Source organism: Crocodylus siamensis, chromosome 11 (genome assembly GCF_052110815.1).
Source record: "Crocodylus siamensis isolate JL-2025a chromosome 11, ASM5211081v1, whole genome shotgun sequence".
In the NCBI taxonomy this organism is placed as follows: domain Eukaryota; kingdom Metazoa; phylum Chordata; order Crocodylia; family Crocodylidae; genus Crocodylus; species Crocodylus siamensis.
The window spans coordinates 17,675,430-18,720,848 of record NC_143405.1 but is presented as its reverse complement, the minus strand read 5'-3'; the positions used below and the strand labels follow the sequence as shown (position 1 = coordinate 18,720,848).

Genomic DNA, 1,045,419 nt, shown 5'->3' with positions numbered 1-1,045,419 from the left:
TGGGTCCCTATTATTCTTTAAGATGCAACATGAAGCACTGATATTTTTTTAACACTCACACAATTTTTTTCCCCTTAAAATATTATGACAGCTTTTTTAAATACTAAATGCATTATTTACTAATGTGCAGTACATGTGGGCTTTTTTTTCAACTTGGCCTGTAATAGAAGGGGTAGGGTAGTAATTGTTTAACAAGGAATTTTTTTTGCAAGCATTTGTGCAAAAAGCAAAGTTCTAAAAGACCTGAAAATTAGTCACTTCAGTCTGATTTAACTCTACCTCTTCTCTGCCAGAAAACCATAGACCTAATCTGGATTTGAGATGTAAAGGTACCTTTTTCAGCGTTTCCTCTGGAAAATTTTGCCAGTTATGTCAGTGTAGTTATAGCGCTGTCTTCCTCTACATGCTGTTTTTCTCAAGAGCAATGCAAGCATAAACCTGAAAAGCCCTTTATACAGGATAAATGTCTACACACATGAAATTCACACTTTAGCTTTTGATGGTAGTATTTTCCTGTACAAACAAGACTTTAGACACCTTCCTGCATCAAGAAGCAAGATGGTCCAACCTGTTCATGCCTTTTACAGGTCCGTTGTAAAAGCAGCAAATGAGTTTTAAATTAAACTAGCAGATGGAGGCATAGTGCAATAATTGTTTTGCTTGAGTTCATGCTTCCACCCTTTTTTTGGCTTGTTTTGATAACTAGTAGCTTATTTAAAATCATGCTGTTTTTTTTTCATAGCACAACCATACACAAACATTTCACTATGCTAGCTGTACAGATCACCGCCTATATGTTGCCTGCCCTGAGGGTACTTAAAACTCTGCTGCAGCAGCAGGAGAGCAAAGCAACGTTCATTAAGCTAAACTTCCCAACATTTGTACTGAGAGGCTTTGGTTTAAAGAAAAACAAGCTGAGCATAGATTGCTGCTCCTTTCATGGTTTGTCCCTAATAGTATTTAGATAAAAGATGAAGATCAAAGTTAAGTGATGAGAAACAAATTTGAAAAAGTGGGAGTACTAGGGGCACATAGTGATTGAAGCCTTTCTAAACAGGAGAGGGAGGTATTTAAATAAAATTAAACTTTTCAAGTGGTGGTGTGGAGAGAGGAATTGGGAAGCCCCAGTAGTAGGAGTGAGTTGAAAAAGTAAAGGCATTGAGTTTTTAGCTCTGGTCTATTTTGATGAGGGCACCAATGAAGATTGTGCTATGCAGTGTGGATTTTATTTTGGGCCATAGTAGGACAAGGCTCTAGTAATTTTTTTTTTTTGGCAGGGATTACAGTGGGGAAAACATGAGAAAACAAGTGATGGCTGGTAAAAAATGCCAGCGTGGGGGAAGAGATAACACAAGGAAGAGATCAGTTAAAGGGGATTGGGCAGGAGCTGCCCTGTCTAGGGAGAAGCAGCAGAACACTGCCCACTAGACTGGACCATTCCTTATTGATTATGGAACCCAGATTTTTGGGTGTCATCATTACTTTGCTATTACCAAATAACTTCCAAAGTGACCTGTTTCTTCAGGTGGGTCATAGAGATGACACCATACTGCTGTCTGCCACTCTGTTAACAGAAGTACGTGCAGTGACTTGAGATTTTTACCCTCACTTATGACCCCTTGTAAGCATCAACATGATACCACATAAGAGAATGTGGTGGGTTTATTATTTTTTTAAATTCTATATTAAAATAATTAGTTTGCAAAGCAAGCCTGGAAAATTAGAATGAGGTGAATTCCCGTAGAAACTTGGGTGGAGCAGATTGACCTGCTCTGGGAATAAATCGGGTTTTGTCTGTAGGGCCCCCGCTTTGCTTGTTGCATAATTTTGAGTGTATAGATGTTGGCAGTCTCTGGAAAGGGGATGGCCATAAATAAAACCTAGCATGGACAGTGCAAAGAATGAGTGTGTGAGGTTATTTGCAGGGTGCAGTTCAGAAGGAAGCAACTGGTTTTCAGGCAGGCAACTCTGGTAGTACGCTAGAGGCAGCTGAGGGAGGTTTGTGGGGCAAAGCATGATGAAGAGCACTGAGGGATGGGGAGCAGTCTCCTTCAGGACTCACTTGAGATGAGTGAAGCAGGAGACGAAGTGATTCTTACTTCTAGAAGGACATGGTAGGGAATTTTCTGGGCCACGCCATGTACTTGACTAGAACCAAGGGATTCTCTGAACCCTTCCAACCAGCCTAAGGTTTTCATACCAACAACTGGTAAAGGAGTCGGGCCTCCCTCACCTGCACCTCCTTGATGGCCATGAGTCCAGCTCCCCAGGAGCTCCTGCTGTTCAGAAAGAGTTTGAGGGAGACTTCCAGTCATGCTGGGGCCTGTGAAGAAAGGCACATCCCTGCAGGTGCACGGATGTGCCTTCCTTCCTACTTGATCACACATCCTAAGCACATCCCTGCAGAATTCAAATTGTAGGTTGTGACTTCAAGTCTTGCCAAGGCTCTATATGGAGCCCCTTGGACAACAGGACTAACCTGTCCTGCTGTCACCCTCGTGGATGGCAGCGTAGCTGTTTAGACCTCTGGCTGGCAGCAGACACATAAATCCTCTGGAAGCTTATTTCCCTTGGCTTTTTTTTTTTTTTTTACTTGCTTTTGTGTTCCAAGTCAAATCAAGTCCAAATCCATGAGTCAGTCCAGAACCAAAAGTGGCCCTACAGCCAGCAAACATCCTCCACCCCCACCAGGGGCTTCAGATATTTCCAAAGTCTTCTGGCTGGTGTCCTACATGCAGGCCCAAGCCCAGAGGCTGGGGTTCAGATGCCCCCAAGCATGGGTGACTGGTGCTGCCGGAGTCTGGGGGGGCACCAGATCGCCGGTGAGTGTGGGGGGGTCCTCCAGCAGCTGGTTGCCAAGCCAGCGGGAACGCTGGGCGTGCGCTTCCAGTTCCATGGCTGGTGGTCCCAGGGCCTTCACGTGCACCCCCTACGCGCTGCCAGTGCCCCTGGTTTTGCCTGCCTCAGCCGTACAGCCCCAGGAGCAAGTAGGGAGACGCCTCGCATTTCCGTAACGTGGGCATTAAGCCCCCACACCTCGGCGGGTCCTGAACCGCCAGAAGAACAGTGATCCCCGGGAGGTTCAAGGAAAACTGCCTTCATGGACCCAGACACGTGGTGCTTCCCCTGCCTGCTTCCAAGCAAGGTATCCTTGGGAGCTCGCTCGCCCGTCCCCGGGGCCCGGGTCATGGTGCTGAACGGGAAAGAGCAGTGCTGAGCAGCGCCCGAGGCCCCTTCCGTGCCTCCCACCACATGCCCCCCCCCAAGCACGGGGCCAAACGCCGCCGCGATGGAGGGGGGCAGCGGGGTTGCGGCCCGGTCCCTGCGGCTTGGCACAAACGCGGGGCGAGCACGAGACCGCGGGCCCGGCCCGAGACAGAAGCCAGATCCCCCCTCGGCGCCCTGGTGCCTTCAGGGCGGTAGTGGCCTGGCCCCGCCTCCTGGCCCCTGACCCGGAAGCAGACGGCGGCGCTCTGGTGTCCCGCGCCGGCACTGGCCAGGGAGCGGCGGCGGCGGCGGCATGGCTCGGCCGGGCCGGGCGCGCACCCTGCAGGTGGTGGATACAGAGTACAGTGCGGACGCCGTGGAGTGGTGCCCCGTGGTCGGCTGGCACAGCGTCCTGGTCTGCGGCACCTACCAGCTAAGGAAGCCCGGCAGCAAGGTGAGCAGCGGCCCCTGCGCGCGGTGTAGGGGGGCGCCGCTCCTTCAGTTGTTGGGCAGCTGCTTAGTGTTTGTGCAGCCCGTCTCTGACTCGCCTTGCACGTTTGCCAGGTGGGGACGTCTTCCGTGGGCCTGTGTCTCCTCTAGTTTGTATTGGCAGGGCTGACTTGAAACATGCCCTGTGTGCCTTTGTGTTTTTGCAGTGCTCCCTGTGCTCTTGGCACCCCCTTGGGCATTGGTGATGGGTAGGGGTGCATATGCACCCCCTGAGATTGGCAGTGCACCCCTGTGAAAAGTGCTGCTGACACTGCCTACCCCCCTGCTGGCATCGCCAGTGACATCTGCGGGTGGTCGCTGACCACTCGCCACCCCTTCCCCCCCTCCCACACCGCCAACACCTCCACTTGCCACCCAGGATCCAGGGTGCACAGCGTTCATGCCCTTGGCATGTGATAGCACTTACTTCTTGTTCCCCTTCCCTGTATAGTTTTTCTCTCTTACATACTCTGTGCTCACTTCCTTTGCTTATGGGACCTGTGTTTGCTAAAGCTAGCTCTGCCTATAGGACCCTGGATGTGAGGCTGTTGTCCTCATCATGGCAAGGTCTACTTTTGGGGAAATGACTTGAAATGGTGAGCGGGGGGGAGGTGAGGTTCAAGCAAATCAACCAAAATTAACATCTGTAGGCTTCATGGAAGGGGTTCTGGATCATAAATGTGTTCTGTGTTGTGGGTGAGTACGTGTGCATGCATATGCACATGTGCAAACCCCCTTAATTTGGGAGGGATAATTGTGCTCTAAAATGAGGCATATGCTTTTAGGGAAGGGGCAGTAAAAAGTCTGCTCAAGTGCATCTCTAGGAGTTGTCTAGAGGTCTTTTTGGTTGCTTTGACTGGAAATAAGTTTTTAAGTCCTCCTTAGTTGTTAGTCACGTGCTGGACACGACAGAGCTAACTAGTGTATTGTGTTGCTTGGGGAGCTGGTGCTTTAGGGCTAGATCGGCCTTGAGATATGAAGCCCTGCAGGTGTTTGTTCCCATGAAACTACCTGTGTATTGAAATGCTTTCTGGTAACATGGAGGTATTTCACTGGATGCTGGCACACGTTGTTCTTTTTTGATAATCACTGTAAATGTGGTATCACAAATTCCACCTTTGCTGTGTCCCTGTGACTAGATATGCTGTTGAGGTACTTGGTTAATAATCGAAAGGGGACTTGGGTGTATCCATTTGTTCTTAAAATGCCAGCCTGGCAGACTAGGCCCATGGTGACATCAGTTCAATCTTCAGAGTGCAAACAGACGTTCACTTTGTGCTGCTACCATAACTTATATAGCAGCACAGGGGGAAAGCATATGGACGTCTATACTTTTTGTCACACCACATGCCCAAATGTGTGGATTTGACAGAAGGTAATAATAATTTCTGCTCCTTTATTGCAGCAGACATCCATCAGCTTGAGGAGAACGTGGGCAGCCAAAAGGTGCCTGTTCTCCAGGTGCCCTGGGCAGGCACTCCTGGGATTTGAGGGATCTGATTCTGTGCTCCTTAGGAATTCCCATGCAGGATCAGGCCACTCAAGCCCTGGTAGTGCCTGCCTGGTTTTCCCGTCCATACAAAGATGTGCCCTGGGGAATCTCTAGGGCACACCTCGGCAAGGAGGGAATTGTTGCCCGTTGTCCTGCAGGATCAATGGGCAGTATGTGTTTTACCCAGCTGGGCCAGGACACATTCCAGCACAACTGATCCATGTAATTGGGTGACATGCGTTTATCCCCTCAGTGTAACTGATTTAAACTTGATTAGCCATCTTGAGAATTGTGCCTAACCTGGAATTGACTTCATTCCACCCTCCCGTGGCTGGCTGGGCTGTGCAGGACTATGGGAAGTAAAATAAAATTGAAAAACAATTCAGCTAAAGTAGTATTTCTCAGCCTGTGGATAGCAAAAATGTATGAAAGGGTTGTAAACAAACTTTAAAAATAAACACAGGAAACTGTGGCTTTTCCCTTGTGGGCTGGCAGAGTTCCAGCCTGTGAGGGGCTGCTTGCCCCCACACACAGGGGAACTGGGGCCTGGGGGTGGGGCAGGGGCAGTGGGTTGGGAGTGAGGGGCACTGGGTTGGGACTAGCCACTGATGTTAACAAATGGGTCCTGGTATTAAAAAAAAAAAAAAAGGTTGAGAATGGCGAAGCTAAAGCATGCGGCTCTGCCTTTGACTGCTTGTGGGCCTGGACTTGCTGAGTAAGGAGTGATCATGTGTAGTCGCTTTTCCAGAGCAGAATGCTACAGATCCATTTCCCTCAAATTGCTGGGCATTGCCCTGTGGCTGTTGTGCTCCACTGGTTGAGACCACTTTCATTGCAGCCACACCTTACGCTGTGCTCCTTGTCTGTTTTTGAGAACTAAGCAGTGCTGGAATACAAACCCCCCCAGGAATGCCTAGTTTCAGCAAGAAGTGCTTATGGTAATTCAGTAGGTGGCACTCCTGCCTCAAGAAGACCAGTGCTCCCACCTGATGTTCAGCCAAGGGATTTCTTTCAGGAAAAAAAAAAAATGCAGTGCGCTGCTCCCAAACCAGAGGTGGTTCTGAAAAAGCCCCAAGCCTTTCACAAGGTTGGATGTATTGGCCTGTGTTGCTTAGACAAACATCTGTTTGTTCTGCCTTTCTAACCTCCTTGTCAGTGTAAGTGTATGTGAGAATCTAATCCTTTTCCTGTCCTGAGCAGTTGTGAGCAATGGGGAGTACTGTTTAGTACTTGCTACATTAAGCCCAGAAGTGTAGGAAATGATGCATACATCTCTTAGCTACTTCTAACCAGGGAAGCTTGTGGCCTGAGTTTCCAGGCTTTCTGAGCATCCACAGATCTCTTTGGTTTCAGCTGGAATTGTAGCTATTTAGCATTTCTGAAAAACATGCACCTGGGGTTTGTCCTCATGGCAGCTGCTGCTGTAACTGTGGCTTGTGCAGACCAGTCTGAGGTGGCTTTAAAATACTCAGCTTGGTGGCTACTATGGTCCCTTTGATAGCTGCCAAACCCATGAAAGAAGCTGGGGAGATAACTTGGATGGTTTGGCCTACACTAAGTTGTGGCCTGCCATGGTTCTGCTGCTTTTGTAAGGATCACTTGAGTGTCTCTCTGAGATGCAGTTCAAGCATATTGTCAAGCACTCTTCAAAGATCCCACAGCACAGTCCTGGTTGAGCTGGGAATGAAATACAGTGAAGCCTGGCTCAGTCTTGTGCTGGTCTTGTCACCTGCACTTTTACCAGCATCTGCAGCTACTCTTTTTAGTAGGGTACATGCAGTGGGAAGCTTCTACTATATGGAGGACATGGGTGAAATGCCTCTTAAGTCTATAGTCTTCCTTTCTTTCTGTTCAATGCAGCCTGGCACAAGCCCCACTGAGAGTGATGAGCCTCACACCCGGCTGGGCCGCCTCTACCTGTATCACTACAATGAGGAACAGCCCTTCATTCCATTGGCTGAAATTCAGAGGATTGAAACTGCTGCCATTCTTGATCTCAAATGGTAAAGCTTCCTGGGTGGGGAAGGGGACATGTTAGATCAGGGGTGGGCCAGATGCGGCATTCTATCCAGCCCACGGGGCCCCTAAAAAAAAAAATTTAGAAAATGTATATGTATCTGCCCGTGGCTGCCTGTCATGTGGCCCTCAATGGCTTGCCAAAACTCAGTAAGCAGCCTTCTGCCTGAAATAATTGCCTGCCCCTGTGTTAGATGCTTATGGCACTATTAAAGTTGGGCACCTCTGTGTGGTATCCACTTAGGGGTCATTTTCTCTATGATGGTATGCTGTTATTGCCACAGTAATGAATAAGCTGCCTTCAAGGTCTCTGGTGCTGGGTTTAGCAACTCCGGAATCATTTTTCTCTTTTTAGGGTAAAAATTCTGGTAGTCATTCATGGTAGCTGTAAGTGTGGACATCCTGGCTGCATTGTATTGGCTGCTTAGCCAGCCTAAGAGCAGCTCTGTCAGCACTCTGAATCAGGAGAATTGAGCTGGAGAAGAAGTAGCAGCAGGGGTGCAAATACTTTGTTAATTAAAAAGGTTCAGAATTAAGGGTTCACTTGATGGCAGTGAGATCCAGGAAGTTAGGTGCCCAGTAGGCAGTAAGAGCTGTGCAAGCCAAGGGGGTCACATTTAAGACAGGGAGCTGTCAGCAAGGTCTGGAGGCCAGGTATAGTAGAACTGTGGAGCCAGCAGGGAGACCTGGCTTTCAGTCTTTCATGCAAGGCAGCTGCAGCTGTTCTTAGTTCTCTGCCTTGACTGTTCCCTCTTTTCCTGGTTAGAGCGGAGGGAGTAAAGATGACACTTTCAAGCCAGTGTCAGTGAGCAGAGGGTTGCACTCATTCATCAGGTTGTTTATGAGCAGGGGTTTAATAAAAGTGGATGTCTCCTGGCCAGTCCACGTCAGCAGCTTTTCTTGCTGCCCTCCAGAAAGGTTCCTGGCATACTGCCTGGCTGAGACTTGGATTTTCTTTTTAAAGTATTTGACCAATCCTGTACTGGGCTGGGAGTGATGCAACTGTATTCTTCTTCTCTGTAAGACATGATTTTTTTTATTCAAGACCTGGTTATGACTTATTCTTTCAGGTGCCATGTTCCTATTGCAGAATATCCTGTGCTGGGTGTTGCAAATGCCAAAGGAGCTGTGGAGCTCTGCTGCTTGGCTGGAAGTGAGGTAGGTGGCTAGGAGGCAAATCACCACTGAAAAGAGCCTTAACACAGCTGATGTTTAAATTAGTAACATTCAAAGGCTTGTTAGTATGATGCAAATCTGAGAACGGCTTTGTAGGACTCTGGCTACACAGTATTTTCAATGACCCTAGGACAAATAATTCTTAAGTGTGGAACCTTCAAAACAAAAACCATCAAACTACTTCTGACATCTCAGAGTTAAATTGATCTCTATCCATCTGTATGAGAAGGGAAACGAGAACGAAGCTTAGGAATCATCTGTGTGAGGGACATGGAACAGCTGCTGAAAGAGCACTGACAAATTAGTGCTATGAAAAGTGAATCATGAAAGCTGAAAGAGGAGAGAGTTTTGATGAGGAGACAGGTGGCTGTTAAAGAGAGCAGAGGGACTGGAGGCTGAGAGTGAGGAAAAGGCTACTGGGGACTAGAGATCAATCTAATGGAGTGGAGAGAACAGAAGTCATAGAAGGAAGGTGGAGCACTGTGGCTAAATCGGCTTTTCAGTGAGTACTGAAATGAGGGAGCTGGTGATTGTGTGAGGAGAGGAATGAGTTGTGATGAAACCTGATGAAATGGGAAGCTGAAGGAGCAGGAGCTCCAATGTTAGGGCTACCATATATCCAGGCTTTCCTGGACATGTCCTCTTTTGGGTCATCTGATCTCTGTCTAGACACTTTTTCATAGTTCAAAAAAAGTCCAGGATTTTGCTGATAGAACTGCATTTCCCAGGTCGCCATAGCAGTGTGTGTGTTTACCAGGGACCCAGGTTTTCTGTTTGTGGAAAAACATGGATTTTCCTTCTCAAAGGAGGAAACTGCAGGATTTCCCTTGCAGGTTGGCAGCCTTCCAGCTTGCAAGGAGCTGCTTGGGGCAGTTGGAAGCAGGGGCGGCCACGTGTTGGGGACTGGGGTTGGGAGTGAGGGGCACTGACAGAGCCAGAGATTTGCGGGTCAGGAGTGAGGTGCCCCCCCCACCACTCCTCTCTCCCCCAAACACAGGTGTCCTCTTTTTTGGAACTGGAAATATGGTAACCCTACCCAATATGTATGTTAATACTTGAACAGCTTAGTCATTATAGCAGGATTTCTCTTGCCTCCAATGACAAGGATCCTAACATGCTTGCTCCTCTACAAACCTGTAGTCTCCCTTGAAAGGGTGACCCAGAGGTAGCTGTGTTCAATTGTGAAGGAGCAGTTGGATAGTGCCTATCCAGTTACTGTTGTCTTAATCTTGATTGATTCCTTTTCTCTCCAGTAGAAAAACAGCTGCATGTTGGAGCCAGTCTGCAGTGTCGACCTTGGAGCACAATGCCTTGCCTTGTCTCTGGACTGGTCCACAGGACGAGAGGAGTGGTGAGGAGGGAAAGGAATTGGGGAGCGTGTGAGAGACAGTTCATTACTACCCTGTGCTCAATATGCTTAGAGCTGCTCTTCAGGTATCCTTTTATGCTAATAACTTTTGCTGTAGGGTCTCTGCCTAGGAACTGCTAATAAAAGAAATAGTTCATCAGCATCAGTGTGCTATAGAAGTCTGCTTAGTCTGAGCCTCCATCGGTGTCCCCAGTCATGGGAAAGGTGAGAGATGCTGTTTAGCAGTGATTGCTGATGTCCGCAGAATCTGTTGCAAGAAGTACACTAAAATGTGTTGGATAGGCATCATGCTAAGGCTTGGCACTCTGTGTGGCCTGTAAGTTTTGGAAGAATGAGCGGTGAGGACTGAGTCTAAGCCCAAAGGGAGGTAATCCCAACATGGATCAAAGGGGGCAAGAGGGCACAAAAGCCCCTATGGCTTACCAAAAGCATACAGGAACGTCTCCTAGCTAAAAGGGAGGCACACACCCAATGGAAGGGAGGGGCCGTCACCAGGGAGGATTATACCTTGGTTGCTCGGGGCTGCAGGGGGGGTGGTCAGGAAGGCCAAGGTGGAGATGAAACTGGGACTAGCTACCCAGATCGAGGACAACAGGAAGTCCTTTTTTAAATACATAGGAGGTAAAAAGAAGGTACCGGGTAATGTGGAGCCTCTGCAAGACGCGCTAAGAAATGTGGTCGTCACACTAGATGACAAAGCTAACCTATTTAACAATTTCTTTGCCTCCATTTTCCTGAGCAGGGACCAGATCAGCCCCCACCCCCCACTAGGACCCCCGCAGGCCCCAGGGGAGGCACACTGAGGCTCAGGGTCAGTGAGGATCTAGTCGGGGAACTTTCGGAGGGACTGGATGTATTCAAATCAGCTGGTCTGGACGATCTCCACCCCAGAGTGCTGAGGGAATTAGCTGAGGTCACTGCAGGACCCCTGGCACGGCTTTTTGAGCACTTGTCATGCTCTGGTGTGGTGCCAGAGGACTGGAAAAGGGCCAATGTGGTTCCCATCTTCAAAAAAGGGAGGAAGGAGGACCCAGGAAACTATAGGACTGTTAGTTTTACCTTGGTCCTGGGGAAGCTTTTTGAGAAAATTATCCAGGACCACATCTGCAAGGGACCAGCAGGGGAGATTATGCTTAGGGGCGACCAACACGGGTTCATTAGAGGCAGGTCCCGTCAGACCAACCTGGTGGCCTTCTATGACCAGGTCACAAAATCCTTAGATGCAGGTGTTGTGGCGGACGTAGTCTTTCTGGACTTTAGGAAGGCCTTCCACACCGTTTCTCACCCCATTCTCATTAAAAAACTAGGGGACTGTCGTCGACATCTACACAGTGAAATGGGTCGCTAACTGGCTGGAGGGCTGCACCTAGAGTGGCAGTGGATGGGTCACTTTCGACCTGGAGGGATATGGGCGGTGGGGTCCCCCAGGGCTCGGTCCTTGGGCCCGCACTGTTCAATATCTTCATCGGTGACTTGGACGAGGGGGTAAATAGCACCCTGTTCAAATTTGCAGACAACACTAAGATGAGGGGGAAAGTGGGCATGCCAGAAGGTCTGATTGCAGCCTATTCCTCCCTAGACAGGTTACAAGGGTGGGCGGATGAGAACAGGATGGGATTCAACACAGACAAGTGCAAGGTGCTGCACCTGGGGAGGAGGAACCAGCACCATACCTACAGGCTGGGGAACTCCCTTCTTGTCCGTGCAGAGGTAGAAAAGGATCTTGGAGTCATCATTGATGCTAAAATGAACATGGGCCGGCAGTGTGGGGATGTGGTCAGGAAGGCTAACCATACCTTGTCATGCATCCACAGATGCATCTCGGGCGGGTCCAGTGAGGTGATCTTCCCCCTCTATGCGGCACTGGTCAGGCCGCAGCTGGAGTACTGCATCCAGTTCTGGGTGCCGCACTTCAGGAGGGATGTGGATAACATTGAGAGAGGGTCCAGAGGAGGCCACTTGCATGATCAGGGGGCAGCAGGGCAGGCGCCAGGAGGAGAGACTACGGGACCTGAACCTGTTCAGCCTCCACAACAGAAACCTGAGGAGGGGATCTAGTAGCTGTTTACAAACTAGTCGGAGGAGACCAGCAGGCATTGGGGGAGTCCCTGTTCCCCTGAGCGCTACCAGGAGTGACTAGAAATAACGGTCACAAGCTGGCAGAGGGTAGATACAGACTACACATCAGGAGGCGCTACTTCACTGTCAGGGCAGCTAGGATCTGGACCCAACTTCCAAGAGAAGTGGTGCTGGCTTCTACCCTGGGGGTGTTTAAGAGGAGGCTGGATGAACACCTTGCTGGGGTCATTTGACCCCGGTACTCTTTCCTGTCATGACAGGGGGTCGGACTTGATGATCTGTTCAGGTCCCTTCCGACCCTATCAACTGTGAAGCTGTGGATGGAAGTATTCATAGGTTCATAGATTCATAGATGCTAGGGTCGGAAGGGACCTCAATAGATCATCGAGTCCGACCCCCTGCATAAGCAGGAAAGAGTGCTGGGCCTACATTACCCCAGCTAGATACACATCCAACCTTCTCTTGAAGACCCCCAGGGTAGGGGAGAGCACCACCTCCTTTGGGAGCCCGTTCCAGACCTTGGCCACTCGAACTGTGAAGAAGTTCCTCCTAATATCCAATCTAAATCTGCTCTCCTCTAGCTTGTGGCCATTATTTCTTGTAACCCCCGGGGGCGCCTTGGTGAATAAATACTCACCAATTCCCTTCTGTGCCCCCCTGACGAACTTATAGGCAGCCACCAGGTCGCCTCTCAACCTTCTCTTGCGGAGGCTGAAAAGGTCCAGTTTCTCTAATCTCTCCTCGTAGGGCTTGGCCTGCAGGCCCTTAACCATACGAGTGGCCCTTCTCTGGACCCTCTCCAGGTTATCTGCATCCTTCTTGAAGTGCGGCGCCCAGAATTGCACGCAGTACTCCAGCTGTGGTCTGACCAGCGCCCGATAGAGGGGAAGTATCACCTCCTTGGACCTATTTGTCATGCATCTGCTGATGCACGATAAAGTGCCATTGGCTTTTCTGATGGTTTCGTCACACTGCCGACTCATGTTCATCTTGGAGTCCACTAGGACTCCAAGATCCCTTTCCACTTCCGTGCCACCCAGCAGGTCATTTCCTAGGCTGTAGGTGTGCTGGACATTTTTCCTCCCTAGATGCAGCACTTTGCATTTCTCCTTGTTGAACTGCATTCTGTTGTTTTCTGCCCACTTGTCTAACCTGTCCAGGTCTGCTTGCAGCTGCTCCCTGCCCTCCGGCGTGTCCACTTCGCCCCATAGCTTAGTGTCATCTGCAAACTTGGACAGAGTACATTTCACCCCCTCGTCCAAGTCGCTGATGAAGACATTAAAGAGTATCGGTCCAAGCACCGAGCCCTGCGGGACCCCACTGCCCACACTCTTCCAGGTCGAAACCGACCCATCCACCACAACTCTCTGGGTGCGACCCTCCAGCCAATTCTCCACCCACCGGACTGTGCAGTAATCCAAGTCACAGCCCCTTAACTTGTTCACCAGTATGGGGTGGGATACCGTATCAAAGGCCTTCCTGAAGTCCAAGTATACGACATCCACCCCTCCTCCTGCGTCGAGGCGTTTTGTGACCTGGTCATAAAAAGAGACTAGATTGGTCAGGCACGATCTACCTGCCACGAACCCGTGCTGGTTTCCCCTCAGCATAATTTGTCCTGCCAGGCTCTCACAAATGTGAGCCTTGATGATTTTCTCAAAGATTTTGCCAAGGATGGAGGTGAGACTGACTGGCCTATAGTTACCCGGGTCCTCCTTCCTCCCCTTCTTGAAAATGGGAACCACATTGGCCCTTTTCCAGTCCTCCGGGACTTGACCCGTGCGCCACGAGCATTCAAATATTCCCGCCAGTGGCTCTGCAATGATGGGCTGACTTAACCTAGTATTGAAGTGCTTGTGTCCATTATGCTTTCTCTATGCATGTTACTTAAACAAAACTCTCACTCTGGGATTTTCCTCTCCTTCCTTTACCTTTTAAAGAAAGAGTAGCCATGATCTGCCTCGAAGGAAGGGGGAGCTCTTGGTGCTGCTACTCCTTAATCACTTGGGGAAGCAAAAGGCTGGGGCTAGAAAACAAATCTGGAGATGTCCTGGTCTGCTCTGTGGCTGTCCTAAGGAATCTCTCAGTGCAGCCTTGGAATTTGCTAGTGCCCAAAGACCTATGTTCATGAATCAATTCCAAGCCACTGTGAGCTGAGCTTGTGAAGCTGACCTTGTCTATTTAGACAGTAAGAGGTAGTTACCTTTGTTAATGTGAAGTCAGATGGACCATAGGGTAGGGATGAACTTTATCAGTTAACAGAGTCAGAGATGCATAAGGTTTGATTCAGTTAGTTTAGTTTGGTGCACCTCCTGACTTCTGTTTGGACTTTGTGGACTAAAGTTCTCGAGCAGGGGTATGGGGCTCTTGCAAGTGTGCAGAACAGTGTCCGCTCAAGTTCTGCTACTGCAGTTCCCTTCCAGATTTATCTTACGAGGCAGATAATGCAGATTGCATGTGAAACTAGGCTGTAATAAGGCTTTAAGTGTGAAAGAGAAGGTGCTGGGTGAAAGGTTGGGGAATTTAGATGTTTAAGACTCTAACATGGCCCTGTGTTTTTCAGTTCTAGCGGGCACCCACTGAGGGTGATCAGCAGTGATTCAAAGGGGAAGCTCAGTCTACTGTCAGTAGATGAATCTGCTCCTTCTGTGCATGTCCTCAGTCAGTGGAAGGCTCACGACTTTGAGGCCTGGATTGCTGCTTTCAATTACTGGGACACAGAAATCGTGTATTCAGGTCTGTGAGCACCAGGAGGCTTTTGTGGGGAGGAACAGTCGCTCTAGGAGACGCATGAATGTTTAAAAAGCACCCTTCCAGGGGAACCAGCCTTTGCTTCCTTCCCTTGGCTTGTGCATTGTAATGATGCTTTTGGCTTCTTTGCCAGCATCATGGCATCTTGTAAATGGTGGAACTACAGCTGGAGGAAAAAGTACTTTTTGTGGGGGGTGATTGTAGGTAAAGCTAAACTGCAGAAGTTGGGACCATTAAGATGTTTCCCCCTCTAAAATATTTGGTGTGCAGGAGGAAGTATTGCTTTGTAGCCTGAGCAGACAACTGCAAGTGAGGGCTCGTGGGTTCTAGTCCCAGCTCAGTGATCAATATGCAGCTTTGGTAAACTGCTTCATGTCCAAGTGTTTGCTTTTCCATTGCAAAGTGGAGCCTAATATTAACTTGCCACCCACAGTGGGCTTGTGAGCTTTATCTGATGTTTACAAAGTACTCAGATCTTGGTAAAAATGCACCAAGTAAATGTATGGAGTAAGCTGTTTGAGGTACATGCAATGGCTTTTCCCTTTATTCTATTGGAAAAGGCATGTTGGGCTGTAGTGTATGGTGTGCAACAGTTGTAAGGGTCCTGTGCTCTGCTTTTAGCAGGCTCCTGGGCAGTCAGAATGGTCTCTGCTTCCTAGAATGCAGCTTTTTTGCACTGACTTCCCACATAGCATTCATAAAAAACAAAACAAAACTATTTTCACCCTGTGCAGGTGGGGATGACTGCTTGCTGAGGGGTTGGGACATCAGGTGCAGCCCAGAGATGCCCATCTTCACCAGTGAGAGGTAATTAAGCCAGGCCAGCAATTGGGCATTGAATGAAGATCCAGAACTGACCCTGATTTGTGTCCACTTCCTCCCACTCTGAATAACTAAAATTCAGTTAAATAGCTTACATTGCTATGGTCTTATCGCCAACACCTCTAGTTCTACTGTGGCCAGTTGATTGGTTGGCGTTTTGAGTGCTAGGTCATTTGGATGCAGATTGTGGGAGGAGGTGGGCCAAGAGTCTTGTCTTGTTTCAAGGCTGCAGTGTGCCATCAAAACAGTTCTGTGACTTTTAGACTAGCCCTCTGCCTAGAATAGCCTCTAGTCTTTCTTCACGCAGAATGGCATGGCTTACCACCCCCCCCACCTTCCATGTCTGTAACAAAATGTCTACTGCTTGGTGCCATTTTAAAGATGCCAGTTGAAGCTGGATACCATGCACATGCTTGGGAGTGTGCGGCTTCCCAGATCCCCTTTACCCGGTCTGTCCTTTCAAAATAAGCCCAGGATTTCCCTCTGTTGCCATGACCTGTATGTAGGTAATGCTGACTTGTTGGGACAGATTGTTCTTCCCAAGTCTGTATGGCTTTGAGTCTTGTTTTTCTTTGTGTCTAAACTAGTTCACAAAGTTTGTACTAGGGTTGAGAAGGGGACATAAGTAAGTAGTGCAGGGTGGCAGCAAATATGTCCACTATGCTTGTCCAAGCTGGTTTCTTCTTTGTGCCCTCCCAGGAGGAAGGGGTATGGGCACTAACATGACACTAGTTAGGGGATCATTTTTAAAAAGAAGGTGCTTGACACAGGCCTTAAAAAAACCCAAAAAACAAACAAACAAAAAAACCTCCAAGAATAATTTTATTTACCTCTTTTAAATTAAGGGAGGTTTTGCAAGTCTTTTTGTGTTTTCCCCTTTCCCATCCCTCCTTTCACATTCATCTTTCATGCTGGTAAAGTCCAGCTGGCAAAACCTAATTAAGGCAGTGTATATAACTCTTCCTCTCAAGTGGGTTCCTTGTATAATCCTAATGAGACAAGTCGATTGCTACAAATTTATTGCCACAGGGAGCTATATAAGCTGCTCTGGGGTGTAGCTATTTTTTGGGCAACCTATGTCCTATTGTGCCATACATTGCTTTTCTCCAAGATTATCTGCATTACTCCTGGTAGAGAGCTGTGCAGAGGGAGCCTTGCTCTTCAGTAGGCTTCTCTTGATGCAACAGGCACAAATGGAGTTTTGAGAAGTGCCTGCTCCCTTCTTGTGTGGTGTTATGGTGACTATTCTGTAGTTCAGGGTCATCCTGAACTACTGCAAAAAACTGATGCAGTGAAGGTTGCCAGCTTCAAGAATGAAGGGTGTACCTTCCTGCCTTGGGCCCTCTTCCTTGCTGATGCAGGCTATTCCTTTGCAGGCATTCAATGGGCGTCTGCAGCATTCAGTGTAGTCCTCACAGGGAGAATCTTCTGGCTACAGGAAGGTGAGTCCCTTTCAGCTGCTCTTTATCTGATATTCCTCAGACACCTTGGTCTTTCCAGTTTACGACTGCTTCCCCAGGAGCTGTTCTTGTGGGAAATAGAGGAGGAAACATGTTTGTGTGTGTTTGTGGTTGGGTCTTGTTTTTGCTGCTCCTGTACTCTGTATTCTCTGAAAAGCATTTGGTATCTGCACATGTTTACCTGTTTACCAGCTACGACGAGCACATTCTCCTGTGGGACACTAGAAACATGAAGCAGCCATTGGCAGACACCCATGTTCAGGGGGGAGTTTGGAGGCTGAAGTGGCACCCAACGTGTGAGCACTTACTGCTGGCAGCCTGCATGCATAATGGATTCAAAATCCTTGACTGTCAAAGAAGTTTGGGTAAGCTTTCAACAGAGCAGGAAAGGATGTGTTTTTCCTCTCCCACAATGCTTTGCTGGTCATATTCCCTAACGCCAGATGAAAGGGGCCCAGTAGGTGCTATCGCACTGAGTGATGGAAATACAGTAATGGTATTAAATGTCTAATAATTATTGGGGATTGGCTAGTGGGTGTTGGTGCTCATAGCAATAGGAAAGAAACATCTTGGAGGTAGGACAGAAATTAATGGCAATTTAGGGCATACAGTGGTGTGTTTTGTTTTTTTTTTGTTTTTTTTTTAATAGTGACCCTAAGTTTGTCAGGGGTGGCTTTTGGCTCTAGTTGTATATGAAGAGCCAATTTGGATGGTCTTTTGGACTAAACATCTCTTACATTATTGCTTGCAACCTCAAGGGGTTGGATTTAGTGGCCTGGGGTTTCTCTTCCAGTCCTATGTCTTTAGGTGCTTCCTGGTAACTCCAGGAAGTGTATCCTGAGCTGACAAATGTCTCCTGAGGAGCTGGTGGTTGCCTCAAACATGAAGAACCCTCCAATTATCTTAATTCAAAATGGCAGTAGAAAAAGCTCTGCACAGTGTGTTTGTATTAATTATAGGGCTGTCACATCCCTTAATCAGGCCTTGATGGGTTTTGACAGCTTTGTGTAAAACTGATTTACCTGATGCTTCTCTCAGCCTTTTTTAGTGCTTCTTATACAAAGCCTGTACACGCATACAGGCCACGGGTGATGACCTGGTGAGAGGGCTGCGGGTGCTTGACCACCTGGGCAACAGCAATCATCGCCTGCTAGAATTCACCATCCAGCGCAAGGTGGCAAAGGCATGCAGTAAGGCAGCGGCCCTAGATTTTAGGAGGGCAGACTTCAATGAGCTAAGGAGGATAGTTGGAGAAGCGCTGAGGTCCTGGAGGGGAGGGGAGCCAGGTGTCCAAGGAGAGTGGTCGCTCCTTAAGGAGATGATCCTCCAAGCCCAAAGGAAGGTAATCCCAATGGGGATCAAAGGGAGCAGGAGAGCACACAAGCCTCCGTGGCTTGCCAAAAGCATCCGGAAATGTCTCCTTGCTAAAAAGGAGGCTTACACCCAATGGAAAGAAGGGGTCATCACCAGGGAGGACTATTCTGTAGTTGCTTGGGGATGTAGGGGGGTAGTTAGGAAGGCCAAGGCAGAGATGGAACTGGGACTAGCTTCCCAGATTAAGGACAATAAGAAGTCCTTTTTTAAATACATAGGGGGTAAAAAGAAGGTCCCAGGTAATGTGGGGCCCTTGCAGGACGCGATGGGAAATTTGGTTGTCCCACCAGACGCCAAAGCTAACATGTTTAATGATTTCTTTGCCTCCGTCTTCCTAAGTAGGGACCAGAACAGCCACCTCCCTGCTGGGCCCCCCTTGGGCCCCGGGGGAAGCACACCTGGGCCACGGGTTAGCGAGGATTTAGTTAGGGAGCTTCTGGAGGGGTTGGACGTATTCCACTCAGCCGGCCCGGATGATCTCCACCCTAGAGTTCTAAAGGAACTGGCCAAGGTCATTGCGAGTCCCCTGGCACGGCTTTATGAGCACTCGTGGTGCTCTGGTGAGGTACCAGAGGACTGGAAGAGGGCCAGCGTGGTCCCCATCTTCAAAAAAGGCAGGAAGGAGGACCCGGGAAACTATAGGCTGGTTAGTCTTACCTCGATCCTAGGCAAGCTGTTTGAGAGAATTATGCTGGTGCACATCCAGGAGGGGCCAGCAGGGGACTGCATGCTTAGGGGCAACCAACATGGGTTCATCAGTGGCAGGTCCTGTCAGACCAACCTGGTGGCCTTTTACGATCAGATCACCAGATCATTAGATGCAGGGGTAGCAGTGGACATAGTCTTCCTGGACTTCCGGAAGGCTTTTGACACTGTCTCTCACCCTGTTCTCATTAAGAAACTGGGGGGCTGTGGTGTAGACACCCACATGGTCAAATGGGTCGCCAACTGGCTGGAGGGCCGCACCCAGAGGGTGGTAGTGGATGGGTCCTTCTCAACCTGGAAGGATGTGGACAGTGGGGTCCCCCAGGGCTCAGTCCTCGGGCCTGCACTGTTCAACATCTTCATCAGTGATTTGGACGAGGGGGTAAAAAGTGCCCTGTTCAAATTTGCTGATGACACTAAGATGTGGGGGGACGTGGGCACACTGGAAGGATGCAACAGGCTGCAATCAGACCTAGAGAGGTTACAAGGGTGGGCGGACGAGAACAGGATGGGTTTCAACACAGACAAGTGCAAGGTGCTGCACCTCGGGAGGAACAACCGGTACCATACCTATAGGTTAGGGAACTCCCCTCTTGTCAGCACGGAGGTGGAAAAGGATCTGGGGGTCATCATTGACTCCAAGATGAACGTGGGCCGGCAGTGTGGAGAGGCAGTTAGGAAGGCCAACCGCACCTTGTCATGCATCCACAGATGCATCTCGAGCAGGTCCAAGGAGGTGATCCTCCCCCTCTATGCCGCACTGGTCAGGCCGCAGCTGGAGTACTGCCACACTTCAAGAGGGATGTGGACAGCTTGGAGAGGGTACAGAGGAGGCCACTCGTATGATCAGGGGGCAGCAAGGCAGGCCATATGAGGAGAGGCTACGGGACCTGAACCTGTTCAGCCTCCACAAGAGAAGGCTGAGGGGGGATCTTGTGGCCTGTTATAAACTAGTCGGAGGGGACCAGCAGGCACTGGGGGAGTCCCTGTTCCCCCGAGCACCGCCAGGAGTGACCAGGAATAATGGTCCCAAGCTGGCAGAGGGTAGGTTTAGGTTAGATATCAGGAGGCGCTACTTCACAGTCAGGGCGGCTAGGGTCTGGAACCAGCTTCCAAGAAAAGTGGTGCAGGCTTCTACCCTGGGGGTGTGTAAGAGGAGGTTAGATGAACATCTTGCTGGGGTCATTTGACCCCAGTATTCTTTCCTGCCATGGCAGGGGGTCGGGCTAGATGATCTGCTCGGGTCCCTTCCGACCCTAGAAGCTATGAAACTATACTGATCCTCTTCTTCCAGCTGTTCAGTGAGCTGAGCCAAGGTGAGGATAGCAAGAGGAAGCTGGCTAGGAAAGCTTCCTTCTACCATTGCCTCATTTTTCAGATGTATCTAATTTTTCCTACTGTGTAAAGGAGAATAGTAACACATAGGGTGGTGTGGGGGAATACTTCCTACATAATGTAGCTAGTGTTAGACCAGCTTATAGGTGGGTTGTGACAGACTGGGCTTCACAACCAAATTTCCATTTATTCATTTTTAGCTGAAAACGCTGACGAATGCACCGTTCTGTCTTCTTACGTCTTGCATAACTCCTTGGCTTACGGAGCTGATTGGTCAAGACTCTCTCCAAGGGATCTGTTGGGTGTAAGACAGGACCCTTCCCCAACTGTCTCTTCTGAGGGGGTAGGAGCAAGAGCAGATCCAGGAGTCAAGAAGCTGGATCTCCAAGTCCAGAACCTGAAGATAGTTTATGAATCTCCTACAGCTACTTTTGATGTAATGTTAGATGAGGGTGGTGAAAACTCTGCTTCACCGGTCAAAGCAGAGATGGGGCCAGACCCTAAGTTTTTGCTTCCTGATGGAAGGGGATTGGACACAAAGTGTGACCAGGCTGAATTGGCAAAGGCTCAAAGAGAGAGCAGCATCATAGCGACATGTTCATTTTATGATAACATCCTACACATCTGGAAATGGGAAACCAGCCAAACTAGCTCTTCAGAGTAAAGTATTAAATATTAATCCCAGTCTGAGAACATACATTCACACTGACATCATTGGAAAGCCTGTCGGATGGAAGGAACAGAAGATTTTTCTCTATGAAGAGCTAAGCCTACAGCCTATGCCCAGTCTCACTTCCATTAGGGTTTTCCAGCTTTTTTTTTTTTATTGCCAGGGAGCTCAGGGTTCTTGAACATTTGCAGACATGCACTGTTTAATTTAAAGCAACTAGAATTTCCCTATTTTGTCTTTAACTCTGACTAAACCAAAATTTTAGTTTCTGCCTTGCTGGGGGATGCAGTTAAACACTGGTGCATCCACTTAATTGTCTACTGCTGTGATTTGTGGTGGGACTGGTATATTTCAAGGGATACTTTATTTTGACATGAAATTCATCTCTCAATGGCTAGCTGCTGTTTGTAAGACTTATTTGCTATTCCCTAGAGACGTAGTTGGATGCCATCTGCCTTTCTCCTTCCACAAAACAAAACTGAACTTTGCTGCAGCACTGAACTTGTTCAATCTCACGAATTATTCAATAACCAGATTTTTTTTTTTTTGTCTGAACTTACAAGGGAGTTTCCATCTGGTGTTAAGGCTTGTGCCTTACTTCACTGTATGATCTGTTTGTAAACTAGCATGTGCCACAAGAAGATACTATGCAAAGTTAGGCATGCTGATAATGGCATCTGCTTACAGTGACCTTTATACAGAGAAATCTCTTCTGGAAGAAGTGGTGTAGATGATGCAACAGAATGCTAGTGCAGCTTCAGTGAACTGTATTCTGAACTGTTATTGTGAGGATTCTGCAATCTCTACTTGGTTGTGTTTGTTTTGTGGTGTTTTTTAACACACCTCCTGCATGAATTACAAGTTCATTTTATCACCATCATTAAGCACTGCTAGTTTTGCCTAGATTATACAGTGAGTTTCTCTGTATTAGAGCTGTAGCAAAGACTATTAAAATGCCAGCCTGCACCAAATCTGTATCCTCTAATACTCCTAGGGAGAGACCTGTAATTCAGGAGCAACCCAGGGTTGACAGCTGTTTCAGATTTAAGGTCAAAAGTCTCCAAATGCTGTTAACAATGTTCATTGGTGTCTTACAAAAATTGCTTCTGGCATTAATAATGCAGTCCTCATTGCTTCCTAGGATGGCTCTAGAACTCTACAAGGTTGATCTGTAAGCTTTTTACTGCAACACATGAGCAAGACATTATATTGCCTGTGTGTTCCTAATTATCTTTCTCCAAAAAACAGCTCAAATTGCTTAAGTCATTTCTAGTTTGTATGGGTTATCTTTGAGAGTTATGATTAGTTTTTTTTCAAAGGGAAGAAACACCAGCAACAAACACAGTATTTGTAACAGTGAACTGAAGTCCAGAACTGACTTATCTTCTTACTGCTGCAGGGCCCTTTTTCTCAAGGGTACACATGTAGTTTGGAACAGCATCTTTTCAAATACTGTTATATGAAGATGCATATCAGCATTGTGAATAAAAGAGCTTTTGTTAAACTTAAAAAAAAAAACCAACCTATTTTTGGATGTTTCTAAAATAAAAGCAACTTTAAATGTAACATTTCCTTTTATTTATAGTAGTTGACAAATACTTTATAAAGAGCAATGGTTCTGAACCGGGGGTATGTGAAGCCTCATCAGGGGGTATGTTGAGATATATATTTCATACATTGTTTAACACAGGTCAAAGGGCCTAAATTGAATTAATTCAATTCAATTAATTTCCCATTGAAAGGGGGTATGTGAAGTCTCACTCTGAGACCAAGGGGTACATTGACTGAAAAAGGTTTAGAACTACTGATATAGAGGGAACTTGTGGAAATATGTTGGTTCTGCTCTGCAGCATCTCTGCTGCTGGATTTGAGACATGCTGCTTGGAATGCTATTGCCAAGTAGGTGCTCACAAAGCAACACCTTCTTTCTGTTTGGTCTCTAAAGAGGTTTTTATTATACATAAGGGACTCTGCCTCTGAGTACTAAGACAAGAGAAGAAACTGTTTAGAGATTAATTTAATAAATGTGACATCCTGGGTGAGGAACAATCAGGATTTATTTTTATTTTTTTTTGTAGGGATGAGACTTTGCCTGGAAATGTGCTATAGTAGAATTGTCTTGCAGACTGAATATGCATCATTGACTTCAGATCAAATCAGGATAGTCTTTTCATCCTAAATCCAGATGCATTTTTGACATCTGTGGTCTCGCTTATGCTGATACACATTTGTTCCCCTACATTGTATTTCAATTGTCTGTTGATGCTCCCACTGTTTCTCACATTTTATATTTAGTCTAGGTGTCATTCTTGAATCTGCATGGGGAAGTAGGGGGGACTGCAGCTGCACCCTGGGTGTGTGTTGTGGGAGGGGGTTGGGCCAGGGATGTGCTCAGGGTGGGCAGTAGTGGTGCTGGGAGCGGGGGTGGGGGCTACAGTGAAATTGGAGTGGCTACAGCCCCCCTCCAAGTGCTGCTGCCTACCTTGAGTGTAGCCCAGACCTGGCCCCAGCCTGCAACTGCAGCCCACCCTACCCTATGCAGATCTGGGGGGGGTGGGGGGGTGGTCATGCGTTATTACCCTTGAGTAGTTAACAACAGCTTTGTCTCAAACTGAGAAAACTAAATAAACCTAGTTTTTAGCCTTTCCTCTCAGGCACCTAATAAATTTTGTTGCTCTACACCAAGGGTTCGCAATGTTTGCACCCAATGGGAACATTTTGAATTTAAAAGAAAAAGCAGTGGGTGGCAATATGAATATTAAGTTTGGAATTTAGAATCCTGGATATGCATATGTGCAAAGTTTCGTTTGGGGAGGGGGAGTAGTAAGCACCACTCCTGTCACTGCGTCAGTCAGACTGACTCAGTCTCATTTTGGCAGCTGTTGCATACAGCCTGTAAAATTTTTTTTGAAGTGTTTCTGTTCTGAGTTCAAGCAACAGTGACAGCATTTTTTGTTGGAATCATGATTTTTACTGATCATGAAAATGCATGCAGGCACTTGCATAAACTATGGGGGATGCCATGGCACTTACGGGCACAGTGTTTGGAACTGCTGCTCTCTATTACGTTTGTTCCAAGCTGTCCACATCCCCCTTGAAATGTGGGACCCAAAACTGGACATGGATAAACTAGGAAGTGTGGCTTGGGCCCTGCCTGCAACAAATATTTGATATTAAAGTCTGACCTGTGTCTGCTCAGGAATTAGTTAAATTAGTTTATTACCATTATTTTTGGAATATCAGGCTTTACACAGGCCAACTTGGTGTCTATTAAAAGCTGATCCTAGTGAAAAGGGCAGCATTCTTCCTTCTGCAAGACATGTCCCTCATTCAACATGGAAACAGCAGCAAAGTGTGCAGTCTTTAAACATCTGCAGCCAGGCAGGAGTGCTCTCAGCGCACGTAGTTCTTAGGGTACAGCTGGAAGAGCTTGCCCTCCTGTGTGGGCTCGAACCCATACTTCTCCAGGTTATGAGGGTCAAAAGTCCCTTCTTTCACATCCTTCTCGATCTGCGGGGCAACGAGGTCCGTGAAGAGCTGCTTGGCGGTCAGCGCGGGCTCTTCCCCCTCAGGAGCCTTGTAGGACACGTAGGGCTTGAGCTTGAATCCCGTCAGGTCCGGGACCACGAATTCGGGGATCATCTCCTGGATCAAGCGAAACCTGCGGCCCTTAACCTTGAAGCCCATCCCCTTGGTGCCCCGGCCCTTTTTGTGGAACCGCGAACCGCACTTGCTGGTGAACTCGGCCATGCGGTCCGCGCCCCGCACCAGGCCCCGCGTCAGCTCGGCGAGAAGCCCCATCCCGGCGACTGCAAAGACAAGAGCGTGAGCGGGGCTGGGGCTTCCCCCCCCCGGCGGCTCCCCCAGCCATGTGAAGGGCGCCCACTCCGGTACCGCCCCAGCCCCCTCACCGCCGCGCTGCCCAACCTTCCTCTTGCCTCCCCGAGCCGCAGAAACCGTCTTACTCTCCAACACCGACCCCCCTGATTGGCTAACAGGGCGGCCACCCATCCCGGCCCTTCCTCTGTTCTCTAGCCAAACAGCGCGGAGAGTCTTGGAGCGGGGAGCGCGCTGGCCAATCAACGCGGAGAGACCTGGCCGAGGTGGGCGGGGCTGCCCTCCCGGGGAGCGTGCGCAGGGGGGAGGGACATCTTTGTCTCTTGACCCCTGACCCTTCCCGGGGGAACCCTTCACCTCCGACCCCGCCTCCTAGTCCCGGGGTTCCCCCCCTCGAGGAGACGCTGGAGAGTCGCTTGGAGCGGGGGGTGAGTCATCGCCTGTCCCGCGCCCTCCCGCCCCCGCTCTCCCGGACGGGGCAGGCGGGTTCAGGCGCGCCCCTGGGTGAGCCCGGGCATCGCCCCGGGCCGTGAGATCCCGGTGAGTGCAGAGCTGCTCCCGCCCCCGCTTTAAGACAGATCTGGCCGGATTTGTCTGTCTGCCCGGGACAAAGTGCGGCAGGTGCGGAACAAAACCAGCTTCCCTTTGACGGGGCTGGTTTCTCCGTAGTGCTTAGCAAGCCTCCCCCTGCCTCGCCCACCCAAACGGCGAGGAGCCGTCAGAGGAGACCTGCCAGGCCAGGGGAGAGCGCTGCATTTTGCGGGGTGGGGGTGAGTGCAACAAGTGCCACTCAAGAACATACACGGGACTTGCCTGTGACCCCGACGTGCCGCACTTGCTGTTCGTCTCCGAGGCAGTGCCCAAAATGTTTGGGTGGATGGTGGGACTTTCATTCTTAAGTGCATTCCACTAACTCTCTGCACTTAAGTTACTTTTATCTATTGGGTTGCTGTATTGTCAGAAGGCTGGCAGTTGTGGGGGTTGTTGTTGTTGTTTTTTAAGAACAGAAAAACTTAGATTTGTGATATCCAAAAGTAAAATTATATTTGCTTTGTCATATTTTAAAATAACTACATTTCTTGTCATTGAATGCTTGCTTAAGGGTGTCTTGAAAGAGTTTCAACACCTTAAGTAATATTCAAAGGGTGATCTCAAGTACTATATAAATAAGTGTTTCTTGGCATATATGGTTTAAAGGTTTCATTCATTAAAGGTAAATAGTTAAAGGTAATGGTCCTCCCAGTTATTGCGGCTTTGCTGTAACACACTCTCTTCTGCCTCTCTGTTTCTTTCTCTTCACTCTCTTTGACTAACAGCAGAGGAAATGGATAGACTGAAGCTCATGTTTCTTCTTTTATACCTTCAACTGAATTTTACTGTTGAAGAGCATTTGTTGGTATACAAATTAAGACAGCTTTTCTTTGAAGCTTTGGAAAGAGTGTTAACTTGATTTCATTACCAGCTGGGTAACTATAAAATGTACTACATAAATAGGCACCCTCTAGGGGAATAAGATGAGCTAATATTCATTGTAGAAACAGAAGTCTTTAGTCATCATACAGCGCTGTGAGATTTTTGCAAAAAGACCTGTAAATGATCTATGCTTAAAAGCATTATACAGAAAATGGGATCACCACGTATTAGAATTTACTAGCGCTGTCTTGACCTGGTTTCTAACTTGATTTCAGGTCTATGCTTAGAATTGTGCAAAATGTTGCACCAGGTCTAGGCTCTATAATGATTATAAAAATTGTAGTAATAAATTTATGACAGTGTAAGGAAAGAGGCTCATGTTTTTTGCCTCAAAACTGAAAATGATCAGTGATTGCTTTGCTGGAATTTGTGGTGGTTGTCTGCTGACTCATGGATGCAATTGGCTAGTTACTCCCCTCTGACTATAAGGGAAGTTAGTGTAGTTCTTAGGTGGGGACAGAGTGAGGGCACACATGTAATCTAGGCTTTGGAATGAATCTTCCTTGATGGAAAGAAACTGTAGTCTAGTCTCATGCTGGAATGGAGTAAACATAAGGTTAGGAGGTTGAGGTTTCATTTTACAATTAACATGTTACTAATACACTAGATCCCAGAAGAAGTGAAGGCTAATTTTACAGCCTGTTCTGTGTTTGAGGCCTTGACTTAACAAGGAAGAATTGTATTTTTCTTCAATCAAGTAAGGGTGTGTTAACATTCTAAATAGACAAATGAATTTTGTTTTTAACCAAGCTGTTTTATGCTTTAATACAACTGCTTTATCCTTGACTTATTTTATCATGAGCTAATTCAGGGGTAAAGCAACCCCATTAGTATGGGTGCCAGTGTAGCACACACAGGCATTTTGCTTGGCACATGTGCCTCAGGGAGGACAGTGGAGAAGAGGCTAAGGCTGTGCTGCCAAAACAAGGATTGGGCCCCTTGTGGCTCCCCCGCCATCTGCCCCTGGCACACCAACATCTTACAAATTGAGGTTGTATGTGTTTTTAGCACTCTACCCAAAAACATTGCCAGCCCCTCCTGGGCTAGTTAACATGGCTTAGTTTAACACTGTTCGAAATGTGGGTATTTTTTCCCCTTAGCGAAGACAAATGTTTGCAGACTTTTTTATTTTTTATTTTTTTTACATTTTGCTAATTATCCACTCACTGGTCATTAGAATTAGTGGAAACTGGGTATGGAAGGCTTTCTGGCCCCTGGACTGTGTTTGAAATAAACTTTCAGAAGGTTTAATTAATGCAGCAAAACAGCCTTGTTGTGTTTCCTTTCAGGCTGCCCATTAGGCCTTTGAGTAAAGCAGTAGAGTATGCAGCTTGGTTACCTTTCAAAGAGCTTCATAAGCTGTCATTATTCATTATCCTGTTTGCACTATTTCTTCCTTGAATAGCTGGATGTTTTTTATATTTTTTCAAGAAGAAAAAGGAAGGTGAAGACTAATGCAGCACTTCTATTAACTTGTCTTGTAATGTCAAATAAATAAACTTGAAGGATTAGTTCTCAAATCGTATTATGGTATTGAATTATAACTTCAGGAGTAATTTGGTGTCATTTATTAACTGTTATTTTCCTTTTGATTTTCTTTTTTTGTACCTCCGTCCCTTGCCTAGACATGGATGACGAGAACAGCAGCAACAGCATTGAGGTATAGTATGTATTGGGTTTTTTTATTTAAGTTTTGGTATATTCAAGTGTTTGCAGTATATCTGGAAGTTGGAGTTTAACTTGCCCAATTTTATAGCACGTGGCTAACTTGTTAAATAAAAATGTCCTTGAATATGAAGCTGTTCAAATCTTAAGTTGTTTTGTTTTTAACTCCTTTCAAAACCGTAAAGATTGGCCTTACCGTGCTTTCATTTTTTATGTAAAAGCATGCAGAACTTTTAATAAAGGCAAGGCAAGGCCCTGAGTGGGAAGTTCTTATTCCCATTAAAAATAATATGCATTATAATTATACAAATGTAGATCAAAGCAGATTTATTCAGATATCTGCTTTAGTAGTCACAGCTTAACCACCTGGGAAAAATTATGCATTTACTGTATATCCTCTTGGCTAGTCATCTAGGAAGGCATTGGTAAAACCAGCTGCAAGATGATGATCTCTATGCTGATGACACATGCAGGAGGATATCATAGTACCAAAGTAAAATTAACTGTAACACCAGTTAAGAAGATAGAATTACTGATCTGCAGTTCCTGGGAGGCACCATGAATCATGAAGAACACTCAGGGCACACTGCAGTCTGAAGATGGTATTTCTTAGTGAGAGAAGGTTGAGACCGTGCTAGACTTCTGGCTGCTGTTGCCCTGTGGTATAACCCTCTGGACTACTTGCCAGAGAGGAGAGGTTAGCAGGGGAAAATTAGTAACGACTAAACTACTCGCTAGTCAAAATGCAGTGAAACAAATCAGGGCTCCCTGTTCTCCAGTCTCTACAGCCTCAGAAACTGGTGCCCACTATGAGCAAGTGGAACATTAGCTGGTGTAAGAAGGATCTGAGAAGGGAATTCTTGGCCTTAGAAATAACATTAGAAGGCCTAAGTTAACAACTATAAAAATAATACTTACATTTTTCTTTTATAATATGTATAATTTAAGACAGCTTCACAAATTTATCCAACATCTTCTAAGAAGTAGATGAAATACAGGGGGGGTTGAAGGAATCACTGCAGCTGTCAACTGCTGGGAGCGCTGTTATGATGCTGGGCCTGAACAGCGAAGGAGTCCACCTGTTACCTTGGCCCTTAGTCATTCTGATGCATTTGAATGCGTCTTGTCCCAGTATTTGGAAAAGAGAAGAAACATTTTCTTTGCTCCCTGTCATTCTTGAGCCTCCAAACTGTTTTGAGGTTAGAGTAGTTCTGCTACAGGTGTGGGCTGCTGATGTAACGAAAAGGTTTGCCCTGGTATACATCTTGGTGTACCCTACCCCTGCATCTACACTGTGCATGTCTCCAATCCCCACTAGTTTTGGTTTTAGTACTTGCTTCCTCTGTGTGGCTGTCAAAATGATAAAACTGACAACATTTTCGCTGCTGCTTGAGAGAGCTGTGAATAATGATAGAGGTAGTGGAGCTGTCCACACTCAGACTCAAGTACTCTTCATTGGTTCACATTCAGGAAACTAGATTTTTAATACTAATAATGGTCAGCCTCAAAAACAGTGTTTTGTGGCTGGTCACTTTTTTTTCTGTAATACCCTGTGCTTATAAGTAGAAGGCTAAACTTGGTAAGGTTGGAGTTTTGTTGGGAGATCAGTGTGAGACTTCTCTGTGTAATCTTCAATCCTAATTTCAGTGGTGGTTTTTTGCTATTCATACTTTAATGCTTTAAACAAAATGTAATTTGTTTAATTACATTGCTGTTGTTACATTGCTATTCTTATTTCAATGCATTAAACAAATTACATTGATATAAAAGTTATTCAAGGTTATATTACTTTTATGTGGGCAGTGCTAGACCTATAATCCTTAATTAATGATAGTAGCTAGATATGGTTCTGCAGAAAAAAAATGTGGCTGATAGGACAAAGTACAAAAGTTCCAATTTTAGTCACCCCCTCCTCAAATCATAGCATGTTTATTTCATGCATGTTTAGTGTTTTAGTTCAACTTTTAGAAACATGCGGTCTTTTGTTTAAAGAAGAAACACTGGGGCAGGGATACTGTTTATAAAATCACGTTAGGTTTCCGTTTAATAAACCATGTTGTTTGTTTTCTAAATTGTATAGCCCGTGTGCTTTCCTGTCCTTTGCAAACACATTTTCCTGTGTCAGAAAGGAACACTGCAAAAACACAGTTTTTAGGTGGGACTGAGGAAATGTTGATGACGTGGTTTGGTTTTGGAAAATAGCTTTCTGGCCTTTAGGCTACTCAGATTATTTTGAAAATAGTTATTTTAGGTGGAAATGAAAGGAGCTCTGAAGCAATACTGAGAAGTTGTTGACTTTTGATAAAAGTACAAGTTTTGGAATTTGTGACTATGGCAAACCACTAACTTTAATTATTTGTTAGGTCCTTTATGGTAGTTAACCTGCAGTTAGTGAGAAAATAATTTGACACCTAAAACCTTATTTGATGAACCCACTGTCATCTTATTTCAGACTTAAGTCTTCAAGTTTTGGAAAAATGCTTTGACAGCTAAGAGGATAACAACATATATATTCTTTTTCAAATATATAATTTGTAGGGCTGTGCAAAATTTCACCTGCAGTTTCATTTTGATGCTGTTTCAACTTGTTTTGAGCTCCAATAGCAAAATCAAAATGAAATGGAGCACTTTGACACAGCCTCAGAATGAAATGAGGCAAGTCGAAATGTTCAGAGTTTTGAAGCTCAAGCTGGGCTTGCCTGCAGGGAAACAGAAACTAAAGTAAGGAGAGGAAGGGGGAAGGAGTGCTCTTATTGACTGTGTAGCTGGCCAGTGACTGTCACCCTTTCCTGAGGCCGCTTCTAATCCCAGTACTCTGGGGGCAGGATGGAAAAACTGCATAAAAGGCAGCATTGTGTGAACCCCCCTGCTTTCTGCCTTGGTGTCAGTTGAGTGAGGGTGCACCTTAACACACACACAGTGTCACCCACCCATGTCACGAGTTTTGCCATCAGCAGCTAGAGGTGCAGGGCCCCAGAACCTGGACTCCCCCTGCACCTATCTCCTTGATAGCTGGCAGCCTTCGTGGCCACAGCAGGGCCTAGCAGGCCTGCAGCTTTCACCCCCCTGTGCCCCAAGACAGACACGGTCCCACAAGCACCCGTGTCATGAGTTTTGCCTGTCAGCAGCCAGAGGTGCAGGGCCCCAGAACCCAGAAGCCCCCGCACCGATCTCTTTGGAAGCTGGCAGGCTTCGTGGCCTCAGCAGGGGCTAACAAGCCTGCAGCTTTCACCCTGCTGTGCCTTAACACACACACTGTCACCCATGTCACAAGTTTTGCTTGTCTGCAGCTTGAGGTGCAATTTCCTCCAAACCCATGCGCATATCTCTTGGAAACATGGCAGGCTTCATCCTCAGTAGGGGCTAGCAAGCCTGCAGTTTTGAACCCGCTCTGGCTTAACACATACATGTGACATGAGTTGTTTGTTTGTCTGTAGTTTGAGGTGCAATTTCTCCCAAACCCCTGCACATATCTCCTTGAAACTTGGCAGGCTTCACGTCCTCAGAAGGGGCTACTATTCCTGCAAGTGTCATCCAAATCAGGCCAGAAATTACAAATTATAGGTTGTTTTGAGCTTCCCCATTAGCCTATGAGCGAAACATCGAAACAGCAAAACTGTTTTGAAGAAACGAAATGGAACAGCAGTTTCGGATTTAAATGAAATTTGAAACAAAACACTGATCCATTGAAACGCAAGTCGAAACGGAACAGTGCTGTTTTGGACAGCCCTAATAATTTGGTATGTATGTCCTCAACCACATTAAGTGAAGTGTATTAAATATTTGTAAACTTGTGAAATAGTAGACAAATTGTAACATTCATCACAAAACCTTACAGTTAATGAATATTTATGATTTTTTAAAGCTTCTCTGGGGAACTAGTTTTCAGCTGTAAATGTCCAAAACTTGGGGTTTTTTGAGCTAATGAAACTGTGACTCCTCTGTGGATAAGTAATTTTGTTTCTCTACTTCTGGAGATCATCCAAGAAGGCTTCTACAACTAAAAAGTTAGGTGAACAAATTAAACCTTGTAATGGAACACAGATTGCCACTCAGTAATTAAAGCTCTAATGTCTGCTCCTAAAACAGAACAGAAAACTGGGGACAAATAATGTAATTCGGATATACAACAGGAGAGACTTGTATAGTAACTGTTCAGGATTTCTTGTACTGAAGCAGGAGTTATGTTGAGAGGGGGCAGTATTAAGTGTGGCATAGGAAAACTTCAAATGTCTGTACTTTTGAACATTTAATATTCTTTAAAAAATGATATTAAAAAAGTATTTTTGTAAGTTAAATATATTGCCAGCCATACACACTTCTCAAGTGGTTGTCAGTTTTCTTAGTTGTTTTTTAAATCAAAACCTCTTAATCATTTTGAGTATTTTCTTGGACAGGAAAACCAAAGGGTCTCAATGCTAATATACAAGCATACCTTGGAGATATTGCAGGTTCGGTTCCAGACCACCGCAATAAAGCGAATATCGCAGTAAAGCGAGTCACACGAATTTTTTGGTTTCCCAGTGCATATAAAAGTTATGTTTACACTATACTGTAGTCTATTAAGTGTGCAATAGCATTATGTCTAAAAAAACAATGTACAGACCTTAATTAAAAAATACTTCATTGCTAAAAAATGCTAACAGATGGAAAAATGGTGCCGATAGACTTGCTCGATGCAGGGTTGCCACAAACCTTCAATTTGTAAGAAAGGCAATATCTGCGAAGCGCAATAAAGCGAAGCGCAATAAAACAAGGTATGCCTGTATGTACTTAGAAAATAAGGCAGAAATAGTTAATGAGGTAGAAGTAGTGAGGCTAGTCTTTAAGGGGCAGTACTAGTGGAACATATAATCTGCTAGAAAGCTCTTCTTCCTTTGTGCTGCTTCCAAGCATTGATGAGGAACTAGTGAGTTCCTTACCTTTAGCAGTTGGTATTCAGACCTTGTAAGAGATACGAGAAGTCTGTACTGGTACACGTGATGCATACATGGTCTTTTAAGTCTTGTCTGCATATCTCAGGTTTTTATGATGTCACTGTTGTTCCTTTTGCATCCTGAAGGACTACCCACATTTTCAGGTCTGTATGAGATTACAGCCTTCCTGCTTGTGTCTGGAGAGACTGTCCACACAACTCCACTCTTTACTGGTGTTCATTTGTTGGGCATGCTTGCCTACTATCATCATTGGCGCAAGCACCATACAAGAGCTTTTCTTTCCCTTGAGGATCTAGATTTCTTCTTTTTCTTCCAATCTTTCCCCAGGAACTGGATGAGTGAGGCCAAAGGCATTTTTCACTTAAAAGTTTCTTCTTTCTATTCAGTGATAACAGGAATATGTGGCATTATACATGTTCATGTAACCAGTATTAACTATCTTGAGCAGTAACAGCTGGAGCTGTGCACATCCCCAATATGAGCTTATTGTCCAGGGGAACAGGTAAATGTCTAGTATGGTTTGATCAGCAAGGATCAATAAGGTCTCTGTGCCAGTGTGACACATCTGTGGTGTCCATGCAGCTTTCTTGCACAAGTGACTTTGAATCATGCTGGTTCTTCTTTTGGTCTAGGTTCATTATGCCGGCAATATAGAAATGTTATTTTTAGAGCAGTTATGTATCCATCATTATTGTACTTTCTGCTAGACCAGGGGTTCCCAAAGTTTTTATGCTGCAGCCTGTCAAACTGCCACCCAGAAGTGGCCATGGCCCGCCAAACAGCGGCCCAGCAGTCACAGCCAATCGCGGCCAGAGTTTCCAACGGGAAGACAGGTAAGGATACCCCCAGGGTGGGGGGGGTGGGCCAAACCCTGTACTGGCTGGGGATTGAGAACCCCTGCTCTAGACCACACTTACCTAGTTTCTTTATTTGGATGTCATGCATACAAGGATCAAAATTCAGGTCTATCCCTTTTATTACTATGCCTGTTAAAAGGCTTTTCTACAACCTTACTCTTCTTGGGATTAGAAATTGCCTTCTACCTTTCAGCCTACTTTTGTTCATGGCCAATTTACACCTGTTAATTTTTGTGTCAGCACTTGTCATTTAGTCCTTCTTCATCCTTGGTGTTTATCCTACTGGTGTGTTTATGGAGAACAATCTTACCCTGTCTTGGGTGTCATTTTGCTAGAGTAACAAGCCAAGTTCTTTTAGTGTTCTTGCATAGACTAGGTTCTCCACAATTGCTCTTCTGGTAGTGGCCTTTCTAGTTTTTCATTTCATGAATAGTCCCTCGTAGGAAAAAGCAAGATAGAGAAAGATGTCTCATTTAACTGGAGGAGTAAAGAAATACTTTTAATTCTGCTGCATCCATGAAGAATCCCACAGATAGGTTTTTTCCTTTTTAGATCCCCCTTAAGATTCAGTCCTTCTTCTGGTGCTGGAAGACTAGTTTGCTTGTTTTTTGAACTCTAATATATGGCAGAGTACATGTGCATTCTTCTACAAACTGCTAACCATGGATGTCTTCTCTTTTTGGGACCCAAATCAAGAGAAAGAGTTTACTTTTATTGGTTAGCCTGTTAAACTTTAACCTGTCTATGCTAGGGTTTTAAATTGTTAGTTAACTTTCATGAGCATGTATTTCCTTGTGTACACTAATCACCTAAGAGATGGACCATGACCCAAGTCCCAAGGAAATTATCAAGATTCCTGGTGAAGATTGTTGATATTCTTGGAAGAAAGGTGTTATAATAGTACAGAATATTATTTTTAAGTGAAACTGTGAGGCCACTAAGTACCATATACCTATTCCAAAAGGGAAAGTGTTTATTATTTAGTAATATTACATGTGTTTGTCACTATGCAGTCTGGGCAAACTTTCTTTTTTTTTTTGCATCACCACTATTTATACTTAAGAGGAACAAAATTCCTTGATGTCTTGCAGCTTTGAAACAGACTTAGAACAATAGGTTTAATTTAGCCTCTGCAGGAAAATCCTTTGATTGGCTGCAGTGGCTCAGTATTGTATGTCATTTTACTCCCAGTTTCATGTCCTTATGAAGCCTTTGATGTAATCCTGGAACACTTCCTCATGCAAAACAAGAATTGATGTCTGTAATAAAAGAATATTGGGAAAAACACACGGTCTGAGATTAAGCTTATAATAATTCTGAGGTGGAATAACCCAACTATTAAATGTAGACAGATATATTGAATCCATGGATGATCTGTCAGTGGAACACAGTCCCTTTGCCACTATAGAGAGTAGGATGCTTTCCTTTGAGCTTAGGAATGCTGCAAAGTTGCATTTAAAGGAAGTTTGAGTGGTCATGGACATGCTTGTGAAGAATGCTTTAAGTCCACCTTTGGAAAGTGTCTGTCTGCATAAGCTTATAGATAGTTCCAGTATCCTCAGAGCTTTGCCAAGCTGCAGCAGGCTGACATTCACGAGACAGTTGACTCAGTTTCCTCAGCAGCTGCCCAGAAGGGACATAAAAGACAGCCAAGGAACACACTGGACTTGTTGGCTGGGAACCATCACCTTTCCTTCTGTCCCTGCATTCAGTATCTGGGGAATGCTGCTTTCAGAGTTGCCTTAATCTAGCATTTGCTCAGTTCAGAGTTTTTTGTCCCCTGGTACCCTTCAGTGTTAAGTTAATTGATTTTTTTTGTTATACAGGGTTTAACCCTTAAGGTTTGTACATTCTCAGATCTCCCATTTAACTTCATCAGGAGTGTTGATTATGCTATTGGTTACTACGGTCTGCCATCCTAGGATGTTATTGGATCCTTGATTCTATCCAAAACATAGAGCACTAGTGTCCAGGAAAGCTTTTCTTCATCTAGGTCTGCCTTGGAGCTTGTGTTAGTGTTTCTTTCAAATATATGCTGCTCTGTATCTCTGTCATGTCAAGATCAGATTGCTACCTTGCAGTGCTCTCTGAGTAGGGACGCTGATTAAATTGACACAGATACCAACCCTGGTGCTTATTAAGTAGCCTTGCTTAGTCGGAGCACATGATCTCAGTGTCCTGCTTGCCTGCTGTTGGTTTGGAGCTCAGCTTAAGGTGGTTGTTGACTATAAATCCCTTGGATCCTGATTCTTGGTCTTACATCTCTTCTCTCTTAGGTGGCCATAATTGCGGTCAGCACAGGGCTTGTGCTTCAGGCCCCTTGGTTTAGAAAGCAAGGAGCTGGTTGTTGATGTAATGTTCTCTTGGGGGGTAGGGGGTGAAGGACTTGCAACTTACTTCTCATGTGCAGGACCAAGCTAGCTCAGATCTATTGGTTATGCCATCAAGGGATCCTGCAAAACCTCTGTTTGCCCAGGATTATGGGGAGGGAGGAAACTAAGGGTGTGAAAACTGCTGTTTAGCTTTGTTTTTAATCTCCTGTTCTGTTTCTGGTTTGGGGTTTGATGGAAGCTGCTACAGCGTACACTATTTATATGCATACTGGATACACACATAATCCACTTAACTGCATAACGCAGTGCCAGGCCTGGTTTTGTACCTGTTGCTTACATTGCAACAACATCCCATCCTCTGCATAGCTTAGTGCTTCCCAACCTTTTCTTCAGCATAACCCCATTTCCTCAGCACGGCCCCTCACTCGGAATCTGCAGGACCACCCCCCCAGCCCTGCTGGTGCCCCCTACCTGGGTCTGCAGCTTTCTGCCCAGCAGCACTCAAGTGGCATGGCTAGAGTGGAGACGGTGGAGTGGGGAGGATACATGCTACACACTGTGGGCTCAGGTCTTCCTGCCCTGCTGCCCTCCCTCTGGGGGCCTCTGCAGCCCACGTGGTCCAACAGCTCTGTGCTGTTATTAGGAGCCCCACAGTACCCATGCTGCCATGGCGAGGTGCTCCCTGCCTGCCCAGAAGCAGCAGTGGCTGTGCTGCAGAGTTGTGCCCCCTGCTGCTGCTGGGTGGGCAGGGGCTGCCTCGCTATGGCAGCACAGCTGATGTGGGGCTCCCAGCAGCTGCACTGAGCTTCCCCACCCTGCTCTGTTGTGGATGATTTGGGGGGAGGGCAGCTGGGTGTGGAGCCATGATCCCACAGCAGGCAGCCTGCATCTGTCCCCACCCCATGCACAAATCTGGGAGCATGTGCCCCCTCATGCCCTTCTCCTTGGGCGTGCACATAGTGGTAGGGAGTCAAGCCACCCCCTCCCCCCAGCCAAGCCACCTGTGCCTCCATCCTCCCCTAGCTGGTCCCTGCATCCCTGGCCTGGCCCTGGGGCCCATGCATGGGCCTGGCTGGGCAGCACCTGCAGCCCCAGGCCTACCTGACTTCTTCCCTCCCTTGCCATGAGGGTCTCGGTCTGCCCTCTCCCTGCCCCATAGATCTATCTGGAGGGGCTGTGGCAGCTACTCTCCATGATGCCTGACTGCCACGTGTATGTGTTTGCACGCGCATGTGGCACCCCCTGCCTTATCACCCTCCTCCTACTCCCTCCAGCCACAAGGAGCCCCTTGCAGGCTGCAACTCTGTCAGCCTGCAAGGGGAACCCACCATTTCTGGCATTTTTCTCCTTTAAAGGAGAAAATCTGTGACGGTCTTTGCGACCCCTTTTTTTATTGTCATGACCTGCCACCCTAAATGGGGTCATGAACCCAAAGTTGGGAACTGCTGGCATATCTGTTAAGTCCACAAAGCATTTAAGTACATGGCATCTTTTATCCGCTACCTACCTTGTAACTTAATTGTACTCTAGTAAACTGTAACCATCCATTTTGTAACTATTTGTGCTTCCCTTAACTGAGCCAGAGAAGGTGAAGGGGAAATATCTTTCAAAGGGCTGACGTTAGAAGCTTGGAAAATGATGGCAGATGGGAACCTGATTAGCTTAATCTCCCCTCTTTTTCAAGGTTTCTGATAGTAGTTCCAGCAGTAACAGTTGGTTTTGGGGTGCCAGTATCACAGCACTGATAGAGCTATATGCTTATTTAGCTCTGTGTGTGTTAAGTTCAGATAAATGCATTCTCTGGGTAAGTGCATGGTCTCTTTCACTTCCTTTTTCTGTATGGAAGTACTCTGTCTTGAAATACTTATAAGCAGAAATGAATAAGAAATTGTAGGACTGGATCCTTTCTTTACAGTCTGGGTGGATAAAAGAAAGATGCTATGTAAACGTAAGGGAATTGCACTACATAAATTGAATACCTACATTCATCTGTGTATGCACCAGATATGGAGAGAGTAAATTTTTTTGCAATGTATGGCCTGTCTTCTAAAGAGCTTTCATTGTCGAGATCTTTCTCCTTCAGTTACTAACTATTACTTTTTCTTTTTGGCTTTAGGCTCGACTTTCTATAGGCATAGATCTACGAACACGAGTTCTTCAGTTCGTAGAAGACCGAATGCAGACCACTATGGTAATGTACAGCTTTCATTGAGTAGATGGAAGATAATGTGTGTGTATATAACTGGCTTATATCTTCCTCCTTATTCCAGGCCTTCTCCTGAGGCTCAGTCTGAATTTGTGTGCACTCTATGATCTTGCACTGTACCGCCATATGTAAGACAGGATTTCAGTGTTGGTTTTTGATTTTGCTTGTGTGCTGTCCTCACACAAGCAAAGTGTAGTGGTTCTCAACCTTTTTTTACCAGGACCAATTTGTAAACATTGATGGCCAGTCCTAACTCACAGTCCCTTGGCTCTGCCAGTGCCCCTCATTCCTGACCCCCAGCCATGCTGGTGCCCCTCGTAGGTAAGGGGGCCATATACTGGGACCCATGGACTGCAGCCCCATGCCTGCACAAATCAGTGTCCCCTCTGCCTCCCCTCCGACATGTCGTCTATGACCCCCCCCTTGCCCCGTGGACTTACTTGCAAGGAGCTGCTCTCCATCCTGCCTGGCTGCCGTATCCATGTGCAGATGCACATGGTGCCCTCTGCATCCCACTCTCCCCAGCCCCAGGTAGCCCCTTGCAGGCTGGAAAGGCTACCAGTCTGCAAAGGGAAATTCATGCTTTCCCACATTTTGCTGTGATTGTTCACAACTCTTTCAAATATTCTTGTAACCCACACTTGGGTCACAACCCACAGGTTGAGAAACACTGGTCTAGTGGATCAGTTAATTGGACTGTGATAAGTGACATAGAATCTCAGGGCTGAATGTTTGGGAGGGACATTGGGGAACAGTTTAAATGAAAAAATGGGGTACTTCAAATTCTATTGTAGTTGGGTTTCTTCTTGTTTTCAAAGAAACATCTCTGAATATGCTCTAACAGTGGTGATGCGTAGAGGGTGCATGAGGGTGAGAGCATGCTGAGAGTGCTGGTGCACCCTCTGACAGGTGTCATCAGCCACAGGGGACCGTGTCCCCCCCCCCCCCAGTTACTGACTGGTCCCGGGGGTGGGGCAAGTGTCTCCTCTGACTCAGGCACCAGTCACCCACGTGCTTTGACCTAGTCCTTAAGTATTTTGTTTAATATTCTTGTAGCTGCTGTAAGCCAAACCACATTTTTAAAAAACCTTTACATTACTCTTTTTCATAACCTTCTCCCACAGCTGACTGGAATAGTGATTGGAGCTGCAGTCGCATTGTTCCTTATAGGGATTGTCGTGTTTGTTGTTTACAGAAAAGTGAAGCAATCTAGTAAGTACCCAACTCACTACCGATGCTTTAAAGCATAGCTGTCTCCATGGTTTCCTTTCTGTAATATTTCCATAATGTAGTGTGGGAGATCCTAATATAGGTAGTGTGGAGGTAACAATTTATGCAGGAAAGTAGCCTTTGAAAAACATGGGGGTTGTGGTACTGACTGTCAAAGTGTGAGGTGCTCAAGCTAAAAATTAGGACTATTGTTAACGTGTATGATTAACGCAAGAACAGATTAATGTGTTAATTTTTTTTTAACCAGTAATCCGTGGTTCTGGATCTTGTGCCTGGGCTGCCCTGCCCTGCTGCCATTACTGCTGCTTCACAGGGCAGCAGTGGCAGTGCAGTACAGTTGTGCAACAGCCTGGGTGCAGGCGCCAGGCAGCTGCAGCAGGAAGGGGAGAGAAGGGGGAGTTGCACCCATGAACAGCCTCCTACCCAGGGCCTTGAGCAGCCAGGCTGGCAGCACCAGGGGCTTGGGGAAGGTGGTGCTGAACTGTGGTGGGGCTGCCTGGCACTCTTGGACCCCACGCCTCAGGCTCAGGGTGGGTTGGGCCTGCCTGGGAGCTCTAGCATGAGCTGTTTCCAGGCCCACAAGTCCCTGCACATCCCTAGTCCTGGGGAGTGGCAGCAATGGTGGCCCCATGCCCTGTGCTTCCACAGAGGTAGCCACTGCCAGCGGGCAGGGGCGGGATTCCTGTGGAGCCATGTGCAGGCCCCGACCTGCCACATGCCTGGCCCCAACCCAGTGCTCCCTGAGGCTCCAAACCCCAGTGCCAAGCTAGGCAGAATTGTCACTCTGCTCTCTGTGCTTCCTCGACTTCTACCAGGACTCAGCAGGTCCAGCAGCTCTGTGCAGGTCCTGGCAGGAGCCTGGGTTGCGTAGGGAGGAGAGCGCTGTCTTTGTCCAGCACTGTGATGGCAGTGCTGGGTGCGGCTTGGGCTCTAGTGGCACTGGGCTGGGGATGGGCGTGCAGTGTGGCATGGACCGGGGGCTGCAGGAGGTAGCTCTGTGGGCATCTTGCCCCTGCCCGCCTGCAGCAGCTGCCTCTGTTGGGGCACAGGGTACGGGGCCATCATTGCTGCTGCTCCCTGGGGGCCTGGGCCAGGGGGCCTGGAGGCAGCTTATGCCGGAGCTCCCAGACAATCCCGACCTGCCCTGAGCCTGAGCCTGAGCCGTGGGGCCTGAGGGTGCCAGGCAGCCCCATGGTGGTGGCTCCATTTGGGTCCCAGCAGGATGCAGGTTCTGGATGGCTGTAGCAGGAAGGGGGTGTGGGGGAAGGGCACTCCCACCCCCATCCAGGGCCCCGAGCAGCTGGGCTGGCATTACCAGGGGTTCGGGGAGGGCAGCGCTGGGCTGCAGTGGGGCTGTCTGGCATCCTTGGGCTTGGGGTGGGTCAGGACCACCTGGGACCCACTGAGGAAGTAAGTGGAGAAGTTTGTGCCTGGGCCGAAGTAGCTGCCCCCCGCCTGGGCTGCCTGCGACTGCTGCTGCTATAGCGAGGGTGGGGTGAGCCCACTGCCGCTAGGGCTGTGCTCAGGCAGGAGTGCACCCTGGGCCTGAGGTGGCTCTGTGCCGACCCTGGTCAGACTGGGCATCCTGCCAGGGACTGCGAGGGTCCCCCCTTCCCCTGCTTCAGATCCCCTTGTGGGCAACCCCCTTCCCTGGGCTCCAAACCCCACACACACACCCATAGCCCCCCACACCTTCACAAATTTCCCCCAACACACACCCCACACCCACCCCCCAACCATACAAAGTAGCTTCATAATTTTGCATAATTTTGAATTTTGCTGCTGATAATTTTGTGGGTTTTGCTGTGTGATTTAAAATTACAGTTAATTGTGACTATTTTTTCTAATCGCGCAACTAATCATGATTGAACTTTTTAATCATTTGACAGCCTTACTAAAAAATAGATGGGTTTTGTTTCTTTAGCACACTGTAATCTCCTCAGTGTCAATATTGGTATATAAATAACTCAGAATAATAGGGAAATCTCTCTGAGATTGAATGGGAAAGAAGTGCACTGTTAAGGACAGATAACAGATCCACTAACCAGTCAAAACATGGATTATGTATTTTCCGGCTCTTGCTTTTCCTGGTTCATATTGAAGTCCAAACTGTCCAATTTAGAATCATAGAAAATTAGGGTTGGAAGGGATCTCAAGAGGTCATCTCGTCCAACCCCCTGCTCAAAGTAGTGCCATCCCCAGCTATGTCATCCCAGCTAAAGCTTTGTCTAACTGTGTTTTATCTCCATCCTTAGAAGTTTTTACTACAGCCTTTTTGGGTAGCTTCACCATCCTCCTAGTGAGAGAGTTTTTCCTACTGTCTAACCTAAACTTCTCTTGCTGTAACTTGAGATTGTTTCTCCTTGTTCTGTCATCTGCCACTGCTGAGAGCAGCCTAGATCCACCGTCCTTGCCACCACCCTCCAGATAGTTGAAAGTTCTTATTAAATCCCCTGTTTTCTCTTCTCCAGACTAAATGAGCCCAGTTCCCTCAGCCTCTCCTCAGAAGTCATGTGCCCCAGTCCTCTAACCATTTTCACCACCCTCAGCTGGACTATCTCCAATTTGTCCACATGCTTTCCTTAGTGGGGGCCCAAAGCTGTACTCCAGATGTGGTCTCACCAGTGCCTAACACAGGGGGATAATCACTTCCCTTAGTCTGCTGGTAGTGTTCCTATTAATGCAGCCCAGTATGCCCTTAACTTTCTGTGCAACAAAGGCACGTTTTGGGCTTATATTCAGTTTATTTTCTGCTGTAACCCCCAGGTCCTTTTCTACAGAGCCACTGCTTAACCAGTCAGTTCCCAGCCTGTACCAGTGCATGGGATTGTTTTTTCTTAAGTGCGGGACTTTGCGCTTGTCCTTACCGAACTTCATGAGATTTCTTTTGGTTCAGTTCTCCGATTTGTCTAGGTCTCTGAATCCTGGCCCTGTCCTCCAGCATATTTACTACTACACCCAGCTTGGTGTCATCTGCAATTGTTGGTCTTCTGTCATGTTTCAGATTGTAGGTTAAAATTAGCTTTTGATACTCCCTAATATAAAATCCAAAAGGCATTAACTTGATACGGGTATGGTTCCTTTCTAAGACAGAAGGATCCTAAGTACTGCAGATGGAGCTATAATAAAAAAACACTTACCTGAACAAAGCACTTGATGCATGCTGTAGAGGTAGAGAATATTCCTCAGTTAACCCCAAAGGGTAGAACAGAGCTTGGAAAAGCCTTTTGCTTCAGTTCTTCATGGCTCTGATTATCTGTGGAAATGTCATTTACTTTCATGGTTTCTTCTTGCAGCATTTGTCTGCCGGCTACCTTGTTAGCCATTCTACATTTTGACAGATCTAGCATTCCTTTTCCAGACTGAAAAATGTTCTTGAACTTTGTGGTACAATTTTCTTTCCTCCTTTTACTGTGTATATTTTAATGCATTGAATAAATCATAGCTTGACTTTTATTATTACACAAGTTATGGTTGCTTCTAGCAAAGTGATAAGTCCAAAAAACATGCAAATGACTGCTCTTCTGCCCTCCCTGTATCAAATAGTACTGATAGCTCCTAGTCTCTCTCAATCCTTTTTTGATTTTTCCTAAAGAGCTGCCTGAGCACACTTAAGCATTCCAGAAATCACTGCAAATGTTTTTTTGAGGTGTTAAAAACAAAGAGTAAACATTTTAATCACATTGATCATATAGGTAAACGTGAACTGGCCAAAAAAAGCTATTAACCATCTTATGCAATGTAAATTTAGCACTTAGTTAATGATTTTTAGTTTTGTGCCTTGCAGCTGTTTGAAAATAAGGCTGAGTTGGGAGTGACCTGGGTTTGTTCCAGAAGACATGAGAAATTAAAATGTCCTAGCTGTGAACTTTAGCTCTTTTCCCATCCTGCATCTCCTTCTGGGCTGGGCTGTATTATAGATGTGCAGCTGTCATTCCTTATGCTTCAGTGACAAAGTGTAGGCAGCAGTACTTGTGTCATAGCTGATTTGGGGCAGGTTTCCTTAAGAGCTAACCATACTGTACCTTTTTTGCACTGAAGCAGGGTTTGCTGTAGATCAGTGGTCTCCAACCATTTTGTGGGCCCATGCGGCCCCACACCTGTGCTCTGGGAAGAAGCTGCTCTGGGCTGTCTGCTGCACCTGGAGCACAGGTTGGGGGCAGGGACATGGGCCCCCGAGGTCTCCGCTGGACTGCACTCAGCAGCAGAAGCACCCTCCACACACCCCTGGACCACAGAGACTTCCAGACCTGGCCAGGCCGGGGCCCAGTGCCGTGTTTGTCTGCCTGCCAGGCAGGCATGGCTCAGTTCAACTGTGGTATAGAAGTGAAATTGGGCCTTGGCCAAGCCCAGCTGAGTCTGGGACTCTTCACGGTCTAGGAGCATGTTGGGGGGCGGGGGGATGAGTGTCTCGCTGCTGGGTGCATCCTGAGCACAGGTTGGGGGGGAATGGCCCCCAGGACCTCCACTGGGCTGTGCCCAGCAATGGGAGTCCCCAGTTCTCCCCCCGCCCCTGGACTGTGGGGAGTCGCAGACCTGGTTGGGCTGGGGCCTGACGCTATGTTTGTCTGGCTGCTGTGGCACAGAAATGGGATTGGTCCCTGGCCCGGGCAGGTCTGGGAAGATCTGGTTGTCCAGGGGCGTGTAGGGGGGTGGACTTTTGCCATTGGGTACAACCTGGTGGAGGCTTCAGAGACCTGTGCCCCACCCCCATTTGTGCTTGGGGTGAGGCAGCTGCTGCTGTGGTCTGCCTGCTGTACCCGGATTACAGGTAGGGGAGGAGAATGGACCCCTGGGGCCTCTGCCAGGCTGTGCCCAGTGGCGTGAGCCACCCCCATGTGTCCCTGGACAACCAGACCTGGCTGAGCTGAGGCCCGCCCCCACGTGAGTCCCCACTGCTGAGCTGAGCTGCATCTGCATGTGGCCAGCTTGCAGTGGGGTTTGAGATGCAGCAGCAGCTGCCTCTGCTGCTTCCACCCCTGCAGAGATTGGGGGGAGCCCCCTAGGCTCCAGTCCTTCCACCACACAGCTGGGCTGGAGCCCCACTCATATTTTCCTGCTCCAGGCTGGGTTGCACAGTCAGTCACTCACCGCGGGGGCCTTGATCTGCCCCCCCTCCACCTTCCCTCCCACACAGATTGATCTACTGGGGCTGGGGTGGGGAGTGTGCATGCATGTACTCCCAGCTCTTCCCCAGCCTAGGATCAACCAAAAGAGGCTCCAGGATCAACCTTTTGATCAGGATTAACTGGTTGATGACCACTGCTGTACTTAGTGAGGGTCTCTGAGGCTAAGTACAGACATTCAAAAAGCCTGTGACTGAATTGATTAAATTTTTGCAGATTAGTCTAAACTGTGTAGATTGAATTGATTTGCAAGTGGATAGACATTCATTCACTTTTGATTCCAGGAATGGAGGCACATGCCTGCAGTGGCTCAGGCCAGAAGCCAAGGGGCACTAGAGCAGCCCTCCTTTCTTTCCACAGTGGCTGAGGGAAGCTGAGCTTGTGGGGAAAATTGCCAGGCCCTGGCAGGCCTGAGTATGATTGCGGAGGGGTTTAAACAACCTTCCCGCCCCCACAGTAGCCCCGGTGCCTGGGGTGGGGGAAAGCAGCTGTTGCCAGGCTTTTCAGAGTGAAGGAGAGGGAGCGTGGCCGTTGGCTGATGCCAAAAAGTCAAGCAGTGAGAGCAGGGGCATGGCCAGACCCCTCCCCACCCCCACCGACCCTGCGGCAGAGGAGGAGGGGGAGAGCCCTTCTCACCTCAGTGTCTCCCTGACAGCCTGGCTCAGCCTGGGTGCAGGGACCAGGGAGCACAGTTTTTCCACCCTTGCCCTTGAGCAACCGGTTTTCACGGTGCCCCCACGGTGGGGCCCAGTGCTGTGCCCCTCTAGCCTTTGAACCGCACTGAGCACCCCCTCCCGTCCGGCCCTGTGGCAGGGGAGGAGGCAGAGGGGAAAAGCCCTCCATGACAACCTGGCCTGGCCTGGGCATGGGGAGGTGGGAGCATTCTGGGCTCACAACTCCCATGGCCCCAGCCAAGCCCCACCTCTGGCTGGGAAGGGCCCTGCCCCTGTGGCCCAGCCAGGCCCCACTATCCACTCACCTCATGTGGGGCTGGGGTTGAGCTGAGCTGGCCCATAGGTGCTGCTGAGGGCAGGGTGGAGAGGCCCAGCCCTTCCCAGCCAGCTGTGGCTCAGGCTGGGACAAGGAAAGCTGTGCGCTTGGATTGCTCCTGGCTTTCCAGGCCCAGGTTGGGCCAGGCTGGGCTGTCACAAAGCCACTGAGGCTGCACACACATCCTGTGGTGGGGGAGGAGAAAGAAGGGGAGAGCCCTGCCTACTGGAGCGGCTCCTTGACAGCCCAGCCCGGCCACGGAGAGCTGAGACAAACTGGGCTCACAGCTCCCATGACCCCAGCCTGAGCCACAGCCAGTTGGCAAGGGCCTTGCCCCCGTGGCCTGGCCCTGCCAGCCTGTCTTGCCTGGGTCTGGGGCTGTGGGGCTGCACTGGGGGGAGCAGGTCTAGGAGGGGTGGCTATGGGGGGGCTAAGTGGCAGTGGTGCTAGGAGGAGTTTGGAGGACTGTGGCCACCTCAGAATTCACCTTACTCCCATAGCCATCCCTCCCAGCCCTACTGCCACCACCCATCCCATGCAGGCTGATACTGCATTCAACCTGGTTTATCTTAAGCCAGTTTCAGTTGTTTTGAAACTGGTTTATGTGCACTGAACTTCTGTTCTGTTACAGGTTTAAACCAGTTTCTCATCAATTATACCAGATTATGTGTAAGTTCTGTCCTTAGCCTGGAAGAGCTGGACTGATTCCTGCTTCCAGTTAGCTGCTCTAAGCAAGAAGTTGGAATGTGGGTTTTAGAGCCTGTCCCATAGACCACAGGACTGCCAGTTAAAAATCACTGAAATTCTGTATCTGCGAGTGTAAAAGTTCCATGGAAGGTCTGTTTGAGGCATATAGCTTAGCAGCATTGCTAGACATCTTCATATGTTTAGAGACCTACCTTTTTATGGAAATAGATTTCTGAGAACACCCTTATTTTTCTTTCTTCCTTACTATGTTTTAAAGTGATGATCCCTTTTGTTAAATAAGCACTAAATTGTGTTCCCTCCAGTCACTGCTGCTCCTTGGGCTGGCTGGAAAGAGTCACAACTTTTTTTTCTCACCATCACTGACCGGATTATATTTGGTTTATAGTTTCGTATAGTTTTTTAATCTAGTGCAGCACATAGACGCTTTCTTTGGCACCCACCATGTCTATAGTTAGAGTTCCTTGAAATGTATCCTAGGACTAACTGTAACGTAAACTGCAAGCAGGATAGGGTTGAAACCAGGGACAGCTTGAACACCAATAATTTATCATCCCCAAGGGTGTCCGTATAGAGTAGGGAATGGATTAAAAAATGTACTGATGGGAAGTTGTTGGTCTAGGCTCCCACAGGAACAATTGAGTCTTACCTGAACGTTGGTAAATGTACGTGGGATTCTACACAGTAAGCAAGGATGCTGCCTGTGTGCATATCCTTTTCTCTTAGTTACCAGCTATCTGCCAAGATACGATGCTCTTTCTGTCTTTTTAGGGCAACATCAACCCCATGTACCTCAGTACCGATTTCGCAAGAGAGACAAAGTAATGTTCTATGGACGGAAAATCATGAGAAAGGTAAGCCGGTCTGGTGTAGGGAGTATCCAGAAAGAAAATTAAAAGACTTGGGAGATAAATGTGAACTTCAAGATGCTCATATGGCCGCTAGCTCCATCCTATTAAATCCCATGTCAGTTGTCAGAAGAAGACTTTAAGTGCATGGGATTTTCCATCGGTAGGGCGGTGGCTTATACCTGATATTTTTAGATCAAATTTATCTTTCCTTTTGGAAAGAATTCACTTGTGCAGGCCTATGTGCAGTTAGGAAAGGTTGATCCCGTGAAGGACCAGACTTTATTACCTTGATCTTAGTATGAGTTGGTACAAAACTTAAATAATAATTTAAAAAAAAAAAATCCTTGCAGTTTGATTACTTCCTCTGATAAATCTGTGTGCAGGTTTTTTTTAAACTACCATACCCATTGTTAAAAGTAATGTCAGAAGGAGACGGTTTCAGGTGAACATCTCAGCTTCTTTGAAAAATGCTCTATCTCTGTCCTATTCCTACAGGTGTGCATATGCGGTTTTTCCAGAAGTTGTTTAACTGTTTTGATGATGCATGATATTAATATCTAATCCACCCCCAGTTTCTTGTGCATCTAATATGAAACCTTGCTCTGGTAAATCGGGATCCACACTTGACATTTTATTTTTTAAGTAGAAAACTGATAAATAATTATTATTTAAGGTTCTGCCTCCTAATTGGAGTACATACATTAAATTGAATCTATTGAATAGTGGCATATTTGAAAATAAACTGATTAAAATTGCTTCAGTCTTTAAATAAAAGGATTGGAGAAGACCTTTCTGTGTTGTTTTTTTTATTGCAATACATTTCATAAATACCTTGAAGTCCCTTCCTATTGGAGAGTTCTGCTATCTTGTCACATAGAATGATCTTTGGTTTTGTAGATCTAGTCTGAAAATGTCTCTGGGAGAAAATATGTCGCTCTTGGAGTGCTTTATTTCAATGTTAAGCATATCAGCTTTGTGAAATTAACAAGTTAAAAAAAACCTCTATCTAACTTAAGCTCACTTTAGACTTTGATATTCTAACTGAAAACTTTCATCTTGTGAGTCATCACCTATTCTGAAGTTTCTGCAAATCAAATTAGGCTTACCATGCAATCCCATAATTCTGTTGATGTATGTTGCTCAATGTTAGACCCATTGGCAGAGTGATGAAAATAAAAAGCATGTAAAAATGGGTTTGTTACACAATATGCCTTATACCATGTTTGTGTACACAGAGAACAGGTCCATTGTGTAAGACTGGGCCATTTCACCTGGACACTTATAGTAAAGCATTTTGTGGCCTAATCACTCTACACAGAGATAAAATTTGATATGAATTAATGGATTGTGATACAGTCTAATTGACATTATGAAATATTTCAGTGTTGCCTTTACTGTGGCTGTTTTGTACACTCATACATCCTGGCATTTGTATCATGACATAATGATTGATATATAGAGGAAATCATTAAAGAAAGGTTAATTTAAAGAAAAAAATCAGACATATCTCATTTTGGCAGTTAATCATGACCAAGGTATTTCAGTGTTAGAAGCCAGCAGCATACAAGAGAATGGGTGGGGAGTTAGCATCATATCTGGCTTCCTGTGATCCGCAAGCATGAATGATCAGGTACATTTTATAGTTGGTTCCACTGAGGGCAGCTTTCAGCACAAGTGTGGAGCGAAGCTTTAACATACACTTCTAGAGGGTGTGAGATCCCTAAACACCTCTGCCACTGGAATAGAAAAGCTTAGAAATGGTAGAGTTGGAGGTTGGGAGGTCACTAAGTCATCCTCCTGATGTGATGCAGGATTAAGAACACCTGGACCATTCCTGACAAATGTTTATCTAGTTCCTGTTAAAACCCTCCAATGTTATGCATATGCAATGTGATGGAGTTCACATTATTGTAGAAATCTTGATTCTTGCATTTCTGATGCACTTTAATTTGGACAGTACTAACACTGAATTAAAACAGGTGTTTTTTGTTTGTTTTTTCCTGAGATCTTTTTCTTGCATGGAAAAAACAAACAAACTGTACATACCATGTTTATGGCTGTTGGTGAGCATTAGGCCTGCACAAATAGGGAAGTATTCAATTCTGATTCAGATTCAGCTGATTCAGAGGACAGTGATTTGTCATTAGTGCATTCAAGGCACATGCTAATAAGAACTAGTTTGGAAATGAGTGCTAAGAGGGGTGCCAGGAGTAGGCCTCAAGAACAAATTCCAAGTTGTGTCTTTTGGCTGCATTTGAACCTTTTGTGGAAATTGCTTCTTTTAGCTTTGCTTTCTCATTGCAGGACTTTGTGCCCTCAAGCATCAGGAAGAAGTTAGGCTGAGAAAAGCTAGAAGCAAAGAAATAGTTTGTCTTTTGTAACCTGCCTCTTGTTTCATTGGGGAAATTGTGTTGGAGTTTCCCTTATAACACCATCTTGGCAGTTTTGACCGATTGTCTGTCTGGCTCAGGCAGGACTGGAAAGTAACTTTTTGGCCTTATTGGAAAAAGGCCAAGATAGAAAGAAACAAATGTATCCAGAGTGGACACAGAATATCTATGCATAGTTTCATGGTATGCAGTTCACCTTCTCTTGCAGACTGAGTGCAGAGACAGATGCTTGTAGTTTTTAACATATGTTTGGCTATTTAATTTTCTAACTCTGGACTGCTGGCCTTTTTCAACTAAAAAGGAAGAATTTCCTTTGTATGGGTCCATGTGCATAGCTAAACGTGTTGGCACATGACTACAACTGATGTTATTGCAAGAGTGAGCAGGAAAGCTGGTCATTGAGACACTGTACATGTGAGAGACCAGATGCTGATTTTATTAATTTGTTGCTCTTTGGAGAATGTCTTTATAATCCTTCAGAGGGGGCAAAATTGGATTCAAAGAATGTTCTATCAATATTTCCCTAGCCTCAGTAAGTTTGGGGATATTTGCCTTATCCATGCCATATGCAAATCCATGTGAGCTGTTTGGATTTTTACCCTGAAGGTCTCAGCCTGAGGTGTGAGTTAGGATCACATGAAGGGTGTGTGGCTCTTATAAAGGGAACACCATGGGGAGAGACCTGGGTGTCAGAGACCCTTACTATATTCAGGGCTTCTGGCAGAGTCTGTGCTGTCTGATGCCTCCTATCAGTGGGAAGTAGATAGATACATTCCACAGTCGGAGGTGTGGCTTCTAGTACCAGGTACAAGGGGACCCAGACATTAGCTTCTTTCTCATACACTGCTGTTTTGGTTTTATACAGATCTGGGGAGGGAGAAGCTTGTATGCCCTTTCCTGCCAGGAGAGGAGGCTGGGGTGACCTGGGCTGGACTGCATGTTGCCTTGCAACTGCCATTGCCTTTTCCACAGTGCACAACAGGGTGACTATGGAGTGGTGAATGGTACAACAACCCAGATAAGGAAGAATTGATAGGCCTTCATCCTGCCCTCTTTTTATAAGGGTGGGTGATTCCTGTTTCATACATGTACATGTGGCTTTTGTCTTTGGGATCAGACTCAGATAAATCTGGCCCGAGGCATTTTAGCGATGCTATAGGATATTTTATGAAAAGTATAGATTTTGAAGTTAACTTGCAGTCCTGATTCTGACTACATACTAGCAAGGAATACATATGGCAAGCTGATGCATGGTATTCTGTTTCCAGTCCTATTTCTAGCTCAGAACACCATGGGCAAAAAGAAAAGGGCCCAGACTGAAATATCTAAATAACTTGTTGAAAGGGGTTGTTGTCGAAGCATTCCCATTTTCTAATCCTCTCACACGCTCCTTAAGTGTTTTCTTTAATTAAACATCATAATCCATTTCTTAGGAGCATTGCCAGCAACAGAATAATCAAGCCCCCTGCATTTGGATCTGTTTGATGACTTAGTTTATGCATATTTATCAGCCAGTCTTAGCCAATGCTATTCCATTCTGCAGCAGAAATCTTTTCTATGTTTTTTGTATCCAAAAGATGATGGAGGACATTTTTTATAACTGTCTTTGCTTAAAAGTTGATTCTGTTTTCTGTCTTGGAGGCATATTGATTAGAAAATCCCATTGTAACATGTTTGTGTTAAGGTCATCTGTGGTTACTTGAAAACTCCTCTTTGAGTAATAAGGACCATGGTGCCAGTCCCATCCTGAAGATACTTGGATTGCCAGATTAGAGGGAAATTAACATCCAAAGACTTGGGGTCTTTCTTTTTTTTTTTTTTTTGTCTTGGAAGTTCCATGCTGTTTAGTATGAGGAAAAACATATTTTCTTAAAGTACATTATTTAGGAGTGTACATGTAGATTTCCTGTTGACGATGACAGTGAGTCTGATTCAGCTACAGACTGAAATACACATTTTAATGACTCCGTGGACCATGCTACTTTTCCTAGCCCTGAACTCCTCCTGTGCACACCAAATAGCTTGTGTGCATTCTAATCCTGCCGTGAGATTGAACAGGCTTCATTCCAGGGTTGCTGGAGTTGAGCAAGACTTTGCTCCCCTCAGCTGTTGAAGGAGACTTTGGCACCAAAACTGAGAGTAGGTAGAGTGCCCTTCCTGTATGCCCACTGACTGTTGGTGTCCAGGTGGCAAGAAGAACAAGGGAAGTACCTGGTGGGAATGTAAAGAGGTGGATGGAGAGAAGAACACTGAAAGAAGGGCTGGGGTGGAAGGGGTAGGCCAAAATAGGGGAAGGCTAGAGGGGACTGGGATAGGAATTGGATGTGATGGGAGCAGAAGGCTAAAGTGTTTGTACAAGAGACTACACTGGTGTCTAGAATATGGTGTAGAATCGAAGGGTGCCTGTACACAAGGACAGAGGCTGCTCCGCCACATTGTAATTACAACGCATTGGAGTAGACTTGATTAATTGAGTCTGCTGGAGTGTGGTAATTACTGTGCTCCAGCAGCCTTCCTTATCTTGCGTATCAGTATTCCTGCACTTAAATGGTGGTGGAGGTACTTGAACTAAAGCTCATCAAATGAGCTTTAGTTCAAGCATCCCTGGTGCAATTTTTAAGTGTGGGGACTGATGCATGTGATGCTGTGGGACTTTTAATTCAAGTGGCTCCTGGAGCCAGTTTAATTGAAGTGCTGTTCCCACCCACCCTGGAGCATGCATAAATGTGCCCTAAGATTTTTCAAGTCTCAACGTTCCTCTGTTGTCTGGCTTAGCTGTGAAGCCCCTTGGCAAGCTGTCACATGTGCCTTTAACAGCTGATCCATGTAGAGGAACTGTTAGAGGAACTACTGTTACTATCTTCTGTCTTTTATTATTTGCCTAGCTTTAACACCTACAAACCATAGTCATGGACGGAAGAAACCTCCAGGATAAAAATTGGGATGCTGATAGCTGGATTGCACTTCTTGAGGAAAATGCAATAAAATGAAAATAAAACATCAGCGAACCATTTTCTTGACAATGTAGTATTTGCCTGCCTTCACCAGGTGGCACTTTAGGTACAACCATTAAAAAGAATAGTTGGATGTGCATTTATATATTTCATTAAAATTTATGTCCAGTGACTTTTAAGTGTATCAGACCTCATTGTGCCATTGTCAGTGATTTGCAGATTAGTATTTACACTTTAGAAGATTACTTGTTTCTTTCTGAGGCTGGCAGCCTTTGATCAGGAAGAGTCTAGCTATGGGTTTTCTGCATCATCCATCACCATTGTATTAGTTCCTCATTAAAATAAAGGTATAATTAACTCTTTTTTGGAAAAAAGTACAAAACAAGCAGTTGCTTCCTGCTCTGGGGCTCATTCATGTCCCAGTCCTGCAAAAACTTATGCTTTGTCTTAAGTTTACTTAGATGCCGCTGGACACTGTACTTCTGTATTATCCTTTGCAGGATCAAGACCATGTGATTGTCTGTAATTCTTAAACAGATCCGCTGTGTTTCATTATTTTCTTCTAGGTTACCACTCTCCCGAACACGCTAGTTGGGAACACAGTGCCTCGCCAGCGGATGCGGAAAAGGGCAAAAGTTCTGTTTTTGGCAAAAAGGTACAGTTCTTTGATAACTGGGATCTTGTGAACTGCCACAGCTATTTAGTTCACTTTACACTGAAATTGGAGGAATTATAGTTTTGTTTTTTCTTGGCTCTAGGAATGAAGGTGAAAGTCCCTTATTTGCTTTCTGAACGTGAATTTCAGGACATCTTGATCTGTTTCTGTTCATGTAGTCTTTAGGTTACTAAACTTGTTACAGATCAGTTGAGGTTGGGAGGTTCCCAATACCATTGCTTGCTTCTCATGAAAACAGTAGAGTAAAAAATGTGTAAATTACGTTTCTTCTGCCTCCCACTCCTACTGTCCACCCCCAGCTTCTCCTAGCAAGTGACAGAACTTGAGCTATAAACAGAAACTGGTCAGATCTATATTAGTTCTTAATTTCTGTGAAATATGTTCCATAATTTCTGGGATGCATAGTGGTAGGTAGGCAGCTCAAGAAGGAGACGGGGATAGAGGAGGTGATGAATAGGGGTGTGCAAAACAGGTCCTATTCAATTTCGATTTGGCCTGAATTAGGGACAGTGATTTGCTGATTCGGATCATTGTCCCCAATTTGAGTTGGCCGAATCCAAATCTAAAGATTTGATGCTGATGCAGAGAATCAGCAATTCGGACATAGACACAGCTTTAAATGTTTTTTCTACATGCATTGAGGTACCAGGTGCAGCTCATGATTGCTACAATGCGAGGGCAGATGGAGCATCTCACAGGAGCGTGGGGGTGTCCCCTGCATGCTCAGTGGTGAATCCAGAAGTGGACTGGAAGTACTTCTGGTTAAATTCCAGGTCCACCAGGGAGTGCACGGTGGGGGGGGTCCTCCCTCTCCCCGCCCCACCCAGCTTGGTGATTGGCCGCAGGGGGACCCTGGGTGCCTCCCCAGACCCAGGAGGCACCAGTTGCTGAGCCGGGGGGTGGCCCCCCAGTGCACTTCCCGGTGACCCTGGAAGTGCTTCTGGTCCACTTTGGGGTCTGCTGTCAAGTGCGCTGGGGACCTCCCTGTGCTCCTGTAGGACACTCCATGGGCCCCAGCATTGCAGCATTCACGAGCTGCCTGCTACCTAGAGGTATGTAGAGAAAACATTTAAAGCTGTGTTTATGTCCGAATCACCAAATCTTTCCGAATCTCTCCGAATCATTTCGGAGGGTTCCCAATCAATTGGGCGAGATTAAAGGGTCCTCTGATTTGATTTGGAGATTTGTCCACCAAATGGGCCGAATCAAATCAGGGACCGAAGCTTTGCACAGTCGTAGTGATGACCTTGAAGTAACTACTGGAATTGTTGTCTGCTCGAGTACTAGTGTCTGGCTCATTCTGACTGGGTCCCCTCATGAAACCCATGCAGACTTCCTTTTTGATCCTTGATTGCCTCCAAGCAGATTGTAGATCTGCTCCAGGAGATACTTACAATATTGGAGGAGGAGGTAGAATTCATATGTTCTTAAACTAGTGTTAGCATGAAAAGTAAACAGCTATATTGGAAACCTGGAGACTTGATTTTATAATGAATCTTGTCTTCCAAAAGTGCAGCATGAGTAGAGACTGACTGAGCCCTCCAACTCCTTTTCATTCAGGTTTCTTCTTTTGTAGGATTCTACGTTTTAAAAAGGAGTCTCCAACTTTGCAGCCAAAGGAGCCGCCTCCTTCCCTGTTGGAAGCAGATCTAACTGAATTTGATGTAAAGAATTCTCATTTGCCTTCTGAAGTTCTGTATATGCTTAAAAATGTCAGGTAAGCTTGAAAGGAAAGAGCACTTGAGGATTTTGATATGTGCTGTGGGTGTGAACCAGTAATTCCAGTGACATCACCAACATTTTGTTAATGTCAGGTCAGCATCAGATGCTTGAACATGTTCTGAATTTACATAGGTGGCTTAACATTTATCTTGTGGGGAGAAAAAAATGCTCATTTGTAACTGTGTGCAATTTTTTTTTAAATACTTGGGTAAGAAAGTGGTGGGAGTACTGATAATGAGCTCTTTGGGTGTCTATACACATTCAGGGAGGCTGCTCTGACATGCTGTAATTATAGTGCATCAAGGGTCAGGGAGGATCTAGTCAGGGAACTAACTTCTGGAGGGACTGAATGTATTTAAATCAGCTGGTCCGGACAATCTCCACCCCAGAGTACTGAGAGAATTAGCTGAGGTCATTGCGGCATGGCTTTATGAGCACTTGTGGTGCTCTGGTGTGGTGCCAGAGGACTGGAAGAGGGCCAATGTGGTTCCCATCTTCAAAAAAGGGAGGAAGGAGGACCTGGGGAAGTATAGACCAGTTAGTCTTACCTTGATCCTGGGTAAGCTTTTTGAGAGAATCATTCTGGCACATGTCCACAAGGGGCCAGCAGGGGAGATTATGCTTAGGGACAACCAACACGGGTTCATTAGAGGCAGGTCCTGTCAGACCAACCTGGTGGCCTTCTACGACCAGGTCACCAAATCCTTAGATGCAGGGGTAGCAGTGGACATAGTCTTCCTTGACTTTCGGAAGGCCTTCGCCTCTGTCTCGCATTGCGTTCTCATCAAGAAACTGGGGGACTGTGGTGTCGACACCTACACAATCAAATGGGTCACCAGCTGGCTGGAGGGCTGCACCCAGAGAGTGGTGGTGGATGGGTCATTTTTGACCTGGAAGGATGTGGGCAGTGGGGTCCCCCAGGGCTCGGTCCTCGGGCCTGCACTGTTCAACATCTTCATCAGTGATTTGGATGAGGGGTAAACAGCACCCTGTTCAAATTTGCTGATGACACTAAGATGTGGGGGGACGTGGGCACGCTAGAAGAGAGGAATAGGCTACAATCGGACCTAGACAGGTTACAGGGGTGGGTGGACGAGAATAGGATGGGATTCAACACTGACAAGTGCAGGGTGCTGCATCTGGGGAACTCCCTTCTCATCAGTGCAGAGGCAGAAAAGGATCTTTGAGTCATCACTGATGCCAAGATGAATATGGGCAGGCAGTGTGGGGATGCAGTCAGGAACGCCAACTGCACCTTGGCATGCATCCACATATACATCTCAGACAGGTCCAGGGAGGTGATCCTCCCCCCCTATGTGGCACTGGTCAGGCCGCAGCTGGAGTGCTGCGTCCAGTTCTGGGCACTGCACTTCAGGAGGGATGTGGATAACATGGAGAGGGTCCAGAGGAGGCCACTCTCATGATCAGGGGGCAGCAGGGCAGGCCCTACGAGGAGAGGCTACAGGACCTGAACCTGTTCAGCCTCCACAAGAGAAGGCTGAGGGGGGGATCTAGTGGCCTGTTACAAACTAATCGGGGGGGACCAGCAGGCATTGGGGGGAGTCCCTGTTTCCCTGAGCACTGCCAGGAGTAACTAGAAATAACGGTCACCAGCTGGCAGTGGGCAAATTCAGATTAGACATCAGCAGGCGCTACGTCACTGTCAGGGGGGCTAGGATCTGTAACCAACTTCCAAGTGAAGTGGTGCTGGCTTCTACTCTGGGGGTCTTTAAGACAACACTAGACAGTCACTTTGCTGGGGTCATTTGACCCCAGTACTCTTTCCTGCCCATGGCAGGGGGTCGGACTTGATGATCTGCTCAGGTCTCTTCTGACCCTACCAACTATGAAACTATAAATGCCCTTTGAGCTTGAACAGATTTGGGTTAATGCTCTTTCTGTTCCCTCTGAAACTTATTGGCTATTTTCCTTATATTGCAACATGTTCCAAAAGGCAATTTCTCATTCAGGATCAGTTTAACAATACTCAGGATTATGGTTCTCTCTTTAACCACAGAAGCAGTGAAGTGCAAGCAGCAGCACTGCTGACTTACTCATACTGCTTTTAGAAGGGCCATCTTGAGAGCGCAGATAGGGTTTGCTGTTTGCAATCTGGGATTGCTCTGCTGAGAGAGTGAAGAGAGTCTCCATTTGGTTGCATGTGTGTATTTTGGGAGGTGGTGTGGACATCTCAATGTTAAGCTAATTGATTAACTATGCAGGCTACAAAAAGAGCCTGTTCATCTCTCCTTCTTTCTCTGTAGATTTACAGATGTGTTCATTATTTTGCCATGACCTTTAAAAACTAAATTAAAGCCTAACTTCTGCCTGCCTTGGTGTCTCAAAGAACTGGTATTGAAGCCACTTAGGCTTTTATCCATGGGCTTGTGACCTGTGACTGACAGAAACAGCAGTAGAATTTGAGTGATTCTATAAAGTGTGTGCAGTTGATTTTTTTTTTTTTTTTTTTTTTAAATTTAAGATTAAGGAGATGCTTAATGGGCCCTTTCCAAAGTTGTGTTCCCCCTCCTTAATCTCCTTTTTTTTTCCAAGCTAAACAAACCTTACACTCTCTCAATCCTTCTTCATGTGGCATGCCATCCAACCTCTTTGTCACTTTTATCACCCACCTTTGGACTCTCTCCAATTTCTCTGCATGCTTCTTAAAATATAGAGCCTAGAACTTCATACGGTACTTTATGTGAAGCCTAACTTGCACTGAATAGAGCGGTATTGTCACCGCCTGTGTCTTGCATCAAATATTCTTGTTGATGCAGCTCAAAATTACATTTTTTTTTGTTTGTTTGTTTGTTTTTGACTCGTATCGATTCTGTGATCCACCACAACCCCAGATACTTCTCAGTAATGCTGGTACCCAGCCGGTTATCTCCCATTATATATCTGTACTCTTGCTTATTTTCCCTAGGTGTAGAACCTTATATTTGTCTGCACTGAATTTTCTTCTGTTGTCTCCAGGCCAGCTGTCCAATCTTTCAAGATCCTTCTTTCAAGATAGAATTCAAAATTCTACTCCTGTCCTCTAATGTTAATGTGTTTTGCAGTCCTTCCCAGTTTCATGTCACCTGCAAACTTGACCAGGAAGCTCTCCATTTGAGCATCCAAATCATTAATAAACATGCCAAACACCATTGGACCTATGACATACCCCTGCTGAACCTCGCCTACCTTTCTGACATTGATCCATTTTATAATTGCCCTTTCAGCCAATTGTATATCCACTTTTATAGTAATTTTAGCTACCCCACATTTCTCTGGAAATGTTATGTGGGACTTAGTAAATTCAAGTATGTTATGTCCATTGAATTCTTTTAATCTTTCCAACTAGTAACTGTTTTAAAGAAGATCAAGTTAGTCTGGGATGGCCTTTCCTAAACTTGCAAATATTCCTGTATGACTGGTATTCTTATTTGTACATTCTCATTCCTAATTCCATGGAAACAAAATGTAGGGAAGTTCTTAAGGGTGGTTGTTCTTCTGAAAGTGGGTGCATAGTTAACCTTCTCAGGAGCTCATAGTGCTCCAGTCCTTCAGGCTTGGGAATTTGGTGGACATCATACTTATCTCTGAAGTCCTAATTACCTCTGGGAGTTTAATGGTATTGGGTTGTGCTATTTTTTCCATGTATCGAAATAACTTCAGGTTTCCTTTTGCAGCACAGTGTGTCACTGTGGATTTTTTTTCCCCCTTTCCTGAAGGGTTCTTGGTCACTTTGAAAAGCCTCTCTTCCTGGAACTGTGCAAGCACATGTTTTTTCTGCAGTTGCATGAAGGAGAATACATCTTCCGTCCAGGGCAGTTGGATAACAGCATCTACGTTGTACAGGATGGCAAGCTGGAAGTTTGCATTCAAGAAAGTGTAAGAATAAACCTGGCTGCTGATTCTTGCAATAAATCTTTTCCTGGCACAGCATATAGCTCTTTCTCAAACTCTCAATTGTGTAATGATTTGGAGCAGGCTATTTTTATTCCATGTAGGGCCAAAGTGTTCATTCGGGGCCTTGATTTGGACCAAGGTCTCCCACCTCTTAGATGACTGCCCTAGTCAGGTTGACTATAAGGTATTTTGAGGGCCTGCCTCTCGCTGTGATGGAGAGAGAGTTTTAGCCTCCATCATTAGCTCAGTGATTAGCGTGGATCCTGGTTTTCCCCGATTTTAAAAATTTGCAAATTCTCTGATAACCCCAAAATCTGTGATTAAAATTACTCATGCCCCTCACTCACCCCACAACACACTCCCAGCCCAGCTGGTGACCCTCACTCTCCCTCCCCCAGTCCTGCTCGCACAGCCCCTGCCCCCCAGCTGCCAGGGCTATGGGGCCAGGGACTCAGGTCTACAACTCCTGTCTCTAACAGAAGGCAGCGGCTACTGCAGCAGAAGGAGCATGGAGCTGGCTCCCCTGCTGCCTGCTACAGAGCAGGATGGGTGTAGGGCCAGCTCCTAGAGGCAGCATGCACTCCCATATGGCAGGCGGGACCTGGCGCCCCCCAGATCTGTGCCGGGGGCGAGGGCAGGGCGGGTGTGCACTGTGCGTGGCTTCCCTGAAGGGCTGATAGTACACTGCTCCGGGTCCTGTGCTGCCAGCTGGGCGGGCACTACTATGGGAAGCTTGCTGGGGGCTGAGGGAGTGGGGAGATGTTTGGGAAAGCCCCATGTGGAGTGTCCACCCGGCTGGCAGCATGTGGACCCAGGGTGGCATGGTATTGGCCCTTCAGGAAAGTTGCACATGTAGGCACAGAGCCTGCTTGGGCCGATAGCACCCTGCTTGCAGTTCATGTGCTGCCGGCCAGGCGGGCACTCCATATCTTTCTCTAACACCTCCCCACTTCCTCAGCCTCCAGCCAGCTTTCCTCGCAGCCTTGACCTGCACCCCCCCCATCCCCTTGCAAGCTCCACTTGCCTCGCAGGCTCCAGGAGGGAAAGCGAGCCTGAGCTAAGCCTTGGGTGATTTGAGAGCCTCAGGCCCCACCCTTCCCCCTCTCTCTAACCCTCCAGTCAGGGCTGGGGGTTTCCTGCCCTTTTTGCAATCAGCTTTTGTGGGCTGGAACTCTGCCTGCCTGCAGAGCTCTTTGCAGAAGTGGGAAATCTGCAGCTTTCTCAGAAAAAATGGATTTTCCCTTTTAGCACTGATAAAATAGGGAAAGCCATGGTTTTCTGTGTTTTTTTCCATGGGAAATGGAAAACCCGGATCCCTGGTGATTAAGATGCTCCAGTGACTATTTGTTTATGCCAAGTGGAGCACCATAACTAGGAGAGATTGAGAACACTGTAGTGCAGAGCACCTGGTAGCTTGGTAGTTAGAAGCAGACTCCTTGCCCAAGAGAGAAGTGGGTGCATATCTCCTCAAGAAGAGGACAGAATTGAACCTTGGTCTCCCACAACATGCGTACATGCCTTAAATGCCAGGCTGTTGATAACCGCCACTTGCTTTTTTCTGACAGTTTTGCAAACCTAGTTTCCAACTTTTTTTTCTTGTTGAAACTAGTGAATTTGGCTTGAGTTCATGAACAGTTTGGCATAACTTGAATCCAGGTTTTCCAGCATATTTAATTTTTGCCAAAAAATTGCCTACCTTAGCTGAAAGTAAAGAAAGTAAATAGTTCTGTATGTTACAATGACAAGCAATATCTACAGCCTCTCAAAGAAGACAGCAGAGTTTGGATCAAGGTGTAGAGAATAAGATGAGGAGGCCTGCTAAAGGAGAGTTTGTCATTTGCACGTCACCTCATGTCAAACGGAAATGAACAACAGTAAAATACTGTTTCATCAATTCAGTCGGTTGCCTGAAGGTGGTGGTCAAACTTACACAGTGGACTACTGCACTTTCAGAGGCATGAGGAAAGTAACCTTTGGGGTTAGTTTTGCTGGATGAAAGCATCTGCCAGGCAGTATTTAGATTATCTTGTCAAATTAGGATGTAAGGGTTGAAAAATTCTATTTGTGAAATGAAGTGCCTGCCTGAAATGGCCCATTTAAACCTGAAGATGGAGTTATGAGCCTTAACTTGTCTATTTCTGTTCTTCCTGTAGGATGGCACCGAAGTGGTTGTTAAGGAAGTGCTGGCAGGAGATAGTGTCCACAGCCTCCTCAGCATTCTTGATGTTATCACAGTAAGTTCCTACGTGGGGGTGGTACCATTGGACCTGTCGGAGCTAAACAGGCTTGGTATTTTAACATTACATTTTTCATTTTGGTTGTTTTCTCTTGTCTTTTGGCTGGGACTGTTCCTGGTCATTAGTAAAAAACATGCCACAAATAAAAGATATTTCTGGGTGCATTTGAGTCAAGTGTTTAACGTTTTTACTTTCCTCATGTTTCTGATGGGTGGCCTTTGAATCCCTCCATGGTTTTTTTTCTATTCACTCTAAACACATTAGATTTCCTTTTTTCTCTTAAGCTATTTAAGTATATTTTCAACAATGTACCTGCTGAAATGTTAACAGTAGAAATATCCCTTCCCTTGTTGCAGTAAGCATTGTTCATGGCATATAAAGTAGTTGGGGGAAATCTATTTCCTTGCACTAAATTGTTCAGATTTTGCTTAACTGAATCCTTTATTGGTAACTTGTTGGAAGTTGAATAATTATTTTGCATATATATAGGGGAAATAGCAGCTGCCTTTATCTTCATTGAGAAAGCGTGGTTCATGGAGAGCAACAGGTCCCAATTTACGTGACTTCCTCAATAGTTGAGCTGTTTTCTGTGCAGAGCAGTCAGAAACATTGTGCCCTTAGATCTCTAATACCACTGGTGTCAATACTCCTAAGGGCTGAAGAAGAAGGTGGGTTCCTGCCTCTTTGTAGAAATGTGTGGGTTGTATATAGTCTGTAGGCTGCACTTTGGCCACCTTATCCTGAAAACCATCTCTTGTACTAATAGTAATAGGACATCATGCCAGCCCAGAGGTTGTATTTCATTTTACCCCAAATACTTCACCCTGTTTTCCATAAAAGTATTTTGTTGTCTTGATACCGTAGTAGTGGAGCTGTTATCTTCACTTTCCAACGTGTGCCTGGTCAGAGTTGTCTTCAGTCATTTCATAAAATTACCCACTGTTACATTACCTTTTCTGTAATTCACAAAAACCTCCCATCGTTTTCCATTCTCACAGTGCCCTTCAGTGTACTAAGCCGTTCCCACTCCTCCAGCACCACTCTGAGAGTTGCTTCACATTAGTCACCTTTGGTTTTTAGATCTAGTCTCAAACCATGATGGCAGTGGTACCTTAACAACATCTATTATGCTTAATCTAGCAGTTGTATATTAAAATTGGGTTTCTGACAGGACAGAACATGTTAATTGAAAAGTGTATAGGGTAAAATGCCTAGTGAGAATAACTTTGGGTTTGCAGCTGTGCCTTGGTGATTTGGTTTTTTGTGGAAAATTTCTGCCACAGTTAAATCACTTTTCTCCTGCCATTCCTTCAATGTCATTTTGTCTCTTCTCCCTCTTGTGCAGTCAGCAGTAATTTTGCATAATATCTATATGACATTTACATTAACTAGTCTTCACCACACTTCCTGTTTCGTAGGACATTTGAACTCTCATGTGGGTGATGAAACTGAGGCAGGGAGCAGTTTGCTCAAGGTCAAAAAGGAAACTCACAGCACAGACAGTTAGGATCCAAGCATTCTTGGCTTTGCATCATGTGGCTTTTCTTATTACTTAGTGAATTATTTTTATCTTCTATAATTAAAAATAAATTTGCAGTTGATAACATAGCAATTATACTGTGAAACTAACTAATGACTTTCATCCTTCCTAATGCTGCTAATGCTGCCAGTGACCATTTAAAGGTTGTGCTCCTTAACTTGTTTTAGTTACATGCCAACACACTGACTGGTCAGATAGATTGTTAATTGAAACAAAATGCAAGCGACTAATTAAATTCCAGCGATGGATTTGTGGAATACTGTGTATATTGCTACTGTGCTTTTTAAGGATTTAATCAATGTACGTTGATGAATTTGTCACCTCTGATCATGTAAGTATGTTTGAGGGCTTTTCAGAGGATATTGACGAGGTGGATGCAAAGCCTAAGCAACAAGTCCTGTGTTATCACATATCTCTTCCCTGTCTCTTGTGTTGGGGAGCAACTATTTGTTAAAAGGATGCATTAAACCTTAAGCACCAGTGGTCCTAGCATTCCTGCAAGTTGTTGTGTGCTGCTTTCAAGGTTGTCAAGTCTTCCTTTAGTGTAGACATAAGTATTTCCATTTTCACAAGTCATGCAGTCACCAATATGTTTTCTAGATTTGAGCAAGCTTCTGAAGGAAAGGGATGGTATACCTATGTGCTAGTATAGTGTTAGTTGCAGGTTTTCTTCTGCCTGCCCTTTGGAAGTCTGAAGGGATGATAAAGGATTTATATTGTGGTATCTGATATCTGTTTTGAAATCCTCCTTATTGCCAGATCTAGCAGTTGTTTCAAAGGGAGGAACACGAACAGAGGAACACAGATGCCATTTCTGTTGTTATCTGACCAGTATTAAGTTTGCTAAACAGGGATTGTGCATCTGGAAGGGAAAGATCATTTGCATAGCAACCATCCTACATAACAAATGACCAAGCATTATAACAGTTATAACTAATAGAGGTGCACCGATAAAGATTTTTGGCCTGATACTTCCAATTATAAATGAGCTATGTTGGCCAATACTGATCTGATTGCTGATATGCAGCCCAGCATCCATCTGGTAAGTCTGTTGGGGGTAGGAGCGGAGGGAGGGAGGGAGGGAAGGGTTGTGAGGGGCACAGATTAAGTCCTCCATGGTGAGGAAGGGAGTGGAGCTGGGGCAGGTGCTGCTTAGCCAAGATTGGTGGGACACAGGATGGAGCCATGAGCAGCTCATCTGGAAGGTGCAGGGAGAAGGGGGTAGCTCCTGCTGCTGTGTGCACCCCCAGGGGAGGCAGGGGGGGCATGTGCCCCTCGGATCTGTGTGCAGAGTGAGGGCAGACTACTGCTGGGGCCAGGGACGGCACCAGGCTCTTCCCAGTGGTGGGGGATGGGATGGACCTGCACTCAGGGTGGGAGTGGGGGCTACAGGGTGGGCTGCAGCCACCCTAGAATTTGCTGTTGCCCCTCCCTCATAGCCCTCCTTCCCAGTGCCACCACTGGCCACCCCAAGCACAGCCCCAGCCTAATTCCCCCTCCAGAAAGAGCCTGGTGCCACCCCTGTCTCCAGCTGGCAGTGGTAGCCTGCCCTTGCCCCATACATAGATGTGCAGATACATCCCCCATGCCATCCCTGGGGATGCACACAGTGTCAGGAGCTGCACCCCCCCCCGTGCCCCCAGATGAACCACTCACGGCTCTGTTCCGAACCCTGCCCTGGTTGGGCAGTGCCTGTCCCAGCCCCGCTCCCTCCCTCACTGTGGAGGACCTCAATCTGCGCCCTCCCCACCCAACCGACTTACCAGCTGGATGCTGCTGTCCAAGCTTCTAGGCTGGCTGCATGCATGCTGCAGCTGCGTGCATGAACGCAGCGTTTACTGGTGACATTATCAACCACATCAGCCAAAAAAACTGATTGCCAATAATGTAAATTTTCCTCTTATTGGTCCCAATATGATATGGACCAATGTATCAGTGCACCTCTAATAACTGTTATTAAGTTAGGAGTAAGGCTGAAGGTTGGGGCGTCAAAATCATTCAGTCCCGTGGCCCAGATTGAGGGTCTGTGGGCTGGATTGGGCCATGCTGGAGCCAGTGGGCAGGGACAGTCCAGTTGGACACTGCATATAGTATGTTCCCTGTGCCAGAGACGGTGCATGTTGGCCCCGCTCTGAGGCTTGTGCAGTGCAGGCAGGGCTGGACCTGGTGCTATAAGCAGTGCTTATAGCACAGGGGGCCAGCATGGAGCATGTGCTCTATGTGGTACCTCAGCAGACCAGCTCTTGGAAGTGATTCTGGGCTGGTGGAGATTGGGCCCCAGACCACTTAGCCTTGCATGTTGGCTCCAGCACTCATATCTGGCAGGGCATTGCATGCATCAGACATCCCTGTGCTGGCCCCCCTTTGTTGTGGGCAGTCTCCCTGGTTCTGGGTCCTGTTCACACCACAGGCAGCACAAGCCCTGGATTGGGCTAGTGTGTAGTGCTACTGGGCAGGTCCAGTCCAGTGGGGCATTATGTGCAGCCTGCTCCTTTTGCTGATCCCCTGTGCTGCAGGCAGTGCATGCTGGCCCCATTTCAAAGCTTGTTCTGCTGGCGTTGCAAGGGTTGACCTGGTGCTATGAGCACTGCCTACGACCCAGGGAGCCAGCATGGGGTGCAAGCGGCATGTGGTGCCCTGCCCAGAGCCAGTGCACAGGATTGGTCAGGCACATGTATCTTTCATCCCTTATCACTGTCCTGTGCTGTGAGCAGCACCTGTGGCACTGGGTCCAGCCTGTGCACTAGACCAGCTCCAAATACAGCACGTGAGGTGAGTCTGAGACCCACAAGCCAGATCATGTAGGTCAGTGGGCTGCACAAGGTCTTTGGTCTTATTTTTTATATATATCTTAGTAGTTCTGATCTTGTGGCAATAGTGCCATATAAACTTAGAGTAATGCATAGTCCATGCTTTTCAAGAGAATGTATAATTGAAGAGTGATGGGGTTTTTTCCTCCCCTCTCCATTGGAAAATTGGCAGGTTTCTTTGCTGAAATCACCTGTACACCTGCATTTTGACAGACTGGATCTAACCTCCTGTTAGGAGCTGGCCATTTTTAATTTTGTTTCCTTTATTTGCTTTGCTCCTCTTTAATTTTGCACAAAGCAGCAGCATGAAACAGGCATCAGAAGACAAGGGAAGAGGTAGTAACATTAATTGAAGTAGAAAAGTACAGAAGGGACTAATTTTCAGCATCCAAGAATTCTGTTGAATAGTTCTTGTAAAGTTTTCAGTCATCTTCTCTTTTTCTTTTTTATTCAATTGAAAATGAGAAACATAAGGGTTTTTAATAACGCCAAACCTACCTCAACCAATGTATGTAGATGGGGAGATACTGCAGCAAAAGAATATGGGTGACCACTAGGTCAGATTTAACACATTCGTTCAGTTACAAGCTCACTCTTGCAATAAAATTCATCTTGGTCATTAGTTGGATGGGAGACCTGTAAGGAGAGTGTAGACTGCTTGAAGTAGTGCCCCCTGCAGCTGTTGTGGAAATTATGAGACAGGGCAGGTAGAAGGAGGTCTGCAGGTAGAAGGAGATAAAGCATATGCCCTGGCTCTGGGTGAGAAGCACAGTCTGAAATGGAGAAACTCCTTCAAAGTAAGTCCCAGCAAATCCAATGGGATGAGAAGGTAAAGAACCACACCAGGAGTACTTGTAATGCTCCCCTCTGCCCTAAACTTAAATCCGTCACTATAGGGATGAGCCAGGTATGTAGCTACTGCATGGCCTCTGTTCTTTCTGGAGCAGAGGGAGAGGACAGCTGCTATAGTAATGCTCTGGTTTGAATTCTTGACGTAGATGAGCCAGGATAAATCTGGATGAAAGAGGCAACCAGTACTCTCCTGCCTTCTCTCACAGTATTCCCATTCACTCAACCTTCATCCCTCTGTTCAGATTGTTGATCACTGCTATGTGCTCCTTTCTTGTAATTGCACAGTCTCTGAATACTCGAGTGTGGTTGGTAAGTTACTGTGTCTGTTGGCGTTGCCTTTCCATGATGCAATTCAATTTGAAATATGGCAAGTTAACGTTTTAAAACTTTGATTACTCCAAGCTTTACTTGTTCACTTGTGCCTGAAAGATTATAAATATGAGCTGTGGGGTGAAACTTGAAGGCTGTATAATGCTTGTGCTTCAAGTGAGAGGAAAACAAGGCAGTGTTTGGAAACAGGACGCTCTCCAAAGGTTTCCTCTGCAAAAATCAGTAAATATCTTATTGTAAAATATAAAACAAACACCAAAAATTGCCTTTTGAAAAACTTACATCTTATGCTGTAGAACTGAAACACCACTGTGGCGGGATCCCCTGAGTTAGTTAAGGCCATGAAAGTACAAACTTCCCATAAGGTGAGATACTCAATTACAGAACAGTTAAATATAGGGATTAAAAAGGTCCAACTTTTAATAATTAGGGAAAGCCATACAGCAGAACTGGGGAAGATGCAATATAACATAAAGGTTTAAAAAATCACTATTTTTTTTTTAATACTTTTTTTTTTTTTTTCTTTTCCCCTCCCTCCCCTGGCTCGGGCTTACTTTCCCATTCACAGCTGGTTCCAAAGGAATCGCATGAGGTTCAACAAGGACAAGTGCAAAGTCCTGCACTTAGGGCAGAGCAGTCCCATGCACAGGTAGAGGCTTGGGGCTGACTGGCGGGGCAGCAGCTCTGCAGAAAAGGACTTGGGACTTACAGTGGACAGTAAGCTGAGTATGAGCCAGCAGAGTGCCCTTGTTGCCAAGAAGGCTAGCGACATGCTGGGCTGCGTTGGTAGGTATGTTGCCAGTAGGTCAGACTAAGTGATTATTCTCCTCTGTTCAGCACTGGTGAAACGGCATCTGGAGTACTGTGTTCAGTTTTGGGCTCCCCACTACCGGAAGGATGTGGAGAAATTGGAGAGAGTCCAGTGGAGGGCAACAAAAATGGTGAGGGGTTTGGGGCACATGACTTCTGAGGAGAGGCTGAGGGAACTGGGCTTTTTTAGTTTAGAAAAGAGAAGACTAAAAGGGGATTTAATACCAGCCTTCAACTACCTGAAGTGGGGTTCAAACGAGTGGAGCTGGACAGTTCTCAGTGGTGGCAGGTGACAGAACAAGGAGCAATGGTCTCAAGGTGCACCAAGGGAAGTTTTAGGTTAGATATTAGGAAGAATTTGCTCACTAGGAGGGTAGTAAAACCCTGGAACAGATTACCCAGGGAGTTGGTGGAATCTCCGTCCTTGGAGGTTTGCAAGACCCAGGTAGACAAAGCCTTGGCTGGGATCATCGAATTGGAGATAGTCCTGCTTGGAGCGGAGGGTTGGACTAGATGACCTCCTGAGCTCCCTCCCAGCCCCAATTTTCTATGATTTCTGTAATCACAAGTGGGAACAGAGTTGAGACTAGGGATACTCTTGTTGAAATATTGATTTAATATTTGCTTAGAGAGAAAGAGATGCTGACTTTGCCTGTGTAAATAAATGGCTTTCTTTGCAGTTTTCCATGTGCTATTAATCTTATTGTGGCATCTTTCATGAAATTTGACATGGTAGATGCGCCATAACGGTTCATTTCCTCAGTTTTCTGTGAGCTTTTCTGTATCTTATGAACAGAATGCTAAATGACATGTCAACCTCAAACACTGAATTTTGCTTATTCTACTCATTAATTTTGCATGTAGAGAAGATGTCCTGTCATAATGTTAGCAGAAATGGATGGTGGGGAGGTGCTGCTCTCGCCTTTTCCTACCACGAGTCACTCATGCACCAGGCCATGGCTTTACCCTGCTGCCATGGCCCAGCAACTGTTGCCACTCCCCTCAGGCCACAGCTGTACCCCGGAGGGGAGGTGGGGTGGTGGGCAGTGTCGCCTGTGAACCCCTGCCCTTCTGACATGTTTATGGATTCCATTTGGAATCTCTGAGTTTACCTTGTGAATCATTTTTGGATGCTTAACAGTGCCAGCATTGTGTAGTACCCTGCAGCACCCTTGAAAAGATCTCAAGGCACCCTTGAAAAGATCCCAGGGTGTTCATCTGCCCTTTATCATGAGGTCTTGTTCCTGGAGATAACTGTCTTGTACACATTCCCCTTCCGGTGGCAGAGGTTCTTTCCCACAAGTGGACCACTGCAGGGCCCAAATTGAGAGTCTCTTTCTGAGCTTGGGCTTTGTTTTAACTTGAAGCAGAGCCAAAAGCTATTAAAGTTGATTTCCAGAAGGGAAAGGTGAGTTCATGTGATACAGGCAAAGAGCTCTGCATGTTCCAGATCCTGTCCCAAATGGAGTCTCTTTGAAGAGTCTGACATTTTGGTCAGTTTGCTTTAATTTATCCTTACTTTCTCTTGAGGATTGTCTGAGGCTGAAACTTCCAAAATATCTTGTATGTTTAATAGGACTGTGACTAAGTAGTACCACACATCTCATAGTACAGTCTCTCTCTGTCAAATTGTTATGCCTGTTATTGCATAAACACTCCTCAGTGTTGGGTTCTTTCAAAACCTTTTATATTTCCTCCCAGTATTTTTTTTTTTTTAAAGAAACATAACTATTGCAGTTATAAAAGTACTTTGTCACACTGTAAGTTTACATGACATTGAACAAGCACATAGTAAAACACATTCCCTACTGTGGAGAATTTGCAAACTCAGTTTCTGCATTTCAGAACATTCCCTGCTATACTACATCTGCATCGATGCATTTATGCCAAGAAAAGGAACTGCACTTCTTCCCGTTCAGTTATAACTATTTTGCATCGTTTCATAGTTGTTAGGGGCTGGCGGGGACTTTACAGATCATCGGGTCCAGCGCCCCTGCACTTGGGCAGGAAAAACTACTGGGTCAGGTGACCCCAGCAAGATGGGCGTCAAGACACTTTTTGAAGATCACCAGTGTGGATGACTCTGCCACTACTGGGGGAAGCCTGTTCTAAACCCTTGGTACTTGACTTGTAAATAAGTTTTTCCGTATGTTTAGCCTGAAGGGATCCTCAATCAGCTTATGCCCATTATTTCTTGTCCTCCCCTCGGTGGCCTTGGTGGACAGATGCTCCCCCAGGTCCTGATGTATGCCCTTGGTATACTTATAGGCTGCCACCAAGTCCCCTCTGAGTCTTCTCTTTTGCAGGCTGAACAGTCCCAGGTATGACCTGGTCTCTAGGCCTCTAATCATGTGCCTGGCCCTCCTTTGGACGCTCTCGAGGTTCTCCACTTCCTTTCTGAAGTATGGCACCCAGAACTGGATGCATTACTCCAGTTGCAGTCTCACCAAGGCCAAGTAGAGAGGGAGGATCATCCTTAATCTTGCTCGAGATGCCTTGGTAGATTCATGCCAGCGTTTGGTTCGCTCTTCCAGCTGTGGCATCACACTGGTGGCTCATGTTAATTTTTTTGTCTATCACAACATCCAGGTTTTGTTCAGATGTGGTGCTAGCAAACATAGTAGCCGTGCCTGTAAGTGTGTTGTGGATTATTTCTCCCCAGATGGAGCACTTAACCTGATGTCATTTAACACAGAGAAATGTAGAGGTCTGCCCACCTCACGAGCCTGTCCAAGTCGGCTTATACTGTCAGCCTGTCTTTGAGCATGACCGTGCTCCCCCATAGTTTGCTGTCGTCAGTGAACTTTGCTAGTTTGCTTTTAATACCTGAATCCAAATTGTTGATGAACATGTTGAAAAGCATTGGTCCAAGTACTGAACTCTGAGGGAGGCTACTAATCACCCTCTGCCATGTTGACTCAGTTCCGTCAATACTCTCTGGGTCCTACCACAGAGCCAGTTTCCTAGCCACTGGACCATAAAGTAGTTGAGGCCACATTTTCCCAATTTTTCAGCGCAGACTTCATGAGAGAGCAGGTCAAAGGCCTTTTTGAAGTCCAGGCATTTGACATCAACCTCATTTCCCCTATCTCAGTGGTGAATTATCTGGTCGCAAAGGGAAATGAGGTTGGTCAGGCATGACCTGCCTGTAACAAAGCCATGTTGGCTATCCTTCAGAATGCTGCCTTCTGTTAGCCTGTTTGTAGTGGATTCTTTGATAATTTTCTCCAGGATTTTACCAGGGATTGAGGTCAAACTGTTCAGCCTGTAATTTTCTGGGGCCTCCTTTCTCCCTTTCTTAAAGATAGGCGGCACATTGGCCTTCTTCTGGGACCTCTCCCAAGCACCATGAATCTTCAAGTAACTTTGCCATAGGTCGCATGATGATATTGGATAGTTCTTTTAGTACCCTTGGGTGTAATTCTTCTGGTCCTGCTGACTTGTAGATATTTAGCCTTTGTAGGTGCATCCTCATAAGATCTATGCCAACTATGGGAGGGTGGTCACCCCCACTATAATCATCCTATATCCTGTCAAGCAGGCTAACAGCCTTGGACTAATGGAATACCAACGTGAAGTATTCATTCAGGAGTTCAGTTTTTTGTCCTGAGTGTTGGCTATCAGCCATCTTATTTCATTCATCAGGGGCCCTGTGCTTCCCTTATTTTTTCTCTGACTTCCTAAAAATCTAAAGAAGGACTTTTTGTTGTCCTTGATTTCAGGACAGCAAAAGCACAAACCAAATACAGATTGGCAGCTGATCTGCTCCTTATAGGTGTGGGCTGTTGCCAAGTACTTCTCTTTGGTAGTTGTTCCATCCTTTGTAGGCTTCTTGTTTTCATTTCAGGAGGTCCATGACTTTCCTGTTGAGCCAAGGGGGTCTCAGCCCTTTTGCTGCCATTCTTATGAAAGGGAATGGACTTCCTTTGAGCTTTTAGGATAGCTTCCTTGAGGAATGACCACTTACCTTGTACTCCCTTCCTCATCAGACAGTGGTTTTGCAGGGCCTTGCCACCCAATCCCCTAAGCTTATGGAAGTCAGCTTTCTTAAAATCAAGGATTTCTACCCTATTGGTCAATTTCCCTGACTTATGGTGAATGGAGAAAGTGATGATCTCATGGTCACTGTTGTCTGGTTTCCCTTCGACCCTCAGGTTGCTTGCTAGATTGTCCCCTTTGGCCAAAATCAGGCCTAGCAGTTTCTTGCCCCTTGTCAGCCCATAGACGACTTGTGTTAAACAGAGCCCCTCAACACAAGCGAGGAAGCTTTGTGAGCAACTGGATCTAGCTGAGTGCTCATCCAACAAGATGACTGGGTAGTTGAAGTCACCTATGGCGACCATGTTCCAAGAACGTGGAGCCTCTGCCAGTTCTCCAGAGAATTCCTGGCCGAGCTCTTCCTCTTGGTTTGGAGGTCTGTAATAAACTCCTATGGTCAAATCCCCTTCCCCATGCTCTCCCCATATCTTGACCCAGAGGGTTTCAAGTCGCCCTTCTTTGTTTTCAATCTTTGCTTCTAGGGAGTTGCAACTTTCTTTCACATAGAACAGCTCCACCACCCTTCTTCCCAACATGATTCCTCCTACACAGGGTATATCCCCCTATGCTTGTGGTCCAGCCATAGGTGGAGTCCCACCAGATCTCTGTGATCCTTATGAGATCATATTGGTGGTTGGTTAGTAGGGGGGCCAGTTCCTCCTGCTTGTTTCCTGTGCATCGTGGATGACATGAGCTAAGTTAGCAAAAGCAGTCTTTTTCTTGGCATAGGTCAAGGGTTGTCAACCAGGGGTGTGTATTCCTGCAGGTACTTGGACCAGTCCTAGGGGTATGCATGTGTGGGTGAGTCCTAGGGGTTATGTTGCGGCTGTGTCCGACTGCAAACTACTCCCCCCCCAGCGTTTGGCTACATGCTCCATCCTTGCCCCCCACCCTCGCTTGGCATCTGTCTGCCAGGAATACTTAGACTAAAAGAGGTTGAAAACCCCTGGATAGGTGCTTTTATTCCAGGGGTTTTGCTGGCCAGTAAAGATGCGTGTGTAGGGGGGGTGCATGTGTGTCTTGTTTTCATGCGCTTAACTAATGTAACAGTGCTGGCAAAACTTTGCAGTGTAGACCAGACCTGGCTTTGGATGAGGCAAGTACAAGGGAAATAAATAAAGACGGAGTCTGAGGTAGCACAGATTGTTCGAGAGATGCCAGACTGAACAGAAAGTGAGAGGTTGGAGCTAAAAGGTTTGTTTTACAAGATGATGATTTAAGTGTTGCAAGTAGATTAAATCAATGAGCATGTAGGCCAGGAGGGAAGGGACTGTGTGGACAAAGCCATCAGGAACACCAGTGAAAGTGGAGATAATAGAGGCTGGGGAGCCATTGAAAGGCATACTGAGACAATGGCTAGTGGTGTTGGATGAGATCAGGGGAGCTTAGTTGAAAAAACCAGGAGTGAACAACAAAAGAAATGGAATCAACCATATCAGACGCCACTAGACAAGATCAAGAGAGTAGGGTAGAGAAAAGTTACCCTTTGGTTTAGCATGGCATTCTTGATTAGAATAGCTTTGAGTATGTTGGAGGGGATGGAAGCCAAATGGGAGGGGAAGAAGTCCTAACAGCAAGAGTATGGTACATGTTAAGGCTTTGAAAACAAGGGAGGAGGGAGTTACTGCACCCAATGGAGAAGCAAGAACTACTACCACCTTGCTTCACAGATGTTTTATTCAAATCTATTTAATTGGAAGCATTTGACTACATTCCTTTTCTTTTTAGGAAACCTCAGCTATTTATGTTTTGCTGTGCTGCTTGTAACCTACAATATCTAATTACTCTGTGGGTTACAGAACAAAATGGAGGTAAACTGGTATCTACATCCAGAACAAATAAATCCCACAGTAAGCTTCTGTGGAATATATCCTAAAAGGTTATCTCTGTAGCACTTGGTATGTGATTATAGATGACTGACTGACATTATTTAAACTGTTTAAACACTCTGTTCTCTGTGCTGCTGATTACAGTGCGTTGGAAAGAACTGACAGTTTTCAGAACATTTTCCTCTTTTGTTCCTTTCTAGCGGCTTTTGGCACATTCCAGACCAATTGCATTGTACAGGCTGCTTGCTTTTTGAAAAGTGAGCTCCTATCCTGCTGACTAGTATTTAAAAAAGAAAAATTGCACACAGGATAACTAGAAGCATGAACTATTCTTCTCTTAAATGCTCTGCTGGATTAAGCGTCCATTACAGTGCAGAATGGAGAAATCGTTAGGCTGCGATTTATATGTCAAGCTGTCAGCTTTTCTCTGTCATCAAATAAGTGCTGTTTTGAAAAGGAACAACTCTCTAGCGGGAGTTCTAAGTAAAGCCTTTGGTGATCTGAAGCCCCCTGTTTGCCCTTTTGAATGACTTCTGTGTAACATTTTATTAAAGCTTATTATAATTCCTTAGTCACTGAACAAAAATAATTAAATACTTTTTTCTCTTTCTCTCTTTTCTATTCCCACCCTCACTCCCCTTTTCATTTAGTGTCTGATCTTGTGGAAAAATACAATAGTTGAAAGTACAATGATCTATATCTCGAAGTGTCAAAGAATGAACTTTTTCTTTTTCTGCTAAAGCAGTTTGCATGGGAATAGACTGAAGAACAGAATAAGCATTAGGTAGGAGCAGGCCTTCAGAATCTGGCTTAAGGTGACCTGCAGAAGTGAGGGATGTTTTGCCCTTTTTGAGTTATGTAAAAAGCTTGAAAGGTTATCTGTGATCATAAAGTTCTTTTTACTAATTAAAGAAATGAAGTAGTTGTCATGCAGTTCCAGGTCACATCCAGTAGATATTCAGAATTAGAGCCTGCACCTGCAATTTGGAAATTCTGGTTATTAATTACACCCACAGCCTTTTCACTCAGTGTCATGTCATGTCCTTTGCCCTCCAAAAAGTTCAAATCAGTATAATTCCAGAGGTCAGTTTGCAGTTAATTTCATTTTGCTGTTCAGGTCCTGCACTCTTCTTCATCCTAGCTTCCAGCTTAACAAAATCAACAGTCATTCAATTTTATTTTTTGGAGAGTTGATAATAGTGTGGAGAGTATTTTGTTTGGAGTTTTCTTTGGGCAGAAACTTTCTATAAGTGTCACTTTTGAATAATGTTGTATAATGTTATAGGAAGCTGTAGGTCTGTTAATTTGACTTGTATGGGGTAAATTTAGTCTCTTTGCATTCAGTATCCTCAGGATTGTTATGTATTTGCTGTATATCATCTGGGGGAGAGAAGAGTTTCAGAAGCCTTAACATGACTGACTGAATAGGAGTCCCAGTCCTTGTACTCATTTCTCTACCTAGTCTGTCCCCCACACTTACCCTCCAGTTCTTTTCTTTTGCTTTTAATCTTAGGAATAGTAGATAAATCAAATTTTCATCTTCCTGGATTTACTAGGGCAAATGAACTGAATCCCTTTAAATGAAAGCCCCAAACAGCAATTTCTTAGCTGGCAAATATACAAATCTCTAAACCCTACCCCTCATTTACTGTTTTAAGATTTTTCTGCTGATTCTCCTATCCTGCAAGAGTCTCCCAGCAAAAGTAGGGAAATCTAGACCTGATGTATTTTATGGAAAAAAACCTTACTTTTTTAGAACGAGTTGTATCTCCTTTTTTTATACAAGGTTGAAAAAATTGAGAGAGGGAACACACATACCCACTTTTTGCTTTTCCTTTGTTAAGCAGTTCCTCTTCAGTAGTATAGGTTACTCTTTAGAACGTTCTCCTCTTGCAGTCCATCACAGTCCCTGTGGAGTCCAGCCACTGTGTTTTGTCGTCATTAGTTTTCTTCCACCTGGTAAGTCCTTTGGTCATTATTGTTTCCGACAGCCTTCAGTATGGAGCTTTTAGGCTTTAGGAACATTTGGAATGGTGGAAGTAGCAGGTTACTGAATTCTTGCTGAGTTGTGTGACTCCCTAGATTGCTGTTACAGCAAATATTCTAAATGGAGGGACAGCATACATGGAAAGGTCTGCAAAGAGCTTTTTTCACCCAGGGTTTCCCTGTAGTGTAATGTTACGGATGGAATCAGTGAGTCAGGTGATTCTTCTACCAGGTGGTGAGCTATCGCATGTAGTTCTACTTTGTCTCTCTACTTTCTGAGGGCGTCTGTGAAGTTGATCCCATGAATAATACTGATTTCTCTGTCGTCTAATGTCCCTCTTGGGTAATTCATAAAGAATAAGTTCGTGTCCTCACATAGTGAGATCATAAATGTCTAAGTATGATAGGCATCACTGGTGAGTGTGTGCATGGCAGGGGGAGGGGTGCTTTAGGAAGAATCCAGGCAGGTGAACAATGGGTGAGAAGAACAAACATTACCCTGATACTCTTTTAATAGGGTCACCCTGCTCCGTATAAAACGGTATCAGCCCGAGCAGCAACACCATCTACTATATTGCGACTTCCCGCCAATGCCTTTCAAGATGTCTTCCAGAAATACCCTGAAACTCTTGTGAGAGTGGTGCAGGTAGGTATGCCCACAGGTTGCTTTTTTTTTTTATGATATGAAAAATGTATTGTTTAAAAGGCTAGAGAAGATGTATAAGAAGAGACACAAATCCAGAGGTATGGTCCCTAGACTTCAGGCAGTTTAAAACGTACCAGGGCAGTTTAAAATGCAGTATGGGCAATTTTGGGCAGTTTAAAGTGCACTATGCAAGAGTACATAAGAAGAAATATTTCATAAAATATTTTGGTTAAGCTTCCTCACATCAGCTCCTTTGGGCCAGGCTAACTAACTCCCTTTCTACTTTCGAAGTCAGATTTCCTTCAACTCCCATTACTATCTATGGATGTTTCCTTTGCTCATCATAGAGCAGAACCTGGCAAGGAGTATTTTAGCAGACCTCCAACAAACTGAACTGTGGCAATAGTGGGTAGTTTGGTAAATTCTTTTACCTGCCAATATGAAATAGTGTGCTTAGTTACTGGTTTCATGTGGTTGGTTCTTTTAACTGGAACCTCAAGAGTAATTTTACTTTATATATGCTTGATCTCTTGTTCCTAGATCATCATGGTGAGGCTCCAGAGAGTGACATTCCTAGCTCTGCACAACTATCTTGGCCTGACCACAGAGCTCTTCAACTGTGTAAGTATAGAATGAAAGTAATTAATTTACTTTTATCACACAGCCTGTAACATGGCACATCCTGTCTGTAGGTGTATCTTCTACTTGAGTAGCTCATGAGCATGATCCCACCCTAAAGCAAACACTGATTTATTGTGCAACACTTATCCATTGTTTCTGGGGCTAGGATTCTTCTGATCTTAACCAAGCTATAAAACTCTATTTAGTGGTGATACTTGATAAATACTGAAAACACCTAAAGGAAACATTATAGAGGCTGCCAGGGATGCAGGGCTGGCTGACCCCTTTCAGGTTCCTTTGAGCTAATGCCCTCAGTTGTTATGCCTCATGCCTTTACCTCTCTTGGTGGGATTTCACAGTTCTCCCAGTCCTAGTCTACAGCATGAGCTGTGGTACCTGTGTATTAAGTGTTTTTATTCTAGCAGGTCAGACAGCTGAGTTGAACTGGATCCTCCCTTCAGGAGTCTGATTTAGTGATGTACGGTGATCAGGCAGACATCTTAAATTAGGGATGTGAAAGATGCAGCCTGCAGGTTGCATCTGGTGCATGCAGCTCTATCATATGACCTCCAGTGCTGCCTGTGGGTTTCTAGTGGGCCCACAGGCAGGATTTGGGGTGTCTGGTGGCCCTGTGCACCCATGTGGCAGCTGCTTCAGTACTGCACCACATGCAGCACCCAGTCCAGCAAACATCTGTTCCATGCCGTATCTGGCACACATCCCAGAGTGGCCAGAGCAGGTGCAGCACACAGCGTGGCCCGGGAGTGGGCATTATGTGCAGCGCATGGCCCTGAGTAGCTGCTCTGGGCCATGCATTAGATGCAGCATGGGGCAGGCATGCACAGGATAGGTACCATGTGCAACATGGTCCCAGAACAGCCAGATTTTGCTGCATGTTGCATCTGCTCCAGCTGGGACTGTGCTGCACATGGCACCTTCTTCTGTGGCTGCCCTGGGACGTGCACTGGCTTTGGCACAGAACTGATGTTCACTGGAGCAGGGTCTCTGACGAGCAGTTTCCCAGAACAGCCAGTCTGGGACACGTGCCACGTGGAGCACCTGCTCTGGCCACTCCAGGACATGCGCTGGATCTGACACACAGGGCTGGTCTCTGGACCTGATTCAGCCCCCTGACTGGCTCTATGACACTCACCTAGCTTGCAGGACCAGATGTGACACCCCTGCCTTAACCCAAAACATGATTTTCAGCAGGAACAAAGCATTCTGAGAGAAAAGAATTTAAAACAGTCAGTCTCTGCAGCTGCACTAACCTCTACTCTTAGGGAATCCCAGGTATTCCAGAGTATTTTTTTGGGGTCCTTTGTCTTCATCTGGTCCTCCCTACCACCACTGCATCTCTGCAGAGTGAGATCCTTATTAAGCTAAACTAGTACAGTTGCATGTTAAACACTGTTAACATGTAACATCCTGTTAAATACAGGATTCAAAACTATCAGAGGGCAGCTCCACTTCTGCCCCTGAGGCTCTCTATAAACAGTGGTGAACATTACATTATGATTCCTTTGACATGTTTTAGATGTTTAGAATATGAATGACAAACTTCAGCTCTTAATAAAGATGGAAATGAAGGCTGTTGAAGGTTGAAACTGCACCGTTTCATTGCTGTGCATTGACAAACTTTTATAAGGGCTCTAATTAAGCATTTAATATTATGGCTCCTTTTAAAATTAGAAGCATTCGTGATCTACAGTCTCACCTCCCTGCAACAGTTCAAAGGAGAGAGCGTTTATATTGTGTTCTGGGAATGCACGCTGTTTTTAATAACATAATATGCCTGAGGTCACTAAATGATTGCAGACTAAAAATATGCAGTGTGTACTATTATTATTATTTCTTGGCTTAGCTTGTAATTCTAACTCCCGGGCAGCAGCTGTAATGTGTGTGAGTGTATGTGTGTATGATGGTGAGAGTTGAATAAGAATGTTACACAAGACTGTGTTGAATCTGTGTAGTTATAATTAGAAATATGACTTTTGGGGGGCTCCATTCCTAGTCTCCTATTTTGTTTCTATAGCAGATGTGATCAGTTTGCAAGTATAAAGGTTTCTTTAAATCCTGACATCTGAGTCGCAAGACTGTTTTATTTCTATTACTTTATTGCTCACCAGTAGCAAAGATTCAGTAAATAGAAACTAGCATGCAGGATTTTTTTATATAAGAGGGAATTTAGTGCTCGCTCTCTCTCTCTCTCTCTCTCTCTCTCTACCTTCATTAGCTTTACATAGCTAATAGGAGTTGCATACATCTTCTGTAGAAAATGTTACAAGACAGGTTAAGTAAGAACAGATCATTTCCCCATGCTGTCTCTGACAGATGACACTATGTGTTTAGAGAACCTGTGAAACTCAGACTTGAACCCAAAGGTTACATTAGATTACGGATCAAGAAGTGGAAAACCCATAGGGGATTCTAGTTCGTGTATTCCCTTTGATACATCTTAAAATGTAACTTGCCATGTATCCAGGTTTACAAGACACAGATACATCTGTCTACATCTTCATCTTGCTTTTGCTTAGGAGAACCAAGCTATCCCATTGGTATCAGTGGCAAGTGTAACATCTGGAGGAAGTTCAAACAGAGTGGTGAAAAGACAAGTGTCTAATGTATCAGAGGAGGAACGTGGAGAGAAGCTGGAGAAAGGAGGGGATACCTTAGAACTGGGTAATGCTTGCACTGATGTGTGCAGTATGCTCTTGCCGGTATTTTAGAAGTAGCACAATACTGTGTTCTGTATCAGAATTCTGTTGTTTGATTAGGGCATATCAAATGTCTTTACAGCTTGAACAGGGATTTAAAGTTTAACTTCCTTAATAGGGGCCATTATTTCATCTACGTCAAACATTTTGAAAAAAAAATGTAGTCCTTTTTTAATTTAAGGGTAGAAGAAAAAATTACTACTGGAATTTATTTTGTGAGACTCCTTTAATAATACTGACTGTACAGGAAGACAATGAAAAATGCTCAGATTTAGATAGTAGCAGAAAAATCCCTGCATATGTAAGAGCTCTCTATAATTTACCTAGGAAAAAATTAAATGAAGGGAGGTAAGCATAGACTTTTAATAAAATCATATCCAAAGAGAGCAAAGTGTTACTATTTTGGTCTCTGTCTGCCACAGCTTGCCCAGATAGATGTTGTTGATACTGCTAGCAATACTGAATGAGTTCTGCTATTTTTCTGTCTACGTTCATGGTCCCTTTCATCCCAGTTTCTAAGTATATTATAAACAGATGATAATTTATCCCCAGTGCCTCCTGTGAAGGAGTGCAAGATTATTGTTGCCGTACAGATAGAGGAATAAGAGACTGTGACTTCTCCAGGGTCATGCTGGAAGTATGTTGTAGACTTAGGAATTCAAGTTTAGTCGTCTGAGCTCCAGTTCCACGGCTGATCTCAGAGCTGGGTGGCTTATTACTTCACCTAAATATGCAGGGAGAGGGTTGGTTCGATAAAGAAACAGAGGTGATAGGCTATGGGATGAGCACTCCAGATAGAGGAACCAGGGGAGGAGCTACAAGTGGGCAGATGATTTGGGTTGCTGAATTTTTTAAAGTTTGTTTTCTTTTAATTTCATCATTTAAAAAAATTAAATTAAAAAAGATAAGTTTAGACCTAGTGCATGTATTGTCTGAAAACAGGAAATGAAAAGCACCTGTTTAAATGGCATGTCATTTTGTTGTGGTGTACTGACTGTTTAACCTTTATTTTTGTTTGTAAGCGTCAGAAACAGCAAAGACGTCTAGTACTGAAAATTCAGAGCTACTTCTGAGAAGAAGTCTTTCTTTGCCAGCTTCTTCCGGATCCACAGAGACGCCTGGTGAGCAGGGTGTGGGGAATGTTGTAGAAAATATAAGCTATCTAATGATTTTGAGGGTAGATAGCCCTCTACAGAGCTGCTAGGGCATGTAATGGTATAGCCATAAAAAGTGATTAAATTCCCTGATGTACTGAATGAGGCAGAATATAATTAGTGGAGTTGCTTTTTGTCTGTGACATCAAGGCTAGTGTCACTGTTTTGCTAGTGCAAAAAGAGCACCAAGTGCAAAAAGCACCTTGTTAAGGAAAGTAATCAAGACTTAGGATTGTGAATCAATCCTAGTACTATATTGCCACCAAGATGGTGTTGGGATATCTTACCACTACTAAAGGAGTAGTGTTTCTTATATTACCCATATCATACAAGAGGATTTCCAATAACCTTTCATCCTGTTTACCTCATGAGAATAGACAAATAAATCAAGTGTAGGAAATATACTTTTACCTGTCTGCCACACTAGGAAGTAGTCTGGTATTTCTGTGGTGCAAAACATACTCTGCACTCTCATTTTTTCAAATTAAGTCACACATACAAAGTAAGTAGTATAGATCATCATCCTCTGATGTATTCAGAGTATGTTGATCCTCTGTATGTAACAAGAAGCAATGGGGTCATACAGAGGACCTGGATTTATGGACAATACAAATGAGAAACCAGTTAAAACAATTGATGCCCTGAGAAGGATGGAATAACAACTATCTTCTGTTAGTAGCAAGTGTCTCCAGTCTGGATTTTTTAGAGAATAAACTTTTGTGAAACTAGAATGGCAGATATCACTGTTTATTAGGAGATGAAAGTAGGCCTAGATTTTCTACTTAAGCTTGTGCACAATCTGTCAACTCTTGTGTACAAAAGTACAGTTCTGTTGATATGGGTATAGCTGGATGCTTGGGAGAAATTTGCTTTTGTTGCTGTGTATTCAGAAGGAAATGAAATATTGTCAGGAAGTTATAAGTATCCCTGGCTCTTGTTCAGTAACTACCCTAACAGAAGTGTGTGGGGCACCAGCGAGAGAGGATTCAAACAGGGATGAGCATCACTCTTTAGTTTCCTACCTTCTTCTGTTCTTTTTTTTCAGCTACATCTTTTCTATTTTCCACTTTGGCTGCAAGACAGTTTAATTAATTAGTGTGAGGGAAGCTCACATGTGCAGATACCAATAATTATGATGACCACATTTCTGAGGTCTAGTAGCTTGATACCTTTCTACTCAGATTGTGTTTCCTTTTTTAATGAACAAAGCTAAATATGAGGTGGTTTTGCTGTTCTGTTGATTTTGTAGGAAGATGTGTCACAATATTGGAGTCTTTACTTAGGACTTACCTGGGTGTAGGCCTGTGCTTGGTAATAAGCATGTGCCTGTTAGGTTAGGCTTGTAGTGGGTATGGTGCACACAGCTCAGCTGGTGGCATTACATGGGGACCTACATACTCCTGTTTTCTCTGAGGAGGGACTTTTGATATTTTTATGGTTGATAGTTTTGCTGAAGTAGCTTCTCTGATACTGAAGCCTGCAACTATTAAAAGAGCTTGAACCATACAGAACTGGATGAAAAATTATTGCAATTAGCAGCGACTAAAATGACAGAGTTAATGTCTCTGCCTATGAAGTCTTGAAGGCTTCCCTTAGCAAACTATGTACATATTTTAGTTTCAAGAGGCCGTGAGTGACCCAGATCACTAGAGGGGTCTGATATTGGATCGGTACCAATATAAAGAAAACTGGCTGTATCAGACATCAGCCCAATGGGGCCAATTTAATTTGGCTGATAAATGCCCATGCTGTGCGCAGTCACAGCGTAGCACTCAGGCAGTGAGGAGCACAGCCCAGCAGCGTGGAGAGCTGCCTCCAACTGGTAAGTCTGGGGTGGTGGAAGGGGAGGAGAGGGGAGCGGGGGGTGGGGATCGGCTCCCCCCCCATGGTGAGGGAGGCAGCAGGGGCAGGCACTGCCTGGGTGGCGGGGGAGCATGCAGAGCCGTGGCTCATGGCAGTGGGAGGCAGCTCCTTCTGCTACTTGCACCCCGGGAGGGCACAGGGAGGTGTACCCCCCCCGATCTGCACAGAGCAGGCTGCAACTGAGGCTGCTCTGGGCTCTTCTTGGTGGGGACTGGGCTCAGAGCAGGTGCCAGCGGCACTGGGAGGATGCTGCATCTGCTCCAGATGCCACCACTTTGCTCCTAGCGCCACCGCTGTCAGCTGCCTGGTGCAGCCCTGGCTCTTCCCAGTGCGTGGGTGGAGGTGGTGCATTGTGCCAGGGCTGTGCTGGCAGCAGTGGCGCTGGAGGTGGAGCGGTGGCAAAATTTGGGGTAGATGCAACGTTCTTCCAGTGCCACCAGCACCCGCTCCAAGCCCAGCCCCCACCGAGAAGAGCCCTGGGCAACCCTGGCTGTGGCCTGCCCTGCCTCATGCAGATCTGGGGGGGCACGTGCCCCCCAGCCCATGCCCTCCCAGGGTGCAAGCTGTGGCGGGAGCCGCCTCCCCCTACCCCAATGAGCCACAGCGCTGCCCCCTCCCGTTCTGCCTGGGGAGTGCCTGCCACTGTTCCCTACCTCAGTGGGGGGTGTTGATTTCCCCGCCCCCATGCCCCTTCCATTCCCCTTCCCCTTCCATCACACTGGACTTACCAACTGGAGGCAGCTGTATCGGAAATCGGATTGGTATTGGCCGATATGCCTCCTTAAATATTGGCTATCAGTATTGGTCCCCAAAATCTCTATTGGTGCACCCCTACAGACCACTGAATCACACTGGAGAATGGGATGAGTTACTCTGTAAACACTTGCCTTGCAGATGTCAACAAGACTTGACTATTTTTTATTTCATTGTGTAGGAGGCAAAAATAGAAAAACATGAGTAAAATAGGGAGCTTTTAATGAACAGTTTAGAAAATGTCAAAAAACAGTGATTCCACAATGAAGGTTAAATACAACTTTGGCCACGTACCATTCAGGTTCAGCGAATGAGGCAGATCTGCATGAGGCAGTGAAGTGAAGGCAGAAATTAGAAACAAATAAGTAATGTATGATCAACAGGGATCCTGGTTTTCTCTGATTTAAAAAAATCGCCAATTTTTGGTTTAAAAAAAGTAACTTTAAATCCACATTTTTCTGTGATTAAAATGAAACGCAATCTCATATATAGATATAGAGAGATATAGATATAGCACTCTATGACCTGGAAATTCTGAAGTTGAGCTCATTAATAGGAAAAGTTCAAAACATCCTAGGCTATAATGGTAAGGATGAGAAGTAGATGGTTTTTAAGTATATTAGGAACAAGAGAAATCCTAGGGATGGTATAGGCACATTTCTAGAAGGAAATGGATAAGATTGTAAATAAGATGCAGGAAGAGCAAAGTGTTCGATAAATATTCATGTTCCTTATTTGGAAAGGCACAGGTTGATGTATTTGCCTCATGTTTAAGGTAAGGGACTAGAAGGTGCTTAATTGCTGAGAGAATGTTAAGTAAAATCTGCTAGGAATAATTTTTAAAATCAGCAGGTCTGGATAATTGGGATTTAGCAATTCCAAAAGACTTGGCCTGAGGAGATCTCTTAGGAAACTAGGGAAATTCCATAATGGGAATTCCATAAGAATAGTGTTAAATGTTGTGTAGTATTTAAATAGGGCAGGCTGAAAGATTTGGGTAGCTACAGGCTGTTTAATTCTCTGGGAATGCAGAGTTACATACCTGCGAATAAGGAATACACGCCATACCTGTAGGGAAACTTTATTGACTGTATTTTGGAAAGTAGTGACTGAAAAGGTTTTAGAGGTCATTTTAGGTAAACAGCTGAACCTGAGGTCCTAATGCAAGCCTGTGGCAAAACAAAAAAAAGTGAATGCATTGCTTGGATACAGAAGTGTAGTAAGTAGGAAAATGGAGGTGATTTTTACTTTTTATTGCATCAGTGAGACTGGTACTAGAATCCAGTATGCTATTTTAGTGTCTGCATTCTGAAGAAGATGCTGGGAAAGTTCGGAGGGTACAAAAAAAGACTTTGAAATAATTGGAGGGCTAGAAACATACAGTGAGAGGCTTCAACAGTTAAATGTATTTGACAAGCTAAAAAAAGAAGATGGAAAGGTGACATGATTATGGTGGCGTTAGTACCTTCCCGGGAAGAAAATACTAATGGGCTCTTTATTTGAGTGGAAAAAGACGTAACACAAATAAATGACTGGAAGCTACACACAAACTTGTGCCTTATTTCCCATTGGAAGTTAACAGGGAGTTTGACTAGCCATTGCAACCGTCAACTCTTAATGTCTTCAGATCAAGCCTGGCTGCCTTTCTGGATGATTTGCTTTAGCCAAACACAAATTATTGGACTTAATATGGGAGGGATTGGATGAAGTTTAAGATCTTGTGCGTTGCAGGAGGTCAGATTAGACTCGGGGGCAGGCAATTATTTCAGGTGGAGGGCCGCTTACTGAGTTTTGGCAAGCCATTGAGGGCCACATGACAGGCAGCTGGGGCAGATAAATATTAATGTTCTAAATTTTCAGGGGCCCCGCAGGCTGGATAGAATGGCCTGGTGGGCCACATCCAGCCCACGTGTCTCATTTTGCCCACACTTGGATTAGATCCTCTAATGGTCCCTGTGAGCCTTTAAGTCTATGAACCTGTGAAATAAACTGAACTATCTGGCTGTGTTTTGTTTGCCTTCTGTGCAATTCTTCATTTTGGGAAGAGAAATCAATGGCCTATGGTTTTCTATAATATCTGCCATCCTCAAGAAGACTAATGAACAGGTATTTCTCCAACGGAGAAACCTTTGGAGCAATAGAGGGATGATGGGAGTGCCTTTAAAAGTGCTTCACTTTGTTTACAGGTAATTCCAGTGGTGCTAAATCTGACATGGATATGGCATATGAGAGAGCCAGAGTGCATTTCCCTGATGAAGCTTTTACTAGTCCTGTTGTGGGCAAGGTAACTATTCTTTACCTAAGATTGGGCAAAGATTTATCTCCTTCCCTCCTTTCTTCTTCCCTCATTCACCCGACTAATGGATTTGTTTGAAGCCAGTTATTGAATACTTCCTTTCAGTTACTTTGCAGCTGTGTTCTTGCACATACAGAAAGGAGGGATTTAAATATTGTTTAAAAATTACCTGTTTAACTTTGTCTAATTTATATCAGTTACATGGTTCCAGGGCAGAGGGGCAGAGCAGCACTGGGAGCTGGGGCCAAGGGTGAAATGAGGGACTGTGGTGAGTTCCACCGCCAGCTGGGACTGAAGCCCGTGGCTGTAGCAGGCTCTACACAATGAATGTGCAAGGGCAGGCAGCAGCGTCAGCAGAAACAGTGCAGGGCAGCGGGGTTTGGCAGGATCCCTGGCTTGATACTGCTCACTATGAAGGAAGCAGCTTTGGCAGGGGCTGCCCAGGAGTCGCAAATAGGAGTGAGCACAGTGGTGTGGCTGCCGTTGGGCACAGCAGAAGTGGGCTGCACAGAGCCTGGCATCTTCTCCCTCCTCCTCCACCCCCCCCACCCCAATAGCCCCTGTGGGGGGTGGGGAGGGGCCGGTCCAGTGCAGCTCACCTCTGAGGCACCCTATGGCAGCTCTGCTGCTGTGCTCACTCCTGTTTAAGCCCTGCCAGCTCTGCAACACAACTTTGCCCAGCTCTACTCCCCCAGGTAACTGCTAGTTACCTCCCTACCACAATGACTGTGTGATGCTGTAACCCAGATCTGCGCTGCCTCCCAGGCAGCCCCTGCCGTAGCTGCTTACCCAACAGTGGGCAGCCCTGAGCTGGGAGGTAAACAGTAAAGGTTAAATGATATAATTATAATTACCATTTAACTGCTTACATCCCTAATAGAAAGGATACATTGCTACATAAGGGCTCCATCAGAGTCCAGTTCTTATATAGGAAGTCAGACGTGCAGACTATAGATAGGTGGTCAGTTGTTTTGTATTAGGGTATTTTTAAAACTTGCCGCTACCCAATAGATTAAAATGGCTTCATAAGCTTCATAGTCCCACCCAAGGAATCTGGGACTGAGGCATGGCATAAAAGTCCTATTGAGACTACTTTTTACTAATTTGCCCTACCACACATTAGCATTTTCAGACCTGCATTTTGCATATGAGCTTACACTTCTATTCTATCCAGGAGAGTGCACAAAATACCAACAGGCTCTCCCTATGGCTGAAGAAGGGTGCTTGTGCCCAAAAGCTTGCAAAGAACAATTTTTCCAACTATTTAGTTGGTCTAATAAAAGATACCACATCTACCCAAAGAACCTTGTCTGCCTGTGTCCTTAGGCCAGGGGTGGGCAATTATTTTGGGTAGAGGGCCACTTACTAAGTTTTGGCAAGCTGTCAAGGGCCACATGGGTAGCCATGCCCCTTGACAGGTGCCCTGCCCCCTGGTTATCATCTTGGGACTGGAAGTCCTGCCTCCTGACCCCTGCCCTTTGCCACCAGAAGTCCCTCCCCTTGCCCCCAGAAGTACTCATTTCAGCAAGGGGTTTTGGCATCCTGGAACCAGAAAAATACCAAATTATATATTCTAAAAAGTGAACGTTTAAAACATTATTTGATTAAAAAAATATGTTTGCCCTGATTTACATGCGTTCGCATAGTGCACAAAAAGGTAATTGCACAATAGCTTAAAATGAAGTGTTATGCTTGTATACTGGGGGGGTACAGGTTTGTGGGGGCCTGTGGGTGTGGCTATGTGGGGTGAGGGAGCATGTGGCTGTGTATGGAGATGTGGAGTGTGGGAGGGTATGGGGTTTGTGGGGGGTTGTGTAGGGAGAGGGTGGCTTGGATATGCAAGGATGTGTGTGTGTGAGGGAGTCTGCATATACGGCAGGGTGAGGGGGGTGCATGTGTATGGTGGGTGTATGTGAGGGACTCACCCTATGAACATACACACTCACACACTCTGCCCCTGCCTGCACTCATGCATACTACCACTGCCTACAGACACACTGCTCCTGCCTACACACACACACTGCCTCTGCCTGTACACGCACATACTGCCCCTGCCTACACATGCACTCTCTCTGTCCTAAAAGTAGTAATTGAAGCCCCTAGATTTTGTGATTTCCAGGATTAGAACTAAGATTTGGAAATATGAGGAGGTAGCATTCTTCAGATGGATGCCTATGAATTACTTTGTCTGGACAGCGTGGAGCTAGGAAAGGATGGGGCCATTCTTTGGTTGTCTTATTACTTACAATCTTTAGCCCAAAGAGAAGCTGTAGTGTAGAAGAAAGGAGTGTGAAGGCCAGGGAGAGTGCTGCTGACTGGTTTTGCTTCTCAGCACCACCTGCAAAGGAGGAATGGTTGCAGAATTGAGTTCCATACTGTGCTTCCTTTTGCAGTGCAGGACATGATAGTACTGCTGTGAGCATGAATGCCATGTGCCTCCGGAGGCTGGGTGGGCATGGTAACCACCTACAGGCGGTGGTGGCAGAGACATGGTGACATGGGGCAGGGAGTTCCTGCAGGCGGCCACAGTGGTGTCGGGGGGGAGGCGGATGGCGAGTGCTGACCAGCAGTCAGTGACCACCCACAGCTGCTGCCAGCAGCAGCAGCCACAACCAGTGGTGGTCAGGGACTGTCTGCAGATGCTGCTGCCAGTGGGGGTGTGGTGGCGAACAGCAACTGCCCACAGGCACTGTTGGCAGCATTGGTGGTGCTTTTCACAGGGGGTGCGCAGCCAATCTCAAGGGGTGTATACACATCGCCCATGGTTATGAAGGCAGACTGGGTGGAGATTTTCTTCCCAGAACCAGCTTTTAATTACACGTATCTTTGGTTCTACAAAGGCTGTGTCTAGATCAGTGGTTCTCAACCTTTTTAGACTAAAAAGCACATCTTGTTAGACTCATGGGACCCCTTGGAAAATGCTAGCTCTTAGCTTTTACTTCCTTTTTGACTACAGAAAAATAATAGAGCAATTTTTCATAAATTTCATAAACGTTAGGGCTGGGAGGGGCCTTGGAAGATCATTGAATCCTTCCCCCTGCCCGAGGGACAAAGTCAGCTGGGGTCAAAGGATCCCAGCAAGATGAGCATCCAAATTTCTCTTGAAGGCGTTCAACGTGGGTGCTTGAAGCACCTCTGATGGCAGGCTATTCCAGACCTTGGGGGCTCGGACAGTAAAGAAATTCTTCCTTATGTCCCGCCTGAAACGGTCTTACAGGAGTTTTATGACCTTTTGACCTCATCATCCCTTGGGGTGCTGTGGTGAACAATCGTTCCTGCAGATCCTGGTGAATACCCCTGATAAACTTATAGGCCATCAGATTGCACATGAGCCTGCGCTTTTCCAGGCTAGAGAGCCCCATGGCTCCCAGCCTGTCATAATAAAGTCTATTTTCCTGACCTCTGATCATGCACATTGCTCTCCTCTGCACTCTCTCAAGCTTCTCCACATCCTTTTTGAATTGTGGAGCCCAAAACTGGATGCAGTACTCCAGCTGCAGCCTCACCAAGGCTGAACTACAGTGGGAGAATGATGTCCTGGGATTTACTTGGGAAGCATCTATGGATGCAAGCCAGCGTTTTGCTAGCTTTACTAGCCGCAGCATCACATTGAAAGTTCATGTTCATCTTGTGGTCAGTCATGACCCCCAAATCTTTTTCATCCGTAGTGCTAATCAGCGTAGCCTATAAGCATGCTGCAGGTTTTTCCTCCCAAGGTGGAGAACCTTGCATTTTTTGGTGTTAAGCACCATCAGGTTCTTGTCCACCCATTTCCTGAGCCTGTCCAGGTCACCCCGGATCGCCCTCCTGTCCTCAGGTATGGATGCTGTACCCCAGAGTTTAGTATCATCAGTGAACATGGCCAGTCCGCTTCTGACTGCAGTGGCCACATCATTAATGAAGATGTTGAACAATACAGATCAAAGGACAGAGCCTTAGGGGACCCCACTGGTCACAGCGCACCACAATGATTGCCTTCCGTCAACCATCACCCTCTGGGTCTGACCAGAGAGCCAATTCCCCAGCCAGTGGATCGTGGTGGACCCGAGGCTGCAGTTGGCCAGTTTTGCCAAGAGGTGATCATGGGACACCAAACTGAAGGCTTTTTTGAAGTCAAGATATATGACATCATTCTCCTCTCCCTTGTCCAGGTGATAGGCCACCTTGTCGTAGAAGGAAATGAGATTGGTCAAGCAAGATCTACCTGCAACAAACCCATGCTGAGTATCCCTCAGGATATTGCCATCAGCTAGTGTGTTAAGGATGGCCTCTTTGATAATATTTTCCAAGACCTTCCCCAGGATAGAGGTCAGGCTGATGGGCCTGTAGTTTGCCAGATCCACTTTCCTCCCTTTCTTGAAGATAGGCACCACAATGGCCTTCTTCCAGTCTTTGGGCACTTCAGCAGAGCTCCAGGAGTTCACGAAGATCCATGCCAGGGACTGAGCTATGATGCGACACAGCTCCCTGAGTAGCCTGGGGTGTAGATTGTCAGGGCCGGCTGACTTGAAGGTGTCCAGTCTCTCAAGGTGTTCCTTCACGAGGTCAGCATTGATGGAGGGCAGGGATCTCCCTCACCCGGCCACCCTGTCCCGTAATGGACACGGGTGTCCTGTGGGACTGATGAAAGACTGACACAAAGTACCCATTTAATAGGTTGGCTTTTTCTTGTGCATCAGTTGTTAGTTGTCCCATCTCGTTTAGCAGGGGTCCAATGTTGCCCTTGCTTTTCCTTTGGCTCCCCACATATTTGAAAAAGGACTTTTTATTGTCCTTGATACTTGTAGCTAGCTGGAGTTCCCATCGATTGTTAGGTCGCTGATTAGGTTGTCCCCGGTTGCCAGTACCAGGTTGAGCAGCGCTTTACCTCTCGTTGGCCCATAGACTTCTTGAGTCAGATAGAGGTCATCCATGCACAAGAGGAAGCTTAGCAACAGCTTGGATTTAGCCGAGCGCTTTTCCCTTGAGATGTCTGGATAGTTGAAGTCTCCCATGACAATGATACACTGGGAGTGTGCGGCCTCAGCCAATTCCCTGGGGAACTCGTGGTCGAGCTCTTGATTTTGGGTGAGAGGTCTGTAGTAGACTCCCACCATCATGTCCCCTGTGCCATGTTCCCCACAGATTTTAACCCAGAGGGTCTCTAGCTGTCCATCGTGGTCACCAATATCGACTTGCAGGGACACATAGCTCTCCTTGACAAAAACTTAGCGAGACTAATAACAGGTTAGAATTTTTTTTTTTTTTTACCCTGAATTCCCATTTGAAATCTCTGGGTTTATCTTTAGAACCATGTTTGCGCATTAGTCTGCTTTCTGATTACAGAATGCAGGGAGTGTCCCAGAAAGTGCTGGAATTTGTTTAGCATGTGCTTTTGTACTTTAGTTGGAAAGACTAAACTCGCCAATCCTATTTAGCATCTTGTGTTCTGAGAACAATAACTAGAAAGCAGTTTTACTCTCATGTCCTTGGTGAAGTTTGGAATAATTTCTGAATGTTCAGCTTCCCTGGACATTAATTTCTCTGGGTTTATTACTCCAGTGTCAAGTGTAATTGCACATTCTACTGTTTTAAATAAGTCTTAATTCCATCAAATCAGCAGCTGCCTAATTTGTTAAGCATTTTGGTAAAAAATAATTTAAAAGAAAAAAGTGAATCTTATTCCCTCCACTAGCTGGCCAGATGAGTAATTCAGTTATTTCACTAAAACACCAAGTTCTCTGTGTCTTTAGGTCAGTGGTTTTGTTAGATTGGGAGCAAAGATTACGATGCAGTTTTTTTTGGTAGGTAAATACTAATTGCAGCATGCAAATAACATTTGGTATCTCTGCTTTTTTCAGTCTATATTGAAGAAGACTGTGACGGTGACAGAAACTCCTTCAGCGGTTTTCCATTACACTGAGCATGATCTGGCCATGCCAGATTCCTGTAGCAGCAAACAACTTGATGTCATCTTTGAAGCTGCTAAGAAAGACCTCTTAACCTTGATGAAACTAGATGTAAGTTAATAAAGGATAAATGACCTAGCTGTGCTTTTCATTCCGTTCTGCACAGACAATAAAATGTGTAAACTGCTTTTTAATGCACTGCAAACCCCTCAGCAGGGCAATATATTGGCTCGAGAGGTGAGTCCCTTTATTTCTGAGCCTCTTCAATTTGGAAGTAGGATTGAAACAGATCTGACTGTATAACTATATAGCTTACTGCATAGTTGGCAGTATTTTTAGTTTATTTTTGCTTTTGAAGTTGCAGAGATTTAGGAATCTCAAAGGCTTTTCCTGAAGGTGAGTGAGAAACAATTTCTCATTGTAACCACTGTCACACGTGTCCATTTACTAATAATTTAACTTGAGTACAGAAGAAGTATAAAAGCTATCCCTTCTATAACCCCCAGCTGCCACTGCTGTGTATGACTGTTTCCTTCTTAGAGTGCCCCAGATGACAATGTGATATTCAATTATAAATGACAAATAACCTGTAGAAAGGAAAGCAAGGGCTTATATATACTGCTTTTGTGCTAACATAAGTGTAGGAGACTAGCAAATAAATTTAGACTAAGCATAGCCTTCTTGATATGATACATGGTGTATGGATGTTAATTTGTAAAACAAAATAAAAAATCACTGTGGAATAATGCTTAGGTTATACTTAAATGCTTGGAAACCAAGATTAAAAAATGTGAAGTTCTCAGAGTAAGCTGAACTGTAAGCAGAGAACAGTTGTTCTAGGATAATCAGCTTAGGTGTGGGACTGCCTTGAAGAGGCTTTCTTCTGTGCTATTCACTTTGGTGTTAGACTGCCTAGTACAGGGGTGAGTGATTATTTCAGCTGGAGGGCCACTTCACGTGTTTTGGTGAGCTGTTGAGGGCAGCGCGCACAAATTCTTTCAGAAGATATCATTTTGACAAATTATAGATTTAAAAAAGTGTATTCTAAGAATCAAATGTCTACTAAAACATTAGGAAGCTGCTGAGGGGCTGGGGGCGGGACAAGGGGTGGGAATGAAAGTAAATAGTGTTTACTTTTGTTTCCCATTGCAACACGGCGGGCCTCAGAAAATGCCTCGGCGGGCCGCATGTTGGACAAGCCTGATCAAGAACAAGCTGCACCTGGTGAAGGAGGTTTAGGACAAGAAGAAGAGTTTCTGTTATCAGTATGTTGGTCAGAAAAGAAGGACCAAGAAAGTTATGGGTGAAATGTTAATTAACCAGGGGAACAATTAACAGAAGAAGGTGGAACTGCTTAACAGCTACTTTGCTCCAGTCTTCACAAAAAAATTAAGCTGCAGCTAGTCACTTACTAAGGACTATCTGGAGAAGGAAGTGGGGGAAGTTGAAGGATGAGATAACAAAAGACACAGTGAGAGGTTTTGTTGAGTCTGAATGAATTCAAGTCAGCAGGACTGAATAAACTTCATTCCAGGGTCCTGAAGGAACTGGCAGAGGAGATGTTGGAGCCCTTGGCAATGATCCCCATGAAGTCATGCAAGACTGGTCAGGTACCAGAGCACTGAAAAAGGGCCAGTGGTAGTGCCCTTCTTTAAAAAAGGCAAAAAGGAACACCTGGGGAACTACAGACCAGTTAGCTTCATCTCAGTATCTTGGAAGTTACTAGAGCATAACCTAAGGATGGCTATTTGCAAACAGCTAGAGGAGTAAAGGCTGTTCACAAGCAGCCAGCATGATTTGTTCTTTGTAAATTCATGTAAAAAAAAACAACTTGATCTCTGCCTTTGATAAAGTAACTATTTGGGTGGATGAAGGGAAGTCCATGGATATAGTGTATCTAGACTTCAGCAAGTTGCTTGATGAGGTCCCACATGACCTCTCATAAACAAATTGGAAAAACGTGAGCTGGACAAAACTGCTATAAGGTGGATAGCTAACTCGCTCAATAGCTGCAAGCAAAAGATAATTATTAACAGATTTGTGTCAGAATGGCAGGAGGTTTTGAGTGGAGTCCCATAGGGGTATGTCCTGGGCCAATACTGTTCAGTGTATTTATTAGTGATTTGGGTGCTGGCACAGAAAGCTTCTTGAGCAAGTTTGTGGATGACACAAAACTGGGAAAGATTGTGAACACATTGGAGGATGGGAGTGCAGTTCAAAAAGATCTCGACAGATTGGAAAGTTGGCTAAAGCTAACAGGATGAAGTTCATCATGGACAAATGCAAGCTGCTATACCTTGGGGAGAATAAAACACAAATACAAAATGGTGATACCTGACTGGATGGCAGCATTGTGCAGAAGAATCTGGGAGTCTTGGTGTATCACAGAGTCAGTGAGTTTGCAGTGTGATGCACAAAAGGCAAATGTGGTTTTAGGATGCGTCAATAGAAGCAGTAAGTGTAAGATGCCGGAGTTGATAGTGCCTCTCTATTCAGCACTGTTTAGGCTTCATATACAGAATGTGTACTGTCTTGGGCTTCACATTTTAAAAAGGGCATGGAGAAGTTAGAGAGGGTCCAGAGGGAGGCAAGTCACATGAGGAGAGGCTGAAGGAGCTAAGCATGTTCAGCTTGTGGAAAAGGTGCTCAAGAGGGGACATGATTGCTGTCTTCAAATACTTGAAGGCCTGCCATAAGGAGGAGGGAAAGCACCTTTTCTCTCTTGCTGTAGAGAATAGGACATGGACCAATGGTTTGAAGTTGTAGTGAAGTAACTACTGCTAGAATAGTGAGGCAGTGGAATATACTGCCTTGGGAAGTTGTGAACTCGCCATCCCTGGAGGTATTCAAGAATAAACTGGACAGCCACTGGGATGATCTTGGCATAGCTATACCAATGTTCTGCTGTGGGTATTTCCCATGGTTCTGGGCACTGTCTGTTGTCCCCAGCCTTTCTTTCTGCTACATGTCAGGATGTTTTTCAGCCTCCCTCAGGGGCATTTGGTGTTGACTGCAGCCAAGGGTGGAGATTTTGACTGGATTTCATAGATTGCATAGACATTAGGGCTGGCAGGGACCTTGGAGGATCATCAAGTCCAGCCCCCTGTCCAAAGGGCAGGAAGTCAGCTGGGGTCATAGGATCCCAGCAAGACAGGCATCTAATTTGCTCTTGAAGGTGTTCACTGTAGGTGCTTGAACCACCTCCGATGGCAGGCTGTTCCAGACCTTGGGGCTTGGACAGTAAAGAAATTCTTCCCTATGTCCAGCCTGAAACGATCTCCCAGTAGTTTATGACCGTTCGACCTCGTCATCCCTTGGGGCGCTGTGGTGAACAAACGTTCCCTCAGATCCTGGTGGTCACCCCTGATAAACTTATAGGTGGCCATCAGATCACCCCTGAGCCTGCGCTTTTCCAGGCTGAAGAGCCCCATGGCTCTCAGCCTGTTGTCGTAAGGTCTGTACCAATGCTTCTGCTGGGACCCAAGCCAGAGGTTCCTGGCTAGAAGGTCCTGCCCCTCAGTTCAGAGTCAGCCCAATCGCCATATTTGGGGTCAGGAAGGCATTTTATCACATGGTCAGTTCGGTGTGGATTCTGAGAGGTTTTTTGCCTAGCTTTGGAGCGCGGGGGGCATGGCCCTCTGCCTGGGATCTCTCAATCAATATATTAACCATGAACGATATGTGCCCCGGAGCCTGGGGGGGGCATGACAACTGCCCACAGGTGGAAGTGGTGTCGGTGACAGCAGCAAGCGGGGAGCTCCTGCAGTTAGCTGCAGTGGTGTTGGTGGTGGGGGCGGGCTGAGCAGTGAGCTCCTGCAGGCAGCCATGGTGGTGTGTGTGTGTGTGGGGGGGGGGGGGTTGGCAGTTGACGAGCACCAACCAGCAGTCAGTGATCACCTGCAGATGCCGCCGGTGATGTCGGCGGTGGGGGAGGGTGGCGAGTGGTGACCGCCCGCAGGTGTTGGCGGCACTTTTCATAGGGGGTGCACTGCCAATCTTGGGGGTGCATGAGCACCCCATGCATTGCCAATGATAGTAACAGCCTTTTATAGAAGCATAGTACTGGCTGCCATGGTTTTCTGCTTTACCTAAGGTAGTTAGAGTGTTATGTCTTGTGTTGTCTCAGTTTGTACAGTTGCCTTATGAAGAGTTTAGGTTATGGATTGTACAGGATGATTTGGGTAGTAATGATCCTGCCTCAGGCACAGGGCTGGACTAGATGACCTCTCTATGAACTGTAAGTGGAACACATTAGAGAATTTCATTTTTTCAGTGTATGTTGAACAGTAGATGTATTAAAATACACCTCCAAAAGGAAGAGGCTGGAATATACAAGCTATGTCCATCATGCCCAAATTAATTTAACTCTGAAAAGTTTTAATATTGTAATGTCCTGATTTTTAAGGGTTTACATTTCAAACTGAAATGCCAAATAATATTGTAATGTAACAGTAATATATCATGATGTCATACCAGCTACAGGTCTCAGCCAGGTCAGAGGGATTCAGCAAGTAATCTAAGGCTTTTGTATTCTAGTTCTTGGTCTCCAAAAATAAAAAATAAACTCCAAAGCTAACAGTTTCCTTTGCTAACAAGGTCTGCGTGAAGGTTGGGACTTGTTTACATACTAAAGTAAACCATGTTATGAATTTATGGTGCAGTAATTACTATGTATTAATTTCCCATGTGTGCACTGTTAATATATACTACTGGGGTGTATGTAGAGGAGCTTAGTGAGCACCTCCTAATCTACACTGTAGAATTCCACTTTTTGTGAACTAAGAGAGTCCACAGGGGGAGATAGTGTACAGAGGGTGGTGTATTGTAAATTCACAACTTAGTTTGCCATATTAACTACTCTGTATAGACAGAGAGGTGTTTACAGGGTAGCCGAGTTCACTGCTACTGCTGTCATGGTATCTGAATACCTCGCATCTGATTTTTAAAAGATTACATTCAAGATACCAATCGAGTGAGATTTTTGGTGGAAAGCACTCTGAAAGCAATCCTTTCACAAGCACAAAAATAAATAACTTTGGCAATTTAATTTTGAGTCAGTTGCTTTGAGGCAATTGCTTTTCAGGTCATCTTTTGGGGGGGGTAAGCTTAGAGAGTGAATGGCATTGTTTACATGAAGAGAATAATTCACTTGAGTAGCTAATAGTCTAATGCAGTCCAGCTCTGCAGATTAAACCTCTGCTAGATGCTAGTTTCTTGGCTCTAAAATTAATGCACGTCACATCACCTCAGTGTCTAGGGCGGGAGTGGGGGGAAAGGGAAGGAAGGCAAAATTGAATGGTTTAAGCCTCATAAACCTTGTGCACGTCTATTTATGGAAGCCTTTATTTAGCTCTGCTGATTGACCTTGACTTCTCTTTTGGAATTTCTAACATGCCTTGCCATTTTGATATTAAGGCAGAAAAAGTTCACTTCCAGCGTCTCAAACTATTATCATCACCTGAAAACTAAATGCTCCTATTATTCTTGTGATGTCAGAGATCGAGACTATCCAGTTTAATTATATCCACTGATATGTTAAAACAATAATTTCTCTCCCAATGTATAATGTAAAAAAATGAACCTGCTAGATAAATTCAACTATGCTGAAAGCATGGGGCCCAATTCAATAGGAGAAAAAAAGGGCTAGTTTCCATGCTGTGTACATAGGTTTTGTGAAGCAAACACCAGACTGCTTTATTTCTTTTTCTTTTGATTGAATTTAGCTCTTGGTCGGGAGCCGACGCTTCTTTCTTTTCAAATGAGATGAAGGCTTATACATAATGGAATATACGTCGGTAGCTGTGGGTAACAAGTGCAGTGTCTGGTAGGACCATATACCTAAGCAAATCTTATTCCATAAAGAGCTGGCCTGTTTAAAATTGGTTGCCTCCCTCCTCCTAGTTCTCAGTGGGACCAGAGCCCCAAGGCTCCTCATTTTAGGATACTGCCCCTTTTTGCAAAAGTAACCAAAACAGAAAGCCCCCCAGAACTATCCAAAGAGTGGAACCAGGGTTCTTTGAGGGAAGATTTGTCATATGATACCATGGGGACGGGAGTAGATAAAAATATAGTTCACGATAGTCAGGATTGTTTTGCGTACTGTAACTCTGCGTTTCTGGACTATAATGTTTTGGATATATTTTTAGGTTCAACCTTAACTCTGAATTTCCTGGCTATATACCCCTGGAATACCTATACCACTTACAAACAGTTTACAAATTTGAGTCCTTAATTCTGCAGCTGTCTCTGCACAGGCAGAAGTAAAATAGTCCTTAAACTGAAATATATCTGTATGCAGGGATCACTTTACCACTGAAACACAGGCTGTTTAAGACAGCTGTAATGCACAATCGTTTAGGGCTTAAAAGGGAGAAGGTTTCTATTTTTGGTGATTTAATGCAGGCTATACTTCCTGGAGTCATAGTTTGAACAGGATATTTTTGAAGAGCACAGGAAGAGATTAATGTTTTTATCTTCCTGATGTGGATGTGAGGGGGTGGAATTAAAATGTACAGGGAATGTGTCGTAGAGTAACCTGTTAGTTGCTCAGATTTCGTTTAGTGCAGATCTGCCTCTAATTTACATTTCCCATTTGCAGTGAAGTTAAGTGGCATCAAAATGTAATCCTTCTACTTGTCCACAAGTAATTGGCATTGTCTGGTTCAGTGTCTAACTGTATGTTAGAAAACCATAAAATGAATGCATTAGGAGTGAAGCCAAGAGACCCCATGCAGGCCTCGATCAAAGGGCAAGCAAGTGTGTATGTCTGCCTCAGGAGTTGTAAGGAAATTGGATCATTTTTATTACTTTGGCTGGGGAACACGTTTGTTTTTTATAGCCCTGTTTTACTGAAGGTGAACCAAAATTAAACTTGGTGTGCAAGATCTATTGGGTAATAGGATGCATGTAGGCTTAAGTATGACAAATAATTAAATTTATAACAATTTGAAAGAAGAATTTTTTTTGCCTGGTAGCCAGGGTACGAGTACGGTATTCCTTGTTCCTTTCCAGTAAGCTCAGTTGATATTAACTCTCTAGAGTGAAATTGGAAATTCATTGCACTGCAGAGAGTAACATGATCATTATATGAGTTTATCAGAGGCAGGCAAAGTGTGGCCCATGGGCTGGATTGGGCCCATGGCAGACTTCATTTCCCAGCAGCCCCTGCATGCGCTGTTCAGGCCAGTCTCCATGGAGATCCCAGGAGTGGCAAGGCCATGACAGCTTCATGCTGTCATAGCCCTGTGCTCCCAGGGTTTCCATGGAGACCAGGCTGGATGGTGCTGGCAAGGTGCATAGCTGGACAGGGATCCACACTGGGTCCAGCGCCGGCCGGCATCTTGCAGCAATAACAGAATCGGAGCTGGGGCAGAGCCATGGTCTGCTGCCCGGATGGCCCTGGTATGAGTGCAGGTTCAGGTAGGGACATGCAAACAGCAGATTGCGGGCCATGCTTTCATTGCTGGCCCTGGACATAGCTACCTGCCCAGCTGTGCACCCTGCTGGTTCCTCTTGGGTCAGTCTCCATGGAGACCCTGGAAGCCATTATGGCCCTGCTGGTCCTGGAGTCTCCACGGAGACCCGGGCCGAGCAGCGTGGCAAGGGCTGATGGAAAATGGAGTTCAGCCACTGGCTGGATCTGCCATTTTGCCCACCCCTAGCTTATGTGATTTCTTGTATGGACCTGATGCTCTCAAGTGAGCATGTAATGCAGAGATGGAAGTTTAAATAAATTATCTGGTTTTCATGTGTAGTGTCAGATTTTGCTCATGAACCAGGGTGTTCAGAAACCCAGTCTGGATCTAAGCAGATAGGTTATGTTTGGATACAATGGTGATAGATACCTAAGAAAAATCGGTGTTTTATGGAATACCTGTGCTAAAACTTTCAGTAGTTTCACAAAAAGGTAACATGTATCAATTCTGAATAAACTCGGTGCATGGGTAGTGTGTACAAATTGCTACACCCATGTTTAAATTTCAAGGTTATCGTTAAATTTGCTCCTCACTTCCATGTGCTCAGGGACAGCAGTGTCTGATGGTAAGGAGAGGGGGAAAGGGCTGCCAAGGGAAAAAGTTGGGGAGAAGCCTAAAGCAAAGGACTACCTAACCATGTTTATTTTCCTTGCTGTAGCAGTGGGAGCAGCACAAATTCAAGGCAGACCTCCAATAATTGGATTCTGTATCTGTAAAAATATAACAAATGTATACATTCTCTAAAAATAGAATGTAATAATCGGGGGGTCATCTTATAATCAGGGTCATCTTCTATTTGAGTAAATGTGGTGCTTTGTTGTCACTTTAAGTCCTCCTTTGTGAACAGTGTTCTTGTTTGAGCTATGAGAGTGTTGTAATGATCTTGCCATTTAAATGAAGAAGAATAATCTTAATAAGGAGCAGAGGAATGATTTGCCTTCTGTATTCTCTCTGGGGCTTGGAGTTCAATCAGGATGCCCGTGATTATACATAGGTGCAAATTAGATTAGAATAGCTGAGGTCAAAGGAAGTCTCCTCTCAAAATGAACGCTATCATTTTGCTGCTTAGTCCTCTGGTTGCTACTTTTATTCAGCCAGACCCATGAAGGCCTATTTTGGGTTATGCTGGCTGTTTTTTGTCTTAAGCAACATGCAGTGCTATCACTTAATTGATTATTTCTGTTTCTTATAGTGCCAAGGAGCTATTCCCATGAACTGGGCACTGTATGAATGCTGAATCCTGTGTATATTTTAATTTATATATTTATTGCAAAAAATATATATATTTAGAGCAGAACTCAGTCTGAATGTCTTGCCTCTGGTCTTGGCCTCTATCAGAGGCTAGGTACTGGACTGTGTAGTCCTCAGATCTGATCCATTTTGGCCCTTTCTGTCCCCTGAAATAGCAATGGTAATAGTCCTAAAGAAGTAAAAAAAACAAAACAAAAAAGTCAAATAATCATGTCATGGATAGGACTTGTCAGGAATGGGAATTTCCATTTCAAAGGAAATTTTGACACACTACCACTTTTTTCTTTCTGTTGAATTAGAATGAAAGGTACAACAACATCAAAGAAATTCCCATAAGAGGCAAACTATAATATTTCAGTTCTAGGCCATTAAAATGTTTTTATCATTAGCATTTAAAACATAATTTTGACTCTGATGTTACCATCTTAAATATATCCGTATGTAATGTTAAATACAAATATATTAATATAAGTTGTTATAAAATAAAAATCAATTGAAATGACACACACAAAATTATTTTATGTTTTCCTATCCAAAAAGTTCTTTGAACTAAATCTGTTTCCATGAAAGAGCTCAATTTCAATAAAACTGCATTTTTGATGAAATATTGTATAATCAAATATTTTGACCATCTCCTACCTATAGGGAATAACCTATTTTGTTGTTGTTGTTGTTTGCTTGCTTTCATTTGATAAATGAAACTTTCCTAAGTTGCACTCCTCCTTCAGGTCTTGGATATACAGAGCAAGCTGGAATAACAATTACCATGGTAAAACATTAACATCCCCCCCTGTATTTGATTTCCTGCTGTGGTGAGGCTAGTCATTAAGGGCCATATCCTGCCTTACTTACCTGAATAGTGCCTTATTCTTATTGATTTAAATTGGTCTCTTTATAGAAGAGTGTACCAACAGACCTGCATAAGGAGGCAGAATCTGCCTCTTATGGTATGAACACATGATTAAGTTACTACAAAGTAAGCTGGGATGTCAGCTACTCCATGTAAGTCTCTGTACACCTGCTTACTATGTGATAATGCAAGGTAACTTATCCCTCAGTGAAAATTGGGTTAGCTACGCTGCCTATACCTTGGGGAAAAAATAGCATGTCCATGAGCAGTTACTACAGAGTAGTTGGCATGCTGTAGGTTTGCATCCTACCTTATCTGGCAAATAACTAGTTTGTGTGCCCATACTTGTAGTGGTATACTACCAGGCAGAAGACTGCATTCAGCCATTTGTCGGTGTCAAGTGTCAACCATGTACACAGACTTACCCCATTGGTCCTCTGTGTACCTCAGGCAAGGGTGTCTGCTACAGCTTTGTTACACGTTTCTGTCTTATATGATTATTTAATATTGATATGTGACATGACATATTCCCAGAGGGAAAAGAGTGTGATATATGAGCAACCATTTCCTACTTTTTCTAACAAGAAATGCCCAGGAGAGAGTTGGGAGGACTGTAGCTCCTTCCTTAGCTTCTACAGTTTTAAGAAAAGTGGTGCTTGGCTTGATTTGAAAGCTCTCTCTGAGTTTGATTTTTGGAGTCCAACATGCAGTCTGGTGGACTTATGAAGATCCCATTACTGGGATGAAGGAGAAAAGAAAACTATTTCCCTCCAGGTGTGGCATTTCAGGAAGAGGTACAGGACTATGTCTTACAGTTCATTAAGTTGTTTCCCTGTAAGGTTATCAAGAAGTTTTTCAGCAGAAAAGAGACACTTTCAGAGAAGAGGGAGATCCAAAGAGCACCATTCAGTTCAGTTATCAAAGTGCTCCCAGTTGATCTGTCAAGTAAGTTGAGAGAGAAGAAATATTGAGCAAGTCCTGTTTAGTGTGATTGCAGAGAATTTTAATAAATAATAGTAAAAAACTGTTCTTATCTCTTCTGTAGCATTTTGCCTCATTAGATTCCACATTGCAGGTCAGTGTCAATCTTCTGTTTTAACATTTTACGTGGAAAACCAAGGCAGAGTAACTTGTTCAAGGTCACTCAGTGCTCTATCTGCTTCCACAAATACAAACATAGGAATTAATGCAGACTTCCTGTTAGCGTTGTCCAATTGTTTTTTTGTTCCCATAACAATCTGTTACAGGATAAACATTGAGACCTTTCAGATGAACACTAAGTTAATCTTAAATAACAGTCTTAATAAAAATCAGATATTATAGTAGAACCTGTAAAAGTATTTAGCCTACTTTTACCGTCAAAAGCTGCTGACACTTTGACTGCTATAAATATTAATGTTGAGTTAAATGCATTTTTCTAAAAGTGGGTGAAATGAGGAAGAAATGCTGCTAACATGCATAGAATCATAGAAAATTAGGGTTGGACTAGTTCTCCTCAAAAGGACAACTAGTCCAACCCCCTGCTCAAAGCAGGACCCATACCCAATTAGATCATCCCAGCCAAGGCTTTGTCTAGCCGGGTCTTAAAAGTCTCCAAGAGTGGAGATTCCACAACCTCCTTCTGGGTAACCTATTCCAGTGCTTTACCACCCTCCTGCTGAGTTTTTTTTCTAATATTCAACCTAAACTTCCCTTGCTGTAACTTAAGACCTTTTCTCCTTATTCTGCCATCTGTCACCACTGAGAACAGTCCAACTCCATCCTCTTTGGAAGCCCCCTTCATAGATTCTAGGTACCTGGAGGACTGAAAATATTGCATCAATACTTGAAAGAAGATGATCAAGGGAATTATAAATAGCTTAGCCTGATGTCAGCCACAGGTAAAAGGTTAATTTGGAACTTTATCAACAAAGAATTGGAGAGTAAAAATAGAATTAATGCCAGGCAGCTTGGTTTCATGGATGGTAGGTATTGTCAAACAAGTGTGTTTATAGTTTTTTTTGACAGGATAACAGGTCTGCTTGATAAAGACAATTGTACTGATTTAGTGCACTTGCTTTTCTCAAATGGTTTTGGCTTAGCACCACATGACATATTGTTTTAAAAAGTTCCATTATACAGAATTAAAAAGCATGCATTAGCTGAATTAGAAATTGGCTTGCTGACAGATGTCAAAATGTAGTTGCTAATGGAGAGATCTTAGTGAGTGTGGCTGTTTAAATAGCTGTTCTTGATCCAAGGCTGTGTAATATTATAATCAATTGTTTAGATGATATAAAATCTTTGGTAAAGTTTGAAAGTGACATACAGATAGGAAACAGAGAGAGACACATTACTGTTATAGTGTGATCTTAGTTTCATAGTTAGTAGGGTCGGAAGGGACCTGAGCAGATTTCATAGATTTCATAGACATTAGGGCTGGAAAGGACCTCGGGAGATCGAGTCCAGCCCCCTGCCCAAAGGGCAGGAAGTCAGCTGGGGTCATAGGATCCCAGCAAGATAAGCATCCAATTTACTCTTGAAGGTGTTCAATGTAGGTGCTTGAACCACCTCCGCTGGCAGACTGTTCCAGACCTTGGGGGCTCGGACAGTAAAGAAATTCTTCCCTATGTCCAGCCTGAAACGGTCTTGCAGGAGTTTGTGACCGTTCGACCTCGTCATCCGTTGGGGTGCTGTGGTGAACAGACGTTCCCCCAGATCCTGGTGTTCACCCCTGATAAACTTATAGGTGGCCATCAGATCACCCCTGAGCCTGTGCTTTTCCAGGCTAAAGAGTCCCATGTCTCTCAGCCTGTCATTGTAAGATCTGTTTTCCTGACCTCTGATCATGCGCGTGGCTCTCCTCTGCACTCTCTCAAGCTTCTCCACATCCTTTTTGAATTGTGGAGCCCAAAACTGGACGCAGTACTCCAGCTGCGGCCTCACCAAGGCCGAGTACAAGGGGAGAATGACGTCCCGGGATTTGCTCGAGAAGCATCTATGGATGCACGCCAGCATTTTGGTCGCTTTACTAGCCGCAGCATCGCAGTGCAGGCTCATGTTCATCTTGTGGTCAATGATGACCCCCAAGTCTTTTTCTTCTGTAGTGCTATCCAACGTAGCACTGCCGAGCCTATAAGGGTGCTGCAGGTTTTTCCTCCCAAGGTGGAGAACCTTGCATTTATCGTTGTTAAACACCATGAGGTTCTCGTCTGCCCATTTGCTGAGCTTGTCCAGGTCAGCCTGGATCACCCGCCTATCTTCTGGCATGGATGCTTTGCCCCAAAGTTTGGCGTCATCGGCGAACTTGGCCAGTCCACTCCTGACTCCAATGTCCACATCGTTAATGAAGATGTTGAACAGGATGGGTCCCAGGACAGAGCCTTGAGGGACCCCACTGGTCACAGGGCACCACGATGTGTGACTGCCATCAATCACAACCCTCTGGGTCCGACCACGAAGCCAATTTCCCAGCCAGCGGATAGTGGTGGAGCCAAGGCCACAACTGGGCAGTTTGGCCAAGAGGTGATCATGGGATACCAGATCAAAAGCTTTTTTGAAGTCAAGATATATGACATCAATCTCTTCTCCCTTGTCCAGGTGATAGGTCACCTGGTCATAGAAGGAAATGAGATTGGTCAAAAGACCTACCCGCAACAAACCCATGCTGGCTATCCCTTAGGATGTTAGCCTGGGCCAGTCCATCAAGGATGGCCTCCTTAATAAACTTTTCTAAGATCTTCCCCAGGATAGAAGTCAGGCTAATGGGCCTGTAGTTAGCCAGATCCACTCTCCTCCCTTTCTTGAAGATCGGCACCACATTGGCCTTCTTCCAGTCTTCGGGCACTACACCAGAGCGCCAGGAGTTTTCAAAGATCCGTGCCAGGGGCTGGGCTATGATGCTCGCCAGCTCCTTGAGTACCCTGGGGTGCAGGTTGTCAGGGCCAGCTGACTTGAAGGTATCCAGCTTCTCAAGGTGTTCCTTCACGAGGTCAGCATTTATGGAGGGTAGGGGATCCCCCTCACCCAGATTTTCCTGTCCCATAACAGGCATGGGCATCCCGTGTGACTGATGAAAGACTGACGCAAAGTACCTATTTAATAGGTTGGCTTTTTCCTGGGCATCAGTTGTCAGTTGCCCCATCTGGTTTAGCAGGGGTCCAACATTGCCCTTGCTTTTCCTCTGGCTCCCCACATACCTGAAAAAGGACTTTTTGTCATCAAGTCCGACCCCCTGCCATGGCAGGAAAGAGTACTGGGGTCAAATGACCCCAGCAAGGTGTTCATCCAGCCTCCACTCAAAGACCCCCAGGGTAGGTGCCAGTGCCACTTTGCTTGGAAGCTGGTTCCAGATCCTAGCTGCCCTGACAGTGAAGTAGCACCTCCTGATGTCTAATCCTAATTTACCCTCTGCCAGCATGTGACTGTTATTTCTAATCACTCCTGGTAGTGCTCGGGGAAACAGGGACTCCCCCAGTGCCTGCTGATCCCCTCTGACTAGTTTGTAACAGGCCACTAGATCCCTCCCGCCTCAGCCTTCTCTTGTGGAGGCTGAATAGGTTCGGGTCCCTTAGCCTCTCCTCGTAGGGCCTGCCCTGCTGCCCCCGATCATGTGAGTGGCCCTCCTCTGGACCCTCTCCATGTTATCCACATCCCTCTTGAATAGGTCTGGAATAGGTTGGTTAAGTTGTGGTCCTCCACCACTGTGTATTGTAAGACAGCCAAATGCAGGATAATACACCTGTAACCCAGAAATGCAGGTTTTGCTTCTAAGGTACAAGATTTTTTCTTGAAAACCAGTGGGCACGTGTCTACCCATGCATTAATGTGCTGTGGTTTTTGCGCCTTAAGTTTTAGTACCTGTAATAATTGGTACTAACTCAATGTGTAGTAACCGGCACTACTGCACAGTAGCACCAGCACATGCCTTTTAATTGATGCTAATGTGCAGTAGATTCATTCTGCTGTGCATTAGTGCAATATCATGGCTTTTGCTGTGACACACTAATACACAGTAGAACTAGTCTACTGCGCTTTAGCGTCTCGTGTAAATGCATCCATTTGCACCTAAAAAGATTTAGGGGTAATGACGGGTGACTGCCTCAACATACGAGCTGTTGGTGCAGTACCATGGCAAAAAGGGCTAAGGTGATCCTTGGAGGATCTTGTAGAAGTAGGTGACGCTCTTCCTACTGGTCATAGCAGTGACAAGGCTGCTACTAGAATGTTGTGTCCATTTCTGGGGTTGACATTAAAAAGGATAGATATAAACTAGGGAGCATTTAATGGAGGGTCACTGAAATGACTGGAAAATGAGCCTACAATATGAGGCTTAATGAGCTAATTGCAGAGAAGGTTGAATAATATATATATATATATATATATATATATAGAGGGCTATTTAGTCTGGAACATATAAGGGGATTTGATAAGAATCTTCAATTACCTGAAGAATGATTATGAAGAGGATGGAGATGAGCTTTTCTCTGTGATCACGGGAGACAGGACTAGGAACAATGGCCCCAACCTTCAGCATGGGAGACGTTTAGGTTGGAGATTAGGAAGAATGTTTTTACTATGAGGGTGGTTAAGCATTACAACAGGCTACCTAGAGAAGTTGTGGAATCTCCATCTCTGGACATTTTCAAGAGCAGTTTGGACGGACACTTGGCTGGGATGGTTTAGTTGGCAATAATCCTGCCTTTAACTGGGGTTGGATTAGATGACCTCATGAGGTCCCTTCCAGCCCTTCTTTCCTGTGACCTATACAGGAGGTCAGACAAAATTAATTTAGCAATACTTTCTGGCCTTAAACTTTCAGAAAATGCAAAACTCAACTTTATCTGTAATCAGTCAAAATTCCTTACTACAGTATTCTTTGGGTGTTGAAATGTTAACCATGTTTTCATTGATGAGATCAACCACTTCATGTTTTTTATATCAGTACTTAGAAAAGTCATAGACTGGTAGCACTCAAGGCAACGGTAGAGCAAAATAAAATCCTTAAGCTTGTAAATATATTTAAGTGAAGAGAGCTAAGGCATATGTATGAAAATGGCTCTTGAACTCTTAGTTAGACAATCAACTCTAACTTAAAGGCTAAAGGATTTATAACCTTCCTGTCAGTGACTGTTCCTGTGTTAATGGTTACTCCCCTACATTTTCAGATCTTTTTTCATATGTACAGATGTGCTAAATGGTACATTTGTGATTTTTCTTTTTTTTCCCCCTCCCTCCCTTTCTAGAATCCCTCGTTGTTGAATGACAGAGTGACCCTGCATCATGTTACTGCTGGGACTGTGTTGTCAAGGCAGGGAGACCAGGTAAGTGTACTTCATCAAGTGAAGGGTGACATGGCAGAAAAGAGTCCACATTACTTCCCATTCATTACAAGCCCATGGAATCCTGCCAAGGTCCTTGTATACTTCTGACAATGGATTGTTATTGGAGATGTGTATTAAACTGTACCTTGTCATTTGAAGCCTTTGGAAGTTCCAGGTCAGCTCCAAGCCTGTGCAAGTGGTTTCATCAGTCAATGCATCATGTCCCCACCTGTAAAATGGGGGTTACAACAGTGACCATACAGACAGAGCTACAGGGAGAATAAATTCCCAGGTGCAATGAATGTGAGGAGCACCTAATGATTTGGATAAAAAGTTAGGTTGAAAAGAGCAGTTTAGGCATTTTTCCCTCCTTAGCGGGAAGCTCACCAGAGAGAGAAACTGTCTGGAGCTTGTATCATTGGTGAGGAGTCATGCAAAACTGCAGTCCAAATGCACACAGAGGAAGAGGGAAATTCTTTCTCCTAATCTCCCTTGCACAATATTGAGTTCATTCTATAATTGGAGAACCAGTCATTGCTAACACCTGTTGTCTGAGCCACAGCTTATGTGCTTTGCTTTATATGAAATAGTATGTCCAAAAGCAATATAAATCTGCACACTTCTCACTCTTTCTAGCTTACACTTATTTTCAATGGAAGTTATGTGATATTTGTACAGTGCAAGTGTGCAGTTACTTGTTTACAAAAATGTATCCTGCAATGTATGATCAAAGTTACTCATTTTTATTAGAATACCTTTTCTTACACATCCAGGGTTCTTTGCAGATTGCTGCATTTTGCAACAAGCAGAAGATAAAGATTTTTATAATACCACTTGTAGCTGATGTAAAAATGCATAAAACAGGGGAGTGAATGAGGGGGATGAATTCTGGCTTCAGTCCTAGTGCTTACCTATTCTGTTTTGCCAAAACACAGCATTACCCAAAGTGTTCTGCTATGAATACCTTATCTCCACTTAGAATTGCTTGTCCACCTCTTGAGATCTGTTAGTCATGGTGACCTTCCTGATTGTTCAGAGAAAGATCTGTTTCAGTACTGGGACTGCAGCAATTGGCAACAATCCATAAAACTGTTTGTTTTTAACAGTTCACAAATGTGACTGCTTATACTGCGTAAGTTCTTTAAAACCCCCTAGAAAAAATGTATTTTTTTTTGTAATATTGTCACAATAATTATCAAATTGAAACTTGTGAGGATTTATAATGAGGAACTTTGTGTCCACTCTTTCCAGGATGTTAATATCCGGTTTGTGATCTCAGGGATGCTTCATGTGTACCAGCGGAAGATAGACTCTGAGGAAGACACTTGTCTATTCATCACTCATCCAGGGGAAGTAGTAGGCCAGCTAGCTGTCCTTACTGGGGAACCTCTCATCTTCACCATCAAGGCCAATCGAGATTGCAGCTTTCTGTCCATTTCCAAATCCCATTTCTATGAGTGAGTCCTGCCTTGGCGTAGTGTATTGATTTTGCTTTTTACAACCATTCTGAATACATTTTGGTGTTTGGGAAGAGTGTGTGTGTTATCTGCATTGCTAGAACACATATGACAAAAGGATGATCTATGTGAGGAACTTAAGTTGCATTAGACTATAGGTTACAGGATCCTGTTTCCAGCAATGAGCAGTTCACAGAACTTAAGAGAAAAGTATACTGTAACACTCTCAGTGGTGAGCATTTTGTTGTATGTTTGTGCAGAGCTTATCTTGTTGGATTCCTAGGCGTGCTACAGTAATACAAATAATGAAAAAGTCAACCTCAGCCCACGTTTAGGTGTTGAAGTATTTCTTTGCAGTGATATCTTTGTAGTTCCTTATTTACCAGAGAGCCATCCTCTTTCTATTTTTAACCATAGTGGAATTAATGAGCTACATTTGCCACAGCGAGTTGCAGAGAGATACAGAGTGACTCCTTACATGGTTCCCACATACACCAACAGGTCAAGTTGAATGAAGAGCACTGCTTTGTCTACAGACAGGGCAGATATCTTCCTGATCCCTATTTATTAGTGGTTGGTTCATGCCTTAAAGCATGACAGCAAAAATGCCATAGTTTTTTGGGTTTTTTAACCTACTGTGTATCACTGTGTTATTTTCTGACATAAACATTTAATCCTCTTGAATTGTGCTATGATCTTATCATTGAGGTCTTGTAACTGTAAGTTCATACACACAGTGGTTCATAAAATATATCTCTTTCTTAGCTTTAAAATGGCTGCTGTTTCACTTTGTAATTAAATGTCCCCTAGTTGTTGCAGAATAAGGATAACCAGGATTTTTTTCTGGCTTGTGCTCTTAGGACTGTTCATTGTTTTGTACATCTTGGCCCTATTCTTTTCATTTCTTTTCTGAACCCCAATCTTTTAAATTTCTCTTTGTTTTTAATTAATTTCATGACCTGTCTCAAGGCTCTTATTTTTGTGATAACTATGACTGAACACTAGCTCAGGTGACAGAGGACCATTTATTCATAAAATAGTACTCTGATGTATTCAGTATGTTCTCTTCCCTTTGTTAAACAACTTCTCCTTATTCAAACTTTAGCCCATCAGATGGATACTCCCTTCTTGTCCTGTACCAGGTATCTGTTATCTACATTTCCTGTAGACACTTTATTTTCTTTCTTTCTGTTCCTCAGTCCTCCTCTTTTTACTTAGTGACTTTGTATTTCACATTTATGTCCCACCTGACCCAAAAGTTTCTCCTGCCTATGGCTTCATTTCCTCTTTTGCTAGTTAACCCTGGGTTGACTCTTCTGCTAGCTTGGTCTTTTCTTTGCCAAAGTTCCCTTCTGCTGATCTCTCAAAGAGTTGAGAAGCTTCTCTCCAAACATTTCCTTAACTTTCCACTAGCCATTTGCCCTCTACCATCTGTTCGCAGGTCTCCAGCCCATCAGCTCTTATACACCAGTCTTAACTTGTTTCTTATTTTTTCTCTCTCTCTCTCTCTAATGGCTCTGTTATCAGTTCACTGTGTTCTATTATCACCTGCACCCTTTCACCACAGTCTTTTCCAAAACCAGGCTCTTTCCTTACAGCTATTTCCTCCACACCTATCGTCATGTCAGTCAGTACTTCAGGAGAAAGTCTTGGGGTAACATGCTCTTCCTCAGTTGTTTTTTTTTCTCCTCCTTCAGTTTGGTTGTGAAGAGAGATGTTGAAAAGTAATGCATAAAACTAGGTATATTTATCATTCTCCACCTTCATTGAATCCTAGATACACAATCCTCTTTACGTGAAGTCTTGGATTCCTGTGCATTTCAGACAGGATCTTACTATTTTGTTCTCATGTCCCCAACCAGGAAAAAGCTGTTGTAATCCATCAAAATTCTCTTGAAACTCTTTCCTACTCTTTGTCTTTGACTGGTTCTATACATACAGTTCTCCTTCCATTGTATTGCCACTTAGCAGTAGGGGAAAGCTGCCCAGGTCTGTCATTGGAAATTAAAAGACAAACAGCATGGCCATGATTGCCATCAGGTAAAAAGTGTAATATTGCAAAACAGCAGCCCAGCATTTGGAAATACTTAGATTCCAGGCTGTAGATTAAATTTCCTTCGCTGAAACTTTGGGTCCAGGAGCTTTTGCCTGGTACTTGATGCTATTAAGTAACGCTAAATAGGGAGATTTAAATTGAGGGGTGACACAGACTGCTTATATAGTTTTCTGCTAAATGCCCTCTTCATTTCACCAATTTGTGCTAAGTACAGGGCGCTACACTCTAACTTGCGGTGTCTTGATGAATAATATAATCAAGTTATCATCAAAGAGTCTCCAAGAGGTGTATGTCTTCAACACTGAGTAGAAGGACTCTTGTCACTTTTTCCACTTCTGTAAGTCATACAGGTTGGAGTCTCTTGATATGTGATATGGAAAGAGGAGGAATATGATTTGTTTTTTACTTTCCCTGCCAGTCACACTGGAGCCACCAGAAAAAGTAATGACATGGCAGTGCCAGCCTTTTCCAGACAGCTGGGCTAAAGCCTTCATAACTAGTGATAAAGAATACAGGCATCCCTACAAAAAAACAAGTTTCTGTAGTGTAAGACATTTGGCTCTTGTTTCTAGGTGGTAGGCATGTACAGAGACTGACTCAAAATCAGTGATGACTGTGGGTACAGAAGGGGAAACCTAGCTGCTGGAGGGGAAAAATCTTTCTTTTTCTTGCTTTTGATTCACAGTGAGTTGTTTTTTTTTTGTTTTTTTTTTGTTTTTGTCCTCTGTGTTAACAGCCCCATAGAAGCTGTAAAGATGTCAGAGAAATGACAAGCAGCACCAATAGGAACCGCAAACAGCTTGTCACTTAGCAATGCCAAATGGGGATTAGTATTCACAGAATGGGGGGATCTAATTATACTGATCACAACAGAAAAGTCTGTATGGAAGAAGGTTCTGAGGGCCAAATGGTAAATCGAATGGAATAAGAGCTCAATCATTCAGGAGCTTTCACTAGTTTGAAAAAGGTGTTAAAGCAGCTGGTGTGCTGAGAAGAGGACAGTTACAGTAAGCATAGGTGACTGGTAGGGGTGCACATGCCTCCTCTGCCTGAAACTGATGCTGCCAGTAGGGCTGGTGTCCCCCCCCGTCCCCCCCCCCCGACAGGGTCAGTGGCTTCTGCGGGTGTCCCCCCAGATTCAGGAGGCACCAGTCACTCATGACAGTAAGTGAGCATTTGGTCTGAAGTGTGTCTGGCCTCCCCCATACCCTACCACACACATACATACCGTAAAGCATGAGTTTGGACATTGTTCCAAACCGTGTGCAGAGCTGAAGAGGGAATGGGAAATATTATAGGGCAAGATTGAAATAAGTGACAGGCAAAACCTATTTTGTGATTTTTGTGTTTGTTTGTTTGTTTTTTTGTCACTTAACCCAGGATGTTTGTAAAGAGTTTTCTTTGTATGGCCGCTTTGAAGTCACACATTGCTGTAGATTCAGTTCTCTGCCCTCCCCTTTTCCAAATCAGGCAATTTTTGTGTGCTAAGGAGAGATACAGCTGTGGTTTTTGGGCTCTGAATTGCCAGTGCCTAAGTTGGCTGTGCTGGTATTAGTATTGACCCTTTTGCTCAAAATCAGCCCATCCCAGTGGAAGAAAAAGGACAACAGGAAGTCCTTTTTTAAATATAAATACAAGGGGGGCAAAAAGAAGGTACTGGGTAACGTGGGGCCACTGCAAGACACGCTAGGAAATCTGGTCGTCGCACCAGATGACAAAGCTAACTTATTTAATGACTTCTTTGCCTCCATTTTCCTGAGGCAGGGACCAGATCAGCCCCCCCACCAGGCCCCCCTCAGGCCTCAGAGGAGGTGCATCCAGGCCAAGGGTCAGGGAGGATCTAGTCAGGGAACTTCTGGAGGGACTGGATGTATTTAAATCAGCTGGCCCAGACCATCTCCACCTGAGAGTGCTGAGGGAATTAGCTGAGGTCGTTGCAGGACCCCTGGCACGGCTGTACGAGCACTCGTGGTGCTTTGGTGTGGTGCCAGAGGACTGGAAGAGGGCCAGCGTGGTTCCTATCTTCAAAAAAGGGAGGAAGGAGGACCCAGGAAACCATAGGCCAGTTAGTCTTACCTCGATCTTGGGTAAGCTCTTTGAGGGAATTATCCTGGCACATGTCCACGAGGGGCCAGCAGGGGAGATTATGCTTAGGGGCAACCAACACGGGTTCATTAGCGGCAGGTCCTGGTGGCCTTCAGCGACCAGATCACCAAATCCTTAGATGCAGGGGTAGTAGTGGACATATTCTTTCTGGACTTTAGGAAGGCCTTTGACACTGTCTCTCACTGTGTTCTCATTAAAAAACCAGGGGACTGTGGCACTGACACCTACGCAGTCAAATGGGTCGCCAGCTGGCTGGAGGGCTGCACCCAGGGAGTGGTGGTGGATGGGTCATTTTCGACCTGGAGGGATGTGGGCAGTGGGGTCCCCCAGGGCTCGGTCCTCAGGCCCGCACTGTTCAACATCTTCACCAGTGACTTGGACGAGGGGGTAAAAAGCACCCTGTTCAAATTTGCTGATGATGCTAAGATGTGGGGGGGGACGTGGACTGACTAGAAGGAAGGAATAGGCTGCAATCAGACCTAGACAGGTTACAGGGTGGGCTATGAGAATAGGATGGGATTCAACACTGACAAGTGCAAGGTGCTGCACCTGGGGAGGAAGAACCAGCACCATACCTACAGGCTGGGGAACTCCCTTCTCGTCAGGGCAGAGGCAGAAAAGGATCTTGGAGTCATCATTGATGCCAAAATGAACATGGGCTGGTAGGGATGCAGTTAGGAAGGCCAACCGCACCTTGTCGTGCATCCACAGATGCCTCTCAAGCAGGTCCAAGGAGGTGATCCTCCCCCTCTATGCGACACTGGTCAGGCCGCAGCTGGAGTACTGCATCCAGTTCTGGGCGCCGCACTTCAAGAGGGATGTGGACAGCATGGAGAGGGTCCAGAGGAGGGCTACTCGCATGATCAGGGGGCAGCAGGGCAGGCCCTATGAGGAGAGGCTAAGGGACCTGAACCTGTTCAGCCTCCACAAGAGAAGGCTGAGAGAGGATCTAGCGGCCTGTTACAAACTAGTCAGGGGGGACCAGCAGGCACTGGGGGAGTCCCTGTTCCCCCGAGCACCGCCAGGAGTGACTAGAAATAATGGTCACAAGCTGGCAGAGGGTAAATTCAAACTAGACATCAGGAGGCGCAACTTCACAGTCAGGGCAGCTAGGATCTGGACCCAACTTCCAGGAGAAGTGGTGCAGGCTCCTACCCAGGGGGTCTTAAAGACAAAGCTAGACGAACACCTTGCCGGGGTCATTTGACCCCAGTACTCTTTCCTGCCATGGCAGGGTGTTGGACTTGATCTGCTCAGGTCCCTTGCGACCCTACAAACTATGAAATATGTCAGGTAGCTGGTAGTTTGCTCTAATTTGGCTTTATGCCACAGCTTTCTTAAGTTATCTTGGTGGTTGACACTGTCAGTTGCTTGGGAAATCTAGAGTCCTCCTCCCCATAACATCTTTGCAGTAAACAGCTGGCAAAAAATGTTCCTCACTGTGTGAATTTCCAGATGGTATTGCTAGGCACAGTGGAGCAGCTGCTTCTACCATTATGACCAAAATCATATGATAGGGTGCTGAGGGGGAAGATGAACAAGCAGACCCACAAAACCGTGGAAAAAAGAACTTGTCAAACACCTCCAGCTGTTACTTGTGCTGTGCAAAGAAGTTGTTATTATGGTACATATAGATTGTGACATTTGGGCAATATTCAAACCCTCAGATGATTCCTTATTCTCCCCTGGGAATTTCAGAAACCATAGCAAAGCCTCTCAACTTTTTCCGCCCCTTGAAGTCAACGTTTAGTACTCACTGATGTTCAGGGAGTTATGCCCCCATTCCAAAAGTCACTTGGATCTGAAAAAAATGCAGATTTTGTATGCATTTCTTTCAGGAGGAGTAGCATTTCCAGAGCATGTGAAAGCATTTTCATTTTTGCATTTTAGATCAGCTGTTAGAGAATATTAACATTCATGAATCCAGGTGTTCAGGAGCTGCTGTTTACTCTGCTAATGTTCTCCCTTTTTATGATTGCTTCTGTTTGCACTTGTATTTGGGCATATCTTTCTTCAGGACACAATTGAAATGCTCTTAAAATTTCCAGTGTACCTGCTGGCCCCTTTGAAGAGAGTTAGTGGATTAGCTTTACCAACATGGTCATATTTGAATTGGTAATAAAAAGGTCATTTCTGAATTGTAGTAGAGTCTCACTATTCTGTAGATTATCGCTACTATTCTGTAGATTTCTGTGGTCTTCTGCTCACAAGAGCAAGCATGACAGAATATTGAGGTTTGAGATTTGTGGGGGAAAAAAACTGGTATAAAACATATATTTTGAAGCGTCATCATTTGGTCAACTACAGTACCAATTTCACAGAAAAACCCGGTCACTTATTTTTCAGGCAAGGTTATTTTTGTAACAGATTTCAGTTCCCCTGCTGCCTGCTGTTTTGCCTGTAAAGCTCTTCAAAACATATTTTAAAACTAGCAAATTACCTGTCATGAAGAGGGGGGTGAGCAGGCACAGAGCACCACCACCGCTGCCCCGTGGTGCCTCTGCTCTGCCTCCGGCCTCGTGCACCTCCAAGGAGCAGGGCCGGGGGAGTCGGGGGTTGTGGGGCACAAAGCCAGCGCTGCCAGCCTCACTCCCCTGCTCCATCCCCGCTGCCCCCCTCTGCCTCCAAGGAGCAAGGCGGCGGGGTGTGAGGCCAGTGCTTCTGGACTCACTCCCCCCTCCTGCTCCAACCTCTCAGTCCTTGCTGGCGTGGTGGCACTCCTCTGTGTGCACCTGTCTGTGCTGAGCACTGATTGGCTACTGAGACAACGAGTCAGAGTGCAAGTACAGCATTCCAGATGGACAGACAGACAGACAAAGGTTTTTATTGTATTAGAATATTAACTAAAGGGAAGGACTTTTAGTGAGAGTGTTTGTGTAGACTCATCCCCCGAACTGTTGATATTTTTTGGTCAGATTTTAAAAAATAATGACCCCCGCACAAAAGTGAACCGTGAAAAACTTCAGCTCAGGAAGTAGAGAGAGAGGGGGAATGAAAGTATTGCTGGAGCCTTATCTTTCCTTATGGCATGTTGTAAGTGTAATTTGTTCACTAAAGACCCTTTGGTGAAAGGTTTTACCTTGACTGCATCATTGTAAATAGTTTAGAAGCAAAGTCCTTCCAATAACTAGAAGGTTAACTTGTCAATGGTTCTGTTTGTTCCCTGGCCATTATTGTCACCTTTAATCTTTACAAGAAGCAATGGGCATATCTAGCCATATGACCTGAAAACTGATGACTTGTGTTCTATGACTGACTTGACATGTCCACCTTGGTCTTTTATATAGGGCCTTTTGTCTGTACATCATAAAGGCTAGGTCCAGTAAGAACATAAGACGTGCCATACAGGGTCAGTCCAATGGTCTGTCTAGCCCATCTCTGACAGTGACAGTGGTAGATGCTATAGAGGGAGTACATTGAATCAGGTATCTCCAGAATGATCTAGCCTCCTATTCAGTACTTTTCCAGGTATCCACCATGTACTGGGTTAATGATGTCATAGGAAACCTCTCCAACCATTCTGTTCAATAGCCATTAATAGCTATAATATTAATAATAATATTGCATAAATTTATCCAATCCCATTTTTAATCTGGCTATGCTATCTGTCGTCACCCCATTCTGTGGCAGTAAATTCCACAAGTTAACTACATATTATATAAAAAAAAGTACTTCCTCTTTAGTTTTAAGTGTCATCTACTAATTTCAGCAGGTGCTCCCTAGTTCTAGGGTTCTGGGACTTGATAAACAACAGTTCCCTGTTCACTTGAACCATACTGTTTATGATTGTATAAATCTCTGTCACATCTTCCTGTCAGCCTTCTCCTGTACAAACTGAAGAGTCCTAGCCGTTTCACTCTTTCCTGGTTATGGTAATTTTTCCACGCCCCTCATCATTTTTGTTAGCTCTCTGTGTACCTTTTCTAATTCTACAATGCCTTTTTTGTTATGTGGGAGCCAGAACAACATATGGTATTCAAGATGTGGGTGCACCATGGATTTGTACAGTGGCATGATGATGCTCTCTGTCTTGGTTTTAGTTCCCTTCTGAATGATGCCCAACGTTTTATTGGCTTTTTTGGTTGCCGCTACACACTGAGCTGACATTTTAAAATAATTATCTACAGTGACTCTAAGGTCTCTTTCCTGAGCCATAATAGCTAGTTCAGAACCCATCATCATGTATGTATAGTTAAGATTATTTTTCCCCAGGTGTGTTACCTTGCAGTTGTTGACATTTGAAATGCATCTGCCTTTTTTTTTTTTTTTTGCCCATTCAACTTGGGGAGATCTTTCTGCAGCATTTTTTCTATCAGCTTGGACTTGACTACCTGGAATAATTTGGTATCATTTCAACTTAGAGATTTCACTGTGAGCCTCCATTTCTAGGTCATTGATGAAAATGGTGAGCAAAATAGGGCCCAGCATAGATCCCTGAGGGACCCCACTTTTGATCTACCTCCTTCCTGAAAGGTGACCATTTAACCCTGTACTTTGCTTTCAGTCTTTTAACCAGCTCTCAGTCCATAAAAGAACCTTCCCTCCAATCCCATGGCAATACAGTTTTTAAAGCCTTTGTTGAGGGACCTTGTCAAATGCTTTTTGGAAATACAAATATATTATGTCAATGGGTTCTCCCTTGCCCACATTCTTGTACACACCATCAGAGAACTCCAGCAAGTTGGCGAGGCAGGATTCCCTTTTATAAAAAACATGTAGACTCTTTCCCAGCAGATCATATTTGTCTGTGTGACTGCTGAGTATATTCTTTATTATAGTTCTATCAACTTGCCAGAGATGGAAGGGAGACTCATTGGTCTGTAGTTCCCAGGATCACCTCTGGAGCCCTATCAGAAGACGAGTATTATGTTGGGAACTGCCAGTAATGGTCCTAGATACTTATTAGTATTCAGTGTATCAATTTGTTTCAGAACTTCCTCTATTGTTACTTCAAAGCAGTCTAGTAGGGTGTGCGGAGTGGGCCAAATTCAATTTGGATTTGGCCTGAACTGGGGACAGTGATTTGATTTGTTGATTTGGATCACTGTCTCCTATCCGATTTGGCTGAATCCGAATCTGAAGATTCAATTTGAAGAATCAGCGATTCAGCCATAGACACAGCTTTAAATGTTTTTTCTACATAGCTTGAGGTACCAGGAATGGCTCGTGAATGCTGTGATGCTGGGGCCCCCACATGCTTGGCAGCAAACCTGGAAGTGGACTGGAAGTACTTCCAGTCCACTTCCGGGTCTGCCACAAATCATGGAGGGGGCCGCCCTGTCCGCCCCCCCCCCCCCCCCCCCCCCCCCCGTTTGCTGATTGGCTGTGGGGGGACCTGAGGTGCCCCCCCAGACCCAGGAGGCACCAGTCACCAGGGGAGGGGGAGTCCCCTGCACACTCCCTGGTGGACCTGGAAGTGGTCCGGAAGTGGTTCTGGTCCATTTCTGAGTCTGCTGGGGAGCCCACCATGGTCCTGTAAGATTTTCCATCTGCCTCACCATCACAGCATTCACTAGCCACCTAGTACCTTGGGGCATATAGAAAAAAAATTAAAGCTGTGTCTATATCCAAATTGCCCAATCTTTCTGAATTTCTCCAAATCTATTTGGAGAGATTAAAGGGTCTCGTGATTCAATTCAGATTCAGAGATTTGGCCACCGAATCATGACGAATCTCTGCTGAATTGAATCAGGGACTGAAGCTTCACACAGCCCTACAGTGTAGCTCTTCAGACCCATCTACTATGTCCAGCCTTTCTTGCTTTACATGCTCTCCAACTAGTCATCTTGCTCACTAAGTTTGGGAGAGTCCAATGTGAAAATGTAAGAATTGGCTTATTCATATCTCTTGGTCAAAATTAAAGTGGAGGAAATTCGTGTTGTGACAGAAACCCAAACGTAGGGACTTGAAGGAATTGTTCTCTCCCAAAACTTAAAATACAGGAGGATCTTTATTTTAATGTAAACATAACTTTTCTGTAAAATTAGGTTCATGATTTGTTTCTTTGGTGAATCTCTCAACAATAAAAATGAGGAAACATCTAATTTATATGTAATACATCACGTTTTATGTTTAAACCAAGGGACATCAGAACTGGCAGGGTCTGGGACTGATGAGCATAACAGTTACTAGCCACCCACAGGAAGGATGGGATAGTTTTGATTCCCTCAGGTTAAATTGTTTGCATCTGCAGGCTTTAATTACACCTGCTGTTACCATAGTTTCTTACAAACCAAGGCCAAAGGGACCATTAGATCATCCTGTCTGTTCTGCTGGAAATCATAGGCCATTAAATTTCACTAAGATACCCTATATTACATCCAAAGCCTTCAGATAGATTAAAGTGTTTCTGTTCTCTAGAGGCTATGCTTTGTACCGCCGACACTGAACAGGGAACACTTTATCACCTGTGTTGCCCCTTTCTTTCTCTTCCTCACTCTCTCTTTAAGAAGTATTATCACACTTCAAATGCAGCAAGATGAAATCTTGGTGAACATTTCATTCTCTCAGGAGAGAGAAGGTTTATTGCACTATGGAAAAAAATATAGCATTAGCACTGAGATGGCCATGGTTATGAAAACTGCATTTTTATTCAGTTTTGGAAACAAAAAAACATTTAAACAGTCTGTTTTATGAACCTCCCCTGTTGTACAGGCAGGAAAAGCATTATACCATGGGGGAAATACCTGTATGTGTGTGGCCCTGAAGCATTTAGATGCCTTTATGTTTACCTTCTAGGATAATGCGGGACCAGCCAGATGTTGTCCTGGGGGTGGCCCATACTGTTGTAAAAAGAATGTCTTCGTTTGTGAGGCAAATTGACTTTGCTCTGGATTGGATGGAAGTCGAAGCTGGACGAGCTGTTTACAGGTGAGATATAAGCAAAGTGGGTGTAATGATGTTCCTAGTACTTTTTTGTAGTACAATAGCCAGAACTCCACCTGACTCTCATTGCAGAGAAAGCCAAGCACTACTTGTTCACATGAGCAAATGCATGGAAATTCTCAATCTTGGAAGGGCCAAGGTGGTGAGATTTTTGGAAACATTTGTTGAGCTTAAACCCCATTAACTCTTCGTGTGGATTGTTCAATTGCAGGCAGGGCGACAAGTCTGATTGTACGTACATTGTGCTGAACGGTCGACTTCGCTCTGTTATCAGGCTGGATGATGGGAAAAAACATCTGACTGGTGAATATGGGCGAGGAGACCTAATTGGAGTGGTAAGAATGAGCTTCAAATCTATTTTTCAGCTTTATTGAAAAATTATAGCTTCAAATGAAATAAAGTGGATAGCCTTTGTTCTGACAACTTAACTGGTCTTGGCTTATGAAAGTGTGGCCATTAGCTGCTCAAAAGTGAAGAATCTACTTTTGCTAGGAAGCTCTGTAGCAGGATAGTACACATGTAGAATGGTTAGGATTTTTTCTAGTTGGTTGCAATACTGTTGTTTTTGTCAGGAATTCAGCATGGGTGTGCATGGTTAAGTAACCTTTTCAAATTGGTGTAACAGTGGTGCTCAACACTTTTGGCCCACAGGCCAGTCTGTGGACTGGATCCAGCTGGTGAACCCAATTCATCCTATTGAGTGGGCACTGTGGGCCTGCATCTGGCTGTGTGGAGAGGGGTAGGGGTCTGGGGTGGCAGTATTAATTGTCACTGCTTCTCTGCCACCAGATTTCCCAACCCATGGGGAGCCCTCTAAGCCAGATGCCAAGGCTCCATGGGCTGGATTTGACCCATGGGCTGGGGCTGAGCACTCCTGGCATGTTGCATCAAACTAACTACTGTCATTCTAAACAATAGGGTATACCTGTATCAGACTTCTCTCCTCCATTCCTCTCTGTTGCTTCCCCTTAGGACCTAGCATAATACCAGAATACAGCTCTGCATTGTGACTGCAAAGGCAGTTTGCTTTTCTAGCTTCAAACAAGGACAGCTCTGAAATGCTGAGGCTGCAACTCAAACCCTGTCCTGTTTTCTCTGGTTATTGAGGGCTAACAGTTCTACCTATAAATAGATGTACTATGCTGACATACCTTTGGGAAGAGTACTAAGTGTGAACTTTTTTGAGAGACAGCATGATCAAAAGATATTACAGTGTATTATTTTGTGCTAGTTACAAGACTTAATTGCAACAAAGGGAACATGAAAACAAACATCTTAATGAAAATTACCCAGTTAGTCCAGGTGCTTTGTAGCTCTTATTACAAAAGCAAGCTAAAAATGCATCTATTTAAGCTCATTCTATTCTAGATATACAGGTTTCCCTCGCATTGTTGTACATGTGTTCCTGAAAAATGGCACATAACTCAAAGTTGCATAAAGCGAGCCTACTGTACAGTGTAACAAATAGGGATCCATTCCAAGACCTCAACTGTACTGACCCCCAGACCCATTTCTACCACTTTTACAAGACAGTTTTGGTACTCGCCAACAGCAGACAGTACACACAAGCATAAGGGTGGTGATGAATGTTACCATAACGGGGATGGCAACTACAGAAATGTGTGTCGCACACAATGAGCAAGGAGCACAGATCCACACAGGAGACTATATTTTGGTGCATGTCTCTCACGCAATGCATCGCATAAAGCAGCTGACTGTGGGCTTCCACCACACCGATCACGTAAGAGTGAATTTACCTTACTTATAATGAATTTTTGGTATAAAAAGGGTCATCGCGTAAGAGCGAATTCACACTTACAGAACCCGCATAAAGTGAGGGAAACCTGTATATGGCTCAGAGGCACAGATTCTGCAAATTGCCTGGTGTTTCTGAGGAGCATAAAAAAAAAAACTTTGCATTATAAGGGTATGTGACCATGTCCACCCAGTCAGATGGGTGGAGAATTGGCTTATGGGATGCACCCAGAGGTTGGTGGTAGATGGGTCATTTTCAACCTGGAAAAATGTGGGTAGTGGAGTTCCCAAAGGTTTGGTCCTTGGACCAGTGCTGTTCAATATCTTCATCAGTGACTTGGATGAGGGCATGGAAAGCACTCTGTCCAAATTCACAGACGACACCAAATGATGGGGCAAAGTAAACACATTGGAGAGCAGGGAGCAGATTCGGGTGGATTTGGACAGATTGGGAAAGTGAGCAGAACAGAATAGGATGCAGTTTAACAAAGATAAGTGCAAAGTGCTCTACCTAGGGGAAAAAAAATCACCAACACACGTACAGGCTGGGAGGTGATTTTCCTAAGCAGCACAGCAGCAGAAAAGGGATCTCAGAGTCCTAGTCAACTCCAAAACAAACATGAGTCGTCAATGTGACAAAGTGATAAATAAACCCAATCGCACTCTTTCATGGATTAAAAGGTGCATCGCAAGCAGGTCCAGGGAGGTGATACTTCCCCTCAATGTGACATTGGTAAAGCCACAGCTGGAGTACTGCATCCAGTTCTGGGCACCGCACTTCAAGAGGGATGTAGATAACTTTGAGAGGATTCAGAGGAGGGTTACTTGTATGGTTAAGGGCCTGCAGGTAAGATCCTATGAGGAGAGACTGAGGGCAAAAGAAGGCTGAGAAGGGATCTTGTGGCCATCTACAAATTCATTGGTGGGGGGGAGGAGGCAGAGCGGGGAACAGCAAGGAATGGGAAATACTGTTTACCAGGGCGCCCCTTGGGGTTACTAGGAACAATGGCCATAAACTGACAGTGCAGATTTAGATTAGACATTAGGAAAAATGTCTTTACAGTGAGGGTTGCCAAAATTGGAATGAGCTTCCAAGGGAAGTGGTGCTCTCCCTTACTTTGGAGGTCTTTAAGAGGAGACTAGACAAGTACCTAGCTGGGATCATCTGATCCCAGCACTCTTTCCTGCCCAGGGCAGTGGGGTTGGACTCGATCTACTGAGGTCCCTTCCGACTCTAACACCTATGAAATCTATCTATGAAATCTGTGTTACCACGTTCCCCTTTCCTCTATCCTCTGTCTTCTACATCTGCAGTAGACGCTTGAATGGCTTGTTATTGGGACAGTGGGACAGCACCAGTAGAAGCACAAATAGTGCAAGGTGACTGGTTGCGATTTTTCCTTGTGTTTGCACTTGTACTATAGTTGTTGGGCCTGTTGCACTTACCTGCGGGATCCTCAGAGAGATGTTGGCTTAGCCCACTGAAACATTACATCTTCTGGGATATGTGAAAACCATCACAGCAGAAGCCAGGCTTTGATTATTCTCCATGTAACTACCATTTCCTAGATTTTGTCTTTGTGGAAGCCAGGATGAATCTTCACCTTTTGCACATAGCTCAGCATAAAATGCTCTTTACTGGAGACTTTGAGAAGCTACCAAGTGACATCTGAGGCAGCTGCCATGGGGTGGTGGATCTATACAATATGTATGAACTCCCAAAGACTGAGAGAAGTTGATCAAAATCTTGTTACATTCTAACCTTAGGAGCAGTTGCCTCCAGGCCAGGGGTGGGCAATTATTTTGGCCCACGGGCCACATAGGGAGTTGTGTTGAGGTGTTGCGGGTTTGGTCGGCATCCCCGCACCCCATCCTGTGCAACAACTCACCAAAACTCCCTATGTAGGATGGGGCTGTGGGCAGACTGGGAGCAGTGTTCAGGAGTGGGAGGCCAAGCTCATGGGATGGGGTCATGAAGTAGAGACAGCGCAAGGTTAGGGCCCAAGGCAAAGCTGCAATCTGCTGCTTGCACGCCCCTGTGCTGGGTGTGGGTTCCACGGGCAGAGGTGTGCAGGGAACAGATTGTGGCTCTGCCCCAGGCCAGCCCTGCACTGTCACAGCCCCAAGATCCCAGGGTCTCCATGGAGACCAACCAGGAGCCACATGGACAGGGCTTTCTGATCGTGTTCACCTGGCAGAGCGCTCTGCCCGAAAAGCTCCCAGGCAGACTCCGTGGAGATCATGGTATCTTGGGACAGTGATGATGCAGGGCTGAGGCACAGCCCCGGTTCAGCGGGCAGAGACATGCACTGAGCACACTGTGGCTTTGCCCTCGCCCTGTGTTGTCACCACCCCAAGATCCCAGGATTTCCCCAGCCCCGCCTGCCCACCCTGCTCCCCAACACAGCTCCTCACTGGCCCACAGCTCCATCTCAACTGTCTGGCCGAATGCCCTGCCTGAATGCGTCTTGCCCCTGGCAGTGGGTGCAGGGTGAATGACCCTGGGTGCTTGGGCAGCAGGTCTGGGTCTGGCAGCAGTGACAGCTGGAAGGAGCTTTCATCACTGCCAGGGCTGCTGGAAAATGGAGTCTGGACAAGGCAGCACCAAGGGCCTCATTGTGGGCCAGGCAGAATCGCTCTGCAGCCTGGATCTGGCCCACAAGACCTATTTTGCTTACCTCTGCTCCAGGCAGTACTTGAGGGTGACCTAATTGGAGAACAGTGCACTTTTGACTGAAGGAACTGCACTGAAGAAGACATTTCACATCCCAGTGTTTTAGTGTTTTGATTCAAGTTCTCTTTCTGTTGAGAAGGCTGTCAACAGCCAACCCAAGCCCCTCCCTTAGAAGGCTGTAATAAAGCATATGCTTATCTTCCTCTTCATCTTGGACATGGTAAAAACCTCATAGTTCAGAAACAATCAAGATTGAGGTCCTTGACTGATTGTACTGGCACAAGGTCTTTGATCTCATGGATAAGTCTTCATCAGATGCAACAGGTGCTACAAAATTAGGAACAGGTTAAATATATTTTCCTCTTCCTTCCAGCACTTGTGGTCTGGAGGGCTGAACATCAAGCTTGTGGCATATGCAGTGCTCCCAAGCTAAAAAATGGAGTTGATTTCCAGCTTCTTGAAAATAGTGAAAAGGGAATGGATGCCTTACACCTTGGAAGTGTTCTTCCCATAATTGAACAGGACCAGTTTTGGCATAACATTTCACACTGGCTCAATTATTTGCTTGTCTCGTTAGAAGGGAAGGGAGGTGATTGTAGTGGATGATCCTGCATGTATTTATTGTAATAGTGCCAAGATTTCCAAGCGCCTAGGCATAGCTAAAGACGCATTTATATCCAAATTGCAAGTCATTTTTCTGGATCCATTTTGTGCCATGAATCATTCAAGGACTTTTGGGACTTTGTGGATGTCATCGACTTCTTTCTGCCCACACTTTTCAGAAGCCACTGACTCATGTTGCCATTTGTTGAATGAGGCTTGATGCTCTGACCATCTTTATAAATCTTCCCCCAGCTTTTTCGATGGAGCACCAAGCATATTGCAACAATTCATTGCAAAGGGCATCAGTAAAAGTTCATTTTTCCTTTATAAAAGGCTTAGTTCATAAAAGGCTTTATAAGAGCCATGTAATCCTTGAAAAAACTGATTACAATCTTGGTTCAGAAAATGAAAGAATTGAAGAATCAAGCAAAAAGAATGGTAAACCAAGAGTCTGAGATGCCCAAGAGCAAACTGACTTGGGTAGTTAAAACAAAGGGGAAAATATGGGATTCTGCAGCACAGGCATTGGTTAAAATGTGGATTATTACAATTTACATATTTGTGCTTAGTGACTTTTTATTCATATGAACGCAGAAAAAAATGTTTTACCATTCAAACTCATTGGAGATGGGCAAGCATTATTATTTCCATTTTAATGGGGTAATTTTGAAACTGGGGGGTGGGGGGCGTGGCTTATCCAGTTTATTAGTTAGCATAGGTGTTGGTTCACAGCTCACTACTCTAGTTGTTAGATCAAGTTCATAGCTATTCACAGGGCCTTGTTACACCTTAGACTGTAAGTCATACAAATGTTGATCAGCATAGTGCTAGCTTGGAGTTTGGAGCAGTTACACCTTCTATTCTAGAAACCTTCTTTGACTGTCCTGCCTCTGCACAGCTGTGACTTGCAACTAGAGCAGTGGTTCCCAACCTTTTTCATACTGCAGACCTGCAAACTCACTAAAAGAATTTTGGCGGATTGGGTATAGAAACAGTCTAATTTACATATTTAAATTTGTACCTGGGTGTGGGTTGGGGCACTGCAGCCTCAGGTACCAGGTGACCCTGCAGGGGAGGGGGCTATGCAGGTGGTGGCCCTGGGGGACCCAGCTGGGGCTGCCTGGGAAAAAGGGGCTGCACTGCCTTCCCTAGGAGCAAGCAGCAGGTCTACCTCCCTGCCCTGGGCATTTCTCTGCCCACATCCCCCCTGCTCCCAGCAGCGCAGAGGCAGATTAAGGTGTACTGGAGCCCTGGGCAAACACAAAATTACGGTGCCCCCGTTGCACTGACCTGCAAGTGCCTGGCTGTGTCTGTGCAGCTGCACACGTACATGGGGCTGGGCCAGGTTAGGCTGGGAGTGTTCCATTGCGCCTCTGTGGGTGAGTGGTGGTGCCGGGAGGGGTGAACTACGGTGGGCTAAGGTGAATTTTGGGGGGCTGTGCCCCCTAAGACTCTCCCTGCAGAGGCACAGCCTGATGTGGCCTCCCAATCCGGCTCCCCCCACCCCAGGCACGGTGCTACATAGCACTCCCATCTGGCACAACCCAGCCCTAGCTTGTCTCATTGAGGGAGGGGTCCTGCTCCTGGCTGCAGGGAAACAAATATGAAAGCTGGGGTTTTAAACTTGGTGCCATTTTTGTCTCCCTGCTGGGAGACAAAAACGCGCCAAGTTTAAAACCCCGCTTTTGCTTTCCTGCTGATGAGGATCTTGAGGCCGGGGCCCTGAATTGGTAGGGGTCCCTGGACTCCTGCCCAGCTGGCCTGTGCGTTAATCTCCCTATGCAGCTATGGGTGGGGTTGGAGGGTCCTGCCCTGACTGGTGTGGGCCCCAGTACCTACTGCATGGGCAGCGCCTTGCCAGGCACAGCCATGGCAGCAGGAGCAGAACAGGGCAAACAGAGCCAGCTGCCTTGCTCCTGGGTCTGCCCCACCACCCAGCTTTAACTCTGCACTGACTGCTGGCAGTGGAAGCTGCTCGCCTGGGCAGACAGATGGGGGTCCAAGTAGGGGGCTCATGCCACAACCCGGCAGCCAACCCTTCTCGGCCCAGTGGTTTGGAACATATGAACGAGAGGGCTCATGAACAGGGAGGTCTCTTCCACCTCTACTTCTCTGTGGTTCGCCTGTCTCACTGGCTGCAGCAACAGCTTTCTAGACTGCGGGGGGAGTGGGGGGAGAGTTGGCGGGGTCCCTCAAGTGAGGCTGAGGGACTCAGTGGAGGCCTGTGCAGGAAGGTCACTGCCTGTCTGGCTTCTGCCTCTGATGGCAGAGCTGTGCTGCCAAGAGCCTGCAAACAGGGAGGCTTAGGATCTGGCTGCCCTGGGGAGATGAGGGGGAAGCTGGGGGAGGATTGCAGGATTGGGTCCCAGCAAAGCAAGCTTGGGTGGGGCAGCAATGATCAGAGCTACCTAGATACCCACTCTATGCCTAGTGCCTAGCAGATCCCATTGCCGAGCTCCCATGTAAAATTCAAACTGTAGAGAACAAGGGGGAAAGGGGAGCTAGTGCCCAGTGCTGGGACTTGGATTTCCCCCTGCCTTCCCAGCCCTCTCTCTTCCCTGATCCCAGTCCACCCTGAGCTTTGGTGTTACCCTGTCTGCAGACACTCTGCCTCTGCCTCTGCCCAGGCTCTCCGGAGCATGCTCCATCCACTCCATGCATTGATCTGGCTTGCTCAGTGCCTTTATAAGGGGATCCATCTTCATTTGCCTGCAGCCAAACAACACTGGGTCCACACCAGTGGACATAGCAGGCACATAGCGTCAGGCCCCACGCACTGACTCCTGCACCATCTGAGCTTCCTTCCTAATGTAGAGATCAGCACACCCGATGGGCTGCCCAGCACTGGTGCTCAGCTACCTCTCCATCCCAGAGACAACTGTGATCAGATTCCAGTCACAGCATTCAGCTGTTTACATGATTTCTAGGGGTGGGAGGTTCCTTCATGGGACCACTTCCCTGCGCTAAGGATGCTCGTTTGTTTGGAACTGATCTGGACCTGTCATAGCTCAAAGGGAGTTCTGAGATTTAATTTAAAGGCCAGTCATGTTGGGAGTAGGGAAAGAAAGCAGCAGCAAAACAATGCCTTGTTTATCTCTCCCTTTTCCAGCTCTCTTTCCCTTGCCCTTCATCAGAAGAATTACACTTGCTACTTCCAGCGCAGAATGAAAAAACCCCATCAGATGGGAAATACTGTTAGCATTAGCAACCAGGGGTGTGAGAACCCATGGAACAGGAGGGTTTGGGAGGTCTCATCCCACAGCATCCTGGGATGCTGAAGGACTTTAGTTTGGGTGGCAGAGCTGTGGGGAATGATGGCACCTTAATGGAACAGGAGCAAGGTTGTATGGATGAGCAATAAACTTGCCCTGGAGTGGTGTACCTTTAAGGCAAATAATGAGTGCTTTAACCCAATATGCAGCCAATTCAGGGGTTAAGAGCTCCAGAAGCCACCTAAAATTACCATATAACAAGGCCCTCATTCTGTCAATGCAGCTCAAACTGGTACCTGCTCTTGAGCTGTGTTTATTCAGTGGTCTGTGAAAAGATCAGAGGCTGTTAAGGTGTCAAGCTTTTGCCACTACTTAAATTGTTATAGTAGTGTTATATGTTAACCGAGCAAGTCATGTAAAGAAAACACATATCCAGATCATTGGAGTTCTCTGCAGAGCAGTGCTGGCTGGTAGCAGTGGTCCAATGGAAGGACACTTCTTTTATTAATGTTATCTCTCTGTGTCGGATGTTGAAACCAGTCTCCTAAAAATTGCATGGCCTAATAAATCTGTTTAAAAAAAGACTGATGATAATGATTTAACTCATTTTAAAGAGTGATCTCATAATTGGTTTAATTTGTACTATTTGCCCAAGAAGGTGCTCTCTAATGAATAGTTCGATCTCTGTTGTTGTTGTTCCACATGAATAGATCTATATCTATCTATCTATCTATCTATCTATCTATCTATCTATCTATAATACACACACACACTTTCTAAGTAAAATAATGCAGCAAAATGTGTGCACACATACATTTCTGCAACAGTACTTCCATTAAGCATGAGGCCTGAGAGCAAGTGATAAGTTATGGTAAAGAGGATGTTAAATTAGCAAATGCTGCAATGAGGCTGATCTACTGTGCATTGAATTTCATTTTCCACTCTAGAAGATATGGATATTGTATCATATTTTAAATCTTGTTACATTTAGAAATGCAGTTATCTCACAAATATTAGCTTGGAAAGATTAAAAAATGTTCAAGCCCAATGATAAGAATCGTTCTGAAATGGATTGTAGTTTCCCTGGTGAATGTAGATAACATTCCTTTTGAAATGTTTTTAAATAAATATTATGAGCCTTTAATTGTTGTGAGGTCCCTGAAGGAAATATGAAGATCAGGTGTTTATTCTTCAAGCTTTTGTTCTTTAACAGTATAAACATTGACACAAGCTCGTTTCCTTTGACAAAAATCACACAAGCAGGTAAGTGTTGAAATGTATGCCTGACAATAGCTTTTGCTTGATGTTTGGAGAGCAAATATTGTTTTGCTAGTTAGGACTTGGGGGGTAAGTGGCATGCTATCTATCAATTAATTAGTAATTTTACAATTTAAATTCATGACATCCTTGCCCCCGTTTTTTTCTTACTTCCGTAAATTTCAAGGTACTGAAAAACTCACATAGTTATGTAAAAATTAATAAAATCCCTGTCAGTGCAAAGTTCATACTTATGAATATGGCATATCATAGGAAAGTGGGACTGGAAAGGACTAAGAAAGTCATCTCGTCTGACCCTTGCTCAGGGGGAAAGTGGCTGATGCCCAAAATGTGGCTAGGGATTTGAGCAAGGTGCTGGAACAATATGGTCCTATTCTTTTCCCTGCTCCATGTCTAATTTTCCATGTAATGCAATAGGCTAATCACAATTAGCATAACACTTATGGTGAATATCATTATTCCATTTTGAAAGTAGGGGATGGGGTTTAGGCAGATTTCAATAATTTGTTGAAGTTTGCCAGCTGAGTTAGCATTAGCACTAGGACTAGAATCCAGGTCCTGATTACCAGGCCTGATTGTAACTGAGGGAGTACTGAGTTGCAGTAATTTAAATCAATTTGTTTTTCTGAGCATCAGTCTCCTAAGCTGTCAACTGGGGATTTGCTTACCTGTTGTTGTGAAGAGTCGAAATGCTATATATTCCAGTTTTTATGTACAATAAATATATTTTTCTCTAATGTATATAGATGAGCAAAATCCAGATACAGTCTGTGGCTACCAGGAGAGTCACTCCAGCCTCATTTCAGTAGCATAATATGGGGTGGGCAAGCACCAATGGTGGCCCACCTGGGGAGTCTATGCTGTGTCAGCAATAGCACCTCCGTGTTGCTGCTGCTGTTGCAGTAGCACCCAGTGCAGCAACTTGGGTGGGCAGACCATTTCACAGCACCAGTGGCCAGGGACTTTGAATCCCAGGACCAGATAAGTTTCCCTCCCTCCCTCTTCCACCAGCTTCTAGCACTCGGTAGTGCTCCTCCCCAGCAGCCCAGGGTGCTATCACTGCTAGTTATGACTGCCTGGTTTGGTGGTATAGGCATATAGCATTTAGTTCTTAGAGATCTGATTTTAATCCAGAGTTTGGCAGTGATTTGTTGTGGGTATGTGAATGGGTCACTTAACTTTTGTGAATGTCATTTGTAAAATCGTATCCGATTAAAAGGCTGCTTGTAAAATGCAGTGGAATAAGGCCTCTTGATGGCAGAGGTTGATAGTAGAAGCCTGGAACCTTTTGGCTTCCAAACTGTAATTTTAATCTAGTAAACTATGATGGTTTATGACTAGTGGCTGCTAGGAGTGTATGAAGTAGGCCCTATTTGATTTGGATTCAAATTTGGCCCGAATCGGGAGAGTGATTCGATTAATTGATTTGGATCACTGTCCTCAGTTCGATTCGGCTGAATCCGAATCTGAAGATTTGATGCTGATTCAGAGACTCAGCGGTTTGGACATGGACATAGCTTTAAATGTTTTTGCTTGTGAATGCTGCAATGCTGGGGTGCCTGGAGAGTCCCACAGGAGTGCGGGGGGCCCCCACACGTGCTTGGCAGCAAACCTGGAAGTGGACCGGAAGTACTTCCTGTCCTGCATCCCTCCGGCGTGGCAATCGGCCTCAGGGGGACCCTAGGTGCCCCCCCCAGACCCAGGAGGCATCAGTCACTGATTCAGGGGTGGCACGAGGCAGGGGCCTCTGCGTGCTCCCCTGTGAACCTGGAAGTGCTTCTTCTGGTCCACTTCTGAGTCTGCTGCCAAGAGTGCTGGGGAGCCCCCCACACTTCTGTGGGACACTTCATCTGCCCCAGCATCACAGCATTCATGAGCCACCTGCTACCTAGAGGTACGTAGAAGAAACATTTGAAGCTGTCTATGTCCAAATCTTCAAATCTTTCCCAATCGATTCAGAGGGTTCCACTTCGATTTGGAGAGATTAAAGGGTCCTCTAATTCAATTTGGATTTGAAGATTTGGCTACCGAATTGGGCCAAATCTCCGCTGAATTGAATCGGGGACTGAAGCTTTACACAGTGCTAGCAGCTACTGCTTTCCCATCCATCTCCTTCAGCTCTTTTAAATTCAGAAGTAAGTTTGTAAGAAAAGTGACTGACTTTTTAAATAATCATCATAATCTGAGGAAGTATTGATACAGTCAGTTGTTTTGACAGAATTTTATCAATTTCAATAAAGTTGAATGTAACTTGTTAAAAAACAAATAACTTCTGTAATAAAAATTTTGCCCAACTCTAGTTTTTTTACAGAGGAGACAGACAGAGGGTCCTTGAAGCAGGAAGAGGATGAGAAAGAAGTGTGGCCTCCCCACTGTGAAAGTGCTTTGAAGCCAGAGAGTAGTGGAACACAGGACTTGAGAGATCCAGCAGAGAGACATGGGGACAGAGAGTTGGAGCAGGCTGCGAAAAGAGGGAGAGACTAGTTGAAAAACATACCTGTGAGAATTCCAAATCATGATGGATTTCTTCAGTGTGAGGCTGAATATTCAAACTGCAGGGTTTCTCTCTAATTGAAATCTCTTCAGTCAGAACAGCATACTCCATTATTCCTACACCTGTTATTGAGATCTTCCTCAAGTTATTGGTGCATCATATTAGAAGTGATGCTCTTTAAGACTGCGGTATCCACATGCATAAATTCCTTTTAAATAACCTAGATGAATACATTCAAGAATTTTTCAGCACCTCAAAGAATGTCTTTTTTTCTCCCTTTGGTTTGCTAGATATTTTTTTGGAATGGTCCTTTTCAGATTAGCAATATGGAGCTTGCCTACCATTTACCTCCTATTACACAGCAACACAAAAATAGGAGTGAAACTTAAAAACACTTTATGATCAGTTTACGCTTTCAACCATAAGCCCTATTCTCTTCCATTACCACCCATGCTACTACATATGGTCTCTTTGATGTTGTTCTTCAAAATGCAGGCTCAGTTCTCCTCAAGGAAGTGAAAGACAGCTCCCATTGACTTTGTTAGTTGTCATGTCAAGCTCAGAGTCTTGACTTAAAAAGATTTGGCTGCTTCTTTATCTGTAACAGAAGAGCTGGACTTTTCTGGTCACTGGGGTAAATTGGCAGGCAGAGAATTGGAGGCGGGGTTGTCAAAAGAAATTTCAAAAGCACATGATGTACTGCATTCCACTATTAATACTGTCCCCACAAATGGCATTTATTTGGTGTCTGACCAGTGGCTCATTCCACGTGTTCATTGCTTTCAACAATGTTGCCTGCCTTCCCCCCACCCCTCTCTCTCATCCATGTCCCACCTTCTTCCTTTGACCCCTTGTGTGGTGCAAACAAGCTAATGTCTTGGTTCCTTTTAAAACCTATTGCACAAAAAGTACTTTTCTGTACTTAATCAGCTTAGCCCACTTACTACTTCACGCACATATGAGCTGAAGAAGTATTTGACAGCAGCTAATTTTTACCCTGGAATAGCATGTTCTCCAGTGTCCTTCATTACTTTTGGCATTGCACTACTTTGGTCAGATTAGGTATACATTACAAGATGTACACTTGTAAACTTGTATCTTTTAAAGCTAGCTTCATGCCCCACCATAATCCACTCAAGATGTGAAAATCCAATTTTTTTTTTTTTACCTGTTTGCTTCAGCCATTTTGTCTCGTGTTTAAATCACTCTGCTGCTTGTATTGGCTTTCAGGGTCTCACAACATGTAGCATGTGTCTATATGTCTCATATTATCTACCTCCTTTAGTGCCCCACTCTCTTTGTCTCCCTGTTCCATCAACAGAGGCCAGCATTGATTTCCTTCCCCTTGTACTTTCACTAGTATCCGTGCTGTCTTTCATACTGCTCATTGTGTTTAGTCCACCCTTTATCTGTAAATCTCTGTAAATCCATCCCCAGACTACTCCCAAATAGCTCCTAAAATCTAATTCTGCTGACCTGCTTAGAAGTAAGGGTAAGAGAAAGATAAGATCATTCGTTTTCCATAAAAAGGAAGTGTGTGTGTGCCTTGCTGCATTACTGTGGAGTCTTTCTCAAATCCTTATCCTTTCTAGCCAAGTCTGCAACTCTTTTTAGCTCTTTGTGACAATCCTTTGTGTTTCAACAGAAGTAGATTGGACTATGTTTTGTATGACATCTAGGACATTTTGGAACACTGATGTACTACAGATAGATTGCGTAAGAAGATATGGGCGCAAACTTAGTGGTAGGAACCTGGACTGTGGGTCGTTTTATTTATCCAGTGTTACAGTATATGGTTTAGAGGGAGCTGTCTGACATCTGCAGCTGAAATAATGTTTTATTGCAAGGCACCTTTCCTAAACACTGAACCAATTGGTCTGTAATAGTGGGAGGTTTTTATATATCTGCTAAAGGGAAGAATACAAGTTCTAGTGTACTATATAAATATTACCAGCACCCTCTCCTTCGTATTTTATCTTCTCTTTAGCTAGGCTTGATGCTACTTTCATTAATCATACTTCTGTATGTGTAAAGTTGCCTGTCCACGCTTTTTGACTGGAGGTCCAGGGAAGGAGACTTGAATTAATGAATTAAGAAAAACCCAAGAAGCTATATCCAAATGTTGCCATTACAACTAGTCCCATCGTTTCTTTGTCTTGTTATCCACTCACTTTGCTTTATATCCAGTAGGTGGTAGTAGTGTGGCTTAAATTAGATCTGTCTTGCCTGAACAAACGGTGTTGTTTTTTTTTTATAAGCCAGTAAGTGGAAGAGAATGTCATGGGAGAGTGAAAGACATCATGAGAGAGAGAGAGAATGTGGAGAGAACAGAATATATTGATAGAAAGGAACAAGAGGTAGAAAGCAAAATGCTTAACAAGCTGGAAGGATTGGTGTGCAAGTACAAACACTGTTTAGCTGACCTTGTGTCAGTTATTCAGCATCTGTAATTCAATAAAGTTGTTAGTGCTCGAGTTAAATTGATCTGATCTACTGGATGAAAAATACAAGATTGATGCTGCATCATGCCGTGTAGGCTCACTTTGTGTGGGTATAAAATGTATATTTAAAAACTCACATAAAAATAAATGATTGACCTGCATACAAGCTACTTCTCAAAATCCATTTTTCCTTCTGTTTATGTTGGCTGTGATTTAGTGAATCACTTAGGTATGTGCTTAAAGCTAAGTACTGGAGTAGTTATATTTACTTCAGTGGTCTCTTCACATTCTTTAAATTCAGTAAATATGTCAGTGCTTTGCTGGATGGGGTCATTATTATAACAACAAAGAATTCAAAGAAATCAGGCCAAATTTTAGAAAAGCCATTTTCTAGCTTTTACTTTAGAAATGGGTTACTTGGAGTAGTAGAAGAATCAAGAATTGGATACCTTTTGACTTCTATTTTTACATTTCTGTAAATGGAGCCCAGCTCATCTTCTCATTTCTTAAAAAGAATACAGTAAAAAATATTTTCTTCTGAGTAAAGAGCGTGTGCGCCAACTTTGAGCATGAAATACCGTTTTATGCTTTTATCTATGTGACAGTTAGCTGCAAAAAGAGGGGAGAATCTACTGTTATGTCGCCTTTTTGCTGTTTTATGTTGGAGATCTGAATAGAGGCTGCTTTTATGCCTGCTAAGTACATACAATTCAATGAAACAAAAAAAATAAATGATGGCTTTTTTATATGTCAGCTTCTATCTTAAATCCAACATTCAGTTCCCTGTTTTAAATCTCACTTTCCCTGAAAGATTCAGTAGCCATCTGCAGAGCAAGTAGATTTATGATATCACATGTAACAAAGAGGGAAGAAACAAGATTTATTTTGGTCAGACTGTAGAATTTGTTTTATAAATGTTTTAATACAATCATTTGACAAATGACTTGGAGAAAAGGTTTTATTAATGATAGAATTTGTATTTAAATATACTCTCTCAAAGGGTGTGAAGTTGAATTGCAGATTGCCGATATTGCTGGCAGAAGCAGGGGACAATCAGTATGATATACCGGGCACAAAATAAGACCGTTCTATGTTTGTTGCAGAAGGGGAACTCATATCTGTATACAATCATGAGTCAAAGCAAGCCCAATTTTCCCTCTCTTTTTTTTGTAGGTAAATCTTCACAATAATTTATTAAGCTACAGACTTACCACTAAATTATACTACTTGGCATCTGAATAAGAGTACAAAGGTTAAGTTGTAGCAAACTGTGCTGCATAATAAAATATCTATGCACTTTTATATGCTGGTGATTATTTATATAGCTGGTGATTATTTACATTACTTTGTATTAGCTGAACTAAAATTTGTATTCTACTAATACAAACTTAAGTATGGGGAAGCTACATCTATGTCTTTTGGATTAATAGTATACTTTTGAGACAGAAACATTACTTGGATCTTTGTAGTTTTTAATCCCATCCAAATACAGTGTCTGGCTAAGTACATATGTGCTATCTTTAGAAATAGGTTGATCAAAATAGGGCATACTTTAAGATTTTTTTTTTAATGCAGTTGTTTTGTTTCTATTAAAAAGGAAAACTTTATGACCTAGGAAATTACATGCAGAAAAGTAAGTTAAAGCCACACAGCTTAGGAGACGCATTAGTGTACAATAGTCTGAAACAGAAATGTTAAGACTTAAAGTGCAGCCTTTACTGTTCCCTTTTAGGTAAGTACAATATTGATACACACATTTGATTATGAGATCATGTACTGATTTGCAAATAATGCACGGCATTCAAAACACATCACTATTTTAGATACTAATGGTATACCAAGCGTACTCAACTTCCAGCCTGAAGGCCAAATATGGCCTGCAGAGCCATTGTATTTGGCTTGCAGGGCTCCATATGGGTAAGGAAATTTGTCTATGGGTATTGGTGGCAATTAGTATGGCCACCTTCCCCCCTGCCAAATTTCCAAACCCTGTGTGCTGGGTTGGAGCCAGGCTGCAGGCTCCCCCCTGACTCCCCCCTTTCCTCCTACAGGTGGATCGGGTCTGGTCCACACACCCTCCCCTCCCATCTTCCCCACTGGTCCTGGGTGCCAGATCAAGAACACTGGTTAGATCTGGCCTGCAGACCTATTGGGCACTGCCCAGCAGGCTTAATGGGCAAAAAGGTTGAGCACCACTGTGGTATACTATATTTTTTCCCCTTCTGTACTTATTCAGTCATTCTTATTTGTCTATTTTATTTTTTGTGGACTTGATTCAACTTTGACATAACCATATTTTTGAGGAATGTGAAATACCATATTATAATGTGTGCACAGGTACTGTATATAGTGTATATGTATAGATATATATCTGTAGTTGTAAGTAAAGTTATGCTAAAATTCTAAGTTTCTGGTGAAACAAATGTCTTTTGTTAGAAGAATTAGGTAGAACTTTGAACTTTGGAACACTGTATGACTAACATGATTGCAGCTGAAAACCTGATATTCTATTTGTATCTCCTTTGCTGTAGACCAAAATGGAAAGTGACGTCCATTTTTCTTCTAGGTGCCCATTAGTTGCTAAGCACTGAGTACATTTTTTAGCATACAATCCATAGTAATTACAGTTGCTATGTTGTCTGTTTTTTTGTTTTTTCTTTCGAAACCCGTAATGTGTGGATTTTAACCCCAGTAAATATCTCTTTGGCTGAAGCTTACAGAACCAGGCACCAGACTGTGTTACTAAGCAATGAAATGTCACAGCTTACCCCTGGGCCCTGAGTGATGACATCTCACGCAGCAGGTTGTCTTACTAAACATCTGAAGATATGACAGCAGGGAACTCCATTTCTGGTTTTCAAAACAAAATTAAAATTGACAATTGTTAAGCATACTTCCATTTTCTTCTATGTGAACCTTCATCCTTAATAGAATAAATGTTATTAAAAAGGGTGTAAAAGTACATTTGGGGATCTATATTGGTAGGTGGTAAGTCCACATGCATGTATGCACAATCTCATACACAAGTATTCTGTACAAGGCATACATATTTATAATTTATACATTTATCATAATCAGTGTGAAAACAGTAGCCAGGTATGGCCAAGACTTAAGTTTACTCTGCATTTCTTTCTTTGATCTTTGTAGGAAACCTTAACATTTTCAATGCTATTGGTATCCAGGCTCTGAGAACAAAAGGAACATCTTGCAGGAATTATGTTGCAATAAAGTTGGGTGCTTTGCAATTGAGAACTATAACTAGGTGAATAGTTTATTCTTCCATGCTTAGGTCCTGTCTCATTAATAGGATTGATTCTGTAATCATAATATTTAGAGTACTGGGCAAAATGTAGTACCAAAACATTTTTTTTAGAGAAGTGCAGTGTATTGGAAATATTATCAGTCTAAATTGGCTACTGTAGACTTTAGTTCCATGAAAAACTGTAATTTGCTTAGGTCAGAAAATGGTCAGTTGTCAAAGATTTTGAATAACTGGATATTATTTATATGCAGCAATGTAGCCACATAAAACCCTTTATGAGGATTTAGCAAATTGGTATATTTGGTAAAAAACTGCAGCTAGGGATGCATGCATATGATTCTTATTGACTGGCTGTTCTATTTTCTGCATTTTTTGCATGTTATTTGGCAGCACTCTTGGAACTACCTTTGAAGTCTTAGCTGTGTTTTCATTTCTGTTGTTTTGCAGGTAGAGGCATTAACCCATCAACCTAGAGCCACAACAGTACATGCAGTCCGAGATTCTGAACTGGCCAAGCTACCGGAAGGTGCTCTGACATCTATCAAACGCAAATTCCCCCAGGTAAGGAAACTGGCAGTAGTGTCTCTCCTGGCTGCTTCAAAGAGCCACAGCATAACTATTTCCCTTCAAAACAGTCTCATTCTGCCTATAGATTTATTTCTTCAAATCTGTAGCTGTGAATTAGGGTGGAGTCTTTTTGGAGGAAAATGAGACTCTCCTGGGCCTATGGTTGGATTCTCAATTGTGATTCAAAATATGCAAGTAACACAGGTGGCTGGAACAGGAGACTTGAATAATGTGTGGCATTTTGTCTTCCAAAGCTGAGGTAAGTAGAGTTGTTGGTGGTTGGAAGCTTAAAATGTTTTCCAAATAAAATAGTTTGTTTGGGCACTTTGGAGTACTGCATCCAGTTCTGGGCACTGCACTTCAATAAGGATGTGGAAAAACTTGAGAGGGTCCAGAAAAGTGCCACCCGTATGATCAGGGACTTGCAAGGCAAGCCATATGAGGAAAGGCTGAGGGACCTGGGCCTCTTTAGCCTAAAGAAGAGAAGGTTGAGAGGGGACTTGATAGCGGCTTATTGCTGTATCGGAGGAGTGCATCAGGAGCTTGGTGAACAACTGTTCACCAGGGCACCCCCAGCGAAGACCAGGACCAATGGATACAAACTCTTGGAAGGCTGCTTCAGGCTTAATACCAGAAAAACTCCTTCACAGTCAGGGTGTCCAGACTGTGGAATACACTCCCTCCAGAGCTTGTGCAGTCACCTGGAGGTTTTTAAGAGGAGACTAGACAGTCACCTCACTGGGGTCACCTAACCCCAGTTGTCTTCCTGCTTAGAGCGGGGAAGCTGGACCCAACGAACTGCAAGGTCCCTTCCAGCCCCTAACAATCTATGGATCTAAGAACTTTTCCTATTATAGACCAGGACTCTGTGTTGGGTGCTGGAAAAGGAGAGGGTCCTAAAGAGCTAAATGTTAGAGACAGCTGATAAGCAGAGATGCCAGACAAGTATAAAGCTGTTCGTTACAAAAAATATAGCAAGTGTAGGATGGTAACTAGTTTTACAACTAATTGGTAGATAAGATAGGAAAGCCCATGTAGTTTCTGTTAGATACTGTACAATTTAGTGGCTGTAGGCTAAATTCCAAGGCTGGAATTTTTGAAGGAGCTGGATATCTGCCTCCTTTGAAAACCTAAGCTTAAATGCAGACTTATGTCTGTGACCTCAAAGTTCTCCTTAGCTAGTCATTTTGTCTATGGCAGCCATCACTGATGAGGAAGGGAATAGTTGAAGTGCAGTCATTAACTTACTGATTAGGCTAGCTTGATAGTAAAGTGGAACTATAGAGTTGGAATATGCAAATTAGAAGCATTTAAGGCACAAGTAAAGCAGTTTTCTTGTTTCATAGTATTTTTATACCTAATCAGAGGTATGCTCTCTAGGCAGTCATAAAGGAGCTCAGCGTAACGAAACAATAAACAAGTGGCAGGTGCATTAGCTACTTAAGGAGAAATAATCCATAATGCAGTAACACCTACTTTGTGAATCACTAGTGAGATGTACCCAACGTAGAACTTCCATCTGTTAAGTAATTTGTAAGTTATAGCTTGTCCTGCTGGAAAAGCAAATTACTACGTAACCAAAAAATCAGCCATGGCATTATGTTAACAAAAATATAACTTAGAATAAGATAGGAATAGTTTTAACTTTACATTACTAGCTAAAATCCAGCTCATACAGATAGTGACTATATGTCGCTGTCTTTTTTTGTAGTTGTTGGCCTGTATGATGCAGGATTTGGATTAAGAATAACTGGATATTATTTTTTATTCCGTGTATGTTGATGCTGGTGGGGGGAAGGAAGCACTTTTTGCTCTTGACATTCTTATTGACAGTTACATGTTTCAGACCCACTGAACTACTACTGAATCAGCAACCAAGTTTTAGAAGGGTATGGAGACTGAATTAAAAGTGGGTCTTGGAAACTACCAATTCTGCTTCTCATGGGGAACCTGTTATCTGGATAACCCAGCAACAGTCTCCAGAGACACCGTTATGGTTCTCTTATTAGCATTCAGGGCCCTTTTAAGAAGTGATACATCCTATGTTTTTAAGAGAAATTTAAGACGTGCTTTTATCAGCACGTTTTAGAATCTCTGAATGAGTATGCAGAACTAATATTCTTGTTCAGACTGACCCAAACTTGTACTTTATCCTTCTCTGAAGAAAAACAATGAGCACGCAAGTATATTCTTAAAATAGGTTTCTTTTTCTTTTTTTTTTTTTTTTAAGCATTGAGCAGGTGGAACTTATCTAAGTTCTGAATAAGATGGAAAAACTATCAGGACTCAGGTCAGCTGGTGCTCTGTTGCAGTATGGGAAATCTTAGAGCAGGAGTATTAGATTTCGCTGTTAAATTCAGAAGAGATTTAACAGTATGAAGTATATGCTTGGTCCACATTTGCTAGTGTGTCTCTGTTATAAAGATTAGAAATGTTCTTTCTTCATTGTAAACAGAAATTTACAAGAGAAAAAACATTTGATGGGAATTACTTGGAAAAGCTGCCTATATGGCATGGGGAAGTGGACTCTGAGAACATCTTCCTACAAAAGTGGTACATTTTAGAGGCTGAAAATGTTAAACTGTTTTCCCCCAAATACTGCTTGGTTTTGATACTGTTCAGTACCCATCCTTCATCTTGGACAGTGAAGCCCGCAATTAATATTTTAACTACAGGCTTTTCCTAAGTAGATCAAGCTTCCTGGTTTCTAGCAATTCTAATTACTTCATCAATGTACCCTGTGTCAAGATACTTCCCTCAAGCGTTGTTTATATGGTTTTGCATGTATTTTTAAGTTGGTGTGGTGGCGTTATACAAGAGGGTAGGCAAGGATGCTTTCCTTGGATTTACTCTATTTTGTCTTCTCGTAGCTCACAAAAATCAGTTCTGCAGATTCAGAATGACATGCTGAAAGCTTGTAAAATGCCTGTCTGAAAGCTTGGGGGTGGAAGAGGTGTTCTCTTATACTGAACCTGAGCTCATTTATGAAGCCTAAGCAAGACCTACACCCAGGAAATTGTACAGGGCTTCACCCAAGGACTGTCCCTCTGCTTTCTTGAACTTGCACTTTAATCAACAGTGAGATAGTTAACAGCACTGAGAATTAAATCATTGTTCAGATTTAAAGGTCAACATCAATTCAATATGTTGCCCTTTTTCAGCAGAAGAACAAATCTTCAAGTTTTGCAAAACTACTGCAAAGTGTTTCTTGATGCGATATGAATAGCAATAAGCATAAGGAATAAAATAATTAGGAGACACCCACTCTCCAAGAAGCAGTGTTTTGTGACTTTGCGTGGCTGAGAAGCACTTGGCCGGGATGTGATATGGTTCTGAGATTTGATTCTGCAGCAAAGAAGAGTCCTTATGTTAGGGCATCTGCCTGTACTGAGATCAAGGGAGATAGCAGGTGACAAGCTGTGCTTCAGCATAGCATAGCAGACTTGACAATAGAGGGCTCTTTAATCTATCATGCGAAGGTACAAAAAGATCCGATGGTTACAAACTGAAACTAAGCAGCTTCAGTGATGGGCTCTGTTTGTGGAAATCAGCTGTTGGTGTGGTCTTCGTGAACATTTTCAGTGAACAGTAGCTTCGAAGTCAGGTTTTAAAGGAAGTTATTCAAGGCAGAAAATGTAGCTTAGATAAGTTTAATACCTTCAGGGTCTGTAAATCAAGCAGGTTTTTAGATTTGCCCCAAAACGCAAACTGTTGGTTTTAGATCAAACAACAACAAAAAGGACAAGTTCCTCATTGGTGCATTTTAGACTGAGCTTCTCATTACAACAATTTTCAAGGGATTCACTGAAAGCAAATCGAATTTCACAGATGAGTGGAAACAAACATTTTAGCAAGAGTTCTGGCCTTGGAAGGGCCGATAGTTAAGCAGTAGATTGAAACGTGCCTTGAGAATTACAGGTTGTTTGAAGTATAATAATATGGAGTAACCATGGTCATCTGAGCATAGGGACTGCACTTGCTTTTACTCAAGTTCAGGAGATGGGGAATACCAATGAAACTGAAATCACATCAGGAGGGTAGAGTTCACAGCTGTGCCCTTGTATTATAGCTGAAACAAATTGTATCTAATTGAAATATTGTTTGGCTCTCTGTCTTGAATGTTCAGTCTTGAGGTTGAAGTAAACCATATTATGTTAGAGTAGGCAAATGGGCAGCTTGGAGGAAGAGAGTTGGTGGTTTCTTCTGTGCATATTAAGAGCTGGCCTGGGAGAATATCAGGTTTAAGCTTCTCTTATAATTTTGAAGTGATCAGAAATACCTTGTGAAATCCTTTTGAGGTAAAATTTCAAAAGCACATAGGTTATAGCTCTATGTCACTATAAATATATATCACTCCGTTAGGGGGTGAGGCAGTATTGTATTGAGATGCAGTGAGCTGCTCTGTGCATGTTACTGCTCAAACTGCAAGTAGTATAGCTGCCTTCATGTGATGCTGCATATATATCAGTTAATCTCTGCTTATGCAGAGGGGCAGAATTATTTGGTATGTGTGCAGTGCCACCCTTAAGCAGCTACACAACTTCCAGTTTGGGAGGTAGAGTTAAGAACAGCGTGGCATTTCAGTGCAGCACTGTCTGGTGCACTGAGTGATCTAAACATATCCTAAAAGCATGAGACAGACCTCTTGGCTCCTCATGAGCTAGATTCATATGTAGCAACAGGGCTAGTGGTGGCAGTGGTTACTGCAGCCCTTGCTTACCCCCTGTTCTTGATGCATGTCACCAATGTGGCACTGTGCCCCAGATTTCAGAGGTAGGCTCTGCCCCTGCTTGCCCCACCTTCAAATTTCCAGCCCCTCTCAGCTCCACCTGCCACATCATACAACTCTGCAGACCAAATCCAGCCTCTGAGCCATAAATTTGACACCTCTGTCCTAAACTATACAGAAAAAAATCACACCTAGAAACATTAGCTACGTCTGTTAACTTAGCAGCTGGCTCACTATTGCGGATTCATCTGCAATCTCAATTGTTATTTTACAGTATGCTGCATGGTGCAGCCTTTAATGGTTGGTTTCTCAAATGGTACAATGTTTAGTTCTCTGCAGTCAGGTACATGCATGTGGCACCTTGCCATTTCTTACTTTCTTGCCTTGATCCTTCATTTCAGTTTATGTGGGTAAGTTAGAGAGAGAGTCCAGCAGAGGGCAATGAAAATGGTTAGGGGGCTGTGGCACATGACTTAGAAAAGGCTGAGGGACCTGGGCTTATTTAGTCTGCAGAAGAGAAGACTGAGCGGGGATTTGATAGCTGCCTTTAACTAACTGCCTGAAGTGTGATTCCAAAGAGGATAGAGCTAGACTAGGGGTGGGCAATTGTTTGGGTCTGAGGACCACACAGGGAGTTTTGATGAGCTGTTGTGGGCCAGATCAGTACTCCCCTTCTTACCCTGCAGCAACTCACCAAAACTTCCTGTGGGGCTTTTGGTGGGTGGGGAGCAGTATTCAGGAGCGGGACAGGCATGATCGGCTCCTTGCACGTCCTGCCCTGTAGCACCGCACTCCCACCAACCCTGGCTCTGGCGGAGTGCAGCTTCTGTCCGGCTCCCCTTGCCTCCAGCTGCAGCTGCTGCTCCTGCTATTGCTGCACTGCTCTGGGCAGGAGGGTGGGAAGCTTCAGCTGGGCAGCTTCTGCTCAGTGCATGGAGCTCTGGCTCTACCTCCCAACTGCTTTCCACATGCTCCGCCTGCCCAGAGCGATGATCAACCATCTGCGGGTGGGCAGAGCAGGTGGAAGGCAGCTGGGAGCTAGAACTGGAGGTCCATGCATGCTGGGCAGGAGCCACCTGGCTGAAGCTTCCCACCCTCCTGCCCAGAGCAGTGCAGCAATAGCAGGAGCAGCAGCTGCAGCTGGAGGCAAGGGGAGCCGGACAGAAGCTGCACTCCGCCAGAGCCAGGGTTGGTGGGAGTGCGGTGCAGGTTGCCCTGGTAGGAGCGAGTGGGGCTCGGCTTCATGTGGAACACCATGGGGAGTAGCTGTGAACCAAATCAGGCCCGCGGGCTGTATTTTGCCCACTCCTGAGCTAAGTTGTTCTCAGTGGTGGCAGATGACAGAACAAGGAGCAATTGTCCCAAGTTGCAACAAGAGAAGTTTAGGTTAGATATTAGGAAAACCTTTCTCACTCTAGGAGCATGGTGAAGCACTGAAACGGGTTACCTAGAGAGATGGTTGAATTGGTGGTTGAATCTTTACCCTTGGAGGTTTTCAAGGCCCAGCTTAACAAAACTCTGGCTGGAATAATCTATTTGGGGATGGTCCTGCTTTGAGCAGGAGCTTGGAGTAGATGACCTCCTGAGGACCCTTCCAACCCTAATTTTCTACCTTAACTTCAATATCAAAATAATTCTTCCTGGTGTTTTTTTTTTTTTTTTTCTTTTTCTTTCCCCAAGTTCTCTCTTCCCCCAGTGTTATACTACACATCCTTTTTTGAACAAGCAATGCAGTCTGAAGTTCAGTACAGGAAGTGAACACTTGTTTGTACCGTATTGCTTATTGTAACCTGCAGCATGCTGTTGCAAATGTGGATTGACCAATGAATGTTCAAAGCAGCCAAAATCAGGAGTTTAGAAAGGAAGCCAATATGTAACCTTCGCTATTCTTATACATGAAAACAGGAGTTCAGTATTCACTTAGGGTGACTAGTTGCAAAGTGCTAGTGACACCCAACCTCACTGTAGGCAGGTCGCTCGCCCAGCTTCCTTATTGAGGCCAGTCAGCTCTGTTGTCAGGTTTATGGACTTCTTATATCTGGGCAACTTTGTCCCCAGGATAAAAGAAAAACAACAAAGCAAATGAGTGTGCAAACAACAAATGAATGAACAAACAAAAAATCCAAAAGCTGTGATCTTTTTTTCAGGCTCTGGGAGGAGTAACATAGGTTTAGTATTTCTTCAGAAGCACCACTCTCCTTTTTTTCTCTGCTTTACGCTCTGCTCCTGGGACTTTTAAGCTGCTTTGTGGCTCCACCTAAATTCCCTCATCAGCTGCAGCTACTGTCAACCTTCCAGCCAGGCAGACTGAGCTGCAGGCTGAGCAACCTTATTATACCCACACAGTGTCACAGTGGTTATCTGTATTGGAAATGGTGAATAGTGCTTGAATTTCCACCTGATGCAGTATCACTTGCTGCCCTCTGGGTCTAAAGGAATCAGAGCCCTGTAACACCTGGGCCCCAGGCAGGATAGGGAGGAGGCACAGCAGAGACCACAGGCTTCCATGGAAACATTTCATGTTGCCACAGCAGAGGTGGTATATATCTTTGCTGCTGCCTCTTCTGACTCTCCAGATTCATTCACAAACGGGGGGTGGCTGGACTGAGAGGGCTTGAAGAAGTCCCATGTGTGGAATGAAATTGGTTCAAGTGACCAGGTTTGACGACAGAAGGCAGCAAAGTCGACTGATAAATGAGATTGTGAGGACACAGTTGAGGGAAATGATAGAATAAAAGTTAGTTTGGACAGAAAGAGGTAGACCTTGGAAAGAAAAGCACAAGTTCACAGAAAGATGAATACTTTTTTTTCTCACCCCATACTTTACTAGAATGTCTTAACCGTTCAGTTTAAAAGGATGACTGGATGGGAGAGGTTAAAGAAGTCTTCCTTTTTTCCTCCCATCTTACTACAAATTTCTGTCTTAACATAGCAGAACACTTCCCTGTTCTTCCAAAGAAGGTCTTTGTCTACACTACAGATTTCTGCTTGCATAGTTGCTGTAGAGGGGTATAAAAAGACCTTGGTATGGAAACAGGGTGAAAAAACCTCTGTGCTGCATCTGCACCAAGAGGATCTGTCAAAAGAACTTAGTGGCAGGGATTCTGGAAAGAAGGCAAGCCCTGGGAATTACTTGGAGCTCCATCACTTACTGTGGGTACCAGCTGCCAATGGAAGAGGAATAGAGGTTTCAGCGTTCATGAAGGGAATCACTAAAGCAGTTAACCTTGCCAGTAGATCTTGGGGTATTTTTCACACTAAAGAGATATTGAGCTTGCAAAGATTGAAAATCAAAACACTGACTGCACAGAAAAGGTTACAGTGGGATCCCAATTTTGACTTTCCTTTTCAAACCCTTCAGAAAAACACCTCCTGTTTGACTGAAAACATCTCCTTTAGGTTCAAAATTGCTATTTGTTTAAAAACCTGCCCACCGTTTGAAGTTAGTTTATGTAACATGTTTTTAAGGCACAAGAAGAGTCTCTTGAATTCTGTGACTTTTTCACGTCTAGGATCTAAGCTTTTACTGTAGGTGAAATAAAAGTATACATTTACACCATTAGTTTACATCTGGAAGGTTTTACTTATATGAGGTGTAGGTTGTAGCCATGTTGGTCTAAGGACATAGGCAGACAATGAATAGTCCATCCAGGAAGAGCACACACCAACTGCAGATGCTTTCTCAGCCTGACAAAGGGTATTTAAACCCGAAAGCTTGCTAAAAAGAATTTTTCCAACTATCTGAGTTGGTCTAATAAAAGATACCAGATTTACCCAAAGAACCTTGTCTTACTTGTATGATATTTTCATCCCAATTTCTTAAGCGCCTTGCCTGAATCAGTAACACCAAGAGGTTACCATTCATCATAATTTTGCCTGAGGTCTAAATGTCTGAATTGTTTTGGGTTTTTGGTCTCTCCTCCTCCTCTCCCCACTACTAATCATATGATTGAAGCTATCTGTCCTCATTGGATGAATTAGTTGATACTGGACAGAAGGGCAGCGGATCTGCTTCATGCTGCCACAGATTGTTAGGGTGGAGAATGGATAATTAAATCTTCCAGAGAAGGCACTTTGAACTTTGTCTGCAGTAACTAGAAGAAAGAAGATGCATTTATTTTGTAATAACGAATGAATTTTAATACTTGAATATCCAAGTTGCTGCATGGAAAGTGTGGGCTCCTGTTGGAGAATTCAGCCTGCCTTGCTGCAGTGTACACAAAACTGTAGCAATAGTTAAAAATAATAATAATAATGTGTCTAACTTTGGTCTTTTAGGGAATATCTGAACTCCAAATGAGCTATCTTTTAAAAGTCTGGGTTTTCCATAAGTAGCTGAGGCAAAGGTTATCTGTGAAGTGACTAGTCATATGTCAGCAGCTGCATATGGAAGTTGGATGTGTGTCAGTGAATCTGTGGTGAACCAGATATGTGTTAGCAGGTCTGTTGAGTAGGATTGGATGTATGTCAGCAGGTGCAGTGGAGACTATGCTGCACTACAGAAACTGTAACGTAGCAGAGACATTACAGTCTGCTAGTAGATTGTGATGTCTGGCACCAGATGACACACACTACATTACAGTAGAGATGAGTGCTGCATTCACAGACACCTACACAAACTACTTCCCACTCATCTGATAACTCTGTGCCTTGAAAGGAAAGACTCATGCTTTCTCTCAATTTTTTGATCTGTGGATAGAGGGGGGGAAACTGCCATAATGGGGGATTCTGGGTTTTGCCTACATTTGCAAAAAAAATGGCATCCAGACTTCAACACATGTTCAGGTTTTCTGGCGGCAGTGATCATGGAAGCTGCGGCAAGTTACACGAAGACTTCTGTGTGCATTTCACGACTTCATCTAACCCGTATGTGTGGTCAAAATGCCCAACCCCTTCTGCAGTAGAGCAAATAGCTCTGGTAGCAAATTACACAATCCTTTTCTGTCTCTCAGTTCTAGATGTGTGGAGCCTCCACTGGGCCCCTTTGCTATCCTGAACTTGCAGGAGATCTTTGTTTCTCAGCTCCTACTGCACCTTTGCCCTCTATCCCTAATGCCCATTCTCTCTTAGGAGTGGGTGGCATAAAGCCACTCTACCACTAACTCTTCTTTGCTGAAGTGAAGTGTAGCTGCTTCTGCTGCTGCTACCATTTTATCAGGAGAGCTTGGCATGCTTAGCTCCTTGCCTCCATCTCTACTAGAGAAGCTGCCAGGGACTTCCTGATTACCCCAACCAGGAGAGAATTTGTCCTGGCTCTGAACGACCAAGTTTGCTAAGTCTCGCTCTCCACATTTTTTGTTGGGCAGAATATATGTGGTTGGGATGTTAACTGCGGATTTATTCATTGTTAGGTTTAGAATTCTCCCTACTGACTTCTTCGTATTAATTGATTTCTTTGTGATAGGAAGCTATTACGGTGCATTTCTTGGCTATCCTATAGCATATCACAGATCTCAAGTCTGCAGTTGGAAATATCAGCAGTTGTGATTTATACTGGTATCTCAGGCGACCAAAAACCAAACATTTTTATAAAGAACAACAGTGCCTTTTTATGAGAGAAGAGTTGGCATATTTTTAAACTCCAAGGAAATCTCAGGCCAGTTCCTAGCTTAGATCCGGAATTGATGTTCCTTCTGCGTTGCCATGACAGCAGCGTGGTGACTCATCCTGTGGTGGTAAGCAGCCTGCTCCTCTCCTACAAGGCACTGGGGAAATAATTTTTCCATGACTGCTGTATCAGGGCTGAAAGGTTTGATTTAACAAACAAAAAAAATAGTGTATCCCGATGGCAAGAGCAGTAGACTGTGGATTGGAACTTGTGGATGCTAGTTTTAAAGTTTTAACTCTTTGTTTCAACTCGTCTTACCTTTCTGTAAAGTGAGGGTGCAACTTGGATGGCGGCCTGAGCGGTTAGTTAGTGGGTTGGAGATCCTCAGATGGTAGGTGCGTAAGTGCGCAAAGCATTGTTAAATAGTTGCCCTGTAACAAATGTAATAAATGCGTAGTCTTTAGATACAGGTGCTGATTCACTACCCCCGTTATGTGCACATGTGCATTGACCTTCTCCAGGGGTGGGCGTTTCCCTGAGGAAACAGTTTCACAGTCTAATGGATTTCATTGTTATGGTTTTTATTCTACAACTGAAGCAATTAGCAGCACCAGGATTATTTATGGAAACCAAATTTCTCAACTGTAAACCTGAGACCTATAGCAAACAAGCAAGTTCAGCTCCCAGCTGGATGGGCAGTAAGCTTCTGTTTGCTGCAGAGTTGATTCATTGTAAATTGTTGCTGAAATGAGGTAAGTAGTCAGTTCTCTCTTTCAACGGTCAGCATTATTTTGTCCCTGAATGTTAATGGATGCAGTTCTGCTTATTAGTATTCTTCACCCAGCTGGGGTGGAAAATTGAATCCATTATGGACACTACTGGTGAATTATGTGGGATTACTGTGAGAGTGGCGTGAGTACCAGCCTCGTGTTTTTGAAGACCAAGTCAGAAAAAGTCTATAGGGTGGCTAAATATACAATGAATCAAGGATATGCAATGATACACAAGGGTGGATATACAGTTTTCTTCTAAGCCTGTTTGGGAATTGATGTACCATATTTATCTGAAGTCAAGATTACTTCAAATTTAAGAAGTCCCTCCCTCAATAATTAGGTTCTATACATAGACAACGTATCAATTTGTTCTAATTTTCCATGTACAGAATCTAATTATTGGGGTTGTCTTAAATTCATCCCCCCCACTACTACAGCAGGAAAAGCAGTGGCAGGGAGCAGGGGATGGCAATGATCCCTGCCCCGCAATGCCTGCCTCCTCCCCCCTGTGGTGCCTGAACCTCCTGCCGCTTGCCCCCACAATCTCACCCCCCACCTCCCTTTCCTGTTTACTGTTAGTCATGGCTCTGACCCCATTTCTGTCCAGGACACAGAGCATGTGGTAGCTCCTGGCCTGTCCTGGCCACTCAGCAGCGGTTGCAGTCATGGCTGCTCCAGCTGCAGGACACTGGATCTGCTGCCAGTACTGCCACTGGTGCAAGACCAAGAAAGGGCTGGAGCTACCGTGTGTGCCATGCCCCGAAGAGGAATGGGATCAAAGCTGAAACAGACAGTGAGCGGTGGGGAGGGACAGAGGCTGTGGGAAGGGGCAGGTGATTGCAGAGGCTTTGGCTTCAACTTTGTCTTTAGCTCTAACTCTGACTCTGGCCCTGACCTGGGCTTGAGTCAGAACCATAGCTCCCTACCAGCCTGGTACTTGAATCCAAGACCAGGGGCTTTCCCCCCCAGTTTGAATGGGGAAAAAACCTTGTCTTGGATCTGAGTGAATACAGTATTCTTCTAAATGGCCTTCTGGGAGTTGAGCATTGTCCAGATGAAATTCGGCATAACTGAAGTGACCGTAAGTGGTTGGTATATGATATTTGGGCTGTAGACCAGCCCAAGTGGGGAAGGTAGGAACTGCATGGGATATGGAAATTTAGACTGCACAGGGCCTTGCAGAACACATATGCAGTGGCAAGGAACTGGAAACTTCATGGCTTCTTCCATCTCTGATTTCTGACTTAACATATAGCAAATAGTTTTTTTTTTCCCCTTTGGTTATCCCTAATAGTACAAGTAGGAAGTATATGCTTCTGTGTTTGCTTATTTCCTAATGCATTTACCCAGCATACCGTTTGGCTATTACTTTAAGTTCTAATGTTATGGATTTGTATGACACTGAAACCCCATGGGGTTTTTCCCTAGATACTCTTTAAAGCTGGCATTCATTAACAGTATAGAATCCCATATACTATGCAGATGTGATTGATGGCAATGACTGCCTGGGACAAAGCTCTTTTTAAACAGGAAATTTAGAATGATACTAATTAGTAAGTTGATGTCTCTTGGGGCTTATACGGTTTTTGCATCTGAAGGTTAAATCTTAAAGTGTTTACACTTGGGAAAATCTATGTTTTATTAGTTTACATTAATGGCTTCTACAAATAGGGGCGAGGTAAAAAAGAGAGGCTAACCTGGGTTGCATTGAAACTGGTTTGTTAGCTAAGAGGGGCCTTGTAATTGCCAGGCAAGCACATGCGCACTGGTACACCTCCATTTGCTGTTAGGGCCTTCTCTTCTGACAGTAGTACAGTGTATTTGATTACTGTTTCTTGTTCATTAATCAATTCAGAATAGGGAGCTCTTTTCTTTCTTTTTTTTGGTTTTAATATTCTTATGAGGATCAGAATTGCTCTGTAGACACTCACACTCCATCCCTGCTGTCATGACGGTGTTCTGTCCCCAGTATCATCTCTGCCCCTCCATCCCAGCTGTCATTCTCCTCTCCTCTGTCCCTGCCGTCATGGCAGCACTCCATCCCTGCCATCTTTCTTGATGGGCAATTCACCCCCGTGCGCAGCACTGGCTGGAGCCCTGCCCCTTGAGCATTAGGGACGGACAGATAGACTAAGCCCGTGTGTGTGTGTGTGTGTGTGTGTGTGTGTGTGTGTGTCTCTGTATCTATAGAGATATATGTCTAGATATAGGTCAGTGGATATCTAGACAGGTATCAATTGATATCCATCTAGATAGATCGATAGATAGATATGTATGTGTGTATCTGTATGTCTAGATTGATATCTATATCGCAGATGTATTGGCATGGACACACAATACATTTATACCAGTGTAACAGCATCCAACAACTGTTACATTGTAACCATTATACCTGCATTATTCAGTATCAATACAAGTAGGCTAAATCTTCCTACCTTTGACCAAGAATGAAGCAGGTTTAAAGCTGGAGTGATTTTTGCAGCATGTTTATCGCTAAAGAATCATGCCGATATAACAGTTACATCATAACAGCTTGCATTAAAGTCCCTGGATATCAATGCGATTATGACATCTGTCTGTTCCCTCTGTTATAGTTCTTATAAAGAACTACTGATTACTATTTTTAAAGGTAAACCTTCAATTTTGAAATTAGATTAAGAAGAACTTTTGAATGTAATACAGTGGTTTGATCCAGATGCCCAACAGTTTCATAAAGGCAGTTCAGCTTACCAGAGTATACAGGGCTTTGAGTAGGCATTTGCTTTGCCCATAATACTGTGAGGAGCAGCTTACAGCTTCATATACTCTGCTTTATGCACATACTTTCACAACAGACCCATCCAAAGGTCAAACAAGATGTGAGGATGAATAAGGAATAGGCTTGAGAAACAAACAAAACTATTCTGTCACTATATTTTATAAATCCCTGATGCTGCCTCATTTGGGATAGCCTGCACAGTATTAGGCACCTATACCTGCACCTGTGTTGGTTAGTCTGTAAGGTGCAGATCTACCGTGTCTTCTACCAAGCTGCTTGCAATCAGTAGTGTGAGCTAATTCAAAGAGATCTATAGAAATACCAGTTTGAATGGGGTTTCCTGTGTAATATGGATCCAGGTGAGCAGACAGCATGCAATTTAGATGGTATATAATTAAAGATCACTTTAATGCGGCTGCTCCTTCTTATATAGAGATGTTGTATGTGTACATTAGAGAGGTGGAAATGACCTGGATTATTTCCAGAAAAGGTGTTTTTCTTTTATTAGCAGAATTGGCTATAAATGACCTATTTTTTTTTAGAGGTCAGTGTAAAACAAAACTATATACCAGATAACTATGCAGGAAAAATGATCTGTCACTATGCCTTGCAGTGGAAATAATTGCTTCCCTTGTAGAAGTTGTGCTTTTATTAAAAAAAATAACCAAAAAAAAAAAAACCCCAACCTTGTAACCTTAGCAATTCCCAACAATGTTCTATTTAAGATTGTGTCTCATAAATCTTAAGATTGTCCGTTAGGATATTTTTCTTTTCAATGCATTTAGTCTGAAATATTTGTTGTTTTCTTTGTATTTATTTTATCCTTCCTCCCCGATAGGTTGTGACTCGACTTATCCATTTGCTGGGTGAGAAGATTCTTGGCAGCCTTCAGCAAGGGGGTAAGTAGTAATTCCTGGATCATTGACTTTGACTTGGACATCTTTTCCAAGTTTGGAGTTAAACAGGCAGGTTAAAAACTCAGTTATTCTAGTGCAGCTTCAAAGTGACTTGAATTTAGTGGAATCATGCAATGTTAATACTGGTAAATTTAAGGACAGAATTTGTCTCTAAATACTTCACTTGAGCTGTGATCACAAGAAGGTTGGAATTTAATGGAGTGTGTGATTGTGTGTATACATATGTATATGGACACAAAACGTACGTACAGTGAAATCTGCTCTGAGTATTTAGTTAGCAGGGCTGGAATGGAAAGAATGGAAATAACTACATAGTTATGTAGTGGAGTGCTCAATCTCAATCTCCAGCCCATGGGCCTAATGCAGCCTGCTGTATAGCCATAGCATCTGGCTCACGGCGCTCCAACAGGTCAATAAATTTGGCAGTGGGGGATCGGTGGCTTTCATTATGATCCCTCCCCCCCACTACCAAATTCCCAGATCCCAAGCCCTGTGGCCACTTCCCTTCCATCCACAGGGCTAGATAGAGGCTAGTCCTTCCCTCCCTTCCTCCTCCCCCAAATGTGGGGCCAGGTTGGGGCTGCATCAAGTGCCATTCCACCGTCTGCAGGGCCAGGTCAAGCCCCCTTCCCTTCTGAGGCTGGTTTGGGGCCAGGCTGCCCCTCACCCCACTTGGTGTTGCAACATGAGGCCCTGCTGCATCTTCTCTGGGCACTGGATCAGGACCACCAGCTGGATCCAGCCCATATATGGATCACTGAGCAGAAAGTTTGAGCACTATTGACATAGAGGGATTTTACATAAAATTAAAACACGCTGGAACCTGCCTACGAGTTGATGCAACTCTGCCATTAGTTTATTTGCTGAACTGTGTTATAGAAAATCATTTGTTTGTTTCTGAGAAACTTCTTGTGTATAATGACAGAATTAGGAAAATTTGCTAATTGAATTGTCAGTGTGTGAGAGGATGCTCCCTTTACTGCAGCAGTTCTTGGATGGTTAGACTGGACTGGTTTTAAAGGAAGGCCAAAACAAGCTAAGTAGTAGTTTTTAACAGATATACTAAGTTTTTAAAATCTATTCACAAATTCAGGTGTGCGTGTTTCCATGTAACCTAATGCATGTCAAATTTCAATGGGCTGCTTTAGACCAAGTTTCAAGCCATAGCCATGCCCTTCACCCCCAACCCTTTCTCCAGCATGTAGCTTTTTAGGACCTACTTCCTCATGATGTTCATGGGCAAAGAAACATTTCTTGCAGGCTGAGGGAGATAAGAAATACGAAAAGGAAAAAACAAAATGAGATGGGATGTAGAGGGAATATAAACTGATTCAGTTTAGGAAAATCAACCCAGTGCACCCTGTAAAAGAGCAGGCCCTACTCATGGGAATGCTGGAAACCAAGGAATGATAATAAGGTAGGCATCCACTGAGCTTGATTGCTTGGTCTTCTCCCACCAATGCATTTTCCCCAGTTTAATTATCTTACTTTGCTGGAAAGGTAGGCACTTGAGGGAAGAAAATTGCTGTCTTGGTAAGTGACTTGGACCTCTAGTGCCAGCAAATGAAAGAGGTTGTAAATGAAAGAAGATCAGTGGGCAATGACATTGACATTGGGGTTACCTGGAGATGCCACTGTCTCTCATACTGAGAGTACCAAGCAAGAGTGTAGATATTGACTACAACTGCTCCCCTGCCATAAGTGTGTCACTGAGACTGCCGGCAGGTGATAAGCTTATTCAGTTTTAGGCTGCTCCAAAAATGCTATGTTGTCAAGCTTAGGACCTTGATCCTAGAAACACTATCTGTGTGCTTATCATTTGCATGTGTGAATGGTCCTGGTGACATTGGTAGGACTACTTGTGCTTAGTTCTGCACATTTCTAGGTACCACAGGAAGTTACAATGCATGCTACATGGAAGAATAAAGCTCTTAGTCATTGTATCATCTGGAGAAGTGCTCCAAGCTGAGCGTGCCATCCCTGTTCATTTTGCAATAGATGTGGGGCATCCCTGTGTGGAACAACACTTTAGAAATGAATTTAAGGAGCCTGTAAGAAAGATTAGTATGACTTGAAGCTGAAAAAAACACCACAGCTTGGGGCTGGTAACCAGTTACCCTTTTCTGTGTGGCTGGTTTGTGGTTCTGGGCCCCACTGCACCAGCAAGATTGACAAACTGAAGGGAGTTCAATCAGAGTACAGCAAGTGGATTAGGTGCTGTAGGGGTTGATATAGGAGGGAGGACTTATAGAGCTGAATAAGCTAAACAATGATATATGACCTGTTAAATTTCTGCTGGATGAATACCAGAGAGGGTGAGGAATTATTCAGTGTGGTGTATGAATCTGTGAGAGAGGCTTAAAATGAATAACTAAAAAAGAAATTTATGCTGAATATTGAGGGAAAAAATGACTATCTAATGTTTCTCTATGTACTGCAGTGGTACTGTAATTGCTGTATGGTACAGTATAGAATCAAGCATTTAGATGCTTTAAAACTTTAATGTAAAGTTTCATAGCTTCTTACAGTATATCAAGTACTTCAAGGTTTGCCTTTGCACTTCAATTTCATCTTAATGCACATAAAAATTAAGATGCAGCATTCTGCTATCCATATTTTATCCAGGAAAAGGTCTGAGATGTCCCCATAAAATTGATTTTAAAGCCTGTTAAGTGCAAAGTAGGGCATTAGTTTTCTGGCATGCAACTTTAAGTGTTGCCACCTGCTACATCCATTTGCTATCAGTGCTAATGAGTATGTGATTGATACTATAATAATATACTAGAATAATATGTAGATTTCTCAAGGAGTCTTCAGAAGTTGCATGCTATGAATTGGTTCTAAATAAATGTAATATTCAAACAGATATATGGAATAAGGCTATAATAGACATGTTAGAACTTTTGGTCAAACTCGTTCCCAAGCAAGTGAGAGGAGAGAAACCTCAGGAATACTGCTTTAAAGACACAGAGGGTGAGATGAGGTAAAGAGAGGTTCTAAAGGACTGGGAATGGCAAGAGAAAGTTGCCATCTTAGCAAGAAAAACTGAAAATATATGAAATGTGCTGTAATTATGGGGATGTGCTCATAATGGCATTCTGTAGAGGGGAAAGTTTGAACAAAACAGTGGCGGACACAATGAGGCATTTAAAGTTATTACTTTCTATAAAATATTCTGCATGCACTTTATATATGCTTATGCCCATGTGTGTATTTCACTTGGTGGTATTGGATAGGTCTCTTAATCGAGTTACAATCAGTTTTATTTAAGCAACTGTCATTTAAACAAATACTAACCTTATTTAATGTTTACTGCTTATCTCTGCTGCATGGTTCATTCATCTGAAGGATAGTTGAGCTTTATGCATGTGTTTAATACAGAACGTTAAATATGTTTGCATTTTAATATGGATTAAAAGCATCAAAACAACATTAATTTTAAAAATACCCAATATGCTACTGATGATTTTCTGTCTACTATTTTGTTAGAAGAACAGATAGCAGAAGTAACCAAGCAAATTGTAACTGTCTCTAGGAATTTAGAGAGCTCCCAGCAAAATGACTTGTGCTGTAATGATTGCCATACTGAAGTGTAAAGAATATTCACTTTCATGAGGAAAAATGTTTTCTCAAGCCTCATGGCATAAAGGATGCCCTGATATTCACCCCTGCATTCATCTGTTCCTTTCTTGCTTGGAAATGCTACACGTTGGGGATGTGAGCAAATGTCTGGGTCATCAAAATCACCATCACTTGATATTCTGACCTACAGACGCACCCAGACATGTCCAGGGAATAACTAGACCGAAAGACTGAAGTCTCCTTTTATTCTAAGGTCTTATCCTCAAATTGGGGCTGAAATGGTTGTGGTAGTGTTCTGTGGTGGAAGGTTGCTGCTTCTGCACAATTTCTAACAGTGTTGAGGGTAGTGAACTTCAGTCTTTAGGATGTTCATGTGATCTTCGATCTGTGTTAGTTTCATGTAAGTATAGAATGCTCCTGATGTGTAATTTAAACACGGTAGCAGGGATAGTACTAATTCTTGTACCTTGAGAGGAAAACAGATTTCATAACAAATAACAAATGTATTTGGTGTTTGTTTTAATGTGGCATCTGAATTGTAGGACATAGGAAGTAGTTTAATGATATTCCTCAAGCTGGTCAGAGAAAATGTCCTAGAGCAGCGGTTCTGAAGTGGGGGTACATGTACCCTCCGGGGGTATGTGAAGCCTCATCGGGGGTACATGAGATATATTTCATACATTGTCTAACACAGGTTGAAGGGCCTAAAAAAACACCTTGAGAGTTTGAAATTGCTGTGGTTTTACTTCTGTAAAATATGCATGCACATGGAAACCAGATATCCTACTCCTGCTCCATGCCTCAATCTTGCACCAGAAACATCGCTTCTAGGGGATACGTGAAGTCTCACTCTGAGACCAAGGGGTATGTCGACTGAAAAAGGTTCAAAACCACTGTCCTAGAGAATTCATCATTGAATGAAAAAACAATTAGTCCTGCCTTGTGGGGCACAGGTATTTATTTACTTAAGGCCCCCTTTGTAGGTGTTACAGCAATTTTGGCAGTCCCAGTGCTGATCAGGGCTACATTATGCTATTTAATGGCTGTGGAGAAATTATATATGTATACCTACTTGTGCCTGGAAATGGTACAGTCTAAATATAAGATGAAAGAAGATGGATGAGTGCAACTGAATTCTGCTCTCACTTTATGCTTGTGTAACCTCATTTCCCTTCCATAGCTATTCATTCCCCAGTGAATTGAATTAGTTGGACTAAGGACTGCATTCATGTGTTGAAGTACTTTCCCAAAACAGATGCCTTAGCCCACTGGGAATTGTTTCCCTTTTCACCCGAGAATCTCTCTGGAGGAATTTGGAAAAATGTCTCTGGCTGCAAAATGGAAATTAACCTACAGTTCTAGCCTCTGAAACTCTTGGTTTTGGTTTTCCTATGTAGTAATTATGTCTGACACTTCCTGTAACCAAACTACAGTATGTATTCAGTGAAAAATAGATATCTAAGTCATGACAATTTATTTCCTGCCCATCCCCTAAACTATATTTAAGCAGTAATTGCAAACCAGTCTCTGTTATCCAAGGAGGATCCCTGTTACACACTGGGATGTTGTGACATGTGGTACAGTGCAGTTTTATCTGCGGTGTGATTTATTGCAGATGTGTACATTTCACCTACTTGAATTGATATTTTTTTTGTGCTAATCACTTCAGGATTTGTTTCCTAGGTCTCAAACCTTACTTAGGACTCCACTTTTAAATTACTTTGGTGTGATGGTGGTTTTTTCATAATGGTTTACAGTTTGGGTAAACTGTCTCCAATTTCATGCAGTCCCACTCTGTTCTCAATCCTCTTGCAAATACGGTGATGCTATATGCTGTAGGCCTTTCTGAAGTATGGATTAATACAACCACTGGTCAGTGTATATGCAAATCTTATGTAGAGTTCTGTATGGAAAATCTAAACCTGTGGCAAAGATCATCTCAGTCTCCTTTCCTTTCATTATTTTTTATAACAGCTGCTACTTCTGCCATCTGAGTTCATCTTGTTTCTAGCCTAAACTGGAAAGAATCTTGGACCTGCGTTTTTCTTGTTACACACATGCCAACACCTCCTGTAACTTTCCTTCTGTGTAATATGAGCTACCATCCATAAATCAAATTGTTTTCCCAGAACTTGCTGAAAGGGTATATAGCTTTAAAAATGGAGTGCACCTTTATGGTTTACAAATGTGCTTTTGACATTTTAAGGTAAGACCCCAAATAGATATTTTAGGTTCTTTTAGGGTTATTACTTGCATGTTATTTGTCATAAGGGCAAAGACCCACAGTGAAGTATTACTCAATGCTGTAATGGGGCCCCCACCCCATTACTAAAGGGGAGAAAGAGCCCAGGGATAATTGGCCTTCCCCAATCCCTGGGACAGGCTAATCATAATGCAGGCACAGAGTTGTGGAATAAAATGGGTGCCCATCCCAGGTGTGAGCAGTGGCTGACAGACCTGGGGCAGAAGTGATGGGTCAGGTGACCCAGGAAAAAACTTACAAGTGCAAGGCCTTAGCCAGGGGGGCAGTCTGAGCATGGGAGTGGCAGGAAGCAGAGCTCTAGGAGAGAACCAGGCCAGGTGGCCCAGAGGAAGGTCTCTGAGCAGCAGGGGAACTGAAAGGAAGCCTGCATCCCAAGCCGAAACAAGTTAAGTGGCTTGGGCCTTTGGGGTAAGGCTTCTGCAAGACATGGTTAACCCTGGGAGGGGAGCCCTTTGTTTTGGGAGTGGGCACTCATGCTTTTAGGTTTTTGTTTAAACTGGAGGAATGGGAGCAGATAAAAGGGGCAGATTGGAGGCCACGGGGCTACAACAGAGGCCCTCAGTGTAGAGCCCTTCGTGGTGCTGTGATCCAGGGCATGTGGGGTTGCAGTATCCCGTGCCCTGCAGAAAGACTGTTACTGTCTGGCAAAGTGTGGAGATAGAAGATGGTAAAGACTAGGGTGCAAGCCCAAGGGCAAGACTAGGGGCCGAGGAGCCCAGAGCCCATGAGGGCCAGAGCTGGGTCCTGGGACAGTGGACCCCAGGAAGAGGGGGTCAGCCAGAGTAAAGTGGGATAAGGCCAGGGGGGCCTCAGCCTAGACAAAGGACCATCACCCAAAGCCCCCTTTTGCCTTCTAGGGGCAGCCTCCCTGTCGATTACAACACCAAGGGGTGGCAGGCGAGATAACAGAGTGGGACTTTGCAGGTCCAAAAGGGGCAACGAAGTGGGCATACGTGTTGGCCAGGAGAGGTGGCTTTGCTGCCCCAGCACCAAGCATATTAAATGCACGTATGGCTTTTAGACAGATTTTCTGGAGCCATTTTTCTAACACTTGATGGCTTCTGATTGCAACTTGGCTTGTCTTCACAGTAGTTTTTGCTTTATATAAGGTTTAATATGCCACAAGAGCAGTTTGTTTATAGCCTTCCAGTTTAAGTTCTGGAGCTGTTAAAGCTCAGCTATAGTAAGCAGGTTTTCCTCTGTTCCAGTATCCTGCATGGTCATCCTGGTAATACAAAAACTTTGCTTGCTGTAATACATGAAAGAAGAAAAATCATTTTATGAAGTAGCTAATATAGGAATTTCCATCAGAGCTCTTTTTCAATTTTCCTTTGCCTTTGAACATGCACAAAAAAAGCAACATTGAGGTATTTTAAGCAACTCGTTTGTGATTCTCTCTTATTTGTATATCATACAATGAATTTGTGACAAAAATATGCAAGTCCAAGGTATCGATGAATGATTATGACAGTTTTGTGTTTGTCACATGGGTTACTTTACAATACACTCCATGTCTCTCTTTTAAAGCTTTACCATTCTGCACTGTTTGATTCCCAAATACTGTACTTTTTTCTATTTGATCTGTGACTCATGGATTGAGGTTTAAATTGTTCCTCAGGCAGGACCTATACATCAACTCCGTACTCTCATTTGCTGTTTAACTTGCCACTAGACTGTCATCTAGATGCATCACAATCTTTCCTGTTTGTAACAGTTATTTTGTTTTCAAATGTTTCCTTCACTGCAGTGTGAAATATTGTGGGGGAATTGTAATAACCTAGAGGCAGAACAGGATCTTGTTCCTTAGAACACAAAAGGTGTGCAGTACTGAGGTTCAGGGCTCGTAAACGGATGCTAAAAATCAGTGATGTTAAAACCTGAAAACTATTTTATTTGAAGGGAAACCACATTGAACAATTAATTAAAAATTCACAATTTTTCCATCTTACTCCACCAAAACATTCCTTCAGGTGTAGGAGGTGGCTGTTTTTGTTTAATTGCCTTCACAGTTTGTGTTGTCAAGGCCATAGGAATTACAGTTATGCTCTTACTTTGGTAACTAGTTGTCTGTGAATCTATCATTTTAAAAATCCACAACTCTACAAGGTCATCCCTGACTTGAATGCAAACATGGGGGTTCCCAAACATCTACAGAAAAGCTCACACTAACATTGGAACAGCGCATTCTGGATGCATCCCAAGTCTTGGGGAGAACTGTCTAACCATTTGCATTGGGATCAAGGTCAGAGGTAAAAGCAGCTACTCTCACAGGTTCCTCTTTCATGTTCTTATTTTCTGTTTCTGCTTCTCTGATGTGCCTGCAGCTGTGGCTGCAGCTTCTCTATTTCTTCCCTAGGATTTTTATTCTTGTTCACCAACTTTGCAGCTTGAATCACTTTACCATCCTTTTTGACATCTTTATATCTACCCACACCTTGATTTCTTGATTTTTTTTGAAAACAGGCCTTAACCACAATGGATATATCCAGCACCCTTTGCCACCCACTGTCTGAGCTGCAGTTAGAGTTCATGCACACTGTCACTCACTTTTCTAATTTTGCATTTCTTGTAACGTTACGTCTCTGCTGCCCCACGACCTGCCAGCAGGGCTTGTAACTTCCACTGTTCCAATGTTAGTGTGAGCTTTTGTGTCTCACTTTCATCTTCAGCTGCTATGGCTTTCTTCTGACAACTTCTCAGCATGTTTCATTTTTGTGGGCCCACCAACATCATTTGTAGCTGCAATGACTCTTTATGCTAACTTCACTTTGCTTTAACCATTTAATGGATATTCCCATTAGCCTGTGAGGTTCTGCCTTTTCCGGTTTTATACTTTTACCTCTTTAACACGGCTATGTCTGTCATAGATTTTCTTATTTCTGTACATTTCTCTGTTTCTTTTCCCCAACTTGTGTGTTTTAAACCTTATTAAATTTTATGGGGATCTAAGAGCAGGGGAATAGAGGAATACCCACTTTGAGCTGTTTACCATCTCCTCAGCTGGCAATCCTATGAGAGGGCAGTGTGTCACTTACTAAAATCATGATGGTATTGTCAGTGTTGTAGGGTGGACTCCATCAGTATTATCTGACTCCTTTAGTGCTGTTTAGGGGTTAGGTGTTCACCTTTGTGTCAAGCTCCCTCAGTTTGGCTTGTCTGTGTGCATGCCATCAGGGTGCTGTCTGGGGTGTGCTGCCCGTAACAACTTCATAGATTTCATAGACATCAGGGCTGGAAGGGACCTGGTGAGATCATCGGGTCCAGCTCCCTGCCCGAGGGGCAGGAAGTCAGCTGGGGTCAGATCACCCCAGCAAGATAAGCATCCAAGCATTTCTTAAAGGTATCCAGAGTAGGTGCTTGCATCACTTCTGGGGAGAGTCTGTTGCAGACTCTGGAGACTTGGATGGTAAAGAAGATTTTCTTATGTCCAGTTTAAAACAGTCTTTGTGACTGTTGGACTTTGTCTTCCCTTGGGGTGCCCTGGTGATCAGATGTTCTCCCGGTTCCTGATGCACCCCCCTTATATACTTGTAGGCTGCCACCAAATCCCCCCTGAGCCTTTGCTTCTCCAGGCTGAAAAGTACCATGCCTCTCAGTCTCTCCTCATCAGGCCTGCTCTCTTGACTTCTAATCATGTGTGGCTCTCCTCTGGACTCTCTTAAGCTTCTCCACACCCTTGATGCAAGAAAACGACTGTAGGCTTTGGGTCTTAGTGACAAAGAATTTGGTCAGGATTACTGTCTACAAACAAACGTAGACACTAACATCCGTGACCAGCCAGTCCATGGTGCTAGCTGTGTCATTTAAAGGAGTGGTACAAGCATGAACGTTACCCCCTAAGCCCAGCACAAGTATAAAGGGTTCCTGCACCCCAGTTAATACTCCAGTCAAAACAACTTTATGTTTAAGGCATGCATGTCCCAGTTCTCACCAATTACTAAAACATCTTTAGGTGATAGCCACATTCTACTTATCACCAGTAAGTGCGCTCTGCCCCTTAGATAGGGATACCTGTTTGCCAGGTCACTCATCTTAGTTCTGGTGGTCTATACTAGTCTTATCAATTCATCTGGTATCCGTTGGCTTTGGAAACATTTCTGAAACAAATAAGCTACCTTCCCAACATGTCTGTGCAAGTCATGTATGATATGCCTAGTTTTGCATTCATTGGGGCCTACTTTGGTTCAGGCAGTTAGCAGGGTCTTCGTATGATTTGTATGTGCACCGCTCAGTGTTAGTCTTAATCCATGCTCCAGCAAGGCCTGCATATGCAATGTGGCATAGTTTTGTCATTAACTCTTTGTTGTGTGTTTCCTTCATACAAATCATTTCCAAATGTTTTGTCTTATTTGGGCTCAGATTAGACTTTTCTACTGGCTGCACCATAGTCATAAAACTCCTAGTATTTGTCCAGCTGCAAGCACAAACTGCACCCATTGCATCTATTTGCCTGATTAAGTTTCATCATCCAAATGCAGATTTTTCCCTCGCTGGTATTTTGAATATTAGTGGCTTGTATGATAGTCCATTGTTTTGAATGCCTGACTCCATTATGCTTCCAATAAAATGACAACTGAGCACAGATTACAGAGACAGACCTTTACTAAGTTCAGTTTCTCCATGGAAACTGTTCTGTATGTGTTATTTAGAGTGCGGCTTGTATTCAGTTCTGTGTTGTTCCACTCTTTGGAACAATCATCATAACCATACATGCATTGTAGTGGCTGGAAATGATGTACACTTGATATATATTTATGATGTGTTCCAGATGTAACCCAGCAGACATGTAATACCTTTTGCTTGCTATAGTCTGCAGTTGCAATATAATCCCTGTGTGTGTTAGTACATTGTTAATCACTCATCAGAACTGCCATCTTGCTGTTAGATTTGGAGAGGACAGTTCTGTAACTCATTTTTGTTGTGACCTACCTCCCTATATGCTAGTGACCAATATACAGGTGCAGTTAACTGTTGTTCACAGTTCTGTTTTCAACAGTCTGCCTTCTAATTAGTCCAGTGAACTCACAAACTTGGGCCTTCTTAGTAAATATGTTAGATTTGACTCAAATACTGTTATTCCTCAATTGGCTCTCCCTATGGATTCTCCTTCTGATGCACACGTGCTCCAGGCACATGCATTGTTATCCCTTTGCCTAGAAATATTTGTTGTGGCCAAGCACAGCCCTCCTTTAGTGTGTATTTGATGCCCCTGGCTGCCAAATGGAACTCTGACGATACCTGCTTTTCTGCACAGTGTGATTTTTACTGGTCTTTGTTTGTTGGATATATGGGTATCTATATATATCTGCACATGCAAAAGGACCCAGAAAAGTTATATCTGTAGGTACCCATTTATCTATAGGCATATGGTAGTAATAGTATTATAGTTGAATAGTTAATGGTACTGTTGGAGTGCTGTTGTGGCCATACAAAAGGCAAGGATTTTTTGGGGTGATTATCTCTTAGTGGACCAGCTGCATAGTTGGGGGCTAGTCTTAGACCAGCTTTCTTGCATTTCTTGGATTGCATTTAAAGCTTGTCTAAGTCTATCCCATCCATACAGTTGGTCCAGTAACGTTGTAGAATCATAGCTAAATAGGGCTGGAAGAGATCTAATCCAGCCCCTGCTTGAGGCAGGATCAGCCCTGTCTAAATCATCTTTTACAGTCCATAATCTGAACTCTGCATAAGATTACCATCAACCCTGACACAACACAGACCTAACACCCTAGCTTGTCACGGGTAAAGCAGAGGAACCACAGCAGCAAACGTCCTGTTTCTGTAAGAGGTTGTTGAGATATGTTCAAGAAATCACAGGTAGAGGCCATGCCCCACACCCTACTGCCTGCTACAGAGGAAGGCAAATACTGTACCTCTAAAGTCCATACCAATCCTGACCATAGTGTAAAACTCCTTCCTGACCCCAGATATGGTGATTGGTCTGACCCTGAGTAGAGGGGCAAGACTCTGTAGCCAGGGACCTCCATCTTAGGTCCCAGCAGAAGTGTTGGCACACCCCAAATTAAAGTCCGCAGCCTTGGCTGCAGGGAACACCCAGTGCCTCTGGGAAGGCTTAAAAACACCTTGACACGTATAGCAGAAAGAGGAGGACAACCAGAAAAGCCCAGAAGCATGGGAAATACATTGGCCTAGCTATGCCTAGATCATCCCTGAGCAGCGGCTGTCCAACCTCTTCTTGAACACCTCCGGTGATGGAGAGTCTGTAATTTCCCTAAGCTGTCTATTCCAATGCATCACTATCCTAACAGTGAAGAAATTTTTCCTGATATCCAATTTAAATTCACTTTGCTGCAACTTCAAGCCAGTGGTCCACATCCTCCTCTTTACAGCATAACAAAAAGGTGCTTTCCCTCTTTTTTATGGCAGCCCTTCAATATTCAAAGACTGCTGTCAGGTCCCCTCTTACGTGCCTTTCCCTCTAGCTGAATATGCCTAACTCCTTCAGCCTTTCTTCATATGACTTTCTTTCCAAACCCTTAATCATCTTTGTTATCTGCCTCTGGACTCTCTGACTTCTCCTCGCCCTTTTTAAAATGTGGAGCCCAGAACTTCATACAGTACTTCAAATGAAGTCTAACCAGTGCTGAGCAGAGGCACCATCACTTCCTGTGTCTTGTACCTAATGCTTCTATTGATGCATCCTAAAACCACATTCAACTTTTGTGTGGCTGTATCGCACTAGAAACTCGTATTGAGTCTGATCTACCAAGACTCCCAAGTCCTCCTTAAAGCTGCCATCCAGCCAAATGTCACCCACTTTATTTGTGTTTTTGATTGTTCTTTTCCTTGCATTTGTGTGCATTTAACTTCATCCTGTTAGCTGTAGTCCAGCTTTCCAATCTGTCGAGATCCTTCTGAATTGCACTCACTTTCTCCAGTGTGTTCACAGTCCTTCCCAGTTATCTGCAAATGTGCTCAAGAAGTTTTCTATGCCAGCATCCAAATCATGAATAAATAAATACATTGAACAGCATCAGGCCTAGGACAGACCCCTTTGGAACTCCACTTAAAACCTCCTGCCATTCTGACATGGACCCGTTAATAATTACTCTTTGTCTGTGGCTATTGAGCCAGTTATATATCTGCCTTGTAGTAGTTTTATCTAGCCCACAGTTCTCCAGTCTGTTTGAGACAGTCATGTGGGACCTTATCAATTACCTTGCTAACATACAGTACCCTATATCCGCAGTCTTCCCTTTATCTACCCAAGTAGTTACTTTGTCAAAGAAGGAGATCAGGTTTGTTTGATGCAATTTGTTCTTCATAAATCCATATTGGCTGCTTGTGATTTAGCCATTCCTCTTCCACGTTAATCCACAAAAATCTTTCTCCAGCATAATTAAGCTAGTGTTTTTTCTTCTTATGCTAGCTGCATTTTTGGACATTCAGCGTTTTCTGTTCCTCCAAAGTCTTGCCATATCAATTATCAAATATTTTGATCATCCCTGTAATCTGTGGCACTTATCTCTGCAAAGCATAAGGGGGCTATCAGGTTCTTTTAAATAGGTGACAGTGCACAAAAGGTCCAGCTAGGGGCTCCCCCAAAATATCTGAAATTAAGTGCTCCTGCCTAAGGGCAACTACCCTAACTGAAGTAAGACGTTGAAGCTTACTGACAAGTTCCTTCAATAACACAGGGAGGAAGAAAAGTGTGTTGTAACTAAGGGCCAATTTTGGTACTCTGCCCTAATGAACTGCAGAGCTCAACCCATGATTACTTTGCTGTATTACCCAATGTGATCTTGCAACAAAGAACAAATGTTATATCCGGATCTAGGGTAATTACTTGTGACATCATTGATGGTTGCTTGTGTCAAGTGAAGAAATGGGATTCAGGACTAGTGTTAAAAGATTGATGTGACAAATAATTCGATGAATGACAGAAAGGCTTCTTTACTACAAGTATTCACTGTTAAATGAGCCTCAAGCAAATCAAAGTCCAGTATATTTAGCTGTAAAAGTGATAGTATCTCACCAATTACAGGCAAAAGAGGTGGTCTGTCTTGTCATCTTCTGTAAGGTGTGGATCCTTTCATCAGAAGATCAGCTGGGCATGGTAGCAGTCCTTTTCAGAATGATTTCTCATTCTTGAAGCATGCGCTATTAGCTGTTTTGTTTCTCTTGTACCCTTTAGTTCAGCATCTTCAAAGCATTCTTGTAGTTGTGTAAATCAGGAGAGAAACCCAAGCAGTAATTAACAGGAAAATCCTGTTAATCAAACTGTTTGTTATTGGTTATCAGGAAGTCCCTATTTTGATTGAATTACAAGAAGTTATCCATTTCTACTAAGTTGGAACATATCAAGAAATTGATTAACAACCGGGATGGATGCAAGGTTTCTGAATAAACCAGGAGAAGGCACCTATCAAAGCCCATATGGAGAATGTCTCTTCCTGCACATAAATATGAGTTAATTGCAAAAGAAATATTTACTGTACTAATCAATTAAACATAGACATTTCAGTTGCATACCAGACAAATAGGAGCCTGCTTAAAATCAGCATAAGTATAGTAAGATAAGTTGGAAGTGATGCTTCCTTATTTCTTTTCAGAAGGTCCAGCCACATACTTGCATTGTTTTGCATTATGTATTTGTCATCAATATTTTGTATTTTAAATTTTGTGAGTAGGCCCGGCTCAGCTTGAGTTTCACAGTCATCGCTTACTATTACTGTTTAGAGGGACTATTCAGCTGAAGTCCAGAATCTGTTGTGCATGTCAGAAGTACTGACCTGTACACTCAAATTGTTCTCTATTTGAGGAACATGCATCCTTTAAAACTAGGGGTGTACCAATAGAGATTTTTTTTTTGGGGGGGGGGGGGCAAATTGAGGCCCCATGGTGAGGGAGGAAGTGGGGCTGGGGCAGGGGCAGGTGGTGCCTAGGTGGGGCGGGACACAGGATGGAGCTGTGAGTGGCTAGTTCAGGGTGCGTGGGGAGGGGGGTGGCCAGTCCTGCCACTGTGCGCATCCCAGGAGGACATGGGGAGTGTATACCCTTGGATCTGTGTGCAGGGTGAGGGCGGGCTGCCACTGCAGCCTGGAGCCAGGGCTGCACTGAGCTCTTTGTGGCAGGGGGCTGGGCTGAACTTGGGGCAGGCAGCAGCGGCACTGTCAGTTGCTAATACTGGCAGTTTTCTTTATATTAGTGCCAATTTGATATGGGACCGATATTTCAGTGCACCTCTATTTAAAATCTCTGATTCATGATATTCTGAGCCATCCATTCTTTATAAATCATTTGAGGATATTCATCAGCTTCATAAGGATACATGCAACAGTAGTACCAGGCCACCATCCTCCTGTGAAGGGCCACACTACAGTTGTCTCCTTTGGGATTGCTTGGCTTCTCAAAGGCCTTATTCGTGTATCTTCTCCAACTGTGACCTTCCTGGGATTATGGTGTAACTTTAGCCGTGTTAATGGAACCTTCTTTTTAGCTGCAACAGCTTTGGTCTCTGTAGTATCTCTCCATAGAAATGGCCTTTTTAGTAACTGTAGCTCAAAGGATATGGGTGTTTCAGGCCCTTAAGACTGGTTAGTTTTCCATTAAGAGAAAGTGATGAAAAGTTGTTCTTCTATCTGCTACTGCCACTGTCCCCAGCTGAGCCTGGCTTCCTGCGCAGCCTATCTGAAGCAGGGCAGAAGCAGCTTTGGAGCTCCCCCAGCCCCACAGTCAGCTGGGGTAGCATCAGCAATGTTGGGTAGTTTCTCTCTCACTCTTTCTCTCACTCCCTCTTTCTCTCCCACTCTCTCTGAGAAAGAGCAGCTCTCTCCTACTCTCTCCCTCTCCCTCTTGCTCACTCTTGTTTGTTCCCACTGTCTCACTCATGCTCTCGTGCTCTCTCCCTCTTGCTCAGTCTCACTTGTTCGCACTCACTCATGCTCACTCTTGCTTGCTCGCCCTGTCTCTTAAAAAAGCCTAAAGAACTTATGTAAGCAAGCTTCATTTTACTGAAGGCAGATGTTGTTACAATGAGGAGGGAATATGGACAATAAAAGGGAATGATTCAGATACTTAGAAGTAAATTTTCCCCAAGGGGACTTGAAAGGAGATGAAATGAACCAGAACAGTAGTAAATTTGTCATTCTCCTCTTCGACACAATGATAGCTGAACAACATTTCAATTATACAGATGAAGTGGCAAAGAAAAAAATGACCAATTTACAAGATAGAAATAAAAAAACCCAAACTCATGGAGAAATCTGTTTATTTTCTATGTAACACAGTCTTCTCTCTCCAGTGGAAGAACTGTTATTTGGTAGAATGCTGAAATGTCACACATGGAGAGTGAGTAGGATTATCACTTTTTATTTAATGGGGGAAAAGAGTCCGATTTATAGATTTGCTGTTACCATCCAAATTTCATTAACTTCTAACAACTTTGACTTGCCATCAGCCCCCAAATTGGAACATTTGTCTACAATATGTCTAAAAGTATACAAAGTGTTGCATATATGTATATACAAGATATACAATATGAAAAAGGGGACCTGGAAGGGAAAAAAAATGTTTGGATGTCAGAGTTTAAGGGAAATTTCCTGTATTTTAACAGGGTCCTTACGTACAAAGATTCTGTGCCAGTCTCTTAGCTCTTTCCTCTGGAACTTGCTTGTAAAACATTATTGTATGTAGTATAGTCAGTGATGTTTATGGGCAACTGGTTGGTGTATGTGTTGCAGAGCAATGAGAGAGTAGGGGTGGAAACCCCTTTTCCGGGGCAAGGACTGGTGGGAGAAACTTGTGGCCCCAGGGGAACAACCCCAAAAGCCCCAGGAGGAAAAAAAAAACCTTACTGGCTGCAGGAATGATGGCAGGGAACTGACAGCCAGGAAAGAAACCACCCACATGCTTTGTCAGCCACTTCTCTGTGTGGCTGGGACTGGCGCAGGGTGGTGAGAGCAACGCCCAGCATGGGATCCAGAGAGGACACTGCAGGAGCAATCATTGATGCACACGCAGTACACGTGAGTCGGGAGGGGAGAGAGTTTACTCTCTGTCCCTTTTTCAGTTTGTTTAGATTCTGTTGTAAGCTTTCATTGCCCCGAGGCCAGGGCATGGGCTCATTGGGTACGCCGGGGCTGAGAGATTAGGGGCCTTCAGGAACCAATGGAAACAGCCCACCAGCTTGACTGAGCCAGAAGCGGCACAGCTACAGAGCAGGAGAATGATCCTCTACGTGCACTATGGACATGACAGGCCAAGTCTGCCTGAAGTGACTCACGTCCAGTAGCCAGCCTGCAACTAGAACCCATGGGCAGGGTGAAAATACATTGTGAGGCCACTTAACAAGTTCTGGTGAGCTGTTGAGGATTTTGTGTGTACATGTGTGCACACACACCTACACGCACACACTGACTCTCTCGCATGCGTGCGTGCATGCACACATGCAAACACATGAGCTCGCAACAGCTGGGCTGAGGTTGGGAGCGGGAGCATGAGCCCTCCTGGGCCTGGAGCATCTTATCTCTGTTCCTCCCCCTTCTTCCTCTTCCTCCCCCCCCCCCACTGACTGACACTGGCAACCAGGACCAGGGCTGACAGCCACAATGTGGTTGGGGTAGGGCTGTGGTGAATGCCCCACCACCTGCTGTAGAGAACCCGTTGGGGGGGGGGGGCATGGCAGAGGGACTCATTTCCCCACCTCACCTGGCCCCCCTTGCTGTGCAGTGCCGGGTGTGTGGTCTGCTGGTGCCATGAGGGATGCTGGACACAAGCAGCCCTGCCTGCCTGGCACCCCAGGTTAGACTCCATTCTCCTAGGCTGCTGCACAATGGTGGGTGGGCAGGCAGGTGGGGCTGCTTCCTCCCAGAGTCCCCTGCTGTGCCAGCAGAGGCTGGAGCTGGAGTTGCCACCCGTGGGCCTGCCAATTGATTCTGTCTGGCCTGCGGGGTGGGGGGCAGCTCTGGCTCCAGCCCCTGCTGGTGTCACGGGCTGAATAGAATCAATTGGCAGTCTGGATACAACCTGTGGGCTGTATTTTGCGCACCCCTGGGTTAAGGGTTGTTGCTATTTTTTGAGGTAGTCTGTGTGAAATTATGCAGGCAACAGTCCATGAATCAAATAATCCTGTTAGAAGCAAGATTTATTAAAAAATACTGAAAATACTAATAAAGCAAAGGAGAACCTAATTAATATTATAGCAGCTAGCGAGGGACATGAGGATCAGGGAAAGTGTGGGTCATTTACTAAATGGAGGAGGTAACCTAGTAACAGATGATGAGAAAAAGGTGAAGTATTCAATGCCTTTTTTACCTCGGTCTTCACAGGCAAGGTCAGCTTCCAGACTACTGCACCATGCAGCACAGTTTGGGGAGAAGATGAGCAGCCCTCCAGTGGTGAAAGAACAGATTAGGGACTATTTAGAAAAGCTGGACATGTACAAGTCCATGAGGTCAGATGCAGTGCATCTGAGGATGGTCAAGGAGTTGGCTGAGATGGTCAGCAGCTCTGCAGTCATTATCTTCGAAAACTCACGGCAATCAGGAGAGGTCCTGGACGACTGGAAAAGGGCAACTATAGTGCCGCGTCTTTAAGGAAAGGAATTAAGACGATCCAGGGAACTACAGACCAGTCAGCCTCACCTCAGTCCCCAGAAAAATCAGGGAGCAGGTCCTCAAGGAATCCATTTCTAAGCCCTTGGAGGAGAAGGTGATTGGGAACAGGCAGCATGGATTCACCAAGGGCAAGTCGTGCCTGACCAACCTGATTGCCTTCTATGGTGAGATGACTGGTAGGGGGTGTGCAAAACGGGCTGTATTCAGTTCGGGTTTGGCCCGAATTGGGGACAGTGATTTGATTCGTTGTACCTTATTTGATTTGGCTGAATCTGAAGATTCAATGCCGAGTCGGAGAATCAGTGTTTTGGCCGTAGACATAGCTTTAAATGTTTTTTCTACCTACCTCATGGTACAAGGTGTGGCTTGTGAGTACTGCAATGGTGGGGCGGATGGAGTGTCCCACAGGAGATCAGCTGTGGGGGGGGACCCCAAGTGTCCCCCCAGACCCAGGAGGCACCAGTTGCCAAGCTGGGGGGGGCCCAGCATGCTCCCTGGTGGACCCAGAAGTGCTCCTGGTCCACTTCTGGGTCTGCTGCAGAGTATTGTGGGGAGCCCCCTGTGCTCCTGTGGGACACTCCATGCGCCCCAGCAGTGCAGCATTCATGAGCTGCCAGGTACCTTGAGGTATTCAGAAAAAACATTTAAAGCTGTGTCTATGTATAAATCATTGAATCTCTCCGAATTGATTCGGAGGCTTCCAATTCGATTCAGAGAGATTAAAGGGTCCTCTGATTCAATTCAGGTTCAGAGATTCGGCCACTGACTTGGGCTGAATCTCCACTGAATCGAATCAGGGACCAAAGCTTTGCACAGCCCTAATAACTGGCTCTGTGGATGTGGGGAAAGCAGTTGACATGACATACCTTGACTTTAGCAAGACTTTTGATGCTGTCTCCCACAGCATTCTCGCAAGCAAGCTGAGGAAGTATGGATTGGATGAATGGACTCTAAGGTAGATAGAAAGCTGGCTGGATAATCAGGCTCGGCAGGTAGTGATCAGTGGCTTGAGATCTTGTTGGCAGCTGGTATCAAGTGGAGTGTCCCAGGGGTTGCTCCTGGGGCCAGTTTTGTTCAATGTCTTCATAAAAGATCTGCAAGATGGGATGGAATGCATCCTCAGTAACTTTATGGATAACATCAAGCTAGAAGCAGTAGTATATATAAGCTGGAGGGTAAGGCTAGGTTTTAGAGTGGCCTAGACAAATTGCAGGATTGGGGCAAAAGAAATCTCCTGAGGTTCAACAAGGACAAGTGCAAAGTCCTGTACATAGGATGGAACAATCCCATGCATTGCTACAGGCTTGGTACTGAATGGCTAAGCAGCAGTTCTGCAGAAAAGGACCTGGATGTTACATAGTTTTATAGTTTCTAGGGTCGGAAGGCACCTGAGCAGATCATCTAGTCCGACCCCCTGCCATGGCAGGAAAGAGTACTGCGGTCAAACGACCCCAGCAAGATGTGCATCTAACCTCCTCTTAAACACCCCCAGGGTAGGAGCCAGCACCACTTCTCTTGGAAGTTGGTTCCAGATCCTAGCCGCCCTGACCGTGAAGTAGCGTCTCCTGATATCTAACCTAAACCTACCCTCTGCCAGCTTGTGACTGTTATTCCTGGTCACTCCTGGCGGTGCTCGGGGGAACAGTGACTCCCCCAATGCCTGCTGGTCCCCTCCGACTAGTTTATAACAGGCCACAAGATCCCCCCTCAGCCTTCTCTTGTGGAGGCTGAACAGGTTCAGGTCCCGTAGCCTCTCCTCATAGGGCCTGCCCTGTTGTCCCCTGATCATACGAGTGGCCTCCTCTGGACCCTCTCCATGCTGTCGACATCCCTCTTGAAGTGCGGCGCCCAGAACTGGATGCAGTACTCCAGCTGCGGCCTGACCAGTGCCACATAGGGGGGGAGGATCACCTCCTTGGACCTGCTCAAGATGCATCTGTGGATGCATGACAAGGTACGGCTGGCCTTCCTGACTGCCTCCCCACACTGCCGGCCCATGTTCATCTTGGAGTCGATGACAACTCCAAGATCCTTTTCTGCCTCTGCACTGACGAGAAGGGAGTTCCCCAGCCTGTAGGTATGGTGCTGGTTCTTCCTCCCCAGGTGCATCACTTTGCACTTGTCAGTGTTGAATCCCATCCTGTTCTCGTCTGCCCACCCCTGCAACCTGTCTAGGTCCGATTGTAGCCTATTCCTCCCTTCTAGCATGCCCACATCCCCCCACATCTGAGTGTCAGCAGCAAATTTGAACAGGGTGCTTTTTACCCCCTCGTGCAAGTTGCTGATGAAGATGTTGAACAGTGCAGGCCCGAGAACCGAGCCCTGCGGGACCCCACTGCCTACATCCAGGTTGAAAATGACCCATCCACCACCACTCTCTGGGTGCGGCCCTCCAGCCAGTTGGCGACCCAATTGACTGTGTGAGTGTCGACACCACAGTCCCCTAGTTTTTTAATGAGAACAGGGTGAGAGACAGTGTTGAAGGCCTTCCTAAAGTCCAGAAAGACTGTGTCCACTACTACCCCTGCATCTAAAGGTTTGGTGACCTGGTTGTAGAAGGCCACAAGGTTGGTCTGACAGGACCTGCCTCTAATGAACCCGTGTTCGTTGCCCCTAAGCATAATCTCCTCTGCTGGCTTCTCATGGACATGCGCCAGGATAATTCTCTCCAAAAACTTACCTAGGATCGAGGTAAGACTAACTGGCCTATAGTTTCCTAGGTCCTCCCTCCTCCCTTTTTTGAAGAATGGAACCACATTGGCCCCCTTCCAGTCCTCTGGCACCACACCAGAGCACCACAAGAGATCGTAAAGCCATGCCACAATGACCTCAGCTAATTCCCTCAGCACTCTAGGGTGGAGATCGTCTGGACCAGCTGATTTAAATACATCCAGTCCCTCCAGAAGTTCCCTGACTAGTTCCTCCCTGACCCTTGGCCTAGGGTCTGAGGGGGGCCAGTGGGGGGGGCTGATCTTGTCCCTGCTCAGGAAAATGGGGGCAAAGAAGTTGTTAAATAGGTTAGGTTTGTCGTCTGGTGTGATGACTAAATTTTCTAGCGTGTCTTGCAGGGGCCCCACATTACCCAGAACCTTCTTTTTGCCCCTATGTATTTAAAAAAGGACTTCCTGTTGTTCCTGATTTGGGAAGCTAGTCCCAGTCCCATCTCCGCCTTGGCCTTCCTGACCGCCCCCCTGCAGCCCTGAGCATCCACAGTACAGCCCTCCCTGGTGATGGCCCCTCCCTTCTATTGGGTGTGCGCCTCCCTTTTAGCTAGGAGACACTTCCGGATGCTTCTGGTGAGCCATGGGGGCTTTTGCATGCTCCTGCTCCCTTTGATCCGTGTTGGGATTACCTCCCTTTGTGCTTGGAGGATTGTCTCCTTAAGGAGCGACCACTCTTCTTGGACACCTGGCTGCCCTCCCCTCAGGGACCTCAGTGCTTCCCCGACTATTCTCCTTAGCTCATTGAAGTCCGTCCTCCTGAAATCTAGGGCAGCTGCCTTGCTTCAGGCCTTTGCCACCTTGCGCTGGATGGTGAATTCCAGCAGGTGATGATCACTGTCACCCAGGTGGTCGAGCACCCACAGCCCCCTCACCAGGTTGTTGCCCATGGCCAACACCAGGTCCAACAAGGCGTCTCCGCTGGTGGGGCTGTGCACCTCCTGGGTTAGATGGAGGTCCTGCATTTGGGCTAGGAACCCACATGAGTGGTCAGACCTGGCTGACTGCTCTTCCCAGCAGATGTCTGGAAAGTTCAGGTCACCCATGATGACCACATCCTTTGACCTAACTACCTCCATGAGCTGACTTACGAATTCCTGGTCTAGCTCTTCCCCTTGGTTGGGTGGTCTGTAGTAGACCCCACCGTTAAGTCTCTTTCCCCTCGACTACCTTGTATTCTAACCCAGAGCACTTCAGTGTGCCCCTCCTCTGACTCTGTGCTACCTGGTGAGGATGTGTATTTCTCCTTAATGTAGAGCGCCACACCCCCTGCCTTTCCTCCCTGTTGCAAACAAGTTGGCAAGTGTCCAGCAGAGGACAGCAAATGTTTAGCGGTCTGGAACATATGTCTTCTGAAGAGAGGCTGAAGAAACTGGGCTTATTTAGTGTGCCGAAGAGAAGACTGAGGTGGGATTTAATAGCAGCCTTCAGCTACCTGAAGGGTGGTTCCAAAGAGGATGCAGCTAGATTGTTCTCAATGGTGATAGGCAACAGAACAAGGAGCACTGGTGTCAAGTCAAAGCAAAGAAGGTTTAGGTTGGATATTAGGAAATAAATTTCCCTAGGAGGGTGATGAAGCACTGAAATGGGTTACCTAGAGAGGTGATGGAATCTCCATCCTTGGAGATATTTAAGGCCTAGCTCAACAAAGCCCTGGTTGGAATGATCTAGTTGAGGGTGGTCCTGCTGTGAGCAGGGAGTTGGACTAGATGGCCCCCTGAGGTCCCTTCCAACCCTAGTTTTCTGTGATCCAATGGTTGTATGATTCTCCTATGCTGAACTAGGTAAGGTGATCCTCAGTTTTAATTTATATGATGAAGAAAAGTGACCAAAAATTCTATATATCAAAAGTGCTGTTCTCCTCCAAGCACTTCTGCATAACCTTGCTCAACCTTTTCTTGCTGTCTGAGAGCTTGCTCGGTAGTCTCTATACCTCCTTTCCAGGTTTTAGGGTTTGGGGGCTTTTTTTTGATATACTTAGCTACACACAGTTGGTTTCTCTATAACTTTACATATTCCCATTCTGGAGGTGATACTGTTTATTGTATTAATCGACTTTCCTTTTAATATCTTGATCCTTGTCATCTTTACATCTTTTTGTTTATGTTCATGGAAGTAATTTACAGACTTTTTCTGTATCTCAGTTTTTACCATATTTTGCTTACAACATATTTCACTTATTGGCAGATAGTAGTCCCTCTGTTAGTGCTGGCACTACAGATACATTCTGACAAATATTCCTAGTTGATAGGTAAAACTACTGGCTTATTATCAATAATCTACATTTTGCTACTATGGAGGCAGCCATTCAAAGCAGTGTGAAGAGCATGTGGTAACTGTTTCCTGCACTAAGCAACTTGGAGAGGGTGAAGGGTTTGAACCCGGAATCCGTAGGCTTTTCAAACGAAACAAAAACAAAATGAGAGAAAAGCATGTACGTGTGGAGCGTCTACTTGGAAGTGAGTTGTGTTCTAATCTATCAATTCAGAAAATATAGTCCAAAGAAAAACTGCCTGGCAAATAATGTCACATGGTATCAGCTGTCTTAAATTTTGTATGCAACTGTACTATAATTTTCCAGGGGAGAGTATCCCAAACTTCCTTTATTTTAGCTGTTCCTCCAGAATTTGCCATTACCTGCCTTCTAGAGATTTCTGAAATGGAATAGACATTAGACAGAATTTTTCAGACAAATAAATAACTTATTGTCATGTTGCCTCTTGTTCCTTGAACATGAGGAGGAGGGGACTGTGGAGTAGGAATATTCATGTATAAAGTGGTTATTTAAAGAACTGCAAGGTTCTGGGAAGATACGTTTTATTGCTCACATTACGTGACATCTAGAAAGCTGCTTAATAGGATCCTGCTTGTAAGTGTGAAAAGGGAAAAGATTGATTTCTTATTGCCAAATGGCTTTTTTCCACCATGCTTTGAAATTTTCTACCACAATTGCAAAACCGTAAACCTGATAAGAGAAGAGGAAGGGGATTTCAGAGGTGAATATGAAGCATCTCTGCAACAGGCCTTTTTATATCACCAGTTGGAAGCTAATATAAAGTGTGTGTTGATCCCTTGAGCGTATTGATCCATGCAAATCAGTTGTAACTTGCTGAAAATGTGTGTATTCCCAGCCTAAGAGAATGCTTACCCCTAGTTTGAAGCCAAGCTCTGTTGAGCCAAGAACTCTCTTCCATCTCTTTCAGTGGGAGACTAAATTAAGTGTTAGCACATTCCTTTTTTTTTCAGCATTAGTATCTAGATTTTAACATTGCCTGTATTGTACCCATAAGCTGCTCCTTCAGTAACTGAAAATAATAGGATTCCTGTTTACCTTGTTTAGAGTGGTATTATTGTATAATCTTCCCTTTCACTATAAATGGAAGGTGTTGTACATCACATAGATTAAATAATTCAGCAATTATTTCCCTCTTTCCTAACCATTGAAAATGAAACATGGTACCAAGGCAACATGCAGCTTTCTGGTTGACTGACTAAATATATTTATGCTTTTTCACAGGTCATCCCCTTGGATTGCACACTGCGAGTAGCAAGTGGGATGCCGGAAATCCTGCCAGCAACCTCTCCACTGTAGCAATCATGCCAGTGTCTGAAGAGGTGCCGCTTACTGCCTTTACTTTGGAGCTCAAGCATGCTGTCAGTGCTGTTGGTAAGAACTTCTTCATATGCTTCTATGTTAGCAAATCTCCTTATCATTTAAGAAAGCATCAGGGACTGTATGTGAGATGATGAAAGTTACTGCTTGCTGTAGAAGGGGAACGTATTCTAGTGCACAAAATCAGATATCTTGATTGAAAAAATGTTAGGACAATCTTTCCCATACTTTTTAAAACAGTGACTTTTTTTTTTTTGTCGTTTCCTTTCTCTCTCACATTGCATACAAATGGACAAACTCTATGATACAGTATAAGTTCTGTGGTTCTTCAGGGCCATCAAACTTTAGCCAGTAAGTTGCTCTTGTTACTTTAGTTATGGGTGTGCTCAGCGAGTTGCTGGGTGCTTGCCCCAGATTCCTTCCCTGGACACTACACTGTTGTCTTCCAAAATTCCCACTGTTGGAAATGTTGAACACTCATGCTTAGATTACACATTAGAGAAAGGGAGACATGAACTTTGCATTATCTCCCCCTTTAATAGGGCCAGGATTGTTCATGTCAGAGCTGCTAAAACTTCCCCACTCCCCCATACTAGGCATTTCTTTGACAAGACAGAGGAGAGGAATGGCACTTTAGCTGAGGTGGAATAATTTCTGAGAAAGGTGAGTACTTTGCGAAAGAGACCTTAACAAGGCCTATGAAATTACAGCCTTGTAACATTTTAATTGGTTGTTTTTAGACCACTTTCATCCAATGCCTTTTTCAGCTCTCAGAGAAAATTCTGATTTAACTGGCTGTTTTTTCTGATATTTACTGTAAACTGAGATGGTACCACTGCATTTTTTTAAACACAAAGCATTGTCCATAATCCAACCTGTATATCATATGCCTAATCCAATGCCTGTTTGACATCAGTAGAAACCTTCCTGTCAACTTCAGGGGGAATTGGTTTGGTGTCTTCCATCAACAAGAAGACACACACAACTGTTTTGTTGTATATTCTAGTTTGAAATGACACTGGAAGGAAATGTGAACGTCCTGCTTTTTGAGATGGAATGTTCTTACTGTTGTGTCAGTTCTGTAGGCATAACACTCTCGCTAGTGTCCCTTTTCTTGTTCCTTTATTTGGCCATAACAGGTGTTTAACCAAGATGTCTGCACAGAGAGGACTTACATAGGGAAATCTGAAACTTAACAAGAAGCATCTTGTCCTGTACTTTGAATAATAAACATCCTGAGCCTTGAGCTAACAAGCTACCCTGAGTAATTTTCATGTGAAATAACACAGTAATCTGACAATGTCTCAATTAAAAAAAATCCAATTTAGTAGAACAGCACATGATTCATCAAGACCAGCTCTCCTTTTTCACACTTAATGTTTGAGCAGACTTTATTTCATTATCTCAGTGTGTGTAAGAAATCCTTTGGGTATTCAAGTCCCAAACAAATAGCTGATCGTGACCATGTCTGAATTTCTGAAATAGTTCCCAGAAATCACCTCTGTAGGTACTCTTCAATTCATGTGAAATCTTAAAATGAATTAGAGGGCTAATTAGCATGATGGGGATAATACATGTACAGTAATTTAATGAGCAAAATTGCTTAAAACAGAACTACAGAAAATACCATTCTGAATGCTACTATTAATAGATAAAGTAAACTTTTAGTGTTTGGCTTAGAGGGCATGGCCTCACAGGTACTCTTTTAAGATGTGTTCAGCAAGTGCTATCACACAGATTAGACTGATATTTTTATGGCTGTACAGTTTTAAATGCAGGCTGTGCAGTACACTGTGTACTTCATATTTCTTATAAGATGCATAGGACTGGAAGGGACCTCCTGGGTCACTGATTCCCAGTCCACTGCTATCGTAAGAAACCATTTAATAGTTTTCATCGTCTCAGTTCTTTCTTAACCTGTTCTCCCCTGTTCTTGCCCCACACTCTGCTTTGCTTTGGTTACCTGATACACCTCTAAGTAATTTGACCCAAGAATTACTTCGTTACTGTTTATACTCTTTCCCCATTGCATGTAACACTATCCAGAGCTGCCTCTTGTAGCTAGACATGGGAAAGGGTTCTTGGCCCTTCACAGTACAAAAGGCAGTGAGTGGTGATGAATGGAGGAGGCTTGAGAAGCTAGCCATAATTAAAATAAATAATTAATAATACAGCCAACAGAAACTGAGCTCTGCCAGTATGCGGTCTCTTTTACTGTTCTCCTGCTGAGTTTCTGAACGCAGCAAAAAGGAAGAATGTAGGGGCCCAGCTGAAGGGATATAGCTGAAACTTCCTTCTCCGTCATTCTTAAGGCTCCTCCCTTCTGCTATGAAGGCAAGAAATAGGAACATGTGAGCTCCTTAAGACAGCAATCTAAGGGAGCAAAGTAAATGGCATAGAATCAACAAGTTTTAGTATCTGAGACTTTTATATGCTTGAAAAGTTAAGTACTGAAATGTTAACCTTGCCAATTCAATAGCATTGTTCACCTCCTCACATGTAAAGCTTGATGCAGTCCATTTTGTAGATATTTGAGAATGTATGAATTTAAGTGTTAGAAAAGTTTTTCTTGTACGAGAGGTGATGGAAAAATCCAGGGCTACTTTTTAAAAAAAATTTTAAAAATGCAATTTAAAAATTCTTGTCATTTTAAGAGTTTTTGCCCTCTTAGTTTGCAGTGGAATGTCATGCTTTGTCTTGCCTTTTACTAATGCACAGTTTACTAGAGAATCCTTTTCATGTGAAAGTTTAGGGAGAGAATAGATTTCCCTTGGGATGACTGATACATATTTCTGGACTTGATAAGACTTAAAATATTGGACCTTAAATAGCCACAGGTAGTATATATGGAAATAGCATTTCAGTGTGCAACCTGGAAGTCCCAGTAATCGTTCAATTAGGCATTCATTTTAAAGTGCACAATTTTATTTTGAATTTGAAATATAAAACTAGTGGTAGTTAGAACTTTAGAAAGGAAAGATTCACATAACAGCCAGCTAAGAAAACATTAACATATGTAATGCAAGGAAAGCAAATCCACGATCGAACAAAGAACATGCCTATAATGAAGTAAGTAAGAACTTGCTGCTTTGCAACAGAACAGTAAACTCAGCCACTTCTTGAGCGAGCTGGCTTTCTTTCCCTGTGTACCTGGTGGAGAGTCTCTCAAGAAAGGCATCTTAAGAATGCCAAAGAACTATTGTCCAAGTTGAAAAAGGCAAAAGAAACAATGCCTAAGTAACTATTTTTTTGATAGTTTTAATAAAGTGTTGATTGGTAACACATAAATGGAACTGAGGTTTTCTTTTTTTCCCTTTCCTTTTTCTTTTTAAATAATATTTTTATCTTGACAGTGTCCTTTTTAAATTACACATTATTACACTTACTCTTACAGTAATTGTGCTGTTTCGTTCTGGTGCATTTGAACATCTCTGAGATAATTCTAGCTCATTGCTGTCTAGACTAGCTTTTTTGCTTCTAATGAAAAGTAGAATTTAAGTAAGGAGCAGCTATTCCCAGGAGTCTGTCGCTGTGCTTTTAAAATGGGAATAGATTGGAGACATAAGTAAAAATCTGAAAGAAGTTAGATAACTTTGGAGCTGTAAAATTAGGTTACTGAAGATTAAATTGGTTACATAGCATGAAATGAACAGAGCAGGGAAATCTCCAAGGAGGGTAACAATAGGTTCACTTGGTATCTAATACAAGATTTCTTTGTATAGATTTGATGATGCTCACATTTTTGTCAGTTTGTTCTTGTGTTTATTTTTGGAGCAGATGTTTTTTGTTTAATGGATTTTGCAGTCAGATGTTTTGGCTTGAAACTTACCCCTGGGTAGCTACCTCAAGGTTCGGGGCCATTAATGACTTGGAGCTTTTAATTTCCTTTTGCTTGAGCTTGGGGTGCTTTGTTGGAGGTATTTTGAGGACAGGTATCCAGAATAGCCCCAGTACATTTTTAAAGGTTCACATGCTGTAGATAACGTTTATGTTCTGTGACTTTATTCTGTTGTTTAATATTTGTGTCATAGTAATTGCTACAGGTTCTAATTAGGGATTGGGTCTTATTGTAGTAGGTGCCATAGGTGAGCAGACCCAAAATAGTCTCTCTTTCCACAAAGAGTTTATAATCCAAGCATTTGAGAGACAACAGGAAAACAGATGAAGGGAATACAATGCAATAGTGATTACCATTATTAGACTGCAGTCACAATACATCAACTATTCAGTCATTGGCATTTATTTGGCATAATTTGGCCTCAATTTGAAATGAGGGTAGTCATTAGAAGGGTGTTCAGGGAAGGGCCTAGATTGATATATGCACAGCAAGTTGTTTTCTTTCGCTGTGAACAACACTGTGAAGCCTGTAACTGGAGAGAAGTTTAACCATGGATTCTTATTGTCGTGGCTCAAACATAAAGAATGATGCTCCAAGAGCTGCTCTAATTAAAGCTCCCGGAGTGTCCTGTGTATCAGTGTTCCTGTGCTGAAAAAATGGTGACATCAGCACCTTAGCTAAAACTTGTCGAATGAGCTTTAGTTAAGGCACCCCTGCTGCCATTTTTCAGTGTGGGGACACTGATACACGTGATGCTGGAGCCTGCTTTGACGCACTGTACGGGCAATCCCCGCTTAGTGCTCTTAATTGGTTCCTGAACAACCAAGTGTTAAGTAAAACGAGTGTTGAGCAAAACCGAAAGTATTTGACAATCCAAGATGGTACCTGCAATAGTTTTTAATGACCCAAGACGGCGACTGTGAGCATTATAACGAAACTTGCTGAGCGCTAAGTGAAATCAGGTATCAATTTAAAATGAGCATTATAGCAAAATAACGCTAAGCGAAACAACGTTAAGCAGGGGTTGCCTGTAATTATAGCGCACCAGAGCAGCTATGGGTGACTTCAGAAACTGACACTGGAGGCAAATAGTCAGTGCTTGGAAGTAAGGAACTGCCTGTGAGTGGAAGAAATAAGGAAACAGCATTTGCTTTACCTTTTTAGCTTTGCTTTTTTAATATAATAATGGTGACAAATATATTTATCCGAAATGAACAAAAAAGCCTAAACCAGTAAGTGTAATAGAATGCGGTGTTACTATACTAAGAAATATATAGGAACCAGACTTGAAAATAAGAGTAGATTTTTTTATTTTGAATTTTTTTCCCCAGCAGTAATGCTGTCTAATAGCTTTTGTGTGGAATTATAGGTGGACCTAATTTTTGCCTTAACATTGGATAATAGAAATAGAATTAGTCATCAAAATATACAGTGTACATTAATTATAACATAATTAAGAATTACTTGGTCCCTATTGCTACTGAATGAGATTCAGTCACTTGATCAGGCTTTTCTAGAATCCAGTCTGTATTTTCTTCTCAAGAGAAGTGAGGAGTTACTAGTGGAAAGCTATATTCATATGGGTCCAATAAACTGGTTGTACTGATGACCACATCTTTGATTACAAGAAGGATCTCCCATCAAATCTCCATTGGCTGTCAGATGTCAGGTCAGGTGATTTATCTGGGGTGTAGTCTTAGACATCAGCACTTACCATCATTCTTGCTAAAAATTGCATTCACCCAGAACTTTAAGTACCTTGCAAAAGTTCACAACTTCACAGATTTTCTTCAACTCTCAAACATGTCTCATGGGGACTTTGACTTACAAATCACAGGTGGCAGCTACTACTTCTCAGAATAGTGTTGGAAACAGTTGGCTTTCTGTGTGCTAATAACATGTGCAGTAGAGCTCTAATCTATTTTTATAGCTGTGTCAAGCTTTATTAGCAGTTCAGACAAAACAAAAAGGTTCAGTAACAGAGCTTTAGCAGCTCCTATTTTACCTGTAGTGAACATGAGATTCTGTTCTAACACAGATAGGCTTAGGGACACTCTTCACTAGATTAAATGCCAGTAACAGAGATTAGTTCCAATGTAGCTGTAGGGAGCAGGAAAAACTAGATTGTTTAGTTATGAAGTTTTATTTTTTCTAATGCAGTAATGCACCTGATGTGTATATTAGAAGCCATTTGTTATGCTGAGAATAGCTGCTCTGATATTACCCACAATGTGAGGTTTGCATGATTTAGTCATCAAATTGCAAGACAATGTAAAGAGAGAACATGTATGTACTGGATTATACAATAGCTATGTTCATGCACCTTTTTTTGGTAGGAGATCATAGTACATCTAGGATAATCATTGCTTTTGGACACAGGATCCTAATTTTGTCCTAGCTTTTCTTTATGGTTGATCATCTGTCTAGAGCAATGGCCAAAGCTGTATTTCTGAAATAAAAATCTCCAAACTTCCAGATACCTTTTAAAGAGCTTTCCACAGAAATTACTTCACTGCTTAAATGCAGCTGTTTGGATGCTTTTGAAGTGCATCTGAAATGCAAGTATCCAGGAAATAAACCTTAATAACAAGTAAGGGAAGAAGTATTTTGTTCTGAGGTCACTGGGTAAACTGTAGTCTTCAGGGGGAAAAAAAATTGTGATGGTATCTTTTAATGTTCACCCAGGGAACACTGGGTCTTTGCTTTTGATGTCTTATCTCTAAGGTCTTGACACAGTAAGCTTCATGGAACATTTTTACCCAACTGAGAGAGGCAAAAAATGCAGCTGCTCTTGCCAGGATCCAAATCTGTTATTCCAGAGAGAGTACATTCTAACAGCCTGATGCATCCTTTCCAGTTAATGGACATGAGCAGTACTCCTGTTCCTTTTTTCTTCAGAAGGAACAGGTTTCTGAAAAACAGCACTCTGTGGGCAAGTCTACACATGCATTTGATTTGGGGTCAGTTTACTCGCGAGTAAACTACTTGCAAGTAAACACTCCTGGGCTGGTGCCTACACATGCAGAGAAGCTACTTCCTGAGGAGCTTCCTGCTGCTACCTGGGGGATGCTAGTCCAGGGGCTAGCAGGGATTACTGGGCCAGGAGATGGCTGGGACAATATCCCCCTGCCCTAGCAGCATGGAACTCCTGGCCCTGGCTCCCTGATCAGGGGCAGGGGGCTTGGGAAGAGCTGCAGGGGAGGGACAGGTCCCACCTCCCTGCCCCAATCTTCCGGTGGGGCAGCTAGCAGCTAGCTTGCTGCTAGATGCCCCACTGACAGATTGGGGCAAGGGACTGGGACTTACCCCACCCCCAAAGCCTTTTCAGAGCCCCGTGTCTCAATCACCCAATCGGGGTATGGGGCCGGGACCTGCTCCTGACCAGGATGGTTCCCAGCCCCTGTCCCATATGCGGGGCAGAGGCTGGGGAGCCTGTTCCCCACTCAGCTCTGCAGGTGCGGAGGTAGGTGGGGAACAAGCTGGGGAGCTTGTTCCTTGTTCTGCTCTGTGAGCATGGAGCTAGGTAGGGAACAGGCTGGGGAGCTTGTTCCTCACTCAGCTCTCTGAGCTCCCCAGCCTGTTCCTCATCCAGCTTTGCCCTTGTGAAGATGAGTGTGGGGAACAAGTTCCCCAGCCTGTTCCCCACCCAGCTCTGCACTCACAGAGCTGGGCAGGGAACAGGATCCCCAGCACCAGAGAGCTCCCAGTGCCAGCTCTGCACCACGGGGCCAGTGTTGGGAGACTCTTACCTGCCAGCTCCGTGACCACAGGGCCAACACTGGGAGATCCTTATAAGGGTCTCCCAGCACCGGCCTTACGGTTGCGGAGCTGGCACTGGGAGATAAGGATTTCAGAGCCCCAGCTCCCTGATCACAATCACAGAGCAGGGGGGGCCTGGCAACAGGCAGTTCCTGGGGGTAGGGTGCAACATTCTGCCTCCTTGCAGACAGCTGATGGGGAGAAGATTTGCTCCTAGTCAGGCATCTACATGAACGCTATTACGCTGTACTAACTGAAAGTAAATTTGCTACTTGTATTTGCAGGTAGCAAGTTTACTTGCGATTAGCAAGGTTTACTGCACAGTAAGCACATGCATGTGTAGATGTACATGCTTACTGTGCAATAAACTATGCTACTGCACAGTTAAGCGTCTTGTGTAAACATGCCCTTCTGTCCTGAAGTTTCATTGCTCAGAGCAGAGGGCAGTTGTGTGTTCTGCTTTGTAGTTCAGGAGGAATGGATTTGGTCCTGTGGGAAGTATGTTTGGTTTTTTAAACTGCAGAAACAGTAAATGCACATTTTCCTGTTGTCCTTTGTAGATGGTTTTTAATTATGTCAAGACAAATGGATGTCCTTTTTGAGAGAAGGGACTGGAAGGCTCCTGCAAGCCTGCACTGACTTGAGCTTTCACAATAGGCTAAGAAAGGCTTTGGTTATTTGAATACCACTATAATTCAGATTTGCAGTTGTGTTCTATAAACGTTCCTAATCATCTGTTTATGCCTTTATTTGCTATATAAGGGGGCCAGACAGAGAGGAAGGCCATATCCTATTTACCTTTGTGGTATATATGAAGACATTTGTATTATTTTTAAAAGAACTCTAGTTTCGCCCCCACTTCCCTGTACACAGATTTATCATTAGCATTTAGACTAGAAGCTTCAGCAAAACTACTCTTGACTGAGCAGCAGATGCCTGTGAGTCTTTTATGGAAAGTCCTACCAAGGGCATTGAGGTAAGAGCGCCTTTTATTTGAGCAAGCTTTGTTTTGTTCTTCATGAAGAACTTTTTTCAGACTTTTCAATACTGGAGACCACATCTTAATGGAAAGGTTTCATGGGTACCTATCTTCCCACAAAAGAACAGAGAGATGATTTGTAATGTCACTGGAAGTCAGATAACCTGTTTGGTAACTACACAAATTCTTTATAAGTAAAAACACCAAATGAACCTTAATATATTCAGTACTCTAACTCTTCTTTTACTTGGGGCTTGGGTTGTCTGGCAATGGCGTATACCTTCCTAAATGTCAGATGCTAACACGTAACCTTTTATTTTCTGATTTTCAGAGTTGTAAGTTTAAACACCAGTCTCACAGTCTTAGCTTTGTTCACTGTAGTTGGAAAAAGTAACTAGGGTATACTTTGGAAAGAAATGTTGTTATGCACATGGGATTTAGAGAAATTTGAATCTTTCAGTCAGCTCTCTATTTGTGGAGGCAGGTATATTTGGGAAACTCCTTGCCAAGAGGTTCCCGATCTCTAAGCCTATGATGTTACTTCCAGTGTTGCCTAACCCTTCCAGTATTATTTCCTTGGGATTCATAATACCACTTAAGTGCTGTGATGCCTAGTTTAAGAGTTGCTGCCCCTGACCAAATGACTTGAGAACTGGACATCATGTGTTCTTAGGAAGTTGCTAAAGGCATGACTCAGAACTTCAGTACAGGGGTACTGCCTAGTTTTAGTGCCTGCAGGATGCTACCTTGAACTAGCCAGTTCATCCTGAAATTAGGCTCCCTGAAAACACTCTAGCTTTCTGTTGAGTACCAGTCCTGCTGCCTGTTTTCTACCTTGGCAGCTTGAGCTATATTACAGATTCAATTAACTTCCTAATTTTTTTTAGGAAAAAATATTACAACCCCAAAGGGACATTAGGTACTTCACAATAGTTAAGGTCTGTCCCAAACTGATCAGTTTTATTAAAACCACTTTTGAACCCTTTTTGCCATGTTGTATTTTGGGAACCCTTTTCTGAAAATGAACTCAAGTTGGGACTGCTAAACTCTATCCCAGACTTGAAAATAGGAATTTTCGAGACCATCCAAGTACCTGGATTTTGGAGAACTTAATACTGAATACAGTGTTAATTTCAGTCTTAACTGTAGTGGTGCAGTTGCCTCCACAAAATTGAAGTAGGACCTGAAAACAAGGAGGAGAGCCTCACTGCTTTGCATAACTCCAGTCAGTGCTCTGTGGAATTCCACGGTCTGTGGAGCACAGCTAGAATTATTGGTCAAAATTATTTTTGCTGCCAGAGGTGTGCAACCATTTGTGAACAATTTGATGCTTTATTTTTCTCCTGTAGAGCCTTAAAACCCAACCCCCCCAATAGCTCCTGCTCCTTTGAGATGCTGAGTTTCTGTTGTCTGTATCATTAATTATTTATCTTAATTTTCCCTGGGATATATAATTATACTCTAATGAGTACCTGAGGATGCCCACACTTTTGCACAATTTGTTATGTAAACGATAGATTATAGAGCAGTTGTTGTTTGACGACAGGAATAATTCATCAAGAGTCTCTCTTCATCTTGAGGAAAGCTTGTGATAGGGAGTATTGAAGAGATGAAAGCTGAAGAGCTTTGCAAGTGAGAGTATTATCATGGGCTGCCTTTGCTGGTTCCTTGTTCAGATTGCTTGTATACTTCAGGGCCATGAAGAACACTTTGTTTCAAGTTTGTTCTTCTGGGGATGTTAAAAACAGAAAGATCATAGAATATAGTCTTAGAAATGGTGAAAATGTATCTTTTCTCCATATTGCATCAGGAATCTATCAGGCTGTATTCTATGCTTTGCCGAGTTTCCCGTTGGCAAGCAGGGCAGTAAGCACTGGAGATCTGGTGATGACTCACTTATTCTCCCCCTGCTCCCTGGGGCAGGTGAAATCTCACAGCCTGCAGTAACAGGCAGCAGCCTCCAGGGGACCGTCTGCCTTCTGAGCCTGCTGTAGCCAAGACCACTCCCCCGGAGACAGTTTGGAGGGTAGATGCAGTAGCCAGGGTAGGCCCAGCTCTTTGGCCTTGGAGGATTCTACCGTGCTGGTAAAATCCCCGGCAGAGGCTCTAGAACCAAATTACATCTTCTTTGTGGCACAAGTGTGTGGCCTAGAAACAGAAAAACCTCCAGCATTGTGGAAATACTTTGGTTAAATATCACATAGTTTAGGATTTCTGATTATCTTTTATTGGATCAATTGTAGAGAGGCCTGAGGAAGGGTACTTCATACCTGAAAACTGATCTATATCCATCCCAACTATACAGTTGATCCAATAAAAGATCACCCACACAAATCCTTCTGTCCTCGCATTTTTCCTGGACCAGCATGGTAACAATATCACCCCAGCTGTACCACTTGCAGTTTAAAACGTAATGAGATCTTTCAAAGGTGCAAAATAACACAGCCATGCATGAAAGCCTCCATCTGTTTGTGAGAAAATTCAAAGTCAAACGGAGAAGGACAGCCTGACCTAAAATGTACAATTTATAGCATACTATGTCCTCGTTTTGGAATCATGTCTTTTAATTTCCAGTAACACATCAAGGAGGATTGGGGTCCTTCTGAAACTCCTGTTGCATGGAGTTCTGCCTCTGGTTCCTCTCTTCACACTTCAGGTTCCCAATTTAAATTTAATTTTCAAGAGTGAAAAGGTCTGTCTGTTCCTTGATGATTTGGCACAGCCACGTTCATTCTGTTGAGCAGGCCTTTTTAAATGTTTGAACTTTATATCATACTAAAAAAAACCCTGTTTCTCAGCTTCATCCATCTCTCTCATAATTTTGTGGCCTTCTGTAATGTCAGCTCAATTTTCTAATGAGCTGAAGTTCATTTAATTGCTGTTACTATGGTACAATCTCTTTGCTGCACCCTATTCATGATGATATCTTCCCATGACCTGTATTATTCCAGGTAGGTTGTCTTTATAACTACTTCTGGCAATAAAGGTATTGTCTCTTCAATTTGGTTCTCCTTTGTGCATCTGTGAATTTATTTTAGCTTTATTAGCGTAATAAGTTATTTGTTCAAACTCAGTTGTTTGGGCGTCTAAACCATGGGAATCACAAAATTTACCTCTGTTGCCTATCAGTTTAGAATTTTTTAAATTGTAATATGTTTCATATTCATTAGTGGAGAAAAATGCACTGAAGGAGAGAACACATGAATATTTCATGGTGAGCTAATCAGAGGAAGAGATGTTTACCATTATAACACCTTAAGTAGTTGATGGTATTTAAAGAGCTGGAGCATACTTCCCATCATTTTATGAGAGGTGAAAACTATACCTACTTTGTTCAGAGCACCCTGGCAGAGGTGGATAAAATTAAGACAAAAACAGTGTCCCTATCTTTCTTACAGTCCCTAGTAGGGAGACGTATTGTTTCAGAGTTATTTTTAGATGTGCTTTAATTAAAATCCACATTTCTGCATATTTTCTTTTCAGGAGCAGCCAATTGCAGCCGTGTGGCCTGGAACTTAAAGTAATTTTACCTGAGAATCTATCTGCTTAGTAATGATAAATATATGTATCAATAGTTGTCCTTTCTTTCCTGTCAGAGATGCTGATACCCTTTAGAAATGCTGTGAGATCAGCACTGCACTTTAGCACCCTGAGCCATTCTGTACTTAAAGCAAGTCTTAAAAAGAAGGAATCAGTGGATTTGGAGCTATTCACAGCCCCGCCTTCTTGACATCCTTTTCCTGTCCACGACGCTGACGGTGTTGGGGACCTTGCCAAGTCTATTAAGACCCCACAGTGGGTGGAGTGGACGTGGTCAGAAATCTGAGTGCTGTTGGTTGTGGTGTTGGTCTAAGGACATAGGCAGACTGGGCTTTTGGGGTAAATGTGATATCTTTTAGTAGACCAACTAAACAGCTGGAAAAATTAGGCAAACTGTTTGCATACTGGCTTCCATTCCACCCAGGAGAGCACCCAAAAAAACAACAAACTCTCCCTGTGCCTGAAGAAGGGTGTTGGTGTTTGTGCCTGAAAGCTTGCAAAGAACAATTTTTCCAACTATTTAGTTGGTCTAATAAAATATATCACATTTACCCAAAGAACCTTGTCAGGAATCTGAGGAACTTTTTAATGTACAAATAAGAAAGCTTTGGGAAGGATTCTACGCTCCTGGGTATCCTGCTTGGAGTTTGGAGGAGTATGGTGATTCTTGTGTGCTTTTACTGAGTCCCGCTGGCGGCAATACCTCTGGCTTACTGTTTCTCCCTTTCTCTGCAGGCCTGAGGAGATTTGCAGCATCAAAGCTGTCTTCCACAATTCAGTTTTCAGGGCCTGTAATTAGCAAGAGATTTTAACAACAAGGATGCCAAGCAGGCATTTCTCCATGAGCTTCATATGCACAAACAGAGCCCCAGTCCAGTAGACACGAGTCATCAAAAAGCCCTCAGGAAATGTCCTTACAAAAGGCATTGTAGCTGAAATTGCAGAGATGCATGCACCTGGGGTTTCAGGAAGTGATGTCTTTAAAAACTGTTTCTTTACAAAGACACACATCTAAGCTAGAAATTAAGGAAATGTAAAGTTAAAGTGGACCTTCTTCAGTGAGGCACCCAAAGACCTCTTAGGGCACTGTTTTGGGAGAAGAGCTGAGAGGCCAACTTGAACACCTTGTCTGTTCAAAGCAGCATTCTCAGAAAGTAGGATGCCTCGTGTTGTTTGCTTATGGGCTGGGCTATAAAACCAGTGTTCTGCCGTGCATCCTTCTGATATTCTTTGAGAAAGAAGGGTAGATGACTGCCTGGCATACCTCTACTGTGGTAGAATTGGGGTGCCTTGTTGAAGTGCTGCCTTAACTACGTTTCATAGGCTTCTGTGGTTCTGGAAGGGTAACGTTAACCAAAACCTTAGTTATTAGCCTCTATCCTTAACTTGATCTTAAAGTTTGTTGGGGATCAATCATCCTGAAAAATGGAAACATTTGGAGCACCAGTAAAAAGTTCCCTGGTGAGATTCCTCAGCAGAAAGTATTCACCTCTGTCTATGAGATTACATTGCTGATGTACAGCAAGACCTCCTGGGTGCTGACATTTAAAGTAAATAAGGATCCCAAGGATACTTCCTATGGAATTTCAAGCAACTTTGCTCCCTTTTAATTTTACATAAATATCATTTTAGAATCCAGGCTTTCATCTCTTCGAGATGGTTATCAGGAAGGCTGGGGTGAGGTGGGCTGCAGGTGGAGGTTAGTTTTCAGAAAAACACCGCCAGCGCTAGGTGTGGTGAATACAGCGTTTTAAACATAATGCAGCTGTGATAATCTCACACAGTTACAAGCAATAGTGCACCTAGGGTGCTACAGTGCTTATTTAACACACCTGTATGAGGGACACGTACAGGAGAAATTACTTTAGCACCAAGGTTGCCTGAGCTACTTAAATTTAAATAGTGTTTTCATAGTTCTGTTTTGCCTGCTTAAGAATGGGTATGTTGATTTCTTGAACATGTTAATGAGGTGGAGCTTTTTTTGGTTTGTTAATTGGGAGTATGCTAGAAAATGAAAGTGCAGTGCAGATGGTCATTACTTCTGAAGCAAAGCAAAGCAAAGCTGACTGATCGCTTTGGAAGCACGATTCCATCCTCTGCCAGTACTCTGGTGCAGCGGCAGTTGTGTAATGCGAAGAACCAACAGTTATAGGCAGGTTTTTGTGAGAGCATTTAGATGTGCAATTTTGCTCATGCTTACGCTCACAGATGCTGTTTTGTGACTCCAGTATCTCCAGTTTCAAAGGATAATAGAATTCCACTATCAAAAACTTTATTTAAGAATGAAAAATGTACCTGGAAGCATCATCTTTTGTTTCATCTTCCCCGCCAAAAGTCTTAATTTATATACCAGGTTGGCAGTGACTTTTTTTGTCGTCCTCTTTCTCTCCCTTTTCCTTTTCCATTACCAGAGATCCAGTAATTAAGGAATAAGAATGGAAAAAGGTTTAGCCGTTTGGAGATCTGAGAGTAAAAATTGAAGTGATCGCTGCTTTTTTTTTTGTATTGTGTCAACTCGTGTGTTGAAATGCATGGAGATGAGGCCTGGCAGGAAGGAACAAAAGTATTGTGGGGAAAAAATAGAGTGGCTAGAAATTGATTTTTTTTTTTTTATTTGTCAGATTTTATGTAAATTAATATACTTTTTCTGTTTAAAAATAAACCTGTTTAAATTAGAAAAAGATAACTTGTGCATTAAGGCCTAAACATACTGTAATATATTAAAATCATTTAATAAATAAATAAAGGCCACATCAGTTTGAGGATTAAAGGATTAAAATTATATGCAGAATGAAAAGGAAAACATCTTTAACATTTGAGGTCAACTCCCAGCTTTCCAAATATCAGTGTCATACACTGCATTAAGTTTCTATATTATTTTTCATTCTTTAAAACAGAGCAAATGCTGGCATTTATATTTTCCCAAATGTCAGTGCTTTCAATGTCTGTTGTACAGAAAAGCTTTCTCCCTAATTACTTTAGGTTTCCTTTTAGCTGGTGGTTGCAAGGAGAACAGTTTTGACTACTTCAGTCAAAGTTGAGAAAATGATAGGAACCGAATAAGCAGGAAAGTTTTGAGGGCAATGTCTCTCTTTCAGACTGTCTGCCATTGTAGTGTCCCAATTGCCCTTAAGGGCTTCTAGGCTTAATGTAATGAATACAGTATAAATACTATTGTTGTAATTATGATAATACAATTGTATCCTAAAACAGATAGAATGAGGCGAAAAAGGGGGCAAACATAAGGAACTACTTTTTGTCATTTCTCTCTTATGAGAACTTGCAATTTTCTCTTACCAATTGTTGTTTTTGATGAGTTATATTGAGAAGTTTAAGCCCAACTTCTCTAATGTCACATAGCAAGTTAATGGCAAAGTTAGAATCAAACTCATGTTCCTGGCTTCTAGTACTTTGCTCAGTACACAAGTGGTACTGCTTTATAATGCATTAAGAGGCTGCATATAATTTTAAACAGCTTGTTATCTTATTAACAGATTCAGTTCTTGCATTAACAAGGAATTGAATTATTACAATGGGGAAATGTTAGTACAGGCGGATTTTATTTCATGTTTTGCTGAATACAAATGTCTTTCTCAATATATGAGACGACCTTTCCTTTCAGGATGAGATTAATTCTTTAAATTTCTCTTCCGTGTCTTGTCTATCTAGCTGCAATTATTCTGGTGGGAAAACTTCACTGCATATGACATTTATTACAGCTAATAAAATATTGAATAAAATGGCTGAAAGAAAAAAAATGTTTTTCATTATGTGTGTTGAAAAGTCACTTGAGTGGCTTAGTATGGTGTGTAAGACCCAATCTACGTTAGGTGTGCAAGACCCAGTTTGATCAGCAGATCTCTTCTCCCCCTCTCTCTTCCCTCACCTTGTAGAAAAGTGCCTTTGATTTTACTCTCTAGACCCATTTAGGAGTAGCAATGACACTAAAGTCCTATCTATTCTAGTTGTTTTATACATAGCGCATAGTAACTGCTGTAGGGAACTAGATTAGGGGAAAATACTTTAGGATTCATTTGAGGAGTAGAAGGCCCTGTGTCCATGAAAGATGTACATATAATGAAGACTGGTTCAGTGAGTGAATAATGTAACCTTTCCTTCTTTAGAAACAGGATTCCAGTTTTTCCTCAGCTGAAGATGGGACACCTGCATTGTTTGCCAGAACAAAAATCTAGATCAGAAATGGCTGCAATAGAAACCGTCATAGATTGTAGGTCAGAGGCGTTGTGGGCTAGGACTGACAGGCATTAGCCTGGGGGTTCAGAGTAAAAGTCATTGCAGGTAAATATGGAAGTGCTTTGTTAGAGCTGTGGGCAGGGACTGACCCCTCTAGGCAGGGTTGATTCTAGACAGTGCTGGTACTCCTTAGGATCATGAAAGAAAGTTTATTCATGGAGTGCTTTGTGAAAGGAATGTTTGTTCTGTTTTCTTGTACAACTTGTCAGCAGCCAGACAGCTGGTGTTTGTATGTAATGATTTTGTACTCTTCTAGGTCCTGCTTTGCTGCTTACCAGTGATAATATCAAACAGCGGCTTGGTTCTGCTGCACTAGACAGGTATGTGCTTTCCTTAACAACTTCTAACAGACCAGTGTGGAAGGCCCAAGGTGCTCTAGTCCAGTGGAGCTTGACCTCCTGCCCATGGTCTGAATCCAACATATGGAGCTTTGTCACCCAGCCTGTGGGGCGCCCCACATGTCTGGAGATTTGGCAGCAGTGGAGTGGTAGCAGTGTTAATTTCTCCCAAAGCCATAACAACCAATGTTGCCACCACTACTCCACTGCCAAATTTCTGGATGGGTAGGAAACTGTGTGGTCCAGGTGACATGGCCCTACATAGTTGCACCATGGCGGGATCCAAAGTGTAGGGTCACACCCATGCGCTTACCTTGTACTCTGAGCCCACACAGGAACTGGCATGTGGACTGACCCTGTGCTATTCATCTGGACTGGGGAGCCAGCACTGCTTTATTTTGAAAATAGACTGCTTGGATTGGAGAAAGTGGCAGTGCCTACTGACATGCATTGTGCTTGGCCATAAAGTAGATTCAGATCTGATAACATATTTTTAAAATTTTATTTTTTTATTATAAAAGCTCTTTATCATGCACCTGTTTTCTCCAATTGCTGAGCAAATGCATTTGAAGTAGATGGAAGATTAATTAACCTAATCATTGAATGAAGAGGTATTTTACATTCATTTGTAAAGATGTCATGAAACGCCTGATTAACATCAGACAGAGCTGTATCCTGTTTCTTTAGAATAAGTAAGTAAATGTTTAAGACCACAAAAAGCAGGAAGAATAAATGAGAGCCTGCAAAGTGGCAGAACCCACCCATGAGAAGCTTCTCAGGTATATCAAACTGAATAGGTTAGACTTGCTTTTCATTCACTACCTGTGTTCACATGCTTACCTAGCACACCTAGGTATAGAGTATAGAATCCGAGTCTTACCTGCTTCTTTAAAACTGGAATTATTGTTCAAATTTAGGTTTGTAGTCCTGAAAGCATCAACATCTTTTTGGCTCATGAGCATAAGGCAGAACAACACTGTGAAGCCTGTAACTGGAGAGAAACTTAACCATAGATTGTTATGGTCATGGCTCAAACATAAAGAGTGATGCTTCGAGAGCTGCTCTTATTAAAGCTCCCAGAGTGTCCTGTGTATCAGTGTCCCTGCACTGAAAAATGGTGATGGCAGCACTTTAGCTAAAACCTGTCAAATGAGCTTTAGTTAAAGCACTCCTGCTGCCATTTTTCAGCACTGGGGACATTGATACATGTGACACTGGAGTCTGCTTTGGCGCACTGTACAGGCAACCCCTGCTTAGTGCTCTTAATTGGTTCCTGAAAACCTGAGCGTTAAGTGAAGCTGAAAGTTTTTAATGACCCAAGATGGCAACTGCAGTTGTTTTTAATGACCCAAGATGGCAACCACAAGCATTATAATGAAACTTGCTGAGCGCTAAGTGAAATTGGGTATCAATTTAAAATGAGTGTTATAGTGAACTAGCGCTAAGCAAAACAGCATTAAGCAGGGGTCAGAGCTGCCTTGCTGCACATGTATAGGTTCCCAAAGGCTTTGGTTGTTGTTTAATACAAACACTTATAAATATGGTTCCACAAGTTCTTCTGCTTAATAGAAGTCTGGTTTCTTTCTTCTTCAAGAAAGGAAATTGCTAACTTTGCTCCCTTCCCTTTTGAAGATCCCAGTGTATAGACACTGTACCTCTGGCACAGGGGTGGGCAATTATTTCAGGCGGAGAGCTGCTTAACGAGTTTTGGTGAGCTGTCAAGGGCTGCATGGGTAGCCCTGCCCCTTGACAGTTGCCCTTCTCCTTTGTCGACATCTTGCAACCAGAAGTCCCACCTCTAACCCCTGACCTTTGCCACCAGAAGTCCCTCCCCTTGCCCCCTAGAAATACTACTTTTGGAAGGGGGGGTTTTTGCCAACTTAGAACCCCCAAAAAACCAAATCATACACTAAAAGTCAAACACCTACTATAGTATATTTTAATTTTATTCCAAAAAATATTTTTGTCATGATATGTGTTTGTGTAGTGTATATAGAGGTGACTGCATAACTCAAAAATAAATTCTTAGTCTTGTATGTTGTGGGGGGAATGTATGGTGGGGTCTAGATGTGTGTGTATGTCTGTATGGTGGGGTGGGGGGGTATAAGTGGCTGGGTGGTAGAATGTGGGTGTGTGTGTGGGGATTGGTGAGGCAGTGTAGCTGTGTGGGTGCGCATAAGCAATATTGGAGGTTGTATATATGTGGGGCGTTGTAGTGTGTGACAAAGGGTGGGAGGTGTGGGGACCTCCTGCACTTTCCCCATGGCGCTGCAGGAGGCAGGGTGCTTAGGGTGAAGGCATCCTGTGGGACATGACTCCTGCCAGTGCTGCACACTGCAGCAAGGGGTATATCCTCCCTTGGGCCGTCTGTATCACTGGCACTCCCTGCCACTCACACGCACCCCCTTCACTTCTCAGGCGCAGGAGGGAAGCCCTGTGCGCTGGAGCTGGCTGCCTTCCTTGCCAGGGCTGCACTGCAGGGGAGGAAAGCCCCAGGTGCCTTCCCCTTGGGGGTGGGGAGGAAGGCAGCTGGCTCAAGCACCTGAGGCATCTCTGGGGTCATGCAGCCCCAGTGGGGAAGGCAGATGGCTCCAGCATGTGGGGCTTTCCTCTTTGCTGTGTGAGTGCAGGGAGTACCGGCAATGGAGACTGCCCGGTGGAGGCTGTGCTCCTTGCTGCAGTGTCCAGCACTGGCTGGAGCTATGCCTGACCAGGTGCCTGTGCCCCACCTGCTGCTGCTGCTGCCACCACCACCAGCTGGGGGCTGTGTACCATGGGAGGAGTGTGCCATCCCCCCCCACCCTTACTCACACCTATAACGCTGCCCAGCCAAGCTCCATGCTGTTATCACTCCCCTGGGCATGGGCTCTGTGCTGCTGCCAGTTCCAGCCTCCCATCCAGCTGCAGCCTCACCCCGCAGTCCCAAGGGGCTGCAGCAGCAGAAGACCTGCATAGAAGCTGCACACCGGGCAGGCCCTTCTGCTCGCGAGGGTGGGGGTGAGGCAACAGTGTATGTTTGGGGCTGTGTGTACACATGGGTGCCTCACTTCCACCCTCATGGGTGAAAGGGCTGGGATGGGCACAATTTATTGGTGGGTACCATGGACTAGATGAAAATGCTTGGTGGGATCTGGCCTGCGGGCCATACCTGCCTTTGCTCTGGCAGTGTTATATGAGGGCGTGGAGAGCGCTCCGTCCAAATATGCAGACAACACCAAATTATGGGGCAAAGTAAACACATTGGTGGGCAAGGAATGGATTCTGGCAGATTTGGACAGGTTGGAAAAGTGGGCAGAACAGAGTAGGATGCAGTTTAACCAAGATAAGTGTAAAGTGCTGCACCTTGGGAGAGAGAATCACCAACGGACATACAGATTGGGAGATGACTTTCTAAGTAGCACAGCGGCAGAAAGGAATCTCGGAGTCATAGTAGACTCCAAGATGAACATGAGTCATCAGTGTGACAAAGTGATAAGTAAAGCTATCATGCGTTAGCAGGTGCATCACGAGCAGGTCTAAGGAGGTGATACTTCCCCTCTATGTGGCATTGGTAAGGCCGCCGCTGAAGTACTGCATCCTGTTTTGGGCATTGCACTTCAAGAAGGATGTGGATAACCTTGAGAGGGTCCAGAGGAAGGCTACTCATTTGGTTAGGGGCCTGCAGGTAAGGTCCTGTGAGGAGAGATTAAGGGACCTGGATCTCTTCAGCTTCCACAAGAGAAGACTGAAAGGTGATCTTGTGGCTATCTACAAATTCATCGGGGGGTGGGGGCAGCAAGGAATAGAAAATACTCTGCTTACCAGGGTGCCCCTTGGGGTAACTAGAAACAATGGCCACAAACTGACAGAGTAGATTTGGATTGGACATCAGGAAGAACTTATTTATGATGAGGGTTACCAGAACCTGGAATGGGCTTCCAAGGGAAGTGGTGCTCTCCCCTACCCTGGAGGTCTTTAAGAGGAGACTGGAAAAGCAGCTGGCTGGGGTCATCTGACCCCAGTGCTCTTTCCTGCCCAGGGCAGGGGGTCGGACTCGATCTAGTGAGGTCCCCTCCAACCTTAAAAATCTATGAAATCTATATCCTAACATCATGTCTGGGACTCTAAAAGCCAGATCACATTGCACCTTGGGAACAACACAGTTAACTTTGGGTAGTGGCCATGAACCAGCATTGCAGCGTTTAGTTGCTTTGAAAGCATCCTCAGAGTTAGCAGACTGGAGAAGATGGCTGCTGGAGAGTGTCATAGCTATGCTAGTGCTCTGCCCATTTGTAGTCCTGGCTTGTTGCTTTTGTTGGAAAGAGTAGATCTGATTTGTGTTTGATATCTTTTGGGACATAAAGCAATGAAATTGAGTTTAGTTTGAGGGATAGGAAAAGATTTGTTTTGGCTCGTTTTTTCCAGGTTGTGTTTTCCCAAAGCACAGTGACAGTGGACCTGAGCAGCTGAGATTTTACCAATGGTGCTGTGGATGGGGGAATAGGTTCCCCCTCACCCCCTGTCCCCCTTCCCCACCCCTCCCACACACAGTTGGGAAAACAGTGTCTAAAATAGGGAAAAAAGAAGAGAAATGCTTCTTTAAAATAGAGTGATCAGAGCATGTCATGTAATGCTCAAAATTGCTGATAACCTTCCATATTTCCTCTTCCTTTTTTGATTTTGTCCTGTCATCAGACTGAAAACTTGCCTGTTTGGGGAGAAGAATGTTTTTTGTGTCTGTGTCTTCCAGTATTCATGAGTATCGACTCAGTAGCTGGCTGGGGCAGCAGGAGGATATTCATCGCATTGTGCTCTACCAGGCAGACAGTACCCTTACTCCATGGACCCAGCGCTGTATCCGACAGGCTGACTGCATCCTAATTGTTGGACTAGGAGAGCAGGAGCCCACTGTTGGAGAGGTGCAGAATATTTTTCTCCCTCATCTCTTCTTGCTAGGTTTGCCAAAATTATGCAAAAGTTGCACTGTTTAGTTTTACTGGGTCTGATACCCTTTGGACTGAAAAATAACAGAATCAAACTTTTGTAAGCGGTGCATTGCAACTTTTAAGAATTTACTTGCCCTAAATAGCATTCTAACCCATTTAACATTGCTTCATTATTTCTTCTGTTCATACCACAGTAAGAAAATGCTTTTCTCACACAATTTGAAAAGCTGTTTTCCTTTAAGGAATTCCTTATTATCTCAGCCAAATCTTCAAGTTAACTCACAGGGACTGCACTGTTTTGGAGGAGTTCATCCATTATGACACAGACTCTCAAGTGCATTTTGTTCCACCATTTACTTTATTTCGGATTCTGACTGTTGATGTCCCTTTTTGCCTGGGACATGATTCCTAAAAAGATGTTTCTAAGGTTGATAGGTTTCTGAGTCCTAGAAACGTATCTGAAGCTCCAGGGAGTCTGAAAAATGTGACCCTTTGCAGTTCTTTTGTATGTCACTCCTTTGGCTTGCCTCTGCCTTGAAATAAGTAGGTGCATAGAGGTTAGCAGTGACATACATTATGTTGCCATCAGTCGGATAACAGGAAAAAGAAAAAAATTCCCAACCTAATTTAAAACATGCTGGAAATCCCATCAGAAGCAGCGTTAAGCATTTGTAAACTTGATTTGAAATGGGAAATAGATTTCATGTTACACGAGCATTGTCTGTTGATTCACTGCATGTTTAGGTTTACATTCAGCATTATATGAATAAAATGTCCACCTTGTTTAATAAAACTGTTCTGTATACGTCCCTGCTAATTCAGAGTTGCAAAGACTTTTACCTTATTATGTGTAAAAAGATCTGATTGCTGAGCTCAAAGTAGGGAAGAATTAGCTACGTGCGGTTGCTGGGAGTAGTCCTGTAAATCCAAAGACATGAACATATTTGCCTGAATTACCCTTGTATGATGGTTTTTAGTGTGCACATTTCTAAATTTATTTGGAGATACAGGAAGATAAGGAGGAGAGGAGCAGAGATGGTGCAAATTTATTCAGTTGTCTGTAATAACAGAGAACTGATATCCTTACTGTGTGTGTCTGTGGTATACTTCAGCTGGAAAGGATGCTGGAGAACACAGCAGTTCGAGCCCAGAAGCAGTTGATCCTGCTCCACAAGGAGGATGGTCCCCTTCCTTGCCGAACTGTGGAATGGCTCAACATGAGGAGCTGGTGCTCTGCTCATCTTCACCTCCGCTGTCCTCGTAGAGTCTTTTCCCGAAGAAGCCTGCCCAAGCTGGTAAGGAACACTTGCCCCTGTGTAGCCTCCTGTCTATACCCGTAAAACCTATATCGTATTATTTATGCATTAAAGTGAACTTGAGATAATGTCAGTGCATCATATAGTGATGGGTGGCTGCTCAGGTTATTGCGTAGACGTGGTCTCCGTTAATCAAAGACCTAATTTACTGCACACAGCTTAATCAAGTTCCTTGATTGACATCTGATTTAGAGACTGAGAGATTTGTATGTGGCTTTTGATTTCAAAGTTTCATAGTTAGTAGGGTTGGAAGGGACCTGAGCAGATCATCAACTCCGACCCCCTGCCATGGCAGGAAAGAGTACTGGGGTCAAATGACCCCAGCAAGGTTATTGTCAAGACTTGTCTTAAAGACTCCCAGGGTAGGAGCCAGCACCACTTTGCTTGGAAGTTGGTTCCAGATCCTAGCCCCCCTGAAAAGGTGCGGTTGGCCTTCCTGACTGCCCAGACTTCCGGCCTGTATTCATCTTGGCATCAGTGATGACTCCAAGATCCTTTTCTGCCTCTGCACTGACAAAAAGGGAGTTCCCCAGCCTGTAGGTATGGTGCTGGTTCTTCCTCCCCAGGTGCAGCACCTTGCACTTGTCAGTATTGAATCCCATCCTATTCTCATCTGCCGACCCCTGTAACCTGTCTAGGTCTGATTGTAGCCTATTCCTCCCTTCTAGCGTGCCCACATCCCCCTACATCTTAGTCATCAGCAAATTTGAACAGGGTGCTATTTATCCCCTCGTCCAAGTCACTGATGAAGAAGTTAAACAGTGCAGGCCCAAGGACCGAGCCCTGGGGGACCCCACTGCCCACATCCCTCCAGGTCAAAAATGACCCATCCACCACCACTCTCTGGGTGTGGCCCTCCAGCCAGCTGGTGACCCATTTGACTGTGTGGGTGTTGACACCACAGTCCCCCAGTTTTTTAATGAGAATGGGGTGAGAGACAGTGTTGAAGGCCTTCCTAAAGTCCAGAAAGACTATGTCCACTGCTACCCCTGCATCTAAGGGTTTGGTGACCTGGTCATAGAAGGCCACCAGGTTGGTCTGACAGGACCTGCCTCTAATGAAGCCCTGTTGGTTGCCCCTAAGCATAATCTCCCCTGCTGGCCCCTCATGGACATGTGCCAGGATAATTCTCTCAAAAAGCTTACCCAGGATCGAGGTAAGACTAACTGGCCTATAGTTCCCGGGTCCTCCTTCCTCCCTTTTTTGAAGATGGGAACCATGTTGGCCCTCTTCCAGTCCTCTGTCATCACACCAGAGCATCACGAGTGCTTGTAAAGCCATGCCACAATGACCTCAGCTAATTCCCTCAGCACTCTGGGGTGGAGATCATCCAGACCAGCTGATCTGAATACATCCAGTCCCTCCAGAAGTTCCCTGACTAGATCCTTCCTGACCCTTGGCCTAGGTGTGCCTCCCCTGGGGCCTGAGTGGGGCCAAGTGGGGGGATGATCTTGTTCCTGCTCAGGGAAATGGAGGCAAAGAAATCGTTAAATATGTTGGCTTTGTCGTCTGGTACGATGACCAGATTTCCTAGCGGGTCTTGCAGGGGCCCCACGTTACCCAGAACCTTCTTTTTGCCCCTGTGTATTTAAAAAGGACTTCCTGTTGTTCTTGATCCAGGAAGCTAGTCCCAGTTCCATCTCCTCCTTGGCCTTCCTGACCGCCCCCCTGCAGCCCCGAGCAACCACAGTATAGTCCTCCCTGGTGATGGCCCCTCCCTTCCATTGGGTGTGTGCCTCCCTTTTAGCTAGAAGACATTCCCGGATGCTTTTGGTGAGCCATGGGGGCTTTTGCATGCTCCTGCTCCCTTTGATCCGTGTTGGGATTACCTCCCTTTGTGCTTGGAGGATTGTCTCCTTAAGGTGCAACCACTTTTCTTGGACACCTGGCTCGGCTCCCCTCCCCTCCCCTTCGGGACCTCAGTGCTTCCCCGACTATTCTGCTTAGCTCATTGAAGTCTGCCCTCCTGAAATCTAAGGCTGCTGCCTTTTGCAGGCCTTTGCCACCTTGTGCTGGATGGTGAATTGCAGCAGGCGATGATCACTGTCACCCAGGTCCTCGAGCACCCGCAGCCCCCTCACCAGGTCATCGCCGGTGGCTAGCACCAGGTCCAACAAGTTGTGTCCCCTGTTGGGGCTGTGCACCTCCTGGGTTAGATGGAGGTCCTGCATTTTGGCTAGAAACTACATGAGCAGTCAGACCTGGCTGACTGCTCTTCCCAGCAGATGTCTGGAAAGTTCAGGTCACCCATGATGACCACGTCCTTTGACCTGACTACCTCCGTGAGCTGACTTAGGAATTCCTGGTCAAGCTCTTCCCCTTGGTTGGGTGGTCTGTAGTAGACCCCCACCATTAAGTCTCTTTCCCCTTGACTGCCTTGTATTCTATTATTTGTTGGAGCTGAAGATATAAATACCCAATACCTGTGGGTGCACACTTCTCATAAGACAACCACTCTCTCTCCAATCTCTCAGTTCTAATCTTCAAAGTGAATTTATAGAACACCTTTCTTAGAAGAGCCTATGAACTTCACTTCATAAATCTATTGGATACAAAAAATCATGGACTAAATGTAGACATTGGATTTATGGCACTTTATAACCTGCCAGCCATCTGATAACCTCAGGTAACCTCTCTACCTCTTACCAGCTACATCTTATCACCCAGTCAGCATTCCCTCCCCCGCCCCCCCCATCTCGCACCTGTTGTTTCCTGTGGCCTCTGATCCTCACTGCCATGTATTTGCATTTTCACTGACCTGCATTTTGCATATTCTATTCTATTCTATCTGGGACAGCACATAAAGCCAGCCAACTCTCCCTATACCGGAAGAAGGGTGTTTGTGCCCAAAAGCTTGCAAAGAACAATTTTTCTACCTATTTAGTTGGTCTAATAAAAGATATCATGTATACCCAAAGACCCTTGTCTGCCTATGTCCTTAGACCAACAGGGATGCAACCAACATCCCTAAAATTATAACAGGCATTTATAAGTCCTACTTGTAAGACACTTGTTCTATGGTGGTCACTTCTTCAACATTACAGTGCAAAATGTATCTGATTTTAAGACACTTGACTGACAAATATTAGAAATGATATGATTGACTTCACAGAGAGTCTGATCATTAATGTGGACTAAATTTTTGTGTGTTCTGCGTGTGAGAATATTTTTAAATAGTCAAACATACATAAGTGTCCTTGCATGACTTCAGTCAGCTGCTTGCTTGGGGATCATCTCCATGTCAATATAATCAGTAGGCGTGCTAGCTGCTTTACAGTTTGAAAATCAGCACATTATTAGTTTGTGCTTGAATATGGATTATGTACCTCACACTTCAGTCCTGTCCTCTTTTTGCATCAGTGTTTCTGTTTTATAGATGAAAAATGTGTCAATAAATGCTAAATAGTATTTTTCCCCATAAAACTTGGCTGGAAGGCTTGATCTAGGTCTTTTCTTTAAACATCATAGAGGCAAGCATCTTTTAACAGTGATTGTATTTTGCGAAGCTGACAAAAACCTGTTTGTAGGATACACTCTGATTACATCAAAAGTGAATTAATATCTCATCCAATCAGTTTTGTGTATGCCATTAACATAACGACTAAGCAGATGTCTGTGCCTTCTGGAGTGTCCCATCTTTTACAGGGCAATGGGAATCCATGATCTATCTATACCCAAGGTATCTTGGGTGAAAAAGATTAATTAAACATAACCTTTGAGTCAGAGGAATTGCTTACTTCCTAGTTCAGAGTAGGGGAGCGGGGGGGCCTTAGGCTGCTATTTAAAGATGTTCCCTACCTCTGTTCAGTGTACTAGAGGAGGCAGAGCAGATTGCACTTATTCCAGCATCAACCAGAGGTTAAATCAGTCCATCATGTCTTTTTGTGACTCTCCAGGTGTTAAGGTTGTACCAGACTTTAACTGATTTATGACCTCACAGAGACAAAATCAGTTTTCCCCAGAGTTTTCCAGTTCCCTCCTGTTATTTGCTAGTGACAATCAGTTCTCCTTCCCTGATGAACTTGTTAGTTGCTGGCTTCCCATCGCTCTCAGGCTGACAAAATGACCCACCTGAAATAAGTCCTAACAGCACATTTTCTCCCAGATGCTGAGCCAGGAAAGAGGATGAATCCTAAGTGTTCCTCTGCCTCTTCCTTCTGAGATGACAGCTTCTGTCCTAGATCATAACAAGAAACGCAGGAGGATTCCTTTCCCCTAATAAAGTGAAAATTCTAGTCAAATGATCATGCAAGTCCTTGATCTCCCAGAAAGACTGGAGGAGATTGTTAGCTGCAGGCAAACATTTTTCTCAAAGCTCCAAAGATGAAGCAGTCTTTTGATTGCAGCAGGGAAAATGTAATTAAAGCAAAGTAGAGCAATTGAATAAATTAAGTTTGATAAACAAAAGTGATGTTCAGATTCTTTAGATTGTCCTAGTCCCCAAGGAGTGGTCAACCAACCAAATAGCATAACACTGGCCTTCTGACCTTCCTCCTGGGGAATTGTACTGTGCCTTTTCCAGAGAGAATAAGGTACTATAGGCAGGAAGATCCAACCAGTACTATGCTGCTTATATCAGTTTTATTCCTTTAAGCATTGTCCTCATCCATGTATTTTCTAGTAGCTGTTGTTTTGTTGCAGACAAATGAGACAACAGACTCTCTTATCACAAAGTTGCTTGTTAGTAGCCTGCATCTACAGGGACTGTCTTCTCTCCTGTGTGGAGAACATATCTTCTCAGGCTGAGGAACATATTACAAATATTCAAACCAAGTAGTTCTTCAGTGTCTGCAAAAGTTGTACAAACTTTTTAAAGAGAAGATGGATGAAAGGGTGGATCTTCACTGTAGTTAGTGCAGTAGAGGTACCCAAGTTAGCTATAAAGCTTTAAATGGAGCACCCACACTAAGACCTATAATGTATTTTCTGCTTCTAAACCAAGACCAATACAGTACCTTCTTCTATAAATCTCTGAGATGCACTGGGTTTCTTCATAGACTCGCAAAAGCCCAGAAGCTTCAAAGCAGATGTTGACCTGAAATCCTTGAGCAGTCATTAGTTCTCAGTGGAGACACTTGTCCATTCCAGCAGCTGGTCACCCAGGAAGCAATGGGATTGTATTTGTCAAATGGATCTTTACTGCCTAGTCAAGAAGTCACATAAGATATTTTCTTGACAACCAGTGTCAGATCTATAGATAGAGGACAGACCCTGTTCATTTGCTGCTGCTTAGATGGGCCTTACAGGAGGCCTTTTTTATATTTTCCTGTAGGCCTGTATTGATCTCCAGCTGCTTATATCCTTTCTGTAGAGTACTGGTCAACATGGAAGCAAAATATTTGATTCTTGTCTATAAACTAGTTTTCTGGGAGAGGAAAAAAAAAAAAAAAGCAACCACCCGCACTAGCAGCAGCTCACCTTGCATTAGTCTGTGAATATGATGGGTTAAAACATCTTGGAAAAAAACTAATATTCATACTTGCATTTTCTTATGCATTTTTTAAAAAAGCATTAATTATTTTTCAGATGTTTAGATCATACCCTTGTGGCTGGAAGCATATGATGGGTCTTAGAGACCTGCTGCATGAACAGCTTGGATCTGTCTGCTGATTTTTCAATAGTGAAATCAGTCCATGAAATGACAGACCTCCTCAAGATCTTTACCTTCTGCATGCAAACAGTACCAGTATCACAAGTGCAGCTGTTGACAGCATTGGCATTAAAACTATTGCCTGTATTGAAGCTTGAATGCTTAACACCACAGCGACATCGTGGCTAATTTTGGCTCTCCGTACTTAACACTTTTCTGCTTTCCCTTTTCAGGTTGTGAACCCTGAGTGCAGCTTGTGGCAATATCATTTGCTTTTGTTTACATCTTGCGTGCTGCACTTTCTGATCAGGAAAAACACAAGAATCTTAGTAAGCACAGTAATTAATTAGCAAAGTGCTGTTGTGTTGGCTCATCAGCCCAGAGCTGAAGGTGTCTGGCAGCATCTTCCAATTTCTCATTTTTCAGTAAGGCAGATGCACCTCATGCTTCTCTTCTTATTTTCATCATCTGCTTGAGTTCTGCTTTGAGTGGGAGGGAAAGTGTTGAGGCATGATATAAAGCTTCTGTTCTGTGAATGGTTTTACATTTGAATTTGTTAGGTAACTTTTGGTCATTTCTGTTCTGAAATGCTGAGCACTGAATGGATACAGTAAGCAAGCTTCTCAGGGCACACCGGCCAGCCCTCAAGATATAATATCTATTATTATTTATCTAGGAAAAAGAACAGCTCTGCTGATGAATCAAAGACAAGTCCTTTCTCTTTCAATCTCAGTGGGTTTCATTCTTATCTACACCTGAGGTCACTAGGTATTTAAATATAGGTATTTTTAAGGATAAATATTTATGCCAATTCCATTCATGAATGGAGGCAACATCACCCTTACTCTACCACATTCATGAATCAACGCACAGTACTTCCTAATGGCTTTTCACATCTTAGAAATCTCCCCTGTATTACAGTAACCATTCTGCAAGAGGCAAGGATTTCTTAGGTGATACATTTTATTGGACCAGCTGTATAGTAGTGTTAGACAAGCTTTTCAAAGCAAGACTGTGGCAGTGCACCTTTGGTGCTCGCCACTTTAAGGACTGGAGCAGGCAGCTGCCAGGTGGCTGATTGCAGTGGCCATTTTCAAACGCAGGCCAGATACATAAAGAGGACAGTTGGTTGCTAGCAAGGGAGGCAACAACATCAGCCGACTGAGCTCCTGCTCAACAACCTGGAGGTAAGGGAATAGGGCTGTGCGAAGCTTTGGTCCCTGATTCAATTTAGCAGAGATTCAGCCGGACTCAGTGGCCAAATCCCTGAATCCAAATCAAATCAGAGGACCCTTTAATTTTTCCGAATCAAATTGGAACCCTCCAACTTGATTTGGAGAGATTCGGCGATTCGGATATAGACTCAATTTTAAATGTTTTTTCTACATGCCTCTAGGTAGCAGGCGCCTCGTAAACGCTGTGATGCTGGGGCAGATGGAACATCCCCCAGAAGTGCAGGGGGCTCCCCAGCGTGCTTGGCAACAGACCTGGAAGTGGACCAGAAGCACTTCTGGTCCACTCCAGGTCTGCCGGGGAGCGCACTGGGGGCCTCCCCTGAACTCACCCCTGTGGGACACTCCATGCGCCTCAGCATCGCAGTGTTCATGAGCCACACCTGGTATGTAGAAAAAACATATAAAGCTGTGTCTATATCCAAATAGCTGATTCTCCAGATCAGCATCAGATCTTCAGATTTGGCCAAATTGAATCGGGGACAATGATCCGAATCAATTAATTGAATCACTGTCCCTGATTAGGGCCAAATCCAAATCAAATATGGCCTGTTTCGCACACCCCTATATGGGAAGGGGCTATGGGGAGGTGGAGGCTCCTGTTGTCCTGGGTAAAAAGTGAAATTGTACCCTGCTGGGGAAGGGTGGCCTGGTGGGGCTCCTAGCGGCATGGGAGTCCCCAGGAAATGCCAGGCCAGTTGCCTCCCTGGTGAAAGCCCAGAAGGGACACCTTATAACCCCAGCCTCACATCCCCCTGGTGCGGGGGCCCTGCACAGGCTGATTTGCTCTGGGCCTCACACTCTGCTCCGGTCATCTCTGTGGGTGAGAGCCAGTGGAGTGAATGGGAGCCTCATGAGAGAGGGGTGACATGGTAATGGCCCTCCGGGGTAGTATAGTAGAGCTTCAGCTGTGTGCCTAGTTTGCTCTGGACCTAGGCTGGAGAGGTAACATGAAGTGGAATGTCTTTGAGGCATGGGGCATGCACAAGGATGGTCAGAGCATACGCGTGTGAACCTAGTCATCAGGGCAGACAGAAGGTAGTCTCCTGCTCAAATAACAGCTGAACTTTATTTTGCTCAAGGTGTGGCAGGAAAGTGGAATGGGCAGATTGCCCAGAGACAGGGGAAGACTGGAGGTGAATACCTAGCTGGGAAGGTAACCCTGTTACAAAGACATTTTACATCAGGTTTGATCGGAAGATCCAGGCACAGGATAATAAAGAGCCATAGTGGGAGAGGGTGAGAGAAACTCAAAAGCTTGTCTACTTAGTACACAGTTGGTCCAATAAAAGATTTCACCCTAAGAAATCCTTGCCTCTCTCATAATTTCTAGACCACCGTGGCTACAGCATCACTCTTATGCTACAGTAACCGCTCTACACATACTGAAAGCAGATAAAGATCTGTGTAATCTGTTCTACGTATGCGTAGCTCTGCTTAGTTGCTTGTTGTATGGCAAACTTGGATTTTCAGGTACTGATACACTAACTAAAGACAGTGGTGAAATAAAGACAGCATGTCCTGAAGTACAGTTTCATTGCAATTCATATTCATGTGTTGGCCTTATTGGTTGAGAGCTGTTATGAATATTCTGCACCTGAACACCTGATATTTTTGTTTTAGATCATTTTTTCCCACACATTAAACACATTTTGTACTTATTGGTTCTTCATCATTCTCCACTAATGTGGCTGGTCCAACGAGAATTGCTAATGTTATGAGCATTCATAGTGCTCTGGTGTGGTGCCAGAGGACTGGAAGAGGGCCAACGTGATTCCCATCTTCAAAAAGGGGAGGAAGGAGGACCCGGGAAACTATAGGCCAGTTAGTCTTACCTCAATCTGGTGCAAGCTTTTGGAGAGAATTATCCTGGCGCATGTCCATGAGGGTCCAGCAGGGGAGATTATGCTTAGGGGCAACGAACACGGGTTCATTAGCGGCAGGTCCTGTCAGGCCAACCTGGTGGCCTTCTACAACCAGGTCACCAAATCCTTAGATGCAGGGGTAGCAGTGGACATAGTCTTCCTTGACTTTCAGAAGGCCTTCGACTTGGTCTCTCACCCCATTCATATTAAGAAACTGGGGGACTGTGGTGTCGACACCCACACAGTCAAATGGGTCACCAGCTGGCTGGAGGGCCCCACCCAGAGAGTGGTGGTGGACGGGTCATTTTCGACCTGGAGGAATGTGGGCAGTGGGATCCCCCAAGGCTCGGTCCTTGGGCCTGCAGTGTTCAACATCTTCATCAGTGACTTGGACGAGGGGATAAATAGCACCCTGTTCAAATTTGCTGATGACACTAAGATGTGGGGGAAGTGGGCACGCTAGAAGGGAGAAATAGGCTGCAACCGGACCTAGACAGGTTACAGGGGTGGGCAGATGAGACTAGGATGGGATTCAACGCTGACAAGTGCAAGGTGCTGCACCTGGGGAGGAAGAACCAGCACCATACCTACAGGCTGGGGAACTCCCTTCTCATCAGTGCAGAGGCAGAAAAGGATCTTGGAGTCATCATTGACTCCAAGATGAACATGGGCCGGCAGTGTGGGGATGCAGTCAGGAAGGCCAGCCGTACCTTGTCATGCATCCACAGATGCATCTCGAGCAGGTCCAAGGAGGTGATCCTCCCCCTCTATGTGGCGCTGGTCAGGCCACAGCTGGAGTACTGTGTCCAGTTCTGGGTGGTGCACTTCAAGAGGGATGTGGACAACATGGAGAGGGTCCAGAGGAGGCCACTCGCATGATCAGGGGGCAGCAGGGCAGGCCTTACGAGGAGAGGCTACGGGACCTGAACCTGTTCAGCCTCCACAAGAGAAGGCTGAGGGGGGATCTAGTGGCCTGTTACAAACTAGTTAGGGGGGACCAGCAGGCACTGGGGAGTCCCTGTTCCCCTGAGCACTACCAGGAGTGACCAGGAATAACAGTTACAAGCTGTCAGCGGGTGGATTCAGACTAGATATCAGGAGGTGCTACTTCACGGTCAGGGCGGCTAGGGTCTGGAACCAACTTCCAAGAGAAGTGGTGCAGGCTCCTACCCTGGGGGTGTTTAAGAGGAGGTTGGATAAACATCTTGCTGGGGTTGTTTGACCCCAGTACTTTTTCCTGCCATGGCAGGGGGTCAGACTAGATGATCTACTCAGGTGCCTTCCGACCCTGGAAACTATGAAAATGATTAGAACATCAAAGGATTATATTTCATGTCCTTAATTCCCCATCCTTCCTAAGATTTATTCCATTCTTTTGTTAACTGCCTGGGGACTATTATTCTTTTAGCTGTGTGTCAAAATTCCTTTATTTCCTCAGGACTATTGCAGGATTGGAAGAGTAAATAGTCTGATATACAAAGGACTTCACTTGAAAGAATTTAAAAAACTAGGTCCTTACTACTTCCTGTTGGGATTTGGAGGGTGAAATAGGAAGATCTTGGTTCTAGTGGGAGACAGGATAGAGAGATGAGAGGATGAAAGAGGCAAGAAACAAACAAGAGGTAATAGTATATGCCTGCATGGGCGGTGGCATTGCCATTTATTCAGACATTTAATGGGGTCACTTAAAGATATGACTGACTTCTCTGGGAAGCTGTCAAATATTGAAATACTATGGTGAGCTGGCCTGCTGCTGAGACTAGGCAGTGATGTACAACACTGATTATCTAAAGGTCTAAAAGGACACTGCAGGTTCATTTTATTAGAGTTTGGGATTATTTGGTTAGTTTAGCTAACCAGCTTGGGGTGAAGGAAGATCTGGGAGACCCAGAAACAGCAGACTACATATAGGAGGACTGACAGTTGAGGAATAGATTACAAAGAAAATAGCAGAAGGTGGGGAGCTAATTTCCAAAGGATGGGGGATTGGATTAATCCAGCTAAAAGCCCCGAAGAAAAGATTGGATACCAAGTGTGTGAGATTTGTCAGAAATCAGTTGTTTCATCATTTCTATACTGTGCCCCCATATTACACAAGGTTAACTTTTTAGAATCCTTCCCACCTTGCCATCTCTAAAAGAGAAAGGTGGCTGTGACTCTCCAACCTATTCACAGCTCCTTGGTTGAGAACCTGTGGTCAAAAAGAGCTGAACTGCAGAAGTTCCCCAGTAACCTTATACCCACAGCCCAGAACAGAACAGCTCCAGGGGAGGTGGTGTGCCATCCAGAAATTCTGCCACTTGTTACAGAGGTATGAGGTAGAGAGAGATAATGTGTAGTGCAGCAAAAACTTTGTTATCCGGCACCCATGGGGGATGGGGGTGCCGGGTAACAAAATATGCTAGTTAACTGAGAGGCCTGAACAGGCGTCTTTGCCTGTTCGGGCCACCGCCTCTCCTGCTGCATCCGGGGCATTGCCGCCCGTCTTGCTGCATCGCTGTCCTTCCCACGGGCCCCAAGGGACAGGGAGACGGGCCACGTGCAGGCTGCTATGCCCCGGGCCATGAGGCTCAGCAGCGCAGGCTGCTTTGCCCTGGGCTGTGGGGTCTCGGCAAAACTGGAAGTGCCACAGTGGGCATTTCTGGTTTCGTTTTTACCTTACAAGCCGGCATGCCAGTTAATAGAGCATGCCAGCTTGTAAGGTGGCGGATAACACAGCTTTTACTGTACTTGTTTGGTTCTTGTTTTGTGCCTTGTCTTTGGTAGTATAGCCATCCACTCCCTCATAGTACTTTGTATTAATAGTATCTGTTCATCAGTGAGTGACAGTAGATATTGCAGCTATTCTACTGATTGGTGATGCGTTTTCTCTTGTCACTGTAGAGACTGATGTTAGACTTGCAGGTTCTGCCATTGCTCACAGGTGTACAAGATGTTGGGGGCTACCAGACAGGCTGTTTCCTTCGGTTATGTTTCTGTTATAAGTATCCATGCTTGAAACTGATTTCACACGCTTCCTTTTGCACTGTTTCCTGCAGGTAGAAATGTATGAACGAGTGTGTCAGAAGCCGCCAGATCGTCACTCTGACTTCTCACGACTTGCTCGTGTTCTGACTGGGAATGCCATCGCATTAGTGCTTGGAGGTGGTGGGGCAAGGTAGGTGCCATAATGTTTTTCTTTGTGTGCTATGAAGGGCTTTAGCCCTTCTATATCTCCCTGAGTGCTGCAAGGCGAATACACTGTCACCCGACTGGAGGCATCACTGCTGGCAGGGTCAACCAGGAGTGTCCCATGAGCCTGAGGCAGTAGTGACCTTCTGTGCATGTGTGAGTAGCAGTAGCAAAAGACTCCATTTGCTGCATATGAAGCTGTATTTAACAAGCACACACATCTTAGCTTTCTCCTAAGTGAGAGTTCTCTTTTCCCTGGGTCTTAGTATTGAGATGTGACACAGGGCAGCACAATGACTTCTCTCTGCTTTTTTAGTCTCAAATGATGCTTCTGTCCCATTGCAGGTTTTGGTTTTGAAAGTATTTCAGACCCCTCAAAAGAAGTTAGATAATTTTTGATCACAAAGAAAGGCTCATACCCTAACATGCTGTTTTTTATAGCATGACGGAAACTTCCCTGCATTTTTTGGTTTCTGAAAAGCTTACTTTACTAGAAAAGGACAGTCTTTCAGACACAACCAAACCATCACCCATTGAGCCACCACAGTTCTTTCCCATTAGAATTCTAACCAGAGTCTTAGTGGGCTTTTAGTAGATTGTTCATGTGCGTATTTTTCTACAATGTATGCCTTCAAGAATCATGTTGTTCTTTCTTAAAGCTTTCTCTTGGGGCAAACGTAGGCATGCCATAAAAGAGAAACACAAATTTCTCTACTTCAAGAAGCCCAGGTTTCATTTTAGTCTTACTCTTCACCAGCCATGGACTCTCAGCTCTTTTATAAATTAGCAACCTGGAGATTTCTTCTCTCCCAATTCATAGGAAGCTATTTATTCATTAAGCATTTTGTCTATTTAAAACTCTTGAAATGTCATACTTCTGTGCTTGGGCCAGGGTATTCTTGGAGGGAATATTCAGAATAGAGAGGGGTAGAATTTTCCTGTCTCCTGCACTCCAGCCTGGCTAATTAGTCATCTGACATTCTGGCTGCCAGCCCCTCCATTCTCTCTCTGGGTGTTGGTAGTAATGTCATTATCTTGCTCACCCATACATCTTTCTGACCCGAAGATATTATTTAATTTCCTCATTTGTTAAAATTTTAAAGATCATCCTTCTCTGGCCTTCTGAGTGGTGGCCTGAATTTCATTGAATAATGAAAAACAAGAGAGCAATTGCTCAGTTTGGAGAGCCCAAGGAGAACTTTCATCCTGCTAAATACGTAAGAGATGAGGATGTTTTGCCAGATGGTACAGAGCACTCATTTTTATTACATGTTATTTAGTGTCTCCCTTTTACGTGACAGCTTGCGTCACTCCAGAACATAGCTTGCTTCTATATTTCTGGCAATGAAGATCATTCCAGAAACTTGATATCCTCTTCTTTTCTTCTGTAAATACAATTTGGCTCAATGCCAGTGCTAGAAAGGGAACATAGAAGCAGATCTGGGACCTCAACTTGTTTATTCCGTGTTCTGTTGTTAATTTATTAGATACAACCTGCTGGTTTTCAAAAGTGGAGACTGGAGAGAGCTTGTTTGCTTCTTGCTTGGTTGATGCATCTTTGTTCTCATTCACAAACCCAAATGACTTCACTCATCTTCAGTTGCGTTTAGAATTGCTAAATAGGTGGTATTTGTTCAGGAACGTGCCCAGGGCATATTTACCATCAGTTTGCTGAGCGTGTATGCACAATTCATGTTAGTAAATTGTGCAACTGAAAGGTCTTGAGGGAATTAGATTGAAAAGTGGGTTAGCTGAATTGTTTTTAAAGATGCCTCTTCCAGTAATGCAAGCTGCAGGCTACAGTCTTCCTGCTTTACAGCTCTTACTTTGCCAAGAAGCTGTTACATAATTTGTATCGTGTAGATTTTACCTTTGAAGATCTCTACCATTTTCTTCTCTTTCACCTTGTTCTGAGGGCTGCAGCTCCATTTCTAGTCTCCCATCCAAGAAGAGGGTGTGGATAGCTCAGCCTCCAATAATACTTTAAAACAGGTGGTTAGACATAAGTGTTATTCTCTTGTCCTTCCCTGAAATCCCCAGGAATCATCTCCGTTGCTCAGTTGATCTGTGAGTAAAGAGATCATTTGTGTCAAAGCCCAAAGCATTGCTCCCAGGCTTCCAAACTGGTATATGCATAGTGTTTGCTATACTTTTAATGGAAAGGTGCTTGGATGCCAGTTCAAAAGATGATTCATTATTTAGACAGCAGTTAGGTGAAAGATGCACTTTTTGAATTTTAAAGAGTGAGATTGTAGCTCAGACTTTTTGAGAAAAAGCAAAGCTGCTTTGGGATTTGTAGAAGCCTTTATTTCAAGATTCACATTTAGTCTAGAGCCCAGCAACATGTATAGAGTAAGCTTCTGCGTCCCCATCATTATTGGCAAGGTGACTTCAGAAACTCTTGTACAATAGGTATTTCTAAACTTCTTGTGGATAAAGCCACTCCCAGTGAAATTTGTTTTGACAGAAGGCTACACAGGCTTTTGTCACCTGCTTAGTCTTTACATTAAGTATCCTCTTTCCTTATTCTTGGAACACAGATCACTTTAGTCACAGTGATTTAAATGCAGATGTCGTGTAAAGCCACAGCGGACTGGAAAAAGTGTAAATGGCATTGTTCTGTAATCTTGGTAATAGAAATTGTTTGGCTGTTATTTCTGGAATGTTTGCCTGGCTTCTTCCGTGGATGTCAGTTTGGGAGGTTTTACCCAAGCTACTTCCTAGTAATTATCTTTGCAGTTTGTCATGACAAAGGGGGTGTGGAAACACTGCTTGTTCTCTATCTCTTGTTAGTATAAAAATATAACAAGTCAAACTGATACTGTGCTAAAATTATAGCATTTCCCTTTTATGAAGTGATAACTTTAATTTTGATTAGAAACATCCTGGGGTTTGAAGGAAGAAGGGGGTTTTAATTTAAAAAATATTCCCTTCGTAAGTTCTTTCTCAGCAATGAGAGGCCAAATCTGTGACAGAGACTTGGCCCAATCCAGAGAAGACTTTCATGTGCATTGTCCTTCCCCCATAAAGCCCACCCTTCCTCTGCTTTTCTACAGCTGCCTGAGCAAAACCACTTTGAAACCAGAATATCAATAGAAAGCCTAAATATAACCCCCAGATTTAATATAAAGTCATTTGGGAATGTTTCGGGATTCAGAAAACAGTGCTTTGGTTTGAATAAAGATGGTTTCATGGGTAATGGATGCAACTGCTGTAAACAGAATTATGAAACAGGCTAAATTCATTATTGATTGTAATGCAGTTACTCCAGGGGTGAGTTTTTGGTCCAATGCATCTGTCTTTGTTGGTGATATAGAAAAGTATCTGATAATGAAATGTCCAACTTTATTATTCTGTGGAGATGCCCAAGAGAATGCACATCAGATGTAATTCAGCTTGATAAGAGGATGTGGTAACACACGTGATGCATATATGTCAGGTTGTTCTATCAGTAGAAGGAGAATTAATCATCTGAAAGAAATGAGGCATCCAGGGTTTGGATTAAAATGTCAATGGTTGCATGACATCTTAGGAGCTGGAGAGTACTTCCCACCTTGCATTCAGCTGTTTTTTGGATGTTTCCCAGCCATACTGGAGACAGATGGATGTTGCTTGTAAAGGAGGTATAGCAGAAGAGAAGGAGCCGGTGCAGCCATTTCAGAGCTGAATGGGATTTTACAAATTAATCTCAGGGGTCTGATGATGTGTGTTTTTTAATATGCTCTGAAGTACAGGAAGTAGATAGAAATAACTGAAAGCAAATTTTAATAATCTTCATAAACCAAAACTTAAAAAGGAATACATTTGCATATTGGTAACACTTCATTCCCTATGAAAAACCAATAAAAGGAAATAAATTCCAAATCATGTGGCCATGCCATGGCACCCTCACAACTTGTCCCCCCAGTGATGGGAAGGAATGTGTTTCTTCATAACTAGCTGCCTTTTCCCTTCATTAGATCGGGCGTTACATTACTTACGATACATTTATGTCCCAGGCCAACTAACACAAAACCTTATTTACAACCTCAAGAGAATTAGCAGATATTCAGAGTTCACGTAAATGTGTAAGGTGGCCCATGTGATGGTTGTGTGGGAAACCTAAGGTTATAATGAAGGTTTTATGAATAAGGTGCCTCTTTGGCCTTTTCTTTGCCATTTGTAACTTGGCAGTGGTTCGTTTTGAAATTCTCTGCACTCTCTGAAGGTAACCCACCTGTATCATTTTGTGTCCTTCGCAGGTTCACTGTTACATCTCACCCTATCCATATTACTGTGGGGGATCTGATAGTGACTCCTATATCTAGGTTGCCTTACAGTGTCCATTTTAAAACATTCTGTCTCCTTTTCTTTGAAAAGCTCTCACATTTCTATTTTGTGGGAGGTCATTGGTATTCAGCAAGGGGATAAACCACTGGCAGCAGAAATGCCATTTCTTTGTCCCGTGCAATTCCATTCAGCTTTGGCTGAGAAAAGAATCACTGTTTTTCTTCTCTTCTTTGCGTTGCTCCAGAGCATTCTGGCAGGCTGACAAAATTGTAGCTAAGCACACAAGTATTCTCAGGGTGATCTTGTGAAGATGCTGCAGCAGCAGAACCTGTACTCACTGTAATGGGAGCCCATGGGTGCTGTTGCAACAGCTGGAAGGGGGAAGAAGGCTGGGTTGGCTTACCCCTGGTACCAGAACATTTGCCCCATTCATATCTGACACACTTTGGAGGCACTGCAGGGGCAAGAACCACTAAATTCCTGGGGCGTTTGTTTATACGTGTACTCCAGCAGCTGTGTGTGTGTGGTGGGGTCACTTTTTAATTAGAGTGGCTCTGAGGTGCTCTAATTAAAGCGCCTGGAGTGTCATGTGTATCAGCGTCCTCACACTGAAAAATGGCAGCAGGCATACTTTAACTTAAGTTAAAGCACTCCTTCTGCCATTTTTCAGCATGGGGGTGGTGACACATGACTGGAGTCTGCTGGAGCACAGTAATTACCATGGTCCAGCACACTTGATTAATTGAGTCCTCTCTGATGCATTGTAGTTACAGTGTGTCAGAGCAGCCTCGCTGCACGTATATAGGCATCCCAGGTGTTTGAGTAAAAGAATTGAGCCAGGCCCCCTGCCCAGCTGTTTCTCCAGACCCATGATAAGGCCCAAGAAGACCCATCTGCTCCTCCCCTCTCCAAATGCACACTTTTCAGGGAGAGCACCACTTGGGACAGGAAAGAGAGGAAAAGATGGATGGGATGAAGGTCCCTTAGATGTGCCTTTTTCCATCTGGGCAGAGCTGTCCATTTGCTCTAGGATAATAGCCTTCTGATGCTGCCAGCTAGCATTACCTTAGTTTTGTAGCACACATGATAGAAGCGTATGCTGCAGTTCTGAAGGTCTGTCCTTAGTAAAATATTTTTGTTCTTTAAAAACAGAAAATACAGCTCAGGAAAATAAATTTTAAAAAATGTAGGTTAAAATAATGTTGTTTAGGTGGGAAAAGCATACACTGTTCAAATAGGAAACACCAGATTTATGGTTGTTCTGAAGCCTTAATTCCCCTTCACCCCAACCTTTGGTCATGTGTATGAATTATGGTAAACTGTAATGATATACCATGCACTGGTTTTTGGGCTTTTCCTTACAAGAACTTTTCTTCACTCAGTGCAGTTCTGCATAGGAAGCTGTGAAAGTTCAATTTTAAAGCCTAACTTTAGTATGTTTTACGCTGCAACACAAATGACTTTAACATAATTTTTAGTATCAAATTAGTAAATATACTGGTCATTGGTGCTAGTATGGAACTTTGGAATACCCCAATGTTACACCACTGCAAATAGAAAAGGATCACTAGGATGGGGTGACCAGATCAGCTACACTAGGTGCTGACTTAGCGGGGCGGGGCATGGAAAAATTGTAGCTGTGTCATGTGGCAGCAACTGGAAGCTGCCCTATGTGTAGCAGTTACCCTGGGTGCCTGACTGCATTGTTACACCTCAGCCATTTTGAAAATGTGTGTGTTTGCCCTTCCTTTTTGTTTTTCATTCCCTTTCATCTGCAGTCATTTTATGCATTTGGCTCGATTGGAAGTGCTGTAACAGCATGCGCTGTCTGTCTGTTCAGTTTTAATAGCACTTTAAAATTGTTTAAACTTGTACATACTGCACAATGCAGGGTCACCGTCAGTGGTTTGTAAATCTTTGAGCATGTTCATAGATTTCATAGACATTAGAGCTGGAAGGGACCTTGTAGATCACTGGGTCCAGCCCCCTGGCCCAAGGGGCAGGACATCAGCTAGGGTCAAAGGATCCCATCAAGATAAGCCTCCAAATGTTTATTAAAAGTATCCAGAGTAGGTACTTGCACCACCTCTGTGGGGAGTTTGTTCCAGGCCTTGGGGGTTCAGACAGTAAAGAAGTTTTTCCTTATGTCCAGCCAAAATGGTCTCGCAGGAGTTTGTGACTATTGGACCTTGTCATCCCCCTGGAGTGCTCTGCTGAACAGGTGTTTCCCCAGATCCTGATGCACACCCCTTATGTACTTATAGGCTGCTACAAGTCACCCTGAGCCTGTGCTTCTCCAGGCTGACGAGTCCCATAGCTTTGCAGCCACTCTTCATAAGGCCTATTCTCTTGTCCTCTGATCATGCATGTGGCTCTCTGGATTCTTTCAAGCTTCTCCACAGCCTTTCTAAATTGTGGAGCCCAGAACTGGATGCAGTGCTCCAGCTGCAGCCTCACTAAGGCCAAGTACAGCAGGAGGATGACATCCTGGGTCTTGCTTGAGATCCATCGGTAGAGTTTTGTTCGCTTTGCCAGCTGCAGTATTGCATTGGTGGTTCATGTTCATCTTGTGGTCAGTGATGACCCCAAGTATCTTTCAGTCATGGTGCTAGCAGGTGTAGCATTGCCGAGCCGGTAAGTGTGATGCTGGTCTGTGTCCATACCGTCCCCCCCCACCGAGTTGGAGCACCATGCATTACTCCGTACTGAATGCCATCAGGTTTTCATCCATCCACCTTGTAAGCCTGTTGAAGTTGGCCTGGATAACCAGCCAGTCCTCAAGTGTGCAGGCTCTCCCCCAAACTTTGGTATAGCCAGGAAATTTAGCCAGTCTACTTCTGACACCAGTGTCCAGATCATTTATGAAGACTGTCAGCATGTGTGGAATAGCTCCTCTATGCTCTTGTTTCCTGCCTGCTATGACTTAGATCTTAAAGAAATTAAATTGGGAGGAAGTGATTATTACCAAAGGAAGTATCTGCTGGAAGTACTACGCTGAAATAACTTGGTTCTGTTTTGTTCTGCTTTTATTCAGTGGTTTGCCGGTTTACAGGGAAATCCCCTCTTAGAGGAGAGGGGAATCACCATCCTAAGGGTTAACCCTGGGGTCTCCGCTGGGTCACCCTCTGTATTCAGCAGAGGATCTCCACCCCCCAGCCCTGCAAAAGGGAGTCTCTGGGCTTCTCAGTCATGCCAGAGTCTTAGCCTGCTCCCCTCCCCATAATTGACAGAGAAAAAAGAAAAGTTTGTTTGTTCTCATAAGCCGCTAATTGACTAATTAGCGGCTTGTTACCACCACCACCTGTCTCCTTTTATTGTGAGGCTTCAGTGAACAGGCTTCCCGGCTCTCCTGCTGTTGGGGCTTGCTCTCTCAGCCCTTAGTGTCCCTTTTCCTGGGGTTCCTGAAGTCCCCCAGTGTTTTCAGGGATTGGGGCGGGGTCTTCCCACCCGCAGCCCCTCCGGCTCAACGGAGCATCCCCAGTTCTTAATGCTGAGCACGGCTCCCGCCCGCAGCCTGGCGCTGCTTCTCCCAGCACTCACCGTCGCTTCCGTGGACTTAAGGTAAGGTCTGATGAGATCTGGATCCTGAGATCCCTCCAATCCGGCGCCAGGGTCCCTCGCAGCTCCTCTCTCTCTTTCCTCCTGTGGTACCTGAAGGCCTCTTTCCTTATCTTCCTCTCTTTTTTTATCCTCGGGGTTTTGTTGCCATTGTTACCTGAGGGCCGGGGCCCGCCCGCCTCATGATCTCGTTATTTCCAGCTGTTCCCTTTTCCTTAACAACAGGTCCCAAGGAGAACCCTGTTACAAAAACATTAAAGAGTACAGGTCCGAGAAGGGAGCCTTGGGGGACACCACTAGTCACTGAGTGCCATGTTGATTTGGTTCCATCAACTACCACTCTCTGGGTCCAACTTTGGAGCCAGTTCCCCAGCTGTCGGACTGTGGAGTATTCAAGACCCATTTTTTCCATGAGGACATCATGGGACACCAGTCGAAAGCTTTTTTAAAGTCCAAATATATGACATCAACCTCTTCCCTTTTGTCCAGGTGATATGTCATCTGGTCATAGAAGGAAGTGAGATTGGTCAGGCAAGACCTACCTGCAACAAACGTGTGCTGGCTGTCCCTCAGGATGTTGCCTTCTGTTACCCTGTCAAAAATGGTTTCTTTGATATTTTTTCCCCAAATCTTCCCAGGGATTGAGGTCAAACTGATTGGCCTGTAGTTTCCTGGGTCTTCTTTCCTCCCTTTCTTGAAGATGGGCACCACATTGGCCCTCTTCCAATCTTTGGGTACTTCCCCCGAGCGCCACAAGTTCTCAAATATCCTGGCCAGTGGCTGCACTATGATGTCTGCCAGTTCCTTTATCTCTTTATCTTATTCCTTTTTCCTTTATTCCTTAATCTATCCAGACCAGGTGATTTGTGGGGGTTCAGCCTTTCAAGATGCTCCCTCACAAGTTCCACACCAATGGTGGGCATATATTCATTCTCACTCTGGTCATCCTGCATCATGTTAGGCAGGGTGGTCCCTTTTGGGCTGGTGAAAAACCAATGCAAAGTAATCATTAAGCAGATTGTTTTTTTCCTGGGTGTCGGTAGTCAGCTGCCCCAACTGATTTAGCAGGGGTCCGACGTTGCCCTTGTTTTTCTTTCAACTCCCCACATATCTGAAGAAGGACTTTTTATTGGCCTTGATTTGTGTAGCCAGTTGGAGTTCAGTTAGTCTTGGCTTTTCTAGTTCACTCCCTGCAGGTGTGGACTAGTGCAGAATACTCCTTTGTGGTGGTTCCTGTCTTCCATCCTTTATAAGACTCTCCTTTTAGACGTAGGAGGCCCATGCGTTCTCTGTTGAGCCAAGGGGGTTGTTGAGCCTTTTTACCATCTTTCCTACGGGTTGGGATGGACTCCCGTTGTGCTGCTAGGATCGCTTCCTTAAGGAGCAACCACTCATCATGAACTCCCCTCCCTGTGAAACCATGGCCTCTCAGGGCCTCAAGAACAAGCCTCCTGAGCTTATGAAAGTCAGCTTTCCTAAAGTTGAGGACTACTACATTGCTGGCTGACTCGCCAGCTTTGTGATGGATAGTGAGGGTGATCAACCCGTGGTCACTGTCACCCAGCTTCCCTTTGATTCTTAGGTCGCTGATTAAATCATCCCCTTTGGCCAGTACCAGGTCCAGCAACTCCTTACCTCTTGTTGGCTCATAAACTTCTTGAGACAGGTAGAGCTCATCCATGCACGTAAGGAAGCTTTGAGACCATTCAAGTTTGGCCGAGTGCTCTTCCCATGAGATGTCCGGGTAGTTGAAGTCTTCCATGACAACCATGCACCGAGAGTGTGCAGCCTTGGCTGGTTCCCTGGCGAATTCTTGGTCAAGCTCTTGTTCCTGGTTTGGAGGTCTATAGTAGACTCCTACCATTATATCCTCTTCACCACGTTCCCCTCGTATTCTAACCCAAAGGGATTCCAGTCATCCTCCTTGGGTGCCAATCTCAGCTCTCCTCCTTCACATTGAGAGTTACCCCACCCCTTTTGTCAGCACAGTCTTTCCTGTACAAGGTATAGCCATTTATACCTGTAGTCCAGTCATAAGAGGAGTCCCACCAGATCTCCATTATCCCTATGAGATCATAGTCATTTTTGACAGAAGGACCAGTTCTTCCTATTTATTCCTCAAACTCCTAGCATTAGTGTACAGGCAAGTAATTATGCTGTTGGAGGCCCTAGGCTTCCTTGTACTCATGGAGACTCTCTGTTCCTGGGCTGAGGTAGGAGCGGGTTTCCTTGAGCATCCTAACATGCTGGTTTTGCAGTTGATGCTCAGTGAACTTGCTCTTGTGGTTATCTGCCCGTCCCCCAGCGAGCTTGATTTAAAGCCCAGTCGAGCAGGTCAGCCATTCTGGATGAGAAGATCTTCCCCAGCTCTTGTTGTAGAAACGTACTAAACCTCCCCTCTCTTGTAAGGTTTTGGTCTTGGACAAAATATCCAGTCCAAGGAATAGAGGAGGCTGACAATATCCAAAACAGGATGTAAAGTTATGAGACTGGTTTTTTGAATGGCTCACAAGTGGTTTAGCAATTTAGGTAAGTAGAACAAAATTGCCACTGAAATTCACTCTTTACAGAGGTGAACTTACTATGAGATTAGTTTCTGAAGAGAATCAGAAGTCCCTCTGCCAGCAGTACTTGTGCTGTCATGACCTGCAGTGCTTAAGGGAGTCTGTGTAGTTGTTATAGCGGGGGACTGACAGTCATGATGATTGAGTTTTATTCCTCTGCTGTTTCACTGTAACCTTCGGCAAGTCACCTCAGCCACTGTGCACCAGTTTCCCCTTCTGTAAAATGGACATGGTCATACCTTATCTGTGGTAATTTTTCCAAAGGCAGATCTTCACAAGGTGCTTGTATGCAACATGCTACACAAATGCAAATTGTTGCCACAGTGAATTATATTATAGCAATACAGCTAGTATAGATATAGTTTCTTTTGAAACGGCTAGCATAGATATAGTTTCTTTTGAAACTGTATGAATGCCATATATGCTTCATGCTCGCTAGGCTGAAATGAATGCATTTAGTGATATGTGATGAAAGCTGTGCCTAGCTCCACCTTCATAAGTTTGCAGTGCAAGAGAACTCCTTTTCACTGAGTTTGACTGGCTTATTAGTTATGTAATGCACTCTCTACCAGAAATTATTATTTCATTTTAAACTGCTCACTCAGGATACCAAGATGGTGTTTAGACTTACCTAAACAGTGTCTGCTCTAGCTTTCATTAAGAGGGTGAGCAAGGTTTGGAGAGTAAGTACTTTAAAAACGATCATATATCTTATCCTGCTGGTGCAATTTTAAGGTTATCAGGACCTGAGAGATAGCAGCAAAGCCTGGAAATCCTATTCTTTGAACTAAAGAAAGAAACCTCCTCCTTCAGTTCTTATAGTCTTTAGTGTCAGTGAGGGTCCTTTGCATACTAACTGATGGAATCGTCAAGAGGGAATAAGAGGTTGAGTCCTCTAAAAGCCAATAAATAAAATTAAAGAGTAATTTGCATTATGAACCATCCCTTCCCTAAGCCCCTTTCCATTTAAGAAGACCCATTGTGCTCCAAGTCAGAGCTTGGTCACTGAATATATTGGAACAGTAGCAATTTAGCACCTTAAGGTTATTTCTAACTGAGCTCTTGCATTTATCAGCTTGAAAATTTCATCTAGGATAGATGCGATTCAGTGTTGGGAAGGTGTTTGCTAATCTGTGATGTTTGTGCTTCTATTATTGTATCTCAGTTGGCCCTTCATTTTCCCCTCTTTTCTTAGTTCAGGTTGCTGCACAGACACTCACTTTTTGGTCTCATAACTATTCTTACACTAATTGGGGAAAAATGGTACCTAAGTAGCACTGGGGTGAGAGAGGTGCTTTTCAGATGAGCACCTGAGAATCATGTTAATCCTGCCTGTTTATGCTCCTCTGGTGTTCTGAAGCCAATAGGTCATTATGTGACAGAGGATGAAGATCTGTTGTTCCTTATGACAAATTACTTTTACAGTTTTATTTTACTGAAAGTCCTTATAACCTTTCACTTGAATGTCTGCAAGTAAACCAGAGGAAGAAAGTTACATTTTAAAGTGAATAAAACTTTCAAAATACTGTCTAGAGAAAGCAACAGTGTTCTGTGCATGTGTGTCCAGTTTAGGCACTATACTTTTTATGCTGGGGGAGAGCAGGGATGGTAGATGGCAGGAAGCACTAGCCTCTTATGATGCTATGTGGCCTGCAGAAGCTCCCAACGTGTTCCTGCCCGGGGAGGGGGGGAGGGAGAGTGCCTGCTGACAGGCCACTCCTCACAGAGGCGGTATAATAAAAAGAGAGCAGCTGCAGGGCAGCAGTGGGCTCAGATCCTCCATGCTGGGCTTGGGAACTGGTAGCACAAGGCTTTTCTAGCTGTGGGGTTGAGCCACTCCAACTGCCTTTGGGCCCACATTTTGCAAATAGCAAAGCCAGATTCAAAATAGGACTCGGTCAGTTAATGGGTTATTAGCGCTGCTAATGGCGGTTGAACAGAATGGTTGGAGATGTTTCCTCCAGCATCTCCAACCCAGGAAATGGTGGATGCCAGCGAGGGTGTTGAATAGGGGCTAGATCACACTAGCTCAGCAGTTACCAATCTGTGGTACAGGTACCACCAGTGGTATGCAGACAACCTGTCAGTGGTATGCATTAACAGATTGATTATAATTACTTTTTATGATAAAAATGTGCGGTGGTACTTAAGGTTGTATCGTTTTAAATTGGTGATGCACAGTTTATCAGAATTTGAGAACTGCTGCATATCCAGTTTGATGCTCTTCCTCTATAGCAATGATAGGTAACGGTTCACCAAAATTCCCTAAGTGGCTCTGCCACGGGGCCCAGCCCTGTGCTGTCACCGCCTGGTGATCCCAAGCTGCCCCAGGGATCTCCATGGAGACAGGCCCAACACCCATGTGGGCACGGTGCACTCAGCTGGGTGGATGGGATGGGACCATGGACGGGCAGGGTGTTGCACCCGGGAGAGGGACAGGTGGGTGGGGCCAGGGCTGGGACAGTGACACTGTGGGGCTGGGACCCACAGCAAAGCCATGATCTGCTGCTCATGCATCCCTGCAATGAGCACCAGTTCTGTGGGCATGTTGGGAGCAGATCATGGCTTTTGCTTGGATCCCGGCCCCACAATGTCACTGCCTTGCAATCCCGGTCCCAGCCTCATCCCTACCTACCCATCCCACTCCCAGACACTGCCCCCCACCCACTTACAGCCCCATTGTATCCACTCGTCCAAGCATGCCCTACTCGCGCGGGTCCCAGGCCAGTCAACACGGAGACCCTGGGACCAGCTTACAGTCATCAGGTGGTGACAGCACAGGACCAGCCCCATGGCAGAGCCACTTGGTGAGCTGTTGTGAGGGGCAGGGTGGCTTGCAACAGCTCGCCATATACTCCCTAAGTGGCTCTCAGGGCCCAAATAATTACCTACCCCTACTCTATAGCATCTACCCCTGCCACTGTCAGAGATGGGTTACTGGGTTAGATGGACCATTGGTTTGACCCCGTATGAGTGTGGCATTTCTTGCTTTTATTTTTCAGCCTGCTTTTTTATTTGAATCCAATGATGCTTTCTACAGGGGCAGATCCAGGATCTGGCAAAAGAGGATGCAGGAGCAGCAACCTGTACTGTAAAGGTGGCTGCATCCACCACTCCCAGCCTCTTTTTCCCCCTTCCTTCCCCCCATCCTTCCCCTTACCCACTAGTGTGGGCAGGCCAGGCAGAGGGAACCTCTTAGAACTCTTTGAACTGCTGAAAGTACGGAAGAATCCAACCCCCTTTTCCTCTCTATGGCCCCTGCCTATATGAGTTTTCTCCCTGGACAAAGCTCTGAAGTGCTGAAAATAAGAGGGCATGATTTTAGTATTTATTCATATAAAGACAGTCTCTCACTTGTAAAAAGGATTGTGTCCTCACACTGTATCTAAAGTGTTCAGACCTTTATAAATGCAAAGGAGTGATTGTATACGTATATTTTCACAGTACAGCAGCACTTAGCATCTGGACCACTTGGGTGGTTTCTACAGGTGTCTTAGGGCCTCTGTCCCTTGAGTATTGCTTGAATGTTGTGGTTCCTGAACTACATGTATAAGCTGTATTCATAACTTTATCTTGAAATGCAGTCTTATTGACAGCCACCAGCACTGACGCAGCTCTCCTATCCAAACTAAAGTTTGCTCAACTTCAATTCTAAATAGTTGAGTAGGCTATGTAACATCTGGATCACCATATGCACGTAACAGGTTTTAAAACAATGATGCAGCTAACCTATTTGACAACCTTTTTTTTTTTTACAGTTTGGGATCTATAGTGTGAGTTAATGGTCTGACCAATTACTAAAGCATATAAAAACATGCATCTTGCTTATTCAGTTGACTTCAGATCGACAGAGTGATGTCCTGATACCCAGCCAGTTGTGCCATCCGCTCCTCTTTGACACCAGAGTGGAACATTTAAATGGCTTATGATATTTAGGATATTAACATTTTTGGAATTAAGTATCCATTTTTCCTTGTCCTGTGAACTCCTGTAGAAAGCATCAAGCAGCACAAACTTTCTACCCATCTACTCCAAGGTTACAAAAAGGTCATACTAAGTGGTTTCTTTGGACCATCCTGGTCTCTAACTTTCATCACGCCACATGTGTGAATTTCATGTTGTATGACAGCAGTACTTTTGATATGCAAGTTAATGTAAAAGAACCCATATGGATTTTTCATACTAACATTTTGGTAAGGTTTTGCATATCTCCCTAGCAAATGTTAGATTTACAAGACCTCTGGGAAAAGAGTACATTAAAAAACTGATGAGCAAAAAAAAATAAAATCTTAAAGAGCATCGTTCTGTATTTGCTTTTCACAGTGTCTTATAGGTACTGTAACGTGCAGAACTGTCTGCTCATGGACTCTCCTGAGCCAGCCTGTACTATCCACTTCCCTTCACACCACAGTGACAGCTCAGTCAAACTATTCTGTCATCTCCCCCACCCCCATGATTTGTGGATCTTTTTCTGTCTTCTGTACGTGTTTGTCATCAAAATGGACTCTTACGAGGATTTGTAAAGTATTTGCAGCAAAAGCAGTACCTGGAACAAATATTTGTCTTACCTTTTAAAGTCAGTTTTGATCATTTACAGTTCAGCTATAGCTTTGCCTTGAGTAAGGAACATTGTGGTGTTGACCTGATGTAAAGCAACAGCTTGTGACTTACGGGAATGATGCTCTGCTTCCTGGTTTCCCCTGTTCATGCCAGACCCTATACCATTGTAGCCCTGGTGCCCTGAAGGAAAGTGTTCTGTGCAGATAGAGAGAGGTATGGGGCAAATAATTACTGATGAACTATCTCGGAATTGGCTATTTTAAGCATGTTTAATTGTGTGATTCAAGGGATTTATGTGTTTGTCATCTCGATGGGTTAGAATCTGATGCTTCTCATGCTGAACAAATATATCATCAGTTTCAGTAGAACTGTTCAGAGCAGGAGTTGACAACCGATGGCCTGTGGGCTGGATGTGGCCTGCAGAGTCCTTTGATATCATCTGCATTTGAGAGGTTTTGGAAGCATTTGGTGGTGGTGATGGGGCTTTGGCAGCTGTTACTTTACCATGCTGCCTCAGAAAGAAGCATTGGCTGGGTCCTACTGTCTGCCACCCATCCCTGACACAAGCTGGGTCAGTCAGGCCCACAGCTTAGAAAGGTTGCCAACCACTGGTATAGAGAGAGTGAATGTATGTTGTATGCATGTAATGTCCTTTATATGTGCTAATATACAGGTAACAGCTCTTCAGAGTACTTGTAAGCACCCATGGGAGCCAACTTTTTGTGGCAAAGCAAAGAAAGAGTAATTTAAAGTTTTCCAGCCAAATGTTTTTGTTGTTTGTTTTCCCTTTCTTGTACTTTTAATGGCTTATTCATATTTGACATTTGAGGCTCCTGGTTTCCATTGATCTGGTGGCCTTCCCATGAGGCCTCAACAGTGGTGAGGCTTTTGGGCATTGCAGCTGACTTTAAACTACGCTTTATTTGTACATAGAACAAAGTTCCTGAGGAAGTTAGTATTTAAAGAAGAAACTGGATTGCTGGCTGAGAAGTGCATATGGGGTTTCTTTTCAGAAGTTAGTTTTACTGTAGATCTGATAAGTAGGGGCCTGTAGTACTGCCTCGTCCTGTGGGACTGATGAAAGTAAATATGTACAGGGGCCTTTGCCACCTGCATACTAAACCTGGGTTGGAGGGAATGTGGCTTGTCAACTTGGATTTGTGAAGGAGGCTGTCAGGATAAGTTATCCAAGGCAGGGGGTGAAATTATTTCTTGCCATTGTCAGTGAAGGCAGGAAAAGGGCTTTGATGTCTGTTGTGTGTAGGATCTGGTGTTGTCATAGGATATGCTCATCGTTAAAGGAGTGTGTATGTGATGAAGGCAGGAGCAGAGCTTGTGGCAAGGCAGTTGGGTGGGGATCTTCTAGAACAGGGGCTGGCAACCTACAGGCCACAGACCCAATCCAGCCTGTGAAGAAACTGGATCTGACCCACGGCATCTCAGGAATTGGCAGCCTGCTCCAGTCACAGCGGCAGAAGAGGCAAGCCCAGGGTCCTAGGTCAGCCATGTTCAGTTTATTCTCTCTGATGCAACAGCAGAGGCGGCATCCCCAGGGTCCCAGCACTTTGCCTTTTTCTATTTGTTCCCTTCACAGCATCTGCTGATTAATGGGGAGGTGTGAGGGTGCAGCCCACAGTGGGGGATGGATTTCAGGCAGTGGGCTGCAGTGGCAAAAGGGGCAAAGTACCCCTGTACTATAATAAACATTTTCCAGATTTCATTCTTTTCATCCTTTTAAGCTGCACAACTTGATCAATGTAATTCATATAGCAAATTTATTATAACAACAACAGATTTTTGGCAGTGAAAGCTGGAAAATAATTTTATCCAAGAGGGACCCGGGTCTGTAAGAGTTGTTAGATTTACAAGCAGAGCTCTTGTATTGGTTGTGGTAGTTTAAGTCTTATAATGCCCCATGTTGAGGCCACCTCTGTTTCTGTTCAGGTTAGGTTTACTTGATTTTTTTCTAGATCAGTTGCTGTGTCACTTTAAAAATAGGAGCATAGAGTTGTGAAGATAAAACTGCAGAAAATATTAATAAAGACAGAAATGGAGAGTTTCTCTTCATTGCAAGATTTCTGTTTTATATTAGAAATCTTGCAATCAATTCAGATTCATCAGTAAATTCAATTACTTTAAGACAATAGCTCCACATCTCTGTTTCTCCATGCGTTTATCTTATTTAACTAAGTCCAGTTTCAGATCCATATTGGTAATCTATATATCTGAGTGGGATCTAGATAGAATTTAGATATTTAAGTTGCAAAATATGGTCATGTAGCAACAAAATTCATTAAGTGTCTACAGTCATCTGGTACCTAGATTTTAGACAGACTAAGTTGTGTATAGTGCTAGATATAGTGAACCTAGGCTTCTGTGCATATACAAAAGCATATCACTCTGGGGCACCAGGAACATAGCTCTTGTCTCCATCATGATACAGATACAAGACAGAGTGGTTCTCTAACTCAGAGAGTTATGTCCACAGAAGGGCCCAGGCCAGTAGATATGCTCAGAGTATTGATTTAAATACAGAGCAGAGTAGCCATAGCTGTTTTCAGTCAAAAATGGAGGCGGTGAAGGTGGCAGAGCCCATGTAATACTAAGTGATCTACTGGCTAAGCTTAGGAAGTGGGAGACCTGGGTTCTTGACCCACCTCAGCTTCAGGGAATCAAACTTGCATTTCCTATTTACATAAAAGGTGGGCACTGCCACTAACGGTAGGGTGCCTACAAGCAATGAGTTTTTAGGCTGTGAATCTTTATTAGATAGAGGTACCAAATGTGCAGCCCTGGTGCAGGTGACTAAGCTTCAGAATAGGGAAGGAGTGCGGATGCAGCCATGTGCTTAGTGTTTCCTATTGGCCAGTTCTGGGCATCTCATTACTTGTTTCCTGGATCCCCTTGAATGCCCTTTTGGAGGCATCAAATTCTCTTTATTGACTTTATTAGGTAGGTTACCATACATCCAGGTTTTACCAGACATGTCCTCTTTTTTGGTCCTCCAATCTCTGTCCAGGCAGTTTTTTTAAATGTCGTCAAATCTCCAGGATTTTGCTCTGCTCAGCATAGAAGTTTTTCCCAGTACTTCCTAGCTTGTCCTAGCAAGGAGCTGCTTGAAGCAGGTGGAGGGTGATTGGAGGCAGGGGGCATTGTGCATTTGCACGTGCACGCACGCATGGCTGGCATGCAGCTGGGCAGAGTGTTGGGAGCAGCCCCAGCAGCTGCATGCAGGTAAGTCTGTGGGGGGCGGGGCTTGGAGGGCCAGGGCTTAGGGACTGTGTGTGGGGGGGGGGGGGGTGTGTTGGCAGGGGTGTGTGGAGGGGATGGGGGGGGTGTGGGTTGGGGAGGATGGGTGCCTGCTGGCACTGGAGGAAGCTGTCCAGGACCTGGGGCTGCAGCAGGGTGGGGCAGGTGCAGGGAAGGGGGCAGGGAGTCTCTTAGGGGCAGCAGGGAGCTGTGTGGCTGGGCTGCTGGCACCTGGGCTAGTGCCCATGCTCACAGGGGCAGGGCAGCCACGAGATGTTGCAGAGCTGGTGGGACCAGGGGTCTGTGAGTCGGGAATGAGGGGCACTGGCAGGGCTAGAGGGGCTGTGGCTTGGGAGTGAGAGGTGCCAGGGGACTGTGGGTTGGGAGTGCAGGGCACAGGCAGTGTCTGGGGGCTGTACATCAACAGTGAGGAGTATCAGCAGGGACGGGGGGCTGTGGGTTGGGAGTAAGGGGCACCATCATGGTCTGGGGGTGGGGTACTGTGAATCGAGAGTGAAGGACAGCAGCAGTACGGTGGCGGGAACTGTGGCTTGGGAGTGAGGGGCAGGGGCAGGGCATGAGCATATCACTGCTCCCCCCAGTCATATTCCCACTCCCCCCGCCCCCCTCCCCATAGGTGTTCTCTTTTTTTAAAACTAGAAATATGTAACCCTGTTTAGGAGCCTATGTGTTCCTTTTAATTGCCCTCCTGGGGGTCATTTACTTAATTGTAAGCAGGTCAAAGTTTAAATTAAATGCATGTTGGTGACCAGTCTGGATTTTGCCATTAGTTCTTAAATTGATTTTTTGAGCTCTTTTTTTTTTTTGTATGGCATACATTTTTATTTCCATAAAAATAAATATTACTTGGATAACTTCTGGCCTGACACAGATTTCACTGTATTTGCATGTCTAAGTCATGCTGCTGTAGTGATAAACAGCGATAAACCAGTTTGATTTCAATACACCAAGCTGACTAACACAGAAATGAAGAAATGTAGTAACTAGAACTCTTTATCAAGAGATAGTGCTGCTTCTTAGTAGATTGGGAGGTCAGCTCATGAGCCTTATTTCTAGTTTTGTAATGAGAGTGGAGAAGTAGGCACCGCTTTTCCCCACCTCTGAAGTGGGTATAATTTACTTCCCTGTATCTGCCCCACAAATGAGCTGCATGGTCTAATAAATGCTTCTAAAATGATTTAGATCCTCAGATCAGAAATACAGTATTAAGGCCAGCTTGTTGCTTTTATCACCTTATTTCTCCAGTGTTTTTAAGGTTATGAGAGACTTTTAATTCCAATACTTCAGGCCATGTTATATTCCATCATAGTCTCTTTTGGGGGATATTTCCCTGTTTTGTTTCAATGTCCCTTTCATTTAATTGTTGCCCTGTGGGGTCAGGCCAACTTTCAGAATCTCAATATTGCGCTGTTAGACAGGAGGGTGTGACACAATTGCACATGTACAAACACACAAATCAATTAGGTGCGCACGCACGCACGCAACCAGCTCTGGCACATGCATACCTATCACCAATTCAAGCACATACACTATACACCCCAAAAGTTAGACACAGATCACTAATTCATATATCATGCACACAATGACATATATATACACACAACCCACCTACACATACACACAGATAAGTTCCTAACTTGGATGGTACAGTGTGTATGCGTGCGCTTGGGGTACCTAGGATACTTGGGGGAAGGTTCAGTTGAGAGAGAGATAGTTAAAGTGTAGTGGGTGAAAGTTGCCAGAACCAGGATTAGAACTGGTGGACTACAGAGAAGCTGGCTGAGGAACTGAGGCTTGGGCTTACTTAAGATAGACTGGGGCTGCAAACTGAGGCAGACAGCTGAGATACTGGAGGGGCGGGCAGATAAGGGGTGGCAAGGAGGAGACAGCCAGGAAAGAAACTGAGGCAGAAACCTGGTTGCTCAGGGGAAAAGGAAAAGGCAGTAGGGATAAGACAGTGGCAAAGAAACGGTGGGGTTGGAGGCAGAGAGCTCAGGACAGGTGTTGGAGGTGGCAATGAGCCAGAAGCAAGTGAGGGAGAAATGAGACAGAAGTTAGAGGAACAAGGAGCAGAGGCTGGAGCAGGGCCAAACCATAGTAAAGCAAAACCCAACTTAGGGGTCCAAATAACAGTTTTATTAAACAGACAACACGCAACACAGCCCCATGAAGTTATTGGTGCATGCATGCACGCGGCAGAAGAAAGCGACTCAGTGGAAGGGTTGGAGTCCAGGTAGGCAAGAGAAGCAGAGTCCGAGTCCGTGGTTGAAGAGGGGGTGGGGGTGATAGCTACCTATCCAGGCTGGAAAGGGGTCCTTGTTCAGTAGGTATTGTCCAGAGGGGCATTCCCGGCAGGTGTGGCATGGTGCTGGTCCAGATGGAGATGGTGTCCCACTGGGTCTGTCTTCACTGCCCCTTTTTATAGAGGCAAACCTTGTGTGACCCTAGTGACAGGAGGCATGCCCAGGCAAGGGTCAGTCCCTGGTGTACTAAGCATGTGTGCTGCATGCAAGGTTGTACAGTTTCGAGTGTCTGTAATGGTGGGGTACAATGGTAGAGTTGCTGGTTCTGCAGGGTCTTTTATCTTTCAAATGCTGGGTTCCTGTCTCTGTTCCTGGGTGAGGTCCATGGTTCCTGCACGAATCAATGTGAGGTGATGGCCTAGTCGTTACAGGCCATTCAGTAGAGGCCTGCTACCGTTATATTTCAGTCATTCACAATCACTCTCATTCATCCAGGAAAGAATTTGCATGGGAGGGGTACATGAATCATACGGTTGCAACACGGGATGCCTGGGAAGAGGACACAAGGTGGAGGCTTGACGTACAAAATGGAAACTTGACATGACTTACGATAACTTATATATATAGGCCTAAAACAGTAATCAAACAATATAAAAGCAGTACAAACATAATAATTATCACTTATAAAACAGTGGGTATCGATATCAAAATAGCAGGGAACTTATTTGCAAAGAGGGGAGAAAAAATAAAACTTATTACCTAAAAATGTTAAAGCTACATCTTAGCTTACTTATACTTATCTATAGGGAATAGAGAGGGAGAGAAAAAGTTAGAAATGGTTGGGGAAGGGGAGGGAATGCATTTTAAAGTAAATAAAAAAAAGAAAAACGGGGGGTTTTGCTACATATTTAGCTCATAAACCTGTTGTAGAAGGCAAAGATTCAACTCAAAGATGATTTTTTTTTTTTTGCTTAGACAGGCAGTGCAGTTTTGCAGTAGCCCTGACCATGATATTTTCAAATGACAAATTGAAAGCCAAAGTAAATGGTACTACTCAGTTATTTAGAGAGGCCCTTTTTCACCTCAATGAGTCTATTAGGGGAGAAAGAGAGATGATGTGGAGACTGAATACCTGAATTGTAATATCATTTCCTTTCTGAAATTGAAATGGGCTTTGGAAGTTAGTACAGTATGATATTAGATATAACAGTAACTCTGCCTTGCTAGTCCCTTAGTCACAGGCAGCCTGGAAAATGAGTGACACTTTTCCTCAGCATATGCTTTGTACTTTTTTTATTCCCTGACACCAACAAAGAACATCCTATTGGTGTTTTAAATGTAATTTGAGGGGGGATAATCTTAGTGGGCAGAATCTGTTCTAGATTAGTTTTATGTTCTTCCAGTTGCCTGACCTCAGCCCAGAGTATGGTCTCTATTCCTACTGAATCTGAAATGCCCTGCTCTATTTGCTCATTTTTCCAGTGAGTTGCATCTAATTTGTAATCTGGCTTGCCACATTGCATACATATGTGCTTGTCTTCAAATGACATTTTCATATTTTTTTTATTATCAGTTTTGCAATTTCTTCTTGTATTAGAGGACTCTGACAAATACCAGTGCCATTTCTCTCTGGGAATTGAGAAAAGAATCTGGATTCATGATCAGGAATTTTTATGCAAAATCTTCTGTCAATAAGGCCAAGATAGTACTACTCTGATCCCATGTCTTTGAAACCCTGAACTATATCCAGGGGCTGAATAATGTTTTGAGGAGGTAAGTTTATACTGCAAATATATCACTAGTTGCTCTAGCCCTTCCCCCCAAAAGGGCATGATTTAACTTGGAATTATTGTTATTGGGGAAAGAAAAAATAAAACTTTGCACCTAAAAGTATCTTGTAAATATGAACCTGGTGAGGTAAGAGCAATAAATAACATTGCAGCCCTGCTGTAGGGAAGGTGAAACATGGGATAGTCAAGTCAGTAACTTGATCTGGCCAAGATAGCTAGTGAGTAGGCAGAATTAAAACGTGTGCAGAAGTGTCCTACTGTGACACTTCTGCTCTAACCCTTAGGCTCACTTCCCCTCTCACTTGAAGGACATTCATTCATTAGGGATACTCTTTTGGATAAACCCATGGAAGCTCAGTGTACAAGAGAGAAAGGATATTTTAAGTTATACACAGTGTTATATGCACTTGTCGTTGCAGGGAATAATGTATAAGATCTGAATAGAGGAAAAGCATTGTTGAATTGCACACTTACAAATTGTGTTTATATTAAAGATAGCTGCTTGGGAAGTGCATAGCCCTTCTGTAGTATACATGTATCCTGTACTTATCAACAATACTGCTGGTCTGATTTCTAGCAATAACACTATGCACTGCTCTCATTGATCTCAACAGAAGTAATGTGTAATCAGCAACCCTGAATGTCCAGGAAAGCAAGGTGTTGCTAGTGCTCATCTGTACTGTACACGAACAGCACTGTAAATCTGTGTAGTTTTGGTACAGTCTGCACATTGGTCATGTTGCACATTTACACTATCATGCATCACTTTCAGCATTGCCCTGGCACCATATGGCTTCTCTGTGAAATTATGCCTGAGCCTACAAGAGGTACGCTATCACTGCCTTGCTTGCATCTGTATTTTCTTTCATGACCATTGTTAATTGTTAGTAGATGGCCTTGCTCCTGACACACACTTTTACAGTTCTCATGTTAAAACATACAGACTGCCCTCTCTGGAGATGCATATTTCTGCATGTGCATGTGTGCATCCATGTATGTATACTCTCACACATGTGCATGCTCACACGTAAAGAAAAGTAAAAATAATCATAGGTTAGTATGGATGTGTTTAAATAACATCTCTGTGCACACATGCACATGTACATGCATGCACATGCGCGCACACACAGGGGGACAGAGTATATGCGCATATGTAGGGCAATGCTGTTGTCTTAGCGAGCGTAGTGGAATGTGTGCTGCTTGGCAGACTGCCTACTCCTGCATGCAGCTTCCTTTGGCAGATTGCCCTTGCTTACATGTGCTGCTGCTTTGTGAAGAAGAGGCCAGCAAAAAGCCAACTGTTGAAGTTTCACAAGGTTTGTTTTTTTCTTGTATGGATCAATTCAGTCTTAAAGTTGCATTTAGGCTTTTTCTTCTGGATGGTCAGGGATTGGCAGCATCAGCTAGCAAGCCTCATGTGAATTAAGCATTATTCGAATTGGGAGATTGCACACAATCCCCTTCATAGCAACAAAGCTCACCCTCCTTTCATTTTTCTTTGACATACCCTTGCTTGAAAAAGGTGCTTCTAATCCTGTTGCTGCTTTAGCAGTTAGTTAAAGTGTATTGTCTTAGTGTAAAGGAAATCCCATTTGTATCGTTACCTGGGTGCTCTTCATTGTGGGGCAGAGTGGTGGTGAATTCTACTGTAGAAATAATAACTATTTTATTTATTTAGTGTTCAAGAGCTCAGGACAGTGTACGGCAGAGGAAACCACTTTCAGAAGAATAGTCTGAAACTACATTCTTTGTATGTGCATACACACACAAACCAATGAGGGGTCCAGTTATAAAGGCTTGTAAGGGAAGGAAGGAGATCAAGGGCCAGCAGTGCCTTTCTAAGTGCGCTGTTTGAGAGAGAGAAGCCTTAACTTTCATATCACATTGATTTAAATATGTTAAAGACATAAGCGGGAAGCAGGTTCCACAATGTAGGGTTCACTCCACAGGAAAAGCATTGTCATTTGCTTATTTGAGACCTCAGGTTGAAGCACAGGTCTGCAAGCTCAGAGACTCATTGCTATCAGGCACATAGGGCATCACCTACCCAAGAAGAGTGAAGCAGGGGCAGAATTCAGGGAACTGATAAATGGGCTAACTTCTGCTCTTGGTTATTTCAGTAGAAATCCAAAATACATTTACACCAGCATAACTGAGTTCAGAATCTGCATCTCAGCACTTCAGCAGCTGGCAGGGATTGCTGTAGATGGAAAGAATGAAATCTGTATAGCATGAGCAAATGACACCGAAGGAGCATCTGACCAGTTGTTTGCAAGTATTTATAGGATGTAAACATCAAGGAGGAAGAGGATTTATTTAGAGTGACCCAAGGGGCAGTGGGAGGATTGGGATGAAATTGAGCAAAGGAAGTTTTTACAACTGTGAGATTTATAGACTGTAAAATATTCTCCTCGGGGAAGTGGCACTCATTTCATCACTTAGGATATTTAAAGCTATATTGGACAAAGCTCTTGAAGTTGTAGGCCATAATCCTGTATTGATAAGAGGCACAAGATTAATGCCCTCTCTGTTTCTTAATTCCTTTTTCTTACCTTGCTGTCACAGACAGTTTGTATACATGCATAGAAGATGTGCTTTCTTGACTGATTTTCTTCCTTTGAGGGATAATTGTTTGTGTGTGATCCTTGTAACACCTGTACTTGTCTGATCATGTGTTGTTTGTTTTGTTTGTTTTTTTCCCCTTCCTACTGCACAGAGGGTGTTCCCAGGTAGGGATTATCAGGGCACTGATTGAAGCAGGCATCCCAGTGGATATGATTGGAGGAACTTCCATTGGTGCTTTCATGAGTGCTCTGTATGCTGAAGAGCGCAGCTACAATCAAATGAGGATCAAAGCCAGGCAATGGGCAATGGTAAGACCATGGAATATGTGTCCAAGTATTCCTTCCTGCTTCTAGTATAGTTTATACATTAGTCATAGTACATATGTCAGCAGAGAGAGCAGTTCAAAGTCAGAATGCTGTGTGTGTGTGTGTGTGTGTGTGTGTGTGGATGAATAAGAAAATTTAAATAATTCTTCTACATTTAATTTAGCAATTAGTGATGAGAGGCTGCTGATGGTTATGCACAAGCTTACAGTCCTGTGGGGCATGAGACGCTATGGGGGAAGAGTCTAGGATGTTTCTTACAGATAGAGCTGCTGCCTGTTGGAATGTTTCTCTAAGATTCCCATGAGGCACATCAGCAGTTCTGTACAGAGCTAACCTCCATAAATCAGACAGCTAGTGTTTTTATTTTTTAATATATTCACCAAATCTAAAAAAATGGAGTGCTCTTAGGGCTTTCTGCCTGACTTGATTATCTACCCACAGGCACAAGCATGCTTTATTATAAATTTATACTTCATCAGTTGTCCAGATGCATTGGTCCTCTGCTCTGCCCAGCAGGCGACCTTCTCCCTCTGTCCATGACTTTTCTTTTTCTCTCTTTTTACTGTTATGTTGAAGAAGCTGAGGTAGTTTTGAGGTGGGTGGTGAGTTGAAGAAGAGAACAAATTAGTACTTTTTTATGCAGCAAGTTTAGGCATAGTACTAGAGCTTGAATATAAAGGGAAGCCTCCAAACCAGTAAATGAAAACAGGCAGTATCTTAATAGCCCAACAGGCATCCAGGCTGTCACTACAATCTTGACAAGAATTTGACACAATGATCTCAGGATCTTTGCCTAATGCAGGAGGCAGAAATAAGAGAACCCTCCATGTCCTGGAAAACCTTTGAAAGGCATTTAGAAAATATAGATGCTGAGATTCTACTAAAGAGGCAAAGTAAGTTAAAAATGATAGCTGAATAAAAAACAAAGCCACGTGATTTCAGGGAACTAAGTACTTAAAGGTTACCACCAGTTTACTGGCAGTTTAGGTCTATCTGGGTTTTTGAGGACTGCAGGACTCATGCTGAGTTGCAGTGTATATTAGAGATGTTATTTGAACAAGTGCATATTAAGCCTATGAGTATCTTAACTATTCTTTTTTTGTGTGTTAAGACACTTTCTTTCCAAGTCTGAACAAATGTCTTTCTGTTTGCATAACTTTTTTTCTCTTTCACTCTCACATGCTTTCGTCTTTTAAGTGGAAGTGATTGATTGAGGTAATAATTCTATAAATTAACAAAAAATATCAAAAGTGAAATGTAGTTCTGATGTTCCAGGTTATAGGTACTGGATTCAGAAGGAAAATAGTGACTTAAACAAATTTCACGTTTATATATATTTTTTTAAGATAAGCTGTCAGCGTACTGCTTAAGTTTGTTATTTTTAATTTGTATGGGGAATTAATTATTCTATTAATAAGATGTTGAGAGAAGAAATTTGCATTAGTGCCATAGCATTAGCAACAATTGACTGGTTGTAAAAACTTTGATTATTTTCTGGGATCAGCTAATTATAATCTGATTTTTTTCCCCCCCATTTATTTGAATATTTTGCACAATAAACTCCCCGTGTCCACTTTGACTTTTTTTCTCCAAAGAAAAGGTTAATGACCTGATAACATTTCTAAGCTGGACCTGAGCAGGTTGCGGCGGGGGGGAGGGGCGTGAATGTGAACAGGATGGGATTCAGTACTTACAAGTGCAGGGTACTGCACTTGGCCAGTAAGAACCAGCAGCATACCTATAGGTTAGGGGACTCCCTTCTCGAAAACAGAGTGGCAGAAAGAGATCTTGGAGTCATTATTGATTCCAAAATGAACATGGGCTGCCAATGTGAGGATGCGGTCAGTAAGGCCAACCGCACATTGTCATATATCCACAGATGCATCACAAGCAGACCCAAGAATGTGATCCTCCCCCTCTATGCGATACCAGTCAGGTTACAGTTGGAGTACTGTGTCCGCTTCTGGGTGCAGCACTTCAGGAGGGATGTGGACAGCATGGAGAGGGTCCAGAGGAGGCCACTCGCATGAGCAGGGGGCAGCAGGGCAGACCCTACAAGGAGAGGCTATGGGATCTGAACCTGTTCAGCCTTCACAAGAGAAGGCTGAGAGGGGATCTGGTGGCCGTCTATAAACTTACCAGGGGGGAATGGGAGCGACCCTGTTCCCCCAAGCACCTTCCGGAGTAACAAGGAATAATGGCCATAAGTTGTTTGAGAGCAGGATCAGGCTGGACATTAGAAAGCACTATTTCACAGTCAGGGTGGCTAGGATCTGGAACCAACTTCCAAAGGAAGTGATGCTGGCCCCTACCTTGGGGGTCTTTTAAGAGGAGGCTTTACAATTACCTAGCTGGAGTCATATGAGCCCAGTATTCTCTCCTGCCCAGGGCAGGAAGTCGGACTTGAAGATCTACTTAGATCCCTTCTGACCCTACATCTATGAAACTATGGATTGAAGCTAATGGTTCCTTTTAAACTTCGTGAGACTCAAATAGGGAGATAAGGGACATCTGGAAAAGGCATGTTGCAGATATACCCATAATAATATGCCTTTTGTATCTAACTTAGAACAAGCTGTGGGTTGGGATGCATTTGTCATAAGAGTCATGACTGCATAAATAATAATTGGAATGGTATGTTTCGGTCTTAGGCACTGTTTGTGTGCAACCCAAGTGACAAACGTTCCTGGCCTCGAGGCTGTAATTTATTATAGTTTTATTCTCTGTTCTGTTCATTATATGTCACAGCATCTGATGAAGTGAGGTTCAGCTCATGAAAGTTTGTGCATTTTTATATATATAATTATCCTCTCCCTCCCTCTCTCTGTCTCCTTTGATTGGACATTTGATGAAGTGAGCTTGAGTTCACAAAAGCTTATGCTCTGTACATATTTTTAGTTAATCTATAAGGTACATAACTACCCTGGCTTCAGACTAACATGTCCAACCAGTAGGGACGTGCGAAGCTTCAGGTGGTGATTCGATTTGGAGGAGATTTGGTTTGATGCAGTGGTCAAATCTCCAAATCTGAATCAAATCAGGGGACCATTTTAAAGGTCAGAATTGATTCAAAGCTCTCCACATCTTTGGCAAAGTTTCGGAGAACGTTGATGATTCAGGCAGTCCCTGGTGGCTGCAGCAGGGAGCTGCAGGTGACTCCAAGGTGTTAAGTACTAGGGGTGGGGGAGGGGACCATGGGGGAACCTCTGCCAGCCCCACCATGGCTGCCCCCCTGGTGCTTCTTTTTAAAGAAAAGCCCCGGTGCTCACTGGGTGCTGCCAGGCAAGGGGCAATCCCTGCTGTCCCCCACTGCCCCACACTGCATAGAGGGTTCTGTCCCAAGGCCCCCCCCCGCCCACGGGTGCCCTGCCCAGGCCAGCTCCAGCCCTTTAAGGAAAAAAAAAAAGAGAAAAGCCCTGGTACTCACCACTCCTGCAGCAGCTTAGGGACTTTGGAGGCTCATGTAGAGCCCCCACATGGCATGGGGCAGTGGGGATCACCTCCTGCCAGCAGGAACAGTGAGTCCTGGGGGTTTTTGGGGTTTTTTTTTTTTTTTCTTCAAGAGCTGGAGCTGGCTTGTGCGGGGAGTGAGGGAGAGTCGGGGGCTTGTGCAGAGCCCCCCATGCAGCATGGGGCAGTGGGGGCAACAGGGATTGCCCCCTGCCCAGCAGTACCTGGTGAACCGCAGCTTTTTTTTTTTTTTTTTTTTCTTAAAGTGCTGGGAGCTGGGGCAGCCATTGCCAGGCTGGGAGAGTGGGTCGGGGGATGGGCCTGGCTTGGCTGATTCAGAGATTCAGCTGAATTGAATTGGGACAGTGATTTGAATGACTGAATTGAATTGCTGTTCCTCGAATCGGCCAAATCCGAAGCAAATACTGGTCACTTGGAACAGGCCCACTAACCAGCTCTCTCGTTTGAATGGATAAACACTTTTTAATTTTTAGCAGACATCAGGGGTTCCTACCTTTTTTGAAATTCATACTCAGTTACTTCCAGCAGAATGAGTTCCTTGACCTGCATAATGAAACCCATAAAATTCCTCAAATCATTTTTTCCTTCCTTGAAGGACTGTAGTAATCTTAGTCATCCTTTGGCTCCATTTTTGGCTTTTAGCTCTTCCAGTCTTTCCTATTCTAACCGTGCAAGTATTTCACAGTGTTCAGTGATCACTGAAGCAGTTGGCTTTAGAGGAACATCCCCAGAGGGATGTGCTGTTTTTTGGAGTATGTGAGGGAGTTACGAGAAGTTGTGAACAATTTTATAGTTTAATATACTGTTCAATAACTTGCTATAAATTTTTTAAATGTTAGCTCAAAGCTCAGTATTTTTGGAAAGTTAAAATTCTGGGCCTCTCAGCAGTTGTGTCCTGCATAAAGGACTACAAACACCTTTGAATTAAAATAGCACACAGCACAGCACCTTTTTAAAAAGTCAGTCATGTTTATGCATGTAACATGGTTATGGCTGCTCTGCTGTGGAACAGTGATACTGCAGTCTGTGAGATGCTGTATATGTGTCAAATGCCATTTATCATTCAAATTAGATAGCCTTTTAACTTGTTTATGTAGATTTATTCTGTTTTTATTAACGTACAATGTCATATCGTATTGCATTGGTGCCATTCTATTAATCAAATGTGGACTGGCCATACTTTCTATCCAGAACTGTCTTATGCCTGGAGCAAATAAAAACTAGGAAATAAAACAAACCTCAAAGTACAGATTGCATCTTATTATGAAAGTACAGAGTTTTGAGGATTTGCTTGGCATTTTTATAACCAGTCTGACAAACACCATTCTCTCTGTAAAATAGCAACTATCTGTTTTTTGGGAAGATTTCAGAGAGCAGCTAGGTGAATGGAGGCTAGTTTGTTTGCTGAACCCATTGCTGCTGATAGCTTTTGTTGAAATTAGATCCAGCAAAATCTTTTTTTGCTGTGCCCCATGAACTGGTGGAAACCCTCCATATATTCACCCAAAGTGGCTAACGGTTTTTAGCGTTGTATATAGTTTCCAAGACTGGGTTTTCAAAATACTCCCCCACGAATTACAGCAGCTATATTTCAGATTGAGACCTGAGGGTGGCTCCTTTTGCAATCCAATGACTGTGTTAATCATATCAGTAAGTCAAGTGCTGTTGGGGAGTTTGTGAAATGCCTTGTCCCCAAAGAGAGACCACTCATAAACCTATCACGGAGAGAAGCAACCTCAGAGCTTCCAAGTGTGGAAAAGTGAAATTGGGTACTGATGCTCTCTCCTTTGAGTCCAGGTAGCTAAATATTCAAGAATCAGATAGATGGATGTGTTCAAGGAGAAGTATTTGGGAGAGGAGCATTTCCCTATCCCTGTTATTTTATAAAAAACATTTGAGAGCCTCACTTTTATGGAACTGACCATTTTTCTGCTGTTCCAGTTCCCATTACTAGTGAAAGTTGCTGGTTGGAGGCTTTTTGTATGGAACCACATACCCTGGTTTTTGTAGCCTTCAGGGGAAGAATTTGTTTTTTATGGCCTCTATTGTGATGAATTAAATACCTTCAACCTGTTTCTCCATCACCAAAACAAATGAAAAATGACTGCAGGACAAAAAAGCTTTTAGATATTTTTAGATATTGGCATCCCCCTTGTAGGATGCTTGGGGGGCCGGGGAAGCATAGTTTAATTTGATGGGATCTTGGAATATAATACAGCTGTAAATAATTAGTTTTTATATGTTATACAGCACAGTGGTATGAAACTTGTAGACCAGATCAGTTATCTCTGTTTTTCCACTAGTTTTGTTGTCTCTAAATTTAAAAAACAATGTACAGGTTCCCACACACTTTTTAACTGAGAATAACATATCTGTATGTATTCAAACTAGCAATGCTCCACTTGAAGTTCACTTTACTGTAGAAGAAAATCTGATTTGATATTGTGTCCATGAATTGGGTAGTTAAAATATTTGTTATGTTGGAAGTGTAGATACTGAAAGAGCCATGACTAAGTGCTTGCTCAACAGAGCCTTGCATGTAGGTTCATGTATGCCGGGGTGGCCAAGCTGTGGCACACATGCCACAAGTAGCACAGGCAACCTCTGTGTATGGCATACAACAGATTTGGGAGGGGCCACAGCACAGTGGCAGATAGGGCAGGCAGCAGAAAGCAGAGCGGCAGATCAGGAAGGGGATCACAGTAGCATTCAAGCAGGGTTCAGGGCTAATTTGTGGTATGCCTGCCAAAAAGGTTGGTCCTCACTGATATGCAGATAGATCCTAATGGATAGTAAGAGCTGTTTCACAGGTTACTGAGGCTATTTCCATTTCTCTAACTGTCTTGGGAGATCTTTGCATCACAACCCATTGACCTTTTTGCAGGAAAAGAGCATTCTGTTTATTGAGTAATACTGAAGTATCAGGATTTAATTTAAATCCACAGCCCTTGGAGGCCACTGAGAAGATGGAAGAGGGACTGAATGCTATGACATAGCTTGAAGGGATGTTTTTATGTTCTTTGATCAGTGCTCTTCCCTTGAAAGCTAAGTGAGGATTGCAGTGGCTAGCACAGATGAGTGTCACGTTCACTGGTTGGTGTTCACATGTGGTGTTTTCCTTGTGGGAGGCTCAGAAAACCATTAGGAAGGAGAGGATAATTAGTTAGTAGGTACAGCATTTTGTAAATCACTTCACATCCTACACTGTTTTATTTTGTTTGTATGCCAGATCTTCCTGTACAACAACAGATACAAGTACAAAGCCACGTAAACAAACACAAGCCCTAAGAAGATTATGTAAGCTTTGCCAAATGATGTTGGCATGCATGCCAGGCAAGGCTACAAAAGGGAACAAGAACTCCTTCTACTCAAAGGAGATGGAAAAATGTAACTATTAAGAAGTCCCATTGAGTGACACTGTGTAAAGCTGACAGGTAGTGGGAGCTGGCAGTCGGACATGAATAGGCAGCGTTGTAGTCACTTCAGGTCTTTTGCATACAAGCCAAAGAATCTTTAAGGTGAACCATAGAGTTTTAAAAGCATCCCAGCATAGTAACAGCTTGTATGTAAACAAAAGATAAATAACTCTGCCAACAGCTATGTCTTGGGATGTTGAAGGAGTGCATGAGTAGCTAACATATATGTGTGCATGCTCTGGTGTGGTTTATTGCCTTTGAGAGTTCAGCTCATTAATTTTAAATTGCATTTTTTAAATCTTTTCAAACCCTTTTGTGAGTTTTGTTTGCTGTCTTTTCTCAAGCTTCTTTCTGCTCCGACAATTAATTCAGGCTGAGGTGCTCTTTTAATAATCCATTTCAAGCAAAATTTGTTTTGCTTTCCTATCTTAAAATAAGTGGTGTTATGTTTGAGCTTGGGATGCTACAAGGGAGGTTTGAAATACAGAGTGTGTTTTATGTTGCAGTGGTTTACAAGCAGATAACATCACTACTCAGCTGTTTCAGGCAAAAATTATATTAATGTGGGGGTGGAGTAGAGAGTTCATCTCAGTCATTTCGAGTAAAATGCATTACCTAGATGTTGTAATTATCCCCAAACCTAGCATAATTAAGCTAAGAAATTTGGATATAACGTTATGCTTAAGAGGGATCTGCATGTCTCGAGTCTGGAAATTAGCATGTAAGGCACCAGTGGAACTTTAACATTGTCCTATAGTGCCTGTATGTACTTTTAAATAACTGAAAGTAATTACTTCAGCAGAGGCTGAAAAATAATGAACTCTCTCGGGGTGTATATAATCCCAGAATATCTTAAACTGAGTTTAAAGACACGTTTTCTACATACATGTCAATTTTTCCTCTCTGTCTCTCCCCATCATGCTGTGACTGCTAGGTTTGCTGCTGTTACCTTACATTTGCCTACTTCAGCTTGTTCAGATTTCTTTGTAATTAAATCTGTAAGTCTGGATTTCCTGCCTTTATATTATTCCTTTTGGGAACATTGCAGTGTCCCTGCAATACAGTTTACATTAGGTAACTAATACATAGTCTCAGCTTTCAACCCTTCTTAAATTAGTTTTTTTCTGTGAATGTCTTGCTTGCCTTGGTGTTTTCTTTATAATTATTAAAGTTGTACACATAAGCATTAAATGACAAGCCAAAAAAGAATGATCGTGACATTTCTAATAGTGTTAAGACAAATGACATCAGCTTTAAATCTTTCTCTTTTACATCTTTTCTCTTGAAGTCCATTTGGCCAGCCCATTCTTACTTTTCCTGGCTTGTGGTACTGATTTTGCAGTTGTTCTTTGTATCTCCAGAACAAAGGAAGTAGACAGAATATATTTCAGTTTTCTCTGTCTTCTGTTTATATCCTGGCACCAGTACCATGCACACTCACTCCCTTCTTCAACCCTTCTGCATCCTCTGTGTTCCACTGCTCTCAGTGCAATGAGTAGCTTTTGCAAATAATTTCTAGGATTAATGGTCATTGTTATTTTTAATAGATAGAAGTTATACTTAAAAAAGGATGAACAATGGCATTTATGCTTCTGTGACTTATGAAAAATTGCCATCTTTTCACAAGGCTGCTATCTTTTATAAGAGTTAAGATTGAGCCTGTTGTGGCTGTATACAAGTAAAAGATGTCCTCTTTCAGAATGGACACTATTTTTAGTGGCAGTGGAGCCAAGGGGCTCTCAGGGTAAAGTGATGGCCCCTACTGCTGTTGGTGGTATAGTAGGGATCCTATGAGAAGCAAGTGAAGGACGCTGTGTGTACCGTTTAGCTTCAATTTCATTAAGAACAGTAGGAGGTAGCAGCTGTTTCAAAAAAGGAGTTCTTTTTAGGATTGAGGAAGATTTTTATTCTTCAGCTTCTGTCAAAGGAACAATTTATCATTCTGTAGAGTAAGAATATTATAAAGAATTAATGACCATTAATTCTAAAACATTTCTTCCACTTTACCGTATGCACATAATTTCAGTGCACATTAAGTAAATGGAAAGTTTGAAGATGCTGCATTATTAAGTCCATTCCTAATAAATTTTCGAAATGTCCCATTTGAGCGTTAATTATTATTATTTTTTTTAAATCCCTGCTCCCTCCCCCCTCCTCCCTGCTGTTTTCATATAGAAAGTACTGCAGTGTTAGGAAGGTTTCACTGGGTGTGTTGCATATAACAGGCTGAATCCCTACTTGGCTGCGTCCAGATGAACACGGCCATACAGTATGTGGTGCCACAGTCCCATCTGCAGCGCCACACACCGCACATTCAGGCATTCCCTCTGCTTGTACCTTGCAGCATGTTTTTTTGTTTGTTTGTTTGTTTGTTTTTAAAACCCTTGGAGGTCTTGGAGTCAAAAAACCCGTGTGGAAAAAACGGGACAGCACACGCGATGTCAGTGCACACCACCCAAAATTGGAGCTTGGCCGACTGGAGCCATTATCCAGCTGCTAGCTAGGTTCCTAGTTGCAGGAACACTGTGGCTACAGGTTTTCTGGTCCCCAGGACCCCAGGAAAGGCTGCTGAAGCCAGCACAGTTGCTGGCCCCAGCCTCCCCTACCCCACCCAGGGTAACTTGCTGCGTGCCAGAGCACACATGGCACAGGCATTCCCCAGGGACAAGATGTGCCACTCCTGCTTGTCCGTGGAGAGCAAAATGTCCGTGCTTATCTGGACGCAGCCTTTGAGTACAAAACCAGCAATACATAACTTTGGAGCCATGACCGCTGTGTTCATAATTATATTTGGCAAACTCTCTTCATCCCATTTAAGCCTAAAGTAAGGAGTTGCATGAAGCTGACAGCTTTCTAAATACCATTTTCTTTGTGCTAAAGCTTTTAGACTGATTTAGGTTCCCTATTTAACAAATTTTGGATGACCTGGTTTTGAGGCACTTTTATTTAATACTTGAGCACACTCTCCTAAAGCTGTTAGGTAGTATATGCATAGAGACAAATCAAAATAATGATGTACGCTAATTTGTCCTTGTTCTTAAGCCATTACTAGAGTAAAAAGGCAGCTAGGTGTTAATTGCTCGTCATTAATAGACTGCAGTCATAGAGACCTGGTTGATGCAATAAAAACCTGTTAAAATTTCCCAGTTGACTACCAAAACCTCATTCATTAATTGTATAAAAAAGATGGAAGGGAAAAGTTTCATCTAATACACTCCTATGTTCTTGAGAAAAGAAGGATTATTAATATTATGTAATTGAGTAAATAATTATGAACTTAATTTAAAACTGACAAAGCAATTGGGAAGAGAACTTAATTTAAAACTGACAAAGCAATTGGGAAATTGCATATTTAGATACCTTGTGTCAATATGAGCCAGGTAATACAGATGCATGGTAAAGTTTTAAGAACTTCTTCACGGTAAGGGTTGCCAGAATCTGGAACAGGCTTCCAAGGGAGGTGGTGCTCTCCACTGCCTTGGGGGTCTTTTAAGAGGAGACTGGACAAGCATCTGGCTGGGGTCATATGACCCCAGCGCTTTTCCCTGCCCAGGGCAAGGGGTCGGACTTGATGATCTATTGAGGTCTCTTCCGTCTCTGACAACAATGAAACTATGTGCTGTTTCTTAGAAACCAGATACAGAGTTTGAAGTTGTTTTTGATCCATAATACCTTCTGCAACCGTTGTTATTTGTGACTTACATTGTTGTGTCCTTTGTTTTTTAAAGAATTCTAGGTTGAGCAGAGTACCTCTCTTGTCCTCGTCGTTTTATTTTTAATGTTGGAAGAGAATGTCTTTTATAGTAAATGCTATTACAGTGCAGTTTCAGTACATGGCTCACTTGTACAATGTTTTTGTCCTTTTAGAATATGAATTCAGTGTTTAAGACCATTCTGGACTTGACGTATCCAATAACCTCCATGTTCTCTGGAGCTGCTTTTAACAACAGCATCAGCAATATCTTCAAAGATAAACAGATAGAGGTAACTTGTTTACTTGCCAAATGTATTTTAAAAAATGGTCTTGTTCTATTAGCCTGCATAAGAGAAACCTACTTCTATACTTACAAAGGAATTACGGACTTTGGGTTGACTTTCTTCTGTATGCTGCAACTATTAACATAATGTTATGTGAGCCTGGGAGGAGGAATTAGTCTGTTGTCATTTTAATAGATTTAAAAACCACTTGTGATGGGCAAAATTTGTTTGGATTGCAAATAAATCCAGTTAGCAAGGAGCCTGAATCAGGACCATGTAACCGCTAAATAGTTTTGTCCTATTGCTTAGCTTGTCCAATCAGCTTTTTCTGTTTGTTTGTTTGTTTGTTTTCCCTACAAGACAGTTTCAGTGACCTTTTTATTGCCATTTGCTAGTGCTCTGTAAGCTACCAGTGAAACTAGTCACATCTGAAAAGGGATTTCATCCCTGAAAAATAAAATACTGTTTTGCTATACAGAATGAATAGGGCTATGAGTGAGCAGTTGTTCATCCATTAAATGGGGAGATTTTTAGGGTTAGTACTTTTAGTTTGTATATTGTACAATTGTATTGTTGGTCCTTTAATAATAATTTGTGTTGCAAATGTGGTGTTCCAGCCTAACAGGATAAGCATTTGTCTGGAATGATTTAGGAATAGCTCATCCTGCATTGTGCAGGGGATTGAACCAGATGTCCCTTTAGACCCATTCCAACTCTACATTTCTAGGATATCACCAGGCTTCTAAACTTGGTTTAAACACTGTTTGGTAGGAAAATGTGTAGTATTTGGTGACTGGAGGTTTAATGTTACTCCATCAGATTAAAGTGAATGGAGCACCTGCTTCTGTAAAATTGCTCAGACCTTCCAAGAGATGCTGAGCACTATCTGTTCTCTGTAGACTGTTACAACTGGGAGGACCTAGCACCTGTAGGCCATAGGGCAAGTCAAGAGCAGTAAGCATTCATATCTGCAAATCTAAAGTTCTGTGGAAAGCACCAGTGCATCACAACATTTGAAATCTGGTCAAGGACATCCTGGGATAGACAGAAATAGTACAACCTGCCATAGTACATAAGAAAAGCATGCAAGATGGTACACCCAAAACCTAGTGCATACCTGAGAAGGTTTGTACAAATGTTATAATTAAGTAAACTCATTAATCAACAAATTAGGAGGTATATAGTATCAACATGATTGATCATGTGTGGACAGTGGGTTTGACATGGGTGCTTCTAAGTTATAGAAAGAGTAGAATAGAAACACACTTTAGATTTGTGTTTAATCCTGCATTATCCATGTTGTGAGCCAGTTTGATCGCCTAGCTGGTAGCATGAATAAAGGCTACACCAAGTTCAGGCTACTCGCTGAATAGACCCTGACTGCTTATTTGACCTGGGTTGCCATAGGACCTAACAGGTCTGTGGGGGCAACAGCAGCACCTCTTGTAAGTACAGTACCTGGTGAATTTCTCTTGGAGCCCAATTTTGCACCATTTCTCTGAAGAAAAATGGATGCTGGAATAAAGACAAAAATACTTAGGTCAAGGGGAAGTGCAGGCTTTGTTGAAATCCTTAGCAATACTCCTGTTGATTTCAGTGGGTTTTACCTCTGCTGGGGTGAAATTGCATACAGTTGTGATAGAGCATATTTCTTCCATACATAGCATTATTATTGAAATCTCTTCTTTAGGAACTTAAAACTGTGACTCATTTGTTCTAAATGTGTAAAAAATACCCGAGTTTGTGGCATAAAGCAAAACATATTTGGGTGAGGGTGCGTTAGCTTTGCCCATACCAGGTATTGTAAGCTGAATCCTGCAGCCCTGTCTCATTGTCTGAAGAAACACCTGTGTCAGGAGAGGTGAGACTTCCACCAAAAGTGAGAGAGAATAGTTTAGGGTAGCTTTGGGAGAAAAAGGAAGAGACTGCAGCAACTTTTACTATATATGACAGCTGTTACAACCACAGGAATTGACAGAGAGAACTGGATTGCCCCATTATCACTTCTTAACAGACAGACACATCGCTTGCCCAACAAACGGATGCAATTTTTCTTTGTCAGCACTTGTTAACTGGTTATTCTAGTAAAGAAACAGAGACTGGAAATGTGTACGGACAGGACTGGAAATGTTTAAAGAACATCTCTTAAATGTAACTGTGAAGCTCACATGAAGGAGCACTTTCACGCTGAAATCTTGCTTTAAAACAAGGGTTTGCAAAGTACCCCCAAAGTTTTTGGTACAGTATTTTGTTTACTCTTTAAATACTCTCCTCTACTGAGGCATCCACTTCTCATTGGTTATTGTTTAAGACGTGTTCTGTTGTCATTGGTGTTGCTGTAAAGTATCAGAGACCCAGAAGGGATAAATACGGATTTTTGCAAGCATATTCTTTGTCACATTACTGTACTCATCAGCTTCACTCTTGGAGCCTGTCTGCCTACCCAGCATATCTGAGACCCAGAATTTTATGTTCCAGGCCCTCAGCTTGGAGGGAAAGAATGGGAGTTGTGTGCTCTGTACCCCACTACCCATTGATTTCAGTGAGTCAGAATTTTACCCTTTTAAAAATAAAATTTCATGCTGCTGTGGTAGAGCATATTCCTTCTATATGGAGCATGTTTCTTCACTGTATATGGATGAAATGTCCTCTAGCATAACTGCATGGAATTTTAACCCAGGAAGGGTAAAAATCTGACCCACTGAAATCGATGGGTACTGGGCACAGAGCATGCCACTCCTATTTCATACCCCCAGCTGATGTCATAACAGGCAGAGCAGCACTAGCTGTCCATCAGCTCCTTCACACCACGTTTTGCTTGAGAGCTGGAGCTGGTATGTGTTTAGTTCATATGCCCTCATCAGTCTTCTCTATCATGGATAGCTTAGCTTAAGTAGTTAGTATTACTAATAGTAGTACCATACTTTCCAGGTTACCAGTATTGCCCATCTTTTGGGGTAGCTCTGCCTATTAATGGCTCCAGACCCACTACAACTTTGCAACAGGCATATCAGAAAAAGATTCAAAGACAATATGCAAGTCCTTTAAGAAAATAACCCGCTGATCTAGATAGCGGGTTTGAGAAGGTATCTTTTCAAGCAATCTGTATACTCCTCTCCAAAAGGGAAAGTGGGCCTTTTTTCCCTGAGCACCATTAGATTAACTAACTGGTCTGTATTCACATTTTGAGAGAGAAGAAGGCATTCTTCATCTCCAGGACCTTCTCACAAGCAATTTAAATTGCTAGCTAAGTTGGAACATGTAAAGATCTCTTCAAGATCAAAATGACATTCTGATCCCCATCCTACCTTTTGAGAAACCTATACATGGTGCCTCCTGTCCTAAGATAAGAGCAAGAATTGAGGCTGGTGCCCCAGTGGTCTAGTCTCTAAACTGCCAGTATTCTGGACCGTTGACTCGAAAATTGCCATTGTCAGCACTGTTATGGCCACGTTCCACTGATATACCAGCAAACTTTACGTTTATGTTACCTTTTGTGTAACTATTGCCCTCTTAGGTGGCTGCATCTATTCTAGGCAAGTCATGGCAGCTCTCCCCGTTATACATTTGTCTAAGGGTACAAGAAATATGTGGGATGGAGCAGGAAGCCCATCTTTACAGAAAGCTTTCCAGCTCCAGTGCACTGGATGAGCATATTTTTGGAGTGAACTACACAACATATCTTGAAGAAAAGTAGTTAACAAATAGCAGAATAATTGTGGTGATAGTTTGAATATCTGTTGTGAGCCTCAGCAGAAAGAAATATAGATCTTCATCCCAGTTTGTTCAGCATAAAATATTTGCTTTAGTGCCAGATTTTTAAATACACTAGGCTTATGTATCTGTCTCCATCATCAGTGATTTGTATATAGCTTTCTGTGCATCAAGATGAAAATGTCTCTTCAATTCCCATGTTAGAATTGGGTTTCAGGTTAAGCCCAGGGTAACAGATGATAGTTAATTTGCCTTTTCCTATATTACAGGATCTTTGGATTCCTTATTTTACTATCACAACAGACATCACTGCCTCAGCAATGAGAGTCCATACAGATGGTAAGTTATCTGCAGTGGTCTCTTGAGTCTGGTGCAATGTCTCAGTGCAAGCTTTGGTTCCTGTATTGTTTCGTTCCTGCCCATCTTTTAAAATTTTCCTTTCTTTTCAGTGCTAAATGCTGAACATCACAACCCATAGTTGCATGCAGATAACAAGGGATTTTACTCCTCTGGGAGAGATTGCAATGGGTAGGATGATTCACTCCATGGGGAATACATTCATCAGTTGATACAACTGTAAAACTTTCAGTTTTCTATGAAATGCAAAAACTTTATTGCATAAATAAGAATCAATTTTTAAAGTAGTGAACTTTAAAATAAAAACCCTTCTCAATATAGTATTGCAGTAATTTTATGTTGTTGCTGTGATGGTCCAGGAAATAGGCGAGAAGCAAGAATTCTTGTGGGTGATATCAAGTAAAAGGTATAAAAGAAATTCAGGTAGCCAGGAGACAGGAGAGATCCAGTAAAACCCTGATAATGGAAGAACAAGATCATTCAGGAGGGTTACTCATTATTATCTTTGAAGTGCAGAGGTTGGTAAGTATCAGGTGGGTTGTAATGGACTGTGAAGTCATTGTCTTCCTTAAATCCCTTAAGGAAGAAATGAGTATGCTTTCAAACCAGGGGAACCAAACTGGAGAGTGTTCCAACATGATTGCTTGTGGAGTAGCAAAGAGTTTAGCCACTATTCAAAAGAATGCTATTTCCTGCCTTGGCCAGATGATTTTCCATTTTGAAAAGAAATGGTGAAATCTGTGTGCTGATTGTTTGTAGGGAGGCACTTCAGCCATTTGCTGTTTTTCTCATTAAAACTTACCTATCTGATTCTCACTCCTTCCTCTGGAAAATGGAATCCAGATTTGCAATTAAAAAATGATGTCATAGGAAAGTTTCTGTGTAACAAGGTGTTCTGCCCTATTAATTCTGAGGCCACTCAAACCTGTTCAGGTGTCAGACCCAGCTGGGAAGGGGCTCTGTCATCCTTCTGTTGTGTGTACAGCTCGGTTGGAAGGTAGCTATATGGAAGAGAGACACTTTGGTGTAAAGCTGGGGATTGAATGGAAGGGTATGGTCTTTCAAGAGAGAGACAAGGGTCAAAGTCTCTAGGAGCGTGGGAAGGCAGAGGAACTGCTTTGTTTAGGTTTGAGTTAATTTAAGAGAGCCCTGGGAGAAGGGTATGAAAGGGACTTAGGCATTGTGCCGAGCTCTTTCTGGGCTGGTCAGAGAGTACACCAGCTCTACATTTCTCTAACAGTGAAAGCCAAATGGTCTCTTGAGTGCCAACATTTCTCTCATATGGATTGCTTTCCATTCATTGAAACATAATGAGTAACCACTTAATGTTAATTGAAATCGATTTTATGGTGAGTGTTTGTTCAAAACCAGGGATTTTATCTTGTGGGAGCTGTTCATAGAGGGGTCTCTAATGTCATAGAGCAGCCCATCTCTGAAATACTGGTTATAAAGACATATTATAAAATCAATAGGCAGCCTCTTATGAATGTTGGCTTCTGCAAGGACATCTTCCCTAGGCATTGTGCCAGTTTTCTCAATTCAAATGGTTGGCATTTGAGAATGAGATTTACTTTTTTAAGGGACTACTTTTTAAAGTAACAACAAAAGAAACCCTCAGACTTTGTTCTGACTTGTTTTTAGATGGAGGGAAACGCCAGACACCACCTCCACCTTACCCATTGCTTTGTTGTATCCTATAGATGAAACATTTGGTTGTATCCTATAGATGAGACATTTATATCTCTCTCATAGAAATGAGGTATAAGCCAAACTTTCCCAATCTAGACATCCTAAGTAAATCTGCAACCAGCAGTAATGAATAACAAACTTTTTGTCAGCACTGATGCTAATAAGCATTAGTTTTGATTAAGTTACAGGTTAAACCTGCTGGTAAATCCATTCCCCACATAAAAGAAATTATTATTAAAAAACAAAAGAAATTCTAAATGAAAAATTTCTTGCACCCCAGTGTATCAGCCAGGTGTGAAACGTGCAGCACAAAGAGAGAACTTTGGAGAGATGAGCTTGTAGAGGTGATATGGCAACTCTGATTTAACAGTATGTAATGAATATATGCCCTTTAGTGTGAAGTGGTTTATTTGGAAATGCAAAGTACAAATGGCAATTTTTGGCAACCTTGTTTGGGAAAGGAATTACAAGGAGGACAAGATAGCTAAAGAAGAGCCTTAAAGCAATACATTTGGTAGGAATCTGATCCAGTCAGTTTCTGCGTGACTAAATCTCTCAATTTCTAAGAGGTTTTTAAAAAAGGTTATAATGCCTTCATTACAGTACTATTAACAGAAATGTTGAAGAAACAACTAAGATTATTGCCAAGTACCAGCACTCTTTTATTGAGTGGAAATGTTTAATGGTTATGACGACGGTTATAAGGTGGATCCTGAGACCTTATCCAGTTTTCCTTAAGTATTTCTAGTATGATGTCAGTCTTGCAGCTGGTTATAATGTAAGCATTGTGTCTCGGTGAAAAGGCCAGAACCAGAAGGGAGGGGATTGTTTTGGCTTTTCCAGTGTTTGTTAGTTATTTTTAAAAAAATATCCATGCTCAGGGGTAGTTTGGTTTGCTACCTGAGGTGGATCATTAAGGTTCTGGGAGTTTCAGGTTTTGGTTTCTCTCTAACTATCTCCACTTGTACTCTGTGTACAAAGTGTATCTGGTAGGAAGGATCCAGTGCTATGCAGGGGATGGAATTCCCTGTGTTAAGAGAAGTTCATAGAGCTCTTTTCTTTGTTCTTTAGCAGATTGATGCTGCAAGTGTAATTTCTCTGCCTAAGTAGGTGGCTGAAGTTGCTGAACTGACTGCTAATCTGAATGATTTCAGAGGGTACATAGGTAACAGAGGCCAGGTTTCTACTGTCTATGATGATATAGCCTCATGGAAAAAGCTGTCACAGTTAGTAGTTTTGGAACTTTTAACAGCAAAGTATGGAACAAACTTGCATATCTTTACAGAATTGTCCTTGGAGCTGTTTAAATTCCTTAAACATTGGTAAACTTCAAAGGAGCAGGCCAAAAAAAGGTCCATGTATGATGTCCTGCTGATGAAGTATCTGCTGCATATGTTATCCTTTGCAGTTTAATGTTCTCCAGCTATATTTGAGACTTTATTCCTACCACTCATTGGTCCCTTGAAAAAGCCCTGTCCTTTGGTGCTTGTTGATGGAAGTTTTGATGCAACAGAAGAGTTTAAAATCATGGTTAAAATAAAATGTTCTTAATATTTTATTGAATTTGGAGTTGAGCAGTCTTTTTCCAAGCTGCTTTAGTAACATTCTGTAAATCAACCCTCAGGACACCATCAAATTCCAAGAATCACCCAAATCGTCTAAGCCACCCTATCTCTGCTCATCTTTCTCATTCTAAATCATTATGAATGCCATTCCCTCTCTTTAATTCCTGTAGGATCTCTTTGGAGGTACGTCCGTGCCAGCATGTCTCTCTCTGGTTACATGCCTCCCCTCTGTGATCCAAAGGATGGACACCTCTTGATGGATGGAGGTTATATCAACAATCTTCCAGGTAGGGGTGCAACGAAGTTGTGTACAATTCACCGAGAAGACAGATGGTAAAACTCTGTCTGCAGAACCATATGTCTGGACACCGTATGTTTTTAAAACTCAGGTAGACAAAGCCTTGGTAGTTGGGGACGCTCCTGATTTGAGCAGTGGGTTTGACTAGATAACGTCCTGAGGCCCCTTCCAACCCTAATTTTCTATAATTCTATGATTGCAGATGATTCTGATGTCAAAATGGTTATGAAGTTGCCTTGTCCTTTGGGCCAACTGTGTTTTTTGCTTTTTTTATGTGCTTTTCCAAGAAAGCCTTTTGTGATGGAACATTTATTTTCCAGGCATGTTTCAAAGATAACACTTCAGGCTAATTACTAGAGCATATTCTAATGTGTATTAGGAAGGAGGGAGGAATTAAATTGCAAACATATGGTCTGCCTCTTATCTTGAATTTATTGGAAGAACACAGTAGAAATATGAACTAAGTCTGACTCTGCAGTCATGATGAAACAGTAGCCTCTCTTGGTGTCAAGATGCAAACTGAGTTCTGTCATAAAAGAAAAAAAATCACCTAACGTTCAGTATTCTGTTGTTTAACTCTAGCAGGCTAATTTGTTGAACCAAGATTAAAGATTAATTCAGCTCAATGCCAGGTTTTACCTATTATAGTGTTTTTCCATTGTTACCTAAAACCAAATGAAGCCCTGAGATGTACACAGTGTATGTTTCTTTAGTCGCATTACCAAATATCTGCTTAGGAGAGAACGTCAGAGTTCTTGCCACAATATGCAGTAGTCAATATGCAGTGCACAGTATGCATTCATAGATTTGTAGATGCTAGGGTTGGAAGGGACCTCAACAGATCATTGAGTCCAGCCCCCTGCCTGGGCAGGAAAGAGCGCTGGGGTCAGATGACTCCAGCCAGATGCCTATCCAGCCTTGTTGTGATGGTATGTACAAACCCCACAGTCAGGACCTCCCATCACATGCCATCTGAAGCAGGTGTTGGGTAGAGTTGGAGGAGGTAAAAAGAGCCAGCTTGGGTCAGCTGGGAGCTGTTTGAGAGGGAGAACAGAGTGATTGGGAGCTGGAAACCGAGGAAGACTGTTTTCTGTTGGAGATCTTTTGCAGAACAGTAGGTCTGATGGAAGAGGACCGAATTGTTTAGCTGCCAAAAACTGATTGAAATGGTCCAAGCATATGCTGTGCAGAAACATTTATTTACTGGACATTCAGAAGATCATGAGAATATTAAGGAGTTTGTCATTTGAACCCTGAATGGGCAGGAGAGTTCATATTTCTTTGTGGTTATTCTGAACTCTGGGACTCCAGAGGGCTTTGACATCTCAGCCTGGAAATTGTTGGAGTCCAGGAAGATCAGCTGAAAAGCAAAATGAAACGATTTGAGGCGCTGCAACATGCAGTCTACAGCTACAGTTTATATACAGTTTATATACAAATAATTTGAGAGTGCCTTAATGAAAAACCCTAAATTTGAGCAAACTAAATTATCAGGGTAATCGCAAAGGAAAACTGGGTTCAGATTTGGTAAAAAAAAAAAAACCCCTTTTGGCCCAAAAGGGACAGTACTACAAATACCCCTAAAATACTGGAGGAATTGACATCTGGCTTTGATACTGAAATCTATGATGAACTTCTGGAAATTGGAATGACTAATCTAGCTACCTTTCCTTCTGTCCTTCCTGCCAGACTGCATCCTGAGATTTTAGAGTGTTTGAAGATGATGTTGGGGTTTGAATCAAGATGGCGTGATGTACTGGCTTGCTCAGTCACATAGATGTAAGAGTTCAGTCTCTAGGGAGAGTTTAGTTTTGATCTGGATAAGCATCTCAACTAGTCCTGTGAAGGTGTGTGCCTATTGCTATGCATAACTGTTCTGGAAACCTCGGTTACCTCTGAATCTGACCATGGCTTCTCCTCAGACCCTATTCTGTGAGCAGTCTTCATCTCATTTTTGTCTTTTAGGGTTTCCTTAAAATCCTGTTCCTTAAACTGAAAGGATCTTGATTGCTGTGGCCAGGCCACTCTGCACCCCTACTCCAAGAAGTGTTGCCTCATCCTGTCACCATTACTAATTTCCTGCCTGTTTCCAAGTCTATGCAGAATTTTCCTCTTGGCTTTTAAAGCTGTTTCTGGACTGAGTTCATCCTAGCCTCTGATCTGTAGCTATTTCTGCACTTGTATGCAACTGTCAGCTGGTCATTTAGCCTTTACTTCTTCTGTGTCCCCTTGCATCTGCACCACTCCATCCATATAGCACTCTTCCTGTCTTTTGAGCCACAGAATTAGTTCCAGTATTTTTGCATTGTAGTGGCAGCGTACCCCAGCAAAAACATTCCCAAGTGTGCCCTGGATGCCTGTTCCTGCTTGCCCATTTCAAACCTGGAAATAGCACAGTGTGGCCACTGCAGGAGTGTCTTTACTAGCTACTTGCAAGCATCCTGAAAACCAAAATCTCAAGAGTAGCCACTGGGGGACTCTTGGAGTGGTTTCACTGGTGCATTTCTTGCTTTGGCGTGGGAGCAGGGACTCAGGAATACCTTAGCTTGGGCATACTGATGCTGGCTCTAATGTATGTTTCATCTTTGTAAAAGTCCCCTAAGGCCTCTCTTTTAGTAATTACATTTACACTGGTGTTTCCAAGTGAGTTGTTAGAACGAAGAAGGATTCTAGAGAGAGTTATGACTAAACATTATACATCAATGTGAGGAACAGAATTAGAGTAGCACTATTTCCTGGTAAGTAATTCTCTCAAAATGTTTGTGCAAGTGTATAAAGGAAATGGTATGTAAATGAGACAGTTACATTGTATTGTACTGTGCAGCCTGTTCAGATCCTTGGCAATACAGGTCTCTACTTCCAGCTACCAGGACCAGACAAGTAAGCACTGTAGAAGCATGGAAAGTTGGAAAATGATGATGTGGTTTTATAACCCAATAGCGGATGTTGCAAAATCCATGGGAGCAAAAGTGGTCATAGCAATCGACGTAGGCAGCCGTGATGAGACAGACCTCACCAACTATGGCGATTGTTTATCTGGCTGGTGGCTGCTGTGGAAGAGATGGAATCCCTTGGTTGAGAAAGTGAAGGTACCAAAAGCATGCGTTTGTGACAATTTCCAGAAAGTAGACAGGAACTGCTCATTGATTACCTAAGGAACAGGAATAGGAATTGATTGTCTGGTCTCTTGCACCTTGAGGTATAATACAATGCCTGCGGGTGGTAGAGAGCTAGACAAAATCCCAGCATGGGGGAAAATCCAGTGCTGTGGAAAAGTTCAATTGTCTGATGCTTGTGGAAGGAAATATAGAGCAGGGTAACCTTGATTTGGTAGGAGTAAAAGAACCTTTCATTGTTGAAATTAGTTTAACGTAACAAGTCTTAATAAAGTTTGGATTTGGCTGATTTACAAATTAAACCCTGTGTACCTTTGCCTGGTTCACTGCATTTCTATCCCAATGTTTCTGAATGGCTGACTACACAGTTTTTTGTACTGGGCAGTAATAATAATTGTAAGATGTTTATATGCACAATAGACTGCTTCAGCCATAATTTTCCTCATCAAGTGAAACTGAGCAAGCTCTGATTTAATATTTATTTTCATCCATATTCCCTTATGTGTTGTGCACTCCTGCTGTAATCCCTCATGATCTCCTACTTCAACAGTCCTCCTTCATTAAAACCATTGTCTATCTGAAGGCTAGGTCCTTGTGAAGCCCATTAATGTTGCTCTTGGGTCCTCCATGGAACTATGCAGGGCACTGTATCTCTAGTGGGTTGAATGTGTTGCTTCTGGAGTACTGTGGGGTTTCTCTGGGCCAGGAAGTAGGAGACTTGGATAACGAATGCCACCCAACTCTCACCTTAGGCAGCGTAAGGCACTGGCTATAGATAAGCAAGCTGATTAATTGATAATCCCCTCCCTGAAAGAACTCCATGCCCCTTTTGCCTTTTAAACACCTGTATTTCCCTGAAACTAAAGGCTCAGTTATGCTTGAACTGCAGATACATTCATTAGAAAAAAATTGCTTCACTGCCATTGATGATAGAGATTGACTGACTGTCTGCAGAGTGCTCCTGGGAGACTTGGGAAGATGTTGGGGTGTGAAGGCTTCAGCAGACATGTCTAAGCTGTTGAGTGGACTTGATGGATGGCCCACTTCTGGCCATTGTTAATTTAGAGCATATTGTGCTAATGAAAGTTTTGTAATTCTTTTGATTTGGTGTCTGGGGCTGATTGGCAGGTGCTGAACATGGCAGAGATCCAGACGCGTCTTGCTTACGTGTGCTGTGTGCGGCAGCTGGAGATGGTCAAGAGCAGCGACTATTGCGAGTATATCCGACCACCCATTGACAGATACAGGACACTGGACTTTGGAAAGTTTGATGAAATCTGCGTAAGTGAATCTTGTTAAAGAAAGCCCTGATGTACCACTCCTTCAAAGCATTTGAGTCTTGCAGTGATCTTTCATAGATTTCATAGACATTAGGGCTGGAAGGGACCTCGGGAGATCGAGTCCAGCCCCCTGCCCAAAGGGCAGGAAGTCAGCTGGGGTCATAGGATCCCAGCAAGATAAGCATCCAATTTACTCTTGAAGGTGTTCAATGTAGGTGCTTGAACCACCTCCACTGGCAGACTGTTCCAGACCTTGGGGGCTTAGACAGTAAAGAAATTCTTCCTTATGTCCAGCCTGAAACGGTCTTGCAGGAGTTTGTGACCGTTCGACCTCGTCATCCCTTGGGGCGCTCTGGTGAACAGACGTTCCCCCAGATCCTGGTGTTCACCCCTGATAAACTTATAGGTGGCCATCAGATCACCCCTGAGCCTACGCTTTTCCAGGCTAAAGAGCCCCATAGCTCTCAGCCTGTCATCGTAAGATCTGTTTTCCTGACCTCTGATCATGCGCGTGGCTCTCCTCTGGACTCTCTCAAGCTTCTCCACATCCTTTTTGAATTGTGGAGCCCAAAACTGGACGCACTACTCCAGCTGCGGCCTCACCAAGGCCGAGTACAAGGGGAGAATGACGTCCCGGGATTTGCTCAAGAACCATCTATGGATGCAAGCCAGCGTTTTGGTCATTTTACTAGCCGCAGCATCACATTGCAGGCTCATGTTCATCTTGTGGTCAATGATGACCCCCAAGTCTCTTTCTTCTGTAGTGCTATCCAACGTAGCACTGCCGAGCCTATAAGGAAGCTGCAGGTTTTTCCTCCCAAGGTGGAACCTTGCATTTTTTGGTGTTAAACACCATCAAGTTCTCGTCTGCCCATTTGCTGAGCTTGTCCAGGTCAGCCTGGATCACCCGCCTATCTTCTGGCGTGGATGCTTTGCCCCAAAGTTTGGTGTCATCGGCGAACTTGGCCAGTCCACTCCTGACTCCAATGTCCACTTCATTAATGAAGATGTTGAACAGTATGGGTCCAAGGACAGAGCCTTGAGGGACCCCACTGGTCACAGGGCACCACGATGAATGACTGCCATCGATTACAACCCTCTGGGTCCGACCACGGAGCCAGTTTCCCAGCCAGCGGATCGTGGTGGAGCCAAGGCCACAACTGGGCAGTTTGGCCAAGAGGTGATCATGGGATACCAGATCAAAAGCTTTTTTGAAGTCAAGATATATGACATCAATCTCTTCTCCCTTGTCCAGGTGATAGGTCACCTGGTCATAGAAGGAAATGAGATTGGTCAAACAAGACCTACCCGCAACAAACCCGTGCTGGCTGTCCCTTAGGATGTTAGCCTGGGCCAGTCCATCAAGGATGGTCTCCTTAATAAACTTTTCTAAGATCGTTCCCAGGATAGAAGTCAGGCTAATGGGCCTGTAGTTAGCCGGATCCACTCTCCTCCCTTTCTTGAAGATCGGCACCACATTGGCCTTCTTCCAGTCTTCGGGCACTATACCAGAGCGCCAGGAGTTTTCAAAGATCCGTGCCAGGGGCTGGGCTATGACGCTCGCCAGCTCCTTGAGTACCCTGGGGTGCAGATTGTCAGGGCCGGCTGACTTGAAGGTATCCAGCTTCTCAAGGTGTTCCTTCACGAGGTCAGCATTTATGGAGGGTAGGGGATCCCCATCACCCGGATCTCCCTGTCCCATAGCAGGCATGGGCGTCCCATGGGACTGATGAAAGACTGACGCAAAGTACCTATTTAATAGGTTGGCTTTTTCCTGGGCGTCAGTTGTCAGTTGCCCCATCTGGTTTAGCAGGGGTCCAACATTGCCCTTGCTTTTCCTCCGGCTCCCCACATATCTGAACAAGGACTTTTTGTTGTCCTTGATGCTTGAAGCTAGTTCGAGTTCAGTTGCAGCCTTGGCTTTCCTGGTTTGCTCCCTGCAGGGCCGGACCAGCACAGAATAATCCTCCTTGGAGGTGAATCCCGTCCTCCATCCTTTGTAGGCTTTCCTTTTTAGCCGCAGGAGGTCCGCTAGGTCCCTAGAGAGCCAGGAGGGCTGCTGTGCCTTCTTGCTGCCTTTCCTCCATGTTGGAATAGATTTAGCTTGTGCATTGAGGATCACTTCCTTGAGAAGCAACCACTCTTCTTGAACTCCCAACTCCCTGGGGTCATGGTCCCTGAGGGCCTGACCAACAAGCCTCTTGAGCTTGTCAAAGTCGGCTTTTCTGAAGTCAAGGACTTCTGTGTTGCTGACTGACTTGCCAGCTTTACGGCGGGTGGTGAAGGTGATGAGCTCGTGGTCGCTGTCACCCAGCTTCCCATCGATCACTAGGTCGCCGATTAGGTCGTCCCCCGTAGCCAGTACCAGGTCGAGCAGCGCTTTGCCTCTCATTGGCCCATAGACTTCTTGAGTCAGGTAGAGGTCATCCACGCACGAGAGAAAGCTTTGCGACCGCTCGGATTTTGCTGAGTGATCTTCCCACGAGATGTCCGGGTAATTGAATTCACCCATGACAACCAAGGTCCTGGAGCAAGCGGCTTCAGTCAGTTCCCAGGTGAACTCCTGGTCAAGCTCAGGACTTTGAGTGGGAGGTCTGTAGTAGACTCCCACCGTTGTGTCCCCTGTGCTGTTTTTCCCATGAATTTTTACCCAGAGGGTCTCTAGCTGTCCATGCCAGTCGCCAACATCAGCTTGCAGGGACATGTAGCTTTCCTTCACATAGAGAGCTACACCCCCACCCCTTTTGTCAACACGATCCCTCCTGTACAGGGTATAGCCCTCTATACCCGTGGTCCAGTCATGGGTGGAGTCCCACCAGGTCTCCGTTATCCCAATGACATCATAATTCTTTGCACTGAGCAGGAGGACAAGCTCCTCTTGCTTGTTACCCAGGCTCCTGGCATTAGTGTACAGGCAGGCAAGTGTGCCCTTGGGGGCTCTTGCCTTGCCCACAGATTGTGCCAGGGCTGGGACAGGGGTGGGCTCCCTTAAGTGCCTTGGTCTGCTGGCTTTGCAAGGGTCGCTCAGCGGGTCAGCAGTGGCAGTAGTCCCCCCATCCCCCAGCAGGCTTAGTTTAAAGCCCAGTGGAGCAGGTCAGCCAGCCTGGCTGAGAAGAGCCTCCTCCCCAGGGGGGAGAGGTGGAAGCCATCTCTTTCCAGCAGCTCGCTGCCTCTTTCTCCAAAGAGCGGGCTGTGGTCATGGAAGCCAAAGCTTTCCCGATGACACCAGCTCCGCAGTCTTTGGTTCACTGCGTGGATCCTCCTCTCCCTCCTCAGCCCATAGCCCGAGACTGGGAGGATCGACGAAAACACCACCTGAGCTCCCAGACCCCTAAGGCCCGCTCCCAACTCCCTGTAGCGCCTCATGACCTGTCTGGGGGTGCTCCGAGCCATGTCATTGGTGCCCACATGAATAAGGAGCATGGGGTAGTGGTCTGTGGGCCGGAGGAGCTGTGGGATCCTCTCTGCAATGTCTCAGATGCGGACCCCCGGGAAGCAGCAGACTTAAATGAATCCCAAGGGTTAGCATTGGCTTTTCATTTCTGAGCTACCCATTCTAAAGCATTAGAAGTCTCTTAACACTTAGCTGTCTCTGTGTTATGTATTTCTGACAGCTGAGCAAAGAATTGACACTGAGTATTACCATGGGAAGAAACCATGGTGATTGGTGTTGGATGAAAACCTAAATAATCATTTATCCTGATGTTTAGTCCCAGGAGCAGATTGCAATATCCTTACTTCTTTTGCCAGTTCTTTTACTCTTTGTTCCCTAAGTATTTGAAATCTGAACTATTTTGGTCAGATTTGATTGGTCTCGTAAATCATGTGGTCATGAGCATCTGGCACCTTCTGAGTCTGGCAGGGCACTAGTCTCCAGTTGCTGACCAGGGGAGGCCAATCGCTAACCCTGGAAGCACCAACGGCAAAACCAAAAGTGCCACTGGCGCTTCTCTTAGCACCCACACTCCCCAGCTGGCACCAGTTTTAGAGGGGCACTCGCCAGTGCTTCTCTCAGTGCCCCCATTCTCCAGCAAGCAAGGGCCAATCTTGGGAGGGGTGGGAGGGGTACGTGCCTCCCCCACCCACCCCATGTCCTCCCTATCCATTGCCTAGGCATGTGGTATTGTTTCTCATCCTTGATTAATGAAGCTATCTTGTATAATCAGGTGGAAGTTTTGAAGAAATCTATAGGGAAGACTATTAATTACTCAGAGGGAGCAGTTTTAAGGATGTCTGTGGCTCAGTTAACATTTCAACACTTCTGTTAATATTGTATACCATCCACGGTTCCTTTGCATCTGATGGAAAATCTTCAGAACAATATACGAAAGTCAGTAGAAGGCTATTATTAATGAAGGAATAGTATCAGCATCACAGATCTTCAAGGGTTTGAATTTGTCTGTATTGGCCTATGATAAATCAGTAGGAAAAGTTTTGATTTCCAGCTGATGATTTTCAGGGTAAAATAACACATAATTTAAAAATTTGAATGAGGTGTCTTCCCTTTTCTCTAATGTTTAACAGCTTGGGGTCATTGTCACTGTGGTAGTACCATATTATTAAATTGTCTTGTTTTCCACCTATTGCAGTGCTCGCTGAATATAGTTGTGTTAGCTTTGTTTGTGCTGACCAAGTGGATGCGCTTACTATGTTCATAATAATACCCTTTATTTTGTCTACTGCTCCATCATTATTGGATGGCACGAAAACCTAGAGCTCAACTAACCAGCATGGTGAATAACACTGCAAGCTGTGTCTCCTCAGTAGCTCTCCTAATGCTTCCATACACATTTGCCAAGAGAGGTGGCACAATCAGTCTCTGAGGAATCCCATGTGAGAGCCCTGAGAGCCAAAGAACAATTGTCCCAAATCGCTTTTGTGGACTTCCTAGTGTGATCTAAACACACTCCATAGCTGCCTTGTGAGTGACTGCAGTTGTCCCAGTAAAACTTCATGGACAGTAGTGTCACAGGATCTTAAAACCAGAACAAATACTTCCTTGTTGCTAGGAAAAAATCTCGACCCTATGGTATCCATGCATTTCATGTTCCCAAACCGAAAGAAAACTTGACTGCCCAGAACATAGGAAAACGGAGACAAGTACTGATTTGCCAACCCCCATCTCACTGATTCTTCCCTAAATGGCATTTTGAGAGTTGTTGAGATTCATCAGGCTCCAGTGTTAATTTTTTATCTGGGACTGCCTGGTGGCTTTCTCAAGGACATGAGGCATTCTGCAGGCCATGGGCAGACACTAATAATCTCCATCTTCCTTGGTCCTTTTCACAGCCAGTTGGAGAATAAATCTAGTATATGGGCTGTGTGAACAATGAGACTAGAGAATGAGACTTGCTAATGCTCAGCAGAGCAAGTGTGAAGCTCCTCAAACCATTGTCCTCTCTCTCTGTAGAGGCAAATAATTTAGCACCAGTTGAATAATTTAAAACTGAAAGCTGAAGTCTTCACAGTTAGAGAAGCTTGGGGCATTTGTACATATGCTTGTGCCGCAGTGCTAGGCACTTTTAAAAGCTCCTGGTGCTGCGGTGCATGCGTTTGTATAAATGGTGAAATGCATTAAAGGTGTTTTAGTTCAAAAGCACACCACCATCATTTTCCCAGTGCTGATGCACATTTTGCCATTTATACAAGTGCTTGTGATGCAGCGCGAGGTATGTCAGCTTGCATACAGAGCAGATGTGATTAATCGAATCTGCTCAGACATGCTGGATTTCTGGCGCATCAGAGCAGGCAAATACATGTGTATAAATACCCCTGATTTTGCTGAGCTGTTAGCCAAGTGGAACATGCCTGCTGTACAAGATAGACCAGGTCCTGGGGTTGAGGTGCACATGTTGATTTTCGTCCCCAGCAGGTTAGCTGACTGCCATCTTGCTTTGCCTCTTGCAGAGAATCTGTAAGGCATAGTGACTTCAGTGGGTATATAGAGGCCACTATATGAGCAATGAAAGACACAACTTTTTATTTACTTATTTAGATTTATACAAAGGTAAAATTGGGTACCTCCAAGGGTTTAACTACTAAATCAGTACAGTTAACTAGCCAATAATACAGGTCACCTGTGATTCCTCTCACTTATTCCACATCCCATGAAAAGAGTAAAGAGCTTGCCTAGAATTTAGTTGTTCTAGGGGGATTTTGAACTGTTCTATAAACCCAGAAGTAGAACATTCAGAAGGCACCGATGTTCTTGTACAGAACTGCCTGGTATCTCCCAGGCACCTTTAATCTCCAAAGCAGCTTTGTCTAAAAAGATTTGCTCCGTTCTCAAGATGTTTCCCAATCTTAGACCACAAGAGACGATGGTTTCTGTACATGAGAAGGGGAAGCTCTACTCTTTCCTCCCTCCACCAGTTCTCATCTCTAGCCCTATTCTAAACACTTGACCGATTGTAAGTATATGAGCTAGGAACTACTTGGGGCACTCCAATAATAGCCATGGTTGTATGAAACTGAGTTCATGCTGAGATTTACTTTGACAGTGATAGAGCTGGGAGTAGGATTTTTAAAGCAAAGTTTTCTATTAAGTGGAAGCCAGTTCTTCAGAAAAAGACTGGAGCCATTTGTTTGTTTTCTCTTGTTTTTGTGCTAACAACATCAGTGCCAAGTTCTCATTCCCAATGCAAATTATAATGATTGAGTTTTGAAATATTGGAAAATTAGATTAACGTATTAGAAGCTAGAAGTGCACTTTTAACGGTGTTATTGATATCTGTGTATACTACCAAGATATTTGATCTTTAGAGTAAAGTTTTCATGTAAAAACAAGATTCTTCCCATGCTGCCTGCCTTGTGTGTATTTATGATTTGCTTTCAGAAGTCTTGGGACACCAGTGCCCGACAGTAATTCCTCTCTGTCAGATCTAGGCCAGCGGGGAGAAGCCTCAAATTAATCATCTTTACTATCATCTTTCCCAATAAAGAGATTTTTGTAGTAAAGATGTGGATTATATAAACAAATCCACTGCTTACATTTTTGTTGGTTTCTCCTTGTGTACAGAATTATCTGATGTGCCGTCTGCACAGAGCTGCCCCCTGTAAAAATAGGTGTGCTGGTGGCACCTATCATAACATACTGTATATTTAAAGGTGGAACAAGCTTCTAACTTAAAATAACACCTTGCTCCACTTACTCACCCCCTCCCAACCCGCATCAGAGCTGAATAATTAAAGCAACTAGGAGTTGAAGCAGTAAGATATTTCATTCTAAATCACAGTCCCAGAAGGTAGAGCTTTTTGTTTTTAGTCTGATTTGTAAAACAGGCGGCCTAGTGTTTATTATCCTCCAGTTGTTTAAAGGTGCCTTCTTTTTTAAAATTCCTGACTCTTTCCCTTTTCAGGAAGTGGGATATCAGCATGGGAAGACAGTATTTAATGTCTGGTGCAGGAGTGGAGTTCTTGACAAGATGTTAAAAGACAGAGAGGAGATTTGCAAATCCAAAACTTCAGACGTAAGTGGTCAGTTTAAAAATCTTTGTCTTGTAGTTTATGTGATGCTAGTCAGTGGCCAATCCACAAGTGAGTAGAGCTACCTGTATAACAACCACAGCATGATAAAGACAATCAAAAGGAAAGGTTGCCTCATAAGGTGCATCCAGATGAGCTTGCACGTGCCTCTTGTCATGTCTCAAAGCAGTTCGAGATGCGGCAAGAGGCACTCTGGGAACAAAAAACACATTCCCTGTGCTGCATGTTTGCAATGTGGGCTCAAAATTTCGATACCTGGACATCCAGGTATCAACAAAAACCACCAGAAAAAAGCAGGGCAGGGCACGCTCCAGTACTGTGCCCTGAAGCAACTGGAGGCTCGGGTCCTCCACAGAGATGCTCTGGTAGGCAGGCAGAGCATCTCTATGGCTGCCTCTTGCCCCAGTGCTGCAGCACTCTTCCTGTCCATGCAGGGCAAACAGTGATGCAGGCTGCTGCAACATGCCCACAGCTCACCAGCAGCAGCAATGGTCATCGGGGCACTCAGGGCCTCCTGGCACAGCCCCACCACGCAGTGCGGGGCAGTGTGGCTCGGCCTCGGGCCCTTGACACCCAGTGCTGCCTGTGCCACAGGTGTGTGGGCCCAGCCTGGCAAGGTGCCATGACCCCAGCCCAGCACAGCAGGGGGGATGTGGGCCCTACAAGGGGGGCAGTCCCTGTGCTGTTTGGGGGGGCTGTGCCCTGTGGGGGGGCAGGGGACCCACCCCTCCTGAGCAGCTCCCCCCATGCCAAGTTCCCCCACAATCCACCCACACCTACCCATACACCCCACACCCCTTCCCCCCACTCTTCTGGCAAACCCCACATCCCCCCAGCACACACCCATTGTGCCCAGCTGCCAGATGGGATGAGACCTGCTGGCACGAGCTGTGGCTGCAGAGGCAGCTGTCCCCACATTCTAGTTAGTGAAGGAGCCAACAGGAGCGCATGCACACACATACATGCATGTGCACAACCCTTGCCATTCATGGGGGCTACGTTTTTGGTATCCCCCACGAATGGTGAGGGTCTCCTGCAGCAGCGGCAGGAGCCTGGCAGCGGCGGCAAGCACAGAGCTCCCAAGGAGCTCCTTTAAGTGTATTTAAGAAGCAGGGTTGGCATATGCAAATATTTGACACTACGAATGCCAAACCCATGAATAGTGAGGGTTTCCTCTGTGTGTGTGTGTGTGTGTGTGCATTGTATTGTATTGTAGTGGTCTTTTGTTTTAATTGTGGAAGAACATGGATTTTGGGGTATTTTACGTTGGGATTTTTTTATCAGAGATTTTGCAGTTTTTAAATATGGAACACTGGAATTCCTGCTAGTGAGGCAAGTGGCAGGACCCAGGCAGAGGAGCCTGCTCAGGGGTGACACCCAGGACTCAGCTGGACATGCCTGACCTCCTGGCCGCTTGAAGCCAGGAGAACATGCTTTGACAGTTCAAAGCAGGCCACCACACTAAGAACATCTTCCAGGCAGTAGCTGCCCAGATGGCAGGGCAGCAGCACATATAACAGTAGTGCCACACAAAGGCCAACTGTGCAGCCACAGGCCCCTGGCAGCTGGCCCAGAGGTGCAGTCCCCATCCGGGTCTGGCAGGCGCACAGCCTTGGGGCCACATGCTGTTGCAGGTGGCAGCAGGTCATAGCCAAGCAGCAGCCCCCACTGCCAGACAGCTGCAGTGGGTAGAGGGTGCAGGGAACTCTGTTAGGGCTGCTTTAGCAATCCAACTGGCACAAAGGGGCTAGTGTCCCCAGATACCAATTGGCCGGGTCCCAGAAGCTGTTGAGAGCAAGTAGCCCTGAGCTGCTTACCAGGGCATCTTTTTATATTGCTGGGGCCAGCACAGGGCAGGTTTTTATATTGATGGGCTGATCAAGAAGGCAGGCTCTAGATCCCCCTGGCTGCAGATCCAGGTGGAGCTGGGCAGGGTTATTTTGCCCCAAGTGGCACATATTGCCCCACACCAAAGTGCATGTCTGGGCACATGTGCTGACCGCAAATTCCTGGCTCAAATTTGTGCCACTCCTATTTGAGCTGCTGCAAGCACATGTGCCTGCATATGTGGATGTGTCCATAGACTCTTCCATAGTATGGATGTGTGTTGGTGAAAACATATTACAGGAAAGGTAGTCTCTAATTTTCAGTATCTCTAGTTGTTTATACACCAGTCTCCAAAAATATTCAGTACCCAGGTATCTCTCTTGTCACTTGATAGTGGTACCTGGTGAGTAACCCTTTTCCCCATCAAATGCATTGGTGTTGAGCATTTGAAAAGCCTAGCTATCTTTCATATTTACTGCTGAGTTGTCATGAAAATAACATTAAGTGATTCTCAAATACTGCTAGAAATCTTGCATTATGCCCTTTCTGCAAGTGCATTTTGTTTAGTATTAAAATATTTACAAGACCTCTGTGGATAGGTGTGCGTCTATTTTGCCATTTGCTTTAGAGAAAAGAAGTAACCATCAAAAGCCCTGTGACAGCATGTGATACTGAGCTAGTTTAAAGTACAGAGCTTAAGCCACCATCTCTGTCTGTGCTGTATGTGTCAGCACATTTGAATAGTTAAGGTTTAGGCTGAGAGAATTCGTCTACTTCTGACAAATATAACAGTTCCTTAGCAGGGGACAGAAGGCATGGTAGAATTGCACCTTATAAGCTGTCTGAATCAGAGATGCATAAGCTTTGTGTGAGCTGTTGCTGCTCTGATTCAGTTAGTCTAGGGGTTTTCAGCAGGGAGTACTTCTGATAGCCTCAGGGGTACTTGGCAGCGGGTGGACCCCCTTGCCCCCAGTTGCTGATCAGCTGCTGGGGGACCACCCCCTCCCAGGTCTGGCCACTGGGGGGCTCCTGCCTTCTTGACCAGCTGCGGGGGTACAATGACCCAAAAAGGTTGAAAACCCCTGAGTTAGTTTATAACATGCAACCCTATCCTACGTTCTGCCTAACTGAAGACTAAAACAGGCTGCTAGTGTGGCTGAGTATTCATACTCCTATTGAGATTTTCATATAAAACAGGACAGAATTCCCCAATTCTGTAATTTAAAGGCTGAATTCACTCTCCAAATTTGGCTAAAAATTTAACTTCCTTTGAAGAGATTCTAAAAAAATACCTATTAAAAGTTTTAAGAACATTTGTGAGAAAAATATGTATAGCACATTTTCTTATTTTCCTTTCATCTTGGGTTCTTCTGTTTGAAAACTCAGTTTTTCCAAAATAGGTTTATCAGTAGCAGCTGGAACAATAAGTGTTAAAGCTATAGACACATTGTGTAGTAACAACAGTGAGTTTCAATAAAGACAGCTAGTGCATGTAAGAAATGACAGCTGAGACTTGCTACAGATTAGGAGGTTCAAGACCAAGAATTTTCATTCTGGGAAGCAGGGTGATGAGAAGCAAAGTGGGAAGGGCAGTGGTTTGGGTTTGTGGGGTGGGAGGAGGATGTGAACATGGGCAGAAGTGAAGAGGTGCAAAGTGAATGGAGGAATGGAGATGAGTGAAGCTACGAGGGGTAGGAAGGAGTGAGCTAGAGATATGGAATGAGCATAGAGGAGCTGAAATTTTTGGAGGCAAGTTTAGTGGGCAAAAAAGGGCAAGTCTACACCGTGGCAGCAGCATGCTCTGGCTGGGACTGTCCCAAGCCTGCTTGCCTGCTCTTGCTAACACATTCCAAGAGGCTGCTCCAGGACACCTTTCTGGGGCTGTTTTTGGGACCTCTGGTGTACTCAAAAACACCTGCTGCAGATGACCCCAGAGTGACCTAATATCATATTCCTGGGCTTAAAGCATGTCAGTAGAGATGGCTGGGTGAGATGCTCAGGGACATCCCAGCCAGAGCATTCAGCCACCACAGTATATATAGGGCCAAAGGGGAGGCAGAACAGCTTTAAAGCTTCCCTGTGGCTGACTGGGGCAGGATGTCCTTGTGTCCCAGAACATACTGGGAGTACTGCAGCAGCTCTTTTGCTCCACTGCTGAATTGTCCTAATACAGCCTCCAGGAAAACAAGTTCCTAGAAAAAAAAGCCAAACTAGCTGATGACCCAGTTATAATAGCTGCTCCTCTGGTGACCTGCATGCCAAAGGGGACTCCCAGTCTGTTGAACCTCAATAAGTCCACGGACTGGGACTCTCTCTAGTGTAAACTGTGATTGGAAAAAATAATGGATGAAAAAAGGGAGGAGAGACGCAGAGAATGGCTGTGGAGCAGGATTAACCAGTTATCCATGGGTTTCCAGCCTCACTGAAAAGCCCTGCTTCTGTAAACCTTGTCAGCTGTTTGGCCCTTTCCCATCCACTGTAGTATTCAGACATTCTCACTGACTCCTTTGCTTTATAGCCCTCATGTTGCTATAGACTCTGTAAGTTTGTCTGTAGGTGATATTTTATTTACCTGAGCTCCAATTTAGGTTTGGTGTGATGTGTGCAGGGCAGTTGATGCTGATCTGGAATTGATTATGAAGTTCGTGTAGATCTGCAGAGTCTGAGGTTGGTGTGAACCTAAAAAAGCACATGTGTTGAAACAGTTGTGAAGGTTAGTGATGGATTTGCTGGGGATTTCTGTTAATTTTTTACACTTAACAGTGGTAGGAGTTACCCTTGAAAAAACCCTGCTTTTAAATTAACAGGGGGGTTTGAGTGAAAGATCATTTTTGCCTAGCCTGTAAGGAAATGGAGGGAAGTCTGGACCTGGGTACAGGTGACAGAGGGACATTGGGAAAGATCATGTTGCGATTTATGTTCTGGACAAAAAAGCTAAGGAGGCCAGTGAATGAAGTGTGGAAATGAACCCAGATATAAAGGGGCAGGAAGAATGATCAGGGTCTGACGTGGGCACGGCAGAGCAAGGATTCTGGGAGTACAGAAATGTTGGGAGTGTTGTGGGATATGAGTCGGGGTTGACTGTTGAAATCATCCTGCTTTAAAGAGAGAGTTTCATTGGCTGTGGGTGAGTGCTGTCTTACTGGAGACTCACAGAAACTGAAATAAATAAATGTGTATTTATATAAGACATAGAATAATTTGTGTGTATAGCCATCTAACAGAATACCCTGTTTCACCTTCCAACTTCTATACCTAGAGCTGATGGGATAGTACATCTTTGTTGCAATGGCAAATGCGTTTTGAAGAGATTTGCTTTTTTATGTACATCTTAATACATGCAAATGTTACCCTATATCTGTCATCCACGGGACTATTTTAGTCGGATCATAGTGTTTTCATTGGGTTTTATACAGGATACTACACATTTACAACAAGCTACGCTGCTTTTTGTGATGGTTCAGATGCTCTGGAGATCTAATGTCTGCACTTTTCCAAGGGGCTTTGCTCCTTTAGTCATGGCAGTGGCACCAGCCATGGCTTGCATTTCTGTGTGCGTGCTTGTCTGGGACATCAGCCAAGCAGAAAGTGCTGAGTGCTGGGACCCCAGGGTTATGAATATTATGGATTTACGGGAAAGGCTGAACAACTTAATTGAAGCATGCTTGCTTTTTCACTCCCTTTGTGAGAACTACCAGCCCTACATATGCTCCAGTATTTTAAAAGTCCCATTGGACCAGGGTTCAGTATTCTGAGGACCCCAAATACTGAAAAGCCTCTGAATTAATCAAGAAAAGCAAATTGGTTTGACATTTAATTTCTGTTCCTGTGAATCTTTTATACCAAAGGAATCGATTTGCTTCTACAGGCTTATGGTGTGTTCTAAGAGTCCTTTAGACCAGTGGTTCTCAACCTTTTTTGTATCAGGACCCATTTGTAAACATTGATGGCCAGTCCTGACCCAGTAAATAGTCGAAGTAGAAAACAGGCCCCTGGCCCTGGCAGTGCACCTCACTCCCAGCCTGTAGCCCCCCACCCCCTCAGCCCTGCTGGTGCTCCCCACTCCCAACACACTGTCCCCCACCCTTAGCCCCCTAGTGTGTGTGGCGTGGAGGGGGCATGTATCCCCCCAGATTTGTGCACTCACAGTGGGCGCTGGCCTGCAGCCTGGCTGGACCAGCATGGGCAGAAGCCAACTCCGCAGACCAGCGGGTGGGACCCGGCATAGGGGAATTGAGCAGGCCAGTGAGACTTGCTGCTGCTGCTGCTGCCCCCGGATCCCTACACCAGCTGCACCACAAGCACTGTGGGAAGTAACAGATGCGGGGCATGCTGCTCTCACCTCATCCCTTCACCAGCCATTTGCGCACTGGGCTGTGGCTCTACCCTGCTGCCATAGCCTGGGTGGTACCAACGCTGCTCCCCTCAGCCACCCATGCTGCCTCCCATCCCACCTCCCCTTGAGGGAGCAGTGGCTGGGCCACTGTGGTGGGGTTGAGCTGCAGCCCAGTGTGCAAGTGTCTGGTGGCAGGAGGAGGTGAGGGCGGTGCACCCCCGCCCCATTCATTATTCTTTGTGCTGCTGGCGACACAGCTGGCATGAGGTGAGTCTCACTGCCCTGCTCCTGTGCCGAGTCCCACCTGCTGCGTCATGAAGGTGGCTCCTGCCTATATCTGTCCAGCCAAGCTGCAGCCCCCTGCCTGCTGTGCGTGCACAAATCTGGGGGGAGACGCATGCCCCCCATACCCTTCCAACCCGTTGCCTATGCCCCCCCCCCTTAAAGGAGAAAATCCACATTTTTATGTGGCATATCCAAATCCCTGTTTTAGTAATCAGTGTTAACATATGGTGAAACACAAGCAGCATCTATTTTTTCAGTAATGTATGCAAAATATGATCCATTTTTAAAGTTTGTTCATGACCCTTTCATAGAGTCTTGTGACCCACAGGTTGAGAATTGCTATTTTAGCATACCTTACACCTTAAACTCTTTGCAAACTTTCAGTTTCAGTTAATTTTTATTGGGCCTTTCATTAACAAAGTTGCCAACCTGTGAGTGTGTCTTTACAGCTGCAAGGCAGCTTTCTGCAGATGTGCTTCTTTGTACATGAGCTCTGGAACCAGAGGCAGTATCGTGTATTAGTGGGATGCTCTGCCTGTGCTAATTAGCTCTCCTGAATAAAATGAGGCTTCTTATACATATGGAAAACTGCACTAGTGCAGCTATACTGCTTCCAGTTGCTGAGCTAGCTCAGTTATCCCTATATAGCAGTGCAGAGAGTTACTGTATAAATACCCTGACCCACATCTAGGACAGGATAGAGTAGCTGTTTACAGCATACGAACAACTCCATTACCTATCCCTATAGCACAGAACAATCCAGTACTCTCCATTGGCTTTTTTCAGGGCCCTGCTATGTGAGTATGATGTTGCTGGTCAAAGATGAATATTCAATAGACTCTTCAGTCTCTGTAGTAATCTCCATTTTTGTCCTCTTTTTTTTATGAAAAAAATTTGCCTAGAGAATGTATTTTTCCCCTCAAGGGATAAATTACCAGCAAGAGGGATTAAGGAATGCATCAGATAAATTGGAGATGACCCCTTGCCCCCCATAATTGTGACAGGAATGTGATTTTTAGGTCAGTGTTAATGTTCCAGTGCTACCTCCCACCATTTTATGTCCTTTTCAGGGAAGCACTGAATAAAGTAGTGTGGATCAAATTCTGGTCTTCTGATGTGTGCTCAGGCTTCAGATGGGACACTAAGCAATCACATCTCAGTTGGGTTAATCAGAGACTTTCAAAAAGATCAATGGGGCCTGTTCGAGCCTATGTGGCCAATTGTCATGGTGTGGTTAAGATCCAATAGCTTCTGCAGCCAACAACATACTAGAGAGGTGGACCTAGCATTGTATCTGCATATCTTTAACTTCCCAGCAAGAATGATCAGATAAGCTATTTAAAGCTGGGTTGATGGACATAGATGGTGGCAGGCTGAGGCTAACGTGGCTTAGGCTCCCAAACTAATTTTGCAGTAGCTGGCACTGCTGTCCCACAGCACCACCGCCATGCCCTGTTGCTTCAGCACCATGCCCAGCACCCCCGCTGTGTGCTTCTCTGCCACTGCTGCATATGGCATCAGCATGCGCTGGCCCTGTGGGGTGGGGGGAGGTGTCAGCACTCCCAAATAATGTTTTCTCTTGCCATGGCTGTTGATGGTGTCCTTCAGCATGTATCCAGAGTAAGGTTGAAACATGCTTCTTGGATCCATATTGAGACACCTTAACTATTCTGCCATCACTATATATTGATTCCTCTACCCATTATAAACTAATAGATATTTGGGAAGGTGCTTTCTCCTTGGACTCTTTTCTCAGAAACAGTTGAAACATTTTGGTGGATATTTTTCCAGAAAACTTCACCTGGGGCAGGCACCTGGTATGGAAAATTTCAGCCTATTGGTTATATTTTTGCAAAGCCCAAAGAAGGGAAAATGTTGTCTTATCATGGGAAGCATTAAGCTGCCTTAAGAGACGGTTTTAGCAAACCTGCCTATAAGAACTGATATTCAAGTACACATTTTATAAATGATACCAAAAGGAATAAAAATTATCTGTCTTTAGCTTGCTCCCACCCAGGTTCTGTAATAGTATATTCTACCAAAAGGAATTTCTTCATGCATCCAAGATATCCCCAGTGTCCTTTTGAATTATGTGAGAACAAGATAAAACTATTCCTCAGTTTTTAGCAGTTTCTGGATGTTGATTAGAAGTGAGGAGAACACATGGTAAATATTGTGTTTACATTATTATCATGCCAAAGAACTTGATTGCACCATAGCTGTTTCCTAGTCTGGTTACAATCAAGGTCCATAGAATGGAATGAACTTAAACTTGGTTTCACTTCCAAGTTAAGTACATGTCTACATACTAGCCATTGCAGTTGTTGTAGACAGCCTGAGCTACCTTGGAGGTAAATAGCTTGGAAACTGCCTGCCATAGAGCCAGAGTAGCATGGAGCTCTGTGCTGAACTCATTGCTCCCCATCCATACTGGTAGCATTGTTCAAGCTTGCCACTGCAAAACTATGCCTAGCCAATATGCTTTTGCAGCATTGAGTACAGTGTGTATATATGGACTCTAAGCCTTATACATACTCTGATGTGGCCGTTTGTTCTGTAGACAGGAACTTTAGAAGCAGTGTTGAAGAATTAGTGACCTGAAAACTGTAATGAGTTGTTCCTAGTTTCACATATATCTGCAGACGACAATGAAACTTCACACCAGAGATCTGGCAAAACCTGGTTTTCAGGCTTAGTGTCTGATTTTATATAAATTTTAATCATGCTAAGAAATTAATTCTCTGAAATTATCTAGCAGGGTAACTTAGTGAGCCTCCTGTCCTGGAGGGCATTTTAACCCTTTGAATAAGACCTTTTCTGAGTTATGGGTGACTTTTAACAAGTGTCCTGTATTGTTAAAAATATTTCCAACTTACCAGATAAATTTAAGGGTGTGTCAGATTTCATAGACATTAGGGCAGGAAGGGACCTCGTAAGATTTTTGGATGCAGCCCACTGCCCAAGGGGCAGGAAGTCAGCTAGGGTCAAAGGGTCCCAGTAAGATAAGCATCCAAATGTTTCTTAAAAGTGTCCAGAGTAGGTGCTTGCACCATCTTTGGAGGGAGTCTATTCCAGGCCTTGGGGGTTGAGACAGTAAAGAAGTTTTTCCTTATATTCAGCCTAAAACGGTCTTGCAGGAGTTTGTGACCACTGGACCTTGTCATCCCCTGCGGTGCTCTGGTGTTCCCCCAAATCCTGATGCACATCCCTTATGTACTTATAGCAGGGGTGGGCACAGTGCAGCCTGTGGGCCGGATGTGGCCTGCCAGGCCATTGTATCTGGCCCACAGGGCCCCTAAAAAATTTAGAAAAGTAATATTTATCTGTCCCTGGCTGCCTATCATACGGCCCTTGATGGCTTGCCAAAACTCAGTAAGTGGCCTTCTCCCCGAAATAATTGTCCGCCCCTGACTTATAGGCTGCCACCAAGTCACCCCAGATAGTGAATGTCATAAGAGTGCCCCAGTTATAAGCGTGTTTTCCCATGCATAACAGTCTTTAAGTGTTGTTACTTCTTTAAGCTGATAGTTTTGCCATATACTTCATGGTGTTGTGCTAGTTGAACTTCTGTCAGTTTTTTGTTAACTTGCCTTTGTTAACTCGCAGAGCGCTCATGGTCTTCAGTGGAGCAACCCCCACTAGCGAACATGATCAGTAATATTTGTTCTGCCATACAAAGCCGTAGTTAAAAGAGGAAAGAATGATTCATGGGGTCCCTAGCTGGCATGCACACTTGGAGATATTTAAACAGCTCTTTCCTTCTGTGCTGGAACCTGAAGATTTAAAGGGGATATGGCCATAGCAACACTTCAGGCTTCAGCAACACAAAGGTACATCAGGATCTGAGAGAGAGAATATCAGACCTTGTTTTCTGTTTGGTGATTCCCCATTCCTCCTCTTTGAAGTCTGTTCCAAAACTGATTTTGAATTCCAAAACTAATGGAAAAACCTAAGTGGTATTTAAGGCAGGAATGGCTACATAAAACCCAGGCACCAATCACCCAAGCCTAGGATCCTGCAGGAATGGTAATTTTAAAGGAGAATTGGTAGTGTGGTTAATAACTGTCTCTTTCCATAGCTAATTTTCATTTTTGTAGCTTTCTGTCTAAAGTTTTAATATCACTTTAATCCACTAAGGTATTCTTTATTCCTACAACTGGTATTTGAATTCTGTATTTTTTGCATTACATTTCAGATTGTGACCTGTACCAGTACCTCTTTCACTGACTTGGCAGAAATTGTGTCCCGAATTGAGCCAGTAAAAGCAGCTTTAGTAGATGGTGAGTTGGATCATCAAGCCCGTTCTATGAAAGAGGACACAACTTTCCTGATCAGGTGTACTGCTGCAGCTTTGGGACCATTCATGCGTCTTTCTCTTCACTTCCAGTTCAAGAAACACTCTTGACTCATCTTGTATCATTGTTTTGTTCTTGTATGAATCCCATTAAGAAATCCTACCTCATCATCATGCTCAACTTGAGTATCTTGTCCTGTAGAAACTTAGACGTTAGTAATACGGTGTGCTGAATACATCTGAATCTACCTTTCCTTGCCTCCACCATGCCTTGAGCCCACCCATTTGTTATAGGGGAGGCTACAGGAATGCACCCTCTTACGTTCTTTTAGGAAATTTATAAACATGCTCCAGGAGTGCAGGGGGTGGGCACAGGGGGAGTGCTTTAATTATAGTGACTCCTAGAGAGCCGCTCTAATTAAAGCTCCCAGAGTCTCGTGTGTATCAGCTTCCCCATGCTGAAAAATGGTGGTGGGGTACTTTAAATGAGCTTGTTCAATGCATTAGTTAAAGCGCCCCCACTGGCATTTTTAAGCGCAGGGATGCTTGTACATGTGGCGCTGGAGTCTGCTAGTGTGCAGTAATTGCCACACTCCAGCAGACTCAATCAATTGAGTCTGCTTTGACGCTCTATAATTACAATGCATCGGAGCAGCCTCATTGCACATCTATAAGCATCTTTAGATTCATGTCAGGGTGACTTTTAAGAAGGTGATGTTGGCATCCCCTATACATGAATATTTTTTCCCAGTGCCTTATTTCTCCCTTTCCTGCACTTCAATATGTTATCAGTGGCAGCTTCAAGCATTTCATATTTCCCATTTCCTCTCAAGAAGTCCAGCTTTGATGTTCAGAGCTGGCTGGAAGCAGTTGAAAAATAATATTGTAATGGCTGCTATGGTTTGGGCAAACAAGTATTATACTCCAATATCTAACGCATTGCTTCATGAAACGCTTTTAAAAGGCCCAGGATTGTTTGCTGTAAGGCAGGGGTCAGCAACACATGGCCTCAGAGCTCAAAGGCTTTATGTGTGACCACGCCTGCCTTGGAGCTAAGCAGTGAGAGCTGTGCCAGGACCACGCAACTCAGCTGAGCCCCTGCTCCTGCCTCTGCAGCTTTTTTCCCCTATTCCCTATTGTCCCTGGCTGCAGTGTGGGTGCAGCTTCCAGCCAGTGGGGAGCTGTGCTGAGACCAAGCAGCTGGATGCTGTATCCACACTGGTGCTGCTTCTCTGCCTGCTCCCCTTTCCCCAGCTGCACTGCAGTAGCAAGCACAGCAAGAGTGTGACTTCCAGTTGCCTGGCCCCAGTGCAGATCCCACTAGTTGGAAACTGCTCCTGCACCCCACCTGGGGAGTGGGGAACTGGGAGTATGTGTGACGACATGGGCATAGCACTCAACTGCTTAGCACAAGTGCAGGGAAGACCACCCTGCCCCCCCCCCGCCCCAACTGCTGATATGCCAAAGAACCTCCCCCAGCCTTTGTGGGACCAGAGCCAGGTTGTTCTGGCCTGCAGCATGAAAAAGTTGATGGCAGCTGCCATAAGGAATCAACCCAAAGGATGGCTGATGGTAGTAAATGTAGCTGTTCAGTCCTAAAATCCACAAGCACCTCATGCATGTTTACACTTCCATCGACAATCAGTCACCTAAGTCTTGTCCTGCAAAGGACAATCTGCAGTTAGAGCAGGGGTGGGCAAAATGCAGCCCATGGACCAGATGCGGCCCACCAGGCCATTCTATCTGGCCCGTGGGGCCCCTAAAAATGTAGAAAATTAATATTTATGTGCCCCTGGCTGCCTATCATACAGCCCTCAATGGCTTGCCAAAACTCAGTAAGCGGCCCTCCGCCTGAAATAATTGCCCACCCCTGAGTTACAGCCTGTCACTGCCACCCCACTGCCCTCAGCTGCCCCCCATCTGCAGTTGTGTCTGTTTGAGAGATCCCTGCAGCTATTAGTAATGCTAATTCCAATCGCGTGCTTTACCAAGAAATTATTAATCAAATGTATTTGAATAGCCATTAAGAATAGGAACAAAAGGTTCTGCATAACATGGTTATTGGCAGTATTCAAGCCTGTTGTAATGTAATTGTTTTACTGCAGTCACCTGTCCCCTGTTACACTTTTTGCTTACCTGCCCTCATTACTAGGATACATCTCCTGATGTGTGAACCCAATTAACACAGGATAAGCAATAAATTGATACAAATCCCATAAGTAGATTTACCACATTTGGACCTTTTTGGTTCTTGCTCTTGCTGAGATGTTCTGCAAGAGGACTAGGGGTCTGAGAGGAGCCAATACCTCTGCCAATGTGCCATGCTCAGGAGATCACCCAGATTGTCAACAGTGATGTTAACAAGTCTGATTTTTGCCTTGACATCTCCTCTCTTTTTGTGCTCTTTAGTCTTCTCTTCTATCTACAGTCATCCTTATAATGCTTGGCTATTAGAGGGGCCAAAGTCAGTGCAGGGCATATTGAGAGGCCAAGTAGGTATTTAAATCCAAAGACATCAGGGGGTCGGGGGGAAGGAAGGCCTTTGAGGCCTTAAGCACCTTTAACTCTATTTGGTACATTAATATTTTTCTTTGTTTCTGTGATAACAATGGAACTGTACATACAACACCCGGGCTTCTCCATCAGTTATCAGTGGGGCAGAAGACAGCTTAAAAGAGTGTTACGGCATACAGTTAAGAATGCTTAATGTTCTTGTAGCCGCTTGACCAGCCTAAACAGCTTAGCTTAAGCAGTAAAATAATGTGGTCTTTGCACTGCAATAAAGATGTAGAATAAAACCCCTCAAGGGAAGTAGTTAGCTATTGTGCCTATGTAACAACCTCTGGGTCTGCTTTAAACAAAAAGTATTTATAATTGTATGTTGAGGGAAACAGCCAGCTCCAGGTCTTGTATCAAGTGCTCACACCCAGAGAATCTTGTACCTTCACATCTCTGCTGCACTAACAGAGCATTATCAAAATCTAAAAGAATCATCAAGATGGCTCTTTAGTTCAGTGAGTAACATATGATTTTATTATTGTGAACATGCCACCATGCCTCTCGCACTGCTGGCTGTTACAGTTCATTGTTTGTCAGGAATAGCATCTCATCCGTTGGCTCCTTGAACCTCACTTTTCTTTTGGTTCTAGGAAAGACGTTACCCACTGTTTGAATGCAGTAGAAATAATGATTAGTGAAAGCCTCTGGGAATTACCATGTCAGAATAGAGCAGTGGCCCATATGATCACTTTCCTGTCTCCAATAGTGCCTGTTGCCCCTTGATTTTGTTTTATTTCTTTTTGAACTGCAGTGGTCATGTATAGGTACAGCACCCAGCACAGTGAGACCCTGTTCCTACTTGTAGCTCATGTAAGATAAATAATATGAGCGATCACAGTAACATTTAAGGCCTTTTTAAAGTTAGTTGTATGTTTGATTTTAACCCAGAATATATTTGAGTTGTACATTTTTAAGATATTTTCTATTGTTAATTACTAATCATGTGAGTTTCCAAATCCAGCCATTCTTCCTCGTGATTTACCAAAGACCTCCTTTGTAATGACATACATGATTCTTGGAATGACCATGGAAAAACAATGGCCATGTGTTTTTCATACCACACTTTTCTAACAGTTGGTTATAGCCATTTTGTTAGAATAAAATGCTAAAGAACAGAATGTACTGTTGTCTCCAGAATAGAGCAGATGCTATTGACTGTTCCACAATAGGCAATACTTAAGTAATCAGTGAATTCATTTGAAGCATAAGCTGTGTTCCTCACTGTCATGCTGAAAAACAGACATTTTGTCTTGTTTATTATATGAATCTTCTCCCGCCCTGATACGCAGGCTAGTGTAGGCTACATTTGGAACGTCTGTTAGGATCACTGGTCCTGATGCATTATGGGATCTCAGTTAATACTACTGCATAACAATGAGCCTCACTATCCACAGTGGCCTTAACATTTCCATTTGTGCAAAATTGTTCAGTGCTTATAAATAGATTCCGTCCCAAATCTTTCTGAGCTGTCTGCTACCTCACAGCAGCTGGGCATAAGCCGCTTCTCATCATTAACTGTGTACACTTAACTTAAAGCCACAGCTGCTATACCAGGGTCAGTCTGAGAGTACACATTCTGTATTTAGATCTTGAGTTGAGCTGACTCCTCATTGAAGTCAGGGAGATTTTGCATGGGCTTGTGGCTCAGCTTGCATGATACTCATTGAAAGGTCAAGGCCTTTGGGCCTAAAGAAGTCTCAATTAAGATGGCAATATTTTCTAAATGATGTGGAGGGAGTGGGAATTGGTGGATTAGGGCAGAAGTGCTAGCGTCATAGAAGCTTTAAAAAAAACTGAAGAAGTCAAGTATTGCTGGTATTTTGAACCCTAGTAACCTTAGTTTTCCTCTAGCTTTGGTGTAGACAACAAATGCAAGGCCTGTTCTACAGAGCATATGAATACACAGGAGAATGTCCTCCTAGCAGACCCCTGCAGTCTCAGCATATTTTTGGACTAACAGCACAAGTTCAACTCTAGGTTCATTTATAGGTTTTAATTCAAATGAAGAATTGGCAGGATATCAAAAGCATGATGCTTAAGTGAGAGTCAGCAGGGAGGTCAGGGACCAGTTCAGACACTTTTATGTATTATACAAAAGCTAAATGATTAGATTGCATCTTTCTTTCTATTGGAAGATACTGGGGCAATACTACATAATACATACAGTCTTCAGGTAACAAAGTGATATGGCCACTGGCTAAGGAAGTTGCTAGCACAAACTCTTAAATTTAGAGTTGAGTTTCTTGGACCAGGTGGAATGTCCCCGAGTTCTGTGGGAGTTTGAGGGGGGGGACTAAGCAGCTGACAAGAGTAGGGGCCTAGTAAGTTGAGTCCCTTTGTGAGAGAACCAGGCAGTAGCTGCTGTCATACCCAACTTTATAATCGGTGCTGGGGGTTACCTTGATTAACATTCAAAGGGTGAGCCATACCACAGAACCAGGAAAGGAGGTTGAAGGAGCAACTAAACAGTGTTTTATAAAACACCCACACAACTGTATGGACAATTCAGCATGGTTTCCAAGAGGGGAGAATGAAACCACCGTAATCTATTACATCCTCTGAAGTCGTTGACAGATTAGCAAGCACAGGAGAACTGTTGCAAAGCACTTATATCAACTTCTAAAGAGTTTTTCTGCAGAGTGTCTCATGGGAGGCTATTAAAGCAACTACGAAGATCACACTGGCTGAGAGAGAGAAAAAACAAGTTTGGGCATAAATGGTCAATTGCCAACACTGTAAAAAGAACATTATAGTTCCTAAAGTTTTGTCCCTGGTCTGGGCTTCACATTACTCGGAGGCATTGTTAGAGGCAGCTTGGAGACTTGTTCTGACCTAAATTGGCTCCATAAATACACATCTTTTGAAATCCCAACAAGAACTGGGCTGAAGGAGGACTGGTGGATCTTTTTCAAACTCAGTCCTTAGGAGGATGTTAAAATGGGGTGCTACTCACAGTGGACTGCCTAGATCTTCACAGCATTGTCCCTCTCCTTGCTTGTGTGCTAATGCCAACTTTGTTATTATCATTGGATTTGCCAGCAAACACCCTACTGGAATGGATGGCTGAGGTACACATTGCTCTAAGCCAGTGGTGCTCAAAGAATAGCCTGTGGGCTGGATATGACCCATAAAACAGTCATCCAGCTCATGGGGGCTCCCCACAGGTCTGAAAATTTGGCAGCAGGGAAGCAGTGGCAGCATTTATTGTCATGGCTCTGGAAACCTAGCAGGAATTAGACCTGCCACCTCTCCCCTGTCACTTAATTATAGGACCACAGTGTATTGCCTTATATCTGTTATAGGTTTCTGTGTCATCCTTGCCAACTGCTAAGTTAGAGTGAGAAGTGATGCTTTTTAAAACACTAACTTAGTTGGTATTCCCTTGGAGAAAGTGACCAGTACATTAAGCTTCCATGGATTGGCCACAGATGACTCTACTTCCTAGCCCAGGGCTCTTGCCATGGTATGATAACAGCCATTGTAATTCTACTCTATTTCCCTTGCTCCTGCTGGTACCAGCTAAAACCACTATTTTTCTTTTCCTTCCTATTCAGATGAATCTGATTATCAGACTGAGTATGAGGAAGAAATTCTAGACAGCCAAAAGGATGATTATGTTAATTTCCTAAGCAGCCAGGTTGAAGAGGACACTGATTCGGTAAGAACTATGCTCTAGATTTGCCACAGGTATTCGTGTGTGTGTACATGCTTTAGTCTCCACATGAGCCATGTCAAAGCAAATATGTTTCCTTGTAGGCATAGAGACCTGTCTGGGTTAAATCCCATAGAGGGAGGAGGGTGTGAGAAGGGGACAACTGAAAGAAGCATCTTCTAGGACCAGTGCTGAAAGGAATCTGGCAGGACCATGTCAGTCTGTGGTGTCATATGGATATTAAACATATTGCCAAGCCCCATTTGCCCTATTCAGATAGTCAGTGGTCAGGTGGTGCTTCTATGCTATGTAAATCACAGTCCTATAAAGCAGAACTTCTAGTCTTCAGGAAGAAGAGTTGGAAAAAAACCAGTTCGTTAACAGAAGCTTTTGTGTGGCTGAAGTGTGTCAGTATTCTGTGAAGAGTCGCATCATTTTGTAGAGGTGTTGACATAAGTCTTGGTATCTAGCTATTCATGCACTGGAAAGAGCAGGTATCCTATGACTAGCAATCACATGTCATCTCTGTCAGATCAGTGTTGACCAGCAGCATTTTCTGACCTCCCATTTTGGAGCAAAAGCACAGAAGAGATTACAGAGCTCTGACTCAGATAATGAAGTTCCCAAACAGTTTGTCACTGCGCCTCTGTCTTCTGGGTAATGCCCCAGCTAGTTTGAAAGAGCCGCAGATGCCTCTTAATATTTGTCATGAATCATTCTTGGATAGGAGTATGTGAACATTATGCACAAATGTGCCCATATAAAATATGCACCCAGGGAATGATGTGAAGTTGCGTCTGTGTTTGAGTTGGGAGCTGTTTCTGCCATTTTTCCTCGGCTGTATTTAAAAACTTCATTAGCTGCAATGGTCTTCATGAGACTGATGTCTGAAAGGCAGAAGAGTAATGTGTGGGGAGGGAAGGGGGAGTTGGGGAAAGGGAGGGAGAAGTGTTCTTGTCTATCTGGAGTAGATTGTTAAATCCTATTTCAGATCAAGTGTTTTCTGCTGATGAGCAATCGCATGGCTTTGTTTTCTGTTTCAGGATGAAGACATGCAAATAAGAAAACGCACCAACATCCCCAGAAAGGAGAGCCATCCTGACAGCATGGAGGAACTGAGCTAATGCCCATGGGGAGCCATCCAGGCTAGTGTGCCATGTGATCACATAACACTAGTTTCAGTGACAGTGGGCATTTTATTAAGAAATTGCCTGGTTGAAATGAAGTGTTTTTTCTTTTTTTTTCAGATCAGGGTGGTGGGGCTGGATAACTGTCCTTAGAGGAAATATGCCATAAAAAGCTCAAGTGCCTTTATTTTACCCAAGTCCCCATGCCCAGAGAGACATTACACTAGAGAGTTTCAAGCTGACTTATACCACACTCTGCTCTTCAAGTGCCAATGTGTGCTACAAATCACTAGTTTCTGTGGTGCTGGCAGGTTGAAGGTGCACTCTGGGCATTGTCTGTGCTTGGAAGTGTATTTAAATGTCGCTTTGGATTTCTGCTGCCATGTGTCCTGTTTGCTGTCTTGGCTTTGCGGTCTTCAGGAAGAGTTGAATATGCCTGGAAAGAATATGAGCTGCCACTGTGAAGAAGGATGAGTATATGAACATTCAGGAGAGGGAAGACTGTTTGAATATGTGCTGGAGAGAGGAATGTTATTGCTTTCATCTCACATGGGCCAGATAACCATGTTGTTAACTCTGGATTTATTTTACAATTGGGTGCATGGGAGTAGTGCTGTGGTATTAGAGGAAAGAGTCTGTCTGCGTTTCCCTGGAAGACTCAAGAGGAAAGCTAAGTCCTTCAAGTTAGTTAATCTGAACCTTACTCACTTGCTTCAGATGCTATATAATGAAACCATCTGCAGGAGCATTTAATGATGGTGCATTTAGTAGCTATTTGCCAGGCAATTACAGAGTAGCTACATGGCTATATCCGCCTTGTGAAATAAAGTGATACTGCTGAAATCAAATGTTTGTGCATGATTCTCTGTTGTTTACAAGATTCTGTCCTGGATCAATTTCAGTTTTGCTGGGTGTGGTAAAATGCCAACAAGGCTATGTCAAATCTATGCGAGTAAATATTTTAAAGGCTTTGTAGACACCCACGCTTGGCTCAACTTTTCAGGAGTTCCATAGGGCTGCAGCCACGTCCATGAAACGTCCCGAGTCCCGCGTGTCCAGCAAGGGATGCTCTGTCATCATCCTAGTGGAAGGTTTCAGAGTATTGGAGATATCCAGAATGCAGCAATAGCCCAAAAATCTGAAGTCACTTCTGCTGATACCTGAATCAAAAGTGACACCTGCAATTTGGAAGGCACCTTTGACTTGCCTCCACAGCTGAAGTCATTTTTATGTATATTTTAAAATAAAACTATAGGAAAGAAGTCTGTGTGGTGGTGTCATTCATAAGAATGGTCCCTGAAACATGGGTAGCTGTGTCATTCCACATGGCTGTTCACTGTCATGAGGCCTTGCAGCAGCTAGCGAACCTTGGACAGCACCATGGACTTGAGTTCTTTCTACTGTGCATCTGCTGTTGCCACTAGTCCCAGGTAGCTACAGAGCAAAGCTAATTCCTGATTTATGTGGGTGCTGCTGAAAGACTGTGGTGTTGTAGGGGCAACTGTTAGCTCTCCAGTTTGATTTTTGGGTCATCCAAGCAACCAGTGAAGGGTCCTTCAGAGAAATATCTCGCATCATAGAATCCTAGAAAATTAGGGTTGGAAGGAACCTCAGGAAGTCATCTAGTCCAGCCCTGAATGTGCTGACTCTAATACTAAATGCAGCTCCACAGCCATCGAGTGATGCTGCTGTGAGAAGTTACAGCAGGTGAGTGTCTCTATGGGGCAGGTAAAAGTATTTTGAAGTCATTTACTAGGAGCCTTGTAATTATGAGATCATTGGGGCCTAGCTTATTTTATATACTTATTTTAGATGCCCTCTCATATCAGTGTCCCTGGGCCTCTAGAAATTTCCTTCTACACATATGCCTCACGTTATCTTTTTCTCCTTTTACACTGCTTGTTAAAATGTAGTTTCATGTGAAAATGCAGTTTTGCTTTAAATGGTTCCTATAGCAATATATTGGTTAATATTTTCAAATTTGAGAGCCTCAAGTTAGTTTACTTGTTCTCTGTGGCATCTACTGATATCAGAACTGCTGAAAATCAGAGCCCTTCTTTAGGGGTCTAACTTGGGTCAGACTTTGGTTATGAGGTACAAACTGAATCTTTATCTGTATAAGTGCTGAAACCAAATTCTGAGTCTGATGCCATTAAACAACTTTTTTTTTTAAAGCCAAGTTATAGCAGAGAACCCTTTCTTGTGCTGAGAAAGTTCAGTGAAAGAGTAGAGTTAAAGTATATGGTAGGTTTCTCCTTTCTAAAGGCAGCATACTGCACTTTGAGATGGACTCACCCACATCAGGTGTGTCTACACGAGATGTTTACTGTGGAGCTGCCTAATTAGGTATCCCATAAATGTCTCATAGTCCACATGTGCACCCCTATTAGGCTGCAGAAAATTAATAAACTCTGCCATGGGTTGGTACTTGTAAATACAAGTATTATATCCTGTGATGGAGTTTTGTAGTGTGCAGCAACACATGTGTAGACACTGATGGAGCTGGCTGAGGCACAAAGGTGCTTCAGTCGGGGTGCTGCATGCTGGCTAGCCCCACAATGCAGCACCCTCATGCCCCAGCCAGCTGTTCTGCAGCATGTTGAACCAGGTCAGAGCAGCCTTGGGCTGGCAGGCTGACCCCTGGGCTCCCTGCCAGCAGGGGTTGCTCCAACCCAGCTCAATGTGCTGCGGTCTTGGGCACATATGTAAATGTGGTGCCTGGGAGCAATAAATTCTGGCACAAAATGCACCAGAGTTTATTGCCTCAAATTAGTTGCACATGTAGACATGCCTACTGTATAGCTATTTCCTATGGCAGGATGCCTGTGTCTATCGAGTGAAAGGCCTGCAGTTATAAGCATAGAAAGAATGGCAATGAATATAGATACAGTGAATGTAATATCTGCCAGATTTATTCAGTACTGGCAGGTGGCTGATAATCTTATCTCTGCTAGACACATGCAAGATAACCATCTTCAATTGGAAAATAATAAACAGAAATAAGCAGAACCCTAAATGAATTCTACTGAAACTAGGTATAAAGGAAATTGTTTCTTCACTATCCATTAATAGCTGGGCTACAATATAGAAAGAAGCCTTTTCCTAATTGGGAAATAGGGCATATGCCTAGAAAATATATGGTAAACTGAAGAGATGACTAAGCTCTCCAGATGGAGCCCACTGCAGCCTGTATTCTTTAAAAAAAAAAAATGGAAGAGTAGCCTATAAAAACTTAACAATCCCAGCTTGAACTGGTTCCTCTCTATCCAACCAGAGACCGGGTTGAATGGCCTTTACTGTACAGCTGAGTGATTGGATGCTGTGCTGTGTTATTTTGCCCCGAGAATGGCTTTTTTGTACCTCTCATGCTCTACAAGAGTTGCAGCAGCATTATGTTGATGAAGAAAATATGGAGCGTGTTCATGTACAAATGAGTCTGCACCAGAAGGTCAAGCGTCAGCCCAGTTTATACAGTGACTCTCAGAAGTTGGCAGTTGCAGCTCCTTGTGTGTTGTCTAGGTGCTGCCATGCTAGCTGCTTGGCCAAAGGACTAGTATCTGAGACATTATGGGCGCGTCTACATGAGATACTTAATGTAGATAGTTAATGCGGTAGCCAAATAACACTGCACAGTAGTGTGCTGGGCAAAAGCCATGCAAAGACTAGGGGAAAAAGGCAGAATTTCTGACATGCCTTGAAGGTTACCAGATCTGGCCTCTGGCAGATCATAATGCAAATGTGCCTATATAAAATAGAGCACATCTGCCCTTCAGGTGCAAGTTCTGAAATCAGGGGCTCTCCTGAAAAACAGAACAAGTCCCTGTGTGTTGCGGAAGCAGCAGCTCTGATCCTGTCAGCAAGGAGAGCCGGCTTTTTAAGCAGACTGGCCTCAAACCAGTCAGAACTTTAAACACTAAGACAATAGCTGGAGTTCTACCTGGAAGCCAATTGTCAGCTAGGCTGTGCTTTAGAAGTTCGGCTGTTGTCTGCTTGGCTAGGATTTGGCATAGGTGTAAATGAGCACAAACACAGTGAGGCATCTCAGCTGTTGCAACCTGGTAATGCAGAATCTCAGAATTTGCAACTCATTAGGGCTGTAAGCATTTGTCTGGTCCCCTGCTCCAGTGGGGCATAGTGTGTTTGTCCAAACCTGAAAGATAGGCTTGGCAGGATTCAATTTTTATCAGTAAATGTTGATTCCACCTTACGCTCACATAATGATGAAAAAATATTTCCATTGTTAATAATGGAAAAGAGAGGGGAAGAACAAAAGGATGTTGCAAGCCCGAACATAGGGGGCTGGTCTCTTTAAAGAGGAAAACAGCAGGTGGCCTAATGACTTGTCAGTTAAGCAATTAACTGCTCATGCTGGGAAGCAGATTGGAGGGAGATGGCTTCTTAACCCCCTACCCAAAGCCCAGAGTAGATTAGCTGAGGGATCTTGTTGGTCTCCACTCATAGCCCGCTCCTGATGGCAGGGAGGTGAAAACCCCATCCAGTCAGCAGGAAGCAAAAACTGCGGCATATTTAAAACCATGGTTCTCACCTCCCGGCTGTTAAGAGCAAGTTGCAAACAACGGGGCCAACCAAGGCCCCTCTGCCAATCAGCGGCGTGGGGGGCACACAGGGAGAGCTTCAAGGTTAAAGGAGCTGTCATGCCACGAGCTGGACCCACAGTTGAAACCAGGCCCTACCAATTAGGAAGGATACAAGTTTTGGTGTTTTCTTGGCCTTTTCATTGGGCTTTTTTTGCCATCCTGGGGGCAGAAGATTCTTTATACTGTTAATTTAATTTAAATCAATAACAGTCTAAACAAATGCTTAAAAATAAACATCAATATTATGTCAACATTATTAAAAGATAAAAATTGAATTCTGCCAAGCCTAAAGATAGCAAACCCCAAACTCTGACATGAGTTATAGAAAGTCTAGTCTGGATAAACGATCAAAGCCTATTACCCTCCCATTGAGTTCTCAGCTGAATTCCTGATATTCAAGGGGGGAGGAAAAGAGTACAGAACAATACTACGAAGGAGAGTTTCAAAGCAAATCTATTTTTTTTCTGCAGAATTTGTAGCATAAACAAACTCTTGCTGGGCGGTCTGGTACAGCGTTAGTGGCACTACATAAATTTCTTGTGGCTTCACTGTCAGTAGTAGGCCTGTGTTCTGTTTTCATGCCAGCAAATAGTTTTTCCGGTCATTTATTTTCCATACCAGAGGGCCTGAATGGAGCCTACAGACTTCTACCTCTATTCCCCACCCCTCTGTTTTCATTTTCAGTCTAGCTTGCAAGTGGAAGTAGTAAAACCACCCCTCTTTTCTGCTTTGTTTCTATGTAATGCTGAGAGTCCCAGGGACTTAATTAAGCCTAGGTACCAGTATGACTATGCACATTGTATAGCAAGGAGAAGAGAAACAGCATACTGCATCATTGAACACATATAGCTAACTGACTGAAGAGTGCTCTATGTATTGGGTAGTCTGCATGGCTGTAGGCGGGAGGAGGACATTGTTTTTTCTTAGCACTAACACCATGTCTGATGCTGCACAGTGTGATATAGGGTGCAGGTCCTTGGCTGAGTTGGACCAGATAGTCTGGAAAGGGGACACAAGGGGCAGCCTGGGGGAAAAGGGTACTTAGCAGAGGGTGGGGGGCTCAGTGCCTGATCCAGAGGAGACAGGGCTGTATCTGCCAGTGACTCCCCTCATTTCACAAGAGTCAAAGCATTAGCGCTTGCTTGTTCATTCGTTCTCTTGCTCACTCACTCTCTCTTGCTTGCTCTCTCTCTCTTTTGCTCTTTCTCTTGCTCCTGCCTCTCACACTGAGCAAGGATGCTTCATCTAGTTCCTCTTTCTGTGATGGTGCATGACCTGACTTCATAGCATGATACGTTGTGAATGCTATTTTCTGATCCATGTCATTCATCATTCCTGTACCCAGGAAGATAGCTGCTTGATTAAATGTATGGATGCATAAGCAAGTTACTGTAAGGTAGGCAGAGGTATGAACTTACAGCTTATTAGTTACCCTGTGGTAGCTGCCCATAGGCCCACTATTACCTCCAGGTAGCATACCCCTTGCAATTACTGTGGAGAAGAGTAGGGTAGCTGATGCAGTGCACATTCATGGAGACTGCTCTGCAAAGACCTGAGAATGATCACAGAGATGGGTTGTCTTTTTCCAAAGTATCTGGACCTCCCCTCAGACGGACAGAGCCTGCTTGAGTTTGGAATGGCAGAGTTATTCTTAGATGCTCACCCCAGCACCAGCTCCTTTTATCCTAGAGCGATGGGTCTCATGGTTGCTATGCCACAGCTGCCATTTTCTGGCAGAGACTCAGTGTGGGCTAAGGGACTGAGTGCATTGGACCATCATTCACACCCAGAGAGCGAGTGGTGTGCTGTAAGTAAGTGAGGAGGGGGAGCACTGCTTCTGCTCATTCACTACCTGCTGCAATAAGGTCACCTGAGCTGTTCAGAGCCCTTGCAGATCATGGCAGGATTTTGGTAACCGGGTAAGTAATGTGTAATTAATTCCTTCTCCACGTGGGAGCTGAGCAGCACCCTTTGGAAGCTGGCAGGTAATGGTACCTGTACAACAGGAGTTCCTTGCTTTATCTCACGGCACACGGCTCTTTTGAAACCTGAACGGCACTGAATGTGTTTCATGAGACGTAGCAGATAAAACTGGCTCCCAGAGGGCTTTGAGCCCCAAGTGTTGTGTTGCAGGTCCCTGTGTTTTTCATGACAGAAAGCTCTGCTGTCATTAGCCAGCCTCGTTAATGCTTTTCTTCCCAGACCTATGCTCAGCAGGTGCGTGAGAGCTTGTTGTGCCCTTGGAGGCGCTTCACATGTTTAAAGGTGAATCACTTCAAGCTTCCCCCCCAACCGTTTCTGCTCTGCTTAAGTTTTATTTTTAATCAAATGAATGGGTACCAACAGCTTTGCTGCTTTCCCCTTTGTAATGCCTTGGATTCCGGCCTCTGCTAGCCATGAGCTTGGTTATCATGTGTGCACAGCTGCATGAGATGATGGTGCCCAGTGACCGGAGTGGCTCAAGTTCCCCTCCCCCAAGTCCTCATGGCATACTGTCCCCTTGCGGTGGAGCATTTCTGAGGCTATGACCACTGGCTGGCCTTGGGGGAAGCTGCCCTATGTGTCAATGTCCTTTTCATGGTGGGAGCTAAGCCTCTCAAGTGTGTCCATCTCCTACTGAGTACATGAATGCAGCATCTGCCTAGATCCAAAACTGATGGGGCCTTGCAAGACCTGGCAGCAAAAGGGAAAGGTACTAATGATTTCCTTGTGCTTTGCCAGGGCCTGCCTAATCAGGCGATGCAGCAGGTTCTTGTAGAGGGCAGCTGCCTGCTTCCCTGTTCAGGGAGTATATGAGCTCCACGACCCAGGCCTGTGCTGGCTCCAGGTCAGTTTATGGAGGTGGCTCAAGCTGCTGGTTCTGAGTTCAAAGGGCCCAAGTGGTTTTGAGTATCCTATATTCTGGGGTGGTGGAGTGGGGCTGCATTTCACAGGGAGCCTGGGCAAACCACTCTTGTTTGTGAAGAGGGGCTGGGAAACCGGTTGCTTTCTTTGTCAACTCCTCAAATGATTGCCCTTGTGTTGGAGGTGCCTCAGGCTCCTTTAGGATGCTCAAAGCTCTGTTTCCTGGCATTAGTAAGGGGGGGTAGGACTGGGCTGGCGGTTCATTCTTAGCCCAGCTGGCTCAGCCTCAGCTGCCTGAGGAGATGTTAGGCAGGTGTGAAAGCCCTGCTCTGCTGGGCTGGAGCTTCCTAGCAAAGGGAATGAATTAATGAATTGGTTATTAATTTTTCAGTGCAAGGCCTGGGCTGGGTCTCAAGCCCACAGGCAGGAGGTAGAAGGGCAGCACCAGTCTGAGTTTTGATTTGGGTTTTGCTTCTCTTGCTACAGGAATCCCGCTCCCTGCCACTCTTTGCAGTGCCCAGCAGGCCTCTGGTCTTTCGTGTGCCATGGGAAGCCATGCAGTGTAATGGTTCTGGGTAGCTCGCTTGTGCCAGAAACTATTTTTAACTACTCTGGCTATAGTTCAGCAGAGCCCTGGCTCCCTGCTGCTCTTGGCACAGTGTTGGCTGCTCAGCTTTTTCTATATGCTTAGACTTGTCATTTAAACAAAGGGGAAAAAAACACACACAAAAAAAAAGCCAAGTCACTGTGGTACCAAGCACAGGTACAGGGTTGCTGTAGGTAGCTGAGTTCCCTCCCTGCAGGGGACTTCCCCTGCTTTACAAGCAGCTCTGGGCCCTGGTTGCTGCCAGTTCTGACCATGTGTCTAATTCTTTCGCTCCACAGAAGTCTCGTAGGCCAGCTTATTTCAGGACAGAGGCTGGGGGACTGCACCAGGGGCGTTGCATGGAGTTTCCATAGTGGGCAGCAAGTGCTGCACTTGCTGCCTGGAGTTGACAGAACTACCTGCAAACAGCAGCGCCCCTCAGGTGGACCTTTATAGTGTTGCAGACTGTGGCAGTGGTGAAGGGGAGGAGGGATACTTAAAACTCCTAACTTGGCACATCAGCCTTCCTCACATTTCACATCCCCATTAAGTGCAGCTGTTAGGAAGCCTCAGCTGAAGAGAAGGCTCTTGGGGAGCAAGTGGGGCTGCAGCTCACTCCATCTTGATTCAGCCTTCCTGACTCTTCTCTGTGCTGATGGGCAGGAACCCCCGTGTTGCAGCGGAGGGTTTCATCTTTGCAGGTGGTCAAAAACACTAAGCCTAGTAGTGTGCCCAGCAGGAGGGAGCACTTTCAGAGTGTTTCTGCATTCCCACTTTCACTGGGTTGGCGGTCTGGAACTGCAGAATATTTCAATTGAATTTCCATTTAATGTAGGATACAGTGGACAGACCGAACAATTAAAGCAAACCAACTATGATGTGCTTTAACAGTTCATCTGTCCACACCCTTGAAGTATTTCACAGTTTCAGTTAACTTGCAGGGAATAAGAATGAAACGGTCAAAAATCAATAGGGGGACAGCTTGTTTTCTTTATGCAGCAGTGGTGGCAACCTGACTCTTGCTCCTCTTTCTTGCTGTTTCCTTGACTTGGAAGAGGCAGGCGGTGAGGGCAGTCCCCAAACAGTGATGTAGAGCAGAGAAAGACACCACAGGCACCAGTGTGTTTGCTGTGGGGTCAGATGGGGATGGGGGGAGGGGATACTAGAGGACCATAGCTTCACCCTTTTCTCCTCTCAAATCCATGCTGCTCACCAAGGCTAAATATACAGTCAGAAAGCCCAAGGCTGAATCAATACAATCTTTGCCAGTTACTCGAAGCTGTATAGATAGAACCAGTAAGCAAATGAACAGACATTCAGTTTTGATTCTGGAAACACAGCCACATGCATGCAGTGGCCCAGGCTAGAAGCTGGGGGGCACTAGAGCATGCCTCCCTGGTCCTCTGGAGCAGACAGCTTTGGCCAAGGCTAGCCCGCCCACCCTGCAAGGGGAATTTTGCGGGGGGAGGCTAGGTGACTGAGTTAACTTGAATCTGGAGCAGGGGTGGGCAAAATACATCCCGTGGGCCTGATCACAAGGCCATTCTATCTGGCCCACAAGCCCCCTAAAAAATTTAGAAAATTAATATTTATCTGCCTTTGGTTCCTGCCAAAAATGACAGGAACCAGGGGCAGTAGGACCCAGGGGAAGCCTGGCAGGCTCCCACAACAGCAGGGCCCGCCTGGCCCCACCCCCCTAGCTAGAAGCCCCAGCAGGGGCTTCTGGCCTGGGGGTGGCTGCCCTGGCCAGAAACTCAGGTAAGGGGGGGAGGAAAAGTTGGGGAGGACCCTGGGCAGGCAAGGAACCCAGGGAAAAGCTGAGGACAGTCCTATGCAGGCTGCAAACAGCTGCAGCAAGAAGTGCCAGCTACAGGGCTGGGGAGGGGCCATTTTTCCCCATGCTCAGCTTTCCCCCCGGCTCCTTCCTGGCACGGAGGAAAGCGGCCCTTTCCCTGCTGGGCTGGCTCCCCCCTCTCTCTGCTGGTGCAGCCCAGCCCAGCCCAGCTCCGCAGACCCCTGCCAGCCTGTGCCCCACTTTGGGCCGTCTGGCCCTGGGTCATTGGTCTCAAGATGGTGACCACGGGGTGGGGCACCTGTCAAAGGGTGGGGCTACTCACGTGACCCTCGACTACTTGCCAAAACTGGGTAGGTGGCCTTCCGTCCAAAATAATTGCCCACCCTGATCTGGAGGATATCTGGGACAGAAGTTCAATAAGCCAATTTAACCTAGATCAGTCAAGTCTAATACTAAATCCATCCAGGTTTATCTGAAACTGGTTTTGGCCATTTTGAAAGCAATTTCTGAGCGCTGAACTTCTGTTGTGTTACAGATTTCAACTGGTTTCCGATCACGTGTGCTGGTTTATGTGAAATTTCTGTCACTTGCCCGTGGGAGGCCATCACTCAAGGGCACTGCCACTCAGGCAAGGGACAGACATTCAAAAAGCCTGAGCCTAAATTCATTCAATCTTTGCAGGTTAGTCTAACCTGGCTGGGCTAAATCAGTTTGTAACTGTACAGCATGCAGTGGCTCAGGCTAGAAGCTGGTGAGCACTAGAGCAGCCCTCTCTTCCCTTTCACAATGCTGATCTGAGCAGGGTGTAGCCAGGCCTATCAGGGAATTGATAATACAGTACTGATTTCCCTCAGTGTTTATCACCTCATTACCAGCTACCTGTTGATTCTGGCTTTGTCCTCTCTTCCACAGCATGGACCGTAGCCACCATGTGATCTGCTAGCTAATGTTGTTGTGTGTCTGTAAGGCAGAAGGGAAGAGGGAATCCCTGCTTAGAGGAGAGGCAGGGAGGGGAGCAGAAGTCAGGCAGGTGCCTGCAGTCTCTGCTGGAGCTGCAGCCAGGGAGCAGAGGGGAGGGGCCAGTCCTGCTGTGGAGCAGAGAGCCCCGCCCAGCCCAGAGAGCATGCCAGGATGCTAGAGAAGTCTGATTTAACTTAAACTAGCAAAGCGTCTGGGACAGAAACTGCATATGCTGGTTTGAGCCAAATCAGTTAAGTCTGATACTTATATTCAACCAAGTTTATCTCAAACTGGTTTCAGCCATTTTGAAACTGGTTTATTTGCCCTGAACGTCTGTTCTGTTACAGGCTTAAACCAGTTTCTGATCACTTAATCCAGTTTATGGGTAAAGCCTGTCCCTAGCCTCTGGGCGCATTTGGTGCTCAGCTGGGTGAGAACAACACAGGGGGATAGATTACTCGCACCTGGATTATGAATTAGGTAACTGTGGACTTCACCCTGCTCATGAGTCCTTCATTGCTAGTCTAAAGTTACTTCAGACTCCTGTTCAGAAATACAGGATGGTTTGATCTTTGTTTCTCTGCTATCTTGTTGCAACACAAAGGTCAGCCTTTAGAAGCCGCATGTCCTGCTCTGTGGGAGAGCTGAGTGCCTGGCTAAGGGCGGTGAAGCCTGAGGAGTGCTGGACTAGGAAGACTTGTCTGTGTTAGGAAGCAGGGCATTGGTTTGCATCCCCGAGGAGCTGTGCTGCTTAATGCAGAGTTAGGCAGGAGGCAGTTGTCCTTCAGCTCCTGCCAGCTCACTGTGGTTAAGCCTAAGGTCTCAGCAGGGTTTGCCCATGAACATATAAAGTTGTGTTAAACTCAATGGCCTCCATTTACCCAGATTACTGCAGTGTATTTAAGAGCATGCTAGTGAATGTGACCCTTCAAGACGGCTGTTACAACTTTGTTATCCAATGAAGATGACACCTCTGTGGGCACTTGTGTGTGATGGAGGCATTGTGTCTGCCAGGCTGCAGATCAAGATGGAGATGTATGGCATGGCGATGTCATTTGTTCAGGACAAAGGTTTGTTTTCATAACTGTGCCTAGGGAGCTTCAGGCTGGAGTAGTTGGGATGTGCCAGTTCAGATTAAAAGGGCACTGACAGAGCAGCGTGTGTACGTGCGAGAGCCTGTGAGCCAATGATGGACTAGCAGGAGCCTGCAGGTAGAGACTGAGGACCGTTAGTAGAGCTCTGTGTATGTGAGTGTGGGGAGAGGAGGAGGGTGAGGATTGAGAGGCACTGGCTGAGCTGTGTGTGGGAGGACTCCAGGGCTGGAATAGCTGGGAGCTGCACTCAGGACTAAAAGGCCCAGCAGAACTGTGTGTAGAAAGCTTGCACTGCACTTGTTCACAGTATAGCTGGCTTTAAGCACTGTGCATTTGTGTGGCTTAGAAGCCTGTCAGGGCTCAGTCTATCATGCGTGCCCAGGGCAGAGTCAGGAGTTGTACTTCATAATTACCCTGTAAAGCTGTCAAGGAGAAGATTTCTGCAGGAGGCAGTTTAGGAGCAATTCCTCCCTTCCCAAGCAAATTGCCCCTGTCGTTCCAATCAGCACTTTCCCACGGCCTTTCATCGGAGTCTCATTAAGGTGCATTTTCCCATTCTGTAATAATCTCTTCCCCTGGCAGACGTTCTTCTCATTGCACATTGTTCCAAAATTAATCTCATCTTATTTACTCCTGCTCCCCCGACCTCCTCCAACATGTAATTTTCCTTTCGTGCTTTCTGCGGTCTGTGTTTAAGCTGTCAGGATCCGGGGGCTCTATTGTGCCTCTGGGCTTAATTTACCGTTGCTGTGACTAAGAGCTGGTAATGAAATCAGCAAACAAGAATTATGGCAAATGTTTTCCACCCTCCCTGTCCTCCAACACCTTCCCCTTATCCCCTTTCCCCATCCTTCCTGTTCCATGTGTCAAGAGTGGGTATAGTCCTGATGTTACGGAGCTGGAGAAAGCCTCCCTGGGACTCGGTGCACATGCATTGTCTGGGTATGGAGAAGAAGGGTGGCCCATCAACAAAGTGAAGGGCTGGAACAACTTCTAATAGGAGTCTTGGAGGCAAGGAACCAAACTCGTTCTAAGGTGGACCTGGATGAGATTATTAAGGGATGACAGTGAGATTGTCTATGAAAGCAGGATGCTAGACTTATCTGGGAATCCCTCTGCCAGCCCAGTGTCCTAGATTCCTATGTCAAAGCTCCCCTTAATGTAATTCATAGGCTATATCAGCAGTTGGTTTCACATCAGTGTTTCCCTGCTCTTGTGCCAGCTCTTCATACTAACTGCTGTTTCAGAGTTACTCTCAAAGGCCCTTGAGCTTGTAAAACCTGGACCTAATTTTAAGTAGGGCTCCCTATTCAGCAAAGCAGTTGTGCACCTGGTTAAGCCCACATGACAGCACATGCTCATTGCTTTGCTGCATTGATCTAATAATTCTGTGCAATGAAATATTTTCACGTATTAGAAATTATCGCCTCTTTCATCCCCAACACTCTCCCAGGAGTGCAATGAAGACACCATGATGTGGTTTTATGAGAATTATTCATATAACTTTGATTTGCTGTGTCTTGTTTCTGACATGTATGAGGGGCTGAACATTGCCACTGCTGACCTCCACTCATAAAATCGCAAACATTGGAAAAACAGGGAACCTCAACATAAAGTCCTTCCTGAAAGTTGAACCACTCTTTCATCCTTCACACTTGACACATTTCAATAAATACACTCTCCTGTCATTTAAAAATAGGATCAGAGAAAAGCTAATCTTAACTCTGACCCTGCTTATGAGCAGTTTGTATGTCACGTGCACTTAGTTAATTTATTAGTGAAATATATATAGTTCATATGGACAAGTCATGTAGTGGATGTCTGTCTGTAGGGCAGAAACAGGTTTCAAATGTAACTTGAGAAGATTGTACATGTTATATACATCATTGCATTGGCATATTGTTTAAAAGGAAAGCAGTATGGCATTTCACAGAAGTGGTTATGTGTTAGAGATGGATGACAGAATATGTGTTTCTAGCAATGGATTTCAACTGTGCACTTACTTTGAAGTTTTAGGGTGTTGGAATGTTGTTGTAGCTATGATAGTCCAAGAAATGTATGAAAAGCAAGGATTTTTGTGATATCTTTTATTGGATCAACTGTACAGTTAAAAGAGCTGTTGGACAGGCTTTCAGACATCAAGTGCCCTTACTCAGACCTCCCAGCTGTACACTTGGTCCAATAAAAGATACCATAAAAAACTTTGCCTTTCTTTTATGCTTTAAATTCAATAATGTTTAAGAAAGATATGCAAACTAATGTTTATAGAAAACATCTCTACCATCTATCTATTTATTCTAACAACGGGATTTCTTGCCCAAAACAGCTGTCAGTCCTTATCCCTGTGCATCCACCCATATTTCTTCTCAATGCCATTCTAGGTCAGGCTTGGAGATGCATGCCTGTGGTATGTGTGTGAAAGAGATGCTGTATTTTTCCAAGCCCATGTCAAAGCTCCACTTAAGTCAGTGGGAGATATCCTAGTTGCTGCTTCTGTAGGCTTTGGAGTTGGCCAGATTTTGGAAAATGCTCAGGGTCAGATTTCTAAGGGCTCAGCACCCAATGTGCTGAGCTCTTCTGAGACTCTCTGGTTGTGGGTACAGAGCCCTTGAGCTTTCCTATGCATCATGATTCATGCTCGGTATATTTTAAAGGATTTTACTTTTTAAAAACAAAAGCTCTAGTGCATCACAGCAAGAACAGAGCCAGAAGTTTGGACAGGGTTAGCATAGGGGAGATTTACTTGTGGAAAAGTGCCCTCTGAGAAGCAGTGTGGAGCCCATCTATTCAAAATGACCACTCTAGTTTTCAAATTTTGAGAGCCTCTGTCCCTGTCATGATCTGCTTTTCATCACTTGTGATTTTCTGAATGGAGCTCAGCCTCACTGTCTCCATACTCATTGACTTTGAATGGATGTGGAGAACATTTACTTCCCTGGATGCAGGACTGCACATTTATAGCTGAGCCTAGAAATCTCTTAACAACACTTATTTGCTTGTTTGTAAAGCTTTTGCCAATAAACAGAATTGGCCAATTGCAAGCTATTTAGAATCTGTGGTAGAGACACGGTAAAATGTAAATGGACTCAGCTGTGAGTAGCCAGGTATTTATCAGCAATACAAGCCCAGTTATTTCTGTATCCTTGTAATTGCTAAGACTTGAAAGCTTTCCGACACAAGTACAGTCTCAGAGGGCAGAGAGAGCTTCACTAATCATACTGGCAGAGATCCATGTCCTGCAAAACCAGATACAATTATTAAATAGATCTCACACTAAATACATTTTTCCCCCCCATCTCCTTTATGCACACACTTGCATGCACTCTCTCATTTTCCCTCTCACTGGAGAATGGGACACTTCATACAGGCCTTGTGGTTCCTGAGCTGCAGCAGAATCCCCTTAGCAGGAAGTGACATATATCTCTTGTGTTTTTCTGGCTGGCCCTGCCAGCACATCGCCCCACAGCCAAGTCTGCCTTGATTTGTATGGGTAAGAAATTCTGGGACGATGCAAATGGATTTGGAGGCAACTGAGACCCCTGATGCGACTCAAGATGGTGTACCATTAGATGGAAGGGAAGTTGAAGGGGGCTGTGGCTTGGCCTATCGGGTGCCCTGAGTTTACTCCTTGACTCCAGCCCAGGCTCCCTATGTCATTCTGGGTCAGTTGCTTCAAGTCAGATGTGTTGGAAGCAGATAGCAAGCATCGTGAAACCCAATGGCTAGGGACAGGTGGTCAAAAAGTCTGAGGCTGAATCAAATCAGTCTTTTTAGGTTAGTCTAAACTGCAGGAATTAAACTGAGAAACAACTGGACAGACATTCACTCTTGATTTAGGAAATGTAGCCACGTGTCTGCAGTGTCTTAGGTGCTAGAGCATGGCTCTCTGGCATGTAGCCAGCATGGGCTGTGTGTTCACTTCCTCTTCCCGCTGCCCCTGAGGTCTCTGGGATTTGCAGTCCAGAATCACAACAGCAGGACTATGCAGGGTTGCTCATCACTTCCTCTTCCTGCTTCCAGGTGCCTCTGGGATTTGTAATCCACAGTTGCAGCCAGCAGTAAGTTTTCAGCAGGGCAGGGCAGCTCTGTACTTGGGGGAAAGGAAGTTTAACCCCCCTCCCTGGACCCAGACCCCAACCAGGGTTTGCCGGGGGGAAGACGGGCAGTCCCTGCCTCTCCCCATCCCCCGCCCTGCAACTCTTCTCTGCTGGAGCAGACAGGACAGCCCAGCCTAGGGCTGGAAAGCATACTGGGATGCTGGAGGTCTGTGATTTAACTTGAACCGGGAAGGGGCCTGGGAGAGAAGTTTTATAAACCGGTTTGACCCAAATCAGTTAAATCTGATACTACATTCAACCAGGTTTATCTTATACCAGTTTCAGCCATTTTGAAGCTGGTTTATGTGCACTGAACTTATGTTCTGTTACAGGTTTAAACCAGTTTCTTGTCACTTCAGTGGGTTTATGTGTAACTTCTGTCCCTAGCCAGTGTGTTATGCTGGGCTCTTGTGAGAACCTGGCCTCGCTTGTGCAGTGCCTCTCACATGGTAAAGTCAAAGCTGTTGAGATTTCCTTGCAGCTCCTGGCCTTAGTGAGGGTGACAGTCTAGTCCACCAGTGCTGTTGGATATTAGGCCTGTTTGATCCCACTTGTCTTAAAAAACATGTGGAACAGCAATGAAAGTGAAGATGGAACCCCCATTTTACAAACCCCAAACTCCCTCTCCCCGAAACCAGGGATCAGCAGGCTACAGCCCATGGGCTGGATCTGGCCTATGAAGCCATTCCATTTAGCTTGCAAAGCTGGGGCTGAGGCAGAGTTTTGGCAGTGGCGGGTTTCACCCACACAGTGGCCAGACAGTGGGGAGAAGCAGTAGCAGCTAGGCAGGAAGGGCCAGCCTGCCTCACACCAGAGATGGATAATTTTGGCCTCATGCTCTGGAAATGTGATTGACCCTGCCTTAAATGAAGCATCACACAAGGTGCCTTGACTTGCTTTCTGAGATCTTTACAGTAGAAGTATGACTGAACATGTAGCCGTGGACACTACAGGTCTATCACAAGAGTGTCCAATTCACCTGGTGCCCTGGGCCAGATCTGGACCAGAGGCCTTCTTGCAGGCCAGATCCAGCCAAGCACCCAGTGGCAGCAGTTCCAGCCCTGGCCCAAGGCACAGGGCAGCAGCAGCCCCAGCTCTGGCACGGAGCATGTGGCACAGGTCCGGCTCCTGCTATGTAGCCTGTGCGGGAGAGCCCAGTGCTGCTACGTACCTTGTTCTGTGGTGACAGCTCCAGCGGCAGAGGGGCTGGGACCACGGCAATGGTGATGGGTGATGCAGCTGGAGGGGGCTGGGGCTATATCACCCCTCACGCTTCCTCCTGCCACCAACTGCCACGTCCATTGGGGTCCAAGGGTCCTAGATCCTGCGGCAGGCCACACCCCAACCTCCGGTGGCCCAGTGGGCGGGATAGACTGGCTCTGCGGGTGGTAGGTTGGACACTTCTGCTCTAGCCTGTTCTCTCAACGTATTGCTGCTAATCCAGCAGACTCCTCCGTTCTTGTTACCAAACTCCTGTATTTCTCTGTAAGTTGCAGTTCTGATTTTGCTTCTTCACCAACTTTGTGAAGCTCAGTTCAGTGAAAATCCAGCTTGCTGCTGCATTGTAATGGGGGGTGCTCCCAGTGACCAACCAGGGGAAGAGTGAGATTTCCAACTCCTGCCACCCCTCCTGCAAGCTGTTGCAGAGCCTCCTTGGTTTTCAGAAGGAGTCTGATACATTTATGAAAGAGAACACGGTTTTCTGCTATAGGCAGAGCTTGGACCTGCTGACTGAGGAGGTGCTGTCCAGTTGGGTGTTCCTAATGGCGGCAAGACTGGCAGTTTGGATTATTTCCCATCGTTGGAAATTACTGTGGGTGTTCTCCAGGGCAAGGTCTGTCTTCCCATGTGCTTGTCCAGCACCTAGCACACCAAAGGGCACACAATTAGCACCAATGGCCTTTACCCCTGCAACTACCATTCTCTCAGTCAGCCTTCCTGTTTCTGCTTTGTGAGTACCCAGGCATTTTTTGCCTACCTTGTGTAAGGGCCATGTGTCTGGTACTAAGACACTGCAGGGCAGAGCCCTTTGTCTTCAGCACTCAGGGCTTGACCCTGCAACATTATGGTTAGTGGGGGCTTTGTTATTGATTTCCATGAGGGTAGGAGATATCCCAGGAAAGCCAAGCCTGCCTGAAGTGAAGTCCTGTCCCTCTGGGTAACAGGCTCAATTGTAGCAGGAGACAGTTGTGTTGTTGCTGTGCATTGCACTGTCCCCTTTCAGTGCATCTCTTTCCCTTGGCTTTCTGTTACACTGACCACAGGTCTGTCATTTGGCTCTGGACAGGGTATCTGCAATAGCAGGTTCAGCCTCTTTCATGCAAAATCTATTTCAGTGAAGCCTAGAGAGGCCACACCTTTTCAGAGCAGATCCAGAGCTGATCTGGTCACATCTGAAGCAAAAGATTTACAATCTTTGTCACAAATGTGATGGGAATATTTTTAGCATGTTGTTACGAAGTGCAGCTTTCTTGGCTTTTGAACTCTACCTTCAGAAGCTTCTGGGAATGGCTTCTGTTTCAGTCTGTAAGGCTGCAAAGAGCAGCCTCCCACTCGAGGTGGGGCTCACAGCCCCATTCTCCAGAGTGAGGGGAGATTCAGCCCCAAAAGTTCTTAAAAGCCTGTTAAAAACAAAAAAGCTAGTCCTGGAGTTGACTTCCTCTGCCAAGCCTGGTTGCTAAGCAGAGAGCAGCAGGGTGTAAAACGTCTCCCAGAGCTAAATGGATCCAGCACGAGCTTCTCCAAGAAATTAAAATACTTTGCTTATTTTCCACCTGGGTGGCTGGGGACGTGAAGCATGAAAGCAGAGTGGCTCTGAAATCACTCTGACCTGACCTTGGCTCTCTCTGCTCTTCTGTTTGCTTTTCCACTTTGCCTCCAGAGCTCTGGAAGGCTGGGTCTGTCCCACGTGTGGCCTCCCACTTGCTTTTGTTAAATCTCTGTATTTGCTTGGTTGGTCTAGCTGATCTGCAAGGAAGTAATGAAGTCATCTTTGATCTTAGCCAACCAGCAAAAAAGAAAGGGAAGGAGGAAGCATATCCGAGTACTTCGAGAGTGTGGACTCTGGCCAGGCTCTTTGCCAGCATTAGCAAATGGGGTTATTTGTTGCAATTCAATTCGGGGGGTATATGTGCAGCCCAGGGGAGGCCCCATCGGGAAAAGTGTGCAGGGCAGTAGGTTGTGCTGTCATGGGTGCGGGGGATGGCACAGTCAGGGCAGACTGCCACTACGGAAAGCACGGTCTTGTATAGCTTTCTTATCAGATCAGGACCCGCCCTTCAGACCCCTGTCCATCTACTTAGCCAAGTTTCTCTGAGCAAAAGCAATGACTTTTACCTGGTAGAAAGTTAGAATTTGGGGGCCAGCATTTCAATTTTATCCACAGCAAGTTGTAAAAATGATTGCATTTGATCCCCTTGTTTCACACTGACTGGATCCTCAGCTGACTGAGTGGGAATGAACTAGCTGTACCAGTCAAATGGCATCTGCAAAGTCAAGGGACGGAAGTATTTTGATTGTCCCATTTGTTAAAAAATTTCATTGGTGTAAGATGAGTTGAAACGGTGACAGCCCCCCAGACATCTCCTGCCTCCTTGGAGAACAGCACTACTCTACTAGACCTCAGCAAGGGCAGGATACAGGGGCCCTTGGGCCAATGTGACTGCCCATTTCTGTCTTGGGGGCACTTCCTCACTAAATCTGCAGTGTTGTGTAGGGCAAGGGACGCTATTGAAGAGACTGCCCTGGGAGGCAGCACCATGGGATCAAAAGGTTTTAGAAAAATGATTTGTGCGGCCACCCTTGATATACACCCAAGCAGACAGGGTTATGGCATCCAGCATTGTGCTATAGATGTCTGCCCCTTTTTAGCCTCCATTGCTGAGGTCTCTGATTATCCTCTTCTTCTGTACAAGTATTTTACCTGGAACTAATTTATTCTGTTAGAGCCTCTGGGATATGGATCTGCCCCTTAGAAGGTTTTGGAGGCTATCGGGTCACATTCACAAGGGATATCCCAGATTTGTGTCCATGTATCCAAGGGCAGGATGTGAGCCAAGCTGTCTGAGCTGAAGAGATCATTCAAGGACAATTCTGCGAGAAGTCAAGAGACAGTGTGAAGCTGGGGCATTTTCACTGGCTGTGTCCAAAGCAAACAAGATGTGGATGCAGTATGTCTTGTAGCTTAGTACACTGGACTTTTAGCCTGAGAAATAAATCCTGTTTTCAGGTCATAAGTGAAATGAAGCTTGTGGACATAACATCTCCCTAGTGGGTATATTTTCCTCTCATACACACTACACAGTTTGGCCCAGTTAACATCATCCCTATAGTGCAGAAAGGAGACACCTTTGAACATGGGGAGCTGGTTATCGGAAAGCTGGGGTGGGAAAGGGTCAACTAGAGCTGTTAAACAGGCTATGAGCCGGTAGAGCGCCAGCAGCCAAGCTGTCATACAGCGTTTGCTGACCTTGTGTTAACACCCCCTTGTTCCATAGATTCCTTGCTTTTGCACCCATGAATTCACAGAAAATGCTGCATTAGAAACAAACTCACTGAACTAATGTCTAAGGGAGTCTGGGTTTAGAGAGCCATTGAGGTACTCTTCTCCCTGAGGGGTTGGGGGCTTTGAATGCACTGGGACGTTTGAGGCGAGCTGGTAGTGGCATTGTGGCACTGGCGGGGCCTGGCTTACGTGGGCAGGGGAAGGGGGAATGGACCTGTCAGCACACGGAGTCCAGCATGTCAGGGGAAGGGTGATTACAAGTCTCCAGATGACTGTTCTTCTGACCTCGCATCAAATCTTTCTTGTGCAGACCAGAAACTCAGGTCGGGTGTTTGACTGTACAGCTCTTCTGCACATCTGCAGCGTGATCTGAAAGGACTCCTTCCTGGTTGTCATTGGCAGACCACGCAGGGCCTAATTGCCTTATCGTGAGAGTCATTAAACTCTCCTTGTTGCAGACAGCCAATGATTCCCAGAGGCTGTGCAACAACCTATGTGCATGTCTTCTCCCTGTCTGATGCTCAGTCCAGTGCCTTTGAATCAGGCTTTGCCAGCAGTGCCCATCCTGGTGAAGCCCCAGGTTATGGTTCCTCACCTGTGGCAAGTCAGTGCCCAGTGCTGCCCTAGTTGCCCAGTTTAGCTGAGCTTGTTGGATACTAGGGCACACAGTGGAGATGTTGGGGCCTTGTTACATGGTAATTTGGGGCAGATTTTGGAGCTCTCAACTGCTTGTCTTGCCCCTGCTCACAAGGCCTCTAATGACAAGTTACAGCCGTGCAGGTGGGGGACAGTTAGAGAAGGTTTCTAGACTAGTGGTGTGATTGCTCCAAGCTCCAAGCTAACACAAACACTATTCAACACTTGTACAGCTCACAGTCCTTCCCGGCTTCTGGCCTGGGCCACTGCAGGCATGTAGCTGCATTTCCAGAATCCAAACTGAATGTCTGTTCACTTGTTTATCAGTTTAGACTACACAGCTTAGACTAACCTGCAAAGATTAAATAGATTTAGACTCAGGCTTTTTGACTGTCTGTACTTAGCCCTGGTGTTATGCTAAATCACCTGTAAACCACACCCAGTCTAGTCTCTGCTGGACTGTACCTCAGTCTGGGTATCACAACTGCTACTGTAGTTGACAGATGTATCCTTCATGGATTGGTTGCTTGGTATGAGTGTGAAAGTGCATGGTGACATTACCCCAACAGCCGTCTCCTGTCCCCAGCCGACGGAGGCTGCAGTGACACTCTCCTCCACCCTCCGCCTTGCACTCCATTGCCTCTGCTGCCTCCTCTTTGCCAAGGGAGCATGCAGCACCAGTTGTGATTGTCTTGGATTCCTCACAGCTTGCAAAGTTAAAGAGCTTTTGAAGGTCCTAGGTGACGTCTCCTCCCCCCCACCTCCTGTATTCACACACAAATTATAGTAATTACAGTGATGTCTTTGTTTTCCAGCCCTTTTGTGGAAAGACCCTGGAGGGAGTAACATAATACAGCACCCTGCCATCAAACAACCAGAGCAGAGACTAACAATACCTCTGGCTAAACATAAGCCAAGGCTGAATTGGCTTATGTCTGATGCATGAGCATGTGTGCTTGTTTGGAGCATGTGTATGTGCTGTTGGGCCATTGGGAATGACACTGACTTGCTAATTTTTTTACTTTTTATCTCCCCCAAAATAGGTGACAAAATAACATGTGCGCCTCCCCACAGCCATCTTGGCTTGCAAAAAAATGCCACCAAGTTTGCTGCAGTCAGAAAATGCAGTCCTGTTTTGGACAGGATCCCAAGTAATTTCTAGCCTGTCAGTGGTTTTCAGCCTGTGGTCTGCAGACTCTGCCATTTGGTCCACAAAAGATTACCATGATTCAATCAAAAGTATGTGAATGCCCACAGTTACAATTCAAGGGGGTCTGCACCTCCATCTGAAATTTTCAAAGGGGTCCGCACCCCCACAACACTTTTTAGGGGCCCGCAAATGAAAAAAGGTTGAAAACCACTGTTCTAAGTAACAGCCATTCTCTTGACTCTAGTAGGTTCGGTCACTTGACAAGATTACCCACATGACAGCAGCAGTTGGAGCGTCTTTACCGCCAAATGCTCACATACAGAATACATTTCAGGTGCTCTTCAGATTACCTGCGAGTTCCCAGTGGAAGGTGTGATGGGCAGCTGAGAGCTGGCAAGTTGCAGTAGCAGGAAATGTTTCAGTGTAAAGTGATCTTTTCTGGGGCACCAGAATGAACCCCTGTTCATTGGCACCTTAGACAAAGACAGGATTTAACACCCTCTTTCTCTTTCACATCTGCAGTGATCCTGCCATCAACCCAACCACCATACCAGTCACTTGCTCTACTCCCTGCAGTCACTTTCTCTATATCCTTGCTTCTGCATGTGGTTGTGGTAGTGATTTGTTCCTAGGAGCCTGGCTACTGGCTGCCATGACACCTTACCGGAAGTACAGTCTGCATCCATAGAAGTTAGGCTCCGGAGCAGTGAGAGACACGCGGGTGAAGCCCGCTGCGCCCCCGCTCCCCCGAAGCCCCCCAGACACTGCCTCAGCAGCCGCAGAGCCCCCTGCCAAGCCCCAGCACAGCCGGAGGTAAGCGGGCTCGTGGTGGGAAGGGGTTAACTCCTCGCTCCCTGGGAGGAGGCGGCTGCGTGGAGCCGGGCGGTCAAGCCCCCGCCCAGGCCCCTACTTGGCCCAGCCCCCCAGGGAGCCGCGTGAACAGGCTGCGTAAACAGGCGCTCGAGTTAGCGCGGAGTTCGCGCAGGAGAGGGCACGGGAGGGCACGAGACCCTGCCTGCAACCCCCCCCAGAGTAGTCAGCCCCAGCCATAGCCAGCCTACCAGAGGCATGACACGGATGGGCACGCGCCGCACCCCGAGGGTCCCCTCGGGCTCTGTGGCCTCCCCATCGGGCACCTCAGAGACGGCCACCCAGACGGAGCCCATGGTCCTGGGCTCCACGCAGACGGAGCCCCTGGCTCTCAGCTGCGGGGGCTGCCTGTCCCTTTTTCAGGCTCTGGGGCCCGGGAGCATGGCCACCTCCCCTTGCGGGGTCTGCTCCCTACTGGGGTCTCTGGCGCGCCAGCTGGAGGAGCTCCAGGCCACAGTCCAGAGACTGCGTGCCATCAGGGACTGCGAGCAAGAGACAGACTCCTACTGCCAGGCCCTTCTCCCCCGGGAGCCGCAGGGTAGAGCACCGTCTCCCTCCATGACTAAGGAGGACTCCGGGACCTCCCGCTCTGCCCAGTCAGGGTCATGGACCAAGGTGGTCAAGGGCCCGAAGGCCCGCCGCACCAAGGCCCCTCCCTCGCCGGAGCTTAGCAACAGATTCGCACCTCTTGCAGCCCCAGCAGAGCCTGCTCAGTTGCCGGCTCCTGCAGGCAACCCAGGCTCAACCACAGCTACTGCGCCCGCTCTCCCCAAGTCAAAGCGAAAGGTGTTTGTTGTGGGAGACTCCATCCTGTGGGGCACTGAGGGGGCAATCTGCCGCCCCGACCCCTTAGCCTGGGAAGTCTGCTGCTTCCCGGGGGCCTGCATCCGAGACATTGCAGAGAGGATCCCACAGCTCCTCCGGCCCACAGACCACTACCCCATGCTCCCTATTCATGTGGGCACCAATGACACGGCTCGGAGCACCCCCAGACAGGTCATGAGGCGCTACAGGGAGTTGGGAGCGGGGCTTAGGGGTCTGGGAGCTCAGGTGGTGTTTTCGTCGATCCTCCCAGTCTCGGGCTATGGGCTGAGGAGGGAGAGGAGGATCCACGCAGTGAACCAAAGACTGCGGAGCTGGTGTCATCGGGAAGGCTTTGGCTTCCATGACCACAGCCCGCTCTTTGGCGAGAGAGGCAGCGAGCTGCTGGGAAGAGATGGCCTCCACCTCTCTCCCCTGGGGAGGAGGCTCTTCTCAGCCAGGCTGGCTGACCTGCTCCACCGGGCTTTAAACTAAGCCCACTGGAGGATGGGGGGACTACTGCCACTGCTGGCCTGCTGAGCAACCCTTGCAAAGCCAGCAGACCCAGGCACTTAAGGGAGCCCACCCCTGCCCCAGCCCTGGCACAATCTGTGGGCAAGGCAAGAGCCCCTAAGGGCACACTTGCCTGCCTGTACACTAATGCCAGGAGCCTGGGCAACAAGCAGGAGGAGCTCGTCCTCCTGCTCAGTGCAAAGAATTATGACGTCATTGGGATAATGGAGACCTGGTGGGACTCCACCCATGACTGGACCACGGGTATAGAGGACTATACCCTGTACAGGAGGGATCGTGTTGACAAAAGGGGCGGAGGTGTAGCTCTCTATGTGAAGGAAAGCTACATGTCCCTGCAAGCTGATGTTGGTGGCCGGCATGGACAGCTAGAGACCCTCTGGGTAAAAATTCATGGGAAAAATGGCACAGGGAACACAACGGTGGGAGTCTACTACAGACCTCCCACTCAAAGTCCTGAGCTTGACTAGGAGTTCGCCTGGGAACTGACTGAAGCCGCTTGCTCCAGGACCTTGGTTGTCATGGGTGACTTCAATTACCCGGACATCTTGTGGGAAGATCACTCAGCAAAATCCGAGCGGTCGCAAAGCTTTCTCTCGTGCGTGGATGACCTCTACCTGACTCAAGAAGTCTACAGGCCAACGAGAGGCAAAGCGCTGCTCGACCTGGTACTGGCTACGGGGGACGACCTAATCGGCGACCTAGTGATCGATGGGAAGCTGGGTGACAGCGACCATGAGCTGATCACCTTCACCATCTGCAGTAAAGCTGGCAAGTCAGTCAGCAACACAGAAGTCCTTGACTTCAGAAAAGCCGACTTTGACCAGCTCAAAAGGCTAGTCGGTCAGGCCCTCAGGGACCATGACCCCAGGGAGATGGGAGTTCAAGAAGAGTGGTTGCTTCTCAAGGAAGCGATCCTCAATGCACAAGCTAAATCTATTCCAACACGGAGGAAAGGCAGCAAGAAGGCACAGCAGCCCTCCTGGCTCTCTAGGGACCTAGCGGACCTCCTGCGGCTAAAAAGGAAAGCCTACAAAGGATGGAGGACAGGATTCACCTCCCAGGAGGATTATTCTGCGCTGGTCCGGTCCTGCAGGGAGCAAACCAGGAAAGCCAAGGCTGCAACTGAACTCCAACTAGCTTCAAGCATCAAGGACAACAAAAAGTCCTTTTTCAGCTATGTGGGGAGCTGGAGGAAAAGCAAGGGCAACGTTGGACCCCTGCTAAACCAGATGGGGCAACTGACAACTGACGCCCAAGAAAAAGCCAACCTATTAAATAGGTACTTTGCGTCAGTCTTTCATCAGTCCAATGGGACGCCCATGCCTGCTATGGGACAGGGAAATCTGGGTGATGGGGATCCCCTACCCTCCATAAATGCTGACCTCGTGAAGGAACACCTTGAGAAGCTGGATACCTTCAAGTCAGCCGGCCCTGACAATCTGCACCCCAGGGTACTCAAGGAGCTGGCGAGCGTCATAGCCCAGCCCCTGGCACAGGTCTTTGAAAACTCCTGGCACTCTGGTGTAGTGCCCGAAGACTGGAAGAAGGCCAACGTGGTGCCGATCTTCAAGAAAGGGAGGAGAATGGATCCAGCTAACTACAGGCCCATTAGCCTGACTTCTATCCTGGGGAAGATCTTAGAAAAGTTTATTAAGGAGGCCATCCTTGATGGACTGGCCCAGGCTAACATCCTAAGGGATAGCCAGCACGGGTTTGTTGCGGGTAGGTCTTGTTTGACCAATCTCATTTCCTTCTATGACCAGGTGACCTATCACCTGGACAAGGGAGAAGAGATTGATGTCATATATCTTGACTTCAAAAAAGCCTTTGATCTGGTATCCCATGATCACCTCTTGGCCAAACTGGCCAGTTGTGGCCTTGGCTCCACCACGATCCGCTGGCTGGGAAACTGGCTCCGTGGTCGGACCCAGAGGGTTGTAATTGATGGCGGTCACTCATCGTGGTGCCCTGTGACCAGTGGGGTCCCTCAAGGCTCTGTCCTTGGACCCATACTGTTCAACATCTTCATTCATGATGTGGACATTGGAGTTAGGAGTGGACTGGCCAAGTTCGCCGATGACACCAAACTTTGGGGCAAAGCATCCACGCCAGAAGATAGGCGGGTGATCCAGGCTGACCTGGACAAGCTCAGCAAATGGGCAGATGAGAACCTGATGGTGTTTAACACCAAAAAATGCAAGGTTCTCCACCTTGGGAGGAAAAACCTGCAGCTTCCTTATAGGCTCGGCAGTGCTACGTTGGATAGCACTACAGAAGAAAGAGACTTGGGGGTCGTCATTGACCACAAGATGAACATGAGCCTGCAATGCGATGCTGCGGCTAATAAAGTGACCATAATGCTGGCTTGCATCCATAGATGCTTCTTGAGCAAATCCCGGGACGTCATTCTCCCCTTGTACTCAGCCTTGGTGAGGCCGCAGCTGGAGTAGTGCATCCAGTTTTGGGCTCCACAATTCAAAAAGGATGTGGAGAAGCTTGAGAGAGTCCAGAGGAGAGCCACGCGCATGATCAGAGGTCAGGAAAACAGATCTTACAATGACAGGCTGAGAGCCATGGGACTCTTTAGCCTGGAAAAGCGTAGGCTCAGGGGTGATCTGATGGCCACCTCTAAGTTTATCAGGGCTGACCACCAGGATCTGGGGGAACGTCTGTTCACCAGAGCGCCCCAAGGGATGACGAGGTCGAACGGTCACAGGCTGGACATAAGGAAGAATTTCTTTACTGTCCGAGGCCCCAAGGTCTGGAACAGTCTGCCAGCGGAGGTGGTTCAAGCACCTACACTGAACACCTTCAAGAGTAAATTGGATGCTTATCTTGCTGGGATCCTATGACCCCAGCTGACTTCTTGCCCTTTGGGCAGGGGGCTGGACTCGATGATCTCCCGAGGTCCCTTCCAGCCCTGATGTCTATGAAATCTATGAAAGTGAAAGATTCAGAACAAGAGAAGGACTTGCAGGGCAGACACCTGCTCAGGTTTCCTCCTGATGCCAGAAAATAGCCAAAGAAGGGCAGGTTCAGGACAGGCCTATTGGAAGGTAAACACTTTTCTCTACAGAGCCCTTTTGGATGGGCTGCCTTTGGCATCAGTGCATTTAACTCATGCCTTGCAGCATTCTCCCAAACCATGGTGCTTGGAGGGATTCAGGGTGTAAGGAACAAACCAAGACTAATACTGCCCAGAGCACAGTGGTTGTGAAGTTACATGTGACACTGAGTTTGTACAGCTAGGCTGATGAATGCTTTTGGGGATGAGGGTGTTATGCCTTGTGGTTCCTCAATGGTGCGAAGATTAGATTAGCCCAGGAGAGGGAGTGCACCATACAGCTCTCATGTGGCCGGTAACTTCTATTCTGACAGGAACCAAAACTGAAAGCAAACATGGTGCCTAAGGAAGCACACAGCATAACCCCATTGAAAGGAACAGTATCATAAATAATGGCTAATGCCCAATACATCACAGAGATGGTAGGGACTCCAGCAGAAATACAGTGTAGACATTGGCTGTTGTTTAACAATGATAGACTGGAGAACTTGGATTTCTCTCTCCCCACAAAGCAAGAGGCCCTGTAGATTGCACCACGCTGATGTATCTGCTTCTGGGTTTTTTAAAGCATGATGCTTTTAGGCTTCCATGCATTGCTTGAGAACAGTGTGGCCTTGGGAGGCTGGGATCCTGCAACGAGAGCAGTTCAATCACCACAAATTATTATTGTTCCTTCCTACTAAGTCAAAGGTCCCCCTAAGCCAGTCGGCTTGTAGGACTTCATCATTAAAGCACACAATTTCTGTAGCCAGCAGCACATAAGGAAGTGATGTTGCTAATATCACACATGGCCATTTTGGACTCCCAGACAAAATGACCAGGTACCCATTAACAGTTGGGTTAACTGGGGTTGCCTTTGAGCCATGCTCTGGACTTGTTTCAAACTCACACCTTCAGAGCAATAGTAAAATGCCTTAATCTACTCTGCTACCACACCTCAGCTCAGCTCCCAGCAGTCGCACTGGGTTTCTTATAATGAAATTCCTGATGCTGTTGGTGCTATACTGGGAGCTCTATTGTTTGAGGTCGTCTTGTGGTGAGTAATCACCAAAAAATACAGAGGTCTAGTGTAGGCAGACAAGGTTCTTTGCATAAATATGATATCTTCTATTAGACCAACTCAAATAGTTGGAAAAAAATTCTTCTTTGCAAACTTTTGGGCACAAACACACTTTGTCAGGCCAAGGAAGCATCTGCATGCTCTTTCTGGATGGAATGAACAATAAAGAAGCCAGAGGCTCGTCTGCAAAAGGTGTTCTGTAAATTACAAAACACCTTTCACAGCTGAGCCTATGAACTTCACTTCATCAACCTACTGGATACAAAAAATCATGGACTAAATATAGACATTGGATTTATGATGCATTATATCCTTCCTAACATCTGACTCCCCAGGTACCTCTCCACTATTTACCAGCTACATTCATTCCCCTTCCCTCTCCCTCCCCCACATCCCATCTCTCACCCACTGACTCCTCAAGTTGTATTTTCACTGACTGGCTTTCTTGCTTGCATACCAGCCTGTGGCTTCTTTACTATTTGTTCTATCCAGAAAGAGCACAGACCAACTGCAGATGCTTCCTTAGCCTGATGAAGGGTGTTTGTGCCCAAAAGCTTTCAAGGAAGAATTTTTTCCAACTATTTGTGTTGGTCTAATAAAAGATACCGTATTTACCCAAAGAACCTTGTCTGCCTATATCCTTAGACCAACACGGCCAGAACCTATACCTCTGTTTATACATTTATTCACACTGCTTTGCGTTGGAAATCTCACAAGCTCAGGTTTTAGTGCCTGGTTTCTTAGACTGAGGTGGGTTGGAAGTAGCCTGAGACTGGCTTCTTGGAGCAGTCTGGAGAAGTGCAGAAATAACAGTGCAAGCCACCACTGCTCACCACATGGAACTGGGGCAGCAAGGGGACAGCTCAACTCGGTTTTTATTTTCTCAAACTCCTTTTCTTGTCCCTGACAAGATGATAGGCAGCTGAGTTGTCATCAATATTTCCTTTTCCCTTTGTTCGCTGTTCTTGCTGGAAATAGAAGGCTTTTATCTGAGAACAGAGCTGCAGGGCTTTCAGAAGGAAGGGCCTGGAATGCACCGTGCTCCAAAAATGCAGAGGATGAAAGGGTGGGGAGAAGAGGAAGCATCAAGAGATTTTGTCTGCATTGACCTGCGTTTGATGACACCCAGGGGAGCTTCAACTCCATGGCCTGGCATTCCATCTCGGAAGCAGACAGCTGGCTGGAAAAATAGTCAGGCTGCATGTTAGGCCGCAGCCAGCTGGCCAGCCATCAGAAGAGTTATAGCTTCAAGGTACCTATTGGAATAGATTTAAAAGCTAACAAGGTCATTTCAAGGAGATATTAATCTGCAAAAGGAGGAGGGAGTCATGTGTTTCCTTGGAACCTCAGGTAGGTCAAAGGTATGAATTAGCCTCAAGACTCTGGAATATGCTGCTCTCTCTTCTGGGGATTTCAGTGATTCGGTGCAGGGACAGTGCTGTAGCTAAGCGGGAGCTGGGGAGGGTGATTCTCAGTGCTACAGACATGTTTCAGGGAAAAATGACTGTCAGGCTGGCTCCTGCCTCAGGCTCAGTCAAAGGGAAGGCCCTTGTAATGGTGGGGTTATTCCTGGCCACCTTTTTTTATGCTTCGGCCTTGGGTGGTGCCTGTTGCTTCTTCAAAGAGGAGTGCGTGCCTGTTGGGGACGCCCCTGCAATGCTACCTCTTGCCCCTGCACACACGTTTTGGATTTGTCTCCCATATTTGGTCGAGCCCAGTTTCTTGTTGGCTCTCCCAACTTCTGGGGCAGTAGTCTCCATCACTCCCCCAGCTGGACTTAAAACAAACCAGCTGCTCTACCTCACCTAAATTTTGGCTGAACTTGAAAGAAGACAAAAGGAGCAGAACGAGTATACAGGGCTATTTTCTACACCCATTCCTGATCATGAAGGGGCCCAGCTCTTTAACAGAAGAGCAGCTGCTGCACAGCAGCCACAGCTGGGGAAGAGGCCAGGACCTAGCCTCAGTGAGGTCAGTGGCAATAGCCTGTTGGCCTGATGAGGCCAGGATCTCACCTGCAGTGTCTGGGGAAGTAGGCAGTAGATTATCTGTTGTTCCTGGCAGCATCCATCCACTATGAGAAGTACTCAGCCAAGGTTATCACACAGTTGAGCTCCCTCTGGCTCCAAGGGTCTGCCAGTAATTAACACCTCCTCCTAGGAGCTAACTCCCTTTAAACAGTATCACAGCAGGTATGGGGAAAGCACACCTTTCTCTGTGCTCTGCCAGCTGGTGGAGGCCACAGGGCTTGCTGATTGGGCAGTGCCTTCAGTAGGCTGCCTTGGCAGTCCTAGGAAAGTACAAAAGACAAGCGTTTTCAGTGTAAAAAAACTGTAGATTTGGGATGGGGATGTGATCACGCTTGTTCCAGGCTGCAGGATTAGCCTGCGTGAAGCATTTTGCTGATGTGATTGTGCTGCTTCCAGTTTCCAGCCCAGCTTGGGTATCACCTCTGCATGGCACCTTACTGTGTGACGTACCCATACCTTTGGGGCCAGTAAAACTCCACTGCAGATTTTCAGCTTCTCAGCACCCACAACCTCCAGCAGTAGAGCCTTTGGATCCAGCCTGCAGGACTGGGGCTTTGATGGCATTTGGTAGCGGGGGTTTCACCTGTGGCATCTGCAGCAGGAAGAGATGGTGGTGGTGGTGGTGGTCAGATCTGAGTACCAGCCCACCGCAGAACCAAGCTGGGCCAATCCAGCCCACCACCAGAAAACACTGCTGACCCCTCCCCTGAGATGTATGGCTTCTTAGGGACCTTTGGGGCTTACTGGGGGAACTGCCAATTGCTGTTGCAAACAGGTGTGTTGGTAGAGAGCAAAGTAAAAGCCATCCCTTAAGTCATGCCTTACCAACCTACAGCACAATGTCGTGATGACTACAGGGGTGCCCGTGAGAAACGGAAAATGTGAGGAGTGCTTTAGCTGATGAGTTGCTTTGGGTCCGAGTCTGCGACCCTCTCAGGATCTTGGACTCCACTTGGCCTCTAGGAGCGAATGAAGATGCTCTGTACTTTGCATGTAAGCGCAGGGTGGGCTGAGTACACGGGGGAGTGTGGCAGTCACTTAGAGGTCTCTGTAGTGGGAGGCAACAAGCTAGATTCACTCTTGAGGTAACATTTTTCCGCTGAGCAGCTGATTTTATGCAAGGTAAGGACTTGCTCCTGGGGCTAACTTGGTCATCTGGTGATTCATAGTCCTTTCTGCTTGTGCGAGAGAGACACATCCAACAAGACACCATGGAACAGTGGCCTGGGGCTGCAGGTGCCTGCTAGTAACTGCAACTTCATTTTGCCAAACTAGGTCATGTCACAGACTTCAGGGAAGTGGCTGATGGAGCTAAAAATACAGGTGCAGCCCAGAGTTTTTATATTGTAGGTGCTGAGATGTGCTACTCTGGCAGAGGGGCTCTGCCCCACTCTGCTAGAGAGAGCTGGGCTTGTGTGGCTTGGGCCAGCAGGTAACTGGAACAACTAGTCCCAGGAGGGAAGTGCCGTGCCCACTGCTCAACAGTGACCTTCAGGTGAATGAACTGAATAATATGCCACATGGACAGTGGTACAAACATCCTCTGGGGAATTAGACTGACATGTACCAGTTTCATTTCACTTTGTGGCCAAGCAGGTAATAGATTAGCACACGGCTTGCCTTCTCCTTGCAGAATCCATTACTGGCCTGTCACCTGAGGACATCTTGTGCTCCCAGTCCCATTCTTTAATGCCCAGGTTGGTTTCCTTAGCCTGGAACAAATAACTATGCCCTAGAGTGGATTGTGATTGTGAGCAGGCTGGTGAGCTGTGTCAGTTCTCTCTCCCGCTCTCGCTCTTTCTCCGGAGTGGCGGGGGTTAGCGTCTGTCCTGAATGGTTTGGCCAGTGGTTGCTGGGTTCTTCATTGCTCATAGTTTACAGCTGAATTGAACGTGCTGGTGGGGTTGTGGTGGCCACACTGAAACTCCAGGCTTTGCTTCCCAGGGGCATGGTTTGTGCTGCTGGGCATTATCAGTAAGCTTTCCTACTGGGTGCCTGTGCCCTTGCTGCATTGCCACATGACTAAGCTGGTGAAAGGAGCATCAGGGCTATCTGAGGGTGCAGATGGGGTATATGGGTAGATCCTGAGCTACCCAAGTAGCAGCTGTGGCCGACAGGACTAGGGGTTTTTAGTTGCAAGGTGCTCCACTTGTGGTTACACCTGCTCTCACTGAGCAGAGTTATATGCCAAGGAGCACATGCCAGCAGCAGCACTTACTGATATTGCAGTGGTGCTCAGAGGCCCCAGTGTGCTAGGGGCTGTACCCAAGCACTTAACAATCAAACAAGAAAAGAACCTAAAGGGTGAGAGGGAAGGGTGCTATGTTGGCAACAGGTGTCTGGTCTCCTGAATCTGGCTTGTATCCCATTCTCTAGTCTTCCCTGTGACTTAGAAGTAGCTGCTACTCAATATCTAGAGGGGACTTGAGGGAGTGTTTTAATCCTATGAAGTTCTAAAAGTCTGGGAACCTGATTATCTGGGACCTGCCTCTCTTCCCTACCATACTTCTGCCTTAAAATCAGTGGTGCTTTCCAAATTGGAGCTTCCCTATGATATAAACAGAAGGGCTAGGGACAGACATTACACATAAACCAGTTTAAGTGATCAGAAAATGCTTTAAAACTGTAACAGTACAGATGTTCAGTGCACATAAACCAGTTTTGAAAATGGCTGAAACTGGTTTCAGATAAACCTGGTTGAATGTAGTATCAGACTTAACTGATTTGGGTCCAACTGGTTTATGCAATGTCTGTCCCAGACCCCTTGCTGGTTCAAGATAAACCAGATTCCTCTAGCATCCCAGCATGCTCTCTGGGCTGGGTGGGGCTCTCTGTTCCACAGCCCCTCCCCTCTGCTTCCTGGCTGCAGCTTCAGCAGAGACTGCATGTACAGTGGGGTCTTTCTGGCTTCCTTTCTCTTCCCTACCCCCCCACTCCCTGCTAAGCAGGGATTTCTCCGTCCCCTCTGCCTTACCAGACACACAGCATTAGCTAGCAGACACATGCTGGCTATGGTCCATGCTGTGGCAGAATCAATAGGTAACTGGTAATGTTCCTCTTTTGTTTTCCTAATAGGCTGATAAACACTGAGTTATCAATTCCTAGCTGGGCTGGGCTGGTCAGGAGTGGGGGGAACCCCTCCCTAATTAGAGCATCCTGGTAGGCCTGGCTGCACCTTCCTCAACTCAGCACTGTGGAAGGGAAGGGAGAGCTGCTTTAGTGCTACCCCGGCTTCTAGCCTGAGTCACTGCAGGCATTTGCTTGCATTTTTGGGATGTCTGTATGGTTGCTTGCATTTTTGGGATGTCTGTATGGTTACAAACTGATTCAACCTAGCCAGGTTCGACTAACTTGCAAAGATTGAATCAATTCAGGCTCAGGCTTTTTGAATGTCTGTTCTTAGCCAAGGGGATCACAGACCTGGTGTTCTTGTGCTCAGAGTTTGCCTCTGCAAGAGCCTGAATTTGCTAGCATGCAGAAATGTATATCTTTCCTCCTTGGCATGTGGGGTGCAGAGAAGAGCAGTTCACTGTGTGTGTTTTTCTTGGGGGAGTCTATTGCTGGACTGCCCAGAGAGAGGAGGGATCTGAAGGAGTCTCCTGCAGGCCTCAGGGCGGGTCACTTCTTTTGCTTTATGGCTGTGGCCCCGTTCTTTCCATCTCTACTTTCAGTTCCAGCTGGAATCCAACTGTGCTAGGGGGAATCTGCTCTTGGTATCCCCAAGTTCAGTTGCTATCTCCAAGTTCACTTGAGTACTGCTGTTGCTGCTTAGAACACCAGGTCTGAGCTGAAAGGAGCTGTTTGTGTGGGGAGTAAGGTGACACCCTGGAGGGAAATGCCAAAGGCATATGCAGATTGAGGCAACTGCATGCATGCTGGGCCCCTTCTGCTCCATTGTTCCTCCCCTTGCATAATTCGAAGGGGGTGTAAACTGCTGTTGTATCAGAAGAGGGACAGTTGACAATCACCCCTCTGCCCTTGTGCAGGTGAGTCTGCAGTTACTTCCATCCCCTCCGCTGGCAGTGATGTGGTAAAGACGTTGCAAGTCCTTGGGGCAGGAGCAGTGAAAAGCCCTTGCATACTGCTCTAGACTGCTGCCTCACAGCTTCTGAAGGTGCTGAGGTTGGGCCCAGAGCTCAGCAGGTGCATCCGGGAAGGAAATTTTTTATTAAAGCTGCTTTGAATTAAAGCGGTTCCCACAAGCTGCAATTCCTGGAGGCGCCCTGCCAAATTAAGTTGACGGCACATTTTTAAGGGTTCAAGGAATTCCAGCCTGCTCTTTAGCATGTCTTCAGGGACATCCTTGAAGACATCTGAAGAAAAGGATGCCTTTAGAAGGAGGAAATTCTGAAGCTTGAACTTTTTGCTGTTCCTGCAAAGCTCCCATTGACTTCAACGGGATCAAGATAAGGCCCTGACCCACTGCCCGTTGTTACTGGCTTCTGTTACAAGTCTCACTTCTCACTCTTCTTGCTTGGTTTTAACAAACCGGGATCCATGTAATATGAATTCCCAGCTGAATTTGAAAGCCAGAGGGGGACATTATGAACATCCACTCAAACTGCCTGCATAATTCAAAACTGGAAGAAAATTAAGCAGATTTCAGATTAAGAGATAGCATATCTTCTAAACAGACTCCAGTCTTGGTTTGAAGACTTCAGGTGACAGGGAATCATTCATAGCACCCCCTAAGTAAGTTGCCCTAACGGTTAATTGCCTTGTACTGGGAGTTTACGTTTAACTGGTTGTTCTCCATAACCTCTATAAGCCCTTTCTAGAGGTAGGTGTCTAACCAGTAATGATAGAAAACTGCACCTCTATCATTAAACCCCCAATTCTCTCTCTGGTCTTTTTGCTATTGACGTGCAGGTGAACTGGTTAGCCAGCATGGAATGAAACATGCAGTGGACACACAGCTCTGCCTAATCTATCACCTCATGCAACCGCACCGTTGTCACCAGAATGGCCCAGTGCTTCAATGAAGGACGGCTGAATGGCGCTGAACCACAGCAGAGGTAAGGCTTGGGGGTGAGGAAAGAATTGTGAAGACCTTGCAGCTGCAGTGCACTCTTCTTTGTGGCTAATTCAGTCTAGAGTTTGGGAGTGGTCTTGGACTCCCTGTTGACACTAAGCTCTTGAATAATAGCATCCACAAGTAATGTTCTCTGTCATCTTTGGTTGGCCAGAGATCTGTCCCACCCTGGCAAACTATGATCTAAACTCAGTTGTTCGTACTTTTGTCACTTCTCAGCTGAACAACAGCATCATGATAACGTGTCTAGGCAATGAAGCTTTTATGGCAGGGGGGCTCAACCTGTGGCCCATGTTCCCACAGTATCCAGCCTGCGGGGCTTCCCACAGGTTATGAAATTTGGTGGCAGGAGAGTAGTGGCAGTTAATATGTCCACCCTCCACCACTGCCATGTTCCCAAACCCCAAGCCGTATGGGGCTGGATCAGGGGTGGGCCGCACCCCCTCTCCCCCATGGAGCTGAATCAAGGCCATGTCTCATCCCCCTCCCCACCCCCGGCCAGGGTGGGGCTGGGTCAAGCTCCCTTCCCCTCCACCCTGCAGAGCTAGATCAGGGCCAGGCTGCCCCCCTGCCATCCTCTGTGGCTGGATGGGGCTCTGCTGCACCTGGGTTGGGACCACTGGCTGGATCCAGCCTGCAGATGGATCAGGCATTGCCCAGCCAGCCCACTGGGCAAAAGATGGTTGAGCACCACTGCTTTAGGGAATCCAGGCTAGTAGAGAATGCTACTGTGCATCTCTTCACTAATGGGGTCTACCAGAAGCCCTATGCTCTGCTGCCTTCACTGTCTTCCTATAGAATATGGCATCAAATCCAGGATTTTGGTCTTGGTCTTCAGTACTCTCTGGACTTGGCATATTTAAAAAAAATTACCTAGTGGTCCAGGATGAAGACCACGGATGAGAGGTAGTGAGCCCAATCGCTTGTATTTAGTCAGAGCACCAGTACTGATTTGAAGACATCAACATGGTACCAGGGAGATAAGTAGGAAGAGTGTAGCCCTGGGGCTGAGGCCAGCGGCTGGGCTTCCCAGGCCTGGAGCTGCGGATGTAATTGTACAGAAGTTCCATTCACTAGTCTAACTTAGATTGATTTAAGTTTGAAAGTCCATTGATCCAAGTCTATCTTGGACTGAGTTCTGCCATTTTTACACTGGTTTGTGTGCAGATCTCCTGTACTGTTACAGGTTTAGATTGATTTCTGATCACTGAGACTGGGTGCAAATATAAGGTCTGCACCTGGGTGAACTAAGATAGGGTAGTCATTTTTAACCTGTGAATGTCTGTACTTAGCCCAAGAGACAGTGATGTTGACTCTTTCCCTTGGGAATTTATTTTAATGGTTTATCAGCTGCACTGTTAAAAATTGCACCTTTATTTTAAGTTTGAATTTTGTCTGCTTTCAGCCCCTAGCTACAGGTTCTTGCTAAGCCTTTCTTCAGTAACTTCAGGAGAACTCTAGGTACTCAGCCTTTGCTCTTGGCAAAAGTAATTGCACATTGTAATCAAATCATCTCTCAGTCATTTTTGTTAAGCGAAAGAGACTGAGTTTTCAAAAATATGTTTGCTTGACATTCTTCTACAGCCTTCAGATATTCTGCGTCCTCTCCAGGTTTTTAACATCTTTTCTTAGAAGGTGAACACCAGCCATGAATGCAGCATTCTGCTTTCAGTCTTAGCACAAGCTCAATCATCTCCCTTCTTTTCATGACATCCAAGTTTTTATAACCAAAGATCATATTAGCTCTTTTGCTCTTGCAGCTCATGATCAAGGGCTTTTCCATGATGACCTCTAAATCCTTTTTAGTTGATGCTCTTCAGGATAAAGAGTAGCTAAATCTTGCATTTTATCTCCCTATGTTGTATGACAATGTATTTTGTCTGGAGGACCCAGCTTACTACACAATCCAGATCACTCTGGTTGTTCTGCTGTTGTTTGTTGCTATTCCACCACTATTTCTGTTACCTGTAATTTTAGCCATAGTCATTTTATATTTACTTCCAAAACAGTGATAAAAATGTTGTTTAGTATCCAGCCTAATGTAGATTCCTGCAAAATCCCATAACATTCCCCCTTTTGTAATGACTACTATTTGAGATCTATCAATAAACTAGTTCTTGATCTGCTTAACATGTGTTTTATTGGTACGTTATGGTGCTAATTTATTTATCAAAACACATGTAGTATTAAGTAAGCTGCCTTGAAAAATACCAAGTATTTTCCATAGACTACTGTATATATCTACTACATGTGTAATATTCTCAGCGTGAAATTACATTTGTTTAACAAGACCTGTTTGCAGTAAGATCATGTTGTGCTAACTGTAGTTGTCTTCCTTCATTCTTTATTAATTGTATCCTTCATCAGTTTTGCCTTATTTTAGAGAAGTTTGGTGTCAGGCTAACAGGCCTACAGTCATCCGAGCAATCCTGTGTTTTGACTATTGGCATCATGTTTGTACTTTTGCTAGTCTTCAGTTTTCTGAGATTTACTAAAAATGAGCATCAGCAAGTGGGGGGGTCTCCTCAGCTAGCTGTTCTAAGACTCCTGGGTGCAAATTATCTGGGACTGTTGATTTAAAAAACAATAATTCCCAGTAGATATTATCCAACAACCTCCTTAGTTACTAATCAACAGGAGAGTGCTTCATCCTCATTTGATACAAGCACATGGCCCTGTTTATTTTCAAACAAAAACAGATATAGTTATTGAAACTGATGCGCTTTTTAAGCATCATTAACAATTTTACCATTGCCATCTAGAAATGGTCATGCATCATTTCTAGGATGTTTTTTTGGGTGTTTGCAACATATTTAAAAGACCTTGTTCTTATTTTTAGTCCTGCTGGCCATGATTTTTTCCTCAATGTCTTTAGCTTCCCTTATCAGTTATTGTACATGGGTTCTTAGCATGAATGAGTGGTGCCTCCTGAGATGGGGGGAGGGAGGCACAATGTGTGGGCAGCAGCGTCGGTGGGGTGGTGAGCGGTGACCACCCCCAGAAGCTGGTGACAGCAGCAAGGGGGTAGGGGCTTGTGAGCGGCGACCGCCTGCAGAAGCTAGTGGCAGTGTTGGGGGGTGAAGGGGTGCTGGCAAGCAATGATTGCCCGTAGAAGCCGGTGGCAACAGCAACCAATCTCAGGGGGGCATATCCCCCCCCCCCTTATGAGTTGCCTACGGTTCTTAGTCAATGTTGTCCTCTTTCTTGATTGTGGTATGGCATTTTGGCCACCCACTAACCTCTCCTTCAAGATTTCCCTGTTTTCATCTATATTTTTCCTAATTTTTTTCAGTTTTAGTCAGTTATGCTCAGTATTCTTCTTGTGTTGTGATTAGTCCTTTAGAAGTGTTAAGTATTTGTATTAATGATGGGCAAACAGAACATCTTTTGTTTGCCCATCTTGAATGAAATCAGATCATGCTCATTTGTCCCTAAGCAACTATCAGCCCCCAGTCCAGCCCTGCCTTTATCAAGCTTAATGAGGTCTAAAACAGAGTTACCTCCTGGTGGGCTCAATACCTTTTGTGGTAGAAAATATTCATCCATCATTTCTGGGAAATGTAATGATGTTGTACTACTGGCTTCATGGGACCTACATCATGCATCTGCCAAACTGAACTGCCGAACACTTCTTGCATCCTGCTTGGAGCTAACAAGATCCACCTGCTAGGCATAATTAGTGGTAATAATTTGGCATCATAATGCAGAGCTCTTAATACCTGTATTTCCTAGGGTTCAACAGGGGAACTTGCCTGGTTTCATAGGGTTCTGGATCCTGCTCTTTCCTTGGCTTTACCATTGCTCCTTCTCCTGATTTTCAGCATTACTGTTAACACAAACCTTGACATTTATTAGCAAGGACTCCTTGCTGTTCCAAGCAGGCTGCTGGGGACAGATGGGGCAAAGGTAGTACTCCCCACCTGTCCAAAAACTACATTTGATTTCTTTGTCTAACACGAGAAATAGATGCTCAGAAGTGATGGTTGAATTAATTAGCCAAGTCTTTCCCCAAGCCCTGCTAGTGTATATGTAGCTTCGTGCATTTAATTCAGTCACTAATAGACAGTGATTTTTTCATAGGGAAAGCCTGTAAATCAAACATCTCCAGCATATGTTTTTTGTTAGAAAGTGCATTGAAACTCCCCTGTACATTGTGTGTTGAAGAGCACGAGTCAATAAGTGCCACTTGGGATTGGCTGGGTGATGTGCAATCTGGGGAGGCTCATTCAAGGTAAGCATGCCTGATGCATCACGTGACCACAATTTGTAAGGGTAAGCTCTTGTAACAAACCTAGGGTTTGCAGCTGGTCCCCTTGCTGAACTTTGACGGAGCTGGACCAACCACAATGCCTAGGCCTTGTACTGCCATTTGCGCTTCAGGGCAAGGTAGGGTACCTGAAGGGTAGGTTGGTAAGGCATGACTGAAGGGATGGTTGCCATTAATCAGCAAGCTGGCCACATAACATAGGTGTAGAAATTAATTCCAGTTATATTACTTTTTCCATTAAAATTGTACCAAACATTTTACTGAGCTTTAGCTTCTGATCGCAGTGAGAGGCCAATGATGCGCAGCACAGCTCTGCTGGTCTCCTCAGTGCTGGGCTAGAGTAACGCCCTGCAGAGGCATAAGCGAGCAGTGTCTGCTCCCGGGGTGATGGTGAGTCCAGAGTTGGTCCCTCCTTCTTTCCCTCCCCCCAAAGCTGGCACCCAGGGCTAGTGTCCTGCTCGTTCCTTAGTTATGCTACTAAGGTCCTGGATACACCATGACAGGAAGTATTTCTTTGTGTTTTGGCCCTGGACCCTGGTCTCACCCTACATGGAGTGCTGGTAGCAAAAACCCCTTTTCCCCTCACAGAGAGTCCAGGGCAGCAGCCGTCTCCTCTTCCTCATGTGTCCAGAATGGCAACAGGGACTAGGGCCAAGCTTGTTCCAGTGTTTTCCCCACTGCACATATATGCACCATGTGTACATGCATTATAAGGGGCTAGTACTAGCAGAGGCTCCAGGCTAAATCCTGTTGTTTTCTCCCCTTTTCTGCTGTCTCTGCCCAAACTTGCTTCCAGCTGTCTGCATGCTAGAAGAGATGCCACTGGACTGTGGGGTGAAAGGGACAGGGGGTGTGTGAGAAAGTATCTTTCTTTCACAGTTGTGGAGGCTTAAAACTCCAGACGATTTTCTGTGAAAGCAGACAGGACATGCCTCCAGGACCTGGGGACCCCAGGAACAAGACTGGAGTACTTTTGTATCAGCTCAGTCCTAGGACATGCACGCACGCACACACACAATATCAAGGCCTTCCAGCATTCAACGCTGTTTTTTGAGATTAATTTTTCCTCCCAATGAGTGTCTACATGAAGGATTTTTAGTGGTCAGCGTCTGTACTGGGCAGCTTGGCTACTCTGAGGTCACTTTATAATGCTATGTCCGGTTGGTTTCTAAGAGCTGCTGCCCATCCTATGGCTGTGTGCAGACTTCTTGCAAATTTGCTTTCCTTTCACGAGTACGTGGACATCACGGACATAGACAAGGTGTCTAAGCCACAGACAGGCAGCAGACTTCTCCAGCTCACTGAGCAGTGCGATCCCAAGGCACGCTGCTTTACCCACTGATTCGGTTGAGAGAACTGCAGCACATTAGTTTCTAACCTCCTGCTCTGGGATGAGAGCACATACAACAGATCTTTGTAAATCTCTGCAGGGGCAGGAGATGACTCTGTCTGTCTCGTAATTAGCTGTGCTTTCCAGCTATATGCCAGACATGACGTTGGGAAGCCATGGAAACCCCTGGACACATGCGTGCATGCACATGACAGCAAAGCGCATCAGCCCCTCACCTCCTTCTGCCACGCTCATAATAAATGGCTTCCTTCCACCCACGGATAGAGAAAGGCCTCCAAATGAATCTTACATTTGGACAAATCAGCTAATCGCTGTGACTCATCCTATCAGTGCATATTTACCTTTTCCTCCTCTGGCTTTCCTCTACCATTCTCCGTCTGTCCAGAAAAATCCCCCCCAGCATACAGGAGCTGTCCACTGGCCGTAACAAATCCATTTAACAGGCTGCTGCAATCTCTGCTGCTTAAAATCAGCAGAATAAGTTGTGGAGCTGACAGATGGATTGATCTTTAGTTTGGCCTTGTGGGTTAGAAAACTAAGACACTGTGTTCATAACCTTGCCTGGGCCTAAGCACTAGCGATAGAAATGAACACCATGAGAGTGACGGATAGGGTTTAGTTTCCTGTGTGCTGAGCCTTTTTATGTAAGTGGCTTGCCTCCCGGAGGTGGCACAGAACAGCAGGGCTATAAGCGGGGTTTAAGGTACAAGATTGGGATTGGGTTAGTTGATCTCTTGAGATTCCTTTCAACCCTATTTTTCTATGATGCTGTATTATGGAGAGACACACATAGCAAGGCTTGCTCTTACAAAGACTTTACAGTTGCTCTTTTTCTTTACTTTAATCTCAAATACAAGTCACTTAGATGGAAAGTGTGTTGATTGCTTTATGGGCATAGGAAACATAATGGTCAATTGGTGCAAAGTGCAAGGATCCTAAAAAAAAAAAAAAGAAAGAAAGAAACAACAAGCTAAAGAGCAGAAGATGTGCCTCTTCCTGGAGGCTCCATGCAGCCCTGTGCCCTTCTCCCTGGGAGACAAATGGGTAGACAAACTGAAGAGTTATTACTATCATCCCAGTGTATAAATAGGAGAAAGTAGACAGGTTGAAGCCCCCTGCCTCACTGTCACACCCACGCTACATCTTATGAAATCCTCTGGTTGCCTCCAGAGCCCTTTCTTCACTCAAAAGCTGTGATCCTGTTAGTATGTGACCTTCTGCAGTTGTTGCAGCTAACATTGTACTAAACACAGTGTTTAGCCACCCAGGTACATGCTGACTGACATGAGTTTAAATCCAACAGCTGGTTGCAAGTAGATTCTGTGCATAGCCAGAAGAGAAACAGAACTGATTCCTGTCTACACGGACTGGAGGGTAATGTAATATCACAGTGTTTGCACCAAGTCATGTTCTGATACAAGCTGATTTTAGAGCGAAGACAAGCCCCTTGTACCTGCAGTTGTGACTCTGAATGTTGAACTTCCTGGAAATGAGATGAAGTCAAGATGTATGTGGCTGATTATTTAAGTCTTTTCCTTGGTTTTGATGTGCATTAATCTGTTAAGGCATGTAAAGTACTTTATAACTATTTAGCTGAGTGCTTTGTGTGATTATTATACAGATTTCCCTCGCTATATGCTGTGCATGCATTCCTGGAAAACAGCACATCACTCGAATTTGCATAAAGGGAGCCCACTTTACAATGTAACAAATAGGGATACGTTCCAAGACCTGGACTGTACTGACCCCCAGACCCATTTCTACCACTTTTACAAGACAATTTTGGTACCCCCCAACAGCAGACAGTACACACAAGCACAGGGCACTATCATAATGGGGATGGCAACTACAGAAACACGTGTTGCAGACATCGAGAGAGGAGCACAGATCCAAACAAGAGCCTATATTTTGGTGCACGTCACTCCCACAATGCACTGCACAAAGCAGCTGACTGTGGCCTTCCACTACACTGATCACGTAAGAGTGAATTTACCTCGCATATAACAAATTTTTGGTATAAAAAGGGTCATTGCATCAGAGCAAATTGCACACACAGAAGCTGTATAAAGTGGGGGAAACCTCTTTATGACTATCTTAGTAAAAATACATACAGTTGGTCTAATACAAGGTATCGCCCACAAGAATTCGTTTGTCTTGATATGCTAGTAAAGTCTTTCCACGCTCTAGATCCTCCTGGCAAGGTGACAGGACCGAGGTGGCCTTGGCTGTGAGCTCAGTGGATGCAGGCACCAGATGGGTAGAAGAGCGCTGTGTGGAGGGACTGGGCCAGATTACTTGCTGGCATAAGTCAGCGTAGCACCTCTTGAGGCTCTGGCCCTTGAGCTATTGTCCAAAGATATGGCCTGTGGCATCGCAGGATGTGGACACAACATGTTTACTTCACAGTGAATAATTTGAGCTAATTCTGGGGTAAAGGTAGAACAAACACATAGTGAACAGTCTTACACCAGTACAAGTTACTCCACAGTGGGGTAAAATTATCTATCAGAAAGGAAAGAAAATGATGTATAACACTCGTGTGACCGGCTCTTCTTGCCAGGTTCATCCTCACAAAGACTTTTGCTCAATATTCAGGGGCTATTCCTGGTTCTCCTGCCACCTAGTGGCAAGGTTTTGTAATAGTGCCTACTGTGGCTAGTTGTTACCTTAAGAAAGCGCGTGTGTCCGCTCTGAACACCAGGGTAACTTTACTTCGGAATAAAATGTAAGGTTACCCTGGTGGTGTATGACCGCACTCATAAATGAACGTTGTTCCGTCTAATGTTAAAGTGAGTGGGAATTTGGATGCCCTAAAACTGATTAAAGTTATCAGAGCTTCACACACACAGATTCACAGAAGTTTAGGGTTGGAAGGGACAGCACCTCAAGCTGTTTTGGTTGTTTTGGAAACTTTTAGGGAGGTAGACCTTACTCTGTAAGCTCCCTCTGGGCAAGGGCTTAAGTCCTCTACCTCTGTTCTGGGTGAGCAGTCCTTAGAAAGATAAGCAATCCCAGTGAATTTAGTAGCATTATGTGAATAAAACTACTTGTGTGAGTTGAGAATTAGGTTCTAAGATGGAAAAATGAAGACAAAGGACAGATGTGGGGGGAAACGGAAACGTGAGACTTTATATTAGAACCCTTTCTTTATATTAAGCACCTCCAGTGTGGTATTTTGGGTGACTGGGCACATCCGTAGAAAGTGTGAGAGCTTAGTAATTATGAACAGAATGACATTTTAGCAGCCTGCTCAAACACGTTCCCTTTGCTGCAGCCAATGCACATCTGAATATCACACTTCATGTATTTTAGCTGATGCACCACTTATGTTACTCTTGAAAAACACAGCTTTATAAAATCAAGGTCCCCACATGCTCCTGACTTGCAACCTTTCTTCCTCCACACATCCTCTGTTAACTCTGAAATGGGGATATCTTAGTCCAGACTCTTAATCTGCAGTTAAATAAAAACCATGTACTAAGTTATTACCTTAGCAGCTTAGGCTGATGTTCAAGGTTATGCTTTTAAAAAAAACAAACACCTGAGCAGTGCAAACTGTATGCAGCGTTACCTGATTTTGCACAAACTTCGTTACCTCGGATGAATGCAGTTTAGTCTCATGCTTTGAAAAATGTGTCTAATTGTGAATAAATCTGGAGAGATGCTGGTTCCCAGCAGTGACCTAGTTGGGTCCTGCAGTAAGAAGGTGGCCAGAGCAGACAATGCCCTTTCAGTTTGTTAAAGATACAGCTCGGATATTGCAATGAGTTTGTGATCTTTCTGAGATTCTTGTATTGAACTTGTATTCAATTCCTTTTAAAGCCAGGGTCTGTTTGCTCGAGCCCATCTTCTATCCCCCCTATTCCTGCTTTCTTTCCCCATTGCTTTTATCCACACCTACCCGCCCCCTCCTCTGCCTCCACCATGACTTGGTTCCTATGTCCTTCACTGCATGTTCCATCCTTGGCTCTTGCTTTCCTCCATGTCGGCTCCTGATCCACCCACTTTCCCACACCTGTTCCCTTCCCCTTTCATTCATCCCTGCACTTCCCCCAGGATCTTGTCCAAAGTTTCTCTTCTATAATCCACTTCCCTCACTCCTGCCCACACTCCAACCCAACTCCTGTCCCCATCCTCCTCTGTTCTTGTATACCACGGCCCCTTCTCTTCTCCGTGCCTTACTCCAACCCAACCCACTGGCTCCCTTCCCAGTGCTCCTCGGCCCTTGGTATTCCAAGCAGCCTGCCACCTTTCTAGTCTTCACATGCCTGAATGCCAGGGCAAAAGGGTTGCTGAAAGCAGAGATGACAGGCTCCCTGCTTTCAGTTCTTGTGCTCAGGACTGCAGCATCCCCCACTGCCAGAACAAAGGCTTGAAAAAAATGCCTTGCGCACAGAATCACGGAGAAGTAGGGCAGGAGCCCACATAGGGCATCTAGCCCAACCCCCTGCCTGAGGCAGACTCATCCCTACCCAAAGCATCCTAAACAAATCTGTGATTTAGCTTCCTGGTAAAACTATGCAGTCAGCTGTGACGTAACACAAGACATGACACCTGACTTGCCACAGGTGAAGCAGGGGGACCACAGAAGCCAATGCCCTGTTTCTGTAAAACTTTATTAATAGGTGCTCAAGAGATTCCAGGAAGAGGGCCATGCCCTCGGCTACGGGGGAAGATAACCCCCACGCAGTATGTACCAATCTGACTGTGAGGTGAAATACCTTCCTTCCTGACCGCAAATATAGCAATTGCTCTGACCCCGAGTGGAGGGGCAAGACCCTTTAGCCAGGAATCTCTGGATTCAAGTCTCAACAGGAGCATTGGCACCCCCCAGTCACAATCCCCAGCCTGCAGCTTACGCCCAATTTCTCCGAGGAAGGCTTAACCACCCCCTCCCCCAGCCCCCGATAGCATGTAGCAGTGGGGGTACAGGGTGGGATTCCCTCCCAGCCCCACGTGGAAACCAGCAAAGTGCAGGAGCATGGAAAATACCCCTCGTAAAACAGAGGCATAGCTATGCCTAGATAAGTGTTTCTCAACCCTTTTTTATACTAGGACCCATTTGTAAACAGTCCCAACCTAGTGCCCTTCCCTCCGGACCCACTACCCTCCACCCCCCAGGGCCTAGCCCCCCAGTGTGTGGGGCGGGGGTGGCCCCAAGCAGCCCCTTGCAAGCTGGAATTCTAACAGCCACGGTTTCCCATGTTTTTCTCCTTTCAAAGAAAATCCATTTTAAAATGTTGTTGACTTATTTTTAAAGTTTGTTTGTGACCCTTTCATATCTTCTCCCAATCCACTGTTGGGTCACGACCCACGGGTTGAGAAACACTGGCCTAGATCATCCCTGACCAGTGGCTGTCCGGTCTCATCTTGAACACCTCCATTGATGGAGAGTCCACAACTTCCCTAGAATTCAAATGCTCAGTTTCTGCAGCTCTGAAGCACATTCACTGCAGATCCAACAGGCAATGTTGCTGCTGGGCTGAGTTTTTTGAGAGGTTCATCAGCTAAATGTAGGTGTTCTTGTTTTCATAGTGACAGCAAAAGGCATCGCTGGGACACAAAAAATGGGGCCCTTTGCTCCCAGTTCTCAAAACCATCAGAGCACTGAGAGAGCTTATCTTCTCAGTGAAATGGTGGTAAGAATTTTTTTTTTTTAACATGGACAAATCAATGTATTTCTTCCTTAGCCTCAGATACAAAAACTTCCAATACAACAGCAACAAAAACTCAGTCGGAGCAGATAGTATGGAAAATTTGAGCCCAGACAGTTAAAATCTGGCAAAGTTAAAGACCAAAATCATGGTCTCAAAGTGGAAAATACTGAGCATCCTTAGCTAGAAACAGCACTACTAGCACCACCAGTAAGTAATACTTATTGTTCTGCCAACGATGCAGCTGCTCCTCGGCTACACACCTGCAGTCTGCCTGCTCTGGGGAGCTGTGCCTGGATTTGAGTGGCAAGCGTCACAGGACAGGGCCATAGACTCATAGTTTCATAGTTAGTAGGGTCGGGAGGGACGTGAGCAGATCATCAAGTTCGACCCCCTGCCATGGCAGGGAAGAGTACTGGGGTCAAACGACCCCAGCAAGGTGTTCGTCTAGCCTTGTCTTAAAGACTCCCAGGATAGGAGCCAGCACCACTTCGCTTGGAAGTTGGTTCCAGATCCTAGCTGCCCTGACCGTGCAGTAGCGCTTCCTGATGTATAATCTGAATCCACCCTTTGCCAGCTTGTGACCGTTATTCCTGGTCACTCCTGGTAGTGCTCGGGGGAACAGGGACTCCCCCAGTGCCTGCTGATCCCCCCTGACTAGTTTATAACAGGCCACTAGATCCCCCCTCAGCCTTCTCTTGTGGAGGCTGAACAGGTTCAGGTCCCGTAGCCTCTCTTTGTAGGGCCTGCCCTGCTGCCCCCTGATCATGCGAGTGGCCTCCTCTGGACCCTCTCCATGTTGCCCACACCCCTCCTGAAGTGCAGCACCCAGAACTGGACGCAGTACTCCAGCTGCAGCCTGATCAGTGCTGCATAGAGGGGGAGGATCACCTCCTCGGACGTGGTTGAGATGCATCTGTGGATGCATGACAAGGTGCGGTTGGCCTTCCTGACTGCCGCCCCACACTGCCGGCCCATGTTTATCAATGACAACTCCAAGATCCTTTTCTGCCTCTGCACTGATGAGAAGGGAGTTGCCCAGCCTGTAGGTATGGTGCCAGTTGTTCCTCCCCAGGTGCAGCAACTTGCACTTGTCGGTGTTGAATCCCATCCTATTCTTGTCCACCCACCCCTGTAACCTGTCTAGGTCTGATTGCAGCCTATTCCTTCCTTCTACTGTGCCCACGTCCCCCCACATCTTGGTGTCATTAGCAAATTTGAACAGGGTGCTGTTTACCCCCTCGTCCAAGTCACTGATGAAGATGTTGAACAGTGCGGGCCTGAGGACCGAGGACTTCTTTGCTATGGAGAGCTCAGTGTGCATGCAAAGCATCAGTTGATACAAAACAGGCTGTGGAGTGCTGACATATTAACTACAGGAACAACCAGCTTGGAAAGCTGTATCAAGGCAACCTTGCTGCTGCAATTTCATCTCTGTTAGTATTAGCAATGTTGAGAGTCACAGAAGCCCTTGGCCGCTACTGGAATTTTAAGCATTGATTATATGTATATAAGGTTAAGTACAGATGATCAAAAAGCCTGAGGCTGAATCGATTCAATCTTTGCAGGTTAGTCTGAGCTGCACAGATTAAACCAATAAGTGAGGGAGCAGATATTCACATTTGATTCCAGAAATACAGTCATATTCCTGTGGTGGCCCAGGCCAGAAAATGGAGGGTGCGAGAGCACGCCACCCAGCTGGGCTGGAGCAGATAGCTTAGGCCAAGGCTAGTCTGCCCACCCTGTGGGGAGAGTGGCGGGGTGTTAGGGGGAGGTTTAAAGCAACCTGGGATGCTGGGGGACTGAGAGTTAACTTGAATCTGGAGGGGATTTGGGACAGAAGTTCAGTAAGCCATTTTAACCTAAATCAGTTAAGTCTGATACTACATCCATCCAGGTTTATCTTAAACTGGTTTCAGCCATTCTGAAAGCAGTTTATGTGCACCAAACTTCTTTTGTGTTATAGATCTGAAGAAGTTTCTAATCACTTATACAGGTTTATAAGTAATTTCTGTCCCTGTCCCTAAGGTTAGCACCAATGAGAAATTTTGACAGTGTGCTGGTGGGAAGATAAGACCCCATGCAGCTGCATCCTATTTGAAGGATATTATCCACAAAGATTTTCCTTTTCATAGATTTCATAGATTTTTAGGGTTGGAAGGGACCCCAGTAGATCATTGAGTCTGACCCCCCTGCCCTGGGCAAGAGAGAGCACTGGAGTCAGGTGACCCCAGCTAGGTGCTTGTCCAGTCTCCTCTTAAAGACCTCCAAGGTAGGGGAGAGCACCACCTCCCTTAGAAGCCCATTCCAGGTGTTGGCAACCCTCACCATAAAGAAATTTTTCCTAATGTCTAATCTAAATCTGCTCTCCATCAGTTTATGGCCATTGTTCCTAGTAACCCCAAGCCCTGGTAAACAGAGTATCTTCTATTCCTTATTGTCCCCCCACGGTGGGTTTGTAGATGGCTACAAGATCCCCTCTCAGCCTTCTTTTGTAAAGGCTGAAGAGATTCAGGTCCCTCAATCTCTCCTCATAGGATCTTACCTATAGGCCCATAACCATACAAGTAACCCTTCTCTGAACCCTCTCCAGGTTATCCACATCCCTCTTGCAGTGCGCTGCCCAGAACTGGATGCAGTACTCCAGCTGCGGTTTTACCAATGTCACAGAGGGGAAGTATCACCTCCCTGGACCTGCTTGTGATGCACCTTCTAATGCATGAAAGACGGCAGTTGGCTTTACTTATCACTTCATCATATTGACAGCTCATGTTCATTTTGGAGTCAACTATGACTCCAAGATCCCTTTCTGCTGCTTAGGAAGTCACCTCTCAGCCTGTAGGTGTGTTGGTGATTCTTTCTCCCTAGATGTAACACTTTGCACTTATCCTTGTTAAACTGCATCCTATTCTGTTCTGCCCACAGTCCCAACCTGTCCAAATCCACCCGAATCTGCTCCCTGCCCTCCAGCGTGTTTACTTTGCCCCATAATTTGATGTCGTCTGCAAATTTGGGCAGAGTGCTTTCCACGCCTTCATCCAAATCACTGATGAAGATATTGAACAGCACCGGTCCAGAGACCAAACCTTTGGGAACTCCACTGCCCACATTTTTCCAAGTCAAAAACGACCCATCCACCACTACCCACCCTCTGCGTGCGCCCCATAAGCCAATTCTCCATCCACCTGACCGTGTAGTAATCAACACCACAATCACCTAATTTGTTTATAAGAATGGGATGTGACACTGTATCAAAGCCCTTTTTAAAATTCAAGTAGATGACGTCTACCTCAGTTCCTGCATCTAAGCATTTTGTGACCTGGTCATAAACAGAAACAAGGTTAGTCAGGCAGGATCTACCTGCTGTGAAGCCATGCTGGCTGCCCTTCAGCATTATTTTTCCTACTGGACTTCCACAAATGTGATCTTTAACAATTTTTTCAAAGGTTTCCCAAGGATAGAGGTGAGGCTACCTGGCCTATTGTTATCCAGGTCATCCTTTCTCCCCTTCTTGAAAATAGAGGCCACAATGGTCCTTTTCCAGTGCTCTGGGACCTGTCCTGAGCACCATGAGCACCCAAACAACCTTGCCAGTGGTTCTGCAATGACACTGGCCAATTCCTTCAGCACCCTTGGATGACGATTGTCCAGGCTTGCTGACTTAAACACGTCCAGCCCTTCCAAATGCCCCTTCACTAGGTCAGCGCTAACTGTTGGTGAGTTAGTCCCTCCTGTGCCTGTCTATAGGCCCTCTGGGAGATGTGTCTTTATCCATGGTCAGGAATACAGATGCCAAGCACTCGTTGGTCTATCCGACTGCCTCCCTGCAAGTGCGGGCCAAGCAGGTGGCTACCCCCTGCTTTCACAGTCTGTATGCCTCTCTTTTCCTCCCTAGGCTCTCCTGGATTTCCCTGTTCCACCAAGAGGGTTTCTTGGCTCTTTCGCCTCTCTTTATGTGCACTGGGATGGTCCCCTTTTGTGCCTCAAGCATCATTTCCCTAAGGAACGCCCACCCTTTCTGGACTCCCATCGCACCAATGCTCTTGCCCTTCAGTGCCTCGCATACTAATCTCCTGAGCTCATTGAAGTTAGCCTTTCTGAAGTCTAGCACTTCTGCCCTACTAGTTATTTTTCCCACCTTTTGCCTGATAGTGAATTCTAACAATTGGTGGTCCCTAGCCCCTAGGTTATCCCGTATCTGCAGACCCCCCACCAGGTCATCCTCTGTAGCAAGCACTAAGTCAGGTAAGGCATTTACCCTAGTGGGACCATATACCTCCTACGTCAGGTGATGGTCCTGTATGCTAGTTAGGAACCTATGTGAATGGGCAGACCCAGCTAATTGCTCCTCCTAGCAGATATCAGGGTAGTTTAGGTCACCCATGACAACTATGTCCCTTGAGGGTACCACCTCTGAGACCTGCCTCAAGAATTTCAGGTCTAAGGCATCCTCCTGGTGTGGTGGTCTGTAATAGAGCCCACCACCAAGTCCCTTTCCCCTGACCCTGTTGTATTTTGACCCACAGTATCTCAATTTTCCCCTCTTCCGACCCCATCTTGATTATTAAAGGTGTGTATTGCTTCTTAACATAGAGAGCAATGCCCCCCCACCTTTTTTCCCACTCTGTCTTGTTTGTACAGCCTATAGCCCTCAATGCCCATGACCCAATCATGGGTAGGGTCCTACCAAGTTTCTGATAACCCAACCAGGTTGAAATCTTTGTTTGCAAGCAGGAATGTAAGTTCCTCCTGCTTGTTCCCCATGCTCCTCGCATTAGTGTAGAGACACCTAAGCCCCCTGATGGATGACCTTGGTACCCCCCATCTAATGCCTAACGAGCCCTTTGGTACTTATGTGGACTGTTTTGTTTTATGGTGAGCGGATATAGCTGCAGAAGTGTGGAGACCTTCAAAGCTAAGCACACTTCAGCGACTGCCCAAGGAAGCTGAGCTGTTTCCTTTGGGAGGAGTGCATGCTGGCTTCATGGTGGCTGCTGCTGCTCAAGCTGTGTTCATGTGGGTAAAATCACCAGCTGCTCCCGCTCTCCAGAACGTTGTGTTTTTTATACTTAATGTCTCTAATGGTTTTCCCTGCTGATTATTCACTTGGTTACAAACAATGTACCTAGATAATGGTCCATATTTACTTCTGTCTCACTTGAACCATCTGGGCTTGCCATGCTGATATGAGCGTGTGCAGTTATTTTTGTATGAGGCAGGGGTATCAAACTGACCCCAGCCCCAGATCTAAGCCTGGGACAGCCTGTGGACTGAATCTGGACATGGTGGTAGTACAGCGAGAGGTGGTGGTCATGGGGGTTAACACAGTCATCACTCCCCTGCTGCCATGGACATGCTTTCCTAATGGAGCTCTGTGCCCCCATTTTTTGGTAGTAGGCCCCCATCCGCAAATTCTCAGTCCCTCTGGGAGCTCCATGGGCCAGATGACATGGCTCCATGTCATCCCATGGGCCTGGGATAGGGCTTTAGGGAGTAAGATCTGGCACTGGTTTGAAAGAAGTGGCATTGTGGTTCAGGGCTGCAGGTTGGTTTGTGAACTGACTTGGAAAGCAAAGGTTTTTGGAGTGGATGCTTGGCAGACTTTGCTGCTTTGCTTTGGGTTTTGGATTAATTTGAACAAGTGTAAGACTCATGAAAACTAGCTTTCCCCCAAAGATTTGTTCAAGTCCAAACCACATAATTCCTTTCAGCTAAACTCTTAGTCCACTTCCTTCCTCGTTTTACAAAATGGAGATTTTTCCTCTTTCTTGCATTTTCCTCTCTGCCCCGAACCTCCTGGAAATTAAGGCTAATATGGGGCCCTCTTGTTAGATTATTGTGATATTTTCTAAGTTATTATGATGTTTTCTGAGAGGCATTTAATTTAGAAGACAGCCCTGCTAACTAGCTTCCCTCATCCAATTTTCTCCTCTTTCACAGCAAATCAGCCACAATTCAGCTTTCCATTATGTGTAATGGGCATGTGTGCAAACAGCATTAGAGTGCAGATGATTTCAAACACTGTTTCTTGCCAGCTGCAGCATTGCACAGGGAAGGAGTTACGCTACAATCAGGCATGTTAAAATGTCTGAGCTGTGTCACTGTGACAGCAGTGGCAGGTCACGCTCATCATCTGACTCGTGTGTGTGGAATGGTTGCAGTGCCATGGCAGAGAAGTTTGGCACCTGGGGCAAAGCCCTCAGCGGCAGCCTGCCCTTGCCCTGTGCATGGATCTGGGGGGCACCCCCCTCCTCCATGCTTGCCTGGGAGTGCATGCAGTGGTGGGAGCTACCCTTCCCCCACCCCTGCACCTCCCAAACACGCCGCTTGCGGCTCCATCCTGTGCCCTGCCCTGGCTGGGCAGTGCCTGTTGGTGCTCGTTCACTTTGGCGCCCAGGGCAGTTGCCCTACTTTCCCCCTCTTGGTACAGCACTGGTCAGACTGGAAATCTGATAGTTTCTCAGAAAAACATTAAGCATACAGGAGCTGGACATACTGTGTACCATTCAATGTTCAGGCTTAGCACCAAAGCTCATTTGGCAACTATCAGCACTGTGGAAAGCATATACGGGTCAGGGTTGCAATTACCTTGCTGTGGCCAGGTGGCTGCTGGCCCTAGGAAGGGAGAAGTCTGTTTAATGGCTGTGTGATAATACCCTTGCTCTGGGCATCATGGCTGGTGATTGCATTGAGTTCCCTACTGACTCCCTTTCCAGTCCTGGCTGATGGAGTTAAAAGATGCAAGGAACCCACCAAGACTGTCCCAGATTGTTCCTGGCTCTGTTTGCCTAGTCAAAGAGCCATAAATTACTGGTAAAATCCTAAGACCTGTGTTGTTAAGGCTCACACAGCTCCCTTCTGTCTTTAAGATGTCTAAGTCTGTGACACAATTTATGATGGTTCGGTTGGGGGTGAACTAAGCCAGCAGTGAGGCTTTGGAGCAGCTTCCCATTAGTGGGAGAGTGGGGCAAAAAAACTAATTACTTTTAAAATGGAGTTTGTAAAAAGGATTATATGAGATGATTGCCAGAGATAACTTGATGACCCAAGAAGCCCTATAGCCTTGTAAAGGTAGCCACAGCTGTACCTATAAAAACAAATGTATACGCCACATATGTCTGTGAGATTGTGTACACTTGATTGTATCCCTTGGCTCTTACACTTCGTGTCTTTGGGTGTAACTTGTCTTAAGATTTTTAAGGAGTGGGAATTGTCTCTCCATATATGTTGTCCTGTGGGTCACACGATGGGCCCCTAGTCCTGATTAGGACTTCTGAGCCCTATAAAATTAGAAACAGTCTACAAATTAAGCATTCTGTTTATATGGGGCATTATTTTCCTGCTCCAAATGCTTGCTGTCCCTCTTGTACTGCGTTCATGATGCCTGGATTGGGGTGAAGCAATTTAGCTGGGAATGCAATGCAAGTTTTCATCCAGGAGACCAGTAACAACTAACTGAGTGCATCTCAGTCTTGAAGATCATGGAAAAACCACTTGCCCTACAGTGCAGGGCAGCAAATTGTACCTTGAGTGATCTGAATGTAGGTTGATAATTAGTACTGTATTTCCTGGGATCTTCTGCTGGGTTAAATAATGAAAATGTGTGACTTAATTTTCTTTAAGTAGCCTAGAGTTTTCCACTGGGGTTGGGCTTCTGCCAGTGCTGATGCTGCAGTGCGGTGTTTGCGGGGAGGGGGATCGCACTGAGAGAGGTGCTGTTTTACTGAGATGTTGGATGGAAGTTGCTTACATCAATGTCTACAGACAGCCCTGGGGAAGCAGGTTGTGTAGCCCTGTTGGGAAAGGATGCAGACCATGTCTGACAGTCTAGCACCTTCCCCTCCTTTTAAACAGAATCCTCAGCCGGGGCACCTCAAATTTTGCTCTTGCCCTAATCTGAACAAGCCCACGCTAGCTCAGTATTTATTTATATGGGAGACTTCACTGAAAAGCCAACGCGCTGCTGCTAGAAGTGGTGTTGGAAGAATTCACCTATTGAGTCACCATTTGAACCAGTTCCACAGCACAATGCCAGCCAGGGAATAAGTGCTTTTGGAGGCGCCCTGATCCAAATGAAATGTGAGACTGAAACCCTTGCATTAAAAGAGAAGAGACACCTTTGGATTATGGTTGACTCTGGGGAAAGTTGCTGGACTGATAGACCAGAAAACTTCCACTGTAATGGTGACGGTGGGCACTGTGAATTCCTGCCACTATGTCTTTCCATCACCAGTAGGAGACCAGCCCATTCAAGTTTTTGCCTTCTTTGCTGAGGGTACTCAGATGAAGGTTGGTTAGAGCCAGCAGTAGTGGTATCTGTGCAATGGGACTGGCTGGAGATGATTGAATTGTGTTACATAGCTGAATGAAAAGAGTCATTTTCAGCACCTAAGATTAGTACCTCAACTATATTCCTTCATGGAGATGGGACTTGGTTTAACTCCAAACTATAATTATTAAAGATAACCAGTTGGTAGGCAACTAGTAGATTATGCCTTTTCCTAATGGATCCCTATGAGGGAACCATTTGAGGATATTTGTCTACTGGAGGTGCCTTAGTCATATAGCATTTACGCTTGTCTCACAAGCATTAAGAAAATGAAAGCTGGGACAGTCTTAATTAGAGAGGAGCTAAATAAAAAGGGACATTATGGAGGCATGCAAAGGGGTGTATGGTTCAAAGAAACTTGACGGGGCATTTCTACTTACCTACAATCAAACTGAAAGGTGACAAATGGTAAATGGAAAAAGAAAAAAATCTTTCTTTTATAAGCCTGTGAATCTCATTGTCACTGTATATCACTGAGGCCAAGGGCTCAGCATGTTCAGAAAGGAGAAATCCAATTATTACAAGATTTTTTGGTAAATGAACAGTCTGGAAGAAACTAAAAAAGCATGAGTTTACATCCTCATGCTTTGAGGGGAAAAAACGAATGACTAGTTAATGGTGGTGAGAGAGACTTTCTCCAGGGGCATGTTACCCTATAATTTTCCTATAAAAGGATCTCTTGGGCACCCTTCTGGAATAGCTCGTGCTTGCCATTGTCCCAGACAGGGTACTGGACTAGGTAGATCACGGGTCTGACATTCAATATGGTCTAGCTATTACAAAAGAAGCATTCTTTGCACTATCTGCTCTGTCTCTGGGGCTTTCTCCATAGAAAGTCCCCTATTCTTTTATTGTGAAGTGTTCAGCAATTGGAGGATAATGTTGTCTGAATTAATCTGCTCAAAGCTACCCCATCATCCTTGGCTAACACCAGGACCTGGCTAGAGATGCTGTTGATATTGCTCTTGTGATATATTGCCTAATTTTAATTATGCTTGTGTAGGGAAAGTTATTTTTTCTTTGTGGCTTATTAGAGTGAGTTTTTTAATCGATGAATTCACTGGGGACTATCTTGGAGTTATTGAACTAGGGAAAGAAGGGGCCAGGCAGATTATATTTCAGAATACTTCCTGGTGCCTGGGAAAATTTTTGCTTTCAGCTTGACTGGAAGTAAGGTAAAATTAGTAATTCCTGTTGTTCTTTAATGCTTCCCACACAGAACTGGATGCTCTACCAACATAATCCTGACAACTCCTTGAGTCGGGGGGTATTTTTTATTGTTAGCACTTCACAGATGGGAAACTCAAAGTCCACCAAGGTTAATTGACTTGACCTAGATCACAGAAATGGGTATCGAATCCAGGATTTATAATATCAGTTCTTTGTTTTATTTAGTTGAGAACTCAGCAACCAAATGGCCTATGTGTGAAGTGTTGCAGAGACCCTTGGGATCCAGGAGAAAGCTGAGACTCAGATGGCTCTTCATCATCAGTGACATTCTCACTTTACCTTCATCCCTTGAGGATCTGTTGTTATCCCAGGCAGTGGAACATTAGAAATACTGAATCAGGAAGCTATGGGTATAGGACAGATACTCAAGAAATCATTTTTTATTTTCTCTTTATAACAACATTTTGTTACTCTCCCATAAGCCACATTTGGGCTTTGTCACTTAATGCAGAAGATGATGATGATAGGGGAACTGAAAACTAAGAATGTCCCTGTTATCACTGTCTCTGCACCCTGTCCTCCTCCAGTTGCAACAGATGAGTTAGGTGGGATATGGCCCTTGATCAATGTTCCGGTGTTGAGGCAGTATCGGTAAGAGGGATCTGCTACTGAGACCAGCTTAGCCTACTCTCTCGCCTCCAAGGAGCTCATCTCCTGAAGCAGCACCTCAAAGGCCCCCGTATGAGTCACTGAGAAGGTGAGCAGAGCCTTATTTTTAACCATCTACTCTATCCTCCCTCTCTAGGCTCCCTGTTGTAAAGGGCTTAATTCAGGCTGGCTTAAAATATCTCTGGTGACATCCTCATTTCAAGGACATTGTCCCATTTTTGTCTTTTCTGTCTTTTCCCACTCACTGACAGAAGGAAGTGAAATATGTCACTGATGTGGGCCCCAAATATCTCTGGTCCCATTTAGCAGTGACAGTGAAACAAATACTTCACACTGCCAGTTATGCAGAAGGCCCACCTATGTATTTAAGTTGGCTCCCTCCCATTTTGCTCTCTGTACAACCACTCTGCTGGCTGCCCATATCCAGCTGGTATGGGTGGCAACAACATCCAGACTAAATAGGTTAGGGAGAGAAATGGCCTGCCAATGGCATCTTCATTATTCACCCAGAGAGACAAATGAATGCGTTTGCCAAGGACAACAGAGGCAAAGACGATGGACCTGCCTGTGTAGTGTGTCCATCATGACATACTTGGTCAGTGGCTGGTGATCATGGCAGGGTACTTTGGTATCAGAGTATCCTTGCTTTCAGCCTTAAATAGGAGACTCCTCTTACTGCCCATCAGCAGGGGGAGGTGTAGCATGGTTGGTGCTTCAGCTGCAGAAGCACCTAGAGCAGCCCCTTTGGGGGGGTGATGGTGATGAAGACTCAGTCCCAGTGGATGTCAGGGCAGACCTTCACCCAAGAAAGAGAAAGGAAAGAAAGAACCCCTCCACTCCACACAGCCCAAGGGAGCACAGAGTCATCCTTGATGAGAGGCTGAAGCTGAGAGGGTTTCAGAGACCTGAGGGGTGCCAGAGACCCTGGCTGAGGAAAAATGACCTTAGGGAGACTGTCCCCCAAGGTGTGGTAAAGGCTGAAAATGTCCGGTCCTGTGCAAAATACAGGTCACAGCAGTTCACCCAATGGTTCCAGCACTGGAGGGAATTAATCTTCCCTGCTAGGTACATGACATTATTGCATCCGCTAAGCTGGGGTTTGAGCTAAAGACCAGTGGGAAAAATCAACCGAGGAGCAGCAGGTTATTAATATTTCTTATTTATGCAGTCCTGACTGTGCACCATGCACTTTTATAGCCTGGTATAAATACTGTGGAGGTGTCCTCCCATGCACTACAGCACTACACAGGTGCTATAAATGCCCCTTGGTTGGCTGGGGGAGATTTCCTTCGGCACAGGTATTATGTAGGACTGTCACAGGCTACCCCATGTAAGCACAAGCCCTGCTGTGGAGCGTGGGGCTCATATCAGGCAGTCCCCTTGGCACACATCGCTACTGGGGCTGGTCCAGAGGCAGCTGAAGGAAGGATAGCAGTGAGAGCTGTAAAAAAGAGACTGGCTCCTGGCTCTACTTATGTCCAAGGTTGTACCAGATATAAAAGCAAGTCAGAATAGGGAGGATCCAGGGTGACTTAAAACCATCTTTGCCCTCCCTGGGCTGCACTTTACTATACCGCAGCTCCCAAAGGAACGGCACAGAAAGTCTGCCGAGGGGTCTGCCCTAGAGATTTGAATCTTTGGGCTGGGGACACAAATTGCACATACACTGGTAAAAGTGATCAGCAGGGATCTTGGTTTTCTCAAATAAAAAAATCGCAGATTCTCTGGTTAAAACTCTCAAAAGCCATGTTTTTCCATTATTAAAATGAAGCACCACTATATATGTAGGTATCAGTTGAACACAATGTTTTATTGATGTATTTACAATTTTAAAGTAATTTGGAAGCTTACCAGTGCCTCAATCACTATAATAAAAGAAATTCTAAATACCTATAAATGTTGGCGTTTGCTTTTCGGGTTTTTATCATGGTAAATCGAGTCCCTCTGCCCCCCTTTGCTCACCAGGATGCGGGTCCAGCTGCAGCTGTCCCCCCTCCCCACTTCTATATGCTGCACAGCAGTCCTGATATACTGGTGCCCTGCCCTGCCATTTCCCCTCACTCCCCATCCACAACCCCTGTGCCCTGCTCGTGTCCCTCACTCCCCACCCACAGCCCCCTCACCACAGCTGGTGCTCCTCACTCTCCACCCTCAGCCCCACAGCACTGCCGGTGCTCCTCACAGCCTACCCACAGCTTCCTGGGCCCTGCTAGTGCCCCTCACTCCCTATCCTCGACTCCCTTTGCCCTGCTGGTACCCCTTACTTCCCACCCACAGCCCCCCACTCTCCCAGTCCTGCTAGAGGGACCCCCCCAGATGCCATATGTGGGAGACGGTGGCACTGGAATTCGTTTTTTTCATGGACATTAGGGCTGGAAGGGACCTCAGAAGATCTTCAAGTCCAGCCCCCCAAATGGAGCATGGAGCCTGCCTCTCCCTCCCCTATGGGCAGTATGGCCAGAGCAGAGCCTGTGGTGGTGGGAGGTATATACAGGCTGCCCGCTGCTAGCTCAGGGCTCTCTTCCCTCCTGCCCTTCCCCTGGGGCCTCCATGGCCAAGCAGGTGGGACCCGGTGCAGCAGGACAGAATGGGGCCTGGCAGGGAAGCTCAGTGCTGCCACTGTGAGCCCTGTGTCACCATAGCAAGGTGCCCCCTGCCCACCTGGAAGCAGTGAGGGGCACAACTCCATGCCGCTGCCCCCACTGCTGCTGGGTGGGCAGGGGGTACCGTGCCACAGCAGTGTGGGGCTCACAGTGGTGGCACTGAGCTTCCCCGCCCAGCCCTGCCCTGCTGGGTCTTGCCCACTGGACTGTGGATGCTCCAGGGGGAGAGCAGCAGGGCAGGAAGCCATAAGCCTGCAGCAGGCAGCCAACCCCTACCCTGTGCACAAATCTGAGGGGCACATGCCCCCCCAACCCCTTCCCTGGGAGTGTGTGCAGCAGTGGGGAACCAGACCCCCTGCGGCCCCCAGATGAGCTGCCCACGGCTCCATCCCACTCCCCAGCCAGGCCTGCAGCCACGTATTCTGGCCCTGGGTCCCAAACCCCATGCCTAGCCTGGGCTGGGCAGCAGCCCCAGCCCTGCCAAACTCCCCTTCTCCCTCACTTTGGGGCCCACACATGAACGATGCGTGCCCCCAGAGGCTGGGGGAGCCGGTGGTGGCAATGCTGGTGGCAGGGGCATGGCAGCAGTGAGGAGCTGCCACAGGTGGCCATGGCAGTGTCGGCGGCAGGGGAGGAGGTAGCAAGTGCCAACTGGTGTTCAGTGACCACCTGCAGATGCCTCTGGCAGTGACTGGTGACCACCCATGGACACTGTCAGCAGTGAGGTGGGATGATGAGCAGCAACCACCCACCGGCACCACTGGCAGTGTCAGCGGTGGCCAATTGCAGGGGGTGCACTGCCAATCTCAGGGGGTGCATGTGCACCCCCTACGCGTTGCCAATGATCCCACTCCTCCCCAGACTTACCAGTGGGGAGCTGCTCTCCAGGCTGCCAGCCTGCAAGAGGAAACCTACCATTTCCCACGTTTTTCTCCTTTAATGGAGAAAATCTGGGTTTTACCACATTTTCCCATGCTAAATGGAAAACCCATATCCCTGGTGATCAGAAATAGGTTCATATCTGTAACAACAGAAGTTCAGTGCACATAAACCACTTTCAAAATGGCCAAAACCAACTTAAGATAAACCTGGATATAGTATCAGATTTAACTGATTTAGGTTAAATTGGTTTATTGAACTTCTGTCCCAGATCCCCTCCAGATTCAAACGGTCTGCTCCAGCTGAGCAGGGAAGCATGCTCCAACACCCTTCTAGCTTCTAGCCTGGGCCACTGCAGACATGTGGCTACATTTCTGGAATCAGAAGTGAATGTCTGTTCGCTTGCTTTATCAGTTCAAGCTACACAGCTTAGACTAACCTGCAAAGACTGAATCAATTCAGTCGCGGGCTTTTTGACTGTCTGTACTTAGCCACACAGACCAGCATTTCTCAACCCGTGGGTCATGACCCAAAAGTGGGCTGCAAGAATATATGAAAGGTCGGGAACAAACTTTAAAAATGGATTATCCTTTAAAGGAGAAAAATGTGGGAAACTGGCTTTTCCCTTGCAGGCTGGAAGAGGTCCAGCCTGCGAGGGGATTCTTGGCCTCCTCCCCCTCCACACCACACACCCACCCCTGTCTCACACACTGGGGGGGGAGGGGGGAACAGCAGGTCGGGAGTGAGGGGCACTGCATTGGGACTGGCCACTGATGTTTACAAATGGGTCCTGGTCCAAAAAAGGTTGAGAACCACTAGCCAACATGGAAATGACTATGGAAAGGGGAGAAATGTGGGGGGATAGCTGGGAAAGCCGGCGTGATAGAAAGGGAAACAGCGCTGTTACCCACTCTTCTACAGGAAGTCTCATAAAGTTCGGTTTCTTTTTCAGTCCCATCTCCTGGAAAATTGTGACTATGCGAGATAGTCATTGAAAGAAAAGAGTACCGTTTTAGTCTGTGTGCTTGTGGAGACAACCTGGAGTAGGTAATTGGAGTGCAAGCTAAAGGCTGTAGAAGTAAGAGGCATGTACAGACTCTCGCACTGATGATAATTTTAAAAATCTAATTATTTTAAATCAATCTTGTGATTTTTGAACATTGGACGTTGGCAATATTGGAAAGAGTATTTCCATCTGCCTTCACTGAGCTGGATTTTTTAAAGCTTTATTTGTTTGTTTATTTTCACATTTCTTTACACAGTTACCTTAAAATACACACAGGTTTTGTATATAATGGGGATTCTCCAGTACCGGAGCTGTATGCAAGGAGGAGGAGTGGGGTGGTCCATAGATCTGTTTGCAGGAAAGGTTAGGGTGTTTTGATGTTGGGTTTTGTTTCTTTTTTTTCTCTTTAAACAGCAGTTTGACTTTTTGAATCATTTAAAATTAAACTTAAGCTTCTGCATGTGCCTGTTAAGAATTGTGCCGGGGGGAAAGGGGGACTCAGGGCTGGGTTTGGTATTTGTTTGAAGATATAGTTTGGCATAGTATCAAAACCTTAAAGCACAGAGAGCAACTCCATGCAAACATATTTACTTCTAATTTGTTTTAAAAATTGGGGAATTTGCACTCCCTTTTCCCATGTTTTCCAGAGGAGGAAAACCCCCTCTTTTGCAGTGTAACTCAGACAGGATGACCAGAGCATCAGCCGCAAGCCCTGACTTAGTGAACAGGGTGAAATATCAGCTACTACCGCAGTCCCACGACCACACTGGCCATGCCAGCAGTTGAAAGTCACCATCGCCTTGGGCACCCACCTGCCCTGGTTATGCCTCTGCCATCCTTAGGTCACAACTCCTTGGAAGTTCGATTTCTCCTGTTTGGAGGTCTGCACTGGTATCCCTATATCTGTGTTTGAGTGGTTGCATGAATGGTGTAGAGAACATCTGACTCTTCAAGTAGGGTGACCACCCATCCCTAGTTGGGTGGGACAGTCCTGGAATGGGATTATCAGGTCCCGGTCCTGGGCCACATGACTCCAGGACAGCATTTGTCCTGGATTCCCAGTATCATGCAGGGGTCCAGTTTTCCATTCGCCGTGGCAAAACACAGGAAACGGTCGGTTTCCCCTTGCAGGCTGGCAGAGTTTCAGCCTGCAAGGGGCTGCTTGGGACTGGGGGTGTGCACCACGTGCATGTGTGCACACACACACATGGCTGGGAATATAGCCCCAACCTGCGGTGCAGAGGAGCTCCCCCAGCTGCCTGCAGGTAAATCAAGTGGGTGGGCGGCAGATGGAGGCCCCCAAGGTGAGGGAAGGAGTAGGGCAGGGTTGGTGGCTTGGGCTGGGGGTGCTGCCCAGCTGGGGTGGGGCCCAGGGCAGGAATGTGCAGCTGCAGGGCCTGGCCAGGGAGCAAGAGCCACGGGTGGCTTGTCCAGTGGGCCAGGGTGGGGGCAGCTCCCCACTGCTCCATGCACTCTTGAGGAGTGGGGCATAGGGGGCATGTGCCCCTTCCCCAGATTTATGTGCGGGGTGGAGGAGGATGCAGGTTTGAGGCTACCCCCAGGAGCCCTGTGCTGGCCATACCGCCATGGTGCGGTGCCCCCTGCCTGCCTGGCTCCCAGACACAACATCCAGAGCCCCCCAGAGGGAGGGCAGCAGGCAGGGAGCCCTAATCCCAGGGTGGCCAGCCTGCACCCTCTCCCTCCCCTCACTGGCTGTGCTGCAGAAGGAGCGGGGGGCATGGGGAGGCAGGTATGTGTACCACCTTCCAGTTTGAAAAACGTGGTCACCCTGTCTTCACGTGTCATGTGTTGGCGATCCTGTACTTGATTCAAACCAACAGGCAGGAATTGTCCTCCCCTAAAAGCTGGGATTCTAATTCTGGCATAGATCACTGGGTTTACATAGAGATTACCTAGATTACATTAGTGAGCAGTATTTGATACCCTTCTTAATTAACTGGTTTAAAACAGGGATAGGGAATAAAAATGAAGGAAAATAAGATATGTTAAGCAGCTTGCATCACCAATGACATGAGGCCTCCAGGATGGACTCAAAGGGTGAGAGAAGTAGTACAGCAAGAAGAGGGAGCACTAGGGAGTGATGCTAATTTATTCTATGCGTAACTCTCCTCTGGCTTCCACGTGGCATGAAAGCAGAGTTGGTGACTTCAGATGTTATTCAGAGCACATGAAAAATGGAGGTGCCTTGCAGCCCAGCTCAGCATGGGCCGTAACATGGAGGTGAAATTTCACCAGCAAGTCCAGAGACTGGGTCAGGGCCTGAGTCCAGGGGATGGTCAGAGGAAAAACAAATACCACAGAGTAGAACTGGTAAGTTGTCAAATGCTTTCCTCAAACACTGACACCTTGCGGCTAGTCCAATTATTTATTACGCACAAATTACGCAGCACATACAACACTGTTTTTGATTTGTCAGTTGTTTATGAGTTGAGCTGGATTTCTGCAAATTAGCTGTTTATTAGTAGTATATGAACACCTTTTCAGCCTGGAAGGTATTTGCTTTCTGTTATTCTCTGTGATCAGTAGCTTAGTAGCTTATTCAACTGGTTTTGTTTTTGCTTTCTAGTTGAATGACTGAAACTTTTCTAGTTGGAGAATGATAATGGAAACAAGGTTTAATGGATAATACATAATGGATAGCAAGAATCTTTATTCCCAGAGGGTTGCTCATCTAATATGCTAAATATGGTACTTGTACAAAGAAAAGCTACACCCCAAACACTCCTATGGACCAAAATCTGTAAGTGTGAATTAATCTGAGAAACATGTGGGATATTTTGAATTAAATAGCTGGTTTTAATATGTATTAATATCCAGAAACATGGTCGGTTTTGTTTTTGTTTTTTTGGGGGTTTTTTTTGTAGTATTTGACAAATTCTGCTATGAAGTTAGGTCTAGGGAATTCAGGCAGGGGAGAAAGAGTTGCGATTCCCTGGATTGATCTTCCATTTTCTCTTCCTGGACTTCTGGGTATTCAGCCCCCCTTAAAGGTTCCCTTTTCTCTCCTGCTTTTTACTCTGGGTTTTGTTGTTGTTGGATACTTTGTAGATGGAGTGTGAATGAGGGGCCAATGCAGGCTGTCTGGTGGCTCTTTTTTTTGAAATAGTGGTTGTTTGCAAACAGAAAACTGGATTTTGGCCCAGGACGTCCCTTTTAAGTCCTACGTTCCTAACATCTGTTAAATGGTGATGATGGACTTTACTGTGAGTTAAAAGGTGAGGGGCTGAGGGAGGCAGGGAGCAGAAGTTACCAAAGGTATTGCTCCGTGGAAAGACCTTTCAGGAATACAGAGTCCTACATCTGGACTGGCTCACGAGCTACACGAACAGCCAATATTCACCAAAGAGCCACAACGGCACAGACACGTCTGCATGAAATGTGGCAAACAGTCCCATTGGACAGAAAGAATTATAACGCATCGTATAGGGATTTCCAATACATGGTGACACAGTGGTTTGTAGCATAACAGATGTAGGTATAAAATGCAACACATGGAGTAAAGAATAAACATTGATAAGGTTTTTTGTAGAGAGTGGCAGGAAGGGAGTTGAGGAGCTGCTTGTGACCTGGTAGCTGTGGTTTGGGTATCACTGATTCTAGAAGATGGCAGATTGCAAAGTGAGGAGGGGGGTCTTTATGACTCTCTATTCTGATTTTCTGCCTGATACAGGCCATATGATTTAACCCAGAAATCCTGCAGGGGCTTATTCTTTTGCTCCAGGAAACAGAACCTTTTGTAGCTTGGTCCAGTACAAATCATAGAGATGAGGGGAAGCTCCCAAGGGGACTATGTAGCTGCAGCTGAAGGCCCAGGGGTTTTGTACTTGTATGATTTTGCATTTGTCCTGCCTGCACTCGGCTATCAGCTGCCTGCTCTGTGCACAAACAGCGCGAGAGAAAATACTGGCAAGAACCTAGTGTTTTTGTTTCTGAAAATAACCTGTCCCAGCTGCAGCATTCCCTACCCCCTCTGGTCAAGGCCGCGGTGCTGGGGGGGCTGCTTTTCAGGGGTACTCCGGGCGTGAAGTAAGTCATTGGACAGGCTGAGCCAGGCTGTTTGGAGGCCGCCACGGGGGGCCAAACAGTCTACTCTGCTGCAAAGGCTCTTCTTGACTTGGCGGGTGACTTCAGCCTGCGGCTGGCATGACTTTAGGAAGTGCTTTTTAGGAGGAGGAATGAAACTCATTCCTTGCCCCTCAGCCTGCTTCCTCCAAGCCGATGCCCCTTAGCTTGGGGAACACAGGCAGGAACTGTTGCCAGTTTCCTAAGCTCTGCACAGCCCGGGAACAGCAGGCTTGGACCAGGGTGCAAGTCTTATAGTTAGCTAGCTTCTATTTTTCTAATAAGCCCGTTGAAACCCCCTGTGCGCTGGAGAGGTTCAGCTGTGGGTGGATCCAGACCCAAACCTTGAGACTCAGGACACCCTCTCTGCTTTCCACTGTAGAAGCTGAAAAATAGCTAAAGCCCGTCCTCTCCCACTGCCTTTGCACTGGCAATCTGCTTTGGTTTAGCAGCAGAGGGAATTGGATAACTGCTGCAGTCCCATGCTGGCAAGCATGTCTGTGCAAGCCGGGCACCTGGCACAGGGGTCAAGGCACCTTGCAGGCAGTGTTGCTTTTTGAGTGCAGCATCCCTGAGACAGGCAAGGCATCAGCTCAAGAAGCAGGCAAGGCTTGGTAAGGTGTCAGGGCAGGGAGACAGGTGCATTGCCTGCACTGCCCTCACTCTGCCCATGGAGATGCATCCTTTTCTCCTTGAGCTGGTTTGCCAGCTTCTCCCTCTCTTGCTCATGGTTCATTTCTCCCTCTCTTGCTCTTGAACTCCCCTTTCCTTGGAGATGAGCCCCTTCCCCCCTCCTCCACATACCTTCCATGATGTCAGCACTGGGGGAGGAGGCAAGCTGCGACCAAATATAGAGGCAGCTTCCTGCTTTGCAATTTTTTTTTAATCCCTTCCCTCCTGACCCACCCTCCTGCAGCAATCAATGAGAAGGCAGCAAAGGGGGGAACGGGCAGCGGGTTTGCTGAAGCATTTTACTAGTAAGAGCAGGGGCTATTGTGCTTCTCCTCCAGGCTGCTGGGAGATGAATGGCAGGAGGCAGCACAAAGACACTATGCCATGGGAGGGCTCAGCCGCCTGAATGCCAGCCTGGGACCCTGACTGCACATGGATCAGCCAACGGAGCAATAAGGCGGGTGTGTAGGGGCGGACTGCAGGACTTCTTGCTGTGTCTTGCCATCCCCTGAGCGTTATGGGCAGAGGCTTTGTGCAATGAATGCTTCCCCCAGAGCTTTTCTCCCAGCGAATATGGGCACGGCTGTATCCAAAAGGAAGAGTCTGAGGAATGATGCTATGTCTTCTGTAGCAGCGAAAGTTAGGTGAGTGATGCGTGTGGTTGGCTTAAGTTCATGGCCAAGGTGGGAATAAAACAGTTGCTCCAGAGGGCGATGCTGGGGAGAAGGCAAGGGCTTACTCCAGGGAAATGTCAGTGCCCAGGTATGGGGTGTGTGGGCTCAACACTGGGTTATTTGCATTACAATGCCAGCAATAAAGAAATCTGTGCAGCTCCGGAGGGGAGGGCGTGCGTGTGGCACAATGAGAATCAGTATTGCAGGCTTCTGCCTCCCCCTCTTTCTTTCTCCGGAAAGCTGCCGTTCTGAGGGCTGGATGAAAGTGCAAGCATTTTAGATGTCGCATCACATTAGTTTAGTTTGTGGAGATCCTACCTAGCCTGCAAAATCAACCAGGTTTGCGTGTGTGTGCGATGCTGGTTTCCTTGTTCCCTTTATGCTTTTGCTAACCTGCAGGCGCCACTGCCTGAACGCTGCTTATTTATTTTTAGTGTTATTATTATTGCTTTCCAGTGGGTTTAAATAGCAGATGACATGAGGTGAGAAGAACCGGCTGCCTGGTGGGAGGCCTGGCTAAAAAAAAAGAGAAGCCACTCTTGGCAAAACCTAGACAAACCCCATGTAATGATAATGACATTGATTTGTACCTGGATTGGCAATCTGGAAATCACATTTGATACCTGAGCTGCACGTTTAGATTGGCACAACTTATGTTCCCCAGAAGCAGCCTGCTTTTGGAGTGCCCCTTTGTTACCGTGCGTGTGACTGAGCACCTCCGAAATTAATGATCAGTGCAGTTGACACTGCATCTAGTATGTGTGCACTAAGCAAGCAGAAACAACAGAAAGCCGTCTGCCTCCGGTATCTCAGAGCAATCCTTCTATCAGGGCTTTTGTTAATGGCCACCTGGAGCAGGAGCATTTTTCAGCAGAAAATATAGGTATCTGTACATTCAGGAAACTGCTGACATGTACAATATGTATAGTCGTTTGTGCCATATTTGACACACGCTAGCCATATTTGCTTATCCTGTGGAAAATGGATAGTTTGTTCCTAGGCATCTGACATGTCAGCGTGTAACTGTACCGGGCTAGGGCATTCTCTCTCCTAAGCCCACTGTAACTGTTTGCAGATGAGAAACCTTCAAAAAGTTACAGGGTAGTTCAGCACTGAGGATCCCACCCGGCACATATGCCCCAGCTCTGCCGGCATCATCCAGTGGTTTTGCTTCGTATTTCCCTTGCCAAAAGCAAGCAGGGTAAGGCAGGGTCTCATGTTTTAACGAGCTGTGCAGGAGGGTATTTATCAAGCATGGATCTTATTAATCCTTGTAAATGCCTAGTACTCTGAGTTTGCCTGGTTTGCCTTATAATTTAGAAAGGCTTAAACCTCCACCTGCAAGGCTGATAGGCGCTGTCTTGGTGGGGTGATCTCTGGGAGCGATCTTCTGTTTCCCCCTCTGCTAAAAGGCTATTGCGTGAAAGACCAAACTTCCATACCTCTATGTCTTGAGGTGTCCCAGCCTCTTATATTTACCCATATGAAGGTTGTCTTTCATGTTATTTGGTCCCTTCTGTAGTATTTTGGTATATTGCTCATCTGTGTCACCTTTTAATACTGCTCCTTGGCAATCCTAGAAAACTTCTCTCTCGCTCAGTAGCACTTAGGATGTTCTTTTGAAACAGGAAAATGTCCTGCCGTAGACTGGCTACTGAGTATTCACCATAGACGTGGCAAATAACAGGCTCCCACTCTACTGTGCAGGCAGCAGAGCCCTGGTGCTTCAGAAACATTCACTTCATAGTGGTTATTTGGCTGATATTACATGGGTATTGATAATAGGAATAGGTCTTGTAGTGGCCCTGATTGCTACTCCCAGGTTAGCCATTCATCTCTAGGAGACTGGAGGAAATCAGGTTTTCAAGAGCAGTCCGAGGATGCTGTTTCTGTTGGGGAAGAATTACCTGCAGGATCCAGAGTTCTTTGTAGGATGCAATCAGTGTTGCATTGACATAGATTTCAGGCAGTCAGTCCCACTGAAGCTGTAACACACAGCACTGAAAACCCTAGTGGAGTAAGAGAAGAAGCAATCATATTGTTAGGGGAGGACAATGGAGAAGGCAAGATGTTTCAGGTTGTTTGAGTTTTACAAAAGTCTGTCTGTCAGAACTTGCAGTACAAAAACTTGCAGGAGTTTTAGAAAACCTGGAACTTTCAGATGACGAGATTGGTGTGCTTTCGGACATTGTGATTATTTCCATATTGCATGAAGATGGCATATTACATGAAGGTGGCTAAAGAGGCTTCAGCAGTGAATTTATGGAGAAAATTCAGTGAGAAAAGGTAGTGAATTTATGGAGAAGACAGAAACTTGTCATAGATGTTTTTAATGGAGGTGTAGGAATCTGAACTTTTGTCCAGTGGGATTAGAAAGCTAGGCACGAAATGAATATGTTGCATGATAACAGTTCAAACAACAGCGTGGATTTTTGACATACGGTTAATGCTGGCCATGTGAGCTCATCATTTTAGGTGCGCAGGGTATGACCGCATACACAACTAAGGCAAGGATAACACTAACACACAGCGTGAAATCCAGGAATTATCCCGGGGATCGGGGACTGATGTTCTATAAACTAAATCAGTTAAGTCTGCTATTATGTCCATCCAGATATATATTAAAGTGGTTTCAGCCATTTTGAAAGCAGTTTACGTGTACTGAACATCTGTTGTGTTACAGATGCAAACCAGTTTCTGATTCCTTACATTGGTTTAAGTGTAATTTCTGTCCCTAGCCAGGAGGTCTTGGTCACTTTTGTGTATGCTGTAGAACAGTGGTTTTCACTGTTTTTTGTACCAGGACCCATTTATAAACATCAATGGCCAGTCCCAACCCAGTGACCCTCACTCCCGACCTGCTGCCCTCAGTGCGCGGGGCAGAGGGACATGGGGGGCCCCAAGCAGCCCCTCACAGGCTGGACCTCTGCCAGCCTGTAAGGGAAAATCCCTTGTTTCCCACATTTTTCTCCTTTAAAGGAGAACCCATTTTTAAAGTCTCATCCATTTTTTAAATTTGTTCGTGACCCTATCATATATTCTTGCAACCCACTTTTTGGCTTACAACCCCACGGGTTGAGAAACACTGCTGTAGAGTTATCATAAGAATCTGTTGTGATTTTTATGTAGGAACTCAAAGGTATCGCTTGGTCAGTTTTGGTTCAGCTGCTGGGATCGAGGAGCATTGCTGAGTGGGCCAGGGCTGGGGGAGCTGTGAATTCCCCTCTGGGGGTTTAGTCGGTCAGGTCACAGAACCAGCTGGATGCACTTATCTCTGGATGCTCGCTAGCTCTTCATGCAGAAAAACCAAGCTGAAGGTGTTTATGCATGGAAGGGAGGGCAGAAAAATCTCATGAATTGCTCTTCGAAGTTCTTCCTTAATTGTTCATTTGGGGGGTGGAGAGGGACCAGTGGGTGCCCACCCACAGCAGACCATGTGAGGGACCATGGGTTGCAATACTGGTTCTGTGGCCCCAGCCGCTCCGGGTGGCAGTGCAACAGGGTATGCATCCAGTGAGTTGTCCCAGGACTTCTGCAGCATGGGGAGGGTCCTGGAAGGGATGACTCAGCTTCTGATTGCACTGAGGTCTGACAGCTTTGCCACAGGGCTTTTCAGGGGGTGTGATCAGCTCCATCCCTGGCCCTCCTCCATTTGCCTTCTTGGCAGGACCCTGTTGAGCTGTGTAGGAGGCTCTGCAGGAGGGAGACAGTTTCACGAAGGGGAATTAATTTGTCCTCACCACAGAAAGCTACCTTTGGGTATATTAGCCTGGTGTTCTGATCCCTTGTGTTTTCGTGTAGGCAGTCGTGGACCCAAGCTGCAGAACAAAAGACCCAGTAAATCTTTTGTTGCAAATGCCAAGCTGTTTCCCTTTTAGATTTCATCTAGCAATTTTTAACATGGAGAAAAGCTGTCCTCTAATTTGGTGCCCATTAGATTGGCTGCTTGGAGCTCTGTAGAGCTGAGCTGTGTGTGTATATAACACCTGAGTAAGGGACAGCATTTATTTACCATTGTGCGACAAGCGCACAAATGTGGTCTAAGCAACAGGTACACATAGCCTAGAATCCCAGGGCCTTATGTTTAAATCCCAGCTGGTTTAACTCAGCCCTTTGGCTTTCCCAGGTGAATTAATTAAATTCCACATGGTTTGTTGTGTGTTGGATATTGTAACAAGTCTTAAAAAAATTACAACCCTAACTCTCTTCAAGAATATTACTGGCACTTGCAGAAGAACTGGGGCTTGTTCTACCATGCATGGTCCTAGTTACCTGCTTTTCTTCCAATACAGCTGAAGTGTGTACTGGTCAGGTGTTGCCTCCACTCTGGGAATGGTTATGTTTCTGTGCTGTTGCCCTGCTTGTGGCTTTCAAGTTCTTTAAAAGCCCAATAAATGTAAAGCTTAGTGTCTGTGTAAGAGCGATGGGAGGAGATTAAGTCTTCCCATTCCATGACTTGATGTCTCCCATGCTGTGTCTTGTGGCCCTTCGGCACATCTGCTGTGCAGCAAGAAACCTTGTGCCCCAGCCTAGGTAGAGCTCCCCTAGGCATTTCCCAGGGTGCTGTGTTTGAGACTCCTACTTGCTTTTAAGATTCCTGTAGTCTTGAGTTAGCTCCAGCATTTCCTCTTTCCTCGACCACTCTGGCACGTTTCTTAGGTGTAGGCTGTGTATTACTGCTTCAGGGACCTGGGACCTTGCAGCCCACTTCTCCTAGGCCCCCATGACCAGTGCTGATCCCCAGGCACCACACTAGTTGGGGCACACCCTTTCCCAGAGACCTACCTTGTATGTAGTCTGACTTACAGACACCTGGGCTTTGCAAACAGTCCCCAAACCCAATCGCTCTTTTCTTCACCCAGCACAAGGAATCTACAGATCTTGACAAAACAGTAAAGCATCAGTATGCATTTCCTTGGCTTAGTTTCCCTGCTGCTCTGGAGCAGTCTTTGGGCTTAAGTCATAATCTTCAAAGAACTTTACTATCCACTCCCCACGCCTTCTGTTCCCTTCTCTTGTCTAAACTTATTTTATCTCTGTGATTACCTCTGAGTTTTGCTTAGCCTCCCTGGTCTCTCATTTGAAATCCATTGCTAACACTTGACCTCTTACTTGGGGATTTTGCTATCCAAATCCCAGAGAGGTGTAGGAAACTGGCTTTATTTAGCATACAGTTACTCTTTCGTTCTCTCCGGGTAAGATTTGTTCAGGTGTCAGTAGCCTTTTGCAATTGGCCTGTTCATGGGTAGATGTATTGGCAGCACTCTCACATGTGCTAAGTTCAAGGAACATGGTTGCCTGCGGTATGTTCCTATGAAGCAGACCATCATAGAAGACTGTTGTAGTTATACAGATGCAGGCAGTTCGTAAACTCAAAGTGAAATTCAGAAGCTGTAGAGAAACAAATTATCCAAGTTCACATTTGGTATGAGAACTCTTCAGTAGGCTAAAAAGCAGTGATGCCCATCTTGTTCTTAATATGATGAAACTGGAATGGAGGTTGTGCTACACAGTAATGTATCTAAGGGGACCTTTATTCCATAATCCCTGCTCTCTCTCTTTTTGTGTCTAAATACTCCTAGACTTCATCAGGCTGCCATGATACTGCAAGTGAAGTTTTTATTATAAATCAGCTTCTGCAGGGTTCAAACATACCACGGTGCATCAATCCAAATTTCCCCACTAAAAGTGTGCCTGTTCCATGAATTGACGTAAGTGCAGTTGTCAGATTCCCTTTGCTTCCTTCATGCAAACAGAATGACCTGTCCCTTTTAAAGAGCCTGCACAACGATCGCTAGAGAAGACGGCGTCCACGAGACAGGGAGGGCGGAGGGGCAGGGTGGGGACCCTGAGCACGTGCACGGGCCCTGTCCCTTTTTAAAGAGCCCTTTTATGAGGTCCCTTCAGATGCACTATTGCGGAGCGCAGGCTCCATTCCAGATTCACCATACCATGAACGCTGCCTGCATCACTGCAGTGTGAAAGCCTTCTGCCCCCTACTGGATGACATGTTTCTAAATATCGCTTTGAAAAATCTCAGCTTGTCTTTCTCTTTTATAGAGCTGAGCCCAGGGCCAGCAATTAACAACTACTCAGTGGGCACATCTACACATGCAGTAATGCGCATTAAGTTTAGTACTTCCAATGTGAAGTACTAAATTAATGTGCATTGGGCTGTACTAATGCACAGTAGTGCCTTTGCATGCTTTTTTAGTGATGCATAATGCGCAGTAGACTATTTTACTGTGCATTAGCATAATGTCACTTTTTTCTGTGATGCTTTAATGCACAGTAAAATAGTCTACTGTGCATTAAAGCGTACGTGTAGACATGCTCAGTTAATCATAAATAGCTACAATAGGGAAACTGCCTTCAACAGACAAATGAGGTAATGACATCACTAATGTGTCATCTACCTTCATACATGTATGCTTTCATTCTTCTGGCGGAGGAGAATCTGAAGGAGAAGGGAGTCTGTCATCCTCAGACTTTGGTAGTGAGTGTACTTTGAACTCTGGTTACATTCTCTGGTACCTCTGAATTAGGTCAACATACTGAAACTTTACATTGTGTGATTTACCTGAGACAGGTGTTGTCTTTTCCCGCTTGTTGTTAATGGAATTAATCCCAGCTCCACCTGGTCTGGTGTGTGAGCCACTTTGACTGTTTTCAGTCTGTGTCGGCTACACTCGTTACAGCTGAGCTGACCAGTGAGACAGAAGGAAGCGAAATAGAGATCATTTTAAATGTTGCTAACAAAGCTTCGTGTTTAGGTTTTTTTTGCTTAGAAGTATAAAATTAGAGAATGAGGAGAACACAGTAGTTGCCATCTGTTTTGAGTTCAGGAAAGCATTTGTTATTGCATCTCATGAAAACTTAATCATTTCAAATTGCCTTAGGTAGGAAAAATGTTACCTAGAATGCATGCTAGATAAACAAGGATTACAATAATCCCGTGTGTGTGTGGAAAGGGGGCGGGGGGAATTTAGGGTACTGCAGGAATTGGGGCTATGTCTGCTCTAACTTAACTCCCAATGAATGGCACAGAGGAGAGAGCATCCAGAACATCAGTGACATGGGCAGCTGAGCTAAAATTATTGATGGAAACAGCAAGGGCAGAGAAATATTACAGAAGGCTTGATGTAAAGAGAGGAGCTATGTGGACTGAATATTTCTAAGTAAAACTGCTTGTCAAGTGCAAGCTCATACACTTGGGTAATTCCTCTGAAATACAGACAGTCAGTGCGATGGGGGGAGGGGGAGGGGAACCTGGTAAAGAGACCACAGGATTGGAGTGGACGGTAAATTGGATGGGAGGTTGCAATGTAATTGGCTGAGAAAAAAAGCAGAGTATTCGACTGCACTTGGGTATTTCACCTGCTAATAATCATCCACCAATGAACAGTGCTTAAGTGATTATATTGCACAGCACTTGACACCATGGGACAAGACATTTTGTGGCATGTCAGTAGACCCGCCCAGGAGTAGCAAGCAATATTTTTGAGTGGTTCTATCCACCGGGAGATCCTAGAGAACGTTTTCGGTGATCGTATGTGTGCTCAATATCTTTTACATAAGAGAGACCATGGGATTCTCTCCAGTCACACTCTGTTCCTGCTGGGGAAGATAGTGAAGGGTTTGAAGTTAGGGTTTTGGCAGTAATCCTGGAATGGAGGCACCACTGCTCTGAATGGCTGCTACATACGAAGCTTAGATACTTGCGTGGCCCTTAGGTATGATAAGGAATGCTTCTTATTCATCTTTCATTGGCTGTGCAGGGGCCACGCACACTTTAGATCTAAGAACTGATAAGTACTAATTTTTCTAGCCTGTGGTTTTCAAGTGAAGTGGTAAAATGGCAGGTTGTGCTCCTTTATATATTGTGCAAGCTCTTAAACAGTTTTAGGTTTAGGACAAGAGGCCTTATTTAGAATAGATTCAGATTTGAGGCAAGGCAGACAGTTGGTACTAGGTCCCAGCAGAGATGAGTGGGGAGACAGATTGGACTGAGATGCACTTACAGCTTTTGAACACAGAAGAAACCCAATTAGTCTTAATAATGCCAAATTTTTTATGTGAGTGTCTCCCCCCCCCACACACACACATACACATCATAACAACAGCTGCTAATTGATAGCTCACATGAGCGGTCACTGGGGACTGTCTTTACCTGGATCAATTTCGATGAAGCAATTTTGACCCCATCCGTTAACCGACCCCCCCTGCCCTGCCTAGACTTTATTGCAGACCTAGAGGTGCCTTGTTATGTGCATGTGAACAGTGCTGCAAACCAGTGTCCCTTGATCATGAGTAATTCCTTTGCAGCTAAGGAAGCAAGGGCTGTTTGTATGGGTAAGGCTTCCAAACCTGGGTTTCTAGGTTTGAAACTGTATAGGGCAGGGCCAGATTATGGTTGGCATCCGGGTGCCAGCAGGAGGAATGGAAGAAAGCAAAAGAAACCTTGGTGCTTGTGTCCCCCATGTGTAGCCAGCCATGGTAGCAGTTCCTCCATTTTCTTGCTTTGGAGGTACTCTGTGCCGAGTAGAGCTACTGAACTGCCTTCCCGTCTGTACCAGAGGCGTGCAGAAGAGAGTGCGGTAGGGTGCACTCCAGAGGGGTAGGTAAGCACTTGGGGGAGATCTGCTGAGATGCAGTCTGGCTTGGTGTGAGGCAAATGTCTGGGATAGAAATATTAAAGTCTTAACACTGCATATATCCTCTCTCAAACCACACAGAGAGCTAAACAAAGCGCAGACCTGACACAAATGGAGTCATTGCTTCAGCTCAGCACATTTTGCATCCAGTAATGGTGAAGTTGTTAGTCCCCAAGAGATTAAATTGCTTCTCTCCTTTATTGCTGTGATTGTCTCCACTCACAGTGCAATATTTGCTGTGGATGACAAATGGGCCTTTCTGTTCTTATCTATGCCAGGCACCCTGTGTAAGTATACCCTGACTCTGCCAGCACTCACTCCTACAAAGGGCTGTGAATATGTACAGTGAAGAAAACTCCTGGCTGCACAGATCGGGGGGGAAGGGGGAGCGCAAAAGGGCATTGTAAGGCACTGCCTGACAGGTGGCAGGTGGCAGAATAGATGAAGGTGAGGGAGTGACTGGAGACCTGGGCAGGATGGCTCCTGTTCCCATGGACAGCATCTCGTGGCAGCAAGCGCAGCTTGACCTTCAGACAGAGAGATGCTTACTAGAAGTCAGGCACCTCTGAAGTTAGAGGCGTAGCGAACTCTTTCCTCACCTGGGGCGGGGAATGGGAATTTTGCTGTCCATGGAGAGCACAGTTGAGGGCGAGAGTGGAGTCTTACCTGCCCCAGCTCGCCACACTCTGGAGGCAGCTGCTACTGCTGCAGCTCTGCTGTTGCAGCATGGGCTCAGGCTGCTGCTGCTGGGGACCAGGCTCACTGCACACCAGCTGCACAGCCCCTTGGCATGGGCTCCCTGGGAACCTCCCCTGTTGCCCCGTTTACTTAGCCCTCAGATACGCTACTGGGTGCAGGGCTGCACCTGCCAAAACCTCCCCAGGGGTGGGGGTACCTTTCCCTCCTACCATTTTCAGTATTCTCAGTGGTGGCAGATGACAGAACAAGGAGCAATAGTCTTAAGTTGCAGCAAGGGAACCTTAGGCTACATTTTAGGAAAAACTTCCTCACTAGCAGGGCAGTAAAGCACTGGAGCAGGTTACCCAGGGAGGCTGAGGAATCTCTGCCCCTGGAGGTTGTTAAGACCCAGGTTGTCAAAGCCTTGGCTGGGATGATCTATTTGGGGATGGTCCTGCTTGAGGAGGGGTTTGGACTAGATGGCCTCATCGGTCCCTTCCAACCCTAATTTTCTATAATTCCTCAGCTACACTACTGCTTGTGGAGCTGGGCCTACCGAGCTCCTGAGGCTGGGCACCTCGGAGCCACCCCCGCCATGGTAAAGATTCTGTGTGGGGAAGGAGACGTGCCATTTTACCGCTTCTTCTATCTCGGCACCTGTTAAGTGTCCCCCCCTAGAGAATTCTCCCCAGGGCAGCCCATCTCTCTACTTTGTTACTTTTTGATTGGAAACCGATGATTGGAAATGGATGATTTCCCTGGTCATCACATGCTCATTTTTTGTTATTGGTCTTATTTGCCTCTCCAAGGAACCTGCCTAGTGAATGCTAGAGCAAGTGGAACATGGGAGAAGGTGAATGAACAAATGGCTGTTCATACAGTAGAAACAATGGCCACTTGCCTCCTGAGCGGTTTAGAAAAAGGGAAGAAGGGTTGGTTTGCTGTGAGGGTTGGAATTGGGCTGCAGAAGCTGTGTGCACTGGACTGCTAGAGTGAGCTGGACTCTGATAGCTGTTACTGGCTCTGGGCAATGGCAGCCTCTCTGTGAAATGAGTCAGTGAGGTACCATTCTTTGTGAGCAGGTGTCTACAAAAAACAAGGGCATAATTCATATCAACTAGTTCCTTTGTTTCTGGAAAGAGGTTAGGGACTGAATGGGAGCTGGGCTTCCACCTGGAAAGATGTTCCAGTCGGGTAAAAGCTGAGGTCCAGCAGAGTGGGAAGCCTTTCTAGAAATCAGGGTTGCATTTGTGCTTGCATTGATTGGAGCTGGACAAAGAAAAGATGGTACTTTTGGGAAGCAGGACTAATAAAAATCTAGGAATTGCTTTTGATCTTGCTAACGTTACCTCATCTCTTTCTGTCTCTGCCTCACTATGTTCCATGACATTTGGATGCTCAGAGCAGCAAGGGCTTTCGGAGAATATCTTTCACAAAACCATCCTGAAAGCAGAAACGGCTCAGGTAAGAAAAACTGTTTGTGCTCTTCATGTCAGTATAATAGATGGCATTCAGGCATTGTAGTAGACTGAAATAAAGCATGTAGCACAAGAAGTCCATATGGGCTGTCAGCATCTGAGAGCAAAGCCCTTCATCCTCTGAACCTCCAGTTCAAGAACATTAAAAAAAGGTTAAAAAAGAGACAGCAGTTAATTTGGCAACACATGGATGCTAAGTTGGAATGTGTGTCCAAGGCTCACTGGACAGGAGCTGCGTCATGAAAACACCACCACAGCTGGCGTCCCTTGGAAAGACTCTCAGCAGAGAGGGCAAACTACTGTGCATGAAGAGACTAACCTCACTTTCACTGCCAGGTGTAATTAATATGTTTTAAATAACCTCTGTTAAAATCCCATTGTAATCAGTGAAGATCCAAGTGACCTAGTTGTGGTAACCCCTGTAATTCTAGACTGACTCCTCTAGAGTTCATCTTGACTAAAGGATTTAAATTAGAGTCGACTTGTCTCCAGTACAGTTGTAATAAATATTAGCTAACATGTCACACACACATGCTTTGGATTGGATCCAAAGTCCTGAGCACTTTGCAGGGTTGTGCCCTTTGCATTTGCATATGCCATCTATACGGCTCTATTCTCTGCTCATATCTTTCTGTTTTAGTGTGAGCGTCCTCACCGGTAAGACCTGCAAGCTCTCTGCTATAAGAACCTATGACATTATGCTGATGCTCGGTTTATTATTTTTCATCTACATGGTGGCAGTACCCAGAAACCTCGGTTGGGATTAGAGCCCTGATGTGCAGGCCACTGTCCAAATGCACAGTAAGAGACAGTTTCTGGCCTGAAAAGCTGGCAGTCCATTAAAAATGAGTGAAACTCCTAGGATTAGTGCAACAATTGTAGGCGCATTGTGATACAGGTGAGCTGTCTGCACAGCTTTATTGTTCGGTTCCAGCGGCTGGTACAACAAAAGAAACAGCAGCGGGGAGGATTTTTATTACATTTTATTGAAGTGACATTTACAAGCAGTATTGTTGCTATTTATGCACTTTCACTCACTGGACCATAACCAATTTTAAAGAGAGGCTGGCTGTGATAAACCTTAAACTAAGAGAAATGTTATGTTTCACAGTACCTTCCCCCCTACACTCTTGATTAAGCCACAGGTATTGTTGAGATAAGGGAAGCAGCTATTGATGACTCACGCAGCCTTCACACACTGCCTGTCAGATGTTTCAGTTGCACAGGAGTAGGCTGCGGTCTTGTCTACATCCAGAGCTTTGCAGACAGTGGTTTTGCCAGCTCAAAGCAGCTGACACTGCCAATCCGCTGGAGCACGTACTCATCCCTGTGTTAGGCTGGGGCTGCGTATCCCTTCCATGAGCAGCTTTGTGGGCTGATTGTGATGCGCAACTTGGGAAGGCATCCCAGACTCTCGGGGCACTGCCCAATGCAATGAACTGTGGCCAGGAGGAAGTAATTATGGGATATGGTAGCCAGCCACCCCTAAGCCATATGGAGAAGGTAATGGGTGTGTTTCAAGGCATAGTTTCTCCATCTGTGGTGGCAGTACCCAGAAACTTCAGTTGGGATTGGGGGTCTGCAAGACACAGGCAGGGGGTATGCAGGTATCCCAACACGCTCTCTCTCGCCCTCTTTTCCTCTCTCTCTCACCCCTTCCTCCTCTCAAAACTATGACAAAAAAATTTGGTGCATCACGCATTGTGCAGCACTTTAACTCCCCCAGTAATAATTTGGGGTTCAGCTCTCCTAGCTTTGGCCAACATCACCTCTAGCCCAGGTACATACTCGAGTTGTGCACCGCTGGTGTAAAAAGTGGCAACCCTACTCACACCAGATCAGACATCTGTCATATCACAGCCTTGTATACACAGCCCTTCTTCCAACATATGGCACACATTAGTCTGTAAATATAAAATCCCCTGGAAAATTGAGTGTTGGGGTGCTTATTAAAATTTTCAGAAGTTAGGGGGTACTTGCTACTTAAAAGGTTGAGAAACACTGTTTCAAGGGATGGGTCACTTGGACTAGGGTGGCGCAGGAGAATGAGCTCATGTACCTTGTCTGGTGTCACCCCACATAGCCTCTGAGCACATCAATTATCTCTGTGCTGATGCAGGCAGTGGTCGATCACATGAGCTGTTTTATGAACACTAATGTCGACTGGTCAGGACAGGTACACAACGCTTGCATACCCAGGCACATAGGCCTCTTCCAAAAGCTGAAAGCAGGAAACATCTTTCAGATTGGCATACTGAAATTCCCAGGATCATTTTGGGAGACCCAGGCTTCCCTCCTCTGCCTGGCTCACAAAGCCATACACAGGTACTGTATTTCATGGTGTATAAGTCAAGTTTTGAAGCCCAATTTTTAACTGTTAAAATTCAACCTTGACTTATATATTATATAACCATCCCCTGTGATTGGTGCCAGTCTTGAGTGCCAAGCCCAGCCCTGTCCCCTGCAAGTGGTGCTGAGCTTGGTGCTTGGCTGGTGTGGCCGGGCTTGGCACTCAGCAGTGCCACTCGCAGAGGATGGGGTTGGGCTTGGCACTTGGCTGGCACAGTCCAGGCAGTATCGCTTTCAGGAGATGGGGTGCCAGTGCTGCTTGCAGGGGCTGGGGACAGGGGCTGGGGCTGGGCTTGGTACTCAGCTAGCATGGCGCCGTGCCCTGTGAGCGCTGCTCCTTGGGCTGCGCCAGCTGAGCAACGAGCCTGGCTCCATCTGCCATGAGCGGTGCTGCCAAGCACCAAGCCCAGCTTCACCAGCCGAGCACCGAGCCTGGCGTCGCTCACAGGGAATGGGGCTGGGCTCGGCACTCAGCAGTGCCACTCGCAGCAGACAGGGCCAGGCTTGGTGCTTGGCTGACACAGCCCTAACCCATGTGGGCAGTGCTGGGCTTGGCTGGCACAGCCCAGGCAGCTCCGCTCACAGGAGATAGGTCCACTCCAGCCAAGCACCAAGCCTGGCCCTGTCCCCTGTGGGTGGCGCTGTGGCACGTGTCCACCCCCTGGGTGCCAGGCCCACAGTGAGGATGCACAGGGGCTGGTATAAGTCCACCCCATATTTCTGATGCAAAAAAGTTAAGTTGACTTATACACTGGATCTACAAAATTCCTAACTTTTGGGGTAAAAAAAAAGGGGTTGACTTACACACCACGTTGACCTATCCACCATGAAATATGGTAATTTGGACAGCAGCAAAGAGAAGCTTAACTGGATCTTTGGGCACTTGAAGGAGCACTGGAGATGTCTCATGACAAGGCTTGAGCTCAGAGAAAGTACCCCGTGGTAGTTGCCCGATATATGTGAGGCCCGAGCAGAAGCCTGGCTTTGGGATAGCAAGTGGAAGTGGAGCGACTGCAGAATTTTAGCAGCCTGACACAACGGTCATGATCAGAGCCTGCCGTCGTGCTGTAAGGCAGTGGGAGGCCTTAGCAGAGCCCTGAGTGCCGTGCCTTGTCTGTCATGCCTGTGACTTTTGTCAGCAGTGCAGCCTTGCCTGGTGGGGGAGGGTAGCACGGCTGTGCAAGTAGGCGGACAACAAATTTTTAATAATCTAGTTTGAAGATGGAACTCAAAAATAAAGCTTTTATTAAAGGGAACATCAAACAGTAGCAAATTACATAAAACTGGAGAGAACAGACAGACAAAACAAGCCAACTCGATGCTACTAGTCATATAAATCCTCCCCCCGCAAAACAAGCAGAAAACCCCGAACCTGAACAACCCCCACTAACACAGTGGTTTTCAACCCTTTTTCATTTGTGGACCCCTAAAAAATGTTGAATGGAAGTGAAGACCCCTTTGGAAATTTCGAATGGAGGTGTGGACCCCGTTGAATTGTAAGTGTGGGTATTCGCATACTTTGGACTGATCATAGTCATTTTGCTGACCCCCTAGACATAGCTTGTGGACCCCTAGAAATTCATATACTAAAGGCTGAAAACGACTGTCCTAAAATAATTAACATGGGGGTTTGCAAAATCCCAAGGAAAGAAGTGCAGATGGCTTCTTACCATACTGCTCACAGGCTAGGTATGTGAAACCATCATTTTCTTTCCTCTTCGCTAGCCCTGAGTGGCATCGTTCTGGGTGGTGGACATGCCTGTGGGTGCCCCAGTCAGGGTGTACTGGGGGTGAAGTGGGTGGGGGCCTTGTAGGGTTCTGGGTCAGGCCGTCTATCATCTCTTTTTGCTGTTCAAGCAAAACGCTTGCCTCACTCTTCCTCAGTTGCACCGCATTCTCCATGCACTCCTGTCCCCGGAGCGCCCACTGGCTCGATTGTTTCTCAGCTGCATCTGTGCAATTCAATGAACATGTCCTCTCTGGAGCACATCTCTCACTTCCTTATCAATGCCAGCCACACTACAACTGTCAGAGATGTCCCACTCAGGACCACCATGCTCGAGCACACTGATAAAAAAAAAAAAAAAAAAGCAGGGAGCAGTGTGACGTACTGCAGCAGCCCAAAGGAAAAGATAACTGTAAAAACCTACTATTTTTCTGATAACCTTGCTATGGGCAGCAGAACAGCAGCAGCCTCCCTGGGGTGGTGGCTGGGACCCTTGCACATCATGGGGAGCCTAGAGGATTTGTTCCCCAGGACCCACATAAGTGTGTTCCCGGTGGACACGATGGTAGTGCCCAGGTGGGAAACTTCAGAACCAATGCAGGGTGCAATAGGATTAGATTTGGAGGCTGCTTTCATCTTCCCGCTAACACAATTGGTAATCTGTGGGCTTTAGAAGTATAAGAGGATTCACCTCCCTGAGGGATCCTGCCTGAAATAAGTGGCAAGCTAATTTAGATGTGGTTTGCAGGATTAATAGGATTCCTCCCTGATCTTATTTCAAAATGCAGGAAGGGGCAGGCTTCCAGTTCCTTTGATTTTGGCTTGTACAGTTCAAACCCAAATCCAGATTGGTTGGCATGAGGCACCATGGGATTGCTGATGGATGACTGTTTTAGCTCACGACAAGGACAGTCAGTGCATGTCTTCTGCCTGCTGCCATACATTCACAAAGGGCCCATGTTGCTTGGGGAGAGCCTTTACTCAGCTGACAGGAACCTAGGGTTTTGTTGCCCTTAAGGCACTTTATATGCAGTTGGACACAAACGTCTGTCAGCAAACCCTTTTTGTGTAGACAAGCCTGAACTCTTCTGAACACAGGTTGTCTGCCTAGATGACATTCAGTCCAACAGCCCAGGTCTATGGCAGAGTTCTTGCCAAACTCTGACAAATTTTGCCATTTCCAAACATCCTCCTGAAGTAGTTGTGTTGGTCTGTGGCCTCATGTATTGCATTTGTTGTTACTGGGATCATTGTGTTGGAAAAGAAACTCCCTCCTTTCCATTCATCTGCTGTTTTTGGCTGGTGCCAGAACTTGTGACATTGCACAGTGGTGTAGACAGGGCCTAAAAACTGCAGTGGTGGAAGTTGGACATGGACCTAGATAGGTGAGTAGCAAATTCCTCATCTCACTATGAAGCCACTGAATCACAGAATCATAGATTCATAGAAGTCGGGTCGGAAGGGACCTTGTTGATCTTCAAGTCTGACCCCTTGCCTGGGCGGGAGAAAAGACTGGACTCAAATGATCCCAGCTAGGTAGGCATCAATCCTCTTCTTAAAGATCCCCAGGGCAGGGGCCAGCACCACTTCCCTTGGAAGTTGGTTCCAGCTCCTAGCCGTCCTGACTGTGAAGTAGTTCTTGCGGCTGTCTGATCTAAACCTACTCTCTAATAATTTGTGTCCCTTGTTCCTTGTCATGCCAGGGGGTGCTAGGGGAAACAGTATCTCCCCCAAACTCCCCTGGTCCCCCTTAGTGAGTTTATAGACAGTCACCAGGTCCCCCCTCAGCCTCCTCTTGTGGAGGCTGAACAGGTTTAGGTCCCACAGTCTTTCATTGTAGGGTCTGCCCTGTTGTCCCCGGATCATGCGAGTGGCCCTCCTCTGGACCCTCTCCATGCTGTCCACATCCCTCCTGAAGTGCGGCGCACAGAACTGGACGCAGTACTCCAGCTGTGGCCTGACGAGCATCACAGAGGGGGAGGATCACCTCCCTGGACCTGCTTGAGATGCACCTGTGGATGCACAACAAGGTGCGGTTAGCCCTGCCAACTGTGACCTCGCATTGTCGGCCCACGTTCATCTTGGAGTCAGTAATGACTCCAAGATCCCTTTCTGCCTCCGTGCTCTCAAGACAGGAGTTTCCCATCTTATAAGGGTGCTGCTGGTTTCTACTGCCTAAGTCCAGCACCCTGCACTTGTCAGTATTGAAACGCATCCTGTTTGTGTCAGCCCACCCCTGCAACCTATCCAGATCTTGCTGCAATCTTTCCTTCCCTACTAGCGTGCTCACCTCACCCCAAATTTTGGTATCATCAGCGAATTTAAACAGGTTGCATTTCACCCCGTTGTCCAAATCGCTGATGAAGAAATTGAACAGTGCAGGCCCAAGGACCGAGCCCTGGGGGACTCCGCTACCCACTTCTCCCCAGGCCGAATATGACCCGTCCACCACCACCCTCTGAGTCCGACCCTTGAGCCAATCTGCAATCCATCTGACTGTGTAGGCATCAATGCCACAGTCGCCTAGTTTTTTAATGAGGATGGGATGGGAGACGGTGTCAAAGGCCTTGCTGAAGTCTAGAAAGACTACATCCATAGCAACACCTGCATCCATTGCCTTTGTGACCTGATCATAAAAGGCAATCGGATTGGTCTGACATGACCTGCCCCTAATGAAACCGTGCTGGTTGCCCTTGAGCATCATCCCTGAAGCCGGCCCATCACAGATGTGCTCCTTGAGGATCTTCTCAAAGAGTTTCCCAAGGATAGAGGTAAGACTGACAGGCCTATAGTTGCCCGGGTCCTCTCTCTTCCCTTTTTTGAAGATGGGGACCACATGAGCTACCTTCCAGTCATCTGGCATCTGGCCCAAGCACCACGAGTGCTTGTAAAGCCGTGCCAAGGGCCCTGCAATAACCCCAGCTAGCTCCCTCAACACTCTGGGGTGGAGAGCATCTGGACCCGCTGACTTGAACATGTCCAGCCCCTCCAGAAGCTCTCTAACCTGGTCGTCCCCAGCCTGAGGTCTGGAGGTGTTCCCCTTGAGCCCGTCTGGCATCACAGCGGGGAAGTCCCGGTCCCTGCACAAGAAGACGGACGTGAAGAATTGGTTAAAGAGTTCCGCTTTCTCCTCCTGCACAACCACCAGATTGCCCAGCGTACTTTGCAGGGGCCCCACATTACCCGGTGCCTTCTTCATCCTCCCTATATATTTGAAAAAGGACTTTTTATTACCCTTGATCTTGGACGTTAGTCCTAGCTCTATGTCCACCTTAGCTTTCCTGACAGCCCCCCTACAGGCCCGAGCAGAGGAGGTATACTCCACTGCGTGTACGCTGCCTTTTTGGTAAGCAGGCATTCCTGGATGCGTACACTGGGTGTACGCCCACTGGTAGCAGGATCTTTCTTCTTTCACTCCCAGAGGAGAAGAGAATCTTGCAAAGGTTCAGATCATCATGCAGAAGGCAAAGCAGGTAAGGATCTTCAAAATGGAAATCTTGTTTTGCCACATACAGCTCTAGCTAGGAGGCAGAAAGAGCCCCAGAAATCCTCCAGTCAGACACAAGCTCATCCACTGAGATGCCAACAGCAGTGAGATCATAAAAACTCGTTCCACTTGTGTGTGCTATTGCTATTCGGCTTTGTATTGTTAGAAGCTGTGGTGGAAGAGGATGGATTTGTGGTTTTGGCAGCACCAAACTGTTCATGTCATGTTACTGACTTGCTTTCCTATTGTCTTTCAGCAGTAGCTTTTATGTCCCTCCAATGTATGGATATGTGTTTGTGAGCCTGAGAAGTGTGTGTGTGTGATATGGCAGGGAGGGGAGAAGGGGGCAGAATGATGGACCATTGCAGACTGATTGGATATCAGTGAGATGGGCCCACTGCCATAGGTTAGCCAGTTTGGTGAGCTGTGATTGACTTGGAAAGCTTTGCCTGAGGATTGCTATTGCAGCTGATATATATATGTTCATCCCCCAGTCACTGAAACTATGAACAGTAGGTTTCCTGATGGATTTAAACCGGGGCCTTGGAAAAGACAAATAGTCTGCAGAGAACAGTAGGGTATAACTTTAGCAAGAAACACTTTTGCCAATGGGTCAGAGAGTGTTTATCATCATTTAAAATATATGATTTTCTTTTGTATACATTTTGGAGGGTTTCTTTCTAGCTAGACATGGTACTTGAAAGATTCATCACTGATAGCTCATGGGTGACTGGCAGTCTAGTGACGTGTTACTTGCTTTTCTCTTCTTGCAAAGGTGTTGTTTCACAGATGCATTGCAATGGCAGCATTCAGCTCTGTTAAGGGTGTTAAATCCCTTTTCTGAGCTGCTGCTTGATCATGGGGCCTGACCAGTCATGTTGAGTTTTGTTGTGCCAGGAATGGTAATAAGAGCTATTTTCCACCTTTGCTTTGCTTTTGAAACAGGCCAACTGTCTGGTTAGATGATGTATGTTACAGGCAGAAGATATGCCCCTATCAGCCACTGAAATTTGTTTTTTGTGGTCATTAGGGTAGTCCAAAACATGGCCCAGTCAAAGAAATAGAAGAGGGGGAAAGATTTGAAAAAAGTCCCTTCAGGGCAGTTAATAGCAGCATTTTGCAAAGGAAGGGGGTTCTCCTCTGGGCTGAGGTGCCTTGGCTCATTTTATGCTGCTTCACTGCCAGTTGCTGTTTCTGTCCAGGTGGGTTTATCTGGTTGGAAAGCTGTGCAGCACCTCTGGGATTGTGCCTGGGTAAGAGTCGGCTCTCCGGTCTCCCACATTTCGTAAACATGGAAATAAAGAGAAGGGCCTGATGGAAGAGAGAAGGACAATAAGCCCTTCCACGGTGAGCAGCACTTTCATTAGAGACAATTGTCCAACTGGTTTGCATCTGCCTGCATGTGGTGCAGGCATGGAGCTGTGGAAATGGAGGGGCGAAGGCCAGAGCTGTTTCAGACTTTGGCTTGAAGTTACCTTGATTATTATGTGGTGCAGAACTGGCTGAATTGCTTGTTTTTATGACAGAAACCAAATGGAGATGTTATCAAAAACTGGAAACAAAGGTTTTTTTGTTTTAAAGTTCACTGAAAGTTGGCTTACTTTTCCGTTCTTAATTTTTGTACAAGGTTTTAGTTGTAAGGGAAGACATTAGAGAGAGGTGCTACTATTCTCAAGTTGAATGGGAGCAAGAAGTACTGAAAATTGTATGAGAGAGCCTGTTCTCCTGAGGTTTCTAGTCTAGTTTTGCAGAGGCAAAATTTTTGCTGAAGTAACCAAACCTTAATGTGCTCTGAATCCATTAAATCTGAAGAAAACTGGATGTATGTGACAGGCTGTGCACACTGGCACACAGAAGAGGCATATATCCCTGCTATCAATGCACCATTAGTTTTGAACAAAGCCTTTTGGAAGCTTTGTGAGCCTTTTTCGGTCATTTGGCTGTTTCAAAGACAACCAGAGCTCCGCTATTTCCATTAGCATGGGCTACGAGGCTTTCCACATCAAATCTTTCCCTGCACATACTCAGGAGATAACCAGGTGCTTGTGATGCCAGCATGGAAGTCTTGTGATCATTGTAATTGTTTGTCTTCAGGTTGTTTCATCTTTATTTTAGTATTGCAAGAAGCTCACCTGTTAGTGGGAGGCAGGATAAAAAGCTTGTTGATGCAAGGGTTACCATATGAGAAGCATCCTCAGTTCCTTGTCTCTGTCTTCCAGGGCTGTTCTAGCATACAAGAATGAGTGAAACAGCACTATCAGGTAGCCATACATTTCTGAAACTCTTTTATTTGCTGAAAATGAGGGTTAAATCTTCTCCATACATTTCACAGTTCAGTCGTTGCTTTTCCAAAATCAAGTTCTCAAGATCTGTCATCTCAGGTGGCCAGGGGCCCAGAGCAGCAGTGGTCCTTTTGTTCAGTGTAAATGCTTTGATACAGCTGGAAAAATATAGGCAGAAAAGTCTAACTTGGAAGGAAAAAAGGAAACCTGAATCTCCTGAAATCTTTTTCTTTTGTAGCTGGGGTGATAGATGGCTCCTTTTTGCTTCTTAAAACAGTGGGGTTTGTGCGGATTCCCATTTGCTGTTTTGCCTTCAGAGCTGAGTTTGAGATTCTGGATCCAAAATGCTTTAAACCTCACTTTTGATGCTAAATTGTATTAATATGTTTGCTGGCTTTTTACACTTATTTAGTGGACCCAGTTTTGCCCTCATCTAAAACCTTCCCAGTTTCACAGCAGACCGTGGGGTTATACACAATCCCCATCAGAGCACAGTGATGTCACTCGGCTGAGGATCTTGCACTCAGCGAGTAAAGTAATGCACTTGATGCAAGAAGTTGAAGACAAGGGCATGGTGTGTCTTCTTTTACAGAAACATTATCATTTAAAAGGTCACAAAGAGACAGAAACTTCCCTTTAAAGTGATTCTTTACTGTTGGGTCAGAAAAGCACTCATCATGTTCTTTGATATTTTAAAACTGTCTTATGCCAGGGAAGTCCTCTGGAGTGTAAGCATCTTTTTTTTAAAAGGTAAACATCCAAACTCCATTAACTATGTTGAGTAGTATTTTTATCCTGGTTCTAGATCAGACTTATAAATGTTATTCATGTAATTATGCCAGTATCATTCACTCTCTCTCCAGTGATTCAAATGGGACCAAAGCTGTGTTGGTCTCTGCACTAGGTAAAATGGAAAAAAGAAATTTCGTTCGCCAGATGGAAGCGAGAAAAAGCAAAAAGGACAGAACTGTGATTCCTTGTCTTCTAAGGAAGGTGTTGAAGTAAACTGACCCAAACTGGAGGGATGGGAGATCAGATAGGTCAAAGGGAATGGTAATAAGAGCCTTAACCCTCTAGATCAGAGGTTTCCAAACTTTTTCTTATTGCATCCCCACTTCTAGAATTACCAGCTGCCCACATGCCACAACAATACATTTTATATTTTAAAATATATGCATATCCGCCAAGATGTGCATATCCCCAGGGGTATGTGTACCACAGTTTGGGACCCCTGCTGTAGGTGAACTGTTCAGATCCCATGCATGTTGACATTTAAGCAATGTCTGAATACTGGTAGATAGAAAGGTGGTTAGAAAATTTGCTAGATGATTGAACTCAATGGGTAGTTATCAACAGCTTGATGTCTAGTTGGCAGCTGGTATCAAATGGAGTGCCCCAGCGGTGGTTTTTATCAATATCTTCATTACCAATCTGGAAGATGGGATGGAGTGCACCCTCAGCAAGTCTGCAGATGACACTAAGCTGGGGGAGTAGTACATATGCTGAAGGGTAGGGCTAGGATTCAGAGTGACCTAGACAATTTGGAGGATTGGGCCAAAAGAAATCTCATGAGGTTCAACAAGAACAAGTGCAAAGTCCTGCACTTAGGTTGAAACACTCCCATGCACTGCTACAGGCTGGGGACCAACTGGATAAGTAGCAGCTCTGTAGAAAAGGACCTGGGGGTTACAGTGAACTAATAAGCTGGATATGAGCCAGCAGTTGCCTTTGTTGCCAAGCATACAACAGAGTGAGGCACCTAGCTTTCCACTGTGTTCAGTTGCCTTTAACTCTGCAGACTGGTTAGCTACACACTCATTTTTGCCTGGGTCAGCTTGGGGGTGCCTTGAACACAAATCTAGAGCAAGACTCAAACAAACTTGCCCTTCTGGCTCCTCTGTGAGATACCTGAACTGTCCTGTCATTACCCATAACTCAGTAGTTACTTGAGAGAGTTGCCATTCAAATCAGTAGCAATAATTCCTAAGTAAGGACAGAGCAATAATGGCATGGAAAGTGTAGGGTGTTAAAGTTTATTATTTGTTCTGTGGACATAGTTGTAATCCAGATCATAACCAATGTATTTGCAAACTGCTAACTGGTGGGTTACTTCCAGAAACTCCTGGGAAACTCTTAGTAATCAGAAGGTAGTAATCAATGGCTCAATGTCTAGTTGGCAGCTGGTATCAAGTGAAGTGCCCCAGGGGTCAGTCCTGGGGCCGGCTTTGGTCAATGTCTTCATCAATGACTTGGAAGATGGCATACAGTGCACCCTCAGCAAGTTTGCAGATGACACCAAGCTGGGGGGAGTAGTAGATACGTTGGAGGGTAGGGCTAGGATTCAGACTGACTTAGACAAATTGGAGTATTGGGCCAAAAGAAATCTCATGAGGTTCAACAAGGGCAAGTGGAGAGCCCTGCACTTCGGCTAGAACAATCCCGTGCACCAGTACAGGCCGGGGACTGACTGGCTGGGCAGCAGCTCTGTGGAAAAGGACCTGGGGGTCACAGTGGACAATAAGCTGAATATGGGAACACTGAATGGCATCTTGGGCTACATTGGTAGGTGTGTTACCAGCAGGTCAAGGGAAGTGATTATTCCCCTCTATTCAGCATTGGTGAGGCCACATCTGGAGTACTGTGTCCAGTTTTGGGTTCCCCACTGAATACAGGATGTGGACAAGTTGGAGACAGTCTAGTGAAGGGCAACAAAAATGGTGAGGGGGCTCATCACTGATATGAGGAGAGGCTGAGGACACTGGACTCATTTAGTCTGAAGAAGAGAAGACTGAGAGGGATTTGATAGCAGCCTTTAACTACCTGAAGTGGGGTTTGAAAGAGGATGGAGCTGGACTGTTCTCAGTGGTGGGAGATGACAGAACAAGGAGCACTGGTCTCAAGTTGCAGCAAGGGAATTTTAGGTTGGATATTAGGAAAAACTTTTTCACTAGGAGGGTTGTGAAGCATTTGAATGGGTTACCTAAACAGGCGGTGCAACCTCCATCCTTGGAGGTTTTTAAGGCCTGGCTCGACAAAGCCTTGGCTGGATTGATCTAATTGGGGATGGTGCTGCTTTGATCAGGGGGTTGGACTAGATGACCTCCTGAGGTCACTTCCAACCCTGATTCTGTGATTCTGTGACAGTTTCTATCTGATGTTTGGTCAGAAGACTGTCAATCCTAGTTGCCTTGCATCATGCCGTTAAATACCTCAGTGTTCCCATACAGCCAGTTTTCCTACCACAGTATAGCCCAGTGGTTGAGATTCTGTAGGGCAAATGCTTATCAAAAGATGAAAGGGAAAGGTAGAACAGGAGTGGTTAACGCATCAATTTTCATCATTCCAATCCGCCCCGAGGGAGAGGGAGAGGAGGGCACAGTGCCGGCTTTCCTGAGTTGCCTTGCCCTGGGGCTGGCTTTGTTGTTGATGGAGCAGCTGCTGGTTGTGGGAGTGGTGTTATGAGTGACATGGAAATGAAATGAAACTGAGGAGCAGAAACTATGAAGAGGATTTACCAATGGTCTGCTTCAGGTGACTCGTTGAAGGCAGTTCCTCTGACTATGGCTTCTCTGCAATATATATCTTCAATTAATGGTTTATCATCTCCTGTATCGGCTGTTACTCCCTCCCTTCAAAGAGACAACCTGCAAGCTCAGCCCTTGGTTATAACCAAGCCAAAGCCACCGCTGTGTTTCTGCAACTGGCAGCTGAACCTAGATCATGGGAGCAGAGGGAGAATGCAGGGGTGATCACAGTTGCAAGATGACCTCTCTAAGGGATTTCCCCTGAGCCCTTGCACAAAGCCATAGGAAGGAGAGATCCAAAGCACAGACTTAGCCTTCTTGGAATAAATGAAGTTCCTTTTCAAGGCAAACACTGACCCCATTTAGCAGATGGATGCATGACTAACTTGCTGATTACTTTTTTAGAACTTCCTTTTGTGGACTAAGACTTTCAGTTGTGAAAGGATTCAGTTGTTAACAAATTAAATTGTTTCTCCCAAGGTGCTAAGTACTTGGTAGCAAGAGAAATAATTAGTTTCTCCTTACTTGAAAGAGAGTGGGGAGGCAAATAGACCTATACAATATTTCTTTGTGAAAGCTCCTGGCTATTTACAAGTAAAACCACATTTTAATAAGGGGTAAGTAAGAGAAGTAGGAAAGAATGTTTTTCTACTTTCGTAGCTCTCCAAACATCTGCTTATCCTTCCCTCCCTCCATTCCTCAATTACAGCGTTAACAGATTCTCATCACACGTGACCAGTTAGCAATAGAAATGTTTCCACCAGATTTTTAACTCCACGATGATTACAGGTTTTGGGTTGACTCCTACTTGAGGCCAATTCTGTTCTCATTTTCCACTAATGGAAATCCAGAGTAACTTAACAGAATTTAGTGTTGCTATGGCTAAGAGCAGAATGTGACCCTGTCTACATAGGTAGTTATTTATGTCTTTTGAGGTGATGCCTGGTGGGCACTCCTGTTCTCCAGTGATGGATGGTGCACGAACTTAAGGCAAATAGAATCAGAGGCCATGGAAAGGCCTACAGTTTAGACCTTAGTATTTATTTTGATGCCACTTGTCATGACACCACCATTATCAACAGAGTTTAGAAATTCATGTTTACTTAACAAGAACCACAGACTTGCATGCAAAACACAAAATCAGGCCCTATCGGCACAATGCAAAATCCACATATTATACCACATATAATTTGATACTCTAATGATATGGTATTTAATCCATGAAAGCACAGGTTTTTGTGAGGGCAGGGTGTCCATATTAGTATTCTATGGTATGTATATCACTGTTTCTTTGGTCTCGTGTCTGGGATGATAGCATAGTGTCTGCATAGGGGTTCATGAGTTTAACAAGGAGAGATGCATACTTAGCACTGACCTAATCCTTTTGCACAAGTTGCAGTGCACTGACCTGATCCTTTTGCACAAGTTGCACTGTACATAATGCTTGCCAAAGCTGTGAAGCCTGCAAGGTCTGTGAGTCAGGTAGTAGAAGCTGGAGTTGGTTGGACGCATGGCAGTTTGCCTAAAGTATGTCTGTCCTGAATCACTACTGGAGGGAGGTGGGACGGGAGAAGAATTGAGTTACTTCAGAGCAAAAGCTCCCTTCTTTCATGTCCTGCTGAGTTTTTAGGTGTGAAGAATGTCAGGAGCAACTGTGGTGTCTGGGAACTTGTAATGTACTGGTTCATGCATGTTGTCATATCCCACTAGCAGCTGAACCTGGTGACAAAGGAGCCTGATGTTGAGTAACAGCTAACAGAGCTATTCATTTGAATCCAGGATGAGGGATTTGTTTTTGGTGATGGCGGTGCTGTGCATATTGCTACACTCTTACATTTCCAGCTCCTCATTATAGCTACTAGTAGTTGTCAAACAGCTAAGCTTTCCACATAACATGGCTTGAAATGATAACAAAAAGGCATTATTCTGAGGGCCACTGTAGGGCTGTTGGAGTAGTTAGATGGCTTTTCAGCAAACCCTTCCCAGTGAAGTCAATGAAGGAGCAACCATGACTGCAGATCAACTCTAATATCCAGAGAGCAGTCCCTCTGAGGCTTCAAGTCACAAGTGAAATGAGCTGGATGGGTCACGGCCTGAACTTTCCTGCCCTGCAAAGCTCTTCATCCCATAGCCCTGAGCTGCATGGCTGAATCATCACCCAGAAGTGTATTCATCGAACCAGTGTCCTGAGGATGTTTTATACAAAACCCATTGAGCAGGGTAATGAGCTAAGGGCACATATTGCCCTTAACTATTCTGCTGAGTCCCCTAAAATGTAGCTCAGGGTTTGGTGTTCAATCCTGGATGTAAACAAAATGGGAAGAGCAACCTTGAGCAGTATGAGCAGGATTCATTCTTGCTTCCCAGATTCACAAGGTCCTAATACAAGAGCCCCATGGCCAACCATGGAATGGGCACACCTTGGAAGTACTCTCCTCCCAACCAGTATGGACAGCCCATCACCAGCACAAGAGATGTTCCTCCCAGTCCATTGGAACAGCCCAGCTGGTAGAAAGGAAAAGGGGCTGAATGTGGGGTGGGTGTGCGGGCTTACAGGATTCCATGGAGCAGTCTCTATTGCAAATGCCCTGTGGCAGATCTTTGCCCTTAAATGATTCCCTTCATCCAGGTGTTCGCTGGCAGCCAGTTGCAGGGCATCTGAGCTTTGAAATCTTTTATAGATACTTCTTAATCATGGATCAGTAGCTAAAAAAAATATTTTTCATTAAACATCTAATGAAGCAAAGCTTTAGGTTGTTTTCTTTTGTATCTATGCTGGATGTTAATAACTGCTAATGCTTCTTTTTCTTTGAAACAAGCAGCAGCTAGAGGATTCATTAAAAAAAGTAATTGGCAGCGAAGGAATTAGGTCTGTGAATGCATCTTGTATCCCTAAGAAAACACAACATGATTAAAAGAAAAATTGGGGGTGGGGGGCAGGGAGAAAGGGGCTTAGCATATGGGTGGAAGCAGCTGTTGGGTCTGTGCATAGAGTAACCATGGAAATACCGAGATTCCCTGATTTTTCATACACTTTACATGACTATGTTCACTGGAAGATGATTGTCCCTGAATGCCCCACACTTGGCCTCTCCTTCCCTTGCTGTCCCCAGATGACCCAGGCACAGGGTTACTCCAGAGTCACCCCTGCCCCACTCCAAATGTGGGCTGTGACTATGTGGGGTGCCAGGTTCAGCAGGGGACAGTGGCGGTGATATGCAGGTGCCTCCTTCCAATGCCTGCTCCAGGATGCCTGTGGGAGATGCTGGTGGGGGGGAAGGCAGGGAGCAGAGGCTGGAAGAGAGAAGCTGCATGCTGCCACTGCTGCCCCTGGCTGAGCGTGGAGCCCTGCACAGCTGGTCCTTGCTGTGTGGAGCTGAAGGGGGCAGGAGTGGCTCTGGACCCGACACTGTCCTCGGGTCAGCTGGGGATAGCAGCAATGGTGTTGGCAGGGACCAGGTCCTCCACTTGGTGCACCTGCTCCCTACCTGGCTCTCCGGTATTCTCTGCCAATGTGGGGGCTCCTTTCACCCTTTCCCCTCCCCCCTCCATGGTCTAAGGGGCAGAGTAGCACACTGTCCTTAGGGAAATCCTGCATCTGTCCATAGGTGAACATGACTGGCAAATGTTGCTAAGGACTGCGGACTGGTGGCATCAGATAGAGCAGGCCTCCTCTCTCCCATCTGTGGGTTGGCTCCTTTTTCCATTTGTTGTTCATATAGCAAACTGGCAGTAAATCAGTCCCAAATCTACAATGCTTCCCCCTATTTTTTCATTGTTTTTTGAAAACATATATAGAGAACAAGTCAGTGTGTGAAGAACACCCAAGCATCCCACTTCTGCCATTCAGGGGACATAAACCCCACTGATAGGGGTATCCACGTATGTGCAGCTGACCTCAGCAACCTCTCTTTACTTGAAACTGTCAGAAACAAGGTGCATTGTTGCTATGCTGGAGCGGAGTGAGGAGTGTGTGTACATACTTGCATGCTGTTCCTCAGAATATCCTTCCAGCTATGATGTCTTGCCAGTGGCCATTGCTGGGGTCTGATCTCTGGGAGTGGATTGAAAGGGCAATGGGTATGTGTTCAGCTGCATAGAGGTAGTCTTAGAGAGATTCACTCTATTCTCTTGCTTCCCTTTCTATGCTGGCAAAGGGATCTGCTTCTCCAGATCTTCTCCTGAATCTGTTTCTGTGCCTGAGGTAAACCACGATTCTACACAATAAATACGAGTGTGCCCTCTGTTTCAGATCACCTGTTAGCGGACTCGTATATCGGACAGGAGGACTCCCCTGAGATGCAGCAGGCAGCTCAGAACAAGCGCAGACTCTCTGTCATCTCTGATGGCAAGTTTGAGAGGAGCTTCTCTGAGGAGCGGGCTGAGAAGATCCCAAGCGAGGGGCCAAAGCCACGCGTGTACACAATCTCCGGCGAGAGGCCGATGCTGTCGGACCATGAGAATGACAGCATGGAACTGGTGGTGATGAAGGGCACCGGGCAAGAGGAGTGCCACCATGGCCAGCCCCTGCAGAGCGCTTGCAGCTCTCACAACATCAGCAGGCATTGCAAAGGTTGGGCAGGAAGTCGGCAGGGCTCCAAGGAATGCCCCAGCTGTGCTCGGTTGGCAGCCTCCTCCCAGCACTCCTTTGACCTGGAGCAACATCAGTCCAACGAGACAGGGTGGCGTAGGAAAAAGCTGGAGAGGATGTATAGTGTTGATCGTGTGTCTGGTAAGTGAGCAAGGGTACTTTGTGTTCAAAGGGCGCTAAAGTTCCTACTGGCAGGGGCCACTAATGGACAACACACATCTCCTGGCTTGAGAAATGAATCTGCAGGGAATAGGCTCTTGTCTGGAGGACTTGGTATTTCCCAGGAAGTGCCTCACTAGTCTGTTGTACCTGCATTCTGTTGAAAGATAGTAGGCAGAGATTAGGCTTAGAATAAGTCGGGAGTCTGTTTGGCTGCAAGAGCTAATGTCCCAAAATAGACCACTCACAGCATTATATGGTCCTTATGTAGCTGAGAGGAGTCCCAGTGTTGGCTCCACTCCCACTTACCAACAGCACAGTAACAGATTCCACCAAGGTCCTTAAGGAAGCCCATGGCATAACCACATAAATGCTGTGTGGCAGTGTTATAAAGACGCTATACAATCCTATAACATAATGCTGGCACGAGTGGAATAAAACAATTCAGTCTCGCTTTACAAAGTGATACTGTTCTACAGATACTATATAGAGCAATATGCCATTTCACTACTTCTTTGATCTGTGGTCCATTTTCTTTAATGGCACAAGTGTCTTCAGGGAAAGTAACTTTACAATTTCCTCATTTGAGGCTGAGAAATACCTGATTTCTTTAGAATCATCAAACTTGTCATGTCAATTCATATATCATGTGTATTACATATGATGCAATACAGGCACCTCTATCTTCTTACCTCTATAGTCCATGCTATTAAGTTGATGCCTCACTGGCTGTAAAAGCTGTGACTTAATTAACTTGACTTTTTTTTAATAAAATACAAAAGGCTTTAAGAGCCAGTTGTGAAACTAGCTATAAGAGGAATTGGGTCGTGTTTTCAACAAAAGATCAAATATGCCACAAAGCTTCTGGAGTTGTTTGTTCCCTGGATCACAGCAATATCTCTGTTTGTAGTGTGTTATGAATTTTAGACTAGGAGCCATATTTACAATATGGTCTAGCTAAAATTAGGCACTTAAGTCCATATATAAACTATTCTAATGAAAAGTGTCCTGATTTTCAAAGGTGCAGAACAGGTCCCAACATACCTTTCCAAACTGAAGCATTTGTATTTGGGTACCTCTCTGATGCATTTCAGTGTTTCACCTTAGACAACCAGACATGAACATTTTGCTATAGTATATTATTCTGGTTTCTTCAGTACAAAAAATGAGAGAGATTTTTGGCTTTCTTTCAGACGTGTGTCTGACTTATTATTGTCTTGCATGTAATGACAGAGTGGAAAGGTTTGTGTGAAAACACAAAAACACTACAGGCTGGTATTGTCACGATGGGACCCCAAACTGTCTGTGTGATTCAGTCATGTTGGGATAGTACCCCGAGTGCTTTTCTGATAAATGGCAGCCGCAAGAACTTTGAGTTAGGAAGGTAAAGTTTTAACTTCCAACATTTTATTCGTGTTTTCATATCCTTTTTTTTTAACAGCAAAGTAAATGCACTTCATGCTAATGGAGCTTGCACAGATTAAGTGAAACAAAACCACGAGCAAGGGCCTTAAAATTGTAGATGGCACAATTCCACATCTAGGATTTAACATCACTGGCCAAGAAAACACCAAGGCAAACAAATGCCAGAATAGGAGGATTTCAGTCTCCATTTCTACCTTCTCAGGGCAAGGTGCCTGAGCTTTTTGATGCATACTTGCAGCTAGGTAATTATTCATGAGGGCAAGTTGCCTTTACTAAATGAAGGTTGCCCTTCTGAAAACGTACCTCCAAGGATGAGAAAGTGGAAGTAGACTAATTACTCAGAAGCACTGAGTATTGGGCCTGACTCTGCAAATATTTGTGCTAATAGTCCGTACTCATGTGACAGAGCCCTGTGAAAGTCAGTCATATTCACGCTGAGAAGTAATGATAATTGTGTGAGGAAGGGATTGCAGGATCTGGTGCATTCTCATTAAAAGGAGCAATTTACACCTGCTGATGTAAACTGCCTCATTATTGCTCATGGATCCTTTAGTTTATTGAAAGCAAGCTGACTCCTGACATTTCTTGCGCTGTCTTACTGCTGTCAGATAAAGATCAAAATCATTCATCCGTGCCATCTTCTACAATGTAATGACCTACTCATGTCCTCTATAGATAAGAGTCCCGTGACCAGTCACGCAACATGAAGTGCATGTCACCCTGTGCCCTTGTGTTAGACAGCTGCCAGCTGACCTATGAGATTCCTAGAACCCCTCGTCTTATAGGAGAAAGATTCTTAATTGGCAATGTAATGCGCTTCTCAGATCAAATCCCTTTAAGCATACCAGCACCATGTTCTTTATGTTTCTCTAGCCTACTGTAATTTCACAGTGGTGCCCTAGTGCTACTGCCTAGGGAAAACCAATGAAAAAGAGCAGATATGCAGTCGATTGCAACAATTATTTCATGGCGAGTCATTCACTCACGGTGAGAAAAAAAAACTATCGGAACCTCTGGAATAGCAATGCAAAAAATACATCCCCTCATTTCCCCTAAGTCTCCCCTGCAGCGCTGCTTGTGTCCTTCAGTGTATGGATTCCAAGTACAAATTTTTGTGGCAGGATCGTCCTGCTCACTCCCAGTGCGGTTAAACATAATCTAATCTGGGGTCTTACACTGAGCTCATCTCCATGGTATCTGCACACCATTCCAAGCTGTTGTCCCCTGTGCAGCTGCTGACATCATGCTATAGCCACCTGCTAGTTGACATAAAGTAAAAGAAATGTTGAGACATTTTAGGCAATGTGGCTGGCTAATGTACAGAACATCCATGCTCTAGAAGTGTCCTGCACGTGCCAAATGCAACTGCATCACCACTGAAATAGTTCCCTAGGCATGTGATCTTCACCCCTCTTGCATCAGACATTAGCAACAGCAGGCGCAGCTCTAGGCATTTAGTAGGGGTTGATGACTAGTTGAATCCTTCATCTGCCATTATATGCTTCCGAGTGATCATTAGTCTCCAGGAGAAGCCCTGTGCTATGGTTGTTTTTTTGTTTAGACATTTCATATAACAGATATTTACAGAAAAGAGGAGCAAGCCCCTACACTCCCTGCATCGCATGGATTATAAGAATGCCTCGGGAGAACGTTTATGCTTATTAAACCAAGGCTTACCATACTGTATGAGCTCTGGAGGTTGAAATGGGTTTGGTTTTTACCAGGCAGGTATGTCAGATGCTTCCATGCTGCTCTGGTGCCTCAGTCCTGAGGCGTAGTATTGTAGCTGTAGTGATGCTGGAAACATGAGAGGAGCAGGGTTTATCTCTTATTGGACAAATTTGATAGTTGGGAGAAATGTTGGACAAGTTTTTGTGCACAAAATGCACTTCCTCAGGCCTAGAAAAGAAGCAGATACAATCTCAGGTAAATTATCAAACAAGTCAGGCATCACCCCTGGCTTACAGGGACCACTCCGTGGGGTGAGCATAAAACCACCTGCTTTCTATATCCACGCTATTCACTGAAGTCTTGTCAGGTGGTGTTGACTGTTGCTCATAATTTTCCTGTCATGAATTTGAACCAGCGACCTAGAATTGAACATCTCCAATGCTCATCGTCAATCAGTCCTCTGTAGTATCTATCCCTAAGACAGGGGTGGCCACTGGCCAACCTGTGGCTCTGGAGCCACATGCAGCTCTTCTGAAGTGAATATGCATCCCCTTGAATCTTTGCACAAGCACATGGTGACCAGCTTCCATAGCTGTCATGTCATGTCATGTGCTGGTGCAAATATTCAGGGAGATGAATATTAACTTCTGAAGAGCCCCATGAGGCTCCAGAGCCTCAGGTTGGCTGCCCCTGCAACCTAGGAGATCTTTTCATGGTATAAAACAGAACTCAGATCTCCCTTTCCCCCAGTGGATTGCTAAGGGTCCAAGGCTTTCCAGTTGAGATCCACCGCTGATGATCTGTGTTTCATTTGCTAATCATTTCCTGTTTGCAGATGTAATTGCATTGTAATAAGGACTAGGCACTAGGTATGTTTGAAAACAACTTTATACTTAAAAAGAGATTTCCGAAAAGTTTCTACGCCCAGGTCTTGATGTATTTAATTTACTGAGAAAGGGAAATCAATTATCATGGCTTTCTAATTAATTTTTCATGGAATACTGATGTATGTAGACTGATGAAAAGCACAGTTTGCATCCACATTTTTCATGCTTGCAATGAACTGGCATGACTAGATTGGTACCTCATCTGCAGTCTAGCTCCTTAATGATCTATATGGTTGCTAGATGGCTATCTATTTGTGCTTGCAGAGCAGATGACAAGATGTCTGATTATTAGTGGTCACACCCATAATGAATTGCAGGGGCATTCAAAATGCATGAGCAGTTTTTGTGGCCACATATGGTAATTATGCTCGTGAAGATGAAAGTTGGGTTGATTGTTCTTGATAGCAGCACAGTCATGACAATGTTGGTAGATGAAGCTAATGTTCTTGAAACACTAATTTGTGAAGTAAGATATAGGAGCAATAATGTCTGGCAAGGTTGCTATACAAGGTATTCATGGAATTTGGGATGGACAGAGTTGAAGACCCAGTGTCCTCAACGCCTGAGGCTCTAGCTTCATGCTACCAATATAAATGTTTTCTTACCCAGTGGCTGATGATTTTTTACTGGAGAGGTTACAGTAGGGAGTCCCTGTTAGGATATAAACCAATCTGTTTAGGACTAATACACCCGGGGGGGGGGCGGGTTCTGAGCCTTATAATCCATCAGTGTTTGGAATTTCATCCCAGCAGTCCTGCCCCCCACAGATCACAGATCGCTCTCTCATATCCCTAATGCTGATAATTTTTCCCCCTAACTTTCCTGTCTCAAAATATCCTTCTCTCAGATGGCACTGTCTCTTTCCAGGCTAGTAATATATAAGGCAGACACACCTGAAAAGATCTAGCACAGTCCATGGCCATGTGTATAGTTCAAACACAGCTGGTCTTCCATCTTACAGAAAGTGCAAGGTAACAGATGTTGATGTTGAAAAAATGAGTAAGTGGAGAAAGCTGAAGTGGGTGATTCTTTCCTATGAATGGACAGAAACTCACTGCCTCCAAATGGGGTTTGACTGTTGAGGATGGGTGCTACGAGAGTGGCTGTCTTGGTAAGATGTCACCATCACCAGCTAGAATCATCTGATCTCTGTTTCTGTCTGCTGAATGCTCAGGTTTTGCTCTTTCTCCTTCCAGATGATGTCCCCATACGGACCTGGTTCCCCAAGGAGAACCTTTTCAGTTTTCAAACTGCTACTACAACTATGCAAGCGTAAGTGAAACTTCTGCTGCAGTCCCCACCACTTCGTATGCTTAGTGTGTGGTCCATACACGATTGCATCTTAGGGTTTCAAAGTCTTTGGCAATCAAGCTTCGTGGTATGGGGTTGAGGGCAGTTCTGGTCCTTAACTCCTTCATTTGCTTAATTGCCTCATTTTCTCATTCACTGATTCAGACTCATTCTTCACTCATTCATTTGTCCTTGCTGATTCAGACTCATTCATTCCCTCTCTTTATTAACCTCTTTCTTGATCAGCTCTCTGACTCCTTTTGTGCTTTGTCTGTTGGGCACGGTGTCTTGGCTTGTAGGTATGTGATTTCTTCTACAGGAATCTCAGCCAGGCACTTTTGCTTTGCTTCTGTCGTAGCTGCCACTTCAGGTGAGGCATGAAACCAGGAAAGTTGTACTCCCATCACTGTTGTAGAAGGCTCTGTGCCCCATGTCCTCAGCCTGGATCTTGAAGTTGAAAGAGAAAGACAGACTAAAATGCTCAGAGAAGAACGGTTGCATCTGAATTAGGAACAGCCTCATTTCCTTTCACCTGCACCATGACTCAGATACCCTGGGAGGAAACTATTCCCAGGGGCCTGTATAGAGTGGGAATGTCTCATTTTGAGGCCTTAGTCCACTTGATGCAAAGCATTTTCTTGCCTGCTTAATGAAATCCCTGAAAAGTTTCCTACTGGATCTAAATAACAACCATCTTCTCAAACTAATGATTTGTGATGGGAGGGAAACTGAGGGAGCACCTTCCCCAATCTAATGTGTTTTCCCTTCCATCTTACTCTGTCCTGCTCCCTTCCCCTCGGCACAGACCTTCCCTGTCTCTGCTGTCACCCTCTTCCCTGCTTCTCCTTACTGCTCCCTACCCAACCCGACCTTCTTCTCCCTCTTGTCGCCCTCCCTGATCCTTCCTATGCCTCTGTACTGAAGGGTGGGGGCAGCTCTGAAAAGAAGCCAAAAGTTTTTCCTGGATTAACCCTGAAGCCAAATCAAAAATATAAGAGTGCTGCTCTTTCATGGCAAGAATGGCACAGGAGAAGCTAGTTGCAGAGAAGTGGGGGAGGTCTGTATCGGAGAACAGCTTGCATCCACCACCTCAGCTAGCAGTCAGCATCACCTGGCCACACATGAACCTCTGCAGGGGAAGCATGTCCTCAATGGAGCCATTTAACTAGAACTGTCCATGCATTCACAGCACAACATGTTGGCCAGGCTCATGCTGAGGGGAGTAGTGTGAACACACTGAGGGCATCTGCATCCTCTGTCTGTCTCCTTGCTATGTTGCTCTCCTTATATACCCCATTTGCCCTCTTCCTCCTTAGCGAACCCTTCTTACAGATAAGAAGGCAGTGTGTGACACTCATTGGTGCCACCTGCCATCACATGTGGCTTCCAAAGACAGGCTGGCACTGTAAATAATAACTTAGATAGCCTGCCAGCCGGGCAGAGAGATCTATGTAAAGAGCTAGGTGAAATGTCTTAAAGGATGATTCAATACAGTTTTGTTTTGCTGTGAGAGAGAGCTGTTGGGAGCAAACCTGAGTGTGTTTCGCAGATTTAATTTACTAAACCAAAAGCCCACAAAACAGCCAGGCATTCCCTCTACCTCTGGCCTCAGGGAGTGCCCTCTGCTGTTCTCTACATTTTGTCACCCTTGTCACGTGAAGGATTTATCGCCGGGCCATATTCCAGGCATGGATATGGGATTAGACCTGTTGAAAATCAAAATAGACTCCTACAAATGGAGCAGCTAGAGTCTGGATGTTAGCCAGCTTGGTGTGAGGAATGCTGTCTTTGGGAGACTTTCTGTGGAAAGTCCGAAGGAAACAGAGCTATCTTTAACTCTGCTTCTTAAATCCCTGGAAAGCCTGTGGAGATCTCTTTGAACCTCTAGCCTCTCCTTCCAAGGATAGATGTAAATCCACATCTTCTGCTCTTGTGGTCTGAGAGATTCAGAGGGCTGCCAGCTTCCTTTTTTTCTGGAGACAATAGATGCTCTGGGCTCGGTGTATGGGACTTAGTCACTTTGAGGTGGAGTTCTCTGGTCAAGCTTAAATCCCATTGTAGCCTAGTGGGCCACACACCGGTATTACTTGCAGAAGTAAGTCTGCAAGTGGGCTAAAGTGGGACTTGAGGTATGTGTAGGCCACATGCTGGTGCTCTGTCTAAAGGAAACATCACCACATAGGTAAAAGTTTCATAATAAAGATCTGACTTGGAGATCATTTGAATGAGACATTGTCTTCCACTCCACAAGAAATATTTGCTCCTCTGTAATGAAGATACATGCAACACAGAAGGCCTGGCAAGGGTAGAGCACTAATGAGCGTCTCTTCTCTTTTCCTTTCTCTGCGTCTCCTGGGATTTCTAGCATCTCGTAAGTACAGCCTTCGTTTTCTGTTTCCCTGTTTGTCGGTGTCCCAGCCAAAACCCTTCCCTCACCTCAATGTTCACTAGGGCTTTTCTGATTCAAGGGCTGCACAATCAGCTTGCCAAAGGATTGATTACTGCACCTAGTATATATACGAGGAACAGACTACAGCCGTGCTCATTTTCAACATGGAGACTACAGCTCCCAGTATGCTTATCTTCAACTTGATCCAGTCAAACAGAGGAATTGCATGGTGAACCTGTAGTCTCCAGGGTCCACACCTGGAGCAGATACCATCATTCATTCTGGGAGCCATATTCTGGCCACCTGTACTAGCTTCAGGAGCAGTTATCTATCTGCCTTCCTACAGCAGCTGTAAAGACCCAGCGCACAGTGGTTTGCTGCCCCTTCCCTTCCCTTGCCCGTGACGCGTAACGTTCTTTGTGGCCTCCGTCTCTTTTTTTCAGAGCCAGCTTGTTTTTGTTGTAAGGGTAGCTCCTTTCTCTCTTTCTCTCTCTCTTGTCTAGTGAGAGCGTTCTCTCTCCTGTCTCTGTGTTTCATGTTGTCTCCAGTTCAAAGCTGTGTAGTTGGTTAATGGCTTAAAATGGTTTCCCAGGGCGTTCAGGGGCTACGCAGAGAGGAAGAGACGGAAACGAGAAAATGATTCTGCAGCTGTTATTCAGAGGTAGGGCCCGTTTTCTCGCACTGCCGTAACCTTGCCTGGTGTTGCATGGGCCTTTTGGGTGTCCTCAGTGACGCACGATGGCGTTGAACATGGTTGTCCATTGTTCATGTTGCTGTTCACCGGGGATGCTAGCAAAGGCCATGCAGACAATCTGCAGGTGAATGACGCTACCTCACGCAAGCTAGCCAGTCTCTGCCTTCTTAAAGAGACACTGTCAAGCATCTTAAGCTTCAAAGCAACATGCACAAGAGCTTAAGGCCCAGATGTGTAAAATGCAGATGCATGACTTTGCAGATGCTGTTGCTGTAACTAAATCTATTATTTCAGGAATCGTGTATGCTGATGGCTAGGTAAACGTTTAACTGATAATTTGTGCGCACACTGTTCACATTTACACTTGTATTTCTAGACGTCCAGGCCTAAATTCAGTATTAGTATAGTATCGCTGGCTTGTAAAGATCTATTAGCAAATCTTTCATTCCGTCGCTGAGGAACAAACCCCCCCTACGTGGCCTCATCTTCTCTGTGCTGGCTTCACAGGTTCCATGGTTTAGCCAGCACTGTAATCAGAACTCTTCTAACTTCAGAAACTCAGTAACCCATGTATATTTTTTAGCAGCTGGATGAGCAGGAGAAGACAGTATGTTTGTGACACTGGTTAAAAACAGTTCTGTTCAAAGAGGGAGAAAGAGAAAATCAGTATTTCTACAACACAAGGGGAAAAAGGTAACAGAGAGGAAGGTATCTCCATTGTCCAAGGTATTTGTTCTTATCTACAATGGAGAAAAACAGGAACTAAAATTACAGTCCTATAAATGGCTAGACAGTGTCTCTTTAAAAAGAAAGTGACTGCTCAGAGTTATCTAGGAGATAAGTCTGTGTTAGAGAAGACAGGCTGGACAGTGTTCGCACAGCTGGGCAGCTTTGGCGCTGGGCACTTGCCATAGATATACGTCCAAGTCCGCCTATGTCCTGCCCTGAATGGTTAGGTTGGAGTGTAAATATAGGACAGAGTAACACTATCCCTCATGTGAGCATGCTGCATGTCCCCTTACCTCTGATGGAGGGGATCAGGGCAGGACAAGGGTGTACATCTGTTCACATTATCTCTTGTGGTAGGATTTGGTCATAATGAATATGAAGTGGATTCGTTAGTAAGGCAGCTTCAGGCAGGGGGACCCAATGGTTTTCTCTGGCTTTCTATATCCCTGGCTAACTGCTGGCTGCCTTGCGCTTAAGGGGTCAAGTAGAGAGTGGTGAATTCTCTTCCCCCAATAAATGAGACATCTTCGTCTCTTCATCTGAGGCCCTTTCTATTTTGAGAAAGAGGCCTGGGCATTCAGCAATGTGATGGTGCTGACCATACACATTTGATGCATGGGGGGAAAACATTGCTTTGTTGCTGAGCATGCTCCTTGGCCTTGACTCTCACCTTGGAAAGAGGGATGCTCCAGTGGAGCTCTGGGAATGAGATTTCTTCAGCAAGATGCTGCAGGTGAATGAACGGATCTGTGACAGTTGCACAGTTGAGTGTTGGGATTGGAGCATAGTGGTCCATGCAGACAGGAGGTGCTACTGTGGTCTTTCTGAGATTCTGACATCTTCTAATGGTTTTCCTAATCTCACCAATCTCTCTTCAAGAGATTAAAAACGATGCTGTTCAATGCGGGAATTAATCAGTCTGGACGGACCTGCAAGCTGTGCAGGGTCAGAAATGGTATCTGGGCTTGGGCTGGTTCTGCCTCAAGCATCTTTGGGATATGATGGGTACCCTGGAGATGGTGCAGTGGCAACATGAGCTGGGGTGGCAAGTTAGTGCCTGTTCAGCAGTAGAAGGGGTATTTCCAAAGAGGAATATTTCTTTCTAGTTTTAACCCAACTGGTGTTTGCTGGGTTTAGGTGGAATGAGAGATTGTGGCAAATTAAAACATTGAATCGCATTGTGCTTGGTGGGTGCAGGTATCTCTCAGTTGCTGGTGATTTACCCCAACCACTGCCCCCATTGCCAAGGAGTGAGTATGTGGGTCATCACAGTGGTCTTCCCAAACTCTTCAGTTCTGTGATTTCCACTCCTCTGAGGGTTTCTGCCTTCAGGGGTTATACCTCCCCCCCACTTTCTTTGGTTCTTCAGCTGCTGCTTATGAGTAAGGGCAGACAGCAGATGCTAGAGCAGTACAGCTGCAAGAGCCGGTAAGCATGCAGTGGCCCGGTCTGGAACCAGCACTTGTGCGGGGGAGCCAAATGGTCATCGGATGCAGAGGAGGTGCAGAGGCGAGTCAGTGTAATGACAGGTTCCTTCAAGAGCGTTTCTTATTAGAGGGTCAGGTAAAGGAAGCAGGAGAAGGAATCCTTTTACTCTTTCCCTCCTTCCATGGGTTTTGCTCTGCAGAAACCTTCCTTCCAGCAGCTGGGGACTGACTGAGCTCTACTGAGATCCTATCAGTGCTGTTCTTAGCAATGCGCGGATACTGTATCTTGAGAGCTGCCCAAAACTCTCACTCTGGGAACAAGCCAAACTCTCTTTGTAGTTTTCAGCACAGGGAAAATGCACTCTCCCACTGCACAGACCGTCTCCTTTTCAGGAGGCCAATCTATGAAGAACAGAACATATGACAAGAAAAGGTTTTGTTATAAACACATGGCTGAAGTCCCAAGTTGATTGCAGTGGCCTGGGCAGTTAAGATTAGCACTTAGTGTTTCTGATAGGAGTTAGGGGAGTGCATATGTTTGCATAATAACCAGCTACATTGTAGAGTTGCGGGTTGCCTTTCACTGAATTCCCTCTGAGGCATATGCCTGTTTTCCTAGAAAATTACTTTGCTTAAGTTAAACTTGCAATGAGACTTCACACCTCATGGCATTGGCCAGTTATCACATAGACTGCCAGAAAAGACCCCTTCGTCCTTCACGCATACTTCATACAGAACACTGCACAGGTCAAATGTAGTGTAGGTTTATAAAACATCAAGTTTAGGTCAAAACTGGGGATAGGATGCCTGTCTAAAGGTGCCACTTGTTTTATGCACTATAGAGAATATAGTGAATATTATTGCATTCTGGTGAAGTTCTGTCAAATGTCATAAATTGTGCAAGCACAGAGATTAGTTTGTTTTAGAGGGATTCTCAGCCCCACCTTGGCTGTTTGCTTGTACTTTTTCATTTCAAATAGCTGGATCTGAACAATGATTTCCATGTCTACACTGGATGTGATTGTGCAATGTAGAGATACCGTAGCTAGGTCCAAGTGGGATAGCAGGGTTTTTTTGGACGTAGTCTACCTATGGGACCACAGAACTTCACCAGGGATAATTTAATCAGCTTCTCTGTGATTGATAGTGTGATGAGACTGCTCCTTATAACTGAGCAGACTTTGGTATCTCTGTGCTGTGCTGCAGTGTTGTAAGGAAATACCCAGCAGTGGGGGGCATCAGCTTCATGAGGAATCCGAGTGCAGGTATCTCTTATAATCATTGGTGTGAGAGCTGGGTGTGAGGGGGAGCTGCACTGCAGAGATGGGCTGCTCTAATTTAACTGAGGATCAAAGTGAAGTCAAATGGAAGCATTTTTTGATGCAGTCCTCCCTATTGTCCATCCTCATGCCTTCCTTTCTGTGGATAAGATGCTCCATCTCCTGGACTTCTTTGGGTCAAGCATTGAAAGACTGGATAGGTGCTGTCTTGGCAAGTGGCTGTAAGCCTGCATGAGTCCACATCAGCCTCAAGGAGCCTGGAGTTGATGTAACCAACACTCAGAGAGGGCTGGAAAGGACTCCTATCTGTATTTGGCCCTGTCCTGGGCAGAGCTGCTGACAGGCAGAGTCTGTTTTGTACAGAATTGAGTATGGGGGATAGTAGCCACATATTAAGATCCTAACACATCCTTCTGTGGGTAGATACTGCCCCTGTATACTTGCCAGTCCCTCCATTTGGATCCCAGGGAGGAAGGTACATGTTCAGAGGCACTGTTAGCCAGATTAGTAAAACACTTGCCTCTGGGGAGCATTCCTGTTTCACTGGCCAGTGAAAGCCAACACTGGAAAGGACTGGTGTGATCTCTTCTAGCCTTTTCCTGTAGGGACCAGGACAGGATCCTTTCTGCTAGTTGCTAAGTCAATAACATCAGCAAATATGAACAATAGCAGTGTCTAAGACTATGCTCTAGAAATGGGCAGAGCTTATGAGCACGGTGCAGGCATGTAGCACAAGCATGGTAGGGGTAAGAAGCTTCTCCACACTTGCATGGCATCGTCTTTGGCAGAGGAGGAAGTGAGTGGTTGTATCTGCTCTCCATAAGGATGGGATGAGTAGCCAGTTCAGCAGGCAGTAGTCTCTTGGGCTGCCATAAGATGGAAGTAGAGTCGAAGCAACAAATCAAAGGAAAATGAATGAGGATGGTTGATAAACAGGAGCACAGTGGCACCAGCACTGCAGCCCACCAGAAATTCAAACACAGCCACATCCCCTAGTTGGCGAATACCCCCTGCCCCTGCCGCTGACCAAATGCAGCTAGAGTTGCTCCAGGAGTTTTGCTGAGCTTTGTGCCTCTGAATATAAATGCCTGGAAGGAAGGACAGGATCTTCCTATTCTCCCTCCACCAACTTGCTATTCCTTCTTGGGCCTGATTGTTGCTTAACACAGATCTTATTAGAGGTTTGCTTTTGCTTTTTTTCCCCAGGAACTTTCGGAAGCATTTGCGCATGGTCGGGAGCCGACGGGTGAAAGCACAAAGTAAGTGAGAACCCATAAGGCCTGGCTGTGAGGTGGAGGTCCTAGGCAGGGGCGGGCAATTATGTTGGGCAGAGAGCCACTTACTGAGTTTTGGCAAGCCATCAAGAGCTGCATAACAGGCAGCCCAGGGCAGTTAAATATTAATTTTCTAAATTTTTTAGGGGTCCCGTGGGCTGGATAGAATGGCCTGGTAGACCGCATCTGGCTCCCAGGCTGCATATTGCCCACCCCTGTCATAGGGTGAATGCTGATGGGATATTTGGTGTCAGTCATGTCAAAGGGTGAAAGCTGCTGGAGCATGAGGATGGGATGCCCTCTGGAATTACGCATTATTTTCATTCTCTTCCACTACATCTTTCACCCTGTTCCCTACGTCCTATCTAGCGCTGCCATTGCTGCTTGCCTTCAGACTCCAGCAGCTGAGAAGTCTGAGAGCTCAAGCTCACACCATTAACACCCCCCTGACATGTATAATTTAAGGTCTGCTCAGAGTGAATCACTGCTCCGAGTTGAGCATGCATTTCTCCTACTGCCTCTCCTTTCTTACACCCGTTTGGGTGTGTTGCCTTTTGAAGTGCCTTCATTGACATCTGAGTAAGTTTCCACTCAAGTTTACAGGGTTCACCTCCTCTTGGGGCTATTGTTCCAGGCTGTCTGCAGGCCCAGGCAGACCTCCCTGTACTGGTAACACTCGGGTCATGTTTTCAAGTTTTGCTTCATACCTATAACTAGAGGCTTTTATTTACAAATGAAAGGTGAAGCCAGAAAACAACTGAGCAGTTGGTATGTACCTCTCATCCATACTCCCAGCTAGTTCTTCACATCCTCTGTATGGAAGTTCAGCTCAGGTCCTCCTTCACATACCCATTGGGGGTGCACCCCACATTTGGGTACAAAATGCAGCAAAGGGCAAGGTGTTTCTCAGATTCGCCTTGTGCAGCTTCTCACTGAACCCCTGTGCATCCAGCAAGACACCTCTTCCCTGGATACCTCTCCATGCATTTTCGGAGGAACTGGGGCTAGAACATTGGTCCTCCGCTGCTGAAATTACATGATTCAACCCCTTGAGTTAATGCAGGTTTCCCTGAGTCGGGAGTGGCAGTGAGTACCATGTCACCGTGCAGTATTATCCACCCAGGATTGGAACTGATGAGTTTTTTTAATTAAGTAAACTGTTGGGACATGCCATTTTATTGAGCCTGAAATGTTTTGTTGGAAAAATTTTGAACTTGTTGCGCTTGCACCAAATTGAAGGCAGGAATCTACAATACTGGATTCCTGTGTTTCTGGCAGCAAGCCCCAAGACCAGGAACCTGTGTTGGCAAGGACTGAAGCTATGTGGCAGACCTGCCAAGTGGGTTGATAACTTGGGAGTTCTGGGTTTGCAATGCTTGGGCAAACTGGATGGACTGTCCCAGGGCCAAAGACCCTGTCGGAGAGGCCTGCAGTGCATCTGGACTTGCCAGAGTTTCCAGGCTCTCTGCCAGAGCTGGGAACCCAAAAGCCCTGGGAGCCCCAGCTCTAACCAGAGCTCACTTCTTGGTTCCTTGGCAGGATCCAACACTTGCCAACATAGCAGTTGTGCTTGAAAATGGGCACCACTGCTGGCAGCGAGGTAGAAGATGTACCCTTTTTATCACATGGGGCAGACTCATGCTCGTCAAGTGGAAGACCACCTACGTGAGGGAGTTTCGGCAAAATTTAGCTTTTATGGGAACCTACTTACTGGGTGTTTTGTTTTGCTGACAGTGGCAGTGACAGTGGCTTTGGAATCTGTTAATATCCTGGTTTGGTTTTATCCTAGCATTTGCTGAACGGCGTGAGAGAAGCTTCAGCAGGTCCTGGAGCGACCCGACTCCCGTCAAAGCTGATTCCTTCCATGACTCTCGAGAAAGTGAGTTTTGAGTCCTTTGAGCTTCCTTCCATGGCCAAAGCTGCCCGCTGAGGCATTGATTGGAATCTCACTGGTGTGACTTGTCAGTGTCTTCTGTTTCCCTTTAGCTTTCCCAGAGCTAAGCAGATAACACATCATACGTGCACATGCATTCTTGTATTACCTTGTGTTACCCTGTAGTTGCAGAATGATTGCCCAGCAAAATAGTTTCCATATGCCTCTATAGACTTGTCACCCCTTCTTTTATCCCATGGAACTAAGTGCACTGCACTGATTTAACACACACTGTCTGTCAGGACTTCAAGGGCTACATCGATCACAATAGGGCCGTGCTGGAGCTCTTCATTGTGCACTGTTATACAAGGGCCCAGGAGCTATCATCAACATTTCCCAGGCTCCAGTGAGGGCTGGATTATGCTTTAAATTAATTAAACTGAAAAGGTCAGCCTAACACCCTGTGAATAAGCCAAGCATCAAGTCTTTATAAGCCTAATGGGCACAGTATTGTGAGTGGGGGAGACGGAAGGTCCAAAACATGACCCGATTGTTCCATAACAGCCTCAATTTCTCCCCTGCCCTCAGATAACCTAGAGACTAATAGGAAGATGCACATAAATAGTGTGTGTTCTTCTCTGTGCCTAGCATGAGATCCAGCACTGACCACTGCCCCTGGATTCTCGAAGTGCACAGAACGGGGCTCGTCTTGCTTAGTTCTCATGCACGAATCGCTGACTTCAGGGATGTCAGCCTTCGTTCCATGGCTAGCTCCTCTTGCTCAGTTATTTTGAAGTGCATTTTTCTCCATGAAGCATCCATCAGGCAAGGTAGCAAATCCTGGCCAGACGTTGTTGAGCTGCAGTGCTTTGTGTACCAGTCCTCATGCCACATAGCTTCTGGTGCAGCATCGGTCCTTTCCTTTCTGTGAGGCCAGAGTTCTCTGGGTTTGTCTTCTGAATGGCTGTAAAGGGATGGGACATAGCAGGTTAGCAGGTCCTAATAGTCCTATGTCTTCATTTCACCTGCCAATAAGTTCTAATCCTAGCGAGCCACATTCCCCACGCCCCCCTGCAGCTCACCCATTTCAGACCCCATCATTTCTTCCATGACAGGCTGTTCTCTGTGGATCTCGGAGTGGTGTTTAATGCTGAGTACTCCGGAGTGACTGAATAACTAGGAAGTGCTACCATCACACTTTGAAACAAGATGGCTGTGTGCTTAATTGTTCTTCCCTAGATTATTTGTCTGCTAAAACATCAGTCAGCTTTGAAGGTCAGGTGTGGAGCTCTGGAACCACTGGTGACCCTTTTGGCTTGATTTGTGGATGAAGGCTCCAAGTCTAATGGCACATGACACAGTTAACAACTTAGTCACCCTCTCCAGAGCTGGAGAAAGCAAGGAGCCCTGCGGTTCAGTGTCCATTGTAATGCTCCTCTAATGCTGTCTCCTGGCAGGCCATGATCTCCAGGACTCCTGCTGTGCTCTGGAGGATGAATTTGACTTGAACTGGGAAGCAGAGAAGGAGCTTGAAGCTGCGGCATGTGATGGAGAGGACTTTGTTCCACCAAAAATAATGGTAAGGGCTCTTCCCCTCCACCCTCAAGTCTACCTCCCCACCACACATTTTTTCCTGTTCTGTGACTCACTCATCTTTTTTTCCTCAGTTGCTGCTCTTAGGACGCAGACAGGTGATGAGTAGACCCCTCAGTCACCCCCGCATGTCCTCAGAACACAGCCAGGGGCACTGTGGCCTCCTACTGCATCAGTGGTGCATCTGGGGGAGGAGAGCTCACCCACCCACCCGAGCCTCGTGATGCAATCCAGACCCAGAGGTTCACCGGTCCACCTGCTCCAAATTTGTTCCCAGCACTTATTTTTGGACCTGCCAGAGATTGAGGTCTCAAGAGGGGATACTGGGGAGAAATTCAGAGCAACCTTGTGGGTGAACTTCCAGCTTTGGAGGTTGGCAGCAGACTTAGGTGGATGGGGTGAGCTCAGAACCGTCTTCCCCAGGGCCTACCATTGATGTAGTAGAGACAAGCCTTCAGAGGCCGAGGGAGGTATCACTTGGACTCCAGGACCTGGATTATAGAGATATATACAAAGGAGATAGCCAAGCTTGACTGTAAGATCCTAGGGAAAATGTGCAAGGCTGGCAATTAGGAATCCCTCCTTTCCATCATTTTACTTTCCCTGGGAAATGATAAACACACAGCTTGATAAGGTCCATTATGCTCTTTAAAATGTTTTTGTAGCCCAGACCCTTCTAGCCTTTTTTCCTGTTGTCTCCAGGTAGCCCCCTATATACTCTTTATAAATCCTGATGTACCCGCTCAGCCCTTACTCAGGCAAACTCCCATTGACCGTGCAAACACTGAGCACAGAATGCAGAATGTAAGCTCTACAGATGAACAGAGGTGGCTTCTTGGGCAATAAGACTATGCCATGACCAGTGCTTCATCTGGACTGGTCCTTGCTTGGGTACTGTCTTCAGATTGCTGAGATATGAACTGTGGAGGCTAATGGAGGTTGCCTTTTCTTTATATTCCTTCTTTGTATTCTTCCCGTGGCATCCCCACAGCAGTGCAGGTAGTTTTCCCCCTGCATGTGGCGCTGGAGGTGAGGCAGCCTACTTTTCTGTTTTATAACTGCAGTTACAGTTTATCATGTCAGCAGCATTTTGTTGAGGAGACAGATCAGTGGAACATGATCTTCCTCTTACTTGAAATCATGGTGTAAATGAGGAGAGAATGGAGCTGTGGTAGCAGAGCCCTGATGCAGTGAGGCGCTCTGTGGCTGACAACGGGAGGATTCATTTTATTACAAATGCAGTAGCAGCAAAGATCATACTGACATTTCGTCCCTTCACATTCATGCCTGCTGATGCCACAAATGGCCCGTGACAGGCAGGAAATTAACCACTCTGCTGTTCTCCCACTCTGCTGTGAGCCCCACCAGTGCCCCCGCTCAGCTTGGTGACTGGGCTGATGCTTCAGCTGTGCTCCAGGCACTTGGTAAACATTTGCCAGGTGCAGCTGACTTCCTCCCTCTGTTGTTGCCCATGCTTGGCTTGCTCAGCTAGAGCACACTCAGCTCCCTTGATATAGCAGGGATGCAGGAAAGCAGGCTGGGAGCGGGGAGGTTTGGTGACGTGCAGCTGCTGAAGCGGACTAGAAGGGGGCACAGCAGGAGCAGAATGGGCCTCACAGGAGCATGACCAGGATATTTCTGTTAACTGGATCAGTAGATTTACTGACAAGCCGCTTGTGTGAGTGTGAATAGAGGTGGAGATAGGGGTCTTAGCTTTCCCCTACTACCAATTATTCAGCTTGCCTTGGGGGCCTAATTAATGCCATGACAGGACCTGGCCTATAAATAAAGGCTTGTGCCGCACCCCTGACTTCACTGCACAAAGTGCTTGGGTTTCTTAAACTCTGCCTTTACTTTTTCTACCACGTCCCAGTTGGTTTCCATGCCTGAGGAAGAACAGGGTAAAAAGATAGCCTCTTTAAACAGGTTATTGCTAAACCCAAAAGAAATGTTTGTTTTGGGTGACCAAGGAGACATAGTATGTAATATGGATGTAGACAGCCCACTTCCCAGAATGAAGTGCCTGCTTATGGTTCCCTTGTGCTTCTGCTCAGACACCATTGCTGTTTCACCTTATGACCCATTTGCACATCTTATTTCCTTCTCAGCTCATTTCTTCCAAAGTCCCAAAAGCCGAGTACATCCCGACAATCATCCGCAGGGATGACCCCTCCATCATCCCTATTCTCTATGTGAGTATTTCCGCCCTATACATGCTGTTCAGGTATCAAAACACTGGGGTGTTATGCTTCGATTCTGGCGCATAGTGGGCCTTATAATGTCTCAGAAAAACCAGCACACCATTTGGCACAGAAGACAAATATCTGCTCAAGAGAGACCCAGCATTAGGTCAGACTCATTGGCAGAGCCCCGAGGGGAGCCCAGAATTGGAAAGTCTTGTAATTTATGAAGTATAGGTTCATCTGTATACACAAATGTTAAACCACAGGAGCCCCATCTCAGAAAATACTGTTCTGGAGCCCTGGCTGTGTGCTGTGTGCCACTCTTACTATCTTTTGTTTATATTCACATGGGGCATGGCTACACAATCAAATTACTGAGAGATGAGAGAAGGTGTAAATTTACAGTGCATCAGATACTCTGTGGTAAGTACTTATGCACACACAGGTGCCCCACAAAATATGTGAAGTAGCTCGCTCCTCAGTAAGTCAGTGGAATAGCAGATGTGTCATTAATTCACACCCTAGCTCAGCTGGTGGTAATTTGTTTATGTAGCCAGAGCTTTAGCTTTGCAAGTGGATTTGTGCTGTGTAACTCAAGGTTTCTACTCATGGCGCGTTTGCAGTGAAAGCTGAGTTCCACTGCCCCTCTTTACCAACGTAGTTCATGAGAGTCGCAATCAAGTCTGGGGTCTTATTGTAACCTGGCCCCGGTCCTCCTTTTTTTTGTTAAAGGATGTTTATAATACAGCGTAACCTCCTGAATCCAGATGTAAAAATCCGGACTTCTCAAAAATCTGGCACTTTTTAAAAATACACTACGTCAGGGAGTAGCAGCAGCCGGTCCCGCAGCAGAGGGCGAAGCTTGCACGTGGTGACTGCCTCCGCCATCCTCCACTCTGTGTTGCCGCTCCACGACCGGCTGCCGCTCCGGGTTCAAAAATCTGGAATTTTCAAATTTCCAGCAGGTGCTCGGTCCCGAGCACGCCGGATTTATGAGGTTATATTGTATATAACATTATTTAGCTGTATAGGACCTCGGCTACATGTCTGCTTGGAGCTATGAGGTGGCTGATGAAATAGAGGCTGGGGCTCACCGTGCTACAAACTGTAACTGGTTTTGAGGGCATTTTACCTAGGTCCCTTGGCTTGGTATATAACCTAGGTCCCTTGGCTTGGCAGGCATTTCTGTCATGTTGAGTGAGGCCACGCAATTTGTCTAATTGAACTCCAGCTTATTTGCTTACCCCTTAGTGAAACACTGCACAGTGTTGCATGAAAAGAGATGACAAGCAATTAAAATGTGTTTGAAATGTCCTTCTTGTTCATTTCTAGGATCATGAACATGCCACCTTTGAAGACATTCTTGGTATGCTTTGTTTTCTTTTTCACCCTCTCCTTCATATAGCACTTTCCATCAGTAGAGCTCAGACTGCTTTACAGAGGAGTGTAGTATTATTATCCTTCTTTTGTAGATGGAGAAGCTGAGGTACAGGGAGGTCATCTCATAGGCCACTGACAAAATTGGGAATAGGGCCCAAGTCTTCTGAGTCCTGGCACGGTGCTTCTAATGACTCGGTCTCATTATACACGGTTCCATTCTGCTCTTCCTGCTTTGTAAATCCTGCACTGGCTTTCTGATTTCTGCAAGGCTACAAAACATGGGGCTGATTCAAAATCAGCCTGAAATGGGGGTCCTTAGCACCACTCAGATTCAGGTCATGGTGCCTTACTAAACAAATGCAGATGAGTGCTAGTAAATATATCTTCTGTAGAAGAGCCACAGTGTGTAGACACAAGTGAGTGTTCATGAATGTATCTTGTGTATCTTTTCCATTTTCTATTTGGCTCACTCACTGGTACTGTTCCTACTTTTCTACAGAGGAAATAGAGAAGAAGCTGAACATTTATCGGAAGGGCTGCAAGATCTGGAAGATGCTGATTTTCTGTCAGGTACATGAAAGCATTGATGCCCTTGGCACTTTGTTAAAAAACAGTGTTTTCTACAGGGACAAATTAAGTACAAAAAACAATATTCTAAAGCCAGTCTGCAGCAGGTTTTATTAAAGTAATCACATCTATCCAATTCCCATTTCACATCCATCGACCAGCAAGTGTCCTCAGCTCACTATGACGGCAGCAGAGAAAATTTGTCTTAGCGCAGCAAAAGCTTAGGCATTGGAAGCTTTTCATCTTCTTTCAAGAAAGCCCTTGCAAGCTGACCTCTGAGAAGGCCTTCTGAGGAAGCTCACAGAAAAAGGAGCAAGTATTTAGAGTCTGATAGTTATTTATTGTTTTCATAAAGCTTCCTGCATTTTGCTTTCATATAGAAACAGAAAAATATTGGATCAGGCAGGGGTCCATCTAGCCCAGTAGGGTGGTTCTGGGCATGGCCAGATCCAGATGCTCCAGGGGGCATTAGAGGAAGTGTTGATAAGCAGTTTAAATGGGCAGATAAAGGGTGAGATTCCTCTTAGCCTTCATTCAGGTACTCAGTTAGGAGTGGGAAGCTATAAGGAAGCCTTCCGCTTTGCATGTGGCTTTTGTAAGAGCTGAGCAGGATTGTAGACCCCATATTTTGGAACACAAGGGCTGTTTCTCAAGAGTCCTTCATGCCTTGGGGAAAGAGGGGGAGGAAAAAGCGAAGTGTAGGTTGAGACATTGTTCCGCCTCCATCTGTGTGTGCATGGGACGTGGTCCCTCTCTCAGGGAGAAGTCCTTCTGGTGGTGCTCATGGAAGAGAAGGGCACATTATATATAAGACCCCGAAGCGTTTTTTCCATGTTTTATTCAGCTGTTGGTCAAAGGTCTGTCCTCAGTGGCCCTTCAGGCTGGCATGGTAAAACATACAACAGGGTGAGCTTTCCACTATGTTCAGTTGCCTTTAATTCTCCAGACTGGTTAGCCGTGCACTCATTTTGGCTTGGTCAGCTGGGGGCTGCTGAACACAAATCCAGAGCAAGACTCAAACTTGCACTTCTGGCTCCTCAATGAGATACCTGAATTACTCTGCTGTTACCCATACCTCAGCTATTACTTGAGAAAGTTGCCATTCAAATCAGTAGCAATAATTCCTGACTAAGGACAGAGCAAAAATCGCATGGAGAATATAGGATGTTAATGTTTATTCTTTGTTATATGGACACAGCTGTAATTCAAATCATGAGTCCTGACCAATGTATTTTCAAACTACTAACCAGTGGGTTACTTCCAGAGACTCTTGGTCAACTCCTAGTAATTAGAGGGTAGTAACCAATGACTCAATGTCTGGTTGGCAGCTGGAATCAAGTGGAGTGCCCCAGGGGTTGGTCCTGGGGCCAGTTTTGTTCAATGTCTTCATCAGTGGCCTGGAACATGGTACAGAGTGCACCCTCATCAAATTTGCAGATGACACTGAGTTGGAGGGAGTAGTAGATACGTGGGAGGGTCGGGCTAGAATTCAGAGTGACGCAGACAAATTGGAGGATTGGGCCAAAAGGGATTTTATGAGGTTCAACAAAGACAAGTGGAGAGCCCTGTACTTCAGATAAAACAATCCCATGCACCAGTGCAGGCTGGGGGCTGACTGGCTGGGAAGCAGCTCTGCAGAAAAGGACCGGGGGGGTTACAGTGAACAATAAGCAGCATGCCCTTGTTGCAAGGAAGGCTAACAGTATACTGGGCTGCATTGGTAGGTGTGTTGCCAGCCGGTCCAGGGAAGTGATTATTCTCCTTTATTCCGCACTGGTGAGGCCACATCTGGGCCCCCCACTGCAGAAAGGTTGTGGACAAATTGGAGAGAGTCCAGTGGAGGACAACAAAATGGTTCTGGGGCTGGCAGACATGACTTATGAGGAGAGGCTGAGTGAACAGGGCTTAGTTAGTCTAGTGAAGAGAAGACCGAGAGAGGATTTAATAGCAGCCTTCAACTATCTGAAGGGAGGTTTGAAGGAAGATGGCTGTAGACTGTTCTCAGTGGTAGCAGATAACAGAACAAGGAGCAATGGTTTCAAGTTGTAGCAAGGGAAGTTTAGGTTAGATATTAGGAAGAATTTTCTCAGTAGGAGGATAGTAAAACACTGGAAGAGGTTGCCTAGAGAGGTGGTGGAATTTTATGCTTGGAGGTTTTTAAGACCCAACTAGACGAAGCTTTTGCTGGGATGATCTAGTTGGGGATGGTCCTGCTTTGAGGAGGGAGTTGGACAAGATGACCTCCTCAAATCCCTTCCAACCCTAATTTTCTGTGATTCTAGCTCTTTTCCCCCACTCTTTGGAGAGCCCCATTGCTCATTCCTTTGTCTGGGGCAAGGTCAACCTGATGCAGGACTTTTAGTATTAGCTGCAGAATGGAGAGCCCATTGTATCTGCTCTGCCCTCCCAAGGGGCATCTCAAAACAGTTGTATAGAACTCTAGATATGAGAGTGAGACGCACACGTGCACGCGCACACACACACATGGCTTGTTCAATCTTCTGGGATCAGGGTAGTTTGCTATGTCTACCTTTATCCTTGCAGGGAGGTCCTGGCCACTTATACTTGTTGAAAAACAAAGTTGCCACCTTTGCCAAAGTGGAGAAAGAGGAAGATATGATCCTGTGAGTTGCTTTATGATTTTCCATGCTTGTGTTGAAGTGTCTTTGATCTGTTTGCCTCTGATCTGTTTGCATGGTAATACCAAGGGAGTTGGTGCTGGCTCAGCTTAAGTCCTGTCTGCTGGTAGTGTCTGTCTGGGCCCTTAATTACTATACTTGGACCACCAAAATCGCAGTAAACAGCCTTGTACCTAAACAGTGAGGCTGTCAAGGAACCAGTCAGTGTTACTTTTTATGGCTTTATCTGAAGTTCTTGGGTGAAGCCTTGCAAAGAAGTTTGCATAGCTTCACTCTCTAAAACTCGTGGGTCTAACGTGAAATATGCAGAATCTGTGTCGGGAGGGAGAGACGGGGGGAAACTGAAGGAAACGGATGAATGGGGAAATAATTAAAATAAACTAACTTCAGACAAAAATTGAAATGAAAATAACTTGTAATCAGTCTTGAGGAACAATGAGCATGGCTGCATTGTCCTGTGTAATGGAGGCAGAGATTCTTTCTGGGTGTAGAAGTTTTCTGGGGGAAAATGCCATTTCTTGCCACAAGTGAATAATTCCACAAGCTTTGCTCTGGGAACTCTGCACTGCAGCTGATCCAGAGCAATAGACTGAAAGTGTATGCAGGGGCTCTCTTCTGCTGCAGGCAGGTGACACCCAACTTATGGACAGGGGCAGCACAGGCATATAGGGTTTCTTGTGGGAAATCTTACAAAATAGCTTAGGAGATGAGAGGTTTGGGTATCTTGCAGGGTTGGCCCTACCTTGGCCTCTCTAGGGCTGGGCTAGTTTCTGGGCACTGTGCAAACATGTATTTAGATGATCATGCGCAAAGGAGATGGATTAAAATGCTTACCAGATTTACTTGATTCTAAGACAAGGTGGTTTTTTTTAATTAGCATGAGGAAAAATGACCCTTGTCTCATAATCACGTACAAGGAAATTTCACAAATTACATTGCCTATCATTAAAATGCTGCCAAACGCACCATGTGTTCAGCAATGGAAACCAACTATAAAGCTGAGTAAATGCAGCTAAAACTGAGCGTCACTATAAAATATATGTTCTTAATATTTCATTTCAAGGGACATATTGGTTTCAGATTCAGTTAGGCAAAGCGCAGTAGTCAGGTTCCAAATTTCAACTGATCAGAGTTCAGTCATTCACGTCTCTGGCTCTATCATTGCTCTGTTGCCTCCTCTCTCAGCCTGGCACATACGTTTAGTGTGGCCACACCCTGTGTGGTGATCCCATAGCTCAGCAGTGCTCAGTATGTGTATATACTCCAAATAGGGATTTGGGGTCAACTGTATGCATGTCGTGGTTCACCGTGGCTTGAAACGCTGTTGTCTCTGGCGAAGCCCAGCCCAGTGAACTGTGCACTAAATCATGAACCTTTTGGCTTTGAACTACTGGATGCCTGCCATGATTCTGAGAATATTTGAAGCCCCAGGCTGAAGGGTATGGGAGATAGGATACTTGCCAGTGGTAGCACTGCAAAGACTTGAATGACTAGTGGATAGAATTTGGAACTGATTTGTGATTTGTCTAATTTGCCCTGAGACGTGACATTTATATATATCTATATATCAATCTATATCTATCTATCTGTCTATCTATAGATAGACAGATAGATAGATAGATAGATAGATAGATAGATACTTGTGCTAAAACTTGGAGGAGCTTGAAAAAAGGTAACATGCATCAGTTCTGGATGAACTAAGTATGTGGGTGCTACAATCAAATTGCTACAGTCATGTTTAATTTCAAGGTCATTGTCTTCAAATTTACTCCTCACTTTGACATGCTCAGAAAGAGCAGGGTCTGACAGCAAGGAAAAGGGGAAGCGGTTACCAAGGGGAAAAGTTGGGGGGAAGCAAAGAGGCTGTTTGATCTCCCAGATTTATTTTCCCTGCTATAGCAGTGGGAAGGGGACCAGTTCAAGGCAAACCGATAATTACATTCTGTACCTGTAAAATTATAACGAATTTATAAATTTTCCATATATAGAATCTAATTATTGGGTAGTCACCTTATAATCAGGGTTGTCTTGTATTTGAATAAATATGGTATTTTATTTCCTTATGTTTCTTCCAGCTTCTGGAAGAAGCTAAGCCGACTGATGAGCAAAATCAACCCTGAGCCAAATCTCATTCACATCATGGGCTGCTACGTTCTGGGAAACCCCAATGGGGAGAAGGTAAGGGCTCCCTGGGGCACCACTGGGGGCTCTCAGTGGATGAATCTACTGCAGTGTCACAGAGCCCAGCACCTTGGCTGAATGCCTTCTCCTCTCACAGTAAGGGCTGGGGTGCTCTCTTTACAGTCCCACTTCTGTATGGATTTACCTGCTCTGCAGATGTTGTGCATCCCAGAGAAGGCAGTAAGTATGTGCATAGCTCCTGAGGTCCAATGCAGGCTAAAGTAAAGGGCAGAGTCTTGCTGTTTTAAAGGGTCTTGGTTCTCTCTTCTCATGCTTTCATTTGCCCTCCTAGCAAGTCATTTAACTTTAAGCATCTCTTTGGGTTCAGCTCCAAACTTTTAATATCTTTTTTCATTTCAGCTATTTCAGAATCTGAAAAATCTAATGAATCCTTATAGGGTTGCCTTTGAGTCTCCACTTGAACTCTCAGCTCAAGGTAATTTCTTTTGCCATAAACGCTAGTGGGTGAGTGTGTGGGTAAGTGTGTGTATGTGTTCCTTATGCGTAACTGCCTCGGGAAAGGATCACCTTCCCAAAGCACCAGTGAAATTGTTTATGCTGTACCACAAAAAAGAAGTCATTTGGTCTTTCTTTTGGTTTTAATAACCTCATTGTTTGTTTGTCTGTTGGTTTTATCTCTCTTATTCTTCTCCCATCCTTGCTTTGTTTTCCTTTTAATTATATCCGTTGTTACATTTGCAGCTAGCTAGCCTTCTCCAGAGCTAATGCCAATGGCAGATCAACAAAAATTTTCCATAACTAATATGACCCCCCTGTGGTTATAGTTTAGGAGATGCGTTATGTTACTGGAGTATGCTGGAGTCAATAGGAGAGAAATTCATGTGCAGCTGGGAGTGGAATGTGGTCCTTAAGGATGTTTGTGGTCATTTATCCTCCACAGGATACTGAAGCCAGCACTAATGCCATACTGGCTTCCTTTGTCAACCAAGGACTTGAAGATAACTCATCTTTGTATAGATGCTTTTTCCTGTATTTTGAGAGAGTTTAGAAGCTACCGTGCTTTCCCTTTCCCTCATGTGACACGTGCGTTGTGATTTTGATCTATCTGCTCCATTTGGAATCTTTGTTCTCCTGGGATGACCTTGTGCAGCGTTACTCTATACACACGCTACGCATTTTACTGCTGGACCAGGCAGCTTTGGGACTAGAGTCTAGTTCCCATAGTCCTTTTCGTAGAGACATGGAATAGATTGGGCACAGAGGCTGAACCCATAAAATGACTCAGGCCCAGCTTCTAGTAAAGGAAGCCTGCATAGTTTATAGTGTCTTTAGTTAATTAGAGCATCTCGGCCTTGAAGGTTCTCAGCGTCACCTTCAAGGAGCATTAAGGGCAATAGGTAGGGACCTACTCAATTTGCAGTGTCACAGATTTCACAGAAATCGCAAGATCAGATATTGTCTATGAAATTGGGCAATGTCCAAGAAATCCAGCAAAAAATATTTACTAAAAATAAAATGCTGGCCCCCCAGGGGCACATAACAGACAGCCCTCTCGGCCAGTCAGCAGTGAGGGGTGGCACTGTATGACCAACAGTCCTCTCAACCAGTCAGCAAGGGGCAGGGCCACTGGGACCCCTCAGTCAATCAGAGGCATGGGAGGGGCCTCACCCAGATAAGCCCGTGAAAACAGCCTCACGATCTGTCCAAGAAATTGGCTGCCTGCCTCTTCAATGTGGGTAGATCCCTAGCAATAAGGCTGACTCAGCAAAGTGCTTACTTCCCCCTGACCATTTTTGAGGACATCTTTTACTCCCACTGATTTTAATGGAACACCCTTGCAGGGAGGGGCTGTATGTAGCATTTTGTAGGAAGCACTATGCGCCTCCTGCGTAGAGTGGGCCATCAAGCTTCAAAGTGCATGCCCAGGATCCACAGTGAAGCCACGCAGCTGTGCAGGCGAAGCAGCTATTCATGCAGGCAAGTCGTTAAATGTCAATTTTGTACACAGCCTGGCAGGAACGACTGCGAGTTCTGTGAAGAATACGTTATGTGAGTGGTGTCTAGCAGACTGATGCTTGGCTCCATGGGGAAATGGGGGTGGAGGCTGTATTATCATTTCCCCATCGTGATAAATCTGGAATACACGAACCATGTAACGACTCTAATCCCTTGCTACCCATCACAAAGTCATCTCAAACTGATCTTAATCAGCTTTGAAAGAGAAAATCCCTTCCCTGCCTTCTGCCTTTTATAGTCTAGGATTGTTTATTCTGTGTTTTGTTGGATATTTTTGCTTTTGCCCAGCTGCATTGGCCAGCCCCAGCCTTAGCCCCTGTGAGGGTTTCTGTGAAGTTGCTGTCCAGTGAAGTAGTTTAGTCAGAGATACAAAAGCCGTTCACACAAAAAGCCAAATCAAACTCTTCACTATGGAAAACAGATGTGGTCAGTTAGCATAGCCTTTTGCCTTACAAATTCCCTGTAACCTAGGGAAACTAGACCTAACATAAGCCTGAAGAAAATCCATTTTACAGTGCTTTTCAGGTGAGGAGAAGGCTCTGTGTTACCAGCCCCCAGATTCCCCTCCCGCCCCTTGCCTGGTTTTGGTTCTCAAATTCTTGTTGGGTTTGTGGTAAGACCCAGATACGGGATCTCTCACGGATCGAGTTGTAGAGCTACAGTGAGTTATGCTGTGCCCCCATCAGCAGGGAACCTGGTTTTCTCTGATTTAAAAAAAAATCCCTAATTTTCGGTGTAAAAAAAGTAAACCCAAATCTGGATTTTTCCAGGATTAAAATGAAACACCACTGTCTGTCTGTCTGTATTAGTGACATTTCATTTTAATCACGAAAAAATGTGGATTTGGAGTTACCTTTTTAAACTGAAAATTAAGGATTTTTTTAAACTGGAGAAAACCAGTTCCCTGCTCATCAGCTACTGATGGTCACCTTGGCTGGCAGTCTGTGTAGAGCGCCCAAGAACTGAATGGGACACAGAGACAGAGCTCTATTTCCCCTCCCAATCGCCAGTGGAGGCACAAAGGCAAGCACTTGTAGGAAGAGAAGCCCTTATTGCAGCTCTTTGAGGCAGCTCCAGTTTTGAGGACAAATAATCGGATCATTACCTTCCTGGGCATTTTCAGACCGGGCGAGGGAGATCCTGGACAAATGATAACTGTTATCAGTGTCCTTCTGGGAAACATGCAGATGAACTCTTCCAGCAGGATGAGGAGGAGGTGTTTACATGAAATGGTTGGGATTGATTTTGTCGGCTGCTACAGTCTGTTTGGTCTTTGCTCTGCCCATTGCACGGCTGTGGTAACCTCTGCCCTTTGTCTTCATTCTTCTCCTAGGTAAGCAAATGATTGAGACTTACTTTGACTTCCGCCTTTACCGCCTCTGGAAGACCCGCCAGCACTCCAAACTGTTGGATTATGATGACATTTTATGAGCTGGAGAAGACTTTACAAGAGGAGGTTGATCATCAGTATTTGAGAAGTCATGCTTGCTGCAGAGAGACTTTTTATTGGTAGGAGGAGCCCTTTGAATCCCTGCAGGAGGCAGTGGTGCTGAAGGGATAGAAGGAGGAGCAGCCAGAAATTTACCGGGAGGAAAGTCTGTCCGACAAAGACAAAGACTGAGACTCGAAGAGGATGGTTTGACACCTCATACACCTCAGGCCAGAGCCATAGTCTCTCAGAAAGAGCTGTGTGAAAAGGGGACATGATGGAGTTCCTTGCAGGACTGAGCTGTTTTGGGTCATGTTGGGCCAGAATCGATTCCAGGTCCTTTTAAAGACATTTAGAGCTCAGGTTTTCTTAAAATAAAAATAAAAATAAATAATCCTTGCACTATAGAAAAGCAGTGACTTAAGCACAGAGCTAGAAGAGTGGGAGCTTCCCAGTGGCTCCATTTGCTGTGCAAAGGAACTCTGAAGGCAAGGAATGCCATGCTTACTCCTGCAAGCTTTGATCAAGAAGGTTCAGAAACTTAATGTGAATATATATTGAAACAGAATTGAAGTTTAACTTTTTTTGGGATTAATAGAAAATAAGTGCAATTTTTATAAAATAGAGGGGGGAAAACCCCTCCAATATTTAAATAGTTGAAAAATAACACATCAGTAACCAATAGATGAGGTATTTTTGGTCTGCTTGAAAATATATTCAAAATAGTAATATATCTTCTGTAGACATATTTAATCACCAGCAACATGGTTTTAACATAACTTAGCAGACTCTGCATGTCTGCTACATTGATCAATCCTGTTTGTTTTTTCTCTTTAATTTCAGAGTAGCTGTGTTGCACTAATTGTATGTGTTCTCACAAATGTATATTTCTCCTCCAGTTAGACATGACTTTGTTACTTTATCTTTGCTGCTTACAAAACTAGCTGATTTTAGTTTTGCTGAATTTTTAAGTTAGAAATACAGTGTGTGACTGAGGGGAATCTTGGTCCGTTTCATTCAGATTTGATCACGAATGAGAAGCCAATAGCCATGTTAAGGATTTGTCATTTCAGTCTACTGCTGCCTTTTGATAGATGAAGTCTTCTTCCAGATAGCAGTGTGGAGCAGAGGATTATCTGAATACGAGAAATCCTCAAAAGAGATTTATATGCAAAGGCATTTAAAAGAATTAAATGAAATGCTTCTTGAAGTTTGTAGCATTGGTTAGTAGCACAATTTTGGTTCTCTCCCCGTTCATGTAGTTGCCAGTTGCTGACTTGTAAACTCCATTTTTTTCTAGCGATACATCAACCCACTTGTAGATCTCAGCTCTCCCGTCCAAATCCTTCATGTTTGGGACAAATGGATTACATAGCTCTTATTTGTGAGCAGCTATGCTTTTAAAATCCAGATTTGTGCTTAATATCTTTGAGGATATATTTTGGAATATATTTACTTTTTCTTTTTAGTCTTCTAGTCTCCTGTGTGTATAAGGGACAAATATTATTGTAGTCTCCACAGGTCACCCTGGCTATTTTGGGAGATTACACAATATGTTTCTCAGAGAAGTAAAATATGCTGGAGAATAACCAGGTAGAGTTACCTTGGTCTCCTGATTTATTAGTGTCTAAAACTAGTTGGTTGTGCAGTGAAGAAAAAAAATACATGTACAAACCTTCCTTTGAATAGTTAAGAAAGAACGTTTGTTCTGATCTGTAGAATATCCCTTTTCCTTTCCCTTCCCCGTGTGTTATTGTAACATTGGGGAGCAGGCCTCTGGCTAAAACTGCTGAACCATGTACATTAATGACATTTTTATAGCAAACCTTTAAGAAATAATATACATATAGTAGGTAAGTAACTGGTGGGGGGTGGGGATATTTTGCAATCACTGAAAATTAACATGCCAAACCAAATAGCTCAAAGATTTCCTCTTGAAAATTCTGTAGAGCCTTTATGAGCAGCTCTCAAAAAAATTGACCTCTCTGCCAGTTGGTGCCAGGCTGACCTTAGGGTGGTTTGTAAGCAGCTGTTCACTGAGGGGATGACTCCTGTTCTGGTTGACCATGTTACAGGTTTTCAGACTTCATCAAAGAGGATGTTTGGCACTACCCTGGTGCTTTTGGAAGAACATGCCAGTGTGGGTTTTTTGGTTTTTTTTTAAAGATATAGATTAGTGAACTAATATTTGGCATGCTAACTTGTCTTAGCTGCACTACTGGCAGTTAGGTGTTGTATGTGCTATCATAGCAAAGAGGATGTATTAATTATGTTAGCGAAAGGACAGTGACAGGATTAAAACTTTGATACAAAATTGCATCCCTCCGTGACCCTCTCACTTCCTAGTTTGCTTGGATGGTTTGGGCTGTTGCTTACATTGTTAAATGAAGAATGAGAAAATGCTCCCTCTTTCTCTTGTTCAAAGTAAAACCCCACTTCAGTGAACCTGGTAGCATGAATGTAGCATTGTGGGAACTATTGAAAAACCTATATAGCTCTGAAAGGACCCATTTATATATACACACTATGGTTATTTATTATGTCACTATTGTATATCTATAATGATTGAGCACTTGTAGAACTAAGGTTGCCGTAGAAAGATAGATTGTACAGTTGCATAACTTATCCTTTATGGAGATGTATGTTTGAATGAATGTTACAGACTGTTTTACTGGTCCAATTGACTATAGCATAGTATACTGAGAAATATTGAATGCGTTTCTCTCTTTTCCAAAGACATATATCCCACACGCCTTTGTGATATTATGCCATGAACAGATTATTTTCTTTGTCGTGATCATTCAACAAAAAGGATGAACTGTTCTAAAGGCTCTAATTGGGAAGACAGGCTGGAGATTTTATATCTACTGTCTTTCAAACTTTTAAAGTCCCTTGTGCTAATAACACTTCTGAATTTAACAATGTTGAAAGAAGAAACTGTTTCTTCCTTCACCTTTAACTGGTTGATCCTTCTGAGTGGCTGGTTGGACAGGAAGGAACCAGCAATGTATAGGATGCAGAAAATGTTTGTAGCTATTTAGGACTTAGATTTTAAAAAAAAAAGTAGATAAGGGGATACTTTTCACTGGACCAACGCATCAAGAGCTGCACTCCCTGGAGTGTATATTCATTAGTCAATACTCGGAGGGAAATTGACATGCTGCAGAAGGCCGGTTCTCATTCTGTGAACTGTTAGATCCATCTCAGCTACTTACTGGGCACATCTACACGTGCTATTAAGGCAGTTGAATAAACTCTGGCACATTTTGTACCAGAGTGTATTGCTCCCAGGCATGCTATTTGAATATGTGCCCAGGACTGCAGCATGTTGAGCCCCTGGCTGGTAGGTGGTCCTGGGGTCAGCCTGCCAGCCTGGGGCTGCTCTGACCTGGTTCGTCATGCTGGCAGGGGTTGGCTGGGGCATGAGGGTGCTTTAGTGCAGGGCTAGCCAGCAGGCAGCCTCCACACTGAAGTACCCTCTTGCCCCAGCCAGCCCCATCAGCATCTATATGTGCATTGCAGCAAAGTAAATAACTCCACCATAGGACAGTACTTGTGTTTGGCAGTGCTATCCTACTGCAGAGTTAATTAGTTTACTCTGTCCTAATAACATTGCATGTGTAGATGGTGACATTTTTACTGTGGAGTTAATTATGCAACTCTGCAATAAAGGTCTCATGTAGATGTGCCCACTGAGGGTTAGAGCGGCCTAGGAAATGCAAAGGTCCAGAGCAGGTGAGTCCTGCCCCAGGGTGCATATTGTTTAGTCTGGGCTGATAAGATGCTATGGGTATGCTTTCATTGATTTGATGAGTGCACCATCAAAAGGGTGTCATTCCACTTACCAAATGTTCCTTTCAATTTAAAACAATAGGCTTTTTAAAATAATGGTCTGTTTTAAGCCATGAAAACTGTTTAAAAATGAGTCCCCTTTTTAACTGTACATGTATATAGTTTTATAATTGTTATTTGAATATTCTTGGTGGAACCCACTTCTGATAAGCATTAATTACACTGACACTGTTTGTAGTGGAATTGAGCTCAAGTCCCTAACTGCTGCACCATATTTCAGTTGTCTTTAACTCTTCACGTGTCTTGTCCACACTGAGCATTTTGCCCTGATGCTATACGCAACTTACCTCCACCAAAGGAAGTGCTAATGTAGACCAACCATTGGCATCTGAACTCCTGTTCTGTCCAGACCTGCTCTGATCAGGGCTAGATAAAACCATGATAATGTGTTAGCACCTTGTTTACTCTGGCACTGTGGGAATGCACTAGGTTAGTGTAGTTGTTGGAAAAGTCAACAGTAAACTCAGAATAGGTGCAGTGTATAGAGAACCATTTTTCCATGGTAAAGGGTTTCAGAGATGCTAATCCCTTTGGGATGCAGAAGTTATCTCATGCTGTTAGGTGTTAAGAGCTGCTTTCCAAGGGGATTTTCACATCCTCCTCCTCTTCTCCCTTATGTGCAATGGCCAGTTGGGAGAGGAAAATAGAAGCTTCTGCTTCCCCATTGGTAGAGAAATAAAAAGGAGCCTTGAAATAACTGCTCCAAGGAGGAAAAGAAGCTATGGCTTCCCAGACGAATCCACAGCCCCAACTCCTCACCCTGCAGCTATCAGCACCTCTTGCAGATGGTTTCCACTTATGAGGTAGTCCTCTCTGGGTCATTACCATAAAACCCACCTGTAGTGAAACTTCTGGGTGGGAAAGCCAAGTATCCAGCCAGCAACCAACCAGCCTGCCTCCATCTGGAGGATTCCACTGAGCACAAATGTGACATCCCACCTAGTCCCGCCCCACCAGGTACCTCAGGAGCTGCTCGAGTCTAATCCTATGTAGTCTATCGAAGGCTCAGCCCTGGCTCCAACTCTTGCTGCTGCCCTGGATAGGACTCCAGGAATGAATGAATGGGCCAGGCTGTGCTTGGTCTGGATCTTCCCTCCCCTGCTCTTTGCTTGGGGCTTATTTTCACTTAGGCCTATGTGTTTCAGTTGCTATTATGGTTCTTGGAAGAAATGTGTACAATACATAGGTATGTCTTTTTACATTGTCTCTTTGTATAGTCTCACTTGTTTCTCATGAGTACGGTCCCTATTTACTCCCATTTGCTCTGCTTCATGTAGTAGAACACAAGGCCCCTCTTGTCACCTCCTAGTCATCTCTAATGTACTAGTCCAGTCCCAGTATGTTAATGACTCTCAGGAGAAAACAAGCCAGGAAACACATCCACAAGCTCACTTATCTTACTCAGCTTAATTCTAAATGCACAACACCCCAAGGCAGGCCTACTTTGCCTGAACATTTCTGTATAATAACTATTTGTTGGTCATAGTTAGAAGGAACCTCAGTCATCACTTCTTCCAACCACCTACACAGATACAGGATGGGCTACTCTTAAATCATCCTGGGGCCAACTGTTTTGGCAGGTGTGCCACAAATTAGCCTTGTACCCTCCTTGAGTGTCAGTATGATCCCTTTCCCCTGCCTGATCTGCTGCTCTGCTTTCTGCTCTCTGTTCTGTGCTCTTCACCCAATCTGCTGCTCTGCACTTGCTTCTTGCCCTATCTGCCATGCTGTCTGGCCCTTCCTCAATCTTCTGTGTGCCACGCACAGGTTGCCCATGCCACTTATAGCACACGTTACAGGTTGGCCACCTTGTCTTACACCATCTCAGGCATATACCTGGGCCAATACGAGGTGTTTTGCTATGGTGTAGTAATTCCTTCTTGGGTATCATAATGGTAAATGTTGATGATTGGAGTGAGTTGCCCAACTTGTTCATCTGAGATGTTAGAGAAATCACTTTCAATTTAGAATTACAAACCTATTTGCTTTTTTTATGTTGAGGTTGGTGAGCCAAATCCTCTTCTGCATTACAATGATGATATCCCATTGGATTTCAGATGAGTCTTAATGGTGCACAGTTTGCCTTGGTAGTTTGGAGGTCTGTTTTGAATCAGTTAAATCAATTAAACCCTCAATTAAATCAATATCGTAAGAGTCAAGAATAACTGAAATTAAATGTACATTGGTTCTCAAATGAGTTAACACTGGGTGTATGACTGCACAGGAGGTCTATTCATTTCACCCCTGTGAGACCTCTTAAAGTAACCAGTGGACTCTAGGAATATTGATGCCAAGTATCAAATGCATCACCCTATAGCCTGGTATAGCGGGGGTTAGACAATGTGAAACACCTCATTGTATGCATGAAGTTTTCTCCAGAGGTTCTATCCTGAGTGCTGATGTGAGAAGCCAGTTTTGCAGGTAAATTTTTGAGCTGAGTCATCAAGGGCTCAGGGTTCTGCAGTGACATTAGTTAAGAGCCAGCAGCGTATACTGTAATGTTGCCAGAACTGACCGGCTATCTGCCTGAGAAAGCTGTTGTTCAGTAAAATACACAGGGTACGTGTACTTTTTACTTATTTCATGGTGTTGCCCTTTCTTCTTGACGAAGTGCAAGCCAGAAACAAACAGGAATCATTGCATTTGAAGTAACCAGTATGACTGTTGATAGTTTTTTTTGTCTGTGTCTTGGAGTTCAATGCATAATTTTAAGGTGTCTGAAAACAGGCCTGGTCTTGATATTGCTTAAGCCCATGAAATCAGGTGTGAAGTCAGTGCAGTTCAGTCATTTGGCCTTGGCTATAAAAGTTGGAGCTCAGTCTCTCACCGGGGATGTAGGCATTTGCAGTTGTGCTAGACACAACTGGCAGTTTTGCTTCAGAAATAAATTCTTACCCAGATATCCCAAATCTTGTGTGACAGTGAAACTAGAGGAGAGGCAGGTGTGAAAATAGCAGACATGAAATATAATGAAGCAGCCTGAATGGAAATTAAATCACGTTTTCCCTTAAATATTCAGTAAATGCCAGATAATAACAGATAACGATTGGTCAATTAATGTGTTTTGTTTAGAATATATTACAAATTGACATGGACAAGAAAAGATACTGGTAAAATAATGTTTATGGTTCTCTTTTCTTACCAAAGTAGTGATATAATGGTACATTTAGCTAGTTCTTTGGCACTCCAGCCTTTCTTCTGTATGATTCCTGTGGTAGAAGGAGGTGTTGTCTTTACCTGGCATTTGACTGGCCCCATCAAGATTTAGAGCTCCATCCAAACCTCACTGAACAGGGAGTCTGGGCAGTGACAGAAGTGACATTTTGTTGTGTGATCGCCCCCTGAAAGTCTCTACAGCTGTGCCCTGACAGAAGTGCATGGCTTTAGAGTGCTTTCAAAGTGCCTAATCATGCAACCAATGAACCCGAGGTGGTGGTTTGGGGGCGGGGGGCGGCTTCAATCCACCTGCCCCCCCTCCCACCTCCAGTGCAAGCTGAGTAAACCCCAGGATGAACTCCCTCCCCTCCCTTCCCCTCTCCCATCCTGAAGACAGCACCACAGCTGGAGGGGGGGGCGCGGGGGAGAGAGGCTGCAGACATGCAGCTGCTCCAAACTGGAGCTCAATCTCCCAACCCCCCCAGACCCAGCACAAAATGTCTGTTGGGTCAGGGGACTGTTGTAACTCATGGTGCTTCCTGGTGGCAGCAGTGAGGGGGGTAGGGGGTGACAAGGGCTGACTGCCTGCAGGCGCCGCCAGCAGTGTCAGTGGCACCTTTTCGCAGGGGTTGCACCACCAAGCTCAGGGGATGCTCGTGCACCCCCTACGTGTTGCCAGTGTTGGAAACAGTTGAGTCAATCCCTTAGTAAAGCAGGTTTTTTTATGAAGACCTTAGCCAGCCAGTGAAGAGTATTGTCATTCTGTACAACCAGACAGCTCTTTATGAGACTGGTGGATTCCTCCTGTATTATATATAGCAATAACCTGCTGGCACGTCCCCGCCCCCCATGTGTAAATGTAACGTTTTGCCTATGGCTGTGCAAATCAATCTGTGGCATCTGACTTGTGGAGCCCTCGCCTGCCTGGTGGGGAGAGACTTAAGTGGTGTTATGCTGACAGGTCTCAGCAATTGGCTTTGAACAGAGTGCACTTCTGGAGTTGCTCTGGGCTCTGGCTCAGGGAGAAAAAGCATGGATGTAGCTGAAATTTATAAAGGACTTGATAAGAGGTCAGAGGCTGGAGTTTTGACACTAAAATCCAGACATAGAGGTAGAGACCCCATGAAAACGTTCTGCTTACAGAGCAGAGGTTCAAAAGGGCACAGCCAAATAACACTGTCCCTAAATGTGGGACACTAAAACTATCCCAGTTTGATAGAGTAGATTAAAATCCTTTGATGTGAAGGAAGAATTGGATGTTGTATACACAGAATATTATTGCCTTGTAAATGCATACATTATATTGATGAAAAATTAAAAGTTGGATTTTTAAAGCCACCTAAGAGACTTAGCTGCCCAGAGTCCTGCATCAAGCCAACAGGAGTTAGACTGATGCAAAAAAACAATGTTTTATGTTTCCTTTGCTGATTGGGGTTTTTTTTAAACAAATGCAGTTCCTGAAATTGAGCGGCTCTCTTGTGCTACCTATATACAGTTGGGAGGTAAAGAAGAACCCTATTGTAAAACAATAATGTAAAGAGTTTTGTTTTTTCTTTTAAAAAATAATAATTTCATTTGTTACACTTGGCAGCTGAGACCCTGATTTTGGTCACCAATGATTTCCCTCGGCAGCATGTACTGGTTACTTACTGTAAAGCAGCTTGTGAAGGCCTGGCTGCCGGCATTGCTTTTCCTTTAAAGGAACAATAACCCCAAATAAGCGGTGAATGGGGGAAAAAAACACTGAATCATGAAGACTTTGAAAACAGATCCATATAACATAGTCTTCCTGTTCACAGGCATGTCTGCGCCACCCTGATGCCCTGCCCAGGAACACCCCCACTCAGTCTGGCCAGTCCCATGCCAGCCTCTAGAAAGGAGGCAGTGCAGCTATCTTAGAGCAAGAGTTCTTCACGGGAGAAATCCTGTGCATGGCATGGAGGCAGTGTAGACAAGCCTCACATCTCTTTATAGTTTGAAACCAGTATGCTGGAGCTGGGCAAATTATCCAACTGGGAAGGAGGACAAAGAATCAATATAATTGTCAGCCATACTTGAAGTGAGAAATGTTGAAGGGTATTTAACCATTTACATGACAAGCCAAATACATTCTATATCTTGCTGACTTCCCTTCATTCCCATTGATTTCAGTGGGGCTTGAGGGCACTCTGTTTCTTTAAAATCAAACCTTTGAAGGAAAACTTTGTATTTGTGTGGTCATAAGAACTGCCGTCATGGGTCAGAGCAAAGGTCCATCCTGCCTAATAACCTCTCTGTGACACTGGGTGCTTTAGAAACAGGGCCTGCGCAGAGATTCATCCCATCTTGCACTCTACTCACCGACAACGTTACGTGGTTGAGGTTACATTCCCGGTCATTGCACAGCTCCTTAGGACCTGCTCTGAACATTATTTGTATGGAGATTGCTCAGTCATTGCCCCATCCCACTTTCATCTGGAAAGTGATGATGGACTGGGCCTGTGAAGAGACTTTCAAATGCTTTATTCACAAATTTCCAAAAATGTGGTCTCTGATTTTGAGCTTCATACATCACAGGTGCCACAAGTTGCCTACTGCTGGTGTGAGACTTTTGAAAACATGGGCTTCCCCCTCTGTGGATGTCAGTTGTACTTCAATACTGAGCCAGCAGGTTGCCCCGTCCAACAACATTTTTCTCCACAAAAGACAAATTTCAATGACATTCATAATTAGTTCCTTTGGCCTCTCTCCCTCTCCCGTCCAGGCTCGTGGTGCATTCTGCTGTGATGAGGGGTGTATCTGTCCTGCCTATTACATAGTCTGGCACATTTATTTGAGACTCTTTGCTGCTTTGCGAATGATAACCATGTTTCAAATATGTGAGAGTTTCTAAATTTTAAGTTACAATTGAATAAACACACATTTCGGGGAAAACAGCAGATCAGTTTTTCTTCTTTTTTCATAACTACTCTCAAATTACCTATCTCTCTCAGCGGGATTGGTTAACACCACCAGCCAAACGTCCCTGATCAGCATTTTGAAGCCAGAAGGTCAAGAAAGATACAATGGTTTTAACAGATCTAAAATTTCTGCAGACAAAGGAAGTGTGGAAGAACTAAAACAAGGTTTTTACAGAGGGGAAGACAAAGCAAACATTGCCTCTTGAGGGCTGTGGCCATTTTGTGAGATAGTTGGAACCGATTTTTGAAAAGGGAAACAAAGCTCATGGCTCTGTCAAGAGCTAAGCTATGACAGGACCTTGCAACCGTCTTGAAGAGATGTGTGAACAACTGAACCGTACAAGAGTGCTAGACCAAGAGGGACTGTTGCGGTCAGAACCAAAGAGGTCGGCTGCTTCGTCCTGCAGCTCCTCCAGCTTTCAGACAAGGAAACTATTGCCTCTTCTTTCCTCAGGGGTTCATAGAGTCATAGTTGTTCGGGGCAGAAGGGACCTCAACAGATCAAGGAGTCTGATCCTCTGCCCTGGGCAGCAAAGAGTGCTGGGGTCAGCTGACCCCAGCCAGATGCCTACCCAGGGTTGGTGGTACCCGGTGTGTTATCTGTGAGCGTGCTTCCTGAGGAGCTGGCACTGAGTTCCAGCCCATCCTTTTGTCACAGGCCAGGCTCAAATGAAATCTCTAGAAAGTGCAGGGGTAATGATTAAAAGGTCAGTCTTGGTTCCCTGGAAGCCGGCATCGCCCTGCTGAGACACCGAGTCAGGCTGCCTTTGAGGATTAGTCCTTCAGGCTCCAGGGCTCCCCAACTCTTGGCTGCCCAGTGTCCTGGGACGAATCCTGGGGCCTTGACGAACACAGCCTGTGAACCGCTGTCCACACAATTTGTTATCTGCTGAAGGGGACCAAGAATTGGAGCAGCAGAGGAGGCTGCAGGTCAGGACTGATGTAAACCGGCAGAGCTGTGGGAAGGGCGTGAGAACAGCGGGCACTGTAATGACACGGCCCACAAAGGCTGTGACAGTTCCCTTAGATACACTGGCAGAGCCGTGTGCTGGAAGTTTGCCCAGCCCTTGCCCGCACTGTGCCTGGGTCTCTGTGGTGCTGTTAGTCCCACACTGGCACACTGTCACCCACCTCCTTAAAGACAGGAAAGCCACAGACAAGGAACGGGGTTGTTGGTCTCTATAAACCTGTCAAAGAAACGATGGGGTTTCCTTCTGTTCAGAACTGCTGCTAACTGGCGTGCCGCGGAGAAGTGTCATTGCAGGAGCGTAAAGAAACCTGCCTGTAGATAAACACACGGGACAAGATGTGCCACCAGGGTGTGTCGGGCATACGTTTCAAGGCAGCTGAAAATATTCTAGCTGCAGCACCCACGGGGGAGCTGATTGGCTAAGACACGCTGACACGCCGTCTACCTTTGTACAGCTGGAGAGAGTGATTAAAGGCTTCCCCGGGCTTGCTTGCAATCGGACACTCCAGCTGTGTGCGGTCGCCTCAGGAAGGAGAAGACACGCTGCCCAGCTCTGCTCAGGAAAGACAAAAAGGTAAGCCAAGAATTGGCTTCTGGCTAAATCAAGGAGCCTGCCACGCTTTGCTAGGGCGCCGCACGACCGGTGGCCTGCTGCTCTCTGGTACCTGAGCCCAGTTGCAATGGGTGCGATAGGACACAATCCTGCTGAGGTCACATCTGTGAAGTGTGGGGCTTTCTTTGCTTTGAGGATGCAGCTTTCCTGTGCTTCTCATTTCTCTGCCTGTTGATATGGACAGAGGGGAATCTCTTTATAGGGGAATTTGCTTCTGCTTCTCGGGTTTCTCCTGTACTGGAGCTGTGGTTCACACAGTGCCATGCAATGAACCAGTGCCGGACTTCTTTCTCCCTTTCTCTCCCAGCAGAGCATCACCTCGGGCACATCCTAGTAAGCTTTTCCCTCTGTTGCCCTCTGTACTGGGAAGATATAAATGACTCTAATGTGTCTGTTGGGGGAATTTCTTCATCAAAACAATAATGATTCCTAAGGTAGAGTGCAGTGTAAATGAGAATTGTCCTCCTACCCTGGGGTCTCCTCTTCATCTGATTTCAGTGCTTACTTGAACAGGAAAGGGTCACTTGCTGCTTGCAAGGAAGGGTCTAGAGGTTTGAATCTGATTCACCACTAACTAAAAATATTAAGATTTACGTGGGCTTGTTCTCTTTGCAGGCCCCTGGCAACAAATTCGTAAAATGCCTCTTGGGCTCAGGTAGAGCACTGAGGCCGGAATCTATTAAATGCCCAAGACAGGACTGGGGCACTTCTCTCCTGTCCTCTTTGCAGCTCAAGACCTAAACCTAAACCAAGGGTTAGATTATGCTCGGGCACAGCTGGGTGGCTCTATGGGAGCCGTGCACATGTGTGCTGGTGAATGTCATAAACCCAAGGGCTAGGTTATGGTGTTCAGGCAGGCATGAGTACAGGGCAGCACAAGGAGGTGTCATACCTCATAGCTCTGGCTCCAGGACCCTCCTGGTTCTTCCTGCCACCTCCAGTACATTTCATGGCTTTGCCTTCTTCCTGTCTCTTTGAGAAGTCTTACGCTCTGCTCCTGACGTGTGGGGGAGCTGCAGTCCCACAGCCCCATCCTGCCCAGAGTCTGGCATTCACCTAGGCATGTGAAAAGGGAAGGAAGGCTCTTGAGGGTCACTTCTGGGGCAGTCTGCCTCACAGGCAGGAATACACTCTTCTCGAGGCAAAAGAAACCAGGCTGCAGCTAATTTGTTTCGCTTACTCTGGCACCAGTGAAATAAGCCAGTCAAGCTCCCAGCCCCTCCCAGTCCAGTCACTGGCACAGGGAAGCCGGATTGTTTTTCCCTCTTAGGGGCATAAAAATAAAATGCAAAATAGCTGGCTCAGGTCGAGACCCAATGAGAATCAGGACAGCAATGGCAATGCCGATTGTCAAATCATTTCAGTACAAACCCAGGTTCTTTATCAGTCTTGATCAAGCGACTGCCTGTATCAAAACAGCAATAAACCATCACAAGTGATGAAACTCTGCTGGGCCTCAGCGTTTCCAGCATCCTGCCTGTCTGCGCTGAGTCCAGCCCGAAAACTACTGCTTCTCTTCCCCCTCAGTCACACTCTGTTGGAGCCCATGTTTTAAAAATGTAGTAGGAGAACAGCTAATATATTCTGTGCTACAAGCTGGGATCCCTCTTGGAGGTGTCCACCAGCATGTGTGGAGGCACTGAAATCACGACCAAAAAGATATCATCATCCAGTCCCGTAGCTCTGCAGGGAAGGCGTAGGTCTGTCGCTGGGAGAGAGATGGCTCAGAAAGTATCTTTTCTGGCAAGTGTCCTTGCTGAAAGCAGGTGTCGTAGGGTGCCCCTGGTAATAGGTACATATTGCTGAGTGCTTGTACTTCACCTATCCCTGCTTTCTTTGCTTTAGTGACCAGCGGCTGGAAGAGGAATAAAGTTAATGACTAGTTGAAACCATTCTAGCTGTTTGTTGGCTTTCCTTGAACAGGCATTGCCCAGATGCACCAAACCAGGTGCAGCATGTTGGTGGCATGTGGCTAGGTATCAGTTGAAACCACTTTACAGTTCGTAACCAGGCTGTGTTCATGATGCCTTTGAAGTCTGGACACGAGGCCAGTGGGTGACATGATTAGTATAAGTATAGGTTAAGTTATCTTACTGCTCAGGATATGCTCAGTCCCCTAAAAGAATTATTATTTATAGCGTTACTAAACCAGGAACACCAACATGTTCATGTAAGGGGAGCTAGTGTTCCTTTTTGCCTGGAACAACAGTGGGTGGGGAGCTGAAAAAATGAATTGCTGCTACAGCAGGTGCCAATAAGCTAAGGCAACACAGCTGAGGCTGTAACAACAGAATAGGCCCAATGGCATAAATTCATCATGGAATTAGGCAAGGCACAATGATCAAATCAAATATAGGGAAAGGCCCTCATTTCTCCTCCCCGTTCAGAGATCAAAGCCGGGATCCTACTGACAATGAAACTCTGCTGAAAGGTTTTTCCAAGTTCACATTCAAAAGCATAGGATCAAACCCAACATTAGAACTTCTTTTATTCCAGGACTGACCCTGGTGCAATTCCTGGGGCAGGGCGGAGGGGTGCGGGAGGGCTTGGGTTTATTAGAAACTGCTTTTGCTGAAATATGTTCTCCCTTGTGACTCATGAACCCTCAGCCTTTACACAAAAGTAACAGGTCTTGAACCTGAAACTCAAACACCCAACATCCACCTCTTTAAACAGGATCAGATGGAAATTCTCTTGTTTGGGTTGAGTCTAACGTAAGGGAAAATGTGCCAACCACATGGGGCTGCAGTTCAGCATCAAGGGTGTACAGGTAGTGTAAGCTCTTCCAAAGGGTACATCTCATGCAAGTTTCCATCATGGATCTAATTCTCAACTCCTTTGAACCTTGCAGTCATTTTCTCTTATGCAAAATGTGCATGAGATGCAACAAATTCATAATGGTAGGATTTTACCCTACCTTTGTTCTTCTGCAAATGAAGATGCCTAGTCAAGAATCAGGCCCTGCATCTGTGGAAAACTTCTCTCTCCCTGTGCTGGGAAAAAAACCCCAAACCATCAGCAATGATTAGATTTTGGATAAAACCAGAAGCCACAAGGTGACCACAAGGTGGTGAGAAACCTAGCTCCACTTATCCACACCTGGGCATTAGAGAAGGCTTTCTGTACCCTCCTATCAATGTAGACAGGACAAAAAAACCCTCCAGCAGAGGTGTGAGTAGGTCACGTTGCGATAATGCAGACCTAGTTAGCACTGTGCACATGACAGGCACCTGGACAAAACAAAAGTATTTCTGTGGTGGGGGCTGTCACTGTAAAGGTCAATCTTTTCAGGCAGAGGGTCTGGGCATGGTGCTGCATACAGCTGGTTGGAGCTGGATGCAGAAGGCAGAGTGGCAGGAACCTGTGACAAGAGCAGGTGCCATGGGCAGGGCGTGCAGGGAACAGATCGCTGCCCTGCGTTCCTGGGGTCTCCATGAACATTGGTTGAGAGCTGCGCAGGAAGCGGCTGCTGGGAAATGGAGTCTGGCTCCCAGCTGAATCCATCATTTTGCCCACCTTTTTTACAGGCTAATTAAATCAGAGATGCATAACATAAGCTTTCATAAGCAGTGGGTTTACTTAATCAGATGCTGTAAAATAAAGTAACCTGCTGCTTACAAAAGCTTATGCTACTCTGCCTTTGGCCTGACTTCAGACTAACATGGCTAACTACCTGTATATGTAGGCAGCCATGGTTGTGTATCAAGGGCAGGCCAGATAGGTGTTGCTTGGCAATGTCCCACACTACAAATTACTGGTGTCTGGTGTGCATTTTCTGGAGTGATCATTTTGGCATCTAGTGCCCAGAGTCTGCATGAAGGACTGCAAAGGAAGAATGTTTCTTCCATGAGTTTCTGTTTTGATGGCTTTTATAGGTTGTGTCTCTGGTAGTCTCTGTTGCTGTTTGCTGAAGATTAGTAATTCTGGCAGCTGCCCCATCTCCCTTGTTGAAAACAGAGGTGAGCCAGTTCGCTTGTTCTAGTCATTATTCGGTGTATGAATAATGTGTGGCAGCTAAAGAAAGGCAAAGCAGAGATGACTGATCCACTGAATGGTTCAAAATGGAGTCTATAACCTGCAAACTTTATACCCTTTCACTTTTCACCTGACATTAGCTAACTTCAGTCCCACTTCACCACTGCTGCATTTCCCCTGATGTAGAATTTAAAGCAATGGCAGTCAGTTTGATTGTGTTCCGCTAACAATAGGGTTTTTTTGTTACGGAAGGACATCGTTCTATTATTGAAACAGCACAGGACAAGGCAGAAGAACTCACAGTGGACTCCAAGATGAACATGAGTTGTCAGTGTGACAAAATCATCAGCAAAGCTAACTGTACTTTATCGTGCACCAGCAGATGCATGATGAATAGAACCAAGAAAGTGATACTTCCCCTCTATGCAGCATTGGTCAGAGCACAGCTGGAGTACTGTGTCCAGTTTTGGGTGCCATACTTTAAGAGGGATGTGGATAACCTCAAGAGGGTCCAGAGGAGGGCCACTCATATGGTTAAGGGTTTACAGGCCAAGCCCTATGAGGAGAGACTAAGGGATCTGGACCTCTTCAGCCTCCGCGAGAGAAGACTGAGAGGAGATCTTGTGGTTGCCTACAAATTCATTAGCGGGGTGCAGCAAGGCATCAGAGAATCACAGGGCGCCTCTTGGGGTAACAAGGAAAAATGGTCACAAACTCACAGAGAGCAGATTTAGGTTAGACATCGAGAAAAACTTCTTCATGGTAAGGGCAGCCAAAATGTGGAATGTGCTTCCAGGGGAGGTGGTGCTCTCCCCTACCTTGGGGGTCTTTAAGAGAAGGCTGGATAGGCATTGAGCTGGGGTCATCTGACCCCAGGGCTCTTGTCTGCCCAGGCGGGGGTCGGACTCCACGACCTGTTGAGAATCTATGAAACTCCTAGGTTCCAACTCTGCTGCTAAGTCACTGCGTAACTTCAGACAAGGTAGAGGGATGTTGTGTGTGATGTGGTGGATGCCTTTATAATGGCTATAGATTCAAGATCATGTGTTAAGACTCTACCAGGAGCCTTCTTTTATAAGCCCCAAATTTACCACTTCCTCCGGTCACCTGGCAGTACTAGGAAATTGCATTTCCCCCCCGCAAGGTTGAACTTGTTTAACTTCAGCTTCTAGCCATTGGATCTTGTTATGACTTTGTCTTTTAGACTGAACTTCCCCCCCCGCAACTATCTGATCTTTTCTCCCTGCATAAGCGCCCGCACACACAGTGATCAAGTGACCTTTGAACAATCTCTACAGTGAACTGAATATAGAAAGACTCAGTTCTTGCTTTCTCAGGAAAAGGGAACCAAGAAAAAAGTGGTATTTCTATGAGCCACAAGTTCAGCATCATTTACAGCTCCTCCTTCACAGTGAGCCAGTCAGGTCTGTGTATGCGTAGTAGGTTATCAGTAGGGATCCCGTACCTATGTATGGTTTTAGATCTAGTGAAGAAAACGCTCTATAAAATCTAGGCAGTATTATGACTCATTATTAACTGGATCTAAATTTCTGGTTTGACTTGGTAACAAAACTTGGTAACGTTGGTCACCAAACTCGGTGACCAAATTTTTGGTAAGGTTACCAAGTCTGCTCTCCCAGCGTGCTGTAGTAAGGATCAAAAACTTCGTTATGTAATAGTAGTCTCCATTTCTCTTTCACAATCAAAACTATATGAGCTCTAGCTCAGCAATATTTTCCATTATTTTAGTCATCCATCTTGTAACTGCAGTGGCCCTAATGGTAGAGGAGCCATACAGGTGACTTATCAATCAAGATGAAGTGTGTTCTTTGAAGTGCTTGGACAGAGACCCTATGGTTCTCTCTAACTTTCTAACTGCTAAGTAAATTAAATAAACACAGATGATGCTGGTTAGTGTTCACTCACCTGGTTTCTCCATACTTTGATCTGGACTTTGCAATCTTAGAAAGGACTGCATACCATGTACAAGTCATAATTAACTTGAGCTAGCTGAGGTTATTCCTTAGCAGACTACATTTTGTCAGATAAACCTTAAGCTGACATTTTGGCTAGGTACAGGCAGTCCAAATGTCCAAGGTGGAACTGATTTAAGTTTCATGGTTTTCTGTAAGAGGCGTAGTTTAGACTGGTAGCAAACAGAACATACATTCATCCTTTGGAGTCAGGGGGGAGGGCAGGGAGGTAAAATCCTAGACTGGGTTTCACCATCTTTAAACCAGTCTGTATGGGCTGAACTTCTGTTCTGTTATGGAGAAAGACCAGTTTCCAATTGCATATCTGTACCTGGCCAAATGTCTTTTGCCTTGCCTGAGTACCCAGATGACCTTTTCTTCACTTGTTAGTAAGAAGTTCCTGTTGTATTGTGTTCTCTCTTTTTCACACAAGACATCATGTGACAAAGCAAAGAATATTTCTGATTCACATTATTGTTGTCATCATTTTTATCATATTTATTGCAGTTATTTGTTTGGTACTTCTGATTAAATTATCCTGAAAAACAAGTATGAAGGAATTCAAGGATGAAACAATTATATCGGTAATAACCCGTTTTCTCATAGCTTTAAGACTTCTGGTAAATGTTCCAATTAATTCACAAGAGCTCTAGCCTTACCTATCTAGATTAGTTGAAAGGTGCTTAAAAACCACAGTGGTCAAGTAGTCATATCAGTGCCTCTGGGCTTTTATCTATGCTAACTTCAATAACTTTCACTCCAACAAGCATATGAAATAGTTTGTGTTCAGTCACTGAAGTCAGCTGAGTTTCATTTCATGAACTGTACATGTGACTGAAACAAGATTAGCACTGAAATGAAAGTGGGAGGTTGCATACTTCTTATTTTTAGGATATTCCTGCTCAAGTGGATAGTAGGCCTGTGCGAGTAGGCAGGTATTCAATCCGCCTCAGAGATCTGGCCATAGGGTATAATGGGGGATCAATGAACTATCTAGAACTTTGTTGTTTTGTCTTTGATTCGGGTGAAACGTGCTGGGGTGGTAGCGTCTTCTGAGAGCATGAAGCCTGCCAAGTTTCATGAAGATCAGTGCAGGGGTTTGGGGGGAACTGCACCCCAAATTCTTGAAAGCAAAATTCCTGTCACATGTAAGTGTTACACCACGGGGGGGCGTTGGGCGGGTGAAAACTGCAGGGGTGGTGGCCCCTGCTCGGGCCACAAAGCATACCAAGTTTCAAGAAGATAGGTGCAGGGGTTTGGGGAAAGTGCACCTCAAGCTGCTGACAGGCAAAACTCATGATGTGGGTGGGTGACACTGTGTGTCTGTTAAGGTGCGTCCTTCCTGGCGCTGGGGCCTCTGCACAACACGGTAGTGTGCCCCAGTGAGGCCTCCTCCTTCCCTACTCTGCTTTACATGACAACAGGTACAATGCCTTAGCTGACTCAACACCAGTAGCATCAGCAGCAGCATCAAAGGTACCCAAATGGCACTGTCACAGAGCCTTACTTTTTATAAAGGAATTGACAGCAAGAAGTAAAGATGTTGCATGGTGTTGTGTTGGACATATGATGTTATTCATGGTGTGTGATGGCTTATCTTGTGTTTTTATGTCTATATGTGTATTATGAAAAAAAAAGGAGTGCTTAAAAAATGTATCTTTGGAAGCTGTAGGGTTGAAAACCCCTTTGTCAGGCTGAGGAAGTACCTGCCCTTGGTCCTGGATGGAAGGAATAGCAAAGAAGCCAGAGGCTGGCCTGGCCCGCAATGCAGGCAAGACAGCCAGTCAGTGAAAATGGAAATGGAGGCATCAGGGGGTGAGGGACAGGCTGGGGTAGGGGTTAGGGGGGAAAAGGGGATGTAGCAGCGCAGGTAAAAGTGCAGAGGTGCCTGGGAGATCAGATGTCCGGTCGGTCGCAGTGTGCCAGAACTCCACTGTGTATATTGAGTCCACGAGTTTCTGTAACTACTACCTAGGAGGCTGATGAAGTGTAGTTCATAGACCCAGCTCTGAAAAGTGGTTTGTACATTCAAACAAGCACCTAAACTCATCACCAGCACTGAAGCCAACTTCCTACAGCTCAAAACACAAAACCTGCCAACTATCTCCAGTACCCCCACAAACTGCACGCCAGAATCTATCAAAGACAACAAAACCCAACTCCCTGTGGGGGCACATTCCCTGCAAAAAAACACTCTACCTCCAGTCTCTCAGGGCTGATCCTGAGAGGGAACAAATTACAGTGCAAACCACTTTTCAGAGCTGGGCCTATGAACTGCACTTCATCAGCCTCCTAGGTAGTAGGTACAGTAACTCATGGACTCGGTATACACAATGGAGTTCTGGCACGCTGCGACCAACCGGACATCTGACCTCCCAGGCACCTCTGCACTTTTACCTGCGCTGCTACATCCCCTTTCCCCCCTACTCCTACCCCAGCCTGTCCCTCCCGTGCTGATGCCTCCATTTCCATTTTCACTGACTGGCTTTCTTGCCTGCATTGTGGGCCAGGCCAGCCTCTGGCTTCTTTGCTATTCCTTCCATCCAGGACCACCTGCAGGTACTTGCTCAGCCGGACAAAAGGGTTTTCAATGCAAAAGCTGGCATCCTGGGCAGCTAAGCTGAGTTCACTGGGAGCCTCACAACTGCACTGCAACCAGCAAGCATCAGGTCTGTCAAAGACGTAACAGGTCTGGGCGTTCACCAGCCAAGACTTTGTGTGTGCGTGCGTTAGCTGGAGGGTATGGCAACTCCTACCCACCTTTCACCAGGGGATCATTGGTCCTGGCATTTACAGGGCTGCCATGCCACCAGCAGTCCCACCAGGCCTCCCTACCCCAGCAGGGTGCAGTTTTAGTAGTCATGCCCAGGACCTGGGGCCTCCTCCTTCCCCATAGCCCCAGTCTCATACCTCCAAGTTCGTCCTGGCAGGGGAATGAGCTCAGCAGGAACATGTTTTTCCCTTGCTGGATGGTGATGCAGTTAGTGCAGCTGAGAGTGGGGCATTACTCAGCTTTTAAAAAACTCAAAAAAGGAAATTGGTGCAGATGGAGTGAGAGGGTGGCACTCAGTCTATCTGCAGGTGGAGCTTGGGGAACCCCAGCACTGGGAGGTTCACCTTCAGGAACACCAGCTGCTCCACCAAAGGAGGATCCAAGCAGGTGCTGTGGAGTATCACAACATCCCCAGCAATGCTGAACACCCTCTCGCTTGGCACGCTGGTTGGTGGAACACTGGTTGGTTTGCCCAGTAGGCCAAGGGGTCGCAGTCCTGTGGCTCCACATCCTCAGCAAGACAGGTAGCCACTGAAGCCCCAGCACTACCTGCCCGAGGCTGGGGTCTCATGCGTTTGGATCCCAGCACTGAAGCCATGCCCATGGTCCATATTGGCAGTGGCTGGCACGGAGGAGACTGGCTGGTGGTGGTGCTAGTGCTGGTGCTGGTACTGATGGTGGTACTAGTGCTGGTGCTAGGAGTGCTGGCACGGGAAAGTGGATCCCCCTCTTCCATATCCCCTCGCTGCTGCAATTCGGCCTCCCTGACTTTGTTGACCAGCACCTGTGTCCAGTGATGGAGGGCTTTGGTGCTGCCAGTGCACATGCTCCCCCGCACCCTCGGGTCGCACATGCCCGCCATCATGTGGACCGTATTGGACCACAAGGGATCCAGCCATCTCCTGATGCCCTCCTTTAGCCGCCTCACCAGTGCCTGCACATCTGGTGACAGCAGCCTGCCCCAGCCAGGAGCACTGATCCCCTGAAACTTCTCCATTTGGTTCTCCCGTTCCCTCACTAGGGGGATCACCTGGCTGAGGGGGGCAATCGCTAGTGCTAAGGGTCTCAGTGGCCTTGAGGAAGGGCTTGAGGACCACCAAGATCTGGGAGATGGTACCCCACTCAGCTCTGTTCAGGGGGGCGCTTATCCCAATCTCCCCAAGCAAGGCCATCTCATGGATGGCCTTCTGCTGCTCCACCAGCCTTTTGAGCATCAGGTATGTGGAGCTCCACCAAGTCTCCACAACCTGCATGATTTTGTGCTGTGGGATGCTCAGCTCTGCCTGTTTCTCCCACAGTATCTTGGCCCCCTTGATGCTGCAGTGGAAGTAGTCCACCACCTTCCTGCATTTCGAAATCAGCTGGCTTGTAGCAGTAGTAGTGGTGGCGCCGTCAACAGCAGCCCCGTCCCCCTTCAAGGCATCCTCACCATTAGGTACAGCCTGTGTGCCACACATCGGATGCCAGCAAAGTTGGCATCACAGACAGCCTTCATCATATTGGCCTCGTTGGTGACCATGAACCCATGGGTAAGCTTGGCCTGCCTAATGAGCCACCCCTGCACCGTGCAGTTCATGGCCCCCATGATCTCCCTTGCCGTGTGGGACTCATCCAGCCCCTTGGCTTGCAGCAGAGCCCACCAATGGCCTGAGTGATTGCACCAGTGCCCCATGAGGGAGAGGTAGGTGTGATCGCCACCCCAGCTGCTCCAGATGTCAGAGGTAAAGTGCAAGGCTACCTGCAGTCCTGCTTGAGCAGCTCCTCTCTCTAGTACTCCCTGCATGCATCATACAGGGAGGGCACCACTCTCCTGCTAAAGGTGGTGCATGCAGGTACTTTGTACAGTGGGGCCACAATTCCTGTGAACTGCCTGAACCTTGGCTGATCAACTAGGGAGAAGGGCTGGTTATCCAGAGCAAGCATCTCCCCAATGCTCTGGGTGATCTCGCTCGCCTTGGGATCGTGCCCACCTTTCTGTCCACCTTTCCCTCACCGGTCCAGGGTGGCCTGTGTCCGCTTTGTGGGGAAGGGGGCTTTGGAGCAAGCGGGGGACTTCCCTTTCAGCACACTTGAACTGGTGCCAGGCTGAGCAGGAAGAAGGGAAGGGAGTGCTGCCTCCTCAGATGCAGCAGTATCACTGTGGTGGAAAAGTGTGTCACATCCTTGTCATGGCTCACGTGCCTTCAGCAGTGCTGGCAGATGACAAACCTGGGATCATCTGCCAGCTCAAAATGCTCCCACGCTACACTACTCCCCCACTTCTGGGTTGAGGCTGAGGATCCTGCCTTATCTCACTCCTGAGCAGGCTGAAGCTTAACAGCAGGAGGAGCTGCCTCAGCTGAGCCACTTGCCTCCACAACCTCAGTCTCCTCTGAGGTGCTGCTTTCCAGAGGAAACCTGGGTCTAGGGGAAACTTGAGGGGTGTGGAGCACAAACTCTGATTCCCCTTCAGTCCCCAGAATGGCTTGAGCCAGCACGCTCAGCATCCCTGGTTCCAGATCCAGCTCCTCCTCTGGCAGGGGGAGGCTCATGCTGAGAGATGACATTGGGGTGGAGGAGACAGTGATTCCACTGCTGGTGCCCACTTCTGGACTAAAGGGAGGTGGTGCAGGTGTAGGGACGTCAGGTGCAGACACTGCTCCCACCTCCTTGCTTCCACTGGCAGCACTGATGTCATGGCTGCTTGGGGGTTGTGGGGGGTGGGGGTGGGGGTGGGGGTGGGAGGGCCTGCAGCTCTAGCTCCCCCCTACCTGCTCTGCCTCCCCTGCCAGAAGACCTGGCACCTGCCTTTCCAGCATGCTTCATATTAATCTTGCCTGTGCTGCAAAAGGTCTCTGTGTGTGTGTCACTCCTTTTGCGTTATGAGTTTTAGTCCCTCTGTTGCGTGCATGCACTAGACTCTTTGTTCTTTGATCATTTGCTTTAGTGTTAAGAACTATGTAAAAATTGTGTACTGTCTGTCTGTCTTCTTCTCCTATGAATATCTGATTTTTCTTCTTTATACTGTGTATGTGCATGCGTGTGTGCAATCTGTGTGCCGCCCTGCACAGTGATGGATCATGCTGGCAAGGAAAACAAAGCTTTCTTTTTTCAAAGTTTGCACACACAAAGAAAAGAGCAAATATAAATTGAAAGAAATTAATTGAATAGTACTAAAAGATGCTAAGCTAAGCTTGGCGAAGCTAAATCCTACCCAGTACTTTCTAACAACAAAAAGAAGCAGGCAAGTTCTACTACTGAGTAAAGGAACCAAGCTGAGATGCTTGAGTCTGCTAGGGTACCTTTCTCACGCAGCTCCTGAGAGGGAACAAGCTAGCAAAAGGTACAGCAAGCCTCCAAACAGAGGCTTTTATGCTGTTTCTAGATCCCTCCCCACACATGCTGTCATTGGAAAGGCAGCCAGAGAGAAATCCTTCTTACTGGCCACCTACCCATGTCCGTCTTCCCCCCGACTCCCCCTCCCTCTTCTAACTTTCACTTTCAGTGTCTGAAGCATCCAAAGCTTTTCCAAAGCGCTTTGGAAGCTCTGAACCGCTTCACACAGCTTAAACGAGCTTGCATTTCGCTCCAGGCATGCTGCTTTGGATGCCAAATCGTCTGAAGTGGCCCCAGATCCAAAGCCTCACACAGCCCTACTGCACAGCCATGCTCCCTCAGCTTTCTGAGTGGCATTGACCTTGCAGAGGAGAACCCACTTTCATGTATGAAGCTAAGCTCAGAAAGGTCACTGAAATGAGCAAAGATCACCACTTACTTTCATGCTTACATCTCACTGCAAGGCAGCAACTTCCAATCATTCAAAGCCAGGCCATATTTGAATCAGTACCTTTGAGATGTAAAGGTCTGACAGTCAAAAAGCCAGAGACTGAATTGATTCAATCTTTGCAGGTTAGTCTAAGCTGCAAAGATTAAACCAATAAGCAAATGAACAGACATTTACTTTTGATTCAGGAAATGCAGCCACGTGCCTACAGTAACTCAAGCCAGAAGGTTGGGGGGGTGCTAGAGCATGGCTCTCTGGCATGTAGCCAGCAGGGGCTGTGTGTTTGCTTCCCTTTCTGGTGCCTCTGAGGTCTCTGGGATTTGCAGTCCAGACTCAGAGCAGCAGGACTCTGCAGGGTTGCTCATCACTTTCTCTTCCTGCTTCTAGATGCCTCTGGGATTTGTAGTTCACAGTCACAGCCAGCACTAAGCAAGCAGGGCAGGGCAGCTCCGTACTCCGGGGAAGGGAAATGTAACCTCTCTCCAAGGCCCCAGATCACTGCAGCAGTTTGCCTGGTGGGGGGGTGAGGGGGCAGGGCAGAGGGGGGCAATGAGCCAGCCAGTGGGGCAGCCCTCACTGCTCCAGCTAGGGAGCAGAGGAGCAGGCAACACAGCCAAGGCCAAGGATGCAAAATGCTGGGGGAACTCTGATTTAATCTGAACCAGGAAGGGATCTGGGACAGAAATTTCATAAACTGGTTTGACCTAAATCAGTTAAGTCTACATTGAACCAGGTTTATCTTAAACCAGTTTCAGCCATTTTAAAACTGCTTTATGTGCACTGAACTTCTATTCTATTACAGGTTTAAACCATTTTCTGATCATTTAGATCAGTTTATGTGTAATTTCTGTCCCTAGCCTAACAGTCCACACAGTTATGCAGGCCCATTATTCTTTCCCCTTTGTCTTTTTTTTCTCTCCCATTTCCTATGCTTGCTGTCTTGCTCTTTCTCCCAACTCCCATCCTTTTTATCTTTTGTCCTTCAGTTTGTCAACACTGAGGAGGATGAGTTTTTAACCTGACTGGTTAAATTATCAGTGTTGGTGCCCCTGGGCTGCAGCCTTGAAATTATAGAACAGTGGATTATCAGAAGTGATCAAAATATTCAAGGCAAAGTCAAAAACCTCATAGTGCATTCTCTGCACCAGAAACAAATGCACTGCCTATAGTGTATACACACTAAACCAGATCCTGACAGGTTACTTTTGTATAAACTGACTGGCTGCATCTCCTTTGTCAGTGTGAAAATATGAAGCAACAATGTTTGAAAGTGAGTGAACATTACCTTGTTCGAACCAAGAAGAGCACGATTAGCTAATTACTGCTCTTTATTTTGCTGAAGTCTAGTGCATAGTTAAATGTCTGAGTCATGCCAAGAGTAACACCTTAATCCTGTTTATAAAACCCTCCTTCCATGTGATGGTAAGGTGCATAGCTTGCAGCCTAAGTCAAGTAACATGCAATATCACCGCAGGTGTTGGTCGTAGTCATGTTGGTCCAAGGAGATAGGCAGACAAAGTCCTTTAGGTAAATAGGATATCTTTTATTAGACCAACTAAATAGTTGGAAAAATTGTTGCAATTGAATAGTTTGTCTAATAAAAGGTACCCCATTTACCCAAAGAACTTTGTTTGCCTATGTCACTGCAGAGGCATTAGCTCAGACTCCTTGACAATAAGCAACAGGGGGGGCTGGTTTTGCAAAGCCTCCCTATAATTTTGTTTTTCAGGCTCCCCTTACACCTTGTAATTTATCTTCTCCCTTTCTAATAACATCTTATCTCATAGACACTAGGCCTGTGCAAAGCGGCTAGTATTTGCTTTGGATTCAGATTAAGCCGATTTGGGGGACAGTGATTCAATTTGGTGAATCAAATCACTGTCCTGATTCAATTTGGCTGCATCTGATTTGGAGATTCGACTGCTGCCGAATCTCTGAATCAGCCAGGCCAGGCCCCTCCCCCACCCCTCTCCCAGCCCAGCAATGACTGCCCCCCCGGCTCCCAGCATTGGGGAAAAAAAGCCCTGGCTCAGGAGGTGCTGCTGGGCAGGGGGTGATCTCTGCTGCCCCCCACTGCCCTACACTGCATGAGACCCCCAACCCCCCCCCCACTTCCCCAGCCCCTCCACGGGTGCCCCGCATGGGCCAGCTCCAGCCCTTTAAGAAAAGAAAAAACCTGTAGAAACCCTGGGACTCACTGCTCCTGCTGATGGGGGGTGATTCCTGCTGCCCCCCACTGCCCCGTGCCATGTCAGGGACTCTGCACAAGCCCCCAAAGCCCCGAGGCTCCTGTAGGAGTGGTGAGTCCTGGGGTTTTTCTTGGTTTTTTTTTTCCTTAAAGGGCAAGAGCCCTGGCAGGGGGAACAGCTGAGAGGGGGGGTTGGGGGGGCTCATGGCAGAGTGCCCCTATGCAGCATAGGGCAGTAGGGATTGTCTCCCCCCCACCAGCAGCTCCTGGTGAGCACCGGTGCTTTTTTTAAAGTACTGAGAGATGGACTGAGCAGGGGGAGCCATGGGGGGGCTGGGGGAGCGAGCAGGGGTCAGGGGGGCTGGCAGGGATCCCCCCATGGTTCCCTCCCCCAGCCCCTAGTACTTACCAGCTCAGACTGCCGAAGATTCAGAAAGCTCTGATTCGATTCAGACCTTTAAATTGGTCCCCTGACTCAATTTGGATTTAGAGATTCGGCCACCAAATTAGGTCGAATCTACTCTGCGTCGAATCACCACCCAAAGCTTCGCACAGCCCTAATAGACATGTTTGATCTGCTCCTGGGACGTACAAAGTCAGCTCACCCAAGCTGATGATACTGGGCAAAACTTTGTGCTTTCTTTTTGTGATTTCCATTAAGACAGAGATTACCAAAGCTATTGAAGAGCTATGGACACAAAGATCTCTTTAAAACCAATAAGTTATATCTAATTCCTCTCTGTGGCTTTGAGCATCTCCGCTAGAAAGCAGAGCTGGTCAACATTAATTTTTTTTTGATTTGTGGCAAAACATTTTTGATAAATGTTTGCTAGAGGAAGCATGTATTAAATGAAATGGTTCCTGAACCACTGGCTTCTGTGTAGCTATTCACCTGGTGACGTGGGAAGTTACAACGCCTCTCAGGAATGGACTTCATGACAGTGATTTTTTGAGAAGCGGCTTATCTTTTTCTTTTATGGGCAAGTTTTTTCTCAAAAATAAAACAGAGACGAAAAAGAACTGGAAACCTGCTTCTTGCCCCACAGTTCCCCAAACCAGCTAGAAGTAGGCAAGTCAGAGCTAGTGAGGTGTCCTGAATCCCAGTCTGATGGCCTCTCCCACTCACCTATTTCTTTTCATCCAAGCACCTGTCACAATTTCAGGCTTAGCTGTGTCTCATTTTCCAGCTCAGGTCTCTTCAAGTTTCCAGCTGTTGGTTCTGTTCTTCAGATCAATTCACTGGGTCAGCCGATCGTAAAACAAACCCTCTCAGGGCCAGTGACTCTGCTATTGTCCTGTGAGAACCCTCATGAGTTTGCAAAAGGGCATCTTACCCTGAGTCACTGTTTTACCTGCCTACTTGCTCCCTAAAAGCCCGGTCAATTTAATCTGGTAGTCATACAGGCTAAGTAAAGGCAGTCAAAAAGCCTAAGGCTGAATTGATTCAGTCTTTGCACGTTAGTCTAAATTGAAACAGAAGTGAACAGACCTTTGATTCAGGAAATGCAGCCAAATGCCTGCAGTGGCTCAGGCCAGAAGCTGGGGGGTGCTAGAGCACAGCTGTCTGGTATGCAGCCAGTATGAGCCCAAGGTCTCTGGGGTTTGTGGTCCACACTCACAGCAGCAGGACTTTGCAGGATTGCTTATCACTTCTTTTTCCTGGTGCCAGGAGCCTCTGGGGTTTGTAGTCCATGGTAACAGCCAGCAGTAAGTTTGAGCTGGGAAAAGGGTGTTTAACACCCTTCCCTGGCTCCAGGCTGCAGCTGGAGTTTTCCTGGGGGGCAACCCCTGCCCCCACAGGCTAGGCTGCATCCCCAGCCTGGCTTGCTCCTCCCACCCCCTTGTCAGCCAGCCCTTGCTGTTCCAGCTAGGGAGCAGAAGGATGGGGCAGCCCTGCTCTCTGGACAACACAGCCCAGCCCAGGTCTGGAAAGCATCCTGGGATGCTGGGGGACTGTGATTTAACTTGAACCAGGAAGGGATCTGGGACAGAAGTTTCATAAACTGGTTTGACCCAGATCAGTTAAGCCTGATGCTTCAATCAGGTTTATATTAAACCAGTTTCAGCCACTTTGAAACAGGTTTATTTGCAATGAGCTTCTGTTATGTTGCAGGTTTAAAACAGTTTCTGATCAGTTAAACCGGTTTATGTGTAACTTCTGTCCCTAGCCCCAGTGACTCTCATACATCACTCCTAGGTTATGTGACAATGGTAGTATATTACGGAGAAGCCCCGTATTGGTCACAGGAACAAACCAGAACACAAGCTATTATTTAACAACTTTCTCAAGAAAACAAAAAGATGATTTAAGCAAGAAACACTCTGCAGTGCTTAGGGAAACTAAAGCTTGCAGATATCCAGATACCTGCCATCTGAAATCTCTTTCAGGCTGACTCTTCTGTATCCATAGTATGCAGGCAACATACGGTAATTCTATATATAGGGAAAATACAATGATTCTTACCCAGATGGTACTTCTCTTGGTTTATAGAAAGTTATCAGATTTATACATCCCCTCATTCATTGAAATGTCCTTTGCATCTTTCACACTGTCTGGTTTGACTTGTAGCTGCACAAAGATGATGGAGGCTATTTGGCCATAGTACAGTCAAAAATTCTTAGAGGGTGCTTTCTTTTTCATTAGCAGCTGCTTTCCTAAGGTGTTTATAACCAATTTCTGTTTAGTAGACCTCTAATGTTATTGAAAAGAAAAGAAAAAAGGGAGGGACGATTGAGAAGCTAGTGTTAAGACCAGCTCAACCTTGTTTATCATTAGTATTCAATACATGATTCTTACCTAAAAGGGGAATGTGACTAGTGCAAAGTTTACTTCAGAAATGACCTTCCAGGCAGCAATGTGCCTCCTCCATCCTCCTCCAACACTCTGTCAGCATTCCCTGATCCTTGAGGCACTTGCCTAGGTTGAGCTGTATTCAGATAGGTTTCATAGTTGGTACGGTCGGAAGGGACCTTGATAGATCTTCGAGTCCGACTCCCTGCCCTGGGCAGGAAAGAGCGCTGGGGTCAGATGACCTCAGCCAGGTGCTTGCCAGGTGGTTGATCCTGCCCTGCACAGGAATGGAGTGTTGCATGACGTAAAAACAAACAGGTGAGGGAGTGCAGGGACCCAGAGTTTTGCAGCTGTGAGAGGTTGCTGCATGGTTGTAGAACTAGTCCTGCCAGAGGGGTGTGGGTAGCTAAGTATTTAAAGCTATGGCTTCCAAGTCGTGACCATTTGGGGTCTGTGGTGCACCCTTTTCTTCTCTCTGTCTAACTTCAAGTGAGGGAGTTTGGATACAAATTGCTTTGGATTTGCCCTTCCCTGCATCTAGCCTCTGCTAGCAACTGCACTGCAGTACATTAACCAATATGAATCCATCCCTGCTCTCCATGTACCCTGAAATGCCCTGACACAAGAGGCTCAGGCTGCAGAGGTGTCATTCAGGAGCCAGGAGAGGGGCTTTTTTCCCCACGTTTGCACAAAGGGCTCAAAGGGCATTGAGGAACTGGGCTGCATAAGAACTCTAATGACTTTACAATAGAAACAAGGCTTTCCCTTCCAAAGAAATGTTAGTCACTTGCTTGGTATGCAGTATTGAGATATCAGTCATTTATTTTGATCTGTAATGGCTATAATAGTACAGGTATCTGGGGCTCTGAAAACAAGTGTTACATTGTCTGAATATGAATGCCAAAATGCTTGTGGCTGCCAAATGTCTTCTCTGCAAAGGTATCTCAACATAGCAGGTTAATTATTTGCCTTTCAGTGCAAGATTTGTGTCTTCTGTCATAGAAGAAGGGATAATAAAAAGTGAAACTGAGGTAGGGGAGAGAACTGATCTGTACAGTCACTATTCCAGAAAGTGCTGCTAGGACCAGAACCCTACCATACCCGGCTCTATAGAAGCATTTGAACAGAGAGGCTTACAGTCAGGTCAGGAGCTAGGGGAGCCAGATACAACATCCGGACTAATATGTATGTTGAAGAATTGGCCTAACTTAGTTAGCTGCATGGATATCTTGTATGGTTGTAGTTGTTTTAATAAATGGTGATAGCATTTGGGAGGAAGGTGAAAGTATGAATGGGGTCATTTTGTGAATTTGCTGAGGTGCCAGTTACATTGTAAAGCTAACACTGATTAAATCAAATGTGTCAATTTGATTAACCTTATAGCCAATATTTGAATGAATTTAGAAAGGACAACCCCTTTCATCAAGCCTAGGAAGCAATAATGTGATTTTAATTCTTAGATTTCTTTCCTTGTTTTATCCAAGACAGTATTATTCAGATCAATTAATTTGGTTATTCATAATCAATTATTGAGCTCCAGTTAACTAAAAACAAATGGTTTTACAGATCATGTTTAGATAAATCCACTCTGAGGCATTCACCAAGCACAAAATGTATGTGTAGTCTTACAACAGACTGCAATAGAGCAGTATTGGAGCCCAGATGCTATACCCAGAAAAATACAAAATACTACTATGTATACTTATTACCTTTACTCAGACTCATTAGTTACTGACTAGACTATTCAGTATTTTGGATGCATGTATTACACCTCAAGTAATTTTCTCAAGAAGGAAAGGTGTCCTTGTGCTAAGGCCTACTTAGGAATTTGTTCACTGCTGTTTTTTGGGTGGAGAAGGCCTGATTTAAAAGATCAAAAGCAATTGCCTTAAATTATGATTGCAGGACTTCTTGGGCCAGTCTACATGTACTAACAAAGGTGAAACATGCATATGGGCTAGGGACAGATATTCAAAAAGCCTGAGCCTGAATTGATTCAATCTTTGCAGGTTAATCTAACTTGGCTAGGCTGAACTAGTTTTTAACTGGACAGACATACTCTCTGGACTAAGGAAATTCAGGCACATGCCTGCACTGGTTCAGGCTAGAAGCTAGGGGGTGCTAGAGCATCCCTCCCTTCCCTTGTACAGTACTGAGCTGAGGGGGGTGGGGACGTGGCCAGGCCCCCACAGGACCTCTGATAAGGGAGGTCTGCCTGCAGGGTCCTAGGCTTTTCCCCACTAGCTGCTCAAGGGGCTGGAGTGTTGCCAGTCCCCTGCTAGCACTCTGAGGCAAGGGGTGGGGAGGGGGTGTGCAGCGCATGCATCTGTTGATATGGAACTTTTCAATCTTCCTCTCCCTGCTTCTTTGTACAGTTTGCAGCAAACTGACAGGCAAACAAGTCAGCAGGGGGCTGATAACAGTGATTATCACCTCATCAGCAAAACAATAGGCTCTGTCCATTACTTTAAAATCTTCCTAAACAGCTTACCAGCTGACCTGTTGATTAGCTCCAAATAGCCCTAAGCGGTCATTGTTCTGTCTGCCTGTCCCAGTGAAATTGGAGACACACACAGAGACACCTCTCAGCATCAGCTAGCATTGGGGGTGTGCAAAGCTTCGGTTGTTGATTCAATTCAGCCCAATTCAGCAGCTGAATCGTCATATCCAAATTGAATCGGGAGGCCCATTACAAGCTCCGATTCGATTTGAAGCATCCAAATCAATTCCGGAAAGATTTGGAGATTCAGAAAGCTTGCAGGAAACAGAAACTGAGAAGAAAGAGGGGGACCGGGGGTGGAAAAATTGCTTTGATATTGACATCTGAAGCTGGCCAATGACTGTGATCTTTCCCTGAGTTCCCTTCCAATCACAGTGCTCTGGGGGATGGACATAGAAACAGCATATAAGACTCTGTGTGAAGCCTTTCTCTCCCTTTTGTGAGCTGTCTCTGTCTGGAGGCAAGAGTGTGTGAAAGGTACTGGCTGCAGTGGCTGGCTTCCTAGTCAGTCTTGTGCTAGTCTGTCTTCTTAGAAATGATTGAATACACTTTTCCAAAATGTTAGAGATAGGAGATATAGTAAACAGATAAAAGATATATTATAGACATACATACATATTAAACAGATAGAACAAGATATGTTTCAAAAAGAAGATATATTACACACACACACACACACACACACACACACACACTTTCCAGCACAGCAAGCATTATGAAGCATCTTGGAAAGGCAGGTGACAGTTCTTCTTGCAGGGGAGGGAGAGGGGCTAGAGCAGGTAGGGGGAGAGCTGCATGCCCCCTGCTCCCCCAAACATAGACGCATCCTCTTTCCTGGCAGCGTTGTGTCTTCTGCTGCCAGTGGGAGCAAGGAGGTAGGAGCAGTACCTGTCCCTGCACCTGTACCACCTCCACGAACACCAGAAATAGCCACTAGCACCAGCATGACAGTGTCTTTCGCCCCAATTTCAGTTCCCAGTATGAGCCTCCCAGTGCCAGAGGAGGAGCTGGATCTGGAAGCAAGGGAGCTGAGTGCCATAGCCAGGGAAATTCTGGGGAAGCAGGGGGAATCTGAGTTTGTTCTCCACACCCCTCAAAGTTCCCCTAGAGGCAGATCTCTTCTGGAAGGCACTTTGGAGGAGGCTGTGGGCCAGATGGCTCAGCTTCCTCTGATGTTGTACCTCTGCTGAGGAGGGGGATAAGGCAGGATCCCCACCCTCAACCCAGAAGCAGGGGGTAGTGTAGTGTGGGATCATTTTGAGCTGGCAGATGATCCCAGGTATGCTACCTGCCAGCACTGCTGAAGGCAGATCAGCCGGGGCAAGGATATGAAACACTTCACCACCATGACAATGCTGTTGCCTCTCAGGAGGCAGCACCCTTTACCCTTTTTCTCCCCAGCCTGGCACCAGTTGGAGCATGCCCAAAAAGAAGTCCCCCTCTCACTCCGAAACCTCCATTCCCCCCGAAGTGGAGGCAGGCCACCCTGGACTGGTGGGGGAAAGCCGCAGACATAGGGAGGCATGTTGCAAGGGCAAACAAGGTCACCCAGAGCACTGGGGAGATGCTTGCTTTGGATGGCCAGCCCTTCTCCTTTGTTGAGTGCCCAGAATTCAGGTGGCTCATAGTGCTCATGGCCCCATCCTACCACGTGCCCACATGCACCACCTTTAGCAGGACGGTGGTGCCCTTCTTTTATGAGGTATGCAGGGAGTACTTGAGGCAGGAGTTGCACAAGGCAGGGCTGCAGGTAGCTTTACACTTCACCTCAGACATCTGGAGCCACCAGGGTGGAGCTCATGCCTACCTCTCCCTCACAGGGCACTGGTGCAATCAGTCAGGCTGTCGGTGGGCTCTCCTTCAAGCAGAGGTGCTGGATGAGTCCCACATGGCAAGGGAGATCATGGTGGCCATGAACCTCATGGTGCAGGCGTGGCTTGTTGGGCAGGGCAAGCTCACCCATGGGTTTATGGTCACCAACAATGGAACCAATATGGTCAAGGCAGAGCTGAGCATCCCACAACACAAAGTCATGCAGGATGTGGAGACTCAGTGGAGCTCCACATACCTGATGCTCAAAAGGCTGGTTGAGCAACAGAAGGCCATCCATGAGATGAACATGAGCCTCCAATGCGATGCTGCAGCTAGTAAAGTGACCAAAACGCTGGCTTGCATCCATAGATGTTTCTCGAGCAAATCCCGGGACGTCATTCTCCCCTTGTACTCGGCCTTGGTGAGGCCGCAGCTGGAGTACTGCGTCCAGTTTTGGGCTCCACAATTCAAAAAGGATGTGGAGAAGCTTGAGAGAGTCCAGAGGAGAGCCACGCGCATGATCAGAGGTCAGGAAAACAGATCTTACGATGACAGGCTGAGAGCCATGGGACTCTTTAGCCTGGAAAAGCGTAGGCTCAGGGGTGATCTGATGGCCACCTATAAGTTTATCAGGGGTGACCACCAGGATCTGGGGGAACGTTTGTTCACCAGACCGCCCCAAGGAATGACGAGGTTGAATGGTCACAAACTCCTGCAAGACCGTTTCAGGCTGGACATAAGGAAGAATTTCTTTACTGTCTAAGCCCCCAAGGTCTGGAACAGTCTGCCAGCAGAGGTGGTTCAAGCACCTACATTGAACACCTTCAAGAGTAAATTGGATGCTTATCTTGCTGGGATCCTATGACCCCAGCTGACTTCCTGCCCTTTGGGCAGGGGGCTGGACTCGATGATCTCCCAAGGTCCCTTCCAGCCCTAATGTCTATGAAATCTATGAGATGGCCTTGGTTAGGGAGATTGGGCTCAGTGGCCCCCTTAACAGAGCTGAGTGGGATACCATCTCCCAAATCTTGGTGGTCCTTAAGCCCTTCCTCGAGGCCACTGAGAGCCTCAGTGCTGGCAATGCCCTCCTTAGCCTGGTGATCCCCATACCAAAGGAGCTTGAGAATCAAATGGAGAAGTTCCAGGGGATCGATGTTCCTGGTTGGGGCAAGCCACTGTCACCAGAGGTGCAGGGACTGGTGAAGCGGCTGAAGGAGAGCATCGTAAAATGGCTGGATCCGTTGCAGTCCATCATGGTCCACATGCTGGTGGGCATGTGTGACCCAAGGGTGAAGGGTCACATCTACATCAGCAAAACCCTTGACCACTGGGAAGAGGTGCTGATGAACAGTGTCAAGGAGGCAGAAGGGCAGGGCAGGGGGAAGTGGAAGAGGGGGATCTACTGTTCCATGTCAGCACTCCAAGCACCAGCCAATCTCCTCCACCACAGCTGCTGCCAATGTGGGCCAAGGGCATGGCTTCAGTGGTGATCCAGAGACACCAGACCCTATCATCTCAGTGGCTACCTATCTCATTGAGGATGTGGAGCTGCTGCACTGCGACCCCGTGGCCTATTGGGCAACCCGCAGCCAGATGTGGCAGGATCTGGCCACGGTTGCCCTGGAACACCTGTCCTGTCCACTGACTAGTGTTCTGAGCGAGAGGGTGTTCAGCATGGCTGGGGATGTTGTGACACCCCACCGCACCTCCTTGGATTCTGGTGTGGGGGAGCAGCTGGTGTTCCTGAAGGTGAACCTCCCGCTGCTGGGGTTCCCCAAGCTCCACCTGCAGGTGGAGTGAGTGCCACTTTCCTCATTCTGCACCTATTTGCTTTTTTAATTTTCTTTGACAACAATTTAATGCCCCACTCTCAGAGCTGGAGGTGGCAGTTTTTCACCAGCCAGCAGGGGAAGAATGTGTCCCTCCTGAGCTACCATGCCAAGATGAACATGGAGGTATGGCCTGGGGCTATGGGAAAGGAGGAAGCCCCAGGTCCTGCATGACCTAAAACTGCACCCTGACAAGGTAGGGAGGTCTGGTGGGACTACCAGTGGTGCAGCAGCCCCAGGAAATGCCAGGACCATGAGCCTCCCTGTTGAAAGGCAGGTAGGGGGCACCTGAAAATGTCCAGCTACCACACACATGCACAGTCCTGGCTAGGGAAAACCCAGACCTGTAAGATCTTTGAGAGGCCTGAGGCTTACTGGTTGCAGTGGAGTTGTGAGACTCCAGGTGAGCTTAGCTTTTTGGGATGCCATCTGTGAGGCATGGGCCACAGTGTAGGGAAGGTACAGAGCTGCAGAACAGATGTCACCCCTAAACATCAGGGGCCTAAATGGGCAGCCTCCTGCCTGGATAACATCTGAATCAGTTTTCCATCAAGAGCAAGAGGTTCGGGATTCTGACTGGCCTGAAGCGGGGCGACAGCCTAAGGAGAGCCAAGGTCCCAAAGAGGGGACGACAGCTGGAGGGGGTGAAGGATGCAATCTGCAAGGCATGGGCCGCAGTGTAGGAGAGGTACAGAGCTGTGAATGGATGTCACCCCTAGACATCAGGGGCCTAAATGGGTAGCCTCCCACCTAGGTAACATCTGAATCAGTTTTCCATCAAGGCATGGCAGGTGAAAGAGGGGCAGGCAGTTGGCCCAGAAACAGGTGGGCAGGCTGAGATCTAACCAGCACTGGGAAGGCCCCCTGTTACAGGCTACCATCCCTGCTGCATTCATCCCACTTTGCCTTAAGATACACAAGGCAGACAAGGTTCTTTGGGTCAATCTGATATCTTTTATTAGACCACCTGAATAGTTGGAGAAATATATCTTGGCAAGCTTTCAGGTTTAAAAAACCTTCATTAGGCTGAAGAAGCATCTGCAGTTGGTGTGTGCTCTTCCTGGATGGAATGAATAATAAAGAAACCAGAGGCTGGGGATATGCAAGAAAGCCAGTCAGTGAAAATGTAAATTGAGATGTCAGGGGGTGAGAGACAGGCTGGGGGTGGGGGCAGCCAGGTAAAAGTGGAGAGGTACCTGGGGAGTCAGATGTCAGGCAGGTTATAGTGTGTCATAAATCCAATGTCTATATTGAGTCCATGATTTTTTATGTCCAGTAGATTTATGAAGTAAAGTTTGTAGGTCTGGGACAGACATTGCATAAACCAGTTTGAGCCAAATCAGTTAAGTCTGATACTACATTCAACCAGGTTTATCTCAAACCAGTTTTAGCCATTTCCAAACTGGTTTATGTGCACTGGACATCTGTTCTGTTATAGGTTTAAACTAGCTTCTGATCACTTCAACCAGTTTATGTGTAATGTCTGTCCCTAGCCATGGTGTTACTTAGTCCAAGTCCATAACAGGCTTGGCAGACCCAACAAAATAACTTTCAGTTATTCAGTTAAAGGCAAAAATAGAACTGTGGTCTCAAAAGTAAAATCATGTCTCCCCACTTCCTCTCAAGCTTACTAACATAAGGAGATCCTATCCAGACAGTTGGTCCAGGTATCCAAGTAGCACTTATGGATTCTATAACTTCTTTAGTGGAATCAGTGGGTTCAGTTCTTTAGTGATCCCAGTAGACACGTGCCACACAGGAGCTCCTGAGGTGCACTGTACACGTTGTAGCTCTGAGTCTGGAATGAATAGAAAACAGGAGATAGGAGTGATCTCTGCAGGCTCTTGCCAGAATCTTTGCTGCATTCACAGGGCTAAGCTCAAATCAACAGTAAGTTGTTCTCTTTGCAGCTTGGGCTTGGTGTGTTTTCCCCTCAGAGAGCTCATGTGAGACTTCAGTAATCAAAGTTATTACATCCTGCACACGGCTAAGATGATGCACATCACTGCATTTAATTACCCAAACGAAAGTCAGTGCTTTGAAATTCAGTTAAGGAAATTGAAAACCATCCAATTGTTTTATGCTTGACAAATTCTTACTCAGTATTATAGAAATTCAGGTTGCATTTTTGTTGACATAATAATTGGTTCAGGTGAATTATATATAAATATGGAGGGATTTTAAATGCCTATAAGATATGCACACATACACACTTTATATACACAGCTCTGTAGCTATACATATTCTATGATTGCTTTTCATGTTGAAGATGTTAATAATATGAGAAAGTCTCTCTCACCTAGGAACAGATACCACCTCAAGCTATCCTCTAAATAAATGTCATAGTACAGTGATGCTCAAGCTTTTGGCCCTCTCAGGCCAGAAAAATGGCGTGTGGCCAGCGTGGATGGGGCCCCACATGCCAGGAGAGAGCCCTGCACACACAGATGGGGCTCCATGGAGCCACAGCTGGCCCTTGTGTGCTGGGATTGGGCCCCACACTGGCCCTACATGCCAGGTTTGGGCCCTGGGGCTTAGCACTACCTCCTTCTAGCTGTGGATGCCAGGATCAGGCCCTGTGCTGCCCTTCGTGCCCAATCTAACATGTAGGGCCCAGGGCTCTCCACAGGTCCTGCAATTTTTGGACCTATGGAGAACCCCATAGGCCAAATGACACAGTACCAGGGGCTAAATCTGAGCCATGGTCCAGTGGGTAGCAAAGAAAGCCTCAAGGGAACAGCACAATGCAGGGTGGGTGTATCTATCTATAGGTGGTTCTCCCACTTAGGACTCAGTGCTGAGCCAGGGCACACCAGTGTGAGAGGGTGCTGTGCGAATACTGACTTCCAGCTGAGTCCTAGCATCTGAATCCTAACTACATGCTGCTGTTAAGGATCCTTCCTCTGATCCATGGATCAGCAGCCACTGCCAGGGACAAACTGCTGTGCTGCTACAGGTAGATGGTTCAGGAGTCCGATGTTGGCAGTGACGTGGGTGTTCCCCTCATACATATACACGTCCCTGTCCCATGGTTATACCTGTCCCCCTGATAGACAAGGGATGAAAGAGAGGACCACGAGAGGAACCTGGTATAACTGGTTCAGCTGTACCAGTCTCCCCTTCATGTACAGAAATACACTTTCATTGAAAGCAGGGATGTCCAGCTTCGAAGCGCCTGGGGGCTGCACATTACACAGGTGCATGCCCTGGGGGGCTGTGCTAGTGGGAGTCATGGGCCTCTGGGCTGCACCCTCACTCCCACTACCCCACATGGAAAGCCCCCCATCCTCCATTGCTGAACCATGTGGGTTGTCCACACCTTGGCTTCCTGCCTGCACCCTACTGTGGGCATCCCTGGCACCATGGCTCTGGGACTGGGGCCCTGGCCACTGGAGGGGGAGCAGGAAGTGATAGCTGAGGGAGAAATGGGAAGCCTAGAGCTCCAGCAGCCATCGGAGCAATAAGGGGAGAGGTGGCCAGGTAGGAGCTTGGGGGCCACACATTAATGCCGTGTGGGCCACTGATTGGACAGGGCTGATCTGATGGAAATGGGGATTGGAGGCTTCAAAAAACAGAGATGTTTTGGGTCCCACTCAGCAGGATAACTTGGCCTCACCCTTGTGGCCAGGGTCTGAAGAACACTGAATGGGCTCCTTAGCTGCACAGTGCATGCGCTAAAGGAAAGTGCTATGTTTTCTCTCCTGAATCCCTCTTAGGATGGACAGGTCCCAGTAATGCAGTTTGACTGGCTTGTCCTTTGATCAGAGCTCTGCTGGGGACTGGTGGGTCCAACTGAGAACGTGGTTGAGATTTCTCACTAATCTTATTGGAAACTGGGCAGGTAGATCCCTGCATTAGCTTTGAAAAATCTCACGCTGTTTTTCAAACACTGGTTCCAGGTGGGATCGAGTGAAAAGATTAAATATCTCTAATCAAAAATAAAATTAGACACCAGTGCCAGCAAGCAGAGATGGGCTGAAGTGAGAGGACTCCGAGCATATAGCCACTTGGCCAGACACTGATGCTCACAGCTGGCTTGTCTTGCAGAGAAACGCAGAGACCTCACATGTCTGTCCTTGTACTATGTTTTGCTTGTAACGATAGCAAGCCAGAAGCAAGAGGGTGTGAATTTGCAATGCTCTGCATTATTTTCTGGCGTGAATGCTCTTAGGTGCACTGAATGCAAGATAGCTTACTGCAGTGTCAGTGTAGATTAAACTCCTCATAGGAAGGCACTACTACTGTGTGCTAAAGCTGCATGCACAAATTTAGTGTAGATTAGCTAGGGCTCTGTCAACTCACATGCTTACTTATGTGTACAAACATTCCCATTTAGAGAAGGCCCCTCTTTCTCTTTTTCTTTCTGTCACCCAAGAGGCGATGTGATCCCTAACCATCTTGGGATGGGATCTAATTGGATCCTCCAACCAAAGCGAGGTGAGACTTTGTCATTACCTGGGAAGGAGAGGTCTATGGGAAACCTTCAGGAAGAGGTATGGGTGGGTGGTTCTGTATGCCTCCGTGCTTAGCCTGTTCACCTTGAGGGGGCCTTGTATTGCTTGGATACCTTCTTTTAGGTGAATGATATAGCCTGGTTCCTCTACAAAGAGGTGCTATGAGAGTGTTGAAAGCATCCCAGCTTATTGGCAATTGTGCCTGGCCAGGTTTTTGCTTGTCCTGACTATTCCTGTCCAGCATGTCCCATACTGTATGTGCACTGGCCAGTTTGTCTAGATGAGGAGCCATGTAGGAGCCAGGAGCTAGAGTCCTGGACTCTGTAGTACCAAGGGTGCAGCCCTAATCTGCATGACTGAACAGCCCAGCAGGCACAGCTGAAGCCCACAGGGCACTTCTCAACATGCTTTTCAGAAACAGGCATATGTTGCATTAGGGAAATCTGTTGTGCTTTTGAATGTCCTCATATGCACTCAAGTCTCGAGCTCATCAGCATACAAAGCCCTCAGGAGACTCCTGCCCTTGCCTTGTGCAAGGGAGCCATACACCAACAAGTTCCTGTAAAATGGCTGCTGAGTCTGGCTGTTCATGCAAGCCATCAGGTTCTAGCAGCCCCCCTCGCAACAGTCATGTGGCATCCTGTGACACATCCAGAGTCTCCCTGTCAGCTGCCTAGAGGCAAGGCCACTGTCACAACTAAGCTTGAGGGTGTGTGTTGTCCCAAGCTCCTTGGTACAGTACAGCCTGCATTGTTGGAGGTGAGGCAGACGGCAGAAGAAAGACTGAGCCTGGCAAGCTGACACAACTGCCTGGGAAGTCTGGGAGCTGTGATAAAGGAACACTATCTCAGACCTCACCCGGCAGTCTATTGGTAACCCCCTTTGCATCACGTGGCCTCAGGTTTGGAAGAAGAAAGCCTGGCTTCTTTTCTATCAGGTACTTGTTGATAATCAGGTAGTCACTACCTGCCCTTGTTACTAGAAATGCAATTAAGCTATTTTCTCATCAGACTTCAGGATCATATAGCTCACTCTGTAGAGACCCAGAGGGAAAGCTACAGGGACTCAAGAGTGGAGTTAGGGAAAGAGTTGGACAGAAATGCTTCTTACCCCACGAAACTATTACATGGAACCAGTTGATTTCCTACCTTTTAGAGACAAACAGCTCCATGCAGGACAGTGGGCTTCTTGCCTTGGCCAAGGCCAGATGCTCCAGTGTAGTCACAACCATTTTCAGGGGAAGAACTTGGAGAAATAGCTTTCATAAGACAGTGGGTTACCTTAAACCAGAAACAGCTCTGGACCTCAGTGAAAGCCTCTCATAAACTTTCTTGAAGTGAAATAGTTAAGGGGAAAGCTACATCTGAAGTCTCACTGTTTCCAGTCATGGGATTTCCAAATCCATTATGCTGGCAGGCACCCACTGCCCTCTGGCAACAACCGCATCTGCCAGGGAAATGTGTTTTTACTGGGTGACAATAATACTGCAGCGTTGGTAAGAAATCACCTGAGTTGATGCTTTTTCCCCATGGCCAGGCCCTGTTTTTTGTTATCTTGTCAGCAGCACAGTAAAGCTACTCTGTGGCTGCCGGAGAGGAGTTCTCCAGCTCAAGAGCTGAACTGAAAGAGAGAAATGGATACTTGCCTCCTGCCGTTGTCAGCACAGACTTGGTCACAGGGAGTAAGAGCAGCCAGGCACTACTCTCCGTTGCATAGGCATGTTAAATGGCCCATTCTGTCAGGACTTTGGCTGGAATGATTGGGGATGGTCCTGCAGGGGGCTGGAGTAGATGACCTCCGGAGGGCCCTTTCCATCCCTCATTTTCTATGATTCTTTGATGCTACAATTCATTCCTTTGAGCAAATAAAACCCTCAGCACAACGGTTTCATATCCTGATTCCATGGCATAGTATTACAAAACTTCCATTTCTGATACTCTGGAAATGCCACAGTAACCTCAGTGATCCCTGCCCAGGCTTTAGCTGGTTGAGGCCAGGGAGTGCTCAGAGCCAACTCTTTGGTGGCTTTCATGAGGTTTCCCTAGATGATTTTTTCTTCTAGCCATGCTGTTTGGCTCTGTTGAGATAAGGCAGCTGAGAGCTACCCATATGATCAGGGGGCAAGACAAGCCATATGAGAAGAGGCTGAGGGACTTGGTCCTCTTCAGCCTACAGAAGAGAAGGCAGAGTGGGGACTTGGTAGTGGCTTACTGCTACATCCGGGGAGTGCATCAAGAACTTGGTGAACAGTTGTTCACCGGGCACCCCTGGGCAAGACCAGGAGCAATGGATACAAACTCCTGGAAGGCTGCTTCAGGCTCAATTTCCTTCCTAGTGCAGGGGGACCGGACCTGATGATCTACAAGGTCCCTTCCAATCTGTGAATCTATGAAAGCTGGCAAATGGGGGCTGTGGTGGGGTGGGTGCTAAGGCACACGGTAGACAGCCCAGAGGTCACAAGTTTGAGGCCATAACAGAAGTGCTTCTGGTGTGGTCCCATCAGATTTCAGTGAATCTGTGAATTCTGCTAAATACCTTGTCATGAGGACATGAAAAAGGAAGGGAAGCTGGCAAATCCTTCTTGGACCCTTATCAGAAAGGAGTGTTAACATCATTCATAGGACATGAAGCTCTGCCATCGCACCTGAGATCAGATTGGTGCACTGAGCTAATAAAATACATTTAGGCTATAAGCCATTAAACCATTCAATGAGATAATTTGCCACCTTTAGTGCTGTGGGAGGGGCAGCCTTGGACACTGCTGCAGGTACGACATGGATGCAAGTGGTACAGACTTGATGCATAACACGCCACTCAGAGAGGCCAGTCTCGCTGGGTAAGGAGTTCACACTTAGACCTCAATGGGAATTTTGGGAATTTCAGAGCCTGCAGGGACTGGTTATGGATAGTGCAGGTAAGTGTAAGGATAAAGACCCACTTAGCAAATAAACGGGGGGGGGGGGGAGTGATTGGGCTTGTCAGCTGTCCATCTCCCAAAGCTTTGGCTGTGACAATTAGGCCTGTGCGAGTCAGCAGCAATCTGATCTGGCTTCAGATCTGGCCATTTTGGATGGCTGCGATCCGCTCCAGGGCTCCAACCAGGTTTCCGCCTTGGTCCAGCCCAAGCTTCGGAGCTGCCTTGGAGATCCGGCCATAGGGGATAATGGGGAACGAATGAAATAGCTATAACTTTGTTGTGTTTTGTCTGAATTTCAAGAAGATCAGTGCAGGGGTTTTGGGGTAACTGTACTCCAAATTCTTGAAAGCCAAACTCCTGTCATGTCTATGTGTTACACCACAGAGGGGTCAAAACTGCAGGGCTGCTAGCTCTTGCTGAGGCCACAAAGCCTGCCAAGTTTCAAGGAGATCGGTGCAGGGGGTTGGGAGGAACTGCCCCTCAAGCTGCCGACAAGCAAAACTCGTGCCATGGGTGACGCTGCGTGTGTCAAGGTGCAGTGGGGTGACAGCTGCAGGGGTGGTGGCCCCAATGTGATGCCTGCCAGCTGTTGAGGAGATCGGTGTGGGGGGGTCCTGGGGCCCTGCACCCCTAGCTGCTGACAGGCAAAACCCGTGCCAAGACTGTGTCTGTCCTGGGGCAGTTGATGGAGGATATTGAGTCTTTCCTCTCCTTAGCCTGGTTTTGTAGGTGCTAATTGATGCTTGTTAAGTTGTTATGTAGCAGCTAGGTCCTGTGTCTTGAGCTGGTCCCTGAGTCCCTGGTCCCCCAGTGAATCATGACTGATTGGTTGGTAACTGGGAACACAGCAGCTTAGCGCCAGGCCTGCAGCAGTGGCTCCCTCCCCGCCCCAGGACAGACAGTCAGTCCCACAGCACCCATGGCACCAGTTTTGCCTGTCCGTGGCCTGAGGGGCAGTTCCCCCCAAACCCCTGCACCGATCTTCTTGAAACTTGGCAGGCTTTGTGGCCTCAGCAAGTGCTACCAGCCCTGCAGTTTTGACCCCCCCACCCCATTGTTGTAACACATAGACGTGACAGGAGTTTTGCTTCCAATAATTTGGGGTACAGTTGCCCCAAAACCCCTGCACCAATCTTCTTGAAACACGGCAGACTTCATCCTCTTTGCAGAGTCTACCACCCCTGAACATTTCATTCACATTGGACAAAAAACAACAAAGTTATAGATATGGCCAGATCTCCGAGGCGGCTCCGAAGCGCGTCGGGAAGCGGAACGAGGCGGTGCTTCGACCCGGACCTGCTGCTTGGACCCAAAGCGGCCGAAGCGTCTCTGGATCTGAAGCTCTGTCTGAAGCCTCGCACAGCCCTCGTGACAATAACCTTGCAGATATAAGACCAGCAGCACAGTGCAGCTCTAGAATTGCCTGAGTCTAGTGACTATCAGAAACAATGCCAGGAGAAAGGTTGTGTTGCTTTCATTAACCAAAATGGCTTCCCATTGACTCTGGCTTCTCTGAGGATACTGGAAATAACATTTCTACCCCTCTAGGTCTTGTCCTTTCTGGTTTAACCCTAATGGATATCCTCAATATTAGCAAGCAGGTAAATAAAAAAAAGGAGTAGAGGAGTTTAGATGGGAGGCATCCCTGGCTTATGCTTTTAGTTGTGCCATGGACTTTTCAGGTGGTGAGTCACGTTCCTTTTGGGCGTCCTACTCATCCCAGCATTGCTAGTCTCGTGGTAGCTTCCAATGGTTACCTCGGCATGCACTGAAAGTTGTGAAATGTATAACATATACAAACAGCATTTGTAGTGAAGAGGATCTCTGGGACGATCTCCTTGCTAATTCTGCTGCTTAGGTAATAGCAATGCTCCTAGCTGGCCATATTCAACCACCTTTTGAACTTGCCTCCTCCTGTGCTCTTTGTTTGTGTTGTATGTGTTTCCAGGTTACATTCTGGAAATGGCCATCGGTTCAAAGTATTTCACCTATGCCTTTCTGGTAGCCGTGGTTGTATTCTCCTCCACTGCCCTCATTCTCAGCTTGGTGAGAATCAGCAATGTTTTCTTGCCACCCAAGAATAAGGTGAGTGCTGGGACCCCCCAAATACACAACTCAGAGGTTAGTCACCTTAGATGGATGGTTGGAAATGTTGCTATTTACTAAAAACTTTTAAGAAGTTCGTGCAGTTTAATAGCAAACAAGGTTGCATCATTTTAGGACTGACCGACTTCCCAATCTCCCTGAATGCCAAATAGAAAGCAAAACACAAATGGAATCCACCCATGTATGAATGCATACAAGTGAGAGAGCTGGAGAGAGACTATAGAGACTGCTGCTTATCCCCCTGGTCGATACTGTCTCGTTGGCTCGTAGGCCAGGGTTCTGCAGTTGTACCTCACCCAGCCTAAGGAGGCAGGACTCTGTGCATGATTGATTAGGGTTTGTAAGTGCTACATAATGCAAATAGCAGTAACAACAACAGTCATGGTGATGATAATCATACTAGAGACTGAGACTACTGCTGTTGTTGCTGCTGTTATAACAAAGCTCCAAGTCAGCATTGCAGGCCCTTTGTGCAAAGCACTGTTCGGGCTTCTAATAAAGATCACCTTAGTGCCAGATAGGAATAAAATAATATAACTTTGTCTCTTATACAAACTAATGACTGGTGTGGCTACCTCCACGATGCTCAGTCCCCAGTATGTTTCTGCAAGAACTCTTATACCGGGGCACAATTGGTGGAATTGAAGAAGTTAGCACTGTGGACTTGGTCCTCTCTACAACCATCCAAATGAGGTCAGTGGATCTGGCTGGGTGTAAGCTTGTGTGTTGTTAATTTGGCTACATGTCAAAAACAGGCATTCTGTGGAAGACCACTGTCCTTCATTGCAGAGCTTGTCTCATCTTCTGCTTGTTCCTACAACAGAGCAACAGCTCAGATCTTTTCTGAGAGCACTTGACAGATAGCTGGCTGGTTAGGTTTTCTTAACTCTTTTGTTTTCAGCAACTGCATTATATAAACATGCATCTAGGCTGGGATTTTCTAAGGGAGTTAGCTATCCCCAACCCCTTTGACTTTCAGTGATATAAGAAGAAAATAAGAAGGTAGGCTAGGCCTGGAAATGCAAGTAGGAGATAAAAATAAAATAATATTTGGCAAAGCTATGTGAAGCAAAAATAAGTGCAAAAACAGGATAGAAAGTCCCAAGACTGAAAATAGGGAACTGATACAAGAGATCTCTGACAAACAAGCATGACTGAAATTCCTGAAAACTTTGCAACAGAAAACTGATATGGAGTTTGGAAAGCAACATGTTTTACTTAAAATGAAATTGAAAAATGTACTAACTGCTGATGTTTTAAACTTCGTTTTGCAGAGCTATTTTTTGGTAAACTTGATTCAGACTATTGTTAAGGTGATATCATATATTAGGGGATTTAATAGGTAAGTCAAGTGGCTTATGTAATGAGAACAGAGTAGTATGATAAGGGTGGCTTTTTGAGATTGAGGTCCTTAATTTATAATGCATCCTGACATTTGGTCAGTCCACTTTCAGCACTTCCTGATTATGCTTTGTTTAAGTGATACATGGCTTTTACAATTTTTTATTCCTTTATTTTACCACAACTATATTCTTTATAGCAGTTAGATGTTTCAGGATCCTCCACATAAAAAGTCGTTTTTTGAGACCAATTTGGATGTTGAACTCAGTAAAATAACAGTCATGTAAAAAATTTTAAAAAGAGAAAATAATCCGTTTGGCAACAGAGAGCGTATCCCCTGATTCCTAGCCAGAGAGTCTCTTAGGCTGGTCTGGTAGTCCGTCTTCAAGTGTGCAGCACTGAGCTGGAACAAACCTGGTAGGACCTCTGGGAGCTCATGCTCACTATTGAGCTTTCTTCTCTAGGAATATGAGACCTGTGGTTAGAAACAGTTCCTTTTTATTCAGTTTGTTTTTCATCAGAAACATTCAGGCATCTGTTCCTGTTTCAGATCAACAAAGGGCTTTACTGGTAAAAATTCCTCCAAAACCTGGGTCTCAAAACAGAATTCAGTTACACCCCATAATCTATAACTGGAAATCTCCTGTAACATGTAGGTGTGACTTGCTCTGCAAACCAATTGCCTACAAGCCATTTTTCTCACCTGGACCATGATTTTAAAGAGAATTTCTAAGGACTAATACCTCCGCTGGCCTTGACCCCACAGTAAACAGCCACACTGAAATCCAAACTGCTCATTAGCTTATCTATCATGTGAGGTGCCAGAAGACCAGTTTTCAAAACCAGTTATCCCAGTTTTTGGATGCTTGCACTCCAATCACAATCTCTACTTGAAACTGGTTACGTGGTTCAGATTTGGACTCCTTGTTTCATAGATTTTTTATGGAATATTGTTATGTTTGAGCCAGTGTCAGTTACCCCTTTACATTTCACAGATCACATTCAATAGCTAAACTCCTATTCATCTTGTTCATGTGCCCAGGTCCAAACAAAAACTGTGGGGCCCATCTATGTGCTACCAAACTTTGCCCCTTCAGCCTTGTGTCCCCATCTGCCCAAGCTGGGAGAAGTCTTTGACAGAACTTTTGGTGCGGCCATAGTGAGAGTCATGGGTTCCTAAGGAGAAGACAGTTATGGCTGGAGTTTGCTGTCAGGATGCATGGGCATATTTCTTCAATAAGGACCAAAGAGAGTGAATTTCCTTGAGCCTCTCAAGGTATCTGCTCCAGAATGGGGCTGAAATACACAGGAAGGGTTAGGGAGGGGCAACCTGACAGCATGGCTTCATGTGTTCTGGGGACTGAAGTCATCAGTGGAGGCAGTGAAAATATATTGACTCCAATGTACATGTACATCAGCTGAGGTCACCCCTTTAAGGGACTTTCCGGTTGAATATTTCACCTTCCACTGCAGCATAGCTTAGATATCTGATTGGGATAAGGAGCAGGAACACTGGATGTCTGAGCTACTTCTACCTTTTGCTGACCTATTCATCCTGAGTCAGGAGAGTGAAAGGGTGCTGTCTCTGCTTTGCCTCCCTCACTTCTTACAACTTGGTTGTCCTTTACAGTATGGGATGGTGTTTGATGCGGGCTCCTCCCACACCTCTCTGTTCATCTACCAGTGGGAGTCGGACAAAGAGAACAACACTGGAGTGGTCAGCCAGACATTATCCTGTGATGTGGAGGGTCAGTATTCCTGTCCTGGCTGTGGGGGAAGGGCATGCGCTCAGTGCTGCTCTGAGCTTTCTGGTGGAGCAGGGCTCACTGGGTGGTGGAAATACTGGGCAAAGTCAGATCCCGTCACCAGGCTCCATAATCACAGGGGACACTGCCACACACATGAAGCTGAGCAGAGAGTTGGGTCCTGTGTACACAGGCCATAATACTTGTTCCACACCTCTTACCTGGATCCATTCAGAAGAAGAGGGACCATAGGACCCACGTCTACTAACATTCAGTTACTGTGAGTAGAGTAGAAGCCCAAAGTAGCCCACAATATCCAAAGAGATTTTCAAACCTCTGATAGGAGGGACATGTAGCAGAGCAGATAAGGCACCTTCCTATGCCTCAAGAGATACGAGTTGCACTGAAGGCTATCTCCAGTCCACCCAGCTGAAGATAATTACCTAGCCCTGTGGGCTGGGGAATCAGAAGCAGTGAGATGTGATGTTAGGCCTTGTTTGTTGGAGGCTACAGAAATTGGACTAGTGTTATCTTAACCATTTAAGCCAGATAGGCCACCTAGGCTTGAATTGGACCCTTGAGCTTACAATGGCAGAACCCACCACCAGAGGCAAAGCATAGTTGGAGAACCCCCTTGGAATACAAGTGCTATCAGCTACCAGGTCTATGTTGACGGTTGTGGTCCCAGTGGGTGTTCAACTCTCTCTCCTCATGTGCTCTGGCTGAGCGGGGGAGAGGAAACCTGCTACTGTCTATGAGGCAAGGATCCCTGTCTCCCAGATTTGCTCCTCACTGGGAATGAAGATCTGGCTCCCCAGAAGCCTTTCCTCACACTGTGCATTGCAGCAAGATGTGCAGAGGAACCCTGCCAGCAATCCTAGAGGGAACTGAAAGGGTGAGAGGGTGGCATCTTTCCCCTACTATTGTCATAATGAAACTGTGTAACCTAGCTGCAGTTGCAGGGATGTTTAATGACAACCCCATTTCCTAGAGGGAAGTGATGTCTGATGACAAATGTCTGTCAAGTGGCCAAGAGATGCACAGTGCTGCTTGGGGCAGGGACCCAAGGTCCCTGGCTTTGTGATTCCCAGTTGCAGGTAGGTGGCTCATAGGTTCTTTGTCAGCTCACCTGTTGCGAACCTTATCCCACATGCTCTTTTGCGGGGTGAAACACTCTTATCCCTGCTTTCTTCTGGGCCCATTTTTTTCTCACAAACTTTATGAACAAATGGCAACAGTGGGCACCAAGGGAAGCAGAAGCTTGTGCTGAACTGTGACCCATCTGCCCATCTCTGTGCAACGAGCCATATGCTTGTGAGTTTTGACTGCAGATATAGGTAGTGTGCTGGCATCAGTGGAAAGCTACCAGTGGAACTATGTCTTCACAGCACAGCATAAACACTTCTGAGCTTCCTACTGGCAGAGAAGGAGCACGGGTAGTTTGTAATAGAAATGAAGTAATTGCTTTATTGAAGCTGCTGGCCGCAGGTGGGCCTGGGGAGCTTTCTGGTTGTCTAGCTCTCAGACTAATGTCAATGCTGCCTCATGTCAACCTCCTGCATGGCCTTATGTTTTGGCTTTGAATAAATAATCAGTAAAGTGACTGCTCACTGCATTAGACCCTCAGGCCACATGGTTCACTTGACTGCTTCCATCTAACATGATCATGCTCCAGGGAGGTGAGGTAAGGAGGTGAGTCAGAGGATTGCTAAAAGATTCATGAGCGGGTGACCTATCTCACTGCTAAGATGTGACAGGCTTATCTCCCTAAATCCTCCTCTGCCATTTCCTTTCCTCAGTCTCCCTCGTGTATCCAATACTAACTGTGTTCCAGGACCTGGTATATCAAGCTACGCCAACGATCCTCCAAAAGCTGGTGAGTCCCTAAGGAAATGTCTGGATGAAGCCATGAAGATCATTCCTGCTGAAAGGCAGAGTGAGGTACCAGCTTACCTTGGAGCTACAGCAGGCATGAGGCTACTGAGGTATTAACACTGGGCCCCAGAGACAAAGAAATGCCTTTCATGCTACAAACGGTATGTTATAGAAGGACTAAGGCCAGAGTGCTTTGCTCATATGCTGACCTAAGCAAGTTACCAGAGTTGCAATAGATCTCAGCACACTGGGTGCCTGATGGAGGCTGAACGGTTCTGAAAATCTCATCCGCCATTGAACATATTATGCCCTCGAACATTTGACCCCAGCTGTAGCTTGACAAGGGAACCCATAAAAATTATCTAAATCTGTGTACATAGGTTTACTTAGATTCACCTCCTCTAGGAACTGCTGCTGGGCAATTTGACTTGTAGGGTTTCCAGATCTGGACAGAGGGGCGGCTGGAGTTGAGAGGGAGAAATATGGAAAACTGCTCAGTTCCCACAGTGTGGGATGTTAACTGCAGAAACACGATGCTCGTGAAACTGCACAAAGCAGAACACCTTGCGTTTCTTAGGAGCTACTGACCGACTCTCTGGCATGTGAGAATCTTTCCTTCTGTACCTTCTCCTTCTCAGGCAGAAGAACAAATTAGTTGCAGATCAAGTTTTGAATGAAGTTGCTAAGACCATGCAACAGTACCCTGTGAATTTCCGAGGGGCTCGAATCATTACAGGAGAAGAAGAGGGAGCCTATGGCTGGATCACTGTCAACTACCTGTTGGACTCCTTCATCAAGGTGGGCCTTTGGAGTGAGGGAAAATCCTGCCTCTTTTTTGCTACTGTTAAGTTTGATTTCTTAAATCTCTAAGTTAATTTAGTTCTTATAAAAGGTTCTGGATGGATGGTCTTCAAAAATGGCCAGCCTTTATCCTTTTCCCACTCTTCCTATAGTATTCATCTTAGACATCAGATTGTAACGGTTTGCAGACTCGTTTCAATCCTGGTATGTATTTTGACTAGTGACCTAAGAACGGCCTCCTTCTTATCCCGATAGCGTCCCAGCCCCCAACACAGCCAGTTTGCTTTATTGTAGTGCAATGTAACGTCACCATCAGAAGATGCTACTGGTTTAGAAAAAGCCCATGATCAGTCGATCCACTGACACTCAATGACACCAATCAGCCAAGAAACAGTATCATGTGATATAGACATAAACAGAGATATCATTAAAGATAAACAGGAAGGGAAATACTACATTTTGCTATTAAGTAAGAGGAAATTAAGGCACTCTTATGGGCAAAACTACATACACCAGATCAGATTCTGTTTCAAAACCTTCTCAGAGAGTTATTTCAGAGCCTTTTAGAGTCTTATTTTAGCCTTTGCCAGGAAGTTAACCCTTCCTGCTCTTCTCCATTTGATTTAATTCACTTGGCTGTACCCAGGTTCTTTTACAGCCTCATCGCTGAAGAATCTGAACAGCTTGCAGTCATGCATTAAGTAACATGACTAACATCTATGATGTGTAGTTTGTTCTTTCTCTCATCCTTGCCCTTGTGTGAGCAAGTTTGTTTTCTTTCAGTGAGGTATTTGGTTGTGTTTGCATAAATTATGGATGCCCTATGTTCGGTGTGCCTCTGCCAGAGAAAATAAGTCAAAGGAGTGTGCATTACTTCTGAAAGGCTGGGGTTTGTTGGGGTTTTTAGTTCCTGTAGCAGTTTATTACATGGTTCTGGACTGGTCCCTCAGAAAGGGGCTGCTGCTTCCTTCCCCCACAAGAGTAGCTGAAAACTGAAGTTGTCTCACCATGGGTTTCACATGTCGTCCTGGCAGTACTCACCCAAACAGCGTGACTGGATCCACCCACAGTCAGCCAAGATCCTGGGTGCTCTGGACCTTGGAGGAGCATCAGCCCAAATCAGCTTTATCCCCAGTGGCTCAATTACTGACGCAACAAAAGCCTCCAAGTTCAGCCTCTATGGATTTAGCTACACCATCTACACACACAGCTACCTCTGCTATGGGCAGAACGAGGCTCAGAAGCAGGTGGTGCAGAAACTAATCAAGGTGAGGGGGATATTGTTGTGGTGGATTCAACTCTGGTTCTAATCGTAGGGTTGAATTTTTGCTACATGGAAGTGAGAGAACAAGGAGGTTTTAAGGAGAGGCATCAGAAGTTTCTGAATGGGTGCAGCAGGCTCCACTGGGTATGAGGAATGGGATCTTGTAGAAACCAGACCTTGTGATGAGTATCAGGAAGAGGAGAGGAGCAGGGCCTTGAATCGGGGGAAGAGAAGAATACTGGCAGTGTCATGCTTAAGACAGGAACCAGGAGGTAGAAGAGGAGGGATTGAACTAGTGCTAAGCAGTACAAGGAGAAGACAGTCTCCCTAACCAGGGCTTCATATACTTGGGAGATCTTGAGCTAAGGCAGAGGGTGGGGGAGATACAACCCAGAGCATTGAGGCTACAGGGATTTGAGCAATCCCTACCATTCAGCTGCCTGCTTTCTAAGGACTTAGTGAGGCCTACGCCCAGAGGACTTGCATGCAAAACCTCCTCCCCATATGTGAGTGAGGAGAAGCTGCTGGCAGCAGTGGCCTGCTTGGTCCCGGTTGACTGGCAGGTCCCTCTAGCCCTAAGTAGCAGCTGGCTCCTCTCCTGCATATCATAGAGTGCATGCAGGGCAGTGATTCACATTAGGATAGTGTATTAGGGAGAGAGAAGGGCTGTGCATGTGCAGACACATCTAAGCCTGATTAAGCTAAAGTGAAGTACTGATGACAGGACAGTTCCATGATAAGAAAAGGCCAAACTTGCCCAGTAAGGGGCAGCGGCTAGACCAGCAGCCTGCCAACCGTACTGGTTCCCAGTTTGTCCAGCTTCTATTGGCTGTGACGTCCTGTTGGAATTAATGAGAACAGGGGGTGGGAATGAGGTTTCACCCTGTGAATCACATGATTTTACCTTTCCTAGGATACAAGTGCCAAGAATGCCAGCCACCCCTGCTACCCAAAAGGCTATGAGACAACCATTTCAACAGCTTCCTTCCATGTTAGTCCTTGCACAGCTGCCCATGAGTCATTTCCACCCGAAGTCCCATGGAACGTGACACTGTTTGGCACAGGCAGTGCCACAGAGTGCCTCAGGCTTGTCAGGCAGATCTTCAATTTCTCTGCATGTGGCCAGGGTCAAACCTGTGGCTTCAATGGCATCTACCAGCCTCCAGTCAATGGGCAGTTCTTTGTAAGTTGAATCCTTTCCCCTCTCCTAGCCAGGCTCTAAACCGTGTTCTGCTCAGGGTGACCCACTGTGCCTCTTACAAGGACCAGGTATGCCTCCCTCCCTCCTCCCACCCTTTGTCTTGCAGCGGGGAGAGGCATGAGCTAAGACCAGAGTGCAGGCATGGTTGACCCAGATTAGTCCTTTCATTTCCAAACAGCAGTGTGCTTGTGATACCAGAGTGAAGTGTAGGAATATAAGGCTGGCTGCTGCCTCAGAACAAAAAGGGAGCAGCTCCCTCTTTGTCAAAACAGAGAACTGAACATTTGCAGCAAAGCAAACTCAGAAGGCTGGTGTCGGCGCATGTCGGAAAATGGGGAGAGACGTTTCACCATGGAAATGTTCGATTATTTGTCAACATCCTCACCCCCCAATTAGATTTGCTGCTGAAAATAAACTGTTTTGTCCTCATTGGTGCAACCCAGTTGAATCACAGTCCACTCCACTTAAGTGCATAGCTGCAAGGGTGACAAAAACTGGTGCTTACCTGGGATATGTGCCTTCCCAGACTTAATGTAAGCAGTGCCCATTAAACACATAGCACTGCTAGTGCTGTGTTATGAGCAGCCTTCAAATGCCTAGAGCCTCTCATCCTTAAGGATGCCAATAGTAAATGTCAGGATTGTTATTAGGAGCCTTGAAAATGATGGGACATGTCAGGGTTGCTGTCCCCCTACTTTTGCTTCTAACCCCAGCCCTTTGACAGCTGCTTCCCTTCAGTGTTTCTGGCACTTATTGTTCTTTGGTTAAACTTGATGGGACAGACGAAGAGGCTGAAAGATGTGACTCACTTAACCAACGTTTGTTATAATACAAACAACAGGTGAAGAATTGGGGCTGGCATTGTATTATGCAGTTAAGTAGTTAGTCTATGCACTGATCTGCTGTACACGTAAGCGGAGTGCACTCTGTTTCCTTTTGTCTCAGTTCAATATTATGTGTCCTCCTGAGCTTTCCCAGTGGCTCCTGTCAGCTGCTGTTTGGACGCATCATGTCCCACTTTCCTGAATGAGCTGTCTCACCAGGCCGCATGTCCCATGATGCATAGTGGTGCCTCTTTTTGCTTGGTAATGGCTCTGCACCTAGGAATCGCATGAGTTAGGCTGCCCTCCCCACAGAAGGTCTGCAAATGGAAGGTCCCATGAGGTCCACTGCAAGTGTCTGAATCAACGTTTCTGGTGTTTGGCTGTTGAACAGAGGCTTTTCGATGTTTTCCCTGAAAACCATACACCTTTTAGTGAAAAAAATTATTTAACTGGAAAGTACATTTTCTATTAAAAGCAGTATGAATGGAAGATTTTCACCAGACCTAACCTTTGTTCTTTGAAAGCATCTCCCCTTCTCCACAAGAAGGATCCTACTTGGCATTTACAGAGAGTATATATGGCAAAGCACTTGTGCTCCATGCCACATGCTCCCCCTTGGAATAGGGGAATGGAGAGGGGACACGCAGTCCATGAGATCACGTATGGGATCAGTAGAACCCATAGGACCCAGCTCCAAGGCCAGTACTTTGTCCACTCAACCCCGCTTGTACCCTGCCAACCTGCAATGTCAACTCAGTGCTGGCGCTTGCGGTGATGTCAGTCTTAACTGACTGAGGCTTATGCCAACTGGCATGGAGGCTGCCACTTGCCCTACCTGATTCTGCTGTCTGTGTCTATATAACTGCCCAGTGCAGAGTGCTCAGGCTCCCTGTGACCTTTTCAATGTCTTGCTTTTCAGGCATTCTCTGCCTTTTACTACACCTTCAGCTTCCTCAACCTGACCAGCGGGCAGTCCCTGGCCACTGTCAACAACACCATCCAGGAGTTCTGTGCAAGAAACTGGACATATGTACGTGCCCTGGGATGGGATACATGACACAGCTGGACACGTAGGGGTGGCTCCTCCTGCCAGGGGGCCTTTTGTGGAGAAACCCTTGTAAAGCAAAGGGTTCCAGGATGGTGGTGCAGGGGGTCCTCACAGTGCCAGGCAGGCTGGGACTACTTGAACTGATGCTGTAAGTAGTAGACCCAAAGACAGTGCCAGATGGTGTGTGACCTCTGCTCTGTGCTGCCACTAAGGGGACACAGGGCACCATCATTTGTGATCACATCCCTCCCCCTGCTCATGTTGTAAACTACTAATACTGGAGGGGGGGAAGCTGCCCCTAACTGACCTGAGGGGTGCATAAAAATACCTGCCTAGTCCATAAGCAAGCAGGTACATCTGTAGCTTGGAAACAGCAAAGTTATCCCTTCCACCACACAGCAGGGAGTTCCCTGAGTACACATAGGCTGCTTTCTTGTTGAAAGCTTGGAGATAAATTCTTGCATTGCTGGAAATAACCTCCACCTTTTTCTCACCTGTTGTTTTTTTTTCTAATCCCAGCTGTTATCGAGTTACCCCAAAGAGAAAGAAAACTGGCTGCGGGATTACTGTGGTAATGCCAACTACATTCTTGTGCTCTTGCTGGATGCCTATAAATTCAATGAAAACAACTGGAAAAATATTATGTTCCAGATGAAGGTAAGGAAAGAATCCGAGGACAAAGTTTGGGTTGACAGACCTGCTTGAAGAAAGAGTCATCTGCTTTATAGTGTCACCAGCTGCAACAGGGCATGACCCCACTGCAATTGGAGGTGTGACTGCAGCACAGGTGGACAATAGGCCTGTGCAGAGCGGCTAGTATTTTCTTCGGATTCGGCTGATTTGGGGGGCAGTGATTCGATTTGGTGATTCAGATCACTGTCCTGATTCGATTCGGCCAAATCTGATTCGGAGATTTGGCAGCTGAATCTCTGAATCAGCCAGGCCAGGCCCATCCCCCGTCCCTCACCCAGCCCTGCAATGGCTGCCCTGCCTGCCCCAGCTCCCGGCACATGGGGCAAAAAAAGCCTCGGCCCAGCAGCTGCTGCCAGGTGGGGGGTGATCCCTGCTGCTCCATGCTGTGTGGTGGGCTCTGCACGAGCCCCCAAACCTCCCCCCCACGCTCCCCCAGCCCCCTCATGGCTGCCCCACACGGGCCAGCTGCAGCCCTTTAAGAAAAAAAACCCTGAAGAAACCCAGGGACTCATTGCTCCTGCCGGCGAGCGGCAAGCCCCCAAAGCCCGGAGGCTGCACCAGGAGCAGTGATGCCCTGTGCTTTTCTTCACTTTTTTTTTTCTTAAAGGGCCAGAGCCCCAGCAGGCAGGGCAGCCCTGGGGGGGCCAGGGCAGCGGGGGGGGCAGGTCAAGGGGGCTCGTGCAGAGCCCCCCATACAGCATGGGGCAGTGGGGATCGCCCCCCACCCAGCAGCACCCATTGAGCACTGGGGCTTTTTTTTAAAGTACAGAGCTGGGGTAGGCAGGGGCAGCCATGGGGAGTCTGGGGGAGCAGCCGGGGGTTGGGACGGCTGGCAGGGGTCCCACCATGGTCCCCTCCCCCAGCCCCCCACCCTGCCCCTAGTACTTACCAGCGTGGAGTGGTTGCAGCTCCATGCTGCAGCCACCGGGGACTGCCCGAATCATCAAAGCTCTCCGATTCTTTGCCGAAGATTCGGAGAACTTTGAATTGATCCAGACCTTTAAATTGGTTCCGATTCAATTCAGATTCAGAGATTTGGCTACTGAATCGAGCCAAATCTTCTCCAAATTGAATCACCACCCAAAGCTTTGTACAGCCCTAGTGGGCAAACCCAAGGTAGCACAACCCTAGCTAGGATGGCTAACAATGTGGTGAAGACATAGCTGCATGGAATTTAGCAGGATGAGCCTGCGTACTTATTCAGGCAGCTAGCCCATGCTGAAGTCTGTGCTGCTGTTTGTTCACTGCAATTACCCATGCTAGCTAAGTAAAACCAAGTTCAAATGTATTGACACATGCTTTGATCACATCTCCTGATGCACTGTAGACATACCCTGGGAGTCCGCTTGGCTGATGGATCTCTCACGTGTAAGGTAAGGGGTATAATGTGCCACACATTCACTTTCATTCTTACTAATGACAAGAGAAAGACTCTGAACTGCTCTGTCCACAGTGGCCTGTGAGAGAATTGGGAGCCAAGGATAGTGAAGGGATTTTACTACCATAGTCTGGGTTCTGGTGCGGTGCAGAAAAGATATGGAGGTATGGCAGCACTTTCTTCCTTGTGCACCTTTCAGTCTCACACTTCCCATTTTTTAGGCCTAGGTGCATTGAACAGGTTATTAGCTATAAGGTCATCTCCCCATGAGAGCGGAGGACACTAGTTGCTCTCCACTTGGTGGCACTGTTAGAGCCAACATCAATGCTGGGATGTTCTTTTCCTGGGCAGGCTGCGAACACAGACATCGGCTGGACCCTAGGCTACATGCTGAACCTCACCAACATGATCCCTGCAGAGACCATGGAACAGGTGAAAGGACACAGTCAGGACACCTGGATTGCTGCCATCTTCTTCATCATCCTAACTCTGGCAATTTGCTTCGTTGCCATGGCCATTTCCTTCTGTTCATAGGAGCCATTTAGCAGGAAAGTACAGCGAAAACTCCAGCACCTCAGACTGTGTCAGTTAATCAGAGACCTGAATCAATTAATAGGAAGTTTGAGGACCGCTGATCACTAACCAATAGGACCCTCAAGCACGGACAACTTGTAGGTTTCAACACTAAAGTGAATGAGCCTCACCTCAGCCACAGCATGCAAAGCGTGAGCCTCTACCTTGAGCCAACAAACCATGGACACGTGTTTTAAGGGTGTTTAGGCACCGTACACGTGGAGAGATCTTTCAGAAGCATTGATGTTCTTAATTCTCGGCAATTGCACCAGGGCTGAATTGTCTGAGTGCTTCTGAAAGTCCAGTCAGAAGTCTGCCAGCCCCCTGAGGCACCAAAATAACTTTGGTTCTGCAACCAATAGCTGACTCCCAAGTGTTCTGTGTCAGATAACCACTAAGGGGAGCCAAAGCCTCTACACTCTCCTACAGTCAGTTATATTCCAGTACTGTCCTCGAAGAGGGCCTCTGGCTGCAGATCAATGGTTCTCAACCTTTTTAGAGTCAAGCACCCTCCATAACTTTTGCAAATTTGGTAGCACCCCAACTGAGAAACACCACTGTGTTACCTCAGTTTATCTCTGTGGTTCTCAACCGGGGTGCTGCTGCCACCACTGCCAGGTGGATGTGCCACGTGCCTTATGCACCACTAGATCGAGAAGGACTGCAGCAAGACCTGCCTGCTTTAGGTTTATCAGACAATCGTAATGCAGATGGGAGTACCCACCACAGTCCTTTCTAATCTGGCCTGTGCACAAAGCATGCAGGGCAGGTCCATCTGGCTGCCACAACAGTGGGACCCATGCCGTAGCACCCCTGAAGGTGTCCTGTGGCTCCCCAGTTGAGAACCATTGCTCTAGGTACTTATTTGTACCCCTTTTACCCCACATGGAAGGACTCTGGGCTGTCAGGACGAGAGATGACTTCAGGGGTGGAACCAGGGAGGGTGCAGTGATGCACCCTAATCATCTCCCTAATCCCTGTTAATCTCTCTCCATTCCCAGGCATTAACAACCCTCTCTCCATTTTAATGGTCTTGATGTTTATCTCATCAAGCTATCCTTTGTTCTGTAATTTTGCTTGCTCTTAGCTATTCCTGGTAAATGTCTCTCTTCTCTTTTACAGCCCTGCAGGCTGTTTTTAGCTCTAGCTAAAAACCTTAACTCAGGTATGATAATATTAATTTAGGTATAGAAATGATTGACAGTGAAGTATTGGAGGTATTGTCAAGACACTCAAGAAAACCAGATTTTGTTTTATGACTCTGAATAAATAAGTTATATTTTACTATGATGCACATTCCAAGAATTATATTTGTTTTTGTTTTGATCTTAAACTGAATAATACAATGCTAAACCTTGGCCATATTGGTACAGCTTTCTCTTCCACCGGACAAAAATATGTGTAGTTGTATGTGATGATGTGCCAGGGTATCTGCACCCCGCTTTTCAAAATCCTATACCTGCTCATGGGTGACTCCAACAGCCCATCCTTGAAGGAGCACCTGGCTGTGTATAATCTTATTAATGCCTTGTTCCCTCTTAAAATAATTTATGAGAGTTATCACAGTCCCATGCTGCGCTCCACCAGGACTAACAGGCAGAGCAAAGATGCCTTCAGGGCCTCCAGGAGGGAAAGGTAGAGCCTTGCACCTTTTCTCTAGTAAAGACAGAGCAGACGGTGGGCTTTGCTGGTTGCTCCCCCCCTTTTCTGCTACATGTGTCAGGATGTTTTTTAGATGTCCTCAGAGGCACTAGTTGTTGGCTGCAGCCAAGGCTTGGGATTTTGACTGGGATGTGCCAATGCTTCTGCAGGGACTTAAAAGCTAGAGATTCCTGTCGAGAGGGTCTTGCCCCTCCATTCAGGGACAGACTGATTGCTGTATTTGTGGTCAGGAAAGAAATTTACTCTGAGGTCAGATTGGTATGAACTGTGGCGGTTTTTGCTTTCTGCTCCCATATTTTTGTGGGGCGCATGGCCCTCCGCCTGGGTTCGCTTGAGCATATACTAACAACCTTTTCTAGAGGCAGGACATTGGCCGCTCTGGTCCCCCTGCTCTACCTGTGGCAAGTTAATGTGTTATGTCTTGTGTCACAGTTGACCGTATAGTTTTACTAAGAGATTAATTTAAGGGTTTGTATAGGATGGTTTGAATAGGGATGATCTTGCCTCAGGCAGGAGGTTGGACTAGATCAGTGGTTCTCAATCTTTTTTGTACCAGGACCCATTTGTAAACATCGAAGGCTAGTCCCGACACAGTGCCCCTCACTCCCAACCCACTGGCCACCGCTTCAGGTGTTTTGGGGCAGGCAGGGCTCCAAGCCGCCCTTTGCAGGCTGGAACTCTGATAGACTACAAGGGAAATGCCATCGTTTCCCATGTTTTTCTCCTTTTAAAGGAGAAGCCCTTTTTCAAGTTTGTTGATCCATTCTTAAAGTTTGTTTGTGACTCTTTATATTCTTGTGGCCACTTTTGGGTCACTACCCACAGGTTGAGAAGCACTGGACTACAAGACCTCTGGAGGTCCCTTCTAGCCTGTCTTTCTGATGTTATGATTATACTTTGTGTATTGCAAATGGGATAGTTGTTTTTGGGTGTGTACCTGAAGAGGAACCTTTTTGTGGTCTCTGTGCGAGATATTCACCCCAGCACACAGTTTATACATGACTAAATCAAATCAGGGCTCAAGTGGAATGTAATTCTCACTCTAACTCTATGTGAAGTGGTAAATTTCATCATATTTCTTTTCTACCTGTGACTGCTTCTCATTGCTGTCTCCCACCCTGGACTTACAATTTCACTGATTTGTCTCCTACTCAACAAACCTATCAATAGAGCTGTACAAATCCTGCCAATGAGAAGATGCACTTTGATTTCTCTGAAGAAAGTGCAGAGACTTTGCACTTATTCCTATTTTATTATAGAATTAAATGTTACAGGGAAACATGAAAAGGAAAAATAGCAAACCAGGCTGCAAAAGAAAAGACCATTCTGAGCCCAATAACACCTGAACCAAACGGATCTTAAAGCTCCACTGAGATTCCATCCCAAGAGCTTCTGTACAATATGAAGTTTGGTCTACAGGTAAATGACAAATGCTACGAACTGTATGGAAATATGAAACACAAGGGAAAGCAAGCCTTCATAAGGCAAGCTGAAGTGAAGCTTATCCGGCCTAGGTGTAAATGCCATATCCTGTGAGTCTGTCTCACACATCTGTAATATGGAAATCATCTGGAGCAAAGGAAGCTATCTATGAGCATACCAGCCCATGCCCAGAGGCCTCTTGTATGCGTTACCAAAAACCAAGCTAAAACTAAGACCAAGGAAGGGGCAAGGAGAAATTACTTATGTTCAGAGATCTTTGCTGGGCCAAAGGCTGGGTTCCCAGAGGGATTCTGGGCCGGTCATTGAGCTACCATGTGCTGAAAGAGCACCAATCAGACCATTGGGGAAACTTTCTCAGAGCCATCTTGAGAGACATGGCTTCCAAATGATGGCAGTCTTGGGGACTCTGGTCACAAAATCCCCTACAGATGTCCAATCCCAGGAATCCACAGCAAAATAATGAGGCTTCCTTTCTGGGCCTGCCATGGTGGGAACACTGTTGTATATGTTGAATCTCTGTTGCTGTCTGTGTGGTATTTGATTTACAGAGTCTTTTAAAAGGCCCCACAGACTTTTTCACTGCACCGCTTTGGAAGAAGAAGCTTTATCTTTATGCCGGTCACACTTCATGTGGCTGATGGATCTTGCCAGAACTTCGGGGAATCCTTTCATGCCAAATAGATGCTGTCCAGTGGATGGTCAAGTGTAAAGAATATTTGTGTGAACTGGTATGTTTGTAGGTGGGGTTGGGAGATTAAATTGCATTTTGTGGTCTAAGATACTGACTATATTAATTTCAGTGCACAGGAAAGGAGTGAGTGGCCTTGTCTGTGTGGCAGAAAGCCTTGGGGTAGCAAGGAACTGCCTGCCTCCAGAGGGGAAACTTCACCAGCCTTTGGAAGATGCTTGTGAGTAAGCTACTCGACATCTGATTAGATATCTAGCTGGCAGTAACTCAGATGCGTGATCAAATTCTACCTCAGCCAGACTGTTTGCTCTTTAGGATTTCTAGGATATTGCTCAATCTTATACCCTATTTTCACCCTACCCCTGTAATCAATAAAGTTCTCCTTTGTGACCGGTGTGGGAGACTTATTGGGGGGTGGGTCTAAATTATGCCTAAGAGACCCCTTAGCTCTGCAGACTAAGGGAGACTTTACCTTTTGCCCCCTGACTTGGGGAAGTGCCCCAAGTGCCTGTACTGGGTTGAGTACCTGTAGGACTTTAGGCCTGTGTTTCCCCGAGGACACAGGGCCGAGAGTGAGTCCATTCCCGGGGTGGTGGCGGCAACCTTACCCCCAGGCTAGCGAGTGTGCTCCAGGAAGGGGGTCAGGCAGACCTAAGGCGCCCCTAGGGAGGCACTCAGAGCCTGGAAGGTGGTCGGGCACAGGGAGGTGGGCAGCTCAATGCAGGAGCGCCCCCTACTGGCCCGCCACGGTCCTCAGCAGTGATATGCTGTTAGTGCCAGCTTATTCTGGTTTCACTGCACTCTTTGCTTTCATATACAAGCAGTGGCTGCCATTATATTTTCGAGATTGTTTGTGTGTGCATTAGTGGTTTGGGTCAGTTATTTGCCTATCTGGTTTCTTTAAAATCCCTGCACTCATGTGTGGGCTTAGCCACACATGACTCCTATATGTCACAACACAAGCAGCTTCACATTTGCTCAGCTTCTGGCTGCTAGGAGCTAATACAAAGATGGCTAAGAAACAGTGCTGTCAGTGCTAGCCCTTAAAAAGGCCCACTGAATTCTAGCACCATGGTCAAAGTAAGAGCTTTGGATAAAGAACACTGAAAACCTAAAGGAAGCCTGTGCTGTGAAGGGTGCCTGCGAAGTCCTAACCCTACGGCACACAGCTCAGTGCTGCCTGTATTTGAAACAAAACCAAGCCCCAGTTCCTAATATTGTTAAAGGGAATCTAAGATGATTCAGGTGTGCAGAAACTTCATCAAAAAGGAAATGGTGAGTTGGGTAGCTGGGTTGACGGGCAAGAGATGAAGGGTACAATGTTGGGTGCATTTTGCTGGGTACTTTGGACTTCTTAGTGGGACTACAGGAAGCCCCTCCCTACAACCTCTCTAAAAGCAGCAGAGAGCAGACAAACTAGTACTCACCCCTAACACCACTCTTTTCAGAAGAGCTCATGCAGGTGATATAAAAAGGGCCAGAGGCATCTGAGGATCTGATCCTCAAGGTGGAACAAACTTCCTGTCCAAGGGAAAGGTGTGCATGAAGTGAGCACCTGCAGATGCTTTTTAACAGCCCACAAGCAGCATTGGGGTCACTGCGTGTACAAACAGAGCAGTGGGTTCTGGCTTCGTTTCCCATCTGTGGAGTAGCAGCTTTGAAACTACAACAGGATGTGCTTTCAGCAGTCAGCCAGGGCCAAATTCCCAAGGGGCACGTGTGCATCTAAATGCCACTTCAGTAGCCTAAATCCAACAATTAGACATTCAAAAGCCCCACCACCTAGCTCTGTGGGGACCTGTCCTTCCTTGGTGAACAAGCTCCTCCTAGTCAAATGCTGTTAGGTACCTTAGTTTCTGTTGCTGGATGTATGCAACACTGTTTATGCTCTGAGCACAGAGCTGCCTGACTCCTATGTCCCACCAGCAAAGCCAAGGTACACGGGAGTCCCTATGCTGCAGCTGTCCCTGTAGTCCAGCAGCGTAGGACACACAGGCTGGCCCTCACAGAGCCTCTGCAGGGCAATGATACTAGTACAGGAGATTCCCTCTGGCCCTCTGCTTGGGGTCTCCCAAAGGCTCTCTGCCCACAGCCACCCACTCCTGCTGCACCAGCCCCAGCACAGTAGTACCACTGGTGACTGGTCTCTCTCCAGGTGCAGCTTGTCCCTCTACCCCAAAAGGCAGTAGGGCCACAGATTCCCTCCATATATCCCTCTCCTCCTTATTCCTCAAGCTACCCCTCCAAGCCCTGTCCTCAGTTCAACACCTTCAGATTCTCCACCCACTCCCTTACCTCCTATACTCTCTACCCTCCCAGACATGCCAAGTCCCATGGCAAACTAACTTCTACCTCCTGACACGGACAGCTTTTGCTACCTGGGACTGCATCCAGCAAGTAGAAGAGACTCGGCAACTGCTACTAGTTGGGACTTCTTTAGCCAGGAGCCTTTGCTGACCAGCATGAAGGGGAAAGGAAGAGGATGCAGTACATGTGTTTGGGGAGGTTTTACTAAAACCTGTTCCTTTGATTACAGTTTGCCAATGGGCCCTTTATATGACAGATTTACAGCTACCATTCTAGAGAAGTGCTGTTTCCTCAGGCCCTGCCACCAGCAGCCCCTGGGCACCTCCCAGAGCCCACTGACATGGCCACAAGTGTCTCCATAATTCAGGGCTCTCCCAGGTTCCAGGAACAAGCGCCGAGGGAAGCTCAGTGAGCAAGGTGTCCAGTGGCTACAGAATAGTCTCATAATTGGCAAATTGCCGCTGGTAGGTTAGAGCCACAAAAGACCACAGGACCAGAGCCAACAGGAGGCCAACAATGAGCATGGTGATTATCCAGAAGACAAACTTCTGCGCTTTAGCTTGACTGGGAACCTCTGCAGGGATCATGTTGGTGAGATTCAGCATGTAGCCCAAGCTCCAGCCCACGTCCATGTTAGCCACCTATGAAGACAGGGAATGTAGAGAGGTGTTAAAGCTGGCAAAGGGCTTTTCCTGGGCATTAGGACCTTGGGCAAAGGTGAAAGAGAGTTGGATCCTTATTTGGTGTTTGATATTAATACAGAGAACGTTTGGTTTTACGTTGTCAGGGTCCTGCATGTTCTTCAGTTCAACTACCACAGCCCGTGCTCCCCTCACTCTGGAATTGCTCACTAGACTATATACTCACTGTTCACAAATAAAAGGCATTTGTGCATCCCCACTGTTAGGAAGGGAAACCTTGGAAGCATGAGTGTGACAGTGAGCTGGCTTGAGTCTACCCCCCCCATCTTGTCTGTGCTTTCTTCTGCCCTTGGTGAAAGGTCTGCAGAGCCCTTAGTCTAGATCCATGTGGTCTCGATTAGCCTGGCTTCAAATATTTCACTGCTTCAGCCTCACTTTTACTGTGAATGTAATTGCAGAATAAGCTGTTCTGGCTGCTGCACTGCAGGGACCAATTCTGCAGATGGACTGGACTCCATTTGGACTGTGCAGCGTCTCTAGCCTGCTATGAGATGGCAGCAGTGATTTAGGGCAGATCACTCAGATTCATTGTGTTATGGTGCTAGGGCTGATGGGTGCTATGTAAAGAAGTTTGGAGTGATGTGAACCTCCACGCTTCTCACTCTATCAGACGGAAGTAGGTGGGTAGGGAAGAGAGGGAGATTGCACTATTCCTTTATTTGCACCTTCTCTTACCTGAGTGTTTTTCAGGCAGATTTCTATCTGAAACTTGCAGTGGCCATAGCAGTGGGCAGAGTAAGGGCAGACCTGGCTCAGAAGGTCATAGCCAGACCCTTTGCCAAACGCATGGGGAGAGGTCGTACCTGGTGGCGGAAGTGGATGTTCTGCCACGTCCGGTTGTCAAACTTGTAGCCTTGTGTCAGGATCGTGAGGATATAGATGCCAGCCGCGCAGTAGTTCTGTAAGTAGCTCCTGTTGTGCTCAGGGAACTCCTGTTGCAGCTAGAGATGCCACAGAAACGGGGCATTATCAGTGCACAATGTCACCCCAACAGGAAGACACTACCTGATGGACCTCACCAGAGGCTACATCCTAGGGAGGCTCCCAGTGACACTGCCCAGAGCGCTGCCATCTGAGCTCCGAACTGGGAGTGCTGCACGTGGTAACATATTTCAGTAACTGCCCATCAGGCCCAGCTTCAGGCTGGGACCTAAAAATCCCATTGACTCCAGCAGCTGTAGGATTAGCTCCCGTGCCTTCAGCAGTCACCACAGCGCACTAACCTTCACTTCTCTACCCTGTAAATTAACTGGTCAGTAACCTGTCTGGTAGGAGGGAGGCTGAAATGACGGCGAGGGCAGGCTAAGACTCTCAGGGATTCCCCACAAAGACTTTGCTGGCTTTGGTGTGTGAGGGAGCACTAAGCTAAAAGTCTTGTCCAGGAGAGCCCCCTTTAATGGCACGTTTACCCCTCACTGGCCACATTTACATGAGATGCTTACTGTGCAGTATCTTGTTACTACTGCACAGCAGCTCGTTAATACTGTGCAGGAGTGTTGCAGGGCATGAACCGTGATGTGACACTACTGCACAGAAATAATGAGCTACTGTACAGTCAGTGTCACCGGGAGCCATGTGGGGATGCTACTGCGCTATAACTTGTGTATGCAAGTACTAAATGACTGAGCAGTAACAGCTGTGCAGTCAGCATCTTGTATAGACATGGCCACTGCTTCACCTCCCCCTAGGAGTCACCCCAGCTCCAGACCACTGACAAGAAATGGGTCTTGGAGGTGGAGCACCCAGAGCTAGGGGACAGGAGATCCCAGCAGGACAGAGAGCCCAAAAGACTGCAGGTTTCTCTCCAATTTTCTTCCCAACCCAAGGTGACTTGTACTTATCCTCTCCTCCATCACCCAGATGGTGTGGGAGAGATTATCCCAGTGGGAGAAGGCTCCCACCCTGCTCATGGTTCTCAGCTTCTCCTGCAGCTGCCAGATGCAGGTATTTCCCAAGCAGCACTTGGATGCTGTTTACAAGGGTCTCACCTCCTTCCAGCTCTTGCGGCAGAAGTCCCAGATGGTGGTGTTGACAGTGCTCAGGGGCTGCCCACTTGTCAGGTTCAGGAAGTGGAAGACTGAGTAGTATCCAGAAAAGGCCTTGGGGTATATAAAATGAACAAAAGAAGCAAGGTTAGCAAAGCAGCCAGCTGCCAGCTAGCCAATGGGCTCAGCCATAGCATCTCTACATCCACTGTTTTATCTGTGGCTTCATAAACCAGCTCTCGTCTTGTAATAGCAAAGAGGCAGCAACATCAAGCAATGCCTGTTAGATTGGATGAACTGGATCTCTCCCACTCCCTGTGATACAAGTGAAGGGAGCATCCATGATGAGTGCTAGAAGGAAGGCTAGAGATGCGGACACTGCTGCTGGGACATTCCTAGGTGGTCGGCTAACACACCTGCTGGGTCACTACCCAGGGCGGGAAGCAGAAGCCCCACCAAGGCAAGCCTTCTGATAGACTCAGTTTGATCCTCAAGGGTGGGCAGGGAGAGAAGCTGGAAGCAACATCACCCTCAGGAATCAGCCTGTGACTGTCCTGAGTGCTAAGGGCCAAGCCCAAGGAGTCCTGTCATTTCTCCAATTCTTTCAGCAACTTCTGTGTTGAGACACCTGGAGATAGAAATGAAGTTACATTCATGAGATAGCTGAGGGACAACAGCTTTTGCCAGTCTCAGAGGCAACCTGAAAATATGATCAAATGTTCCTGGGGATGGGCAAGAAGAGAAATACATGGGCTTAACTCCTGGATAGTCTTTTGTGCTGTACTAGCATTAGAGGAGAGAGCTCCAATGAGCTTGGTGTGTGGGGTTAGTAAGGAGAGCATGAATATCTTGGAGAGATGGGCATGGTCTGAGATACCATGGCAAAAGACTGTACACTGAGAGAGGTTGCTGGCCCTGAAAAGCCTGCATAAATAACTGCATGGGGAAGGCAAGGAGGTCAGATAGGTTATCCCTGGGGTGGAAAGTCTGGGATGTGGGATGAGTTAATGCTTCCATCTTTCACAGCTGGCAGCCAAGTTCATATTGTGGGGAAGAGTCTACTCTTTCATCCCCTTTGGTGTCAGCCACACAAGCAATACCATACTGTGAAAATGTACATGCGGGGTGCTGAGATAGGCTAAGAGGGACAGCAGGTGATAACTCAAGTGCATTGGAAAAAATCCCCTACAACAACTGTACATTCAAATGCTTCCTGGGTGGGCAGGGCTGTGAGCAGCCTCTTCTGTAAACTCTTGCCTACACAGGAAAGCTGCATGGGTCTAACTTAAGGGGAGAATTTAAGCCAATTTATTTAAATGGGTGCCAATGCCTGAATGAAGGCTCTCATTACACTCTAGGAGCAGTTTGTTTGGGTTTAGCTTCAGCCAACTCATATAAGTGACTGAAGAGGCTGGTTTAAAGAGCATGAATACAGATGCTGGCACTGCTTCAATTGATTTGATTTAATATTTTCAGCTGAGGGAAGAGATGAACAAACAAATCGCAGCAAGTTAGAATACCACACACATGCTGCCCTACAGTCATGCCCACGTGCAGTTTCTTACCCCATGGTAAGTGGAACTGAACCCAGAGTAGCTTAGCTCTCTAAGACAGAGGATAACTTCTTGCATTTTAGATTCCACTTAAGGAGAGCAGCTGGCACACAGTGAAGCTTCATCCTTTTTAACTTGTAATTTGCTCATTTTGCCCATACCCTCAAGCACACTAGAGTATGCAGCTTTCCAGTATAGAACAGACATAAGCAACACCATGGGCTCATCTACACATTTGTTAATGTGCCTTAGATACTGTGCATTTAGTTTAATACCTCCTTAATAAAGTACTAGCTAAATGTGCGGTACCTAAAGTTACTGCACAGTAGCACCAGCACAGTTATTTAGTGACGCTTACTGCGCATTAGCCTAATAACACTGCGCAGTAGGCCATTAGCATAGTTTTTGCTGTGACACGCTACTGTGCAGTGTTATTAGGCTAATGCACAATAAATGTTTCGTAGATGCATCCAGTGACAACTTGGTCCGTGGTTGGAGCAGGGCTTGGCTTCCAGCAGCATTAACAGGAATTTCCTCAAGCAACATCCTTCAGAGCATCCCTGGAGTGCGGCAAGAACCAGAAAGAAAAGAACACGCTCTTACGTAGAACTGCCCATGCTCTGGTGGCTGGTAAACCCCATTGAATCCACATGTCCTCTTGGGACTGCATGCAGTGAAGTTAAAGAGCTGCTGGATGGCACTCCTGCACTTAGCTGGTATCCCCATCCCTTCGACTGTGAGGGTCTTGTTCTGGATAGATGTAGATGGTGCTGGGATGCAGGGACTGTCATACAGGCTAGCCGTGGTGATGTTTATCTGGTATCCCTTGGGGTAGCATGGATGGGAGATAGAAGTGATGTTGTCCTAGAGGGGAAAGGATCCTGTTAGAAGTGCACAAGTCTGGAGCAGCTCTGTGTTGTCTCATATGCACCTACAGGCCAACGGACTTAGACCAAGGGCTCCCATAAAGGAGGAAGCAGAGGGCAAAGCCAGAGCTTTACCTTCTCCAGCTGGGATAGAACTTTACACCGTGCATACTTTCCTCCCTGCATTGAGCAAAGGGAGCATCAGGGTTACCTAGAGCACATGAGGAGGCAGATCCCACCTCAGCCAGATTCCTCTAGGAGTCCTCTCAGACCAAATACTCAGAGCCACAGATCTGGCTGTGCAGCTAAGGGCAGACTATGCTAGATTCTCAGCATCCAGGGGACATGTATCTTTGTCTGCTCCAATGCACCGGAAATCCAGTGAATCAGAGCAGACTCAATTAATCAAGTCTGAGGAGCACGAGAGCTGACGCACCCAGCGCTGCATGGCATACATTTGTATAAATGGTGATGTGCACATCAGTGTGCATAAAATGGTGATGGTGCACTTTTGAACCAAAACACCGTTGATGTATTTTAGTTCAAAAGCACTGTGGTGCATGCATGTGTACAAATGCTCCAGAACAGCAAGTGGGAGCTGCAGATACCCACTACTTCTGGCAACGCAGTCCAGGGTGGCTCCCTAAAATCAGTGCTCCTATTTTAAGATACTGCCTTTTATCTCAGCCGGTTTCATTCCTGTAGTCACGGGGCTATTGGGTTCCTGTCCCAGAAAGGGCAACTATATGACTGTTAGTACAGCTACAGTTATATGAAGTACCAGGTTATTCCAAGGGACTGTGGAGATGGAGGCAGATACCTCTCTTAGGGATGCTATCAGCTTCTGTAAGACCTGGTTTTGTCCGTAGCAGAGGTAGCTGTGGGTATAAATTGAGTAGTTGGACCCATAGAGCTTGAAGAGGGCCTGGGTGCTGTTGTCCTCAATGGTCCTTCCAGGAAAAAAAGCAATCTGGGTTGAAGCCCCTCCAAGGTCCAGTGCTCCCACAGTATCAGCTGCCGGCAAATGTATCCACTCCCCTGTGAAGGAAAACTGTGCCCACACAAGGAATTTAGTCATCAATGGCACTTGGATCCAAAAGCAGTGCCAGTGCAGCACATAGGAGCTCACTGAATTCTTTTTACGGGTACCACTGCCTTAAAGCCTGCATGTGCGGTTGCTTGTAAAGCAGTACACAACAGGGCAAAGAGTGATCAATGACTTGCTCCGGGCCATGGAACTAGAAGAGCTGCGAGGACACCACTATCACTCAAAGGAGTTGATGCACCTCCAGTTCACTAAACTTTGTCCCTCTCTGCCAAGGCCTGGCCTCCTAGGGTCACAGGTCCAAGAGACACAGATGCATTTACAATTTGAAGGATCCCTGTGAAGGTGAAGTGCCAACTTCCCTTGTCAGGGCCTCCAGGGCTGGGAAGGACTTGATTGCCAGCTTCTTTTGCCCTGGATTCACCATTTGCTGTGAGAATCCCCAGTTAGAGCCAAGATGGAAGCATATCAACATGAGCCTTCATGATGAGACCTCATCAGAGACATTTCCCCACCCCATTAGGCAAAATCCTTACTTCCCTCCTACCTCCTGCCCACACCACTGACCTTGATAAGCGTCTGTAGCAGGTAGTTGACCGTGATCCAGCCAAAGGAGCCTTCATCATTCCCAGTGAGGACCCGAGCTCCATGGAAGTCCACAGGATGCTCTTGAATGGCCTTGGAGACCTCTGCCAAGATCCGGTCGGCTTTTGTGCTGTTCTGCTCCCTAGAAAGGGAAGGAAAAAGATTCCGCTCGGAGCCTGAGGGACACCGCGCAGCACACAGACACTGCAGAGTCTAACCCAGTTAGCTCTATAAAGGCTATCTACCACATCTAGCCCCCAGGGCTTCCCCTGAGTGTCTAGAAATTTGACAGCAGGGAAGTGGCAGCTAGCTGCCAACGCTGTCCCACTGCCAAATTATCAGGCCTGTGGGAGCCCTGCAGGATAAATGACATTGCCACATAGGTTGAATTTGGCCTTTGGGCCGGGGGTTGAGCACTCCTGGTCTAAACCCACCCCAGGGTGGGGTATGGTAAAAAATCTTGAACACAGGAATTTTCCCTGCAACTGCAAGAAGAGAACAGGGATGAGAGGAGGGATCACTGCTCCATCAATGCACCAACCACAGTGAGTTGGAATAGGCAGGGGGTCAACACTTATAAGTTTCTGTTTCAGTGGCATCAACTTACCTTGCCCCTTATCCCTTAGCTACTCTGGTAAGAAGAGCCAAGCAAGCTCCTGAGTAGATTGATCCTGAAAGAAATTCCCTGAGGGCCATCAGCCATACTGTGCAGCACTGGGTTGGAAGGAAGGTGCGCAACAAACTCCCGTACAGAGGGAGGAATTTTATCCACACTACAGAGGGAACTTCAGCCCTTATAGAAAGTTTGTATCGATGCCACACAACATGGCTCAGGGGCTGAGGCTCTATCCCAAAAGGCTCCACCCAGAAAACCGCAGGCCCTTGAATTATTGCGTCAGAAGGGATGAAGAGCTGAGCTAGGAAGGAATTATCATGAATTGGAGGCTCAGCCCCTGTGCCACTATTAGTTCAGCCTCTCCAGAAGATAGTGCCAGCTGCTTTGCACTTGCTGCAGTCATTAGAGAGTAGGTCTTGTGCACTGTGGGGAAAACGTCCATCCCCTTGCAGAGCTGCCATGCTCCATGTTAATGCCAGGCCTACCTCAGCAGCCGCATGCCCGCTGTAGCTCCAAGGTAGGTAGGCGTCTCTTTCTGTTGCTTTGCAGGGATGACTGTCATGGCTTTGTCCAGACACACCTTCAGACTGGTTCCAGCCTTAGTGGGGTCATCAGCATAACTGGAAATGCCCGGTCCTGGAAAAAGGACCCCAGTGAGAGGCTGAGCTCAGCATGATCATTAATGAGAAAGGGAGGGAAACACTTCCACAGCTCTGGCCTGGAGATTGCTGAGTGAGGAGAGAGCATTTCGTTTGCTAAGGTTAGTACACAGTAGGGCTGTGTGAAACTCCGAGTGGTGACTCGAATCGGAAGAGATTTGGCCCAATTCGGTGGCAGAATCTCCAAATCTGAATCAAATCAGGGGACCAGGAAAGAAGTCCAAATCGATTTGAAGCTCTCTGAATCTTCAGAAAAGATTCAGAGAGCTTCAATGATTCGGGCAGTCCCCGGTCACTGCAGGATGGAGCTGGACCCAGACTCGGAGCTGGTAAGTGGGGGCTGGGGAGGGGGGGCTGGGGAAGAGCGGAGGGGACCAAGGGGAGACCTCTGCCAGACCCCATCCCCTGCCTGCTCCCCCCACCCCCCATGGCTGTGTTGCCCCCCCCAGCTCTGGTGCTTTAAGAAAAAATAAATTGAACCCCCCCCTGGACTCACTAGCTTGTGCCACAGCCCTGGGGCTATGGGGGAGCTCATGGAAGAGCTCCCCACATGGCATGGGGCAGTGGGGGGCAGCAGGAATTGCCCCCCACCCAGCAGGAACTGGTGAGTCCAGGGGATTTTTTTTTTCCTTAAAGGGCCAGAGCTGGGGTGGGTGGGGCAGCCATGGGGGGAGCTGGAGGGGGGAAGCTTATGCAGAGCCCTCCCTGCAGCACGGGGCAGTGGGGGCAGCAGGGATCACCCAGGGATCTGTCCGGCAGCACCTGGTGAGTCGGGGCTTTTCTTCCACAGTGCTGGGAGCTGGGGCAGGCAGGGAGGCCATTGGTGGGCTGGGAGAACGAGCTGGGGATGGGCCTGTGTGATTCAGCCAAATCGATTCGGGACAGCAATTCGAATCACTGAATCGAATCACCGTCCCCCGAATTGGACAAATCCAAATCTGAAGTGAATACTAGCCCCTTTGCACAGGCCTAGTACACAGGGCAAGACTGTACAGCACACAGAGGAGGTGGGCATCTATAGCTGTGCCTGAATGCAGGTCCACCAGGAGAAGCCATCTCCCATCCCTGCTGAGAAATCTGTGAGAGCTTTTGGTGTTAAAGACAGGTTGCTTTAATATTAAACCCAATGGTCAGCACTAGACTGCAGAACACCCATTGTTCAGTGAAGCAACTCCAAGACCTGCCAGCAGGGATGAACTGTAGCAAGCCCCCTTTGCTGTGGCACCTGCCCTTGCATTCAGCTGTTGGGCACCATCAGAGCCTGTACAGGAAGCCACAGATCATTCTGGCAAAGGCCAGGGCAGAATACCACTCACAGCAGCTCACAGGAAGTTGCAAGTTTCCCCCAAAGCATTGTGCTAATGATGCCTTCTGTGGGACTGTCTGCCTTTTGTGAAGCTTGGGCTATGAGGTCAGCAGACTGCAGATAAGATCACTGGTCATGCTCAAAGTCAGTGCTTCACTCCAGCACAGGTCTGTCCGTCTGTCCCTTGTACAGGTTTCCCTCACTTCGTGCGGGTTCTGTATGTCCAAATTTGCTCTTATGCAATGACCCTTTTTATACCAAAAATTCGTCATACATGAGGTAAATTCACTCTTATGTGATCGGCGTGGTGGAAGCCCACCGTCAGCTGCTTTGTACAGTGCATTGTGGGAGTGACGTGCACCAAAATATAGTCTCCTGTGTGGATCTGTGCTCCTTGCTTGTTGTCTGCGAACCGTGTTTCTGTAGTTGCCATCCCCAGTATGGCTTCTAAGCATCCCACTAGCTTGACATTTACCACCACCCCGTGCTTGTGTGCACTGGTTGCTGTTGGGGAGTACCAAAAGTGGCTTATAACTGGTAGAACTGGGTCAGGGGTCAGTACAGTTGAGGTCTTGGAACATACCCCTATTTGCTACATTGGAAAGTGGGTTCCCTTTATGCAAATTCGTTATGTGCCGTTTTGTAGGAAAGCATGTACGCTAGGGCTGTGCGAGGCTCCGGACAGAGCTTCGGATCTGGAGAAGCGTCGGCCGCTTCGGGGTCCAAGTAGCAGGTCCGGGTTGAAGCACTACCTCGTTTAGCTTCCCGACGCGCTTCAGAGCTGCCTTGGAGATCCGGCCACAGGTATAATGGGGAAACAATAAAATATCTATAACTTTGTTGTGTTTTGTCCAATTTGGAAGAAATTTTCAGAGGTGGTAGAATATGCAGAGAGTGAAGCCTGCCAAGTTTCAAGGTGATTGGTGCAGTGGTTTGGGGGCAACTGTACCCCAAATTATTGAAAGCAAAACTCCTGTCACGTCTATGTGTTACAACACAGGGGGGTCAAAACTGCAGGGCTGGTAGGTTTTACTGAGTTCACAAAGCCTGCTAGGTTTCAAGAGGATGGGTGCAGGGGTTTGGGGGGAACTGCCCCTCAAGCCGCGGACAGGCAAAACTGGTGCCATGGGTGCTGTGGGACTGACTGTCTGTCCTGGGGCGGGGAGGGAGCCACTGCTGCAGGCCTGGCGCTAAGCTGCTGTGTTCCCAGTTACCAACCAATCAGTCATGATTCACTGGGGGACCAGGGACTCAGGGACCAGCTCAAGACACAGGACCTAGCTGCTACATAATGACTTAACGAGCATCAATTAGCACCTACAAAACCAGGCTAGGGAGAGGAAAGACTCAATACAGACAATTAACTGCCCCAGGACAGACACAGATGTGGCACAAGTTTTGCCTGTCAGCAGCTGGGGGTGCAGGGCCTCCGAACCCCCCTGCACCAACCTCCTCAACAGCTGGCAGGCATTGTGGCCACAGCAGGGGCTACCATCCCTGCAGCTGTCACCACACTGCTCCTTAGCACATGCAGCATCACCCATGGCACGAGTTTTGCTTGTCTACAGCTTGAGGGGCAGTTCCCCCAAACCCCTGCACCAATCTCCTTGAAACTTGGCAGGTTTCACGTCCTCAGCAGAGGCTACCATCCCTGCAAGTTTCACCCAAATTGGACAAAAAACACCAAAGTTATAGGTATATCATTGACTCCCCATTATACCCTATGGCCAGATCTCCCAGGCGGCTCCGAAGCTTCGGAGCTGCTTCAGCCGGATCAAGGTAGAAACCCGGTCAGAGCTCCGGATTGGATCGCGGCCATCCGAAACAGCCGGATCTGAAGCTGGATCAGATCGCTGCTGACTCACACAGGCCTTATGTAGAACATAAAGTGAGGGAAACCTGTACTGCCTTTGTACAGTGGTCACAGGCCCTGTGGTTTTGGTGGCCTCACTGTTATATATTCATGACTGGACAATGCATGGGCCCACTCACCTGGCACAGTACAGGCCTCTACCTGGCTGACGATGCCAGTGTTATTCTCCTTATCTGCAGGCCACCGGTAGATGTAGAGAGTGGTGTGCGAGGAGCCAGCATCAAACACCATCCCATACTGCAGGGGAGTCAGGAGTAAACAGAGTCACAGAGTGCTCACTGCTGCCTGAGGTGTAACCACTATTCTCCACAGCCTGGCAGAGGGCACTGGTGGCTATTCTTAGAAGACTTGCCCTTTGAGGATTAAACTTCCATCCAAGCTTTAACCAGGCCTTTGCTTCTATCCCTTCAGTTTGCAATGCAATAAAAGTAGGTGGCAGAAAGGGCAGCAAAGTCCAAAATGGCAAGTCTTGGCCCTTTCTCAGTCTGAGATCTGGGAAAATGACCCAGATGCCTGGAGTTACTCACAGAAATCTGAGGGTGAGAAACCTCCCGCTGGTGGCTTTGCAACAGTCTTAGAAAAAGAGGGAATAAGAGAGAACTGGGGAGGAGTGTGTAGCCACAGGAAGGAAAAGGGCAGAGGGGTGGAAACAGATAGGATATTCAAGAGATCTGAAAAGAGAAAAACGAAATCAGATCAAGAGAAGCTGGTTTAGTAATACATTGAACCAGGAAAAGAGAGAGAGATGCACAGTCATCACAGGGGAAAGGGTTGCATAGGAAAGAGTTGCACTTCGGGCCTCTCTAGTGATGGCACCTACCTTGGTCCTGGGGGGTAGAGAAACATCTGTGACTTTGACGTGGCTGAGGATGAGGGCAGCTATCCCCAGCCCTATAGCCACAGCAAGAACACACCTGACATCCATTCTTAGCGGGTGCCACGGCATTTCTGCGCCAAGCTGTAAGCAAAGGAAACTGTGTAAGGCTTGGCACACACCAGCAGCCTCCTTCCAGCCAGTTCTAGGGTTTATTCAGCCTGGGATAAAAATGGTGAGTGGCCAACAAGCGTCTCTCTGTGCCTGTTGTAGCTGCTGTGAGAAGCAAATGAATCTGAGAGGAGCAGTCTGTTGTAACACAAAAGAAAGAGCTCCAATAATAAAAGCAATCCCTAGGCCCTCTCCAACACAGAAAGGTTGAGGTGCTAACAAAGGTTACCTCTATGCCAGTGCAGTGTCCTGTGGAACAGAAGGGAAATTATGTTGGTCTTTAATAGAAGAGTTGGCCACTGCACCTACATCACCTGCCAGCACCAGTATTTCTCTGTCCTAGGGTTCTGCAGGCTCTGCCCCTTGGGTACCAGGAATTCTCCCTCCTCTCATTGCCATTTCAGCTGCGGCTACCTGCATTCTCCACCACACACCTCCCTTTGTAGGACTAGAGCAGCTTGAAAAGCAGGTCATGCATAAGTGCTCTCGTGTTGTGCAATGGGGTAACACAACATTTTTGTTTAAAAAAAAACAATACAGGAAATAGAGGAAAGCCAGTGTAACAGCACTCTATGGGAAAAAGAATTTCACACACTTTCAACAAGGTTCTTTGGGTGAATCTGATATCTCTTATTAGACCAACTTAAATAGTTGGAAAACAATATTTAAGCAAGCTTTTGGGTTCAAAAGCCCTTCATCAGGCTAAGGGAGTTTCAGCAGTTGATTTGTGATCTTCCTGGATGGAATGACAAGTAAAGAAGCCAGAGGCCGGGCCGGGCTGCACACAAGACAGGCAGTCAGTGAAAACTTAGATTGAGGAGTCAATGGATGAGAGACAGGTTGGGTGGGGGGGAGCCTATGAACTCCATCAACCTCCTGGATACTAAAAATCTTGGACTAAATATAGACATTGGATTTATGACACATTATACCTGCCTGACATCTGACTCCTCAGGTACTTCTCTACTACTCATCCCCCTTCTCTCCCCCACCCTCCCACCCGGCCTGTCTCTCACCCATTGACTCCTCAATCTAAGTTTTCACTGACTGCCTGTCTTGTGTGCAGCCCGGGCGCTGGCTTCTTTACTTGTCATTCCATCCAGGAAGAGCTCACACCAACGGCTGAAACTTCCTTAGCCTGACGAAGGGCTTTTGAACCCGAAAGCTTGCTAAAAATTTGTTTTCCAATTATTTAAGTTGGTCTAATAACAGATATCAGATTCACCCAAAGAACCTTGTCTGCCTATGGCCTTAGACCAACACGGCTACAACCTACACACTTTCAGGACGCACTCTCTCACACTCATGGAGGGGTATAAAAGGATCCTCTTTTCACCAATGAAAGCAGAGGTTTATGTACCTCAGCCTCAGAGGGAGCAGGTGAATCAGGAGCACTTGTCTCCTAGTGCTGTTTTCATCTCCTCTTTTGGCACTGGCAAGACCTCACCTGAAGTCATGTGTCCAGTTTTAGGCCCCAAGCTTCAAAAAAGATTTGGACATAGTCCATTGGAAAGCAGCAAAAAATGATTATGGACCTGGAATGCATAATTTATAAGGAAAGACTAAAAGAACCATGGTTATTTAGTCTGGAGAAGAGAAACCTGAGGGGGGGATTGGTAACAGTCTTCAAATATCTGAATGGAGGATTACAAAGACAAGGAAGCTGACTATCCTCTGTGGCTGTAGGGGGCAAGATGGGGGCCAGTGACCTCAAGCTGCAGCAGAGGAAATTTAGGTTGGAGATTAGGAAGAACTTTTTGACGATGATGTTCAAGCATTGGCACGAGCTTGCTTAGAGAAATTGTGAACTCTTTTTCATCCCTCAAAGTCTTCAAGAGCAGGTTAGACAGACACTTGGCTGGGATGGTTTAGTCAGGGCTGATCTTGCCTTGAGCAGGGTCTGGATTAGACAGCCTCATGAGGTCCCTTCCAGTCCCACCTCCCTATGATCCTATTTACGGTTTTTACCTTAAGCGTGTTGTGAGCTTTGGCTGGCTGAATTAGGCAGGCAGGCTCCACCTTGCATTAATGAACACTCCCTTGTGGGGTCTTGCCTTGTGAATATTCATGAATCAAATAGTGAGCTTTTCCTTCAGAGATGTTATTTGCAAGTAATTTGTTTTCATTATTCAGCCAGCTCGGGCCTCCTTTTTGGTCTGCCAGACAGCTCACACAGCAATTTCCCCACCGGGGAAATGGGAGTTCAGGGGAAGGGAGGGAGGGGAGCAAGGGAAGAGAGAGCTATGGTAGAGTGTGCATTTGTCATATCGGGATGGTTTGCAGTCCACTTCATTTGCAGCACGTTGCTGAATTAAGAGTGAGCTGCTTGCTACAGCTTTCCCTGCAAAGGGCACGACAGACCTTCTCTTATCAGTGACCCCACACAGATGAAGATTTGGACCAACCTTACAGTTTGCTGCAACTGTATATTTTATGTGTGTGTGTGTGTATATATATATATATATATATATATATATATATATATATATAAAATGTGTGTGTGTGTGTGTGTGTGTGTGTGTATATATATATATATATATAAAATATAAAAAATAATAGCTGGATTCCTCAAAGGGTTAGGTTCCTTACCTCTTGTGATGATAAGGGCTTGTGAACTACGTAGCTTGAGAGGATATCTATATCTATATAGGCATAGATATATAGATAGATCTATAGATCTATAGTTCTATCTAGAGATATCTATAGTTCTATAGATAACTATATCTACAGATCTATGGATATATATATATATATATATATATATTTTCTCCCAAGCTAGTTCACAAGCCCTCATCCTCACAAGGGATAGGAATTTAACCCTTTCAGAAATCCAGTTCCTATCATATTGATATAGGAAGAAAGCAGCCATCTTCTTAGGCCCATACAATACATAAAAGGGCAGATTGTCCTTTTGCCATTTGTTGTTGATAACTGCATTTATTTGCTGTGATCAATCAGTTCTTTTCCAGGGTGCAGCAGGGGAAGACCGGCCTGCTTGGACAGGGCAAGGAGCAATGTGCAGGAAGAATTAACTTCAGGCAAACAACACAGGAGTGAACTTTCACCCTGAGCTGTAAACTGCCCTGGTGAGTTCATTGCTTTGCTAGCTGACTGCTCTCAAGTGGGGTTGTGACTTGAAGTAATTTGAAAACCTCTTCTCTACAGTGCTGCAGTATGAATAACCAACCACCAACTGGATGGCTATCCCCGACCCGTGGAGGCTGTAGGCTCCAGCCAAATTGGAGATTCCCAGAGGGATCCCAGTTCATTACAGCAAACATTTTAGAACACACATTAACCTTTGTGCCAATCCCCCTCTACCGGAGACCTACTGTGGGTGACAGATTGACCCACATCTGCCTAGTATAGGTATGTTGCCCCTTCCTCTCAAGCGTCTGCTGCTGGCCACTGTCCAATTCCAGACACTGGATGACAGGGGGCTCAGTCTGATCCAGTCTGTGGATTCCTTTGTCCAGTTTGCAGAGGAATCTAAACCAGATGTGTCCAGCTCTTGCTGAACTGCAAAACATTTCCCTTAGGCTCATCTGAGCCCTTCCCGACCTCCCCGAGGCTGCTACTCTGAGCCTGGTTCCTGTCCAGGGAGCCCAGGGAGTACAAGAGGACTAAACCCCATGCGAGGAGAACCGCTAGCAGGCAGCGAAGCGCGGAGGAGGAGCAGGGGGCAGAGGTTTACCTTCCCAGCACAGATTCTGGAGCAGCTGCAGGCAGCCGCCCTCCTGCCGAAGACTCTCGGGCGCAGGCACGTCTCCTCCCAGCAGCCTGGCCTGCTTCACTTTACTCTGAAACCCCTTTCACTTTCACCTTCCCATCACTCTGCATGCAGGTCCCCCCATCCCAGCCCCCCTTATTGGGACAGCGGCTGCTGCTCTTGAGCCCAGAGCCTGCAGGTTTCTCACAGGTGGCTGTTTTACTGTGCAGGAAGCCTGTGCCGGTAGGCTGGCCCTTGCTCCGTCCTCTTTTCTTGCTGCTGCTTCCTGCAAAGCAGAGCAAAGCGAAAGCAACGCCTCTTGCCAAATCTCTGAGCTGCCAAGTTTTCTGCTGGTTTCTAGCCTGCCTTCCCCCTCCCCCATGGTCTCACAGTGAAGATGGTAACAGCCTCAAAGCAAGAAAGAGGAAAACTAAGTCAGTGATAAAAAAAGTTTCAGTGAAGATTTTCATGGGACTAAGCATGCTGGCCTACTCTAGAAACTTTTGCTGCTGTAGTGTTGCCTGGGGAAAACTGATTTTATCTTTGCACTAGCAGAAGCCTTTAGCACTGACATGCTAGCACCAGCAGGAGTGCTTTTGTGGGAAGAAGCTATGCCTGCACAAGACAGGATTTGCCAGTGTAGCTCTGTCTGGTGTAAAGAGGGCCTTAGACAAAAGGGTAGTAAGCAGGGTCTGCATCCCCAAGGGTGACAGGGGCAGTTGCAATGTCTGAGCTGGCAGCAATGGTAGCTTCTAGGGATGTGCGAAGCTTTGTATGCTGATTTGATTCAGAGGAGATTTGGCCTGATTCGGTGGCCAAATCTCCGAATCCAATCAGGGAACCAATTAAAAGGTCAGAATTGATTCAAAGCTCTCCAAATCAATTTGGAAAAGATTAGGAGAGCTTTGATGATTCAGGCAGTCCCCGCCCACTGCAGCAGGGAGCTGTTAAGTAGAGGAGGACGGAGGAGACCATGCGGAGACTCCTCCCAGGCCCCATCCCCTGCCTGCTCCCCCTGCCCGCTTTACCCACCCAGCTCCCAGCCCTTTAAAAAAAAGCCCCCACTCATCAGGTGCTGCCAGGCAGGGGGGTGGGAATCTGTGCCACCTCACACTGCATGGGGGGCTCTGCCACAAGCCCACTGACCCCCCCCGCTGTCCCAGCCTCCCCATGGCTGCCCCACCCCAGCTCCCGGCCCTTTAAGAACACTGTCCCCCCACCCCAACTCACCAGGTGCTGGAGCGGCCTGGCAGCTTCTGGGGGCTCGCATTGCGGTTATGGTCTGTTTTTCAGCAAGTCGCTGCCTCTCTCCCCCCTCCCCTCCTTTACGTCTGTTTGGGAAGCCACTGCCTTGGAAAAGACAGTTTTCAGATCAGGGCTAGTCAAGGATTTTTTTTCACCCACAGATGGCTTTGACCAATGAGAAAAATGAGTTGGGGAGTTTTTTTCCTAAAGCTTTTATTTTATTTTTAGGCAAACTCAGCAATATGTTTCAAATTATTTTTTGAAGTTTCTTTTTTTAAAAAAAACCTCTTTTCCCTTGTGCTCTTTTTTTTCAGAAGGATCTTTAAAAAGGAGGAAAGGGAGAGAGGAAAAGTAAATGATTTTCATTTGCTTTGCAGGGAGATTTTTTTTTTTTTTTTACAATCCTCTGTCTTTCTTTTAAAAATGTTGTGGAAAATGCTTGCTTTCTAACCAGCCTTCTTTCTAAGAGCCTGAATTTTAGCCTGACATGGCTGCAGCCCAGAATGTGCTTTAGGAACAAAGGGACTGCTATGCTGCTCGCTGGCTCTGGCATCCCCTCAGCTGGTGTCTTTGACATCTCTGGTAGCTGCTTGTTCTGGGCTCGGTGTGGGCCGTGGCTGGCACGCTGGCTCCAGGTGCTGGTTTCTGCTGACACGGGGATGGGACAGAGACATAACAGAAAGCCTGGCTTAATGCCTCTTTTTAATTGCTTTGTATCATTGCTGGCCCCTGATTGGGAAAGGAAGTGGCTGTGCCTGCAGCCCCCTAGCTGGGGGCAGTGGCTGATTTTTTTCCCCATTTTTGCCTGGTTTAGACCATTGCTGGGTCAGGGACCATATGGCCTTGGCTACATGCCTATGGGTACAGCCCCCTGAGAACTTGGTTAGCTCTAGAGAAGGCAGGGTCTAGCGCAATACCACAGCAGCCCACATACGAGGTTTTCAATGTGGCTGTTCGTTCCCTGCAGAAGCACTGAGCCCGGCTCTATGCCAAGTTCAGCTCAGCCCTCAGTCCCTTAGCCAGCCTGGTGCTCCTGATATATAGGGCTCAGGGTAGAGCGTACAAGAGACATTTCCCTTGGAGGTATTTCCTGGGGAGGTTTTTTAAACACAAAATGCACCCTGCTTATGGTGTATGTGCTCCATCTATTACTGTGGTTATGTTCTGTTTTTCTAACTGTGTTTGCCTTCTCTGCATATGCTCATTGGTACATGTGTTCAGAGGTGTGGATACTAGGGGCTGTTTTTGCTGTTTGTGGGTAAAATGTGCAAACATAAAGGGCCAGGCCAGTCATATCTTTGTTCATAGGTTTTCTCTTCTCAAATGTTGTGAAGGGGAAGTTGTGCAAAGGCCACAGACTGTAAGCTCTGCAGAGGTCTGTAGTGGAAAGACCCTCAGATCCAGAGTGGAGTTGGGTAGAAGCCAGAGAGACTTGAACCAGGAATCCCTTTGTGGATGACCCTGCATTTGGCCCTCAGTCCCAAAGGGGAAGTGTCAGTGGAGACAAGTACACAGATAGAAACCTGTCATCTGCTAGTTTTGAAAGAGCTGAGATCCTTCATCCTGCTGTTGGGCAGGTCAGGGTTGAAGACATTTGGGGTTGCATAAACAACCCGAAGAGGATCAATGATCCCTAGCAGCATAGCGGAGCAGCGACCCCCTGACAGCAGAGCAGAGCAGAGCGGCAACTTCCGGCAGCCGAGCAGCAATGAGGAGCAGTAATCTATGGCCGTGCAGTGGCAATGGACTTTGGTAAGGCCCTGCCTACTCTGCACTCCCCACTTTGCCTGGTGCAGGTAGTAGAGCTGCTGGAGGGTGGACCTCCTTACTCTGCACCTGCCACTTTTGGCTGGCATAGGGGATTAGGCCCCCAGATGGCAGCCCTGGGTGATTCTCCTTCCCAACAGACTGGGCTAGGTAGTAGTTCCCCTGGGCATATTTGACAGTGACTGAGAGAGACTGCTAACTGGTGGTGGTTTCAACTAACATTTGACAGGGAAGGTTGTCTGTAGAGCTAGGGACAGAAGTACACATAAACTGGTTTAATAGACCTTTTGATCCTGTACCATCCCACTTGGCTCAGAAGCACCTTGCAGCTGTGGCTCTGACCTGCTTACAAAGCCCTTGTCACCTGATGGAAGAGATAGGGGCAGTGTTCATTCTCAGTCAGTGTTCATGTCCTCAGCAAAGCCTCTGTGGTACCGCAGACTAGCACGTACTGCTGCTAGCAGAAAAGCATGCTCTTTGAAGCCACCCAAAGGGTGTAGTAGCCCTTTCCTGTCTTTGCTTGTATCCCATTTATACTTCCTTCAGCGTGTGCATCTAACCTCTCAGACTGCTTTCTTAAACCTTTTAGTTCAAGGAAATTGAAACTATTGAGGCTCTTAGCTCCATGTTATGGCTTCATTGGGCACATCTACATGAGATGCTTTATGTGTGGTAGACCAAATGATTGTACGGTAAGCATCACCATCTACATGGGCAGATGCTTACTGCACAGTAATTTGGTGCATTCAGTCAATTTGTTCTCTGGACCCAGAGAGTAATAATAGATGGAACTGAGTCAACATGGCACTTGGTGACCAGTGGCATCCCTCAGGGTTCAGTACTCGGATCAGTACTTTTTAACATATTCATTAATGATTTGGATGTGGGTGTTAAAAGCAGAGTGGCAAAGTTCGCAGATGAAACCAAATAAGGGGGACTGAGGTCACACTGGAGGAAAGGCTGGAAATACAGGTGGACCTGGATAGGCTCGTAAGGTGGGCAGATCAAAACCTGATGATGTTCAACACTGACACTCAGCAGGGGCATGATCATCATGGTGCAGGGCTGGTGCAGGAGGGGGAAGGCTGGCCTCAGGGTGCTTCTCTGGTGAGGCCCCCTGGGAGGGGGGCAGGGGGTGCCACCAGCTCCGTGTCCCAGGAGCCCCTAGCCCCCCAAGCCTGGGCGCCATGGGCTTGGTGGCAGCGGCAAATACAACCTGGCCTGCAGGAGGAGAAATGGGGGTGAGGGGGAGTGGGTCTGGAGTTGCACCAGCAGGTGCTGCCAGGAGCCAGGCCTGGGAAGGGGGTGGGGAAGGCAGGCTGCCTTGGCCAGCACCCAGTGGCTCACCTGCCCCTGCAGAGCAAGCAGGGACAGGGACTTGTCCGGTGCCTGCCTGTGCCATGGCATGACCAGCTGACTTACAGTGGTCCTTGAGCAGCACCCATGCATGCATGACCCCCGATCTGAGTCCAGGCAGTGCACAGCCCCCTGATATAGAGTATGATATCTCAGAAAGGTGGCAAACTCTCATAAACAGACTCTTTCTCCTGGCTCTGCAGGTTCTATAGCTGCACGCTGTAGGGTAGGCACCAGCTGCCAGTCAGGATGCACCATCAGGGTCACCTCCAGTCTTGGAGGTGAGGGGCTCTGTGGTTCTGGAGGGGGGGGGAGGGGGTCTGGGTTTGTGGAGGGGAATAAAGTGCTTTTTCTGACAACTGTGCACAGTGGGCGTGGGTGCTTGGGGTGTGTGGTGGGGCTGGAGTCTGTGGACAGCCATCCAGGTAGCCTACAGTGGGGAGTTCAGGAGGAGATGGTCAGCCAGTGCCTCTCTCACCCAGTGCCCAGGCCTCCACTGGTGGGTGTGCAGCTTGCTTGGGGCCTTGGTGTAGGAGAGCAATTGCTGTTGCTGCTGCTGCAGCTGGTGTTCCTCATGCCAGGCATCTGCCACCCGCTGTGCCTCCTCCACCAGGCATTGCAGAAGAGCTCCCCTGGGCCTTGCACAGGTTATGTAGCACACAGGCTGCGATGATGACCTGGGGATGTTGGCCTCAGCAACCTTGAGGTGAGCGGTGTGCCAGCATCGCTTCAGGCAGCTGAAGGTGTGCTCCACCAGCATGCAGGTCTGTCCTGGACACCTGTTGAAGTGTGTCTGGCGGGGCCAACGTAGGGCCTCATGACCCAAGGGAGGAGTGGGTAGGTGGGGTTCCCGATGAAAAGGGGCAGAACCATCACTACACCCAGCTGGAGGTCTGGCACCCCGGCTCAAAGCATCTGCTGTCCACCAGGGCTGGCAGGGCGGAGCTGCAGAAGATGTGGGCATCATGGGTGCTGCCCATCCAGCCAGTGCTCGCATTGATGAAGGCACTGTGGTGATCGATGATGGCTTGGAGCTTGATGGAGTAAAAGCCCTGCCAGCTGTAGTAGGGGAAGTTGCTGCGTGGTGGGCAGGTGATGGGGACGTGGGTCCCATCCAGGGCTCTAATGCACTGGGGGAAGCCCAGGTCACAGAACTACCACTATCTCCAGAGGGTTGTGGACCCAGAGCACAGTGTGTCCCAGCATGTCCTGGAGGGTGCCACAGACCTCCAGGATGGCCTCCCCAGCAATCACCTTACCCACACTGAAGAGGTGGCTGACATAGTGCAGGCTGGTTGGTGTGGCCAGCCTGAACACAGCAATGGCCAGCCAGGTGTCCATGGGGAGTGGCCACCACATGGTGGTGGCCTGCCCCTCCAGGTGTGGGTGGAGCTGCTTAAGGTGGTCTGGGTCATCTGGAACAACTCCAGCCACTGCTCATCATCCTAGGTGTGCTAGACAACATGCAGCCACCAGTCCTGGTGGGGATGGAAGCCCAGGAGTGCATGGATAGCAGCAGTGATGGCATCCAGATGCACATCCTCAGCATTCCTGCCACCACCGTCTGGGCAGCAGCATGGGGTCCAGGTGGCAGCAGTGTGATGGCAGGGGGCCTCAGACACCGTGGTGAGTCTGGGCAAACATGCTGTGTGGGGGTGCCACCAGGGCTGAGACTGACCTGAGCTAGGCGGTGGTCACCATGGTGGCACAGTAGGGCAACCAGAGTGTACAGCAGGAGCCTGGGCCACTGGATGCCACTCCTGGGATCTGGAGGTGGAACAGCCTTGGCGCAATGAGCTCAGGCTCTGACGACAGAACCAGAGCATGCTGGCACCATGCTCTGCATGCTGCTCCAGGCCAGGAACGCAGGTGGCCAAGGAACAGTGCTCAGGGCTAGCTTTTAAAGATGGATGCTGGCCACGGGCAGCTGTGGCTGGAGCCTCCACCTCCTCCTGACTGCTGCAGGGCGTCAGTATAGGGCCAGAGGGGACAGGGGTAGGCTAGTGCCAGGGGGCTCCCAGATGCCTGCTAGTGTTCACGGCTGTGCAATTGTGCCTGCACAGCTGTGCATGCCACACAGTTTAGCGGGGATACTGATGCCTGCATGTGTAGATGCCCAGAGTGGGGTTACACTGCAGTAAATTACTGCAGAGTAAACCCATCTAGCAGCATTTGCATATGTAGACTCACCCATTTAGTAGCAAAAAAAGGGCCACATGGTGACTGACTGGACTATACTGGGAAGACTTGTCATAACCACAGAGCAGAAGGAAACATCAATATGGGCTTGAACATCTAGCAGAGAGCTCAGAACTATTTGCTGACTAAAACCTGCTACTTGGGAAATTTTTCTCACCACCGAAAAAGTCTTAAACATTTAAACTTTTACTTGTTACCTTTGAAACATTTGTGTTTCCATGAACCAAATGGCATGTTTCAATTAAGGACCTCAGATTTATTTTTAAATAACAGCATATACAGTATTTAAGCTCTTTTTTCCATCCAACTGTTTGAATGGTAGATAGATTAGGAAACTAAAAGGAGGAGACTGTGAAGTGTAATGAAGGGAATAGGGGTGCAAGTAGAAGCCATGTTGGTCTAAGGATATAGGCAGAAAAAGTTCTTAGGGATCTTTTGTTAGATCAATTGCAGATGCTTCCTCTGCCTGATGAAGGGTATTTGTACCCAAAAACGTGCAAAGAAGAATTCTTCCCAATTATTTCAGTTTGTTAGAAATATTATTAAAAATGCATTATCAATAGCTGTTAGCTCCCATCAATAGTGTTGTCCTTTGAATAAGCAAGGCTGCCAGCCCTCCTTGTCTCCTTAATGAGAGAGGGAAGGGGGGGTTGGAAACTGAAGGAAAAACTCCAAGAGCTCTCTTTGTTCTGCAAATTTACTATCTCTTTGTTACACTAAATCACACTTTCTTTGATGGCTCCCACAGTTCTTAGGCTAAGATAAGAATAATTGCAGTCTTAGCCTTGAAGTTAAACCCTCCATAACCTCCAGTGCTTTCTGGGCAAGCGTAATAACCTAATACATATTAAGCCTATCCGCCCCGCATACTTAAGTAGTTAATTATAATACACATGGGATGCATGATCTGACGTATTCTCATGCATGTTTGTATGAACCGGAAATGAGTTGTAAGAGTTCCTGTTTCTGTACACGTGCCAGAAAAGAGGGGATAAAAGCCTGCTAATGATTGTACTCAGGGGCAGAGGGTTTTGATCTTTTGTCTTCTCCCTCTGACCCTATTTGCAAATATATACCTTTTGTCTCACCAACAATGTGTGCCTAAGGATTTGTTATTCAATGAGCCTCCAAAGAAAACGAACCGAGAGAGAGTTTTTTTTACCTCAAGTTGGTCTAATAAAAGATATCGGATTTACCCAAAGAAACTTGTCTACCTATGAAGGGACTAGGGCAGTGTTTCCCACCCAGTGTGCTGCGGCACAAGGGTACCATCAGAAATGAACAGAATTTTGCCATGGCAATGAGCTATGATGAGCTACAATAGGTATGAGGATGGGGAATGCCTTAACAGGTGTGCTGCAGAAAATTGGTATTAATGTAAGTGTGCCTTGGGCTGGAAAAGGTTGGGAAACACTGGACTAGAGCACCAGTCTAGGAATGGGAAGTCCTGGGTTCAATTTTTGTGCCATGCCACCAGCTCTCAGGCCCAAATCTTCACTTAATGCCATGTTTGCTAGGCAGCTATACACCTTTGAGGATAGGGGTGTTATCCTCTCTGGCCCTTAGTTCCCCAGTTGCACAGTGGTCTAAAGGCAACACCCTGTTACCCCGGGGAATGAAGACTGCTTGTACATCACAAGTAGAAAGAAGTGTGACTGCAGTTCAAGTAGGCATACCCAAGCCAGCTCGCACTATCTGCCTTTGTTACTGTTAACAATGAAACTAGAGCAACACATAGCTTAGCATAGGCTAGAAAGCCAACTTGCACGCAAGCAGCAAGCCCACACTAGCTGGTTTAATTAGCATGCTGCAATACCCTCCCAACAGCAGCACAGCCCTACCCACAGTATATTGCCAGGCTGTAATTTGCAAAGCCACTAGGCGGCACTAGGGTCATCCTTATGGATACCTGACATGGTACAAGGAACCACCCTGCATCACTCCTCATAGACTTACCATAAACAGTCAGTGCCTACAGGTGCCCCTGATTTTCTGGGGAACAATGAGTATTCAACACTGCTGAAAGTTGGGCCCTTGGGTAAGACACCCTGCTTGCTCACAGGACTCGTGGGTGCAGGCTCCACCTAGGTAGAGATACAGCCTCACGCCAGGGAGTGCTGCTTTGCTCTGAGGCTTAAGCTTTCAGCAGAGCCATTCCTCTGGCTAATCCAGCACTCTGATCTGCAGCAGGACCTAGAGCACTATTGCCCTCCAGTCTCCCTAATCTGGCAGGTGATCGTGGGGTAATTCAGGGCTCTGATGAGTGGCAAGTGCCTGAGTGGGCAGGGTATGACTCACTGAGGCCAGAGGACCTTGCCAGGCCTGCCCTCTGTGTGCCAGGTGCTTGAATCTGGGGATAGTCTGGTTCACCCAGTTCTGCTCGCATTATGCACTTATTGCCCCGGCTTGACAGCTCAGAGATTTGCACAATTTTAGCTTGGTTACTTCTCGTCCCATCTCTGCTATGAGTGCTGTGCTTGGCCTTGGGTCTATCTCCTTCCTTCTTGGTGCCTCAGTTTCCCCATCTGTATAATGGATGGTGAAAAGTAGTTGACATCAGAAATGCTCTAAGCAGGTGAAGCACTAATCATGCCTGTTGCTTATTAATAACTGTGCAGCAGTATGGGGACAGCCATCTCTGTGGCATTTAGTGTCCATTGTATATGAGCCCCACACTTCTTGCTCTTCCAATAAGATACCACCTAAATATGCAGAAGCCAGAAGAGTCTAAGTTGAGGTAGGTCCTCTGACTTCCCCACGCCCATTCAGTTATAACACCCTCTGCTCCCATCAGCAGGTAGAGCAGAGCCTCAGAGCATAGCCATGGCCCAAATGGCCAGGCAGAAGAGGCACAACACTGGCACAGTCCATGAGACTGAGATCATAAAGTGATGGCATATAAGGTGGGGGTGGAGAGGTCAACTTTCTCCCTCTGTGCCTTGGCCCTCAGAAGAGCTGCTGGGATAATGCCTAGACTCAGTGCTGCTTGTCAGAGAGACTTGCTGACAAGACTCATCCTATACAGAGGCAAATTCAGCAGGGACTTCTCTTTCCTCACAATTTCCCCTTGTTTCTTTAAAGGCAGACAGTGAGTTGGATTCTGGGTGATGCCTCCTTCCAGGCAACTCAGCTGATATCCCTGAGCATGGTCCCAAGAGCCCAAGGTTGCCTGCAAAGGGGAACTTGTTTGGCAGGAAGATGTGAAGCCAGGGCTTGGGGACAGCTGTTGTGTGCATGTGCCTTGGCCACAACTCTTTAAGCTACAGTTAGGTTCTCAGGCAAAGCCATGTCTTCAGCCCTATGTGGCTTTGGAAAACGTACCTTGGACTTTCAGGAAAAGTGCTGGAATCTCTCACAGAGAGAGACCCATACAAAAGAGGCAGATCAAAGTGACCAGAAAAAATGAAGGGACTGGGAAAAAGATGATGCAAGTGTATAGCACCTGATCTCAGACTTTGGTTTTCTTCCCTATGATGAAAAGGCCAGGGAGCAGGAATGAACTGGATCATAGGAATATCCTCTAGACCTGGGAGATCTTCCTTATTCTCTGCAGTAGCATTGTTGCTTCCGATCTGGCTCCAGTGTTGCCCCAGGCTGCCAGAAGATGGTGCCTGTTGTTTTGGACTAACCATGCATTTCTGTTCCTAATAAATATTATTTCCTACATGTTCTGTGTGGTGTGGTAGCAGGTATCTAACCACAGCTATAGGGTAAGAGCCTGAGCTTCATTCTGGACTTTTACCAAAGGCCACCTCCAACTCACCCAGCTGTAAATGGCTACCTGGTCATTTGGATATGGGAGTTGAAGGCAGATGGATGTGATCATAGTATCATAGAAAATTAAGGTTAGAAGGGACCACAGGAGGTCATCTAGTCCAACCCCCTGCTCAAAGCAGGGCCTTACCCAACTAGACCATCCCAGCCAGAGCTTTGTTGAGCTGGGCCTTAAAAACCTCCAAGGACGGAGATTCCACATCCTCTCTAGGTAGCATGTTCCAGTGCTTCACCACCCTCCTTGCAAGAAAGTTTTTCTTAATATCTAACCAAAACTTCCCTTGCTGCAACTTGTGTCCATTGCTCCTTGTTCTGTCATCACTGAAAACAGTCTAGGTCCGGCTTCTTTTGAACCACCCTTCAGGTAGCTAAAGGCTGCTATCAAATCCCACCCCTTTCTGCAGACTAAATAAGCTTAGTTCCCTCAGCCTCTCCTCCTAAGTTATGTGCCCCAGCCCCCTAACCATTTTCATTGCCCTCTGCTGGACTCCATCCAACTTGTCCACATCCTTTCTGTAGTGGGGATGTGATGCTGGCCACATCATTCCCTTGTGGGCTGCTGTGTTTCGATTACCCTGATTGGCAATTGAGGTTCAGGTGGACCTTTATCCTTTGCCTGCCAGCCAGTTCGGTGGTTATCAGGAATTTTGTTTAGCCCACTCATAGACATGAAGCCCTCTCACCATAGGCAGCGGGTACATGTCTAATGTATGGCTGGCTTTGCCCCACAGCCACCACTCTGAGGAATGGGCACACACTGTTGGGAGCAGCCTGTCCTTTCCCAGCTCTAAGAATGAGCTCCTGGCACAAGTGTATTCTGGCTGGGCGCTCCTGGAAATCTCAGTGATTCAGTCTAGAAGTCCCACTCACTTGCCCACCCCTGTGCATACACCCACCACTTATACTGAGCCAGGCCCCCACCCTACTTTTCTGTAACTGAGGGGTCCACAGCTGGAAAAATAGTGACCTAACAATCACTGTTTCCAAGAAAAAAATCTGATCTTTTCCTTGTCATCAGTGAATGAACTGCTTTGATACATTGCTGGATCCTCTTGCACATAGCAAGCTCCTACCATGTCCCCAAAAGAAGGCTGTCCCCATGCCTTTGTCAGCCCCAAGTACTGCTACTCCCTCTCCCACAGTGAGAGTGCTGACCTGCAAAACAGCTGCTGCAGTCCACCCAGTCTGAATGAGCCACTAGCCTGCTCACAAAGTGAATCCCAGCCTCCAGTGGGCACTTATGTGAAACCAGATTTCAGAGTGACAGGCATGGGACAGAAGAGAGAGAATTAGATTCAATGGAAACAGGGGCCTGGTTATTTCAGACTCTGTCGCTGCAGTTTGGTGTCCCCTAGCAGCAGGGAGCTCTACAACAAGGGCTGAGGAAAGCCCAGGGTGAGTCTTTGTAGCATGGAGGCAAGGCTGCCCTCACCTGGTGACCTCAGCAATTTGGCAAACTTGTTGCTGCAAATCAGGATCAGCCCCAGACTGACTGAGTGGAAGGCATGCTGCAAACCCTAGCTTTCATGATCCTCCCCTTGCAACCCCTTACAAGCTCCTGGTAATGGAAAACCACCTACCAACCACGTTCCTGTCACCCGTGTAACAAGGGGCTTGGACAGACACAGAGAGCAGCCCTGAGTCTGCCTGGCACCAGCTGTAAAGGAGGGTATTAGCTGCAGCATAGCTAGATAGATGATACTGTACAAACTTGCAGGGCCACCAAGAAATGTGCCTATACTGTCCCTTGTAATGTGCACGCACCTTGCAGAGGCACACATGTCCCATGTGTCAGGAGCCAGGGCAGCAGGCAGGGTCAGTTGACCCCAGCTGGCCCTGATTGCCTATTGCCTAAGTACCCCCAGCTGCCCCAGTTGCTGGCATGGGCATGACTGCCTCTTATAAGCAGTAGCCTTGGTGGTGTCTAGCTAGTTACTTAACAGAAGCTATGCTTCTCTGTTAGTGCCAGGCTGCTGACTGGTTGTTCCTGGTTTCCTAATCTCTGGGTCCTGCTGGTTGGCTTCCAGGTTTCTGACTCCAGCCTGACCCTGTATGCTTTCAGATTGTCTTGCTGGCTTCTTGACCCTGTGAGCTTCCAGACTGCATGCCAGACCCCTTTTCTGTTGGCCAGCTCCTGACTTGTAGCATAGCCTAGGGACTGTCCATGTTCTGATCCTGTTCAGCTACAGCTCCCTGTTGCAAACCCCTTTGGCTAATGATGCTGGACTGGATCCATGCTTCTTTTTCCTGATTCCCATCCACCGCTTTCCCTCAGCTTGTGATTCTAGTTAAGGGGACCACCTGTGTCTCAGTCCCTTCTAGAGACTGGCCTCCTGACCTGCCTGTTCCTGATCCCCATGACTCTTGCCCCTAGCTTCCTGATCCCCCTAGGCTTGTAACCTGCAGGGGTCAAGCCCTGATTGCCTATGTCCTAGCTGTACCCCTGGCACCACCAACACTAAATGATCAGCCTTTCTCTCTGTCCCTCTGGAGTAGCTGTCATGGAGGCTCAACAGGAGTAAAATGTCTGGTCAAGCTCGGGACTATATAGAAGCCTTTGTACAGAAGAGGCAGGTGTGAGGGTAGTGCCAGCCAAATAGTGAAGGCAGCTGATCCTGCTGGGGGGACCATGCTAGAGGACAGGAGCCAGGAGGATGGGGGTCACAAGACCTCTTCTGCAGGGTCCAGAGGAAGGAAGGCCTGAGAAGCCAGAGCCACAACTCCTCCAACATGTGCAAAAGTCTCATGAATGGGTGAGTAACTAACTACTGTACTGAATGTACCTCGAGGTGTTAGCTCTGTGGTGTGTGGGGGAAAATTACCCCTTGAGCCAGGAGAGCTGAACACACAGGGACTGGCCAGAGGTTCGTGCCAGGTTCTCCTGTAGACCAGCCCAGGGCTTGCAGCAGGGCGCTGCCAATGCCAGTAAGCTCTTCCCTGCTTCGTTTTCACCCTCCCTGCCCCAAAACAGGCTGGGGACATCTCCAGCCCAGTATTCACAGAGGGCAATGGGGCATGGAATTGAATCCAGCAGTTAACGGGTTAAAATAACTCCTTCCCTGGAGTGACTTATGCTGTTTAGCTATAATGTTGCAGCCCTCCTTCTCTAGCCCCCTGGCAGAGGCGCCTTTCTGGGTATCTCAGCAGGCAGTGCCATTTGGATGAAGCTGTCTCATCAAGGGACATCTGATGGCCCTTTGGGCTTATGCTCTTGCGACTACATCCCATTGGTTCATGAGCAAAATTAATCTGGTGGGTTTCCAACATTATTGGTATTGAGAGTAGTGCCTGCACAGACACAAAGTGAAAGATGGCTCCTGGTTTGAATAACTTACAACGGAAATGGTCAAGAAGTGGAAAGGAGGTGTAGAGAAGCACCTCACCCTCGTTCTTACCCAGGTTTCCAGCAAGTGCCCTGCCCATTGGACAATTCACCCTCATTTCTGAGAAGAATGGCTCTCCTGTGATCGATCACAGGCCAAGGTAAAAGGAGTTTCTTAGGGCTGTGCTGTGTGTGCACACTGCAGGGCCGAGGTATATTTGGGCAGCCCTTGTTTCAGACAAAGGAAGTCTTCAGGACAGTCCTTAGTACAGATCAGGCCCATAAGGCTGCTGCAGAATTTAACAGGAACCATAAGACAAAGGGGGCTTCACTGCGGAAAAAACAGATAAAACCCAGATTTTCTCATTTTAAGGAGAAAGAAGTGGATTTTCTCTCTCTTTAAGGAGAAAAAAGTGAATTTTCTTCTTTAATGCAGAAAAACAAGGGAAACAGTGGGTTTCCCCTTGTAGGCTGGCACAATGCCAGTCTGCGAGGGGCCGGGGGAGTGGGAGGAGGGCCATCAGGTAGGGGGTACCACGTGCCTGTGTGCATGCACACGTTCACATGGCAGCCAGGCAGCATGAGAGCAGCTCCTGCAGCTAAGTCTGGAGTCAGGGGGAATTGAGGCCCCCCCATAGGGAGGGAGGGAATTAGGCAGGGCTGAGGCTGCTGCCCAGCGGGGGTGGTACGTGGGGCTTGGGGCTGGAATGTGCGGCCGCAGGATCCAGGCAGGGAGCAGGACGGCGCCACAGGTTTGGGCGAGAGTGGTGAGGTGCTGCCTCCCTGTCGCTGCATGCACTCTGGGGGGGAGACATAGAGGGCACGTGCCTCCCAGCTTTGTACGTGGGCTGGGACAGATGGAAGCTGCCTGCTGCAGGCTTGGGGCTCCCCACCATGCTGCCCTCCCCCTGGGGCCTCTACAGTATAGTAAGTGAGATCCAGTGTGGGAGGGCAGAGTGGGATGGGGAGGCTTGGTGCCTCTGCTGGGAGCCCCACACTGCGATGGCGAGATGCCCCTTGCCCACCCAGAAGGAGTTGGGGTGGTAGCACAGAGTTGTGCCCCCCTGCTGCGGCTGAGGGGACAGGGGTCAGACCCTTGCCATGGCAGTGCAGGGCTCCCAGCAGTGACACTGAGCCTTCCTGTCCCACTCTGCCTTCTTGCCCCAGGTCTTGCCCTCTGGGCCATGGAGTGGGGAGGACACCAGGGCCGGGAGCCCCAAGCCCACAGCTGGCAGCCTGCATCCACCCCCTGGCATGGGCTCCACTTGGCTATGCAACCCGTAGGGAAGCTGGGCTCTGCACTCTGCTCAGGCTGCGCCAGATGCTGTCTCCCACAGGTGGGCAGAGGGCAGGGGGCCACAGACCCAGGTTCCCTGGCCCCATAGCCCTGGGACCTGGGGGGATACTCCAGCAGGGCTGGAGGGCAGGGGGCTGTGGGTGGGGAGCCTGGGGCACTGGCATGAGCAAGGCACCAGCATATCAGGGCTGCTGAGCCACAAACAGCAGGGGCAGAGGTGGGGGAGAGAGCCACAGCTGGACCCGCATCCTGGTGAGTGAATGGGGCAGGGATTAAAAAACCCAAAACCAAATGGCAGAATTTATAGGTATTTAGAATGTGTTTTATTATAGTGACTGAGGCACTGGTAGGCTTCCATACTGCTTTAAAATTGTAAATAGATCAATAAAACATTATGTTCAGTGAACACACGTGCGCGCACACACACACACACACACACACACACACACTCTGACAGTTAATTTTCACAGAAAAACACAAATTTGGGGTTTTTAATTGGAGAATTTGCAAATTTTTTTAAACGGGAGAATTTGGGATTTCTAAAGGGAGAAAATCAGGATCCTTGTTGATAAGGTCTGAAGGATGTCTGTCTGTGGTGATGTGCTAATAGAAGAGAAGACTGGACTACCTGGTCAGAACTGGGGGCATTAGTGCAGCTGTGTGTACAGAGACTCTAGGCTGGAATAGAAGTGGGTGGCGAGCCAGGCATGAGGGGCACTGCAGAGCTACAGGTGGAGGAAGCCAGTACTGGAATACTGTGGGAGCTGAGGTCTGGGGTGGAGGCTTCTTTCCCTCCATCTGTCTGTATATCTGTTGCCAAGTAGCAGCAGATGAAAGGGAAGCTGACTTGCTTCACTGAGCAGAGGCTCGAGGGAGCAGCTTGCATCTTGGACTGAAGCAGCAGTGGAGCTCCAAGCTGGCACTCAACCTGGGGATGAGTGACCTTCCTGCTCCCATGGCCTTAGGGTTCCTCCAGGTCAGTGCAGGGAGGCATCTTGCATTGCCTACTGCATTTATGATGGACTTGGGGAGAATATCAATATGCACGCTAAACCCCTTTCGCTGCTGCCAGAAAGTGCAGGGACACTGGAATCTGTTTCTTAATAAACATCCCTCATTATTCAGGGTGATACTCCACAGTACATCCAGGATAGCAGCACTCAGACCATGGACTGAGGCTTTTGGCCATGTGGTCATGTTGCACAAGGGGCCGTTCGAGCTCCTGGAGGCTAAGTTCCAATTTGGTCCCCAGAAGTGAGTCACGCCACAAGCCACAGAGACAAAGCCTTTATTGCTTGCAAGCAGGTCAGCCTGGAGTCATGAGACTCAGATCATAACTGGCCCTGAGTGCTTGCTCTTCATTGCTTATATACTCAGTTACAAGTTATTGGAAAACTCCACTCGCGCAGGCGCATTTAAGCTGCCCCATCGCAGTGCAGATGTCTTCTAATTCAAGCACGTCTGTTGTGATCACAGGCCTTGGGACTTTCTGTCTGTTAGTCTGTGGTTGTCTGTTCTCATGTCACAGGGCAGGAAACTGAGTTTTAGTTCCTGGGTACATACTTGCAAAAGCATGAAGAGTTAAAGCAATAATTTTTCCACTTATCCTACAGTCACACCCTTTTCCCAGCAGTGAAGTGGTTAATATTGAAAGCTTGAGGTTATGATGACGTCTGGGTACTGGGGACAGAGCCAACTAGTACAACCTGCCTGTATCACCTGGACCTGCAGAAAGAGAAGGTCTGGGAAGAATGGCCTCTCCTGTGGGTAGGTGATTGGTCGCAGGCCAAGGGGAGGGGACTCTACCTTGGGACTGTGCTGTGCGCCTACAAAGCAGGACTGAGAGGTTCCCAGGCAGCTTTTGTCCCAGGCGCAGGACACTGCTCTCCGGCGGGATGGACTAAGACTGGCAGAGATTGCAACTCCAGGAGCCCAAACTTTCCTCTCATCTGCACCAGCACAGGTGAGTCATGGGGCCTGGAGGTGGGAAGAGAGGCAGGTATTTTCTCTGTCAGTAGCTAGGTAGGAAGCCACTGAAAGTGCAGCTCTGCTCTGAACCCTGGTTCCATGCAAACATTCTGCTCTTACTCGGCTGACGAGCTCCCAGTCTGTTATCTGAGCTGCTCTTGGGAACTCAGTATGTTTTGCTGACTTTCCACTCTTGCTCAGTGCAGCCCAGCTATGGGAGAGGTTGTGTTCTGCTCCTTTCTGTGCACGGGTGATAGTTGTGTGACTAAGTGTCAGTCAGTTGGTGCTGTGCAAATGCAGGGAAGGTAACAGAGATGCAAAAGTGTTAGGGCAGAGCTTGTCATGCAAAGTCCTTGGTGCTATGTGAGCGATGGAAAGGACCTAGAGAGAGAACTTGGGTAAGAAGTCAACTGTGTAAAAGACATCCTTCTGTGCCCTTCCAAATACACAGATTTACTCCATGCGTTGCAGACCATAATGGTTCCTAATGTGTGCAATCTAAAACCATTGACTATTTGCTCAAGTCTTTCTCACTACATAACTTTCAAATTTTTTCCCCCAAGAAAAACATAGCAAACCACTAGTGAAACAACTGATGTGTCTTCTGTCTGTATGTCAGTCTGCAATAAAACAATACTGCAAAACAAGCTGTGCTTCACGCACATTTGTGTGTGTTCAGTAAACTCATGCAAAAAACATGACAGGCAGGAACTACTCTGAGCCTTTCAATAGCAGACGCTGTCTGCGATCCCTCTGTCAAGTGCAGTGCAGAGTTAGGCTCCTATATTTGTGATGCTTATATACCAGATTTATTTGACCATTCTCACCATAGCCTCCAAATATATTTTGACTCCCGTTAATACCACTGAACTAGCAGAGTGAAGGGAAAGCATGTCCTCCTCTTTTTGGTACATCCTAAATAGAATTAGGTTACTAAGTGGTGAGCTCTAAATGCCAGACTGAAGCAGTTTGCAGTAGTGACACCATGTCCTGATTGGCCTGGGTACTACATGAGCAGTCAGTGTTAATGAAAAAACCTCACCAGCACATGCATCCCTAGAAGAGCTGTGAACATGGTGTGTATTGAATGTATGTATATGCTTGTTTTAAGCAACAGCAAATAAATGGGCAAGTATGACAGTGGACTGCTTTCTCAACCCCCTATATTAAGTGGTTCATCACTGTGGAGAAGACATGTCTAATCCATACAGAGAGAGAAACATTTTCTGTGAAGAGCCATAATACTCATGTTACTGGATTAGATGCGACAAATGGCTATAATCAAAGACATGATCTGTAGTTCAGCTGGGACTTGACCCTGTATTTCCTGACGTCAACTCTAATGCTAATTCCATTAAACCACCCATCATTTCCTACTGTTGCTGTACTTGTTGATCAGCTGGAGGCTATGTAGACATGACTTTGGGGTGGGGGATGGAGATGATTCAGAGTGAAGAGAAGTAAACTTTGATTGGCAATGACAATGGTGAGGGTCTGGTGAGGTCAGCTATTTTGTGTACTAACACAGGACATTGGTCAGGTAAAAGAAGAATCTGGCTTATTTTCTCACACTATTTATACTGCCTTGGGATCAGCTCCAGCAAGGAACTGAGCACCTCGATGGAAGGTGTGAATTGATTTGCTCTCATTTTAATGGGTTGGCTCTTTACTCTGCTTGAAAGGTTGGTGGTATCTCATTGCATGTGCTTTGTGCTTGGTGAATGACTGTAGGGACAGTGAATCAGCATGGATGTACAGAGCCTGATGACGTCTGGACTGTCCTTTGGCATGATCTAGCTCTGGAAGAGGTGACCACCATGAGGTCCCAGGGCTGGCCTGGGATATTGTGCAATAACTATCCACAGGAACAAATATGTTTGCTTAGCTACTCTGACTTCACTGGAGGCCGAGGGAACCTCTCCAGGTGGTATCAGGTTACCTGGCAGAGCATTGCATTGTCTGCCTCTCTAGGGTTCCCTATTCCTCCCAACTCGTCCACCCCGGTCTCCATGGTGCTAGCCGCAGTCCTGGATTTCCCTCAGTGTTCATGACTAATTTAGTTAATGACCAAGGGTGTGAGCTCATAACAGCATGCAATTTCCTTGAGGCATGTAATCCACAAGCAGGCAGGAGGTTTATCCTGGGAGCTATAAGGGGGAATGGATTAGTTGGGAATAGCTTTTATCCTTAGCCCATCCTAATTGCAGCTAGGCTTTTCCCATTTAATTGCATTCTGCTGGTTGATGAGGCCACACGTATAGGCCCATCCTTCTAGTCTACCTGCAATACCAAACTATAAGCAAGCTCACCATCCTTTCTAGACTCTGGGAGGATAGAAGTCTGGACAGCCCCAGGGGGCCTCTTTCACAGTTCAGATAAATTGGAGAACAGAAAAACCTGCTCAGAAGTTCAGTTCAAATGTGATTCACAACATTCAAGGACTTGCCCGGTGCCCCAATGCTCCCAACACTTGCGCTAAGTACAGACAGTCAAAGAGCTCAAGGCTGAATCAATTCAGTCATCACAGGTTAGTCTAAGCTGTCTAGATTGAACCGATATGCAAGTGCACGTTTGATTCTAGAAACGCAGCCAGTGGCCCAGGCCAGAAGCTGGGAAGAGGAGGGGGGAGCCTAGCGCACACCTCTCTGCTCAGCTGGAGCAGGCAGCTTGGGCCAAGGCTAACCTGCCCAACCTACGAGGGGGAGCTTGCAGGTGAGGCCTAAAGCAATCTGAGATGCTGGGGAACTGAGATTTAACTTGAATCTGGAGGGGATCTGGGACAGAAGTTGAATAAATGTATTTAACCTAGATCAGTCAGGTTTGAAAGTACATCAATCCAGGTTTATCTTAAGCCAGTTTTGGCCATTTTGAGAGAGTTTTATGTGCACTGAACTTCTCTTGTGTTACAGATTGGAACCAGTTTCTGATCACTGACACCAGTGAGTGCTGATACCAGTTTACGTGTAATTTCTGAGCTCTGAGTGCTGATACTCAGACTGTGTGTGGAGGGTGAAAGGATGGGGGAAAAGCAGCAGTGGGGCTAGAACACGTTGGCCCCAAAATGACAGGCTGTGCATCCCCATTTATGGAGGGTGGAGAGGATAGTCTAGTCACTCCAGTGTAGCATTACAGGGAGAGATCATGCTCTGAAAAGCTGAGTGGCTACTTTGAGCCCAGCTGTGGTTTTTGTTTTTGCAGGGACTGTTACGTGGGGTTAGTCCTCTGCTCAGATGGGCCAGCAACTTTGACACCACAGCTGTGAACAAAGGAACAGTCAGGGTTCGAAGTATGGGGGAGCTTGGAGTGGTGGCGGGGGTAGGCTGCACACCCCTCCCCCATAAGAGATGAGAGCCCCCCTGTAAGATGTGAAAATCATAACCTGTGGGGGTCTCCAATGTTATTAGGGCATTGTGATGAGCAGCTCCATTTTTTTTACACCAGCCAAAGTGTAATTTGAACCCTGGGAACAGGAGGCCAGCAGGGATGTTCTGGTGGAGCTGAACTGATAGTATATGTGAGGGTGAGTGCCAGGGTAAAAAGAGGGATCTGATCTCCTCTTGTCTTTACAGATTGGGGCAGGAATGGGATGCAGCCGCCAGACAGCTGTTGTTGGGAGTCTCTTCGTAGTTGCTGTATTCAGCATCATTGCTCTCATTCTCATTGCTGTGGAGGTGAAGACTGTTCTCCTGCCTCCAGGTACCAAGGTAGGAGCTGTGGCTTTAGCTCAGGCAGCTGCCCATGAGTAGTGCCTTGATTCTGGGCTGCAATTCAATCTAAAGCATTGACCCAAGGTTTCAGCAGTTTTTGGCAGTTCACAGTAGGGTGAGGACACTGCTTGGGCATGTAGTATCTGGCTTTCCCACTACCTCGTGCTGGTGAGGTCTTCCTTGTGAGCTCAGCTACTGGGGCTTCTGCTTTCAGAGCCAACACCCTGGTTTCTATTCCTTAGGCATTACATATGTCTGTGCATTACAGATGGCCTTTAAACCTGTTGTGGCTAATCTCTGCTCCTGGCCTCTAAGCACCTATTACTGTTAGCACTTCCAGTTACCCTCTGTGGTGGAGCTGCTGGGGTCCAGCTATCTCCTCCTTGCTGGCTTTTGGACTGTAGTGGGGTTGTCCCCTTGCTGGTCTACAGAAGTGACATTCGCTGTAACTTTCTGTTTTCCCCCCATTTCCCCTGCAGTATGCGATGGTGTTTGATGCAGGCTCCTCACACACCACTCTCTACATCTACCAGTGGCCAGCAGATAAGGAGAATGACACTGGCATTGTCAGCCAGGTAGAGGCCTGTCCTGTGCCAGGTGAGTGGGCTCATGCATTTCTATCTTTTCTCCCTCTCTTCTTAGACTTTGTAGTGTAGTGGCCAGCTGGCTTGACTTGCTACCAGCCTCTGGCTCTTACTTTGTTGGAGAAGTAGCTAGTGGAAGACTAGCACCAGTTTACACCTATAGAGATCCATTATCAAGGGTTGTGGCTCCATCTTCTAGCTAAGGTATCCTGGCTTCCCATGCGTCTGGCCTTGTAAGTGAGCACGAGCTTGCAGTTTCTTCACCTTGTTTTTTTTAAAAACAAAACCACTACCCAGGTCTGAATGAATACTTTATCTGTGCCCAAGAGAAGTCTGGAAAGGTAGTAGTAGGGAGGTTGCAGTTTGGGATTGAGAAGTATGAGCATAGGTAGAAGGTGAGGAGACTTAGGACTGGATTAGCATGGGCTTGAGTGTCAGGAATCGCCTGCACTGGCAGAGCTCTGGGACTAAGAAGTGGTGGCTAGTTGAGACTGAGAGGCTGGAGCCAGGATTAGAAAGGGAAGAAGTATTGTAGCTTAGGAGTGAGGGGCAACAGCAATGATCCATGAGGGGATCTTGTATTAAGCTGAGCTTTAAAGAAAACTAAATGACTCACCTTTTTAAGAAGGGTTGAGCTATAATTTCCACCAAACACAAAGGGTGGCAGAGGACGGCATGGGCATGTAAGCCCAGCACACTCCCGGTCGTTGCCCTGCTGAAATCAGAATGGGTACGTGTGGGATAGTCTGGCAAGGCACAGGCAGGCAGTGCTAGGCAAAGATTGAAACCTCTGCCTCAGAGCTTTGGGCAAAGACCACAGTGCTAAGAGGAAGCTCTGAGGCTGCCATGAGCCAGGTTACTGGTTAACTGAGCTCCAAAGCAAAGGTCCAGGCAGAGGGTTTTGGCGGGTGGGGAAAGGTGGGTGAGCTTGTGCTAGTGGAATTAATAACCCATAGGGACTTGGGGAAGGTAAATATTGATGCACCCATTCTATTTCTGGCCTTGGCCAATGGGAGAGGACAAACTAATTTCCTTATCAAACATTCCAGAAATAGCACGGGACTCTAAAAATAAAATGAGCTATTTTAATTGAAGTGAACAAAAAGGCTCTGTACCATGCACGTCATGAGCTAATCTGTACGTGTGTCTGTGCATATTTATTTTGTACCTCTACCCTTGCAGTGCTAACAGCAACCTTTCCCCTCCTTAGATAAATAGGGAGACACCCCCGCTAGGCCAGTTAATTTCCTGGATCCTAAGGCCGTGTTGCTGGTTGGACAGATGCCAAAATCATGGGTAGATTTAATGACGATGTAATTACTTGTGATTTCTCTTCCCTCCCCCAAAGTGCAGAATGCTTGATTGACCACTTCTTGGTCACCAGAGAGGTTACCATATGCAGCCAAATCAGCTTTGAGTGCTGGCCCTAAGAGACACCCCTCGGGATGGAGTAGTACTGGGTCCGATGTCCCAGCAGCTCAGGGGAAAGCTCACTGAACTCCCACTGGCTGCTGGAAAGGATGAAATACTGGAAAGGATGAAATACCTATCCATGGGTGTTGCTATTCCACGATGCTTCTATCATAATTGCAAAAGGGCTGAACACAACCCTTTGAGTGGAGATGGCTGTTCAGCTCTTTTAATGACCAGGCCGGTATTTCCAGGGTTTGAGCCTTGCATGAAACTCTCCTGGCCAGAGATCTGGAAATGTTTTCACCTCATCTTTTGCTGATCCTGATGAGCCCAGGCTCTCACTGAGATACTTTGTTCCAGGACCTGGCATCTCCAGTTACTTTAATCGTCCCTCTGACGCTGGAGCTAGTCTGAAGGTGTGTCTGGACAAGGCTATGACACTCATCCCTGCAAATCAACAGAGGGAGACACCCGCCTACCTTGGAGCGACAGCAGGCATGCGGCTGCTGAGGTACCCTCACCATTGCTGTGAAAGAGCACTGTGCAAAGGGGAAGGCCTTTTCTCCACAGCACACTAGACTTGTTCTCTAGTGACCTTATTAGATGCAAGGCCAGTGCGATAGCAGCGGGCATTAGGAACAAACATGGGAATTTCCTACTTCCCACATGGTGGAGATCAGTCAGCAGCAATGGGTAAATTAGCTTGGCAACAGTCCACTTAATCTCTCCGGGTGCTTTCCACCAGGCCCAGCTACAAAGCAGTTGGGTAAGAACCTGTATCCCACCATCCCCTTCAATGGGGCAACCAGGATATGTTGGAGGGGAATGAAGGGGGATTAACAGTCTTAAAAAAGGAAGGGCATAGTAGTGATTCAGAGGGAAGGGACAGATAGCCACTATTTGAGAGCACGGACCACTTCCCTCTTATACCAGTGTGCAAGTGAATGCTGTTCAGGAGCATTGTTTTGGCTCCCTTTCCCTGCTTCTTCCACACTCAGCACCCCCTGGTTTAGTGGCTCTTCCTGACCTTCCCTGAGTTTCCCTTGTCCTCTAGAGCACAGAAAACCTGTAGATGTGGAAACAGCTTCTTTTTCTTCCCCATTGCATACCTGCTTCTTTGCAGTAGATGCTAAATGTTAGTATCAGTGGCACTTTGAAAGTCTATTGGAGTTCTGTATGGCACCAGTAACCCTTCATCTTGCCGCAGTGTCCATGTGCCATGCTGCATCCCACAGGCTCCCAGCAGAATCACTCTCCTTTCCCTTTGCAGGGAGCTGAACAGCACAAAAGCTGACCAGGTCTTGGCAGAGGTCTCCAAGGCCATTCGAGAGTACCCTGTGGACTTCCAAGGAGCTCGCATCCTCACTGGGAATGAGGAAGGCTCCTTTGGCTGGATCACGGTCAACTACCTGTTGGAGACACTCATCAAGGTCTGTGGTGTGGGCAGAGTGTGGAGGAACAATGAGGGCTTTGTTCACTGAGGTAACCGCTTTCTTTGGGGATATGGATTAGAAAAGACCCACCATGAATGCAGTTCAGCTTTGCTTCTCAGATGCAGTTCCCTTCTGGCCCCTCCCATCATGGCTCTAACTGGGGATTTTCAAGGCAAAGACAGAAGAAGCTGGAGGCCTGGTCCCTTGCTGCCGTGGAGGCTCTGACATGGGAGTAGACTCTTCACACAGTGAGCTGGTGCTTTACCCTGATGGGAGATCTTTAAAATGGATATGAAGCCACGGGGAGCTGAGAGGCAGGGTAGGGCTGGGCTAACTTCCACCTGGGACAGGAGGTCTTGTGCAGGTAACTGAAGAAAGATCATGCTCCCCAAGTAAAACTGAGTATTGAAGCTTGACCTCCATTTCAGCCCAATGCAATGGTCTCGGCTCACTTTTTACTTAAATCTGCATTGACGCTGGTGACAAACTAATGTATTTTCTTTTTTTTCTCTTTTTTTAAACTTAGACCCCCGAGTGGGGTCTGTTTTGGAACCATCTGAAGCAATGCTTCTCACCGTGCAAGTGTGAGCAGTGACTCTTGCTGTAATGTACAAACAAAGCAAGCCAAGTGGCCCTCATGAGAGAGCCTTTGACCTCTGTCCAGTTGGGCAGATTTTTAGCAGGTGTGAACCGAATTAGCTCTCCTGAAGTCGGTGGGTCTAGGCTGATGGATGTCAGCTGAGGTTCTGTCCCCCTTTATCTTGACTTTGCATTGAGATCAAAATTGTGTTGCTGAAGGTGTGGACTTCGCTGGGCAAAATAGAATACCCTCTGGCCTATGTCCCTATATGCAAAATTTTAGAGGGTGCTAGCTTGGACTTCCTTCCAGCCAAATTAATTCCTTGTCTGTGGTGGGGGGCAGTTCTCCTTTTCAGGGAAATGGGTACATCCGTATGGAACTGAAGTTCTGGGAGCGCTGGACCTTGGAGGAGCCTCAACTCAAATAACCTTCCAGCCTAGTGGCACCATTGAGGACAACAGCACCAAAGTTTTCTTCAGGCTGTATGGCACTGAGTACTCGATTTACACTCACAGCTACCTCTGTTATGGGCGAGACCAGGCCTTGAAGATGCTTCTGGCATCTCTAAGCAAGGTATTAATTACAGTGCAGGACACTATCCTTTCCATCGTCACCTTTTGTAAGTCCCTACCTTGTTTTTTTGGCAGGGCTGACTGTTCATGGCACAAAGTCAGTTGAGACATAATAGACAGCTGAAAGTAATTGAAATATTCAAAGAATTGGTGGCAATTCTTCAAGGGAGGTTCAGGGAGACATCCTGTCCACCTGCTGCACTGTCGACGTGTCTGAGTGGAGTAGAGCAGAAGATACATATTTAGCTACAGGGTATAGCTACTGTATATGAGCATGGTGCATCTACTGAACACAATGGCTTCCAGTGGGATGTTAAACAGATGATGTTAGCACTGCAGGTGTGGGACAGAGCAAACAAATTAAGGAGTCAATATTTAAAAGGCTGCAGAATATTATGGCCTGGAGTTGGGTGAATCAGACAATAAGTATGCATTGCTGCGAGCAAACAGAATGGCCTTAGCCTGCTGCTATTGTGGCTGTCTTTATTCTTTGAGCTGGAATTTCCAAGCAGCCACTGATTTGTTCCTAATTATGTTAAGGAAATCCAGCAGTTTGCCATATTTTTGCTGTAATGATTGCTTTCCGGGACGTTCCCAGTAAATACAGTGTTGTTTGTGATTTACTCTGTTCAGTTTCAAAAATGTTGACACCTAAGCCATGAATCAGAACAATACCTCTCTACTTCCATGGCCAGCTACAAACCACAAAGATGTGCCATTGCATTCCAGCCTCTGGGCTGTTCACAAGCAGTCTGGTAAATGCTTCAAAAAAACAGGGACGCTGCAAAACAACTTTGGACCCAAATCCAATGGTGTTCCTGAAGTCTTATTTACGGCAGCAACTAGACCAGCTATAGTGTGTTAAGTCAGTGCAGAGGCAAGGCTTGTGTACTGATGGGCTGATGTCACAAGGAGTGGTCTCAGAGGGCCCCCCCTGGAGAGGTGTTACTACCACACTGCTAGGTTTGGCCCGTGAGCGGGTGTGGGTGGGTGGGAGGCGCCTGAGAGCAAGCACTCTGGGCAATGCTAGGGATGCCAATGTAGACCTATGCCCAGGGAACACCAGAAAGTTGTCTAGTTTGGAGGGCAGGGTCTTTTCATCCATATCACTTGTTTCACAGCACAGCATTTTCTTTCTGAAATGCAGATTTATTAGAGAACTCCCCTAGTGAGGGATAGAGTCTCTTCTTTCTCCTGTGCCTTGGGAAAGCTCCTGGAATGAACCAATTGGTTCTGGGTTGCCAGTGCCTGTTTGTATCATTCATGCGCTCTTCTTCCTCCTCTTCTGTTGGCTCGTCCTTGAACTTCATTCTTTCCTAACAATCTAATGCAACATCACATGACAAGCTGGGGAAAGGAGATCAACACAGGGATCCTATCACTAAGTCAGCTACTTGACATAATAACAGGTGATTTATATTAACCCTTCATTGTGCAGGTAGTAATGGGGAGTTATGTAGGTTGTGGTAACATAGTTCTGGGCATGGGTGGATCCAGGAGTGGAGAGGGGTTGGGTGGTATGGTCCAAACCTCCCTTTGGCTGTGCTGGGCATGTGCAGTGAGCAATCTGTGCTCCCTGGATCATATGTGAGGTTTCTGTTGGAGCCACTGCTTTGGTGCAGCTCTGGGACCTGGGGGTGGTGGCGACTGCTGCCTCCCTCCCCCCGCCGCATCCTTGCTTGCTGCACACTCCACCTTCCCGCTCCCCAGACCCACCCATGGGGGTGGGTTTTCTGCTTTGACCATGGAGAACGGCAGCCCCTTTTCCTCCTGCAGTCCCTTCCCTACCAGCTTGTCCCACCAAGTCATCTCAGTTGGGAGACGCAAGAAGCTGTAAATATTGTTTTACTTTTTTCCTTGCAGTTCCCCAACATGCACAGGATCCAGGTGACAGTGGGACTGTCCTGTGGCTCCCCTACTTTGTACACACACCAGAACCTGGATGGGGCTGGTGAGGAGTGTAGTGGATAAATGGGCAAATAAAGGCACCAGCAGACGTAGAATAGCAGAAGGGCCCTGTCCTGCTGCTGTGGGGTTATTGCATTACTGCTGCCTATCAGGGGTGTGAGGCCTATGCAGTTCAGTGCCTCATGTTGAGGTCTAAGCTTGTGTCCAGTCTCATAATCCTGGAGTTGGGCAGCAGGCGTGCAAGAGGGCTGAGACTTCTGTGGAGTAAACTGATAAATACTGCATAGTAAAAGTTAAGTGGATACATGATGCAAAGCCTTATATCAGTGTAAGTCATCCTTATGTCAGTGTAAGCAATGGCTCAGGAAGTTACCCTGCTGTATGTGTCTTGTGCTCCTCTAGTCAAAGCAAATTAGTTCCCCACCTAGTGCCTATAATAGTGCCTCCTATGGGTAGCCAGATTGAGGAGTGTGATTGTATGACCACACCTTAACTCAAAGTAAATGTACTATGGGGGTAAAACTTGGATTAAATTAATCTGAAGCACGTATGTTGCATGTTTGGGTCTCAGATGCAATTGTACTCTGTGCAGAGGTAAATGTGAGTGCTTGGCTGTGCTGGCATTCATTCCTACCCTCCCTTTGCACCAAAATTACACAGCTTTGTACCCCCTCCTGGGCACTGTTCTGGTACTTGCAGGACCAAGGTCTTGGAACCCGTGCCCACACATCACTGATGTGTTTCCTAAAGGGTATGGAGGAGATGGGCAAGCCAGCAGGAGAATAGGGTGGAGGGGGGTTAGGGGTGCTTTCTGTCTCGCAATCCCTTGCAGGCTGCAGCTGCAGGATGTGGGAGTGTGTGATAATAGCAGAGTGGGATGAGGCAGAGAAGGGGCAGCACAGTAATGAGTCTTCCTGACTTTTCCATCATTCATCTTTGCATCACGTAGATGCTGTCTTGGCGCTCTTGAGGGAGAGGCTGGGGTTGGGTGGGTATTGTGACCTCTGCTATGAAGAGTTACAACAGAACAGGATTCTCTCTCAAATGCTATGGGATGTCCTAGCCCCTCCTACAGATGGGTCCTTGTTTTCTTGTAAATCCTGAAAGATTTTTCCATAATGAGTTAACCCACACTCTTGGGCATTTAAAGCTAATAGACAGGGCTGGATTAACCCTTTAGTGGGCCACGAGCTGGTTGCAATCCCCATCCTGGCACTGCTGCCCACGGGGACTGGGGCTTGGAGCTGCTGCTAGGAAGCAGTCACCACAGTGGTGAGACCGGCAGAAGGGAGGGGAAGGGAAAGGAGGCAGGTAGGGCTATTTGCATGCCACCATGGTGGAGGGAAGGACCGGACCCCCCCACAACTCAGAGCCCTAGGCATGTACCTAGTTTGCCTATGTGTTAATCTAGCCCTACTAATAGGTTTGGCAGGGTTGTGGGTTATGACAAGTTTGGGTATCACCCATACCCTTGATTTTCATCCCAGGCCTGTGCACTGCTAATGGACCTCTCTTTCTCTCTTTCTAGGATAACATCACAGCTCAGCAGATTCCCCATCCATGCTACCCCAAGGAATATGAGATGAACATCACCACAGCTGACCTATATGACAGTCCCTGTGTCCCAGATACACCCAGCCCCAACAAGACCCTCACATTCAAAGGGACGGGGGTACCAGCTGAGTGCAGGAGCACCATCCAGAAGCTCTTTAATTTGACTGCATGCGGGGCAGGAAAGATGTGTGAATTCAGTGAGGTTTACCAGCCACCGGTGCATGGGCAGTTTTTTGTAAGGCATCATTCCCCACTGTCTGGGTAGGGCACTTGGAAAAGTTGCTTTCTATTGCCTGATGGCAGAACAGCTGAGAAGAGAGAGGGAGCCACAGCTAAGTCCCTTCCCTCCCCACCATAAAATCACCTTTTCAGTTGGAGAGAAAAGTTTTATCCTTTCATCAGAGTGTTTGTGACACCCCCTCCCCCCCACTCCACCCCCCACACACCCCCAACTAAACCCGAGCAGGGCCAGGGACAACCACTAGATAGTAATCATGAGGCTGCAGAGGTTTGAAAATCATGCTTTTCTCATATGTATGGTAGTGGTGGCTGTTCTTCTGTCATGCAGAAGCATTAATTTAGCTATGTACTTACAAGCTCTGGGTTTGTATTATTGGAAATATAGTGATTCTAATCTAGAAAGCAGTGAAATGAGCAGACTTTCCACTGCATAAGGGAGCGTAAGATCTGGTCGCAAGGGGTTAGAGCACAGACAGTCAGTCAGGAATGGTGTCTGCTTTTAGTTCTAATGCCAATTCTTAGGATCATCATAGGATCATAGAATGACAGGAAAGCAGGTGCTCTCATCCCCTGCAGTTTCTCCTTGGGGAGGTGGTTTTAATCCCTCCTCTTGTTCTATAGGCCTTTTCTGGATTTTATTACACTTTCAACTTCCTGAACCTGACCAGCAGTCAATCCTTCAGCACTGTCAACAGCACGATCTGGGACTTCTGCACCAGAGGCTGGGAGGAGGTGAGACCTTCTAGTCAGGAGCTTCACATGGCTGTCTGCTGCTGGGTGAAACCCCAGAGTTGCAGGGCTAATGGGGCAAAGCAGAGGAGCTTGGAGTGGGTGGGATTGAGCACTTGCTGAGAGTCCCATAGCTCACATGCTAGGCAGGAGGTGAGTGTGTGGGGATGGAGGAGGGCAGCGGCCCTGCAGTGCTCTGGGGTCTGAACTACGTAACTACAAGACCCTTTGGGACTAAGTTCCAGCAGTGAAGCACAAGGCAGGAATGAGCCTGCTGCTACAGGGGCTTTGTTCTAGTTTCCCTGCCTCAGCTGGGAATTCACGTGCACTTGGGGTGAATAACTGAGCCAAACACCAATGGGAGCTGGGATCCTCCCTGCTTGCTGTCCACGCTCTGTCATGCTGGCTCTTTCAGCTGAAGGCCAGCTACCCCCGGGAGAAGGAGGTACGCCTGAGCAATTACTGTGCATCGGCCTTCTACATCCTGACGCTGCTACATGAAGGCTATGGATTCAACGAGCAAACATGGAGCAACATCCATTTCCGCCAACAGGTAGGGAGGGATTCGTTGCTCAGGCTGCTGCAGCCAGCTGGCAATAGTTGGCTCTTCTGAAAGTTGTGAAAGCTATGCCAGTTAACTTGAATAGCTTGGTGCTCTGAGGCAGATCATTTATGTGGGCCCAGTAATTTAATAATCTTCCCTGCAGGGTCTTAAATGTCCCTACTCCTGTTGATTTCCCCAGGAGTTGAGGGTACTCAGTATCACGCAGTATTATCTGCACCTGGCTGTGTGCTTGGAAGCAGCAGGCTACCTTGCATGGTCATGGGAAAGTTTTGCTTTCACTGCTGCCACCTAGCGGGTACGTGCTTTCATCACACAGATTGCTTGCAGACTGCTGTGGCAGCTGTATGTCCAGGGTGGAAAGGGGGAAACGGGATGTTTCTGAAGACACCTGGGACATGGGGAGAACGGTAGTGGGGAGGCTAGAGGACATCCTGCCTCCACACTGCTTTAGACATGCCCTCTGGGGCCAAATTCTTTCCTCATTTGGACTGGCCTAAATCTGAACTAACTTTCAGCTGGGTTGTTTGAGGGCAACAGAGCAGGACTCAGCCACAGCTCTCTGATGTGGGGCAGAAGGTACAGGAACACGCTGGGGGAAGGAATGCAGCCTGCTTATGAATAATGGCAGGCTTCTCAGGGAAAATGCACCTAAACCTTCCTCCAAAAGCGGGAGGAATCTTTGCTCCTATCATTTGTATGAAATGGCTAATAATGCTGCAGCCTGTAAGCTCCAGTTTTGGATTCAGTAGTTGCCAGTCTCAAAGGAATATTGCCTGTAAGAAGGGAGGTGATAGCTTATGAGATCTCTATGCCTCTTGTGCTGATAAGGGCTGGGCTGCCCTTGCCTGGGATCCAAAGCTGCAGTAGCTCTTCTAGGGGGCTCACGGGGCCATTTGCAATGAAGCAGTTGGAACACAAGGCCCAATGCGCTTGGTCAACACAGTAAAGCCACTCTCTGGGCGTCTTTCCTTAGGCTGGAAACACAGACATCGGCTGGACCTTGGGCTATGTATTGAACCTTAGCAACATGATCCCCACAGAGGCTCCAGAACAAGTGACAGGACACTGGCACAGCCTTTGGGCAGCTGCTGTCGCCTTTATTGTGCTGACCCTCATAGTGAGTCTGGTGGCCATCACACTCCAGTTCCTCTGGAGTCCCAAGTAGCTGTCTGGATAATGGACTTAACCTCCCCTTCACAAATGAGAAAAGGGGAAGTGGCTCCAGTGGGACTTTAAGTCATTTCCCACCATTTCAAGATATCTTTTGAGTTTATCTCTGCTAATGCCTACCTCTGAAAAAAGGCTAAGGGGCAGCTTGATCACAATCTACAAATCCATCCATGGGGAAAAGATTTCTTATAATAGATTTATTTTTAATTTAGTAGACAGAAGTCTGAAAGATGAAGCCAAACAGATTCAGACTAGATGTAAGTTTGTTTGTTTTTTACCAAGGAGGGTGATTAACGACTGGAACGTCTTATCAAGCCTGGTGGTAGGTTTTTCCATCCCTTAATGTCTTTATAGTGAGAATGGAAGTTTTTCTAGAAGTCACCCTCCAACTCAGCTAGAAGTGGTGGGTCTGGTGCAGGAATTATTGGGCAGGGCTTAGTGGTCTGCTTTATACAAGAGGTCTGACTGGATGATGATAATAGTAAGCCTTTAGGGCCTAAACATCTATGAATCCCACGGTTGAAGACTCCTGCAGGTTTGGGAAGAAGGCTAGCAGTTCTGACCGAGAGGAAGGGCAGATGAGAAGATACAGTTGTCTCGGTACCCTCCTTGTGAATGCTGTGATAGTCACTTGTGTCCTCCTTCCTTGACAGGACAAGAGCCCCCACACACGAAATAATGTCTTCCCAAAGCAGTCCATTATCTTAGAAGTGCTTACTGGCATTTTCAGATGAGAAAATAACAAGCAGGTGATAGGTCTGCAAACAGCTCCTACCACTGGCCTAGCGTTGGATTTTTTTTTTTTTTTTTTTTAAATGCCTATGCCCCGAACCCAGTAAAACCCATGACCATCCCCAGCTATAGACACCCCCCGCCCCGCCCCCAATGTCTATTTAAAACCTCCAAAAAGCATTAAGAATCACTTTACAACAAAACCAAAGACACCAGCTAGGAATTTCAACTGCTGGTGACATGTTTTCCATGTGAAACACAACCTGCCCTGCCCTGGCCATCCCTCAGCTTGGCATGGCAAACAGCATGCACAAACGGTGATTGGCTTTGGGCTCTTCTGTTTTTGCACAGGAACATGTGGTAAGCTGAAGGCCCTCATGGAAATAAGCTTGGCAGCTACCCTTTCCTCCACACCTGAAGGCTGCAGCTTGACCAGGTTGTGGCAGTAGGGCATAGGGATGTAAGGAACCAAGACTGTACAATGGCCTGGGTCAGTTGATTGCCAGGCAGGGTAAAAAATCTCAGAGACATTACGGAGGCCTGTGCTTGTCTGGTGTCCCTGCAAAATTAACACTGTGAGAAACTTTACAAAGGCCAGGTCAAGACCAAGAAAGGCTGATGGGCTCTCAGTTCCCCAGAGCATTTGTACCAAGTGAAAGGACAGACAGATAGTAGGAAGGGACAAATGAGCTCCCAAAGGCTGATGCAGGCTGAGTAGTTATAGGTGGGTGATGCAGAGTCTACCCTGTGGCTGATGGGCTGAAGGAGGTCTCCTAAGGACTGGAACGGTCCAAGCTTGTGGTGAAGCTATTGGGCTGAGTGAGCTCCCAGAGGCCCATGCAGGCCAAGCACACCATGAAGCCAATAGGCTGGGCGTACTCTCAAGAGTCCTGTGTTCAGAAGCTACTTGTGGTGGCTCCAAGATAATAAAGCTCCATCTGTGGGCTATATAAGCGCTTCCCAATATGTCTTTCCTTACAAGGCAGCCTTGTACCCAGCTCTGTACTCACCCCTGCTCCTCAGCCTACACAGAGCTCCTGTCCCACTTTGAGTACTGTGCAATACAGAGGTAAAAAACAGCAAAAAACAAGTAGTGAAATGGGTTATAGAAATGCTCTTTATGCTTCTGAACTGATTCTCACGGGTTCTCAGATAACATGCAGTCCCATACCACATGTCCTTCGTAGGAAGCTTTGTTAAAATACTGAGCGGGGCTAGTTCTGGCTTGAACTGAACAAACTGGTGTAAACTTCTCTTGTTCTTTGGGAAACAGAAATAAAATGAAGCTGGGCTTGAGCTCTGCTGATTCTTGTGCTGCCTGACATGAAAAGGCTCCACTTTATTAAGGCTGGGCTGGGTCCACGCTGGCTCGAGCAGCAAAGCATTTGGGAAAAATGCCGATCTTACCATTGCAACGGCCTTCAAGCCAATCTTCATTCACTAGTAAGACACAAAAAAACAGTGAGGATCTAGAAATTTCCTAGATGAACAAAGAAAGATTAGAAACTGTTAAGGGAGAAATTCTCCCCTATGTTAAGAGCCAGTACAAGTCTCTGTACCAGAGTCCCACAGAAGAAGGAAGCTGGCTCCAGCGCCTGGGTCTTCCCTCTTGTGCCCAGTGAGTGTGAGGGCTGCACGTGAGTGGTGGGGAGCGCTGGTGATACAGACTGCCTGGCGGAGGCTGCACCCCTTGCTGCAATGTGCAGTGCTGGCTGGAGCCATGTCCCACTGGGTGCCTGAGCCCTAAGTGCTCCCCACACCCCCCACCCTCTGTCATACCCCACAAATGCCACACACCCACAGCCTGCCCCCACAACCTCAACATACCCTGTGCCCCCCCCACACACAGCCATACCCCCTCGCAAACCTCCCATACACACACCCCACCATACACCCACACCCACACAATATACAAAACTAAGAATTTATTTTTGAGTTACTATGCAATCCCTTCTATATACAGTATGCAAACAGGAATCATAAAATTATTTTTTGTAATAAATATGTTGTAGTAGGTGTTTGAGTTTAAGTGTATGATTTGTTTTCTTCCTGGTTCTAAGATGGCAACACCCCCCTCCTCCCCCCCCCCGCAAAACCAGTATTGGGGGTGGGCTTCCAGTGGCAAAGGTCAGGGGTTAGGGGTGGGAGTTCTGGTCCCAAGATGGTGACACAGGGCAGAGCAACCGTCAAGGGGTGGGGCTACCCATGCGACTCTTGACAGGTCACCAAAACTTGTTAAGTGGCCCTTCAGCCGAAATACTTGCCCATGCCCACTATATGGAGACCCTGGGAGCATGGGGCTGTGACAGTGTGGGGCTGCAGAACAAGGGCTCTGCCCGGCTCCTTGGTGTTATGGCCTCACACGGTCACAGCCCTGTGCTCCCAGGGTCTCCATGGAGACTGGTGGGGAGCACTGCAGGCAGGGTGCACAGCTGGGTGGGGAGCTGCACCGGGACCAGGATCTTGGGGCAGTGACAGCACGGGGCAGGAACTGGGGTTGGGGTAGAGCCACGATCTGCTCCCCTCACACCCCTGCCTGTGGTCATTGCAAGGTCATGCATGCAGTGGATTGTGGCTCTGCACTGGCCCCGGCCCCACGCTGTAACCACCCCAAGATCCCGGGATCTCCCTGGCTCTGCCTGCCTGGCTCACTCCTGGTCACGGTCCCATCCCAGTTGCCCAGCTTGGTGTCCTACCCCTAATGGTGGGTGCAGGGTGGATGGGCTGGGGTTGACTGGGCATCAGAGCTGGGTCTGGTAGCAGCAGAAGGAGCCTCCGCCACAGGGCTGATAGGAAATGGAGTCTACCACAGGCTGAATCTGGCTTGTGGGCCAGACTTTTCCCACCCCTGGCCTAGGCACCCAGCTAATAGAAGGCTCATGGTCTAAGTCAGGGGTTAGCAATCTTTCAGTAATAGTGGACCAAATTAGTACAGCTCAGGCCTCAAGCCAGAAGTGGCAGTTCATTGATGTTAGGGTTTGAAGGGACCTCAGTAGGTCACTGAGTCCAACACCCTGCCCTGGGCAGGAAAGAGCGCTGGGGTCAGACGACCACCAGGTAGGTGCTTGTCCAGTCTCTTTTTGAAGACCCCCAAGGTATTGGAGAGGACTACCTCCCTTGGAAGCCCATTCCAGATTCTGGCAACCCTTTCTGTGAAGAAGTTGTTTCTTATGTCCTACCTAAATCTGCTCTCTGCCAATTTATGGCCATTGTTCCTAGTTACTCCAGGGGGTGCACTAGTAAACAGAGCATCTCCTATTCCCTACTGCCATCCCCTGATGAATTTATAGGCAGCCACAAGATCACCTCTTGGCCTTCTCTTGTGAAGGCTGAAGAGATCTAGGTCCCTCAGTCTCTCCTCATAGGACCTTGCCTGCAGGCTTCTGACCATACGAGTGTCCCTTCTCTGAATCCTCTCAAGATTCTCCGCATCCCTCTTGAACTGCGGCACCCAGACCTGGATGCAATACTCCAACTGCGACCTGACTAGTGCCCCATAGAGGGGAATCATCACCTCCCTGGACCTCTTCCTCATGCATCTGCTAATGCATGATCAAGTTGACAGAGGTGGGTACTAGATGGTGCATTCTCATGTGAACATGCTTGGTGGGGTCAATAAAATCCCTTTGTGGGTCAGATCCAGTCTGCAGGCTATAGTTGCTGACCCCTGGTCTAAGCCATTCTCATGCCATTTCTGCAAACAAGCCTTGCCCAATACAGCATTTCGTTTGGAAGAAAAATTCTACCTTCTGTGAGGATGTCCAATGTGTCTCCTTCATTGAATTCCAGATCCTCTGGCCCTTCTGCAGTGTATCTATATGCTGCTATCATCTGGTAGAGAATGGGTCTGTCTGAACAGGAATCTGGGCCCTACAGGACAAAGCCAAAGTGTAAATCACACAGCCATGCAGAGATTGCCCTAGAGTCTAACATGGCAAAAAAGGCCCCAAAAGGTCCATGTACCTGGCACCAGAGTGTCAGCTTTCCATCCATCACCTGCTGCCACATCTTCCCAAGATCCTCTTCCCCAGAAACTGCAATCAGCTCTTCACTGCTTGAATGCCTGTAACTGCAGTGATTCATTAACTCATTTAGTTTATCTCATCTATGAGAGAAAATGTCTTAGAAACAGGCTTAGGCCATGCAACCTAGTCTTTGTTCTTGTATCCTCAGTTCATATATTTTACTAACCCAGTGCCCTTTAAACTCCCATCCATTTAAACATCACCTCCAAATTAGCCCCATAAGGTATAATCAAGTTGAACGTGGCCTTAAATGCCAAGCTAGGTATGAGAAAATCAAATACATGCCAGTGGCATCTACACTAGTATTTTTCTTTGTTTCCCACAGTTCCACTAATGCTAGTGCGGCTTCACAGAAAATGTTTTGTTTCATTGAAGCATCCCTTGTTCAAACTTATTTGCTGGCCCCTATGTGTTTCTGCTGTGTCCTAGAGTGGTGGGATGGAATATCAACAGGACAAGACTACACGAATAAGTCTGTGGGGAAGGGGGATGTTGTACCATTTGCTGTGCGCATATTTTTTGTGAACTATTTTTAGGGCTGTGTGAGCCCTACCAAAGGACAACACACCCCAAAGAGAGAGATGGGTGGCAGACAAAGCTGTAATGCCTGAACCTCTGGGCTAACACCTCTTTGCACAACTTCAGCTGCTTCCCTGCAAAGGTGAGAAGAAAGCTGCAGCTCTCCATGCAAGAAGAATTCCAAATAAGTCCTCTGCATCAGCTACACGTACCCAGAGTTCTGGCTTTTTTCCAGTCTGATATGCAAGACCTTACCTGAGGTTTCCATGCTCTGCATCTTGACAGAACTTCTCCTTCAGCAGAGACCTGAGGTCGGACAGAGATAGAGCCTCTCTCACTTGCATTTCTATTGTGTAAGAGCAATGGACTTTCAGTAGGATGGTTCCATCCACAGTGAAGGCTGCTTCTTTTGGGGACTGTGGGACCTGCTAACAAATGGTGCAAAGGACAGTCCAGTTTGGGTGGCTTGTTCTGGGCTCTTTCACCAGCAGAAATCAAAATTAAGAAACGTGCCTGAAACCAAATACCCAACCTCAAGGCCACCAAACTGACTGCAAGTATAGCATCAGAGCAGCCATTTAAATGTCTCAGGTAGTTCATATGGGTGGTTTGAAAGCCAGGATCCTAACATACTCATTATCATCCCAAGAAGGCCAGATCTGAACCCTATGGCTCTGCTGCTCTCTACTCAGCATGGGGGTTCTGCTCCTGCCAGTGGGGAAATGGGAAGAGTCCTCACAATCACAGTGCCCTATAAAGGCAGCCTGATAAAGGTGCTGACAGGTATCAACATTTCCTAAGGAAACTGTAGCTTTTGAAGCTTGACCCCCAAATCACCAGCAGAGTCTCCTGGCTTAGCCAACAGAAATAGGGGTAGAGGTGACTTCACTTCCACTGAAGAAGGGCTTTAGCCCCATATGAAGCAGGCAAAAGTGGTTTAAGTGATTCTACCTATACAGAAATACACCTATACAGCACTTCAAAGCATAGCACAGCATGGTTGCTAGCTATACATGGCAACCATCTGGATCAGGAAGTGCAGCAAAGAATAATGTCTCAGAAGAAAGCAAATACTGATGTTCAACCCACCAGTAATTTGGACTTCTTTTGTTTGTTTGTGGGGGTCTACCCCATTGGTACAGACAGAAAACGCTATAACTGAAACAGGGGACTTGGGGAGTCAGGATTACAGTGTTCAATCAGCTCTACTGTTGTAGATGGTGACCTTAGGGATCCCCAGTGCAACAAGGAGGCAGAGCTCTGGAGAATGATATAGATACAACCTGTGATGATGGAGGGGCTCAGGAGGTAGCAGGGAGATGGCTGATGATAGAACAAAAGCCATCTGGAAAAAAATCTCTCTGAGATGGGGACTGCAGGCTGGAAGGAGTCTTTTCAGTGAGCTCCAGAATTTGGGACAGCTTCAGAGTTTTAGCCCTTGCATTATGTTCCAGTGATTTTATAAGATGAACTTTGTCTGCATATTGTTAGTTTGGGTTTGTGACACTGGAGCATCTTACCATAAAGTTTGGTTGGGAATTAGCATCATCTGCATTAATGCCATCTCCCTCAGTTGATCCTGTAAAGCAAAACAAATCAAGAGAGACTCAATAAGGACTCATACAGACCCAATGCCCCCGCCAGCTGGAAATGCCTCTTTGAAGAGATGTATTTGGAGAGTTTTGGTCAGGTCCAGGCTTGCAGGATTCCTGCCAACTTGAGGACCAAAGATTTTATTACTTCACTTGTTAGTGCAAGACTGATGTTGTAGTCATGATGGCCCAGAAATTATGTGAGAGGCGAGGATTTCTTAGGGTGATCTTTTTTATTGGGCCAACTATGTAGTTGGGATACAGTTAGACAAGCCTTTGAATGCAAGACGTTCTTTGCCACATCTCCCTGGCAGAGAGGCTGTATACACCCTTCTGGTATGGAGATGCAGAACTTTTGTGTACTCTGCAATGTGGGAAGAGCAGCAAGGGACAAATGGCAGCTACAGCATTTATCCAGGGCCACATCTGGAGCACACAGACATAGTACTGGTTCTCATTGGGATCTTTGGTCCCACAAAGTGAGATTTACCTGGCTGCTGCTTGTCTCTTTGCTTCAGGTGGGGTCGGCTGGGGGGTACTTTATCAGGAGGAAGTGGGATCCCATTATCAATTTTCTGCAAGAGAGAAAAATGAGCCAGACACTGGGGAGAGTACAAGAGGTCGATGTCAGGCAGTACGGTTCTAAGTACACAAGGCGCTGAGAAATCAGCTACAGTGTTCCTTGTTTGCCAGGAGTCTGGGGGGCAGGCAGACTGACAGGCTGCCCACTGGTCCTGGTCACTCTGGTGGGACTGGCTGCCAGCTGCCTGGTACCTGAGTGCCCCCTGCTGGTCCCAGTTAAAGTGCTTGGGTGCGGCTGTTGGATGTAAGCAGCAGCTGGTACTCTGTGGGCACATCTACATGAGACGCTTAATACCCATTGGATTAATTCTACTGTGTATTAGCATGGCTGGCAAAAACTGTGCCAATGCACAGTTGACTAGTCCAATGAGCATTATGCATCACAAAAAAGCATTTATTTGTGCTAATGCACGATAGCACTGATTATGGTGCATTAATGAATATGTAGATGTGCCCTATAGGTTCTTAATGAGACAGACTTTTTCCTCTGGCCTGCTCCTGATGCCTTCCTTTTAGTCTCTTAGCTCTGGTCCTTGATGCCTGCCTGAACTGTAAGCTGAGCTCCTAGTGTTTGGACTCCACAGCTTGTTACTCTTGGCTCTTGGACTCCCAGTGCGGGGGAGGGCGTGACTGCCAGGTGCATCGTGGGGCGCGGTGTGCCCCCTGTGCCTACTCCCTGCGTGCCGCCCCACAGCCATGCACCATGCCCCCTCCATGTGGAGAGTACTTGCTGGCTGTGGCTGCAGGGCACACAGGGTCCAGGGGGGGCGTGGTGCATGGGCATGTAGGGAGCTGGCATGGGGGCACACAGGCAGTGCCCACTGGCTGCAACCCATGGCCATGGGGCAGGGCACACCCCCCACGCCCACTCCCCATGTGGCACACTGTGGTCCCCCCCTGCTCCCCTCATGGGGAGCAACTGCCAGATGTGGCCACTGGCTGCGCTGGCCATCAGGGTGGGGGGGCCACAGCATGCAGCTGTAGGGTGCTGCACGGGAAGCCAGCATGGGGGTGTGGGCGTGTCCAGCAACAGCAACAATATATAGTGACATTTCATTTTAACCACAGAAAAAAAGGTGGATTTGGTGTTTTTTTTTATTGTCCTGTGGTGCAGCAACAGGTAGTGATGTCTATTAGCCTATAATTTGTGCTGCTGTAAAAATCTGTATGTGTATATATGTATATGTATGTATGTATATATAGTGGCATTTCATTTTAATCATGGAAAAATGTGGATTTGGAGGGTGGGGGTTAAATCAGAAAATTTTGTATTTTTTTATTAGAGAAAACCAGGATCCCTCATGATGAGAGCAATGGTACATTGCTTACAACACAAAAGCTTCCAACCAGGCAGAGAGGCTGATAAAACAAATAGACTCTGCAGGAAACAGATCAGAGCTGCACGAAAAAAACCCACCTTTCTCCAACTGCTTGGATTTCACATTGTCCTTATTCAAAAGCTCTGGACTCTCCCTCTGGTGAAATGACACCCACTGCCAGGTCTTCAGGTTCAGATTACTTTCACATACCATGCCTGAGTGTCCTGAACATATTTCCTTGCCCTTTCCCCACCACCATGATTACGAAGTTATCATCTTACCCACTTGTCAGCCTTTGGGTCATGAACAGGTTCCAGTAAAGAGGTTGGTACGCACAATTTCTGGGGAATGCAAAGTAGAAGAGAAAACCAGGTGAGACCTAGCTACATTGGCAGACACAGAACCTTTGAATGGCAGCTCTTTGGGGCAGGCAGTATCTGAGATGGGTCAGCGCAGGGCATAGCCCAGTGAGGTCATGCTTCAAGACCCAGGTTCCTATTCACTACTGCAATATAAACAATACAAGCATTGACTCAGCCATGGTGTGCCCATGGAGAGTGATGCCAATGGGAGCACACAGAAATATATTACTGCCCCTTCTGAGGAAACTGCTCTGCAGGTAGCAGTTATAAGTGGGACACTGAATGAATCCTGGATATACCTTTGTGCTTTTTTCTGTGGAAGGTGATGCTTCTATTGATGCAAACAGCTCACCTGTTCTTGTTGCCCAATGGCAATTAGAAGCTTAACAATCCTTAAAGACTCCTATGCCTTGTAGCCAATCCATGAAAATAAATTGATGATAGCTTCAGAAGAGGTACCAACATATTCCATTCTTCATGCTCCTAAAGCTCGAGAGAATTACTAAAGAAATATCTTAAAGCCTCATGGAGGCCCTGCTAATGGTGCATGCCCAGGACTTTCCAGTTTCACATACCTGTCCATTGTGTATGGCTGTAGCCCAGCCATCTGTGTCTTTGGTTAGTACAAAGACGAGGCTGCTGGCCTTCAAAGCCACCTTGTCAGAGTCCTTGGGGTAATAATGACTCAGGACACGATAATAGCCTGAGTCACAGTCTCTGGAGAGAAAAAAAAGAAACAAAGAGACCACATCCAGATGAATGTGGCCATGTGGTATGTTGGAGTGCCAACCCATCAGCAGCTCCACACATGGCACATTCAGGCATTTCCCATGCTGCTACCTTGCAGCAGTGCGGAGGGTTTTCTTGACCCAGGGAGATCCTGGGCTCAAAAAAACCTATGAAGAAAAAAGTGGGGTGGCATACGTGGTGGCATTTTGTGCTGCCCAAAACTGGAGCTTGGATGGCCAGAGCCATGCTCCAGCTGCTGGCCAGGCTCCCAGCTGCAGGAGTGCTGCAGCTTCAGCTTCTTCTGCCCTTAGGGCCCCAAGTAAGGCTCCTGGGACCAGCACAGCTGCTAGCCCCAGCCTCTCCCACCCCCACAAGGTGTGCTGCTACTACTTGTCCCAAGGAAACCAAACTTCTTCACTTGTCTGGATGCAGCCAGAGTGTCCTTGCTAAGGCTGCAAGCAGACATTACATTTGTCCCAGGATAAACCATTTTATCCAGACATGCAAGCATGTGCCGTTTGTAGCACTGCAAACCTCTGTGGTGCCGCAAACCGCATGCCCAGAATGTTAAGACATATGGCACGCTGCAAATTTGCAGTGCCGGGGCAAATTTTGCTACCAGGGAATCCCAGTAGCTAAAAAAAACATTTAAAAAGTAGTGTGGCGCACATAGGGGTGTGCGCTGGTAAGCACAGAGGCTTTGTCCTCTTGGAAGATGTTCTGGCTGCCAGCCAGAGTGTCTCCACTGCTTTAGTTGTCCCTTGGCTCCTCCAGCACATTGGGAACAGGGTAGGAGCAGCTCCACACACTGCACATTCAGGCATTCCCCACACTGCTACCTTCTGGGACAAACACAGGCACAACTTATCCAGGGATAAATACACCATCTGTCCCTAGCCTTGGAGCCCTTCTTACCCCTGGGGAGGGGCTATCTATGGGTTTAGTGCGAGTCTTATTTTTGCTTCTTTGGTTCATCTCCTCAGATATCTGCAGACTAGGAAAAGACACTGTGACCCTTCTACTCTGATTCTTCTAAAGGTAAGTGTGACAGAGCGGTGCAGTTGCACACTCAGGCAGCACTGTTCCCAGGAGTGAGCCTACTCCTTTCTCTGGTGCCTTCCTGACCAAGGAAATCCCGGGACGTCGTTCTCCCCTTGTACTCAGCCTTGGTGAGGCTGCAGCTGGAGTACTGCGTCCAGTTTTGGGCTCCACCATTCAAAAAGGATGTGAAGAAGCTTGAGAGAGTCCAGAGGAGAGCCACGTGCATGATCAGAGGTCAGGAAAACAGACCTTACGACGACAGGCTGAGAGCCATGGGGCTCTTTAGCCTGGAAAAGCGCAGGCTCAGGGGTGATCTGATGGCTACTTATAAGTTTATTGGGGTGACCACCAGGATTTGGGGGAACGTTTGTTCACCAGAGTGCCCCAAGGGACGATGAAGTTGAACAGTTATAAACTACTGCAAGACCATTTCAGGCTGGACATAAGGAAGAATTTCTTTACTGTCCGAGCCCCTAAGGTCTGGAATAGCCTGCCATGGGAGGTGGTTCAAGCACCTACACTGAACACCTTCAAGAGTAAATTGGATGCTTATCTTGCTGGGATCCTATGACTCCAGCTGACTTTCTGCCCTTTGGGCAGGGGGCTGGACTCGATGATCTCCCGAGGTCCCTTCCAGCCCTGATGTCTATGAAATCTATGAATTCAGAAGAAGGAGTTTCCGTTTTTCTGGAATCTGAGGAAAAGGCAAGTCTGTTCTGCTCTATCTCCCTGATCTCTGTCCCCATATATTCACACACCTCACAAATACAAGCAAGCACAGCTTAAATCATCACTAAGGAAAAGGCAATGGCAGCAGCAGCAGCATATGGGCACAGGGACACCACAGTGCTACCACAGCAGGAGTGGAGAGAGACCCTGTCTTGGCAGCAACCAGTAAGGCTGACCTGCCCTCCCACCCCTCACCTGCTCTCTGGCACTGATCATCCCTCTGCTCCCTGCATGCTCTCTAGTAGGCTTTTGCTCAAGGTCAAAACTTGCTAGTTATGCTTCTGCTGTATTAGCCTTTGTTTGTAGTCTATCAGGAATGACAAGGCATGGCATTTTGAAGAACCTGCTATCATCTACTAGAACCAAGTGATGCTGAAAGAGCTTCCTTCTGGCATCCTCCAGCTATTTCTGAGAATTCCCAAAGTTCATCCTTTGCTTGCATCATGGCACCAACTAGTGCAATGCTACAAGTACTGAAACACATACATACATGGAGTGCTTTGAGACTGGCACAAAGGATACCATGGATGTTCAGTAACAGTAGTAAATAGTTCTGCATTATTGCAATAATTCTTGCAGTCATACAAGCCTTACATGCTCAGCATTTTCTCCACACTGATGGACATATGGGTTGGGATATTATGGGGTTTTCAAACCAGGACAAATGGGGACCAAACAAGATGCTCTGTACAGGGAAGAGTGATAGAAGAGCAGAGCTGGGGAGGAGGAGGGAGCTGGTTACTTACCGCACAGCATCAGCACTGGGTTTGTAAAAGCCCTTTGTCTGTGAAGAAACAACAGCATCAGCTCAGAAAAGTTTGTGGCCAACCAATATTCAGTTATATACACCTGTTCTCTGGCTAAGAGAGTCAGGGCCAGAGACAGTTTCAGGCTCTGATGATATTTTTCCCTCCTATTCTCCTGTCCATACTTGTCATGCTAAAGCCCCTGTAAAGAGAGCCTTCAGAGTGTGGTGCTATTAACACCAGGGTCACACATTTGATACCTGGTTGGATTAGATGATCTCTTGAGGTCCCTTCCAGCCCTACTTCTCTGTGAAATCAGTGAAAATGTGCACACTCCCCACTCTAATGAGCTGCACCGCTAAGGAGTGTTGGACTGGTATCCCCTTCTTCCAACTACACTCCACACAGTCTAGTCATGCTCTCCCACTCCTAACTGTAAGGGCTTCATATGATGGTGTAACTCACACAGATTTACTGCGATGGATTTCTTATGGTGCTTGACAAGTATAAGGCAAGTATGGCAGGGACTCTACTCTTAGAGCTTTAATTCCGGGCCTGGACAGGTAAAACAGTTAGAACACTTTAAATGGGGTGAGGAAGGACTGACCATGGTGTAGCTGAATCTGGTGTAATTGTTTAATCTGTCCACTCCTATTCCACAGTAAATGAAGCCAAATCTCAATAATTTATCCCCCATTTCATTTGGGGATAAATTATGATTTAGCTGCACTTACAGGGGACAGGAAAGGTCAGACTACAGTTACATCAGATCAGCTGATACACTTTCCTGAATGATAGCCCCCTCTGACTAACAGTGAAATACTAGTGATGGGCTCTAAAGCATAGAAAGGTACCTACTGTGATATGGAGCTTTGAGGGTATGCTTAGCAGTGGGATACATGGGAAGACTTAGAGTCCCAGGAAACATCTCTGTACATTAAAATGTTGTGGATTCTACAACAGCCTTTTCCAGTAAAGGATTTTTATCCTGAGAGTGTACTATATGAAGCTGTATGATAGCAATATCTTTATATGATCTTGCATTGTAGCGTCAGTTGTTCTTTTGATCCACTCACCTGTGGCCTGAGAGGCTCAAACCCAATGTACTCATCATTAGGAATGACAGAGGAGATCACCTGCCAGGGGACAAAGTGATGATTGACTTTAGATCAGATGAAAGTACAGCAAGGCACTGTTAAAACTGTTCCTGGGACCTAGCCACTGAGCCAAGTGTCCACATAAGCTCATGCCCACAGTGGCAAGGCATGAAGACAAGCCACAGCATGCAATGGAGTGTGCAGATCTGATCCAGGCAGTGACTCCACCTGCCTCAGTGCCTGGTTTTCAGGCTCCTGCAAGCCAGATTCTTCACATATTTGTGAGTGAACTACCCTCTTGTTCACCTCCTCTGTGTACAAGTGGATATTGACCTATAAAAGTTATAGAAGAGGGCAGAGTTCACAGGAGTGATAACAAAAAATCCTTGTTCAAATATATAGGGAGGATGAAGAAAGCACCGGGAAATGTGGGGCCCCTGCAAGATCCTCTGGGCAATCTGGTGGTTGCACCAGAGGAGAAAGCAGACCTCTTTAACCAATTCTTCACCTCTGTTTTCTTGGGCAGGGACCAGGACTTCCCCACCACGATGCAAGATGGACTCGAGGGGAATGCCTCCAGACCTCCGGTTGGGGAGGACCGGGTTAGAGAGCTTCTGGAGGGGCTGGACGTGTTCAAATCAGCGGGTCCAGATGCTCTCCACCCCAGGGTGTTGAGGGAGCTAGCAGGGGTTATTGCAGGGCCCTTGGCACGGCTTTATAAGCACTCGTGGTGCTCGGGCCAGGTGCCGGATGATTGGAAGGTAGCCAACATGGCCCCCATCTTTAAAAAAGGGAAGAGGGAGGACCCAGGCAACTATAGGCCCGTCAGTCTTACCTCTATCCTTGGGAAACTCTTTGAGAAGATCATCATGGAGCACATCTGTGATGGGCCAGCCTCAGAAATGGTGCTTAAGGGCAACCAGCACGGTTTCATTAGGGGCAGGTCATGTCAGACCAACCTGATTGCCTTTTATGATCAGGTCACAAAAGCCTTGGATGCAGGTGTTGCTGTGGATGTAGTCTTTCTGGACTTCAGCAAGGCCTTTGACACCGTCCCCCACCCCATCCTCATTAAGAAATTGGGATGACTGTGGCATTGATGCCTACACAGTCAGCTGGATTGCAGATTGGCTGAAGAGTTGCACTCAGAGGGTGGTGGTGGATGGGTCATATTTGACCTGGGGGGGAGCGCGCTGTTCAATCTCTTTATCAGCGATTTGGACAATGGGGTGAAAAGCACCGTTTAAATTCGCTGATGACACCGAAATTTGGGGTGAGGTGAGCACACTAGTAGGGAGGAAAAGACTGCAGCGAGATTTGGATAGGTTACAGGGGTGGGCTAGCAAAAACAGGATGCGCTTCAACACTGACAAGTGCAGGGTGCTGCACTTGGGCAGTAGTAACCAGCAGCACACTTATAAGATGGGAAACTCCCTTCTTGAGAGTATGGAGGCAGAAAGGGATCTTGGAGTCATTATTGACTCCAGGATGAACATGGGCCGACAGTGCGAGGTCACGGTTGGCAGGGCTAACTGGACCTTGCCGTGCATCCACAGGTGCATCTCAAGTAGGGCCAAAGAGTCGATCCGGCCAAAGAGTCGATCCTCCCCCTCTATCCAACACTGGTCAGGCCACAGCTGGAGTACTGCGTCCAGTTTTGTTCGCCCCATTTCAGGAGGGATGTGGACAACATTGAAAGGGTCCAGAGGAGGGCCACCCGCATGATCCAGGGACTACAGGGCAGAACCTACAATGAGAGACTGTGGGACCTGAACCTGTTCAGCCTCCATAAGAAAAGGCTGAGGGGGGACCTGATGACAGTCTATGAACTCACTAGGGGGGACCAGAAGGGTTTGGGAGAGACCTTGTTTCCCCTAGCGCCCCCTGGCATAACAAGGAATAACGGCCACAAATTGTTGGAGAGTAGGTTTAGATCAGACATCCGAAAGAACTACTTCACAGTTAGGGCGGCTAGGAGCTGGAACCAACTTCCAAGGGAAGTGGTGCTGGCTCCTACCCTGGCGGTCTTTAAGAGGAGGCTTGATGCCTACCTAGCATCAACCTCTTTTTTCTCCTGCCCTGGCAGGGGGTTGGACTTGAAGATCTATAAGGTCCCTTCCGACCGGACGTCTATGATTCTATGATTCTATGATTCATACATCTCTGATGCCTTGACAACTTTCTCCTAAGGGCATTAACTAAGGATTCATCCCAGAAGGAATCCACCAAAAGTGGAAATATCAAAGTTTGTGGAAGTAATCTGCATGAACATTCCCATAACTTAAAAGAATCATTTTTAGCGTAATGGACAATCATAGGATTCCCAAAGTATTTATGTGGCTTTTTCAGAGATCTTTGATTAGCAAATACAAGTGCTGAGGGCTATCTTTAATATTCAGTTCCCAAAGAACCCCCTCCTGAATACAGAAGCTCAACAATTTAGGAGCAGTCTCTCTATGGATGCAAACATTTCCAAAAGATCTCTGATTATTCTCCTTCTTTGTGAAACTCAAGAGCCACTCAAGGCTATGAATCACTGTGCGCCAAAAAAATGACACAGAAAAACCTGAAAGCGTGTTTCTCAATTATTAGGTATTACATTTATGGTCTAAAAAGTCCGTGCTGGTATTTCCTGGGTGCCACCAGTGGCAAAGAGCCTAATCAATGCTAGTCTCAGGTGGCTGGCTGGTCACTGCTTGGCAGAGGGCCCTGGTAGTGGTGCTGTCTTGAGCAGACAGAGATGTGGTTTGCGCACTGCCAGTTTTAGTCATCAAAGTGCCATTGCATATATGCATAGGCGACGTGGGGGGGCACATGTCTCTCCTGAGATTGGCCGCCACTGCCACCACTGCTGGCATTGGCAGGCAGTCCCTGCTTGCCACAGTCCACCACCAACACCACTGTTGGCATCTGCGGGCAGTCCCCACTTGTCGCTCGCCATTCCCCTGCCGCTGACACCACCACCGGCATCTGCGGGCAGTCCTGGCTCACCACTGATGCTGCCACCTACAAATGGTGCCCCCCCAGTCTTGGGAGGAACCTGTCATTCATGCATATGTGCCTACACCAGAGTTGACCTTTCTGTAACCACGTTACCTTAGGTTTACCCAGGAAATCTTTTGAATCCAGCTGTTCAACTTCCTTCTTCCGTGGTCTGAACAACTCCCCCAGGGGGATCTGCATGGGCTCCAGAAAAAGATGTTCCTAGACCAGGTGGGGGAGATCAAACAAAAGTTGCCAGATAACATAAATGGAAGGTTTCTATAGAACAGAGAAAAGCAAACACTGATCCTCCCCTTGTGTTTGGTTAATGGAGATTATTCACTGTGGCTCAAAACTATTTGTGTGAACTTGAAAAAAAGGGTTACTTGCATTTAGCCAACATGTACAGGCTAAAATCACAGCAGATGTAGCCATGCCTCTGGTTTTAAGCTTACTGTGCTGGTATTAGGGAGGGATGAAGGGAGAGTATAAAATGAAATTTTTAAAGAAATCTCTAATCTGCTTTACTAGTGGATTTTCCCCTGTATCATGGTTCTATATACATTGTAACTATGGATTTACAATTAGGAAATAAAATTTACAATGGCCCTGGAAGGAATTAGGAGCATCATAAGATATTTGTCAATGTAAGAAAGGAGACAGGTAGATAAGATCTCATAGAGGTTTACAATACAGTAGATGGTCCAGAGGAGGCAAACCAGGAGCTCCTATTAACCATCTATGAACACGTAAGAACAAGGGACACAGTGAAATCTGAGAGCAACATGTTTAAAACCATAAAAGAAGTTTTTCACAGTGCTTATCTTGTACACTAATTAGTAATTACCCTGTGGTTCTCACTGCCTGAAGATATCCCTGGGCGCCTATATATGTGCAAGGAGGCTGCTCTGACATGCTGTGTCCCCGTGCTAAAAAATGGTGGCGGGGCACTTTAACTAAAGCTCATTCGATGAGCCCTTGGTTAAAGCACCCCTGCTGCCATTTTTCAGTGCAAGGATGCTGATACATTTAATGCTCCGGTGGCTTTAATTAGAGCGGCTCTGAGAGCACCTCCCCACCCCACACTCCCAGACCACATCTATAAATGCCCACTGAGACTAACAACTTAGTAGGATCTGAAAAAGTATTAGCTATTTTTTATGGAAAATTAGGCCCTCCAGAGTTATATTAGGTATGATTTTCTGAATTAAACATTATAGGGGATCATCATACTTGAGATCATAAACATTCCCCAAATGATAGGAGTTAGAAAGATACTCCCCCCCGGTTCAGTTCTTTTACAACTGTCTGCAATGATGGTTTTTGCCCCTTCTAATGAAGCATTTGATAGTGATGGAAACAGGATACAAGATTAGCTACCACAGCTCTGGTAGGTTATCTCATCTTCTGTGTTCTGACAGGAAAACCCTTAGGTATTTAGGTAGGTAGACAGACTATCAGAAAGACCCTAATCACAGGAGTGTTCTTAGTGTAGATGCAGATGTTTTAGTTCTAGCCCAAGTCAAATGTATCTATAATTTCTCTTACTTGTATGCGCTTAAGGGCCAGGTCTAGGCTCCCCGTTCTTCCCTCAGGTCTCTGTACGATAGCGTTCTCCAGAGTTATTTTAGCTTCCTGCCACTGCCTAAGCCGGCACTGCGCTGCTGCAATATTGTACAGCACCTAAGAACAGCAACAGTGAGACTCTCTGATCAGTGAGATGAATCAATGTAAACAGAAGTAGATACCCTGAATTAAAGGTATGGTGTACCAGAAGATCGTGGACACACCGACCAGCCCCACCTTTCCCTTCCTATTGATTCCAGGGAAGATATTACACGAATCATGTCTTACAAAATTTCACATGCAGAGCGAAAATAAGAATTGTGCCTTTATAATGTTAGGTTTTCAGATCCCACAATGTATGGCAGTCACAGGTTCAAGTCAGGACTGGAAGCAGGGATACTAGGAGTAAATAGCTACATGGGGAGGGTGGGGAAGCGCTGTCACAGGTGGAACCTCTTTGATTGCAAATGGAAAACTAATCAAGTCTCCTGAAACCTCAAGAGCTTTCAGCTTTTTCCTTATGCATGTTGCATGGGTTTCTCCAAGTATGCAACCTGCTTTTTGTGATATCCATACTGTAGAGCAGGGGTGGCCAAATTCATCATGTGTGGCACAAGTAGCATGGGAAGCCTCTGTGTGTAGCCTGCAGCAGATCTGGGAGGAAGCAGGAAGGACAGCAGCAGATAAATCAGGGAACAGAAAGCAGAGCTATAGATCAGATAGGGAGCAGAAAGCAGAGCAACAGGTTGGACAAGGGAAGCGGACTGACACATGGGAAGAGTGCAGGGCTTATCTTGTGCCCCCACTGCTCCACAGTATGCAGCTCACTCAGTGGGAGCATATTCATCAAGTAAGCATGGGGGGAAGAAGGAAGTAGAGGGGTGTCAAATGAGCATGACATAAGTTTTTTGACAGAGCAATAGAAGCAAGATAACATGTTATGAGGATCCATGTTCTGATCCTAAACCCTGGCAGAAGCTTACAGAGGAGTGTTAGTAAGCATATCCATAGCCAGAGGGTCTCATCATCTATATTTTAATATATTTGACCCAGTTTTAAAAAAGGATGGCCTTCAGACTCACTAAATTGGTATTTACAACTTTAAAGACCAATTTCAGAATCCAAACGAGAGACTTGAATGTAACTTTAATATATCTACATTGAAATGTTGGGTATAGTGTATAAGAGAAAGATGCTTATCTCTTTCACAGTGCTTGGACTTGGGATAAATCTTGGGTCCGTGGAGACAAGCTGTGTGAAGGAGGTCAAAAGGCTGAAGAAAAATAGCTGTTTTCCTTAGAAGCAAGCAAGTAATTACCATGGGGTAAATATGCTGTTTATCTGTTCCCATTGCATTGGCAAATGGATTGATACCTCCTACCTCACAGAAGACTTGTGAGGCTTAATTAAGGTAATGTGGTTGCTCAGTGGACATCAATGGCAAAACTAGTATTAGTCCATATGGGACAAGGGCTTGGCCCTTATTATTTACAAAATGTTTTTAGATATCTGACTGAAACATAATTAGAGCTTTAATCACAAACTAGAACTATTATTATCATCATTGTTGTCACTGGTGGGGCATGCATGCATTTACTGATGGCAAAGCTTTACAATGGCCTCTTGTTTAGATACACTGCAAAATGAGAAATCTGAGAGAAGATTAGCACTCAGAAAAAGTTTAAGGTCATCCCAAGACTGAGGCTTGTTCCAGAAGGTCAAAGCAGCAGAAATATGCACTCTGTGATCTTCCAAAGAAAGCCAAAGGAATACATATTTGTACATACCAGTGTGTGTGCCAGATTTCCTTGCCCCACTTCAAGCTTGACTGGGACCCCATGCTTTTTAAAACATACTTGTTGTGTTTAATGTTTTCATTGTTTCAAGGCAGCTGAGTGGAAGGAAATGTAGGGGGGTGGTCCTTAAAAAGATGCTATTGCTGTTATCCACTGCAAAGGCATTGAAAATGTTAAAAACTGGATTTGGAGAATGCCAAGGGCACCAAGTACTACATCAGGTATGAGAAGCACAAGTCATAAACAAAGCTGTCTGACAGGTTCTAGGACATGCCTGGCTGGAGACACACAATGGCTCTTTTCAAGTTTGAGGAAGTCTCTGTATTAAACCCTCTTATTCATGTCAGACTAGATGATCTGCTCAGGTCCCTTCCGACCCTAGAAACTATGAAGAAACTATGAAACTATGTACCTGATTTTCAGCCCAAATGGACAAAGAAGAAAAAGGGAGTGTGAGCACTCATATGCACATATTTTATCTGTCTCTACACAGGGCTTTTAGCTCCTTTTTAAGAAGTATTCGTAAGAGTAGGTTAAACAGAGTTGTTTTTTCCAGATAGGATTACACTAGGTATAGGCAGTCCTCAGGCTTATGATGCAATTGGTTCCTGAAAACCGTGTCTTAAGTTGAAACATCGTAACTTGGAAATATTTTCCCATAGGAACAATATTATAAATGGGGGACTGGTTCCTTTAGGATGCTAGATACAGCTGCGTCCAGCTGGTAAGTCTGGTGTGGTGGTAGGGGAGGGGGAAGGGAAGAGGTGTGGGGGTGCAGATCAAGGCCCCCCACGATGAGGGAGGGGCTGAGGCAAGTTGCTCATCTGGCGGCTCCCACCGCTTGTCCAGGAGGGCATGTGGGGGGCGTGCACCCCCGGAACTGCGCAGGTTGGGGTGGGTAGGACTGGGACTGCGCTTGGAGTAGGGGCTATGCTGTCCTGCCGCTCATCCAGCCAGGTTGGGATGGGTGCGGGACGGGGCCACTGCACTGACTCTGAATGAGTTGCGCACAGCACTGGGAGATGCCTCCTCTACACCACCCCTGCCACTGCCAAGGAGCCATGGCTCTGTCCTGTGCACACCCTGCCCCAGCTGACCAAGTGGCGGGAGGGTTTGGGGGGTGCCCCCAGATCAGGGTGGGTGGTGGGGTGGAGTGGGCACTGGAGTGGAGGCTATGGGGGGGCTGTAGCCCCCCCATAGGCCCCGCTACCCACCCGGAGTGCAGCCTGGCATAGCTTCGACCCCACCTGCCCCACGCAGATCTGGGGGCACATGCCCCCCAATTCCCTTCCAGATGAGTGGCAGGAGTTGCCGGATGAGCCGCCAGATGAGCAATTTGCCCCAGCCCCAACCCCTCCCTCACTGCAGGGGCCTTGATCTGCCCCTCACATCCCTTTCCTTCCCCCTCCCCTTCTACCACACCAAACTTACTAGCTGGCCACAGCTGTATCCAGTGTCATAAAGTCAAAACCTATGGTGGAAGGTCGAAACAAGGTGTGAATTTATGAATTTCTTAAGTGCCATTCATCATAACTCGAAAAGTTGTAAGTCAAGGACTGCCTGTAGTTGCATGAGAGTCTTGGGAGGGAAGGAACTATAAAAGTGGGGTGGGCAGGGAAATGTGGTGGACTTGAAAGGATGTGTCCTTGAAAGTGACTGTTTGCAGCCCAGGGACTGCTCTTGATCCTGTGAAAATTGTTCCCAATGTGTATTCTGAGGACTGAATTCCCAGTGTGTGTTCTGAAGGAGCGTTACATCCTTCAGTCAAGCTCATGCAGTAGTTGTATGATAAGCAGCAGGTAATATGACTAATTTCTGCTCATATTTCATTCTCAAAGCTTTTACACCTTGCTGGTTTTGGCTCAAAAGGATCTGTACAGGACCTGTTGAGGGCATCTTTAGCTGCTCACAACACTGACTTGGGCCCTAAGAAGATGAAATTTTTGGGAAAGTAAGTCCACCACTTCAGTCAGAGGAACTAAAGAGAAACTTGGGTGTGCTCATCTCAGTGCATATAATCCATACACATTTTTCATCAGATACATTCTTAATATAACATTCTTGTTTGAATTTGGAAATTAGACAACTCTCCCTCAGTTTTCCAGTCTCATAGGTAAGTATCCAACCTAGATTAGGAGGAACCTATTAAAGCCTTCATGCGTGTCTGACTGCAGTGATATTACATCAAGGTTTTACTTTGAAATATAAACATCCTGATTACAATGGAGACAGCTTGGAAAGCACCTGAATGGTTGACACTGATCACCAATAACCTGAGAGGAGTGTTCTACCACCAGCACTCTTACCTCCCAGGCGTAGAGCATGTGCCGCAGTCCCAGTTGTTTGTAGTCAATGAAGGGGTTGTATCTTAACAGAGTGAGGGCCATGCGGCTGTCAAATAAGGCTTCTTCATACCTATGGTGTAGGAGAAGACAAATGAAGGTGAGAAGGGCATACCAAAATTTGCAACAGAAAGTGCAAAGCTCAGGAACCAGTCTAGCAAAAAAAATTTCTCCTTTTCCCAGCAGTCTGAATTAGAGGAGATTTTACTGCAAAAATGAATAAACTCTTAGTCTCCCCGGAGAAAATTGACCTGTCCCTCCTTCGTTGTCTTTATTACAATAAAGACTCTGCTTTTGACTCATAAAATCATAGAAACTTAGGGTTGGAAGGGACCTCAGGAGGTCATCTAGACCAACTCCCTGCTCAAAGCAGGGCTGTCCCCAACTAGATCATCCCAGCCAAGGCTTTGACTACCCAGGCCTTAAAAATCTCTAAAGATGGAAATTCTACTACTTCTCTAGGTAATCTGTACCAGTGCTTCACTACCCTCTTAGTGAGAAAGTTCTTCCTAATATCTAATCTAAACTTTTCTTGTTGCATCTTGAGACTGTTGGACCTTGTTCTGTCACCTGCCACCACTGAGGACAGTCCAGCTCCATCCTCTTTGGAATCCCCATTCAGGCACGTGAAGCCTACTATTAAATCCCCCCCCTCAGTCTTCTCTTCTCCAGACTAAATAAGCCCAGTTCCCTCAGCCTTTCCTCCTAAGTCATGCACCCCAGTCCCTAACCATTTTCATTGCCCTCCATTGGACTCTCTCCAATTTGTCTTCATCCTTGATGTAGTGGGGGACCCTAAACTGGACACACTACTCCAGGTGTGATCTCACCAGTGCCAAATAGAGGGGAATAATCACTTCCCTCAATCTGCTGGCAACACTACTACTAATGCAGCCCAGTATACCATTAGCCTTCTTTGCAACAAGGGCACACTGTTGACTCATATCCAGCTTACTGTCCACTGTAACCCCCAGGTCCTTTTCTGCAGAGCTGCTGCTTAGCCAGTTAGTGAGACCCCAGAGCACCAGTTGTGGTGTGGGATAAGAACACCCCGGTGGCCCTGGGAAGGGGCAGAGACGGTATACCCCAGTGTGGGGGAGAAGAACCATAGGGCTGAGTGCCCAGTATGTTTACATATCTCGAGTTGCCCCGGAAGGGGCCAGAGCAAGCTTAGACCTGGCTGGGTAATTGGCTGGCCACAACCCCAGTGAGGGTCAAGGGAGAGGCCCAAAAGACGGTATGTCTGCCACCCAAGGTACAAACTAACTAAGCCTATGGCCTAAGGGGCCTGGTCCAAGGGGGAGCAAGGTAGCATAAGTTGTCCATGTGAGAAAGAGACCCTGTGAAAGGGGGTGGAGTGTGAGAGGCCCAGGTGAGAGGAGGGCGGTATGAATGTGAGTGTGTCTGAGGCCTGACAATGAGACCTAAGCTTGATCCAGCTGTAGGCCGGGAGCACTGTCATCTGGATCCCATCTGTGAGGCTTGGGCTGCGGTGTAAGGAAGGATCAGAGCTGTAGATAGTGCTCCCTGGCATCGGGGCAAGAAAATTAACATCATAATTAATTAAGAACAAGGTGTGGCAGGTGAGTCAGGTGGGTGGCATGCCCAAAGACAAGCGGGGAAAATAGCATTGTGGCTAGTCGGGGAGCCCTACTGACCTGTGAGGTACCCTTGGTCTTTAACTGGAGATGAGTCCTTGCCACTTGATGTTGTGGTAGAACATGAGAGCAAAGCAATGCACAGTTATGGTCAGCAATGTTTCACCATGCACAGCTATTTCCACAGCATGTTTTGGAGCCATGTCAGCTGGATCTTGTGCAGTCTGAACAAGCGCATGTATGGCACATTGCCTATCATACGGCCCTTGATGGCTTGCCGAAACTCGGTATCTGGCCCTCCCCAAAATAATTGCCCGCCCCTGGCTTAAATGCTCTCAGCCATAGGTAAAACAGGCCAGGATCCATCTTCCAGTGTAAGTGGAGTGGCACTCTGCCACCTATGCTCAAAGACGTAAACTGTGCAACAGGGGATCTAAAAGAGCATCTTTGTAGGTGGCCATGAGAATTTGGCTCAGTGTCAGCCCCAGAACTAAGATAAGTAAGCAGAGAACAGCTTGCCTTCAGCTCACCCCAGAATTTGAGAACAACAGGTCACTTTGTGAAAGTAAGACCTGGAGAGTATGGAATAAATAAAAGGGATCAGAATAATCTGGAGTTGGAGCTGGAGACCATCCAGTCCAGCTGTGCCTGCAGGTTCTCATACTGATCTCCCTCCAGGGTAAATCAGGAATAGAGCAAATGAAGTCAGTGGAGCTACATCAGTGAAATATCAATGAGATCAGAATCAAGCACAGAGCACATTGTCAACATATGCAATTCACTGCCAGGGGAGGTCAGAAGGTCACACGTCACAGAGGTTTTCAGAGAGACTGATATGGGCAGTAACGTATAAAATCATGTGAGCAATGTATAATTGTTTTTCCTGCTTCTAGGTAGAAACTGATTACTGTACAGTCAAGAATACTTCCCCCCCCCGTGTATAAGATTGCACAATTGACTTATTTAATATTTCACTATTATTTAATAGCCACGCTAGTGGGATAACAGGTCTGTTAGATCATTTTTTTAACCTGCTATGGTGACTTCTAAATTTCAGTTTTTTGCTCAGTCACTGATGGATCTTGGACATACTCAGATACAGTAGTTTTAGAGGAAATTTATGGTTTATCAGTTATATGTATTTAGTTTTCTGACTACTTACTTTCTGGATATCTGTATATACACATAATATATCACAACAGTTAGAGGCTGGTTTCTGTGCCTAGCTATGCCACTAATTCACTATGTGTCTTCTGATATATCACATCCCCTCTCTGAGCCTCCGTCTCTTTATGTGTCAAATAGAGGAAATACTGAGTTATCTGATGATAGTGTTATGAGTTTTACTGATATTTGTAAAGTACTTCCAGATCGTTGGACCAAATGTATTTTAGAAGTGCAAGGACGTATTAACAAGAGATAGAAGCAAGATTAATAAGCATTGCACTTACTTGTCTAACTGCAGACAGACAAACCCTCTTTGAAAGAAGCCAACAGCTAGACGATTGTCTTTGGTAACTGTTTTATCAAATGCCTAAGGAGAAAGATGCAGACACATATTACAAATCTGTTATGCTGCCCAGTAGAGCTTGTGATTGCAAAGCTTCTGTTAGAACTACAGGACAGGAAGGCTGAAACACAAGAGTGTGGGGAACAGAGAGAGCTCAGGATTTGGCTCTGTGTAAGCCCTCACAGTGAGCAGGCAGCAGGTTACAATCAATCCCGGGGGAAAATGATGGAATGTCACTGAAGTAACCCTGCTGGGCATCGGGACTGTGCAATCCATGCATCTGTGATCTGAAGAACTACGGGCCTGGAGCAAATTTTGTTTTTCACCCCTGGAAAGCACCTTGCACAACTCCTTCCCAAGATCTAGAGCCAACTGAGATGAGCTATAGGAAAAAAAACACATTGAGTCCCTCTTGGTGTACAGGAGGATCATTGAAAGAAGATGGTGATCGAGTAGGAGAAAGTTGCAGAGCTTGCTTTCCAAATATTTGTGCAATTGTTCCATCACAGATCTCAAAAAAGGCAAAACAACAGTGCATATATTTACATTAATGAGCCCCCCATAATTTCCTAGTCATGTCTCATTTCAAGAATTTTTAAGAGTTTATTTGGATATGCTATGACATATGAATCAAAGGCACAGTTTTCAATGAATAAGAAGTCTTTATTGACTGGAGGAATGAAGGGGGGAAAGAGGATGAAAGAGAAATAGGTTTGGTCTGAGACTTATAGACAGAAAAAAGAATGTATTGTACAGCACCAGATAACCATCATTTCCTCTGAACAACATGCTATATCGTTTCTTCAGTTGCTTAGTCTTTCTGTCTTCCATTCTTTCTGTACAACAGCTCACCTGAAAATCCCCTAGGAAATAATATCATGCCATTACTGTCTGAATTCACTGTCCTCTTGCATTTCCAGATCAAAGTAAACACAAAACACATGCTTCCCTTCTGTCTATGTTAGTCTGTGTTAGCCTAATTTTGCTTTTCCCTCTCTCTCTTACCTGCATGGCTCCCTCAAGATTCCCTGTTAAGAGATGCACACAGCCTATGTTGAAGCAGATCCTAGCGGAAGGCTCTTCAATACTAGAGAAGATTTTCAAAGCAGATTCCCAGTCTCCCTTATCCACAGCCAGGACTCCTTCATGCCAGCCTTTAACTAGGTCTCGATACGCCATTGTCCTTCAATGAGCACAGGCAAAACAGGTTGCTTTCTAAAGCCTGTCAGGGACTGTTTGGCTGCTTGCCTGAAACCTCTCTTAGCTTTTTTACAAACAAGGAAGTGCAACCTCTAGAAATTCCTTTTACTGCTAAGCACATTGTTAAGACACACTTAGATTTAAAAGAAATAAATAAACCTAAAAGCTGTCCACTTAAATGTTGACTATTTTGTAACTGCAGGATATACAGAAGGTGAACATGCCATTTCAGTGACATTGATTTAAAAGCGATAGAACTTAGAGCAGGGTCTGACCCTGATGTACATATTATATAACAAATATAACACATATCTGATATTGAAAATATTCAGGCTGTTTAGACAACAAAAAAGTAAGAAGGGACATGATGGGTATATGCATAATGGATAGACAGGAGATTATAGAGTGAGAAGGATTGTTTACTGTTTCTCCTGAAAATGGGAAGAAATGAAAGGCACCACATTTGAAAGTAATCATAGAGAAATATATTGTAGAATTAACTTGTGGAAGATATCATTGATTTCAAAACCTTAGCAGGGTTTTATTTAAAAAAGGCATTTAAAATGATGAGAACACCCACAAGTATGTTAGATTAATGCTTTAGAAACAAAACACTATTAATATTTTAGAAACAAAAACATTTCAGGAAAGACAATCAGTGGAAAGAATCTTGTGCAGCTTTAGGAGTTTTGTTTTATTGGTTTGCTTTCATTTTAACAAGGATTGAGTTTCATTGATATCTTAACACAAATCCCTGCCTATCACTTGTGAATTTCACAAGGTTTCTCATACTTTTCCCAGAAAACTCTTAATGGTGAATATCTCTGGTATGTTACCATCTCTGTTTTTTCTCACAACCAGCTTTCATAAAGAAAAAATTATGAATATAAACCTTCAGGCTTTGGGGCATTATAGCCATTGAGGGTTTAGGAAAAAACATCCAGTGTTAGTGAATTATTCCATAATTTTCAGTTATGGAAAACTTTCATTTGTCTTTTAGTACCTAGTACTTTGTGTCAGATGCATGAAACTGAAGTAAATCTACCACTGGTCTCATCTGTGTCATGATTTTAATATCAATGAGGCATAGATAGAGGATGGGGTAGTGGCAGCCAGAAGCGGAGAGGAGAGGATCAGAAATTCACTCCTTCTTCCATGAACTCCCTCTTATCTCCACACTACTTTCCTCTTCAACCGCAGCTTGTAGGTCTGACTGTGGCAGAACCCAGGATGTGCCTGTTGGCAAAGGGGAATTTGCATTCAGCTGTCCTGGATTTTGCTCTTTCCCTTTCCAGTGTCTCCATTCCTCCATTACATGGTCGGAGCTGGGATTTACCCATCCTGATACTGGATGGAGGTGTGAGCACATATGCATGAACTAGGGCAGAGCTAGGAGTAAAAGAGAGGCTAGAAATAGATGTTGCCAAATGAAATGGATCAGCCGTGCCACGATGTGTCCCACCGCAGCTGCTTTTCTTCATTGGGTGAAACACACATTGCCCATCGTCCCACCTGTTGATACCATGGGACAACGAGAGATGTGTTTTCCTGGACCTTCTGGGACTGAGTCTTGTACACCCTGGGGATTTCCACGTAGGATCGGGCCCCTCAAGCCCTGGAGCGCCTGCTGGCTTTACCCGCTTACAAGACCTGCCCCCGGAGAACCTGGATCTGGATAAGAAGGAAAACACTGACTTTCCCATTTACCCACATCAGTCCCTGGAGATCTCAGGGGCAGGTCTCAATGAGTGGGTCCTGGTGGAATCCCCTGCCTTCACACAAGGACCAGCGTGGGCTTTCCCCACATGCAGAGAGGCTCCCTTGGAAATCCCAGGGACAGGTCTGGATACATGGTCGCAGACCAGAGGCACTGGCGATCCCAGGGCAGGAAACCCCAATTTTCCCTGCTTATAGAGACACCCCCTGTGATCCCCCAGGGTGAATGTGTGCAGGTGGGGAAAGCCAGGCAGGTGCTCCCGGGGCTCGCTCCTGAGGTGTCCAGGATCAGGACCCTTGAGCCCCTGCCCCAGGCCCGCTCCGGTCCACCACAGCCACCGGGCAGGATAAATCAGCACCATTTATGCGCACCGTGGCCTGCCAAGGGGCAGGGACCAGAACAGCCTATTTGCCCCCACTGGTGCCAGCGCCCACACAGCCAGCGCAGCACACATGCCAGACACTGCGCACCGCACACAACAATATGTCGCTACGGAAGAGCGGTGCGGCCTGCGCCTTCCCCACCCCTGCCTACACCCACCCCGGCTCCTGCCCTGGGCCCGCCGCAGCAACGTGCGGGAAGAGGCGAGAAGCACAACATCTTGGCCCCGCCCCTCCACGTCAGGCCCCGCCCCCAGCAGGCCCCGCCCCGTCCATGTAGCCTTGGTGCGGCGAGAAAAGGCGTCCGGGCGGGCGGGCGACCGCGGCGCGGAAGTTCCGGTCGGCCCGGCTGCAGGCGGGGGGGAAGGTTTTGGGACTCGGACCCAGGAGTCCCTCCCTCGCCTCGCGGCTTCCGGCTTGGAGCAGGTGAGTGGCAGGCGCGGGGCGGCCCCGGCTCCCGGCCGGGCCCGCCTCTCCGGGCTGGTGGGTCGACGGCCAATAATTTCGGGGGGCAGCTGAAAAGAAAACAGGGAGGGGGGTGAGGCCCCCGGGTCGGAACGAGGCCGAGCAGGGCAGCGTCCCGTGGCACGAGCAGCCCAGAGATGGGGGAAGGACCCTGTGGTCCCCAGGGTGCCTCCCCGAGTAGATGTACCAGTAATTTGGCCAGGGCCAGGAGGAGTTGACCAGGACTTGGCCGGGCAGCCGAGGTTGTGCAGGAGGCGATGCACCAAGGTCTCCCCCTGCTCACAGCTGGGGCAGCTGTTTGGGGAGTTTGCAAAACTCCAGGTTACGCGCCTGTGGTGACATCTCCGTGGAAGAGTCATCAGCTGGAGTCCCCAGGGGCTCACAGGGTCAGGGTGGAGCAGAGGCTGGTCCAAGTGGGGGCCTTCATCCTCGCTGAGGCTGTCCTGCCCCTGGGTGGTCAGATGCCAGTCTGCACAGACCCAGTCAGTGCCCAGACTTGTGTCCTTATGCCTAGCACCCCCCAAACACAGCACCAGGAAGGGAGGTTTTCGGGAGAAAATGGCTCCAGGTAAGGAGCTCCAGATAATCCAAGGCTGTGAAGACAAAGTTTATTTCCATTTAAAATGGCCCGTGCCATCACATTTCTGCGCCTTCGAATCTGCAGGGTTTCAGGTGGGGAATTTATGAACTACCACATTGCAAATCTTAAGATTAGGCTTCAGATGCTGTAAGCGAATGACCCATTCTTGATCAGTTGTATTGAAAGTCCTACCTTCAAACCCTGTGTCAAGGTGATGCAGGCTGTGACTGAATCCTGTTATTTCTGGTCAACAGTGGATATGAATGAGTTCTCTGATACTGCATGTTTCTTTTCCTTGTTCTGTTTCCCAAATCTGGGAGTCACTTCGCTATGTATGGTGACATTTTTTAATTGAGGATGTGAAAATCTGTTTAACTGCATTGAGTGAACAACCCAGGGGATTAATAATGGAGTTTCCATAGGAATTTGCCTGAGAGGAGAGAATTGATCTTATGCTTTGGGGATAATTGACTGAATCCTTGTGTTCAGGCCTCTTGTGGATTTTTAAAAATGTCTCTCTAAAATTCTTGAATATTGGTTCAGGTGTATGACCTTAAATGTATATTTGGGCTTTACTTTAGTGATCCTGGTAATAATCCCCAATGAGAGGGTTTAGGATCACTAGGGCTACAAACAGTTGCTGCATTTGTCCTGGGAGAAGCTGTTTTCTTTTGGGACAAATTGTGATACTTTGGATGTCCTTATTTATTGTCCCAGGACTAACTCTAAAACGGTTTGCAGGCTAAGAAGTGCTAACAGTTTATCCCATGATATTGCAAGGTGCAGCTGAAGGGCTGTTTTGGGTTTGCATCATTGGATCAGTGGTAGAAAAGCAGCAGTACGTTCAACTTGATTGGAAGGGTGATGCGTGTACACACCAATCCTGTGACTTTTCTGTTCTGGAGCAAGCACAGGCGCAACTGGTCCTGGGACAGATGCAACATCTGGTCCTAGCATAAGTTTAAAAGCCAGATAAAAGTGCTCTCAAAGAGTGGCCAACAACAGAATTTCCAAGGGAGTTTGTAGGAGGGAGTTCAGCAGCTGCTTGATAGACAACTTGGCCTCTGTGAAAATTATTAATTTAGAGCAGAGATGTCAAATTCACATTGTGGCCCTGGACAGATATGGACTGCAGGTTTTCTCATCATCTGTACCCAGACTATGGGGCACGGGGAAGCTGTGGTGGCATCAGCAGCTCTAGCTCCAGCCCAGGGCAGATGGTGGCCACTCCAGCCCCTGTGCCACAGCATGCCCTATGTGATGGTGGCAGCTCCAGCTCTGGTTCCAGCATGGGGCACATAGTGGAGGACTGGTGACCAGGAAGGTCGGGCTGCAATAGTGCAGATGGGCAAAGTGACTGGGGGACGGCCGGGGTTGTTTCAGCTCTCCCTTGCCCTCCTGCTGCCAACTGCCATGTCCATCAGGCATTGAGTACAGGTTTCGCTTGCTTTATACAGGTTCTGTATGTGCAAATTCCCTCTTATGCAATGACCCTTTTTATACCAGAAGTCATTATATACCCGGTAAATTCACACTTAAGAGATCGATGTGGTGGAAGCCTGCAGTCAGCTGCTTTGTGCGGGTGCATTGTGGGAGTGATACACACCAAAATAAAGTCTCCTGTGTGGATCTGTTCTCCTTGCTCATTGTTTGTGATGCGTGTTTCTGTAGTGCCATCCCTATTATGGTAACTTTCTCCGCTGCCTTCTGCTTGTGTGTACTGTCTGCTGTTGGTGAGTACCAAAATTGTCTTGTAGAAGTGGTTGAAATGGGCCTGGGGTGTCAGTATACCCTAACTTTCTACAATTCTAAGATTATCCTGGAAATGAAGTAAAAATTATATAAACACCAAGATCTGCAAACATGGACCCAAAGTATCATTGATACAATGTATCCAAATTGTGAGGGGCATGTAAGGGCCTCTTTTTTAAAACAGTCTATATACCAGTGTTAGGATCCTGGATTCTCATGTACCAGAATGTGTGATTTGATTGTTACTAATGAATTTTGGACTAGCTCTTTTGCCTGGCATGTTAACATTTGTTACAACTTATTCTGTAAAGGTAGAATGTCCAAAGGGGTTGACCCTGGCAAGTTTACATAAAGATACTACTGCTTGTTACAAAGTGCAGGGCATCTAGAATCACAGGATCTCAAAATCTAATAAAATCTAATTAGTAAAAATTAAGATGGGCCTCTGGTACAGGCTGCTTGCGCTCACTGGAAAACAGAGTTGGTCCTAAAGCATGCATCCATAATTTGTCCTTAACGTATAGGAAGGGAAACTGTTTTCAGAGGTGGGTTCAACTGGGAGCAATCATCAGACATCTCACACAGCCAGTAATAAAACTTCCTTAAAGTTTTACAAGTATTTAATTATGATTTCTTGACATAGAAAACTCTGAATCCATCACAAGATAATTCAATATGGACTCTCATTCTGCAGACAGAGAAGAGTTAATCTGACCGGAAGCTTACCAGTTTACCATTTACAAGTGATTGCAAAATGTTTACATTTACCCTGAACAAACAGAAGTTGTTCCAAACTACTATTTTATATACTGGATTTTCAAAAGGGCCTGTTATACAAAGCTTAAAGCCATTTTTGGTATAATTGATTGTAAATATCAAATTTATGGCAGGAAGCACTAGCAAAAACTGGGAATTAGAATCATAGAATTGTTGAAGGATAGGCTCTTCCATGCTTCAAAAACTACAATTCTAGTTACAAAAAAATGGCAGAAAGAAGGCAGTCTGGTTAATATGAATGACTGTATATTGGAGTCCACAAAAATTAATGTTATCAACAACCAACAAGATTAAAATTATTATAAGACATTTAGAAAAACACATTAGAGGGTCAGGCATAGACCCATTGCTAGAAGCTAACCAGTGATGCAGAAAAGGAAGAAGAGTTCAATTTCTATTTTGTATTGGGATGAAGCAGGGTAATGTATCCATCCCTGGGATTTTATAGGAACTACCTTGAGAGTTCTCTGGATCAGTAATGTTTAAACAAGTCTTGGAACACAGGAATTGGAGGACTGCAAATGTAGTCCCTATATTTAAGGAGGGTACAAAGTAAAAAACAGTAATGTGAAGAACTACAGACTGGTTAGCCCCGGGGTGGGCAAATATTTGGGCCAGAGCACCACTTAATGAGTTTTGGTGAGCTGTTGCAGGTCAGATCAGCACCCTGCCTTGCTCCCCACCCCTCTTTCATCCCCCCACCCACAACAGTTAGCCAAAACTCCCTAAATGGTAGATTACTAGACTGGCCCTGGACCCCTGCAGGCAGGGTGTAGTCAGCCGAGTGGCTAGGGCTGCAGGTGTGTGGGGAGCAGTGTCCAGGAATGGGATGGGTGGGCAGGGGCAAGGGTGGGTCCAGGATTGTGGGCAGTGACAGTGTGGGGCCGGGGCAGAGCTGCGATCTGCTCCCCACCTGACTGGTTGTGACCAGCCCAACCCAGAAGGGCCCATGCACCTCTGGCTCATGCCTGTGACCCACCTCCCACTGGCCTTGCCCCAGCACAGGTGTGTGTGGGGAGCCCCAGTACAGCGCAGCCGTGAAGTGGCATGATGCAGCAGCATGGGCCAGTCCCAATGAATTATGACCAGATTAGGCTGCCTGACACTGTCAGCTGTGCCTCTCTGTAGCCATGCTGTACTGGGGCTACACTCCCCGCCTTGGGTGAGGCCAGTAATGATCCCTTGTGCAGGGAGCAAATTGTGGCTGTGCCCTGGCCCTGCACTGTCATGACCCCATGATCCCCAGCCCTGGCCTTGTCTGCTTGTCTTGCTCCCAGATGCCTCTCCCCACCCAACTGGCAGCCCTATCCCATCTGCGTGGCTGAGTGCACCCTGCCCATGTGGGCCCCAGGCTGGTCTCCATGGAGACCCCATCTGCTGACTCTGTCTGGCACCCCTGGCAATAGGTGTGGGGTAGATGGGCTGGGGAACCTGGGCAGTGGGGCTGGGGCTGGCAGCAGCAATGCCACTGGCAGTGACAGCTGGAAGGAGCCACCACCACAGGGGCTGATTGGAAGTTGAGTCTGGCTGCCATGCCATCTTGTGCTGCTGCGTGTCCGAGGGCGGCAGGACTGGCCACATGTGCTATGATCTGGGCTGTCATTTGCAGACAGGGTCTAAGTTAAATGCTCCAGGACCAGAGTGCCAGGGGGAAGAGGGAAGACTGGTTCTGAGGGAGAAACACAGCCTAAGTTGCCCCTCAGGTTCTGAAGAAGGACAGCAGGTGTTGGTTTACGTTACCTATTTGTCACGTGCACACTTGCTGACTTGCCTGGGAAGGAAGCTGGGTGAGTGACCTGCTTACAGGGAGACTTTGTTTTGAAAAGAGTTATTCAGAAGGGCTTAGAGTTTATCAGAGGTAATCCTGAGCCTTCACTGCATTATGGCCCAAAAGTGCTAAGGCTATCTTTAAATGTATCAGAAGGATAAAGTAGAAGTAGGTGAAGCAATCTTACCTGTGCATGTAGCACTGATGAGACCCTGCTAGGGCCCTGTGTCCAGTGTTGTCCATGCTTCAGGAAAGACTTGAAAATACTGGAGCACGCTCAAAGGAAGACCACAAAAATGGTCCAAGTTTGGAGAGTAAACCTGAGGAAGTGAAACTTAAGCAAAATTTACTCAAGCTTATTGAAGGGTCAAAAGGTTATGCTGACTCTGTACAGGTGTTTATTTGTGGGAAAGAGATCTGATATTGGGCTCCTTTTGATCTTGCCGCCAAAGACAAAATAAAATCCAGTGGTTGGACGTATAACTTAGATAAATTCTACCTTGAAATGTGATCCCTTTTTGTAACAATGAAAGTGATTAAATATTGGAACAGCTTACCAGGGGAGGCAGTAAACTGGTTTGACTAAGACCAATTCCTTGTGATTTCTATTTTGCATTTTTTAAATAACGTATGCGCAGGCAAGTGCTAAAGCAGAGGTAATTGATCAAAAAGAAATTTCAACATATAGAGAAGAACCTAAAGAAATATCCTCTGTATTTCTGCATATGAGTTTAGGGATTGAGAAGCAGAATCTGCAGGAATTGTGTATATTAGAAATAATTATGTTTAGCAGACCTGGTGCAGGGCGAATTTTGTCATCCCCTTTTCCGTTGAGTTTTGTGCTTGCAGCAGCATAACCCAGCAATCTGTCAGCTGTTTTAATCTAACACATTATTTAAGTCAGGGTAGGGGCTTGATCTCTCAGCTCCTTAAAAACTGCATCAGACTAACATATAATGGACAGAATTTATGTGTGAATTCGGAAGGGAAAACTAATACCACAAAGTTTTCCTTAGCTCCACATCACAAATGGTTCATTTTCTAAAGAAACTTACATTGTGTTTGTCCTCACTATAATAGATGTCAAATAGGAAATGAGCACAGCTCCAAGAAAATGGAATGAAAATTCCTGTGTAAATTGGAAACACTTAAATCTCTCCTGTCCCTAGTGAATTTGGAGGGTTAATTACAGCTTTTCAAGCATTTTTATGTTAAGGGTCAGTTTTTAGTACAGATATTGTGGATGGATACTTCCTCTCTTATTTGTAAATGATAACAGAAAGAGAAGCTAGTCTGCACATCTCTCTCTTTGTCAAGTGCAGCAACTGCTTGTATGGTAAAGTACCATTAGGCAAATATTTCATGTATTTTTGCTATCTTCAATATGATATAAAAGCTGGAAATAATGAGGAAAATACCAGCACCATTTGATCAGCCAACTCTCTGTGGACTTGGGGTCACCAACAGACTAGTTTGGAAAACAGTTAAACATTTTTTAATTCTTCAAGACAGTCTCCTCCTCATCAACCAGATTTTAACAGTTTTAGATTTCAAAATGTGTTACTGAGTTTGAAAGTTTTGCTAATTGCTTAGCCAGACAAATTCTTCTTCCATATACAGCTCCATGGGGGTTTACAGGACTTTATAAACAAATAATAATGCAGCTCTTCAAGTAACTTACAGTTTTAAATGGGACAAAGTGGAAGAAGGGATGATGACAAAGGCATTGTAAAGTTTATGAAAAAGGTAGAGTTACAGAAGCATAAACTCATTTGATACCCTTTGTGTTAACTAAACATCTGTTTCCTGTTTTGTGTGGGTTTAAACAAGACAATTTTAGCAAAATTAATTTAATGTAAGAGGGTTTGTGGATAGTGTCTGAGGTAGAATTGAATGGCCCAGATTCAGGGTGCAGTAGGAGAATGTGTCTGCATGGCATGTGGGATCAAGGAGGATGTTTTAGGCAGAGATGTGGCCCAGGAGAAGTCTTACCATGTGAATGATAGAGAGCAGTCTTTTCTGTGAAAGAAAATTCTCCTGGTGTTTCTCTGACCTTTTTCAGAATCTGTCTATGGGTATGTTGGAGCAGCGTAGACTTGAGCATGAGCCTGGAAAGGCTAAGGAACTAGGTTTCAGGCAGCCCGAGCTCTTTTCCTAAATCTAGCATTAACTTGCTGGGACGATTTGGACAAGTGTGCAGATAGAAAAGTGTCCAATAAGTGCTAACTGTTATCAGGCCTACCCTGTTACACGCGTCATTAAGTAGTTTGAGCAAGTTATTTAAGCCCAGCATGTCATTTAAGCCTGAGAGTAGTTCCATTGAAATCAATGGGACTCCTAATTTACTGAGAGAGAAGCATGTGCTGGAGCTCATTGCTGGATCAGATTACAACGTCTTAATATCAGTTTTTTACCTGTAAAACAGAGTAGGTGGTACTTACCTATCTCCATAAAATGTTTATGAAGAGATTATGGTTTATTGGTTAGGTGCCTTGTCATAACAAAGTTGGTATCTTTATTTAATCTAAAGAAATGGCCTTTGGAAACCATAGGTAGTAGCTTAGTTGTTTGGCTCCTCCTAATGAGTCTGTCCATGTCATTAATTTGAGGTGTCTCCCTTAAAGTTGTAATCATCACTGGCACCCATCAGTCTCAGGAGCCCATGGAGATTATGCCTTTGGTGGGTCATTGGGTACCACCACCGCTTCTTTCGTGGCTGAGGAGTCTGATGGGCAACAAGCAGACCCTCCAGCAAGTTGCACACAAACTCAGTTGAGCTTGCACCGGCATGCCAAGTACCATCTTGTCTTGCTTGCTTCTGACTCCTCTTCTCTATTTCATCATTGAACCTCTCCATCGTGAAGTGACGTAGACCCTGCTTCACAGCGTCTTTTCACTCACAGTGGTCCGAAGCAATTGATTCTTAGAGTTAGCCATTGATGAGCAGCTCACAAAGGTTTTTCCTGCAGACATCAACAAAACTGAGTCTGAGCTGTCCCAGTTGATGTTTGCCAGTGGCCAGCTCACTGTAGAGTACGTCCTTGGGGATCTGGCCATTGCTCATATGATTCACAGATGGTGGCATCTCTGTCTCAAGAGCATGAACATACTCCTGAGGATATCTTGGCCCATTCCAGAACAGCAAAGTTGGAGATTTTGTCGTGCCATGTGTAAGGGGGTGGGGGTATGCCACGTACCGTGGGACCCCGATCGCCGGATGTCCCCTGGAGAGGAGGGGTACGCGTTGGACCGTCCCGCTTCGCCGCTCTCGCCTGCCACGACTTGATGGAAAATATGGGGGTTCACCCTTGCCGGGAAGCTGGCGGTCCACGTGGGGTACCGTACCTCCAAGGTCCAGGGGTCCTGAGGGCTCCTCCTCCCCTACACCCTCGCCCGGTCCTCCGGGTTGAGCCTCCGTGAGGGGCTCCCTTGTTAGAGTCCCAGTCCAGCGGGAGAGGGGGGGTCCCTCCCCCGGCCGGACCCTCACCGGTGTCCCCGCGGCACCTAGTCCCCCTGGTGCCGCTGGCTCCTATAGTCTGGGGTTATCCCAACCCCCGTACTTAAGTCTCCCGCCGGGCGGGTTTTACACGGCCGGCCTTCCCCGCCCGCGGGTCGTCTTCCGCGACCACGTATCCCGAAGTCGCTGTAGAAGGGTTCCCCCGTCGGTGGCCCCCTTCCCGGTTGCCCTCAGCCCGGCGGCCGCCGGGGTCTGTGTTACCTTCGGGTCGTCGCGGATTCCTGCAGTCGCTGGTTCCGCAGTTCCCTGTGTCGCGGGTCCCTCTGGGGCCGTGTGGGGCTTCACCGCCCTCCGGGACGCCGCCGCTGTCTCCCGCCGCGCGGCTCCCGGCTCTGCCTCCGCCGGCTGCTCCGCTGCCGGCCCCCGCTGCGGGGCTCCCGGCTCCGCCTCTCCCGGCTGCACCGCCGCCGGCCCCCGCTGCGGGGCTCCCGGCTCCGCCGCTCCCTGACTCACCGTCTCCGGATCCGCGGCTCCCGGCTCCGCTGCCGCCGACTCTCGCCTCGTGGCTCCCGGCCTCGCCGCACGTGGCTCCGCCGCTCCGGGCTCCTTCGCGCCCGGCTCTGCAGGTCCCGGCTCCGCGGCTCCTGGAGTAGGCTCCGACTGGAGCCTCCGTCTTCCTCTGCGGGTAAGCGTTTCCCTTTTATCTTCCCGCGCCGGTCCCGCGCCGGCGCGGTTCAGGTTCCGGGAACCATTAAGTTCCCCGCCGGGCTTCCGGGTCCGGACCCGGAAACGGGGCGGAACTCCGGGGCTCTTCTCTCGGGCCGGGCCCCGCGGGGTCCTGGCCCCCTCACACCATGTTATGCCCAGAATATGGTGGAGACATAGAAGATGGAAACTGTTAGTTTTCTTCCTTGGCATAAGGAGTCCATGTTTTGTTGCCATTCAGTAGAGAACTAAGTATGCAGGCACTGTAGACAGACATCTTTGTTAATAGAGTGAGCGCTCAGTTTTTCTAGACTCTCTTTTGAAGTTTAGCCATGGCGTTGCTTGTCTTTCCAATGCAAACATTAATTTCAGCTTCCAAGCCAAGATTGTGTGAGGCAGCAGAGCCCAAGTAAGTGAATTTTTTAATCACTTCCAGGCTTTCATCATTTATTTTTTCTTCAGGAGAGTGGTCAACTTGTTGACCTATGACTACTGTCTTCTTTAGGCTAATGGTCAGACCAAAATTATCACAAGCATGCAACAAGGAAACCATGAGATTTTCATAGAATCATAGAAGTGGGGTCGGAAGGGACCTTATAGATCTTCAAGTCCGACCCCCTGCCAGGGCAGGAGAAAAAACTGGGCTCAAATGATCCCAGCTAGGTAGGCATCAAGCCTCCTCTTAAAGACCCCCAGGGTAGGAGCCAGTACCACTTCCCTTGGAAGGTGGTTCCAGATCCGAGCCGCCCTGACTGTGAAGTAGTTCTTAACAGATGTCTGCTCTAAACCTCCTCTCCAACAACTTATGGCCATTATTCCTTGTTATGCCAGGGGGTGCTAGGGGAAACAAGGTCTCTCCCAAACCCTTCTGGTCCCCCCTAGTGAGTTTATAGATGGTCACCAGGTCCCCCCTCAGCCTTCTCTTGTGAAGGCTGAACAGGTTCAGGTCCCTCAGTCTCATTGTAGGGTCTGCCCTGTTGTCTCCGGATCATGCGAGTGGCCCTCCTCTGGACCTTCTCAGTGTTGTCCACATCCCTCCTGAAATGGGTGCACAGAACTGGACACAGTACTCCAGCTGTGGCCTGACCAATGTCGCGTAGAGGGGGAGGATCGACTCCTTGGCCCTACTTGAGATGCACCTGTGGATGCACGGCAAGGTCCAGTTAGCCCTGCCAACCGTGACCTTGCATCGTCGGCCCATGTTCATCTTGGGGTCAATAATGACTCCAAGATCCCTTTCCGCCTCCATACTCTCAAGAAGGGAGTTTCCCATCTTATAAGTGTGCTGCTGGTTACTGCTGCCCAAGTGCAGCACCCTGCACTTGTCGGTATTGAAACGCATCCTGTTTTTGCTAGCCCACCCCTGTAACCTATCCAAGTCTTGCTGCAGTCTTTCCCTCCCTGCTAGCGTGCTCACCTCACCCCAAATTTTGGTGTCATTAGCAAATTTAAACAGGGTGCTTTTCACGCCATCCTCCAAATCACTGATAAAGAAATTGAACAGTGCGGGCCCAAGGACCAAGCCCTGGGGGACTCTACTACTCACTCCCCGCAGGTGGAATATGACCCGTCCACCATTTTGAAGTCCTGCTTCTGAATGACACTGCTGCATCATTGGCAAAGAGCATTTCATGGACAAGAACTTCTTGGGTTTTCAGTTTTGCTTTCAAATGAGCAAGGTTAAAGAGGTTCCTATTGAATCTGGTCTGAAGGTGTACTTCTGAAGAGCTACTAAATTTATATTTGAGTAGGACAGTGAAGAAAATCCCCAAAAGTGACAGAGTTAGGATATAGCCCTGATTGACACCACTCTTGATTTCAAATTCTTCTGAATGAGACCCATCAAACTGCACTGTTTCACACATACTGACGTGGAAGGACTTGATACTTAGGAGGGCAGCTAATCTTCAGGATCTGAAACAAACCATCTCTGCTGACAAGATCAAAGGCTTTGGTGAGATTGACAAATACTATGTACAGAGATTTTCTTTGTTCACTGCACTTTTCTTGTAGTTGTCTCAGGGAGAATATAATCTCTTGTTGTGGATCTACTGGATCTGAAACCACATTGAGTGAGACTCAGGGTAGACTGTCTGCAAGGGTCTGCAGTTATAGCAGGACAGCTTTGGCAAGCAGCTTCTCAATGACGCAAAGTAAGGATATATCATGATATTTATGCAGTCACTTATATCACTGTTGTTTTTGTACAGAGTGACTATGCTTGCATCCTTCATATCCTGAGGAACTTCCCCTTCTCTCCAGTACATACATATTAGGAGGAAGCTGGATTTTCTGCACTTAGTAACTTCAGCTGGTATGTAATCTATACCTGGGGCTTTACCCCAAGCAAGCTGATCAATGGCTTTTTCTGTTTAGTTTATGGTAGGTTCATGATCAAGTGCTGTCAAGTGCATTGAGAGCAGTCATGGACCACATTTTCCTGAGTAGAGTTCTGAGTCATGTTCAACCCATCAATCCATCTGCTTATTGCGGTCGTTGATGACTTCACCTGTGAAGGATTTTAAAGGGGCAGTCTTCTTCAGAACAGGCCTGAGAGCATTCCTAATGCTCCCATACATTGCTTGCATGTTGCCTTGGTCAGCAGCTTTTTGGATACTTTTGCACAATTGTAGCCAGTAATTGTTTGCACACTGTCTCACTGTACATTTGACCTTTTGCTGGATCTCTTGAAGTGCCTGCAAGTTGGAGTAGCTAAGGTCACACTTGTATTTAAGGAGACCTGACCATTTCTTTTCTATGAGTGGGATCATTTTAGATTAGTTCTCATCAAACTAATCATTTGAGCTGCGATGCAAGGTACCGCAAGAGTCCAAGGCAGTTTGATAGATGGCTCCTTTGAGCTGAACCCATTTCTCCTCAGCACTATTACACAGCTTAAGAGATGAAAGAGCCCTGGAGAGTTTTGATGAATCGAGATGATGTGTCTTCAGCTTTCAGTCACATAGCATTGATTTGTAGTAAGGAGAGTTTCTTATTCCTGTACAGTTTCCATGAATGATCACTATCAGTCAGCACTCTGATAGGATGATATGAGGACTACATCACAGAAGTTTTGTGAGCGTGTGATAATCAAGCTGAGTTCATGCCAGTGTCCAGATTGTGGGTGGCACCAAGGTACTTTATGTTGAGCTTTCACATTGAAGAAATAATTTGTTATACATAGCTCATTGCATGAACAAAGTTCAAGCAAAACATTTGTCCGTTTTCATTCATTTTGCTGATCCCATTGGTGCCTAAACTGTGCGGCCAGGCAGCATACTCAGCACCAACCCTTGTGCTGAAGTCTCCAAGCAGGAGGATTTTTTCATTATGTGACTGACTAAAGCCCTAAGCTCATCGTGGAAGAGGTCCTTTGATTCAGATGAAGCAGTGAGAGTAGGGGCATATGCACACAAGAGATTGGCAGGACCAGAGGCAGTAGTGAGTCAAAGCACTATTAATCTTTTGGAGCCCTTGTTTCAGGGGTTTATTGCAAACAACAGTTATTTTTGAGTGCAAAGCCAACACCATGTTACCCAATTTCTTTGGGCTGTTTACCACACCAGAAAAAGATGTACTACTTCTCTTTTAGGCAACCAGTCCCTGGTAGTCTGGTCTCTTGTAGAGCAACAATATTGGCATTCAGTCTTAGAAGTGATGCATCAATGACTGCAGTTTTATGTGCATAGCGAATGGTTTGGAGGCCATCTCGTTTGGATATACCTGGGGTCGTTGTATGTACTTTGCAACTTCCAATCTATAGGACTGAAAGTTTTTCCTTGCATTTTTATAGTAGCTGGTGGTGCACAGTAGCAGTCTGCTTTGAAGTTGAATCTCTAAGCTCTAAGCAGCCACTGAAGCAGCAGACTGGCAGGAAAACACCTTGTTGGTTGGGAACTGCCCAGCTTAAGGTGGCAGTAGTTTTCCAATGAGGTTCAATGACTTCTCCCACCATCAGTGACATTCTCTGGCACCTGGATCTATGCCAATCAATCCATGGCTTATAACTGGTAATTGTTGACTCTTGTTTGTTTCAATATGTTGGCAAACTGAAGTAACCTCTCCAGGACAGAAAGGCCTGGGTGTTTGCTAGGTGATCAAGAATTGCCCAAGCATCAGAATCACCCTGTCAACTTTGCTGACTTATCTGTTGGAAAGGTAGAACCAATATGATGTGGGGCCAGGAAAGTAGTAGGAGTTGCCAGAAAGAAGATTGAATTAATCGGCTGTCTTCGGGGCTCCAGTCTGGATTTTCTTTTAGGGTTTATTCCCTTAGCCTTTACCTCTCCCAAGGTCGTTGTGGTTACTGTCATCATCTTCCACCAGCTTTGCCATATACTATCCTGCTACAGGTGTTGTTGCAATGACTAGAGGGCAGCTCTAAATGATGGGAACTGTTGTCCCTCCCTTATGTAATCTCTTGTACATAACAGGAGGAGGGAATTGTCAAGGAAGAGAACACAGAGGTAAATTTAAGCAAAGCAAGAAAACCTTTTAATTGAATGCCGGTGCATTCTTAATGAACAGCTAAAGAGTAAGAACATGGTTCTACAAAACACCTTACATGTAGAGGCACCACATTTGCTTGAAAGTATGTGAGCATGAATTACCATCTGAGGTGCACTGGGTTTGATTCTCTACTCATATGTACCAGTGTAGCTCCATAGACGTTGGCAGAGTAACTTCAGTTTTACACCAACATAAGTGAGATCAGAAACAGATTAACTGTAGGGCTGTGCAAAGCTTTGGGTGCTGATTCAATTCAGAGGAGATTTGGCCCGATTTGGTGGCCAAATCTCTGAATCTGAATTGAATCGGGGACCAATTAAAAGGTCTGAATCGATTCAGAAAGGATTCAGAGAGCTTAGATGATTCGGGCAGTCCCTGCCCGCTGCAGCAGGGAACTGGACCTGGACTGTGAGCTGGTAAGTAGGGGGAGGGGCTGAGGAGGGGGGAGGGGACCGTGGAGGAACCCCTGCCAGGCCCCATCCCCTGCCTGCTCTCCCAGCCCCCCCATGGCTGCCCCACCTGGCCCTAGCTCCCGGCCTTTAAAAAAAAAAAAAAAAAGCCCACACTCTCACCAGATGTTGCTGGGCAGGGGGGGCAATCCCCACTGACCCCCACTACCCCATGCTGTGTGAGGGGCTCTGTCACAAGCCCCCCGACCCCCACCCACTGGCCCAGCCCCCCCATAGCTGTTCTGCCTGCCCTAGCTCCAGCCCTTTAAGAAAATCCCCCAACCCCCCACCCTCTGCCCCCAGACTCACCAGCTGCTGCAGCAGCCTCTGGGCTTCTGGGGGCTCATGCAGAGCCCCCCACGCAGCGTGGGGCAGTGGGGTCAGCAGGGATCGGCCCCCTGCCAGGCAGCAGCTGGTGAGTTGGGGCTTTTTTTCCCCAAGTGCCGGGAGCTGGGGCAGGCAGGGGATGGGCCTGTGTGAGTCAGAGATTCGGCTGATTTGGCAGCAGGTGAATCTCCAAATCAGATTCAGCCGAATAGATTTGGGACAGTGATTCGAATCACCGAATCGAATCACTGTCCCCCAAATTGACTGAATCTGAAGTGAATACTAGCTGCTTCACACAGGCCTAACTAACTGCACTCAGTACATGTTGCTAGACTTAACACAGTTTGGGACCTTTGTTAGATGATATGTAGCCAGAATAGGAAAGTGATCATGTGATGCTTCTCCATTTATGCCTTTGTTCCTTGCCTATTAATAAAGCTTCCCTCTTCATTTTGCATCTGTGCCAAGGGTGTTACAAGAATGTTGACTAAACTGTAATGTAAATACGAGGTATTGCCATTTAGAGCACTCTTTTTTTGAAAACATATGCTGCACTCTCCTTGTCACGCTATTTGCCACAGCCTTACAATGAAGTTTATTTTTGGACATTGTTGACAGTCATGTAACAATAATACAAAGCATTTTCATGGTGTATTAGATAAACCATGCAGATATGTAACAGAGCTGTGATGTATAGTAACTAGGCTCTGTGCATGCCCCATTGAACTCCTCAACCACAAACTTTTGTCATGCATGTCTTACTCCTTTATCATTTTATCAAATGAAAAAGCAGCTGGTAAATAAGTATCTTTAAAAATTACATGAGGCAATATTGGGAAGGCTGTGGGTCCTCTGGTAGTGACTGTTACAGTACAGTACAGTTGCAAAACGTTTTAATTATCATCCATTGTTTGCTTTTACTTGTACCTCTCTGCAAATTTTGATTCTAGACTCAAGTTTCCATGGCTGAAATATGGTTTTAAAGAAGGATTTTTTTCCCCCCATTTTTTATTTTTAAGTTTTGGGCAAATTGCTTCAGTTATGTTTGGGTTATATGTTCATGAAAGAAAAATTCCCACTTTAAAAACATCCAGAACACTGTCTCTCCAGTGAACTTTAAATGTCAAACTTTGTCTCACCCTAAGCTTCCTCAAGGGGTGAGTTGTTACGTCAGAAAAGGAACTGGCTGGAAAATTACAGAATTGATAAATGTTTGAAAATGTGGGCTAAAGCACAGTAGGAATTTCGCATTGCTTGGAAAAAAAACATTTAATGGATGCTGAATAAAACTGATCCACTTGAGTTGTGTCAGAGATCTGGTTGCTTATAAATTTTGGGAAAATATTTCTTAATATCCCAAAGGCATGTGAAATCTAACATTGTTAGAAACTGAAGAAGAACTGGTTTAACATTTGAGCTACAGGAAAAAATTGCACTTTTCCACTCTGAAGTAAAAAGAGGTAGTGTTTCAGACTCTTTGCAAGGCAGGTCTTTAGTGGGACCAGTAGTGGATCTATAATAGATCCAATAGTAGATCAATGAAAAAATTGTTAAAAATCACACAATTTAAAGTTATTTTTCTCATAAGAAATTGCCTTGATTCCATAGGGACATTCATATGACAGTGAATGAGAAGGAAGATTTTGTCAAGATGATCTGCCTTTTAAAATGTGATCCATTTGAGTTGTTAGAATGTGGCTCAGTAAACACTGCATTAGGGATCCTTAATCACTCCCTTGTTATGTAAATGATGCAGTCATCCCATTACCTTAATGACGAGATTGCATTTAGCAAGAAAAGAGATTTTAGCAAGTTCAGGAAAGCACTTGAACATGTTCTTAAGTCCATCGTTGTTCAGATAAGCATGTAGACATGTTCAACATTTAAGCATGTGAAGTCTGTTGACGTCACTAGGACTTGAGTATACATTTACATGCTGTTCTGATTCTGAATTAGGGGATAACTGTGCAGAAAAGTATAGGCAGACAAGGTTCTTTGGGTAAATCTGATTATCTTTTCTTACACCAACTAAATAGTTGGAAAAAATGTTTTTAGCAAGCTTTTGGGTTTAAAAACCCTTCGTCAGGCTGAGGAAGCATCTGCAGTTGGTATATGCTCTTCCTGGATGGAATGAATAGCACACACCAACTGCAGATACTTCCTCAGTCTGACGAAGGGTTTTTAAACCCGAAGACCTGCTGAGAAATTTTTTTCCAACTATTAAGTTGGTCTGATAAAAGATATCAGATTTACCCAAAAAACCTTGTCTGCCTATGTCCTTAGACCAAAATGGCTACAACCTACACCCCTGTAATAGAGAAATATATAAACATGAACAAATGTGTTTGATTCTTTTCAGGTATATGACAGAGGTGGAATTATCTTGTCCTTACTGAGCAAGCAGCACTGTCCCCCTTACAGGTACCTTTGCTGTGTCCTTGGACCCAAACCTTTATAAGCTGGGATCTGTGAGCAGGTATGCAAACTATCTCATTGTCATAGTTTGACACTGAGACTATTAAAATCAACTTAAACTCTGGCCAGTTTATGATGACTTTTTTCACTGGAATTCATTCCTAAAGGATCTACCAAACCCACAAGCAGCTGTAGTATGTTTTCAGGGGACACTCTCTTCATGCAGGTGTCTTAAAGCAAACCTACCCCTTAGCAAAGTCACACTTGTTTGAGTTGTAACAAGAACTGTCTTATCACCATTGCTTTTTATGTGGCACTGGTGATGTCCTTTCAAAATGATCAGTGATTTATGGTGTAGCAAACGTATTTAGGAATAGGTTTCAGAGGGGTCTCTTTACCTTTTTGTCTGTGAACTATGTGTACCAAGGGTTTCTAAGATCCAGTCTGCAGCCTTGATCATCCAGCCTGTGGGGCTCTGAAAGGCACACCGCGTGCAAGCTTATCCTGGCTCCAGTTCCATATGCTGCTTGCAACGTGCAGAGCATATCTAGCATTGGCTGCACATAGCCCAGGGCCAATCTGGGCATAAACTGGGGCACAAGTCATAATTGGCCCTGCATCCCAAAGCTAGAGCACAGGGCCTGTCCAGCATGGGCATCACATGCAGCGTGTGCCCCAGACAAGCTCTGCATGCTTCATTTAGTGTGTGTTCTGGACCAGCCCTATGCCACCACGTGCTGTGAACAGGTCTGGCCAGCATGTGCTGCATAAGGCATACAGAGCTGGAGTCTGCATGTGCTGCCAGCAGTACACATGGCCAGTCCAGGACACACACTGCATGCAATGTCTGCATCTGGCCCACAGACTGGCCCTGTGCACCTCATCCAGTTTGCAGGACTGGATGATTTAAGTATCCTTTAAATATCCCTGTTATACATGATTCCCAGTGTTACTGCAAGGTTGGGACTTCTCTATGTACCTGGTCATGGCGTTCATTTCATTTTATGGTCCAGAGTGTTAATTTCATATTTTGTGCATTCAAACTCAAACAGCTTGGTTAGACAGGCCTTTGGGATCTTACTTGCATGTATTGAGCATATAGTATTTCAGTTAGGTATGTATGGGCATAAAATTTACTGCTTGGTAAACAGATTTACTGTGTGCCAGCTTTTCTATGTGCATGCTCTTACCCCACAGCAAAAGAAAGCTAAACACTGGTAGCTTAGTCCTCAGTGATAGAATGGGTTAGTTTCTGCAAGCCATGCGGTAAGAATCATGTCACTATGGAGCAGTGGTTGCATGGGGAAAGCTCTGCTCCCTTTCTTCCACTGGTGAAGTTTTTTTATATGTCCTTACCTTAAGGTAGTGTACTCATACTTTTTTTTAGCCCCTTGCCAATAATATTGAGCGACTAACCTGCTATGAGCAACATTATACTTTACTCTTCTTTCAACCTCAGTTTAACTTTTTAATTCCCAGTGGACATAGGCACCATTAGATGTTCTCACTACTGCTATAAAGTCCCTCTTTGGTCATTCTCCAATTCCTGATGGCTAAAATAAATGTTGAGGAATTCAGTTAATCTGCTTTGGAAAGATACCACCAACCTAGCCCTCTAGGGTACTGAACACTATTTTTGCACGATTCTAGGTATTCTAGAATATAAAGAAACCCAAAGATCTTTGCATGGCATAATTCACAAATTAGTGTTGTTTGATTTATTATTTCACCTGTTGCTCATCTGGAAATAAAGGTTAACCTAATAATTCAAAGTACCTTGAAAATCTAATTTTTGTTTTCATCAGTGTAATCCTTACTGTAATTGTTTTAAAACTTATTTTTAAATTTCACTAGGGGGCAATCTTTCCTAATAAAGGATATTGGATGCAAATTAGCAAGGTCACATATCTATCAAACAGAGAAAGAGAGACTGAAGTGAAAATCATTCTTAATTTGCTATCCTTCATAGTAGAATAGTTAAGGTCTGAGATTTATGATATATAGTGCCATCACTCTTTTTGTAGCTCATGCTACTAGCAGGACAAAATTCCAGAGGACTAGGACAGCTTAATTCCTACGTTCTGAAGACGGTAATAACAGTCTGTTATGTAATGCTTTCTGAACCATAGTTTTAATCATTTAAACACTATGCTTCTATCAGTGTCTTTATATGAGGGGATAGCGTGACCCTAAATTTGTGCTCATTTGAGAGTGGTTGTAGTCCCATTTGTGTTGCTGCCTTTTTGTACATATACACTTAAACATGCAAAAAACCACATTCACCCTTCTACTCCTAGCACTGATACTTGTTTTGTAACTCTGGACAAATTACTTAATATTTCCTTTTCAGTTTCTCATCTAAGATTTGGAGGAGGGTTATTCCTATTTTACAAGGGGATTGATTAATTTTCATGATGTGTGGAAAGTGCTTTAAAATGGAGAAGTTCTATGGAAATTGGTAAGTGTTGGGCAACGTGGCAAACGCCAGGAAAATTTGAGGTTAAAATTAAAGTTTAACTTTTACCATTGCGGGCATGATTTTTTTATTATTATTTTGATTACTTATTTTTTAAAAATGTTATCTAATGTAGTTTTAGATTTCCTGGCTATTGTTGGTTTCTGTACCCACAACATGCATTATTCATACTTAGGAGCTATGGGTGATCTGCGAACATACTCTTGAACTTATCTAGATATACAGACATAAATTTAAACAAAGCCAGGCCAAATCAGCTTTGGCAACATTTGTTAATTAATAATTCTAGTTGTTATTCTAAAGAAGATTACGCTGCATTTGAAGGCTTATCTAAGACTACCCCAGCTGTGCGATTGGTCTAATAAAAGATATCATTAGGTACCTACTGAAATCGTGATTTTGTGGAAATTGTGAAATAAGATGATCTCTGCAAAATCCACAGGAAAAAAAAACTTAATAAAAATAAAATTCTGGCTCCCCAGTGTAGCTGGCCTGGGTGGTGGGGGGGAAAGGAGGGCTGCCTGTCATGCCACTCCCACCCCTCTCCACCAATCAGCAGCAAGGGGCATGGCTGCATGGCAGCCCTCTCAGCCAATTAGTGGAAAGGGGCGTAGCTGCATCATTGACATCCCTTTTCACCAATCAGTGATGGAGTGTGGGGCCCTTCAGCCAATCTGAGGCATGGGGTGGGGGGCGAGGGGGCAGTGCCACGATAAACCCACAAAAGCGGCCAGCAACCTCCTTGAGTTGGGAAGGCCCCTAGATATCACCCACAAAAATCCTTGGCGCTCATTTCCTAGACCATAACAGCTGCAGCATTGCTTCAGTGCTACTAATTCTATGTCGTCATTTCATCTGTATGACTCACAGACGTTACAAAGGTGGGCCAGGACTATAACGTCATATCTGAAATGTGTCTGTCGAACACATGTCCTAGCTCTATGTTTTAGCTACAAGACCATTTTTTTCGCTTTATGCTCTGAAGAGTTCTTTTGTGTTGATGTGAACACTTAAAATGTCACAGGCCTTTAATGTCATTTCTGGGAAGCAGAAAGTTGTTCAAAAAAAATGAAGTACTTGTCCATCCTCTGCATCATCATCTTTTTCTCAATTCCCCCATCATCTGTTTTGTAAAAATGGGAGCATCCTGAAGTTATCTTTCTCCCTCTATTACTGTTACCTGTAGTCCCAGTAGTTAGGAGGTATAGAGAGTGGTTGCTCGAGGAGGGAAAGGCAAAAAACTTTCTGCTTCAGCTGATCTCTTTTGACCAGGGAATGGATAGTGAGGATTGGAAGATAGCAGGAACTGAGTTAAGGCATGGTGCCATGTAAACTGCTCCTGAGCTGAGAGAATCAGGGGTCTTCAGCCCTTTGCACAGATTTCCAGGCTGTTGATCGGCATGAACTGAGCAATGGTGAAACTATGTCCTTGTGCTGTCGGGATTCAGCCAACCCTGCCAAGTCAGATTTTCTTATCTGGGGCAATGGAAGACCATGGATAAGGTTTGAAAAGCTCATAATTCCTCACAGTTGTTTCAGACGCCTGAACTTCTGAACTCATAAACAGCTACTGAGCTTCACTCCAGAGGCGAGCTGCTTTGTTGTGATGGAGCTGATGAATAATGTATATTATTCTGTTGGTTGGAAGTGCCTCGGAATATCCTAGGATGAAAAGTGATACCAATGTGCAAATGCTGAGTAGTGCTATTGCAGATATCAAGTATGTTCAGCTTATAAAAAATAAATAATTTTGTGTGCCTGAATGGCAAATTCAGTCTAAGTTGAAATGAAAAAAGTGCAAATTTCAACAGTAGGATTTTGAGCAACAGTTTTATAACATACTCCCTCACAGTGAAAGGGTGTTTTTAGCTCTTTTCAGAAGGACTTTAGTCTCATGCTTCTGATTGAAAATAATAAAACTTGAAGGACAAAAGATTTAGGGTCCAAAATTCCCAACTTCATTTCATACAATATAATGTCACACTCCCTTAGCCCTTTTATTACATGCACAAGTTGCTCGTTGTGAAAAAAAAATTCTCAGCGGCGTGGAATTCTGGGTAAAGTGGTGAAGAGAAGCCACAGATGCTTGTATGAAATACTTTGCTCTGCAGTACTGTCTTCCACAAATCTTTTCTTACAGTTCTGTTTCACAGCCTAGCTGAAAAGGCTAGTTTAGTTTTATGGCACAGTTTATATTTTGGTTTGCATTGTCCTTTGAAGGCTCATCTGAATTGCATAATGACATGTTTGCATGTGTTAGGGAACGACTTAACCATGACACATGGGTGTTAAATGTCATTAAAGGACGCCAGCATCATCTTTGCTTTCAGGCTGTAATTGGTTCCAGGTATCGTCTGATTTTTATTAAAAGAGACTGCTACAGTCCTTGGTCCCGGCTACATTTTATTATGCTTGGAAAGTCCTGCCAAGTTCTCCTCGCCTTTCAGTGTACATCATCCATGGGGCTACCTTTCAGCATCCAGAGTCCAAAGCGGGTGTTTTCCGGCAGGCTTCCTGGGTATCTCTGTACTGTTACTGTTAGAAGCAGTGATTGAGGAGTTTGATTCTCATGTGGTTTTTGATGGTTAAGTGGCTGTCTGACGTGGGCAGGCAGTGGCAACAGCAGAAATTTTTCTGCTGAAATAATGTATGTGTGAAAGGATAAGTGCAAATAGAGATTTAGAATAAGTTAGAGTAAGAGCTGCTAAAAAGGAGGAGAGGAGTAACTTGTTGTGGGGACAGGAGGAAACTTAGATGAAGGTCATGCCTGATGCCCAGTGAAGAAAGATGGCAGTGTGGGCTAGGTTGCTTTCTTTAAATCAGTGAAACTCTTTCAGAGCTTGATCTAACTTCTATGTTGCATAGGGAGGAGCTGTTTAGATAAGAGCCCGATGGTTTTGGCAGGCTAACTTGGAGTAGATTAAATACCAAAGAGTAAATAGCTCTAAGCAAAGCAAATGAAAACTTTTGGGATATACTAAAAAAAACCTCCAAAAAACAAAAACCTAAAATGAAGAAATCATTCTGATTACAGTGTCCAGAGCAATTTTAAAGTGCCCTTGTTCCCTGTCCAACTAAATGCTTTTTTCGGCCAAACAGAACTGTTTCCCATTGATTTATTGCACCAATTTAGATCTAGCCCTCTATGCAGAACTGTCAGTTTAGCAGAACAGCTTTCTTTCTCCTTTCAGATTTAATCCACATGTTATGTCAACGGAGCCTTTGTCTCTGCTTAGTTATAACTTATAAATCATCCCTTTTTTTCTTTAAAGAAAAAACCCACATTTTTAATGGTCCTGTTACACCAGGGCCCAGAATGACACCCATGAAAGAGAATATCACATAACAAGTGCAATGTTTATGTAACATGAAAACTGTGATGCAGAAAAAGACCCTGTTCCCTTCATCTTTGTGAAGGAAGGCCAAGGATGTAATGTAAGGACATGGTGTGACCCTTAGCCTAGAATTTCCTAGCTTTTCCCCATCGTGTGGAAAGATATTAAACATACATTTTTACCTAAACCTAATTTCCTTCCCCCTTTCTGTCCCCTTTTTTAAAAGGAACTTTGGCAGAGGCTTACATAATTCAGATTTCCTTCCTGCCTGCCTGATTTCATCCCTTACAGAAAAGGAAGCATTCCCTTTTGGAGCTCTCCTGCTTTCCCACAGGAGAAGAATCTGTTTTCAGAGTAGCTCATCAATTAGCAATTGCTACTGTTTTAATTTCTTGTGTAAATACCATGTTTACTCATGCACCACACAACATTTTCCAAAAAATTAGCTTCCGAAACTGAGGTGACCATCTTAAATGGGGAGTCAATTTCTTTATTTTTTGCACAGATTTCTATTCAGGCAGCATCAAGGGAGTCAACTGACTTTGTCTCATTATGATCTACCTGATTCCTGATAATTGTTCTTCAGTCCAACGGTGTTAGCTCTCTCTCCCTTTTAATGATGTTGATGCTATCCTTTCTTTGGCCACGTTGCTGTTAGCTGTTCCTGGTTTTTCTTTTTATATTTCCCAGCCCTACAGACTGCTTTTAGCTCTTTTCCAAATCCTAGATCTGCCCACAGAGTCCAGTCTTAAGCAGCAGCTACAGTTTCAGCTTTTAGCCAGGCAGTCAAGAGCTGCTAGCAATTCAATTGCGAAAGGGCTAACATTAACTTTTGCCTGAGCTGGAAAGGAAGGGTGAGTGGATCTGTCCCGACTCTATGCAGCCATAACTGTGAAAAATCTTTTTTTCTTCCTTTCGCCTTCCCAAAAACAAGGTGCATTTCTTATCCGGGGGTATGTGGCATGCCCATAAATACAGTTATGTAGCAAAGGCCACAAACCATATGCATGGAGGTGCTGATGTGAAAACTAGAGCTGCTCCAACCAAGTAAAAGGCTTCATTATGTTAGCCTACCTAATGATTTTATATGCATATCTGGAACAGGCCTTTGTCTTCACTGCATTCAGTAACTTGACCTACATCAGGCTAGTTGGGGAAAGACTGGAGGGCATAGTTCTCTCTGAGCTGGCAACTTGCTGGGGTGAATGCAGCCAAAGGAACAGACAGCGGTATCAGTCTCAGTTTGCATATGTTTTTGGCAGACTGTCACCTCTCCTAGTTCTTTCCCTGATGTTAATGCACTGATTCCTTCTTAAAGTGTTGAGATAATTATTTGTTGCAACGGGAAGAGAAACCAGAATTACTGTATGTCCCAAACCACAAGGCGTCCCTCTGGCATTAAAAGAGTCTGTACTGCAGTCTAATTCCATATGAAAGAGGGATGCTAAAGGGAGGAAGAAAAGGGCCTCCTTAGGAGATGGACCATCAGTGGCAGTATGACAAAGTAGCCATTGTCCAGGTGCCTAAAGGTAATGCAGCTGTGGCAGGCCTGGCAAAAGCTGTAATCCCAGTAGATAGGAATATCTTCTAAAAAATCAGACAACCCCCTGAGTGGAAAGCTCTTGAAAAAGAATACAGAGTTCTTGGCAGTGAGTACTCACACATTAGTTACTGCCGCAGCATCCCTCAGCAGGACTTGCACAGTCTAATGATCTTCTGACAAATGTAGTCTTGAATTAAAAAAAAAAAAAAAAAGAGCAGCACCCATCATTACTGGACACTTAAGTTTTCTCTGCATGAGCCAACACAACAAATAGTTGTTACATAGACAACTGTAAAAGCAGATGTGGAACCCTGGCTTTTAGTCTTCTCTCTGTTTTCAGACACAGTGGTGTCCCATCTCTACTGTGAGCTCCTTTCTTCTGAGTGCAGACTATACCTTTGAGTAACAAAATAAAGCATTGGACTGGTGGGGAAAGGACTCTCTGCAAACTCACCAGACTATCCCTCAAGTCTTCCTTCTTTTATGCCTCCCAAACTGCTGGGTATTGTGATCGGATTTATCCCTTTCCTGGTTGGTCACTATTCTTAACCAACATTATCATCTTTCTCGAAACAAAATAAAAAGTGAAAGTTCCTCATAAGAGTAAATGCAGTGGTTCCTGCAGCTATTGTGTAATAATTACTCCATTATTTAATAATAAGTACTTAATTACACAGTCCAACTCTTTGCTTTAAAGAAGGCACAGTGCTCCTATGGTATTCTGTTATCTAATGTGTTCCTGGACAGCTTCCAGGAAGATGCAGCCAGTCACTTTCATTACTAGGTCCTGGTATCAAATATTCTTAAACCTATCCAAGAAGATGATGGGTAACCATTGGGAAGTATTTTTTATGGAATATCTCCCCTTCTTATTTTAGGCCATTACTTTTTATGCAGCCACACGCAGAGAATGCAAGTAATCCACTTTTTTGTTTCTAACAATTTCATTAGTTAGTTTCTTTATGTTTCACCCATTGGCAAAATTTACTTTGCTGCTTTAAAACCCTGTTCTGTACCTCTAAGCTCACTTTGTGAAAAATTAGGCTTGAAATAGTTATGACCTTTCATCATGTTGTACTCATACAGGCTAGCACGTGTCACCCAATTCTTTGTTTCTTCTAAATCCTCACACTTGTGGAGAAAACTAGAACAGGTATGGACCAAAGGTAAAGGGGGCTTTCACGCATCTAGAATTTGTACGGTTACACTGATTTCTTGTATTGTGAGGAACAGTGAGAAATAAACAATAAAGGATTAAGCCTTTTACAGACTTTGGCTCCTATTCATGAAACCTATTTATCATTAAGCACAATATTTAGTCACATTGATAAAAAGTTAAGACTTGCTTAAGTGCTTTGCTGAATAGGAATAAATTTAAGATCATGTTTATATGATTTTATCAAATCAGAAGCTATGGCAAACGTCTAATTAAGGGAGCAATTAAAATTTGTTTGCTTATTTGAATTATGTTTTTACTTTGAGGGTGAATGGAAGGTGGTGGTATGGCTAGGTGGGGTTACACACACACATGAAACGAGGTAATTTATCACATGTGGACTCAAAGCTGAAATGAACTAAATTCGTAATTCATGCTTGCTGTATGTTCAGGCTTTGACCTCTCTGTTTAGATTGTCGACATGGTGCCAATTAGTGCGACTATGATGTGGACACTAAGGAGTATAACTCATTTCACATAGGTTACCAAACAGCTAACAGATGTTAAGATAATGGTTTTTGGCTACTGCCAACCTGGTTTGGATTTCAACCTAGAGGTGAAAGGATTTATTTCTCTCCCATTACCAATCCCCTTGGGCCATATAGTCCCCAGCATCAAAAATTCTTTATACCAAACCTAAAAGATGATGTAAACATTTTTCTTCTGTTTAACTGTGTTCTCACGGTGTCTTATGAACTTCTTTCTTTCATCTTATGTTGTTGACTTGCCTCTTTTTGGATGCAGTGTTATATGTTGATAGTCCTCCTTTTAAGTGATAAATAAAATGTAAAGACTTTAACCATTAAATAAAGCACAGATAAATGAGAGAGAACTTTATTGAGCATATGAGTAAGTTTTTCAAGCAGTTCAGATGTACTATGCTGGCAGCTTGATATTCCCAGAACTTTTTGACAGTATCGCTGCCTCCTGCATATCACAGAGCTACTTTTTACTCCCTTGTTTGTGGTGCTTTGTAACAGAAGATTTAGAAAGCGATAATTTTGGCCTGCTTTGGGTTTTTGTTTTGCTTTTCCTTTCATTTCTGGATCACATGGCTCTTTATGCTCAGTAAACTGCAGCAGAGCAGTGGTGACAGTTTAACTTATTGCCTTTTCTTTTAGGACGAATCATGGTGAAGAAACTATTCAAAGTTCCCATAGCTTCTTTGAGCCATTTTTTATTTTATCTGAGTGGATTTAGTTCTTGTTGTTAATAAGACAAAGCCAAACTTTCACTGATATCATGATAGTAATCTAATCACCCTATAATGAGTGTTCAGCATCTCCTTCAATTGTTGTTTTTGGAAATGTGGCATCTCTTTGACAAAGTTATCCTTTGTTGCATTCAGTGTTTCAAGAAATTCATCATTTTTCTCACAACAGACTTACAGGAGAAACTTAATTTTTCTGAGACCTCCAGCAAGTGTTACCAGCAAGTGCCACTGAGAATCTGGAACAACTTTTCTGATGTTTTTAAATTAGCTGTCTGTGAGTGTTACAGGTAGTTGTGGAATATATATTTTTTTAATTTATGCAGTGTGGTTTAGGGATATAGGTAGTGTCTCTTTCCTAGCAAGATTTAAGACTTCAACTGATGAAAAAGTCCTTTCATACTTTCGATTTTATTTTTTGATACCATTGCAAATAGCAAAGATCTCCTTGTCCTTTATTCTGTAGTGTTAGATATAATCTTCAGGACATTTTCCCAGCAAATCATGTATTTTGGGGGCTTTGGGGTTTTTTTTTCCCGGGTTGGAGAAACAATAATATTTTATTGTCACCAGTGTCCATTATAAGATTACTGGCCATGTTTCACCAACTATCCTGGGTTAATCTTGTTGATTCTTTTGTGTTTGTCATATTTATATTTTCTCATTTTATACTATGTTCAGCATCATTAGTATAAGAAACCTGCAGCTCTCCATTACTAATTTGTTTGCCTTTTTATTTTCATTATGGTATATTCATTAACTGAGCTGTCTGTTTTGGGATATCAGAGATAATCACAGAATGACTGGAGAGATAATCTAGAAGAGACCTATCATGTTTCAACTGTGATATCAAAAACATCTTACTTGTTAGGTAATCGTATTTCTCAGTGTTCTAATCTATATTTATTAAAGATAACATTTCATTCAGTGATGTGTTTGTTTATGAAGAATCCAAAAAATCCAGTTTTCTCAACTTCTTGAGATGAACAATAGTTGTTTCCCTTTTGAAAAATTAAATGAGCTAACCAGTTTTCAGGAGGACTTTGTTTTAAAGCTGGGTTTTGCCAGCTTCCAGAAATGTCTGGATATAGCAGTTCACAATACCATTCTCACTGCTCTTTTCAGCATTCTGTGACAGTTAATTCTGGAAAGGTTATGTTGGCTATATATCCTGTTTGTTCTGGAATACTGAATTTATGACCCCTTTGGTGGATAAAGTAAGAGTAGAAAAAGCGCAGAAACCCAGATGGCCATGAAAAGGAACCTGAAAAGCTGACACAAGAGTTTATGGAGTGAAAAATGATCACAGCAACACATCCAGATCTTTTTAGATATATTTGTAGCCAAAGTTTTTATGCGTGTAAGATTTGTGCTTAACTGACCATTTCCATCATATATGCTCAACGAAGTTTGTTTCATTTTCCTATTGACATGTACTATGCAATGTCTTGCCTACTGTAATTCAATGGTTTTTTAAAGTGCCCTGCCCGTCCAACTGCTTTCCCCCCCATAGGGGATTAATATTGTGTTTAATGTAGACTACTTGGTTGGGAAATCAAGATACAATTGTATGCATATGGAAGTGTTTAGAAAGAATTGTTGTTACCTAATACAGTTTGTAAAAATAAAGAGTTTTACTAAAATCTTGTTTTAGTATGGCAGTAAAGGATTAATGCTGAAGCGTATGTGTGTCTCACTCGAAGACTGAGTTTGTATATTTTCTAGCTCTGTGTGTGCATGCACGTGCCCCCCCCCCGAAAATATACACACTCAATCTTTGTCTCCGTTGTGGTTCATAAGAAAGTTGTGTTCAGTCCCACTAGGTTCTAAGTAACAGAGCTTCATCTCCATGGATTTGTTGGCTAATTTGCTGATCTCTCCAGGAGACCTTGTTGAATACAATCCTAATGACATCTGAACATTAAAGAATGCTTTAGAGCATTGGCAAGTTTTTCATTTGTAAGCAAGTTGTTTGTTAAAAGGGGAGAGAACAATCTAAGCATTGCCAAATACATGCTAAGAATATGCAGCCCAGCTGGCCTCCGACACAATATGTTGTCAATTTTGTTTTTATTTAGGGCAGATTTGCAAGGCCTAGTATGTTGATAGAGACATAATGGGGGTGTGTGATATGTCTCCACTATATAAACTGTATCTCCTATAAACTGTCTTGCAGAGTTGGGACCCTTTTATATTATGGTTTTTACCATACCAACTGGAGAGGCTGGGTTTGGAAATACATGCTTTATTAATTTAGTCACTATAAAAGTTGCTTTCTTTAATAAAGTACATTTGCAGCCTGTAAGATGCAGCAGAGATAGGAAACAATAGATAAGTACTTTTCCATTGCATAGGATGGAGATAAATTAGGTTGACCCGTAAACTGGGAAAATCTATTTTGCAGAGTCTAAAGAATTATTATTAAATATATTTTGGAGTTTGATTTAAGTTCTGATAGGAGGGCCAGGTTGTCCTAATGCAGAAATATTTCATGGGATAAAGATGTAAGGTGTGAACGAATGTGAAAGATGGCTTTGGATATGAACTGGTGTGGGGGGATTCTAAAGATGGAGTGATGTTCACGATCCAGGCCACCTCTCCTGCTTTCCTCCTACACTAGTCCCACCGTTACTTCTCTTTCTTGCTTTCTCGCACCCTGTCTCATCTTACAGCCCTAAAGGGCCTGTAGCTGCCTTAACTAGAGCCTTCCATCTCATCCTGTCTTGTGCAATCTCCTTCTACCTTGTCGCTTTAATTGCCTATCCCTTCCAAATCAGTTTCTCTGTTATCTTCCTGTTATTGCCTCCGTCTGCCTCTAGGTCTGATACCCTCCACCTCAGCGTCTAAAATCTGCTTCATGTGCCTTTTCTTGTCAGCTCTTGCGATATGCCCTGCCCATTTCATTCTCTGTACTTTTATCTTGCTCAAGACATCAGGTCTTTTGCAAAGGCCCACAAGTTCTTGATTATACCTTCTGCTCCACAGTCTGTTTTCTTGTATTGCACCAAAAATTTTCCTTAGCATTTTGTTTTCAAACACTTACAGCCTTTTTCCATTTGCCTTTGTCAGCGTTTAGAATTCACATCTATATAAAAGTTGAACAGCTGTATAAAGCTGGGTTGTAAGGTTTCTTGAGATTATCTGTGATACCACTATTTCATCCAGGCTCAACAGCACTGTAAAGTCTTGCCTTGATTTCTTCAGGTATATGATTGCTCTCAGTAGTTATTGTTCCTAAATATTTAAATTTGTCTGACCTTCCCACATTGTCACTCTCTGTCCTTATCTTGTAATTTTGAGATTTATTTCTGGAAGTGACCATGTAGGCAATGATAGCAAGCCCAGCTTCTGACATTGATAGCAAACCCAACTTCTTCGGCATTTGACTCTGTGATATCTGTATTCTTTTGTTCCTTTTTCATTTCCTCTCCTACTAGCAGATATCGTCTGCATGTGCTAAGAACTGGTGCAGACCTTTTCCTTCTTCCAAGGCTCTTATAATCTACTCAAGCATCCAGTTTAAAAACATCTGTTGATAGTGCATCCTCTTGTTTGAAATTGCTGTTTATTTCCATTGGGTCTGATAACCATTACTTCTGCTGGTGGTGTTTAACCATTCATTAGTACGGCTAAAACTTGAAGCCTGTACTGGTTCCTTAAGCACTATCTCACCTCATCTTATCTGGCTCTAAATACACCTATACAGTGGTTAAAACTAACCTACCTAAATTGCAGGGGGACTTGTCAATTTTTGCAGGTTGGTTGCAGTCTCAAGTTCAAATTCTGCAGCATGTTGCGGCAGCCCTGCCCCTTGGTGCTGATTGGCATACCCTCCCTGTGGGCTGGAGGGGTAGAGGATGAGGGGGTGGCTGCCATTTTGACTGCTGGTTGCCCTTTGTGTGGCCCCACCCCTCGGTACTGATTGGCGGACAGGTCTGGCGGGGGGGGGAGAGGGAACGAGGCACCCAACTAACTGACGCCTTCCCCTCCCAGCAGTGAGGATCCAGCACTTTCTTTTTATTAAATTTTGTTGTTGATTTAACAAATTTCCCAGGCAATCCCAGATTACACTGTTTCTGCAAAAGCTGTGAAACTATGAATTACGTTCATCCCTAGTAGTAAGTCACCCGGTGGTCAGACTCGATGTGAAATGTATGCTTTTCCACTTCATTTGGGGGATAGAATGGGCTTTGTCTTGAGTGGAATCTGGTTATGCTCTTTGTTCACCAGCTGCAGAGATCCAACCCATCATCTTACGGTATCTACTAATTTGGAACTGATGCTGTTTACTTCTGAGATTAGAAATAGCTGTGCTTGAATGATTATGCAGCTACTGGGCTTACTGTGAATCTCAAGCCTATTTTAGACATCTGTGGGGATACTCTGCATATTTTGCATCCCTCTAGTTTGGATGAAACAGTGAAAGTCTCATTGTCATTGCTAACATTGGCTGCAAGACTAAATTAATTGTTTTCAGTGAGATAAATTGATCAACATAGATGGGGAAGAATAAAATAACTTTTCAGATCAGAAGCTGAAAGTGTCCTTTGGTAAAGTCTTTGGGAAGGGAAGGCTTGTAGAGGATGGTCCAGATCCTGCACAGATGTAAGCACATGCTTAGACAGGGTTATTTACCATGTATATGAGTATGGTAGTACATTTTTTGCAAGGTTAGGGTTTAAGTCATTTTTCTTGATGCAGAGGGGAAAATGAAAAAGGCTAAATTTGAAGTTTAATTAATTCAGTTATGTAGAATGTCCAGCTGCTCCAGTCTCACTTTTCTGTAACTATATGATGGCAATAAAAATAAATCAATTAACAAGAATATGAATGTACTGTAGGTATCATAATAGTTTCTTAGTAAGCCACCATGAGGAGCAAATCTGCAGAGTAAAGCAGTGCATATAATACTTCAATCTAGGGTGGAGACTTTGAGTTGAGTCCCAACCTGTAAGACAGTTTTTTTAGTTGATTTTTTTGCAGCCCTGACAATGGAGAGTTTTAATGGCAGGATTTGCAACCCTCTTCACCAGGGTAGCCCAATTATACTATAATAAAAATGTGAACTTAACAGTCCCTATTTAATTTTTTTATAGCATTTCCTCCCAAGCAGTAAAGTAAATCAACAGTGGCAATTAGGCACTCAGATACTATACTAATGGGAGCTACATAAAGCCTATATAGATAGAATTACACATACTGGGTTGCTTTGGAGGGAAAGGGACTTGGAAGAACCCTCAGAAAGGAAATATTACTTAACAGTGCACTTTATTAGATGATAACAAACTAAGAACTCTGGCTCAGATGACAGCATTGCTGTTCCAGGACTAAAAAGGCAGTTGGGTTCAAGGTCTGCTTCATCTTGGGGCTTTCTCATGCATTAATAATGGCTTCTATACAGTCGGTAAAATGGAAGAAGTTGGGTGACCCATTGCTAGAGTTGTCATCCCTTGACCGAGACTGAGAATAGATTGCCTTCCCACTAGCTGGCCACCTGGGACTCAAATAGATGCAGCATGTCAAGAAATAAGATTTAGATCAGTGTGCTGGCCAATATTCGATCTTAATTAAAATGCTTCCAGAGTGTGAGTTATTGCTCTGTAATGGCTGTCATGTTTCCCTACAGCAATCTCTCTATGCCCAGTATTTAAGCATTTTGGCATAAGCTGAGAAATGTCTGTTATTTTGGTTAGTCACTAGTGATAGCTGTAGCTGAGATTCAAAATGGTTTCCAGTTTTTTTCATATGTTTCTAACTTTCTGGAAAAAATACACTTCTTGCTGCAGTTTCCATTGTGGGCTCTTTGCTTTTTTTGAACGTTTGGAGCAAAATTGTTCTGCATTTTTGAGAGTGTTTTAAAACAAAATGCAGCAAACCCACAACTTTTTAAGAGATGTCTATAGGAAAATTAGCTGAAATTGGAAACTTGTCTTGGATACACTCTTCAGCAAAGATTAGCATCTTCGCTGAGTTTTAAAAAAAATATTGCTTTTCATTTTACTAGATTTGTGGATTTGCTTTCCTATATAACAGAATCTGTAGAACCTCACCCAGTAGTTTTTTTTGCATTGAGCTCATAATTTCAGCTTGCCCTGTTGTATATCTTGTAAAATGATATTCAGTCTTTCTAAAATGTCTCACTGACTTGATGAATTAACTATTATTTCAGAATGATCTGTGCAGTGTTAATTCAGCCTCCTTGTGTGCATGCTGTTTGATACAAACTGTATTTTCCTAATCACGTTACTTTCCTCCATAGGATTCCTGTATTGTTCAGTGAACAAAACGAGCAGTCCTCACTGAATCAGCAGCTGTTTAGTATTTTGTTTTCTCCTTATTGTTCAGTGTGTGATCCCATGTCTTATTTACTAGACTCTATTCAAATGCTGCATTGAAGACAAGATTATTACTTTTTGCGGTGGGCTTTTCTATGTCATTTATCAATATCTAAGTGCTTCACAAACAACATTCATTTATTTTTACAACTGGTAGTGTTGGAGTGATGTTGTAGCTCTCTTGATCCAGGAAATAAGAGAAAAGCAAGTATTTTTGTGGGCGATATCTCTTAACGGGCCAACTGCATGGTTGGGAGAGATTTAGTCAAGTTTTCAGGCATGAAGTACCTATCTTTCCTCACATCTGAGAAAGAAGCAGTTACAGTGTGAGCTAACTAACAGATGCAATTAGGATTTAAGAGATGTAAAATCGTATCTAAATAAAAAGTTTACTTAGAGGTGTGGAACTGTACTGTAAAGTAGGAGAAAAGAGGCATTGTCAGGAGTATCACAGCCTCGTAGAAAATTAGGGTTGGAATGGACCTCTGGAGGTCATCTACTACAACCCCCTGCTCAAAGCAGGACCATTCTCAACTAGATCATCCCAGCCAAGGCTCTGTCTACCCTGGTCTTAAAAACCTCTAAGGATGGAGGTTTCACAGCCTCTCTGGGTAATCTGTTCCAGTGCTTTACTACCTTCCTAATGAGAGAGCTTATCCTAATATCTAACCTAAACTTGTGTGCTGCAACTTAAATCCATTGCTCCTTGTTCTGTCATCTGCCACCACTGAGGACAGTGTAACTCCATCCTCTGTGGAACCACCTGTCAGGGAGTTGAAGGCTGCTATTAAATCCTCCCTCAGTCTTCTCTTCTCAAGACTAAATAAGCCCGGTTCCCTTGTCTTTTCTCATAAGTCACATGCCTGAACCCTTTAATTGTTTTCGTTGTCCTCCACTGAACTCTCTCCAATTTGTCCACATCCTTTCTGTAGTTAGGGGCCCAAAACTGGACACAATACTCCAGATGTGGTCATACCAGTGCCGAGTAGAGGGGGAAGAATCACTTCCCGTGCTCTACTGGCAACACTTCTACTAATGCAGTCCAGTATGCTGTTAGCTTTCTTCACAACAAGGGCACACTGATATAGGCTGCCAACTAGACATGGAGTCATTGATTACCACCCTTTGAATCCAGTGATCCAGCCAGATTTCTATCCATCTTACAGTCCATTCATCCAACCTGTACTTCCTTAGCTTGCGTGTGAGGGTGTTGTGGGAGACTGTATCAAAAGCCTTGCTGAAGTCAAGGTATATCATAATAGCCAGCAAATAAGAGAAATGCAATGGGAAGGATAACCTGATTAATGGAAGAGTAATACCATTCAAGAGGGAAGCGTAGTCCCTATCACCTGTGCAGTGCAGAGGTACTAGCAGAGATCAGGTCGATTATAACGAGCCATAAAGTCTGTTTAGTCCCTGTTTCTAGTTATTGTTTTTTTTTGTTTCCAGACCTGTATCTGAAGATGTTTTGTAACTTTTCCTTGAGTACGAGGATCGTGAGTTCAGAAGGGTAGCGGCTATTCTGTGAAAAGTGTTTTCCTACCTGTGTTCACGTGTCTCTGTCCCTTATTTTGTTCCTGTAACTGTTCATTTTGATGTATAGTTTTTGACTGGTTTCAGCTATGTAGTTTCCATTAGGGCTTTTATTGCACTGATGAGATATGCTACATTCTGGGATAGATGTGTAGGAGCTGTAGATTCTTATGTTTTCTTTGTGAGGGGCTGTGTGAAGCTTTGGTCTCCAATTCGATTTGGAGGAGATTTGGCCCAATTTGGGGGATGAATCTTCAAATCCTAATAGAATTGGGTGACACATTAAAAGGTCCGAATTGAATTGGAAGCCTCCGAATTAATTCAGAGATTCGGGCAGTGCCCACTTGCTGCCACAGGGAGCTGGACCTGGGCTTTGTACTGGTCCCTGCCTGACACCATCCCTTGCCTGCTTCCCCAGCCCCCCCATGGCTGCCCTGCCTGGGCCCAGCACCCCGGCACTTAAAAAACAAACAAACAAAAAAAAAGGCCCCACAATCACCAGCTGCAGCAGTGGTGATCGGGGCCTCTGGGGGCTTGGGCAGAGCCCCCCACACAGCATGGGGCATTTGGGGGGCACTGGGGATTGGCTCCCCCCACCTGGCACCTGTGCGGCAGCTGTTGCATCACAGCACGGCTTGACAGCGTGCTGTGGGGCTCCACATGCTGTCTGGGAGCTGGGGCCACTTGGGCTGAGTGCTGCAGGGCTCTGGGTGACTGCTGGATCTGCCTCAGCTCCAGGACAGCACGCAGCGCCCTGCCGAGCCACACTGCACCAGCACAATGTGACAGCAGCCGCACAGTGGGGCTCTGCCACGAGCCCCCAGAGGCCTTGATCGCCACTGCTGCAGCTGGTGAGTGCGGTGCAAGGCTTTTTTTTTTTTTTTAAATGTGCTGGGACACTGAGGCGAGGTGGGGCAGAGGTGGGGGTGGGGTCCTGCTGGCCGCCTCCATGCCCCCGTTGCTGCCACTGCTGCCACCACCTATTCAATTTGGAGGAGATTCAGCCTGATTTGGCAGCCAAATCTCCAAATCCGAATCGGCCAGATTGAACTGGGACAGTGATTCAGATCGCTGAATTGAATCACTGTCCCTCTGAATTGGCCAGATTCAGAGCTGAATCGAATACTTACTGCTTCGCACAGGCCTCCTGTTGAGTGTTACAGCGGTAGAGATGAATCGATGGGTTTTACATTTATTGTTAAGGTACAGTGTATCCCATTTGGTCTGTTAATCAGAGGGGAGTTTGCTTCTGATGATTAATTGGGTGAGGGGATTGTTTGAAATCCAGGTGGAAGAGGGGTATACCGGAAATATTTCTCTCAAAGTCTGACCCTTTTTTAGTATAAGCTGTAGTTGATGATCTTTCATATTGGTTCAAGCCTGGGATTGTAGGTGACAGCTAGAGGTGTGCAGTGAGCAGGAGTTTTCCTTTTATATTGTAACAGGTTTACAGCACACCATTTGGCTGCTTTTTCAATGCACAGTCTATTTCTCTGTGGAAGTGTCCTTCCTGTGTAAATGCAGTTTTCATGTTGGCAAGGTAGGTTTCATGAGTATTCTCCTCAGAGCAGATAAAGTGGTATCTGAGGACCTGACCATAAATTACAGCCTTTTTGGTGTACTTGGGATACTTGCTGGTTTTATGGACATGAAATGTGGTTGGTAGGGCTGGATTCTGGAATGGATTGTGGTATCTAGAAAGTTGATGTTTTGTAGGAGCATTCCAGAGAAAATTGGATCAAAGCATGGTGGTTGTTGAATGCATTAGTGAAGCTCAGTAAACAAGTACTTGTGATAACATCTTTCTGAGATCAGGAGCTCCCATATTACAGATGCCGAACAGAGATTCAAAGGGAGCACTGTGTATTAAATAATGCAGCACAGAAATGGAGTATGTGCATGTAGTTAAAGATTGTATTGGACAGTGTATGTACAAGGAGAGAGAAATCAAATTTGCATGGATAACCTTAACTCCAAAATTTTATGACTTTTGAGTGTTGACTTGGTAAGTATTATAATAGTCTTTTAACATAGCTTGTTTGTATTTTCCTAGGTCTTTAAAAAGGCAAGCTGAAAAATAGAAATTCCACTGAGTGGCATTCTCTCGACACCCAGCATGGTTCATCAGCTTGGTTTGAGACACTCGATTCACTCCACAAATCTAATGGTGACTGACTGTGGCCTAGGCTACCATTCTCCAGGTGGCCCAGGCTTAGAGAAGGATGGAACACTTTGCTACAGACATTTGCCAACAGCCTGTGAATGGCAGCAAGACTTGGATTCTAGTGCAGGCTCTGAATGAAGTATACTCTTCTGCCCAACCATTCCCAGTTCCTTTTCCACTTGATCTCATCTCTTTGTCCTCAGCATCTTTTCCCAATCAGTCCAGATCCCAGCACTCTGTCCATTTGGTTTCGTACCCTTCCATCCATAGTTTTATAGTTTCTAGGGTCGGAAGGGACCTGAGTAGATCATCTAGTCCGACCCCCTGCCTGGGGTCAAATGACCCCAGCAAGGTGTTCATCTAACCTCCACTTAAAGACCCCCAGGGTAGGAGCCAGCACCACTTCTCTTGGAAGTTGGTTCCAGATCCTAGCCGCCCTGACCGTGAAGTAGTGCCTCCTGATATCTAGCCTAAATCTACCCTCTACCAGCTTGTGACCGTTATTCCTGGTCACTGCTGGCAGTGCTCGGGGGAACAGGGACTCCCCCAGTGCCTGCTGGTCCCCCCCTGACTAGTTTGTAGCAGGCCACTAGATCCCCCCTCAGCCTTCTCTTGTGGAGGCTGAACAGGTTCAGGTCCCGTAGCCTCTCCTCGTAGGGCCTGCCCTGCTGCCCTCTGATCATACGAGTGGCCTCCTCTGGACCCTCTCTGTTGTCCACATCCCTCCTGAAGTGCGGTGCCCAGAACTGGACGTGATACTCCAGCTGCGGCCTGATCAGTGCTGCATAGAGGGGGAGGATCACCTCCTTGGACCTGCTTGAGATGCATCTGTGGATGCATAACAAGGTGTGGTTGGCCTTCCTGACCTCATCCCCACACTGCCAGCCCATGTTCATCTTAGAGTCAGTGATGACTCCAAGATCCTTTTCTGCCTCTGTACTGACAAGAAGGGAGTTCCCCAGTCTGTAGGTATGATGCCGGTTCTTCCTCCCCAGGTGCATCACTTTGCACTTGTCAATGTTGAATCCCATCCTGTTCTCATCCTCCCACCCTTGTAACCTGTCTAGGTCTGATTTGTAGCTTATTGCTCCCTTCTAGTCCACATCTTAGTGTCATCAGCAAATTTGAGCAGGGTGCTTTTTACCCCCTCGTCCAAGTCGCTGATAAAGATGTTGAACAGTGCGGGCCTGAGGGACCCTACTACCCACATCCCTCCAGGTCGAAAATGACCCATCCACCACCACTCTCTGGGTGTGGCCCTCCAGCCAGTTGGCAACCCAACTGACTGTTTGGGTGTTGATACCACAGTCCCCCAGTTTCTTAATGAGAACAGGGTGAGAGACAGTGTCGAAGGCCTTCTGAAAGTCCAGGAAGACTATATCCACTGCATCTAATGATTTGGTGATCTGATCATAGAAGGCCACCAGGTTGGTCTGACAGGACCTGCCACTGATAAACCCGTGTTGGTTGCCCCTCAGCATGAAATCCCCTGCTGGCCCCTCCTGGATGTGTGCCAGCATAATTTTCTCAAACAGCTTGCCTAGGATTGAGGTAAGACTAACTGGCCTATAGTTTCCTGGGTCCTCCTTCTTACCCTTTTTGAAGATGGGAACCACATTGGCCCTCTTCCAGTCCTCTGGCACCACACCAGAGCACCACGAGTGCTCGTAAAGCCGTGCCAGGGGTCCTGCAATGACCTCAGCCAATTCCTTTAGTACACTAAGGGTGGAGATCCAGTTGTCTTCCCTGTGTTTTAATGTTCCTACTTACCCTCCTCGTTTTCTTTCTTGAGATCTTCCTCCTTTCTGTCTGCCTCCACGCTCTTGCCTTGTTTTCTTCTCTTAGTCTCTTTGCCCAGCCAGTCCCAACAGGGCCTCTTGGACCCCAGATCCTACGCCCTCAGTACCCTGGTTGAAAATCACTGGTTGAATGCATCTTTGGATAGAAAGAAAATGTATATAATTCTTTCCAACTGTGGCTTTGCTTCCGACACACATACCCAGCTATACTTTTATAGGTTAAAGAAACATCTAGTCTTGTTTAGAACAAAATAAGTCTAACTCTTCCTTTGTGATGTAGAATATGTGAATGGCAGGAATGATGCGAGAGGCAACACTTTTGGGACTATTCTTTATTAGACTGACTATTCTTTATTGGGTAGGAGAGGTGTTAGACAAGCTTCAGGTCTGTGGGAATATACATTTTTTTTAAATTGCCACATTAAATCAACAGGGAAATATTTAGAGCTTAAAGGGGGAAGCACCTTTGAACCCCAACTTTGACCCAATAAAAACAGTATTGTAGTGGAGAATGTTAAATAGATTTGGACTCTGATCTGGCAAAGCACTTAAATATGTACTTTAATTTAAACATTTGCTTCAACTTTACCTTAATGAATTCAAATTTAAGCAGGTGTTTGAAGTGCCTTGCACAGTGGGACCTTAAAGAAGATAATAGAAATAGTGGAACATTAAAAAAATCACATAGTGTTTGACAGGACCCTTTACAACCCAGAGCGCACAGCAGCTACTTGAAAGTTGGCCAATCTGTTTACTGTAATCCAGCTTTGTTAAACTCAAGACAAAATTTGGCTTTCTTAACATTGTGGGAGATTAAACACTTCCTTAGCTTTCTGTGATGGGGAAAGTTTGGAATAAGGGCTTTCATAGGTTTTTTTTATTCACATACTTTGGAAATGTTTATTCCTCCTCTTTAGTATTGCAGGGTGTGCAACACACAGATGTTAATTTAGCTTCAGTCTCTCTCTCTCTCTCTCTCTCTCTCTGTCTCAAAGTGCAGGGCACATCGGAAGCTAATCTGTTGATCTCATTGTCCACTCCGCTAGAGAATTCTCTGGAGAGTCCTTGACCAAATAGCTGAGAGAGGTTAAAAGTATATCACTCCCCTAAGTCCTTCCCAGGCACATGCTTCCATTGTTCTCGTAATTGGAAAGGATTTAAATGACAATCCATGCTGGTGGCATACCTCCCACTCTCCTATTCATTTGGCATTTATTACCTCCTTTAGAAATATAAGCATTAATTTTGGAGGAATGTACGCCATCGTGTGCCTCAGTATCAGAAGTCAGAGAATTCTTTCCCTCCAACCTTTTTGATAATGAGTTAGAAAGGAAGGATAAGAAGGGTATACGGAGGCTCAACAGATGTGCACTTTTTGTACTTGAGCCTTTCACTGTTTTCTGCCTTTACTGCAGCAGATGTCCCAGAGAGTAATGCTGTTAGTGATCGCCACTAAGATAAAATGGTTGATGAAAGCTAGTATCGTATCAACAACTGAATCTTCTCCATCTGTTAAATAAGGAGTGCTGAAATTAATGTACAGGGGATGGAGAAGTCTTGGAGGGTCCATAGCCTCTATGCGAGCTGACAACCCTTTCTGTACTCCTACCTCTGAACAAGGGAAACCTTTGGAAATTCAAATAACCTTCTAAGCTGAACCAAATGTGCCATTTGTTTGGAGAATTACCCATTTTTACATTTGACTTAGTCAGAAAGCCAGGTTAATTTCCCCATTTAGAATGATGAGTATGACCTGGCAAAGCACACAGAAGCATTTTATTTATTTAATTTTACTAACTTGTGTATTTGCCATGTCCAGTTATGCATTTGAAGAAGCATACAAAATTAAAAAAATAGAACCATAGCTTCTTTCTGCTTTAGAAACCAAAGAAACATAAAAGACATTTCCCCAAATCCCATTTGCCTTCACAAAAATGAGACTTTCCTTTTGCCCTAACAATCTGTAGGCTGAGGCAGGATTCCATCAGAGAAGACCAATGAATGTATTATTTGACTCCTGGGTTTTTTCTCTTTCTGTGGAGCATTGGACATTAACTACAGCTAGAGTTGGGTGTTTGTCTTCAATGCACTGGTATTCTTTTTAGTACTTAAAAATATCTAGGTATCTGGTTGGTGGGTCTTGTTCATGTATTCATGGTCAGACCAGTTGCCTGATTTGGGATCAGGCATAATTGTTCTTAGCTCCCAGGCAAGGACATTTTAATCTTCTTGCATAGTGAAGGGCCTAGTCTTTTTCCTAGGAGCCTGCCAGATTGCACTGCAATGGCTAAGGCATTGGCCGTGCCCTTGTCTCTCTTGGTCTTTATGTGTAGTATGCCATAGGGCCTTTGTCATGGACTGTTTGTGGCTATGAAATATGGGAGTAGCTGGAGTGAATCACATTCTGGGCCCCTTGGACAACTGGCTGCCTGTAAATGCAAGGGACTGGCTTGAGAGGGAGTACTAAATTTGAAAGAATGTGCCCGTCCACAGACCATGCTAGGCCACTGGTTTCTATTTAAAGCCAGCAGCTGGCATCAGCTACTGAAGGTACTCACTGAGAAAGAGGTGATCTGTATACCTGGCATTCCAGCCATTTAGTAATGTGTACTCCAGAACAGAATCACCACCTGGGAACAAATTAGGCACAGTTATTTGAGAACTAGTCTAATTGTATTTTGTAAAGCATAGCACTTACCAAATGAGCAGCTGCATTCTGTCTGGCTGTGTTTTCCAAATGGTGCTCAAGTGTAGATCTTTGCAATAGTTGCCATAATGCAGTTTTAGGATTGCTACAAAACCACAAATAACTGTATTGTGTAACCAAATGACAGAGGGCTAACTAGGTGCATATCAAAAGTTGTTTGTGGTTGCTGACACCTCCTGGCATTCCAACAGTAAATGTGGGTCCAAGAGAGCCCCTTCAAAATTGTTTCTCTCTTCATCAAAAGTTTGTTATGGTTTCAGCTGATCTCACAATCTAAGAAAACAGATTTAGTCATCATAAAGGACCCTACCCTAGAGCACTGGCACCAGTCTGGGAGAGTGAAATGAACTTTTATACCTTTTTTGGGATCCTTTTTGAAATCAGGAAAAGCGTCTAACCGCCCCTGACTGACTACAGCATCACCAGTCACCTTTCTGCCCTTTCTGTGGGGCCTGAGTTGCTTTGACAGCCCATTAAATTCTGCACACCAAGGTCTCCCATGTTGGGACAAAACACTCAAATGCTGAGGACATTTTAACAGGGGCAGGATGCTTGTTTATGTTGGGCTAATCCCCAGATTAAACAATTTATCTGTTTGTTGAGCTCCTGTTTACTTGGATGCTGGCAACTCCCACAAAGCAACCAGGGAAATGGAAGCTCTTGGCCTTGCAGACTTTTCCCACAGCTGCTTCTCACACAGCTGTTCTGATTTTGAAGCGCTAGGTACGCAGAGTACCTACACGCAGATGGGATGCTGCTAGGCACAGAAATTGTACTGTTGTTTGTTACCTTCGCACCAAAAGTCTGTTGGCATCCTTGCTTCATGTTGAATTGGACTCAGCATCACAACTTTTTGCTATATGTTTTGCATACAGGTGTAAGCATGGAAAGGCTATTTATACCCAAAGAAATTTGCTCAGTCCGGTTGCTTTCAGTATTTAATTAGGTGTTGTTTGAAACATTTGTTTTTGGAAAAGAGTCACTTTTCCCTCTCTGTTTGTTTTGCCTTCTGTATCAAGTTCAGTTACTTTTCTACAAACTATAGTCCATCTTGCAGCTCTTCTCAGTACTTACGCTGCTGGAGGCCAGTATGGACTCCAACCTTACTAAGGGCATGAACATAATTCCATTATTAATACAAATATAAAATGGTACTTCCATATTTCTTACAGCACTTTGGAGTGGTCTATTCATTTAGCCTGCTACTAATGAGGGACTTCAGCCTGTGTAGGGCAGGATTTAGCAGTAATATCACAGGTCCACTAGATTTTGCACTGAGGTCATGATCTCCTTTTCACAGAAATTAGATCTGGAAATGATTTTACCAAGGCATCTAATCCATTTCCTTGCTATTGTCTGATTCTTTCCTGCAGTACGCATGTTGGTGTTATGCCCAGTCTCATTGCATGTAATCCAAGTAAAGGCTCTTCCATTGTTTCCCTTCCTACATAAAACTCCTTACTCTGAGGTTTTTCCAGATTGTCATCCTACATGTTCACTTGTAATTAATTTCCCAATCATTACTGGTTACTAACGCAGCCCACATGCTTCTCCATTGGCTCTTGATGTTTATATCTGTATTTTTCTTGTCTCCACATCACCCATGGTTGGTTTAATCCACGGATGCTCAAACCCTGGCCCACGGAGCCATATAATCTGACTCATGGAGTCGTGTAATCTGGCCTACAGGTCTCCTCCCAATGGGTCTAAAAGTGTGGTCGTGGGGAGCAGTAGCAATTAACACTGCCACCATGCTCCCCTGCCACTAAATTTCCAAGCCCCATATGCCTGGCTCAGCCACAGCTGGCTCAGCCCTATATAGAGAGATCAGCTGTGTTTCTGCATAGCTGGATTGAGCCAGGACCTGATAAAGCCTTATGGAAACAGCTTGGCCAGGGCCTGATGCAGCCACACATGGGGCTCCTCCAGGCCCTGTTGTAGCTGGATGGGAATGACCCAGCCCAGGCCTGATGCAGCCACATGGGATCCAGGCCCTGGCTGGGCTTTTCCCACACAGCTGCTTTGGCCCCAGCTAGGCCATTTCCATGCAGCTGGATTGACTACCACGTACAGGATCCAGCCCGTGGACGGACGTGATATTACTTGTCTATCTCAGGCACCAGGAAGAGCGGGCACCACTGGTTTAACCAGATTATACATATGTATCTCCCTAATGTGTGAAACTAAATTTCTGTGTATGCAGACGAAAAGAGCCCAAATGTTTTAGTTGTATATTGTGAACCTGTGTCTAAAATGCTGTGAATTCTCAGCTTCACCTTAGGTCTCCTTCTAAATAATTACTGTTTGTTCACCCATTTAAAGTCCATTTTAGGGTATTTGTCTCAAGATGCATTAGTGTTCTTTTCTATAAACTGAGCTGTTTTGTTCATTTTTATTTCCATTTCATATATTTTTCGATTCATATTTCAAATCTCCTGAGCACATAATAATTCTCTGTCTTTATTAGGAGTTGCCAAACCTGATTGATCACAATAAGTATATTTCATTAATACTGTTCTTACCAAACCTTTCTATTTTCTTACTGAAAATATTCAATGAGCTGGAACCAAATACTGATCTCTTTGGCATCTAACTGGTCAGCTCTCTCAAATCTTCATCACCCTTTGTTTAGAGTCCATCAGTTAGTTTTCAGTCCAGACTGAGCTATTCATATCCAAAACAATTTGAATAAATATTAGTAACAAAACAATGTATAACATTACCAAGTATTTTTTTATTTCTACGAAAAAACATCTAGTATGACGGGATTTATCTCGGTGACACCGTAGATTAATGGTCAACAACCTTTTTAGGCTGTGAACTGTAGTTGACTCAGTTTCGATTAGAGGTGGGCTGGTGGGTGCTAGGATTTAGCCATTGTTTCTGCTTTTCCTTGTGGCAGCTGGGAAAAGCAATTGCTGCAGAAGCCCCATGTCTACGGACTGGATCAAATGGCCCTGCTTGCTGAATCTGGCCTGCAGGCAGTAGGCTGTGAACTCCTACCTTAGATGGTTATCATTTTAAGGGAAAAACTCTTGGTTTGTTGAAATTAGTGCAAAACCCCTAAATCAGGGGTTCTCAGCCTTTTTAGACTCAAGGAACCCTTTGCAAAATGCCAGCTCTTGGCTTTCAATTGTTTCTGGACTAAGAAAAAGTAATAGAGCAGTTCTTCTGTTGCAAAGAACTCAGAGCACAACAGCTTAGAATGTTTTAAACTGTTTTTGACTTGTAAATCGTGTTTGAACATCTAACAGTGCTAACATTGTGTGGTACCTTGCAGCATCCTCAAAAGGATCTCAGGGCACCCCATGGTGAAAATTCATGGAAAGGTAAATGGATTTATGTAAATGTTCTTTCAGACTTCCTTCCATTCTCTTCACAACTAAAGCAAGATTCAAACAGCAGATGCTTAACAAAGGGAAACTACCACTCCATCCTTTCTTTTTAACATGTGTGTTACATTAATATTACATAATTTTAACAACTGGAATGATGTGGTTTTTGCTCTGAGCCACAGCACAGTTAGCCATGGGTATGATTTTTCTTCCACCTTACTGACAAGATTAAAGAGCCAAACAGTTTCTACTTTTAGGTTATTTTCTTTTTGTTGGTATGCCTTATTACTGCTTTATAGAGTGAAATTTCTTTAATAATTCATAATGGTCCGTAGAAACTCTTTGCACAAATTCTTGGTGAGATAGGATTACAAACCTAAAACTTTTGCTGCTGGGAAGGTCTTGACAGCAAAATCATCTGTGTTATGGAGAAGTTCTATGATTCTTCCAGTGCTCTCATAGCTAGCCACCAAAGTTGTGTTTTGTTTTTTGTTTGTTTGCTTGTCTTTTGGAGTTCTTTGTACGATGAGACAGGTGTTGTGCGATAGCTGTTATAAAGTAAAATAATAGTGGAGATGAAGCATAAGCAATTTATTGCAAGACAGCTAGCTGCAGCTTGCACTGTACCCAGTGTTCATCTTTCATAGGCTACAGTAAAGCTATCTGTGCCTTTTCTGCATTGAGTTTTTACAATGAAATTGCTGTATGCATTTGCTGTCTCTCTGTGAAAAAATACCTTTTCTTGGCAGTGAACACAAAGCCTTATTTTCCTGATATCAAGTGATTTTGAAGCTCTCACTTTAAAAAAACCCCCTGATATGATACTGCTTAGTACTTATAGGCCAGATTTCAAAACAGATCTCTGCAGCCAGCCACTCTCATTGTTCTCAAAGTGAGTCGCTGGGCACTGAGCACTTTTGGAAATCTGGCTTTAACAGTATTGCTTATCATGTAGGGTACGTTAGTAATGTAATCCATATTTTACAGATGGGGAAACTTAAATTAAATTCATTTGGCCAAGATCATGATAGTAAGCTAGTGGAACAGATAAAAAGAGGATTTTAATGGCATAGATATGTTAAAGCTTATCTTTCCAAAAGCACAGGCTATGCTAATCTTAAAACCAAAGTATATTTAATTTAATGTGTTGATTTTCTGGCCTGCTACAGATTTCTCTTCTTTACAAGTATATATATCACTTGAATTTTCTTTGTACTGTTCTTTCTGTATACCAAGATGGAGATTTTATTATGGGGCCTGAAAAATTAATCATTAAGCTGTAATTTTTGAAGGAAAACTGCAGTTTTTATTTCTAACACCTTACATTAGTCTCTATTAGTAGTGATACAATTTCAGTTTACAAGCAAGTAATTGACATAACAAAGGAAATTGTTGTGCATTAACATAGGAAATACAGCTGTAAGGTTAATCGGGGAAATAAAGGACTGCAAAGATTTTAATGGCAATCACTTCAGATAGTTGAATGAACATTTACTAAAAGTGTTTATTTTTATCATAGCTCTTGTTCTCAATGAAGGGAGGTTACCTGGGAAGAGAAACAGAGAATGGGGTAGAGAATCCAATTTTTTTAGATGACATTCAGAGAGCACACACATAGTATACAAGCCTGTTCCTAATTTTTAGTGGTTGTCTGGAGAAAAAAATACTATCAGATTTTCCTGCTGGTGAATCTGTTTAACCATGTGGGTCACAATTCCCTACTGAGGATTATGTATGGGCTGCACTGCCGTCAGATGGAGAAAGAGTAAGCACCAAGGTTGTAAAGTAAATTTTTAGGCCTTTATTGGACTTGTAAGCTGCCTAGTTTTAAAAGAACTGGACTGTCTGCTTCTTACTTGAAGACATTGCTATCTTTAGAGTGTTTAAAACAGTGGTTTTCAACCTGTGGTTCATGGACCCGTGGGGGTCCACAGACTATGTCTAAGGCAAGGGGTGGGCAATTAATTTGGGTGGAGGGCCACTTACTGAGTTTTGGAAAGCCACTGAGGGCCACATGACAAGCATCCAGGGGCAGATATCTATTAATTTTCTAAATTTTTTAGGGGCCCCACAGGCCGGATAGATAGGCCTGGTGAGCCGCATCTTGCCCACCCCTGGTTTAAGGGGTCTGCAAAAGATGACTATGATCAATCAAAAGTATGTGAATATCCACACTTATTCAGAGGTGTCTGCACTGCCATTCAAAATTTCCAAAGGGGTCTACACCTCCATTCTAAATTTTTTAGGGGTCTGCAATGAAAAAAAGGTTGAAAACTACTGATCTAAAATATTGACTAAATATAGCTCTCAAACAGGGGGAATGTTACTAATTAGCTTGGTTTGCCAAAAAAACCCCCAAGATCCTTTCAGATTGAAGTTTCCCAATCTGGGCTCTTATAGGCCAAATATAAACAGTCAAAAAGCCGGAGGCTGAATCGATTCAGTCTTTGCGAGTTAGTCTAAGCTGCAGAGATTAAACTGAGAAACAACTGGACAGACAATCGCTTTTGATTCAGGAAATGTAGCCACATGCCTGCAGTGGCTCAGGCCAAAAGCCAGGGGGCACTAGAGCACAGCTTTCTGGCACATAGCCAGCATGGGCTGTGTGTTCACCTTCTCTTTCTGCTGCTCTGAGGCATCTGTGGTTTGCAGTCCACAGTCACAGCAGCGGGATTCTGCAGGGTTGTTCATCACTTCCGCTTCCTTATTCCAAGTGCCTCTGGGACTTGTGGTCCACAGTCACAGCCAGCAGTAAGTTTTTAGCAGGGCAGGGGAGGGCGGGGCAGCTCTGTATTTTGGGGAGGAAATTTTAACTCCCCTCCCTGGACCCAGACCCCAGCTGGGGTTTTCTTTGTGGGGGAGGGGGCAGTCCCTGCCTCCTCTCTCCCCCCTCCCACCTTTTCAACTGGAGCAGACAGCACAGCTTAGCCCAGGGTTAGAAAGCATGCTGGGATGCTGGGGGACTGTGATTTAACTCGAACCAGGAAGGGGTTTGGGACATAAGTTTCATAAACCAGTTTGACCCAAATCAGTGAAGTCTAATACTATATTTAACCAGGTTTATCTTAAACCAGTTTCAGCCATTTTGAAACTGGTTTGTGTGTACTGAACTTCTGTTCTGTTACCGGTTAAAACAGTTTCTGATTACTTAAACCAGTTTATGTGTAACTTCTGCTTCTAGCCATAAAGATGGTTGTTTCTTTGTGGCTAAGGTTTGGTCATGTTATCAACTTTACAGGTGATCACAAAGTCGGGGAAAAAAAGGATTTTTTTACTTTTTACTGGCCTGATACAATACTGAAATATAGATGACTACATAAACTTGCAAGAGATAAGGATTCTTTAGGGTAACATTTTTTATTGGACCAACTGTATCCTTGGATAGAGATAGATGAGCTTTCAAATGCAAGACATTCTTCATCAGGTTACTAACTCTATCCCACCTATGTGTTTGGTCTAACAAAATATACCATTCTAAGGAATCCTTGCTTCTTCATCATGGCTACAACATCACTCTTACACTTTATAACATTTCTCTTCCATAAATAACCTTTCCATCTCCTTGATTGTTAATTAATTACATCAGATTGTGATGATCATACATCTTTGCTTGAGAGTGTTTTTAAAAAAGTTGTGTTGGATCCTGTCAGTCTTACTGTTGGCTAATTTTTTTTGTTCAAACTGACTGTTTAACATTTTTAAAACAATGTTAATTTAGTCCATTTTAAATGACTAGTAGTAACTGCTATAGAACTGGGACTCTTTCCAGCCTTTCTTATGCATACAAATGTTGAACATTACTTCCTTTGTCGTAAACTGCAGCTGCAAGTCATCAAGATGGCAATTTTTTGCTACCTCCGGCCCCAGTTCTGCAGTCAATTATGTATATACTTAACTTAAAGAATGCACAATGTAGCCAAGCCCAAGCATAAAAATACAGGAGATTTAAACAAAAAAGTTTTGAGTTGTTCTTACACATCCCCAAGTTTGAGTCTTCAGTGTTTATCTTTTAAAACTGAACCTCAAGAGCTACAAAACTTACTTTTTAAAATAAGTAGCACAGAAAAATGTGATGCATAAAAATGTGGCTTCAGAGCTGTGGTTGGCCAAAAATACCAAAGATTGGGAGACTGGATCAAACTGTGAGTGTTGAGTGCAGTGTGAGCACTGGGATTGAATCGGGGAATTACCTGAGTCAACACTTATGTGGCTGCTGGATCAAGACCTTAGTACTTTTTCTTGCAGAGGGGCATCTTAAAAAAAAATTATGTCAGACTTTCTAAGACCTGAAGGAATTTTTTTATATGAATTCTTGATGACAGTTTCAGGTAACTTGATGTTCCTTGGGATTAGGTCAACGGGTCACTACAGTTTTCAGCAACAATTTAGAATAAGATTTACAGAGGCCATCAACTGCCTGGGAAATTAAGTTGCCCAGAATATTTTTCAATAAAACAGTCTTGAAAACCATTTCAGGATACACAAAAATATCTAATGTGGCTGATATCTACAAGGGCACGGCATTAATGCTGGGGGGATACAGAAATCCAGGCCCTTTATGGTCTTTCAGACATTAGCTCAGAAAATTCTTTTTCAGAAGACCATTTGAAGGACAGCTGTTCCTTGGCATCCCATTGTATGTTTGTATGCTGTGCATTTTAAAATAAAAAAAATTAAGCCATGATTTAAACCTATTCACACTGATGTTTAAACTGGCTTCCAGCTGTAGTCACAAGAACTAAACAGCAGAGCTGGACTGTTGACTGAAGAGCCATTTGACATCTCTTCTTTCACTAACTTGCTTTCATTCTAAATTACTGTGTTTGCCTTAAAAATCACCCTTGTCTCTAGAGGCACATTGGTTATTGATGGGTGGCTGTCTTTGCTCATCAGTCCCAATATGACAAAAGTACCCAGGGCAAGATCTCTTCCTGCCAGGAGGTCTGGTGACAAAGATCCTTCATCTGCCCTTGTTCCATGTGTGTGGCAATCACTGCTGTTACTAATGAGCTATTTGCAGCTTTGAAGGTTTTTTCCTCCGTTATTCAGCTCAATTTATATTCAGAGGGAAAATCTGAAGGGTCATCCTAGACCAGAACTTGTGGCTTGGAAATACTTGTGCAAGTATGTTTTCCTTTATTTAAAAAAAACAAAAATTAAAAAAAACCCTTTCAACCTAGACTGCCTCTAACCTGTAAAAGTAAACATGGCTTGTCAAGTTTAATACAGAGCTCTCTTAGTTTGGCATGATTACTTTTAGTATGTAATTAATTATTTCCTCGTGTTAATTACTATAACACTGCTTTCCATGGTCAGGTTGTATTAATTCCACCATTTTTTTTTTGCATGTATTAGAGCTAGGGTATGTGGATGCATTATTTACAAAAAAAAAAAAAATGCCCCTTTCCAGGACAAGGTCTGTTAGAGACAATTGGACCCTGGCACATTTTTTTTAAAGATGGAAATTAACTTTGGGAACAGAAGCATCCTTCTTTTCTTAGCTGTATGCTCATCATTGGGAAATTATGCAAAATGTTGATTACGTCCACCATTATTAGTTGCTGGCTTATCATATCGGTAACCTTTGCTAGTATATCTATTCTTTCAGCATTTGATTCTGCTTATTTATAAAAATCTCAGATTTAAATAGTTTCTCTAGGCTCAAACTGCATTATTATAATACTTCCATTATTTTAATAGTAGTGGATAAGGGTATCTTGGCTAGCATGCAACAGATCAGTCAAGGGCATGACATAATACGATGAACTGAAAAATAGGGCTTAAACAGATTTGGCTTCAAAATTGGAAAGCAATCTAGCAAATATTTCTCTAAGTCCTCTAGCACTCTTTTTTTTTTTTTTAAGGTCCACTGTGGTTGTCATCACACTGCATCTTACTGTGAAATTAAGTGATAGGGCTTTAATATTTGCCTGATGTCAAAAGACTGAAAAGTTCTACTTTACAAGCAACAAGAAATGAACTGCCACCACACTCAGAAGTTATTTATGCTGAATCTTTGCTATTTCTTGCATGTGAACCTAATCACTGAGAACTGTGCCACAATCACTGTTGCTTGGAATAAAAGAATAACTGTAGGTTACCAAGTAATTTCTCCCCCAGCTTTTTTTTTAATATGTGCTTTGATAACCTGTTTATTTTGATTTCACCTTCTCAGTGCCTATGTGGAAGCCAGGAGAAGGTTTCGGCTTCTTCCTCTGGTTGGCATCATTGCTGACCAAGAAGCAGAGTAATGTCTGTAGCAGGCGCCAACCACTCACCCTCAGCAGGTGCTGTTTTTGTGCTTGATCCAAGTAACCTCTGGCTGCCTCTGCTTGTACAGACCATGACTTCTCAGAACTTTACTCATGCCCAGTTACATTAAATGAAATCCAAGTAGCTTGAAGGCTTCATGGCTCTTTAAAACAGCCCTTCTGTTTAAGCATTTCCTTTTGTGCTGGAGGTTTATAGACATGCCATCCATTCACACAGTACACATGCAGTGTACCTTGGTTAATGATTATTTGCCACTGTTAACTCCATCTGGCAAGAAAGAAGAGGCAACTGGTACAATAATGATGACGTGATCTCTGGGGAGAAAGTGGGTGTTAGCTGTTGATTCAAAATGCTTGTACATTTCTTAGTTTCTGGTTGCATTTTAGCTGCTTTTCTGTGCCCCTGCTCCTTTGTTAGCACTGTCTTGAAAGCGTTTTCTTATTTTTTGGGTAAGCCTTCTGTGCCATCATTGGTGTTGTTTCCATGTGTTAAGCAGTTTGGGTAAGAACCACAGCAGGCTATTCAGTAGATACATTGTACCTTGAAAATACTTGTAATTACATTACAGACTGTATGCACCAGGGAATTCAGAACTCCAGATGCCTTTGGGATTCCAGCTTGCTTGCTTGCTTTCTACCTACTTATTGCTTGTGGTAAGATTGATTTCAGTTATGTGCAGCTTGTTAGATGTGATTCGGTGATAAATTAATAATGTAAGCTCTGGCATTGCATGAGAGGAGTTTTTTAGTGTGTAGGATGCTTATGTTGGCATTTACTTGGAGCATGATCTAAATACAGATAAGATATCTGTATGGACACTATATTGTGTCTCAGTTCATAAGAAACACTATTGAAAAGTGCCAAGTGATTTGGAAGACTAAGTCTCCTAAGTTGCTTTTGCAAATTGGACATAGCATGTTTTGAAAATACTGGAAAAGCACCCTTAAATATTTTATTGCTTTAAAGACACAGTCTACATAAAAGTAGTCCTAATATTATGTCCATAAATACTACAGTTAAGGTAAACTAGAAAGGTATGAGTGTCTCTGTATACATTTGGTATTAAATTTAATAGTTTGTCAAGGTCACAAGTAATGAAATATATGGAATGAATAGAAAATCATACATAATTTACATGACATTTAACTTTAGTAAACATGAATAATTTTAAGGGCTGGAAATTAAGTTGGCTATGTGTAATACACAGTAGCTTGTGCCTATTCTGTTAAAACTAGGAATTATATTATTTTACAGTTCTATACTGTACTTATCACTGAGATCACAAGCATTCAAACCCCAGTTGTCAGAATAAATCAAAGTAAGAACAGTTCTGAGCACTTAAGTAACTCTTCTTCATCCCAAATGCAAAGCTCATTCAGCCATCTCCACCCACTGAGGGGATAAATACTTTTCCTTGCCTTTGGTGCAATGGTCTGAATTAAGAAAAAGCCAGGATGAACAAGTGTGTAGTTGCATCACATTAACAATTGTTTTGGTTTTGACAAATTTAACAAGGGAGAAGATGTGAAGGGCAGGAAATGCCACCATCTCAAAAGGTTCAGTTCCTGGAGAAAAACAAAAAGATTCTCGAGCCTATGGCAGACCATACAGAGAGAAACAATCTGAGAATAGCTGAGTTCAGTGCTGGTCAGGGTCTCGTAGCTGTTACATCCAATATCTAGAATTTCACACACAAGTGGATGTCGTGCCAGAGGTGTGGAGTGCAGGTGAGCTGTCACTCCTGCCTATTTGGAAATTGGGGGTTTGCTTTCTGAGCTAGTGGAAGCTTGTATTTCATTATTGTGGGTATCGCGAGGCAGAGACCTTTACTGAAGGGAAACATGGAGGAAAAAAATAAGTCATAAATGATAAATAGACCTGGTGAGGGTATAGCAATATTCTTCTGACTGTCAAAGCTAGATGGCAGGAGTTGGCTCTCATAAAACAAAGTTGATTCTCTCAGAAGTGCCCTCCAGTACCTCTCTTTCCCAAGCCTCACCTTTGAACCTTAATACCTATTGTCATTATATTTTCCTGGAACAAAGAGCCATGGTAGTGAGAAATTAGAAGTCTTTTTTGGTGTATTTTATTTAATCTTACGGAAATAGGAGAGAACTGTTAAGTGTGTGCAATGTCCTGTCCATAAACTTCTGTACCTCCTGTGAAGAGCACATGCCTCAGCACATCCTTCCATTTGTTACAGTGGGACCACCGTTGAGTTATCAGCAGGGTCCCTCCTTTTGTAAGCACACACACAGAGCTGGAAAGGGGGTATTTAATGATGATTTAGGGGAGAGAAAGGCAGTCTTTTTCCTACCAGCTTGGCTAAGGGAGCTTCTAGTTAAAAACAGATGTGTCATTAGGAAATCAACAGAGACAACAATTAACAGATGGGCTAATGACAGTAGTATCCATCTCATGATCTAGGTCTAGAAGTAGGAACCTTCAGTTCCTTTCTCAAAATTGTCTGGCATTTTATAGCTTTCTGTGGAGTAAAAGCAGGTTATCTACCTTTTCATGCCAGAAATATAAGAATTGCTGGTAATTATTTCCAGCTTTAAACCCTAGCGCTGATTACAGACACTGTCCTGTCTGTTTTACACAGACACCTCTCAGCATTAGCTAGCATACCACATGCTGGCTATGATCCGTGCTGTGGGAGGGTGGGTGGGGCAGGGGGAACCCAGGGAGAGGGGTAGGGCCAGCCCTGCTCTGGAGCAGAGAGCGCCACCCAGGTTAAACCAGGATGGGGTCTGGGACAGACATTGCATAAACCAGTGTGACCCAAATCAGTTAAGTCTGATACTATATTCAACCAGGTTTATCTCAAACCAGTTTCAGCCATTTTCAAACTGGTTTACATGCACCGAATGTCTGTTGTGTTGCAGGTTTAAACCAGTTGCTGCTCACTTAATCCTATTTATATGTAATGTCTGTCCCTAGCCTTTATGATCAGTGTGTCGCATGATCTTTCTCAGCAGTTATCAAGAGACGGTGACCTTCTTGTGTTCAGAGATCTTGGACAGTAAACAAAGGCAGTTGGATTAGATTGTCTGAGCCAGTGAACACCAGAGGCCACCCAGAAAATAAAAACTGTTGAAATAAATTTTGTTGGAAGGCCACTTGATATATGCACATGGCACAATGAGTGCTGTTCACAGATACCTGAGCTAGCTTCCAACCCAGTAGGTTGGGCGGCAGAAGCATGGTATATTAGTCTGGTCAGAGTGCTGCACTGAAGTATCCAGTACCTGAGTTAGCTCATTCAGGTCTAGCGTGGATATCTTAATGTAGCATTGAATTGTGCTGTGGACATGTACCTTTAAGGAGGCAGCTGTCAGACTCCTTTCCAGCTTATTTTTGCAAACTGCTTCCAAGCACGACTGAGAATACTTTATGTTCAACTTCTAAGGCTCTCTCATTCTGGCTACTTGCCTCTGAAGTAACACTCCCTTTGGGAAAAGTGCTTGCAAAAGACTTAGGCCAGTTCTAAACCATTTCTCCTTTGAAGAGTTTGTGAATACAAAAGGATATTTCTCTTTCTTCCTGATGGCTTCTACATGTTTCACCAGTATACATCCTGTCTTAATAAAGTAATTTCTCCTTTTTCCCTTCTTGTTTATGGAATTGGCTCAATCCACAAAACATTTAAATTCCAGACCAAAGTGATTACTGTTGTCATTATTTTATATCCTCTGGATTCTTGGATAATCTTTTAATAACTCTCCCATCTTCTTGCTATTACTTTATTTATCCTATTGTTCAAGTCTATGAGAGGCTTACATTGTAATTTCAATCATCTGAAGTCTTAGTGGTGCCTGATATTTGCGTAATTGGGGAAAACCTCTTAGTCCAGATACCATTGCTTGCCAGGTGAAGCAGCATTGCTTCTGTATAGAAATGATGATCCTGACACATGAGAAGGCAGTTGCCCAATGAGAATATGGGTCCTGGAAGGTGAGGTACTTTGATATTAGGAACTCCACAAGGCGGGGAAAAAGTGGGACCTGTGCTGCTTGGAAGCAGAAATAGCACCTGCTATGTTATTTTTTCTATCAGCAGTTAGTTGCCTGTTATCTGGAATAGCTGAAATCTGGGGATGTGACTATATTTCAGATAGTGACATTCTGAATAAATGAGGTCTGGTGATCAAAGTTGCACTTCATGGCCTATCTTCTTGAGCTTTCATTTTAGATCTAGGGGAGCATAAATTGCTGTGTGTCAAATAGTCAGTTAAGAGTTATAGGCCCATAACCATCAAACAACATTAAGTAATATTAAGGAATCTTGTTCAAATAATAAATTAAATGGAGCTAGCAACTAAATCAAAGGTACAAACTGCACCTTTGCCCCCTTAAATACCCCATCCCAAACCCTTAAAACTTTTTTGAACCATACCAACAAGGTAATTGAATTTGGATTTATTTCAGGTTAAGAGCCATATGTGTAGGAAGAAACTTCCTGGGTCCTGAGGCTCTCACTAACTATGGATGCACTGACAGAAGCTTTTATCCCACAAGAGAAGGTTAAGGGGGGACCTTGTGGCCTGCTACAAACTGGTCAGGGGGGATCAGCAGGTATTGGGGGAGTCCCTGTTCCCCTGTGTGCTGCCAGGAGTGACCAGGAATAACGGTCACAAGCTGGCGGAGGGTAAGTTTAGATTAGATATTAGGAGGCGCTACTTCACAGTCAGGGCGGCTAGGGCCTGGAACCGGCTTCCAGGGGAAGTGGTGCAGGCTCCTAGCCTGGGGATTTTTAAAAGGAAGTTAGATGAGCACCTTGCCGGGGTCATCTGACCCCGGTGCTCTTTCCTGCCAAGGCAGGGGGTCGGACTAGATGATCTACCTAGGTCCCTTCCGACTCTAGCTACCATGAAACTATGAAAGTATCGTAAGGAGATCCAGTCTGAGTTTTAATGCTGATTTCAGCTGTGGCAGTATGTTAAGGGAGGGGAGAGAGAGGCAGTCTGTCAGGTAGGTAGGTAGGTCCTGTAGGGCTTCTTAAGTCACAATCAACATCTTAAACTTCACTTGGAGATTGGCAGCTGGACACTATGGACCTCATGGGCACCCAGTGAATATCCTGGTGAATTAGGCGGATGCTTTAGTCTATACCATAATCAGTTTCTCAGTAAGAAATGTTTGGCCACTCAAAAGGTTCGTTGCAGTAATGCATTACATAATCTCGAAGAGGAAAATGTATGTGTTTGACAGGCCTCGTGGGTCTGCCACCCTGGCATCTGGTGCTCCCCTGGGGTCTGACCTGCCTGCCAGTCTCTTGACCACACCTCAGCTCCAGCCTCTTTCCTGCCATACCTTTGATGTTATCCTTTGGTTTACTGAGCGGGGGGGGGGTGTCCCTGGAGTAGCCCTGCTCGTTCCTTTTGTGGCCAATTTATATTTTTTTGACTAGGTCCAACCCACATCTGGGATCTGTGTTCCCCTTGGGGAATTTTACCCTTTAAGGGAATACCCCCTCAGTTCTTCACACACCTGTCAGGTCTTAAACTGCCCTGACCATGGCCCCCTTTTTTCTCTAACCAAACCCTCAGCCTTGGTCTGTTGCCTGAGACCTCAGCTTCTGGGCATCAGCCCTGACTTGGCTGCAGCCCCTGCTGGGGTCCCAGTTTGCTCTGCCTAGCCTCAGCCTCCTTAGACTGGGTCTAGCTCAGGTCCCTGATAGTAGAGAGTGCCTCCCAGGCACAGCACCCGTGGTCTCTTCCTCCTCTGTAGCCACAACCCACTCCTTCAGTGCAGCTCAAACGAAAAACCTTGACCTAGCTGGTACTAACATAAGTACAAACCCCTCTGGGTCTCCAGGTACGTCTCCTGGGCTGGTTAACTCCAATCTTTGGCCAGGTCTACTGGGACCTCTGTGTCCTGCAACAGCCTGGGCTAGACTGCCCTCTCTGTGGCCAGAGGTTGGGTTTAATATGTCCCAAACCCTGGGTCTGATTATGTGATCCAGTGGCTTGCCCTTTGCTCAGCCTTGTCTCAACTCACCTGGGCTACTACTTACTACCTGCTGCCACTTTGCCCTTAGGTTTCCTACACTTCCCCTCTCTCTCCTCTTCCTAGCAGGGGGGGCAGGGGTTCCCTGTTACAGTGGGTTACACTGAAAATGGCAACAGACAAAACAAAAGATCACAGCCTCCCAATCAGGTAAAGATGAGGTAGAGAGAGAGGGGGAAAGCAATGTGATTACTACTATATTATCACGACTGTAAGAAGTTGGCATATATCCGTATGAAAGTATAGGCTTTGTTTTCTATTACATCCTCTATTCTGTGTTATGTGCTGAGCACACTTAGTCTCAGCCAAGGCAAAGCTACTGAACTGCATTCCAGATAGGCATCTCTGGCCAGGGAGGGCATTTGACACTTTCAAAAGAGGAGCCATCATCGGGCAATTGGAAGGCATCTGTGATCATTGTCCTTAACTGTCAGCCCAGCCACTTAAAAGGATAGGTTTTCTTAACAGAAGTGTCTGCATGGCTGATGGACCTGCATGCAGCTTCTCAGCCAGGAAATGGGGAGAAAGAGGGCAGGAGAGTGAGTTGCTGCCTATCCCAAATACTGACAAACCTGGGACTTGAAGAAGGGATGAGATCAGATTGGGAGTGAGTTGCAACATTTGCTGCTTTCAGAGATCAGGAACTTTCAAATGTTTTCGGAGTAAAGTAACTGTGGTCGAAACATTTCAATAAACCTCTGTTTCTTGCTCCCTGCTACGTGGTCCCTGAAGGTTTTAAACTAGCAGCCAGAGTGCCCACAGCAAAAACTAACTTGGGGAGAGTGTGTGTAAGCAGCTGGGGAGAAGTGGGTGGTCTGACCTTTTTCAGAGGGAAGACTGGCTTTGCTTCATTAACCCATATTCCAATGACGGGCTCAAGAAAAGAGGCTTGGGCCTGGGAACATGCCCTAGAAACCCAAAGCTAGAAACTATGACCAAACTCAACCCGGACTTAGTGAATGTAGAAACATGTGGTATCCAGCATTTGGGTAGTGTCCATACAGAATGGCATGGGGCCAGGTTATGAGTGATTAGCTGGCAGCAGAAGGGGCTTAGAATAATCTTCCTTTGTAACCACTGGAGATTTGGTACCTCAGTCAAAGGGGCTCATGTTACCAGCACCCTCTTCACCTCTCCTCAAACCCATCGTGGCCCCCCCCTCCCCAGTTTTGTCTGGGTTGCATTTAAACCGGCAGTCTCTCTTCCGTGCCTCAGTCATAACTAGACATGGTTTTAGTGCTGAACTTAAATTGTCCTATTTGGATGACAGAGATAGTGTTAGGTGTCATCAGTCCACAGAAAACAGCTACATCCCATGTCTCCATGCTGACCCTCTCAGTAGCCCTGTGTACATGTTGGATGGGAGATGTAGAATAGTACTTAAGATAGTGAAGATTGCCGGGAAGTTCAGAGTAATGGCAGCAGGAGGAGTGTGAGGGTTTTTAAAAATTCCTTATAAATGTACAACTTGGAATGGAGGAGGAAACATCTTCATCAGCCTTACCACTCCCAAGTACATTTTTGTTTGTACTTTGTTACAGCAATTCGCTGTGCTGTACCTGTGTGCATACTGGCACCCTAAACAAGATGGACTTGGGAACATAGACATTTTATACTACAGGACCAGATTTCCTTCTGTTCAAGGCATTGCGATGATAAAAGGAGGAACATTACAAAAATGCCAGTGCAATTAAGAGTAACTCCTGAACCAGCAGAACATATATCTAATTTAAATGTTTTTGGGGAACCCTTGAGTTTAATGCTGAAGTATCTGTAGTTCTCATGGCACTACAGCCTCGTCTTCCATTACTGCAAAAGATTGTAATGGTTAAGCCCAGGCCTTAATAATTATTTACTTGTTTTTTTAAGAGTTTTGTGAAGGTACTTTTTGCATTGTGTGCCTAATTTTTTGGCACCTGGCCATAGACATTTTACCCCCTGCTGTTCCAGCCACTGTAATTTCTTCTTAGCAGTTAGATGAGCATTTCACTTTGTCTTTAGGATAAAGCTTAAAACCATTTACTTCAAGCCGCCTCTGTCGGAAATGGATAATTGTATATAACCCTTTTAACATAAGAGTCTCCTTAAATTTAATGTGAAGAGTCCTATAGGAAATGGGAGGAATGGATTGGATTGCGTTCTAGGATAGAATACAATACAATTCCTGCCGCCCCCAGCGTCTGTCTCATAATTTCTAATGCTGAGTTGCCAAACATTTTCATTACTTTTATCAGGTAGTTTATGTTGATTCTGGCAGACCCAGGCTGATGAAATGCACATCTTGGCTACTGGTGCAAAGGGAGCACTTTTTTAGGAAGCAGGGACTCCTGCAGGATGAGTAAGTGATCAGGACTGGATTGCAAGGGCTTATAAAATGATTTGGCGTTGTTGGGGAAATTAAAAAAAATATTAAGGAACTCCGATGAATTGCAGATGTACACTGTAGATTTTATACTGGGAATCCTAAAACCACTTGCCTGAACTGAACCACATTAAGGGCTTGAGAAACACCAGGTCCATGGGAATCCTGTTCATATTGGCATGGTGTCCAGCAGCCTCTGTTTTTTAGGCTAGACACCACATTTTCAGTTAGAGACGACTTGGGTTCCAAACAGATTTTTTTCATTTTGCCGTAAGGTTTTTTGTTGTTGTTGTTGTTGTTTTTTTAAAGCAAGCAGCCGAGAGAATTTTTGGCTTTTGTTTCTTTACCAGCTGTTTTTATTCTCGGAAACTCATTTTAGCTCCTGGTGCATTTCATCAGTTTGTAGCTTATGAATTCCATAAGCATATGATTCACTCAAGATTGCAGCCTATTCATAAGGCTGTGCGTGAGAACCAAGCATGTGTGCACTAATCAGGATATGCAAACAAGTACTTTGTCAGGAGTTCCTAGAAAGAGATACCAGCTTTTGTAGATAAAGCTCTCTCGGCAAAATCTTGTAAATGTCATAGATTTCATAGATGTTAGGGCTGGAAGGGACCTCGGAGGATCATCGAGTCCAGCCCCCTGGCCCAGGGGCAGGAAGTCAGCTGTGGTCACAGGATCCCAGCAAGTCCAACTGACTCTTGAAGGAATCCAGAGTAGATGCTTGTGCCACCTCTGGTGGCAGTCTGTTCCAGGTCTTGAGGGCTCAGACTGTAAAGAAGTTCTTCCTTATGTCTACCTGAGACGGTCTTGGAGGAGTTTGTGACCATTTGACCTTGTCATCCCATGGGGCACTCTGGTGAACAGGCATCCCCCCAGATCCTGATGTACACCCCTTATATACTTACAGGTAGCCACCAGGTCCCCCCTGAGCGTGCACTTTTTTAGGCTGAAGAGTCCTGTAGCTCTCAGCCTCTCATAAGGTCTGCTTTCCTGCCCTCTGGTCACGTGCATGGCTCTCCTCTGGACTCTCTCAAGCTTCTCCACATCCTTTTTAAATTGTGGAGCCAAGAATTGGATACATTACTCCAGGTGTAGCCTCACCAAAGCCGAGTACAGCAGGAGGATGACATCCTGGGATTTGCTAGAGAAGCATCTATGGATGCAAGCCAGAGTTTTGCTGACTTTGCCAGCTGCAACATCACATTGGTGGCTCATATTCATCTTGTGGTCAATCATGACCCCCAAGTCCCTTTCAGCCATGGTGCTAGTAAGGGTAGCACTGCCAAGCCTTTAAGCACGCTGCTGGTTTTGCTTCCCAAGGTGGAGTACCTTGCATTTTTTGGAGTTGAAGGCCATCAGGTTTTTGTCTGCCCATTTTCCGACCCTGCTAAGGTCGGCCTGGATCACCACTCTATCCTCGGGTGTGGGTGCTTTTCCCCAAAGTTTGGTGTCATCAGTGAACTTGGCCAATCCGCTCCTGACACCAATGTCCACATCATTAATGAAAATGTTGAAAAGGATAGGCCCAAGGACGGAGCCTTGGAGGACCCCACTGGTCACGGCACACCACAATGATTGACTTCCCTCAACTACCACTCTCTGGGTCCGACCTCGAAGCCAATTCCACAGCCTGCAGACTGTGATGTAGCCGAGGCCACAGTTGGCCAGTTTTTCTGTAAGATGATCATAGGATACCAGATTGAAAGCTTTTTTAAAGTCTAGATATATGAAGTCAATCTCTTCTCCCTTGTCCAGGTGATATGTCACCTGGTCGTAGAAGATGAGATTGGTCAGGCAAGACCTACCTGCAACAAACCTGTTCTGGCTTTCCCTCAAAAAGTTGCCTTCGGCCAGTTTGTCAAGAATGGTCTCTTTGAATTTCTCCAAGATCTTCCCAGGGATGGAGGTCAGGCTGATGGGCCTATAGTTCCCCAGATGTACTTTCCTCCCTTTCTTGAAGATAGGCATGACATTGGCCTTGTTCCAGTCCTCGGGCACTTCGCCTGAACACCACAAGTTCTCAAAGATCCGTGCCAGTGGCCGAGCTATGATGCATACCAGCTCCTTAAATACCCTAGGGTGTAAGCTGTCTGGGCCAGCTGACTTGAAGGTGTCTAACCTCTCAAGGTGTTCCTTCACATGGTCAACATTGATGAAGGGTTACAGTTGTCCCTCACCCTGGCCATCCCGTACCGTATTGAGTAGGGCCGTCTCTTGGGACTGGTGAAAAACCAACGCAAAATACTTGTTGAGCAGGTTGGCTTTTTCCTGGGCTTCAGTTGTCAGTTGACCAATATGGTTTTAGCAGGGGTCCAGTGTTACCCTTGCTTTTCCTCCGGCTCCCCACATATCTAAAAAAGGACTTTGCATTGTCCTTGATACGTGCAGCCAGTTGGAGTTTAGTCTCAGCCTTGACTTTTCTGGTTCACTCCCTGCAGGTCCAGACCAGCGCAGAGAATCAAGATAAATCAAAAAATTAGTTACTGTTTTAACCTTGATTTTTGAGGTGGCTAAAAGAAACTCCCTTTATATCTTTACATTTTGTTTTTGATGAGTTGTGGGTAGTAGCTGCTTTAGTTTGCATTTCTTCTCAGTCATAGTCCTTCAAATTGGATACAAGGTTTGTGAGTGCTTAAAATTAATACTGCTGCATGGTAGGAGCTGTTTTCATGACATTTCTGCCACTCCTAGCTTCAGCAATATACCACTGCCTTTTCTTTCATCTGTTGTTTTTTTCTCTGACAATTGCTGCTGATATCTGGAGAGTATTCAGCATGCAGCAGATAAAGCAAAACTTCCTATACCAAATATTTGACAAGGTAATAATAAACTGCATAAGTAAAGATGAAGCTACAGGAATGTATATAGTAGTACAGAATAATTAAAGAGTAATGATCAACTCTGTCTCTAGGTAACCCTTTTTTTTTAACCACTAAGTATAATGTCACTTATTCAACTAAGACATTAAGTAATTAAGAAAATTTCTTTTTAAGTGGCCAATCATTTATTTTGCTGTGTCACTCATACTTGCTTTAAAATTGGGTCAGGACACCTAGCTGGTAGGGTTTATCCTGCCATGGTAATAATGTGGACTTTTAGTCCCTCCAAAAAGATCCCCTTGGGCGTCAGGCCGGACTGTCTGCACCTCCATTCTCTGTAAAATTGCTTGATTCAACTGCTTTTCTTTGGACCACAGACCCTATTTCCCAGCATTTGGTGCCTGTCAGCCATTTTGCTCTAGGGACTTGTGGCCAATGCATTAAAACAGGGGTGTCAAATTTATCTCGCCCTGTGGGCTGGATGAGTGGTAGAGGGCTGGTCTGCAGGTCAGACCACTGCAGCGTGCAGCATGGCCTCCGAACAGCGGAATGGCACACAGCCACTCTGGGACGGTGCTGCATGTGGAGGCTGCTTCACTGCTTCAGGAAGCAAGGCCGGAGCAGGCACCATGTATCGTGTATGTGGCCGTCCAGCATGCCCTGCATGCTGCCTGTGGATCAGTTCCAAGACCCATGGAGAACACTTGAGGCAAGATGATGATCAGGCTTTGCAGGCTGCATCTTTGACACCTCTGAGTTAAATAACTCAAAATCAGCATCTCCAAAATAATGCATTATTTATTTATTCCTCCAAAGGTAAAATGCACATAGAGCAAAGGGTAAATACCATAATAAGCTTGCATGCATAGGTCTTACGCTTACATCTGTCTTTGTCAAATGTGTGAATTTCCCTCAGCCCAGATTGCCTCTTGTTCTAGCTGAGGGTGTTCTGCTCACAGTCTCGATAAGTTTGTGCTAGCGTCTCGTATTTGCTGAGGGTCCCTTTCCTCCAGGGCCCTCTAACATTTTAGTGTTCCCTTTGATCTCTGCATTCTCAGCTTTGGTAGTACAACTAGGGTGGGGACCAAGGAGTTGCCTCTTCATGTGTATAAAGTCCAGCTACTGCAGTGGCCTGTTAGTTGGGATGCTTCTTATCTTGGTCATTGTTCTACCTTTCCTGCTTGGTTTCTTTAACAGCCTCTTTTGATCTATTTCTAGAGCAAGTGGCCCATTGTAAACACGCACATACACCAACCCATGCATTGTCTTCGTAAAAAATGATGCATATCTTTCCCAGTTCATCACAGTTGGTATCTATACCATTCTTTATTTGTTCATGTCTTAAAAATGAACACAAGAAAACAGAGAGAACCTGTTAACGATATGAAAGCAGAACTTTCTTTACAGAGATAGCCTTTTAACTTTTTTTTCCTCCTTTACTGTCATCGGATATCCTATTCTCCATTTGCTTGTTATTGTGTCTTTTTTGAAGCTTTGATTAAGCAAGGCACTTAAGTGCATGGTTAACTTTAAGTACAATAGGACTACTCCATGTGCTTGGAATTAAATATGTATTTAGCCCTTAGGACTAAGACTGTGACTTCTGAGACAGGCTCTTTGAAGAAAATATAGTCAGAGTTTTGTTTTTTTTGTTTTACCTGTGTCTTTCCTGAAAGCTTGAATAATGCAACATTTAGCATGCAAAAATTAAGTAGGGCAGTGAAACTTTTTCTTTTGATACAGTGCATTTGCCACTGTTCATCTAGGGATATAGAGAGAGAGTGCATACAGGCCTAAATGTGTAGGCTAAGCCAGGGATTGTTGAATATGCTGTATTCTGTATAGTGCCTAGGAGAGTGGGAGCCTTCACTCTGTTTATAGAGTTTCTGGGCATTTTCTCTATTTCTCTCTCATTCATGCACACACTCCTGTTCTAAGAACATTAAGAGTGCCAAGTCAGAATCTCAAAAGTTAGGAAGTTTGAGAAATAAGGATACCTGTGTTACCTTAATTTGCATTTCCAATGTGTTGCATATCAAGTGATGCATTCTTTAATTCCATGATCACACTTTTTTCCAAAGGCATCATAATTCATTAATTGTAGCAGATGGATCTACTCTTAGGTTGGAAAGTTGTTGGCTATAGGGCCCTGTCTCATTTTGCAAAGCTGTGCAGTGAAAAGTGAGGAAGAAAGGAGGGTCTTATAGTTAAAATGGTTGGATGCTTCCAAAAATTGAATTCTGTACTGGCTTTGCCTTGGGGTTCCCAGGGGATGCTAAATCAAGTAAATCAGACTTTTCAGTGCTCATCAGTTATTCTGTACTCATCATTTTCTGAGTACCCTGTTTAAAACCGTAGGGCCTTCTTTGCTGAAGATAACGCAACCTGTGCTTGAATATATTAAAGTGCAGTGTAATGCTACCTGAAAAATTGCAGTGTGAGCATTTCATATTGACCACACACAATTTGTAGAAATGTTTTGCCTTATCCTCTTTCCATTAGTAAAATGGGAGTAACAGTAGTTTTATTAGTACCCCTTACAAATAGTACCACATTTGTTGTTGCATTGATTTGAAGACTTGATATCCCTCCCTGTTAAATGATTCAGAAGATGATGGTGTTGTTGAGGGTTTTAGTTCAGCACTACTTCAGAAAGCATTCTTGTGAAGTAGTAAATTCTCCCTCTTTTGTGTATGCTGGCACTTAACTCCATGCAGACTCTCTCTTTCCCACTTAAAGCTCCAACTGAATGTGTTAGGTCTGTTTTCCAGACAAAATATCCTACTTTATATTTTTACTAGGCCTGTGGGTCTCACTGTGCTCCCATTTCATGGGTATAGGAAGCAGTAACAGTTTTAGTAGGACAACTAGGGTGGTACTTATGAAATAACATCCACTGGTATGCACAATAAGGCCAGATATTAGTAATATCATCAACCTATTATGCCAATAAATTCCTTTCCCTATTTCTCAGTTTGACTGAAACTGAAAGAGATGAAGTTTGAGAAATCAGGACTTTTCCTTGGGCCTGATTCAAAAAGCAATCAGTTTAGTTGGAGGGGTTTTGTTAATAGCTTTAAATCATGGTGCCTGAACCCTGCTTTCTTGTGGAGTTTCAGCTCTATCCTAAGAATTCACCTCTGATCCCTGCCATATGATTCAGTTGTATGCTGGCTCTGGCTACCCTAACCTACAATGTTTTGAGTGATAGTTCTTTTGAATAAAACTGAGCACTCTTCTTTCTGTTTCTGGAGACAATGCAAAGCTATTCTTAACATATTTAACTGTTGTCTTTTAAGTGGTGCCTCTGTAATTGTATGCTAAATTAGATTTGTAAAAGTTAGTTGCGGTTTTAAGACATTGGTAATTTTAACATTTGGACAGAATTATGTGTATTTATTTTTACAGTGTAGGAAATCTTTTTTCCCCCTACATATTTAGTTTTAGATGTGATTACTTTTTAAGTATCATAATAGGATCATTGGAAAGTAGGGCTGTAAGGACCTCCCTGTTCAAGGTAGGATCATTTCTCACTAAAGGATCCCAGCCAAGTGTCTCTCCCTATCCAGCCTGCTCTTGAACATAGCCAGGGATGGAGAGTTCACAATTTCTTCAGGTAGTCTGTTCCAATTCTTGACCACTCGTATAGTCAGAAAATTCCTTCTAATCTTCAACCTAAATTTCTCTGCTGCATTGCTCCTAGTCCTATTGCCTGCAGCCACAGACAAAAGTCCATCTCTGCCTCTCTGTAATTTCCCTTGAGGTATTTGAAGATTTTGATCAAATCTCTCTGCATTTTGCTCTTTTCCATGCTAAATAACCCTGGCTCTTTGACCCTTTCCTCAAAAGTCAGGCTTCCTAGGCCTGTGTTAACTTGTTGCTCACTCCACTGGATGCTTTTCAGTCTGTCTGCATCCCTCTTGAAATGTGGGATCCAACTGGATGCAGTGCTCCAGGTGAGGCCATACCAGTGCTGAATAGACTGGAAGAACAACCCAGTATAGTGTTGGCATTTTAAGCCACAAGAGTACACTGGTGGCTGATGTTCAGCGTATGGACCACTGTAACTTCCAGGTTCTTTTTTGTAGTACTGCATCCCAGCCAGTCATTCCTCAATCTGTATTTATACATGCAATTATTTTGTCTTAAATGCAGGACGTAGCACTTGTCCTTGTTGAATTTTATGTGGTTAATTGTAGACCATGTTTGCAGTCTATCCAAGTAATTCTGGACCCTAGTCCTACACTCCAGAGCATCTGCAACTGCATCCATCTTGGTGTCATCTGTAGATTTGCTAAGTATGCATTCAATCCCATCATTCAAATCACTAATGAAGATATTAAATAATACTAGACCCAGGACAGAGCTCTTGGGAACCCCACTTGATGCTTACTTCCAACTAGATATTGAGCCATTGAGGACTACTTGTTGAGTATGGTGATCCAACTAGTTTTGTACCTACCTTACAGTACTTTCATCTAGTATTTCCTTAGCTGTAAATGAGACTGTCATGGAAGACAGTGTCAGAAATGTTGCTGAAGTCAAGGTATATCACAGCCACTGGCTTCTCCCATCTACTGCGTCTATCACCTTAGCATAGAAGGAAATCAGATTGCTCAGACATGAATGACACTGTTATTGGTGAATCCATGCTGGCTGTTCCTGATCAGTGATCACCTTGTTCTTCTCTAGATGTTTTACAGTGGGTTCCCTGAGGATCTGCTCCATGATCTTTCCAGGTATTGAGGTCAGGCTGACTGGTTGTTAATATCCTGGATCCTTCTTCCCCTTCTTAGAGACGGGCACTATTATTAGTCCTTTTCCAATCAGCCAGGACCCTACCCAATCATTACAAGGTTTCAAAGAGGATAGCTAATGCCTCTGAAATTACTTTATCCAATCCCTTCAGTACCCTACAGTACATCCCATCTGGCCCTGCTGACCTGAAAGTAACTGGCTTTGCCAAGGAATCCCCAAGCTGTTCTGCATCTACTCTAGGTTGTTAGACTCCTTCCATATCTTTGCTGCCAACTGCACTTGTCATCTGGTAGCTGTCCCTATTTATTTATTTATTTCTGTTCCTCTTGCTCTTGACATATTTGCAAAATCTCTCTTTATTGCCTTTTATGTCCCTTGCCAGTTGCAGCTCAGATTGTGCCTTGGCCTTCCTAAGATTTTCCCTGTAGGTCTATGTGATACTCTTATATTTTCCCATATGACCAAGTTTCCACTTGTAGGATTCTTTTTCGAGTTTCAACTCATGGCAGAAATTACTATTTAGCCACTATTTAGTGGTCTTCTGTTGCACGTTCTGTTTGTCCATCTCATCAGGATAGTTTCCTTCTGGGCTCTTAAAAGCGCCTCCTTAAAGTACATCTAGCTCACCTGGACCCCTTTTCTTCTCAAACATGCCTCTTGGGGCATCCTGCCTACCAGTTCTCTGAGTTTGTTGATGTCTGCTTTTTTGAAGTCTAGTGACTTTATTCTTTTGCTTTCCTTCTTTCCTCCACTTAGGATCTTGAACAATATTGTTTTGTTATCAGTGTCACCAAAGTTACCTTCTACCTTCCCATTCTCAACAAGTTCCTCACAGTTCGTAATCAATAGAGAAGAACTTCCCGCCCCTCGTTGGGTCCTCTGACATATAAAAAAAGTTATTCCCAATACACTCCAAACATTTCTGGATTGCTTGTACACTGCAGTATTTCCCTCCCAGCAGATGTCCTGATAATTGAAGGTAAATGATAACCAGGTTCATTGGAAGTTTCTGCCAGTTGTTTAAAGATGGGCTTGTCCCTCTCTTCCTCCTGGTTTGGTGGTCTATAGGAGATGCCCACCATGACATATACCCCTGCTGCTCTTCTCTCTGATGTTTATTCCACTTCATACTCTACCTCAGAGCACATGGACATCTTTATATGTAGGGAAACACCTCCTCCTTTTCCCCCTGAGTTTCTTTTATGAACAAATTATATCCATCCATGACAGCAGTCTAGTCATGTCAGCTATCTCATCATGGTTCTGTACTCCCAATTGCATCATAATTCCTTGATTATACTAGGACCTCCAGTTCTTCCTAATTATTCCCTATACTTCTTGAATTAGTATATAAACATTTCAGGTGCCTAATTGTGCTATCTTCTCCCTCAGAACTGTTGCTTCCACTTACATTTTTTATCCAGGTCCCCTAGCTCTTTACTTACCTCTGGGCTTTTATTTCCATCCCCCAGTGGACCCAGTTTAAAGCCCTCCTCTGTAGATTAGCAAATTCATACATGAGGACACTCAAAGCCCTGCTGCTGATATTATTATACAGCCATGTGTTGATCTCCAGGATGTGCCTGTTCCTAGTTGGACCTTTATCCTTGACTGGGAGGATCGATGAGAACACCATCTGGGCCTCTCTCCTCTCCATTCTTGAAACCAGAGCCATATAGTCACTCTTGAACTGCTCAGTCACCCCTGGCAGTGTCATTAGTGCCCACATAAATTAACAGTGTGGGATAGTAGTCAGAGGGCTGGATGAGTCTCAGCAATCTTTCTGTGACATCCCAGATGCAAGTTCTTGGCAGGCAGCAGACCTCTTGAGCCAACAGGTCAGGCCAGCAGATGGATGTCTTCATGCCCTGAAGGAGAGAGCTGCTTGCTGCTGTGAGCTCTGCACTGTCCTGTGTGAACGGGGGCAGCAGAGGCCATGAGGTGGGGTTGCACACGGGGGGGCATCACCAGGGCAGTGCAGAGCTTGCAGTGGCAAGCAGCTTTCCTGTGAGGTTGTGCTCTGCCCTGCAGCACTTGGTCATACCTGCTGTGTTGTGGAGGCCCCAGAGGCGGGGAGCGGGGTGGGAGCCTGACCTGAGTGAGCCTGCAGTGGGGAGCCCACATCTGCCCCCACCCTGCGCATAGATCAGAGGGACCTCTCTGCCCCCCAGGAGTGCATGCAGTGGTGCAGAGCTTCCCCAGCCCTTGGATGATCTGCCCACAGCCCTGTCCCACTCCCCGCTGGGGCCCTGTGGCTGCACATTGCAGCCCCAGGTCCCAAGCCCCATGCACCGCCCACCTGGGCAGAAGCCCCAGCCCTGCCCAACTCCCAGCCTCCCTCACTATGGGGGGTCTCAATCTCCTCCCACAACTTACCTGCAGGAGCTGCTCTCCAGGCTGCCTGGCGCCCATGTGTGTATACATGCTCATGACGCCCCCTGCCCTACTGTCCTCCTCCTGCTCCCCCCAGCCCCTTCCAGGCTGCAACTCTGCAGAGGGCTTGTTGCAAAAGTGCAAAATCTGTGGGTTTCTCTACTAAAATGAGAAGTCTGTGTTTTACTTTGGTAAGGGGGAAAATCCATGTTTTACTCCATTTTCCTGTAGGAAACAGAAAACCCAGATCCCTGATCATAAGACTGTACATCGTTCCTAAGTCTTGCAGACTCAGGCTATTTATCCAAATTTGCCTTCTCTCCAACAAACTAGTTTTTTTTAATTGAATTCCTTCATTAGTAAGAGGAGAGATAATTGTGTTTGCTGAATGAGTCTTGTTGAAACTTCTAAATTTCAGGTTCTTTACCCTTTTCTGAAATAATTTTGCTGCTTGTAGAAAATTAATTCTCATGGTAGTCTAGACCAGGGGTGGGCAATTATTTTGGTTAGAGGGCCACTTAATGAGTTTTGGTGAGCTGTCCAGGGCTGTATCGGTAGCCCTGTCCCTTGATAGTAGCCCCACCCCCTGGTCTCCATCTTGGGACCAGAAGTCCCACCCCTAACCCCCCTGACCTTTACCCCCGGAAGTCCCTTCTCTTACCTCCTAAAAATACTCCTTTTGGGAGGTGGGGGTTGCCATCTTAGAACTAGAAAAAAAACAGATCATGCACTAAAAGTCAAACACGTATTATAACATATTTTGATTTTATTACAAAAAAATTGTCGTGATTTGCATTTGTGTCCTGTATATAGAGATCATTGCATAATTATCACAAAAATAAATTCTTAGTCTTGTATATTGTGGAGGGGTTGTGGTTGGGGGGTGTGGGGCTTTGTGAGGGGGTGCGGCTATGGGGATGTGTGGGGGACATAAGGTATGTTGAGGGGTTGTGTACATGGGGTTGTGGGGGCAGGGTGTAGGTGTGTGGTGTTTATGGGTTTTGAGGGAGGGTGGGGAGATGTGGGAACCCCCATTTCTCACTGCAGGTCTGCCAGGGTGCAGCTCCTGCCAGCGCTGCACATTGCAGTGAGGAGTGCAGCCTCCACTGGGCAATCTCTATTTCCGGCGCTCCCCACCATGCATGCGTAACCCCCGCACTCCCATGGCACAGGAGGGAAGCCCTACATGCTGGAGACAACTGCCATTCCTGCCTTCCAGGGGAAGGTGCCTGGGGCTTTCCTCCCATGCTGCGTGAGTGCAGGGGCTGTGCATGCATGGCAGGGAGTGCTGGCAATAGAGACTGCCCAGTGGAGGCTGCACCCCTTGCTGTGATGCGTAGCCCTGGCTGGACTTTCACCCCACTGGACACCAGTGCTGTCCCTGCTGCTGCTGCCGCCACCTGCCAGGGCTGTGCGCTATGGGGGAGTGTCTGGTGGGTCCTCACACCCTCCACCCTCCCTTACACCCACATACTGCCCACATGAGCTCTGAGCTGCTGCTGCCTCCTGGGCGTGGGGTCGGTGTTGCTGCCAGCTGTAGCCCCACATTCTGTGTTCCTGCCCCACTGCAGCTTGGCCTGTACCCCTACCACTTCCCTTCTAGATGCCTGGAGCTAGTGGGGAGACCAGGAAAGTGCAGCAGGTTCCTGGAGGCTGCAGCTGCGGTGGCAGCAGCCCCTCCTAGAAGCTGTCTGCTGGCTGGGCCCTTCTGCCCACCAAGGTGGGAGCGAGGCACAATAGGGTATGTTTGGTCGGGGGGGGAGGTGTGTACACCTGGATGCCTTGCTCCCATCCTTATGGGTGGAAGGGTTGGGTGGGGTACAATTCATTGGTGAGCACTGCGGGCTGAAAGTGCCTGGTGGGCCGGATCTGGCCCACAGCCAGTGCTTTGCCTACTCCTGGTCTGGACAGTCAGAAGGAGCTGATGAGAATGTTTGTTTGTTTTTTTTATTTTTAAATACCCTGCTGGATTATTGCTTTTAACTGTTAATTGATTCTAGTTCTAATTTTCTACTTGTTCAATATGCTTGCCTGCTTTTATGTGCCAGAGAACACTTGCCAGATTGGGTATAGAGTGACTTCTCTGGTTAATCAGTCTTCTTCTTACATCAGTGGGCATTCATCTTCAATATAGCACTGCAGACTCATCAGCTGGATAGCTGATTGCTTTTGGGGAGGAAAATAACTTGCAGATGTTGTTGGAATCCTGTCTGCCCTGTCTTTATGTTACTACAAATGGGTGATGCAGTGGGATGCTTGAAGGGTCTAGGGATAATAATCCAGCTACAATCCCTTAATAAAAGCAGGAGGGGAGGGGGTTTTAAATAGTGTTCACATGTATTTGAACTCTTGATTAGCTACTGTCTGGTAGCAAAATCCTTTTAGATTTAAAATTTGACTTTTCTAAGAGAGAACCTGCAGAATTTTTGTTAGAAAATAGGAGTCTGGAGATTGACCTTTTTGTGTTTGCATTTATTTGCTGAAAATGATTCCCTTTTTTATATAGAGATTTCAGCAAGCCTTTGATAATAATCATAAATAACATGCAGTTTTAGCATGTTGTAGTGATCGGTAACTGATAATACTTTATCAGGGAAGTGCTTGAACTGAAGTTTGAAGTAAAGAAGAGGAAGTAAAATAGTGAATTTCTGAGATGAGGGTGTTGCAGCTGTCTAAGCCTCCATATGAAATGAATGCCTTGACCCAGTGTTTTCGCTTTCAGATGAACTTTGCATTCACCAAATTAAAAATGTTGCAATAGGGACATTGTGAACGTACAGGAGAACAGGCCCGGAATGTGAAGGTTACACAGTTCAGTAGTATTTTTAGGACAGTGACATTTGTCTCTTTTGTACACACTTAATGCTGAGTTATGTTAAATCAGATTATAATTTGGGCAGTCACAAAGTCAGGTGTGATATGGTGGTTTAAAACTTTGCCTGTCAATAACATTTTTAAAATTAAGGGCAGGCAAATGCAATTCATTACACCAGCCTGCAGTGTGTAACTAGGGCAGGATGAAGGGAACTCCAGCCCCGGGCACTGACTGAGGAGGTGCTAGAAACACCTCTGCTGGGAGACTGCTGCAGCACTGGCAGCCCTGTGCTGCTCCGCCCTGGCCACAGGACCTGGAGAGTGCCAGGCTGCACCAACCACCGTATCTGGGAGTTGGGGGATGAGGAGGGCAAACAGAATGGGACTTCCTTCACCCCCACTGGGGAGCCTTTGCTAGGGCAGGCACAGCCTTCCACCCACTATGTGGGGCTTTGGGGAGGGGAGCAAATAGGGCATCAGGATTGACTCCCAGGAGCCTTGCCATAGGGTTGCTGTGGTCGGAGCTGATGCTGCTATTGTAGCAGTAGCAGCAGCAGTATCCCGGGCAGGTAAGACTTCTCACCTTATCGCCCTGCTGTGGGCAAATGCCTTGCCGAGAGCAGCCCCACGAGTCTACATTCTCTTAGAGGAGATTTGAGCGAGGACTAACACCTCTCATTACTGTAATTAGCTTGATTTTGCCCTCAACATGGTAATGACTGCAATGTTCCCTAATTCAGTGAGTGACTATTGCAGCTTCTGGTGCTTTCTGCCAGATCAGGTGTGATTCCAACTTCTGGATTCCTTTTCAGGGTGATGTTGAGCCATTTCTGTTGGTAGTGTTTTCCCCAAGCCCACGTGCTCTTCAAGATGAGGATCTTCTCCAAAAGATTCATCTGAAAAAGTTATAAAGCTTTTATCAGAAAGGCTAAAGCAGCGGTGTCCAACCTTTTTGAATGTGGGGCCGGATCATGAACTTTTTATCACCCAGTGGGCCAGCAGGAGCAGGCACTCGTGTGGCCTGTCCAGTCCGGCTGTGGCCTGGGGGTGCAGGGGTCAAGAGGTGCTGCTTGACCCCACCATGTCCTCCCTGCCACCTGGGCAGCCTCGAGGATGCTCCCGCACCTGCGTGCCTGGGCTCAGCAGCCAGGGCGACATGTGGGGACTCTACAGGGGGGTGCGGGATGTGCAGGGACACCCCCCTGCTCCCTCTCCCTGGGGCAGCCCAAGCTGAAGCAGCAGGGGTCCCTCCCTCCCTGGGGCCCACGACTCACCACCCCCAATGCAATGTCTGCGGGCACGGGGGGAGTTGGGACCGGCGCTGGCTTCCTGCCCCGACAGCCACAGCAGCAGCAGCATCTCCCACAGGCCCGGCTGCCGCATCCCTCCGAGCCAGCATCCGCGCCCCCTGTGCCCGCCCGCCCGCCTGCTGCACTGCGACCTGCTCCAGCCCACGCAGCTGGCGGGGACCGGTGCAGGGCGGGGCCAGCATGCAAATGAGGAAAGGAGGGGCGGGGCTAGGAACTGAAACCCTGCAGTGTGGGAGAGGGGAGGGGCTGGCATGCAAATAAGGAAGGGAAGGGTGGGGTGAGGAAGGGACACCGTGAAATGAGGGGGGAGGGGAGGAGCTGCACTGTGTCGGCAATGTCAAGCTGACACGGTACGTGTGGGAACCTTGTCCCTTCTCCAGCCCTTCAGTAGCCATTAGGAATCTGTTGAGGGGCTGGGGGCGGGACAAGGGGTGGGAACGAAAGTAAACTGTTTACTTTCATTTCCTGTGACAGCACCGCGGGCCTCAGAAAATGGCTTGGCGGGCCGTATGGTGGCCCGTGGGCTGTATTTTGGACAAGCCTGGGCTAAAGCCTTAGACATCTACCTACCTTTGCTTCATTTGCTGCCAGCTTAGCAGATATTCATATGTGAAAGTAAATTATTATATTTTGCCCTGCTACAGCACTTTGTAGGAGTCCTGTAAAAACAGTGCTGCCACTACTTTAAAGACTACATCAAGGGTAGGCAATCCCAGGCGCAGGTGCCAAAGTGTGGCGTGCAAAAAGCGTTTGTTTGGCACGTGCACCTCAGGGCAGGTGGCAGGGAAGGGGCTGGGGCTGCATTCTCACAAGGATCAGGCCCCTGCTGTCCACCCCGGCATGCCAGCGTCTTACAAGTTCATAGATACAAGTAGGAGTCCTGTAGACCATATTCAGTCTGCCATCTAAAATGGGACTCACAAGGGCTGAAAGCACTTTAACAGATGAGCTTTGGGTACAGTCAAGTCTGTTCACAATGTGTTGTAATGTGACATGAACTTTGATCTCTTGCCATCTGAACAATACAGGGCAGAAAACCAGGTCCTTGTTTTTGCCACTGCTGACACTTGCAAGATATTTTTGTTTATCTATTCATTATATTTTGAGAGCACATACGAAAAACTAGAACTCTTGGTTCCAAAATGATACCTTTTATTTGATCAACTGGGAAATCACAAGAAAATTGTTCTTTTTTGCAAGCTTTTGGAATCAAAATCCCTTTGTGAGGCTCTGGGAAAAGTATAGATGGTACAAGATGGTAACAGGTCCCCATAGGGAGGAAATAAACTTCATTTTTGGACAGAGGCAAAATGTGCAAAAATGAAGATAAAATGGATCTTTTATATTTTATATTTTGAGAGAAAATAGATCTTTCTCTCTTTCCATAACTGCTTCATTCTTTATGTAATATGGGTCAGAAATCTGCATGCCCTTTTTCTTCGGAAAGCAGGAGAGAAAAGCTGACACACACTAGCCAGTTTTTAAATTTTTTACATTTTTTAAAGCAGTACAGCCTGCACTAATAAGCATTTTGAACCCTTCCCTCCAGAGTGCCCTGGGATGCCATGTGGCCTCATTAACTTAGCTATTCCAGGAACAGACTGAAAACGGCTTTTCTATGTGTATTGTTTAAAACTTGGCTGTGGTGGTGAGATTGGGGAGGGGGTGTGAGGAAGGCGAGGAAAAAACAGAAAATGGAGAAAGCAGGAAAAAGCCTTAAGGCTAATTTGTTAGCTGCTTTGTTACAAATATGAACATTTTTGTAATTACATTAAGATCACATCATCTTGGCTTTTCTTTGATAGATTTCTTTTGGGATGTCTTCTTTACACTTGCTGAGTTTAACTTGGCTTGAGATGAGGAGCATTTGCTAATTCAAGCATGGCTTTGTAATGTCTCTCTTGGTAATACTCTAAAATAAAAACATTTTACAATGCTTTTGCAATTTTTCCTGAAGCAGCCCAAGACCAGGTGGAAGGGGAAATGCACACTTTTCTACTGTGCACACTTCCTCCTGGATTTCATTTATCTTCTGTAAATGGCACGTTGGTGCCATGCTCTAGTCAGACAAGCGTCTCTGTAGAGAAGTAATGGCTCACAAGGTTCTCCTGAAATGAGATTAATCCGGGTGTCCCTTGAAGAGACGGTCAGAAGTTCGGATCCACACTAGAAGCAGACTTGGTACAGGACAGCTTGAGTAGCTTTGTTTCATTTTTCTTGGTATATCAGAGGAGTGTTAATAGGGTAGAGTTGTTTCACTCTGTTACCTTACCCATGAGGTTAGTGCTTTAGATCAGGGCTGTCCACTTAGCAGCTGGGGGCCATGGCTCCTCCTTTCCGCCCCATGAGCTGCACCACCATGCCCTGCCGTGTCCCCTGGGGGCAGGCAGGAAGTGACAGCTAGAGAATGGAGGGGGGCCTGGAGCCCACAGCTGTGCTGCAGCAGAAAGGAGGGGAGCAGTGGCCAAAGGGAGCCAGGGGCTGCAGACTAAACCCCTTGTGGCCTGCATGTCCGTCGGCCACCAGTTGGACAGCCCTGCTCTAGATTTTCAGAAGATCAGTCTGCAAAGTATGACTGCTAGCCTGTGAAGATGAAATAGGTGGTTCTTTGAAGCTGGGCTGTCTTGAAGTTTGAAGCTAACCAAGACCAGCTAAACCAATTTGCTTTTGATTTTACCCAAGTGCCTAGTGGCTACTTGTTCTAGCATTGGTAGTATGTTTCCCTGGACTGGCACTTTATTTCCCCACATAAACATCAACATTGGGCCTTTTGATCTGCTGGTAGTATGGTGGCTACAAGCTCTATAAGTAGAGAGAAGTAGTTAGGCTATAAGGTGCACATCTACCCTGCCTTCTTTCTGACTTTAGATTAACATGACTAACTAAATCAGAGATGTGTAAACTTTCATAAGCAGCAAATGACTTTATCAGCTGCTAAGAAGGGGGTAGCGATAAGCAGTAGTAAATTGCTGCTTATGAAAGCTTATGCCTCTCTGACTGATTTAATCAGTCTGTAAAGGTCATATCTACCCTGCCTTCTGAAAGCTCGCTCTCTCCCTCACAGCTCACTTGTTTTGCGCTCGAAGGGGTTTTTTTGGTCAAGCCTTCAAGTGCTGATTTACCCTTCCCTTCATTGTCTGCTTACTTCACGTACACAAATATCAGGTCTTTCACTCTAAACAAACATGCAGATGTAGGATATGATGTGTCTTCTGGTCTCAAATGAAACTGCTGTGGTCATTAACTGGTTCTGCAAGGCCACGAGCCACAGTCACTGAGCCTCTTGATGCAGTTGGTGTGCAGCCAGCGAGTGGTGATCAGAGGTTAGCTTTCAGGAAAGAATATGCAGACTCTGCTCAGTTCCTATCTCCAGAGTGTTGGGGAATGAGAGCCTGGGATTCAAACCAGGGCTGTTCATCCAGCTTTAAATTCCAGGCTCTTGCTCTACAGCACTCTAGAGGTAAGCATTGCACTAATTATGAATGTTTTTGGAAGTGTGGTCATTTGGGCTTTAGAGCACTGAGTTTTAGACTTTCATATTCCAAATATTTGTATGCCTCAATTTCTTAACCTTGCCTGTTGTTTATGTTCTGATTTTGGTCTACTGCAATGGAAAAACCGAAACTTTCATGCAAGACACTGTCAACTCTTGAAAACTAATAGCTGTTTCCATTACTGTTGCTACATGTGAAAAACATCAGTAACTGAACTGAGACAGCTGGAAGGCAGTTGATTCTTTTTGTAAGAGGAACCCAAATCCAAATTTTCACAAGATTCACTGAAGAAGGATGTAGGCTGTGTTATATCAGCAAAACCATATGAACTGAAGTCCACAGAAGTAAATCTTGACATTGCACCCTTAGTGTATAGGTTTCTTAGCTTTAGTTCTGTGATTTTCAATGGGGAAAATAGTACGTCTTCTATAGCAATTTGTTATACAGACTTGTCTATATATGAGGTTATTCCTCATAACAATCCCTTATTGACTCCATGTGCAGACACTTATTCCAGAATCATAGAAAATGAGGGTTGGAAGGGACCTCAAGAGGTCATTTAGTCCAACCCCCTGCTCAAAGCAGGACCATCCCCAACTATATTAGTCCTGTCAATGCTTTGTTTAGCCAGGTCTTAAAAACCTCCAAGGTTGGAGAATTCCACAGCCCCTTGCGGTAACCTGTACCAGTGCTTTACTGTCCTTTTAGTGAGAGTATGAGTGTCTTTAGCGGACTAATTTATTCATGACCAAGGTACTTATTCTGGGATAAGTGTTCATGCTTAGAGTTAATTAGGAATAATTCTGGATAAACAAGCCCTCCAGAGACATATCACCTTCTTTAAAGTTACTCCTTCAAATTCAGTATGTGACAGATGGATAAAAGTTAAAGACAAGAGAGTGTGGACCTTTTGACTTTTGTTTTATTTGAAATAACTATGCTTTGAGGTTTGGTTTGGGGATATATTTCCCCTAAAAGAGAGACAAACAATGCCCATCTCTTGAGAGGAAAATGCATTTCCTTGTAATGGGCTTTAATGACTGTTGTACTAGGACTTGTCTAAACACTGATTGCTACCAGAATATATATTCCAGAATACCTACTCTGGAATGGGTGTTCCTGAATAACTCCATATGTGGCTATTTGTAGTATGCAATAAGATTACCCTATTCCAGTTTAATTTAATCTGCTTTGAGAAGAAATTACTTTAGATAAAAGCAAAGCATACTTATTCCAGATTAAATGTGTCTGCATATAGGGTTATTCAATAATAGCTTTTGTGCCTTAAATTCAAGCCCTCTTTAATATGAATAATTTTCAAGCCAGGCCTTAGTGTGACAGTTTGGAACCAGAGAGCACATACAGTTGCTCAGTTTTAAGTAGTTAATTTACTGGGTTTTAGTGACTGTTCACTTTGATGTGGGAGCACTGGATGGGGTGTCAGGACACCTACATTCGGGTCCTACTCATCCCTCCTGTGCAATACTGGGCAGGTTAGCTGGGCAGTCTGTTTCTTCTCCCACTCATTTCTTGCCCCAAAGAGCTTAAAATCTAAACAGACAAGACAGACCATCTCATGTGTCTATATACAGTGCTCTGAACAATACTACCTCTAGGAACCACTGTTATAAAAAGAATTAATAATAACCTTTCTTTAATAACATCATTCTTAAAACTTATTTTTTATAGTAATGACAGTGAGGACCTAGTCAGAGAACTTCTGGAGGGACTAGACGTGTTCAAATCAGCAGGTCCTGGCGATCTTCACCCCAGAGTGCTGAGGGAATTAGTAGAGGTCATTGCGGGACCCCGGCACAGCTTTACAGCACTCATGGTGCTCTGGTGATGTGCCGGAGAACTGGAAAAGGGCCAGTGTGGTCCCCATTTTCAAAAAAGGGAGGAAGGAGGACCCAGGAGACTACAGGCCCATTAGTCTTACCTCGGTCTTGGGGAAGCTCCTTGAGAAAATTATCCAGGAGCACAACTGCGAGGTACCAGCAGGGGGATCATGCTTAGGGGCAACCAACATGGGTTCATTCAAGGCAGGTCCTGTCAGACCAACCTGGTGGCCTTCTATGACCAGGTCACCAATCCTTGGATGCAGGTGTCACGGTGGATGTAGTCTTTCTGGACTTTAGGAAGACCTTTGACACTGTCTCTCACCCCATTCTCATTAAGAAATTAGGCGACTGTGACATTGATGCCTATACAGTCAAATGTCTCGCTAACTGGCTGGAGGGCCACACCCAGAGAATGGTGGTGGATGGGTCATTTTCGACCTGGATGGATGTGGGCAGTGGAGTCCCCCAGAGCCTGGTCCTCAGGCCCGCACTGTTCAATGTCTTCATCAGCGACTTGGACGAGGGGGTGAAAAGCACCCTGTTCAAATTCACGGATGACACTAAGATGTGGGGAGAAGTGGGCATGCTGGAGGAGAGGGACAGGCTACAACTAGATGTAGACAGGTTACAGGAGTGGGTGGATGAGAGGAGGATGGGATTCAATACTGACAAGTGCTGGGTATTGCACCTAGGGAGGAGGAACAACTGGCACCATACCTACAGGCTGGGGAATTCCCTTCTCGTCAGCACAGAGGCAGAAAAGGATCTTGGAGTCATTATTGATTCCAAAATGAACATGGGCTGACAGTGTGGGAATGTGGTCAGGAAGGTTAACTGCACCTTGTCATGCATCCACAGATACATCTTAAGCAGGTCCAAGGAGGTGATCCTCCCTCTCTATGCGACACTGGTCAGGCCGCAGCTGAAGTACTGCGTCCAGTTCTGGGCACCGCACTTCAGGAGGGATGTGGATAGCATCGAGAGCGTCCAGAAGAGGGCCACCCACATGATCAAGGGTCAGCAGGGCAGGCCCTACGAGTGGGGGCTATGAGACCTGAACCTGCGGGCTATGGGAGAGTCCCTGTTCCTCCGTGCACTACCGGGAGTAACGAGGAATAATGGCCATAAATTGACAGAGAGTAGATTCAGGCTAGACATCAGGAGGTGGTACTACACAGTCAGGGTGGCTAGGAGCTGGAACCAACTTCCAAGGGAAGTGGTGCTCGCTCCTACCCCGGGGGTCTTCAGAAGGAGGCCAGACAATCACCTAGCCAGAGTCATTTGACCCCAACATCCTTTCCTGCCATGGCAGGGGGTCAGATTTGATGATCTGCTCAGGCCCCTTCCGACCCTACCAACTATGAAACTATAATAGAAAGTATGTATGTTGCTTGCCTGACCATAAAAGAATGTGCAACAAAACTCATTACTTTTTACCAGGTGGGTAAAATTGTTCAGGGGTGATATAAAGGACAGAAAATTTAATGTTTCTGGGCATAAACCAGCCACCAAAGGGAATTAGGAAGAAATGTATATTTCCTTCATGGGTAGCGGGGTTTTCCACAGTTGTTTACTATGGTTTCTTGCAAGTAGCCACTTTTTACACAGTACAGGTCTGCTCTGTTGTACTGTATAACTAGGTTTCTTACTGGGAAATTACATTTATATTGTGTTAAGTATTTGATGTGTTAAGTATTTGATGACATCTGGATGCCAGAGGAATGGCTGCAGTTTTAAAAAATGTGTAAAAACAACAACTGCACAAATTTTACCAGCTTCTAAAATGCATCTATTGCCTCTTGTGATACAGTGTCTAAGCACAAGGGTAAAATTTACTGTTATAACTTCTTGATATACCTGGTTGAAATAATGGCACCTTTATAACAGGCTTGTTTTCTGTTCTCTTTGGGTATGCTTAGAGGAATGAGGCCAAGTAACCTGTGTTTTATGGGATGTGGCTGCATTTCTTGAAGCGTATAAATGCTTAGGTAAAAAAAAAAAAGGGTTGAGACCATATAATTATGGATGACTGATATTAATGGCAGAGTGCCTTTTTTCAAATATGCTTGGGTACCCTAGCAGTTGTTGAAGTCTGTTGGAATTGTGTGTGATTACTGCCATGAAAAATCAGACCTGAGGAATTGAACTCAGAACTGAAGATCATTTTTTAAATATGGCTGAATAAATCTCGTTAACAATTGCCTAATGACCCACTGTGCTGGAATAGACAACCATGCAGATAACCATGAGTCTGATGCCATCTTATTAAGGCCTTTGCATTTATCATTCAAAACTTTTTTCTGTCTCCTTTGATACTGAAGTGAAAAGACTGTACTGGAAAACCTGGTATTTCAGCATCCTCCTTTGCAGTTTGTAGATGAATGCAGTCTTAATTGTCGTCCCTATCCAGGAATTGCATCTTCTTTCTTGTTAATTGTTCTTTCAGCTCCTCAAAGACTGGGGAGCTCTGTAGTGGCTTGGTAGCAGATTGATTGCTGTTGTGCCTGTTATTGTCTTCAGCTTGGCTTCTGATGCTGCGTGGAGCAGCAGCTATCTGCTGGATGGAGAAGAGTGACAGATGAGCGAAGGCTTCCTTCCAGGGCAGAGTGCATCACCCAGCTGTTTAGAGGAACTGGGGAAAGGCAGATTATCCCATTATACTTGCAGGACACAAGTCACACAAACAAGGACTGCCCCTTTGACAAGCGGCTTGTTTGATTACTCAGGGGTTGATAAAAGGATGACAACACGTTAGGCTCTGAAGGCATCTGTGTTTTAGCACTGTGTACAGTAGGAGAGTTCTCTACAGCAGTGTTTTCTCTTTCTTCTCTCCCGGGGACACTTTCATAACTGTTTGAGCTCTGAAAGATAGTAACCATGATCAACAATAACACACCACAACACCAGATGAGAACTGCAGCCTAAACAATGAGATAGCAGCATCAATGCCTGCAAATCCACTCTTAGCCCCCACTGACTATAGGGTTATGGGGTGGTTATCTGCCCCTGGCTCTCTTCCTCACAGATAAGAGACAATTACAAGGGTGGGCAAGATATGTCCTTTTTTGGTCTTTCCTGCTGCCAGTTACCAAACTTTGTCATAAGTGTGCCATCTTTCTGTGTTGCATCTCTTTGGTCACCCCCCCTCCCCCCCAGTTGGTATCATGCACTCTGTAGGCAGGCTCTGGCATTGCTGTTGTCATATAGCTATACAAAGTGTAGTGTTTTCTTAGGGCATGGGAGAGCCAGAACTCCACTATCCCAAATGCAAATAAAATCTTGATTTAGTTTCTGGCTTTAAACTTAGAGGTGGTTGCCCTCCTGGTTTCAATCTAGACTGACCACCTACTCTCTGCTGTTGGGCACAGAGCACCAGAAGTTTCAGGCGAATTAGTTTAGTGGCATTAATTCAATGACTTCATGTGCATACACTCCCTCACCGATTAGAATAGAAGTTGTACCTAGAGAAGTCCGAGTGTGAGGAGAAGGTGTCAAATAGAATGAATGATTCTAACACCTTTTCTTCTTTTTTCTCTATCTAATACTAGCTTGAGAGTCACTTAATACCCCCCCAGCAATATATAAGAGTAAGAATATATTTTTGAGTTATTATGCAGTCACTTCTATATATAGTACGCAAACATAAATCATGACAAAAATATTTTTTGTAATAAAATTACAATACACTATACTAAGTGTTTGACTTTTAATGCACGATTTGGTTTTTTTCTGGTTCCCCTCCCAAAAAGCATATTTTCAGAGGGGCAAGGAGAGGGAATTCCCATGGCAAAGGTTAGGGGTTAGGGGTGGGACTTCTGGTCCCAAGATGGCAACCAAGGGCCAGGGCAACTGTCAAGGGGCAGGGCTACCCGCACGGCCCTTGACAGCTCACCAAAACTCATTAAGTGGCCTTCCACCTGAAATAATCGCCCACCTGTGATGTACCTGCACATGGCCCCCCCCTGCCTGACCACCTGCCTCCCACTCCCCCCCAGCCCCTTGCAGGCTGGCACTCTGCCAGCCTGCAGAAAGCTCTTTGCAAAAGAGCAAAATCCACATGTTTCTCCATTAAAATGAAAATCTACATTTTTCTTGGGTAAAAGGGAAAATCTGCATTTTTTTATCCATGGGAAACGGAAAACCCAGATCACTGATTGTCGGTTGCAACTAGGTAAGCGTGGTGAGTCCAAAGGATTCTCAGTATAAAATCAACTTGGCTAAGAAGTAGTAAATTTTCCCACTTAGTCTTTCTTCTGAATTTACCCAAAGACCTCAGAAAGCCTGGTTCAAAACAGGTGGGCACCATGTGGCCTCTTGGTTACACAGTGTTGGGCAAGTATTTTCAAATTTTGGTTTATTCTCAAAGCCTGCTTGTTATTTGCTAAATGTATGAATAAAAATCACACCTTGAAATTGTGGTATTAGTATCATTGACTCTAATCCATAGCTTCTCGGTATCAGGGAAGACAAAAAAAATCCTGTATTCAGAACTGACATCTGAAAGCATTTTAATATGCATATGAAAGCAACAGAACTGTAAATAGATGTTTTATAATAAATTTGTATATGTATATTGGCATCTGTTGGGCATCTCTTCATTAGCATGCTAGTATTGGCTAAAATAACACTACAAATATGCTGTATGAAAGAGTTTTGGAGCAGATGTGAATGTTGGATTATTTATGAAAGTCAGCTTTTATGTTGTATGCATTATGATTTCTGGCATTCAACTAGGGGATCGTGGTTATTATTACTATTATTAGTTTTGTACCACCTTAACGTATTTTCTTGGATGTTTGTCATTTTTGGGGTTTGTCACCACAGATTGAATACCATTCAACTAATTGCTATAGGATGATGTCTGTTTAAATACTGTACTAGCAAAATCTCTAGGTTTGAACACTGTCAGAGATGGTGTGAATGAAGAATTTTTAACTTGCCTCCAGTGTTGCATTTCAGGATTAAATGCCCCACGTTGGTGAGAAGTTGCAGCTTTCTTTCTTCATTATTAATCCTAGCGTTTGTAAGCTGCCTCTTTGTTTGCTGGAGTTTACAGAGCAACTGAGTTGTGCCGTGCTTCAGCGTCCTTACTCACCCTGACTGTGGAAGACAATACCTCTCTACCCATTGAGTGTCGCTGGGGGGAGTGGGAGGGAAGCACTGATAAAGTTTAAAGCATTGATTAAGCGTAGATCAGATTGTTTTAAATATCTTTTATTTTCTCAATGTTCCTTTTTCAAATGGCTGAGCAGAGGGGTCGCCAGCACAAAGTCCCTGTCCCTAAAGAGAGTGAACTACAGCTGCCCTTTTAAAAATATTTGAAAATACAGAAAGATTTGCGTTACTCCCCCATGTATTTGAAGACTCTCTGTAATATGCAAATCTTCATGCATGTGCCCATGGGGGCCTCAAGTTTATTATTTTCATTTTAAGCACCAACATTGTGTTTGATGCTGTACAGGGCAAAGTCGGGAGGTGCAAATGGAAGTGGCTTGCCTGTGGAATCCAGTGCTGGCACCTCACTTGCTACTTTACTGTAACTCTGAGGCACAGCAGCAGTTTGTAAAAGTTGTTCTGTTTCCCTGAATGATCAATGGCTCTTAAATCATTATCTTGTCAGTGAGAGTTTTCCCCCAACACTGTGGAAGTGTGAGGGTTTCTGATGCGAGTCAAAAAAGCTTGCCCAGTTCTTTATCACTCTGTTAATAGGCTCTGCAAGTTGGTAGACTTTGTGAGGTTGTAAAGAGACCCTTAAAGAGATTTAGATCCATTGATTTTCCCAGTGCAGTTGCTTTCGCCATGCTTATATACTAGTGATAATCAGGTCTCTCTTCAGTTTTAGTTTTGCCAAGTTCACCACCCTCAGCTTTGAAGAAGGGGGTATCATTTCAGTTCAGCCATACTTTGTGGATGGCAAGAGCATTAGAGGAGATTTACTGTGTTTTAGGAAGTTGTAGCTTTCTCTTTCCAGCATGCTGCCTTTGATTCTCCTTCTGCTCCTGGAGGCTCTGAGGCACAACAGAAATGTCCTTGAAGGATATGACCCTGGGGAAGTTAGATCAGAGCACCTGCACTTAATTCACTTTAAACTGCCCTTTGTTTACAACCAGTCTGTTTATAATTCAAATTATTTGGTATTTTCAGTTTTGGTATGTAGTTCTCATTGGAACAAGAAGAGTTCCATTTCACAGTGAACCTGTTTGCTTTAAGGTTTGTGTATATGCATTCATTGTTTCGGGCTGTCCTCCCACTTCTATCCCACACTGCATTGCTTTACGTTGGGCTTGGCCTGACTTTGTATCTGTGTGCTGTCCACTGCCCTAGGGATATCTTAGCTGTATGTAACCTCTCTGTTTAAATGGCAACACGCAGCCAGAACATCTCTTTATGGAACATCAGGTAGTAGTGAGTCTACATACCTGTTTTAGCTGCCACACTTCCCGGTGGGTCCCTGTAGCTGCCCTGCTCTTGGTGAGGTGCATGTTCAAGTCCCACCTGAAAAGAGTCCAGAGAACACAGGCATCTATAGATCAAGCGAAGGCAAGGGGCATGTCCGTTGTCCCAGGACAAACCCTGCGAAGTGGGAAAGGAGCACTGACAGTTTGTCCCATGGTATCTGCAAAGTGCATCTGAATGGTTGTTCTGGGATTGCATCATTGGATCAATGGCAGAAAAGCAGCAGTGCATTTAGCCTCTTGTTAAACCCCGACTGAAAAGGTGATGTGTGTACATGCCAATTCTGTGACTTCTTTTGTTTAGAACAAACACAGGCACAACTGGTCCCAGGACAAATGCAACGCTGTACTGCCAAAGCTACAGCTGTATGGCAGAGACACCACTTCTGCTGGCAACAGGAGCTCTTTTGCCAACTATATAAATCATTTCCCTGAAAGACATAAACTATACCAGCCACAAGTTTTTGCCTGTGAAGCTTGTCTGGTGTGAGGGGGAAGTTGCTGGCGTAGCTGTGCTGGTTGGTGTTGTGGTTTTTTTTAAGATTCCTCACCGCTCTAGCTCTGCCTTCAAAGCTGTGGTCTCAAGCCAGTACACTACACTTACTCATTTTGGAGCTGATCACATGAAGTGAGGAGACTCCAGATCCCACTGAAATCAATTAAAGATAAGTGAGCTTAACTCATTTCATGCTCTCTTACCGTCTTTGTGTTAGGAATTCACTAGTGCCAAACTACCCAATTCAATATATAAGCAAAAGGTATTCAGTTCAGAATAACTTTCAGAGAAATTGGGTTTTTGTAAGATAAATGAGGCTTCACCAGAAACCTGAAAGAAAATCATCAAACTTTTTTATTTGTTTATTTTTTGCTATGAAATACTGAGCTGAATGCTGACAGTCGGTAAACCCCTGGGCCGGTACTGTTGTTCTAGTGCCTGTGCCTGAACTTGCAACCAAAACATGTGGGAGCAAACATAAGGATGCTATGAGAGTCAAAATAAAATCATTTTTGCACTATTTTAAGAAGTAGTGAGATCACATTTGGAGTACCCAGGGATTTCTGCTGACAGTATTATTAAAAGCCTGTTCTAGAAATGGAAACGGTAGAGAAAAGTGAAATATAAAAAGGAACTCCAAAGATGCTGAATTGTAAGCACTTAAAGAAATCTAGGCCTGTATCCAATATTAAAGAGGGATATACATCTTACTATTAAAAACATCTTGGTTACTTGGCTCTTGGTTGTCTTAAAATTGTTTTTTTTTTTAAGTATTGTATATGTTGCAGTTGTTTTGAATACTTTCTGTGGTGTATTACAACGAAGATTGGAAGGGTTTTTCCAATATGGCTCCTTACTTTCCTTTGCTGAGAAATTGCTGAACATTTTTATTTAGGCTACAGTTTTGTATATATAGTTGCTGTCCAGTGCTTTTTTTTTGTTTAATATCAGACAGAGTTAAACATTTAGTGCTCCTTACCCACTTCGTAGGGTTTGTCCTGGGACAACGGACATGCCCCTTGCCTTCACTTGATCTGTAGATGCCTGTATTCTCTGGACTCTTCTCAGGTGGGACTTGAACATGCACCTCACCAAGAGCAGGGCAGCTACAGGGACCCACCGGGAAGTGTGGCAGCTAAAACAGGTATGTAGGTATGTATGGGGTTAGTCCTGCTGAGGTGCAGAGCCTTTACTAGATGTGATACAATTTGATTTTGAACTCAGGGAGCTATGACTTTGTTTGTATGTTCCAAATAGCATTTCAAACAAAAAAATATTTCTTAAGCCTGCAAATTGCCTTCTGACTACTTTGTGCATGTCAGTTGATAAACAATGGACTGTACTAGTCTTCCTCCCCCATCCTTGCCAATATGTACAATAATAGAAAAATTTCCCGAAAGAAAATATAAGAAAATAGCAATATAGTAAGGGCAGAAACCCCAAACCTTCCAAAGTTGTCAAATTCCAGCAGCGCATGTTTCTATTTCATTAGTTACACACAAATAAACTCGTATCTTTTCCTTTGTTAGTGGGTACAATATGATATGCAGGAAGTAGTGCATCAGTGATTTGGTTCCAGCAGAAGTATTTGGTTTTAGTATTTGCTGTTTGCAGAGCACTCCATTATTGTACCTTCACAGTGAGCATTTCTGGTTGTACACAGGGGTGATGCATAGGGGGTGCACGCAGGTGCACATGCACCCGCTGAGCATGGCAAGCACACCCCCTACGAAAAGGCGCTGCTGACACTGTTGGCGGCGCCTGCAGGCAGTCGCCGCTTGCCACCCTGCCGCTTGCCACCCCACCGCAGGGACTACATCTGTGGGCGGTCTGAAATTGCTGCTGGCTGCCGTTGCCAACCATTGGTTAGTGCTTGCAACCCCCACCCCGCTGTTGCTCACAGCACCAGTGGCATCTGCGGGAGCTCCCCGTTCACTGCCACCATGCTGCCACTGCTCCCGCCCCCGCTGTGTCCCCCCAGCCACTGGGGACACGTGTTGTTCATGGTTGTACACATTGGATCCTTTTGTTGTTCGCTGTCTGAGTTGTGTGTGTTATGCCTTATTATACTCTGTGTTCTCAAATTTAGTACTGAACTATAAGTCATCAGCTTGATGCATACTTTTTTTAAAGATATCATGAGACAGAGTAGGATTCTGCAAGGCTTTTTTTTGCGTATGGGTGATGGGAAATTAAAAAAATAAAAAAGGCATTTGGTACTACTAAGGAAGAATGAGATCTGAAAGAGCATAAAATAGATTTCTTTTATGGAAGGTGGTTATTCTATAGATTAAGCTGTCAAGGGTGGCAGGGGTATCTGCCATTAGTGTCATTTTATCAAAGACATGTGGCACATATTTAGAAGAGAGCAACTTGCTCCTGTGCAGGTGTTCACAAAAAGGAGGGAGTAGGCAGAATAGTGGAAATGGCACATTAATCCTAAGTAACCTGTACTTACTGTGTTAATGATTGTTGGTTGGGTTTGTTTGAATGACAAAAGCAGGCTAAATTTTGCCAGCAGAGGGTGCCAGAGGCCAGCATATAGACTCACTTTTTGCCTGTTTTGCACACAAAAAGAGATCTGTATTGCCACGCTGGATCCAGAGCCAGCATCCTTTCTGTGTGTTAATGCAGGGTAAGAAGCAGCTGTGTTGGACACTAAGGGTACATGTGCACAGAGGCTGCTCCGACATGTTGTAATTACAGCACGTCAGAGCAGACTCAGTTAATCGAGTCTGCTGGAGCTTAGTCATTACCATGCTTCAGCAGACTCTAGCATCACATATATCTTCATCCCCACGCTGAAAAATGGCAATAGGATCACTTAACTAAAGCTGGTGCGTTGAGCATTAGTTAAAGAGCACCCACTGCCATTTTGTGAGTAGCAGTGTAAGCAGATCCAGGGGAATCTGCTCACACTGCTGTAAAGTGCATCACAGGTGTCCAAGGTAGGGATTGCTAACCTTTTAGGTGTGGTAGGCCAAATTAATGGAACTAGATCTGAATGTGGACCACCATAGTTTCATAGTAGGTAGGGTCAGAAGGGACCTGAGCAGATCATCAAGTCCGAACCCCTGCCATGGCAGGAAAGGATGTTGCGGTCAAACGACCCTGGCTAGGTGATTGTCTAGCCTCTTTTTGAAGACCCCCGGGTAGAAGTGAGCACCACTTTCCTTGGAAGTTGGTGCCAGCTCCTAGCCACCCTGACTGTAAAGTACTGCCTCCTGATGTCTAGCCTGAATCTACTCTCTGTCAACTTATGGCCGTTCTTCCTTGTTACTCTCAGTAGTGCTCAGGGAAGCAAGGACTCCCCCATAGCCTACTGTTCACCTTTGGCCAGTTTGTAGATGGCCACCACATCCCCTCTCAGCCTTCTCTTGTGGAGGTTGAACAGGTTCAGGTCCCATAGCCTCTCCTCACAGGGCCTGCCCTGCTGCCCCCTGACCATGCAAGTGGCCTCCTCTGGACCCTCTCCATGCTGTCCACATCCCTCTTGAAGTGCGGCACCCAGAACTGGATGCAGTACTCCAGCTGCGGCCTGACCAGTGTCATATAGAGGGGGAGGATCATCTCCTTGGACCTGCTTGAAATACATCTGTGGATGCATGACAAGGTGTGGTTAGCCTTCCTGACTGCATCCCCACATTGGTGGCCTATGTTCATCTTGGCATCAGTGATGACTCCAAGATACTTTTCTGCCTCTGCACTGATGAGAAGGGAGTTCCCCAGCCTGTAGGTGTGGTGCTGGTTCTTCCTCCCTAGGTGTAATACCTTGCACTTGTCAGTATTGAATCCCATCCTCCTCTCATCTGCCCACCCCTGTAACCTGTCTACATCCAGTTGCAGCCTGTCCCTCTCCTCCAGCATGCCCACTTCTCCCCACATCTTAGTGTCATCTGCAAATTTGAACAAGGTGGTTTTCACCCCCTCATCCAAGTCGCTGATGAAGATGTTGAACAGTGTGGGCCCGAGCACCAAGCTCTGGGGGACCCCACTGGCTACATCCCCGCAGGTCGAAAAAGACCCATCCACCACCACTTCTGACCCAAATGGTACCACCTCCTCTTGCCCCCAGCACCAGTGATTTCCTGCTGACACCCCAACTTTTGGGGTTGGATACAGTCACTTGGCAGGCTGCATGCCTGCCCTAAGGAAAGGGAGAGTGGAAGAGAATAGGGATTTGGGGCTGCATTATTACTTTTGCATGGATGTATAGAAGAGAAAAATAAGTTTATGTAGTCAGCTAGGAGTTTAGAAGAGGATGGGAAGTGCCAGATGAGTAGCAGTGGGTTCATCTACATGTGCTGTTAGCATGGAGTAATAAACTCCAGTGCGTACTGCACCAGAGTTTGTTGCTTCTGGGTGCCGTGTTTGAATGTGTGCCTAGGACTGCAGCACATTGAGCCAGGTTGGAGCAGCCCTTGTCTGGGGGTCAGCCTGCAAGCCTGGGGGGCCGTTCCAACCCAGCTTAATGTGCTGCAGAGGGGCTGGTGGGGGCATCAGGGTGTTCCAGTGTGGGGGCAAGCCAGCAGGCAACCTCTGCACTGGAGCACCCTCATGCCCCAGCCAGCTGTATCATCATTTACATGTATGGTGCTGCTCACTGAAGAACTCCTCCGTAGGATTTACAAGTACTAACCTGCAGTGGAATTGATTAGTTTCCTGTGGTCTAATAGGGTTGGCTGCATGTGTAGACGTTGAGACTTTACTGCTGAGCTAATTAGGCAGCTTTGCAGTAAATGTCTCATGTAGATGTGCGTGTGACTCAAGAGAAGTATATTTGTGGGGACTGGGCTTTCAGGGAGTAAGATATTTGCTGTGTTGGGACTGTCAGGCATTTTGAGGTTGTGGCAAGCGAAGGCGTGGATATCTGTCAAAAAGTAAGTAACGCCTGATGACATAGAAGTCAGGGGGTTGCAGGCCAATAGCAGCTTCCCTTTCCCTAGGTGCAATGAACCTCCTCTTGATCAGCTCTTGAAAATGACTTTCAGGAAGGAAGCAAGGAAACTGTATTGTAGGTAAAGCAAAAAGTTAGTTTGCAGGAGAACCTGATGGCAGAGATGGTGACTGCCTCTTCTTCTGTGGCTGTCTTTGGCTCTGACACAAAAGCCATGGGGACAAGAACTGTTTTCTTCAAAGAGCTGAGTTAGAAGATGCACGGGAGTGAATGGGACAGCAAAGAGAGTGCTGTGTGATATATGCTTCACTGCGTCCTTCCTCTGACTCACCCATGCTTTAAGAATTATAGTTTGCCTGCAAATACACATTTTCTGAGAAAGAGATTGCTAAAGGCTCTTGCCAAAACCCTTCAAGCATTTTCAGCTCCTTGTGCCCCAGCTGTGGAAGGATTAGTCTTTTGAAGGCAGGGTTTGTCTCATCTCAAAAAAAAAAAAAAAAAAAGGTTTTGTTTGATCATCTTTATCCACCCTTGGGAAATGAGTCTTCCTTATTGCATTTCTGGGAAATCAATCAAGGACCATGTCATTAAAGTTACTTCAGTTTTGTAGCATGAGTAAATTATTTTTCCTGTTTAGAAAGGGAAATGGTGGTCCAGAGTCTGTCGTTTCTGCCCCTCTACTTGAGAGAGGTGGTGAGATTCCAGTGCTTCTGACTGAAACATGTAGGATGTGGTTGTTGTCTTCTGATGTTCAGGTTCTGATTGTATGAACTGTTAGGCACTGATTCACATAGTGAATTCTGTTATATTTATTATTGGTATCATAGTGGGGTCTACAAGCTGTATGCAGAAACGGAAGTCACTGTCCCTGAACTGGATATCAAATTTTATGTCTGATCTGATGACACAATAATTTCTATGTTCTTAATGTGTGTTCCTTTAACAAGAGTCTCTGCTAAAGTATGCACAGAGGTGATACTGAGCAGAGGGGACACAGATGGTTGTTGTGTGTGGCACATGGCAAACCAGGGAGGGAACAAGCGGCGTGGTGACAGATAGGGAAGGAAGCAGAAAGCCAAGCAGCCAATCAAGCAGTGGCAGGGAGGATGTGGGGCTAATCTAGGGGTGGGTAAAACGTAGTCCGGGGGCCAGATGCGGCCCGCAAGGCCATTCTATCCAGCCCGCGGGGTCCCTAAAAAATTTAGAAAATTAATATTTATCTGCTGTGGGCTGCCTGTCATGTAGCCCTTGATGGCGTGCCAAAACTCAGTAAGCGGCCCTCCGCCCAAAATAATTGCCCACTCCTGGGCTAATCTGTGGCAGGTCTGGTTGGCCCAGACTGCTGTAAAGTATGCATGTGAACTTAGTATCAAGTTGAGTTAAAAGGATAGCCCCAGTAACCCATAAGACTCAGATATATATCCACATATGTTTTGTCATTCACTTTTTAAAAATTTTAAATGACAGAGGTAGCATGACACAGCAAGCACATGTTCAGTTCACCTGAACTACTAACTTCAACTACATTTTGTTTGAATATATCCACCAAGGCCCAGCTGTTTGACTGAATGCTATTATGATTATCTGGGAATTTGTTTTAAAATGTAGTAAGAAATAGAATTGCTTTTGAATGCTCTAGGCATGTCAGTGACAGAAAATTATGGGTCGGCCCATGAGAATGATTGTAATAAACCAGGTGCTGTGCTTAAGCAAGCGCCAGTAAAGCACTGTTTTGTGGTTTTGTTAGTTTTGTGTTTTTGGGGGGTGGGGTGAGAGGGTTGCCTGTCTCTGCCCCAAGAGCATCAGACTCTGCCACACTCCTTTTTTTCTGGAATGCTGTGCAAGCTGGGTCCAGATGGGTCAGAGATGAGCATCTTGGCCAATTCCCTGTGGGCCAGTGCAGTTCTGCACATTTCTGACCATTGATAAAGAAATGAAACTTCCCTGACTGCTTCTGAACAGAATTCAGACATTCGTTGCTTGCAGACTTTTTTTTATTTTTATTTCCCTCCTCTGGTGTTGGTTGTTGTTTTTCTGGTCCGTTGCTGTCAGGATATAAAGTATAGATTCATAGATTCATAGATGCTAGGGTCGGAAGGGACCTCAATAGATCATCGAGTCCGACCCCCTGCATAAGCAGGAAAGAGGTTTGGTATAGCCAGATCTATGCATTAAGAATAGCTTGAACTTGTTTTTAATATTTCATAACTTTTCTACAATGTAAGAAATAATATATGCATTCACATGTGTTTCTGATTAATTAAATGGAACAAAGAAATCGTAAGTTAACGTGCATGGCATACCAGATTGATATCACCTTTCCTTGGTAACTAAAAGAATGAAACACAAGGGTTTAGGGCATAGTCCAAAGATAATCAACATCACTGAAGCCTGGTGTATCAGACCCTAGATACCTCTGACAGGATATTAAAAGGATGTGCACGTGCATACCTCCATGCTTACTTTCTGGGATGGGCTGAGCAGTGCTGGATGTCTTCTGTGCTCTTACATTAAGTGGTCAGAAAGCAAGCAAAGGTGAACTGAATTTAGTACTAACAAGTAATTATTTAAGATCTATACCTAGGGTTACCATATTTTCAGTTTCAAAAAAGAGGACATTTGTGGGGGGAAGGGGGGTATGTGATTGGGGGGGTAGTCATATGCCCATGCCCTACCCCTGCCCTTCCTTCCCAAGTCACAGCCCCCCAGCGGTGCTGCTGCCCCTCACTCCTGACCCACAGTGCCCTGCCCCTCAAACCATACTGGTGCCCTTCACTCCCAACCCATAGCCTCCCTGTCCCTTCTGATACCCCTCACCCACAGCCCCCTGCCCCCCCAAGCCCTACCAGTGCCCCTCATTCCTGACCCACAGCCCCTTGCCCCCCCCAGCTCTGCTGTCCACGCAGCTCCCTGATGCCCCTGGAGAACTGCACCCCCATCCCTTTCCCCTGCTCTGCTTCAGCCTCAGCACCAGTAGGCATGCCTGCGCGCACACATGTAAGCACATACACACATGCATACACGTGTGCGCACACACACTCTTTCTCTTTTTTTCTTACCAGCCTGTAGCTGCTGGGTCCACGCGCAGAGCATGTGATGCCCTGCCTCTAATTGCCTTTTCCCTGCTGCCCCAAGCCCCAAGCAGCTCCTTGTTAGGGCAGAGGCAAAACAAAATCCTGGACATTTCTGATATTTAAAAAAACTGCCTGGACAGAGGTGGGAGGACCCAAAAAGATGACATATCTGGGAAAATCTGGGTGTATGCTAACCCTATATACACAAGCAGTGAGATGCAATTAATTGAGTCTGCTGGAGTGTGGTAATCACTGTGCTCCAGCAGCCTCCAGGGTCTTGTGTATCAGCATCTGCATGCTTAAAAATGGCAGTGGGGGCACTTGAACTAAAACTTGTTTGAGCTTTAGATAAAGTGCACCCGCCACCATTTTTAAGCATGGGGGTGCTGATACATAAGACGGTGCGGGGGCTTTAATTAGAGTGACTCTTGGAGCTGCTCTAATTAAAGCCGTCCGCTCCCCTACTTCTTGGAGCATGTGTATAAACGCCCTTAGTTCCAGCCATCAGTGCTGGGTTCATGTGTAGATTTTGGTATTCAAGGGGTATTCAGATCCCTAAGATTAGTGTGACTGGCTTAGAAATGCTGATGCTCTCTTAAAAATGATCTTTTTAAAAAAAATAAAACATTATTTCCTTTAAATTAATTTCCTTGCTGGTTTCTGAGCCCTTCATTTACTCGCATCACATTTCTGAAGCCTTTCTCCACAGTTCTGGGGACTAGAAACTCACTTTTGTTAAGGAAATGTAAGCTGAGGTCCTTGTGCGGGTTTTTTCATATCAGCAGCTGGGGCTTTAAAGAAAAGCTTGTTATAAAACTGTGAGAGTCGGCAACACTGAGATTAACCAACTCTCAGAGAGAAAACAATGCCAGTTTTCCTCTGCCCGCCTCCCAAGCACAGAATTCAGGGTTCGGTATCTCGTTGGCTCCATGTGGTGGCCCTGCTGAAAGGAAACCACGGCCTTCAGTTCCCAGCGCAGTGTTTGTTGTGGCCTCAATTGTTACTAAGGAAACATGATAGCGAACCCAACATTTGTCAGGTTAAAAAGCGTTTCTGTTTACCTGAGCTTCAGTTTAATTTTGAGGACATTATAAACGATAAGGTGGGTGAAGACAATCAGAGTATAACCTAGACATCAATTCAGTTGACTTCAGATCATTTGCATTCTTCAGATTGACTGATTCAATTACTGCAGAATGTATGTAGCGTTTTGCTGCTTCTTGTTGTTGTTGTTGTTGTTGTTGTTGTTATTAATAACTACCCATCCACCTGTCTATGGCATAATGATCTCACAAACACAAAATGGTAACAGTATTGATACTTCCACTTGCCAAAGAGGGAAAACACTGAAATTCTGCAAGAGTCTCAAAAACAGAGACTCCATATGAGACTTCTGACCATTTTCCTCCTCTGCCCATCATCTCTTCAGACCTTGATTGGACGGAGTCACTCAGCATGGCAGACATGCAAAGCAAAATTGGAGAATGCCTCTGTTCATGAAGAGCAATTGAACTAAATTTCACATGCATTCCTAAATTACTGCTCTCTGTTATGATGTAAGAGAAGCCAGCGTAAACAGTCCTTCAAGGTTCAAATGAAGAGAAAAAAGAAGAGAAGAGAAATTGTGATTTTTACTGTTCAGTGAAAATGGAAGCAAACTCCTGAAGGTTCTTTTTTCTGCCAAGAATCTTTCACTTGTAAATTATGGGATGTGTCCGTTTAATGCCAATGACTTGAAAAACTGCAAACGGCTGCAAAGGAAAACTCAAAACAGGTACTGAACAGCAAGCAGCTTTCCCTTTCCCTTGCCTGTCAGGAGGGGAATGTCATTTGCAGTATAGTTGCTCTGGTGCTATAGATCTTGAACATCTTACTACTCTAATGAATGGGTGAGGCCTGCTCTCATGGGCAGTCCAAACGTGAGAAGTATGTGAAAAATGGGGCCTAGATTATTTGCTATTTTAGGACAGCTCATTATTCTGGCACACAAATTAATCCAGAAAGAAGAGGCAGAATGATAAATTCCATCACAATGCACAGAATTTTAGAGGAAGTAGCTAAAATGGAAATATAAATTTCCTGCAGGTAGCCAAGAAATGGCACTTTCCACTCGGGATGTAAACAGTTAAATGACAATGACATTTATTGCTCACCATTTACCATTTAGTGAACTCCGGCAGAAACAGCTCTGGCCCCTGATGTCTTCACTGTGTTTCTGGTGCTGCGTGGGCCCCTGGCAGCTGGTGGGGAGCCACGGGAGAAAGACACTGGGCATGGGTGAGCCACTAGGGGGCGCTTCCCAGCTGTGAAGCTGGGGCTCCCCTGGTCCCCATGGACAGGGGCTTGGGCTGCAGATGGAGCCGGGGCTGTGGACCTCTCCTGTGCCTGGATTCAGCTGCCACGGGGAGGGAGGGACATGCCACACAGGTTGGTTGGGGCCTTCCTGTCACAGCAGCAAGACTCGCCTGCATGGTGGGTCTGCCTGGCCCCCCTACTAGGGCATCCTGGGTTAGGCAGCGGACTTCCTGTGCCTCCTGCCGCCTTTGTGCTGATGCAGCCCAGATCTGCAAGACCACTCTGCGCTGCCTGGCCAGGCTCTCCCCAGCTCACCCAGGGAGAAGGAGAGGTCTGCTCCCAGTGCAGCAGACTCTGCTGGGCACGCTGCATCCTTCCCTGTCCTGCCTATGGCACTGGTGCTGCGCAGGGCCTGTCAAGGAGGTGCTGTAGCAGCTGGAGCAGGCATTGCCGGGTCTGAGGGGCCACTGCCAGCCTCTTCTGTGGTGAGTGAAGTCCCAGCTGTTTCTGGGGTGTGGCGGTTCAGCAGAGATCCCAGGGGGAGTGTTAGGGCTGCAACAGCAGCCTCCCAAGCTGGAGCTGCTGCACTGCCACCCCTCAGGAACGCCCTGGGGCCATGTTCACCATGCAAGGGGCTACCGGCAACCCCTCAGACCCAGTGCTGCCTGCTCCAGCTGCCACCGCACCTCCTCAGGCTGAGCCAGCCTGCCTCAGGACGGGACCAGGCCCTACGCAGCCCCAGTAGCATGGGTGGGAGGTGAAAGGGCGCAGCACGCCCAGTGCAGACCCCACCACTGGGACTGGTCTCCCACTGCCACTGGGGTGAGCTGGGGAGGGCCCAGGCTGGCAGCATGGAGGAGCTTCTTGGCTCCCACCTCTCTTTCTCCTTAAGAAAGGAGTTGGTGCTTTGCTAACCCGCCTTGTCTTCTTCATTACAGTACTGGTACCCTATAAATGAGTTTCAGCAGTCTTGGATGGGGAAAAGTGTGACTTGGAGCGCGGTTCTCATGGTTCTGGCTGGCAAATGAGACAGAGGTTCATGGGGAGGAAAAGTTGAAAAAGTAATTTAAAAGCTGTTTTATAGATCTGAATGTAACACAACATTTTGTCCAACCTCTCTTCTGTGGTTCCAGAGTCAGCCCTTCTGGGACTCCTGCACCACTACATTGAAGAAGGAATTTAAAAGAAATCTTGTCCAAGTTCTGGGAATTGGCCCAAATGTGTGTTTGTGTCAGGGACTGTGGTCTGGGCCTTTAGGGAGCAACCTGAAAAACTCTTGCTTATAAATGCAGAAGTTGTTTTCCTCTGCGTCCGACCACTAAACAAGGCCATGTTCCTGTGAGCGTCTTGGGCCATGAACTTACCACTTCAGCAGGGGTGTTCTTCGCACTGATTAGTAGCAAAGTGATGACCCTTTCAGAGTATTATTACAGTGCTTTATTTTGTTACCATTTAAAAACCTTTATTCCACCCTTGTATTTTTTGGTGACTATGCATATGGGAGTCAACATCCCGGTGTGAGATGTTTACATGAACCCTACCCCATTAGAAGATACCCCATATGTGTTTGGGTGGAATGTGTGGTGGAGTAGGCTATAATTTTTTTGATAGTTTCAGGTGATCATGAACACTCAGCGTTGCATCATTAGAGGGATACACAGCCAGGAATAGGCAGTCTTCTAGCATTACAAGTTGAAGTGCACAAGCGTCCATCCAGAAGCACCATGTACTCCATGCTGTGTGCTGTTTGTGGTTCATCTGTTTCTAATACCCTTAACGACACAAAGTGTACACACCTGATGTAAACTTTTACCAGGCTATTGAATAATGGAAAGTCCCTTGTTACTTTGCCTAGCATATTTGTGTTCTTCCAGGCATTTCTATTCCACAAGAACATGCTGCCTGGGTACTCCCAAGGGGGAATTTCCTTCCTGATAAACAATTCTGTAGTGATTCACCAGGAAGGATGCTGTGGTTAAGGCACTGGATTGGGACTCAGGCGACTGGGGTTCTATTCTCAGTTCTACCACAGTCGAGATGTAATAATGAATGGGTTGATGCGCAAATATGGGGGCAGAGAAGTGAATACAAACATGTTTTTGGATGAACTGTTTCCTCCTGTTTGGAGGCTATGTAGATTTGTTTGTATCTGTTTTTGTTACTGGAGACAAATAAACTGATGACATCTGGGATGAGGCCTTAACTGACACTGAGTGAAGTATGAACCTAAAAGTTAATGTTGTTAATTGTAACAACAATCTGCTGCATTGACCATGTGGGAATAATTGGTGTAATGTGCTTAGGTGACGGTGTCCAGTCTTACTTAGTTGGCTGATTTAATAAGTCCTCTCTCAAGGGCTCATGCCTTTCAAAATGTGCTGCAGTTTCTGTGAGAAATCAGATGCCAAACTCCTTTTTCCCCTACCTTGCTGAGGATCAAATGTGTCCCTTTGTATAGTCTGCAGATTTGCTATTTCCTTTGTCAGAGCTTATAATGTTCCCATGGGGTAACTCTCCATTTTTTTTTTCCTTTTAGAAGCAAGAGCTCTGGCTACAGATCTTTAGCTCAACTTCTTAATACTGTGTCTGTCTAGAAAAGATGAATCAGGAGAGCAGCCCGAGCGAACTACCTGGTGGTGAGTTTTCAGTCTATCCAGGCACTCAACCTGTTTTCGGATCAGTGATTGTCCATGTGATTTGCTTTGTATTTATTTTGCTTGTTTATGTAGTATCAGGAAATTAAACCACAAACAGAAATAAAACAAAGGGGGTGATTCCTGTGCTGAATCAACTAAAAGCATTTTACACTGTGCCCTGAAGGTGGCTGGGTATTCTAGCTCTCTGACTGTAGTCAGATGTCAAAATTCTGGAAATTAAACTCTGATTTTAAAAATTGATTATGGCAAATGTTTTAATAGCCCCCACCTACTCACAAGAATACTAATTTTAATTAAAATGTATTACACAATTCCTTAGTCAGGTATTACCCATTAACCGTTCTTTTTTCTGTTAGTCATTTGCCAACAATTAGTAGCCTTCTAATACAAAGGTATGTCTTTTACCTTATGAGCTAATGGTGTATATATAAACAGTGGCGTAATGACCCATAAAGGCCTAGCTTTATACTCCTTGGCCTGCCCTAAGATTCATCACAAATCTCTTACTCAATTCATTATTGATGAACTTCTGTAGTGTGGTGTTGTCATCCAAGCCTGCTAATGCCACATCTCTTAGCAGCCTCTACAGCAGAAGGAAGCTTGAGAGCCTCATATCCCAAAAGCAGTGTCTGCAAATTCCAGGCTCCTGCTCAGCTGTGCACTTGTAAAGGGCCATTCTCATTCTGATGTGAGAGCTGGTTTTTGGTGCTTTCCATTGTTCCCTATTCTTTGGTTTTGGGCAAGGTTTTTTTTTGTCTGATTGCTCCTTTTTTCCTTTTTTTACATAAGTAGAGGTGGTTGTGCGAGCTCAGTCCAGCCTCTTTTCTGTGGTTCCAGAGTTCTGTTTCTTGGCTTGTGAGGAGTAGTGAGAGTCCATTTCTTTGGTTTTGGCCTTGGTTTGGGGGAGGTTGTCTAATTTTTTCTACAATTTTCATTCATTATGGTAGTGTTGAGATGGAACCTCCTGGAAATAAGGTGCTGATGGTCCTCGGCACAGCTCCAGCAGGCAGACCTGCTCTGAGCAGGGTATGTTGATACGGTACGTGAGACTATGGAAGCTTCCTAAATCAGTGCTCACACCAGAACTGTCAGCATACAAATTGAACAGTTGGTAGCAACGCTAAAAAAATCCCTCTGTAGTATTTAAGAACAGTGAGTTCTGCTTTTAACTCTTCAGTGCTTTGTGTATTTTTTGTTGTTGATATGAAAGTTATGTTCATGGCAAGAAATTGTAGGGATGGGCAAATCAGCAGTGTGAGGGGAAAGTCCAGCGTTTTTGAAGTGTTAGAATGACATTCGGGGGGAGGCTCCATAGGCAAACCTTAGTGGTGCCCATTAGAGAAGGGTTGAACACAGCTCGAGCATACTCAGATTATTTATTGAGCCAACAGCTCCACAAGATTTAAAAAGGGATGGGGATGCTGACATGGATATCAGGAACACACAAAGTTACCAGAATGAATACAACATTTGGGAAAGGATATTAAAACTCATATTTCAGGGCTTGGGCTTGACCCAGTCTCTAATAAACAAACACCAGGATGAAACCCTCTTCAGGAGCAGATGGTCCCACATACGCGTTTTGCCAGGTTTTAGGCCTTCACTCAAGCATCTGGTACGGGCCAGAGTCCAGCGGTAGGATACCAGGCTATAGGGTCTCATCATCATTTATAGTAATTTCTGTGGTTTGCCACCTGTGCTGTAAATAAAGTTGACCCTCTGTTTGGAGGTCTCTCATACACAATCTCCATTTGTTTAGCTTCCAACACCTGACTTGGCTTCTTGTAACTTTGAGAAGAACCTCAATACAATTAATTGTCTGAGCCTCACTAAGCCTACTACTTCGCTAGGAGTCAGAGAGGAAGGATACTTTAATCTTGTGAAAGATTAAACTATTTTTACTGTAATCCAGCTGGAAGGGTAGCACTTTTCTCAGGGTATGAGACAGCCAAGTTTTTTTCCCATTCTCTCCTCCCCTCGTATACAGGAAGGAAGTCCTGGCAAGGGCCCCCTTAGCTTCCTGTCGACTTCTGAGCACATTTCCAGACACAGCCTTCTCCACCATCCATCACCCAGCTCAGCAAAACAATTACTGCAGTGCAACGGGAAAACACGTTTCACATAAACACGTTGGAGGGTGTATGATCGCAAACCACTAGAATTCACACACAAGCCAGATTTATCTATGAGCTGCATCTGACAGGAGATTATTCAGTACTTTCTTCCCTTCTCTTTATAACCATATGTCTCAGCCACTAAAATTCTTCTTTAAATGAGGCTTAAAAATTAAAATCAAACCTGCCAATATTTATTAAAGTAGCCTCTGCATTGGCAAAAGTCAACAAAATGTATAGAGCCTTAGGCCAAGAAAATGACTAAGGCTGGTTTCTGATGTGAAACACTAGAGAGGTGATGCGCTTGGCACAGGGGAGGATGTAAACTGTTCAGTCTCACATTACTCAGGGCCTAGCTGAGATTAGTCAGTAAGTATGTTGGCCTAGCTTTGCCAGAAGATCAGACAGTATGATGGGATCCAGAACAAGGCAGTTATAAGATCCAGGGTTTAAAGTTTATAGAGTGTCTGACCATGGGATGGTTTAGGTATAGTTGATCTGCCTTTGGGCAGGACCGGAGATGACTTCTTAAGATCCCCCCAGCCCCATTTTCTGTGATTCAGTTATGATACAGTTGATATGTGGCACCTTAAAGGAGAAAAGAAATAACATGGCAGAGACCTGCCTTGAATTTAGCCTTACTTGTCCTGAGGATGACTGCAGCATGTCTTCCTAGAAAGGGGTGGAGGAAGCAATTCACTACCACTTCTTCATTAAGGGTGCATATTTCCAATGATTGTCTCTGAAATTGCTTTGTAACATTTAGGCAGTATTTCTTGGTACTATTTGTAATCGGTCAGGCATTTTTTTAAGCCAAAAGCTACTTTTGCATTACTTTTTATTAGCCCAATGTTCCTGTTTGCTTTGTACCATTGGAGTTTCATCCTGGTATGGATGCCTGTATCCTTGCCTGCACTGTTCTGTCATGGAGGCTTGATGAGAGATTGCCAGGAACACCCCACAATGTGATTGTATGACTGTTGTACAAGAGTGTAGGTCAGTGCCACTGAAAAATGTAGAAAAGTTAGGTACCTAGGTACCTGTTAGTGCAAACTGCATCTCTAAATGAAAGTGATATTTAATCAAGCATAACAGCCCAGTGTTCAGAAAAACCAGGAAAGTTTGGCTATATCTAAGGTAACTTTTAAATATGCTAAAGCTGCCTTTTTCACACAGAAGATTAGGCCCCCAGATCTGAGCACCTGCAGCGAATGTTCCCAGAAACAAAGCTTAACCTGCTTTACTGTATCCTCCCAGTTTCAGCCCCCAGCCATATCTATCTGAGAACCTATCCTTCAGTTCTTCATGCTAAGGTGCTCTTTTCTGATTACTTATGTCAACTGTGGAAGAACTTGTCTGTACGTTTGAGTGGAATTGTGGAAACGACATTTGAGGGCTGTTGACTTTTGGGTGACTTAGCTAGTCTGATTGCTGCAAAGAGGGCAGGTCCTAAGTCATGATAAACCAAGGTAACTACTCCAGGAGTGCTCCTGGATGCAGCTTCCAAGGCCTCTGTTTCTGACATGCTTGAGGCGGGGTGGTGGGTGGTGAGGGATATTCTTGGAGTGTGCTTACTGCTTCAGTTCAGAGTTTGGAGCATGTTGAGCAGAAGCAGTTTGGGGGGCTTATTTTTCAGTGGCAACCTGAAGAGAATGAGTGTTGAGTAAACATGGGTGTAACACCTTTCCAAAGCCAGATGAGAGGTTTTTTAGTTTGGACAGTACAAGATTTCAGATTAACTGTGCAGTGAGATCGTACCCCAAAACTTTAACATTTGTTTTTAGTGAAGTAGAAAGGACTTCTACTGGACCGCCCAATTAAATTCACTGATGGCCTCTTTGCTGACTGTACTGGACGCTCCATAATTTCACAAAGTTGTTTGAATTGCTCTCTCCGAAAGAGTGATCATAATCACTTAATTAAAATGCTTTGGCGCAGTTCATTTTATTACTGGCGATACTAATATTTTCTTACGGCTAAAATTTGCCTAAATAAGGCAAAAACTTGAATTCATGCTGTAACTGCTATAAGCAGAAAACCAATTTGTTCTTTTTAATGAGCCAGATTTTGTATTAGGATTTGGGGAAGGAAGTTTATGAAGGGCATGAAAAAGCAAGATCACATAAAAGTCTTGTGATAGGTTATTGAAACCTGCCACTCCAGGAGAATCCTGCTGCTTCAACACAGCAGCAGGCCTACCTGTTTACCTTTAAAAAAACCCCTCCTCTTCCCCTTAGATGAGGAGCTCAAGACTTCTTTTAAACAACAGTAAAAATAAAATTAAAAGACATGCAACTTTGGAAAGCAGCAAGACTAGTTCAGTGACACTTGAGTGCACATAACTAGTCTTTCTAGCTGTGTGCCCATCACTGTTGTTAACTGCTTTCCTCTTTTTCTGTGTTTCATCTCCTTACTATGTGTTGTTTTATGTAGTAAGGTTTAAGGGAGTTAGATGCCTTTACAATTTTGGCTCTATACTCTTCCAGGAAAAGATTATCGCTTGCTACTCTGAGCCTGTGTAGCATCCTACACCATGCAGCCCTTGTCTTGATGTAGTTTTAGTAAGTGCTGCTGCAATATGAATAATAATATAAGAATAATTATATAATTCTAAAAGCTCTCATAAAATACAAATAGATGATTCTGGTAAAAGAGGACAGTGAGCAGATGGACCATGAGTGGGGAATGCACATGTGTGCATGATTAATGTGGTATCAATATCATATTATAAAAAGGAGCAGCTTTGCGTTGGAAAAGAAATCTGGGAGAAAACTGATTTTGAGCTCTCTGGGTGGGGTGGCTTCCACTAGTGTTCCAGTGACTGGGGCTGACTGGGAGTTGAACAATCAGATCCTGACAGTGGAGAGGTATCAGTGTGAACCATGCCATCAAGAGGAGGTGGTTAGAAAATATCCAGGGCCTCATTCTTCAGGGCTGACTCTGTCAGACTGAAATCCTGTGAGTTTCACAAGGGAGTAAAAAATAGTTTTATGTCCCACCGTACACCTAATTGCCCAGCAAGCTTGCAGTGTTTTACACTCATTTCCCTGTTTTGTAAAATGTTTCCATGTCCCTCCTTTGTGCAAATGCCTGAAACTATGAGAAACCATGGAAATGCACAGTGCTTTTGCCTGTTGCAGGATTTCTTGTATTTTCCCCTGAAGCGTCTAATTCTGATCACTCTCAGAGATGGGACACTGGTCTAGAGGGACTGTGGTACAATTTGGCCTGTCATTTCTGCATCCCTAAATACACTGAAAAATTTTTACCTCTTAATTTCTTTCAGGCAGTTAAAGAGTTGTTACACTAAATGGGTTGAAAAACCAAAAACAGACAGAACAAAAATGTGGTTTGTTGACAATGTCCCTTTAAAACCCATGAGTGCCAACTTGAAATCAGTCCACCACATTCTAGTTGAACAATGTTAGGAACGCAGGGCAGGCGTAATATGATCAGAGTTGCTCAAAACACTCAGCAAAAGTGCTGCTGCATTTTGAACAAACTGCCAGTGACAAAATTGCCCTTTCCCAGGAGAGCGAGAGTCACTAGTTTTCATGCTCACCATGGGCATGAAAGGAGTCAGGGGGTTGAGAGCCCCTTCTAGCAACTATAAATAGCTAACAAGTGAAGCCTCTGCACCAATCTGGTGCCATAGAAATCCATGTGATTTATTAGTTTCTTGTGCCATGACAAGCACGTGCTGTGGTAACAGTAAAGGTGCAAAATAGCCCATGCATTGAAATTGCCTATGTGGCAGTCATTCTAGCCAAAAGAACTGACTGGCTATGTTTGAACATCCCCAGAGAGGGATAGTATAAAATCACCAGTATTAAAGATTGCTTTTGTGATTTACCTGATGGTCTGTACACTCTTTGGATCATAAGCTGCTACCTGGTGTGGCAAAAAGGTTGAAAAGACACAACACCCTCTTCCCAACTTCCCCCACTCTTATCCTTCTCCATAAACTTAGTAGGTCATTTAACCACCAGCTAAGTGCACCTGTTCGGCCAACTCCAGGTAACTTCACTAGATCAGGGCAATGGACTGCAAAGTATGGTAAAGTTGTGAATGCTAGTAAGGTGAGATGGGACTTAAGTGCTAATGACAAGGGTCAGATATGAACCAGAAACATACCTCAGTACGGCTCCCTGAACAGGAATACAGCTCAAAAGATGAAAATGTTTTCCGCTTTCCATTACCATCCCACTCTGTGACCCTTCTCCACTAGGTAGACATTGTCTTTTCCTATTTGAAATGATCACGCAACGACTTGTCCTCTAATACAGTGGTCTCCAAACTTTTTTGATCGCGCACCTCTATCAGTAAAAACTTTTTGAGCATGCACCCCCAATATATGTATATTTATAGGAATAGAAGTTCTAATATTTTCTTCCTGCACCCCAGTGGATCGTGTTGTGCACTCCTTGGGGTGTGTGCACCCCACTTTGGAGACCACTGCTCTATAGGAGCACAAAAAATAGTCTGCAGTGACCAATTTTGCATGTTCATACCTGAGGTGCCTAATCTATCCTTAAATCAAGGAGTATTAAGATAAAAAACAAAACTTCCATTAGTACGTGGGTCAGAGAGAATGATGCTGCCATATTAGGATTTCATTTTTATGTTACAAAGACTTCTGACCTATGAAAACACAGCAAGTCCTGCCCAGTTTTTAAGCCAGGGTTTGCTCTGTGTGTGATTGTGCATTTTTTTAAATTAAACTATTTTGTAAGCACTTCCTTCCTGCATTTCTGAGAAGGAGGGAGGGGAGTGCAAAGAATGTTTAACTGCCTTTGACGGAGGAGGAAAACTGAAGAAAACAAGAGATGCGATCCTAAGTAACTACTGACCTTTTACTTCAGCCTGGTGATGTTTTTCTGCGGCAGAGCCTCCAGGGAGTAACAGCATCCTCCTCGCTATTGTGCTGCCTGCCCAAAAAGAGGGCTAAAGTTCAACTTTTATGATGTTCTCACTCTGGGCTTGTGGGAAAAAAGGCCACATTCCCTTTTTTAGGTCATATGAGTGCAAGAGATGACAGAGTCCTACAGTCTAGCCTTAGGGCATTAGGCCAGTTCAGAGTGGGATTGGACTAGTCTGACAGTTTAGGTAAATATGCAGCCAACTTCATCTCCTTATGGAGGATCTCAGCAGGTGGGAGGGTAATTTGCACTCTTAAATAAAAAGCACACATTTATTTTATACTGGTATGTTGCTGTTTCATAAAAATGTATTGCTTACCATTACTCAAAAGGCCCTTGCACTGTACTGTTCAAAGAATCTTTTCTTTATCTGTCTCTGGTTACTGGAAATACATGATATTCCCTGAGGTAGTAGAAACACTAATGGTCTGTCTATACCACCTCTGTGCCGTGCCAAGGAGTACTGTTGGGAAGCATGCCCCAGCCATGTGCTCCTCCTTTGTGTGCACCAGATCCTGGAAATGAGACAGTATAGCTGCCTGCGAGGTGGTAAGTACCTATACATTCTTGAGCTCCGTGTCTCAGGCGTGCTTCTGGGATCCATGCATTCTCTCCCCAATATTTTCGGTAAGTCTCATGCAGACACTGGCTGACCCACCATCGCGGCTGGTCAGTAGCAACCTATTTCCAATTATTTCATCTGCTTTCACCATTGGGTAGAGGACTTCTTTCTGTAGAAATTATTTTTAACTTCATTGTGAAAGAGTCATTACACATAACATTTTACTGTTTGTTAATGCAGCATGATTTTATCCATGAGAAAGTAGAAGTGACCCTTCAAGGCTGGGCACCATTCATGACACCGTAGAAAATGAGGGTTGGAAGGGACCTCAGGAGGTCATCTAGACCAACCTCCTGCTCAAAGCAGGACCATCCTCAACTAGATCGTTCCAGTCGAGGCTTTGTCTAGCTGGGTCTTAAAAACCTCCAAGGATGGAGAGTCTACAACCTCTTTGGGTAGCCTGTTCCAGTGTTTCACCACCGTCCTTGTAAGAAAGTTCTCTCAGCCTCTCCTCATAAGCAGGGAACCTGGTTTTCTCTGATTTAAAAAACCCTCTCAATTTTAACTTAAAATAAAGTAACCCCTAATCCACATTCTTCTGTGATTTAAATGAAACACCACTTAGATATCTATAGATATATCTCTATATAGATAGATAGATATAGATATATAGTGATGTTTTATTTTAATTGTGGAAAAATGTGGATTTGGGGTTACTTTTTTAACTGAAAATTGGGGATTTTTTTTAAACCAAAGAAAACCAGGATCTGTGCCCTAGCCCCCTCTCCATTTTCACTGCCACTTTCCTTGCTGCAACTTCATACTTGCCTTGCTGGACTCTCTTCAATATATCCGCATCCTTTCTGTAGTGGGGGGCCCAAGCATTGGAGCATCATTATTCCTAGAAGAAGCCATTTATTCCAAAAACAGGGTCAGCATTTTTAAATTGTTCAAGTTTTTTCCAATAAACAAATGGATTAAAAAAGTAAAGTCTAGATAGACTTCAGAAAGACTTCCTGCCAATTTGTACTCCGACTGCAATGCTGGTAAGGTTGGTTGCTGGTGAGAATGCCACAGCATCTTCATCCAGCCATTTTATCATCCCTAAAACTTGTTAACTGTTGATTTTCTATGCTGACCAGTTCTGTATGATGGCTCTAGCTAGGGAAGTAAGCACCTGTTGTACAGTGGGAGTGCTGCTTTCCTGTTGAGACAGTCAACTCATTTGAATTCTGTTTAAAATTTGGTAGTGCATTTGAATTTTAACTTACTACTTTGATGCGGATGTCTTGCATGGGTTTGCATTGGCCCTTATAGGCTTACACGGTGTAGAATAAATGTACATAGACTATCAGATGCAATGGGAAATGCATGAGTGAGAACAGTTTGTTTTGCTTTTTGGAGGTGGCTTTGCTGGCCGGAGTAAAAGTCCAAGCAGTAGAAAAGAGTTTTGTATCTTCAGAAACATGTGTTCACATATACTTTTAAATATGCAACAGATGCACAGGCACTCCTTTCAGTGTTTTATGGATGCACAACTGTCAACTTTCCCTTTGCGGTCACTATTACATCTCCCCATGCGACATACACCTGTGACAAGCTGGCAGCACACAAGATTGTTGGGGGGGATGGCCAGCTTCAAAATTACAAATGCTTATCTTTATTTCTTAATGTCAGTTTTTGTCATGGTCTCTTTCTGGCTTTTCTGTGGTTGTAATTCTGTCAGTAGCATCTTTACAAATCAAACCATTTCCTACCCAGCCCTTAAATATGGTAATTGTAAATGTGAAGATAGGGATATATGTATAATTGCCTGAGACACAAATGGAGAAACTTCTACAGACAATATAAAAAGTCATCTTGATTTCTGCTGAACGTTAATGGGAAATCACTTGTACATATTTTTGTACATAGGAAATGAGAAGCTCTGGGAGGCAGTCAGTCTTTCCAGTCTCTATGGTGACTTGTAATGTTGTTAATGCCTGAGGGACTAATGCAGAAGAAGTATGAAAAGGGGTGTAATTTCTGGGATATATTTGCTTTGCTGCAAAGATATACCTTGGGGTTTTCCCAGAGAAGGACAGAAAGGGCCAACACAAAGCCAAGAGCTTGACAGAATCTTGGGAGAAAAAAATGGGAGTAAAATGTAGCCTATCCAGCAAGGAATCAAATTCTTCTTGGCCAGCTCAAGAACTGTTTAGTATTAATTCTCCTGTGCTGCTTGCATGTATTTACTTATGTACAAGTGTTCTTCTTCCTATATTTATGACAAGCAACATTTTCTTGTAAGTGTGTGTGTGTGTGAATGAACTGTTGGCAGGTAACTAACATTTATCTTGCTGCCATTGTTCAACATCTACATGTGCAAATGTATCCAAGAGGCATCCCAGGAGCAGGTGAAGGTTTATGAGGAAGGCCTGAAGTCAGACCCAGCAGCCACAAGTCCATTGACTTCAGTGGAACTATGCTGTTTTACACCCATAATGCATTTACCCCTGGGTATAGTGATGTATTTGATTTTCTCATTTATCTCCTTTTTAATTTTAGGAAGTATCCATTTCTACTCTTTTCTTAATAGAGTTATGTCGCAGCTATGATGGTTCACAATATGAATCAAGAGGCAAGGTTTTCTCAGGGTTATGTCTTTTATTGGATAAACTGTGTAGCTGGAATGGAGTTAGACAAGACTTTGAATACTTGACATTCTTCTTCACATCTGAGTTGACTTATTTTCTTGATATTCCTTGTGGTTGACTAACCAGGCATTTCAGGTAGAGTTTCTAAAACTATTTATTTTTTCTGGGCAAAATAAAATAAGCGCTGTTTTCTGCCTTCTACATTTTACTGCAAGAACTCTTTCAGCAAAGCAGTTTTCAGCTTCTGCTACAGCTAATGTACCAGGATACCAAAAACTTAGCATAACAAAAGTTCAGCCAGTTCAGAGTTTTCATGATTATAGTGAAGGTTTCCTTGGGAATTTTTTAAACCTCCTAGACAGAATTAAAACAATTCTTCAGCAAGCAGAGAGCAAACTAGGGACCCTCTAACAGATGTAATCACTCAAGGAAAACTTTGTTTGGCTTGGCTGCATCTTTCCTTCATTCCCTTCTCTTTTATCTGGCCGCCAGTCTTTGTGTCTTCGTCTTTCTCTGTATTTCACTTTCTGCCTTTGTCTCTGTCTTTCTTTCCCCCTCTGTCCACCCCACATCCCCTTGTAGTCTGGATCAAACAATGCTAACCTGGCTACTTCCAAGACAAACAGCGAATCAAATTGAAAGAAGGGGGCCTTTGGCTGTCATAAGAATTCGTGGCCACTCACTTCCTAGAATTAAAGGGTGGGAGTTGATCTGTAAGGCAGCCAAGCCAGAGACAATGGCTAGGTTTCCATTTGTTCTTTTGATACCAACTTAAATATGTGCACCAAATGGAAAAACAAAGTATACATAAAAATAAATAGGAATCCACTTTCTCAGATGAGTAGCTCCTTCCCTGTTCCCAAAATGGGCAGTAGGAAACCCCACATGGGGAGGGGGTTAGAAAAGGTGCATTAAACATAGCCTGTCTAACACGGTATTCTGTATTTCTTCCTGACTGGATAACCACATCCAGTGGGATCACCTTTACTGTGGCTGACAATACCAGTGAAGAGACACCATCATTTTTGCGACCTGGAACATCGGGACCCTCATGAACAACCCTAATAGTGAATGCCCAGAGCACTGCACTGCTATCGTGGCCCAAGAACTCAGGCAACGCAACATTGATGTAGCTGCACTAAACAAGGCTGGGTCCTCTGTGTTATAATGTATCTAATCATGTATATTTAATCATCAACAGAAAGTCCATGCAAGTGTGCAACAATTTTGGTGACTTGTATTATACAAGTTTCCCTCGTGTTATGCAGGTTCTATATGTGCAAATTCACTCTTATGCGATGACCCATTTTATACCAAAAATTCATTATATGCAAGGTAAATTCACTCTTGTGTGATCGGTGTGGTGGAAGTCCACAGTCAGCTGCTTTGTATGTTGCATTGTGGGCATGACACGCACCGAAATATAGTCTCCTGCGTGGATCTGTGCTCCTTGCTTGTCTGAGACGTGTTTCTGTAGTTGCCATCCCCGTTATGGTAACATTCACCACCACCCTGTGCTGTGTGCACTGTCTGCTGTTGGTGAGTGCCAAAATTGTCTCGTAAAAATAGTAGAAATATGTCTGGGGGTCAGTACAGTCAGGGCCATCCCTAGCGGGGGTCGAATCGGGGTGGGTGCCCCAGGCCTCATGGAGCCGGGTGGAGTGGCTGCAGCAAATCTGTGCTGCTGCTGCCTTCACGTTTGGCCACTTGGCATGCCCCCCATCCCCCTTGCCACTGAATCTGCTGCCAGCTTCTTTGCGTCTGGGGACAGGGTCCTGCACTGGCTGATTTTCCCTGGGCCGTGCACACTGCTCAGGTCGTCTCTGAGTACAGTCAAGGTCTTGGAACATATCCCTATTTGTTACATTGTAAAGTGGGTACCGTTTATGCGAATTCAAGTTATGTGCCGTTTTCCAGGAATGCATGTATAGCATATAGCGAGGGAAACCTGTAAATCAAAGTATTATGGCCATTGTGCACATTTGGATCAAGCCTCTGCCTGGCAGTTTACAATGAATTTTAGGTTTTTCTATAGCCCCTGCCTCTGAGGTACTTGCTAATTTCACTTTATGGCCTCTCTTGCCTGATGGGAGTACTCTCTTATTTAATTAATTGTGTGTTAATATTGGTTATGTTAGGTTGGTCATTAGCTGTCTATTTCATTGCTATTTAATATGCTACAAAGTCAGTTTTATAACTGAGTGCTTCTAGCCAAATGCATTGCCCATAAGTCATAGCAGCAGGTGAAGAGAACATGGTTGTGAAGAACTCTCCCAATGGTTCTGTACATCTGCTCTCAGTTTATTTTCTTGGCACTAGCAGCATTGCACTTCAGCACGTGAAGGCCTCTCTGCAGCAGGGCATAGAGAAGGGAAAGAAGGAAGGAAAGTGGTACTGAAATTAGACTAGGCTGGTAAATGGTAGCAAGCGATTATTACAAGTACCAGCATTGTGGGATGGAGTTCCCTGTCCCCTAAGGGCTGTCTGTGAATATGCGGTGGTGTTGATATGTTCATAATGTCTTTTGGTTATATTTCTGCAGTAGTCCAGTAAATCTTGACCTATATGCAGGGTTGTTGGCATCTAGAAAGATTCAGATATCAGGAAACCAACATTCTTGTGATAGTTGAAACAACTTGCACAAGAAAATGAAGTTAACATTTTAAATATGTAACCATGTGAAATGCACTGAATAAAGTGTTTTTACAGTAACGCTAACTTATCTAGTTCATTATAAAAATGATGGTTGAGACAGCAAAGGGTGTACCCAGATACTGGCAGATAAAACATCCTCTAAGTACCAATGATGGCTGCTCAGGTTAAATGAAAGATCCCACAGACACACTAGTGAGTGTGAAATGCTGCTCACTATCATTAGTACTATCATCCAAAGTAATCCAGGCAATGAACACAAGAATCAGCAGCAGGTCAGAAAGGTACTTGCACTCTTACTCCAAGCTTGACTCTTTTGTAGTCTTTTGTAGTTTGGTTGAAAACACTCAGACTATCATCCCACCCAAGGCTTTGTCTATCTGGGTCTTAAAAACTTCCATGGATGGAGATTCCACAACCTGTCTGGGTAACCTGTTCCAGTGCTTTACTACCCTCCTCATGAGAGAGTTTTCTCCTGATATCTATTCTAAACTTCACCTGCTGCAACTTGAGACAATTGCTCCCTGTTCTGTAATCTACACCACTGAGAACAGTCTAGCTCCGTCCTCTTTGGATTGTTATTCAATACCCCCTGTCTTCTCTTCTCCACGTTAAATAAGCCCAGCTCCCTCAGACTCTCCTCATAAGTCATCGGCCCCAGCCCCCTAACCATTTTCATTGCCCTCTGCTTGACTCTCACTTTCTGTAGTGGGAGGCCCAAAACTGGACACAGTACTCCAGATGTGGCCTCACTAGTGCCAAATAGATGGGAATAATCACTTCCTTCGACCTGCTGGCAACTCTACTACTAATGCAGCCCAATATGCTGTCAGACTTCTGCATGACAAGGACACACTGCTGGCTCATATTCAGCTTATTGCCCACTGTAACCTCCAGGTCCTTTTCCACAGAGCTGCTGCCCAGCCAGTCAGTCCCCAGCCTTCACCGGTGCATGGGATTGCTCTGTCCTAAGTGCAAGACTTTGCATTGGCCCTTGTTGAACCTCATGAGATTTATTTTGGTCCAGTCCTCCAATTTGTCAAGGTCTTTCTGAATCCTAGCCCTACTCTCCTGCATATCTACTACTCCCCCCAGCTCAGTGCCATCTGTAAACTTGGCGAGGGTGCACTCCATCTCTTCTTCCAGGTCATTCACGTGATGAGGGTGGGGAGGCTCAGTGCCACCTCTGGGAGCCCCATGCTGTGACGAGGTGCCCCCTACCCACCAAACAACAGTGGTGGCAGTGGCAAGAGTTGTGCCCCCTGCTGCTGCTGCACATACAGGGGTGCCTCGCCGTGGTGTCGTGCCCAGTGTGGGGCTCCAGGCAGCAGCACCGAGCCTCTCTGCTCTACTCTGCCCTGCCCTCTTGTTCCAGGTCTGTGCTGCCACTACCGCTGCTGCCAAATGGGGAAGGCAACGTAGTTACAGAAGATGCAGGAAAGGCTGAAGTACTCCATGCCTGTTTAACCTCAGTCTTCACAGGCAAGATCAGCTCCCAGACTACTGCACCTGGCAGCACAGGGACCCACACTTTCCCTGATCTTCCTCTTGTTGCTGACATACTTGTAGAAATACTTCTTGTTACCCTTCACATCCCTTGTTAGCTGTGATTCCGTGTCCCAAAGTCCATTGTAAATCAGTCTCTTCTATAGGGTATTGTCAGAAAGGCTGTCCAGTGTTGTTATAACACTATAATCTCACCTAAAAGTGAAGAACAGGCACTTTGCTATGAATGCAAATTTATTTTCTTTGAAAACCCATTAATAAATGGTCCCAACCTTTTATTAAGCATGGAACATCTGCATATTATGTTCTAAAAGTGGAATCTATTAATTGTTTAGTAGCAACTAAATAGCAATGCTCATATAATAGTGTCTAAACAGTTTTGGATGGTTAAAGAGAAGAGCATGCCTTATTTAATGACACCTGATAATTTAGGGTTTGGATTTTTTTTTGACACAGAAAACCTATAACATGTTGTGTTTCTAAAACCTTATGTTTCTGGAAATGTCAAAGAGCTTGCTTATCTTGTTCATTCAGATAAACACCTTTCAACATCCTGTTTTTCTTATGTCATACGAACAGGAAAAGAACAATTGTTTGAGATGTGCGTCAGTCATAATTGTAACCAGCAGTCCTACATCCCTCCCCATTTACCATAGTGACCAGTAAATCTCTTACATATGTGTCAGTGGTATGTTAACAGGTATCCTTTCTTTGTTCTTCAGTCACCATCATGTGGACTATAACTTTACAAGTCATACACAGTTGGCACCCTTCAAAACCGTCTAATTGTACCTTAGGTAATGGGGAGGCCTGACAGTTTTGGCTTTTCCACCTTACTTCCGTGTCTGTGTTATTCTGGATATTTCCCTGTACATGCTGCTAGGAATAATGACAATTTTGAGGCAAGTTATTTAGTGAGACATTACTGAGGGAATTGGCAAGTTCTGGCCTATTTATAATCCACTCATCTTGCATTAGAGAGGAATTGGTTTGAGCCAAACATTAAAATTAATTTGGTCATATTCTGAGTGATTTAGGAATGGCCTAGAAAACTTCTGTACCTGCAGAGAGCAGGTTTTAAGATTTTCGGTGCCTGCTATAGGAATTGATGACATTCCTAGCACCTGAGGTTGGGATTTTCAAAATTTGGTGTCCAAATCTCATTGTATTTTTGAAAATCCCACGTTGAGACTCCTTGCACAGCGTCGTCTCATACTCTGTTTCAGTGTTGCCATTCACTGTTGCCAGGGCAGCATCCAAGCATCACGCAGGGATGTGAAGTAAAGGAAGAAGTCTGTTTATGCTCTTTTCTTTTAAAATATGATGGCTTTGACTTTCCGTGTGTACATAGATATTAATTTACAAGGTCTGTAAAAGAATTGGATTCTGCTTTGGAAGTTCTTTCTTGACAGGTAGATGGACTGAACTGATTCTATTGACTTCTTTAACTGTTTGAATCTACATCTTAGTTCACTTGTCTGATTATATAAATAAGGAACAGTTTTCAGCTTGATGGAGGCTGATTATCTCTTTTAAATTAACTTTTGAAGGAAATTAGGGTATGCTGTGCCAAGGTAAAAGGGCAGCAAGCAGGGGCCAGGGAGCCCTGTGTCCCCACAAGAGGTCCCTTCTCTGATGGAGCTAAAACCAGCCACACCATGGCTATGCCTCTTTGGCCTGGAGAGGGTGATAACTGATTAGTCATTGCTGCCTGCAGTGGCATGTTCCAGGATGCTGTGGAAAGCACTTTGCCAATGCAGTGGGAGGGTGCCCTAAGGTTTGCCAGGCTAGAGACAGACATTCAAAAAGCCTGAGCCTGAATAGGTTCAATCTTTGCAGGTTAGTCTAACCTGGCTAGGCTAAATCAATTTTGTAATCAGACAGACATCCCACAAATGCAGGCACATGCTTGCAATGGCTCAGGCTGGGAGCCGCGGGGCACTAGAGCAACCCTCCCTTCCTTTCTGTAGTGCTGAGCTGTGTTCTTAGCAGGAGACTTTGACTAGGGAGGGGCTCCTCCGCTTCTGACCAGCCCAGCAGAGAATTGATAGTGTTTATCACCCCTAACTCAGCTGCATTTATCACCTCTTTAAGAAAACAACAGAGGGACACTATCAGCTACCTGTTGATTCTACCTTTGTCCCATCTGCCACAGCATGGACTGTAGCCAGCATGTGGTCTGCTAGCTAACGCTGGATGTATAAGGCAGAGGAGACGGTGCAATCCCTGCTTAGCAGGAGGTGGTGAGGGGAAGCCAGGCAGATGCCTGCAATCTGTGTCGAGCTCCAGTTGGGGAGCAGAAGGAAGGGCCCACCTCTGCTATGGAGCAGAAAGCCCAGAGAGCCCAGCCCAGAGAGCATGCTGGGATGCTGGGGGTGTCTGATTTAACTTAAACCAGAAAGGGGTCTGGGACAGACATTGCACAAACTGGTTTGACCCAAATCAGTGAAGTCTGATACTACATTCAACCAGGTTTATCTCAAACTGGTTTCAGTCATTTTGAAACTGGTTTATGTGCACTGAACATCTGTTCTGTTACAGGTTTTTGCCAGTTTCTGATCACTTGAACCATTTTATGTGTAATGTCTGTCCCTAGCCCCAGAGTTGAAGAGGAAAGAATTGCAGCCACCAGCAAATGTTTGGGAAAGCAAGCAGTCATGCATAGTGAGGGAGACTGACACTTCTGCACTTGAACATAAGAGATGAAATATTTCTTGTTACTTAGTATCTGTTTCCAGCTTCTATACTGTACAGCAGTTTGAATCAAAAGCATTGCACAAATATACTACCACAACCCTTCTTCCCCCTCCCCTGGAATAAAAGTGAGAAGAATTGCAAAGCAAGTAGTAGTTTGCCAGTTTAGGGAGTAACACTGTATTTGAAAAAAAACAGAGGCACCACACTTGCAGCAGTCTGATCAATGTCCTATTTACCAGAAAACAAGAGAAAAATAAATCCAAGTATCTTCTCCTATAAAAGCTTGATTTGAAACTGGTTAGAAATTAGAGAGCTATTTCCAGAACTACCAAAATATGGTCCTATAATGCAATTACTATATGATTATAAAATTCTGAAAGGTAGAAAGTAAAGGATCGTTCATTTCAGTTTTCTAAGTCTCCTCCTCCCCACACCCACCCCCCAAAAAAATTCTCAAGCCAAAAGGGCTTTAATATACTGGAAGTAAGATTGTACATTCGTATCCCTTATACCAGGGGTTCTCGATCCCTAGGTTGTGGGTCGGCTGCTGGACTGGCAAACCACAGCCCCCAAGAGTCAGATGGGGAGGCTGCGGCTCCTTCTGCGGGGCCCACAGCAGTGCAGGGTTCGGCTCAGCCCCCTGGCCAGGGGTAGGGGTATCCTTACCTGTCTTCCAGTTGGAAATTTTAGCCGTGGTCGGCTGTGACTGCTGGGTTGAGGTTTGCTGGGCCGCAGCCACTTCCAGGCAGCAGTTTGATGGGCTGCAGCATAAAATCTTTGAGAACCCCTACCTTATACAGTAAAAGCACTGTTGTGTGTTGTACTTTAAGGCCATTTGAAATCACTGGAACAGCTCTGAAAGATTTTTTTGATGGGTATTGAATCAGATTCTTAAAAACAAAGACCACAACCAAATATTGGAAAGATACAGGAAAGTGAAATAAATAATATACAAGGAAAACAACAAAAATACAAAAAAACCCCCATACCAACAGTCCTGAACTCTGTTCCAGTAATTTTGGTGCCTTGAATGCTGCCCATGTCATGCATTGTAGACATGAGACAGCACAATCTGTTTTTTGCTATGAAAACTGTTTACAACCTTAACTCCCAAATAACATCTCTCAAATTAGAGGGACATTTTTTTCAGTTCACAGTTTTGGCCTTTGTTAGCCAATTGGTCTGCGTATTAAGAAAAGAACAATAGCTATTATGATAACCCTTTACCAGGAAGAACAAATACCAGAAAACCTAGAAATGCTGCACATCAGAATCAGAATGCTGGGAACTTTCCATTTTTTTGCTTGTTTTTTTCTTAATAAAACATCTAGATCTGGCCAGTGTAGCAAGAACTATAAAAACAATTGTTTTTAAAACAAATCTCAGGGCTGGATGCTCCTTGTATTGGCTAGAGAGCAAAGCAGGTCCAAATAGGTGCAATGTGAATTTCCCTTTTCTCTTCACCTAACTCTGGTAGTAGGTTTCTCCTTTTGGGAAGTGGCTGTTGGTGCTTTTCAAAGGTCATAGCGCTTTGTACTCCAGTGTCCATCAGGGAGAGTCTTGGGTGGGCTCATCTGTCCCTTTCTAAGTAAACTTCTAGGTATTACCAGCCTTTTTTTCTTGCAACGCATCATTATGACAGTTTGTTCTTGTAACAAGGTCTTGAATGTTTTGAAGTTAAAGGGAACCTGGTCTTTCTGCTTCCTTGAAGCAACCTTTATTTCTGGGAGATTTACTGGAATTGAACAAGTTTGTTTTCTCTCCTCTGCTTCATCTCCTGATAGGCCTTTATTGGGATGTGGTGGTGGCAGCGGGAAGGAAAGAGACTGGGAGAGCCTGGGGGAAAACTGATTGCCTCTCTTAATACAGTACCATCATGTTTTTTGCAGATTTAGTCCCCTGGAAGTTGGATTTGATTCCTGATGATGCTTTATGATAAGAATAAATAGAGATCTGTTGAAGCTAAGTGGGTTTGGAGTCCACCAATGTGTTTCGTCTGCCTGATCACACATTAAATCTCTTCTCTTCTGATTCTGAATGGCAACACCGTCAAAGGGCTGAGTTTCATTTGCATGGAGTGGAGAGTTGGGGCACCTGTTTTTATGATGGTGTTGAGCACCTTTGGGAGAGGGGAAAATCTGGTTCAGATCCAGTATTCACTGATGCTTCTTAAATATGTAGCAGAAAGGCATAGCCAGCAAAAACTGGGGAGGAGATTTAAACTGAGTACCAAATGAACTAGGGGCACTAAGGCTCAGGGCTCCCCATAGGTTGGAAAATTTGGCAGTGGGGGAGCAGCAGCATTGCTACCGTGTCTTGATGCCAAAATCCCAAACTCTGTGGGGCAGGTCAGAGCTTTCCCCAACACAGCCAGATTGGGGCTAGGCCACTCCCCCCTCTCTGTGTGGCCTGGTTGGGGCCAGGCTGTGCCCCCTTCTCCATGTGGGGCTGAACTATGCCTTGTCCCCCTAGACATGGTTTCGGGCCAGCCCAAGCCCCTTTTTTTGTCCCCTACCGCCCCTGGCCCCATGGTGTGTGTGTGTTGTGGGGGGGTATGCCTCCTTCCATCTGCCTGGCAAGGTTGGGGCCTGGTCATGCCCCTTTCCTCTCCACCTCCTCCCGTGCAGCCAGGCCATGCCTGGCCCCTGGTGTGTGGCTGGCTCAGGGCCGGGCCAAGTCCCCTTTCCTGCTTAGCTGGATAGGGGTTGGGCTGTCCTCCCACCTACTCTGCATAGCTGGATGGGGCCCCATCATGCCTGCCCCAGGCACTGGATCCCATTGAATCTGGCCCATCAGGGGACTGGGCACTGCCCATTTGGTCTGCTGGCTAAAAAGGTCAAGCACCTGAAATAAGCCTTACTGTCATACCCAAACAACACCCAAAGTCCTACTAAGTGTCTTGATTATGGGCAGCTTTTGTTTTAAGTGGAAAAATAGTACCAGAGTAATAGAGTACCCATTAAATGCTATTAGGGTCTGGGGGTTTTCAGGGATGCCTGAAGTAGTGTTAATTTTAAATCAAAACTTAATTCAGTCTTCTACTCCTTTTCCAATTGTTCCTTTAGTATTCTCAGCACCATTAACTGTAATCGTAAAAGAATATTGAACAAGGCTTAGGATGACATGGGAAGCTTTTGATGTACTTGCTCTTGCAGATGACGTTTTTCTTCATCTTTGCTAGATTTTACAGGCTTGAAGGAAGTTGTTGTTGGCCTTCCAGAGCGTGGCATTTGTTTTTCTGTTACTTTCCATGAAACCGTGATTACGTATATCATGTTTACGATGACCAATCTCTATGGAAACACAATGCTGAAGCGATTAGATAATAGACTAGAAAATTGGAGGGTCTGTCTCATAAATTCATGGCTCCTTCTGTTACCTTAGAAGTATGGTCTTCTGTCTTCTCATCCTTTCTTACCTTCAATTAATATAATCATTTATGGGGTGATTGCAACAATACTACATTTTCCCCTCTTTATTTTATATTACTTAAAATAGAAAAATGGAAAAATTCACCAAATCAGAAGAAAAATATCCATTTTGTTTTATTATTTTGGACTTCTGTTAAACATAAAAAGCACTAACCAGTCAAGAGATTGTATCTACTGGATATAAAAAATCATGGACTAAATATAGGCATTGGATTTATGATGCATTATAATCTGCTTGCCATCCGATAACCCCATGTAACCTCTTTATGCTTTCCCAGCTGCATTTCACCACTTGTCGACATTCCTCTGTTTTGTTTCCACCCTCGCAATCTGTCTCACACGTATTAACATCTATTTCCTCTGATTTTCCCTGCTACACATTTGCATTTTCATAGACCTGCATTTTGCATATTGGCTTAAGCTTCTATTCAGACCCTAGAGAGAAGACAGAGACCAGCAGACTCTCCCTATGCCTGAAGAAGGGTGTTTGTGCCCAAAACCTTGCAAAGAACCGTTTTTCCAACTATTTAGCTGGTCTAATAAATGATATCACATTTACCCAAATAACCTTGTCTAACCAGTCAAGAGGCACTTGAGCTTTGGCATTTATGTTATTTTTAAATTTTTGAGTTTACTTTAAAATAATTGACTTTTCCTTGCAAAAGTGAAATATATTTCTCAAAATACAAGTTTTCTCCTAATTGCCAACATTTCAATTTTGTGAGAGAAATGTCATTGGCTGCCCTGACTTGATGAGCGCACCTTTCATTTTAGAGAGCAGATTTTGTTTGATCCTTTTTGGGGGTGGGATGAATTTTAGACACAAGCCCTCCCCCAAACCCAGGGTTATTCGTAGGAATCTTTTAGGAAAAGCACATGTACTTGTTCAGCTCCACCCCCCCCCCTTTTTTTTTTTTTGCCTATAGTGTGTGGATTGTTTTAATCTGGGAGGTTACAGTAGAAAAATGTGAACTCCTGACTCACTAAGAAATAGAGCATGTATTTGCCAGGCCATTAGGTTTCCCATTATGCTTTCATAACTTGCATTTCTGATGGTAGGGAGATACATTTTGCCTTACTAAGAGAATGGATTTTTTACATTGCCAGACGATGTTCTTTTTTCTTCCAGTAAAAATGAGTGCTTCCTTGAAAAATTATTTTTATAAGAAGCACCTTTCTTGACCCTCATCCTAATTTTATCTCCTCCTTGCTCCTCTTTGGCTAATGTTCTTTTTGACATCATCATGCTGTTTTTTTCTCCCATGTACTGGTCTTTCTACCAGTTTCTGTTTCTTTTTTTCTTTTCTTTTCTTTTCTCTCCCCACTCTTCTTCCCCAACTTCCTGCCCTCTTTGTCTCCAAATCACAACTTCTTCTTGACCATATCAGACCAAGGTATAACAGAGTATACCAGTCAAAGGGATGGATTCAGTAAAAAGCCTCTGTTCTGAGAAAATTCTAAGCAATTTCTCCCAAGAAATTTGGTAGAAAGCATTAGATTTTATGTTTAATTCCCAGCATCAACTAGATTAGCACTATGCTTCATGTAGATGCTTGAAAGGACATTAGAGAAAAATGAGGGTAGAACCATTTGTATGATATTGAATTACGGGTTTTGCATTGTCACGTTCAAAATAATACGTCAGATCTGTAGATTGTAATGAAGAAACAACCAGCACAAAACTTGTTGTCTTTAATATGAGTTGCATAATAGGTATAAATAGCCTAGAATGATTTTTTAAAAAAGAAAATTTAACATACAAGGCAAACTTTCCATGGTTATCCAGTCAGATACTGTATTTACCCCCCAAAATGCAGATTTGGGTCAGCTAAAACTGTTGAAACTATTTGCAATTTTTTGCCAAATTTGGTGAGTAGTTTTAGCCCATATGCATTGGAAAAAAACTGGACAGGTTAAAATATTTCAGTGTTTTCTAAACAAAACATTCTGATTTTTTTAAATTTTGAAATGGCCAGATTAACTTTCTGTTAATTAAATTTAAAAAAACGAACCTTAAAAATGAAGGAAAGCATTTGCATTTCATTTCAGGTTAAACAATGTTTCATTTGATTTCATTTTTTCCCCCTGGTTTCTGTTTCAGTGAGAGAAACTAAAGTAAAATAATAAATGTTTTGGGCTTGTATGGAGACAAAGTCAAAATTCCTCCCCAACATGAATGGCCCATCAGGATAACATGGCATTTTGTATAGCTAGTGGCATAAGGGGGTGGTGCGGCTAGCATCATAGCTGGCAGTTTTGACTCCTCAGCCTGAATGGCCAGTTACTAATTCACTGCTGGGACAACTGGGGTTGGGATTTTGACAGATATTCAGAGTAATGCATTTGTACACCTCTGATGGTAGTGTGGACCTCATCTTCACAGTGGACCTCCTGAACCCAAATCCTTTCTTTGCATTAAGGGTTTTAGCTCCTCTTCTAGCTGCAGGTTGAACAGGTTTCTTGTGGCAACCACAGTCGCTCATTACGTAGAAACAGTAGCAGAAGGAAAGTACTTGGTATATCTTTGTCTGGTTTTGTACCAGCAAACAAGGGAGACAACTAGCAAGTACTTTATTGGCCAGTGGTCACCAACTGGTTGATCACTATTAACTGGTCAATTAGGGAGCCCTTGACAGTTGATCTCAGTCTGGTGGGGGGCTAGCCTCCCCAGACTGAGCTTGACTGTCAGAGGTGCTACAATTGGGAGTGGTGAGAAGCATGTGGGGAGTGGCTGGAACGCAGTATGGGAGGTAGGAGTAGCAAGACACACATGGCTGGTCTGGGTGAGTGGGATGATCCCCCTCTGCGCCCCCTGCCACTGAGTGAGTGGGGCCCCAGCTGGGCTGGGTGAGGGTCTGAGCCTGGGTGGCTCCTACAGGTGCATGGGGGTGGGGCTTCCACCACTGCACACACTCTGGTGGAGGCCGTGGGGGGCGTGTGCCCCCGATCTGTGTGTGGGGTGAAGTGGCTGTCGCTGCACAATGGGCTTTGCACCCCAAGCACCACTGCAGCTGGCCTGGAAGCAGCCTGATGCCATGTGCATCCCGCTGCCAGGCGGGCAGAGGGCAAGGCTCAGCCCAGTGGCAGAAGGATGTAGCGTTGAGCTGCTCCTGGGCCAGCTACAGGGGGGCTTGGGTTGCAGAGCCTAGCTTGCAATGGTAGCTGCCTCTGCCATGCTCAGATCGGGGTGTACATGCCCCCCCAAACTCCAGGCAGTGCGGGCGGTTGCAGCAGCTGTGAAAGAGGAAGTGAAGCCTTATCAGGAGCAGGCCCTGCATGGGTGGAGTGTAGGACAGAGCCACAAGTGACTCATCTGAGGAGTGTGGGGGAGGGGGCATGCAGTCTGGGAGGGCACGGGTGGCATGTGCCCCTGGATCTGTATGCTGGCTGAGCCAGCTGCTGGTGCAGGCTGGGGCTGGGTCAGCACCAGGCTCTTCCTGGGGGGCTTGCCTGAGCTGCATCACAAGCTGGAGCCTGTTTGTGCTACGTGCTGGACAAAAGACACCACTGCTGAGCACTGCCATTGTCCCACTGCTGCTTTATTGCTCTGAGCCGCCGGTCCCCAGCTGGGGGGGTTGGGGGAGTTGTGTCAATCATACAGTGCCAGGGTCAGAGGCAGAACTGGAGCGGGGCAGCTGCCCAGGAGCGAGAGCTTGGGCCGGGCAGGGAGCAGTGGCACTGGCAGGGGGGCGATCACAAATGTTCAGGATCCTGCAGCCCCCATGTAGCCCTGTCTCCAGCTTTGCTGCTGCCTGGCCCAAACTGTTGGTCCCAGGCAGCTGCCCTGCTCCAGTCCCGCCTCCATCCCCGGCGCTGCGCTGCTGACATGGCCCCCCCAGCTTGGGGCTGGCAGCTCAGAGCAATAAAGCAGCAGTGGGACAGTGGCAGTGCTTGGCAGTGGTGTCTTTTGTCCGGTGAGTAGTGCAGCCGGGGCCCGTGATACAAACAGATCCCAGGTTGCAGTGCAGCTCAAGTGAGCACCCTGGGAAGAGCCTGGCGCTGCCCCAGCCCACAGTGGCAGCCAGCCCAGCTGGTGTACAGATCCAGGGCACATGTCCCCTGTGCCCTCCCGGGCCTCAGTAGTGAGGGAGGGAGCAGGGCACAGGTAGGAGCAGGGTCTGGGGGAAGAGGAGGACAAGCAGAGGCCTGGGGGGGCACATGCACCTCGGACCTCCACTTATCCCACCACCCAGCACAGCCAGGGCCCCACTCACTGCAGCCCCTGCTTCTGCCTGTGGCCTGATCCCTCCTTCATGGCTGGGGCCTCAATTGGTCCCCCCATGGCCCTCCCCCACCCCGGCCCCTTCCCCTGCCCCAGCCCCTTCTCCTGCAGACTTACCAGCTGAGGGGGCACGCCCCCAAATAATTTTTTCTCCCTCTGCCTTGATCAGCCGCCCTTTCCCTCCCCACAAACTGACTTGTGAGGTAGGGGGGAGGGCATGGCAAATCTTGGCTTGCTTTTTAATTCAAAAAGTGGTCTCCTACATTAAAAGGTTGGAGGCCACTTCTGTAGGCCATAGCTAGAGAACCAAAGGTAACAGTTAGGGTTGTAGTCTAAGGCAGTGTTTCTCAACCTTTTAAGTAGCAAGTACCCCCTAACTTCTGAAAATTTTAATAAGTACCCCAACTCTCAATTTTCCAGGGGATTTTATATTTACAGACTAATGTGTGCCATATGTTGGAAGAAGGACTGTGTATATAAGGCTGTGATATGACAGATGTCTGATCTGGTGTGAGTAGGGTTGCCACCTTTTACACCAGAGGTGCACAACTCGAGTATGTACCTGGGCTAGAAGTGATGTTGGCCAAAGCTAAGAGAGCTGAACCCCAAATTATTACTGAGGAATTTAAAGCACTGCACAATGCGTGGTGCACCAAATTTTTTGCCATAGTTTTGAGAAGAAAAGAGAGCGAGAGAGAGGGTACCCATGTACCCCCTGCCTGTGTCTCATGTACCCCCAGGGGTATGTATACCATAGGTTGAGAAACTGTGTTCTATGCCATCTGTAAACCAATGGTGGTTGGTGCCAGGGAGGGTATGACAGGGGATGGGAAACACTGGACATGGCCTGTTTCTTTCCTCTCTCTCTCTGAAGCATGCCACAAGTAGTACAGTAGCCTACATGTGGCACACAGCAGATTGGGGATGGGATAGGCAATGTAATGGCAGTTAGGCCAGGGAGCAGAAAGCACGCAGCTGAGCATTCAGGGAGCAGAAAGCAGAAGAGCAGATTGAACAAAGGGAGGGGATTAGATTTGCACTTGGAAGATGCAGAGCTAATTTGGTATGCCTGTCAAAAAATGTTGGTGCCCACTACTCTAAACCATCTACTACTTGCCACTGGTGGAGACAGGCTGCTGAGCTAGATGAACAATTGGTAGGACCCAGTGTGGCACTTCTTATACTCTTATGAAAGTGCAGATTAGGAAGATAAAGTGGGGAAAGTTGAAAGAAAGACGTGGGGATCAGTGACATAATCAGTGATCATCAGCTGGTTATGAATAAAAATGAATAAACATTTTATTTTAGTAGATGAACCTTCTGGTAACAGAAAACAAATTGAAATTGCTGCTACTGAGAGATCAATAATAAAGAAGCGGAAATTACTGTTGTTTCTTCTTTCCCTGATAAAGATGGGCCCAATAGCCATATCTGACAGATGGTGACTTGAACACATGAATGAAGAGTGGGAATAGTAACAACTGCTTTTCTCAACAGGCATCCTTCAGTGGATCCTGAATTGTAGACCTCCCAAAAGGCTAAATCTGTAATATTAAAATTACAAGGAAAGTGTGTGGCATATGAGGCTTTAAGTACTGTGGTAACTGTGTGGTTACTGCCTTTTAAAACATTCTGTATGATAGAATTCAAAAGAATTCTTTTGTCAATTAGAAAGTTCTTGCTAGAATGGAGGACAGAGTTTAAGGATGAAGTAAGGCCAGATCTACTGTATTGATGGACTCCCTCTGCTAGGTGTATGGGCTTGTGGTGGTTTCATTTTCTGATTGATCTGACTCAGTTAAAGTCAGCATAGCTAGAACTCTTAAAAAGATGAATATACCTTATTAGTTGTTGTGAAAGATAATTTTAAAGATAAAGATTTGCTTGTGGTAACAAAGGTTAGTAAATTCTAATGTTGGTGCTGAGAGAAACAGCTTGCTGCTTTTTAATGCAAAAAATCAGTCATTTTGCATGACTTGATCCTTTATTTATTCTAAAATTCAGAATAAAAATTTGAGATTGGGGGAAGCTGTTCCACACAATTCAAAATAATTTGGCTCCTAGTAAGAAGCCTTCAACAACTTTTGGAAATTTACATTTAAAATTAACAGAAAATCGAACTGGCAGCATACTTTACATATTATCTTTGATTGCTTTATTATACAGTAAAAGTTCTGTTATCTGGCATCTTACAAGCTGGCATGCTCCACTAACCAGCATGCCGGCTTGTAAGGAAAAGTGAAAACGGAAGTGCCCGCTGTGGCACTTCCGGTTTCTCCGAGCCCCCACGGCCCGGGGGCATAACAGGCTGTGTGGGGACCTGCCTCCCTGCAGTAATGCAGCAATGCTGCATGAGGGGTGGAGAGACACCCCAGACGCGGCGTGAGAAACGGTGGCCGGGGCCGATCAATTAACCAGCATATTTTGTTATCCGGCATCCCCCATTCCTGGGGGATGCCAGATAACAGAGCTTTTACTGTATATGATAGGACTTCTCCAGTTTCTTTGGTGAGTGGGGTAGAACTTTGTAGAAAGACTGTCCCATGGACCATCTTGCCTTCCATTCATGATTGTGTGGAACATCTGCTTTTTCTTCTTGGCTAGGGAGAGAAGTAAAAGCCTGAGCCTAAATTGATTCAATCTTTGCAGGTTAGTTTAACCTGCCTAGGTTGAACCAGTTTGCAAATCTACAGACGTTCTCTCTGGACTGAGGAAATTCAGGCACATGCCTGCAGTGGCTTGGGCCCTTCCCTTCCACAGCACTGAACTGAGGCGGGGTGTGGCCAGGCCCCAACAGGATGCTCTGATTAAGGAGGAATTTAAACCCCCACCCTGGCCTGCACAGTCTCCAGCTGGGGTGTGCCTGGATGGGGAGGGAGAAGCAGCCCTTGCCAGGCTTTTCCCGGCTCATTGCTTATGGGGTGGGAGTGTTGCCAGACCCTGGCCCCCGGCTAGCACTCTGAGGCAAAGGGGGGTGTGCAGTGCATGCATCTGTTGTCACTGAGCTTTTCAGTCTCCCTCTCCCTGCATCTTTGTACTGTCTGCAGCAAACTGACAAGCAAGCAAGCCAGCAGGGAGTTGATAACACAGCATTTAGCAGGTCATCAAGAAAACAAAAGCCTTTCTCACTAGTTCAAGCTCTTCTTAAACAGCTTTTTCCAAGGAAGAAAAGGAGGGACATTACCAGCTGACATATTGATTAGCTCCAAAAAGCCCTAAATGGACACTGTCCTGTCTGCCTTTGTCTTGTCCCAGTGACATTGGAGACACACACACAGATACCTCTCAGCATTAGCTAGCATACCACATGCCTAGGGTTAGTGTGGCTGGGGTCTGTGCTGTGGGAGGTGGAAGGGAGAGAGGGAGGAGATCCCTGCTTGAGCAGGCAAGTGGCGATGTGGGGAGGGGGAAACCAGGCAGACCCTGCTGTGCCTGCAGTCTCCCCTGGTGCTCTGGCTAGGGATCAGAGGGGCAGGGCCAGCCCAGCTCTTTGGAGCAGACAGCCCACCCCAGCCCAGCACAGGTCTGCAAAGCATCTGGGATACTGGGGAACTCTGGTTTAACTTAAACTAGGAAGAGGTCTGGGACAGACGTTGCATAAATGGGTTTGACTCAAATCAGTTAAGTCTCATACTACGTTCAACCAGGTTTAACTTAAACTGGTTTCAGCCATTTTGAAACTGGTTTATGTTTACTGAACTTATGTTCTGTTAAAGGTTTAATCCAGTTTCTGATCACTTAAACCAGTTTATGTCTGTCCCTAGCCCTCTAGTTATATAATGTCTGTCCCTAGCCCTCTAGTTATATAAGATCCCCACATGACAATAACTGCTTACATGCTATAGTAACGTTCAGAAGGTAAGGGTATATTTTTGTTTGTCTTTTAATGTGATATAGAAACAGAAACAAAGAAGAGAGAATTCATTAGAGCATCTTGGTTCTTGTCCCCCCGTCTATCTCCCTAATGCAGGGGTGGGCAGTTATTTCGGGTGGAGGGCTGCTTACTGAGTTTTGGCAAGCTGTTGAAGGCTGCATGGGTAGCCACACCCCTTGACAAGTACCTTGACCCTGGTTGCCATCTTAGGACTGAAAGTCCTGCCCCCTAACCCATGCCGTCTACCACCAGGAGTCCCTCCCTTTGCCCCCAGAAGTACTCCTTTCAGCAAGGGGTTTTGCCATCTTGGAACCAGAAAAATATCAAATTATATTCTAAAAAGTGAACATCTAAAACATTCATTAATTTGATTCAAAAATATTTTACGTTTTTGTGTAGTGTACATAGAGGTGATTGTACAGTAGCTTAAAATGAAGTCTTACGCTTGTATATTGTGGTTGCTATAGGTTTGTAGGGGCTGTGGGTATGTGGAGTGAGGGAGCAGGTGGGTATGTGTGTGGATACGTGGGGTGTGGGTTGGTATGGGGTATAGGGGAGAGTGGCTGGGATGTGTGAGGGGGTGTGGGTCTGCATGTATGGCAGTGCAAGGGGGTGTGTGGGTGAATGTGTATGGTGGGGTGGGCATGTAGGACTTGCTCTATGAACACACACACACTCTGCCCCTGCGCGCACGCACACGCGCGCACACACACACACACACACACACACACACACACACGTGCTGCCTGCACATGCACACACCTCCCATACCAGTGGGGCCTGTGCTCCCTGATCCAGCTGTGCAGCTGGGAGCCACATGGTGCTGGAGCAGGGCAGGGGCAGGAAGCACAGAAATGGCTGGGGGTGGGCAGGGCTGGGCTCCTGTCTCCTGCTGCCAGTTCCCCCTGGGTCTTTCTGCCCCTAGCTCCTGTTGTCTTTTACAGGCAGCCAGGAGCAGATAAATACGTTCTAAATTTTTTAGGGGTCCCAGGGGCTGGATAGAGTGGCCTGGTGAGCCTGATCCAGCTCGTGGGCTGTATTTTGCCCGCCCCTGCCCTAATGTATGTTTGGAAGAGCTGGAGGGGACACAGTATTGAATGTGATATGCGGTCATCTTTGTTGTCTGTTCTACTTTTCTTGGAGAGAATTCCCCAATTTGTGGCCTGACAGCTGCAAAACTTGAGTCTGTAATTTGCAGTAGTTTTCCCCTGGTCATGGAGAAGTTCATTATCCAGGACTGTTTGTTTATTTGTAGGTTGAGTGCATTGGGTTATGGTTATGAAGAAAGAGGCAGTTTTTCAAATGTCCCCAAAATCTCTGATGGGACTTAGGAATTTGGAGGGTAGGAACCCAGTTGCTGTTAGAAGCAGAGAAATCTGGATCAACCCGAGGCATGTTATCGGTAGTGATGCTCTTGGAAGTGAAGAGGAAGAGGGTTCTGTTCATGGAAGATCTCTGGATCTTCTCCAGGAGTCCAAACAGGCAGATTTGGTGATGAAAAGGCATCAGAAGGCTCCCTGTTTCAAGCTAGATCAGAGTAGCTGGAGAATAATTTGGATAACTGGTGAGGAGCTTCCCCTCTCATGGTTTTCTTAGGTTCACATTTGATTTTTTATTCCAGTGAGGGACCTTGTGAGATGGTTACGGACAACTGAAGTGTTGTGTCAAAGAAAAGCCATCTTTTCTCCTGCTCTGTACTGAGTCTTTCCTCTCCCATTTCCGTCTTCTTTTGTAAGACAGTGGTCTGATCCTAGAGCTTCTGGAGCTGGTCTTGGCTCCTTCTTGGCTTGGAAAAGGGATTTGAAGAATAAGCATCTCTAGAAGTGCTGGTAATTCTCTTTGTGTGCAAGAAAGTTTTCTGCCTGCGCTGAGTTCTCAGAGTATGTTTTACAGATCTGTACCCACTGATTCAACTTCCCCTTCCTCAGAGCCTTTTGCTGAGACTTCAACTTGAAGAGAACAACTGAGGGTAGTGAGGCCCCAGACATTTAAATAGCCTAATGAAAAAGTTTAGTTGTACATGAGGTGTGTGAGCTGGCCCCAAGAGCTACTGCTTTTAAATGGTTCCAGAACTCAGTGAATCAACATGTGCGCTCCCCAGGGTGTGGGTCCACAGGGGCAATAGATTCCAAGCCCTACCATTGCATGCTAGGCGCTTTCCTTGCTTTTGTTACTCACTGTGTTGACAGGGGTTATCATTGGTTTGGAAGTCTGCCTCCTCAGTTTCCCTTTGACATGTTTATATTTGATCCCTGAAAGGAAAATTCTTATTGGGAAAACGATGTATTTACTTTAATTGTTTACAGATTGCAATTTACTATGCACCTCACACACAACTGCTGCACATGATACCATATGCATCAAGTAAAACTCACCATGAGTTGTTATATTCAGGAAAGTGAAAAGAATGGAAACATTCAGAGGGGGAAAGATTGTGCAGTTGTAGAAAATGAACAGTGGCTATCTTAGCTGTACTGTTGTATCAGCATGAATGCAAAATAAGCAAGGATTGCATTTCACTGTGGATAAAATAGGAAATGTGATCCTTGGCAGTGTTTGGAAAATATGTGGAAATTATGGCTATAGCATTAAATGTCATTTACAACACATGTTCTTAATAAGAGAATGCAGCATTGATTGGTATGAAGGAGATGGAATTGTCGTAATGAAAACCCCATTTCTCTGTGCTCGAGTCTTTCCGAAGTCCTAATGAGCTAAATCACTGCCATTCGGAGACGGGGTTCCTCCTATGTCTAATGTGTGTTCCGATTTACTAATTGCCTGGCCCCATTCCTCCCTCAGAAGCCATGGAAGAGGGTTGTATTAGCTGTGCTATAAGGTTCTTTTTTAATTGAATGCACCTAGGGCTGAAGCATGACACGTTTTAAAAAAGGAGCAGCAAAAAGCCAAAAGCAGCATTGAATCCCAACTCAGGACTGTATTGCAAAAGGGACTGTGGGACAGTGGGTGGTCTTCTTCCTTTGAATTTCTAACTGTTTTCAGAGGGATTTCCCCATTTCACTCCTAGATTACACAGGGGCCTCCCTTCTTGCTCATGCTGCAGCTGACAGAGGGTTAAATAACTCTTTGGGGATGTGGTGAGCACAGCACAATGCAGGGAGAGTATGGCAGGACCCAGCATGAGAAGACACTGACTTGAAAAAAAAAAGATCGAATGGCTACAGTCCTCTGTGATATTAATTTCTGTTCCACTTTCTAGTCCTTCTGTTAGCTACTCTTTGTCTTACAAAGCTGATAATTAATATGCCTCCAACAGAACAAAGACTGGGATTCCCTTCCATTTTCTTATACCTATCTCCTTGTGCATTCATCCTATTTTCCCCCTGCAGTGTCCCTGCTTGGAAATCATGTGCTACTTTAGTTGCCTCTGTATGTCCTCCTACGGTCTGTTCTCTCTTGGAGAATCCTCAAGTTGCAGGATGTAATTATGATGCATAATTTCAAAATAGATATTTTAAGGCACAGTGCTGGATCTTATTAATTGCCCCTACATTCCAAAACATGTCTCATTTCATTTGTCTGCTATATGCATTCATAAAACGAATGAAGATCTAGTTGCAAAATAAAGTATATAATTCACAATGGCAGGAGGAATTCGTTATGAAATCATATTTGCAGACTCCAGGATTCCTTTTAAACAGTGCAGTAAGGATGGGAGGAGAATTATGCCAACATGTATACGATTTACTTGCAGTTTCTTTATATTAGATGTACACATCAAAATAGGTATGCCTAAAATTATCAGTAAAATATGAGGAACTTAGGAAGGAACTTTGTATTTATTAAATAAAAAAGCAACAAATGCCAGTCTGGAAGTTAAAAGTCAGTTTTACTTTAAATTAGTCTGATGAAGTGAGCTGTGGCTCATAAAAGTTTATGCAACTCTGATTCAGTTAGTCTATAAGGTAAGCCTCTACCCAGCTTTCTGCCTTAAATTAATTTGAACATCTGGGAATATGTGAATTCATTTTTTAACCCAGTGGCCTCCCACACTGTATCTCTAACACACCTTTCATCTCACTTGAAAACATGTTTGTTTGAAGGGCTGTTGACAAAGCAGGTTTCAATAAAAATTTCAGTAAGTCTTAAATCCATTAAATAAACTGTTTTATTAGTTTGCAGGTAGCAGCAAAAATTGAGAGCATGGCTCTCATTTTATACATATGGGTCTGTGTTGCTTGAATATGACGGTCATACGATGCTGGAACAACTGGAATGTAACCTACCTGCTAATCCCTTAGTTGTAGATATGCCAGTTGTATGCCAGACATGCCCAATGTCACAGTAGGATAACATTTAAATATTTAAAATCCTGCGGGTAGGATATTTTTCTAAATGACTGTTCTGAGGGTAGTTCATTAAGAACGTTCATTGAGGATAGAATTATTTCCTCATTTTTAGATTTGTTTTGGGCATAAACTAGCAGGGCAGAGTTAAAGTTGTTCATTAAATAATATGGTGATTGGATTATATTTATTACTTGCCTCTTGGCCCTTGTAATACAGACTTGATTTTTTTAAAAAGCCTGCTTATTTTTCAGGCTAGAGACAAGCATTGTTATTGCCTTAGAGAAGTCCTGAACATTGGCGTCTAGAACTTGACTATTTCCAGCTATGAAGTTCAGCTGTAATTGGCTGTACGGTGTGCAATCCTAAATTTCAGTGACATTATCTTCTCTCTCTTACTTGTTGTATCTTTTAATTAGCTGATCATAACTCTTCCAGGCCTCAGGCTGTGTGGCATTTAATGTCTCCTGACACAAAGAAAAACTGTTGAGAGATTTTTTTTCATTGTTAAATTTCTCCTCTGGGGGTTTGACATCTCATTTTACCCGTGCAAGATGCACAAATGGCTTCAGTTAGAAAATGGATTTCAGTTGCCAGTACATTTCAGCAAAATTGGTGAATAAGGTAATTGAATTTTGTGATGGCACAAGACCAAAACCATTGCTTTACCTCACCAGCCTGCGGGTGCCAGTTTTGCTGTGATCACAATGTGTTCTGAATGATCTATGCAGAAAAAACCCCCAGAATGAACAGAGAGAAGTTTATGGCTTTCCTGAGAGGCACTTTTCCAACTTAAAAATATAAACCCTGTGGTTTTCATGGTTTTGAACTGTAACCACAGACATTGAGAACTGGAAAAGATTTGATTTACGGTCACCCTGCTTTTATTGCCAGACTAAGGAAGTGGGTTTATTTTCTTAATTAAAAAAGTTAAATGCCTTTGAATTAGTGTTTAAAACAAAAGTTTTTTAACGTGAATTTAGTGCTTGATGAAAGTACCTGATGGGGGGCGGGTGGAGAAACCAGGTTGGTTGTACCTACACAAAGCAGGTGCAGAACACCGTTCTCCCCAAGGGCTTCACCAAGGTATTTCCATTTATGTCAGGGAGGACCTGTCCTTGTGGTCGGAGGTTCTGGGGTTGCCTGTCACTTCGCACTTCTTCGGAGCCCACAAAAAAGGATGCACCCCAGTTACAGTGATGTATATGTTTGAGAGAGGGGTGGTGAAGGGGAAGAGGGACGAAAGTGTGGATACCTATCCTTTGAGAATGGGATGAGTCCCAGGACACCAGTCCCAGGACAGTGACAGAGCATACAGGTGCTCATGGTACTGGACTCTGCTGCCCACTCGTCCCGTTGGATGCATGGCTTAGAGCAGGGGTGGGCAATTATTTTGGCTGGAGAACCACTTAATGCATTTTGGTGAGCTGTCCAGGGCCACACACATAAAGTCTTGCACAAGATACCATTTTAACAAATTATACATAAAAAACCAAATCATGTACTATACTATATTTTAAGTTTACTTCAGAAATAATGTTTGTCCTGATTTATGGTTGTTTTGCATAGTGAGTATAGAGGCAATTGCATAATAGTGGTGCAGAATAAAGTGTCTACTCTTGTATATTGTGTGTGGAATGGGAAGTGTGTGTGTGGGGTGGATATGGGTGTAGGGGGGGTAGAGAGGGGTGTGCATGTGTGTGTGGGCAACTGCCCATGCACTAGGGCCTGGGAGCCAGCTGGGGGTGAAGGGGAAGGGTAGGGGGTGTGTGCAGCAGAGCTCCCCTGGGTGGCGCATGTGCGGCCTGCCTCTCCCCTGCATCCGGCCTGTGGCTGCCCCAGCGGTGCTTCTTGGGACTGAGCCTCACCTTGCATCTACCCCACGTTCGCCTGCACTGCCTTGGCCCCAGCCAGCGCACGCAGCTTCCCAGTGGGGCTGGTGCCACAGCCACCTAGGTATTGCTAGTCTCCCTCTGCCTCCAGTGACTCTTCCTCCTCTGCCTGCCTCTGCAGGTAACAAGGGAGAGCCATAGGGATGTGTGCTGGGCAGCAGATGCCCAGCCAGGCGGGAGGAAGCTTAAGTTGGGTGGTCCTGTCCCAGCATGTGGGGCTCTAGCTTCAGCTTCTGGCTGCCCTTCTACCAACACTTAGCTGGCCGCTCCCATTCTAGAAGCATAGGACTGGAAGAGACGTCCTTGGTCCACAGATCCAGTTCCTGTCTCTAGTCATCTAATCATTTGGATACGTTTCTCAAGCCCTCCCTTAAAATGAATGAGATTTCTTTCCCCCCACTACTGGTGTTGGAATGCTGTAACAAAATATCACTTCCCTGATAGTTAAAAATCTTATTTCCAGCCTAAATTTTATTTTTTCCCTTGTTTTTATCACTTTTCTTTTTCTTAAATAACTCTACTCCCAGGTGTTTTTCTGATCACCACTATATATAAAGAGCATTCATATAATTTCTCAGCCTTTGATTTGCAAGGCTAAAGAAGCCAAGGTCTTTTAATCTCCCCTTGGAAGATAACCCCTCCATTTCCCTGATTATCCTAGTAACTGTTTTCTGCACCTGTCCTAGTCTGAATTCCTTTTCTGGTTAGAATGCACAGCATATCCCACATAGGATCTTAACAATGGTGTTAATGTTTTCCTATCTTTGCAGTATGTGTTTACCCCATGTATCCTAGGATTGCATTTGTCTTTCTGAAGGCCACATCACATCAGTGGCCCATAGTTGCTCTGTAATCAAGTAACACACCCAGGGCTTTCTCCTCATCAGTCATTTCTAACTGGGATCTCAGTTTATATTGGAAATTGTTTTGTTCCCTCAGTGTGTCCTTTCCTTTCCTTCTCGTGTCCTTGTGACAAGGTATTTAGCAGAACTTGCAGATTCTTTGGAAGCTGACATGGCCACTGCTGCTGTGGTCTCAAGTTTGCAACCGCTAGGCTGTCAATCGTGAGCCTTAGCACGTGTGCCACCCCAGCCCCCTCCCACAATGTGTGATGTTATAGTTCTGCTGGCATCGTACTTCTGTTGCTCTGCTCCTCACAGCCATCCAGTTCTTCCTGTATGATATCCCGAGTCCTCCTCGGTATCAACACTGCCTCCCAGCTTTAAGTCATAAATACACTTATGCAGCCTCCTTTTTTTTTCTTTTTTTCCCCACTCTCTGCATGTTGATTTCATGCTGCTGCTTCACTGTGCAGCAGAAGGGGTGGGGTAGCAGGATGGGCAAGCAACAGCAAAAATGATTTGGCTGTCTGGAACTGTGGCTTAGTGGAGGCCCTTGAAAGCCAGGAGGTGTAACTGCAGGGGACGTTATGTTTGGATTCTGCGGTCTGCTGGATGGAGCAAATCTGAAGTGTTACCTCTACAATGTGACACTTGCTGTTATCTCATCTACAGTCCTTTCATTTTCTTTTTGAAGTTGGTGTGCACTGAGATTGCATCATATCATTTACCCTGTATCTGGGGAGATGAGTAGATAGTCTAAAAAAGAGGTGGTGTCATGCAGAGGCTGGTGTAATGTAGAGACACAGTTTTCATGTCACAGTTCCACCTATGTATTGAAACACTAGTGAGGTTTTCTGTCAATTGTAGGAAGATTTAGGTAGGAAAAAAATCACCAAATAAATAATTTGTTTTGATAATGGGGATGTGGAATACTTTTGTCAAGTTTAACAGTTGGCTTTATGCAAACTGAACTGCTAGTTTCCTAACTGTTTGCTTTTTCTATATCATCCCAAATTGATCAATATATTCATGGTAGTTCTGATTTGCAATGAATTGTTAAATGCTCTGGGTTAAATTCTGCCCTTTCATATGTGTGCACAACCCTGGAAGTCATTGAGGGGGTGGGGGGAAGTATGTTTATTTGCACACTAAATTTGGCTATCTGTTGTTATTTCTTGAGAAATATAATTTTATTCTGGTTGAGGTTTTTTTTTTCTTAATTGTTTTTAAAGATGGAGCTAGGGAGTGCTTCCAGCTTTCCAAAAGACCTAGAGATGATCTAACATATTACATAACCAGTTGTAAATGTGCCTGCTTCAGGCTGTTTGTGTTATCTTAGAAGGAACTCCACACTGGGAATACTAGTAGAGGTGAAACAGTGCTGTTGGTTCTATGTGCAGTATATTGGCTACTTACAGTATTTTATAAATATCATATTTTACTATATAGCCAGATTGAGGCAAAGCCTCTAGCTCAAATTACTATCCTGTGGTTGAAATTGTATGCTAAGATAGTCTCCCTTCATCTTGAGTTCAGTTATCCAAGATTTATAGCATCCCAAGGGTGATTCAATTGAAGGCGTCTCTCTTTCAACTTATTTAATTTTTATTCTTCTACATGAAAGGGCACTTAATGTAAAAACAGTGCTGTTTATGAATCCACAATCAAATTATACTTAAGGATAGCTCTGAAACTTTAAATTGAACTAGCTAGGTACAGTACTAGACACTAATAAAAGATTTTCCTTTAGCCTGCGCTAATGAATGCAAAAATTAGTGAGTGCATTCTTGTGAAGCAAACAGAGATACTGAGAATTTGATTGTTTTTAAATTAAATACACCTAAATGTTGACTATTCAGGAAGTGTTCGCTCCAAGTGGTTTGATAAATAATATGGAAGCGTTTCAAATACTTAAAAACTCTGCATTTATAGCAATTCTTTTTAATAAAGAAAGCTTGAAATGTGACTGTGATTATTATTAATTTGTTCTGTGATATGCCCATCCTGTTGTTTTGTGTTGCATTTTTGTGTTGCATATTGTCATCTCTTATCCTCTCAGTAAATGGTGCTTTGCCAGAAATATGTAAACGCTGGGCGGGCGGACTCCGCATGAGAACTGTAATAACACAAACCAGTGAAGCTGGAGCACAGTGCCCAGGCAATTATTGCCAGCTGACAGAATCTCTCCTACAGTTAGCAAGCAAATGAAGGGTGGTTTCCAAATGAATTCGTCTACTTGTGTCTCTTGTCTGAATGCTGGGATGATGTCAAAGCCATTTGAGTGAGCTTTTACTGATTGTCCTTTCTAAACCATGCAACCAACTAACTCTTTTAAGGGCATTTTGTTGTTTAAAAAAATGGATGGATCAGTCTAGTGCTATTTGCTGCACGACTGTTAACATCGTATAGTTGCAAATATATCCAGAGAGCTTTTAAGCATTCAAGTGCAAGGGGGTGGGTGTATTTAGTTAAAGCTATGCATGGGTGATATCTCTTGTTTAGTTAGGGTTCCAGAGTGAGGGATTTTAGCACTTTAATCCTGACTGACAGTTGGAGGGGTTGGTGGTTTCAAACACTGTGGCATGGAGTGGCTGATTCTTCTTCTGCATAACAATGTACCAGTGTGTCTAGGCCGCCTGTACAAAGGCAATAAATCTGTTTTGTTTTGTTTTCCTCCCCCTTCTCTCTCTCTTTCTTTCTCTCTTCCCCCCCTTCTCCCTTTCCCTCCAGGCCAGGACCCACTCCTATTGCTGAAAACCCTTCAGTCTCTCTGGACAAAGAAAGAGATGAAGAAGGTAAGGCTGTATAGTGAACCTTCCCTTCACACTGCAGCTAATAACTGTATGCAGAGCATGTCCAGCCTCAGAGCACTTGGGTCAGACCTGCAATTCTTCATGAATGCTTTCAGTTACAATACATAGGGGAAGGATCTACACATTTGCAGTTGAAGGGGAAATAAAAGGCAGCCCTTTCCAATGTGCCAGAGTTATGGGAGATGCATAAAAAGGCTGCAGAACACAGGGCCTGAGTTTAAAAAAATTGAAGCTCAGCTGTTCTTCTAAACAATTTTTTGTCCATTAAATATGTAGAATGAGTAAACTGAAGATTTAAGATCCTGTCTCTTCTTTATACTTGACAAAGGAGTGTTGAAATCACCCAAGAAGTTGCCCTTTGCTAAGTGGAATGATACTTAGACCTGCATATTTTATGCCTTTTTGCCCCCTGCCCCCCCCCCCTTTTTTGGTAGCTCTTCAGAGCACTTTGGTCTGTGCAGTTATTGATATATTTTTAAATGGCCCTATGATTCTGTGGTTCTATGTATTTATTTTTTACAGGAATGAACTACACATCATGAACATTTCGGAACTTGAAAACAACCCAAAAGCAAGCCATGATTGTTCCCCATGCTTAACTATCCCTGTTACCTAGGCAGGTTGATAGCAGACTTGTTTTTCTGAAAGACTGGGAAACTTGGAGCATACTATAGTCATCCTGATTTACTGACTGCACTCATGACGGTGCCCAAAGAATTGTAGTGTACGTGCTACATTCTAGCTGTATAAAATCTTCAGTCATCATACATGGCTGGTGCGCTTCAGACTTTCCGCTACTTCTGGCTTGGGGTCCCCAGCCTGAACAATTGAACAACTGGAGAGGCGACATTAAAGAAATACCTTTCTGAGTAGTCAGTTACTGACAGACTAGAGCTCAGCATTTATGAAGCCTCAGGCGATCTATCAAATTGTGCTAGAGCAAGAGGAAAACATTAATTGTTAGGTTTTGAGGACAGCTTATTCCACCAAAACAATAGGGGAAAATAATCATCCAGATGTATGTGCTGTGTAAATTGGAATTAGGGTGGGTTGTAAACCAAAATGTTATGAAGAAAACCCCAAAGCCTCCCATCAGAGTGTCTTAGGCAGACTATACCACAGGATTTTTTTTTTTTTGTGGAAAAGGAAGAAACTTAAGGATCTCCATGACTCAGCCAGGTTCCTGCATATCTGTCATTGCATCACCCCAGCAATGTCTGTGAATTCAGATGGCTTGTTATGAACCCATCCTGATTAAAGGGTAAAAGACCCCTTACAACGATAAATGGTCATTGTGCACAGTATATTGATTTGCATTGCTGCAGGCAAGCCTAGCCTCATAGACCCCCACCACTCACTGCTCTTCTGCATATATTTCTGTACGCATGCAAGGGAACTGCTTCTCTGTGAGACTGGAAGATCAGCCCTTGAACCAGTGGGAAAATCATTAGCATATATGAGGAGGGCACTTTCAGAGGCAGGGAAGCAGAGCACTGACAGCTGATTATGAGACTCTGACATGGGGAAAGTAAACTTGATGTCCTCATTGATGTATGATACACACTTCCCTTTTGCAGTTGTTAGTGTGTTGTTGACATGCAGTTGGAATAATCCATCTTTTGGAGACATTTCCTGCCTCCAGATGTGTAGTGTGCTCCCCTTTCCATGTGAAGGTAAAATTAAATAGAAAAAGACCCTATTTGAGGGCAAAAGAAGCCATACATTTGTAACTCATCTCCCCATCTGGTTATACCATATTCCAAGCTGAAAGAACATGTGGCAGTATCACTGTTTCAGATATAGTGATTTGACACAAAGTGACCCTTATGCTTAGTTTTGAAGTAAATGCACTGATTTCAGTTACTCCTGCAGTAAAATTTAAAATGAAACTAGTTCACCTTCTGTTTAGTATACAGTGGCCTGGGGTAACTTTCCAATGTAATTCCTATTAATGCTAAAGAGCAGTAATTACTTCCGTTTGCCTCCTTTACCTCACTGGCCCATGCACATTGTAGAAGAAGTAGATTTTTATGTTTGCCTGGGACCCCAGTTCAGCAACATAGTTTTAAAAATTCAGGGATTTTATTTGTACGAGTGATATCAGTTTAATTCAGGGCAGTGATCAGCAGCATTCTCTTTTCCCCTCTTTTTTTCTCTTCTACGTGTAATCTGAATATCAGCAAAAACTACCCTAACCATGTGATCTGCAAGACTAGAATACTGTCCCAAAGAGGGTGGTCGAAGCTCTGATGCGTGAAACATTGATGCATCAGCAGTAAATATATTCTGGGGAGGAACTTTCTGATCAGCGTATGCCATTTATCACAGCCACAGATCACTAGGGACTTTAGAAACTTTTCCCACTGCTTAGAAAATCTAAGTGATCCCTAATCAAAATTTGATCTAGATACATTGCCACTGCTGCCCTTGCCACTTTTACAACCGTTCTGAGGTATTTGTGTATGAAAGGGGGCTTGCGCTCTCGCAAGGCTATTGTCTGCTGTAGCCGATACTGCCAAAAGCCCAGATTCTGACTCTGGCTGAAGGAGAAGCAGAGCTTTATGGAGAATGCTCTTGTTCAGACTCAAATGAGCTGAAGTGGGGCTTTGGAAAAAGAAACCGTTTATGCACAGTGCAGCTTAGTTGGCTACTTGTTTTGTTTTCCTTTGGCTGTTGTGTCAGATATTTGTGGTTGAAGAAAAAAGTCTGTTCCACTACAGCCCATCTTCTTCTTCGGTTGAATCTTGCAGCTAGGTTAAAATCCTGTGTTTGACATCATGATCTCTTGCCAAAGGGGAAAGTACTTAGGGAGGGGGGATGGAAACTCCTGTCTAAATGCAAATCTTTGTTAATCAACAGCTTTGTTCATGTTGAAATTGATAATCCAGTAAAAGAGATATTTATTGGTTTGTGCATCAATTTAGATTTATATTTTTGGTGATAAATTTCAAGGGTTTCCCAACACGAAAGGGGAATATGGAGAATTCTGGCTAATGATTAAAAAAAATAAACCCACTGGCAAATTTTCTTTACATGTCCCTTTGTTTTCCATGTCATTCTTCACTCTCTCTTTTGTATTGTTTTCGTTGGAAGCTACAACCGGGACCATCATACAGTAAATTACTAATGCTGGCTGCAAGCAAGAATGAGCATCTCTTTGGATTTGTTTCTTAGCCAGAAAAAGGAGAGAGAGCGAGCAGCTGCTGTTAGTGAATTCTCCTCTTCTGTCTCTGCCCTTCCCTCGTTTTACACCAGTACATGTACCATGTGGTGAAGGGTCCTGTGTGTGGGTACTGAAGGATGCCACTTCTTCACCCTGCCAACCCTCTGAGCTCCTTGGAAACTATCTGTAATGTAAACATTATAAAGATATTGCTCGGTACTGCTAATTTATCACTTCTACCAGATGGATAGTAAGTAGCCTATTAACATTCACAAAGTGAGCATTCAATTCCTTCCTCCTTCTAAACAGATCACCCCAGAATTCCTTAGATTTACAGCATGGATTTTTTTCCATGTTCAAAGTTTTTGATGACATGTACATTGTCAACTCTAAAATGGTAATGGGTAGCCGACACCAAATACCTTTCCATTCTTTATAGCTTTGGAAAAAGGGAAATTTGTTTTACAAAAAGGCAGCCTGAGGTTTTTTGGAATCTGATATTACGTGTTTTATTCCTTTATTTGAAATCCTTAGGAGTTCAGTGTCCTCACATTATCTAGGGTAGTGTAGAGTATGGCATATTTGTGGTTGATTTGGTTAGGAGACAAATCTGGAAAGTTGTGGTGCGGGAATAAGCAGCTGAGCATCATCCATGTCCTTAAGTGCAGGTATGTTGGAAAAGCAGGTATCAGAGCTCATAAATCTTCCTGTCTTCACCATCTCCACTTCTGTGATTAAATACACACACACACATACACACACTTTTTTTATATATATCCTAAGTCTCTTTGTCTCTTGCAGAACAACAATTCTGTCTTTATGGGATAATTAGTGTGGACAATTGCTGTTTTTCCCATTGGGTTTGAGGTGCAGTGGGCCATGAAGGAATCTGTAATGACATGAAAAGTCACTGAAGGTGCCGATGGTGGTTGAATAGCGACAGTTACCTCTCTGAATAGATTAAATAATAAAAAAACTTTGTGTTCAGCTGGGAGAAGGGAGGATTCACTAATCTTTTTGTACATGACAATGTGTTTTTTGTGTCTCAGCAGCTCAAGGAAGAAACCAGGCGGGGCTTTGCAGGTCTGGAAGACCCATTGGCAGGGCTCTTGGACATGCTGGAGAGCAGCAGTGATTGGAAGGGGAAAGGGCACTCCCTTGGGTATTACATCACCAATGAGTTGCAGCTTTGGATAAAGGAGCATCCCGCTGTTCAGCAGGTTAGAGAGAGAAAGTGACTGAGCCTGGAGAAAAGAGAGATGGATTGATGTAGCGTTTAATGTCCCTGAACTGCCCCCTTTTCATTTTATTCCTGTTCCTTTCCCCTAGTGCTGCCTATAATCACAATGTGACCTGCTGTTGGGATTCATACTGAGGCACTCAGCTCCAGTGATGCCATCCTGAAAGTGAAATGTTGCCAAGAGCAGTGGTGCTAAAATACCTTCCTATGTCTTTCTCTCTAAGCCGAGATTTCCATCTCCTCAGCTGAAGCTGCTTTGATGGAACATGGCTCATTCAACCTTTCCCTTGGCTGAAAGCCTTTCTGCTGGAACTGATGTTTCAGCTGACAACAGGAACCCAATCACAGTAGTTTATGCTATGCACATGAACTATTCCAGTTTGCAAATAGAAGACAGTTGCTATAAAACTATTTAATTTGCCAGATGGGTGGGTGCTTCTGTCATCCAGAATGTACAGACCGGTAATGATATGGTTCTGAATTATCAAATGATAAGCTTGAAGTTATGGGGTCCTCAGATTGAGTGCTGTTCCATTCTCCATGTCCACTTTTCTTCTGAGGTTTTCCCAAGGAATGTTATTTGTTACCTCTGAGGTTTTGGCTTCTTTTATCTTTGTGTCTGCATTTGGGAGTTCTGCTGTCTTTTTCAGAGCCATGAAGATATATTTTACTGCCTCTGCAGTTTGTTGTAGGAGAATTAATGCAGGACAGGAATTGTCCAAATTATTGTGTCACTGGATTCTGGCATTAGCCTTTTGCTCCAATACCACTCCATGTTTCTAGAATTTTCTGCTAGGAATTGGAGGTGTCAGTGTTGCAAATTTAAACGAGAGGGGATATTTCCCCATGCTTATATTTTGATTTTTGCTCAGGCCCATTTGGCTCACCAAGGGCTACTTCAGAGACAATTTGATAGTTTTAAATTTGGTTGCTGTGAAGTAATGTATGTGTTATAGGGCACGCTGTCTCAATTTCTGTGGGAACTCCATGGGAACATTGGAGAACCAAGGAATTAGCTTGTTTGCTGTTTTAAAAAACTACATTTTGGACTGCCATTGAATAGTTGCTGTCTTTACTAAACCTGTGCTTGACTATTTTAGATTGGCTTGAAGTTGAAGAAGCTCCAGGCCCGAGTGTTCAGAATACTAGTCCAGTGCCAGCCTAATCTCATTGATCCACTTATCAACATTTATCAGCTCCTTACAGCAGACCGGAGCTATCTGCTTGGACATGTCAGTCATCTTTACTACAATGGCAAGTACAAAGAGGTGGGTCCTGTCTTTTTGGCTTGATTTACACATCCGCAGCCCTAATTTTGCATATATCTCTGGACCAGCTTGTTCTGTTTCAGTTTACAGTTCTGCCACTTGGAGTGGTGTAACTGAACATGACCTAGTGCTTGGGTAGGTTTGGACTTGGTTTTCAATGGGAATATGCCATAATTTACATTTTCAAATGAAAATAAGGCAAGACTTTTGTTTTTCCTTAAAGGGAGACGCTTCATTTTAAAGCAGCCTATCTTCATAAAACTAAGAATTAAAAATATATGTCCCATTTGGTGTTACAACAACTCTTGACCTCACAAAAGTCAGAGCTCCAGCATCATAGATTTCATAGATTTCATAGACATTAGGGCTGGAAGGGACCTCGGGAGATCATCGAGTCCAGCCCCCTGCCCAAAGGGCAGGAAGTCAGCTGGGGTCATAGGATCCCAGCAAGATAAGCTTCCAATTTACTCTTGAAGGTGTTCAATGTAGGTGCTTGAACCACCTCCGCTGGCAGACTGTTCCAGACCTTGGGGGCTCGGACAGTAAAGAAATTCTTCCTTATGTCCAGCCTGAAACGGTCTTGCAGGGGTTTGTGACCATTCGACCTCGTCATCCCTTGGGGCGCTCTGGTGAACAAACGTTCCCCCAGATCCTGGTGGTCACCCCCGATAAACTTATAGGTAGCCATCAGATCACCCCTGAGCCTGCGCTTTTCCAGGCTAAAGAGTCCCATGGCTCTCAGCCTGTCATCGTAAGATCTGTTTTCCTGACCTCTGATCATGCGCGTGGCTCTCCTCTGGACTCTCTCAAGCTTCTCCACATCCTTTTTGAATGGTGGAGCCCAAAACTGGACGCAGTACTCCAGCTGCGGCCTCACCAAGGCCGAGTACAAGGGGAGAATGACGTCCCGGGATTTGCTTGAGAAGCATCTATGAATGCAAGCCAGCGTTTTGGTCGCTTTACTAACCGCAGCGAATGACCTCTCAGCAACACATCCTGGACATTTTGCACTTGATTATAAGCTATACATTGCTTATAATAGGTCAAACAAGTAAGATATCGGCGATGTATTGGGGATTGTCTTGCTGTTTGTTAGAATTTGGAGCCCATGGTGTTGGAAAATAAGGGGGGGGGGGGCCTGGAAAGCTCCACACGTTTCTGGAGCTGTTTTTCTCCTGTTTTTTCCCTGCCCTCTACACTCATCTAACAGGGAAAAGTGGGATCTAAGAAGAATTGGATAAGACCTTTTTTGTCTTTCCCAGTACTATTTATGGCACCTCAGAGAAATTTGATTTCTTATACCCATATTTTAATCCTGGTTATACTATACCAAAGAATGATTTGGAGGTCTTGCCTTATGCCCTCCAAGATGGACTGAAGTAATGGCATGTGACAGGAAATCCTTTATTGCCATTTGGGCTAAACCTTCCCTACGGGCACTTTAAATAAAAATAACAGTGAAATAGGACCTGGAATTAGGAGTGTGGGGCATCTGGCACAAGCCCTAGTATGTCTGTATCTTGGGGGTTCTTCTAGTTTGCAGATAGGACAGTAATGAAGATCCAGGTGTGGGCTTCTTGGCTTCCTTTTGTCAGACCTTGAGTCTTCTGAAGGTTGAAATTCTTGTAATTTGATCTCATTCTGTCCTTTTGCTGTCTCCTTTGTTTAAGCCCCAGGGGTTAGTATTAGAATGGCACGCAAGCATTTCATCTTTTACCTTAGTGTAACATATTCTTCATAGTCCTGTGTACATATTTAATTTTCCCATGCACAGATTTTTTACAGCTCTGCAACCTTGTCTTATGTGTTCAGGTCCTCTCACAAGTCTCTCAGTGTTTCTGCAGACTACGAGGTCCCTGAGGACTGGTGTGGTTGCTATTTACTTCTAAAGCAAATCTAGCCCTTCCCATGTCTTTCAGTATTAAAGCTACTCAAAAGGTTGAAAAAGTTTGTTAATCAGAATAATAGTCAGATTTATTGCAGAGTGAAACAGCTTCTTGGGATTTATGAGTGTTGGGGCATCACCTCAAGTACTGGCAGATACATCGTGTCTGGAGTGAAAGTGGGGGAGGACAATTAGTAAACGGAAGACAGGTCTTGGAGCATATAAAGATAACCCTATTTTTGCTGGCAGATGTCACAGGTGTGACCAATTCTTACTATTTTTAAGGAGTACTGGCGGGGTAGATGCATTCTCAGAGGTACCGGTTGGGAAGGAGATGATGAGGTAAGCCTAGTGAACCAGAGGATGTCACTGTTGCACCCAAGACAGTCAGAGCTGCGTTTTTCTGAACGAAATAAGATAACACTTAACAAAAATGCAGAAGCTTTAGCAGCGACTCTTGGAGGCCTTTGGCAAGTCTTTGTGCATCTCTCGGGTCTGTTGTTTGTGGGTGTTTATCCATTCACTGCAGCTGCAGGTGGAGTGCAGGCCTGTGACTCCGGGCAGTACTACGGGTCTGACAAAAAGGAGCTTGGGGCTATGTCTACAAAATGCGGATAGTGTCTAACCAAATGGGACTTAAAATGTCTGTTTATATAGTACCGACGGGTGCCTTTCCCCTTCCTTGTATAGCTGCTGTCTTGAGCCAAGCACAGTTAGAAGGTGAGTTTCATTAGTCATCCTGAACCAGGCATTAAGCCACCCAACTTTACTGTATTTGACTCAATGCCATGTTCAGACTTAGTCTTGGACAACATGTGTTGTGCAGAACTTCAAGCTGCTGATAACATTGTAGGCTTTCATAACCCTTTTTCTTGAACTCTCTCTGTTTCGGTGTTGGTGACTGGCTTTATGAAAACCAAGATGGCCGCTGGTACTTTTTAAACAATGATGGAATTCAGCAGACCAGAGGCTAATATAGTGCGATGCTATTCTGTGAAGAGACTCTGAATAGGCCAGGCTGTGCTTTAGAAGAATGAGGGGTAGGCAGAAGGCAAGCTAGTGTTTCATGGTCATCTTATGTTACACTTCAGCCTTTCAAAGAGTGTCTGGGACTGGTTGAATGAACCTCTCTTGCACTCCAAATGCAGGAATCTAAAGACAAAGGAGACTCTTGTCACTTGCAGGCCCCTTTAGCGAATAAAAGCCATTGTCACATGAACAGGGGCAGTCTGGCAGGCTGTGCATGCTTCAGTGCCCCATGATATCGCTAAGTCTCAGCAGAAATCACATTCAGGGCCCTGTCAGCTTTGATTAGCGGGGTCTCATGACTTAATGTGCTGCGATATTTCATGTCTAAGGGTGGCGGCTGTCTTTCTGTGGGATGAATGCCCTCTATTGTCCACTGAGTTATTTTATTTACATTTTTTAAACAGCTTATAAAGGTAAAAAGATAGCTGCGCTTAAAAAAAAAATCAAATTCCTTTGCTTCTGAATCAGTAGTAAGTGCTTCGAGGGTCAGATACAGTGAAACTTGTTTTCTCAATTGGCATCAAAGTTCTGGTCTTGTTTAACAGCTTTATATTAAATTCTGAACAGGTGGCAGTGGAGCTCAGTTTAGGAAGGAAACAATAAATAATCTTTTTAGCCTTTGACAACCAGAAATATTCCTGGTCCTGAGAGAACTCCCACTCAAAGCTCTGTGCATTATATACTTGGGACACGGGGTTTTTTCTTCATCTGTTTGTTTTTTGTACAAAAACATTGGGCTTAAGATTTAACAGGGACAGGGAAATATTTTTTTTAAATCTCATTTTAACAAATACATTCCCCCCTTCTCTGTTCATGTTTTCAAATGTTAACAAAAAAGTCAAGATTTTAATAAGGTATAAATAAAATTTAATAAAATTGCTTGTGTAAATATTTTAGAGTAAACTAGTATTCATTACATTTTAACTAAACAAGATATATTAATCATCACTTAAGCTAACTGTTAACTTTTGAAATTAAGGAGAAAAGGCATTACAACATGCCATTCATTCATTTAAAATACACCTACCTTAAAGTTCCTGGGCAAAAGCTTCATTAATGTGGAGCTCAGACTCGGAGTACATATCAGTAATACAGTGTAAATATCTTACTGAAATGGTTTATTTATTTTTAAAAAGAGAGCTAGAGAGTGAAGGAGAAAGCAAATATGATAAACCCAGGAAAACAAGAGTCAGTCTTAAAGGAAATCCAGAACATACGAAGATTCAGAAATGCATAGTGTCATCTCTGAAAAACTTTAACTCTGCTTTGTTGTGATGCTTTGCAATAACTATATGAATATATCCTAAGTTTTACTGATTTTTTTTTAAAAAATGTACATAAGCGATAGTGCCACTAAAGGACAGAGTTAAGGTTGTTTGTGTTCCTTAATGGAATTACAGACAACAATATGGTCAGGTTTATTTTAAGTCAAGCCTTAACTCTGAATTTCCTGGATTGTTTGGGAGACCCTTAGAATATCCCTATAGTAGTTTTTTTTTTTTTTTTTACCATTAATTACTAATATGTCAATCAACTTTCACTATACTGTAATTGTTTTTTCCTTATTTATTGAAAATATTGCGTATTTGATAAGAAAGTAAAAGATACTGGGTAATATTTCTTATCATTTAATCATAGTAACATCGACTTTAAATCTGTCTTTAATTTTCTCTTCTAGGGACAGTGTCATTTCTCTTGCACTGTGTCCTGGCCATTTTGAGTCACCAGAGCAGCACAAGACAGCCAGAGTTTTAGCTCCAGTTTTCGTTTCCCACCTGACACCACATTCCCACATACATGCACATATACACATACATCCACAGCCAACCTAATTTCCCTCTCTTTCCCGGTTTTCATACATCTCTGATATGCACACATCAAATTTCCCTCTCCTTCCAGCATCTTCTGTTTTCCCCTACTAGACCAGTTTTTGCTCTCCTTTCCACAGATCATATTACCTTGAGCACACACTTAAACATACACATGTGTGCTGTGTTCCTTCAGAGAACATCTAGTGCAACACCTCACATTTTTTTTGGTGGTGGGGAGATGCAAGGGGTGGGGGTGAGGATTACTTTGGATTATTAGTTAAACTGTTGCTGTGATATATATGGAAGTTTTCAAATTAATAAAATTAATATACCACATCTCCTTTAAGGGGGAGAAAAAGGAATAATTTTCTCAAGATGTTCCTCCCTGTCCCTACCACCTGCCAGTCTTTCTATGTTTATGAACAGTAGATAAATGCAAATGGCAGCCCTCTTTCTAAGGTCAGTCTGTCTACTCAGTTTTATTGAAAACCACAGAAGATGGTGGCTATTTTAAGAAAGGTACCTTAACTGAGAATAGGCTTTGGCCTCAACCTATTTGAAAACATTAGGAGATGACAGCAAAGCCAATGTTAGACTTACTTGTAGGGCCCCAAGGAGAATCTGAGCCTCCCTCAACCCAGCTAGGCATTTGTGGCTCGCACTAAATAGGACTTATGAGGCTCTCTATTGGTTTGAGGTCCCTAGGCAGCCGTTTTCAATGAATGGTTGTAAAACATTTGTTTTCTAGCTACACCTGAAAGAAGGATTTTCATTTATGTAAAATTATAGGCAAAGTTGACCATCATCCCAAACAGTCTTCTTCAGAAGGATCCTGTCAGCAAGATTTCAGTGAGTTAAAACCATATGGGATGTTTGAAGAACGTGCTTTGTTCCATTATTGGTAATTGTCAGCAAGGAAAAGTCTGATACTGGGTGCTAAATGTTTCAAATAATGTAGTTTAAATGCATTTAAACTGGTAAATGCATTGGTAGATTTATTTGTAAATGCTTGAGAGAGAGAGAGAGAGAGAGAGGGAAAGAGAGAAAAGGGATGTGTTTTGTGCTAGAATCCGGATCAGAACTGAGGATCTCTGTTTCACTTTTCAGACTACCAGAACAATTTTTGTACATGGTCCTTGAGCCACAAAAATTTGCTTCTGGGGTTTTGTGGTCCGTGAGTGGGATGCTCAAAAACACCTCGTTTATTTAAGGACAAGACCCATTGCAAGTTGGTAGGATTTATGCTCCAATTCACATAAGCACTTTTAAAAATCCCACAGTGGGATGATACCATCTCTTTTGAAACCACCTAATATGGGAAACCTCATTTTCTGCTGTTTCCCAAACTTCAGTAGTCTTTACTTTCTAAACACAGCTGTGTGTATTGTGCACTTAAAAACAATTCTGAATGGAAGGTGCTGCTTTGCGCAATGCATTGTGTGGTACAGGCTCTGATGGGTGCTGTTAGTGATTACTACAAACAAAGCAAAGATCTCGTGATTAGAACCAGATCAGCCCCTTCAGATTTGTGTTTCTATCCAATGTAATTTCACTTACCTTGATTTCAATCAGTTTCTCATAAATATACTGCGTGCTCTGAGGTCCATGCAAGAGGTGTATGCCGAAGCTGTGCTCCTGGTCTTGTCTGCATAAAGGGATTTGAGGAATTCTTCCACTATTGACTTAGTTCTGGAAAGGCTGCCATAGACCAGACAGAGTTGCATTTAATCCCTTGCGGTCCAAGTTTATGCAGAGCATAGTGACATAGTGGTCTAAATTTGTAGACTACGTTTTTTTCTTCCACCATCAGTAGGAGCAGTGGAGCTGTAATCGTGTTACTGCAACAGTGGGAAAATTGCCTAAGGTTCGCAGTGCGCATGCAGGTAGGAAATCTTGTGTGGTTTCCCACATTGCGTGCCAAATTTGGTGAATGCCTGATAAATTTTTGCGTGTAGGTTTTGCATGTAGAGGTATTCAAAACAGATAGTTAAAGAGCAGTTGCTGGGGCAGGGTGTTAAAAGCTTCTCCAAGGAGTCTCAGCTTTGCTATCTTGCCATTCCCATGATTTCTGATTATCATTGGTATTCCTTGTTCAGCAGATGGCCCCATCACATGCAGCTTGTTCAGAGTGCTACAGCATTTCAGCTTGCAGGTTGGTTAGCCAACACTCTTCACGTGTGTTTTCTATCTAATTCAAGGTGGCAGTACCAGAACTTAAACTTTCAGACATGGCTGGACCTGGCTGTGATATTTCCCATTCCCTGAGCCACATCCTGCAATGCAGAAAGACATCTAGGTTTTAGGGATGATGCTTTAGATAAACAATCATCTGTTCTGTTGCTGTGATGGGCATTTCGGTGCGAGATTCTGTTAGTCAAACTCCTATAAAGGGATCTCTGCCCAGTGCAAATAGTGCAGTTCACAAACCGTTTTTCATTCTGATAACTATTTGTGCAAGGCCATTGAGGACAATGAAAAGCCTTGCTGTTTTCACAAGCACTTTGGATGATACCACAGATCATCTCCTTTTCCTCCTCTATTAGCCTTTTTTCCATATTGGGTACCATTTGTCAGAACACAGCCCACATCACGTACCTGCCTTTCCATGAGCCTGGGAAGTAAAAGGGAGGAGGGCACAAACCTTTCCCATGCTTCTATTTTGATCAGCTTTGGAAGTGAACAGGGGGGAACAGGATTAATGTAGGTCATGTTTGTGTATGTTATTTCTTTGCTGTTATTTTTATGCATACTGGGAAAACTCTGTATATGGAATTTATTAATTACAGCAGAAAAAGCAGTTCAGGCTGCTAGTCCAGCTATAGGAAACATTTTTGCATGGGGGTTAGGTTATTTTGAAGGTGGGGATGGAGGCTCAGTTAATATAATGACTTGTTCACAGTGACCATAAAAGTCATCCAGGATTCCTGGATAATGTGTCTAGCGGAGAAATTTAAAGGCAGTTTTGTGACCTTGCTTATCTGTGGGAGAAGTGGTGAAGGCATCTAGGATTTGGGATTTTTATTGCCGTGCTGGCCTTGTTTTAATCTGAGGGCTTTTACTAGTAAATGAAAATGATTACTGGTTTCCAGTTTCTTACTGCTTCCAGGTGAAGCATGCAGAGCTATGTAGTGGGGGAAACACACCCTTATTATTGGTGTTTGTTTCTTAACATTTCAGCTAAAGCATGTTGTCTGCATAGTTAAAGTATTTGTTATCTGACAGCAAAATGGGTCCATGAATGAGGTGTTGCTTTTCTGGAGATCTTATCCTGTATAAACAGACCATTAAAATGGGGTCATTTTACAGAAAACTTGTTTATGGAGTTGAACAATTTAGGCCATGACAATAACAAAATAAATGTAAAAATAACTTTAAAAACAGGACCACAGATACAGCAGCCAAGACATTTTCATCTTTGGTTTAGTTGAGCTTATCTCTCCTTTTATTATTCATATTGTAAACACACTGATATAATCTGAAGTTGTCATTTCTATTCAAAGGCCCAGGCTGTATAAATACACCCTGCAGTAGAGCCTTCTGTTTGTTTGTTTCCAACTCTGGTAGTGATAAAACTAAGAAAAATATTTGGACCCTGATTCATCAAATTGTTTTAAGCATGTGCTTAATTCATACTTATTGGGACATAAGTCCATGCTCAGGGCTTGGCATGGAGGGGAATGGACTTGAACACATGTTTATATGCTGCGCTGAATCAGAATCTTCAAGAGCCCCATATGCTAATAACACAATGACTTTGTGTGTTGGATCACAATTAATGAGCATTTGCCTAATAAAATAGGTATTTATGGTTCTGTGTTGCTGAAATAGGAGGGGAGTAGCCCATAAAGCAGGGGTGGGCAATTATTTGATCCCAAGGGCCTCATGGAGAGTTTTGATGATCTCACAGGCTGGGTCAGCAGCTCCCTTCCCCCTTGTGCTGCAGCAACTCATCAAAATTCCCCATGGGGCCGTGGGCAGGGAGTGCATACAACAGAGCTCACATGGGCAGTCCAGTCCATGCTGCCCCCATGGCACTCCTCATGGGGTTGAGTCCCACCTGCCACAAGCAGCCCATGCCACAAGCTGATTGGGTGCTCTTCTGCGCCCCCCTTCCCCCCCCCCCAACTTCCAATGACAGCTTCTGCTCCTGGCTCTGCTGTGCTGTACCAAGCAGCTTCCGATGGGGCTGTTCCTGAGGTGGCTGCAGCTGGCCAGGTGCTGCTATGCTCCCTCTGCCTCCAGCAGGGGCTCCTGCTCCTGGTTCTGCCCGTGCCACGCTGCTCCTGGTGGGGGTAGGCAGCTTCAGCTGGGTGGCTCTTACCTCAGTGTGCAGGGCTTTGTCTTCAGCTCCCGGCCACCTTCCAGTTGAAGGCAGCCAGGAGCTGGAGCTGGAGCACTGTGTGCTGGGCCAGGAGCTGTGTGGCTGAAGCTGCTCAGTCAGAGCGGTGCGGTGCTGGGCTGGTGAGAGCCCAGTGCAGGATGCCCTGACATGATTGGGCAGGGCTTGGCCCCATTGTGGAGCCCTGCAGGGGCAGCTGCAGGCCGGATCTGGCCCATGGGCCATATTTTGCCACCCCTGCCCTAAAGAAAGTGGTAAAAGAAGTTGAGTATGAATACATATGGTTACAACGGGAGCATGATAGGCATGCTGAAGCTCCATGTTCTATTTCTGGTTTTGTGATTGACTGCCTATGTGACCCTTGGCCAGTAGCATAACAGATGGGGGCCATTTGGGGAGAGCCATGGCATTGCCTTTGTGGGGAGGAGTGGGGAGTGTGAAAATAGCTGCTTTTCCCAGCCACAAGGGCTCTACTATACACTGTTGCTGCCCAGGGCAGAGTCTAGGGGTAAGCGAAGCTTCGGTCACTGATTCGATTGGGAGAAGACTCGACCCGATTCAGAGGGCGAATCACCAAATCCAAATTGAATTGGGAGACCAAAAAACCCCTCTGAACCGATTCGGAAAAAGATTCAGAGATTCGGAACAGAAACTGAGAAGAGGTAGAAGGAGGTGGGGGGGAAGACTGGCATCTGTAGCTGGCCAGCAGCTCTGATTTTTCCCTGAGTCCCCTTCCAATCACAATGCTCTGGGGGAGGGATGTCGAAACAGCACATAAGCCTGTGTCTATAGCCTTTCTGTCCCTTTTGTGAGCTGTTTCTGCCTGAGCACCAGGAAGGCCCCCTGTTACAGGTTACCATCCCTACTGGTTTCATCCCACTATACCGTAACACACACAATCACACGTCACAAGTTTTGCTTGTCAGTACCTTGAGGTGCAGTTTCTCAGACACCCCTGCACCTGTCTCTTTGGCAGGTCTCATGCCCTCAGAAGGGGTTACCATCCCTGCTGTTTTCATCCAAATCTGCCATAATGCACACACGACACAAGTTTTGGTTTCAGCAGTTTGAGTGCAGTTCCCAGAAACCCCTGCATCTGTTTCCTTGAAACTTGGCAGGCTTCATGCCCTCAGAAGGGGCTACCATCTCTACTGTTTTCATCCAAAGCCAACAAAAGATGACTAAATTATAGGTATTTCAGTGATTCCCCCTTATAGTCTATGGCCAAATGACTGAATCTCTCCAAATCAGCACTGAATCTTCCAAAGCCAATTTGGCCGACTTGATTCGAGACAGTGATCTGAATTTCCAAATCAAATCACTCCAAATCAGCTGAATCCGAATTGAATACTTCCCTATTCTCACAGGCCAAGCAGAGTCCTGTTAGGCCTCTGCCTTTGGCACATCCCTGCACCATTCTGTGCCTCAGTTTCCTCATTTGTCAAATTAAGTTCCTGATTCTGACCGTCCTCACATATGCTGCAAGGTTCATTAGAGTACCTAATGGGGCAAATACATCCCATCATTCTTGATGAATAAAACATATAACATCTGGGACAAGGGGAGCTAAATGTTAATGTTTAGAAGAGAATGTGTTGATATTTATTTAGATTTAAAAATGTGATGCTTTCACAAAATATAACTAGGTTGCAAAATGCAAAAGGCAGCAAGATTTGTGCCCAGCTAGTTTACCAATATCATTTTTGTTCAGTTTTTAGAAGTAAATTCCTTTTGCAATTGAGTCTCTTCCAAACATTTGTCCAGAGACTGCCTTTTCTCTAAAATTTTTAGTAGCTTGCTTGATCTCATAACTTTTCCTTTTGAGGTATGTCATGCCACCAATAGTGTTTATATGGTCCTCTAAATAGCATTTGTGCAGTCAAGTGCATTTAAGCAGCATATTACAAGGATTGTAAGGAAAAGAATTCTATGAAAAGTAGGTATATAACTTATATATTTGACTTCAGAAACGTATCTGTTTATCAGTCATGTTCCTCGCTTCGTAACTGTGTGTTTTCTTAGAAGCTCAGAAGTCTTGTATACCCTTGTGTTTTCTAGGCAGTCATTCTGAGCATAAAGCTAAGATTACAGCAGGATCAAGACTTGGAGAAGGTGAGTATTTCCTGTGTAGACTTCTCTACCATCAGATCTATCCATTGGTAAACGAGATGAACCAAGGGCTTGCCCAGTGTAATGTGCCCCATGAGGTGAATCTTCAGCAAAAGTGGGAATTATATATCAAATTATAAACCTTTATCTCATTTGCAATAAATTGCTAGTAAGGTGCTTACACAATGTTACAGCTGTTAAGGGACTAGCTTATTTTTTTTATACCATATTACAACTCAGAAGAATTTTTCCACCACTAGGATCTGAAATCCAGCTGTGTTCATTCAGTTTGGCAAATGGTTTTTGCTATAATAAAGCTAACTAAATGAAGATAGTGCCAAATTCTTCCCTGCTCTAGCTGTTCCAGAATAATGTATGCAGGAAGATTATAATTAAGGGGATTCACCCTCCAGGTTATAGTTAGATATGATCTGGATTTAATACATTCTCAGGCTGAAGCTTTATAATAATATGGCTGGTATTTGTGTTGAAAAATTATGTAAGAAATTCTCCCTAGATACATGCTAACATAGAAGCATTTTTCTTATGTTGTTTGATTTAAAGACATTTCCCTTGGGCACTTAAAGACATCACTGTAGAAGAGGTTGGGCCGTACTGGGGTCATCCTGAGCCAGTGTGTAGGGCCATATGTCTAACAATCTGTCTTCTGGGCAGTAAAATTGGAGGCAACAGCCTCTGTGGGACTACTTTTCCCTTTCTACCCATGTGGGCTGATTGGCATAGAACCATGGCCTTGCCTTTGCACTGCTCTGGCCATTGCAGTTGTACCAGTTCATTGTGGGGAGCAATGCAGGGTCTGTAATGCACTTTCTGTGCTGTATGTTGGTTTTCTTCATAGATGTGCACTCCACTGCTGCTTCAAGATAAAACTAACTTAGTGGAGGCTTATGTAGCAGAATATCCCAATCTTCAGTGCAAACTTTTACAGATCCTGGATGCGTGGCGTGAACCCAGTTTTAATATTAAAGACATCTCAAGGTAAAATATTATTCTGTTTTCCCTGTTACCCCTTTAGTTTCCAAACAGCATAAAATGTTAGATGATATTCCAGACAAGTGCTGAGTGGCTGTTAGGAAAAGATAATATGATCTCTTTGTATACTCTCTAAATTTGTTTTCTTATAGTATTTGAAGGCCATGTATTAAGTTGCTGAATGAAGTCTGTTTGTTTATCATTTGAGAAGGGGAAAATTCTGGTAACTGAAGTTTTTGTCCTCTCAAAGCTATCCCATCAAGTGCTGAGACTGTATCACTCATGTTGATGTTAATACTAGGGGGTGGTGCTCAGTTCCTCTCCCTGGAGAAGCTATAAACAAAGACATTGCAGTCACTCTCAGCAATACCTGTTGAAAACAAAGCTCTTTCCAGGAAGCCTTAATAACCTGATTCTGCTGCTGTGAAAGATGGGAAGTATTTGTTGTGTGGGTCTAGCAGTGAGAGAGTCCCATAAAGCAAGAGCAAACAACAAGAAAAATGCAAGACAAATCATTCTTTTTCCAGTCAAACCTTCATGCTTGTTTATCATTTCTAAATCACGATTTATCAGCAAGCTCCTGCCAAGTACAGAGACAGCAGTATAATCAAAGTTACCGTATAGGTGCAGTAGGTACAATGATAGTACAAAGCAGAAAAAGCCCCAACAGGGTTGTGGAAAACCAGGTACTTTTAAGTTACTGAGGCAAACTCCTAAAAGCCTTTGAATAGGAGAATGAAGGCACAAATATCTGCTGCTAAATTGATATACAGGGCAGCACATTCCTTGAAATCTGCCATAGATTTTGCTGCAGTCTGATTGTGCCTTGGAAGTCCAGTTTGGAAATACTGTAGCCTCTCTGGTTAGGAATTCCCAGATGGATCAGGAAATGGTATAGGAATTGTACTGATGGTCAGGTTTTACTGTTAAGAGGGGCAAGTATCTTATCCACTTATAATGACACTTTTTGTTTTATTTGTTGCCTACAGGCAGTATCAAGGTTTGATCGACTACAGACCAGATAAATTTAACCACAAAACGTTGAGCAAGCTGGTCTTCAGGCTCCTTAAACAATATAACTTAGATCCAGGTATGTCCCGTTATAAATCCATCATTTAGTCCACTGAACAACACATGAAGCTAATTTGTCTTTCCCCGTGTCCAGCAAGGAATTTGTGCTGTAATTTATCAAGGGATTTTCAGAGCTTAATTGAAGTTGTTTAAAAACAAAGCTCAAAGTTATGGGAATTATCACTTAGTGTTGTCGAAGAACCTAGATGGAGGTGACTAATAGGTTGTTTCTTCCATGATATGAAATAAATCTTGACTTGAGAATGGCTCTACATAAACATGAGACGGTCAGCTTTGAATTATGGCTCCATCCCACTCACATAAGAGGCTGCACGTAATTCATCTGAGGATTCTGGCTTTTTGAGTTACGAGTCCGTCAACTTGGTAGAGATAACCCATGGGAAGCAGGAGGCACATAACCCTTCGTATCTTTCCTGAGAACTAGGGTTGGCAGCTGCTGCTGAAAGGAATTTAAAGGGGTCTTGCAAACTTCTGAGAGAAGTAACCTACTTTCTGTCCAGCTGAGGGGTCTGCCTCAGTCCCCAAAGTCGCACACAATCCATTCAGTTCACAGACCCCATTGTTTCATCAAAACAAATTATTGCATATCTTATTTTCTTGGAATGAAAGGTATCTGTAACCTTAGTTGTAACTCTCATGATACCTAGCAGTGGTACTGTATCTCATATTCATCTTTCCAACTTTATAGTGCTACTTGAACTTTAGGGAGTTAATCCTCTCAGCCTCCTCTGGGGTCTGTAAGTATAACAAAGCCCATTGTATTGGTTTGCAAACTGAGATACAGAGAGGTTAAGGGAATTGTTTAAAATAACGAAGCAGGTCAATGGTGCATTCAGGGTTAAACCTCAAGAATTTCTGCCTCATAGGCCTGGTCATCCATTATGCTTCCTTATAATTTATAAAGGGACTTGAAAGAATTACATTTTAAACCTGTGATAGACCCACAAACAGACAAAACTGAGGAGGAAGGGTGAATGTTGAAGTTGTTCATACATAAAGTGTTCTCAGGGGCAAGCCCAGCAAACTCAGGCACAGAGATTTTTTTTTTGGTGAGAATCTTAGATGCTGCATGTAATGGCTGTAAGAAAAATTACCCAGATGGTGGTGTGTTTGTACCACTTGGATTACTAAAGGTTTTGTAACCATAAGTTGAAGTTATAGTACACTGTACAGTATAGCTACAAATAATGATGACTATAAATATTTCTTGTTGGTACCTTGCTCTTCTCCAGGCTATTTATTAACCTACTTCTTTTCTGTCTGTATAACTGCACCCATTGTATTAGTCATCACAGCATGTCTACCTTCAAGTCTACAAGAAGAAATCAGGAGGATAATGTAGACAGGGGCATGAGGAGGAACCAACATAGTGAATGACTTTGAAATAAACCACTGGTTTGGAGGATTTTAGCTGTTTCTAATAGAATATCATGGGGAAGAATGGGGTGCTCTTTGCAATCCATGTAGGGCCCCCTGTACTGGTGAACCTAAAGTTCATAAGAACATAAGGGCTGCGTCCAGATGAGAGCAGACATTTGGTTCCCTGGGGACAAGTAGCAGCAGTGCACCTTGTGCCGCAGCTACTTGTTCCCAGGGAATGCCTGTGCTACACATGCTTTGGTGCATGGCATGTTTCCCCAGAGGCAGTACGGGAGGCTGGGTCCAGCACTAGGCTGTTCCCTGCAGCCTTACCTGGAGTCCTGGGGACTTTCTGGGGTTGCATCCGTGGTGCTTCTGCCAGCTGCAGCACATTTCTGGGAAGCCCAGCTCCACTTCTCAGCAATGCATGCTGCCTGTGAGTACACCGTTTTTTTCCCACAGGTTTGCTAACCCCTGGATATCCAGGAAAAAAAACCAGAGCAGTGCACGCATGGGCAGCACACCCTTGCAGTACAGATAACACCTTAGTGTGCAGTATGTGGTGCTGCAGACATGTTTGCAACACCACATACCACATGGCTGTGTTCATCTGGACATGCCCAAGAAGTGCCATAATGATCAGATCAATGATCCACCTAGCCTAGTATCCTGTCCCCAACAGTGGCAGGGGTGGATGATGTAAGTTTGCATTTCACTTCTCCTCCCCGCCGCACGCAGGTCCTGCAGCCTGAAAAAGATTCATTCTTTTGCTTCATCTGAAACTCTCATTATTGTTAGTGCAGGATTTTTTTTTTAAATAGCTCAAGCAGGGTGTTGCTCTCTCAGACTTGCCTGCCAGGTCATGTTTTTCTGTTAGCGCAGTGTGTCTATGGAATTAGTTTGAACTTTTCAGCAGCTTGCTTTGTGTAAATCACAGCACGCCTGTGGAATTGTGTCTACTCACACTGGCTAGTGCTGCAGAGTACTTATGCTGCTTGTCAAGTCACGTACTGTCAGGTGTTGGCTGCTCTTAAGGATGCACTTGCATTTGGTACAAATGTGAGATGTAATCTGCACTCTGCAAAGTGACAGCACTTGCATCAGAAAAGGCATTTGCCCATAATTTAACCAGCAATTCAGTCTAGTGGAAACCAGTATTCATTTCCACCTGAGGCTCCATTCCAGACTTGGTCCTGGAAGATCTCCTAGAGACGTGTTGAATAAGATAATCCCTTGGATGTTCTGGTCCTTTTGGCCAGTTCAAGCTACTTTGTCCTACTTGACAGGATTCTGTTGCTGGGATTGAATGGGGCCACTAGAAACTAATTGGACAACTCTAGAGTTGTTGACCCCACCCAGATGTGCTCCTCCAGTGTTTGTGGAGAGAATCACTCACAACAGAGTGCTGTGTTTGAGAATATGTAGTCCCTAGGAGGAATTGGCAATATTTATTTTTGTCCAGCCTCTCATGGAACTCAAGCCAGGACATCATCATGTATCAGACTACAAGATCTGCTCCAGTCCCCTTGGAAATAGCTTTGAAGGGGCTGAATGAAAGCCCACCAGCTATTCAGTCCAGTGCTCTTCAGAGCAGTGACGCTAGTGTCCCTGAGTGTTACAGCTGTGATAGTGGCAGTTGAGGTAACATGAGTTCCCCTTTCCCTTTCCTCTCTGACTTCTCTCCATGTTCCTGGTAATCCTCAGTCTCTTTTTTGCTGGTTATGACTATAGGTGACCTTTTTAAATTTTAATTCTTCGCATTGTGAAAAGTGAGAAGGGGTTGGCTTGGCTGAATTTTTGAAAATTGTATTTGAATGCTCTCTTTTCTGACCAGGTCTCCTTTTAGTTAGGACTCTACCAATAATCCAGTCACAGGGGGATGAATCCCCATCCTAGCCACCTGGCTTCATCCTCTTGGACTCGGCTTCTGCTCCACGCCACATTCCCTCTTCTGTAGTCCACCTTTTCCTTTTCATGCCTCCTTTCCATTGCTTATTCCCACTCCAAGAAAGTAGCTAGGGCTGGCAACATAAGGAGAGGTTGTTTTCAGTAAGAAGCAGTGGAAGGAGAAACAGTCTGTTAGGTATAGCAGACCCATTTGTTGACTCAGTTCTTGGCTAGTCCAGATTTGCCCTCACACCTCATTAGCTAGAAGCTCATGCTTTTTCCTGCACAAAGAATCCTGTGGACTCTTTAGCAGGATTTAAGAGCTGACCACTCCTTAACGTGGAAAACACCACATAATGTTGCCAGTCCTGAGGCTCACCAGAGAACAGAATTGATTCAGTATATCAGAGCCAGGGGTCAGCGGATAAATACCTACCCAGTAGTGCTATGTATTTAACAGTGTGTTGTCCTCTTCCGATCTGTTCCTATTTGCTGCTTGACACACATTACAGAGCACGAAGAACTGGTGATTTTGTTCCGTGCTCCTAAAATGCCCCACTTAAGTGAATGCAACTTCCATTTAATTAGTTATATTGGAGTTGGAGGAAGAAGATGGGCAGAAGTGGCATCTGGTTGTGAAATAACAATATGGGGAAGCTATTCGTTTTCATAAGCTTATCATCCCACATAAAGTGGCGGGTCAGTGTGTTTTGGTATGAGGAGCCTGTTTATTATTATGGGATAAATACGTCTTACCATAGAGACTGAATTAACAGAATGTACAGGGAAATTTTCTATGCAATGGGGTGTGTGGGGATGGAGGAGGAGAGTATATGGTTGATGCAGTTATAAAGCTACATCCCACTATCTCTCTCCAAATTAACCAGGTATCAGGAGGAGTTCAGTGACAAAAGATATAATTTGGACACAAAAAAACCCACACCCAACAACTAGGTGAAAGCTTAGGTGCACTCAAAAAGTAAAGCTCATTTTATAAGTTGGATCTGAGTGACACATTATGATGTAAAGAGTCCCTCACTAGGGTCAATGAAAATGAATGTCCATGTCCATTACAGATAAAGAGCAGAAGTGAATGGAAATTGCTTGCACTACCAGCTGAAAGAGCTGTGTAGATGCTGCCTCAGAGCTGCATGATAAATGAACTAAAATACTTCTCTATTGAATGCTGTAAATATGATCCTTTACCTTAACCTGTCAAATAGTGCTTCAGTTGAAATAGAGCTTTTTTTTCTTGTGTTTTGCCACCCACTTTCCTGTATTCCTATATGAAATCTTTTACCAACCTTTAAACCCAGAGCTGCCTGTGCAATGTAAAAAAGTATTATTTTTCATTATTTTCATATAAGAGGAGGGAAAAAGTGCTGTCTAGGTAATAAGCAGACAAGGTTATTTGGGTAAATGTGATTTTTTTTTTTTTATTAGACCAACTGAATAGTTGGAAAAATTACTCTTTGTCTAGGAGGAAAGCTTGCAGAAAAGGACAATTTTCTTCGCATTTTCCAGTTGGTCTAATAAAAGGTATCATTTTGGAACCAAGAGTTCTAGTTTTTTGTATGATTATTTCTGAGGTATTCAAACAGTAGAGGGCAGAAGCGAGCTGCTTAGAAATCTGTGCGCTTGCTCAGGTAACTCACTGCTAGCTTCCGAGCGTGGAATGTGTGAGTTCAGCGCATCTCAGGGGTGACAGCCCCCAGGAGACTTCAGTGGTATCCCACAGGGTTTTAGGATTAAGCATCTTTAAAATATGTTATTTTGGAGAGAGGTCAATGAGTATAAGTTTGCACTGTGCAGAAAATGTCAAATCTTCATGAGGATGAGGGAGACAAAGTGACTTTAATTTGGGGGTCCACAAATAGCATTCAGGTACATCGAGGCAGTGTTAAAGGATACCCTTTTCCTTTTGAACTCTCCTCTTCTCAGGTTGGAAATCTTCCCAGTGCTTTTCTAGTAGTTTTCTTGCAGCACTTTTCTACCCTACTGTCAAGTTGCAATGCCTTACAGTACAGCATTATCTATGAGCATAGGCTCAATGAACTCATATTCATTGAAGGGATGCGAGTCTCTTGACACAAGATCATTAACTTCTGCCCAACAGTGACCCGCTGGCTTTTGCTCCCAAACTTCCCTCATGAGACTATAAAAGATGGTGTAGTCCAAACACCACTCTGTTTCTTGAGGCTAGGGGAGGAGAAATGGTTCTGGACATCCAGTATCCTTGCCACTTTCCCCTCTTTTCTTTGAAAACCTGCATCCTTTCTGAAGCTCAGGTCAAAGACAGCCTGTTCGTTAGTGTCTGATGAAATAAGCTGTTACTTACAAAAGATTATGTATCTCTGATTTAGTTACCGTATTTTTCGGACCATAAGACGCACTTTTTCCCCCCCAAAAGTGGGGGGAAAACGAGGGTGCGTCTTATGGTCCGAAGGTGTGTGTCCCGGGGAGACGGGGCGGAGCTTGCCCGCGGAGGCGGCGGAGCCCGAGCGGGACATCCGCCGCTTGTTTAGACCGGAAGCCGGTGCCCGTGCCGGTGGCCGGGAGCCGGCAATAAAAATGGCCGGCCGGAACAGACGGGGCAGGAGTCCGAAGGAGGGACTCGCTGCCGTGGAGACTGAGGCTCCAGGAGGGGTGCGTCTTATGGTCCGGTGCGTCTTATGGTCCGAAAAATACGGTAGTCTGTAAGGTGCAGATCTAGCCTGCCTCCAGTCTGTTCATAAGTTATGATTAAGTTTCAAGATGTTAACTAAATAGAGTTTCATATTCACAAATGTGTGAGAAACCCAACTTTGGGGCACTGTTTGCAATGCCAAACAGGGCCAGTGAAGAAATTTTTGCAGTTCATGGAGAAATGACTGGGCTAGAGGCCTTTGCTTTTTTCTGATATGCAAAATTCACTCTCTGGGGTAGGGGAAAGATGAGGAACTGATTCTCATTTACACCCTCCATAAACCCTTCCCCCTGTAAGTTGTAAGAAGAGTGTAAAGGAACCATTCCAATCATGAACGGTAGTTTCAGGTGGTCCATGTACAACGGACGTGAAATAGGACTCCCTGCTGTAATAATGAAATAGAATCCGCTAGTGTATCTCAGCGTGGCAGGAAACTGAAATAGGGATATCAACAGCAATATGACAAAGAGCGAACATGACCCTAGAAGATCTCATAGCACACTGTTTGTTAACTTGTTTTACATTTTACCTTCATTTTCCCTGCTACTGCATGTACTTTTCTGTGATGCTTCCTATAAATTTCAGTAACAATGGGTATTCTTTCATTTTGTCCAGCATGTTAATAATCCACTTTTGTGACACATCGCCATTCTATGCTTTCACATAATTGCCCAATGTACATGCAATTTTTTGGTTTCTTCTGTCATTCCTCAGTGTTGCTTTTGTCTACCATCTTATAGTTGTCTGTCTTCTTCTGCTAACTCAGCAAAAACTTAGTCACCCATGCCTAATAGAGCATCTTTTAAGAATTAAATATTTCAGTGGCTAAACTATGGCCAAACTGTTGCTCTGAGTTTAAATTCTATGTAAAATATTGAAAATCACTTCTGTGGTTTAGGAGCCTATATCCCATTTTCTGAAGTTACTTGGGCCCTTAGTAATTTAAGGGTTTGTCTGCATGCAGATATTCAGAAAGATAAGGCAAACACCATGGGGATGCACTCATTCAGGAGTGATATAGCCTTGGATCCCTGGAGCTATGGTTTAATCTTGATACTTACATTTTAAAATGCGAATAGCAATTTTTATAGCATAAGTAAGCTCAGAATGTTCCTGGTCCTAAAGTGCCAAGTGTAGCCGGCATCTTTCCTAGGGTACGTCATGAGCTTGAAGTTGATTTTCATATAAGAGGAGGGGAAAAACGCTGTTTAGGTAATAAGCAGACAAGGTTATTTGGGTAAATGTGATATTTTTTATTAGACCAACTGAATAGTTGGAAAAATTACTCTTTGTCTAGGAGGATGTGCAGATATAGTGTGGACTTTAAGGCCTTTTCTTCCTGTTTCAGCTCTTTGTCCTAATGTCATCAATCAGCAGCACCTAGGATCACTGAAATATCTCTTCTACAAGAGGTTTGTTGAGGTAGGCTTTATGGTGCAGGTTTGCTTATTTATTTTGCATTTGAACAATGTAGTAGCAGTGCTAGAAATGTATGGAAAAACAAACATATAGTAATACTGACAGGGATTGTTTCTGCTCAAAAATTGCTGCTGTTAGCACTAAGATGGAGTTGTTATAAACTGATCATTGCTTGTATGTTTTATTATGCAGTTATGCTAATTATAGGGACTTAAAGGACCTTATATAGGACTGGCATCCTTGTGCAGTGTTGCATGCCCTCAACTCGCACAAACTTCATTGTTAGTTGGAGGTGCCCTGCAGGAAGTGCTCTTCCATTAATAGGTGTGGGTTCTGTAGAAAGCCAAGTTGATCTGCCATTTGCCTCAGCCAGCATAGATACTACAACAAGGTCAAGTACCTATTCAGTCAGGTAGTTAACTGAATACTTTAAAATACTGACCCATTCAGTATTTTAAATTTTCCCCATTACTTTAAACACAGTTTCCCTTTATAAGCCATTTTTTTCAAAGCTTTCTCTCCACAGTAGGTTTTTAAGAGTTTTTTAATATCCACCTAGACAAAGCCTGGCTGGGATGATCTAGTTGGGGATGGTCCTGCTGTGAGCAGGGGGTTGGACCCTGAGGTCCCTCCCAACTCTAATTTTCTATGATTCTATAGTACTGGTATCAATGTTTTTTGCATTATTCAATGGCCTGAAAAGGCATTAAGTCATCTTGTGTGATTCTTATATACTGTGAGTGCTAAGCACAATATGAAAAGGAGGAATGCTGTGAACCTGAGTGCTTCCTCTAGTTTTACACTATTTGACTTCACAAAAGCTAGTACCCACTCTAATCTGAGTCTTGCTGGATTTTCTTTATTTCATAAAATCTCTAGGGAGCTTTAGTGTTCTCTGGATAGGCTTTTGTGTAGCATTCATGCTGCAAATGTAGGTTAAGGTTTTGTCTTGTGTGCTATAGTTCAGCATTTGTCTGAATTAATTAATCTAAGCTATGCTTTTCTCTAATGCACTCTGCATGGTGATATATGAGAACCAGTGATTTTCAGTGCATACCAGATTGCATTCCTAAATCACAGATGATGCCAAGTTTTAGGTTTGTGTGTTAAATTTCAGCTTGGTGTGAAACAAACCTCCTAGATTTATTTTTGTCTTTTCAGAAAAGCATGACTCAGGAGAACTGGACAGATCATGTTCAGGTAAGTGTAAGATTTTCTCCTCCACTTTTTCAGGGCCAATTTTTCTAATCATTAAAAATAACTGACTGTGGTACTGACAGAATTTTCAATAAGCTTTAGTGAGATATTTATAATTATTCAGTTTTCTAGATTTGTCATAACTGCCATATTGTTCAACATCTTCACTAGTGATGTGGACATTGGAGTCAGAAGCGGACTGGGCAAGTTCGCTGATGACACCAAACTTTGGGGCAAAGTATCCATGCCAGAAGACAGGAGGGTGATCCAGGCTGACCTGGACAGGTCGACAATTGGGTGAACAAGAACCTGATGGTATTTAACATTGAAAAATGCAAAGTTCTCCACCTTGGGAGGAAAAACCTGCAGCATCCTTATAGGCTCAGCAGTGCTACACTGGCTAGCACTACAGAAGAAAGAGATTTGGGGGTCATCATTCACCACAAGACGAACATGAGCCTGCAATATGATGCTGCGGCTAGTAAAGCGACCAAAATGCTAGCTTGCATTCATAGATGCTTCTCAAGCAAATCCCCGGACGTCATTCTCCCGTTGTATTTGGCCTTGGTGAAGCCGCAGCTGGAGTACTGCATCCAGTTTTGGGCTCCACAGTTCAAAAAGGATATGGAGAAGCTTGAGAGAGTCCAGAGAAGAGCCACGCACATGATCAGAGGTCAGGAAAACAGACCTTACGACGACAGGCTGAGAGCCATGAGACTCTTTAGCCTGGAAAAGCGCAGGCTCAGGGGTGATCTGATGGCCACCTATAAGTTTATTAGGGGTGACCACCAGGATCTGGGGGAACATTTGTTCACCAGAGAACCCCAAGGGATGACGAGGTCGAACGGTCATAAACTACTGCGAGACCATTTCAGGCTGGACATAAGGAAGAATTTCTTTACTGTCCGAGCCCCCAAGGTTTGGAACAGCCTGCCATGGGAGGTGGTTCAAGCACCTACCTTGAACACCTTCAAGAGTAAACAGGATGCTTATCTTGCTGGGATCCTATGACCCCAGCTGACTTCCTGCCCTTTGGGCGGGGGGCTGGACTCGATGATCTTCCGAAATCCCTTCCAGCCCTAATGTCTATGAAATCTATGAAAGGAGAAAGTCCCATTTGACTCCTGTGAGTCCCCTACTGTTTACAGAGAAGACTGTCAGTACTTCCCTGAAAAGGTCCGTGGTTGTGACACAGCATGGTTACAGTGAGATCAACCCATTGTGGGTTAGAGGTTTGCATTATATACAGCCAAGATCATTAATGATAAGGTATTTAGCAGGATTTGCAGGTTTGTTGGAATCTGACAGGGGCCGTGACATGAACGCTTCTTCTGTGGCCCCCATCTTTTCAGTGATACCTATTAAATGGTTTGTACCTTTGCTCCCATTTTCTGATCTTGATGTAACTGCCCACTCCAGAATGTATTGGTCATGGTATGGAGTCAGAATGTATTGGTCACGGTATGGAGTAGCATTCAGTGTGAGAGAGGGAATATACTCTGGTCAAGCTGAGATGACTGCCACAAAGATTAAGAAGACCCAACTGAATAATGGACTGAGTCAGAAATTAATTTATGCTTCTTCCAAACTAGAGTATATGCAAAAGATGAACTTTCTGAATGCAGCCAGTTTATGTCTTTTGACAACTCAGTGGTTTTCATGAGGGTAGTACTCAAACTTGTCTGTTATCAGTTCCAGCTCTTAATGCTATCAGTGATTACTGCCTTTGGCATCACATTAAAGCGACCAGAGTGTGTACCTGTACTTTTGAAGGGAAACCTAAATAATCCCACATGTAGATCTGCTCCTGCTTTCTGGTGCCAACAACTTGACTGCACTGAACAAAGGAAAGGTCAGTGTAGCTCTGATCTCTGTGTGTGTTTCAGCAAGCCAGTTTGCTACTATGATTATTCCATAATAGTCTTTTAGGGCTCTAAAACTCTCACTGGCCTCCTTTTCTATGGACAATTGGGTTTTGGCTGAATGACATTTTTAGCCAAAATCTTCTGTTTTTACACAAACTATGCAATGTTTTATTGAGAAAAACTAGCAGGTGAACACTATGACTTTGAAAAGAAAACATAATTTCAGTTTAGAAGTGGTATGTTGGAGTATTGCTGTAGCCCCGATGGTCCAGGAAATATGCAACAGGCAAGGATTTTTGTGAATATCTTTTATTGTACCAACTGTATGTTTGGGATAGAGTGAGAGAGGCTTTCAAATTCAGTGCATTCTTCTTCAGGTTCTCTTGCAATGTAAAAATGCTGCCCTGGTGTTTCTTGAAAGTTGTGACTCTTGTGCTTTATGTCCCCATTGTGCCTCATGGACTGGGTTGAACAGCCAGATTTTACTTATGACTGTGGAGCTCCCATGATACACTAAACAAGGGGGAAGACTACAGTGCAAAATGGGAAAGTCCAGTCAGGGAGCCTGACCCTAGAGGAAAGTGGGCATGAGGTTTCTGACCCCTACAGTTCCCATGAAGCTTTACCCTGGCATTTCTGAACTGTAATTTTTCAGCCACTATCTTTCTTTTTTTTTTTTTTTTTTAACTGAAAAAGCAAATGTTTCCATAGGGGTTAAACATCAGTTTTGACCATTTCTATGCAACAGCCACAATTTAAACTGGGTCAGAACCTAGAAGATCAGTGTCCTAATGGAACTATTCAGGGAACATGTTTTATATGGCTGGATGACACTTTATTTTTGTGCTGAAGAGATGTATTTAGTTGATGCGCAGAGCATTATAGAGATTTGTGTCTCTTCTGTGCTGCATAAATCAAAGGTGCAATACTTGCAGTCTCTACAGTAGTCAGGTAACTGAAAAGAATAGCTACAGCCTTCGTCACATTCTCCCTGCATATTTACCTTGGGGATGAATGAGAAAGATGGAGATGCTGTCCTTGGGCATGGGTGCCCAACTGCATTGCTGCTCATTAGCTTGCCCAGTTGATTCAGTGAGTTGCAAGGGAATAGATAGGAAAGGATGTCAGTGCCCATCTTTACAACTAAAAAGCAGATGTGCAAGAGAAAAATCTGGACCAGAGCCCACTGCCTGGGTTACTGCACCCCCTGGAAACTTCCCATTCCAAAATGGAGTCTGATCAAAGGAAAAACCTCAGTGTTACTTCCCTGGGGCATAAATCTTGAGAACATCTTGCACCCTTAATGTTGTTTTTTTTTTTTAAAGGACATTAATTGGGTGTGCATGGAAGAAGGCATATACACTGGACCCATAATACAATCATTTCTCCTCAGTGTGTTCATATTGAGCTGTCTGTCAATGGAAGGAGGGTTGGCTACATGTAGGAGTGTTGATGTCTGGGACTCTTTTGGGCCTGATGTTTGGAAATATGATACAGGAAGTTACTTTGCAAAGCAGGGAAAATACATGGAAGGTATGTTTTTCAGCAGTTTTAAAAACCTTGCAAAAGTGAGCACACATTTGAAAAAAAACTTTTAAAATAATTTGTGAAGGCAACGTACAATAGAGGACTGTGTAATCAGTTCTCTTCTTAGTGGCTTGCACTTCACTATATCACTCATAAGCAACAAACCTGGTTTTCCCTGATAAAAAAATCACAAATTCTCTGATAACCCCCCTCAAATCTGTGATTGAAAAGAAAGGCCACTATATACATAGGTATCACTTGAACCCTATGTTTTCTTGATATATGTACAATTTTAAAGCAATTTGGAAGTGCCCCAATCATTATAATAACATAAATTCTAAATACCACTGCTGTGGACACTCCTGGGGGGGCAGGTGGGACCTGTGCCACCCCAGCTGTGTGCATGGGTGCAGGCTCCCCACCTTACTGCCCTCCCCTGGGGCCTCCATAGCTCAGCAGGGGCAACTCGGCACTGCAGGGTAAAGGGGGCCACGCAGGAAAGTGGCTTGCTGCTGTGAGCTCCGCTTAATGAGGTGCCCCCTGCCCTCATGGCAGCAGCAAGAGACACAACTCTGTGCTGCTGCCACATGGACAGGGAGCACCTTGCTAGAGCAGTGCAGAGCTTGCAGTGGAAAGCAGCTTCCCCACGTGGCCCTGCTCTACTCTGCAGTGCCAGGAAGCATCCGCGGGGCTGCGGGGACCCCAAGCCCACAGCGGGTAGCCTGCACCTGCTCCTACCCTGTGCACAGAACTGGGGGACATGGTTCCCCCTGCCCCTGAGGAGTGCGCACAATGGCAGGGAGCTGGCTGCTTCCCCCTACCCCGGGACAAACCACCTGCGGCCCTGTGTTGCTCCCCACTGGGGCCCTGCAGCTGCACATTCTGGCCCTGGGCAGCAGCCCCAGTCCCTGCCCTGCCCAACCCACTCCCTCTCTCCCTGTGGGGGCCTCAATCCTCCCCTCACCCCCCATACTTACCTGGGGGAGCTGTTCTCTAGGCTGCTTGGTGGCCATGTGCACATACATGCACATGGCACTCCCTACCTGACTGACCTCCTCCCGCTCCCCAACAACCCCCTTCTGGCTGGAGCTCTGCCAGCCTGCATTGAGCTCTTTGTAAAAGTGCAAAACCCTTGGGTTTCTCTGTTAAAATTAGAAATCCGTACTTTCTTTGGGTAAAGGGGGAAATCTGCATTTTTCTCTTTTTCTCCTCGGGAAACAGAAAACCTGGATCCCTGCTCATAAGGTAAGAAGAGTAATGATTGGCTGAAGGAAATATTCTTGATATCACGTACTCCTAATCTTGCTTGGTTTTCTGTAGAAAGGATGTTAGTGATGCCTCTGGTTAAGGTTGCTGAAGTATTTCTCTTGTGTTCAGTGACCCATAATATTATAGACATGGCCATCTCCGCTGAAATGTGCTCTTTTACATCAGCAAGGAGTTTAAAAGTTTTGAAGCCTGGCCTCCACCTGCAGGCAAATGTTCTTATAAATTTGACTCAGAAAGGTTTTGTTATAGCAAAAAATAAACCCCTACTATAAACCTCCAAAAGTTTGCAGCTCTTCTTTGGAGATACTTTAGCACAAAAACAAAGACAGAAAGCTGAACCTCATTAGGAAAAGTTTTTCAAGCGTCTCTGAGCGTATCAGCAAGGAAGCTTGCCTTTGGCAGGTAGTGAGCTCTATGGGTGTTCTGCTACATTTGGTATGATGTTTTAAATTGATTATTGGATTATTCCAGAACAAGAGGATTACATGCACGTGTTTATATAGATATGCATAAGAAGACATAGGCAGGCAAGGTTCTTGACTTAAGAACCTTGCCTGCCTATGTCCTTAGATCAACACAGCTACAACCAGAAACTCAGCATAAAAACACATCACTTTCACAGAAGTGAAATCCCTTTAAAAACAGAGTAGAATGTATAGCAGAGCACAGTTCATTTGGGGCAGTAATTAGAAGGTAGTATTGTGTGCAGTTGAAACTAATGGGTATATTTAGCACTGGCATAATATAATTGCCTAATATGGAATGTGGCAAGGATGTTGAGCTGGAGTATAGTGCTCTGGCATGCTTTTTGATTTCAGACTACTGAGGTCTTCTAACTGAAATAAGTCCTTTACTCATTGCTGAAAAGTTGCTACAAGGGGAAAACACATTTGCAAGGTTCTCAAACTGAAAAAAACTTAAACATCTGCAACAGTAAGACCAGGAACTTGAAATTCTAGATCACTGGCATTCAACCTCCAGCCTACAGGCCAGCCCGGCCCATGTCATCCACCTCATGGAGCTTCCCATGGGCCTGAAAATTTGGCAGTGGGGGAGTGGTGATAGTCAAAGCCACAACAACTGATGCTGCCACCATTCCCTCACTGCCAAATTTCTAGATGTGTGGGGAGCCCCGCACCCTAGGTTGCTGGTGCACAGGCCTGGGCCAGTGTGCAAGGTTGCTCTATAGCTGGATCCAGCATGCAGGCCTGGGTTGGCAAACTGGGTTGAACCCACAGGCTGACCCCGTCCTGGATCAGACTCATGGTCCCACCCTGAACTGATCCGCTCATGGACTGATCCAGCATCACTCATCTGACCTGTGGGGCCGGAAGGTTACATGCCACTGTTCTAGATTTATTTCACTGATCTTCTGGTTTGAACTTACAGGTGTCATCCTGTCTAGCCTTGGGTAGCTAATACTTGGCAGAATTGTATACTTCAGGTTGGCCTACATGAAGGGACAGTACCTTAAATGGTATGATGCTTTAAAACCTAGAAGGGTACATTTATTCAGGCTTCTGCTTTGCAGACATGCAGCCTACCCTGGTGTGGTATTGTAGTAAAGCAAATTGGACTCTGGAGCCAGCTGTTTAACCAGGTTGAGCACTGGAAGAAGCCACAGTTAATCAGCTCTCCTTTCCCAGTTGTGGCAATGAGAGACTTTATTTATTTATTTAAAATTTCTGACCATGAAAATTGAGCGTTCTGAGCTCATAAGCCTTGTTCTCTGAGGGCCCTGGGGTCAATGGCTTGTAATCTCCAGCAAATGTATGACTCTATTCCCTCAAAAATTCTGAGCTTGTTACTAATGTCACTTTTGAGAGAGAGATCGCTAGAGAACATAAAATACTTTTTCAAGATAAGTCTTAGATAATATTCAGAGTTATGCCTGGACTTTGCACCCTCCTTACCTGACATGCATATAATGATTTTCACAATTTGAGACCATACTTAGCCATAAATTGTCTCAGACTATAATAGAGACTTTATTATTCATTATCTTTCAAACAACAAAATTCCTTAGGCAATAGTATCCTATATTTATGGTGTATATTCCATTTCCACAGAGCCCCAGCGTCTGTCTGTTAGCTATACAGGATCTATAGGCATCACTTCACTCTCTAGTGAGTTGTATTTAACCTAGGAATAAAAATACAATAGCCCATTCTGCTTGGGAACACAACCCACAGTAGTTTCAGGGCAGGAAGTGAAAAAGCTTGCTGTATCCAATTGAAATTTGGAGGAAAATTGAAATAGGCAGAAAGCAATTACTTGAGTTGTTTGGCCAGGATACCAGACCAGTAATCCTACTTTTGGGATCTTTACTAAGTGCAAGAGGTCAAAGAATCAGTTTGTAAACACTCAAATTTAGTATCCTCCATTAGGGCTCCTGACTTTGTCAGCAACTTGAATTTACTTGAGTCACTCTCATGCACCATGTGTACAGTACAAGGAACTCAAGACTCTAGCATGCCAAAATTCTGATCTGCTTCCAGACAGCTGCCATTTTTAAAAAAACAGAAAAAAGGAATATTGCAAAATGGGCAATATTCAATCCTGGATCAGGGAGAAGTTTAAAGTCTCAAATTTCATGAACCTTGCAGTGAGGTAATTCCTTTTATACTAGTGGAGAGTTGGCAGCCTCTCCCCTTTCCCATAGGCTGTGCATTCAGCATTCCTTTGCTGTTCCTACAGCCCTTTTTATTCTGCTTCCTGCCTTTCCTTGCTTGTGCTTATTTATTCATATGGAATACAGCAACTGAATGACAGAACAAGCTATAAACAGTGACATTGAGGGATAAGGCTAGAGTGACAGTTTTAGATTTGATAACCATTGCAAAGGATTTTCAGTAGGCTGGTTCGGGTCTTCAGTACAACCATTAAAATGATAAATAGGACATTCCTCTGTGATGCATGCTATAGTTGGGATTTCTCCACACTCACACTTACGATCTTTAATAACATTCCATTCATGTAGTGGGTAGTTACATCTACCTTGTCCAGTATGAACCTTGTTCAACATTGTCCAGCTTCACCTTGGTAAAGCAAAGCTAGGGGGTTTAGATGTAGAGTCCATGGTAAGGAATTTATTAATCATGTCAATTATCGAGGCCACAGTAAAATATGCATCTATACTAATGATGTTAGTGCTACTGGTCTAAAAGAAATCAAGCCTTCCCATTTAACAAACACAGCAATCTTGCGGAGGAAAAAGAATAGGTAAAATTGGACATATTTCATATCGCACTTGACCCTCCTTACCCTTCCTCCAAATGGTCTGGCAAAGCATGCAATTTGTGTAACCAAACATAAGTATCAAAAATGTACCTGCAGATGGTGGGGGTATGCTTTTTATAATATCTGAAGAGCTGGGAGTCCTCATTATAATGGTTCAGAGGAGTGTAAGTAGTAAGGTTTGCATCCTGGGCCAGTATTTCCCAAGCCTAGTAGGCATTCATACTTTCCTGTTGCATTTGCCACTACCTTTACTATTGTTGCTGAGTGCTATAGCTGGCAGTAAGCCAAGAGGATAGCTACACCCAGCTGCTGCTGCTTCATCACAGAATTGCCAGCCAAAGCTCCATTCTGGTGCCCCCTGTAAGTTGGCATGTGGGCCTTGCACACTCACCTCCAGGTATACTCCTCTAATTGCGTGGGCTTTATTTACAACAAACAAGTCCTTCTCAGTGCAGTTGATTGTGGTTGGGAACAATCGGGTGAATGACTTCAGTTTGGGTGGGGGATTGTGCAGCAGAAAGAGGTGAACCTTTTAAAGAACTTGCCACTATTTTCAAAATTGGCTGCTGAAAGGATTCCTGATCTATACATTCGGGAAAGCTAAGGCGGACATAGAGCTAGGACTAGCGTCCAAGATCAAGGGTAATAAAAAGTCCTTTTTCAAATATATAGGGAGGATGAAGAAGGCACCGGGTAATGTGGGGCCCCTGCAAAGTATGCTGGGCAATCTGGTGGTTGCGCCAGAGGAGAAAGCGGAACTCTTTAACCAATTCTTCATGTCCGTTTTCTTGTGCAGGGACCGGGACTTCCCTGCTGTGATGCCAGACGTACTCAAGGGGAACACCTCCAGACCTCAGGTTGGGGAGGACCGGATTAGAGAGCTTCTGGAGGGGCTGGACATGTTCAAGTCAGCGGGTCCAGATGCTCTTCACCCCAGGGTGTTGAGGGAGCTAGCTGGGGTTATTGCAGGACCCTTGGCACAGCTTTACGAGCACTCGTGGTACTCGGGCCAGGTGCCAGATGACTGGAAAATAGCTAACGTGGTCCCCATCTTTGCCACTGAGGGGGCAAAAAAAAAAAAAAAAAAGGAAGAGAGAGGACCCAGGCAACTATAGGCCCGTCAGTCTTACCTCTATCCTTGGGAAACTCTTTGAAAAGATCCTCAAGGAGCACATCTGTGATGGGCCGGCTTCAGGGATGATGCTCAAGGGCAACCAGCACGGTTTCATTAGGGGCAGGTCATGTCAGACCAACCCGATTGCCTTTTATGATCAGGTCACAAAGGCAATGGATGCAGGTGTTGCCATGGATGTAGTCTTTCTTGACTTCAGCAAGGCCTTTGACACCATCTCCCACCCCATCCTCATTAAAAAACTAGGCGACTGTGGCATTGATGCCTACACAGTCAGATGGATTGCAGATTGGCTCAAGGGTCGGACTCAGAGGGTGGTGGTGGACGGGTCATATTCAACCTGGGGGGAAGTGGGCAGCAGAGTCCCCCAGGGCTCGGTCCTTGGGCCTGCACCGTTCAATTTCTTCATCAGCGATTTGGACGATGGGGTGAAATGCAACCTGTTTAAATTCGCTGATGATACCAAAATTTGGGGCAAGGTGAGCACGCTAGTAGGGAGGGAAAGATTGCAGCAAGATCTGGATAGGTTACAGGAGTGGGCTGACATAAACAAGATGTGTTTCAATACTGACAAGTGCAGGGTGCTGGACTTAGGCAGTAGAAACCAGCAGCACACTTATAGAATGGGAAACCCCTTCTTGAGGACACGGAGGCAGAAAGGGATCTTGGAGTCATTATTGACTCCAAGATGAACGTGGCCCGACAATGCGAGGTCACGGTTGGCAGGGGTAACCGCACCTTGTCGTGCATCCACAGGTGCATCTCAAGTAGAGCCAGGGAGGTGATCCTCCCCCTCTATGCGACGCTGGTCAGGCCACAGCTGGAGTACTGCATCCAGTTCTGGGCGCCCCATTTCAGGAGGGATGTGGACAACATTGAAAGGGTCCAGAGGGGGGCCACCCGCATGATCCGGGGACAACAGGGCAGACCCTACAATGAAAGACTGCGGGACCTAAACCTGTTCAGCCTCCACAAGAGAAGGCTGAGGGGGGACCTGGTGACTGTCTATAAACTCACTAGAGGGGACCAGAAGGGTTTAGGGGAGACGCTGTTTCCTGGTGCCCCCTGGCGTGACAAGGAACAATGGACACAAGTTATTAGAGAGTAGATTTAGATCAGACAGCCGCAAGAACTACTTCACAGTTAGGGGCGGCTAGGAGCTGGAACCAGCTTCTAAGGGAAGTGGTGCTGGCTCCTACCCTGGGGATCTTTAAGAAGAGGCTTGATGACTACCTGGCTGGAATCATTTGAGTCCAGTCTTTTCTCCCGCCCAGGCGGGGGGTCGGACTTGAAGATCTACAAGGTCCCTTCCGACCCGACTTCTATGATTCTATGTTAAGTAGAAGTGAACTGATTTTCAAAGATTCTAAGCTGCCATAAATCCCAGTGAAGTGATGGTTGCTTCAGTTGTTCAACCCTTTTGAAAATCACCTCCATTTTTACGGAAGTGCTTGAATATGGTTTTAGAAGCCTAACTTTTGGTACTAATGTCTGGATTTTCAAAAGAACCTCCATAAGACTCCTTGGAAAATATATATGCCTCCACTTTGAAAGTTTTGGCCAAAGGTCTTGAACTGATGTGTAATTGAAAGTGAGAGAAATAGAGAGGAAATGCTGCAAATAAAATTTTCTTATAATTGTTTCAACTGTTTTCTTGAGGCAAGAGCAGCTTTTTGACCCTAAAATCCCTAACCATAAATCACTGTGCTGCTGTTACACAGCATATCATTTTTGGTCACTAATAAGCATTCATTTCGTAGCACAACTACATCAGAAACCAGTTATGTGTGGAATAAAGAGGAGGGTAATTGGCTTGAGGGTGCTCGTTCAAGGAGGGGGGCAGCATTAGATTAATTAATGGGACCAGCAGCAATCTGCTAAGCTTTACCTGTGCACCCCTCCTGTACCTGGTGGACAGCTAAGTAGCAGAACCAAACTTCTATGCATAGGAGCTATATAGCACCCCATAACTTTCAGGGTGAAGTGAGATGAGCTAAAGCATGTTGAAGGCCAACAACTTTCACAAGCAGCTTCAGGATCCAGTGAAAGTTTTAGTTACATGATACCAGTCCTTAATCACTGAACTGCCAGTCTAAGGGGCATGTCTGTCTACCTAAAAAGATGAAAAGTATTGAAGTGGGGTAATTCTAACAATCTCCGCATCTTCTAAGCCTATGAGTTTACATTTTAAATGTCAGCCTGTGCTGGACTTCTAAACTAGAACTCAACGTGACCCACAAAAGCACAGCAGTACACCAGTAGGCACTGTGCCAAGACTAAGGGAGTCTACCAACCACAGTGGTGCCTAACACCCCAGAGGGAGGAAGGGGATGTGAACAAGAGAGGAGGGGCCATAAAATTGCTCACCCTTCCATACTGATGAAAGAGGGAATGTTTACTACATTTTATGAAAAGGAGTAGCAGGGGTTACTGAAGGCTATATCTTCCTAGGGCTCTTGAGACTGTTTGCTTCTGGAAGATGACAGTAGTATGCAGCTCCTTAACCTACCCCTTTGTTTGGTTATGGGCTTAAATGCAGCAATCTGGTGCATTATAAAGGATGTACACATATCCAAGAGAAATCAGAACTTGTGGCAAAGGTGAGATCTTTTATTAGACCAACTAGATATTTGCAAAAACGTTGTTTGCAAACTTTTGGGTGCACGCACTCTTCCTCAGGCATAGGAGAATGCAAAGATTGTAAAAGCGAATAACAAAATGTTTTTGCAAATATCTAGCTTGCAAATAAAGATTTATTTTTCTTGCAAATATCTAGTTGGTCTAATAAAATATATCATCTCTGTCATGAGTTCTGATTTCTTTTGCCTGGAGAGCAGGGGCTATCAATCCCTGGGCTGTGGCCTGGTGCTGGGCCACGGCGGATTGGCTGCCAGTCCACAGCAGGGTTGGCTGCCAGACCAGAAGTGGCCATGGACCAGGAAACTGTGGCCCCCCCAGAGCCGGGTGGAGAAGCTACAGCTCCTTTTGCAGAGCCTGCAGTGGTGCAGGGTTTGTCCCCCCAACACCTGCATCTCTATATCCAAGAGAGGCACTCAGATTTAAGGACTGTATCTGTACAGTGTCATTGACATTTTTAGTTTTTCACAAAGATGCACATCTTCTCTACATTCTCTTCCACTCAGCACAAAAATAGTTTGGTTATCTAATAATCACCCCAGATTATTTAATAGCCTTATAATGGATCAGTACCTCAGTGAGTGTTCCTACAAGATAGACATTGGATTATGAAAAGACTGTGCAAATCCTCTGTCTTTCACAGAGACGTTTGGGCTATTTGCAATTGATAGTTTGGCTCTGTTATACTTTTAGGCGAGATTACTTCACCATTTTGGTGCCAAGAAGGGGGAACCACATAAACAGATGATTGTTCAGAAGCAAAAAGAAGGTTCCTCTTGACAGAGAAGTCATGTAAACGGGAAGAAACAGGAAACTAATCTTTACTTGTTCTTTCTGAAAGAATGCATACCTCTTAGGAATGTTGTAATTATGGATTTAGGAATCAGTCCAGTTTGCCAGGGTGTGAATTTCAGAGTTCATTCAGTTTGCCCTCTCAAGCATTCCTGCACAAGAACAAAAAGCACCAGGAGTTTAAATGCACCAAGAGAGATTAAAGGGGGAAAAAAACCCATTGCCGATCCTTCCATTTGCTAAAGACCCTACAAAAATACTTATTATTACTTTGGGTCACAGCCAAATGGGCTTCATGAATGGTGAAATAAAAATGAGTGGTGGTAACCCAAGTCCTGTTCATTAGCAGTCTTCTATTTTTCATAGGCTGCCAATAGCGGGAGTTAGTGCTAGTGGGCGAATGCTTTTCTCTTTATTACTTTATTTAAACAATTTGAAGACTATTCAGAATAGAAAGTGTTATTCAATGGGATTCCCACAGTCGCATACTCTTAGAAAGAAAATATCCTTTAATCCGGTTCCCAACTAACTGAAGCAAGACCAAGATTGCAAAGATAATATCAAACTAATATTCTGCCTATTACAAGTGTGAACTAAAGAACCTGCATTACTGTTGGTTGTGTTCCACATTCACATCTTGTGCTCACAGCTCTCCCTAAATGATACTTTAGCCGAAATGCACTCTGGGATACTGCTGCTACCCGTCTTTGTGAGGCCAGTGGAAGTGATGGATGCAAATAGAAGGCAAAATAGGGCCTGAGAAGATTATACAGATAGTAGATATTGAATGCTACCCAAAAAAAAATCCCAAACTCGCAGCAGAGCAGAACTTCCCAAAATGAATCATGATCTCTGAGGCCAGCTGAAATGTAAGCAAGCAATAAGTTGGGGAGGAGAGCAAACAACCCTTTGTTATGAATAGAGCTTGTTTTGAGGTTGGTTGAGTGTTAAGGGGAGGTGGGAGTTAGAAATGATGCAGTAATCAAGACATTAGCTTCTCTGGCAACAAACAGAAGCATTTTTTAAAATTAATTGTACCTGAGAACTTACAGGTTTGTTAGGATAGCAGGAGAGCTGAAAACATGTTACTCTTTGACTGATGTATTGCTAAAAGAATGCTGTTAGGTTAAAGACATCTCAATCCAAGAGGTCTTTGACGCACAGTAGGAGAGTGTCAGGGCAGATTAAGGGCAATTTCTCATATCTCTGGGATATGCACTCACTCTGATGAGATTCCCCAAACTTCACAGCCACAGACTGTTGAAGTCCAGCTGCTGGTTCAAAAGCAGGATCTAGGGTTGAGTTACAGAAGGTTGCACGAGCTCATGATCCTGCTGCTGACCTGAGAGAGGAGGGAAGGTGGAAACAAGAAGTTGGCTGCTGCTTGAACAGAAACAGAGATTTCTGAACAATGTGATTTTGTAGAGGAACTTCTTCTGGCAAACAGGAAAAATCAGTACTTGCTTTAAACAGTTAGTGTCCATACATAGTGTCAGGGATTTACATTCTGGGTTCTATGAATATTTGGTAATATTAGAACCCTTCTTGTGATGGAGGCAGAAGGACTCTTGGTATGGCACAGCATGGTGGACAGGAACATGCGACTATGTTAGTGATTAATGTAACTGTAGCTAATCAGTAGGGCTGTGTGAAACAGCACCGTTCCGTTTCGCCTTGAGTTTTGTGGGTTCGAAGGAACACCGTTCCATTTGGAATTTTATTTCAGTTCTAAACAGCTGTTCCATTTTGTTCCATTGAAACTGAAAGGCTGTTTTGACACTGTTTCAACGTATCGCTGGGGGTGGGAAGTCAGCCCAGCTAGGCTGACTTCCCACCCTCAGTGCTAGATCGCACAGGGGGCGGGGAGTCAGCTCAGCTGAGTTGACTCCTCATCTCCAGTGCTAGATCAGGCGGGGAGGAGCAGAGAGTCAGCCCAGCTGGGTTCATCCCCCCCCCACCCACACGCTGCAATTGGGTGTGGGGCGAAGAGTCAGTCCAACTGAGCTCACTGCCCCTCCTTCCCTCCCCCCCACTGCGATCACAGCACGGGGCAGGGGAGTGAACCCAACTGGGCTGACTCTCCGCACCTGATTGCAGTGCAGAGGGTGGGAGTGAGGACCAGTTGGGCTGACTCTTCACACCCCCCGGCCAGATCACAGCACCCAACACTGGATCGTAGCCCTGGAGTGGAGAACTGAGCCCAGGTTCAGTTCCCTTCCCCTGCACTGTTATTGGTTTCCAGCAGCGGGAGACAGGGACAGCCAAAGCTGCGCTCCCGGCTAGTGCTGTGGGCGCAGCCCTGCTTTTCCCCTGTCTCTCGCTGTTGGCTTCGAAACTCAAAACGTTTCAAAAGTTTCAAAATGTTTCAACTAGCCTCATCTTGTTTCAAGGCTGTTTCGAAGCCCTTCATTTTCATTTGATTTCACTGTTTTGAGCTCGAAATTAGTTGAAACGGTGTTGAATTGAGACAACCGATGAAATTTTCCACAGCCCTACTAATCAGTTTAGTTACAGCCAAACAACTGGTTTCAGTGCTGGTTTTCAATCCTCTTCTTTGGGTGTTTGTTAAACTAAGTCTCTTCATATATTCATTTCAAGAGATTAAGCCTATAGAAGGACTAGTCACCTAGTCTGCGCTTATGCATTACACAGGTTAGAGGATTTCACTTAGTTATTACAGCATTAAGCGCATGATCTTGGGTCAGATCCTCAGCTGGAATCTTGGGTCAGATTCCTCAGCAAGGAAATGTCACTGAAGTTAATGGATCTGTCGTAAGATGAAGACATACTTTCCCAGCTTGGCTTACAATGGTCATCCTTGCTGTCTCAGGGTGACCACAACTAGGTTTGGCTGCCTGCTGTGAATTGAGGTAGCCAACCTCCCTGTCATCTCTCCCTATAGGGTTTTGCTGAGCATACTGTTGTTATTTGCAGAGAACCTAAGCTTGGCTATTTTATGATTTATTCCTCTTAGTTCTCTGTCAAGGAGGAACTTCTATGTCTCCTGCTCTCCTAAAGCAGTAGGAAACAGTAGATACATTTTCTGTTCCTTTTCTGTCTCAGTAAAGTATGGTGGTGTTGCTGTTTGACTGTCTGTGGGACTGTGGCTGCAGTGCACTGCTGTGCTTCCATACTTTGGGTGGAATTTGGAGCCAGTGTTTGTGCGAGAGTGATTTTTGATTAGTTTAATGTCTTGATACTGATCTTTCAGGCAACTTTGTGTCGCAGTGAAAATTTTCCTTATGGAGACCTCATATCCTTCAAGACACAAAACAAAATCGAAATCTTAGAAGTTTGACGTTCATACAGTGGTGTTTGAAAGCATTTCACAATGCTACAAGGGCTGCTTTCTCATTATTGGGCAGAACCATGGTTGGAGAACTGCTATGCTTGGCCTGTGGTGCAGAGTTTTATATCAGTACATTGCTGGTACAGCACAGTGTTTCTCTCTGTGAAATCTGGCTGTTTAATAAGGTAGCAGCTTGTGTACTTTTGTTTTTACAGAGGAAACTTGTACCCCTTTTTACTGGGTACATGCGCTTTGGGATGTTGGGAATCCTTGTCTCCTGAACACAAGCAAGATAGCACGTTCTCTACTGAAGATTCCTGTGAATGCTGGTTGGGGCATCTGACATGTCAGCACTGGAAGTGTAGTCTGCTGGTGACATGGTCTGCAGGAGCAAGCAGGCTATTCAGGCACTAGAGTCTGGGGGAATGGTTAGAACAAATTAGGTGAACCCAAGTTTGAATCATGGCTCTGCTGCTGGTTCCCTGCTTTAGGTACATTATACCCCCTTCCTCCATCCCCCACCTTCTACCTTAGTTTTTCCATTTATGACTTAAAGGATTCTGCCTGACATGGGTTATATAAGGAAACTAGTTTGTTTGCTCAGTAGTTTCAATATGTGATGATCCGTTTGTGAGCTGGGATACATGCTGTTCTTCCTATTTCTACTTGGAAAGGGTGACTCACTCTTCTTCCCACTCGCTGGTCTTATGTTTTCCCTCAGCAGCAAGCATCTTAAACCAGCTTGTCCTCTTCCCATCAGTGGCAGTTGCTAAAACAGGGCTGGGATCATAGGTGCCACAACTGGAGGAGCAAAGCTGAATTAGCACCTGTCTTGGATAGTATAGGAACAGCATCCTTCTCAACCCTATGGTTGTATGCTTCTGATCTTTCTGATGGAGTCATTCTATTGACATGCACACCACACATTTCGACCTTGCTATGCCCTGAAGTCAGCAATTCCTTCTCTCCTATGGAACACCCCAGTCCCGATTTTCCTTCTTACAATGATGTTTAGCATGTGGGTGTGACTTACAATGGCAAAAGACAAATAAATGACCACTCTCGAAGAATGCAGCTGGAAGGAGAAGGTTAGCCAGTGTGTGGTGTTCAGTGTGCTCTGTTATTGGGCTCAGACAGGGCAGTTACTGGGATAAACAGTTTATTACTTTGAGGTCTGAAGAAGTTTGCCTAGCTTCCCCTGCTACATTCATCTTCTGTCTCGCCTGGTGCTGGACTATCACCAGAAAATCCTCTCTTTGTAGCATCTCCTGTCTGACATTACCAAACTATGAGGTGTGAAGTATTTGGATAAGTATCAACATTTTGTCAGGCTTATTTATTCAAGGGCAAGCGCTGGTGCTTTGCAGATCTGGACCCCAGATAACTTCCAGCAATGCTAGGGCCAGCATTGAGATTTGAGTCTTCCACTAGACAAGGGTCAGGGAAAGCCCCATTTTCCAAACACTAGCATCTCAAACAGGGATCCTCAGAACAGTATTCACATTGATTTGGTTCATGAGGCTTACAAAGGGGGGAAAAAAGTAAAATTAGCTATTTCTTGATGTGTTTTTAAATGTAGTGTTTATATACATCATGCAGTACCTCTTTCCACGGGTGAAACTTGGTTTCATGGGGTTAATAATCTTGCTCTATAGCTCTGAAAAATATGTAGACAAACAGCCTGCCCTTAGGCAGGGATGGTGGGAAGAACAGGAGTTTCAGGCTGAAACACGAATCTTCCAGCTCCTGATTTCAGGGTACAAGGAGTCCAGCAACACAATAGCTTGGCAGACCCCTGGCACAATTGAGAAAAAGATGGGTGTGGCTTGCAAAAAATAAAGCACATTACACTCCTGACCTTTCTGCTAATGTGCTGGTTTTAGATGCTCCAAGAAGTCTCACAGTCTGGAGACAAAAATCAGACACAGGAGGGACTGCCAAGGGGAAGGCACCTCCATGCTATTCCTAATGGGAGAATATACATTTTGCTTTTCTGTCGAAACAGCCAGATGATCCCATTCTGTTTGGTAAATGAGTTGCTCAGATGCAGAGTAACTCAACCCCCATGTCTGAAGGAGCAGGAAGGTTTGTTCTTTCCCCAAGCCAATCTGCTCTGAAATCCAAAGATGAAAGGACCTTTCTTATACCAAACACTGAAGATGCAACTCTGCGGCAGTTTCCATGTAATAAAAACAATCCTAACTGCAAAATACTAAGTCTTGACAACTCTATTAGAGAAAAAAAATAAGTATGGAAATAATAATAATGCAGTATGTTCCAGGGAATGTCTTTCATACAGACACGCATAAGAAACTAACTATTGTAATGAGACGGCTGTTGCCTTCCATTCGTTAATGTAGTGATAATACTCATTTTCCATTCAAAATCCAGTTCTGACTTGATCCTGTCAACATTTTTCAGGTCTCAACCAATCTGCTTGACATTTCTTCGCCTTTTTTCTGGGGGAGCACTGGGGAGAGTTGGCCAAGATATTCATGAGCTAATTTAGAGTTGATACAGCAAGCTACTGCCAGAACTTCACTTGTGTTGAGTAGCTATTTCTGAACTGAAAAGTGTCAGGGGAGGGTGGGGATTTGTATCTGGCAGAAATATAGGTCAAAACAAACAAATGGAAGGACAAGATAACCTGTAGAAATAAGGTAAGGGTGAAAGGGAAGGTCACAAGAAGAGAGATCAGGGTTTATGTTGTTATGCTGGGTCCACTTCAGAGTTTATTGCTATCAGTGCGAAGACTGTGGTTGGCTTCATGGGCTTTGGATTGGCATCTGGCTAAATTTGCTTCTGCTCTAATTGTTACCCACCAGTAAAACAGTCATCTGAAAAAGGAGATTAATTTATCTGTATGTAACCTGTAAGCCTTGGTCTGGAGAGCTTTTAATCAGAGGTTATAGTTGGTGACAGGAATTTTTGTGTGTGCCTGCAGATTAAGGGTAGGATGATATGTCTAAGACTTTCAAAGGCATGTAAATAAGTCTTGCTGACGTGGTATAATTTCCTTTGGCTTGGAGGAATCATGGAGCAGGGTGTTTGTGTTGATTGTGACCATTTTATTCTGGCATGCTATTAGTTCCATGTGCAAATACCCATTTCCTCTTCAAAAGTCTTTATTTCCAGAAACTGAAATACATGTACGTGATGGAAACATCACCCCAGGTGAAGTGTTTCTTCTGCATAAGAGCATGGGTCTTCCTGGGACCAAAACGCCCCAATTCCAGCTTTTGCTGTTTATGATCCTGTCCATTCTGGTGCAAAAGTAAACCACGGGTACTTTCCATTTCACCCGGATTCAAGATGTCAAGCACTGCTATTGTGGCTGCTCCATGTCTGCTAACCCTGCATCTGCCTCTCCTATACGTCTGTCTCTCCAGAACATTAGCAACTGGGATGAAAATAGACCTCAAAATGAGAACAAAAATGCTTCCCCATTTCGGCATACAGCATGTGTGTTTGACCAGCATTCTTTCTGGTGTGGTTTCATTCAACTCTCCCATGCTAAATTTGTGTATGGTGAAGCTGGTTTCTTTGTCTGTTCTTTCCAGTCCCTGTCTCCTCCCTCCCTCCCTTCCTCCCCCACCTTGCATCACTGTGTTTTTCATTTTTCTTTTCTTACCTTGGGCTATCAACAGATTGATTTCCTGATCTGAGCAGGAGTGTCTGCTTTGAAGACCACTTCTCACCTTTTCATTGCTGAAAGAATCTCAGGAATGAGACTCAGTGGCCCCAGCAGCATTCCACACCTTCAGATGTTGTTTGCACATGTTCTGGGGGAAAAAGCAAGGTAGACAGAATCCCTGGGAATGTATTCCAGCCCCGCAAGAAACGTTTCGCTGCAGGTGTGCTGCTGTGCAAAAGGCGCTTAGGGCTGTCTTAATAACGTAGGGCAATATGTTCAGCTTCTCTGCCTCATCCACACTAGAAAGCGTTTGCTGCAATAACTACAAGTGGTAGAATAATATCAACAAAGCCCTTCCCACCAGTGTTGACAAAACATGTTATTCCAGCGGTTTTACTTTGATGCCAGGTGCCTGAGCAAAACATACTGACATAAGATCTCATTTTTGGAAATATCACTATGTCTACCTTATCAGGGGTGTACTTGGTAACCATGGTGGTCTGAGACAAGAAGGCATGCAAAAAACTAGAACTCTTGGTTCCAGAATGATACCTTTTATAATAAAAGGTATCATTCTGGAACCAAGAGTTCTAGTTTTTTGTATATATGTACTGTGGGATTTTTGCTGACACAGCTAGGATGGTCAAGAAGGTGATATTTTTCACACTCCTAACCAGTACAACAATGCTGGCCAGATTTTTTGCACAAATCAGGTCTATCAGATTTCTGGTTACTCATTATTTGCTTTTTATTATATCATTTATGTCACTTTTATTATAACAACAGTGGCTGCAATTACTAGGAAAGCAGGCAGTGTCGCCACAGGTTAATCACCACAATAAGAATACCATCCTGTGGACATTTTCTCTGTGGCACTTGTAATCCAAATGCCACATCCTCAGAAGACGGTGCCCTGTATAGTGAATACAAAGTGACAGGTCCTAATTTTGTGTTCCCTTTGTTTTATATTTGCATTTCCAATGCTTCATTGCTGTTCTGAGGCATTTAAAGATACTACCTATCACTACAAAGCCTCCCTTTGGGGGGAATTCGTAGCAGCTGGCACAATGGTGATAATGTACACAATTATGTTAAGAAACCAGATTAAAATTTCAAATAATGGAAGATTTGAGTATGTTTCCCATGACCGAACAAATTAATCACTTTGGCTTTGGTTAGTGCACAGTAGGAACATCTTGTCTTTTATGAAGGTAGGAAGTTCCTTACCAATAAGAGGTTAATTAAGTAATTAATTATTGCATGCAGAGTGTGGACCTACTTTATAATCAGAGTAATTAGCATTTTACCCTTCTGGTGGGATTACTTTAATGTTACAGAGATTTTAAAAATACAGCTGTGTGGAATGTGTCTCAAAGTGGATCTTCCATTTATCTGTAGCCAGTGTCATAAACAGAGGATGTGTGGCTATGTGCAAAGTTGGCTTAAGGCTGGACACACACATGCACACACCTTTACCCAAGGATCTGGCTCCAGGAGTTCTGTGATTAACCACAATCTCCTTTTTTAAATAATGCCTTTTTGACCCTCTTGTGAAGAATAGCTTGAAGACATGAACCTCATGGAGCTGATGCTCTAGAGGCCTTTTTTCTATTCATGCATTACCCTGATTCTGTTTATTTTGTTAGCATCAGAGAGAAAATGGATGTGCTGGTTGTCATCTGCTGTAAGCGCATTGTCTTGTAGCATGCTGATTGCACGCACTCCTCTCTCTGCTGTGTTCTTGTCAGATAAGGTGGAGTGCCCTGATCAAATGCTCTCCAGGAGCAGTTCCACTGCACAGGAGCCCAGTAAGGTATACTAGTGAGACATGTATGAGTTGGCTGCTGGTAGATGTAGCAAAAACAGGTTTTCTTGTCAAGGAGGAGAGACGCATTCATAGTTTCATAGTTGGTAGGGTCGGAAGGGACCTGAGCAGGTCATCAAGTCCAACCCCCTGCCATGGCAGGAAAGAGTACTGGGGTTAAACGACCCCAGCAAGGTGATTGTCAAGCCTTGTCTTAAAGACCCCCAGGGTAGGAGCCAGCACCACTTCTTTTGGAAGTTGTTTCTAGATCCTAGTCGCCCTGACAGTGAAGTAGCACCTCCTGATGTGTAGTCTAAATCCACCCTCTGCCAGCTTGTGACCATTATTTCTAGTCACTCCTGGTAGTGCTCGGGGGAACAGGGACTCCCCCAATGCCTGCTGGTCCCCTCTGACTAGTTTGTAACAGGCCACTAGATCCCCCCTCAGCCTTCTCTTGTGGAGGCTGAACAGGTTCAGGTCCCGTAGCCTCTCCTCGTAGGGCCTGCCCTGCTGCCCCCTGATCATGTGAGTGGCCCTTCTCTGGACCCTCTCCATGTTGTCCACATCCCTCCTGAAGTGCGACGCCCAGAACTGGACGCAGTACTCCAGCTGCGGCCTGACCAATGCCGCACAGAGGGGAAGGATCACCTCCTTGGACCTGCTTGAGATGCATCTGTGGATGCATGACAAGGTGCAGTTGGCCTTCCTGACTGCCTCCCCACACTGCCGGCCCGTGTTCATCTTGTCATCAGTGATGACTCCAAGATCCTTTTCTGCCTCTGCACTGACGAGAAGGGAGTTCCCCAGCCTGTATGCATTCTTGTTCTTTCTTCCCCTCTTCAATAAGAAAGTAATACTGTACAGTTTCTCTTGTGATGCCCTATCCATGGAAATTCATAGTCATGCCCTCAAGATGAAACCTGCACAACCAGATTCTGTTCATATGTTTTCCTCACAGAGCACCGTGGGGGACAGTCGGTGGCTACAAGAGCAGCTGATCCACCTGCTGGTCAGTTATTGTGATTTGAACACTGCAGCCAGGTGGGCTTTCCACTATAACTTCCCTAAGGAGAACCTGCCTTATGGAGTGGCTGATGAGCTTCAGAGACTCAAGATCCAGGAGAGGTAAATACCTTGTTTTATGTAATACACTTTTGGGGTGTGCAAAATGGGCCCTATTCATTCGGATTCGGCCTGAATTGGGGACAGTGATTCAGATCACTGTCCCTGATTCAATTAGGCCAAATCCGAATCTGAAGATTCGATGCTGATTCAGAGAATCAGCGATTCAGACATAGACACAGCTTTAAATGCTTTTTCTACACACCTCGAGGTATCAGGCGCTGCTCATGAATGCTGCGATGCTGGGGTGGATGGAGCATCCCACAGGAGCACGGGGCGGTGGCCCTGCGTGCTTGGTGGCAAACCCACAAGTGGACCGGAAGTAGTTCCAGTTCACTTTTGGGTCCATCGGGGAGCGCATGGGGGGGGGGTGCCTGCACCTCCACTGCCTGGCGATCAGCCGCAGGGGGATCCCAGGTGCCCCCCCAGATCCAGGAAGGACCAGTCGCTGAGCCACGGGGTGTGCGCGGGGTAGGGGAAGGGTTCCGATTCGATTCAGATTCGGAGATTTGGCCATCGAATCGAGCCAAATCTCTGTCAAATCAAATCAGGGACGAAAGCTTCATACAGCCCTAATACATATTAGTCACCACATCAGGGCTGCCATGTTGCATAAAATAATCTGTTGTAGGGCGGTGTTGAAGGATGCAGCTTGTTCAGCTTCTAGGGTGGGAGAATTCTGCAAGAATTTTCACTGTATAGTCACAGTAACATGTCTTTGACTGTGCATGGTTGATGTTTGCTTTCCACAAGCATGGGAACACTCTTAGATTAAGCACACACCAAAGTGTTCTGGTCTTCATGGGATGGGCCACTTTGCCATGGTAGAGGACCAGGATTCTCCAAGTCTCTTTGCCAGGACTCTGCTGCAGAGTAAATGCAATGAAATGGAAGGGATCTAACTATACCTCATGCTGCACAAACTTTGTGTCCAGCCTGTAATTGGTACCACAATGTGCTATATCTAAATACAGTGAAATCTGATCAAGCAATCATTAGGATAACTTGTCACTATACTTTTGTTACCCTGTATACACAATCACTGCTAGTCCTATTGATTTGTATACAAAATACTTCAGGTGATGAGTTGGCTGTTAAAATGTATTAATTCATTTTCAAATGTATATATGCGCTAAATAATAAAAGAATTTAAGAATTTGCTCCTGATGACTGGCTTGAAAGGTACTGACCTGCACTCTCCCTAGAAAGCAAGATGGATGCTGTGTTTAAAGCATTAAGTATTCTTCAGCTTTTCATGCCTCAACAAGACATAGATGATCAGCTGTTCCAGTTCTCGAAACTGCCTTCTATTTTGGCAAAAGTGAGAATGCAAAGTCAAAAGCTTTGATTATTTTACTCCATCGTGTAGTTCTTCTGATGTGAACACACTGAATTTTTATAGTAAGAAACTAGACGTTAAGCATTTATCTGCATAATCGTACTGTTTCTCCATATAGCAAACCAAAGTGTATACAGTTTGCACTTGGAATTTTTATAGTGTAGCTTTTCCTGGTGAATGACAGAATTCATTCCTTACCTAGTCAATATGGAAGGCAAAATACATCATGCAAAGTTGAAAATTGTTAACTACTGATAATTAGTCACTTAAGGATAATTAGAAATCATCACCAATTCCTTGGAGTGACAAATTAACCAGAGTTTACTGTAGTGATGCTGATGAGGCTTATATTCCTGAAAGAGGAAAATATTTTAAATTGCCTGAAGTTCCCTAATCATACTTTCCTGCTTCCCCTCCCTGAGAGACTTGAAGTCATCTTAAAGTCCTCTTTGTCAGTTTGGGCTGGATCCAAAAGCCCCTGAAGTAAATGTCACTCTGTATTAAGTTCAGTAGACTTTGGATCTGGCTCTGTAAGAATTATGTTTATCCAGTTAGGCATTTGAAGCCTTGTCCAATAGCTTATGTGACCTGTTGAGCAAAACAGTGAACTCCCACTGACTTCAGTAGTGTAGTTTTAGGGTGCATATATCATCAATAAATTGTAGACTGAAGTAATTATTCTCTCAACGTTGCCCTCCCTGGCAACATGTGCTTCTCTCAGACAATACACGACTCCTTCCCTGAGAAGTGGCCCATATAGCAGAGAAAACACCTGCCCATTTAGCACATGAACCTGATTGTCATATAGGTGGAGTTGGGGAACTCCCCCATCACCTCACTGGCCAGCCAAGGCCAGCAAAAATGGCAGATATGGCAACTTTGGGAAGAATAGCCCACGAGTGGCACTCAGGAGATACTGAAGTCTGTGACTACAGGAGGCTGTCTCTGAGGTGGGTTTGTGCCTTAAAGACACTGCATGGTCTTTCACATCCACTTTGTTTCTTGTGTACACTGGAAACCCACAAAACAGATAGCACAGTCCTAGGACATGGGGTCAGGTAAGAAACAGGTGCAGGAACTCAGAGTGCCAGTTATCTCACTTCATCTACATGCAGCCTTCCCTCTACGTTGTGTGGCATGCACGGCATGAGCATAGCTGCACATGCCACATAGCTTAGAGGGAACGCTGTCTGGATGCACAAGAGAGGCAGTAGGATTGGGTGGGTAGAACAAGGCACGGAGTCATGAACCCTAGGATCTTGTGGCTCTGCCATTCTCCAGGAATTTTGGATGGCTGTGAAGCCCCTTATGCCCCTGTTTCCTCACTGTAAAATGGGAATACTACTACCTTCTACTGTAAGGTGTTTGAATTGTAAAGAGCACTGGCACTTCACTTATATCAGCCGCTGAAATATTGTTGCAGCAGGTTCCAGAGTGGGTGTTTCCTCTGTAAAGGTAAGAGATGATATCAGAATATGAATGATGAAATCACCCCTGCTACTGGTCATACCACATGCCACTCCTGAACTGTGCAGATGAGAATATTCCCGGAGACCTGAGATTTCACACCTTCATTAAATATTTTACACAAATATTGACTTCCCCATGCACACAGACTGTCTATGCAAGCTAATGTTTGTATAGCACAAAGCTGCCATGCTACAAAATTAGTCATGCAGTCCCCTAAACACAAGGTTTGTAAATATTTTCTCAAATAATAAGCCATTTAAAGTCTCTGTGGGAACGAGACTGTTCAGATATTCATGATATGTGAAAAATAGCTGGATTTTTGTTTTATTATGCTTACTTTCCTTCAGTTGCATCATTTGGATGGGACACCAGAGCAATGTGCTGACCTTCCAGTTCTGAAACTATTTCAAGAGCCTCTGCTGCATTATGAAAAAGAAATTGTGCTGCGTAAGAGCCTGTTGTAGGAAATCAGTGATAACTCACAAAAGCTGCTTCTGCAGGCATCTCTCAAACAACTGTAGGGTGCTGATGTGTTCACTTTAAATTTTTTTGTGGCACTGTCTGAAGCTTTATTTGGGGGAGTTGCACAGTAAGATCGTAGTCAGTCCAGCATTGAACGTATCCCTGAAGTGGAGGGAGATGTCGGAGCAGTGTTGGGTTTTGCTTCTTCCAACCCTGTACCACAGAAAGCAAATGTTCTTGTGCAGTGTCAGGGGACAGGCAGGGCTTTCCATAGGAAGGAGAAGTCCGTGAAACCCTTCCGTTCTCTTGGAAGCGTGCATGGTGAGTCATTCCATTCTGAGCTGTGTATAGGACGCAGCTGCTGAGACCAAAGCGGTAGATTCTGGTGTTCTTAGTTGGAGACCTTAGTTGGAGCAGCTTGTGATTTTCTTATTAGAACATGTTCCTTTCTAAAGAGATAAATGGAACTCTGGTTTTGACTCTTAGCAAGTCAGAGACTGCGATACGACATGAGAACTACCAGATGCCTGGGACTGCTGCGGGGAGCCGAGAACCAAGTATTTATGATGTGGAATCCTAGAATCTGGAACTTGCCACCTAACTTTCTGGGCTGCCAGGTCACATCCATTCTGGGAAAGAGAACTGTGTAATGATGATAAATAAACTAAGCCTGGGCTTTGGTGAGGGGGTTTTCTAGTCTCCTAGTAAAGTTTTGTGGTCATGAGCGTCATTAATTAAACACATGTGCTGTTCTCTTAGGCCCCCTCTATACATTATAGGCATTGTGCAGTTAACTGGTTAATTCTGCAATTAACTGAGACTAGCTGTATGTTCAAAGTACTTGTCATGCCATAGAAAAGTCCAACCAGCTATAAAGTTAGACCTTGAAAATGTGTATTAACTTTATAGCTGGTTGCTGTCCAGCTCTAATTTGAATATGTAGCAGGGTCTACCCCTGTGGCTGGGAGCCCTGCCAGCTGACCACATTCTCGGCTGCAGAAGTGCACTGTGCCAAGCTGGGGCTGGGAGTCCTGCAGCTGAGGGGACTCTCAGCCTCTGCAGTATTCAGGAGCTGCAGACTCCGGGTCCTGGCAGTACCCTGCAGCTACTGGGGATGCTGGGTCTCTGCAGCCACTGGGTACCGCTAGAACTCCTTGTCCACAGCTGCAGGGCTCTGGGTCCCAGCAACTGCAGGGTGTGGCTGCAATCTCCCACCTCTGAGCGTGTGTGGAGCACCCCAGCAGCTGGGATATTATAGCTACAGTGGTCTCCCAGTTGTGGCGGGGTGTGGTGCACCCCTGTGGTGGGAAGATTGCAGCAGCTGTGATCTCCCAGCTATAGGAGCCTGTACACACCCCTGCGGCTGGGGGACCACAGTAGCTGCAATCTCTTTGCCATGAAGGGTTCCATGGTAGGGAGATTGCAGCAGCTATGTCTCCTATTTGCTGGGGTACATGGGACACCTCCATGGCTGCGAGCCCCTCAGTTGAGAGCAATCCTATCTGTGGGAACTTGCTTCTTGTCTGTTTAGGGAGAGCCCAGGATTGGGCTTGCCCTTCTCCAGCAATAAGGCAAGATGGGATCTAACGCATGATCCCACAGTTGTGCCTCCTGTCATGCCATTTTTATGGTGGTGAGTAAATGGAAAGAGGATGGGCCTGGGCAAAAAAAGAAAGGAAGGGAGAGGGTCAGGAAAGGGTAAAAAAATGAGTGAAAGGACAGAGGCCTGCAGGATATGTGGGTGAAATAAGGGCCTCTAGGATTTTAGTGATGTTCTTTTATTAAAAAAAAAAAAAAAAATTCTGTACCCTAGAACGTGAACAACTGGGACCAGAATTCCACCTACACATATGTGCTCACCCCCAAAACACCCCCTGGTTGATGTCCAAGCAGAGTTGTGAATGCATGTCGACATTTGGACTGTAGCCCCCATGTGTAACGGAATTCATTGCAGAGCTGAACTGTAAGGCATGTATGGAACAAATCGGAAATGAAATTCTCATGATGACCCTGTGAAAAGCATTTGGATTGTGTTTTTTATAGGGTAGAAGATGCTGAGAGAACTGATGATTATGAAGAGGACAGGAAGAAGAATTATTACCAGCTGCCCATTCCCAGGGAGAACATTCACTTCCTGCAGACATGGGAAGAGATGCAGCAGTGCAGGGAACAGGTGCTGCAGGTAGGTGTTGCTCTGGTGTGTATTTGGTAATGCTGTAGAGTGGAGAGATCCCCATGAATCGCATAACATAGGGTGGATTTTGTCCATCATCTTCACATGCATCTGACCCCAGGCCAGTGAGAGCAGATGGAGCACTGTTGGTGGCATTTCCTGCAGGAAATCCTTGAGGCCTAAGGGCTAGCCCATATGGGAAAATGGACTGGAAGCTGCCATTCCAGAATAGGGTCTCAGGTGCACATTCTGCCAAAGCAGTGTGATTCTTCTGTAGTAAAATAGTTTTGTTTGGAATAATGCTTCCCCAGAGGAAACACTACAGTTAGGCCCAGATCATTTCCCTGTGGAGACAAGCCTTAGTAAAGAATGTCTTTCATTTGTGTTACAGCCTGGCCAGGTAATTGGCATCGACATGGAGTGGAGGCCTTCGTTTGGCAGTGTGGGGAGGTCGCGTGTCTCCTTGCTTCAGCTCGCTGTCAAGGACCAGGTGTTCCTCTTGGATCTACTGCAGTTCCAGGAGGAGGTTGAGCAGGAGAAGCTTGCTCACTTTATCCAGACACTCTTTTCAGACCCAGCCATCACTAAGCTAGGTAACTGCTGCCTTCACTCATGTTCAACCCTGCAACTAACTGACCCCCTGGAAGAGTTTGTCATCTCCTCTCCTACTCTTGATCTAGAGGGACAGTAAGGGGCTCCATCTGTCCTGGTTCCTACACATGGGATTACCCCATTTTGAGGTTATGTAGGTCAGTTAAAGCAGGGTCTTAGATCTGCCGCTTCAAGTTTTTCACTCTGATCCATTCATTTTGGAGTCAGCATCTGAAACAATATATATTAAATGCCCGCTATGGCAGTGAAGAGTCTAACCTGACACTAATGGCAGTGACCTTCCCAGGTCTGGATTTCTTAAACACTCTGAGTTAACCCCTATCACACCACATCCACAGTTTTTCAGACTAGCCCTGAACCAGATCTGTTAGGTGGCCCCACGTTTTACTAGCCCTGAACCTGGAGTTCAAAGCCAAATTTACAATCTCATCTGCTAGACAGCTAGAGACTGAGGTGGGTCACATAGCTGCCATGTTAGCCTTTTGCTGCACGGTGACTTTGCTCCAGGTGAGAGGAACTGAAGCAATGCAGGGGCAAGGCTACAATGCAGACATTTTTGTTTTACCCATCTTCTTCCACACTGAATCCTGACCTGGAAGAATTTCTATTGGAAAAGGAAAGAAATAGGGAGTTTGGTACTCTTCCAAACCAAAGCCTGTTTGCACCTTTGTTGCAGGTTATCTAACCACATAGCTAAGACTAACTGAAGTGTATTAGGCATTGTAAGTGTTTCTAGCTACGTGTTGTGGGATTTTGTCTTTCCAGGTTACGGGATGTCTGGAGATCTTGCCAGCCTTGCTGCAACGTGTTCTACTTTTAAAAACCTGAACAGGGAGGTACAAGGCACAGTGGACCTGTTCACAGTAGATAAACAAGTAAGGATGAGAACCTGAAGACATGGAAAATTCCTTCTCTTGATTGCGCATGGAGATAACTGTAAAACTGTTTCACAGCATTGTCTTTCTGCATCCTGTATTGGCAGAGAGATAGCTACATGACCTAATAGGTCTTTTCCACTGGTGGCTCCTAAGGTATTAGAATTAGAATGAAGGGGAGGTTTTTTGAACACCAGTCATATTCCTGTTTTGTGAGAATTAATTCTTGCAGATTGACTTTTGACTTGTAAAATTGTAGCGCCATAGGGAAGAAAGCTCCATTAGTTTAGCATTTGTCTGTATCTGTATAACTGCCATGGTTTGTAGAGGGTTCATAAAGAGCATAAAGCTGTAGACTATATAGATTTCATAGATATTAGGACTGGAAGGGACCTCGGAGGATCATCGAGTCCAGCCCCCAGCCCGAAGGGCAGGAAGTCAGCTGGGGTCATAGGATCCCAGCAAGATAAACATCCAATTTACTGTTGAAGGTGTTCAGTGTAGGTGCTTGAACCACCTCCCATGGCAGGCTGTTGCAGACCTTGGGGGCTCAAGCAGTAAAGAAATTCTTCCTTATGTCCAGCCTGAAATGGTCTTGCAGTAGTTTATGACCATTCAACTTCATCATCCCTTGGGGCGCTCTGGTGAACAAGCATTCCCCCAGATGCTGCACAGCACGCTGCCTTCATCCACTACCAAAAATGCACCTGTTTTTGGATTAGAGCACTGTCACTGTGTAACAGCGGTGGTGTGTGTGGGGAAGATGACAGTGTGTTGCTGTTATTGCCGTGTAGTTATTCCATTGTGTTATTACCCAGAAGCTTCAGCTGGGATCAGGATCTCTCTGCGGAGAGTTCTGCTCAAAGCATGGTACGGTGAGTGAAGCAGCAGTTCCCGTCCCAGGGCCTGCAAAACCAAGTTCCTTCCCAACAAGTGTGTTTGCCAAGCAAATATCCAATAACTGTTTGTGCATGCAGTTTACCATCTGAGCTCCTGTCTGGGTCACGTGTACCTTTACTGGAGATAAAGATGCTTGTATTCCCTGGCATAGCCCCACTGACACATGTGATATTTCAGGATCTTTTCTGAAAGCTGTTTCATATTTTTATTCCCCTTTAGTTACAGAAATGCTTCAGAGACTGGAGGAAGGATGTCCGGAAGGTCGATGTACTGTCACAGGAGCAGAGCTGTGAGGACAGAGGGTTCAGGCAGACAGAGAAAGGACTCAGCCTGCTGGTGCAGCATGTCCTGGGAAAGCCTCTGGATAAAACAGAGCAGCTGTCCAACTGGGAGAAGCGGCCCCTTCGCGAGGAGCAGATCCTCTATGCAGGTTGGATCACCACATTGTTCAGTCACTCTACAGTGAGGTGCAGTGGAGCAGCTCTGACCTGTGTCCATGTTCAACTAGAGGTGTGGTGTTGTGCCCGTCACTGGTAGAAATGTTAAGTAACCAAAGGGAAAATGGCATAGCAGATTAATTCCTGTTCAGCAAAGCCATATTTTGCTTGTCCTTTTATTGACCTGGTTTCAAAAGCTGAAGTATAAGCTGCCAAGTGATTCATTATTTCCCTAATAAAATAATTTCTTTACCAGTCAATTCCTATCTGATGAAGCATAATTTCAGGGTCAACTTCTGTGAATAGTTGAAAAGGAAAAAAGTCTACTTCTTTCTGCCTCATTTCACCCCACACACATTTTTTGAGAAATAATTGTTATATCCAGAGAAGCACTTGTTAGAGCAGAATTCAGAATGCGCAGGGATGCTTTGAGGGCTGTCCATCCAGGACCTGTATGCCAGGAGTGTATAGTAATGGTGTATGCTTAAGAGTCTGGCAGTTTGCTTTGAGCCTTTGTTCAAAGGTAAGCTCTAAGTTAGTCCTCTGTAAGAAAGAGGGCCCTGTAGAGTCATTTAGATACAGCCCTCTGGCAAGCAAACATTGTTTCTACTATTATCACTGGTTACAATTTATCAGTCTGACCAAGAGATTTAGCCATATGACTTCTATTGAAATGAATATGCTGTGTTCCTATGTGCTCTGGTTGGCATTGAAAATCTCAGTCAGTGGGAACTGTAGCTCCTTAATGCCATAACTGAATTTGACACCTTGTCTCTAAATTCTCTGATGGCAAAACTGTCATTTTTACTTGTTCTGAATCGGTGCAACAGGATTATGTTTCACTGCCTTTTGATTGTTTCCAATTCACTGACTTGAAAAAGGAGTGTAAAATATACTACCAATAAATTCCATCTATTTTAGAGCAATTGGATATAGTTGCTTTGGATCGATGAGAACCAAAATAGCTTCTCTTGCTGTTTTGGATGAGACCAAATGAATGTCCATGTTCTGTTTTGCAGCTTCTGATGCATACTGCTTGTTGGAAGTATATAGGAAGCTGTCTGAGGATCCAGCAGCCTTTGGTCTGAGTTCAGACCTCAGTGAGAGCCTGGTGGAGAAACAGGCCACAAAATCCAGGGCAAAGAAGCCGCTAAATAAACAAAAAATGCCATCGACCTCCAAACAGGTTTGTAAACATCTTCAAAGAACTGTATATAGCTAAAAACCCTTTCAAACTATACATTAGCCCTACCTTTTAACCAGTTGGTTAGATATGACTGTCAAGAGTCTGTAGCCCTTTCTCTAGTCTTGGGGGTAGCAAAAGTCCCTGATCTTTCCTGTTTTACTGTGTTTTAACCCTTTGATGCTAGGATTTGGGGTTCCCAAAACAGCTTAATATATTTCTTTTTTCTGTTATCCCACTTCGAAATACATGAAACACAGTAAAATTACCATTGCTGTTAATACTTTCATCTCTGCATTTCCTGCCTTAACATTTATTTCCCTTATTTTTAAATTGTGTCTAGTTTTACAGTGCATCAGCCCACAGGTTTTATATTGTTAAGTTTCCCTTATTGTGGCTGGAGATCTTTGGTCTGCTTACATGTTCAGCTGATAGAAGTCCCTCTACCACCAATGCTGATGATGTATCCATCTGCACACTTCCCCCTGCCCCAAACACATATACCCACCCAAAATGTACTAACATAGTATCTAAGAAGGGCAGAGCTTCTTAAATCACAACTGATATAACTTGGGGATGGTTGACTTCATTTAAACATGTTGAAATGTGACTAGTAAATATAAGCTGTTTTTATGTATATTAAATACAAAATACAACCATCCTACCCTGTAGGCACCTATAAAAATTAAAGGGAAAATTAAGTTTTGATCTGATGAGTCAGTGGCAGATAAAGGACTTGCAAGAACTTGTATGTTCTCTTAGGTAGCCAGAGGGCTGGGCTCATGGTGATACTATCGCCTAGTACCTTTCATCCATTGGACTATGCTGCTGCTGCCTCCCAAGGTTTCCATGAGTTGCTAATTGTTGTAGTAAGCTTTGCTATACAAGCTTTCCCAAAGTATGTTTAAATATACAATAATTCCTTAGTCCTGGATAGTCAGTAAAATACAAAATGTTTCAACATTTTACCGGCCACACCAAGAAAAGGGACTGCTGTAAATGTAAGCATATCTGTGTTGTTGCTACAATACATTCTACATAACTGAACAGTCTCGTGAACTCATGAGCCAGCAGTATCACCTCTACCATCCAAATGACTAACCCAGAGCCAGTGTATTCTAATGTATAGAGCACTTGACTGGGACTCAGGAGACCTGAGCTCTGCCTGGGGTCTGCTGGGTGATCTTGGGGATGATGCACTTCATTTCTCAGTGCCACATAAGTACCCCATATAAAATTGGGATGATGAAACTGACATTCTTTGTAAAGCATTTTGAGACCTACTGATGAAAAGGACTAAATAATAGCTAGTTTTCACATTGTCCTTGGCACTGTACTGTCACAGAGTAAGTGGTAGTCTTGACTCCTTCATGTCTGAACAAAGGCAAAAGCATTGGTTTAACAATATAAAAATATATGTGGACAACACTCCAACCCTACTTCATACTTTATCACCATTAAAAAGATCTTTAAAAAAGTATTGATGCTCAGTTACTGCACTCTGATATCTGAGATACCACAGTGATTCTGTGCTCTAAATATAGTAGCCTGCTGTATACACTGAAGAGACAACCCTCCGTTAGTCCATCTGGTTAAAGTTCCTAAAGAAACTTTAAAGTTCCTAAAGAAACTCCAGCTCTGGAGTCTCGTCTAATGGTTGTAATGCCAAATACTATGAACAGGTTCCCTTCCACATTTAAATGTATCCCGGCCTCCTGGGAGCCTCCTAGGGAGAAGTGGTACATTTGATGGAATGGTTCCAAACAGCAGACATTTGCAAGACAGTAGTCAGTCAATCCTTATATTTATTTTTTTTCCCTTCAGCAGTCCAAAGGGGTTGTCAGGGAGGCCTCAAGCCCCTCTCCCATCACCTCTCCCAAAGAGTTCAGTGTGGTCTGTGACAATATGCTGCAGGGACTTGGGCGCTACCTTCGTTGTCTTGGGGTGGACGTCCGGATGCTAGAGAATGATGATGACCATAGAAAAGCCGCTGAGGTCAGTCATGGGGGGATAACTGTACCTGCTGCCATTCAGAGAAAGCTCAGCATTTGAATGACTGTGCTTTTTATGGGTGTTCATCCAGCACTTCCTTGTATCGAACAAGTAGAGTGGACAGCTATGGGGGGAGTTAATACACATATAAGCCTGGGTCCTAGTGGACAAACTGTTGTCTGTGTTGGACTCCAGTTATTTCGCATTCACATTCCTAGGATGAATAAACCTTTCTGCATAGAGTGCCCTGATCTTGCTTATTTGGCCTGGTATTTTACAGTCAGGGGGTTCGTCTATACTTGCACTTTACTGCACAGTAGACTAATTTATTTGTTCAGTAAAGTGTCACTGCCTACACATGCACTGGAATTAGAGCTCAGTAGATTAATTTACTCTGGCATAGGATAGTGCTGTCAGACACAGGTACTATCTGACCATGGAGCAATTTACTACACTTAAGCACATGTGTAGATGGTGACATTGGAATTAGTTTATTCTGGCTCAGATTCTACTAGAGTTTATTCAGTTGCATTAATTGCATGTGTAAATGCGCCCAGGAACAATAACAGGTTCCAGGTAATTAAAGGAGTACAAGCACACTGCATGTAGCCAGCAGTTTACAAGCATTTACAGTGAGGCAGTATTGTTTCATAGATTTCATAGACATTTGGGCTGGAAGGGACCCCAAAGGATCATCGAGTCCAGCCCCTAAACCTTGTTAAGGTTATGGGAAAAGGCTGGGCCCAGAAGACATTTTGGTGTATAATGGGGGAAGAACCATATAGTGATTTCAGAGAAATAGTTTGCCTGGAGGTGCTTGAATCAACCTAGATGGAACATAATCACAGCACAGTCTGGTTGCTTGGGAGGGAAGATTTCTAGGATAAATTATCAAATAACTTTTGAACTAGCTACTGCAGGGCACCTCTAGCCTCATTCAATGACTCAAAAAAAATCTATAAGTGAATTGCAGTGAAGCACTCAAGGAGGAGGAGCCTTCTCTGAGCTGCAGTGGGGTAGCTAGCACTGATTTGGACTCGCATAACCACTCAGTCTGACCCTTCTTGTCTAGGAGGAAAGAGAGACATGCTCTTTCACTTCACACATATTTTTGCTCTGCCAGAAATGGAGATATCCAGCCCACACAGTGTGCTGCTATCAAATATACAGTGATCCCCAGGCCTAGCCTCCAGGATGTTTCCTCTTCAAATGTCTGTTTGGCCCGAATCCTGAGCAATCCTTAACTTCTGCAAAAATAATTAATATCTCATCTCTGCCAAACTTTGTACAAGTCCTTTAAACAAAGTAGCTAACCCTCATTTCCCTCACCCTTCCCCCAGCACCCCATCTCCTCTTCTCATCCTGATACCTTATCATGCTACAGACAGGATGTTTTAGATTGCTCTCTCTATGGTGACCAGACAAACATCCTTTTGCTATCAAAAGCCCTTGGAGCGTTATTGTATGGCAGAGACTTTGATCTGTACTTGGATAATCAAAGATAAAAATGGGTTCTCTCTACCCCCATTTGTAGCTGAGAATCCTGATTTAATAAAAGTTGAATACTGAATGTTGCACACACAGACAGTCAGCAAGCAGCTCTCACAGTAACTGAGAAATAGTGATGGCTTTAAAATAGTGATGGCTAAACAGAGCATAAGTGATGGTTTGGTATATGGGAAAGAGGCTATTACCATATCAAACCGGTATTAATAGAGCACATAGTGCACAAACAAGATTAGGGTTTGTTTCTCCATTACAGTCACTTCAATTCTGTTATTAATCACACTCCCCTATATATCTTTCTTTACTCTCATATTGCAAAGGTCACTGTAGCAGCTCATCTGCCAAAGTAGGAGTCCCTGAATACCCTGGCATTTGCTTCCTATTGTTTTCAGCACCAGTTGCTAAAGCAACTGTAAATAGTAAGTGGAAGGTCTCGCCTTCTGGATTGTGTTATTTGAAATGTAGCTTAAAAGCAAGAGGGATCTTTAAGATGCAGCCTGCAGCAGTGGATTTCCACTGTACCTTCTCAGACTGCTGTTCCCAAAACCCACTCCAACCCTGTAAGTGCTGGGTGCTGCTTCCTAACCTATGGCAGTTAGCTGCCAAGCAACATCTTACAGGTTGCTATTGTCTTGGTAAAACTTGTCTCATTACACAAGTTGATTTAAATCTCTGAGCATATGTTGAGCATATATTAGCTGTTTAGCCCCAAAAAATTGAGAACCACTGCCCCGGTATGTTTGGGGATGCTGTTTTGATGCAACTTAGAAGAGCCCATGGGTCACAAGAGTTTTAGAGGAGCTATGGGGCAAAGTCCAGCTCTCCTTAATGGCTTTAGCTCAGTAACCCTCACACAGAAAAATCTGAACAGATTCATCTGACTGGTGGATAATCCATGTGATAGAGAATATGTTAGGGAGCAGTATTATTTTACAGTATGGAGATTCATCTCATTGGAAGGGCTGCATGCCTTCGAGCACAAGGAGGCATCAGACTTTATACGAGTTAGGGTTACCATATTTCCAGTTCCAAAAAAGAGGACTCCTGTTGAGGGTGGGGGATGGAGTATATGATTTCGGAGGGCAGTGGTATGCTGGTGCTCTGCTGCTGCCCATTCCATTTCCCCTCACTCCCAAACCACAGCCCTACCCCCATCCTGCTGCTGCGCCTCACTCCCAACCCTCAGACCGCCGGCTATGTGAGTGCCCCTTGCTTCCAACCTGCAGTACCCTGCCTTCCTGGCTTCTCTCCCATTGTCCACCCAGAGACACATGTGTGGCTGCCGCCAGCAACGAGTTGGGCCAGGGCTCAGCCGACCTCAATGCAGCTGTGTGCAGCCTCCTTGCCTCCTGCCGCTAGCAGCCTAGATTTTGTGGAGAGCGGCAAAGGCCTTCCCAGAGCCCAGGCCAGCTGTGTCAGGCAGCTGGGAGGCTGCAAGCTGCTGCAATGAGGTCTGCAGAGCCCCTACCTAGCTCATTGCTGGCAAGGGAGGGGCCAGGGTTGTGCTTCCCTGGCCCCTTCCCCACCGTGTGCACTGAGGCACGCATGCAGCCACCACCAGCCATGGAGTGGGGCTGGGCTCCAGACCCCAGTGCAGCTGTTTGCAGCATGTGTACTGTGAGCCCAGGCTCCATGGCCAGCAGTGTCTGCATGTGCACCTCCAGGTGCACTCAGGGAAAGGGCCAGGGCAGTGCAACCCCAGCCCTTTCCCCACTGTCCACTTGGAGGTGTCCATTAGGGCTGTGTGAAGCTTTGGGTGCTAATTCGATTTGGAGGAGATTCTGCCTGATTCGATGGCCAAATCTCCAAATCTGAAATGAATCAGGAGACCAATTAAAAGGTCCAAATCAATTCAAAGCTCTCTGATTTGGAAAAAATTCAGAGCGCTTCAGCGATTTGGGCAGTCCCTGCTGGCTGTAGCAGGGAGCTGGACCTGGACTCTGTGTTGGTAGGTAGGGGCAGGAGGCGGGGGAGGGGACCGTGACGGGACCCTTGCCAGGCGTCATCCCCTGCCTGCTCCCCCAGCTCCCCCTACCTCCTGCCTGTTCCCCCAGGCCCCTGATGGCTGCCCTGTCCAGCCCTAGCTTCCGGCTCTTTAAAAAAAGCCCCCACTGACTGGCTACAGGTGTGGGGGGGGTGATCCCTGCTGCCCCCACTGCCCCATACTGTGTGGGGGCTCTGCCATGAGCCCCCCCTATCCCCACCCATTTTCCCACCTCCCCGTGGCTGCCCTGCCCGCCCCAGCTCCCAGCCCTTTAAAAAAACCAAAAAAACCAACCTCTGAACTCACCAGCTGCTGCAGTGGTCTTGGGCTTCTGGGAGCTCATCGCGGAGCCTGCCACGCAGTGCAGGGCAGTAGAGGGTAACGGGGATCACTCCCCACTGCCCCCCATCCCTGCCTGGCAGCAGCCGGTGCATCCGGGGTTTTATTGTGTTTTTTTTAAAGGGCTGGGAGCTGGGGTGTGCGGGACAGCCATGGGGGGGCTGGGGGAGCAGGCGGGGGTTGGGGGGCTTGTGGCAGATCCCCCCACGCAGCGAGGGGTAGCAGGGTTCGCCCCCCTGCTGGGCAGCAGCCGGTGAGTGGAGACCTTTTTTTTCCCCCCCAAAAAAGCCGGGAGCTGGGGGAGTGGGTGTGGCAGCCATTGAGAGCGGGCTGGGGATGGAGCTGATTCAGCCAATTTGGCTGTGGCCGAATTGCTGAACCAGATTTGGCTGAATTGATTCGGGACAGTGATTCGAATCACCGAATCAAATCACTGTTCCCCAAATCTGTCACATCTGAATCCAAAGTGAATACTAGCCACTTCACACAGGCTTAGTATCCACGCACCTGCTGCCAGCAATGAGGATCAGACCCCACACAGCCCCCACCCCCCCATCTGCCCCTGGTATGCCATGTTAAGGAATGGGTTGAGGTTGGGGTGTTTTTGGCACTCTGGCCAAAAATGTTGCTGACCCCTGGTTCAGATGATGGTTCATAGATTCATAGATGCTAGGGTCGGAAGGGACCTCAATAGATCATCGAGTCCGACCCCCTGCATAAGCAGGAAAGAGTGCCGGGCCTACATTACCCCAGCTAGATACACATCTAGCCTTCGCTTGAAGACCCCCAGGGTAGGGGAGAGCACCCCTCCCTTGGGAGCCTGTTCCAGACCTTGGCCGCTCTAACTGTGAAGAAGTTCCTCCTAATATCCAATCTAAATCTGCTCTCTTCTAGCTTGTGGCCATTATGTCTTGTAACCCCCGGGGGCGCCTTGGTGAATAAATACTCACCAATTCCCTTCTGTGCCCCCCGATGAACTTATAGGCAGCCACCAGGTCGCCTCTCAACCTTCTCTTGCGGAGGCTGAAAAGGTCCAGTTTCTCTAGTCTCTCCTCGTAGGGCTTGGCCTGCAGGCCCTTAACCATACGAGTGGCCCTTCTCTGGACCCTCTCCAGATTATCCGCATCCTTCTTGAAGTGCGGCGCCCAGAATTGCACGCAGTACTCCAGCTGCGGTCTGACCAGCGCCCGATAGAGGGGAAGTATCACCTCCTTGGACCTATTTGTCATGCATCTGCTGATGCACGATAAAGTGCCATTGGCTTTTCTGATGGTTTCGTCACACTGCCGACTCATGTTCATCTTGGAGTCCACTAGGACTCCAAGATCCCTTTCCACTTCCGTGCCACCCAGCAGGTCATTTCCTAGGCTGTAGGTGTGCTGGACATTTTTCCTCCCTAGATGCAGCACTTTGCATTTCTCCTTGTTGAACTGCATTCTGTTGTTTTCTGCCCACTTGTCTAACCTGTCCAGGTCTGCTTGCAGCTGCTCCCTGCCCTCCGGCGTGTCCACTTCGCCCCATAGCTTAGTGTCATCTGCAAACTTGGACAGAGTACATTTCACTCCCTCATCCAAGTCGCTGATGAAGACATTAAAGAGTATCGGTCCAAGGACCGAGCCCTGCGGGACCCCACTGCCCACACCCCTCCAGGTCGAAACCGACCCATCCACCACAACTCTCTGGGTGCGACCCTCCAGCCAATTCTCCACCCACTGGACTGTGCAGTCATCCAAGTCACAGCCCCTTAACTTGTTCACCAGTATGGGGTGGGATACCGTACCAAAGGCCTTCCTGAAGTCCAAGTATACGACATCCACCCCTCCTCCTGCGTCGAGGCGTTTTGTAACCTGGTCATAAAAAGAGACTAGATTGGTCAGGCACGATCTGCCTGCCACGAACCCATGCTGGTTTCCCCTCAGCATAACTTGCCCTGCCAGGCTCTCACAAATGTGAGCCTTGATAATTTTTTCAAAGACTTTGCCAAGGATGGAGGTGAGACTAACTGGCCTATAGTTGCCCGGGTCCTCCTTCCTCCCCTTCTTGAAAATGGGAACCACATTGGCCCTTTTCCAGTCCTCCGGGACTTGACCCATGCGCCACGAGCGTTCAAAAATTCCCGCCAGTGGCTCTGCAATGATGTCGGCCAGTGCCTTCAGTACCCTCGGATGGAGCTCATCCGGGCCTGCCGACTTAAAGGCATCCAGTTCTTCCAAGTGACCCTGCACCACCTCAGGGTCCACGCATGGAAGTCTGGTGCCTTGCTGCTGCCTCCCTACACTCCCAGTGAGAGACTTGTCGTGCCTCTCGCTTAGGAACACTGAGGCGAAGAACTCGTTGAGGAGTTCAGCCTTGTCCCCTCTGTCCGTCACCAATTGTTTCTGCCCATTTAGCAGAGGTCCTATTCCTCCCTGGGCCTTCCTTTTACTCCCTATATATCTAAAAAACAATTTCTTATTGTCTTTTACTTGGGTTGCCATCCTCAGCTCCATGGTAGCTTTGGCCTGTCTAACTGCCTCCCTACAAGCACGAGCAGAAGAGGTATATTCCTCTTTGGTGATCTCTCCCTGTTTCCACTTTTTATGTGCTCCCCTTTTGGCCCTTAGTCTGCCCTGGATTTCTCTGGTCAGCCAGGGAAGCCTCCTGGCCCCTTTCCCTCTTTTACCTCTTACGGGGATCGTCTCGCTTTGTGCTCGAAGGATAGTTTCCTTAAGGCACAGCCACCCTTCTTGGGCTCCCATCATTTCAAAACTATTACTCTGTAGTGCGTCCTTCACTAATCGCCTGAGTTCACTGAAATCAGCTTTCCTAAAGTCCAGCACATTCACCCTACTAGTTACCTTACCCACTCGACGCCTTATGTTGAATTGTATTTTTAGGTGATCACTGTCCCCCAGATGGCTACCGATCTGTAGGTCCCCTACTATGTCATCCCCCGTTGCCAATACCAGATCCAGTAAGGCATTCCCCCTAGTGGGACCATGTACCTCCTGCGTCAGGTGGAGGTCCTGTACACAGGTTAGAAACCTGCGTGAGCGGTGGGACTTTGCTGTCTGTGTCTCCCAACAGATGTCCGGGTAGTTTAGGTCCCCCATGACCACCGCCTCTTTAGCTTTTATGGTCTCCGAGAGTTGCCTCAGGAGCCCCAAATCTATTTCTTCCCCTTGATGTGGGGGTCTGTAGCAGACCCCTACCACCAAATCCTTTTCTCCTTGCCCCCCATTTATCCTAACCCACAGTCCTTCTACTTCCTCATCCTTTGATTCTGTCTTGATGAGGGTTGATGTATATTGCTCCTTAACATAGAGCGCAACCCCTCCCCCCTTTTTCCCCACCCTGTCCTTTCTGTACAATCTATAGCCCTCGATATGTACCGCCCAGTCATGGGATGAATCCCACCAGGTTTCCGTCAACCCCACTAAGTCATAGGCGTTTAGTGCAACCAGGAGCGCTAGTTCATCCTGCTTGTTCCCCATGCTCCTAGCATTAGTATATAGGCACTTGAGCCCTGCGACTGGTGCCTTTGCTGCCCCCCCGCTCCAAATCCCAAAGGGCTCTTTGTCTCTTACTTTCTCGTTCCTAACCTGTGCCGTATTGCTGTCCACCCCCTGTCTTTCATGTTCCCAAAGCTCTCTTTCTTCAGGCTGGGCTGTCCTTGTTGGTGCCACCTGGTTTGGTGGTCCACAGCTTCCCCCGCCCTCATCTTCGCCTCCCCCCGACGAGCCTAGTTTAAAGCCCGCCGGAGGAGATCCGCCAACCTGTAAGAAAACACACGCTTACCTTTGGGGGACAGGTGAAGCCCATCCCAGCTGAGCATGTCCCTCGTTGTAATGTGTGGGTCATTGTCCAGGAAGCCGAAGCCTGCCTCGAGACACCACTGCCGAAGCCGCCAGTTGGTCTCTCGGATGCAGTTCTCATGCCGTCTGCCGCGTCCGTTCACTGGTAGGATGGAAGAGAATACCACCTGTGCACCGAATTCCCTCAGCACGCCGCCCAGATCCTGGTAGTCCGCCATCAGGTGATCGGGGGTTCTCCTGGCCGCATCATTAGTACCCACATGGACAAGGACCATGGGGTAGTAATCGGTGGGCTTGATCCTGGCCTGGATTACCTCCGTCACATCCCGAATCTTAGCTCCAGGCAGGCAGTAGACCTCTCGTGCTGAAGGGTCCTGGCGACAAATGGGCCCTTCTACACCTCTCAGGATGGAATCGCCTATGACGAGCACGCGTCTCCTCCTCTTCTGGGTCCTCTCGGATCTCTTGATCTGTTTGGAGTGTGAAGAATGTGGCGTTTCTTTCTGCCCAAGGGTTTCCTCCTCCCTTTCCATCTCCTGCAGAGTCGCCAAGGCCTCGTACCTGTTCTCCAGTCGGACTGGAGAAGCTGGTACCTGCTCGCTGCGAGCTGCTCCGGTCCTGGCTGTGACCGTCTGCCACTCTGCTGTGGAGGTGCTTCCCTGGGCTGCTTCTTCCTTGGGTGCCTGGTCCTGCAGGGAAAGGAAATAACTGTCAATTTCCTCCTCCGCCTCCCTGATCCCCCTCAGCCTGCTAACCTCCTCCCGGAGCTCCCTCACCTGTGCCTCCAGAGCCCTAAGCCGGGCACCTGCCGGACAGGTGTGGGGGCTCCCAATCTCTGCCCCCCCCGGCCCTGCTGGTAATGTAGGCCCAGCACTCTTTCCTGCTTATGCAGGGGGTCGGACTCGATGACCGAGTGACACAATGAAGGAGAGTTGTGACCATGGAAGCACTGTTGGTGCATTAGCTAAGTGGAGGTGCTGGTTATGTGTAGAAGTTCTTCTATCATTATGGCTATAGAAACAGGTACTGGTAGCAGGGTGAGGAAGAGCTGAAATGCTCCTTAGTCACATGGGAATGAATCCCATTTTAATCTTTGTAAAAGAATTTACTTTGAGATTTAATGGTTTTCTTTTGTCACCAAATTGTTCCAAACCTGACTAGTGAACCCTTTAGTGTGCTTGCTGGAAGGATGGGTCTTGATGGAGTCATGCAGTAGACTATGCTTCAAACTTTCTTTGAAGTTTTGCACAAGTCACTTTATCCCTTTGTTCCTGTTCCTGTCTGTAAAGTGAGATAATAGCGTTTAGGACTGTGCTAGGATCATTTCATTAGCATTTGTGGGGTCCTCAGTTTGAGTTCACTGGTCATTTTGACTCATGTTAATTATGGCTTTTCCTTGTTTGCAGATTGCCTGGCAGGAAGGAAGGGTCATTTTAACCTCTGGACTCCCATATCAGATGGTAAATACATTTCTCTTATATAGTATAATTTTTGGGACTAGAATACACAAGGCAGAGGAGAGAAGTCGTCAGATGTGAAAGCAACAGCTGGATGAACTTTTTCATCTGTTTCCTGTACTGAAAGCCATTGATATGCAAAAGGGTCTTGTTCTTGCACTGAATATCAGAGGGTCAGGAATAAGTTTGTTTCACTTCTCATGCAGCCAGTATTGAGAGCAATTGCTCTGCATCTTAAAAGGTAATAGAAAGCAAACCCATCTCTGAACAAAGTGGCTCTGTGCAGCTTATCCGGAGTGATTAAATACAACTAACTTCCCATCCATTTCATCAAGGAGTATAAGGAGATTCCTGTTTATTGAATATATCCACACTGACAACACTATCTGCTGTCTAATGCTCTACGGGTTTTTTAGGGTCTTGGAAGAAATAGGATGGAAGTGCCAAACATGATCCCAGTTTGAATTGTTGTATGCATATATAAAAAGTTAAACAGTACTACACTCAGCACAACTACAAAAGCTTGTATTCCGCAATGTATCAAATGCAAGTTCCCTCTCAAATACTATTAGTGCATTCTCAGAGGGAATATATTTAACCACACAAGTGAATAATTATGATATATTATGATACCGGTTGTAGGAAGTCACATGTCTTGTGATCCACAAAGTGATTTATAGCAGTAAAACAATTCAGGATTGCACATGTGGATAGATCATGTATCTCCCCCATTCCAAACCACAGATATAAGATGATGACCCAACTATATTTGTATTATCTTTTTGCTTAGACCTGGATTGATTGCAAGCTGCATCTTGCTGGTTGATTATTTCATATGGTTTATTGCTGGGCCTGAAAGAGAACTCTAAATATTTAATCTAGTTAAGACTATGGGGTCAGGCCATGAGTGAGAACTTCCACTGAGTCAGAAACTTCCATTGGTCAGGGCTTGTGTTAGGAGGCAGATCTCCAATTCATGAATGTTGTGTCGGAATTGCCAATGGAAAATAACCATCCTAGGATGCATAGTTTTGTTTCAGGAAATAGCTGTTAGAGTTGGATCTGTAGATTTTGTTCTCCCTTTGTGGGTAACACAAAATAGCAGAGGGTTTGCTTATAGTAGACTTTTAGACTTAATTGATTGCTGATTATCTCAAGGTACTGAGCACCTTTATAAAGGCTAAACTAGACACTTCCCAGATATGCACTCCAGGTTACAGACATCTGCACTAAACCTCTATCCTCGAACAAACGCATAGGAAGTAGCCACATCAACCCTTGCAAGTTCAATAACCACTAGCTTGCTTGAGGTAAAAATAAATGACTTGTGCAAATAAAGCTAGAAGGGGTCAGATGGCTCCAATTTATTTCAAGTGCTATCTCCTCATCTCGGCTTGCTTAGCTGCATGTCAGTGTATGATCTCTCGTCTGGGTTTCACGTGATAACCATGGTTAAATACAGTCCTATGTCATTTCAGACAACACCACTCTACTTCTGTATGCTAAGTTACAGGGAAATTAAAACTGGCTGTTGGGTACAGCATACTGAACATTAGACAGTTCCAGCATTCTCAAAACTCTTTGCAAAGGTGTCTCAAATTACTAGCGTTAAATTATCATGCGTGTTCCAAATTTAGTGAATAGGCACACAATAGCATCAAACATTATTTGATGTAAAAATCAACTCTGGTGTGTTTTAACGAGTCAGATCCCAGTGTCTTGAATACATGGTTTGTCATGTCTTTGGTGTGTGACTTGCCTTTGGCAGCTGCAGTCCCAGGTAGGAGAAGGGAGATGTTTCTCTGTGAACTGTTCAGAAAAAGCAAGGGAGCAGGCCCTACAAGTTCTGAAGCACTTCAATGTTCAAGTGGCCCTGGCAGATATCTTCAGTCGCTGTCAGGTAGGAATCTTTTTTTCTAAATTAATATCACTGCTCATTTGGTTTAAGTACACACCATTGTAGTATTCTGGCTTTATATCCTTGGATCTTCCTGTGGGTTCCCAGGGTTCCTTCCTGTACTTTAAGAAGGACTCACAAAGCAATGTGTTTTTGGAAAGTGCTAATGTCCTTTACAAATATTGGTGACCATGACCAAATCAAAAGCATATGAAGCGGGTTAGCATTTGGCGTAGCTTTCAAGTTTCTGATATTTAGGGTTTTGTTTCGTCTTGATGATCATGGATATTCTTTTCTCTTTGTTTCCGAGTTCTTTGCCTAGGACACGTGCTGTTTTAATTATATAAAGCATAGTTAATTGTGGCTATATGTTCTGATATCCCTTAATTACATTAATGGAAAGGGAGAGTTTTACTTGGTTTGGAAGGCCAGGATTTTGTTTGAGGCTGTTGGGTTAGTTCATGTTTTTGCTGTCTGATGAATCCAGACTATGTTTGGGATTGAGTATTCTTGGACTGTTTTATAAAAAAAAAAAATCTTGATTGCGTTAGGCTTAATTCTTCTTCATCACTTCCAGTTTCACTGGTGCATTCATTACAGTAACACACTGTAACTTATCCCTTTGAAAACTGTAATATAAGCCGACTTGTGACTTCAACATTTCTTATCTTATCAGGGCTCTAAAGATAGGAAGAGAAGAAATACACAAACCTGACTAGAAAAGGAGCATTCCCTTACGGGTAAATGAGCCAAGTCTAGCATTTCAGTAATGGTCTGGCTCAATGCCGTTTGGTAGACAGCTAGCAGGGTTTCCTAGCAGTGTGGAACTTTGTGCATTTTATAGCAATAGCAGTGAATATTGGGAAAACACATAGAAGCATACTCTTCTAGAATTCCACTTATATCTGATTTCAGTAGTTGTTGAAACAATGTCTAAGTCCCTCAGAAAATGAGAGTTGTCCAGCTGTTCAGGACGCCCACAGGATGGGAATAGTAGAGAGCCAAGCAGATGGCATAGACATAATATGGGTCACTTGGTTGATCCTGCTTCAGGACAAATGGGTATATTCAGATATCAGATAATGTACTAGTTTTGTGGCTTCATTCTTTTCAGGATAGATTTTATTCCATTTAGAGCAACTGGCTTCTTGGTTCTAATTTTTTTTTTAAACCTTTGACCCAAACATGTATCCTGTACATTTAACCAAGATTCCATAAAATGAGAGCATTGTTGCAGGCAGCCTTTAATAGACAATTAGAGCAAATAAATGCAGAGAATATTTTTGCTGCAAAAATCAGTGGGATGATATATCATAAATGCAGGTGAGCATGTGACATGTGGTATAAAGTTGACCCCTTACTTTATGGTCCAGATGTTGGAGCTGCTTAGTTCTGCAGTTCTTTTCTTGTGTGTACTCCTCTATGCTCATTCTTACTGCTGTTATGAAAGCTCTACCTAGCAGTATATATTATACACCCACCAGCTTCCAGAAAAGATGCTTCACTTGTGTCTCAGTCATGGTAAGACAATTGCATTTGTTAACATACCTGGCATTATTTTTTGTCAAATTGCTTTGAATTTTGCAAGGCTGCTGACAGGTAAATAAAGGAAGAATAAGATTGTAGGTGTGGTGATATAAAGATTCATATATTTGATTCAGTATTGTTCTGTATAGTGGTATACGCCCAAGTACTTGTTGCAGTTTTTTGTGATACACTGATCTCAATCTACTTTGGTAGTTTTACGTCCAGATTTTTTTTCTGTTGGATATTATAAACAGCTTAAAGGCTGATATCCATTCTTGGGACTATCTTATCTTGCCTGTAGTCATTTCTATGCCATATGTGTAGCCACATTGTAAGGATGTGGCATTTTAGTGCTGTTTTGTGTTCTCAGGGACTGAGAAGACCCTGATGTCCTTCAAGGTCAAAATTGCTGTATTGATAGTTTAATCTATACAATAACATTCTTATAAAGGGGAACCTAAAACTTTTGGCAGCTGTGGGCCTAGAGGAACTACTTCTCTAATTACCCTTGATTTCCAAAGGTGCAGAGTACTCAAAGCTGTCCCTGACATCATTGGGAGTTCTGGGTGCTCAAAGATTCAAAATCAGCTTTCTAACCTGTTCACCCTCTTTCTTTGTTTTCACAAAGCTCAGCTTAATGGTGTCTGAGCTACAGAACTCTCCATGGGGAATGGTCCGTCTGCTTGCCAGAGGGCTGGAAGTTCATTATCAGCTGTGATCGTCAATCATAGATAAGCAGTTTCTGTGTGTTGCAGGAAGTAATGTGGCATCCTGCCTGCCTCTCTGTCTCATGGACCAAGGGCTTGTTTTGTCTCTGTCTTGTATTCAGTAAATTATTTGAGGGAATATGTCAGCAGATATTATTACTGTAACAGTTCCTACGTGTACCATTGGATGTATAAAAATAGATGCCAGTACAGTTTTGCATCCAGGATTGTTATGAAGTGTGATTCCTCTTGTCAGCTCCCTTGGCATGGATGGGGGCCCACTCCTTATAGCTGAAAGGAAGAGGACATGTCTTGTTCCCCTGCCATGAGATTAAATCTTTTAAAGTTAAAATAAGTGCAAGTTGCTAGTCCTTTATGTTTTTGGACTTCTCTCTGGGACCTGAGGGAGAGTGTGCTTAGTCTGCTCGTTTGCTCTGTGTGTTTGAGTCTCCCACATGTATTTCAAGTGAATCTTCTAATCATCTGCTCATTTGTGAACTCACTGGTAGCTTCTTCTTCCCTCAGATAAATATGAGCTGTTCCACCAGAAGGAATGCAAGTGGTGGGCATGTATCAGAGAACTGAAGATAGTCCACAAATCATCCATTCCACTTACTGGTCCCCATGCTTGTCATAAAGGACCTGGAGAGGCCTTCAGAGAGTGCCTGTGTGTGTTTTTTAGGAGCAAGTGCAGGTTGGCTGGAAGACAAGTTCTTTGATTCTTGAGGGCTTTCCTAGATTTGAAATGACTGATTAAGGGAAGTGGGGGAAGTCCAGTGCCTGCACATTCAAAGCAGTATGGATGCTGCACTAAATAAACCTGTGTAGCAAACCAGGTCCATATTGTCAGAGAGAGATGGGGGGGAGTCTTATGTCTTTTCCATCTCTCTGTTCTACGGTTCCATGAGAGGTTCCTTTATGAAAAGTTTATTTGAACTGTAGAAACGCAGACATTAATTTACTTTTTTAACAGTCTGTACAGTGCTGTGTTATGTGTCTTTATTTACAATATTTTTGCAATGGGTCTGGAGGACTAAGACAGGTAGTTAGCTGTGTTAGTCTGAAATCAGGCAGAAAGATTCTTATCCTATTCTTATTCCATTTCCTGGATTAGCTTTTATAACCTGTGTCCCTCACTGGGTTAACTGCTTTGTTTTTCTCTCTCCTACCCACCTTGCCACACCCAGCAGTGCCCCTTCCTTTTTCCACTCTCCTTTCCTATCTTTTGTAATTTAGACATTGCTTTCTATTTAGAAGTTCTGCTTCCTACAGTCCCTTCTCAGCATCTGATGTAAGCTGCGGCTTACAAAAGCTTGTCTACCTCTGATTAGTTAGTTTATAAGGTGCATATCTACCCTGCCTTCTGAAGTACAAAGACATCCCTTTCCTTTTACTGGCTGAAGTATGATGTATTGGGTAGGCACATTCTTAACAGTGAAAAGCCACTAGTCACAAGGGAGCTAAATCCAGGAAAGGGAAGCAGGAAACACTCCATGATAAGTAATGCTCTGTACAATTGTAGGATTTTTGCAAGTGTAAATAGACGGTCTCTTTCACTTCATTGAAGCTCAGATCTGAACTAAGCGAGTTACCTGTACTGATATCTTGTTTAACTTCTGCAGTGTGAGAGAGACCTGTGCCCTTTTTGTTTCAAAACCACTTTCCTCATTGAAAGACTTCAGTGTGGGACCAAAAGTAAGCAGGAGCCAAGAGGAAACCGCTACTTTCTGAAAGATAGAAGCTGAAATGTTACAGCAGTTTTAGCAAATGTCTCTGTCTTTGTGTGGTTAAGGTAGCAAACCTCATAGCTATGAAGCTCCTCATGTGCAAACTCTGATTTGCACAGCGCGAACACAGTATGGAGCAATCCATTTAACAGGGACAGCAATGAAGGCCTTATGCTTAGATGAAAAACCCTGTGCTTGAGGCAGTTTGCAGGAAGCTTTGAAGCTAGCCTGGGAACCCTGGCAATATTAGTTGATAATTAGTAATATAGATCCCTCAAGCTGTTGTTTAGGTTGAAAATCTGCACATTTCTGTCACACCAATCTGATCAGAAGGCCTTTTTGATCCTTTCATGTGGGTTGTACTGTTGGTCCAGACGATGATGAGAACTCCCAGCCATCGCTTTTCTCACTAACTTGCAAGCAGAGTTGCTCTCTTCCTCATTTATGGTATCATGGAAGTGGGACCAGAGCGGTTTTGTTTTGTGGTTCCTTTCTCATGAAGGCCTGATGTAAATTTCACAAAAGGGCAAGAGTCATTTAATTTTTTTTTAAATAGTACATTTTGCTTTCTGGTATGTGCTGAACACCAGCTGGATGAATAAAAGGGTCCATGATACCTAATGGCTTTTTCTTCTCAGGAAACTGCATGCTGGGGATGTGCCACCACTGGATAGAAAAGGTAAATGAAGGACATGCGTTAACAAAACCATGTCCCAAAAGGTGAAACAGAAAAACTCAAAATCCATAGAACCCGCAACACTTTGGCTTTAAGACACTATTAAGCCTAAGCGTTGTTGGGTCTCCAGTCACTTTTTCCTCTGCAGCGAAAATCTTTGGGAAGGGATACGTTTAATTCTGTGTGCATATAAATGGAATCTAGCACCATATAAGCAAAGCAATAACAAGGACCATATGCACTGGTTTTACAAATTTGGGAGCATTGTGAAATATAATATCAGTTTGAAACTCTCTGTGGTTTAATAAAAGGCTCATCCGTCAGATGCAATTTGTCAGCGCCTACAGGTGAGGAAAGACCTTAGATTAGCTGCATCTGTACTTTCCCCAGATGTGAATTAACAACTTATTCCTTATAACCTCTCACCCTAAAATGAAAAATCAGCCTGAGGCTTGTCCACTATGTAATTAGTGATTTCTTGCTCCAGCATGCAATTGTTCAACAAGAAAGGGTAAGACCTTCTCAATCTTACTGTTTATGTTGGGCCTCACAATTTAGATGCATCTGTAACTTGTACTGCTTAGGTTCTGCCTGGGAAACTGCGCATGTCAGATTCTTTCTTTCTTTCTAGCCACAGTGGAAGGAACAGGATTATTTGCATTTGAGTTAGGAGGCATCAGTAATAATAGTGCTTAAAGGCTAAACAGTGCTTTTCATCTACAGATTCTTTAAGAAGGATGTCTCAAAGCCTCATTTCTAGTTTGAACAGTTTTGCACGACAATGACTGAACATCAGCAAGGTTTGTGATAGTTTACTGAAGGCAAATGGCACAGGACACGTGAAGCAGAACTGAATTGTTTTCAGCCAACTACACCTTGCATTTTATCGCCTTTCTGTAAGTGTTCTCCTAACTGATAAAGAACGATATGTCTTTCCATGGAAATAATAAGCTCTATCTCTGGATAGCATCCGTTTGTTTGCGGGAGGGAATAATGTATATGTTTTTGTGTACACTTTGATGTGAATTCCTAGGCAGGAAGAAGGGTGGGTTTTGTTATGTTGCACCTGCCTTCAGAGTGGTATCACATAATGGTGCTAGCTGTACCACAAGTACAGCTGTGTAGGATCAGTTCATGCAGGATCCTTATTCTGTCCTGGTTCCAGTTGGGCATAATATCTAATGTTTTTATAATAAAGGCAAAGAAAAAGCTTAATGCCCCGTATCAGTTATGCAGTGTGATCTATTAAGAGAAAAAGAGTCTTTCTGAACTCTTTCAGCCAGTCAGCTCATGTCCTGGAGAATGAAGCCTATAATTCCCAGCCCCAAACAAGCTTTCCACTACATTATCTTCCGTGTATAACATAGGGCCTTAAAAAAAGGTCTGACTGGGCCTAATTCTCACCAGCAAGCCTGGACTGTATTGCCTGGTTCCCACAGACTCTACACTTCCCTGCCAAGATTTCAGTATCTTCAGAAATCTAGTGGAGCATGAAGGTCACAGTGAGGGAAGAATGACAGCCTGGGATTTTTTCCCCCTTTTCACCAGCCAGGAGCAGACTGTTGTCTCTCTAAGATGTTGACTGTTTTCATAGAGTTAGCGTGAAGTTTATATTTTACACAGACCAGTGGAAGTCAGATATGGGAATGCAGGAGATCAGCTGTGTTTCTTCAAGGAAGATGGTCTTATGTTGCAGATCCTTTTTTCTCAAATGTCTCCAAAATTTTCACTTGTAGTGCAATTTGCCCTGCAGTGTTTTATCTATAGATCTTCTTTTTTGTGCATTAGTGTGCAGGAGACGCATCTTGGGTTCTGGGTTGTATATTTATGTGCCTTCTCTTTTCATATGCAAAAGTAAATGTTAAACTTAATAAAAATGGTGTCAGTTTTTTGGTGTGTTATATAGAACAGTGCTGCAAGTAATGAGGCTAAATGACCTATTCAAATTCAATTATCCTCAGCTTACAAAGCAAATGTTTTCATTTGAGGAATATCCTCCTTACTTGAAACCAGACTAGTCATCCAGCTCTGAATGCAGCAAAGGTATGAATGTGCATTTTTCACCCCCCTGAATAGCAGCAGTAGCTGGGAAAAATGCTGGTTTTAGCCAGTGGAAACAGAACAAGCAAGCAAAGTCCCAAATTAGTATTTAGACTAGCAAAGAAAAGAAGACATGATACAGCACAAAGTAAACTTCCTTTTATAGTGTTCTGTACAAGGCTTTTTCCTCCTCCTTTGGGTTTGGACAGACCAGGGAAGTATACTGGTCAGCAGTGATTCTGGTGAACTGGGAAAAAGTAGTGAAAGGTCACTGAGTGACAAAGATTGAGTGACTGTAAGGAAAATGCAGAACCCTGTAGAAGTCAGTGAAACAGCTCTAATTCCCAGATGTCCTAAAGAAACTGTCCCCATGTTCTCTCTCCAATGTCATGAGAAAACAGAATATTTGTAGCCAGTTTAAGTTCTGTTGGTTTTTAGTTCCCTGTGCCTATCAGGGTCAACGTTCAATACATTTACTATGTCAAGACATCGTAATTCCCATGTCTCTTTCTGTTCCATACACTTCAGAGCTACTTTTTCTTTACATCGTTGCCCTTGTAGTGTTTATTATATACACATTCTGTTAATGACATGGCACTCAATTCTGCCAGTGCATATAAGGCAGTATATCATACTAGAAGTATAGTGCATGCATCTTATCTGAGGTGGTTTGTGCATATTCCCATTTAAATAATAATGTGATCAGCCTCACTAGCATTGCAGGTGGACTGAATTGAATTTAACTGTCATGGAAGACTTCCATGGCTTCCTTGAGTCCTTGAAAAGTCAAGGTGACAGAATTGTGACATCTAAGTTTTGTCAGAGCAAGTTCTGCCTTTGTCTTAAATCCTTCTTTTCTAAAATGCATGCTTCTGAACTGTGCTACACCCTGCAACATGCCAGAGAAATGCTTGTCTCAGACAACCCAGAGCAGAGGAATTATCATGAGACTATTTTCCTGTTATGGTGAACACAGGTTATTTAAAGCTCCTTTATGCTAATGAGCAACTTAAATTCTTTTGTTGTTATATTCATTGTGATGATATATTTTGCAGATACTTATATGAACCATGCAATGGTTTTTGGGTAGTGGTTAATGTCCATTAATATGTCTGTGCCTCAGAGCCATTACCTAGTCTTCAGGAATTTCTCAAGACCTCTGCTCAAGGTGACATTACACACTAAGAATGCACATACCAAACTTCACCATAGATTTTACCAGATGTGTAATTGCTTGACAATATTCATGGGAAGACCTTTAAGCACCACACCACTTTTTAATTGCAAAAAGGGAACTATTCATATGTGTAAGTGTGTCAAACCTACAGCTAAAAAAACCCTTGTTTCTCTGTATCAGGGTGCAGAGGGGTATATGTTTTCATGAAGGCTTGTACTATATCATTGGGTCGTATGAGGACATTTTCAGTAAAAAGCTAGTAGATGATGAAGATGTCATGCAACATGTGAAGGCTTACATTAGACTCCCCTCCCCAAAAAAGGTGCATCTGCCAGATGCTTAGCAGGGCAACTCTGTACCTAGGACAGCTGTGGCACATGGGTCAGTGCCAGTGGTGGCAGCATCATGAGTCATCACTGTGTCTATGTTTATTCCCCTTGACAAGCTGCCTGGGCTGCTGGTTGCCCCCTTTCCCCCTGCCCCCTAGCTATGCTGCTGGCATATGCGGGAAGTGTCTTACTGATGACCTTAAAAGAGTGCTTTCCGTTTATGAGCCCTACTCATCCAAGGATCTCAAAGTGTTTAAGAACCAGAAATGTGTAAAGCCTCACAATACCCTAGAGGACTGTGAAAAGAGTGGTCTCTAGAATGCTAAACAGTTTCTTCAGGGCCATGCAGAGCATCAGTTGCAAACACAATAACTGAATCCAGGAGTCCTGACAAGCCCAAAATGGATAGCAATAGCAAGCTCTCATACACAGCAGGGTTTTGTTTAGAAAAAATTAAGTGTTTTCTTTGAGTCAGTAGCTGAAAATAGGGCTTGGGCTAAAAGTGGTATCTTTAGTTCCCAGGCTTGTCAGCCCCACCTTAACTTTTATTTCAGGTTGGCTAAAATGAGGGGGGTCTAGAACATAACTGCGATGTACAAGCCTCTGTTCCAGCAGAAGGAGGCATGTGGCCTCTGATTTCCCATGATGACAAATGATTCTGTCAAGGAAAAAAAAAATAGTGGGAAGGCACAATAGTGTTTTGCCAAAATGGAAATTGAAACAGTGCATGTTTTGGGGGTTATAATTATAACTAAAGAAAACTGTATTTTCATAAATTTCAAATCTAATGAATCTTAGTTGTCGCTCACATTGAGTTTGGCAGCTTCATGTAGCCTCTACTTTCTTCACCTCCTTAATGTTCTTATTCTTTATATGCTTTTCTATCCCTTATTCTTACATTTCTTATAGTCCTGTTTTTCCCATGATATGTCCCACTCATATAAGCTGATCACAAAAGAAGATGCTTCTGCTGTGAGTTTTGTGGAGGAAGTAGGCCCTCTGTTTCAGCCTAACGTGCTCAGTCTTGATCTGATTTCCTGTAGAGTAGAATAAGGCATTCTTGTGTCTCTGCCCTACCCCTGCCTCCAACAGTCTGGCATGTGTAGCTGCTGGATCCCCTTATAATATTTGCTCTGATGAGCTGTGGTTGGATAAGCAGTTTCTGAAATAGCTAGAACTGAACCCATTTAGGGCCTTATAGGTTAGGTTTAGGAGTTTTAGTTCAGGTTGAAATTCATAGTAGTGTGGTGACTGGGCAGTTGAATCAGAGGGAGAGAGAGCAGAGTAGTTGTGGTCCTTAATCAACTGGAGATCACAAGCGAGCCAGTGGAGGAAGGAGGGGAATGAGAGATGCTGAGACATGACCTGGTGTCTGGAAAGAGGAACCTCAGTAATGGAGATGCCCAAGAAAGGATAGAGACAGAGAGGTCAAGTAAGTGGCAATCTTAGTGGGAGCTGGAGTTGGACCAGGTTGGAGGTAACAGGTCACAAGTCAGCATGGAAGCCGAGATCCCAGGGAATGAGGGGGGAGTTGTGTGGGAAAAGATGGAAAACTGGCACTCAGTCTGGCCAAACAAGTCCCGGTTTTACTTTTTGCAACCCTGGCTAACCTGAGATGTTGTTCACTTTGCGACTGCTGCCATATTGTCTCACACTACTACGTATGACTATTTAAATGAGTTGGCCCACAAGCCCAAAGTACAAAAGGAGCAGCCTGCTGATTTTTCCATGTTGCCTTTCAGAGAAAAGGAACAGGTGACTGTTGAATGATAGAGCTACCTATAGCAAACAGGTAGAAGAGAGAGGAGGCAGTGGTAAAGGATGGCTTTTACCACTGCATCCTCCCTCTGCTGCCTCTGGCAGCCTCTGCTGTTGGTTCCTCCCCCAAACAGGGCCTTCCCTATATCGGCAGCATTTAATGGTATTTGCTGGAGGGCTCAGGTTACCCCAGTGAAAATAATCGGTTATGCAAAGTTACGCCATTTAGATTAGGTTTCTTATATGTGGCCAGTGAGGTGTGAAAGTGAAAGTTAATCTGCTCTGCAAGCCCTAGGGGCACTTTGTAAATGCTAACTTGATATGATACCTTTAGGCTTGGCTCACAGGGACGGAGCAGCCCCTGCGATACAATTCAAAAGGAAACAATACCCAGCTGGTCAATTTACATCAGCGCTATGTGGCTTGGCACGTCAGCAAACAGCCGCCCTGCCCGCCAAATGGGATCACGTAGCTTTCTACCTTAACAAAGATGAAGCTCCTGAGCAGAATGAGGCTGGGAGACTTGGGCCTCGCTCCCCGCCCAAGTGCTTCCATGGTCTTCAGTTAAGGAGAGGCTAACATACGTAGGCTCATTATTCACAGGGCAGAGATTAGGACTGTTGGATCCAAAGCAGCGTTCCTCTTTGCAGCAATATTAGTCTGTAGCTGGACGGTTCCTTTTACAGGTGCATCTGGCAGCTCTGTGGCATCAGCCCATCAGTGGGCAGAGCACTACAGCACAGGCATTATTTAGCACTCAGCTGCAGGTTGTAGCCTCCAGGCAGAAACTGTGTGTGTGATTTCAGAGGCTGCTGTCATATGCTTTCTTTTTTCTGTGATTATCTTCCCTCATGCCCCATGTCATTGGCAACCTCAGGATTTTAATATGTGGTCAGGAGCTGAAAACAGTTGATTCTCAGTCTTCCTATCTAACCCCCACCTCCCTGTTGCCATATGTGCATGAGTCATATCCGTTCATTTCTCTGATACCGACTGGACTTTTGCGGCTCCAGTACAGTTATGGGGGGGAGAGATTAAATCTATTCTGCTTCTTGCATCCTCAGCAAAACAGGAGGCTCATAGGAACACTGCATGAGAGAATTTTTTGAAAACAAATTTTTCCTTCCTCTTTGTAAAACTGAGTTGCTTTGAGGTCTCTCTGGCTGGTGGTGCCAAAGACAGAAGGTGAAGGTGCATGGTGCACATTGACCACACTAAGGGTACTTAAAGCACAAGCATTCACATGTTAAAGCTTGTTAACTTGTTCTGAGTGCCCTCTGAATCTCTCAAATTTACACCAGTTTAGGTGAGGGTTAAGTCTTGGCCATGCTACTTAGCTTGTATTAGTGTAACTTTGGTCTGCTTCACGGTGATAAAATGACCAATTTGCAGTCCTCCAGCATCCCAGGATGCACTGCTGAGCTCCCTTTCCCAGAGCTGGGAAAGAGACCAGGTGTCCTGGCTCCTCGCTATACCCTTGCTCACCAGCCCTCTATTGTCAGGTCAGAGCTGTGCAGGCAAGAAATGGTATTAACCTTTAACTTGCAACTGTTCACAGAACAATCAAACTGTAACAGTGCTTAACATTCCACAGATTTAGTATGGCGAAGGAGAATGTGTAACTTCATCCAGTGAGAAACTAAATCTGATGCACTTACAAAATGCAGAATTACCTAGAAGAGATAATGTATCAATAAATAGCCTATACATAATATCATGTGCTTACTGCCTAGTAATATGTGTGGTCAGGGCTAGTAAAACTCATCCAGAGATCCTGGTTTTCTCTGTTAAAAAAAATCCCCAAATCTCTGATTAAAACCCCAAAATCTGTGTTTTTCCATGATTGAAATGAAACACCACTCTATATATAGGTATCGTTTGAACGCAGTGTTTTATTGATAGATTTACTATTTTAAAGCAGTTTGGAAGCCTACCAGTGCCTCAATCATTATAATAAAATAAATTCTAAATACCTATATATTTTGGCATGTGATTTTGTTTGTTTTTTTTCTCATAGAAAATCAGAGCTGCCACTGCCCTCTTTGCTCTCCAGGACATGGCTCAACTTGCAGCTGCCCCTGCCCCCCACTGCTTTGTGGCACTGAGCATCCCTGGTACACTAGTGCCCTGCCCTTGCCTATGACATTGCCCCTCACTCTCAATCCATAGCCCCGCAGCCCTGCTGGTCCCCTTCACTCTTGTCCCGCAGTCCCCTGGCCTGCCAGTGCCCCCACCCCCAATCCACAGCCCCCAAGCCTCAGCCCTGCTGGTACCTTTCACTCCTGACCTGCAGCTCTCTGCTTCCCTCTCTTGCTGGAGGGGTCTCCAGCTGCCAGGGCTATGGGACCCAGCGACTGCTGCAGCCAGAGCAGTGTGGAGCTCAGCCCTTCCCCCCCTTTCCCATGGGCAGCATGGCTGGAGCAGAGCCCGTGGAGGGCTGGGAGGATGCAGGCTATCTTCTGTGGGGCTCAGTGCTCTGCACCCTGTTGCCCTCCCCCTGGGGCCCTTCATGGCCCAGCAAGCGGGTCCCAGTGTGGGAGGGTGGAGCAGGGCTCAGTGCTGTTGCCACCATCATTGGGAGTCCCACACCAGCCGTGTTGCCATGATGAGGCACCTCCTGCCTGCTCAGGAGCAACGGGGGTGGCAGCGGCACCACAGAGTTGTGCCCCTGTGCTGCTGCTTGGCCATAGCAGCGTAGCTGGCAGTGACACCCAGTCTTGCCACCCTGCTTTGCTCCACCATCCTGTACTGGGTCCCTCCTGCTGGGCTGTGGAGGCCACTGAGGGGAGGGCAGCAGGGTGGGACCCACCCCACCCTCTGAGGCATCACTTCTGGTGCCCAGCTTCTCCCTAGGAGTGCATGCAGCCAGCCCCCCTGCTGGCCCCTAGACGAGCTGCCCATAACCCCATCCTGCTTCTCCATCCAGGCCCCATGGCCATGCATCCCACCCCTGCAGTGCCCCCAGCCCAAGCTGCCAACCCTGGCCTACTCCCTCCCTCACTGTGGCCACCTCATTTGGCCCCTCCACAAGTTGCCTCTGCTTCTCTCATAGACTAACCTGCAGGCAGCTGGGGGAGCTGCTCCCCACTGCTGCCTGGCTGTATTGCCAGCCATGTGCATGTGTGTGCGTGCATACATACACATGGCACCCCCCTGGAGCTCTGCCAGCCTGCGAAGGGAAACCACAGGTGTCCCACATTTTTCTCCTTTGAAGGGGAAGATCCATGTTTTTGTGCAACAAACAGAAAACCCAGATCCCTACTCATCATCCATCTCTTGGAGAACATATTCCTAGAAGTATCCATTTCTAGATCTGTTTTTTTCAAAAGAGTGGACTGTAAATTTGTTATTAGCTCCCATCCTACAGATCAGACAAGGAGGAAAAAAACATGTTTTCTGGGTTTTCTTTTTGTAGCAACTGAGGATTAAAATGATTGTAGATAGATTAATGGACATGGTATAGGTAAGATGGACAAAGATGTGAGGACAAATGCAAGTCGTTACCTGGATGAAATCTAGAGTAGCAAAACTTCAAAGACACTTCTTATGTGCAGAAATGTTGTTGGTTACCATAGGTCCAAGCTTCCAGTCTGTCCTATGGAGAGCAGTCTGCACTGAAGCTGTCGTTAAAATATTATTGTTGGGTAGAGAATTTAGAGGAGTAGACTGGGAACCAGGATTCTTGGGTTCTGCCACACTTTCTGCACCATTCACCCACTAGATAACCTTAGGAATATCGACTCTCTCCATAATCTTTCCACTTCTGTTTCACATGTGGAATATAGGTGACAGTACTGATCAACCTCTACAGGTTGCCTTATTAATGCGTGTAAGGGCTTTAGCACCCTGCCATAAGTGCAAGGAGTAAACCAAGCACTTGTAAAATGACTGCACAATGAACTGATGCAACAGGAATCTCAATAGAAAACAATATACCTATACATATAAATCAATAAAAGCTTAAGTCATCTCTATTCTCTATATAAATCAATAAAAGCTTAAGTCATGTCTATTCTGTTACTTAATAAAATGGCATTCACCTTCAGTTTAGTGCTAAGGGTAGTATTCAACTGATTTGTTAACAAAGAGTATCCTAAGTGGTACTTTGAAGTCTCCACTCTTGAAAATTCCCAATGTATTGCCATCATAGTTAATCTTAAGTGTCTCCATCAGTACAGAGAGCCTTCCCCGAGAGAGAGCTCAGCAGGGGCTTTGTAAATCTCTTTGCAATTCAATTCCATGCCACCAACAGTCTTAAACAGGCTAAGGATGGGTCTCTGAGGAGATTTCTGCCAAACTCTCAAAGACCTCCCAGATATAAAAGTTGCAGGGTTTCCTTTGCCAGTGGGCAAGGCCAGGGAGAATGTGCAGAGGCAGATTCCCCTAGTTAAGCTGGATCTGTCTGGTTATTCTTTCAATTGCAAGAATTCATCCATGTGTATATACCCTGTTGCTTAGCAGAAGAGAGCTAGCTGTGTCAATAGGGGTATGAAATAAAAATGCCAAGCTGCTAGAAAGCAGAGTTAGGCTGAGCAGTAATCACCCTTAAAAGGTTTGAGGCTTCATTACTTTTTTACCTTACATTACAGTCTTTCAGTGTACCTCTAAATCAGTCAATGAGAGAACTGAAAATGCACAAAAAATTCAAGCAGTGTTGTGTTCCTGAACTTAAAACAAAGCTACAATAATATTCCTTTTCTCTAGTGGTATGAAAGTTATCTGGCTCTCTTTACAGGCTAAGAGTAACATTTTCAAAATGCCTAAGTAACTTTGGGGCCCAAGCCTTTTTCATAGCTAAGTTAGGTAAATAGGAGCAAGAGTGTTATTACTCTTAGCTCAACTTTTTTTTCCCGTGGTTTCCACAGAGGCGGGCTCTTTTTCCTTAGGTTTTGGCCTCTCCTTGACACTGACTGTTTTGATGGTCTTTGGGGTGGGAAATGTCATTCTGTATGATATTCAGCACCAAAACCCTCTTGATTCAAACCAGTTGGTTGTGGGAGGGCAGGCAGGTTCAAGCTAACTTCTGCAGACTATTAGTAGGGGATTAACTAGGAGGCTGGTATGTGACAAACATTTCCTGTTCAAGTTCTTTGTTGAACTTAGCAAATCCGTTGTGAAGCATGGTGGACCTGGCTCCACCATTATTTTCAAAGGAGTCTTCATAGAAAGAGTGCGCAGCCCTTCTTGAATCGGAATAGAGTACAAATGATGTCCTTCCCCCTTGAAAGGGCTGTAGGGCAGTGGTTTTCAACTTTTTTCCTTTTATGGACTCCTAAAAAATTTCAAATGGAAGTGTGGATGGACCCCTTTGGAAATTTTGAATGGAGATGCAGATCCCTTTGAATTGTAGGCATGGGTATTTGCATACTTGAGTGATTATAATCATCTTTCTTGGATCCCTTAGACCGTCTGTGGACCACCAGAGTCTGTGGATCACAGGTTGAAAACTACTGCTGTAGGGCTCGTACATGGGTCAGAAAAACTGAAACAGGTATGGAAGCAGCTTTAGGAGGTGCTGTAGCCAGGGAGAGGGCAGCCTGGATGAGAACACATGGGTGCTGTCTACTGTTTGACTCTGGACATACTCTGTCACATACTCCCACCCTGTTCTGCCTCACCCTGTATCTGTTGCCTTCCTTCAGTATTTCCTTTCCCAACCTTCATGTCTCCATTTAGCTCCACTTCTTCCAGCAAACCCAACCAAAGAATGTTTTAAGTGCCTGTGTCGCTCCTGAATCATTTACCACTTATTCCAGTGATTGTCTTTGCTTGCCAGGCCTCTGTAACTTCCCCTTTGTCTGCCTGCTCAGTTCATGCTGAAGCTTCTTGGAGAAGGTACTTACTGCCCATTAGTCTACAGATGACCAACAAAACATGGTCCCCATTTTCTGTCAATCCCTATGCCCAGCCATAATATAAATACTCTAATAACAATAGATGAATGGTCCACACGACTGCAAGCTCAGAATTGTTACTTCAAGCTATCATTATGGGTCAAATTCACCCCTCCATGTTCTGGAGTAAATAGACATGGACTTTTGGGCTAAATACACAGATGGACAGAGTGATTATAATTTAACCACCAGTAGGAGAAGTGAGAGCAGATGAATACAGTTTAGGAATGAAGCCACTAATCTGAAAGCAGTCAGGCACAAGCTGAAGGAACCACCTCAGCTTGGGCAGGGACAGAGGAGGAGAGAGTGAGCTAGGGGTGCCCCTCATTCCTGACCTGCAGCCCACCTTCCCAGCCCTGCAGGAGGGGGCCCCAGGTGCCTCCAGGCCCTATCCCCCCCCAGTGTGTAGGGTAGGAGTTGGATATGTGGGGAAGGAGGTGTATGTGTGGAAGAAGGGGTATATAATGGGGCGGGGGGGATGTAGAGCTTTCTGGAGTATGGCCCCTGCTTATTTGGGGCAGGGTTAGTCCGGACTCACCAGAGATTGGCCCATGGTGGCCTGGACTAGCCCTGCACCACTGGGGCTCTGCACCAAGCACTGGTGAGTCTGGACTGCCCTGGTGCCATCAGGGAGCCCCCCAGTGGCATGGGGCCCATCCGGACTGTCAGGCACAAAGCTCTGGTGAGCCTGAATTGACCCTGCACAATCAAGGGGCCCCATGATGGCACGGGGTGGTCTGGGAATGCCCACTGGTGATGTGTTGGGGGACAGTGGAGGGACATGTGCTCTCCCAGATTCTGCAGGGCATGGGGCTGCAGCTAGGCCAGACCAGCAGACTTGGTGTTGCTGCCAGCACCGGGAGCCCCCACACTGCTGCTGTCTCTGCTTTGTCAGCCCCGCACTGCTGCTACTGCCATAGGGAGCCCCTCATTGTTGCTGTTGCCAGGAGCCCCATACTGCCACTGCCGGGAGTCCCACATCACCACCAGGAGCTGCCACTATTGCCCTGGCTGGGCAGTACCTCCAACCCAGCCATCAACTGCAAACCCTTCCCTGAGGGCACCTGGTTCAGTGGGCATAGCACACTCCCTACCTTCCTCACTGAGCTGCCAGCACCACGTGAGTCTCAGTGCTGTGGGGCAAGGTGCTGCAGCCCAGCCAAACTCACATGCCCCACAGCAGTGGGATGGCCATGGTGGTGTGGAGTTGCGCTCCCCCACATGTTGCCTATATCCTACCCCATCCCCATAGACTTACCTGCAAGGAGCTGCTCCCACAACCCTGCCTGGTTGTATTGCTGGCCATGTGTGTGCGCACACATGCACGTAGCACCTCCTGCCTCTGATCAACCATCCCCTGCTTCACCCAGCCCCAGGCAGCTCCTTGCAGGCTGGAACCCTGCCAACCTCCAAGTGAAAACCCACAGTTTCCGATTTCAAAGGGGAAAATTCAGGTTTTTGTCCTTTAAAGGAGAAAATCTGCATTTTCCCATGGGACGCATAAAACCTGCATCCCTGTTGATGAGTTTTGCTCCTGCCCTTGGAAGGGTAAAAAAGAAGGATCCTTTTGCAGATGTGTTGCAATATGACAACATCTATCCCTGATACGTAGGTTCATGTATGCAGGATTTGCCCTGCTTTCCCTCCATGGTGTAAGCACTGTTCTTAACAGTAATTTGTTTATGATAACAATACAAATGCACTGATTTCTTATAAGGAAAAGGAGTTGCAGAATATTTATTTCTGTCACAGGTCTGCCTTATTACGGCTTCTAATTTTAAGCATTTTCTTTCTTTGGGTCTGGATTTTCCAAGGACCCCCATTGAATTTCTGTAGGAATGGAACACCTAATTCCTTCAGGCTTCTTCAAAACCCCTAGATGTATTTAGTTTTAAACAGAGGAGTATAAAGGGACCTCTAGCCAAAGTTTGAGGAACCCCTGCCAGAGACTACAGAGACAGAAATAAACAGCTGGCTAATGAAGATGAAAAACTTCCTCTCTCCATAATCCAAAACACTGCTTTACACATTAGGATGTTTGTTGGCCCAAGTGCAAGTGTTTGTCTTCTTAGTCCCCTACAGCTTGAAAGTAACTGGGTAAAGTCGTGAGCTGCTGTGTAAAGTGGATAGCTGCCAGCCATGGTGGTGAAATTAGATGGGCATCTTTGTGGTACCATTTGCTCTGGGGCACATAGGCCAGAGTCCCCAACACAGTTGTAATCACTCAGCCCTTTAAAAAAAAGAAAAGAAATAGTGAGAAACCAAATGTCCTTCTCTTTGAGAGAAGCTGGAAAATCTTCTCTGTATTTAAATTTCCCATGGCTGCAGTTTGAAGTTGGCACACAGTTGGCCAGGGGGTTATCTGAGGTCATGTACTCAAATAGTTGTAGATAAAACAAGGGCCTGTTTGGATTGGAAATCTCCAGAGGGCTTTTCCTTTGGAAGAGGGTAATGATATTGCAAGAGGACATGAGCCAAAATAAAGAGTCGACTCCATATGCAGTAGCTCAGTTGAATAAAATGAGCGATGGAAAAAAACCCTGAGATTGTCTGTTTTCATTACATGTTATTTTCTGAAATTGCTGCTGAGATGAAGGAATTAGAGCAGAGGAGAAGGAGCATTGCTGCAGCGAGGCCACACATTCAAGACTCAGTTTACCATGCTGCTGTTATCTGAAAATCATAGTAGCTTGGAGAGAGGAAAAAAACAGACCCAGGCTGGGGACTCTAATTTCCATTCTTAGCTTATGTTTCCATGTCCCTATAGGTTTCTGTCCCTAAACGCACCTGTGTTCTATTCTGGGCTATGCTCCCATGTTGAAAATTCAGTGGGTAATTTGTAGGGTCAGCAATGCAGTTCTTCACGTGTAGGATCCTGCTAGAAAGCGTCTCCCATTGTGTGCAGGTCTTCAGCTGAAAATAATCCATTTCTAATAAGAGATTATCAATTGTGTCAAGCACGTAAAGAGAAGATTTAGATGATTTTTGGACACTAAAGAAGGGAATAAGGCTCAGCCAAACTTTTCTGCAAACCGTTGGGGTTTTTGTGGGAAAATATTTGCTCACCATTTAATAAAGGGCAGTACAATAGAGCACATTTGTACAAGAAATCCATGCCAGCGCTTTTCTGAGTGAAAAATTATGCATGTAATAGCAACTTACCCCCTCACAGCTCAGTTTGCTTGTGACTTCACAGTCTGTTATGAAAATAGTTGAAATGAGCCAAACAAAATCGTAAAACCAGGGAGGAAATTAGTCATTTAGCCTTTGGTGGCTTTTATAACCCTGGCACATTGAGATACCACAGTGATGAGCATTGCTGCCATCACTGGACAGGTAGAAAGTGAGCAAACTAGAGAACAGGAGCCAAGAAGTCTGGCTATTAGGGGTGTGCGAAGTGGGCCCTATTTGATTCGGATTCACCCCAAATCAGGGACAGTGATTCGATTTGTTGATTCAGATCACTGTCCATGATTTGGTTCAGCCAAATCCGAATCTGAAGATTCAATGCTGATTTAGAGAATCAGTGATTCAGACATAGACACAGCTTTAAATGATTTTTCTACATACCTCAAGATACCAGGCACATCTCGTGAGTGCTGCAATGCTGGGACACATGGAGCGTCCCACAGGAGTGCAGGGGCCCCCCACCATGTGCTTGGCGGAAAACCTGGAAGTGGACCAGAAATGCTTCTGGTCTACTTCTGGGTCTGCTGCCGAGAATGCTGGGAAGCCCCCCACGCTTCTGTGGGACACTCCATCTGCGCCAGCATTGCAGCACTCATGAGCCACCTGCTACCTAGCTGCCGCCAGTCCCACGCTTCACACTTTCGCCCATCTGCAGCTCTGCCCTTGCCACTTCTCTCCCAGCTGCCCAGAGCCAGCAGGAGACTGGGGAAGCAGAGGTTTGTAGAAAAAACATTTAAAGCTGTGACTGTGTCCGAATCTCTGAATCGTTCCGAAACTCTCTGAATTGGTTCAGAGGGTTCTGATTTGATTCAGACAGATTAAAGGGTCCTCTGATTTGATTTAGATTCAGAGATTTGGCCACTGAATCAAGCCAAATCTCTGCCAAATCAAATTAGGGACCAAAGCTTTGCACAGCCCTACTGGCCATGTCTTTTGGCCTACCCATCTTTCCAATGTCCTGGGGGTTCACATGCTCAAGGAGAAGCAGGTCCACTTTCTTGGGCCATGGCGGCAGAATGAAATAATAGAAGCCAAATTTCTTAATTTTGGTTCAGAAACCTCTAGCTTGTGCCTCTTAACCCACCGTGTGAGAGCCTAACCCGACATTAATGGCAGAAAATGACGTGGCATCAGCTTCTCAGACCTCAGAGGTGACTGCTGCAGGATAAGCTGCATGAGCAGACTGTGGTAAGCCAGTTCTCTTGTGCGTTGGTGGAGGCCCTTACTGTGTTGCTGAGTATTCATTTTTTGGGCTCTTAGTTCCTGCATATGGTCAAAGGAAGAGGAATCCCTCTGCCCACACTTAAAATCTATATTCAGTGTGGTTGGGCAAGTCTTGCAGAGCTGACAGATTGCAGATGTATTTTTCTGATTTCTTTGTGATGAGTGGCACGTAGGCAGTGCTGCTTAGATGCTTTTCTTAAGGTCTGAGAGGGGAGGAGGTTAGTGTTAGGTAAATTGATTCTCTTCTGGAGTAGTCATAAGGGATGCTGTAAGACCAGGGGCGGGCAATTATTTTGGGTGGAGGGCTGCTTAATGAGTTCTGGTGAGCTGTTGAGGGCTGCATGGGCAGCTCCATCCCTTGACAGTTGGCCTGCCCCCTGGTCGCAATCTTGGGACTGAAAGTCCCAGCCCTAACCCCTAACTTTTGTCCCGGAAGTTCCTCTCCTTGCCCCCCTCGCCCCAAAAATATTCCTTTTGGGAGGGGGAGTTGCCATTTTAGAACCAGAAAAAAACAAATCATACACCAGAAGTCAAACACCTACTGTAGTGTATTTTAATTTTATTACAAAAAATATTTTTGTCATTTGTGTTTGTGTACTCTATATAGAGGTGATGGCATAATAACTCAAAAAATAAATGCTGAGTCTTGTACACTGTGGGGGTTGTGGTTAGGTGTGTGTGGGGTTTTTGAGGGGGTGTGGTATGTGTGGGGGACATAGGGTATGTTCGGGGGCTTTGGGATTTGTGGGGTGAGGGAGGGTGGGGGGGTGGGATGGTGGGGACCCCCCTTTACTCCTTCCTTCACTCACCCCATGGTACAGCAGCAGCAGATAGGGGCACTTAGGGTGCTTGTGCCCGGTGCAGGTGCTGGTGCCCAGCAGGACACAGCTCCCACCAGCGCTGCACATCGTGGCAAGGGGCTCAGCCTCCATTGGGCAGTCTCTATCACTGACGCTCTCTGCCACACACACACAGCCCCTGCACTTGCGTGGCATGGCGGGGAAGCCCCACGCGCTGGAACTGGCTGCCTTCCCTGCCACCCAAGGGAAGGCACCTGAGACTTCCCTTCCATGCCACGCAGGCCTGGTGGAGAAGGCAGCCGGCTGCAGTGTGTGGGGCTTCCCTCCTATGCCATGTGAGTGAGGGAGCTGCATGTGCATGGTGGGGAGCATCAGCGATAGAGACTGCTTGGTGGATGCTGCACCCCTTGCCATGACATGCAGCACTGGCCAGAGCTGTGCCACACCTGGCACCAGTGCCTGAGTGCCCCCACTTGCTGCTCACACCTGCCCAGGCTGTGCACCATGGAGGAAGTGCGCGGGGGTGGTCACCACACCCCTGCGATTTTGAAAGGTGGCCTTGGGAATTAGCCCATTGAATAGCAATGGAATTTAAGCACATAACTTCAGACTGCTTAAAAAGTCCATGCCTCAGTCAGTCTTAGTTTATACATTGGGTGCAAGAAGTTAAACTGTTTCACTGTTTGATCTGTATGCTGGATGAGAGGAGGCTGCCTCTGCCACCTGGGACCGGCGCTGGGTGCAGCCCACACACAGCACCGGAAAAGATTTACTGCTGCTGCTGGTCCTAGGCGGCAGCCTCGTCTCATCCGGTGCACAGATCCTGGGGCTTGCACCCCCGGGAACAGTCCAGCACAGCCTCACAGCCCTCCCAGGGGTGCGAGCCCCCGGATCTGTGCCCCGGATGAGAGGAGGCTGCTGCTGCCACCTGGGACTGGCGCTGAAGCCAAGTAAGCCTGGCTTCAAAGCTCAAAACACTTAGAAATGTTTTGAGTGCCCTCGTTTTGTTTTGAAGCTGTTTCCAAGCCTTTTGTTTCATTTCAATTTTGCTGTTTCGAGCTAAAAACACATCGAAACAGCTTCAAAACAAATCACTTGGCGAAATTTCACACGGCCCTAGTGAACATCTTAATAATGACATCACAGTAGTTCCAGCTTACACACAAACACCAATCATGGTACGAAGTTTTTTGCTAAGCTGGAAAAACAAATTGTATCCTAAACAGTGTGACCAAGAGATTTTTCTCTGTTCATTCTAAGTTTTCTTATAGCATCCATAGGTGAGCTTTGAGTGGATACGGCATGGTATATTTATCAGTGTGAATGTTTTAATATCCACTTGAGTCATAAGGTGAACTGCCAGTCATATATATCAGTGCCCCAATCCCCCATGAGAAGTACTTATGAGCAACAAAGTTTCTTTCTCAATATGTATTGGCACATTGAGGGGCAGACAGGAGCTTCTCAATGAGGAGAGAGAATAAAATTATAATGTTTAATTGTCTAGTCCTTTGTCTTCAAAGGACTGTGCAAAAAACTCATTTTTTTCTTCCTAGTGCAAATCCTTCACTGAGTCACAGGTAAAGAGGTTTTTGTGTCTCATGTTTATTCCCATTGGTCAATTATCCATCTTCCAAAACTGCATCTTATTTTAGCAGACCTGCCAGTCACTGCTCAAAAAGAGACTGCTGAGTGCACCAAGAGTTAACATCTCAGACCAATCTAGAGGCTCACTGACAAAAGGAGCGGGGCATATTTTCTAGCTGAGGAAAAAAGGATGATTTTTGCCAATTCAGTTAAATTGCCAAATTTGGCCTTTTCAGATGAGGTGTGCATTTTTCATGTGTGTTTTGTCCAGTGCAAAGCAGAATAGATCAGCAACACTCTGGAAGGGCAACTGGTTTATAACAATCATAAAATTATGGACCCACAAGAAAAAAGAAAAGTTTCAGACAGCTTATCAGCTCAGTTTCTGTTGGCTTTTAGCTTTCTGCTAGAGAATTTCTGCATTTTTTTTTCTTGTGGTTGACTTCTGCTAATTTGGCATCTCTTCCCAGGGCAGTTTAAATTTTTCTTTCAGCACAGACACTTAGCTGCTCTAATAATGGGTGATCTTCTGTGCTTGTTTTTGTGGTGGTGGTGAAAGTAGCTCAAGTCTGAGAATGGGCAGCTGTTCTCTTCGGCTCAGCCAGCAGGTTTCAGGAGAGCTTTAGATTTGCTGAACCAACAGAGAAAACGTTCTGAAAATCTGTGTTACTTAAGCCCTGGCTTTGAAAGCATCAGATAACTAGAAAGGTCATGTGTGAAGTTTCAGAATATTTGGTTCTTATTATAGCTATAGCTTGTCTTGTTATAGTATCAAGACATGATTCTCTGCCTGGGTCTAATGTATTATAAATTTTATTCTAGTATCTATTGAATTAAAAATATGCTGCATGAGAAGATACAATCAGGTCATGTAACTTTAAGAGTGCAGAGCAGAATAGGCTTCATGCCAATATGTGAATTGGGAAGGAGGCCCCTGCTAATTTTAACTGGGGGGAACTTCAGAATGTGTTAAGAAATTTGCTCACATTAGGATTTGCTTTTCTGCCCCAAAGACTGACATGTACACCACGAACTGTAGCCTTTAGGCATCTGCCTTCCCCACGTGACCTAGGTGAGAGTCTAGTCAGTGGGTTTGATCTTACACCACTGAGGACAGTTGGTTTTCTTCCACTGATTAAGTGAAAACAAGACTGAACTCAGGATGTTTAAACCTTAGATACGTGAGACAATCCTGATAGCTCCTACCAACCTGCGTGGTTCCTGCCACAGTGACTGTACTAATGTATTTGACCCCAATCTGTAGGTTGGGGATGAGCCCACAGATATGTTTCCTACTGCTGCAGGGAGTGCCTGCCTGTATTTACCTCTTTCCCAAGACACTGACACTGAGGGACTTCTCGTTCCGGTCCTGGGCAAACCCCTGATTTTCTGCTACCTTGCAGCTTTGATTGTCATTTACACCTGTGGCACATGAGTGTCAAACCTGATCAAATCACTTTGGTAACATTGGACACCCCTTTGCTTGGATGTAAACAACAATCCAGGGGACAAGATGGGTGAGCCCTGGAATGACCCAGCTGGCGTCATCTCTTGAAACAGTGGTAGTGAGGTGGGAAGTGAGCACCCTACTAGAGCTACTGCTCAGAAAGCAGCAGCAATTAAAAGGAAGACTAGACAGTCACTAGACCCCCACTCCTGGGTAGGTTCACAAGCTGTTTCCTCTAGGCTGGTGAACCAGGTCACAATTTCAGGTTTGCAGTAAAAATCCAAATCTGGGTGAATGTGACTGAGCTTTAGGATTCATTACACCAAGGCTGCACCACCCTGTGCCAGCTGATAAAGACACAGGGCACTCACCACAATGGAGCTTTCCATCACCATCACCACCACCACCACCACAGGGGCACGCTGATTTCCCGCTGTGCATCCTGACCAATGCTCAGAGGAAGGTTATTTCTGTGCTGCTTGCCTACAAATGAGTAGTTATAGGGCTGATAGGATTCTCCTGCTGTTGTCCTGAGGCAAGGTGGCAGGTGTGCATTTTTACAGGTACACCTATTCTTCCTTAATTTGAAAATTTGTTCCCAAGGCTCTGTTTCCTGAACCCTCAGAAAAACCAGGAAGTCCATGATCAAGGCCTCATGTTCTGGCTATAACCCCTAGTAATGTGGCAAGAGGTGTTGGCTGCTGAATACATTCAGACCAAGCAGCCAAAACTCTGGATTACCTTGTGTGCAATCTGAGTCCAGTTTAATTGTGGCAGATGAATACTGTTGATCTTTGACCCCTAAGAAATGTTCCTGTCTGTGTTCTTTCCATTGCCTGCTCAGTCTCAGCCTGACTCTGCCTGGAGTGGGTGACTGGGTGGTTGCAGCTTGCTTTTAGAGGTCATGGGGGAACGCTTAGAGAAAGTATTTCCCAAGAAGAAAGTCTTTCCCCCCAAAAGCATCTTTGTGTAGCCCTCCTCTGTTGCTGTTTTCCCATGGCAAGAAATGTCCAGTTCAGAAAGCATCAGCCCTGAGCCCTTTGATCTTTTCTTTTCTCAAGAGAAAAAAGATTAAAAAGAGACAAGAAGTTAAGGATTTGCAAGGGGGACTAGAACATGAATAGCAAATTCTGCTGCAGAGGTCACCTCCTCCTGCAGCATTCTTCTTGTGTGATCACAGGGACAGTGGGGTGAGGGAATGGCACTGATAGGCCTGCTGGTGCATCACAAGCATGAGTGACTGGTGTCTCCTGAATCTGGGGGGGCACCCACAGAAGCTGCCGATGGCAGTGGCCCTGTCGGGGGGCACCAGCCCTGCTGACAGCATCAGTGTCGGCCGTCAGGGCACTGGCCCTGTCAGCGGGGCACGTGCACCCCCTGCGAGTCTCTTGTGATCACAAGGAGGAGGGGAGAAGAGTGGGGGCAGGGGAGTGGGGTTGGAGTGGTGAGTCCTTGTAAACGAACAATGGCTGCAAGCTTCTCCATTGTTAGGTGGCCTTTGACAGAGAGTGTCATGAATACAGGTTAGAAATTCTTTTTCCATCGAGATAGCAATCCAAACCTGACTATCCTGCACTAAACCAGGCCAGGGTATGCTTGAGCCCTACCAGTTGCATAGCAATGAATTAATTTACATCTGCATAGTTAATCTCGAATTCACTTGACAGTTTATCTCACCACTGGAAGACTGACCAATGCCTGCTGTATTGTACTGAAGCCAGTCCTTAATCTTCAGCTAAGTTAGCACTGTTTTTTGCACACAGCAGAGATAAGGAGGGTGGCTATGTTATCTTGCATATAATGCATATATGTATTACACTGAGGCATCCAGTCCTGCTTTCCTTATAATTTGATGTTCTGCCTATTTTACTACATACATTCTCAGAGTCTGGAAATGGTCTCTAGCTACATCTCTTCCTGAGAATCATTCATTACATACTATGTAGTATGCAGTGTTAGAACCTTGCTTGGTATTCTTCTAATATGAATAGCAAATATGAATGACTTAACACATCTGTGATATTGCTGGCAGTAATAAAAGTGGAAATTGTGGCTGCCCTGTCTGCATGTGCATTCCAGACATAGGGAATTAATTCATGGTTGAAATGAGGATGCGGAGACTAGAGGGTATGACTTGTTGTGGGACTAATGCTCTGTGCATACTGGAAGGCTGGATATAGAAGGGGTGGTCAGAAATGTAGGGGACAGTGGTCAGGGTAAGAATTCCCTGACTATATTGATATTTTTAGATCCCTAATTTTAATTCCCCACTGTCAGTGTATGTGCATATTGGATTTGGGCTGTGACTGATCTCCACAAAACCCATTCTGGCCTGAGTGTCTTTTGTACTTTTATCTGGAGTGGATGAAAATCTTTTAGACAGTCAGCCTATATTATTCCTTCCTTTTAACAAAGTTTTAGTACTGCTAATTCTGGGCAATCAAAAATAATTTGTTGAGCCCCTCCCCTAAATGAGGATATTGGTTTAAAATGTCATGATTTTAAAAATATTAAATTTTAATATTCAAATATATTTAATGCTGTTTCTGTTTTGCGGGGGAAGGCGTCACATTTTTAAGCTTTCATTTGCAATGGTAAGCAGAATCTTGCTTTATTGATGGGAAGATGAGATTGCCATGTCATTCCATGACTTCAGGGGCTGGAGCTATAAGAAAAACACCACATGTTGCTAGACTTGTTTTACGTCTGTAAGAATTGGGGCTGTCTGATTACAGCTGTCAGCTGTACCCTGGCCAGCCTGTCCTGTGGAGGTTCATATTGTTCAGCAAAGGGCAGCTCTGGTAGACTGTGTGCCTCAGTCCAAGACATCTGCAGAGCAACCACATAGTCTTCTATAACCCTGCTAGAGCTCTCTCTACTTTGAAAATCTCACTTTTTTACCCTCCTTTTCACCTTGCTTGGGGATTAAAAGCAAACCAAATATTTGTTCTCACTGCCCAGTGTGCAGTTTTGCCTTGTTCTTAATGTGGCCTTACTGTTGCTTGTATTTTCTTCTGTGCTTGTATTATAGGGGCTCTGCTCATGCATTACAATGGATTCATGGGGATGTCATTGAAGTAAAGGCAGTGGCTTGCCTGCCTTCTTTCAAAAGCGTGTTATCTCAAAGGTTCCTAAGTTATAGCATGCAGAGAACTGGCACATTGCTTGGGCTGGCTCCTCTTCATTTCTGTCTCCTCTGCTAAGACGCTCCTGAAATCTCCCAGAACACCTGGAAACAAGGAGGAATCCAGCTGGACTGCATCCATTCAGGGCCTCTCTAAGGGACTTGCACACTGGTGGGGATTGAGCTGCTTAAGCGTCAGTGACAGAGGAATGCCCAGGGGTAAGAAGGAACCAATGGACTAGGGAACATTTTCTGGAAGAAGGGGAGCTAGATAATAGAAAAATGCCTATACTGAAGGAGGAATGGGAGGTAGTCTGAGTGGAGGGGAGATACACAAGGGAGAAAGTAAAACACTTTCCCAGTGTTACTGTTCTACATCAGCAATTGCTGCAAAGATGTTGTGTGCCTGGAAATGGAAGAGGAAATGACCAGCATAAGTGCACATGCTCTAGGCCAGAGGCTTATAGGAGAGCTCTAAAAGTTGCTGGACCCCCTGGGGGTCAGTAGGATGCCACCTGAGGCATTTGTCTTTTTCAGTTATCTTTTTTTTAAACTCCTCAGAAATTTCACACTGATAAAAGCCAAGATACAGGGCCATTATTAATTACTTCTGTTATTGATCGCTGTTCATTAATTAGTAATTGTACTTAAATTATTAATTGCTTCATAATGCACACACATAAGCAAACCAAATTAAAGTTGCACAGAGAGCCTTTGTTCTGGTATTTCCTAGCTTTCAAGTATTTGGCTTTGCAACTTTAGCCTGCTTTTAATATAGTTTTTCTGTGTTTTATGTGTGTATACCTTCAGAGAGCAAGAATTATAGGCAGTTTACTTTATTGGTAACAAGGGTAGTACTGGCAGAGTTGGACTGCATGGTAACATGTACATTCTTTCTTGTGTGCTCTAATGCAGGATTTAACCTGTTTGTGGCTGTCTAAGCTCTTTTGGCAGAACAAATCTGTTCTGCTTACCATTTAAACACTGGTCTGAAACAGGTTTCTCGAAGTAGTGGATCCTTAACTTATTGATACGGGTGTATACTGCTCTTGTCCACAGTATTTTACTCAATGTTGTTTATTGCCATTTCTGGGCTGCCTCATCACATGAGAGTAATGACCAAATGTTCTCTAAGCAACGGGTGGCATTTACTCTGTGACTGCGTGCAGACTTTTTAAAACTTCTGTAAGCAGCCTTTGTTCATCTTCTAGTATGAGGTAGTGTGAGAATTTGACTGCTTATTTGGTCATTTCCTGGAGGCTTTGTCTCAGTGTTGTTCCCAGTGACACGTGAAACCTCAGGGGTTCCTGGTGTGCTCCAGAATTCAAGAGCAGGGCATGCAGGGAGTGGGGTCTGCCAGAGAATTCAGGCTAAGGGGCCCCTTTGGGGATGGCCTTCAGTGGCAGGGGTGTGAGTGACAGCTGTGCCAACACAGCATCACTTGCACCACCACTGCTTTGAGGAGCCCTGCGGTCCAGTCCACATCTAGCTTAAGGGCAGAGTGAGTTTGATGGCTCTGATCTAAGACAATAGACAACATGCAGGGAAATATAATTAGATTATTGATCAGGATGCTTGTCTTGGCACCCTGTTAGCAAATTTTAGGGACAGATTTGAAGGAGAACAGTGAAATGTTTTGCAGATATTTACAGGGCCTCCTCCCATGTATGAGTGGCAGCTTGATACAAAGCAGAAGTGTGCCTGTTTGAAAACAGGAGTAGGCGAAGGAGGTTGGTATCACAGGTTGATCAGATGCAAGGGAACCTATCAGTACTGAATGAGGGATGCTGAGTTTTGACAGGGTAGACTATGCAGTGTCTTTGCAGAGAAGACACGCAGTAACAGAGATTTGATGGAGGGATGCGAAGAAGGAGACAGCATGGTCAGAGTGACAAGTGGACTGGAGCAGGGCAATACAACATTTGTCAAGACAAGCAGAAAGAACATTGTAGTACTTGACATACAAGATTATGAGAGCCTGGATGAGAATACCAGTAACTGTACCAAGTCTGAGAGTAGCAACGTGGAGACATGTAGCTGAGGGTGAGGGTGCTCTTTGCCATGGCACTGTGCCTTTGCACTCTGGTGCTTTAAAAATCAAAATCCATGGACTTTTGTCCTTGGGTCTTGTGTCAGCATTTGAAGCAAATGGGTTTACCTGCTTCCCATCTTGCAATTTGGGGAATAAATCAAGTTCATTTAGTTAAGACATGAAACCTAACTCTCAAATGGCTATGAAAAGTAGTGGTTTAGCTGATATTTGGAGGAAGGGAAGCCACAGTGTCCCTATGGAATAATATGCCCCTTGTCATTAGAGTATCTGAAATTTATTTTCAGTGTGATGGGGTTGCCAACTAACCTGGGAATTCACTGGCATCACACACAGAAATAATAAGCAGTGCTTTCCCATGGTTGGTATTACCCAGGCTCAGCAGTAATGGGAGTAACAGCTGTAGCTCAGTCAAGGTTGAGTAATGCTTTTATCCCTTCCCCATTCCAAGGCACAAGTCCCCCTCTGCCCTCAGGACCCAGGTCAGAGTTCACTCACAATGTCACGGGAGTTGGAGAAATCTCCTTGCAGCCGGCTCTGGAATGTCATTCTCCAATCCCTCTGCCATTTGGTTGGGTGTGAATCAAGAAGCTGCCTCCACTTTTGGGCTTCTGCCCCCAGGGAGACAGGCAAAAAACAGGGGAAAAGCTTCTCAAGAAAAACCATGTACAAAATGTTTAAGGTCCTCCAGGTTGTGAGTTGCGTCGCTTACAAGGCTGTAATAAAAGTTTAAGACATATTCCTTTTCCCATGCTACAGGGATTTGGGATCTAGTTTCTATAGGAATCTGCATATGGACAGAATCACCATTAATTATATATATAGAAGAACTCTCACTGGCTGTACAATCTTTTCAAACATACTGAAACACATTCTGATATTCACATGTTCAGTTCAGAAGAGTTGTTCTGAGATCTGCTGTGATTTGATTGTTGGGCTCAGATATCAGCAACAATTAGCAGTTCTTTTCTTTACCGTAGGACAGCAGGTAACTGAACTGTTGGTGGGGTGGCCCACAGTCTGTGGCATTTCCTCTACTTGGAGCATCTGAACACTTTATTTTCAGTTATTTGTGGCAATGCATTCATTTTTTTTTGTCAGACTGACTTTCTAATTACATTCACTTTTCACTGAACAGCATAATCTTCTTACCGATTCCTTCCTGTTTTTGTTTTTCCATGTAGTTTGGGTCAGTGCCCCAAAAATATGTTATTTCAGCAGACTCATTAATATCCCGATTCAGTGATTACATGTTTTGGAAGGTACAAATAAAGGATAAACAAAGTATTGCGTGTCTTCCTTTCTTTAACTATCAAGAACTGCTGATGGATTCCCCATTTGTGCAGTAACCTAACTTATGCCAAGAACCTTTTTTAAGTTTACAAGTTTTTATACAGTAGTTTCAATTCCTGATTTTGGATCTCAAGTCTTTGGTGTCACATTAGTAAACGTCCCTTTCCACTTAGACATGCAATGATATTGTGACCAAGTGTGGTCACTTAGGCAGCATTTCAGCAAAGCACTTACGACACATGTCACTGTATATATATTAAGCAAAATACTTATATCCTGCTGCTTTAAATTTAGGTGTATGCATAAGTTCTCTGCTGAATTGAAGCCTCAGAGAACATATTTTTATAGGCACGCTATTGGCACAGTAAAGAGATAACTATTGCAATCCAAGTGTGCTTTCCTGTAACACATAGACCCAGTCCATCCCACTGAAATTTAAAACCAGTAACTTACTGAACTTGAAAAACCAGTCATAATGACAATACCATATTAAGCTTTAAAGGAGGAGGATGAACTCAGAGAGATCTGAAAAACAGAATGCAGCAATCCCCACCTGCCCCCTCAACATCCTAAGGGCTGCAGAGGATTTCTAGGAGTGCCGGAAGACTTCCGTTGATAGACCTCAGAGCAAACCGTAACTGCTGTCCATGGGGACACAAGGTCATGGAGACATGCAAGGCAGAGGGCTTTCATATTGTTAAAACAGTCTCAATACAGTAGAAACTGTAATGAAAAACCAGTGTAAATATGGTAATGCTAGATGCATTTGCTGTGTGAGGGTTTGTGGGGGGGAGGTGAGGCTGTATGGTTGAGGTCCGTGGAGTGTTTTGCCTGTTAGTCTCTATAACGAAACTGTGGTCCAGTTCAGGAGGATGGTATATCTCTGCAGTGTCGCTCAGCTATCACATGGCTGGCGTCCTGATGTTCTAAGGATAGTAACAGTAGGCTGTTTCCCCACTACCAGTGTGATTTCTCTCTTCCCTTGAGATGCCTAGATTTCTCTGGGTAGGGTACCGTCATTCTAGGAATGTGGCAAAGATTTAAATGCCAGTTAATTAATATAGATATGCAAGATACTTCCTCCAGAGTGAAAGCCTCATGTGAAAGCTACTTGGTCAGTGTGCCAGGGCAGTGTGACGTCTCCCTCTGTAAAACCACATGGAGATTATTAAAGAAGACACTTTGAGGGTTGGCAGGCTTGTAATTGCACTTCCATACTAGAGGTTGGTTTGTGTGCCCATATGCTGTCTATCAGCCCTGCAGTCTGTTTTCCATCTAGAGAGGAGCTTGCTGTCAAACAGTCTGGGCCCAGCTTTCCAGGTAAGCCAAGCAAGTTGTGATGTCACACATCCAAGCCTGAATTTGTCTTTTGAGTCATCCAGCAAAAGTGTTAGGTATTCCCGTGTTTTCAGCCTCCATTTCTGGGAACTGATGAGGGTTTTCCTTCTTTTTTCTTAGTGATAGGAGGACAGTTTTATGTACTTTCAGGCAGAGATACAATTGAAGCCTATCAGGGAAATTCAGGACAAAATAAGGATCTCATTTTTAAGAGAGAGAATAATTAACTATTGGAACACTTTACCTTGGGACATGGCAGCTTGTCCTTCACCAGCAGCCTTTAAGTCAAGACAGAGTCTATTTTAGAGGTATTCTATAGCTCAAAAAGAAGCTATGGAGTTGTTCATGAACTGATGTTCCCTAGTCTGTGTTATGCAGGAGGCTATACTTTATTGCCTTAGGATAGGGATTTTTAGCCAGGGTTTTATGAGATTGTTTTAAGTATGCCACACAATATTAGCACTGTTAAGTGTGCAAACACCTGCACATGATTCACAAGGTAAACCCAGAGATTTCAAACAGAGATCTATCGTGTCAAAAATATTCTGACTGGTTGGCGTCTTTTTGAGTTGTTTGCAACAGAAGAATTGCTCTATTATATTTCCATAGTCAAGACATGAGTGAAATCTAAGGGCTGGCATTTCCAAGGGTGCCTTGAGTATAAAAGTGTTGAGAACCACTGTCTTAGAATCCATGGGTGCCTATACCCCCCCACCCGGAGCATGTGTAAAATTGCCCCATGGTTTTATGCCTCTTAGCAGAGAGGGGAAGTTAGCCATGTTAGTCTGAAGTCAAGCAGAAGGAAGGATAGATATATAATATAATATTATAATACCCTGGAGACACGTTCCTGTGTTATACCACATCACTCACGCAAACTTAAAGCTTGCATGAATATTGTTAGCCTCCTTGAGACCATCTAGATCAATAAGTACTGCTACTTCTGTAGATGAACTTTCCAAAAGAAATTCTTTGCCAGGTTAAGGAAAACCATGACAAATTTCAACCCAAGGGGTTTTGGGGAGGGGTTTAAGTTATGAGCCACTGAAAATAGGGGCTTTTTATTGGAGAAGGCCTCTATCACCATGGCATTATATATTGTTAGTGTACTGTGTAGGAAAAAGAAAATGGAAACCTTGTTTATGCCTTTAGCTATTATAGTCATTATTTATTCATAAGTGCCAGATGCAGCCCTTCTAAATGTCTGTTTGCTTGGTTGTGTATTCAACTAACAGACAATTATAAAATAACATCCTTTTACTCTGGGTGAAGAAGAAACCCACAGGTGATGTTTAGACTGTAATTAAATGTCCTGACTTTTTGTGAGAGGTGAAGCACAGGGCATGTGTCTGGAAAAAGCCAGGAGCTTCCTTCAAGAGCTTTAAAACAGAGCTGAAGTGCACCTTATGCAGCGCAATGGTGCTAGATATTCTTCTCATTCTCTGGGCATTTCTCTGCGCTCTTTGGAGAACTGTACAATAAGTGGGAGCGAGCACAGATTGGACAACAGCTCTTCAAACAGCACTGGAAATATTTATGAAGTGCTGACTTATTCAGCAGGGTGGGCTGCATTCATGCGGCTTTCCCTCCTGTCTGAATGGGTCCTTAGGAAATTGCTTTTCTGTCCTCTGGCCCCGTAGGAGGTGAGTTTGGCTTCGGCGCAGAAGTGGAAGGAGATAAAGACGTACACTTTTGTCTTACCTATTCATTGATGTGTACTTCCCTTTTACTTTACATTTCCTTAACCCTGTCTAACTGATTGATGTGAGCAGCCCTGCCTTGATGCCACACACAACTGCATCCTCAAAGCTGCCGCAGGAATCCATTTGGATGTCCTTTTTGTTGGTGGTGGTGGTGGTGGTAACATGGTATATTTTTTCGACAAAGCCCAGAGTCTTCTCTGACCTCAGTGTGAGACCATTATTTCTGCATGTTTCCGTGAAAGCCCAGAAGAGGCCAGCGGCTCTGTATTCCCAGGGGATGGGAAGAAGGCTGGATTTCAGGATCGCAGCACTCACAGCCAGCTTTGGGATGGGGGAGGTGAGAGAGAGAAATGAGGAGGGGGAGGGAAGGGGAGGGTAGGGTTGGTTGTTCAGCAACAAAATGTGAGAATAATAGGGGCAAAACACAAAACAGGGCATAGTACAGGGAGAGAGGAGCCTTAAAGGAAGCTGCCAGTGTGGAACAGTGAGGACTGGCTATGTCTGAAGGGTCAAGTCAGGATGTGGAGCCCAGCCGCAGATCAACTTACAAGAAATGGCTGGAGAGAGAGGAAAAAAGGAATTTCTTGTGTGCATCTCGTCCAGAGTTGTTAATACCAGAGGAAAATTGTAACACCAATTATTTTGCTTTTTCACCATGTTCCTGAGACTGTTACCAGTGCCTCTGGGTTCCTGCCTTCTAAAAGGGATATTCAGAGAAGATTTTCTAGTGTAAAAAAAATGGAACTGGTTAATCATGTTCTCCTGCAATTCTTAAAGAGAAGGGAATTCTTCAGAATTTAGAAGAAAACTGACCAGTCCATTTCACATCCAGATCTCTTGTTTATCCCTCTTCCACTCTACTTCTGACTCTTTTCTGTTTGCTGGGGGAAATTTCTTAGTCTTTCTGAAGGTGATTGTGTCAGGGGTAGATGCATCTTGTCAGAAATTCTAGTGTTTGGAAAGGTATGCCTAGCAGAGCATCCTTTGCCAGTATAATAATGTCTCTCACTGCTGTATTCTCTCTGAGAGCCATCAAGTTGCATGGTAAGTAAGATGTATGAACTGTTGTCTCAACACAAACATGGTAGTCTCAGTAACAGTATTACACCGCTGTGTAGCGGTGCAGTCATTGTCCTGGATCAGCCCCATGGTCCATGTAGTCCAATGCCTGTCTCTTGATAGTGGTTTACACAAGAGTTTTGAGGGAGAAGCATTGAAGCCAACCGGGGGCATCCTGGTATCTAATTAATAAAAGTTATTTTAGGATTCGTGTGGAAGCATGTCCCTTTTCAAAAGTTTATCATTCATAATGTTAGTTCTAGATATGTGTAATACTGTTTTACATTCCAAGGATCACAAAATACTTGACAATCTTTAACTAGCTTTTATGCACTCCCGTGAGCCAAGTAAATATTGTTCCCTTTCCACAACTGGAGAAACTAAGGCAGTGAAGTCAAATGACTTGACCAGCTTCATATGGGAAGGTCCATGGCAGAGCTAAGAGTAGAACCCACGTTCAGTCTGGTCCCACAGTGCTGCACTGGCTGAACAAATGAAGTGTTAGACCAGCATTGTAGTGTTAGGCTGAGTTAAGAGCTGAACAGCAAATCAGACAGCTGGTAGGATCCAGAAGCTAGAATCTAGTGATGCCTTCTGTGCCTTATCTGCCATTTTGAGGAAATAAATCTTAGCAGATGAATCTTCTTGATGAAAATACTAACCAACTAAATGAGCTGCTTGCTCACTGATAATAGGCTGTTTGAAAGGCACATTCAGCTGGAAGTTATCAAATATTCTTATCCAAAAGTCTCATACTGGATTTAGATTTACAACATTAGACATTGAGGGGTAGTTTTCACTGGAAATTCTCTAATAATTGTATTCGTAGTTGTAATTATCTGATAATCATACTGTGTCAGCAATCCTTCAATTTGAGGATGACCTCTACCATGGCAAATTGATGGGTTTTAAGGTGACTTAATAGTCCAGTCCTTCAGCTCTAGATTCAACTGCAGAAGTTGCAGGTCTTTCTGCAGTGGCGAGTATGCTGCCAGCTGGGATTCCTTTTCTTTTCCTTCCCCTGCTCTCTCTTCTCTGCTCTGAGAGCAAGACACTTTGCCTTAAAGCAGACCAATGCTTGGTTGAGGTTGTGGCGTCATTTGGGTTGGTTGGCAGCCAGCTCCTTCCAGCTCTTAATGTTGGCATCTATTTTCTTGAGGTATACCCTCAATATGTCCTTGTTGCATTTCTCTGGCCACTGTGAGATCTCAGGGTGTTATTAAGTTGAGAGTAAAGTGCTTGTTTTCGGAGTTGAGACTCAGGCATCTGCATGCAGTGTTGGGTCCAGTGAAGTTGGTGCTTGAGGAACACTGACTCAATGTTGATAACATCGGCTTCAGCAAGGATGCTGGCATTTGTGTGGTGATCTTCTCATTTGATGTGGAGGATTTTCTGGAGGCATCGTTGGTGATACTTCTCCAGGCCCTTGGGATAACAGTGGTAGGTCACTCATGCTTCGCATCTGTAGAGGAAAGTGGAGATGATGACTTCATTGTAGACCTGGATCTTAATGTCTTTCCAAAAATCATGATGAATAAAGACATGCCAAAGCAATTTCCCAAAGGAGGCCATTGTGCACCAAATTCTGTGCTGGATCTCCACATCAACGTTTACTTTCTGAGAGAGGTGGTTACCTAGGTAAGGGAAGTGCTCAACTACCTCCAGCATCTTTCTCATTATGATAATTTGGGAAGAGGGGGTCACATTCATGGCCTTGCATAGGGTGATAGAGCACTTTAGTCCTCCTGATGTTGTGAGAGCGCCCCAAAGTTTGGTTGGCTTCTCTGAAACGATCGAGCATGGTCTGGAGGTTTTCCTCAGTGGGCACAAGGATAGTGTTGTCATTGGCATATTGAAGGTCAAAGATGGTTTTTTTGAGTACTTTGGTTTTTGAAGAAAAATGTCCCAAATTGACAAGTCCTCATCCATTCAGTGTCCAGTGTCAATTCTTGAAGGAAAATGATCCTTAATGCGAACAAGGTGGACTGTGAAAAAGATGAAGAACAGAGTTGGGATGATAACACATCCTTGCTTGACCCCAGTTTGGATGACAAATGGATCTGTTTCCGATCCTCTATAAACAATAGTCAGTCACCTGATCATAGAGAAGCCTCAGGACCTTGATGTACTTTTCAGGACATCCAGATCTGGCCAGTACTTTTCCCCAAAGCTTTAACATTGGATAGTTATATACACAAAAATAAGCTGTTCTGATTTCTGTTTGCCTCCACAACAGAACACTTCTGCATGCTGCAGGGCATGGGTGCAGAACCTTTGGCCCATGGGTCAAATCCAACCTGCCCAGCAAGTCTGCCTGGCCTGTGACACTGGGACATCGGTGGCAAATTGGCAGCTGGAGACACTAGCAGCGGTTTAGTGGCAGCTCAGGAATTTGAGAGTGGAAAGTGTTGCTGGTAGCAGCTGGGGTTCAAACGGTGTCCTGCATTTGGACCTAACTCATTTAATTTGGCCTACTAGTCCTAAATGGTTGCCAACCTCTGCTATACATCCCTGGAGTCCCCCACATTCTCTTGAAGAGCTGTTTGTCACAGTTTTATTCTCTCGGATGAGGACTGGATGAGACACCCTCTCCACATATTAACAATTAGTTTAATAGCTGAAGGATCACGAGGTTTGCTTTCTGGAGGTGAACAAATTGCTTCCACCACACTCCCACCTCCACAATCCCCATGGACCTGGGAGGGAAGGAGGATGCCCAGGAAATGATGACATTTCCAACACTAATTTAAAATTCTGGTATAGCATTTGCTTCTGTGATATATTAACATTGCTGTTTCATGTACCAAGCCCTTGTTGCTGTTTTAAAAAAATTCTTCTTACAAAGTCTTCTTACAAAGACATTCAACCCCTTGTTGTAAGCAAGATTCAAGAATAACTTTTCGGCGGTCATTATAAAGGTTTCATCATATTTCAACATCCTGTTCTTTCCCCCTTGGTTCTTGCCTATGGCTATTACAAAGACTTCCCCTCTTACCACCTATTCTTCCATAACAGGGTCCCATTGTACAAATTGTGCTGAAAGTCAGTGCAGGATAATTGGCTAATTTCCTGCATGCTGGTTTTTGAGTGGATTCATTGTGCTTTTACACATTTCTCACTGTGTGTGAGGATCATCTCTACTGGTAAAGTGTGTCAGTTGGACCCAGACACGTCTACAGGTCAGTGCTTGAAAAGTGCTGTGCAAAAGCCAAGTCTTCAAATGCACTGTGCTGGCAAGGCACACTGTTGTAATAACCTCATGTAGCAGGAAAGGAAATGTGTGATTCACTGATTTATGCCAAGATCATCCTTGGAGGAGAGCAAAAGAAAAATTCCAGAGGTGACTCAGATAGGGTTGCTGAATCTAGCATTAGGTAACCGTGGAAAAATGCAAATTTAGGTTGGAATCCAATCTCCAATTGTTTGGGTACATAGAATCTTTTGGCAAGTTACTTCTCCCTTCTGAAGAGTTGATATTTTTACATTTTCAGTGATTGTTTTTGATTCTGGAGGCCATAAAGCTATTCTGAATGCATATTGACTCATTGATGGGCTTGCAGGAAGGCAAAATAGATCTTAAAATGCATCAAGAACTAGAGACATATGGAGTCTCATTTCCACAGGTGCAATTTAAGGATGACTTCCTGATAGTTCCTTTCTACAACTATAACTTGGAGAAGTTCCCTTCTTAATAATCCCTAACATTTTGTATGTCTTTTTGACAGCTGCTGGGCACCGAGCTACTGTTTTTAATGAACTGTCCACAATGACTCCCAGATCTCTCCTGTGTGGTAGCAGCTAATGTAGAGCCCATCTCAGTGTAGGTATAATTCAGGGTTTTTTGCCCAGGAGCATCGCTTTACAATTATCTACATTGAATTTCTTCTGCCATTTAGTTGACTATTTGCTCAGTCATGCCAGATCCTTCTGTAGTTTCTCACAGTCTGCCTCAGTCTTTGCTACTTTGAATAATTTTGTGTCATTGGCAAATTTGGTCAACTCACTACTTGCCCTCTTTTCCAGATCATTTATAAATATATTAAACAGCACTAGTCCCAACACAGATCCCTGGGGGACCCTACTGTTTACTTCTTTCCATCCTGAAAGCTGACCAGTTATAATCACTCTTTGTTTTCTACCTTTAAGCCAATTTTTAATCCATAAGTGGACAATTCCCTGTAATCCCATGACTACCTAATTTAGTTAAGAGCCTCCGATGGTGGACCTTTTTAAAAGCTTTTTGGAAATTCAAATATACTATATCAGTTGGATTGCCCTGATCCACCTCCTGATTGACACCCTCAGAGAACTGCAGTAGGTTGGTGTGGTATGATTTCCCTTTGACAAAGCCATGTTGATTCCTCCCCAGCAAGTCATGTTCATTCATGTGCTGAACAATTCTTTTTTTTTAATTATTGTTTCTACTGGTTTTCCAGGAACAGAAGTTAGGCACAGTGGCCTGTAGTTCCCTGCCTTCCCTCTAGAGCCTTTTTTAAGTATGGTAGTTACATTGGCAACCCTCCAGTCCTCTGGTACCAAGGCTGTTTTTAGTAATAGGTTGCTGAAGTTAGGAGTTCAGCAATTTCTGATCTGAGCTCCTTCAGGATGAATGCCATCAGATCTTGGTAATTTGCTAAAAACTAAAGGACTAGCATGGTCCTACAGTGGACCCCTTTGTTAAGACACCTGTTTAGATCACCAAAAATAAGTTATTACTTTTGCAAATGTCTTTCTTTTATCACATTAAAGTGATGAACAATAAAACTCAAGAAGAAAATCTGAATTAGAACAAAGGTGCTAAATATGCCTGTGACAGTTGCTCAGTGTCTTTTATAAGGAATAAATTAAATTAAATATACAATTTCTGAACTCAGTACTCCTTCCTGTTATATTGTCACCAATCTGGGCTAACTCTGTTTCAGACAATGCAGCTGCATACATGCAAAAACAGCACATGGAGAATCCAGCCTGCTAGATAGAAGAGGTCTCATTTCAAGCTCCCTTGCCAAACCACCTTCAGTTGTTGACTCCAAAGCATAGACCTGCTTTCTAAAATGATTGGCTTCAAGTGATTTTGACAAGTCCCTTGCAAAGCAAGAAAGATTCATGTTGGAGATAATTCATACTAATACTAACAATACTTGGGACCCCCTTGTGCTTATTAATCAAATGTTACTCTCTTGAAATCATGGTGCATGCTCACTGTCACATGCAAACTGTGACATACTGTAGTCTTGTTACACCCATTTTACAGAGAAATAAACAGAAACACAGAGCACCTACCCTGCACAGAGGAAGGCCACACAGTGTGTTGGTGGAAAAACAAAGAATCACTTCCTGAAAACTGAACTCCTACTCCATTGTTCTAGCTACTAGATATTGCCTCTTCTCTTGCCTTTGAAATGCCTCTCTGTAGATGGTACTGCTGTGGGAAAGGCTGGTAACTATGGTAAAGGAAATGACACAGACACTTTACCCCTCAGCACTTGTCTGAACTGTGACTTTATGTGGTATTTTACAAAGCACATCCTCTTGCTCAGATGAAGGTAAAATGGGGGAACAAAGATTAATTTGCTAAGTGGCGAGCCTTAGGTTATAGGTAGAATTTCTGCAGCCATTGTGAACCAGTTCCAATCCATGCCATGTTTGAATCGTTCATTTGTTATGTGTGCCATACCTCTGATGGCTTGACTTGCACTGAAGACTGAAGATTTGGATATCACTTAGGCTCCTCTGAAAATTCCACCTATATAGATTGTTTCTTTCTAATAGAAAACATTTACTGATGGTCATGCAAGTGAGCATGCCGATCTGAGTTTGTAGAGCATGAGAAACACTGGTAAGATAAATCATTTTAGAAATACTTCTGGCCTCTTTGAAGGGCAGGGGACGTCTGTAGGATTTCTTTTCACCTGTGATATGGAAACAAGTCTGCTGCTGCAGACTTTCCTGAGCATCATATTAAAACAAGATCCTTTCTTTCTCTGTTGCTTTTGCTTATTCTTAAAAAAAAATGAAACATTTTTTAAGCTTCATAATGGTGGAGCATTTCAATGGCAGTTTGCAGCAGTATCCTAAACTATGAATCCTGACTTTTAGATTAAGAATAAGCGACAAGCTCATATATACTTAGAAGAAAAAGATGCTGCATACATACAAATCAGCATGCCTTGGAAAAGGGGAAGAAAACAGTTGAGGTTGTATCAGCAAAACACTTTTTAATTACAGTGCTCCTGAAATATCCAAAAGATGATTGCAGTCAAGGTAAATACATTCATCAGAGGGAATGACTGTTTGTTGAAATTCATATAATTATGCATGTAATTGGCTTTGAAATAATTAAAGTCCTGGAATTTCAGTGAGCAAGTCTGACAAGGATAGATGCATGGAAGTGATTGCAGTGATACAGTGGTTAATTTTAAGAATCATGGTACCAGAACAAAATGAAACTTTCTTGTGTAAACACATGCAGACATCTTAATCAGAGTTAACTATCACATTGACGATACACACAGGTTGTCCATAATAAAGATCCAGAACTATATTTAGGTATTTGATGACAGTAGACCAGACTGTTCTTTTATACTTTGTGCATGGGGGTGTGTTTTAAGTCAGTGTCTCTCCATCTTGTTCATGTTACATACCACAAAGCAAATCTGCTTTCTGAATACATTTCTGTCCTGCAAACACCAGTCTCTGCCAAGTGATATTACTCATTTGGGAACATCTTTTGGATGTTATATTCCTATCACACATGCAACTGCCTAGGCAAAAAATATACCAAAAAAAGGGTGCCTGATTTATGTCTGCAGTTACCATGATGATACAAGGATTTTGCACGTATGAATGGACAAATATACTGGAATTAACAAGGGACTGCTGAGTGTAGAGAACCTCATTTCATGAACAGACTGTGGGTACTTGTACATGTGAATTTTGTGTGCAACTGCGTGTATGTTGAACTTTGTGATTCTAAGAAATCTATAAACTTCTGTGCATCAGACCACAAACCCCTTTTGAGTTCCCCTTTCTTAACCATGGTTCTGAGATTACTGGAAAAAAGAATTACCCACTGTTTAATTTTTCTTTATTATTTCAGATGCCCATGTGTTTTAACATCATATGATGCTTAGCATAATCTTGGGCATCCAGAGAAAATAGAATACAAAGAAAGAGATGAAAATACAAGGGAATCCACAAAAGATGTAATGGTGAGGAAGAAAGGGTTCACTTCAGGCCAGCCACAAAAGGATTTAAAAATACGTAGAAGATATATATACATTGTTCACCGTAGACTTTTATCGTGTTTTTAATAACTATTAATAAATGTGTGCACAGTGCAAACACTCAGAGCTCAATCCTGCTATCTACTCAGATCAATAGAAAAGTTGCTGTTGAATTCAACCACAGGATAATGAAAGCTGGAGTGGGAAAAATGTTACTGAGACTTCAATGAATCAAGTAATTTTATTAATCAAAGACATGTCCCATTTCCAGTGATTTTTCTCAGATATTAGCTGGCTAAAATTAAATATTTGTTTTGTCTCTGTGTTTTACCCTTATATGCTAAGAAATAGGATCACTTTCTGTATTTTTATAATGTGCCAATTTGGGGAGGAATTCTCACCATTTTTCAGTGTTTTGAAGGATTTGGTTATTCTAAATCACTTTTATAAACCTGTGTTTTGTTTCCAATTTTAAGATGGTCAAGTAAGGTGATACTTAGTAGGTGTTTTAGAGTGAGTGGGTTGTCTCTAATGGGACAATCCAAAGATCTAAACCAGGGTAGGCAACCCCTGGTGGGTGCCAGTGTGGCACACAAAGGCATTTTGCATGCACGCCTCGGGGCAGATAGCAGGGAAGGGGCCAGGACTGTACTGCCACAACAAGAATTGGGCTCCTCACAGCTCCCCCACCATCCACCGCTGGCTTGTCAACATCTCACAGGTTGAGGTTGTGGGTGTTTTTGGCACTCTGCCCAAAAACATTGCCAACCTGTGTTTTAAACTATGTTAAGGTGCTCAAATCATGTAAAGGTCTGCCTGCCTCTCTGTGCACTTCTCCAAGTAGATGGGTATCTTCAAGGACTGTGTCATCTCCTGATAGAACAGATGTGTCTGTTCAGTATTGTTAAATTAATTGCTTTAAAAAATTAACCAGTAGTGACCATGCCTGCATCTGCTTATGCAGTGCACTGAGAAAATAAGCTGGGGGGGATCTGGAAAAGATGTTTTAGTCTTTACAGTTTTACACTTTGTCCCCTAACTCTGATAGTCTCACTCCATTAGCAGCTGCTCTCATTATTCTTTTATACCTGCATTCACCTTCAAACCCCCATGAGTTGTGGTGTAGGCAGGAACAGGGAGTTCCTAAGACAGAGGCATGCTTTCATAAAATGCAGGTATTCAAATTCCCTTCTGTGTTGCATTAATGAAGCCTATTGTATAGTATTACACTGCTAGGGGTATGAAGACCTGCTCTTCTGCAGCCAGGGGAGTATGGCACAACTGTATCTGTGTGTGCATGCCAGACTCCACGTGAACAGACTGGATCAGTGTTGTGTATGTATGGCGTGTCATGGCTCTCTTTCTGTTTCTTAGTTTGTTCCTTCCTTCTTTGTGCCCCATGGCGCAGTGCAGCACTCCCTAGAACTTAACAAAGGAATGTGTCAAGTTAAAATCCTTTTCCGTGATGTAGCTATCAGGATTAATGTAACTTGTTTTTTTGGTGGCATGAGCTACCCAAAAAAAGAGGTAGCTTCTAAGAGTAGTTGTGGTTGCCAAGAAGATTATTTTGGCCTCTTGCAAATGACAAAATACTAGCGAGATTAGACCAGGTAAATGCGATACAGGATAATGAGAGAATTTGACAGAGCTTTGCTGATGTCTACCTAGACTAGACCCAGTCCTGTTGTTATGCCTTGTTAACCGACAGACTTGAAGCCAGTAGGTCTCTCAACAACCTCCTTTGCTTATATTTGCCTTGTTAACAGCTGTACAGTGCACATAGTCTTGTTAACATCTGCACAGCCTTCATCTGCTACTTTTTGTTTAGTCTTCCAGGTTGTAGTACGGCAGTCAGGCGGGGGACAGTAATGTTTCTCAAGGCTGGTGAGCAACTGGTGAGCTGAGGAATGGAGGATACATTGTCCCTCTGTTCAGAGATTGTGCAGCTAGTTGCTTGGCATCTCCTAGCCTTTTTAAATCCTGTACCAACTCCTAATAAGGGCTATTATTTAAAGTCATGTTAGTGTAAAGATAGGAAGTTGTTATTTGCCTCAGTGCATCTCAGTCTCACAGGAAGGGGTTTTATATAAATGGAAAAATCTCTGTCTTCACAAGGAAGAGAAACTGGTCAGTAGACACCAGAAATGGGAAGCCAGGAGCCCCAGATGTGAGAGAGTCAGAAGCAGGCAGGCCTGCCTACCCTTGAAGTAGACATGCATTATTATTGCAGGTTTATAATTCTCATCTGGATTGACCACCCCTGTTCTGTTGAGTTGGGTGACCTTCACCTGATTGACCATCCGCTCTTTATTGACTCATGCTAATATTGAAGGACCATCACATTTTATTTTAATTATCCTTTCAAGAGCTTAGTGAGATAAAAACAACTCCCCTGATAACCAGTAGCTTGCTTGTATACAACACTTGCTTCTATAACATTGCCTGTTCACATTTCATGCTGAAGACTGTACAATTTGTAGGGATTAGGGCAGTAAACAGATGTGTAAACAGAATAAACCTTGCTAACTAAAGGGTGTTTGAATCAGTGGATTCATTTGATGAGGTAATCGGTAAATGCCTTACCCGTTTGGTGGATGCTTCCAAAGGTTTGAACACATCTATCCAACCAAGTGATTAGTTCTACCTTTTGAGCGTGCAGATAGTCACGGGCTGTTTCCCTACTAGACGTACTGAGTTTCCTTCTTACTGTTCTGCCCTTTATGTGGGAAGGATGCTGCTTGAAGACACCTTCTGGCTTTTTCTTGCGTGGGAGCTTCCTCAGTTTTGAAGTCATGGTCTGGTTCTCTTGCTACTTTTAAATCTAGAAGTCCAAATGTACCCACATTTTCAGCATTTCCCCACATCTTTCATGTGACAGTGTGGTGGTGCCCAGTTGTAGGATCTATCCTTTGAACTTTAATGAATTGTCTCGGTTTCACTTCCTTGGTATTTTCTCTTGACTTTTTTTTTTGAGAGAGGAAAGGGAATAGCTGGGTGGAGGCTGGTGGGAAAGCTCTATGGTGAAATTTGGGAATGCTTTAAAACCCTTTTTTAGTTTTAAAATTATCAAAGGCTTGTTTATGTTTTGTAATATACACCGGGAGAATGGGATGGACAGGTTTTGAGAACTCTATTTAAGCAAATCCTCTAATTCATTTGCCTTCAAGTCAGTAGTTGATAATGGGTTTCAGTGTATATGTCAAAGGTAGGAGACACATTGACTATAAAGATGTCATATGATCTGAAGCTCAATCTAAGACAAAGGATTAGGTCTGTTTAGAATATAAATGGTAAAAGCTTGAAAAATATTTACAGAGTATTTAAAGTCAATGCACTCCTGGTAATTTACACTAACTTGTCAATCAAAGTAGATACTTTGTTTAATTGTAGTCTTTTTAAATATAAATTGTGGTAGAGCTGCACAGATGTGTTTGAAGCCCAACCTCCAATAGGATATTACATGTCCGGGATCCACTTATTGTTAGTTCTATCAAATTTGAGAAATCTCCCATTTAATCTGCAGTATCACTTTTACTATTTTCCTACATCTATTTTTTATATATTTTAGACCTTTACAGCAATAAAGAAGACCTAGGCTGTATGCATCCATGTAAGTTTCATTTCTGGTTCATTTCCAGCTCAGGCTTTTGACATGGCTTCTCAGAAGGGCCACAAAGAGGTTCCTCTTGGTTAGTAGCAATCCTAGCCCTAATCACCCTTCCCAACATCATATCTCGGCCTAGACAAAATTCTATCAATTCAAACACACTAGCCTGAATGGCAGTAACTCTCTGCTCCTTGGGGCTGCCCCCAAACTCATATCGTAATTTGAAGGCAGTGTTGGGGCAGATTACTTGATCATTGCATCTTGGCTGCTCCTTAACTTTGCACATGCTCATGAATGGCCAAAAAACTTTTGTTTTAGGGCTTTACTTCATGTTCAAAAGATCAATCAATAAATTCACAGAACGTGGTGAACATCCACCGTCACTGTGGTACAATCCCCGGTTCTTCCAGCCAGAGTTCTCTTCTGTGATGTTACTTTTCCTGCTGTTGCACTTTTGTTGTGCTCCTTCCATGTGATTAGGAAATGAGCATAGTTAGCTTTGTGCTGCTGTTCCATGTCAGCCTGACATTGCAAGATATAAACCCAGACAGCAGTGAATTTTAGGAAATGGTAATAATTTGAACCACTTTCCCTTATAATTGGTTAACTAACTGGCTGATTCTGAGTCCCCAGGATACCCTCATGGTTGTGGTGGTATCTTGTGACAGCAACATAGAATGCAATTTCAGCAAGCAGTATGGATCACACTAGAGCAGAGCTGCTCAACCTTTTTGCCAGCGGGTCTGATAGGCAGTGTCCTGCCCATCTGCAGGTTGGATTGGTCCTGATCCAGCACCAGGGTGGGCTTGGTGGACACCATCTGGCCACCCACAAGGGAATGGGGGACAGCCAAACTCCAACCCACCCTGCGGGGAGAAGAGATGTGGCATAGCTCTGTGGAGAAAAAGGGGACATGGCTTGGCCCATGGGGGAAGGAAGGGGACTTGGCCCAGCCTCAGTCTGGCCCTGCGGGGGAGGGGGCATAGCCCAACTTCACTGGGTAAAGGGGGTTTGGCTTGACGTCTGGAGGGGAAGGGGGTATGGCTCAGCCCCAAACTAGTCCGACAGTGGAAAGGGGCATGGCTCAGCCTGAAACCAGCCTCAATCCAGATGCGCAGGAGGGGGCGTAGCTCAGCTGTGACTGGCAGTGCAGGGCTCGGGATTTGGCCAGGGGAAAGTGGCCATGCTCCCCTGCCACCAAATTTCCTGCCCCATGGGGAGCTCCATGGACTCGATGTGATGACTCCACGGGCCACATTTGGCCCGCGAGCCAGAGGTTGAGCACCCCTGCACTAGAGAAAACAGTTGACTGGTTCTTTCTCAAAGAGGGGCATCCACCTGGAGAGGAATGGAATTCAAACAAACCAGAGGGTTTACCTGTGCAAACTAACAGTGTCACCAGGTCAAGAAGCAAGCCCTGATTGGACTGGTCAGAAGTTTTCTATCTGGGAAGTCCTTGTAAACAGTGCATTTTTAATGTTTATTAATAGTCTTTTTGTCTCTGCACAAAGTTCAGTTAGGGGAATAGACCGCTGAGTTGAGTCTGGGGAGACCTGGCTTTGTTATCCATGTCCTGTCTGGGTAAACTGGCTAATTTACCCCCATCATCACTTTTCTTGTGGCATTAAGCAGATAGTACTTGTCTGCCTCACAGGAAAGTTATGAGGAGCTCAGATACGAGAAGGATGAGGGATGGATACATATTTAGATAGATTTTGGATGTTTCTTAAAGAGTTTTGTTTCACCTTCTCCAGGACCATCTCTCTGAGGCTCTGCAGACTGTGCTTTATGCCCGATCTTATGTTGTACCTTCTGGTTTGCCAAAGGCATGATATCTGAAACTAATTAAGACAATGAGACAATAGTGTTATTTAACCAAAAATGAAGTGCAAAAAAGTCTAATTAAAAGAATCCAGTTTCTGAGGTTTCTCCAGCAATTGCAATACCTGGTAAATACAACTCATCATATGTGTATAACTTCCACATGTGCATTGTGATATGTGTTTGTTAAGAAAAAAATGATAAGTTAGTGATATATATAAGGTTTTTATCAACCTGTGTTGGATTGGGACAAGTTACTCATAAATGGTGAATTAGGAAGATCATCTAGAGTAAATGCTGGGAAATCCCGTATGCCCCACAATATTGCCACATACTCATAGACGCTACATAATTTCAGAAAAAAATATTTGAGGACTATTTAAAATCTGCTACTTTTACTGTATTTTGTATCCTTCCACCTGTAAAGCCAAGCACCTTGGTTACTCTGTGTCCAGCTGTGCAGGTCTGAGAAGGGGAAGATAGATAAAGTCAGCATATGTTAAATATCCCCCTTTGGAGTAGTGAATGAGCATGCAGTGTGATGTGACTGCAGATCCTGTAGATGTCTCTAACTTAGCTCTGCACTTTAGTTGCACTACCTAGTGCAGATCCTAGTAGTAGTCTAGCCTTGGTAGCACTTCATACAGAGCATGCTGTCCACTCTCACCGTCTGTTCAGCTTCCCTGGTCGCTTTTGCAGCCCACACAAAACTGTGGGCTGCCAGTTCCTCATTTAGCTAGTACAATGCCAGCCCAGGTATACACATGAGGTGTAGTAAGACACAACTTCAGACTTTTTTAGATCTAGAGATGCCCCCTCTTTAAAATTGACCATCCTAGGTCTGCCTGTGGGAGAATTCAGAGCTGAACTTTCTCCTGTTTGAAACACTTCAGGATTCTGTTTCAGAGTCTCAGCATGTTTGATATATATATAGAAAAGAGGTTGGCAAACCTTGTGGCCTGAAATCATGGCCCCCTTGAAATCAATGGCAAAACCTCCCATTTACTTCATTAGAGCCAACATTTCACTACCATTGTCCTCAGCTGAAGCAGGAATTTCCTTCCAAGAGCTATAGAAGACTTAAAATCCCAGCTGCTGTGTCCGGTCCTGATACTGCACAAGACTGAATTTGGAGCTGATTATTGACAGTTATGCACTTTAGAGCAGTGTCACATGTAGAGAAGAAAGTCCTAAGGAAACAGTTGTATGGCAAAATACTGTTAGTTCATGGGAGTTGCTCAGAGCTTTGCAATGCTTGTAATGGTCCTCCTGGGTGCAGAGCTCTGCAGCCCTGCCTCACATAATCATCTTGTAAAGCTGATGTCAAGTTCTTGACAAGTACCTAATCCCTTCAGACACTAGCACACATGCACAACTGAGTGCCATTTCCGGTCTGAAGGAGCCTAGCTTGTTCTTGACTGGCCCTTGAGTTGGAGCAAGCAGTTTAATTTTTATCTCTGGTTTATTTCCTTTGACTTGGCAGCTGTGCTTCATCTCAGCCCTCTTTTAAATCTTATCGTACTGCACGTGAGAGAGACTCAGCAGGGACCACAGCTTTATTTATTAGCTAAACTTCTTTTAGGGTCCTTGATACAGTAATACAGAAAGGCTGTTCTGAGCAGGTCAGCTTTTGTGTCAGGCCCCCAAAGCTCTTGGCAGTGGGACTCGCTCTAGCTAACGCCAGGAGCATTAGCACCTACAACAGTGGCATAATGCTGGATGCAAGATGGGGTGGGAAAATCTGTTTGTGATTGAGAGGGGAAAGATGAACATCTCTGGTCCAGTCTGGGTGAGAAGAAGCTTGTTTAAAGGCTTGTTGGGAGGAGAAGTGCAACTCTTTTGCAGGTTGTGTGCTCAGACGCCAGCTCCCGTTGGGTGGTTTGGGAAAAGCTGAGGGGAAGAATCAGTAACAGCAGCTACTGCTGAACTCAGCTAGTGGCAGCTGCAAACTGTTTTCTGACCAAGAGCTTGGGCAGTCTGAGCAGAGCTGCAGCATCAGATGTTTCAAGCCAGTTTGCCTGCCTGTGTTTCTGAAAGGAACTCTCTACTTTGAATCCTTTCCAAGGCAATTTGATATTAATGAGCAACTTCTGGCTTCACTCTTAGCCCCTCTGTTTTTCTTCTGTCTGAGCAAGTTTTGTCCTCTTCCTGTAGTTGTCCTTCCTGAGCAAGATGGAGGCCATGTGAACCCTCTTCCCAGGCCACATTCAACATGGCCACTGCACCGTACACCAGCCATGCAGACTATATACCAGTTGGCAGTCACCCGGCTGTCAGTACAGACCCTTTCCCATTCCATATTTAGCCTGGTCACTGACCTGTGATTTTTACTGCTCTCTTAAGAGCAGCTTACTTCAGTGCAGGGAGATAAAAGCTGGGTGCACCACATTTGGCCTGGAGCAATGATACAAAGTGCTCTTGACACATGTAGCCCCAGTAGCTGGCATAGCTCTGGAGCTGCTATTGGCTTGTGCCTTTTTAAGGGGTTTTGCTTGGCAAACCTAACTCTGATCTGAAGGGGCTAGTGTGTCCATTGTAGTCAGTGGGACAGCATGATGGAGTGGAGATGGGACTCCTGTGGGAACAAAGCAAAGGCACTTTCCCAAACAGCACAAGCAGTTTTGGGTCACTATTTCTTTTCATTCAGCCAATGTGGTTGCCTTCACTATGAAGTGGAATGAGCTCTTAATGTAAGTTATCCAACTCTGGGGGTGCGGTCCTAATGAAGACATGGCAGTCTGCAGTTTCCACACAAGTTGAGTTGCAGATTGGAGTTCAGTTCTTAGGTAGCTCATGTGAAGACTATGCAAGGTGCCATGGGTGGATCTAGGATTTTGAAAAGGGGGTGCAGATAGTGATGCATCATCACATATAACACAACACACATTTTTCTCCAGTTAAAGAGAAACAGCACGCTTTACTAATGTGGTAGGGAGCTAGTACTATATATTATTCAGTTTAAGATCAAAGCAAAAACAAATATAACTGTACAAGAATAGGCACTATTTTGCTAGAGTTTATATATAATGTTTTAAAAACAACAAACTGTAAAATAGTAAAAATAAATATTTTATTAATTCTGTAATCATTATACTTAAAAGTTCATCTCATATTCAGATATGTAAATCAAAATCCAGTCTTCTTGAGCATCTTGACAGTGCATCCAACACTTCACTGTCAATCATTTGCACACCTGCGTTAACGTACCCTTGAGTAGGTATTACCACACCTGAATTAAAGTTGTTAACTAGAGCTCAAAACAGTTTTCAGGGCTGTGAAACAGAAGAGTGATTACCAGGAATAGCTGATAGGCAGCAACATTGCAGAAGAAAGGATAGGTTGATTAATGGAATATCAAGACCATTAAAAATGTGAAAGGGTCCTTAATACCTGTGGGATGAAGAAGATTAGCAGGAATCAGCTAGGTGATAATGAGCTATCAAGTTACTTGACTCCCTCAGGGCTGTCTGAACAGAAATGCTGCTCGTCCAGGAACAGGTATCAAAGGGGAGTGCAACCCACTACTGCAAAATGCTTTGTATGTGCCAGGATCTTCCCATCAGTTAGCTCACTTGCATTAAGAACACTTTTTTTTTTTCAAGTTAAGACAAGGCCTATGTATTATGTTCTTTCCTGGTTTCACTGCCTCGTATTGTACTATGCTAGCCTAATAATGTCTCTTTCAAACATTGCTCCTGTTCCCTCCATGGTTAATTCTGTGCCGTGTATGGGTTGATGATGGTATGTGTAGACAACCACTGCAATTGCCCAACTCTTCCACTAGAGATGTCAGCATTGATGGAAACTGGATATCCCAGCCCAGCCCACTGGATCAAAATAATCTGTAAAATAAATCCTGTGACTTCAGACAAATTATGTATAAGCAGCTGTCAGTCCTTTGGATCATGGTGCAGGCATAAGAGGTCTACAGCCATAACATCAAGACTTTGACGTGTACGTGTAGGCAAGAGTATGGAGGAGTGAAGGCTGCCCAAGACCTACTACCCCCCACCTTTAGACCATTGAGACAAATCCAAGGCCAGGCCGAGTCCAGATATTCAGCGCCTTGATGGTTGTAACTTCTGCTAGACAGCAACAGATAAGAACTGCCTACCTAATGCCTCAGCAAGGGTGCACTTCTGTCAGGGTGATGCCCCTTAGCCTTTCTCCAACTAAGGAGTACCCACAAGGCAGTGGGGGCTAGGGTTTTGAGGTGCCTTATACTTGCTGTACTCTGGAGGTTGCAACGTTGTGGTATTTTATAGGAGCTACCCCACCATGAGTAGCCCCACCTCATTGCCTCCAGGCCCTCCAGTTAAATGCAATTTACAATTGTATTCAGGACCAAGAGGAAATAAAAATGACCCATATTACACCCCACTTCATAGTCAGCTGATCTCAGTGAATATTATTTAACCCAACAAATACCAGGAGATCATCACTAATGAATTGGCTAAAGGTCTTTGATGGCCTTATAGAGAAGCCAGGAGGCCTGATATAGCCCAGCCTTCTGTGAAATGAGTGCATACCATTTCTCAAAAAGACTAGGTCCCCCTCAGGAACTTCCCTCCCCACCTCCCCCAGCGGCACACGTTAAGTACTGCTGAGGTAAACGTCTAATACTGAAGCAGAAGAACCAGCCCTGCAGCATAGAGAAGCCCAAATGAAGCTGCTGGACCTGACCTTTCAGTCCATCCATCAAAGTCCTTGCTGTTACATGGCATATGAAACAACAGCCACTAAGCAAAGAAAGATAATCTGTATCCAAAGCAATTTATTCTGTCCAGACCAAACCCCAACTTCATGCAGACCTCTTGGCTCCTGTGAGCTCATCTGTTTATTTGGGGATTTCTACTTGATAAATTAAACTGCCCCCTAACAACTGTGATAACAAAGTTCTTCATACAGAACAGGCAGCAAAGTGTGCCGCACGAGGACTTGCAAGTATTTGCTTGGGACGGTTTTGTAGCAATTATTCCTTCTGTGCAAAAGCTTGTCTTGATCCTTTTTCTTCTTCACAGAGGAATGATGGTTTCTCCCACCCAAGGCCTCTGGGCTGGACTGGGCTCAGCCTGCCTTAGTTGCCCCTGAAGCGACGGCTACCCTAGTCAGTTCTCCAGGAAGCAGTGTCCTTTCTGCAGAGGAGACCTTGGCTCCCTTTTGACCAGCTCCTCCTGGAAATCCCTCTTGCTCTCCTTTCCCAGTTGTCCAGTGCAGCATGGAGACAGATGGTTTCTGTTGCAGCTGTCCCTCTGCAGCTGTGTCGACTGAACCTCAGGAACTCTAAACAGTAGCACACTTAGCATCCTGTTCACTCAGCACCTTGTTGTGTCTCCAGTTCAACCCTTTCCTTTTTCCCAGTCTGACCATTACACAGGTGACAAGAGTTCATCAAGCTGAAAGCCTGCAATAAACAGGATGGGCCAGATTCTTTTCTCACTTACATTGGCTTCCTTAGTAGTTACTCTGGATTTACATCTACATAGCTAGGATTGGACTCTGACCTCATGTGTGCAACTTCAAATGCTTTCTTTATTTCTCAGTGTATGAAGCCTAAGCCTCTATCACAATTTTACTGTACTCACATAGGTCTTTTCTACTGATGCCAGTCTGTACTGACTGAGATACTCACACCCTGCAAATTGGTTTGTCACCCACCCTCATTTCCAGGGGGTTGTCCTATATACAGTGCATTGCAGGGGAATTGAAATGTATTTGGCATATGTGGCATGAAGAGCAAGACAGGACGGTGGTGCTCATAAGATCCTTACTTTTCCCTTGAGAAGACAACAAGGAAAAAACAACTTTAGCAGCACCTCACCAGTGTACATACTCGGTATGCAGAGCCAAATACTGAGCAAGATAGCAACCTGATGCAAAAGTGGGTTTGATTCTAGCAGTCTGGGTCATGTGGAAGAGAGTAGGGCTGCCAGGAAAAGTCATGTATATGCCTCCACCTTCCTGGGGTCTCAGTTCAGATTCAGCCTCAGAGCAGGTCTTTGTTCTCTTTGTTTTGTTTTGCTTTTCTAATAAGTTTGGGATTTTTCAGTCCAAGTCCCACTTCTAACTGCAAGCCTGTCAGATGTGGAAGGGATAGTTATAGTCACAGGAATGTTTGAGGTTCCTGAATTCCTAAAATATCTCACTGAATCTAATCCAGAGAGCACACAGACCTCTCAGCAAATGCCTGGACCCCAACCTGCAACACTACCTGCTATTTCATCCATGAGCCCACCCACACAATTCTCTCAGTACTGTATGTTGCAATCCAGAGCTACATCACTATTTCTGTCCGGTACCATTCTTGCCAATGGTGCCAAGTACTGGCAGATTTTATAATATAGTGCAGTGGTCTCCAACCCTTTTATGTAGGGGATCACCTTTGGCATTTAAAAGCAATCCAAGATCTACCGTGTGCCACTGCCACCCCCTCCCCTCCCCTCCGCCCTGGCCCGACAGGTAAGTCTGTGGGGAGGGAAGGGGGGTGCATATCGAGAAAAAATTATTTGGGGGCACGCCTCCCCAGCAGGTAAGCCCCACGTGGCCGAGGCCCCACTCAACTTATCCCTGCTCCTGCCTCTGTGGCACTGTCCCTTGCTGCAGGGGCCTTGATTTAGCCCCTACCCCTTTCCTTGCCCACGGACTGACCTGCTGGGCTGGGGTGTCCACATGCATGCATGCAGGCACTCAGCCCGCCGCCCCCAGCCTTGGATCAACTCTGAGAGGCTCCAAGATCTACTGCAAGCAGCTCTGAGATCTACCAGTGTATCAAGATCCACTGGTTGGTGACCACCGATATAGTGGGAGTAGACCTAAACTTCATTTTAATTTGTAACTTAGTCCAGGACTGGCACCTGTGTCTTCATAACCCTGCTGCACTATCTAGTACTCAGAAAACCAGCTTGAGAAAATCATGTAAAACCAGTTCAGGAAAATTAACTGTCTGTTATTGTAGATAACCCCCTCACCCCAAGAATGTCAGAGGTGTTCCTACTATCCTTCAGTATCTCAGTATTGTGATTAACAGGTAGACGTTTGGATCAGTTACTGAAACCCTCCTTTTTGGGTGACAGTAGCAGTTTTTCCCTCATTTTGGAGACCAGTGGAGAGAACCTATTGCTATAATTCCCTATGTAGTAAACAGTGTACACTTAATGCTGTGTGAAATGCCCCTCTGGTTTCCCCCAGATTCCATTTCCATTTTCAGTGGTTCACATGATCCAGCTCAGCTTCTGGAATTGGAGTAGCACACAATCTGCTTTCAGCTTTGTGCCAGAGAGTTTGCATCTGGAGCATTGGCCTACTCTTAACGCTAACTGGATCTAATATCATTGTAACCAAACTTGGCCATCTACATGGGAGAAAAACATTCTGGCAGAGATTTTTTTTTTCTTTGCTCATCTCTTTTCCTCCTTCCTGCTGACTTTCTCCCATTATATTGAGAAGTGAGGACAAAGCTCCCTGACTCCAAGTGACCTCCTTAGGGGAGCTGTTTGGTCTGTTCACTTGTCTGATCCTGGGCTGCTTTTCTGAAAAATGTACTAGCTGATGCTTTGGACAATTTGTAGAAGCCACTGTGTTCAGTTGATTCAGGAACTTGTCTGACCTCACAGCGCTGTTGACCGTTTTAGTGCTAATTCCTTGTTCTGTAGGCAAGGTGGGGGAGCTGAGTAACTTACTTGAGATCAAGAACTCTTCCTTGGTGGGGTCTGAACCCAGGATGTACCCTGGGTTTGAAGAGACCTTCCCACTCTACTCCCCTGGTGATGGGACTATATATACACACGTGGCAGCAGGGAAGCCATTTAGCTCCTCTGAAAAAGCCCACTAACAGCTGCTTTGTGGAATGGCACTGTTAGCAGCTCTGCACTGAGGTGCTCATTCCTGCCCTCCTGTCTATATGTGAAATGGTCTGCAGAGGAAGACAGAGAGGAGGGGTACTTCTGCATGGTGAGGAGGTGTGTCCTTCCTCCCTCCCACTGCATTTCCCATACTCAGCGGAGGGGGAGCATCTTTCTGATTCACCTTCCCAGAGCTAGACCCTGGGGAAGAGACTTCAACCTCTGCACTTCCTAGTCCAAGGTGTTTCAGATCTAGGCATGTGCAGTGTGCTGCCATCCAGCTATAAACTCTATGAGATCAACTGCTTTTTGGTAAAACTTTGTCACCAAATCCTCCAAGATGTTGGCAGCCCCAGGCCAGAAGTTGCCCAGTATGCAGAGTGGGATACTGGAGTGTTATTTGGCCTGAGGGTGGGAGGGAAGATCCCACATGATCCTTCCAGAGAAACCAACTGATATTAAGCCTTGAAGTCCTGCACGCATCTTTGGTACTGTTTATTGCAGGTTTGGAACTGGACTGTCTTTTCCCTAGTTGCTCTCCTCCTCCTTCCATAACAAGTGTTGTGCCATGTTCCCATTCATCCTGTAGGCCTTTTCCATACCCCAAATCTCCCTGCCATGTTTTAGAGCAGTCCTTTCTTCCCACACTGGATCACAGCCTGCCACATAAATCCAGTCATAAAAGTGCTGAGATAACACCAGAGCTGGCAACTGTTTTGCAATGATGTGTAAAGCACATGAGAACCCAGATCACCTTCTGCCGGCTGGATCATTTTTGCATGACCAGTGAAATAGTTTTGACTATAGACAGTAGTTCAGACTCCAGAAAACACACAGGGTCAGAGGACAGAGTTTGGGGGTGTCACATTTGTTGTCACATTTCCAACTGCAGCTATGTTACCTGAATCTAAAAACACCAGTATTAATTACATAGAAATTATGGTTTGCCAAGATGCATCATTTCTGACCTAAATTGTAATGTATGCACCAAGCTAATCATCATTTAAGTAAGGAAAGTAATTATAGGTGTGGATCCATAAATCTTCCAGCCATTCTGTGTGAAACAACTCCTTAGACTCTCTGATCATTACCTCAGTTGCCTTTGACCATTTTCTGATTTTTTTCCAAGAAGTGCTTTCCAAGTATTCGTTTAATGCAAGGGTTAGCGTTAGCACCATCCATCACATCTGAGAACATTACCCAGAAACACTAGCCATGAGCTTTGTGAGCTCTAGAAGTTGGTGCCAGGACTTTTGACTTCAGCTTGGCCATTGACTCACTAGGTGACTTAGGTAAGGTCCTGCTCTGCTCTGTGCTTCAGTTTCCTCCTATGTAAAACGGAGGTTATAACATTTATGTATTTACCACTGTGAGACTTAATTAATGTGTCTACAGAGCACTGCTGTCTGATGCTACTTTTGACCACATTATTAATATTTAGTCAAATTCATTTTCCATTCCCATGCCATTACAATTACGTTTGTGTAAATCAGAAGTCTCAGAACAGCAGTTTGCAGAACTCAGCAACCTGGCATTGCATTGTCATTATGAAGGCTGATTGCCTACTTGGAGATGTGAAGAAAATCAGCAAAATGGGCCTTATCAGAGAAAACGCAAAGCTGACTTTTGATGCACTGAAAACTCATCTTATGGCTTCATCTAGCAAACTGTTACCTATGATTAAGTGTGCATATCAATCTTAATGTCACGAAAGTCACACAGACCATGAAATCCCGCATGTTCAGTGTGGAAATACAACATTTGATGCATTTTTGTGTGACATGCGTTAAATCTGGGCTTGTAGGGGGGGAGGCAGAGGGTGCTACGAGCCCTGTGAGCTGGGGGAATTGCATCGTTTCGCTCCCTTTCAAAGCAGAACTCTCAGATTCACAGTAATTTAGAGCATTTTTCTCTCCGTTCATCCATGACAAACTGTAAAAATTGGGGAGATTTTTGCCATGACCAGCCTATGAAATCAACCTCCTCTTCTAGGAATTGAGAGCTGTTGTTAGCTGTGGTACAAGAGGCAGTTTGCTGGTATGCTGAGCAAAGATACACTCTACCCCCCCCCTTCTTTCTGATCGCAGCTGCTGCCAATAACTGAGGTGAGCAGGCTGGCTATTACAAGGGGGAAAAGAGCAAGTTCATACAGTAAGGCAACTTGTTACTTTTTGGATAAAAAAGACCTTTGATGGTTAATGGGAAGGAATTGCAAATTGTCACTTGCTTTCACCAGAGATATGGGGCACATTATGCTTGGGGCTCCATTTTGAACAAGGAAACTAAGCAAAGCAACAGCATCTCCTTTCCACTTTCTGGGCAAGACCCCAAGTGGGTGCATATGGGGGAAGCTCCTCTGTACTTAACAGTATAACACAGACATACCAGCTGAGGGTCTTTACTACCAAGCAGCCCCCCAAGGGGCTGTGCAGACACCTGCACAAATTCCTGGGGTGCAGGGATGTCCTGGCTAGTCCTCCTTTCTCCTGGGAATGCCCCTTGAATAGGTACAGACAGAGCAAGTGGCACAGAATTACCTATTACAGCTCTGTGTCCAGCTGCTTTGTGCCACTGGAATGGGACTTACGACCTAACCTGTTTTTTTAATCTATAGGGAAGGCTTCAAATACTCCCAGGCAAGTTGCCCTGTTTGCATTCCCTCTGGAATGTATTTCCTCTGTCTTTTTGCGTATGCCCCAAACTGAGCTTGCCCTTTGACATTTTCCATTAGGGGAGCAAAGACTGGGGTTTGTCTTAAAAGGGGCATTTAGCAGAGGCCAGAGCTGGATCCCCTTCTGAGCATGGTGGCTTGGCAGCATTTGTTTGTGCGAGGTAAAGTTCTCACGCTATAAATATACAATCTGTGATAAGGGAAGGGAAAAAGCCCAGCATGGAAATATTCCTTCTGTAAGAGAAATAATTTGCTGCTGCTAAAAATATATGTTCATATTATTCTTGCCTTGGTCTCTAGCTTGATGGGAGAAAGTGCACGCACACTGCCCTTGGGAGATTCAGTTACACTGCAAATACCCAAAGCATTCAGAAAGAGACCGGGTATCTGCTAGGGGCAGAAGGAAGGGAGGGAGCAGGGTGGCAGATCTCCTTCTATGGCATCCTCCTCTCTGCTTCATCTTATCATCTTCATCATTCTCAAAGCAGTAAAACCTTGATACAGGGTTACCCGGTAAGGTCATGGAAAGCGACCTCTAAGCAGGTGTTGACAGTGGGAAAGCAAAGTTACCAGTTGCATTCTCAGAGCAGCTGGGAATCCTTTTTCAGCCCTGTCTATGGAGGATGGCTGTGGATGGCTTTGTTCCAGGGAAGCACACCCTTAGAGAAGAAACGTTCATGTGATATGTCTGATGCCTTCCTGTCTTGTACCCAAGCATCACAAGCCTGATATTTCTCTCCTTGACATGCAGTGTCTTCATTCTGGGTTTCAATCCAGGGAATGTGGGCCAGAGCTGGACATGCCTGGTGTCTGCCACGAAGCCACTGAGACAGGGTGTGTATTGGAAAATAATTTGTGCTCACCTTTCCTCAACTCTCCATTGCTAGTATAAAGCCAGCGGGGTTTTCTGCCAATCTATAGTGGGGATGAGGGCGGGGGAAACTTCTACCTTCAGCATAAATCAGCATGGCTTCTTTGAAGTCAAGTGAAGCTGGGCTAATTTACACCAATGAAGGGTCTGTCCTGCTGACCTTTGTGGAGCTCTGCTGGTCTACACCAGCTGTGAAACTGGTCCTGGGTGTTTCATGAGATGTCAATCCTATTACTCTTGTGCCCTTTTTGAAGCAATTCCCAGCAGTTCATTTTGCCTCATACACTTGGTGACCCTCACAATGTACCATGGGCATCAGTAATGTCATTTTTTCCATTTAGGTCTGGGTATAAAATGTCAGTGATGGAAATGTTTTTCAGTCATCGTAACATAGCCACACAGTAGTTTGCCACACTGTTACACAAATACCGCTGCTGGTTAGCTGGAGAAGACCTTGAGGAGGAACATAAATGAGGAACATAAGCCCTGAGAGAAATAATATATATCTTCCTTTTGAACCTTTATATGTCCCTCTTAGGGTATCTTAAAGGCAGTCTTTAATGTCCAACAGTAGTGTTTTTTCTTTCTCATACATCAGTGGTCACGTCCATGTTTTCCATCTCTGAAAAGAGCACTTACTTGTTCTAGGATCTGCTCTGATAGAAAGACATGGTAAATGCTGTACTGAGGAGCTCTCAGACTACAAATCACAGCTCTTTCCATATGCTTTTCTTTACCCTCCAGCCTACAAGCTTGTGTTATTGTTATTAAAGATGCTTCTGTTTCTTCTATGCTGGTCTTCCTGGCTTACTTGATCCTGGATGGGAGGAAGCATTTGTGGTATCTCATGAATTCATAGGGCAAGTGATTGTGATGGGATAAGGCAAGATTGTGACTTCTGCTCAGGATCTAGCAGCTGGTCTAATTGAGGGTGGGAAAACTGCAAGATAACTTCTTTTTTAAGGACTCTGTATGCAACCCAAACATAGACATAAAGACAAGCTAATCTTGACTAACCATTCTTACTTGGAAGGGAAATGAGGCAGATCCTTGCTACTAGAAGTCAAATACATCAGGGAAGCCTTAATTCTCATGTGGGCATGTCTCTGATTATTAAATGTATATATTGACCCACTCCTGCTTTGTTCTGATGGACCAGTGGAGAAGAGTATATAGCACTTGTTCTAATGGGAGCTCAAAACCTTGACTGAATTTCCACAGCACAGCCTAATGTAATAGAACTTAGGGTGCCTCTAGATGTGCGATTAATTGAGTCTGCTGGAGCATGCTAATTAGCATGCTCCAGCAGCCTCCACATCTTGCATATCAGCATCCCTGCACTTCAAAATGATGGCAGGGGCACTTTAACTAAAGTCCATTCAGGGAGCTTTAGTTAAAGCGCCTCCACTGCCATTTGCAGTGTGGGGATGATGATATATGAGACACTGTGGGTGCTTTAATTAGAGTGACTTAAAACACCCCTCCACCCCTGGAGCATGTGTAAAAATGCCCTTAGTGCATGTTCTTTCCTACAGAGTGCCAGTCCATCAGAATTTGTCTGGCAGGCTCCAGTATGAGCTAGAGTTGAGTAAGATAGAGTTTTGTTCTTTTGCAGTGGTGGAAAGTGCTGGATTGACATCCCTGAGGACCAGAGTTCCCTATTATTTCATGTGGTGTGGGCTGCAGCAGTACAGGCTTTCCCAGCACTGACCCATTATGAATGCACATCAATCTGCACCTGGAGGAACCTGTTTAGAGAGTAAGAGCAGGGTTCATGCTTTTTGGCCCACCCAGTCTTTTGTCTGTCTGCTGAGACAGCCCCACAAGGGACCCGTCTTGACCTACAGTGATTGAGAGGCTTGCTATGGGAATGGAAGATTTTGCTGTAAGTTTGGAGAAGAGACACAACTCATGTTAACTGGGAATCTCCTTGTATTGGGGGCTGGCACACTGATTACTGCCCTCTGGCAGGCAAGGCAATAAATCCGTATATCTTAATTCTGATCAACCATTAGGACATGAGCTAAATCAAATGCCAGGCTATTTCTGATGAGATTTTCTTAAGGAAAAATACTTTTAGGGGCGGTTTTATGAAGAAGTTGTATTGCTCCGTAACACGTCTGTTTGGCTACCATTAACTGGAGAAATTACTGCTTTGTATTGACTTTAGCAGCAAGCCTGCAAGTTTCCTTTTGGCATCCAAACAGCATGTGGTGACTGTGCCTACGCCCAGATGGGGCATTCATTCTGCTCCGATATGCCGCAGCATGATTGTCTAATGTCCAGCCTGGCACGGTGACAAGAATGTTTGTGCACCGGGTGGGGTTGGGGAGGGAGGAAGAATTGCTACAGAAAGGAAAGGAAAAAGCTGCCTCCTTGTTTTCCCTTCTTCGGGCCCTCTCCTATTTCAATCGCTGGGAAAGGCAGGGTTCGGCCCAGCTCAAGGTTACGTCCTTCTGCTGCCTGGCCCTGGTTCAAAAAGCGTGAGAGAGAGCTAGACACAATAACAAATATGTCAAATGCGGAATCACTTCCTCACGGGCTCTTGAGCTTCAAGGGCTTTTGTGCAAGTGTACAAAGGGGGCTGGAAAAAGATTAATGGAATTGAACAAGAACTGTGCTAGCAATAGGCTAGGGAGACATCAAAAATATTTCCCCACAAAACCTAAGCCTCAAAGAAGAAAGATGAGAAGATGGGGGGGGGGGGCGGAGATTCCTTCTTGTTCTGTTTCTTCATAGAGACCAGTCACTTTCTGTTGGGTATCTGCTATGGTTAGAGTGTGATTTGAGTCAGGTTAAAAATCATTGAACCTTGCAGTGGTTTTGCTCTCAGGTAGACTTATAATTCTGCTGGAGAGGAAACAAAGCTGAAATAATGGCTCATTTTTTAAAAATGATTGAATTTCAATAAGTGAAAAAAATAGGACCAGAATTCCATGAACTTTTTTTTGTGTAAGACATTCTCCATTTCTCAGCCAGCTGTGCTTTGAATCCAGCAATCACAATGAAATATCTCCTTATGTGTGTAGGTGGGTAGATATCTGGTCATTTCACAGCCCCGGTCCATATTTTGAGAATCATGTACCATTTCCTGGAATATGCTTTGGTGCAGTGGATAGGAAATTGTTTTTGTTCAACTCATTTTTTCCTCTAGTGAATGACTAATAACTTGACACTGTGAGGCCATTGGAGAGAAATTAGTTCAAAATCTCAGTTTCATGTTTTTATCATGTCTAACCCAAGCCATGTTGTTGAGCACTTTAGCCAACATCCAGCTGAGAATGAGGCATGAGTTAAAAAGAAAGCAGGCTGAAGTTCTGTCCAAGCAAGACCGAGGCGACATGGTAAATTGGAGGGAAGCAGGCAGAGGAGGTAGCAAAGGTGCTAATTTTCTTTCCTCTTCCTACTCCAATGAAGTTTGTTTCTTTTAATTACCAGTAGTTATTGGAATAACCTCTACTCTGCCTGCAGTACCCAAATTGTTACTGGAATAACAGGAGTGAAATTATCAGTGTTGAAAGACAGATTGTCATCCTTGATCTTCAGTTAACACTCACAGTATTTTATTTTTTTACTGTTGCTGAATTACCATCAATACCTAGAGGCCCCAAGTAAGATAGGACCTACCATGTTCTATGCTAGCAACATAAGAGATGAAAGAGTTTGCAATCTAAATAGAAAAGCTAGACAAAGAATGAGAGTGATGGGCAATTAATTTCTATGTTTTGTATGTGTGAGCTGAACCCCAGAGAGGTTAAGTGATTCACCCAAGGTCACACAAGAAGCCATTAGAGATCTTAGGATGAAGACCTAATTTTTTGGCCTTGTAGCCTGGGTGACAGGCTTGTTCTTTCCCTCTGGCAGTGATGCGAAGGGTTAAATCTCATTTACCTGCACAACATCATTTGAAAACCATTTCTTATGCCATGTTTTAGCATAAATTGTTTAGAACTGGGAAATCCTACTCTTCTGAGAATCACAGTATTAGTCGAAACTTGCAACCCCCACCTCATCTAATCAAGAGTTTTGAGCAAGGGCTTCCACTAGCAGTACATTGGGCCACACTTGTGTTGCTGCAGTAATGTAAGGGGTTAGAGCTAGATCTAGCAAGCACATTTGGGGAAAGGAAAACTTAAATCCAGGGCTGTGGACATGCAAAACTGACATAGCCCTCCCTTACTGGCAACTTTATCATCTTTTGGACTTGGTTGAACTTACTGTAACACTATTGTTTCCAGCAGTATCCTGTGGAGTTAGCATTCAGACTTTATAAATGAATCATGTCTTTGGGAATACTTCCCCCTAGTTTAGGTCTTTTATACAGTGAGAGAATGATAAAGTTTGTTTGTCCTGGAGTAACCCAGGTCTCAGTATAGAGCATGTGGAGCCCAGATAGCACAGGGTTAATTCTAACAAGGTGTCCCTATGTAATGCCATTTTTATCTGCTGTGATACAGTGCATTTCCTGATGGAGTGGCTTGTGTCCGGTCGTTAAGGCTTCTTGGCAGTTGAGCAGAGAGGAAGGCTGTAAGTAAACACAGGTTCTTGGATCGGTAGCTGGGAAAGCCAGCAAGAAACTGCATGGGATTGCCGTCTCTAAAGCCTTCTTGCTTCCTTGTCTCTCAGACACCCAGCTTCCTGCCAGGGAAAGCACATACTGCTGGACTTCAGCAACAGTACTGTCACCAAAGCAGCAATCTCCAGCCTTTTCTTCTATGCTGCCAACCTTTTATTTCACGGACATTCCTGGCCCTTGGTTGCCCCTCTTCTGGTCTCTGGGTAGGACTCTCCAAAGCACCTAACAGAGTAAGAATCCTGAACCCTATTGAGTTTCACTCAGATTAGGGGTACCCAACTTCCATAGACACCTTGGAAAGCCCCAGCTGGTATGAAGATAAAAGCGTTGAAATGAATTGGATTCCAAATCCATTTCAGAAAGGGAATTTGGGATCAAGGTGCTTCTTTCCTGTTGCATCTAGTGCGCATGTTTATGGATGGATAAATCTGTTCTTGCCAAACTGCTTATGTTTTATTGCTGTTGGTCCTTCCTTGCTGTTGTTCAATCTGCTTTATATTTAAGTGCCCCTTCATAGGAAGTGTAGGGATAATAGTGATCATGGTAGGTTTCTCTCTATATATTTCAGTTTTTTCATCTCCTGACAGTTAAGCCTGCTATTTTCTGTGAGTAGTTTCTGGCACTTCTTCTCAGGGGCAGAGATCAAGGTTTTCTGCAGGGTCCTAGTAGACCCAGAGTTTCTGGGTCTACTTGGAGGACGTCATCACCAGATCTCCAGGCAGCTCAGTACACTGAAGATTGCTTTACATTCGCTGGGCTAATGAGGGAGGTACTAACAGACACTCAGTCCCACTCTTTCTAAAGCTAACAGGGCTGATGTTAGTTATATAGTTTGGAGAGACCTGCGGATGATTTGTGTAGATGGCTCTTAAGTCTAGGCCCTTGTTCGGCCTTGCAGTTATGACCCATCATTGATATATGTTATATTCTAACCTCAATGGCTTCTGCTGGTTTTTCCCAGGATCTATACAAACATAAAAGCCCATCCTTCAGCTGAAGAGTCCAGCAGTTTTATTACAAGTAACAGAAGGACACAGAAATACATAGCACATGGCACGGTGTGGCTGACCGCGGTAAATGACTGGACCAAAAAGATTTCTCAGATCATGAAACCATTAATGTGAGCCTGCTCTCCTTTTATATCAGTACAAATCAGGAACCTATATCAGAGGAGACTTGGGTAATATAAGTGTATATTTTGAGGTATCTCCATTTTTAATTGCTTTTGATTAGAGTCTCCCCTTGGTCCTTCTGACATGTTCGTGGCAGAGCTCAGGCTCTCCTACTTAAATCAGCTGTAGTTTCACTGTACCAATGGAAGGCAGTCACTCAGACTGAGTCACTGAAGATACTCTTTGGGTTCATGGAAGCATAAAATAAAAGAAACCTGTTTGCACAACTCAAGTTTTCAAACAGAAGGTTACTGAATGCAAAGCACATTAGATTAGATGGTGCTGGGATCTCAAGAACAGCTTTTTCCACATCACAGACTCGTTTTGAAGCATTCCTATAGTTTTGCCAATCAGTGGGAAAATACTGAATTGAAATTGGTCATGACATCATTGGTCTGCAGTGTAGGCTCTGCCTGCTACGTAAACAATACCTTTTATCCTGAGGGTGAGTTTGCTTTAGATGCCTATGGTGCCTTGCTTGGGTTTCACATCTGAGTGGAATAGAGTGGTTGGCTAGCTCTGCATTCCCACTGTCTTGACTCTCTTTATATCCCCAGCCTTTTCCAGGGTTTCCTTGAAGACAAGGCCAGCGTGCTGTGCTAACCCGCTAAGTCACTTCTCTCAGCAAACTGCTAGATGTGTGATTGACTGCTTCATATTCCTCTGCAAACATGCTGGAAGCTTGGAATTGCTGTTTTGACCCTGGAATCTGTTGCTGTAGGACACAAGGTACTAAGGTGATGGATGTCAGCTTTTGGCCCCCTCAGAAGCTGGCTCCTAAGTAGCTAGAATCGAATCCGAATGCCCAGGTGAAACTGGTGATGTTTAGGCTGCTGAGCACCAGGTTATTCACAGGATTCCCATTCAGTTACTGTTTAGAGAAGGGCCTGGTTTGTTCTCCCCATGGCCAAGATTTCCAGCAGGTCCAGATAAAACCTGGCTGTGCTCTTACCTTTGATTCTGCCAATCTCATTAGACAGCCTTATTTTGTATTTAGGTCCGTCAGGGAACCATGGCAGAATGGTATGCCTGCAAAAGACATGAGTTTGAGCCTTCCTCTGGATTCTGGTCACAGGCTGGCTCCAGCTGACCCAGCTATAAAAGGGCCTTCAGGGTAGGGATCCAAAAACAGCTGGGCTGGAATATGGTCAGCCAGGTACATCAATTCTATACCCCCCATGCTACACCTTACCACAGTAGGCCAATGGCACATAATGGTGGCTTCCTTCACAAGTCCAGCACTATGGCAGAATTTGCTCCCTCGAGAATAGGAGCTTCATGTGCAATAGCAGCCCTTACCTTATCTACACAAGTGCCTCAACCCTGACCTGGAAGGATTGTCAGCTTGGAGGGTGTTGGGAGATTCCAAGGCAGTGTGGCTGGAATCTGAAATTAGACTGCTTCAATTAGAAATCAGGGGCACATTTTGAATGATGAATGGAATTAACCATTGGAACAACTTCCAGTGGTTCTCAACATTTTTTAGAATCAAGACACCCTGCAAAACATGCCAACTTTCAGCTGTCACTAGCTTTTTATCTACAGAAAAAGAACAGCGTAATTCTTCCATTGAAAATAATTCAAAAAGACCACAACAGGCCAGACTGTGGATTGACACTATGGATTCCTAGTTGAAATCCCTGGGTTTATCTTGTGACTTATGTGTAGGTGTTAGCATACGTAGAAGTACTAATATTGTATGGTCACTTGCAGCACCCTTAACAGGATCTCATGGCATCCCACTGTGCTGCATCACTATGGCTGAGTATCACTGCTCTTATCCCCTCAGTCCTACTGAGACTCCATGAATTTATTCTTTGAATTTGGAGCAACAGAAAGATCCCTGGGGACCTGAGGAAAGCCAACATTGTAACTGTCTTCAAGAAAAGAGATAAGTTTGCATGTGGGAGCTATCAAGGTATTGCCTTTCTTTCCCCAGTAAGAAAAATCCTTGTGTGTATCTTCTGGAACCATCTTCTATCTCTTGCTGAAGAAGTTCTGCTGGAATCTCAGTATGGTTTCAGATCATCCCATGGAGCAGTTACTATTTTTGGTGCCCACTGAGTCCAAGAAAAGCATCAGGAAGAGCATCAGGGCCTCTATATGGCCATCATTGATTTGACAAAGGCCTTTGATTCCATCAGTCATGAAACCTTGTGGAAAGTATTGGCCAGTTTTGGATGTCCTGACAAGTACATCAAGGTCCTGAGGCTTCTCCATGACTAAGTGACTGTGACTGTTCTTTACAGTGGATTACACAGAGATCCATTTGTCATCCAGAACTGGGGTCAAGCAAGAATGTATCATCATCACAACTGTGTTCTTCATCTTTTTTTGAACTCATCCTGGTTCTCATTACGGATTGCCTTCCTTCCAGAATTAACACTGAATACCGAATGGATGGAGGGCTCTTCAGTCTAAGACATTTTTGCTCATAAAACCAAAGTACTTAAAGAAACCATGACTGTACCATCCTTGTGATCCCTGAGGATAACCTCCAGACTGTGCTTGATCTTTTTGGAGAAGCCTACTGAACTTTGAACCTCCAGCTCAACATTGGGAAGACTAAAGTGCTCTATCAGCCTGTGCCAGGTCATGAAAGTGACCCCTCTCTCCCTTCTACAAATTACCATCATGGGAAAGACCCTGGAGGTAGTTGAGTACTTCCCTTACCTTGGTAGCCACCTCTCTCAGACAGCGAACTTTGATGAGGAGATCCAGCACAAGATCAGATGTACAAGTGCCTCCTTTAGAAAATCGCTTTGGTGTGTCTTTATTCATCATGATATCTGGAAAGGCATCTCATGGTGGCCAAAGGAAATACAACAAGGACACATTGAAGGCATACCTCAAGAAAACGGATGTTGACAACAAGAGTTGGGAGGAGCTGGCTGCTATGTGGTTCCATTTACACTGAAACCTCAACCAAGCGACAGCCTGTTTTGAGGCAAAGCATCTTGCCCTCGAAGCAGGAAAGAGAGAGCACAGGAAGGAAAAGGAAATTAATCCCAGCCTGCATCCTACTCTCACCTAAGGAAAGACCTGCAATTTCTCCAGGTAGATCTGTGGCTCAGGGATTGCACTCTTAATTCACATTAAGACCTATCGAGGAGCCATGGTAGAGATCATCCTTGAAACAAAGGATTGCCACTGCTGCTTCCAGCAATCCCCCGAAGACTAAATCAAGGTTGAATATTTGTTCCTGAGAGATGCTACAACCCAGGCAGAAATCAAGGTTTTGATGCAGGCATTCCAGGTGAACTACTTTAGCCACCAACATGCAGGCCGGAATACATGATTGTAGCTGTCCGTGATTCACTGCAGGGATCCCTTCACTCATTTCACATATGCCAACAAAGAGCCATCAAGTGCTAAAGCATTTTAATCCCTAAGTGCCAAAGCCTTATTTAACCTGATGGCTTAGAGACACAGGTTCTGTTTCCTTTGATCCCAAATAACAGGCATCTATCCTCTCAAACCCAACTCTTATTTTTCAGTGTAGAGCCACTGCAAAGATGTTTAAGGCAAAAACAATCCAACCCAGAGTCTGAAAAGTACTTCTCCCAAATAAGGGTCAGTTGACAAAAGATCCTAAGTACCATGCAAGGTGTAGCAGGCAGTGTCCCTTTCATGTGGGGTGGAGCCAAAGCTGTATTCTTCACTTCTTCATGTTTCAGGGTGCAGCACAGATTCAGACCTACCCCTGTGGTTTTGGCCGAGTTTGGATCCAAGCGCTTGTTTTCCATTTCTAGTTTGAAAGTAGCCAGTACCCTGCTGGAGCAGCTGTTCTCTGAGTATTTCATCCCAAGATGCTGGAAGCATTTGGGGCACAGGTGAACCCAAATGTTTCAGTAGTCCCCTTGAACTGGACCCTTGGTGTTCTGATTCCTCCCAAACCTCGCCCTTATCTGGATATCTCTGAGCCCAACCATCTGGGCCCATCTAGTTCAAGTCAGGCAGGTTTTGCAGGGGATCTTTGCCAGATACATGACATTTAAATAAAATATCTGACAACCTTTGTTTCTCATAAGGATGCACAGGAGCTTTTTCTCTGAATTTCTTCATAAAAGGTTCCAAATGCCTCTGCCAGATAGTTTCTGTCTCGTTGCACATGCGCACACTTGTCTAGGATTTGCATGTCAAAATCCTCAGTAATAAATGATGCACAACATTTGGTTGCTCCTTGCAAATTAGAATGGGTGGAGAGTGGACCCTGTGCAAAACAAGTGGATTTTCAGGTAAACCCTTTTTGGGGAGGGAGCAGTGTTTTTTGGAGAAGGGTCTTTTCCTGCTTTCTTCGATGGGAAAAGTAAGGCAAGAAAGTCAATGTCAAAGCAGCTTTGTGGTTGTGCTGTTTAGGTCTTTAATTGCAATGGATTTCAATCCCTTCTCTGCTCATCAGTGCTTAAACAGCTAATTAGCTGGAAAACATCTCTTAATAGGAGCATTGAGCAGAGTATGAAACCTGTGACTGTGCCAGGGAAATGCATTGCTGGTCAAAGCCTCACTTATCCCTTTTGTACATTTCCTTCCATATTGTTGTCCCAATTAAGTAGTGGTGAGATTAGGGGAAGTCCAGAGAAAACACAGCTGTAACATGAACACCATTCAAACATATACTTATTTGGTACATCATTTTTTCTGCTAAATGTTAACTTTAGGGATCAAAGTTTCCTTCCAACCTGGGCATCATGCTCCAAACCTTTGTGTAGGCTAATCCTTTGCTATTCTTTTATACCTTCCATTTTAGGACCAAAAGCTCTTTTGTAACATGAATAATTCACTCCTCATCGCACCTTTTTGAAACCTGTGGTTCCATGCAGCCCTCCTGTTTAGAGCTTGGAGAAACTGAGACAGGTGCATCTGAAAGGACTGCACTGCTGTTACACGCTGGGTCTGGAAGGGTGCCAGAGATGCAGCTTGTATCTCTTGACTAGCCCGTCCATTACCCAGTTGTTTATCATTGTTCACTCAGAAGTTGAACCCTGTTGTTTTGTATCACCCTTCAATCAAATAATTAATTGTCAGACTTTCTAATTATTCCCTGCACACGTACATGGGTTCTCCTTTTTCAGTGCTGCAGGCTAGCTGCCACACTCAGATGACTACTCTGCCTATGTCTTCCTGTGCTGGATAAAGCTACTCCAAAGATGCCCTGAAAAGGTCCCTTTGCTGCTTCATCATCTGCTGTCCCTTGGAGGAGCTGTCCAGCCAAACCCCCTATGGTGAATGTCCAACTCTTACATTACACAGCGGATAACTGATGTTCTGACTAATGTCTCCCATTGCCTTAAAAAGTGTGCATGCCTCTGCATATGCCTGCCAAAATGCTCAGTTAGTAGGTAGCTCTTGCTTTGGAATGCACTTTCAGCCAGGAAGTTCTTATATTAATACTAGCCCATTTGATTCAGTAGAAAATTGCTTGCCAGCTGCAATGCAAGCCTGGAATCTGCTTATAAAATAGCCAGTGTTGCCTCAGAAGGCAATGGTAGTGAAACACAGCTACACAGAGCCAGGTTTCCTTTCCTGATCATCCACAGAACAGTGGAATGGTTAAACAGAGAATAACTCTCTGAAAGAATACGCTGTTGATGGAAGCTGTAGACCCTGAAACCTCAGCTGCACTATAGACAATCCCCACCTTGCCTTCCTATCAGTCTTGCTGGCACTGCCGCACCAGGAGATGGAAGACTGATGCATGGATGGAGTCCCTTTGGGAATGCTGAACTCGGCATTTTCATGTATGCTCAGCTCTGAGTGAGTAACACAAATGCTTACTCTGTGTGGCCTACCATGGAGCATTGGTAGCACCTGGACTGTACCTTGGGAACCAATGCCATTTGTTGTTGGAGCAAGAAGTAATTTGAAAAGACGGCCTTTCCTCATGCAGCAGAGGCTGGCTTTGTTCTGCAGTGTTGGGAGCACCTGGAATGCGCTCCTTCTCAGATAGAGCAGCCCTTAAAAGCTAAAATTCCTATATTGCTACACTGGACCAGACTGTTCCTGGCTACAGTGGGAATTTGGAAACTCTCCCACTATCTGCCACGCATCCAAACTGCTTGTATTTCACAATCTGAGGATGGGGTTCTGTTCCCCACCGTTTTCCTTCTTGAGAATCCCAGGTCTTGTGACAGCTTCCTATGCAACTTGTTCCCAGCCTCCAGTGTAGACCCTCAGCCACATGTTGGAAGCGGGGGGAAAGGGAGATAGGTTTTCTGATGGTCCTTCTGTCACTGTAAAAGAAGGAAGTAAAAGAGACTTGAAATCTCTGAATGTCTTCCAAGGGGACTCCCACCTCCTCCAAAGCATGTCTCAACTTCCCAGCAAAGGCTGGATAATTTCCAAGAGTTGGGATGTTTTATGTCCTCTTTTGAAGCACTTGCTTTCCTTTGCTTCCCTACAATAAAAATCTTCCAAGGTAGCAAAACACAGAGTCCTAAGACCTTTCCTAACAGACTTTGGCTTATCACCATCGTTCTACCACATGGTGTGTTGTTGTTATAGTGAATGAATGTTAAATGTTCCCCAGTAGTGCATCTAAAAAAAAAAAAAAAAAAAGCTCCCAGGGAGTAACTTGATGCAGAGTTGCAAGCTGAAGTCCTGGCACCTACTGGCATATTTGTACACAGCTCAGGGCAAGCCTTTTGAATCTGTAAGTTGAAGAAGGTGTAGCAGGTAACTCTGGCACCGTTGCTACAATGCAGTGATCCATGTGCTGAATTATTGTGGCAATTTACATACCTTCCCTCTAGGCAAGATGTGCTAAAGCAGGGATACAGTCTCACTGCACAGCTGCAGGGGGCTCTCAGGATCTGCTTTTCCTTCCTTCCTTTCCTTCCACCCCCACAATGCCTTGCAACACCCCAATTTGTAGATCTGCATTGTATAGCAGTCCCCTGTATTCTTTAGCTTAATGAAGCTCTAATGTGCTGAGGATGTTTACTGTACAGGAAAGAAGAATCTCAGTGTTGTAATTATGCCGGAGTCTAACTGAATCCTTTTTAATGCCAAGAATCTTATCTCTCCCCTGAGGCTATATATCAAGGCAACTGGGGAGCAGAAGACTGGCTGATTTGATCCACAGGACCTGTCCAAGTTATTCACTGTTTTAAATAAGCTGATGGACTAGGGCTGTGGAAGAGGTAGGAGGCTTGGAGTACATTTTTAGAAAGTGACCACTGGTACTTCTGGTCATTTTCATGGGCTGATCTTATCAGGATCCTTTACTATGGCAGTGAAATCAGAGGTGAATAAAATGAATCCCTCTGGGTCAAAAATCACTTTGGGGGAAGATAGGAGAGGTTGTGCTGGGGTAGAGTGAGGGGTCTGCGCTAGACTCCAAGGCTTAGGTTTTGATAGGGATATTGATCTCTATAATGTTTTAGAGACAGAAACAGTGCTGGCAATTGTATTATTATAGGAGACTATATAGGTCGGAAAACAAAAGCTACTAATAATGGTAGTTAGGCCTGTGTGAAGTGGCTAGTAGTCACTTCAGATTCGGATTCGGCCAGTTCGGGGGACAATGATTCAATTCGATGATTTGAATCACTGTCCTGAATCGATTTGGCCGAATCTGCAGCCGAATCTCTGAATCAGCCAGGCCAGGTCCATCCCCCAACCCTCTCCCACCCCGGCAATGGCTGCCCTGCCCAGCCCTGCTCCTGCCCCTTAAGAGAAAACCCCCAAGAAAACCCCCAGACTTACCACTCAAGCCAGCGGGGGGTGATCCCCGCTGCCCCACACCACATGGGGGGCTCTGGATGAGCCCCCCCGATGCCCCGAGTCCGCTGCAGGAGCAGTGAGTCCGGGGGTTTTACTTGGGTATTTTTTTCTTAAAGGCCAGAGCTGGGGCGGGCAGGGCAGCCATGTAGGGGCTAGGAGGCTCATGCAGAGCCCCCCCATGCAATGTGGGGCAGTGGGAGGCAGTGGGGATTGTCCGTCCGTCCCCCCGCCGCACAACAGCACCTGGTGAGTGGGGGCTTTTTTTTAAAGCACCGGGAGTTGGGCCAGGCAGGCCAGCCATGGGGGGGCAGGCGGGGGCCAGGGGGTTGGGGGAGTAAGCAGGGGATGGGGTTTGTCAGGGGTCCCCCCATGGTCCCCTCCCCTGCTCCTACTTACTAGCTCCGAGTTTGGCTTCAGTTCCCTACTGCAGCCACCAGGCACTGTCTGAATCATCAAAGCTTTCCAAATCTTTTCTGAAGATTCAGAGAGCTTTGAATTGATTCAGACTTTTTAATTGGTTCCCTGATTTGATTTAGATTTGGAGATTCAGCCACTGAATCGGACCAGATCTCCTCCGAATTGAATCACCACCCGAAGCTTCGCACAGCCCTAATGGTAGGGTTCAGATATACTTGGATGTGATAGCCAACAAGTATTTTGGACAAACAGGAATTCAACCAACAGGAAATGATGAATGAGGTTTTGGATGATTAACGAGGATGTTATGGAGAAGAGATGTTTGTAGAAATTAGGTTTGTATCAAGTTGATCATGAGTTGATACCTTTTAAAATTTAATGGACTATATGCCTGTAACTAAGATTGGCAATTTCAGAAAGGCAGGTTTGATAAACTAAGGGGAATGACTTAGTGAGTCAACTAGACTTCAGGAACTTGAATGTAGAGGAGATTAGGAATTTCTTTAAGGTAAAGGTGCAAAAAGTCTCTTGAACTTGTATTCCAAGCAAAAGGGACCAAACTTTTAGGAAAGGCTTCAGACCCAACTGGATGATTGCTACTTCAAGGTGAAATTAGCAGAAAGTCTAAAAAGAATGAAAAAAAGGACTGATTAATAAATAAAGTGTTTTGGGTGAAGAAGTGTAGCGATAAAGTGAGAATTGCAACTGTTAGGGGTCTAGCCAAGTAATGTTAAATAGCAAAAGCATCTTCAACCACATAAAAGGAGAAAGAAGAAGAGCCACTACATAGTGAGGATGGGGGTCGAGATTAAAGATCATCTAGGTCTGGCCTCAAAACCAAATGATGCTTTGCCTCAGTTTTCAATGAGACAGGGGAAGGGGGGCATGACTAATGAGACAAGAGTATGGAATTAGAAGTTCCTGCAACAGAAGTAGAAATAAAACTCAGAGTATTTAATGCTCTCAAATCAGGGGGATGGGTAATCTCCATCACAGAACCCTTTAAAAAGCTGGCCCATGAGACTGCAAGTCTTTTTAACAAATCTATCAATATGAGGGTAGCATAATCTGATTTGATAATAATAGATGCAGTATCTGTACTTAAACAGGTGGTAAAATCCTTTAGTCTGTCCTCAATAGTATGCAGGACTTTAGAACTAATTTTGAAGGAAATGATAATAAACGAAATGGAAGTAAATGGAAAATGATAAAATGTAACATGGGCTTATCAAATGTAGTTCATGCCCTATGAACCTGATACCTTGTTTGATCAGACAACTGATGTTCTACACAGTGAAAATGTGGTAGGTTTAATATGTTTAGACTTTGATGGAGTAGTTGATAAAATCTCATCTATAACATTATTAGTTAAGATGAAGAAGATGGGGATTATTAAAATTGTAAGGTGGCTAAAGAAGTAGCTACAGTAGCAGCTAATGTTGAAAGGGAAAATAGCAGGATGGAGAGAGGACACTCGTAGAGTTCATCAAAGATTGATTTTGGGACAAGTCTCATTCAATATTTTCATTAATAACCTAAGCAAAAAAGGTAGGAATCTACCAATGAAATCTGCTGATCATACAAAGATGAAAGGAATCATCAACAGAGAGGATTGGCATATCAAGCAGGAAGAATCGGATGATGAGGATCTGAGTCCTAGACATGTCATGAAATGTAATCAGAAAAAGTGCAAGGTTATGCACTTAGGACTTATGCAGTGCAGTACTTTTTGTTATAAGCTTGAAGCTCATCATTTGAAAACCACCAGTGAGAAAGACCCGGGAAGCCTGGCTGATCACAGGCTGATGGTGAGTTAGTAAGGACAGAGATGTATTATTAATGATTCCACATGAGGCACCACCAGTGCCCCACCTGGAATGTTATATGCAGTTTTGGTCACCCATGTTCAAAAAAAATTAATTCAGACCTGGAACAGATACAGAAAAAAGCTGCAAAGAAGATCAGAAGAACAAAGAGTTTGTCACGGAGAGAAAATGAAAAGAGTTTGGTTCATTTAGCCTGGCAGAACAATAGCAGAGAGGGGATATGGTTGATCTATTTAGCTACACCGTGGAAGGGAAAAGAGCTCTTTAAGCTAATGGACAGTATTGGCAAAAGAACAAATGGATACAAGTTGGCCATGAATAAATTGAGGGTAGAAACTAGAAGATGGTTTCATACTCCCAGAAGTGGGACGCTCTGGAACAGTCTCCCTTTATCAGTGAAAGGGATTATATAACATATTTGCCTACGATAGGCAGGTCCTGGGGCTTGATGACTCCAGAAAATTCCTTCCAGTCCTCTGTGCCTGGCACATAGCATATCTAGTTTCTGAGGTGCCCTACAGGACCTGAGAGCCATAGGAAGATCTTGAGTGCTCATTATCATGGTGATAGGCAAGGAATAGAACTTGCTAAGGATGAGGTAGATACAAATGAGATGGCTTTAATTTCAGATTTTTTTTCTTGTCAGTATATTTATGATTCTAGGTTGATGTGCGTGCCTCTTGGGCGCCTGTGTATTTCTGTGAGCATGTGTAGCTTTCTTAGATGGAAGCTCTCTGGGCCAAGGACTGACTTTATTTTATGCTTATACAGTGCTTTATGCAGTAAGGTTCTGGCCATCCCCGGGGCTCCTGGGTTACTGTAATACAAATATATATAAGAAAACATCCCTTCTTTCTTAAAAAGAACAACCAAGCATTCAGTTGATGCTGTTATTGTGGTTGCTTAATTTAATAAGAGTTTGCACAATTTATCATGAATCCCCTGCCAGCTACCAGGGCTGCCAGCGTATGCTAGAAAAATGACAATCCGATCATTTCTCTTTCTTTCTACTAATAATCCCACAATGGGTTATTTTGTGTTGCAAAACCAGGGATCACCTGAGGCCGCAGAATGGTGAGAAAACAAGCTGATTAAAATGTTCAGGCATATTTAACTTGCAGGCAACATCAGAGGATAACTAGTGAGCGTTTAGCCAAGCCCATGGGTAAGGTTGTCCTGCTTGATAGTTGGAGCTCTTTGCAATAGTGTTTGGCTGGAACAGTTTTGATATAATTAGGAGAAAAAAACAATTTCAGCAAGGTGTAATGCTTCTTACTTACAATGACAGAAAGCTAATGACCTCATGAGTGCTAAGTATTACTATGTTACTGATATCCAGCACCTGGATTTTAAAAATGAAAATCAGTGTTTCATTGTCAGTGGGCTAAAAAGGTAGGAAATTAGCAGAGCTCCTTTCCAATTCATCTATCTGGAGACAGAGATATATAAAGGTTTAATTTGTGTATGTGAGGAGAGTGCATTATTTTATCTAAATAAGAACAGATATTGCTAGTACTTGGATCCTCTCCTATCTCAGGTGCTGGCAACCCCCCTCCTTCTCCCCGCCAAGCCTCTCTTTTGCAAAGCAAGGGGAAAGTAGCCCATTCATCACCAGCCACTGTAAAGTATTTTTTTCAATCTGTTCCTGTTTAAGCAGCATGATACCGAGGGGATAATTGTTCTTTGGATTTGATCCCAGAAGAAAATCATTCAGTTCTTTCTTATCAGGTCCTTCCCTGCAGAGTTCGATACCCACAGACTTATCTCCCTCTTCAGTGCTGGCCTCTAATTACTATTTAAAGAGCTCATTAGAAAGCCTACATCAAAGTATGATAGCTGAGACTGGAAATAAATTAAGGATTATGCTGCTGTAAAAGGTTGCTCACCCACATGCAAGTTGATGTAGTGGTCACAGCCTGATCTGAGGATGTAATAAATAGGTTATAGCACGCAAATATACTATAAAGTCGCACAAACCTATATTGCTTCCTTGTGCAGAGCGAGATCAGTTCTTTCCGAGGCACATACCGAAACCAGGGTACATTCCTTGACTTGGAGCCAGCCATCCTCTCAACTGTTCTGTTTGCATCAGGGCATGACTCCAGTCTGTGCTGGAAAATTACCAGAAATAAAGCTACATGTTCAGCCTATTTCCATGCATAATAACACAGTATTTCAACAGCTGTGAAGCATTGCAGAGTTATGATTACAGTCGAAAGAAAATGAGAGACCATAGCAATCCCATTTTAAAAGAAAAAATTACATATATGGGAAATTTTTTTATACAAATTTATAGCTGGTGAAGTGTTCACAAATGCCAGACCAAAAGGTCTTGTGTTTATCTCTAGAATAGGGAGAACGTTGGCAGTGTCAGTACAAATTTCCGTTATAAACGCAGTACAGGACTGACCTAAAGGGATCTCCGTGGTAATGAAATAAGTTAAGAAAAGAATAAACATGTAGTCTCTCTCTGTTTTCATGAATTCTGGCTTCTTATCAGTTCCACCCAAGAAAGATCTCGCTTTTGGCATTCTTCTTTTGTAGGGTTTCTCACCAGGATAGCCACAAGCATGTAATATAAATCCTTGTGAAAAGGGTGGCAAGCTAGTACACAGTAGACCATATGTACATGCCCTGTGAGATGCTGTGGACACTTTGTAGAATTGAGTTCTGCAAATATTTGTAAAAAAACCATCACATTCGGAGACTTTTTTTTTAATTTCCCTCTCAACTTGCTGCCATAAAGCAAGAAGTATGCACAGTTCTTATGAACAACTGCAGTTTCCTGGACCCTGTACAGAGTATAGCAGAATCATGTTTCCCAAGTGATTTTGTTGCTGAATTGCTAATCGTTAAAATCAAACAGGTCCAACAGAACAGGTTCAGCATAGGCAGCAGTAGTGTGAGGTTCATCACCCTATGTTGGATCAATGTGTCAGACCCATTGGGGCTGTCTTCAGGGATCATGGGAAAGTTTAATCCCCATTCCATTCTCTCTCTGTCCCCATTCCATGTCCCTTCCCGTTTGCTACGACTATTTGTGTGGCACTAAGTAGAAGGCAGGTGGGATGCAGAGACCCTCCCTACTAGTAGGCTGAAACCCTAGCATGTTGCTCTTGGGCCGCTGAGTGGCCGTTTGTTGGAAATAACTTTCAGTCACTATCAACTTGTACTAGTTGAGTCAGATACTGAGCAGTGAAAAGAAACCCCTGTATCTCAACCTTTTAACTCACCCAGTCTTCGTTTACTACTCTCAGAATTGTCAGGCTCCATATTTTCAACAAAGGAGCATTACCCAAGCAAGAGGTGAAGAAATAATACCACAAAGAAGCCATGTACAAGATACCATGTATCAGTACGCCTCAAGTCTGCACATCTTTATAGTGTTCCCTTTTCTCTTTATAACAACACACTGTTCTTTTTCTGTGAGTGCTGCACAGTTAAATGAAAACAGAAATTTTGTGTTTGTTTTGTGTGACCCACAAGTCAGTACCATTAGCCACTAAGCTGCCATGGTTCCCATTTAATGGGAACAATCAACTGCAAGATAAGCACTTTTGTACAAATATCACTATAGCCACACTAAAGGGGTGCGTACAGGTTTATTTGTTTCTAAAAAAGTTTAGATTAAGTGACACAAAAACTCTGTGCGCATGAGCACTACGCTTGGATTGGGTTTTCTGTAACTTCATTTTCAAGATTCAGGATTATATAAATAAATCCTGACTCCCATGCCAATCTATATTTATTGCATTTATTGATACTCTTGCAATAAATAGAAATACAGCGTTCCTGGACTTGCAAAGAACAAGAATGTAGGACAAACTGGAAACTAGAAGTTTCTTCCAAAATAAGTAATTGCTTGTAGAATGATATAAGGCCTCTTCTTTTGGAAGGGCCTGTGTCTTTCTATGCACCCATATAATTCCCAGCATATTTTGGTGTATTTCTATGCATCCACATAGTGTCCAGGACTAGCATAATATTAATAACTCACTAAAGAATCAAAAAGTAAGTAAAGGATTCCTCAGCTATATGGCAGTGGATCTCTGCATTTGACCATTTAGAAAGTTCATGTTGAGCAGTGAGACTTCAGGTTATGGTAAAGGACCTCATCCAACAGCCATTGACATAAATTAAATGACTTTTTGTTAATGTGGAGCTGTGTCAAGCCCTTAGAGTTTGATAACAGATAGTTGGATATACGCTAATAATCCTTTGTGCAGACCTGGGCAGTTAGTGACCTATTGTGGCTATTGATACCTTTCCTAGCTAGATTGAAGATTGACAGTAACTCAGATAGTCCTATCAGTGCCTTCATAGCAATGAAGTTTGGCACCCAGGGCGAAGCCCAGAGCAGCGGCCTGCCCTCGCCCCATGCACAGATCCAGGCGGGGGGCACATGCCCCACCTAGGAGTGCTTGCCTAGGAGTGCGTGCAGCAGCAGGTGGCCCTCCCCCCATCCCCATGCCCCACGAACTGAACCACTCACCACTCTGTCCCACACCCTGCCCCGACTGGGCAGGGCCAGTTGGCCCCCTTCCCATCAGTGCCTGGGACACTTGCCCTGCCCACCCCCCGCCCCCCAATCTTGCTACAGCACTGAGTCCTATCCAGTGTGAAATAACACCACTGACTGCAGCTAAAACATACCTTCTGCCTTTTTGCAGAACCTTTGCATACTCCAGAAAATGGCTTTTGCATTCTCATTACTGTTCAGTTAATTGATTGCCTGCACCAGCAAAAGATGGGGAAGTCTTGTAGAGTTGGAAGTTCTATCAAATGCTTTATCCATTTTTTTTTAATTCACAAAATTCATATTTCCCATCTCTTACTTAGTTTCAGGTGTGATTTAGTTAAACAACTAATTCCTACAAAAGGAAAGACAGTACTTGAATCAGAAGAGAAAAGAAGAAATTCTGAAGTTTAGGATGGAGCACAAGGTTCTAGTCTGTGTGTGGCATTTGCTTTTCCTTCTCTCCCTCATGTCTGGTTAGGTTTTTGTCGCACTTGCTCTCCGTTTTTCTCCCACTCTGTGTTTCACAGTGGGTGCATCTGCAGGTTCATTAATGTACTGTAATTACAGCTCATTAAGTTTAGTACTTGTAATAACAAGTACTAACTGTGCTATAACTGGCATTGCTACTCAGTAGCTCTGGCGCACGGTTTTTTTCTGATGCTAATGCGCGCTAGACTAATTCTGTTTTGCATTAGCGTATTAGTATGGTTTTTACCTGTTGCACTAATGCACAGTAGAATTAGTTTACTGCGTATTTAGCATCTTGTGTAGATGCGCCCAGTTTCTTCTAAACAAAGTCAGTCATTCTTACTAGGGCTTATAAACAACAAATGCACCTTCCTATCTTAGCCTGAAAAGTTTTGGCATCTAAGGTGTAGAGCTGGCTTCGACAATATGTGGCACGTGGGCTGGATCTGGCCACCAAGCGATTGTATCTAGCCCGTAAAATGAGGACATTGGCAGCGAAGGTGGCTGGAACCATTGACAGGAGTTTGGTGGCAAGGCAGCAGCGTGGCAGGGAGAGGGGAGTGGCAGCCTATATTTGGTCCTAGCTTTATTGAGTCAGCCCACCAATCCTAAAAGGTTGCTGACCCCAACGTGGAGTGGTAACTGTGAGCAGGCTAGTGCAGGGTGCAAGCAAATGTAGCTGTATGAGTGAAATTCTGGAACAGAATAAATGAAGTATACGTGAACTGTTTGAGACCCTCAGGCCTACAAAAATGTCTTGTTACTCACCACCACTTTCTGGGGTCTTGTCTCCCCTACAGAGCCTCCCCCACTGTACCTGTGCCGGTATAGCTATGTTGGCACTGCCCCCTAGTGGAGACATGGCATAGGTTGACAAGGGTTTTTTTATTTACTGGCATAGTTATATCACCTCTAAACTGATGAAAACCCTGTCCCATAAGTAAAGCTGTATCTGTAAAGCAAAAGTGTAATGTAGAGCTGCCCTGAAGGACTAGATGGGACACCTAACAAGTCCAGAAGGGAAGAGATCCTGGCTGTTGTGGGAAAGATTGAGCCACAAGTCTTAATATAGACTGAAACCAAGTAGCTGACTGATCAATCTGATTTGCTTCATGTATTTCTTAGTGAGAAAATTGATTTTAGTTCAGGAAAATTATCACTTGGGTAAAATGTGGCTCGGTGAGTCATTTTCCAAGGACAGTTTCTATTCCCTGCTGTTCACTGGGAAGAATGGGTTAGCTCAGTTCTGTTTCCATTTTCTGAGAACTCTAGGGCCAGACTTCTGTAGAGGGCTATGGAAAGGAAAAGAGAAAATTGGCTGCTTGATCTAAGGAATATTCTGGTATGGCAAGCAACCAAGCTATCCGTGTTGTGTTGTAATTGGTGTTTTCAAAGCTGTGCCTTTTAGATATCTTCAATGGTGACTGAAAATATGCCAGTGGAGAGCAATATAGTTGCAATATGGTAGCCAAGATTAGCAGTTGTTTTTTCATTTAATGCTTTATTTCTCAAGATTTTAGTGTAAGCCCTTCTGATTAAACACAGCCCATTTATGTGCTTACAGCCATTCAGAAGGATAGAAGTGAATATACTATATAGGAGGGATATTGTAGATCAGGGGTTTCAAACTCTCTTCTTGCCCTGGGCCAGTTCTATTCCTTGGGGCTCCTTGTATGCTGGGTCCAGCCCAGCACACAGGGTTGCTCTGGTGACAGTGGCAGCAGTTCCAGCTCCCACCCAGTGTACACAGCAGTAGTGGCTCTGGCTCCCACCTGGTGCACAGGGCGGTAGCTCAAGTTCCTGCTGCATGCTCCATCTGGAGCCCAAGCTGCTGCAGCTGCCTCATGCCATGGCAGCAGTGCACAGAGTACACTGTGGCAACAGCTCCGGTTCTAGCCCTGGCATGGAGCATGCATCACATGGCAAGAGGGCCATTGGCCAAGGAGGTAGGGCCCTTTCAGTAGCATTGAGTAAAGAGACTGGAGGGCAACTGGGGCTGTCAGCCCTTGCTCACTCTCTTACTGCCAGCTGCCGTGTTCACAAGGGTAGCCTGGCTGGTGCAATCCAGCCCAGGGGCCATATGTTTGACACCCATGTCACAGATACGTAGGCTGATGCTAGAGAAACAAAAGCTAAGGGTGGTGAAACTTCCACTGCCTTCACTGGGCACGGGGTTGTGCCACGCTAACTGTATTGGAAAATCCTACCCTAAATGTTTTTCCTGTGATTTTGATGTATTGATTTTTCAGTCATTTAAGCAGGAATATTTTCTACACACATTAGGTTGGATCCTCTACAACCAAGTTTCAGGAGTACTCTCGAATACCCCTACCTTTTAGAGGAAATCCACTGCTGCTTAGAATTCACAAGGCCAAATCCCCTGTGCTTCTCATCAAAGCAAGGGATTGCATTCTCCTTTGTTCTGGGAGAGATGGAGAAGCACAGGCAATTTTTCAAGGCTTAAATTAGGCTGCAGAAACAAAATGCTTTCTCCAGGGAAGGTAGCAGTACAATTCAGAGGAATATCACACCTGATGTCTAGGAGGCATGTCTGAAAACAGCTTTCCAAAGCAATTGTACAACAAGGCACTTCTGTAGAGTGTGTCCATCATCTCCCTTTGGCTTTAGGAAAGTTAACTGGGAACATAGAAAACTAAGACAGGGTAGGTATTGAATTTCATGTCTCTGGGACAGGTCAACCTTTTCTCCTTCAATTTTTGTTATAGATAGCTCTTTGACATGGAGAGTTGAATGGGAGACTACTCTTTAAAAAAAAACCCTCAAACTCCTGAAAACTGAAAAACATTGTTTTTTGGCATTTGGGTTTTTCAAGAGAAACTCAAAATATTGAACAAAAATATTAATAAAAGAGGATAAATTGTTTTTTCCCCAGCATGTTTCAAGTGGAAAAAATGATCATTTCCCCAACAGCTATTTCTGTCTGTTTCTCAGTAGAGATATGCTATGCTATGCTTTGCTGTGACGTGATACACAATAGAAATGGTTTCAACCAAGACAAGTCATTCCCAAGCGATAATTTTGAACCACTCGCATCATTCATGACTCAGCATTTGGGAGTTAGGTTAGAAAGAGCAAATCTTTGTCTCCCATTGAACTTTCCTCTGTTATTCTTAGGGAAGCTGACCAGGGGTCATCCCCAGTCAGAGGAAAAAAGTTCGGGTCTTATGGAAAACTGGGACCCCAGAGCCATCTCCTATTATATAGATATAAAAGGAATGGAAAATTGTTTCAAATAAAAGTGCACTGCCCTCTGAGAAATGTTCTCACAGAACTGCCTCTGAGAGCTTCTTAACTCTTTATCAGTAGAGAGAGCTTTGTCTCAGGGGGAGGACTCTCAGGCAGTCATTCGAGTGGATGCTGTGTGCCAGGCAGTGTGAGCAATGGATATACCAGCAGCCTCTCTGTTTGAAGAGTGAATACAGTGTCACTCATAGACCAGCCCAAATCAGTCATGCTTTTCTTTCAACCTGGCTTTGGTGTGCCTGTCTCACACCCAAACCATTTTCACAAAAAGAATTCCCGAGGGTCACTCATTGGCATAGTGTGATACTATTGAGAGGACCTACATTAAATACACCAGTCTGTATTCATCCATTTTAAATCCATCCATCCATTAGCAGTGATTTTGCTTAATCAGCTCATGGATTCACCTCTCACTGCGTGCTGAAGTTAAGTGATCCTTCTAACTGGCAAAACAGAAACACACCATCACTCTCCTCTGGGAAGGGCAGGGCTTTTTTCAGTCCACACACACAGCTCAGGCATATAGCTGGGTGCTTATCTGGAAAGGAGAGCAGAACGTTGACATGGTAAATAGAGATGTGACAAAAGGGAAAGGCCAAATGTGTTACTGAATGCTGCTGGGTCTCTTGCCCTGGGGCTCTCCTGTTTTCCTTATCACTTCAATTAGAATTGCTGTCCCGTCTTTTAGGAACACCTTTTTATAGGGACATTAAGTATAGGAAAGTGGGAGGCAAGGTTGAGCATTGTGACTGTCCATGGGAAGAGAGAAGAGACATCACAAAGAAAAGAAGGCATTGTTCCTGTTTGTGGTTCTTCAGTATGACTCTGTTGTTCCTACTTGTTGGATTTAACTAAACAAGATTTGTCCAACTACATCCCAGCATCCCTCCCTGAATAAAGAGCAGAGCATCTTATAGGTACTTGGATGCAGTACGATTAAGAATTTTCATTAAAATAATTTGGACCATGAAATAGAGGGATTTTTAAAATGGCATCAAGTTGGGAAGGGTTGTAAGCATTTTGGAGACCAGGATCAGATTTTAAATGACGTTGAGAAATTGGGAAAATGGTCTGAAATCAAAAAAGAAAGAATTTGGTGTAGACAAGTGTAAAGAGGTACAGTTTCAAGGAAAAAGTCAGGTACACAAATATAAAATGGAGCATATCTTTTCAGGTAGCAGGACTGCAGAAAAGGATCTGGGAGTAATAGTGGGCCATAAACTCACTATGAATTATCAGTATGATATTGTTTGTAAAAAAAAAAAAAGGGGGGGGGAGGGACTGGTGTTTCTCTCTACTCGTCATTGGTGTGGCCTCAGCTGTTGTATGTGTCCAGTTTTGGGTAGCATGCTTTAGGAAAAATATAGACAATTTAGACAGAACAACAGGAATGATAAGAGTTTAGGAAACATGACATACAAGTAAAGTATGAAAGAACTGGAATTGCTTAGTCCAGAAAAGAGACTGAAAGGGGTTCATGATTACAGTCTTCCGGTATCTAGAAGGTTGTTATAAGGAAGGTGGTGATCAGTCATTCTCCATGTACGGTGGGGGAAGGACAAGAAGAAGTTAGCGTAATTATTAAGCACTAATCCTAACTGAAACCCACAGGAGTCTTCCACTGAAAATCAGTGGGTGTCTTTAATTGAAAGTCAATGAGAGTTAGACACTAGATCCCTTAAGTCCCCAGTGGCAATCCCAGCCTAGGTGGCACTGGCCATGCTGTCAAGTTGGTTTTTTTGAGTTGGGGTGTGAGGAGTAGACGAGAAAAACTTATATCAGCTCTTGAAGCTGGCAGAAGCAACCTGGGGACATTCAGAACCTGTAAGAACTTGACAAGCAAGAAACAAAGAAGACAAGATGTGGCCCTAGGTGTTTGCTGTATGTCTTATTTCAGTACTGATAGTCTAAAACGCAAGAAAGTCTGCAAACAATGAAACATTTTGTGTCCTAAATTTAGTGGACATGCTAGGACTTGGCTCTCATTCACCTGCATGCATTCTGAGCTGCCTTGAATGCTAATACAGAGAGGCAAGCAGTATGTGATAAGCATGTATATTTATTTTTATATTTATTATTGCTGTTATTAAATGTACATTAAATATTAAGGGAGGCTTAATAAAGTAATCTGCTCAAAAAAGGTGCTACAATTTGAAATGGAAGAATCAAAATTTAACAAAGAGGCTTCTTTGGTATCCACTAAACAAACAAGACGCTGGACCTGCTGGGAGGGAGGAAGCGACAGAGAAGGATGAGAGCACTGTAGAAGAATTAAACTATTTTTTGCCCTGGTCTTTACCCCCAGACAGTGTAAGGTAAATACTGTTCATTCTAGTAAAAAAGATCAGGTGTTGTCCGATTCCAAATTCATGTCTACTTGGAGTGTGGGTAGATAGAGTAAAAATGGGCAATCCTGTACCATAGCATATTTTGCCATTTCTCTGGCCCCACCAGTTGTCTTCATGATTTGATTATCGTTGCCAGGTGTTTTTAAAGCTTAGAAAGAAATGCTAGCAATAAGCCAATGGTATTTTGATAGTGGGATCAGTACACCGGAGGCAGACAGATGTGGCAGTAGGAGGAAGGATAAGGTCACTGCTTATCCTGAGTGATTTGCAGTTCCATGGAAGCTCAGTGGCCTGTTTCCCTGGTAAATGTTGGGTAAATATAGTACCAGCCATTTTAGCAGCTTCCTCATGGCTGCTACTCGGTTTCCTTAACTGGCTTTGGTAAGAGACCATGTCAAAAGCTTTTGGAAATTGCAAATGTATCATATCATCTGCTTCTTCCTGATGCAGTATTTTTGTTGGCACATTCAAAGAGTTCTAGTATATTAGGTTCGATGTTCCTTTGGAAGCTATGCTGACTTGTTCCTCTCAAATGACTTTGAAACAACACTCAGATGAACAATATCTGCATCCTGGCACCTAGTGCATGTGTAACTGATGAACATCTGATGAATATCAAATATATGTTTCTGTCAGGGAAAAGTGGCATAAAGCTCAGCATCTGGCTAACTTCAGTCTCTAGAAAGGGTAGAAGAGCCACTCAAGCATAGCATGGGCCATGTTTTTGTCTGATGTGTTCAATCAGTTTGGGTTACTGCAGATACCAAATATCTATAGACAGCTACCACTGTCAGTGAGTCCAAATGTTCAGTACTCAGGCTGGTAATAGTGATTTCTCTCTTTCTCTGTTATTATTTGGCAAGTGCTAACAATGCTCAACGCTAGGCCTGTGAAGCAGTTAGTATTCGCTTTGGATTCAGCCAGTTCAGGGGACAGTGATTCAATTTGGTGATTCTAATCACTGTCCCAAAGTGATTCAGCTGAATCTGATTTGGAGAATCAGCTGAATCGCTGAATCACACAGGCCCCATCCCCCACCCGCCCCAGCTCCCAGCTCTTTGAGACAAAAACAAAAACAAAAAAAACCCCCACTCACCAGTTGCTGCCCAGTGCAGGGGTGATCTCTGCTGCCCTCCCCTGCACCACACCACATTTAGGGGGCTCTGTGATGAGCTCCCCAACCCCTGCCCACTCTCCCAGCCCTGTTCCCCCCTCAGCTCCCAGCCCTTAAAAAAAAAAAAGCCTGGACTCACTGGCTGCTGCCCGCAGGGGGCGATCCCTGCTGCCCCCCACTGCCCCGCACCGTGTGGGGTGCTCTGCACAAGCCCCCAGGAGCCCTGAGGCCGCTGCCAATTTTTGTCATCCTCTCTCAGAAGGATAGCTCTTTTCAGAGAGGTTTTTCCCACTTTCCTGATATTTGTGCATATTATTTATTTTACAGCTTTAAACACAAGCAGTGCCTGCCCTTTTGGTTCTTAATAGCTGCTCTTGAAAATGGTTCCTCCTCTATAGGCAATTCACTGAGCTCAGTTTTGCTACAGCAGTTTAATGATATCTGAATGGCTAATGACTAGTTAGAACTAAGCAAACGGAAAAGGCCTTGCCTGGTGGACAGACTCAGAGCTACAAGAGAGGTCTGCACATGAGCATAGCCTTGGGGATCTCCTCAGTTGTAGTGAAGGGTATGACAGGTCCAATCCCTTGGGTCACTGTGGTTGTCAAGAAGGGCTTGGGAGTAAACTAGAATATAATTATCAAGCATAGACACATTGACAACTGGCTGTGGAGTAAAACTGAATTCTCCCAAGCAGCACACTTACTTTCCCACTCTGCAAAGTAAACGCAAGCTGGAGCTCTGGAAAAGAATGTAAAGTGGTGCTGAAAGAAGAAAAGGTTTGGTCAAATTTTGTAGGATTCCCCAGTAATACTGGCTAAATCTGCTGAACCAAGATCTGGGGATAAGAGATGGAAGAGCTCTAGTTCAAATATTAAAGAATTTTTTCATTCAGAAATACAGGTTAAATTGTTCACCCACAGCCCTTTTGCTGTTTTGAATTTCATCCTTTACAATACAGGAGAGCTGTAGTAAGTGCAGGTTTCCTTTCAGACCAAAGGGATATGCTTCTCATGCCAATGACAAAGGAGATGACTATGCACCCAGTTCCTTCTCAGCAGCCTGGAGCATGTCATGGAAAGTCACCTGCTGGCATTGCACCTGGTAGGGCGTTCTCTGAATAAGGCCACGAAAGGTGCAGTGTAAATGCAGGCAGTGCCTACTCATTTAGGGTTACCATACATCTGGGTTTCCCAGACATGTCCTCTTTTTGGGTCTTCTCATCTCCATCCAGGCGTTTTTTTAAAATATGAACAGATGTCCAGGATTTTGCTCTGCTCAGCATTGAAGCTTTTCCCAGCACTTCCTGGCTTGTCCTAGCAAGGAGTTGCTTGGGGTTGGTGGGAGCAGGAGGATTGGATGCAGGGGGCATCATAAGCATCTACACACACACACGCACGCACGCACGCACGCACGCACAGAGAGTGGATGCAGGTAAGTCTATGGGGGATGAGGGGGTGTGGTGTGTGTGAGGGGGGCAGGTGCCTGCCCCTCCAGTGAGAGAAGGAAGCGAGGGGGCCATTTTGGGGCAGCAGGGAGCTGTGCAGCCAGGCTGGCGGCACTGGGGCTGGTGCCCATGCTCACAGGGGTGGGGCAGCCAGGAGACGCTGCACAACTGGGGGAGCAGGAACCTAAGGGTTGGGAGTGAGGGGCAGCAGCAAGGCTGGGGGTCTCTGGCTTGGGAGTGAGGGGCACCAGGGGGGCAGGGAACTGTGGGTCAGGAGCACAGGGTACAGGCAGTGCCAGGGGGCTGCGGGTTGGGAGTGATGGGCACCAGTACGGTCTGGCAGGCAGAATACTGTGGGTCGGGAGAGAGGGGCAGCAGCAGAGCTGGGGGACAGTGGCTTGGGAGTGAGGGGCAGGTCCAGGACATGGGCATGTCACTGTCCTCCCTCCCCCCAACCCTATCACACCCACCCCCCTGACAGGTGTCCTCTTTTTTTGAAATTGGAAATCTGGTAACCCTAACTCACTAGAATGTGAGGTTGGGGGGGTCCACACTCCAGGGTGCTGTTCCCAGCGTGGCTACTGACATCGTATGTGACCTTGACACTTCCATGTGCCTCAGTTTCCTCACAGATGCCTGCATTTTACACTACACCGTATTCTTCCACAGGGAAGTGCTAAGCACTTAGGGTAGCAATGCTTTACTTTTTGAGTCTCTTCTTGTGTCCTAATGAATGGCACAGCAAGAGAGACCACTGAAGTGGGAATAAAATGTCCATTCTGTGCGTCTCCCTGTGTTTGCTGCAAGTCCTGCCTTCAGTGTTTCCTGGCACGCGTCCTTTCAGGTGCGTTGAATTCTAAAAGGAGGAGGGCGAACTCCGCGCGGGGCAATGCCCAGAATCTGTAGGCAGGTGCTAGAGTTCCTCTTCCAAGTCACGTAGCCGTGTAGACCCACCACGTGGAGAGGCTTCCACGCTCGCGGACTTTACCTCACCTTCTCTTCTTTGAACGGCTCTCTGCAGGCTCGGAACCTCCTTTAATACAAATATGGAGGCCACTATGGCCCCTAATGCTGAAATGTAGCTTCTCTAGAAAGGCTGTGGGAGTAGTTTGTCCTTCTCCTGCACATGAATTGGAACAGCTCTGTGCTGGGACAGTTGGATGGACTGGCTTACTAATGCAGTTGAAAGTGCTTTTTTTCCCAGGGGGATTACACAGCCTTTTTAGCTTTGATTTCCCCCCCCCCCACGCCCTCTGTTATTTTGGTGCCATTCCCTAGGGGAAACCTACTTAGCTTGCACAGTGTTCCCACCAGAAAGTCGAAAACCTCTCCCCATAATTTTTCTCTCTTTTTTTGGGTTAATAGCAATAGGTCCCATGACAAAACAAGCATAAATCTGTGTGCTAGGAGCATTGCTTTTCTCCTTAGAGAGAGAGTTGTCCTGTAGGGCTGGCACAAACCTTCAGCCTCTGCTTGAACTTTGCAGTTCAGCGGTGACTCGCACTGTTCGAGCTGAAGGTAGAATGTGGACCTTTTAACATAACAGCCTGTGAGACTCATCTTTATCATGGTAACAGGCTGGTTTAGTGCCCTTATTTTGGATGTGGGTGGCTTAGAAGACAAAGCAATAAGTATCTATGTGGGTGGCTTAGAAGAGTAGTGGAATAGGTGGCTTATTATGTTCTACAGAAGATAATCTTATATGAGCATCTTGTATATTATAGAGGTGCTACTCAGTGAGCTGCCCTGAGCCAGGGGGTCCACTGTACCAGTTTTTGTAGCCATTAGCAAGCAAAGGATTGATCAGGCTAACATCACACTGCTGGCTACCTTTGATTCCCATAGACCAAAAGACCAAGTGCCTCCTGCAGCTGGGTTGACTGGGGGTAGGGGCAGCCTCCAGCATGAGTCAAAACTTGAACAAACAGCTCTGGATACTATTGTGAGATATTTTAACCACCATGCTCACAAGTGCTAATTGTGGCTCCCAATTTATGGCTGTGCTCTGAAATGCTTTTTAAATGGGATACTATACCTAAAATAAACTTTCACACAATTTTAATCTTCAAGCCCCTATGCTACTTTTGTTTGGACTGCGAATTGGGAAGCTTTTTGATACTGGCTTGTGGCTGAGCTTCATCAGGGTTCCTCGTGTTTTATTGTCAACACAGATCTTTAAAACAACATTGTCTATGCTGAGATTGGGAGCAAGGTGAATCTTGGGCAGATTGAGTGCAATGGATCCTTTTTTAAAAATACTTATTTAGGATTATGGATCATTTTTGTCCTTTCTTGTAATAGGAAGTTTCTCCTTCAGTATGACGCATAGAGTTGTCTGCTTCACAAAAATAATGAAGAAGAACATGTTTTCAACTTAGGTGGTTATTCTTTCTGTGGAAACAGTAACCATTTTCACCATCTCTCATTGTCCCTGTGAAAGCAAAGCCAGGGAGGATTGCAGTGCCTTATGGTGTCAGGATTTGAGGAAGGGCAGTATAAGGAGCAGATGAGTAAGAAAAGGTGGGAGGAAAACATGTATAAATGTGTGCAGAGAAATAGAAGGGGAATACAAGAGGGAGTTTGTCAGGGCAGGAGAACAATGCAAGTAGATGGGATATATCCCAGGTAGGGGTGGGGGATTGGAAGGCAGGAGGCCATGGAAAAGAGCAGGAGAGGATGGTGGTGATACAGGAGAGTTTTTGTGGAACAGCAATTAGATGAGACCTGTCAAGCCATCTGGCACTCACTTAGTTTTCCAGTGGTCATCACTGAAAAAGTCAGTCTGTCTACAGCTGCTGTGCAGGACTGTTTGGGAGCACACAGCTATTTCCTAATGCAGAGCCAGTGGAGTCTGGAAGCAAACTCATTTATTTGTAGAGGATGGATAATTATTTCTTGTTTATATTGCAATAATATCTTAATGCCCCCAGGGAAATAGTCAGAATATTTGAACTAATTTCTTTCTGAAAAATTGGGGTTTCATCAAGAATATTTTTCCTATGGGGAATTTTAAAAAGAGAATTAAACTTTTGTTTAATTTCATTTCAAATTGAAAAAGTTTCAAATTGAAACTTTTACTTTGGTTTTTCAAAATCGTTTTTTCTAAATTTAGAAATTGTGAATATTGACGTTCTCCCTCCCCTCCTGTCCTTTACCACTCAGCCCAGTAAGTGACATCCAATATTTTTCCTTCAGTGTTTTTTCCTTCAGGCCTTTTTTTTAATTTTGTCTTTTCCTACTCAGTAACTTTGTTTCAAAATGTTTCCCTGAAAGATAATTAAAAGAAACATAACTTGAAAAATGTTTAATCGATTGTTTTCCCCCTTTTTAGCCCCCAGCCAAGCTGAGAATCCTATTGTACTGGCACTCAGCATTCACATAGCCAGGATTAGTCTCTGTCCCAGAGAGCTTACACTGCAACCAAACAAGGCAGACAAAGGGTGGCAGAAAGGGACACAAAAGACAATCAAAAGACTAAGAATTGTGGTTCAGTAAGATTTAGGTGGATCTTTTCAAAGGCGCAAAGGACAATTATGCATCCAATTTCCCCAGTGGGATTTGTGACTCTGAAAATCTCTCCTCATGTAACTTACCCACTAAGAAGGCAGCAGAAGAGCCAGGAACTAGAACCCAGATCTCCTGAGTCCTGGTCCAGTGCCTTCGCTACAGGTCCAACCTTCCCACCCCACGTTATTTCCAAAACGGTGGTTCCTGCGCGAGACGTGCCCTCCACTAGTCCATGCTGATTTGGGACTTCCTGTTCTCAAAGGTGTACAAGTGGGAGTGAGAAGCATGGAGCACAGGGAATATGATTCCACGGGCACAGTGTGCTGAAAGCCTGGATCATCCATCAGGAATGCTGTTGTGAGGGTGACATTCCAAATGCTTCTCAGCATGGGAAAATACTTTATCAAAGAACTTGGAATAAAAAAAATTAAACATGAACCCTTGACACGGTGCCACATGATAGCTATTTTTAACTTCCATCCTTATCATTCCACGTGCTTTCATCATGGTCAGTTCTTAAAATGATGGAACTAGTCACCATTTATGAGATGAAATAAACTGATCTCCCATGGTTTCAAAATGAGCATGAAGTTAACTCTTCAAAGGGAGCCAAGAGTTGTGGTGTGACAACACTGAGAGTTGCATACAATGGTGTAGAATATGCAAAATGGACAGTAGCTGAGTTTCTGTAGAGGGGGATATTCTGTGTATGCTGCAGTCATGATATTAGTCTCCTCCATCTGGATACAGAAGCTGCACCTGTGACTATTTATTGGAGATAGCAATCTTAAAGTCCCTTATTCCTTTTATATATGCTTTTATAGCAGTAGAGTCCAGACACCAGGACACCAATGGAAGGAGATGGGAGTGCCTTGACAGGTCAGTCTGAGGAAAGTGTTTTGTGAATAAGGGGCAATATGAAAGAAGACCCAAAGATCATAAGTAGGAAAAGCAAGCCAGTGAACTTCACTCTCCCGTCCTCCCCTTCCATGCTTCCAGATAGCCAACACTTTTTTGAATGCATATGTTTACTGCAGCTGAGAAGCTTCTTGATGATAGTTTTACCTTTACATGGCAAGTACAGACCTGACACCCCTCCTGGCCATATATGTGAATGAGAAGAAATGCTGAATTCCAAGTTTCAAAGTAGACAAGTGCTAAGCCTTGACTCCTTATGAATGATGCAGGCAAATAGTGGGACACCCACAAGAAAGAGTGGACTTTGGAGAAAAATTAGGTTCCGAGTCATGAATTGTCTGCAATAAAGCATATTGTCAACTTGTTTCTATTAAATGAGTCTGCAGCTTTGCCATCACTTTTTTACCTGCTGGCAGAAGCAGATGCTACAGCTGCTGTTCTAACTTCATCAGATAGAAACATTGCAGTTGCCCAAACCCCATTTGCTTTTCAACATGGAAGTACTTTCCAAGAGCCAGTTAGTAACTTTTCTCTGCATTCTCCATCTACTTTTTCCTTGTTCAGCTTAACTCTAAATTTAATTTTTGTCATGGATCTGTATTTATTGTTTTTCTAGAGAGATTTTAAGATTATATGTCTTAGATGTAAAAAAGATTCAGTAACTTTTCCAAAGAAATAAGTGAGCTCTTTTATTTTTGCAAAAACTGTAATTCCTATTATTATTAATAATAACGGCTATCATTTTCATAGCACTTTACATTTTCAAAACTCTGTACAAACTTTATCCAATCTATTTTAAAAAGCCTTTAAATTGATCTCTTGGAGTTAATGGATGTTCTTTGAAAGCATAAAGAGAAGTATATATCCCAAAGCATTCAGAGTTGGATTTAGATAATACCTGTTTATTATAGAGCGGCATTGTGTTTCTTGGGATATAGAAAACCTCACTGATGGGTTTAAAAAGTTACTTTTCTTTATAACCACTTAGCTGTATTACATACTCTTCTGCTATCTTGGGAGCTGTGAATAAGAACTGTTCCCTTTTGTTAAAATGCTTATATTAAGAACCAAGTATCCAGTTAGGACAGTTCCTTCACTTTTAGTATTGGCTGTTGCTTGAGATTCACAATAAAACACTGTTTAGCCAAGGCAAAGAAGAGTTAAGTGAGTGCCATTTTTAGATGAATAATCCAAATATCTATTGGCAAAATACAAAGGAAAGCAAAAGAATATAATCACGGAGTGTGGAGAAAGTTGCCTGCGAAAATGACAAATCCATTCCAAATGGTTTTGTATTTTATGTTTTAGAATGGAAGATTTGTTGTGGGTTTTGGCCAGCTTGCTGTACTGTGATGAGCCAAGAGAGGACAAAGGAGTTTTGATAGCTTTGAAAAATGTACTTTCCAATTCTTGATGGAAAAACCGGCCACTGAAACAGTAGCAATCTGGGTTTTGCATGGCTCTTTTTTCCCCGCCCCATGATTGTATGAGGTTGATGCATTATGGAATTTTATTTAAAAAAAATTAAGCAGGCAATGGATGACTTAAAAACAGAAACTTATGTGCATAAGGAGATCAGCTGTTTTTATAAAAATATTAATTTTCCCAGAGTGAATGGTGAGGTTTGGTGACCATTTGAAATGACTTCTATATGAACAATATTGTAATATTTCTTTTTCCTGAGGTAGCAAACCTTCTTTACTAGGATTGTTACAGTAATGTTACAAATAGGCTTTTCCTTAATTGTGGGCTGGCAGTTTTGACGTGGTCATATGGTAATTAACTAGGAACTCACGTTCCCAAATTTTAGAGAGACCAGTATTTGCCCCAGGTTTGTGGTTGCAGTCTGCTAGAGTTCATGGCTAAGTTAAACACTCATGTAACTCCTGAATGCAGATTCTGAAGGTTGACTCTTGGGGTAGAGATTTTCTTCCAGTCATCTGCAGAAAATTCAGGACATGCCTTCTGAGTTACAGACAGTGAGAGATCACTCTTCCTTCAGAGAGTGTCAGACTGCCTTTCCAAATGGCCTCTGCATTCCTATTGCAATGACATTTTGGTGAGGGAAAATCTGTTGCACACTCTTGTGCTGAGTCCAGTGGGAATCACGCAGAATTTTTAAAAATAAGAAAACTTAACAGTGTGTGCTGCTGTGGTGGAATTCACTTTATCTGCATTTGCCCTCCCTGTTGGGGGCACGTAGGGCACTAGCAGAGATGAAACACCTCCAAGGCCCAATACAGCCCTCTCCTTGAAGTTATTTTTCAGTCTGCGGAACTGGAAAGCCATCACTGCACCTCGAAGCTGTTTGTGTAACTCACTGGGGACACTAGATCCACAAAAAATTTGAATCTACAGCTTTTTCGTCTGTGTACCCCTAGAATAGACTCACTGGGGCCTTTCATTCCAGCCAGGGTAGGGCTTGCTTGGAGACTCTCAGCGTAACTCCTGAGTGGTATTTAAGTGATGTAGAAGATGCTGCACCAGTCCTCTTCCCAATGCTGCTACTGGTCTGTTGTATGACCTTAGACAAAATCAGCTGTGTTGGTCTTTAGTGTCATGCCTAAGATTACAGGGATTCATTAGAAAGAATCACTCTAGTTTGTTTCCCAATTTTAAGGATAATTATGTATCTCTCATAAAATGTGGGAGTCAGCAGGGAGAAGCTGAGATTTTCAAAGCCAAATGAATGGGACCTCTATGTCTAGATCCTTTAGGCAGCCTTGGGACCTTCAGCCAGCGTAACCATCATAACTACCATAAGGAGCACTTTCTATTTACATTTGCTTTTCAGGCACCTCACTCAACAGATAACAAAGCCTTCCTGGTGTGTTATTATAGCATGACTCATTTGTCTTTGGTCTCTTATGGCATTTTGTTAAAAGTTCAGCACCATATTAGCACATTTGATGCATTTTAAATGCGGTGAGTTGTATTCAGAGAAAACCTGTGTGCAAAATTCTGCGAGGTATGTTTTGCAGATGTACGACGAGAGATGGTGGGTGTCAGACAGGGTGGCCTCTGCAGGGAGGCTTCAGTTGGACAAGAAAAGCCCTTTATGAAACTTATGTTTTTCATATTTGTAACGCCAATCTGTCCCCCACATGGGAAAGCAAGTGAGAGGAAAGAGGCTGGAATTAAAGCCCTGTCCCAACAACCCCTCTGCCTTGCTACCTCCTGCTCTTTCTTTCGAAAAACTAGAGCTTGAACTGTTTTCACATTGGCTCTCCCCGCCCCCGACGTTCTCTCTCTTTTGTCAGATAGCAAGGCCTGCAGAACAGTGCAGGGTACCCTGATAGACCTCGTTCCCACACTCATAATTACTGGGTCACAGGAGACACAAAAGAAGCTGCTGTGCTCTTAGGACTTGGGGAGAGGAGGGAGGGAGGCTGGGGGAATAGCATGAGCTTGCTCTGCTGGTGTTACCTCATTTCTTTCTCACTGAAGATGACCTTCGATTTCTCCCTGGCTAATCCCTCTCTTTAATCCCATCTCTTCTCTCATCTCCCAGGTCAGGGTGCTTTTTCATATTTGTTCCCCTTCGGTGGCTCCGTTCCTCTTGGTGTTTTTGAAGTCCAGAGCCAAATGCTTGACGTCTCCGTCATCCCCAGAGAATAACACCTTCCTGAGGTGCAGAGGCCGAAAGTTGTTGTCTGAACATTCAGGATGCTCCTAGGAATTCAGGGCTCTGCTTTCCCTGTAGCAGCTTTGTACCTTGAGTTGACAGTAGTTATTCATATATCTATAAAGAGATCTGTAAGCTCTGTACCATAAAAGGTACAAATACAGGCAGCCCTCGCACTTATGGCGGGCTACATTCCTGGAAAAGGCACTTTAAATCAAAACGATGTAAATCGAACCTGATTTTCCCATTGAAACAATGTTATAATAGGCAGTTACATTCCTGACCAAGGGCCTGTGCCCAACTTTTTAGAGAAATGACCATAAACACCATATTTCAATCAACTATTTAATCAACTATAAATGATATACACTGTACAGTACAAAGCTTTCTGAAGTGTACTGTATATAAATCGATTGAACAGGGCAATGCAGTAACTAATCATATAAAGGAAGGAACACCTTCATCAGGGTCATGGAATTCAGAAGGGCTGCTTTTTCTTTTATCAGCCATTTTTAAGGACTGAATATATAAAGAAGCTTAACATGCACTAAGAATCCAAAGAATACAAGAAACTTACGTGCCCGAGCACATCAGGAAGCAGACTGACTGGGTGATGTATATATGTTTGTGCGCCGCCGTCATGCCGTAAGTACCAGGATCCCATGCCGTAAGTAATAACATGGGTGTAAATGGCGGAGCGCCGCAAGTGCGAATCACTGTAAGTCGAAATGCCGGAAGTCAAGGACTGCCTGTATAAACTCTGCAAATTCATGAAACCCATCTCAGAGGTTACATCACATATACAGTAAAAGCTCCGTTACCCAGCACCTTATAAGCCGGCATGTTCTATTAACCAGCATGCCAGCTTATAAGGTAAAGTGAAACCGGAAGTGCCCACCATGGTGGTAGGGGCTCAGTGCCCACTGAGTGAGCCGTGGGGGCTCAGAGAAACCAGCACTTCCGGATTCTCCGAGCCCCCATGGCCTGGGGCAAAGCAGCCTGTGCTGCCAAGCCCCTGTGGCCCGGGGCATAGCAGGCTGCGCGGGGCCCGCTTCCCCGTCCCTCGGGGCCCGCGGGAGGGGCGGCAATGCTGCGGGAGGGGCAGTGACACCCCAGATGTAGCGGGAGAAGCGGTGGCCCATGCCTGTTCAGGCCGCTCAGTTAACCAGTATATTTCATTATCCGGCACCCCCCATTCCCCTTGGGTGCCAGATAACAAAGCATTTACTGTACATATTTGTGTAGGCTTGCAGGCGTGTTAATCCTCCCTGATTGCAATTAACCAAGCTGTTAACAGCCCCCGTCTCTGCCCAAGATCTATTGGAAACACTTGACACTACATAAATGATTTGTCAGCAGTGTGGTTGTATGTAGTTTGTTATTGTCACAAGCATCTTGCTGTGTTGCCTGGAGAAGGATACGCGTCTAACCCTCTGGCTAACAGAACAAAGCAGGAAACCTAGTTGCAACTGACATCACAGCCACGCCCAAACCTTTCAGCTGAACATCTCTCCCCACTTTGGTTGGCTTGGATGAAATGCCTCCAATCACATTTGACTTTGATTTAGTAACTTCTACCTGAATTGAAATGTAGCCTCCCCATAACAGACGTTGGACAAGCCACCAAAGGTTTCGCTGACTTCCTCCACTGTGAATTTGGCAGTTTGGATCTAGTGGGAGCGTAATCTGAATCCAGCCCTGGAGTTTTGTGTTTGAACAGCACCTGACACAACATGGACCTAATAAGCGGGGTTCATAGATGCTACTGCAATATAAATAATATATCCTAGTAAAATACTATCTAGTCATGTGAATTGAAGTAGCTTGATTCTCAAGGTGTTGAGACCTGAAGTTCAAATTGATTTCAGTGGGAGCTATAAGTTTTCAGTAACTTCACAAAACAAAACAGAGCACTTTATTTGGATGCCTAATATTTAGATACCAGAAGCTGTAAATTTTGATCATAATACCTAAAATGCGATGCTGATGTTTTCTGTGCAGAAGACTTCCTGTTTCATACTTCAGCTCTTAGACAGCAGCTACGTCACCTGAAGGGAAAAGGGATCAGAATTACTATAGGGTCTCTAACATTAGGCTCAGACGTCTAGGTTTTTATTAGAGAATTTATGACAGTGTAGACAGTATAATCAAATGAATGTTTACATAACCTTAATTTAGTATTTGCATATTCTGTAAAGGTTTCATACTGTCTTTTTTAACTGGTAATATTCATTATATTATTTATTTCTTAAAATGCCAATCGTGCTTATAAGAGCAATCTTAATTATGTCACCAGTTTATTTTGTCTGGGAACTCATGCAGGATTTCCATATTTACAATCCTGATGCGCCATAATTCAACATACTCTATAGCAGTTATCACAATGGTTAACTAACTGGTCAGGAAACTATTGTGCTCCCACAGTGATTACCTAGACTTACTTGCCTCCTATATCCACGATAGACTGGGGGAGCTGAAATGCACTGATAACTCCTTACAATCAAAATGCATAGCTCATAGGGCTTTTAAAAGATTCTTGTGAAGCTGCCTATAAGTTTACCCTGGCAAGATACAGACGCTCCAGGGTCTTTTGTGGTGCTTACAGAAGGAGTGATCGGAGACTCAGTCACAATGCACCAACACAAAGCCACCTCAGCCTAATGCGTATCTTTTTATATCAAGCAAGCCAGCGAAAAGAAAGAGAGGCTATGATAGGAGAAGCAGCATGGGATGAGAGATAAGGTCTTCCTGTTTCCCACAACACCCTAGTATTCTTATCTACAACACCACAAATAAAAAACAAGGAGCCAAAGAGTCTGATTCCCACAGAACATTGAAGACACTTCAGCATCTGTTTTCACTGCAGCTCCATTTTGTGCAGGGGGAGATGCTAAGAAGCCAGGACAGGGTCCTGGCCCCGTGAACCCTGAAGGGTTAAATGTCAAAGTGTCATGCAGAGAGTTAGGGGCACAGCTCCCATTGAAATTACTCACACGCCTTGCTGACAAAACCTCTCATGCAGGGCTTTGACAGTGTCCTCTCAATGGCCAGTGGAAAGGGGGCTGTCTAGAGCAGAAAGCACAAAGGGGTGGGACCTGATCCTGCACTAATACTGGCTTCCTGAGGGGCTGGATGCTGCATCTGAAAAGCAGATGCAGCATCCACATAGCTCTGCTGGATGCTGCAGCTGAAAAGCATTGTATGTTCCCTGTTGCTTCTGGTGGGTGCTATTCTTCCTCTGCTGCTTCATCTACTTGCTGATAATTCTAAGGAATCAGGCCTCACGTGTGTCTCCTTTTGTATTAGTCCCCCTGGATGCCGAGCACATATATGCACTCACAGTCAAGTTATTCTAGCAAACAGATGCAGCAGGCTTGTGTCCTGCAAATCAGAATGAAAGATTCCTTCAGCACAAATGAAAGTTCAGAGTAACCACGTGGAATCCAGTTCACCCGCTCTGGGTTTACACTAGTGTCCCCGAGGTCAGACTCTGACCCACAGACTCTTGAAGGTTTTTGTAGGCTAACAGTCTAGAAAGTGCCAGAATCCCAAGGATCAAAAAAGGCACCGTAAAGTTGTATGGTTGAAAATATTTGGTATATTTTCTTCTCACTTTTCCTCCTGACTTATACAGCAATGGCACATAATAGGCAGTACCAGTTCCATGCGCTCGAACATCACACGTCATGCCCCAGTAATCATGAGGTGGGCTTAGAAGTCATGAGGGATTTTTTAAAAATTTCTCTTCTGTTTTCTGTGCCATTAGGCTATACCCGTGCCATGGTTTCAGCCCCCACCCCCAGTTCATTAAACTGCATGATAGTCGTATACCTTTCATATTATAGGAAACTTGGGAGTTTTACTTCATTACCTGACTCCAGGAACTGGAGCCGCCAAAGACCAAATATCACAAATCTTACAATAAAATCACAATCATTGACCACTTCTGCTTACTATTGTATTCCATTCCTATCATCTTCTGTCACTTGGGATTACATAATTTGTCTTCTTCAGTGGCAGTGGGGGTAGCAAATGTTCTTTGTAACCCTCCAAAATGATTTGTATTCATCCTCACTCTTGCCCTGCTCATTCAGTATGTAACTTTATAAGGGATTTGTGTGGTTTATCGTCTAAATGAAAGGCGAATAGCAACAAATACAGGCAAAAAACCCAGGTGCCCTGGATGTTGTTATATTTAACCAGATGCGGGGGCTGCATTGTAGCTCAGCCTCTAGGTTTTCAGAAGAAGGACATGGCTAAATGGTTCAAGGTTGCACCAGGCTGCCATTCGCAGTGACTCAGCATCTCAGCGCACTTTTACTCCTGCTGTGAAGTGCTAATATATAATGCTAATGATACCCACAAATCCCAGGGTCGCCACTGCAGCGAGTTAGGATGTAAACCAATGGGGATTTCACAGCAGGGGATGAAGATGATGGTGTGATTTGTCCAAGGGACAGCCTTACTAAAAGCCTGTTTTTCTGACCCTCTTAATGAACTGCCGAATCCCACCATATTAGAGCTTTTAAGTGTAACAATGCAGAAAGCTCTAAGTAGTTGTACAGACTTTAAAGGTATCTAACCTTTGACATGTTTGAAAGAAGCAGGGAAGAAACGATTCCTTTTTCCACTGGAATAGGTCCAGATTGGCAGGCCATGCCCAATTAGCCGCAAAAGCCAGTAAAGACACAGCATGTGCAGCCTCAGCTCCTGACTATTCTCACAGACCTCATGAACTCTGCTGATATTTTCCTTTCAGCCACCATTCACTGGCAAACTAAACACATTTGATGATCTGTCCTCGTAGAAATAACCTCTAGTGGAATCTCAACCATTTCAGAAGGAATAGGAGGGTTGTTGGGTCTGTCAGGCATCCTGTCTGTGAATGGCAGGGGTCTCGCATCAATTAAAATGGCTGAGATTTGTCTATAGGCTCCCAAAGTGCTTCAGTAGAAGTGTCAGTTCATGTTAAATCCATCCAAACCTGCAGAAAACAATTGCATCTTCTACAATGGGAGCTGGCTTTTTTTTTTCATTGAGCGACCCAAGAGAAAGAGTAAATGTACATCTCATCTTTCGACTGGTCTGCTGGCATGTGGCACTGTACAATTTCAGGGAAGGGAGGATCAAAGCTCCGCATGTGTGTTCATTTATTTAATTCAGGGGAGTCGAGCATACATCCTGTGGGCCAGATTCAGCCTGTGGAGGTGGGCCATCCGGTCTGCATTACCTCTCACAGCAGCTCTTAGAGACTCTGCGTTGGAGGTGAGGCACCCAGCCCGCAGGGTTTCTAGCCATGGCTGCCTGAGCTGCCATATTGGCACAACCAGCATCCAGTGGATTAACACCACCACCATTGCTCAGCTCCCCCTCTTCCCATTGCTGAATTAATAGTTCTCAGTTGTTGCTGGCAACAAAAATCAATGGCAGGCAGTGACGGGAAAAGGGGAGGTAAGTGGTAGCCACAGAGAGAATCCCAGGGAGCCAAGTGACCCTCTCCTTGCCTGCCAGGAGCGAATATAGCCCACCAACTGACTTGAGTTTGACAGTCCTGATTTAATTGATAAAATATTTTGTACAGGAATAAAAGGGAGTGCTGTGCCTTGGCTGTAGCTTCAGGAGTTGTGATATTCGTTCCAAGGCTCAGTGAAACGTCACAACTCCCGTAAAGAGGAAGCGTCTCAGCAGAGAAGAATCGTAGCTGTTCAGGGACAGATTCTGGGGCCCTACTTCACAACCAACGACATCTTTGTCTGTGAGTAGTTCCACTGAAATCAAGAGGAAAGGAGAGAGAACAAGTTGCCACCCAGGCTGCATCAGGTACAAGAGCCTGCTAGATAACTGCAGTCTGAACCCACCCTTCAGTTCTCTGTGTTAAGAGGCCTTCTAACACAGGGATATTTTTTTAATTCATAGGAAGATATAGTCTTCCCCCTACCCCAGCTCTCTCTCCTATAATGTACTCTGTCTCTTAATCTTTCCAGTTATAATCTCCTAGATGAAACATCTGTGAACTTGCCTTCTGTTTAGTTTTTTAACAAAGATTCTGTGGAAAACTAATTGAACTTGCTCTCTCTGGCTACTATGAGTGTAGCAGTAACCAAGCAAAATCTGATCATTTTTCAGTTTTAAGGCTGCAGGGTGTGAAGTGCTGTATGTACAATTACATGGAACCTGGAGACCTTTCAGTCCACAGATGAGCGTACAAGCTCTTAATCTCTTCTCTCATCAAATGCTACGTTTGCAAGCTCTTTGGAGCAGTGACTGTGTTGTTATATATCTGTACAGGATCTAGCACCATAGGAACCCAAAACCTTAGCAGGGCATTCGGTACCTCTGGAAAGCCAATACTAAATCATTCCCCATCAAGCTACCAAGGGTTCAGTCCCTCTTTGGGTGCAAGAGAACGTGTTTAGATCCCACCTAGCACCGTGGACCAGAGTCTGCCACTGTGCTCTAGAGCTTAACATCATTAGGTGGGCGTCATGGGTATGGCTTGTGCCAGCATTTGAGACATACTTTACTTGTCTATAAAGTAAAACCTCAGAGCTGTCAACCCAGCATCTCTTAGCAAACTAAAATTGACTTAGACCATTATTCTGTCAGTATGAAAATCAGTTCAGAGTTAAATGCTTGCTGCTCGGGGACCTAGGCGGTTTTAAAAGGTTATTGTGACAAATGTAGGAGTTGCCAGCTCTGTCCGACTGGCAACCTGCTGAGTCTGGCATGCGGACTCTGGAAACTGGCAAGGAAAAAATACCTTTTGGAAAAAAGAACAGTTGGAAGGGAAGTTTCCTTCACAAGAACTGACGTTACTAACGGAGAGGCCAGAGACCTCCAGGGAACGAACGTGCCGTTCTCTGAAAAATAGCCCCTTCGCCAAGAGGCCCGGTTGCCTGTGTGTGTATAGAGTCGGCAGTGCTCACTCAAGTGCCTGTGGGTTGAGCTCCTTGTACTGTTGTGAGATTTGCTGGGAGAGGGAGCTATAATCTGTTCCTTCTTATGTGTCGAGAGAATTTTCTGCTAAGCTGTTGAAGTCCATGGGATTGGACTCAGGTGTCCCTGAGAGCAGAGTTTGGCTGGCAGAGCCTTTCAGCTAGGGGTGATCCTGTGGAAGAAGAGCGTTCTCAGAGCCAGGCCTTGCTCTGATTCCTTCCCCTGGCTAGATAATCCTCTCTCTACTCCATTCTGGATGATTTGTACCCTAGACCGAGCAAGGATTAAGCAGTCCTTGCTTTCAGGTACTGTGGCAGTGTGCTGGCCTTTCCTTGGCTGTGAAACAGGTAGGGAACTTCCTTGCAGCTTCTCCTTTTTTTAATTCTGTTCTTCCTTGCCTCTTCCCCACATTCACACAGTTGCCAAACACAGCATCACCCTATGAAAGCATGGGGAAATTTCCCAGTCTTTAGTAGTTTCCCTGGACACTATCTGGGCTTCTATGACACAGGCCTAAAATAATTGCCGGTAGAACCATACCTTTAAATGATCATTTTCACTAGCATCAGGAATAGCTCAGCAAGACAAGCTTGCTCACTTCCACTGACTCTCAGGATTGCCAATAGATGCAGCAATGTATTAGCAATCCCCCAGCACTCAGCGATAGTGTGGGGGTCATTGGTATCACTAAGTGATGATTCAGTTCACCATGTACCATGGTATGTTGGCACTGATACAACCGTTGCGAACTCCGTGTCAAGCTGTGAAGTAATTCACCAGCCATGTTGGGTGCCATGTGCCAGGACAGAAGGCTGCACACTGACACAGGCACCGTGGCAACAAGCCATGTACAGCACAGACCATGCCCTTTCTGGGAGGAGCATTGTTGATGGCAAACCAGCCAGGAGGATCTGTCTTTATACAGCGTGATCTCTCTGCACCAGCTGGGCTAGAGACCGTCTACTGCATGATGTCACATTTTATCCTGGGAGGAAAAAAAAAACCTTAGTGCAGTTTAGGGCACTTGCTTGCATAGCTGTCTAATAGCTCTGCATTATACCCTTAACCAATGCCATCTGTCCCAAGGCTTTCTGTGTACTTCTACCCTGGAGAGTGCTTTTCAAAAATATGCTTTCCCTCACCATCTAATTGTCTGGTAGGGCTAACTCATAATATGATGAAGCAACCTGGACAACTGTTTTTCTTAAGGTTGTAAAACTGCAAAAGCAGAGCTAAAATGCCTAATTATTTGCTCATTTAAAAAAAATCCAATAAGTCCTTTTTTAGATGATCCCATAAATCCCTCAGAGTATCATTAAGGTCAATTGCCTTCAGCTCTTATCTCTCCCTAGGGGAGGCTTTTATGGGTCTACAAAACACCATGTTTTCAGGATTTGTATCTCAAATAAAACTGAGGTTTGATGAGATCATCCATCAAAAGTCTGTCCCTGATGGCACTAATCAGAGAGCAGCAGAACCGTATTTAGGGAAGAGATAAAGCCAGTTCCTTTCCAGTCTCCCATAGCACTGGGAAAGAATGGATCCTGTTCTCATATCTTCAGCAGTTATCCCTGAGATATTATGATGAAGCTGGGCTTCTTAGAGGGGCGTATGAACACCCAAGCCTGGCTCAGCCTTCTAGAAAAAAACTCCACTGAGCTTGTACAAATGTCTAATCTCAGTTTGACTTTGTGTGCAGCTAGCACTGGCCTCCCGAACCTCATGAGTACAATGCCACTTTGTGGGTAGATCCAGTGTACCTTGTGTATATTTATATACATCTGACATTTGCATGCATTATATCCCAGTGGATATGATAAGCAGTATACTTTGCAAATGAAGTCAGATTTGCATGTTTATGAGTTTAGCAAGAGAAAGCCAAACCACACACATCTAGGAATTGATTAAGGTATACAGTTTGCTGAGAAGGCCTTACCAATGAGATACTAACTTCCGGCGAGTCGCATTTTATACCATTTCTACTCTTTCTGCCAACCTGCACTAAATTCCAGCTAAGGGTAAAAGCATCCATTTGGATGTGTATTTCATTGGTTTATTCTGAGAGGACAAAGCACAGCATGGTATTTTGAAGGAAAATTAGCCATTTCCCTCCCCATACTGTTGCTTTTATCATTTTTCATTGTTGCTGTATTACTATAACTTCTGAAGATTGCAACAAAGATTAGGGCTTTGTGATGCTGAATACATTACCCATATACAGGGCCAGAACCCAAGCTACTGATTAGGTGCCTAGGTGTAATCCTGCTTATGTTTTTGAACAATCATGAATGCATCTGCTTTGGAACATGCCTTCCTTTTAGTTTTAAGACCAAGTCATAAAAAAGCAGCAAGGAGGGGGAAGACCCTCCTGCTGTCTGCATTAAAGGTTCCTCAACAAGTTGAGTAGAGAGAAATTAAACTAGCCTTAGACACCCAAATGATAAGACAGGAAGAAGAAACAGTGATGGTACAAAATGTGGGGGGTTTTATCTTCCTCCATAACAGGGGACATGGCTGTCTTTATCCCCCTGCTTTACTTGCAGCAGGTTAGAGTACTACGCCTTGTTGTGTAATAGTGTTGATTGCATAGGTTTAAGAATAGGTTAGACAAGCACCTGTAATGGGATGGCTTGGATAGGAATAATCCTGTCTTGAGTAGGGGGTTGAACTAGATGACCTTCAGAGATCCCCCCAGCCCTACTTTTCTATGAGTCTGTATGGGAAATGGCACAGAGAGATTGTCCAAGGGCCCACAGAAATGGTTGTAGTTGCACTCTCTAAACCACTGGGAGTTTTTTCATTGACCTGTGTGGAAGCAGAATCAATCCCTCTTGCTTTGAGCCTAACTATACCCAACTTACCATTTGTAGCTGGGCAATTTAAGTGCTCTCTTTGTCAAGCGGGTTACTTCCTTGATTTACTTCACTCTTAGCAAAATGAGCAAAACCCTCTTGCATACTGTAGTTTTCAAGAAGTGCAAGGCTATCTTTAGTACAGGACTTCAAGTGCTGTTGCACCATTGTACATCATGGAAGCTGCAGGAAAGAAGGTAAGATTGCAGCCGTTTTTCCCCATGAAATACCTTAAGTCCCTATTTCAAGGTAACTGATGCAATGATAAGCAGCAAGCAGAGAAAGTGAGCCTGTTTCACCCACAGCCAGTGCCTGCCCCTTGGCAGCACTCTTGAACACTTCATGGAAAGTAAAAGAACTAAGAATCCTTTGCAACTGTCTAGAAAAAGCCTTTTGGCTCATTAGTGGTTGAGGCATTCCTCAAGGTGACTGTTTCAAGTGCTTGTTTTCATTCCATACCCCAGAGAAGGAATTTTTTAATGTATTTTCTTTCCCCACCTGCAGCCTCCTCTTGGCCTAGCAGACAGCCGTGCCTTGTTCTCCCTCTGCTGCTTGGCACCAAATATTCAAAGGAGGCAGTGGTGAAGAAAGAACTGGCACCCTCCAGAAAGCGGGCCTTATGACCCTGTCAAGGCTGATCTTAGACAGCTAGTCTTCCTTTGGGAAGGGGTTATTTAGACCTGGTTTCAATTGCCTATTTGTAAAATGTCTTGCTAAGTGCCTTGATTGATTAGTCTCAATCATGTTTATCGCAGTAGTGTCTAGGGATCATTGGAGATTGGGGCCCCGTTATGCTAGGCACCATAGAGACACAGAGTAGCCAGAAGTCCCTGAGATGGATCAGAGGAAAGACACCTGTCCGCCCACTCAGTTTATCCGTGCTACATACGTAGCCCCCATACAATCTCACCACCTCAAAAGGTTTTAAGTATTTATCCTTGCAATACACATCCAGTGAGTTATTGCCATTTACAGTGAGGGTTGACCCTGCTTCAGTCCACTGATCAAAGGGCTCCCACTTCCCTTCTGTAGATGGATGAAGCAAGAACATGGAGCAAAACGTGTTGGGTTGTACCTGGAGCTTTGCATTAAATAAAACAAATTGGCTCCTTGCTGCCCTCCACCTGGTGCTGCCGACCCAAAGTGGCAAAGGGGAAAACCAGGAGCAACTGTTAGGGAAAACCAGGAGCAACAGTTATAGACTCCTAGAAGAAGGTTTCAGTCTGGATATAAGGAAAAACTTCACAGTTCATGTGACCAGACTCCAGAATAGACTTGCAGCAGGGGTGGTGCAGGCACCTACCCCGGAGATCTTCAAAAGGAGAGTGAACGCACACCTTGCTGGGGTTATTCGACCTCAGCAGTCTTTCCTGCCCAGAGCAGGGGTGCTGGATGCGGTGATCTCACGAGGTCCCTTCCAGGCCTAAACTTCCGTGAACCTGTGACCCATTCTTTTCTTCAGTTTCAGAGGAGATATTCACAGGCCCATGTAGCAGTCAGACATGATTCTTTCCAGCAGGAGTCGGGCATCCTTTGTACCTTCCAGTCTTTCCCTCTTCATCTACCAGGTCGGTCTTAAAACACAATGGACGTGGAAATGAAAAGGTCCTGCTTTCTGGCACCCAGGTTTTGTTCTGTACTAGACACTCCAGAAGAAAACCCATGTGGGAGTCCAAGCACTGAGGGAGGCACTGGGCCCGACGACTGTCAGCAGCGTTCTGTTTCGGGAGCCCATTGAAAAATGTCTTGCTGAGGTGCCCCTGACTGCAGTGCTCACGATACCATGTCAGCAATATGTAAAAGGTGTGATTAGGTCCTCGATTGCTGAAGTGGTTTGAGCAGCAGAGACTTGCCTTTTCTCTCAACACATCCCACTGTACCCTCTCCCCCATGTAAAGGATCGTGATTTGATTGTATGTGTATTTATTTTCCATGGTGTCTCCACACCAGGAGGCCTGGCAGTCCCACTGTGTGATTTCCCAGAGATCTTTAGAGCATCGTTTCTATTTCTTTTCATCTCTCTGTTTGTTCTGATTCTTCTGTGGAGCTGGAATATGCTGTGAGATCAGGCAGATATTTGCCTTTTGGAAGCCAGCTCCTGTGAGCTGGGCATTTTGCCATCAGCACAACACATGGAGATACAGTTGCATTAGAGCTGTCTTCTCCAATTATAGCCCCACCCGCTGGCGCTGCTACCATTAAGGGTCTGTGAGCATTTCCACTATAAAACCTCATTAGTAGCCTGACCAAAGCAAGGAAAATCTGGTTTAAGGCTGACACTCTGTCTTTAAGGCACCCTTCCACCCTGCTTCAGTTTGGACTGTGGTTACAGACATGTTAAGTACTGGTCTGAGACTCCTGCACTCTTCAGGTGCTGGAAGGGGAAATGGGGACGAACCTTTTTAAAAATGTGTAATCACTAACTAGAAAAATATAAATGCTAACAAGTTGTCTATATTCTATCTTAGCCCACACAAAACCTTAAAGGTCTAGGCCGGAATAATAGGTAACCTTTGGATTATTGAAGGACCTTCGCATCAAGTTGCAACGGGCTCTTATTTTGCACCATATACACAAAGCATATCTGATCCTTCTCTACCCAGCAGCATGCCCCAGCAGAAACAGTCATGAAACATATTATCATACTTAGCGTGAAGAATTATAGGAGTAGTAGGAGACCAGATGGTTAAAATCCATCCTCTGTTATTAAAGCAGTTGTGTTTAGAGTAGGGGATTGTGAGTCATGAGGAAGGCAGTAAAGCACTGAAACAGGTTACCCAGAAAGGTCGTGGACGCTCCATCCTTGGAGGTTTTTAAGAACTAGCTAGACAGACCCTTGACTGGGAAGATCTAGTTGGGGATGGTCTTGCTTTGAGCAGGAGGTTGGACTAGGTGACCTCCTGAGGTCCCGTCCAACCCTAATTTTCTATGATCTTATGATTCCTGGGTTGGAGTCTAGAAAGGTAGGGTGGGAAGGATTCAGCAGTAAGAACAAAGAGTATGGAACCAAGATTGCTGTATGTAAAAACCATTTCAGCGAGTCATGGGTCAACTCCATGCTTCAGTTTTCCCATCTGTAATGTGGGGAAAATGTGACCTACCTCTGGAGAGTGATGAGGACTGACAAATGCCCATGGAACAGTGTAAACTCTTCAGCCTGGATAAGTGCAGGGAGTAACTGCCAGTATTGTCCTAACATAGCCAAGCTTTAAATCTTTAATATAAAATAAAAACTCAGCAAGTTTGGACTCTATCCTCTCCCCTCTCCAACATGGATACCAGCATCTTTGCTGTCAGCAGCTGCTGCCTCCTCAAGGCTCTTGCAGTGCTGGAGAAGCCCCTTTTGTCACCGAAATGCTGAGTTCCTTTCTCCCTTTATCTCTGATGTGGTTGCTAAAGGATGTGGTGGTAATAAAAGTGTTAATATGACAAGGTGCTAATGTATGTGAAGCAGTTGGTTTCCTGTTCGCACTTACACAACATGATGCTCTTCCCCTACTACCTTGAATAAATTGGTTCCCATCGGTATCTCTGTATCCTGCGCCCTTCACCACAATCTCCATTTACAGTCATTTACTAAAACAACACACAGTGTATGAACTCCCTATAGGCCAAAAATAACTGCGGCCCCATTAACTTGAGTTGTTTGTTTATTTTCAGATGTACTGTCCCTTTATCTCGCCCAGTGTAGTCTGACTAGTGTAATAAGGGGAAGGCTGGGGAGTGGAAGCCCTCATAAGAGAGAATCAAGGACAGGGTAGGGTGAAGCTCTTAACTCCAGATCTCCCTGTCTGGATAACAGCACTGAGGCTGGGAAAACTCAGCTGATGATGTACTGACTTCATGATCCACCTGACTTTTATACACTTCCCTTGGCCTGTTTGAACCAAACATTTCTGTTTGTCCTGAAGATGTTCTTATGATGAGTGACATGTGCAAAAGAAATGCAACCAGAAAACACAACATGCCTTTTAAGATTTTTGCCTCATTCTGAATAATTAGCTTTGTGTGATGTTTGTCTCCACTGCTTTGAAATGCATCGGCTTGTGCCTTAATAAAACATTTGCAAAGCCAGGCTCAGGGAATCATTGTATTCATCCCTCCTGGTAGAGGGGCTGTTTAGGAGGGAAGATGCGTGGATGACCTCTACCTGACTCAAGAAGTCTATGGGCCAACAAGAGGCAAAGCGCTGCTTGACCTGGTACTGGCTACGGGGGACGACCTAATCGGCGACCTAGTGATTGATGGGAAGTTGGGTGACAGCAACCACGAGCTGATCACCTTCACCATCCTCCGTAAAGCTGGCAAGTCAGTCAGCAACACAGAAGTCCTTGACTTCAGAAAAGCCGACTTTGACAAGCTCAAGAGGCTAGTCAGTCAGGCCCTCAGGGACCATGACCACAGGGAGTTGGGAGTTCAAGAAGAGTGGTTGCTTCTCAAGGAAGCGATCCTCAGTGCACAAGCTAAATCTATTCCAACACGGAGGAAAGGCAGCAAGAAGGCACAGCAGCCCCCCTGGCTCTCCAGAGACCTAGCGGACCTACTGTGGCTAAAAAGGAAAGCCTACAAAGGATGGAGGACGGGATTCACCTCCAAGGAGGATTACTCCGCGCTGGTCCGGTCCTGCAGGGAGCAAACCAGGAAAGCCAAGGCTGCAACTGAACTCCAACTAGCTTCAGGCATCAAGGACAACAAAAAGTCCTTTTTCAGATACGTGGGGAGCCAGAGGAAAAGCAAGGGCAATGTTGGACCCCTGCTAAACCAGATGGGGCAACTGACAACTGATGCCCAGGAAAAAGCCAACCTATTAAATAGGTACTTTGCATCAGTCTTTCATCAGTCACACGGGATGCCCATGCCTGCTATGGGACAGGGAAATCTGGGTGAGGGGGATCCCCTACCCTCCATCAATGCTGACCTCGTGAAGGAACACCTTGAGAAGCTGGATACCTTCAAGTCAGCTGGCCCTGACAACCTGCACCCCAGGGTACTCAAGGAGCTGGCAAGCATCATAGCCCAGCCCCTGGCACGGATCTTTGAAAACTCCTGGTGCTCTGGTGTAGTGCCCGAAAACTGGAAGAAGGCCAATGTGGTGCCAATCTTCAAGAAAGGGAGGAGAGTGGATCCGGCTAACTACAGGCCCATTAGCCTGACTTCTATCCTGGGGAAGATCTTAGAAAAGTTTATTAAGGAGGCCATCCTTGATGGACTGGCCCAGGCTAACATTCTAAGGGATAGCCAGCATGGGTTTGTTGCGGGTAGGTCTTGTTTGACCAATCTCATTTCCTTCTATGACCAGGTGACCTATCACCTGGACAAGGGAGAAGAGATTGATGTCATATATCTTGCCTTTAAAAAAGCTTTTGATCTGGTATCCCATGATCACCTCTTGGCCAAACTGGCCAGTTGTGGCCTTGGCTCCACCACGATCCGCTGGCTGGGAAATTGGCTTCATGGTCGGACCCAGAGGGTTGTGATAGATGGCAGTCACTCATCGTGGTGCCCTGTGACCAGTGGGGTCCCTCAAGGCTCTGTCCTGGGACCCATACTGTTCAACATCTTCATTAACGATGTGGACATTGGAGTCAGGAGTGGACTGGCCAAGTTCGCCGATGACACCAAACTTTGGGGCAAAGCATCCACGCCAGAAGATAGGCGGGTGATCCAGGCTGACCTGGACAAGCTCAGCAAATGGGCAGATGAGAACCTGATGGTGTTTAACACCGAAAAATGCAAGGTTCTCCACCTTGGGAGGAAAAACCTGCAGCACCCTTATAGGCTCGGCAGTGCTACGTTGGATAGCACTACAGAAGAAAGAGACTTGGGGGTCATCATTGACCACAAGATGAACATGAGCCTCCAATGCGATGCTGCGGCTAGTAAAGCGACCAAAATGCTGGCGTGCATCCATAGATGCTTCTCGAGCAAATCCCGGGACGTCATTCTCCCCTTGTACTTGGCCTTGGTGGGGCCGCAGCTGGAGTACTGCGTCCAGTTTTGGGCTCCACAATTCAAAAAGGATGTGGAGAAGCTTGAGAGAGTCCAGAGGAGAGCCACGCGCATGATCAGAGGTCAGGAAAACAGATCTTACGACGACAGGCTGATAGCCATGGGACTCTTTAGCCTGGAAAAGCGCAGGCTCAGGGGTGATCTGATGGCCACCTACAAGTTTATCAGGGGTGACCACCAGGATCTGGGGGAACGTCTGTTCACCAGAGCGCCCCATGGGATGACGAGGTCGAATGGTCACAAACTCCTGCAAGACCGTTTCAGGCTGGACATAAGGAAGAATTTCTTTACTGTCCGAGCCCCCAAGGTCTGGAACAGCCTGCCAGCGGAGGTGGTTCAAGCGCCTACATTGAACACCTTCAAGAGTAAATTGGATGCTTATCTTGCTGGGATCCTATGACCCCAGCTGACTTCCTGCCCTTTGGGCAGGGGGCTGGACTCGATGATCTCCCGAGGTCCCTTCCAGCCCTGTTGTCTATGAAATTTATGAAATCTATGAAAACCAATAAACAGGATTGTTAGGTGCTAAATGGGATCTTCATTGTGCCTGGGAGCATTTACAGTAACATCAAACTAATTCAGTTGAAGTAGCTTAATTTTTAAAAAGCACTTATGTAGGCAGGGCTGTGAGACCTCTCCTGTTGGACAACCATTTGTATGGGAAGTTGGCTGGAGGATACGGAAATGATGTATGGTAATGCCATTTTGAAAACTCAAACTCTATAAAGACTAAAGGATACTACAATGGGGTTTAAAAGTTAAGTTGACACATCTGTAGCTTGACTAGCATATATTTCTCCCTCCTGAGTAATCCTACCATCCTGGACTGCTCTCAACAGTGCTGTCAATCACATGGTCAAATGGAAGCCATTAACATATGTACACGGTGTGCTCCTCTGCCCTGTTTAGCTGTATGCAGTCTTTGTATTGGATAAATACAGTGAGTAAATATAGTGTAATAATTATTGTTCTGTAAATTCAAATGGCAATCCTACCTGTTTGCAGTCTGGCTGTAATTGCACAGTGAGAAATCCAGTCTGGCTTCAGCACATCTGCTTCACTTCTAATTCGCACTGTTTACTCAGGGTGATTGATTACTGGAGTGCTGCCCACATGCCCCAGCCCAATCGCATCCAAACTATTTGTCACTTTTCTTCCTCTTATTTTTTTTGTTTTATTTGTAATCTGTCAGAAGGTGTCGGCACTGGGCTTAATTTTTGCAGCATAAAAATACACAGCGCAAAACCAGCAGCATAGTAAGAGCAAGACAACCTTTGGGGCTGAATTAACTGGCCTGTATTCAGTGCAAAGCAGGCACTTCATATCCATTCAGTCTCTCTGGGATAGTCTTTCCTTTCTGATTATATTATTTATTTCACTCTGTGTAAAATGACCATGAACATAATGACTCTGGGATTTTGAGACGGATGAGTAAATAGAAGGCATCCTTATTCTGTGGTGGTTTTGATCTTCATACTGAGACATAGCTGTTCTGCCTAAATCCTGTCCCTCAGGTTAGACTGATGGATCATCATTCTTATTCTGGCCTATTTCCTCAGTTCCCTGGGGCTGCGAGCCAAATCTCATTGAGAGCATTGGTTTAATCACCACAGAGTTTTAAATAGACTAGCTGCTTTTTCTTCTGACGATTTCCCACATGGATACTTGAAGGGCTTCTTCGTCTGAGTCTGCCATGTTGGCAAGCTGTTCAGAGTTCTGCTGCAGTTTCAGACTGGGATTTTTAAAGCTGCTTAGGGGGGTTAGGTACCAAGATCCCATGCATTTTAATTGAGGCATCTAAATCCATTTGGCAGCTTTGAAAATCTGGATCTTCCATTTTCCCTGTTTCCATTTTTCCCCTTCACACCACTGGCCTGTCACTCCCCTCTACAGGCTTGCAGTGTATCTGTCAATTAGTACTCTTGTTTGCTATTAGTAATGGATCTCTGTTTCTGTGGTTGCTTCCAGGGGGGCACCCTTCTGCATCCTCAGCCTTGGCTTATCAGAACAATTCTCTTTATATATATACACTGTATTTGTAATCTTGTATTCCCTCATATTATGACAGAGATACAAGCATGAGGATATATGGGCAGAACTAGAGTTATCTTAACTAACCACATTCTTATACAGCAGCAAAGTGAGAAGGGAGTCTTTTATCTGCTGGCATATTGGTGTAGCACGTGAATGGCCTCCATTTGTGTTTACTTCACACAAATCTTGGGAAACCTTCTCTGTTCAATTCAAGAGGTTTGCAACGTGTTTCCTATTGGAGGTGGATCATATGCATGCACAGGCTCCTGAGTCTGAAATGCCTCGCTCTCTGGGAGCCCACAAGCAAACCTGGGGCTCCAGGAACTGCTGTCTCCAGTTGGCACCAGTCAGTATACAGGGAACTCCAGAAAGATGCATTATGTGGCCTTTCCCAGCAAACATGGATTGAATTCTGTAGTGGCACAATAGTTGGAAGTACCCAGGTGGTATGATGAACTACACCAAAGCTGATATCGGGAGAAATAATGTTTTGCAGTATAGATATTCACTCACTACACCTAGGATGGTGCAATCACACTTGTTTCACACAGATTGCTGAATAAGGGTCAGATGGCAGTTGTTGATTATTAGTGACCTGGAGCTGGAAGACTTTGTCCCTTTACCAACCCCTAGAACTCAGGGGTAAAGCCTCAACTACCATAACCGAGGCTGCTTCATTGAAATCAATAAGGCTGTGCTAATTTACACCTGCTATGAATCTGCTCTTGTTCTCTGTAGTAGTGTTGCCCAATCCTTTTATGGGCTTCCTCTTCTTTATAGTTCATCCATAGTTGCCAACAAGTATTTCATCAGCTAAAATGAATAGAGATTTTCTGCTGTCATTAACATACTACTTATAAAAATTGGCAGCCTTAGGTTTGGAATTGTTTGGAAGCTGCCCACACCTGAAATACTTTTTTTTTATTTAGAAGGCATGCATAATGTGATGCTCGATAGCCTTAGAATAGTGTTTTGTGTTTCCTGTGTTTCTCTATGTATTTTATCATATATGTGGAGAATTCCTCTTACTTTCCATATGCACAAGTATCATACTTCAAGTACAGTTTTCACAAGTGCAAAAAGAGTCTTTCTGTCACTGATTGGAATCAGAGGTGAGTGGGGCTCAGGATCAATGAGATCTATGCCAAGTTCCCAACCTTAAACAAGTCCCTTCACTCTTTTGTGCCTCGTTTCTGCAAATTTGGAATTACCTTTCTTCTTGTGCAAGGTAACAAAAGATTGTTTAAAAAGTACTCTGGAATCTTGGGAGCTAACCTTCCGCAGAAGTGCAGAATATTGTTGTTTGTATGATCAACTCGTCTTCAATAGAAATCCTACTCAGGAGTTGTGTAGGTTTTTTTCCAAGGTGCTTTAGACTTGACTGAAAGAATGAATTTTAATGCATGAGAAACTATATAAAAAAACATCATATTTTAAACCCTTAACTGTGAACAGATGTGGAGATAATTGTAGGACAGATTCCCAGGAAGATGAACTGATGGGTCCATGTTCCTGCCAATCTGTTCATGTTTTATACCTCACATAGCACATTTATGTCTACAATTTATATTTCTGCAATCACAATACTCTTGCTTCAGTCAGTTTCACTCATTCTCAGAAGCAATATTGATCCAGCCCTTTCTTCTCTCTGTCACCAGACCAGTTTAGGATTTGAAGGTATAGCATTCAGCTTTGGAATTTATTTGTTCCTAGTCAAGACAGTGGGATCAAAGGTAGGCCACTGCTTCTGACAGTCCCACCTGGAACGCCCAGTCTGTTTCAAATGTCCCTGTGAGCACACACCAGGACTCTCAGGGCATCAAGCCTTCTCCACACATGAGTCTGTCAATACACAACAGAGAGAATTACAAATCAACGGTCTGCTTTGTAATTCTGCCACAGGCAGAAAGTCCCTATGTGCCCTGTTTCATGATTAAAGAGAACCAGGAGAAGTTAAGTGTTTTACTAAGGGGAAGGGACTATTTTATTGGTTGCTGAGATCTTAGCTAGAACCATCCAAACACTTTGCTCCCATGTGAGTTAGTCGTTTAACTGCATCTGCATCCAGCTCTTCCACCTCCCACAAACGCACACAATCTCCTTGATCTTTTAGGGTGTTTTTACACATGGGGGAGGGAGGTACAGTGTGCTTTAATTAGAACGGTTCTTAGAGTTGCTCTAATTAAAGCTCCTGCAGCATCTCTTGTATCAGCATCCCTGTGCTTCAAAATGGCAGCAGGGTGTTTTCTGAAGTGCAGGGATGCTGGTACACGAGATACGGAAGCTGCTGGAGCATCCTATTTAGCATGCTTTAGCAGACTCAGTCAAGTCTGCTCTGGCATGCAGTAATTACAGCCCATTGGAGCAGCCTCCCCACATGTCTACAGGCACCCTCACTTTCCTCAAAATACGTGTAGTGCATTTGATAAATAGATTGGTAAGAATCAAATCTGTTCTGTGTTGGTAGGTTTATAGTGCATTTGCACGTATGGTGGACATTGTTAGGTTTATGGCATGTTTGCATGTATGTGTTTATGCACATATGATGTCTGCATGTAATTTTTCATTTCCAGAGTATCTGTCATCTGAGGATCCCAAAGGATATTGTGGAGAGGGGGTAATTCTTCTCTGACAAGCATCTATGTTTACCTAGGGGAGGGGGCTCTTGATTATTTTTAGAGAATATATTGAACGTGCTGGGATGCTCTCTCTGTTTATGAGAGGAGAAGCTGTGTCTAAAAGATACTTTCTGCAGGTTATTATTGTCCAGGGGTAATGCAGCATTTAACAAACCCTCTCAAACATAAGCCTTTGTATCAAACCACTGTTGTGTCAACAGCTACAGCCAGGCATTGCACTTGGTAAAGAAGGAATGGAAACATCAACTGGGAATGCAATGGATGTGGAAGAAATGTTGTGTTAAGTGGCTGGTCAGATACTGGAGGATACAGTATCATCAATGTTACCTTTCTACAGGCAGTGAGTAGAAGAATTTAGGATATCTTTTTATTGTTACCTATCCCACCCCCATAGGGGGATGCCTTGGGCTGCAGTTGCCCCAAGAAATGCCATTCCGAATCTTTCTGTGTCAGTTGTAAAGTTTAAAGAAAACAGCTGTAATGGTGCCAGAATAAGAAACTGAGCTTAGCCTGCAAGAAGTGCAACACAAATGCAGCTATGTTTTCTTCCTGTTCAGTGTCACTGGAGGACTCTGTGGCTTGGGGTCTTATTTGTGTAGATACAGGGAACATGGCTCAAGCATGTTTCATTTGACTTTATTGAAATGTTTATAGTGGTCACCAAAGTGACTTCCAGTTTCAGAGGGTTATTTCCAATATTTCTCTCTTCTTTTGACAGTTGAACAATTTTTCCCACCAAACCAGCTTCCTCTTACATGATAGATGATGGTGATTTGCTTTCAGCAGAGGAGAACTCCTTACCTTTTTATTTTACAGACTGTAACTTCTCTGGCTTTAATTTGGTATGCCTCTCTCTTTATAACTTGATTTGCGTTTATGGGCCAGGTTTTTTTTCAAACCATGAAAAAAAATTATTCCCACCTACAAGTCCTACTGGGGCTTTGCAGAGAACTTTGGGCTTTTTAGAAGTGTCCCATAGAGAAGTGATCTTGCCTATCTTGTACAACTTGAAACTTATACCAAGTTTACCTCCACATCCTCTCACAACATACCAGCTGGTGCAAATTATATTTCACAAATTATACCAGTAGACTGATTGGTGCAAATTACATGTTCTAGTCTTATCAACAGGCCAGGTGATGCTATATATGCATCACATCCATGCCTCCCAAGAGCCATCGGTCATTTTAGCCCCAAAAATCTTTACATTCCGAATGCATTTGATGTCTCCATTACTTTCACTGTTGAAAATCAGAAATAAAGAATCACAAAACTCCAGTGATAAAAAACTCTTTACACTAAAGAAACGGATCCCACAGAAATGTAAGGTTTCCTGTCCTTCATTTTTGTCTTCATCGCGTATTGCAAACCACTGTCATTTTGATAGGTTGAATGGTACATCCACAGCACATTAGCACATCTGGTCCATACGCTGGAACTCAGGCTTGAGGCCAGCTGTGGTAATTATGCTTGGTTTGTGCAATGGGACAATACAAAGACTTCCAACATTTTCCCTAGTGTATCATAAAGTCTCATGCTTGCTTTTGTGGTTTAGAATAGTGCTAGGAATATTAACATGGAAACAGCATCTATTAATTAGTTCTCCTGTGATGCTTTCTTCATGTTTCCTACCTGACCTAATCCATTTTATGTCAGAATCATTCCCATAGCAGCAAGCACTGATTCAGTATCACCAGACGAGTAGATGACTTTCTGTGGGAATGACCAGGTGACAGAGCAGCATTCATAACATCAAGAATCCAGTTTCTTTAAAACTATCCCATTTCTTAGTGAAGTTACCTGCAGCTTTTCTGATAACAGTTTCTGGGATAACTGGTGTACATTTATCAGATTGCATTTAATGTACAACTTGAGCAGTTCTCCTGTGGCTGCCATGTGATATTTTTGGTAGGGCTCATAGGAAATGATTGGCCAATTATAGCTTTAAAATTAGGAACTAAGTCTGTCTAGTACAATTAGTGCTGCAGCAGCTGGACGGGACACAATTCCAAGTGCTGAGTATTAACCGGCTGGCTGCTTGGCTTAGTCAGAAATTGTTACAGAGCAGGAGGTCAGGAATGGACACAAGCTTCCTTGCCAAAACATTATAGGAGCCAAGTACCTTACATGGATTTTGTGTTGGCTCATGGGATCATGTTGCAAACCCAAAACTTCAGTAGTATCCTCAGTAGGACTACATTAGCAGCAACTACACAGGATCGACTACTGAGCAAAAGGAGACAAACTGAGGTAGTAGACAGTGGAATAATAGAAGGAAGCATAGGTCATCTGAACTGAATGATTGAGGTTTTGATTCTACAAAGGGGAAGACCTAACTCTGTATGATGCAGTAAAGATTTACCTAAGTGAAGACTCTGGTTTGAACCGGGGCTGTCCCTCTTTTTTTTGCTGCCACTCTGGCTGAGGTTTTCTTGAGGGTCAAAGCCTATGTCTTTTGATTTTCTTTTTCATCTAAGGGACAAGATGGCGGTATCAGTGTGGTCCACACCTATTAGTCCAAACGTCTTATCTGCATCAGATGCTCAGTGTTCAAGTAAAAATTTTCCCACACATTCTCTCTCTCTTTCCATTTCTCTCCTCATGCTTATAAAAAGTGGGTTCTTGCTCTGTTTGGTTTTTCCATGAAAGCTCATCAGAGCTTGGCCATCATGCCCAAGAGTCTGTTGTTGCTGTTTGTTTTAAGAAGGCGTTGTAGGATTTTATGCACAATATATTTTAAATTGTCTTTGATATCTTCAATAAACAAAGAGTTACTCTTCTCTGTGTTCCAAAAAAAGGAGCAAGAAACTGAGAGTAACTGTTGTCTTGTATAATTTATTATTTTTTTTTACCATGTGCATTTTCCCAGATGGGAAAGCAGAAGTGGCCTGGATGAGAACCAGGCTGCCAAATGGCATTTAAACAATGGAAGAGGAGCATCAACAACCACCCTGTGAACACAAATGGAAAATGCAAATGATCTTCTGAATGGAGAGCAACACTGGGTTTTTGGGTCCAGTTGGAATCTATAAAGTTAAGACAGGGAAGAAAAGCCAGCTACCCCTGCAGAGACTGTTATTAATGTCCTTATGGATTTCAGTTGCTCTGGAAAATGGTGTGACTGAATCAAAGGAGTGCTCACAAGCTGTAAGCCTTTCATCTCTTGGCTGCCAACACAACTATAGCCCATTCAGGCAGTGGGTGTACATGGTTTCTGTTAGACAGCTACCAGGTAGCCTGCATGAAATGATTTTGTGGTCTTTGTCCAGGCATCAGTGGGAAATGCTTCGCTTCACAACCGCTGCCATAACATTTCTGGTGTTTCCAGAAAAAGGAGCCAAGGGCCAAATGGGCCATGACATCTGATCTCTCAGTTCTGCATCTGTTTCCTCTAGTGGGGGTGAGGAAGCTGATATTGCTGCTGCCAGTGCTGGACCTGCATTGAGGACAGAGGGCCCGGCCTTTACATCTGAGGCTGTCATCACCTTTCATAAGTACTTCATTACCTTGGCCCATAGCCACTGAATTTCCTGTTGGTCTGAGCAAGAGTCTTCAGGCAGGCCAGAAGGCCTGAAATCCTCAGTAATGGGCACAGGAAGTGCCAAGGCAGGTAGTTTTTATGAGGCACCATTAATTACCTTGTAAAACATAATAGGCCAAGCAAAAATGTTTGTTGAACATCTGTATTAGCTGCACAAGCTGGAACAACTGCTTATTTGTGATCTGATGGAACCTGAGACGGCAGCTCTGTACAGCTAAATGGTCTTTTGTCCCAAACACTGAAGGGTTTTATGATAGCCAAAATGCTTAGAGGTACCTGGTACAAATGATAAAATCAAGATGCCATTGGTGCTGTTTAAAATGCCAAAGATTGGTATTTTGTCTACACCAAGGAGAGCCATGCAAAGATGCATAAATGAGTATTTGCCAAAGTCAGTAGTGTAACTGAGGGATAGGTGACTGGTGCAGCAGCCCCAGGCACCACCTTTGGGGCGGGGGAATGGAAAATGCTAAAATTAGTGGCATGTTCTTTCCTCATCAGTGGATAAAGAGCATGCTGTACCCTGTAACCTTTTCACTCTTCATGTCCTTGGGTATATGACTAGCAAAGTCCTGGCAATGAAAAATCTGTACCACATTTCAGTGTAGTGACTGATAGGTTCAGTAGAGGGTAATGAAAGATGGTATCGTTTCTGCAGAAGGGCGTACCCAGGCAGGAAGGCTGAGGCATCTGATCATTTCCTTTGTGACCACTTGCTGGGATGCAGGAGGGAGCGCTTTGGCCAAGGAGACAGGCTGAGCCCTGCTTACTGTTGGATTCAGAGTGTATTTCAGTACCAGAAGACAACAAGAGCCAACCCAAGCCTGACCAGTGAGCCAACATTTCACTTTCCCAGGACAAAAATGCAGTGTTTGTTCCACTCCAGTTCCTTCCTCCCCAAATGTGGCAAGCTCCCTAAGAAATGGGTTCCCACTGCTTCCTCCCTCTTGTGTCTGCACGTGATCTGGAAAATCCCATCAACCTTTATGCAGAGAATATCAGTCCTGTTTCTGGAACCATAATGAACAAGTAAGAATCTGCCACTGCCAACACAAGCAGACACTGTCCCTCAGAGAGCCACCCCTAGCACCCTGACCAGCCTGAGCATAGCACAGCTCCAGGGCCTGATCTCACGATGACTCAGTGTAGCGGCTTCTGCTGACTATGGAGGATGGAGTGTCGTGGGGTTGGGGCCTTGCTTTGTTTCTGGGCAGACAGAGATTTTAAAGAGATTTCAGTTATTTGAGCGTGCATTTTAAAGGACCAATCCTCTGCTGATCCCACCTGCTTGCAGACCCCTTCCCCTTGCGTGTGTGAAGAACACTATTGGTCCTATCCCTTCCTGGCCCTCCCATGCCATGCTCTGACCTTTGGAAGGGATCCCTGGAATGTACAACAGTTCTGTCCCCATGCACGGGCCTATTCTTCTTGCCTTCACTCCACCCAGTCATACCAGCTCCAGTGCTAAAGAGCCCGTACTGGGTGTGCCTTAAGTGTAGGCCCTACTGCACTACTCAACTGCAGCAAGTGGCCAACTGAGTGCTGTTCGGTGAGATCCGTTCTTCTGTTGCACGACAAATAAGTGTAGCTTCAGTATACAGCTGTTCTGAGGAGCAGGAGTGCTAGGGAGCTTCTGCTGCCTCTCACAAAGGAAAACCACATCCCCAGAGGGTCCCACAGTTGAGACAGAGGACACTCTGTACATCCAGTGTCACCACCTGTTGTGTTTCAGCAGAGATGTCCAGTAGTGCTGCTAGTTGTACAAGCGTGTTTTGTGAGGTGAATTACTGCTTGCCTTGACATAGATGGAGACCCTCCAAAACTCATTCCATAAGGCTACTGAGCAGCCAGCGAATTATGCCAAAGTTGATTTATCCTTCTTCCCTGCCAGTTGGGTCTGGACTCACAAGGTTAAGCAACCTGGACTTGAATGGCACTGTATCCCTTCTGCAAGATCAATTTCAGTTGCAAAGTATAAATTATTTTTAACAAGGGTGAAGAGTCAGTTGACATTCACCAAGCTCCTTTTTTATCTGGAATCCAAATGGAGACTGGTGACAAAATTCAACAGCATGAGTATCCAATGCTAGCCTCCTACATGCATACTGACGTGTGAGGTGTACAGCCCCTAGGAACAAGAATTTTGGCTTTGGGACATGCAACATCCCTAGGAGGCTGGAGTGATAATTATTCTCCTCCTGTGCTTTGCAAGGTACCTGGTGACATTTTTCTTTTTTATGATGCTCTTATGCCAGGGAGGTTCTTGAGAAGGTCACTTCTGCTTTCCCTTCTGGGAACATGTTCACAGAAAGAAAAATAATAAATTAAAAAAGACATGAGATGTTTTAGAGCTGGGAATGTAATGCTCTGTTTAATAAAGATAACGTGGGCAATGGAAATTTACTGTGCAGAGGAAGCCTCACCTGATCTGATCATCCATGTAGGATTCCTGTAGCCATTCCATGCAGAACACGGCACAGAACTTGGAAATATCCTAATTCCATTGGGGGCAGAAATGGGCCTAGCTCTAATGCTGGGATGCTAACACTTTGCTCTATAATGAGGCAGACTAAGACCACTGAGTCGAACCTCCTACCAGACTTCTTTTTAGCAGTGAAGAAGTTCAAAATCTGCCTCTGAATTTTGTGGTTCAGGCAGTACAAGAATATGGTACAGTTTCTTCTTCTCAGTCCAAGCTGGAGACCTCTCAGTGGATGAAGAATATGACCATTTAAGGGGTTCTTCCTGATCTAGGTGATATCTATGATTAATTCACAGTTTGTCATGGAAACTGAATTTGTCCCTATGGGTTGGAACTTCTACTGTCTCCTCCCATTTGACTGTATTAAGAATTCAAAGTGCTAATGGAGAAATGTGGCTAGAAAAACAGTTCTATATATTATTTAATACTGAATGGGTTGTTTAAAGATGCTGGACTCCAGAAAGTGGTTTTGTGCAGATATATGCACTATGGCTGTGTGGAGCTTTGGGTGCTGATTCAATTTGGGGGAGATTTGGCCCAATTCGGTGGCTGAATCTCTGAATCTGAACTGAATCGGGGGGCCAATTAAAAGGCCCCAATTGATTCGAAGCTCTCTGAATTGATTCAGAAAAGATTCAGAGAGCTTCAGAGATTCGGGCAGTCCCCACTCGCTACAGCAGGGAGCTGGACCCAGACTGCGAGCTGATAAGTATGGGGTGGGGGAGGGGACCATGGGAGGACCCCCCCATCCCCTGCCTGCTCCCCCTACCTGCTCCCTCAGCCCCCCTATAGCTGCCCCACCTGGCCCAGCTCCCAGTTGTTGAAAAAAAAGCCCCCTCTCACTGGCTGCTGCACAGCAGGGGGGTGATCCCTGCTGCCCCCTGATGCATGGGGGGCTCTTTCATGAGCCCCCAAACTCACCCACTCTCCCAGCCCCCTCTTACCCCCCCCCATGGCTCTCCCACCCTCCCCAGCTCCTGGCCCTTTAAGAAAAAAATAAAAATAACCCTGAACTCACTGGCTACCGCAGTGGCCTTGGGGCTTCTGGTGGCTCATGACAGAGGCCCCCACATAGCAGGGGGCAGTGTGGATCACCTTCCCTCCTCCCACCAGGCAGGAGCTGGTGAGTCAAGCCCTTTTTTTTTTTTTTTTTAAGAGCCAGAGCTGGGGCAGCCATGGGTGGGCTGGGAGAGCGGGCAGGGGTTGGAGGGCTCATGGCAGAGCCCCCTATGCAAGTGTGGGGCAGTGGGCAGCAGCTGGTGAGTGGGGTTTCTTTTTTTTTTTTAGAAGAGCCAGAAGCTGGAGCAGGCAGGGCAGCCACTGCCAGGGCTAGGAGAGGGCGGGGGATGGGGCCTTTGTGATTCGGAGATTCAGCAGCAGCAGATTTGACTGAATCGATGCAGGACAGTGAGTCAAATCACCAAATCGAATCACCATCCCCCAAATTGGCTGTGTACAAAGCGAATTCTAGCTGCTTCGCACAGGCCTAATATGGATAGGAGACCATTTGTGCATTAGTGTTAGGTAGATATGTGCAAGTGGGATTAAGTGAAGGTGTGTGGGGGGGTGTAGTACTTATCCATGTGTACATATGTATACATACATGGCCACAGTTGTCTAGTGTCAGCCCCCCCTTATCTCCTGTGCTCTGCTTCTCACATTCCTGATGTGAATACCTGTCAAATATATATTTTTTACTTGATTCCTGCTTTGGGTGAGCTAGCTCAGCACTGGATGCATAGTTCAGTGCCTCTGTGAGGCACAGGATAGTAGAGATCAGGAATGTAATGGACAGATGTGACATGAAGTGATGACCACGTGAATTATTTTCTTCCACTTGTCTACTGCTGTGGTTTCAGGTGTTCTGAAGAAAAATGGGAGGAAAGGTCAGTTATTCCTGCCAGTAGCATGAATGCAGATGTACAGTGCAGTGACTACCCTGCTCACAAACAGGAAAAAATTGGTGGGGAATGTAGTAGGGGAGGGCAGCAGTGACCATGAGATGATTGAGTTTAGGATCCTAAGGAAGGAGGGCAGCAGAGTACGGACCTTGGACTTCAGAAAAGCAACTTTGACTCACTTAGGGAACTCCTGGGCAGAATCCCCTGGGAGGCCAGTCTGAGGGGGAAAGGAGTCCAGGAGAGCTGGTCATACTTTAAAGAAAGCTTACGGAGGGTGCAGGAATAAACCATCCTGATATGCAGGAAGACTAGCAAGAATGGCAGAAGACCAGCTTGGGTTAGCAGGGAACTCTTCAGTGAGCTAAAACACAAAAAGGAAAATTATAAGAGAGGGAAACTTGGACAAACAACTAGGGAGGAGTATAAGAGTATTGCTCGGGCATGCAGGGATGAAATCAAGGGACATCAAGGGTAACAAGAAGGGTTTATACAAGTATGGCAGCAACAAGAGGAGGATCAGGGAAAGTATGGGTCATTTACTACATGGGAGAGGCAGCCTAGTGACAGAGGGTGCCGGAAAGGCTGAAGTACTCAATACCTGTTTCACCTGTCTTCACAGGCAAGGGCAGCTCCCAGATGACTGAACCTGGCAGCACAGTTTGGGGAGGTGGTGAGCAGCCAACAGTGGTGAAAGAACGGGTTATGGGCTATTTAGAAAAGCTGGGTCTGTACAAGTCCATGGGGCTGGATGGGATACATCCCATGTGATTGCAGAGCTGCTGACAATTGGTAGAAGTCCTAGATGATTGGGAAAGGGCAAATAAAGTGCCCATCTTTAAGAGAGGGAAGAAAGATCCAGGGAAGTACAGATTGATGGTCAGCCTCACTTGAGTCCTGGGAAAAATCAGGGAGCAGGTCCTCAAGGAATCTATTTCTAAGCCCTTGACAGAGAAGAAGGTCATTAGGAACAGGCAGCATGGATTCACCAAGGGCAAGTCATGCCTAATCCACCTTGTTGCCTTCTATGATGAGATGACCAGCTCTGTGGATGTGGAGAGACCAGTGGATGTGATGATATACCTTGACTTCAGCAAGGCTTTTGATCAAGTCTTTCACAACATTCTCACAAGCAACCTAAGGAAGGTCTGTAAGGTGGGCAGAAAACTGGCAGGATCATCAGGCTCAGAGGGTACTAGTCAATGGCTCGATGTCTAGTTGACAATAGGTATGAAGTGGAGTGCCCCAGGGGTCAGTCCTGGGGCCAGTTTTGTTCAGTACCGTAATCAATGACCTGGAAGATGGCATGCCATAGAGTGCACTCTCAGCAAGTTTCCAGATAACACCAAGCTGAGGTGGGGAGTACAGCCAAGGCAGAGATGGAACTGGGACTAGCTTCCCAGATTAAGGACAATAAGAAGTCCTTTTTTAAATACATAGGAGGTAAAAAGAAGGTCCCGGGTAATGCAGGGCCCTTGCAGGACACGTTGGGAAACTTGGTCGTCACACCAGACGACAAAGCTAACATGTTTAACGATTTCTTTGCCTTCATCTTCCTAAGTAGGGATCAGGACAGCCACCTCCCTGCTGGGCCCCCCTCGGGCCCCGGGGGAGGCACACCTAGGCCAAGGGTTAGCGAGGATTTAGTTAGGGAGCTTCTTGAGGGGCTAGACGTTTTCAAGTCAGCCGGTCCGGACGATCTCCACCCTAGAGTTCTAAAGGAACTGGCCCAAGTCATTGCAAGTCCCCTGGCATGGCTTTATGAGCACTCGTGGTGCTCTGGAGAGGTACTGGAGGACTGGAAGAGGGCCAACGTGGTTCCCATCTTCGAAAAAGGGAGGATGGATGACCCGGGAAACTATAGGCCAGTTAGTCCTACCTTGATCCTAGGCAAGCTGTTCAAGAAAATTATTCTGGCACACATCCAGGAGGGGCCAGCAGGGGACTGCATGCTTAGGGGCAACCAGCACGGCTTCATCAGACCAACCTGGTGGCCTTTTACGATCAGATCACCAGATCATTAGATTCAGCGGTAGCAGTGGACATAGTCTTCCTGGACTTCGGGAAGGCTTTCGACACTGTCTCTCACCCCGTTCTCATTAAGAAACTGGAGGGCTGTGACGTAGACACCCACACAGTCAAATGGGTCGCCAACTGGCTGGAGGGCCGCACCCAGAGGGTGGTAGTGGATGCGTCCTTCTCAACCTGGAAGGACGTGGGCAGTGGGGTCCCCCAGGGCTTGGTCCTTGGGCCCGCACTGTTCAACACCTTCATCAGTGATTTGGACGAGGGGGTAAAAAGCACCCTGTTCAAATTTGCTGATGACACTAGATGTGGGGGGAGGTGGACACACTGGAAGGATGCAACAGGCTACAATCAGACCTAGACAGGTTACAAGGGTGGGCGGATGAGAATAGGATGGGTTTCAACACAGACAAGTGCAAGGTGCTGCACCTGGGGAGGAACAACCGGCACCATACCTACAGGTTGGGGAACTCCCCTCTTGTCAGCATGGAGGTGGAAAAGGATCTTGGAGTCATCATTGACTCCAAGATGAACATGGGTCGGCAGTGTGGGGTGGCAGTCAGGAAGGCCAACCGCACCTTGTCATGCATCCACAGATGCATCTCAACCATGTCCGAGGAGGTGATCCTCCGCCTCTATGCGACACTGGTCAGGCCGCAGCTGGAGTACTGCATCCAGTTCTGGGTGCCGCACTTCAAGAGGGATGTGGACAGCATGGAGAGGGTCCGGAGGAGGCCACTCATATGATCAGGGGGCAGCAGGGCAGGCCCTGTGAGGAGAGGCTATGGGACCTGAACCTGTTCAGCCTCCACAAGAGAAGGCTATGGGGGGATCTAGTGGCCTGTTATAAACTAGTCAGGGGGGATCAGCAGGCATTGGGGGAGTCCCTGTTCCCCCGAGCACTACCAGGAGTGACCAGGAATAACAGGCACAAGCTGGCAGAGGGTAGGTTTAGGTTAGATATCAGGAGGCGCTACTTCACGGTCAGGGCAGCTAGGGTCTGGAACCAACTTCCAAGGGATGTGGTGCAGGCTCCTACCCTGGGGGTTTTTAAGAGGAGGTTAGATGAACACCTTGCTGGGACCCCAGTACTCTTTCCTGCCATGGCAGGGGGTCAGACTAGATGATCTGTTCAGGTCCCTTCCAACCCTAGAAACTATGAGTAGTAAATAAGCTGGAGGGCAGGGCCAGGATTCAGAGAGACCTAGACAAATTGGAGGATTGGGCCAAAAGAAATATCATGAAGTTCAGTAAGGACAAGTGTGAAATCCTGCACTTAGGACAGAACAATCCCATGCACTGTTAGAGGCTGGGGACTGACTGGTTAAGCAGCAGCTCTGTAGAAAAGGACCTGGGGGTTACAGTGGACAGTATGCTGGATATGAGTCAAGAGCGTGCCGTTGTTGTGAAGAAGGCTAACAGCACACTGGGCTGCATTCATAGGAGCCCTGCCAGCAGATCAAGGAAAGTGATTATTCCCCTCTATTTGGTACTGGTGAGGCTACATCTGGAGTAGTGTGTCTAGGTTTGGGCCCCTCACAGAAAGGATGTGGACAAATTGGGGCTGGGGCACCACCTTACGAGGAGAGGCTAAGGGAATGGGCTTATTTGGTCTGGAAAAGAGAGGACTGAGAGGGAATTTAATAGCAGCCTTCACCTCCCTGAAAGGGGGGCCGGGGTCAAAAGAGGGTAGAGCTGGACTGTTCTCAGCAGTGGCAAATGACAGAACGAGGAGCAGTGGTCTCAAGTTGCAGCAAGGGAAGTTTCAGTTGGATATTACGAAAAACTTTTTCACTAGGAGGGTATAAAGCACTGGAACAGGTTCCCAGAGAGGTTGTGGACTCTCCATCTTCGGAGATTTTTAAGACCCAGCTAGACAAAGCCTTGGGCTGGGATGTTCTATTTGGGGATGGGCCTGATTTGAACAGGGGGTTGGACTAGATGACCTCCTGATGTCCCTTCCACCCCTCATTTTCTGTGATTCTATGACTAGTCCTTGACTGCAATTTCATCAGATCAGTCACACAGAGAACTTTTAACTAGGACAGTTGCAGCCTAGATGCTGATGTACTGCTTCGAGGCAAAACTAGTTGCAAAATGTAGGGCATATTTTAACCTTCATTTTTGCTGATAGTGCAGGTTCTTGCCTCAGTGAATGTTTGCAGCTCTGATCAGTGTCAACTGAGGTGAAGGACTGAATAGACCTCCCAGGAAGATGGCTTGCTCAGGACGTAGAAGCATGCATGCTTATTGTTTTGACCGTTGCGGTTGTATTGCACCTTCTCTACTGTGGCTAGGTCACTGGCTTAGGCTGGTACTCGTGGGTATCTGAACTCACCCACTAATGTGCGTTCGCGGTCTTTGTTTCCACTGCTTCATTCTAATTTTTGTTTTTAATTTGCCCCTTTACTTTGCTGTGTTGTGTGTGAAGAGGCTCTGATCTTATCCACACTCGTTTGTTTCTGTTGTGTTGTCCCGAGTCCCAAACCCCACTGGCAGGCCATAGAGAGGATGATAAATATATACACGCGCCATGATGATTATTTATTTATTGTTGGTCTTGGAGGCCGTCATCCCAGTTTCTTGGCATTCCACCCGCTTCATCTTTCTGTTTCCTTGTTCACACATCTCTCCGGACACCGCAGAGGAGAAGCTGCCTTTTCACATCTCCTGTTTGTTTTTAAAGACAGAGGGGAAAACTGCAAATTCTCAGCCTAGAGCATGCTGTGACTGCCACTTCAAGACACAAGACAGTGTGGTGTGAGCGCCTGGTGAGAAAATGATTGCACTCCAGCAACAAAACCAGACGTCTGTAACCACCAAACTATTCATGTGGTTGTGACTGCCACTTATGCTGAGAGAAGAATGTGTAGCTAAACGGGACCACTGGGCTGTCCTGGAGATACTGCAGTGCCTCAAATCCCAGCTCCCAACAGGGACGGAGGACATGGCATGTCAAGCTGATGGGAACAATATGAACAGAGATGCCTTAACCTAATACAGCCTTCCCAACTCACAGAATTCTGCTGAGACGACCATGCCGCAGCTTCAGAAGTAGCCTTAAAGCAAAGGCAGAAGGCTGGTAGCTCATCCATTTAGTACTGTACTATTGGAAAAATGGAAAGAGGAAAAGCTCTGGTCTCAGATCCAAGCAGTGAGAAGGGCTCCCAGCTGAAACAAGGACGCCAGTGTTCCACCCAACAAGTGGCCAAGATCTGCAAACAGAGTTGATCTCAGAACAATTTGATGTGGTTTGAGCCACTGTTTGGCAGTTCATCGGATTCTGCCAATACCCCAGTCTCAGTCACCACCCAGGCATCTGCATCGTGCCTGCAAGCCTTCACTATCAAGCCAACTGGCTCTTGGACAAAACTGCATAATACCTGGGAGTTGTGTGCACTGGGGAGATGAGCTGGTGTTTATCTAACTCATGAGATATGAAAAAGCAGTGAGGCCCACTGCTGTAGATAAGTGTTAGGATGGGCTGTCTCTCTGTACGGAACAGAGCCAGGGAAGAACAGATACCCATGTAGCTCCCAATGCTCCTCATTTTTTGTTCATATAGTTATGGAGCCAGTCCCAGCCCCAGCTTAAGCAAGGTGCCAGTGGAACCTGCTGACTCTGGGCCCAGATGTGACGTACAGAATTGTGTTGGCCTGCAGATTGCCAGCGACAGGGACCTGGCCTGGTAGAACCACGAGGAAGGCGTCTCAGGCTGCTGCTCAGAGAAACTCATAAGCATTTTTAGCCTTTTTTTCCCCCCCAGTGACACAAAGGAATTCAATAGCAAATAGAGGGGCTAAACCACCGTCATACATTGCATCATGGCATCCGTATAGAACACTCTTCAAAATGTCAGCCTTAGTACTTGAGCACTCCCTTCTTACTGGGGACGAGTGGATCCTCTGGTTGGCCAAGAGGACCCTGATCTGCTGTCAGTCCCTGAGGTCATTCAAGACGTGCCTGAGAACTCAGCATTTCTGGTGGAGGTCAGGTGGCCAGGAACACATTCCCTGAAAAGATTCCTCAGCTGCCAGGTTTATCTGGCTTTGGTGCACACTGCAATGTCATCTTTCCCAAATGGCCTTTCCTTGAGCTTCCTCATGGTCCCTCCTTGTACAGCCTTTAGAAATAAACCCTATTTGTTGACGGACCCTTGAGGAAGCAGATTTGTTTCTAGCTGGATGTATGTATTAGGTCTGGTTGGTTCTGTTGACTAATTTTTGATGCTTTCTGCTTTGGTTTTATTACCCAGAGGCTGAGCAGATTTGTCATAGGTGCCTTCTGTATCAATACTGTAATAACTAGAAAGAAATCTGTGCCAGAGAATATGTACTTACAACCGGCAGAAAATTAAAGCTGTGACTCCTTCCAAAGGTGTAACATCAGAGGCAGCTTAATATGTACTGGGGCCTTGGGCAAGCCCAAAATTAGAAGCTCCCTCCCCCCAAGGGAGCTGGGCTGCAAGTGGGGGTGGGGAGAGGGGCCCCTTCCCCTCCTAGTGCTGGTGGGGGAGGCTGCGTAGATCCCACTGAGCTGGGGGCACATGCCCACCTCTTCTCCCTGCTCCCCGCCACCACTATGGCCGAACATACACACGTGCACACACATGGGCGTGCACAGACACAGGCACACACACTCTACTATCACCCTCTGCACAAGGACACAAACACACACAGAGACATGTACACACACAGAGACTTTCCCCTCACAGGACGTCCCCTACTCTCAATCACATGGAGGCAGCCCTCCACTCCCCCTCCCCCTGCCGTGAATTGCCCCCTGGCAGCCCCACAGGTGCAGAGGGCTGGGCTGGGCTGCACCAGGCTGGGAGTGCCACGCCATGTCTCTGTGGGTAGGCAGCAGACTGGGAGGGGTTGTCGCCGGGGGCAAAGATGCATTTTGGGGGGCTGTGGCCCCTAAGGCCCTCTCAGTGCTGCCACCTGCAAAGGCACAGCGTGGCGTGGCTCTCCTGGCCTGACTCCAACCCCGCCCCAGGTGGGACATGGCTTTCCCAGCCCAGCTCAGCCCCCTTTCCCCCAGGCATGGCACCACCCAGTTTGCCTCCCAACGCCCAGGCACGATGCAGCCTAACCCCAGCCCGGCCCAACTCCACCCCATTGGTGGAGAGTCCTGCTTCCAGCTCCCAGGGATGCAAAGGTGAAAGCCACAGTTTTAAACTTGGCACCAAAAATGGGTGCCGAGTTTAAAACTGCGGCTTTCACTTCCTTGCTGATGAGGATCCCAGGGCTAGGGCCCCAAACTGGTAGGGGCCCCTGGGCTTGTGCACAGCTTGCTCGTTCATTAATCCAACTGTGTGTAACATGAGCCAGGTGCCCAAACGAGATCTCAAAGCACCTTAGGAACAGTAATGAATTAATTAAGTTTCTGCTTTGCATGAGATCCACTGCAGTGCACAGGACACCAGACTAGGATTCAGGAGACCTGCCTTCTCTTCCTAGATCTGCTGCACACTTTCTGCCTGAGCTTGGAAAAGTAGCTTTCCTCCTCTTTTTCTCTCCTATCCTTTATCTCCTGACAGCGACTATCTCTTTGGGATAGATGGGTCTTGTCAGCATGTTTATATAGCACCTTGTGCTGTGGGACAGTGTTCTATCTCTGTTCAGGGATTCTAGGTGCTACAGTAATACAGATAATTGATAACTATTATTAATCATCCCACTGTAAAGAAGGGAGAACTGAGTCACAGAGAGGGGATTTTTCCAAACACACAAAATTCTTTAGAACCAAAGGGCTCCTTATACGTGTGTGGAGAGATGCAGTAAGTCAGGGGTCAGCAACCTACAGCCTGTGGGCCAGATCCAGCCCATGAAGAGATTGGATTCAGCCAGAAATTGGCATTGCTTGTTGCAAGGGTAAGTGGAGGCTGCAGTCTGTGAGTTTGAGAACAGAGTGCGGAGGGTCGGGGATCAGCAGCTCATGGCAGTGGCCAGGTCAGTTACATCTCTCAGCACATGTGTGCACACGAATGTCTGAGTTGGGAAAATGTGAGTGCTCACTTAGGGGTGGTCATTTCAAATGTGCCAAATCAAAGTTGTGGTTCGTGGCCAGCTTTCACTGCAGGAATCCAGCAACCTAAGGATGGCAAGGCCCTGATTTTGACCTGTGTCACTCAGGATAGCGAAGGAATAACCCCAGGGGAACTGTGCTTCTCGTGGGCCTCAGCACCATGTCCAAGGGTGATGAACAGCCTTTTGCCTCCTTCCCCCACTGCTTTATGATCTCTGCTTAAGAACATGGAGGGCTAGGGCCACAGGAAGATTGTTGTTTCTTGCAGATAACAGGAGCTTCCTTTGCTCCTGGGGCACTAAACAGCATGAGGAAATGAGTTTGGTAGCTGCTGAGATTGCTGCTGCTAAGCCAGTGGCATTTGTTCTTTGTTTGAACTTCATACCCTTACAACAGAGTAGTCTATAGAGAAGCAGCTATCACCTGAATGTGGTAGGATGTGTGTGTACACCCAGGGCCTGGGGTTAATCAGTGTCATGGTTCACTTGAGGTGGGTTGAAACCAAATACTGATGTCTCAGCCTAGTTCACTGGGTCTGTCACTGCAGCTGAGATGAAGGACTCAAACAAAACAGTTGTCTCCTGAGCTGCTTTAACCCCAGTTAACTGTTGTGTCAGGAGGGCCTGAGTCTTCTTGGTCCAAGCATTTAACCCCATTGTAAGTGCCCAGGTTGTGTCCCATCTCGGATACATCTTTACAGTGTAACCACTGACATTGTATCAAGTTCCCCTGACTCCTTTATAACCAAAGAGTAGACAAGATATTAATGTAAAGGGCTATCTATCTCTTTGTAGAGGCAGGAAGAAGACAGAAGCTGGCCTCCATGGAAGGGAAACACGAGGCTAGCCAAAGTTTTTAATTGGATTTGGTGATGCTTGCAAAAAACCCCAACAATAATCGCATTGGTGAAGCTCAGGAAAAACTGAAGGGATTTAGGGTAAAGCCAGGAGCTATTCACTACTCACTGTGGGGTCCTGAGAGTCTGGAAACACACCCTTATCAAATTCCACGGAGGACCTAATGTCTCTCGCTCCCTAGCCATGCTCCCATTATCCTCAGCTGCAATGGCTCCTCCACCCAAAGCAGGCAAGCCAGTGTGTCTACTAGGTTTCTCAGCACTGACTCGCAAAGAGCCACTTTAAGTCTGTTAACAACTTAAGGAGAACAAACAAAATCCTGTTTCTTCCAGTTTCAAGGTGCCAGTGCAGGCAATCCTGTCCCACCCAGCTGCAAATGTGGCTCAAGACATCAGGAGCAGGGACATGGCACTGGAACCAAAGGCAGTGCCAGCCCCACTAACTGCCTAGAGTCATAAGGTTTTGCGCTTTCCCACCTGCTCTCAATGTCCAGACAGAAAAGTGAAAGCTGCAGAAAATACAGCACCTCCCCCTATCTCTCCAGCTGATTTCAGTAGTCTTCTTCCACAATATCCTTTGTCAGCCAGAATGACAGATGGACAGCTGTCAGTGGCGTCATGCTACAGCACTAATTTTTACTCTCTCTATTTTTGCTACCCTGCTAACTTTGTGATTCCCGGCTCTTTCCAGTGCATGCCATCTGGTTTAGCATTTGAAGTCAACTTGCTAAGCCCCTTGACAGAGGTGTCAAAGTCTAAAGAGAGTCTGAAAATCTTGAAAACATTTAGCACCAGCATACCAAGTTTTCAGGACTCCCAGACATTCCCCGGTCTGTTACGTGGCTTTTATAGGCCAGGTTTGGGAGGCAAAAAGGAGCATTTGATAGTTAAGATCTGTGTCGTGTCAGCGAAAGTATAAAGCAACAGGAGGTTCAGCAGTGCTTTCCCAGCAAGTTTCCTTATTGGATCTTTCCTCTTCTCTGTCTAACTTTAAAACAAAGTGGAACTGGCCAGGACCTTCATTGCAAAGGGAAGAGAGAATAGCAGGAGAGGTATTGTGCCCTTCAGAGTCCTATGTTCATGCCATGTTGGTTTGACCTCCCTGTCTTACATTTGCATTGTTCTCCATATGCAAAGTATGGTAGAAACTTTCTGTACTAGAAAACACAGGTGATCAAAGCAGTTGATTATGTCCTGCAGCCACTTTTATCTCTAGTGTTGAGTTGGGTCCAGGGAGAGTTCAGATCCAAGTACAAGGCTAATTTGATCAACACAGAATATGGTCTGCTGAGACCTCTGCTTTCCAAGGGCTGTGCTTCCCTACTGAGGATGAAGGCAGCTGCAGCCTACCCCATTTTGTACATCTTGCTCCAGGAACCAGATTTCCCTGAAGTCTCTGGCAAATTTCCAATGTGGCTTTCAGTTGGGCAAGGTGTAGGCTCATATTACTTAGGGAATGGGTCATAATCTGTACTGCTTTGTGCAAATACTGGCCAAAGACTGGGCTCCTTCATCAGGTTTTACTTAGTTCTTATTCAGGCGAAAGTCCCACTGACTCCAATATGCTTGCACCTGAGAAAGGGTTAAGTAAAGACATCAGAATTGACCTTAATAGTCAATGTCTTATGTTAATTCAAATTACTTGTGTAAGGTCATAGACTAGCAGATCCTACTGAAACAGTTAATAGCAGGCCCTATTTCTGGGGGTTTTATGCAAATCACACAGGCATTCGGATACCTTAGTGCTAACTGGAACAAAAAAAACCACTGCAAGGTAGTTGCAGGAGACTGGAAAGTCAGTCAGTTGTGTGCACCTGTTGGCATCAACAAAACACAAATAAGTTCCTAGTAACAGGAGAAGGTGGAGTTCCCCTTGGAGTCCTGTTTCAATGTGAATTGTTGGAGTACACAACCTTGCAGTGCACCTTTTCAGGGGCAGGCTGGACTTGAGGGTCCAAAGTGCTGAGACTGTGCCCTCTGCTCTCAAGGGACAGGTGGCTTCTCAAGCTTAAAATATATATATACGTACACACTTGCATGCACACAGATGCATCTGCTGGGCTGGCAGTGCTTGCGGCTGTCTCACACTGGGCTTCTAGCACAGACAGCTTCCGGACTTCGTTTCTTTTAAGGCTTTAGGAAGTGAGTTGTTTCCTTGTGAATCCCTCGTTGTACTGAGCCAGGCTGATCTGAACTACCCACTTTCACAATTATCACAACTCAGTGACTCTGGTTGAGTGCCACACGCGCGCGCGCGCACACACACGCACACACACACAGAAATTCCCGGCCTTGGCCACTCCTTCCTGCTCTCTCAGGCTGTTTGTTTCCCACTGCCTGTGCTGTGACTAAAGCCTGTCTGGTTGGCCTGCCCATCCTCCCACTTTCCCACACTGCTTAGCAATCATCAGGTTCTCACACTCGGCTCCCATGGGGCCGCGTCTGCTCGCAGGCAGGCATGTCCGCCTGGCCTAGAACTTCCCCTGAGTCTGGGAACTGGGCCTCACTTTCTCTCAGCTTAGCACAGAGCTGACACTTTTCTTTTTTGTCCCTCCCAATGAAAAAGCAAGAGAGAAACAAATGCAGCAACAGCAGCAACAGCTCAATCTGAAGCCTTCGGGCCCTTTAGGAATGTCTCCAACTCCGGGATTGGCCAATCCGGGGCTGGGGTGGAGGGGGAAAAATACACTTCTGCTTCTGTTTGGGGAAACACAAGAGCTTTGAGGAAGGGGAGGACTATGGGATGTGCAGAGTGTGCTGTTCACTCCGGAGTAGGATCTGCTTTCTTAGTCAGGTGGGCTAGGAAAGCAGGTGGCAATGCAGAGAAAATGCTGGCTTCCAGGCCTCTCATAAGCGCTTTAAGGTCAGAAATGCAATACTCTTCCTGATTTCAAAGTGTTTTCAGTTCTAGGGAACAGCCCAAATGCTGTAGCTCATCTGTTTTCTAAAGCTAGATATTAAAATAAGAGGCCCAAATCACTGAGCAAAGAATTCCTACGTAGTAGCTGAAGTCAGCTGCTCTGATAATCAGGCCAGTTACCAGGACATCCCCATACAGACGTAGATGTCTAAGCAAAGACATCAGAGTCCATTTCTCTGTGAGTCCATTTGTAATTTATTGCTGCTTGTAGGGCATTTCTGGGCCTGGTGCTATTAATCCTGCAATGACACCTCCACAGTTGTGCCAGTGTTCCCAGCTGTGGGTTGCTTCTAAGAAGGTGTCACTCAGTGGGAGACCAGGGCTATTGCAGTTATCCTAATGGCAGGAGTAAGCAGAATTGGAGGGGGGTCTGCATTTGCTAATGGGCAGGTGGCTGGTGCCTCCACCTGCTGAGAGTGTAACAAAGCTGCCACAGGCTCTGGCAGTTAGCTTAGGAGGTGTCTAGGCTGTTCAGGTATCAAATCTAAGGCCCCTTGGGCTTGGGCCCTTTACTCAGGGCACTATTCCAAACTGTATTTAGACTGCGAGGTGCTGCTGTCACGCGCCTGCCCAGTGAGATAAACTGTTTGAGTAGGGATGCTGTGGTTACTCGAGCAGCCTAGCAGGTTATACGAGCAGCCCAATCAGTGTGTCCCAGGCTCGGTATTTTCAGACACATGGCCTGATGAAGCCATGTGTGAATCAGTAACTTCATAAAACATGCTAATTTTACTGTTAGCGGTAGTGCCTCTAGCCTTGGGTAAGTCGTATGACTTCGGGCCTTACGCACAACAAATAGATACTATGCTGCCTTCTTGCTCTCCTGAGATCAGAAACTGTTCCCTCCTGATACATTTTTGGGGTTCAAAAAATGGGGGGGAAGGGGAAAGCATGCTGGCCAGCTGTGGAAGAAGAGCATGCTGCCCCCACTCTTCTATAAGAAGGCTGTCCTACAGGGTAGATCTGCATGGACCTGTGCCTCACACTCTGTCGCTGTTTCCTAACAGGAGTGCAGTGTCTTTTTGTGTGGTGTCTGGCCATCAGACCATCCTTTGACCAGAAAAGTTCAACCTCTTCTCAGGTTCCCCATGTAGATAGCAAGCCCAAACACTTTGTATGTGCAGCTTTCCACTGTGTGTGGGACTCAGCCCTCTGTGAGTGAATGACAGGGAAAGGGACAAACCAAAGGCATAAGACCCAAGCGAGTGTATAAGGCCAAGAGGAGTAGGTGGTTCCCCATGCAGGTAGGAAACACTCTGGGTTCTCTACCAGCTGTTTGCTATGAGCTGGCTGAGCTGGGGAAGAAGGGGGTGAGCAGCAAACCCACGTGGTAAATCCAAGTCCTACATCCCATATAGCAAGTGAACCCTTTCTGAGCTCCCTTTCATTTCTGTCTATGGCCAGGCCCAGAACTAAAAGCACAAGTGCAAAGGCTAGGGACAGAAATTACACATAAACCAGTATAAGTAATTGGAAACTGGTTCAAATCTGTAACATAACAGAAGTTCAGCGCACATAAACCACTTGTAATATGGCCCAATCCAGCTCAAGATAAACCTATATCAGTGCAGTGTCAGACTTGACTGATTTAGGTCAAATCAGTTTATTCAACTTGTGCCCTAGATCCCCTCCAGATTCAAGTTAACTCACAGTTCCCCAGCATCTATCTGCCCTGCAACCCCCTCCCCCCACCCTCTTGCAGGGTAGGCAGGCCAGCATCAGTGGGAATTGGATGTCTAGATCCCCCTGGAAAATGTCAGCCTGAAGGTACTTATATGGATTCAGTCTCTGAGTGCATACAGGGAAAGATTGCAGCCTCATGGCTTCCTGGTAGCACCTGGACCAAAGGAAGCACTACACGCAAAATCGTACACTAAGGCTTCACCCACGAAGCAACTAAAACCTGCATAGAGTGCTGTGGGCGTTTGTGGTTCTCTAGCAGTCTTTCCTGGTAGCAGCCAGTCCTACATTGCAATGGGGAACTGAGTTTCCAGCTGGCGGATGGTACTGCTGGAGCAAACCTATTGCAAAGAGTTCTTTGAACTGCACTTCCCTTTTGTTTCAGCAAGTCTTAATTTCAAGGTGCTGTTCTTTTCAGGCATTGGTCTCAGTGTTACTGCCTCTGGCCAAGGCACAACACAGAGCTATGTCAGAGGCAAAATTACAGCAGCAAGTAAATCCCCAGTTGATTTCTGAGATCCCCAAATCAGGGGCTGAGTTCTGAGCATTTGTTATAACTCTACTTTCTGCTTGCTTTTGTGACACAAAGACCAAAGCTGCCAGTGTGCCCGGAATGACCTCTGGTGCCCTACAAACCTAACCCCTTCTCAGAAAAGACAAAAATCCCATTGCCTTATATCTCCATCTGTTTAGAGAACAGTTTAACCTAACAAGATTAGCATGTGAGGTCGTCTCTTCTTCTTTTACTTTCTTTTTCCTGCCATTTGCAAAGAAAACAGCATTGGATTTTGGACAATGAGTTGAAAAACCCTCATTTGTAAGTAGCACAGCCCGTGGAAACTGTTTTGTTCAGGAGTTATCCTGGGAAGGGCTCACGGCTCCTATGTTAATGCAAACAGGAATCAGCAGAGGGGTTTAAGTGCTGATAGGAATAGTGGTGTTTTAGCTTCTACCCCTGGAATTGTATCAAACACAGCATCTACCTTTAGAGTCATCAAAGCATGTCATGTAGGGCAACTGTCACTGCTTGTAAGGTGAGATGTTTGCCTAAAAAAGATTGTGTTACCACCCAAAATGGCCTATGGTCTAGTACAGTAGTTCTCAACCTTTCTAGACTCCAAGGACCCCTTCTTGGACTCAAGGCAGCTGTTGAGAAATGCCAGCTCTTAGCTTTCACTCATTTCTTGACTATGAAAAAATAATAGACCAAGTCTTCTGCTGCAGAGGTCTCAGAAAAGCCCCAACAGGTCAAAATGTTGTTGATGCTGTGGATTCCTCTTTGAAATCTCTGGGATTTATCTTGTGACTCATGTGTAGATGCTTGCACGCTTGATAGTGCTAATATTTTGCAACAGCCTTAAAAGGATCTCATGGCACCCCTGGGTGCTTCAGCATGCTCACTGGTCTAGTGGTTAGATGAAAGGAGAATCAGGATACCTGGGTTATGTTCCCAGCTCTGACCCCATGAGGCAAGTCAGGGCAAAATTTGCAGTTGCTGTGGCCTTAAATATCCATATTTTGATACTTCTGTAAAAAATGGCCTGATTTTTATAGATGCTCAAATGAAGCTATTAGGAGCTGGATTATCCTGAGCCCTAAAAAAGCAAAAACGAGATTGAGAGCTGGACTGACCTGTGTGTGTGCGTGCAGGCTCACTTAAACACACCGTTAGGCCCAGTGACCAGCCACTTTGATTTCAAACCCTTCTTCTTGGCTTTATTGCTGCAGGTTAGCTCTGTCAGCAAAGGTATAGGGCTGAAGAGGCCCCAGGGAATTGCTGTAGAAAGGTAAAGGGTTTTATTTCATTCTTTGGGGCTGTGTCTCCTCCCCCACCCACCCTTTTTTGCTACATTGTACTGAGCTTGAATCAGACCTTCACAAAAGGGATTAGAGGATCCTCACTGATAAATAGTGAAGCAGGTTGGAACCGTGGGAACCAGTCATGGCGCACAGTGTAAAAGGACATTCTTCCTCCAGAGGGCCAGGCTGTCCCAAAAGTCCAGCCTAACCCCAGGTCACCCGGGGGACCCCAGCCCCTGAGAAGATTTGTTCGGACACTGGCTTTTGTTGTGCAGAGTTCCGTGTCAGCCCAGCGTGTATCTTGATCCCTATTGAGAGTGGGGGAAAGCTCTATTGTTAGACATGAAAGGGCTCCCCTTTCAATCCCTTTCTCTCAGGTCCTCTTGGCTACGTCATGAGGATACGTGGGAACCGGGCTCCCAGAATGCAGCACGCATTCCTACAGGGGCTGCGAGCCCGTGTGGGCGACCATTGCCGGGATTCCTGCAGGCGCGAGCTGACATTCCCCTTGGTTGTGGGACCTGGTTGCTGCAGGAGGCAAATGTGCTGACAGACCTTGTGCTTCATCAGTTCCACATGAGGCTGGAGTGTTTGTTGATTTAAGATCTGTACACAGAGTAGCCTCTTGGGCTTTAGCCAGTAGCCTGTTGAGACAGAGGCCTGGTTTACTACTGCCTGGGAGGAGATTATTGGTGCTCAGGAAATTCTAGAAAGCGATGCAGGTGGTTTCACTTTTTGGCCAGCAGCTGGGATAGGAAGATCTCTGGCTGGAGATGGGCACATTTGGGATTCAAGTCAGCATCGAGGATCTCCTAATGCCAAGCTCCCGTTTGTGTGATGTGCTAGTCCTCTCTCCTCTGGCTTATCATGCACTGGGCAGTAATAATCAGGGGTAGGAAAGGAGGAGGAGCAATCCTGGAGCAGGGAAGGAGGAACTGCTGGGGGCCAAGTGATGCCTTTTTGCTTCAAATACAGGGAACTTCTCTGAAACATTTCCTCCTCTTACAACCAGACCCTGGTACTGGTGCGATGAGAGGGATCAACTCTGATTCCATCCACAAAGTTTCTCTTTGACTTTCTGGTCAAGCAGCTGGCAGGCATGGTCTCAGAAGGGAAATGCTCCGTTTTCAGTCCTGGCATCTGTGTAGGTGAAGGTGAGACAAGTGTCCAGGAAACGACACAGCTCAGGTCTGGATCTCAGCATCATTAACATCCTGGTTCTTGTTTGGCCCATTTTAGGGATAAGGACAAAACAGGAAATTTTCACCATAGCAAGGAGTTGTCCTTGACATGCAAAATAAAAACCTTGCAAGTCAGCAAGAAGTTAAATCCAATTCACCTGCTTGGCATCTGGCTGGGACACTTGCTGAAATCCAGCAAAGCAGTGAAGTGTGTGAGTTGCAGAGGCAGGACCCTGCCACCAAGCATAGCGTGTTTTACCCTACCTGCTGACTGCAAAAATCCTGTGGGTGACCTGGCAGGGGAGAGCCCATGATCACCAAGGTAGTTTTCCCAGGCTGAAGCCCATCCCTTGCACTCTAGGCAGGCTGACCCCTGGAAGTTTCTCCAAGTGTGGGAAACTTGACTGCACAATTTTGTGGAAGTAGGAGCTGTTTTTTTTGCTTTTCCCCTAACTTGCTCCTTGGCCTTTTGGCTAGAAGCAAGCAAGATGAGGGGGCATCTGAACCCCAGAGTCTCTGGACCCTGGGCTTGCATGTAGGATGCTTGCCACAGATTTGGGGAGTATCCAAAGCCTCAGACTGATGGGTCTGGGAAGGAGGATACTTGGCTGGTGGTAGAGCCACACAGACTTGAACAATTGAGCTCTGCTCAGTTGAAATTTTGAACTTGACTCTTGGAATTTGCCCAAGTGAATTTGGAGCTGATTTGGCCCTAGAAATGAAATATATTTAAAAAAAAAAAAAAGAAAAGAAAAAACATTCCAAAGACTGTAAGGTGAAGGGCTGCTAATAATAGAGGGATGCGTGCATATTTTCTTTCTTAATAATGTCCTTTTCATTACCGCCTTTCATCGAAAAGGATACAAAGCAGTTTTCAGTTGTGTGGGAAGGGAGAAGTGGAACACAGCCAAAGTTAGCGACTTAGAGCAACATTACAGAAGCGTTTAGGGCAGTGAGCGAAGAACACTGTGTCCATATGAAGCAATGGGGGAAATTTAATGAGGCAGAAGATATTTGGGCACCAAGATGAGCTACTTGGTCAGGACCTCAGGTTTTCTTGTCTTGGAGAGCTGGTGACTCTTAGATGGTAGCTCCTAGTGCTCACTCCTGGTGTTACAGTTTTTGAACTGGCTCATTCTTTCCCAAAGGCTCCAAGAACTGAAGGAGAAGTTGGTTTCATGGCATCTTATTCTTTGGGTAAGGCTGATGTCTGTCAGTGACAAGTGACTCCAGAGCCTTGTCCACTCCCGTGCAATGAAAGCGCTCACAAACCTCTCAGTAAGCCGTACAAAAGTGTGACCCAAGGGCTTTGGAGCTTTGGCTTCCGACAGTGAGACAATGTGCAGGAGTGACAAACACATTTCTGTTGCCCATCCTTTGTGATTCTCCACATCAGATATTTCAGGAATGAAAAACAAAAGTCTCAGATGAGAGTCAGGATTACCCCAGGGGAGCAAGGCAGCTTGGAACAGCACTGGGACAGCAGGGAGTACAGCTGTCATTGAGACTCTGCGCGCTCCTTCACTGCAGCGTGGCCTGCTAAGGAGACATGTTACTCTCCCTGGGAAATGTGTGTGGGCAGCAGCATAAATATTCTTAGAGGCCACTTGGGAGTCTAGGAGCTGGAGAGGCAGCTTAGCTCCATTAAGGCTGGGCAACAGCCAGTTCTTTAAAATTGGTGTGAAGGACGTGGGACAGGCTCCCAAGGAGCAGGATTTCAGTTCACACTTCTCAGTCCTCACTGGTGGGCAGAACAAGAGAGTCACTACCTGTCTGGATTAGGGCGATTCCCAAAGTGCTGACTCAGGGCTTCTCTGGGGGATGACATGTTGCCTGAAGTGGGCTGTGGAAGGGGATGCAGGGAGGCTGGCACTCCCAAGCTGCACGCAACCACTAGGCACTCGAGAGGGATGGTGGAGATCAAGGTGATGAGTCAGGGCTTGGGGGACACAGGTGGTTCTTAGGGAGCTCCTGGGCCACGAGAGCAGAGGGGGCATGTGAATTGCATGTTTTTCTTGCTTGACTCGCTAAGAGCAAATGGGTAGGGCAGACAGAAAACTGAGCTGGTGGCCAAAGCGCTGGGGCAGCACAAACTAAGCCGATCTTGCCACAATCTCCGAGTAGCCCTGGATGCCAGTTCCTTGTTGTGGTCATTGTATACTGAGGGAAAGTAAAAAACCAAAAGTGAATATGGGTAAAGAATGTGAGGGTGCTTTGCAAGAGCCCACAGGAAAGAGCTTGGGTTGGAAATAGCACTCCAGAGGCCTGACAGAGAGACAGAGAGAGCACCAAACTGGGCAGGTACCCCCATGAGTATGCACTACTGCATCACCTCTTTACTCCTGGAGTAATTGGGCGATGGGGGAGAGGGGACCACAAAGTAGCTAGGTGGTAATCCACCAAAGAGCAAGCACATGGAGTAGATGAAGTGCTGGAGAATGAGCTGCCTGAGACACAACACTATATTTTAGTTCAATTTCCCTCCCTTGGGAGGTGGGATGCTACATATTGTGCACACAGATGCTTCAGTCTGGCTTCCATAATCTGCCTTTCATAGAGTACAGTGGAAAAAAACCAGCCTGGAGGTGATGGGGCATAATTTACCTTGGCTAAGGCTGCATCTGGTAGGAGAGCTATATAAGTGCATGTACACACCATGAAGGTGTTTCAGAGCATTGTTACTCTTTGGGTGTCCAGAAGAAGAGGGGTTTCTCTTAGGCCATCAATGAGGGCCGAGGCCATCACTGGTGGGTATGGTCAGGATTTCCACTGTTTCCTCAGGTAATTTCCCCCTGCCTGCCCATATCCTCTCTGTCCTGCCAAAGCTGAGTAAGTCCACATGAGCATCAGTACCAGGCAGTCATGTTGGGGAAAGGGCACTGCATACCTGATGTCAGACAGCTCTGCTGGGAGGACCCCCCTCCAGCTCCCAGGGCCTTCACGCATTATACTTTGCCCAGATTACCCCAGCCACTGACACACCACAGCCTGCAACATCCTCCCATCTTTGGTAGCTGCCCTGCCCCTGCCTCAGCTGACCCGTAGATTAGTTGGGCAGTATCACGCTTTAGGATTAACTGCCCCATCCTTATCACTGACCTCTCTTCTTCCTCCCTCAGCCCCTGCAGATCTGTTGAGAAGGATCCAGCAGCAAGGGAAATGCTAACTCCCTCCCTCACCATGTGACCAGGGTGTTTACTTTCTGTTTGATTTTCTATAGAAAATAAATAGCTCTGGATCAGGACTTTTTTCCCAGGCTATCAGAGCCACCAAATTAGTCCTGCCTAATCGAATACAGCTGCTTCCTGTTCACTCAATAGCAGGCCTAACGCTGCACCGTCCTCCTGGAACGTTTATTTAAATAGGTAAGATCCGGATTTCCGGAGTGAGACAAACGGCACTGATCCTCCTTAACTGTTTCAGCCCTGATCTGGCTGTATCTGAACCTCGCCATTCCCAGGCCTCCCATCCTGTTCTTTTAAGGCTTTCCTGGTGATGAGTTCATCACGGTACTAATGACAAGACAAGGAATGACAGAAATCTTAAACTCTTGAAGAAACATCCATGAAGGTAAATACCTGTGTGGGCTGTTTCATCCCTTGCTATGAAATTCCCTTCTGTACAAGATCCCTGTTATGTTTCCGAGGCTTAAAGACTGAACCAGTTCCTGTCAGGTGGGCAAAGTTTTCAGATGCTCGTAAGATGTTTAGCAATCCCACTTTTGAAGAGACATGAACACTTAGGAGCTTAAATCTCCTTGCGAGCCAGTGTAGTTTATGTTCCTAAGTGACCTGCTTGTATTTGAAAATATCCTCCAGTTCTGTCTTACAGTAGCTCTTTGTCAAATGATTCTAGACATGGATTTTATTGTCATTATCTTTTTAGATAAATCACTCTTTGCTTTGCCACAAAATATCCTCCCCACATACCTGCCTAACTCATTCTGCCTCCCTTCAAAAACAAATCAGTAGGGTGCTTGGCTGGGTGAATCTGTCCCAGTCCTTCAGGGAAATATTCTGAATAAATTCTCCTGGCTGGAGTCTTGTGGGAACATGGTGTGTTTTTCAAGACGGTTTGACCTTTTAGGCTAGGACTAACTTTCCTAAAGACCCCCTTAAAGACACTTCTGGGAGGTGTTTAGTAGGATCGTAGGAAAGTAGGCCTGGAAGGGACCTCACAAAGTCATCCAGTTCAACTCCCTGGTTGAGGTAGGATCAGCATTGACTAAACCATCCCAACCAGGGGTGCCTATACATGAGTGTGGAGGCTGCTCCAACATGTATCTTGTGTATCTGCATCTTGTGTATCAGTGTACCTGCACTTAAAAATGGCAGCAGGAGCACTTGAACTAAAGCTCATCAAACGACCTTTAGTTCAAGCACCCCTGCCGCCATTTTTAACCATGAGGACACTGATACACGAGATGCAGCAGCACTTTAATTAGAGCCGCTCTCAGAGCCACTCTAATTAAAGTGCCACCCCTGCCACCCCTGGAGCACATGTAAAAGTGCCCCAAGTGTCTAACCTGCTCTTGAATTTAAGTATCCCCTGTTCCTGTGCTTGAACACCTTCATTGTCAGAAAGTTACTCGTACATCTCCAATCAAAATTTCCCCTGCTGATGCTTCTTGGTTTGGGCCATTTCACAACTTTGCTCCCATTAGAAACACACATCTATTTATCCCACATATGCGTGCACTCTCCCCACCTTTTATGCACCTAGCTTTTGCATACACCCTTTGCCCTTTCTCTTACTTGTGCGCGCGTGCGCGCACACACACACACACAGATGTCTGTATCGAAGAGATGTGCAGAGTTTTCACACTAGAGCTAGGGCACTTCTGCCATTCCTGACAGCCAGAAGAATGACCGTTTAATAGTGTTGCATTCATAATCTGCAGTGCTGGGGATAAACAACGGAAATCGGTTTCAGATAAAGGCAGAAGCAGGAGCCAAACTGGAAATGGATTGAAGAAGTGCAAGCATCCCAAGTGACCCCTGCGAGAGGGGGAACTCCCTGCCTGCTTTGTTTTCTGAGTCACTTCAGCCTCGAGAATGTTCCTTGAGCCCCGCGTGGCTCAGCAGTAGCCAGAGGCAGGTTCCTTCCCTTCCCAAACCACCACAACTACATAGCTATCCCAGTCTCTCCCTCTATTCCCACTTCATCCCAGTTAATTTCTCTAGCGCAGCTCTCACTCATCCAGCCCCCTTCCCATAGCTTTGAGCCTCTTGAGCCTCTTCATTCAGTTCAGTAACAAAATTCCTTAACTAATGCAATGGTTCTCACCTTTTTGTACCAGGACCCATTTGTAAACATCCACAGCCACTCCTGACCCAGTGCCCCTCACTCCCAACCCACTGCCCTCAGGCCCCAGCTCTCAGGGGGTGGGGCAGGGGAGCCCCAAGAAGCCCCTCACAGGCCAGACCTCTGCCAGCCTGCAAGGGAAAACCTGCAGTTTTCCATGTTTTTCTCCTTTAAAGGAGAATCCATTTCTGAAGTTTGTTCATGGCCCTTTCATATGTTCTTGCAAACCACTTCTGAGTTATGACCCACAGATTGAGAAACTCTGATCTAATGCATGCCTTTGTGGTTTGCATGTGCACATTGGGGTGGAGGGTGGAGCATGGTAGAATATAGCCAAATAACCTAGAGGAGCAAACTCGTTTTTTCTGCTTATACCTACTCCAGCGTGACTGTCACCAACAGCAAGTGTGTTATCCCAGCTGCTGGCATCCCAGTTGATGTGCCAGTGGAACCTCTCTGACCAGTGGTCATTAGAGCACCAGAGTCTGCTGATGCCCCAGTTACAAGAGCCCTTCTGTCAATACTTCCCTCGGAGGAACTGAACACATGGGAGCCACCGTGCAAACTGGTAAAACTAGAGTCTACTTCAGTGAGTCAGTGGCCGAGATAGGAAGAGAACGCAGGAGTCCTAGGAATTTAGAGAGAAAATAAGGATGCAGAAGGCCCAAGTAAGGAGAATAAATAGAAGAGACATGGAACTTGGGAAAGGGAACTGGTATGAGGGGACGAGAAACATCAGTTCAGCAAGGAACAGAAAATATTGAAGAGGAGAACTAGAGGGAAGAAGGAATTGTAGAGAAAAACATTCCCCTGCCATAGCGCCTGCTTGAAAGCTGTAGCTGAAGTTTGCCGAAGTGGCAAGTGACTTTGTGTGCTCTTCTAGGGGTGCCTTGAAGGGGCCTGGTATTCTGAATATGGGCTGTCAAAACTTTTTTGAAAATCAGGTCCTTTTAAGGTACCTCCGGCTGGGTGCACACAGTCATAAGTCACTATGGAAAAGCAGCCTATGGACCAGCCCCTCCCTTGCCATAACTCAGAATCAGTGGAGGAGCTGCATCTGTCTTCTCCATCTGAGGGTCTGTCCCTGTGCATCACCCTTGCCAGTACAGGTACAAAGTAAAACTCATGGTGGAAAAAAAATCAGTTCCAGTCATGAATATCCTTCTGTGGTCATGCTTTAAGATACGAATGAGGACACTTCTACCTTGGATTTTTCATTTGAAATGACTAGATTTAACAAGATCAAGCAGACAGGTGGATTTCATGGACCACCCCCCCCCACACACACACACACACATGTACGTATACCCTTCCTCCCCACAACCCTGCAATTTCTAGCACTGTCACAGACAGGTTTACAGATAATCATGACCAAACAGCCTCATTGGCCGTGTCCAGATGACTGCAGCCATGCCATATGTGGCACCACAGCTGCCAGCCAGGCTCCAAGCAGCAGGATTGCTGCTGCTGCAGCCCTGGGAGGCCCCCAGAACCCCAGGTAAGGCTGCACGGGCCAGCCCAGTGCTAGCACCAGCCTCCCCTACCCCACCCAGGGTAACCTGCTGTGCACCAGAGAGTGCATGGCATAGGCATTCGTCAGGGACAGCTAGCATGGGCACAAGGTGCCCCACCACTAGCTATCCTCAGGGAACCAAACGTTCACCCTCATCTGGAGGCAGCCATTGTGGCTTTTTTTGTCCTCCCCATGGGGTTTTCTCAGCCATGTTTCAGTTGTTTCCTGACTTTCTTTGACCTGGGATTTGGCTGAGACATAGCAGCAGCTCATTCTGGCTATGCTGATTGCACTCAAAGCTGCATTGGCACCAGAGTGGCACTGCTGAATCGGCAAACTGCATCCAGATGCAACATGATCTCAGCAGTTCTTTCATTTTTTGGTGTCTTTCTCATCCCCCTGAATTTGCAGCGTCACCACTGTGTTGGGCTGGTCCTTCGGCTATAAGCAAAGGCAGCATTATGATGGCTCACAAACCATGCTTTTTTTCTGTCTAGTGCATTTCCTTTCCCTTATGCCCTTCCTGCCCCCTCCAGTGTTTCCTGTAGCCCAAGGGCATGTTCCACTCTCATGTGGTTTAGGTAGTACAGCTCAGGTGCTTTAAAGCTGTGTCATTATATCTCCATCTATAGATTCCCTGCCTCAGAACTAATGCCAGACTCATTCCACGTGAGTCAGTGTGGTGGAGGACACCAAATTGTTCTGACCAAAGACATTAAATGAGAGGCTCAGACTGCAGCTTCAAGCCATAATTTAACTCTTCAAATTATCACCTGCAACTCTCTGCAGAAAATGTTACCCGAGATTTGTTTATGTATCGCATGCATTGGCAACGTCTTCCTTGGAGCCATGAATAATGCAGCACATACAATCACATACTGTAGCTTTTTCTTTTGAACTGGAACATGTTTGCCACAGTTCTCCTACAGGCACATGTGTTGTTGAAGCTCTTTGATCAACACCGACTGCTCATGTAGCATCTCCTTAAACACTTGCTTTATGCTTGATAGCGTGACTTGGTAAAAAACAAAAACAAAAAAACCCAGAAAACCGGCATGGTCACATTGCCAGCGCTGACCTATGTCAGTCTTGTGGCTTAGCAATAATATTTATGAGGTCTGTACAATGAGCACAGCAAGAACTCTTGATTAGGCTTGGGTAACAGAATAATCCTTGCCTCAATGAGCATGATGCAGTCTGTTACGCAGGGTCATGTTCTTATTCCAGTGGCACCACTCTAATCTGCAGCACTTTCAGGCCTGTTTCTTTTCCCCTGGTGTAAATAAGATCTAAGCCATAATGGCCATCTGCATATGCAGGGGTCCTTCCTAGTATACTCTGCACCAACAGGGTAACTAACTTTTAATAAAACTCAACAGAGAATGTTTGGGAGAAATTTTAGAAGTGTCTAAGTGGCTTAAGAGCACAGGGTTCACTAACTTAAACTGAGAGGCCTAAGTCACTGATGCTTTTGAAAATCACCTCACTGTATTTTTTTGAAGTTACTGGGTTTCGAGGCCTTAGATTTCGTTCTCAGTTTCTTTCTCTCTCAAATTTTTATAGCATCCCAGTGAGCCTTTATTTCATATCATGTAGCAATCACACACCTCCTTCTTGGGTGATGCCGGATTATAAACGATCCCATCCCTATTTTAAGATTTGGCAGTATTTTGTTGACCAGGAACTCTCTAGGTGTCCTCTGAGAGTAGCAGTTGTGTTTTCTGTGCTTGTGTCTTCTTGTATCCAGCCTGGCTTAAATCCTGCTTTGTCATCTCACCATCGATTTTGGCAGTGATTTGTCTGACTGATGGTAGAGCTCACTTTGACTGGGTGTGACACTTGGATCTTGGAGACTACATCTAGGAAGTCATTTGTTCTGTAGGATGCCTGTGCTTTTGCTGTGTGTAGCCTGTCTGCACATTGAGTCTTTCCACCTGTACTGCACAACTGAGTCTGTGGTTCTGCCTTGTACATAGGTTGACTTTACATCAATTGAACTCGATGAGAGGAGTGGAGTTATTCCTTATTTAAACCAGGGCTAACAGAGCCAAATTCAAGCCCAACATCAGCTTACTGACACTGCATCAATTTAAAAAGGAAACATGGCACTTATGTTTGTCTTTAGGCACCTAAGAGGGGCCAGATTTTCATGTGTAGAGCATAGGAAGAACCTATTAACTAGGATGTGGACGGGGACATCTAACAGCGGGGCCATCTACATGTATAATTAATGCACACAAATAACCTCTGGAGTTTATTGCTCTTTAAATGTGCCATCTTAAAAGAGCCTCTTTAAATAAGCCATATAAATGTGCGCCCGGGAGCAAAAAACTCCGGAGCAATAGACTCCAGAGTTTTTTCACGTACAGCACATGGAGCCTGGTCAGAGCAGCCCAGGCTGGCAGGGGACCCAGGGGCTCAGCCGGCCCAGGACTGCTCCAGCCAGGCTCCACGTACTGCAGAGGGGCTGGCTGAAGCACATGGGTGCCCTACAGTGCAGGGCTAGTCAGTAGACACCCCCCATGCTGAAGCAACCTTATGCCTCAGTCTGCCCCCTTGCTGCACATGGAGCCAGGAGGGAGCAGCTTTGGGCTGGCTGCTCCTGCCAACTTCATGTGCTGTGAAGCAGCTAGCTAGGACACAACAGTGCGTCAGTGCCAAGGCTGTCTGCTGGTTAGCCTGCACTGAAGCACCCTGTTCCCCTGCCAATCAGGGCAGCATGTACACATGCTCTGCTGTGCACAAAAAAATTCTGCAGCAGGACAATACTAATATTTTACAAGACTACCCTGCTATGGAGTTTATTTGTATTATGCGCCTTGGTAGGGGTGCACATATAGATGCCGAGAAGTTTTACTGTGCAGTTAATTTGTCAACTGGGCAGTAAACATCTTGTATAGACATGCCCAGTGATTTCTTGCCTCCCTGTCTGGACACCACAGTTTGAGGGGTTTGGGGCCTGGCATCCACTCATTCCTCACCCATTGGAAACAGGTTTCGCTGGTGAGCAGAATCTTTCCAAGTGGCCTAAACTGAGCAGAGCAAACAGAGGAAGACAGTTGTGTTTTAAGTACAAGCTGCTTTGGTCCTATTGACCTATATTCAATTAACTGCTGAGGTTTGTGGAAATCACCCAGGCTGTCTGCAGAAATCGAATGCTGCTGCAATCAGAGCAGAGCTGCCATGCAGTTTCTCATTTAAATACAGTTAGATTAAGATAAAAGGGCCACTTGCTCTTTAAGATGAAAGAACCAGCAGTCAGCAGGGCTGAGCAGTGCTGAGGTGAGGAGCAATGAGTGGAAGCATAGCAGTTGTTTTGCTCTTGTCTATGCTGTGGTGCTCTCAGCATGGTGTGAAGGCATCGCCCTGAACCCTGTACTTTCCCAGGGTAACAGAAGTGTCTCAGTTACTGTGAGAAGTGCACTGACTGCTCACACAGAAACCAGCAGCGGACGCAGAGTTCTCTTCAGAAAAAAATTGGAGGTTGTAGCACAGCTTCTGCTACCACAGGCGGTAAGATTTCAAGCTGAGATAGTCAGAGCAGTCTTTTCAACTGCAGAAAGCAGGCAGTGCAACGCAGGCACAGCCAGCGACATAGTCAGTGTTGGCCAAATGGACGTGAATCTCCTAGGGCCAGTTCCTGAAGGAGTCATTCATTCTGCATGGCTTAGGGAAGAGAGTGGTCTCCCTGACTGAAAAGGTCTGAGCAGCCCCACGTTTCTTTGTCTGTGCTCCGCATAGGAATGGGAGGGTGGGGTTTTCTGCAAATGTTTTGTTATCCAAAGGACCCTTTGTTGGGCTTTTCTTTGAAATATGTGTGCATAAAATTCTTGTATGAGACCCATCACTACATAGGACTTTGCAGTCATCACTTCTCTGCATGGCGTGGCTACTCTGGATATCCCAACGTGAGCATAGAAAGAGCAGAGGTGTTTCTTCTCCAAAAGCCTAGCCCTTGAAGTAAGCTTTAAAAAGCTTTGCACGTTGTGGACATTTCAGTATGATGTGCCATTAGTGTTGTTAAAAAGAGTTTATATAGCAGCCCTCTTGGCCTGAGTAGGATGCATGGTACAAGGTTCGTTTCCATGGTATGAGGTTCAGCTCTGGCTAAGTTCACAAGTTTGTGGTCTCCAGCAGGACCGTGTCCTTCTAACCCAGGGGTGGGCAAGATGCGGCCCACCAGGCCATTCTATCCGGCCCCTAAAAAATTTAGAAAATTAATATTTATCTGCCCCTGGCTGCCTGTTATGCAACCCTCAATGGCTTGCCAAAGCTCAGTAAGCAGCCCTCAGCCCAAAACAATTGCCCATCACTGTCCTAACGCCAGGCCTTCACATCTCTTCCAGATGGATCATTTAAAACCATTAGAGTCGCTCAAATCCTGTTCCCCTGAAAGAATCGTTCTTCTTTTCCCAACCAAACCACTCTACCCCGGTGACTCTTCTTCCACTGTTGTTTGATTAAACTCCAGTCCCATGCTTGAGTGCCATGCCCTGGCTCCACTTTTAACGCTATTTAACACCTTTAACACTTCATTATAGGGCAAGGTTTGCTTCTGTCAGACAGCGTCCCAGTATCCCATTGCTCAGTCCAGGAGTGCTAGATATCTGTTGTGTTCCATGTGCTCAAAGATTTCTGGGTAACAAATAGGGTGTCCACAGCCAGAGGCTCTGTCAAGAGGAATATGAGTGGGAGAAAGATCATATCAGATGATTGGATGGAAAAACCTAGCGAGCCAAAGCAGCATGAGAAGGTGTCAGTGCTGTGCTGATTTCACAGTCTAACGGAGAGGTGGAATCAGTCATGAGATGTGGGCTCTTTCACTCATTCACTTCAGTTCCTACTGCCTGGGATACCATCTGGTGGCTGTGTGGAAGCTGATATGAATTGAGACAGCAACCTCACCCTTGTACTTAATGAACATCGTAAAAGTGACGTCAAGCATTGCCCACTCATTGGCATTCTCTGTGGAGCGGCCAAAGACCAAAAGGGCCCTGTAAACTGAACTGCTCTGAGAAGCTGTGTCCTCCAGGCCAGATCACTGCTGAGGTATCATAGGGTGAGAGAAGCTTGTATTGTCCCACCTCTTACCATTCCTGTTCTGCAGAGAGTTGGAGAGATTTGCACTGCAAGGATGTTGGTACACAGGATCTTTCACCACCACAAAGGATTAAATAACAGAACAAGGTTCTTTATAGGCCTGTCTGGAAATCTTGGAAGCTGCACGGAGCATTTTACAGCTGTAATTTTGCCTTTTTTGTCTGGTACCATGTGTACATTGATACCCTCAGTTAACACAGACAGCAAGGTTACTGCTTTTTTTTTCCCTCGGTGAATCTTTTTTTTCTCGGGGAATCCTGTCTTCATCTCTTCCTTGCTTCCAAGTTGGAAGTTTCCCAGGATATCCTGTGCAGTAAGTGGTGAGCTGAGGTTATGCCATGGATGAGATTGCCAACGGGCATGGCAACTCTGTGGCTGTACTCCATGTCAGCTGAAAGGTGCCTGAGAATCAGAACTGACACCTCCAGGTAGGGGTTGACTGATGGGTTTGGGCTGCAGCTTTGCCAAAGTCCTCCTGCTCTTGCCACCACTAGCTCAGCTCCGCCACTGACAGAAAAGGTAGGAGTGCTAGTATAGTCCACTACCATTTTAAGCGCCACGTTGTGTAGCTTGTCTACAAGCAGAGGTAGGTAGCACAGGCTGTATCTACACTAATAGCTTTGGTTGATCTTAGGGTTGCTTTCAAGCCCAATGCAGCTGACACTTGCAACCCCCCAACATCCGTCCTGGAGACAGTCCTGCCTGAGTCAGAAGCTCTGCCAAACTCCTGATGTAGAAGCAGAGTCTGCTCCTACCCCTTTTTTCCCTTCAGTCTGTTCAGAACACACCCGGGCACTGCAGGGTGCAAGCACAGAAAGTCCAGCAGCAGCAGTCCCACAACTTCCTGTTCCTGATTTCCAGATCCCACTTCCCGTCTACTGTTCTAAATTAGAGCCAAGCACAGGAAGAAAGACAAGTGGTGGGCAGTTTGATTCCTAGAAAGGCTGTGCTCAAGAAACAAGAAACACAACGTGGATGGGTTTGGCGCAAGCCACGAGGCAGGTTATAGATGGGGTGGGGTGGATTGCACAGAACACGACAAACCTCTGGTTGTGTAACTTGGATCCCAGCCTCACCGCATTGTCCAAATCAGATTTGTACGGTACATTTACAAGCGTGAGAGAAAATAAGATAGGAACTCAGAAAAGTGAGCTTTGCGGCAACTAGTAGTAGTTGCATCTGTGCTGTTAAGGAGAGGTTGGATGAAACCTAGAGTTTCACAGGAGCATGTGTAATATATGAATTTTTCAGACCAGCTTGGGCTGGGAAAGTGAGACAGGGTTTTCCCATGAGATTCCAGGACTATCTGGAGCACTCAGAGTTACAAAGTCATGTTATTTGTAGAGGCTTTCCCTAGTTTTGTTTCCTTCCATGGCCTACATGAGGAAATGGGGAGTGCAAACATACTTTTAAGTCATCAATATTTATTAAAAGATCATGAAAATCCACTTGCTGGAAGTGAAGGGAGTATTGTGGAAGAGAGAAATGCTTCATCTGACTCTTAGATACTTTTGCCCTTAATGTTCACTAAGGAAATATGTGGCAGCAGAATGGACTCCTGCCTTTGCAGTTGCTTACTGTGGGTACACACAAAACTTTATTTCAGTCCAAATACAAAACCCAGCCAAAACTTGGAGGAGAATGAAATGTTCATGTCTATCTGAGCCAATTTATAATTCCACACTGATGGTGACTGAACCTTGCAGCTTTGCCCTGAGATAAGAAATTACACAAGGCTTGGCAAATTGGGCTGTGTTTTGCCTTGGATTCAAACCTCAGATGTCAATGGGAAATGCAGAAACTTGAACCCTATAAGGAACCCTAATATTATTCCTGCCTCATTCAGAGCCTGAGAGCTCTTGGTGCCCATATGTGAAACTGTGCGTCTTGGCTCAGTATACATAGAAGTCAAGGCAGCAGTCCGTGCAAACATCCTTATGGTGAAGCATTTTGAACAAATCATGGCAAGTGACAGGAATGGAAGTGTGCATCTGATAGAGATGTGCATTGGAAACAGCATTGCTTGTCTGCTGAACTTGATTAGGACAACTGAGTAGTTGCAATGCTGATGTTTTGAAACTACCCAGCTGAGTCAAGCTGTTGATAGCTCCACTTAAAGAGTTGAGGAATGCAAACTGCATACACATCCATTGTGTCAGCAAAGTCCTATCTTTGCACAAAAAGATTGGATAACAATGCACTCAGCTGAATTAAATGATCTCATGTGCCTGAGCAAACAGACAGCTTTGTGGCAACAATATTGTTCTTACCTGACATTTTATGTTACCTTCTTGATCCAGAAATCTCAAAGCACATTATAGGGACAGACAGGTATCCCCATTTTACAGATAGAAAAGCTGAGGCAACACAGGCTGTCTGAGATCATACAAGACAATGATGCCATGTGTCCTGACATGCCAGCATACCGATAAAGATTGTGTGTACTTTTCACCAATTCCGTCCATTGCACAGGACACTGAAACTTTTCTCTGGGAGTCATGAAAGTAAAGCTTTTGCTGAGTTTTTTTGTTGCACTCCTAGAAAGAAGTCACGTTTATTGCTAATAATATCAGACCCTCAAAGGAGGAAATTGCAAAATCTGCCTTTTAAGAATGCAGTTCTGAAGTTTATTATATTGCAGAGTTCCTGCCTGTGGTATTTATACAAGAGGTTTAACAAGTCCCAGAGTACTAGCAAACGGGCACGTTGGCAGCTGAGCAGCCATCAGAGGTCACAGTTGGCAGCAGTTGTTGATAGAGTTTTGACGGGATTGTGCCAGGCTCTAGCTGTCTGCATCAGGAGCTCGCATTGGTGGGGCTGAACAATGAAGGCTTTTCAATTTTGCCTCAGATATATGCTAAATGGATTCTGGATTTTTCTGAAAAAAAGGAGGCCCAAAATTTGGAAATGGATTCCAGGGTCATCTCCAGAGGCGTAGCAAGTGTAGGGGACATCCAGAATGCAGCCCAGTCCAGGAAGTCTCTGCAGTTGAACATGCTTAGTGGTACTCAAGAGCTGGGCTCTAACCCAGTGAGGACTTATAGCACAGTAGTTCCCAAATGAAGGGTCAAGGTCTCAATTGAGGTGATGGCACTTACAAGTGGGGGCATAAGCCTGATGGAAATTCAGTTCTAGAAATGGGGTTGTGGGCCTGGTGCTGGGGCCACTATCAGAAAAGTTTGAGAACTGCTGATCTAAAAACCCAAGTGCTTATCCAAACTCATAGGGACCTACCCTATTATTTACCCACCCCACCTTGCCAGCTTTCCAGAACAGTTGCCACAGCTGAGGGACAGAAGTGTTTCACCCAAATGCATCCAAATAATAAAAGTGGTCAGTCCTTGGAAGAAGGCTGCCTTCCAAACTCACTGCCCCATAACTCTAGCGGCAGCCAACCAATGGAACCCACCACTCCCGTTTCTACCTACCTACCATAAAGACAAGAGCTCTATGACAATACCCACCTTCAGCTGGGCTTGTGGAAGAGCTCAGTCTGTGGCCAGGTGCTGCTTTTCTTTACCAGCCCCATCATATACAGTACTAGCCCCTCCTGAATGGGGTTAGTCCACCTTAGCAGAGGCTGGATAGAAGGTGTTAGAAGAGAGTGTGTCAATCTCTGCTCTGGTGGTAATTTCTAATGCATCTTTATGGTCTTCAGGGAAGGTGCAGTGTGATTATTTTTCACCATAATGCTGTGTGTTTAGTCTGTCTGATCCTCTCTCAACTCTCACTCCTGTTAATGTACCCACCCGTTCCTGGGTGAGGGGAGAAGGAAATGAAGACCTGACTCCCAGCTGCTGTTTGAGGTCAGCTAGAAGGGGTGCACCTCACGCACCGGGCTTTCTCTTAAGACTGAGAATGAAACTTGAGTGGCCCTTATAACCTCCTCTTGACACCGGGTCTCCTGGCATTTCTCTCTGTGATCCTGGCCTTGTGTCTTCCTTTCCTTGGTTTTGTCAGCCATACAATAAAAACCCACTAATGAAAGTATTGGTCGCTGAGCTGTATGAGCATGGTGCTTGATCAGGCTCCATCTACTGCAGTACCATGCAGGAATTTCTACAGGGATGTCACTGGGGGCTGGGCCAACTGCTGAGTGGGAATGAGCAGGGCCAGCAGAGCAAGGAGGAGTAGCAATGGAGAAGAACTGTTTGCCATCCTTGAGCGCACGCTGATCTTTCACTAACTCCTTTTCCCGTCCTGAGTTTGGGTGCACTTTGCCCTGCATGTAGGGGTGGTAAGCGTCTCAGGGTTTTGCTGGTCTCTCAAAAATCACCCCAGCCCTTATTTCTGACCCAGAGCAGGATTGACCCCAGACCTCAGCCTCAAGGAGGCAAGCCTTCCGGTTGGGTGACAGAGAAGCAGCACCTCCAGTCCAGCTCCGGTGCTCTGGCCGGTGAGGTATTGGAGACATGACAGATCGGATGGTGTCTGCAGTGCTTTTAAGAACCCAAGTCACTGGATCTTTTGGTCTTTCTCTCTGTAGTTTAACCAACATCTAATTATCCCTGGATGCTCTCCAGGGGGCTGGCTGTGTGTCAGGCTGATGTTTTGATGCCTAATCTGTCATCTCCGCGTGCACTCTGTAATTTAGCAAGGCACAGACAGCAGAGAGGCAGGTCCCCTTTTATTATGAACAATCCTTTGGCCAAGACAAAAGCTGGAGGAGCAATAATCCTGAGAGGAGTCAGACTAAACATGAACAGAGCAGATGTGTCTCTGGCTGCCAGGCCGCCAAGGGGCGTTCTGCTTCAAAGGGCCCTGTAACCTGCTTTTATGGGGTTGTTTTTGATGTCTTGTAAAGCATGCTTAGGTTGCTGGTCGGAGTTCTGCACTGGCTTGGGGAGCTGAACGTGTATGCTTTGCTCAGAAGAGCTGGATAACAGCTTAGCCCAAAAGGGCCATCCGCAGCTTTCCCAAAGACACTTATTAGGCTTCCTGGTGAGGCTCTTTTTCTAGTATTTTCATTTTTTCTCTGTGTGCAGCATGAGCACTGGTGATGGACCTCTTCTTCCTCCAGGGTCTTTTGGACTCTGCTCAGTTGGGATTGATTCGAGGTAGTCTCCTAGAGCTCTGTAACTCATCTCAGTGCCTCTCACAACAGTTTGCAGCCAGAGAGGCAGAACACAACTCTCCTAGCAGCCCCATTGCTTCTGGGGTAAATGTATCCAGGCCATTTCATCCCTCAGAGCTTAGCACAGCGCTCCTGAAGTGCTGCCATCTCTTCGTTCTTCCTCCCAAGACCACTGCTGGGGCAACAGGAGCATGTGTTAGGTGTTTATGACTGGCCTTGAGAAGGTGCTGGAGACAGGCAGAGCAAGTTAATCTATGTAGTGTTACTGATACATCCCATGTGGACTGCCAACACTGCTGCTGGGCTGCTTCAAGATCCGAAAAGCCAGAATGTCTTCAGTAGAGTTATGTCAAGAGTCATTTGGTTTGTTTGCTGGCTAAAGTGGCTAGCAAACGTGAAATCAGGGATGGGGAAGTGGGGGAATTTCAGGGGGAGCAGCACATTTTGTTCAAACTGAAGTTTTTTTCTTTTACCTTTTTTAATGATTTAATTTAGACCAATTTCAAACTCCCGAAGGAATCACAACTTTTTGACTTTCTCATTATTTTTCCTGCCCAAATTGAATTTGGTAGAAGGCATGGCAAGGTGGCATCTTAGGGTGTTTTTACACATGCTCTGGGGTTGGGGTGGGGAGCGCTTTACTTAGAATGGCTCCAAGAGCTGCTCTAATTAAATCACCCAGAGTGTCTTGTGTATCAGTGTCCCCATGCTTCAAAATGGAGGTAGGGGTGCTTTATCTAAACGCCCCCACCACCATTTTGAATCGTGGGGACACTGATACACGAGACGTGGAGGCTGGCTGAAGCATGGTACTTACCATGCTCCAACCGACTTGATTTATCAAGTCTGCTCCAAGGCGCTATAATCACATCACGTCAGAGCAGCCTCCAGCTCATGTACAGGCACCCCTGGAGACTAACTGGTTTGGGGAGGAATGAGCTTTCCTTGCAAGTAGCCTGTTGCAGCAGATGCTGTAAATTTGGTAAATAATTTTGGTCAGTCTGGAACTGCATTGTTCAGAGAATGAATTACTCATCCAGGACATTTTGCACAGCACTAACATTAAACAGGTGCAGAAAAGCACTGAGGAACTATGGTATCTCCCTGTGTGTGCTGGAATGGGACTACGGCCCCGATTCTCACAGCGCACGTGCATCCAGAATCCGCATAACGTTTGCGCTTGCTTTGAGAGCGTCACTGTCAGCCAGCCTCACGGACACTGTAGAACATGCAGGAGCAACTCAAGGGAAGCTACTTAGCGAGCTCTTCCTCTCCTCTGAGCAGAGCTAGACTGCCAACAGCTCCGGCCAGATGTAGGCCCAAGAGTCATGGCCTTATGCCAGCTTCCAGCCCTAGGCCCCAGTGTGGCTAGTGAGAAGCCACATTCAAATGCCTGGGGTCAGGGAAGCGGTTCAAAGCAAATATTTGTGTCTGTACCATGCGTGTATATTCCGAATGCTTGGCAGGGTTAAAGAGCATCGAGAAATCATGCTCCCTAATGGAGTATCCTCATAGCATGCTGAGCCCTGTCCAGTGCCATAAGCTGAATGCCAGTGTGGCTAGGGATTTGGCTGTCATTGGGAGGAATAGGTAAATTTCCCCAAATACTGATGGGGCTGGAGAGCAGGGTGCTGTAATGCTGAAAGGTGTTGATGGTGGTTGTCAGGGGGCTTGGCTGCAAGTCACAGGCCATGGGACAGTGAATGGGCAGCTAAAGTGTTCTCCTTCATGCCGGACAACAGATGCAACTGAGACTCAGAGTGCAGAACCACTGCACACAAGATGGGGCAATGCCTGGAGCCTGGTGACTAGCCCTAGCCCATGACCTTTAAAGGAGGTTGTGGAGCTAAGAGTTTTTCCTGGATTTCTAATTCAGGGGCTAAGCATGGGGTCCATGCACTTGGAGTAGGCACAGGAAACTGTATGTGACCATAAAGACAATTGCTGTGTGGGTTGGAGGCCTGGAGTGTCTGATTTAGGATTTTTGCCAAACCCACATGCTCAGGGAAGCACATGGTAGTAGACATTCCTGAAAATAAGCAGATAGCACCACAAATGTGCCTTGACTGTGTGACACACACCCCTTCTGTTCCAAGCAGGAACCACCCTGTCAGGGCCTAAACTTCAGGTGCCTCTATGCCAAGGAAGGAACAGCAGGTTTCCTGCTGAGCAGGGATCCGTTTGTCATGGAAAAATGTGAATTTTCTCCTTTAAAAGGAGAAAAACATGGGAAACTGTGGGTTTCTCCTTGCAGGCGGTCAGATTTCCAGCCTGCAAGGGCTGCTTGGGGCTGGGCCACATGCATGTGGCCAGCAATACAGCCAGGCAGCGGTGGAGAGCAAATCCCACAGCTGCCTGCAGGTAAGCCAATGGAGGGGGGCATAGGAGATGCATGGGGGGGGGACCAGGTTGTATGGGGCATAGATGATATTGGGAGGAGGCAGGAGGGGGAGCAGATTGAGGCACTGGCAGCTGGACCCATGTCCTGGTGAGTGAAGGGGGAGCTTTGATTTTCCATGATAATAAAACTGAAATCAAATGCCAAAATATATAGGTATTTAGAATGTATTTTATTGTAAAGTTTCCCATGCAGTTCCCCCACTATGTAATGACTGAGGCACTGGTAGGCTTCCAAATTGCTTTAAAATTGTAAATACATCAGTGTATTCAACTGATACCCAGAGAGACAGAGTGTAGTTTCATTTTAATTGCAGAAAAAACTTGGATTTTGGGGGGGGGTTTAATAAGAAAATTTTGGATTTTTTAAATCAGAGGATTTGGGATTTTTAAACAGAGAAAATCAGGTTCCCTGCTGATGAGAGACCAGATGATATCCCTAGCAAAATCCCTGTGCAACAGAGCAAGGAGGTGCAAGGGCCCTAGGTTTGCCGTGCAATGACCTACGTCCACTGCAGGCAGCAGCATGAGGCAGAGGCACTGAAAAGGAGTGGAATGCAAATGCCATGGCAGATCCAGAAAGAGGGAGGGCAAACATGTACATGGATAGCTCCCTAAAAAGAAATCAGGGAGGCCTTCTCTCCATCATCCAGGAAAGAAACAGCCAAATGTTTGCTAGGTAAAAGGGATTCTTAATGGCCCAAAACAGGATGCCCAGTGCCAAACTGCCTGCACGTGCTGTGAAGCACCAAGACAGAGGAGGGTTTGGGCTGAAACTTCTGTGTTTTGTTCCCACTCACTTTGTGACTTCCCCTAACTGTGCCTCAGTTTCCCATCTGTAGTGGAGGTCTGATGAGGCTTACTTCCCAGGCCTGGGGTAAGGCTTAATCATCAATTGTTGAAGGGAAGAGGCAGCAGGGTCTAACATACTAGTTCTCAGCCTTTCAGATAATGCCAGCTCTTAGTTTTTAGTCATTTTTGGACTACATAAAAATACTAGACATAGACAATTCTGTTGCAGAGAACTTGGAAAGACCACAACTGGTCAGAATGGTTTTGACACCATGGATTCCCATTTGAAATCTCTGGACTTAGCTTGTGATTCATGTTTGCAACACCTAACATTGCATGGCACCCTGTGTCACCCTTAAAAGGTTCTCAATGCAACCTTTCAGTGGTCTAGCAGGTAGGGTATTGAAGTGAGAGTCAGGAGATGGGTTGTGTCCTGGGCACTACCACAGATGTATTGTGTGACCTTCAGGAGGTTCTTTCACTTTTCTGTACATCTTTCCTCTCTACCCTTTGTCTGCCTTGTCTTTCTGGTCTCTGTGAGCAAGGGTTGTCTCTCACCCTGTGTATAAGCACCCATCAGAATGGGGCCCTGCTTTCATTTGTGATCTGAACTACATATTGTAAATAATAACAGCAAATGCATGTTAGAGCAGCTATTTGCTGGCATATGGCAATGTTTGCACTCATTGTTAGAGCCCCTTAGGCACCTGCACTAGACAATGAGTTAAACTGTTTCTCAGCTGTGGGGCCTGACAGGCATTTTGCTGTACAACAGACTGTGGGTGCTTAGCTAAAGCCACAGCCCAGCAAAAGCCCCTGTAGACTGTATGCGCTTATCTTGCCTTTGCTTCCTTCTGAAATCCAGTCTCCTGGTGTGTTTACAGCGAACCTGCTGACCCAAATCTGACTACAGCAGCTGAAAAGAAAAATGACCTCCCTGAAAGAGCAGCTCAGCTGCCTCAAGAGAGTAAACTCATGCCCCCTGGGTCACCCCCAGGCTGGCTGCACCCAGACATGCTACAGTGTGTATCCAGGCATGCAGCACCGATACATTTTACTAGTTTTAATTAAATTACTCTATAAAGTGATGAGTGTCATTAATTACCCCATTAGGGGATCACATGTTGGCAGCATCCCCTAGTTCTCCAGTGGCCTGTGGGTGTGGGAAACAAGTCCATAGTCTCCACCCAGGATCCAGTGAACAAATGTTCAAAGTACAGAAAGTGCCAACTTTCTCAGAACACCTAAGGTGAGTAGCCCATACAGAAGGAGCCACCTTCATACTACAGGGTGGTAGGCTATTGGCTCTCAAAGCAAGCTTTCCAACACCAAGGTTCAGTAACAGAGTAGGTGGAGTTAGAGATGAACAGCTCAAGACGTATGTTACTGAGAATCTGCAAATGAAATAAAAGGGGATCCTAGCTATTTTGGTTTTCATTACTGGAGAAGATGGCTGTAAGCCTGTCTTTCTGTCTGTCTCTTCTCCTCTCCACATTTATTTTTCACACTAGAATTTTGTCTGCTCTGGAAGACTCTGAGATCTAGTAAGGACCTGGCTGGTTTATGACACAGGACATGCCGATGGAGTGACACCTGTCTAGCTGAGAGGGGAAGAGGTTTTTATTGAGTTTTTGCTCTCCATAGTTCTTTGTGTAGCTAACACCTGTTTAACCCAAGCACTCAGGAGCAAAGCTCTCTTTGTTCAGCATTCAGCACTCCATTTCCTTCTAGTAAGGGGTGAGAAACCTCTCAAATGCACTTGTCCAAGTCATCCAAAGAGGCCGTGGCTAAAAATAGGGAAGGTAATCAAGAAAAAGAACCTATTATTCTTTTAACAAAGGTCCTTCTGGAGATCTCTTTATTACATCATGAAGAATCAGGAAGAGCCCAAACAGTATTGCATCCCGCACTAGGTAAACAACCTTACAGTTCTCTGTAAGGTACTGTGCAGTCTCTGTTCCCCCAGCAACGCAGGCTTATTACATTGCTTCCTGATCGCTCAGTATCTGTGGGTGCCTGAAGATGTACTGGGAGGCTGCTGTGACGCACTGTAATTACAGCACGCTGGAACAGACTCACTCCATGAAGTGGGGCTGCTGGAGCATGCTCCAGTGAACTTCCATGTCTTGTGTATCAGTGTCCCCGCACTTCAAAATGGTGACAGAGATGCTTTAACTACAGTTCTTTCAATGAGCTTTAGTTAAAGTGCCCCCATCACCATTTTGAAGTGCAGGGGACTTACTTTAATACTTTAATTAGAGTGGCTCTAATTAAAGCTCTCCCCCTCCACTCCCAGAGTATGTGGAAAAACACCCTGTGTGACTAAATAGGGGAGAAATCCAGGTGCCATACCACCCATATACCCTTCCTTCAGTCGTCTTCGTAACAGACTGGGTAAGATATAGAAGAAGGGTGGTAGGACATAGGGGAAGGCTGGGCCCAGGTTCAGCTAGTGACATGTTTGGTTGGAGTTCCCAGCCAGCTTCTGTGCAAGTCTAAGTAACAAGGGTGCTTTTAAAGTTCACAGAGGTCCATGGTCTGCAAGGCTGGCCCTTCAAATATGGGGGTTATTACTGGGGTTTGGCTCTGCCAGAGAGTGTCTCAGGTTTGCCGAGGAACCCACTACCCACATTGCAGGCCATATCATCAAAACCCTCAGGCTCACTGTGTAGCGCTAGCCTGGGTCCAACTCATAGATCAGCACTGAGGCTCTTGCCACAGCCATAGCTGGTGTCAGGGTGTCACTTCTTTCAGCAGGTGGCATGCATAGCACTTAGCATTGGGGTTCAAGGAATGAGAAGCCCTGGAGAGTGCTCATCAGGACTTGGCCAGTGGTCTCAACAGTGCTGGCATATGGAAGCCCGGCTTGCCCCAGAGCCCCTGCCACTATGGCTTCTTTTCTTTCCCTCCTCTCCTTCCCCCCCCCTCCACTCCCCCTTCCTTCCTTTTCACTTCTGGGAACGAACTGTCAGCTTTTGTTGGGAACAGACTGTAGCTTTCATGTGAAAAGGTTAGTACAGTATGTTAGTTCCTAATGAGGGGATAATAGAGTCTGATTCTCACACCCTGGGGACTGTGAGGTGACAGCAGCACGGGGAGAAGGGTATTTAACACCTTCTCCCTGGGAACCTTTTCCCTTAGAGTCAGTGTTCTCCCTTCCTTGCCAAGAGAACAGGAGGGGAGCTCATTTCAGGGCCTTTGTCTCAGTTTCCTTTTCTTTCTTATTCCTGATAGTCTCGCATCAGGAGCATGCTTCCTTTAGGAGGAGGGCTGGGGGATGGGGGAGAGGAACACTGGCAAGCCGTGGAAAAGCCTGCAAAACAATTGGGGAATAAATCAGAAATGTATGTCCCATGTCACCTGATCCCTTGACAGGATCTGGGAACTCCAGCAAACATGTCACTAGCTGAACCTGGGACCTGTCCAGCCTTCCCCTATGTCCTACCGCCCTTGTTGGCAGGACTGGGTTTATTTAAAAAAAACAAACAAACTCTAAATAAAAGAATAGTTTGTGTCCAGAGATAAATAAAAGGGGGTGTTGGGTTCAGCCTCCTGTGGGCTGCTGTGGTGTACACATCCCTGGGTGTGGGATGCTGAAATGCATTCATTCACCTAGCTGGGTACTTGGCATGTGTCAGGCCCTGTGTGCCCACCCTAGCACTGTCATGTCACATCATCAGATGCACTCACTAGCATGACCAGCAGAGTCTGAGTATCCCTCCTTCTTCACCAGTGTTTCAGCCTGCCTCTATTCTGGGTGCGCTCAATTAAAGCAACGGATTTTGGGAGCTACGTTATCCAGAACTGGCAAATCAAGATATTCCTTTTACATTGAGTGTGGACTGGCACCAGTGCCTCTGTGTATGCAAGGACTCTCAGTCACTACCAAAAATGGAATTGCAGCAGTGGCTAGTGCGGCAGAAGTCATTTTCCTTTAAATCCTAGTGCAAAACACAGCTCTGCCTCCGTGAATGACTGGCATAGGCTTAGCAACCTGACTTCTAAAGGCAAGAATTTGTTACCCAAGCCAGCTAGATTAATGCTAGTGTGAGTAGATCAACACATACTACAACCAAACCCAGGTGACTAGTACTACCAATGAAATAATTTAAACAATTGAATTACCTCCGCAGCACTTCTGCCATTTCCTTGTATTTTGCATTTTGGTTACAAGAGGCAAGAAGAACAGGCTGGTCAGTTTCACTTCTGTTCCTAATCGGTTTCATCGTATTGGAAGTCCGGGTGCCTGCGGGACCTCGTTCCACATGCCCATAAGCACATGCTAATTTTGAGCAAGTGAAAAAGAGCAGTTGAAGCCTATGAGACTACTCATGTGCTTAACGTCTTGAAACCCTGAGGTGCTGCAAGATCCTTTTATGGTTGCCATGGGATGCCGCTCAACATTAGGCCTGTTAGGTGTGCAAACATGATTCACATGATAAACCCACAGATTTCAAATAGGAATCCATAGTGTCAAAATCATTTTTGCCTGTTATGGACCTCCTAAATGCTTTGCAACAGAAGTATTGCCTTATTATTTTTCTGTAGTCAGAAAACAAGTAAAAGTTAAGAATGATAGTTTACCCTGGCTTCACATTTTACAGTTTTCCCATCTCACGATGAATATTAGACATATAGGTGGTTTTGTAAATGTAGGTTGAGATTTTCCCAACCCCTGGAGATGGGACTTCCATCTCATGATGAAATCAAAAGAGCTAGTAAGTTGGTATCTCTTAAAGAGCCCTGGGATCTGCTTTTGAACCACAGCAGGAGAGGGGGTGAGAGCAGGAGCCAGCTCTAGCTGGTACCTGCTGCAGCAATAATACTGAGACACTAAGCATGTGTAAATCACCATTTCACTTGACAGCCTCAAAGTGCTTCAGAAAAGCAGATAAATAGCCTTAGCCATGTTGTATAGGTGAGGAAGCTGAGGTCCACAGAGGCTGAGTGGTTCACTGATGGTCATCCATCCACCTGCCAGTACACAAGGTTCAGCTTCCAAATAAAACTCCAAACTGAGGCTCTCAAAGCAGCCTATGGCACTGAAATACCTAAATCCTGTTAGAAGCCAGGGAGGTTGAGGAACCAGCTTCCTTAGGCTCTTCTGAAAATCTGGACTTTCATCTCTGAGTAGCTGCCAAGTCAGTTCTTACACATCCACACTCAAGGCCAGATCAGGCTGCCTGTCCTTGAGTATTTAAAGGGCACTGTTTGACTAGAGGGTCCCCATTTTGCACTTTCTAGAAGAGGAGAGATTCCCCCTCTCAGCCTGGCCACTCATCATCTCTGTTCATTTCAAGACCAGAAGTTTCTGCTATAGCAGCTTCTCAGGAACATAACCAGCTCCGTGACTTGTTGTGAAATCCCAAAGAACCACCTCGCTCCCACTGCCATGGGCAGTCTGCAGCGAATTCTTTGTGCTGTGCACATCAGATGTCACCAATTTAGATGTGTTTCTCTGTAATCAAGGCGGTTCTTTGTCTCATATGGTGAGAAGCGCTGGCTTACTAGCCCATGCAATCATCTTTGCACATAATAGGTGTAGCACAGAGATCAGTAGTGTACAATTTCCCTAGATTATCCCAGGAACATCGGCCGGCAGCTTTGACTGTCTCATAATACCTGGGGCATTCTTGTTTTTTGGTGCAATAGTTCAAGAGGCTGGAGATGAATTAGAAAACAACCACCATGTTTATGAAGAGAATTTAATTCTCACAGCATAAGCAGGGAGGCTGGACTCTTCTCAATGCTGGAGAGACCAGTTCCACAGAATTCCACCCACGCAGGACACTCGGGTACAAGCCCTGCGTCATCAGAACAAGCTGTCAGTCTTTGTGACTTCTAGGGCAGGATGCTTTTCCAGCACCTTGTAATTTAGAGAGCGGGATCTGTGTAATAACCCTTAAGTGTTAGGGGTGTTAGCTGTAATTGGGCTTTTCTTGGCATGAGCATTTGGTCACAAGTGGAGGGATTGAGGCCTCCAGCTCATTTCATACTCACCGTGGAAGAGCTATCTGGTACATTCTGGCTTTGGATTGCAAGCAGGAGCAGATTTGAGCCTGTGATCTGCAGACAAAAAGCACTGTTTCACATGGCTGGGGAAAAGTTTTAAGTAGTTGCCTTATTTTTTTGGCAGGCTTATCACTTATATTTTTTCAGCCTATTGCAGGGGTCGCTCACCTCACATGACAATTGGCAGGCACTAGAGGGTAATATCGCAAATAGTCTTAGTGCTTCTCTACACTGAAGGGTTAACTCAAGTAACTGTACCAGGGTTATTTCCTTTCAAATGAACCCAGCTTGAGTGAGAGCAGTGCAAATATGCTTTGAATTGCACAGGGCATTCATACGAGCAGGACAAAGACCTGTTGCATTATTATTTAGTGATTCTCAACTAGGGTGCCCTGAGATCCTTTCAAGGGTGCAGCATGGTGCCACACAGTGTTAGCACTGCTAGGTGTGCAAATATGATTCACATCATAAACCCAGAGATTTCAAATAGGAATCCATGATGTTAAAACCATTCTGAGTTCTTTCCAACAGAAGTGTTGCTCTAGTATTTTTCAGTAGTCAAAAAAAGAGTCCCCTGAGTGCCTCAAGTTAAATGAGGGATGCCCTGAGTCCAGAAAGGTTGAGAACCACTGATGCAGGGCACTGTGAGCACGTGAAATCCAACCCACATCCCCGATGGGCCAACATAGCTCAAGTTGGTAACATGACTTAACTCAAAGTGGAGATTGTTGGTGTGTGGAAATGAGCTGGACTAAGAGCAGTGCTGTAGCTAACTGCAGCAAAGATGTGTCTTTTAAAAGTTCTGCTTCTCTGCATAAATAAGTATGTATAGAACTCGAAGCATGTAATGTTGTTGGTATCAGAAGGCAGATACCATCAGTAAAGATGGTCCTCTCTTCTGGGGTCTCACTGACTCTTCGTTCCTTAGGTGCAAAGCTGCACCAATGCAATCAAGCAAACAAAAACATTACAGAGTGCCAAAATGTTACAGCTTACAGTTATTTACCTAAGTTAGTCTCTTTAAAATGGCACAAGGTGGGAGTGGAGACTGGTGCAATAATTAGCTCAGCACAACAGCAGCTGGAGGCACTTGTGCAGTTACATTGACCAGCAGAGTATAGCAGTAACCTTAAAAAAGGGCTTTTAGGGGCATACCATAGTGTTCTAGTGTATTTCGTGCTATAATGTAGTCCTGTAACCAAATGCTTAATCATCTCACATGGACTTTGCTGGAGCATACGTGACTGTTGCCCTTCTGATGCCTGTACAAGCCTAGGAACAAGGCCCAGTGATAAGTTATTGCAACTGATATTCTTGTCTGCACCTGTCCTGAATGAAAGCCGCAGAGTTGGGAGTTAGGAAAGCACTGCTGCCTAAGATGCTTTGATTCTTGTTTGTATCTCCATGAGTCGTTGCATCATTTTGCTGTGGTAAAGGTGACCTGCCAGGGAATGTCAATACATAGGGATTGTGCCCCTTTTTGCTTACCATATTTATGGTAGATAAGGTCCTCAGATCTTTTCTTCATCGCAATCAGGAATATTTGCTCTTTCCAGGTTCTACTGGGACAGTTGTTAGAGGATGGATGTTGTGAGCTCCCACACATTGACTAGAAAGGGCATTTGGTCTTCAAGAATGGCTTCCATTCTCCAAAATAATTAGTGGTTCCAGAGGTTACGTAAGTGTTAAAGACAAGCAGCAGAGTTTTTCACCTTGGGAAGAAAAACCTGTAGCATCCTTATAGGCTTGGCAGTGCTACACTAGCTAGCACTACAGAAGAAAGAGACTTGGGGGTCTTCATTGACCACAAGATGAACATGAGCCTGCAATGCGATGCTGCGGCTAGTAAAGTGACCAAAACGCTGGCTTGTATCCATAGATGCTTCTCAAGCAAATCCTGGGAGGTCATTCTTCCCTTGTACTCGGCCTTGGTGAGGCCACATCTGGAGTACTGCGTCCAGTTTTGGGCTCCACCATTCAAAAAGGATGTGGAGAAGTTTGAGAGAGTCCAGAGAAGAGCCACACACATGATCAGAGGTCAGGAAAACAGACCTTACGATGAAAGGCCGAGAGCCATGGGGCTCTTTAGTCTGAAAAGCGCAGGCTCACAGGTGATCTGATGGCCACCCATAAGTTTATCAGGGGTGACTACCAGTTTCTGGGGGAACATTTGTTCACCAGAGCACCCCAAGGGATGACGAGGTCGAACGATTATAAACTACTGGGAGACCATTTCAGGCTGGACATAAGGAAGAATTTCTTTACTGTCTGAGCCCCCAAGGTCTGGAACAGCCTGCCATGGGAGGTGGTTCAAGAACCTGCATTGAATACCTTCAAGAGTAAATTGGATGCTTATCTTGCTGGGATCCTATGACCCCAGCTGACTTCCTGCCCTTTGGGCGGGGGGCTGGACTTGATGATCTTCCAAGGTCCCTTCCAGCCCTGATGTCTATGAAATCTATGAGTTTTAAACAGGCCAACTTGAACGCCAACCACATTTTTGGCTCAGTTTTCACTCTTTTGCCTCTTGCAGGGCTATTGTTTCAGAAGTTCTCCCATCAATGTCACTTTAAAGCTCAAACAAGACGGCTGGCAGAAGTTTTCAGAAGGGCTCAGTGTTGACCTATCTCAACTCGTATATGATATAACTAGACTTAAAGCAAGCTGAGCAGTTCTGCACATCACCTTAGAAGTTCAGTAATGTAACTAGGGGTGGGCGACTAGGGTACCAACTAGGGAAGCTGATGTAGACAAGGTGCATGAATGATGGCAGCTGTTACCATCCAGGGCATAGAACCTGTTTATTACACCACTGTAGAAGTTTGGGGCTGACCCTTCTCCACCACCCCACTGAGCATTGTGTAAAGAAAATGTTGGCCTGCCGCCATCTATCCATCATCATGACAAAAGCAGAAAACCAATTTTGCCCTGCCCTTGTCAGAAACTGGAGACAAGGTGATGGCAGGCCTGGGAAAAGGTTAGTACCAAATTGTCAGCTTGCCATCAACATTGCATTGCAAATGAATATTTTCCAATGAGCTCTGATGTTGATTCATCATAGTGGATGCTGCTGTAGCAAGGTTAGGGCTCCATGACATGCAGGTCCTTTGTGAATGAAGACCAAAAGGGGCCTTGTGATTCTTTGCTTTTGTCTATAATTAGTATTCCATCCCTGACAGTGGCTCCTAAAAAGATGCTGCACTCTTTTAGGTAGGGTAATTAGCTGTGGGGCTGGCTAATTGTCCTTGTCTCCCAGTTGGGCTGATTAGCTTAGTTGATGTGCTGTGTGGACGCAGCTACACTATTTTGGAAGTATCTTGCCCAAAGCATGATGGTGTTATTGTGGGTGCTGCTACTGGGGATAGAAAATGTACTGCCTTCCAGACACAGCACTGAGCATTGCAGATGTACCAGGGGGGTGCCAACTTTGCAGGCTCTGAAATGTTATTATGAATCTTAAATTATTGGATTAAGATACCTCCAGTATCAGCAGGAATATAAATTAAGGAAAAAAAGTTAAAAAAAGAAATAATTTCAGGGTATTTGAAATCAGTCTTTTAATTAAGAAAGGGAGGGAGCTGACCTGCAACTTCTGGAGATTGGCCATTCCAATGCCAGGTGAAGGTCTAGGCGGTGTGATCTCACAGCCTGCCATAGATGAGCTGGGCACTTGTTTGTTGCAGAAGCTCCAAGAGAGAAGCCAGTTGCCCTTCCTAGTTGCACTTGTTATTTAAGTTATAGGGCAGTGTTGTACAAGAATTAAAGGGTCAAACAGGCCATGAACATATTTAGACTGAAAATTAAAGAGCACCTATACACATGCCTGACGCCTGCTCCAACGTCTTCTAATTAGAACATGTCGGAACAAACTCAATCTAGTCTGCTGGAGCGTGCTAATTAGCACACTTTAGCAGCCTCAGCATCATGTGTATTCAGCGTCCCTACTCTTCAAAATGATGACAAGGACGCTTTAACTAAAGCTCATTGAACAAGCTTTAGTTAAAGCACCCCCGCTGCCATTTTGAAGTGCAGGACGCTGAATACAGGAGACACTGCAGGCACTTTAGAGTGGCTCCTGAGAGCTACTCTAATTAAAGCATCCCTACCCCCCCCATGCTGGAGCACGTGTAAAGATGCCCCAAAACCTGAGTGAGGTTATGGCACAGTTTTCCTGTAAGAGCTGGAAACCTTAACACATTTAAGATGAAATTGGAGAAATTTATGAACGGTATTTTATGAAGAGAGTGCCTGCAATGCAAGGGACTTGACCTAAGGACTCAGGAAGTCCCTTCCAGCCCTATGTCTGGTATTCCTCGGCCAAAGCTCTTTCATTTTATAAACCATGATGCAAGTTGTGAGATGAAGAGGAGCAGAACCAGCCTTAGCATTTTCAGGGAAGGCATTTGCAATTGTATTTTGTTTTCCACTTGCCACTCCACCAAACGGGGAGAAGGCTGTGGCCATGGGTAACCTGTGGGCTTGGGGAACGTCTGTTCAGTAATTGTGTGACAGTATGTACAAGCACCACGACTGGGACCCATTCTGCTGGGTGCTGTATAGGCACTGAGAAATTAGCCCCGCCCCAAGGAGCTCCCAACCTAAATAGGCTGGATAGACAAAGGTTGAGAGAAAGAAGTCATTGATCCTATATCCCAGGTGGGGACTTGCAGCGGAAATTTACTCCCTGCCCCAAATTTAGGGTCCAGGGCTAACCCTGCCCTTGTCAACAATAAAACAAAACCATGTCCCACATCATGTCCATGAACAGATTTCCTGACAGGAGACTTCTGCCCAGTAGAGACAAGGATGCAGTGTTTCCAACTCTGCGAAGGAGAGTGATTCTCCAGGAGCCTCTGTGTAGAGTGGTGCCATTGCCTGGCTGAGGGGGTGGATGGCACTTATACGCAGGTATTTCCTTAGTCCTCTGTGCCGCTGGCCCTCAGAGCAAGCACCATTGCTGTTCTTTCTGTGGCAGTTCCTCTACCAGGGACTGTCTTGACCTTGTAGGTGAATGGAGCCAGCACTTGTGTCTCTCCAGTGCAGGGTCATGGGGAGCTGAGAGGAGCACAGGTGGGAATGTGTAGGCAGAGTCCAGGCAACGCGGGCCATGAAGCCAGTCTGTGTAGGGAGCTGGCGCACAGCTCCTTGCCAGGGCAGCATCACAGAGATCGTTTTTAAGGTGTGGAGGCAGCCCCCTTTCCCCTTCCTTTATCATGTGGTGCTAGTGTGATGCCTGGCACTCTGTCATGTGGCAGGCACACAGGGATACAGGCTGGATGGACAGACACCTTGCTTAGCAGTGACATTACTGGAGCCCGTCCTGCTTCAGCCTGCCCGCCCTGCTGCTGCCCAGCCAAGCGCCTCACGGCTGGCTCCGAGTGCTCCCCTGAGGGTTGCTCACGCATCACTACACTGGGCACCTCCGCTCTCCCTGGAAATATGAGCAGCAAAGGGCTCAGGACTCCCCGAGCGCCTTGGGGCTGGGAGAGGACCGCCTGCCCTTCTGCCTGCATTCCCTGACGCTCTCCCTTCCACCCCCACATCAGCCCCTGGCTGGAAAGGGGCATCTTTTTGGGTCAGTCTGCATGTAAGCACATTCCCACTGGATGGGAGGCCAAGAGGGGATGTTTTCCAGCTGAGAGTGTCTGGGCCTGAGAAGCAGACATCCCTCTGCTCAAGTGTGCTGCACTGTTTAATTAGAGTTTAACAGCAGCCTGGGAAAGAGGTGTCTTGTCATATTTCTGGTCTGTGTTTTGTTTTTTAACTACCAGCCCTGTATGAATGCAGCCGAGAGAGCCCTGCCGCACAATGAGCCCTTTATATGCCTATCCCCACTGCTCTCCCTGTCCCCTGAACTTTCCCATTAGTTGTTGGCACTGTGCCCTCTTCCATCTGCCCGGGAGGGAGTTTTACTCAGGAGCTGCAGTGAGTGGGTGCCCCTTGCCCTGCCAGCAGGAGTTGCTGTTGAGTGGCACGTCTAGGAGTGGCTGGGCTGAATGGAAGCATTGCTTTCTTACAGGCAAGTTGTGCCACTTAGCTCACAAAGTCCCCTGTAAGAGAGTAGCTGTCTGATTGTGCCCCACAACAATCCTGCTGGCAGGACAGGGGACACCCACTCTTTACAGCTCCTGACTGCTCCTGAAGCTCTTGCCTGGGTGATAGAGATTGGTGTGCCAGAAACCCCCAAAGCCTACTTGCCTTTAACCTTCCCAACACAGTACCTGAGTATAGTGCTCTGGGTGCTATCATGTGGGCATATTTTACCAAATGAATCCCCTTGTTTTTTAGGGGCCAAGTCATTGGCTGCACCTTTGTCTCCCTGGAGCTCTTCCTGGGACACATGGCAGTTTGAAAGGTTCAGAGGTTTAGGTGGGAAACAGAGCACTGTGGGATGCTGGCAGACTGACCAGCTCCCTGCTGTGCTCTGCAGGAGTGTACAAATGTGCCATAAAAAGTTTCATAGTTAAACACTTCAGAATTGTTCGTGTTGATCCAGAGTCAATTCTGATTCAGCTGGGGCCACTCCGTAGCACTTTGCCATCGGGCATTGTCTTTAGCCCTCACTTTTTAGAGATCTTTAAAAGTACATGGAGCGCTGTAAGTGTTCTGTCGGGCCATACCTGTCCTGCACTGATATTTGTTATGGAGCGATTGGGGGTGCTTTGGCCTGCAGAGTGTTGGTGTGTGGCTGGAGGTTCTTGTGGGTCCTTTTGGACTAAACTTTCACTCTGTGGTTGCTATGATTGCAGAGCACTAGAGTTGATGACCCCAGTGGTTTCTTCCAGTCCTGTTTCTTTGAGCAATACTGTTTCCTCTGAATGACTTTGATATGAAAGGAGATGGCATAATTCTGCTCACTTGCCAACTGTTACAAGCCCAGATCACTTTTTGGCTAGAGTGGAGTGGCTGACCCTGATGCCCGTTGTCAGACTCCAGAACTGTCCTTCCTGTGTGAAAAGCCCTGCATGTGCCCATTGGCCATGTTATCCTTACCTTCCTGGCTTACACTGCTGTGACATGTCCTTGTGCTGCAGTGGTTCCTTGAACAGAACAAGAGGTTTTGCCTAGGAGCTGTGCTGTATGTGGTGCTCACTGAGTAACATATCTCAGCATTAAACTTGGTCCTAAACAAAATGCTACCTAGGAAACCTGTGCTAGAAGCCTGTTGCTTTTGACTGAGCTCATAACCAGCACCATTCAGGTAAAAAGCTGCAGCCCCTTCGTGTGTGTGCACATCAAAGCACTCCTTGACTGCAGTATGTTGCACTAGGGGCTGTAGAAGTTGGTCCTGTTGGCTACCCTATTGGCCCTGATCTCCCTGGCCACACCATGTTCCCAGCATCCAGTCCTGGATCCTGTTGAACCCAGCTGTTGTACATTACTGACTCCAGCCTAACTTTCCCAAATGTCACGAGGAGCCCATGTACCTACCATAGGAAGAGTGCCTTGGACTAGCAGGAATGCATGAAATAGAGCACATGTGTTCCTTAATACTGACTGCCTGTATTGCAGCACCGGTAAATTTTTCATTTACAGTTTTCTGTGATGAAGACCTGAATTTTTGCAGATTTTTTTCTCCCCAAAAAATTTAGTGGAAAAGTGAACCTTTTTAAAAGTTTGGGTTTGACTTTTCCCCTATCTTTTCTTTTTTTCCTACTCCTTTTTTCTTTCTTCTAGCGTGATATTTAAAGTGGGAGAAAAGTGGTGGGAGGGAGAAGGAAAACCAAAAAAACTTTTAAAAAGTGTTTCATTTTTATCAAAATTGGAAAATTGTGTATGTTCTAATGAAAATATTGTGGGGGGAAAAAAAACAATTATTTTCCAGATTTTTTTGTGAAACAACTTCAGTGTTCTTTGAATAGCTGTACTAGATGTGAAGCTAATCTCCTCTAGCTGTAATAAGGTACTTAGAAGAGTTTTGTTGGCATTGAGAGATTTTCAGTAGGAAGGGAACCCATCATAACAGACATCTCTTCTAAGTGTCTCTCTCACCTGAGCTCACTTCAAGTGCAGAGGCACTAAGGGAAAGTTTTAGAAACTACTTAGTAGTTTTAAAATATTCTGACATTAATTAAATTTTGAACCAGTTCATTATGTCTTGAATGTGTCAGGCTAACAGCCCTGAAAAGAAAGGGCCTTGATCTTTCATCCTTTGGAGGGATGTATCTCCATGGGCAGAGATTTCGTAAGACTTGCAGTTCTCTCCAGAGGTGGCACAGTACAAACAGCAACAAAATACCCTTCTAGGCATTATGTCTTAAGGTCTTTACTTGACAGTACTAATCTAAAGTGTCTGTAGGGAGGCAGGAGCATTCAAATCATATGCAAGGCCTAACCACACATGGACACAGTAATGTTCGGGCTGGTTGTTAAATCAAAGAACACAGTGAGCGCCACTGGAAAGCTTGCGAATTATTTAAAGTGATACTACTCGATTGGTACTCACAACCCTGACATTGTCCCACCAATTTTACATGTTCCTCGCATTGTGTGACTGGAGGAGTTCAGTCTCCTTAGCGCTACTGATGAGGTTGTCATAAATAAATGCCAGTTGTAAAGATGGCCCCTTCTTGGACAACTGCACAGTACCTAATGGATCCTGTATCAGTTGTGGAATACTGCTTTGTCTGCCAGGATCCTGTAGATGCTTCCACAGACAGAGAAGGTCTGTTATTGTAACCAGGCTCCTTTTGAAATATGGTTTGTGAAAAGTTCCAGCGAGGTGCTCTTTGTCTGCCTTGCTAGAAATACATATTCCCACTATCATAGCTATAGATCAGTGTGTAACGTTGCGTTCCAATAGACCACCCACAGGTCACCTTTGTGAGCCCACCGGGAACCCATGTAATTATCAAACCATCACATTTCCACAGAAAAGAGCGTTTGTCGTGATTACTCCCTGCAGCTTAATTCAAAGCCAGTTGTGCCAACATAGACTCCTGTCAGCTGGTGTCCCATTGAATCCCAGCTCTTTGCTTGCTCACCCAGGCACCTCAAAAGATGGGGTAGCAGAGGGGGCAGATCATGCAGGAGGTGGCATTTTTCAGTGGCCCAAGGAGATCCCTGTTCTGGTGAAAAGGGGATGTGTTGAAACCAGGAACTGTGTTGAACACTCCTTGGTACAAATGAATTGGCCTGACTGAACCTGGGCAGGGTGGTAATGATCAGAAGGCACTGGAGCTTGTCTTTGCTTCAGTCCTGGGCTGTATATAATCAGCGTTTGCACCAAGAAAACACAGAGAGGACTCATAAGCAGGGATCCTGGTTTTCTCTATTTAAAAACTGCAAATTCTCTTATTAAAAACCCCCAATTCTGTATTTTTTTCATGTTTAAAATTAAACACCACTATATACAGAGGTATCAGTTGAATACAATGTTTTATTAACATACTTAAAATTTTAAAGCAATTTGGAAGCCTACCAGTGCCCCAATCACTATAATAAAATAAATTCTAAATGCCTGTAAATTCTGGCATTTGATTTAGGGTTTTTTATAATGAAAATCAGAGCTCCCCCTTCCCTCTTCACTCACCAGGATGCAGGTCCAGCTGTGCTTCCCCCCCTCCCCCCGCTGCTTTCTGGTGCTGCATGTGTCTCCTAGATTCGTGTGCAGAGTGTGTGCAGGCTGTGGGCTTGGGGCTCCTGACCCTGCTGCCTCCCCCCAGGGCCTCTGCAGGCCATCAGGCAGGACATGGCATGGCAGGGCAGAGCAGGGCCAGGCACTGCTGCTGCTAGCCCTGCACTGCCATGGTGAGGTGCCTTCTGTGCCACCAGCCCCTCTGCTGCTAGCGAGGCAGGGGGCACCTCACCATGGCAGTGCGGGGCTCCCAGCAGTGGTGGCATTGAGCTTCTCTGCCCTGCCCCACTTTGCCCTGCCTCACCAGGTCCTGTCCCCTGGGCTGCAGAGACCCCAGGGGAAGGGCAGCAGGGTGGGGAGTCCCAAGCAGGGGGCACATGCCCTCCATGGCACCCCCCCGGGAGTGTGCACAGTGGCAAGAAGCCAGCCCCCCTGCCCAGGCCCTGCAGCCACACGTTGCAGCCCCGGGCTGGGCACTGCCTGCTGATTGCCCTCCTCCCACTCCTCCCAGCCCCTTGCAGGCTGGATCTCTGCCAGCTTGCAAGGGGAAACCCACCATTTCCCACATTTTTCTCCTTTAAAAGAGAAGATCCCGTTTTTTCTCCTTGAAATGAGTATATCTGCATTTTACCTCATTTTACTGTGTCAAATGGGAAAATCTGGATCCCTGCTCATGAGTTACAGTCCTCTGATGGTGATCTTGAAACCCATGTAGAATTACTGCAGGAAAATCAAGAGTAAAATGACCAACCTCAGTGTAATTTCCACTGCTCTCAGTGTCATCTTGGTTCCAGGCAAACAGGCCATGATTACTTGTTCCCTTGCCACCTAGTGGCGAGGCCCTCGAGCAGTCGACTAGAGCAGCATCCCTGGAATGGTAACGTCCAAGTGATGTTGTAGCTGTGACTAACTCTATCATGACCATAAAAGAGATCTCCCACAGAAATCCTTCCCTGGAACAGGTTGCCTGTCCTCACAGGACACTGGCATGAGTCTCAGCAGTGTACAAAACCAGTATTGTGTGCCTAGGCCCTTTGTTGCCTCTCTCGAGGCAAAGCAACAGTTAACCCTCTCTGGGGAAAGGAGGGTAGCTCTGAAATGTCTTGGGAAAGTATTTTTAGTGTAAAAGTAGCTTGAGGGCTTCTCAACACGAACACAACATTCCTTCTTCTGATGATGGATTTATAGAAAGCTCCGGCACTCCCTTCTCTCTCCCTTTTACCTTTGGTGTTGACTGTGCTGGGAGTGCCCAGACACACCACATGCACAAGGACTCTGGCAGTGAATTAGGAAGGAAGCTTTGCCTGACTCCTGGTGACACCTCTTAGATGCCTGAGATCTGAACCAGAGAACACTTCCTTCTGAGCAAAGCCACAAAAAAAAAAAGCCCAAATCAAAACTGAGCTAATAGAAGTTGGCATAATGTGGGCTTTGATCTCCTTCAAGTTAGGTCAGCTTTTGCAAACTCCGCTGTTCACTAATGAGGAGGGAGGGTGTTTATACAAGAGCAGCCAGCCTAATGAGATTAATAATCCTTGGCCAGGATGGTCTAAGCCTCCAGTTGCAGGTGCGCTCAGGAACGAAGGGCATCTTGCTCACATCATTTTATTGCTTATGGTGTCCAACAGAAGGGCTGCTGAGGGTACTGAGTAGTACTGTGGCCCCAATCTACTAAAGCACTTGAACAAGTGCCTAACTTGCACTGGAAGAGGCATTGGGAGGGTATGTTCCTTCGTGGGTGGACATGTGCACATAAGCCATGGGGTGTGTACACATGGAAATGAATGCGTGTGTGCCTGTGTGTGTATCCCCATGCATATGTGTGTGTTTATGCCTTTTCACAGCAGCCAACACAATATTTAGACCAAAATGAGGGCGCCAGGGTTTTGCTGGGCTCCATTTAGCCCTGTGATTGGCTAGACAGAGGTAGGAAACGTCACCTGGAAAGCTGACCAGCTTTGTTCCCTTTGGATGCTGCAGAGGGCACTGATAAAAGTGGGCACTGCCCACATCGTGCTTGGAAGTAGTAACTTCTAGGATTAGCAGCCTGCTGCCATGAGGAGGATTCAGTTTCCACATGGTGCGCCAAATGCAACGGGCAAAAAAAGACCTTGTTCCTTCAGACTCCATGTATTGAGTGCAACCTAGGTGCTAATGCCTGAGGATGCAAACAGCTGTGGCAAATCTGTGCTAGTGCAATTCACTCTGGACCCATGGCAGTGTGGAAGATCTGTGCTGCCTGCCTGATGCAGCCATAGGAACCATGAGGCAGTGTTGAACCAGATTCCCCAAAGCCCTAGCACAAAGGTCTAAGACAGAATTGAGGAAGCACCAAACCCCTGTCCTGAAAGCTGGCTGATGGGAAGGAGATGTCTGAATCAGTCCTTCCCACGCCTCCAGTGAGAGCCTGCAATCACTGGAGAGGTATGCAGGAGAAGAAGCAGTGAAGGAGGACTTTCACCAGCACGGTGAAGAATGACATCGGCTAGTGAGACTTGGAGGGGCCCAGTTGAATGAGCTGGCACAGCCCATGGGAAAATTTAGGGCCCATGAAACTTGCTCCTCCTCCCAGCTTTTATGATTACCTCAGGCAAGAAAAGGCAGAGCTGCCTTTGGTTTCACAGCTCCTTGTCTCATGCTTGTAAAGTCCATCTGAAAGCCATCTGCATTTGCTGGGTGTCTGGCGGGAACAGGGTGAGTCACATGGTGCAGACCCTCAGTTGCCCCCAGTCTCACTGAAATAAGCCCCTTGAAGCAGGGCTGGGGGCCTAGTGTCAGGGTAGTTCTTTGCAGCTGGGGCTCTTTTTTAGTGAATATTTTTCCCTGGGTTGTGTGAGCTCACAGTTCCCTTAGGGAGGAAAAAATCATCCAGATTTGTCCAGATCAACATGGAGAACCAGGCTGACAATCTTTGCCACACTGTCTGCACTGAGAAGATACCTGCTCACTGGTCACAGAGGCACTGCCCCACCTAGCAGCTTGCTCAGCTAGCCTACCACTCCCTAGGGCATTTGCTCAGCCCGATAGGAGCCTTGTACACACCACAGTGACAGGCACAACCTGAACCCTTGGCTTAGAAAGATCCCACATGAAGGAAGGAAGCCCTGCCTGACAGACTGATGCTCTTCCCAGAGCGGGGTTGGAGGAGAGCATAATCCACTCACTGTCTTGGCTTCATTCTCACCCTCTCCCATTGTTGCCAGCTCACGATTTTTTGACATTGTTCTTAAAGTCTGCACTTCAGGAATGTGAAAAACTTAGATCTTTATATATACATATACATATAAAATAAAAACTCTTCCTTTTTATTTATATATATATAGTAGACTTTAAGAACAATGCCAAAAATCATGAGAGTTGGCAATACTATTCTCCTGTCCACAGTTCCAACAACTGATCCTGGTGTTATTGCAAGCCCCTGGAGTTTGGGTGCTGTGCAGAGTCATGGCTGGAAGGCTGCTCTGTGCTTCCCAAAGCTGTTCTAACTGATGCTGGCAAGGGGAGGCCCCACAAACAGCCCAGAATACTAGCAATTTAAAGCCATTTCCTACCATTTGCCATGGGGGTAGAGAGGGCTGAATTCTGGGCCTGGATTTGCTTCCTATGGATTTCCTAGGATCATAGACTTTGGGATGTGGAAAAATCCAAACCAGTCTATCCCCAGGAGCTGGCGCTTGTTTGCTCCTGCAGAACAGTTTCTAGTGTTTGGTGCTGCTTGGTTTTAAATGACCCAGAGGCTTTTGCTTCCACCATCCTCTTCAAGTTACTCTAAAGCCCTACTGAGATGGGCTTCAGCCTGCAGCTCTTCTGGGCACAACGTGGGGTGAGCATATTAAGGGTAGTGAAGTCTGGAGAAGCACCAGTTAGACATGAAGTAAAATGGAAGGGGATCACACACGCAGCCTGACTGCATTGTGAAGCCCAGAGACTCTTTGGCCCATTGAAAATTGGGCCCCCATCCTGTAGAAGAGCCAGTGTATGGGAGGAAGACAGGGAGGAAAATCTTTTATAAACTCATAGAGCAGTAGGGCTGGAAGACCATCTCGGCCAGCTCCCTGATCAAGGCAGGATCATCCCTGACTAAACCATTGCAAAGGTGGAGATTCATAGCCCCTCTGGGCCACCTGTCCCAGTGCTGAACCACTCTCAGAGGCAGAAAATGCTTCCTGATATCAACCCAAATTTTCCACCCTGCCATTTAAGAACATTGTTCTTTGCCCTGTCCCCTGAGGCCATACAGAATAACCTATTTCCATCCTCTGTGTACCTTTGGGTGTTGGAAAACTGTTATCAAATCCTCCACTCCCCCTCCCCTAAATAATCCCAGTCTGGAGACCAGAATAATTTCCTTCTGTAGCACCTTCTCCTCCTGCTGCAGAACAATGAAAGTCAGTCTAAAATGTCTAAGTACAACCTTTGAATCTGAGCTGTTTGTTTCCGTATTGTCCCAACCCTGTCAGCCCCTCCATCCATTTACAAACAGGCAGCCGGTTTTACTAGCTTTCCAGACAGCTGTTTAAATGGGCAAACGAACAGTCCTCTTGTCAGGACAAATTGGCAAGTGTGCTTCTGTTTTGTTAGTAAATAATGTTCTCACCATGGGACCAGCTCCCAGTGCGTGGGGAGGAGGCTGGGGCTCGTGAGGAAGCATCTTAAGAAGCAGGTAAATAAGGAGAAACAGTCACTCACTCCCACAAAACTGGTCATTTGCAGTCACTGGGTTTGCAGCTAAAGCATGTGTTGGGAAGAGCAAGGGGCAACATGAAGCAGAAAGTAGTGAACCTGCTGGCTCCTTGGTACCTCATGTAGCAGAGACATTCTCCCTTTATCTAGCTGACCACTGCTCCTTTGGTACAGACAAAAGGAAAGTGCCCCATGCATAAACCAAACAGTCCCTCGAATAAGCAGAGCATGGTCCAGAGATTTCACCAACAACCTGCACAAATGCTGCTGTTTTCCCTACCATTTCCCACTACTTTCCCTCCCCAGCACCCCCTTCTTTCGAAGCCTGTGTCTGATGCAAGTCTCAGGTCACTCCATTCCCCAAAACAAAGGTCTTTATTGAACCTGGGAAAAATTCCAACCCAATACTTTGGATTACTGTATTTTTTCCAGCTCCATCCTTCTACAGCCCTTGTGCCATCCAACATGGGTACTAAGACTATTCTCTGATTCTCTGTCACTCTGCTACAGAAGGGAAAACAGAAAAGTATGTGGAACCTGAAGAAAAATAACCATGGAAAGAATTTTGCACATGCACTTTGTAATCTGCACAGCCTCTGGTTGAGATCCTGAGCAGTCAGCGGTGGAGCACATGGTTGGCCCAGTCCATTCTGTGTCATGTAAGATTGTAACCTCAGGGGTTTGCCCTCTGTTTTCCATGGCAGCATGGAGGTGAGGTCGCTTTTACCCAGGAGAGGCAGAACATCAGCTCTTGATAATGTCAAACAGACAAGTCATTTAATGCATGTGGTCTCCAGCATTGTATTTGAGCCCTGAAAGGAGGGGGTGGGGGTAGGATGTTCAGTTCTAGCAAGTGCTGAGTGTTGGGATTTGGAGGGCTGAGCTCCAAGCAACAGGCCCTCAGTCCAAACTGATCACCGGTGAAGGCCTGGTGTTCTTGGAGGCTCTGAGGATCCCTGGCATGCTCTGTGCTCCATGGCATGTCCAGAGCAGTAAGGTGAAAGGAGCTCCAGGACTTTTCTGCATGGCCTACATGCATGGAAGAGCAGGCACAGGAGAGAGAACAGCTGCCACCTTCTGCTGGGCACAAAAAGTCCCTTGACTCTGCCTCCTCCCAGCACAGGGGAGCTCACAGAGGGGAAGTGAGCCTGGATGTCTGGGGCAGTCCCTGAAGGAAAAGGGAAGCAGGACATAGGCTGAGACCCAGAGTCACCATCTGGTTCCTGTCTTGCTCCTGGGGCAGTGCAGCTACAGGACACTCTGACTGTCATCAGAGTCCATCAGCAATGTGCAGTATCTCTGAAAATTCAGTATAAGGCAAATGCCTTGTCAGTGTGAATCTCTTGGCAGGGTTGGACTCTGAGTGGCTGGATTTTCAGAGACACCGAGCACTCGCCTGTCTTAGAAATGGGAAACCACACCTTGATTTCAGTGCCCAGTTTTAGGCACCCAGGTTGGCCAGATTTGGCATCCAAGTTGCCCAATTTGGGCCTAGATATTGTCCTGCCTGTGTTAGTAACAGCAGATGGGATCATTCCCACTGAAAGACTGTGACCACTTTAGTGTGCTTCTGTGCAGTGTCTGTCTTGCTCTTGTCAGTTCAGGCTGTGGATTTCTTTCAGCTGGAAGAGGGAAGCTGCTCTGGACTGTTCAGGGAGTTTTGCTTGGGGTGTGTTGTCAGTCTCACGCTGTTTCTCAGGCCCCAGCACAATGCATATCCTGTTTGACCTCCGGGACCACAAAGGGAAAGCACTGAGAAGGCTTCTGTTTGGAGTGTCACTCAGGATGATGTGGAATTAGGGGTGCCTATAGACATGCTCGTTAGTGTTCTAATTAGAATGCTCCATCGTCACCTCAGTGTCACATGTTTCAAACCCTCGGCATTTCAAAATGGCCATGGGGGTGCTTTAGCTAACGATGGTCAAATGAGCTTTAGTTAAAGTGCCCCTGTGGTCATTTTGAAATGTGTGGTGGGGGGCTTAATACATGTAATGGTGAGCCACTTTAATTACAGTGGCTGTCCAGGAACTGCTCTAATGAACACCGCCCCCCCCCAGCACTTGTATAGGTAGCCTACCTGCTCAGGGAGGATGGGGAAGTGGGCAGAGTACTAGTCTGGGCTTTGGCATTACCCTCTCTCCTTTGGTGTCCCTCTCTCCTCAGCTCTGCTGCAAGGGAAGGAATCTGGGTTTGCTTTCCTTGCTCACTTGCCCTATCTGAGCTCCTCTTTTGGGACCAAGTACAGGAGCTGTGTGGGAATGATTTAGCCCAATGAAAGAACAAAGGATGCGCCTCCTACCCCTTTTGTCCTGGGAGGGAGGGGGAAGCATTGCTTGTGACAAAAAGCAGTGGTGGGGGTGGAAGGGCCGGCAATTGTCTCAGACAGGCGCCTCAGTTCCCTTTTTGTGGCAGGGATGTGGCTTGGTTTGACCCTGGAGACATCAGCAATGCTGCAGCATGAGACTGACCGGCTTCCCATTTGAAAATAACAATTGTAAAAATGGCTCTAAAGACAAATATGTATTCCTTCTCCAGTCCACACTCCCGCAGTAAGGCATCTTCTCTGCCAGCTAACCTAGTGGTGACCTGAGCCTACAAAGTTCTTCCCTATGGTGTGGCCAGGGATCCTTGCAGCTTCCCAGGAGGTTTTATCAGGTGTTCATCCTTCACTTTTGAGTCAGGATCGTTGACTGATTGTGCAGGCCAGAGCCAAGCATAATGTGGGCAGGTGCCGCACAAGCTTTCTCGGACAGCTCTGCCAGTGCCCCTAAGTCCTGACCCACAACCCCCCCCAACCTTGCTCTTCCAGCCATGGACTCCCCAACACATCGTTCTTCTGGTGTTCCTCAGTCCCCCTCCCCTCTTAGCAATGCCAGCTTTGGGCTCCCCAGGCACTCTGCCAGTGCTCCCGGATCCTGAGCATCCTTCTTTATTTTGTTTGGGCAAGGCCCACCAGACAGGACTCAGATCCCTCTTGCCATAACACTTCATTGCAAGGCAATGACTAAAATAAGTTTGCTCTATGGAGTCTGCTCCAAGCTAGTGCTTGTGTTCAGTGTGAGAGAAAGACCTGCCTTTTATTTTGAGCTGCAGTGAAGAGCAGGTCATGGAAAATATGGATTGGGCTGGCTGACCTGCAAGGGCACATGTGAATACCATGGACTATGTGGAGACTGGGGCCAGTCATGCTCGTAGCACTTCCTGTCAGAGGAGCTGCTGCCCTAGAGGCAAAGCAAGAGCTAATGGCCAGGTTTAGAGCACTCAATTCAAACTGGACAGAAGATGCATGTGGAGAACAGGAAGAGGAGTTCACCACTGGAAAAGCTGCCGTGGGGATGTGGTGGGATGCGCATCATTTGCAGCCTTTCAGTGATGGGGCGTCATTCTGAAAGTGCCGCCAGTCGTCAGGCCCTGGGTGGGAATGGCTGGATGTGCAGCCCTTTGGTGTGTGCTGTGCAGGGGGTCAGACAAGACAGGCAGAAAGGCCCCATAGGGCCTTCCCTTCTGAACCTACCACTCTGTGCAGCAGCATCTCCCTGCTGAACCCTGTCTGTCGTCTGGCAGCAACCCTGGCCCATAAGCCACAGCCCCTGGAGGGGCCAGCTCTGGGACTGGCAAGTCACTTAGGCCATATCATCTTCAAAAGAGACTGCTGAGATCTGCTGGGCCTGATTCCCAGGGAACGCTGAGCTCCAAGACCTCCCATGGACTTCAGCTGGGACTAGGTGCTCGACACATTAGGCTATAAGGTGCCAGGTAGAGCAAGTATGAGTTGGGGCACACGGTCAGACACGTTAATTGGCTGATTTCTGAACTTGTCTGGATCTCATCTGTGAACGAGGGCTGATGGTGCGCTGGCACAGCTGTGGGTCTGTGGATGGTGTGGGTACCAAATGCACAGTCTGTGTTGTGCACTGTGGTCTCCAGGCTTCATTTCAACTTCCTCCCCAGGCTGGGATTCCTCTTTCCGTGAGGGGCAGTGCAGTCACTCAGAGTTTAGGTCATAACCTTGACACTGAGGTGTCCCGCCAGCCTAGCCAACCTACTTCCCCGCACAAGAGTCCAGGTTGTTCCAGCCCCTCGCAGGCTTCTCCAGGTACAAACTTGCTGATGCTTACAGACACCAGGCAATACTTAGGAAAGGGTTGGTGATATCAGAGAGAAACCACATCCCCCTGGGGCCAGCTGCATCAAGCTGCAGTTTCTGTGAGTTGTCTCTGCACCTGCAGAGAAAGGAGCAATGAAAGCAAACAGGTTTATGCTGTCAACAGCAAAAGGCAGGGCTGCCCCAGGGTGCAGGTTCCCAGCTCAGCCAGCATCCCTGGAGTCTGCAAACATCCTGGTCCCCATCGACCTCTCATGCAGGGCGAGCTGAGATGGGGTTTGTTCCCAAGGTGCAGGTCGCAGCAGTGCTAACCCCTGCCTGCTGCTCTTCTTGCAGAAGGTGGGGCTGCCAGTTTCCAAGCTCCCACTGCAAGCTGACTCTAGGGGCAGGTGTCTCTCACCCCAGCTTTTCCTTCGCTCCACCCTTCATGTGGCACCTGATACTGCCCAGGTTTGTTCTGATCCATTAATTAACTGGCTTGTTGCACAAGGGAGCTCAGCATCTTACTCCTACCTGGGAGCCAAGTCTCACTGATAACAACGTGCTGTTTGTGCCATCCTCGCTCCCATGGACTGGCTGCTGTGTGTTCCTACTTAATGAAACAACATGTTTTGAGGTGGGAAGTGCTTGATAGATAGATGAAGTGTGTATGTGTGGTATGCACATGCTTATGCATGTCCAGTGTGTATGTGCATGAGCATCTGTTTTCACTGCTTCCCAGGAAGGCAAGACCAGAGAAATCAGAACAGAATTGCACTAAATGAAAAAATGCTATGCAATACTGCTATAAAAGGAAACCAAAAAGCTCCTTTTCTTCTCCAGTCCCTGAATTGATAATGACCCCACTGCAGTCAAAGGACTGACCTTTGGGATTAAACTGATGGAGAGAAGGCACAAAATCAGGGCTCCTTTCCCAGCCTTAGTTCCCAGTCCCAGAGCAAGCAGGTGCATAGGCTTCCTGGGGCACTGCTCTGTCTCTAGATCGGTACTTAGAAGAGATGCCGAAAACCATACCAGGATTCAGTTCCTAGGTGAGGGCCCAGCATGTGGTGGCTTTACACTACTGTGGAATTGTGTAACGAAGCTGAACGATTATTCCAGGCTCCTGTACTCCGGGGCAGAGGTGAAGTGTGGTGGCATCTTCCCACTGACTTAGATGTTCCCTCTTCTTTCTTTCATCTGAAGCAAAGTGAAGCACTCAGTCTACCCGAGGACAGTTGAACAAGAGTCTGCTTAGAGCTTCTTCACCTCTTTATTTCCCTCCTTGTTTTCCGTTTTCTGTAATTTCCTCACCCACACCAGAGGCCTCCTGAGTTTTGTGGAGGAGAAGCAGGAGCAGGAGCTGTCCTGTGCGGTCTGCACTTCGGTGGTGGGCAGCGGTTCCCAACTGGTGGTCCTTGTACCACCAGTGGTAAGCAGACAACCTGCAGTGGCACGCCATTAACAGATTTATTATAATTACTTTATGTGACAAAAATTTGCTGGTGGTACTTAAGGTTGTATCATTTTAATTTGGTGCTGCGCAATCTGTCAGTTGGGAATTGCAGCTCTAGGGAAGACGCATAAAATCCCTGGGGGTGTATCATCATTGTGTGGCAACATTTCTCTCTCTCCTGAACGGATTTCCATGGGCTAGTTCACAGCCAATCTGATCTACAGCCCTTTAAAATCAGGGGAAAGTTTCCTGTTTCTCCCAGGGAGCTCTAGATGAGGGAGGGGAAATGTACTGCCATGTTTCTTCGTTGTGTGTCATTTGACAGGAATGTGCTGCTGCTTCTAGAGTCACTTCCCTGAGGCTGGAGACCTTCCCAATCACACAGCAGATGCTGGGGCAATTCCAGGCTTTCTTCATGCATCCATGCGCTGGTGTCTCAGCCTTGCGCTGCCCTGCGGAGCCATCTGTAGGGGAGACAGCAGAATTCCCCCTTCCTGGCTTTTCCAGCCCTTAGTTCCTTTCCAGATGCTCCCATGTTGGGGGGAAATGTGCTTAGGACATTTGCACAGTGAAATCACCATAAAGGCTTCTGAACAGCCATTGCAGAGGGAGCAATTTTCATTCCCTGCTGATTTAGACTGGATTGTATCTGTGACTTGGTTTAGCTGGCCAGTAGCAGCTCCCTGAGCCTCTAGCCATGTTGCCTGGTCAGCCTTAGTTCTGCGGCTTCATGAATAGTACAGGGTCATTGCAGGCTGATATCAGCCATGCTCAGAAGTGGGGAACAGTAGTAATTCCTTGCACTTTAGAGATTCAGGGCTGTGGTGCAGGCCACAGGCAGGCAGGAAATGCTGCTGAGATTTTTGCTGGGGGTCACTGCAGCCCCTGCATCAACCCAGCCTCCAGGTAACACAAAGCATAGTTTAAAGACACCCTGTCCTCTGGGCTGTGCCTTCTGTGCCCCAAGAAGCTAGCCTGCAGTGCAGAAAACAAAGCCAGGGTGACCTCAGCACTAGAGAAGCCCTGAGGGCAGAGAGGCAGACAGTGACAGCATGCCCAGCTGAAATGCCCTTGGGTGGATACCAGCTTTGCTGATCACAGTCTAAGCTGGATGGTGAAGTCAGCAAGTTAGAGAAACAACTTGCTTGTGTTGAGGCTTCAGCTTTTGCAGGCATGAGTCCGGCTACAGTTGCAGACTGCAGTCGTGATCTCATCAGTTCAGAGCCCCTGTGTCATGAGCCACCCTCGCTGTAGAAAGGAACCAGGTAGAGAGGAGGGGCAGAAGCCAGGGCTACTGAAACCTTCCCAAACCAAAGGTTGTAACAGTGAGTAGCACGTGTTGGTTCTGCCTTGTGACACCCCACATCACGTCGCTGGGGACAGGAAGGCAAAACCATTCTGCCATTCTGTGGCTATGCTGCTGCGATGTAGCGTCAGAAATAATTCAATTCTCAGGCAAAGAGGAAACCTCTGTCAATGAGACCTGGCAGAAAACCAGAGCAGGTGGCTGCAGCCCTCCCAAAGTCGAACAGAAGAGAAAACCAGTATTACCAACCCCACATGTTCACAGTCATGTCAGGACCACAGATCAGGAGATTACCATAACAATCTTGTGATTTAAAAAAACACGTAGTGGGTCCTGCTTACTTACCTTCCAGCTTTTCAGTTTTCAGAATCAATTATTCTAAACAATTTCCCCCAACAATGAGAACTGCAAACTGCCTTTTCCCTCTTATGAGAGCTGAGATTTTCATGTAACCAGCTGGCTCCAGGGACAGCTTTAAGAAAAACACCAAGTGTCATAAAAAGCTGGGATAAAAAGCCATGCCAGTTGGCAACACTGGAAATTGGAGGGGATAACATTTTCCAGAGTAACACCTAGGGAGTCTGGAGTCCCCGCAGAGCTGTAAGGCTTTGGGTTGGCAGTACAGTGCAAACTGCAAGGCTAAGCCCTTGGACAGGCCCCTGATGAACAGCCTTCAGGAAAGGTGCCATGTTCTCGACAAGAAAGGAGATGCCACAGATGCCACATAAGAACCTGACCCTGCCCATCACAAGCCTATGAAATAAAGCTCAGTTGTGAGACTGAACAGATAATGGGGCAGTTAGTAGGAAAAGGAACCAGTTTAACTGACAATGAAGACAAAGACAGGTTATTGTGAGAAGCAGCTGCCTTTGAAAGGCAGAAGGGGCATTTGCAGGGCTAAAGGAAAACTATGCATCTTACATGAAAGTGTCACCCAGGAGTGAGAGAACAGAAGTGGATCTTGGTACTAAGTGCGTCCATCCCAAAGCATGTGGATGGAGCATGTGGGAAAGCAAATGGCAACAAAGAGGCTTGCTTGCAACATATGAGAGGATAATTGCAAAGGTCTCTTACACAGGGGTCTGTTTCATGTATGCCAGAAAAAGAGCCACAGGGGTCTGTTTCATGTATGCCAGAAAAGGAGCCATTTTGCAAGGGTGTTGCTCAAAGTGCACGCTGCCAAGAAATACAGCAGTCTCAGTGGATCGAAAGTGTGTTGGCTGCTGCCAAGGCTGGGGATTTTGAATGGGATGTACCAGTGATTCTGATGGGACTTAAAGCCAGAAATTACTGGCTAGCGGCTCTTGCCCCTTCACTCAGAGTCAGACTGATTGCCATATTTGGGGTCAGGATGGAATTTTACCCCATGCTCAGATTGATACAGCCTGTGCGGGTTTTTGCCTTCCTCTATGATAGGGGTGTGGCCCTCTACCGGATCTTTTAAGCATATATTACCAACCTTTTGCAGAAGCCAAGATACCAGCTGCTGTGATCCCCCTACTTTACCTCTGCCAGGTTAGGGTGTTATGTCTTGTGTTGTGTCACAGTTGACAGTAGTTTACTAAGAAGTTAGATTTTGGATTTATATAGGAGGTTTTGGTTAGGGATGATCTTGCTTCAGGCAGGGGGTTATACTAGATGACTTCTGCAGGTTCCTTCCAGCCCTGCTTATCTAGGTATGACTCTGTGATCCTCTACAAATGTTGCGGTCACTCAGACGAAGGAGAATCACGTGCTGTGGTCTCAGTGGGTGGCACCATTGTCTTAAAGGTGAGATTGGCCATTTGGCCTGTATAGCATGTTTTCGGCTAATGCCACCTTAGGGCATTTGATCATGATGCATAAATCAGCCCATTGAAACAGAGATTACAAAATGAGGTAGGGAAATCAGATAGGAGACAGGTGGTCTGGTGCATAAAACACCAGTGGCCTGGTGTTCTCTACCACCAGAGTGGCAGCAGAATTGGGGCAACCTTGGCAAGTCATTTCACCTCTAGAGGCCTCTGTTTCCCCATGTGTATAATGGCTATAATGACACAGACCTTCTTTATCAAAAGCTTGGAGCTCTGTGGATAGAAAGTGCATTATAAGAGTCAGGTCTTTATTCTCACTGTCATTAAAAGGTGAGGTTTGGTGTTAGAGCAGATGGTGCAGTTCTACTGTGAAACACAACTGTGTGAAAGTGACACCTTTTCGTACAGTTGGCCTGCCCCACGGAAGAGTCACAGCTGGATCTGCTGGCTTCCCTGACGGAAATAGTCGTGTGCTTCCCACAAATCACCTTACTCGGAAGGAGGACCCAAAAAGGAAAGCCACATGGCTCACCTCTGGTTTTCCTTAAACAGCACCATCCAATGCAAGTGCAGTTACCCCCAGGATAGGTCATGGCCATTGGGGCTTATAGCTAGTCTAGACCTCCTGCATGTTAACATGCAAATCGATATGCAAAATGCATGCCTCCATCTGGCTGCTGGTATGCTGCCTCCAAAGTTGCCGTGTTCCATGTCTGCTATCTCTGCACTGGGATCTTTATTAAAAGAAGGGCTGGGTTTGGAGTCAGGCAGCCACAGCTTATATTTGTATGAGCCGATTTGTGCAAGCTGCAGTCACAGGTTTGAATGCCGGCAGCCCATTTGGTCATGCTCCGGCTCCAGTGACAAACTGTCATTAAGTGCTAAGACTGGCAAGTCACAAGAATCAGCACCACTTTGACTTGTGGAATTGCAGTCCGGCAAGATGCTGACATCAGTGACTGAAGGGAGAAAAACCCAGCCTACCCTTAACAGTTGTCTAACCCTTGCTTGCAACTAGGTATTTTGAGAATTCAGGGCCCCGTTTGTCGGCCTCTGAGAGTGTGAAAGTGCTGCCTCCTGGACGGCCAGCTCAGCATGATGGGAACCAGCAACCCAGCTGCAGCATTCTCAGGCCTTCCAGCGTGTCAAAGCAGAAAAATCTACTGGGAAAGGAGCTTCAGCCTCACCCTTTTCTGAGCCTCAGCAGAACAGGAACTGTGTGCCTCAGACAAGAAGCTAGTCCTGCTGTAGGCAAGGAGCTTTGCCACCTCGTGTGGTTTCACAGCCTGCTGCTGCTGCTTCCCCATCCCAGTTGGCAAGTGAAGAAGAGGGGGTTTTAAAGTGCTGACCTCTCACTTAGTCTGCACTAGGCAGAGCAAGGGCTAGGGACTGTCCCTTTCCCGCTGGTTACATCAGCTTCCTCCATGTGCTGTGCAAGTGCAGAGGTGGCCCAAAGGGCAAACTCAGCTCAGCCTTGCTGAGTGCTGTTGCATTGTCCTCAGGCGAATGTCCCCAAAGCAAACGACGCCAATCCTGGAAACATGCTCCAGTGCGGGGGTGGTGGGATCTGGGTCAGAACATAGGAAGAAACATATATGCCAGAGGGCATGCAGCAAGGCCGTTTCAATTGTAAGGGCCAGGGGGAATGGGAACCCATACCTATGGGTTCAGAAAAGTCTTGAGGGCAGTGATGTGTTTATACAGAAGCTAACTAAACATCTGCTTTGAAACCAAAAGTGGACACCTCTCCTGATTGCTGAAAAGCCACAGATAAAGTGAACCAGCAGTATGTGCCTTTGCGGTTTAGGGGTCAGGCTGGCGCCTGGGAGGATGACAGTGTGGATCTATTTCCTGATCTTCCAGGGATTCTTTATGTAACCTCTTTACCACCTGCTTTGTATCTCAGTTTCCCTATATATGCAAATCCAAGGTAGTCATGACATGGACTACTTTAGGAGCCTGGTGTGGGTTGCAAAACCAGTATTGGTCTTCTGTGGATACTGCAGTAGTGGAGGGCAGGTCATGAGGCACGTGGTTGTACCTGCAGTTGCTCCTGACTCCTCTTCTAGACCATCAGAGTCCTAAGTGAGGAAACGGTGAGGCCCTTTGCCTGGTGGAAAGCATCCTAGCCTTAGCTGCAGGCAGACAACACCTTTGAGAACTGGGCATCTGTTGATTTCTCTTAGTCAGGGGTCCTTAGAGCAGTGAGCATTAAGGTATCTAGGTGCCTGCCTGCAGGTAAAGTTACTGCCTGCTGGCACTGGTGGGTGTTTGCAGGGGAATTCTGTGTCTTGATAAGAAACCCCTTCTTCTCTTGCCTTTTTATCTGCTCTCTCCTCGCTGTGCTGGAAAAACCTATGGCAACCAGTTTCTTCCTGACCTCTGGCTCCAGTACAACCAACAAGCACTGCAGCTAGATGGAGGGTGACTTTGCCAGGAAAATGTCCCAAGTGCAGACATGGCCAAGTAGTGTGTGTGTGCTGGGCTTGTGGCTACTGTTGATGGGACAGCATCAGTGAGATGAGCTGTGTTTGTGGAGAAGCAGCTGCAATCTTGTCATAATAAGCAGTAGTCTGGGTCAGAAGGAGAGGCTGAGGCATTTCATGACACAAATTGTCCTCCAAGGTTTGAGATGCAACCAAAGAGACAGACCCATCATGGGGTCCAGACAGCCAGTGGCCCACTGGCCTTGTCAGTCTTCTCAAGTCAGTGGGTGGCCTTTCTGCAGAACAGAGAACCTGCTCTGTGCTCATGCAACAGGTCCCACATCCAGCACCTGTTCCTTCTGTGGCAACAATGTGGTAAGGGTGAGAGCACCTGCAGCTGACTCCCATGCACTCCTCAGCTGGGCAGAATATAGGCAGTACCACTGGATAAGCATCAGTGCCCCTTTGGGGCCAGTGTAGTTAGTTCCCCAGCATGAAGCTTCTGGCTCAGTCAAGGCTACTAGGTAGTTTTACTGCTCTGCTCTGTTGAATACCTTCAAGTTAGTGTATGAGTATTGTAGTGGTTTTTAGCTTAATCCATGGATCCGGCAGACTGGGTGTCTGCTAGTGAGTGTTAATAGGCAGAAACTGGGTATAACCTCATGAGGGTGTGAGGAAATAAAAGAGGCCAGATAGCTGAGGCTTTAACCCGACTGGCAGACAATGTATACTGCACGCTATTGTCATAAGCAGCAACAAGCCCTACCCAGGAGGGTAGGTGGACAGACTGCCTCAGCAGTGTATTGCCCCTGTTATTTATGTTGGACCCCATCTACATGTTACACTTAAGACATGATTATCAGTTAGTCACATCTTCAGTGGTCACCTGGCCACACATTCATTCAATTCATTCAAACAACTTTGTAGCTTATTTCTTTTTTATCACACCATTAATTTCATAGATGAAATGAAATCTATGAAATTAATAGTGTGATAAAAAAGAAATAAGCTACAAAGTTGTTCTACAAAATATGTGTAATAACTTTATAGCTGCGTCCTATCATGCCATTAATTGAACATGTGGCCAGGGGCTCTTGTGGCTGAGAGCACCATTAGCTGATCAGAGATCCCAGCTATGGGCCCATGTGCACCCTTGAGCTTGGGAGCTCCCAGTTGATGCTGGCTCCCAGCCATGGGAGCATGTGCTCTGTGGCTGGGAGATCCCTCAGCTGACATGGCTCCCAGCCATGGGAGCAACCCATGCAGCATCATGGCTAAGATACCACAGCTGATGCAGTGTCTTAGACCCGGGAGTTTATAGTGTGCCCCTGCAGCTGGGAGCCCCCTCAGCTAAGGGGGCTCCTAGCTGTGGGAGCTTGCCAGTGCAGGGGGACCTGGGATCAGGCTTCCTTTTCAACCAGCAATAAGGTGTGATGGGATTTGATTCACAATCCCACAATCATGCCATGCACATGTGGCATGGTAGGAGGTGCAATTGTATGGATTGCACATTTGATACCATTGTACCTTCACATGCACATGTAGAGGGGCTCTTGGTTCCTGAAACCTCTGGGTCAATTTAGTCTCTTCCATCCTAGCAAAACTCCCACATGCCCTTAGGAAACTGGTGATGTTAAAACATCTTAGCCCCATTTGTCTCCCCAAAGGTTCATATTTGTGTCTCTCCAGGGCAGACAGGTCAGTGCTGGCCCAGAAGAAGCATGTGAAGCAGGAATTAATTGTTGCTTCAGTAAAGTATTATCCACATTGCCTATAAATCTATACAGCTGTGAGCCTGAGTGGCAGGAGAGCTTGCTTCCCACTTGGGAACCTAAATGAAAGTACTGACTGCACAGAGTACATGCACAAACCCAACACCCCACCCCATCCCATCAAACTGAGCCCTTGTGAAGGATCCAACCTGGAGGAAAAGATGCTATATTGCTCTGTTTGCCCAGCTGAGGCGTCCTGACATCCCAGCCGAGCTCCCACTGTTGTGACAAGAACTTTGGGAGCATTCATGTCTCACCAGTGAGATCAGCTAATTCAGGTCTGTCTTCCATGACAAGGGGCTTAGGGTCTGGAAAAGACAAGGAATGCTCCTTTCCTTTTTTGCTGTCTGACACCTGTGCATCTTGGCCTGCATGGGCAGCATATTTAAAGGTGCCCCTAGCACTGCCTGCTCTGAGAAGGCACATTCACTACACTGTCCATCCAGTTAGATTTCATGGGGGCCCCTAGGAAAGGGGAGCATTTCCCTTAGCAACACAGAGGCCAATAATTGCCGTGTTGTTTTGTAGCACTTGAAGTGCAATGGGTTAGCCTTTCCCTGCCCCTCCCCTACCCCCTCCCTGCCTATTCTACCTTGTGTGTAGGAACTGGTTTTTCTTCCTGGGCTATTGTTTCCGCTGGATTGGTTACATCGCTTCAGGTCTTGCTCAGATTTCCTTTCTCACGCTTTTTTTTTTTTTTTTTGAATTCCCGTTTTTTCTACTGCAGCCTCTATTAGCCCCAGTCGGAGAAACAGACACTCTAGCATGGAGCTCGGGGATGAGAGAGTTTTGTGCTTTCTCTCCTGATGGCATCCATATGGGGAGGCCAAAAGGCAAATAGTTCCTGCATTGCCAACTGCAGGCAGTCAGAGATCATGAGTCTGGGCCCAACAAATCATAATGTTAGCTTAAACAATCAGGAATTCAATAGCAAGAAGGGTTCTTTGCCTTCTGTTTACTATGTAGGTGTAGTGCGATCAGTCCTAGGTGCCCCGGTCCTGGGCAAGCCATGTGAGCCCAGACCCACAAGGAATTTCCCTACCAGCAAAGAGCTTTTAAGTTTTGTCAGCTTCTTTTAGGATTTACATTTTTCAAGGCTGCCACCAGGAAAGCTAAAAATGTGCTTGGGTGGGGGCAAGAGTCCAACATGAGCATACAACACCAGGTGTTGGGGCACTGAGGGAAGTACTTAATACCCTGAGCATCACAGTCAAATTATAGGTGCTGGCAATGCCATGCACTTGCTCCCTAATCCCAATGAAATGTCCTGGTTAGCACATCCCTGGTTGCTATCACCTTCCCGCATTGTTCTAACTAACAGGTCGCTGAGAGCTCTGCGATGTACCTGACAGGGCTGTAAAAGGGTTGTGCAGTTGTCTGTGCTGCTATATGTGGAAACCACTTTGCAGTAGAATAACTTTGCAGCTTATTTCTTTTTATCACACCATTAATTGAATGAATGTGTGGCCAGGTGACCACTGATAATCACGTCTTAAGTGTAACGTGTAGATGGGCCAACATAAATAATGTGGGCAATACACTGCTGAGGCAGTCTGTCCACCTACCCTCCTGGGTAGGGCTTGTTGCTGCTTATGACAATAGCGTGCAGTATACATTGTCTGCCAGTCGGGTTAAAGCCTCAGCTATCTGGCCTCTTTTATTTCCTCACACCCTCATGAGGTTATACCCAGTTTCTGCCTATTAACACTCACTAGCAGACACCCAGTCTGCCGGATCCATGGATTAAGCTAAAAACCACTACAATACTCATACACTAACTTGAAGGTATTCAACAGAGCAGAGCAGTAAAACTACCTAGTAGCCTTGACTGAGCCAGAAGCTTCATGCTGGGGAACTAACTACACTGGCCCCAAAGGGGCACTGATGCTTATCCAGTGGTGCTGCCTATATTCTGCCCAGCTGAGGAGTGCATGGGAGTCAGCTGCAGGTGCTCTCACCCTTACCACATTGTTGCCACAGAAGGAACAGGTGCTGGATGTGGGACCTGTTGCCAGCCACTGCACAATTGCCAGAACCTGGTATGCTCCCAACTGGAAGCCTCTAAGACTCAGCCCTGATTGATGTCTAGCTTGATGCTCACGACATGAGGGCTTTCTAAGCTTTGGCAGCTTGGAAACCATGACAGCAGCTTATCAGAGTCCAGAGGACTGCCATCAATTGCCTGGCAGCCATCCTCATCATGGCTGCAGCCCATGGAGGCTGCATGTCCCGGCATGCCTTGCTGAGATTCCAGGGTGGGGCTGCACCAGCTTGATACAGAGGAGGCTGGCCACGGAGCGCATCGCTGGAAATCAACAGCCCCAGCTTCAGCCGCAGAGGCTTCCACCTGGGAGCATAGCAGGTTCTGGCAATTGTGCTGTGGCTGGCACAGTCATTTACAGCAGTGTACAGTGAGCATGAGACATGGCTGGGCTGATAGGGGAGTATTTTACAGCCTCTGTCATGGGCGATACTTAGGGGGGACACGGGAGGGCACATGCCCTCCCGAGATTGGCCGCCACCTAAGCCACCACTGGGGTCTCACGTCCCACCGGAGTGGATGCTGGGAGAAGGGACGTGCACCTGTTAGCAGTGCCTGGTAGTTACCACCATCTGCCAGGCTGGATGACAAGGGGAGCTCAGGGCAAACCCACAGCAGTGGGTAGAGCTCAGGTGGCATCAGTCTCCAGACAGGAGGTAGAACATCCCCTGGGGCCTCTAGATTGCACCATCCATGCACTTCAGTTCCCAGCTAGAAATAAGAGCCGAAACATCACCCCTCCTCCACCCACCTTCTCACACATCCCCCTGCAATGTTCTCACATCCTTTCCAGGTAAGTAAGTAAGTGGGAAAGCAGATGTGATGATTCAGGCTGCATGAGGGAGCAGGGTCTTTCCTGCCTGCACTGCCCAGAGGTGTGGCTCAGGGAGGGGACACCCTAGGGGCTGCATTTACCCAGGGAGATGGGCAGTAAGTATGTGGAGCAGCAAGGTGGGAAGAATTAAGCCATTTGCAAGTGGGGAACTGAGACTGCATAAACATGAAATTATGACATCACTTTGACAGGGCCAGGCTAAGCCAAGCAGAACTTTGGAGGGGAGGCAGGAGGCTTTTCTGGACCATACGCTATAGTTAAACACAAGTTCCTGGGCTCAAGGCAGCAGTAACTGTGTGGCATTCTCTGGCATGTGTTAGTCAGGGGGAAAACTGAATGATTTCTCAGGCTCTTAAACATCTTTGAATCTGTGATCACTCTGAGATTGTCTCTGGTAGCAGGCAGGGAAGCTGTGGGCAGGGATTAAGAGAGGAGCGGACACAAGGATAACTATCATCTCAATAAGTATCAACAATTAATGCCTCCTAATAAAGCTCTGGCAGTGACCTGACCTGATGGAAATGAGATGATTTATGTTCCAAAATTCCACAGCCCACTGGTCCGGGACATGCATAGTATAGACCTGGGCTTTGTACTGCCTGTCCCAGTGGGACTGGTTGACACTCCTGAGCGCGTGCTGAATGACAAGAAGAACCGGCTTCGGGACCTGTTTGCTCAGACACAGAGCTTGCATTACGTGGAGATCAGGACAGCATGTATGTGCTATATGGAAATTCCTATTTCTGCCTGCATTTATTTGACTAATAATGGACAATGACAGGTGAAGCTCTTGCTTCAGGCATAGGCATCTTTTGGAGTGCGGAGGTAGATAAGGAAGGTAATTCAGCCTTAATTTTTGGAATTTCATGAAATAAGAGGGCTGGATTTCACAGTCTTCCCTTTGCAGTGGTGTTGGTAGTTAAATCAACAATTGATTGTCATTATTATTCATACTCATCATACTAGACTTTCTTTTAAGAAATAAAACCCCCCAGAGATTTGCAGCTTTCAGGATTCTTGTTTGTCACGACCCACAATTACCATCCCGATGTCACTATTGCCTGGCCTCCCGAGCCCAGATCTTAATGAGATCTACAGAACAAGCCAACTGTGCTCCTTTGTAGTTTAAGCTTAGATTGCATTTTAGTTTTCAGATGAGACCATTTCTAATTCAAGTAGGGGAAGAAGGAGGGCAAAGAGCCTTGACTTCCTTTCCACTTTAATAACTCGAAAGCAGCCGAGTCAGTTTTACCTAAAATGAATTTAACAGCCCAAACTCCAGTTCACCAAGCGTGGCTGTTTTCAACCCCAAAAAGAACTGATTTACATATTCACATGCATTGAAATAGCTCACTAGATAAAACTAGGCAAGCATAACACAGCATGGTTGAGAGTAACAGTAATCAAATACATTACTCAGACAGAGCCCAGGAATGTTAACCCTACCTCTCCTATAACATACCAACCTGTAATGTGGCTCACATTTTTAAGGTAGCGTTGACACTGTCAATTGCATAGATGGTCATGAACAGACTTGTATGAGACTTGTTTCCAGGATCTGATGGCGTCACTTTGCCTGTTGCCTCATCCAAGAAGGGTTAATCCTGTTACTGGCAGTGCACACCCATCAAAATAGCATTCAAACACAAGCATGATTGCAGTGCGCTGACCTGACATGGGGTGTGGTCTGGGCATGGGCATGGGCAGGGGCACCGAGGCATGGCAGGAATGAGAACGGAAAAGGGCTCCTTTCTTTTTCCCTGAGCAAGTGCACAGAGAGACCTTCCCACAGGCTCGCTATGATCACCCACTCTGCCTGTCTGCTGCTGCTGTGGATGGATCATCAACAGCTAAAGAGCCATGGTTCTCGCTGAAGCCAGGGCTTTGTTGATCCTGAGAAATCTCATCGTAACACTAACGCTGCCGTTTTGGTATTATTTGTTATTTATTTGTGCTACTCTAGTACCTAAGAGCCTCATCCTGGAGCAGGACTCCAATATGCTAGGCCAGTGATTCTCAACCTTTTCTAGGCTAAAAGCACCCCTCACTAGACTTAGAGCACCTCTCAGAAAATGCCAGCTCTTAGCTTTCTCTTGTTTTTTTGAGTATGAAAAAATAATAGAGTGATTCTTCTGTTGCAAGAACTCAGAAAGCCCACAGTAGATCACAAGGTTCCTAACACTGTGGGTTCCTATTTGAAATCCTTGGGTTTGTCTTGTGAACTGCATACAGGTTTTTGCATACCTAACGATGCTAATGCTGCATGGCACCCTTGAAAGGCTCTCAAGGCACCTGAAGGTGTCATGGCACCCTAGTTGAGAACCACTGTGCTAAGTGCTATAGAAACAATGCCCTGGTGCAGTGCCTGCAGGACCTTGTTGCTTCTGTTGACACCCCAGGTTTTTTGAGCAAACTTAGAACACAGCTCTTCAGTATGTGTTCTGCTTTGGACCGAACATCTCAGGGTAGATGGCAATTTGTTTGATGAAATTTGTTAAATGTGTGGGAGGAAAATGGCAGAAAAAAGAGGTTTGGGAGCCTTGTACCCTGTGGAAATTAAATTTTACATGTGGGTTTAATGTGATATAAGGCCAGGTTCTTGTGACCACAAAGGCTCCAGATGGGTGGAAAGATACCATAGTGTCAATGAGAACCAGGTCTATGAATTTAATTTACTGTACCCGTGGCAGTTCAGTAAGGCGACAGCAAATCAATCGGGTCTTGTGGTTAGCAAGCTGCCACTGCAGTGTGCAAGGCTGGAAGGACAGCATGTATTCACACAGCTAGAAATGCAACCGCCCTGTTTGCAAATTGCCAGCATTGGCATGACCCCATTCTGGATAGCTGTTTCAGTGCTGCTGAGTGTCTCACATGCCAGAGGCATCAGTACAGTCAATTTTAAGCTCAGCAGAATGTGAGAATCTTCTGATCCAGTAGTAGCACAATAGTAGGGGAGACAGGGAGAGAGAGAGAGTGAGAGAGACAGAGAGAAAGTGCTCAGCACACTGTGCTCTTGATGTACTGGGTGTAATATGAATGAGTAAGTGCATACCAGAAAAACCCAAGGACATGGATGGCTGGCACATGCTGAGGATCTGAGCACAGGGGCATACACAGAGAACCATGACCATGTCAAGTTGTAGATGCACGCAGCAGGTGTTCATGAGGGTTGTGCACATGTGTAGCATGTGCTGACTGTGTATGCATGCTCAGGATGTTTAGGACCGTTGCAGGCTATAGATAAGGGTGCAAAATGCATGGCTGTCACATGGGTACATTGAATGCTAGGGTTTTTGCATTTCATAAAAGACTCTGCTCTATTACACTTTCCTCACTGTCTCTTAACACTGTCCTTGGAAGTAAAGTTGGTTAATGTACAATGAAAGATATGCAAAGAAGCTTCAGGAATGACAATGGCATGGACCAGCTAAGATGGCTGCTGGATCCAGATAGCTGCTATGAGCATCTCCTGCCTCAGATTAAGTTATACCTGGAATAACAGATACATGCTGGGGTTTAGATCATACTGGCAGGTGGCACCATCTCCACAAATGAATGAAGCAGCTGTCCACTGCTGGATTCACTGGGCACAGCTGACTTGGGCAGAAGCCAGAACAGACCCAGGTGCTGAGTGCTTTAGGGTGGCTCTCAGAACCGGCCACATTCAGAGACATAATTTCTATTGTCTTCCATCCTGGTTCCCGCCACACCCTCATCACTGGGATCTGAGCTACTCCCGGTGCCGTGGTTCTTCGATTATACTCGGCACTTCCCAAGATCAGGCCTGTTGATGTTACTTTTTTGATCCTACCAGCTATAAAAAGATGTCCGCGTGGAGATGCCCTGAAAGGCGTTATTTCTCACCGGGTCTGACAGTACAGCACAGCTGAAGTTGGTATGTTAGACAGTCGCCCAGCTTCTCTTGCCTCAGTTCTGGCCAGTCTTGCTCTGACCCATGGCTGACCTCACTCTGGTGCTATCTCCCACAATCTTGTCAGCAGAGAAACTGCTAATCTGCCCTCTGTGAATGCACCGTGGTTCCTGTTTCATGCTCCCAAACAAATGAGGCCCTTTTAGCTGTCAGGTGAGCTTCTCCCACAGCTATGCAAATGAGACTAATTAAAGAAATTGTTATCTATTTGATTTCCCACACCTTTTGCCTCCCAGGAGGATAGAAAACTTCATGTTTCAACTACCAGTTCTATGGTAGTTGGAATCCCAGCCTAGGGAAAGTTTGTTGGGAAATACTAACAGCAGGTCACTCACGATGAGAATATTTTGGCTTATATAAGTGTTGAAACACTATTATGCATGAGAAACCTTTGAAAAAAGTATGACTAATTGCAAAGAAGGAGCAGAGAAAGCAGTGGGAATGCTATATCATCTTGGCATGGGATCCCCTGAACTCTTACCAGTCAAGCAGGGTTGGGCTAGGTCAGTACTTGTAGAGGAGACTGCTAAGGAACACCTGAATATTGATGGGGGAAGTGTCATTTAGGATTCAGTGTGTAGCGGCTTTCCTCCTCAGCAAATACTCGATCCAGTGAAGACTGAATCTGGAAAAGTGCCATGGTCTATCTGTGCTCATGCATGGAAGGAGCTTGTCTCTTAAGAATATGAGATCTCAAGAGATTCCAGGATCTCGGTCCTGCTGGAGATCCCATATTCTGACGAGACAAGGTCTTTTCATGTATGCACATACAAACACCATGGACTTTTCACAAACAGGGGCAGTAGACCAAACACCTGGCCATATTCTGTCTTAGGACATTACCTTCCACCTTCCTAAACTCCTCCTGCAATTTTAGTGGAATGCAGTGGGCAGCCAGCGTTTGTCCTCAATTGCTCATTAGGGCTGTTGAGTGCTCTGAAAGTCTTACCGCCTTCCAGTAGTGAGGAAACAAATCCTTGTACGCAATCTGCCAGTCAGACTGCTGGATGTATACAGCACTCTGGGCTCTGGAAGTATGCACTACCATAGTAATATCAATATCAACAAAAGCAAAGAATGCACCTTCTCTTTAAAATGCCTTGGTATGAGGATGTGAGCAGCCTGGATAAAACTTGTGTAGTACAAAGGGGAAATGAAAACCTCCAGAAATGCACAGGAGTCCATTGTTTTCTGAAGCTGTGTTGGAGAGAGAGCAGTTCTCTTCAAGGGGCAGAGTGGTCATCTCCAAAGCCTGATTTCCCATTTTTCTGCGTCTGGAAGTGTTATTTACCTCTGTGCAAGATGCATTTAAAATGCTGCTAGATCAGAACAGCTGCGGTTTATATACTTTCCATAGGTGTAAGGGACACCACTCAAGGCAAAACCCTGAGGAATGAGCTCCAGTGACTTTAGTGGAAGAAGATGAAATTGTCTGAGGTTCTAAGCTGTGTATATAATGAGAAGGAAATGGAGATGTGGGAACAGAATGATGGAGAATACAATGTATAGACAGATGAATACACAAACACACATAAGAAGGCTGTAAAAGCAATTCAGATCAAATAAAAATAGACACAGACCCAAATTTAGACCAAACCAAAACCCAAGTCTTTATTTGGAACTTGTGAAAGCTTGTCAGCCTTTTTCTCTTTCTAATTTTTCCCCAGTTTCTCTGCACTTCCTGCTCTTGGCCAAGAGCAGAAGGTACAACCATTCCCTATGAAATCTTTTCCCTAACAATTTTCTCTAGACTTAGAAGTACCAAGAAAAGAGATAGCTCTGGGTCCCTCGCATTTCCAGTCTGGAGAATTCTCCACCCTTGATGCACAATGGAAATAAACCTTTGCATGCCAAGGACCACTTTCAATTCGTGTTCAAAAGTCTATTGATTGTCACAACCAAAACAAGAACTGCAGTCTGCATCCTGTAGGGAGGAGCCATTTCACAGGTATCACTCCCCCAGGTAATATCCATCTTAGTGATGAGAAGGAAGATAAAGAATGAAAGAGGTGGGGTGATGAGTGGGAAAAAGAGATATCACTGAAGGTGCCTATTGGACTGTCTTGGTTGATTAGAAGACGCCCATTGTATTGCACTAGCTTGAGCTGGCCTGCATTGCCATTAGGAGCTGACTCACTGCACTTGGGAATTTACCATTTATAAATTATTTTGATGTAGCAGAGATTTTCCCAGGTAAGAAATGCACCAGGAAGCCAGAAGCCTGCATTTTACTAGTGTAACCACAGCCAAACCAGGATCTTTTTTTTAAAAAATGGAAACATTTATAGATGTTTGGGTCAGAAGGAACCTTAGCAGATCATCAAGTCCAACCCCCTGCCCTGGGCACAAAAGAGCACTGGGGTCAGACAACCCCAGCCAGGTGTATGTCTAGCTTCCTCTTAAAAACCCCCGAAGTAGGGGAGAGCACCATCTCCTTTGGAAACCCATTCCAGATTTTGGCAACCCTTACCATAAAGAAGTTCTTCTTGATGTGTAACCTAAATTTGCTCTCTGTTAGCTTGTGACTGTTGTTTCTAGTTACCTCAAGGGGTGCCCTGGTAAACACAGCATCTGCTATTCCTTGCTGTCCCCCTCTGATGAATTTGTAGGGGGCCACAAGATCACCTCTCAGCCTCCTCTTGTGGAGGCTGAAGAGATCCAGGTCTCTCAGTCTCTCCTCACAGGGCTTTGCCTGCATGCCCCTAACCGTATGAGTGGCCCTCCTCTAAAACCTCTTGAGGTTATCCACATCCCTCTTGAAGTGCGGCGCTCAAAACTGGACACAGTACTCCAACTGTGGTCTGACCAATGCCACATAGAGGGGAAGTATCATCTCCTTGGACCTGTTTGTCATGCACCTGCTAATGCATGATAAAGTGCGGTTAGCTTTAATGATCACTTTGTCACGTCGACGACTCATGTTCATCTTGGAGTCAACAGTGGCTCCAAGATCCCTCTCTGCTGCTGTGCTGCTGAGAAGGTCCTCCCCCAACCTGTAAGTGTGTTGGTGATTCCTTCTCCCCCGGTGCAGCACCTTGCATTTGTCCGTATTGAACTGCATCCTGTTCTCTTCTACCCACTTCTCCAACGTGTCCAGATCCGCCTGGATTCATTCCCTACCCTCTGGTGTGTTAACTTTACCCAATAATTTGGTATCATCTGCAAATCTGGACATCATGTTTTCCATGCCCTCATCCAAGTCACTGATGAAGACATTGAACAGCACCGGTCCAAGGACCGAATCTTTTGGGACACCACTGCCCACATCTTTCCAGGTCGATATCAACCCATCCACCACCACTCTCTGGGTGCGGCCCTAAGCCAATTTGCCACTCACCTGACCTTGTAATCATCTACGTCACAGTCACTCAGTTTATCTCTAAGAATATAATGAAATATGGTATGGAAGGCCTTCTTAAAATCCAAGCAGATGACACCTACCTCAATTCCTGTGTCTAAGCATTTTGTGACCTGGTTATAAAAAGAAACAAAGTTAGTCAGGCAGGATCTACCTGCTATGAATCTGTGCTGGTGGCCCTTTAGTATTGCTTTCCCCACTGGCCTCCCACAAATGTGATCCTTAATAATTTTTTCAAAGTTTTTCCTGAGGATAGAGGTGAGACTAACTGGTCTACAGTTAGCCAGATCCTCCTTCCTCCCCTTCTTGAAAATAGGGACCACACTGGTCCTTTTCCAGTCCTCTGGGACCTGACCTGAGCACCAAGAGTGCTCAAACAGCCATGCCAATGGCTCTGCTATGATACCAGCCAATTCCTTCAGATGAAGATCATTCGGGCCTGCTGACTTAAACACATCCAGCCCCTCCAAGTGTCTCTTCACTAAGCCAGTGCTAACAGTTGGTGGGCTGGTTCCCCCTTAATGTCTGTCTATGATCCAGTTGGGAGATTTGTCCTGATCCAAGTTCAGAAATACAGAGGCAAAAAACTCATTGAAGAGCTCAGCTTTGTCCTCCCCATCTGTCACTAATTGCCCTAGTTTGTCTTGTAGGGGGCCGATGCTACCCTGCTCTTTCTTTTTGCTCTCTATATAGCTGAAGAAGGACTTTTTGTTGTATTTAGTTTTTGTCGCCAGTCTAAGTTCCATTTCTGCTTTGGCCTTTCTGACTGGCTCCCTGCAAGTGCGGGCCAAGTAGGTATACTCCGCCTTGGTAGCTACCCCGTTTCCACAGCCTGTATGCCTCTTTTTTTGCCCCAGGGCTTTCCCAGATTTCACTATTCAGCCAAGAGGGTTTCTTGGCCCCTTTGCCCCCTTTCCTTTGCAAGGGGATTATCTCTTTCTGCACCTGTAGAACTGCTCCCTTTAGGAATGACCACCCTTCCTGGACTCCCATCTCATCAATTCTCCTGTTCTTCAGTGCCTCACTAATTAATCTCCCAAGCACAGTGACGTTAGCCTTTCTGAAGTCTAGCACTTCAGCCCTCGTGGTTATCTTTCCCACCCTATCCCGGATAGTGAATTCAATCAAGTGATGGTCACTGTCCCCTAGATTACCTTGTGTCAGTAGTTCCCCCACCAAACCATCCCCTGTAGCCAAGACCAAATCCAGTAATGCTTTTCCCCTATTGGGACCGTATACCTCCTGTGTTAGGTGAAGGTCCTGTGTACAGGTTAAGAACCTATGTGAGTGGTTTGTTTTGTTGAAGTATGAACCACTACATCTTTCATAAAACTAAAAATCAACCCCTGAAACCTTCAACCAAGCTTTAACACTTGCAGGAAAGTGTAGCTGCAGTTGGGTCTTTGGTTTTCTTTCAGGCTTTCTACTTCTTGGTAGGATGCTGGGATGAAAGTCTAGCTTATGGAAAGGCTGTTCTCCTCATGAGTCTGAGAGATGCTGTAGAGCTTACGCAAACCCTGCCGAGATTCCAGCCCAGGGTATGCAAACCAGGGAGCCTTTTGAGGGTCATCTGCCCCTGGTAGGAGCAAGTTTTTATGGCCCAGACTTGTAGCACCTTCCCTGGCTGCAGTATCCACCCAGGTGGTTAGTCCTCAAACCAGGTGGGAGGGGCAGTGGCATCAGGGTCAGTCTGCACAAAATGCCACTAGCCTGGTTGCCAAATTGGCCCTGCCATTTGAAAGGAGTTCTCATCCATGTTCTCCAACCTGTCCAGTAACTACAGGGACAACCCCACCATCCTGGAGGTTTTCCCTTGGGTTGTGTCATGTTTACTATGCACTAAACAACAATGACCTAGTATTCAGCTCCGTCTTGAGTCAACTCTTTTTTCTGGAGACCTCTGCTTCATATATGGGTATGCTTGCAACTTTATACCAGTTCTTACTGACTTCCAGGAGTTCCCAGCAGAGTTCAGTGGATGTTTCCAAGGGATCTCCATAACCACACAAAAGCGGTAATCCTATGGGGCTACCACCCTCCCTCTGCCTCTCTCTGCCTGCCATTACAGAGCACCAGCAGAGTCGGGCAGGAGCAGGTTCCTCCACTCCTCCTGCCTGATTCACGCTGTTGTGTCACAATCCAGTGCTGGTGACATCACACTCAACCCATGTCATAAATGCCAGGTTGTGACATCACCGAGCTGGCTGGGCAGGAGAAGCAGGTCGAATAGAGAGGGAAGTTTCTATGGGAAGAAGTCGGAAGTTGTAGGTGTCTCCAAGGCAGAAGCGGTGAGACTGTATGGGAGTCTAGAAAACTTCAGGGGCTCAAAAGCAAAGCAGCCGTTGCTCCTCTCAGCTCCAGTAGTGACTCACTCCAATAGTGACCTTAGGTCACTCCCCTCCCTCCTGTTGCATGCACACCAGTCTGAGGGACCTGCTGCCAAAACACTCTGCACCTCAAACCTCGTACTTGGGTCATCGGATGAACTGGCACTGGTATTTAAGCTGGGGAAGGGGGAGCAGCTGGGGGAGGGACAGACCATAGCTCCACCTAGGCTGCATTTAGACTTGGGCAGCAGGACCAGGGCCAGTCCCTGACTTCTGCAGGAAATGTCCAGGGGATCTTGAATGGGGAAAAGTGGCCAGGACTCCAGTGACCTGTGTGAGCACAAAGACATGCCAGCGATCCCACAGCACCATCCTGGGTGACTGGCTCAGCACTGACCTTCAAGTCAGTCCTCAGCTAATGAATGCTCCATGTCACTTCCTGCAGTTCTGGAAATGTGATGCTTTGGAGGTGCTTTCTCTACTCCATAGGGCTTAATAATGCATCTTGGATAGCTGCATCTCAAGACTGACTCCCCATACGGGCACACACCTTTGCGTAGGAGGTTCTCTCAGATGGCAGAGAGCTCTCCTTAGGGCCAGATCTGAACTTTTCACCTGTCCTGCATATCAGCTCACACAGAAGGTCCCTTTCAGGAATTATATTCCCCTTGCTTGGGTCCCACAGTCACCCAGCTTGAAAACGAGACTTCCATTGGCCTTCTCTTGGGTCAGTCTTGCTGAGACGGCCTTCGGCTGCTGCTCAGGGTGCTGGGTCCAGAGGAAATAGCTATTCAGCCTTTGAAGCATGCAGCAAGTGGGGACATATGCCTCATCTCTCTGGAGCAAGGGAACAGGCTCTGTGTGCACCTTGCCCCCCGCCAGATGTCCTAGCCGCCTACTGTAGCATTGTCTCTGCCGTGGGGTCCCTAGACTGAAGCCTCCCTATTCAAACTGAGGTTGTTACTCTCAGACGCGGGGCTCACCTGGCTTTGCACAGTCACAGATCACAAACACAGTGTATTTTTAGATCTATTCATAGGCACTGAGGTATGACAGGATCATATGACGGGGACTTTCCAACACCTGACAGTGCTTTAGTAGCAGAGTCAGAAGAAGAGCCCAGGAGTCCCGATCCCTGTCCCTCTCCTTTCCCCGCTCCAGGTTTGCCTCTAGGTGCCAGCATCCTTGTTGCATGCTCTTCTTAACAAGCTTGCAAGCAGTCCGTTCCCTCAAACGAGCCTATGATCTGAGTGAGGCTTTCCTGGCTCATGACCTAGCCCTTGTCAGGCCTGTAGGTCTTGCATGAGACACCGGTTTGCTGTGCCTGTTGACATTGGTGCCATGCACATTACCCAGTGCCCAGTCATCCTGCCGCCTTCTTTACGCTCCAGAATTGGCTGAATCACACAGGCGGCTGGAAGCGGGGATGCCGTGGGAAAACTTTCCTGCCATGGCTCCCGAGAGCTGAGATTGCCTCAGCCAAGGTGCAGCCAATCCCTATTTCACAGAGGGCAGAGCAGCTCTAGTCTGGGATTTACCAATGACTAAGTATGAGCTGGCAAGGGCTGCCCTAGCGTGAGAACAGGAGAGGACTCCTTGAATGTGCGCTCACCTGCAGTAGAGGCTCTGCAGTGACCTGGATTTCCCTGCCTCCATGTCCCAGGGGTCCCCTCTCTCTCAATACTCTGACCTTCATGGCCCAGCCCTGGACCTCAGGGGACTGCACAGCTTGGGCCATCTGTGTTGAGAAATGGAGATTTCCACCTCATGCTTGCCAGTGTGATGTCTGCCCCAGCTAGCAGAGCCCCTGCCAGCTGCTCCTTGGCCTCCATGAAACGGGCAGGAGGTGGGGGGCATGGGAGGACACCTGATTAACACTAGTTGGGGGCAGTCTAAACAGAGACACCCTGGAGGACTGAGCCAGTCCCATTGGTGACCCCTCCAGGTCAAGGCTTAGGCATGCAGTGGGGAGGAGCTGGTTGGACTGGTATTCATGCTCTGCGGGAGAAAGGCACAGGGCTGGTGCTTATGCAGCTCTGCATGCACTTGAGACACCTTGTGAGAAGTAGGCAGCGAGCCACTGGCTCCTTCACTCCTGCCCTTTCGGCATGTGTGTGGGTGTGGGGCGTGCAGCCGGCTGTGTTGGGTGCTCTGTGCCCGGCTGCTGTGGAGTCGGTGCAGAGACTCCCTCCCCTCTCCCCTGAAGCAGCCGCATGCTCTAGCAGGTGTCGCCTGCTCAGGGGAGCCAGGGCACACACGTACAGACAGCTCTGAGCGACGCCCTCTCCTTCACTGTGGCCTCACCTGAGTTGCTGCTCGCCTGCCCCGTTCAAATGCAGCCTGTGCCCCAGCCCATTGGCTGCGGGGAGTCACACGGGCAAGCTCTTATATTCTGCCGTTAGCTATCTCAGCCCCTCTGAATACTTTCCCATAGGAACCACAGGTCCCGTGGTAGCTGTGTCATCATCATTAAGGACTGAAGAATGTTCCCATGAAATTTGATTTTAATTATATTTCCATCACCTTTCCTGTGCCCTGGGCTTCTTTTTTTTTTTTTTTTTTTTTTGCCTTTTCTTTCCCCTAATCCTAACACGACAGGTCCAGGGAAAACAAATCTCTGCAAGGAGAGAGGAACCAGTTCTTTTTCCATCACCGAGCCTTGTTCCTTCCCTGCTCCATAAAAATAACTTAGTGAAGCTAAGAAGGCTGCTCAGGGGTGGGGTGGGCAAGGGAGGGGGGGCACTGTAAATACAGCTGCCTTCCAGCTGCAGCAGGGTGGGAGCCCTTGCTTTGAGCCCAGGTTGGCTGGCCCCTTTGCAGCCAGCTTGCTGGGATCAACTTGGCAATGCAGGGAAGCAGGTCGCCCCAGTCACACATTTTCTTCTGCCTTGTTTTGGCAAGACCTTAAAACTAATTAATTGCAATTTTTATTACGGCTAATTGGCTTTGCAGCTGAGTGGCATATCTATCTGTTGCACCTGCCCTACACCCTCAGGAGGTTGACTGGATGTATGGGTCCTGGCAGTAACGGACTGGTGAGAGGCAGGATTTCCATGGGCAAGGGGCTTACTGGGTAGGGTAGCTTTGTAACCAGAGAATATCTGGGGCAGGGTGTTTGAACTAGTCAGTAAATACTCTTCCATCAGTGGTCTGTCAGGTCCAATACCAGCCCGAGGAAGTGAGTTACCCACAGAGGACCGGGTAGACCTGAGTTTAGGACCCAGGAGTCCTAACCCTGTGCTCTGCCCACTGGATTACACTGCCAAGTATGCAGAGATTTTATGTTCTTGAGACAGACCTGGAGACAGATGACCTGACCATATCCCAACAACAGAAACAGGAGGGCCAGCATCACCCATGCCTCTTCTCCCCAGTGGGCTTCAGCTCCAGGTGCTTCTAGAGACTAGAGGGGAGTTACATCCCCATGGCCCATGCAGCCATCCTCTTGTAGAGCTGATTCACAGATTCACAGTTTAGGGCCAGAAGGGGCTTGTGACATCATCAGGTCCAGCCCCCTGCTCTGGGCAGGAAAGGCTGCTGGGGTCAAATAACTCCAGCAAGGTGTGCATCCAGTCTCTTTTTAAGATCTCCAGGGTAGGTGATTCATAGCAGAGAACATCAAGTGCTGGCATGAATTAAAGGATCATTTTCTGGGCTGGGATCCAGGAGACCTGAGCTCCTCCCAAACTTTTCCCTTTTAACTTATTTCCTTTTCCCATTCTCAGGTTCAGGGCTGCTACCAGGCTACCTCCTACCCCTGGAAAGCTTTCCCACAGTCACATGCTAGGTGCTGTTTCCTGTCTTTAAAACATGCCTCTCTGGGCACCTGTCCCTGCCTTTTTACCCACTGCCCTTCCCTCTCCTGAGCCCTTTTTCCATGGATTGGCTTGGGTTTCCTGGTCTAATACTGTCAGATCTTTGGGGCAGTGGACATATCCTTATTATGTTTGTATAGTGCAGCATGCACATGTTACACTGTATGGCCTAAAGCAGAGGTGGGCAAAATGCGGCCTGCGGGCCGGATGCAGCCCACCAGGCCATTCTATCCGGGCTGCGGGGCCCCTAAAAAATTTAGAAAATTAATATTAATCTGCCCTGGGCTGCCTGTCATGCGGCCCTCAATGGCTTGCCAAAACTCAGTAAGTGGCCATCTGCCCAAAATAATTGCCCACCCCTGGCCTAAAGGAATTATCCTGACCTGTGGAAAAGCCATACCGTTTGCTGTTCTGGCTGCTGGTGTGAGCCATCTTATTATCCCTCCTTAGGGAATGAAGAACTGTTGCTTTCTGGAACAGCCTTGTGCGGACTTTGGCACAAGCTTCTCAGAACTCCCTATGTGACAGGGAAGGGAGTTGTAAATACGTGGCCGATTCACCTTTGTCTCCCATATTGCAACCCAATAAAATGTATAAGATGCCTTCCCTGCCAGGCGTCCCAAGGTGTCTTGTGATACACTCAAGGACCTTGAGATGGGTCACAGGCAGAAAACTGGGCAACAGCGCTTTCAGCTGTATTCACTTTGCAGCACTGCACATGAATTTTGCCCAAGAGAAAATCTTTGTGGCCCCTGGGGGGCAATGGTGTCCTTGATCCAGCCTTCTCCCAGCGTAGGGGAGCAAAGCTGTGCAAGGGGAACGATCCCACTTGCAGAGGCTGAAAGGGAACTGTTCTCCCTTCTTCAAGAGGAGCCAGTTAAAAGCTGAACTCCCAGTGATTAATCCAGAGAGGGCCAGGCTCCCATCCGCAGTGGATGGGATCCTTCTTCACGTAAACCTAGCTTCACACTCAGGAGTGATGAGCAAATTAGATAGGGATGACCAGTCTGAGGAACTTCTGCTTCTCCACAATGAAGGTGCAGTAGGTGTCCTGGAGACCCAGGATTTATCATTAGTTCTGTAGAGTTTACAAAGCTCTAATCCCACACTACTTAGGACTTCCTCAAGACTGAGCTTCAGGCAGTAAAGCCTAATATCTCCAGTCAGCCCAGAGCACTGGTTACCAGCAGTGTTTAGAAATTGGACTGGCTTCAGAGTCCTGGCACAGAGAGGAGAAATGCATGAGGCATTTCTGCAAATTCCCATCTGCTTTGAAGTCAAAACTGGTGTCCAGTAACTAGAGAAAGAAAACTGGTGCCCAGTAACCAGAGAAAGAAAAAGTCTGGTTCTTTCCATGAGTCTCAAAAATGGCATCTGATTTACTCCAGCATTTTTCAGTGTATTTTAGAAAATTGGTCCCATCTCATCCTACCTGACAACCAAAGTATTGTAAATTCCTTCCCAAGCACTAGCAGACTTGCATCTAAAAGAAATGCAGTTATAATGAAGGAATGGTATGCAAATGAAAAGTGAGACAATCATGAGATCTAAGGTCCTTGTTTATTCAAGACAGCTAAACCCTGAAAAGACCAGATCAGATAACCTCTTTAAGTTATAATTTAACCCTGCCTTAGGTTTTGTTCCTAGGAAAATCAAAAATGATACCTCCCTTATGGTTATCTGAAGCATGGATCTTGCTTCTCTGAGAATTCAGGTTTTCCCAACCTGGATTTCCCCTGTGATTTCCTGGTGCTTCAGAAGAGCATAATCAAGCTGTGGACAGATGTAACTTTGTTTAAAAGCAGAGAAGGAGTTTCATAGATTTCATAGACATTAGGGCTGGAAGGGACCTCATAAGATCATTGGGTCCAGCCCCCTGCTAGGATGCAACAGTGAAGTCTGAATGCTTCTATATCCCTACAAAGGTGCTAAATTCATGTAATATGAACTCTCAGTAAAATATGTTAAAGTTAAAATGGTTTTGCTACACTTACATCCTTCTAGAAGCCTGCAGTTATAACTTACTTTGCAACAGCTCCTGCCAGGAGGTATCATTCAATATTGAATGATATTGTCTATTGTCCTCACCCTTGGTCTTACTGGTCATGTCTACTGTGGAGTTGCCTAATTATCTCTGCAGTAACCATCTCCCATCTATACATACGGCCTTATTAGGCCACAGGAAATTAATAAACTCTGCAGCAGGATAGTACTTGTAAATACAAGTAATATTCTACTGCAGAGTTATTTACTGCACAGCAACGCATGTATACACACTGACCCAGGAGTAAATTGCTCCCAGTCAGCCCAGCCAGCAGTGGACCACACTTCTGGCTGCTGCCTAGCCACATGGCTTGACAGTTGCAGGAGCTTCGTAGCCCAGCCAGCTCCTCCATTACCTGATACAGCCACCCACTTTTTGAGCCTGATCCCCTACCCCTTGCTCTCTGCCGGCCCTGGGCTGCCTCCAAGACCCCAGACCACATTGCTGCTGCCAGCCATAGCCCGGGGCTGACCCCTGTTCCCCATACCAGCCTGGGGCTGGCACCTGGGCAGCTGTGGCTGGAGCCTGGAGCTCCCCTTGGCTGCTGCAGGAGGCCAGAGCAGGGCAGGAGCAGCCCTGGCCTGAACTGCTCCTCCCAGGCTATATTTGCTGCTGTACCAGGACCACGTGTAGATGCTGTGCCCAGGAGCAATCCGCAATGTACTCAGTTGCATTAATTGCACTTGTAGACACAACACTTTGTCACTAATTGCAGCGTTTGATATAGATTTGCAGCAAGCTTCCCCTAGCAGCTCAGAACTGGACTCAGATTTTTCTCCTGTTTGGGAATAATGGTTACACTAAGGTCTGGGAGTCTCTGTGCATTTGCTGATACCTTGTGATGAACTAAGAAATATGGACTGAAGGAAAGGTTTTCAATAGTGCCAAAGTGCCTCAGGGGCATAAGTTCCATTTTCAGAAGAATCCTCAACATTTTGAGCTTGAAAATCAGTAGGATTTAAACCCAGAATGCTACACTCACATTTGGAAACGGGGCTTCATTTCTTGAGTGGATGGGGTGGTTTTGAAAATTGCACCCTTGCTGTCTGTCTCACTGGCTGGCTGTCTCTCAGAGGTTGTATTCCACATAGCCTGGCAGTGCTTAGTCAGAGCAGATGACGGGGATTTCTTTAGTCCCTTGCATTCTGAATCAGGTTACTTAGGTTTCCTCTTTTTACTACCTCTGTTGTCCGTCCCCCCCCTTGCCAAGCCAGCCCTCATTACCAGGGAAAGGCCAAGTCCAAAAAGGAGGTTTTCCTGAGTGCTAAATGGGTTGAGCTTGGACCCAGCCCAGTGCCATTAGTGTGAAGTTGCACAGCTCAGTTTCTGTCCCTGACAGTGTCCTGCACCACAAGCACTCAGGCTCTGTCATCTGCAGGGTCCTGGAGGGCAGCTGGGTCACAGATGGAGAGGCAGGCGCTGAAGCACTGTGACTGGAACTTACCCCCTCAAGCTCTTAAGCACCTTTGCCATCCACTGCAAAGGGCGTTCAAATTGGGTTGCTGCTGGATGCCAAACCAGTCTGGTCTGATCCACAGTGCTAAGTCTCCTGAAGCAGGCAGAGGAGGAGGGAGGTTGATTTTATGGCATTCAGGGCATCCTTCGTTCTGCAAAAGAGTCACAAAGGGCTGGGAGGAAGTGGCTGAGCAGAAAGCTGCAGTGCATGGAAAGTAACTTCCCTGAACAGCGCTTGTCCCTGATTGCATAGCAATCGCTGAGGCTTTCACTTACCCACCATCTCCAGCGGTACTGGAGGCACCGCTTCAGAGAGCAGAAGATAGATACGGCCTGAGTCATGAACAGGCTGGGGCTTATGACTTCACTTCTTGGAGTGCCCGGCTGCCTGCGGATGGCTGTACCACATCACAGCGGGTATGTGCCTGGGCAATGTTTACACGCTCTTTTTCTATCAGATCATTGTTCCACTTCCCCTTATTCACCCAGTTGAGTAGAAGGGGAGTCATTGCCCCATCTTATGATAGCTCTGCTACTTTGCACTGAGGCCTGCACAGACACTTCAGAAGAGCTAAAGCCTGATCCACAACCCATTGGGATCAATGGGAAAATGCTCTCTGGCTTCAACAGAGCAAATCCCTCAAAGGCAGCTTGTTACATTTAAAGAGGTATGTACTTGCCTGGTTGCACCCTTCAGATGCTGCTTATTTAAAGGGTCTTGCCAAGTTGAAAGCTTGTCCCTTTTCTTTTAAATAGGAATCTCAAGGTATTCTGGGTTTCCAGGCATTTCAGCTGAGCCCACCTCCCAGATGTTGCAGGCTTAGTCACAATTTCTCAGGTTTTCAAAGGTCCTTCTCGTCCTTGTATGAAAGACCCGCAAACAATAAGGAGACTGCCCAGGCCAGGGGGAGCAATGGACCTGACCAGACAGAGCACCACAAAAGGACGTGTCTACAGCATCCCCTGCTGTGCCCAGGCAGACCACTGTGCAATATGCCCTGCCTGCCCACTGTTGCTTCACACATGCCAATGCCTGAAAATAGGACAACATAGGCAATGCTGAGCATACGACCAGTGCCACTCTCAGGGTCTCTGCCTTGGGCATGCTCATTAGCTCAGAGCCTCATTTCTGGGATTTACAACATAGGGAGGGGACATTTGAACATGATGTGTTTAATGGGGGGCATTCCTTTGCATGCTGAGGCAGCTTATACATGCGCTAACTACACAAGGTGAAATCCTGGCCCCCGTGAATTTTCATATAACTTCATTGGGATCAGGGGGTTTTATCTACAGGCTCAGCCCACTGAGACTAGGGACAATACGTCATTATTCTCTCATTGCAGGACTAGTAATCTGGATCTCAGTTTTCCAAAACAACTAGGGATTTAAGGGACTTCAGTTTTTGAGTGTCCAAGAGCGGGCGCCTTAAAGAGGCCTGATTTTCAGGGAGGCAGCAGGCAGCACTTTTTGAAAATCAGCTCCCTTTAAGACATGTCCAGTTGAGCCCCCAGTTTATGTGCAATTCGGGATAAATAAGAAATGGTCCCAGCCAAGTGCATCTTTTAAGCCAAACATCTCCCTTTAAAAGCCCCTCATTACCTCTGCAAGCTTTTCAGCACTGTACACTCTTTATGCAAATCAGAGCGAGTCTCAAGGCTGTAACTCAGTTGCTTGGGGTCCTGCTGACATTTACAGATAGTCTCAGCTTCTGCCATTTTATGGCACCATCCAGATCCCAGCTGAGTGAGATACACCAGTGGGTAACCAAGCAGCAGGTATCTGTCTTTCCAGTGCTGTGCTGGGTCTGAGCTGGCTAGCCATGAAAGGCTAACAGTATTCATTTCTTTGGGGGTAGGGGGTATTCCTAGAGAGCGCTGCTGGATTTTCTCTGTTAAATTATGGTCTCGTAATGAATAAGCTTTATTATGGGCTTTTAATGGGCATCTCAATTAACATTGTTCTTTATTGGAGCATTACACAATACAGCTGGGCACAGCTATTTTTTTCTTTCTAGACTTTGACCCAGAGTTCAAGCCACAATCCAGCTTTGCCAAGGAGTGGATCAGAAGCAGTGAGGGACTAGGTGGGGGAAGAGCCCCTCACCCAGCACCACCTTCCAAGTAGATACATGCATCCCAGTCTTGTGCCTGAGCTGGCTGGAGCTGAGGAAGCTGAGGCAGGCCCCCTTCACTGCCTGAGGCTGTTCTGTCAAATGAGTCAAGAGCTCACATGCCAGCTGCTCAGCCAGGCATGGAGGTTGGTGCATCACCCCCAGAGGGACCCCCTGATGGGCAGCAGAATGGGGACAGGGCAGTGTGTTGCTGTTGTCCCGATGCCTGACTGCAGCTCAACTCTTTCCCTGATTCTGGTCCGAGGGGTCCCGAGGAGGAGGCTGTCAGTCATAGGACCAACAGAGGTATGAGCCTGGGCACCATAACTGACTCTAAATATGCAATCTGCCTGGGAAATACCTCTGACCAGCAGGCTGATAGCACCACCCCAGCTGTGTGGTCAGTGGGGACAGAGCTGACTTAGGGCTGCAGTGCATTTTCTCATAACTTTTATTATTATCCTTGTGACACAGCATAGACCTAGGTGTCAGGAAATCTGTTCTCTCAGATCTACTCCAGTTTTCTCACAGCCTCACCTTGACCTCACTGACTCATGCCTTTCTGTATCTCTGTTTCCCCATCTGATGCTGCTGACCCACATCAGAGGAGAGTTATGAGGTGAATTCATTAGCCCAAAAATGCAGTGGGATGCCTGGCCAAATAGTGTGGCAGAAAGGCAGAGGGCTTAGGTACTGCCACCTAACTAACATCTGCCCCTCCATCCTGTTTTTCAGGTGTGCAACTGTGACAAATACGTGAAGATTTCCAAAGAGAAAATGAGGCAATTGATGCAGCTCGGTGGATATTTAACTGAGGGAGATGATGCAGGTAACAGAGTGAGCACCTAGGGAGTTAATGCAGCCTTGTCTAGCATTTGTATATTCTCACCTGAGGAGGTGACCCAGTCCCGCTCTTAACAGCTTGTGATCCTGATCTGGGATTCCCTTATCACTCTGGCTTCAGGATTCACAGTAGCGGCAAAGGACCTGAACTTTAGAGTATCTCAGCATTATTGAGATGTATGGGCCAAAACTTTAACCGGTGTAAATGAAGATTCATCAGCCTCTTTCGGTGATGTCACTGTTCACCAGCGGAGAATCCCACCCATAGATTCATAGAAGTCGGGTCGGAAAGGACCTTGTAGATCTTCAAGGCCGACCCCCCGCCTGGGCAGGAGAAAACTGGGCTCAAATGACTCCAGCCAGGTAGTCATCAAGCCTCCTCTTAAAGACCCCCAGGGTAGGAGCCAGCACCACTTCCCTTGGAAGTTGGTTCCAGATCTGAGCCGCCCTGACCTTGAAGTAGTGCTTATGGATGTCTGATCTAAACCTCCTCTCCAACAACTTGTGGCCGTCATGCCTTGTTATGCCATGGGCGCTGGGGGAAAACAAGGTCTCTCCCAAACCCTTCTGGTCCTCCCTAATTAGGGAAAGTGGATTGTGCTGAAAATGGATGTTTTATATCAGCTTGTCATGGGATTTAATAGTCCTTTGTTCTTCAGTGGAAAAACAAGTTACATCTTTTGGACCCCACAGGGCCATCTTGGTGCATAGATTGGATTCAGACACATAGGTGTAGTAGGTGAATTCAGTGCTATGTTGCAATTACTCTTCCCCCTCTGGCTGTAGCTTGAATCCTGTCTTGTCCCAGCTATTTCCATGTGGCATGGGATCTCAAGGGTTTTAGTAATGGCTGCTCTTAAAGGAGATTATATGGACTGTTACACTCCCTAAAATATAAAGACAGCTGCAAGAATTACTCTGGGGATTTCCGAGGGAAGTTAGGTGCCCTGTTTTAGGTAAGTGGGTGCTGGGAGCTAACAGCTATCCCCATTTGGAGGACCTGAGCCCCAGACAAGTCTGCCCACTCCTAGAGGCAGAGTCTGATCCCCACCCCTCACCTGCACCTCGCGCAGTTGTCTGCCAGTGCAGCAAGTAAAACACTCTCCTCGCATCAGCCTGGGGGCATTTTACTTCAACTTTGCATTGATGCAAATCATTGCATGAGGAGGAATGGGGAATAAAGCTCTCCAGCAGTGAAGCTTATTTCCCTGCAGTAGGTTTGCCAAGGATTCATGTTCCAGCCAAAGCCCATCTGAACTTGCAAAACATGGACCCACAAAGGGGAAAATTCAGAATCTCTAAGCAGAGTCAAGAGAACTTTTCCTCCCTGGTTCTTCTCCCTTAGTAGCATGATTCAGAAAAACTCATCTGCTGTCCTGTGTGAGGTTGCTTTGTTATGTACACAGTAGGCTGTGTTTTGAATGCCCGGCATGATGAGTTACTAGTAGGGGCACAAGTTACAGCCTGAGGACTTTCCCACCTAACTGACTCCCTGTACATGGTGTTAACCACAAACTCCGGAGTGGCTTCTCATTGGTAGGACCTGCTAAGGCACATGATCAACCCCCTGCCTCCATGGTTACTACTAAACTAGGTCAGATTGCAGTCTGAGCTATTACATTCTGCCTACCTAGCAATGCTCTTGCAGACACAGCTGGGTGAGGCATTCTCCACTCCCTGCCTTAAACTGCTCAGCACCCATGTTGTTTACAGCTTCATGCTTCACCCCAGATGTAGCTGCATTTCAGTGCTGAGTGACATGTACTTTGTGCATACAGTTTGTGTTGAGAAGCAGTGTGATTCAGCACACAGTGCGCTGGGAGAGGAGTCTGGAGATGTCACCAGGCTGCAGCTTTAGGCAAGTCCCTTAACCTCAGTTCCTCAGTTTCCCCACTTGGAAATAATGCTACTTCCTTTACTGTGTGAAGTGCTTTGAGCTCCTTAGATGAAATGCAGTCTCTAAAAGCTGTGTGTTTACTGTTAGTCAAAGTATCTGGCCCTTTAGGAAGAAAGGAAGATGCTGTGAATGGGTAATGCATGTTCCCTTAACTCTGGCTGGCTGGGGGGTGTTGTACTTTCTAAAAGAGCAGGGCATCCTACCAAAGCATTCCCTGCTGAGAGCTGTTGCCGGGTGGGTTTTCATGTACCTGGAGACTTGCCCATCCTGTTCAACCAGTTCCCAGAGTGTGGGACTGAAAAACAGAAATGCTGTGGTTTATATTCAGCTACTTAAGAGGTGTCCTCTTCTCCCCAGGTCATTAAGTAGGTGAGTATAATATAACTGGAGGGTCTCACACTTCACTGCTTCTGCTGGCCGAGCTCCCTACACATACCAGGGGCTCTTTTGCCCCCTCAAGCTCCCTGTTTTCTGCCCTTCCCTCCTCTGTAAGTCAGGCCAGGACTTCTGTGTACTCCATGTGCTTCCTCCCTCCAATCCAGTATATCCTGTTCCCCCTTTTGCCGCGCCAAAGATTCTTCGTGCCCCTCACTCCTTCCTTGCCTTCGTGCCCCATGTCCCTCTCTCATTAAGACAAAGGCTGTGTTCCCCCAGCTCCTTTTGCATCATACCAAAGACTCTCTGTGTTCCTGACAACCCCCAACCAAACTATTCTCCTCCAGTGCTTTTATGCCCTGCTCCTTTTTTATTTCTTGTCTCTCTGGTGATGAGCCACTCAGGGGGTTGACATGTTAGCCACTACTAGTACCATCTCCTGTGGGGTAGAGGTGAGACGTGTTAAGCTGGAAGATATCAGTGACTGCCAACCCCCCATTCTTTGAGCTGTAGACAACTCCAGAAGTAGATGAAGCTGCTGGCTCTGATAGATGCAAGAGACTTCCTCTGTCCTGTCTCCTTCCGTGTTTCCTGATATTCAGTAGCATCAGTACATTTCTGCCCACGGATGCCTAGGCCATTCCCAGAAAGCTGGACATTGATCAGTTCTCAAGTTAGTGCAGATGGAGGGTGATTTGCCATGTGGTTACATGTATTTATTCAGCCAGCAACCCGAGTCACATGACCAAGACATTTTAAGGGATAGTTATTGTTCTGCAGAGCGTAAGGCCAAAAGGGACAATGAATCTGCATCTCCTTTGACCTTCTCTGTACTCCAGAGCAGATAATTCATCCAGTTCCCTTAGTCCTAAACCAAATAATCTGTGTTTTGCTAAGGCATCATCCAGAAAGAAAGCCAGGCTTGATTGGAAAAGATCAAGAGGTGGAGAATGAAGTGATGCCCTGGGTCGTTTTGTTTTCCTATGGCTATCGCCCCTTATCAAGTTTTCCTAATAAAGCCTTTGGTTGTATAAACTGGATGGATGGGATAGTTAGACTTCCAAGCACAGCTTAAGTTTGAGGTGATATGTGTATATCCAGCCCCCACACACGTCTCCTTGTGCTCAGACCAGGGGTGCTGAGCAGAGCTGCAGGAACTAACTGATGTCTCAGTTGAGTAGCTGAGCTGAAAACACCAGACAAAAAGAACAATTTGAGGTTGACCGCCCCTTCCCGCCCCACCAAAAAACCCCTATTACCAACTACGGCCATTAAAACCAAAAATTCCCAACTGAAATATTTCTTTCAAACCCCAAATAATTTTTGCTCCATTTCTGAGCTTTTATGTCAAGGGTTTTTAAAATATTTTAAGTTCAAGTGAAGCAAATATAAAAGCAGACTAGCATCTCAAGTCAGACACCCAGAATGCTTCACACAGAGCCTGTCAAAACAAATGCTATGACTTTTTCTGATCCTTTTTTCCATTTTGTGCCAGTTGAAGCTGTTCACCAAAACAGACACAAATCCACCACATGCTTCTGTGGTTTGTGTGAAAAAATCAGCTTAGTTTCATGCTAAGTAGCAGTGCCCATAACACCCCTGCCTTTAACTACTATGGGTGGAAGATGGGGAAAGAAAGGCAGGGCAAGAAATGAGAGAAATTGTGCAGCGTATCTTTTTCCCCCCGTTCTGAACACAGGTTTCTAAGCACTTCTGCTTTCTGGTTCCCACACTATGACGCTGGGGAATGTTTTGTTTCAAAAGAAGCTGGTTTCATTCAGGAAAACCATCCAGTCCAGGTCAAGCTTTGTGAAACTTAAACAAAAAACATTTGACCCTAACTACTTAGCAAAGTCACTTTAACTTCCTGGCCTGTGAGGTGTGGGATCTCTCCCTGCTTCCAGATCAAATGGTGGTGGGGCTAGAGCAGCGTGGTGGGGGGTGTTTGTAATAAAGATGTCTGTGCTACAGTGCCACCCCATGCTTTCTCAAAGTGACAGCTGAAAGGGGCCTTCACTCTTCTCCCACTCCCAGTGGCAAAGACTTAATTTACTGGGCGTCTTAGGTACAGCCGTACTGCATGGATCTCAGCTCAGGAAACCGCACAAAGATACATTGGACTACACCTCACCTGCAGCCCCAACCCCCCTGCTGCCCTGTGCCTAGCCATTTCCCCTGCGCTGGGTCAGATCAGCCTCCTGGCTGCTTTTGTGTATGCCAGTCTGTGGCAAGGAGCTGCAAAGGTAGTTGAGGACCTGCACACCCCCATTTCCTCTTGTGCAGCAGAAGGGTTACTCAGTGCCAGCTTTGCCCTGCTGCAAATCACCTTTACCCTGGGATGGTTTTCCCTGAGATGGGATAGTGGCCAGATTGTGCTGGCAGAGCAGCGCTGAGCAGTCTGTGCCTCCTGCAGTTTCCTTGAAGGGGACTGATGTCCACAGTGACCCCTACATCTTCTCCAGCGTGTCTGGGCAATGGTTGAAAACTGTGTCCTCAGATGGCGCATCTGCGTGGCCTTTTCAGAGCCTTAAAAATTGTGATTGTTTAGGGCTTGATGAGTAAATCAGTAGAGCGTATGACACCAGCATAACTGGTTGTTTATGTCACATACGGATAGAGACTGTGCCAGAGGGACTGAGCAGCAGCTAACGTGGTGCTGACTTCAGGAGGGCATGGATCTCCAATGGTCTGTTTGCTGGAGTATGGGTAAGAAAGGTTAATATACAGAACTCCGTGAAGCCTGTCATGCTGGAAACGTCCCTAGGAGAATATGTCATTCTATTTGACTTGTTTCCATCACTTTTTATGGTCGTGCATGCATGTTATTAAAAGAGGATGAATCGTTGTATAATAACTCACTTGAATTTTGACCTAGGGCTTTGTGCAGGTTTTTCCCAGGGCTTGGGAGCACTTTCCAACCCAGTCTGTTTGGAGCTTGTAGGGATTTCTCAGAAAGTGTTCACAAGCCTGGACAGATCTGCCCAGGCTTGGAATTCCCATCATGGTGCTCCTCGCAGCTTTCCCAGAACTCGGTTTTGCATAGGGGAAAAATATGAGGGGGGCAGATCCGGGTTTGTGGGTAGGTGCTGTGGGCTCACTGGCTTGCAGCCTTCCCTTAGCTTTACACTGCAGCCTCACCCCGTCGCTCCGTACACTGAGACTGCGCCTGGGAAGAATTCTGCTGCCCAAATGATTTTGTGTAACCAAGACTGAAACTGCAACATACCTGCAAATGCCGTGGAGCATAATGGGTGCCTGTAGATGTAATGTGAGGCTGCTCTGATGTGCTCTAATTACAGTATGCCACACTCGATTGATCAATTCTACTGGAGTGTGGTACTTACTGCACTCCAGCCAGCCCCTGTGTCTCATGTATCAGTGTCCCCACGCTTCAAAATGGGGCCAGGGGTATTTTAACTAACGTTCATCGAATGAGCCTGAGTTCAAGCACCCCGCCACCATTCTGAAGTGCAGGGTCGCTGGTACACAAGACGCTGCGGCGCTTTAATTAGAGCGGCTGTCAGAGCCACTCTAATTAAAGTGCCTCTCCCCCCACCCCATAGCATGTGTAAAAATGCACAACATGGTCTTTAACAAAGCAACTGAACCCAAGCAAGGAATCGGGGTCACTGAATTTCCTCAACAGCTCAATAAAACTCATTAAGTGGCCCTCCAGCCGCAATGATTGCCCACCCCTAAGCTAAGATACACCAAGTTAGGACCTAAGAGGCCAGATCCTCAGGTTATCTTGGAAAGCTTCACTTTGTTTGCGTGACTGTGTACAGTGGCAGAAGCCAAGATATTGGATGGATCTGATGGTATGTTTTTAGCTGATGGGCCTGATGTCAAGCTGAGCACTGCTTCCTAGCATAGACAGCTGGTCTCAGAGCAGGCAGAAGACCACCACACACTTGGACATGTTGGTGTGTGCAAAATGTTTTTTCTCTGGAGCTGCCTAGTTTGCATGATTTAGTTCTCACCAAGGCAGGGTAGATAAGCACCTTCAGTCAGAAGGCAGGGTAGATATCTCTGTTGCAAAGAAGAGGTTGCCACATTCAGGATTTGCAGAAGTTCATGTAGGAGATTCAATCTGGTGCTTTAGCCATGGGAACGAGTGTCTGAAACCTCCTGAATGATATTTCTGGCTTCCATGCTGGGTTTGTTTCAGTAATACACTCAACTTCTCTATGCCTCAGTTTCCTTTTCTGTACAATAATGCTGGCATATCAGAGTGGGTTGTTGAGTTCCTGTGTGTAAAACAGTTTGAAGATGCAGAGCACTAGCACGCGTGCACTGCAAAGCATGTATAGCTGGACCAATGTACCATACACTGCAACCTGGATAGTGTAGTGCTTCATAATGGTCTCTTTATTCCCTTCTGCAACAGTTCCTGGCACTATATGAGCAGTTTCTAAGGGGACAGTGAAGTAGATCAGAATAATCTGGAGAGCAGGAAATTGCCTAACACGGCTCTTCTCTGTCTCTGACTGCGATAAGGCCATTGTTATGGTGCTCTCCGTTCTGGGTTCATCCACTTGTTATTCGTGTCTGACTCGGGTTCAAATCCTCTCTAGTCAGTAATGAAAATAATCTTGGTAACCTCATCCACCTCCCTCACCTATAAATGGTACCACGGGTCATTTGGTAGAAACAGGCATCTGCTCAAGGAGTGGAACAGCCTGTGGAGGCTTTGGGGCAAAGCTGAATGTCTCTGGCGAGTGGAATAGAGGGAGGTGCTGGAGAATGGGGTGTTCCCAGAGGTGCCAGGGCTGAAGCAGCGAGGGATGTGGTGTGACAGGACTGATATGCCCGGGCAAAACTTCTGGGTGGCCCCAGGACTGACTTAGCAGAGGGTGCCTGCACACAGCAGATGCTGCTGGTCTTTCCTGAGCATTAAACTCACTGGCATGTTTCACTTCAACCCTCCATGAGATTCTCCTCCTCTAGCAGCTGAGCTGGAACCAGCCTTGTGGAGACCCGCAGGCTATTCATGCAAAGGCCACGTGAGCTGCGGAGCAGGACAGGCCACAGTACGATAGGTCAGTACAAAGCCACAAACCCCAGCAGTGCCTTTGGCATTGGAAGCACATGTGGCAGAGCGCACACAGCCAGCCTCCTCCATTGCTCACAGACAGCTTGGGGCAGGTGAATGGCGACAGGCAGCTTCTGCAGAAATCCTGTGACAGCAGTGAGACTTCCCCTTGCCATGACCCTGGCCACCTGCTGCAGAGCACTTTCCCCCTCTTTATGTTGCAGAAGTGACTCAGTATTTCTTTCCCTTCCCCTCCCCGCCATTCTTAAGGTCACTCTGCACTGTGCTGCTGCTGATTATAGCGTGGGAACTTTCTGAGCCCGGCGCTCTCTGTGGTGTGGTGTGTAATCTCAGGTAAGGCTAAGACCACAGGCAGATGGGGGAAAACTTTGCAGCAACTGATTCACAGCCAAGGGCGAAGCTAGCAAGAAGCTGCGCAGCAGGGGTGCATCTGCTCTCTGCACCCAGGCCAGTGACACTACGGCTGTTGGGACCTTTCCTGCAGGCACCTTGTGGCACTGGGTAAACCCAGCAGCCCCCTTGGTCTGGGACTCCATTCTACAGCTAAGGAGGCGTCAGGCTGTTTATAGCCAGCAAATAAATAACTTTAAGGCAGGCTTGCAGATCTCACTAGGGACTACAAAATCTCACTCATGACTCTTACAGCTGCCGCTGTGACCCACTCCACAAAAGAGTTCAGGACCCATAGCTGCAGCACAGTACACTGACTGTGCTGCTGATCTTGCCCTGTGAGAGCCTGGGCTGGGAGCTTAGCAGTAACATCTCCAAGGGGCGAGCGCCCAGGGCTCTCCACCTGGAGTAGCATGGTGTTTATTTGCTGTTATGTAGCTTCTTTGTAGTCATAACTGAGCACTTGTCCCACTTTTCACTTGGGGAAACTGAGGCACAGAGAGGTAATGGGACTTTCTTGAGGTCTAAAGCAAATGATTGGCAGAACCAAGAACTGAACTGAGGAGTTCTTATTGTCACTTCATTACTCAGCCCATGGAGAAAACGGCTACAGGAAGGGGAGGTTGTCAGATTGACTAGTACGTTGAAAAGGGCCACAGTATAACCCCCAAATTCGTATTAGTTATAGTGATAGCAAAGTGTGCAGAAGTATTAAACCATGTTAGTCTGAAGTGAGGCAGAAGGTAGGGCAAGGTAGCACCTGGGGGACTAAGTGGGTCAGAGAAGCATGAGCTTTCATAGGCAACAGTCTGATTTGTAACATCTGATTCAGCATAGGTAACAACCTACTTTGTCAGATACTGTAACAGTAGTACCAAAAGGCGTTAATGGCAACCAGTGCCCCAGTTTTTTCTACATGCTTGTATAGTACCTGGCATAATGTGACCCAGGTCTTGTGACATTATCACAATATAACTACCGGATAACAATATTAATACATGCTAGGTGCTGTGTATACATGTACATGCTTGCAGTTCCTACCCTGAGAAGCTGGAAGTTGAAATAGAGAAGCAGGCAAAGCGTGGGGAAGTGGAGGTGAAGTGACTTGTCTGCAGCTATTTAGCAGGCCACACTGACAGAGCTGGGATTAGTCTTCGAGTTCCTGGGCCTGAGCCCTGCAGGCTCTGGAGGGGTTTTAGATATGACTGCCAGTGAAAAAAACTGTATTTGGTCATGTGAAAACCACCGTGGAGGTGTGAACTCAGTGATATTTGGCGGCTGTGCGTTCACAGAGTTGTGCATGTATCTGCTAACGTCAGACAGACTCTCAGATGTTGCCCATCTGAATAAGCAAGAGGCAAGCAAGTCCCTTGCTCTGCAAGGGTTAAGCCCAGCAAAGCCGGTGGGACTTTGAGGAGATTCCAGCAGGATTCCTTCCCCCTTCCAGACAAACCTGTAGAGTCTGTGCTCCCTTTACCACACTTTCTGCCTGGTTGATCTGTGCCAGCAGGGCAGAGGAGAGCACAAGGCTGGCTACTCTCCCCCCTGCTACACCAGCTCCTCTGAGAAAGTCCTAAGAACTTGGCCTATCGTACACAGCAGTGGTTGCATAACCCTAAGTCCTTTGTCCTTCGCTTATCAGGCTTATCTGGAAGGAAGAGATAACCAGGCATCTTCAGTGCCCTGCAATAGCATGCTGTTTCTCAGGCTCTAGCTTTCCTTATCAGGAGCAATCTCTCACCAAGGAAAGGTTTCCCATGAACCTTTGTACTCCAAGAATGCTCCCGGGTGTGTTTTCAGACTTGTGCAAAGCCTTTAAAGCAAGTGCTTTCTCCAGAACACCTATTCCTTAATTGCCAAATTACAAAAGAGTTGACAGTGTGTGCGGAGCTGTAATGACAGGCTGTGAGAGCCAGGCATGGCCGTGCTCCTGTGAAAAGGGCAAGGCTTGCGTAAGACCTGACAGGATCTTGTGTGTCTCAGGCTTTGGCAGGAAGCCGCTGTTCCCACTGGGGAAAGAAGAGGTGAACTAGAGGATTGCAGCCCCTCAGGGACCTGCTGCTGCTTTCTAGCTCTGCCCAGCCAGTGCATACACAAGGCCTTTCAACCCGGGTCTGGCAGCACGGTCACCCTTAAATAAATGAACATAGGCCAGCGGCAGCAGGTCGTGAAGTCTAGGAGAAGCTAGAACTAGGAGTCGAGTTTCCTCTTGAGATCACATTAGACTACGTGGCAGCCAAGGGAGAGCAGGTGAATAACCCCCACACCAGGTCAGAATGTGAGGGCACCTAGTCAGGATCACCTAAGCATGATCTTGAACACATAAAGAGGAGGGATCATCCTCTTCCTCACTGCTTGCTTAGCTTTTTGGCCTAAAGGCTAAAATATAGGCAAAAGCAGATTTCACAGACTTGAGCAGGGTGGAACTGGGTCACCCTTAGACACATAAGTCCGCTTCAGCTCCTAAAATGCTGAGTGGAATCTAGCCTCTACTGTTTTGAAACTATATTCTCACTTTGGCTTGAGAAGGCACTGGGGAGGAGGGTCTTAAGCCACCTCAGTGACCTAGCAGCCAAGCTCCATTAAATAATCCTCCTCCTGTATTGATCTGAGACAAGAAGACATACAAAAAACTAGAACTTTGGGTTTCAAAATGATACCTTTTATTAAACCAACTTGGAAATTGCAAGAAAATTGTCCTTTTCTGCAAGCTTTTGGGATCAAAGTCCCTTTGTCAGGCTCTGGGAAAAGTATAGGTGGTACAAGATGGCAAAAAGTCCCCTTAGGTAGGAAATAAACTTCATTTTTGCACAGAGGAAGCTGAAGATGGAAGGCTGTCCCTTTGGGTCCATTAGAGCTCCAGAGCAAACTTCTCCCACCACTGGCTGGTAATTTGCTAAGGCTTTCTGAGGAAATCTGTAATGTCCAAGTGGCATCTGTTCCTAGCTCTGGCAGTGAACTGGGATCCCAGCTCAGTGACAATACTCTAACAACAGTTTTCTACTTGCCATAGCTTCAGATCCTCCTGGGCATTAAGTTGTCCATACAAGCTGTAGTGATGTTCCTCTCCTCTTTGTTGCAATTAATAGTGTCTGCACAATGATGAATTTGTCTTAGTAGACAGGCAATCTTGTTCCACCCCAAGTAGCACCAATTAAGCATTGCTTCTTGCATGTGAAAAGGAGGCCCCTTGCCAGAAGCTTCAGAGTCAGCACTGGAAAAATTTACAAGGCACCTGCAGTAGGTTAGTATCCCATGTCTTCCAGCACTGCCCCACGGTCTTCCTGATCCACTTACTGCCTGGCCATTGGCTCTCAAGTATCCCAACCACCCCAGCACCTTGGCTTATGAGTAGTCTGCTCCACTAGCATCTGCTGCTGTAATGGAGACCCACCTGTCTTTCAAGTGTCACTGTAACATAAGCATCTGCTACTGATAAGTGATGGAGCTGCTGCTCCATTTGGATCCTGGACCCGACAAATAAAATAGCAACTCTACAGAGTTCCCCCACCATTTGCTTTGAAAAACCTGATCTTACCCCATAGGTTGGTAATGGTCAATGAAATAGGCAGATTGTTTTCATAGTTTCATAGTCGGTAGGGTCAGAAGGGACCTGAGCAGATCATCTAGTCCAACCCCCTGCCATGGTAGGAAAGAGTACTGGGGTCAAACGACCCCAGCAAGGTGTTCATCTAACCTCCTCTTAAAAACCCCCAGGGTAGGAGCCTGCACCACTTCTCTTGGAAGTTGGTTCCAGGCCCTAGCCGCCCTGACCATGAAGTAGCGCCTCCTGATATCTAACCTAAACCTACCCTCTGCCAGCTTGGGACTATTATTCCTGGTCACTCCTGGCGGTGCTCGGGGGAACAGTGACTCCCCCAATGCCTGCTGATCCCCCCTGACTAGTTTATAACAGGCCACAAGTTTTGGAGATAAAGAGTGAAAAAAGAGGAGAATTCCTGGTCCTGTCAGCATCTTCTTTTTTATGGTCTTAGAACAGATCATTGCTTGGCTTGTTTGATTTCCAAGATGGAGGTGGCACTGTTGAATCTGCATTGGCATGGTGTGAAGTGTGGGATGGATAAGACCCAAGATAGAGGAGTGGTGCTGAGGAGTCTCACTGAGTCTGAGAGAGTCAAATGTGATGTAACCTTCATAAAGAGAGAGAGAAACATATGTCAGCATGCCGACTACCGCAGCCACCATCAGTGCAAGTGCGTACCCAGCACGCTGGAAGTTGGAGCAACAATTATAATGTGAAAAGATGCTCAATCGACTGCATGTGAACATCAACTTTTGGCAGCTTGAATGGACAGAGATTGGTTTTTCGGCAGAGTTTGGAAAAGGCTCATGGTATGCCACCTCCCTCCTCTCCACTCCGGCCCTGCATTAGTATACATATCAGGTATTTCAAAGCAAGGAACTATATAGGCTGCTTATCAAAGTGCTCTCAAAGTGCTCTTTTGGTCAGAAACTCTGCACTGAACACAACTGCAAAGTGCATCTGGTGCAAAGGCTGTAGGGAGTGGGGCAAGGGAGGAGGAAAGGGAAAGGAGAAAAAGAGCTATCTATTTTAAAGATGTTGTGCAATGGGCATATTGGTCCCCAAGAATGTTTCTAATTGATTTGATAAGGCACCGTTTTCATTTCTGCCCTCTGGAGACTGTGGTGGGAATCCAGCTCCTGGCATGAATGTTCCCAGATACCCTGAAAATGCCAATCTAGCAGCATCTGGGATACACTCAGCTCCCCTTAACCTCCCCCACATCCTTGTTCCCTCTTCCTGCCTATTGCTGGGTCTCAGAGTTATAAGGTCCAGTCATTGCTCTATCACAGAATCCCACTGCTTTGCAAGTGTTAGAGTGATGTTGTAGCCATGATGGTCCAGGAATTATTTGAGAGGCAAACATTTGTTGGGGGTAATGTCTTTTGTTGGAATCAAGTTTGTTGGAACGCTTCGCATTTAAAAACTTGTCTAACTGTATTGCAGCTGTGCAGTTGGTCCAATAAAATACATCACTCCAAATAAATCCTTGTGTCTCAAACTAGTTTGCAAGTGAATAGTAGAGCTTAGACAGCTGTGTCAGCTAAACTGTGGACCAGCCACAGCAGAGCACATCATTTTGGAGCTGGTTTGCCATGCAGCCCACGTGAAGAAGCTGCGCTTGGTGGGTGTGCACACAGAAATGGCAAGTTGGTATGGCTGGGAAGACTGTGACAGCCAAAGCTCTGTAGGGTTCACCTGTCAAAGAGGCTTATGCTTAGCACACCTTTGTTTTTGAACTGCAGTCGGGGCGGGGGGGGGGGTGTTCATGCCAGTTTGCCTTGCAGTCAAGGTGTGTCTGGGGTTTGTTTTCCTGCACTCTGCATGCCGTGAGGCCCAGCACCGCGCCGTGTGATCATGGGAGACCCACAATTCCCTTGCGCTGGGTGCCACTGCCTTAGAGCTGCTCTGCGTATCTTAGCACTCTCTCACACAGCTAAGGCAGCCCTATTTACTCTGCTTTAAGAAAGAGGTGGCAGTGGGGGGAAAATCCCTCCTTAAAGAAATCTTCCCTCTCTCCTTCCCCCATGCCCCTTCCAAAAGAACCCCTTTCTCTCCGGAGCCATGAAGGAGATGACCTTTTCACAGCAGCTTTTTTTCCCCCCCTTTAAGATTGTTTGCCTAGTTGGCACCCTGCTTACTGGCGCCCAGTGGCCTTTTCAGACCGGCTGCAACGGGGAACACAGGCATCTTCAAAAGCCTTTGAAAAGAATTCCATCGGGGGCTGCCGGGAGCGGGGGGAGTTTTACAAGCTCCCATTGAAAAATTGTTACTTTGAAGTGATGTTGCATTTTCAACCCTTTGAAGCGCCACAATTAAAGGGAGGGGGCTGGTCCCATCAAAAGGCAAAACTGCCGGGTGACTATCACCGCCTTTCTCTTCTCTCTCTTTTTAAAGAGATGAACTTTCTTCCCCACCCCAGTTCTTTCTCACCAGCTACATTCCTGGGGGATGGGGAGAGGAGTGCTGGGGGGAGCCGGTGACTTCACGCTCTACAGCCTTGGGTCTTTGGGAATTTCTTCCCAATCCCACACCCTTTGGAGAGCTGTGAGCTCATCGGAGCTGAGGGCTGCACCGTGGCAAATAGATGGAGCGGTTTCCAAAGAGAGAGCAGAAATACCAGGCATTCCTGGAAGAGCGCAAAAGATCAACAACTATCAATACAGCCAGGCCGTGACATTTTAATACCTTCACAGAAGAAAATAGGGGGAAGGATAGAGTTAACCGTTTCAAGGCTGGACCTCCCTTCCTGCAGGAAGGAGGGTGGCAGAACTGCATGGCAAACTGTCCTGGGGTCACTGCTGGGGATTCTGCTGCATTAAAGTCATCACTGTTATCTGTTGTATTACAGTGGTGCCCCAACCAAGAGCCAGAGCCTCATGGTGCTGTACACTGGTATAGTGAGAGAGAGAGTTCCTGTCCCTAAAGAGCCCACAGTCTAAACAGGCAAGACAGACCAATGGCAGGAGGCAGACCAGAAGGACCATGGTCTTCATCCCCCCAAATAGAGGTCCCAGGGGAATACAAAGGGTCTCTTTTACCTTTCAGGTGCTACCTTGATTTTTGCCTGTGCCCCCATCTGTGGTAAGAGAAGCAATGCCAACCAAAACTGACCTTCTATGTGGAGCAGCAGATGCTAGAGCCCAAAGGGGCTGTTCCTATCATCTGGTCCTATCATCAAGCAGGGGCCGGAACAATCCCCCCGCCCCGGGACCCCCTTAGATCGCAGGGGAGGCGCACCTAGGCCAAAGGTCAGGGAGGATCTAGTCAGGGAACTTCTGGAGGGACTGGATGTATTCAAATCAGTGGGTCCAGACGATCTCCATCCCCGAGTGCTGAGGGAATTAGCTGAGCTCATTGTGGGACCCCTGGCATGGCTGTACTAGCACTCGTGGTGCTCGGTGTGGTACCAGAGGACTGGAAGAGGGCCAACATGGTTCCCATCTTCAAAAAGGGGAGGAAGGAGGACCCGGGAAACTATAGGCCAGTTAGTCTTACCTCGATCCTGGGCGAGCTGTTTGAGAGAATTATCCTGGCACATGTCCACGAGGGGCCAGCAGGGGAGGTTATGCTCAGGGGCAACCAACACGGGTTCATTAGCGGCAGGTCCTGTCAGACCAACCTGGCGGCCTTCTATGACCAGATCACCAAATCCTTAGATGCAGGGGTAGCAGTGGATATAGTCTTCCTGGACTTTCAGAAGGCTTTTGACACTGTCTCTCACCCCGTTCTCATCAAGAAACTGGAGGACTGTGGTGTCGACACCCACACAGTCAAACGGGTCACTAACTGGCTGGAGGGCCGCACCCAGAGAGTGGTGGTGGATGGGTCATTTTCGACCTGGAGGGATGTGGGCAGTGGGGTTCCCCAGGGCTCAGTCCTCGGGCCCGCGCTGTTCAACGTCTTCATCAGTGACTTGGACGAGGGGGTAAAAAGCACCCTGTTCAAATTTGCTGCTGACACTCAGATGTCGGGGGATGTGGGCACGCTAGAAGGGAGAAATAGGCTGCAATCAGACCTAGACAGGTTACAGGGGTGGGCGGACAAGAATAGGATGGGATTCAACACTGACAAGTGCAAGGTGCCACACCTGGGGAGGAAGAACCAGCACCATACCTACAGGCTGGGGAACTCCCTTCTCATCAGTGCAGAGGCAGAAAAGGATCTTGGAGTCATCATTGATGCCGAGATGAACATGGGCCGGCAGTGTGGGGAGGCAGTCAGGAAGGCCAGCCGCACCTTGTCATGCATCCACAGATGCATCTCGAGCAGGTCCAAGGAGGTGATCCTCCCCCTCTATGCGGCACTGGTCAGGCCGCAGCTGGAGTACTGCGTCCAGTTCTGGGCACCGCACGTCAGGAGGGATGTGGACAACATGGAGAGGGTCCAGAGGAGGCCACTCACATGATCAGGGGGCAGCAGGGCAGGCCCTACGAGGAGAGGCTATGGGACCTGAACCTGTTCAGCCTCCACAAGAGAAGGCTGAGGGGGGATCTAGTGGCCTGTTATAAACTAGTCAGAGGAGATCAGCAGGCATTGGGGGAGTCCCTGTTCCCCCGAGCACTGCTAGGAGTGACCAGGAATAACGGTCACCAGCTGGCAGAGGGTGGATTCAGATTAGACATCCGAAGACACTACTTCACAGTCAGGGCGGCTAGGGTCTGGAACCAACTTCCAAGAGAAGTGGTGCAGGCTCCTACCCTGGGGGTCTTTATGAGGAGGCTAGATGTACACCTTGCTGGGGTCGTTTGACCCCAGTACTCTTTCCTGCCATGGCAGGGGGTTGGACTCGATGATCTGCTCAGGTCCCTTCCAACCCTACAAACAATGAAACTATGGTCGGGTCTGCTGCACAGCACAGGCCAGATGTTCCCACCCCATTACTCCTGTCCTAAGCCAACCAGCCCACAGTTCCCTGGAGCATGTCTGTTAGCTGGCATCCCATCCATCCTTGGTTTGGGAGCTCGGAGTGACAGGGAGTTTCAAACATGTCATATAACAGCATAGCTGTGTCCACTGTGGTTCTCACATACCCTAGGTCCAAGATTATGTCCCTGCACTGAGCAACCCTTAATGATACTTTGGCCTTCTCTAGCCCCAAAAGAGTCTCAGTTCACTCTTTGCATAAGCCTTTGAATGCCACTATGGGTTTGAGAGAGGGGTTGCCATTTCCATTTTGAAGGAAGGAAAATGGAGGCACGGGAGAGGCTATGCATTGTCCAAGGGCTGCATGACACTAAGATGTGGGGGGATGTGGGTGCACTAGAAGGGTGCAATAGGCTACAAGCTGACCTTGACAGGTTGCAACGGTGGGCGGATGAGAATAGGATGGGGTTTAACACTGATAAGTGCAAGGTGTTGCACATGGGGAGGAAGAACCGGCACCACGCTTACAGGTTGGGGAACTCCCCTCTTGCCAGCACGGAGACGGAAAAGGATCTTGGAGTCGTCATTGACTCCACGATGAACATGGGCCGGCAGTGTGGGGAGGCAGTCAAGAAGGCCAACCGTACCCTGTCATGCATCCACAGATGCATCTCGAGCAGGTCCAGGGAGGTGATCCTCCCCCTCTATGCGGCACTGGTCAGGCCGCAGCTGGAGTACTGCGTCCAGTTCTGGGCGCCACACTTCAAGAGGGACGTGGACAATATGGAAAGAGTTCAGAGGAGGGCCACTCGTATGATCAGGGGTCAGCAGGGCAGGCCTTATGAGGAGAGGCTACGGGACCTGAACCTGTTTAGCCTCCACAAGAGAAGGTTAAGGGGGGACCTTGTGGCCTGCTACAAACTGGTCAGGGGGGATCAGCAGGTATTGGGGGAGTCCCTGTTCCCCCGTGCGCTGCCAGGAGTGACCAGGAATAACGGTCACAAGCTGGCGGAGGGTAAGTTTAGATTAGATATTAGGAGGCGCTACTTCACAGTCAGGGCGGCTAGGGCCTGGAACCAGCTTCCAGGGGAAGTGGTGCAGGCTCCTAGCCTGGGGATTTTTAAAAGGAAGTTAGATGAGCACCTTGCCGGGGTCATCTGACCCCGGTGCTCTTTCCTGCTAAGGCAGGGGGTCGGACTAGATGATCTACCTAGGTCCCTTCCGACTCTAGCTACTATGAAACTATGAAACTATTAGAGCAGGAACAACAGCTCCCGTCTCCTAAGTGGCAGCCCAGGGCTTCAGACTGTAAGACCCTCCTTCTTCCGGTTTGGTAGCAATTAGCATCTGTTTAGCATGGGAATGAAGGAGTACAAGGTTCAAGCAGAGCATAATTAGGCCTTTTGTCATGTGGCTTAGGAGTGCCACTAGATTGTGGAACATCCACTCCCAAGCGGGGCCCGAGCATTGCACGGTAGCAGTTGAAGGATGGCACATGGGTACTCAGTTGTGTTCTTACTTAGGAGTCATTATTCTTACTATTCAGCGTGACAGAGGCCATGTCTAAGCTTCAGACTTATGCCCAGCTGCAGCACTGCAGACACAGCGTTGCTGCACATGATGGACTTTGTAGACTAGAAGCAGGGAGTCCTCACGTGGTACAGACTGCGGAAGGTGCAAAGATGGTGTATGGGGCCTCCCCTAGCTCTAGGCCATTTATTCCAGGAGGTGCCAAACAGAATCTGTGTCTAGAGAGCTGAGGGAGCATTTCTACAAAATCTTATTGCATCCCTATCTGTAAGATCCTTCAGGTCTCAAACCCAGGATCTCTCCTTTGTGGCATCACCCTAGGTTTGAATCCCAGACCCCCTTCAAATAATATTAGGGTCCAGTGGCCAGAGTACCCTCCTGGGGTCAGTCTTGGTTTATCACTGTCCCTAGCACTCATTTTGCAATCAATAGGACGGGAGTAAAAGTTCTATCTGTGTTGAGGGCTTTGAAATGTAGGGTTAGAGAGCCCTACAGAAGAGCCAGGTCTGACTGTTAGCACTGTTATACTTCACTGCCTGGAGCACTGAGGACTACTGCTGATAAAGTTCTCTGTGTCCTAGAGAGGAACACATTGAAAGCCTCAGTGATGTCATGCTGGAGAAAAGCAAGTTGCCTTTTGTTGTATAACTTACGTCTAGGCAAGACCGTTTCCCTTGCCAAGGATGAATCATCCCTGGCTAATAATCTCAGTCCGCCTCCCTGCATCACTTGCTGCCAGATGTCCTGATGGATGGCAGTCAAGTCAGTTGGAGACTTCCGCCTTGGGATCCCAGGGCTTCACCATGCCCTCATCGCTGGGACATGAGCAGTGCGAGCCTGAGCGGCGCTGCCAAAGTCATAACGGGTTCTGTGGCTCTTTGTTTGCGATGGCAGAGTTCCCTCCGCCCACGGTGGGAGTTCACATGGAGGTGCATACGTGCTCTGAAGCATCCAGCCAAAGATCCTGGGTGCTGGTTCCCTGACTGAACTTTTACTGGAGCCCTCAGATTTCCATGAAGCAACACAGCACCTGCAGGGAGGCCCATGCCTCTTGGGTTTCTTTTGTCTGAACAAACATCACCTTTGGGGCAGCACTGGGAGAGGGAGAAAACAGTTGCAGAACTACACTTCTGCTGCTTTGTTTCTGCTCATCACATATAGACTGTCCAGTGCCTAATGCCTTTAGGATCTGAATATAGAGCAAGCTACAAGAGGTTCATTTAGTTGGTGACTAATCCACATAATAACTCGTAATGATCTTTTATATTTCCACAGCACCTTTAATGCTGAAGGTTTCCAAAGTACATTACATGCATGTGCTTTCTCTTTGCATCATCTGAAATACAGCCATCTCTGGGGTGGATCAAAGGGCTCATTTAACAGCACACTGCGACACAACACACCAGTACATGTCAGGAAGTGAAAAATACCATATCCACCTAAATGGCAGGGGAATTACAGAGTACAATTATCCCAACTGGAGTTCATCCAAGATGCTGGAAAATACTCCTGCTCCTGCAGAAAGTGCAATTTGATCTTTAATGAGCTCCAGTTGCATGACCCTCAGCTCCCCAGCACGCATAACAGACAATACTTCCATAAGCAAAGGGCCCCTAGCAACACATCTTGCCTTTGGTTCAGTACAAGACAGTGCCTCTAACTGTCAGCACCTGCACTCTCCTTGGGGTCTTTGACCAAAGCACTCACCAGATCAGGTGCTGCCAGGGTTCAAGCTGTTGTGCCTATGACATGGCCATCCAGGGGAGCAGCGATTGCTGTAGCTCAGCCCAGGGACTGTGTGCCTAACATAACCACTGTGGTCAGCAGGGTTCCCTAATGCCATGTGGAGCAGCTGGAAATGAGACTGTAGGGGTCGGATCCACCTGCCTGCTCATATGGCCCTCTCCGTGCCACTATGGCAGCCAGGTGAGGCCAAGGGTGAATATCCCTGGTGAAGGAGCTGCTAGGGGTCACCATAGACAAGCTCTATACCATCCTCTAGCTCCCTCATCAAGCCCCAGTAAAGGCAACATGTAGGGCATGGAGTCCAGCACACACTGCAGCAGGCGTGCAGATTTGTGCCAGAAGCCAGAGGCAGCACCAGGGAGCCTGGTCTGACCGAATGCAATCTCCAGGTGCCCTAGAATCAGAAGGGGGCTTCCAGTCACCTCGTCCCCACCCACCTCTGGGCTGCACTCCAGAGTCTCCCCCTTGGGAACTGGGTTTCTGTAGCAGAAGCCATGTGAGAGGGGGCTGCTACTGAGCACCAGCCCCATTTGTCACACTTGTTACTCAGTATTTCAAGGGTTTGCTTGTTCTTCCCTGTTTCCACAGCCTGCCTGGCAAGCACTGAAAAGAAACAAGAGACGGACGCAGAGGCCACTGTCCCAGAATCTGGCTCTCCACAGCTGGTTTACAACCCAAACTGCCAGTGGCTGGACGAGTCGGATCTCAACATGGAGTCTCTGACACTGGCCAACGGCACCGCCCTGCAGCTGGGAGCCATCCCAGTCAAGATGCTGGACAAAGCGGATCCATCTTATTTCTACTGCTGCAGCCAGTGCGGAAAGGTGTTCTGGGAGGGGTCACACTTTGGCTGCGTGGTCTCTCAGTTTAAGGATATTTTGGTTGCCACGAAGGAAAATCCCAGCTTCTATGAGCTGAGCTGAGGGGAAGGATTCCTGGCTCAGGCTAAACTACAGAGGAAAGAGCTGGGACTCTCAGGTGGGGTCCTTGTCCCCTGATGGGTCACGGCAGCTGGCAGAAGAAATGGACTTTGATTTGAGGTTGAAGATTAGGAGCTTGGCTGGTGGGGGAAGCTGTGTTTTGAAGGTGGTGGCAAAGGGCACTCTGTTACCTAGGGCCTTTCTGTGTGTGTACTGTAACAGGGCCAGTGGGATGTAATGGCCTTCTCCATGATCATTAAATCAGATGTTCAGGAAACAGTCGCTTTCCTTTATTGCAGTGGTGCTGCTAAGACAAGAATATCTCTCCCTAGCCATCTACTGAACCCTTTCCACTCCTCCCTCCAGGAGCTCCTGGCATCCGAGCTCTCCCATGGATAGAGCGGACCCCTCAGAGCACCAGTCACCACCACTGTGAATGCAGCCAGAGTGAGTACTGGAGGAACTTTGCTGCCATGACACCTCCTGGCAGGTGCTGAGCCTTGCTGCCTCCTCCCAGGCCTGAGCTGCTGGGGTCTTTGAGCCCTTGCTACCACTCTCCACATCTCAAGCTCTGCTTGCAGCCATATTTGAGGCTTGAAAGTAGCAGCAGGCATCACCCTCAATTGACTCACTTCAGGGCTTGGAACCTGTAGAGCTTCAGCGGGGGGGTGGGACCTGGTTCTCGATGGCACTCTTAGGGGTGCTACAGATGCAGTATAGACATGCCTGGAGTGAGCTTGTTGGGTGCTGGGTGTCTGCCCAAGATGTCCTACGGCAGAAGCAACACCCAGGCCCTTCCTGGCAAAGGACCCCATTCCCAAATGGCCAGCACCATGCCCTTGCTTGGTTCATCTGAAAGGGAGCAGAGCCTTCTTCACCCAAAGTCCTGTGCACAACTGTGACGAGCACTGGTGTAGTAAATCCGTCCCTCAGGAGCAAACCAAGTTATATCAGTAAAAGTTTGGCGTGGCTAGTGTAACTGCCTCTCTGCTGTGGGCTTTTACTAACTCAGGCAAGACAGGCAGGAATTGCACCTCTTCACAGCCAGCTGATGGGTGTTGTGCTGGCAAATGTGCAAAACAGACCTGGGCTGCTCTGTGTGGGCAGAAACAGGTCTGTGAGTCTGAGGGCATCCAGCAAAGTGAGTCCTCAAGGAAGACTTGGTCTCTGCTCTGCATCCTAACCCTCAGCAGAGACAGAAGGGCAACAGTCAGCAGGAAACCTCTCCGCCCCATGGTACATCCCCCTGGGAATTTTTGCCAATCTTCCCTAACTGGGCTTCACAAATCAAAAACCCAGCTGTGACTGAGTTTCTTCTCCCTGAGTAGGATTTGGCTGTATTCCTCCCACGCAGGCAGTGGGTCTGTAAGGAAGGAAAAGGGCACTGTCAGGTGCAACCAACAAGCCCCCGTCTTATTTCTCATTGAGTAGCAGCAGTGGTGCAAATGGGAGGAGTGATGGTAGGGAAAGCTGAGTCAGTGCCAAATGAGGCCTGATTCTACCTGAATTTAAGGGCAGGCCCCATGAAATCTTCCCCCTCCACTGTGAGTTCCTAAGGGATAATGAGCCCACACTTCACACTCAGCCGCTAGAAGAACAGGGGCTGTGGCTTCCCCTCCAGCTGCCAGGCTCACCCGCATTCTGCCTGGTGGTGTGGTGTGGTTTTTGGTACCTGGTTGAAGAGAGATACTCGAAGCTCCTTGTGCCTCCTATCACAGCCCCGGGGGCTCAGTTCCTTGGATCCTCAGGTACTGATGTCAACTACTGACCAACTCTTTCACCACAGAGACCATGCACCCAAAAGGCATCCCACTGCTCCCACACAGCAAGGGGTGCATGTCCAGAGCTGTGTTGTCCCAAATATACCAAACAGGCCTATGGGGTCTTACCGATCCTTCTCTAGTCTGGCACAGTTGAAGAGCTGCACAAGCAGAGAGAAGCTGAGCTCTGGAGTGAGGAAAGTCATCAAGACTTTAGTAAGTCCTGCAAATCTTCCTAGTGAAGCCCACAGCCAGCTACCTGCAGAGTGCAGCAGCCCCTTACCTGCAGGCACATGCAGAGTAGGCAGTTACAGCTGGAGTGCTTGTGGGAGGCTGCTCAGGACATAGAGAAGTATTTGGAGGAGGGCAGCATTAAATAAGAGCCCAGGTGCTTTGTGCAAGAATTTGCCTCCAAAATGGTGCTGGCCACCCGCCCATGAGCAGGTGGAGAGTGGCCATGTTCAGCTGAGCGTGGGTGGCTTGGCATGCTCCCTTAACCACCACATTGCTCAGCAGCGCTGGTAAGGGAGGAGGTGCCTCCAGTCCCACTGGACCCACATCTCGGAGGGGAAAGCTGAGCTGGGCAAGGCTGTGAAAGCCACTGAGGAGCTTCCCCTCTTTCACCTCCATGGGTTGGACCGTGGGGGTCAGCCCAGCATCTCTGGCCTTGGCTACCTTCCTAGTGACCCTAGGGTGCCAGCATTGATGCCCAGACCAGACAGTCGTCACCACTGGCCTATTGCTCAGCAGCTGATAGCTGGGCCAGCATTAAACCAGATGGAAGCCTCCTCCTGGTTTCTGGCATCTGACCTTCCCCCACTCACCAGTTCAGCCACACAAGCCATGCTGCGTTTCATCCAGGGCTGTGGGCAGCAGAAGGCTGAGAAGTGCCCACTGACACCAAGAACCTCCTTAACCTTATCTGAATGCTCATAATGTACAGATTCAGGGCCACCAACTAACAGGCCCCTATGGACCGCAGAGGGGAGGCTGAGGGAGAGCTGTTCTGCTTACCAAGCAGTGCTTGGCTGCCCCAATTAAGCTGGTGTTGTTCTTGGGAGGGTGCAAAAGGGTGTGTGATGTGCTTTGAATCAGTGCCCAGACTCCAGCCTTAAACCTGATCACTGCTGAATGCTGCTGGGTGGCTGCTGTGGTGCCGACAGCCGGACTGAAACCTCCATCCTCATTACAACACCCCCCGGCACCGAGCAGCAGAACTCCTTCCACCCAGTGGCCCCTGGGTTTGTCACGCTGCTTGAGAACTGCAAAGCCTGCCTGAGCTCTCCCCAGGCGGGACTTCCTGCTGGAGTGAGAGCTCAGTCCCTCTTCCCCAGGCGCTCCGGAGCAAGCATGTTTGCAGCTCATGAGCAGTGCTGGGCCGTTGAGCTGGGGCAGAGCATGCCCCGAGCTTTGGGCATTTGAGAAGAGCGGTGGCCTATCCTGCAAGCCGAGGGGAAGAGTCTCAACAAAACTGCAGCCAACTGTGGCGAGAACAGATTGAGGGGCTGGGTGGTGATCTGATGTGAAACAAATGTGCTCTAGATTCAGATGATGTGAGGGAGGGGGGAGCCAAGCCAAGAACCACAGATGGCACCTGCAATGCTGAGACGAGATCTTGAGAGCTTGAGGATGCCACCTGGCAGGCCTCCTCCCTGACACAGGAGTGAGCGAAGAGGAGGAGCACAGCCCTGCCACTTGTAACCCAGCTTCCTCCTCCAGAACCCAAAGCATCAGCGGGAGGTTCCTGGTGACAGGAGCACGAGCGGTGCCAGCCACTTCAATGGAAGACAGCCACCGGAGCAAGGCAAGCAAGAGCTGAATGCCTGTTGCTCTCAGCATTATGGCACTCCTGCCTTTGTGCCTCCCCCAGCCAGGCTGGGCTGGAAAAGCTCCACCCTCTTTTATGGAGGCAGCATTTGCAGAAATCCTCTCCTAATCCCAGTTAACTTTCAGGCACTGATGTTATTGCTAACAGGGCCTGAGGGGCTCCTGGCTGAAGTGTGACATTCACGGGCCAAAGGAATTCCTGCGCGGGCTGTGTGCTGAAATCCAAGACTTGCTTTTTCTGCTCCAGGCATTCAGGCCACACTAACTCTCAGGGCTTGCTCTCTTGCTTTTTTTCCTCTATCTTTTAAGAGCCTGGACTGGGGGCGACCAGTCTTCCCCCAAATCCCAGAGCCATCTGGAAAGTGGCAGCCGACTCTTTTCCTGCCAGGCCCCCAAATGACCTGCACTTAATTGCTCTGCTTCATTTATTCTTCCTTGTTTAAGGGCCTGGCTGGGGCTTAGTACCACTGACCTGGAAAGGGAGCCCTTTCTACTCTGCAGTTTCAATCTCTCCAGTAGAATATAGGAACTCTGTTTTTTCCACTCAGCAAACTCCTTGACACTTCCAAAGGCATTAACAGCTGATGGTTCAATTGCCCTTGTTATGACAAAGAAGCCCCATTGTTCAGGATCTCCATGCAGCAGTGATATTTCCAGGGCTGGCAGGGCTGTGTTTAAGATCAGATTTCCACTCCAGCAGTGAAGCAAACCATTTCTCTTTGATCTCCAGGAGAGAATCCAAGCTTCTGTGTCTGTAGAGACTTGCAACCAGAAGACTCAAATTCTGGATCTTCAGGAGTCCTTTCAGCTTGATGAAGCACCCCTGCTGGTGGGGTGCAGCCCCCTGGCAAATAACTGGCATCACAGGAAGAGCTTTGGTCACGGAGACCAGAGCAAATGTCTGCACTTACCAAACATACCTAGGGCCTGTGAAGAGACGGTCGTTGTAAAAGCTTACCTAAAAGACCTGCACTTAATTCCCTACCTGACACCCAGCCCATGTGGGAGTGCTGCCCTAGAAGTTAAGACCTCTTACTCTGATTCCAGAGATGTGAGTTCAAGCCCTACTTCAGGCAGCCTTTGACACAGGTCCCCAGTCAATTCAGCAGCTGAACAGGCCCCTGGTTGTTTGGGTTGGGAGTCAAAAGCAGGTGGGTACACTGCTAGCCGTATTCTTCCCTTGTGTGCTCTTGGCTATAGAAGCTGGTGTGCCTTCACCACAGCAGCCTTATGGCTATAGTTTGTCTGTGTTCATTGAAATAAATAAAGGCTCCCCTCTGATTCAGTCTGTCCAGAGGGTCTGTGTAGTTCAAACCTACCCCTGCCCTGAGCTTTGTTGCTGAAAAAAAAAAAAAAAGGTGAGTTAAAGGGCACTTCCTAGTTTTAGGAACAGCCAGATTGCATGCAGCTGAATTAAACCCCTATCAACAGGACCCTAGAGGTGGGTCAAGGCAGATATGCCACAGAACTACCCTCCAGGCCCTGAGATTGTCATTAGTTAAGTTTCTTGGACCTTGCAACATGTGCAGGTCCTATGACTATAAGTTAAGGTCGGAGGGCAAGGAAGACAGACAGAGGGGCAGAGTGCCATTTTGTTCCCCCTTTGTAGCCAATAAAAGAACCACAATATTTATTTTCCCACTGTAGATTTAAGTCTCTTTAGAGGTGAAGCAGAGACATGTATTTCTCATTCCATCCAAAACAACGGTATTGAAAGGATGTTCAATGAATCACCAAGAAGTCAGGAAATGACAAAGCAAAGGTGGTTGTTGCATGCGTGAAGCACATTTTTGAAGAGCAAGTCAAATCCGACCACCAACAGGCACAAGGACAACTGAAGGACGGCAGTCGCGATCCAGCACAGAACTTCAGCATGTGCCTGGCTTTCAGCCCCGAGCAGTCCTTAAGGCAATGAGACTCTCCACAGGTGAGGCTATGCTGCTCAACGGGGCCATGGGGCCCGTCACCTTGCCATCACCCTCGGTGGGGCATGAGAGCAGCAAGTCACAGCATTTTTTTTCAGTACTTGAAAATGGCTCAACTGGCGTTGGTGAAGTGTTAACAGAAAAAATTGCTCTCTGCCAGGGAAATGAGCATGCTGCCAAAACTAAGCTGTGAAGGCAAGGGAAAACTAGGAAACTGAAAATGATCTATGGCCATGGAAGTGTTTTAAGCCAGTGTTTCCCAGGGGTGGGTGTGGTCGCCTCCAAGGCCTGCAAAGGTCTAGCCAAGCCAGGTGGGCACGGACAGATGTCTTAGCTAATCTCCAGAGTCTCAGCATTTGGTTTGCTCTGATTGTAATGGAAACAGTCACAATATCACCCAAGTGTATCCATTATACCATTGTCTGCCTGAATTTGTAGAGTGTCTGAAGCAGTAGCTGACACCTGAACTGCTGCAGTCCTTTCAGTGGGATTCAAACACCAGGAATAATACTTTAAAGGTCCATAGTAATTATTGTACATTCAAAGCATATTGAAAAGAAGTTGCAGTAATGATTGTACTACTTTGTTTCCCAAAATGTGGGCTGCACATAATCGGGATTAGACACAAAAGCCTTTAACCTCATATGGTGGATTTGGAAGGTGGCAGGATTGCTTGTTTTTTTCTCATTCAGGGTTTGGCTTTCAAAGCTTGGAAAATACAGGTTAAAACAACCTTAATTCTAAATGTCCATACACCCCTTATAACACCCATTGCTGGTCTCTGAGCAACACCCCTCCGTGCTGCAGGGCAATGTTGCTAATAGCACAGGAAGGACTTGTTGCTTTAAGTCAGTATTGTTGAAGGCAGACTTCTTAAGGGCCATCTTCACAGTGATTGTCATATCCAGGCCCTGACTAGTGCTGATGAAATACCTCACGGCACTTTTTATAACAGGAGAATTGCAAAGCACAGTGTTTTGACTGAATTCCCCCTTGTGTTGTTTCATTCAATCTCCCTAAGATTTCCCTGCAGATGAGCATTGCTGTGCATTGTTCAGTAGCTCCCACATTCCTCCCAGAGACGGCTCCATTTCAGACGGTGAGTGAAGCAATCCTTACACATAATATGCATTTCTGGGTGTCATCCTTGGATAGCACTTGGTGGGGAGGTGGGGGCTTTGGCATGAAAGGATCTGTATGATGAGACATTATCATGAGACATCCCCTTCTCTGAAGTTCTCCTTGGTGTCCGTGAGGGAACGCACCATGTGTCCAGAAGAACTCGGGGAGGCCAGGGGAAGGCAATACATGCCAGCACCCACTTGGAATAACTCAGTTGCCTGGGAGAATGGCACAGGGGCATTGCTTCCTTCCTCTGCCAGTCCCACTGACTCTAGTCTGATCGCTGCAACAGCAGAGCAAAGTTAGGAAAAGCCTGGCTTATCTTGTGCCACTGTTTGGACAGATCGGATTAACACCAGGACTCACTCAACTGCCATATTGTAGAAGGGACCTTGCCCTTCTCTCCTAGCTGGGTGCGTGTATATTTGTCTCCTCTCTGCTGTTCCCTGAAGAGGAGTTAGTAGCAAATGGGCCTCCCTTGGCTTTACTGCTGATCGGGAAGTAGCTCTCCTTGCGTTTCTGTGGTGCTGTGTGGCTGCTTGCTGAGAGGAGCCCTCCATCTCCTTCCCCAGTTTCTTGCAAGTGGCCTCCAAAAGGAGGTAGGAAAAGAGCTGTGCTCATGCTGGTGTCTGCTCCCCAGGGCTGGCCTTGTTTCTTGCTAGCCTCCACACAGAGCATAGAAGTGACTCGTGGAGCCAGTGCTGTCCAAGAGCAATGCCTTTGAACCAGACTCAAGCGCTGCCTTGCAGGGTTTGGTCAGTGCATTATTCTCCCCTATGACCGAAGGGCAGGTTGTGGCTGTATCAGGGTGAGGAAGAACCTGCACAGTGAACTCTGCTTGTGGTTTCCAGCCCTGCAAAGCTGGTCCTTCAGGCAAGAGCTTAAGCAAGACAGCTTCCCACAGGAAAGAGGCAGTTTGCTGGGGTTTGAACGTTGTTCAGCAGGTCAGCATGAGTCATCGGCTATGTGGAGTGGGTGCTGGTGCAATTCATGCCCAGCAGGACAGTCTTTAATGGCATCTCCTAGCCTGAGCCGGACAGGTCAAGGCTGAGTGCCTGCTTGGACTCTTTGTGTTAGCCGAAGGCCTTCCTGCTCTGCATCTCTGCAACTGGTTATGGTAAATGGTTACTTGCCAGTCACTGTGTTTCCTCAGTACTTGGGGGCTGGTCCACCTTATTGTCAGTCAGGGCCTGGGTATCAACTAAGTACGGAGCCTCATTGTCCTAGGATCTGTACAAACACAGAACAGACAGCCCCTGCCCTGGAGTCTAACCAACAGACCCTGGGTAAAGGCAGGAAGCACCAGCAAAATTAGCACATCACCAAAATCCTAGGCCTTTGCAGGCCAGTCTTCCTGCAGGCTCCCCCACACGGAAACAGGAGGCAAGTGAATCCCATGGAAATGAAATGGGGCACTTGAATTCCAGAGTCAGAGTGGCCACACATACAGACACACTGAAATAAGTAAGGGTGCATTTAATACTCCCGTTAGAGGTGAGAGTGCAATGGACCCCCCCCAGCCCAAAGTAGCTTTTAGTTTAGCAGGCTGAAGCCCCCAAAACAATGGAGTCTGTGTCAAAGGCATCAGCAGAGATGGTTCAGCTTTCACTGGAAAGCCTGGGTACTTACTCACTTGCAGCTGGGCAGCCTGTGCTATACCAGCAAAGCCCCTACCTAAAAGTGCAACTCGACACAGGTGTTGGCATTTTGGTGCCAGCTTGTTTGTAGGCCAGTCCTCAGCTACACCCCTCCCCGCATATCCTTCTACCCCCCTCCTCCATTGTAACAAAGCAAAGCCTTTGAGAAGGGACTGCCAGTCACAGACCCAGCATCCGGCCCAGTGCAGTGTGCAGGCATGTGCATCTCTAAGAGCTGGGAACCTAGTTTCCTGCAGACAAGACCTTGGCTGTGTGAGGGCATGAGGAGAGGGAAGTAAAATTCCCAGAGGGAATTCTGTCTTGGGAAATGCTGAGAGCTGTCTTGGCAGGCTGGCTGTGTAATTGCAGGAGTAAATGCTATTCATCTTTCTCATTAGCTTCAGTGAGTGGATTTTGGGGGGCAGGGAGATGGAGGGAGGATAAACAGGGCCATATGTTGATGGGAGCTGGAGGTGTCCTTTACTCTTACTGCAGTCACTTCAGACTTTTATACCAGTGTTCATGAGAACAGGATCCCTTGTGTCCACCTTCAGCGGTGTTCTTCCAGGGACCCTGGCGAGGCTGACCAGGTGGGAGTCTGGATTAAGGCCATTTAGGACATGAGACTGGGATTGGAATCCTACAGCCTCAGGGTGGGTCTGGCCCACAAAGCCCTTGGATCTGGCCTGCGGATGTGGGGTTTTAGCAGCATTCGGCAGCGAGGGGCCTCAGCTGTCGGTGGTCTCCTCATGTTACTGCAGGGAGAAGCATTGGCTGTATTGGCCTGTCCTAGCGCCCAGTTGCCTCTGAGCCAAGGTGGGTCATTCCAGGGGGAAAGGTTATCAATCACTGCACTGGACAATGGTAATGAAGGGCCAGCATGGCTCTATCCCTCAGCAGGGCCCCACACCACTGGAATGCCGTATCCTTTTCCATTGTTTCACAGCATATAGGGCCAGAGGGGCTATTAAATCATCTAGTCTGTTGTAATAGATACCTTCCAGCTACCCTCATGGTAGGTCCAATAACTCGGATTTGACCAAATCATTTTATTCCAAACTGTGGTGATCCTGGCAGTTGGTGTGACACCAAGCACATAAGCAAGACATAAGCAAGACACACCAGCCAGACACCTGAGAGAGAGGATTCTCCAGACTGCCTCCTCCATCCCACGAGGTGCCTTTTTCCAGCTATGGACTATGCCAGGTGCTCCAGAGGAAAGTGAGGAAAACTTAAAAAAAAAACCAGACTACATAAAGCCAATTGTGCATCAGGGGAAAAACTTCCTCCCTGACTCCCACAGGAGCCTGGCTGCAGCCCTGATGCATTCCATTGAATTACAATCTTGGTTTTAATACAAAGCAACTACTGCTAGGGGCATGTTGAGGCCAGTACAGGGCTCTCTGTTCTCTCCACAGCCCATGAAGGGAAGAATTCATAGATTTAGGGCTGGGGACAGACATTCAAAAAGACTTCACCCAAGCCTTAACTGATTCAATCCTTGCATGCTGGGTTAGTCTAACCTGGCTAGGCATCCTTAAACTGGTTTGTCACTGGACAAACATTTTCTCTGGACTGAGGAAATTCAGGCACATGCCTCAAGTGGCTCAGAGGTAGGAAGCCGGGGCTAGGGGGCCTGAGGGGAGGGCAGGGGGTGCTAAAGCAGCCTCTCCCTTCCCTTCCAGAGGTGCTTCAGCTGAGGGGAGCATGGCCAGGCCCCAACAAGACACTCTGATTAGGGATGCCTGCCTGCACCATCCCAGGCTTTTCCCTGCTTGCTGCTCAAGGGTGGGAACGTTGCCAGCCCCCAGCCCCAGGCTAGCACTCTGAGGCAAAGGAGGGTATGTGTTCAGTGCATGCATCTGTTGATGATACTGAGTTTTTCAATCTCCTTCTCCCTGCTTCTTCATACTGTCTGCAAACCTGACAGGCAAGCAGGGAGCCAGCAGGGGGCTGATAACACAGTGATTATCAGCCCATCAGCAAAACAAATGCCTCTCTCATTTAGTTCAACTCTTCTTAAACAGCTTTTTCCCAGGAAGGAATGGAGGGACATTACCAGCTGACCTGTTGATTTGCTCCAAAAAGCCCTAAGCAGACACTGTTCTGTCTGCCTGTCCCAGTGAAATTGGAGAGAGACACACACACACCTCTCAGACATTAGCTAACATACCACATACCTAGGGTCTGTGGGGCTGGGGTCCGTGCTGTGGGCGATGGGAGGGAGGGAAGGAAGTGGGGATTCCTGCTTAAGCAGTGAGAGGAGGGGGGGGGAAGCCAGGGGGAAACTAGGCAGGACCTGCTATGTCTTCAGTCTCTGCCGGAGCTGCTGGCCAGGGAGTAGAGGGGAGAGGCCAGCCCTGTTCTATGGAACAGACAGCCCCAGCTCATCCCAGCAGAGCATGTTGGGATGCTGGGGGTGTCTGGTTTAATCTTAAACCAGCAAGGGGTCTGGGACAGACATTTTATATTCTGGTTTGACCCAAATTAGTTAAATCTGATAATCTATTCAACCAGGTTTATCTGTAAACCGGTTTCAGCCATTTTCAAACTGGTTTATGTACACTGAACATCATGTTCTGTTACAGGTTTAAACCAGTTTCTAGTCACTTAAATCTTGTGTTGGTTTATGTGTAATGTCTGTCCCTAGCCAATCCCTCAATGACTACATTTTAAGTAGGTCATTCTCCTCCCCAAAGGCTTCCACTGGAGGGAAGGGAAAAAAAATGGTAATGATCTGATTCAAAGCCCACTGAGAGGTTTTAGCTGGTGTCAATGAGTCTTCAGCAGGCCCTTAGTAATGTACCTAGCTCAGCAGCCTTGCTTCCTTGCTCCCAGAGCAAGCACTTCTCCCACTGCCTGTAGTGGGCCCCTTCCAGACACCAGCTCCACCTTGCTGTTGCACAAAGGAGGCAACGCTGGAGATATAATCATCAGGCCAAGATTATCTCTAGTCACAAAGCTGAATTCAAAGCCAAGCTGTAAGCTGAACTGGCCTTGAGCACCATCCAGGAAGTAATAAATTGTCCAGGTTTGAATGGAGGAGAAACATCAAAGAGAAATAAACCCAGTGTTTTAATCAGACCAAGGTATTGTTTTCCTGTTCGGTTGCCTTTTTTTTTAAGGCCATTGTTGCTCCTGTACTAATGTTTAACATTTATTAGTGCAGAAATGAGCCCTTCATCTTTTATGGTGCTATTTGGTCGTCTGTTCGGAGGGCAGCCCAGACAACTGATTCAAATGTATCTCATAAATAAAAGCATTAGGTGGAATCGAAGTGCCTGAGACAGGTTTGTGGGTCAGGCGTAAGGCAGAGATATCATTGTGTGGGCATTTCAGGCTCTGACCTGAGAATGTTTTCCATCCAAGACCCTTTGTAAAAGCTTTGGTTAATATGTATAGTTTGCCTTCCCTTATCCATGTCCACTTGGCAATGGAATTATTAACAATGATAACGCCCAGCAGAATCCTCTATACAAAGATCTCAAAGCATTTTATAACATGGGGCCAAAGCAACATTCAGGCTGGATTTTTCTGGTCCATCTAGTCCAGAATCCTGCCTCATACAATGAGCAGGACCAGGAGGAAAGATCAAGGACCCTGTACTGGGTAATCATGACATCTCTCCTTGAGGACTTTCCATGTAATCGCCCACCCCCCACACACTCAAACACACACGCAAGGACATGCTATTTAGAGGTCAGCTAAATCCCTGAAGCGAGGAGGTTTCTGTCCCTCAGAAGGGTGAGATTTTTCCTCTGTACTGTGTTGGAGATCAGAATAATGATCATAATGGTCCTTTTTGGAGTTGGTCTCTACGAAAAGCCCTTGTTTTACCTTTTGTTATTTACCGTTAGCTTTCAGTACCTTCTTTTTATCCACTCAAGTTTGTAGTCCTGTATTAAAGCCTCTTATGGTTTTGCCCTCTAGGACTTGTGGCAAAGAGTCCTACTGTCTAGTTCTGGGTTGGGTGAAAAGGTGAATAAAGCCTCACAATGCCCTAGGTCCTAGGAGGTAAGTAGGCAAGATCCTGCTGCTTTTCCTAGGTGGGGAATCCAAGGCGCAGAAATGGGTAATGTTATACCAGAGGATATTCTGCTACTTGAGAAGACACCTGGTGTCCTCCGAGTCCCAGCCCTGTGCTCCACCCACTTGACCAGGCTTCCTCTCTGAAGTATGCTGAGTACTGAGCTTGCTTTATCACACACCTGCTGCTTGGTGGGGCTGGTTTTATTCCAATGAGACTGTATGGTTAAGACTAGCTTGCTGTTTAGCAGCCAGCGGTTTGAAGCGCTCTACGGTGCACATGCTGACTCAGGTTGCCTTGAAAATCACTGTGCCTCATGGGTGCCTGGGGTAGGGTTCACAGTCCTGATTTGTGTGAGTACTAAGCTCTGGTAGCAGTGACACTGCCTTGTTGATATTCTGTGTCAGAGCTCTCGGCCGGGCTCCTTTCTTCGATGAACCAAACTAGCCTAGAGGAAGTGCAAACACTGAGAAATTGCATGCTGCTTGATTGTTTGAGTCTCATTTCCCCTCTGGTGTGTTTCTCAAATGTCCTTATGAGTTTGATGGGGACAAGGTGTTTGGCACTCAGGCTAACTTTAGTTTACAAATGAACATATAAACATTGTTCCTCATCAGCCAGGAATGTGCTTCCCTCCCTTCTCCCCCACCTTATCCCCATCCCCTTCCGAGCAAACTTCCTTCCTGGTGTAATCTGGATCGGAAACCCTGCTGCATATTTGACTGGCTCAGAGAGAAATCAGCTTAGCTTTCCATGGTGTGACTTTGTGGCTTGAACTGAAGCAGAGCGGCAGAGAGATGAGACACTAATGCCATGGTTAAGAACCAAGTCCATGAAGCAACAACTTCAGTTATCCCTGGGATTTGTCTCTGGACTCAGAGCACTGGGCAAAGGCATCGTGTTTACTGTCAAAATGTTGCTTCCTTTATTTGGGGTCACAGCTGAGGGTTTTCAAAAGATGAATTCAGTGTTCAACTCCTGCCCCACCCCCAGTTAGCGACATCCGCTTCAGGGCTGGAAACAGAGTCTGTCTTGTCAGGCCTTCATTCATCCAGAGAGCAGGCTACGGCAAAGGAAGTGCAAGCTCCTCCCACCTCGAAGGCTGATCCGAGGGGACTCCATTTAGAGTGAATGTGGCACTGAGTCTCCAGTATCAATTTGCCACTTGGTTTGACTGCCAGTGGGCACGTCTACATGTGCAATTAATTGCGAACAAGAAACTCTGGAGCTTATTGCTCTGGGCTTTTTTGTTTCTGAGTACACTGTTTGAATGTGCTTCCGGGAGTAAAAAACTTTGGAGCAAATTGCTTTGGAATGTATTCTTGCACACCAAACAGAGCCCAGGCAGAGCAGTCCGGGTTGGCAGAGGACCCGGGGGTGGGTGGGTGGGTGGGTGGGGGCTGACTGGGGCGCAGGATGTCTCAGTGCAGGGCTCACACTGAGGCACCCTGCACACCAGCCAGCCACGGAGATGTGGAGAAGGGCATGTGGAGAAGGGGGAGCGGCCAGACCAGGGCTGCCCCCATCTCCACACACTGCGGAGCAGCTGGCTAAGGCGCAGGGTGCCTCAGCATGGGCGGGCAAATCTGATTCACAGGAAAAATGCAGAGATTTCAAACAGGATCCATAGTGTTAAATGGACCCTGACCTATCACGGTCTTTCTGCATTCTTTGCAAACAGAAGAATTGCTCTAGTATTTTTCAGTGGTAGTTTTGAGTGAAAACTAAGAGCTGGCATTTCTGTACACAGGACTGGGCCTTGTGCCACCTGGATTGGCCCTGCACTCAACTCTGGACCTGTCCAACCAGCCCAAGTCAATGCAGCCCCCAAAAGATCCCTTGTGAACCTCACTGTCTACCCACATAAATCGAATTGCAGAATCAGGAGATTCCTATTCTTCAGTCTCATAAAGTGCAGCAAGTTAAGTGCATGTAAGTAGTCCCACCAAGCTCAGCGGAAGAGGGTTACCTTACATTTGTGCTTACATCATTTTAGGATCAGGACCTGTATTTTAAAGAGACTCTTCATAGATTCCAGAGGCATTTAGGCATTTGCAATTTCTAACTTCCTGCTACACTGAGATGCTGAAATGTGGTTTGCACTGCACAGCTGAACAACATCAGCTGCTGTTTGGACCTGTCACAAAACAGGAAATTCAAGGTCAAGACTGTCCCTGCCTCCTTCCCCAGCCCTGTACCTCAAGGGGTGATTACCAGCGGGTCTGAAAGAAGGGGTGTCAAGCTTTGCTGGGCAGCACTGCTTTAAAGTGAGCTTCCCCACTCCTCTTTCAGGTCCCTAAAGCAGGCCAGCTTCCTGATATGCCCTTGCTTCATGCTGTCTGGTCTCTCCATGTACCTGCTAACTTAAGGCCTGAGCTCTTAAGGCGCTGCAGTCCTACTGAAGTCAATGGGACATAAGCACATACTTGAGTTCTGCCTTGAACTGCAGTGGACTTAATCACAGGTTTCATTGTTCTGATTTGGGGCCTAAATCTCCATGGCCCCAACGCCAAGGGGTGTTTGCGTGCCCAGCCCTGGAATCTTTTACTGAAGCAAGTGAGCCATCCTGAAGATCCTGCCTCAAGGGAGTAGTTTTTACTCCACTGACAGGACCCATCCACTCCCCTGGGGCGTTGGAGGTCAGGAAGGGATATGGAGGACCAAACCTTTTAGTACTAATAACTGCCCATGCCATCTCCACTTCCAGAGGTCTGTCCCTTGAGGTGGCTTGTGTCACGGTGCTCCCACTAGAAAGGGGATTGATGTAGCACCCTCCACCTCCCCGCAGAGTTGTTAGAGGATTGCTTCGTACAGCAGCAGGGACCGGTTACGTACTCTGTAAACCTGACCTGTGGAGTAAGGATGTTTAGGACCCTCTCCTGCACTGTGCTTTGTACCTTCAGTTCCCATTGAAACCAATGAATGCTGAGAGCACTCAGTACCTGGCGGGGAAGGCCAGGGCTTTCTCAATCCCTGGCCAGCAGCTAGTCAGGTTCTTTCTCCCACCCCCACTGGCTGTGTCTCCATCCCTCTCCGTTTTTATTATAGGGATGCAAACTGCCAGAGCTTGTCAGGCATCTGGGTCTGTTTCCTGCAACTAATGATATTTGAACTATTTTTCCCCTTTCTTTCTTGTTTAAATGCAGAGACTTCTAAACCATAAGGGACAAAACCAGAAGCCAAGAACAAGGCCAGAAAGCTCTGCTCCCGGCCTCTCCCTCTGTGCCAAGGCAGCAGGCCTCATCCCACCTCTCCCCACCCTCAGAAATTCACAACTGGTTTGTTTGCAGGCTCCTGCTTTTGATGGATTTGTGTCATTTTTGCTGCTCTCAGGCCGGATTCACGGGGAAGGTGAAGCCAAAAGGCCGGTCCTGCCTAGTGACTGTCTGCGGCAGTTCCTGAGCACGGCCTTGTGCTTCCTCTCTGCTTGCAGTGAGCGGAGGGTGTTTGTAGTTTGATCGCTATCCTCTCTCTCTCTCTCTCTCTCTCCTTTTGCTGGGTCTCTGCGCTGGGAAGAAAAGCTCCCGTCTTTCCCACGCTCTCCGACACATTTTAATGAATTAACTGGGGGCCACGCCCCCTCCCTCCCTGCCTCTGGGCCCGCCCCTTTGGCTCCTCAGCTCCCTTTAAGGAGGCCTCTGAGGCTGCTTTGCTCTCTCTACTTGTTAGACTTCCCTGGAGGACGTCAACCAGCCACTCCTCTCCTGAAATGAGCTCCGTTCAACCTAAAGCACTGAGCTCTGTCCCACTGATCCCCCTGATGCGTAAAGGAGCTGAAGGCCCCTTGTGAGCTCTGCCTCCAAACTTCCCTAGCCAAGGGAAAGTTTTTTCTTCATTGCCTGGCTCTTTTTTCCCCCTCCGTTGCTCTGCATGTTCGTTTGCTAGACGTACGACACTGCACTGCGCATTTCCTCCCCCTCCTCTGTCTGCAGCATTCAGACCTTTGCATGGCTTCCTTGTTCTTCGAACATAACAGATAAATCACTGGGTGGGACTACTGGTTTTGCAAGGAAGAACCAAAAGTAAGGGTGAGGAGGAATGTCTGTCGGGGCTCTTGAAAGCTACAGTCACCCGTTTGTCTACAATCCGAGCTCGCAACCCCCAGGCTGTCTAGCCGCTGAAACTCTAACTGGTGTGAGAAAGCCGCCTTGGATCTGGGAGGGACACAGAAATGCGCATGCATGCTTTGTCCTGAATGACAAAGATGAAGCATAAAACAGAGCTGAAATGTGTGTTAACAAATGGATGTATATTTTTTTTCTGGCTTTCCTCCAGTATGGATCCCTGCCCCCACCCGGCAGTAATTAATATTGCCTGGCTATTTTCCTGGCTGAGTTGTTACTTTGTTCCCCAGTGGAACTAGCAATGCAGCTCAGTCCTGCAGTCAGGGTCCAATCTAGCAAACACCCCCAATGTCTGTTGGCTGCTATGAAAATTGTAGGATTTCCTGCTACAAAGTCATCTAATGTGCGGTATTTAAGGATGGATCTTGGAAAGTAACAGGAGTCTGCATCCATAGAGGATTGACACGTGCACAAACTAGGAGTGTTTCTGTACTGACTCTGGGATCAGTTCTATCATCTGGAGACCCACATTCAGGCTTCCTTCCTCCGTCTAAGCAGCACTCCGGTCTGTGGTGGATGCTGCGGGGGGTGAGCGGGTGGCAGAATGGGTCTCTTTAGGAGCAGCGGCTCTTCACGTAATGGAATTCACATCTTGAATGGTCCAGCCCCTGCTCAGCATAGCCAGAGGAGGGAGATGACATTGATTTAATAACCCCAAGTTAGTGGAATCGTCACTGACACTTTTCCCACACTGGGTATCACAGAACAGCCTTTGTCTGCTCGTGCCGGGTCTCTCAAACCTCAGATATAAACAACCAAAGCGAGATCTTTTTCCTTTCTCCAGCTTCTGCTTGCTGCCTCCCCAAAGTAGCAGACAAAGGTTCCCCCCCCCCCCGCAAGTAATATCCTCTTGGGCAATTTTCTGTGTCAAAAGGGTTTCCCTTTAGTAGCCTCTCTGTACTGAATAAAATAATTTGCTATGTGCCTCCCTTGGTAAGCAGAAATTCCCTGAGAGCCACTGATTAAATAATACATCCTTTCCAAGGCTAAGCTGAAGTACGAATAGTGCCAAACAGCTCAGCCTCCAGTAGCTGTCATTGCAGAATGTTATTCTGCTTTTCCTGGCATGGAGTTTACATGGGATCCTGTGACCTAAGGAAGCTGTCCACACATAACTCTTTGTCTTTTTGCATAGGTTAGTTATTAAGGGCTAGATTGGACTGTTAGACATCACAAGGGGTGAGGTCCTGTGACTCAGAGACATCCTCTGAAGAGCACTTCCCTTCCCACTGCCCCCTTGCAGTGCAAGAGGAGATAATGATTGACTTTAAGTCTATGCCCTCCATACCCTGCTATCTTGGCACAGCTAAAACTGAAGGGAAAGTCCATGGTCTGTCCATACACCACTTTCTAATCAGCCCCTGATCAGCTTTCTCTCATGCACCTTGCCCTAAGAATTAGGTGGCTCGCACAGAGATATCATGGGCTCTTATTTCCCATTGCTCCCTTGCCTAGGCAAGCAGTGTTGGTATAGTCTAATAGTGCTGGAAGTAGGGCGGGTGGGGGGGGCAACTGAAACCGTTCCAAGCCCTGCTGGACGTGCTAACGAGCGTGGTGCCTTTGCTCCGTTCCACGTTTGCATGCTGTCAATTCCTTGCATACAGAAACAAGGCGTGGATTTTCCAGCTGTTAAACAGAGGCCCCTGGTCCTGGAAAAGGAAAAGATCAAAAGTGCATTTTACCTTTTTCAAACAAAATGGGCTTGTGTGCGCGTGTGTGTGTAATGGCACACTAGTGATTATGACACAGCTCATCCCTCCTGGATATTCTGCACTATAGAATAATGCTGCTCAGTACGAGCTGATCTATATGCAAGCAGGCACTGACAATTTGAAATTGGATGTAATTCACACCTTCGCCAACATAATAGACCATTCATGCTTTTGGTTGTGGGCTTTTTTTTTTTAAACCAGTTTACGTTAACACTGAAATAAGAGGCTCTTAATCCAGAAAAAAAGCGTCTACGTACAGACTACACAGAAATGGCAACAGGGGTGAATTACACTTCATTTTATGATTTTATTGCCAGTTTGTGTGAAGATAACACCAAAGATTTACACACAAAAAAGCCTCCATTAGTAGAGCATCACTAAGGTTCGCTCAAAAGGTAGGAAATGCCTGAGTTCGGGTTGCCTATACAATTTTAACATGGGCCCCTTTTGCGTAAGCCTTATGATGATACAGTCTTGAAGTGATCCCAAGGTATTTTTCCACAGGCTCCCTGCTCTCAGCCCTGGTGTCTGGCCCCACTCTAGCCTGATATAGCTGGGAGCAGCCTGTACAGGTATAAGCTAGCCACTTTGTACCTGTGGGCTTCAGTATGCTCAGTTGCTGTGTGGGGATAGTGTGTGCAGTCTGGCTAGCAGGAGCTGTGAGAGGATTGAAAAGATAGGAACTTGGGAGATTTTAGCTGCTGGGCTCTTGCAAGTCTCTCTGAAGCAGATTTAACAAATAACTTATAACTTGGCCAGATTCAGGCAGATTGATTGCTGTGCAGATGTCAAGTCCCTGCTCCGGTGCATGAGGGCACTAGAACTCTAAAGAAAAAAAAGTTGCCATTAATATTTCCCACCCCCCCAAAAACCCTTTTTCTGTGAAACAGCTGAACCATTTTTGCTAACATATAAACAGAATGCCTCAGCCTAACACAGGCATTTAGCCAGGGAAATGTCAGATTAAAATGGTTCAAGTTTGGCAACTGAAAACAGGCTGTATAATGGGAAAGGTCAGTCAATCTCCTAATAGGTAAATTATTATTGGCAGGGCTGGTAGTCCTGCATCTATGAATATACAGTAATGAGGTGCTCAGAGTCCCCTCTTTCCCAGCTGATAGGAGCAAGCAACTCTGTGGTTGCCCTTCCCATCTCCATTGCCTTTTCCCCCACTGTCTGTTGTACTTCTCCCTCTCTCTGCGCCTGTCTGCTTTGGCTCTGTCTTCAATGCAGTTGGGAGGTATGAATGCCATCAGAGTGTTGCTGGCACAAGCCACTCACTGGAAAAAGAGGAGAAGGTTTTTGAGAAGAACCTGGCATAGGAAAGGTGTCAAATATGTAATATTAATGGGATCGCAGTCTCAGGAAGAGATCTACATGATTTATCCAGATTCGCAAAAGCCAGTTTTGCCCAGATCTACAAAATCTTAGGCACTTTCACTAAATATAAGCACTTTCTATTGTCTCCCAGGGGTCCATGACCATACAGTAGTGTTAATTACAAAAATGCTTCAGTAGGTGCTGGGCACCCTGACTCACACTGATGTTATCCTGTATTTACAGTCATGCGGATGATAACAGAATTAGTAGACTCAGTGACCTCCCAGACTTATTTTGCTTGTTGTATGAGGTATTACTGTTTTTGCAAGCTTGCTGCCATGCTGCTTACGCCAAATGGCAGTGGGAGCCTCAGGTACTTCATGAGCTCCTGGCTGTAAGAGTACCTCCTGTCTCTGGAACACTTATCCGCACGGCACTGCAGTGACATTAGTAGTATTATTACCATGGTTTTACAGCCAGGGAATGGAGAGATCAAGACTTAGGCCAAACCCACAGAGAGATGCACACACTACAAAGTTCAGCCGCACAGCACCTAGTTTTCAGGCACCTGGCCCCAGCTGTGGGACCCATAGCTATGAGTCCGCACCCAGGGCTCCATGTACAGTGCATGGGGAGTTCGGTGTCTAATAATGGGAGCTATGACAGCTGCTACAGGAGGGGTGAGGAAGGGCCACCCACAACCCATCCCAGAATAGCCTCTAGCCTGAGGGAGGTGGGAGGTGAGGGAATGAGCCCTCTCAGGCTGAAGAGGGAGTGGAGTCTGGCTCACCCACTTCTTAAGTGAGTGCTCTAGCTAGTGAAAGACTGTATAAATGGGAAAGATGTGATGGCAGCCACTTCTCTGGCTGCATTTTATAAGGTAGCCACCACTGCATCCTGCATAAGCATGACAGTCCTATAGTCAAGCCTTTGGCAAACCTACTGGATCAAAGTCCTCAAGCAAAAGAGGCAGAGACACAGCTCGCCTGTGAGCACCCAGGGAACTACGTGCTGATCTGTTCAGAACTGGCAGGACTTAGGTGCTTCAGACAACTCTGGAGTTAGGTGCCAGCTGAGCACAGAGTCTGAGCACCTCGGCTTTGATCCTGCCTTAGGCACTTTGGTCCTTTTGTTGAGCTGAGGCAAAGTGACTTGACTGAGATCATGCAAGACATGTATGCTAGACTCAAAAACCGAACCCAAACCCTCTAGGTCCTCAGTCAAAGCCTTAAACACAATAACACCTCTTTTTTCAATGGAAGGATTACTCTCATCTTCATGGAGCTCTCTGCATTCACTCAGGTCCTGTGACTTATTCAGCTCCTACTACAGAGACTGGGAATTTAGAGAGTCCACGCTGCAAGTATCAACGTCGGTGTCACCCGATGTTAATGTTTCCACTCCCAGTAGATTTAACCAAGGAAATCTCATTTGGTCCCATACAAGTCTGGGATCTCTGTACTTCTCCTTGTCATAGGAATGGCAAAGCCAGACAGGAAGAAAAACCTCAGTGACAGCAACCTGCAGGCAACCAGGCTAATCTAACTGCAGTCAGCATAAGCAGTGATCTCCCTGAACAGATGCCAGCATGGACAGAGCAAGGTGTTAAGCTTTCTTTAACCCATATTTATCATGTTCTCCTTTATTTTTAATGTGTTTACTTTTATTTTCATGCCACATGTTACAATGGACACAAATGCCATGAAATGTCATGCTTGGCACTTCCAATTTGGTGGCCAGTTCTTTTTTTCCCACTGAGGTTTCACCATTTGCTCTTGACCAGGGCCAAATGGAACACGTTACACTAGCTGGTCCATAGCCAGGACCAGCTTTAACAGCTGCCATATGGAGAGAGACGAGGTGGTGCTTCTGATGGAGTAGCTATGAGTCATCTTACACAAACGGTGCTGGGCATCAATGGGGTTTGGGATAGTTTTTGTGTTACTACCACAGAGAAGAAGAGTGTAGCCTCTGATAAAACCCGGGTCAGAACACCGGATAGACTAAGGGGTAAGGACACGCCAGCACATTTCTGTCCGCCGATATGATGTAATAGTTTAGATACACTGTCCATGCTCTTCTGTCCACTTTCAGTTTCCAGTCTGTAGCTTCCCAAGAAACTTTCGTAGTCAGCAGTTCCTGCACTTTTGTGCCCAGTAATTAACTCGTTTGCTTTGAAACAGATTTGATTCTAGATAAAGCACGCTGTGACTGAACTCTGTAAACTCATGCTACAGGCAGGCTGGTGGGCTAGCTCGGCCACTGAGCTCACCTCCACCTCCACGCGAAAAGACAAGCCAACTTGAAGGTGGGCTTGAGCCCTCCCAACACAAAGATAAACTACTCTTGCCATTTTCAGTTGGGCACAAAACATTTTGGGATGCAAACAATTAAATAGCAATTAATATTCCTGAGGGGTAGGCAAGATCCCACAGGGCTAACGTTTTTCAGGTTTCTGAATATGCTTAGTTGCTTGTAAACCTTTCCTACTTGCAAACACAATACTTAGAAGCCCTATATGACAGTATTGCCATCTTCTGAGACAGCCGCAAATGAAGACGCAGACGGAGAATGGGCACAGCAGTTGGCATTCATCCAAAAGCAACATGGGTTTACTTCTTGATGATGAGTATCACTCATTTGGGAGAGCAGGAATTGATTCCTAATGCACAAAGTAGCTAAACGATGTGTCCGTTTAGACCCCTCCCCAGAATGTACTGTACTGCTAAGAGACAGAGAAGATGGAAAAGCTCTGGGTAGGCCAGTCACAGGAGTTATCCCATGTTGCAGCTCTTGTTCATAGCAAATTAAATTGAGACTCCAGTAAAAAAAAATCAGTTCCTTCTCCCTGCTAGCACTCACCACGAAGCTGGTCTGGCAGCTGCAAAAAGCTCACTGTAGACGTGTCCTACATGCCACAACTGCCTAAGTTTCAGCCTTCCCTTCGCACCTGCAGTCACTTCCCACTTTACCAGGTGCCCCGAAAGACTAGAGTCCATGCTTCCTGTTGGCTGTAGTTAGGCAAAAACCAGCTGTCCTTGTAAGGTGTGCTAGGCTCCCTACAGGCACCTACTCAGGATCCCTTTACAGCCATGATCCAGGAAAAAAACAACCACCTGTCTACCGTTTCCAGCTATTCCTGACCCACCTAAGGAGGACATGACTGCTATCCTGCAAAACATCCTGGCTGTATTAAAGCACCTATTTGTTTAAATATACCCCCTCCCTCCAGGCTCTCTCCTGCTCTGTGAGCCTAGCTGAAGGAATGGATTTCTCCAAGCACAGCTGCAGTAGTGAAAGCGCGGCTGTGATCCTATGAGGGCTTGAAGAGCTACCTAGAGGCACCGGACCTCTTGCATATCCTGAGATGGGATTTTACCGTGGACTTTTGAACATCCACGAACCCTGCCTGCAGCATCAGGCAGCCTCTCAGAGATGGGATGACTCCAAAGCAGCTTGGCAAGGTAAAACTCAGGGCTTCTTGCCCTCCAACAGAGGTCTGTATGGAAAGGCATGATTTGACCTTACCTGCTTCATATTTGTATCCAAAGGGCAGCAGGTAGAAACTTCAACCTGCATGCCAGTAGTGGTAGGAAAGTCAAAGGCAGCAAGGGAAGGATATGCCTTGGCTGGAATCTTCCCTTTCCCAATGAAGTAAAACCTTTGCCCCATGTTAATGAAAATCCTATATTATAGCACTATTTCTTCCATTGAAAGGTTTATTCCCCTAGACCAGTTCCACTCAAACCCACCAGTATAGCTTCAAGTCAGGAGTGACCTTTGCTGCCTGAACTGCATTTACTGTTGCCTAGGTCTAACAGTAGCAGTGCTCAGAGCTGCCATCTGATCTTCATACTTCCATTCACTGGACCTGCCCACGTACTAGCATTGTTCGTTTCATCCCCTGGCTATTAAGTAAAGAGGAAGCCTTGACCGATATTTTATACATACATGTGTTTTCATCAGCTTTCCTACAACTGCCACTGGTAGGAGAGGCTCTGAACAAGGAGACATGCTCCCGTCTGCTCAGAAATGTATGCATTCATACATTTTCTTCCCCTGTTGCTGACTCCAGCCCATGCTAGGAGCTGAGACTTCCCTCACAGGCCGAATTCCAGTAGATCCCTTTCAAAAAGGATGCATGTTGTAACATGCCACAGCGTGAGGATGTGTAGCTTGCTCTGCAAACTATCAAGAATTGTTTCTTTTTAATTTCTAGCAACCGTAGGTCAGGCCAAGTGTTTAACGGATAAATGGATGGGCTAGGGCTTGCTACTATAAAGAATGCATTTGACAAGATGAAGCAAAGATGAGGACTATTACAAATGTGGGGGTATATTTTGCTGTCAGCAGCTTGGGGTAAATCTGTAGTACTGTACTCTGTAGGAGTCCGTGGAGCGTTCCTATGAATCTCAGTCTTGGCTTCCTGGCATTAAGCACTAACTTCCGCAGCACAAGTTAGAGTTTGTTTGGTGTTTAAGAAAGTACATCCAAAAATGACCATTGCCTGACATAGAGGTGTTTAATTTGGGGCTTTTGGAGACCAGAAATTAGCGTCTGTCTGTCGTTGGTCAAGGGAATGAGAAAAACACGTTTTCACTTTCTATAGACCTGCTGAGGTCCTCATCAAAATGGCTTGATGATCTTGTGTTCCCCCCAGCCCTCCCCACCCTTCTTTCCCTCTAACAGATTTTACTTTGGGGAACTCATGTCTTTTAAAGCATCTTTGCTTTTATCAACATGAATGATCAGAGACATCAAACGAATGTGGGGATATTCCAGAGAAATCAGAATATTCACAGGATACTGCTTCATCTTAGCAGCAGCAGTACCCAGGCTTTCTGGGGCAAGGGGTTTCCTCGCCTGTATTTTTCTGCAAGACAAATCTTCAACTTTCAAGAAACTGTTGGTTTTAGAGGGTTGGGGAAGTGTTTGGAGTAAATTGGCAGCCATTCCCTGCTTTTATTAAAGTCTTAGAATCAGACTGGTAGTCAAGGTAGCCTTGGCCCTCTCCAAAAAGACCAGTGTTTGATTAAATTATAAAAGGAGCTAGTCTTGAGATCCTGACAGGCAACAGCAACAAAAGGCAAAATCACCCAGAGTGATAGAAAGTAAAGGTCTGTCCTTAAAGGGAACTCATTTCCTCCAGTGCGCATTCGGATTGAAAAAAAAACATAGTGCTTTATTATCCAGATATGTTCCCTGCCTGCAGTCTGTATGCACTTACGCCTTAGAAAGGATGATGTGCCTCAATGGCAAACGTGCCCTATGCTTAACACGAGTGTGTGCGAGCAGCCGGGACAGAACAAGTCCCCCAGCACTGAATGAGCGCGTCTCGCGGATGGAAGGGACAGTCAGGAGCAAGCATCTCAAATGCTTTTTAAAAGGAAGAAAACCAGTTGGGTCCTTGTGCGGGTTCCTTCAACACTGCAAATAACTGACCCTGCACTAGGCTGAGTAGCCAAGTCGCCCCCTCCGGCCTGCTCGCTCGCGCCGCGGAGAAGTCCAGCGCCTGCCGCTTTGCACCTGTCCACTAGCGCCCCCTCCCGGCAGAAAGCGCCAGCGCGCGCGAGGCTTCAGCCGCTGCCGCGGCGCCTCTCCCTGCGGCGCCCCCGGGCCCGGGCGAGCGGGGGGACCCGCGGCCCTGGGCGGCAGCCTGCGCGTGTCGGCGGAGGGCTCCTCGGGAGCGCCGCCCTGGAGCTGCGGGGGAGCGACGGGCCCGTCCTAGCAAAGCGAGGCAGCGGGGCCGTGCGCTGCCTCGCTACCGCGAGCTCGCGGCTCCCGGCCGGCTCTGCTCTCCCCGCACCCGGCTCGCAGCGGGGGGCGTGGCTCCTCCCCCACGTCTCGCCCCCCGCCCGGCGAAGCCCAATCGCCGCCCTTGCTGCCCGCCCCCGTGGATGCGGGGCCGCGTCACAGACGTGCTATTGTTATGCAAATAAAAGGCTGCCTAAAAGGAGCCACCCAGGGCATCCTGCACTCCAGAGACGCCCGGGGACGCGGCTGCGGGGCGGCGACCCCGAGGGCCCGCTCCACGCACGCGGGGGGAGGCCGGTCTCGCGGCGAGACACGAGCACCTCCGGGATCAGCCGGCGCGGCTGCCCCCGCCGCCCCTCACGGACCCCGCAGCGCCAGGCGGTTCCCCGGGGCCGGCGCTGGATGCGCGGCGGCCGAGGCGAGCGGGAGCCGCGGGGCCGCGGGGGGATCGAGGGCGCCCCTCCATGCGCCGCCCCGCGCGGGGGCTCGTCGGCAGGCCGCGCTCCGCCGCCGCCGCCCCTGTCGCGTGAAGCGGGGCTCGGGCCGGGCCGCGGCGGAGCCCCGGAGCCATGAGCCAGGCGGAGCTGTCCAGCTGCTCGGCGCCGCAGCGGCAGCGCATCTTCCAGGAGGCGGTGCGGCGCGGCAACACGAAGGAGCTGCAGTCGCTGCTGCAGAGCATGACGAACTGCGAGTTCAACGTCAACTCCTTCGGGCCCGAGGGGCAGACGGCGCTGCACCAGTCCGTCATCGACGGCAACCTGGAGCTCGTCAAGCTGCTCGTCAAGTTCGGCGCCGACATCCGCCTGGCCAACCGCGACGGCTGGAGCGCGCTGCACATCGCCGCCTTCGGGGGCCACCAGGACATCGTGCTCTACCTGATCACCAAGGCCAAGTACTCCTCGGGCGGGCGGTGACGGGCGCGGCCCGGGCCCCCGGCGGGATCGGGCCCCCCAGCGGCCGCGCCGGCTGCTCCCCCGGCCCGGGAGCCCGGACACTGCCGGCCGCGCCGCGCCGCCCCCGGCGCAGGCTGCGCGGGGCTCCCGTCGAGCCCGCGCCGCGGTCCCGCGAGGGCCGCTGAGCCGCCGCCGCCTCCTGCTGCCTGCGCGCCCGCGCCGGGGGGCGTCCCTTGTCCGGGGTCTTGTTGAAATGTCAAAGCTGCTCGGACCCCCCCGGCGTCGTCTCCTCCTCGCTCTTCTCCAGCCAAGGCACCGGGGCGCGCCGTCGGGGGCTGGTCTGGGCGCTCGGTCTTCCCTCCTACTGTATCTGATTTGATTTGATTTGATTTTCTCTTTTGGTTTTTATTTTTTGCCATCTACCTCGGCCGCGCTCGCAGTATTCACCGTCTGGGTCAGACCGCTGGGCAGATGCTTTAAAATGCACTCACATCTCTCCCCCACCTCCCTTCCTTCTTTTAATCCCCAGACACCTCTATAACCCCCTCCCCTCGTCCCTGTCCCTGTCCCTGTCCCTGTCATGTGATGCCTGTGCTAGCGGGCTGCTCCCTGGGGTCTGGCCCTCATTTTAAAGTCTTTCTGGCTCAGAAATGAGCTGATTTCGGCCTCGATTTCCTCCCTCCTCCCCCCAACAAAATGTTACTTGGTGGGAAACCAATCGGTGCTTTTTTTTTATTTTTGATTTCTTTTCATTTCACTTCCCCTCCATGCAAGGTTGAAACTCACAGGAGCAAAGCGATTCATTCGGTCCTGCTGCTGGTTGAAGGGGGGGGAGGGGGCTGGGGGGCTGTCCCACACCTCTGCCTCCCCGACACAGCATCAGAGGGTTTCTCCCTTGCATCCTCCTCCCGTTGTTTAGCCCCATTCCCCCATCTATGTTGGAATGGGACAGATCACCCCCCCCTCTCTTTTTTGTTTTGTTACTTTGAATTTTATTCTGGGTGCGTGCTCCAGCAGGCACCCTGTGCCTTGAATCCATTTGCCATCCTGAAGATGACAGGAAAGACATCTAATCTTTATTTTTGTGTGTGTTTGTTTTTTTAACCTATAGTGCTGGCGGGATTAGCAAATCCTCATTTTATTTTATTTTTTTAAATTTTATTTTAAAAGTGACATAAAATGCATTCTAGAGGCAGAGGATTTGCTTTTGCACAGAAAAGGAGCGTGAGCGCCCCCTGCTGTCTAGGAAAGAAAATGTCAAGAATAACTGAAAACTACTGAGAAATAGTTTTGGGAAGGTTTTTCTTTTCTTTTTTCTTTTTTTTTTTTTTATTGGTGAAACTTGGATAACACTTCTCAATGCAGAATGATTCATCTGACATTGATTTTTATATATATATATATATATATATATATATATATATATATATATATATATATACACACACACACAGAAGGGGAGGAAAAAGAAGAGGGGAGATCATCTTCAATTGCATTTTGAAGTGACTGCACGTATAATTGCAATGCTGCTTTTTTTGCCATGGCACAAGAAGATCCAATTAAAAATGCAGAAAATTTCAGAAGCCTCCTTTCTACAGCTGGTCTCTTATCCCTGTACATTTGTCTGCACTAAAAAAAAAGCCCTTTATCACTGCCATCTTCTTGCTTTTTTCTTATTTTCCTTATCCAAACCATTACAATTTAAAAAAAATAGTTATCTGCTGTTTTTTGGTTGTGTCTTAACTATTTATCGTGTATGTATATATTTGTGGGTGAAGTTTGTGAGCCTGGTTTTTGACTGAAGCTGTTTGTGAGTGGTTCAAAAATATGGTTTGGGAAAATATGCATTTTTTTCTTGTCTTTAAAACTAAAAACTTGAGTCTGCCATGTGGTTTTTTTTTTTTTCTCCATTGCACTGAATATTCTGCTTTGTCTATGATGGTTTCACCTGCAGTTTTTTTTTCTCTTAAAGCAATTTTATATGATTAAAGAGCTCCAGATTTTTTTAAGACCTTCTTGAAAGTGTCAATTTTTAATGCTGTAATTTACAAGGAACTGCTTAGTTGGCAGACTTTCTCTGTGAGCATTGAAGCTGGTGTTAAGCACTTTTGCTGGTGCTTCTGTTTTATAGTTATAGGGGGGAACAATATCTTTTCTAGTGAGGTTTATTGTAGTTACCAGATGGTTGCACATTTTTTTTAAATAAATGGATTTGCCACAATGAAATGTCATAACATTTATGACATAATATTAAAAAAGTAATTGTATTTTAAAGCCAAGATCTAGATGGATTTTTTTTTTTTAAAGAAATCTTGGTTATAAGCCCAATTCTAAAGGGAGCTCTGTCCAGTGTTGTAAAGACAACATAATGTAGCCCATATTTATATTTTTATAAAATACCTATGAAGACTGTGAATCTCTTGTGTGAATTGCTGAGTGAGTTTCAGAAAAATATTGTTCCTCTTCAGCTTCCTGGAGCTTTAGACATGATTAGAATTTGGAAATTGTACATTGGGGGAAGGGGGTTTGCTCTGAAATTGTGAGTTGATGTATTTTTGCATCACTTTTATTTTACTGAAAAGCTGCTGCCCTTCCTAGTCCCTATAGTTTCAATTTTCTATGCAACCCCACAAACCCCATATATATATATTTTTTTTTAACCTAAGAAATAAAAGGGATGCTGATTTATTCAAATTTAAATGAGGTTTCTTTCCCCCGCCCCCCTCATTTGGCTCATAGTGCTGCTGACCCTTCATGCCAAAATGGGGAGTACAAGAAAAGAGGCAGGTTGGGGGGAGGCTCTTTTTGTGCATGACTGGTCACCTTTTGGCAGTCACTTTTTTTTGGTTTTTTGTTTAATTATTATTATTATTTTTGTAAGAAGAATATATTGATAATGTCAGTGAAATAAGCAGACATTGAAGCTGATGCACAGATTGCTCCAGAAAGGAGTTTTTCTGTAGATTTTTCTCTAGATGCGAATACCTTTTTTAATTATGTTAATTAATGTTAAGAATTTTAGGCTTATATTGAAGCTGTATGTGGGTCACTATATGATCATTTCTAACTGGATAAAGTCTGTACAGTACAGCATATTCCTGAGTGTATGATATAGACCTGTAGTCCCAGAGTGAGAAATTTATAAATAAATTTTTCATTGATCTTTTTATAAAAAAAAAAAAAAAAAAAAAAAAAAAAAGGGCGACTTTTTGCTTGTTTGTTCTTTCCACATTTTCTTCTACATGAATGTATGGTCATGCTGGTCTGATGATTTGTGTTGGTGGGACAGCGTAGCACTCAGTCACATTTGCAGAGGGTTAAATTGTTGACCAGAGGCATGAGTCATTCTACTATCTTTTGTCTAGAGCTAGAAGAGTGGAAATCAGAACACCCACACAGCCCGTCAACATCTGGAGTAACCCGAAAGTTGTGAAGTGTCCTTAAGCAACAGGTCTTGGAATAAATCCTGAAGCTGCAAATGCTGCAGGATTGTGTTCCCATTGTCCGATCACATAGGACTCGGTGTCTTTAAATCCCATGCTGCACTTCCCTCTGTGCTGATTAGACCCTGATTAAGCTGGTTCAGGTTAAGATACTGAGCCAACCCCTTTTCCTCCAGTCCTGAGCAAACAAATGTCTTCCTTTTAACCATAGCTTTGGTTTGTCTCTGTCCCCTCCAGTATCACTCATGGTGTCAAGGAAACTTTCTTGTTCCATCCCATTATCTAAGAAAGTGATTCTCAGCTCTGGGGTTCCCTGAGATCCTTTCAAGGGTGCCACCCAATGTCAGCACTGTTAGATGTGCAAACCTGATTCACACAAAAACCCCAGGGATTTCAAATAGGAATCCATAATGTCAAAACCATTCTGGCCTGTTGGGGAATTCTGCGTTTTTTGCAACCGAAGAATTGCTCTTATTATTTTTCTGTAGTCAACAAAACAAGTGAAATCTGAGAGCTGGTATTTTTTCAAGGTGCCTTGAGCCTAAAAAAATTGAGAACCATAGATTTAGGAGCTACTAGGCATCCTTTGCTCTCACTGAAGTCTATGCTGGGAAGCTCCCAGGAGTAGGTTAGGAAGGCAGTGTGCTGTGGCTCCATGTAGAGCACTTGGTTTTGTAGACCAATGGTACCTAAGCTAATAGAGGCTGAGCCTAGGAGGGGGGTCAGTTTAGTTGCTGTGGCTACTCCCCTAGAGACATCAGGATTGTAGGCACCTAGCCTTCTGAGGTGGGGTCTCTGCTGTGTGCATGTGTCTGTTAATGCACCTTTCTACTTATGAACTCCTGTGGTTGAATCAATGGGCCTGATCTTGCCCAGCTTGAAGTCAGTGACAATATTGCAGATTGTACACCAAAAGCAATGTCAAGGCTGGGGTCCCAGTCCGTAACAGTCCTGTAAGTTGTGACCCCTCTTCGTATAAGGCCTGCCTCTACTCCCATTGGAAATCTGGGAATTTTGCTGCTGAATGTGGTGGACACTGATTCAAGCTTTTGGACATCCATTTGCAGACTAGGGGCAGAGCACTTCCTGCTGTGTCTTAGCAGGCCTGGTCTGGGGTCACTGGAATATGCCTAGGCATATTCAGCAACAGCAGGAAAAGGTGCCTCCCCAGCTGCAAGGGCTTCCCTTTGCATTATGTTTCACCAGTGTGGTACTTCAGGGGCTAAGAACCTGTATGTATAAGTTAGGGATGTATTTCTGTTACCCTCCAGGGAGAGTCTGAAATTACCGTGCTCTCCAGAATGTTGAAAATCCTTTAACAACAATGAATGCTGTATTTATAAATTGACATGAAAATAACTGCAACTCTGGCTTCAGCCAGAAAGTAGTGATGACACCCTGAAAAGGGATATTACTTGTAGCAGGGGTGTCAGCCTCTTAACTTTACTGCTTCACTCACATGCAGTGGGTGTGCGCCTGCTCCAGCACTATGATGTGCACGACTGGGCCAATGGAAGGGGCTCCTTTAGCTAGGGGAAGTGGAGGGAGCAGCATTTTTTTTCAATTTTTAAGAAGTGATTGGGCTCTGGCTCCAAAACCCTAGATTACAAGAGCCAGGCTCTCCCATGCATCTAACTTGGCCTCAGGATCTCCCATGAGCCCAACATAGCCACAGGGAATTAATTTGATTCAGACTTCATGCTCCAAGGAAGCTTGTTCTTGGGATGGCTCTGTATGAGGTAAAATGCTAATACCAACCAGCAGGACTGGAGTCCTCTCTCAAGTACCAAGTCCTAATCCTGCTTCCATTGATTAATGGAAATTTCATCATTAAGTCAGCAGAAACCAAAGTGGGCCTTGAGCAAGGAGCAGCCTGCAGTGACCAAGAGAGTGGCAGGTGACTTGTGCGTGCGGTTGTGACAGCAGTTGCAGCTGCTGTCCGCTGTTTACGCACACATGGCCTGCAGCATCCAGCCCCTGTGTACCACATAGATGGAAAAGGAACATGTTCATAACCCGTCTGTTTTTAGCAGAAAACCCTGCCAAAAACATCAGTCATAACATTTAGTCTTACTGCATTTTTATTGCATGGGGTCTCTAAGCAGCAGCCCAGAGTGGGTGGAAAGGCCAATCTGTGGGATTGGTGTTTACAGATGGCGACTGGAGTATGCGTGTGTGTGTGGGAGGCAGCTGCAGAACCCAGACTCAGGCTCAGCTCTGAGACTGAACAATGCAGTTTAGCAAGCTGCCATTAAAAGCCCCTTTTTCACTCCCCCAGCAAAGATGTTGGGCTGGAGCTTCTGAGGCTTGGTGTAAGTGTCCTGGGATGATGCTGCGCTGTTGGCAAAGCCTTTTCAATCTTTACTTAGCTGGGTGCAAAGAGGCCTACTCCCTAGACTGAGTCTGAAATGATCAAAACAAGCCCAAGTCCCAGTGGTGTCCTTAGAGCCGGCACCTGGGTGAGGGCAACCCTGCCCTTGTTCTAGCATGGAGCGTTCATTGACTTTAAAGGCTCACAACACATTAGTGAAGTTCATTTAGTCTTGGATGATACTATTTCTGAGAGCACAGCTGTGAAGCCTAGGCACAGAGAGCAGGCATGTGTGTCCTGATCTCTGGAGGTCATACTTAGTACTTTGCAGCCCCCTGAGGTACAGTGGGTGTTGGCCCCATCACAGATTGGGAAGCTGGGGGACACAGAGAGGAAGGCACTGAGCACCTGTGAGCCCTGTTTTTGTTCATGTCCTTAGTAACTTGCCCACGCCAGCTGCTAGGCTTTGCTTCTTACAGATTGTGGAAGGTGGAGAAGGCAAGGACCTGGAGGGGCCTGACTGCTGTGGGGACCTGGGGTGAGTCTGGAAGCAGATCCCCATCACTTGCACAGGCATTGCCACAGCTATTATCTAGTGCACCAGTGGGAAAGCCACAGCTGTGGGATCTGATCCAGTCCTGGCCTCCCTCAGTGACCTCCCTTATCCTGCCATCACTCACTTTTCCTCATCTGTCTGTGCTCTGTTTCCTAATTCAGATTTGTCTACATATCAGATATGGCTACTATGCTACATTTTCACTCTGCCTTTGTTAGCAAAAAAGAGCTGGCAAGGCTGCACTGGGATGGTTCAGAAAGCAAAAAATAAACTACTATACCCCTCGAGCCGGGAAGTCTCTGCTACCGTCATGGCCAGGTGGAGCAGAAAGAAGGAGGCACTAGCTGGCCAAGTTTACCCTGTTCCTTCCTAGAGCTTCTCTCTCTTCAGGTCCCTTGGGAGTTATGCTTAATGTGCAATGGACTGTGCATTTTGCACTCCTTGCACCATGTAATGTAACCCACCTGAAGTTTCACCCCTGCCTCTGGTCCTTTACAGGTATGTAGCAAACTCAGGAGTGTATAACTTAGCTGTTTGGCCCAGGATTTCAATCCTGTAGTCCTCACTCCTCCAACATGTCCCAGTGATTTCAGTGGGAGGACCTGGCCCTGTAACTTCTAAGCTTTCCAAGGGAGCACTGTTAGGCAATGTATAGGAAACTGGTCCAAGACTGGCTCCGAGCCAAATATATGATAAACTGTGATGCAACTCCTGTGTTTACATGTGCATGAATTTCAAGAGAAACTCAGAATAACATGGGAATGTTTTGCCTCTAGCTGTGCAGATGGTGACAGAAGATAACACAACATAATTAGGACCGCAGGAGACAGAGAGAGGACGGGGATTTTTTATTTTGGGGTATACTGAGCCATTTTAGGGGAAAAGCCAATTGTATATTGCACAAAATTCTCTTCCACCAGACTTATTAGCTAAGCCTTCACATGGGTGCAATGATTCGCAGTCCTCCACTCTAAAGAAACCATATCCAAGAAATCTAGGAACACCAAAGTGTTTTTTTTCTTCCCCTTTCTATTTTTGTTCCAAAATGCCTTTGTTTTGTGTCGTAAGCACATTCTTCTAGCATTTTTGAGCCTCCTTGGCTTCATGTTATTGTCCGCCAGCCACATTACGTAGGTTCTCCTGTTCCAAGAGAAACCAAAGAAAGAATTTGAACTTTCAAGTGTTTCCTGCCATTGTCCCTTGCTTTTGTTTGTACTACTGACTCCAAAACAGATGGATCAGTCTCCCCTCGGTCCACAGGGGCGATGGGAAGTCAACACAGCCTAGAGAAGTTTGACAGCTTTGTCTTCTGTTAGATTCCCCTTCATTCGTCAAGCTTAGACATCAGGGGTGAATCAAACAACACATATGGATCGGGGGTGGGGGTGGAGAGGGAGGTGGGATTTTATTTGACTGTCAGGGAGCTTAACACAGTAAGTAATGAATGAGAAAAAAAGACTGCGAGAGACTGAGAGAGAAGTCTGTAATCAAAATTCAGTACATTTTAAATAGATGCTTTGTTGAGAGTTTGTATGACTATGATAATGCACCAGACTGGAGATCCAAATAGGAGTTACCTTTTTAAAAATCACAATTGCCTACTGTTTAGTGGAGACAGAGGGCTTAGCATAGAAGTTCAAGGCAGCTATGTTTCCAGGCTTAATTTTTGCCTCTGCTTCTCTATCCCTTCTGCACTAGGTTCCTCAATAGCAATGCCCCAGGGAAAAGCCACCACATGGTGACAATAGTGTGTTGGCTTTGTCATTAAGTTGGTATTAAAGTGGAGAGCAGAGGAACTGGGAGTGGCAAGATCCATCTTGGATTTTGGAAGTTTGGGTTTTGCATCTGTGATTTGAGCTTTCTTGGTTCCTTGTTGTGCTCAGTCTAAAATCACTCACAACCTGACACTAGTAGAATCACAGGGAATAGGGATGAAAGGGGCTTCAAATAGGCAGCTAATCTATCTCCTGCCCCAAGGCTTGATCACCTTTAATAGCTGAACCGTTCAGCAGACTTGTCTCCCCTGCTCTGAAAACATCAAGTAATGGAGATCCTATACCCCGCCTCAGGAATTGATTCCAGTGTTTACTGTCCTGGCAGTTAGAAAAAGCATGTCATGGCCTAGCTCTCAGCCTAGTGTTCAGCTCTTTGACGGCCAGGATGGAGTAGGTTTTTGGAGGGGGCAAGGCATAGTTCTGTGCCAAAACATGCCCCAGCCTCAAATACCCTCACAATACAGATCTCAGGCAAAAGCCACACAGTCCCCCAAAGGTGACCTTCCCACATGCAGAAAGTCCAGGAGATCTGGCATCAGAGTTTCCAACCCTAAGACCAGTCTATCAGGCCAGTGCCTTCTCCTTCCTGAAACCTCTGGGTTGCTTACAATGAATGACCATCAAAGCACATGAAAAGTCAGCCTTTGGTGGGGTCATCAAGACAGGCACAGTTCCAATCATATGATTTCTAGCCCAGTCATTGTTTGGTCCGCGTGCAGCTTGCAGGTTCTGGCCAGAGTTACAGAAATGCTTCCCTTCTGTGTGTGTGCAGTCCACTATGGGCTGGCCCTCTGGGTACAAACCCAGTGTAGTAGGAGACCAGTACCTGCAGGATCTGGGGCTGGAACAGTGTGTTTGCTGTTAGCCCACTGCCTTCTCTACTGCGGGCTTCATGGGAGGCCATTCAGTGAGTGTCCTTCTCCCATCCATCCATGGTTTCCAGGGGGTGCCAGTCACCATGTTACCCATGGAGAGGGAAATCTGTCAGGGGCTGTCCCTTTTGGTTGGGTTGGAGTGTAGTTGTAGCCATGATGGCCTGGAGAATACGTGAGAAGCAGGTGGGTTTTATGCCTGAAAACTTCTCTAACATCTCTCCCAACTATACAGTTAGTCCAATAAACTGTATTGGACAGTTTATTTATTTTTGGAAGCAAAAAAACCCTTGCTTCCTTTGGGAATTGAAATGAGACTGGCTGATGGTTGGTGTAAGCACTGTGACTGGTGCATATCCAAGACTGATAAAAAATACTAAAGTTAGCACAGGGCCCAAGCTGACAGCAAGGTTTTATTAGAGGTAATTATACAGCTTGTGGGTGCTGTGCTTTGCACATAGCCGTTATTTGCAGCTTTCCATACTCGGGTCTAAGATGAGGCCCTTGTCTCAAAGGTCCTTGATGTGAGGACCTGCTACCTTAGTGATAGCACTGGAGAAACAGGACAGATTTAGGTTTCTCCTCGAACTGAAAACCAGGAAGGATTTGGCATTAAACTAACCTTAATTCCATAAACCACTGGGCTGCTCCAGTCTGAAATATCACCCACCAACCTCACCTTGGCAGCTCTCTTTGGTTCCCTCCATGCAAGTAACATACCCCATTTTCCCAACAGGATCTGCTTGGGAGGAGCCTTGTGTCTCAAAGCATCTCCACATGGGACCAAGTCTCTGTCCACGTGGGTTTGGTTGCAAGATTGACTGGGGCCTGAATTCAGAGTGATCTGAAATGGATACCATCTTGAACAGTACCATGAGCTCTCACCTCCGCTATGGGTACCTGCTGGCACCTCCAAACACCGTCAGGGTTCAACACACCCCTTTACCAGGGCAAATTTAGTGATTTGCTGAACAGATTCATTACATGGTTTCAACATGAGACCTAAACCCCGCAGCATTTCATCCGGTGAACTCTGCTGTTGGCAATCATGTCCATTTTCTAAGAAATCCAATTACAAACCCAACAGCACAAAATCATACCATTTTCTCAGTGGTAAATTAAAGAGAAATGATCAAGAGATAATTATCAATTATCACAATTATTAAAAACAAGATATCCACCTTGCATTCCTGGTAGGGGAAGTGATTTAAAAGTACATGGAGCTTATAATTCTCCTTTACTTTCTACTGGTTATATTTGGGGGGATTTCAGACAAACTGGGCCGTGGCATTAGATTGGTTTACACACTCAGGTCAGCTTCATGTTCTGTGTCTGCTTGGTCCTGTTTTCTCATTCCCAGCATGCTGCTGTGTTTAGATCGCTGGCACTATGGAGGAAGTGAAACTGGGACCGGGGGGAATTTTAGACCAATCTTCATTCAAAATTGATTCCTCTACTGGAAACGTTCCAGCAAAGTCCTGCCAAACCCCAAGACATTTCTGTTAGCTCTGTTCACACCTGATGAGACTTTGGCCCTCTGATTTTTGGAGCTTTTTTTCAAATTAAATAGTTGACATAAGGCCAACCCCCTTGTCAGCATCTTCATTTGGAAGGAAGTGTTCCCAGCCAGCTCACCGCTGGCATGTTGTACATACCCAGCAAACCAAGGGATGAAATGGAAGAATGTCATTAAATTAGATTTGAAAGCATAAAGCGAGTGTGGAGAAAACATCCTGCGATGACTTCCCATGCCGATGCCTTCATGTTCCCATCCCAGAAGAAAAAACACGTGACAAGACAGTAACGGTGCAGGGGAGATGTGCTTAGACTTTCCACAGAGCCCAGTGCTGGGTGTCCCAAGGAGGTGGCTTCCATGCTCGGGGGCAGCGCTGCAGAGCAGCTGGGTGCTGAGGTGCCCCCTTTGTGACTGAGGAGTCTGGGCCCTTTGCGATGGAAACCTCCCGGGGTGCCTCCTGCTGTCACAGAGCTGCCATGGCAGTGCTGACTGAGCCCACATGACAGCTTCAATCTGGTATGTGCGGCCAGGTCTTTGGTGCCAAGGCTGGGCATGGCAAGCACAGCAGCTCCTGGACTACAAAAGTCTGTCCCTACCCATGGAAATATCCTACCAACGCCCCACAAAGAAGGCTGTAACTAAGGGCTGTAACCCAGCAGACCACGTTCTGTGCGAGTGGCCAGCCAGCCCAGACGATGCCACTCCCATGTTTCTTCCATGTGCTGGAAGCCGGTTCCCTGTGCTCCTGGACATGGCCTTCTCCCTACCCCTCCTGTAATGTCCGCCAGTGGGAATCCAGCCGGCTTACACAGCCTGGCACACAGCGCCAGCGGAGGCTGCGCAGGAACAGAGCCCTCTCAGCTTGCGTGGCAAGCTGGCAGGCTGGCGGGAGGGACAGGAGAGCCTGAATGTTTGGACCGGTGACAGAGGTGGGTGCCAGCCTGGCATGCTCCTCTGGCTTGGGTTACGCATCTCCCTTTCAACTACGCTGGAGCGAAGCTGTCAAGGACAGCCTCTGGCATCCCCCTTTTCTCTGCTCCATTCAGCAAACGAGCCCTTTCTGCCAGCTCCCTGGGTCAGGTGCCACCCCCCATCCCACTCCCGAGGGCTTGGCCGCCCCGTTGTCAGATGCCACCACACTGCTCCCTGACTGACGTTCCTGCTTTCCCCTGCCCTCCAGCCGCAGTCACCCTCTGGTGGGGGCCCATGCCTGCTGCCCCCTCCCCCCCACTCATTTGGCCCTGATCAAATTCAAAGCTACAGTGCTCTCCCCCCTTCCCCCCCATTCAAAGCCCCCGTCCTTTTAAGCTATTTTTTCTCTATTCATTCCCAGGACGCCTCTGTCCTTTTCTCTTGACTAGCCCCTCTCATGGAGCAGCTGCTATGCTAATGAGCGTGAGGCAGAAAGGGAGAGAGCCTCTGCGAGGGGGAGCAAGAAAGACCCCCGAGCCCTCCAAATGCTAAATAAGCCCATGGCTGGAGCAGCATTCCCAAACAAAGCGGCCTGCCCTCCCCACACCTCACCCCTCTTCATCCCTCCCCCTCTCCCCCTCCCCTTCCCTTTCACATTCAAATCCATTAAACAGGGAGCAGAAAGGCCCCGGGTATTCATAGCATTGCATAAAAAAGCCCCCACGCCTCGCATCCCCACCCCGAGTCAGGCCGAGCGCAGGGTCCCCCAGACGCGGGGCTTCTCCTCACGGGTGTTGTGTCTGCGGTGGAATTTGTAAATGCCACACTTCCCAGCCCCGAGCCCGGGCTGGGCAGGAACAAAAGGCCCATCGCAGCCGCACAAAGAGATTATTTTTCTTTCACCTGTGTCACTAATTTCATTTTTCTTCTGCGCCCAAGACCTTTACTCCATCGCTAGGATTGGTTCTTCACAGTTTTTTCAGGTTTCCGGCAAGCGGTGTTGGCAGCTGCTGGTTTTGTTAGACGAGGAGATGTAAACACGTGGGCGGGGGGCCGGTTGGGACTGGAGAGGGCCGGGGAGCCAGCGCTGATGAACCGCCTTAGTTGCTGGAGCATTCCTGTCTGCCCACGGGTGGAAGGGCTGCAGGAGAGGTCTGCTTTGGGTTGATGAGGCAGCAGCTGAAGTGTGTGTGCATGTTGGCTGGTCCCACAAGTTAAGGGACATACGAGTGAAAAGAGCAGAGCAGGAAGTCCCAGGGGGGACCATTATGATCCTCCAGTCCCACCTCCTGGATGGTACAGGAGATACTTGTCCCTTGCCTACCAACTTGCTGAACTAGAGGCGATCTCTTAGGCATCAGCCATACCCAGTGTGTGGCTTAGCATACCTGCCAGTGAAGCGGGGATTTCTTAACAATGTAGGTATACCAGGGCAACCCCTCATGGGACTGCAGATGCTCTGGTAAAACGGTGCCTTTTGCCCTGGTGTTTAGCTCAGTGTAATTCGTCTTTAGACGTGGGCATGTTCTGCAGCCCTAGACCTGTGTAACTTGCTTGAATCTGGCATAGGATAACTATGGGAATAATCAGGGGTCAAACTACACTGGTGTAAGTCACACCAGTGTGGGTGTGTGACCACAGCCCATGCCAGGGTAGCTGTTTGCTCCAGGTGAACAGGCTGCGACATGCTCCCCTGCCGCCTAGCGGCGAAGTGTAGCACACAGTTACCGTGGAATAGCTCGGTCATCTGTTAGCTTTGTATCAGGTGATCAACCTGAGGTAAAGGATACAAGTACAAACATGCAGTGTGTCCAAACCCTTGTACTGCTAATTGGTTGTTTGTCCTGGAATAACGGGTGCACGTGAGGGAAGAGCTCACTGCTCAAACTCTGCTATCGTATTTCGAATGGTTGAGGTCTCCAGTACAGACAAAGCCCTGGTGACTTTATTTCTGGAGTAAGGGAGATGGACCAAAACTGTCACTGCTAGCTCAGTTCTTTCCCCTCACCTGACCCATGACTCCCCTCACACTCCAGCTAGCTTTGCTGTCAGGTGCTCCTGCACTGGCCCATGGCCGAGCTGTGGAACTGGCAGCTTCTGCAGGGAAAGCTCAGTTCTCAGAATCACAAAGAGAACCATGATTTGCTTTTGAAATATTTTTTTTGCCCCAAGACTCTTTGTTGTGGAACTTGGGGCCCTGAGCATGTCCCAGAGCATTGATCATAGTGAGTGCTGAGCACTTAAACATCCAGGCTGGAGCTGCAGCCACATGTAGACCTGCAGTTAGAAATCCAGTGCTCTGCTGTGGTCCCGATTCGGTGAGGAGGTGTGATCATGCATGGACTTCAATACACGAATGGCCCAATAAGTCACATGCTTAAAGGTACATGACTCATTGGATCAGAGTTAGGGCACAGGGCTAGGAATCAGGATTCATAACTGTGGCTCCAGCGGTGGTTAATCTGCCTCAGATCACACACAAAGTCCATGCCCCTGCTGTAGACTTGTCTTGCCATAGTTCTGTGGGCCAGAGGAATGATCTGACCCTCGGAGCATCTAGTCATCAGCCCAGTAAGAGACCGGCACTTCGGGCCTACAGCTCCCCTGTCCTAGACACTTTAATGGCTGGTGTCTAGTACTAAAACTGGGCCTTTCACTGAGCACGTAGGTTCAAGGTCATGGAAAGAGGAGTTATCTTAAGCGGTCAACTGTTTCCAGCTGTGTCCAGAAGAGGGCAGCTGTGTACACCATCCATTTGACTGCACTAGGTGTGCAAGATAACCAATGAACCTCTGGGGACACAGGGGCAAGCTTTCCCTTCTGGGGGGGCTCTATGCAGAGGTTCTGTATTGGGCTTCTACACTTTACTGACCTTTCCATTTGAATGCCCAAAGTTGGAAGCATTCAATATCGCTCCTTTTTTTTGTATTATTGCTGCAGCAGAAGAGTTCTGATTCCTTCCAGAAAGCAGCAGTGGTGCACATTACCATTATCCATTCATTCAAGGACTTGCTATGGCCTAAATTTTCCAAGGTCTTAGTGATGTTGGAATCTACATTCTGGGGATAAACATCCTGAGATCATTTAAATAATAATAGATGTGGTGCTCTTTTTCCTTTGTCTTTAGGGCACGCTTGGGTTTGGTTTCAATCTTTTCTATAAAACTGAGAAGGCTAGAAACTCACCTTTTTACTGCAAAAAGTCCCAAGAGCTGAGGCTTTCAGGAGAACTACATATTGTCAGGTCATGATAAAATCAGAAAGTTTCGCTACTTTGGAGAATCTGAGCCAATAATGTTGGAGCTGTTGGAGACATTGCAGAAGGGTAGAAAAAATAGCATGAGTGGAATTGACCCAGGATATGTGTAGTCATGGAGCCTTGTGGCTGGGATGGTCTAGCCCCTCGGGCCATGAACCCAGTGATCCATGTAGCCTGGAGTTACTGAACTGCACTCTATGCTGGGTTGACAGCTGGCCTGTGTTGGTAACTCAGCTCTGTAGAAGTCTAAGGAAGCTCCACTACATTAAAAACAACAACAACAACAACAATTGCGGGTAGGTCTGTTGCGGGTAGGTCTGTTGCGGGTAGGTCTTGTTTGACCAATCTCATTTCCTTCTATGACCAGGTGACCTATCACCTGGACCAGGGAGAAGAGATTGATGTCATATATCTTGACTTCAAAAAAGCTTTTGATCTGGTATCCCATGATCACCTCTTGGCCAAACTGGCCAGTTGTGGCCTTGGCTCCACCACGATCCGCTGGCTGGGAAATTGGCTCCGTGGTCGGACCCAGAGGGTTGTGATTGATGGCAGTCACTCATCGTGGTGCCCTGTGACCAGTGGGGTCCCTCAAGGCTCTGTCCTGGGACCCATACTGTTCAACATCTTCATTAATGATGTGGACATTGGAGTCAGGAGTGGACTGGCCAAGTTCGCCTATAACACCAAACTTTGGGGCAAAGCATCCATGCCAGAAGATAGGCGGGTGATCCAGGCTGACCTGGACAAGCTCAGCAAATGGGCAGATGAGAACCTGATGGTGTTTAACACCGAAAAATGCAAGGTTCTCACCTTGGGAGGAAAAACTTGCAGCTTCCTTATAGGCTCGGCAGTGCTACGTTGGATAGCACTACAGAAGAAAGAGATTTGGGGGTCATCATTGACCACAAGATGAACATGAGCCTGCAATGCGATGCTGCGGCTAATAAAGCGACCAAAACGCTGGCTTGCATCCATAGATGCTTCTCGAGCAAATCCCAGGACGTCATTCTCCCCTTGTACTCGGCCTTGGTGAGGCCGCAGCTGGAGTAGTGCATCCAGTTTTGGGCTCCACAATTCGAAAAGGATGTGGAGAAGCTTGAGAGAGTCCAGAGGAGAGCCACGCGCATGATCAGAGGTCAGGAAAACAGATCTTATGATGACAGGCTGAGAGCCATGGGACTCTTTAGCCTGGAAAAGTGCAGGCTCAGGGTTGATCTGATGGCCACCTATAAGTTTATCGGGGGTGACCACCAGGATCTGGGGGAACGTTTGTTCACCAGAGCGCCCCAAGGGATGACGAGGTCGAACGGTCACAAACTCCTGCAAGACCGTTTCAGGCTGGACATAAGGAAGAATTTCTTTACTGTCCGAGCCCCCAAGGTCTGGAACAGTCTGCCAGCGGAGGTGGTTCAAGCGCCTACATTGAACACCTTCAAGAGTAAACTGGATGCTCATCTTGCTGGGATCCTATGACCCCAGCTGACTTCCTGCCCTTTGGGCAGGGGGCTGGACTCAATGATCTCCCAAGGTCCCTTCCAGCCCTGATGTCTATGAAATCTATGAAAATCATTGCTTTGCTGAAAGGAGAATCCGAAGCTTGTTACAGCAAATCCAGCTGTAAGCACATCTAATACACTAGATCACGGTCACAGGGAAAATCATCTCCCTGTTCACACACTGTGCAAACCCGAACAGCTCTTGGGAAAAGGCTTGTTACCTTGTATCCATTCCGCTTGGATGCCATGGCTCTCTGCCACTCTGGGATGATTATGTCCATGTTGCACCAGTACCTCCTTTGCTGTGCACTGTGAAAGGCAATGCCTGATCACACAGCACAAAGGAGCATGCAGTGACTATGAGGTAGGAAGCTCTCCAGGAGAGTCCCAACACAACTGTCCCCTGAGGGTGCCTCAGCTGACAGCTGCAAAGTTAGTGAGGGTTTGGGATGTTCAGTCCCCAACAGAGATGAATAGAGACTAGGCATCTGCATCCCTAACGCAGTTCCAGCCTCTGTATCTACTCCGTGTGTGCTCATGTACGGGGGTATCAACCTAAAGAACCCACCTAAAGATAAAACACAGCTTGCATGCTATTTGTCAATCATTTTACTTATTTCTGTCGCATCTCTTTCCCTCAACCCTCTCCCTGCATTTTCTACTGAGCTTGGAAATGGTTTGGGGCAGGGTCTTTCTCTTAATATGTTCTCACTGCGCCTAGTGCAGGCTGGGTCCTGATTCTGACTGAGCATGACTGTAGTAGTACCCAGTAATAACTGGGAAATCCCTGTCACTTTGTAACCACTCATTCCCCACATGTCTTATTTCTCCTTGTGGTTTGTAGTTTTAGATGCTCTGCAGAGCAGTGGTTTTCAAACTTTTTAGACTCCAGCCCCCCATTGGAAAATGCCAGCTTCTAGGTTTCACTTATTGTTTGATGATGGGAAAATACAAGAGCAGCTCTTTTGTCTCAAAGAACTCAGAAAGACTGAACAGGTTAAAATGTTTGTGACACTCCAGATTCCTATTTGAAATACTTGGGTTTATCCTGTGAATTCTGGGTACATGTTTGCATGCCTAACAGTGCTAATATTGCATAGCTTTGCATGGCACCCATAAAAGGATCTTGTAGTACCCAGGCTGCTGAAGTACCTGGCTGAGAATCACTTCTGTAGAGAGGCAGCTCTGTTACTGCCCCAGTGATGGCTGGTTGCTGCTGTATATCTTTTCAGTCTCCCATTCAGCTAGATTTGATTTCAAATATTTTGGGGGGATGGGGGGAAGATCAGGACATTTTCCTCTTTTCCACTTTCATCTGTCTGTCTGTCTCTTTCTTTTTATTTGAGTTTTCAAAAACATTATGGCGTTTTTTGACCAGGTCAGGTCACATATTCTGTAAAAGGAAAAAACATACAAACAAACAAAAGCCTTTTACAAGGGAGGGAAAATATGGGAGCATATTTAGCACCCTCCCCAGTTTTAGGATGCTAAAAGTGGTGCCATTTTGAATACGATACAACTAAATATACTCCAACTCATTGCTTGCTTCATACTCGGTTCTGCCACCAGGTCAGCTGCATTCCTCTGCCTGGCTGCCTTGCTCTCAGCCCAGCCAGTCCTGCCCTGTTCAGGCTGTGCCCACGTTAGTCAGGATACGTGATAACACCAGAGCTAGACAGACTTATGCTGGCTTGAACCTACCTACTTCAGGCACCAGCCTAGAGCTCAGTGTGGGGTGCACAAGCCATACAGAGCCCTGGCTGCTTCCTTGGCAGCTGTTGTCCATGTCATTGCTATTGATAGGTCAGGAATGGCTGTATGAGCTCCCCTACTTACCGTGTAGATGTACCTGTAGCCTGGGAGCACATATTCTGCTTGGGGGCTGCCTGGGCTCTTCATGGAAATAGCTGCCTAACCCCACCACTCCACGAATGCAATGTTGTTATTTAGGACAGCTGGACTGTTAGGAATGGCATAGGCAAGCAAGCAAGCCTGCTTGCAACCCCAGGCAGGCTTCATTTATTGGATTGGTTCCAAGAACTGGGTGCTCTGCTTTCCATGGCACTGAGGATTTTTGGGACTGGTCTGCTGACCACTGGGTACACAGCCTGACCATCATCAGCCCTCCCAGCCAGGCTTCTAAGACCAAACACATGCCTGGCACAGATAGGCCAAGTGATGACAGCACAGGAGTGTGACTTTGCTCCAAGAAGCCAGTTGCAAGGGAATGCCTCCCCAACCTGGGCCTCACAGTAGGGATCATGGGGTGCCAGGTAGCATTATTCTGGGAGCATGAATGCCACTGGCAGAGTGAGAACAGGTGTCCCAGGCTGGCTTGATCCCACATGCATAAGCTAGGTGCACGGGGAGGGTACCTTGTCCAGGGAATCAAGCATCCTGCTGGCTGCTAGAAGCTCCCGCAGTTTCATCCTCCCTGGTAGTGACTTGTTTCATGGCCACAGACAAGGCATTTAATGTCACTGCACCGTCACCTGCCAAACAGGGACAGCGGCACAGGAGGGACTAGGGGATGCCTGCAAAGCACAGTGCCAACAATCTCAGTGCTACCTCAGCTTGGCCCAGAGTCCCAAGCCAAACTTCAGGTCTGCCCCCTTGGACAGGCAGGAGGTGTAAGGTTGGGCTGAGGGGTCCCTGGGAAAGTGGCTGCACCTAACTTGGGACACTCCTTGGTAATGCATCTCAGTGCCTTTCCATCTCTCTCCTGTGACTCCTAACATGGCTGAAGGGCTCCCTGTGCCCTGCTCTTTCAGCCAAACCTGAAGGTTTGAGGCCTGAGGTGTGGCTGGGGTGGGAAGCCTCCATCCACCCCAAACTGGCCCTACCTGCATGGCAGGTGCCCAGGGAGGCAATGCCAGGCTTATGAGTCTGCTTCTCGGGAGAAAAGGCCCTGCTTGGTGATGCAGGAATGCAGGCCAGGCTGAATAAGGAGGGGTGGGCCTGATCTGGTGCCCCACTAAGCCCCATTCTTTCCCAGCCGGTACATCTTGCATTCAGGCTGCCTGTTACTAACCAATGTGCCTTTAATCCTCCCCTTGTCTCCTCTGTTCCCTTTCAGGCCTTTGGCCAATGGGAAAGGGGGATGAGCACTTCTCTCCAGGAAGGAAATTAAAAGAGAGAAGGAGGGTGGGAAGGAGGGGGGCAGTGGAATGGGAGACAATCCCTGAGTGGAGGTGCCAGTCGTCAGGCTCTCAATGGCCCCATTCACCCTGCCCAGCCACACAGAAAATCAGGGTCACCAGGATCCATGCCCTGCCTGGAGACAACTGTTGCTTTATTCTTTTTAATTGCTGGAAAACGCAGAAAAGTTCACTTGTGTGTGTGGTTTGATTCAGGGGGGGCTGGGGGGCGGGAGGGGCCAGGGGCGAGGCTGACACAGAAGGAGGGGAAACAAAAAGGAGTTGCATGTCAGGGTTAAGACTGTAGCCTGCGAGGCTGGGTAGGAGCCATCTGTACGGCTATCACCACACTGTCAAAGGTGTGGGTAGATCTGTGCTCTGGCTGAGGGTCTCCTTGTGGCCCGGGGGGTGGGGGGCACTGTCATGCAGAGCTCCCAGACAATGCCCCATGGTGGGACTGCACCAGGGCTCAGAACAGGCAAGCTTCCGCTTTGGATGAGCCTGGGCTCCCTCAGCACAGTGCCAGGCAGACAAAGGGACACCCAGACAAAGGGAAATGCATGCACACCCACACGAGACACTGTGACATCCAGACAGAGACATGCTCACACACGCACACACACACACACGCACACGCGCACACAAAGACGCAGCTGAACAAAGATCCACTGACATACCTATACAAAAAGAAATGCACATACACACATGGGCTTGTGGTCACATGTTCACTAATATGAACTTTCATTTCTACCCAGGAAAACTTTTACAATCTGTTCTCTGATGCCTGATGAAGGGTGTTTGTGCCTGAAAGCTTGCAATTAAAGATTTTTTTTGCAAAAATTTTGTTGATCTAATAAAAAATATCACCTCTGTCCATGAGCCCTGATTGCTTTTTCCTCTAGACCAATATGGCTACAACCTGGATATCATACACACATGCACACTCATCAACAAGGCATACTGATACACACAAACCTAAAGACCCACTGACATACTTGGACAAAACTCACTCTCTCACACACACAGACACAGACAAACATACACACATTAATACATCCAGACAAAGACATCCTGACCCACCCAAAGAAACACATACGTATCCTGACACACTGTTACACCCAACTATATAGAAACAATCCTGACACAAAGAGAAACCCAGACAGCTATATGCGCGCGCGCGCATACACACACACATACACACACACACACACACACGCACACCATTAATTCACCTAGGCAAGAGATAGGCTGACATGTTCAGGAACACATGCACATATGCAGACCAACACGCAATGACAGACCCCCCAGCAATACATCCAGACAAAGACAGCTTGACACATGCAGACAAAGACACGCTCTCTCACACCAGCCAGAGACAACCCCGTGGCCTTGTGTCCTAGCCTGACTCTGATCCTAATGCAGGGACTTCATCTGCCCACATGCAACTGTACCACATCTGGAGGAAGCTGGGCATGGGCCCCACCTGGCTTGCAGTGCTGTGGAAGAGGCTTCCAGATGTTGAGAAGGCTCCTTCTCTGGTGCCTTGTGACCAGGTCACAGCTCCCTTCTCAGGAGCAAGAACTTCTTGTTTCTCTCTGCTGTTTTAATGCCTGTCCCAGCTCCCGCTGCTGCCAGCCAGGACCTTCCACCGGCTGAGCTCTGAGAGATGGATTTTGGCCTCTTCCTTTATGGCACTCCCTGGCTTTTGAAGTCGAGTTGCTAATCCTCATGATCCCTGGGGTCAGGCTGTCAGCACTGTGGGGTAGGGGCTGAATTGGGTGTGCCCTGGCAGGATATAATCATCACCCCTGTGCAGGAGTGAGCAGAAGATGCCAGCACAGCCTGCCTATCCCATGGAAGAGTTTGCACTGGGTTTTACAGGCTCCCTCTCTCAAACACCACATTGGAAACAATGGGACCCACTGGTGGCTGCACCTGCCAGCCCCCTAATCTGTCTGCAATGTGTACCCTGCTTCCAAGATTGATGGTCAGCTATCTTTGTGGAACTGCTGTCACATCTTGATTCACTGGAGTCAGCAACTCCATGCAGCTGCAGCCATGTAAGAGTGCAGGGCAAAGGCTTGGGAAAATGGCCCTGGAGAGGAGAGCACAAGAAAACTCCCATAACCACACAGCCACCCAGTGCCTCTTCCCTGCACCAGCTCCAGGCATTCCCAGCCCTTCCATTATCTCACTATTGATACTTTGAGGGGCAGACCCCTTCTTTAGAAGAGGAATATCCTTGCTTCCAGGGCTTTCAGGCAACCAGGTACATATGACTGAGCACCACACCCATCTATCCAACACCCTCTCTACCTTGAGGAAGGGAATATCCCTCTTATAGGAACTTGATGTCATTCAATGGACCTCCCCAGGCAGGACAGCTGGCCTCAGAAGGGTTCAGGCACATCTCTAGCTCTTGATAAGTCATTACCCCCTCCCTATCCCAGCAGGCTAAGCATGATCCCCATTCCATCCTGGGGAAACAGAGGAATAAGGAGATTACTTCCTAGAGGACACACAAGAAGTCGGGACTTCCTGGTAACTGGTCCTGTACTCTGTGCTGTGTCAAGGCTCACCACAAATGGGAGCAATGGGTTTGAAACGGAGAGATGTCCATGTGTTTACTCATAAAGGGCCTTGCTCCGGGTCTGGCTCAACGAGAGGGATATGACAGGTCCACTTGTTTGAAGCAGGAGAGTAAGGGGTACAGGAATTGAAGAGGTCCTGGAGGGAAGAGAAGAGCTCCCTTCAGGGCTACACACCTTGTGAAGTTGGGATTACCAACTGCTTTCTGCTTCTCACTGCCAGGGCCTGACATTGTCTCTGGAGAGCAGTTTCCAGCAGCACCAAGAAACAAGAAAACATCCTGTCATAATGTACTGGCCATGAGTAGCATGAACATTTCCTTTCATCTCAATCAGTGCCAATCCTGATTTTTGAAAGAAAATAAAATATGCCCTACAGCTTGTTATGGCCTTTAGGGGGCTATCACAGCTTGCTTGGCTCCTGCTTCTGCTTGTAATCAGTGTCTGAATAAAAAATTGCAATGAACAATATTTGAAAAACTAACTGTTTTGCTACAACCTCTATTAGCCTTGGCGTATTTTTGATCTCTCTTTCAGGAGATATGATTTAAATGCCAGTTATCCAGTAACACCTGGCTGAGACAATCAGGGTAGAAGCTCTATTATTTGATAAGTACAAATGATTTGATGCTTGAAGTATTGAATAGATTTGTTAATGATAGAATTAGGTGCAAGGCCCTGGAATAATTTGATTCTCATTAATGGTTGTACTTGTATAAAGGGGCACAAATTGAAATGTGTTGACCTGTAGACACATCCATTATCACCCTTACATCAGGACTGGATTTCTTTCTAAAAGGGCCTATTACTCAGATAGAATACAGGACTCCAGCGATCAACATAATGACCCCATTCAGCCTTAAGGTATCTATTTTTGTAATTAGTGTGTGCTGCTGTTCCTCTAATGCCAGCTTATTGGTACATGGGGTACATCTACATGTGTGCTTTAATATGCATTAGTCTATTTTACTGCACATTAAAGTGTCATGTCAAAAACCATGCTAATACAATAATACACAGTAAAATAGGCTACTACATGTTCAGCATCACTAAAAAAGTGTGTGCTTTAACTACTGTGCATTTAGGGCAGCCTAATGTGCATTTATTTAGTATCTCACATTAGAGGGCATTTATAGACATGCTCTGGGAGGCAGGGGGAGAGCACCTTAATTAGCACAGCGCCAAGAACTGTGTTAATTAAAAGCATCTGGACCGTCACATGTATCAGCGTCCCTGCACTGAAAAATGGTGGCAGGGGGATTTGAACTAAAACTCATCAAACAAGCCTTAGTTT

The 1,045,419-nt window shown here is 45.7% G+C and overlaps 9 protein-coding genes, 1 long non-coding RNA gene and 1 other non-coding gene across 33 annotated transcripts; 8 read left to right on the top strand and 3 right to left on the bottom strand.

Annotated features, from left to right (window-relative positions):
- Positions 1-3,459: 3,459 nt before the first annotated feature.
- PNPLA7 (patatin like domain 7, lysophospholipase) lies at positions 3,460-286,559 on the top strand. 6 transcript variants are annotated; one of them, XM_090022996.1, is made up of 43 exons: positions 3,460-3,661; positions 7,049-7,191; positions 8,275-8,362; positions 9,637-9,731; positions 14,392-14,564; positions 15,314-15,386; positions 16,778-16,843; positions 17,054-17,226; positions 27,881-27,915; positions 38,164-38,238; positions 39,378-39,465; positions 47,076-47,158; positions 53,066-53,154; positions 54,752-54,892; positions 58,614-58,773; positions 60,945-61,025; positions 75,741-75,869; positions 76,410-76,490; positions 79,028-79,172; positions 80,230-80,328; positions 85,164-85,261; positions 91,114-91,272; positions 106,962-107,039; positions 108,291-108,496; positions 119,397-119,528; positions 119,755-119,878; positions 137,710-137,823; positions 152,476-152,536; positions 177,215-177,364; positions 193,937-194,000; positions 198,748-198,916; positions 200,056-200,238; positions 211,985-212,103; positions 237,088-237,244; positions 248,017-248,133; positions 252,111-252,180; positions 255,623-255,739; positions 258,691-258,839; positions 259,995-260,147; positions 267,505-267,615; positions 278,275-278,359; positions 284,487-284,590; positions 285,628-286,559. In XM_090022996.1, the coding sequence occupies exons 1-43, from the start codon at positions 3,521-3,523 to the stop codon at positions 285,706-285,708; spliced, it is 4,959 nt and encodes a 1,652-aa protein (XP_089879122.1). In that variant the 5' UTR covers positions 3,460-3,520; the 3' UTR covers positions 285,709-286,559. The 6 variants fall into 6 exon arrangements, with proteins under 6 accessions (XP_089879122.1, XP_089879116.1, XP_089879117.1 ...); XM_090022990.1 differs by lacking the exons at positions 14,392-14,564; positions 15,314-15,386; positions 17,054-17,226 and having other exon boundaries at positions 3,523-3,661; positions 9,634-9,731; positions 285,628-285,729; positions 285,832-286,559; XM_090022991.1 differs by lacking the exons at positions 14,392-14,564; positions 15,314-15,386; positions 17,054-17,226 and having other exon boundaries at positions 3,523-3,661.
- Positions 22,501-24,946, bottom strand: MRPL41 (mitochondrial ribosomal protein L41). Of its 2 annotated transcripts, none has more exons than XM_090022998.1 (2): positions 24,873-24,946; positions 22,501-24,754 (listed from the first exon to the last, which is right to left on the bottom strand). In XM_090022998.1, the coding sequence occupies exon 2, from the start codon at positions 24,744-24,746 to the stop codon at positions 24,339-24,341; it is 408 nt and encodes a 135-aa protein (XP_089879124.1). In that variant the 5' UTR covers positions 24,747-24,754; positions 24,873-24,946; the 3' UTR covers positions 22,501-24,338. The 2 variants fall into 2 exon arrangements, with proteins under 2 accessions (XP_089879124.1, XP_089879123.1); XM_090022997.1 differs by having other exon boundaries at positions 24,857-24,923.
- Positions 286,560-352,292: 65,733 nt separating the features above from the next.
- NSMF (NMDA receptor synaptonuclear signaling and neuronal migration factor) lies at positions 352,293-420,450 on the top strand. Of its 3 annotated transcripts, XM_090021823.1 has the most exons (15): positions 352,293-352,693; positions 363,458-363,519; positions 381,154-381,633; positions 386,831-386,906; positions 389,906-389,974; positions 394,650-394,702; positions 396,507-396,596; positions 398,048-398,169; positions 400,292-400,375; positions 401,699-401,732; positions 402,246-402,316; positions 404,858-404,937; positions 407,028-407,130; positions 407,494-407,569; positions 410,444-420,450. In XM_090021823.1, exons 1-15 carry the CDS (start codon positions 352,587-352,589, stop codon positions 410,539-410,541), a joined length of 1,605 nt encoding a protein of 534 aa, XP_089877949.1. In that variant the 5' UTR covers positions 352,293-352,586; the 3' UTR covers positions 410,542-420,450. The 3 variants fall into 3 exon arrangements, with proteins under 3 accessions (XP_089877949.1, XP_089877950.1, XP_089877952.1); XM_090021824.1 differs by lacking the exon at positions 389,906-389,974; XM_090021826.1 differs by lacking the exon at positions 363,458-363,519 and having other exon boundaries at positions 352,597-352,693.
- Positions 420,451-421,853: 1,403 nt separating this feature from the next.
- LOC149855533 (ectonucleoside triphosphate diphosphohydrolase 8-like) lies at positions 421,854-474,034 on the top strand. Its single transcript, XM_090021897.1, has 10 exons — positions 421,854-422,030; positions 454,993-455,129; positions 458,122-458,239; positions 460,071-460,221; positions 460,750-460,909; positions 461,947-462,180; positions 463,090-463,359; positions 465,121-465,231; positions 465,769-465,906; positions 467,672-474,034. The coding sequence occupies exons 2-10, from the start codon at positions 455,007-455,009 to the stop codon at positions 467,852-467,854; spliced, it is 1,488 nt and encodes a 495-aa protein (XP_089878023.1). The 5' UTR covers positions 421,854-422,030; positions 454,993-455,006; the 3' UTR covers positions 467,855-474,034.
- A 144-nt stretch (positions 474,035-474,178) lies between these two features.
- Positions 474,179-491,236, bottom strand: LOC149855532 (ectonucleoside triphosphate diphosphohydrolase 8-like). 3 transcript variants are annotated; one of them, XM_090021895.1, is made up of 10 exons: positions 491,107-491,236; positions 486,003-486,140; positions 485,302-485,419; positions 481,830-481,980; positions 480,711-480,870; positions 479,919-480,149; positions 478,836-479,096; positions 476,683-476,793; positions 475,498-475,635; positions 474,179-474,634 (listed from the first exon to the last, which is right to left on the bottom strand). In XM_090021895.1, the coding sequence occupies exons 2-10, from the start codon at positions 486,126-486,128 to the stop codon at positions 474,422-474,424; spliced, it is 1,509 nt and encodes a 502-aa protein (XP_089878021.1). In that variant the 5' UTR covers positions 486,129-486,140; positions 491,107-491,236; the 3' UTR covers positions 474,179-474,421. The 3 variants fall into 3 exon arrangements, with proteins under 3 accessions (XP_089878021.1, XP_089878020.1, XP_089878022.1); XM_090021894.1 differs by lacking the exon at positions 491,107-491,236 and adding an exon at positions 489,862-490,164; XM_090021896.1 differs by lacking the exon at positions 485,302-485,419 and having other exon boundaries at positions 491,107-491,230.
- A 15,423-nt stretch (positions 491,237-506,659) lies between these two features.
- ENTPD8 (ectonucleoside triphosphate diphosphohydrolase 8) lies at positions 506,660-521,257 on the top strand. The gene is made up of 10 exons (XM_090022054.1): positions 506,660-506,799; positions 510,374-510,508; positions 510,991-511,108; positions 512,869-513,019; positions 513,779-513,938; positions 514,864-515,094; positions 518,530-518,790; positions 519,417-519,527; positions 519,940-520,077; positions 521,063-521,257. Exons 2-10 carry the CDS (start codon positions 510,386-510,388, stop codon positions 521,252-521,254), a joined length of 1,485 nt encoding a protein of 494 aa, XP_089878180.1. The 5' UTR covers positions 506,660-506,799; positions 510,374-510,385; the 3' UTR covers positions 521,255-521,257.
- Positions 521,258-521,279: 22 nt separating this feature from the next.
- NOXA1 (NADPH oxidase activator 1) lies at positions 521,280-547,759 on the bottom strand. Of its 3 annotated transcripts, none has more exons than XM_090022051.1 (15): positions 547,532-547,759; positions 546,468-546,550; positions 543,383-543,491; positions 539,263-539,397; positions 537,829-537,936; positions 534,712-534,771; positions 533,636-533,673; positions 530,966-531,107; positions 530,310-530,369; positions 528,618-528,702; positions 528,056-528,114; positions 526,791-526,963; positions 525,955-526,060; positions 525,738-525,861; positions 521,280-523,431 (listed from the first exon to the last, which is right to left on the bottom strand). In XM_090022051.1, exons 1-15 carry the CDS (start codon positions 547,703-547,705, stop codon positions 523,334-523,336), a joined length of 1,554 nt encoding a protein of 517 aa, XP_089878177.1. In that variant the 5' UTR covers positions 547,706-547,759; the 3' UTR covers positions 521,280-523,333. The 3 variants fall into 3 exon arrangements, with proteins under 3 accessions (XP_089878177.1, XP_089878178.1, XP_089878179.1); XM_090022052.1 differs by having other exon boundaries at positions 526,791-526,960; XM_090022053.1 differs by lacking the exon at positions 539,263-539,397.
- A 2,345-nt stretch (positions 547,760-550,104) lies between these two features.
- Positions 550,105-996,444, top strand: EXD3 (exonuclease 3'-5' domain containing 3). Of its 10 annotated transcripts, none has more exons than XM_090022470.1 (22): positions 550,114-550,249; positions 566,972-567,088; positions 648,495-648,594; positions 687,000-687,064; positions 691,295-691,465; positions 692,586-692,753; positions 703,876-703,929; positions 704,786-704,925; positions 705,909-706,009; positions 713,292-713,365; positions 714,524-714,562; positions 736,707-736,873; positions 742,185-742,323; positions 742,706-742,907; positions 743,692-743,801; positions 744,921-745,131; positions 746,158-746,324; positions 748,149-748,316; positions 757,343-757,396; positions 759,162-759,293; positions 975,729-975,822; positions 995,826-996,444. In XM_090022470.1, exons 3-22 carry the CDS (start codon positions 648,558-648,560, stop codon positions 996,158-996,160), a joined length of 2,628 nt encoding a protein of 875 aa, XP_089878596.1. In that variant the 5' UTR covers positions 550,114-550,249; positions 566,972-567,088; positions 648,495-648,557; the 3' UTR covers positions 996,161-996,444. The 10 variants fall into 10 exon arrangements, with proteins under 10 accessions (XP_089878594.1, XP_089878600.1, XP_089878601.1 ...); XM_090022467.1 differs by having other exon boundaries at positions 550,115-550,249; positions 566,972-567,033; positions 748,146-748,316; positions 995,826-996,443; XM_090022466.1 differs by having other exon boundaries at positions 550,115-550,249; positions 748,146-748,316; positions 995,826-996,443.
- On the top strand, positions 900,071-900,237 carry LOC149855529 (U1 spliceosomal RNA). The gene has a single exon (XR_016438598.1). It is a non-coding gene; the product is annotated as a U1 spliceosomal RNA (small nuclear RNA).
- An 87-nt stretch (positions 996,445-996,531) lies between the features above and the next one.
- Positions 996,532-1,012,909, top strand: LOC149855527 (uncharacterized). 2 transcript variants are annotated; one of them, XR_016438535.1, is made up of 3 exons: positions 996,532-996,604; positions 1,010,206-1,010,387; positions 1,011,602-1,012,909. It is a non-coding gene; the product is annotated as an uncharacterized LOC149855527 (long non-coding RNA). The 2 variants fall into 2 exon arrangements; XR_016438536.1 differs by lacking the exon at positions 996,532-996,604 and adding an exon at positions 1,002,634-1,002,768.
- An 8,657-nt stretch (positions 1,012,910-1,021,566) lies between these two features.
- NRARP (NOTCH regulated ankyrin repeat protein) lies at positions 1,021,567-1,024,638 on the top strand. The gene has a single exon (XM_090022530.1). The coding sequence runs from the start codon at positions 1,021,935-1,021,937 to the stop codon at positions 1,022,277-1,022,279; it is 345 nt and encodes a 114-aa protein (XP_089878656.1). The 5' UTR covers positions 1,021,567-1,021,934; the 3' UTR covers positions 1,022,280-1,024,638.
- Positions 1,024,639-1,045,419: the final 20,781 nt, after the last annotated feature.

What these genes read in the sequence shown, in the direction of transcription:
- EXD3 (XM_090022468.1), top strand. Translation starts at nt 648,558, where the DNA reads ATGAATCAGGAGAGCAGCCCGAGCGAACTACCTGGTG. An exon ending in ACAATGGCAAGTACAAAGAG is followed by an intron (nt 692,754 to 703,875) that starts GTGGGTCCTGTC and finishes TGTGTTTTCTAG; the next exon opens with GCAGTCATTCTGAGCATAAA. An exon ending in ATATCTTCAGTCGCTGTCAG is followed by an intron (nt 759,294 to 975,728) that starts GTAGGAATCTTT and finishes CCTGTTTTTCAG; the next exon opens with GTGTGCAACTGTGACAAATA.
- ENTPD8 (XM_090022054.1), top strand. Translation starts at nt 510,386, where the DNA reads ATGGGATGCAGCCGCCAGACAGCTGTTGTTGGGAGTCTCTTCGTAGTT. An exon ending in TGTTGGAGACACTCATCAAG is followed by an intron (nt 513,939 to 514,863) that starts GTCTGTGGTGTG and finishes GGTGGGGGGCAG; the next exon opens with TTCTCCTTTTCAGGGAAATG. An exon ending in GCACCAGAGGCTGGGAGGAG is followed by an intron (nt 519,528 to 519,939) that starts GTGAGACCTTCT and finishes TGGCTCTTTCAG; the next exon opens with CTGAAGGCCAGCTACCCCCG.
- LOC149855533 (XM_090021897.1), top strand. Translation starts at nt 455,007, where the DNA reads ATGGCCATCGGTTCAAAGTATTTCACCTATGCCTTTCTGGTAGCCGTG. An exon ending in TGTTGGACTCCTTCATCAAG is followed by an intron (nt 460,910 to 461,946) that starts GTGGGCCTTTGG and finishes TCGTCCTGGCAG; the next exon opens with TACTCACCCAAACAGCGTGA. An exon ending in ATATTATGTTCCAGATGAAG is followed by an intron (nt 465,907 to 467,671) that starts GTAAGGAAAGAA and finishes TTTCCTGGGCAG; the next exon opens with GCTGCGAACACAGACATCGG.
- NRARP (XM_090022530.1), top strand. Translation starts at nt 1,021,935, where the DNA reads ATGAGCCAGGCGGAGCTGTCCAGCTGCTCGGCGCCGCAGCGGCAGCGC.
- LOC149855532 (XM_090021895.1), bottom strand. Translation starts at nt 486,128, where the DNA reads ATGCCGTGGCACCCGCTAAGAATGGATGTCAGGTGTGTTCTTGCTGTG. An exon ending in TGATAGCATCCCTAAGAGAG is followed by an intron (nt 479,097 to 479,918) that starts GTATCTGCCTCC and finishes TTTCCCCTCTAG; the next exon opens with GACAACATCACTTCTATCTC. An exon ending in GCCGCAAGAGCTGGAAGGAG is followed by an intron (nt 475,636 to 476,682) that starts GTGAGACCCTTG and finishes TGGCATCTCTAG; the next exon opens with CTGCAACAGGAGTTCCCTGA.
- MRPL41 (XM_090022998.1), bottom strand. Translation starts at nt 24,746, where the DNA reads ATGGGGCTTCTCGCCGAGCTGACGCGGGGCCTGGTGCGGGGCGCGGAC.
- PNPLA7 (XM_090022996.1), top strand. Translation starts at nt 3,521, where the DNA reads ATGGCTCGGCCGGGCCGGGCGCGCACCCTGCAGGTGGTGGATACAGAG. An exon ending in AAGTTTGCATTCAAGAAAGT is followed by an intron (nt 58,774 to 60,944) that starts GTAAGAATAAAC and finishes TTCTTCCTGTAG; the next exon opens with GATGGCACCGAAGTGGTTGT. An exon ending in GAGGAGACCTAATTGGAGTG is followed by an intron (nt 119,879 to 137,709) that starts GTAAGAATGAGC and finishes GTTGTTTTGCAG; the next exon opens with GTAGAGGCATTAACCCATCA.
- NOXA1 (XM_090022051.1), bottom strand. Translation starts at nt 547,705, where the DNA reads ATGGCGTATCGAGACCTAGTTAAAGGCTGGCATGAAGGAGTCCTGGCT. An exon ending in CAGCCATACACAATGGACAG is followed by an intron (nt 530,370 to 530,965) that starts GTATGTGAAACT and finishes TGCATTCCCCAG; the next exon opens with AAATTGTGCGTACCAACCTC. An exon ending in ATTCCCAACCAAACTTTATG is followed by an intron (nt 526,964 to 528,055) that starts GTAAGATGCTCC and finishes ACCATTTGTTAG; the next exon opens with CAGGTCCCACAGTCCCCAAA.
- NSMF (XM_090021823.1), top strand. Translation starts at nt 352,587, where the DNA reads ATGAATGCTTCCCCCAGAGCTTTTCTCCCAGCGAATATGGGCACGGCT. An exon ending in CCGACGGGTGAAAGCACAAA is followed by an intron (nt 394,703 to 396,506) that starts GTAAGTGAGAAC and finishes GTTTTATCCTAG; the next exon opens with CATTTGCTGAACGGCGTGAG. An exon ending in TTGTTCCACCAAAAATAATG is followed by an intron (nt 398,170 to 400,291) that starts GTAAGGGCTCTT and finishes TTTCCTTCTCAG; the next exon opens with CTCATTTCTTCCAAAGTCCC.